Source organism: Podarcis bocagei (genome assembly GCF_964188305.1).
Source record: "Podarcis bocagei genome assembly, chromosome: 17".
Taxonomy (NCBI): domain Eukaryota; kingdom Metazoa; phylum Chordata; class Lepidosauria; order Squamata; family Lacertidae; genus Podarcis; species Podarcis bocagei.
In genome coordinates, this window is record NC_138143.1 from 37,052,963 (window position 1) to 38,206,395 (window position 1,153,433).

At 43.7% G+C, this 1,153,433-nt stretch overlaps 18 protein-coding genes and 6 long non-coding RNA genes across 52 annotated transcripts in view; 13 read left to right on the plus strand and 11 right to left on the minus strand.

Moving 5' to 3' along the window:
* Positions 1-7,112: 7,112 nt before the first annotated feature.
* Positions 7,113-48,685, plus strand: IGFBPL1 (insulin like growth factor binding protein like 1). The gene is made up of 5 exons (XM_081176944.1): positions 7,113-7,605; positions 43,399-43,508; positions 45,165-45,281; positions 45,820-45,973; positions 48,449-48,685. The coding sequence occupies exons 1-4, from the start codon at positions 7,128-7,130 to the stop codon at positions 45,967-45,969; spliced, it is 855 nt and encodes a 284-aa protein (XP_081033070.1). The 5' UTR covers positions 7,113-7,127; the 3' UTR covers positions 45,970-45,973; positions 48,449-48,685.
* A 1,814-nt stretch (positions 48,686-50,499) lies between these two features.
* On the minus strand, positions 50,500-53,319 carry TOMM5 (translocase of outer mitochondrial membrane 5). The gene is made up of 2 exons (XM_081177128.1): positions 53,082-53,319; positions 50,500-50,941 (listed from the first exon to the last, which is right to left on the minus strand). Exons 1-2 carry the CDS (start codon positions 53,200-53,202, stop codon positions 50,907-50,909), a joined length of 156 nt encoding a protein of 51 aa, XP_081033254.1. The 5' UTR covers positions 53,203-53,319; the 3' UTR covers positions 50,500-50,906.
* A 13,425-nt stretch (positions 53,320-66,744) lies between these two features.
* FRMPD1 (FERM and PDZ domain containing 1) lies at positions 66,745-149,566 on the plus strand. 3 transcript variants are annotated; one of them, XM_081176080.1, is made up of 17 exons: positions 66,745-67,323; positions 104,311-104,441; positions 112,204-112,293; positions 117,338-117,495; positions 118,795-118,900; positions 122,012-122,057; positions 125,165-125,272; positions 132,111-132,206; positions 134,098-134,223; positions 135,860-135,979; positions 137,465-137,601; positions 138,365-138,491; positions 139,949-140,044; positions 141,860-142,042; positions 142,755-142,902; positions 144,998-145,783; positions 146,546-149,566. In XM_081176080.1, exons 3-17 carry the CDS (start codon positions 112,208-112,210, stop codon positions 148,879-148,881), a joined length of 4,659 nt encoding a protein of 1,552 aa, XP_081032206.1. In that variant the 5' UTR covers positions 66,745-67,323; positions 104,311-104,441; positions 112,204-112,207; the 3' UTR covers positions 148,882-149,566. The 3 variants fall into 3 exon arrangements, with proteins under 3 accessions (XP_081032206.1, XP_081032207.1, XP_081032208.1); XM_081176081.1 differs by lacking the exon at positions 104,311-104,441; XM_081176082.1 differs by lacking the exons at positions 66,745-67,323; positions 104,311-104,441; positions 112,204-112,293; positions 117,338-117,495 and having other exon boundaries at positions 118,797-118,900; positions 125,193-125,272.
* Positions 149,567-153,868: 4,302 nt separating this feature from the next.
* On the minus strand, positions 153,869-168,096 carry TRMT10B (tRNA methyltransferase 10B). 2 transcript variants are annotated; one of them, XM_081176873.1, is made up of 9 exons: positions 167,934-168,093; positions 166,679-166,906; positions 164,270-164,378; positions 162,683-162,807; positions 161,260-161,412; positions 160,787-160,865; positions 158,201-158,268; positions 156,870-156,993; positions 153,869-154,289 (listed from the first exon to the last, which is right to left on the minus strand). In XM_081176873.1, exons 2-9 carry the CDS (start codon positions 166,871-166,873, stop codon positions 154,090-154,092), a joined length of 1,053 nt encoding a protein of 350 aa, XP_081032999.1. In that variant the 5' UTR covers positions 166,874-166,906; positions 167,934-168,093; the 3' UTR covers positions 153,869-154,089. The 2 variants fall into 2 exon arrangements, with proteins under 2 accessions (XP_081032999.1, XP_081032998.1); XM_081176872.1 differs by lacking the exons at positions 153,869-154,289; positions 156,870-156,993 and having other exon boundaries at positions 157,624-158,268; positions 166,679-166,885; positions 167,934-168,096.
* On the plus strand, positions 154,297-156,327 carry LOC308577122. Its single transcript, XR_014003461.1, has 2 exons — positions 154,297-154,903; positions 156,237-156,327. It is a non-coding gene; the product is annotated as an uncharacterized lncRNA (long non-coding RNA).
* A 1,091-nt stretch (positions 168,097-169,187) lies between the features above and the next one.
* LOC308576887 (uncharacterized protein) lies at positions 169,188-182,205 on the plus strand. Its single transcript, XM_081176941.1, has 5 exons — positions 169,188-169,364; positions 174,162-174,338; positions 177,234-177,333; positions 178,758-178,888; positions 181,617-182,205. The coding sequence occupies exons 1-5, from the start codon at positions 169,191-169,193 to the stop codon at positions 181,893-181,895; spliced, it is 861 nt and encodes a 286-aa protein (XP_081033067.1). The 5' UTR covers positions 169,188-169,190; the 3' UTR covers positions 181,896-182,205.
* Positions 182,206-185,117: 2,912 nt separating this feature from the next.
* LOC308576916 (uncharacterized protein) lies at positions 185,118-192,218 on the plus strand. The gene is made up of 5 exons (XM_081177013.1): positions 185,118-185,241; positions 186,686-186,862; positions 188,476-188,575; positions 189,790-189,920; positions 191,314-192,218. The coding sequence occupies exons 1-5, from the start codon at positions 185,185-185,187 to the stop codon at positions 191,584-191,586; spliced, it is 738 nt and encodes a 245-aa protein (XP_081033139.1). The 5' UTR covers positions 185,118-185,184; the 3' UTR covers positions 191,587-192,218.
* Positions 192,219-193,636: 1,418 nt separating this feature from the next.
* On the plus strand, positions 193,637-208,050 carry DCAF10 (DDB1 and CUL4 associated factor 10). 2 transcript variants are annotated; one of them, XM_081176636.1, is made up of 7 exons: positions 193,637-194,145; positions 198,890-199,003; positions 199,847-200,044; positions 202,137-202,339; positions 203,606-203,716; positions 204,425-204,570; positions 205,452-208,050. In XM_081176636.1, the coding sequence occupies exons 1-7, from the start codon at positions 193,784-193,786 to the stop codon at positions 205,818-205,820; spliced, it is 1,503 nt and encodes a 500-aa protein (XP_081032762.1). In that variant the 5' UTR covers positions 193,637-193,783; the 3' UTR covers positions 205,821-208,050. The 2 variants fall into 2 exon arrangements, with proteins under 2 accessions (XP_081032762.1, XP_081032761.1); XM_081176635.1 differs by having other exon boundaries at positions 193,640-194,145; positions 204,422-204,570.
* A 6,214-nt stretch (positions 208,051-214,264) lies between these two features.
* SLC25A51 (solute carrier family 25 member 51) lies at positions 214,265-221,744 on the minus strand. Of its 2 annotated transcripts, none has more exons than XM_081177233.1 (2): positions 221,569-221,744; positions 214,265-217,097 (listed from the first exon to the last, which is right to left on the minus strand). In XM_081177233.1, exon 2 carries the CDS (start codon positions 217,058-217,060, stop codon positions 216,179-216,181), a length of 882 nt encoding a protein of 293 aa, XP_081033359.1. In that variant the 5' UTR covers positions 217,061-217,097; positions 221,569-221,744; the 3' UTR covers positions 214,265-216,178. The 2 variants fall into 2 exon arrangements, with proteins under 2 accessions (XP_081033359.1, XP_081033358.1); XM_081177232.1 differs by lacking the exon at positions 221,569-221,744 and adding an exon at positions 221,426-221,561.
* A 17,477-nt stretch (positions 221,745-239,221) lies between these two features.
* Positions 239,222-284,459, plus strand: FBXO10 (F-box protein 10). Its single transcript, XM_081176265.1, has 11 exons — positions 239,222-239,750; positions 245,584-246,174; positions 248,644-249,501; positions 265,989-266,138; positions 268,782-268,918; positions 271,782-271,852; positions 273,356-273,508; positions 274,297-274,572; positions 275,523-275,833; positions 280,372-280,553; positions 280,716-284,459. Exons 2-11 carry the CDS (start codon positions 245,590-245,592, stop codon positions 280,891-280,893), a joined length of 2,901 nt encoding a protein of 966 aa, XP_081032391.1. The 5' UTR covers positions 239,222-239,750; positions 245,584-245,589; the 3' UTR covers positions 280,894-284,459.
* Positions 270,494-271,813, minus strand: LOC308577083. Its single transcript, XR_014003421.1, has 2 exons — positions 271,702-271,813; positions 270,494-271,113 (listed from the first exon to the last, which is right to left on the minus strand). It is a non-coding gene; the product is annotated as an uncharacterized lncRNA (long non-coding RNA).
* A 2,286-nt stretch (positions 284,460-286,745) lies between the features above and the next one.
* Positions 286,746-305,406, minus strand: POLR1E (RNA polymerase I subunit E). 4 transcript variants are annotated; one of them, XM_081176685.1, is made up of 13 exons: positions 304,775-305,406; positions 303,278-303,463; positions 302,305-302,408; positions 300,597-300,673; positions 299,676-299,761; positions 298,317-298,372; positions 297,183-297,327; positions 295,678-295,785; positions 293,563-293,659; positions 292,302-292,435; positions 290,069-290,150; positions 287,942-288,073; positions 286,746-287,032 (listed from the first exon to the last, which is right to left on the minus strand). In XM_081176685.1, exons 1-13 carry the CDS (start codon positions 304,779-304,781, stop codon positions 286,885-286,887), a joined length of 1,362 nt encoding a protein of 453 aa, XP_081032811.1. In that variant the 5' UTR covers positions 304,782-305,406; the 3' UTR covers positions 286,746-286,884. The 4 variants fall into 4 exon arrangements, with proteins under 4 accessions (XP_081032811.1, XP_081032814.1, XP_081032812.1 ...); XM_081176688.1 differs by having other exon boundaries at positions 304,813-305,405; XM_081176686.1 differs by having other exon boundaries at positions 303,278-303,722; positions 304,813-305,405.
* A 224-nt stretch (positions 305,407-305,630) lies between these two features.
* ZBTB5 (zinc finger and BTB domain containing 5) lies at positions 305,631-315,116 on the plus strand. 6 transcript variants are annotated; one of them, XM_081176426.1, is made up of 4 exons: positions 305,631-305,947; positions 306,560-306,936; positions 308,273-308,453; positions 310,553-313,458. In XM_081176426.1, the coding sequence occupies exons 3-4, from the start codon at positions 308,341-308,343 to the stop codon at positions 312,582-312,584; spliced, it is 2,145 nt and encodes a 714-aa protein (XP_081032552.1). In that variant the 5' UTR covers positions 305,631-305,947; positions 306,560-306,936; positions 308,273-308,340; the 3' UTR covers positions 312,585-313,458. The 6 variants fall into 6 exon arrangements, with proteins under 6 accessions (XP_081032552.1, XP_081032554.1, XP_081032556.1 ...); XM_081176430.1 differs by lacking the exon at positions 305,631-305,947 and adding an exon at positions 313,721-315,116 and having other exon boundaries at positions 306,060-306,936; positions 310,553-312,333; XM_081176425.1 differs by lacking the exon at positions 305,631-305,947 and having other exon boundaries at positions 306,060-306,936.
* GRHPR (glyoxylate and hydroxypyruvate reductase) lies at positions 315,112-367,181 on the minus strand. Of its 3 annotated transcripts, none has more exons than XM_081176668.1 (12): positions 367,107-367,181; positions 338,638-338,731; positions 334,457-334,524; positions 331,614-331,879; positions 326,802-326,926; positions 325,082-325,154; positions 324,605-324,721; positions 323,112-323,200; positions 321,742-321,846; positions 317,568-317,703; positions 316,052-316,182; positions 315,112-315,333 (listed from the first exon to the last, which is right to left on the minus strand). In XM_081176668.1, the coding sequence occupies exons 1-12, from the start codon at positions 367,164-367,166 to the stop codon at positions 315,212-315,214; spliced, it is 1,386 nt and encodes a 461-aa protein (XP_081032794.1). In that variant the 5' UTR covers positions 367,167-367,181; the 3' UTR covers positions 315,112-315,211. The 3 variants fall into 3 exon arrangements, with proteins under 3 accessions (XP_081032794.1, XP_081032793.1, XP_081032795.1); XM_081176667.1 differs by having other exon boundaries at positions 338,638-338,734; XM_081176669.1 differs by lacking the exon at positions 367,107-367,181 and adding an exon at positions 340,432-340,473.
* A 2,544-nt stretch (positions 367,182-369,725) lies between these two features.
* Positions 369,726-497,584, minus strand: ZCCHC7 (zinc finger CCHC-type containing 7). Of its 3 annotated transcripts, none has more exons than XM_081176573.1 (9): positions 497,444-497,584; positions 487,024-487,730; positions 422,189-422,232; positions 418,121-418,243; positions 412,668-412,838; positions 405,961-405,996; positions 375,659-375,754; positions 371,346-371,463; positions 369,726-370,500 (listed from the first exon to the last, which is right to left on the minus strand). In XM_081176573.1, the coding sequence occupies exons 2-9, from the start codon at positions 487,709-487,711 to the stop codon at positions 370,076-370,078; spliced, it is 1,701 nt and encodes a 566-aa protein (XP_081032699.1). In that variant the 5' UTR covers positions 487,712-487,730; positions 497,444-497,584; the 3' UTR covers positions 369,726-370,075. The 3 variants fall into 3 exon arrangements, with proteins under 3 accessions (XP_081032699.1, XP_081032701.1, XP_081032700.1); XM_081176575.1 differs by lacking the exon at positions 497,444-497,584 and adding an exon at positions 497,311-497,436; XM_081176574.1 differs by lacking the exon at positions 497,444-497,584 and adding an exon at positions 497,267-497,405.
* A 2,954-nt stretch (positions 497,585-500,538) lies between these two features.
* Positions 500,539-528,149, plus strand: LOC308577019. Of its 4 annotated transcripts, none has more exons than XR_014003341.1 (3): positions 500,539-501,057; positions 505,812-506,038; positions 527,899-528,149. It is a non-coding gene; the product is annotated as an uncharacterized lncRNA (long non-coding RNA). The 4 variants fall into 4 exon arrangements; XR_014003342.1 differs by lacking the exon at positions 527,899-528,149 and adding an exon at positions 513,895-514,269; XR_014003343.1 differs by lacking the exon at positions 527,899-528,149 and adding an exon at positions 508,355-508,676.
* Positions 528,150-538,095: 9,946 nt separating this feature from the next.
* On the plus strand, positions 538,096-767,720 carry PAX5 (paired box 5). Of its 3 annotated transcripts, none has more exons than XM_081176730.1 (11): positions 538,096-538,156; positions 565,951-566,116; positions 571,676-571,873; positions 579,190-579,254; positions 586,831-586,959; positions 629,784-629,959; positions 654,235-654,291; positions 664,878-665,007; positions 712,429-712,530; positions 747,784-747,870; positions 760,818-767,720. In XM_081176730.1, the coding sequence occupies exons 1-11, from the start codon at positions 538,111-538,113 to the stop codon at positions 760,892-760,894; spliced, it is 1,233 nt and encodes a 410-aa protein (XP_081032856.1). In that variant the 5' UTR covers positions 538,096-538,110; the 3' UTR covers positions 760,895-767,720. The 3 variants fall into 3 exon arrangements, with proteins under 3 accessions (XP_081032856.1, XP_081032858.1, XP_081032857.1); XM_081176731.1 differs by lacking the exon at positions 538,096-538,156 and adding an exon at positions 558,145-558,166; XM_081176732.1 differs by lacking the exon at positions 654,235-654,291.
* LOC308577003 lies at positions 753,089-863,119 on the minus strand. Of its 4 annotated transcripts, XR_014003313.1 has the most exons (6): positions 861,929-862,004; positions 818,329-818,364; positions 816,677-816,869; positions 808,376-808,474; positions 755,917-756,387; positions 753,089-753,392 (listed from the first exon to the last, which is right to left on the minus strand). It is a non-coding gene; the product is annotated as an uncharacterized lncRNA (long non-coding RNA). The 4 variants fall into 4 exon arrangements; XR_014003314.1 differs by lacking the exons at positions 753,089-753,392; positions 861,929-862,004 and adding an exon at positions 862,859-863,119 and having other exon boundaries at positions 755,691-756,387; XR_014003316.1 differs by lacking the exon at positions 753,089-753,392 and having other exon boundaries at positions 755,691-756,387; positions 861,929-861,999.
* Positions 781,737-784,033, plus strand: LOC308577008. The gene is made up of 3 exons (XR_014003328.1): positions 781,737-781,748; positions 782,564-782,688; positions 783,761-784,033. It is a non-coding gene; the product is annotated as an uncharacterized lncRNA (long non-coding RNA).
* Positions 863,120-887,619: 24,500 nt separating the features above from the next.
* MELK (maternal embryonic leucine zipper kinase) lies at positions 887,620-922,063 on the minus strand. Of its 3 annotated transcripts, none has more exons than XM_081176412.1 (18): positions 921,977-922,063; positions 913,348-913,442; positions 912,681-912,766; positions 912,229-912,345; positions 909,043-909,186; positions 908,146-908,214; positions 906,717-906,809; positions 905,539-905,637; positions 902,041-902,109; positions 900,865-900,963; positions 899,142-899,228; positions 896,117-896,248; positions 894,927-895,058; positions 893,438-893,651; positions 892,067-892,163; positions 891,432-891,600; positions 890,022-890,125; positions 887,620-887,953 (listed from the first exon to the last, which is right to left on the minus strand). In XM_081176412.1, the coding sequence occupies exons 2-18, from the start codon at positions 913,409-913,411 to the stop codon at positions 887,776-887,778; spliced, it is 1,953 nt and encodes a 650-aa protein (XP_081032538.1). In that variant the 5' UTR covers positions 913,412-913,442; positions 921,977-922,063; the 3' UTR covers positions 887,620-887,775. The 3 variants fall into 3 exon arrangements, with proteins under 3 accessions (XP_081032538.1, XP_081032537.1, XP_081032539.1); XM_081176411.1 differs by lacking the exon at positions 921,977-922,063 and adding an exon at positions 916,832-916,965; XM_081176413.1 differs by lacking the exon at positions 921,977-922,063 and adding an exon at positions 913,779-914,021.
* Positions 914,124-947,830, plus strand: LOC308577033. 2 transcript variants are annotated; one of them, XR_014003364.1, is made up of 3 exons: positions 914,124-914,257; positions 932,703-932,860; positions 946,727-947,830. It is a non-coding gene; the product is annotated as an uncharacterized lncRNA (long non-coding RNA). The 2 variants fall into 2 exon arrangements; XR_014003365.1 differs by lacking the exon at positions 914,124-914,257 and adding an exon at positions 916,957-917,096 and having other exon boundaries at positions 932,710-932,860.
* On the minus strand, positions 947,419-985,881 carry LOC308576966 (cysteine-rich protein 3-like). The gene is made up of 5 exons (XM_081177093.1): positions 985,858-985,881; positions 980,388-980,553; positions 960,621-960,715; positions 951,959-952,013; positions 947,419-947,797 (listed from the first exon to the last, which is right to left on the minus strand). The coding sequence occupies exons 1-5, from the start codon at positions 985,864-985,866 to the stop codon at positions 947,715-947,717; spliced, it is 408 nt and encodes a 135-aa protein (XP_081033219.1). The 5' UTR covers positions 985,867-985,881; the 3' UTR covers positions 947,419-947,714.
* Positions 985,882-1,069,614: 83,733 nt separating this feature from the next.
* Positions 1,069,615-1,072,021, minus strand: LOC308577258 (tigger transposable element-derived protein 1-like). Its single transcript, XM_081177299.1, has 2 exons — positions 1,071,818-1,072,021; positions 1,069,615-1,071,633 (listed from the first exon to the last, which is right to left on the minus strand). The coding sequence occupies exon 2, from the start codon at positions 1,071,614-1,071,616 to the stop codon at positions 1,069,916-1,069,918; it is 1,701 nt and encodes a 566-aa protein (XP_081033425.1). The 5' UTR covers positions 1,071,617-1,071,633; positions 1,071,818-1,072,021; the 3' UTR covers positions 1,069,615-1,069,915.
* A 28,244-nt stretch (positions 1,072,022-1,100,265) lies between these two features.
* RNF38 (ring finger protein 38) overlaps positions 1,100,266-1,153,433 on the plus strand; it is an 86,748-nt gene continuing 33,580 nt past the window's right edge. The window contains exons 1-2 of the mRNA XM_081176478.1: positions 1,100,266-1,100,815; positions 1,150,015-1,150,085. Of these exons, the coding sequence (XP_081032604.1) occupies positions 1,100,281-1,100,815; positions 1,150,015-1,150,085 (606 nt within the window). The 5' untranslated portion in view covers positions 1,100,266-1,100,280. The remainder of the gene's footprint in view (positions 1,100,816-1,150,014; positions 1,150,086-1,153,433) is intronic.

Below are 1,153,433 nucleotides of genomic sequence, written 5' to 3' on the forward strand. Positions count from 1 at the left end.
ATATACAGATGCAATATAGGTGGAGGCACAACCTACAAAAACTCAAACAAAGCAAATCTACTGATCTCACAGCAGAGCTCCATAGCAAGATGCTCCTACCAAGCCGGTCTACTCATGAGACAAAGTGAAGCAGCTGCCTCCGGTGGCAGAATCCACAAGGGTTATGTGTCTAGTTCTATTCTAGCCCCCAATTCATAACTGCCGTGTCTGTAGGGTTTTTTCCCACACAGAGACCTAGATTACATCATCTTTGGCTGGGTTTCATCTGGTCCGCTTGTCAGAACATCCCAAAGTGATCCTTTATGAAGAAAGCCTGGCCAGGGTGAAGGCGGTCATCCTCTTATATACCTGCTGGTATTGACAAGGCATCTGACCCTCACCTGAATCTCATAACTCTCCTGACAGGTGATTTGGTCTGCAGCCACAGTGTGGAAATAAAGGATGAGATAGCCCACCAGATACCAGGCACTCTATTATTCAAATTAGGCCCCAGTGTTTTTGTTACAATCCCCTTCTCAATTAAGTAATCAATTTTAATCTAGAATTTAAATTCTCAAAACTTTCTTATTTGTTAATTTGAGCAAGTAAACTACAGCTCTCACTTCATTACAAACAGTATTTCTACCTGCAACACACATGAGGAAACCTGCTCCTCTTCCTTTCACAGATACTTTGTTGCCATTTGCAACTGTAGCTGCCTCTGATTAGTTATCATTTAACTCTTTGGGGAAATAATTAGCATCACACGTCATGTGCATGGAAGTTGCCAAATCAATTAACCAACTAGGGTTTAACTTTAATAGCACCAGTTTTCCTATAACTTGATGCTGCTGGATAATTTTGATGAACTGCAAAAGCATTTTTAGTTTGCTTTCTGTTGCCACTCTGGAACTTTTCCTTATTAGTTCTACTTTGTTTTGTACGATTCCTTGCAAATGAAGGAAAATATCTTTTCTCCTTGTATATGTCGATAATATGTTTTTGGTTCCTGAGAACAAACAAGAGTGTACAGAAACAAAATTGGGTGCAGGCCTGGCCAGGACATAGGCGTGATGCACAGGTGACAAAGGTGACCTGTGTGCTTGCTTGCTTGCTTAACAGCTGTTGGGAACTTCAAGGTCCCTGCTCTCCCTTCTTATGGTCTTTGTATTGGACCTGGAGACTCCACTAGAGAGCATTCCATGTCAAGAAGCAGGGCAAGTGGGCACCCCATCAATTGACAGGGCAGGAGCTACATGGAGCAGGCCCTTTTCACTGGTGGTGCCCATTGTATGGCTCGCTCTTTCCAGTCCAGAACTGCTCTCTTTTGGCCTGTATTTTGGAGCTTTATAATCTAGAAAGACTTTGGAATAACAGGTTGACAAGTCTTATCAGTCACTGACATATGAGCGGATTTTATTTGCTGCTATTCTGGGTTCCTGGTGCACCAGGGTTTACACCAGCGTAATAGAGTTGGCCAGGATGAAAGAAGGGATACAATTTATGAGCTTTCTCCATTATCTGCACAGCAGGGTGTGTTTAGTCAACAGTGCAAAGGCTGAGCTGAAGCGTTCCCTGCTGGTTACCTGCTTTCTGCAATAGGGGTCGCTGTTTGGTAGCACCCAACTGGTTAGATTTCAGATTCTAGAGCTCCCTATTGCTGGTTCTTAGGTAATTCACAAACTACAGAGTCCATTAATAAAACAAAGTATTCATTCATAAAGCAGTAACATAAATCTCCATTGCTACATATTGGGTGTGTATTTCAGCAGTTGAACGTACATCTTTATGGCCATGCTGTAGTGTACTGCTCCTGCGACTGTGAATAAAAGGTGGCTGGGCTCATCGTCCCAGGGTTTGGGGGGGAGGGGACAAAACTGATTTCCAATAAGTGCCCCCCCTTTATTTCTATTACAAGTCCTTGAGTCTGTACCCTGAATAGTGACACCAGGGACCTAGAAGGTGCAGGGCTTGTCAGTCCAACCCCTGCACATACTCATCAGGGCTGACCTTAAGGCAATTGGAAGAATTGGGCCAAATTGGGCCCTGGGGGCTGCTCCTAAGGGAGCCCCACACCAGGGCAATCTAGATGGATTTTATTTATATCTGTGAGATTTTGCAGACTTTGACTGTGAACTGGGGCCCTACAAAAAAACAAAAAATAAAGTTGGGCCCCACTTCTTCAAATTGGGCCCCACTGGCTAGCCCTGAGTCTCATAGTTGCTGGGCCTGAGTTGCTCTGCCCTTGCATGAAGTCTTGGGTTTACAGTTTTGGGAGAGGGGAGACTGCGGAACTGGGGAGATGGCAGGCTGGCGAGGACCCCTAGATTTAGAGACCCAAGTTGCCCTGCCCTTGCATGAAGTCTTGGGTTTGCCATTTTGGGATAGGAGGGACTACCCGCTGGGGAGTGGGTGGGCTGGCAAGGCCCCCTAGATATAGAGGCCCTAGGCTTCAGCCTACTTAGCCTATACATAAATCCGGCACCGGCCCTCTTAGTCCCTGTTTTTTAGGAGGCAATGAAGGGCATGATTGGGCTAAAATTACCGTAATTTTTGCACCATAACACCACTTTTTTCCTCCTAGAAAGTAAGGGGAAATGTCTGTGCGTGTTATGGAGCAAATGCCTATGGGTGGTGGTGGGGATCTGCTGCAGTCGTGAGCAGAGGGTCCATGGTTCCCCTTCCTTCCCTCCTCCGTGGCTCACTTTGAAACAGCAAAGCAGGAGAAGAGCCGCTGAGTGGGGAGGAGAGAGAGCCTGCTTGCTTTAAAGGATCCTCAGGATTTTTGCATTGAGCTACCCCAAACTCACCGTCAGATCACATGTCTGTGGCCACAGCATGAACCACAAAAATCATACATCCGCTGTTTCGTTTAGAATATTTGTTTTTCTTGTTTTCCTCCTCTAAAAACTATGTGCGTGTTATGGTCAGGTGTGTGTTATAGAGCGAAAAATACGGTAGGTGTCAGGGATAGATATTGTAGGTGTCAATATGAGGATCTACTCCCCCCCTCCAATAATTCTGCCAATAAACCATCCCAGACTCTGTGTTCATTACAGTGGTACATCGGGTTACATACGCTTCAGGTTACAGACGCTTCAGGTTACAGACTCGGCTAACCCTGAAATAGTGCTTCAGGTTAAGAACTTTGCTTCAGGATGAGAACAGAAATTGTGCTCTGGCAGCGTGGCGGCAGCAGGAGGCCCCATTAGCTAAAGTGGTGCTTCAGGTTAAGAACAGTTTCTGGTCAGGTACGGACCTCCGGAAGAAATTAAGTACTTAACCTGAGGTACCACTGTATCTGAGATGCTTCTTCATGTGCCTGCTCCACAGGAGGTCTGGAGGGTGACAACACGAGAACGGGCCTTCTCTGTAGTGGCTTGTGGAATGCTCTCTCCAGGGAGGTTCACCTGGCTACGTCATTTTATATTTTTAGGTGCCAGTCAAAAACATTCCTCTTCAACCAGGCCTTTGGTTTCAGGGTGGTGCACACAAAAAATTACAGAATAAAAACAAGTAAATGATTAAAAACAAACCAGCAAAACAATAAACTTCCCCTTTCCACAGCCACATTTAAAAGTCTGGAGGGGGGGGAGTATTGTTTCACTGGCTTGTTTTTAATTATTTACTTGTTTTTAATCCTGTACAGTGGTACCTCAGTTTTCGAACACCTCTGTAGTCGAACGTTTCAGAGCTCGAACACTGAAAACCCAGAAGTAAGTGCTTCAGTTTTCGAACACGCCTCAGAAGTGGAACAGGAAACGTGGCTTCCATTCTGAGTTTTCCATATTGAGGCTTCCAGTTTCAATTTTTTGGTTTTCGAATGTTTTGGAACTTGAACAGATTTCCAGAACGGATTACATTCCAAAACTGAGGTACCACTGTATTTTATTTTGTGAACCACCTTGATATCTTATCAAGAAGGACGATGTGTAAATCTAATAAAGAAAGAAATAATTCAAGCACTGCTGCTGGTGCTGGCTCCTGACTCACGCCTCTTCCAATGACCTTGGGGGGCACAGCCACCCCACAAAAGCCTGCTTCTGCTTAAGATGCCCCCAGAGCCAATGTTGTTGGAGTCAGGAGTCTGGCAACTCCACTTTCCGCTGTTCAGTTTCTAGACAGACTACTTACGGAGCCATTTTCACACTCATCAAAGCTGGTGTGTTGCTTTGACTGGAGTGGAGGCCAGCCTGTTTAGCCAAGTGTTGAGACAGGGCACAATATCCCCATCCCATTAAAAGCGCCAGGCTGAAAAATGCTAATCCCAGTCGAGCAGTAATGCTGTGGGAATCAGCTTGCTATTATGCTCTGTACAATGCAGTTCTGAAAGCCGCCTGGATAAACAATCCCTTGCTACTGAGCAAGGATTAAGCAAAGACATTCTGCAAATGAATGCACTGAGGAGCGTAGCTGACTGGGCAGCCTCACCTTGCGAAACAATGGCCAGGTTTCGCACATGAGCAAAAAAATAGCACATATTGTAAACCTAGCTAGAACAGGACTCCAGTCCTAAATGGCCTGAATAAGGCTGGATCACGTTTATCTTCATCTCATATAATAAAGCGAACGACCTAATTTGAAACTGTAACTTCAGGTGCTTTTGCGTTTGTTATTTTCTGTGCTCCCCCACTGCTCCTGGTCTAGGCTGCTGGGCAAGGTGTCCATGCTCCTCTGGGCATACCTGATGGAAGAATCCCATCCCTGGTGTGGGCTGGGCCAATAGTGTCAGGTATGAGAGAATTTGGACATGCGTGGCCCTGTGGGTTAAACCACAGAGCCTAGGACTTGCCGATCAGAAGGTCGGCGGTTCAAATCCCCGCGACGGGCTGAGCTCCCGTTGCTCGGTCCCAGCTCCTGCCAACCTAGCAGTTCGAAAGCACACAAAGTGCACGTAGATAAATAGGTACTGCTCCAGTGAGAAGCACACAAAGTGCACGTAGATAAATAGGTACTGCTCCAGTGAGAAGGTAAACGGCGTTTCCGTGCGCTGCTCTGGTTCGCCAGACGCGGCTTAGTCATGCTGGCCACATGACCCGGAAGCTGTACACCTGCTCCCTCAGCCAATAAAGCGAGATGAGCACCACAACCCCAGAGTCGGTCACAACTGGACCTAATGGTCAGGGGTGCCTTTACCTTTACCTATGAGAGTATTAGAAGTATGAGCGAAGCACCCAGCAGGGCTCAAGGGTGCAAGGGGGTGGTGACGATACAGTTCCAGACTCTCCAAATGTCCCTATTTTCCAGGGACAGTCCCGGACTTACAGAAGCCCTCCTGGTTTCTGATTTGATACCAGAATGTCCTGCTTTCCTTTAGTAAAGGGACCCCTGACCATTAGATCGAGTCGTGACCGACTCTAGGGTTGCGGTGCTCATCTCGCTTTACTGGCCGAGGAGGCCGGCGTACAGCTTCTGGGTCATGTGTCCAGCATGACTAAGCCGCTTCTGGCGAACCAGAGCAGCGCATGGAAACGCCGTTTACCTTCCCGCCGGAGTGGTACCTATTTATCTACTTGCACTTTGACATGCTTTTGAACTGCTAGGTTGGCAGGAGCAGGGACTGAGCATTGGGAGCTCACCCCATCGCGGGGATTTGAACCGGCAACCTTCTGATCAGCAAGTCCTAGGCTCTGTGGTTTAACCCTTCTCCCTCCTGCTTTCCTTTAGGACAGGGGTCTGCAACCTTTAAGACGAAAAGAGCCACTTGGACCCGTTTCCGAAGAAAGAAACACTGGGAGCCGCAAAACCATTGCGACATTTAAAGCATGTGCGCCGCTGCCCTCCGATCTGACAGCGGGCGGGAAGGTGACGTCGGGATGGTGCGTGACTAGCGCACGCACCGCCCCCATGCGACGTCACAGCCAGTACAGCGCCCGCCACAGTGGGGAGTGTCGGGGCGCACAATGCGCCTCCTCCCCTCGCTAGTATCCGCCCCGGAGCCGCGGCAAAGGTGTAAAAGAGCCACATGTGGCTCCGGAGCCGCGGGTTGCAGACCCCTGCTTTAGGACATCCCTATTTCCATCAGATAAATGTTGGAGGGTATGGAGTGATGCACCACCCCCAGCCAAGGAGATAAGTAACTATACAACCTTTAGAAGACATCTGACAGCAGCCCTGCATAGGGAAGTGTTTTTTTATAATAAAAAAGTGTGATGTTTTATTGCACATTATATATATTTTGGAAGCTGCCCAGAGTGGCTGGGACAGCCCAGTCAGATGGGTGGGGAATTATTATTATTACTATTATTATTATCCCTATTTTCATTGGCGAAATGTTGGAGGGCATGCTGCTCCTTGCAGCGGCGGAGCACCCGCTGCGCCTTGTCCAGCCCTCCTGCCGACGGGTGGGCGCTCATGCGTCGGTTGGGAGAAGCGCAGAGGGAACTCTTCACCCTCCGCTCGCCCAGCCCGCGTCTCCCCGGCAGGGCGCAGAGGGTGCTGTTCTTCACCTTTCGCACAAACCCAGCCGCTTGACGGGCATCTCTGCGCGCCCGGGGCAACGACTCCCCGGCACCCCGCACGCTCCGCCAGTTGCTCTTTGCCCAGGGTGCAAGGAGGGCGCCATACCTCTTCGCTAATGGCACAAGGAAGCATCCGTAGGTCTTTGCATGTGGTCAATCCCTGGTAATGTTTTTAAAACACCGGCAAAGCGAAGCAGATAGGAGCTGAAGCAGCGCACTGTTTCGTGGCTAGAACAAAACACGCACAAGCCCTTAGCGCAGCTGGCGAGCGGGGGTCTAGCTACTGGCGCGGAGGTGATTTGGCCAGGAGAAAATGCAGGCGAAGAAAGGATAATTACGCACAAGGACGCACCATCCGCTTCTGCTCTGGACACTCCCTATCCATTCTCGTACTGCTTAGCTTTTCTTCTCTCCTCAGAACCAGCGCTTGCGCCTGATCCTGAGCCTCGAGGTGCTGGCAATCGGGCTCCGCTGAGTTCAAAACTGTAGCTAAGGAATCGCACGCAGGAAGGTCGCAGTCAGCTCGCGCGCCGAGGCTCCTTAGTGCGGAGGCGTGGTCGTCTAGGGGGCGTCTCTCTCGCCATCCCCACCCACCTCCCCTGACTCTGCCGTCGACGCTGCGCCCCTTTAGACGGCTCCTTCCTGAGCTGCCGTCGCCCGCCTGGTCTGCCTGCCCAGCTCGCCGTGATGCCCGCCGTCTGGAGCTCGACGCTACCGCCGCGGCTGCTGCTGCCGCTCCTGGCGCTTTGGCTGTGCCTGGCGTCGAGGAGCGCGGCGGAGGCGGCGGCGTGCGCTCCCTGCCGGCCCGAGCTGTGCGAGACGGCGCGGTGCGCGGCGCCCGAGCTGACGGCGCGGGACGAGTGCGGCTGCTGCGAGCGGTGCCTGAGCGCCGAGGGCGAGCGGTGCGGAGGGGCGCGGGGCGCTCGCTGCGGCCCGGGGCTGGTGTGCGTTAGCCAGCGCCAAGCGGAGCCTCCTGCCGCCGAGGAAGAGGAGCAGGAGCAGGAAGAAGGCACCGGGCGCTGCGTCTGCAAGGAAGACGGCGCCGTCTGCGGCTCCGACGGCCGCTCTTACAGCAGCGTGTGCGCCCTGCACCTGCACAGCTGGCGCGCCCTCCACAGCGGCCGGGAGCGCGTCCGGAAGGCGCACGACGGCGAGTGCAAGCTCGGTAAGCCTCTGTGGGTTGTGGGGGCACTGGGGGGCGGTGGTTGGGGTGTCGCTCACCCTCCGAAGGTCGCAATCTATAGACTGGCCCTCCCTCGCAAAATTTCTACGCCTTAGTGTTAGTCAGCCAATCGGGAAATGCTTGTATTTCTGAAAGTTTGCATGGTTGTTCCTTGGTCCAGATAAATACCCTTCTTGTCTGTTTGGACAGTTAAAATCACCTCTTAGAACCACGGGGGGCAATTTGATTTTTAAGGGGGGCGATTTGGAAGCTTGTTTCGACCAAGTTAATGGGCTTTTAGGCTTCCTCCCCGTGAATAGTTCACTTTTTGAATAATAAGAATTATATGTGGGGGGGGGGTGTCAGGATTTTAGAGATGCTTAGGGGAGGCATGGCCCCAAAAAGGTTGGAAACCACTGTATTAGAATTTTAAGCATCTTTATTCAGAAATAAGTACCACCAAGTTAAATGGAGGTTCCTTCCTCAGAAGTGCCGTTTGCAGCCTTAATGGGAGCTGTCTACTTTCCCATCACCAGAGACACTGAAAGGTGGGTGTTGATGCGGGAACATTCAGTTGCAAAGTGATGCACTGCTTTGGGCAGAAGCGCAGGCAAAGCAGCCCACTCTCTGGGGTGCCCCCATTCCAACAGCGCCAGTACCAAAGAGAGAGCACTTCCACCTGCACCGTCTATCTATCTATCTATCTATCTATCTATCTATCTATCTATCTATCCATCTATCTATCTATCTATCATCTATCTATCTATCATTTTCTGTTTTACAATTTAGAATATTCATTTGAACAACCTTAAAATATCAGTGACTTCCCTGCTTTTCTTTCCATGGTTCATTTTGCACAGCATAAATCCCTGCATATTTTATGTAAACTAAACCATTCAGTATTCCATTATTACTTCCATCAAAACTTAGTTACACTGTTGAATTTATCTTAATGCTGCCCATGTTTTCAAGCGTACACGATTCCCCCCCATATGTTCAATCAACGTTTTCTAGTCTTCTTTAAACTTATGTTCTTCTTGCTCTCTTATTCTATAAATTAGATCCGCAAGCTATGCATATTCCACCATTTTAAGTTGCCATTCTTCTTTAGTTGGGATCTCGCTCATTTTCCATTTGGGGGCTAACAAAACATAGGCTGCAGTAGTGGCATACATAAATAACGGCCTGCACTTTCAGAGGAAGAGCACAGAGACAGCTCATTAACTGTCTGAAAACCCCTGGAATCCAGGTGAGGGTAGTCTCCTTATCTCCATTGGCTGCTGAAGACTTACAGACCCAGCTGGAAAGGAGGGGAAATAATGGAGTGACAGGTGTTCAAGTGAAAATAGTGTTCTGGTCCGGTCTTGTCAGGTTGACTCGTGCAATCCAATCCATGTTTACTGAGAAGTCCATCCCACTGCATTCAGTCAAACTTACTTCAGACTAGTGTGAATAAGCCCAAGGGAGTGGGTGGCACTGTGATCTAAACCACAGAGCCTCTTGGCCTTGCCAATCAGAAGGTCGGTGATTCGAATCCCGACAATGGGGTGAGCTCCCATTGTTCTGTCCCAGCTCCTGCCAACCTAGCAGTTCAAAAGCATACTAGTGTGAGTAGATAAATAGGTATCGTTGCGACGGAAAGGTAAATTGCATTTCTGTGTGCTCTGGCTTCCTTCACGGTGTTTTTGTTGTGCCAGAAGCGCTTTAGTCATGCTGGCCACATGACCTGGAAAGCTGCCTGTGGACAAATGCCAGCTCCCTCGGCCTGAAAGTGAGATGAGCACCGCAACCCCATAGTCGCCTTTGACTGGACTTAACCATCCAGGGGTCCTTTACCGTTACCCTTTTCTGCCATTAAGCTGCAGCCCCCTGTCTCTTTTTTGGAGAGGAAATTAATTAAATACCTACAATTCTATGATTCTACATGCAAGGGGTTGTGGGTACTTCAATGCATGGCACTTTTGATGGATTTAGCATAGCTTACAAAAAGGTGTAAAGGATGTGGGTGGCACTGTGGTCTAAACCACAGAGCCTAGGGTTTGCCAATCAGAAAGTCGGCGGTTCGAATCCCTGTGACGGGGTGGGCTCCCACTGTTTGGTCCCAGCTTCTGCCCACCTAGCAGTTCGAAAGCACATCAAAGTACTAGTAAATAAATAGGTACCGCTCCGGTGGAAAGGCAAACGGCATTTCTGTGCGCTGCTCTGGTTCGCCAGAAGCGGCTTAGTCATGCTGGCCACATGAACCGGAAGCTGTATGCCGGCTCCCTCGGCCAATAAAGCGAGATGAGCACCACAACCCCAGAGTCAGCCACGACTGGACCTAATGGTCAGGGGTACCTTTACTTTTACCTTTACCTTGCAGAAAGGTACAGAATAGCGGGTACATTTTTTTTGTAAGAATTGAGAGCTGTGAAGAAGAAGCCCATAGAAAAGTTGACGACCCCATATTGATTGCGAAATATGGAGCTGTGCACGCACCTCATCACAATATCAATTATATGGGTGGGGCTTATTTCCCCCCCCCCCAATATTTTATTCAAGTTGGCACCCCTGCTGTCTACAGCTGGGAATCTAAACCTCAGGGATCCCCCCACCCCCCTTTTCCCTGTGGTTCTAATTTTGAGACCTGGCAACGTTTCAGAAGTTCTCTCCCCCCTGAAAATCCAAGGCACATGTTGTGCTGCAGCCCATATGGGTCCCCTGCTGATCTTAGACAGCTGACAGGCACTAGCAAAAGGTCCAGCATGTCTAGGTTTCTGTGGTAAGCACAGGAATGTCCTGGGTAGAAGATTCTGCCTTCTGATGGAGTCACCGCATTGTGAGATGCAGCACCCAGCTGGGATTTCTTAGCCCAGCAGGCCAGATAATTCTGTGTCTCCATTCCTGCAGGCCAACATTGGCATGTCTGTGTGTGACAACCCACCTGCCAATCACCTGACGTCAAGGTTTCCCAAGTACCTAACAGCCAGCTAGTTTTAGGCTGGTGGAAACCACAGCACAAGGGGGCTTTGCCTGCAATATGTTCAGGCCTCGGTTGGTTGTCCTGCCAAATTCCTTTGTGCAGTGCTTCCCCAACACCCAACAACCAGCTGGCTGAGAAAGGATCATCTGCATAATCTGCATAATCGGCCATTCAGCCTATCCAGCCTCCACCAGCTGCATACCTGGTGTTGTATATGATTTCAGGTGTGGGTCACTTGGACAAGGTCGGTGGTTCAAATCCCCATGATGGAGTGAGCTCCCATTGCTGTGCCCCAGCTCCTGCCAACCTATCAGTTCAAAGGCACACCAGTGCAAGTAGATAAGTAGGTAGCGCTGCAGCGGGAAGGTAAACGGCATTTTCGTGTGCTTCTGGTTTCACGGTGTCCCATTGCGCCAGAAGCGGTTTAGTCATGATGGCCACATGACCCAGAAATCTTTCTGTGGACAAACGCCATCTCCCTTGGCCTGAAAGCAAGATGAGTACCACAACCCCATAGTCACCTTTGACTGGACTTAACCATCCAGGGGTCCTTTACCTTTTTTACCTGCTCAGGCCTCAGGCTGTGGCTTGACCCACCAGCTTGTCGGAGTCTTTTGTGCAGTGCTTCCCAAACACCCAACAACCAGCTGGCTGAGAAAGCAGCTTTCCGCAGGGATTGTCTACATAATCGAGTTCCCTATGGCAAACTCGGCCATTCAGCCTATCCAGCCTCCACCTGCTCCACACCTGGTGTTGTATATGATTTCAGGTGTGGGTCACATGTGCATGGCTTGTGGAACTGGCCTCATGTGCCCTATCCCCACCAGATCTCCCCGCCCGGGCTGAATTCTCATTTTCCTGGCATTGAAACTGGCTCTGGTCAAATTGGACTTGCAGGGCTTTTTAAGCATTAGGAGAACATGCCCTTCAACATTTCTCCACTGAAAATAGGGACGTCCTATTCTATTATTATTATTATTATTATTATTATTATTATTATTATTATTATTATTATTATTATTATTATTATAGTATTTATACCCTGCCTATCTGCCCACTATGGGTAGCTTCTGACTACAAAAGAGGTTTAAAGACTCTCTCAAGGCAAATTTTAAAAAATGTAGTATAAACACCAACAATTGGGAAAGACTTGCCTGCGAGCGCTCCAATTGGAGAACAGCCTTTACCAAAGGTGTCATGGGCTTTGAAGACACTCGAACTCAGGACACAAAGGAGAAATGTGCTAAGAGGGAGGCATGCTTAGCAAATCCACACCGTGATCACCTCCCGCCCGGAAACCAATGTCCCCACTGTGGAAGGATGTGTGGGTCCAGAATTGGCTTCCGCAGTCACTTACAGATTCATTGTTTAAACCATGTTTATGGAAGACAGTCTTACTCGGCTATGAGTGATCGCCAAAGAAGAAGAAAGAAGAGAGAAGGTACAATAACGCAACAGAACATTGAATGTTAAAAACTTCCCTTTACAGGGCTGCTTTCAGATGCCTTCTAAAGGTTGTATAGTTACTTATCTCCTTGGCTTGTGGGTTGCATAACGGCATACCCTCCAACATGAGAGCCAGTGTGGTGTAGTGGTTAAGAGTGGTAGTCTTGTAATCGGGGGAACCGGGTTCGCGTCTCCGCTCCTCCACATGCAGCTGCTGGGTGACCTTGGGCCAGTCACACTTCTCTGAAGTCTCTCAGCCCCACTCACCTCACAGAGTGTTTGTTGTGGGGGAGGAAGGGAAAGGAGAATGTTAGCCGCTTTGAGACTCCTTAAAGGGAATGAAAGGTGGGATATCAAATCCAAACTCTTCTTCTTCTTCTTCATTTCAATAATAATAATAATAATAATAATAATAATAATAATAATAATAATAATAATAATAATAATAATAATTTATTTATACCCCGGCCATCTGGCTGGGTTTCCCCAGCCACTCTGGGCAGCTCCCAACAGAATATTAAAAACACGATAAAACAGCAAACATTAAAAACTTCCCTAAACACGGCTGACTTCAGTTGACTTACCCAACATTTCTCCAATGAAAATAGGGGCGTCCTAAGGAAAAGTGGGACATTCTGGGATCAAATCAGAAACCAGGATGGCTTCTGTAAATCCGGGACTGTCCCTGGGAAAAGGGACACTGGGAGGGGCTGAGATCATGGCTGGCAGATTCTGCATCTTTAACCTCTCATTGATGGCTCCCTGTTTGCAAGCTTGAAAAGCCACCAAGTTTCCCCCCCAATATATAAATATAACCTGATACCTTTCTTTTCCGGCACCTGTCTGTCTCAAGAGACAATGGAGTGCACCTCCGGGGGTGAAGTCAAACCACTGCGTTAGCAGCGCTGATCTCTCGGATGCACAAGCCTGGGCCACGTGTGTGGAGGTCCCGGGCTCACCCTGCTCTCTCCGTTTAACTCACCCCGCAGGGTTGTTGTCAGGATAAAACCAGGGGGAGCAGGTGAGAGATGCCTCGGAGTTATTTGGAGCAGGATAAAAATGTAACAAACAAAGAGCTGTCTGAATGGAGCTTTTGGTGGTGCTTGCTATTATATCACCGACTGCCTCTGTAGCTGTCCATTCTGATGATAATGAAAGCTCCGCCAAAGAGGGGGCTTTTATGTGTCAGTAAGTACCTCATTATATCTTAACCCAAGGGCACTAATTTATTCATGTATAATCAGTGGGGTAATATTTAACAGTCCCCTTTGGGACTCAGGGTTGTGTGTAACAGCTGCTTCTCTGCCCATTTGTAATCAAGCCCATTCCTTCTAGTTTGTTATATGCTCTGTGGTTTTTTTTTGTTTTTTCCTAATGAGCATTATGGGAATCTGGGGGATTTCATAATTTTTTATTGTTCTCGTTTTGATACCAGCACAACCCAACTTCAAAAGTACATTTCGAAGTCTGTGCCTTTGCCTGCTTCACAGGATGCCCTGATTTATTTAATGGAATGCCGTTCAGATTGAAGAAAGGTGTGTGTGTGTTTTTGTGCCTGTGTCCCTGTGTGTCCCCAGATCTTTTCATTCATGGCTTTGTCGCACTTTCTCGAAACAAAGTCCACCCCTATTCCCTTTCCCGTGCCTCAGGCAGAACTTGGGATCTCACCAGAGATGGGAATCTTTCAAAGGACCTGTGGTTCCTTTGAGCCACCCCAGCCTGATGCTCACTTTACAATACTCTGAACAGATCAAGTCACAAATGACAGATCTCCTTTTCTCCCCGCCAGTGCTTTTCGCACTCTTTAATCCTCTTGCTGACTCTGCCAGCAGAAGATTAGTTCAGAGCTTAGCTTGTTTCCCTGCCTGTGCAGTTACATTTTCATAAATTAGATTTTTTTTTCCCCTCCCCTACAATATATTTGCATGGGTGTAGCGAAATCGTGCAGCTTGGCTCCGAGCTCTGCAATCTCCTTTCCTTCCTTGTATCTTTTGTTACAGGGATGGTGACAACCCCACCCATGATCTCTTCCAGGTCTGTTAACAAAGGTGGCAGGACGCCTCCTTCATGGCATGACCCTGGTTCCTCCCCACCCCTCTTATCCGAATAATTCCCTTTTAAGAAGACTGACATTCCAGCTAGCTCATGACTGATTTCCCCTGCCCCTCCCACATGTGTGTTTGGACAAGGAAGTGTGTTGTGGAGGAAAATGTAGACTGGCAGGTATCCACGTGTCATGGAATCATGGAATTGTAGTGTTGGAAGGGACTGTGAGAGTCCTCTAGTCCACCCCCCTGCAATGCGGGGATCTTTTGCCCAACGTGGGCTGGAACCCACAACTCTGAGATTAGGAGTCCTATGCTACAACTAATCCACAATGCGGCAGCTAGACTGGTGACTGGGAGTGGCCGCCGAGACCATATAACACCAGTCTTGAAAGACCTACACTGGCTCCCAGTACATTTCCAAGCACAATTCATAGTGTTGGTGTTGACATTTAAAGCCCTAAATGGCCTCGGTCCAGTATACCTGAAGGAGCGTCTCCACCCCCATCGTTCTGCCCGGACACTGAGGTCCAGCTCCAAGGGTCTTCTGGTGGTTCCCTCCCTGCGAGAAGCCAAGTTACAGGGAACCAGGCAGAGGGTCTTCTCGGTAGTGGCACCCGCCCTGTGGAACGCCTTCCCACCAGATGTCAAAGAGAACAACAACTACCAGACTTTTAGAAGACATCTGAAGGCAGCCCTGTTTAGGGAAGCTTTTAATGTTTAATAGGTTTAGTATTTTAATATTCTGTTGGAAGCCGTCCAGAGTGGCTAGGGAAACCCAGGCAGATGGCAGGATTTCTGTGTCGTATGATTTTTTTTGGGGGGGGGGGGAAGGTCTTGGGCTACAGGGTGGGCAATATCAAAAATCTATATAACGGCTTGCACACCATTGTTCAGGGTTCTTCTTCCTCCTGCGTGTGGTGAGTGGGGACCCTGTTGCAACAGTCCCTTTAATAAAGATCAGGCTTACTAGTCGCTTTGCTTCTCAGTATATTCTGGTTGGCCTCTATTATTTTCTCCTGCCGATAGGGGAACCCACTTAAGAACTCTATACAGGCTCCCGAATACCCCCATAAGGCAAAGGGAGCAGTTTTTCTTATAACACACTCATGGAAATTAACTGAAACCTGAGTTAGTCAGGGCCTTTCATTTAAACTTTGAGTAAAAGTTACTTCAGTACAACCATTGGCTATGAAACATTCTTGATGGGTTCTTGCAAGGAAGAAAGTAGCAGCTACCCTTTTCTGAATTCATTTGTTCTCAAGATGCGATTGCATCCCCATAATCCGCATTTTGCATACTGTAACCCCCATCGTGAAATTAGCAACCCTCCTCTCTATTTCTGTTTCGCAGAATTTTATATACCGGTATTTATCTCTCACGACAAATGGGAGAAGCTTCTCTGTTGTTCCTGCTAATAGGGTGCAGATTTTCACAGGCCTCACGGCCACAGCACTCTCAGAATACAAAAAACTCTTGCAAGGAAAAATCTTCAGAAATGATCTGACTTAAAAGAGGAAAACTGCATGCAAATCAGCCGAGAAATGGCAACCCACCCTCCACCCCCACCTCAAAGGGCCTTTATGAACGGTGATGCTGTCTGACAACCATAACATTGCCAGCTACAAGCAGAAAATCCACTTCTAATCTTCAGGAAAATGAAAGGGCGAGACTTCGGGGACCTCACTTTCAAGCAAACTGGTATCCCATTGCACCAAAAGGCTTTGAGGTTTGCTTGGAACTTCTTAGGGGGGGGAAACCCCAGCCCTCCAAAACCATATGGGCCCGATCCAGTCCAAAGTCTAGCACTTTTATAGCATGTAATTCAAATAGGAGAATAAGGGTTAATGTGGAAGAATAGCGGGAAATGGCTTCCACTCTCCCTTCCTGCCAACCTACAAGAAGCATCCACGGGAGACTGCCAACATATGCGTGTTGTTGTTTTTTAGGGGGGTTAACTATTTATTTTCCCCCAGTAGTGATGTATGGAAGTGAGAGCTGGACCATAAAGAAGGCTGATCGCCGAAAAATTGATGCTTTTAATTATGGTGCTGGAGGAGACACTTGAGAGTCCCATGGACTGCAAGAAGAGCAAACCGATCCATTCTGAAGGAAATCAGCCCTGAGTGCTCACTGGAAGGGCAGATCCTGAAGCTGAGGCTCCAATACTGTGGCCACCTCATGAGAAGAGAAGACTCCCTGGAAAAGACCCTGATGTTGGGAAAGATGGAGGGCACAGGGAGAAGGGGACGACAGAGGATGAGATGGTGGGACAGTGTTAACAACATCAAAGCTACCAACATGAGTTTGACCAAACTGTGGGAGGCAGTGGAAGACAGGAGTGCCTGGCGTGCTCTGGTCCATGGGGTCACGAAGAGTCGGACACGACTAAATGACTAAACAACAACAAACTATTTATTTCCCTGAGCCTTTATTCATTCAATATCTCTTCTCTCTTTTTTTGATAATAATTTTTATTAGTTTTCAATTACAATAATCCAATAATAGCCTCATTATAACAATGCCAAATTATAAAACAATTACTAATACCAATCCTTCGGGTGCCAAATGATATAATTTAGCCCCCCCCCCCGCGTGCTATAATTGATGGTTTGGTAGCTTTCTTTATTTCTGCGTTCCAAACTCTTATTAATTTCAATTGCACTCCAGTCAAAATAACAATCCCTTATACAACAACTGCAGTATTAACGACTTCCATTCAAATTGACACATTCAATGATTTATAAAGCTACAGGAGAAGCATTCAAACTACATCCTTGTTCTTCCCGTGTGTGGCAATTATTCTGTCCGTGATGTTTCTTCCAGTCTTTGTAAAATATTATGTCTATCTTTTCCCAGTTGTTGCTGTTCTCCATCATGCCTTGGGCGGAGCTAATATCCCATTGTTGTTTCAGAAGTTCTCCATTGCTCCATCCCGTTATTCACTCAATATCTCTCTCCTTGATTGCTTTTCTTCTTTCCACAACCGAAAAAGTTAGTGGTGGAGTGGAACATGGATAAGCAGGGATGAAATACCGTATTTTTCACTCTATAAGACGCACCAGACCACAAGACGCACCTAGTTTTTGGAGGAGGAAAACAAGAAAAAAAATATTCTGAATCTCAGAAGCCAGAACAGCAAGAGGGATCGCTGCCCAGTGAAAGCAGCAATCCCTCTTGCTGTTCTGGCTTATGGGATAGCTGCGCAGCCTGCATTCGCTCCATAAGACGCACACACATTTCCCCTTACTTTTTAGGAGGGAAAAATGAGTCTTATAGAGCAAAAAATACGGTACTTCTTCTTTCACAGCAGGAACAGTGATGTCATCTCCTGGGGGTGCTCTCTGCCTGCTAAATTAATACGCTTCCCCCAAAAGTTTAGTTCAGTTGAGATTCCTGCATTGCAAGGGGTTAAACTAGATCCCATCGAACTCTATGATCCCAAAAGGCAAATTCACCTGATAAACTAAGCCAATGTTAAGGTCCAAATTTGGCTCTCATTCTATGACAGGGTTGTAGAGGGCAGGGCAGGGGCTCTCTGGATGTGGCAGGACTACAAAGCCCATCACCTCTGGCCATTGGCCATGATGGCTGAGGCTGATGGGAGTTGGAGTCTAATAAACTCTGGAGGCCCCACAAATTACCTTCCTCTGTTGCAAGCCATCCTCATAAGTGTCTCTTGACAGTCCAAGCATTTGTCAATGCTCAGATCCTCTTAGATGTTGACATGAGCCAGAGTGGATTTTGTTATGTACTGAAGTTCTCACCCTGGGCCAGCAGGGGGATACTATAGATAGTTTTCACTCAGGTCCACATATGCAAATAAGGGATTGAAAGTGACGTTCAGTGATTGGATAGTTACAGAAAGTGTTACAGTTGCGTTGTAGTGGAGCTCTATATAAGCAGGCTGGCTGAACCCTTCAGTTCAGTTCTGTTCTGGCCTGTGAATAAACAAGAGCTGTTTGAAGAATCGCTGTGTCGTCTGATATGTTCACCCACAACTTAATAGATTTGATTTAAATCAAATCGATTTAAATCAAGATTTAAATTGCTAGTCAGTAAGACTTGATTTAAATCATTATTGTTTTTACAGAAAGACTCATTCTTGCTGCTGTAATCTTAATATTTACAACCAAATGAAGGTTTCATTTTTTGAATAATAAATTTTCAGAGTAGTTTTTTTACAGTTTTATCAAAAATTACTGACTTGCACAATTATCACACAAAGATCCCAAGACTCGTGGAGTATTCTGCTCACAACGTTGCACTTTCATTTTTACTGCTTCACACTTATCTACTTCTGCAGATCTACTCCACTCCAAACAATCTATTCATTGAACCTCTTGCAACTTAGCATTTAAGAGGTAAGGGGTTAATTCTGTGGATATAAATTTGCAAAGGAACAATGGGATTAAGGTTTTTTCCTCAACTCTGCATGTTTATTCTATAACATTTTTCTTGTGAAGAAAAGGCACGTTATCTCTGCAGACACAAATTCACACTTTTGAGAACTGCAAAAACAAACATCTGTGATAATATCTTCTCATTAGAAAAACTGCCCCAAATACTCTTACAGAAACCTCTGGAAGAGCATGACATTGTGAATGGATTAATGGAGTTCATTTACCAAAAAAATTAAACATTGCATATAAAGCCTCATGCTACATATTCAAAAACAAATCCTTATTTCCTGATGAATAGCCGTTGGACTATAATGTAACTTAAATAGAAAACTATCTTTAGAAAGATTTTTCCTCCAAAAGCATTTTATTTTTAAAAATCCAATTTAAATTTTAAAAAATCCAGTTTAAATATTAAAAAATCCGGTTTAAATATTTTAAAAATCTGGTTTAAATATTAAAAAAATCTGATTTAAATTTTAAAAAATCAAGTTTAAATAAAAAAAACTGTGTTTTTTTTATCACTGATTTTTATCCACCCTGACATGAACTGAATGCTGCCACACATGCTGACAGGATACTACAAGGAAGTAGCAGAATCATGCCCAGCTCGTTTTGAGCATTCCTATGATATGTGCTGTTTTTCCAGATACGACACTAAAATCAAAGGATGCTTCTTCTACCCCTCTCTCTCCATTAGAAATCTGAAATGCAATCTTGCAAAGAGCAGCAACATGGTTCTATATTTATCTCTTATATTGGAGCTCCTGTTATGTTTATATCCGTTGGCAGTAATGCAAGAGACGGTGGCAAATATATTGAAATAGTAAAGTGGAAGGGAAATGCCAAGCGTCTAAGCACAGCTAAATCTGAAAGATGAAATAACCACTCACTTTGGTGTTGCCCATTCAAATAACTCTGCCTGTCTTGACTGAGAGCCAAAGACAGTTCGAGTTCAACCAAATATGTTGTTTGAAGCAGTATCAGGTCACCCCAGGAGGAAGTGTGCTAAAGATAACTTGTCCTTGTCATACGAGTATATGACTGACAATATCCACCAAGTGGATCCACCAAGCAGAAGTTATGGTTTACTACTGAAAACACTCTACTTAAAAAACAGAGACATCATCTTGCCAACAAAGGTCCGTATAGTTAAAGCTATGGTTTTCCCAGTAGTGAAGTATAGAAGTTAGAGATGGACCATAAAGAAGGCTGATCGCCGAAGAATTGATGCTTTTGAATTATGGTGTTGGAGAAGACTCTTGAGAGTCCCATGGACTGCAAGAAGATCAAACCGATCCATTCTTAAGGAAATCAGCCCTGAGTGCTCACTGGAAGGACAGATCCTGAAGCTGAGGCTCCAATACTTTGGCCACCTCATGAGAAGAGAAGACTCCCTGGAAAAGACCCTGATGTTGGGAAAGATGGAGGGCACAAGGAGAAGGGGACGACAGAGGATGAGATGGTTGGACAGTGTTCTCGAAGCTACCAGCATGAGTTTGACCAAACTGGGGGAGGCAGTGGAAGACAGGAGTGCCTGGCGTGCTCGGGTCCATGGGGTCACGAAGAGTCAGACACAACTAAACAACAACAACAACTTAAAACACTGAACTAAACAAAACAGGTAATATGTCTTCTTCCTCCCCTACAGACCGAGTGGAGCAGTTATATGTTAGGCAAAACTTGGAATGTGATAACATCGCACCATGTGCTCCCAAGAGAAGGAGATATTCTTAAATTGTTCATTCCTTTCATTTCATTTATGAATTGACTTCCCATGATACACCTCAAAGTGATTTTGAGATGAAATGAAAGCATAATAAAAACATCAATATGGAGATGCTGTCTTTGACAGCGAGTCCCCATCTAGTTCCATGAGCCAATGTAAAGACGCTCTCGCTCAATCTTTGGTTACGATGCCTGCCCTGTCCTGAAAATCAATAATAATTAAAGAAGAAAAATCAGAAGGAACATTAGCTAAAACCCAACTATGACCTAGTTGGACCAACAATGTGACTCAGGAAAAAGCAGTCCCCTATCTCCCTTTGAAGTTGTGTCAAAGTAAGTGTTAAAAGGTAAAGGGACCCCTGACCATTAGGTCCAGTCGTGACCAACTCTGGGGTTGCGGCGCTCAACTTAAAAATGGAACTTAAAAATGGAAAGCATAATGCTGGTGGTCAACAAAAGAGGTTTAAAGACTCTCTCAAGGTAAATCTTTAAAAATGTAGCATAAACACTGACAACTGGGAAACACTGGCCTGCGAGCGCTCCAATTGGAGAACAGACTTTACCAAAGGGGCATGGGCTTTGAAGATGTTCGAACTCAGGACGAAAGGGAGAAACATGCTAAGAGGAAGGCATGCTTGGCAAACCCTCACCGTGATCAACTCCCGCCTGGAAACGTAAGTCCGCACTGTGGAAGGACGTGTGGATCCAGAATTGGCCTCCACACTCACTTACGGACTCCCTGTTAAGACCATGTTCATGGAAGACAATCTTACTCAGCGATGAGTGATTGCCAAAGAAGAAAAAGTTGCCCCACACTTCCCAAGGCATTTGCCCTCCCTTTTCCGTATTGCAAAAAACCAGATCTTTATAAGAAGTTGGTTTGCTGTGCAAGACCACCCGTCAACTATAACAGCACAACCTGAACTTGCTGGCATGTGACTGAATCCAAGCTGAAAAGAGCTACAGTCTTGAAGCACCCCAAAAGAAAGAAAAATGAGGGAGAGGGAGGTGGCAGAGAAGGGGGGGGAGAGAGAAGGAGGAGGTCCTTGACAAGTGAGATCACATTCCAGTGTAAGATAATCTTTTCCGTTTAGTAAAACCCATCTGGTGAGGCCAAAAATATGAGTGATGCTAAATGTGTGAATATTTATATAGAGAGATATCTCTATTAATAGCCAGCCCAGTCTCAAAGTGGGAAAAGCGTATGTAGCCACCCGCACTCGAGAGGGAGATACCAACAGACTTAAGGGAACTGCAAGGTTTGCAGCAGTATATTAAAAGAAAATAAAGAGAGGTTGACCCCTAAAACAGCCCAGCGAGGACTGGACATGCTCCCTTCTTGCAGAATGCTGTTGAGAGGCAACAACTGAAAACTGCAGTGGAAGAGAAGCAGAATGAGTATTCTGGGAAGGGGAGTGGCTGGCTGGCGCTTCAACGCACTGACATTCCACACTGCAGGACTTTGTTGCAAGATCCGCTTGTTCTGAGGAATCTCAGGCCCTGGGGGACCAAGTGTGATCCTCCAAGACACTCTATCTGGCCCTAGAGACTCTTCTCAAGGCCCAGCCTCTCCTGAATCACACTGTCCCTCAGCCTTGCGTCACACGCTCTTTTAGTAGATTTGCCTGGCTGAGGGACTTCACTCTGGATTTGTGAAGGGTTTACTCCTTAGCCTTTCACCAAAGGTGTCATGGGTTTTGAAGACGCTCAAACTCAGGACGAAAGGGATAATCGCACTAAGAGGAAGGCACGCTTGGCAAACCCTCACCATCATCAACTCCCACCCAGAAACCTATGTTGGAAGGAAGTGTGGATCCAGAAATGGCCTCCACAGTCACTTACGGAGTCACTGCTAAAGCCGTTTTTGTGGAAGACAATCTTACTCAGCTATGAGTGATCGCCATGCTCTGGTCCATGGAGTCACGAAGAGTCGGACACAACTAAATGACTAAACAACAACAGAGTCTCAAAGCAGCTAACATTCTCCTTTCCCTTCCTCCCCCACAACAAACACTCTGTGAGGTGAGTGGGGCTGAGAGACTTCAGAGAAGTATGACTGGCCCAAGGTCACCCAGCAGCTGCATGTGGAGGAGCAGGGAAGCGAACCCAGTTCACCAGATTACGAGTCTACCGCTCTTAACCACTACACCACACTGGCTCTCCCAAGTCCCTAACTCCCCAAGGGTTTGACACCCATTGGCATCCTTCACCTGGTTTAGCCAGCCAGCTGAATCTGTTCCCAGGGTGTGGCTGCTGACATCTTCCAAGAATTGGGTACAATGTGGAGACCAAAGATGGACAAGCTACCCCAGAAGGAGCATGACTTGTTCCCCACCAGAAGTACTACCCCTCCCCTAACACCCATTGTGCTATTACCGTGTTTGTATTTAAGTACATCATAATTGTCATGGCCTCTGGCTAGCACAATAAGCTGAATGAATGAATGAACTGAAAATGAATCTAGCTCAGTCTCCTAGCAGTGGCTCTTTGGGTTTTCAGAAAGGTTCTCAGTCTCTTCCAGCTCATTTAACCTCCCCATGAAGAAAACAGAAAGAATGATCATTAAGATAGACCAGGCATAGGCAAACTCTGGCCCTCCAGATGTTTGAGACTACAATTCCCATCATCCCTGAACACTGGTCTTGTTAGCTAGGGATGATGGGAATTGTAGTCCCAAACATCTGGAGGGCCGAAGTTTGCCTATGCCTGAAATAGACAATGCTTGTTTAATCTCCCTAAAAACAAATCAGAACAAATTCTCAGTAAACAGGCTTTCTGCAAGCATCTCTTGGTCTCTTCCCCTCGCCTTCCCTCAAGATTTCCACACTGGAAATTCTCCTTTATAGTTGCTTCATTATGAAACTGCCACTTGGGACAGTGACATTTAGTTAGCTTAATCTATATTTTATCCAATTTCTTAGCCCAACTGACTTTCAAGACATCTTACAACAGATCTATAAATGTGCAAATCTTCCATCCAGGTACACTATTGATTCTTGTTTCTAAAAATGGAGTGGAGAGCAAAGGACATCACCAATAATGCAAATGAAATTCTTGTGAAACTAACCATCAGATATATTGGTCTCTAAGCTAAAGCGAGCAGCACTGTGGTCTAAGCCACTGAGCCTCTTGGGCTTGCCGATCACATGGTTGGTGGTTCGAATCCCCACAATGGGGTGAGCTCCCATTGCTCTGTCCCAGCTCCTGCCAACCTAGCAGTTCGAAAGCACACCAGTGCAAGTAGATAAATAGGTATCATTGCAGTGGGAAGGTAAATGGTGTTCCATGAGCTCTGGTTTCCATCACTGTGTTCCGTTGCACCAGAAACAGTTTAGTCCTGCTGGCCGCATGACCCAGAAAGCTGTCTGTGGACAAACGCCTGCTCCCTCGGCCTGAAAGTGAGATGAGTGCCACAACCCCATAGTCGCCTTTGACTGGACTTAACTGTCCAGGGGTCCTTTACCTTTTTACCTTTTTTACATTCAAATCAATGAATTTTTTGGTTATTTCATCACGAGCCATTAATGTAGCTATTCTTAATCCACAACTGTTGATGATGAATAAGTAGCATCAAACAGCAAAAGATGGCCCGAAATGTTTTAAAACGTGGATTTTCTTTGAAAACTTTCAGTAAGTTGAATAAAATAGTAAAGGACAATATATATTAGCCTCTGGCTCCAATTCCGCTCTTCTCCCCGCAAAAAAACCCTTGTATCCTTTTTTTAAAAAATTGTTCAGAAGGCTATTGTCACAATTCCAAAAGTCCCCTGGAAGGTAGATACCAGATACAGAAGAAGATAATTGCAATGTATTGTATCAGATTGAATTTACATTTCATGCTCTTCAGTTTGGCAACCTCAGAGGTTCAGCAGACTAAGTGAAATAAAGCAAACCTTTTTGAATGCAACCCGTTGAAAGCTTGACGCTGCAACAGTAACCTCTGTAAATAATGAAGACTTTCCAGTTCATGTTTGTCACAGCAAAAGTGCAGCATGAATTAAAAGATGGGGAGTGATTAAGCAAGTGAATCTTGTTTGGTGGCATGTTACCAAGCAACTATGAAGTGGCTGAGACAACCATTCTGCAAGAGACAAAAGGAGGGGGATGCCTTCATGCCTGAGAAAATGTTTCAGAGTCTTGCCACGAGGTGCATTCAGCAATTTCTTGTTTGAAGTACGACAGCCCATTAGCATTCTCTTGCTGAATTTCAGCTTGCTGGAATCAGGTATAAGGCTTATAAGACAGGGCGTAGACACTTAGTGCAGGGGCTCGAGTGGAGTCCCAGAAAACAAAGGGAAGAAAATATCTGAAGGGGCTGTATTCTTTCAAAACGATTAGGTGGGTTTTGCAAACAGTTCTTATGCACTTAGCATGGCCAATAACAGCAACTGACTACCTGAAAGATCATTATCTCCCTTTATGAAATTGCCCAGGTGCTAAGATCCTGAGGTGAACTCCTTCTTTGGTCCCATCAACATTCAAGGTGCAGTAAGGCTGGGCGATATCTGGTTTTTGACATCGTGATATATCACCTGCTAAATATCACAATACATCACAATGTCTGAAATAAGGACGGAGCCATGTAGAGGCATTGGCTGGCTTCACGTTTTTTCTTTCTTTTTTATAATTTTTATTAAATTTTCTGTTTTACAATTTAAAGTACTCATTTTTACATCCTTATGACTTCCCTTCTCTTTTCATGGTTCATTTTACATATCATAAATCCCTGCATATTTTACAAAAACTATACCATTCAGTATTCCATTATTACATCCATCTAAACTTATTTACACTGTTGAATTTATCTTAATGCTGCCAGTGTTTTCAACTGCACACAATTATTTCTCATATATTCAAAAACCGTTTTCCAGTCTTCTCTAAACGTATGTTCTTCTTGTTCTCTTATTCTATATGTTAAGTCTGCAAGCTGCCACATATGCTGTCAACTTAAGTTGCCATTCTTCTCCGGTTGGGACCTCAGTCATTTTCCATTTTGGGACTAACAAAACACAGGCCGCAGTAGTGGCATACGTAAATAACCTTTTTTGACACCTGGGAATTTCAGTCTGGATTATCCCCAAAAGAAAGGACTCTGGTGTTGGGGAGGGGGGTACTTTTAAACATTTTTTTCAATTCATTGTGGATCATTTCCCAATATGGCTTTACGTTTCCCCGCACACTGTGGTTTTTGCATAACACACACACACACACCATGGTTCGTAATATATTGCCAAGTCAAAAATTATGAAAACAATATCACAATATGGACTTCAAACCAGTTTTGGCCAATATATTGATATATTGCCCAGCCCTAAGGTGCGGTTGGACTCAACCCTCAGGGTCCCTTCCAACTCTACAACTCTGTGATTCTATGAAATGTGGAAAAAATGCAAATCTTTTTCCACTGTAAGCCTGAGGCAAGGGTACTACTATCTCCTTTATCTTATCATTTGCACAGCACACGCCAAGGAATAGTGACACAAATAATATTTATCATCATTAAAGGGGTAGGACTACCTCTCAGGAAGACAGCCAGGAGGGAAGGCTGCTCAGAAAATTAAGGGGGTGGGGAAACGTCAGTTGAGATTGCAGGGGATCCCTGGCCCCTTCTTATTCTTTGAGTGGCAGCTTTGATCCCAGCCTTGCTAATGATCACCTCTCACTTTCCACGTTCACGGAAGGACAATTACCGCAGTGACACAAGGCTGAGGCCAGAGCCCCAGAATTTCAGCACCGAAACTGGGAAAAGCTTGCGGGGGATGTTACACCCGTTGCCTGAATCTTAGCACCAAGGCTGAAGAAATGAGCGTCACGCCATTCTGCGTAGCAAGACCCTCAAGCCCAACCCCCATTAGCATAAAGAAATTCACACCGAGAATTTTTGTTTAAGGTTATTGGGCAAATTTTTTGGCCACAACTTTATTGATTACAGGAAATGAGAGCGGTATTAGCTTAAAGGGTAAAGGGACCCCTGACCATTAGGTCCAGTCGTGGCTGACTCTGGGGTTGTGGCGCTCATCTTGCTTTATTGGCCGAGGGAGCCGACGTACAGCTTCCAGGTCATGTGGCCAGCATGACTAAGCCGCTTCTGGAGAACCAGAGCAGCGCACGGAAACGCCATTTACCTTCCTGCCGGAGCGGTACCTATTTATCTACTTGCACTGGTGTGCTTTCGAACTGCTAGGTTGGCAGGAGCAGGGACGAGGCAATGGGAGCTCACCCCGTTGCGGGGATTCGAACTGCCGACCTTCTGATTGGCAAGTCCTAGGCTCTGTGGTTTAACCCACAGTGCCACCCGCATCCCTATTGGCTTAGACATTGGCTAGGGTTAGGGTTAGGGTATTGGCTTAGGCATTGGCAAAAGACTATATCTGACTCCTGCCCCCTTTGCAGGAAGTCTGTAAGGGTCAACCACCCAAAGGGAAACTGCTTCGGGGGAACCCGCCTGCATCTCCCCTGGTGTCCCCAGAGGCCTGGCCTGGCCTTAGCCCCTCAAGCAGACTTCGGACAGGAACCAGGCCCCGGATTCATTTAACAGAATACCCTTGACCAATGGAGGGGCAGGTGATGACCGACCTCCCCTCTCCCCTCCCCCACTCAACAATAAGCCAATGCCTAATCGCCAAACCTTACAAAGTTGTGACGATTGCTAAGAGGTAGGCAAAACCAAGTGGCCCGTGCCAATTCGCCAAATGGAAAAATTCCTACCCGGTCCCTGACCCAAGACAGGCAACCAACCGAAGTCCAAAGCAAGGCCAAAGGACACTTAAATTAAAGGGAGGGTGGGCGGGTGTTTGGCAGCATGAAACAGGTGCTTGGCACACGTCGCGCTGCCGCTTTTATACATTCCCCCATGATCACCCATTCAAATTGATTGGGCAATAGCCCTGGGTGATCATGGTGCCACCCTGGCGTGAGGGTGATGGCTCCACCCACGCCAGGGCGGGAGGGACTGAGTTGAGGGCCTGCCCACAACCAGGACCATCTATTAAGATGATCCCACCTGCACAGCACACAGATGCAGTTCAACTCGGGGCAAATCCGACTGAGCACGAGAGAGAGGCTGCCTTGTGTGGTGGAAAAGAGGGCAAGACTGTCATTGGCTGCTTGAAAACCAGCTGCTGGGAATCACAAATGAGGAGAACGCTGTTGCAACTAGGTCCTACTTCCTGGCTTCCCAGCGACATGGGCCACCGGAGGCTGGTCTGGATGGGCCTGATCCAGTAGACTCTTTTCCTTTTCCAGAAAACGTATGGTTACAAAAGTCGGCTGCCTGCCCCTCTCTGTGCCGAATGGTGGCAAGAGCCCATGGCATCCCAAATGCACACACGGGGTCTTTAGAGAATGGAAGACACGGTGGAGACTGCTGTGGCTTTAAGAAATACAGTGGTACCTCGTGTTACATACGCTTCAGGTTACATAGGCTTCTGGTTACAGACTCCGCTAACCCGGAAATAGTACCTCGGGTTAAGAATTTTGCTTCAGGATGAGAACAGAAATCGTGCTCCATCGGCGCAGCAGCAGCAGGAGGCCCCATTATATAAAGTGATGCTTCAGGTTAAGAACAGTTTCAGGTTAAGAACAGACCTCCGGAACGAATTAAGTACTTAACCCGAGGTACCACTGTATGGTTTATTCACCTATTTGCACCTTCAGCCTGCATGTCCAGATCTGACAGCGCAGACCTTTCAAGAGGGGCTTGTACCCCCACAGAAGTGCAGTCCTTCTCTACAGCCAGCCCTGCAGCCAGCCTCTCCAAGATGGATCCTAGCTCTTCTTCCTCCTTCTTCTTCCCAGCCACCTTTGCTCCCAGAGCATTTACTCTGGCAACCTTCCAAATCCCCAGTCTCTGTTTCACAACTCAGGGCAAGGGGAAAGGAGTTCTCTTGTACTGTTAATGTTCCTCAGTTGCTCTCCATTGTTCCTTAAAAGGAACACGGGTGGCGCTGTGGCCTAAACCACTGAGCCTCTTGGGCTTGCCGATCAGAAGGTCGGTGATTCGAATCCCTGCAACCGTGTGAGCTCCCATTGCTCTGTCCCAGCTCCTGTTAACCTAGCAGTTCTAAAGCATGCCAGTGCAAGTAGATAAATAGGTACCTCTGCGGCAGGAAAGCAAACAACATTTCCATGCGCTCTGGTTTCCGTCACAGTGCTCTGCTTCACCAGAAGCGGTTTAGTCATGCTGGCCACATGACCCGGAAAACTGTCTGTGGACAAACGCCGGCTCCTTCAGCCTGAAAGCAAGATGAGCACTGCAACCCCATAGTCGCCTTTGACTGGACTTGACCGTCCAGGGGTCCTTTACCTTTATTGTTCCTTAGCTTAGCCACTGGAATTCCTCTGTAGCTTGCATTCTCCCTTCATGTCCCAAACAATCAAAATCCTAGCATTTATTATTTTCTAGGGTTTGGGGGGGTTCTCCCCTTTAAATCTATAACAATACGGCAATAATTTTCTCCCGATAACTGGGGCTGCTGCTTCTCATCTCAGATCAGTTTTGCTTTTTCTAATTCCCCGTGCAACATCACCTGCTCAGAGCCCCGGTTTTACTGTTGTACTTCTTTATGGTTATAATCTAGGATATGTCATAGTTTTAACATCAAGCTTTTTGTCACTTAGACGCAAAGAGCCCAATCTGCATGTGATGTATAGGACAGCTAATTAGCGGGTGGAACACCAGCTGAGTATCGTTGAATTTGCATCCATGGTGGTGCTAAACCGTCAGATTCCAGGGAAGTGAAGAGTTAAGGTTCAAGAGGCTTGGGGGACCAGAATATTCTAGATGCATGGAGATTGACACTTTAATGATCTCAGAAATGGCTTAAGATGACAGGAACTAGGGTGACACAAATGTGGCATCACCACCTGAGTGGCTTCAGAGGAGAAACGAGAGCTGATCCTTTGCTTAGATTTGCAGCCTAAAAGCATCAAACTGCAGATGCTGTTTCAGGAGTTTGCATTATTAGGGAGAGGGTATTATTAGTTTAAGGGGGAAAACCCGTGCAATTATCATGAAACCTATTTGGGGGTCTTTTAGAAATCTGAAGCTCTGTTGCATACCATCTGCTAACCACCAAATGTTCTTTCCTTTGTTATGAATAAAGAATATTTCAGCACCAAATACACACAAGCATAAGCGACGATGAAATTCATTAGGCTGCAGTTCTGCATGTGAACGTGGGGAAAGTAGTTTCACACAGGTAGTTTTATTGAGAGAGAAAGCCTTCAGGAAAGGGGTCAAGTGTGTGTGTGTGTGTGTGTGTGTGTGTGTGTGTGTGTGTGTGTGTGTACATATAGCTGAGGTGTGTGTTATGTTGTTGTTGTTTAGTCGTGTCCGACTCTTCGTGACCCCATGGACCAGATCACACAAGGCACTCCTGTGTTTTCTGTATAGATATACAAATTTCACGTATCCCTGAGGTTTGGATATAAGTGTGTACGTGTGTGTGTGTGTGCGCACACACACACACACACACACACACACACACATATGCCAGACCCTCCAAGTGTCCCTGTTTTCCAGGGACAGCCTCAGATTTACAGAAAGCATCCAAGTTTCTGATTTGATCCCAGAATGTCCCACTTTTCCTTAGGACTTCCCCAAGAAATGTTGGAGGATGTAGTTTTGCAACCCCCAAGCCAAGGAGATAAGTAACTACAGCGGTACCTCGGGTTAAGAACTTAATTCGTTCCAGAGATCCGTTCTTAACCTGAAACTGTTCTTAACCTGAAGTACCACTTTAGCTAATGGGGCTGTGCTGCTGGAGCACAATTTCTGTTTCATCCTGAAACAAATTTCTTAACCCAAGGTACTATTTCTGGGTTAGTGGAGTCTGTAACCTGAAGCGTCTGTAACCTGAGGTACCACTGTATACAACTAATACTTTTTTATGCAGTACTCAAATGGCATCTCTTTTTGTTGTCATTAAAAAGTGTGGCACTTACTGTAACAACTTCATGGTGACTACTGACACCTATTTTGGGGGTGGGGGGAAGCGCTGTAATACAATCTTTAGAAGACATCTGAAGGCTTTTAATGTTTAATATTTTTATATACAGTGGTGCCCCGCAAGACGAATGCCTCGCAAGACGGAAAACTTGCTAGACGAAAGAGTTTTCCGTTTTGGAGGTGCTTCGCAAAACGAATTTCCTATGGGCTTGCTTCGCAAGACGACAATGTCTTGCGAGTTCCTGCTGGTTTTTTCCCTCCCCCCCTTTTTCTAAGCCGCTAATCCGCTTATCAGCTGATCCGATCAGCAGATAAGTCGCTAAAAGCCGCTAATAGCGCTAATCCGCTAATCCTTCAATGGGCTTGCTTCGCAAGACGAAAAAACCGCTAGACGAAGAGAATCACAGAACGGATTCTTTTCGTCTTGCAAGGCAACACTGTATGTTGGAAGATGCCCAGAATGACTGGGACAACCCAGTCAGATGGGTGGAGCATCATTATTATTATTATTAGTAGTAGTAGTAGTATTAGTATTGACACCCCTATTTTCACTGGAGAAATGTTGTATGGTTAATAATAATAATAATAATAATAATAATAATTTATACCCCACCCATCTGACTGGGTTTCCCCGCCACTCTGCGCTGCTCCCAACAGAATATTGAAAACACAATAAAACATGAAAAATTAAAAACTTCCCCAAACACTGCACACTGCATGAGAAGCACAAAGGAAGGAGAAAGTGTGTTTTCTCTGGCTCCTTGCAAAGCAGCAAAGGGAAGCATTATTCGCGTATTCTCCTCATTTTGAGAGTGAAAGAAAATGGGTATTTTTTTGTTGTTGTTGTAAAATCAATATGGCCAAGACTCAAGAAATGTGAGTTCTCCCTTCCCACCTCAGCCAGCCCAGAGAATTTCCTTCATCACAAGAGTTGAAATTGACAGCAAGTTTGAAACCTTTTGCCCCTTTTGTTTCTACTCTGAAGGCGATTGTCTGGCCTGGAGCTTGTCGGTTTCACTTCGGCTCTAAAGGATAAGCAATCTTTGCGCTCAAGTCCTCAGAACTGCGGGCAACATCTAGCAGTGCGAACGATTAGATTCCTCCACACCTCTATAACAGAGAAGGCAAAGAGGCTTGTCAATTTCCGCATTTCTCTCTACAGCCTTTATGCACAAATTTCCAGTGCTAGTCTGCACCAGAAGATATTTAAAAGAGCAAAGGTGGGGCAGAGGGGAGAGGGCAGACCTCAATTTGAAAACAAATACAAACTAGAATAGGAAAAAGGTAATTTAAAAAATGCTACATTTGGATTTGTTTTCTTATTTTCATCAGGAAAATTGTGATGAAAACGCTGCAGTCACCTATAAGTACCAAATAGTCCTTATTCCAGCTAGCCTTGATCTGCCTATGCTATCAAGTTGTGGTTGTTGTTTAGTCGTTTAGTCGTGTCTGACTCTTCGTGACCCCCTGGACCAGAGCACGCCAGGCACCCCTGTCTTCCACTGCCTCCCGCAGTTTGGTCAGACTCATGCTGGTAGCTTCGAGAACACTTTCCAACCATCTCATCCTCTGTCGTCCCGTTCTCCTTGTGCCCTCCATCTTTCCCAACATCAGGGTCTTTTCCAGGGAGTCTTCTCTTCTCATGAGGTGGCCAAAGTCTTGGAGCCTCAGCTTCAGGATCTGTCCTTCCAGTGAGCACTCAGGGCTGATTTCCTTCAGAATGGAGAGGTTTGATCTTCTTGCAGTCCATGGGACTCTCAAGAGTCTCCTCCAGCACCATAATTCAAAAGCATAAATTCTTCGGCAATCAGCCTTCTTTATGGTCCAGCTCTCACTTCCATACATCACTACTGGGAAAACCATCGCTTTTACTATACAGACCTTTGTTGGCAAGGTGATGTCTCTGCTTATTAAGATGCTCTCTAGGTTTATCATGGCTTTTCTCCCAAGAAGCAGGTGTCTTTTAATTTCATGGCTGCTGTCACCATCTGCAGATGCCATCAAGTATTAACCACCAACTCTCACTTGACTCTTTTTTTAAAACCTTGTGACCTTGGATGTACTAAAGATTAAAGACAGAGTGAAACCTGCTGGTTCCATAACATAGAGGAGCTTTTTTTAAAAAAACCACAGGTTCATTTTGCCATCTGGGCCGGCTTATCTCTCCTACACACATCATACCTGATCAACCAGTCGGAGGATTTAAAGAAGTTCCCATCTGCATCTTGCTTCCCTCTCTCCTCCAGTTGGAGGGAAAAGGTGCAAGTGGGGAGGGGGGGGGCAGAAGAGATTTCTTCTATGTGATAGTTGCACAAGGAGCTTGATTGACAGGTGCCTGGCTTAACCTTGAGCTTTAACTGATGCCGGCTATGGCTTTGCAACAGTGCAAGTAGAATACGGCATTCAGAAATGTCATGTCTCTCTTCTTTCTCTCCCCACTCCCAAATGAAAAAGAGATTCTGGTGGTAATGAATAGAAGAGTTACCCTTTATTTATTTTGGTTGTGTGTGGGGGGGTGTAATTTTGCAGCTGTATTCATTCACTTCCCAAAAAAACATGTAGGTCATTTTCATAGAACTTAGAGTGCCCACAGTGATTCCTAAAGCTTTTTAGGGTACCGCTCCCTTGGTTCCATAAACTCAGACCCAGCGCCCTTTCTCTATATATAGCATTACTCAGAATAGACATTTGCATGACCCACTAATGAAGATAATAACAATCAAACTCAAAATACAGTTGTACCTCGGTTTTCAAACGTAATCCATTCCGGAAGACTGTTTGACTTACGAAACGTTCAAAAACTGAAGCATGCATTTCCAGAAGCATTTACGTCCAGAAAACTCAATATGGAAGCCACGTAGCATGTTCAGCTTCTGAAAAGCATTCAAAAGCCAGAGCATCTACTTCCGGGTTTTCAGCGTTTGAAAGCCAAAACGTTTGACTTCCGAGACGTTCAAAAACCAAGGTACCACTGTACTAACAAAGAATTCAAAATCCAACTAAAACTATTTAGTTCAATAAAACAAAACTGATGAACTTGAACCAGTGGAACCAACTTTTCAAAGTCTGAGAGTCGTTTACACCTTCATTGCTGCCATGCCTTCCCCATGCCTCTTAGCACCTCCTTAGGTAATCTCATGCTGACAGCTTCCAGGAGCCACAGGTGAGAGCTGAGTGCAGGTTGGGGACCAAAGGTGGACAAGCTACCCCGGAAGGAGCATGATGGCGATCCCCATAGACCCCTGGAAATGGCTTTCACTAGACGGCTAAACCAGATGAAGGTAGCCGATGGGTCTCAAACCCTCAGTGAGTTAGGGACTTCCCTTGCATGCAAAGACAAGGTCCCATGGATTGAGCAGGTGAGACCAATAATGGGTCCAACAGTCAAGAAGGTGATTCCTGCACGTGCTGCAGAGGGAAGTGAGGGGCAGATGGGTCTCATCAGCCTGGGAAGACAGTGTGGGATGTATCTTCACTGTAGCAGTCAAATACAACGTTTCCTGTTTCCTACAGTGGACACACAGGGGAATGTTGCTCCAGACCAGGACTTCCAGTCATACCTGCCCTGGAGCAGGTAGATGTGACCAGGTAGATGGGCATGACCCTAGCAGACCCTGTAAAGGAACTAGTCACGCAGCTATCTTCCTCTTTTGCTACTGCTCTTTTGCCATCTTCCTCTCTCAGGGGCGCCGACTTATAAAAAATATTGGGGGAGCCCGCGAAAGCTCATGAATAATAAATAAGCTCATGAATATGCAGATAAAGTGGCGCCGCCTCCTCGTGAGCGAATAGGGGGGAGCGTGCTGCGCCTATTAATCAGCTCCGAAGGAAATTGGGTGGAGCTTTTGCTCGGGAGGGAGGGCAGGAGGCATGCAGCCCGACCCTGTGCATTTTGGGCTGGGGGAGGGGCGGCGGTGGCGCTCTGCTGGAGGGGCGCCTGAGATTATTGGGGGGCGGAGCCCCCCCAAACGAATTTTTGAGGGGGCTCGGGCCCCCTCAGGCCCCATGGAGTCGGCGCCTATGTCCTCTCTATTAGCTCTCAGCCAGCAGCACATGGGCTCATCTCTCACAGAGGATGAACCCACACTTCTCTCTGTAACTGTAACTACAACCTAAAGCCTGCCTTCAGGACCATACAGTGGTACCTCTGGTTACGTACTTAATTCGTTCCAGAGATCCGTTCTTAACCTGAAGCACCACTTTAGCTAATGGGGCCTCCTGCTGCTGCTGCCGCACCGCCGCCGCACGATTTCTGTTCTCATCCTGAGATAATATTTCTGGGTTAGCGGAGTCTGTAACCTGAAGCGTAGGTAACCCGAGGTACCACTGTACTGTGAACTGAACATAAGTAAACTTCACCATTACGGTGGTACCTCGGGTTACATACGCTTCAGATTACATACATTTAAAAGAAGACTGTCGTATCATTATTGTTTTTAAGAGGGAACTAAAGGGGAATTTACCAGGAACAATCCTATCTGGACAAGCCAGACTGGATTGCTCAACTTATATGGATCTAACGAATGCATCAACTAGTTTCCCACAATGTACATGGGAATGTGCTCTGCTACTAGCTCACTAGCATGAGTGAGGAAGGATAATATTTAATCAATATATCCTCTCCTACTATCCTCAACATTCTCACAAGCAGCCGATCTAGAAGGAAAACTCTGATCCTAAACTTCTGCCTTGTGGGATGTCTTCAGGAGAAGAAAATGCAAAGGAGTAAACCCTACACAAATCTGGAGTAGCGTCCCAAGACAGTTGGATGGAGCCTTGTATGTGGTGCGCTAGGAAGACATGGAAACACCCCACAAGCAAATTGGGATGAATGCTCATTATGCTATACCCACTCAGAACAAATGCTTGATGAAGACCAGACATAGTCTGACCACCACATGCACTTTGTGCAAGCAAAGATGGATGGATGCTGAATAAACAGATTGTCTGCAGGAGCCTTAACTAGTTTCAATAGATATGACAGCTCCTCATATTCAGCAAATGGTAATTATCAAGGAGTTCCAGGAAAGGATGTGCTGTGCGCTAATTTGCACTCCCTCCCTCCTTGCTTAGGGTCTTGGATAAGCTGCAAGAGACAAGCAACAGCCCGGGTGTCTCCATCTGCCTCCCAGCTTGGCTTAGCTCCCTGCACAAAGCTTGTACAGTCGGTCTTTGTAGTGGGGCCGGGGTGGATTGCGCCTGGAAAGAATTGTGTTGACATGTGGTGGTGAGAAATTGTGCTGATAAGAAATGGCCTTATAGACGTGTACTCTGCAGTGTGGGGAGGGAGGGAGGGAGAGAGAGGGGGGGTAGTGATCAGAGCCAGAGCAAAGGGACAAAATAGCCACAAGGGAAAGCCTTCATAATGGTCAAGTTTGAGAATGGATCAAAGGTTCTGTCCCCAGCTGGTTTTGAAATACAGCAGAAATGCACACACAAGCATCTTATTAAAATATAGAGGACTGAAATCGGCCTCGTTATTGATGATATTTAGATCCTGCCTTTTCATTAAAGAGCTTTGAGTGTAGGACATACCGTATTTTTCGCTCCATAAGGCGCACCTGACCATAAGGCGCACCTAGTTTTTAGAGGGGGAATTCAAAGAAAAAAATATTTAAAGGGAGCGCTGAGCAGAGCCTATATGCATCCCAGGCTCTGCTCTGCGCTCCCTTTCATGAGCCACATGGAGCGTGTGTGCGGCGCTTGCAGGCTTTTCCCTGAGGAGGGAGAAGCCCCCAAGAGCCACACACACATGCCGCGCGGCTCTTGGGGGCTTTTGCGGGAGGTGGGGGAAGTGAGAGAGCCTCGCTCTGTCACTTCCCCCACCTCCCGCAAGAGCCGCACGCTCTTTAAAGGGAGTGCAGCTCTTGGGGACTTTTGCGGGAGGTGGGGGAAGGGACACAGCCACGCTCCGTCCCTTCCCCTCACCTCCCGCAAAAGCCTAAGATAGCCGCGTGAAGCCTCCGCAGGGCAGCGGGATGAAGGATCCCCACTGCCCTGCGGAGGCTTTGCGCCGCTAAGGCAGAAGCTAAAACAGCTAGAGGGAGCACTGCGCAGCGCTCTCTCTAGCTGTTCTGGCTTCTGGGGTAGCCCGCGAAGCCTCCGCAGGGCAACGGGGAGCCTTCATCCCACTGCCCTGCGGAGGCTTTGAGGGCTACCCCAGAGCTGCTCAGGAGTGCGGGGCATCTGCATGCAGCCTGCCCACTGCTCCCAGGGCTGGTGGGGGAAGCCCGGGTCCCCCGCCCCCAGCCCCAGGGACCACTCATTCGCTCCATAAGACACACAGACATTTCCCCTTGGTTTTTAAGAGGAAAAAAGTGCGTCTTATGGAGCGAAAAATACGGTATGCTGTCCCATTTTGCTTCTCTGCACCACAACCATGTGAGGCAGGCTGAGCTTTAGAGACACCGGCTGGCCTAAGGTCCCCGGACCAGTTTCATGGCAATCTGGGTCTCTGCAGTCGCGAGTAACACTCCAGAATGCCACACCAGCCCCCCCCCCCCTTTTGCTTATTAACAGTTTGTTAGAAACACCACATTGGAATCCTGCTGCCAATTCTATTGTTGCCAATACAGTTTAAGAAAGAGAAGCCGAGCTAAGTTGCTTAGACAAAGGGCTGGATCAGAAGACTTGAAGAAAGAGAGCGCATCGCTGTTATGTGGAAAGGCTTCCCAAAATCCAACACTTGTACCTCATCCCCAAACTTTTGTTTAAATAAAAAACCCAAATATATACTAGAGACCTAGTCCTGCTAGGTATACTTCTCCACTAGGAGTAAGGAACCTTTCGACAACTTTGTGAAGACCACATACTTGTGAGTATGACCACAGCCATGCAGGATTCTGACATTTCTGGGCACATATGCATGAGCAATGATGGGCGGAGGCAGCTGCCCCCCCACATCAAGTCAATAAATAAAAATACTTAACTAAAAGTATAATTAATGAAAGCATTTGAAATTGTAATGCTCACTGAGGTCACTTGGATGATGTTGTGGTGCATTCTAGTAAAGATTTCGACAGATTTTTCTGAGCACTTGGGGTCAAAAGAAAGTATTTTAAAACAACTGTTGTTGGTGCCGAAATCTCAAAGGAGCAGAAAAGACTATTTATGTCTGCGACCATGGCTGCACGGATGTTACTGGCCCAGAGATGGAAAGAAGATAAAGTCCCTGCCAGAGAAGAATGGCAGATGGAGTTAATGGATTGTGCCTAAAGGGCTAAAATGATGAAGAGTCAGAAATCAGGAAGAGCAAAATTTTAACAAGGAATGGGAAAAAATTATATCTTAAAGTCCATTGTAAACCGTTAAATTTGTTAGTAGGATTGGAACATCAATTGTAGTTTAAGGTTGATTCTGGAAGAGGTCAAGGATTTAGAGTATCATAAAAGATGCGGGAAGAAATAATTAATAATAGGACCCACAAAGGGGAGGATAGAATTCCAGGAGATTCCTTGGAATCTTGTTTTTATGATTTATGTTTGATATACCTCTGTAAATTTTTAATTTGAAAAACCAAATAAATAATTAAATTTGTAAAAAACAACAACAAAAGCCTGTTGTTGAGACCTTTCATTCCAAATCTGCTAGACAGAGCCAGGCAGAGGATGATGACAGGTGGGTGTCCTCCCCCCCCAAAAAAAAAATCCTGGCTACACCCATGCACACATACAAACTTCCCTCCATCCAAGAAATCAAGGGACATTATCAGGGTTGTTGTTAATACAATTTATATACAGTGGTACCTCGGGTTAAGAACTTAATTCATTCTGGAGGTCCGTTCTTAACCTGAAACTGTTCTTAACCTGAAGCACCACTTTAGCTAATGGGGCCTCCCGCTACCACCACGTGATTTCTGTTCTCATCCTGAAGCAAAGTTCTTAACCTGAGGTACTATTTCTGGGTTAGTGGAATCTGTAACCTGAAGCGTCTGTAACCTGAGGTACCACTGTACTGCCCTTTATCAAAAGACCCCAGGACACTGTACAACATTAAGAACACATTTTACGAAGCCTAATAATAACACAATAAGAAGCATAATCATAAAATAATCATAATAACAGCACACACACACACCAGCTTTAGCAGGCTATAGATAGTTTAATGGCCAACAGCCTGGGTAAAGAAGAATGTTTTCTCCTGGTGTATAAAGGTCCCAAACTGGGTGGCCTGTGGTGGTCCAGATTAAATTCCCAGGGCAATTTCTGGGCAATTCATTTGCATTAAGATATGGCAAAAGTTTTGCCCACAGTTTCATTCAGAAGCAGAGAAACGCACTGTAATATACTTGAAGGAGTCCATCCATTGTTTTGTACCTCAGTCATTGATTTTTCCCATCCCGTGTCCGTAAGGATTAAGCGTTAAGTGTGCAGAGCTGGGAATAAAGCTGCCCTCTCCACAGCTACAAATAAATATGCTTTTCTGAACCCATCAGGTCCAGAATCTTCTCTCCAAAAGTCAGAAAGCACTAGGCAATGCAAGACTAAGCAAATCAAATGAAGACCTGTTTATAAGGGCTTTCTTGGTAGTGGCGCCCACCCTGTGGAATGAGTATTATATAACGTTTAGCAAACATCTGAAGGTAGCCCGGTATGGGGAAGCTTTTTAAGGTTTAAGGTTTTATTATGTTTTTATATGTGCTGGAGGCTGACCAGAATGGCTGGGACAACCCAGTCAGATGGGCGGGGTATAAATAGTAGTAGTAATAATAATAATAATAATAATAATAATAATAATAATAATAATAATAATAATAATAATAATAATAATTATTATTATTATTATTATTATTATTATTATTATTATTACAGTGGTACCTCGGGTTAAGTACTTAATTCGTTCTGGAGGTCCATTCTTAACCTGAAACTGTTCTTAACCTGAAGCACCACTTTAGCTAATGGGGCCTCCTGCTGCCGCCGCGCCGCCGGAGCACGATTTCTGTTCTTATCCTGAAGCAAAGTTCTTAACCCGAGGTACTATTTCTGGGTTAGCGGAGTCTGTAACCTGAACCATATGTAACCTGAAGCGTATGTAACCCAAGGTACCACTGTATTACTACAGTCATACCTCAGGTTACAGATGCTTCAGATTGCCCGTTTTCGGGTTGCACGCCGTGCCGAGCCCAGAAGTACTGGAACAGGTTACTTCTGGGTTTTGGCGCTCGTGCATGTGCAGAAGCACTAAATCGCGCTTTGTGCATGCGCAGAAGCGCCGAATCACAACCTGCACATGCACAGACATGGTGCTGCAGGTTGTGAACGCTGCGGGTTGCGAACATGCCTCCCGCACGGATCACGTTCGCAACCTGAGCGTCCACTGCATTGCAGTGGTACCTCAGATTTTGGACGTCTCCGTTGCCGAATGTTTCGGTTTTCAGATGCCAAAAACCCAGAAGTAAATGCTTCCATTTTCCAACGTGCCTCGGAAGTCAAACGGCTTCCGTTGTGTGTATCTGTTGTTTTCCACAATTTTCTCTACTGAATTGGCAGACCACCCTTTGCACCTCAGTTTTCGAACGTTTCGGAAGTCAAACGGTCTTCTGAAACAGATTACGTTCGAGAACCGAGGTTCCACTGTATTATTAAACAGAGCCCAAACATTTGCATTTGTGCAGGTGGTTTGGATTGTGTTCCTTGGTGCATATTTCAGATCTTTTCAGCAAACCAAGAGCAGTGATAGGGCTTACACGATGAACCGCCGACAATTACCGTATTTTTCACTCCATTGGACACACCGGACCATAGGACGCACCGGACCATAGGAGGGGGAGAACAGGGAATTTTTTTTTTCTTGTTCTCCCCCTCTAAAACAATGTGCGTTCAAGGTACATTCACCAGAGCTTGTGGGGCTGGCGGTGGGGGGAAGCGCTGCTTTCCCCCACCGCCAGCCTCAAAGATCCCTGAAGCCTTTGGAGCGCAGCGCCCCGCTGCCCTGCAGAGGTTTGCGCGCAGCCGTCCCCAAGCTAGAACAGCGAGACGGAGTCCTCCGTCTCGCTGTTCTGGCTTGGGAACAGCCTTGCTAGCTTCTGCAGGACAGCGGGGTGAAGGCACCGTCCCCAAGCTAGAGCAGCGAGACGGAGCGCTCCGCAGTGCTCCGTCTTCCTGTTCTGGCTTTTGGCTTAGCGGCGCAGCCTGCATTCGCTCTATAGGACGCACACACATTTCCCCTTAATTTTTGGAGGGGGAAATGTGCGTCCTATAGAACGAAAAATACGGTAAACCGTGGAGGAACCATAAAACAGGATCCCATTATGCCCTCTGTACGTCAGGTGCAGGTTTTTCACACACGTACACAAAACGTTACATTTACATCTGAGGGGCAACCGCATCTCAAAGCAGGTGTGAACAATTATGCCATTAGACACATACACACTGCAAACACACACACACACACTAAAATCTTGGAACAGAAGGGACTCAGCAGGTATTAATCCTGGGATCCAAAGGGAATTACTCTGCATTCTGTATGGGAGGCTTCATCTCCTTACAGACTCAGTTAAGTAGCATTGATACAAATATTCATTTGTCAGTGGTAATTTTACAGATGGGAGAGCTCCTAACAGATGGCCTCCTGCTTTCCTCCCCCTACCCACCCAAGAGCAGTGTAACCAGGGACAGGTGCCAACGGAGGAGGAAGCCCGTGTCCTCCCTATTTCCTGAGCTGAAGGCACCCTCTGCCGTGTCCTCTATTCCCCCAGCATCTGTGGCGGGTGGCAGGTGCGATGGCAGCAGCCCCATGGAAGATGTGCCGCCATGTCGATTCCGGAGAGCTAAGCTCCGTATAGATGGGAACTCTAGCAGGGTTGGCATTGTGCTTTCAGAGACTGATTCAGAGGTCTCCCCCTGAGATAATTGCCGTCTGAAAGGCCTAATGCCGAGGGAATCCAGGGAGCCCGCGTCTTCCTCGGCGTCGTAAAAGCCGGAAGAAAATTGGCTTAATTTCGCCAGGGTGTCCCCGCAAAAGAGGCTTGCCGTTGTTCTGAAATGTTGCCATAGATACCGCCAACAAAGCACTCTGCGTGAAATAAAACGAGGGGAAATGTAGGGAAATGAAGACACCTGAACCGTTGCGTTCCCTTTGTTGTGCCACAGGCTTGGCAGACAAACGCAACCCTGCCACCCCCAGCCCCCCAAGAGATATTCATAGAAGTGAAGCTAGGTTGAAAGAGGACTTGCTTCTGATGGTATGCAATGCAAACTCGGCCCCTTCTTACTTCTGGTTAATAAGGTTTTGCCGTTGTATCACAAAACCTCCTTGATCAAAAGCAACCACGAGACAAAATGCATTTGTGTGTGCTTCACAGACAGTGATCCCCCACTCTCAAACCAGTTTCAACTCAATGAAAAGCTCTTTGTTGGTCCACAGACATCGCAACATTTTTTCTTCCAGCAATGGAAGCTCTTCTGCTCAGTGACACCCAAAAACATCGCAACTGGCTGAAACTGCAGAATACTTGCAACCCACTAGCCCAATTCAAATGCAACACTAAACCATAAGTTTCACCAGTGGCGTAGCGTGGGTTGTCAGCACCCGGGGCAAGGCAAGTAATTTGCGCCCCCTAACCCGTGGATTTGCGCCCCCTAACCCTAACCCCCAGATGTTGCGCCCGGTACGGCCGGGCCCCCCTGCACCCCCCACGCTACGCCACTGAGTTTCACATTGCGTGGCAAGGCCCCCCCCCTCCCCGGAGGTTGAATAAAGACACTTGACACCAGTATTTTAGGTTAATAGGCTAAAAAAGGCCACAATTTTATTGGCTTCAGATTGTGAGTGCTACAGTCATACCTCGGGTTGAAGTAGCTTTGGGATAAGCATTTTCGGGTTGCGCTCCGTGGTGACCCGGAAGTAAAGGAGCCTGTTACTTTCAGGTTTCACCGTTTGCGCATGTGCAGACGCTCAAAATGATGGTCTGCTGAAACAAGCCAGGATTAGAAACCGTAACTTGATCTTGGGTTGCATTAATAAGCTATACTTGAATCTAACACAAATTGGTCCAGTCACGACATAAAGACAAACTGTGGTTAGTCTAACTGAGGGAACAGGTGCTTATGGTCTCCTCAAGGCCTTACAAGAAGAGGAGGAGGAGTTGGGCGAAGGCGTTTTCCTGAATCTCAAGCCAACCTCATTACACTAATGGCGTAAAATTTGCCTTTTTAAATTTGTCCCCTAAACTGTCGCACTTTAGTGGTTAGCTGCTCAGAAATTGCTAGAAATGACAACTTTTCATACCGTGCCTTTATAGAGAGCCCCTCCAAATATTTCCAATACCTAGAAATTAATATTGTCACATCCGTGAAGAAAAATCCAGCTAAAGTTTTACCTTTCCCATCATTGTTCTGGTTGTCCCGAATATTAATTGATGCACCCTCTCTTCATGCTCGATTTAGGTTTTTATTTTTATTTTAAATAGTTTTTTTTCAGGGTCTGAAATCAATTTGCAAACAGTTCAATAGCGGCAGGAAGAAAGCTATGCAGAAGCAGTCTGGGTCCAGTATGAGGAAACACAGTTTGAATCTATGAGAAAGGGAGACAGCTCCACGTACTGGATAATCGGAGCCTTTTGTTTTCTTTTTCCTTTCTGTTCAGCTCCACAACCGCGAGGGCTTGGATGATGAACAAAATGAAATAAAAGTAGCAGTTTATGGCATTCAGATTTTGTAAATGTGGCGTGCTATAAATTGCTGGACAGATTTTTTCTTTCCAGGGCAGCAAACTAAACACTGTCCTAAAGCCAATGGATGCGTTTTGTTTGCCCTGTCTTAACACAAAGAATTAGCACAGGTGGTGCTGTGGGTTAAACCACAGAGCCTAGGAATTGCCAATCAGAAGGTCGGCGGTTCGAATCCCCGCAACGGGGTGAGATCCTGTTGCTCGGTCCCTGCTCCTGCCAACCTAGCAGTTCGAAAGCACGTCAAAGCGCAAGTAGATAAATAGGTGCCGCTCCAACGGGAAGGTAAAGGGCGTTTCCATGCGTTGCTCTGGTTCGCCAGAAGCGGCTTAAGTCATGCTGGCCACAGGACCCGGAAGCTGTACGCCGACTCCCTCGGCCAATAAAGCGAGATGAGCGCCGCAACCCCAGAGTCGGTCACGACTAGACCTAATGGTCAGGGATCCCTTTACCTTTTAAGCACAACAAAAAGTGTAGCCAATCAATTTTTTGCTAGCTTCCCATTCTATAGAGAACTTATTATGCCTAAGGACAATGTATATGACAAGCCCACTAAACTGCCATTCTGAAATGCATGTATTTCCCCCTTGCTCTTCCAGCTCCCGCTATTGTTGTACCCCCAAAGAGGATTCACAATGTAACTGGAGCCCAAGTCTACCTGTCTTGTGAAGTGAAAGCAGTCCCAACACCCATCATCACCTGGAAGAAGGTATGTGAAAGATGCCAAGTGTTTTATGGGGTAGAGATCTAGAGCTGAGCCAACCTTGTTTCTTATGTTCGATGCTGAAGCTTCTGTCATTTTGGGAAATGATATATAATGAGTTGAAAAAAATGTTCAAATTAGCTTTTGTTTTTTTTAAAAAAACAGAGGCTTTTTTTATTAGGAATTGTAGGTGATGATGTTCCAAGGGAAAGGAAAAGACTTTTCGTGTATGCAAAAACAGCCACACAGTGTTACTAGCCCAGAGATGGAAAGAAGATAAAGTCCCAACCAGAGAAAAATGGCAAATTAAACTGTTGGGACTATGCCGAAATGGCAAAACTGACCGGAAAGCTCAGGAACCAAGAAGACCAAAACTTTAACAAAGAATGGGGAAAATTTGTAATTTATATTGGAGACCACTGTAAGCAGATGAAAACATTAGCAGGATTGCAATAACACTTGTAATGTAGCAATTACTGTGGAGATAATGGAGTTGTTTAAAATATGGACTATTGGAAAAGATGCAGCAGAAAAGGTTAATTTTAGGACCCATGGAGGGGGAGGTGGGAAGTCGAGATATTCAGAGGAATCTTTAAATGTGGATGGTTATATTGTTATAATTTTATATTTGTAAAATCAATTTATTATAGAAGATGAAGCTTCACTTTCAGGTAGAGCCAGTGATCTGGAAACTGATATATACGCTGTTGTCCTCTCCAGATCTTGGTTTTCCTACAACTGCCTTCCCCTAACCTGGTGCCCTCTAGGTATTTTGAACTACACCTCCCATCAGCCTCTGCCAAAACATCTGGAGGGCACTAGCTTAAGGAAGGCTGTTCTCATAACCAAGAAGTTCAGATGGCCTAGATGTTTACATCAAATTTAGAATCATAGAATTGTAGAGTTGGAACCACAAGGATCATCTGGTCCAAACCCCTGCAGTGCAGGAATCTTTTAGCCAACATGGGGCTCAGACCCATTTCTCTGAGATTAAGTCTCCTGCTCTACTGAACAAGCTTGAAGTGGTATAACTGCACCACTCTAGGTTGCTTACAATGCTAGCAATAGGAACCAGGGGATTCAAATATCGGGAGTTCAGCCCTATACTCATGTAGGACCCTGGCAGAGACACATGCCCGACTGGCATGTTCTCTCCCTCCTGGTCAATCGTTCGGGAGCTTCAAAAGCTTTCTTTAGCCCGAACATCGCAGCGACTGATGCCAACAGACACAGGCACACTTAGGGATCCGCAGAGTCTTCGCAGCTTGCGTGACAGACCTCAGCAACTCAGCATTTTGGCTAATCTACTTTATTTACATATCAACACACACGGAGCACTGCAACATGGCTCCCTCTCTCTCTAGCATCAGACAGCAAAGAGAAAAAGAACAAAGGACAATAGTCCCATTTCACGGAACACAGTGACACAAATATCCTGTCTCTGTCACTTCCAACTCCGTGGAGTCAAAACATACACTGTCATGTGATAGACAACAATCCCACGACTGCAATCATGGAGCAGGAATTCTAACATCAAATGCAAAAACAGCATCCAATTTTATGGCCCAGGGAAAGCTTAGTTTCATGGAGGGTGGGGTTCACAATCGGATCTGGGCTTAAAGCCTGTGTCTACTGTGTTTTCACCTTGCTAAAACTCTGCAGGTCACGGAATCCCCAAAGGGAGTGAAGCTCTTAGAGGAACTTCCTGGAGACAGAGTCAACATGGCAGTGCAGGTCCGAGGCGGTCCTTCAAAACATGAGAGCACAGGCTGGGTTTTGGTAAGTTCCCATTGCACTATATAGTTCAAGAGTGCCCCTCCGTACAGCAGTAGATTCCCTCATTGCGAGAAGTGAGGTTACAGGGAACCAGACAGAGGGCCTTCTCGGTGGTGGCACCCGCCCTGCGGAACGCCCTCCCTTCAGATGTGAAGGAAATAAGCAGCTATCTTCTCTTTAAAAGACATCTGAAGGCAGCCCTGTTTAGGGAAGTTTTTGATATTTAATGTTTTATTGTTTTTAACACTTGATTGGAAGCCGCCCAGAGTGGCTGGGGAAACTCAGCCAGATGATGATGATGATGATGATGATGATTGTAGTGGAGCAGCATTGCTGAACAACAAATAGAGCAGGATGATGTGTGGACTATAAATCCATTATTATTGCATCAGTGTTGCAGAATATCCCTGGGAAAAACCCATCAGTCTTCCCTTGTGGCAGCTGCCGTGAATTCTGAATCTATGAATTGTACAGACATGAACTAACCCTTTTGGTTGCTACGGTTCACCTTTTCTTCTTTGTGTGTCTGTCTCCCTTCCAGATTAACCCACTGACAAAAGAAGACGAGGGCATTTACCAGTGCCATGCTACAAACATGGTGGGAGAAACACAAGCAGAGGGGAATATTAAAGTCCTAGAGCAAAGCAAAAATAAGAGGGGTAATTTCCCGGCATCGGATGACATGAAGTAGCAAGGTAATGTTGATGCTGCTGGTGCTCTTTGAGTCTAGGAGTGCCATTTTGAGACATTGTGTATGTCCAGCTTGGGTCATAGTTGGCACTGATTTGTACATGGTTTACATGATGTTCTTAACTAAAAGGTTCCTGCCCGGAGGAGCTTACAGTGTTAATTTCAACTCAAGGAGAGAAAGGCAGAGGCATGAATACCAAGGAATTTCTAGAACAGCCTTAAAAATAAGCCTTCATAATAGTGCACTAAGAGGCTGGCAGCCAGTGTTTCTGTCCAAACGTGGGAAATCCCTCCTCAGCAACTAGCATGTAAATACTAGTTAGCAAGCCAGTTTGGGAAAAGCCTTATCCCAAACAAGCTAGTGGAATAAAGTACAGCAGATGGATGAGTTTCCTTTCCTCGGAGATCCATCCCTCTTCCCTCTCTCACCTGATTGGAATTATACGCTCACCTCCATGAAATTCCTGGTCTACTATCATGCTTCATTCCAATGTATTTAAGGGTTTCCCCCCCCCCCCCCAGGATTGGGGGTTAAGACAAAGGCTTCGTTTTTAAGCAGCTTAGTGTTGTTACTGTACTGAGGACAGGTAAAAGGAATTGTAGAGGGATTCTTGGAAAGAAGATAAAGTCCTAACCAGAGAAGAATGGCAGATGAAGTTGATGGATTATGCCCCAAAATAGCTTAACAACTTTGCGCTGCCCCCTAAAAAAAGTTTGACAACTCTGAACTCCCCCCTAAAAAAAACCACTGGTAGATCACTTCCATTTGTTTTTTTCTGGGAGTAGATTGCAGCCTCTTGGGAATTGGACATCCCTGGAATAACACTTGTAGTTCAATGGGAATTTTGGACATAATGGAGATGTAAAAGATTTGGATTATTATAAAAGATGCAGGAGGAAATGATTTACAATAGGACCCACAAAAGGGAGGAGGGGAGTCCAGGAAATTCTTTGGAAGCTTGTTTTTATGTTGTTTGTTGGATATGTGATTGAAAAACCAAATAAATATTTATTTATTTATTTATTTATTTATTTATTTTTTAAAAAAGAGGAATTGTAGAGGGATTCCATTTTGCTCATCATCCCATTTTCAAAGCCCCTTGCAGGATAAAGTGTGTTGTGAGATGGGTGTCAACAAGTTTGGCACAATCACACCTGAGGACATATAACACCTGGTTCAGGGATCTCTCAATCTGCCTCCCCCCCCCCCATGTACTTTAAGATCAGCTAAGGAAGCCCAGCTTAAAGTGTCTCTGCCTCTTAGCCGTCAAGTAAATGGGTGGATACAACAGTTGCACTCCATTCTCCTCCCATCTGTGGAACTTCCTTCCTAGAGAGGAGTGTTCATTATTGAGCTGCTTTTTACATGGTGAAATGTGGGCATGTAGACAGGTTTTTCCCAATTTATTGCTGACAGGTTGGGGGGTTTTTTGGTGACATGTTCTTTCAGGTGACAGACTTTGTCATTTAAATGTGATTTTATTGCAACTACTGCGTTTTCACAGCGCTGCAAGCTGCTTTGAAAGCCTTTTGAGGCTATCAAATGGGAGGGGTTAATAAGGCTCAAAACAAGTCAGCAAGCGAGCATTGAGATTATTCTTTGAACGTAAATGCTCCAAAATCCAGAAGGATAGGGAAAGCGGTTTTCTTATTTGCACTGTTCCCACAATAGAGTGGATCATGTTGCTGGAAGCAGTATTCTCCAAGAGCAAAGATTCTTGTCATGCACCGAGTACTTCCATCTTCTAGGTATGCCTCCAGGCATGTCAGTATTTTGCAGGAGATTCATGCAGATGCTTTCGGTTTGCACAATTAAAGTGTCATGTGGCCCTAGCATAACATATCCACTTGAAAGAAAATCTCAGAGTTAATCCCTACCACAAAATACTGACAGCCTGGAGACAATCTGAGAGAGAAAGCAATCAGAAAATGGGTTAAAAAGAGAAGTGAATAGTAGTACAGTGGTGCCTCGCAAGACGAAATTAATTCGTTCCGCAAGTTTTGTCATCTTGCGATTTTTTTCGTCTTGTTAAGCACTGTGTCGGGAAAGTTTTGGAAAAGCTTCAAAAATCACCAGTCTTTAAAAACCTCAAAAAAGGCTACCACACCGCGTTCTATGAGTTGCTCCTCGAAATCAAGTCGCAACTGTATTAACAGTGTTAAGAAAAAGGAAACAAACTTGCAAGGCGTTTCGGTCTTGCGAAGCAAGCCCATAGGGAAAATTGTCTTGCGAAGCAGCTCAAAAAACAAAAAACCCTTTCGTCTAGCGAGTTTTTTGTCTTGCGAGGCATTCGTCTTGCGAGGTACCACTGTACTTGCTTTTCTACAATTTCCGTATCAATGTGGCCCTCTAATTTGGCCAAAGGATCTTGCAAAGTGGATTTTGCTGCACAACCTTTGGGTGGAGGTTAGTAGTCTGAATGCATCACCAGATGATCTCACCCAATAACTGTCTTTTCCCCTCCATCCCTTCCTTCTAGGATGAAGTGATCTGACTACCTCTGAGGGAATCAGAGCCAAGCAGACTAGAAACCCATGGAATAGTGATTTGCTTTCTTAACTTGCTGAAGACTAGAAGATACCATTTTGATATTCTTATTAATTAATGGTGCAATTTGCACACCGTTTTCTTAGAGTGTCTGATTAATACTGGGCATGTAGTGAATGATGTAATAAATGCTCAATAAAAGCATGGTTGTTGTTTTTTACACTCTTAATTTTTTCTCTCTTTGTACTGCCGCTCAGATGTAGTTCTAACACAGCTCCCAAGCAGCCTCTCCTTGTCTCACTGGCTTCTCACTGCAATTTACTATAAAAGACAAATCTCAACAGTAGAACTATAATACTTGTATCTTTGAAAGTAAACCCAAAGGACTATTTGTTGTTGTCGTGACTTCTGGCAGTACACTGTCAGTTGTCTTTGCTTAATCTTTAAATAAGAAAAGGATCGTGACGTTTGCCCTCATTGTCCATACTCCTATGCCTTTAACCTATCATTTACGCAAGGCAGAAGAGCAGGGCAGGCAAAAAAGAAAAAAGAAAAGATGTAATCCTACATAATCTTAACTAGGAATAAGTCCCATTGAATTCCATGGAGCACACTTCCACGTAAGCATAGGATTGTGCTGTGGCACTGCCAGAAAATTTCAGGCAAATTCAGTCATTCTGGTAGCACTTGTGGGCCAAAATAGCATCTTCAGATGCTTAAACAGAAGACATTTTTCATTCTCAGCATTAGTCTGCATGAGAAATGTAGGCATAGCTTTCCTTCCCAAGATAGTGATTGCTTACAAGGCGCAATTTTCTAGCAGATCTGTGATTTCTCTCCTTCCAACGCCTCAAAAGAGAGGATTCATTCCTGATCAAAGAAATCTACACTAATCTGCATGACCGACAGCTGAAATAGCTATTTAAAAACAGCCATACTAGATTTTTGCAAAGAAAAAGCCACTGGCTGCTGACACCTGGTGGATACTTTCATACACTGAAACACGCAGCAATTTCTTTTTGCAGTTAAGGAGAGCAATTGACACTCTGGTACATCATTGGTTTTTAACTCACTTATAGTAAATCTGGTATCGCTGACTATTTGATATGGGGAAAGGAAGACTCACTAATAAGATTGCCAGCCTGTTAATAGTTTCAAGGATTGCCTTGTAGAATTGCACCAAGACGAGAACTGTCTCCCAAGAACCAGGTGCCCTTTTAAAGTACAGTGGTACCTCGGGTTAAGTACTTAATTCGTTCCGGAGGTCCGTTCTTAACCTGAAACTGTTAACCTGAAGCACCACTTTAGCTAATGGGGCCTTCTGCTGCTGCCGTGCCGCCAGAGCACAATTTCTGTTCTCATCCTGAAGCAAAGTTCTTAACCTGAAGCACTATTTCTGGGTTAGCGGAGTCTGTAACCTGAAGCGTATGTAACCCGAGGTCCCACTGTATGCCTCTTCTGCCTGTGGATGTTCCATTTAGGTATTCTGGCTGCTAATTGACCTATCTCCCAAGAATTTGTCTAATCCTTTTAAAAAGCCATCTCAGACCCCATCCATATGCGGCAAGCAATAGCGTAGAAGCCACTGTGATATGGCTGTTCCCAATGGTGGTATGGGGAGTAATGCTGCCAGCCCTGTCACGCCTAACCCTAGCTCTCATTCATGAGCCTCATATTGACATAAATGGCTTCTTTTTGTCTGCCCAGAAACAACTTGCCAGTCAACTTCACTGCAGGATCCCAAGTTATAATTATGAGGGGGATGAACTTATCTGCTCGGCACCATTTTCTGCTGCCTTCTTTCCAATGTCATCCTGATTCATTAAGCAAAGAGGAAGACTAGTCAGATCCAACTTTGACACTACTTAGCATCAATTGGTTTTTAAATCTTTGCATTTTGAAAAGCCTAGAACATTATCCTTACTGTTCTTCATTCCTGCCTAGTCACACTAAGCTTCTACTATCCTCCTCGCATTATATGTGAAAAGACATTTGCAAAGGGAATAAAATTCTCTACAATGACTGTAATTGTAGAATGCCATGTTAGAACATATGCCACATTTTATTTCAGCCATTCAAGATTTAACCACCAAGATTGCACAGGATACAATGAGATACTCTGGTGATAACCATATCATTAACATCTCAGAGATAAGCTCTGTTCCAAAGAACTCTGTTTACAGGTAACAATTTTCCCAAATCGGTTGATATAATCTCTGAAGAACAATAAATTTGTACCGAACATAAAGAAACCGCATACTGACACATGTAAATAACAGTTATTGGCTTTCTCTCTTCGGCTCTTCTACAATCTTCCAAATATTTCAGTAGGAAATGTCTGGATGCATTTGTCAGGATACAGAGCCTCTTCTTTGCAGCCCATTCAATGGGAGAGCAACCACTGTCCGCCTGGGTCTTCCATTCAGTGCGTCCTTTATGTTCTTTTGTTTTCATATGCTTTCCAGCTTCTTTAAAATGAATGGAGCTGAAGAAAGAAGCATACACCCATTTTTAAAGCCACCTAGGTTTGTAGTCATAACCACATAGCAGTGAATTCCATAAGTTAACTGTGCATTGGCACAGAATGTGATCAACCACATGCTGGAACAAATGAAGCTTCTGAACTATACATTAGTTCTAAACTTGAGCATCTCCCAATATTCACTGGTTGCTTCTGATAGTTATTCCATAAAGCATTCCTATATAGCGATTAGATCATCTCTCCCCCCTCTCCTCGAATACTCAATCTAACCAATTACATTTTCATTCCTAGAAAATCTATTATTCTAACATTCTCAATATATTTGCTCTTCCCTTCTCCAACTCAATCTATATATTAATTTCAAGCAACATACAGCTGCCCAACTCTCTTGTCTCACTGCTGTATCGATGGAATCTCCATTTCGCGTCCCAGCAAAAACAAGCGCACTATTTGTACCTACCTACCATGAGTTGATGAAAAATAACTTTGTGTTTTGAATTTTCATATCTTAACACTACAATTACAACTCCAGTGGAGAATCTCTGGCCTACAAGGCTGCTCTCATCACGTCTTGCCCACTGTCTGGCTTCAGAGACCCAGAAAGAAAAAGGAGTTAAGCTAAGTGTGTGTGGCTCTAACGTGATTTTCATTCCTATTATTTCCAGCAATTCTTTGTAGAATTGAGCTTTGGGAGTTTTGAAGTTTGGAGACACATCTGCCACATTAATTACATTCAGTCGCATCTTGGATCTACAAGGTGGAGTGAAAATCTCATCTCCAAGAAGTGGTGTGTCATAAGGGGAGCTCTCTTAAAACAGCAGCATCCAGAAGGTCGCACAGACGTTCCACTTGCACTGCTGTGGAGCTAGTCATTTGTATGCCAGCACTTTATGGGGAACACGTAATTTATTACACACCTTTAGGCACCAGGCAAAAACGTTCCTCTTTAACCAGGCCTTTGGTTGATTTGATTTACATCCGATGCCCTTTTAAAATGTGTGTTGGGGGGGGTGTTACTGGGTTTTTATTTTTATTATGTATTTTGTGGTTTTTTATATTGATTTTATTCTGTGAACAGCCTGAGACCTCTGGGTATAGGGCGATATAGAAATTCAATAAATAATAATAACACAGAATGAAATGTCCTTTCCATTTAGGTACATCTGACTACCACCCCCGCTTCCCTTTACCTACAGCACACTGTAGGTAAAGGTAAAGGTACCCCTGACCATTAGGTCCAGTCGCGGACAACTCTGGGGTTGCAGCGCTCATCTCGCTTTATTGGCTGAGGGAGCGGGCGTACAGCTTCCGGGTCATGTGGCCAGCATGACTAAGCCGCTTCTGGTGAACCAGAGCAGTGCACGGAAACGCCATTTACCTTCCAGCCGGAGCGGTACCTATTTATCTACTTGCACTTTGATGTGCTTTCGAACTGCTGGGTTGGCAGGAGCTGGGAAAGAACAACGGGAGCTCACCCTGTTGTGGGGATTGGATCTGCCAACCTTCTGATTGGCAAACCCTAGGCTCTGTGGTTTAACCCACAGTGCCACCAGCGTCCCACACTGTAGGTAAAAGGTAAAGGGGCCCCTGACCATTAGGTCCAGTCGTGGCCGACTCTGGGTTCGCGGCTCTCATCTCGCTTTATTGGCCGAGGGAGCCGGCGTACAGCTTCCGGGTCATGTGGCCAGCATGACTAAGCCGCTTCTGGTGAACCAGAGCAGCGCACGGAAACGCTGGTTACCTTCCTGCTGGAGCGGTACCTATTTATCTACTTGCACTTTGACGTGCTTTCGAGCTGTTAGGTGGGCAGGGGCAGGAACTGAGCAGTGAGAGCTCACCCCATCGCGGGGATTCGAACCGCCGACCTTCTGATCGGCAAGTCCTAGGCTCTGTGGGTAACTACACCCAATTGTGACTCCTTGTGTGTGTGGAAAGTGAGATGATAAAAAGGCCTTGGCGGGGCTGCTCTTTGGAACTCCCTCCCTAGGCAAACTAGGACCGGCAGCTGCAGGCTTTGGCAGGCGCCAACCCGTCTTGGGCCGGCCCTGCCTCCGCCTGCCCTCGCTGTCCCCACGGCGGCGTCTCGCAAGGCCCTCGGCCCCGGCCCCCAAGGCCTCTCCCCCCTCGCCCGCCCGCCACTCACTGATGCGCAGCGCGACCACGTAGATGAGGAAGGTGCGCACGGAGGAGAGGACGTCCTCGCGCATCTTCCGCTTCAGCTCCTCCGGGTCCAGCTTGGGCCCCAGGCCCTCGATGCGGAACATGGCCTCCCGCACCACCGCGTCCCTCAGGCGTCTCCCCTCACGGCTCGGCTGGAGCGAAAGGCCGCTGGCTAGAACTCGCGCCGGAAAGGGCCTTCCTGTTCCCGCCCTCCGCGGGATTTCCTGTACGGGTGCCCGCTAGGGACACACCTCCTTCCCCACGGTTGCCTGGTGCCCTCTACGGGTCGCCGCTAGGGACAAGCTTCGTTCCCCGTCGCTGCACCGCTCTCCTGTACGGGTGCCCGCTAGGGACAAACCTCCTTCCCCACAGTTGCCTAGTGCCCTCTACGGGTCGCCGCTAGGGACAAGCTTCGTTCCCCGTCGCTGCACCGCTCTCCCGTATGGGTGCCCGCTAGGGACAATCTTCCTTCCTTCCACTAGAACCGACCAAAGAACGGGAAAAGTAGTAGCAGCGTTACGAGCCATAAGAAGATGGAGCGATGCTACTTGAGTGCCAAGGGGATTTTTATTATTTTTTAGGTTTGCATGAAGGGCAGCCCTTAGCCATGTCTACTTAGAAGTATTAAAAGCCCTATTAAATCCGAGGAAACAACATTTTGAATTGCTGTGACTCCACTGAATCGCATTAATCGTCTTTTGGGAGACCGAAATTTTAATAAGGAATGGGGAAAACTTGTAATTTACCTTGAAAACCATTGAAACAGTTGAAATCGTTAGTAGGGTTGAAATAACACTTGTTGTTTAATGGTGAATTTTGGGCATAATGGAGATTACATAAAAGATTATTATAAAAGATGAAGGAGGAAATAATAATAATAATAATAATAATAATAATAATAATAATAATAATAATAATAATAATAATAATAATAATAATAATAATAATTTATTGTTTATACCCTGCCCATCTGGCTGAGTTTCCCCAGCCACTCTGGGCGGCTTCCAATCAAGTGTTAAAAACAATACAGCATTAAATATTAAAAACTTCCCCAAACAGGGCTGCCTTCAGATGTCTTTTAAAGAGAAGATAGCTGCTTATTTCCTTCACAAATATCTAACAATAGGACCCACAAAGGAGAGGAGGAAAATCCAGGGGAGTGTGTGTGTAAGAAAGGGAAAACAAACTCCAAGCGTTGGAGATGGGCAGTCAAGTTGCTCATCCATAACAGTGACCAGAGGAGGAATAACCACAGAGAAGAGCCACTGGTTTGTCTGTAGCAGCGCAACCCCAGCTGCGACAAAACACCTTTCTCCTGTATCTGACTCTACAGCCACAGCAGGCGCTGTAGATGTCCGGCAGTTTTACTTCACCCATAAAGGTGCACTCTTCCACTGTCTCCTGAGACAAACGGATGTCAACCACGGATTATTGTGAGCCGCTTTCAGCTGAACATTTGTAGATGGAAAAGGAGAATGCAATATTTATATCACATCAGATCAAAGAGCGCTTCCTCTATGTTATGTTATGTTAACATACAGAACAATGGTATATAGTTTTTGTCAAATATGCAGGGATTTGTGAAATGTAAAATGAACCATGGAAAGAAGAAGGGAAGTCAATATCTTAAGGCTGTAAAATGAGTATTTTAAATTGCAAAACAGAAGATTTAATAAAAATTGTGTGTGTGTGTGTGTGTTTGCTCTTGTTTTTTGTTTTTTAAAAGACTTTTGCCCTGCTCTTCTGGCTCCCAGAGCACCTTTCAAATAGCAGTGGTGGTGAAGAAGAAGAATGAAGAACAGTTGTTTGCAAAGAAGAAGAATGAAGCTTCATTGGGTATTTCCAACAGGTGTCACACTAATTTTTTTCCATGTCTTAGCTGCATGGACTTTTAATTAATGGAGGACACCCATTTCCTAGTTCCTCAAACCTCTTTTCCCCTCCCTGGACAGGAAGTGAAAGCTTCTTACTGGGTGGGGCAAAACAAATGAAGAAACTCATAAATTGGGACTGGGTGAAAGTCTGTTCACTCTGCAAACACACAAAAAAGCAACGTCTTTCTAAACATGGCAGAAACTGCAGAGTCTTGCAGCCGGGGCACTCACAGACGTGTGTTTATTACAGCATAAACTCTCAAAGAGGGTTTTGTCAGATGCATCCTGCTCCGTTGTGGGAATTGTTTTATTTTCGGGACACTTCTCTGTGCTGTTGCCTTTCAGAGGGGAGGCAACAGGGGTAATTTGTCCAGGCACTTGCACTTGTCAGGCAGGGTGGCGGGCACATCAACACTCCCACCAGAGGAGAAGAGGAAGGGGAAAGGAGGCTCAGATGAATCCAATACCTTTGTTTTCACTTCAGGCCTATCAGTGGCGTAGCGTGGGGGGTGCAGGGGGGGCGGCCGCACTGGGCGCAACATCTGGGGGTTAGGGTTAGGGGGCGCAAATCCACGGGTTAGGGGGCGCAAATTACTTGCCTTGCCCCGGGTGCTGACAACCCACGCTGCGCCACTGAGGCCTATTGTGTGTGCCTGCCTCCAAGAAAGGTGTAGAGATTGGTGACACAAGAATGGGCCTTTTCAGTGGTGCCCCCCCCCCCATTTATGGAGTGCTCTCCCCAGAGAGGCACACCTGGTGCCATCACTAGCTGCTCTTAGGTGCCAGGCAAAACATTCAAATTCACACCAGCCTTTGGATCTTGATTTTAGAGGGGTACAGTAGAACAAGATCTGTTCTTGTACATATTATTTGTGTGTATTGGGCTGTTTTATCCTTGTTTATGTAAATCACATGGGGGGGAGGAAGTACCCAATAAAATATTATTATTATTATTATTATTATTATTATTATTAGCTGAGCCTTCTAGAACTACCAGCAGCTGCAGAGGTTGAAATGATGGCGAAAGCAACAGGCATGCTTTTTTTACTATTCTGCATGGAAATAATTATTACGCTGCCAGCAGGGGTCGTTCTCTTGTTAGATTTAAAATTAACTTTTTCAATGGTTCTTCACCCTGAACTGCCCTGGTGGAAATCGGATGTGTAATTCAAGCTGGGATGAAGTGGAGAAACGAGGGCAGGGAAAGTTGTCAGTATTCATGCAGACCCAGATTTCACATCACTATGCTCTAAACCAGTGTTTCCCAACCTTTTTTGGGCAAAGGCACACTTGTTTCATGAAAAAAATCTCGAGGCACACCACCATGCCAGATGGGGAAAGGTCACTTTTTACTTATGTAAAAAAAAAATAAAAAAATAGTAACAGCATAGAAGGTAATGGTTAGGCTAGCATCCCTCTTCCAAATATATTAGGTTTTTATTTGCAGGGACTGTTCTACATGGGAAAGCATTCAGCACTGTCATTCTCCCATCTGCCATCTGAATTGGTACTATTCTGGGTCAACTTACTCTGCTGCATGGCACCAAGTGTGGGGGAGGGGGCAGAACAGGTTTCAGATACAGGATATTAAGCATACACGTACTTCAGATTGAACTGGTTGCTTGCTTTGCAAGTTTTCATTTCCCAAATGACTGCCTTGGCAAGCGCAATACCTACCAGGCTCAACGCCGGTCTCGCGCTGCCGCTTCCCGCGCTCTCAAGGACCCGGGAGGAGGAAGGCGTGAAGTGAATCCCGAAGGCGCGAAAACCTCGCGCATGCGCAGGCCTTTCGCCTGCAACAGCCCAGTAGGCCGGCCAAAGCGAGCGGCGATGGGATGTGGGAGGGAGCTCGCTCGCCGCCCCGCGTGTGCCTATGTGGGGCACGTTACAGCCCCGTGACGTCAGCGCCACGCAGGCAGCCAGGCAGGCAGACGGCGAGAGCCCCGCGCTGGGCGGCCTCTCCTCGCCGCCGCTGCCCCGCCTCTCGCCGCCCGACTCGCCCGCCTCCCTCCCACGGCACACCAGGCAACGTCTCGCGGCACACTAGTGTGCCGCGGAACACCGGTTGGGAAACACTGCTCTAAACATCTACTCCAAATCATCCTCCTCTCTGCAACCTTAAGCTAGTTGTTGAAGTCCTTCAGAGCAGCTGGTTTCTGTACAAAACAGAAATTAATAAAATGCAACAGTCTGAGGCAGTGTGGTGTAGTTGTTAGAGGGCTGGACAAGGACCTTGGGAGACTAGAGTTCAAATTTCCACTTATCCGGGAATCTCAATGGGCCAGTCACACTCAGCCAAATGTACGTGTGTGTGTGTGTATGATTGAGCAAATTATGCAATCCCTGGAGAAAGGACATGGGCTGAAGGATCCTTGAATGAAGGCATTAGTCAACTATTTTCCAGCTCTGTCTTTAATAGATTTAAATAATGAGACCAGATAGCTGTGATTATAAAAGGTAAAGGTACCCCTGCCCGAACGGGCCAGTCTTGACAGACTCTGGGGTTTGTGCGCCCATCTCACATCTATTGGCCGGGGGCCAGCGCTGTCCGGAGACACTTCCGGGTCACGTGGCCAGCGTGACAAAGCTGCATCTGGCGAGCCAGCGCAGCACACGGAACGCCGTTGCTGTGATTATACACTAGTCAAATTAAGCCCCTAAATAACCTATTCATTTTCCCTGATGGCATGATGAATGGCTGCACTGACAATGCAGCTTAAAAGGTGGCAATCCTTTGCATGCTGTGTAAACGGACCTATTGTGTCTGCTTTGCTTTCATTATCATCACTTCCATCATTTTATTATCATTATCGCCACCTGGAAATGCAAAACCCACCTGTTTCCCAGGTCTGCCTCCATCCCTAGGCAAAACACACAGGTTCCTTGGTAGGTGAAAAACAGGAGGGAAGAGGAACTAGGTGTCAGGTGTGTGCGCAGAAGCCAGGCCCTGTGACCAATAGGACTCTGCAGGACTGGGGCCTTCCTAAGTTTGTTATGAAGAGGCAAGGCGCGGTCACACAGGTGAGGCTGATTGGTAACTCACAGCACCTGGTGGCAAGAGCCGGGAAGGGATATAAGGTCAGCATATTCCCTTTGGCTCTTTGCCACAGCAACACACTTCTTGCCTTTGGCTTCTTGCTTCCTGATCCTTGAACTTCGGCTTCTTGACTCCCTGCTTCTTGATCCCTGGACCCCTGACTTCGTGACTCCTTGCTTCCTGACCCCCGGACCCTTGGCTTCTTGACTCCCGGCTCTCTGACCCTCAGACTCTTGGCTTTCTGACTCCTGGCTTCTGGACTCCCGTTCCTGCTCCCACCCCGCCATCTTGCCCCCGGTCCAGACGTCCCCAGCCAGGACTTCGATTGACCGTGAACCGGACCGTGACACTAGGTATCCTTAATATCAACAGTGGTAGAGATTCATTTCTGGAAAATGGGGCATTAGCTGCTGTTGTGCTGGTTGTTCCAGCAGGTCTTGGTACAATCTGAACTCTCCTCCGTGGACCTTCCCGTGAATATCTGCCACACCCTCCCATGTTCTTAAGACTCACAGGAACATAGGAAGTGGCCTTATCCTGAGTCAGACCAATGGCCCAGTATTCTGCACCGACTGGCAACAGCTCCCAGACAGGAGATTTTCCCCATCCTACTTGGAGACACCGAGAGTGAATCTGGGGCTTTCCACGTGCAGACCAGATCCTCTGCCCTCCCTTATTCTCTGTTAGAAACTCATTTTGCCAGTCTATGGCAGCACTTGCCTAAGTGACTCAGTTTGCTCCTGTTCCCAAAAGCTACAGAGAGATGAAACATGTCACGAGCAAATTGATGGGGTAGACCAAAGGCAAGGAATAGTATTGCTGCAAAAGTCGGGTGTCTGCCCGTCTTTCTGCCGAGCGGTGGCAAAAGCCCATGGGGTCCCAGGCACCCATCCCTTTGGGGAATGGAAGACACTGTGGAGACTGCCATGGCTTTAAGAAATATGGTTTATTCGCCTATTTACACCTTCAATCTGCATGGAAGAAATCCAGGTCGTACAGCATGGGCAGTTCAAGAGGCAGCAGCACAGGCAGCCTTCAGCCACCCTGCCCCAAATGGACCTCAGCTCTTCTTCCTGCCTCTTCTTTCCAGCAACCCTTACTCCCAGACCAGACTTCCTTTTCCTGTCACCTCAAATATACACCCCGTCACCTTGTCAACCTTTCAAACCTCTGTCTCTGTCCACACTTCAGGGCAAGGGGGGAAGGAGTTCTCTTGCACCGGCAACAGGCCCTCAATGGCCCTCTATAATAATAATAATAATAATAATAATAATAATAATAATAATAATAATATAATAATTAATAATAAGGTAAAGGACCCCCCCCCCGGGTGGTTAAGTACAGTCAAAGGTGGCTATGGGGTTGCAGCGCTCATCTTGCTTTCAGGCTGAAGGAGCCAGTGTTTGTCCACAGACAACTTTCCAGGTCATGTGGCCAGCATGACTAAACCGCTTCTGGCGCAACAGAACACCGTGACAGAAACCAGAGCAGCACATGAAAATGCCGTTTACCTTCCTGCTGCTACAGTATCTGTTTATCCACTTGCAGTGGCATGCTTTCAAACTGCTAGGTTGGCAGGAGCTGGGACAGAGCAACAGGAGCTCACCCCGTCACGGGGATTCGAACTGCCAGCCTTCTGATCGGCAAGCCCAAGAGGCTCTGTGGTTTAGACCACAGCGCCACCCAAGTCCTGTCTTCCCTTAATGGCCAGGCTACCCAGGAATTCAAAACCTATAAGAAGCAGCATTCAGGCGCAGGTGGAAAACTGTGATACCTGGTTGTCCATCTGTTAAAAGGGCCCGTTTCGCACGAGAGCAGGTTGAGAGGCAATCCCCTAATGCGTGTGACCTTGATCACAAATCACCCACAGCAGGATAGATGCATGTCCCACTGCGATTGCCACTAGGCATCACAACAGGGATGTAATTCAATTGCGGTGCAATGTGGATTTTGTTTTGGCTGATTAAACGGAGCAGCCGTCGTTTCTGGCTTAGACAACATCTGCCGTTGCATGGAATTAAGCCCATGTCCCCTTCTCAAGACGGCATACTTGGTCATTCCTTCATTCTGGCTCCCTGTGCGACCACATATTGGCACAATTGCAGGTAGCCATGTATGTCCAACAGGAATGTAAATCCCAAAGGCGCAGGTCAGAATAATGGCAAGCCCACATTGCAGCACCCGTGAATGTTTGAGCCACACTTCTTGTTTTTAGTCAGACAGGATCATTTGGGTGGTGGCAACTGATGCCAAGCATTGTCCAGTGGAGGGTTGCAGGTAGAGGTTTCTGGGTCATAGCCTGGCACCCAAATCGCAGCTTTCGAACGGGAGCGGAAAGTACAGCTGATTTGGGCAATAGATATAGGACACAATATACCGTATTTTTCGCTCTATAACACGCACCCGACCATAACACGCACGTAGTTTTTAGAGGAGGAAAATCCGTAGGCATGCCACCCGTAGGCATTTCCTCCATAACACGCACAGACATTTCCCCTTACTTTCTAGGAGGAAAAAAGTGAGTGTTATGGTGCAAAAAATACAGTAGATTTTAACCTCTGTCTGGGGGAAACTCTGGAAAAGTGACTTGAAATTTACAGCATATTACTCTTTGAAGGACAACTACTTTGAAATGATTTACAGCTGGTATTTAACTCCAAGTAGGTTTGCTAAGATGTGTAAGACTGAATCAGACTAGTGCTGGAGATGCAGAGAGGTGGAGGGAACGTTCTTTCATATGTGGTGGACTTGTAAAAGGGCAAAAGAGTATTGGGGAAAAGATCCAGAATGAATTGAAAAAAAATGTTAAAAAGTACTTTCCCAAAAAAACCTGAGTCCTTTCTGTTGGGGATAATTCAGACTGAAAGTACCAAGTGTCAAAAAAGGTTATTTATGTATGCCACTACTGCGGCCCTTGTTTTGTTAGCCCAAAAATGGAAAACGAGCGAAGTTCCAACCAAAGAAGAGCGGCAACTTAAGTTGACGGAATATGCACAGCTTGCAGAAGAGAAGAACAAGAAGAACATGCATTTAGAGAAGACTGGAAAATGTTTATTGAATATATGAGAAATAATTGTGTACAGCTGAAAACGCTGGCAACATTAAGATAAATTCAACAGTGTAAATAAGTTTTGATGGATGCAATAATGGAATACTGAATGGTATGGTTTCTGTAGAAGTGCAGGGATTTATGATATGTAAAATGAACCATGGAAAGAGAAGAAGGGAATTCATAGATATCTTAAGGATGTAAAAATGAGTATTTTAAATTGTAAAACAGAAAATTTAATAAAAATTATATCCAAAAAAGAAAGATAGTAGAGCTGATTCCAGGTTTCAGGTCACTCCCAAAGCTATGCCTCCCAGTGGGACTGCTTGGTCAGTGTTTCTAAGGCTACTGGCTGACTTGGTAGCAGCAGCCGAGTCTCAGATACCACAGCCATTTAAATTTCCCACAAAATGCCCTGGCGTTCCAGGGTTGCAGGGCATTGCGGGGAAACCAACTACAGCTAGTGAGGAATTCTGCAGCACAGTTGCAGATGGAAGTGATTATGTACACATGTTTTGCAATTGCATGTTTCATTTGCAGTTCAAACATTTATGGTAACTTGTATCGATATTTTCAGTTTTCCTTTGTGAACCGGTTTAAAGTCACCTGCCCGGTAACGGCATATTAATTTTGTTAGATAAATATAAAAAAATAAAATTTTGATGACCGCTGCTTTCCAGACTCAGCCACTGCTGCCAGATAAACCCAGATTCAATATAAATTCAATAAATAATATTTTTTTGGGGGGGAGGGAGCAATTGGGTGGTTGTTTCTATTTTTATTATGTATTTTGTGGTTTTGTATCTCAATTTTATTCTGTGAAGCGCCCTGAGACCCCCCCCCCAGCTATATAAATTCGAGGAAGAGGAGGAGGAAGAGGAGGAAGAAGAACTGTGGAAATGTGCAAACAGGTGAGTGGGCCCTGCTGGGGCACACAGGACCTAGCAGCTGCCAAAAGGTGCCAGTAGTTGGCGCTGCCCCTGGCAAGAGGTGAGTGTCATTCGCCACTCTTGTTTCTCTGCTGTGAACCTTCCCAGGAAAGGAGAGGCAAGGGCTTGGTAGGGGAGATGCAAGCTCCTCCCTTGCCTCTCCCAGTGTGAGACTTGAGAAGGACAATACAGAGAGAGTAGACCCAACCCCTTAGATTGATCATCATAAAAAAAAGTTTTATCAAAGAAAGATAGAACTTTTTTTATGTATGCAACAACAGCAGCAAGAATACTCATCGCAAAGTATTGGAAGACACAAGATCTACCCACTCTGGAAGAATGGCAGATGAAGATGATAGACTACATGGGACTGGCTGAAATGACTGGCAGAATCCGAGACCAGGGGAAAGAGACGGCGGAAGAAGATTGGAAGAAATTTAAAATTTATCTTAAGAAATATTGTAAAATTAATGAGTGTTAAAATGTTGTGGTTATAGAAAGTAAGAGATTACAGCTGAAAAAGATTAAGTAAAAGAAAACAAAAGGAAACAATTGGATAAAATTAAGGGGGAGGATTTGCTGAAACAAATTTGGAAATTGGAATGCAGAAAGGGGAGGTATGGGGAAGTCGGTGAAGCAAGGTTTAAGAAAAAAGAGGATTTGAAATTATACATGTTTGTTTGTTTCGTGTGTGTATGTTTGTATTGTGTAATATGTGTGTTTTTATAATTTGTGAAAATTCAATAAATATTTATTTAAAAAAAATAGATTGATCATCATCTGCAAGTGCAGCTTTCTCCCGATTGAAGTACAGAGTGTTTGAGGACCGGGACATTTGCAGAGAAACCAAAATGCTTGCTTGCAAAGCGATTGTACTGCCAACCTTACTGCATGCTTGTGAAACGTGGACCTCTTATAAACGCCATCTCCAACTCCTTGAAAGATTCCATCGACGATGTCTCCGAAAAACTTTACACATCACTTGGGAAGACAGGCGAATTAATGCCAGTGTACTGGAAGAAGCAAAGATCACCAGTGTCAAAGCCATGATTCTTCAACATCAACTTCGTTGGACTGGCCATGTTGTGCAGATGCCTGATGATCATCTTCCAAAGCAACTACTCTATTCCAAATTTAAAAATGGAAAGTGTAATGCTGGTGGTCAACAAAAGAGGTTTAAAGACTGTCTCAAGGCAAATCTAAAAAAAATGTAGTATAAACACCGACGACTGGGAAACACTGGCCTGCGAATGCTCCAATTGGAGAACAGCCTTTACCAAAGGTATCATGGGCTTTGAAGACGCTCAAACTCAGGACGAAAGGGAGAAATGTGCTAAGAGGAAGGCATGCTTGGCAAATCCACACCGTGATCAGCTCCAGACAGGAAACCAATGTCCCCACTGTGGAAAGACGTGTGGATCCAGAATTGGCCTCCACAGTCAAGTATGGACTCCATGTTAAGACCGTGTTCATGGAAGACAATCTTACTCGGCTATGAATGATCGCCAAAGAAGGTTGATCATCAATGCACAGATTCAGAGAAGTTTCTCCTGGTCTTCTCGCTGCTCGAAGGTTCCTGAGGGATTAGAGTGAAGTCATGCAAGTGCTTCGTCACTGCTCTGCACTTTATATGAGAAGTTTGAGGAAAGCAGCGGCCTCTAGGGAGTTCACACATTCACACATTGGCAATTAGCAGTTATCTATAATTCATCCTCACTCCTTCCTTTGGCAGAGGCTGGAAGCACTGCAGACGCAGAATCCTGAGCCCCTTGGGAGCAGCAGGTGGAGGAGCACTGATGGACAACACACATGCCAAAGAGAGATGTGACAATCTTTTCTGAGGTTAAGAGCTTCAGAGAGAGGTGCAGGTTTTAGGAGATAAAGACGGAATTGGGATCCTCAGAAATCCTTTCTTCCCCGAGAGCAAATGCCACCCATCGTTAACGGTGAGATCCCATGCATGTTTACTCAGAAGTCAAATCTACTTTGCTCATCAGACTTACTCCCAGATAAGTACTCTGCTGATGGATAGAAAGGGCAATCCTATACTACACTTGCCTGAGAGTAAGTCTCATTGAACTCATTGGTACTCACCCCTGGGCAGACATGTATAAGACCGTGCTCACATTCAAATTGTGAATCTGTTTCGTTCCATTAATTTTCTTCAATTTGGGGAGCAATCTGTGGAGATTTGTTAATATCTGTTGCTAGAAATTCAATTTCCAACTGTGTGTGTGTGTGTGTGTGTGAGAGAGAGAGAGAGAGAGAGAGAGAGAGAGAGAGAGAGAGAGAGAGAGAGAGAGAAGGTCACTCAGATAAGCTTTTTCTACGAAAACTCTTATGCTGAGTAATTTAATATAAATCAAATTGCAATAGCTGGTTGCTAGAAGGAATGGGAAGTTGATGTCACTGTTCTGTTCCATCTTGTAATCCCTCAAGAGCCATTTCCAGCTGATTTTCAGCCTGGCTTTTAGTTCAAAAAAAGGCAGTCTCTGCGGAGTCCAATTCAGCTGGCAAACCCAAGCTCAGCCTGATCCCCCAATGTCATCGTGAGTCATGTTTATAATTTGGTGTTGAATACCGTTTAAAAACTCCCTTCTCTGACTTATGAAACAGGCATCTCCTGCAGAACAGAATACAGCATCGAGCATCACACAGAGATCTGGTGTGCTGTTATCAGAGAGAGGAAGGGATCATGTGATCTCAACAGTACTTACAGGGCAGAGACACAAGAGGCATTGTTAATATCAGGATGGGAAGTTGAGCGAGATGAACTGGAAGTCCCCACATAAACACAACATGGCCTTTAAACTTCAATCATGTGCTCTTGTTGAGGAGTACATGCCACTCACTCTCTGAGAATAACACACCAAGAGAACCGTCTCTTTGGGGAAGGGCTTGTGGTTCAGTGATAGAACAGGGGCCAATTTGCAAGTGTTTGGCACCACTTTTGAGTGAATTGGACAACGTAAGATTTTTTGCGAAATCCTGACCCTGCCCGCAGGTTAGGGCTCCGAGGGCTGGTTTTTGGACCTTCTGTGAAATGTGTTGTTTGCACCGCCGAATGTTGCAGGAGAGAATTTGCAAGTGTTTGGCACCACTTTTGAGTGAATTGGACATCAGATTTTTGGCAAAACCATGACCCCTGGTGGGTTAGGGCGCCAGGGGCAGATTTTGTGGGGCGCCGTGAAACGTAGTATTGTCACCGCCAATCGTTGCAGAGGGCCTTTTCTGGGTGTTTGGTGCTGTTTTGAAGAGAATTGGACGACGTCGGGTTTTTGGCAAATCCCTGCCTCACGAATCAGGGCGCCAGGGGCTCATTTTATGGCCTAATGTGAAGCCTAGCGTTTGCACCGCCAAAGGTTGTAGGGGACCATTTGCAGGTGTTTGGCACCGTTTTCTAGTGAATTGGACAATGTTGGATTTTTGGCGAAATCCTGACCCTGCGGGTTAGGGCACCAAGAACTGGGTTTTTCGCCTTCCGTAAAACGTGCTGTTTCCACCACCAAACATTTCAGGGGGCCCTTTGTCGGTCTTTGACACCACTTTCGAGTGAATTGGACGGTGTTGGATTTTTGGCAAAAACCTGACCCTGTGGCGAGGGCAGATTTTGTGGGGCAGCGTGAAACGTCCCTGCTTCCAGTTGCCTCCCTCCTGAAGCTGCTTTTCCCTAGAAGAAGCAGCCATTGGGGTTTTATTGCATGCAGTCATATTTAACTTGCTGGTTTGCTCTCCGCAGACCTTGTACAGTGGTGCCTCGCAAGACGAAAAGAATTCGTTCCGCGAGTCTTTTCGTCTTGCGATGTTTTTTGTCTTGCGAAGCACGGTCCGTCGCAACTGCGCCTCTTCAAGCAGCTTTTAACAAAAAGCGCAAGATGTTTTCGTCTTGCGAAGCAAGCCGATAGGGAAATTCGTCTAGCGAAGCAACGCAAAAACCCTTTCGTCTAGCGAGTTTTTCGTCTTGCGAAACCACTGTATCCAAGTAGTAGTAATAGTAGTAGTAGCAGTAGTACGGTAATTTATTTATACCCTGCCCATCCGGCTGGGTTTCTGCTAAACAAGCTTACGAGAGAGCTACATGGAGATGGATGGAAGAGACAGCCCTGACCGGAGTAGAATGGCAAATCCAGTTGATGGACTATGCAAAATGGCAAAACTAACTGGGAAGCTCAGGAATCAAGAAAACAAGAAATTTTAAAAAGAACGGGAAATGTTTATAATTTAAATGCAAAATTATGGTAAATAGGTTAAAACATTAGCAGGATTTTAAATACACTTGTAATGTAACAGAATGTACAGCGGTGCCTCGCAAGACGAAAATAATTCATTCTGCGAGTCTTTTCATCTTGCGATGTTTTTCATCTTGCGAAGCACGGTCCGTCGCAACTGCACCTCTGCAAGCGGCTTTAAGAAAAAAGCGCAAGACGTTTTTGTCTTGCGAAGCAAGCCCATAGGGAAATTCGTCTAGCGAAGCAACGCAAAACCGAAAAACCCTTTCGTCTAGCGAGTTTTTCGTCTTGCGAGGCATTCGTCTTGCGGGGCACCACTGTATAGATAACTTAGGAAGATGAAAAATTGGAGATATATTTATATGCAGTTGAAAATGGAATGGACCTGTGGAAGGGATGGGGTGGAAGTCAGGAGATTCAGAGCAATTTAGTACTATTTTTTAATGTATGTTTATTTTCTCTTTCTTTTTCTCTCTTTGAAAATCACATAAAAAGATTATTTAAAAAAGGATAGAGCTACGTGCAGTAGCTCATATATCAAGGGGCTAGTCATTATTTTTGCTCTTGACAAATGCAATGTTGTAAGTAAATGGGACAGGTGACCATTTCTATCCTTGTACAAGGTAATTAAAACATTTGTTTGGATGCAGACTTGGATTGCACTTTGGGACTGTCACTATTTATCAGGTGAGATCCAGTCACACCCTAGTAAATTCAGCTTGCACAATTAAAGCTGATTTCAAGGTCTTGCGCAGCAAAACTGCTTCCCGGAAAGATCGGAGTTTGAATCACAGAGTTTTGAATGCCTTGAATCACAGGCTCTCCAAGAAGAAGAGGCTCCAGCCGGCAGGGGCGGGGCTTCCCGGGCGGGGCGGGGCCCCAGAGCACAGCCCCCACCTGCCACCGCTGGCCGGATGGAGGCTCCCAGTTCTCGCTCGCTTGCAGTTGCTTCGTGCGGACGGAGCGGCGTAATTCAGGGTACCGTAATTCCCCGTCTCCTTCGCGCGCCGGCGGAAAAAGTTCCCCAGACCTCCGGCTCCTGGACGGCGGGACGTGGAGCTGGGAAAGCGCGCTCTGAGCATCACTGGGGCAGGTTTGGCGGCAGAGGTAAGCGTCCCGATCCTGCGCTTGAAATAAGCATGGAGGGGGACTTACCGGTAATCCCAGGGAAGCGAGCGCCGGGAGCGCAAGGCAATTTTGGGCTTCTGGAATTGAGTCGCCCTGATGGAGAGGCGTCTGACGGGGCTCTTTCTCTTGGCCAAGGCTGCCCTTCGCCTCCTGCGATTGCCAGGGAAGGCAGGCAGGGGGCAGGGAGAGGTGACGATCGCGGCTCCAAGCTGCAGGGCGCGCTTACCTCCGGGTGCCAATCGCTGCCGTGCCACCCCATTCCTCGCTTGGGGTGCTCTTCTGCTTTCTAGGGGGCGTTCAGTATCCCTACCCCTGGCGGAAAGTGGCAGGCGGCTCTCGCACCCTCCGCGTTCCTCTGTCCGTCCTCCGCGAGGATGGATTGAAATGGTGCGTTTCAACTTTTGCGATCCGGCCACTCCCTGCCGATCTGAAATCGCTTCCTCCCTCCCGCCTCCTAATGTCGCCGGAAAGTGAGTTTAAAGTAGGATAGCCCGATTGTAAGGCGCTTTGGTTAAAAATAACGCGACCCCCCCCCCCGCTCCGCCCAATATTTCTGTTGTGCTTTGCTTCTGCCTTCCATCAAGCAAGCCCCAAATGGAGATACTGCGTTTGGACTGTGGCCCCATCCAAAACCTAGTGGCATCAGCGCAGAGTAGTAGATGCCATTGCTAGGAAGTCGATCCAATTGCATTCAATGGGGTTTACGCCTTCGGGACCGCCGCGTTCCTAACCTAGCTTTGCTCCTAACCTGGAACTCAGGGAGCGCCTTGGCGTTCTGCGTAATGATGCTGAGTTCAATGTAACCTGCAATTTTGCGCGTCTCCTTTATGATCTGCTTTGAAAACGCTATTCTCGTGCTTCGTTTCTGTCGTTGTAACGCAATATCAACCCCCTCGCAAAAAGGAAGCGGGGAAATCCTCAGGGTTCACTACTATGGGGTATTGGATCCTATCCATATGATCTTCCCGACGTCTCTTCTGGGTACACGCTAGGAAAGCGCTCTGAGGATAAATAGCTGCCTTCATATTGGAGACATTTTGAGACATCTATTATTATTATTTATTGACTTCATATACTGCCCTAGAGGGGACGCGGGTGGTGCTCTGGGTTAAACCACAGAGCCTAGGACTTGCTGATCAGAAGGTTGGCAGTTCGAATCCCCACAATGGGTGAGCTCCCATTGCTTGGTCCCTGCTCCTGCCAACCTAGCAGTTCGAAAGCACATCAAAGTGCAAGTAGATAAATAGGTACCACTCTGTCGGGAAGGTAAACGGCGTTTCCGTGTGCTGCTCTGGTTTGCCAGAAGCGGCTTAGTCATGCTGGCCACATGACCCAGAAGCTGTACACCGGCTCCCTTGGCCAATAAAGCGAGATGAGCGCCGAAACGCCAGAGCCGGCTACAACTGGACCTAATGGTCAGGGGTCCCTTTACCTTTACCTACCGCCCTAGACCCGGAGGTCTCAGGGCAGTTCACAGAATAAAATCAAAATATAAAATCACAAAATACATAATCAAAATAAAAACAACAAACCAATAACTCCCCCCTCCAAAAAAAAAAAAAAAAAAACCAGCGAAAGAGTGTGAGATATTCAAGCCCCAATAGACAGTCTCTGCAGAAATGCCATCACTCCAAAGCAGGTTGCTCTCTGCCAAAAAATATTTCCCACCAAGTATTAAATTGGGCTAAACACATAATGAATTGAGTAGCAATAATCTAGGCCAGGCTATGTGCATTTTACCCTCTCCTCTGGCTCCAGTGTGACACCACTGCCAGTGGTTGAAGCTCCCTACATGTGGTGTGAGCCAACATCCATAGGTACTCTGCCGTTTTTTGATAAATACGTCTGGTTCACTTTCCCTTAAACCAGCTTCCGTCCAGTTTGAAAATGGAAGCCGAAGTTAGGCTGAGGTGTGTACACTTCCGGCAGCCATTGCACATGCTCAAATGACAGTCCCAGTGAATAATTGGAGTTCCGTGCAGGGGAAACAAGTCAGGTAATGCATATCAGGTGAAGACACCCCCTGCCCTCTCTCTGGTCTGTACAGCAACTTTAAAAAATGGCTTGAAATGTAGCAGGACAGGGGAGGAAGCAACCTTGTTGCATTTCAAGCTGCTACTGTGTTCATAGACAAAGCATGACCGACTGCTGATGGTTTTCCACAGTCTTCAGTTGCTACCAGATGACTGTCAATTGAGCAGTCCTCCCAGCTTGTTTCCAGGGAGATGAGATGACCATGGCTATTTAATGACCGTTTGTTCCTATTTGTTTGCAGGGAGGTTAGATGATGCTTGGTCAAAACAAGTGTTATCCCACACATTCCTTTCTGCAAAAAAAAAAAAGGCTGATATTTTGGGGGAGCAGGTTTGTGTTGCAAGCACTGCCAATCAACAATAACTGCTCGGCCTGGATTTTCTGCTTTGTGACTGAATCCCACCCAAAAATTAGACTGGAAGTGCTCACAGCTGCTTGTTCAGCAGTCATTCTGATGTGTCTGCAAGGAGGTTATATGACAATTGCATCAAGCAACTTGTGAACTCGTACTTTCAAGTGCATTTCCCCATCGCCTGCCCCAAGGGGCAACTTGTTTGATTTGGGGTGGGGGGCTGTTGCAGAAAAGCACAAAATCCCCTTTAACCTTGCAACCTTAATTTGCAAATCCCACCTGCAAAATCTCCTGTTGATGCCCAGGATTGAAGTAGAGACCTTCTGTAAGCAAAGTCCTTCCTTTATAGAGCTCCTGCTACTCAGGACTTCTGTTAGGGTGGGCCTGGTGAAAAAATAAACAGTGCTCCTGTACCTTTAATAAGGTAAAGGGACCCCTGACCATTAGGTCCAGTCGTGGCCAACTCTGGAGTTGCACGCTCATCTCGCTTTATTGGCCGAGGGAGCCGGCGTACAGGTCATGCGGCCAGCATGACTAAGCCGCTTCTGGCGAACCAGAGCAGCACACGGAAACGCCGTTTACCTTCCCGCCAGAGTGGTACCTATTTATCTACTTGCACTTTGATGTGCTTTCAAACTGCTAGGTGGGCAGGAGCAGGGACCGGGCAACGGGAGCTCACCCCGTCACGGGGATTTGAACCGCTGACCTTCTGATCAGCAAGTCCTAGGCTCTGTGGTTTAACCCACAGCACCACCCGTGTCCCCATACCTTTAATAGCTGTGCCTAAAAGTTTACACAGCTAATTAAAGGCACAAGGGACCTGTCTGGTTTCTCTCTCCCCCCCCCCCCTCCAGCAGATCATGCTAGCTAGCTCCTTTTTAACTATCCTGTGGATGAGGGAATTTTTGCAGATTCAGACTGCTGTAATGGAGAAATGAGGAGAGCTACACCTGGCAGAACTCGAGGGAGCTATACCTGACACAAACCCTTCTATACAGGGGTTAAAGGTACACGGCATCATCCCATTCTTGCATCTAAATTTCCATGACCTCAGGACTGAACAGCTTGCAGAAAAAGCAATCCAGGTGCAAATTTAAAAGCACAACTTGGTTGCGAATGCCTGGCTGTCAGCTGGGAACAAGAGCATGAAATATTCACAGGCTAATGATTGCCCTTTCCACAAAGAAGCACAGATCAGGCACGGCTTGGTTTTGTTTTTTAAAGTTTGGATGTTTAGTAAAAGCAGGATTTGACATCCTGCCTGTTCGTTAGGTAGGCGTGGGCTTGGCAGTTGTTGGGCCATTGTTTGGATGTGCTGGGAGAAAGTTTGGCTTTAGTTCTATAGTGCCACCAGCAATGTGAATTTAAAGCTCAACAAAAGCATTGCCAGCTTTTCTTTTCTTTGCTCTGCTCCCATTTCTCTCCACTGCCCCCTGATATTTTATTTATCTAAAATAAAATTTATTAAGGTTTATAGAGAAAAACATGAAACTTTTTTAAACCAAACCAAGACTTTATTTAGATACAAGAAAATCATGAGGGGGGGGGGAGAAATAGAGAAGGAAGAATATATACATATATATATACATACATATATATATATATATATATATATATATATATATATATATATATATGAAGAGGTTAAAAGAGAAAGATAGAAAAATTACTTACCGAAACTTACTGGGAGAATAAGAAATCAGGATAACAAACTTTTTATAAAAGAATGGAAATGGTTTATTTAATATTTACAGATAAATTGCAAACAAATAAAAACATTGGCAGGATTATTGTAATAACCTGCAGTTTCACAAGCGTATATATTTAAAGTAGATAATTAAATGAGCAAATTAATTGAATTTGGATATGCAGAAGATATAAAAAAATAAATTTAAGGAACTGCAGAAAGATGGGGAATGAAGTCAAACTTTGAAATGTTAACATGACTGTAAAACTAAGGAAATGTGTCAATTTGAAAAGTATAAATAAAAACTTTTTTAAAAAGATACAGTGGTACCTCTGGTTGCGAACGGGATCTGTTCCGGAGGCCTGTTCTCAACGTGAAAAGCCTGCAACCTGAAGCACCGTATCTGTGCAGATGTGGCGCTTGTGCACATGTGTGAAGCGCGATTTAGCGCTACTGCGCATGAGCCAGCGGTGAAACCCGGAAGTAACCCTTTCCAGTACTTCTGGGTCACTGCGGGACGCAACCTGAAAAAACGTAACATGAAGCAAACATAACATGAGGTATGACTGTAATTGTTATGGGGGGGGAGGAGGTTAAAAGAGAAAGATAGAAAAATAAAATTGAATTGGATGAAGTGCGCATTGTGTTTAAATAGCAGACAGATGAAGAATCGGAAGTTCTTTACTTTCCCCACCACCACCACCTGACATTTTAGAAGCTCGTCAGGTAAAGTTTTTCCTGACATGGGTATGGTGATGGAGGAAATTATCACACATGCTAAATATCAGCATCAGCCCTCTGTCAAAAACACAGGAGCAGGGTTGCCCCCAAAATAAAGACACGCCTCTCTCTCTCCACCCCCAAGAATCTGCCTTCTTTTTTAAAAGACAAGAAGCTTTAAAACTATCATTCTTGCCATGTGCACAGAAGCGCAGTGATGGAAAGAGTGCCACATCTCTGAGAGAAAGTATGGCAAGGGGTGTGTACATGCCTTTTTTTTTGCTACAGAGATGAACCCATGGCACTCACACAGTATAATAATTGTGCTTGTTGGACTAATAACTCTCGCAATGCAACTCAGTGGAATTTATTCAAATAGATTTTGGGATAGCTGTATATTTCTGTAACAGGGAAGCAAGGCTGGGATTTTCCCCAGGCACAAGGGCTATTGCCAGTCCAGTGGGCTGCTCCTATACATATTTAGTCTAAGGAAAATCACACTGAGCTCTAGGGGACTTGCATTCAAGAAAGTGTACACAGGACTGGAGCTATAGTGAGTTAAAGTTGCAGTACTGTTTCAATTATAGATTTGGAAGTTGTTTTGTCCTGACATGGTCTTCTTAGATCTAGTTCAACATGGACTTTCCTCACTCGGTGACAGCAGCAGCAAGTGACAAGTTGCACGCCTTCACAGATCAAATCCTACACATTTCATCATGCAAACGATTTCTGCCGAAATACTTCAGGCCCTGTGCTTTTCAAGATGATCAAACAAACCACAGATGATGAAACCATGGCTCGTTTCTCTAAAGTTGCTTTGTTTTCCAACTTCTCGTGCCTTGTCCTTTGGCACTTTGGCAAGCTTCTGGGGATAAGTGGTCAAACAAATCATAGTTAAGGAAAAGTGTGTTGTTGTTGTTGTTGTTGTTGTTGTTGTTGTTTATACCCTGCCCATCTGGCTGGGTTTCTCCAGCCACTCTGGGCAGCTTCCAGCATGCACAATGCCAAGCTATGCTTTAAACACATTCAATGTTCATGCACAATGCCAAGCTATGCTTTAAACATGCACAATGTTCACGCACAGTGCCAAGCTATGCCTTAAACATATCAAGGTTTGCAAGCCAGCAACAAACCATGGCTTCAGATCATAGTTTGTTGACAGCAAACAAACTCTAGTTAAGCCGCTGGGCCAGGGTTCACAGATAATGCCAATCAATGGCTTAATAAACCCTGGTTTATCATGTGCAAACCAGGCCACTGAAGGTTTGTTTATTTAGCAAACTGTATATATCTCTGTAAATTGATTGTAAATTGAAACTCTTAAGTGGTGTAGAGGAAGCCATGTACTTTCAATGCACACTGACTGAACTTTAAATGCATGGTGTGGATTTGCCTGCACTATTCCCCTTCCTCCATCCTATTTGGCTTCAAAACCGTGGTCAGCAGAAAACTATGGCTCCTTTAAAAGATCAGTTGTGGATGTGTTTCCTTTGAAGACAGTTCATTACTTCCATCCAAGGCAACATGCTGCTATAGGGAGGGGGGTGCCAGGGGATATTGGGGGAGTCTTTAGGAGCCCTCTAGGGGTTGGTGGATATGACTCCTCTTATCCCTTGGTCTCTGGAGAGCTGCCCATTCTCCATCTCTGCCTGAGGGTGTGTTATCAGTTCCTGTGGACAAGAAGAGTGAGGGTAACAGCCTTGGCCAGCATCCAATTGGAACTGAATGTACACCCTTGAACAATTTCCCAGAACCCTTTGCACTGTGTGCGGATTGCGTAACAAACATGCAAGAATTCCTTGGCAGGCCAGCCAGTTGGAAGGGGTTCTCTGAAAAGCAGAAAGCTCGACAGCCACTTCTTAATAGGACATGTGGACAAAGATTTCATCCTCCAAATGCAGGCCAGTGGGTGGGTTTGTTTGTTTTTGACAAAGTAATAATCATAAATGAATAAGAATAAAAATGTGCACTCCACCCTCGAGACCATTCCATTGTAACAATCCAACCTCCCAAAATTTCAACACCTCTAGCTATGGTTTGACCCCTTTCTGTTTTAACAGTACAAATTCTACAAACACCCTCCATATCTCCTCAAAATAATTTCTCCTGCATAGTCCCCTTCTTACTTTAATGGCGCATGTTAATTTATCGTTAATAGCTATATCCCACACCTCTTTATACCATTCTTCCATTTTTATACTACTTGCCCCTTCCACTTCCTGGCTATAATAATTTGTGCAACTGTCAATAAATTTGTGAGCAAGTCCTTCACAGCCTGCGAACCTTCCACCCCTTCGTCAATTGATAATAATGTTACCTCTGGACTTTCAGTCAGCTTTAACCTGGTGGTTTCTGTTATCTCCTTAAACACCCTTTGCCAAAAAAATTGTACATATTTGCACCCCCACCACATGTGAATGTAATTCCCTGTTTCCTGGCATCCCCTCCAACGTAACACTGAATATTCCTTGTTTATTTGATTTCATCTGACTGGTGTTAAAGAAGACCAGTTTTTAATCACATGAGTCTCTTGCCCTTTGTCCAAGCAGCTTGGGGCAGTGGGTACGGGGAAGGTTCTTAGCTCTGTGGAGGGTGCCAGGTTTGCATCCTGAAAATGCCAGGTTGATTCTCATTAGCTCTATAGGTAAGACTGGGAGCATCCCCAATCTGAAACCCTGAGAGGCGCTGGCAATCCATGTTGTCAGTACAGTGGCACCTTCATTCTCAAACTTAATCCGTTCCGGAAGTCCATTCCAAAACCAGAGCGTTCCAAAACCAAGAAAGTGATGCAAAACGGATTAATCCGTTCCAGACTTTTAAAAACAACCCCTGAAACAGCAATTTAACATGAATTTTACAATCTAACAAGACCATTGATCCATAAAATGAAAGCAATAAACCATGTACTTCAGTCACACAATCTATCAATCAGTAGCTGAACTGGGTTCCACACAGTCACAAAAATAAAACGAAAAAGAGCCACAAAAACGCAAAATGAACAGCAAAAACAGACAGACCTCAGTGTAACACTCAAAATGGAAGTGTAGCACTCATCACTTCTCGGCCTTTTGGCTAAGATCAAGTGTAGGAAGTGTAGCACTCAGATTGGAAGTGTATCACTCAAAACGGAGCACATTCGGCTTCCGAAAAAGGTTCGCAAACAGGAACACTTACTTCTGGGCTTGCTCTGTTTGGGTTCCAAGTTGTTTGAGTACCAAGGCATTTGAGAACCAAGGTACCACTGTATAGATGGAACAATGGTTTGGCTCAAGGCTGCTTTGTGTGTTGCTATCCTCTCAACAGCCCTGTGAGTTAGGATAAGCAGACAAATAGTGATTGTCTCTAAGTGTTGGGTTCATGTCTGAGCAGCAACTTGAGCGGAGGTCTCTCGAGTCAACCTTCAATGCATCGCATCACATTAACTCATTCATTGGTTGAGCATTGCTCCTATATTAGAGGTAAATCTAAGTAAACTATCCTTATTGGGGTAAAGATGCTCTGTTTCGTTGAGCTAAACTAAAGAGTAAATCCCCACTAAGTCTCCCCCTTTTACTGCTAGAATCTCCTGGCTTTTTTTAAATATATATACTTTATTAAAGATTTCTTAGTTTATAAAAGTATGTGCAATGTCTCTTTTTTCAAGTTGGGTTTTTGACAGATCAGTTTCGTTTGTTGTGAGACATTAGTATTACATTAGGAAGAAAAGGGGGAAAGAGGTAGAGGGGGAATGGTGAGGGGGGTGGAGTGGCGATGCTTCTATTTTTCTGCTTAGTGTATGTGTGGGGTTTTGTGTCAGCATCACTTGTGTGGGTTCTCTTTACTATTTGCTTGTATTTCTTTGGTGGTGAGAGAAGTTGGGGTGGCCTAGGGTGTGGTTGGTTGTCTTTGATTGGCTGTAATGAAATTTGTTTTTGTGTGTGAGTGGGGTGTGTGTGTGTTGCGTTGCTTCGCTAGACGAATTTCCCTATGGGCTTGCTTCGCAAGACGAAAACGTCTTGCGCTTTTTTCTTAAAGTCGCTTGAAGAGGCGCAGTTGCGACGGACTGTGCTTCGCAAGACGAAAAACATCGCAAGATGAAAAGACTCGCGGAATGAATTATTTCCGTCTTGTGAGGCACCACTGTATTTGTTCCCATGTCTATTTCAGATTATTGGTTAGTTTTTCTAATAAGGCTGTTTCCCATACGATTTGATACCATTGGTCTATGCTTACTCCTGACAGGTCTCTCCAGTGTCTGGCTATGATGTTTCTAGCTGCTGAGAGTAGGTGGGTTATGAGCTCTTTGTGATGTGAGTGGGCATTATAATCTTGGAAGATGTTTAGCAGGGCCAGTTGTGAGGTGACTTCTAATACTTGCTTAGTTATTTTGCATATTTCTTGTATGACTGATGTCCAGAAGAGTTGGATTTTAGGACATTCCCACCACATGTGCCTGTGGAGGTGCACCCTCTCCAGCATTTTGATGAGGTTCCTGGGCGTATTAGTGTTAGTTTCCGTGGTGTTAGGTACCACTTGTAAGTGAGTTTCAGAGTGCATTCTTGTCTTTTCGCTGGTATGGATTTAAAGGGAGGTTGAATCTCTTGGCTTTTTCAGGTCCCACCATTCTATCCTGCATACTCTTGCCACATAGAGTGCTTTCGTAGATGGACCATAAATAAATATAGTTTCCCCACCACACACACACACACCCAAAAAAGTATCGATCCAAGTTTGTTGTTGTTCGTAGCACAGTAATGCAAGTTTTTCAGAGCTGCTGTACACGGCTTTAAGATAGAAAGACCCAAGGTTACTGGCACTGATGTTATAGGGTGCTAAAATGTTCTTTGTGGCTTACCTCTATATTAGCAAGGATTTTCAGAAGAAATGAAAGTTCCGGTAGATGCCGCAGTGTTTTTGGCAAATCAGCTTTTGGATAAACCTGTGAGCCCGCTTTCAGTACCATTCCCACCCCATTACTAAGTGTGCAGTCTTTGATCGCTTGATTAATCAACTAGAGATTTACTGGAATAAGCAGTGGGGGGTCAGTTATAATAGGTGGACTATGTATTTACATGTATTTACATTTTTAAAGCTATTTTTGAAATCAAAAGGAATCAAAAAGGGAAATACTGACAATTACTCCGTCTAACAAGAAGATGCCAACAACGATGATCTTGCAAAAACTCATGCTTGGCTGAATAACTGAAAAGGTATCTTTATTCTGGTTTTGATGATGCGCACATTTACTTAAGTTTAATTTGGTTAAAAGGCAGGTGGTCTTCCAGAAACTCTTCTGAATACCTAGGCACAAAGATATCTGTGTACTCTCATTGATTCTCTGACCCTGTAGAAGGCTTCTGATCTTTAATGCTTTAATTTATTATTATTTGTTTTGTAGTTTGTGCATCACTAAGCGTGTGCAAGGAATATTAACCCTACTTTTTCCTTTTTTGTATTCCATTATTTCATAAAATAAATAAAAATAAGAGGCGGGTGGTAAGTCGAGGACCCTAAGGGTTACTGAATAAGTAACAGCCACTTCATATCTTAAAAACTTATATGATTATGGTGACCGTACACAAAGGAGGACAAGGGCTTTAAGAATTACGTAGAAGAGAGAATTTCGAAGGTGACTTGGTTAAATCTCCTCTTTGACGCAAAACCTGTCCTCTCTTGCATTTGGCCACCCCTAGGTACAAAAGTGCACCTGAGCTTAAAAGGTAAAGGTAAAGGGACCCCTGACCATTAGGTCCAGTCGTGTCCGACTCTGGGGTTTTGGCACTCATCTCGCTTTATTGGCCGAGGGAGCTGGTGTATAGCTTCCGGGTCATGTGGCCAGCATGACTAAGCCGCTTCTGGCAAACCAGAGCAGCACACGGAAACGCCGTTTACCTTCCCGCCGGAGCGGTACCTATTTATCTACTTGCACTTAAATGCCAAAATATTCAGGCAACTTTGTCCATTCTGAGCATGCCCACCCCTGTTGTTCTTTTAATGGCATTTGATACAGCAGGCCTTTCTTGGCATAGTAGTAGTCTTCACCTGTTAAATTTCTGAGCTTCGGTCTGCTGTTAAAGCAAAGCTGGGAAAGAGGTGGTGATGCCAGAATCACCATCTTCCTCTTCCTTTCTAATTATTAAAAGGAATGGGTACCCTGCCTTGTCTCAGATCTGATAGAGATTTAATGCACTCTAATTATTCCTGATGCAATTTCCTTTCCTTTGTTCTGGTTTCTCTTTTCCTGCATTTCAGACTGGCAACAGCTATTCTCCCATATTCCTTTTGCAGAGCTTATGATAAAAGTATGCTCTGGCCAGCTGCTCCTGCAAAGGAGGGCAATCGCAGCTACTCTAAGCTGCAGAATCATGTGGGTTTGGTTCCACTGGGACGCAACTGCTGGGTCTTCCAGGGGTAGCTAGGAAGTGGGGTTGACGTGCTATAATTGTTGTTTGTGCCCGCAGTTAAAAACTGCGGATGCCAGGGGATGCAAGTAGAACAGCAGATAATTTGCACCACACATGCCATGAAACTAGGAGTGTCCAGTATTGTTGAGCTTGAATTGGGAACTGTTGCAGTGCAGCAGTTAGAGTTTAGACTAGGATCTGATTGGCCAGGATTCAAAGCCCCATTCTGCCCAACCTACCTCACAGGGATGTTGTGATGATGAAATGGAGAGGGAGAACCATGCAGGCCACCTTGAACACTGCGAAGGAAAGGTGTGGCATAAAATATGCCGCAAGATCTAGACTCCCTTAATGCACACCAAAGGTGTAAATAGTTGAATAAACCATTTTTTAATCTTATTTTTGAAATCGTTTTTATTTGATTTTACAAATGTGGATTTATAACAATGCCTAATACATATCCGTATATAGAGATTTATCTGAATCTCGAGACTTCCCAACAGCCCCTCCATGGGTCCTATTGTCAACATTTTCAACTGCATATTATTTCAAAATCTAAATGTTGTATCTGTCCATATTATCCATAGTGCTTGTTACATTACAGTAGTCTGCTAGATAAATTATTTTTTAAAATCCCATTTTTCTTGAAGTTTTTGTCTTCTGGGTTTCTGAACTTCCTGGTCAGTTTAGCCATTTTAGCGTAGTCCATAAGGTTAGTTTGCCATTCCTCTCTGGTAGGGACGAATAAACCACAATTCTTAAAGCTTTGACAGTTTCCAAAGAAACACAGACCCCATGTGAGTGCCTGGAACCCCCAGGAATCTTGCACAGAATGGGGGTAGCACCTAATTTTTGTAACAACCTGATGAGCTGAGGACCAAACTGCATGTTATTTGTGCTTACAAAAAAAGAATCAATTTTCAATAGTCCGTTTTTATTACAAAGAAAATGCAGCCACTTTCCTATCCCGGGGGATGCCCTGAAAAACCCTGCAACTAGACTGAGATGTCCTCTAATCGTGATGAAGTTGATGACAGTCCTGCAGAGTGATCAATCTCCCCTTTCTATATTTGCCTGCCGGTTCATTCCACCACCACATCCTTCCCTGCTGCCTGATATGGCAAAACTGACAAGCTGCAGAAACTCTTATCAGTTTCACTCATGTGTGGTTGCAGTCTTGCCTCAAACTGCTATTCAGGCACAGTACAATTTAGCATCTGATAGCATTGGATTCTGCCACTGGCATCCAGTATGAAGCATTTGGATTGACAAGACTTTCTTTTACTGTTCATGCAGGTCTTTGGAACCCCCCCCCCTTTTTTTTTGGACCAGCCTTTATTATGCTTTTACTGATGTTGCAATTATAGTATAGTTTTGTAGTATTGTACTGCCTGTTCAATAGAGCAGTAAAGGTAAAACTTAAAGGACCCCTGGACGGTTAAGTCCAGTCAAAGGTGACTATGGAGTTGCGGCGCTCATCTCGCTTTCAGGCCAAGAGACCCGGCGTTTGTCCACAGACAGCTTTCCGGGTCATGTGGCCAGCATGACTAAACCACTTCTGGTGCAAAGGGACACCATGACGGAAACCAGAGCACACGGAAACGCCATTTACCTTCCCGCCACAGCGGTACTTATCTACTTGCACTTGCATGCTTTTGAACTGCTAGGTTCGCAGGAGCTGGGACAGAGCAACAGGAGCTCACCCCGTTGCAGGGATTCGAACTGTCGACCTTCCAATTGGCAAGCCCAAGAGGCTTGGTGGTTTAGACCACAGCGCCACCCGCGTCCATGTAATAGAGCAGTACCTTCTGCCTGATCTAGGGCTCTTCTTGACATCCTTTCCATTGTGCATTTGTGATAATTAATGCTCACGGCATCCTCTTTCAATACTGTTTGATTCTGCAAAAGCTTCAAGGTGGGCATACTGCTTTGTGCGTACCCTGTAGCATCCAGCTTAAATCCTGTAACTTTTCATACCACAAATGTTCCCTTGTTGTGGAGTTTCTATGTTCTGCTTTCATTGAGGTGCAGCAGAAGAGAGCAGTGGCGTGCCGTGGATTGCTAGTACCCGGGGCCACATTGAGGGGTGTTTGGGAGGGAGGGAAATGGACGGAGGATGCATGCTCATTCAACTGCCTAATGGCATCCACTTCACCCAGGAAATTGCAGCCACAGAGATGAGGCATCATTTTGTTGTCTGGAGAGGTCACTTCCTTGTTCGCATGGAGAAGCCGTTTTCAGTGGAGCCCTGCGACGGAAGCACACAGCTGTTTTGAGGCCACACAAATAGCTGTATTGAGGCCCTCACTAGCAATTTTGCACATGGGGCAACTTCCCCTCCAGATGGCAATAACTGGGGACTTACGCAGGTGGCGCTGTGGTTTAAACCACTGAGTCTCTTGGGCTTGCTGCCACAATGGAGTGAGCTCCTGTTGCTCTGTCCCAGCTCCTGCCAACCTAGCAATTCAAAAGCATGCCAGTGTAAGTAGTTAAATGGGTAGGGAAGGTAAATGGCGTTTCCGTGCGCTCTGGCTTCCGTCACAGTGTCTCGTTGTGCCAGAAGTGGTTTAGTCACCTGAAACTGTTCTTAACCTGAAGCACCACTTTAGCTAATGGGGCCTCCTGCTGCCGCCGTGCTGCTGGAGCACGATTTCTGTTCTCATCCTGAAGCAAAGTTCTTAACCCGAGGTAATATTTCTGGGTTAGCAGAGTCCGTAACCTGAAGCGTATGTAACCCGAAGTACCACTGTACAAGTCATATGGTGTTTGAGATGGCAGTGAAGCATCCAGACAGGAATATTGGGGAGACAGTTGGGGATGCAGGACTTGAATGAGGAAGACAGTTTAAAAGTAGAGCGATAGAGGTGACTTGGGTGTCATCTGTGTGGCGCTGATGGTCTAAACCACTGAGCCTCTTGGCCTTGCCGATCAGAAGGTCGCGGTTCGAATCCCCACAACGGGGTGAGCTCCCATTGCTCTGTCCCAGCTCCTGCCAACCTAGCAGTTTGAAAGCACACCAGTTCAAGTAGATAAATAGGTACCACTGCAGCGGGAAAGCAAACGGCGTTTCTGTGCACTCTGGTTTCCGTCACGGTGTCCTGTTGCGCCAGACGTGGTTTAGTCGTGCTGGCCACATGACCCAGAAAGCTGTCTATGGACAAACGCCGGCTCCCTCAGCCTGAAAGTGAGATGAGCGCCACAACCCCATAGTTGCTTTTGACTGGACTTAACCATCCAGGGGTCCTTTACCATCAGAGAACCTCTAATAAAGGGGAATGGTGTGCAGGTGCTCCTGTCAGAAACCTACCACCCGTGTTCTCTTTTTGCTCCAGTGACCTCTTGTAGAATAAACCCACACAAAAAAACACTAGAATGAAGTGAGCCGTACTTGAGGCTCAAACGCGACTTCTTTTGTTCCAGCGATGGACAAGGAGGAACACTGTGTTAAAAAACAACCTTCTCCTAAGTCGGGTTTGGGTTCACTTCCCCATGTCTCTGACAATGGGCTGACAAAGCCCTTCCTTAACACCAGCTGTAAACCTGACGGCTAAGGGAGGACTGGCAGGCTTGGCTACTGATGGCAATCTTGCCAAGACTGGAACGGCTTGCCTGGGACAGTGCTCCCTTTGTGTTCTGCTTCACTGTCTCTGCCCACTGCAGCAATTTTTGCTGTGTTTTCATTTGTTGGGCATCGTGGGTAGCCGGGAATGTTTGCAAACTCTCTGCAGGGATTTGAAGGGAACGACGTTTTAGCAAATAAGTCTTGGATAACAATGGGGCAGAGAAGTTCAAAAAGATGGAAGTTGTCAGCTGGCAGCATAACAGCTCTTCAAAAATTGGAAGGATTGTAGGTGGCATACATTGCGTGCAGTATTTTATTGTGCTTTGCTTATTTTCCCGCCAGCTTCCCAAGCCCCTTGCATGGCTCTCGGAGTGGAATAAAACATCCAATTTCTGAGTCAAACTGCCTAGCTTTGGAGCATTTCCACCTTACGGTACTGGCCTTGATTTGATGCCTTTATGAAGACGCTTGAATAAATTTTCTCACCACTTATCTCCATGCCAGGAAAACCTTCACCTGCTGGATTTTTGTATGTCAAGCAACTATTACATGCACACAAGCAGAAATGAAAACCTGGCAACCTTATTTTATAATAGCTTTATTCTTTATGGCAGGGGTGGGAAATCTGTAGATGTTGTTGGACTCCAGTTCCCATCAACCTCCAGCCGGCATAGCCAGTGGTCAGGGATGATGGAAGTTGTAGTCCATCAATATCTGGAGGACCACAGATTCCTCACTCCTGATATATGATGCTTATCTGCTTCCTTTTATTTATTTAAATCTGCTTTATAGGCTGCCTATTTTTGTCAAGAAATAACGTGTCTAAGCAGTTTACAAAATAACAATAATGAAATAGCAATAATAAAATACAAATGAAATTGCATATTGTCTCTATCACAGTAAGAATCCAAATATGGGACCAAAATATTAAGCACTGCAACATCCAGGGATGTTTGTTGTGTTTTTAATATATTCTGATACATGTATTTTCCACTGTTGCAAGCCACCTTGAATGTGGTGAGGTGATTAGGATATATGGTACATTGTATTTTATTTTATGTTTATTTTTTTTTAAAGCAACAAGAAATGTAGGAGGCTGCCTTGCACAGAAGTGATCCATTGGTCCACCTAGCTCATTAAACCCCTTTGGGCTCCAGGCAAAAACATTCCTCTTCAACCAGGCCTTTGGCCAATTAACATCCAATACCCTTTCAAATGTGGTGTTGTTGTTGTTGTTTAGTCGTTTAGTCGTGTCCGACTCTTCGTGACCCCATGGACCAGAGCACGCCAGGCACTCCTGTCTTCCACTGCCTCCCACAGTTTGGTCAAACTCATGTTCATAGCTTCAAGGACACTGTCGAACCATCTCGTCCTCTGACGTCCCCTTCTCCTTGTGCCCTCCATCTTTCCCAACATCAGGGTCTTTTCCAGGGAGTCTTCTCTTCTCATGAGGTGGCCAAAGTATTGGAGTCTCAGCTTCAGGATCTGTCCTTCCAGTGAGCACTCAGGGCTGATTTCCTTCAGAATGGAGAGGTTTGATCTTCTTGTAGTCCATGGGACTCTCAAGAGTCTCCTCCAGCACTTAATTCAAAAGCATCAATTCTTCAGAGATCAGCCTTCTTTATGGTCCAGCTCTCACTTCCATACATCACTGCTGGGAAAACCATAGCTTTTACTATACGGACCTTTGTCGGCAAGGTGATGTCTCTGTGTATGTTCTAAGAGGAGGTTATTGGCTTGTTTTTGTTCTTCTTTTTATTATGTGCATTCTGATTCTTCTCTGGTATTTTTATGTTGTGAATCACCTTGAGAACTGCAAGTGAAGGGATGTATACAAATTTAAATAATAATAAATAATAATAATAGCTTGCAGAATCACAGACTTGTAAGGGACCACAGGGGTCATCTTCTAATCCAAATGAATCTTTCACCCAACACGGGACTCGAACCCACAAGCCTGAGATTAAGAGTCTCATGCTCTGCCAACCAAGCTATCCCTCAGGGCTAATATTGTTTGCGACCACTGGCAGTGGTTCTCCGGGATTTTGGGTAGGGGAGATTCCCAGCCCTACATGGAGATAACAGGGAACGAACGTGGGACCTTCTGCATGCAAAGCCACGGGAGTGAGTCCTGCCTGCTGCTGCAAAGCAGGGCACGCTCAAGACTCCATGTGAGCCCAGCTTTTGCAAGACTTGCAATAACAACACTGGGCTCGCGGGGCACTATGAGCAGCCATGCGCCCTGGCCCTGTGAGCCCAGCACTGCTTTTGCGAGGGGCACTGGGCTCGCAAGGAGGGTGCCGTGAAAGCGTGTTCTCATTCAAAGAGAGCACGGCGGGGTCTGCCAGGCCACCCCTCTGTTCCCGGGCAGGGAAGTATGGATGGTCTTTGGCAGTGATTGGACTCTTGTGTTGCTGAGGTAATTTCGATGTTGCCGATTTGGGGGAGGGATCAGAAGTTTCATATGCAGGGCATGCAGCTTGGGGCTTCCTCTTTCGCTGCGTTCACCGGGTCACCCGCCCACCCTCCCTAATTTTAGGTCTTGGGTGTTGACCTTGCTATGCCCGTCATGGGGCCGTCTGCCATTGGGGCAAGGGCCCTAGTAGGAATTTTGTCCATTTGGCTGATTGGCTGGTGCCATTTGGATTTTGCCTACTGCGTGGCAAATCGTCACAACTTGTAAGGTTGCGGTTAGGCATTGGTAAAAAAATTGGTTGGTGGAGAGGTAAGGATTGGCTGTGCCTGCCCCTCCAATGCTGCTGCTGCTGCAAGAGAATTCTGTTAAAGGAATTCAGGGGCTCGCCATGCTTTCGTCCGAATCCCTGGAATCGAGTTTGGGCCGTGCATACGGGAAGAAACGAGGGCCTGTGGCGCAGCTCCATTTTCTCCCTAATATTGTTTTTTCTTACTGACTTTCACTGGAATCCGGAAGTCAGTTCTGTCCCAGGGCAGGGATAGATAGTCTTAACCAATGCCTAAGCAACCACTCACATTTATGTATTTTAATAAAGTTGTGGCCAAAATTATGCCAAAAACCTTAAACAAAAATTCTGTGTGAATTTGCGTTTTATTTGGGGGGGGGGCTTGGGGACCTCAAGATGCAACTGTTGCACCCTTCTTACGGTGAGAAGTATTCAACAAGTCTTCTCCCTGGCCCATCCCCACACCTGCAATAAAGCAACAGAATAAATCCTTTCTAGCGCAGAAGGGCTTTCAGATTTGCCGAGGCTCCCTCTGACAGAAGTGGAGGAAGGCGTCTCACTGTGTTTTGCCAATTCCTCCTTTCTCTGCAGACTCACCACACTGCTCTGGAAAGGGAAGATTTCCAGCGGGCCACAGGGGAAAGGGGAAATTGGTGGAAATTGCTTTCATTAGTCGGTGCCAGGAGCGCACGGCCTTTCCACGGAGAGAACTCCACTCTCGGGATCTTTATTTATTTTTATTTGAAACGCACTTAGCCTGCTTTTAAGGATCAAAAACCATTTCAAGGCAGCTTAGGATGGAATGCAGTAGAATACAGCTACAGATAATTGATAATCGAGCCAATGCAACCAATCAAATAAGCCATTGATAAAAAAACACACCCAGCTATAATAAAACCACAAACGTTTTAGCTCCAAAGCACTACAGTGCGATACAAAACTGCCACCAAAACTTGGAGGAGCGGGAACAATGGGGTCTTCAGGGCTTCCCTAATACCTGAATGGAAGAGACCTGTTGGAGTAGTAATAATAATAATAATTTATACCCCGCCCATTTGGCTGGGTTTCCCCAGCCACTCTGACTGGCTCCCAACAGAATATTAAAAACACCAAATGTTAAAAACTTCCCTAAACAGGGCTGCCTTCGGATGTCTTCTAAAAGTCAGAGAGTTGTTTATTTCCTTGACATCTGGTGGGAGGGCATCCCACAGGGAGGGCGCCACTACTGAGAAGGCCCTCTATCTGGTTCCCTGTAACCTCATTTCTCACAGTGAGCAAACCTCCAGGAGGCCCTCAGTGCTGGACCTCAGTGTCTGGGCAGAACGATGGGGGTGAAGACGCTCCTTCGGGTATACTGGGCTGAGGCTGTTTAGGGCTCTAAAGGTCAGCACCAACACTTTGAATTATGCTCGGAAACGTACTGAGAACCAATGTAGATCTTTCAGGAGCGGTGCTAAATGATCTCGGCGGCCATTCCTAGTATAGCTGCCGCATTCTGGATTAATTGTAGTTTCCGGGTCACCTTCAAAGGTAGCTCCACGTAGAGTGCATTGCAGTAGTCCAAGCGTGAGATAACTAGAGCATGCACCACTCTGGTAACTGATTTCCAAGACATGGGGCCACTGCAGGAAACTTCCTCATCCTTAAATTCATCAGCTTAAATCTCACATCCAATCTCATATGTATGTTACACTCTGGTTAGCATATGCTTAAAAGGAGGGGAGTGGAGAAACAGGATCTTATGGTGTGGGGAAAAATATGCCCGTTCTTTAGCATGCCTTCCGCAGCCCATGTGAGTTATTCAGATTAGGCAAACTTGTCTGGCTTTCTTCTCACTTTGCATAACACAGTTTGCCATCTTGACAACTTACGTAATTCTGGGACTGCTAGGTATGGCAAGGGACCCGTATAGGGCACATAGACATCAACTCTATAGGACTGTGGTGCATAGCTGTCAACTTACAGATTTGAAAATAAGGGACCAGCAGCCTCGAAAATAAGGGATCAGCAGCCAAAATAAGGGATTTTATTCAACCAGCTGAAATGCGAAGTTAAAAGAGACCAAATAATTTTGGAGAGCAGCGCCAGTTTTAAGCCCTTCGTTTCCATAGGCTGCTGCTCACGACACCAGCTGATGAAACACTGCAATTAAATAACTACAAGCAGCAACCACTTTTCGCGCAAAACGCAGTCCAAGCTACGAAGATGCTGCTGCAGTTCTGTAGCTTTTCTCTCGTGCTCCATCTGCAGCTTTGAGTTCCATCAGGTGGGGCGGGACGAAGGGGGGGGAATAGCGCCCGAAGTAAACCTGCAGATCAGACCACCTATGCTAGTCTACCACTACAAATCTATGGGAGAAGCGCTTGCGGTCCTTCCTCCGCTTTCCCCCTCTGAGGTTAGCCCTTGGAACACCTGCCTCCGCCTCCGCCTCCTCTCTGAACTGCTTTCTCTATGGTTGCCCTCACTCTCCTCTCAAGGCTCCTCAGCAATTCATAGGCCGCGCCAGGCTGCCCATCTCATTCAGGTATGGCCATAACGGGAGCGGCGGCGACAGGCAGAGGGAAGGCCCTAGGCAGAGACGCTCAGTTCTGCGGCCGTGAGGAGGATGGCGGTGGAAGGGCCACCAGTCCCAGTGGGGAGGGGCTCCCGGGGGCTGAGGCTGATGAGAGGAGGCCGGAGGGGGGAGGGCCGGGCAGCCAAGCAACACAGTTGGAGCCTCCCTCCTCCCTGGCCGGCAGAGAGGGAGGGAGGGAGAGGAGCTGCTTCCTTTGAAACCTGGGAAATTTAAGGGACATCATCAATAAGGGACAGCAGCGGGACACGGCGCTGGGATAAGGGAGTTTCCCACCAAATAAGGGACGGTTGACAGCTATGCTGTGGTGTCTTCAGCCCGAGCCAAAGTCTGTTGGGATGGTGCTGAGCCTCACCCCCAAATCTTGAGGGGCAGTGTCTGGCGATGGCGGACCTCACTGGACCCTTGCGGTGGTGGCTGTGAGCCTCACTAGGGCTCATGGCAGCAGTGGCAGACCTTGCAGGAGCCTTGCAGCATAGCACATGATGTGTGATCTCCCCCACATGCATGCAACGCCCAGGTGCCCTGCAACATTGGACAGAACTCAGCATCTCTGATAGGGCCTGAAGCCCCGCCTGGTTCAGCAAATCTTCTAGCTTCTGAGATTTCGTCAGGCACTGCTGCGTGCACATTTCCAAGCATACTTCAGCAACCAAAAAGATACAGAAGCTTCCTTCTCAAGCAGAGATGCTCAGAGAGCTGAATTCTGCACGTAGGATTTCGGCAAGCACTGCTGCCTGCACATTTTCAAGCATACCTGAGCAAGCGAAAACATACAGAAGCTTCCTTCTCAAGCAGAGATGCTCAGAGAGCTGAATTCTGCACATAGGATTTCGGCAAGCACTGCTGCCTGCATATTTTCAAGAATACCTGAGCAAGCGAAAAGATACAGGAGCTTTCTTCTCAAGCAGAGATGCTCAGAAAGCCGAATTTTGCACCTAGGACCATGTTTTGTGCTCTGGGAGAATGTTGGCATGCACACAGCTCTAGTTACCTCCCAAAGTGGGTTTTTGATGACCTTCTTTGGGCTGGGGTCTGCGATGAAGGAGACCTTAGACAAGGAAAGTGAGTCAGGGAAAATATTATTTGCAGGTTGATCTATATTATATTTGTTTTCCAACCCCAGCCTGCTATTGCCCGAGGAACTGACGTCTTCCTTACACTTCAGCTAGGTATATTTTTAGAGCCAAAAACCCTTTAAAAGGCGACGTATCGATTCCTTCCATCCCTCACGCATTCGGCCTTTCTGTTTTAGAATCATATTCCTCTGTTCTCTAGTAACGTGACCTCGGCATCAATATTCCTATTATCTTCCATGCTTGTGTTCTGAAATAAAGCAGATCCCCACAGGGGTGTTTTGCCATAACCCAAATGTGCCCATTTCCATTTTAGCCTTTCAGAATATTGTCAGTGACAACAGCATGGGATCCCTCTTGCATTCTGCAGCCTATATAAGAATAATAAATGTTGGGGTGAGGGCTGTCTCCTCAGAGGCATTCCAAGCCTCTTCCCCAAAGTCTCAGCTGCTATTTTAATTAACTATATTTTTACAACAACAAAAATCTCTCGCCCTTTTAGTTAGATAAGGGGAAATTATACAGACAGCCTTCAAACCAATTGCTCAGTAAGAAGTAAACATGTTCCCATCTTCTGATGCAGTGGCTGAATAAGTACAAACGCACTGGCATCATCAATGAGCACTGGGGTGTGTGGAGTTTTTTTAAAAAACCAATTATTATATTAACGTTAAATAAATAGCATGCTAGACTTTGCGGGGGGGGGGTTTCTTTCACATTGACAACCCATATATTTTCCAATTGTAATTGTTTAAATTTGTTTTTCCATTGTTAGCTTGTTTCATGTAATTGGTAGCAAAATGTATATTTCATGTTCGGTGCATGCGCCGTTCTGAACAACAGCTTCTGAACATTTCTGACTACGTGCAAACATTCGCGTCTGTGCTCTGACAGCATGACAGTGCAGCCTCATCTGATTATGTGCAATTGCAGTTGCATGTTTTGCTAAGTGAACACCGTGCAACTGCAACGAAGTTGTTGCATGATACACATTGTGTTGTGTTGTGTTGTGATGTGATGTGTTGTGTTGTGTTGCATTATTGCATACAAGTTCAACGCTTAAAGTGTATGGTTAGTTCAGCAGCAATTGTGTGGGTGCTTATATTATTGATCTTAGTCTTTAGGTTCTCAATATGATTAACAGGTACAGATAATATATTTATCATTAACATAAAAATGAGGCCACACATTTATTTTATATCCCGTGTAAAGCCAGTCTGCCATTGTTGAGTCCAAAAGTTTTTCTCCACTAGGACCTGAAGCCAACAGTGTGTCTGAACTTGTGGTTTATCTCACTTCAGACAAGCCACGCACAGTAGCCAAGCTTTGTTCTATCTCTTACCACGTGTGGTTTGTCAGGGGAGATGATAATCATGAGTCTGGGATCAGAAGTAAGTTAAAGGTAAAGGACCCCTTGACGGTTAAGTCCAGTCAAAGGTGACTATGGGATTGTAGCTCTCATCTCGCTTTCTGGCCGAGGGAACCAATGTTTGTCCACAGACAGCTTTCTGGGTCATGTGACCAGCATGACTAAACAGCTGCTGGTGCAACGGGACACCATGACGGAAACCAGAGCGCATGGAAACGGCATTTACCTTCCCAGCACAGCGGTACCTATTTATCTACTTGCACTGGCGTGCTTTCGAACTGTTAGGTTGGCAGGAGGTGGGACAGAGCAATGGGAGCTCGCCCCATCGCATGGATTTGAACCCCTGACCTTATGATTGGCAAGCCCAAGAGGCTCAGTGGTTTAGACCACAGCACCACCCGCATGTAGATGTAATGCTAAGCCAAACCATGACATAGCTCACAGCAGCATGGGATCACCGGAAGAGGAGAGAGTCCCAATGAACTTCTCTCCAGAAACCAATGCTTACTCATTCGCACAAAACCATGGTTTTGGCTTAAGCATTATGTGCACACTGGCTCACCATACCAGCTGTGCTCTTAATTAGAAGCATGCATTCCTGTAAATCCTGTTTGTTTTGCTCTATGGTCCAATTTGGCAACCAGAAAAGAAATGTCCTCAAGAAGTTGTAAGGTGTTGGTTGAATGAACTTTCTTCTCCTCTTGCCATTGTCTTGTTCATGCTAGAGTTGCTCTCAACCAGCTGGTCTACTCCCCAGATTTTGGTTCAATTTGCGTGCCAGGACCCCTGACCCACAGCTCCCCATAGATGAACAAACACACCAACACAAGTATTTATGATTATGCCTAATTTTGTTAAATCCTCTGGTGCCTGGTGCTTGAATGTTGCACTTTTGATTGGTGATAACTTCAAAATGCAGGGGCAGCCTGAATTTCAGGAATATTTTGAAAATAATGAAGGTTCTGTTTTGTCCTGTGATATTGAATGGGAGTCTTGCAAGAGAAACAGGCCACAACTTTATTGGTTACAGATGTGAGCAGTTTGGTTTAGGCATTGGGTGAAACCAGGATATATCTTGACTCCCGCCCATCTGCAGGAAGAGGGAAGCCCCTGGTCACGCCACGGTTTTAAATACCCGCAGCCATGCCCCCCCCCCCCCGCCAGCATAGATTGGCCAGGCGGGGGTGACATGGCCAGGGTTGGCACAGAGGGGACATCAATTCCCTCACCCCTGAACCAGGTTACTACAAGGGCTCGGATGCGCAGCCCCAGCCGCACCCACTGCAAAAGGTGAGTGGTCTTCTGGGTCATATGTTTGACATTCAAGAGGCGCTCGGTAATTTTGTTATACAAAAGCTGACTGGGTGCTGGGTAAATTTTCCTAGCTGTGAGATCCTTCCCCATTTTGATTTTAAGTAGGAATTATTGGTGTTTGGCACATAGCAGACTCTACAGAGTGATGCTGTACCTTTTTTGGTCAGTGTATCAAAATTATTTCAGATCAGAGTACTTTTTGTCCTTTACTTCAATATTTTGCAGCGTGTCATATCGCTACAATTGCTATTTCAGATCACACTCCACTTTCTCTTATTATGCTGCTGCCTAATTTTGTTAAATCCTGTTGCCTGATGCTTGAATGTTACACTTTTGATTGGTGATAACTTCAAAATGCAGGGGGAGCCTGAATTTCAGGAATATTTTGAAAATAATGAAGGTTCTGTTTTGTCCTGTGATGTTGAGTAGGAGTCTTGCAAGAGTAACATGAGGGGGAGGAGAAGCACAGGGCTTAGAACGAGAGGAATTTGGATTTTGAAGTTTTTATTAAGTCAATTTGCATCATGTCTTTCCTTGAGTCTTTATCAAAATTTGTAGTGTGCTACATATAAACTGGGATGTGGGTGGCGCTGTGGGTTAAACCACAGAGCCTAGGACTTGCCGATCAGAAGGTCGGTGGTTCGAATCCCCACGACAGGGTGAGCTCCCATTGCTCGGTCCCTGCTCCTGCCAACCTAGCAGTTCAAAAGCACGTCAAAGTGCAAGTAGATAAATAGGTACCACTCTGGCGGGAAGGTAAACGGCGTTTCCATGTGCTGCTGTGGTTCGCCAGAAGCGGCTTAGTCATGCTGGCCACATGACCCAGAAGCGGTACGCTGGCTCCCTTGGCCAATAAAGCAAGATGAGCGCCGCAACCCCAGAGTCGGTCACGACTGGACCTAATGGTCAGGAGTCCCTTTACTTTACCTTACATATAAACTGAATAATTTACTTTCAGTTAAAGCTGAATTTGCAGTGAGATGTTTGTGCCAGAAGTACTGGGAAAGTGGTGAGAGGATGGATAAAATTTTAGTATTCCATTTCAGACAAAAAAAAGGTTGAAATTATATTCCTTTAATTAAGAATTAATGCAACAATGTATACACAACCCCAAAGGATATATATTTAGAGTTTCAAAAATAAAAAATACACTAATACAATATTAAAGAACAGTATCAACCAAAATATGTTTACATTAAAATATACCAATATAAATAAATGGTTAAAGGAATTAATATATTTAAATCATCCAATTAAATCATTACATTAAATCTTTAATTAACTCATCCAATTAAACCTTTGCAATTCACCATATCGACCTCAATAAAATTTATCCTCCGCTTTGGAGCAGCCGTTGCAAATCTCGCAACTCTGTCACAAAGTTGTCAGACTTAGACAACACATATGTCTCTTCATCATCATCATCATCAAGGAATATCTTTTAACTCGTAAAAATGATTGACAGGTTTGTTTTTCGGCAAATGCATGGGTAATCTTGGAGATGATGTTTTTGGCACTCCTTGATGATGTCCGGCTATGTTCAGTGCATATATAAAAAAAGAAAAGTACTATATCTACCTGCAACTACAACAGCTGCGGTATACGTCTTTTCAGTTGGCATTTGACCCTTATGCTCATGCTAAATTAACTCTGTGGCACCCCACAGATTTGAGAGTGGAGAGGCAGTCCTTTTTGTGGAAGAAGTGGACTGAAACGTAGATATCATTGGGGGCGGGGGAGAGTATAGGAATCTATACTTGATTCTGAATTTGAACAGAATCATGGAGGACTGCCTGCCTGCCACAGAGTTGATATCAGAACAGTGGCGTAGCGTGGGTTGTCAGCACCCGGGGCAAGGCAAGTAATTTGCGCCCCCTAACCCGTGGATTTGCGCCCCCTAACCCTAACCCCCAGATGTTGCGACCGGTGCGGCCGGCCCCCCTGCACCCCCCACGCTACGCCACTGTATCAGAACCTCCCTTTCTCCCTCGCACAATGGTCTGTGTGCACATTATAAATGCAAAGCAAGAATTCTGGGTGCTGTAGGGTTGTAACTCTGTGAGAGATAAACTACAGTGCCCAGAATTCTTTGAGGGAAATGATGTGCTTTAAAAGTACAGCTTCCACATTGTACACACCCAGCTCACTTCCGCAATTGAGCTTGCGTATCCTCTTTCGTTTGCGTGCCCAAGCGACGCTTGTGTGCTGTGGCAAGAACAAGCAGAATAACCAGACTAACGGGAACAGCGATTTAATGTCTAAACATATCTGGGCACAGACTGTATCCCTGAGATTCTTAAGAGTAGCAAGTAGCGTTTTAAAGCTGCCTTCAGCTAAGGCTGGGTTCCTGTGCATCTCTGGTGTGGCATAGCTAAGGTAAAAGGTAAAGGACAGAGAAAAATGGGAAATTCTGTATTTTTCGCTCTATAAGATGCACCAGACCACAAGACGCACCTAGTTTTTTGGAGGAGGAAAACAAGGAAAAAAATATTCTGAATCTCAGAAGCCAGAACAGCAAGAGGGATCGCTGTGCAGTGAAAGCAGCAATCCCTCTTGCTGTTCTGGCTTCTGGGATAGCTGCACAGCCTGCACTCGCTCCATAAGACGCACACACAGTTCCCCCTACTTTTTAGGAGGGAAAAGGTGAGTCTTATAGAGCAAAAAATATGGTAGCTTCTGTTTGACATAGCGCAGCAGCATGATGTTGGCTTCGTCAGTGTAAAACACAAACCCAAATTGTAAACCCACTAGCACAGGGATGGGGGAACCTGCAACTCTCGAGATGTTTCTGGATCCCATCCCATCATCCCTGACCAGCATCAACCTTCCCTGGAGTTGATAGGAGCTGGAATCTAACAACATCTGGAGATCTGCTGGTTCCCCATCTAGCAGTTCCATGCAGTTCTAGAATAGCTCGATCTTTCTGCTGTTTGGCACCACTGCAGGGCTAGGATCCAATGCAATGGGGAGTTTTTTTAAAAAAGAAATCCAACAAGGTAAAGCTAAAGCTAAAGGATCTCTGGACAGACAGGTCCAGTCAAAGGCGACTCTGGGGTTGCGGCGCTTATCTGGCTATCAGGCCGAGGGAGGCAGTGTTTGTCCACAGACAGCTTTCCAGGTCATGTGGCATGCATGACTAAACCGCTTCTGGCACAACGGGACACCGTGACGGAAACCAGAGCGCACAGAAATGCTGTTTACCTTCCTGCCACAGTGGTACCTATTTATCTACTTGCACTGATTTGCTTTCGAACTGCTAGGTTGGCAGGAGCTGGGACAGAGCAACGGGAGATCACCCCATCGCAGGGATTCGAACCACCAACCCCTTCTGATCGGCAAGCCCAAGAGGCTCAGTGGTTTAGACTACAGCGCCATCTGCTCCCCTTATAACTCTGGAGTGGCATAGGTGGTCAGCAAAACTGCTCCTCTGCACACCAAGAAGCCCTGGACTTTATGGGGAAGAGGGTTTGCTGTGGATTTCCACCGTCACCCTACCAGCGCCTAAGCGATTTGGGCTCGTTCCAGTGTGGCTGGAGCAGCTATCAGTTCTGACAGCTGCTGTCATTACCGGTGGATAAGCCTCTTCCAGCCGTCTCTCAGCACCTTCGCCCATCTGCTCACGTGCTCATGAACCCTCTGACAATGTCCAGTGCCCTCTTGTGGAAGCCTTAGAGAGCATCTAGGCGGCTTGCTGGCCATGGCAAGAAGTATGGCAAAGCTGGCGTGGGGAAGACTGAGCAAACTGGGGTCTGAGCAGTCCCCAGTCTCAGGAAAGGGGCTTCCGGACAGATGGGGGATTTGGGGAACAGCATCATCTCATAAGGGGACAGGGTTGGGTGGAGGGATGTCAAATGTCAAAAGGCAGAGGGTGGGTTGTCATGACCCTTCAGACGATGGTGCTTCCTGCCCCAGAGTGGCAGGAAGGTCACATGGGGTCTATGGGGCAATCATAGACTGCTGTTATAGTAAATTATTGCTTACATCGGGAGAGTGGCGTTTTCCCAGGAAATCAAAATTTCCCAGGTGTCCCTTATTGACTGTCCATAATTAATTTAAAATTAAATGGCATGGGGAAAGTAGTCTTCTTTTTTTAGAATATGGCCTTGAATATTCCCAATGCAGAAAGATTAGAAATCTAAATATAAGCAATTGTATGAACTTCCGTTGCTTTTTATTAGATGTTTTTGTCATTTTTATTAGATTTTATTTTTTGAGGTTTTTTCTAATTGTAAGGTTTTTTTAAAAAATAATAATGTGTTATAAACTGTTGTAACTTGCCTTGGCAGCTTAGAGTGATGGGGAGTAATAAATTAAAATAATAATACTAACCCCTCCACTTCATTCTGTGTTCAAGATTATTTGTCCTTGTGATGGTACCAGGGCTGCTATGCATGATTCTGCTTTCAACGTTGTTCCATCTGCAGAAGTTTTGTGGTGGACATTCTGCTGGTTCTGCTGAAATCAAGTAAACTTTTTTCATACCACAAATGTCCCAAAAGGGCAGTTGTTGTTGTTGTTTTTGTTCTACTTGTGTTGTGGTAGAGTGCAACAGTGCCCCTACGGATGGCAACAGTGCAGGAAAACTGAGCAAGCACTGTTAAGTTGTGGGTGAACATGTCAGACGACACAGCAATTCTTCAAACAGCTCTTGTTTATTCACAGGCCAGAACAGAACTGAACTGAAGGGTTCAGTCAGCCTGCTTATATAGAGCTCCAGTACAACATAACTGTAACAATTTTCTAAAACTATCATTGAATGTCACTTTCGATCCCTTATTTGCATAACTATCTACAGTATCTCCCTGCTGGCCCAGGGTGAGAACTTCAGTACACAACAAGCACCACAAAGCAACAAATAAGTTGGAATGATGTGTAGATGGTCCAGCATAAATCCATCTCTGATGTACTATTATTTCATCAATAGCATGTCATGGAAAAAATGCAAGTGTATTTACTTGCATTAAGATGTAGCAGAAGTTCCAGGGACCAATTAACTGCACATTTGCATGATGCATGCTGCTTATGCGTCGCTGGGGTTAAATTCCCCTTTACGGCAACCACTGCAGGGAAGATATTTCGCAAGAACTTATGACGGCTTCCCTTGATATTTAGCTTGAACTTCTTCTACTGTGAAGAACACAGCTTGAACATCTGCTAGCTTTCTCTGATCCCCTGTGAGAGCCCCAGGCTCATGGCTCAGGCCAAAACCAACAGGCATGCCTTGTCTCAGGGGCATGTGCAGAGTTCCAGTTGAACTGCGCTTCTTGGAAACACCAGATTCTCTCAAATGAAAATGTTCTTTCCCCCCCACTCTGTTGCAACGAGTCTGCTATTAGATCCTTGGAGGCTTTGAGAAGACAGGAGTAGTATTGTCTGCAACAGATGGCTTTGTAATGCCACATTGTTTCTGGGTTGCAAAGCTGCTGGCTCAGAAGTGAAGTCCCATTAATTGTCCATCATAATTAGGCTAACAGCTTGGAAGCTCCTATGTCCTGAATATGAATTTTTAGGATGTTCTTTGTTGTTATTGTTAAACTCTGCCGGAACGAGCCTGCCTTCGTCCTGAGGATTGTTTAGCAAGAGTTGCTTTCCCCCACCCAGAAGGAGCAATGATCACACAGCCGCTGTTTCCATTCTTCATAAAAGTGAATTGTTCCTCGCTACCAAAGTAACCAAAATTAGGGCACTGGGGGAAACGATCAGATAAGTAATTGACGCAATAATTCAGAGTCTAATCCGATTAAGGAGATTTGTAAGGATTGGGCCATGTGCTCCCGAGGAGTTGTTTTTCTTGGGTGATGGGACGGAAAACACCTGAGGAACAGAAGAAGGATCAACAAAGCTGTAGCAAAGAGTGAAGACAAAGAGGACCACTCATAAAATGCATCACAGGAGAATAGTTAGTGTTGGTTAAAACTGGGCAAGTTCCTCCAAGGTGCAATTTATACATCATCCCAGGCACTCTTAAGAGAAGAGACCGCAGGTTCTTCACTTGCTGGGTGAACACAGCTTCATAAGTTGTGTTCTGCAATGATACGGCCACAAATTATGGCTATTATTGTTGTTGTTGTTGTTGTTTGAATTTATATACCAGGGTGGTTCACAGAATAACATCAAGATATAAAACCACAGAATACATAATAAAAATAAAAACAACACCCCAATCGCCGCCGCCCCCCCAATTTTTTAATAGATGCCCATTTTAAAATAGAGAGATAGATGCAAGATCACAGGACATCGGTTTGAAATGAAAACAATTGCCATTAAATCTAATAGATGCAAAGGACTGCCCATGCCACCACAAAAACTAGTCAGCTGTTAGGTAACAGTGTTGACTATGGGAACAATCAAAAAGACTGCAACCTCAATCATAAAGTGGAACGCAGAATGTGCAGAACCGTTTCGGTGAAGCAATTGTCCCATCTGATAAGGGCTAGACCAGGCAGGCAAAAATTGGATAACTTATTGGAGTTATGCTTTGTGTGGCTCAAAGCCAAGTTGTTACCAAAGTTGGCTGCCACCCCCCCCCCATTCTCTGCCAAACGGTAGCAAAATTCCAGGGGGTTCCAAGCATTCACCCAGGGTTTGTGCTGCTTTGAAGAACTGAAGATGCTGCGGAGACTGCCGTAGCTTTAAGAATTTATTTTTAAAAAAATAATGTCATTGCTTTTATTAAATTACTTCTTGTGTTAATGAGATTTGAAGTTTCCAAATCTCTGGACTTCCCACCTTCCCCTCCATGGGTTCTGTTGTTAAACCTTTTCTACTGCATCTTTTTCAGTAATCCATACTTTTTTATAACTCCATTATCTCCATAGTACTCGTTACATTACAAGTGTTATTACAATCCTGCTAATGTCTTCATCTGCTTACAGTGGTCTCCAAGATAAATTATAAAAAATTCCCCGTTCCTTGTGAAAGTTTTGGTCTTCTTTGTTCCTGAGCTTTCCGGTCAATGTTGCCATTTTGGCATAGTCCAACAGTTTAATTTGCCATTCATCTCTGGTAGGGACTTTATCTGCTTTCCATCTCTGAGCTAGTAGCATCCGTGCTGCTGTCAAAGAAATATTATTTATTCACCTTCAGTCTGCATGGAGGGAGTCCAGATCTTACAGCGTGGTCATTTCAAGTGGGGCTTGTTCCCCATAGCAGTACAGCACTGGAGTCCAATGCATCTCTCCCAGCTAGCCTTCAGCCAGCCTGCCCAAGATGGATCTCAGTCTCTGTTCTTTCCCCTCTTCTTCCCAGCACACCTTCCTAGGGATACTCTTTTCCCATCACTTCACACATGCATCTCATCACCTTGGCAACCTCTGTCTGCCCAGGTCCAAGATTCCTCTTAGATGGGCCATCAACACCTTATTCCAGGGGTCAGCAACCTTTTTCAGCCATGGGCCGGTCCACCGTCCCTCAGACCATGTGGTGGGCCAGACTATATATATATTTGGGGGGGGGGATGAACGAATTCCTATGCCCCACAAATAACCCAGAGATGCATTTTTAAAGAAAGCACACATTCTACTCATGTAAAAACACCAGGCAGGCCCCACAAATAACCCAGAGATACATTTTAAATAAAGGGACACATTCTACTCATGTAAAAACACGCTGATTCCTGGACTGTCCGCGGATTGAGAAGGCAATTGGGCCGCATTCCGGCCCCTGGGCCTTAGGTTGCCTAGCCCTGCCTTATGCCATTGTAAATGCATCTAACCCAGGAGAGATCCTGGCTCGGAAAGGAAACTCGGCTTGTATTTTCCCACAGGCTTCCAATCTTCCCTTCAATACTCCAAATAATCAAAATCCTACCATTTGTAGGGTTTAGGGGGTCCCCCCCAAAAAATCTATGACAATATTTGAAAGCTCCCAGCTGGGGTTAGCTCTCAACAGGTGAAGAAATTTGTTAAGGAAACAACTTGCGTATCTTGCTCTGGGCCATAATGAAGGTTGTGTTATTACTAGTTTAATAAAAAATAAAAAATCAGCCTCATTCAACTGTGGCTTCCAATTCTGGCTGTTTAAGAGAAGTTTATATAAAAAGGGGGAAAACCTAAGGACAGTTAATTAATTGCATCGTGCTTATAAAAATGATTGGTGATAGTGATTATATTATGACTAGTGGAGCAGCAATAAAACTGCTAGCACACCTGCAAAGCTAAGCAGGGTCTGATAGGGTTTCTAGTTGGATGGGGGACTGTGTCTTGAAATTCCTGCATCGCAGGGGGTTGGACTAGATGACCCTCGGGTCCCTTTAAGCTCTATGATTTGAAAGTTAGTTATTTTTAAATTCTTCTAATACGAAGCAGAAAAGTTGCTTCCCATGCTGTGTCAGCCAACAGTCTTTGCTTTATTGCTTGTGTAAGTTGCTTGACCTGAAAAAAAAAGTGTCACTCATTCTCTTATATAAATAAGAGAATATATATAAGCCAGTGTGGTGTAGTGGTTAAGAGTGGTGGACTCATAATCTGGTGAACTGGGTTCGTGTCTCCGCTCCTCCACATGCAGCTGCTGGATGACCTTGGGCAGGTCACACTTCTCTTAAGTCTCTCAGCCTCACTCATCTCACAGAGTGTTTGTTGTGGGGGAAGAAGGGAAAGGAGAATGTTAGCTGCTTTGGGACTCCTTCAGGTAATGATAAAGCGGGATATCAAATCCAAACTCCTCTTCTTCTTCTTCTATTAGCTACAGAACAGAATATTACAGAGTCTTTCCCCTCACTTACACTGAAGTGAGTCAGTGGGCAGAATCAAAGGTCCTTTCTGTCACTGTCCGTTCAAAATATGGTCCACATGAAAAGTGAATTGCCAGTGTTATCTGCCACAATCATCTAATGTTACGTTGAGATTTGGGGGGGGGGGTCAAGAAGGCAATAGAACGGACATCTTGTTTCCAACTGCGCAGCTCTTGTTCAAAATCATAGGGTTTTCTTTTTGTAATATTTTGAACCAAACCCCAGAGTGGCTGTACAGATACAGCCCATTATGCATTAAATGTGTGTTGCTTTATAATGTTCCTGAAGGAAGCACATTTGTCTAGCCTTTGCAGACAGAAGAAGCCACATTGTTTTGTACTGAACAGATAGGTTTTTTTACATTAGATACTGTGTCGGTCTTGTTCTGGCTATTATGGACAGCTTAGCCAGAGTCTTTTGTTTACAGAGTGGGAGGGGACTTTTCCATACAAAGACTGCAGTCTGACCAGAGGCGTCCTGTACACCTTTCTCATCCTGTACAGAAAGGGGTTTTCAGCAACTGCAAATATGTTATGCAAGTTTGGGGTGGGGCAGAGACTGCATCTGCCAAGGTCATCTTCTGCATAGCTGTTAGATAGTCAGAGTGAACCTAAGCAGGTGTTGGTCTGTTGAGTTTCTGGATGCAGAGCTTCCAAGTGTCCCTGTTTTCCAGGGACAGTCCTGGATTTACAGAAGCCATCCCAGTTTCTGATTTGGTCCTGGAATGTCCCGCTTTTCCTTAAAGGTAAAGGCAAAGGGACCCCTGACCATTTGGTCCAGTCGTGACCGACTCTGGGGTTGCGGCGCTCATCTCGCTTTATTGGCCGAGGGAGCCGGCGTACAGCTTCCGGGTCATGTGGCCAGCATGACTAAGCCACTTCTGGTGAACCAGAGCAGCACACGGAAACGCCATTTACCTTCCCGTCGGAGCAGTACCTATTTATCTACTTCCACTCGTGTGCTTTCAAACTGCTAGGTGGGCAGGAGCAGGGACCGAGCAACGGGAGCTCACCCCGTTGTGGGGATTCGAACCACCGATCTTCTGATCGGCAAGTCCTAGGCTCTGTGGTTTAACCCACAGCGCCACCCGCATCCCGCTTTTCCTTAGGACATCCTTCTTTTCCTCAGAAAAATGTTGGTGGGTATGGTAAGATGTCCCTACTTCTATCAGAGAAACGCTGGAGGGTATGGAGTTACACAACCCCCAAGCCATTTAAAAACTTCCCTAAACAGTGGTACCTTGGTTCTCAAACTTAATCCGTTCTGGAAGTCCATTCCAAAACCAAAGCGTTCCAAAACCAATGCACGCTTTCCCATAGAAAGCAGTGCAAAACAGATAAATCTGTTCCAGCCTTTCAAAAGCAACCCCTAAAACAGCAATTTAACATGAATTTTACTATCCAACGAGACCATCGATCCATAACATGAAAGCAATAAACAATGTACTGCAATCACACAACCAATCCATCAGTAGCTGAACTGGGTTCTACGCAGTCACAAAAACAGAACAAAAAAAGACCCCACGAAAACAAAAACACAAAATAAATAGCAAAACCAGACAGACACTCAAAACAGAAGTGTGGCACTCAAAATGGAGGGGGGGGAAAGTTCACAAACGGGAACACTTGTTTCCGGGTTTGCAGTGTTTGGGTTCCAAGTTGTTTGAGTACCAAAGCATTTGAGAACCAAGATACCACTATACAGGGATGCATTCAGATGTCTTCTAAAGGTTGTATAGTTACTTATCTCCTTGGCTCAGGGGACGCTTGGAGGGTTTGTTCTCAATTTCTTAATGAGGGACTCTGCTTCCTGCCACAAACCCTAACGGTGCACATTGTGCCTTGTGTTCCCGGGATAGGATGTACTGCAGGAAAACAGGTTTTGCAAACACACACACTCCTCCAGCAGCAGAAACCGATGTGATTTACCAGCCCGTAGAAAGGAGCAAAATGTCGGGTGGCCTGTGACTACCTGCCCTTCTTGTGCATTTCCCAACAGAAGGGTGCTCTTTGGATGCAACTGACGTGCTTGCTGCAGTTCCCACGCCGACAAGGCCGGGTTGCTTGATGTCTGCGTCCAAATGGCAACTGACATATTTCTAACAATCGGCGTGGCTAATGCAAGGGATTGGCTCCGATGGGATTTCACAGTTCTCGACGCTCCTGTCCTTGAAATGATGGGAAAGCATCATGTGCCTTCAGTTGGCAATTATCACAGGCAGTGCATCTCTCGGCCCATCACAAAAGCTTTTAAGCTTGTCAGCTATAGCTTTAGGATTCCCACCCCCACCCCCACCCCACCTTCCTAAGGTCTGTTTTGCAAGCCTGGTTTTTTTAATGATCATGATGTGGCAAGAAAGTGGTTCTTTCCTGCTTAAAGTATATGTATTACATTTAACCACTTCTGCTAGAAGGAGATCGTTTAAGGAACCCAGGGTCATTGGGAAAGAGTTCTGTGTTGGTTTTTGCAAGGGCAGTGAGTGGGGATGGAGGAGGAATTTGATTCGGTATGCATTTAAAGCCAACTCTGTCAAACTTGGACTTTCCAAAACAATATAAGAACCAAAACACAGCTATCCTTCAAAATTCTCACTCCTCCGAATTTTGCAATGCACTTCTGCAACCAAACAATAATTACAAAAATGAATATATATTAAGAAGCAGATACATAGCTGTCAACTTACAGATTTGAAAATAAGGGACCAGCAGCCTCGAAAATAAGGGATCAGCAGCCAGAACAGACATTGGGGCAGATAGCATAGTCTGTGGCAGAAGATGAACTGCAGAGGAATAGAAACAGGGCTGCCTGTGGTGAAGTGGAGTGCAGAATGATTCCTTTCTCCATCTCTAGTCACAACCTAGCAAAGGAATTGACCAAGCATAAGCTGTGCAGCCCTCATTTGCTCTCTCATTGCAATGCTCACTGAGACCTAAATGTTCTTTTCATCTGGAGCCATAGAAACTGAAGGCGACTAGTTGTGTGTGCCAGTAGAACAGGAGCGGCTAAGCTCTGATCCTCCATCATCCCTGACCAATGGCCATGCCGGTTGGGGCTGGTGGAAGCTGAGCAGAATAGCCTCTGCAGGTTCCTCATCCCTGCACTAGAACATCAGTGGAGACTGTTATGTACTGAAGTTCTCACCCTGGGCCAGCAGGGGGATACTGTAGATAGTTATGCAAATAAGGGATCGAAAGTGACTTTCAGTGATTGGATAGTTTTAGAAAATTGTTGCAGTTACATTGTACTGGAGCTCTATATTAGCAGGCTGACTGAACCCTTCAGTTCAGTTCAGTTCTGTCCTGGCCTGTGAATAAACAAGAGCTGTTTGAAGAATCGCTGTGTCGTCTGATGTGTTCACCCACAACTTAACACAGACATTCTGTTGTTCCTTTTTTTAAGTTGTGGCACAGGCAATAATTGCGAGTATATTCAGCTTATGCTTGATTTCAGGGCATCCAACGGTCTTGAGTTGCAGTAGGGGTAAGAAAATTAAGGAGGCACATGTGTTTTACCCCCAAGGTAAAGGACCCCCGGACAGTTTTTTTTTTATATAAAATTTTTTATTGGTTTTTCACAATTTATATAAACACAAACAATACACAATACAAACATACAAACACATAAACAAACATGTATAATTTCGAATCCTTTTTTCTTAAACCTTACTTCGCCGACTTCCCCGTACCTCCCCTTTCTGCATCCCAATTCCCAAATTTATTTCAGCAAATCCTCCCCCTTTATTTTATCTAATTTTCCCTTGTTCTTTTCTTTTACTTAATCTTTTACAGCTGTAATCCCCTGTTTTCTATAACCTCAACTTTTTAGCACTCATTAATTTTACAGTATTTCTTAAGGTAAATTTTAAATTTCTTCCAATCTTCTTCCGCCGTCTCTTTCCCCTGGTCTCGGATTCTGCCAGTCATTTCAGCCAGTCCCATATAATCTATCACCTTCATCTGCCATTCTTCCAGAGTGGGTAGGATCCCCGGACAGTTAAGTCTGGTCAAAGGCGACTATGGAGTTGTGGTGCTCGTCTCGCTTTCAGGCTGAGGGAGCTGGGGTTTATCCACAGACAGCTTTCCGGGTCATGTGGCCAGCATGACTAAAGCACTTCTGGCGCAATGGGACACCGTGATGGAAACCAGAGTGCACAGAAACGCCTTTTACCTTTCCACCACAACAGTACCTATTTATCTACTTGCACTGGTGTGCTTTTGAACTGCTAGGTTGGCAGGAGCTGGGACACAGCAACGGGAGCTCACCCCATCCTGGGGATTTGAACCATCGACCTTCTGATCAGCAAGCCCAAGAGGCTCAGTGGTTTAGACCACAGTGCCACCCACGTCCCTCCACCATACTAGAATACTAATATTTGTATAGCACAAAAAGGGGAGAATATCCTAGACCCATGTTCTACTGAAAGTCTTGTCTGAATTATCACATACTTCTCATCTTCTTGCACAGGCAGAAAGGCAGATGAACCAATGTCCCAAACACTAAGCAAGAGGTAGCATCCAGAGGCGCGAGCCGATCTCACAAAATGCGAAGCACGTGAACAACTCCGCTGGGTTAAAGCCAACATTAAGTACACACACGTAAGTCTCGCGGCGCGGTTGGATTCAGTTTATTCATTTGGGTTCTGAGTCAGATCATTCATCCTGGGGGAGGGCAGAAAAGCCCAAAGCAAACAGAAGTCATGCTACCTTTTAACCACAGCAAATTTGGAAAGATCATGACAGGTTGATCAATAGCTGCTGAAGTGCTGAGCTCTCTTCCTCTGCAGGCGTGTGCACTTAATTCAGCAGCTTGTTTCGTCCAGGACGGCACTTTTTTTTTGCATAACTTTGGCCTAAACCTTAGGCCCTAAAGAAAGCTCTAGAAAGGGAGGAGCCATTTTGGTCCAGCTGTGCATTTCAGAAAAGTTAACGGATATGAATGTGCCTTTCTGGACTATTTATTTCCTCGCAGCTAGCACAGAGGAAGCAAACCAATCTCCCATTCCCACCACCCTTCTGAGTAATACCCCTCCCCACCTTCTCACTATATAGAAGGATCTGGCAACTTCTGTTTCAGTGTATCTGAAGAAGTGTGCATGCACACAAAAGCTCATACCAATAACAAACTTTGTTGGTCTTTAAGGTGCTACTGGAAGGAATTTTTTTATTTTGACTATGGCAGACCAACATGGCTACCTATCTGTAACATGGTCCCTCGCTTAGCATTGTGTCTGAACTCAGGATTGTGGCTTGTTTCACTCCAACAAACCATGGTTGGCAAGCCAAGAACAAACTCAAGCTACAGATTGTGGTTTGTTGAGAGTGAAACAAACCAAAAAGCCCAGATTCGGATACAGTCGTGGTTTGCTTCCTCTGCGTATTAGCAGGGGAAAGCGACAGCCTAGAAAGGCACAAACATGGTGCACCATTAACCATGGCTGGCCACAACGTACATATGAGGCCTGTATGAGGGTTGCATGGGTCAGTGGGCTACACTATATGGTTACACACCATCCCAATCTCTCAGTGGTGCGAGATTCCAGGAGACTAGGTGTTTATCCAGGGTTTGTATTTCCTTTGGAAATGAGGCAGTGGAAACTGTGGTGTCTTTATGATATATGGTTAATTTACACACATATATATACAACCTGAGCCAATGATGGAGGGGCTCACAGCATTACACTTCAATAGGTTCTTGCTTCTCCCATGGCCACAGTCTTGGATGCCAGCAGAAATCGGAAAGGCCCTCTGTCCCCCTGCTCAGCTTTCTGCGTTTAACCAACACTTTTTCTGTCTATCCTATATCTCAGCCAACTCTGCTTTTTCCCTCCGAACTACCCCCCATGGAAAGGGGAGGCTCACTGCCACCCAGCACAGAGTATCTCCTTGTTAATCACCTATTACCTCTTTTTTTATTCTCCCTAATGGCTCTTCTCCAGAGTGATTTCCAGAGCACAGAAAATCTGGTTTGGTCTGTATTTTGACACTGCTAAATTCAGCATCTAGCAGCCCATTTCAGTACTCCAAGCAATGATTAAACCCCAACACTCACTAGACCTAGGAATTTAGCGGAGAATCTGGCACCTGGGAATTTAGGGGAGTCAAGGCACCCACAAACTCATACCATTATGTTACGCAACTATCTACGTGTGATTTGCTCACTGTATTTAACAACAATGCGGTTTCTACATGGGAATAGGGCTCTCTTAACAACTGCTCTCCTGCCAACCTAGCAGTTCGAAAGCACGTCAAAGTGCAAGTAGATAAATAGGTACCGCTCCGGCGGGAAGGTAAATGGCGTTTCTGTGCACTGCTCTGGTTTAGCTAGAAGCAGCTTAGTCATGCTGTCCACATGACCCGGAAGCTGTACGCCGGCTCCCTCGGCCAATAAAGCGAGATGAGCGCTGCAACCCCAGAGTCGTCCACGACTGGACTTAACGATCAGGGGTCCCTTTACCTTTTAACAACTGTTAGCTCTCTTAAACTACAGTTCCCAGGATTCTTTGGGAGAAGTAATGACTGTTTAAAGTGGTATGGTACTGCTTTAACTGTATGGTGCAGATGGAGCCTCAATGTAGGATGGGAATGAATGAAAAGGACCACAGAACATTTTGCCTTCAGAGTGTTTTACTAGATAGACTCACGGCTCCCAGAAGTTCAATATTCTTGCTTGTTGTTTATCTGACTCAGGCAAGTTTACCACCTATGAGAAACTTGATTTGCTGAGAAAATTAGAAATGAGGATATTAATTTAATGCCCTGTGTCATTCGGTATAAACTGCTGTGGAAATGCCTTATCAGCTTCCTCTTCCAGATAGCATTTCCCTTGGTTTTTGTAACCATAGCAATCTCAGTGCTTGTATTCATTTGACTTGCATCTTTGTGCAGCACGACTCTTATCATGTTCTAAATGGAGCCTTGTTTTCTAATGAACTGGGGTGGTGGGCAAATAAATTTGACTCACTCAATGAGAAAATAACATTCTAAAGAGAAAATGTTCATCAACTGTAGCTCAGAAGGCTCCACCGTAAAGCCACAAATACGGGTAAATGGAATTGTCCGAAAGGTGAAACAAAGATCTTGCCTGCCTCTGAAATACCTATGCTAGGAGAGGATATATTTAAAGCCATCATCACCCAAACAGCCTTGTAAAAGGTTAAAAAAAACAAAAACATTTACTCACTCATAGTTTCTGTTGCAGAATATCAGATACAGCAGCTTTGTTCAGGCAGGCTTAAAATGGTAATTCAGTTACAAAAGACATGCTTAAGTCTGGTTGAAGGTGGTGTCTGAGCAGTTAAGCTCAGATATGCAGATTGTTCTGACATTTCTGGCTTGGCGTTGAGATGAAGAGGTAAGAGTGAAGAGAGGCAACAAGGGATGTGCCCACATAGGCAGGGCTAGATTTGATGAGGTTGGATGAGGCCCTAAGCTACTGAAGGTAATGGGGCCCTTTATATGTCCAGCTGTCCTTTGTCAACAACAAATTGTCACTGTTTTTTGTGTTGAATATATGCTATATGGCAATTTATGGACCTAATAGGTATCTCAAGCCATTTGCACATGTAGCCATACAACCAGTCCATGCAGAATGTAGGCACCCTATATGTAGAAATGAGCAAACCAGTGATATTTTAGGGAGCTGGCTAGCAGGGGGAGCCCATTACTCACATAATAGGAGCATACACAACGCAAAACACTGTTGCTGGATGTAGGTTTTATTTTGTTTTTTTATCTTATATTTTGGAAATGTACATCCAGGTGTGTTTTTTTCATTTAATTTTTTTGGGGGCCCCCAAGAGAATGGGGCCCTAAGCTATAGCTTGCTTAGCTTATACGTAAATCCGGCACTGCGCACAAGTAAGGAGAATATTTAGATGGCTACGCCCTTCCCCTGTCAGGGCACAATGGGAGTTCTCTCTAGCAAACTTACAGGAAAGCTCTGAGCTTCAGCTCCTATCATGTGCCTATCTAGAAAACATGCATTGTTGGTTTGAGGTCACATTAAATATCCCACATGTGTTGCTTTGAGGCAATATATAAATAGAGCTATTGCACAGGCCAGGAGGAGCTAGCATAGCACCTTTCAGATGCTGCGGAACTACAGTTCCCATCATCCCTGACCATTGGCCATGCTGGCTGGGTGTGCTGGTCCCGGAGGGAAGGATACCGTTGGCGTAGTCAAAGTCCAGTCCTGGGTCACTGGGCTGCAAACAGTTCACAAGGAGCAGGGCGAGGTCCGAAGCAGGAAGCCGGGCGGGGACAGGAACACTGGGGGAAACAGGACTGGATGCTGGCTGAAACAGCTCATCAACGACGTTGCTCCCGCAACCTGGGACCGGGCTGATCTTCTCTCAGGCCAGGGGCGGTCCCGGCCCCCAGGAGACCCACCTCTCCTGGCCTTAAGGCGAGCACTCCTCCTGGGAGAAACCAGTTCCCTTCGCCTCTCTGCCCTGAGCCTCTGCAGTTCAGGAGAGGCTGAAGGGTTACTGGACCCAGGGGGAGACTCACCTGTAGGCACTGAGTCCTCAACCACCTACGGAGCCAGAGTGGATTCACCTGGTGCCTGCTCCTGAGGATCCGGCACAGGTGCAGGCACTTCAGAATCAAGGCCCTGCCCCAGTTCAGACGGCCCTGGAGGCGGGGAGTCCTGTGCAGGCTGGGATTCTTCCGGTTCAGCCTCTGAATCGGTTTCCCAGGCCATCACACTGATGAGAGTTGGAGTCCCACAACATCCAATGGACACCATGTTGCCTACCCTGGCTTAGGCAGAGTGTTCTGGGCCCGGGGGTAACCCATGAAACACGGTCCAGGACTGGTCCAGAATCCAAAGGTTCCGCTGGGAGTCAGTCCGACAGGGCTGAGGCAGGTACAGGTACCAGGCAAGGACAGGTACAGGATCTAGCACACAGCAATGTTGCTCCCGCAACCTGGGGCGGGGTCCGACAGCCTTTTATCTTTGTCAGGGTAACGGCCGGTCCTGATCCCCTGGCCACTCACCTCCGTTTCGCCCGAAGGCGAGCACTCCTCCTGCGAGTACTCAGGTCTCTCCTTCTCTCAGACCTTAGTCTCTGCAGCTCGGGAGACATCGGTGGGTTACTAGACCCAGGGGTCACCTCAGTCTCCCCTGACCCAACCGGTAGTGGAGCAGCTGTAAGTGGTTGCTCAGCTGAAGGCAACGAGGTCATCCCTGCATCTGGAGCCAGGGCAGGCTCCGGCCCCTGACTCGGGCCAGCTGGAGTTTGTTTCAGGGGAACTTGTGCAGACTGGGACTCTTCGGGATCAGGCCCCAGACTAGGTTCAGATGATGCCTGAGGCAAAGGATCCGGTGCAGACTGAGTCTCCTCTGGTTCCGAGCCCGAGCCCGAATCCCAGGCCATCACACAGTCTCAATCAAGAGCAGGGGGTAATGCTTGCTTCATGATAACTAGCCAAGTGTGAGTCTTGCAAGCTGCCCATTCAATTCAGTATGGGTTTTGCAAGTAGTTTCCTGGCAGACTCTTTGAGTCCGATCTGTCTGTCTTCCCATCTGCAGCCTTAATGACCCACCTGAGACAGCCACCCCATAGCGGAGCCGTCAGTTCTCTCCTTGGGTCAGCCAATTTCTCTAATTAGCTAGAGTTTTCAAAGCAGCAATGGGCTTTGTTTCCATTACGGTCTCTTCATGCACCCAGGACACAGTGTATGTTTCCATACTGAACACTCATCAAAGAACTTGTTCTCTCTCGTAAGACATCCCAGCAAAGAACATTTTCAACCTTCCTGGAACATTTTCAACCTTCCTGGATGTATGCATATTTATGGAGAACAAATACTTTGCCCGTGATCGCCACTGTTGCCTTCGTAAAACTTTCCCCTCTGGGTTTTGGTCTCCTGAAGTACCATCCTGCAATGCATCTTAGACATTCATAATAAAGACCTGAGGAAATTAACATCCAGCAGTTTTTCTCCGGATTATACTCCTCTCCCCTTCGCTCTCATGCTTGCCTTGTTCTAGCCAGCTTTTGGGACCACCAGGATCTAAGCTGAACTTGATCAGATGCTAACCAGCAATAGAAAAACGGTTGCAGGTTTCCTCTGAGTGCAACTGTACTTCAACTCCCACCAGACCAAGTCAATATGACCAGTGGTCAGGGAGGATGGGAGTTTAGGTCCAACAATATCTGAAGTATACCTGAAGGAGCGTCTCCACCCCCATCCTTCAGCCCAGACACTGAGGTCCAGCTCTGAGGGCCTTCTGGTGGTTCCCTCACTGTGAGAAGTGAGGCCACAGGGAACCAGGCAGAGGGCCTTCTCGGTGGTGGCACCTGCCCTGTGGAACGCCCTCCCATCAGATGCCAAGGAAATAAACAACTATCTGACTTTTAGAAGACATCCGAAGGCAGCCCTGTTTAGGGAAGTTTTTAATGTTTGATGTTTTATCGTGTTTTTAATATTCTGTTGGGAGCTGCCCAGAGTGGCTGGGGAAGTCCAGCCAGATGGATACGGTATAAATAATAAACTGTTGTTGTTGTTGTTGTTATGAGCCATGGGTTCCCTATCCTTGCTGTAGAACTGGACCCTGAACCCTCCTTCAAGCAAATCTGTAGGGACTGTGGCCTCAGATTACCTCTTCCCAGGGAACTCTGGGATATGTAGTTCCGTGATGGGAAGAGGGGTCTCCTAACAACTCTCAGCACCCTTGGCAAACTACAGTTCCCATGATTCTTTGCAGAAGACCATGGCTGTTTAAAGTGATGTGATACTGCTTTGGACGTATAGTGCAGATGGGGCCTAAGCGTTTTGGCTGAAATAATTATTTACCGTATTTTTCGCCCCATAAGACGCACCGGCCCATAAGACGCACCTAGATTTTAGGGGGGGAAATAAAGGGGAAAAAAATTATTTTCCCCCCAGGTGCGCTGCGCTAATCCAGAAGCTTGGGGCAAGCTGAGGTCAGCGCGCCCCAAGCTTCTGCGTGCCGGCAAGCAGTCCGCTGCCGCCCCAAGCCTCCCGCACCCGGCAGGAGGTCCCGCTGGGTGCGCAAGGCTTGGGGCGGCAGCGGACTGCTTGCGCGCACCTAGAAGCTTGGGGCGTGCTGAGCTCAGCACGCCCCAAGCTTCTGCATGCCGGCAAGCAGTCCGCTGCCGCCCCAAGCCTCCCGCACCCGGCAGGAGGTCCCGCCGGGTGCGCAAGGCTTGGGGCGGCAGCGGACTGCTTGCGCGCACCTAGAAGCTTGGGGCGTGCTGAGCTCAGCACGCCCCAAGCTTCTGCATGCCGGCAAGCAGTCCGCTGCCGCCCCAAGCTTCCCGCACCCGGCAGGAGGTCCCGCCGGGTGCGCAAGGCTTGGGGCGGCAGCGGACTGCTTGCGCGCACCTAGAAGCTTGGGGCGTGCTGAGCTCAGCACGCCCCAAGCTTCTGCATGCCGGCAAGCAGTCCGCTGCCGCCCCAAGCCTCCCGCACCCGGCAGGAGGTCCCGCCGGGTGCGCGAGGCTTGGGGCGGCAGCGGACTGCTTGCGCGCACCTAGAAGCTTGGGGCCAGCTGAGCTCAGCCCGCCCCAAGCTTCTAGGTGCGCGCAAGCAGTCCGCTGCCGCCCCAAGCCTCGCGCACCCAGCGGGACCTCCTGCCGGGTGCGCGAGGCTTGCAGACACTCGCCCGAAGCAGGGGGAGCCCTCCAGAGGGCTCCCCGTGCTTCGGGCGACAGGCTGCCGCCCCAAGCCTCGCGCACCCGGTCGGACCTCCTGCCGGGCGCGCGAGGCTTGCAGGCATTCGCCCCATAAGACGCACCCCGATTTCCCCTTCATTTTTGGAGGGGGAAAAGTGCGTCTTATGGGGCGAAAAATACGGTAAATCCAGTCTCCCTCAGCTCAAACTCAACACACTGGCTCCCTAGTTAGAGATCATTCTTAGAAAAAGATTGCTTTCTCCCTCCCATGTTTCCAAATTACTTTATGCATGCCTACCTTTAAAAAGAGTTTGGAACTCATTATCTACACACCGATAACTTCTGCTTTTAGGTTTACAGAGATACGTCTTAGTAATAACTCTTAACAAAACCTTGCACATGAAGAATATTTCTGTAACAGAAAGGAATGTGGGGTCTCCTTGTCTGAAGACTCCAAAAGTGAACCTTCTTGGAGAAAATCCAATGATTCTTGTCATCTGATAAAGACACCCTGTGTCCTTTTAAAATGTGGTTCTTTGGGGGGTGGGGGCTATTGAGTTGTTTTTATTTTTATTAGGTATTTTGTGGTTTTATATCTTGATTTTATTCTGTGAACTGCCCTGAGACCCCTGGGTATAGGGTGGTATAATAATAATAATAATAATAATAATAATAATAATAATAATAATAATAGGGATGGCATGTTTCTTGCACAGGTAAATGGAAGATCTGGAGACACGCAAGGCACGTCGGATAGAGCAGATGGTAGCCAAATGGCTGCGGCGGTCACGGGATCATGCAGCCAGGTAAGTATTTTAAGGAAATGTCATTAAAAGGGGGGATGTGGGATACCCTAGTTTCATAGGGGCATAGTTTGGAAGTGGGTGATTTCTTGTACCTCCTCTTGTCACTTGGGCCTCAGGTGGTAGTTATGGCAAGCAGTACCTATTACCAGACCCTCTGCTGATATTCCTACGGCAGTCCTTCACTATGCAAGTGGCAAACACCCTCAATTTTTACCCTCAATTGTAGCATTTTATGCATTGCAACCTGCTGTTGTTGTTATTGATTATAGTTTAGTAATTATTTGTTGTGATTAAGAGTAGATTTCTGTTTAATTATTACTTGGTGATATGTTGAGTTAATTTTATTGTGTTCGATTGATTGATTGATTGATTGATTGATTGGATTGAATTTATATACCGCCCTGTACCTGGGGGTCTCAGGGTGGTTCACGGAATAAGATCAATATATAAAACCACAAAAATACCTAATAAAAATAAAAACAGCAACCCAATAGCCAGCCAGCCCCAGAAAAAAAAACATTTTAAAAGTAATGTAAATTAGATCAACCAAAGGCCTGGTTAAAGAGAAACGTTTTTGTCTGCTGCCTAAAAGTGTATAATGAAGGGGCCTGGCAAACTTCCCTGGGGAGAGTATTCCAGAGATGGGGAGCCACTGCAGAGAAGGCCCTGTTCTCGTGTTGCCACTCTCTGGACCGCTCAAGAAGGTGGCACATGAAGGAGGGCCTCAGAAGATGATCTCGGGGTCCGGGTAGGTTCATATGGAAAGAGGCGGTCCTTGAGGTATTGTGGTCCTGAGCCGTTTAAGGCTTTATAGGTCAAAACCAGCACTTTGAATTGGGCCCAGAAACTAATTGGTAGCCAGTGCAGACAGACCGGGATCAGTGTAATATGCTCAGACCATCTTGCTCTGGTGAGCAACCTGGCCGCTGAATTCTGCACCAGCTGAAGTTTCCGAACCGTCTTCAGAGGCAGCCCTACGTATAACGCATTCTAATAGATGGTTGGAAACAGGCGTCTCCCCACAAAAGGATTATGTACCTGGACTCTGCACGTATATGTGAAACCACGTAAAGTCGGGAGGGTGCTGTTGAGAGAGGCTGTGAAACAGCTATCTCTCTCAATGGATCCCAATCATCCCACCTGCCTTCTCTGGGTGGTGATGAACCTCAGCATGTAATAATAATAATAATATCTTTATTCAAAATAAAAAAATTCCTTCCAGTAGCACCTTAAAGACCAACTAAGTTAGTTCTTGGTATGAGCTTTCATGTGGTATCTGAAGAAGTGTGCATGCACACGAAAGCTCATACCAAGAACTAACTTAGTTGGTCTTTAAGGTGCTACTGGAAGGATTTTTTTTATTTTGACTATGGCAGACCAACACGGCTACCTACCTGTAACAATATCTTTATTGTCATTGCCCCCATCGGGGACAACGAAATTACTTGACTGCTCCATAAAAACACTAATTAAACAATACAGTATAATACAGCAAGGGAGATTAGATGACTTTCAAAGTCCGGGCTTCCCATTCAGGGCCGAGATCGCTCTGGAGAAGAAGCTGTTCTTAAGACGGCTCGTTCTTGTCTTCATCGACCTGTATCTCCGTCCCGGCGGCAAGAGCTCGAAGAGACAGTGACCAGGATGCGATGGATCTTTTACTATGTCCAGTGCCTTCCTATGGCACCTTGTGGCATAAATCTGCTCTAAGGTGGAGAGTGTATGGTCCCTGCTGCCTGCCTCTGGTTATGGAAAGCTGAGCTGGGGAGTTGATGGGTTGGCTCTTGGGTGGCTCCCGGCACCCAGTGCTTCCCTCCTGGAGTGGTGCTGAGGCTCCCAGCAGCATCCTCTGGTCCCTTTCCCTCTTCCTCACTGGAGGTGTGGCTTTCCCCACCACAGAAAAAGGAACTGCTTCGCAAGATTTTCGGAGGTTCCCTGTAACCCAACTGCCCCTCTGCTTTCCTTCCCTGTTCCAATGGCAGTCCACTGACACATACACACACTCCCCCCACCACTTCCTGTCCAAATCCTGGTTTCCCCTGCCAGTCTTCTCTTTATTCTCCTCTTGCGCTGGTCCCGAGGGTTAACCATGTGGCGAGGTCTGAGTCCAGTCCGAGGTCGAGGGTGCAGCATGGAGGCTGCTTGCCAAAGCTGAAGCTGTGTCTAAGGCAGGGAGTCGGGTGAGGTCAGGAACTCTGGCAGAAGATCAGGACAGGGTGCAGGCAGGAACAGGCTACCAACAATGTTGCTCCCGCAACCTGGGACTGGGGCTGGCTGGCTTTTATTTGCCCCGAGGCATAGGGCGGCCCCGGTCCACAGGTGACTCGCCTCTCCTGGCCTGGAGGCGAGCACTCCTCCTGCGGGAACTTCGTTCCCTCCGCCTCTCTGCCCTGAGCCTCTGCAGCTCAGGAGGGGCTGGAGGGTGACCGGACCCAGAGGCAACCTCCTCTTCCCCTGATGGGGCTGAGAGTGGAGCACCTGCAGGCAATGGGTCCTCCATCACCTGAGGAGCTAGAGCAGACTCAGCTGGTGCCTGCACCTGAGGATCCAGCACAGGTGAGGACCCTTCAGCCCCGGCTCAGCTGGTTCTAGAGGCGGGGACTCCTGTGCAGGCTGGGATCCCTCAAGTTCAGCCTCCGAGTCCGAATCACAGGCCATCACACCTCTTCTCACATATCCTTCTGTTCCTGGTCTGCCCGCCTGCCTTTCTCTCTCACACACACCAGGCTGTGTGGTCTCAGAAAATGCCAGCCTCTGCCTCCTGCAATTGCTCCACTCAACACTGTTGCTCTCTGATTTCTCTCTCACCTTCTTTGCCCTCTCTGAGGCATATGCTGAAAGCTGGAGCCTTAATCTATCCACGCTGCCATGCCAAGTGCTTACTATTCTTTCTGCCCGTCTGCCACTTAAACTATGCTACGTCCTGGCAAGCTCTGGAAGTTGTCACCCTGCGATACCCGGAGTGCTGCCAACATTCCTGTGCCTACTTCCATTATCTCCGCTTCTTTTCATGCCAGCCTCTCCTCCCTCCCTCCCTGGCTGCCCAGGGCACTTGCTGTAAGCAGAAGTCCTAGAATGGCTGAAACAACTTGCCTGCCAACTCTACCCCTTCCTTCCTTGCCGCTGTCTCTCTCTTTGGGCTCCCAGGCTGCCTGCCTGGAGAACAAAGGCTGTGACCTCATCCTGACATTTTCTGATGCAGACAGTGGCTTTTGTGACATCATCCTGGTGTTGCCCACCTGAAGCAGGAACAGAGTCATGTCCCCTCCCACAGCTGCTGTCCTTCTGGCAGAAAAAAAAGAAAAATGTTATGCCCCAATGCCTGCACATTGTTGTCATTGCCATTACTTATACTCACTGTACAACTAATCCAGAATGCGGCAGCCAGACTAGTGACTGGGAGTGGCCGCCATATAACACCAGCCCTGAAAGACCTACATTGGCTCCCAGTACATTTCCGAGCACGATTCAAAGTGTTGGTGCTGACCTTTAAAGCCCTAAATGGTCTCAGCCCAGTATACCTGAAGGAGCATCTTCACCCCCATTATTTAGCCTGGACACTGAGGTCCAGCTCCGAGGGCCTTCTGGTGGTTCCCTCACTGCGAGCAGGGAGGTTACAGGGAACCAGGCAGAGGGCCTTCTCGGTGGTGATGCCCACCTTGTGGAACACACTCCCTTCAGATGTCAAGGAAATAAACAACTATCTGACTTTTAGAAGACATCTGAAGAAAACCCTGTTTAAGGAAGTTTTTAATGTTTGATGTTTTACTGTGTTTTTAATATTCTGTTGGGAACTGCCCAGAGTGACTGGGGAAGCCCAGCCAGATGAGCGGGGTATAAATAACAAAATTACTATTGTTGTTGTATTTGATTTCTTGCCCATCAAGGTGTTCAGTGGTGGAGAATCTGCCTTGCATACAGAAGATTTCAGGTTCCACCCCCAGTGTCTCTGGGTACATCTGGGAGAGAGCCCTGTCTGAAACCCTGGAGAGCTGAGCCTTTTCTCTTGGGGGTACCCCAGTTTGTGCCTCTCACCATTCCTCTGTGTCCAGCCAGTCCATGACAGACACTTCCAGACTGTTGCTATTTTCAGGAAGGAATCAATAACGTCCTAGCAAATTCAGGTTGCGAATTTCTAGTCGATTGGGAGGCCCTGTGCAATAGACTCAGTTCTCCAAAAAGATCAGACTTCCTGCAATATGGAAAGTGACACAAAAATGCACCGGAAAGTATTTATACTTATTTATTTTATTTATACCCTGCCCATCTGGCTGGGTTTCCCCAGCCACTCTGGGCGGCTCCCAACAGAATTAAAAGGACTACAGAGTGGGATGGAAAAGGATACCTTCCTGCATACCTATGGACAACCTTCTTTTTCATATATAAATTTATTTATTTAATTTTACATAATTAGTTATACATAACAAACATATCAATTCAAACAAACAAACAACAACAAAGAACACAAAAGTTTATCTCAAACCTTCAGACCTCCATCTACCCCTCCATGGATTCCATTTTTATAATTTTGTTCCTGCATCTTTTCCTGTAATCTATCTACTGTAATAATAAATGTCCATAATATCCAATTTACTGTAATCTACTTAATAATAAATGTCCATAATATCCAAAGCCCACATTTCTTTTCAAGTGTTTTTTATATTCCTGCTACTGATTTTAACCGTTTACAGTGATCTCTCAAATATGTTTCAAAGTCATCCCAGTCCTTAATAAAGATTTGGTCTTCCTGATTTCTGATCTTTCCCATCATTTTTGCCATTTTGGCATATTCCATCAACTTGGTCTGCCATTCATCTTTGTCTTCTTTCCATCTCTGGGCTGAGAGCATCTGTGCTGCTTTCGCCACATACATAAAAATAAATTTCTTATCTTTTGGTAATTCTGCACCTATAATTCCTAATAAAAAAAGCTTCTGTTTTTTTTAACAAAAGTTATGTTAAACATTTTTCCCCCAATTCATTATATATCAATTCCTATGAACAACTTTCTTAAGCATTTTTCTTATATAATTTTTTTTTTGCAGGGGGAGAGCGTCAGTGGGTGACAGAGCATCGGACAGCAATAATCAGCCTCCAACTCGCGTGAAGCTCACAGTGGAGGTCCAAAAAGATGTGCTACTTGGACATTATGGCTTTGAAGTTTCCCAGAATATTCCCCTTCTTATCACCTCGGTTGCTGCAGGTAGGGATGCCTTTCTCGTCCCACATGGGGACTGTGATATCTCTCTAAGGTAACACCAAATAACATGCAATGATGACAGGGCAGTGGGGTGGGTGGCAGGAATGAATCACACAGAGTAGGCAAAGTTAACTCTTTATTCGAAGGAACAAGGTCTACTCAGGAGCGCCAGGTCTAATGAGCACAGCAAATTATTTAAACTTTTCAGATACATACATTTCACTGATGTTACATTCATTTTGACATTTTAAAACTTGACTTCCTCCCCCCCCCTTTCTGCAGTTCCTTAAATTTATTTTCCATTTCCTCTGCATATCCAAAATAACTTAACTTACTCATTTATTTATCATTCATATATTCTTCTTTCTTTTTTGGCGATCACTCGTAGCCGAGTAAGATTGTCTTCCATAAACACGGTTTTAACAATGAGTCCGTAAGTGACTGTGGAGGCCAATTCTGGAAGCATACGTCCTTCCACAATGGGGACATTGGTTCCCGGGTGGGAGTTGATCATGGTATGGATTTGCCAAGCATGCCATCCTCTTAACATGTTTCTGCCTTGCGTTCTGAGTTCGAGTGTCTTCAAAGTCCATGACACCTTTGGTAAAAGCTGTTCGTATATATATATGTTCATACACACACACACACACTTATATAGCTGCAGGTTATTACAATAATCTTGCCAATGTTTTTATCTGTTTACAGTTTATCTGTAAATATTCAATAAACCATTTCCATTCGTTTATAAAAAGTTTGTTATCTTTATTTCTTATTCTTCTGGCCATTTTTGTATATTCCATAAGTTTTTGTATCATTCTTCCTTTGCTGGGACTACTACTTTCCACTTTTGGGAACAGCAACTCTTCATCATAGGTCTTGCCTCTATGTCACAGTTGTGAAGACTGAAGGTCCCTAGCTTCACATCACTGCCTGAATCTCCTCCTTCCCGGGTCCTTCCCAAGCAATCTGAGACTACACCGATGTGCCTGTCTCTGCTCCTCTCCCTTCATACCTCTTCTGGTTCTGGGAGACCGAGGAGAGGGGAGCTTGTTGCAGCAAGAGGGGGACATAGCCAGCATGACTCATCTCCTGCTTATGAGGAGGAGCACTACCATTCCTTCCTGAGCTGACTATGGTGGGATGGAGTCACTCAATGGTGCAGTTACGGCTCTTTGGGTAACTTTGGTTTGTATTTTCATGTTGTAAGATGTCTGAAGTGAGGCTCCAGCTTTCTGCAATTCAAGTTGATTTAGTAAACCCGGAGAGATAATTTGTCCCTAACAAGGCCCTGACATTTTACAGGCAGCACCGCTGACGGGAAGCTTTTGCCGGGGGATCACATCATTGCAATAAACAACAAAGCAGCTGAAGAGGACGTTACCGGGGAACAAGCAACCGCTCTTTTAAGGTGCTATGCGTGAACATGCCCAAAGCATTAGATAATGCAGCTGGGCTCCAGGAAAAGCTTAGGTTCTCTCTTTTTATATATATAAATTCATTTATTTGATTTTTCAGATTAAAGTTTTACAATCGCATATACAACATAAAAACAAGATTCCAAAGAATCTCCTGGACTTCCTTCCTCCCTTTTGTGGGTCCTATTGTTAATCATTTCCTCCTGCATCTTTTATAAACATCCAAATCTTTTACATCTCATGTCCAAAATTCACCATTAAACTGCAAGTGTTATTCCAATCCTACTAACGATTTTAACTGTTTACAATGGTTTTTAAGGTAAATTATAAATTTCCCTTTAGGGACATGGGTGGCGCTGTGGGTTAAGCCACAGAGCCTAGGACTTGCCGATCAGAAGGTCGGTGGTTCGAATCCCCGCCACGGGGTGAGCTCCCATTGCTCGGTCCCAGCTCCTGCCAACCTAGCCGTTCGAAAGCACGTCAAAGTGCAAGTAGATCAATAGGTACCACTCCGGCAGGAAGGTAAACGGCGTTTCCGTGCGCTGCTCTGGTTCGCCAGAAACTGCTTAGTCATGCTGGCCACATGACCCGGAAGCTGTGCCCCGGCTCCCTCGGCCAATAAAGCAAGATGAGCTCCGCAACCCCAGAGTCGGTCACGGCTGGACCTAATGGTCAGGGGTCCCTTTACCTTTACCTATAAATTTCCCCCATTCCTGATTACAATTTTGGTCTTCCTGATTTCTGATTCTTCCGGTCAGTTTTTGCCATTTCGGCATAATCCATCAACTTAATCTGCCATTCTTTTCTGGTAGGGAGAAGGACAGCTTAGGTTCTCACCAGAGATTTGTGCTAGCTTAGACAGGGTTTGGGTATCCCAAGGAGGATCCAAATTTTTCTGTGGCATCTCCTAACCATGTTCAATCAAGAGTTACTTATTTCTGAAGTCCCATGGTGTCACGGTCCGGTTCACGGGTGATCGAAGTCCTGGCAGGGGATGTCAGGACTGGGGGCAAGATGGTGGGGTGGGAACAGGAACAGGGGTCCAGAAGCCAGGAGTCATAGAATCATAGAATCATAGAGTTGGAAGAGACCACAAGGGCCATCGAGTCCAACCCCCTGCCAAGCAGGAAACACCATCAGAGCACTCCTGACATATGGTTGTCAAGCCTCTGCTTAAAGACCTCCAAAGAAGGAGACTCCACCACACTCCTTGGCAGCAAATTCCACTGTCAAACAGCTCTTACTGTCAGGAAGTTCTTCCTAATGTTTAGGTGGAATCTTCTTTCTTGTAGTTTGGATCCATTGCTCCGTGTCCGCTTCTCTGGAGCAGCAGAAAACAACCTTTCTCCCTCCTCTATGTGACATCCTTTTATATATTTGAACATGGCTATCATATCACCCCTTAACCTCCTCTTCTCCAGGCTAAACATGCCCAGCTCTGTTAGCCGTTCCTCATAAGGCATCGTTTCCAGGCCTTTGACCATTTTGGTTGCCCTCCTCTGGACACGTTCCAGTTTGTCAGTGTCCTTCTTGAACTGTGGTGCCCAGAACTGGACACAGTACTCCAGGTGAGGTCTGACCAGAGCAGAATACAGTGGCACTATTACTTCCCTTGATCTAGATGCTAGTCAGGAAACCAGGAGTCAGGAAACCAGGAGAGCTGGGAGTCAAGAAGCTAAGGTCCGAGGGTCAGGAAGCAAGGAGTCATGAAGTCAAGGGTCTGAGGACCAAGAAGCAAGGAGTCAAGGAACCAAACCCAGCAAGGCAGGGAACATGTTGCGGTGGCAAAGAGCTGAAGGGAAAAGCTGACCTTATATCCCTTCCCAGCTCTTGCCACCAGGTGCTGTGAGTTACCAGTTGGCCTCAACTGTGGGGCCGCACCTTGCCTCTTCAGAACAAACTTAGGAAGGCCCCAATCCTGGTCACAGGGCCTGGCCTCTGCACGCATACCTGACACATGGCACTTTACAGAATACAGTGGTACCTCGGGTTAAGTACTTAATTCATTCCGGAGGTCCGTTCTTAACCTGAAGCACCACTTTAGCTAATGGGGCCTCCTGCTGCTGCCGCTCCGCCGGAGCACAATTTCTGTTCTCATCCTGAAGCAAAGTTCTTAACCCAAGGTAATATTTCTGGGTTAGCGGAGTCTGTAACCTGAAGCGTATGTAACCCGAGGTACCACTGTCCAAGTCATATGGTGTTTGAGATGGCAGTGAAGCATCCAGACAGGAATATTGGGGAGACAGTTGGAGATGCAGGACTTGAATGAGGAAGACAGTTTAAAAGTAGAGTGATAGAGGTGACTTGGGTGTCATCTGTGTGGTACTGATGGTCTAAAACACTGAGCCTCTTGGACTTTACGATCGGAAGGTCGGTGGTTCGAATCCCCGCAGCAGGGTGAGCTCCCATTGCTCGGTCCCAGCTCCTGCCAACCTAGCAGTTTGAAAGCACACCAGTGCAAGTAGATAAACAGGCACCACTGCGGCAGGAAAGTAAATGGCATTTCTGTGCACTCTGGTTTCCTTCCCGGTGTCCCGTTGCACCAGACGCAGTTTAGTCATGCTGGCCACATGACCTAGAAAGCTGTCTGTGGACAAACGCCAGCAGCCTGAAAGCGAGATGAGCACCACAACCCCATAGTCGCCTTTGACTGGACTTAACCATCCAGGGGTCCTTTACCTTTTTACCTTTTACCAATGTGTATAAGTGGTACTGAAAGCAATGGGGTCTGGGTGAAGTCAGTAACTCATACAGTGGTACCTCGGGTTAAGTACTTAATTCGTTCCAGAGGTCCATCTTAACCTAAAACTGTTCTTAACCTGAAGCACCACTTTAACTAATGGGGCCTCCTGCTGCTGCCACGCCGCTGGAGCACGATTTCTGTTCTCACCCTGAAGCAAAGTTCTTAACCTGAAGCACTATTTCTGGGTTAACAGAGTCTGTAACCTGAAGCGTACCTAACCTGAAGCGTATCTAACCCAAGGTACCACTGTAGTACGTCTTTAGATAAAAGGTAGTTTTGCTACTATCCAGGGTATGTATTATCTCCCTTGTGGAAACAGCTGTTATATATTTTCATTTTCTTTTCTTTTTTTGCCTTACAGGGAATCAGAAGACACTCTCCAGTTTACAGTTCTCCGATGCACCTCGGTAAATTGCCTTCATGCACCACTGGGGTTTGAAATGCTCCCTGGGGGGGGGGTCAGGGTTTGGCCTCCTGATGGGTGTGCGCAAACGAGATGCTCCCGGAGGTAATCTTAAGAGTTACAAAGGATGGGTAGGGGGAGATGTCCCTGAGACTAGGGAACATGTGCTTTTTGCAGCTCTGGAGAGGCCACACACATCAGTGGCAGACATTTTGCCCTCACCCTACTGTTGCTGCCATCCTGGCATTAGTGCAGCGTTATGGACAGAGGGTTGACCACCCATTGCATGTCGGATTCTTAAGCCTTATCAGAGGAATCTGGCCACTCTCCAGGCACTCGGCTTAAGATCCTTGTTGACCTCCCCGTCTCCGTCTCCCGGCAGGATACAGGCTAGGTCACTATCGGCGATCCTCCTCAAGCGTGAGAAGAACACACCACTCTTCCCTCCTCCCTGCCTCCCCCAGGGAGGGGACAGAGACAGACAGAAATGTATTTACATGTCTTTATTTCTGTCCTTGCAGCAGTACAGAGAAACGCGTCTGTACTCATCAGACACCAACAGTAGAGAGATAATAACTCCACCCCTGTACTTCCAGTACAGGTCAGATGACACTCTGAGCTAACATCCGGTGCTCAGCACAGTGAATAGACTGTCCCTTTGTTCCCATGGTACAGTCCCAAACATCAACATCCTGTTTTGCATTCCAGCAACTTGCAGCTCGCTCTCGCATTGCTGCTTTTCCGTAACACTTTTTGCAGCTCTGGAGAGGCCACACACATCAGTGGCGGACATTATGCCCTCACCCTACTGTTGCTGCCATCCTGGCATTAGTGCAGCGTTATGGACAGAGGGTTGACCACCCATTGCATGCCAACGTGTGTGACCGTATCCTGTTGACAGCCTGTCAAGATAAAGATAAGCTGCTTCCAGGGGGCAGCTAGTGGGTAAAGAAAAGCAGGCACGAGGTGGTGCTTAACCCTTGCCCTCCTGCTGTTTCCCCGTTCCAAATCACTCTCCAAATATGTTTTCCTGCATTTGGAACCCTCCCGTGAGAACAGCCATATGAGTGGGGTCCACTTTGGTGCCCAGTGAAGACTTTCTCATTCGCTCTGATGTTTTCATTGTGTTTTAAATCTGAGCTATTTGGGGTGGGGGGGTTTCCAGCTTTTCAAATTTTATTTATACTTTTCAAGTGTATACATTTCACTAGTTTTATACATTTCCCTAATTTTACAATCATTTTAACATTTCAAAACTGGACTTCCTTCCCCCTCTTTTTGCCGTTCCTTAAATTTATTTTTAATCTCCTCTGCATATCCAAATTCACTCAATTTGCTCATTTATTCACCTGCTTTAAATGCAGACCCTTATAGAAACTGCAGGTTACTGCAATAATCCATTCAATCTGATCTGTTTTACTCTGTCTCCATTTTAACTTGGATATTGCCCTAGCTTTTTGGTGGGTTTTAATGATGACATTTCACATTTTGAGCATGGTTTTGTTTTGTTTTGTTTTGTTTTGTTTTGTTTTGTTTTGTAAGCCACTTATTTATTTATTTCTGGGTGCGGATGCACATTCAGTCGATAAATCTGGAGCAATTCAAAGAGCGAAAGCGTTGTCTCCCACTCCACACATTTCTCCATTTCTGATTCGCCCCCTCCCTGCAAGCAGTTTTTTAAAACAGCAACAACAACAGATCATTAGGCTACCATTTCTCTGCGTTGGGTTGCCGTAGCCAAATGAAAAGGAAGTCCTTAAAGTGCTCTTTGTGAAGTTCCCAGAGGCGTCAGGAGAGCTGTTGCAGGAAAGAATGCTGGTCAAAATGGACGCTTGACCGGATCCAGCAAGACTATTTTTAATGGCTTGATAGCAGAGGCGGAGCTAGCTACTCCAGCACCTGGAGCCACACACATGCTGTGCTCCCAGGGGCGGGGCGAGCCGCCCACAGGGAGGTCGGGGTGAGAGTGCCAGGGGGGCACAGAGGTGTGCGTCCCAGAGGTCGAGCCGCCCATGGCGGGCGGCTTCCTGGGGGTGAGTGAAGGGAGCCGCACCCCTTTGCCAGCACCCTTCCTCCCTTCCCTCTTCCTTTTGACAGCTCGGGGGAGGCTCCCGCTGTTGGCATGCAACCAAGGAAATGGGGGCAATTGGCAGGCCCCCAGCTGGCTCCAGCCCACCGGCCGGTGTGCCAGGCGGACTCCAGTCCTTGGTGCAGCATGAATCTGCGACCTGAGCTTCAGAAGCTAGGGCACGCTACTCAGCAGAGTAAACACTGCGCAAACAGAAATGGCAGGAGAGGCTGTGTGAGTATATTTACAGGCAGTTTATTCAGCATACATCAGGGCAAAAGGAAACATGTCTGATCTCCTTCGTGTCCAAAGCAAAACGGCTAAAGCAAAAGCTATAGACAAATAGAAGTTCCCAGCATACTGTGCTGGAATGTAAACAGACACGTGACACACAACAATCATGCCTGTTCCTTAAGGTGAAATGGAATATCCCAACACCCCCCCCACCCCAGGAAGCAGCCTGGGAGCGGGGGGCAACGGTGTGCCTCCCGCCTGCGACTCCCAAGCCTCCCCCGAGCTGTCAAAACGAAGGGGAGAAGGGGAGAAGCGGCGCAGCTCCGCCCCTTCCCCTGACAGATCGGGGCAGGCTTGGGAGTCACGGGCGGGTGGCACACCGAATGTCACCCCCCTCAGTGATGACACCTGGGGCGGACCACCCCCACCAGTGGGGGGAGAGCCAGTGTGGTGTAGTGGTTAAGAGCGGTAGACTTGTAATCTGGTGAACCGGGTTCGTGTCTCCGCTCCTCCACATGCAGCTGCTGGGTGACCTTGGGCTAGTCACACTTCTCTGGAGTCTCTCAGCCTCACTCACCTCACAGAGTGTTTGTTGTGGGGGAGGAAGGAAAAGGAGAATGTTAGCCGCTTTGAGACTCCTTAGGGTAGTGATAAAGCGGGATATCAAATCCAAACTCTTCTTCTGCTGCTGCTCCTTAGGTGAGATTGCGAAAATCGTGATGATGTCGAACCGACAGGGTTTGTTGTCATCTTGCCATGTTGCTGTCAGGGTGTTGTACTTTGCAAACCCAATGCCATTGTCTTTGCAGGGTGGCCCTAAATCCTCCTTTCTTACAGCCGAGAAAAGAGCCAGGCTAAAGACGAATCCCGTCAAAGTCCGCTTTGCAGAGGAAGTAGTCGTGAACGGACATACTCAGGTATGTGCCAACGCGGCCATTATGCCAGAAGAAACAGCCTTGGAGCAATGGTCAGATTGTCAAAATACATATGCAGGGAGGTTGTCAGTCATTAACATCACGAAGGCACCTTGTTGGCTGCCCCTGCACTGGGCTAGTGGAATTGAAAGTTGTGCTGATAACCAGTTTAAGGATAGCTCAGTTGGTTAGAGCATGGTGCTCATAACACCAAGGTTACAGGTTCAATCCCTGTATGGGACAGCCGAATATTCCTGTTTTGCAGTGGGTTGGACTAGATTATTTTCAGGGTCCCTTCTAACTTAGCTGACTAGTTATTGGCCTTGTGACTGGTTTATTAGTTCTTTAAATTTATATATTTCTGTGTATTGCCAAAACCTCCTTGTTTGCGCCCCTCTTTGGCTGTGTACCCGTTACGGTTTACTCCGAATCCTGTGCGTTTCCACAGCTCAGGTTTTTTTAATCTGCAGAACTATCCTGTGGTTTCTTGCAAAATGCTGCAGTTTGACGCATTCCAGCCTGCCACACGCCAGCTTCAATCCAACTTGGGTTAGATCTAAACACAGGAAAAACAGATTAGAAGCATAACGACCCCACCCCACCCCACTTACCATTCCCCCCTCCCCGTCTTTCCCCCTCTTTTCATCCTAGTTGTTTAAACCAATTCATGAACCAATAACTTAAAAAACTGACCTCTAATAATGAACCATATGTTGTAAATATTACTCCACATTTATTACGCTATTTTTGTGATATACAAATGACATGAGAAAACTTGGTATACTTATTTCTATAACATTATTCTTGTTTATAAAACCAAAAAATAAAATTAAAATAAACACAGGGAAAACCTGCTATAAATAAGTCAGAAATTAGATTATAACAAAAAAAAATCTATGGGAAATCATATTTTAAAATTTCCTGCTCTCTGGCGCCATCTGGTGTTGCATGTTTATAGCACATTCAAATCTCTGTTTTTTTACTAACGTAGCTTAGTTCTTGAAAACTGTAACGTCTGACTTGAAAACCTTTGAGGTGTGCACACCAATAAACCAAAGAAACAAACCTGTGCAGATGCACAGCTTTTCAAGTGGAAATCCTGGAGGCAGCTTTATTGAGTACAAGTACAATAAACGAAAGGGACGTGGGTGGTGCTGTGGGTTAAACCACAGAGCCTAGGACTTGCCGATCAGAAGGTCGGCGGTTTGAATCCCCGCGATGGGGTGAGCTCTCGTTGCTCGGTCCCTGCTCCTGCCAACCTAGCAGTTCAAAAGCACGTCAAAGTGCAAGTAGATAAATAGGTACCACTCCGGCGGGAAGGTAAACGGCGTTTCTGTGAGCTGCTCTGGTTTGCCAGAAGCGGCTTAGTCACGCTGGCCACATGACCCGGAAGCTGTACGCCGGCTCCCTCGGCCAATAAAGCGAGATGAGCGCCACAACCCCAGAGTCATCCGCGACTGGACCTAATGGTCGGGGTCCCTTTACCTTACTACAATAAACGAAATCTACTGCTCATTCTTAGAAGGGTTGGGCTGCTTTAATAGTTTATTTCCCTGCTATGGTAAAAGAGTAGTGAAGTCAGGCAATTAACCTTTTACTGTTCTTTTAAAAAAGATTTCCTCTGGTAGAAAATGGAAACTAAAACTGTTTTACATTATTTAGTCCATTTGTGTGTGTGTGTGTGTGTGTGTGTGTGTGTGTGTGCTGATTGCAAGCTGCCTTGTGTTCAGCTGCAGAAAAGCAGGTTATACTTTCTGGAATAAAGAGAAAACTTTCTTCCATGGGTGTTCCATGGGGTGAAATATCCCCCCCATACAGAGGCTTGTTTTTCATCACAAAACCTCTTGGTGCCTGAATGTACATGGAGCAGGCACCCGTCGCGGGGATTCGAACCGCCGACCTTCTGATCGGCAAGTCCTAGGCTCTGTGGTTTAACCCACAGCGTAGTCAACCTTTTTATACCTACCGCCCACTAATGCAGCTTTCTTGATGTTAAAATTTTCAGTGCTCGGTGAAAGGAGGATTCATCTTGTGCCGTAGAGCCCCCTACCGCCCACCTAGAATCCTGAAACGCTCACTAGTGGGCGGTAGGAACCCGGTTAACAACCCCTGAGCTAGAGTAAAGGTACAAAAGGTAAAGGATCCCTGGACGGTTAAGCCAGTCATAGGTGACCAGGGGGTTGCGGTGCTCATCCTGCTTTCAGGCTGAGGGAGCCAGCATTTGTCCACAGACAGCTTTCCAGGTCATGCGGCCAGCATGACTAAACTGCTTCTGGCACAACGGGACACCGTGACCGAAATGCCGTTTACCTTCCCGCCTCAGCGGTACCTATTTATCTACTTGCACTGGTATGTTTTCAAACAGATAGGTTGGCAGGAGCTGGGACAGAGCAACGGGAGCTCACCCCGTCGCAGGGATTCAAACTGCCGACCTTCTGATTGGCAAGCCCAGGAGGCTCAGTGGTTTAGACCACAGTACCACCCGCATCCCCTATAAGCTATGGGGGAAAGGGTCACTGCCCCACCATCAGTCAACTCCAGTTGACTCTGCTTAATGTTGACCCTGGCTCCACCTACTGTTGACCTCCCAGAATGCATGCCCCAAAGGTTAAGGGTGGGGGGAGATTGACACATAGTTGTACCCTATGGCGATCCCTCCAAGCACAGCCATTGTGGCTGTGCAGGAAAAGAACACTTCCAAATAATTTTAGCAGGTTTTCAAAAACGGCATAGTAACTTGCTTTTTAAAAAAATGCATATCAGAATGATCAGTTTAAATGAGAACATTGTTCTGAAACAAAAGTTTTGCTTGGAAAAAGCCCAGAATTGCTTTCACACAGCTGAAATATGAACCTTCGGTCTGAGGGCATGAATTGTTGATGAGACCAAATGCTTTTAAACCCTTAATTTTCCAGGGTAAGTCTTGTTTATTGCTTTAAGACAAAGCTATATGGGAGCACGAGGTCATCTAAGGATTTTTTGCAAGGTAAAAATGATTGGCGTATACTTTGTCCTGTCCACTGAAAGTGCATTGCGCAACCTGGGCTTTTGATTCAACCCAAGACTTCGGTTTCTGCTTACAAATGATTTGCCAGTTGCTGTTCTGCTAAAAGGGCTCAAAGGAGACTTAAAACCAAAATCGCAGAATAATAAAACCCAACAGTAAAATGCTATTCGGTTGGGAATTTTAATATTGAAGTTTATTAATATTAAAGAATGGCTGCTAAGAAATAATCCACCACGGATAGCCACAAAATGTCTTCTGGAAGCAGAATGGTCATTGACTGACTATAGAAACTGCTTAAGTAAGTAAACTAGTGCAGGAATGGACAGCAGTTGCGCGTCTGTTCTGCATGTACACTAGCGGCCAAAATTGTGGAAACCTTTTGGGGAAAGTGTATTTCTGAGGTCTGATGGCTCATAACACCACTTTCTTTTTGAGTAATATCATAAAATTATTTATCAATGGAAAGATTTTTAATAATAATTTCTATTGATTTTTCAAAATAATACACACAATTTGCACATTTAAATTTTAGAATAAAACAAGATTCTGTGACTCCCTCCTCCCCTCTGTGGGTCCTTTAAATATCTTATTCAACTGCATATTATAGTTCCTCCAAATTATAATCCTCCAAAGTCTTTGTAACGTTGCAAGAATTATTCAAAGTTTGCCAAAGAAATGGAAAGATAATTTAATGAAGAATGTAATGCAACAAAGTTTGTTCAATTCTGTCAAAAGTTACAGTCAAATAACCAGAAAAAGGAAGCACAACTTGCTTAGGTTGATATACCGTAGCTTGCCTTCATTTGAATGTAGCCAATGAGCATGAGTGCTTAGAGGCCCATCAGGTGTTAAAGGTAAAGGGACCCCTGACCATTAGGTCCAGTCCTGACTGACTCTGGGGTTGTGGTGCTCATCTCGCTTTATTGGCCGAGGGATCCGGCATACAGGTGAACCAGAGCAGCACACGGAAACGCCGTTTACCTTCCCGCCGGAGCGGTACCTAGTTATCTACTTGCACTTTAACGTGCTTTCGAACTGCTAGGTTGGCAGGAGCAGGGGCAGAGCAACGGGAGCTCACCCCGTCACGGGGATTCAAACCACTGACATTCTGATCAGCAAGTCCTAGGCTCTGTGGTTTAACCCACAGCGCCATGAACCATCAAACCTCGGAAATACACTTTACCCAAAAGGTTTCCACAATTTTGGCCACTACTGTAGAAGGTTCCGGGGGTGGGGTGAAAATGTTCCCTGCCTGAAACACTGACGATCTGTTAGCAGTCTTTGTAGACAATACTGAGGTAGCCAGACGAATGGTCTGACTTTAATTCTTTTATTTTTTTTGGATTGCTGGGCACTGCCCTGACCTTTTTTCTGGGAGGATGGTACAGAAATATAAGTAAACCACATTGCACCAAGAGCCTGGAAACTGATGGCGCTTGACCAAATCCCATCTTCTAGGATCCTGGCCCCATGGGGCAAGTAGAATAGAGCGTGCCTGCATTGGGCAACTCAGCAAATGAGTGTCTGCTTGGGGGCTGCAGTGCCGCAATTTGACTAACACTTTAATTTGATTCTGTTGCTATAAAACAGTGTGTTCTGGAGAAGGCAATATGCTGCCAGATGTCTGGGAGATGGCAAAGAGGATATTTTCCGTCCGTGGAAATGGCAGAGAATCTTTGACATCTCCCAAACATTGGTGTTTTGCTTTGTTTGCTTTTGTTACCTTGTGTATTTTGCGTTTTTATTTTGTGTTTTTACGCTGGAAGCGCCCCCTGTGATCCTTTGGATGAAGGGCGGTTTACAAACGTAATACTTAAAAATTTAAAAATTACATGAAGTGGTGTGCTGCCTCATGATATGTTACTTTGTAAACCCCTTAGAAGCCAATCTGGCATATAAGCAGCATATAAATTAATACATAATACAGTGGTACCTCGGGTTAAGTACTTGATTCGTTCTGGAGGTTCTTAACCTGAAACTGTTCTTAACCTAACCTGAAGCACCACTTTAGCTAATGGGGCCTTCTGCTGCTGCCGTGCAATTTCTGTTCTCATCCTGAAGCAAAGTTCTTAACCCGAGGTAATATTTCTGGGTTAGCAGAGTCTGTAACCTGAAGCATATGTAACCTGAAGCATATGTAACCCGAGGTACCACTGTATTATTATTATTATTAATAATAATAATAATAATAATAATAATAATAATAATAATAATAGCAGCTCAATTTAAAATAGGGATGAGTTAATATTGTCAAGGTCACTTCTACTCTGTTTCTCATTTGATCTGTCTCAGATTAAGTTCTCCACATTTCTGTGTCAATTTGCATATTTTTTTAAAAAGGTCCTAACAAAAACCCATTAGCATTTTTCCCCCCAATAATTTTTATTAATTTTTCCACAATTGTTACAAATATTGCATCAAACATTGCACAACCGAAGGTCAAAACAAAACAAAAACAAAAGAATACATCAAAGGAAAAAAGATGACAAACAAACAATAAAAACGAACTTAATTGTTTAAAAATCCAACCTTATGAACATATTAATTGACTTCCTCTAGTAACTCCCTCCTGAGTTTCCTTGTATCTGAATGTAAGAGCTTTCCAATATCATTATTAAACAACAATATTCCAATTATAATCAAATTTATTCACTTTTCTTAAAATCCATTAGCATTTTGGGGCGAAATTTTCATAATATGCACATTTGTATGCAATATTGTCACACGTTTTACAGGGCATTTTTGCCTAATACAATACTGAATGCTTTTGTACATTATTTTCATTGTCGTAGGCATTTTTATGCACACCAGTCGGGCACATGCGTTTTTGTACAGGTTACTTGGCTTGCGAAGTGCATTGCAAAATTCGCAGCAGTGTGCCTTTTACAGGACAGCTGCGTTTCAGTTTTTGTATCGTTTTGGAAAGGGCAAATCTGGCAAGTTCACTTTTAAATGGGAACTGAATCGAATTCCTAACCCTTCCCTAATTTAAATTAATCCTTGGGCCCTATTGACTTTGGTGGGCATTGGGGATGTAGCAGATGGGGAATGTAGCAATGACGTTCAGTTTGGTTAAAACTTCCTCATTCACCCCTCTCTATCCTCCGTCCAGGGACGGAGGTGGCACTGTGGGTTTAAACCACAGAGCCTAGGACTTGCCGATCAGAAGGCCAGCGGTTCGAATCCCCGCAACGGGGTGAGCTCCCATTGCTCGGTCCTTGCTCCTGTCAAACTAGCAGTTCGAAAGCACGTCAAAGTGCAAGTAGATAAATAGGTACCACTGTGGCGGGAAGGTAAATGGCGTTTCCGTGTGCTGCTCTGGTTCGCCAGAAGCGGCTTAGTCATGCTGGCCACATGACCCGGAAGCTGTACGCCATCTCCCTCAGCCAATAAAGCAAGATGAGTGCCGCAGCCCCAGAATTGGTCACGACTGCACCTAATGGTCAGGGGTCCCTTTACCTTTACCTATCCTCTGTCCAGATAAGGAAGAGTTGTTATCAGAGTGCAAGAGCACATTCCAGCCAGGGAAAACCACTCCAGGTAAAAAGGAAGACCAGTGCAAAGTGTGACCTGGGGAGAGGGAAGAGCTCCGAAAGCCAAATGGAGAGGTCTGGGGGCCATATTCAGGCCCCCAGGTCTGGGGTCCTCGACCCTGGGCTAAGTGAAGCTTATTTTGTAGGTGTGATAATAATTGTATTAAGAGATCCCGTTGTTTGCCTTTGGGTCGTATGTGATCGCCGAAGATGACATGTTCCCGATAGATCTGCCAAGCAGAACACTTGAACCAAAGGAAAACACTGTATGGCGGCTAGATGGTGTCTTTTGGTCTTCCAGGGAAGTTCTCTGCTGTGTATGCCCAACGTTCTCAAGGTGTATCTGGAAAACGGACAGACGAAAGCTTTCAAGTTTGACTCCAGCACTACTGTCAAGGTACTCTGAGCCGGACCCTAGATTTTACCTCTTATGTTTTGAGTTCTATTATATTGCAGAAAGTGCTGGGGCCTGATGCACAAATGAACATTTGGGTATTGAGAAGTGTCTTGGAAATAGAATATGGAGGTTGCAGACACAAACACACACACCAGTCTTGAATGGGTGACTTGTGCCACCCCAGTAAAGCGCCGAGGGCCTTCTGGCGGTTCCCTCATTGCTAGAAGTGAGGTTACGAGAAACCAGACAGAGCGCCTTCTCGGTAGTGGCGCCCGCCCTGTGGAACACCCTCCCTTCAGATGTGAAGGGAATAAGCAGCTATATTATCTTTAAAAGACATCTGAAGGCAGCCCTGTTTAGGGAAGTTTTAAATATTTAATGCTGTATTGTTTTTAACACTTGATTGGGAGCCGCCCAGAGTGGCTGGGGAAATAAATTATTATTATTATTATTATTATTATTATTATTATTATTATTATTATTATTAATATTATTATAAAGCACTTCCTACCTGTATCAATGCGGGACGTGGGTGGCGCTGTGGGTTAAACCACAGAGCCTAGGACTTGCCGATCAGAAGGTCGGCGGTTCGAATCCCTGCGACAGGGTGAGCTTCCGTTGCTCAGTCCCTGCTCCTGCCAACCTAGCAGTTCAAAAGCACATCAAAGTGCAAGTAAATAGGTACCACTCCAGCGGGAAGGTAAACGGCATTTCCATGAGCTGCTCTGGTTCGCCAGAAGCAGCTTAGTCCTGCTGGCCACATGACCCGGAAGCTGTACGCCAGCTCCCTTGGCCAGTAAAGCGAGATGAGCGCCGCAACCCCAGAGTCGGCCACGACTGGACCTAATTGTCAGGGGTCCCTTTACCTTTTTACCTGTATCAATAGCCCCATTCAGGCAATTTTGCTCCCTCTCCATGTGACATTGTGCAAAGGGGTAGCAGGGCTGTGCATGCTAGTGCCACCCCACTGTCCTGCCTCCTGCCAGCCCTGCCTTCATGCTATCCATGCACTGGGGGAGGAATTGATGGGGGGAGTCTGCTGAGCACAGGGTCATGTGGGTATCCTACACACATTCAGTGGGCTTCTCTATTCAGACGTTCCCCAGTGCATAGATAGAGTGTGGGTGGAGCTGGCAGGAGACCAGGTGATGGGTCTACAGTTGATGTGTAGGTAGAGAAATGCCCAACTAGGGCTTATTTGGTAAGCTTATCTAGTTTTGATTTCATGCTGTTTCTGTAGGATGCTCTGGTAGATTTTGCTGTGGCCTGATGTGTTTTATCACAAAAATCTGTGTCCACCATCCGGTTATGCGTGCTTAAGTACCGCTGGTTCTTTTTATTTTTATATTTTTTAATTGAATTTGTATGTCGCCTTTCATCTGAACATCACAGGGCAGTTCACAACATACAAATACAAAATGGGAACGCAAAATACAAAAACAAGGCAAGCATCCATAACTCTGTGATGGGTTGTACCCCATGCTAATATCTGTTTTAACCCATATGGGCGTGACTTATTCTCCCCCCCAAAAAAAAAATCATTATAAAATCCCAGTGAAACCCATGAGATTTGGGGTGCTTAGTAACCCCTGGAATTAGACAATCCATCGCAATGGGTAAGCTTTTGTATCAAGAAACCTGCCGTGCTCTGAAACATCTCAGATACATTTGAAAGGGTAGTTTGCCAAGGAATTCTCCCCATGGGTCAGCTCTGACTCTCGCCCATTCTGCTGCCATTAACGGTGCTCCAGATCTGCCACCCAAGATGGACGCTTCACGTTGCCTGACGTGTACTCCCAGCTGCGGGAATATCCACGCGTAGCCCTAGATAATTTATCCAGGGGCATAGATTTGCTGCTTTATTTGTTGCTTTCCCATCAATAATTGGCAGGACATTATTCTCACTTTGAAAGAGAAGCTCTCCATCCGGAGTATTGGTTATTTTGCCTTGGTCTTGGAAGAGCTGTACAATGTGTTGAAGATGTATCTTCTGCATGAGGATGAACTCATCGGACAGGTCAGTTGCAGTACTTTTGGTGCTCCCATCAGCGAACGGTTGTGGACAAATGGGAAGAGCAACAGGAAGTACATTACAGATTGATAACGTCCTGTTGCAAGGAGTTTGAGCTACCCTCAATGTTTTGGCACAACGGCCCCTCTGATTTATTACTCCTAACGAGCTCCTTTACTAATCCAAGCCTTGAGCTCCATTCTGAGGGGAAAGGCAGGGCCCATGTTTAAATGTTAGTGCAATTATTTCAGCTGGATTTTTAAAATACAGTGGTACCTCGGTTTTGGAACATCTCAGAAGTTGAACATTTCAGTTTTTTAATGTCTCGGAAGTCGAAAATTTCGGTTTTCAAATGCCAAAAACCCGGAAGTAACTGCTTCGGTTTTTGAATGCTTTTTGGAAGTCGAATGTGCCACGCGGCTTCCGTATTGAGTCTTCCGGAAGTAAATGCTTCGGTTTTCAAATGTTTCGGAAGTTGAACGGTCTTCCGGAATGGATTACGTTCAAAAACTGAGGTACCACTATATGCAATTGCCTGTGTTGTATTGTGAAATCGCTTTGAGATACTTCATCGGAAGATATAAATAAATGATTGATCGTGCTAGTCCGTCTAGACTAGCAGCTACTAAAAGGGGGGGATAGCTCCTCAGAATGTGTGGGTTGTGGGTGACTGGGAGCAAATCCATTGGAGCCCTCCAAAATGCCAATTCTCACAAGGATCTGTTCCTGCTAGCATTTCAGAATAGTGTTACAACAGCCATGCATTCTGTTTGTCAAAGCAAATCTCTGGCCCCCTTTCTAGGTGTTGCTGGTGGTGGTAGCTCATAAGTCCTGACTTTATCATATGTTTGTTTGTTCTTTGTCTAAAACACCATTGGAATGTCCTTTGAGTCATATCAGAATTCAGGTGGACTTCAGGCAAATGGTCCCGTCCCCCCCAATACACTCCAGAGAATCCTGATAAATATACTGTTCTGCAAAATCTATTCCACTTCCACTATAGACAAGGGAGGTGCGAGGAGCTAAACTGGATAGTGAAACTCCACCCACTTAGCCCTAAGATATCATATTCAACAGTTACCCCAGTGCCAGGTTACCAAATAGGCAGAATAGGCACCTGCCTGTGGGCCCCATTCCTTTTTGGGGCCCCATGAAAACGGATCAAAATAGTATTGATTTGATCTTGAAAGAAAATGACAATCAAGCTTTGTTAAAAGAAGAGAAGAAGAGGAGTTTGGATTTGATATCCCGCTTTATCACTACCCGAAGGAGTCTCAAAGCGGCTAACAATCTCCTTTCCCTTCCTCCCCCACAACAAACACTCTGTGAGGTGAGTGAGGCTGAGAGACTTCAGAGAAGTGTGACTGGCCCAAGGTCACCCAGCAGCTGCGTGTGGAGGAGCAGGGAAGCAAACCCGGTTCACCAGATTACGGGTCCATTGCTCCTAACCACTACACCACACTGGCTCTCTCAATGTTATTCCACACACAAATTAAGAATTGCCCACAATTTTTCAAGCAGCCATCTTTGCAAACCATAAGAACTTGCTTATGACAAAAATGAGAGTGGACATCTTCAGGAAGCTGGATACCAAGCCAAATCACTGTGTTGTGGCGGTAATTCTCTTATTTCTTCATTTCAGGTAGTTCAGAGGAAAGAGTCTCATGATTACCGCTGCCTCTTCAGAGTCTGCTTTATACCCAGGGATCCACTGGATCTGTTGCAGCAAGATCCAGTTGCCTTTGAGTATCTCTATTTGCAGGTGATGTGGTAATGCATCATGTGTCAGTCTATAGTCCTGTGTGCCCTGGTTGGGGTTTTTAGCAACACCTGACAGGAACCCAAAAGGTATTTCTCAAGTTTTATACTTTTGCCACAGCTCTGCTGCTGTCACATCCCACTGAAGTGCCTGCATAGATTAGCAACTGTGCATCACATACATAGCTCATAGATCCCACACAAATGGTGCTTTTCATTTTTTTAAAAAATACATTTTTAAAACAAGATCCAAAACACAATGCCCTTGATAGGATTTTCAAATTTGCAGCTCTTGAGAACTTCAGCATCCATATTCAGATGTGAATCTGACTCAGATAATTTGATCTATGGTTTTTTTTTTTACTTGGATTTTATCAAGGAGAAAAACCCAAAGCATGAATGTTGTAAATCTTCACAAATACAGTAATAGGAATATAAAAGCAAGCACATAGTATTTTGTATTTGTATATTCATTGTGCATGTTTATTCACATTTGTGTTTCATTACACTTTGAGAGTCATTGTTTTGGATTCCAGTGTGCTTGCGTATGTATGTATGTATTCATGTATGCATATGTAGGAGATGCTATGACTCTGCAGCTTTGGCAAGCCACTGGGAAAAACAAACAATTACTGTTAGAATTGTTGCTAGGTGTCCTCTACCATCATCCGTGGTGGATTGGGGTCATCTTACAGTCTGGATGTAATGGTCTTATGGTAAAGGGGGTCTTTAGATGGTATTATGTATTACTACACAGCATCTTAAAAAGCAGAAGCATCACCTTGCCAACAAAGGTCCGTATAGTTAAAGCCATGGTTTTCCCAGTAGTGATGTATGGAAGTGAGAGCTAGACCATAAAGGTGGCTGATTGCCGAAGAATGGATGCTTTTTAATTCTGGTGCTGGAGGAGACTCTTGAGAGTCCCATGGACTGCAAGAAGATCAAACCTCTCCATTCTGAAGGAAACCAGCCCTGAGTGCTCACTGAAAGGACAGATCCTGAAGCTGAGGCTCCAATACTTTGGCCACCTCATGAGAAGAGAAGACTCCCTGGAAAAGACCCTGATGTTGGGAAAGATGGAGGGCACAAGGAGAAGGAGACGACAAAGGACGAGATGGTGGGACAGTGTTCTCGAAGCTACCAGCATGAGTTTGACCAAACTGCGGGAGGCAGTGGAAGACAGGAGTGCCTGGCGTGCTCTGGTCCACGGGGTCACGAAGAGTCGGACATGACTAAACGACTAAACAACGACACTTTAAAGTGTTATAAGCCAGATCAGCTGCATTTGGGGGCCCTTCTACTTGTTTTGCTGAGTGGGACCCTAGACTTCTGCCCTAAAATTCTGCCTTGACAGGACCATTGACCAGGGACACCAACTTCTGGGTTTGTGGGGAGCAGAGGGGGTGGAGTGGTTGCTTGTGGTTAGGAATAGTTTCATAAATGAAATGGTGTCTTTCTCATCTTGCTAACCTGGCTCTGTCATTTTCAGAGCTGCAGTGATGTGCTTCAGGAGAGATTCGCTGTCGAGATGAAGTGCAGCGTTGCTTTACGGCTGGCTGCGCTGCACATCCAAGAGCGGATTATCGCCTGTGCTCAGCCACAGAAAGTCTCTCTGAAATATATAGAGTAAGTCACACTTCTCCGAATATGGCGATGTGCTTCTCTAGCCAAGTAGGTATGTGCAAAACTAGTGTCAAATAGGTGTTGAATTGCATAAAAGCTAGCGGAAATAACATACAAACATGCATTTTATTAGGGGAAAATGCTGAGGGCTTAGAAAACTATCCCAAATTGAATTTAGGATTGGGGAAACTGAGAAACTGAGACAGATTTTCCCATCTCTATGTCTTAGGGCCACAATGGCAACTCCTGGTGTGCTAATTCCCCCCCCCCATTGCATATGATCTCCTGCAATAATGATGGCACTGGTGGGAAGAAAGGAAAAAGAAAATGCTTCCTTTTACACTGCCATTAGCACCAGAAAGGCAGAGTCAAGCAGTTTCTGATCACCTCTATCATATGCAGCCAATGACCCCTCTCTCCCTCTGGGAGGACCTTCTCGGTAGTGGCGCCCTCCCTGTGGAACGCCCTCCCACCAGATGTCAAAGAGAACAACAACTACCAGACTTTTAGAAGACATCTGAAGGCAGCCCTGTTTAGGGAAGTTTTTAATGTTTAATGTATTATAGTATTTTAAATTTTTTTGGAAGCCGCCCAGAGTGGCTGGGGCATAAATAATATATTATTATTATTATTATTATTATTATTATTATTATTATTATTATTATTATTATTATGACTTTCTTTAAACACAAAGAGTTCTGTAGGGTTATCCTCTCCAACATTTGCTCTCTGGTTTTGTTGTTGTTGTTGTTTTGTTTTTGAACAGGAAGGACTGGGGAATCGAAAACTTTATTTCCCCAACTCTGCTCCGAAACATGAAAGGCAAAGACATCAAAAAGGCCATTAGCTTTCACATGAAGAGGAATCAACTCTTGCTGGATCCGAGACAAAAGGTAATGTGGCTTTAGCACATCTCAGAAAGATCCCTGACTGCTTTGTTTTGCTGAGTTTGCTTGCTGCTGTTGAACAAATCTCTTCAGTGATCTTGATCAGTATTCTAGAGTAGTCTAGGTTCTCCATTCCAGATTTAGTGGACTAAAGTAAAGAACACATTGTGGAAAAGAGTTAGATTGGTTTGGCTGCATGCATGTGATGCAAGCTGAGTATTAAACTCTCTCCTTTTTTTTGTGTGTGTGTATATATATATATATATATATATATGAATTTTCTGTTTTACAATTTAAAGTACTCATTTTTACATCCTTAACATATCCATGACTTCCCTTCTCTTTCCATGGTTCATTTTACATATCAGAAATCCCTGCATGTTTTACAAAAACCATACCATCCAGTATTCCATTATTGCAGCCATCAAAACTTATTTACACTGTTGAATTTATCTTCATGCTGCCGGCATTTACACAGTTATTTCCCATATATTCAATAAACGTTCTTCTCTAAACATATGTTCTTCTTGTTCTCTTATTCTATATGTTAAGTCTGCAAACTGTGCATATGCTGTCAACTTAAGTTGCCCCTCTTCTTTGGTTGGGACCTCAGTCATTTTCCATTTTTGGGCTAACAAAATACAGGCCGCAGTAGTGACATAAATAAATAACCTTTTTTGACATCTGGGAATTTTCATCTGAATTATCCCCAACAGAAAGGACTCTGGTTTGTGGGGGAAGTACTTTTAAACATTTTTTTCCATTCATTGTGAATCATTTCCCAATACTCTTTTACCCTTTTACAAGTTCACCGCATATGAAAGAATGTTCCCTGAATATTAAACTCTTAAGCCTGCTAAGTGACTCATACACTAGAGGTTGATCCAAACACCTGGCTAGCAGTGATGGAGCTTGATAGAGCAGTACAGTAGTACCTTGGTTCCCGAACGGCTTAGCTGCCGAACAAATCAGCTCCCTGATTCCAGTTTGCGAACGTTTCTCGGAAGCCGAACATCCAACACAGCTTCCATTTGAGAGCAGGAAGCTCCTGCAGCCAAACGGAAGCCACGTCTTGGTTTTTGAACAGTTTCAGGAGTCAAATGGACTCCCAGAACGGATTACATTCGAGAACCAAGGTACCACCGTATAGTCACCGCCACTTGTACCAGGGTAGAAGGTAGGTCCAAGGACAAATTCCAGCCAGGCAAAAGTACTCAAGGAGTGTAGGAAGAGGGGCTGGCAAGGGGTGTGGTTTGGGGAAAGAGGGTATGTCTGGGAAGAGGGTGTGGTCTGGTGAGACTCCCAAAGGTCATATGGAGAGACCTGGAGGTATGCATTAGGTCCCAGGGCTTCCTACCAAGTCTTAGATTATCATTTCAGCATTGCAATCCCATTGCTTACCTTGATTTGTAGAATAGCTGGTTTTCTGAACTATTGCTAAGCATTCTTCCCCACCATTGCAGCACCTCCTCTCGGCAGCACACGTGCGTCTGTGTTATCTGCAGATTCTGGGGGATCTGAAACTCTATGGAGGAAAGATCTTCAATGCCACTCTAATGGTAAGGTCATTATCTGTTTAACACAGCGTATCAGCAATCTTTGAAAGACACTTTTGGTGTATTTTTTCAGCTCCTTAACTGTGAGAACTCAAGAGCGTGGAAGCAGTCTGGGTCCAGGGTAGGGATGGGCAAATTTGTCAGTTTTGGGTACTCGTCGTTTCTCACTTTTCCAACCTTGATTTCACTTCTCCACATATCCACTTCAGTCTGTGATTTATTTTTTAAAGTCCTTAAGAAAATGCATCAGCATTTTGGTGCGAATTTCACCTAATAAGCAATTTTTGTATGCAATGTTACCTAATATATGTTTCTTTGCAAGGTACTTTCCCTAATATAATGCATTTTAATGCAATTTCCACTAATACACACAAACACACAACTTCACAGGAGAGCTGCATTGAAGGAGATTGTCAAAATTACTTCCTTATTAAATTTCTATACAGTCGTACCTTGGTTCTCGAACATAATCCGTTCCGGAAGTCTGTTCGACTTCCAAAAATGTTCAAAAATCAAGGTGCGGCTTCCGATTGGCTACAGGAGCTTCCTGCACTCAAGCGGAAGCGCCATCAGACGTTCGGCTTCCAAAAAACGTTCAAAAACCAGAATACTTACTTCTGGGTTTTCAGTGTTCTGGAGCCAAAACGTACGAATACCAAGGCGTTCGAGAACCAAGGTACGGCTGTACTGCCCTCCAGTCAAAGATCACAGGGCAGTTTACAATATAGAATCACAAAAATAAATTCTCTTGCTAGGAGAGTAGGAGAACCAGGTTCCAGAATAGGAAAACGGGTGGAATTCAACATAGCACTAAATGGAGCATTTGTGCATCAATCAATCAATCAATCAATCAATCGATTTGTGCATGGAATAAGGTCTGCTTGTGCAACAAGACTCCCCCCACCCCCGGCCATCAACTCTCCTTCTAAATCTGTTTTTGGGAGGGGGGTTCCCCCAGTCCTCCAGAGCAGATTTCGGTGGTGCAAGGGGAGAAGGCAAAATACCTCATTGCATGAGCTAAATTTATTCTGCACATGCAGCAGTTTAGTTGAATCCTGCCCATTATTTGTATTATTTTTAGATGATATAGCTCGAAAATTATGCTTAAAAGAGTATCTGAACTTTTCAGAAATGTCTGTTTGAGGTCAAAGGGCATTGAAACTAACTTGGTCAATAGCCCACTGTTTCTCTTTTCTTTATTGTCTTTTATTTTGCATTTAACATTTGCATTCATATATAGATCATAATCATATACAAGTAGAATCCTCTGAATCCTTGGATTTCCCCTCAACCCTGCGTGGGTTCCAGAATTATTCTTTTCCAGCTGCATTGTGTAATGCTCTCCATATTTCCTTAAAGCTCAATTCTTACCAGAGTTCTTGTTACAAGTGTTGTCAAAATCCTGCCAATCTTTTTAATTGTTTACAGTGTTCTTCTAAGTAACTTTTAAAAAATACCCCATTCTTTTTTAAATTTATTATTTTATTGGTTTCTGATCTTCCCGGTCATTTTTGCCATTTTGGCATAGTCCATCATCTTTAATAACCATTCTTCTCTGGGAAGAATGAGCCCACTGTTTCTCAATCAGTGTAGACACTGAGTCACCCATTTCCATTCCTTGATTTGCAGCTGAGTGTGTTGACATTCTTCTTTGTAAAATATTGAGGGCGGTGGTAGAAAGTTTTGTCTGTGGTCTTTGACGCATGAGGGCTCATTCCCACATGCAAGTCCTCATTGACCATGAACATGCATGCATGGGATCTTACCATGGGTAAGAAGTTGTCCGCTGGAGTGTAAGCAAACTTTCCCTCTATGTAGTTGCAGGACAGAGAATCATGTGTGGCCCTCCTGGTGGGAGCCAAATATGGAATCAGCCAAGTGGTTAATAACAAACTGAACATAGTCACCATGCTGGCAGAATTTGCGAACATCAGCAGACTGGAGCTGACCGAAGAATCCGACAAAGTGAGCATGGTGAAAATCTACCTCCAAGATATCAAGGTAACTATGACTTTGACTTAAAGGTAAAGGTACCCCCTGACCATTAGGTCCAGTCATGGCCAACTCTGGGGTTGCGGCGCTCATCTCGCTTTACTGGCTGAGGGAGCCGGCGTACAGCTTCTGGGTCATGTGGCCAGCATGACTAACCCAGACGTGCCATCCCTGCTCCACTCGGAACTGGCAAGGCCATCCATTGCCGTCACGGACTGATAAAGGAGAGGGCTTTGAGCACTTGTTTATACAGCTGGCTTTCTGTTTATACATTGACTCAAGAGCTCAAGTTAATGCATTTTAGAAATGCTCCCTTGGAGGAGGAAAAATGAGGATTTTAGGTCCCGTTTCAGACTGACTGCACAGAAACCCATTTCTTCACCAGTAACCCTCAACAAACTCCAGTAATGTGCTTCAAATGTGCTTTCAGGGTATATTTTGTTCACAGTATGAACAAACCAGAAGCTGGAACCAGATTGAGGGCACCTTCTCCTTTTGTTTTGCAAACCATAATAAATGCCCGTTGCATTTCTTCCTCCTTGGGCCACACGTGTGAGTGTACATAGACAGTGTGTGTGGACACACTCACCACGCATGGAGTCGTAACATGTGCACGAGCATTTCATGCGTGGAAAAGGTGGCACAGGCAAAGAAGGTTTCTTAGTGTGGGTGAGGGTTTGTGCAGATGCCTTCAGCTCTCTTTTTCTTCCCCTCCTTCAAGCTGCTGACTCTGCTGCTGGAAACGAACAACGCCAAAGACCTGGCTTGTCTCATCCATGGCTACTGCAGGCTGTTTGTCGATTCGAGCAGTTCCATATTCGTCTGGGGGGAGAAAAAGCCTCCGGTGCATCGTATCTCCGCCGAGGAAGGTAAAAAGAACCCGAGAGCAGTGACCAAACAGTTAGGAAGACTCTTACAGTCCCGAGAACCAAGGTACCTGTCAGGGAACTGACATCGGAGCTAGAGGCGGAGGGAAGGCTCTCAAATGATGCTGGAGAAGGGCCCAGCAGGGAGAGAAGCAGCTCCGCAGATGGGGAAGCAAATCAGCGCAACACCAGGGATAAAGGGGGGCAGATGGGGGAATCGGCAAGAGGGCTCCAGGACTCTTCGCCGGACACCAGCGGGGAGAGCACGGGTCCTCCGCTACCTCACGGTATGCAGCCAGGAGCAGGGCAAAGCAGCACCCACCCCATCATAGCTGTCAACTGTCCCTTATTTGGTGGGAAAGTCCCTTATCCCAGCGCTGTGTCCCACTGCTGTCCCTTATTGATGATGTCCCGTAAATTTCCCGGGTTTCAAAGGAAGCAGCTCCTCTCCCTCCCTGCCTGCCGGCCAGGGAGGAGGGAGGCTCCAACTGTGTTGCTTGGCTGCGTTGCTCACCCAATAAGGAGTCTAAGAACGACTGGGGGATGGAGCTTGCATGCCTTGTGCCGATCAAATCGGCCGCGTTGCGTGGGGACTCGGCTTTGCTCAGCACTTCCCAGCGGAGAGGTGACAGTGGTTTTCCTTCCTACATCCCCTTTGCCGGGTTGCTACGCTGTGGGAACCACCGCTTGAGGCTTCATTTGGCTGCTGGCTGGGCTTTCTGCCTTTGGCTCGGAGGTGCTCAGAAGTTGAACATACCTGTGCCCGAAAAATCCCTTATTTTGGTTGCTGGTCCCTTATTTTCAAATCTGTAAGTTGACAGCTAAATCTGTAAGTTGACATCTATGCACCCCATGCGTAGTCCTGTCCTCTCCCCCAAGGCTGGGAAGGGATAGTGCAAAGAAGGGGGAAGGCCACTAGCAACGCAGCGCCCCCCCCCCAAGTATGCAGCCAGGAGCAGCGAGGAATGGAGTGGCTTATATTTGGGTATTTTTCCTTTTTTTTCTTTCCCCCCCTCCAATTTCAAAGATGCTGATTATATTCAGGCCAATACGGTATTTGTGTTCTGTGTTATAAATCAAGCACTGCTAGGAGTTTTTTCTTTTCATTTTCCAATGTATTTCTTATCAATTAAAAACTTGGTGTGGCACAAGCAGGTTTTTATTCTGAATATGTAGCCCAGAGGAAAAAAGTCTTAAGAACCACTGCTCTAGGCAGTAATGCAGACCTGAACAACTCTACACGAGCCATATTTCCCTTTAAAAAAAAAAATACATTTTATACATTTTTTTAAAATTTTGACAATGGAATACAGCAGAATAAATCCATTCCGGGAGTCCATTCCAAAACCAAAGCGTTCCGGAACCAAGGCGCGTTTTCCCATAGAAAGAAATGCAAAATCAATTAATCCGTTCCAGACTTTTAAAAACAACCCCCAAAACAGCAATTTAACATGGATTTTACTATCTAACGAGACCATTGATCCATAATATGAAAGCAATAATCAATGTACTGTGCAATAAAATAAATAAGACAGTATTGTAGATGATCAAAATTAAAATATATTTTTTTCTTACCTGCACTGATGATAGTCATTGTTTGGACTTTTGTTGGGCTTTTATCCATTTCCACAATCACACAATCAACCAGTAGCTGAATTGGGTTCCACACAGTGACAAAAACAAATTAACCAAAAAAGCCACAAAAACAAAAACACAAAATAAATAGAAAAAACAAAAGCGCCAAACTTAATCCGTTCCATGGTCTGTTTGACTTCTGAAATGTTCGAAAACCAAGGTGCAGCTTCTGATTGGTGCAGGCGCCCTGGAAACAATAGCTGACAGCTTCATGGAGGATGAAGGGATGTTTGGCTTCCGCAAAACGTTTGAAAACCGGAACACTTACTTCTGGGTTTCTGGTGTTTGGGAACCAAGGCGTTTGAGAACCAAGGTACCCCTGTAATCATAAATAACTAAGAATAAAAATGTGTAACCCCCCCCCCACCAAGACCATTCCATTGTAACTATCCAACCTCCCAAAATTTCAACACCTCTTGCGATGCTTGGAAACAAGCCCTTATTTCCATCTCTTGCTTGGCAGGGTATGAGTCAAGGACCTGCAGTGATTCCGAAGAGTCGTCTGAGCCGGATTCCTCCTTGGACCGTTTTTCAGACACGCAGTCGCCCCGGCACAACCGCACCAGCCCCCTGCCTGAGGACGAAGGAGAGCAGGAGGCGCTGCAGCAAGAAAGGAAAGATCCGGAGGGCAAAGGGACGAGCTTCTGCAACGGGTACGACAACACAAATGACAGCTTGTCGGAAGCCTCTGACTCGGCCAACACAGAGAGTCGGGGGATGAAGACCAGCGGTTCAAGCGACTCTCTGGACGCCCTCGAGGAGGACGATTTGGAAACGTGCTCCTCGAGCAAGCCAGAGTTTTTCCACCTGTATGCCCCCACCCTTCAGGAACTGATGGGCAACGGCAAGGCCTTCTTGGGTACAGACAGAGAAGAGGGAAACCGAGTGGCGCAGGAGTCTGTGTTCTCCTTCCTCCTGCCACCCCAGCCGCTTGCGCAGCCGGACGGAGAATTCCGAAGGGAAACTGAGCTGGCCGCTTCTGCTCTGGAGTCCAAGCTGTCGGAGAGCAACATCATGGAGTACTACAGCCTTTGTGCCAACATTTCCCCGGCCAGCAGCGGAGAGAAGACTGCCCAGAGCGACAGCCCAGAGGGTGGCTCTTTGAACGGCCCCGAGGGAGACGAGGGGCTCTGCGGAGGTGGCATGCGGGGCTTTATCTTGGCTCCGCCCCCCGGCTTCGGAGATGCCAGCTCAGACGAGGAATTCTACGACGCGGCCGAAAGGGTGGCACAGGCAGAGGCGCAAGCAGGTGAGGCCAAAGGGATTCCCCGGGGTGGGGGGTCATGATCAGTTGATGGATTGATTGACAGATTGCACTGAACTGCCGCTTTACTTTTACAAACAGAGCCTAGGACTTGCTTTCGAACTGCTAGGTTGGCATGAGCAGGGGCTGAGCAACAGGAGCTCACCTCGTCGTGGGGATTCAAACCGCCGACCTTCTGATCAGCAAGTCCTATGCTCTGTGGTTTAACCCACAGCACCACCCGCGTCTCCAGCAAGGATAGTAGTGGGTTGCAAATAATAATTCTTAACATAAATATTGTGCTTTCACATTTGTGACGTGTTTCAGGCAAGTATTTATGTATGCATGCATGTACAGTGGTACCTTGGGTTAAGAACTTAATTCGTTCTGCAGGTCAGTTCTTAACCTGAAACTGTTCTTAACCTGAAGCACCACTTTAGCTAATGGGGCCTGCCGCCGCGCCACTAGCGCACAATTTCCATTCTCATCCTGAAGCAAAGTTCTTAATCCGAGGTACTATTTCTGGCTTAGCGGAGTCTGTAACCTGAAGCACCTGTAACCTGAAGTGTCTGTAACCCGAGGTACCACTGTATATCGCTTAATGCCAAAGTAGACATCTAAGCAGTTTACAAAGCCTTAAAAACTGGTAGTGCAAACATTGAGGTTTCAGTAGCCACTGGTTTTAAACGAACAGATCATTTATCCTCATAATGTTTTTTAAAAATAACATTTCTTTCTTCACACTGATAGTCTCTTCCTTATTTTTAGGTTCTGCAGGCCCGGTCCTGCCAAATGTACAAGACTGCAGCACCCTGAAAGTGTCTTCCAGCTGCAGCTCGGGTGAAAATGTTCTGTCAAGGCAAAGCAGGAGGACAAAACACAGGCCAGAAAAGGAACCAAGGTGTGGCAACAACAGCCTGAGAAAGAGGAGGTCTTTCCTGGAGACGAATTACACCTCCCAAGTTACTTTCCCTCAAGCTCCAACTCAGTCCCTGGAAAACATTGATCAGTTGTCCTATGAAGGAGAACCTGGGTCTTCGGGTCTTTCCTCCTCACCTGTTGCGGCCTCCTTGAGGGACCCTGAGAGAGATTCTGCTCTCCTTGAGGTCGAACAGATAGCTCAGATAGCCAAAAATACACCTGTCTTAATGGAGATGGAGCCTGATTCACTAGAAACCAAGTCATTAACCGATTCAGTTGTGTGTCCTGTCTTGGCCATTCGTCTCCAGGGTGCTCAGGAACGGATAGAGAATTCAGAGTTTGCCCGTAGCTCTTTCTCCACAGTGAAGCAAGACAGTGGTTTAGCTGTGTCAGAAATCTCCTTTCACAACCTTGACACCACTTACAAAGGAAAACCAGAAGGTCTTCCAGAAACAGCTAGCCGAGTTCAGGACCATTGTGTCTCTGGAGGAAAGAAAATACCTGGCAATGCAGCAGGGACAGCAAAAGTCTCACGTGGAGCAGGAGGAGTCAGCTATGTATTGATTGAGGAGATAATACACACCACTACCAAACCCTCCGGATCTCTGAACAGCTACCAAGGGAAAGTGTCGCCTCCCGTTCCAACCTCGGAACAGGATCTCCTTCCTGCTGAGAAGGTGGAGAAATACGAGCAGCTTGTGCTAGGTCCCTGCAAAAGAATCAAAGGTGACCTGGCCTCACGTGGCTCAAGCCAGGCACCTCCCGGAAACTTACTGCTCCAAGAAGACACCAACAAAACGCTGAGTGAAGGCTCTGTAGCAACATCTGAAGATGCCAAACGGCTGGGTTTCTCCAAAGCAAATGAGCTCCTTTCCAAGTGTGATGGTGCTTCAGGGATCAAGACACACCACTCTCAGCTTGGCTTTAGTTCAGTGGGAGGTCAAAGAGAAACACAGCAGAAGGTAAATGACAAGCACCAGAGAATTGTTGGCCAAAGTGACCTGGTTGCAGATCAGGTCTCTTTAAACGATGATGTCCCAAGTCAATGGTCGTCGTCAACCATGACTCCTCCTCTGGATAGGTCTTCAGAGCTTGCTGGTGACCAGAAGCCAGAGGAGAGAGCGCTCACAAATGATGCCTCCCATGTGGATTGTAAAAATAATCTGCCCAGTCGCCTAGTTGTCCCTACAGAGAAGAGTGTGGAGCAGGGGAAAGCTGGCATTTCAGATGGAGTGGATGACTTTTCGCATGACAATCCATGTAAGTCTACGAGGCTCAGTGAGGAAAGCGGTATTTCAGAGTTGTCTTTGTTGTGTTCTGGTAACTCAAGAGATGATGCTAAAGGACCAGTGAGCTCTAAGACTACAGAGTCTCCACCTGCAGTGAACACCGCAGAGTCATTCTCGCCAAAACATAAAACAGACAGGTGCAGTTGCCGGTTGACTTATGCAAGTTGTTTCCATGGACTAGACGAGGCAGAATTAGAATTCGCCAGTCCAGTTGCACGTGGTCCTTCTGAGGAGCCGTTAACAACCCCACCAACAACAAGAAGTTCGACATCTTTAGATTTTAACTCCACGAGATTTATTCTAGAGCATAACTACGTGAATGGTAACCCCAAAGACTGTAGAAATCACGCCTTGCTTCCAGACTCTCATATTCAAGTGCTGAGCTGTTTAAAGGATAGAACGTGTGCCTCACCTTTTGACTTCCACCAGTTGCTAGATAATATTATAGACCTACAGGGAATTTTGCGGCAGTTTGGGGGAAGCAGAATAAAGCACCCTCGGGATAAATGTTTGGCCCATTTTTCAGAAAACAAGAACACCTTGCACACAGAATCACAAAGGCTGATGTCCAGTTGCCAGAAAGTTATCAAAGCACATGGGCCGTCCTCGGAGACGCAAAACGCCATTCGGGAGACCTTCCAGAACCTTCTCCGGCTGACCGAAGTGTGCTTTCAGTTCACAAACTGTGGCCTTTGCAGTAAGAGGCACAAAGACCTCGCGGTCAACCTGAGAGATGTCGCGTACAGCTATCGCCAGTTTGTCCAAGCGGCACAGCAAGCCTGGGAGAGGGGCTATCCCCAATTGAGCATAAGACTCCTTGTGTGCCAGTATACTGCCCTCAGTGCAGCCCTCTTCTGCCTCATGCAACGATTCAGGGCCTCGTCTTGTGTATGAGATGGGAGGATTTTGCACAGGTGGCTGTCCGACTTCCAACGGGGAAGGACCTAGCCAAGTGTCTGCCCTTAAAAGCCCTCTTCCCAGTAAAGACAAGCTGATATGTAACAGCTGGACTGAAGCAAGCAATTGAACAGTCCCCCCCCCCTAACAGATATCAGTGCTCATGGCTTAAATGAGTTGAACTTGGCAGGATTGCTCAGCCTTCATGCAGAATAGTATTTTGGTGCATGTCCAACTTGCTTCCCCCCATGTGCCACAGGTAAAGAACACAAGAGATTCGTCTGTTTTGCGTGACTCAGGGTATCAACAGCTGCAGTTATATGCATGCAGTCTCCAGTGTCAATTTGCCGCTAACCCATAATAGCTGAGAGAGAGTGCTGTCTGTCGCCTGGACTGAAGCACTGAGAACATTCTAAAGTTATAGTTTGGGTGTGCCAACCTGCACAGATATCAGCCAAGGTTGAGGGAAGCGCATCAGACGATTCAGTGCGCTTGGGTGAAAATCAGGGCTCCTCATGCTTAAGCAATGCAGACTGGGGTGGATTTTCAAACAAAGCAACACACAGAGCAGATAATTATCTAATCCAAGTGGCTCCAGTGTAGGGGACAGAGTGCCTCATTGTACCTATTGGACTCCCATCGCCCAGGGGTGCCATCTTGGGCAGCTGCCCCCCCCCCAAAAGTTCAATATTCCACAGCCTGTGGCAGGCCCCATTGGGCCTTCCCACAGGTGTGGTGGTGTCGGGAGATGCTGTGCGGTTTGGTGCGACCTCACGCCAAGCGCACTGGTCCCCGGGGCATCTCCCGGTGCTGCGTGGCCCACAGGAGGCTGCAGCAGTGTGCGCAGTGTTGGGAAATGCCGTGGGGACCAGTGTGCAGGCGTGAGGTCGTACCGAACTGCGCAGGAGCTCCCGACACTGTGAAGGTCAGTGCAGCCTTCCGCTAGACCAGGGGCGGCCAACTCACAAGAGACTGTGATCTACTGACAGAATTAAAAACTGGCAGTAATCTACCCCCTTTCTGGGGGTTCGGGTCAAAGTAGTTGAGCTTGTTTTAGGCAGGAAAGCCCTGATTTTTGAGGATTCACGCCTAAGCTCAAGGGAGAAAGGGGATCAGCCACTCATCAACAGATCGCTGCGGAAACAAAGAGCCTCACTGAGTAAACTCCCTCTTCCGTTCTGCAGATCGTGCAACAATGGAGGGTGGGGCGGATTCTCTTTCACCAGTGCTAAGGAAAGGGACCCAGCGATCAACCGTGATCTACCAAAACCTCCCAGGGATCTACCAGTAGATTGTGACCAACCTGTTGGACATCCCTGCGCTAGACCAACATAATAATAATAATAATAATAATATCTTTATTGTCATTGCCCCCTCTCGGGGACAACGAAATTACTTGGCTGCTCCATCCACACAGGTAGGGCACTCCACACAAAATCAAAACAACTATAAAAACACTAATTAAAACAGTACAGTCTAACACAGCAAGGAAGATTAGATGCCCTAGCAGAAGGCTGCACCGGCCTCGCGAGACACACACAACATCACACATGCACGCCAGGCCCTCTCAGTCTTTGAAGCAACCCAGCACCTGTGCCAATGCCCATCAACCCCAGCCAGCATGGCCAGTGGGCAGGGATGATGGGAGTTGTAGTCCAGGTTAGCCACCCTTGACTTAATGGCTCCCCAGCAGTGGCCTGTCCATGGACATGGCTGACGGGCAGTGATCCAGAAAGTTGATGGTGCACACTTCCTGCCTCATAGGAAGTGTTGTGAGATGCTTTCCTTTGCTTTTAACCACTTGCTTCAGTGCCACAGGGAGGAGCTGTCATGCTGGACATGCCTCCTCATTGGATTTCAGTACAGTCATACCTCGGGTTACAGCCGCTTCAGGTTGCGTTTTTTTGGGTTGCGGACTGCCAAAACCCAGAAGTACGGAACGGGCTACTTTTGGGTTTCTGCAGTCGTGTATGCGCAGAAGCGCTAAATCACGCTTTGCGCAGAAGCACCGAATCACAACCTGCACATGCACAGATGCGGGTTGCTGCGAACGCGGCGGGTTGTGAACGTGCATTCCCGCATGGATCACGTTCGCAACCCAAGCATCCTTGGAAAATGGATTCCATTAGCAGCCAGTATTCTGAAAGCGACATAAAGGTAGTTACCCAAGAAACAGAATCTGTCCACTGCTTGTTACCTTTCCACAAACAATTAGCTGCACTTATAGAGGGGCGCCCCCCCCCTTTGCTGGCTTTTCATCTGTCAGACCTCTGGTGTATGTACTCTTGTCTACTTCATGCATCTCCTTTGGATTGAGCTGTTGTCTTCTCAAAGTTCCTGCCACAATAAACCAGTTAGTTTTGTCATAGAGCTTCCTTCGTCTGAGTTCCAATCGGTCAGCCCTCACCAGAAACGGTTTATTTTAAAAGCAAATAAGCACACACACCCCATCCAAAAGCTACATTTAGGGTCTCAAAATTGTAGGGTACTTTGGCAGTAGCCACTAGAGCTTGAATTTGGTACCCACGTGATGGATTGCGGGTGACATGAGGGTACAGGGGTTCCCCCAAGCAGGATAATCAGTGAGTGAAATTGCCTCCGGATGCTTTGGAATAAGACATCCCGGCATGGCCGATGGTCAGGGATGATGGGCGTTGTACTACAGAACATCTAAAGGGCAACACGTTGGCTACCCCAAACTTTTAAACAACCACTGTTCACTAGAAACCAACCAGGTCTCTGGTGGAAACCTCATTATTTGGGGAGTTCAAACTCATGACAGACAGGCAAGGAAGGATGCAAGTGAGCCCCAGGCACAAAATTAATATAGTAAAAAAATAAAGTAGTACTCAAAGAATCAGAGCTGGAAGGGATGCAGGGGATCATCAACCCTTGCAATGCAGAAATGTGCAGCTGTCCCTTTTGGAACCTGCAACCTTGGCGTTATCAGCATGACACCCTAACCAGCTGAGCTGATGGCACTGATTTTAAGGAAAACAGATCTTTACTCGATATTAAAATGTTATTTGAACACCTGACGCATGGTGCTGTCTGAGCAGGATGACTTTCTTTTATTTTCTTCTTTTTTGACAAAATAATAAATCACAAATAAATATGAATAAAAATGTGCACCCCAACCCCAAGACCATTCCATTGTAACTATCCAACCTCCCAAAATTTCAGCACCTCTTGCGATGGTTTGACCCCTTTCCGTTTTAACAGTACAGTGGTGCCCCGCAAGACGAATGCCTCGCAAGACGGAAAACTCGCTAGACGAAAGAGTTTTCCGTTTTGGAGGTGCTTCGCAAAACGAATTTCCTATGGGCTTGCTTCGCAAGACGACAATGTCTTGCGAGTTCCTGCTGGGGTTTTTTCCTCCCCCCCCCCTTTTTCTAAGCCGCTAAGCCGCTTATCAGCTGATCCGATCAGCAGATAAGCCGCTAAAAGCCGCTAAAAGCCGCTAATAGCGCTAATCCGCTAATCCGTCAGTGGGCTTGCTTCACAAGACGAAAAAAACGCTAGACGAAGAGAATCACAGAACGGATTCTTTTCGTCTTGCGAGGCACCACTGTACAAATTCTACAAACACCCTCCGTATCTTCTCAAAATAACTTCTCCGGCATCTTCCCCATCTTACCTTAATGACACATGTTAATTTATCATTAATAGCGATATCCCACGCCTCTTTATACCATTCTTCCATTTTATATTCTGCTTGACCCTTCCACTTCCTAGCTATCATAATGCATGCAGCTGTCAATAAATTTGTGAGCAAGTCCTTCCTAGCCTGCGTACCTTCCACCCCATCGTAAACTGATATTAAATTGACTGGGTCGAGGAGCTGGAGATGGCCTTATAAGTGGTCCACGTTTCACAAGCATACAGTAAGGTTGCTAGTACAATAGCTTTGTAAACAAGCATTTTGGTTTCCCTGCGAATGTCCCCATCCTCAAACACTCTGCACTTCAATTGGGAAGAAGACAAGGCGAAACTTTAGTGGTCTTCAAATTTCAGGTAAGCCCACACCAGGTGTCAGCCCCATTCTCACTGGAGGCCCCATGGGAGATGGAGGATCCCATTCTCTCACCCTGCTAGGCATAACCTAGATGAGATGACCTGGCACATTTGGATGCCTGACAAAGAAAATTTGTATGATTAAGACAAATGTAATAAATGAAATGACTGATGCGTTACTGTCCTGTCCTAAAGTCCCTAATCCATCACTGTAGGTTCTCCTCCACTTGAGCTACACATTCATGGAAGGGTCACAGTTCAATGCTAGAGCTTCTGTGTCATGGACTGTTGATGAGTGGTCAGAAGAAGACGGGGAAAGAGGAGGTGTCAGAAGCTGAGGAGGTAACAGGGCTTAGTGAGCTGGGAGAGTCTGTAACAGAAGTCCGGAATCAGAGGCAGGAGAGGATGGGAGCCAGGAGACATGAGATTACTCTGGTGAAGAGAGAGAGATGTCTCCCCCTCCTGTTGCAACTAGTTCCCCAAATCCCAGAACCAGAAGAGGCATGAAACAGGAGGAGCAAAGACAGGCATGCAGGCGCAGTCTCCGATTGCTTGGGGAAAGCCCTGGAGAGAACGAGACACTGATGGCTGTGAGGAAGTGAGGACCTTTAGTCTCAGCACCTGATTTCATGGAGGAAGACCTACCAGGAATGAGCTGCTGTGTTCATTAGGCCCAGCACTCAGCCATCATGTTTTTGCTAATAAAGAATTGCATAACTCCAACTTTGAACTGTGTAATTGACTGTCCAGCTCACTCTGTGACAATCTGCTTGGCACACGGAAAGTCTTGATGCCAAGCTTCTCAAGGTAGGGCCGGGAATGCCCGATCTGCAGTCCTGGAGAGCTGCTGCCACCTGGTATAAGGCATCGCTCTCTTGACACACAGAACTAGAATGTCATATAATCAGCTTCCTTGCCACTAAGGGGTTGGAAGAGTCATCCACCCATTAGCCAATGATGGGACACTTGCTTGTTTATTAAATAAATTTATTAAACGCTTTACCGCTAAAAAAAGAAGCAGCTCTCAGAACAAATGCCCTGTTTACCCAAGGAAAAAATGTTCTCGCCATTGGTCGCTAACAACAATATTAAAGAAGGTCAAGGGTATTTTAACCCCATCTCCTAACACAGATTCAACAAGAACAAGCAACTGTTTAGCCCCACAACGGATTGGCTCCAGAGATGTGGGGATCAGTTCAGCAGGTGAGGGTCACTGAAGACAGGTTCTAACCTAGCTGCCTCATTATCAACTTCTCTCCCGCTTTTGCATGCCGATTCCTCGCTTCCCTGTGTTGGGTCTCGAAGAACGTATCCTTTCCCAGGAGAAACTGCAGCCTTGAGGGCTTCTTCCCAGCTCTTGGTCTCGTAGAAAGTTGACAAGGCATCAAGCACTGAGAGAAACACATGTGATTATTATAGGGATTAGTGGGAACTGGACGAAAGGTGGGAGACAATTGTGAGATTGCAGAATTTTTTTATTATTATCAGGCGGCAGAGCAGCTGGAACGTCTTGTTTATGGAAACCTCCCCATTGCTTACAGCAATGCTTATACCATTTGCACATTTTAAGCTTGTGACAATTTTGGTGTTTGGGATTGAAGAATATCCATTTTGCTGTCTCTCACTTGTTCCTCAGGTTGCACTGCTATAAAAGGTACTGTGTAACTCAATAGTATGAGGACTACTGAGCTAGCTATGTGTTCATGGAGCATTGCTGTTGTTGTTGTTTAGTCGTTTAGTCGTGTCCGACTCTTCGTGACCCCATGGACCAGAGCACGCCAGGCACTCCTGTCTTCCACTGCCTCCTGCAGTTTGGTCAGTTTTTAGCTTCAAGAACACTGTCCAACCATCTCGTCCTCTGTCGTCCCCTTCTCCTTGTGCCCTCAACCTTTCACAACATCGGGGTCTTTTCCAGGGAGTCAGCTAATTCTCTACAAGTCTCCTAAGATCTCTGATATAGAGAATTAGCTGAAATCTAATGCTCCATGAACACATAGCTAGCTCAGTAGTCCTCATACTATCGAGTTACACAGGGGTATAAGCATTGCTGTAAGCAAGACTTGTCGATTTCAACGGAAGTGTCAGGCACAGGCTCAACTGTGTCCTAGTAAAATCAACAGTGCCTGAAGTTGTTTAACTTTGGCTGAATTATGCCCCTCATTTTAGTATAGGTGCAGGCGGCCATTTGGTTGTGAAAATGGGCCAAGAAAACAAACCACATAAGAGCTCTAGAATGCTCTTGGTTCTACCAGCCTAACCACAATGGGAGACTATCTATTTCATCTAAAGTTTTCCTGCCTTCCCTGCTTCTCAAACTCCCCATTCTTCACAAGACTGGGCTACCAGAAGTGGCTGGTACCCACTGGGAAGGGTAGGGCATAAGGCTGGAAGACCAACACCAGGGGGAGCCAAAGCTGGTTGGAAGTAATAAGGCAGACAACTAGGCTTGATGGCAGCCTAAGGTTGGTAGGGCACTAACCCATTCATCATCATCATCATCATCATCATCATCATCATTTTAATATTTATACCCCACCAATCTGGCTGAGTTTCCCAGCCACTCTGAGTGGCTTACAGCATATATAAAAAATTGTAGAAACTGTAGAAATTTCCCGATATTTGGGGTTGAAATCAAACCCCAAACCTCCCTTCCAATTACATTTCTAGCAACAGGGATTACAATTATTGTTTCCTTTGTTCAAAATAAATGAAGCAATATCATATAGATAGAAGGTTTAGAAGATCTCCAACATCATATTGAAAAACGCCCCCCGAAATCCTCCCCAAACTGATAAAGGCCTATTTCTCCTACGTCCTAAGTGTACTTTATCATATACTCCATTACACAAAATTCCAGTATAATCTTATAGATCTTCAACAGTTATCGGGGACAACAGGAAATTATATCAGGATAAATAATGGTTTAAGATATGGGATTATATCAATGGACCAGCTTCCACCGAGCACTACATAAAGCAACATTAATAAGACCATTGCATTGGGACCCGAGCAGACAGCGTCATTATGGTGTCCCAGCTCAAAAAGAGGGGGAAATACTTTATGATACCCTCCCATTTAACGGAACAAACAGCAGCTGCAGGTTGCATTTGAAAACTGGTGGCAGCGCATCACCTATGGGATGCATTCTTGTCAGGAGTTCAGCCTACACTCGAGTAGGACCCTGATAGAGACACATGCCCATGTTCTCTCCCTCCTGGTCATTTGTTCGGGAGCTTCAAGAGCTTTCTTCTACCCGAACATCACAGCGACCGATGCCAACCAACACTGGCACACTTAGGGATCCGCAGAGTTTGCGCACCTTGCGTGATAGACCTCAGCAACTCAGCATTTTGGCTAATCTACTTTATTTACATATAAACACACACGGAGCACTGCAACATGGCTCCCTCTCTCTCTAGCATCAGACAGCAAAGAGAAAAAGAACAAAGGACAATAGTCCCACTTCAAGGAACACAGTAAAACAAACATCCTGTCTTCATCACTTCCCACTCTGTGGAGTCAAAACATATACAGTGGTGCCTCGCAAGACGAAATTAATTCGTTCTGCGAGTTTTTTCGTCTTGCGAGTTTTTTCGTCTTGCGAAGCAGTTTCAATTTTTTCAAAAAAATCCTCAAAAACGGCTACCACACCGCGTGCTATGAGTTGCTCCCCGAAGTCAAGTCGCAACTGCACCTCTTCAAGCAATGCACCCTGTATTACTGTAACGGTTTTAAGAAAAAGGAAACAAACTTGCAAGACGTTTCCGTCTTGCGAAGCAAGCCCATAGGGAAATTCATCTCGTGAAGCAACTCAAAAAAATGAAAAACTCTTTCGTCTTGCGAGTTTTTCGTCTTGAGAGGCATTCGTCTTGCGAGGTACCACTGTACCGTCATGTGAAAGACAACAATCCTATGACTGCAATCATGGACCAGGAATTCTAACAAACTTCCAGCAAACACTGCAACCTCACCTTGATTGATGGCCAATGTTGTGGAGTGATAATTCTTTGCATTGACGTTCTTTACCATGTACTCTTGGATTGGCAGCCGTGCTGTTTGCAGATGTTCTTCCTGGGCTCTTTGGAAGGTGAGCCTCTGTAAATATATATAAAAGAAAAGTCACACAAATGTTCCCTTGGAGACTGTCTCACCAGGAGCCCAGGAGTGAGCTGCAATTCAACCCAAAGACTCAACAGCTGAGTTGAGAACAATAAGAACATACGTTTAAAGAAGACGGAAAAACGGTTATTGAATATATGGGAAATAATTGTGTACAGTGGTACCTCAGTTGTAGAACGTAATCTGTTCCAGAAGACCGTTCAACTTCCGAAACATTTGACAACCGAAGCGCAAAGGGCAGTTGCAAAATCAGTGGAGAAAATTGGGGGGAAACGCCGCAGAAGCCATTTGACTTCTGAGGTGCGTTCGTTTGAAAACGGAAGCATTTACTTTCGGGTTTTCAGCATTTGAAAACCGAAATGTTCAGCTTCAGAGACACTCAAAAAACGAGGTACCACTGTACAGCTGAAAACGCTGGCAGCATTAAGATAAATTAAGCAGTGCAAGTAAGTTTTGGTGGATGTAATACAGTGGTACCTCGGGTTACATATGCTTCAAGTTACATACGCTTCAGGTTACAGACTCCGTTAACCCAAAAATAGTGCTTCAGGTTAAGAACTTTGCTTCAGGATGAGAACAGAAATCGTGCTCCGGTGGCGTGGCAGCAGTGGGAGGCCCCATTAGCTAAAGTGGTGCTTCAGGTTAAGAACAGTTTCAGGTTAAGAACGGACCTCCGGAACGAATTAAGTACTTAACCCGAGGTACCACTGTAATGGAATACTGAATGGCATAGTTTTTTTGTAAAATATGCAGGGATTTACGATATGTAAAATGAACCATGGAAAGGGAAGAAGGGATGTCATTGACATCTTAAGGATGTAAAATGAGTATTTTAAATTGTAAAACAGAAAACTTCATAATATTATACACAAAGACTCAACAGCTGCTACAGCCACCCCACAGAGCGTTCACTAGTTTTAAAAGTAACAGAGTTGCATCTGGACACCCTAGTAATTTTCTTCTAGCAGCAAGAACCGGAATACAGTGTTGTGGAAAAGTGAAGAAAGCAGCACTCACTGAAATTTCCTCTTCCCAACAACCGCCTGAAAAGGTACGGGAACTTTTTTACTACAAGAGGATACCGAAGCACGGGCCTAAGCCGCAGCATGACTAACGTTAGAAGTTGAAAACGTGCAGAAGTTTCCATCAAAACCATAGCTTGTATCGTGTGCAACGCACTTGCCTTTTTGATGCTTTCATCCACCAAACCTCCAAGGATGTACACTTTTCGCGGGTCGACTTCCTCGAGAGCTGGAATGCAAAAAAGAAACGTGAGCACGTGTGTAAACAAAAAAAAAAACAGTGACACATTTATATGACAGCATTAGAATGGCAACAGAAACATTATAGAATTGTATAGCTGGAATTGATGCTTTTGAATTATGGTGCTGGAGGAGACTCTTGAGAGTCCCATGGACCGCAAGAAGATCCAACCTCTCCATTCTGAAGGAAATCAGCCCTGGGTGCTCACTGGAAGGACAGATCCTGAAGCTGAGGCTCCAATACTTTGGCCACCTCAAGAGAAGAGAAGACTCCCTGGAAAAGACCCTGATGTTGGGAAAGATGGAGGGCACAAGGAGAAGGGGACGACAGAGGACGAGATGGTTGGACAGTGTTCTCAAAGCTACCAGCATGAGTTTGACCAAACTGCGGGAGGCAGTGGAAGACAGGAGTGCCTGGCCTGCTCTGGTCCAGGGGGTCACGAAGAGGCGGACACGACTAAACGAATAAACAACAACAACAATAGCTGGAAGGGACCCTGATGGTCATTTAGTCCAACTCCTGCAAAGCAGGAATCTCAAGTAAATCATCTGTGATAGATGGCCATCCAAACTCTCCTTAAAACTCTCTGCAACTACAACTGCCGCCACGACTGTGGCTCGTATTTTGTTAGCTAAAAAGTGGAAAACCCAAGAACTACCAACGATAGAAGAATGGCAGGTGAAGATGGATTTTTTGGAGCTAGTCCGGAAGAGTCCGCGACCAGAAGGAGGAGATCAGGAAGATTGGATCAAATTTAATGATTACTTAGTTAAATATGTTAAGTTAAATTAACTGAAAACAGCTTGCAGATACTTAAGTGTCTTAGGATTTTATTTAAGTTAAGTGATGAATTAATATGTTTAATTTCATAATGTGAAGATCTAAGGATGTTAATGTTTAAGTTAATTATTTTTAAGAACTGTGATTTGGAAAACCGTTAAAAGGACGTGCAATGAAATTCAACCAAGGGGAAGTGAGGAAGTCACTTAACAATGTTAATAAGTGTAATTTTTAATAAGGTTATGATTTATGTTTGTTTGTTTTATGTGTTTGTTTGTTTCTAATGTTGTGAAAACCAATGAAAATTTTTTGAAAATAAAATAAAACTCTCTGCAACTAGAGATTCAGCAGGCGCCTTCTGTGCTGGCTTCTAAATGCCGGCTGAAAAAAATTCTATTCTGCCAGGCAACTGTGGACAGTCTAACCCCCTGCAATGCAGGGATCTTTTGGGGCTTGAACCCACAACCCTGAAATTGTCTCATGCTCTACTGACTGACACAGAGAGACAAAAACGTGTCATTCCAGACACGTGAAGCTGATCCACAAGTAAGCTAACAAGCACTCTGGAAATCTGAAGTGTCCATGCGAAGTTTGCTGCAGAAGATAATCACTTTCCCTCTCTCTCTTTTACATACTATTTTTATTAAATTTTCCGATATACAATTTAAAAATACTCATTTTACATCCTTAAGATATCAATGACTTCCCTTCTTCTCTTTCCATGGTTCATTTTACATGTCATGAATCCCTGCATATTTTACAAAAACTGTACCATTCAGTATTCCGTTATTCAAGATCATGAGTTGGCAAACTAAGGCCCAGGGGCCGGATCCTGCCCAATTGCCTTCTAAATCCAGCCTGCGGATGGTCTGGGAATCAACGTGGTTTCACATGAGTAGAATGTGTGCTTTTATTTAACATGCATCTCTGGGTTATTTGTGGGGCCTGCCTGGTGTTTTTACATGAGTACAATGTGTCCTTTTATTTAAAATGCATCTCTGGGTTATTTGTGGGGCATAGGAATTCCTTCATTTCCGCCCCCCCCCCCAAAAAAAAATATAATCCAGCCCCCCACAAGGTCTGAGGGACAGTGGACCGGCCCCCTGCTGAAAACGTTTGCTGACCTGACCCCCGTTCAGGATAATCACTTTCTCCACGCTTCGCATCAGAGGTTTGCTTGTATTTCTGTTGGCAATGAGCACATAGGCAGAACTGCGTACTATCACCAGAGTGCGGTGGAAGCTCCAGATGTGGTTAGGGCTCCAACTCCCCTCAAGCCACCAGCCAGCATGGCCAAAAACATCTGTAGAGAGCTGGGATCTGTTTCAGCCACCCCAAAGTGAAGTTGATCCCTGACTCCAAATTTAGAAAAAGACCTGAATCTGAAAATACAGAGGCCCACTTAATGCTGCAGAGATATCTCTCATTTGCCACCATTTGTTCTGACCAAGAACCAAATCTAAGATTTGTTGCCTAGGATGGGATATGCGGACGGCTCGTCTAGCACTCTCATCACAAAGCATTGCCTTACGCTGATGGTTTGAGAGGAAGCTGAAAGAAGATGCAAATTTGAGAGTTGAATATTACCGCCTAAGACAAGCAAAAGGCTGGAGACAAGTTTGGCCAGGATGACTTGAAACCTAAATCCCCAAGGCAAGAACTTATTCATTTAAAAGAATCTAAAGCTTTAACAGAAATCTTTCATGCCGAAGCTGCAAAGCTGTACCGTTCTCGGAGTCTGGAGTGAGGTACACAATTCTTTCTAAAGGAAACAGGTCAAGGTAACTTTCTGGAGTGACATCCATCTGAAAAATAGTAAAACAATATAACCCATGTGTATGGGATTGAATTTTTTAAAAGGCAGTCGGCAGACATCTTTTGGAAACAAGAGGCCATCTCTGGCCTAATTCAAGCCTGGGGTTATTTGTTTTTCCAAGGTCTGCTAAATAATAAGCAAATGGCAATTACAAATCCAGAGAATTTAATGAAATTAGCATTTAATCAAGCAGGTAAATACAAATCCAGAGAATGAAATTAGCATTTATCCACAGCTTCAGTGTTGAGCAACTCTAGAAAGTAAGGACATTTCCAGGATTAATCACCTCAACATTCTTGGTTCTTCCAGCAAGAAATGGCTTTCTTTGCTCTTCAAAATGTCACTGACTTTATTTCTTGAAGGCAGGAGGGAGATATACTTACAAGATAACTGGCAAATCCATCATTCATCCTCTGGCATGCTTCGTAAATTGGGCTGTTTTTCACAAACCCTGTGAGGTAGAGCCAGAAGGGGGCTTGAGCTTTCTTGTTTGACCCATAGAGCCGCCTTATCTGAGCAGCAAGCCGGCTTGTTTCCTTGAGAGGAAGAAAAGAAAAACGATCAGGAAAACTGGCAATGGGCCTTTTTGCCCTAGCACTTTGTGTACTTTCCAAAATGGCTGACTCAACCACCATACACTCGGTACAAAATACAGTGGTACCTCGGGTTAAGGACTTAATTTGTTCCGGAGGTCCGTTCTTAACCTGAAACTGTTCTTAACCTGAAGCACCACTTTAGCTAATGGGGCCTCCTGCTGCTGCCGTGCCGCCAGAGCACGATTTCTGTTCTCATCCTGAAGCAAAGTTCTTAACCCGAGGTAGTATTTCTGGGTTAGTGGAGTCTGTAACCTGAAGAGTCTGTAACCCGAGGTACCACTGTAAGGGATGCTGTTAAACTCAACATAGCTCTTGATCTCAATTAGCTACTCCTCACCAGCTTAGTAAAACAGATCCATTCAACTCTCCCAGCACACCAGGTCTGACACAACAAGATTTATGAAGCACTGCACACGAGAAATGGATTTTATATTTGTAAGAAATAACAAGAGGTGCTGTTTGTGGGGAGGAGACAATGGCTTGCTGTAAGAACGGACAACAACAAGTGAAGGATGAAATGGATATTAAAGAAGAGATGAGGTGGCTACAGGAGGAAATGATGGAGATATGTTTGCAACAGGAGCGGGAAACCTGATTTTTAAGAAAAATAAATTATATTAAATTAAAGCAATTTGGTTTGATTTGTAACAATTTGGAAAACTAATAAATAATTGGGGGGGAAAGAAAAGAAATAAATCTTCCTCTTGCACACAGACAACTCGTGTGTTAGGGAGAAGACTCTTACCTGACACCTGAGCTTTCAAAGTGTTGTATTTTAAAATGAGGAAGAATTCAAAGGTCCAGTCCTCTGCCCCACCAGCATTTCTCGGTGGTAAATCGAGACATTGCCAAGTGATGTTGTTGAACACACCCTTGTTCTCTTACAAGTGGCCTGTAATGTGTTCAATACAGTAGTACCTCCGGTTACAAACTTAATTCGTTCCAGAGGTCCGTACTTAAACTGAAACCATTCTTATCCTGAGGTGCGCTTTTGCTAATGGGGCCTCCCGCTGCACACGATTTTCGTTCGCATCCTGGGGCAACGTTCACAACCAGGAGCAGCTACTTCTGGGTTAGCAGAGCTCGTAACCTGAAGCGTTCGTAACCAGAGGTACCACTGTAGTGGCTACTCAGCCAAAGAGCAGAGACCCACAATACCCTTAAGCCAGCCATGAAAAAAAAAGTGGTGGAGAGGATTCACTGCCACTACCTTCTTCGTCATGTGAGCGGTCATGCTCAAATCGATACACAGCCGAGGGCCCGATTCCCTGGCTTCCAGAAGGCGCTCTTTTGCAATCACTTTCAAATCCCGCTTGCTGAGCTGTGGAACAGCATCTGAAACCCAGGCAAATATGAGAATTGTGTGAGAGGAGGGTGGGAGTGGGAGAGAACATCCAGTCACTCACATCTAAGCCAAATTAAAACGTGCAGACGTAGCATTGGTGAATATTAAGGTCCTTGATGAGACTGTGCCCTATTTGAAAGTCCTCACAGGTCAAAATCTCCCTGCACAAAGAGGCTGTCTGCACAAAGAGTAATCTCACAAAGAGTAGTGAGATTACTTGCCTGCCTTCAAGGTAAAGGTAAAGGGACCCCTGACCATTAGGTCCAGTCGTGGCCGACTCTGGGGTTGCGGCGCTCATCTCGCTTTATTGGCCGAGGGAGCCGGCATACAGCTTCCGGGTCATGTGGCCAGCATGACTAAGCCGCTTCCGGCGAACCAGAGCAGCGCACAGAAACGCCATTTACCTTCCCGCCACAGTGGTACCTATTTATCTACTTGCACTTTGACATGCTTTCAAACTGCTAGGTTGGCAGGAGCAGGGATCGAGCAATGGGAGCTCACCCCGTCGCGGGGATTCGAACTGCCGACCTTCTTATTGGCAAGTCCTAGGCTCTGTGGTTTAACCTACAGCGCCACCCGCCTGTAGGTACTAAGATCTTTTTTACAGCTTGATAGTGGAGTTTGGAAAGGATTATCACGGTTCATATTCATAGGTGGAAGAACAGTAGCTATGCATCTTACCAGAATGAATGTGAGAGCAAGATACACAAGCACACTCCATTAATTTGAATGTTTTGGGTGCCAACAAGGCCCCTTAAGAGATCCCAAGTTGATTGCTTCAACCTCAGATCCCACATCTAAAAAGCTTGGCTCCCACATCTAAAACTATCTATGTACACAGAGAGTCTTAAAATAAACGGATTTCTGAGTAAAAGTCCCATGGAAGATGGTTTTAAGAGAATAAACGCCTCTAAATCAAGCACCACCATTTTAAGACAGTGGTCCTCATGCCTGTTAGCTTCAGAGAAGCCTTTCCACATTTGATGTTTTCTGCCAACAAACCCAGCACCCCAGAACGCTGCAAAAGATGGTGGAGCATTTTCTGGCGTGTAAACTCAGCTCATGCAGAATAGCAGCCAGGCCTGTAAAGCCTCAACATTACCCTGCAGGAACGGAAAGTGTGCCCTAAAGCAGACACAGCACTCTCTTGCAGCTGCACATTGCAGGAGAAGGCTAATGTTAGCAGGGACACAGCCTTACACTGACTCAGGATGCCCACACTGACTGGCAGTAGCTCACAAGGGTTTTAGGCAGCCTTTAACAGTCCTGCCCCGAGGTGCCAGGATTTGAACTCAGAACTTTCTGAGTGCAAAGCAGATGTTCTGCTCCTGTCTTTTGGGGAGGCTTGTCCCACTTCACGAAGGGCCTGTGATCAGCTGTGACCAAACCCCATGGCTCCCCATACTATGGTCTTAAGAGATGTGGAGAGAGAAAATGCAATTTTGCTTGTACCTTTTCCTTCTGCGTGCTTAGCTTTGCGCCGTTCTCGCTCGTATTTCCTTTTGCTCTTTTTTGCCGAAATTATCTTCTCCCAGTGCCTCTGCTTCCTTAAAACGTTTCTCTTAGTGTACAGAAAACAGGAAAAAGTCTAAAATTACTCAGGGGAGCATTCATCAACACAACTGTCTTGTCGGAATTCAAAATGGTGTACGTGCTTTTAAAAGCTCCCAAACTTTCCCCTCCTAAACATACACAGCTCCATTGGTGCACATTATCTGGTGAGATACTTGATTGACCTTGCCTGTTCTCCTTGTGTCAAGGCTTGAAGCCCTAGTCTTAACTTAGATGTAATCATGTTTACATTTGGACACAAAGAATCATAGAACTATAGAGTTGGAATGGGCGACAAGAGACATTGAGTCCAACCCCTGGCAATGCAGGTATCCTGTGTGGTAAAGGTAAAGGTAAAGGTAAAGGGACCCCTGACCATTAGGTCCAGTCGTGACTGACTCTGGGGTTGCGGCGCTCATCTCACTTTATTGGCCGAGGGAGCCGGCGTACAGCTTCCAGGTCATGTGGCCAGCATGACTAAGCCGCTTCTGGCGAACCAGAGCAGCACACGGAAACGCTGTTTACCTTCCCGCCGGAGCGGTACCTATTTATCTACTTGCACTTTCATGTGCTTTCAAACTGCTAGGTTGGCAGGAGCAGGGACCGAGCAACGGGAGCTCACCCTGTGGCGGGGATTCGAACCGCCAACCTTCTGATCAGCAAGTCCTAGGCTCTGTGGTTTAACCCACAGCGCCACCCGTGTCCCTTATCCTGTGTGTTACATCACTTTAAAAAGATCTGTACTTACACAGGTAGAGAGAAGTGAAGTGCATATACAAGCCATTGGGCTCTTTAATATCCACCTCCACACTGCAGGCAACAACAGGAATTCTGAATTCCTCCTTATTCACCAGTTACCCTCTTTTTTATTGTCTTTATTGATTTAAAATACTGTCTTGTATTAAAGATAACGTCGTACATTACAAATGATTACAACAGAGTTATACACAAAAACGAAAAAGATAAAAGAAAATAAAAATAAAAAAGAATTAACAATAACAAAAGAATATCAGTTAAAACGCCAATTATTTATATGGCATCATAGCTTATCCAATAAAGTCTTCTGTAATAAACTTCCAATCGTTCTCATTGTACTTTTTATCTTGTCTTGGTTTTATCACAGAGTTTGTTTTATAACTTTTTCTATATATTCCTCTGAAATATTTATTCCATTTGTTCATTATACACAAGTATCATTCAGTTCTGCTAGGATAATATCATTTTTACAATATATTCACCAGTTACCCTCATTTCACGCCAACTTGGCTCACACACAAAGGAGTCAACAGCTGAGAACCATAAAGGGGAAACTATGCAAGCCCGCCTACGGCAGTTCACATTGGGAAGAAAGGGGCTAACTACTACAGTTGTGGCTGCCACCTCCACCATGTTCGTATCCAATAGTTCCTTCTCCTGTCCTTCATTTCATTCTCACAACAACCCTGTAAAGTAGGCATGGCTGAGAGGCAGGGAGTGCCTCAAGGTCATGCAAGGACCTTGATGGCTGAATGGAGCTTTGCACCTTGGTCTCCTCAGTTCTAGTGCTACACTCTGACCACTACACTACACTATCCTTGCCCTCTGCCTTAACAAGTGCGGCTAACAAATGGATTAAAGTGTCATGCGTCTTGCCTTGCAAGTGAGGAAGTCAGCAGGCCGAGACAACGTTGCCGACCTTTCAGACTTTCTGTTTGTTTTTTTTAAGTTTTTTTTATTGATTTTCATATATTAAACCAAACAAAAAAGACATACATAACACATTCACACCAAAAAGAATACATAAAAAATTAACATAGGACAACAACAGATTAACTACATTAACTACAAAACACATAACACTAACTGACTTCCCTTCGTCTCGGTATCGGAATGTGTTATAAAGTTTTTCTATCTGCAGTTTCTTCTCCTCAGACCATTCTTTACATCACAAGTGTTATATCGCACCTACTGTAATTTTTAGATTTTTTACCTCTGTTTCCATGTATGCCATAAATTTATTCCAATCATTATTAAACTTTGTGTCTTTTTGATTTCTTATTTTCTGTGTCATTTTTGCCAATTCTAAAAAATCAAATAGTTTGGATTGCCACTCATTTATAGTTGGGATTTTTGGTGGACCTTTCAGACTTTCTGAAAGCAAAATATCACCCTTGTTTGAAAAAGAAATTGGCAATGCCTTAATTGCTTAGACTCTCAAACCATGTGGCTGGATTTATATTGGCAGCAGCTGCTGTTTGTGTGGATTATTGTGGCCCCACAGCTTTACGGACTCATTTCAAAACGCAGGCCTGTCGTTTGCACTGTACATACCGAACACCAATTCTTGTTTTCTGCCAACCGGTCCCTGGGGCTTTCACATCCCACGTCAATCTGCAGAAGCCCAAAAGTGTCCCAGAGGTTTTCCCCATCGCCACTTTCCTGGAAAACAACCTCATGCTTCTCACACTGATCCTGCTGGTCTCCACAAGCGCTCGTCTCGCTTGCATACTCAGGGCAGGTCATCATTTTTGCTACGCCCTTGCAGGTCAATTTGGGGAGCTGTGCAGAGACAAATGTAGAAGATGTTAATACGCTGAAACACAGATTTTAACTTGATCTGGCAGAAATCGGCCCTCTAGACTGCTGCCAATGCAGCACTAGATTTGCATTTTTGTCCGTGCTTTATGTGTCTGCTACAGTGATCATAAGGGACGTGGGTGGCACTGTGGGTTAAACCACAGAGCCTAGGGCTTGCCGATCAGAAGGTCGGCGGTTCGAATCCCTACGACGGGGTGATCTCGTGTTGCTCGGTCCCTGCTCCTGCCAACCTAGCAGTTCAAAAGCACGCCAGTGCAAGTAGATAAATAGGTACCGCTCTGGCAGGAAGGTAAACGGCGTTTCTGTGCGCTGCTCTGGTTCGCCAGAAGCGGCTTAGTCATGCTGGCCACATGACCCGGAAACTGTACGCCGGCTCCCTCGGCCAGTAAATCGAGATGAGCGCCGCAACCCCAGAGTTGGCCATGACTGGACCTAATGGTCAGGGGTCCCTTTACCTTTACAGTGATCATAATGAGCATAAAAATATGGACGGGGAGAAGCACATGCGACTGGACTCTGTGCACATTCACACAACAGAGGTTGTGTGTCGTGTTTTGACACACAACTAACACCTCGCAAATATGTGAATGGCACAAGGTCAACCTCCTCCGCCAGCCCACAAGCCTCCTCGCCGGCCACATGCTTTCGCAAACGCAGCATGTCCACTTGTACCCGCAGGGGCCCTTTCAGACGTTACAATAAACACAAGGAGATCAGGGGTACACGACTCCTCCTTCCCCTCCCACTATACAACGTCTTAAAAGGGGCTGTTTCTACATAATGGGATCCAATCAGCTAGGATGCTTTAATTAGCATTGCAACAAAATAAAGGGCCGGCGTTTCATCAAGTGAAAGACTTAAATGGAAAATAAAACCGACTTCACTCCAAACTCATTTAGCTCTCATGCGGGCACAACCAACGCCCAAATCAGCTGAAAGAAGTTACTGCCATTTAATGGTCGGCAATTGCTGGACGTTTGCAACTCACCTGCCTCGGAGACTAAATAACAAGATGCTGAATAGGCTCCTCCTCTCTGCTTCGGAGTCAGTCTGATTGCAAAAACAGGGCAGTTAAAGGCGCCCAGGTGGGAGCTGTTTCCTTGAGAACGTGCAGATCGCTTTGAACATGTGATGCGGTATCACCGTGCGAGACTTCCCTCTAACGTCACAAACCAGTCAAGGTGCATTCTGGGGGTTGTAGTTTACTTAATTGGACGGCTCTGATTCATAGCATGCTAGGAGTTGGAAGGGGTCCTCGGGTCATCTAGTCCAACCCCGTGCAAGGCAGGAATCTTTTTGCCCTGTATGGAACTTGAACCCACGACTCTGAGATTAAGAGTCTCATGAGCTATCCCGGTTGCGGTGATATTTGGGACGAGGCAGCGTTTGAGTGTTTCGAAAAGCGTTATCACTTGATTTGGAAGAAAAGCCATTTTATATTTTGATTTCTGGTGCTTCACGCTAAACGCTTGAGCCGCTGGTTTCCCTCACTGTTTACCCAGGAGCCGGAGCCATGATACTGATAGCATCTTTAAAACAGTTTCCTGGAAGATTTTTACCACGCCTTTCCAAAGCAGATTGTAATTTTGAAAAACCACAGGCATAAACTCAAAAGCCCACAGAAACCCGACAATCCTCAGTCCTCCGGCTGCCGGCCAGCAAAAGTTCCCCTTCGGCAATGTAGACCAAGAGCAAGTAGTAGTAATTAGTAGATGTGTTAAGGGCTGCAATTCAGTGGTAGCTCCCATCCTTTTGCATGAAGAAAACTCCTCGACATCTCCAGGTCGAGCTGTAAATAAAAGCCTACTGTGGGAAACCTGGCTATTTTATTTATTTCATAAAATTTGCACAATGCTCGATTGCAAAAAGAACAATGTCGAGTGTCTGTTTTGTGCAATTAAAGAAGCCGGGGGCGTGTGACTCTCACGGCACACCTTGCAATAAAGGCTTTTTGGCTGCAAGGAGGCTGCGAACCCAACGACAAAAGATGGTTTTTTTCTGGAATAGCACCTGGCCACATTTGCCATTCGCTCTCGGAAGGTGCAATGTGACACACAGACACAATCATAAAATTGGAAGGGTCCCCCAAGGGACATCTAGTCCACCCCCCCACTGAAATGCACACACGCATGGGAGCGCGCGAGGAAACCCAGCTAAGTTCTCCATCGTTGGGAAGTAGGGTCCCGCGTCGACATGGGGGGCGGTGGCTTGGGGGTGGGGCGGAGGCCTTTCCGGCCATGCGCGCATGCTCTCGCCTCCGGAGGAGCGCTTGGGTATAAAGGAGGAGGCGCCGAGCCGCGCCTGCTTGTCCTTCGGCCCTTCCCAAATCGCGCAGCAGCCGGATCGCGGCACCATGATGGCGAGGCGGCTCCTCCTGGGTACCAGGCTCCTGCAGCTCCGCAGTCGGGGCTCCCTGGGCGTGAGTATCCCCGAGCCCAGCGCAAAAGGCAGCCCGGCTCGGCTGGGATGTCCTGGCGGGACATGTGCGTCCGGGAAGCGGGCAGCGCTCCAAAAGGGGGCGCTTCCCCTTGGCGCAGCTTCCTGCGTCTTTACGCGCGGCTCAGGTTGCGTTTGCGCTCTGGGTAGGCAGGGCCGGCGCACCCAGGAGGCAAGGGGAGGCGACCGGTTATAGAATGGTAGAGTTGGAAGGAATCCCGAGGGTCATGTAGCCCCAACCCGCCCCCCTTACAAATTGCTAAAATACTAAAAAAAAAAACAGGGGTCTCTATAACGTTTAACCTGGGAGACACCAGCCACACATTGCAGTCCTGGCACCAGGGCACGTTGTCCAGACTAAATAGCATTCTGCTCGGTAGGTAGGTAGCATTAAAATCATTAAAAAGCTCCAGTAGAAATTACCCTTAAAACAGAAGAAGAAACACAAACCACCCCATCATGGTCCTTCAGTCCCATCCTAACCACAAATAAATTAGAGCAGGCATAGGCAAACTTGGCCCTCCAGATGTTTTGGGACTACAACTCCCATCATCCCTAGCTAACAGGACCAGTGGTCAGGGATGATGGGAGTTGTAGTCCCAAAACATCTGGAGGGCCGAGTTTGCCTATGCCTGAATTAGTCTCCCAAAAACTCTCCAAAACTACTTCAAAGAAAATGATACTACGGTTCCCAGCATCCTTGACAAACCTCAGCACCCAGGATTCCGCTTTGGGGGGAACCGTGTGCTTTGAATGTGTTTTAAGTGCTGAAAGCCTCTATTCTTTCCTTGAATCCCTTGCCCCCCCCCAACTCTTAATTAATTTCATTGTTGCTACAAACAGGTGCACAGAAGCTCCTCCCCCCCTCCAGAAACTTTTTTTTTTTTTTAAAGCAAGGATAGCACTTCAAAGTTTGCACACGCTGCTCGTAATTCCACCCAGCAAAATGGGTATAGCATTTGAATTGTGGAGCCTGCATAGCTCAGTTGGTTAGAGCTTGGTGCTGATAAGGTCAAGGTTGCAGGTTCAAGCCCTGTATGGAACGGCTGCGTAGTCTTGCATTGCAGGGGGTTGGACTAGATAATTCTTAAGGTCCCTTCCAGCTCTGCAATTCTGTGGTTCTATACTTTGCAGGACTGGCGTAGCCATAGCCCCACACCTCCAATATGAGGGTATTAATTATAAGACTTTGTTTGCACTGACACTGGCAGGGTAGCTTTTTAAATGAACTCACGGGGTCACTTTTTTGGAATGCAGTCCAGCAAAGAGAAGCTGCCCCAGTGACCCCTCTGTTACTTAACCAATTTCTCTTTTCATGCTTGGAAATGTTTATGTGTAAGGCAGGGGTGTGTGAGAGAGAGGGTGGTGCTGCTGTTGTTAGACGTTCCAAGAGCTTCTAGCAGTTTTTGGTTAGAAATACATAAATGCAATCCCCGCAAAGTAAAAAAAAATCCTGCTTTTTGAAATATATAATGTTTTGCATTGTTGGGGTTAGGGACGCGGGTGGCGCTGTGAGTTAAACCACAGAGCCAAGGACTTGTCAATCAGAAGGTCAGCGGTTTGAATCCACGCGATGGGGTGAGCTCCCGTTGCTTGGTCCCTGCTCCTGCCCACCTAGCAGTTTGAAAGCATGTCAAAGTGCAAGTAGATAAATAGGTACCACTCCAGCGGGAAGGTAACCAGCGTTTCCGTGTGCTGCTCTGGTTCACCAGAAGCGGCTTAGTCATGCTGGCCACATGACCTGGAAGCTGTACGCCGGCTCCCTCGGCCAATAAAGCGAGATGAGCGCCGCAACCCCAGAGTCGGCCACGACTGGACCTAATGGTCAGGGGTCCCTTTACCTTTATGTTGGGGTTGCATTTTATATGCACTTTTCAACAAACTGCCTCAGATATTCCCCAACCAGTCTGCGTGTTAAAGGCATATTTATGCAGACCCATTGGTGAAACTCTAACCCGGGGGCATCCTGATAACACTGACATTCAGAAACGGACTTTCTATTATGGTCAGGAAGAAAGAGATGACTGAAGAAACTTCGCTAACTGGGTGTTGTTTGACTAACAAACAATGCAAGGAGATTTCAACAGAAAGACGAGTTCTGCCTTTGCTAGTCTAAGTGAAATGGCTTATTGCTCTGTGTGTCTCTTAATTGCACAAGTATTTGTTTCATTGCAAAAGAATGGCTGGTATTTTTTCACACTGTGAACGGCTCATTTCATTGCTTTATGCCAAAGATCAGGAAGCTGGGGCCATGCAAATATTGTTGGACCAGTTCCTTTAATCTCTGACCTGTGCCCATGCTGACTGAGGCAGATAGGAGATGGAGTTGAACAATATTTGGAGGGCCAGATTTGCCCATCCCCATCTACGGCCCAACAAGTAAATCCTTCCCCCGATTCTGCACGTTCACACTTGAGGTCTTATTTCGAATTTGGTGATACCATTCTTCTTTTTAAAAGCTATTAGTCATAACAGTCAATCCATTGTTCTATAGCAACACTGTACGCTGCCTCCCAAGCGCCTGGTGCATTTAGGAGAGGCAGCAACCATGTTTGATTAGAACAATAGGTCTGCTTGCTTTTAAAAATAAGAACACAGTGTCTCGAACACATCGTTTGCCCAGAGGAAAGCAAAAAGCCCACGAGAATAGAAATACGATTTGGAAAAGCACAAGCAAATTTTACAGCCTATGCAAATTGACTTTAAAGCTTAGCTGATTTCCCTCTCTTGTGAATGCACGCTAGACCTTTTAATTTTAAGAGCTCTAAAGTAGGAAAATGTTTGGCAAGCCTTCTTACTTCTGCTGTTAAGAGACGGCGTTGGTCAACATGAGGGGTTTCCAGCGCTCATCAGCCTCAGCCAGCTTGGCCAATATTCAAGGATGGTGAGAATCGTAGTCCATAAAATATGGAAGGCACCACATTGAATCATAGAATTGTAGTGTTGGAAGGGACTCTGTGGATCATATAGTCTAACCCTCTGCAATGCAGGAATATGCAGCTATCCTACAAGGTTCGAACCTGCAACCTTGGCATTATCAGCGCCATGCACTAGCCAATTGAGCTATCCATGTCATATTTCTTACCATCTTGAGATTACTTGCTGAACCAATAAATCAGCCTCACATTCCATTCACAGAAGCCTGGAGCTGGAATGTGTTAGAATGTAGGAATTTTAAGAGCAGCCCTGCAGAATCAGACTAAAGCTCCCATCTAATCCAGTATTCTGAGAGGTCAGCCCCTAAGCCTTCCCCAGCAGAAAGACTAAGCCCAGTTTCTTGCCCCTAATTGATGCTGCAGACCAGCCAAGTGTCCCTATTTTCCAGGGACGTCCCTGATTAAGAGAAGCCGTCCTGGTTGCTGATTTGATCCAGAATGTCCCACTTAGGATGTCCCTATTTTCACTGGATAAATGTTGGCAGGTATGGAGTTATCCGGCCCGCAAGGCAATCCTGCATAGGGAAGTTTTTTAAATGTTTAATTATATTTTTGTATATGCTGGAAGCAGCCCAGAGTGGCTGGGGCAACCCAGTCAGATGTGTGGGGTATAAATAGTAAAATCATCATTATGGAATGGGGGTGTCCTTATTTTCATCAGAGAAATGTTGGGAGGATACGCTAGTCCATCTTGCGATGCAGAAATATGCAGCTGTCCCATACAGGGATCGAACCTGCAACCTTGGTGTTATCAGCACCATGCTCTAACCAACTGAGCTATTGGCTATCCCTGCCCTCCACAACAATGAGAAGAGAAGGGCATGAGTCCAGAAGGCTGGAAGAAGCGTAATGGGAGAGAGTGCTTAGGAGATGATGGGAAGTTGACACAAAACCCCAGGATATTTGAGCCCCAAATACTGCGGCATGTGAGCCCTGGGAAATTGAAGACACTCAGATTTATATATCTGTGCCAGGAGCCATAAAACCATGCAAGTAGTTCTGCATGTGGCCTGTGGCTTTGTCCTCTGCCATCTGGCAAACAGTTACAGTATTTGCTTTTAAAAAGTCACTCAGTTGCAGCACTGCTTGAAGCTCTCCTCTTCAAGCGTTGTAGGGACACGGGTGGTGCTGTGGTCTAAACCACCGAGCCTCTTGGGCTTGCCAATCGGAAGGTCGGCAGTTCGAATCCCCGCGACGGAGTGAGCTCCCATTGCTCTGTCCCAGCTCCTGCCAACCTAGCAGTTCGAGAGCAAACCAGTGCAAGTAGATAAATAGGTACCACTGCGGCGGGAAGTTAAATGGCATTTCCATGCGCTCTGGCTTCCGTCACGGTGTCTTCGATGTGCCAGAAGTGGTTTAGTCATGCTGGCCACATGACCCGGAAAGCTGTCTGTGGACAAACGCCGGCTCCCTCGGCCTGAAAGCGAGATGAAACCCCATAGTCACCTTTGACTGGACTTAACCTCCTAGGGTCCTTTACCTTTACCTTGTTGATTTCCTTAAAAAACCCCACTGCATTGGATCCTAGCCTTTTTTGCATCCTAGCCCTGCAGTGGTGCCAAACAGCAGAGAGATTGAGCTATTCTAGAATCACATGGAACTGCTAGATGGGGAACCAGCAGCCCTCCAGATGTTGTTAGATTCCAGCCCCATCAACTCCACAGACGGTTGATGATGGTCAGGGATGATGGGATGGGCTCCAGAAACATCTGGAAGGTTGTAAGTTCCCCCATCCCCATGCTAGTGGGTTTACAATTTGGGTTTGTTTTCTACACCGATGAAGCCAACATTATGATGCTGCGCTTTGTTAAACAGAAGATTTCCCTTTATTTCTGTGTTTCTAGCTTCTGCCTCGCGGTTTGGCGTCTTCCCCGAAAACTCCTCAACACTCTGCATCTCAGAACCATGTGTACAGCACAGAGGGAGGGAGTGCCCGCAAACCGTCCGGGCGCTTTCCAGTACCCAACAAGAAGGATTTGCCCTATGATATAGTAGAGCTCATGGAGGAAGTGGAAGTAAAGGTAAGGGGGAAATCTGCTGGGGAAGGTGGAATCTTGTCCTTTCAAAGAAAATTGTTGTTGTTCAGTCGTGTCCGACTCTTCGTGACCCCATGGACCAGAGCACGCCAGGCACTCCTGTCTTCCACTGCCTCCCGCAGTTTGGTCAAACTCATGCTGGTAGCTTCGAGAACACTGTCCAACATTTCGTCCTCTGCCGTCCCCTTCTCCTTGTGCCCTCCATCTTTCCCAACATCAGGGTCTTTTCCAGGGAGTCTTTTCTTCTCATGAGGTGCCCAAAGTATTGGAGCCTCAGCTTCACGATTTGTCCTTCCAGTGAGCACTCAGGGCTGATTTCCTTAAGAATGGATCGGTTTGATCTTCTTGCAGTCCATGGGACTCTCAAGAGTCTCCTCCAGCACCAGAATTCAAAAGCATCCATTCTTCGGCGATCAGCCTTCTTTATGGTCCAGCTCTAACTTCCATACATCACGACTGGGAAAACCATAGCTTTAACTATACGGACCAAAGAAACTTGGAACTATCTTAAAGCCAGATTTTAATGAATGGTTGGATTTTGGAGGGAGGGAGAACCAAAAACCAGATTGTCTTGATTTATTAGAAGTTACTGAGCTATGTGATTTATCTTTGACTAGAAACAGTGTTAGAAACTCATATATAAGCTGATCGCCAAATGGCACCTTAAACCTAGGTTATGGTCACCAAAATGAAATGTGTAGGCGCTTCCCCCCCTTTTTTTTGCAATGCACTTTATTATTAGAGTGGCTGAGGAAACCCAGCCAGATGGATGGGTATAAATAATAAAATATTATTATTATTATTTATTACTATTTTTCATTTCTATACTGCTTTACCTTTTAAAGAAAAAATCTCAAAGCAGTTTACAACACATTAATATATCAAATAAAACAATCCAGAATAAAACAAATTCAAGCTTCGAGGAAAATATTTCAGATGCTTGTCTATAAGTGGCATTTTGCTTTCCTCATATTTTTTTAACTACTGAATTTAAGTAGCTTGCCCATAGCAGAAGTACTCTAGAAAGGCAGTGTGGTGTAGTGGTTAGTGTCAGACTAGGACCTGGGAGATCAGGGTTCAAATCCCCTCTCGGTCATGCGGCTCATTGGGTGACCTTGGGCCAGTCACAGCCTCTTAACCTACCTCAAGGGTCGTTTTAGGGGAGGAGGGTGTACCATGTACAGTGGTACTTCGGGTTAAGTACTTAATTCATTCCAGAGGTCCGTTCTTAACCTGAAACTGTTCTTATCCTGAAGACCACTTTAGCTAATGGGGCCTCCTGCTGCCGCCGCGCTGCCAGAGCACGATTTCTGTTCTTATCCTGAAGCAAAGTTCTTAACCTGAAGCACTATTTCTGGGTTAGCGGAGTCTGTAACCTGAAGTGTATGTAACCTGAAGCGTATGTAACCCAATGTACCACTGTAGTGTGTTAGGGAGAAGACTCCTATCTGACATCCTAGCTTTGAAAGTGCTGTATTTAAACTTGAGGAAGAATTCAAAGGTCCAGTCCTCTGCCCCATCAGCACTTCTTGGTGGTACATCAAGACATCGCCAAGTGATACCGCTAAACACACCCTTGTTCTCTTAGAAGTGGCCTATGATGTGTTCAATAGTGGCGCTGTGGTCTAAACCACTGAGCCTCTTGGGCTTGCCGATCAGAAGGTCAGCGGTTCAAATCCCTGCGACGGGGTGAGCTCCCATTGTTCTTTCCCAGCTCCTGCCAACCTAGCAACTCGAAAGCACGCCAGTGCAAGTAAATAAATAGGCACCACTGTGGCAGGAAGGTCAACAGCATATCCGTGCACTCTGGTATCCATCACGGTGTTCCGTTGCACCAGAAGTGGTTCAGTCATGCTGGCCACATGACGCGGAAAGCTGTCTGTGGACAAACACTGGCTCCCTCAGCCTGAGAGCGATATGAGCGCCACAACCCCATAGTCGCCTTTGACTGGACTTAACCGTCCAGGGGTCCTTTACCTTTATCCCAGCTCTGCCAATTTGTATTTCTTGTCCAGTATGGTCTACTGTAATAGGTAGCAGTTACCCAGGGTTTTAGGGGGACGCGGGTGGCACTGTGGGTTAAACTACAGAGCCTAGGACTTGCCAATCAGAAGGTCGGCAGTTTGAATACCTGCTCCCGTTGCTCGGTCCCTGCTCCTGCCAACCTAGCAGTTCGAAAGCACACAAAAAGTGAAAGTAGATAAATAGTTACCGCTCCGGCGGGAAGGTAAACGGCATTCCCGTGCGCTGCTCTGGTTCGCCAGAAGCGGCTTAGTCATGCTGGCCACATGACCCGGAAGCTGTACACCGGCTCCCTCGGCCAATCAAGCGAGATGAGCGCCAGGACCCCAGAGTCTGTCACGACTGGACCTAATGGTCAGGGGTCCCCTTTTTACCCAGGGTTTTAGGCAGAGGAGAGGGTCTTTCCTAGTCCCTGCTTCCCTAAACCTTTTAAGTGGAGAAGCCAAGGATTGATAAGATGAGACCTGAGTGCAAAACATGTTCTCTGCCACTTCCTCCCGCACTGCTAGGAGGATTAAGAAGGGGAGACTTGCCGTTTTCTAGGAACTGACCCGTGAAAGTGTGGGGGAGTGGAATGTTATTAGGATGATTATTTTACTGTTAGGCTCTCTGTCATGTTTTTATTACGCTTTTATTATTGATGTTCTGTAAAGTGTTTTTAACGTTGTACACCGCCCTGGTATTTTCTGATACAGGGTAGTATCTAAATTGTAATAATAATAATAATAATAATAATAATAATAATAATAATAATAATAATAATAATAATAATAATAAATAGAAGAAAACTATATCAGCATCTTCTCTTAACTATTTTAAGGTGATTGACTGGTGTTTTATTCTTAATTCTTCCAATAGACTGGGTTTTTGCCCAACGTGTTTAAGGTTATGTCTCACCGACCAGCAGAATTTAGAGCATTCTTTGCTTATTACAATGCCACCATGAACAAGGAGACAGGTAAGAACAGAAACCATACTTGGTCTATCTTAACGTGACTGTTGTTGAATTCCACTAGGGTTACCTATGGGTAAGATGAGCACTGACGCTACAGGCCTTCCTTGGTTCTGTCAACAGAAATAAGTACCAGGCAATAATAATTTCCACCGGTTCCAAGATTCTTTAAGGCCTCTCTCCTAATGAATCTACCCAGACCTTGAGATCATACTCTGAGGCTCTTCTTCATGAGCTGCCTCCATGAGAGATACGGAGGGTTGCAAGATGAGATGAGGCCTTTTCTGCAGTGGCTCCCTGTTTGTCGAATGCTCTTCCCTTCTCGGTAGTGCCGCCCGCCCTGTGGAACACCCTCCCATCAGATGTCAAAGAAATAAACAACAACCGTATTTTTCGCTCTATAAGACGCACCAGACCACAAGACGCATCTAGTTTTTGGAGGAGGATAACAAGAAAAAAAAATATTCTGAATCTCAGAAGCCAGAACAGCAAGAGGGATCGCTGCGCAGTGAAAGCAGCAATCCCTTTTGCTGTTCTGGCTTCTGGGATAGTTGCGCAGCCTGCATTTGCCCCATAAGACGCACACACATTTCCCCTTACTTTTTAGGAGGGAAAAAGTGAGTCTTATAGAGCAAAAAATAAGGTATATGACATTTAGAAGACATCTGAAGGCAGCCCTGTTTAGGGAAGTTTTAAACGATTGATGTTTTAATGTATTTTTAATCTTCTGTTGGAAGAGTAGCTGGGGAAACCCAGACAGATGGGCAAGGTAGAAATAAACTATTATTATTATTATTATTATTATTATTATTATTATTATTATTATTATTTATTTCCAGGGGGTTCAGCTGGCAACTCCATTATACACCTTTAGGCACCAGGCGAAAACGTTCTTCTTTAACCCGGCCTTTGACTGATTGACAGTCAATGCCCTTTTAAATGCGTTGGGGGCAGGAGGGATTATTGGGTGGTTCTTGGTTTTTTATGTGTTTTGTAACCCATGACCTTGATATTAAGAGTTTAATGCTGTTCCTGAAGGAATGGGTTTCCCAAATCTAAAACCTGACTGAGAGGGCTGTTTATACAGCTGGGTTCATTGTATACTGGCTCAAGTGCTCAAGTTAATGGATTTTAGCTAATGGAGAAGGAAAAATGGGGATTTTGGGGCCCGTTTCAGACTGGCTGTAGAGTCAGGTTTTAGATTTGGGAAACCCATTCCTTCATTCCAACTGAGCCATCCAGGGCTTTTTTTCAATATACCTGCTGCTGCTTCTAACTGATAGCATTTGGACATCTTCCAACCCTTATTATTTGGGAGTCCAGTCTATCTTATCTCTATATGGTGGTATTGGTGCATGTTGGTTAAGTGACTCAATGCCCCTGCCGCTCTAGAAATATGACCCACCTTCTGCATGTCTCTTCTTCTATAGGAAGCCTAAGCAAGGCTGACAAAGAGCTCATTATTGTGGCCACAAGTATTGTTAACAAGTGTCCATACTGCGTGATTGCACACGGCGCTCTACATCGGATATACTCCAAAAAAACAGCGCTAGCAGATCAGGTTGGTACACGTGTCTGTCTTGCTCGTCTGTCTCCATCTTCTTCTGTTTCACTCCCTTGCTTAGGATTTCTCTCCTGTACAGTGGTACCTCTAGTTACGAACTTAATTCCTTCCGGAGGTCCGTTCTTCACCTGAAACTGTTCTTAACTAGAGGCGTGCTTTCGCTAATGGGGCCTCTTGCCGCTGCTGCGCCGCCGGCACACAATTTCCGTTCTCATTCTGGGGCAAAGTTCTCAACTCGAGGTAACTCTTCCAGGTTAGCAGAGTTTGTAACCTGAGGTGTTTGTAACTCGAGGTACCACTGTACTTGTTTCCTTGCCACTTATTGGCTAGTTTTGCACAGATAATTGGCAAAAGAATTTCCAAACAGAAAGGAATTGTATGAAGGGGAATGGTTTTTTTCTGGATTCAAATGCTAGTTTTCTCAATACAGTCATACCTCAGGTTACAGACGCTTCAGGTTGCATTTTTTCAGGTTACGGACGCGCTTTGCGCATGTGCAGAAGCGCCGAATCGCAACCCACGCATGTGCAGACACGCTGCTGCGGGTTGCAAACATGCATCCCGCACGGATCACGTTCACAACCCAAACATCCACTGTATGTGAATTGCCCTTGTGAAATCTGCAAAACAGTTTTATACTTTCCTGTGCATCAAACCGGGGATATGATAGCAAAGCTGTCTAAAAGTGCTTTCTGATGGATATTTATGATAGGTGACCATGAGAGGCTACTGAAGAAGGCATAACAAAATTACGCAGTTATGATTCCTTGCATTCTGCATGATGCAAAACTGTGGGCTTGATAAGTTTGTATTGTAGTACAAGATGCTGGGTTCTTTGCCACTGGATCAGGTCATTTAAAGGTCCTTTGAAGTAAGAGAGTTTGTGTACTAGTCCAGTAAACGCTTCCGCTGCGCCACCAGCAACAGTTCTCTTTGCAGAGCATTAATTAAGTCCAGTGCAGAGATTCTTGTTGCAGTACAAGCTTCAAAGTCTCAGCAGCAAAGAAATAACAACACAGGGAAGCCTGTCTTTCCAAAGACAGGTTTATTGCAGAAAGATAACCAAAACACCTCCGGAGCTTTCGGACATTTTTGCTTCACGCCCCCCAGGCAGAGAAAACAAACACTCTTTATATACTGAGCAACTTAACAACTTAACGAGCTTGACTACTTAAAGTCACATGACATTGCTAACTTGCCAGCGTCTTAGGTTTCACATCCTAACATGAAGCAGCTGAAAAAAGCTGTTTTCCAAAGGCTTAAAATTCTATAGAATAGGGTTTTTCAGCAGATGCTAATCTTGCTGCAATTCATGCACTTTTAATCATTTTTGAATGTTTTTAAATACCTGGTTCTTGTTGATAATTCTAATGTTTTGCTTTCTATTTTTGTAAACCACTTAGAGGTTCTCTTACAATCAGGCGGTATATAAAATTTTGTCAAGTAAAATAAAATAAATAAAATGGCGTTATGCTATAAACCCGAATTCTGCGTTCATCCTCTGAGGCTCTTCTTTGTGTGCCTGTTCCGTGAGAGGCTCAGAGGGTGGCAACACGAGATCAGGCCTTTTCTGGAGTGGCTCCCCATCTGTGGGATGCTCTCCCCAGGGCGGCTCTCCTGCTGCCTTCATTACATATTGTTAGGTGCCAGGCAAAAATGTTTCTCTTCAACCAGGCCTTAATATTCTGCAGCCTTTTAAATGTGCTTGTGCGATGGGGGCATTGTTTTGTTGTCTTTGTTCTATTTGTTTGTGCTTTTACCTTGCATTTTTATATTGTGAACCGCCTGAGATCTTACGATGAAGAGCAGTACAGTGGTACCACGGGTTACATACGCTTCAGGTTACATACGCTTCAGGTTACATACGCTTCAGGTTACAGACTCCGCTAACCCAGAAATAGTGCTTCAGGTTAAGAACTTTGCTTCAGGATGAGAACAGAAATCGTGCGGCGGCGGGAGGCCCCATTAGCTAAAGTGGTGCTTCAGGTTAAGAACAGTTTCAGGTTAAGAACGGACCTCCAGAACAAATTAAGTACGTAACCAAAGGTACCACTGTACTGTATATAAGTCCAATAAATAAAAATAATTATTAATAAATAAATAAATAAGAAGTTGCACTCAGCATAATTCCCTCTCTTGTACAAGGAGCAAAGGTAGAGGAACCCTTTAGTCCTTTACATCAACCTATTCAGGATCTGGCAGCAATGCACTGTGGTTCATGTTCACGGTTGCTCCCTAATCCTTTTCAGCCCTCATTCTCTTTTACCTAATGCTGCCTGTAAATTTGGTCCCCATAACTGGTCTAGTAAGGGACGCAGGTGGCACTGTGGGTTAAACCACAGAGCCTAGGGCTTGCCGATTGGAAGGTTGGCAGTTCGAATCCCCGCAACGGGGTGAGCTCCCATTGCTCGGTCCCTGCTCCTGCCAACCCAGCAGTTCGAAAGCACGTCAAAGTGCTAGTAGATAAATAGGTACCACTCTGGCGGGAAGGTAAACGGCGTTTCCGTGCGCTGCTCTGGTTTGCCAGAAGTGGCTTAGTCATGCTGGCCACATGACCTGGAAGCTGTACGCCGGCTCCCTCGCCCAATACAGCGAGATGAGCGCCGCAACCCCAGAGTCGGCCACGACTGGGCCTAACGGTCAGGGGTCCCTTTACCTTTACCTTAACTGGTCTAGCGGTTGGCCATAACTGTCAATAACCTCCCTTGGCTCTGATTTTGTGCAGGTCACTGTGAACTGGCAAATGGCCGAGCTGAGTGATCGGGAGAGGGCCATGGTTGAATTTGCACTCGCCGTCTGCCGAGCGGATAATATCACCGAAGAGCACTTTCAGAAGCTGGAGGCGAATGGGTTTAACCGAGAAGATGCCTGGGACATAGGCACGATTGCAGCCTTTTTTGCCATGTCGAACCGCATAGCTCACTTCACAGATATGCATCCAAACCCAGAATTCTACATCATGGGAAGGATACCGAGAGAGAAAGAGAAGAACGACGCCTCCTAACAAGGCTTTTCTGGCACCCAAATCATTGCAAGGACATTGGGCTCAGTGACGGGCAGAAGGTCAAGATGGGCAAATGTTGCATCCACTGAAAAATGAAATGTGCTTCACTTGCTGTTGTGCTGTACTTTTGAAAAACGTTTTCCGGTAGGGTCTCGATTGTAATGAGGTGCTCTGAAGACACAGCAAGATTGGAGATTTGCTGCTCAGTTTCTTTTGATTGTAATAAGCTGTATACTGTGATTTCTTCATAACTGCAGAGTTAACACTTTTGTCATATCGGTTGTTTCTAATAAACGTATTTGAGCAAATACATATCTGCTGTAGCAAATCTTTTAACGGCCAGAAATTGGAAAGAGCTTTTTATGTATACACTGGAGAAGATCTGGAGGAAGATCTCCTTTCCTCTACAAGTGTAAAATCTCGCTGGTCTCCTTGGAAGGTCTTCTCGGGAACAATTCCATCTGCATTTTCCCAACTTACACAAATGGAGAAAGTTTTCTAAAGTCAACATCCCACAGCTCTGTTAAGCAAACTTGATGTCTTACTGTTTCCTTAATTCTTACAAGGGGAAAAAGCAACTATTTTCCATGAAGGAACATGCTCCTTGTCTCACTCATTGGTTGCAGTTTTGACCTTAGTTGTAAAAATTGTATAAACGTCTTTCCTGGAAAGAATGTACTTTAAAGTTTGGATTCCATATCTGCTTTAACACTAACTTGCCTGAGGCCTTTGTCCATTGTACAAGACATCTCAGAACTACCTGCAGGCAGGTTGTTGTTGTTTAGTCATTTAGTCGTGTCCGACTCTTCGTGACCCCCTGGACCAGAGCACGCCAGGCACTCCTGTCTTCCACTGCCTCCCACAGTTTGGTCAAACTCATGCCTGGTGGTTTCGAGAACACTATCCAACAATCTTTCCTCTGTCGTCCCCTTCTCCTTGTGCCCTCCATCTTTCCCAGCGTCAGGGTCTTTTCCAGGGAGTCTTCTCTTCTCATGAGGTGGCCAAAGTCTTGGAGCCTCAGCTTCACGATCTGTCCTTCCAGTAAGCACTCAGGGCTGATTTCCTTCAGAATTGATAGGTTTGATCTTCTTGCCTTCCATGGGACTCTCAAGAGTCTCCTCCACCACCAGAATTCAAAAGCATCAATTCTTCGGCAATCAGCCACCTTTATGGTCCAGCTCTCACTTCCATACATCACTACTGGGAAAACCATAGCTTTAACTATACAGACCTTTGTTCGCAAGATGATGTCTCTGCTTTTTAAGATGCTGTCTAGATTTGCAGGCAGGTACTGGGTCCAAAATGCATTCTATTTGATTCACAGCCTCACATCTTGTTGCATTTTTAATCAAACGTCAAAACTAAAATGGAGTTGAACCTCACCTAATTCTGTCCCCTGCATAGATGAGAGGCTCTGTAAGAAACTATTAGATGCCCTCGTATGGGATCTGTTGCAGTTCACAACCCAGGTCAAAGTGGGCTTTTTCTCAGTGAAAAGGATGCCTTGGAGGTAGAAAGTCTAATAAAGACTGACCTTGAGAGATGGGCATAAGAAGAGATTCATTGTCTAAGAATAAGATGTACCGCACTATGAAATTACTGCAATTACATCTAATGTCATCGGCCTTTCCTGATAGACACCCTAAGGATCAGACCTTCCCTTATAATTTGACAACATTTGTACAACCAGTCATGCCATGAATAAAATATACAGTGGTACCTCAGGTTAAGTACTTAATTCATTCTGGAGGTCCGTTCTTAACCTGAAACTGTTCTTAACCTGAAGCACCACTTTAGCTAATGGGGCCTCCTGCTGCCGCCGTGCCGCCGGAGCACGATTTCTGTTCTCATCCTGAAGCAAAGTTCTTAACCTGAAGCACTATTTCTGGGTTAGCGGATTCTGTAACCTGAAGCGTATGTAACCTGAGGTACCACTGTAACTGCATTCAGCTGACAACACATGGGTAGTGTCTTTTCTGATTGATGGAAGGGCTGTAGTTTTGTGGTAGAGCAGGGGTCAGTAAACTTTTGGCTGGTCCACTGTCCCTCAGACCTTGGGGGGGGGGACTCTATTTTGGGAAAAAATAATGAACAAATTGCTATGCCCCACAAATAACCCAGAGATGCATTTTAAATAAAAGGACACATTCTACTCATGTAAAAACACGCTGATTCCTGGACTGTCCGCGGACTGGATTTAAAAGGCTTTGGGGCCGGATCTGGCCCCCGGACCTTAGTTTGCCTACCCATGTGATAGAGTATTTGTTTTGGATACAAAAGGGCCCTGGTCCAATCCCTGACTCCCAGGAAGGGCAGGGAAAGCCTACTTTAAAACTGCAGAGAACTGCTGCCAATCACTAGATTAGGGGCAGGCAGGAAATCTCTGGATCTCTGGGTGATTTGCAGTAGATTGGAAAACATTTCTGACTCCCTTTTCTTTAACAATAGCAGCAACAGCACAACTGCCTTCCCACCCCAAATTATATTTTTAAAATAAAAAAAAAAGCTTGGGCAACCAATAATGGCTTTTTGTGTGTGGAAGGACTGTGAGCTCCTGTCACTTCTGTCAACTCAACTTCCTGGATTCAGAGTTCTTTAATTCTAGGGCTGCAATCCTAATCCTAACCAATTACCTGAGAATGAATTCCACTGAATTCAATTGCCTCTACATAGATATGGTTAGGAAGTAAGTACTGTACATGGATTTTACACCAGGCCCACTTTAGGGGAATCTCTTTTTTTCCCCAAAAATTTTTTATTGGTTTTCACAATATTATAAACAAACAAACACACAAGACAAACAAACATAACATAAATCATAGCCTTATTGAAAATTACAGTTATTAACTTTGTTAAGTGACTTCCTCACTTCCCCTTGGTTGAATTTCATTGCATGTCCTTTTAACGGTTTTCCAAATCCCAATTTTTATGAAATTTAACTTAAACATCTTCACCTTATATAATTAAACATATTAATTCATCAGTTTAGGGGAATCTCAGGATACCAGAAGAAAACAGAAGCAGAGCCTACAACTTGAAATCTGCCCACTCCTGCTGTGGAACACTAAGGGATTTCAACAGGGCGGGACTTGCTACTCTTTCCTTTTCCACGGGCTGCTGTTCCTTGTGGTCTAAATAGATTTTCCCCCCCCCTTGCAACTGGGGAAGTGTCGAAATGTGGGCGGGCTAGGGGAGACGTCGTCCTGCAAGCGCGCTTGGCTGGGTTACTAGAAAACGGCTCTCCGTCGGTGCCGCCCAGGAGCGCAAGGAAAACAGCCGCGGTTTGGGAATGTGGCGGCTTCTCCGCAGCAGCCTCCCGCAGTTCGGCCGTCGGGGCTCTCCCTCCGTGAGTATCTCCATCGCCACAGGCGTTCAACCCTGGCTGCCGATGCGCGCTTCGGAGGATGGCAGTGGTCCAGAAAGGGGCGCGCGTCTCCTTGGCGCAGCGGTGCCATTGGCTCCGTGCGTCTTTGCGCGACCGAGGGCACCTGGATCAAGTCAATCTAGTTCAGCCCCTGGCCAGACAGGTGACACTGAGTCATTACATGGAGTCAGACCATTCACCCCCCTAGCTTAGGACAGTATATTGCCGGGCTGGGAGATCAGATGGCTGCAGCGCTGGTTCTGAAAAGCTGGTGCGCTCCTCCGAGGGCGAGAGGTGCAAAACTTATTTTTAAGGAGAGTGAGTGCCAAATGCCAAAGCCGAGGGACTTGATTTCTCCAGTTTTGCCTTGCATTGTTTCCCCCGCACCGCCCTCTGGTCACCTATATGCCACGCGCAACCATTAAAGTAAATCGAAGAGGGAGAAAGTGGGGAGCCCTTCCAGCGATGCTGCGGAGCATCTCTACGTGCCCTTTTCATTATTTATTGCCTCAGCACAACTGGTCTTTTGAGGGTAAAGGTAAAGGGACCCCTGACCATTAGGTCCAGTCGTGGCTGACTCTGGGGTTGTGGCGCTCATCTCGCTTTACTGGCCGACGGAGCTGGTGTTCAGCTTCCGGGTCATGTGGCCAGCATGACTAAGCCGCTTCTGGCAAACCAGAGCAGCGCACGGAAACGCCATTTACCTTCCCGCTGGAGCAGTACTTATTTATCTACTTGCACTTTGACATGCTTTCGAACTGCTAGGTTGGCAGGAGCAGGGACCGAGCAACAGGAGCTCACCCCATCGCGGGGATTCGAACCGCTGACCTTCTGATTGGCAAGTCCTAGGCTCTGTGGTTTAACCCACAGTGCCACCCGCGTCCCAAATGGGCCTTTACTACTCCATAAATATGCCTCGGAACAAGATGTCAGTGGGATCAACTTTTAATCTTAACAGCAGAAAGAGTGTTTCCTTATGTTGCTATCTGGCCGTTACACAAATACCTGACTCCTGTAAGCGTTAAGAGCACAATTTCCCCATATCTCGGATTGCACAAACGTCTGTTTCATTGCAAAAGAATAGAGGATATTTCTACCTAAATAAGGGCATGGTGCTGATAACGCCAAGGTTGCCGGGTCCCTTCCAGCTCAAGAATTCTATGATTCCAAGCTCTTTTCATCAGATTGCTTTATTGCAGAGATGAGGAACCTGTGGCCCTCCAGATGTTGCCCAATGGTCAGTGATCATGGGAGCGGAAGTCAAGCAACACCTGTACAGCTATAGGTTCCCAATCCCTGTGCCAAAGAGTTTTTTCAGGCCCTAAACTGTGCAGTTAATCGTTTTACAAATAGCGCTTGAAGCTGACGGAGCCAACTTTGCACGATACTACGGCAAATGGGTCATTTCTTCCTTTCCGTGTTTTAGCTCCTGCCTCCTGGTGCGTTGGGGAGCTTTGGGGTAAGACCCAGAACTGTATCCTCAAACCATGCATATAGCACAGGCGAGAGGAACGCCACCAAGTCGACTGAGCGCTTTCCGCTACCTAAGGAGGAGGATTTGCCAAACGATATAGCAGAGCTTATGAAGAGAGAAGAAGCAAAGGTAAGACTTACATACTGGAATCACCTTATAAGACAGCTGAGCACCTAGCAGGCCAACCGGTTCACTCTATTAGGTTTAGCGTGTCAGAGGCTTGCAAAATTGCAGCAAAGAATACTCGCTAGACTTTATTTAAAAGCTGCCTTAATCCCAGGTCAGCCAATTTATTTGCCTTGTCCCGCATGGTTTTGTTGAACTGAACTACAGCTCACAGCACCCCTGGCCATGCTTCCTAGGGCTATGAAAGTTGTAGTTCAGCAACATCTGGAGGGTCAAAGGTTATCGTATTTTCCGCTCCATAAGGCACACTTTTTTCTTCCTAAAAAGTAAGGGGAAATGTCTGTGCATCTTATGGAGCAAATACATGGTCCCTGGAGCTGAATTGCCCAGGGGCGAAAAGCAGATCATGCTTTTTTGGGGGGGAGGAAAGTGGGTGTTGAAACAAAGCCGCCGATCGGCAAGTGATCGGGGAGGGAGATAAGGGACGCTAGCAATAAAGGAGGCTGCCTGGGAGTGGGGAGGTAAAGACAGCAAACTTGCAAGGAGAGGAGACAGGAATACTAAAGCAATGAGGAGAGAAATTAGAAGAAAAGGAGGAGCAAAAAACTGCTCCAGCTAAGGAAAAGACACTAAGGCAAACAAGAGGGAAGGGAGTGTTGAAAGGAAGCAGCTGATCGGTAAGCGATCGGGAGAGAGATAAGGGACGCTAGCGATAAAGGAGGCTGCCTGGGAGGGGAGAGGTAAAAGCCCATGGATCCTCAGGATTTTTGCATTGTGGCACCCGAAATTCACCATCAGATCACATAGCATATCCATGGCTACAATCTGCACCAAAAAAACCCCACACATCCACTGTTTCGTGGGGCCGCAATGGTGCAAAAACGTGGTTACCAGTGGCGTAGCGTGGGGGGTGCAGGGGGGGCCGGCCGCACCGGGCGCAACATCTGGGGGTTAGGGTTAGGGGGCGCAAATCCACGGGTTAGGGGGCGCAAATCCACGGGTTAGGGGGCGCAAATTACTTGCCTTGCCCCGGGTGCTGACAACCCACGCTACGCCACTGGTGGTTACAAAGCACGGATCCACATGGTTCCTCAGGATTTTTGCATTGGGCTACCCCAAACTCACCATCAAATCACATATCTGTGGCCACAGCATGAACCACAAAAATCATACATCCAACGTTTCGTTCAGAATATTTTTTTCTTGTTTTCCTCCTCTAAAAACTAGGTGCGTCTTATAGAGCGAAAAATACGGTAATTAAACACATTAAGCACAGTAAAGCATCAAGCATGTTCCCCATGTCTGGTCTATTCTGGCTGGTAGCAACTCTGCAGAGCCTCAGACAGCGGACTCTACCACTGCCTGATTCTTCTGAGTAGAGAGATTAGGCTGAGAAATTAGGATCTTCTCTGCAAAGCACGTCAGCTGTGGCTCCTCTCCACTGCTTGGATGATTCGGAATGAGAGACTTGGCATCATCCTGCAGTTTTCTAGCGAATGGCCCTTAGCTAATTGTGCCATATCTGAGAATGGATGGCATTGTATAGACTCTTCCCTTAACAGCAATTTCAAGGTGTCTTGACTTGCTTTCCCCCCCACCCCTCGATTCCCGAACAGCGTGGGTTTTTGCCCAACGTGCTCAAGGTGATGTCTCACCGCCCAGTAGAACTCAGAGCATTCCTTACTTATTTCAGTGCCGTCGTGAACAAGCAGACAGGTAAGCATGGCGATCAGACTATGATCTTCTTTCCTGTCCCAACAGTCATAAACCCCCAGTGGCAATTTTATTATCATCTACTTTTCTATTTTTATACCAGTTCTCATAAAAAAAGAGAAATCCCAGAGTAGTTCACACCAAAATATGCTGGGGTGAGCATCGGCTCTGTGTGCACTCCAAATTATAGGGGAAATTGGGCCGATCTGGAGAAGGTCCTTAGGTTTCTGAGTTGCATCATACCATGAACGAGATGCCTCAAGGTGGACCTGGGACTCCCTAAGCTTTTAAGGCGCTCTGGGGCTTCAGTTTTCTCCCACCCCCTCATCAGAAATGAAACCAAGCTGACTTAGACAACACCCAGAACTTGAGAGGAGGGAAGGAATGAGGGCAGGATGGGGCCAGTGCTGTTCACAGCACCCGAGCCAGGGCTTTTTCGGCTGTGGCTCCGATCTGGTGGAACGCTCTGTCACAAGAGACCAGAAGAAGAGGAAGAAGAGTTTGGATTTGATATCCCGCCTTTCACTCCCTTTAAGGAGTCTCAAAGCGGCTAACATTCTCCTTCCCCTTCCTCCCCCACAACAAACACTCTGTGAGGTGTGGGGGGCTGAGAGACTTCAGAGAAGTGTGACTGGCCCAAGGTCACCCAGCAGCTGCGTGTGGAGGAGCGAGGAAGCGAACCCGGTTCCCCAGATTACGAGACTACCGCTCTTAACCACTACACCACACTGGCTCCCAGGGCCCTGCGGGACTTGACATCTTACCGCAGGGCCTGCAAGACAGAGCTGTTCCATCAGGCCTTTGGCCAAGGCACAGACTGACTCCCTCCTTTGGCAATCCTCACAGAACTCTAGCCCAATGGTTGCCATTAATCTGATTTGAACTGATTTTATAATGAAATGATTTTAGAATGTTGTATCATTTTACTGTTGTTAGCCGCTCTGAGCCCGGCTTTGGCTGGGGAGGGCGGGATATAAATATTATTATTATTATTATTATTATTATTATTATTATCATCATCATCATCATTATTATTCAAATCACCCCAGGGTGCTACAGCACACTGGTTGAAAACCTAGGCACTAAAGCAATTATAGAACAGATGCATAGTACCCTCAAACTCAGATACAGGGTATAAGTGCATAATCCCAGGATTAAGTGACTCATTCCCATGACTAGATATATGACCCACCCTTTGCATGTCTTTCCTCCCACAGGAAACCTTAGCATGGCTGACAAAGAGCTCATTATCGTGGCTACGAGTGTTGCAAACAAGGTTCCCTACTGTGCAATTGCACATGGTGCCTTACATCGGATGTACTCTAAGAAACCAGTGCTGGCAGATCAGGCGAGAAACCGTATTTGCTAGTCTTAGTGTGTATGTGTGCGCTTCACTTCTGTGCTGTTTTAACTAGCAAGCTTCCACTTGCCACCTTGCTTCTGCGCTTGTTCCAGGTTCAGGCAAAAATCCGGGCTCTACCTACAGCTTGCAAGAAAAAGAGAGAGAGAGAGATGAATGAATTGCATGAAGGGGACTTGAGTCTGAATTTGAATGCTAGTTTATGCAAATTATTCTGGTGAAATCTTTATAGTAGGTTTTTTTCCTTTTTGTGCAGTGCACTGGAAATATGATTGTAAATTAGCATATACAGTGGTACCTCGGTTTACGAACTTAGTCCGTTCTTAAACCAAATCCGTTCTTAAACCAAATCCATTCTTAAACCAAGGTGCACTTTCCCTAATGAGGCCTCCCGCTGCCAGTGCCCTTCCACTGTTCGGCATCTGTTTGTAGACCGAGGTAAAGTTCACAAACCGGGACACTACTTCCGGTTTTGCGGAGTTCGTAAACCGAATAGTTCGTAAACAGGACTGTTCGTAAACCGAGGTACCACTGCATAGCAATTTAAAAGAAACTTCAAAAGATTACTGAACAAAAATTATGGGATTATAATTTATTATATTCATATTTATACAAACCTATGATTAGTTTATATTAGCTTTCTCTAACCTGGTGGCCTCCAGATGTTTTGTAGTGGAACTTCTATCATTCCTGATCATTGACTGAGCTGGCTGCAGCAGATGGAAATTGGAGTCCATCTAAAAGCAGCAGGTTGGGGAAGACTATAACATTGCAAGATGCTGGGCACTTTATAACTAGATAAGTGCATTTAAAAGTCTTATGCCGCAGTGTTTAAAAAGGCCCTTGCCCAAGGCTAAGAATTGTATGGAAAGGGGCAGTTTGCTAGGTGCTAATTCTCATGCCACAAAGCTGAGGAGTTGCACTTGGCAATATTCCCTTTTCTGTACAGCCAAGCTGGTTGTAATCATGTTGCTCTGCTTTCTTTTGGACCACATCAGCGAGGCTGAGATGGTGGGTCTAGTTGTCTGAGCATCCCTGGACCTCCATACACACTGCCCAGGCTTGCGTCCTAGGGAGGTCAAATCACTGCTGCTAACTTAGTGGTTTGACTTCACCCCCGGAGGCGCACTCCATTGTTTCTTGAGACTGCCAAATGCCAAAAACCCAAAACAAGAGCAAAGATTGGGGAAGCACTTTACTTCTTTGCAGCGATGCATTGCAGTTCCTATTCAAGGCCACTCCCTAATCCTTATTTTCAGCCCTTGGTCTGTTTGTCACTGGTGGGATGCTGCCTGTATATATGTCCTTTATGTCCCACACTTGGCCATTACGTACCCCAGCAGCTGTGTTTATGATTTCCTGCTGGTTTGTTTCTGTGCAGATCACGGTGAACTGGAAAATGGCTGACCTAAGTGATCGTGAGCTAGCCATGCTCGAGTTTGCACTGGCTGTCTGTCGAGCAGATACCATCACCAAAGAACACTTTCAGAAGCTGGAGGCACATGGGTTTGACCGAGAAGATGCCTGGGACATAGGCGCCATTTCAGCCTTTTTTGCCATGGCAAATCGCATAGCTCAGTTCACAGATATGCAGCCAAACCTAGAATACTACACCATGGGAAGGACACTGAGAGAGAAAGAGAAGACCAAATAGCACCCAAATCTTTGGAAGGAAATTGGACTCCAGATGCTAGGGCCAAAGTTCACTAATTAGTAAGTGGTGGGTGCAAGTTAAAAATGGCAGGCAAAGAATCCAATGAGAAGGGAAATGTACTTTCTATTGCACAATAGTCCTGAAGAGGAGTGCTATTTTTCTAGAAAAAGAGGTGCTGGGACTCGCCATGAATGCCTCCCTTGTTCTCTTGAGAGGTGCTGGAAATGAGTTCAGGTGAGCCCCCCCTGAAAAAAGGCCCTGCTGAATAGGATAGCCCTTTACAAGTACTATATATAAACTATATCCCTATATATCTTCTTAGGAACATTTCCATCTGCTCCATCTCAAACTCAAATCATAAAGATGTGAAAGGTTTCCCAAGTTATCTGTTAAAATTAATAGGGCAAGCCTGCGAAGAGTAATTACGGAGCCTCTCATTTCATCATCCTGTGTCTTCCAGGAAGTCAATATTTAACCCTGGTATGCAAGAAAGGCAGTGAAAATATACAGCTAAATAAATAACCAACCCCATTGTGCAAGAAAGTAAATCTCTGCAGGTTTAATGATGTACTTTGGTCATTGCATTCCATTTCAGACTGGTAAATAAACAAGATAAAAATGGTCAAGTATAATGGTACTAGTGTGCTTTCTAAATCCCTGAAAACAGTTTACTCCTTTATTTACTCTGGAAGCAATGGCTGTGTGTACTATCTTAGCAGCTAGCTGGCAGTTTGAGATCATTCTAATAAGTGCTGAAATTACACTTCAGATGGATCTGCTACTCAGTGAGAATACACACAAAAACACATGGTTTATTTTTAAAAATTCAGATAAATCTGATGGCATGAAGGAACACGGCAATCTCAACAGTGCAAGATCATTCCTCCCCAAGTTACCGACATATTTTTTTGAAGTAATTTTTATTTGATTTTACAGTTCTAACAATGCAAAATACATATCCATATTTAGAGATTTCTCTGAATCCCTGGACTTCCCACTTTCCCCTCCATGGGGCCTACTGTCAACCTTTTCAACTGCATATCCGTATTATTTAGTAATCCATATTTTATGCCTCTCCATTTTGTCCATAATAATAATTACTACATTACAAGTGGTATTGCAATCCTGCTAATGTTTCCATCTGCTTACAGGAGTCTCCTAGGTAAATTACAAAAGTTCCACAAACATTTTGTTACGGAAAAATCTAGGTGTGAGGCTGCTCAGTCACCCAGCTCGTCGGGCAGAGCCCACGAGTCCCTGCGGAATAAAGGAAGGATTCCAGCCAACCGGAGCAAATAGCTGTAGACCAAAGTTTGAATCCCCAGGATGGGGTGACAAAGACTTTTAAAACTTTCCCACCATATCCCAGAATACAGTTCCTACAGCATCATTGCTACATCACTGACATGTCACAAAAGGGGAGGGGTTAACTTTGGCAAACATGTCCAGACAAGTCCTTGGTACAAGATTAGCATAAGCAGACATGGCACGGCAAGACTCAGGTATAAGATTAGCATAGACAAATATGTCTTAAGTGCCCACCACCCAAAAGTACAATAGAACTTCCTTTGCATGTCTGGAGGTTGAGGCGAGTCAGGTGATGAGATTTGGCTTCCCTTGGCTAACAATGAGCCCAGCAATTGTCACCTCTGGCAACTTCCTGGAGTCCTTTTCCAAGGGGAAAATAGCTTTGGAATGGAGGAAACTGGCAAGGAGTTGATTTTATATTATTTTAAAGCTAGGTAACTTCCTTGAGCTGTCAAGTTGAAAGGATACATTCAGGCATAATATTTGTATCATTTAACAACTTTAAAGATAATAATAATAATTAAATAATAATAATAATAATAAGATGTGCCCCCCCGTTAATTTCCGTAACAATTTATTTTTTATTCCCCCGCCCCCCCCCAGCTTGCTTGGGGGGGGGGAGCAGAAATCATAGGGGGCGGGGCAACCCGCAAGGAGGCGTGGCCTTCATAAGGGGCGAGGCTTTAAAAGCAGGGCGCCAGGGAACCTCCCCTCTGGGGGAAAGGAATCCCGGCGGCCCTTCGGAGCCAGGTTCGTGTTTCCGGCCGGCGCCTTTTCGAAGGGTGCTCCCCGCACCGGAAGTCGGGGGGGAAGGAGGCGGAGGAGGCCGAAGGGTGTGTGAGGGGGAGAGAGGAATGCCGCTGCCGGTGGCGGCGGGGCCGGGCTCGGGATGAGCTGGAAGGCGCGCTGGGGCCCGACGCCGGAGAGGCCGCCTCGCGGCGAGGGGGACCAGACGCCGCCGCCTCCGTCGCCCCCCCGGGAACCGCCGCCCCCGGACGACGCCGCCGCCGCCTCAGCGGCAGCAGCCTCCTCAGCAGCAGCGGTGGCGGCCGCCGTTTCGGTGCCCGGCGGGGGCCTGTTCGCGTGGGTGCGCGGGCGGCGCCTGGGCCATGGCGGCCGCTGCGTGGAGCCGGCGAGGGACACGTTCCGGGCTATGACGGGGCTCTACGGCGCCATCCAGCCCGCCGACTCGGTTTCGCCCATCACCCGCACGCACGGCGCCGTCTTCAACCTGGAGTACTCCCCTGGCGGGTAAGGAAGGCGGAGGGACCGGCGGTGGGAAAAGCTCGCCTTCCGAGAATCGTAAAATCTTGGAAAGGGACCCCGAGGGTCATCTAGACTCACCCCCTCTGCGAGGCAGAAATCTCGGCTGGGTCGTACAGCGCAGGGGGCCACCCAACCTCTTCTTTAAAAAAAACCCCAAGAAAGGAGAGTCCTTCACCTTCCGAGGGAGCCCTGTCCGCTGTCGAACAGCTCTTCCTCTCAGAAAGTTTTCTTTTTTCCTCCTGAAATGGATTTTATTTGATTTTACAAGTATTTAATTATAACAGTACAACCATCCATATCCACATTTACAGAGGAATCTGTACATTTTACAGAGGAACCTGTAAACTTACATTTACAGAGGAATCTGTAAATGTCAGAAAGTTTCCCCATAGTTGGAATCTCCTTTCTTGTAACTTGAAGTAATTTCTTCAAGTTTTCCCATATGTTTAGTCAGAATTTCCTTTCTTATAACTTGAAGTTACTCGGTTCAGGTCCTACCCTCTGGAGCAGGAGAAAACAAGCTTGCTTCATCCTCCGTGTGGCAGCCCTTGAGATATTTGAAGATGCCTATCATCTCTCCTCTTTTCCAGGCTAAAAATACCCAACTCCCTCAACTCCTCCTCTTAAGGCTTGGTTTCCAGACCCTTGATCATCTTGGTCGCCCTCCTCTGCATACACACCGGCTCGTCAATATCCTTAAATTGCGGTGTCCAGAACTGAGCAGAGTATTTCAGTGTTCAAAAGGGATCTATTTAGATAGTGAGCTACATTATGTTTCGCTTCTTTATATTCTCTCTGTCACATCCACCCACCCACCCACCCAAAAACCTGAAGTATGGGTCTAGCAGCTGGTATTGAAATTTGAAGCATAGAATTGTGCCCTGCACATGCTTTACTGACTTTCGTCCCCATATCTTAAACTTCTGTAATACTGTATTGCATTGCAATGTGATTTCGGATCTTTCTGCCTCTCGTGACTGTTTGTGAAAGTGTTGAGGAATTCTACAGTCGAGTAATTGGCCCCACAAGACTTTTGAAGTGTATTCCAACATGAATATAAGAACACGGTATTCATAAACTACATGAGGGTTGATGCCTCATTTAAAACTGTTGGTGTGCATTCCTATGGCACATACAGATGTTTTTAAAATAACCTAAACCTGATTTGTAAATCCACCGTCATTTCAGTCTTACGTCAACTAGAGATAGTGGTGCAGCAATAAAACTGCGAGCACATTTGCAAGTAAGCAGGGTCTGGTATGGTTTCAAATTGGATGTGGGGGCACTGCATGTTGAGATACCTGCATTGCAGTGGGTTGGTCTAGATGACCCTCAGGGTCCCAACTCCACAATTCTGTGATTCTATGAACTTGTCCCTGACTTTCAACAAGGTTTTCTGCTCTTTCACCCCATCTGTTGGGCATCCCTGGAAACACATGACATATCTCTGATGCCTACAGTTTATCAATAACTGATGTCCATAAGTGCATTTCTTCCCAGTCTAAGCTTCAGTACGTGTTGTGCATTTTCTAGTAGCAGGAATATAGGAAGCTGCCGGATAACAATTCAGACCATTGTCTGTCTAGCCTGGCATTGTCTACACCAGGAGTGGAGAAGTCTTTCCCCTTCCTTTTTTTTTAATAAATATTTATTGAAAATTTTAAAATACACATAGAGACAGAAAACAAACATACAAAAGACATAAAATAAACAAACAAGCATACACAACAAACATAAATTTTCATCACAACCCTTATTTTCAAAAACTTATTTCCCTGACCTCCCCCCACCCCCCCTCTTGTATTCTAGTTCAATGTTAGCTCAGCAAGTTTTTTGTTCTTGTTATCTTACCTTCTAGACCATAATATTTATACATCAATAGATATGTCTTAATTATTAATTTATATCTTTCTTTCTAATTCTTGACACCTGTTCTAGGGTCGACCTAATTTCCCTTCCACGATTTCCCCACTTTTTATACAAAAGGCAAAGCGAAATAAAAAATAAAAAATAGATTATAATTATATAGCCTTTGGATTCCCAGACTCCACCCCCCCTTTTCCCGGTTTCAATCCCCAACCCACAACATTCAGTTTACTATCAGCCTGGAGATCTTACGTCCGAGGCCCTTAAATCACCCTCAGTTCCTCTCTGCCGGTTTTTTGGATAGTCTTTGATATTAAACACCATCTCTTGGAGAAGTTCACACCCGTTGGGGTCCATGTTCCTTCCAGCCAGAGCTCCATGCTTGAGAATGGAGCCAAGATTTCGTTTCTTGCTTCTTTCAAGTCCAAATGCTCCCAAAGCTCCAGTTTCCAGTTTGATCAAATTTGTAATCCTTAAGTCTTTACGTCTCATTATAAGGAGATCCCTCCATCTTTCTGTCTCAAAGTTAAACCAAACTTTCACCATCAAGTTCTTGTTTCCCTTTGTAGCCAACTTATTAGGTCTCTGGCCCTCCTCTGCTTTCTGTAACAAGCAAACTCCTCCTTCCTTGTCCTCGGAGACAGCATGTATCTCATTCTGCACCTTCTCCAAACTCTCCAGTTTCTCTTCTTTACCAGCTGCGTAGGCTTCCTGCGTCAAATCCTTATCCAATTCAATAGAATTGTTTACTGTTAAGTCCAGAATTTCAGTCTTTGTAGCCAAAACATCAACTTGGCCTTGTATCTTTCCTTTGCAGTTTAGCCTTGTATCTTTCTTTTGCAGTTTAGCATGAATTCTTCCTCCTTCAGCCATTCTTGTAATGTCCCAAAGCCCCCTTCTAGAGGGATTTTGGTTACTTAATGTTCTTTCCATTTCAAGTCCAAAAGTCAAGTTAGTTTGTATCAGTTCTCCTTATTTTTCACAAGGTATAATCAAATTGTAGCAAAACAGACAACAAAAACAGTAGAAACAAAGTCCCCTTTTCCCGTCTTGACAGCTAGTTTGACAGCTGTCAAGATCTTCAATACCTTTTCACCAGGCTTTTTCGCAGATCGTTCCCGGGTTTTTTGGGGGGGAAACTTCAGCTCCTAAAATTAGCTCTTATCCTCCGGTACAGTTCTTATCATGCCAAATCGTGTGATTAATAACTTTAACCCAATAAAAAAAATTTCTCGACCTTAGTTAGTAGGTCCTTGCTTCAGGTTGTTTACAAAACGGGGAGACGGACTTCCTGTTTACGTCTTCCCCGATCGTGCCTAATTTAAAATTAAACTTTTCCAAATCCAGTTCCGTTCTAATCACGGGTTGTAGTTTTAGAGTCCAATTCACAGGAGTAAGTCAGCGCTCTCCAGCCATGGCATTGCGGCTTCCCTCCGCAGGAGAAGCGTTAGACTCACAGCACCGCGCCGCTCACCCCGTCCCCCGTTCCAGAGCCTTTAAAAAGGCTCTTTCGCAGGTCGGGGGGGTCGCATATGGTGCCCGCCGAGTCACCAGGTTCACAGGCTCCTCTGCCTGTGATTTATAGGGGTCGCCGCAGCGGTAAGACCCTAATCCCGTGGAGCCGATTCCCTCCGGAGCTCGGAGGGAATCCGTCATTTGCCGTTCGCACTAACCCGGAAGTCCGAAGTCTTTCCCCTTCCATCCCAGTCATTTACTCACAGGAAAAGTACCGTATTTTTTGCCCTATAGGACACAGTTTTTCCCCTCCAAAAATGAAGGGGAAATGTGTGTGCGTCCTATGGGGCGAATGCAGGCTTTCGCTGAAGCCTGGAGATTGAGAGGGGTCGGTGCGCACCGACCCCTCTCGCTCTCCAGGCTTCAGGAAGCTATCCGCAAGCCGTGGGAGAGCTGCGCAAAGTCGCGTCTGGGGGGGGGATATTTTTTTTCCTTTATTTCCCCCCCAAAAAACTAGGTGCGCCCTATGGGGTGAAAAATACAGTAAATTGGGTGCTTGAGATAACGGTGACGAGAGTCTTCTCTCTCTGTTCCCTCTTTTCTTTCATTCTGCACCCCTCGCCCCCAGTGATGCTTGGTAAATGGTGGTCCTAATGCTTAGTCCATTGACATAGCAACTAGTGAGTCAGTTGGCGTTGGATATGTGCTTTCTGAGTTTTATGGAGGAAGCAACTGAGTGCTATTCATCTTTGTTTTACTTAATGAACATCATGACATCACACCTAAGGGTTTTGTTGCACATACCTAATTGGGGGAGGAGAATTGGGCACTGACGTTTGATCAAATAGGTGTGGCCTTTTGGGGTAGGCAAGAGCAAAGTAACATGCACGCCATACTGTTATACGACTTTAACAGTCATGCTTTCCCCAAAGAATCCTGAGAACTGTAGTTGATGACAGGGCTGCCATTCCCAGCACCCTTAACAAGCCAAAGTTCCCAGAATTCTTGCTGTGACAGTTAAAGTGGTATAATACACTCTGATTAAACATATGGTTGGGTTGGGTGGGGAGAGGAGCATGTCCCTTTGCCTTCTAGTTTCCTGGATCATTTGATTGTGACCATATAACATGTGATCAGTTGGTGGCATTTAATTAATTGATTCACGATCCACTACATTGCAGCAAATGAGAGAAAATAAATGTGGTTGTAATTAAAAAATCCAGTGCGTAGAAATTCTGCAAGCTACTCCATGGAATGCCTCTGCCTTTGGAACTATTATTCACGTCTCAGCTCTGTGTTTGTGTGCTCTTTAAATAAGGAAAGCTTTCTGTTCTTTACCAGATGTCATTGAGAGGGTGTTGAGTTTCTTTGGGCATAATAGCCTGTTTCTTGTTTCTTTCCTATCCAGGTCAGTGCTAACTGTTGCTTGTGAACAGACAGAAGTCCTTCTTTTTGATCCCATATCTTCAAAGCACATCAAAACTCTCTCCGAAGCTCACGAGGACTGTGTAAATAATATCAGGTTGGTTGGCTGGGAAATAAAAGACAGTTACAGATATCTAAAATTCCAGTACTTGTTTTATTTAAGCTCTGGAAGCATTGATGCTGTAGTGACAAACATATCTCCTATTTTTCTCTTATATGTTTTCCCCTCCCATCAATTAGTAATGAGAGTCATGGTACTAATTTTTAACTTTTTGCTGCAACCCAAGCCAGAACTTGAATGCTGTTGCCCATAAACAGCCACAGAAAACTGAGGCAGCCCCTGTCTGCATTGCCCATCCATCCCTGAATTTGAAGCTAGTCTGTGATGGAACCAAGGAAACTGCCTTCTTGGTGTACAAGTTGGACCTTTCCCTCTGTACACTGCTTCACCGCCCATCCCCAAATAGTTGTAATTGTCACTTGCCATTCTCTCCCTCCACCCCCCAAAAAATTGCTACGTGTTTTTGTTTTTTGGCTGGTGCCTTCCCTAAAGAAGCACAGGTGTGTGTGCCTCTTGGACAGCTCGTTGCATCAGATAACAGTGTAATGCTCCATTGAAATTTTGCATGTTTTGATGTTATTGAAATCTTGGGAACAAATGTGCATTGAAAGGATGATGAAACCAATCCAAACCCGGGAATGCGTTTTGGCAGCTTGCTAAATCTGTTTCTGAAACTCTAGCTAGCTCCCGAATGTACACCTCCAATCTGACAATGTCTGTCTTTGTTTCCACATCAAGATGTTATGAAAATCAATATCCTGGCATTTCTCTTCATGTGGCTGTCATCTCAAAGTTTCTTTTGGGGGGGCCGATTTAGAGAGGTTTTGCATGAATTTCAAGATACGAAATGGCCTCCCTCCTTGTCCATTTTATTTGTAGGTTTCTTGATAACAGACTGTTTGCAACTTGCTCTGATGACACTACCATAGCACTTTGGGATCTGAGGAAGCTGGACACGAAAGTGTGTACTCTGCATGGTCACACTAGCTGGGTAAAGAACATTGAATATGACACTAACACAAGACTGTTGGTAACATCGGGATTTGATGGAAATGTTATCATTTGGGATACCAACAGGTAAGCGGGTTTTAAACTGGGATCCCTCTTGATATGGAAATATTGAGGGAGATAGATGTCTGTTGCTCTGAAATGCCTTTATTCTGTACCTCATTTGCAAACTTGCCTGTTGGAAACATGGTGCTATGGCACCTGGGGTTGCATAGACTCAGTGTGTGGGTTAAATCAAACAAGGGCCAAGTAGATGTGTATAGAAAAAAGGGGCTGGGTAAAAGTCTGTCTGCTGTCATCCCCATCCCCCCACAGTCTGCAGTAAGCCAAGGCATCCCTCTCAAAATTCAAATAACAGATATAACTCTGGTTTCAGTTGATAAGAATGAACTTCTGAGCATGCTCACTTGAAGCAAACCTTGATAGTTAATAATAATAATAATAATAATAATAATAATAATAATAATAATAATAATAGTTTATTTATATCCTGCCCCTCTGACTGGGTTTCCCCAGCCACTCTGGGCAGCTCCCAACAGAATATTAAAAGCATGATAAAACATCAAACTTTAAAAACTTTCTTTAACAGGGTTGTCTTCAGATGTCTTCTAAAAGTCAGATAGTCATTTATTTCCTTGACATCTGATGAGAGGGTGTTCCACCTGGCAAGTGCCACTACCAAGAAGGCCCTCTGCCTAGTTGCCTGTAACCTCATTTCTCTCAGTGAGGTAACTGCCAGAAGGCTCTCAGAGCTGGACCTCAGTGTCTGGGCTGAACAATGGGTGTAGAGACGCTCCTTCAGGTATACTGGTTCGAGGCTGTTTAGGGCTTTAAAGGTCAGCACCAACACTGACTTGTGCCCAGAAACATACTGGGAGCCAAAGCGTGAGAGGGAGTTTAAATACTAATCACTGAATTACAATTACAATGCTTTATACTTAACCAGTCCTATGGCTTGAGGTAGTAATCCTTTGTCACTACTAAACAATATTGTGATTGTATTAAGCCTGAAAACATGGAACAGTTGAGAAAGAGAGAAGGAATGAAAGAACATTGGAACTTGTGTGGTTTGGTCTCAACAGCCTTTCAGTATTCACAGCAAAACATCCAGTGTAGCTGGATATGTTAATGCGAAATTTCCTCCATGAGATCTGGTTCAGGTAGCCTTGTCTTGTAAGCGAGAGCTTGCGTATAGACAAACCCCAGACCAGAAAAGTAACCCAGTGAGACCAGCCGTTATCTCCTTCTTTCATTGTACAGTGGAACTTCAGATTGCGGACATAATCCGTGACGTAGGCACGTCCGCAACCCACAGCGTTCACAAGCTGAAGCGCTGTGTCTTCGCAGCTGCCGGCGCGATTTGGCACTTATGCGCGAGTGGCAAAACCTGGAAGTAACCCGTTCTGGTACTTCCAGGTTTCCCACAGTCCGCAACCCAAAAACACGTAACCTGAAGCAAACGTAACATGAGGTATGACTGTGAAGTAGAAAGTGAGGAGTTACAACGACCACTATATTACTGTTAAGATACATACCACCTTAAATATAAGGCTGAGGTTCTTCCAAGTGTGCCTACTCCATGAAAAGCAACAGAATGGGCCTTTTCTGTGGTGGCTCCCTGCTTGTGGAATGCTCTCCCCAAGGAGGCTCGCCTGGCGCCTTTGTTACATATCTTTAGGCACCAGGCAAAAGCATTCCTCTCCTCCCAGGCCTTTGGGTAATTAAATAATCTATGACCTTTTAAACTGAGGGAGTATTGTGCATGTTTGTTACTATGTTACAGTGGTATCTCGGGTTACATACGCTTCAGGTTACAGACTCCGCTAACCCAGAAATAGTGCTTCAGGTTAAGAACTTTGCTTCAGGATGAGAACAGAAATAGTGCTCCGGCGGTGCGGCAGCAGCAGGAGGCCCCATTAGCTAAAGTGGTGCTTCAGGTAAAGAACAGTTTCAGGTTAAGAACGGACCTCCAGAACGAATTAAGTACTTAACCCGAGGTACCACTGTACGTAATTTTGTGCTTTTATATTGTAAACCTCCCTGTGATCTTCGGATGAAGGGTGATAATAGAAATTTAATAAATAATAAAAATAACTAAATAAATGGAATTCTTGAAACTAGAAGCCGACGGTGGATGTGGTTTGACGCTTCTCTTTCCCAGGTGCACAGAAGATGGTTGCCCTCACAAGAAGTTCTTTCACACCCGCTTTCTCATGCGCATGAGGTTGACACCAGACTGTTCCAAAATGTTGATCTCAACCTCCTCTGGGTATCTCCTGATCTTACACGATCTTGACTTAACCAAATCCTTAGAGGTGGTCAGCTATCCGATTTTAAGAGCTAGGAGAACGACATCCAATTCGGGTAAGTCCTTGTGTTTTGATTAGTATATACCCGTGTCATGTCTGCTATTCATTTGCCTAACAAGAGATAGCTAGTGCTGGGGGAGCTGTGCTGTGAGCAGTGAATTAGCCAACCCCTCCGTTATTTATTGCATTTCATCAAGTTTATGCACCGTTTCATTGCTTTAAAAAAACCTCAAAGCGGTTTACAAAAGGAGATTGACTTGTCCACTGAAAAGTCTTTACATGATGCATTGCATTCTGGGTAGTGTTTTAGGGCATGCGCTCAAAGTTCATATATAGTCCCTGCTGTGATTCCACCATCAGCTCATGTGAACTGAATGTGTTACACTTCCCCTGCCCCAAGGCGTCCCTGTGGCTCCAGCATCTGTGGAAGGAACAGTGGTAGTGGTGTGTGCAAGATTCCTTTCAAATTCACCATTACAGTGGTACCTCGGGTTACATATGCTTCAGGTTACATACTCCACTAACCCAGAAATAGTACCTCGGGTGAAGAACTTTGCTTCAGGATGAGAACAGAAATCGTGCTCCGGCGACGCAGCAGCAGCAGCAGGAGGCCCCATTAGCTAAAGTGGTGCTTCAGGTTAAGAACAGTTTCAGGTTAAGAACTGACCTCCAGAACAAATTAAGTACTTAACCCGAGGTACCACTGTACTGATCTAACTCACTGAAGAACTGATCAGCTTCCAGAATCCCAGGGTTTCACAGCAGACAGTTTGTAAATCTTTGCTTTGTAGTGGTTTTGAGTTGTTGTGGGGTTTTTTTTAATAAAAAAACCCTGCTGCCTTTTTCCTTATCTGCGACTACGACAAGTAACCATTTAATACAAACTGTTGTCCACAACCTTAGGAGGAAAATAAGAGAAACCTAAATTATGCCTCCCCAAAATTGAAGCTTATCAAGAAGTTCCATGGGCTCTGGCATTAGCAGACATCCACACACAGGGAAGAGTTTAAACCCGTGGTTCCCAAAATGGGGTACACGCCCCACAGGGGGGCAATTTGATTTTTAAGGGGGGCAATTCGAGAATGAGTTATTAACAGTGAATGGCCTTTTAGGCTTCCTCCACGTGAATAGGAGTTCACTTTTTGAATAATAAAAATTATATGTCGGGGGGAGGAATCAGGATTTTGGAGATGCTTAGGTGGGGCATGGCCAAAGAAAGGTTGGCAGCCACTGGTTTAAAGTGATGGAACACAGGAGACTGAATGGTTCAACAGGATCCCTTCTGTACATTTCATTTTATATGTTACTGCTTTCTTCTCAGATTTGACATCTGCCACATCGTCCATTCCTCGGAGCGCTGGGTCACCGTGCCATCAGAGTGACACAAACCCAGTGTCTGAGAAGCATATGGTACGAGCTACCCAGCGAGAAGGTGTGTTAAAACAGGGTTAAACCAAGTGGGGGGGGGGTTCTACCAACAAGGGTGTCCCAGAAACTAAAAACGGTCTCCTACATTCAGGTTCAATAAAGTTAATGCAGCCTTGCAACTCCATGTAGGCTGCTTGAGGACCGGTTCAGAACTTCATGCTTGTCCTTTGATAACTACAGGCCATACACTTGCATCCACCCCCATCGTTCAGCCCGGACACTGAGATCCAGCGCCGAGGGCCTTCTGGCGGTTCCCTCATTGCCAGACAGAGGGCCTTCTCGGTAGTGGCGCCCGCCATGTGGAACACCCTCCCATCAGATGTCAAAGAGATAAATAATTACCTGACATTCAGAAGACATCTTAAGGCAGCCCTGTTCAGGGAAGTTTTTAATATGTTACGCTGTACTGTTTTTAACACTGATTGGGAGCCGCCCAGAGTGGCTGGGGAAACTCAGCCAGATGGGCGGGGTATAAATAAATTATTATTATTATTATTATTATTATTATTATTATTATTATTATTATTATTATTTTATTATTATTATTATTATTATTATTATTATTATTATGTGTCGATGAGCTCTGGGCCCAGTGCAGTACAGTAGACATCTATTCATACCATAGTTCTTATGGTACATTGTTTGCTTTGGCTGACAAGAAGTTTGGGGAATGAAAGGGGGATAGTGACAGTGATGCTTTCTCTCACAGCAGGTGGATCTCCGCGCAATAGTCTTGAGGTTTTAACCCCAGAAGTTCCTGGAGAGAGAGATCGTGGGAACTGCATCACATCGCTGCAGCTCCATCCCAAAGGATGGGCTACACTTCTTCGATGCTCAAGTAACACTGATGACCAAGAGGTAGAGTGTGTGTGTGTGTGTTTATCACATAAGGTCGGTGGTTTGAATTCCTGCGATGGGATGAGCTCCCTTTGCTCTGTCCCAGCTCCTGCCAACCTAGCAGTTCGAAAGCATGCAAGTAGATAAAATAGGTACTGCTGTGGCAGGAAGGTAAACGGCGTTTTTGTGCACTCTGGTTTCCGTCATGGTGTCCCGTTGTGCCAGAAGCGGTTTAGTCATGCTGGCCACATGACCCGGAAAGCTGTCTGTGGACAAACGCCGGCTTCCTCTGCCTGAAAGCGAGATGAGCGCGACAACCCCATAGTCACCTTTGACTGGACTTAACCGTCCAGGGGTCCTTTACCTTTTACTTTACCTTATATGCAAATAATTTTCTTTTCTTGAAGAGAAATGCCTTCAGGTGTCTTCTAAAAGTCAGATAGTTGTTTATTTCTTTGACATCTGATAGGAGGGCATTCCACAGGGCAGGCACCACTACCAAGAAGGCCCTCTGCCTGGTTCCCTGTAACCTCACTTCTCGCAGGGAGGGAACCTCCAGAAGGCCCTCAGAGCTGGATCTCAGTGTCCGGGCTGAACAATGGGGGTGGATACGCTCTTTCAGATATACTGGGCCAAAGCCACTTAGGGCTTTAAAGGTCAGCACCAACACTTTGAATTGTGCTCAGAAATGTACCGGGAGCGAATATGGTCTTGGCAGCCACTTCCAGTCACCAGTCTAGCTGCCGCATTCTGGATTAGTTGTAGTTTCTGGGTCACCTTCAAAGGTAGCCTCACATAGAGCGCATTGCAGTAGTCCAAGTTATGTTCTTGGGCCCACATGAGTAGGATGAACTGGCAGTTAGCAAAGTGGATTAATTGTGCTTTTCTTCCCCTTGCTGTAGTGGACTTGTGTCTACGAATTCCAAGAAGGAACTCCGGTCCGGCCCGTTTCTCCTCGCTGTTCCCTCCGATTGACTCATTGCATTGAGGAAGCCAATGTCGGCCGGGGCTATATCAAAGAACTCTGTTTCAGCCCTGACGGCCGGATGATCTCCTCCCCGCACGGCTACGGGATTCGCTTGTTGGGATTTGACACCCAGTGCAGTGAACTGGTGGACTGTTTGCCCAAAGAAGCCGCCCCCTTGCAAGAGATCCGCTCGCTCTACTCGCACAACGACGTGGTCCTGACCACCAAGTTCTCGCCGACGCACTGTCAGATTGCCTCCGGTTGCCTTAGCGGTCGTGTTTCTTTATATCAGCCAAAGTTCTAGGCACCTCTTGCCTTGAAAAGAACATTAGACTTTTTTTTTAAAAATTACTTCAGTTTAGTTGGAGTGTTCTTTTTTTAAAAAAAGAAAAACTTGTAAATTTGGACGAGTACAGAGTTACTCTGACCCTTGGACTGGAAACAGAAAAAAAGACAGGTTCAGTCCAGCCCTTTATGTGTGCGTGTGCGTATGTGTGAGTGCTGTGATTCTGAATTCACACACCAGACCTCCTGCTCATTCTCCCTCTTTCCTCCTGCTGATTCCACCTGTGTCGTTTGGATGTAGCATGGCAGCACTTCTAAGTCTTGTCTTTCCACGTGACTCTTAGTGCAAGATGCTAGCTGGGCATGAGAAGGGGAGGGGGACACCCAGACACAGCCCACATGCTTCCTTTGCCTGGAGTTTGCTGTATTTTTCTTCTTCTAGGAATGAAGCAGTTTTCTCGCACACTAGGTTAGATACAGCCAGCAAATGCATTGTTTTTTGTTTATTTGTTTTTTTGTGAACTACAGGAAATGCTGTTGCTACATTTTGGTATTGTTCTGCTATAGTTCAATCTGTTGGCTGGAGTTCCTAAAATTGTACGCTGTTTATTGCCAGTTCTTCCCTCCCACCCCACCCCCAAAATGACTGGAAGCACAGTTATTCTTCCTTGTTTAACTAGATATAAAATGTATTGAGAACTGGATAGCTTAACATCTTGCCCTCACTAGTCTTGTACAGGAGCACCTTCTATAATAATGTATGGGCATAGGAAGGAGTGTTAGTTGTTCACCTGAATATGTGCCCAAAAACTTAGATATACAATCCAGCAGGAAGTCCTGCACAAATCTCATTGAGATGAGACTTGAACAGCAGAATTTTCTGTTGAACTGTGTCCGAACCCTATGATGGCTTCCATCACTGTGGAAGGCTTTTGGAATTAATAAAACCATTCCCCCCCCCAATATCGAACTAAAATGTTGCCCCGTACTGTTTCCATTTTGCAACATTATAAAGGCCCGCTGGCCTGTTATTTATGTGCCTTGCGAGCCACAAAAGTATGCTACCCCATCTGAGAAAAGGCCCACCGTATACGGTCAAAAAGATTTGTCCGAATGATACTTTCTCTCCCGTGGTAGTCAGTAACAACACAGAATTCTTAGCACATAATTGTTACATCCTTTAGAAGCATTCTGCAGATCTTAATTAAAATAGCTTTAAATTGTTTCACCGTTACAGACGCTTGTGTGAAATAAATTGAACCATCATATTTGTGTAGTTTCATTTTGACAAAAGGAAGGGTAAATACTGCAGGCAGGCAGTAGCACCTGCTGCATACGATTATGGCGACTCTGCCTCATCACTCCACAGGATCAGACACTGAACAGCGGAATTTAAACGTGGCAGCAACAGCTTTGAAGACGATCCAGGAAACAGAAGGCTTGCAACTCCCCATAACAACAAAGAGATGGCCAAAGTAGAATCTGTGATCGTGAAGGATCCCCGCGTCTCCATCGAACATGTTGTGCACAGACTGAATGTTTGGATCACTCCAGTTATACACAACCAGCAATATTCATGAGAATACAGCAATGTCTCTTGTCCTGAACTGCTAGAGCAGATTGCAAAAAGATCTAGATAAATGTCATCAAAATGAGTGCTCCGAATGAATGCTAGGTCCATCACTAGGGTGCAAGCAACAGAGAGCTGGCATGCGGTGTGTGTGTTGCCTCCTACAAAAGAGCTTCGGCATCCTGAAATCGGCTAGAAAGCTGATCTTGAGGGATGATAGAGTGCATTTCTTACCGATTTGGGGGTTGGCAGGAGAGCCACGACGAGACCATTTCAACAGATTTTAAATTACATGAGATTATAAAGAAACGGGTATGTTCCACATTAGTGCACAGAAGTGCTCTGGCAGCTCAAACGACCATTAAAACAATCTGATTACTATCTGTTGGAAAAATTAGAGTCTCTGGCATGTGCTCTTATCTAATGATGAAACCCTGAAAAGTGATACCATGGTTGGAAGACCAAAAAGTAGTTTTTACGAAGAAAGGAGTTTTTGAAATTGAGACAATGGTTTCGGCTGCGATAAGTCACTGTCAGTTGTTTTGACAAGAATGACAGGGTATAAATTTGTAAAATAAAATACATCATCGGGGGGGGGGTATGTAACTTCGTAAGGAGGCCATATTGAAGTGTTAAACTTGTATAAAATTTGGCTAATAAAAATACGTTTGCAAATACAGTTTTGACCAAACCTTTTGACTGAGCCCTCAGAGCGGTGGCTAGTGCGTTGCCTGCATGGGGAATTTCTGGTCCTCTGAATCTGTTTCTCATGAGATTGTGGAGCTTGACTCCTCTTGCAGGGAAGCTGCAATACCAGCAATCCCAGGTTTCTTATTTCCTGAAATGTCGTTTGAATCCAATATACCTACATCTGTGTTGCAAAAGCTAGTTATTCTGTCATGTACGAACTTTGTTTTAGACGTCCATTTGAATGGTGAGACTCTTATTTGTAAGACTGAGCATTGATGGGATTTGAATAAAAATAGACATCCACACAAAAAAAGCTCAGCAACATTGGCTCATCCTCAAAAAAAGCTCAACAATGGGTAGATCACTGCCAGTTTTTTTTTAATAGTGGGAGTAGATCACAGTCTCTTGGAAGTTGGACATGCCTGGTCTAGGAGGATACATTTGCACCAAAGGCATTTAAAATAAAATGGGGGGGTCATAATCCAGAAAAACACCCATTTGCCATATTTGAGGTTATCTGCTATGCTAGCAGTCTCAAAGGCTGCTGGGCATGGAGATAAGGAGCAGCTCTCTGCCCCCCTCCCCCCCCAAAAAAACCTTTGGACCTGATGTGCTCCCAGGTGAAAGGAGGAGGAAAAGGGGTGGAGGGGGGAAATATTTTGCAAAACGCTCCACATCTTGTTCTTTTCTCTCTCGAGTTCTGAGCTGTTGGCTCTTGCGCAGAGGCCACTGCAAGATAAACCTGACCTAATTTTAGATTTTGGTAAGAAACTTTAATAATTTTGTGTTGCCGGTATTGCGATGCCTTTGTGCCAGTCTACGTTATGACTGCACTAGGGATGCTGTGCTCAGTGCTAGTGTCACAGTCCGGTTCACAAGCGATCACAGTCCCGGCTGGGGACGTCGGGACAGGGGGCAAGATGGCGGGGTGGGAGCAGGAACCAGGAGTCCAGAAGCCAGGAGTCAAGAAGCCAAGGGTCCAAAGGTCAGGAAGCAAGGAGTTACGAAGTCAAAGGTCCGAGGATCAAGAAGCGAGGAGTCATGAAGTCAGGGATCCGAGGATCAAGAAGCAAGGAGTCACGAAGTCAGGGGTCCAAGGATCAAGAAGCAAGGAGTCAAGGAACCAAATGCAGCAAGGCAGGGAACATGTTGCTGTGGCAAAGAGCTGAAGGGAAAATACTGACCTTATATCCCTTCCCAACTCTTGCCACCAGGCGCTGTGAGTTACCAATCGGCCTCACCTGTGCGGCCGCGCCTTGCCTCTTCAGAACAAACTTAGGAAGGCCCCAGTGCTGCAGAGTCCTATTGGTCACAGGGCCTGGCTCCTGCACACACACACACCTGACAGCTGGTTGCCACACCTGTTTAAAAAATGGATATTGCCAAGCTGGAAATGTTGAGGAAAGGGCACCTGAAATGAACCAGGGGTGCTGGGACGAAATGTTTCAACAATAAAGCCTCTGTTTAGCCATTACCAACTTTCTCAGATAGCTAATCATAAAGGAATAAGAAATGGTTTCTGCCCACACACACCCAGGAGTTGGAAAGCCTTGTTTCCTACAGACGGCAATGTCCTTACATTTTTTACTGACTTTGCTGGGTTAAATGTGTGGTTTTGCAACACAAGAGTGGAAGAAGCTGGCAAATGCGCAATTTGAAAACGTGTTGTTTGTGTGAGTGAGAATGTGGTCCAGAAAGACTAAAGAAAGAGGGGGCTTCACCCTGCCAGATTTAAAATTATATCATGAAGCATCCTGCATCTGTTGGCTAAGGGAATGGATAATATTGAAAAATGCAGATCTAAAAGGACATGATAGCAGATTTGGGTGCCATGCATATTTATGGCATGAAAAAGCAAAGGTACATAAAGGATTTCAGAATCATTTGGTAAGAAAATAAATTTTTACGGTATGGGAAAAATATAAAAACCTATTAGAACAAAAAACAACCTGATGGCTTTCCCCATTAGAAGCGAAATCTCTGAAAAAGTTAAATATGAGAATTAATTGGCCGATATATAGAGAGCTGTTAACCGAAGTAGAACATCGGGTGAAACTGAAAGATTTTGAAGAGAAGGACTGGTTACAGTTCCACCATTTAAATGATATCTTTAAATAGATAAAAAGAAAGGTTTTAGTTATAAGATTTCAAGATTTCAAAAAGATCTGTTAGAAAACAAGGAACAAGCTCTTTGTATCTGACGTTAAGGAAGAGGCTGTGCCGAGAGATCTAAATGCATTTTAGAAGTGTGACACTTACTGATGAAGGTGGAGCTTAAATGCAATGGAAGAACAGCAAAACCTATAGAACGTTTACCAAAAACCACTGCTAATGCTATCTGAAGCTGGTAGCTGTTGTGCTGGTCCAGGGAGCACAGTATTGAGCAGATGATGCACTTTTCAAAAAACCCCACTAGAGGTCATATTTAATTCTCAACCCGCTTAAAATTGTGGAGCCGGGATTCCAAAGGGAATCTAGTCCAACATTACTGAAAAAGCACATTGCAACTCCAATTTGCAAGCAAGTTAGTCATGGTCAGTGAGATGGCCCCTAACTAACTTGTTGCACTGATATTGAATGGGCTCAAAATGACCAGAAATGAAAAGTGCAAATATTCAAAGTTTGCTGATTGCACCAACTTCACCATTCACATTTTAAAAGCAAGGGGTCCCACACACACCCCTTTAACCATGGTGAAACTATCAGTAAGCATGGACAAGCTTTCCTGAAAGACAATTTGATGACCACAATTGTACATTACAGAAAAAGATCAGCAGTGTGCGAGTGTTGGATTTCCCAGAGGGCACTCTCAAATGAAAATTGTGACACCCAATAAAATTCTCTGTGAAATGAGTATGCGCCATGGAACATACCAGAGAATCCTGCACACTATTGCACAGACCCCCTGTGGCAAACCCACCAAAGTTCCTTTGCAAAGGAAGCAACGTAGAAAATGTTACTCAGAAATATTTGCCGAAGACCAAAATTCATTTGCATCTCTGCCCAACGTCGCTCACCACCATCACTCAAGAGAGTCATACTCTCCCTGGCCCTACGTGACACCATAGTTTGTGAGATGTTACCTTCATTAAATACCTGTGCATAAAATTTACATACAAACACCAGAACATCAAATATATACCTCATGAATTTAACATTGATTTTCCCGTAACATGAGTTTGTTGATGTGAAGAGTTAACACTCAGGAAAACTCTTTCTATGCTCCATACATTTAAATGGTTTATCTCCTGTGAGAGTCCATTTCTGTTTCCTGGAGGCCACCCAGAACGGGTGGGGAAACCCAGCCAGATGGGTGGTGTATAAAATAATAATAATAATAATAATAATAATAATAATAATAATAATAATAATTAATAATAATAATAGCATGAAAGCCACTGTACCATTATCACAGCAGACTAGGGGCCATTAACCTCAGCTATTATTTCTTGCATGTCAACTATCAAATACCACTATTATTGGATGTTATAGGCAGACAGTCTCTGCGACACTTGAACAATCAATGCTGAAATACTTTTGCACATTTTGAGGAAGGATTTTGTGAATACATTTGTAAAAGGGAAAGCAAATACTTAAGTTGTGTGCACACTTACTGTGGTATAAGCACTGCTGAATGTAGTGGGGCTTCCATGCATTGGACTGGGTTGAAAGATTAACGCTGGTATAGAAAGGGCTTTTCCCCCTCCGTAAGCAATCATTTCAGCAAAGTGTTGGGTGAAATTTCCAAGTCACTATAATAAAATCCCACGAGGCCAAAGAAGGTCCTGGAAAGTAGGATAAGCAATGGAAGCCACCCACTGTACTTTGTTTGATCTTATAACAGATCTGTGGCAACAACTTATTGGTATATAATAATTTCCTCATTTGGCATTAAAAATACATAATGCAGAAGTACACATTTGTGCATGTATTTTTAAAATTCTTAAAATTTCGTAATAATAGTTGTGAACTTTAAATACAGCGCTCTTCCAAGAGCTGTCTGGAAAAACTTGTATTTGTTCCTATAAGAGTGATGTTAATGTTTTATTGGTTTATCTTGCTTTCATAATAAACGTGTTACAACTGTGCTCTGAATTAAGTTGCAATGGCTTGTGTTATTCAGTGGAACCCTGAGCTGAAGACTGTACTGTGTGAGTTGGCAAAAAAATAGCTCTTGGACATCCGCCACCTGGGGGCGAACTCCAGGTGTCTCCAAGTTTTAGTGGGGATTTCTGAGTAACAAGAAAGCAGATGCAATGATGGTGAATTAGGCCAAGTAAACTCTAGTAAAGGTAAAGGGACCCCTGACCATTAGGTCCAGTCGCGGATGACTCTGGGGTTGCGGCGCTCATCTCGCTTTACTGGCTGAGGGAGCCGGTGTACAGCTTCCGGGTCATGTGGCCAGCATGACTAAGCCGCTTCTGGCGAACCAGAGCAGCTCATGGAAATGCCGTTTACCTTCCCACTGGAGTGGTACCTATTTATCTACTTGCACTTGGACGTGCTTTCGAACTGCTAAGTTGGCAGGAGCAGGGGCCGAGCAACAGGAGCTCACCCCGTCACGGGGATTCGAACCACCAACCTTCTGATCGGCAAGTCCTAGGCTCTGTGGTTTAACCCACAGCGCCACCCGCGTCCCTAAGTAAACTCTAAGCTTCACCTAAATACCCATTCCATGGTTTTGATGGCAGCAAATAGATCTCTGCATTCTCCAGAGTGGAGCTTTTCCAAGTACTGAAACAACCAGTTTCCACAGTTAGAATGCTTAGAACCTCAGTGACCTGCTGTGATAGGTTTGTGGCCTTCTTTTTGGATAAAATCACTAATGCCTAGCCAGGCCATGATGCCATCAGACTCAACAGCAGAAGATCCAGAGTCTCACCATATAGATTTGGAACTTGCAGAAGCCACAGCATGGGACTGATATCAATGTCCATAATCACAGCTAGTTTTGGGAAACCAGAAGAAAATGGATGCATGTTTTGCTGAATGTCTTCTTTCTTCTCTGGCAATCGTCCGTAGCCGAGTAAGATTGTCTTACATATATGGTTTTAAAAGTGAGTCCGTGACTGTGGAGGCCAGTTCTGGATCCACACATCCTTCCACAGTGGGGACATTTCCAGCGGGAGTTGATCAGGGTGAGGGTTTGCCAAGCATGCCTTCCTCTTAGCACCTTTCTCCCTTTCATCCTGAGTTCGAGCATCTTCAAAGCCCATGACACCTTTTGTAAAGGCTCTTCTCTAACTGGAGCACTCGCAGGCCATCGGTTCTCAGTTGTTGGTGTTTATACTACATTTATTTAGATTTGCCTTGAGAGTCATTGAACCTCTTTTGTTGACCACCAGCATTACGCTTACCATTTTAAAGTTCGGAATAGAGTAGTTGCTTTGGAAGACGAAATCCAGCATCGCCTGAGCTCTGCGAGTTCAGCTTTCTCCTGATTGAAGTACAGAGTGTTTGAGGACCAGGACATTTGCAGTGAAACCAAAATGCTTGTTTACAAAGCTATTGTACTACCAACCTTCCCGCTGAATGTAGCCAAGGTCTTGTTGAGCAAGGGCTTTGTTCTAACTTCAGCGAGACTGTAGTGAGATTTGAACCCCATGAACTGAGCAAGAGGCAGACAATTACCATGGTGGTACCTGACTCTTGTGTTATTGCCCAGCTGATGGCTATGCCTATTATTACTGAGAAAGTTTCTAAATATGGTAGTATAGTCTCTACTCCACCATGTTGTTATACAGAATTCCGCACCCCAAAACTCACTCGTGGACATTATGCTATTTATGCAATTATTTTCTAACAATGCAATATAAATTGAGAAGAAGAAAGGGAAGTCTGACAATTTGGAATTTGCTGCCAAGGAGTGTGGTGGAGTCTCCTTCTTTGGAGGTCTTTAAGCAGAGGCTTGACAACCATATGTCAGGAGTGCTTCCTGCTTGGCAAGGGGTTGGACTCGATGGCCCTTGTGGTCTATTCCAACTCTATGATTCTATGAACAAGAACAATATTCTTCATTGCCTTCCTTTTTCAAGCGTTCAAGATACTTCTAATCTCACATGGACTAAACTTGTAAGATAATGTTTGAAAAATGCTAGTCTACTTCATTGCAGCAAATAAATTCATGTTTGTTTATTCCATCAAGGGAAAGATATCAAAAAATAAAAAACACACTGGTAAAATCAGATTTTACCAGCTAAACATTCCAACAGACATTTTATTTAAATGCAGATAATCACAACATTCAAAATATCAAACATTCTTTCATTTTGTGCTTGGCAATCTGTGAGGCTAAACAGCATACACTGGTACAGTACAAGAATCAAGAAATAGGATAAATAGGTTCACAAACGGCTGTTGAAGGGCAATTTTCAGGTTGACAACAGGCAACATAAAGTAAAAAACGAAACAAAAAACACCACATCTCAATAGTGAGATATTAGTTCCACTTTAAAAAAAACCCTCACTCTGAGGATAAACGCTTGGAGGATTATCACTTCAGCTAGGGAAAGCTTTCCTGTGTACCACAAATAAGGAAAATATTAACTCCTATTTCCATTAAAACAAAAAACTATACAAAATAATTTCACCCTCCCCCAGCCCATTAAGAGCATTATTTTGGTATTCAGACATGCTTTCCTCTCTGACTTGAAACCTCTTAGGTTGCTTCTGTTCATCTTTTGCTTTTTACCTGAATTCCAATGCGCAGAGAAATGTTTATTAGCATGATTGAATAAACACAGAAAATCAGCTTGCAGAAGCTTATGTCCTATTTACATACATGCATGGACCTTCATACCGAACTATGGGCCAGTTCGCACGCTTGATGCGAGTTTTATATATATATATATTTGCAAGGCCTGAGTCAACAACTTCTCTGTTGTAAAGTGAGTGGACGGATCTCATGAACTGGACCTACCTGTATTGATTCTATACTGAATGAGATACAGGTGACGGGGCCGTGCATGAGGCACATTCCCAACATAAAACAAGCCTGAGCAGCGTGTGAAAGGAGCTATTTAAATTCCTTTTTCAACCACTGTGAAATAGCCTGAAAACTGCAATACCTGGGTAAGTCACTTTCATTCAAGCACATAAAGCCTTGCTTAACTAGAGCATTCAAAGTTTAGGTGACAGCACATAACATTTCAGATCCGAATACCAATTAGCTATGCCAGAATTGTAGAAAGTATTAACAAATAGACCACAACCCACCGAAAAAGCTAAAGCAGTTTAAATATCACTGGGGGGGGGGAGAGAATTCAATGGGGAAAACGCATAATTTTGGTTGGATTGCACCAATTGTCATTCGCACCATCCTTCCTAAAGCAACCCTTCGGAGAAGTATATTCACTCGCAACAAAACTTAGTAGTATGAAGAGCCACATTGACAAGTCGGGTGGCAGTGTAACATGAAGGGCACTTAAAAGCTTTCCTCACTTTTCCAGCAACACACACCTATTTATTTTTAAACAGATACTCCCGCCACTGAGCTTACAGTGCATTCAGTTTCTGAAATTTAATACGAAATCTCGACAAGGTGTCATTTGCATCAACAGTCTAGCAAAAGCTATTTGACAACTTTTACAGAACCTTAAGGTTTGGGGGAAAGGATATCTGTTCAAAATTTGGCAGTCTCTGCTCAAGGAATAATAATTTTTTAAAAAGTGGGGAAAGGGAGACTTGAAACATCTTGGGAGTTTATTACAGGCATGCCACCGTTTGTTCCAAAAGGGCCAAGCGACAAATTTAATATCAGTTTTCCGCCCATTTACACATTTCTTCAAAGTGCATTCTCTGGATCACTAGGAGTGTGAGAATAGTTGACGGTGATCTGGAGCAAATGAATCCATCTTCAGGCATATCCGAGGAAACTTTTCAAACAATTGTTCTAGCCGTTCAGTTCACTCGCACCCACAGATTGAAAGGCCATTAATATGACTGAATACAATTATTTTTTGAGCTAAGTAGGCACTGTTTAAAACTGGCATCTTTACCTACGGATTAACTATTATGTTGGAGTTCAGTGTTATTAGTGTGTTTGATTTCTCCCTGGAAATTGACAGTTCTGTGTTTGTCCGGCGCCCAACCGAGAAAATGAACTCCACAAGCACTTTTCACAATAATTTGAGCAAGAATTCATATGTCGCATTGATTATTCCCCAAGAAATCAGAGACCGGTGATAATTCAGATGGGCGCCTCGGAAGAGGTGCGTCAGTTTCCTGTCACGCTCCAGCCAAATCTTCATGAAAACCTTGGAAAAAGACTGGAATTCCCCGCCGATTTGTGACTGCATGCGAGCTTTTACTACGTTCAGTGGGAAAAAGAGGAACCCCAGCATAGCACCCAACAGACCTCCACAAATAAAATCATTGATCAAGTGAGTACTGTACGTTGTGGCTTCAGGCAAACACTGCTTGATAGGTCCTCTGAGACCGAAGAAGAGAGCATTGCTCGGGCCGTTCCGGAGGAGGATTGGCACTAACCCCCGGTAATATTCCCTGGCCCCATGGTCTCGGAGAACTCTGAACGCCTGGTAAGTGTTTGTAAATTTGTCGTGATGTTTGTAGTCCTGCAGAAGTGTCTGAACGCGCTCAAAGGGGGTCAGGACCGCTTCCGTGGTCCCAGCGAGCACGGCTGCCAAGCTGCGGGTCAAAATTTCAGGCGCACTCATGTGCCTCAGGAGTAGGGAAGACAGGTCCTCATACAGGCCGAACATGATTGCCAGGGTTGTGCTCTTCTGCATGAGCGGTGGAAGGATCCCACGGTACAGATTCCTGAGCCCATCTTTCTGCAGCTGACGTACTGCATCTCTGGTTCGTACGCCATACAACTGCTGCCGAAAGAGGACTTTCTGGACAGGGAAGGTGACGGCGACATTTGTGATGGCTGCACAATAGCCACAGAAGTAATGTTTGCCTGAGCTAACTTTTACAATGCGGTGACCGACTTGGTCTGCCGTTGATTTGTTCAGGACAAGGTCTTTTGAATCCATCATGCTGCTTGTTCTGTCTTCACAGTTGACTTCTCTTCTCCTAGAAAAAGAGTGAACAAAGCTGTACATAACTCGGCTTAGTTTTATGTACTTTGCTACGCATTTTTTACCCCTGAAAGACCTCATCAACCCTAAACAATGAGTAAAAGGGGAACATCTGGCTTTAAAAGCATTGAGGACATGTCTGAGCCAAAATCGACTGGCTATGAAAATGGATTAAAACTAATAGAAGGTTGAGAAGGTGATCAAAGAAGAGTGAAGCAGTAACATCAGGAATTTAATGGACATAAGCTTGCAACGGGAGTGGGAAACCTAATTACTTTTTGGGAAAATGTATTGAATTAAAAAAATTTGGATGGATTTGTTAAAATTTGAAAACACACACACACACATATATGGACATGTCTGGGGCAACTATTTTGCCCGTAATAGTATGAACCACCCTGAAAATATTTATATTGAAGTCAGCAAAGAAAAGTTTAAAGTGATTTTTAGTAGTCTGATCAGCTTATGCAATCTTCACCTCATACCATCTCAACTGACACCCCATGTCTGGATTTTTAAGGATGCAATTTAATTCCTGCATTTCACACACAAAGGTCCACGCAAAGTTAATTTCAGGTTTCTCTGGCAGGGACCATTATCATAAAATTCATAGCGCATTTAATTACAGAAGGTGACTGGGAAGAAAAGTTAAGTCTTCCATGGACAAAAAACATGTATAATGCAAACCATTCTCTTCAAAAACAGAACCCTGCAAGTCTCGTTCCCTTTCTTAATGCTTGCTATCTTCTTTTATCTACTCGCACTTCACTCAGCTCAGCAAACAGATAAATTGCTTCCAAGTTTCACCAGAGTTGCCAAACAGTTTCATTTTCTTACTTTCTTCTTGCAGAGCTCTGGGTAAACAACTTTCTCCAAATAATCACTTTCACAAAGAAGGCATGGTCCTAAAGGGCATGTTAAAAAGTGAAGCAGTGGGAATGTTTGTGTACTTTTTGGGCAGTATCTGGAGTGGCAATTGGGAAAGGGAGAAATGGCTGGTCCAAGCTGCTCTACTCTATTGCACAGGCTAGTAACAAGATTATCCAATGCGACATAACTTGAGGCTTGAGTACCTGGAAGAATCTCTGCATCCACATCAATCTGTCCTTGCATTATAATCATCTGAAGAGGCCCTTCTGTCAACTGAGATGAAGTGGTTAGAAACCAGAGAGAGGGCTTTCCCCCCCAGCGACACCCCACTTACAGAACTGTACCCCCAAGGTGGTTCAGCCGGCGGCTACAATCATATATTTCCAGCAACCGGCGCAAAGTTCATTTACTATCTGAGGAATTTTTCTCATCTACAAGAGTCTACCCACATAGCAACCAAGTATTTGCATCTGGTTAAAAGAGTTGGGGCCTAGCCAGGAAAAGCTCCAATGTTTCGCCATTTTTATATAAACCGACAGCATTTTCCTTTTAAGCAGCTCCGCCAAATCCATTACTCATTCTTTTTCGGTGTTTAAACTGTAACAGTCCATAACAAATCTGCATTGCAGAATCACAGACTTGCAGGGACGATGACAGTCATGTAGTCCAACCCCCTTGCAACGCAGGAATCTTCACCCAATGTGGGGCTCAAATCCATGGCCCTGAGATGAAGAGGCTCGTGCTCTGTCAACTGAGTCATTCCTTATATATTCTCAGACTAAGCAGATCACTATTGCCACCAATCATGTGATAAATATATTTCATTTTCTGTGCATCAGGACACAAGTTTTGGAAACTGCTGCTGGTGCGTCTTAAATCTTGCCACCCAAGCACGTTCCTGGTTGACTGAACAGGAGCAGCAGCCAGTATTTTAAAACTTCCACTTTATTTTCCTCCGTCTGTTAAGTTCCTATTTCCTTGCAGCAGCGTTCAGGTGCCACAGATTCCTTCTCCATTCCCCAGCCCAGGGGTCCGGCAACCAAAGGTCCAGGGGCCACTAGAGGCCCCCAGGGGTTGTTTAACCAGCCCACGAGCTGCTCCTGAACCAAGCTGCCTGCTCAGTGGGCCCCCGCGCACTGCGCTAAAGTGGCACAGCACGGCACAGGGACTTGCTTCCGTGGCACCGGAAATCGCGCCTGCGCAGATGCAGAAAATTGCAGGCGCACATAATCTGGCCCACAGAGGGACCTCCGCTGGAGTGGACTGGCCCGGGCTCTGCCCTCCTCCTGAACAAGTGATCCTACAGGCGTTCTCTTTCTCTTTCCCCTCTTTCCACTTCTGAAATGGGGAAGGAACCCAGCCGCTTTGCTCCAAACCCCTCTTTTCATCCTTTGGTGAGGAGGCTGCATATACACTAGACCTTTAAAGCAAATAATAATAATAATAATAATAATAATAATAATAATAATAATAATAATAATTTATTATTTGTACCCCGCCCATCTGGCTGGGTTTCCCCAGCCACTCTGGGCGGCTTCCAACAAAGATGAAAAATACACTAAAATGTCACAAATTAAAAACTTCCCTGAACAGGGCTGCCTTCAGATGTCTTCTGAATGTCAGGTAGTTGTTTATCGCTTTGACATCTGATGGGAGGGCGTTCCACAGGGCGGGGGCCACCACGAGAAGGCCTTCTGCCTGGTTCCCTGTAACTTCACTTCTCGCAGCGAGGGAACCGCCAGAAGGCCCTCGGCACTGGACCTCAGTGTCCGGGCAGAACGATGGGGGTGGAGACGCTCCTTCAGATATACTGGACCGCGGCACATCCTTTCTCTCAAAGAATTCTGGGACCTGTAGTTTACTCTTCACAGAGTTACAATTCTCAGCAACCCGCTACAAACTACAGTGCCCAGAATTATTTTGGGAGGAGGGGGAATGTGCTTTAAACTTTGCACACAGTCTGGCTGGTTTGTGAAGAACTGAGCTGCTGTGAGGAGGGCAGAAAAATCTGACCAACTACTTTTGTGGAAAGATTAGAGTTTGCGATCCTTTTTAGCCCTGGTGTGGAAAGCCAATGCCCTCTGTGCTGGTGTTGAACTGAATTGAATTTTTTATTATTACGGTCACAGACCAGTTCCGGCTCACTTACAATAGCAGGGAAATCATAAAACATAACAGGAATACATTAAATTGCAATTGGGTATAACAGAGGCGTATATAAGATTTTGCATGTCTGGACCTTATGACTCACCTGATGAAAAGCGAATGTTAGTACAGGTTAGTCATTGTATTGAAAACCCTCCATTCACGTGCATATATATATTCTGTTTCTCCTCCCCTCCCTGCACCCCCACACCCTCAACCAAAGTTCTTTTGCCAGCTTCTTTATGGCTACCAAGCAGCCTTACCCCTGCAAGTTGGCAGGAAGGAAATCCTCTTCAAATTCACTTGGGAATCAAAATATTTCTCTTTGAGGTTCCCTCTCCGCAAATATATTATATGTATTGCTAACACACGCCTACTATAACAAATAAAGGAAATGTCCCTTATGGAACTAGCCTCCTTTGTGCACGAAAATATGTGGGGGTTTTTGGGTGGGGGTGTTCCCACACTTTTGAGGCAGCGCTGCCTCCTATTATTAGTAGTAGTAGTAATAGTAGTAGTAGTAGTAGTAGTAGTAGTATTTCACCAGCCCTGCCCCTGTGCCTTTCAAAGCAAAACATTATTATTATTATTATTACAGTGGTATCTCTGGTTATGTACTTAATTCATTCTGGAGGTCCGTTCTTAACTTGAAAGTGTTCTTAACCTGAAGCACCACTTTAGCTAACGGGGCCTCCTGCTGCCGCTGTACCACTGGAGCACGATTTCTGTTCTCATCGTGAAGCAAAGTTCTTAAGCTGAGGTACTATTTCTGGGTTAGCGGAGTCTGTAACCTGAAGCATCTGCAACCTGAAGCATTTGTAACCCGAGGTACCACTGTATTATTTTGCCAGCTCTACCCTGTGCCTTTCAAAATGAATTATTATTATTATTATTATTATTATTATTATTATTATTATTTCACCAGCCCTGCCCCTGCGCCTTTCAAAGCAAAACATTATTATTAATTATTATTATAATTATTATTTTGCCAGCTCTGCCCCTGCAGCTTTCAAAGCAAAACATTATTATTAATTATTATTATGATGCCAGCTCTGCCCCTGTGCCTTTCAAAACGAAACATTATTATTATTATTACTACTATTATTATTTCGCCAGCCCTGCCGCTGCGCCCTCCCTCCCAAGCAAAACAGGATCCCGACCTCTCCTCCCCAACAATGGCAAAGAGAAACACCTCCCGCAAGAAGGCGGCGAGGCCAGGGAGGGAAGCGAGACCGCTCTCTGCAAGGCGGCAGGAAAGCCAGGGAGCCCCGCCTTGCAGAGAGCGGTCCGGAAGGGCCTTGGCCTTACCCTTGCCCGAGGTCAGCAGGCAGCAGCCACCTGCAGGAGGAGGAGGAGGAAGGCCCGGCCCGGGTCCCCATCTCGCCCTCCTCCTCCTCCTCCTCTAACCACTAGGCACTCCTACCCCCCAGCCCAGCTGACACCACACTCACCCGCCGGGGCTTCATGGCGGCGAAAGGATGCCCCGAGTCGCGCGCGCTCCCGTGCACGTGCGCGCGCGTCCCGCAGCCCAGCCCGGCCCCGCGCACGAAGCAGCTCCCGCTCTGGGCAACTGCTCTGACAGCGGCAGCCCCGCGGGAACCGGCCGGGGAGCGGGACCTTCGCCACGCCCTGACGCAAACGACGCGTGACGTCAGTAGGAGGAGGAGGAGGAGGACGGCGTTCACGTGACAGGCGCCGCCTCTGTCACTCCCCCCACCTCGGAAAGCGCATGCGCGGAGAGGGATTCAAAGGAGCGCCCCCTTCCGGCTGTTCAAGGAGGGCAACTTTATCTGTTTACTGTATGTATTTACTTCGTAGGATCTATAAGCCGCTTGCGGTTGCCGTTTTTTGAACACAAAGCAGCTCCAAAGCGGTTTACACACACACAAAAAAGGAAAAGGAAAATTCACAACCCAGTTTTTTAAACATACGTTTCTGTTAAAAGTTCCTCTTCGAAGCTTTTAAGTCGCAGGATCACTCAAAAAAAATCTGTCATATTCAAAACCAGGCATCACTGCTGCAGGCAATATGGAAAATAAAGTGCCTGTTAATGTGACTGTTATGTACTGAAGTTCTCACCCTGGGCCAGCAGTTTTCACTCAGGTCCACATATGCAAATAAGGGATTGAAAGTGACGTTCAGTGATTGGATAGTTACAGAAAGTTGTTACAGTTGCGTTGTAGTGGAGCTCTATATAAGCAGGCTGGCTGAACCCTTCAGTTCAGTTCTGTTCTGCCCTGTGAATAAACAAGAGCTGTTTGAAGAATCGCTGTGGCGTCTGATATGTTCACCCACAACTTAACAGTGACAGCTACGCAAACGTTTTGCTCATATACTATGCAAAAGAATGAAATTCTACTGTCTGCCCTAAACCTCCTTTCTCTCTTCCCACTTCTCTTTCCCCAGAACCCTTCTTACAAAACATGTTGGCTTCAGTCCTTCTCGAGAGACAATGGAGTAGATCTCCAGGGATGAAGTCAAACCCAGTGGCGTAGCGTGGGGGGTGCCAGGGGTGCCGGCCGCACCGGGCGCAACATCTGGGGGGGCACGAGTCCAGAGGGAAGGGACAAGTTCCTTCCTCCGCCGGGCTCCCCGCCGCCACCGCCAGCCTTGCGCCCTAGCGCGCGCCCCCCGCCACCGCTGCGGCTGCGCTCCACTCACTGCTCGCAGGAGGAGCAGCCGCTGCAGCAGCGCCGACGCCGCCACCGGCGCCTGGCCGGGCACGGGCAGCCTCCGCACCCTGACGCCGCCGCCATCCCCTCGGCCCAGCCACAGGCGGCGGCTGCTTCTGCCGACTGGGAGGGAGGAGAGCTCCGAGGGGCCTCGCCGTGCCCTGCGCTCCCCAAAACCCTCCAAGAGGAAGCTGGCGGGCGGGCGAGGGTCTCCCGGCAGAAGGGGACGCCGCTGGCTCCGGCTCTCAGCGCAAGTCTCAGCCGCGGGGGGGGGGGGGCGAGGACGGAGCACGGCTGGAAGCCCCCGGACCCGGCCGGGAGGAGGAGAGGCGCTCGCCAAGCCCAGATCTGGAGCTCCACCTACAGCCCAAGCAGAGGAGGGGGCGGGGAGGCGCCCGAGGGGAGGGGGCTTCGGCTGCCTCGGCCCGTGGGGGCTCCGCAAATAATAAATTTAATAAATTCCTGCTGAGCCTTTGGGGGGGTCCTTGGCTCCTTCGCTCGCCCCCAGCCCCAGTGGCGTAGCGTGGGGGTGCAGGGGGGCTGGGCGCAACATCTGGGGGGGCGTGCTCGCACTCGAGTGCTAAAATCCACGGGTTAGGGGGCGCAAATTACTTGTCTTGCCCCGGGTGCTGACAACCCACGCTACGCCACTGGTCAAACCGCTGTGATAGCAGCACCAAAGCGTCCTTCCCAAGACGCAAACCTGGGCAGTGTGTAAAGGTAAAGGACGGTTAAGTCCAGTCAAAGGTGACTATGGGGTTGCGGCACTCATCTCGCTTTCAGGCCGAGGGAGCCAGCGTTTGTCCACAGATAGCATTCTGGGTCATGTGGCCAGCATGACTAAACCGCTTCTGGCACACGGAACACCATGACAGAAACCAGAACACATGGAAACGCCGTTTGCCTTCCCACTGCAGCATTACCTATTTATCTACTGGCACTGGCGTGCTTTTGAACTGCTGGATTGGTAGGAGCTGGGACAGAGCAACTGGAGCTCACCCCATTGTGGGGATTCAAACTGCCAACCTTCTGATCGGCAAGCCCAAGAGGCTTAGTGGTTTAGACCACAGTGCCACCCATGTCCCTGGGTAGAGTGTATGGAGGTTCTCGGATGCTCAGACCTTGCTCTTGGCCTCGCTGATGTGGTCCAAAGGAAAGCAGAGCAATAAGTTTGGCACCAACTTGGTTGCCGGAATTGCCGCAAGGAGTTGTATAAGTCGCCATCCAACCATATTAGGGACTCCACTCTGGATTTGTGTAGGGTTTACTCCCGAGCCTTTTCGTCTCCCCAAAATATCCCACAAGGCGGCAGAGGTTTAGGATCAGGGTTTTCCATCTTCTAGGTGAGCTACCTTCCCAGGTTAGCAAGCCCCATCTGCCCCTCACTTCCCTCTCTCTACAGCAGGTGCAGAAACCTTCTTGACCATTGGACCCACTATTGGTCTCGTCTGCTCCATCTGCCGGAGCCTGTCTTTGCATGTAGTGGAAGTCCCTAACTCCAGAGGGTTTGAGACCCATCAGCTACCCTCACCTGGTTTAGCCGGCCAGTCCATGCCTTCTCCTGGGGTGTACCAGGAAAAAAACATGCCAAGAACTCAGGCCAATGTAAGCTTCAATAGTGGGAGTGATCCCTACTCACAAATCAATAGTCAGTAGTAACAAATACTAATCCATTCAAAAGCATGTATTCTGACAAGGATCACAAGCTCAAACAGAGACTACAAACTCAAACTCATAAAGTCACCTCTGCCGAGGTGTGGCTGCTGTTGCATGCTGGCAGCTTCTAGGAGCCACAGATGAGAAGTGAATGTAGCGTGGGGACCAAAGGTGGACCAACTACCCCAGGAGGAGCATGATGTTTCCCCCACTACCCCTTCTGTAACACCCCTTAAAAGGTAAAGGTAAAGGGACCCCTGACCATTAGGTCCAGTTGTGACCAACTCTGGGATTGCGCCACTCATCTCGCTTTATTGGGCGAGGGAGCCGGCGTACAGCTTCCGGGTCATGTGGCCAGCATGACTAAGCCGCTTCTGGCGAACCAGAGCAGCGCACGGAAACGCCGTTTACCTTCCCCCCAGAGCGGTACCTATTTATCTACTTGCACTTTGATGTGCTTTCGAACTGCTAGGTTGGCAGGAGCAGGGACCAAGCAACAGGAGCTCACCCCGTTGCGGGGATTCGAACCGCCAGCCTTCTGATCGGCAAGCCCTAGGCTCTGTGGTTTAACCCACAGTGCCACCCACGTCCTGTAACACCCCATACACCCCTTTAAAAACATACAGAAGTTAAAATACTGTAACAGATTAAAAGTTACTCTGACTTTACTAAGCACCTGGCTGCATAGGCTTGTTTTAAGCAGGAATGTTTGGGGCAGGTGCCGAAAACAGTACAGCAAGAGTACTTGCTTGATCTCAACGGGCAGAGTGCAGGTGTTGCAACACTGAACGATCAAGTTCTTACAAATGTGGAATGGGTATTTATGTCACCTGTAGTGGTGCCAATTCTGAGCTGGAGCATGTGAGGTAAGGAGGTCTCGTAGGTAAACTGGTCCCAAGTTGTTAAGGGTTTCATATGGTAATAGTAACACCTTGAGCTTGCCCAAGTAGCAAACTAACAACCGGTGCAGAGTGAGTGCAGCTGTTATATGCAGACAAGGTGTCACTGCTGTCAGCAATCGTGCTGCAGCATTATGCAGCAACTTTGTGAGGTTTCTCTCTCCCTCTCTGTCTCTCTCTCTCTCTCTCTCTCTCTCTCTCTCTCTCTCTCTCTCTCTCGCACACACACACACACACACACACACACACACACACACAAGATCTTATTGTCTACAGGGAGTCCCCCCATAGCAGTGGGCAGCCCTTGTTTACACAGATAGTGATGATCATGTGAAATGCATCCAACAAAATTATGGTGGGGCACAAATATTTATCCATCTGTCACATTTTCTGACAAAGAAGGCCCAATTTTAAAAAACAAAACCAGTTGAATTACTGCATTGGTAAAGCATTTCACTTCCGTAAAGTCTGTGTTGGCAACTCAGTTTACTCCCTACTGAGGAGAGTAAAGAGTTAAGAAGTGAAGTATTTTATTGCTTGATGTTCTGGGATAAGCATGAACTTTAGCTTCTACTGAACCTTGTGTGTTATCTAAAATTAATCTTCAGCATTGTTAATGCAAGCATTATTATGTTTTTCTTTAATTCTCTTCTTTAGATCAAGGGGCACAGGATCCATCCCTGCAAGTTCTGACTAATACGAAGAAGAAGGAGGATAGTATTTCCAAGAGCAGAGTCTCCATTGTTGTTTCCTGCTTGTCTTTACAACCAGAGACTGTTTAAACAAGGCACAGTTCCAAATCTAAATTAGTCCGCTGTCTTCAGGAAGACTGAAACTACCAGCAAATAAGTTTAAGCACCAGATACTTCCCCAGAAACAGTCTTTCCTTCCTTATAAAGCATTTCTGGAGCAGTCAAACTGAAGACGAAAAAGTGTAATGCAAAGAATAAATCCCAAAGCCTCACAGACTACTCAAATGACCTTGTTCTGCCTGTTTCTTTGTTTTTTGCCTGTGACTTCTAAAATATTTTCCCCAAGGTCTTCATATGCATTTATTTTTTTCTGGGGGTACGCATACCCCTAAACATTTTGTAAATCTTTGTCCTTTTGACCATTTACTGTATTTATTTACTGGTGATTTTCTTGAATCTAAATGAGAGTACCCCTAAACATTTTTAAAAGAAAAAAAAGCACTGATTACATTTATGTTATTTATACCCTGCCTCGCCATAATTCTATGCAGATCAGCTAACAAATTAAAACTTGTTCAAAGCAATGACAATGAACATACTGGAAATGATTGTAACAAACATAAAAAGGAAGGTTAACCAGTTTGGTTTGGTTTTTTACTCTGCTGCTATTTGGTGATGGTGACCACAAGTCTTATTCCCCACCCCCATGCTTTAACTTGTTAAACTGGAAAAACTACTTCCACGCGCAAAAGGCAGTAAGTACAAACTGCAAGTACAAAGTCCTGCCCAAAAGACAGTTAATTTGCTTTTAAAAGTGGGATCTACAAAAAAAAAAAATTGACACTGTAGAATGCTACTGTTGCAGGTTCAAGCCACTCAATTCCATATTCCCTTTGTTGTAAATAAAAAGATGCCCTTTTCCCTTATGGGGTATCCAAGAGCCCATATAGAGTCCTTACATAGGTTCCCTATTGGTAGGAGAAAATAACAGAGGCCAACCAGAGAATATTGAGAAGCAAAGCAGCTAGTAAGCTTGATCTTTATTGATCTGTTGCAACAGGGTACTCCCCTCACACGCAGGAGAGGAAGAGGACCCAGAACAATAGCCTGCAAGGCCTTATAAAGACTTTTGAAATTCCCCTTCTCTAGATCAGGACCACCCCAGAAACATTATGCATACATCACAGAAGGGGTGTAACCTAAGACCACCCCTCAGATACATCCCACCTACATCACAGAAATTTAAATGTTGTTTTTCTCTTGTCCTTGTTTATCTCCTGTCTAGCAGGTTACTTGATTGGATTTTCTGGGGAGCCTGGCCATTCTTTTGTAGTGCTAAAATACTTATTTCCTGGGCCAGGTCACAGGCTCACACCTTATTCAAACAGACATATCCTTGAGACAGGATTTGTGAGGAAAGAGACAATGGGGAGGCTTTTCCAGTTTAACCTTGCAGAGAAAGGATTTGGTCAGTTTAGGAATCAAAATGGTTCCTGTGCTGATCTATGTATGTGCAGTTATGAACATTACTATATATCTAAAACCATAAAATTCCTATCACAATATTCCCCCCTTTGGGGCTAGAATTTTTCTTAAAAATTTTTGCCCCACAAATAATAACATCGTATGTTGTAAATGGATGTGTTTGTATAAATATATCATAAAAATAACACATGTTGCGTTTTGCTACTAAATTACTTGTGGCATTCTAACACTTTGGGAGAGACCATTTACTCAATAGTGTTCTATGCTTTACACCTAGCAGGAAGGTAAGGTCCACTAATGACTGAAAAGTGCAGTTTGCTTCCCCCCCCCGCCATTTTTGTGTTCTCAGGTGTCAAGGTAGCTCTTCTGTGGTCTCACACTGACATAGTGCTACAGCAACACATCCCTTCTGTTGAATCCCCTCAGGGCTTTCATTTAACCATGTCGCCTGGCATTCACCATAGCTGGCACAGGTTTTGGGCATCTCGTGAGGGAGAGGTCTTCGCCTTGGCCTTTAGCTATGGGATTTTATTATAGGCTGTGGTCTCGCACTCGCACAATGGGAAGTTGCTCACTTGCACTTAAAGGACCAAAAGCTAATTGCAGCCTGGATACACTTGCCCAATTCAAACTGAGTCCAATTTGAATTTATCTTGCACCATGGTTCTCAAGTCTTCAAACCAATCTGTTAAAAGAAAACCATTCTTAACAAGGGCACTTTGTCCAAATAAGTCAATTTAACTCTATAAGGGATCATTCCTGCTAAACTAAAGCATATCCACCTTCATGTACCTGGTGTTTTATGGATCCAGAAGTTTGTCCTTGGCAAAACGAGGTTTAACACATATTAAAATGGATAGGGAAAGATTGGCATAGTGCCAGGTGGGACAATGAAATGTGGTTATCTAAACATTGGACTACACAATAGTGTGAGCTATTAGAAAGTATAAAATGCATGAGAATTCTCCATTGGTGTGTAAGCAATAAGACATTAAACATAAAAACAGTTACACACAATAAATTGCCCCCCTTTGTGGAAATCACACTGTCAGACACATTTCAACATTCTTACATAATAACACATAATACAAAAAAATAATAATTAAATATCTGTTACATATCTTGACACAATTGTGATCTTTTACGTATGTATCTTTTGAATCCTGGAGCAGAGGCTTGAGGTTCAAGTGAAAAAATGTCCTTGCAATTCAACTCCACCCCCCTTTGTCAGTTCAACCCCTCCCCCCTCAGTCTATAGCCTTTGAAAGAGATAACTGTGGGCACTTTGAAAACTCTGGTGTTGCAGGTCTTGTGAGTTGAGGGGTTGTTGCTGCTTTTCATCATTGCACATCTGTAGAAGTGATATCCTGTAAGGGGCAGGGTTTTGGGGAGACTTAAAAACACAGTTAGACAAGAAGGATGTCCTCCAGTTTCCATGGGAAGCTGCAAATAATAAAAAATCTTAGCACATTAAGCATTTTATTTATTTCAATATTATTATCACATTTCCACATAATTACTGTTATTATCTGCTAAGTTTGTTTGCTTTCCTTCACTTAATTTTTGTTGTTGTTGTTTTTTTCATATTATAAAATAAAAAATTACTCCACATGTAGAGAAAGAGAACTGTAAAAATACAAGAAAGGTTAAGAAATAAAAGGAAAGCAAAAAATTAGATTACCAGTTAGATGAAAACAAACTTGACACAAAAACATCAGATTTCAGAAAAGAACTATTATTAAATATATTATCAAAACCACGCAGATTACTACTAGACTGAAAAAAAAATACAAAGGTTAAAAAATACAAAAGAAAGAAAAAAAATTAGATTACCAGTTAGATGAAAACAGACTTGACACAAAGACATCAGATTTAGAAAAGAACTATTATTAAATATATTATCAAAACCACACAGAGTACTACTGGACTGGGGGGGGGAAAGGGAAAACAATGGGGAAAACTTAAAATTCACCATGTGCTATCCAATAAAAGAACTTCATGAGACTGACTTTCAACATGTGATGAACATGTCCCCAAAGTAAAACACAAACACACAAAATGAGCTATGAGGAACCAAAAATAAATAAATGCTAAGACACACAATTAATAAGTAACCTGAAGTAATCTGTTTTGGCATTCTAACATCCCAAATGAAAATAAAAGTGTTTCTTGATGTGACATCAGCTGTAATGTTAATACTGGGAAATGAGTTAATACCAATAAAAAAATGAATGGCAATTTTAAAGTTGTGCAGGTACCTTGCACTAGCCAAAATGACAGAATTAGTAAGAAATGCTCAACAATGTTTGGTTGTGCTTCGATTAACTTCATAGACATCATGGAGAAGCTGATTAAATAAATGAAAACAGATTATTTGTAACTTAAAGTGTCAAAGCCACAAAGAGATAGAAGGAAATCAACTAATATAGCAGGGATTCAGACTTGTTTTGCTGAACAGAAAGAAAGTGACTGTTTGGCTTTAAGGGAAGAAAGACAAAAGAAAAACAAATGCAATTACTTTTTATAGAGTATTTAAATCACTGTTTGCATCCCCTCATTATCATTTGTGCTGTGGGAGAAAAGAAAGGACACTCTGTTAAAAGGGAAAATTATTTCATGTGAGAGGTCTGTCAGGAAATGCTGTTCCTAAAATGCATAGGCATATACACACCTGCTGAAAGGGAAAATTATTTTATGTGAGAGGTTTGTCAGGAAATGTTGTTCCTAAAATGCATAGGCATATACACACCTGCTGAAAGGGAAAATTATTTTATGTGAGAGGTTTGTCAGGAAATGTTGTTCCTAAAATGCATAGGCATATACACATACACACACACACACCCACACAAAAAAACAAAAACAAAAACAAAAACTTATAAAATTTAAATTCCATTGGGAGGCGAACCTTTTGTTAGCCCCTGGGGCAAGACATTAAGGGTGATTTCCCTCAATGGTTCCAAATTTTACATAAGGAAATTTGTATAGGTTTCAGGCTCTCCAAACCTTCTCTCTCCCCCCTCCTTTCTCTCTCTCTCTCTTTTGTAAGCTGATCTAGCCTCTGTGCATGTGCAGAGTTCATGCCTCAGCAAACCTTTTATACAATTGAAAATGCTGCATCTTTTGGCTCAATTAGAATAAGGAAGGGAAAGGTAAGGAGTAGATTTTAAAAATAGGGTTAGATTTTAAAACAAAAAAGAGAAACTCAGCAATTCAAGTATTCACCATTCAGCCCAAGCAAACTGAGACTGCTTCCTTTATGTACAGGAAAGGGCTATCATTATTGGTCATTTTATCTGGTCATTCGCGGAACAATCAACCGCTCTCTTATTTATGAGTAAAAATGGCCAGGTAAGGAGTGGTTTTTTAAAATAGGGTTAGATTTTAAAACAAAAAAGAGAAACTCAGCAATTCAAGTATTCACCATTCAGCCCAAGCTTCCTTTATGTACAGGAAAGGGCTAATATCCCTCTGGCCATTCGCGGAACAATCAACCGCTCTCTTATTTATGAGTAAAAATGGCCAGAGCGTTAGAATTCATAGGATTTTTTAACATTCTCAGTCATTTCAGCCTTACCATTTGCAGACAAAAAATTATTATTATTATTATTAATATTATTATTTTCTGCGCCTTAATTTACAGGAATGGCCAAGGCTAATTGTACTTGATTATTCATTTGTATGTGCTTAAACTTTGAATTGACTTTTAAGTTTGATTAAAAAAAAATAGTAGACAAAATGATAAATACTGTAATCACTCAAATGCTTGATATTACCAGTTGTGCTTCAAAACATCATGGCTTTTACCTCTCACCTTTAAAACTAAGAAGCAAAGCTAGGCTGAATTTCAACTCCATTACCACACCAGAATTTAAGAATTACCCTCCAATGCTTGCAGACACATGGTCTTCCACACAGCCACAAATTGGGAGAGTTGAAAGGGACCCTGGGGTCATCTAGTCCAACCCTCCAAAATATAGGGTTCACAGCAAGATTTCGCAGCAAGATTTGTACTACCAGAAACACACACATTCACCTCTCACCTTTAAAAACAAAGAGCAATCTGGGCTGGATTTCAACTCATCAGCCACAAATTGGGAAAGTTGAAAGGGACCTGGGGTCATCTAGTCCAACCCTAAAATACAGGGTTCATAGCAAGATTTGTACTACCAGAAACACACACATACTTATGTACACAGACACAACTGGGGAAGAGATCACAAGCCATACGCCTATCACAAACCATGCGCCTATCATGTACTAAGGAAAAGGAAAATAAAAGTACCCAATTCTATACAGATCTTGAAGCTAGTTTGAGTGAGTGTTTACTTCCTTAGACTAAAGAGTGAAAATTCCTATAGAAATTATCTTTAAAAGAAGATTGAAGTTAACATTTTTCCTAAGATAGGGAGAGGATCTTTTATAAAGCAAAGTTTAAACAGCCATAGATTTGATTTAAAAGGAATACAAGAGTGAACAATTTTTCCTGAACTTGCAGAGGAATAGTAAGCCTAATTTATGCCCCCCCCCCCTTTGCAGTTTCCTTTAAAGGAAGCTTACTCGGGAGTAAATTTACCTGGCACAGAATAAGAAGGAGAAGGGGAAAAAACCCTGAAAGAGACAGAATGAAACAAGGGGGGGCATTTTCTAAGAAAAGAGGCCAGGACGTCTTATAGAGACTGATATCAGGAGCCTTACAATAACTCTTCTGTCCAACCAGATCAAAGTTAAAACTGGACTCAGATATTTTTCTTAGAAGGAACACCATACTTTCATAGGCATATGCTTAATGAAATACATACACTGCATCTTAGCTTGAGAGAGCAGTTGGCTCAACTAGGCTTTTGCAGCAGAAACATTAGGTTAACTTAGACTGGAACACAGGTGTACTTGCAAACTCAAAAGTTACAACAAAACATTTACCATTAGACTTAAATCGCCCTCCTCACTTAAACTAGAGGAAGGAGGTGGGGTAATTCCCCTTTCAGAACACAAGTAGCACGTATACAGGATTTTACCACTTGGGAGGAAAACTCTTTTAGAGCCTCTCTCAAATAACAAACATTTGCACACTCCATTCTCCATTTTGTCTTGCTTTAAGATTGATAAGGCTCAACATGGCTTCCTTAGATTTAGAATTTGGAGCAAGCTTGCATTTTTATTTTAGATGGTACATTTAAGATAAGCAGCTGCTGGATGTTGCCTAAGCACAATTTAAACACTGGAAAAACGTTTCTTAAACACAAATTGAAGGGGACTGTCAGAGTCCAGGCGGGAAGTAAGCACCAACTGGGCTTCTTTCCCATCAGGAGTCTGTGGGTTCATTTCTTTTGATTGAGGTGCACCCATTTTAAGAATTTTAATAGCGCTAGCTTTTACTTTTATACTGCAGTCGGGGTTTTATCCCCACTTTTCAGGAAACACAATAAATAACCCACAGTACACTCAATTTGGACAACTCCGAGAATTAGTACTGTGACACACCGCCGTTCGTCTGGCCTGACTTACTAGGCTGGTACAGCTGTTGGCCTTTCCTGGCTACTAAGCTAACAGTGCGGTCAGCGATCTCAACCCCCCCCCCCTTTGGTCATTACTCAGCCAGGGAGCCCACAGCAACCTCCTGCCTTTTACAATCTAACCTGAGAGTTCCCTACTGGACGCTTGCGTAGCGCAGTGCCAGATTGGGACTCAGAAATGACAAAGAAGGAAAGGAATCAGGTGCCCTTGCTTTCTCTGCTCACAGGTCATCTCTAACAAAGATCGCCATGGCAGAGGTGCGGCTGCACCTGGGAGTTATAGTTTTGGGAATTATAGTTTTCAGTGCAGAAGAAATTGCACAACCTTTCTGGGCAAAACTCCGAAGGAATAGGTTGGCATACAGAATTAAGTGGAAGAAATCACACACAACCTTTGCCTGGGCATACTCCGAAGGGCTAGGGCTGGTGTTGAGATCGAGGGGACAGAAAGAAGAAGGCAATTTTTAGATGAGGAAAAAAGTAGAAATTTTAGATTTGAAGGGAAAAGGAAGAATTAAAGAATTTTGGTTGCTGTGGTTTAGAGACCCCAACCCACTACCCGTGTTTCCTACTTAATACTCACTTCCGCATGCGCTGTTCCTGGTGATCCCACGATGTCTTGACTGGTTGTTTAAGGCCGGCCTGATCAAGATTTGCTTCCTCTGGTTAGCCCCGCTGAACTCCAAGTTATTGCCAGACCCTGGGACCGATGGAAGACTGGTTATTCCTCCTGGCAAACTGCCTGGTGCGCGCTGGATAACCAGTCCTTCCTCGTTTCCAGAATCCGGGTAACCAAAAGTCCCTTCGTGCGTGGTCGCCATCTGTTGTAAATAAAAAGATGCCCTTTTCCCTTATGGGGTATCCAAGAGCCCATATAGAGTCCTTACATAGGTTCCCTATTGGTAGGAGAAAATAACAGAGGCCAACCAGAGAATATTGAGAAGCAAAGCAGCTAGTAAGCTTGATCTTTATTGATCTGTTGCAACAGGGTACTCCCCTCACACGCAGGAGAGGAAGAGGACCCAGAACAATAGCCTGCAAGGCCTTATAAAGACTTTTGAAATTCCCCTTCTCTAGATCAGGACCACCCCAGAAACATTATGCATACATCACAGAAGGGGTGTAACCTAAGACCACCCCTCAGATACATCCCACCTACATCACAGAAATTTAAATGTTGTTTTTCTCTTGTCCTTGTTTATCTCCTGTCTAGCAGGTTACTTGATTGGATTTTCTGGGGAGCCTGGCCATTCTTTTGTAGTGCTAAAATACTTATTTCCTGGGCCAGGTCACAGGCTCACACCTTATTCAAACAGACATATCCTTGAGACAGGATTTGTGAGGAAAGAGACAATGGGGAGGCTTTTCCAGTTTAACCTTGCAGAGAAAGGATTTGGTCAGTTTAGGAATCAAAATGGTTCCTGTGCTGATCTATGTATGTGCAGTTATGAACATTACTATATATCTAAAACCATAAAATTCCTATCACACCTTCTTCCTCTGTACAGCAGCAGTCAGCTGAGCAAACTCAGTCCTCACTGGGCTGTTAAACCACAGAGCCTAGGACTTGCCGATCAGAAGGTCAGCGGTTCGAATCCCCATGACGGGGTGAGCTCCCGTTGCTTGGTCCCTGCTCCTGCCAACCTAGCAGTTCAAAAGCACGTCAAAATAGATAAATAGGTACCGCTGTGGCGGGAAGGTAAACGGCATTTCTGTGCACTGCTCTGGTTCGCCAGAAGCGGCTTAGTCATGCTGGCCACATGACCCGGAAGCTGTATGCCAGCTCCCTTGGCCAATAAAGTGAGATGAACGCCGCAACCCCAGAGTCGGTCACGACTGGACCTAATTGTCAGGGGTCCCTTTACCTTTACCTTACATCTCACCTAATCAATGCTGATCAATCAAGGCAATGAGGTTCTGCTGCCATCTGGTGGCTAAGCCTCTACATTTCACAATTTGCGCTGGTGGCCACACTTCATAGGAGCATCGGAAGCTGCCCTGAACTGACCCAGACTGTTGGTTCATCTTGCTCACTGCTGCCAATGGCTCTCCGGGGTTTAAAACAGGGAGTCTTCCCCAGGCCTACCTAGATATGCTGGAGACCAAATCTGGGACCTTTTTTTTCATGCAAAACAGATGCATTCCCACCAAGCTATGGCACCTCCCCATCTTTGGAGCCACAGTGTTTAGTATTCTCAGGATGCAGTAGGGCTTAGGGAACAGATATAACTGATTAAATGTGGCACGAGCCATGAAAGCCATATTGCAATTAATATTAGTCTTTAAAAGTTGCCTACCATGCAGTCAATCGAACTTCTGCTGCAGAAGAGAGACAGAGCAATTGTCCTCTGCAAGGAAGGTCCAAGGTCTGTTGCTCAACATCACTAGGAATTCTGGCTCTATGATTAGGGATAATGAGGCGTCTGCCTCAGGCAACAGATACTGGGGTGCAGGGAACATTGCCTATGATAGCTGAGGCTGATGGGAATTGTAGTCCAAAAACATCTGGAGAACAGGGGAAACATCTGGGGGATGCTGCTTTTATGTTTTTTCGGTGCAACATGACACCTTTTTTGCTTTAATTTGGTTTGGGCTTTTTTTTTACCCCTGCCAGTGTATATTTTTATTTGTCTCAGATTTATCCTCTTTTGTTTTTTATTGGGCATGCTGTATTTTTATTTATGATTGTGAACCACGTTTATGGGCCTGTGAGGGGCTAAAAGGCAAGACAGAAATGTTTTAAATAAAGGGGGTTAAGGAAAACTACCTGCTTGATTACTGCACCAGACAGATCAATTATAATTGTTTATTAAATTTGTATATCTCTTGACATTCTATATGTAGATTATAAGCATCTTGCAATATGGATCTACCTTTTTTATTCTTACGTTACAAATGCAATATGTGCTGTTGGTCATGTTTAAACAGAGGAGTGGTCTCTGCAATGGATGCATGCACAGCAAGGATGACCAGTGTAATGGCCAATGGTTAGCATTGATAGGTGCTGTTGTCGAACATTCATCTAAAAGGCCACAGGTTTCCCATTTTTGGTTTACAGGGACCCATCGCTTCAATGGCTTTTCACATGAGGTGGAAGTTCAATATTAGGCTGGCAGACCTGTTTGCATATACAGTGGTACCTTGGTACTCAAACGCCTTGGTTCGCAAATGCCGAAAACCCAGAAGTAAGTGTTCTGGTTTTCAAACCTTTTTCAGAAGCTGAACGTTGGATGCGGTTGTCAGCTATTGTATCCGGGGCACCTGCACCAATCAGAAGCTGCGCCTTGGTTTTCGAACATTTCAGAAGTCAAACAGACTTCCGGAATGGATTACGTTTGGTGCTTTTGTTTCTGCTATTTATTTTGCATTTTTGTTTGGAAGGCTTTTTTGGTTAATTTGCTTTTGTGACTGTGTGGAACCCAGTTCAGCTACTGATTGATTGAATGATTGTGTGACTGCAGAAATGGATAAAAGCCCCCCATCCGAACAATGACTATCATCAGTGCAGGTAAGAAAAAAAAACTTAATTTTACTTTTTATCATCTACAATACTGTCTTATTTATTTAATAGTACAGTACATTATTGCTTTCATTTTATGGATTAATGGTCTTGTTAGATAGTAAAATTTGTGTTAAATTGCTGTTTTAGGGGTTGTTTTTAAAAGTCTGGAAGGATTAATCCATTTTGCATTGCTTTCTATGGGAAAACGTGCCTTGGTTCTGGAACGCTTTGGTTTTGGAATGGACTTCCGGAACGGATTAAGTTTGAGAACCAAGGTACCCCACTGTATTGCAATACATACATTGATATGAGTCTGAGAGACATAAATTACACTACCAGCTTCACAGTATGTTCTCTTACCTGCTAGATATTACGCGAGATGAGCACCACACTCCATAGTCGTCTTTGACTGGACTTAACTGTCCAGGGGTCCTTTGCCTATCTTTTTTTAACCTATTGTACACAACACTTCTCAAAACCCAGATTAACTAGGTCTTTACAGCACAGAGTTCTCCACCCAAGTCTGTCCAATTCAACAAGCTCCCAACAAGCTCCATCATCAAATTGGTCATCAGAATGTATTTGTATCTAGATAGATAAAGGTAAAGGGACCCCTAACCATTAGGTCCAGTCGTGACTGACCCTGGGGTTGCGCCGCTCATCTCTCTTTATTGGCCGAGGGAGCCGGTGTACAGCTTCCGGGTCATGTGGCCAGCATGACTAAGCCGCTTCTGGCGAACCAGAGCAGCGCACGGAAACGCCGTTTACCTTCCCGCTGGAGGGGTACCTATTTATCTACTTGCACTGGCATGCTTTCAAACTGCTAGGTTGGCAGGAGCAGGGACCGAGCAATGGGAGCTCACCCCGTCGCGGCGATTCAAACTGCCGACCTTCCGATCGGCAAGTCCTAGGCTCTGTGGTTTAACCCACAGCGCCACCCGCGTCCCTTATAGATAGATATCTAGTACCAATTCCTTTGCTCTAATGACAATAAAGCAGAGCAGCATTTTGAGTACAGAGGCTTTCATAAAAACATGAAACAGAAATGAACTTGCACCACAACTTCAAAAGCCCATCGAAAAAATATGGGAGAGAGAGGAGATCCCAGCAGACTTCAGGGATGCCAAAAGTTCGATCTCTTTTTTAAAAAAGGTGACAGAACGTGTTGCGGAAACTATCGAGGCACACCTAGGGATCTGACAGGAGCTCTGGAACAGATCCTGTGCGCAACCAGAAGTACCACTGTATACATTTTTGCCAGTTTACTTGGTGTTAGATACCAACGATGTATCATTTTCATATAATTTTCTCTTAGACCATAACATGCAACAAAATTTTATATCCCACAATCGTTCCCATGCTTCCATACCTATATTATGAGCAACACAGAGAACAGCAACTACCAGACTTTTAGAAGATATCTGAAGGCAGCCCTGTTTAGGGAAGCTTTTAATGTTTGATGCTTTACTGTATTTTAATATTTTGTTGGAAGCCACCCAGATGGGCAGGGTATAAGTTATTATTATTATTATTATTATTATTATTATTATTATTATTATCATTATGATCATCATCCTCATCCTCATCTATTGCCCAGTGCATCAATGAGTGTATCATCATCCTCTGTCTAATGTCTCAACATCAGTTGTTTGAAATTACTTTATTTTGACCCCCAAGTGCTCGGAGGGGGGGAACCCTATCAAAACCTTTCTACAATGTCTACACTGAGTTACGTATATTTATTTATTATTTATTTACTTGATTGTGGGGGCAGCTGCCCCCTCCCCGGCTACGCCCGTACATAGCTGTCAACCGTCCCTTATTTGGCGGGAAACTCCCTTATCCCAGCGCCGTTTCCCACTGCTGTCCTGGATTGATGATGTCCCTTAAATTTCCCAGGTTTCATGCTCGCCCGGCTGGGGAGGGAAGCAGCGGCTTGGGGTCCTCCGTCTCGAGAGAGCAGAGCACGCGTGTCCCCGTCTCTCCCTTTCCCCCCTCAGGGGCGCGTCGTGAGGAGACGGGTGGCGGCGGGCGGGCGGGCAGGCAGCCCCTCTCTTGCGAGACTTCCACCGCGCTGCCAGGGGAAGCCGGAGGCGGCAGCGGCTGAGGAGGCGGCCTGAGGGAGGAGGAAGAGGGGGTGATGGGGAGGGACGCAGAAAGGTGGCACTTCAGTGGCGCTGCATCCGCCTCATGCCGGGCTCATGGGCGGCGTGGGCGAGAGTCCCTCTCCCTCCCTCTCTCTCTCTCTCTCTCTCTCTCTCGGGTGGGGAAGGGCCGATGGAACTCCTCGCTCCAAGACTTTGGCAGCCCCGACGTGCTGCTTAGCATCCCCTCCAGCCAGTGCAGCATCTTAATGTAGTGATTTCCCCCTCTGCATCCCTTTCATAACTCTATTTTCATAAATCAATTGTCCATCCATAGTTCAAATTTTTACTACAAGTTTTCTGTCAATCCTACCAATGTATGGTAACTCTTTACAATAGCTTTTCCAATAAATTATAAACTTTCCCCATTCTTGATGAAAGAGGTCCTCTTCCTGGTTTCTAATTCTGCCTGGAAGCTTTGCCATCTCCACGTCGTTCATCAGTTTTGTCTGCCCCTCTTCTCTGGTCGGAGTTGTAGATCCTTAGGACCCCTGCAAAACACAGTCAGGGGCAGCCAAAGCAGAATGGCTCCATCAGTGCCGGATTTCTGTATAAACTAAGCCAAAATCCCTTATTTTGGCTGCTGGTCCCTTATTTTCGAGGCTGCTGGTTCCTTATTTTCAAATCTGTAAATTGACAGCTATGCCCGCCCTATCATGGAAGTGAGTTTTCCGGGGACTGCCCTGTGCACACGTGACGAGTCTGAGCCCCCGAGGCTACTTAGAAACAACATCGCCAAAGATACACGCGTGTGCGTGAACGTGGCTGGTCTGCAAAGACATTGGCGACCCCCTTCCTCCAAACCAGGCTCCCCTCTCTTCCCCCCCCTTTGCTGCAGCCGATCTCTCTCCTCCAGGACCCCGGCGACCATGTGATCGCCATGATAGAGATCCCGAGGAAATGCACTCTTCGTGCGCCTCCCTTCCTTGGGAAGATCTCTATGATCGGCGCGGCCGTGCGCGCCGGAGCCGGGGGAGTGGCTCCGATCCCGGGGTGTTTCCAGCAGCCTCCGGGCTCGGCTCGCTGGCGGAGAGGCGCTTTCTCGCCGGAGACCGGGATGCCGTCATAAGGTAACGAAGCAAAAGAGCAAAACCAGATCGGGAAACTCATGTTTGGCGGTGTGTTTTTTTGTGTGTGCACTTTCTTAGCTCTGCTAGCAAGTGGGGCCGGGGGGGGCGCGCGCCCTGCACGGTGCAACCCGCTTCGCTTTTGCAGATCTTCAGGGTCGGCTGCATGCATGGTTTTTCCCCCGGGATGTGTTTTTCTGCATGCATAGTTTTTCTTGGTGTGCGTTTTTCTGCATGCATAGCTTTTCCCGGGGCGTGTTTTTCTGCATGCATAGTTGTTGTTTTCTCGGGATGTGTTTTTCCTGCCTGTGCCCACACTTCTCCTCTTGGAGCAAGTCCCCTCGGGACAGCAAACATGGAGCGGGTTGCACAACGCGCTCACAAAACGCGATCTGTGGATGTTGTCCGGATGTGCTTCCGATTTCTGGGTGGTTTTTGGTGATATTTTTGGAGGGGAGGAGGAAGGCGGGATTTCCCCCTCCACACAATGGCTTTAGACTTGTTGGCTTCGCTCTTTGTGCTCAGAGCATCAATCCCTATGTTTGAAAACCTGGTGGGCTCCCCACATTTTTTTGGGGGGGCATTAGCAATGTATATGCACAAGTGGTAGATCTGTGCATAGGATGTGCTTTGCAAGACGCACATAGGATGCGCTTGATTAGTATTTATTATTATTATTAATAGCACAGGAGATAATAGAAATGCAATTTGCGAGCAGATATTAGGAACCTAGGTGTGAATTTCATGCTCTTTATTCAGCTCATAGTAGCAATGAACGAAACTTTCCCTAAAACGTCTAGCTATATATACACTAATTTACACAATTAGCATGATTGGCTAATTCCGGGTTGCTCCTGTAGGCCAATCAGGTTGCAGATCCACCTCCTCCAGAAGCCTGATTGGCTGTTCCTGCAGGCCAATCGGGTCGCTGATTCACTTTCACCTGGAGCTGGATTGGGTGGCTCCTGCGGACCAATCAGACTGCTGCACTCTGGATCCTATTGTTCTAGGATTCAGCTCAGTACATAACACTAGGAAAATGCTTCAAAGTAAACCAGACTAGTGGTCCATCTAACTACAACCTTGGCTGCTGTCCCCCAGCCCTGCCTGGAGATAACAAGGACCGAACTTAGGACCTTGGGACCTTCTGCTCTAGCACTGAGCTGCCAAACCTTTCTTAAAATGTTACGGGAGTTTACCTGCCTTGGAAGAAGTCTGGGTGCTTAACAGTTCCCCTACAACAGGTAGATTATGATCCAGTGGTACATCACTGGGCGTCTTTGGTAGATTGCGGTAGACCCTGCTCCCCGAAAAACCTTTGGCTCTCCCCAGATAAGCTCAGCAACTTTGCCTCGCCTAAAAAAAGCTCAACAACATTGCCTCTCAATAACAATGGGTAGATTACAGCCGGTATTTTTTTAATATGAGTACAGTGGTACCTCGGGTTACATACGCTTCAGGTTACATATGTTTCAGGTTACACACTCCACTAACCCAGAAATAGTGCTTCAGGTTAAGAACTTTGCTTCGGGATGAGAACAGAAATTGTGCAGCGGCAGCAGGAGGCCCCATTAGCTAAAGTGGTGCTTCAGGTTAAGAACAGTTTCAGGTTAAGAACGGACCTCTGGGACGAATTAAGTACTTAACCCGAGGTACCACTGTAGATCACAGTCTCTTGGGAGTTGGACGTGCCTGCCCTACAGTAAAGGAGCAAGCTAGAGAGAGACCCTGATGTTAAGGAAGTTGATACGAGTTTTAGTTTGCATTGGTAAAACACTTGCTTTCAACCTTTAGGGGCTCACGCAACTGTGTGGCCTTTGCTTTCCTCTTAGGCTTAGTTAGGCTTGCAATTAACCCTCTTGTTATACTTGCAGTTCAGGATAATGAAAGGGTGGGTTTTATTTTTGCACACAGTGTGTATCCAGCAATCGAAATTTGCCAGGCGCATTTTGCACCTGCCTATTGGCCACATGCAACCAAGTGAAGATGCCAAGGCGTCAGGATGGTGTCTGACGTCTCCACCATCTGGAGCGGCATGCCTTCAAGATCCTTGGTTTTTTTTTCTTTTTTAAGCGGCTACATACAAATTCAATAAAACAGAGAATACAGCACAAAGCAATACATAGTGTTGCAATAGCATTTCCAAAGCAGCTCCAAAAACCAGCCACAATGTGTTGATTAAAAACCGGAGGAAACAAAATAGTTTTTCAACTACCTGCCTATATTATACGAAGCAGGTGTCAAATGTCATTTTACATGGATCCTTGAATCTTGACTGTTTTCACACGCTAGCAGCGCACCCTGCAGAATTCTAACCATTACAGTGGTACCTTGGGTTACAAATGCTTCGGGTTACAAACTCCGCTAACCCGGAAGTAATTGCTCCGGGCTACGAACTTTGCCCCAGGATGAGAACGGAAATCGCGCGCCAGCGGCGTGGCAGCAGCGGGAGGCCCCATTAGCGAAAGCGCGCCTCAGGTTAACAACGGTTTCGGGTTCAGAATGGACCTCCGGAACAAATTAAGTTCGTAACCCGAGGTACCACTGTATATTTTATCTGCACAATCAGAATGGATTTCAAGGAACCAAAAAGTCATATTGAAAAAAACAGCTTTTGAGCCGGTCTGCCCCCAAAATGGCAACTGGACATTCTGTTTTGGCGACTGCAATTCTGTTTTAAGGACCCATTTGGCGCCCAGTTTATATACCTCGGGTTACATACGCTTCAGGTTACATACTCTGCTAACCCAGAAATAGTGCTTCAGGTTAAGAACTTTGCTTCAGGATGAGAACAGAAATCGTGCTCAGGCGGCCCGGCGGCAGCAGGAGGCCCCATTAGCTAAAGTGGTGCTTCAGGTTAAGAACAGTTTCAGGTTAAGTACAGACCTCCGGAACGAATTAAGTACTTAACCTGAGGTACCACTGTATCTGGAGGGTGAAGTGGAACTTATACCTTGCCTTAATGGTGTTGTATGTGGATCCAGGGAGCTATTGAGCTATGGGGTGTGTTTGAAATGCGGATACCCCACAAGCCACCACTTTGATTAAAGTGGGACTAATAGCTGCTTTCAGGAGATGGGGGCGACTTCAGTCTAAAAACCATTTTGGGGGGAGTTAACGCCTCCTTTCCCAGCACTGCCTGCTCCGAGCCAATTTAGCTTCTTTGAGCTTTTTATTTTTCATTTTAAGACATTGAGATGTTCAACAATAGATCTCCTGCGTCATGCGCGGTTTGGCTCTGAATGTGCGTGCCAGTGGTGGCCTTGAGGAACTGCTTTTAGCAGAGCTGAAAAACTACAGTATAGCAATTTACCTCCAGGTTAAAAAAAAATAACAATTTCCCTCCAGTGAAGCTAGTGATTCATGTTATTTTGTTAAGGGACATCCTGAGCCCCCAAAGAGCGGAAAAAAGAAGAAGGGGGAAAAAGGATTCCACTTTAGAGGGTGGGGGTGAGAGCTCCCCCCTGAAAAAATGAAAATGAAGGCTAACGGTCAATGAGATCAGAAGGTGATGGTAAAAGAAAGTACTTGGTAAAATTTGTTTGGCAGTAATGGAAGAGAATGTACACAACAAACTGTCAATAGTGATAGAAACTTGGACAGATAATCTATGCTCCAAATGGCTCCTTAAACCAAGGTTACAGTCACCAAAATGGAATATCTAGTTGCCATTTTTGGGCAAGACGGCTCAAATCACGGGCTGACTGTGATTGATTATCAGTTCAACATCTGGCTAGTTCAAATGACAACCTTGAGCTGGGTTAAGAACAGGCATCCCCAAACTCGGCCCTCCAGCTGTTTTGGGACTACAACTCCCATCATTCCTAGCTAACAGGATCGTGGTCTGGGATGATGGGAACTGTAGTGCAGAAACAAGCTGGAGGGCCTGGTTTGGGGATGCCTGGTTAAGAACTTTGAGCAGCGAAAGGATAAAAGTCTCTTCATCCAGGGACAGTCCACAAAACCAACATAAACAACAAAGACAAAATCATAGGAACCAATTAATATATTATCAGAACAAGCAAACAGACAAAACCCCCATCAAGGTACTATATAATAACAAACAGTTATATTTTTATCTGCACAGTCGGAATGAATTTCTGGAACCAAAATGCTTTTTCCTGTGCAGCCTGAGCAGCAGTAGTCACAATTAAGAAAAAGAGGTTTGAATAGACCAATATATATATATGTGGATTGTCACTGAATCAAGTGACTTTTCTTCTTTAAGTTCTCAAAGCTCTTAGTCTAGCTCAAGTTTGTAATCTGAACTCGCCGGATGTTTAACTGAGAAAAAATCACAGCCAGTCCATCATTTGAAAAATAAGACTTTAGAGCCGTCTTGCTCAAAAATGGCAACTAGACATTCTGTTTTGGTGACTGTAACCTTGATTTAAGGAGCCATTTTGTGCCCAACACTGCTCCATGGCCTGCAAATGCTCAATTTTCTTGTGCTTTCTTGTTGAGATTTGCAGCTTGTCTTACAAGGTAAATAACGTGAACTACGGAAAGGCTATTTTGAGGCTGCCGCTGTGGCAACAGCGGAACACATACAAGTTCTAAAAGGTGCCTGGTTTTTAAAAGGGATTCTTTCCCTATATCCCCTTTTGTTCCGGATACGTTACAATTTTTCATTGAAAAAGAAAAAGAAAAATGCCAGTATTTTCCCAGAAAATGGAGAGCTGGTGCTGATAGGAGTTGTGATCCAAAACACCTGGAAGGCAACAGGTTGAGGGTATAACATTGCCCGGTTTGCATATGCATATAGATCACTTGATTTCTGAAAAGTGTTGTTTTTGTGGGGATGTGAAATGATATGAACATAGGCATTTCTCTTGGAGGCAGAATTAGAGGGGCTGGCTTATTACAGGTGACAAAGCCCTAATGCGCTGAGGTTGGACACACATTAAAGCATGCTTTGGAAGTTGCAGTCCAAATCATTCTAGACGATAGCAGGTTGCTGATGGTTGCTTTTAGAAATTGCATTCCCTCGTGTGAGGGAGAAGAAAAAAGGGGGCTTGTTGGTCTCAGGTGCAATAGGCCGGTCGGTTTGAGCCCCTGCGCTTGGACTAGCTGGTCCTCATAGTCCATTTCAGCTCTAAAATTCTCTGCTTCTCTTTCTAAAAATCTTCTTTATTGATTTTTCACAGAAAAACTTTACAGGTTTTGACACAGACCATAAATTACTTTAGCCATAGACTTCCCGCCCTGCCCCCCTTTCCCATGGTTTCCATATTTACCCTTTAAAGCTGTAAATTTCATGTATAATATTCAATACAGCCATTTTAACCTATTTATCTTAATACAGCGGAACCTCGGTTTCCAAGTGTCTCGGAAACCGAATGATTTGGAAGCCAAATGCCGAAAACCTGGAAGTAATTGTTTCTGTTTTCGAACGCGCCTCAGAAGTTGAATGGCTCCCGCTGTGTGTTTTTCCATTTTTTCAATGGATTTTGCCGCCTATTGTTTTTTGAATGTTTTGGAAGTTGAAAGGTCTTCCGGAACGGATAATGTTCGAAAACCGACGTTCCACTGTAATTAATACTGATGCTTGTATTTCAAATCGTGCTCACGTTTTCATCTCGCTATAATAGTTATTTAAATACGCGATAAAAAGTTTCCAGCTCTCAATGACATTATTTTTTGTCATTTTGGCCTCTAATCGTTACTGTTAATCTCGCCAGTTCCACCTACTCCATCATTTTCAAAAGCCATTTACAGTTCTTTGATTCTCTGATCCCCATCCCTCATACAACCTTTGAAAGGAAGGGGCGGAAAGAGGTGAGCATCTCCTCTTAAGTCTAGAGAGTAATGAGTCTTTGTGCCTTGCCGTTCATAGGTGACGATGGAAATCAGTGGCTTGCCACTGGAGTTGTGGCGCCTGATATTGTCCTACTTGCGCCTTCCGGACCTTGGCCGCTGCAGCTTGGTGTGCAGAGCGTGGTACGAGCTCATCCTCAGCCTGGACAACACCCGGTGGAGGCAGCTTTGCCTGGGCTGCATCGAGTGCCGGCACCCAAATTGGCCCAACCAGCCCGACGTGGAGCCCTGGTCGTGGAGGGAAGCCTTCAAGCAGCATTACCTCGCTTCGAAAACCTGGACCAAGAACAGCCAGGACCTCGAATCCTCCAACTGCTTCTACCTGTTCAGGAGGAAGAAGGACCGGCGCGTCCTTTGCGTGGGTCCCGGCTGCGAGTTCGAAAACCTCCGGAGCGCCTTGGTTTCGGCGTGTGTTTATGACCGGATCGTCCTGTTGCCCGGAGTGTACGAAGAGCAGGGTGAAGTCTTCCTTAAGGTGCCTGTGGAAATTATGGGGAGGGGCAAACTCGGAGATGTGGCACTCCTGGTGAGCTTCGACCAGCACTGTCCAACCGTGAGGTTATGCAATTTGGTCTTCATGCCAGCCTGGTTCACGCCCATCATATATAAGGTGAGTGTGAATGGGTCAGTAAGGCTCTCCAGATATCGTTGGACTACAATGCCCATCATCCTGATGACTGGGGCTGATGGGACTTGGAGTCCAACATCTGGAGCTACCACCACCTTGTCTACCACTTACCGTATATTTCACTCTGTAGGACACACTTTTCCCCCTCCAAAAATTAAGGGGAAGTGTTTGTGCATCCTATGGAGCGAATGCAGGCTCCTTGGCTTCAGCGATAGCAATGCGAAGCCTCCAAAGTGCTGAGTGAGCACTCCCTCTGCGCTCCGGAGGCTTCGCGTTGCTTTCGCTGAAGCCTGGAGAGCGAGAGGGGTCGGTGCACACCGACCCCTCTCACTCTCCAGGCTTCAGGGATAGCCGCCTGAAGCCTTTGGAGCGCAGCGGGACCTCGCGCTGCACTCCAAAGGCTTCGGGTTCCTTTTGCTGAAGCCGGGAGAGCAAGACTTTCCTGGCTTCAGCAGAGAGGGAGAACTGCGCAGCTCCCCTTCAGCCAAGCGGGAGGAGAAATGGAAGGGGCTCCGTTTCTCCTGCCGCTTCACTGAAGGGGCGCTGAGCAGAGAGGGGGAGATTTTTTTTTTCTTGTTCTCTCCCTCTAAAACACAGTGCGTCCTATGGTCAGGTGCATCCTATAGGGCGAAAAATACGATACCTTTGTGGATCAAGCAGGGAACTCTGGGCACCAGTAAGAATAACAGAATGGGCAATGAATGGATCTGAACCAAGTGACACAGTCCATTGAAGGTTCTCTTGCTCAGGTTGTAGCACATTGAACGAGAGCTTCGCGAGAGCATGATGGTTTCTGTTTCGGGCATGAAAATGTCAGATCGGTCCTGCAGCAGGGGTAGGCTGGGATCATGCCTCAGTCATAGGTTTCTGCTCCCCCCCAGGACAGGTAGAAGACCAAGAGTAAACTGGGAGGTCCTGTGCTTACGACTATTGCTTTTAAAAATGTGTTTTTATTAAAAGGTGTACAAAGGTACACACAGGTTCTCAGTTTTCAGATCATAGAGTCCTTTGCACAGAGACATTACTGTTGTAGGCAGTATGGGGTTGGGGGGTGAGGGAAGTGGGGAGAGAGGGGAGGAAAAAGAAGTGTGTGGGGGGAGACAGTAAAGATCCATTCTTGATTAATAAATTTATTTGGTTTTTCAAATTAGAGTTTTACAATCACATATCCAACATACAACATAAAAACAAGATTCCAAAGTATTTCCCTCCTCCCCTTGGCAGGTCCTATTATTAATCATTTCCTCCTGCATCTTTTATAATAATCCAGATCTTTTACATCTCCCATTATATCCAAAATTCACCATTAAACTACAAGTGTTATTCCAATCCTACTAACAATTTTGTTTACAATGGATTTTAAGGTAAATTACAAATTTCCCCACGTTTTATTCTTTTACATAGTGTACGAGAAGAAGTTTTGTTTTGGCATCACTTGAGTGGGTATCTTTATTTTTTGCTGGCGGTGCAAGAGATCAGGAAGCCCAGGACATGGCCGGTTGTAGCCGGTGGGTTGCAGTGTGTTTGTTTGTGTGATGGGAATGCAACTGTATCAAATTAGCCACATCGATTTGTGTGCTGTTGGGGGATCAGTCATTGTCTTGTTGGCCTACATGTGTAATAAAGGGGAGCCACACCGGGGTGAAGGCATCTTCCTTCGTTTGTCCCCATGCTCGTTTCCATTGGTTAGCCACCTTTCTAGTAGGGCAGCTTCCCATGCAGTCTCCCTTGGGTTCGTTTGGTAATCTTCTTGGTGTCTGTTGTGAAATTGTTTTGTGACTGTGAAATAGTGGTACAGTGGTACCTCAGGTTAAGTACTTAATTCGTTCCGGAGGTCCGTACTTAACCTGAAACTGTTCTTAACCTGAAGCACCACTTTAGCTAATGGGGCCTCCTGCTGCTACCGCGTCGCCAGAGCACAATTTCTGTTCTCAGCCTGAAGCAAAGTTCTTAACCTGAAGCACTATTTCTGGGTTAGCGGAGTCTGTAACCTGAAGTGTATGTAACCTGAAGTGTATGTAACCTGAGGTACCACTGCACAGTCATACCTCAGGTTACAGACGCTTCAGGTTGCGTGTTTTTGGGATACGGATGCACCGAAACCCGGAAGTACCGGAATGGGTTACTTCCAGGTTTCGGGACTCACGCATGCACAGAAGCGCTAAATTGCGCTTTGCACATGCACAGAAGTGCTGAATCGCAAGCTGCGCGTGCGCAGACACGGCGCTGCGGGTTGCGAACGTGCCTCCTGCATGGATCACGTTCGCAACCCGAGTGTCCACTGTAGTATTAATAATAATGATAATAATAATAATAATTCTGTCACCTATCTGACAGGGTTGCCCCAGCCACTTGGGTGGCTTCCAACAAAATATGAAAAACACAATAAAACATCAGCCATTAAAAACTTCCCTGAACATATATTGATCTGGTGTCATTCTTTTTCTCTAGACAAACTCGGGCCATGTCCAGTTTGACAACTGCAACTTTGAGAACGGACAGCTTCAAATCCATGCCCCGGGTACTTGCCAAGTTAAATTCTGCACTTTCAACCAGTCCACCATCAATTTCCACAGCGTCGCCATCTGCCTGCTGGAAAACTGTGAGTTTGTGGGCAGTGAAAACGCCTCGGTGACTGTGGATGGCTGCCCATCTGTGGACAGGAACTGGGCCTGTAAGCACTTGAGCACATTGGCCAAATCCTGCTCCGCTTCGCTACAGACGCCGGAGCCACAGACACATTGCAGCGCATCGAAGCTGGAGAGCCGGGGGCCTCTGCTGACGAGCGTACGGACCTGTGAAATTGTGGTGGGTGGGGACCCTGGCAACGCGCTGCCTACTTCGCACCCTCCAGCAATGCCGAAGAAAGGGTGCGAGAAAGGGAGCGATGTCGCTGGGCATCTCCAGGGGGCCAACAAGGAGGAGGCCGCGACAATGGAGACGGATTCTAGCGACAGCGAGCTGAGCATGAGCAGCGAGAACGAGGACGACGACGAGTCGATGTGCCGGCTGCCTTACCAGGCGCATAGCCTGAGTCACATGCTGGCCAAGGTGATAGACGGCAGGCCGCAGGCCGACGGCTTGGCGGCGCTTCCGAGTGACTACGAGCTGAAAACTCTGCAGCAGGAGCTTCAGAAAGACAAGGAGGCGCAGTCTCTTGCCAACGCCATGCAAGGATGCCTCGTTCGGAAGTGTCTCTTCAGGGATGGGAAAGGCGGCGTCTTTGTTTGCTCCCAGGGGCAAGCGAGAGTGGAAGGGAGCATCTTCCGGGACTTGACCTATGCCGTGCGATGCATACAAAACAGTAAGGTGCCGTACAAGACGAGGAGCAAAATCTTGCATGCCTGGGTTAAGTGGGCGGTAGTGTTCGGTCGGTTTGGGATTTCCTTTTATAGGCAAACATTTTATAACAACCTTGAGCTTCACGCCTCTTAATAGTTGGGGATGTCAGCCTCCTAATTTATGTCGCGACTTGGAATAATTTATGCCTGCCCTAAGGAGATGAGAGCGTTGTGTGCTGGAAACAGTAGAACACCGCAGAATACAGTCATACCTCGGGTTGAATATGCTTCGAGTTGAGCGTGTTTGAGTTGCGCTCCGCGGCAACCCGGAAGTAACTGAGTGCGTTACTTCCAGGTTTCGCCGCATGCGCAAATGCTCAAAATGACGTCACATGCATGCGCAGAAGCGGCATTAACGACACGCGCATGCGCAGATGTGCCGTCACTAGTTACGTTTACCTCTGGATGCGAACGGGGCTCCGGAACGGATCCCGTTCGTATCTAGAGGTACCACTGTATAAGAAAAATGGTAGAAAGCAGTAAAGCAGCAGCAGCTCAAGTAAGCTAAGATTAAATAAAGGACCGATTAAATAGGAAAGTTTTCACCCAAACAGAGGCAGCAAAGAAGCCAAGAAGAAGAGTTTAGATTTGATATCCCGCTTTATCACTACCCTAAGGAGTGATAAGCCAAATGGAGGTTGAATTGTAAAGTTGGAAGGGACCACAAGAAGCATCTGGTCCAACCCCCTGTTACTCAGGAATCTTTCGTCCAACTGGAGCAGCCCAGTCCGTTGGGCAGGGTCCAGATAATAAAATAATAATAATAATAATTATCATAACGTGGGACTCAAACCCACAACCCTGAGATGAAGAGTCTCAATCTCTACCGACTGAGCTATCCCTCATCAGTCTACTTTAAAACAAGTAGGCCAGTAATTCTGCCATCTGTATAAATTATACAGATTAAGATAATTCACATGAGTATTTATTATTTCTCTCACCTGAATTCTTCAACACAGTTTTTGCTCATTGTTTTGTATACTTCTACTAGTTATGGAAGGGACACGGGTGGTGCTGTGGGTTAAACCACAGAGCCTAGGACTTGCCATTCAGAAGGTCGGTGGTTCGAATCCCCGCGATGGGGTCATCTCCCGTTGCTTGGTCCCTGCTCCTGCCAACCTAGCAGTTCGAAAGCACGCCAGAGTGCAAGTAGATAAATAGGTATCGCTCCGGCGGGAAGGTAAACGGCATTTCCATGCGCTGCTCTGGTTCGCCAGAAGCGGCTTAGTCATGCTGGCCACATGACCCGGAAGCTGTACGCCGGCTCCCTCGGCCAATAAAGCGAGATGAGTGCCGCAACCTCAGAGTCGGCCACGACTGGACCTAATGGTCAGGGGTCCCTTTACCTTACTAGTTATGGAGAATGGCAAAGACCAGGATATTTGAAAGGTATTGAAACACCAAATCTACGACCATTGAAAAACTTTGCCAGCCTCTCTCCTGGTTTCAAGTCACCAGGCATTCATTGCCTGTACACCTGCAGGCATATCATCATATCCATAAGGTTTCTTGCTTTCTTTAAAACGAAGCAGTAGCAATGGAAAAACGGAAAACAGGAGTTTGTAGGAAAAATAATTTGTGATTTCCCCACACTTAGCTTTCAAAGCATACCTAAAGCTTGCCTGCCTTTTTGCCAGCCCCCAAACCAGAAAGCTCATTTGAGCACTTGGTTGTGGGGTGCATTTAGTTGCGGAGGCCTGGCCAAAGAGCTGATTTCACCCAGCCACCCTCCTTGAAGTCAGAGATCAAAATATGGAGAGATTCTATTTTCAGAATCTGGTGAGGTAAATGTATGAATGCATGTCCCCACTGCCCTGATTTGAAATTCATTGGTCTATCAGTACGGCCTTAACCATTCTTGAACTCAGGAGTGTGTGGCTGAATGAGCTTTCGCAAACCTGGACCCACCCCCAGATGTTGGCAGTCTAAAACATCTGGAGGACAGCAGGTCGCTGAAGGTGGGTCATTCCTCAGAGAAGGGGGCTCTGGGGAGAAAGGCAGAGCTGCGGGAGTCCTCCTTGGTTGCCATTTCCACGCCAAAGAATTCAGAGGTCTAGCCAAGGTAGTTTTGAAAGGGCTTGGGAGATGATATGTGAACTGTAATACACAGTTTATGGTGCCTGCAACCATTTATGACTAGGTCTTAAATCCTGCACGTATCTCTTCAAGAATCTGGCGAGCGTGCTTCTGCTCCTTGCTTAGCAACCTTTAAAAAGGAAGCCTTTTGTGTAGGGAGCTGCTGAGATTTTAGGATCCTAATTATTCGGAGACAGTGGCTAGGATATTGGCAGCTCCTGGGTACGGAAAAAAGAAACTGGGCCACGTTAATTGCTTATGCTGCACCCTTCATCCATGAATGCTTTGCTGCAGGGCTGGCTGACTGACCTTTGTTGGGGGGGGACTGAGGGCCACATTTGACCTTTGCCAAGCATCTGAGGGCCACAGGGGATGTGGCCACCCACACACTTGCACACACATTTTTCCATGCGCGCGCGCACACACACACACAGCACTCCTTCCTTATTTAATTGTGACAAGGAGGAGGGGGTTGTTGACCCATCCCCAATCTGATGACTGGTGAGGGGGCCATTTGCATCCCTGTCAGGGTGCTGGGCTGGGAAGGCACCCATCTCTCCCCCCCCTTCTTTCTGCCGCTTCCAAAACAGTAGAACTGTTTCCTTGGAATCCGTTCCCCCAGGGCAGGGGTCTGCAACCTTTAAGACAAAAAGAGCCACTTGGACCCGTTTCCGAAGGAAAAAAAACCTGGGAGCTGCAAAACCATTGCGACATTTAAAACAAATATATCTCCAGAGCCGCGATCTGACAGCGGGCGGGAAGGTGACGTCGGGACTAACGCACGCACCGCCCCCATACGACATCACAGCCAGTACAGCGCCCGCCACAGTGGGGAGTGTCGGGGCGCACAATGTGCCTCCTCCCCTCGCTAGTATCCGCCCCGGAGCCGCGGCAAAGGTGTAAAAGAGCCACATGCGGCTCCGGAGCCGCGGGTTGCAGACCCCTGCCCCAGGGGGACAGCGGCTGGGGGTCTGCCGTTTTTTACAACAAAGGTGTTGAGTCGTACCTTGATGGCTGACAAATTTATGGTAGCATAAGTTTTTGTGGACCACAATTCTCTTCATCAAATGCATGAATTGTCATCCTCGGTTGCAGATATACCCGTGGGTTGTGCTTTCATCTTGGGGTGTGCGTGTCATAAGCAGTGAATTCAGAGGGAAACAAAATTCAGGAAATATAGTGACGGTTGCATCATTAATACCAGCAATTCTCGAAACAGTAGTAGACGATGCAGTGATCCTGGCACCAGTCAGCCAAGTAATGCATGCAGCGTGGTGAAAACCTGTTGTCCTGATTCAGTCCAGAACTGATGGCATTGAATTTCTTGATGAATTCAGGGGTTCCATATCACAGTCTCCCTTGGAAGGTTGCTTCTTCATCTATTAAGGATAGCACTTCATGCATCTCAGCTGGTCAGAGTGTGGTGGTGCTAATGCCAAGGTTGCAGGTTTGATCCCTGTATGGGGAAGCTGCATATTTCTGCATTGGACTCCCTCAGGGTCCTTCCCAATTCTACAACACTGATTATGTCTGATGCCATGTGATGTACAGTGGTACCTCGGGTTAAGTACTTAATTTGTTCCGGAGGTCCTTTCTTAACCTCAAGCTGTTCTTAACCTGAAGCACCACTTTGGCTAATGGGGCCTCCTGCTGTCGCCGCGCCGCCAGAGCATGATTTCTGTTCTCATCTTGAAGCAAAGTTCTTAACCTGAAGCATTATTTCTGGGTTAGTGGAGTCTGTAACCTGAAGCGTATGTAACCTGAAGCGTCTGTAACCCGAGGTACCACTGTAGTCAACAGTACAGTGGTACCTCGGGTTACAGACTGTCAGGGGTTCAGAAGCAGAGACGCAGAGAAGGGAGGAGACAGAGAGCGAGGGGGAGGAATACGAAGGAAAGATGAGTGGGGATGACGAACCGAGATCGCCGAGCTTATCCAGTGAGTCCGAGGATTCCCAGAAGGGAGCGCCAGCAGTCAGAGCAAGGGGGGAAAGCAGGGGGACACCCCAGGAAGAAGGGTCCAGAGAGGAATCAGAGAGCAGCAGTTGGAGATCGGGACCCACGTACCCAGCCGGGAACAGCGGGGAGAAAGGGGACCAGATATCGGGTTCCGGAGGCTTTCAGAAGGAGGGAGGGCATGAGTCAGGAGTAGTCACGCCCACCTCGGGGAGCGACGAAACGATCAAGAGGAAGGTTGAGAGTTGGGCGCGCGCGCCAAGTTCAAATGTAGCGGAAGCTGGCGCAGTAAGCAGCTCAGAGAGTGAACCAGGTCCCAAAGCCCGCCGCAAGGAGGCGGAAGGGTCAGGGGGGTCCGCGTCAGAAGAGAGTAGGAAAAAGGAGACCCCGGGGGGCAGAAGGACCCAGAGGCGGAGGGAAAGGCGCAGGAGGTGGAGCAAGGCTAGGGTATTAAGCTGGTGTGCTAGAGGCGGAGACTCAGACGGGTCTTCGCCGGTCTGACCTAGAAGAAGTAGGGCTGCATATTGCAGTTTGGAAATGGAAGCTGTAATCCAATAAAGACTCTTTTAACCTGAACGCTGGCTAACGTGGTCCTATGTGAGCTGGGACTGAGTGGCAGCCCTGACAGTAAGACCCGTCTCATTTAAGCTTCGGACACCTGATACCTCGCAGCGGAGGCAGAAGCAGCGAGAGGAGGAAATTGGTGTTTGGGAGCGAGCTCACAACGGTTGGCAGAGATGACGGAAGCAGAGAAAATTTCAGCGCTGCAACAGGCAGTGACCCAATTGAACGCGGAGGTACAGGCATCCAAGAAAAGGGAGGAGGATGCGGCAGCCGCCTACAGAGATCTCCACGCCAGGTTTGAAGCATTGGTTAAGCATGGGCAGCCAGGACCCAGACCGGAGGGGGTTGGGTTGGCACGGAGAGCAGGAGGGCTTGTGGCTCACTTCGATGGGAATTTACAACAGTACCCCAATTTTCGAGCAGACGTAATGTGCGCACTGCAACTGCTGGCGAAAGACTTTAGGGATGAGGAAGAGAAAGTGGGGTTTATACTATCCCATTTGCATGGGGATGCTAAAGCGTGGCTACGCAATTTGTGGAGGGATAAAGATCCGGCGCTTCAGAATGCAGATGCCTTTATCAAAGCGATGTATGCGTGCTTTTTATCTACCATTGATGTGGATCTTGCCCGACGGGAGATTCATGGACTGAAACAAGGGAGGGCGAGCGTACGCCAGTATCACGCCCGCTTTTTTGCGCTGGTCAGTGCCTTGGAATGGGACCGGGATTCGCCCCCAGTCAGAGACCTATTCTGGGAGGGTTTAAGCAGTGCTGTTAAAGACGAAGTTGCGAGGGGGGAGAGGCCCCGGAGCACGCAGGAGGTGGTCCAAAGGGCGCTGACTGTGGGGGTGAGGCTGGAAGAACGTCCGTGGTGCAGAGACGAAGGACGTGGAGGGCGCGAAGCAGCGAGAAGTTTCTCTTTCGTTCCCAGGGACGCTACGCGTGCGCAATCTACACCTCCGCCAGGAGGGGGAGTGGAACCTATGGAGGTGGGAGGAGCCAGGGCTCAGTCAGCTACCAGAGCCCCTGCACCGGCGGCAGTCAAGACTAAACCTCCTAGAGGGACCAGGAAGTGTTATATATGCGACAGCTCTCAACACTTGGCGAAAGAGTGTCCCCAGAGGAGCTCCAAGCACACTGCAGCCTCCGCAACGGTGAAAGCGGCCACGCAACACAGCGAACACCAGCAGGGAAACGACGATGTCTGGCTGGAGACAGAGGCACTGGGGCCCAGCCAGACGCATCACTGAAGCAGTCCCCAGCGATCTTGCAACCCACAGACCCCCTCCCACCCAAACCAGTAGTGCAACTCACAGCATCTCTCCAGCTGCCCGATGGCGTCACTATCGAAGTCCCGCTTTCTGTGGATTCTGGAAGCAACGCAGACTTTATAGCACAGGATTTTGTGGAGCAGCACGCTATACAGCTATTACCGGCCACTCTGCCCCTGCAAGTCGTCACAGTGGATGGCAGAGAGTTGCTGGGGGGGCAGGTGGTGAAGCAAACGCCGCCAATGGTGATGCGCCTTGGCAACCACAGGGAAGTCATCAGTTTTAACGTCACACGACTGTCGGACACACCCATTGTGTTGGGCATGAGTTGGCTGGACAGGCACAGTCCGACACTGGCTTGGTACCAGCGACAGCTGATCTTCGGCTCCTCTTACTGCGCAGAACACTGCATCCTGCCCGGACAGGAGGGAGAGGAGGAGGAATCACAACTGCAGTTGGGAACGTTGCAAGCAGTCCCCCACAAATACGCAGACTTTCTGGAGGTCTTCTGCGAGAAGGAGGCAGACAAGTTACCACCGCACAGGCAATATGACTGCAAGATTGACCTCCTACCAGGGGCGACGCTACCGAAGGGGAAGCTGTATTCCATGTCTGAGGATGAACTACAGGAACTCAAACAGTTCATAGATCACAATTTGGAGCGCGGTTTCATCCGGGAGTCCAGGGCAGTAGGGGGCAGTCCTGTTTTCTTTGTGAAGAAGAAGGACACGCCCCAAAAGAGGCTGGTGGTGGATTTTCGCCTCTTGAACAAGATGACCAAGCCCTCTGATTTCCCCATGCCCAGGATTGACGACCTACTGGCGACGGTGCGCAAGGGACGCGTGTTTACTAAGTTGGACCTGCGAAGGGCGTACAATCTCATCCGCATGAGGGAGGGCGATGAGTGGAAGACAGCCATGTTCACGCCTCTGGGCACCTACGAGTACAGAGTGATGCCGTTTGGATTGCAAAACGGTTCTCACTGTTTTCAAGCTTTCATGCATCATGTGTTGGCGGGACTCCTCTACAAGAAGTGCGTCTGCTTTCTGGATGACATCCTGATATTCTCCGAGTCGCAGCAAGCGCATGACCAAGACGTTCGGGAGGTGCTGGAGAGGTTGCAGCAGCATAGACTGTACGCCAAACTGGAGAAGTGCCAGTTCGACACGACGGAGGTGGATTTCTTGGGTTACAAGTTGTCGGACAAGGGGCTAGCCATGGACAGCGCCAAGGTGCGAGCGGTGTTGGATTGGAAGAGCCCGCGCAACCGGAAGGAGGTCCAGCGGTTTGTCGGCTTCGCCAACTTCTATCGCAAGTTTATCAAAGGGTTCGCGATGCAGACGGCGGCTATTACGGACACGCTAAGCTCCAAGAAAAAGAAATTCATCTGGACGGAGCAGGCAGAGCAGTCCTTTCAGGCACTCAAGCGTCTCTTCGCGTCGGAAGAGCAACTGCTGCATATCGACCCCAGCAGACCGATGCGGGTAGAGACAGACGCGTCCGATAGAGCAGTGGGAGCTGTCCTGCTGCAGAGGGACCCACAGGGGGTCTGGAGACCGGGAGCGTTCTACTCCAGAAAGCTCAGCAAGTCGGAGCAGAACTACACCATCTGGGACAGGGAGTTGCTTGCCATTCATGCAGCATTCAAAGCATGGAGGCACTTCCTGATCGGCGCCAAGCACACGGTGCAGGTCTGCACGGACCACAAGAATCTGGAGCACTGGCGCACGGCGAAGTTCCTGAACCAGAGGCAGATACGTTGGGCGGAGTTCTTTGCTGACTTCGATTTCCGAATAGAGTACGTCCCAGGCGACACCAACATCATGGCGGATGCACTGTCCCGAAAACCGCAATACCTCGAAGAGGCGACGCCAGCGGCAGCCATGCACATCTTCGCGCCAACAGCGTGGGCGTGCGCTTCAGCCACAGTAGACCTGGATGCGGTGCGGCGGGCGTTGCAGGACGACTCATTCGCGCAGGCGAAGATGGCCGAGGTGCACAAGGGCACGGCGAAGAGCGACGAGTTCCAGATACGGGACGGCTTGCTCTTACGTAAAGGGGCCATCTACGTGCCTGGAGATGAACTTCGCGCCAAGGTACTGCAGCAGTTGCACGACGCACCCACGGCCGGGCACTTTGGCACGGAAAAAACGGTGGAATTAGTCGCAAGGGACTTTTGGTGGCCCAGACTGAGAGGGGAAGTCGCGGACTACGTCGCGAGGTGCGACACCTGCCAGAGGGCCAAGCCGGTGCACAAACCACCGGCGGGACTGCTCGAACCGCTGCAAACGCCGTTTGAACCGTGGGAGAGGGTGGCCCTGGACTTTGTCACGGATCTACCCAGCTCGAGAGGCAAGACGGCTGTACTAGTGGTGGTGGACTTGTTCACCAAGATGGCACACTTCATACCGTGTGCGAAGGTGGCCACGGCAGAACAAACAGCCAAACTGTTCATAGACCACGTGTTCAAAGTGCACGGGCTGCCGCGGTCTATACTGTCCGACCGCGGTCGCCAGTTCATCTCGAATTTCTGGCAGAAGCTGATGGGCTTCCTGAACGTCAAAATCAACCTGACATCAGCGAGACACCCGCAGACCAACGGGCAAGCGGAGAGGGTCAATGCCATCATGCAGCAGTACCTGAGATGCTATGCCAATCAACAGCCTGCGACGTGGGTGGATTACCTGCCGCTCGCCGAGTTCGCCTACAACAACACGAAGCACGTGTCCACAGGGGTGACACCGTTCTTCGCCAACAATGGGAGGAATCCCAGAACCTTCCCGGGACTGGACAGAGTGGGGGAAGGGGAACCGCAGACGGCGGACGCTTTCGCGTCTGAGTTGCAGGAGGTCCACGATCAACTCCGACGGCAGCTGGAGCTAGCGAAGCACGCATACAAGGTGCAAGCGGACAAGCACAGGCGGGTTGGCGAAGAGATCCGAGTGGGAGACTGGGTCTGGTTGGCAGCCCACGCAGTGCCGACCAGATCGTTAGCCAAAAAGAAGTTGGGGCACAAGCAACTCGGTCCATACCAAGTCGAAGCGCAGATCAACCCAGTAGCTTTCAGGCTGGTGCTCCCGGAGGGTTCCAGGATGCATCCGGTGTTCCACAGGTCGGTGCTCACTCCCTACAGGACACCTCACAGGTTCCAGGAACCAGGAACAGCACCGAGTCCGTCTCAGGAGCGGTCGGAGGCGGGAAGATTGCCACAGCAGGACCCCATCAACGAAGTCACGGAGATTTTGGACTCCAGATGGGGGGAAGACGGAGTGGAATACCTCCTAGCCAGAGAGGGCACCCGGGCCAGTGCTAATAGCTGGGTGCCAGACTACGCTTTGGAGGAACCCCTGCTCAAGGACGAGTTTCATGCCCTTTTCCCACACAGACCCATGCCAGCAGGCTTCTTCGACGACTGGTTGTTCACGCCCACACTTTCCTCCAGCACGTTCCATGGCTTCGACTCGGACGGGGAGCCCGCACAGCGCACACATTCCCCAGAGGGGTCACCGGAGGGTTCGGCGTCCGACACCTCGTATTGGTGGGACGATCGGCCAGAGGAGCAGTGGCGCCGGAGGTGGCTGGAGATGCCAGGTCAAGCGACCGACGCAGAGACTGACATGGACGTGTGCGGGGAGGATCTCGGTTTCGAGCACGGCGGCACTGAAATGGAGGCGGAGCAGCTCACCGTTGACGAACGCGAGGAGGAAGACTCGGAGGTCTTCAGTTGGCGGCCAGCAACGAGGAGCGAACTGTATCCGGCATTCACTCCTGTGATGATGGAGCACCCTGCAACCACCCTTGAAAGTGGGGAGGGGGGAAGGGGGGGCTTCGAGGGGGGATGGATGTCAGGGGTTCAGAAGCAGAGACGCAGAGAAGGGAGGAGACAGAGAGCGAGGGGGAGGAATACGAAGGAAAGATGAGTGGGGATGACGAACCGAGATCGCCGAGCTTATCCAGTGAGTCCGAGGATTCCCAGAAGGGAGCGCCAGCAGTCAGAGCAAGGGGGGAAAGCAGGGGGACACCCCAGGAAGAAGGGTCCAGAGAGGAATCAGAGAGCAGCAGTTGGAGATCGGGACCCACGTACCCAGCCGGGAACAGCGGGGAGAAAGGGGACCAGATATCGGGTTCCGGAGGCTTTCAGAAGGAGGGAGGGCATGAGTCAGGAGTAGTCACGCCCACCTCGGGGAGCGACGAAACGATCAAGAGGAAGGTTGAGAGTTGGGCGCGCGCGCCAAGTTCAAATGTAGCGGAAGCTGGCGCAGTAAGCAGCCCAGAGAGTGAACCAGGTCCCAAAGCCCGCCGCAAGGAGGCGGAAGGGTCAGGGGGGTCCGCGTCAGAAGAGAGTAGGAAAAAGGAGACCCCGGGGGGCAGAAGGACCCAGAGGCGGAGGGAAAGGCGCAGGAGGTGGAGCAAGGCTAGGGTATTAAGCTGGTGTGCTAGAGGCGGAGACTCAGACGGGTCTTCGCCGGTCTGACCTAGAAGAAGTAGGGCTGCATATTGCAGTTTGGAAATGGAAGCTGTAATCCAATAAAGACTCTTTTAACCTGAACGCTGGCTAACGTGGTCCTATGTGAGCTGGGACTGAGTGGCAGCCCTGACACAGACGCTTCAGGTTACAGACTCCGCTAACCCAGAAATATTACCTCGGTTTAAGAACTTTGCTTCAGGATAAGAACAAAAATCACATGGCGGCAGCAGCGGGAGGCCCCATTAGCTAAAGTGGTGCTTCAGGTTGAGAAAAGTTTCAGGTTAAGAACAGACCTCCAGAACGAATTAAGTTCTTAATCCGAGGTACCACTTTCGTTTATACCAGCGCTAGCCAGTGTGATGCCTTCTAGCTCTTTTGGGCTACAGCACCCATCAGCCTAAGCCAGCATAGTTAATGGTCGGGGATGGTGGGAGTTGCAGTCTGCAACATTGGCTACTTCCAGCTTATGCCATAACGGGTTTGTAAGCTTTAAGGTATCACAGGAGTCTTTGTCGCTGTTGCTGCACCAGCCTCAACATGATGCCTCTTCTGGGAACATGGAAATGGAGGGATGGTCTCCGCAGATTGTGGAGGACGGCGTAAGCATTCTCTGTCTCGCCCCTGGATTTGCTCTTTTGCAATAACAGCATCGAGAAGTGCAGAAGTAAAACCGGGAGATGTCAATTGTCAGTGCAGGACTCCTGCGCTCTGTGCGTTCGGCTTAGCTGATGAGTGAAACATTAAGTGGGGGTTTGTGTGCCGTTCGTTACGCAGCTATTGTTCCCGGGTGAAATGCTCTGCAATTACACCTGCATTTTTCTGAGCAGCGTTCAGCCTGCCGTTCCAAGCCAGCAATTTGCTGCTCGTTTGTTTCAAAGAGGAGGAAGGGAGGAAAGAAAGAAGGGGGAAGTTTGTTTTCTTGGCTTTTAAGAACAGAACTTTGAACAGAAGCAGAGGCTTTTTTCTTAAAGGAATGTGTACTTTTTAAGATGGAATCCCATTTGTTTTGATTCCTAGTCCACTACATTCCCAAAACCTAGAAGGGCACTGAGAAACGACTCTGTATCTCATTAATTCTCATTACACTGTGAAGTGCAGTTTAAGTTGCAGGAGTGAAGTTACAGGGAACCAGGCAGAGGGCCTTCTCGGCAGTGGCACCTTCCCATCAGATGTCAAGGAGATTTAAGTAACTATATAACTTTTAGGAGACATCTGAAGGCAGCCCTGTATTGGGAAGTTTTGTTTGACGTTTTATTATGTTTATACGTGCATTGGAGGGACGCGGGTGGCGCTGTGGGTTAAACCACAGAGCCTAGGACTTGCTGATCAGAAGGTCGGCAGTTCGAATCCCCGCGACGGGGTGAGCTCCCGTTGCTCAGTCCCTGCTCCTGCCAACCTAGCAGTTCAAAAGCATGTCAAAGTGCAAGTACATCAAAGTACATCAAAGTGCAAGTAGATAAATAGGTACCACTCCAGCAGGAAGATAAACGGCGTTTCCGTGCGCTGCTCTGGTTTGCCAGAAGCGGCTTAGTCATGCTGGCCACATGACCCGGAAGCTGTACGCCGGCTCCCTCGGCCAGTAAAGCGAGATGAGCGCCACAACCCCAGAGTTATTCGCTGCTGGACTTAATGGTCAGGGGTCCCTTTACCTTTATAGCACATATTGCTTTCTTGATCTGCATAAAGGGCTAGATTCAACTAACCCGTTCCGCTAGTGCAGGGCAGTCCAACTTTTCATACCAAGTGGGTCGCAAGAGTACTTAGACATGGAACCTGTGGGCCGCACACTGCCTTGTTGGGTGGGGGAGCAAGGTGAAAATATGAGGCCCCTGCCCCCATCCCTCTTGATGTGTCTCCAAAGCTGGAGACACCGGGTTTGGAGAAGGAGGTGTAAGGCTCTGGCAGGTCCTTCCAAATCTGGGAAAGCTCTAACTAGGCTTTGGGAAGGAGGCGGGAGTCACCTTTGGTGGACGTGCCCAAGGATTAAGGCTTTCTGGGAGATGATATATAATGAACTGAAAAAGGTATTTAAATATACCCTTTTGAAGAAACCAGAGGCCTTTCTTCTGGGCATAGTTGACCAATTGGTGTTAAAGAAGGACAGAACTTTCTTTATGTATGCCACAACAGCAGCAAGAATACTTATCGCAAAATATTGGAAGACACAAGATCTACCCACTTTGGAAGAATGGCAGATGAAGGTGATGGACTACATGGAATTGGCGGAAATGACCGGCAGGATCCGAGATCAGGGGGAAGAGTCAGTGGAAGAAGATTGGAAGAAATTTAAAGATTATTTACAGAGACATTGTAAAATTAACGAATTTTAGAATAATGTTCGATTAAAATTAAGAGGTTTCTAGCTGTAATGGGTTAAAAGAATATGAAAAAATGGGTTTATAGAAGTAAAATTTTAAGATCATAAAAATTTAAGAATAAAGATTTGGGTAGGATAAAGAGGGAAACAAATTGCTGAGCTAATAAATTGAATTGCAATACAAAAAAGAGAGGTACGAGGGGGTCCAAGAAACAAGTAAACGAAAAATAATGGCTGTATTTTTTCTTTTTTCTTTTTGTTTGTTTTATCCCTTTTTTGTAATGTAAAAATCTTAATAAAAATCTTATTAAAAAAAAGGAAGGAGGCGGGAGAACTCTAGGACCCTGGCAGAGCCCTCACACATCCTTCCCAAAGCCCAGTGCCTCCCTTAGTCAGCTTTGGGATGGCAGCATGAGAGTTGAAGGGCGTGTGTCACCAGCTAGACTGGTGACTGGGAGCGGTCGCTGAGACCATATAACACCGGTCTTGAAAGACCTACACTGGCTCCCAGTATGTTTCCGAGCACAATTCAAAGTGTTGGTGCTGACCTTTAAAGCCCTAAACAGCCTCAGTCCAGTATACCTGAAGGAGCGTCTCCACCTCCATCGTTCTGCCCGGACACTGAGATCCAGCGCCGAGGGCCTTCTGGCGGTTCCCTCATTGCGAGAAGCCAAGTTACAGGGAACCAGGCAGAGGGCCTTCTCGGTAGTGGCACCCACCCTGTGGAACGCCCTCCCATCAGATGTCAAAGAGAAAAATAACCACCAAACTTTTAGAAGACATCTGAAGGCAGCCCTGTTTAGGGAAGTTTTTAATGTTTAATAGGTTATTGTATTTTAGTGTTTTGTTGGAAGCCGCCCAGAGTGGCTGGGGGGACCCAGCCAGATGGATGGGCGGGGTATAAATAAATAAATTATTATTATTATTATTATTATTATTATTATTATTATTATTATTATTATTATTTTGACGAGAGCTGCATGTTGAATTGCCCTGCTCTAGTGGAAGCCGGTGTAAGCATGCCCATTAGGGATTTCCTTCCCCTCCCAAATTTGGCACGAACCCCCAAAAACTGCACAGATGGAGGAGAGGGGAGATCATTCAGTCAGCGGGAATGCTTGTGTTGATGGACCGATCGCATCAGTGCGATGTGGAATTCCACCCAAAGTCTCCGTTCAACCATACAGGGCATACGTCACGATATACCTATGGTATTTACATATTTAGGACATACGATTACATGGAGAGTGGCTCGTGAATCGGTAGCTAGATTACCGGCTGCCTGGCTCTCACCAAACAGTTGTTGCAGGCCAGTAACTTGTGTGGCGTTGCTTACGAGGCTGACCTTGGCGTCCGTCTCCTCCACCCTTGGCCCGCCCGGCTGAATGATTCCGTAAGTCCCCGAGGTGGATCCGTCCCGGTCAGAAATTAAGAGAGCTGTAAACACCTGTCATCCTGTTATGGGGATAACCACAGTATTTTCTGTTAATGCGTCGGAGAGCCGAGCTTAGTATTCTAATCGGAGCTTGACCTCCATGCCAGGTCAATGGTGAGTGACTAATAAGGAGAGGAGCACAGCCATCTCTCTCCCCCCCCCCCCGCCGGCTCCAGCATTTTAATTAACGGATTGGGGGGCGAGCCACCTTTTCAAATGAGCAAATAAAGGCGGCGTAATTTAATTATAATCTTTGATACGCGGCGCTTACCAAGGCGAGGATATTGCAATTTGTAGATTTATTCCTTTACGCTTGTCAGACATGGGTTTAAAGGTTTATTCGACTGGAATGGAATTAGGCAGCGCGGTACGCATGAATATCTAAACCACTTACATGCGCAAATAAAACAATGGCGGGATTGAAAGCGTCTCCTCACTTTTCACTTTCGCCAGCCTGTGTAGATTATGCTTCGGGTGTGTGTGTGTGTGTGTGTGTGTTTGTTTGTGTGTGTGTGTGTGTGTGTGTGTGTGTGTGTGTGCTTTCAGTCTCCTCTTGCTCTGTAAACCAGGAACTTCAAAACTGTGTGTGGTGGGACTGCTGGCATACTGTGAGTTCAAAGTGTCCCCACACTGAGGAGGCAGCCTGCTGCTTCTCTGCATGATTTACTGCTCTCGTCTTGCTTCCTTCTGCACAGCTTTCGTTCTGTCGTTCTTAATGCACATAAGGTATTCACCTGGGAGGAGTGCACCACCTGTATGTTTTCTACTCAGTCACTGTTCTGAAAACAGTGATGCGGAGCGGAAAATTTTCTGGAATATTTTCCAGTGCTTTGTCCTTCCACAGAGAAGGTTCCGCTTCCTAAGTTCATACGCAAGAATGAATGGGTGTCAGCTTTTAATAAATATCGGGCGAGCTTGGCAGTTTCAGCGTTTTCCTAAGCTTTCTTTACTAAATGCAAGTAAAACGAATGGGCTTAATTTAGATCCCTCTCTAAGGCAGTAGTAACCAACATCGTGCCCCGTGGCTGTCATTGGATTCCATCTCCGATCATCCCTAACCAAGAATGGTAATTGATCAGTGATGTTGGGATTTGTAGTCCAACAACATCTGAATGGCACCACATTGGCCATCCCTGCTCTAGGGCATCAGAACAATTTCTGAGTCAAATTATTCCATGCAAATTAATTGCTTCAATTTCCTGCCCAGAGCCTCGTAGTCTCTTTTGATCTTCTGGAGGCTATTGCTTGCAGTGTCATTGGTTCCCACATGAACCAAGAGGAAGGGGTATTTGTCAGTGAGTTTTATGATTCCTTGCAGTCGTTCAGTTACATCTTGGATCTTAGCCCCGGGGAGACAGCACACTTCCCGAGACATCTTGTCAGGCCCACAGATCACTGCTTCTGTTCCCCTCAGTAGGGAATCCCCTATCACCACTACATGCCTCCTCTTAGGTTTGGTCAGGGTTCTTCCGTGAGCTGTCCGTTCCAAGGTCGCTTGCACATTCCCTGAGGACTGACTTTGCTGCTCGTCTTCATATACCTGATCGACTGTAATGAGGGAGAGATCCTGAAATGGAGTCTGCTCTTCGTCTTCCATGCTAGGGGAGAGGACCTCAAAGCGATTGTGTATTTCTAAACAATCAGAGCGAACCCTGGGCCTCCTACTTCTTTGAGTCACGTTTCTCCATATATCTGGCTCCTGTGTTGGTGAACTAGCCTCCTTCTCAGGGGAGTCCCCTGTCTCCTCCTTGGTGGAGACGGTGTGCTCTGTTGCTTCCAAGAAGAGCTCCAGCTCTCTAATTCTTTGGAGCGTAGCTACACGTTCCTCCAGTTGCTGGACTTTGTCTTTTAAGAGGGCAATCAACATGCAATTGCTGCAGGTAAAGCTGCCTGCAACCTTTGGCAAGATGGCAAACATTGCGCAGGAATCGCAGGCGACTGCAGCTGTTCCCTCCCCCTCCATCTTGAGAATGTGTCGTTGGGGGTGGATACAGCGGTCCTCCATCATAAAAAGCGTGAAGACAGGACAAATAACTCCCCCCCCAAAAAAACCTAGGTCTCCACCAACAAACGTTTGAGACTAGCTCCCCTAAATCTAAAAGATGGATCAAACTGCGCGCGCCGCTGCCCTGCAGGCTCTGATAAGCTCCTCCCACAGCTAACCACCTGCCTCAACAGAAACCCTGCCCCCTCTGACCTTTGCACAGGGAGAGCAGCTAATCAGCCACAAAGAAACACACACAAACACTCAAGTCTCGACCCTGTTTTGTTTGACCATCTCAGCCTGCCAAACGCTGATGTCTGTTCACTCGTAGCAAGCTCCTCCTCCGCCTTTATCTAGAAATGCATTTGCCTTTTCTTTCCTTTAGATCGTCATGCTGAAGAATGACATTCACCACTGCAAGACCTCCGGGATATTTCTGCGCCTCGGGGCTGGAGGCTTGATTGCAGAAAACAACATCCATTCCAACTGCGAAGCCGGCGTGGACATTCGGAAGGGAGCCAACCCTCTGATCCTGGTATTGACCCTTGTGTGCTCGGGTTTTTACCCAAAGAGCTTGACACAACAAACCTGGGATTCGCCTAACACAAATGTTTGGTGAATGTGGGCATTCGTAAGAGAGTAGCAGCAGGCGGTAGGCAGGTGCTTATCCCTCTCCCTGCAAGTCTCCCTCCCCAGGGCACTTCTCCTCCTAGCGGTAGTCTTAAGCTGGAAAAAGGGCCTGGCTGGGAAGGGAAGGAACCTGGGGCAGAGGTTGCATGGAGGGGTGTAAAGCCAAGCAGTCACACCCGTAAACACTTCTCCCCAGTGTATGCCTCCCCAAATTCACATTATGCTGCAGCCAGAGCTGGGAATCCCATGTTTAGTGCATAACGTGACAGCTGCTTTTGATCTAAGGCAGCAGTTCTCAATCTGTGGGTCCCCAGATGTTGTTGGACTACAACTCCCATCATCCCTGAGCTCTGGCCTTGCTAGCTAGGCGTGATGGGAGTTGTAGTTCAACAACATCTGGGGACCCACAGGTTGAGAAAGGCTGATCTACGGCTACTTGTTTTATCCTCAAATTCTTCCTATGTTTGCATGAAAAACCTGTAGCTCTCAGCTACTCCCTTCAGTAAGTTTTAGGTTATCCCCATGCCATGCTAAAGATGTTGGAACTCCGTAATGATCAAGCAGCTTTCATTGCCGTCCAAGAGCCCAAACAAGTTATTAATTAGTTATTAGTTATTAATTAGTTGTTATTAGTTATTAATTAGTTATTATTGGGATGTGGGTGGCGCTGTGGGTTAAACCACAGAGCCTAGGACTTGCCAATCAGAAGGTTGGCGGTTTGAATCCCCGCGACAGGGTGAGCTCTCGTTGCTCGGTCCCTGCTCCTGCCAACCTAGCAGTTCAAAAGCACAAAGTGCGAGTAGATAAATAGGTACCGCTCCGGCGGGAAGGTAAACGGTGTTTCCGTGCGCTGCTCTGGTTCGGCAGAAGCGGCTTAGTCATGCTGGCCACATGACCCGGAAGCTGTATGTCAGCTCCCTCAGCCAATAAAGCAAGATGAGCGCCGCAACCCCAGAGTCGGTCACGACTGGACCTAATGGTCAGGGGTCCCTTTACCTTTAATTAGTTATTATTAGGGACGTTTTTGATGTTTGAGGTTTCAGCATGTTTTAAATATTCTGTTGGAATCCACCCAGAGTGGCTAGGGAAACCCAGCCAGATAGGCGGGGTATAAACAATAAATTATTATTATTATTTGGGTTGTGTTCTGTCCCCACTACTGTAGAGCTTTTCCTTGTGTTGTGCAAGAGGGAGGCGCCATTAGTGAGAGGCTCTGTCCTTGCACAATGCAAGCAGGTGTGGACCTAGGTTTGCTGATGGACAGCAGCCTTCCTTTAAGGAGGAGCAAGCAATTCAAAATTGAATCAGCTGCCCAAGACAAGGGCTGGAGGGACTGGAGACTCTTCCCATTTATTCTGACCTGTCGGTGCAAGGAGGTTTCCTTGCCTGATGTGGTTCATTCCCATGCATTCTTTCCTCACCCTTCTTTGGGTAGAAAACAGAGCGGACCAAACCTTTTCCTGTCCATTGTGGCCCTGATTCCTCACAATACAGTGGCATGGGATGATAGGTTGGTGACGTTTAATGGCTCCTTCAGATGCGTGCCTGTATTTATAAAAAGCATTTATCCCATCCTCAGTCAAACTGTTCTCAGGACAGTGTCAAAGAACCCGTTTAAAGCAATACCGTAATTCCACCAGGAAAACAGAAAGCTGGCAAAAGAACAAATAATCTTAGAACACTGAGTAGCTGATTTCTGTTATTACATAGCGGAGTGGTAATTCATAAATGCCTGAGAAAATTGCCGTGTCTTAACCTGGTTTCCAAATTGAGCTGATATTGGTGCTAGGCAGGCCTCTAGAGGGGAGGGTGTTCTGAAATTGGGTGCCCCCAGAGGAAACACCTCTGAATAAATGGGCAACGTGTAGATGGTCTCCGACTTGTGTTTGGAATTTTAGCTGGCTCACTCAGCCCCAAAATCGGATCTAGATATGTAACATTGGCCTGTGGATGCCATTATTCTCTCTGCCCGCAGGAGCTAGGGTTGCTAACTGACCAGGAAAAGAAGAAGAAATCCTGCCTGGCTAACTCCTGTGCCTTTTTCACAGCAGTTTAATCTGCAGAAATCAGTAGGTGAGGCTTTTTACACAGCAAGAAACTGAAACATCACCACTTGCTAATGACTGCATATTAAAAGCCACAGCTGAGACACAACTGAGAAGCTGCTAAGAGCTGGTTGAGCCAATAAGCCTTTAGCCTCTCCTTTATTCCAGTCCAGCAAAATTGGGAATTGGTGGACGAGATTATGTATTTATCTGAGTAACGGGGCCAAAGTAGGATGGGAGCCCTTTTGATTTCCATATCGAGTGGCTGCTATGCAGGCAGAAGGCTTAGTCGCAGCCGAAATGCCAGGCCTTCTCCAAGGAGACACAAAATTGGGCTCTTCCACTCGAAAACAAACCACTTCCAGCTTTGAAAGAGCTGGGCGCTTTTGTCCGGAGGCTTGCTGACCTTTCTGCTATTGTACTGAGTCCTTGACTTTTCTGTGGCTGATCTCCCTCTCTGGCTTTCTATTTTTCATTCCTCTTGTGCATAAATCAAACGGCAGTGTAATAGGATCCACGGCGGCCTTCGCTCCGGCATCGTTGTCCTTGGCAACGGGAAAGGCATCATCCGTAGCAATCAAATATATGGAAATAAAGAGGCTGGCATTTACATCCTGTATAACGGCAACCCTCTGGTGAGGTAGGTTATTCAACAGCAGCATTTCTTGCCGTTTTTTGGGATGTCGGTTTGAAACAATACACCCACACATCCTCCATGCAGCTAAAGAGCAGGAAAGTTTATTATTATTATTAAGAACACTGACAGGGAGATGAAGTCTTTAGGCCAATGTACCTGCGTGGGTGGCGCTGTGGGTTAAACCACAGAGCCTAGGACTTGCCAATCAGAAGGTCGGCGGTTCAAATCCCCGCAACGGGGTGAGCTCCCGTTGCTCGGTCCCTGCTCCTGCCAACCTAGCAGTTCAAAAGCACATCAAAGTGCAAGTAGATAAATAGGTACCTCTCCGGCGGGAAGGTAAACGGCGTTTCCGTGCGCTGCTCTGGTTTGCCAAAGTGGCTTAGTCGTTCTAGCCACATGACCCGGAAGGTGTACGCCGGCTCCCTTGGCCTATAAAGTGAGATGAGCACTGCAACCCTAGAGTCAGACACAACTGGACCTAATGGTCAGGGGTCCCTTTACCTTTACCTGTGTCTTTGCTTTGACAAAGGTCAGCACCAACACTTTGAATTGTGCTTGGAAACGTACTGGGGGTCAATGTAGGTCTTTCAAGACCGGTGTTATGTGGTCTCAGCGGCCGCTCCCAGTCACCAGTCTAACTGCTGCATTCTGGATTAGTTGTAGTTTCCGAGTCACCTTCAAAGGTAGCCCCACAGAGTGGGAAAAATTGCTCGCCATTCTACATCAGCAACCTTAGAGTTGCCCAGAACACACAGTATGAAAGCCACTTCCCTACAAAGCAATGGCCCCCTCCCTGTGGAACACTCTGCCGTCAGATCTCAAGGAAATAAACAACTATCTGGCTTTTAGGAGACATCTGAAGGCAGCCCTGTTTAGGGAAGTTTTTAATGTTTGATGTCTTGCTATGTTTTAATTTGTTGGAAGCCACCCAGAGTGGCCGGGGTAACCCAGTCTAATGCGCAGCATATAAAAAATGGTTGTTCTTCCCAGAAAGGCAGCTTTCCCTCACCCAGTCCTGCAGCAGCAGATCATGGTTCATGCAAGGGCAGTTGTCCATCCCAATGGGACATGGCCTGAGGGTGTGTTGTGAAGGGATGGGGAATCTGTGGCTCTTCAGGCATTGCTAGCTTCCAAGTCGTGGCAGTTTCAGACCACCTTGCCAACGCAGAAAGGGTTGATGGGAGCCATACTCCGACAATAGCTGAATGGCCCCAGTGTTCTCCATCCCTGGCACAGGGCTACTTTGGGTAGGCAGTCGATAGAGCCAGTGTGGCGAAATGGCTAGAGTTCGAATAAACCAGAGTTTGAATCCCAACTTGGCCGTGAAGGTCAGTTCATCACCCTCCGGGTTAGGGAGTTTTCAAACTTGGGAGTCTGTAGGGCATGCAAATCTGCTCCTGATTTATTGGCGGTTCTTGTTTTGAGATGCACGTTGGAGCTGTGCTGCGAATGCAACATCAGACACTTCTTGCAGGAAAACAACAGCCCCACAACGCTCTTCCGAAACACAAAGCAACCTAGACAGGGCTTAAGCATCCGTTTGGGAACGGCTTGTTCCAGCATAATAGCTCGACTGACAAGTGTGAAACAGATTTTATTAATCTGCAAACCATAAGGGTCACGACTGGGCTGAAACAGACCTGTCAAATAAGTAGCAATTTCTAAATAGGCAGCTGTCTTGTCGGGTGATTATGATGCAGCGAATGAAGTCTAGAGGAAATGAACATAAAAGAAGAAGGGAGCTCAGAGCGGAGACGTAATTTCTCTTCCTAGACAACGCTGTCAGCAGCATGCTCATCAAAACAAAAAACCCTGCAAGTCTATTATAATTGAGATCAGTTTGTCCCTGCTAAAACAAGAGGCATTTGACTTGATCTTGCCTAGTGTTTTTGTTGTGGGAGATGAGGCTTGTTATTCTTAAGAAGATATTATTGCTACGCTAATTATTCCCAAGCAGCCCTGAATGTATTTCAAACAGAAGTCTCACTTGGGTCTTTGGACCAATCGGAAAGCTTGTTTCTCCGGCCTTTTTTCTTAAAAGCCTCAATCCCAGAGGCATCCAGAGAATGGCTCCAGGAGATTCTCTTTAGGTTGACAGAGATCTCACCACACTATTATTCCCCCACAAAGATCATTTTCAGGTAATAGATGGGGACAGTGTGGAGATAAGCACTGCTCGTTCTCCTTGATCTCATCAGCTTTCAATACTGTTTTTTAAAAATAATAATAAAAAATTAATTGAAGTAAGCAAATCAGTACTATAAAAAACTCCCAGAATATTCAAGGGCTCAAGCTGTCATAATGAAAAACAACTGCGTCATGTTAAGGACACTCAGCTACCATACTCTTTGCTGATAACTTTTGAAACTTCTGTCTTCAGTCTGACAACAGCAAAGTTTAAGATAATGACTTTTTGAATTCAGATATAGTCACTTATTGGCATCTGGTGACAATCAAAATCATTTTTGGGTACCACTAAAATAAAACTGCTGTAATATTGTCTCCTATGGAAGTGTTGGCAGGCATTTGTTGAGATGGGTAAACTCTATAGTAAAATCTCATTTAAAAAGATAGCCAATACTATAAAAATAGTAGCAGTACAAATGCAAAAAACAAAACGGTATATTCTGGGAACTGCCCTGAGATGTTATGATGGGTAATATATAAATTTAATTAATTAATTATCCAAAAAAGACATAAGCCAAGTACTTTGGACTATTAGGAAAGCCAAATTTCACAGAGGGAGTTCTTTGTGTTTGCACTTGTGTAGAAGATAAAATCACCACTATTTTCTCACCTTGTCCTGTTACGCAGATAAGCAAACTGTACAAAACACTGACAGTGTCTCCACCCCTTTTCATTCCAGTGGGAACCACATCTTCCAAGGCCTTGCTGCTGGCATCGCTGTGAACGAGAACGGAAGAGGCCAAATAACAGGTGTGGGAAGAAAAGCATTTCTGGGGCATGGGTTTGGGTTGGGCAAAAAATAACCTCTAAACAGTGAATCCTCATTTCAGTTTTGGCAGGGTTTTTGGCACACAACCCCCCCCCCCACTACACTCCTGGGCAGGAAGGTCCCTAGCTCAGTAAGACTGAGAATGAATGCCAATTGCCTGAGCCACCCCCCTGGAGCTGCTGGCAGTCAGTGTAGACAATACTGAGTTTGATAAGGCTGATTCTGTATTGGGCAGCTTCCTTCACTTGTGTGCTTCAATTTTCATGTGACAAGGTTTCGGTGGTCCTTTCCCATAACCCTGTAAGATAGGCCAGTGTGCACATCCCCATCTTACAAAAGAGAGACTCTGGCTGCTTGCCTAAAGCCACTTTTTGACTTCATGGCCGAAGTGCTGTTTGATTCATGGGCTTCCTAGCTCATAGGAGAGTCACCTCAGAACTGCTGCAGCTCTGAACAACAAAAGTCTGGTGACCACTTCATGGTTATTTCTCTTGTCCGTTTGGCGCCACCTGCCTCTCAGAACTTCCCTTTTTGAGCACGGCCAGAGCATTTCCTTAGTGCAGAGCTTTCCAGGCTTTTCACGTTGGTGACACACTTTTTGGACGCGCATCATTTCACAACACAGCAGTTCAGTTTTACTAGCAAGCCGGAGGTTAAACGAACCCTTTCCAGCCCCAGGAGGAATGCAGGGAACATTTGTGCGACACGCCTACTCACTGCGGCCAACACACTAATGTGTTGTGGCACACAATTTGGAAAGCTTTCCCTTAGTGGTCTGTCACTGCGGTTCCCAGTCTGTCATAGTAGCCAAGGATCTGCGCTGGAAAGAGAACGCTCTCCTCCTTTCTCCTGTTCCCCCTTCTTCTCATAACAAAACAAAACAAAACAAAACAAAAGGTAAAGGACCCCTAGACGGTAAAGTCCAGTCAAAGTTGACTATGGGGTTGTGGCGCTCTTCTTGCTTTCCGGCTGAGGGAGCCGGCGTTTGTCCACAGACAGCTTTTTGGGGTCATGTGGCCAGCATGACTAAACTGCTTCTGGCACAACAGAGCACCGTGGCAGAAGCCAGAGTGCATGGAAATGCCATTTACCTTTCCGCTACAGTGGTAGCTATTTATCTACTTGCACTGATGTGCTTTTGGATTGCTAGGTTGGCAGGAGCTGGGGCAGAGCAACGGGAGCTCACCCCATCGCGGGGATTCGAACCGCCAACCTACTGATGGGCAATCCCAAGAGTCTCAGTGGTTTAGACCACAGCGCCATCCTCGTCCTTCATAACAAACACAATAATAACCTTTCATAACAACAAGCATTTGGCTAGCTGCAAGCTGGATGATGACACAGCCTTGGGCTGCCTCAGGTTGATACAGAAGTCGAGGTAGAAACTGGCTTGACGTGAAATAGTCTTTTCACGTCATTCCTTCAGTGCTCCTTTGGATAATTGGCAGTCCTTTGTTTACCCTTCCTTCCTTAAACTGCTTTAGAAAACGTCATCCGGGAAAACCAGTGGGGAGGTACGGACATCCGCCGTGGAGGTGACCCTGTCCTCAGAAGTAACCTGATCTGCTGTGGCTATTCAGACGGCGTGGTGGTCGGGGAGCGTGGGAAAGGACTCATAGAAGGAAACACCATTTATGGTAAACCTCTGCTGACAGTGGCGTTCTTACCCCCTCCGTATCCTTGTTTCCCTGGGACTTGTGCGCTGAGTGTAGCAGAGCAGCTCTCCATGGACTGTTCTAGAAACCAGTTTCAAAATGGAGGATGGCCTGTCAGGGACTGGCTGGACTCAGAAGAATGGTAGGAGGCCCCAGCTAGGGAACATCCAAGGGAAAAGGGCTCAGAGCCCAGGGTTGGGGGGCTGGACAACAATTAGTCAGAGGGAGAAGATGGGGAAGAGGAGGTGTTGGAAGCCAAAGAGGAAACAAGGCTTTGTGAGCTTGGGAGAGGCTGTGGTAGAGGGAAGTCCGGGAAGCTGGAGAGGAGGGAGGCCAAGAAGCAGAGATGAGTCTGGCTGGTGAAGAGTCACAGGTGTCTTCCCCTCCTGCTGCAACTGGCTCTCGTCTCCCAGAACCAGTAGAGGCATGAAAAGGGCGGAGGAAAGGTTGGCTGCATACAGACGCAGTCTCCAATTGCCCGGGGAAAGCCTTGGAGAAAAGGGACTTGGATGTCTGTGGGGAGGCAGGGACTTTCTGTTTCAACAACTGATTTTCATGGAGGAAGACCACCAGGAATGAGCTGTCCTGCTTATTAGGCCTGACACTCAGCCCAGTCTGTGGAGATTGTGCCTCTCACCATTCCTCTGCCTCCAACCAGTTCAGGACACCTAGGACCCAGTTAGCTCCTGGCCCAAGCTTCTTCAGTCTCTTGTACAATGTTACATCAGGAAGACAGGCCAATGTGCTTTCCCCCTCTTCTCTTGGCATAGGGAACAAGGGCTGCGGCGTCTGGATAATGTCCTCCAGCCTCCCGCACATCGCAAACAACCAAATCGGTCACAACAGCATCTATGGGATTGCGGTGTTTTGCCGCAAAGATGATGCTAATGACTACCTCGCCAACCAAGGGGGCAACGAGAACTTCAATGACGAAGGAGAAGCTGCCAACTGGGAGAATGACCTGGAGAGTGAGGATGAGCGCGTGGTTATCCGGAGGCCAATCAGCGTGGCTCTCGTGGAGTCGAACAACATCAACCACAATGGAGGTGAGTGCAGAATATTAAAAACACGATTAAACATTAAAAACTTCAGATGTCTTCTAAAAGTCAGATAGTTGTTTATTTCCTTGACATCTGACAGGAGAGTGTTCCACAGGGCGGGTGCCACTACCGAGAAGGCCCTCTGCCTGGTTCCCTATAGCTTCACTTCTCGTAGTGAGGGAACTGCCAGAAGGCCCTCGGAGTTGGACCTCAGTATCTGGGTTGAACGATGGGAGTGGAGACATTCCTTCAGGTATACTGGGAAGCTCCTGCAGAAACGCCACGCTTGCCCCACCACCGGTTTCGGTGACTTATGGTGCCACGATCCACCGCGTGGCACCAGACACCGTACCCCCTGCAACCTGGACTGACGTGACGCTGAGCGGCCATGCCAGAACACTCTAAAGTGGTGCCGGAACTCAGCAAAGATGTGCCAGAGCTAAGTTCCAGTGAGTTCTGGCTGAAAAAAGCCCCGCCAGTTGGCATAATAAAATATCACACCTTCCTTAAAATCATGATCTTAGCCATATAGCTGGGATCTGTTTAACTGGAGGGATTTTTTTGTTTTTAATGCAGATACAGTGGTACCTCGGGTTAAGTACCTAATTCATTCCAGAGGTCCATACTTAACCTGAAACTGTTCTTAACCTGAAGCACCACTTTAGCTAATGGGGCCTCCTACTGCTGCCGCGCCGCCAGAGCACGATTTCTGTTCTCATCCTGAAGCAAAGTTCTTAACCTGAAGCACTATTTCTGGGTTAGCGGAGCCTGTAACCTGAAGCGTATGTAACCTTAAGCGTATGTAACCCAAGGTACTACTGTATTAACATTGCAGCATCTTAATTGTTTGACTTCAGTGTAGGTGCATTTCCGGGTTTCTGTCCCTTGTTGTCCCAGTTGGTGGTTGTTGGTTAAGATAGGTTATTGATTCCGGGGTGCTTTTCCTCCTCTCGTAGCTGCTGGCTTGTACATCAAGAGCAGCGAAGCCCTGAACATCGTCGGAAACGCCATCCACGCCAACCACGACTGCGGGGTCTCCGTCTTCCAAAGCTCGCAGCTGACGAGAATCGCAAACAACAGCATCTCTTGCAATAGCCTGGGGGGAGTCGTGGTGGAAGCCGAGTGCCGGGTGGAGCTTCGTGGGAACGGCATTTATGACAACAGCAGCCACGGGGTGGCCTCCAAGGGCGACGGAATCGTCACCGAGAATGACATTTTGGGAAATCAGGGCTGTGGCCTCAAGCTGCTGCAGGCAGCAGATATGAAGGTGCGTGGCGAAATAAAAGAGAACAAGCTTGCTTGTTACCTGGGAATTGTGGAGATGGAAGGGACCGCAGTGATCATCCAGTCTAGCCCCCTGCAATGCAGGAATTGCAGCTGATGAATCCCTGGCAGGTGGCCTTCCAGAGTTGGAAGGGACCCAAGAGTCATCTAAATAGTCATAAATAATCATTATGATGATTTGTGGTTATTTAGATGACTCATTGTGATTATTTATATTGCACCAGCCCTCCAAGAAGGGTTGCATGCACAAGTTAACCTCATTTTTTCCTTCCAGCAGTGATATTTATATGTGTGAAAGCTGCCCCAGGTTCTTTGACCATTTTAAAAATATAGTTCTCTTTTTTCTCCTAGAAAAGACTGCGCAATATTTTCTGTTTAGAGTTTAAACATAACACGCTACTTTAATTGGAATACTAAAACATATTTTGTGTGTGTGTGTGTACACACAAATAAGTTTTAGTATTCCAAATAAAGTAGCCACTTTATATATAAAGGGAGGCAGGTGGCACTGTGGGTCTAAACTACTGAACCTCTTGGGCTTGCCGATCAGAATGTCGGCAGTTCGAATTCCCACGACGGGGTGAGCTCCCATTGGTCTGTCCCAGCTCCTGCCAACCTAGCAGTTCAAAAGCACACCAGTGCAAGTAGATAAATAGGTACCGCTCTGGCGAGAAGGCAAATAGCGTTTCCGTGCGCTCTGGTTTCCGTCAGGTGTTCTGTTGTGCCAGACGGCATTTAGTCATGCTGGCCACATGATCCGGAAATCTGTCTGTGGACAAATGCCAGCTCCCTTGGTCTGAAAGCGAGATTAGCGCCACAACCCCATAGTCGCCTTTGACTGGACTTAACCATCCAGGTGTCCTTTACCTTACCCATCTCTCTCTCTCTCTCTCTCTCTCTCACACACACACACACACACAAACACAGTGGTACCTTGGTTCTCAAACTTAATCCATTCTGGAAGTTTGTTCCAAAATCAAAGCGTTCTTAAACCAAGGCGCGCTTTCCCTTAGAAAGTAACGCAAAATGGATTAATCCCTTTGCGACTTTTAAAAACAACCCCGAAAACAGCAATTTAACATGAATTTTACTATTTAACGAGACCATTGACCCATAAAATGAAAGCAATAATCAATATAAAGGTAAAGGGACCCCTGACCATTAGGTCCAGTCGTGACCGACTCTGGGGTTGCGGCGCTCATCTCGCTTTATTGGCCGAAGGAGCCAGCGTGCAGCTTCCGGGTCATGTGGCCAGCATGCCTAAGCCGCTTCTGGCAAAACCAGAGCAGCACACGGAAACGCCGTTTACCTTCCCGCCGAAGCGGTACCTATTTATCTACTTGCACTTTGATGTGCTTTTGAACTGCTAGGTTGGCAGGAGCAGGGACAGAGCAACGGGAGCTCACCCTGCTGCGGGGATTCGAACCGCCAACCTTCTGATCGGCAAGTCCTAGGCTCTGTGGTTTAACCCACAGCGCCACCCGCGTCCCTAAAAATCAATGTGCTGTACTATAAAATAAATAAGACAGTATTGTAGATACTTGGTTCCAGGAGCACACTTGGAGAGCCAAGAAACTTCTGTGAACGCCGCAGAATGCCTATTTCAAAGGAAGGAAGAAAAACGCGATGCTCAGAACCACCCCCACCCCGCCCCCAAAAGGAATCGGAACACCTACACACACGTTCCCAAAGAAATAAAACAGACAAACGAGCTGCAACCAAACAACAACAAAATTCCAAAAAAAAATCCCACATTGCTCAATTAAAAAAAAACAATTGCAAAAATGGGGAGGGGTTCAAAGTGCCCACACACCTCTATATTGATAGGTGAGCACATTTTAATAGGAAGCCTAAGGGTTGTTTGTTGCCTCTGCCTCTGTTTTCTCATTTGTGTTCTGGCAAGAATCCATTGCCTACCCCAAGAGAAGTAGAAGAGCAAGTAAACAGGTTGGAACAGTCCTCAGAGAAGCAGGGGGGAAAGCTGCTCCTGTGGAGAGAAATATAATGTTGAATGTGGTCCCAGAAAATGACAGGTGTGAAGGAGGCGAAAGAAATAAACAAATGGGAGAAGATGAGGATCTACAGATCCATTCACTGACACAAGAGCCCTTAACACCCCAGCAAAACACACACACACAAACATGCAAGTTCTGCAGTAGATATTTTTTAAAGTAAATTGTGTCTTAATTTGTGTACCAGCCTCCAGGAAATGCTCCCATTTCTTTCTCAGTTCTTGTCGATTTCAGTATAGTGGAATTTGAGTGTGTGTTGCACCACCGGCGGCTGGTAATTTTACACAGTTTCCCACAGAACTGCTGTTGGCCTTTCCAATTCCCTCTTGGACATGGGCGTAACCAGAATTTTTGTTGTGGGAGTAGGTGGACAGGACACCCACCTGACCTCATCTTCTGTCTGGCTCAGATTTGGAATGAAATGTCTCAACAACAGTTGTTTTAAATTACTTTCTTTTGAACCCCAAGTGCTCCGAAAAAGCTGTCAAAATATTCAGTCATTTGAAAAGTTGGAAGTTTTAAAAAGAGAAACACCATCAGGGAGTATCTTTCCTGCGGTTACTGAGTATATTTTGCCAATTTACAAAGAACACACTTTTTTTTCATTCTATTGGAAAAAAACCACAACTAAATTAAAACAGGTTTTCTTGGATTTGCTGAAAACCTTTCAGCACTTCCTTCTCAAATAGCTCCTTTTTTCCAATGCAGTTTTTTCTGTGCACTCTCAGTAAGCAGAGCCCATTGAGACCCTCCCCTGTCAGACCCTCCGAAAGGTACTAAATGACTGCTCTGTGGTACAAGAGGTGCATGAGTGAGCAAGAGAGATGAGCTGAGCCTTTTTTATGGTAGGGTAAAAGATTTCTGCCTCTTTTACTAGGTCTGCTATGTTCAGCTCTTTTAACTGCTCTTTGCTGAGCTTCTCCTTTGGAGTTGAAGTCTTGCAATTTCGGGTTGCCGGTTGCGTCGCAACATCATCTAAGTAACCCCAACACAGAGAAATATTCTGGTTATTTCTACTTTTAGTTAAGTAGTTTTATTTACTTACTTGATTTATTTAATCTTAGACAACCTTGTAGGATGCGAGTGGCGCTGTGGGTTAAACCACAGAGCCTAGGACTTGCCGATCAGAAGGTCGGCGGTTCGAGTCATAGCATTTTAGGTGTAACGTGGTGCTACGGCGTTCGAGAGCTGCATTTGCACAATACATGCAAAGTACCATAATACCTCTTCTAGTTCTTCTTCCTCCTCTTCTACAAATTTATTTATTTGGTTTCTCAAGTTAAAATTTTTCAGAGATATATCAAAGATAAATCAAATAATAGAAACAAGATTCCTAGGAATCTCCCGGACTTCCATCCTCCCATTTATGGGTCCTGTTATTAATCCTTCCCTCCCGCATCTTTTATGTTAATCCAAACCCTTTGCCTCTTCCATTATGTCCAGATTTCAACCTTAAACTACAAGTGATATTCCAGTCCTAACTATTTTAACTGTTTGCAATGGTCTTTAAGATATGTTATAAATTTTCCCCATTCCTTATTAAAATTTTGGTCTTCCTGATTTCTAACTCTTTCGATCATTTTAGCCCTTTTAGCATAGTCCATTAACGTCATCTGCCATTCTTCTCTGGCAGGGACTTTATCTTCTTACCATCTCTGGGCCAGTAACATCCGTGCAGCCGTGGTCGCATACATAAATAGTCTTTTCTTCTCCTTTGGGATTTTGGCACCTAGAATTCCTAAAAGGAAGGCTTCAGGTTTTTTAACAAAGGTTGTTTTAAACATTTTTTTTCAACTCATATCAATTCCCAAAATCCTTTTACTACCTTACAATTCCACCACATATGATAAAAGGTGCCTTCTTTTTCATTACATTTCCAGCATACATTTGAGCCTGTTTTATGCAATTTTGCTAATTCACCAGGAGTTAAATACCATCGGTACATCATTTTCATATAATTTTTGTTCAACATATAACATTCCATGAATTTTAAATCCCAATTCCATAACTTCCCCCAAGCACCATAATACCACTTTAAGCAGACATGGCTTCTACAGCAGAATCCTGGGAACTTTTGTTAAGGGTGCCAGTGGTAAGGAGACCCTTATTCCTCAGAGCGACATAACCCTCTTCACAGAGAACAGTCTTCCTTTAGACCAGGCATAGGCAAACTTGGCCCTTCAGATGTTTTGGGACTACAACTCCCATCATCCCTAGCTAACAGGACCAGTGCTCAGGGATGATGGGAATTGTAGTCTCAAAACATCTGGAGGGCTGAGTTAGACTTTTAGACTTTAGACTTTTTCTCTCTTGAAGTTCAACTGGCACCAAATTTCCATGGTGTTCAGAAGCTCACAGGTCTCTATCAAGCTGTCTTGGGTTCTTCTTTTTTAAATCACCTGCTTCTGGAAAACCAACGCGCCCTTTCTCTTCCAGAATGATGAATCATCTAATTTTGCTAATGGAGTGCTATGTTACCAGTAATTGTGTTCTCCTCTTTTCCTTCCAGGTAACCAAGAACAGAATCCACTCCTTTCGAGGTTATGCCATTGAGATGCTTGACCAGACCAAGGCCTTGGTGCAAGACAATGTGATTTTCCAAGGGAAGTCCAAAAAGAGCATATTGCAGCAGGCCTCCGACACGGAAGCCTGTGTCGTTCAAAGCAACAAGCTCCTGGCGTTCAAGAAAAGGTAAGCCAAGTAGCCCTTTGGGGACTTGACAATATGAAGACCCTAATTCCATACAGCTGATGCTCTCTACATTAAGCATACCGTATTTTTCCGTGTGTAAGGCGGCGTTGATTCAGACTAGGTATCTGACAAATGCATTGTTATGTCTTCCTCTCCTTCCAGGTCGGACGTTGCCTGGACCCTGGAGAACCCCCCGGCGCGGCCTCACATCGAAGGAGCCTCCAGAGGCGTATCAACATCCGGGAATAGTCAGAAAGTCTCAAACATGACCGCCAGGATAGCAGCAAGAGTGGATGGGGGCTGCCATAACAACGGGAGCATCTTTTGTACAATTGTGTGATCTTGGCCTTCCTCAGGGGCCACCCTGGAAAGTCCCTTCCCCATGCGTGCTCGTTGCAGGAGTGAACGAGCTCACGTTCAGTTGCTTTTCGGTGCAGCGGCTACAGTACGATGGGAATGGAAATGATTTCCTGATTTTGTTCCCTGGCATGGTTGCTCCCTCACCTGTACCCTTACCTCAGGCCTCAGCTGCTGCCTCCTCCTCTTCCTTGCAGTCCTCTTCAGCTGTAGTCTTGTTTGTGAAGGGGAAAGCAGTGCCTTTGTGACATCAGCAGCAGCCACCATGCCAATTCTCACTCATGTCTGACTCCTCATTGCCTTTTCCATTAGTGACACTGGCTGCTCAAAATTTGCTCTGGGATTCGCCTAGTGGATGATGTCACAAAGGCTGCCGAATGTCACAAAGCTGGGGAAACCAATACTTTCCCCTACATACAGCTTTTAAGGAGTGAGGAGAAGTTACAGGGTGCTGTGGTGGGCTCCCTTCTAGGTGCAAGATTGAGAGCTTCCCAAAAGGTCTGTTACTTCCCCATAGTTTTCAGTCGGTACTTCTCCTACCCGTAAAAACAAAATGGTGGTGAGTAGGTAATAAATTGAAATGGGAGTGACAGCATCATGGAAGATAAATAATTTATCTCTTCTGATAAATAAAGGTAAAGGGACCCCTGACCATTAGGTCCAGTCGTGACCAATTCTGGGGTTGCGGCGCTCCTCTCGCTTTATTGGCTGAGGGAGCCGGAGTACAGCTTCCGGGTCATGTGGCCAGCATGACTAAGCCGCTTCTGGTGAACCAGAGCAGCGCACAGAAACGCTGTTTACCTTCCCACCAGAGTGGTACCTATTTATCTACTTGCACTGGTGTGCTTTTGAACTGCTAGGTTGGCAGGAGCAGGGACTGAGCAACGGGAGCTCACCCTGTCACGGGGATTCGAACCACCGACCTTATCGGCAAGTTCTAGGCTCTGTGGTTTAACCCACAGCACCACCCACCTTTCTTTCCCCCTTCCCTCTTACCTACCTACCTACACACACCCTTTTAGTGATTGCCAAAAAGCCAGCTGGTCAAGTTGCCACAGTAATGTTGACTATTCAGCCACGGAGCTGGTCTTTTTGATAAGACAGTGAAGCCTTGCTCAGAATGAATCTCCCTTTCCACCACTGAATGTTAGTTTTGTTTTCTTCTGTGCTGGGAAGTCCTTGGACCACGGCAAAATAGGCCTATAAAGCAGACAGAACTGGAATATGCCGACTCTTCAAGAAGGCAAACAGATCAGTTTCTATGCGGTTTTGCTGCGTGAAATTTCAGAAGATGAACACAGCATCTCTTGTACACTGCAAGAAGAAAAAACCTGTAACTTTCTCTTGACTAGCGATGTCAAAATAACATGGTGTTGGTTTTTAAAATAATGTACAAAAACGACCGACAGAATTGACTCCCAGGCAGCTGGCAACCATTTTCATACCAGGGCAGCTCAGAACTTGAAATGATTTTATGCAAGAATGGCAAAGCTGCACGTTGTGCCTTTGAAAATTATCTGCAAGAGAAAATGGACCTGTACGATTATGGGGGAAAGGTATTCATGGAACTCCTTGGCCTAAATAATGAGTTAGTTGAGTTGTTTCTTATTAGACACACGCAAAGCAGAAGCTGGGTAGTGGTGAATAAATGGGGAGAAATACTTTGCTTCGCTCTTTTAATGAGACTGGGGGGGGGCATGGTAGCCGTTCCTCTGGTCAAAGAGGGACTAGGATTAACCCCCTTTTATCTTGTAAGACTCCTCAGTCTTTCAACAGGTACACGGCAGGCAGACATGCAACAGGTGAAGCCCTCCCTATTACTTTCTGCATGTCAGGATCTGCAAACAGGATTTTTGCTTGTTTGCTTTAGTGAAACTGTTAAAAGCACCAAAACTTGGGGGATTGGTGGGGGTTGCCCAACATTAGGACACAATTCAGATGCTCCGGAGTTGATGGAAGGAAACTGTACAAGAACTGAAAAGCCACATTAAGCGGGTTAGAGGTGATAATTTTTTTTGTGCGTTCAGAAATGGCAAACAAAGTAGGAATTGAATTTTTTTGCTTATATTATCCCTTACCCAGCGGTGGCTCCCTGTGACTTGCCTATAGCATCTGCATCCAGAGAAGGTTCTTTCTCTATATGTATATAGTTGAATTCTAACCCCTTGGGTTTCTCTGCGAAGTTGCCAACTTCTTTTCCATTTTAATGACCTTCACTCTTGTGCCTTTAGCAGCACTTTGGCCTGTAGCAGGAGTGACCACCAGAGTTTTAGGCAGTAGATTGACTAGTTCTGCATTAACTTTGCGTGTGCAAGCGAAAACTCGTCTGAAAGAAGAATGCATACTGTGGGACTTGCTGGACTACAACTCCCATGATCCCCGACCATGCTTGTTGGGGGCTGATGGGAGTCCAACAAGACCTGAAGTTCTCTTGGTTCCTCCTCCCTGCCTTACCTCTTGAAGAGAGCCTGAGGCCCCTCTTTTATTGATACAATAGTTGGATGGGCTGTGTGCTCAGAGAGCAAAGATGGTAGCATTAGTCTTTAGTTGGCAACACATTACCAGTGACACGCATGAACAAGGACCAAATTGCCTTTTGTTTATATCTCATCAATGTGCAAGTTGGACTGGCTTATTCTGATGGCACGACATGGAGCAGTTCTCTTGAGCGAAAACACTAGCAGTCCTACATCCAAGGCAAGTCAAAACTCTGCGTAGCCAACCGGCCACGACAATAAATAGCTATGACCTTGCATGGAGCAAAAGAAACTGCCTTATTCCAGGTCACACTACTTGTCCTCAAGCCCAAGATTGTCTACTCCAGGGCTGGCTAACCTGTCGCCCTCCAGGTGATATCTTGGATGTCGACTTCATCAAAACAAAAACAAAGCAAAATTTAAAAATGAATTAAAACAATGTGTACATAAACAACACCTGTACGCGTGTGTCATGAGGGAATCTTCTTGGATGCAGGGTAGAAATTGCTTCTGTAGAAATTCCTTGCAGGATGTGGCTGCCATCTTCTCTCTACTTACTCCAGAGGAAGTACCACTGAAATGAGTGGCATATATTTTGGAATAAAAATGCACTAGACCAGCCCATGTCAGCCGTATAAGCAAACCAAGCTACAAATTATAAATAGGTCCTTCGATGCAGATCAAGATAGTTTGTTATGGACCCATTGAAACTAAATGAATCCTCATTGCTTTAATGATATTTAGGCTATAATCCTGTATCTGCTGCTCCAGGAGTAAGCCCTCCCCCCCCCAAAAAAAATCAATGGGTCTTACTTTTGAGTAGACACAGAGAGGCTTGCCACGACTAACCTTGGCTGGATCAGGGCCACAGACATCCCCTTTAAAAGCAACTGGATTTCAATCACAGAAGGCCACTAACCTTTCTCAGAACTTTGTAAGGCTTTTAACTTCATGTTGGATTATGTGTTACAAATTCCTTTTTTTAAAAACAGAAGTTAAACATTCTATGTAAAGTTTTATGAAGGAAAACCTGTATATTGCAAGAATAAAAGCCTCTATTTTAAACACCAAACCCTTCTTAATTAACCGGCTTGTTAGATATTGTTAGACATGTTATGGAGACGGCCAGCTGCAAAAGGACAGCATGGCTCCTATAATGTGAGCAGCAAGCATGTGGGTCCAGCTGTGGGGGGAAGAGGTGCTCTGGGATCTGCTCAGCTACAGCAGGCCAGATCTGGACAGGCTTACAGTACTGATTCCTGGCTGTCATTTCTTTCCATCTCTACAAAGTAGTGGGGATGCTTCGTGAAACTAGAATTTTTGGTGGCATCAGCATTCAAACTCAGTGGGTCTTGTTTGGAGGAGAGATCAGTGGTGGACTACTAGATAGCATGTCTCCTGGATTAGTTGGATGCAGAGCAATGGTGGGAGAACCAGCTGGGGAACCCCCAAGGGAGGAAGGCTGAGTGCCTGGGGAGTGATGGTGGGACAACGATGCAGAGGGAGAGGGAGAAGATGGGGGAAAGGTGGTGTTGGAAGCTTAAGAGGTAACAGGGCTTAGTAAGCTGGGAGAATCTGTGGCAGACAGAAGTCCAGAATCAAGAGGCAGAAGCTGGAGCAGGAGAGGAGGGACGCCAAGGTGTCCGGCTGGGGAAGATTCACAGGTGTCTCCCCTTCCTGCTGCAACAAGCAACCCTCCCAGCTGGTCTCCCAGAACCAGAAGAGGCATGAAAAGGGCAGAGGAGGGGTTGGCTTCATATAGGTGCAATCTCTGGTTGCTTGGGAAAAGCCCTGGAGAGAAGGGGACTGAGGGTGGCTGTGGGGAGGTGTGGGCCTTCGGTTTTGGCAACTGATCCATGGGGCAAGACCTACCGGGGGTGAGCTGTTGGGCTCATTAGGCCTGATGCGCAGCCAAGTCTGTGAATATCAGTTTTACTAATAAAGGGTTAACTCCAACTTGAACGGTGTGATTTACTGCTGGCTCGCTCTTTGACAGGACGACTATGTTTTGCTTCTGGTGTCATTGAGAGCAAATAAGTACCAATTGTTGGGAATTGCAGGTGGGGAGGGTTGTGTTTGTCGGCTTCCCACCTGTGAGAACGGCACACTAGACTAGATGAGCCTTGGGCCTGATCCTGCGGGGCTCTTCCGATCATATACAACAACAACAGGCACATGTATCTCCGTTTATGTGTGAAGAGGGTAGATGTGTGTGCAGAGGGCCACCAAGACCACTTCTGATTAGTTTGATGGCTGCTTCTCCATCAAAAGCATGGCAGCCTGGTTTCTTGCAATTTTCCTCCCTGGAATAAAGGGCGGGCACACAGAGGGCCTGAAACACGCTGTTCCATCTGCTCCATTCAAAACAGTGGGAGGCGGGATACAAGAGGGAGAACTGACAACCAAGTTGATTTTTTTAAAGGTCTTTGCTGTTAAAAGTTTTGCAGCATAATAGCAGAAAACGGCTGTCAAATGCCAGCAGCAAAACACAGCCAGGCACACCCACATTCATCATACAGTGAACAGCTTCCAGAGTCAGTGGGAGGAGAGCATCAGCCGCCGTTTGTGACATGATTAATAACAGCAGTGGAGTGACGCATGCTGATGCTTCTCATTTTTCTGCCTGGGAAATGGATAGCTATTCTTTTCAAAGACTCGCATACAACAGAAAAATAAGACTTCTCAGATCTACTTACATATAGTAGGTACCTTTGTAGGGTACCAGAAAGCGTGACCTTATACGGTAGAAGTTAGCTCTGAGAAGAACAGAGGTCCATGGGTACAAGGATGTTTTGGTACGAGTCCCAACTATGTGAGGTGATGAGGTGGGAAAGCATGGTCTAGGGGACAGGAGAGAGCCTATATAAGCACCAGGAGTGGGGTGGGTAGGGGCCTGGGGTATAGTGTGGAAATGGCTAAAGTGATGGCAAAAGACTGACCAGGGCCTAGGGCAGGGATGGATAATTCCTGGCCTTCCAGCTACAGTTGGGGTATACAGTGGTACCTCAGGTTAAGTACTTAATTCGTTCCGGAGGTCCGTTCTTAACCTGAAACTGTTCTTAACCTGAAGCACCACTTTAGCTAATGGGGCCTCCCGCTGCTGACGCGCCACCGCAGCACGATTTCTGTTCTCATCCTGAAGCAAAGTTCTTAACCTGAAGCACTATTTCTGGGTTAGCGGAGTCTGTAACCTGAAGCGTATGTAACCTGAAGCGTATGTAACCCGAGGTACCACTGTACAGCTTTCCCCACTCCCTGCTCCTGGGCCAAGAGAATCTTGAGTGCTGCAAGTTGGCAGTGTTTGTCAAACTTGGGTCCTGAGCTGTTGCTGGACTACAACTCACTCTACAAGAGCAGATGTCGGTCTAATCCTTTATTAAGGCCTTGTCCAGTTCAAGAAGGTGCTCAGTTGCAACAACTGGAAGACCAATTCATTCCTTCAGCCTGGTGTGACACTGGAGAACAGTCAGGGCTTGGCAAAGAGTGACAGTCGCCATTTAGTTCGCCTTGCGTTTCCTTCCGCCTGATGGCATTTTGTACACAGGCAAGGGCAGAGACAGTGTCCCCAGTTTGTGTTCATCCAATCCAGAGAGGCTTTTACTTTTGGAGATCTTCAGCCTCATTGCCTTGGCAATGTCGAGTATCCTGACAGGAGAAAATAAAAGATGCATGTAAAGAGACCGATTTACTCATATTTGTGTTCCACCACCTTCACATTGTTAGCCTTGTCTCTAAGGCCAAACACGCAGCATCAGAAAGAAGGGGTAACTTATCCTTCCCTGCTTCTGGTGCAATGGGACACTGTGACGGAAGCCAGAGCGCACGGAAACACCATTTACCTTCCCGCCAGAGCGGTACCTATTTATCTACTTGCACTTTGACGTGCTTTCAAACTGCTAGGTTGGCAGGAGCAGGGACTGAGCAACGGGAGCTCACCCCGTCACACAGATTCGAACCGCCGACCTTCCGATCGGCAAGCCCAAGAAGCTGAGTGGTTTAGACCGCAGAGCCACCCGCATCTTTGTAAGCTGTTCTGAGAGACACTTCCGGCTGAAAACTCTGATAAAGAAAATCTTCAATTTTTTTTAAAAAATCCCTTATCTGGATCAGAAGATAATAGGCCTTGGGGGTTTCCAGCTGTAATGCTTTAGGAGATACGAAAAAAAAAAAGGTTTACAAATGGGTAAAAGCTTAATGGTAAGGATTTGCTGAACTAACAAATTGAAGTGGAATACAAAGAAGGGAGGTATGAGGAGGTCTGGGGAAATAAGTGTAAGGAAGATATGTTATGGAAAATTATTTGTTTTTTAACTGTTTTTATGCTGTATTTTGTATTTTGTTTTTTTATTATTTTTTTCATTTTCATTGTTATATTTTAAAAAACTTTAATAAAAATCTTTAAAAAACAACAACAGAAGATAATAGGCCTTGAGACCAATACTGAAATCAATGGTGGGGTGTGGAAAGAGAGTGTTTTAAGGTTCTCCAGGAAGCACTGGAGATGCTACAGAAGCCATGAAGGACTCGCATGAGCACAGTCAAGGTTAACCTCACCTGGAATCCCGCATTTTCAGGTCCCGCTGTAACACTGTCAGGTCTGTTTGGAAGTTGTTAATATGCAAAGCCAGCGCTATGGCATAGGCCGTAATCTTCACTTTCATGGAAGCAGAAACTTGATTCTGTAGCCTAAGACACCAAAAGAGGAGAGGGTGAGTCAGGGCAGTGTACACCCTACAGGCCAACCCACAATCAGAACAAACGGAAGACCTTCACCATAAAAAAAACTTACATTCTGGGATGAAAGATGAATTCTGCAGCTGCAAATTGGAATCATTTTCCCCATTTTGCATAAATGTTCAGCAGTTTTTACTTCTTTACTTCATTTGCTCTATGCTTTGGCCTGTGAAATCTTGGCCCACATACAGGGCTGAGTACATCATGGCTTGGGGGAAAGTGGTGCTTCTTACCAGGGCGGTATTTTAAGATAAGCAGCAAGTTACACTTTGTACGAACCAGAGCAAGGTATATCTGATGATTCATAGCATTCGTCAGGTGCAGAATTTAGCTTCTGGAGTACTTCCTTCCTTTCCTTTTTTTTCCAAAAAAAGCAAGACCCAGACTCCCAAGGGTGCAGCCAATGTGTGGTGAGATCTCTGAAGCCAGGAGGGAATGCTTAAGATTTCCACAGGTCAAGGAGTTGAGCTTCTACACCCTGCAGATCATTTACTCCCCAAGACTAACGGAAGCACACTAAATAGATACACGTTTGCCTTTTGCCAGCTTCATCTCATTCAGCAGCTACAGCCGTTCCTAGACAAGGATAGCCCATGCATTGGGAACCTTTGAGGCTGGACTACTGTATTGAGCTCTATGTGGGGCTGCCCTTGGGTTTGGTTCAGAAACTCCAGCTGCTGCAGACTGCAGACACCTGGCCGAGAACACATGGCACCATTGGTTGTTTTTTAAAAAAAAACTGTACTTGCTGTCCATCTACTACAGAGCCAGGTTTAAACTCCTTTTATTGATTTACAAAGCCCAGAGCAACTTGAGTCCAGGGTACCTCAGATATTGCCTGAACCCTTATATTCTAGCTCAGTTGCAGAGATCACCTGTAGGAACATTGTTGGGTGTTCCCCGAGTTGGGGAGACTCATCATACAGCAAGGAATTTAGGAATAAATATCCCCCCCCCAAATATATTGCAGTATACAGCTGAAATGCACTGGGAAGGAAGAACACACACACACTTTCTCCTGGAAAGAATTGTTTCGTCCTTGTTGTGTTAGGGTACTGCAAAACCCGGCTTAGCGAGTGACCAAAGCCTAGCCAGTTCAAATTAAGATCTACAAGTTTTGATAGACGTACAAGGCGAAAGATTTATACGATCTGAAGAGAAACCAGAATGGGAAACTGTTTTAACTGATATAACAAGGGTGTCTCTGGATCTTAAATTGAGGCTCATACAGCAACAAAATAATATTTAGAATGTACTGGACCTCATTACATTTGTTTAAAAAAGGGCTATCTAAGGTGTCTAGCTGTTGGAGATACAATGCGGATAATGCTTCTCTAAAACATAAGTTTTTTCATTGTCCTATATTGAAAGATTTTTAGCAGAAGGTAACTGAAACCATCAACAGAACTGTACAGAACAACCTTACATTTAAAGAGCAACGTATCCTCTTGAATAATATACCCAGCACATGGAACCTTACAAAAGGACAATATGAGTGGACTCTCTGTGCCCTTACCACAGCAAAAAGGCTGATACTGATTAATTGGAAAAATAAAAATGTGGCTCCCTTCTACGATAGAATTGAAGATTTATACAAACTCGCAACATATGAACAATTAGCATATAAATGCAGACTTGCCATGGACAAATTCAACGATATTTGGAATCCATTCTTACAAATACTGTAATAGGTTAAAATCTAGTGAAGTACAACAACCACCTTGTAAAATATACAATTTTAGGTTCCTCCCCTCCCCCCTTTGTTTTACCTTCTACACGGGTTCTGTTTTTCGTTTTTCTTTTCTCTTTTTTGTTTGTGTCTCACCATGTTTGGTGCACATAGTTATGCACTTTTTGAACTTTCAATAAATATGTTAATTTTTAAAAAAGGGGGAAACATTAAAAAAAAATTTTTGAAAGACGTAAGAGCAAAACAGCATGTTTTACCTGCCGTTGCCAAAGGATAGTGCTGTAAAGTTTTTCACAAGTTGGTTGCTGACAATGTGTGGACAATCGGGTCCCAGTGCAACTAGAACAAGAAGCATTGTAAAGTTAGTTCACCCCCCAAAAACCCCCACTTTATCTGGATATATGGCATATATATTGTATATACAAATACTGCAAGGTACAACCTGGCACTGCTCACTGCAGAGTTGAGCATGCACATCAAAATGACAGAAAGAGCTGTTGGGCATACAACGCAACATCCAGAAAAATCTCAACTTCCATTTAAAAAAAGCAAGACATCTGCACCCTCCAGATGTTCATAAAGCAAAGATTGGAACTGAGGGAAGTCGGGGGGGGGGTTATGGGAGGGAGGAAAATGGGAAATTAAGGATGTGATGTTTTTGGATAATATGTTTTGTTTAAGTTTGAAATAATTTTATTTTTTTAAAGCAAGACATTCGTCCTTCCAGCTGAAAGTATAAATCTGAAAACAGAAGCCAGAAGAGAGCTCTGTAGGTTCATGGCATGGTTGCCCCTCCCCCTTGATTAGCAGATTAAACCATACAAAACAAGCTTAACTTGCATAAAACTCATGCAGGTTGCAAAAATTCCCACCCTGCCAAGTTTCCAGAAAGATCAGCTGGGTCTCCTCAAGAGCAGAAGTTCAACATCTCTACATCTGCGTGTTGTCCACATGCTTCCAAGACTTGCTCAAAGATATCTGCTTAAATCTTTGCACCACAGAACATCCTGTAGGCTTAAATTACCATTTTGAAATCCACAATAGCTTCATTACCTTTATGTTGTGAAACACTGTGGACATATTGCAGTCAACGTGAACTGGTCACCGGCCATTGCGCTTATTTGCCAGATATTGTATGTGCACAAATGAACAGCAAAAATCAGATTTTGTATACTGCACAGTTGATACAGTGGTACCTCGGTTTTTTAACAGCTTAGTTCACGAACAACTTAGAATTCGAATGCTACAAATCCGGACGTAGGTGTTCCGATTTGCAAACTTTGCCTTGGAAGCGGAACATGCTCTGTTTTGAGTCCCGAGCTTCCATCTTTACTGTTGCAATGCTAATTTGCGTCCCCCCATTGCAATTGAAATGGGACGCGGGTGGTGCTGTGGGTTAAACCACAGAGCCTAGGACTTGCCGATCGGAAGGTTGACGGTTCGAATTCCCATGACGGGGTGAGCTCCTGTTGCTCGGTCCCTGCTCCTGCCAGCCTAGCAGTTTTAAAGTAGATAAATAGGTACCGCTCCGGCGGGAAGGTAAACGGCGTTTCCGTGCGCTGCTCTGGTTCACCAGAAGCGGCTTAGTCATGCTGGCCACATGACCCGGAAGCTGTACGCCGGCTCCCTCGGCCAATAAAGCAAGATGAGCGCCGCAACCCCAGAGTTGGCCACGACTGGACCTAATGGTCAGGGGTCCCTTTAACTTTACCTATTGCAATTGAAGGCTTCCCCTTCCGTCTTTACTGTTGCACTGCCAATTTGCGTCCCCCCCCCCATTGTAATTGCAGTGTTCTGAGGTTATATTTGGAGCTTATATTTGGAGCTTTTGATTTTGCTATTTATTTTGCGTTTTTGTTTTTGAGGCTTTTTTGGGGGGTTACTTTCTTTTTGTGACTGTGCGGGCTGATTGGGATGGGGAGTGGGGAGAAACGTCCTGGCAGAGCTCCACAGCCCAGCTGATTTGAGGAGAGATCTTGCGCTGGTTTGTGGGTGCCCGCCTGCCCACCCTGCACCCACCCCAGCCCCTTGGGGGAAGTTGGATATGCCTGATCTACAATATTGTTTTATATATTTTATAGTATAGTATATTTGCTTATATTTTATTGATAAATGGTCTTGTTAGATAGCAAAATTCATGTTAAATTGCTGTTTTAGGGGTTGTTTTTAAAAGTATGAAATGGAGTAATCCGTTTTGCATTACTTTCTATGGGAAAGCGCACCTTGGTTTTGGAACGCTTTGGTTTTGGAACAGACTTCCAGAACGGATTAAGTTTGAGAACCAAGGTACCACTGTATAACTAGCTGCCAAACATGTCAAAAGAGCATGTGAAACGTGACGGCAAAGAGATTTTTTCACACTGCCCATGGCACCTCTGCAGATGAGGTGTGGTTCTCAATGAATCGAAAGCCAAGTGGGTTAAAAGGATTACAGGTGACATGAATCGATTATCTTCCAGGTAAGTAAGAGGTCAAGGAGAGAAATCTTACGTTTCTTTTTAACTACCCTTTGCGAGCTCAGCTTGACAAGACAATCCAAAAACCAAAGACACCGAGCCTTGTGATCACGCTTCTTCTCATCCAGAGGCATGGCCTTAAGTTCATCCAGGACAAAGGAGCAGTATCTAGGGAAGACAGAAGAGGCTGTCATTAGGCCAAAGTGCATCCGCCAACAGAAGTAGCTTCTCCGGCTACTGCAAATTAACAGAATTCTGTGTGATTTAAAAGCAAGCGTAGTCTTACAACAGAAGCCGCCCTGTTAAAACGAAGATATTGGGTTGCGTCCAATGTTAGTCCTTTTCAGAGTAGATCCATTGAAAGAAATGAACTTCTTATTAATTTCAATGGGTATACTCCAATTAGAATTTACTTTGGACATCATTTACTGTCCTGTGAAACCTACTGTTGCTTGTTTATGCCCTGGCACCCTCTATAATTAGGACTAAGGAACACAGATTTAAGAAGCTGGATGGATATCCAGCTCATCGTACCCCTGTAATCATGCCCGTCTGTAAAGCGTTCCTCATCCCGCTATGCCGCTCAGTTCCCACCAGGCTATTCCCAGTTCCTTTTCTTTCAAGAAAGCTTGGTTTATTTCATAAAATAGGAGAGACAGAATATATAAAAATGTTGCTTTAGACAGCAAAGTTACAGTCTAAGTAGGTAGCAAATTACAATACATAGCACACCTTGATTAAAGAGTAAAAGATTCCCTAACTATTCTGAAAGCCTACAGTAGCATGGCATGACAATTTCGCCATAAACCCACACTAGGAGGAGGAGAAAAGGAAAGTATACCTGTCCCCCCCTCTCTCTCTCTCTGTGTGTGTGTGTGTGTAATTTTTATTAAATTCTGTTTTACAATTTAGAATATTCATTTAAACAACCTTAAAACGTCAATGACTTCCCTTCTTCTCTTTCCACTGTTCCTTTTGCATATCATAAATCCCTGCATATTTAACATAAACTAAACCATTCAGTATTCCGTTATTACATCCATCAAAACTTATCTACCCTGTTGAATTTATCTTAATTCTGCCAGTGTTTTCAGCTGTACACAGCTTTCACCCATATATTCAGTAAACATTTTCCAGTCTTCTTTAAATGTATGTTCTTCTTGTTCTCTTCTTCTATACATTAAGACTGCAAGCTGCACGTATTATGTCAACTTAAGCTGCCACTCTTCTTTGCTTAGCGCAAGGCAGTATTTCAATACTCCCTTCCCTCAGCAAAACGTTAAGACTGCACATACCTTTTCTCTTCTGCCATTTTGAGGATTTCTTCTGAGGTTACATTCATGAAAGCTGCAGCAGGAGCCTGAAGCGCCTCGTACTCAGCAGGTGGAATAACTAGAGCCTTTTTCAGAAAAACAACAACACAGCTGGCTTCTGATGACTTCCTAAGGTAAAGGTAAAGGGACCCCTGACCATTCGGTCCAGTCATGGACGACTTTGGGGTTGCGGCGCTCATCTCACTTTATTGGCCGAGGGAGCCAGTGTACAACTTCTGGGGCATGTGGCCAGAATGACTAAGCCGCTTCTGGGGAACCAGAGCAGCGCACGGAAACGCCGTTTACCTTCCCGCCGGAGCGGTACCTATTTATCTACTTGCACCAGTGTGCTTTCAAACTGCTAGGTTGGCAGGAGCAGGGACCGAGCAACGGGAGCTCACCCCGTCGCGTGGATTCGAACCACCGACCTTCTGATCGGCAAGTCCTAGGTTCTGTGGTTTAACCCACAGCGCCACCCGCGATGACTTCCTAGGGTCCTCCAAATGCTAACTGAGGTTTAGCTCCCAGAGGCAGCCCTGCCATGAGGCAAAGTGACGTGAGGTGGGACACAATTAAGAATGGCAGCCAGCCCATCAGGACTGCACCACCCCCATTCATTTCAGCTAGGCACATGTGGGAGAACTTTCTAATTAGTGGGGAAAGACAAAACGTCTTTCGCCAGATCTATTTAGCCTGTGAGGGAGGGATGCTCTCTACTGTACTAATGAAAAATGCTTTCTAAGTATTCTATTACAGTTGTACCTTGGTTGTTGAACGCCTTGGTGCTCGGACGTTTTGGCTCCCAAACGCCGCAAACCCGGAAGTAAGTGTTCCGGTTTGCGAAAGTTTTTTGGAAGTTGAACGTCTGCTTCAGCTGTCGGCATTTTTTCCAGGGTGAATCAGCCAATCAGAAGCCGTGCCTTGGTTTGCCAACGTTTTGGAAGTCGAACGGACTTCTGGAACAGATTCCGTTCGCCAACCAGGTATGACTGTATAGCAAAGCAGATTATAGCACAACTATGAGTGAACTCCAGTATATTTCTGACTTTGAGCTAATGTCTCAGTGTCATTTATTTTTACCAGAATCTAGCCCTCATCCCCCAAAGAACCAGTTTCAGCTATAGCATCACTTCAAGATTTATGAAAAGACAGAGCAATCTAGCAAGGTCCTGGGATACTCAACACTCTCACTCACACACTCACACACACAATAAATCTATATATGGGTGGGGGGGACACTCTTCACTATCCAATCACTGTCATCAACCATGATTATGGAACAGTGAAATAAAGGAGGGTAATCTGGGGCAGATCGATTTTATGGAAGCTGAGAGAACCTTCAACCTGCCAGGCCAAGGCAGGATTCCCCCAAGGATACCATTTAGGTAAGGAGAAAAATGCTTCCTTCCTTACAATGGTTGTTAACCTTATATGTGATCAGACTTCACGGGTGCCCAAATCTCTAGCCTACACATTAGTTCAGTGCTACCATCATACTAAAGGTAAAGTCCATTAGGTCCAGTTGTGACTGACTCTGGGATTGTGCGCTCATCTCACTCTATAGACTGAGGGAGCCAACGTTTGTCCGCAGACAGCTTCCGGCTCATGTGGCCAGCATGACAAAGCCGCTTCTGGCGAACCAGAGCAGCGCACGGAAATGCCATTTACCTTCCCGCCGGAGTGGTACCTATTTATCTATTTGCACTTTGACGTGCTTTTGAACTGCTAGGTTGGCAGGAGCAGGGACCGAGCAACGGGAGCTCACCCCGTCGTGGGGATTCGAACTGCCAACCTTCTGATCGGCAAGTCCTAGGCTCTGTGGTTTAACCCACAGCGCCACCCGCGTCCCATTACCATCGTACTATTTCCCACTAAAACTGACCTTCTGAAACCCCCAACGCATTAGTCCCCTCTTTCTGATCACGCCCAAAGAGATCCAACTTGTAAGTCTAACAGGCTAATGAGCCATCTGTGATTGAACTAGGAATACTCCCAGCACACACACTTTCTCTTCTCCTGCCCTGTGACACTGAAGCCTATTCCTTTACATTAAGGTTGGGGTCTGCCCACATTGCAATGCAAGCTTATAAAGGATACTGTCCTCGAGCTTGTAGACATCCTCTGGTCTGCCAGCATCTTCGTGGCATGGGGGAAGAACGAGAGAGACATCGGCCTTATCGCCCTCTGCCGCATCGCTGACCAAAGCTATGAAAGCAAACGGAATGTTATCCCAAGAAGCAGGGAGAATATGCAACACAGAAATGCAACAGCTGCAACAGCCACCGTGGTCTGCCAGTGCATTGGCTCCCAATTAATGCAAATGCGCAGTGAGCATGCAGCCTGTAGTTCTGGTGACCGTGAGCAATTTGGGTATGAGTGGTTGATTGGGCAGGGTATAAATAAAATAAAATAATAATAATAATAATAATAATGATGATGATGATGTGTGGAGCACTCCCTGGTCCTAAATGGGGAATGGGATAACTGTGCCACTGAAAGACCAGGTGCGCAGCCTGGGAGACATTTTGGACTCACAGCTGTCCATGGAGGTGCAGGTCAATTCTGTGTCCAGGGCAGCTCTCTACTAGCTCCATCCGGTATGCAGGCAGACTGTCTTGCCAGAGTGGTGCATGCTCTAGATATCTCCCGCTTGGACTACTGCAATGTGCTCTACATAGGGCTACCTTTGAAGGTGACCCGGAAACTGCAATTAATCCAGATTGTGGCAGCTAGACTGGTGACTGGGAGTGGCTGCCGAGACCATATAACACCAGTCCTGAAAGACCTCCCAGTACGTTTCTGAGCACAATTCAAAGTGTTGGTGCTGACCTTTAAAGCCCTAAACGGCCTCAGCCCAGTATACCTGAAGGAGTGTCTCCACCCCCATCGTTCAGCCCAGACACTGAGGTCCAGCTCCGAGGGCCTTCTGGCCGTTCCCTCACTGTGAGAAGTGAAGCTACAGGGAACCAGGCAGAGGGCCTTCTCAGCAGTGATGCCCGCCCTGTGAAATGGCCTCCCATCAGATGTCAGGTAGTTGCTTATCTCCTTGACTTTTAGAAGACATATGAAGGCAGCCCTGTTTAGGGAAGTTTTTAATGTTTGATGTTTTGTTGTGTTGTTAATATTCTGTTGGGGGCCACCCAGTGTGGCTGAGGAAATCCAGCCAGATGGGTGAGGGTATAAATAAATTATTATTATTATTTATTATTATTATTATTATTATTATTATTATTATTATTATTATTATTATTATTATTTGCATGGGTGGTGAAAGAGATGCTATGAAAGTGGTTGTGTGAACAGTGTTTATGCTGCCTAATAATTTCCTTTGATTTTTGTCATATAGTTATGGATACGGTTAATATGTCATATAGTTATAGATACGGTTAATACAGATTTGGTTTTTTCTTAACGTAAATAATCAGAACTGCGTTGACTGTGTTATCTGTGTGCTTCAACTATGCACTCTGTTTTTTTCTTCTTGTAAACCATGTCTGTTAATAGATCAAATATATAAGTTCAGAGACTGAAATGGACTCTGGGAAATCTATTAGACAGGCTTGGTGCTCCAATTTTTCTTCTCCAAAGCTGTCGTTACTTACCAGCAACCCCCTTTGTCTCTATAATGTCTTCTGCTGCTTTGGTTACAGCCTTATTCAACACCTCCTTGCCAACCTCATTCATCCTCCGAGAATTCAGGGCTCTTCTCTGCTTGTTGGTTCCAAAGGCTTCAATGCACATATCTATCTGCAAAAGCATAATCGAGAAATTGCTGCACCAGCACCACAAGTCTAGTCTCACTGGAATAAGTCGCAAGGCAACCTCACTTTGGGGGCAGCTAATAGGGTGCTAATAATAAGTTTCGTATTTCAAACCCATTGAAGGCATTGGAATTATGAGAAGGCAACCAGGGAGTTAAATTATTCCAAATTATCTGGCAAACACTGTTTAAACAAAACATACCCATTCTCTCCCCAGTTACAGCTGGGTCATCTTTTTTAGATTCAGCAACATAAAAACAGCTTATTATGTAGTGATTTCTAGAAACATTGCTGAAGCAATAATCCACTAAAAAACAAAGCGAGTATTAAACCATTAAACTATGAGCAGACATATACTACTGCCAGAAATTCTATTGAGATTCTATTGCTAGAATCAAAAACTGTGAAATTGATGGCAGTTAAACACTACAGGAAGACCCTGTGTGAGGGCAAAAGTAGGAATGAGAGGTCATTTACATACTTTAATAGGAACCTATGAGTCTTTCTGGTAAAGGCAAAGGACTGCTAGACAATTAAAGGTAAAGGTACCCCTAACTGTTGGGTCCAGTCGTGACCGACTCTGGGGTTGCGGCGCTCATCTCACTTTACTGGCTGAGGGAGCCAGCTTACAGCTTCCAGGTCATGTGGCCAGCATGAATAAGCCGCTTCTGGGGAACCAGAGCAGCGCACGGAAACGCCGTTTACCTTCCCGCCGGAGCGGTACCTATTTATCTACTTGCACTTTGACGTGCTTTCGAACTGCTAGGATGGCAGGAGCAGGGACTGAGCAACGGGAGCTCACCCCGTTGCGGGGATTCAAACCGCCGACCTTCTGATCAGCATGTCCTAGGCTCTGTGGTTTAGACCACAGCGCCACCCACATCCAGTCAAAGGTGACTATAGGGTTGCAGCGCTCATCTCGCTTTTAGGCCAAGGGAGCCGGCATTTGTCCACAGACAACTTTATAAATTGTACCTTCTCTCGATAGGATTTAGTCAAATATTCTGACAGGTCATCATCGGCTACACCATCTGTTAAAAGAAAAGAAAAGGATAACAATTTAGCACAATCAGGACTGACAGCCCTCAAAGTCAGTCTGGCCCTGATCCCCACCAACGGGAACCTGAAGCATGGGGAAATGAAAGCATCTACATTACAACACCACGAAGCACAATGAAGCTGTTGTTACAGATCCTCTTATCGAAATGGCTTTCCTGCAGGATCTCTTTGCTCTGCCAATCAGAGGTTAGTGAGGACACCATGTTCTCTTTGGCCTACAAGGGGTTCTAAAGTGCTGTCCAAGAACCAACTTAAACATTCAGAAAAAAGCATGTACTTAACCAGGATTAGGAAGTGCATGTTTTAATATCCTCCCAAATCATAGAATTGTAGAGTTGGCAGGTACAGTGAGGGGGGGAAAGTATTTGATCCCCTGCTAAATCTGCCCGTTTGCCCTCTGACGAAGAATTGACCAGTCCATAATTTTAATGGTAGGTTTATTGTAGCTGTGAGAGACAGAATAACAACAGGAAAACCCCCAGAAACCCAGAAGACAAAAGTCAGAGACTGATGTGCATTGTAATGAGTGAAATAAGTATTTGATCCCCTATCAAGCAGCCAGATGTCAGGCTACCTGGTATCGTCACTGTATGTAACGAGCTGAGATTAGAAGCACCTGCTGTAAGGGAGAGGTCTTACCTGTAATCCCAGCTCGTTACCCAAGGTACCACTGTACTTGAATGTCTCTCCATTTGAAGAAGAAGAGTTTGGATTTGATATCCCGCCTTTCACTCCCCTTCAGGAGTCTCAAAGCGGCTAACATTCTCCTTTCCCTTCCTCCCCCACAACAAACACTCTGTGAGGTGAGTGGGGCTGAGAGACTTCAGAGAAGTGTGACTAGCCCAAGGTCACCCAGCAGCTGCATGTGGAGGAGCGGAGACGCGAACCCGGTTCCCCAGATTACGAGACTACTGCTCTTAACCATTACACCACCCTGGCTCTCTTCATATTAAAGGAATCCTGCACACAGAAAAGTCATATATGAGGGAGAAGTATTCCTTACTAGCCTTTCTCCCTGACAGGCTAGGTTTTTATTTTTAACACGCAACAGCATTCAAGCCAGAACAATCCGGCAAGGAGTGTGTCATATAGTTGGGGTGATGATGCAGCTTGCTTCTTAGAAAGCCCCAACTTTTTCTTTGAGAACCGCAATCAAAATGCAACCTAGACAACATTCAGTATAAATTACCTGACTCTGTGTTAGTACAGGCCACCAGGAATATAAGCAGTGCTCCTCAAATCCACTATAAATATGAAGAAGCATATTTTACCCACCTGAAATCAATGGCTGCATGTTGAATAACTCTGCATTATAGACTTCCATTTGTCCAGAGTTCTTGTCTAATACACCAACAAAGTATCTAATGGAAGAGATAATATTTAATCTCAAAATCTAGCTGGCTGTACTATTTTTTCCTAGTTTAGTAATAGCTAGCACATTGCATTGGGAGGACATCTTTTGTTTTCTACAGCAATTGTAGTCGTTAGCCAGACTTATTATTTTAGTGGTTTTTGTGTCTATGTAAGAATAGTATTTCTTACTTGAAATCACTGTACTGTAAGCCTCCTTAGGACCTGTTTCTGTGGCAAAAGGCTGGCTAAAATTATTATTAGGTTCTTCAGCTTTACTTACTTTCATCTTCCTCCCTGTCCCTGCTCCCTTTTGTATTGCAACCATTATACTAAAAACCATTATTTTGAACTGTGAACCACCTTCAATCAATGCACTGGCAGAAAGGCAGCATATAAATGTTGCAAACAGAGTAATGAAACAGGCAATTAGCCAATAAACAAACCAACCCACAAGAAGCAATAAAGGGAACAATTGAATAATAATCTAAATTGGTGGACCCCTAAACTTGCAAGGCTCTTTACATTTGTCACTTCCTTTGGTAATTTACCAAGGGGCTGGGAACTATTGAATAAATATAAGCATTATTATGGTATTATGCTCTAAGACATGCATAGTTATCTGATTTTATAGTCTATGGTATCTGTAGTTTATGAAACGGAGCACATATTTGTCTTTGTGACTCAAAAACACTCTGTTTAAATGTTAAGAAACAAAGATTGCTATCTTGAACCAATTCATACTTACAATCTCATAAACATTTACAACCAGCATTGTGCTGACAGTCTAAAGAAAGCAAACATACTGCTATACTCATGCATTTTAGACAGCTTCACAAATTATACCTGCATGGAGTCCTGCTTTTCATAGCTCCTGTGCTAAAGTTATTTCCTACATAAGAGAGTCTTTCTGTTTCCGCATTCTAAACAGGAAGGAAGAAAAGAAAGAGTGAGTTCTGGGTGCAGGTTTTCTAGGTGAAAGCAGATTTCCACACTGGCTTAAATACTCCTGAAAGCTCCAATTTTTTTCACCTCAGAATGGGGATTTGCTAACCTCAAGACTGTCAAAGTCCCAAATAAACGATAACACACTTGGTTGCACAGTAATCAAACACATGATTTTCTCCTGTTTCACCTTTCCTTCCAGCTAGAGGCTTACTGAGTCCAGTCAGAAGAAGACTAGCTGGAAAGATATACAACTTTTGTTGCCCCGGCACTGTAAAGCGGTAGCAATACGGAGCCAGCTCTTCTCCCTCCTTGAGCCAGGTTGTACCCATAGGCTGCCAATGCCTGACTCTTAGTCAACGTAATAAATAAGTTTGTTTAAAGAAAACTTTAAATTTTTGACAAAAATGGCATTGGCAAGAGAACTGCCAGTATGTAGCACCACCGATGCCGTGGGCCCTTTCTTAGGCAGCCACCTTCCACACAAAAAACAATCACAGGTTCTGTTATTTTCCTGTGTGTTTTAGATTTTGTAGGCCTCGCTCCAGAGGTAGCATTATTATCCATTTACGATGGGGTGGAAGGTTCTCAACCTGTGAAGGACTTGCTCACAAATTTATTGACAGCTGCACAAATTATGATAGCTAGGAAGTGGAAGGGGCAAGCAGAATATAAAATGGAAGAATGGTATAAAGAGGCGTGGGATATCGCTATTAATGATAAATTAACATGTGCCATTAAGGTAAGATGGGGAAGATGCAGGAGGAATGATTTTGAGAAGATATGGAGGGTGTTTGTAGAACAGTTAAAATGGAAAGGGGTCAAACCATCGCAAGAGGTGTTGAAATTTTGGGAGGTTGGAATGGTCTTGGGGGTGGGGTGCACATTTTTATTCTTATTCATTTCTTCCTCCCACCACACTCTCAAAATCTTCTCCAAAACCTTGAAGGATTTTCTGCAGCAGAGAGAAAAGGAAGCGGAAGTCCCATCACATCCACTGACAATACTAGAAATTGCCCTGAGAACTGCATTTTCCCAATGAGGGAACGTTGACATGGGTGAGCTAGAAAAATCAGTCAAAAACGAGATTTTGGGAAATTGCAACTTGTCCCACTGACCCTTTGTTATGGTGGGAGAAAATGTACCTCCTGATACGGTCTTTTCTATACAACTATTAAGATTTGCAGGCTCATGTATTACCACCATGTTCAAACAAAGAGCACAGTAATGGCAATATGTGTGCGTACATGAATCAATTCCTTTTAACACATCTTAAGATGTGGCCTACATCAGCACAGCTGTGGTTTTTTAAAAGTATTATGAAGTCGCATTTCAGGATCTCAGATCTTACCCTGGGCAGCATTCCCAACTTCCTATCACTGGAATATAACAGAAATGTTATGGTTGAGGCCTTTCCCAGCGGCCAAAGAGATTATTACAAAGAAAGCCTCATGATAAAACCACCGGAGCCCTACATAAACCTCTGAAAGCTTAATAAAGGAAAAGCAGAATGTACAGAATGTATAAAACTAATAATAAAAACAAACAAACACATATACAGTTCCACAGAAACATAAAACAGAACCTGTATTAAGGGAATGTCACTTACCAACATTTGTTTATTTTTCTTTTTGGGGTTATTGGTGTCTTTGTTTCTGTACAAGGTAAAATTCATATTTTCCGAACTCTTCAACTTCCCATTTGTAAACTGAACTGTAAGCAAATGGTGAGAACAAACCAATGAGTCTAGAGTAAGAGAAAGGGTGGGGAAGAAACACAGTAATAATAATCTAAGAGGTAAAAAGGTAAAGGACTCCTGGATGGTTAAATCCACACAAAGGCGACTGTGGGGTGTGCGCTCAACTTGCTTTTCAGGCAGAGGGAGCCGGCGTTTGTCCAGACAGCTTTCCAGGTTATGTGGCCAGCATGACTGAACCACTTCTGGCACAACGGGACACCGTGACAGAAGCCAGAGCGCACAGAAATGCTGTTTACCTTCCCACCACAGCAGTACCTATTTATCTACTTGCACTGATATGCTTTCGAACTGCCATGTTGGCAGGAGCTGGGACAGAGCATCACACCATCGCACAGATTTGAACCAACGACCTTCTGACTGGCAAGCCCAAGAGGCTCCATGGTTTAGACCACAGCACCACCAGCATCAATATAATATAATAAATAATATTATATAAAAGGGCAACACAACACAAGATTTGCCATTCTTATACCTATTGTTTTAACTAACATCGAAGGTCAACGCCAAACCACACTCAAGTAAGAACATATTCGTAACTTTCCTGCCCAATGCTAACGCAACCCTTGATCGCGACTCTTGGTCCTAATCCTTTCAATCGGTTTTCTATCTCCATTTTCACCTGCCCAGGAGGGAAGCTCAGCTGCCGGCTGCCCTAGGGGCGCCGAGAGTCGAGCAAATGCACGCCAGATCTCTTGCACGCTGCCAGGCTACACATTCCCACGTGGAGCAGAGGAAGGCGGAAAAGTTATCATTGCGCAGTGGGAAGCAGAAGAGGGTACAAGAGCATTGCCTTCGGCTTCTCCCTCCTTCTCCCCGGCCTTACCGATCGGAGCGCGCTGTTCCTCCTGGGGATCCCCCCGGTAGCACCACCTGGCCTCGGCTGCCATGGCAAAACACGCAAGAACTCCCGGGTCTCCCGGTTGATGTTCCTCCAGCGTCCAGGAAGAGGAGGAGTGATCTGACTCGAGGTTCTTCCGCCTCTGCTGCTCACTTAAGCCTCTCTCGCCACCTGCAGACGGGAAAGAGCCACTGAACTGGCAAGAGATTGACTCCAGATCCCTTCCCAAAGGAGATCGCGCTCACGTGTAGTTCCTTAGCCCCTCTCGAGGATCCAGGACTCGATTCTGAGATCTTCCGTCCAGTCTTCTTTGCACGATTCCCAGGACATCATTGTTTCTGGAGAAGACTGGCTTTTAAAAAGAGCAAACTGCCTTATGGATGCAAAAGCTGGCTTGTTTGGGGTACCCCTTGCAGCTTCTCATAACTAGCTGAAGAAAAAATAAGTTAAAGTATATAAATCTGCATCATTTCTATAGGTTGTGTTGCGGCATTCAGCTTTTCTGCGTGGATTTTTAAACATCTCTAGTACTGATTATATAAAGACCATTTTGTAAGTTGCTTTTAAAGCCAGACCAAGGGAAAGACCAAAAATCACTTGAAGCAAAACAGTTATAATTTACCAAGGAATTTAAAACATATATATTCCTCCACAGGGAAAACTAAAAATTATTTGTTTTTTAACAGCTGCAAGGGTATCATAAATAAGCAGATGACACCCAGCTCTCTCTTTCAGTCCCAGCTTCCTATCCCAAGGAGGAAGCACAGGTTCTTGAAAAAGTGCCTTTTGGATGGATGGGCAAGCTAAAATTTAATCTAGGCATGACAGGAGCACCGTTAGTTGCAGGTTTTAGTGCTGGTGATCCTGGATTGAGCCTAATCTGAACGGAATTGCAGTCATTTTTCAGCAACAGGTTTGGAGTCTGGAAGATTTCTTGGACCCAGACGCGCAAATGGATAGCCACAAGTGTTTTACCAACTCCATCTTGCACGGGCCCCCCAAAGTCGATAGGCAATGCCATTCAAATGGTGTCCATGCACCGCAACATGTGATCGATTATGCAGGAGGGCGGGGATTTACCTGCCCCACCCCCCGCATTTTATTGAAGTTGCCACCCCAGGTCTTGCATGTCAGTAGCTCGCTTTCCTGGAGAAATTTGGCCTGATCTCAGCCAGTCCTGTTCCCTCCAGGATTGCTTACATTAATGCGCTTTACAAGGATCTACTCCTGAAGACAGAAGCTACAACTGATCTGGAATGCAGCTGCGGAGATTCTTGACAGAAGCTGTAAATAGTTTGAGTTTTATTATTAATTATATTATCTTCGCAAGCTAGCTTGTGTACCGTGTTTAAAAAGGCAGGATATAAATAACCCAAGTTGTGGCAGAATATACTCAATTTTTTGATACTTTTTTATTAATTTTCAATTACAATCCAATAGCCTCATTATAACAATACCAAATTATAATACAATTACTAATACCAATCATAGAATATACTCAATTTAACAGGCACGGATACCCAGCTGACATCTTTAGCTGTTTATAGTGTTAATTTTGTATTTTGTGGACGCGCAAAAGCCGCCAAATTATAAAGCGAGTCAAACTGGGATGCGCAAGAGCCAACTCTTTCTCCGCTTCGCACTGAATTCTCAGTAAGTTATGTCTGCGTCCTGTCCAATCACCGAGCCGTTTGTTGAGGGAATCCCGCCCCTCTCCTCGCATGCTCCCAATCCGTTTTCGCAACCAGCCCGAACGCCCACCCCATTGGCCAAAGCCCAAGCATGGGTAGCAGCTAGCCGTTGGCGACGGTTCGGCCGTTCAACGGGTTCTGGGTTGCCGTCTGAGGGAGCGACGTCACTTCCGCCCGGAATCCGCTGAGGGTGGGGGCGGGGAGAGAAAAGCGCAGCCATTCGGCGAAGGCGGAGACTCGGCGGACGGCTGAGCCCGCCCCTCTCCCGCCTCTGAGGAGCGGAAGGAAGGACAAGCGGGCAGCGCCAGAGCCGAGAACAACGGGCGCCCCTCCCTCCCGGAGATACGGGGGCTCGGGACGGGAGGGGACCGTCGACGCCGACGCCGCCCTCCCCTCCCCCCCCCGCCCAGGTGAGAGAGGCCGCGAGAGCAGGAGGGAAACGGCCGTTGGGCGCGCGCGCTCCCGCGTGCTGCGCCGTGATTGGGCCGCGACATGCGAGGGTCTGTGGGGGAGCGCGCGAGGGAGGGGCGTGGCAGGCGGCGGCGGGCGCGCAGCCTCGCCATTGGCTGCGGGGCGCGCGGCGGGGGTGGGGCGAGGCGAGGCGTGCTGCGGTTGGGTGGCCGCGGGGTCGCGGGAGGTGTGTGGTGGGGGAGGGGTTGGTTGGTGTTCCTTCGCGAGCACGCGCGCTTGAGGAAGCCCGTTGAGGGCGGTTGGCCGAGAGCGCCCGGTACGGCTTGCTTTCCATCCCCTCAGCGCGGCCTGTTTCAGAGGAAAGGAGCGGGGGGGGGCGGGGCGGGCTCTTTCGGGGCAGGTGCGCATGCTCCGTGGTGGTCCGAGGGGCGGCGTGATTCCGTGACAGACGTTGGCTGGGCTGTCAACGGAGAGGGAGCGCGAGGTTCCTGCCGCCACGCCCCCTCTCTCCCCTCCCCCCTCCTCCCTCCCGGCGAGGGCGGGGCATGGACTGGTGAGTGGCCTGTGGGGAGGGGCGCCTCCTGCCCTAGACGGGGGGGGGGGGGCTGCCCCTGTTCTCTGTCATCGGCCCGCTTTGCATAGGCCTAACTGACGGGGGGTGGCTGGGTGGGAGGGGGCTGCACTTGAGAGCCTCCATTGTGTCGCTCTTCTGCCCTTTGAAGGGAGGGGGCTGTGAAACGTTTAGTGTTTGGGTTTTGTTTTTAAAAAAATCATGCCTCGAATGCTAATTTAGAAAGGCAGGATCTCAACAGATGCATGAAATCAAGTGTCTTCTTTGGCGATCACTTGTAGCCAAGTCAGATTGTCTTCCATGAACATGATTCTGTAAGTGGAGGCCAATTCTGGATCCACACGTCCTTCCATAGGTTTCCAGGTGGGGGTTGATCACAGTGATGAAGCCAAGCGTGCCTTCCGTCTTAGCACGTTTCTCCCTTTCCTACCGAGTTCAAGCGTCTTCAAAACCCATGACACCTTTGGTAAAGGCTGTTCAGGACACAGTCGTCTTTGAACACTTCGCAGAAAAAGCTTGAATTGGGGCAGGGGAGTTGGCAGGCCTAATTTCAAGTGGGCTTGGGTGCCTTGTAACGTCGTCTTTCTCTTGCAGTTCATAAGGGCATGGCGGGGCTATAAATAGGCCAGCGTGGTCCTTGTGAAAACAAGCCTCAGGACCCAATGCTGACATCAGCTTGCAGTGTGTTCAGTGCTTTGGAAAGGGCGGCACTTTACTCTTAACTTTCGTTTGCCCTGCTGAATAAAAGATACAGGAGCCATCCCAGATTCCTTTGCATGGAGTAAATAAGTATTGGTGCTGCTGCCTTTGAAAAGAGCCCTCTGTTCTACTGCCATTATCCAAGAAGACAGGCATAGTTGCATTCTGTTCTAGAACTGTCCACACATCTATTTCAATTGTGGAAAGACACCAGATGAGACTTCAGGGATTGTCAGGTGTGGACCTATGCTGAGGAACCCAAGAACCAGTTGGTAACTATAAATCTTCAATAGTTTTGTCATGGGGGTATTTTGGATGTAAAGGTCTCCTTTCATCTAGGACTGAAACTATTTCAGAATAGTTTCTGCTGTGTTGCCTCTTTTCTTGGACATGTTGTCCATAAACATACTACTTCTTGGAAATTCTTTATGAAATTAAGTTCTTATCACTGAATGTCAGTTGCAATTTGCAACATAAAAAGTCACTTGAAAAGGAAGCTGCCTTATCCTAAATCAGACCATTGGTTTATCTAGCTCAAGATTGTATATACTGATTGGCAGCAACTCCTGAGTATTTCAGACACTACCTAGATGTGCTAGGGATCGAACCTAGAACATTCTTTATATAAAACATATACTCTACCATTGAGCCATGGCTCTTCCCCAGCTACTACTAATTCTTTCTTTGCAGGAAGAAAAAGGGAAGAGAACATAATAAACCTTTGGAGCAGAACTTGGTAGTACTGTGGACACTCTGAGAAAACTGCACAAATATCCTACAAAGAAAATTCTAAATTTTAATGACTTGTTCTTATCATTAAATAGGAACTTGAGTAATGACCTCAAAGACTAGAAAGTATAGAAAACAAATATTCATGTTTTAGCCATGGTGCAGTTCCTGGTGTCTTTAGCTGTAGTTTATCTCGCAAAACAATGAGCAGGGGAAAGCTATTTTCTAAGCTTTTTTATCAGCTTAGAAAATTTGGCCCTAAGTTAGATGCTGGAAGCCACAACAAACTGTAAAATGTGATTGTGTTTTGCTGTTGTAACATTATAATGTTCTTTTTAAGGGTGACTTTTACTAAGTTTAAACAAGCATGTTTTACACGCTAAGAGCACAATTGATCTCTAGAACTTATATAACCAGGTTCCCTCCATATGTTTTGCATTACAACTCATAGTAGCCTCAGCTAGCACAGCAGATGGTTAGCTAATGTGGTTGTAGTACAAAAATATCTGGCGGGCACCTGGTTGGGGAAAAGTGAATTACAGCATATGACAGTTGCACATAGCCAAGTAAGAGTCACTAGCTCACAATTCCTTAGTTTTTTAGCACTCTGAATTATAAATTGAAATGCTTGGAGCACACTTAATCTTAGTAAGAGTCACAAAGCATTCCCCTTTGAGAGCTGGACATGATTAAGCAAGACTAGTTCTCTTACTGTTTTTCCCTAAAGCAGGAGAGTTGAATTCAAAACAGATTAAAGGGCCAAATTCCCTACCCAACCGATGCCCAGAGGCCACATCCACCCCTTTTCATCAAAAATAAGTAATTTTGTACCAAACTGTCCACTCCACCTTTAGGCACCAAATTTTGTCATACTTGCAGCTGGCACAGCTGTTGCATTATCCAGAGGTTGTTCTTGGAGACTTGGCCGCTATTGGAAATGGGATTAGATGGACCTTCTTGCAGAAACCGGCAGAGTACATGGAAGCAGCCACTTGTCATTCCAGATTATGGTCACTGAGTTCCTAGTACCCAATGGAGGAGCATACCTCAGTTTGTCACAGTATTTCTTTAATTATTCTTACCACTTTGAACTGAGGAAATAATTGGTTTATTCAGTTTTGATTTCTTTTGACATTTTGTTCAGCCTACCTATTAAAAATATTGCCCAATTTGGATTTTGAAATCTTATGAATCAACATATCTGCTTTTTATATTAGATGAAGTTATCAGTAGACTTATTTGTTTGATTCCGTTAGTGCATATGTATTTAACTGAATGACAGAAGCGGTAAATACTGTATTAGTTATTCATGAATAAGGCCTGGTGAATATTTTCTGAATAAGAACAAAAATGAAACTTAATGATTGGCATAAAGGAAATTGGCCATTTTACCAAAAATATTTTTACCAGTTGAAAAAAAGACTTCAAACTGGCAGTTTCAAAAAAGGCAATCAAAAGAGAATTCGGTTGTTGTTCTCTGACTTGATGGCAATTTGCTGAGCACTAAAGCCTATAAAGCTAAGAACTGGCATATTTAAAGCTAAGAACTGGCATATTCGTATCTGAAGAAGTGTGCATGCACACGAAAGCTTATACCAAGAACTAACTTAGTTGGTCTTTAAGGTGCTACAGGAAGGAATTTTTTTATTTTGACTATGGCAGACCAACACGGCTACCTATCTGTAACTGGCATATTTTGGAACAAAGTAGATGGAGGGGGAAACTTTTTCAAAGGGGAAGGCGGCGGGGAAAACCCCTTTAAAATTTCAGTTTTCAGCTATGCGTATGAATTGTTCTTTTTAAAAAATAATTCAAAATATTTCCAAACTAAAAGAAATTATTTGACTCAATGAAGTATAAGCAACAAGCAGAGAGTATAAGCAGATCTTGAACGGTTCACATTCTTCAGATGCCATAACTAAACCTGTTACCTTTCTTATCAGGATAAGAGCCTCTTTCTAGAAACAGCTGGAAAGTGGGCTTCCATCTTCATGGCCTTGGTTCTCCTCCCTGGGGGTTCCCAACTACCCAAGTGGCTTTAGTAATTGGTCTTCACTGCTCTCTGACATGCACAAGGGGCATCTGACCACAGGAATTGTCCAGGTTCTGGCACGTTTTGTGGAGTAGAAGCCCACAAGGGCAGTAGAGAGTCAAACCTGTTGTGTGCTGTGTTTCCTGGGCAGCCAGTTCTACTTGCCACTGGCAAACTGCAAAACTGCACTCAATTACTCTCTCTCTCTTGGCTAATCCCAGAATTTCTTCAGAGTTGAAGAAATGATTATTAATGAGCAGTGACAAATCTAGCCCTAGGGCCAGATTGTACAGCAAACCATGACATAAGACAGGCTTATGTTGGGTCTGCTGAGTGCTGGATAAGGTAACCTGTTGCAGCCCATGCAACTCAAGCTGCTAGTTGTCCTATGGCCTTGTTATATATGCAGCTATTGAGTGTGCTGGGAATTCAGACATTTCTTTTGTGGGTGTTTCATCTGTCTGCTTGCTCAGCTGTTAACATTCCTCCCCTTCTTGGTATCCCCCTGTAATTTCTTTCGACTAATTGCATCTGAGTATTTTGTATAGGTATCTTATAGTTCTCTCCAGCACAGTCACTGCAGTCTAACATTAAATAAGCCACATGCTCCTAAACTGATGTCTTGGACTTGCCCAGCTCTTTTGTATTGCAGTCTAAACTTTGGTTTCCATTTCCAAGCAGAATCCCATTGTGTGTCTCAGGCCTGAAGCCGTTGCATTCACATTCCTACAAACTAAGGAAATCATGTGTGTTTCAATATGGTGGTGATAAGTTTTAAAAACAAGCCTAGTATAGGAGCTTCAATTATCAAACGTCTACTGTATTGGCCTGACTATAAGCCACACTTTCCCCCCAAATTCTGACCGTGAAAAGTTAAAGTGCAGCTTATATTTGCGACCTTACAGAATGCAGCCAGGAGCACAGCAAAGTGGCACCCGCCCTGTGCGTAGTCCCCTGTCCTCTCCCCCAAGGCTGGGAAGGGAGAGAATGAGGAAGGGGAAAGGCCGCCAGCTTATATTTGGGCCAGGCTTATATTTGGGCCAATAGAGTATATTTTGTACCCGATTTGTGTGCTAAAAACCAGAAGTTTGGTCCTTGTTTTTACATCATATTCTCTCTCTTCGTAGGATCATGGATTTTCCAGGGCACTTCGAGCAAATCTTTCAGCAGTTGAACTATCAGCGGCTTCATGGTCAGCTGTGTGACTGTGTCATTGTGGTGGGGAACCGGCACTTCAAAGCGCATCGCTCAGTCTTGGCAGCATGCAGCACACACTTCCGTGCTCTTTTCACCGTAGCAGAAGGAGATCAGACCATGAACATGATCCAGTTGGACAGTGAAGTAGTGACAGCTGAAGCTTTTGCTGCTCTCATTGATATGATGTACACTTCCACACTCATGCTTGGAGAGAGCAATGTTATGGATGTGTTGCTAGCAGCTTCTCACCTCCATTTGAACTCTGTGGTTAAAGCCTGCAAACACTACCTTACTACAAGGACACTACCAATGTCTCCACCAAACGATAGAGTGCAGGAGCAGAATGCACGCATGCAACGGTCTTTCATGCTTCAGCAGCTGGGATTGAGCATAGTGAGCTCTGCATTAACTTCTACCCAAAGCACAGAAGAACAGGCAAATTCTATGAGCTCATCAATCAGAAGTAACATAGAGCAACGGAGTGCTTTTCCGATCAGACGTCTCCATAAACGTAAGCAGACTTCTGAAGAAAGAGCGAGACAACGCATTAGGGCTCCCATAGATGATTCTATCATGTCAGATGTTACTCCAGAGAGCGCACAGACTGTGGTTCATTCACGAGATGAATTTTTTTCCCCGGACTCGCTGAAAATTGTAGACAATTCTAAACCCGATGGTGTAACTGACAACCAGGAAGATAATACTATTATGTTTGACCAGTCTTTTGGTGCCCAAGAAGATGCACAAGTGCCAAGCCAGTCGGACAATAGTGGGGGAAATATTTCTCAAATGTCTATGGCATCACAGGCAACTCAAGTGGAAACTAGCTTTGATCAGGAAACAGCTTCCCAAAAAAATAACTTTCAGTGTGAGAATCCTGAGGTTGGACTAAATGAAAAAGAACACATGAGGGTAGTGGTGAAATCTGAGCCTTTGAGTTCTCCAGAGCCCCAGGATGAAGTGAGTGATGTGACTTCCCAAGCAGAGGGAAGCGAGTCTGTTGAAGTGGAAGGCGGAGGACCAAGTGCTGAAAAGATAGAACTGAGCCCCGAGAGTAGCGACCGCAGCTTCTCTGACCCACAGTCTAGTACCGACAGGGTGGGAGATATCCATATCATGGAAGTAGCAAATAACCTGGAACACAAATCTACCTTCAGTATTTCAAATTTTCTGAATAAGAGCAGAGCCAGCAGTTTTGGAGCTGGCCCGAATAATGAGGACAACATTCCAAATACAACCAGTGACTGTAGAATGGATAGTGATGCATCTTATTTAATTAGCCAAGAATCTGGACCTGCTAATGGTCATTCCTCTGCCACTGTCTCTCATGTAGAGAATCCGTTCAACGAGAGTGCAGACTCCCATTTTGTCAGGCCTATGCAGGATGTAATGGGTCTTCCTTGCGTACAGACTTCCGGCTACCGGGCAGCAGAGCAGTTTGGAATGGACTTCCCGCGATCTGGCTTGGGGTTGCATTCTTTATCGAGGGCAGTCATGAACTCGAGAGGCGGTGCCACCACCTTTCCTGGGTATCGCCGCATAGCTCCCAAAATGCCTGTAGTGACCTCTGTTCGGAGCGCTCAGATTCCGGACAATGCTTCGAATTCTCAGCTGATGATGAACGGAGCCACTTCCTCTTTTGAAAACGGGCATTCTTCCCAACCTGGCCCACCGCAGCTGACCAGAGCGTCTGCTGATGTTCTTTCAAAATGTAAGAAAGCCTTATCTGAACATAACGTCTTGGTAGTAGAAGGTGCCCGCAAGTATGCCTGCAAAATCTGCTGCAAGACTTTTCTAACTTTAACAGACTGCAAGAAGCACATCCGTGTGCATACAGGCGAGAAGCCCTATGCCTGTTTAAAGTGTGGCAAGAGGTTTAGTCAGTCAAGCCATTTGTATAAACATTCCAAAACTACTTGCCTACGCTGGCAAAGCAGCAATCTACCCAGCACTTTGCTTTAACTGTCTTCCTCAGTTCCATGATGCCAATACAGATTTTTAATAACCCATGGAACACAAGAGGTGAACATTTGCAGTGTGATTGTGCCACACACGCAAAAAAAAAAAAGGCTTCTTTTTAATACTCGTACCATACCTACCTCACAGGGGTTTTGTGAGGCTTGAACAACTTCTAAAAAAGCGCTTTGAAATTCTCCAGCTCTGACACAAATGTAGTTCTGAGAATGCAGTCTTAACACACATTTGGGAGTAAGCCCCATTGAACTCTCTGGGATTTGCTCCCAAATAAACATGCTTAGGATTGGACTGCATGTATTATATATGGATACGATCCTTAGTGTCATTAGTTCTAAGAGTAGGAGAAGGGTTGGAAGAATGAAAGTGTAGCTAGCACATAACTAACTAGCATGTTTCAAAAAGCTGAAGTGGAACCTTTGTAATGGTTTTTTTAAAAAATGATGTGAAAGCATTTATCTGTAAAATAGGTTGCTACATGGAGTGTGTGAACAACGTTACTAAGAGCTCTTTATTGTGAGACTGCATATCTTGAAGAGAAATGACCTTTGCACCTCAAAGTGCTTTTGGAGTGTGTTATAGAATAACATAGTTTTAGGGGTTCTGAATGTATTTTTGGTTGTTTTGCAGTAACATACACTGTGTAATGAAGGTGCTTACCTTGAGTCCAATGCAAGTAACTTTTAGACTGTCTGATATATGTATGTGTGTATATACTTTTGAATACAGCAAAATCTAGGTGTTTCATAGTTTCTCTTTTTGTAAGATCTTGTACTGAAAAGTAAAGTGTGTTTGTGTCATGCTTGGTAGTGTTTCTAATCAATTTGTATTTCATGTGTTAAACTCAACATTACATCGTAAATGATCCGTCTACTGTTGTTCTTTCAAAAGGCATTCTTGTAAGTCCTTTGACAGTGCAAGTTGCCTTTTCAGGTGCTGCTGGTCAAGCTCGTCTGAATTTATGGTACCATTTTCAAATACTTTTTCCCTTCTTTAATGTGCATTTTAATATTAAATGTCAGTGGTGGCTAGTAACATTTTGATGTGGTAGGGCTACAGTTTTTAATTTTGCTGTTTTCCTCACAATAGGACTCATATGGTACTTTTTTTTTTTTTTTTTTTAGGAACGCGTGCCATTACACCAAGTGCAGAGTGCCATTGTCTTACCACTGAAAACCATCCATGACTCTCTGCACATCTTTGTAGGGGGCAGAGCTTCCGAGTTTGGTTTCAGCCTTCCCTAGCCCTAAGGCTACCAGAGCCTCAACAAGTAGGAGAGGACTCACACCCTCCTTTTAAGTTCAGGCTGTTGAAAACAGATACACATCCATTTTGGGGGAATGCTTTGGAACTGCACGTGGCAGAGGCTATTACACAGAGGACAGGCTTTTTCCGGGGTGGGGGGGAGAAAGAAGTGAGCCACAGAAATTGGTGTGGGTACTAGCAGGAGGCAGAAGCAGATAGTGGGCTTGATGCAGCACAATGCAAGCGACTTGATTGATTTCGACTGTGGAATTATGGTTTGAGGGGTGGATAGGAGAGAGAGATAAAATGTGTGGGAGGGTACCACCCCATTTAGACCTAACGACAAGAATTACTGTATATGGCAGTTTAAAGACAACTTTGTAAAAGTGTGCTTCCCCACAAGGAATCCATTCTCAGCAACTGTAGGCCATCTTACTATTTCAAGTAAATTGCAGTGATTAAAAAAAAAAAAATTCTCTCTGCGGCAGGCATCCCCAAACTCGGCCCTCCATGTTTTGGGACTACAACTCCCATCATCCCTAGCTAACAGGACCAGTGGTCAGGGATGATGGGAATTGTACTCCCAAAACATCTGGTGGGCCGAGTTTGGCCATGCCTGCTCTACGGCATCCCCATAATTAATTAAAAAAAAATTAAGATATAGATGCTCTAAGATAGAGCTTAAAGTCTGACAACTTGCTCTTGTTTTAGGCCTGTGCATGATCAAAACTAAGATGCATCTATACTGTAATAATGCATTGATTAGGTTTCACTGCCAACCTTTTGGCAGCAACAGAACACACCCAGTTCTGCTTCTGAGAGTGGGGAAGTTGTCATTTGGATGGAACTCAAGTTGCATTGAGGCCTCAAAGAAGCTGCTTGGGGTTGGCAGAGGGCTGAACACAGTGTAAAAACTACCATGACAGCTGGACATTTAATCAAATATCAATAAGGCAGGATGAGAAACCATCAGTTCTCAGTAATTTGTGGATTGGCTACAGTTGGGGAAGCCTGGAAGTCCTTTTAAAACAGGTCATGGTAACAGCTCCCCCACTGAAGCCTATGACAAAGTAACTGCCAGCAGTCGAGGCCACTATAGGAGGGGGCAGGGGGAGATGCCCATTATTTTCAGTCTGCTGCTTTCTGTTTGAACAGTTGTAGAAAACATACCAGTACACAGCATCTTAATTACTTTCTATAAGAGATAGAGTACTGCTTTTAAAAAATAGGTGTGAACTGGAACCTTTTGCTATAATACACAAAAGTCTGCCATTGTTTTAATGCTTTATTTGAAAGACAGTTTGTCCCATTTAATATCCATTTGGGGCAAAAAGTAAAGAAATCCTTCAAAACTCTTCCAGTCTTGCTTCTCACAGCTTGAGTTCGCTTGGCATGCTTTCTCCTTTCAGCCCAGCCAGAAGATTCTTGGCAGCCAACACTGACATGGCATTCCTTGTGGCGTAGGTGGCGCTTCCAATATGAGGCAGAATTACTGCTCAAGACACGGGGGGGGGGGGGAGGAAGCAATTTAGGAAACAAGCCAGTATACTTTTTATCGACTTGTAATCACTAGTTCCTGAGTATATCGTTTTATCAGATACTATATCTTTGAGTAATAAAATCACTTGCTCAGGCCAACCCATTCCCTCTGTATTCTATTTCCAGGGCCCCTCCTCTGTTAGATTAAAGATGATATTATCTGTCTTTTGCAGGGCATGCCGATCCAATTACAGCCCAAAGACACCTGCCTTGCGGAAAGGGGCAAGAGTGCAAAATTCAGAGGGTGCCCTCTGCATTTTATTTCTTGCTTTACCCATGCACATACTTAGAGCAACATCATGGGAGAGAGTATAGAAATGCCACAGGATGTGGCAGCAGGCATAGATTTCTTTTAAGAACAACTCCCAATTTAGAAAAGAACGACCCACAAGTTTCTAGCCCTTATGGTTGCAAAGATGTTCTTTTGACACATTTCCACAAGGAAAACCCTCTGCTTGCTATTGAGCCTTGCCGGCTCAGTGCAAGTGAGACTTGAGCAGCATCTGTCTGCTTCTGAAAGGCAGCCGTTAATTCCCCAGGAGGAGACTGTGCAGAAATGGCCATGTGCACATTAAGTTTTTAGCGGAGATTCCTGCATTGCAGGGGGTTGGGCTAGATGACCCTTTGGGTTCCCTCCAACTCTACGATTCTATGAAATTAAGTCATCTTACCACAGTTCTTGAGGGAAAGAAGCGGATTATCAGTAGGCAGAGGTTCTGGGGTTGTAACATCCAAGCCCGCTGCTGCGATGTGGCCATTGACTAAAGCTTCATAAAGGTCCTTTTGATTGACAACAGTGCCCCTAACAGAGCAAAGTGAGAAAACGTGGGGTGTGAAGGTGTTATTGAGCCTGTACAGAGGTGCCCTGCATGACGAATGCCTCGCAAGACGGAAAACCCGCTAGACGAAAGGGTTTTCCGTTTTTGAGCTGCTTCGCAAGACGATTTTCCCTATGGGCTTGCTTTGCAAGACGAAAACGTCTTGCAAGTGTTCCGTTTTCCCCCCGCTCCCCCCCTTTTTCTAAACTGCTAATAGCCTTTTAGCCGCTAATCCGCTAAGCCTTTAATAGCCGCTAAGCCTTTAATAGCCGCTAAACCGCTAATCGGGTTGCTTCGCAAGACGAAAAAACCGCTAGACGAAGAGGCTCGCGGAACGGATTAATTTCGTCTTGCGAGGCACCACTGTATTGCACGTTGCAGTAAATAATTCAACAAGACTCTCACGGGGGAAATACATATTGTGGCTTTTCTTGACAGCTTAATACGACCACACTGTTTATGCCTTGCCTGAAGTGGCAAGTGTGCTGCTTTGCTGGGCTGCATCCCCCATCACTCTGGTACTCTAGGAAATTGTATGGGGAGGCTGCTTCCCCCAATCGGTGCAAGCAGCAGTGACACAGAAATAGTGCTAAGGATTAAATGACTCCCAGGGTCATTTACTTACTATTCAACACATTGCACTAACGGAAGACAGCACAATGATTCGTGCTACTGCAGTGAGACTTCCCTCCTCCCACTACACCCAAGCTTCTTGGTGGTGGGGGAGAGATTGTTATGTCAAGCAAACAGAAATGCTTGAACTGATGGGACCTTAGCACTATGCAGAATACAACCTGCTGATATTGTACATGCTAAGTTTCCTATTTTGGCAGGTGTTTGCTGCTTTAGAAATGCAATAGGTATGGAGCTAGGCAACCAGTTATTAGGTAGACTGAGCAATATACAGCACTCACAGGAGCAATGAACATCCTGTCTAAGGGAAGGACTGCAGAATATTAGTTTTGAGTGGTGCAGGCCTGGATAGTGATAGACCTCAAGAGAGATCCAGCTAGTTAAGTGAATATGGAAAGCCTATTTCCACAAGTGCTGCTTCTTTACAAAACCAGGGCAAATGTCTCATAAAGGAAGCACAGCTGCGAAGATGTGGCGTCTTGTACTGCAATGTATTTATCATACAGTGAAGAGATTTAGACATGGCGGAGGCCCTTAATTAAAACAGGGAGGGGGAATGATTTGTGCATTTTAAAAAACTCACGATAGACAAGGGCATGTTGCAGATCTAGGCTCACGTTCCTCCATACTGTCATGTGACTTCAGTCATGCTATGCAGTAGCACTGGGACTTGGCATTGTCTTGGGGGATGTGCCCCCGATTCCCAGCCTCCACTCTGGGCCACATCTGGTTTTACCTGCTTGTGTTGATGAACACAGACGTCTTCTTCATCTTGCAAAAGAAGTCCCGATTGCACATCCCCTGAGTGTCGGGTGTCAGAGAACATGTCACAATGACAAAGTCCGACTCTTCCGCTAGCTTGGCAAGGGGCACTGGAGAAAAGAAAGAAAGAGGAAACTCACTGTGGTCTGTTTAAGAGGTTTACCTACTTTCACTAGCTTTTCCTATTGACCAAAACAGCAAGGGTCCTTCTGAATAGAGTCAGGAGAGCAGGGATGATTCAGGCATGCTTGAGTCTGCACAATTATGCTTTTGGCACTCCTTGAACCCTGTTGCGGCATTCATATGAGCCAAGTCAACTGGGAGGAATTGCCCTACTTCTGTTTTCAGAGTGTACTGTTCTCCCCACCACCATGAGGACGATGATGTACAGCGATGTGTGCATATCCAAGTGTTCTGTTCTTTCAAAAGGATCCTGTTTGACTCATTGAACTACGTGGCACTGTGGGCTCTGAATTGCTCTGAACAAAAACCTAACAACCATCCAGTTTGTGCTGTACTTTGCCTGAAGGGATGGATGACTGATCTTCCAAAACACGCCTGTGTAAGGTGCATGTGGCTGCCATGCTTGTTCCATATCGACTCTTGACTTGTGCTGCAGCAGTTGGTACGTCTCATTGTAAACAGCATGTCTCCAGAAGGGAATTGCTGTTCTCTAAGTGAGACTAAGGTTAACTGGTGATGGCTGGGTCCCTGCTTTGGCAATGCTTGCATGACTTAGGGGGGTGGGGTGCATAACCCTGATTCACAAAGGGATGTATACTCCTCACTTTTAACTATGGTCACTGGGAAGAGGAACAAATAAATCTTAAAATTTTGTCAAACTTAAACATTCGTTCTCATTTGCAGGAATTGAGTGAATCCTGTTTTCAAACAATGTAACACAAAGGGGAAGCTGTTACCCTACGAGAGATGGCGCCCCCAGGTTTCTCTATCCTCCACCAGTCGCGGACTGTGGGCCGGGGGGGAGGGGTGGCAATATTAATCCGGGAAAATTGTTCTTTCAGGGCTCTACCATCGCCATCGATCCCCGGCATTGAATGTGTTGGCCTAGTGTGGGGCTCCGAGGAGAGCTTGGCTGTCTGGCTGGTGTACCGGCCACCTAGCGCACCAGCAGCCACCCTGTCAGGCCTGCTGGAGGCGGTGGCCGGCTGGGCCTTGGAGTTCCCCAACCTATTGGTACTGGGGGACTTCAACATCCATGCTGATGCCACTCCCTCCTCACAGGCTCTGGACCTGGTGTCTTCCATGGCGACACTAGGGCTCTCCCAGTTTGTTTCGGGCCCCACACATCAAGCAGGCCACACGCTGGATTTGATCTTTGGCGCCGGTATAGATGTGATCATGTCTCCCTCGATGAAGGTGCCATGGTCTGATCACTACGCTCTGAAAGCCAGGATTGACTTTCCACCCCCACCCTGCTTAGGTGGCGAGCCGATTTGGGCTCGCCCGCAGAGGCTGATGGACCCTGATAGATTCCGTCAAGCCTTGCGGGACCTTGCTCCCCCTGGCGACTCATTGACTGAGCTTGTTGAGGGCTGGAATACCCAGCTCCTGGCAGCCATCGATGAGATCGCACCTAAGCGCCCTCTGCGACCCCGCAGAAACCGGGCTCCCTGGTTTACCGAGGAGCTTCGGAAAATGAAGCGGGACCTCAGACGGCTAGAGCGAGTATGGCGGGGTGCCCGTGACGGAGCCTCAAGAACATCTTATAGGGTTTTTATGAAAACCTATGAGATGGCAGTGAAGGCCGCTAAGAAGTCTTACTTCTCGGCCTCCATTGCATCCGCTAGCTCTCGCCCGGCGCAATTATTTAGTATAATCCGGTCTTTAACGTCCCTTGAAGGACAGCCAAATTTAAATAACAATCTGACACATAGCTGTGAGGCATTTGCGAGCTTTTTTGCGGAGAAGGTCTTGTCGCTCCGCCATGACCTCCCTGCCAATTTGGATACAATAAAGGAACTGGAGGCCCCTCGACTGTCCTCGGGTCCAATATTGGACCACTTTGACCGGATATCTCCAGCCGATGTGGACAGATTCCTCCAAGCCGGAAAGCCCACCACCTGTCCTCTTGACCCGTGCCCGTCATGGCTGATTAGAGCGTGTCCAGACGAGGTGCGGGGCCCCCTGGGGGATATCATCAATTTGTCCCTTGGCACCGGGATATTCCCAGGGGAACTGAAGGAGGCGGTGGTGCGTCCGCTCTTAAAGAAAACATCGTTAGATCCCTTAGATCTATCCAATTACCGCCCGGTCTCGAATCTTCCATTCCTGGGTAAGGTGATTGAGAGAGCGGTTGCTGAACAGCTTGGTAGGTTTCTGGATGAAACATCTGCTTTGGATCCATTCCAGTCCGGCTTCCGTGCTGGTCATGGGACCGAGACGGCTCTGGTCGCCCTAACAGATGATCTCCGCAGGCAGCTGGATCGAGGCGGGTCGGGGCTGCTGATTCTTCTAGATCTGTCAGCAGCCTTTGACATGGTCGATCACGAACTCCTGGATCACCGCCTTGCCGACGTGGGGATCCAGGGCACAGTCCTTCAATGGCTGCGCTCGTTTCTCTCTGATCGGGGACAGAGGGTGGCGCTTGGGGGGGAATTGTCATCGCGTCACTCCTTGGTGTGTGGAGTGCCTCAGGGTGCGATTCTCTCCCCGATGCTTTTTAACATCTTTATGCGCCCCCTCGCCCAGCTTGTCCGGAGTTTTGGGCTGGGCTGCCATCAGTATGCTGATGACACCCAACTCTATCTGTTGATGGATGGCCATCCTAACTCGGCCCCAGACACACTGACCAAATGTCTGGAAGCTGTGGCTGGATGGTTACGTGGGAGCCGGTTGAAGTTAAATCCTTCGAAGACAGAGGTCCTCTGGCTGGGGCGGGACGATATGGGATCGAGGGGGCAACTCCCATCTCTTGCGGGGGTGCAATTGGTGCCAGCACCGTCCGTTAAGAGTTTGGGTGTAATCTTCGATACCTCCCTTTCTATGGAGGCGCAGATTACAGCTATAACAAAGGCGGCATTTTTCCATCTCCGCCAAGCTAAGCAGTTGGCCCCTTATCTCTCTCGCCCTGACCTAGCCACTGTGATCCATGCGACGGTCACCTCCAGACTGGATTATTGTAACTCGCTCTACGTGGGGCTGCCCTTGAGACTGACCCAGAAACTCCAGCGGGTGCAGAATGCCGCAGCGAGACTCCTTACAGGGTCTTCGCCGCGGGATCACATTCATCCGGTGCTATACCAGCTGCACTGGCTCCCGGTGGAGTACAGGATCAGGTTTAAGGTGCTGGTTTTAACCTTTAAAGCCCTATACGGCCTAGGACCCTCGTACCTACGGGACCGCCTCTCCTGGTATGCCCCACAGAGAAACCTACGGTCTACAAATAATAACACCCTCAAGGTCCCAGGCCTCAGAGAGGTTAGGCTGGCCTCAACTAGAGCCAGGGCCTTCTCGGCTGCAGCTCCAACCTGGTGGAATGCTCTGTCACAAGAGACTAGGGCCCTGCGGGATCTGACATCTTTCCGCAGGGCCTGCAAGACAGAGTTGTTCCGCCAAGCTTTTGGTCAGGGCGCAGCCTGACTCCCTCCTCTGGCAACCTGCACAGAATTTTGTTTAATTGGTTGCCATCAATTTGATTTTAACTAATTTTTATAATGAAATATTTTTAGAATGTGTTATTATTTGACTGTTATTTGGTTGTTGTTAGCCGCCCTGAGCCCGGCTCAGCTGGGGAGGGCGGGATATAAATAAAATTTATTATTATTATTATTAAAGTCTTTTCAGAGATTTCCCCCCCCCCCTCACTGAAGTGACTTACAAAAAGCCATACTGGATCAGGCCCCTGGTCCATCTAGTCCCAATGTCCTGTTCTCACAGTGGACAACCAGGTGCCTGAGAGGAGCCTGGAAGCAGAACCTGTGCATAAGGGCACTTTCTCTGTTTCTAGCAACAAGTATTCAGAAGCATGCTGTCTCTGACCTATGGAGGCAGTGAATAGCCTCCACTGTGCCCAGTAGCCACTGATAGGACTTCAACTTCAGTTTTCTACTCTGCATCAATGGGGGGGGGGGGTAGTATTGAACACACATAGAGAAATTCCACTAATACGAAGGCAGAACTCTCACCAAACTCGGCTTTCAGTTCCATAGCAGCTTCAGGTTTGGGGTGACGTCCTGCATACAAAAACTTCTTGACTCCAAATGGCTTCAGACGATGTGCTACAGCCTGCCCTAGAAACATGAGGAACCAGAGGACATCACATCACTCACGAGGCTAGGATGCTTCATCCTTCAAGACAGAGAAACGGGGCTTCTGAAAATGGTGTTAGCACTTCAAAGGTGCATGCAAAATTCACATAATCAAAGGCTTTCTTTAACACTGAGCGCTCAAATCAAAACTTAGCATTTGAGCATTCTCAGATAGAGAAGCAGATGAGAAAAATTGGTAAATCGGGGTAGATACAAACAATCATTTTACCACATCTGCATACCTGATCCATGGTTAAAATCTTACCATTTGGCAACAGGATAACTTTGCCACATGGTTACACACAAACTGTGTAAAGTGAAACTTTGGTTTTCGAATGTAATCCGTTCCAGAAGGCTGTCTGACTTCCGAAACCAAAAATCAAGGGTCAATGGGCGGTTGACAAAATCCATTGAAAAAATGGAAAAACATGCAGCTGAAGCCGAGGCGCATTCAAAAACAGAAGCAATTACTTCTGGGTTTTCAGCGTTCGGCTTCCAAATCGTTTGGCTTATGAGACACTAGAAAACCAAGGTTCCACTGTATTTGGAAAACTGCCCCATGGCTGCAGTCCCAGCCATGCCTCAGAGTAAGCTACACTGACTACATGGAACTTCCTTCTCAGTAAACACATCTAGGGTTGCACTATTACCAGAGTGTTGAGTGAAATCTTTCCAGGTTAGAGGCCACAACTATTCTGAACTCAAGTTTCCCCAGTTCCCCAGTTGGTCCATTGGCAGACGAGCCATGAGCAGAACTTAAGCTCTTGCTGTTCCCAGTGAATTATCGTGCCGATGGGCAGAAGAATGGGCGGGCTACCAGCCGCTCTATGTTGAAAAGGTGACGGCAATGGCTGCACTAAAGGCACCATATATCTCAATAGTCGGGTATGTGAGAGAGACAACATCAAACACTGCACGGCTCCTTTGGGGGTCATGGATATTTGTTCAAAGAGACAATCAATAGTAGAAAGTCCACGTTCCGATAAAGTGAACAGCACAAGCTTTAGGACTGATAACCTGAGCCTAATCTCAGATGCTCAGTTCTGCAGAGATTGTGCAGTTAAATGTCTCCACACAGATGCAGCAGATACCTCCTTCGGGGTGGCGACTTGAGGTTTGGACCTGGACACGCATGTAATGTTTGTTTCTCTCTCGACCGACCTACCTTGCAAAGACATGATGGTCAAACCAGCTGTGAGCACCATGGTGGAAGGGCAGGCTGAAAATGAATGTAGAACTCAGCTTACCTATTCTTCCTAGCCCTATAATCCCAACGGTGCTGTTGGAAAGTCCATAGCCACACATCCAGAGGGGTTTCCATGTGGTCCAGCCACCACTGCGAAAAGGACACCAAATTACAATGGGACGTTAGCTAGGGAACAGCCCCAGAGCTTAGCAGACAAGCATTAATGTAAAGGCAAGAAAAAGCTGCATTGGCTAAACAGGCTCTTAGCTAAAATTCCAGAAATGAGCAGCTGTAGACAATGGCAACCCACAGACACTGTTATCTTAGACAAAGGAAGAAATCCTGTTTTAAAAGCTTTGATCCACCCTTTATCTTGCAAGGCCCACAATGATTTCAGGCCTAATCCCATTCTCTACTCTCTATCCCCGTATCAGTTGGGTGGACTCCGGAAAATAACAGACAAATATCAAATGGGCACTGGAACCAACATCTGTCTTATAATGTCCAGGGATAGATGCTAAATACTGCCAGTTGAGTAGCCCACATCTAGCTATCAGTGGTTCAGCAGCGTACACTTAGATACCTTGATCCAGTGTTTCCCAAACTTGGGTCTCCAGCTTTTTTTAGACTACAACTCCCATAGTCCCTAGCTAGCAAGACCAGTGGTCAGGGATGATGGGAACTGTAGTCTGAAAGCAGCTGGAGACCCAAGTTTGGGGAACACTGCCTTGCTAGATTTGTACCACTCTGTCACCACAATATAACTAAAGCATTTATTCAACTGTAACTAAGATTATACCCTTTAAGAATGCTTAAAAGGAAAGCAACACTTCATGCACACCCTCTCATTCATCCGTACAACAACCCTGTAATGTAGGTCACTATTATTACTCCTCATATTGCAGGGTGAAGCTGAGAGTTCAGGATGTTGCATGTGGCTATGATGAGTTTGTGGCAAAAAGCAAGATTTGGACTGGGGTTTTTCCGCTTCACAGTTCAGCCTCGGGGACCTGGTTCAGACTGTAGTTGTAGTGCAACTGAACTCGGCTGCAAGTGTCAGCTTGCATAGCTGAATGGAAATAAAACCAGATGCCAAAGACAAAATAGCTTGAAGCCCAAAGTTCAGGGGACTTTGTCACCTTCTGGCAACTAGTTTTCAATGTGCATGGATTTTTAAATCATTTGTGTGTGTGTGTGTACAAGGAGCTCCTCCTTAGGACAGTCCAGCAATAGTTGTGTAAGTGCATCCACAGTTTCTGTGAAGCAAGTGGAGGATCTTATTTGCATGCAAAAGGTAAGTGGCATTTCCAGGTAGGGTGCCCAAGAAGCCCACCTAAAACCCTGAAAAAGCGTCATTCAGAGTAGACAACACTCAACTAGACAGACTAACCATCTGACTTTGATTATGGCACCTTCCTACTTTCCTGTGAGCCACAGTTGCCTTTTTAAAAATGCTGAATGAGGCTAAAAGACAAAATAGGACACGGCCACCCCCTCCAAGGAGTCCAATCAGTGTGGCGTGGAAGTCCCATAAATACCACTTTGGACACTCACTTCTTCACTTCCTCCACAGATTCTGGCAGCCTGCGGGACGTTGCTAGGAGCAAAGCTACTGTGAGTTCAGCGGTGGCATCTGTCAGGATGTCTGGCGTGTATCCCACACGGATCCCACTAGAATTTAAAAGAAGCAGTCAGATCTTCTGTGTTTTGAGCCACAAGGCACTTACTGACTAGTTTTGTGGTACTCATCATTTCTTCAACACAGGGGCAGCCTGAGCATCAATTGTTTGGTCCATAGGCCAGTTGGCCAATGGCATGCATTTAAATCCCAGCCACTAATTTTCCTGGGGAAAAGCTGCTCTGGGAAGAGGCGATTTTCAACAGAGAAGCCTCTGGGGAACAGCAAAGGTGGGTTATATAGGGCTGGAGTGATTATTAGCCCTTCCACAACAACTCTCTTTTCTTTTCTCCCTGTCAGGATAAGATGTAGTTTGCCTCTAAGAATCACCTTTAAAAAGATGTGAGTCTTACCGCTTTTTTATTTCCTCAATGGCAAGATGGTCATATCCCACGGACAACGTACTGATTACTTTCAGGGATGGTCCTGAAAAAGATGAAGACCACGGGCTCAGAACAAAAGGTCATTAGGCATGAGAAGGGGTTAATTTCCTTTAATGTGCATAAATCACCCCAAGGATGAGCTACTAATGGGTGCAAAGTCAGTCAAGCCAATTGCTATGGTAACGGCCCAGTGCCCCAACTATATCTGTGATTAATGCCCATCAGTTTGTTAGTTTGCAATTAGTCTGCGAGTCTTCAGTCTGTTGGTGTTACTTGTCCAGTGTTACATCTTGAATTGCTGGAGTTATTTGGAGCAATGGAAATGTTTTGTGCTTGTATGTATCTGTATATGTCTGTATCTACATTCAGAACTGTTTTAGTGAGCCTTATCTTCTGCAACAGTAAACTATTTGGACCTTAAGGTTCTTCCATGTGGTGACAGGTACTGGGAGCAACTCGCACTGCGTGGATATCTCACCTGAGATTCCCAACAACTAGTTGGCAGAGAAAAGCAGTGAAGTGCTCACCTCAAACACCAAAGCTCCTATGAGCTTCAGAAAGCATTAAAAGCTAAAGAAGTTGGCAGCAACAGACTTGTCAAAGCTTTTGTCTGGTTACTAATAAACACAGAGAAATGAAGAAGGCGATTTTTTGATAAAGTTTCACAAGGTCCTGCTTGAAAAGAAACAAAATAATAAAAGAATGTCAGCTATGAATGGAAACCTAGCTTTTGAGCCATTAAAAAGCTGTGAGCTTTCATTCATTAATCTGTGCAATTGATCAACATAATACAGTGGTACCTTGGTTCTCAAACGCCTTGGTACTCAAACAATTTGGAACCCACACACTGCAAACCAAGAAGTAAGTGTTCCGGTTTGCGAACTTTTTTCAGAAGCCGAACGTGCTCCATTTTGAGTGTTATGCTTCCGATTTGAGTGTTACGCTGAGGTCTGCCTGTTTTTGCTATTTTGCGTTTTTTGTTTTTGTGACTGCATGGAACCCAGTTCAGCTACTGATTCACTGACTGTGTGACTGCAGTACATATTCTTATTCCTTTCATTTTATGGATCAATGGTCTCGTTAGATCGTAAAATTCATGTTAAATTGCTGTTTTAGGGGTTGTTTTTAAAAGTCTGGAACAGATTAATCCATTTTGCATTACTTTATGTGGGAAAGCGCGCCTTGGTTTTGGAACGCTTTGGTTTTGGAATAGACTTCTGGAATGGATTAAGTTTGAGAACTGAGGTACCACTGTATTGCACTGAGGATTATCCACACACCCAGATTTATCAGTGGAGTAACAAAAAACCCCAGATACAAACACAGTATAAAAATGGGATTTAACAGCACATTTGGCTCATGGAACTTTCCCCCCCAGATACAGACTGTTTGGCCAGATAATCCTGAGGAGCTGAATGCAAACTTTCACCAAAAGGAGATAAGAAGAAGAATGAGGCTGGGGTTGATGCCAGTCCCATGAGTTTATTCCAGTTCCTTTGAAAAGAATTAGGCACCAACTTCAGCTTTATACAGGTGCAGGGCTTTGGTCTGCATTCGCACCAGTATCTGGGGAGCAGCCAATAACTTTCCCTGCCCAGGTTGTCACATGGATTGGCAAGTCACTGGCCGTGTTAATGTTTCTACAGCCCACTCTGACACCATTCCGTTGAGCTCCCACCCGAGGCCTCACCTGCAGCATCCAGGACTTCCTTGTCAATCCGGTCGGACAAGAGGCACAGGAGCCCGTCCTTGCCAGCCACCCCCGCCAGCAACTCCGACTGTGGGATTGGTTCATCTGAATCCCACTGCTGGACACTGCAGCATCAGAAGAAGCAGGAAAGGCAGAATCACACAGAGCAGATCACAAGTCGACACAAGGCGCAGGAGCAGCCTCTCTCAACCTGTGGGTCCTCAGATGTTGTTGAACTACAACTCCCATAACTCCTAGCTAGCAAGGCCAGAGCTCAGGGATGATGGGAGTTGTAGTCCAACAACATCTGGGGACCCACAGGTTGAGAACCGCTGTGCTAAAGGCTGCACAGCTTTCGCCACTTTCGATCTTCAGTTTTAATTGGCAAGGACAAACTTTAGTAAGATTGGGCACCAGTTGCTTAACCTGGAAGCTGTTCTATTGCAGGAGTGTTGTGTATCGTAACAGGGGACAAATGAAGATATTAAATTATACCACCCATGCAGAGGAAAAAAGGTAAAGGGACCCCTGACCATTAGGTCCAGTCGTGGCCGACTCTGGGGTTGCGGCGCTCATCTCGCTTTATTGGCCGAGGGAGCCGGCGTACAGCTTCCGGGTCATGTGGCCAGCATGACTAAGCCGCTTCTGGCAAACCAGAGCAGTGCATGGAAATGCCGTTTACCTTCCCGCCAGAGTGGTACCTATTTATCTACTTGCACTTTGACGTGCTTTCGAACTGCTAGGTTGGCAGGAGCAGGGACCGAGCAACAGGAGCTCACCCCGTCACAGGGATTCGAACCGCCAACCTTCTGATTGGCAAGTCCTAGGCTCTGTGGTTTAACCCACAGCGCCACCCGCGACTCCTCATGCTGAGAAAGGTTGCTATAATTCAATAGGAAACCATCCCTCACTCCCTTTAACATTTCAAAAAGGCCAAGGCTGTGGAAATGGGTGTTTGCATTTTTTACCAAATAAAACAGCACCTCCCATTGGTTTCCAGCGGCCACACACTACCTCTGCCCACTTTGGGAAGAAAAATACTCTGCCCAAATCCTCCTCCATATGCCCACCTCAATGAGAAAGGGGCCGTGTCCAGATGCACCCGCTTCTATCTACTCAGACAGAAACAGTGTGCCCACATGCCCCTGCTTTTGCTGCCTGCCGAGAGAAAGGAAAACTGCCCCTTGTGACCTTGCTGCAACACTGAAGGGAGAAATAATGCCCTTTGTGACCTCAGGCTGCTGCTGATGGCAGAGAGACTGGCCCAATTTTGGCTTTGCACAAGTCATTGCTGAAATGTGAGACGCCAAGGTCCACCACTGCCCAGGCAATGTGTGGACACAGAAGAACCCAGCGCTCCTTGAATTGGGCAGCAGTTGGGCAAGAGACTTTGGGTGTAATATACAACTTGCAGCATGGAAGAATTTATGGAATTGGGATTTAAAATTCACAGCATGTTACACGTTGAAAGAAAATTATATGAAAACGATGTGCCGTTGGTATTTAACTCCTAGTAAATTAGCAAAAATGTACAAAACGGGGTCAAATGCATGCTGGAAGTGTAAGGAAAAAGAAAGGCACCTTTTGTCACATGTGGTGGAAATGTAAGGTAGTAAAATAATTTTGGGAAATGATATATAATGAGTTGAAAAAAATGTTTAAAATAACCTTTTCTTAAAAAACCCCCGAAGCCTTCCTTTTAGGAATTCTAGGTGCCAAAATCCTAAGGGAGCAGAAAAGACTATTTATGAATGTAACCACGGCTTTGCGGATGTTATCGGCCCATAGATGGAAAGAAAATAAAGTCCCTACCAGAGAAGAATGGCAGATGGAGTTAATGGATTGTGCCAAAATGGCTAAGATGGCCGGAAGAATCAGAAATCAGAAATTTTAATAAGGAATGCAGAAAATTTATAACTTATCTTAAAGACCATTGTAAACAGTTAAAATCATTAGTAGGATTGGAATAACACTTGTAGTTTAATGGTGAATTTTGGATACAATGGAGAGATAAAAGATTTGGATTATCATAAAAGATGAAGAGGAAATGATTAACAAGAGGACCCACAAAGGGGAAGAGGTAAGTCCAAGAGATTCCTTGGAATCTTGTTTTTATGTTGGATGTTGGATATGTGACTGTAAAATTTTAATCTGAAAAACCAAATGAGGAAATTTTAAAAAATGAACTGGGCAGCAGCATGTGAAGAGAGAATCAGCAAGCAGGGAGAGGAGAGTTGGCAGGTTGATGCCCAACTGTTCCACTTCCACAACGGCTGCTTGCTGAGGTTTTCAGCCAGATCTCCTCCTCCTCCTCCTCCACTGCCCTGAGTTGCCAGGCATGTGGAGGATTTGTGGAGTGGGCAATGAGGTCTTTCATGTGGCCCAGGGCAGCATGAGTCACTTGTACGACTTCTGCCTGTGATGAAGTCCAGTGCAACCTGAGAAACACCCAGCCCTCTCCAGCATGTGTGGGAGGGGGGATTTGGGGTAGGGGATTCACATCACCCTGAGCTGCAGCAGGACGCAGAAGCAAGGCCACCCACCCCAGGGGTGGCGTGGAGGGGAAGCATCAATAGTGACCACAAGTTATGGCCTAGATACTGATCTCAGCCAATTTTAGTCTCCTGGTTTGCACAAATGATTAACCATTAGCTGGCCTGGAACAATGGCAGTCTTATTTTAATGTAGTCAGCTGGTCAGCACAAATAGCAGTTTAAACAGACAAAATTACTCCAAGGCAGGGTGGATAAAAAGCAATGTGTTTTTTAAAATAAAAAATAGGATTTTAAAAATTTAAATCAGATTTTTTTAAAATTGTTTTTTTTTAATATAAATTATATTTTTTTAAAAATAAAATGCTTTTGGAAGGAAAATCTTTCCAAAGATAGTTTTCTATTTAAGTTACATTATAGTCCAAATGCTATTCATCAGGAGATATGGGTTTATTTTAATTTTTGGGGATAAAAATTTAGATGTTTATATATGTGTGTGTGCTTGTGTGTACGCACTTTCAATACTGTTATTAAGTATGGTGTCAGGAGATGGTACCCACTTTATCTGGACTATACACACACACATATATGGAAGTGAGAGCTGGACCATAAAGAAGTCTGATCACCGAAGAATTGATGCTTTTGAATTCTGGTGCTGGAGGAGACTCTTGAGAGTCCCATGGACTGCAAGAAGATCAAACCGATCCATTCTGAAGGAAATCAGCCGTGAGTGCTCACTGGAAGGACAGATCCTGAAGCTGAGGCTCCAATACTTTGGCCACCTCATGAGAAGAGAAGACTCCCTGGAAAAGACCCTGATGTTGGGAAAGATGGGGGGCACAAGGAGAAGGGGACGACAGAGATGGTGGGACAGTGTTCTCGAAGCTACCAGCATGAGTTTGACCAAACTGCGGGAGGCAGTGGAAGACAGGAGTGCCTGGCGTGCTCTGGTCCAGGGGGTCACGAAGAGTCGGACACGACTAAACGACTAAACAACAACTATATATGCACCCTGGGTCCAATGCAGGGATGGAAAAGCAAGGGCCCTGCAACTGCTGTTGGGACCATCGATCCCGTTGTCTGCGACTATTGGGCATACTGGCTGGGACAGATGCACCCTCTGGAGGGCTGCACGTTTTTTATCCCTGCTCTAATGCTACAGACAGGCCTGCTTTGCTTAGTAAGCCACCCGCCCACCATTTTATTTTTGCAGGCCATCTTTCCACAGCTCAAACCACGCTCGAGGCGGCTTACAATAGGGGGGGGGGGAATACATAGTCAAAACGTAACAAATGTCGTTCTAAACAATAAATAAAACATTTAAAAGATGTGCAACCATAAATACCCCTCCCTCCCTCTCGGGCGGGGAAGGGCTGATGGAACTCCTCGCTCCAAGACTTTAGCAGCCCCGACGTGCTGCTTAGCATCCCCTCCAACCAGTGCAGCATCTTAATGTAGTGATTTCCCCCTCTGCATCCCTTTCAGAACTCTATTTTTATAAATCATTTGTCCATCCATAGTTCAATTTTTACTACAAGTTTTCTGTCTATCCTACCAATGTATGTAACTCTTTACAATAGCTTTTCCAATAAATTATAAACTTCCCCCATTCTTTATTAAAGAGGTCCTCTTTCTGGTTTCTAATTCTGCCTGGAAGCTTTGCCATCTCGACGTTCATCAGTTTTGTCTGCCCCTCTTCTCTGGTTGGAGTTGTAGACCCTTAGGAACATCTGGTTCAACCCCCTGCAAAACACAGTCAGGGGCAGCCAAAGCAGAATGGCTCCATCAGTGCCGGATTTCTGTATAAACTAAGCCAAAATTCCTTATTTTGGCTGCTGATCCCTTATTTTCGAGGCTGCTGGTCCCTTATTTTCAAATCTGCAAGTTGACAGCTATGTATTGGGCATGCTGGCTGGGACGCATGCAACCTCTGAAAGGCTGCAAGTTTCTTATCCCTGCTCTAATGCTACAGACAAGCCTGCTCTGCTTTGCAAGCCGCCCACCCACCATTTTATTTTTGCAGGCCGCCTTTCCACAGCTCAAACCACGCTCGAGGCGGCTTACAATATGGGGGGGGGGGAATACATAGGCACAACGTAACAAAGGTCGTCCTTAACAATACAAAAAAGCGACAGCAGCAAGCAAAAAGCCTCAAACACACACACACGATTTCCCAAAGGTGTACACGCAAGAGAAGGAAAGAGAGGGGTTCACACGTGCGTGTAGGAGTCCGGGGCCAGCCGGGCGACCTTCCCAAGAGGAGAAGGGGGGCGTGTTTCTCCCTTGCACCCCCAGCCCGTCTCCCCGCCAGCCCACTTACTCTCCGGCCCGGCTCAAGGCCGCCAGCCCCTCCGGGGGGATCCTCCGCGTCACGAAGACCTTCATGAGTCTCTGCACGGCCGCCGCTCTCATGCGCCGCGTTGCAAAGGCGACTCCGGGCGAAGCGGCTCCTTCCCCGCCCCGTAACCCTTGGCCCGGGCGGCGTCCGGCGGAGAGCGGCTTGTTCGGCAGCGCCCCCTGGTGCCCCTCCGCGGCCACGTCCAAAGCGCGCAGACGGCTGGCCTCGCCCAGATGTTGACGCGTGTTCTTTTTTTTTTAAACAAAAATCCTTGTCACTGTGTGAATCCTGCGGGTGAATGGGGCTGAGGCTCAGCCAAATAACATTGGTGGGGTTCTTTTCCAAAGGGCAATGTCCTTTTGTCTGTTTACTTCCTAGCTGTCGCGCTTTTTTTCTGGGGGTACGCGGACCCCCTAAACATTTTGTGGATCTTTGTACTTTGGTTCATTTTCCGTGTTTCCCCCAGTTTGAACTATGAAATGGTGATTTTCTTGAGCATTCTTTTAGGGAAAAAAGCACTTGGTTGCAAGCCAAGCAGATTTAGGTTTGATGAGGTCCTAAGCTGCTGAAGGTAATGGGGCGCTTCATATGTCCAGCTGTCCTTTGTCAACAACAAATTGTCACTGTTTTTTGTGTTGAATATATGCTATACATGGTAATTTATGGACCTAATAGGTATCTAGATATGTATTTTATCAAAGTATTTGCTGAACTGAAATACAATTAAGAAGAAGTATATTAATAGTGAAATAAGGTCTAACTAAAATGATTTTTTATTCATAACAAACTTAATAATGCAAACACATTGGCATTTGGCAATAACAAAAGTTCCTTTAGAAACACAATTTACAAAGGCCCATTACTTACATCATAGCCTACACAACACAAAATACTGTTGCCATATGTAGGTTTTGTTTTATTTATTTAATTTTATTTGTTTTTTATCTTCTATTTTGGAAATGTACATCCAGTTTTTTCCCCTTTAAATTTTTTTGGGGCCCCCCAAGAGAGTGGGGCCCTAAGCTATAGCTTGTTTAGCTTATATGTAAATCTGGCACTGGTTGCCAGTGGCATATGGGGAGTGGTGCGCCCAATTCTTTCATACCTGTAAGGTTATTTATTGGCTGGCTTTTTTATTGCGGAGTGAAAGAATTGGCAGCTTTTTAGTTTTTTAATTAATGGAGACTTTCCTTGTAATATGGCAACAGTGGCAGAGATGGGAAGCCGTCCTTCCAACTATCCAATAGTCACCGCGAACCCATATGCAACCTGGATTTGCAAGCGGGGGCAGTCTTCCTATTATAATTATTTTCCCCTGGTTTGTACTGTAGAACTGATTATATGTTTGTTCCCACTTAGAACTTCCTACGTGTTCTGTGATGTGGGTTCTCATCTTCAGAGGTGTAAATAACAGAAAACTTTTTTTAAAAAAAAACACACCACAAATTAATAAACTTTCCCTTCTTTTAGAAAAAAACCTTTGTAATCAGCAAACACAGAAAACTACTTCTTCTTGTTGCTTGGTCCTTTCTATTGCACATTCATGAGGCTAGAGGACAGCACTAGTACCTACCCTCCAATATTTCTCTGATGGAAATAGGGGTGTTCTATTCCATTATTATTATTATTATTATTATTATTATTATTATTATTATTATTATTATTATTATTATTCCGCCCCTCTGACTGGGTTGCCCCATCTACTCTGGGTGGCTTCCAACATATAAAAATATAATAAAGCATTAAACATTTTAAAATCTTCCCTATACACAGGACTGCCTCCAGATGCCTTCTAAAGGTTGTTGGTGGAGCTGGTTCTCTGTCCATCTGGATGGAGAGCCTTCTGGAAAGAGCCAGGGGTAAGAGTATTTTGAACTAGGACCTTGGAGCCTGGGGTTCAAAACTCCACTCAGCTCTGGAGCTCCCTGGGTGACCTTAGGGCAGTCGCTGTCTCTCAGCCTAACCTACCTCACAGGGGTGTTGTGAGGATAACACAAACAGAGGGGGAAACATGTAGATCTGGAACATCCTCCTTTGAACACTGGGCTGTATGATGAAAGGATTTAAACACACACACACACACACACACACACACACACACACACACAGCCTCACTCACCCCTGAGCCTTTAACAGCAGCCTTAGGAGGGAGTGGGGATGTTGCCAGCATTATCTGACCCATGCCTTCCAGCTGAAATATCTCCCTTGCAAGTACCATATTTTTTGCTCTATAAGACTCATGTTTTCCCTCCTAAAAAGTAAGGGGAAATGTGTGTGCGTCTTATGGAGCGAATGCAGGCTGCGCAGCTATCCCAGAAGCCAGAACAGCAAGAGGGATTGCTGCTTTCACTGCGCAGTGTTGTGGCTCTTGCTGTTCTGGCTTCTGAGATTCAAATATTTTTTTCTTGTTTTCCTCCTCCAAAAACTAGGTGCATCTTGTGGTCTGGTGCATCTTATAGAGCGAAAAATACGGTATTTCCTTTTGTTTGTCCCGAGTCTTTCAGCATTCATTGGATGACTGTGGCGCTGCAGAGAGCACAGTGACAATGATCTAGGGGGGAAGGGGCACCGAATTTTAGCGCCGCACAGGGTGCTCCTGAAATTTGAGAGCCCCAAATCCTCTCCTGCTGCTCCCCCCCTTACCTGTTAGCCCACCCCAATGGCAAATTATCGTAGCAGAGCACAATCTACAATCATGTGATTTTAAGAATAGCTGTGTTGCCATTTGCAAACCAGTTTGAGAGGTGCAAATTAGGTAGTGTTTCCCATTAAAATGTGAACCAAATCAAATTTCTGCCCTTTCCCTAGCAGAATGCCCCATTTACCTGCACACAGAGAGGCCAATACCTTCTGCTGATGTTAGTAAAAGGGCAAGGATGCTGTGACCTGCACACTGAAATAAGATGACAAGGAAGATTATAATGTAAATAAACACTTTGCTTCCATTGAAGGAAATGCTAAGTGACGGGAAGTAAATCAGCTCTGCGATATTGTGACTTCCAAATCCTCACCCCTTTTACCTTTCCTCTCCTGTTTCTCTTCCTGCCTGGTTGAATATATATGGTGGCTACACAGCTGTGATGAGAAACAGGGAATAGGCATTGATAGGATTCAGAAGCGATACATAAATCATATTAGAACAAAGCTTCTGCTGTTTATGCAAATAACCATAGACAGGATCCAATTGGCGGAGGAATGCTGAGCAAGGTGGAAAGTGACTAATAAATGCTATTAAACATGGGTAAATCTGACGTTTCCTCAGTGATGAATAAAAAAAACAAAGCACCATCGAGCGAAAAATATGCAGAGGGAATACATCTAAACGAAGCCCTTCCAGGGCTGTGCCAGGAACTAAGTAGATGCGAATCTTTTGCCTTTGAGGAACAAATGACATATACAATTAAAGAAAATAGCACTGATAAATACTGAGGTGGTTCCCCCCTTCCCCCTTTCAGGAGGCTTTTGATCACTAAAAAATTTGTGGACGAAAAAAGAGGAAGACCCACATCAATAGGAGACGGGAGATACAGAAGTCATTTCCTGCATGGTTACGTACGCTCAGTCTATGGACAAACATTTAGTCCGATACCACACCTCATAGTGCAGAAGGTGGGAAACCCAGAACTCTCCAATGTTGTTGGGGCTCCAGCCCCCATCATCCTCAGCCAACATGGTCGATGGTCAGGGATGATGGGAATTGTAGTTCAACAATGCCTGGAAAGCCACAGGATTCCTGTTCCAGGTCTATGCTGACTGGCAGTGGCCCTGCAGAAGGAATGGGCTATACAGTGGATGCTCGGGTTACGAATGTGATCCGTGCGGGATGCACGTTCAGAACCCGCAGCGCCAGCAACCCGCAGCAGCATGGGTTGCGATTCGGTGCTTCCGCACATGCGCAAAGTGTGATTTAGCGCTTCTGCGCATGCACAACCGCTGAAACCCAAAAGTAACCCATTCCGGTACTTCCAGGTTTTGGAGGTCCACAACCCAAAAAAACGCAACCTAAAGCTTCTGTAACCCGAGGTATGACTGTGTCTAGTTTTCAACTTTGTGATTTATCCACCAGCTAAACATCACAGTAGGGACGTGGGTGGTGCTGTGGGTTAAACCACAGAGCCTAGGACTTGCTGATCAGAAGGTCGGCGGTTCGAATCCCTGCAACGGGGTGAGCTCCCGCTGCTCGGTCCCTGCTCCTGCCAACCTAGCAGTGCAAAGTGCAAGCAGATAAATAGGTACCACTCCGGCAGGAAGGTAAACGGCGTTTCCGTGCGCTGCTCTGGTTCACCAGAAGCGGCTTAGTCATGCTGGCCACATGACCCGGAAGCTGTACGCCGGCTCCCTCGGCCAATAAAGTGAGATGAGCGCCGCAGCCCCAGAGTCGGTCACGACTAGACCTAATGGTCAGGGGTCCCTTTACCTTTAAACATCACGGTATACTGATCTATCACAATGCCTGAAATAAGGAGCTATGTTGTGGCATCGGCTGGCTTAATGGTTTCCCCTTCATCATGATTTTTGCATCACTCCCCCCCCCCCCATGATTCACAATATGTTGCCATGTCAAAAATTACAAAACTGATAGCACAATATAGACTTCAAACTGGTTTGATGTGATGCATCACCCAGCCCTCCTTTGCAGGATTTCAGGCAGGATTTACCGGTACTTCCAGCGCTGCCTGGATATGTTGGGTTGAACCTGGTCTCTTCTACGTGAGCGAAGCAGGCAACCCTATTTAAGATTCATATGGATTCTGAATAAGAGCGAGCATGGAGCAGATCTCTTGGAGGCATGTGCGCATGTGTGTGTGGTGCATGAACACATATGCATACATATTTCATAAAGGGAATAAGTATTCAGATTGGTGTCGCCGAAGGTTTGGTCTGCACAAACATTCAGCGACTAGTTTCCGCAAGTTATTTTCGCTCGGTGTGTTGCGAAGCATCCCTGGAGAATATTCAAATATAGCTCGGCTAGCCATGAATGGTCAGAGTCTCCCTGTGGCAGATTGCTGCTCAGTGGTTTCGCTGCGCCGCTAAGTGATTTTTGCTGGAAACAAATTTATAGTAGCATATCTGTTTCCTCAGAAATCTCAGGCAGGCAACTTGCAAATCCCAATGTCACGCATATTTGCCCCGCTAAGAATGAATTGCATGAGGAATGTTTGCAGAAAGGGGGATGCAAACAGACCTTCGGGTCTGTCACAGAGTGAGAGCGGTGTAGCAGGGGGCTAGAAGGTGGGACTTTATTAGAGTTTGGTCAGAGGCCAAAGTAGGTTTTATTTCACTCGGGTCAAAGACCCAGTTTGGCTGTCCTCTATGTGTGTTTGTGTACACACACAGACACAGACACAGACACACACACAGACACACACACAGACACACACACAGACACACACACACACACAGAGACACACACACAGACACACACACACACACACACACACACACACACACACACACACACGAGGCTGGGAGCCTCAATGGTGCCCCTCTGGAGGCTTCACCCAGGGCATAATAATAATAATAATAATAATAATAATAATAATAATAATAATAATAATAATTTATACCCTGCCCATCTGGCTGGGTTTCCTCAGCCACTCTGGGCGGCTCCCGGCAGAATATTAATAATCATGATAAAAAAAGCAACAAAACATCAAACATTTAAAACTTCCCTAAACAGGGCTGCCTTCAGATGTCTTCTGAAAGTCAGATACAGTGGTGCCCCGCAAGACGAATGCCTCGCAAGACAGAAAACTTGCTAGACGAAAGAGTTTTCCGTTTTGGAGGTGCTTCGCTAGACGAATTTCCTATGGGCTTGCTTCTCAAGATGAAAATGTCTTGCGAGTTCCTGTGGGGTTTTTTCCCTCCCCCCCTTTTTCTAAGCCGCTAAGCCGCTTATCAGCTGATCCGATCAGCAGATAAGCCGCTAAAAGCCGCTAATAGCGCTAATCCGCTAATCCTTCAATGGGCTTGCTTCGCAAGACGAAAAAACCGCTAGACGAAGAGAATCACAGAACGGATTCTTTTCGTCTTGCGAGGCACCACTGTAGTTGTTTATTTCCTTGACATCTGATGGGAGGGTGTTCCTAGCTAGCCCCACCCCCTCCAGCTACAGTTCTGGTTGGGTATATACAAATTGCAGAAAAGCGCAGAAAACAATAGTCTGGTAAAAACATGAAAGCAGTGGCCAGCCAGATGCCTTTGGGGGGCCTGAGAGCAGGATCAGGCCTCCCAAAAGTGCACTCTCCCCTCCTGTGTTTTCCAGAAACTGGTGTTCAGAAGCATATTGTCTCCAACCATGTGGACAGAGAATTGCCATCATTGCTATCTATCCTTATAGTCTTATCCTTCATGAATTTGTCTAATCCTCTTTTAAAGCCATACAAGGTTTTGGCCATCACTGCATCCCGTGACAGTGACATACATAATTGACTATGTGCTGCTTTCTTTTACCTGCCCTGAATCTTTTAATATTCAGAATAATAATAATAATAATTACCATATTTTTCGTTCTATAAGACACACCAGACCATAAGACGCACCTAGTTTTTGGAGGAGGGAAACAAGAAAAAAAATATTCTGAATCTCAGAAGCCAGAACAGCAAGAGGGATCGCTGCGCAGTGAAAGCAGCGATCCCTCTTGCTGTTCTGGCTTCTGGGATAGCCGCGCAGCCTGCATTCGCCCCATAAGACGCACACACAGTTCCCCTTACTTTTTAGGAGGGGAAAAGTGAGTCTTATAGAGCAAAAAATACGGTATATTATATTATATTATATTATATTATATTATATTATATTATATTATATTATATTATATTATATTACATAACATAACATTACATTACATTACATTACATTACATTACATTACATTACATTATTTATACATCGTCCATCTGGCTGGGTTTCCCCAGCCACTCTGGGCAGCCTCCAACAAAATATTCAAAATACAATAAAACATCAGACATTAAAAACTTATGAATAACCACAAGTTCTGCTCTTACCCGATTGCTCATCTACACCAGCAGCAATGACTCTCCGGGGTTCCAGACGTGAGTCCCGATGGGTGTGAGGAGCGGAGATATATGCCGCCTTGAACTGCTTGAAGGAAGGGCAGGATAAAAATGAACAACAAATAAAAGATAAACACAGTAAATAAGCATTGAGAAACCTTAGTCATAATCCAAGGCACAACTATGCTCAAAGACCCCCAAATTCATTGCATACTTAACTCAGTGCTGTCTGGTCCACACAAAATGTGGCAAAGCTTGTTTGCGGTCATTTTTTTAAAATAGCCTAGGGGAGAAAAATACAGTGGTACCTCGGGTTACAAACACTTTGGGTTACAGACGAAGTAGTACCTCGGGTTAAGAACTTTACCTCAGGATGAAATTGTGGGGCGGCAGCAGCAGGAGGCCCCATTAGCTAAAGTGGTGCTTCAGGTTAAGAACAGTTTCAGGTTAAGAACGGACCTCCGGAACGAATGAAGTTCGTAACCAGAGGTACCACTGTAATAGGGGAAAGATGGAGCTGAGGAAAATGAAATGAATTAGAGGGGGGGGGAAACAAATTAGAAGGAGCTACAGTGCTTTCACAGCAATTTGATGCTCCTTTACCTTTTTAAAATATATTTATATATGCTTTTTTAATGTAACAAGAACAAAGGACAGAATGATATTTCAATATGATTAGCTACTCAGTAATTTTGGTGCCCCTTCCCTAAAACCAGTAAGTAAATAAGTAAATATTCACACCATCGGCCACTAGGTGTCTCCATGACACCCCCACCCTAACTTGGTGTCTTTGTTGCCAGAGGTTTTCGGGTTTAGATAAAGGACAACCAGGGCAAGGTGTGTGTGTGTGTGTGTGTGTGTGTGGTAATTGTTGTTGTTGTTTTACTTGTACCCCACCCATCTGATTGGGTCGCCCCAGCCACTCTGGGCGGCTTCCAACGTATGTAAAAACATAATAAAACATTACACCTTAAAAGGTTTCCCTATACAGGGCTGGTATGGCGAGGGAACCAATGGCTTGTATCAGCAGTGTTGCGGAGTTTACAGAAAGGCTTCTGTCAAGGGAATAGAGAGGGGATCAATGTTTGGCAAATGGCAAAATTGCCCCTGCAGCAAAACCCACTCCTACTGCCTCAAAACTGGTCTGGAGAATTAGGACACCCTCCAAAGCAGATCTGGGTGAGGAGCTGCAACTGGGGAGGCAGGGATGGAGGCAGAATCAACGAAACTTGCTTCCCTCTGTGTTTTGCTGGCAGGATGTGACCCAGTGCTTATTTACATGACGAAACTGAGATTATCCACACACACAATTCTGCAGTGTACGACTGCGGTGTCTGGAAGTCGCTCCTCCACTTGGGGGGAACATGCCAAGGAGCCTTGGACAGCAAATTCACGGCGGAACAGTCATCAATAGCTATTATTTATGTTGTTTAAACAAGGGGTGCGGGTGGCACTGTGGGTTAAACCACAGAGCCTAGGGCTTGCTGATCAGAAGGTCGGCGGTTCGAATCCCTGCGACGGGGTGAGCTCCCGTTGCTCAGTCCCTGCTCCTGCCAACCTAGCAGTTCAAAAGCACATGAAAGTTCAAGTAGATAAATAGGTACCACTCCGGCAGGAAGGTAAATGGCGTTTCCGTGCACTGCTCTGGTTCGCCAGAAGCGGCTTAGTCATGCTGGCCACATGACCCGGAAGCTGTATGCCGGCTCCCTTGACCAATAAAGCGAGATGAGTGCCGCAACCCCAGAGTCGGCCACGACTGGACCTAATGGCCAGGGGTCTCTTTACCTTTATGTTGTTTAAAAGAGCTTCCATGTTCAGAGGCAGAATACCAGAGGCTGGTGATTAATGACAGGAGAGGATGGTTGAGTTCATGCTTAATGGTCCTTCAGTCTAATACCCAGCAAAGACTTTTCCTCTTGTAAATATTTCTTGCTGGACAGGGAACCCAAACGGGACACAGGGAGTTCCTGGCTTCATAATGTAAACAATCCCCACAGAGCTAAATTTCCAGGTGTAGCTTTTATACCCTCTGGGGCAAATTGCTATGAAAGCAAATGTACACAGAAGACCACTTTTAAAAGATAGTGTGATCTTTTGGTTTCATTTAAAGGATGAAACCCGGGGACTTTCAAGGTTTTGCAAACCGTCTTTAATGCCGGAGACAACCCCAAGGTCTCTTTGTATTTGAGCAAGGAAAGGCTCTTTGAAAGTTCCCCTGCAAGAGAACATTAGCTGAATTGTCTTTCTATATACACAAAGAAAATGGAAAGTAAAAAGTGCCAAGGTTGATAAGATGTAGAATATTTTATTTTATTTTATTTCTGGGAATGTGCCCATTCTTTAAATGCAAATATATTGGAGATCGTCCCCGCAGATTGCTCTAATGCTCAGTAAGAAATACAGATAATTTTAATGAACCGGCTCCCCCTTCGTAAATGCCAACTTGGCTTTTTCTTCTTCTCTGTCTCTCTCCCTCTCCCCGTTTTTTTAAAAAAGGTCACATTCTAAAAAGATTGCTTATCTCTCGGTGACATTCATGTTCCACAATGAGCAGAACAGCAGCAGCAACATCCCTGCTAATGTCAGAGCTTGTGTCTACAGGCCTGGCGGCATGGCTAAAAGCTTTGGAGAGACACAGAGCAATATGTAATTAATTAGAAAAAGCTATGTTTAACACAAGTTACGGTTGATAGGATTCATCATTTGCCAAGAGGCAAGGAAAACGGCCGGGAAGGAGCTGCTCCAGCCTCCTTGACCGCTGCTCAGTGATTTTCTACATCCATTATCTATATAAGACACTGTTATCTGGGTCTGTACGAGTCAATCTGTTACTGCTCCCTCCCTTTTTAATGCTACTTCAGGGATACTCATTGGAAATATTTTACGCTTGCTCCCTGCAATACATACATATATATATATATATATTGTTTACAAAAATTAGGCACTTCAGGGCAAAGTGCCTCTGAGCACAGGCAAAATCCCTCCCTCCCAAGGGGGAAAGAAGCCTTTCAAAGGGACTTCAGCAAAGTGCACACGCCATATGCAGACAGCCTGCATGAAAGTCTTAATCCCAGAGCTGTGGATTTGAGCTCCACACTGGGCAAAATATTCCTACATTGCAGGGGGTGGACTAGATGACCCTAGTGGTCCCTTCCAACTGCACAGCTCTATGATTATATTGCCAATATGTGTCATGAGCCCTGAGTTCTAAATCAGATGAGGAGAGTCAAAGACAGTGGGGTTTTTCAGGGGGGTGGAGATGGGGGAACTCACCACAAAGTTTATTATTATTATTATTACGGGCCCAGTTGCAGTGCCACCCACCCATAGCTGTCAACTTTTCCCTTTTCTTGCAAGGAATCCTATTCAGGATAAGGGAATTTCCCTTAAAAAAAGGGGAAAGTTGACAGCTATGCACCCACCCCCCTGCCCTGACAGTGGCTAAGAGGTGATTAATAAACTCAAGCAGACAATGATCAGGATTAGAAGTGGCCACAACATTATTGATTGCAGATATAGGTAGATTGTCGGCTCAGGTATTCGGTGTATACCCGTTCCAGCCCCTGCCCAAACAAAAAATAATTATTCTTTAATTTTTTTAAGGTGCTGGGAATATTTTCTCCTTATAGGTTCATTGTCTTTCTAGCGTCCCCTCCACAAATTTATTTTCCTCCTAGATTTTCTCCCAAATCTCATCTTCCTTGTAATTCCCTCACATTAATTTCCCACCCAAATTACCCATAGAATTAATTCCACTTCAAAAAAAACCCCAATTTCTTCCCAGATTCTCCCACTCCTGCTTCTTGCTTCTCTGTCCCCAATGTTACCTTCCTTCACCCTGCAACGAAATCTAAATCCCTGCTTTTCTTGCTCATACATCCTGCCTTGGGAGTTAATCCTACTCTAGGAGCTAAAATCAAATCAGCTGATCGCCAGGGTTGTGGAGTGCTGTGCACCCGGCTTCACAACCTCCAGTGATCAGCAGGTCATTGGTGGTTTGTTGGGTGTGCCTCTGCTGGGTCAGGTGTCACTGTGATATCCGGTGATTGACAGGGGGCGGCAGCCCAGGTGGGGTTAGGGAGACAGGGGTACAGACCTCAAGTCAGATCAAATTCCACACCCGTCATATAACATCCCTGCAAACAAACAAACAAATGCTTAGCAAACAGCCCATGTCCTCTAACTTCCCCACATAAAAGGTAAAGGGACCCCTGACCATTAGGTCCAGTCGTGGCCGACTCTGGGGTTGCGGCGCTCACCTCGCTTTATTGGCCGAGGGAGCCAATAAACATGACAGCCGGGTCATGTGGCCAGCATGACTAAGCCACTTCTGGCGAACCAGAGCAGCACACGGAAACGCCGTTTACCTTCCCGCCGGAGTGATACCTACTTATCTACTTGCACTTTGACGTGCTTTCGAACTGCTAGGTTGGCAGGAGCAGGGACTGAGCAACGGGAGCTCACCCTGTCGCGGGGATTCGAACCGCCGACCTTCTGATCGGCAAGTCCTAGGCTCTGTGGTTTAACCCACAGCGCCACCCACGTCCTGAACATCCACACATACTTTGTACTAAAAATCAGGATGGAAGCCCACCAAACAGACCATCTGCAAGTGACTCAAGTCTCCATTTCTGGTTGTGGCAATACAGTGGTACCCCGCAAGACGAATGCCTCGCAAGACGGAAAACCCGCAAGACGAAAGGGTTTTCTGTTTTGGAGGCGCTTCGCAAGACGAATTTCCCTATGGGCTTGCATCGCAAGACGAAAGCCCATAGGGAAATGCTGGCGGTCAGGAGCAAAGACTTTCGCCCACAGCCGGCCTTCAGAAGAGGACCTCTTCTGAATGCCGGCGGGGGGCAAAAGTCTTTGCTCCCCCCCCGCCTGCCTCCCCCCCGCCTGCCCTGGGCGATCTTAAAATGCTGGTGGGCGGGAGCGAAGCGTTCGCTGCCGACCCCCAGCATTTTAAAATCTCCAAGGGACAGCAGAGAAGTCTCGTGTCCCGTGTCCTGGGAAGATTTTAAAATGCTGGGGGTCGGGAGCGAAGCGCTGCCGACCCCCAGCATTTTAAAATCTCCCCGTGTCCTGGGAAGATTTTAAAATGCTGGGGGTCGGGAGCGAAGCGCTGCCGACCCCCAGCATTTTAAAATCTCCCCGTGTCCTGGGAAGATTTTAAAATGCTGGGGGTCGGCAGCGCTTCGCTCCCGACCCCCAGCTTTTTAAAACGCTGTTCCGAAGTGGGGCGGGGGGGCGGGGATACCTGCCCCCGCCGCCCCACTTCGGAAGGCTGTTCCGAAGTGGGGCGGGGGGGCGGGGACACCTGGCCCCGCCGCCCCACTTCGGAAAGCTGTTCCGAAGTGGGGCGGGGGGGCGGGGACGCCTGGCCCCGCCGCCCCACTTCAGAAAGCTGTTCCGAAGTGGGGCGGGGGGCGGGGACGCCTGCCCCCGCCGCCCCACTTCGGAAAGCTGTTCCGAAGTGAGGAGGGGGGGCGGGGACGCCTGCCCCAGCCGCCCCACTTCGGAAAGCTGTTCCGAAGTGGGGCGGGGGGGGCGGGGACGCCTGCCCCATCCGCCCCACTTCGGAAAGCTGTTCCGAAGTGGGGCGGGGGGCGGGAACACCTGCCCCAGCCGCCCCACTTCGGAAAGCTGTTCCGAAGTGGGGCGGGGGGCGGGAACACCTTCTGAAGGCGGGCAGGGGGCGAAAGTCTTTGTCCCCCCTGCCTGCCTTCCCAGGGGCTTTTAAATCGCCCCGCACAGCGGAGAAGTCCTCCGTTGTCCGGGGCGATTTTAAAATGCCGCCCGCCAGCATTTTAAGATAGCCCCGCACAGCGGAGAAGTCCTCCGCTGTCCCAGGGTTTTTTAAAATGCTGGGGGTGGGAAGAAAAGCCCTTGTCCCCCCCCCCAGCCTTCAGAAGAGGTCCGGGGACAGACTGTCCCCGGACCTGGCCTGAAGGTGGTTTCCCTAGGAACGCATTAATTGATTTTCAATGCATTCCTATGGGAAACCGTGCATCGCAAGACGAAAAAACCGCAAGACGAAGAGAATTGCGGAACGAATTAATTTCGTCTTGCGAGGCACCACTGTAGCTTCTTTTTAGCTGGAAACTCTGTTCTAAGCTCTCTGAAGGCCTGCTAAGAATGTTTAGACATGTTCTACTTAGGTTTGATAAAATAACCCAGGCCAATATCCAGTGTGTCCCTAGAAAAGTTGATGATGGCAGCTGTTGGTTATCACTAGTCACTACTCAAAAGTTATTTCCCCCCACTGGGTTCCTCCCCAGTTGCCCACCTTTCCTCTCCAGCAACACAATATGGGATCCTGCAGTTATTTCTAGCTACCTACTCCATTGCTCTCGTCTTTTGTTGGGATCAAGGGAGCAGCAACACACCCCTAACTAAATGAGCAAATGGACAAACTCAAGGCTGGTTTAAGGGAGGAGTCGGGCCATGCTAAATCACAAGAACGAGCACACAGGAGATCTGATGGCCATAAAGCATTCTCTGTTCTTCTGAGAATCAGCCCATTCTTTCTCTAGATTAAGGAAACAATGGTGCTTTCAATCAGCAGCTGGTCTGACAGCTTGTCATTAAAGCAAAATGTAAATGAACACAAACCTATGGGCGGCGGCAGGTCTCCCACATTACCACAATGTCACGGGACCTTTGCAGCTCAAACGCCCTGCAACAATGAGAGACTGCATTAATCCAAGCAAGATGTTTGTCTGGGTTTGGAGTCTATCGGACCAAATCTTGCTCCACCAGCCCTTCCGTTTCCATTCTCCAAAGAGTGGCACCATCTTGAATGCAAGGTTGTTATCCATTGATGGACCAGTTGTGTTTGGCGGCTTGTTCAGGAGATACTGAAACTGTCTTTATTCCCCTGACATTTTATTTTAAAAATCAAGGTAACCGTCTAGTGCACCCAAAACAGTCCCATTCTACCCTGCCTTCCATTTTGAAGGTGTGTGTTTTTGGTTGGGATGGGGGCACCCCTGGAGAAACAAAGTGCATTTTTCTAAGAAATGAATTGTGTGTGTAGAGCATGGTGAGTTTCTTCTTTTACGTCACTTCTGTTCCAAAATGTGAATTACTTTATCAGATAACAGGAACTATACATACAGTGCTCCTTTGGTTCTCAAACTTAATCCATTCCGGGAGTCCATTTGACTCCCAAAATTGTTCAAAAACCAAGGCACAGCTTCTGATTGGCTGCAGGAGCTTCCTGCACTCAAGCGCAAGTCGTGTCGGACGTTCAGCTTCTGAAAAACAATCACAAACTGGAACTCTTACTTTCGGGTTTCCGGTGTTCGGGAGCCGATTTGTTTGACAACTAAGCTGTTCGGATACCAAGGTACCACTGTACAGTGGATGCTCAGGTTACGAACGTGATCTGTGCAGGAGGCACGTTCGCAACCCACAGCGCCGCTTCTGCGCACGTGTGGGTTGCAACTCAGCGCTTCCGCGCATGCGCAATCACCAAAACCCGGAAGCAACCCATTCCGGTACTTCCGAGTTTTGGTGGGTCTGTAACCTGAAAAAATGAACCTGAAGCATCTGATGGATGACTGTATTTACCGTTAGGCAATAATGGTTGGTTTTCTAGCTTCACATATCTGTGACCATATAACGATTGTTATCAGGAGCTGCCAAGGCTTGGACAAAGAGTCTTTGAATGTCATTGACTGGTTGGATGGAGAGGAATGGTGGGAGATCCAGCTGGAGAACCTCCAAGGGAAGAAGGATCAGAGTCCAGGGATTGGGGGTGGGATGACGATGAGTGGTCAGAGGGAGAATATGCAAAAGAGGAGGTGTCAGAAGCTAAAGAATTGACAGGGCTAGGTGAGAAGGGAGAGTCTGTGGCAGAGGAAGGTTCAGAATCAGGTATAGTTGCTTCTGACATCTTAAGACAGGAGCTGCAACCTGACCACCTAATACCACTATACTTTTCCGTGTATGAGTTTTTATGAAAAAAATATGTTAAAATTTGGGGACCTTCTTATACATGGATAGTGCACAGGGGGGACATGGCATTGGTTGCTGCTGCGAGCCGTAGATTGTTGTTGGCTATTGGGTGTGTGATTGGTGGCTGCGACAAGTGCTGTTGATAGGTGGGTTTTGCAATGCATGCGAGTGGCAGCGTAGGTCAGGCATGTGAGCGATTTTTGGCAATCCCATCTAAAGAAAGCTCAACAACTTGGGGCCACCCCCCCCAAAAAAGCTCAACAACAACAACTATGGGCAATCCTTCCCCCAAAAAGCTCAGCAACTCTGGGCAATCTCCCCCCATTTTCTTAATTTGGAGTCCCCCCAAAATAGGGGGCGTCTTATAAATGGGAGCGTGTTATACATGGAAAAATACGGTAATAAAAAAATACTACTACTACTACTAACAATAATAAAAGATGCTGCTCATCTGACCGGGTTGCCCTAGCCACTCTGGGAGACTTCCAAGAAATTAAAACATCAAAGCACCTAGGCTCATAACTTCTTTTCCATTTCATGAAGGAATGGGGCAAAGCTGTAAATTTCTCTCTTTCTCCTTTTTTCATTTTTCGATTCTTAACTTCAGTCCTCCACAATTCCACATCTGTTTGTGATTTTTTTTATTGAAAAAACTACTAGCGAAAGTTCATCAGAAGTCCACTAGTCTGCATTTCTTCTCATATACACATATTTGTACGCAATTTGTATATATTTTCGCCAAGCCGTTTCCCCTAATAAAATGTAGATATATGCATCTTATTTTCCCCAGTCAATGCATTTCTATGCACACTTTAGCTCAGTATGTGCATTTCTGTACATGGTAGTTGGACTGAGAACTGTGTTGCAAAACGTGGAAAAGTGGATTTTGAAGGAGGGCTATTCTTGTGTTTTCATATTGCTTCGGTATATGTCCTTTTTAGGCATGTTCACCTTTAAATGTGAACTTATCCTCTGTTCCTACATGTCAGGAAAAAGGAAATAACTATCTACCACCCAGTTTCTGGACATCCTCTCTCTGATGCTGATGAAGCACCTAAGAGCATCAGATACCAGGCAAAAGCTTTTAACAACAGGTCTGTCTACAGCGTGAAGTGTTCGTCAGCTTTAATAAACTCAGAGACCATAGGCTTACTGTAGTATATCTCCCCCCACTATGAATTGCACATAGTATTATGTGTGAGATCAGCTTATCTAATGAGACTGAAGCCTCCTGATAGGATTTTCGTTTTATCGCTTATCCATCACTTATTCCACCATGCTGCACATTGTCAGATTACTCAGACTTAAGCCTTTTATTTTTAATAATTGCTTTAAAAGTTGATTATTTTCAAAAAAAATGGGGCTGGGATGTGTAGTGTGGAGCTTATCTTCCTATGTGATCAAGGAGGGGATTTATGTCAGAAGTGTATATCCGCTTGGTGACATCTTTGTGTTTATCTCTTTGGAGTGCTATGTGCAGGAAATCCCACTCCCCCCTGCCCTTCCTTTTTACAGTTTAACCGGCTATTGGAACAAGCGCTTCAGTCACAGAAGCCCATGGGTCAAAACATCAACACTTGACAGCGACACCTACATCCTTGAATCTCCCTCCTTTCTGCACTCAGGCAGGAAGAACCAGATGCACAAATACAGGATGGGGGACATCTGACTTACTAGCAGCACATGTGAAAAGGATATAGGGGTCTTAGTGGACCACGAGCTTAACATGAGTCAACAGTGTGATGCAGCAGCAAAAAAAGCTAATGCTATTCTAGGCTCATCAACAGAAGTATAGTGTCCAGATCAAGGGAAGTAATGTAAAGGTAAAGGGACCCCTGACCATTAGGTCCAGCCGTGGCCGACTCTGGGGTTGCGACGCTCATCTCGCTTTATTGGCCAAGGGAGCCGGCGTACAGCTTCCGGGTCATGTGGCCAGCATGGCTAAGCCGCTTCTGGCGAACCAGAGCAGCGCACGGAAACGCCGTTTACCTTCCCACCACAGCGGTACCTATTTATCTACTTGCACTTCGTGCTTTCGAACTGCTAGGTTTGCAGGAGCAGGGACTGAGCAATGGGAGCTCACCCTGTCGCGGGGATTCCAACCGCCAACCTTCTGATTGGCAAGCCCTAGGCTCAGCGGTTTACCTTCCCACCACAGCGGTACCTATTTATCTACTTGCACTTTGACATGCTTTCAAACTGCGAGGTTGGCAGGAGCAGGGACCGAGCAACGGGAGCTCACCCCTTGGTGGGGATTCGAACCGCCGACCTTTTGATCGGCAAGTCGTAGGCTCTGTAGTTTAACCCACAGCGCCACCAGCGTCCCTTAAGGGAAGTAATAGTACCACTCTATTCTGCCTTGGTCAGACCACACCTGGAATACTGTGTCCAATTCTGGGCACCTCAATTTAAGAAGGATGTTGACAAGCTGGAATGTGTGCCGAGGAAGGAAACCAAGATGACCAAGGGTCAAGATGACCAAGGCTGACAAAGAACAGCTGAAGGAGCTGGGTATGTTTAGTGTGGAAAAGAGGAGACTGAGGGGAGATATGATAACCATCTTCAAATATCTTAAGCGCTGTCACATGCAAGAGGGAACATGCTTGTGTGCTCCTGCTCTCAGTGGCGTAGCGTGGGGGGTGCAGGGGGGGGGCCGCCCGCACCGGGCGCAACATCTGGGGGGGGGCGCGCGCTCGCACTCGCAGCTCTCTGCCCCTGCTAAAATCCATGGGTTAGGGGGCGCAAATTACTTGCCTTGCCCCGGGTGCTGACAACCCACCCTACGCCACTGCCTGCTCTGGAGGGTAGGACTCGAACCAACGACTTCAAGTTACTGGAAAGGAGGTTCCGACTAAACACCAGAAAGAACTTTCTGACAGGAAGAGCTGTTCGGCAGCAGACCGCTCCATGTCTCCCCTCTGCTTTGCTGGGGGTGGGGGGGGGGGAGCAAATGAGGCATGCCTTCATTTTCTAGCTAAGCAGCTGTAGGCTCCCCAGCCAGCAAAACCCCACGGAAGGAAACTCCCTTGCCTCTTTTGCAAGATGGGAGAGGAAGCACACAAGGACACTGGAGAGAGTGCAGCTTGGTCCTAGGGATGGCTGGAAGTCAGCTTTTTAATTTAGCTTTCAAATGGGAAATTTGCTTCTAAGAATCAGCGTCAAGTCTGCCTTGTTAAAGCGTCGACACACAGCATGTTGAGCGGCGGCATTCTGCGCCGCGTGCGTTGCCAGAGATTTTTGCATACAGAATCAGAAAGCTGGCACCTTTTGTCTGGGAATTTGTGACACTCAGAAGTCCATTACCCAGATGGAAGTCTGTGCTCACTGGAGTGCAAATGTATGTGTTGGGGCTGTTTGAAAGGTTGCAGAAATAATCTCAGCCTAATAAGTTTAAAGTTTCCTGTAGGGGGGAAATAAAATAATAAAATAAAACAAAACGTGTTGCCTCCACTGGGGATATTAACCTGATCATTTAATCCTTTGCTCAGCATTACAGAGATTTTGTAATTAGTTAGTTCCAAACAACATTTGGGGGCAATTTATATTGTAAGGAGCAATCTTCTATTTTTCTTTCTTTTGTAAGGCAAGCAAGACACTACCTTTTCTTTTCTTTTTTAATATCTCCCAGACCTCACATGTGACAATTTCAGCATTAGGTCTAACACCTAGCCTCAAAACAGCCAGAAAGGATTTGGTGGGTAGTAAGACTGCTGAGTTTAGGCCTGCCCAGTGCCTGGCCGGGGGTCATCTTAAACAGACACAGAGCTGGCCCATCCATGAGGCAAGGTGAGTGGACCTCCTCAGGCAGCAGGATCCACAGGGTCAGCAGATCCTGATGTAGATCCTTATTCCCTCCCTTATTCCTAATGAGATCTTCACTCACCCCCTTCTTCTCTGGTGGGGAAAGGGGCACCATTTTGTGGTTGGCCTCAAGTGCCAAAATATCTTGGGCTAACCCTGAACACTCCCACACACCCCTCGGCTCCTTAAAGCAGCCATCTTCCAACTTTTCCAGACCCAGGAGGTCCCACCTTTGACCACAATCTACAATACAGGTTCTATCTTTAATACACTTTAAATTTTTTTTTTTTTTACAACTATGTCTACCTCTCTTCCTTTTCTCATCTGCTTCTGTCACTCTTTCTCCTGCTCTGTTCACAGTTCTCCCACCCTTTCCCCTTCTCTTTCCAAAAGATGATATTTGCATTGATGGTGAGACTAGGGTTGCCATATTTCAAACAGTGGGGGACTATATTGGACCATCCTGCTTTCCCCCAGCCAACTAGTTAATTAACTTTTCAGTAATTACCTCCCATGAAGGAATGCTACCGTTCCTCTAGGCAGTTTGTCCCAGTGTTCTGAGGCTTTAGGATGCCCATCTTTGCTTTTTATAGGGCTGACGTGCTGGATGGGACACCATTCAAGTCTGAGAGCTCCTACTGCTGCTTGCTGTCAGAGGGACAGTCCTGGCAGAGTGTCTTTCTAACTGGGTCCAGACTGACGGGCATGGCATCGTGCCTTCTACCATCCTGCCAAACCAATTAGGATCTGACTTGCAGTAAAATGCAGATTCAGTACTTAACAAAACAATGTACATATATAAAACGAACAGAACTCCCGGGTGGCAGTGCAGAGCTAGAAATCATGTATGCTGCAAATACTATTGCCAGGGATTGGCAATGGGTCTTCCCTCTCCCCTCCGTTACACAGGGATTGTCAATCTCTGACCAGGCCAGGCAAATTGAATTAATTCATTGCTAGATTGAGGACAGCAATCCTCCATATTTGTTTTGGTGGGCCAGCCAGGCAATTTTCAATATTCCTTGGAATTCAAAAGTGTTTCAGGTTACGGACTTGTCAACAGGAAATATTTGGAGTTGCCCAGAGGTCCAGGTTTCACAAAGGAAGCTGGCCTGTTCTAAGTTTGTTAAACTCTTGGGACTTTGTTGATTCTGCCTTGGGAGGAGCCGCACCAACAGCTGCTTTGTAAAAAAAAAAAAAGGTAAAGGTAAAGGACACCTGGAATGTTACGTCCGGTCAAAGGTGACTATGGGGTTGTGGCGCTCATCTCGCTTTCAGGTTGAGGGAACCGGTGTTTGTCCACAGACAGCTTTCCGGGTCATGTGGTCAGCATGACTAAACTGTTTCTGGAACAATGGAACATTGTGATGGAAACTAGAGCACCCGGAAACACTGTTTTTCTTCCCGCTTCAGCAGTACCTATTTATCTACTTGCACTGGCATGCTTTCGAATTGCTAGGTTGGCAGGAGCTGGGACATAGCAACAGGAGCTTACCACCACCACCACACAGATTTGAACCGCTGACCTTCTGATCAGCAAGCCCAAGAGACTCAGTGGTTTAGACCACAGCGCCACCCGCGCCCCTATCAGCTGCTTTGTGGAAGCATAGCCTTCAATATGAAGTGGCTCAAAATTGGGGCATCTTCTGGGGCTGCACTCTGCACAAGTCACGAGACCCGTGCGAGATCGCAGCTCCCCCAAAAGCGTTTCCCCCAGACATAGCACCCCAAAACACATTTTGTGGCACCACACAAGATTGCTGCCCCCCAAAAGCACTTTTGCAGGGTGAGCATGTGGTCTGAAATTGCATGAGACCGTGGCGGTCATTTGGGTCATGGTCCTCTCGTGAGAAAAAATGAGATGCCCCGTTTTTTCAGGGACAGTTGACCGGTATGTGGAGGCTGTGCGAATGTTATTCATTTAAAGCATGCACACCCTAAGAATCCTGGGAACTGTAGTTTGTTGAGGGTGCTGGGAATTGTACCCCTGTGAGGGGTAAACTGCAGCTCCCAGGATTCTTTGGGGAGTAGACCACACTTTGCATGTGCAGTGTGTGTGCAACAGGAGCCTATATCTAAATACCTTTCAGGAACACATTATGGATGGGTTCAGACGTAACGTTAAAACCATGTTTCATCATTATGGAAACAAGTACCAGGTAATCCCAGGTGCAGCCACAAGGAGGAGATTGGAAGCATATGTTTAGGCTGGAAACTCTGGTTAGCTTAAACTATGGTGTTTTTTAAAAACAAGCTAGAGTTATAAACCAGAGTTTGATTTGGGCTTCTTTTAGTAACCCATAGTTTAGACTTACCACAGTTTGCCCTTTGAGGGCATAACAATAAACCATGGTTAATTTGAACCAGGAAGCACATGTTCCCAATTTCCTACTCATGGCCATGCTGGGATGGAAAGGGGAGAGGGAAGTGCGCAAGTCCAAGGCTCAATCATTCACCACACAGTTATGTCCCAAACAGGCCTAAGACTCTGGAATTCCCTTTTTCAAAGGAAACAGATCTTTCAAAGGTTGCCCTCAACTCTCCACAGCTTCATAAACGGGGGGCAGGGATGGGATGAGAAAACGTCTCAGCAGGGAACTCCATTGAAGAACTGCTTGCTATGTAATGGTGTCTCTGTGATCAACCATTTGTACTTTTAATAAACTGCCCATGATGTGGCGCTTCTTCCTGCCATGGAACAACAGAAGTAGAGAGATCGATCTCTGCAGAAGAAAGCAACCTCGAATTAACAATAGTACATTCAGAGAAAAGAGAGCGAGAAAAAACCCCAAGGCAGATGGCATGAATATTAGTGTATGAAAATGACTAACACACTGAGAATTTCCCAGTGTACTTTCCCCTTGTTTTTGGCTTGCTTCTATAATTAATTTATGGAAAGCACCTAAATTGGGAATAAACACCATCTCGCAAATCCCCTCTAATCTCTGCCTGTATTTCTGAACCGATACCCTTAAGGTATAGTCTCCTACCATGATTAAACTCTTTCACTCCCTTTTTACAAATGTTTCTAAGAAGACCTTTTTAATTTTTATAGACAGTTGTGTACAGGGTATTAGCGGTCTGGACTGTACTCAGCACTATTTGGGATGCAATTTATCAGTGCCAGTTGTCTTGAAGAATGCTGCTGTTGCTCTGCCTGCCAAAATGTTTGTCTTGGGGCATGCATGAACAGCAGCTGTCTACTCTATCATTATGGGGTAGGGCTACCTATGAAAGTGGCTTGGAAACGGCAACTAATCCAGAATGCAGCAGCTAGACTGGTGACTGGGAGCAGTCGATGGGCCCATATAACACCTACATAGGCTCCTAGTACATTTCCAAGCACAATTCAAAGTGTTGGTGCTGACCTTTAAAGCCCTAAATGGCCTCAGCCCAGTATACCCGAAGGAGCATCTCCACCCTCATCATTCAGCCCAGACACTGAGGTCCAGCTCTGGGGGCCGCCTTCTGGTGGTTCCCTCACTGTGAGAGGTGTAGCCACAGGGAACCAGGCAGAAGGCCTTCTTGGTAGTTGTGACCACTCTGGAACTCCCTCCCATCGGATGTCAAGGAAATATTATATTATAAACAACAATGACTTTTAGAAGTCATCTGAAGGCAGCCCTGTATAGGGAAGTTTTTAATATTTGAGTTTTTACTGTTTCATGTTTTAATTTGCTTGAAGCCACCTAGAGTAGCCAGTCAGAGGGGCAGCATATAAATAGTATATTATTATTATTATTATTATTATTATTATTATTATTATTATTATTAAACATTGAACATTAAAAAAAACTTCCCTATACTGGGCTGTTTTCCAATGTCTTCTAAAGGTTGTATAGTTACTTATCTCCATACCTGCCAACATTTCGCCAATGAAAACTGGGACGTCCTAAGGAAAAGCAGGACATTCTGGGATTGAAACTGGGGTGGCTTCTGTTAAGTCTGTCCCTGGAAAACAGGGACACTTGAAGGTCTGCAAGTGTAGAGTCAAAACCAGACAACTGGAGAGAAAAAGATGTAGCATGAATGAGCTTTTCGTTATACTAGGAGGGCAGTCAACAGTTCCTTGGCTTGAGAAGGCTCTGTAGGACCAAAACTTGAGAATGTCTGATAGAAGGAAATCTCAGTGTAAGGAGTTTATGAAAACAAGCCCTGCCCCATGCTTGCAAAAGACGGTCCCCATCAGGAAAGTAGTCTCTCTCTCTCTCTGTTCCCCTGCAAGAGACAATGTCAGGGGTAATTGAGCCGTCTGCAGCGGACACCAGAGAAACCTATGGGCTGCTGTTTCACATGAATGCTTTTTCATTTTATTGCCTGCTTGTATGTTTCTTATGAAGTCTCTGAGACTGACCAGGGCGGCTAAGGAGTATTCGCTGGGAGAATGTTGCCTCCTGCACTGCATCCTTCATTGCACATGAGCTCTTCCTAGGAAACATGTGTCATTAAAAGTAGATGGCGACCCACTCCACTGATCTTGTACTTTGTCTAACTGCAGGGCAGATCTATCAACAGAGATGCAATATGATCAGTTAACTGCATGCAGTGAATAGACAAGACTTTGTAAGTGACTAAGTGTGGAATTAACATTTATGAAAATATACACATGTTGAATATTCATCAGTTCATTGGGCTTCCCCAGAGCCAAAATCCACACTGAAAAATTGATTTTGTAAAGGAAAGCAAACTAGGCTGCCAAATAATGAGAATATTTCTTTGGGACCGTTTCCCCTGGAAGTTGACCGGATGGTGCAAGGGTTGTGTGTATCCCATTGATTTCAGTGACATTGTGGAGGGGTTGCCCCAAGTGGCTTAGGGTGTGTGTTTTGTTTTGGTGGCAATCACTGGCATGTATTTCAGGGTCAAGTATGCCTGCGATTGGTTAGAAATAGCAAAATGCCCACCTACATCTGTAAATGATGTGGTTGCATGGTTATTTTGCATTTCTGAGTCTTCTGCAGAAGCAACAGTGCTCAATAGCACCAGCTATTGAACATTTCGTTTAAGCTGCCCTGTCTCCTATTTACAGCATTTTGTAACGTATGACTATGAATTCCTTTATAAATAAATTAAATAATAAAATTTACACAATTTGTTACTTATTTCAAAGACAATCCTGTACCAGGGAGATGTACAAGATTTACAGAAAGGATAAAGGTAAAGGTAAAGGACCCCTGACAGTTAAGTCCAGTCGTGAACGACTCTGGAGTTGCAGCGATCATCTCGCTATCCTGGCCGAGGGAGCCAACATTTGTCCGCAGACAGTTTTTCCAGGTCGTGTGGCCAGCATGACTAATCTGCTTCTGGTGAAACCAGATACATTGCCATTAAAAAAAATATGCAGCGGAGTCATAAAAATGATTGGTTCATTTTAACAATTTAAACCACCTAATAGGCCTGCTGACATTTATAAAACAAACAAAGTCTTCAAACATGTCTTCTGAACAACTGACCTTCTTTTGGGACTGCTATTCCTTTTTTATTGTCCCCAGTTGGGTGATGAGTGCAGAAACACACCTTTGGGACTGGGCTTAAAGGAAGACCATGGATGAAGTCCCTACAGGAAGATGCAGATTTGGAAGGGGACCTGGATGAAGATCAGTAACTCCTTTTGCTTAAGCCACCAGGATGAATTTAGTGCCGCTGCTTCCTGCAGACTTCCTGCCCAGTCCTAAGTTTCTACAACTCTCTGCTGTCAAGGAAACTTGTCCTGGAATATCTTACAAGTTGGGGAAACAGGGAACAAGAACCAGTGTCCTAGAATAAGTGGAGCAGAAATACTCAGTTCACAGACTTGAGTTACTTGCTACATGGGACACTCAATTCCTGTGTGGTGGCTTTCATGGAGGGGGAAAATGACTAAAATGCCATCTACTTTCATAGGAGACACACACACACACACACACAGAGAGAGAGAGAGAGAGAGAGAGAGAGAGAGAGAGAGAGAGAGAGGTGGTGGTGGTGGTGATGGGTTCAGATTTCCAGATTCTTGTAGAAGACCCTCCAAACAAGAGTGGCAGCCATCTTTGTAGTGAGGCAAAACTCTACTGGCAGGTATGCATTTCTGTTCCCTAGACAGGTGCGTCTCAGAAGGATTCTCGCTTTCTCCCAAATAATTATTATGCATTAAAATGTATGATACATATTTAAATATGCATTTGGTAGTTCAAGTAAATACTTGGGTGAATATGCATGTTACAAAAATACATATTTAACTAATAGTGTAATTAATTGGGTAAACTACTTATTACTTAGGGGAGCAGAGCATCCTCAAAAGTGTTTTAATTACTGGAATCCAAATTGGAGGGGAGAAAAATGGGAGTGATCAGGATCTTTAAAACAATATCAAAATGTTCCAATTAAAAAAGAAAAGAAAAAGAAATGCCCCCTATTGCTCCAGCCCTTCAGAGTAATTCTAATTTAATAAATCTTGCAGTCCTTGATGAAACATTGGAAAAAGTTAGATGCAAACTAATTCCATAGAAATATTTTATGGCCACAGCTTATTTTTTTGTGCTGAATGACTTTGGCCCTTGCAAAGGAAGGCAATTCTTTCTGGATAGCTGTCAAAGTCATTTCCCTTGTAAATACTGGAATCTTTCAGGGCATTTCGTAATATCAAAGTGTTTACAATAGGGAGGGAGGGCAAATTCATTTGGCCCACATTTTAAAGTGAACTGAGCTAATTTTTCAGTCCCGGACTTTTATGCAGAGTGGAATACAACCACTGATTGGATTATGCACACCTGTGAATATTGCGGTACTATTTCAGTTCAAAAGTTGTGCACAAAAATGTGCATTTTATGGGGGAAAGTGCATACAGAAATGCTTATCTTGGGGGGAGGGATGCATTGAAAAGCATACCAAAAATGCATAGTCCAGGGGAAGAATGTGTGTAAAATGCATACAAAATGTGTACAATTTAAATTATTCATGTCTTTTTTAATCTGCAAAAATATGGAAGGGAACAGACCTATGATTGACTGCATGCAAAACTAACCTGGAACAGAATGGGCTGAACCCTCCACCCCCAGCGCCTTTTTCTAGAAAAATAGGTGCTGATACTTACCATAAAGTTGTTACAGTATGTGCCATACATTTTAACAAGAAGAAGTGCCGGTACTACGTACTCCTGAGTACCCCCTGAAAACAAAAGGCACTGTCCATCCCTAATTTACAAATATGAGTATTATGGTACAAGTGGAGTCTATCGCTTCTGTACAGGATTGTCCTGTTCCCAAATATCTCCCTGTGAACAACAAAAGCAAGCCCTTTTATTTAGCACAGACTCATCCATGAACAAATCTGCAAATCTGCCTGTATAGTTAGCCTTGGAACAGGCAAAATTCCTGTAAAGACTACCATCAGGTCTAGGATCTCCAATATCCTAACTGTAACCAATCCCCCCCCCCTTCCAGAGCTTCAAATGACATTTCCTAATATTGTTGATGTCTACATATGCCACAGCCTTTGATTCCTCCCCTGTATTGTCCGCCAGCCTATCCACACCACTTTGGATGTCCACACCTTCACAACCCATTCCTATCAATTTCTAACGACTGAATCAGTCACTACAAAGTCTCTCTCCTGCTCGCCTAAGAAAAAAGTCCTGTTTCCCGGGGCCAGCCCTACTGTTAGGCAGAGTGAGGGAGCTCCCTCAGGTGGCAAATGGTGGGATGCAGGGAGTAGCAGCACCGTGTGTGGCACAGACCCATGAGCAAGTTGTCAGGGGAGTCGAGAGCAGCACCGGTCTCTGTCCACCCTGTCCACTTCCTCCCGCTTGCCCGGTGAGCAGCTTGGAAGAGTGAGCAAAGGAGTGAGTGAGTGAGCAGGTAAGCAGTGTGAGTGGCACCACTCCCTGGGCCAAGTCCTGCCTGTTCCTCAACAGTGAGTGGGTTGGCTTCCCATGCTGTGTGCAGCTGCCCCCTTCCTCTCTTCTCCTCCTCCCTCCCCTAATTCTCTCTCTCTTTCCCTTACCCCAACGGGCATTAGGAGCCGCTGCAGCAGATAGACTGCAGGGGTGCTGCAGAAAGAATGTAGTTAGTCAAGGGAGCTGTGGACTAAGTTGAAAATCTCTGACCATTGCAAACTGCACACTGGGGGAACTTCCCCAGAATCAGAATCAGAAGAATCTTTATTTGCCTCAGCCACTAGGCATAGCCTGTTGTCTTTGTCCATGGAGTTTTCTTGGCAGGGATACTGGAGTGGCTTGCCGGTTCTTGCTCCAGGTGGATCACATTTGGTCAAAATTCTCCACTATGACCTGTCCATCTTGGGTGGCCCTGCACAGCATAGCTCATGGCTTCTCTGAGTTATTCAAGCCCCTTCGCCACGGCAAGGCAGCAGAGACTACACCTTGCCAACAAAGGTCCGTATAGTTAAAGCTATGGTTTTCCCAGTAGTGATGTATGGAAGTGAGAGCTGGACCATAAAGAAGGCTGATCGCCGAAAAATTGATGCTTTTGAATTATGGTGTTGGAGGAGACTCTTGAGAGTCCCATGGACTGCAAGAAGATCAAACCTCTCCATTCTTAAGGAAATCAGCCCTGAGTGCTCACTGGAAGGACAGATCCTGAAGCTGAGGCTCCAATACTTTGGCCACCTCATGAGAAGAGAAGACTCCCTGGAAAAGACCCTGATGTTGGGAAAGATGGAGGGCACAAGGAGAAGGGGACGACAGAGGACGAGATGGTTGGACAGTGTTCTCAAAGCTACCAGCATGAGTTTGAACAAACTGCGGGAGGCAGTGGAAGACAGGAGTGCCTGGCGTGCTCTGGTCCAGGGGGTCACGAAGAGGCGGACACGACTAAACAACAACAACAACTAGCCATAGCAATAAAATAAAATAAAGTGTACTGGAGACAGGGGTAAAAACTTACTATATAAAATACATTTTGGGGGTTTACATCAACAATCAAATAATATATCTTATTCCAATTGCCCCCGCTAAAAACCTTGCAGTTTTTGCTGTCATCTTGATCTGCTAATAGAAAGGGCACAGCAGCAATCATTGAGCGACCTGACACGGACAATAATAGAGGGGCAGTCACTCCAGATTGCAGGGCCAATGGCCAGGGATGATGGAAGTCGGAGTACAGCAAACTCTGAAAGTACCATAGGTTAGCTGCCTTCGCTCTTGTCTATGCCACCTTTATTGAAATTTGCCATTACTTTCCATTCTTGAAAACGCCTACTTTTCAAAGCACTGGGGGTTATTTTTTGCGTCTATGTTCTGAATTCCTAATGCCCCTCAGTCTCAGGAAAAATAAATATCGGGCTTTATCTCTGCAGTTACATGTACTTAAACAGCCAGCAAGGCAGCCTTTAAAATGCTCCGTGAAGCTTGCTGCTTTCTAGCCAGCTCGACAACCCATAAGTCAATTTGCATTGGATAATTATTTTCTATTAAGTGATAACAATCCTGTTCCATATGGAAATAATCTTGTCCAGAGGCCAAATAGTTTATCCAGAGGAGGAAACAAGTCTTCAGATTTGTGAAACAGTAGAACATTGTGTTGCTATTAGCAGCACTAGGAATAGTAGAGTGGGGAGGGAGGAAGTAATGTGGTAATGGGGGAGGAAGAACAGTCTCATGAAGACCACAGCACTATGAAAGGCACCGCAGCAATGAACAGATCTTCGCTTGCCTTTTTCAAAGAGCCTGCGTGGTTTCATGGCTGAAATGTTGGACCAGGTTAAAAACTGCATTTCAGTTATAAAGCTCACTGGGTGATCTTGACCCAGTTGTTACGTTTCTGGTAGGATTGCTAACTGAATGCCCTTTCAAAATACAAAAAAATCCTTCCAGTAGCACCTTAAAGACCAACTAAGTTAGTTCTTGGTATGAGCTTTCGTGTGCATGCACACTTCTTCAGATACACTGAAACAGAAGTTGCCAGATCCTTCTATATAGAGAGAAGGTGGGGAGGGGTATTACTCAGAAGGGTGGTGGGAATGGGAGATTGGCAGATAGCTGAGATGAGCCTGTTGACGACTCTTAATGACTGCAATAGGTCTTACAGGAAAAGGCAGGGGGTGAGAAGGTGAAAAATGGCTTAGTGCATGCACACGAAAGCTCATACCAAGAACTAACTTAGTTGGTCTTTAAGGTGCTACTGGAAGGAATTTTTTTATTTTGACTATGGCAGACCAACACGGCTACCTATCTGTAACTGAATGCCCTTTTGATGTCGTTGGACTACATTTCCCATCATTCCCAGCCAGCATGGCCAAAGGTGGGGGGTTAAAGTGACGGGAGAACATAAGAATCTGACAATACTGCTACATTTCCGGTTTAAAAATCATGCTGACCAAGGTAACAGGTCACCCCTATCAGTTTAAAACAACATCCAAGTGTGCCTTAATACTTAAACAACTGGGAAGATGGAGTTTGCTTAATTTTAAATGAACAGGCAGGTGCCAAAGGACTAGGCAACACATTTTCCTCCATCAATTATTTCATTGTTTTCCATGTTGGGGTTGCATCCATTATAATTATATCCCTCCTTAATGGTCAAATAAGCCTTCAGGGCTGCTCACAACCATAGCAATGAAACAGTACCTCTGATTACCCAATATATGATTTCAATTCAAAGTAATGTAAACAAATACAGCACCCTAAAACACATGAAGGTTAAGAGTGATATATAACAGTTTTTGAGCTTGGTGCTACTTCTTCTCTTCTTCTTCTTAAACAACACAACACAACAAAACAAAAACATCTAAAAGGTGGAGAGAGACAATTTAAGAAGGATATTGACAAGCTAGAAGATGTGCAGTGGAGGGAGAGCAAGATGATAAAGTGTCTGGAAACTAAGTCTTATGAGGAAAGGTCGAGGGAGCTGGGGATGTTTAGCCTGGAAAAGAGGCGACTGAGAAGTGATACGGTAGCCATCTTCAAATATCTAAAGGACGTAGAAGATGGAGCAAGCTTCTTTTCTCTTGGCTCCAGAGGCTAGGACCCAAAGCAATGGATTCAAGTTACAAGACAGGAGATTCTTATACTCAAACAAACAAACAAACAAACAAACAAACAAACAAACAAACCAAAAGATGCAACAGAGACGAGGCATAGGCCAAATTAAAGGCAAGGGCAATGTTTCAAGGGCAGTCATATTTATATAGTACCATTGATATATAGAGTAAAAACAGCAAAAATAAATTACATTTCAATCTGAATTATAAGGGGGAGACGAAAAGGAAGTGGGAGGGAAGAGAGAGGTAAGAATCCTCTTATGAAATGGTAGTTCCTCTTAGAGATTGAAGGTAAAGGGACCCCTGACCATTAGGTCCAGTCCAGTCGACTCTGGGGTTGCGGTGCTCATCTCGCTTTACTGGCCAAGGGAGCCAGCGTACAGCTTCCGGGTCATGTGGCCAGCATGACTAAGCCGCTTCTGGCGAACCAGAGCAGCGCACAGAAACGCCGTTTACCTTCCCGCTGGAGCGGTACCTATTTATCTACTTGCACTTTGACATGCTTTTGAACTGCTAGGTTGGCAGCAGCTGGAACAGAGCAATGGGAGCTCACCCCATCGCAGGGATTTGAAACGCCGACCTTCTGATCGGCAAGTTGTAGGCTATGTGGTTTAACCCACAGCGCCACCCACGTCCCTTTTTAGAGATTAGGTGGTTTCAACATGGGATTAGCCAGATTTATGGAGGATGGATCCATCATAACAGCTAAATGGGGGCTTCTTCATGATCAGAGGTGGCATTTCTTTGAATATCATATTCTGGGGGCAAACTACAGGGAACAGTCATTGCTTTTATGCCTTGATGGTAAGCATTCTCAAAGAACTTGGTTGAGCGATGTAGAGAATTCTTCCATTTTATTTTTGTAACACTCACATATGTTGGGCTGGGCAGAGAGCGATTACTGGTGTAAGATCAGCTGCTGCCACATAAAATGTGAAGATTTATTTTTTAGCTTACTTGATTTCAGAAGGCTATTGCCTGACATCACATTTACCAATATTTTTGCATTTTTTTTCTGACCAGGATAACAGTTTTGATATAAGTGATTGATGCTTCCCTTTGTTAAATTAACTTACATTTTGAAATACATTGGGTTCAATCCTATTCATACTAAACATGTATGTAAACCATGTTGAATTTAATGGGCTATAATATGGGATCAGGTAGCTTAAAAAAAACCCCAACCCCAAACACCATAATTTAAATTACTCATTTGTAATAGAGATCTATGCTGGCATGTAGAGCAGATATTTTCAAAAAGGACAATTAGCCATACACAAATATATTCCTGGTTAAAATCTATCAATTTCCTTCACATTTGTCAGGAATTAATTTTTTCAGGCTATACAAACAAAACTTCCTTTTTAAATACAGTCAGCTCCCTCTACATATAAAAATTAAATTTGCTTTGATAATGAACTGAAGTGCTAATAATCATTTTTGCAATGCAAAAAGACTAATTACGGACTGTCACACAATACAGTGCCGATTCCTGCTGTTACTCGTTTTCCAAGGTACATTTACTATAACAGGGAGATTGTGAAATTTAGCAAAACACTTTAGATGGTGAGGTTCGTGCTTTGGGTTTCTTCACAGTGACAGCAGGAGGCAGAGACTTTTCTGTATCTTTGAGCAGAGACTCTCGTTCCAAATAAAGAACAGGAGGACACCCAAGTTCAGGAAAAAGTTTCACATTTGCTGTCATTCACCTTTCATCCCAGGTATATGAACAATGATATAACATGCACATTTGCTGTAAGGAACAGATTCAGGTGACACCAAACCAACTACTGGATAGCTGTGGCTTTAGTAAGAAACGATTAATTTGTGTTTTGGGCTGAAATTACTTCCTTCTTGGCAAAACTACCACCTGATCTGCCCTGGGAAGTCACAGTACAGTATTAATATTTACAGGACTACTGAGGAACTGATCAAACCACAACAATATGCTTATCAAGAGGCAATTCCACCACCACCACCCCAGAGGCCACAAATTCAACTAAGCATAAGTTTATTGTGCTTCCTACCCAATGCGTACATACGCCAGGAAAAGCCTCCCAAGAAAGTAACAGAGAGATTGAGAGAAGTCCAGCCGGCTTCACTGCCGCTTGCTGTCTGGCAGAGCAAAGACAAGAGGCTTTTTGGGATGTTCCCAGTACGTTTCCAAGCACAATTCAAAGTGCTAGTGCTTACCTTCAAAGCCCTAAATGATCTCGGCCCAGTATACCTGAAGGAACGTCTCCACCCCCATCATTCAGCCCGGACACTGAGGTCCAGCTCCAAGGGCCTTCTGGCGGTTCCCTCACTGCGGGAAGTGAGGTTACAGGGAACTAGGCAGAGGGCCTTCTTGGTAGTGGCACCTGCCCTGTGGAACGCCCTCCCTTCAGATGTCAAGGAGATAAACAACTGACTTTTAGAAGACATCTGAAGGCAGCCCTGTTTAATGAAGTTTTTAATGTTTGAAGTTTTATTCTGTTTTAGTGTTCTGTTGGGAGCTGCACAGAGTGGCTGGGGAAGCCCAGCCAGATGGGCGGGGTATAAATAATAATAAATTATGGTGGTGGTGGTGATGATGATGCTCTGAACGTCGCTGCTGCTGTTTTTATTCTCTTCTGCTTTGTTAGTTTTTAGATTAATTTTAATGGATGATTAAAAGACAGCATCTTAAAAAGTAGAGACATCACCTTGCCAACAAAGGTCCTTATAGTAAAAGCTATGGTCTTCCTAGTAGTGATGTATGGAAATGAAAGCCGGACCATAAAGAAGGCTGATCGCCGAAGAATTGATGCTTTTGAATTCTGGTGCTGGAGGAGACTCTTGAGAGTCCCATGGACTGCAAGAAGATCAAACCTCTCCATTCTTAAGGAAATCAGCCCTGAGTGCTTACTGGAAGGACAGATCCTGAAGCTGAGGCTCCAATATTTTGGCCACCACATGAGAAGAGAAGACTCCCTGGAAAAGACCCTGATGTTGGGAAAGATGGAGGGCACAAGGAGAAGGGGACGATAGAGGACGAGGTGGTTGGATAGTGCTCTCGAAGCTACCAACATGAATTTGACCAAACTGCGGGAGGCAGTGGAGGACAGGAGTGCCTGGTGTGCTCTGGTCCATGGGTTCACGAAGAGTCGGACATGACTAAACGACTCAACAACAACAACAATGGATGATGTTGTGGTTTTGCTGATACTGTGAGCAGTTTTGTTTATACCAGGTTCAGTCCCAGCATCTGCAGGCAGGGCTGGGAAATACCCGCTCTGAAATCTCAAAGAGCTGCTGCCAGCCAGTGTCGACAATACTGAGTTAGAATGACCAGTTGTGTAAGGCAGCTTCCTATGTTCCTTAACATACAGGCCAGCCATTTTGAATGGAATTTTCTCAAGTTTTTAATTAGTTTTCCTGAAGTCAATTTAATTTCTCTCTCTTAAGGTCCACACATTTCTATTCTTTTAAAAGCTTGGTTGTTACTTTGTTCTTTTGTTAAAAGTAATTCATTAAAGTAAAAAATTAAAAGGCAAAATGAAAATCCACAGTGCATAGAAAATCCAGCTGGAGTTCAATAGAACCTCTTAAGACGTATGCTGCTCAGCAAGTGGTGAATTTGCCATACACTATGGCTCCTGAAGCTTAGAATCTGTGTAAGCCCTAAACAACAGGATAAAAAATGTTATTTTTAGGTAAGCGTCACCTCTTCTATGGAACGATTAGGAAGTCTAATTATGGGAGATTCAGCACCTCAAAGACCAGAGTCCTAATTAACATTGCCTTTTAAAAAGTTGTTTTTTTTTAAGTATGCTTGTTGAGATTGCAAGTCAAAACAGCTTATAACAAGCCCACATAGCTTTCATGGTTAATTGACTAATAGCTGGATTTAAACAAATAATTTTGAATGGTCTGGATTTGATGGCTGAGGGCCTCCTTTTTGGGTCCTTCAGTTCTGCACATTAAGAACTTCTTGAACTTCCTGAAGAAAAACAATGTAGAGAGGAGCACTGTTCTGACATCAACACCAGGCCTGAACTATGTGCTACACCTCATGAGCGGACGATATGTGGCAAATTGTGTATGTGCCTTTAAGAGAAGGGTGTGCAAAGGAACATCAGCAGATGTCCAGTGCTACCTGAGAACTGATCCTGAAGGAAACTTAAGCATAAAGCGGACAAAGGATGGACATTCATGAAAATGGCTCCATGTATAAAACTGTAGTTGTTGTGCGATCACCTTAGATTGTGGAAGAAGCAAAGCACTGTTTCCAGATGTCAGGAAGATGAGGAGGAAATGGTGCTTCTTCTTCAATAAGACTTTCTTGCACCCTTTCCCCTTCCATTAGCTGTCATCTCCACCACTTTTCTATCTGAGGGACTAGAGCATCTTCAGCTCTTTATTGGGACCTGGCAGGGCTGGAATGCAGACTCTGTTGGGAAGGGGAACTTGCATTTACTTTCCATGAAGTTTCTTTTGGCAACCAGTTTTCTGAGCCTGGCTTCGTATCTTGGTTAGTAATCTGAGATTAAACTAGTTTTCTGGTCTGGGTGTCAGAGGAGAGTGGCTTAAACAAACCAGGATAGAAGTGTCAAACGGAGGGAGGTGAAAGAGGCACAGGCATGGCATTCATTCTCAGTTTAATAAACTATGATATATTAAACCAAGGTTGTTATATCCAAGTGGCCCAAAGTGTCAGCCTAGCCTTAAAAATTCAGTAACAATTTATTGCCTTCTCCCATCACTATCTGATGCGAAATAAATTACGTAAAATAACCCAAAATATGCAGAATCAATGTGCATAATGTTTGTTTGTTTTTCTGTGTAACAGGGCCTTTTTTCAGACTGCCATACCTCACCATCTTTGAACATGTCATTTACTCTCTCCCACTCTGCATTTCTGCGTTAAGTTTGGGAAACCAAATTACACAAAATTAGATGAATCATGAAAATACGCTGAACTTTCATCAGCAACAGAGTTTGCAGAAGACAGCTTCTTCTCCTTGATGTGGAGTTTAGACCATTGTGGCATGGATTTTATTTTATTTTTTACCTTGCTTTTTGTCAACCCTGATAATACTGAAATGCTAACACCAGATACAGGAAGCCTTTGTCATTTCTGTTGTGCGTGCATTGTAGTATTAAACTTCGGCAGCTTTGAAAGTAAGTGTTCCAACGCCTTAGCATTTCTTGCCTCCTTGTCAATTCAATTCCTCAGAATTCATATTCTGCTACAAGCAGAAGATAAGCAGACTTCAGAAATTGCTGCATGTTTTCCTCTTACAGAACTATCCACCTGAAGCCCACAGCAAATAATTAACTAAGTATATTCTTGCCACTTGTTCATACCTTGAACAATTCCCCACCCAAACCACTGCAGAACCAGATCATTCCTGCTTCCCATCTCCTCTTGTTAAATGGAAGCCCCTTATTTATTCTTACAATGGAGAGTCCCTTGTGATACTTTGCCAGTGCACGTCAACTGCAACCTTGAGACATCTTCCTCTCCGGGGATAAGAATGTTATTCAGTTCCAGGCAACTTCAGGGTAAAGACTAAGAGTTCTTTAAAAAGAGACAAAACCCAACACATGGGGATGACATATAGCTTTGAAGAGATAAAATAGGAACTGGTAATTTATACTGACCCAAAATAAACATGTGGAGGACAGACATGTCATTGAACAGAATTGTGCAGGATACTCATACAGTTTAAATACTGCCTAAATATTGCAGTTTATCATCCTACCTTGCTAAGATTATTGCTATATGTTTGTTCTTCTTTACTGTTTTGAAAGTTGCTTCTCATCTAATTTTTCAAGCCAGCCAATATGATGTCATCTAGCTCCACTATTTGTCTCTTATTTATGGGCTCCAAGTTGTTAAGCTCTTTTTCGACTCTGCCTCCTCACTCCTGTAACTTGCACGCATGGTGTTCTGCATAATTACAATTACATTTATATGTCAATTTCTACAACCTCACAGACTAGGTAGACCAGGGGTCAGCAAACTTTTTCAGCAGGGGGGCCAGTCCACTGTCACCTCAGACCTTGTGGGGGCCGGACTATATTTTTTAAAAATAATAATAAATGAACAAATTCCTATGCCCCACAAATAACCCAGAGATGCATTTTAAATAAAAGGACACATTCGGCTCATGCCAAAACACGCTGATTCCCAGACCGTCCGTGGGCTGGATTTAGAAGGTGATTGGGCCGCATCCGGCCCCCGGGCCTTAGTTTGCCTACCCATGGGGTAGACCATCCCATTAGATTGTCTAGGCACCAGAACAGAACTGGCCCAATAAGATTATATTGTGGTGGGTTTATTTTCATTTTCATTTTCAGCCAACAAAATCAAGTTGCTGGAGAAATTCTTGCATGAGGATATGAAGCTTGGAGCTTTTTCGGTTTAGGGAAAAAATGGTGTGTAAGGGAGGGGGAGGATGAAATAGAAGCTATAAAATTATGCATGGTGCTAAGACAGTGGAAAGAAAGAAGTTTTGAACGCTCTCCTATAATTGAAGCCACAGTCATCCAATGAATGCTGAAAGACTCGGGACAGACAAAAGGAAATACCGTATTTTTCGCTCTATAAGATGCACCAGACCATAGTTTTTGGAGGAGGAAAACAAGAAAAAAATATTATGAATCTCAGAAGCCAGAACAGCAAGAGGGATCGCTGTGCAGTAAAAGCAGCGATCCCTCTTGCTGTTCTGGCTTCTGGGATAGCTGCGCAGCCTGCATTCGCTCCATAAGACACACACACATTTCCCCTTACTTTTTAGGAGGGAAAAAGTGAGTCTTATAGAGCAAAAAATACGGTACTTCTTACAAATCACACAGCTAGAACTATGGAAAATGTAGTGATGGCCATCAATCTGGTTGATTTGGAAACAGGATTAAACAAATTCATAGAGGGAATGGCCAATAGTCATGAAGTCTAGGTACTACCTCCAGTATAAGAGGCAATAGGCTTCTGAGTGTCAGTTGCTGGGGTCCCTAAGTAGAAGAGAGGTATTTCCATCATGCCTCACTTATGATCTCCCATAGCCAACTGGCTAGCCATATTGATCAAGCAGGATTCTGCTTATGTTAAATGCTTAGGCTCCACTGCAACTGTGCCCCACCCTCCACTGATGGATCTTTCATTCAGCAGAGCAGGAAGGGGTGGGGGAGGGACAGAAGAGTTGGGGTCCCCCCCTACAAAAGCTTCCTCTCTCATTCAGAGTCCACTGTGCCCCTTTCCACACTGTTAAAGGTTCCTCCAACCCTGTGAAGGAGGTTGAGGGAGGGGGCTGGATAGGAAGGGAGAATTCAGTGAAAAATCACTCCCCTCCCCCTTTCAACTCACAGAAACCTTTGCTGAATCAAAAAGCATTCTGTCAGGGAAGGGAGGGATATAATTGGATACAGCTCTTACTAGAAAAGTGGTTTATCGTGACAATAAGGTTTCAGTGCTATTGTATAGTACCAAGGCTACCTTTTCCAACATGGAGATTAATGTCAGGCTCAGAAAAAGTAGTGTGTGAAACAGCCCAAAATCCTTGAGTTAGAGCTAACACGGGTTGGCAGTATTACTGTTAAGACAGTATAAGTGTGATTTTAAGGAAACAAGGAAGGCACTAAAATTGTTGTTTTCCTGCTTGAATACTGCATTTTATTCCTACCTTAAAATTTTAACTGTAATTCAGTTAAAGTACAAAAATACCTAATTTTAAAGCAACTGAATTATATGTCATGTTATTTCTGAGAACAGGTATACTTCTTACACAATCATTATCTTTATAACTTGAATAGCTATCTCTATGAAGATTTAATTAACTATTTAAATTGGTTTTTTTTAAAATAAAAAATAATATTGTTTGTTGGCAAGTTAAATATATTAGGAGACAACCATGAAGTCACTTACTAGTAAGCCCCTTGAAATTCAGCAGGAGAGCACCTGAGAGGCTGAGATTTCGGAATTGAAGCCTTCCTACATAAAATACTAGCTCTTACAACCAGACTTGCCAGTCCAACTTGTGGTGATGCATCTATGACAAGTTAAAGGCAGTTCAGCATATTCCTCAAGGCAGAAGAATGCCGAAGAAGGCGACATCATGGATCAACTCTGGGATGAAAATAAATTAGGATGTAGATGAGAACTCTCTTCAGTATCCTGTTTCCTAGACCCGTTTCACACATCCTACAGAAGCACCAACAGAAACAGCACAAAGTGACTCCTGCTGTTAGGTTGTATGTAATTCTGTTCCCATTTCTGTCAAACATGTGAAGCAGCTTTAAGTCAATTTGTTCAATATCCACGCCCTATGCGAAGTTCTTCTCTAAAGCCTGCATGGAAATAAAGCACATGTGCTAAAGAGAAGTGCTTTAACAAACAGCAGGATTTATTTTTTAAAAAAGAGAAAAAAGACTGTATGCAACACAGTGGACCAATCCTCCTTTTGCTTTGACTCTGTAGCACAACCCCTTACCCCCCACGTTCAATCCAAATACAGAAGTTGTAGAAAACAAGTACAATGTATAATCTCGCATACATTAATCTTTTTTTGTCACAAACCAAATGAAATGGCACAGGCAAACTCACTGGGTTTTTGTTTTTTTGTATCCCAGCCTGCACTTATGTCTGGTTTTATGTTCCATGGGGTGTGGGTGGGTGATGGTGTGAAAGCTGTCTCAAGCTTAACCCCCAACCCCACATCCACTCCCCCTTCCATCACAAATTGGGTTTCTGTTTCTGTTTTGGTTTCTTCTTCCTCTGTTTTATCAGGAATAAACTCTCATCCCTGGGAGAGCTACCACTTGTGTTCTTTCTCCGTTTCTTCTTCCTCTTTTTTGCTGTCTTCAGAGAAACCTGAAGGATTTCTGCTTGGCCTCCATTTGCTGGGAGGCCAAAGGTGCCCTGTGCCCTGGTTTTCCTGCTCTTTTTAAGAGCATCCCTGTTACCACCTCTGGGAAAGTCCTCTTCCATGTTATAGTTACTCTGGACCACCTTCTTATCCTTCCTTCCTTTGGGTATGTTGGCCTGGGACATTTTCTTCAGCTTTTTAGGATGCTTATCTCCTCTCTTCTTTTTCTTATGGCCATTGTCTATGCGTGGTCTCTTCAGAGCCTTTGGCACAAGGCCTGCATCTTGAAGTTCTGTAAAAACCAAGACACTTGATGATACTTAAGAGGTCAAATGATTGATACACACACACACACACATACACACACACACACACACACACACACACACACACACACACCTAGTACTGTTTATAATTTGAAGGCTTTGTAGGGCACACTGCATGCAAAGTAATTAAGCAGTTCGATGAAATATGGATACTCATCCATTTTTTAGGTCAGCTGCAGCCAGAAACTATGAGCAATGTTAAAAATCTTTTACAGCTATATCATTGAGTTCATACCGATCTTAAGTCCCCCAAGCTTTATAACTGTTAGAGCTATATGCTCAACCTCAAATAGGAAATGTAATGGCAACAGTTGCCAATATCACCCAGTAAAGTAGTTGGAAGTTATAGGCAGGTTTCAAAATAACATGATTTACCTTTTATCAAAATGCCAACTCTGCATTCCAGTGTTTTGGGAATAAAAAGCCACAAATTTGAGCACTGGTTGAAGAGTTCAGAACATTTCATCTAAATGCAGCAGCTTAAACATACAATGAAGCTAAAAAAGAACCCCAGTTTCTCAGTAAAGATCAACTGTGGCTTGAGTGCTCAGTAAATCATCCCATAACTGTAAAATATTTCTCCTCTTCGTTTATGTACGCTGAAGCCTGAATTTCAGGCAGGTCTGTCTGGAGCCATATAATCAGAGAAGGTAAATACTTGTTGTTTCATCCTGGTTCTGAAATATCCCCACTTCTACTCCTTTAAATTATCCAGATTAAGTCAAGAAGCAGCAAACCTAACAGCAGCCATGGTTAAAGAGGAGCAAAACAAAAATGTGGACTTAGAAAGCTCAACAAATTTATATCATACCTTGCACTTTTTTCTTTATTCTCTGACGACGCCTCTTGAAATCGTAATTGCTATCATAGTAATAGATGAAGGGGGAAGTAGGAAATGTCCCTCCAAACATCCGCCTCTCTGAACATTCCTGCAAAGTAATATTTTAATGGCAACTTTTAGGCACATTTTCTCTTTCTGCTAGATTCAGTAACTCAAACCCTATCCAGGAAAACAAGCCAAATGAACCGACATCAGTTGGTTTTGCTGACTTGGGGGTGCAGAGATGGTTGATAACTGACATTAGCTAATATCCTTATGTGAAACTAGAGGTGGCTGGTCTACAAGAGAAATACATTTCTCTGTTCCTCTTTGAGTATCATCACCAACTAACTGTAAGGGTAATATCTGGTGCATAATTTGGAGGAGGTGAACTTGGACAGTAAGATTTTTTTTTAAAATAAATAAATCTTAATTTATAGGAATATCCTATCCTGACGTTCTGATATCAAAAAACACACAAACAGTTCACATAAAAAACAAACCACAGTGGTACCTTGGAACTTGAACGGCTCCGTTCTCAAACATTTGGGCTCCTGAAGGCCAAAAACCCAGAAGTAAGTGCTCCAGTTTTCCACATTCTTCGGAACACAAATGTCCTACGCGGCTTCTGCTGTGCAAAAATCTAGCTGTCGGCCAATCGGAAGCTGCGCCTCGGAACTCAAACATTTCAGAAGTCGAACGGTCTTCCGGAACAGATTACATTCGAGTTCCAATTAATTGTTATAATGAAATGTTTTAGAATATTAGATTGTTTGATTATTTGATTGTTGTTAGCCGCCCTGAGCCCGGCTTTGGCTGGGGAGGGCAGGATATAAATAAAATTATTATTATTATTATTATTATTATTATTATTATTATTATTATTATTATTCCAAGGTACCACTGTATCATAAAGCAATTGACAGACAGGAGAGCTGATATCTGAGCCGGAGGTCAGGTTTGACCTCAAAACTACCTGTAACCACTGCAGAGGTTGAGAACCAAATTCAGTGGTCTGCCCCCAGAGACTGATGGGAGCCAGAAAAAAATCTGGAATCCTTGAAGAAATAGCCTGCAGCTTTAGCTACTTGGAAGTCTGAGGCAAACCACCTGTTCTCTAGCTTCTTGCAGAGAAAGGCAGCTGGGAATGTTGAGAGAACTGAGGCAAGCGGAGTGCCTCCTATCACTCCTGATAGCACAGGCTACATCATCTTGCTGCTGCTGAAGGGCATACATCAGGTCACACACACTTAATTGGCTTGAAGGGCCAGGTGTTTCAAATGTCTGGGGATGGAGGAAAAAGAACATGCAGACCAGGTTGGATGAATACATCTCCCTCTTCATGCTGAATACTCTATGCTTCTCCATGATAGGTCACCATCAATAAGCAAAGGGCATGTGGAATGAAAGGTGTTGGGGTTTGTTTGTTTTTTAGTGAAAACCATGTTTCAAACATATGAGAACTTAAAAAAAAAAATCTGTTGGTAGGAAATTTACAGCTGAGTGTTTCTGAAAAGGAAGAATTGCCAGTGACTTTCCATCTGTTTGTACCGCATGTTTTCTAAGACCCCTTCTCCCCTAAATACTTTCAGATAAGGCTAGGTGAAGAAGCACGGCTAATCTCTGATGGCTGTGGAACACGCTCCCCCCTCTCCCAGTGTCTTCTTGGAGATGTTGCACAAAGTCTAAAACTTATGCCACAGACAGATGGCCTTTGCGCCCCTCAATACGTTGACAGTAAAGCCCTAGTGGGTGAAAAAAGCACAAGCCTCCAGAAGCAAGAACTCCAGCTTTTTTCTTTTCTTTTAAAAAAATAATAAATCACTGCACTGAACAACCATCTCAATAGTGTATGACACGCACTTTCTCAGACCTCTCTCTTTCAGGTAAGCTGCCACACACTTTGTACCGTTAAATACTCTGGGGGATGCTCCTTAGCACCACAGCCAACACACAGAGGACGGAAAGCTCAGCCTGTTACCAACACACCTGAGAAGCGTTCTATCTGACTGACAGCTTGGAATGTGAATGCAAGGCACATCTACAAATCCTCCACTTTCTTCAGCCTAGCAGCAGTAGGCACAAACTCCGAATTGCTACAAGAGGCCCTTTGCAATTTAGGTAATGTTGGGTTGGCTCTTTCAATTTATAGTCTTGCCGTTTCTGAGCATAACTTTGAAATGTTCCAGAAATGTTAACTCTTCTCAACAACTGTCTCTGGCTTGTCCCTCTAACCCCCTAGTTGCTTTTCAAATAGGAACACTCCTATTCTCTGCCCAGATTGCTCAGATCCCTGTTCTGAGGAGAAAATGTTGAGCCTTTCTACAGGAACAGATAGGGAACCCATTAGAATTCCCCACCAGACACCTCACCACTTATGGTTTGAGTTGGGGGAGAGGGAACTGACAGATAACCTCAAAGATGACAAAGGTCTGAAGGAACGTGTGTCCCATCGCACCAGGAAAAACACACTGGATTTGCAGATAACCACCACCTGCCATCCCACACGAGCAATTACATTACACAAATCCATAGCTCCACTCCTCGACCTAAAATCCTGGCATTTCAGGACTGGAAAACAAGGGGGAAGTTGGTACTCTGCCATCTGTAGTGGATCTTGACTTCATTTGTCACAGCCTCGAGTGATGAACACAACCTCCCCAAACCTTGATTAAAATTCTTTGCACTGGCTGATAGACTGTGGGAAAAGGGACATATCCTCAGCCATCAAAGCAGGAAACCAGAAACCAATTTTATCACCTTGGAAAACATCCACTCAGCTCGCCAAGCATTACAGGAGGCTAGTGAAAAAAATGTGTAGGTGGTTGGCGGGAACCGAAGGAAAAAAACGGAGCACCTGTAGCCAGATATCAGGATGAGGGCTCAGGGTGCACAGGCTACAGAGCCTGCCCCCGGGACTTAAGTTTTTCCTGTTCCTTATGCAATCGTTTGGCAGAAGACCTGCCACTGAGGGGTTGCAGGGCAGTACTGACAGATTCCTAGATATCTCTGGAAACAAACCCTTTAAATCAGGGCGTGAACTTGAGGAATTCCCTCTGGGTAGGCACCACCCCAGGATCAACCACAGAAAATGGGGAACTCACTTCTTCCCAGTTCACCTGTGAGATGAGCAAGGCTGCGGCATCACGTTAGGTTGCCTGGACCCAACAGGCCAATATGGGCATCAGACACATCTCACCCATGAGCCAAGTCATTGTGGGAGACAGGGGATGCAACTGAGACAACATGCAGCACCCCTGCAAATTATGGGGAAATGCAGGAAACCTGCGGAGGCATTTGTGGAATCAGCTACTAGTGCTGCTTATACCTCAGGGAATGTGGTGCTTGGACAGGTAAGGCAGATGTGATTATGTCAACGGCAGCAGAGATCAAATGATAAACCTTTTCCACCTTCCACCTTATTTCCCTTTTCTGATCAGGGTTTGCTGGTGCTCCCAAGCATGACAGTGCTCATAGCTCCACCACAGCTTTGTCCACCCACCCTAGACGGCCAACTCTATCCATGCAAGGTCACCCCCACTTATTCCTCCCAGCAACAGGCTGTTTGCACATCATACTAAAGTGTGGTTTAGCAAATTTTGGACACACACAACTATTCTGGTGTCGCTGCACATACATTCGCTGCAACCTCACTATGTTCTCAACTTCTCCCATCCTCAGAAGCAACAGGGAGAGAGGAAGTGAAACAAATGCCTTTCTCTCCAGAGCTGATCACATTTACCTGTGGGTAAGATCAGATGTTATTTATAAAATACAGTAAGTAGACCCACAACTTGCACAGGAGTTACGTTCCAGGGAATTGCGCATAAAGCTAAAATTGCATATAGTCAGAACAACTCCAGAACAACTCCTGGTGACTATACCTACTTTTCTAAAGCTGGTGAGCCTTGTGAGGTATTGGAAATTCTCATGGGAGCCTCCCAGAATCCACACAAGAGCATCCTAGAACCCAGTAAGCAAGGCAGAGAACTTAAAAGTGCTTTCTGCAGCAGAAAAACCCAGCGCAGAAAGCACTTTTAAGCTTTCCACCTTATGTGCATTAAATTTGTGCAATTGCAACTGGCTGGCCGCCAAGTGCGTAAAGCTGGGTCGTGCAAGGTAATGCAATGCACACAAGCTGTGAGCTGACTGTATGCCTAAGGCCTTATTCTGTGTTGAAATTTCCAACTAGCCTAGCTATTCTGAGTGGCTGAAGTCTCTAAACTGCTGAGTAGGGGTACGTGATCAATGCTTTCTTCTTAGCAGAATAATCAGAAGCAAAGTTAGACGCTGCTAGGACTTACATATCCATAGTGGCCTTTCTCTGCACAGTTGTAACAGTACATGGAAGCAGAATGCTCAACTTGTGTTTCAGCCTGCTTCAGTGGTCCCGGCCTGGTCTGCAACAGAAAAAATAGCAAGAATTACACATAGCAAGATCCCAAATACAACTAATTAAAATAGTTTAGCAACACACACCTACAACCTAATCAATAACAGTACAATTAGAGTTGTCACCCAATTCTAGATTTTGAATTAACCTCATTTATCAGCTAAGGCTGCATTTCCATACGCATTTATCTGGAAGCTAGACTAATTGTATGTTCATGGGGTCTTAGCCTAGATGTAAATTCTGCTAAAAGTGCGTGAAGTTCTAAGATCTGTCTTGATGCATTTTTTTTAACAGCACAATCTTTAAAATGTGTACAGTAGTACCTCAGGTTACATACGCTTCAGGTTACATACACTTCAGGTTACAGGCTCTGCTAACCCAGAAATAGTGCTTCAGGTTAAGAACTTTGCTTCAGGATGAGAACAGAAATCGTGCTCCGGCAGCGGGAGGCCCCATTAGCTAAAGTGGTGCTTCAGGTTAAGAACAGTTTCAGGTTAAGTACAGACCTCCGGAACGAATTAAGTACTTAACCCGAGGTATACCACTGTACTTGGAAACAAGTCTTGTTGAGTTCAGTGGGGCTTATTCCCAGGTAAGTTGTGTAAAACTGTGACCTAAGTATCTTTATAAATGTGTGTTTAGCAAACTTACAGCTAGATCCTTAACCTTTTCAGAGTTATCTGCTTGCACTAGCTGTCTCTGATGAACAGGTCCTTAGATTCAAGGGTGAAAAAGAGCTACTTCTGACACCCTGGAAAAACCTTGTAGTCAAGGTAAAGGTAAAGGGACCCCTCACTGTTAGGTCCAGTCATGGACGACTCTGGGGTTGCGGCGCTCATCTCGCTTTATTGGCTGAGGGAGCCGGCGTACAGCTTCTGGGTCATGTGGCCAGCATGACTAAGCTGCTTCTGGCGAACCAGAGCAGCGCACAGAAACACCGTTTACCTTCCCGCTGGAGCGGTACCTATTTATCTACTTGCACTTTGACATGCTTTCGAGCTGCTAGGTTGGCAGGAGCAGGGACCGAGCAACGGGAGCTCACCCCGTCAAGGGGATTCGAACCACTGACCTTCTGATCGGCAAGTCCTAGGCTCTGTGGTTTAGACCACAGCGCCACCAACGTCCCTGCGCCACCCGAGTCCCACCGCGTCAAGGTACACAATACTAAAAAGACCATGTGCTGAACTTGGGATAAGACAGGAGTAGCTGATGTGGGGCCATCCAGATATTGCTGGACTCCAACTCTCATCAGGTCCAGCCAGCCTGGTCAATGGTCAGGGATAATGGGAGTTAGAATGCATAAACATCTGGAGGGGACTACATTGGCTATCCTTGTGGATGTCAACTTCTGATTTCTTAAAATAATGCTTGGGGTAACACAATATTAACTTACTGAAAAGGAAAAATACCGGTAATCTGTCTTCTATTTTATGAAATAAACATATATCACTGAACCTATTCATCAGCGCGATATATAGCCACTCTTAAAATAATTGTATGGAATATAAAAAAGGGTAAATAAACCTACATCTGTAGACCTACAGTCTTATGATTCTATTTTCTGTTGAGTGCAAATAGCAGGCAGATTAAAAATTGCTGCTTATCAATGTTTTTGTTCCAGAGCTGCTTATTTTAGTAAATTGGTAATAATGAGTGGAAATACTTCCAACCAATATTATCCTGCTCCCCAGCGTATAGAAAGTATAGCAACAATTTTTTTTTCCATTGGGACATGACTGTACATCAGCAACTGGAAGTAGAAACAATGGGAGCCTGCTTTTCTGTTCTATAAATCTTGCAAAAATCCTTAAGGAGTTTTGGATGCATGAAGAATGTGTGTTCGTGTAACATCAAAAGATGTCTGCAGGGCACCTCCTTTTGTTTATGTAATAGAAAAGGTCAGATTTAAGGAGACAAATTAAATTGAATACTTGCTATTCAGATTAACTATGCATATCTCCCTACAGCTGTCCAAAAGGCAAAGGAGAGGGGGGGAAGAAAGAAAAGAAACCCAATATGTTGTCAAGCTCACTATATTCTCATTATTTCAGATTTTAAAAAGCATTTAAGGCCTCTGATCCAATAGGTACAAAATGAAGTATTCATGATAGTAGCTGCTCTGTGTTATAGGATTTTTTGTTACAAACATTTAAATAATCTATATTTTGTAGGGTGATATCTTGAAGATTACTTCACTATCAATATATAGAAGTAATAACCCAGTAGATAGCATTACCTATGAAAGGTCCATCCCATCTGCTATTCTTGCTGAAAGCTTTTCATGCACCAGTAAACTCAGTAAATATCAGAAGATAAAGCATAAGCCTACCACGCCACGGATTTACTCCTAATGTCTCCTCAAAGTGCAGCCCCGATGCAACGATTACAAATGATTTTCTTCTAATGTCATTTTACATAACCCTTTTTTCTGCATGAGTAGTTAGTGCGGAATGAGTGAATGAATGAATGAATGCCATTAAAACAGTTAATCATTATCTGGGACACTGGCCTTCCTCCCTTCTCTGCAAGGAATCTCCATGACAAAGGCCAAGAGATCAAAATGCCAGGGCTGCCTCCACCGCCTATTTCTGACAGTAATTTTTTATGCAAATGGAACTGCTGGGCAGCTCTTTCTGTGACCTTGAGATGCCCTTATCTTAAACTGACTTTGATCCAATGAGGTCTTGCTTTTATGAAGCTCATTACTTCTTAAGATATGCATCTGACTTAAATTTCACTAATTAAAAGGAATTGCCTATTCACATTTCCCCCCTGCTCTATCTTCCAACTACACACGTACACAAGGAAAAAAACCAGCATGACATGAAATGAACACTAATTTCTTTTCATTCAGATGTGACTTGGGAGAAATTTGTTCAAGAATGATGCTAAAAATTATTTATTATATTTACACCCTGCTCTTATGAGTCACTCCCAAACAGTCTCCTATCCAGATTTCTGTTCAGGTACATACCCACTTAGCTGCAGCTTCAAGTACTCCCACAGCATTCAGTGAAAGCACACTACAATATTCCCACAGCTGACCATGCAGTATGAGATCTGAACAACACTTTTGGCCAGAATCCAAAAAGCTCCTTTAGTCAGATCCAAGACTCCAATGACCTGGATTGCTCTTTTGACTTTTTCCCACTTAACCATCGCCTCCGGTGTCACACTGCAAACTATTTTTGAAATTATCTGGAATTCAGAAAACAGGTTGGTACGAGGAGGGACAGGTGTACTACTGCCAGGGTGTGGGGGAAGAGACACGAAATCATCCACAGGACACATGAAGACAGACCACATTTTCCCACCTTCCCCACAAGAATATAATGGCCTTACTGAACTCAAGATGCACTACAGCCAGGGCATTCCCCCGATCCACCAAGTTTGCAACTTGTTTTTGAGAAAACACTCGACTCTATTTCTCCTTTACATCTGCAGGTGAGGCAGTGGAAGTGCTGGACCAGTGTCCTGCCTGGGTAATGGACTGGATGAGAGCCAACAAACTGAAGCTCAGTCCAGATAATACTGAGGCACTGTTGGTGGGTTGTTCCCTAGACCAGGTGGGTGGGAGATTGCCTGCTCTTGATGGGGTTACATTTCCTCTGAAGGAACAGGTTTGTAGCTTGGGGGTACTCCTGGAACCTCTGCTGTCGCTCGAGGCTCAGGTGGCCTCAGTGGCACTGAGTGCCTTCCACCAGCTTCAGCTGGTGGCTCATCTGCACCCCTATCTGGACAGGAATAGCCTAACTACTGTTGTCTATGCTCTGGTAACCTCAAGGTTAGAATACTGCAATGCGTTATACGTAGGGCTGCCTCTGAAGATGGTTCGGAAACTTCAGCTAGTGCAGAATTCAGTGGCCAGGTTGCTCCCTAGGGCAAGATGGTTTGAGCATATTACACCAATCCTGGTCTGACTGCACTGGAGTTTCCGGGCCCAATTCAAAGTGCTGGTTTTGACCTATAAAGCCTTAAACAGCTCATAACCGCAATGCCTCAAGGACCGCCTCTTTCCATATGAACCTGCCCGGACCCTGAGATCACCTGATGCCCTCCTTTGTCTGCCTCCTCCTCCAGAGGTCCGGAGGGTGGCAACATGAGAACAGGCCTTCTCTGCAGTGGCTCCCCATCTGTGGAATGCTTTCCCCAGGGAAGTTTGCCTGGGGTCTTCATTATTACACCTTCAGGCACCAGGCAAAAACATTCCTTTTTAACCAGGCCTTTGGTTGATTTGATTGACATCCTATGTCCTTTTAAGATGTGGTTTTTTTGGGGGGGCGTTATTGGATTATTGCTTTTATTTTGATTATGTATTATGTGGTTTTATATTCTGATTTTATTCTGTGAACCGCCCTGAGACCTCCGGGTATAGGGCGGTATATAAATTCAAAAATTATAATAATAAATAATAATAAACCCAAATCTCATAAAACCAAATCTTATGCAGCAGAGATGTTTAATGGCAAGATTGTGAAAAAAGAATAAAACACAAAAAGCGGCAATTGCTTACTAATCTTCCAAGATCTCCTGAATCTGAGGTTACAGTCTTGTGACATTAATCAGTTTATACCAGCTATCATTCGGCTGGTATAAAAAGGTAACCTGGCATCACTGTGAGTCAGGTGATGGAAATGTTAAGGGCAGAGAAATCATAATCTTATCCACCCACTAAATCCAGTTCCTCATCTCTGCTCTACATAAAAATGTCCATGAAAGCATTTGCACTTGTGCCATGTGACTCCCCCCTTTCCCACCCTCTACCCTCTCCAAATCTGCTGTGGACAGTTGGTGGAACCCCCAGAACAGATTTAAGGGTCATGCAGAGGGAAGCCCTGTTGCGCAAGAGAAAATTATTGAACTGATGGGAGGCTTAAAGGTAAAGGGACCCCTGACCATTAGGTCCAGTCGCGGACGACTCTGGGGTTGCGGCGCTCATCTCGCTTTATTGGCCGAGCGAGCCAGCGTGCAGCTTCCGGGTCATGTGGCCAGCATGACTAAGCCGCTTCTGACGAACCAGAGCAGCGCACGGAAACACCATTTACCTACCCGCCAGAGCGGTACCTATTTATCTACTTGCACTTCGTGCTTTCGAACTGCTAGGTTGGCAGGAGCAGGGACTGAGCAATGGGAGCTCGCCCTGTCGTGGGGATTCGAACCGCCGACCTTCTGATAGGCAAGTCCTAGGCTCTGTGGTTTAACCCACAGCGCCACCCGTGTCTCTGATGGGAGGCTTATTTAATGCTATATTATTGGATACAGTCCATAAGCCCAAACTTGAGCTTTGTTTGCATCAGAATTTTTGCTATGAATTTTTGCTTATCTTAGCCAACAAATATGCATTTGAACTACACCATCCTTTACTGGAACAATCTTGAAATCTATGTAGCTGCAGCTATCCTCCTGTAATGTGGACAGAAATCTCACAAGTGGGACATAGTGAATGTCGCCTACATACAGAACTGCTCAAACTTTCTTTCCTACTTGGGCTTCTTTCTTGTCCCATCTCCCTGGTTTCAAAGGTGAGGCCTGTGGGTTATTATTTTCCCCCTCTAGATTATGTTTTGGAAAATTTCAGAAATTCATTACATGAATAAAAAAAAAAATTTCCAGGAACAGAAAACTTTATGAAGTTTCCTTTTTGTTGGAGAGGGGAAAGTAGTTCACTTCAGAGTAAAACTTCCTTCCTTCCTTTCCTTCAGACAAGAAGCTGAGCGATTCTCTCTCCCTCTCAGACTTGGTAATAATTAAGTCTAAGGCTAAACTTTAAAATACAGTTATTCATGACTTGTAATAACTATAACAGTTAAATAAAAAAAAACCAGAAAAAGTTTGAAATCTACTGGTTCTCTGAAGAACCATAAAAAATCTTACTCCATCTTCCATGTGACAGTCCAACAGATATTTGAAGATGGTTATCCTATCACCTCTCAGTCTTCTCTTCTCCAGGCTAAACATACCCAACTCCCTCAATCGTTCCTCATAAGTCTTAGTTTCCAGTTAGAATCTGACCAAGGCATTTGTTACTTCTCACTTCCTATATACAGAATACTCTGGCACTATCTTCAGTACGAGAATCTTCATCCCAAAGTAAACTTGCTCTTCCCTACCACAGAAATGCTTTTAAGAAGACAAACCTGTCAGGCCCAGGAAGATGCAGATGACAAGCTAAGATGGCACACTAGATTGGAATGAAGTAGCATGTAACATAGCCATAGCTTTGGGATTATAGTCAGCTAGCAACGTCATGTCCGGCATTGTTTGGGAAATCTAAGAAACTCCCAAATCAGTGCAGTTTTAAAATTAGGTGTTAAAATCAGTGGAATTCTGAAAGTTTCAGTCTGCCATCTTGATTCAAAATGATATCCAATTGTATCTAAACGTGCTCCCTGATCTCAGGAACCATCATGCAAAAATTGGTTGCAGTATCTTAAGAAGTGTCCAAATTCACAGCAAACAAACAGCTTTCCAAAATACAGCAGACTTTTTTATCTAAAACTGTATTCCACCAGCCACAACTCCTTGCTTTCACTTCATTTATAAGTCTTTTTCTCCTGAGAATCCTTAAAATGTTACAGTAGCAGCACCTTTTTGTGAGCTCTTTCCATTGCATTGCTATCATGTTTAAAGGTTTTCAGGAGGCAGTAGACAGCACATGGGGAAACTGCAACCTTTCATTTGGGAAAATCCTAAGCATTATATGCTAACCAAACAGCCCTCAGCTGAAACACAATTTGCTCGGAAGGGCTCTGAGCAGGAGGAAGGGACTGTCATGTGTAAGCCCTTTCCTTTCTCCAGAAGATTAATCCAGACAGACCACACAGCCTGAATGAAATCACGCCACACTACAGTATAGACTCATGCACTTTCTTCATTCCATTTCTCCAATCTGAGTGTGATAGGCAGAGAGAAAGAAGAAGCAGCGGCTATGCATTGGCCAGGCGAATGTATGGTGGTGAAGTTGCTGAAAAAGATGGAACTGGAATGGGAAAGAGGGGAGAAGCTAGATAATTATAGTCACTGGAACCAGGAGTCTCAAGTTATAACTTTCCCCACCCAATGAGTGCAATTCAAAGATTATTGGACAGGCCTGCAAAACTCTCTTTTTAAAGTCAACATTTCCTAGACACCAGATAGGAGGACAAACCTGCTTCCTAACATATGCAGCAAATCGGGTGCCAGTCACCAAGTACAACTTTTTAAAGGTGTCAAAAGGTGCATTCCATCCCGATAATTAAACTTTCAGTGGAAACTACATAATTTACCCTTGAAACTGATATAAAGTATTCATCTTGAAGCAGTTGCTCCATTCATCTCCCCAGTGGAGTGAAAAGCTCCACGACCTTTTAAACTAAACTATAGGTCTAGCTCTTGAGGACTGGTCCGCAGAGCTGACTGGTTCAAGAATAGCTTTCATTGACTTGATAAGGAGAAAAAGATTGGTTGAGACAAGCTGAAGCAAGCAAAAGTGCCTCTGAATCATCAAAGACTCTTCACACACTATTATGGTAATGTAACCAGTGATGCACCCGATATACATTATATGTAGAGCACCTAAGGTATGGCTAAGTATCAGGCAATAACTTAGTAGCTGATGTCAGGTGCAAGCAATTAACAGTGAGGAGAAATTCTGCAGAATGGAGCTTGTGGTAACGAGCCCTGCTGATACATGGAATACGTAAATGAACCTGCAATGTGCATAACCACCATAGACAATTAAGATGATGCAATATTTAAGAAGCAACTTTCTAATAGTTAAAACGGTCTGCCTCTTATATGAAGGACAAATCTGTGACACATACATGTTAATAGCAGGTGCACCATATCATGGTAAGTAGAAACAAGCAAATTTTTCTATCTCAAATAACACTCCATTAAGTATAGATGATGAACTATTTCATCCTTTTTAGGAGACATACTACATGGGTCATTTTTTCCAGTTTAAAAACTGCCAATACCAGATATAATTTAATGTCATAATTGTGTACTTTCTTTGGACGGGTGGGGGGTTTGAATCATGTCACGCACCCAATAGATTCCCACTCCACTGGGTAATTCCTTAATTAGGCAGATTTTTGAAACATGTATTATGTACACAACAGACCGGAACAGCTCCTTTGGATGTTTTTCTCTTCTTTTTCAGTCCTATTGAGTGATTGCATCATTAAGTCACACATGCTACAAAATAACAATCCTTTTGAAAATTCATGAAAAAGAGCTGCACACACTACTAATTTATAGAAGTGTGAATCTCAACATTTTGACTTTAAGGTAAAAGTACTTAAAATATTAACAGACTTGATGTTTGACTTATTTAAATTAAACTTTTTTTCCCATAATAAACCCAATAAAATCCAAAGCTTTCTCCAGAAAGGTTTACATTTTTCCTTCATAGATTACATTCTGGTTGTGAACTTTGATCTGAAGATTAAGGCTAGGAATGGTTCCATGTAGCTATGACCAAACCCCATAAGATAAGGGCTCTTATGGGAAATGCTTAAATGCACCTGAATACTGTCAGAGAGTGGAGTATGATATTAGGTTTTGTTTAAATGGCAGGCTTTTTAATTAGGCTAGAACTTGCAAATGGCCAGAAAAATGACATGTAAGTTGTTCAATACATAGTACAAGTGGTATGACACAATAGCTTCTACAGAATAGACATTACATAATGAATTGTAAATAGATGTAAATTATAGCAGCTACCACTATGGAAAAATGTTAAAATCTACAGAGAAAAAGCCACTGTGAACATAATCTTTTGAAGCTTACATATATGTAGCACTTTCAAATATTGATTTGCAATATCACACTCACACACACACACACACACACACACACACACACACCCTAGACTGAGAAATGCAAGCCAACTTCTAAACGCTCCCAAATCTTCATGGCTTAAAAAGCATCCTAATTTTCCCCAAAGGTCGTGCCACATACTCACTGGTCCATAGCTAATTTTACATGGAATGAAAAGCATTATTTAAATAGGGTGGTGCATTAAACTCCCAACCATTTCTTATGGAGCTCTCAAGCTCCAGACCTATCTTTCCTCTATTTTAATTTTAAAGTAAGTTAGCAGAGGCTTCCTGCTTAATCCCCAGAGACTACCTGTATAGTGACATAAACACACAAATTTATGACAGCAACATAAATGCTCCTCTAAAGTAATGTGCAACATTAAGTGAAATCGTTTCCTGGAAAGATATTATAGGTATCTATATTTTATTTGCCATCTTAAACATATCTGGGTCTTTATGGCCTTATTTTAAAAATGTATTTCCTTTTTTTATATATTTCCTGGTGCAAATGGACTGCATAAATAAGCAATGTGCTATGAGGCTTCAGACTAGCCGATAAACCCTTTCAATTTTCATGCCAGCTTCTTCTTTTGTAATTCAAATCTGGCTGGAAACTGGCAGCTCTGAAAACTGAAACAAGCACTGCCACAAATACCTTGTAATGCTATCGACCTTGTCTGCCCATGCAGTGAGAAAGGGGGATGCATATGTGTCTGCAGTCATCCAGATAACACAACTCATTTTTTGGGGGGATAACAGAAGCCAGCCCCGGACTGTGCACCAAAAGCAGAGTCATTACTAGGCAAGCTAGAGAATAAGTCTCTTCAAAATACAGAGCACATTTTAAAAACCATACGCAGGGCTCAGCCAACTGCTTTCATTACCAATTTTAATTTAGCTCCTTCAGTTTGCCAACCAGATAAACTCTTCAGTGCTGTTTTTTTTTAATCTATTTGCCACATTTTATGTTTAAGATTATAGTAATATGGGGCAGAAGGAGGAATCACTTTTAGAGGAAATAAAGAAACAGAGCCGCTTATCAGCATCCATCAGAAAGTTCATTAATCAGCAAGGCTTTGTGCCCCCTAAATTGAAAGGTTAAATAATCCTCTCAGGGATATTTCTAGGAACCTCCACCAATTGTCGGCGAGGGGCTACCATTCACAACACTCTGGATCAGTGACAGGGTATTTTGCCATGTTTGGACCTCAAACAATGATGGACAAATGGCCTAGCTCACAAAGAAGCCTCTTAGCTAAAAGGATGGAAAGGAACCACAAGCTTGGATGATGATTGGGAGTGGAGGGGGGAAAGGAGATCCCACATTCATTTTATCAGGACGTTTATGAGGGAAGCTAGCATACTTTTCTAAATGAGCCTGAGTACAACGGCATGTGAACATATGTGCATACAGTGGTGCCTTGCAAGACGAAAATAATCCGTTCCGCGAGTCTCTTTGTCTAGTGTTTTTTTCGTCTTGCGAAGCAACCCTATTAGCGGCTTAGCGCTATTAGCGGTTTAGCGGCTATTAAAGGCTTAGCGGCTTAAAGGCTATTAGCGGCTTAGAAAAAGGGGGGGGGAGCAAAAAAAATCGCAAGACTTGCAAGACGTTTTCATCTTGCGAAGCAAGCCCATAGGGAAATTCGTCTTGCGAAGCGCATCGAAAAACGGAAAACCCTTTCGTCTAGCGGGTTTTTCGTCTTGCAAGGCATTCGTCTTGCGGGGCACCACTGTATTTGTATATTAACCTATATGAACACATTTGCAGTACAGTGGTACCTCAGGTTACATACGCTTCAGGTTACATACGCTTCAGGTTACAGACTCCGCTAACCCAGAAATATTACCTCGGGTTAAGAACTTTGCCTCAGGATGAGAACAGATATCGTGCTCCAGCGGCATGGCGGCAGCAGGAGGCCCCATTAGCTAAAGTGGTGCTTCAGGTTAAGAACAGTTTCAGGTTAAGAACGGACCTCCAGAACAAATTAAGTACTTAACCTGAGGTACCGCTGTACTTATAAACAGTGCTTTTCCCGGGGGTACTCAAGGGTACGCTGTACTGGCAGCTCTTTTTTTCTAGAAGAAAGCACAGGTTAAAAGTGTGGCACTTACTGCAACAACTTAATGGTGAGTAAAAGGTAAAGGGACCCATGACCATTAGGTGCAGTCGTGACCGACTCTGGGGTTGCGGCGCTCATCTCGCTTTATTGGCCGAGGGAGCCGGCATACAGCTTCCGGGTCATGTGGCCAGCATGACTAAGCCGCTTCTGGTGAACCAGAGCAGCGCACGGAAACGCTGTTTACCTTACCGCTGGAGTGGTACCTATTTATCTACTTGCACTTTGATGTGCTTTCGAACTGCTAGGTGGGCAGGAGCAGGGACCGAGCAATGGGAGCTCACCCCGTCGCGGGGATTTGAACCACCAACCTTCTGATTGGCAAGTCCTAGGCCCTGTGGTTTAACCCACAGCAGTACTGGCACCCTTTTCTCTAGAAGAAAAGCACTGCTTATAAACCTAGTAGATACATCTCACTGAATCAGTTATATTGGTTAGTAACATGCTGAGCAGCTTCACTTTCTGATCTTTACTACTGCATTTAACCAACTTCAAATATGCAGGAAGTGCCCAAAATAACCTGCAATATTAAAGTGTTTGGACGTTTTAAAAAAGGAACTGTGCATTAAATGAAATATATTATTTTTGTCCGCAATAAGAAAACAGCATAATGAGCCGACCACAACGAACAAACCACAGAACAACAGGTGCTGAGAAAGTGTAAAAATAAATTTAAACGTGGTGCATGTGTGTGCGTTTTAGTGCTGTCCTACAAATAGATTCCCGGTGGATGAGAAGATTGTGGTTGCTCTTCAGCTGCTGCTTCACCAGACCTCCTACAGGAATGGGATGGGCAACCTAGTCTAGTCTAGTCCCTTTAAGGAATTGAAGGACTGGGAAGAGGCTGGGAAGGGAAGGGTCCTTGCTGAGCTTCTGACGTATCTTCCCAGTGGATAGTGAAGGAAGTGTGGGCAAGGGTTGCTATTCAGCTGCCACTTCACCAGACCAGTCTACTTCCTTTAAGGGCTGGGACAAGGTTGGGAAGTGTGTATCTTCCCAGCAGATGCTGAGGCAGTACCCCACCTTGGTGACTGCACAGTTCTCAGAGAAAGGATCAAAGGAACATACAAAAAATGGCAGCTTCATTGATGACTACAAGAGATGGTGTAGATCAGTGGAGAGAACCATTCAGCCTTAAGGAAGTGTCTGTATCTTCTTGGCGGCCTGAACTTGCTTTCAAGGGACCTTCTGTGGTAACTGCTCTAGCCATGTTATTATATTCTTGCACCTGAGATGAAGTTAATATTACAGTGGTACCTCGGGTTACATACGCTTCAGGTTACATCGCTTCAGGTTACAGACTCCACTAACCCAGAAATAGTGCTTCAGGTTAAGAACTTTGCTTCAGGATAAGAACAGAAATCGTGCCCTGGCAGCGCGGCGGCAGCAAGAGGCCCCATTAGCTAAAGTGGTGCTTCGGGTTAAGAACAGTTTCAGGTTAAGAACGGACCTCCGGAACGAATTAAGTACTTAACCCGAGGTACCACTGTACTAGTGAACAACAAACGTGTAAGGGTGAGGCTAATTCAAGATGGCAGTGATAGAAGTTGCTTTATTCTGAGCTACACCATTTGTTTTTAGTTTGGGCATATGCAATTAAAATATTTTCATTTTCCTTTGCATTAGTTTAATTCTTTTACACCCCCACCCCCCAATTAAATGCAATTGCTCATTACAACAGTAGAGATGGGTGACTTATAAGACCCATTAGTTTTTATAATGATGATAATGTGGTGTATCCAAGCAACAAACAAAGCAGATTGGCCCAATATCTTTTGCCAAGGCAAGACAATCCTGGCCTTGAGAAATCTGCAACTCCAGTACAGAATCCTTTTGACTCCTTGTGCTCAGAAGCAGAAGATCAGAGGCTTAAGATGAAGGAGCAAAAAGATGACAGTATGTCTTCCCCTTCATTTATTTAACAGGAAATTCCTACTAGAAAAGCAGACCTGAGTGTTTGCTACTCAGCCAACACTGCAATTTCCTTAAAAACGGCTGAATGGCATCACAGAAAAGCAGTGTTGATGGATCAACAGGTATTAATAATATTATAAAAAGGAAGATTTTATTAAAACTGAACAAGCAAAGTTACCCTTTGTGTATGCAGAAAAGGCCTCCGACAATATAGAATGGCAGTTTTTGTTGGAAGCACTCAAGAGAGGGAAGTGAGAAGTGAAGAAGAAGAAAAAGCTGCTTGTTGCTGCCACCAGTGCTAGGCCCAGTGGCAGCCTGGGCCTGACTCTGCAAGGTGCAGGGTGCAATCCACCCCAGCGCCTAGCAGATCAGGGCCTTTGGATGCTGCCAAGGAATGCAGTGCCCATCAGCAGTGTCATCCCACCTCTGCAAGGTGTGGGGTGAAATCCACCCTAGTGCTTAGCTGAATCTGGTGCTGCTGACTTGCATCTAGTAAATAACTAAATGTTTACTCAGAAGAAAGCCGCACAGAGTTCAATGGGCCTTACTCCCAGGTAAAGGTGTGTGGGCTATAGTGTTTTATCTAGGCAGCCAGGGCTCCTCCAATGACAAGATCTATTTGCACCATGTCAGTGAGGACCACTTGCTTTTTGAAATTCTCCCATATATACAGAACTCCCCGTGCACCTTTCGGACTGTTTCTATGGTTTTCCCCTCTGTGTCAAATAACTGGAGTCAAATAAGTGTTGTTTACTTTTTATAATACATGGAAGATGGATCTCCCTTGGACTCTCCTTCCTTGGAGCTTTCTAAGCAGAGGTTGGATAGCCATCTGTCATGGATGCTTTAGCAGAGTTTAGCAGGAGGTTGCACTAGAAAGATTATTCTTTGTTTTTCTACTTCAACAATACTTCATTATGTTCATATCATTTTATGTAATTGTACTTTGTATAAATTATAAAAATTATAAATAAAACATTTTCTATTTACAAAGAAAACATTAATGTTTTCTTTGTAAATAGAATATGTTTTATTTATAATTTTTATAATTTATACAAAATACAATTACATAAATAGGAGGGGGCATGAGCATAGCCAGAATTTTTGTTAGGGGGGACAAGCTTTCGTTGGGGGACAGAACCTCAGATTTGTATTGATTTTTACTTATGGGGGGCAGTTGCCCCCCTGCCCCCACCCATAGGGGGGGTTACAGTTAGGAAACATGGTTGGAAGGGGGCCACAGTTCGGGAAAGGTTGGGAAACACTGATCTAAAGGTACTAGGCAAGACCACCTCCCTTTTCTTCTTTCTGTGGTAGCCATAGAACTTCTGGCAATAAAATGGATATTTAATTAAAACCGGAGAGAAAAAGAAAAAGTTTAAAATGTAAGCAGACAATATGGCAGTAGAACCTAAAGTTGCACTGAGGGAGGTACAGAGTCAAATTCTAGTGGCAGGAAAGTGGCAGGATACAGACCGAATACAGATAAAACAGAAATAGGCTTAAATGTATCTACTGATCATAAAAAGTAAATACTATTAAAATATAACTATTATTGGGCAACCAAGCCAGTAAGATATGTCAGTATAAGATTATCCAGAGAAATACAGGATCTTTATATAAAAATAATTATGAACCCTTGTATAATCAATGCTTATGCCTGTTCCTAGAATGGTAATTTATTTTATTTTTTTCCAGGAAGGTTTACTGCTTTAAATCTAACACCCACATTTAACTTTTTATTTCAACATCTCCCAGTTAAAATAATTAACTTTATTAAATAAATGGCAAAAAATTATAGTTAAGTTTAGATCCAGGACTATATGATCAAGTGGGCACAAAATATGGGCCAAAAAGAAAAGGGTGACTTCATTCATCTCTGGTGGAAATGAACAGGGCATTTTAGATCTAGTAACATTTTGTCTATTACAGAGTGGTATAATTGATGCTGAGAGTATACACTGATAGCTAGGCTAACATATTTTATTAGATTAAAAGAACAAAATAGGACAACTTTTTGTTTGGATGGAATACCTTTATTAAACATTGTACCAGAGAAGAGTTTTTGCCAGATATTATTGGTTTACAACAGCTTATGAGAATTAAGCTGTTTAATTGTGAATGTGATTGCCAACTTTACGTTAAGTAACAGAATTTTAAATTATTTCTTAAAACTCATTTGGAGAGTCCCTATTAGTTTCCATATTTAATTAATTAGTTTGTATTCTGTTAAGTTCCCAAAGTTGTCATTAAAAGTTCCTGATGATTTTAAATCATACATTATTACCTTTGGGTTGTGCTGCTGAACGTTAGCAACGATTCAAAATACAGTCATACCTCATGTTACCTTTGCTTCATGATACATTTTTTTAGGTTGTGTCCCGCGGTGACCCGGAAGTCCTGGAAAGGGTTACTTCCGGGTTTCACCGCTTGCGCAGAAGTGCTAAATTGCGCTTTGCGCATGCGCACAAGCATCAAATCGTGCTGCGCACCTGCGCAGATACGGCGCTTCAGATTGCGGGCTTTTCATGTTGCAAACTGGCCTCCGGAACGGATCCCGTTCACAACCAAAGGTACCACTGTATTATCAAAGTTTCAAAATACTATGAAGAGACTACCTGATGTGAATGTTAACAAAACTTGCTGTGTTATTTTAAACACCTTCATTTGTTTTGATCAGGTGTTTTATTATTGTATGGTGGATTATTGCATGGATGGTTTATTTCATGTTCCATATCCTGCTGTTGTATCAGCAGATAAAGCAGATAATGTGTGTGTGTGTTTGCACACATGCACCGAGCACATCATACTTTAGCATTACACCCAAACCAGACTACTGAGTGTTACATATTCATGCCTTTTTGGAACTGTCTTTAAAAGGTAACAGAATTTAAGTTATCACAAATTAATGTTTTCTGCATTTGGGCAATATACTGCTAAATCAGTCACTGTCCTGATTGGAAAACATTTTTTTCAATTAAAAGCAGTTGTCTGCATTATACCTTGAAATTAACTCTTTTAACTAGAAATATTTGAGATGGTTTAACATTCATTTGCTTTGGGGTATAATCAGGTTTACTCTGTGTGTAGATAGCAAGGTGTAACCTCCTTCCTCTTCTAGGCCAACACAGAACAAACTGCTGGCACTCTGACTATGTGCCAGAGCATCCAAATAAAGCATTCAGCAGTTCAGAGCCCTACAAACAAAATTCTGTTCTGCTGAGGCCAGTTTGTATGTGCTGGAGGCCTGGGAAAGAAGAATAGTTTAAAAAAATTATTTTTTAAAAAAACCCTGAATGACAAAAGATAATCCAAAACTATGGAATAAATCATAGGTTAAAAGTAAAATAGTAGTTTCATGCGTTCATCAGCCTACATGAAGTATGAGTCAATTTCACCAGATAGCATCAGTGTTGATAAGTACAGTGATACCTTGGGTTACAGATGCTTCAGGTTACATACGCTTCAGGTTACAGACTCCGCTAACCCAGAAATAGTGCTTCAGGTTAAGAACTTTGCTTCAGGATGAGAACAGAAATCGTGTGGCGGAGCAGCAGCTGGAGGCCCCATTAGCTAAAGTGGTGCTTCAGATTAAGAACAGTTTCAGGTTAAGAACGGACCTCCGGAACGAATTAAGTACTTAACCCGAGGTACCACTGTACATAGAACATTGCTCTGCTATTATGGTCAGGACAGACTTTTCAGTAGAAACTAATGCTCAACTACAAAACCCAGCCATAATTTTTATATCCCTGGCTATTCTGCTTTTAGAAGGTAGAAATGATTCACTGGGAATGACTGGGCTGGTTCCATGGCACGTTGAGTAGTTGAACATCTCCTCTAAAGAATCTGGAACTGATGACTTCTGAAGACTGCATGCAAAGCAGAAGAATCACTGGTGTAACTAAAAGCTTTTTAAAAATCAGGAAGGAAGTAATAACTACTTCCCCGCCATGTCAGATCTCACCAGCATGTAGTAACTGCTACAGACCTGACAGCATACCACTGCACAATACGGAGAGAATCAGTCTTTGAATTCTCAACCAACACCATCATGTATTATTATAAAACACTGTGAGCCTTACAATGAGTGTAAAATTTAGAAAAATATCAGTTCAATCTATATGAGCATTTAATCAGTTCTTGATATGTGGATCACTGATAACAGAAACTATCAGTGGCTAAGCATTTCGGATGCAGAGAGAGAACAGTGAAACATGTGTAACACAACATCTCCTCTCCCACTGTGCTGCTGAATACTTGTGAAATTTTTAATGTCACAGTGCAGAAGTTTCAAATGATGCCAAACTACATGCTGCTAACAAACCGTTACCTAGGAGCTTACCCAATGATTAATACGGCACATTTTTTTCTTCAGCTATATGCTCACACTGCCATAAATCCTGCAGGAGTAATCATACATCCTGCCGTTATAAAATAGGGGTCAGAGCTAGGCTTCCGGGTGAATTGGTGTCCACTGCTTTAAAAGACAAAACACAGAGAAGAGATCCATGATGGAGAATTGGAAGGAGTGAAGATCTTTCAAAGAACGGAATTTATTTCCTTCTTTAAGTAGCAAAAGCTGCACAAAACACCGAAAACATTGCCCATTTCCCCCACTCACTGGCACGGGTGTTGTGTCATCAGGAGCACTGCTGCTAATTCTGGGGACACAGGTCCATGACATAAATATGCATATGCCTGTTTAGATGCATAGGTGACTCTAGACAAATTTAGATAATGGGTGACTGGCATCCTACCAGCATTCCCCTTTGCTGTATGCCCAGTCACCCTATAAGCAAAGTTTAAAAAACAAAATACCACGTAAGTTTAAAAGGAGAGAAAGGGGTAGGAGATGTGAGGCCTGGCTCAAAAGACCCAGAGCTTGGCCCCCCTGTAACAACGCCCCTGTGTGTCATTAGTCACTCAGTCATTCTTTCATAACACTCAACATGAAAATCGGATGGTGTTCAGTCAGCCGTAGTATTGTATACTCTTATATGATCCTTTTGGGATTTGAATGAAATTTCACTAAATTTTTGTTTAATTTTAAATTTTCTCTTGTATTACAATGAATAAGTGTAAATCATGTCACATCTGGTATAAGCCCGTAAGTTATTACAGATAGAAGACTTGTTCATAAATTTTAAGGGGGAAAATGCAGAACCGTAAATGAGATCCTAAACTGTACAGTAGTAGTAGTAGTTGCTGTTGTTGTTGTTGTTGCTGCTGCTGCTAATAACAACAACAACAACAACAACAACAACAACAACAACAACAACAACAACAACAGCTTTGGATTTCAAAATCAATATACACATCACATTTCTAACAAAATAATGGCTGCACTAATAACACCAATAGGCTTTTTTCCCCATTTTTCAGGGTTTTTTTTACAGATGACGACCTTTACAGAGAGCAGGGCAAATAGAGTACAACTTTTCTCCTGCTACCCGATCTCTCTGCGGTTTTCAGTGGCGTTGTTTGTGGTATCCGCCTTGACTGGCTTTGCAGAATAGGAACGGGAGACACTGTGTTACAGTGGTTCCATTTCTATCTACATGACCGGGTCCAGAGAGTAGCACTGGAAGAGAGTTTTCTAGACTGCTGGCAGGGCAGTGTTTTATACCCAATGCTATTTAATATCTAAATGAAGCTGCTGGGTGAAGTCATTAGAAGTTTGGGGGCGGAAAAGATGTGAGAAAAGAAGCTGAGCTTGAATTCTGCCAAGTTGGAGGCAAGTTGTGGGTGAGTGGTTGCCATGCCTGATAAATCGGTCAACTGCCTGCCCTAAATTGAGTTGCACTCTTCCTGAGGTAGGTAGGTACACAGCCTGAAGGTGCTTCTGGATCCAGCTTTGTCACTGGGGTCCCAGGTAGCCTCACTGGCTAGAAGTGCCTTTTACCAGCTGTATTTGGGTACCAGGCAGAGGGCCTTCTTGTGGAATGCCCTCCCTTCAGATGACAAGGAAATAAACAACTACAGTGGTACCTCGGGTTTAAGAACAGCCCAGTTTAAGAACGATTTGGCTTAAAAACTCCACAAAACCAGAAATAGTGTCTTAGTTTGAGAACTTTACCTCAGTCTAAGAACAGAATCCGAATGGTGGAAGGGCACCAGCGGCGGAAGGCCTCATTAGCGAAAGCACACCTCAGTTTAAGAACGGTTTTGGTTTAAGGACTTCCGGAATGGATTAAGTTCATAAACCGAGGTACCACTGTATCTGACTTTTAGAAGACATCTTAAAGCAGGCCTTTTAGGAAAGTTTTTAATGTTTGATCTTTTATCGTGTTTTCAATGTTCTGCTGGAGCCACCCAGAGTGGCTGGGGAAACCCAGCCAGATGGGTGAGGTATAAATAATAAAAGGTTGTTATTGCTGCTGTTGTTGTTGACGACTGGATTACTGCAATGCACTCTATGTGGGGCTTCCCTTGTGATTGACGCGCAAACTTCGGTTAGTGCAGAATGCTGCAGCACAGTTGCAGACAGGAGTGGAGCCATGTCAGAATATAATCTGCACGAGTTGCTGATTTGTTAGTGGGCTAAATTCAAGGTGTTATACTGGTATATGAAGACCTTAACAGCCTGGGACCAGTTTACTTGCAGGATTGCCATACTCCACATGTGGCCACTCAACTGCTTCCTAGTTAAGTACAAAACTCCCTAGTTAATTCAGAACTTTGAAAAGCATATTTGAGGTACAGGAGGTGATCATCAGTTATTCAACATCCACAAATATAAACATTTTATTATACGGAAAACTGAAATATGAGTAGTTTCACAACACAGAAAAGCTTATAATATACATTTAGAAAATACTCGTGTATGATTTCATACAACATTATTGTCTAGCAATTGTAGATTTAAAAGTGGAAGGAAACCTAAAATTGTTTCACGCTCAGGTTTAAAACTACATTTTATAGCTCCATCCTTTAACTACTCTGAACACTCAGGTAAGCACAAAAGTGCAGTGACCATTCATCTGGGATGGTTGATTCTGAAGATTCACTCTAGAGCAGGGGTCTGCAACCTTTAAGACAAAAAGAGCCACTTGGACCCGTTTCCGAAGAAAAAAAACCTGGGAGCTGCAAAACCATTGCGACATTTAAAACAAATATAACACTGCATATATTGTTTACCTTAATGTCCGATCTGACAGCGGACGGGAAGGTGACGTCACAGCCAGTACAGCGCCCGCCACAGTGGGGAGTGTCGGGGCACACAATGCGCCTCCTCCCCTCGCTAGTATCCGCCCCGGAGCCGCAGCAAAGGTGTAAAAGAGCCACATGTGGCTCCGGAGCCGCGGGTTGCAGACCCCTGCTCTACAGTGAATGTAATGGTTATAAAGATCACACCTTTACACTCCACATTAAGCAACTCCCCTAGGTTTACACCCCTCTCTCATTCTCTGTCTTTCACCTCCCATGACTCTCTCTCAGATTTCTCTTCTCTAAGCAAGCATGGAGAATCAAAGAGAACTGGCCAACAGTTAAAAAAAAACCCCAGTTAAGCTATATTTGCACTGAATTTTGGGGGAAGAAATTTGGGGTCGAGGAGAATCAGTGTTTGCATTAAAAAAAACATTTTTGACAGTTTGTTAACTTGAACCTCATTGTACTTATGCAACCAGCAATTATACTTTTGTATCCTGATACACAACTGAGAAGCCAGTATTATTTTTACTGGGTCCCCCTCCCCCCTTGTAATTGCTATGTTCTTCCAAAGAGGTCTGGGCTGCACATGGACATTATTATCATAACAGGACTGGGAGGTAGGTTAGATGGAGACATAGTGACCAGCCCAAGGCCATCAAGGGATTCATGACTGAGCAACGATATGAATCAAGGTTTTCAAAGTCCAATGTGTATTTCACTACATTCAACTGTCAGGACATGAATTTCAAGTTAAGACAAAATATATGAATGAGTAATGGATTCTATGGATGGTCTACGTTTTCACTCTAACCCTAACACTCTAACATTTTCACTCTAAGGGGAATGAAAATGTAAGATGTCCATGGGATTATAACCCAAAGTCTAGCTTCTAGAGGGGTCACCATGTTGCTCTCCTCCATTTTATAATATAGGATTGAAAGTGAAAGGAATACATCTCGAAATCAGATTTTTACTTACAAGAGAATCTAACCCTTTCACTTTCCATTTCATGCATTTGATCTTACTTATGGAAATTCATTGTGGACTTTCCTTTTATTTCCTATCTTTAAAGTGTTTCCTTTTATTTCCTATCTTTAAAGTGTTATAGAACTCACATTCAATGATAATGGACAGCTAATATTAGCATGCCTAATATGAACCCAGTAACCCTGGTGTTCAGAAGATTACTACAGTGGTGCCCCGCAAGACGAATGCCTCGCAAGATGGAAAACCCGCTAGACGAAAGGGTTTTCCGTTTTGGAGGTGCTTCGCAAAACGAATTTCCTATGGGCTTGCTTCGCAAGACGAAAATGTCTTGCGAGTTCCTGCGGGGTTTTTTTCCTCCCCCCTTTTTCCCACGCCGCTAAGCCGCTTATCAGCTGATCCTAAGCCGCTAAGCCGCTTAACAGCTGATCCGCTAAGCCGCTTATCAGCTGATCTGCTAAGCCGCTAATCAGTTGATCCGCTAAGCCCGCTAAGCCGCTAATAGCGCTAATCCGCTAAGCGGCTTGCTTCGCAAGACGAAAAAACCGCAAGACGAAGACTCGCGGAACGGATTCTTTTCGTCTTGCGAGGCACCACTGTATATTCTTCTGTTTTTGATGTGCTGCATTAACTGATAACTCTAACAAAAAAAATCCTAATTTGTACTGTCGTTGAAGGAAATTACAGTGGCTCAAGAAATTGGAAATATGGTGCCATGCCTCTTCTATTCTTTTGAGGCCCTTCCTAACTACCAGGGTGGGGGGAATTATGAAAGATGCTGCAAACAAGCAAGGCTGATGGTTCCTCTATTTGTTACATTCTGAAAATGAAGTTTTGCTCCATGTAGGCAGGTTTGTTCTGCCTGGGCATAGTGTAGGGTGTTTTCTGTAGTTGTGCCCAAAGTTTGGAAGTTTATCCCAGTAATATTCAAGAGACAACTGCACCACGGTCCTCCACACATCAGTATTTGTTCAATAAAATATTTTGAATTAACAATGTTTGGCTGCTAATGTAACTGTTAGCTGGATATTTTATATCTTTTAATGGTTCTGTTTTTATATGCTGAAGTATTGAGTCTGGTGTACAGTGGTACCTTGGGTTAAGAACTTAATTCGTTATGGAGGTCTGTTCTTAATCTGAAACCGTTCTTAATCTGAGGTACCACTTTAGTTAATGGGGCCTCCTGCCGCCGCCGCGTGATTTCTGTTCTCATCCTGAAGCAAAGTTCTTAACCCGAGATACTATTTCTGGGTTAGCAAAGTCTGTAACCTGAAGCATCTGTAACCCAAGGTACCACTATATTTGTTAATTCTTTTTTTATTGTGCTAAGCCACTTTAGGTGTCACTAGTGCCAATTAATGAGGTATATAAATATCTTAATTAAATAATGCCATTAGGCCCTTTGGAAGCTGGAGACGAAACAAATATTAACAAGGCTCATATCACAAGTGGTTTTATATACCTTACTAAAGCCACAATTCTAATGTAAACTTTAAAATATAAATACAACCCATTTAAAATACAAAGCCTGTACAAGATGTAGTAAAATTTGTTCAGCGATGTTTTGTACACAAATCAAAGAGCAAATATTTACAGAAATGGAAGCATAAAACATGCATAATTTCACACCTCTTTTACTTTAGTGAAAATACTGCACACTCGAAGAAAACATCATAAATTTGATTAAGCCCCACCTTTCAGCACAAAAATGAGCTAAATAAACGCTCGGTCAGGGCTTTCAAAGGCAAAGAAAGGGCAGCCACGACCTCTTAAAAGGCCGTGGTTACAACCTTATTTCCCCAAATTACATAAGCAAGTCACTCCATAAGAAAAACAGTGACATTGGAAGGATTTATAGAATTCTTTATTGAGTCAGGCAGGCGTATGCCAAACCGATTCTGCAATCAACACCCCCTTTTTTGACTTGCAAGGTGTGTGGGTAAACAACCTAGCATGGGAGCAAGTACGCTCAATAAAAGTTAATGGATGGAATGCTTCAGATCTATGCAAGCTTTTGACCAATCTTCCTCTAAAAAATTATCATTTAAACTGTGTAAAAGAAAATACTAAGCAGAATGCAAATCTGTAATTAACTGCACAAAATTCATTCTGCATGCCTTATACAGCAAGTTACAAATGCGGATTCAAGGCAAGTTTGTCCCACTAATTTCAGTTACTCTTAACTCTGAAAACATCTAAAGTCATAAGCCCAAAGAAAGCTACAATTTTTCCTGGCAGTAAACCTCAATAAACTCAATGATACTTACTTTTGAATAGGTATGTATAGGATTGTACTGTTAGACACTCTCACATGGTCAGTATTTCAGAACTGATGCCTACATGGCTTAGGAATTATTTTAAAATATCAAAAAAAATTAGCTATGTTTGTAGAACCAAACAGCCCACGGAGTTTAAAATTGTTACATTTTTCTCCCAATGGAGACATTGAGGAGTTGTAGAAAATTTAACTGTTGCCTGTTCAGTTTGTAACAAGTTATTTCTACAGCAATTCTTATATGAATAATACAAAATATTCATTTGATTTAATAGCAGCTGATACAGAAGTTCTGCAAGGTTCTTCTTTTCTCAAGCAAGAAATTTAATACCTAAGTATCTCATTTCCACTATTAAGGAACACTAGTGTAGCAACAATAATCAATCCTGCAATTTCATCACCCAATTTCATATTTATATGCTATATTCTTTTACAAGTTAATGCAATTTAGAACTTTAATGCAACATTTATAAACATTTTTCTTCATCAATTGTATTTTAGGTTTGGCACAAAGAGAGATGTTTCAGTGGCTACAGCATACCTAACTGATGGATTTAGGTAAGAATGCACGTGTGTCATTGCTGCAATATCCACACTGCACTGCTTTCAGTGGCACGTAAACTCAAAATGCCTGCCCCCATCCACATTATTTCAATACAAATCACATGTAAATATCTTTTAAAAGCATGATGGCTTGGGTGAATATTTCTAACTAGAGAGACTGTACATAGCACAATTAAAAATAAAGTGCAAGGGCCTGTTGCAGCAACTAGGAAATTAACATTTTTCAAAACTGAATTTTTATCTATGAGCTTTTATAGGTAAGGATGTACAACAGATGCATGATGCAGAAGAAGCTGTGGTCCAATATGCCAAGCTTCAGAAACAAAAGCATGAAGGGAAATAGCTAACATTCAGACATAAACAAATCATCTGCATTGAGAACCCCCCTTCCACATAGCCTGCCTCCTACTAGTAAATATCAAAAATACGTAAACTAGCAAGGCTTACTGGTAATGCTTTTGTCAGAGTATAGTATTCTGTAATAAAATATTTAGAAACATCAACAATTTTTAACAAGGCAACATATATTATACACATATTCTGTGTATAATTTTAAAAAATAGGGTTGGGATTGATAACCAACCAACTCATGCACAGAGGAGAAGAACTGAAATCAATGAAACTACTCAAAGTGTGACTACCATTGGATATAATGCTCCACATTTGCACTTACATCACACTCATATTTCAAACCATATATATTGAAATCACCATGTAGTTAGAGAATATTTGAATCACACAGGATACAATCCAACAAGTAGAACCATAGAATTGTAGAGTTGGAAGGGACCCTGAGAGGCATCTAGTCTGGCCCCCAGTAATTGTTTAAATGGAAGTCCTCCTAATTTCAGTGAGAATTAAGTATTGTTAAACTGCTCCAGAAAAAGCACCTTATAAGAAAAGTAACATCTTGCATTTCAGCAGGTTGGAAACATGAGCATCCCATATGGACCAAGTCTATGTATGTTAGCTGAGAACTTCCACGGAATTTACTTCCAAGTATATATGTGCAGGATTACAGACTTAATGCTGCTTTTAATAAGATTACAGATAGTTACTGCTGGTGTCTGTCATATGATAATAAAAAGTAATATATTTGGTGTTTTTGATATTTACTGGGGGAAAAGATAGATTATGGATAAGAGGAGATTCTCAGTGCAGATAATGCAGTGTTGCTTTACTTGTGCATGTTCACTATTTACACGTGTGTGACAGGTTTTTCTAACAAAAACTAATAAAAAGCACCCTGAAACAAATCAAGACAAAATAAAGTCAACTTGGTGTACTTATCAAATGTTGAATTAATTTCTTTCTTGATTTCTCGATTTAACTGAAAAGCCACTGACAGATATACATTTTATGAATTAAACAGAAACCTGTAAAATGCAAGTATTGCCTTCCAGGAAATAAGAAGCAAAATGATTTTTAAAATGTCAACTAATGCAGCTTTTGTTATCTAGAACTATCTATCACAGCTGGATAAAGAGGCAGAATTTATTGTGAAACCAAGTTTTATTTTTAGCATAAATTATATTTTCATCTGACAATTTTCTCTACCCCAAACTACAAATGACTCTTTCTTCATAAATTCACATATAAAGTGAAGATAACCGAAGTTTCAAATGAATTTTAATTAGTCAGAAAGACGCATTTGGGCATGGGAAGCTTAGAATAAATATGATAAAGTCTCCAAATTATACATAATATTATGACATACATTCTTTAAAATAGATTATACGAATTGTAAATACTACAACTGGAGAGCTCCTGAGAGCTAACACAATCTTATGAAGGCTACAATCTTACACACATTTACTTCCAAGCACATCCAACCTAATTCTACAGGACTTACTTCTTAGTAAGCATGAATTGGATTGGGTAACAGGATGGCAAAATACTGTGTACGTTTTCAAAATATTGGGGGGAAATTAGATAAAAGCCATACAACTATTTTAAAGATTCTTTTAAATAAAGCAAACGAAGAAGACCCAAGACCGCCCTTTTGTAAACATCACCATAATATAACAACAATTAGCAGGCTTATATGTTCAAATGTCGTGGTTCAGACTAGGATAGGCATTGGTGCGATTATGAGGAACCAATTTCTGAGTAATTCAGCCGAAAAGCTAAATCATTGCTCTTCTGTAGAATGGGCCTTGTGGACGATAAAGTTTCTTATAATTTCTTTAAATCGAGGGAAATACACACACACACACACACACACACACACACACACACACACACACAGTAGTTGTGCTTAATTTCAGCAGCTGCTTTGTGCAGCTCAGATTTAAAAGTAAGCATACTTACATTTTTATTTCAAAGAAAGGTAGGAGACCAAGCGGAATTTTAATGATCATACACAAAGAAATACAAGCACAAAATTTAAGCACAAAAGAGGTATTGTGTCTTTATGTCTTTTAGATACGCATACGAAAACAGCAATTCCTGGTTCACCTTTTTTAATGTAAGTGGATTAAAAGTAAGGTTAACAAACTGTCAAAAAGCGTGTTAAATGATAGTGTTTGGTGGTTAAAGTCTGGTGGCTGTAAAACTCTGTTGGTGGCCATCTTGGGGCGAGGGGCTTTGATATGAATGAGAAAAGGCAGGCGATGGGGGAGGGGGGCTCACTGCATGCACAGAGCAAGGCAATGGGAGAGACTGTGATACCCTGAAGAAGAAGAAACCCAGCTCCACAGCAAAGAAATATGTTAAAATATATATATATAGAAAAACAATCACATTATACACGATATGAAACACATTTTTCCAATTGCGATGTCCATAATGATATATAGCACACCACAGGACTAATAGATTTTAAGCCAGGATATATATACTTGTGCATGCACATTATTCCTAAGTATGATTTGCTACACGGTTATAACAGCTAGTTTCATTTTATGCCAGACATACTGTACCCGATATATGTGAAGCCTCAAGTAAGTAACCCTGGTTCGTTCCAATGAAGACACTGTATATGTTTCATTCAATTGTTTTCTACCCCATACAGTATTACCCTACATTTTTCATAGGCCATCTTCCAATTGCATTGCAAGGAATCCACGTACATTATACATATTCCCAGATTTTTTAACTTTATGGAGACAATATTAGCGAGCAGTTAATCCACCCCATATATACACATACTTTTATCAATACAGATAGAGTCAAATAAAAGAAGCTGTTCTCTGCTTGGAAAACAGAACATTAGAAAGCAAGTTATTTATTGTTAATTGTAATGAATGATTTATTACTAGAAACATGTTACATTACAGTGCAAAAAAATAGTTCTACTATATTCTGAAAGATACGTTAAACATTATAGGTGGGATCCGAAGCTTTTAATCTCCATTCTTCAGACAACAGCCTCCCACACCCCCTAAAAAGCCGCCCAAAATCATCCAGAGCAGTATCCTATAAAGAGTTGATACTGGAAGGAAAAATCTACCACTTCCAGGTTCCTCCTCGCCACTGACCCAGATCACTTTGGATCCAAGCTAGCTTTTAAAAAAACCAAAAACATACACCCATTACTAACAGTTATCATAGACAGTATTAGTTGGTATTGGGTACATTTCAGAAAATGTAATGGGGACATTATCCAAACCAACCTCCCCCCCCCCACTCCATTTTAAAGCTTCATGGAGCCATCTCCTACATGCAAAATGACAATTCTCTTACTCTTTCCTAAAAGTCAATATATTTGGAGTCATGAAGGCCAGAAGACAGAAGGAGCTTCAAGTTAAGCCTTATCTTCCCAATGAAAATGTGGCAAGGATACATTTGCAACTCAAAATGTAAAATATTAATATGAAGCTTTAACGGGGCATAATTCATGAACCTAGTACAGATAAAACAAGGAATTAGTTGTATACCAAACTATACACTTTAACTTCAGTTAAAGTGACTCTGAATTTGTGAACTCTTTGGGTGCATTATGTCAGCCACTCTAGGCTTAAGAGCATTTAAAACAACATCTTGATTTTCAAAAAAAATAAAACAGCTACCTGCAAAATCTACCAAGAAAAAGCTTTTTTTAAAAAATGGAAAGAGAAATGACAATTTAATATGATTAGTTATGTAGTACTTTTAATGTATAAATGACTATGTTATAATTTGTTAAAGGAAATGAATTTGCCAACTTAAAGAAACCATTGCATGCAAAGCAACCAGTATACCTAGACTACTATTATGAGAAAGCCCAACACTACTGAGATATTTAACAAGACATCTGCAGTAAATTAATTAAAACATTGCTTTAAATTGCTCACTCCCTTGTATAATCTCTTGCAATTTCTTCTTTCTGGCAGGACATTTGGATACAGAAAAGGTATGTCTGACATTATGACACCAGCTTTTTCAAAGAGCTAAAATTTCAAAGACTTTAAGCACAAGCAAAACCTTAGAACAACCCATAACCATCGGTTACACTATTTACACATCATTATCTGCACTAAAGATAGATGTGAGTGCAATAGTTTCAATGAGTCGATAGATGGCACCCCAATCTCTCAGTAAATTGGCAAAACGAATAAAATCACCAAGAGCCTCAGCAGTGACAAATATTGTTCTGTTGATCTGAACAAGCATTCACAATGATTAATTAGGGACACTTTGCTTATGCATGAAAAATTAACCACACATTTTATATAACCCTTTGACAAACATGCATAATAAGTGGGATTAAAAGATTACCTACATGGTATATATTTGTACGATATTCAAAATTTGTTCTGTTTATGCAGATTCAATATATACTTCACATTCTGGTTTATTAAGAGACGTTAACAACTAGGCTCAACCAAACTTGTGACAAGTGTGGAATAAACTGTTTAGTATTAGTATATGTAGGTATCTAAACACAAATACAAATGACTACTTACTCGTGCATCTTTTTTGGGTAGCTACTACATTAAGCATTTCATTACTTTAGCTTTGTTACACTGTGTCCTATCATATGGTTACTTGTGCTTTGTTTTTGTTATGTTCTCATATGATTTCTTTTACAGCAATATTGAAATAGAAACTTTTAAGGAAATGAAGGTAGACTTTTTAAAAGAATAAAACAAAGCAAAAGCCAGTTAGTTAACCATGAGATGAATTTTCTGTTGTAGCAGTGAAGTATCCTCAACACTGGAACCCACAAAGAAAATGTTCTGTAAAGGATTGCCCCAATTTAGGGGAATCCTGTACATACTGCAAACATTACAAGGAAGTACAGACATTAAGAAAGAAGTTACAAAATTTGTCTAAAATAGCTGAATGGTTCTAGTTGTTGCAAACTAGTTATTATGAATTTTTAAGTAAGAATTTATATTTCCTGTTGCCTTGATAAAAATCCCTTTCAAGAAACTGATTAGTACCCAGAAGTGGGACTAAAGATTTTTATTTATCTTTTTGAAATATTGAAGTAATTTCTCCATGTTTAAAGCTCAATTTGAGTAAAGATACTGAATAAAAATTTCCTGAAACATAATGAATGACTTCCAGCATATAACGGTTTTTGAAGTTCACTGATAACTCAAAGAATATGTGTAAATAAAAAAAAAGGAAACCTCACATATTTACTTATTTTAAAAAAGCATTTTTAACTAAGGAGAAACTGGGAAAGATTTATCATCCTAAAATGTCAAAAGAAACATACTTGAAAGCACATGCACCAACAGTATTTCTTTAAATGAAATAACCTAAGAAGGCAGATGTTTGCAAGCTTGAGCCTGTTGACCACTTAATGATCTGTTGAAAACAAGAGTAATCAACTTGAATCTCAGTATTTATATGGACTATGAAGCCAAATAGAAATTTGCACAAAGTTTTGGAACACAAAACATTTAATCTTGTCGTAAACCAAATGGACAGCCCGCATTTCCCTAGTTTCTGTCTGGGCTTAACAAGCTCAGTAGGAAGACGGAAGATTATTTGTTGTGGAGCTATTTTTGTAAGTAAAGGCTCCTAAACAAGGTTCAACTGATAAAACTTATGATAGTTTCCCATTCTATACAAGTTGTAAAAATCATTTTCCTTGGACAATGTGCAAATAGATGCTGGTACTTGGGAATGATCATGATACTTGTAAACAGTACTGTTCTGTGCTTCCATGAGATATTATTATACTATTATGTGCTACTGATGAAGTTATAGGCAGCAAAGTGACACGATGCCAACATGAATGATTTCTGTTATATAAACAGTTTTCAAAGAAAACTGTTATATAAACTGTTTTCAAAGAAAGTTGGGGGAAGAAGCATAGTATATTCTTGCATTCTTCAGTGCAAAACCTCTTCAGATATTTATTATCTTCCTTCACAAGATTCTTGTCTATATTTTATGGTCAGCAGTTCACTGAAGAGTAAATAGGCTGGGGGTAGGAGAAAATAAAAAAGGTGTTTCTACTTACTGTTAGGTGATACTGCCTCCATATTTCTGGGCAAGCCTGGAAAATAAAAATATTGATCAGCTGGGAGCATGAAACAAGGTGCTTTACAGCCTGTTGGTTTTGGCATAACACAGTATCCACTGGTGTCGGTCACAGGAAAATAAGAAGCTTAACTGAAAGGGTCTGCATTTCAGCTTCGAAAACCTGGCTAGACAGTTTAATTGAATTTTACACTGGTTTAACACACTCCCTGCCATTGTCAGAAAGCCAGTAACAGTTTTCTTTTTCCCTTTCTTTTGCTCAAGTTTTGAAGTTTTGAAGACAAGTTCGTAAAGGTCCTAAAATGTAAATATATGCCAAGCAGTGCTCTAACAGGGCTTTATCAAACATTTAAGATTGGCACTATTATTTGGAAGTTACTTTATAATTTCATACAATAATTCAGAATTCTAAAACTGTTTGAATATATCTATAAACAAATCAGAATGTAATCCCTGCATGTTAATCCTAAGCAATGCAAAATGACAAAATAAGGAACATAACAAAATGCTTTACTGCTTGTATTTTTACAAAAACTTTCATTGCCTTATTTGTTCTCTACTCATACTGTAACTAAACCACAGTATTACACTGTGGTAATGAAATAACAAAGGTACCTATTAATAGCTTTTTCAAGCACTGTTCAACTAGAAGAAAATATCTGTTTTTGTCTTAGTATAGTTTTACCTTAGTGACAGAAAGAGGTAAAGTGTTTAAATAGAAGCGTAAGTTTTGTATTTTACACCATAAAGTACTATTAACTTAGCAATCTCCAGTCTTTAATTTTCTTTACTATTAGAGTCTGTCATGAAAATAATATGCCCGCTTTGTCATTAGATTCATAAAATGTCATATTAGAAGTGAACATAAATTTGCACTAGTTATTCTAGTTCCCAGAAATCTCACAGTCTGTATTTTAAGTAATCTTTGTTTTTCAGACTTCACATGTTGTAAGAGAAACTAGAGGTAACACTGAATGCAATTTTTGGCAAATTAATTACATACAATGTGCCCCTTTGGAATGCAGGACATATTATAATAACATTCCACATCATACCCTAAAACTGTCTCCTCATTTTACTAAAACTGCCATTAACTGACTAGTTAAGCAACGGTTCTCATTTTATTCTACAAAAAATACTGCCAGGGGCAAACCCCAATGAAGTTCTTTATGCAACATTTCTTATGGCTTACAGCAGAGATAGAGTTTGTGTAGATTCTTACTACCACAGTATTACCAGAATATGGTGGTTGTAAAATTGTAGTCAGTAAGAACTGTCATGCAAGAATGAAATTTTGCTACTCTATAACCTTCACCTATAGAGCTAACTAAAAATATTATTTGGCTCCACAATAATAACTGTGTCACTCTGTACATCAACTATTATAGAATTTATTTGTTTTAATGAGGTATTCATGAAGACAGGACCAAATTTCACTCAAAACCGTGTGCTCATTTTTAGTCTGTGGGCAAAAATATATATAAATGAAAATTTGTCTGGTATATATATTTAAAATCAAATGGTGACTCAATGTTAAAACAAAACTACAATTGCAATTACATTCAGTGGTATCAACTTCCATGCAAGCATGTTTGGGATTGATGTTTGGGGATATTAGAAGTTCTTGAAAAAGGACCCATTAAATATTGAGATGGCTGACTGATGCACAAAGTTTACAGCTAGTTTATATCTTTTCCTTATCAATGAATGACAAAAAGCCTAATTAACAATTGCTACAGAATACTGGTTACTCAAATGAAGCAGAATGGCTTGATATGGAAGAGAGCATCACTAAATTCAACAACAATTGAGCTTGTGATTTCTCTTATTTATAAGTATTTAACCATGAATTGCCTTCATTTAGGAAAAGAAAGAAAGAAAACCTCTGGTGGAATACAGCTACATTAGAAGAATATTGCATTTATTTCTTGGACCAGCAGTCAGACCATTCTAACATTTAGATGTACGAACATGAAATGCCAATTCTCCAAAGAGGCCACTCCACTTTTTACAACAAATTCACTTTTAAATCTTTTTAGTATGGCCAGCATAGCTTTATTCTTAACTTGTGCAAAATTGATGTGTGTCCCCTTCACTTATCCTATCAGTAACTAGGAGTGATGAGTATTCATAAAAAAATAAAACACAAATCAACCCACTTTGCCACACCAGATGAATCAAGAGTTTATATTGTTCCGTTTGACCCATATTGAATTTTATCATGTGCTAATTATTGTTTTACGAGAACAACGGCTTAGTGCATCTGTTGTTTAATTCCCACTTCCCTATTCTCAAATGTGAACATCAAAGAAAATAAAACACTCAATCTTAAACAGCCCCTGACAGCAGACCAAGACTCAAGTGCTCAATAGACAAGGCCCTTGCCACCAGTTCTCATATTTCCACAACAATGAACAAACACAAAAACAGCACTAAGCGGCCTTTCCTCCTTTTCAGCTCCCCTTGGCCAGTTGTCTGCCTTGTAGTAGAGAGAACCCTTGAACACAACCCTGCTGGGAACACAACACAGGAGAAAGGATTAGCCTTACTAACATGCTAGCATTTGCAAAAGTGAAGGGGGGAAAAAACAACCCTCAACCAAGACTGTATTTGGTATATGAATAACCAAAATGTGTGAGCTGACAAGAGACCAGGACAGGCCTATGGCTCCCCGGGAGAAAATGTAGCTGTGATGAGTGACAGGGCTTTCAGGAAATATGTTCACAATCACAGACAGTGAAGGCCATGACCTAGATCGTTTAAGAGCTTGTCTTGTCAAATTATCAAAAGCTTCTTCCTCTCTGAATAAAGAGTGACATAAGTGAGTGTCAGAAAGCTGCAGGCTGACAAGCCAAGCATACAATAACAGAATGCACGTCACATACTTGCCGAACACCGCCACTGCTAGCGGCAAATCTTAATGAGAGTGTGGCTGGCCCAAGAGACTTGGGTCCCTGCTGGCACAACTACTCATCTCACAAAAATCCTTCAGCTCCAAGTCAGTTATGGCCTGACACGATGACTACAATTACTAAACACAACTTTTTAACAGAATTCTCTGGTGCTTTGTCAAAGCTGCTGCTAGGAGCTGCCCCATTGCAAGCCACCGCAGCAAACAAAAGATTTAATGGCACAAGTCATATTAATTAACTGTATGACAGTTAACAGAAAAGGAGCTGATTAAACCTATCGATAAAAACATTTAGTGACTCTCTTATCAACAGCTCGCCCCACATGACCCTTCCTCAACTAACGTCCACTGGAAGAACTAGAAATTATAAAGTATCCTTAACGGTACTTAATTACCATGTTATGAGCTCCCATATATGGAGGGACCCCACAGGGCATAATGAAACAGGCACCTGTTTCTCTTCCTCCCTCGTGGTGGTGTATGGGCACAACACACCAGGCTGTTATTGGAAATGGCATGTCCCTCTCATGTCACCACCCAACATTCTTCCCACTCAAGTCAAGGAACATGTTCATTCTTCTATTTTGGACACACAGATCATCTTCAGGGTAAGCTTTATGAAACTATTTGGGAAAAGTGGGGCTAAAGCATTATTTAGAAACGGGTGTGAGGAAGAAATGAAAGGGCTTAGCCTATAATCTTCTAGAGAACTTCTGAAGCTAAGAGGGTTCAGACCTGCTTGATGCTTGGATGATAGTCAACTAGAAAGCCCATGTGTACTACTCTGAACTTTCGAAGAAAAGAGCAGAAGTAGTATTTCATATTTAAGAGCAGGAGGGTTAAAAAGAGTTCTAAATTTCCACAACAGAATTCTCAGTTCATCCACATCAAATTCACTCTGCTAGGATTTGTGTTTCGGACTACAACAACAACCACATTCCTCCAAATCCACTGCAACACACAAGAGCAGATGACAAAATAGTGATCAGAACAATTATCATGGGAATACACTGTGCTGGAAAAAAGAAAATAACAGAATGTCCGCACGGGGGGGGGGGGCGCGGAATATCTAAGTACACTGGATGAGATCCAAAGAACAAAGGGCAGAAGGAGAAAATGTATTGGTGCTATGGCAGTGTAGAACCACATCAGACACTAGGAGACACAGAGAATAAGGAAGATATAGGCTGTGGCAACTTGACCCTAGTGGGCTGTTAAAAGGTATGAATAAAGGGCTTGTGCCACTCTTCACAAGAGCCTGGATACATGGAAAAACTTATCTGTATTTAGGGTCACATTTTCCCATTCAGTATCCTGAGTGCAAGGGGCATTCTAATACCGGAAAGGTACTTTTGGTTCCAAGCCAATGAATGAAAACAGTGTAATATTCAAAATGTACACTAAAACTAGACCCCAATAATATTAAATCACTACTTTTTATAAATGGTATCTGTTTGAGGTTATTGATACCTCCATTCTAGTCTGGGAGGTGTTTCCAAAAAGTGCCAGGTCAAAAGAGCCTGCTTGAATCAGTGGTCCATTCTGTTCTCCTAGTGGCCAACCAGCTGCCTATGGGAAACAGGATCTGAGCCCCCAAGCAGGATCTGAGCACAACATTCTCCCCACTTGTAATTCCCAGCAACTGGCATTCAGAGGCATATTGCTTCCAACCACGTGAGCCAACTCCTACGGGCTAGGGTCCCTTCACCCCCCCCCCATTAAAATATTTGAGGGGGCCAAGCCCCCAAAGTTAATGAGCACTGCCATGCAAATGGGGTGTGTGAACTGTGTCTTATGATTGATTATGTGGGGTGAGGCTTACCTAGGTCCCCCCCCAATATTTTATTCAAGTTGGCAGCCCTGCCTCCAGCACAGGAGGTAGAAATGAATGAAAAAACTCCAAATACTTTAGTTATTTCAGTGCTGAAATAAATGGGACCTACTCCCAAATAAATATGGCAAGGAAGATACATTGCACTATCCTAGAAAGCATGCACTTGCCAGAAAATTGTGTGTGTGTTAGTCTCCACACAGAGGATTTTTTGGGCTCTTCAGAAATGGAAATTCTGACCTAGACAATTTTAGATTCTTCCTCAATATGTGAGCCTGATGTAGATTCCAACAGCCCAAGTGATGGACACCTCTATGCAAACATCATGCAGAAGTTTAAGATCATAAGAGGGCAGGTGTCAAGAATGACAACCAACATTTTCAGATTTGCATGAATTTTGCCTGTATAGTTTAAAAGCTATGTTGCGCTCAGGTCTTGCTTGCAAACTTCCTGCTGTTCCCTGGTTGGCTTCTGTGAGAATAGGATGCTGGACAAGACTGTTGAGCCAACAGGCTACTCTTTTGTTAAATAATTGCACAATAAACAGAAACTGCCCACAAAAATCATCTTGGAGCAATCAGAACTTCCCATATTTATGAAAAAAACCCAAGAGGCATCACACTTCCTACAACCAGACCTCCCACATTCTTGGGTATATCTAGCATATTTTAGACTACTCTTACAGACATCATTTCCATAGCATTGCTGTTAATATACTAAGTAGGTTCTGGTGTAGATAACTTAGCTGAGAAAGCTAAAAGATTGGATTCACACACAACATCTGCTCAGTTCCTCCCCAAGACAATTTCTCCCCATTTGACTTAATTGTAGTTAAGAATACTTCAGCACTAACATAAATGAACCTTGGTTAGAAAATTTATATACAGGCTGTGCACAATCATGCACACATGTTAGTCCTGACACTCTAGTGTGACTAAGTAACAGAACACAAGACAGAGAAGACAGGAGACTTTCTTATTAATTGATTGGCTCAAAAGGCTCAGGGAGCACTCCTCTGGTCCCCCTGCAAAGGTGAAAATTTGAACCAGGAATTTCCTAATTCTGTTCTCAGTCTCTTATTCACTATACTTAAGTAGAACTCGAGCTAGTTAGGGACAGTGGTACCTCGGGTTACATACGCTTCAGGTTACAGACTCCGCTAACCCAGAAATAGTGCTTCAGGTTAAGAACTTTGCTTCAGGATGAGAACAGAAATCATGCTTCAGTGGCGCGGCAGCAGCAGGAGGCCCCATTAGCTAAAGTGGTGCTTCAGGTTAATAACAGTTTCAGGTTAAGTATGGACCTCCGGAACGAATTAAGTACGTAACCTGAGGTACCACTGTACATGCAAGATCCTGTCATAATTAGACTTCATGCCTGTATCCATGGTGACCAAGTCCCCAGTCCCAAGCCTGTACAGCAAATTCAAAAATAGCAATTCCATCTTTAAAGTAATTTTAAAGATGTATATAATGATTTTAAAATGTATTGACATTCCAATGAATTTTATGACATTCATTTTTTATGGGAAAATGTTTACAAATGAACAAAACAAACAAGGAAAAAACATAATTCCACATCCTGTATAGTAAGGTATTGTTAAGTAAGTACAAAATTTGCTCAAAGTTTCAAAGAAATTCTCAAATGCAATCAACACAGAAAGAATATAAAAGAAGAATACAGACCTGCCAGATTTCAACGCTGCCAGATTTCATTTTTGCATTCTATTTTTATTACTTCATCATCAATCCAAACATTACGAAGATACAGAAAATATTAATTGTACACAGAAATCTGTGTGTGCCCAGAAATACCACCTACTAGACACAGTTCTATAAGTGGGAGATTAGGTGGTTGCCCCAACAAATTGTGACAAGCACAAGTGGTTCTGAAGAGAGAAACAGGGAAAGAAATATGGGGTAGCTTTGGTTAACTGTGTACTCACGTCTGCATAATGGCCTCTCATATCACAGCGGTTACAATGTTTTTTCCAGTACGTTCTCTCAAGGCACTCTCTCGAGTAGTGTCCAGGCAAACAACAATTTAAACAAAATCGTGCAGGACAGCTGTTTTGTAGGTGACCTCTTTCGGAACACAGACAACAAGGTGGAATTTTCTGTGGGAGAAATACAAAGACAGGAAATTCAAATGTCTGAAGCATCTGTAGAATTTAAATTAAGTAAAATGCACAAGGAAACTATGGCAAAATCACACTGAGAGCCAGAACGAACCATTATCACTTTGCTTAAGGCTTCCTACCTACATGATTTATTTAAATTTATACTATGCCATCCTGTGTTAGGTGCCTGAGGTAGCTAACAGTAATATATAAACACAATATAGAAGGAAACAATCATTAAAAGCCAAAAGCAGATAAACAACAAATAAATTTAAAACAGCAATAAATGAGAAATTATCAACCAAAACCCAAATTGTCTTAGCAGGCCAATATATCTCTATCTATCCATCTCTGTGTGAACACTTTTGTATGGCAATGGAAGCTCAATTCCCTGTGAACCAAGGTGCTGCCACCAAGAAGGCCCCCTTTCTCATATCTCTGCCAAACACATCTCAGAAGCTGGTGGAACATAGCAAAATGGTTTCTCTCAAACACATTAAGATTCAGACAGGCTCATATATGAGAAAATGGTATTTTATATAACCCAGTCCCATTTAGGGCTTTTAAAGGTCACAACCAGCCCTTTGAATTGTGCACCAAAATATACCAGTAGCTAGTGAAACTCTTAGAAGGCGGGGGGGGGGGGCATTCTCACAATAACTGGCCCTGTCAAAAACTTGATTGCAGCATTCTGTGGTACCAATGCTTCACCCAATTTGCCACCTTAAACGTTCAGGGCACACTGCTCACGCAATGTTGCTTATAAAACTCTAAAGCACCTGAAAATAAAATCAAAAGACATACATGCAGTATATACCTTCAACCACTAAAGTTTGTTGTTGTTTTTTTAAGTGCAGCACAATACAGCCAAATGCAGACAGAACTAAGTCACTGTTGTTGTTTTTAAAAGATCAGCAGCAGTGATGTGACTCTGAATATCTTCCTGGGAAGGATGTTTCAAATGTTAGGGCCACCACTGAGAAAGCCCTGTCTATAGTACCTGCTTGGGCAGGCTGACAAAGGCTAATCTATGTTTTAGCAAATGATTTTTAAAGGCTGGTTTTGAATTTTGGTGTTTTTCTTATGACTTATAAGGCAATGAACCAGAGCGGCACATGCTGCATCTTCAGTCTCTCAAAAGAAATGAAAATTGTTGTGTGCCATTAACACCAGCCAAGGTATTTTTTTTTATATGATATTTTATTAAGATTTTTTTTAAAGAAATACACAAAAACATACAGCAAATATAACAGAATACAAAACATAAAACCAGCAAAGAAAAAAGATAAAAAATACATATAAAAAGGAAAAGAAAAAGAGAACAAAACAACTAATTGAAAATTCTAGGTTTCTTAACCCTATTTCTTGACTTCCCCACACCACCCTTCCTTGTATCCCTATTTACCATCCAATTCAGCAAATCCCTATCCTCTTTCGAATCTCGATCCTATTAAAATATTTAAATAAATCTTGTTTCCAAACTTTCCCCCCAATTAAGTTCCTTATTGCATAGTCATAACTTATTCACTAATGCCATATTATTTTATATCTCACATCATTTTAACATTCATGGATTTTACAATGTTTCTGCAGGTAGTCTTTAAATTTCTTCCAGTCCTTTTCCACCACGTCTTCTCCCTGGTCACGGATTCTGCCAGTCATTTCTGCCATCTCCATATAGTCAATTACTTGCATCTGCCATTCTTCCAACACCAGCCAAGGTATTAAAGCCGTTTTCAAATGAGCCTGGCATTTACTGAAGTCATCAAGCCAGGACTTGCTCAATATCTGCCCACCTTCAGGGGTTAGGCAGCTAGGTACCAGAGAATGATGTTTTATGTGGTAGCACTCTGACTGCGGAATAGCAGCCACTCAAAAAACAATCCCTTTTTTCATTTTTATACCACGTTAAAATAGTTTCAGTCTGAAAGGGCTTTGATTGACAAACAAACTTGGGGGTAATTCTGTTTTTTTTTGTTTGTTAGCTTCTTATTAGTTTTAGTGTGCTTTTATTTCTTTAATCAGAATTATACATATTAGTCACCTTGTGATAAATGTGATACAAGCATGCATATTTTATATAAACAAATGTTTCCTAGCATTTTCAGAAAGTTTTCACAGACACCTGTTACATGCTCATTGCCTAGAAAGTGAAGCAAAGATCATGAAAACCAAGTGGCCGATAACTTTCCAGAGATGCTCCTCCCTGCTATTGCTCTTGATGGGAGTTCAGAGAAAGATGACCAGTCCTGGTATTTCCATGTGTGAACAACAGTTAACCAAAGAGGAAAGAAATAGTGCCTTCTCAGCAGCTTTAGATTCCAGTAATTATTCCTATTTCCAATGCCTCTGGTTAATGGGTTAGTTGCCCTCTTACCCATGCCCACAGTATAACTGGTTTTCCTGGTGGCTGGTATTTTCAAAGTCTTTTTCTCCCTTCATTCCTACTTCTCTGGTGCCTACACCGATCCTGTTGAATCTGTAGCCACAGTGCAATGATCTCTGTGCAAGCTCTCTATATGATGTGATTGTCTTAATGTTTGGCAGACAAATTTTCAACACACAAAGTGCAACCTGCAACTTTCCCTAAAATTTTTGCTCCCTTTTAACAAAATACACCAATTTTAACCATATTGTTTCTACTTCAAATATTTTAACAACAACTCTCCACAAACCTGGATCATCACGAAAACACACACACACGCACACACACACTGCAGCCAATAAAATACAAAGACTATAAAGAAATCTAAAACTAGCTCACAAATTGATGAAGATTTATCTAACTTAGGGTGAATCCACCAGTCTTGTGAGACCTGTCCTCAGTCACTCTCTCTCTCCAATTCCAGGTTAATTGTTGCATTACTGCGGTGGAATCTGTGGGGCTGCTCCAGAAGATCATATAGGAATCAGGTTTTGATTGAAACAGGTAGAGCAGATGACATCACCAGCCCTTTACCAATTGGCCAACAATTTGTTTCTGGGTTCAATTCAAGGTGCCGATTTTGACCTTTAAATCCCTAAACAGCTTGAACCAGAAAATAATTGATTCCCCTTATGTGAGCCTGCTCAAGCATCTGGTTCCACTGGAGGTGTGGCAGGTGGACATTAGAGATAAGGCCTTTGAAGTTGTGGTACCCCAAATCTGAAACTGACCCCTAAGAGAGGTGCTCCTGGCCTCATTGCTGCTCATCAAAAAAGCAAGCAGCAACCGGTTTTATTTCAGAAGGATTTTCAGAGACTCTGCATTTAGCAAGGATATTTGCTGGTGGTTTAAAATGGTTGCTGATACAGTGGTACCCCGCAAGACGAACGCCTCGCAAGACGGAAAACCCGCTAGACGAAAGGGTTTTCCGTTTTGGAGGCACTTCGCAAAACAAATTTCTCTATGGGCTTGCCTCGCAAGACGACAGCCCATAGGGAAATCTCCGGGACAGCGGGGAAGCGCAGCGCGTCTTCCCCACTGTCCTCGGACCTCCGCCCGCCGCGCGGCATCGGAACGAAGCTCCAATGCCGGGCGGCGGGGGGGGGACGCCTCCTCCCGCCGCGCGGCATTGGAACGAAGCTCCGATGCCGGGCGGCGGGGGGGGAGGAACGCCTCCTCCCGCCGCGCGGCATCGGAACGAAGCTCCGATGCCGGGCGGCGGGGGGGGAACGCCTCCTCCCGCCGCGCGGCATCGGAACGAAGCTCCGATGCCGGGCGGCGGGGGGGGGGAACGCCTCCTCCCGCAGCGCGGCATCGGAACGAAGCTCCGATGCCGGGCGGCGGGGGGGGAACGCCTCCTCCCGCCGCGCAGCATCGGAACGAAGCTCCGATGCCGGGCGGCGGGGGGGGAACGCCTCCTCCCGCCGCGCGGCATCGGAACGAAGCTCCGATGCTGCCGCGCGGCATCGGATGGCTTTCCTGAAGACTTGGGGTGGGAGGAGGGTTTTCCTTCCCACCGCCAACATTCAGAATGCTGTTCTGAATGTTTGCGGTGGGGAGGAAAAAACCTCCTCCCACGCAAGCCCCGGGAACAGAGGGAAAGCGCTGCGCGCCTTCCCCTCTGTTCCCGTACCTGTCCTGAAGGCTTGCGGTGCGGAGAAAAGCCCTTCTCCGCACCACCAGCCTGGCAAGCGGTTTCCCTAGGAACGCATTAATTGATTTTCAATGCATTCCTATGGGAAACCGTGCTTCGCAAGACGAAAAACTCGCAAGAAGAAAAAACTTGCGGAACCAATTAATTTCGTCTTGCGAGGCACCACTGTATGTTTTTTTTTAATACTTACAGTTTTTATGGTGGCCTTAATGATTGTAAGATACATTGATTATTTTATTAGAAAGGTCAGGTAAAAATACTAGAAATAAATAAATAAAACACTGGATAGCTGACTGCATGAAGCTTCCAGTTCAGTGTTTGCTGAGCTGAAATTGACCAGACAATCAGCACTGCCATCAGCCAAAGGTGGACAAAGAATGGTAGATACTTTTTAAAAGATTTTTCTCTGGTGATTTCACTTCCTAATTCAGCCAACATGGAACTTGTCTAATGGGGAATGGGCCAGGGGAACACTTTGTGTTCAAACTGATGATTCATTTAATGCAAACGAGAGCAAATATATGTACTAAAATATTAACTGTTGAAAATTTCTAAATTATCGCCGTTCATTGTCCCGTCACATACATATGGCATGATTCAATCTATTGTGAGCTCCATACCTGTGCAGAAAGATGATCTGCCTCCCTTCCCTACCCCCCCCCCATCTAGATGTCCATACAGACAGCACAAGGGGGCAATGGGAAGCCTATGAGGATTTTCTGCAAGTTGCTTGTGCAGAGCCAGCACGGTAGGTGGATATGGGAAGCATGCACCAATGTGGCACAAGGGAGAAACCAATTTACAATAAGCATATGGGAATCCTCTGCATGGGGAGCGTGCCCATAGTTTACTGCTAAATTCAGAAGCGGGGAGACACTGTCCTTGAACTATTTCCTCTGCCCGCCCCCCGCCCCCGCCAAGTAAATTCCTCTCACATAAGTGCAGACTGCCTTTTGAAACCACCCCACCCCCCAGTATAGGGTGCAAATTTCAAAAGAGTCCGCAACTATTGATTCCTGGGACAAAACTGTCTTCTCGACTGTCATGCGCGGAGGGAGGGAAATGATCATCTCCTCCTTCCCCCCTCTCAAAATGTCCCTTCAGAACAATTATTTCTTACCAGAGCTTTAAAAGTCTGAAAGCTGTCAACTGACAGAATAAATTGCTCTCTTCATAGACAAATCAGAATACTGTATTTACCTTTGGGGTAGGACAATTTTTTGATAAGTGACCTCGTTTATCACAATTTCTGCAAGTGACATTTTTGTCTGGCGTGTAGTATCTGTTGTTGTGCCGCACTGTAACATAGTTGCCAATCCGTGCCTAAAGAAATGAAAAGAAAATGCATTAGAAGTTTGCAGCTTATTGCCTTGCCATTCTAGACTTTTGTAGCTATTAAGGCTAGTAGGTGGAGTCAAAAATTCAGCTCTGCATTTGTATACTTGTTTAAACAAAAGTCATCTAAATCCCTGGTAAGCCTTTTACCCACTGGTAACTGTATAAGAAAGAAAGGGGGAAAAGCATTTTTAGAAGTTGGTACGTCTCTTTTTCCCGTAGTTAAGCCAACCTTTGTCATCATTGGTTCACAATAAAGAATTCTGCAAAATGCATCAAAAATAATTGCAAAAACAACTTGCCATGAATAAATTCATGGGATATATAATCTCTTGAAGCACTTTTATTCTATGGGTGAATGGGTAGATAAAAAAGAAACGAGAAAACATAGAGGAAACAGCAAAAACAAAAACCTTGACCTCACACATATTCTATAAATTCTTAGGTATGTGAGTATGAAAAAGAGAAAATGGAATTTTAAGGGGGGGGGGAGAACTTGGAATCAAGAGACTCTCAAAGCTTTCTCTTTCTTAATATTGCTGTTTTCCAAAGACCATCTGTGAAATGATTTTGCAGTGAGACACGGTCATTTCCTTATTTATTTGGCTGAATACAGTGCAGTCAATGGCAGTAATGGGCACCTACTGTCTTTCTAATACTGAAGACTACAGTTGATAGTGACCATGTTATTCAATTAGAGGAGCACATTCTGCGCCAGATATTTGTGGATAAAGCTAAAGGTCAAGTAAATGTGTGCACAGATGTAAAAGGCAGCCGCTGCGAGAGCTGATACGCAAGAGTAATAAGAAATCTAAGCGCAAGAACTGTAGAATATAAAAAACATAAGGAAGTATAATAGAGAGCAATCTCTGGAAAAGCAGTTGCTTGGGATAAAATTGCATAATTCTACTTTGACAGTTTTCTTTTCATAAAATCCTACTTGCCTCAATTTTTCTGGCTTTGGAATACTTAGCATTTTGCAGCGGTGACCAAGCCAAAAATGGTGACCAGCCACACAAGTAAAATATTTTCAATGATATTCAGTCCAGTTTTCCTTTCTTTTCCATTTGTATCTGCATGTTTGACGTTCCTTGTATTTTGTCTTAATTTTAAGAATTAATCAACTATCTTTTAAAAAATGACAAAAACTGATGCAAACATCCAATTGTTCACTGCCTCAACAATGGGTTCAGTCAGTTCAGAATCTATAGTTTATATGACCATGGCCAAACCACTTTTCTATATATTCACTAATTGCTTTCGAGAATCAGGTTCTTCAGAGCCAAATTTGTAAGATATGTGGCAGAAAAACAGAAGCAATGATTAGAACATTAGAGCTCTGCATCTAGTTCCAGTACAATTAAAAGTCAAATTTTGAGAAATCAAACTTGAAATTACATGTTAATTAGTTTTATCTAACCCTTTGATGCTGTAGCAAAAAAAGCTAATGCTATTCTAGGCTGCATCAATAGAAGTATGGTGTCAAGGGAAGGAATAGTCCTTCTCTATTCTGCCTTGATTAGACCACACCTGGAATACTGTGTCCAGTTTTGGGCACCACAGTTGAAGAAGGATATTGACAAATCAGAATGTGTACAGAGAAGGGCAACCAAGATGATAAAGAGTCTGGAAATCAAGCCTTTCAGGAATGGTTGCATATGTTTGTATATGTTTAGCTTGGAGATGCGAAGACTGAGAGGAGATAGGATAGCCATCTTCAAATATCTAAAGGGCTATCACATGTAAAATGGAACAAGCTTGTTTGCTCCTTCTCTGGAGGATAGGACCTGAGCCAATGCCTTCAAGTTACAAGAAATATGATTCTGACTAAACAACAGAAAAAACTTTCTGACGTTAAACAGGTCTTCAACAGTAGGATGGACTCCCTTGGAAGGTAGTGGACTCAGATTCCGTGGAGGGTTTTAAGCAGAGGTTGGGTGGCCATCTCATGGACGATCTAGCTGAGATTCCTGCATTGCGGCGGTTGCACTAGATGACCCTCAGGGTCCCTTTTGACTCTACAATTCTATGATTCTAAAAATAACATCTAAACGGAAGGGCTGGAGAGCCAGTGTGGTGTAGTGGTTAAGAGCAGTAGTCTCGTAATCTGGGGAACCGGGTTCGCGTCTCTGCTCCTCCACATGCAGCTGCTGTGTGACCTTGGGCCAGTCATACTTCTTTGAAGTCTCTCAGCCCCACTCACCTCACAGAGTGTTTGTTGTGGGGGAGGAAGGGAAAGGAGAATGTTAGCCGCTTTGAGACTCCTGAAGGGGAGTGAAAGGCGGGATATCAAATCCAAACTCTTCTTCTTCTTCTTCTTCTTCATACTGCAAACTTCTTCTAAAACAAATGTATACTTCACTGCACTGAGTGGTCTTCCTGAAATTCGGAAGGCAGTTTGTAACACCAAATTTGCTCAGCTCATAATGCTAAGCTATAATCCAACCCACAAATTCTTCTCCGGCTCAGACCGTAATTCAAGCTGGGTAACTCCCTCCTGTCTTGGTCTTCATCCACTACCCTCTTCCTGGTAACATCAAACATGATTAGAGATGACCTTTGAAATGCCTCCCTCTCTGGTGTTAGGATCCCTTGGAAATGTTATTTCTCAAGGACATCACAGTTGTAGCCAGGAATAAGGGGCAGGGTGGTTAGTGTTCTGGGACTCTCAGGAAAGGGGAGATATTTTAAGCTCCCAATGACATCTTCAACTCTCAGAGAAAAGCAAAAAGGTTTTTTTTGAGGGGGGGGGACAAAATTGGCTCAGGCCCAATTATGAACCAAGTCAGCCATTAGTCTGAAGTACTAATGAGCAAAACATTTTTTACATTTGGAAAGTCAAATACTGCTGCTAATGGAGTTGCGCAAAAGAAAAAATGTGTTGGCTTGTTAAGCTTCTACAGTGGTACCTCAGGTTACATACGCTTCAGGTTACAGACTCCACTAACCCAGAAATAGTGCTTCAGGTTAAGAACTTTGCTTCAGGATGAGAACAGAAATCGTGCTCCGGTGGCGCGGCGGCGGCAGGAGGCCCCATTAGTTAAAGTGGTGCTTCAGGTTAAGAACAGTTTCAGGTTAAGAACGGACCTGCGGAACGAATTAAGTACTTAACCCGAGGTACCACTGTATAAGCAAAGAAAAGTGTTCCTTGCATTGTTTCTAATTCTATATCAACCTTTATAGAAAGGTTGGCTATGATGTGACTCTAGTGATGTAGCTCCCACTTGGCCACCACCATCAGGACCACCAAGAACCATAAGCTATGATAGGAGGGAGTTTAGTTACATCAAGGCAGCTTTCAATGAAGAGGGAAAATCTATACACTTTTTCTCCCTATACAAATTTGACAGCTAACTCACAGAAAGCCACTTCAACTCCATTTGTGTAAGGTGAGGAGGCTGCTTTGTACCAAACCATCCCACTGAATATAATTCTTTATTAAGTTTTTAGTTCATATATTTCTTGGTTGTTTTATGTTTCCAGTTATTATGAGGATACATAAATTTATCACTGCAAACGTACCCATAGCTGTACTTTTCCAAAATACACTTTCTTGATTTACTGTATATTCTATAGTCAGTGAAAGGTATTATAGAATGGAATAAATGTTCACTTGAATGCCAAATCTTGATTAAAAAGAAAATAACTATATCTACTGACGAGCATTATCTTTTTCTTCCTCCTGTAATAATTGGTTGCTGGTTATCGTACTACAAATTATCATGGGAAATTGAATTTTTATTTCTTACAAAATGTAATGAAAACAACACAATTTATAAGACAATACACCCTGCATTTGTAAAAGCAACACATCTACACACATTAGACTATTTTAGTATGTCTTATACAGAGGGATTTAGAGAGGCACCCACACAGAGTTTGTTGGTCAGTCACAAGAACAGCCAAAGAATATGCAACATTTTATCAATTTACCTCTACGTCTTTATCACTGATGTTCCAGTCTGCTCCACCTTCTCCTGAAAAAGATATTTTAAAAACCATTAAAACTGATTTTCAAAAATATTTCTCATTTAAAAGTTGTAAATCTTATTTTTAAATGGCTGAAAAAAATGAACTTCAGTAGTGACACGCCCAAACTTTTAGTTTATACTTTTACCCACCTTGGGTGCTTGATCATATCAGGATCAGGATCTGCAACAATCTACCATGTGTAAATAATGGTGTGAAATTTGCAGTTTTCCCCCCCAATATGAGCATATTTGTTTTCTAAGGAACCCTGGGGCTCCTTGGATGCTACTGGAGATTTTCTAATAAAAAGAGCAGTAATAGTATACAAAGTCTCCTGAAACAGTTCCCCTACCACTACAGTCATCTTCTGCAATGTGTAGCTTCAAGGGAGAAGAGGCTCAGTTCGTGTGGGACAAGGGGAAGGCCCAACAGATTTTGAGGGGTATTTATTTATTTTATTTCCACAGTAGTTGCTTTATGAGTTTTATCATCTTTGGAGTGATTGGGCTGTTCAACACTTTTATTTTTATTTTTAACTATTGTTGTTAAGTAGCCTTTAGTATTTTAACAGGTGGGTTATAATTATACACACAGGTCCAGCCAGCACATCACATGAACAGAGTGCCCACTCTAGAAAATAATATCCAGTAATATGGAAAATTTGAAACTGACTGCTGCAGCATGTGCTCATTAATGCTGTAGTGATTGCTATTTCCTGCATGACTTGTACATTTTCATTTTACCGGTGAAAGACTGGTAAAAACATAGTTTGCTGTTCCTCCTTTTTTGCCCCATCTATGGACTGCCAATATCTTTATTAGTCCCAAACTTGCTTCTTCCCTCATTTACTATTTCATGGTTAGAAATTATAAGAACATCTAATATTATTATCAGGAAACTTTTGTTAAAAAAGAAGTATCTGCTTGATACTTCAAATAGCCACCAATAACAAAAATACCTTTTGTCCCACAAAGTTTTACAAATAATCACACAGTGGTTACAAATAATCACACAGTGCAAATGATATTACCCACAAAGAAATAGATGCCAAATCTTGTGTTGCCCCCAGATTCACTATTTGCTCATTTAAACAAATAACCAATGTAATCGTTACAGGGGCCCAGCTCTAGTTTTTCCCCCTTGTGAACCAACAATTTCACCGCACAAGAATCCACTAACTACTAGACAATAAGAAAAATATTTGCCCAATGACTTTTCAATCTGTTTAAAGAATTCTTGAATATCCTGTCCTGTAATACCAAACACTGCATATACTGAGCACAATTTTTCTTAGTGCATCTAATTACCACACCAATCTCAAAATTTGATCCATTGTGCCCTGGACAGATGTATGTGACAACAGTCTTCAGACACAGCTCCAAAGCCCTATTAGTGAGCAACATCCAGTATCTGACTGGCTCATTAAACTACATTTTCAATGGCCAACTGATGTCGGGAAAGGGAGAAATAAGAAATGCCTAATTCTCTGCATGCAATCCATCTCTGATTATCTGGATCCTGACAGCACAATTCCCTGGTTCCTGATAGCGAATTAATTCCTTAGTTTCTCTCTACTTGCAGTTGAGTTGGTATCAATCACACTATCTTTCCTTTCAGCTCCCATAAAGGCTTTTAGTTCAAGCCTAAACTTACAGATGTTTCTTCAATTGGATCAGATTTTTTTCTGAAGCATATCTATGTATATCATGTCTACCAAAGGGCAATTAATACCATATTGCTGCAATGAGCCATAAGCAACTTTTTTTGCAGTATGTGAATGTTGTATTTTAGGATACAATTTTATGACATTAATACAGCAAAGTAGAGGTGACCCCTTGGGTCAATACATATACATTATACTTGCCTTATTTTAAAAATAAGATTTTATTAAAAGACGAAAGAAAGAAAGAAAGAAAGAAAGAAAGAAAGAAAGAAAGAAAGAAAGAACAGAGTCCTCTCTCAAAAGTAGCTCTCAACCCCTGTCATCTACAAAAAGTGGTGGACCCTTCCTGGAAGATTTCCTTTCTACTCCCAGTCTCTAACCCTGGGAGATCTTCCCTTCCCTTCCTCTCACCTGGGTCCTTCCAGCAACCATCTACCACCTCCATGTGCATGACCTTTGGATCTCAATAATGGCCCAGAGCAGAGGACACCAAAGTAGAAAAGGGGGAAAAGAAAGAGCCTCCATCTGAACCACAGAAGTGGCCCACTCAACTTTTACCAGTGTGTTCTGCAGTGTGTGCAGCTGCAGCCAAACTTGGGATAAGATCACATATATAAGCAACCCTGAAGCAGCATGCTGGTGGTCATTGCACTCTACTGCCAGCTGCCAGGAGAGAGCGGAGTCCCTAAGATGGTTGGGTGGCACCTTGTACACCTCCTTCCGGCAACTGCTGCAGCCAAGCTGGTGCCAAACATATTGCTCTGCTTTCCTTTGAACCACATCAGCAAGGCTGGGGTTGTCGTTTGGGCAGTTAGTACCTCCATACACACCGCCCAGGCTTGTGTCCTGGGGAGGTGACTTCAGTGCTGCTAATGCAGCGATTTGACTTTATCCCCAAAGGCACACTCCATTGTCTCTCAAATGCCAACAATACTTGCCTTATTAACAGAACCAATCCAATGCCACAGTGAACTCTGTTCCTTCTAAAGCAGTCAACAAAGTTGCTTAATAACGATCTGTATGTATTACCCACTGAAGCAGCTAGGTGGATGTCAGTTACTGTAATGAATCCAACTTTTCCAGGTGGTGGTGAATGTGAATAGCTCGTGTTGCGTTAGGTTCATGTTGCGTCTTTTCAGCTCATGAACACGGCAAACCCGGAAGTGTATACTTCCAGGTTTCGCCGCGTGCAAACATGCAGAAGTGCTCTACCGCGCTCTGCGCGGAAGCACTGCTCTAGTTGCGGACTTTTCGGGGTGCGAATGGCACCTTGGAATGGATTGTGTCCACAACTAGAGGTACCACTGTACCTCAATAAGAGTTATATGTAAGATACATATGTGACTTTTTATGGAACCAACATGGCAATGATTCTATATATTCAAGTAATTAGTCCAATAAAACTTAATAGTATGTAAACAGTACAATGGAACAAAGTTGATATCTCTTTCTCAGCCAACACTTCACTTTCCACACACACAAAGGCTCTTTCCATCATCTAGTGGAGGAATCCCACTGTTGAAAGAATTAAAGAGGAGACTATTGCCAGTTCCACCTCTCACATCATTACACTGGGTTCCCCAACCTGGTCAGTACAGATTCTGGGACGGCACATAAAGAGCTGCAGGGGGAAAGGGGAACTAACAAATCTCACCTTCCACTAGTGGCAGCACAATCTGAATCCAAGGTCCCATCTGTACTCTACATTGAAAGCACATTTCATACCAGTCATGACTTCCCCCAAAGAATCCTGAGGATTATAGCTTGTTAAGGGTGCTGAGAATTGTTAGGAGTCCCCTATTCTCCTCAAAGAGCTACAATTTCCAGCATGGTGTAACACTCAGTGTCTCTTCCCAGGGAACTCTGAGAATTGTTCCCAGATTCTTGATGAAACCATGACTGTTTAAAGTGGTATAAAGTGGTATAAAGTGGCTGATTTAAATACATAGTGCAGATGGGGTCCAAGTCAATTTCTTTCAACATTTTGTCATATAGTGTTTTTATCGTCTTTTTTCTGAATTTATTCCAATTTGCTTACATTTTCCTTTAAGTGTGTTAATCTAAATCAGAGATGTGGCACAGGATGGAAAGGTGCTATTTTTTGCTATTTGGATATCATACTTCTATCAAACATTTTAAAAGGAAGCATCAAGTAATATAATAGTTTTGTTAGTAAAATACTAGCTAGCTTTTAAAAAACAATAGCAGCAGTTCACACACTACTGAAAAAATGTTCAGTTTATTATTAATCATGGCCTTCTCAGCACGGCCATTCAGTTATTCAAGATTTCATGATCTGCATTTTATTTTGTAACTCCGTTTGATCTTTCTTGGAATTAATTTTGTGGCTTACAGGCCAGTTCTCTAAACTACCAAGTTCATTCCAATCCAAAACCCTATCCTCCAAAGCATTTACAATCAAATTTTACTAGTTTACTTATGAGAATGTCATGTGGAACTGTGTCAAAAGCACTGCTAAATTTGATTATGCTGAAGATTATATCTACTGCATTCCCTTTATCCACTAAACCACTTATCTTATGAAAGACGGAGATTAGTCTGAACTGGCATGTATTTCTAAAATTTGCACTATGTACTAAGCAATCACCTCTGAATTTTCTTCCAGGCACATCTTACAGAGCAAAAACCAAATTCCTTTGTGGGATTTCAACAGGGTAAAAGATTTATTGGCCTAATGGAAAGATTCTTCATAGAGCTACCCTCTTATACTACCTCCACACCACAAAGCATGGTACAGATAGCATGCCAAGAGTTCATGCTTGGAAAATGGCTACAATTATTGCAATTCCTTCATGCGTCTGCATACTAAATGTGCTTGCAGATATTATATTTGCATTAATTCTTGAATATGCACATTATCAGCCATCTATGATCTCTAAAAACCATGGGGCGATTTTTAATAATGTTTTGCATTACCATGAGGTGGCTTTTACAACGATGCCCCAGAAGCATGTACATGAAAATATTTAGTTGGAATGTGTGGCTTATGCAAAATTGTCAAAGATGGGTGTGAGATTTGGGTCCTGTATGAGCTGTTCTGAACAAGTTGCTTAGTTGACACTTTCTGACAAACTGTGTTTAATTATAAAGTCACACAATTACAAAAGCCTAGTTTTGTGTACAAAGGGCGAGTTGCCTTTCTTATATATTTCTATGAGTGTGAAATGGACACTAGAATCTGCAAAGTGATTATAAGGAAGCCAAGGATGATCATTATTCTTAGCTAATTATCCGGGGGACGGGGGGAGCACAAATCTTTTGTAAAGTATGTGAATTAGATAAAACAGGACTACTCTACATCACCCGAGAATCAAAACAAACATGTAGTTAATTGTAAAACTGCAGTAAGATCTCCAGTTACCTATTCTGTACTGTTTATTGACAAAAGAGAACATCTGGCTTATAATGCCTTTTGTCTTTTTGTGTATACTGGAACAGCATTCAACCAGACATTATTCCGTAATCAAACTATTAGGGAATCACCACATTTATGGCAAATTGAGGATGAATAAATTGCCAGCAGGATCAAGGTGGAACACTACAGAAACAATAGATGATGCTCAGGATAAATCATTCAGTCGCTCTGAGATGATGGAATGACTTCTGGATAAAACTGAAATCAATTTTTTATCATGAAGGCACTCCAAACCCCTGTACACACTTAAAGGGATTTCTTACTATTGTCCTGGTGAGTGAGAAGATCATTTATTATAAAAGATGAAACCCGTTGATGGAATGGATTATTTGTCAGTATCCCATAAAAGCGGAAGAACTCTGAAGAGATCCATAAACTTCCCCCAAGGAATTATTTGAAGCAGTTTTTGACAGATCCATTCTAACGAAGCAACAGACCTCCTTCCCACAGCAAACATACCATATCACTGTGCTTATCTGACATAACTGACCACACTACAAATTCTTCTTTTATCTTGATACACCGCTGTACTTTTATGTAATCCTTAGTTGACGAAACCTACCATGTCGCTATCATGAAAAACACAATCCAAAGGGGGGAAAGGAAATGTGCTTCCCATTTTAATGTTGATTCAATAGCTATTAATTTGGGGTTTTTTTTGTTTTTTTATTTAAAAAGCGATAAAAAAATTAACTGCCATCTAAACACTAAATCAGTTTAAGCCATCGGTAACCCTTGGAGTAGGCTGTCACCTGAAGAGTAGTTTGACAGCTAGAAGCTATGACATGAATTTATAATCTTGAAGCCTCTGTCCTTTTGGTGGCCGTGGCGAGTTAATGCTAGACTTTAAGGAGATCTATAAAACAAGAGTTAAAATTGTTTAATCCAAATGAAGATGTGTGCTTTTATATTTCAAGCAGTCTGTTTCAAATACAGAAACAAACAAACAAGCAAACTTGTCATGTACTGGAACCCGCCCCTCCCCATTTTCATATATAGGCCTTTATGTATTTTGCTGTTTTCTACTCATTTATCATTTCTATTGTGCCCTTTCCACTTCATTATCTTCTCCAGAGTGCCAAATAATCTGTTGGAACTATAATATATATGGGGGGGAATTGTTTTCACCCAAACCACATATATTTTAACTTTACTGCATTCTAGAAAGTGTACACAATTTACAAAAAATCAAAACACATGCAATAGCTCACTGTACACATTTCTGTTTCCAACTGCTTCATATTTTCTCTTTATAACATTACACTCTGCATCATTTCAGTTGATTCATTGTTAGTAATGCTAATTCTCAATTGTCAATGGTTCTTGATTTTTTCAAAGCTGAGTGCAACATTTAGAGTACAAACTAGGTCTCTCTCTCTCTCTCTCTCTCTCTCTCGTTTGGTGGGTACAAGTATGAGGACCACAGGAACAGTTAAATTCAGGGCATGGTTGGTCTACCACACAGTCGGGGGAATTCTTTAAATAGAGCCTGTCACTCTCTTTGCCCATCAATGGGATTTCCTTCTCAAACTGCTGATTCGTTCAGGTACACAACAGAGGAAATTTCAGTTAACCTTTGTTTCACCCCAGGGAAAAATCTGTCTGAGAAGTATAAAATGAATAATTAAAAAAAAATAAGTAGCCAAGCTTCAATGTTATTTTTTTTCCAGAGTTCACAGCAAACTCAACCCCCCCTCCAAACATTTCAGCCCCACTGGAGAATAAATGATATAATACGCAATTCAGTATTCCAGTTGTATACCTTTTGTTTGAAACTGAAAAGCCCAACCAAAACAAAACTATCTCTTTTTTTGAACAAGAACCTTTCCTACAAACCCTTCACCTTGTGGTTATTCTTTGTGATCAAGATGGGAGAATAGCGTTTTTGAACATAAAATCCACTGGCTGTTCTAAGAGAGAGAGAGAGAGAGAGAGAGAGAGAGAGAGAGAGAGAGAGAGAGAGAGAGAGACCGAGACCACCTGGTGGGTGCAGGAGCCCCATTACTGAACATGGGGACTTAGGTTCTGTGAACTCAAAAGTAGCAGCAATTTTGCAGAATGTGCCAGCAAGCTGCTGGAGCAGAGGACTGGCCTAAACCTGTCAAGGCCACTACTGGATATTCCTGTGGCTAGTGAAATTGCTTGAAGACAGACTTAGGATTGGGGTGGGAGGAGAATAGGGAGCTGTCTTCACCTAATTTCCTTTTAAATAAAAAAAAGCTCCTCTTCCCAACAAAAAATTAGGTAGAGGCCAAACCTCCACTTAATTCTCCACCCATAATCCAAAATCTGCCCTCAAGCAATTCCACAAGTCACATTAATTTTTACTAACACCAAGCTGATAGACTATAGCACATCTATTTTTATTATTTAATAATGGAAGCAGCTTTCAACCTGAACTATATAAGATTGTCTAGGCCAGTGTTTCCCAAACGTTTTTGGGCAACGGCACACCTGCTTACCGGAAAAAAATCTCGCGGCACACCACCATTAAAGCCCCGCCCCGTGACGTCAGCGCGCAGCGTCACGCCGGGAGGGACGCACAAAAGTGAACGTTTTTTCCCTCCCCCTTGCCGGGGTGGGAGGAGGCAGCAGAGCGAGGGCAGCTGAGGCGGCGGCGGCAGCTGAGGCGGCGGCGGCTGCGATAGCGGGCGGAGGAGGAGCCGTCGCCGGGAGTTGCTGCTGCTGCTGTTGCTGCTGCTGCCTGGACATGCCGGCCTCCTCCTCCTCCGCTGTCTCGCGCTCCTCCCTTTTGCGCGCGCTGCCCCGCCGCTCGGCACCACCACAGCGGAGCCGCCCCGGCTCGACACGGATCCTCGCCGCCGCCGCCTCTCGCCGCCGCCTCTCGCCCGCCTCCCTCCCACGGCACACCAGCCGGTGTCTCACGGCACACTAGTGTGCCGCGGAACACCGGTTGGGAAACACTGGTCTAGGCACACAGTTTAATGTCCATCTCAGATGGGTGGTCCGGGTTACAACAGTAGCTAAGAATACCATGCAGGTGTTCCAAATACACTATCTAGAGCATCTGGTTATATCATGTGCTGGGAATTCACCAGGGATTCTGTTAATTTATTGAATATCCTGCTGCCTAACAGATTCCTAGGTTAAACCAAGAATCTGGTCTTGACGACTCCCAATTTACTAGCACTAGCAGACTTCAGAAAGGCCACTTGGTCAGAAGACAGCTAAAACAATAATATGCCTATGCCAGAATAATTATGGGTAGCGTTCAATTTAGTGCTAAAGAGATGGTTCCACCAGTAAAATCATTTCTACTTGCCCAACAAAACTATCTCCCTTTGCCTCCCCACCACCACTTTTCAGGGGGTTCTTCTAAACCTCCATAGTGGATATGGGGGAAGTGCTGGGGGCTCATGGGGGAGGAGAGAAGAGAAGTCCTGCTACACAAACAGGAGTCCTTGTACAAGTTTCCACTAACAACAGATTTGGGTAGTTGAATATGGCCATATAGGTTTAACATACAATGCAGGTTACAGGCTGAATTAGTGATTCTAAAAATGGCTGTGATACAGATGATTCAAATGTGGGGTGTGCTGCTATGTGACCTTTGTCATGACCAAACCATTATCCAATAGGGGTGCAGTTTCTTGAAGCTCGAAGAGCTGATAAAGATGGTCTGCCATTTGAGATTCACGGAACCAATCACTTTTCAGAACTCTTGAAAATGTATCCATTGGCGGTAACAACTAAGGAGCTGGTAGTATGGGTGAATCTCTTGATCTGATAGGTCCTGAGGATCCTCTTTCACAATTTCATTAATGGTGCAACCATAGTTTAGAGAGATACTGATCCTGGGAGAGAGAGGGCAGATTACCGTTACTGTAACAAAAGGGGCACACACAAACTTGAACTAATGAATCCAACTGACTGTACCACCTGTTTCCTTATACAGTGGTAACTCTGGTTACGAACTTAATTCGTTCCGGAGGTCCGTTCTTAAGCTGAAACCGTTCTTATCCTGAGGCGTGCTTTTGCTAATGGGGCCTCTGGCGCATGATTTCTGTTCGCATCCTGGGGCAAACTTTGCAACCAGGAGCAGCTACTTCCGGGTTAGCAGAGCTCGTAACCTGAAGCATTCGTAACCAGAAGCATTCATAACCAGAGGTACCACTGTAGGGATGAGGAAATTAGAACACAGTAAATGTTCATGCAACGATACTCACTTCTGAGCACAATTAAAGGTGCTAGTCCTGATCTAACACCCTTGTAGAGTCGTGCTGCAGAAGATTCATATTATTACATTCATATTCCCACTGTTCCTCCAAAACAAGCACTATCCCTAAGCTTTCAAAAATACACATGTAATATATAGTCTTATGTATTATAGTCCCTAGGTGCAAGCCCATCTCACTAGCTTATAGTGCCAAACCTGCTTATCTTAGAAAGGGTCACTCCTCATATTAAAATCAGCTGGATAAGCCCTGTTGTTCTCATTTCAAAAACTCAGAATACAGTTTATGAACAGCTCAGCAGCATGTAAAGTGAATCACTAGCTCTTTCTCCCATATCTGTCCTGCCTCTACCTACCCTTAGGATGGGTTCCTGCATTAGGAACCCTTAGGATGGGTTCCTGCATTAGCTGGCTGTCAAGACTACAAATGCTGACACCTCCAGTCTGTTGCACTATTACAGAGCCTAACTGGAATAATATAAATAACAGGAACAATTTCTTTATCATCAATGGAACAAAGAAAAATTGAAGCATATGTACTTTGGATTTTCAATAGGCTTGAATTTTTCTTTAAATTGCTCACTAATTCTCCCTATGCAGGCTGTTGTGACTTGGAAAAGGGCACTTATTTGTGTAGCTCAGCCATTTCTTTGCCTCTTTCCCCCTCCTTTATGGTCGGCATCAAAAAATAGAGACCTTCTTAGAAAAGGAATCAGGTTATTTCTTCCATCCCTCCTTGGGTTTACTTTCTACAGACAGAAAACCTTGTTTCTGGCTTGCCTGCAAAGCAATTTTTCATCTAATAGTTAGATTCCAGCCACAGAATGCAAAAGGAAAGGCAGCGCAGATTATGTCTCCCAAGAAGGGGTTCTCAACTTGTAGAGAGCCTCGCACAACTGCTTTTGAAAGCAAGTCTAAAATGCGTATTTGAGCTTGTGTTATCTTGTGCCATGCTTTAAAGTAACTTGTTCACTACTTTTCAGGACATAAAGCTGTCAAAATATTACATAAGCTGAAAGAATACATTTTTTAAACCCAGGGCACCATACTATGCTTAACATTTCACTTCCATCTCCAGGAAAATTATGACAATTTTTAAGTGCACCACACAACTCAGATAGTTTCTCAACTGCATAGCTATCTTAGAGGTCTTTCACAATTTATGACAACGGCAAGTAATCCGCTACTATTCAAATCCTTATTCAAAAGTGTGCATCGAAAGTGCACTTTCCCCTTTATTTTAAATTCAAATTGTAAAATTGTTTGTTGCATTCCTCAGAGTAAAACTATCAAACTACAGCTATGAAAATCTGTAGATGGCTGCCGCTCTCTTCCATACAAAAAGAGCAAGACAATAGCTGCTTCTTTTCAATATGTCCAAGAGTAAAAAGCGAGGGAGGGGGAAGGAATGGTAAATCATGACCACCACCTTTGCATTTTGCAAGATGCAAAAAGGGGCAGTTCAGCAAGTTTAGCCAACCAGCTGAGACTTCCCTATAGAAGGGAATGCTTGGGAGCTTCAGGGATCTTTTGGGCTCTGTGGCTCGTTTTAGTTTGCATTAGGAGCTAAAACTGCCCCTGGCCAGCTGGAAGAATTGGAAGCTTGCACAGCTTGGCAGGAAGCCATCTTTGCTTGCTCCCCCACTCCCCTGGGCTGCACTAAGCACAACTTGGTTACATTTGAGTACTAAAACTGCTATTCTAGGGTGCATCTTATCTAGTCATATCATTCCCCACGCATATGGTGAACTGATTGACACCATTAATTAATGACCTTAGCATATATTTGCTTACAGTTAAGAGTGTGAGATCTGGGACCAGGAGACTTTGGTTTTAAAAAAGAATAGTACTGAACCAAAGCACTGTCTTTCAATTTATCATATGTATATTTTAATCTTCTCTGTTTTCAGATGCTTTTGGGTAGTGATACACAATTTTGCCCATCTTTTTTTTAAAAAAAAACAGCTTCTGCACCGATGCATTAAGATTAAATCCTCATAAATGTATTTCCCTAATTTATTGTTGCAACTTGCATTGGGCTGAAAACTTGATATGCTATTAAAAATACGTAGTTTTTTGGAAGGTAACTTCGCTCAAATTAAGCAGTAAAATAATTTTCCATTTGTCCGACTCCTTGATGTAAAATAAATCAAAAGCTTATGTAAGATAATACCGCTTACATATGAACATCCAGATGCCAAGAGACCCAAAGCAATTCTCAGTTTAACGTTTTCAAAGGCACAGACTAGTGATCACACGATACTGGTGATACTCTCTAGTTACCCTTGGCAACCCTTCTCAACTGTAACGATGCTCTGCCCCTACAATAGCTCACTGGGCAGCTTTCTCTTCACTTAGCTGAATGCTTTGGGACCATCTGCGTCGGTAAGCATAAAAGGCCAGCCTGCCTGTGGGCCCGTCACTCTGAACACCACCTCTCTGACCCTGATTAAATACAACTTTCAATCCTTTTTGTCCTCCCTGTTGACTTCTCCTATTAAGGGAGCCCTTTGACAAAGAAAGCGGAAGAGTGGACTAACTGCCCCCAAGAAAGGTGATGTCTGATACTGCTCAACACAAGGATTAGCAAGCCAATACATAACAAAAGCAAGTTTGGGGGGAGGGGGAGGAAAGGAAAAAATGGTTTTAGCCAGGTCTTTTGACTAATTCAGTGCGTACACAATTCAACAAATAGCTATACAAGAGGGATGCTTTTTTGGGTGGGGGGATGGGGAGAACTATTACAGAATAACAATAATTTGGGGACATGCATTTAACCAAGCAATGTAAGGCCATGGCACTGGTAAGAACAAAGCAGCATTTTTCTTTAAAAAAAAAGAAAAAGAAGCATCTTTTTTGCAGGAATAAATTTGGTTAAAGAAAACACAGTGCAAACATGGTAATCCTAAACTCTTTAGATGGACCGAAAGTTTCAGTGGAATTAATGGAACTTACTTCCAAATAACTAGATTGGACTTACTTTCAAATAGCTAGATAGGGCTGGGATGCAAGAAATACCTGTAAAACTATGGTCAGAATCCAGAGTACTACTTCAGTTCAGAGAGGCAGCTTGGGTTACAATGGAGTTGACTTTTTCCCCTCCTTGACCAGCTGACTCCTATGCCACATCACAAGCTGATTTTGAAATTCTACTCAGTTTTAACTCTACTGTGTCTGCCCTGTGGCACTGAGTGAGTATGTGGGATCTTCTTCCCCCAAAACTGCTCCAGGGGGAATCCCTGGATTTAGGAGGTGTGCAGGAGGAGAACATTCTGTTCCACAAGCAGAAATCCTTGCACTGGCAGAATGGCTGCCTTAGCTCTACATTGGATTACACCCAAAGTCTCCTTAGGCTCACAAAATTAGTTTCACAGCTCTTTGGATAATATCTTGTATTATTAAAATTAATTTATAAAATAGAAAGGCTCAAAGTGAAAAAAGTTAACAGAATGAATTTAAGCTATTTAATTAGTAAATAAATAAATGTTAAACTCTATTTAAGTTACTATTACTTCTCTTAAAGTTGGAAAGCTTTGCAGAGCTCTGATGATCCCCAAAAGGTGAACTGCTTAGTTAATTAGGCAGCTATCCTTTCACATGCTTGTACAGTGGTGCCTTGCAAGACGAAATTAATTCGTTCCGCGAGTTTTGCCGTATTGCGATTTTTTTCGTCTTGCGAAGCATGGTGTCGGGAAAGTTTTGGAAAAGCTTCAAAAATCACCAAAGTCTTTAAAAACCTCAAAAAGGCTACCACACCGCGTTCTATGAGTTGCTCCTCGAAGTCAAGTCGCAACTGTATTAACGGTGTTAAGAAAAAGGAAACAAACTTGCAAGACGTTTCCGTCTTGCGAAGCAAGCCCATAGGGAAAATTGTCTTGCGAAGCAGCTCAAAAAACAAAAAACCCTTTCGTCTAGCGAGTTTTTTGTCTTGCAAGGCATTCGTCTTGCGAGGTACCACTGTAACTTCACACAGATCCACATATTTAGATGCAGGATTGTAAACTTGTGTACCTAATTAACTTTATGTAGACGTTATAAAATTTAAAGTGTACAATACACGAGATCTTGGTAGAGAAATTTTATAGCATGAAGTGCACTATAATATTATTTTTAAAGTGTCCATTCAAAACCTTTAACAGTTCCAGCCTTGAAGATGGAGCACAAAATTCAAGCTCTGTGTTAGGAGCGCACATTCTGAAGAGGACAATACTACACATTCTCATCTAGAGGCTTCATTTAGCATACAGAGCTGATCAGAGACCCTCACATATTTTATTTGCACATTCAATGGAGGCAGATGAGAAAATCACAGATGCAAGTTCCACCACCAACCTATGTGCATTCGTTAGAAGAGTATCCCCACACATACAGCTCTCTGTGTGATCAAAATTACCTGAGCAGCAAAAAATTAATAATAATACTTGAACGGCAACCTGGGAAGAGTACCTTCCATGCTTATACCAATACATGCTGGAGCCCCGTGCAGAGGCTCTTATGAATGTGTGTAGATCAGGGGAGAAACTGTCAATGTGATGCCACACATATACAGTGGTGCCTTGCAGGATGAAAAGAATCCGTTCTGTGATTCTCTTCGTCTAGCTGTTTTTTTGTCTTGCGAAGCAAGCCCATTGACGGATTAGAGGATTAGCGCTATTAGCGCTATTAGCGGCTTTTAGCGGCTTAGCAGCTGATCGGATCGGCTGATAAGCGGCTTTGCAGCTTAAAAAAGGGGGGGAACCCGCAGGAACTCGCAAGACATTGTCGTCTTGTGAAGCAAGCCCATAGGAGATTCGTTTTGCGAAGCACCTCCAAAACGGAAAACTCTTTCGTCTAGCGAGTTTTCCGTCTTGCGAGGCATTCGTCTTGCGGGGCACCACTGTACACTGTACATTCACTGAATGCTTGGAAAATACCTGTGCAGGTCTCAGGTGCACAGCATTTTGAAAACAGCAAGACAAATGTGATTTGCTGCCATTGGACACGACAGCAGAGAGGAGTAGCTGTACAGATTTCACTTTACTAATATATTCCAAGGCAGAAGGACAGTTGCCCTTGCACAACAAGCTCCCGTCCCCCCGGTCTCCAACGTGCAGGATAATGAGGAGGGAAGAACTTGGGAAACATCCGGGAGAGGAGGAGCCTTAGAAGGGGTGGACGGCATGGAGCTTCAGTCCTTGCAACTGTTCTAGAGGGGCAAGACTCGCTGGGAAGCATTGCTGAGTTGTATGCCATTTCCTAGAATAAAGAGTTAACTTCGCCGACAACTGACTCTGCTTCTTTGTGCTGACCTGCATCTGACTCCAGCCCTGACAAAAGGCAACAGAAGCTGACTGTCTCGAGTGAAGTCTATGCCAAATCTGGCTCTTCCACAGTACTAACCTGTAATGGTTGGTATGAACTCATAGCTCATAGTAAATCATAAGTTCTCTCGCTCTTAAGAAAAACATCATGTCCAGTATTTTCCAAACGGTAATTGTGGTTCTGATCATATAAAAATGTATGTAAATATAACAACTAATGTATTAAAAACAGATGATCCATGAACTAAAAAACTAATCAATTACAACCCTAAATTCATTATAACAGTGAAGATCTCCAATTCTCCTTCCCTTCATGGCACAGGCATTCCTGCACTGATTTAGAAAAGAGATTGAGATCATGTGATCTCTTGGCTTACAGAATTATCCATATCATTCTAAACTGAGTATTTACCATGTTCACATATGAATGTCACCAAGTGGGAGACTTACTGAAGTAAACACCACTTTGGAAAAGATTTAATATGCCTCTGAGAATACACTCACAGATATACAGGCACGACCTGTTGAACTGAAGGTCTAAATTATGACAATACGTTGAAATACATTGAAATACAGACATGTCCCTTCCTTAGCTAGGGTGGGGCTGGACAACTATAGGCTCTTTTCCTATAAAAATAAAAACATTTCCAGTATCTGTATATTTCAACACACCTTTACACAGGCTATATTTAGATGTCACAAGAATAAACCACGGTTTACTGTGACAGGAATGAGCCTGTGTGGATCTCAGGAGAGAGAGAGAGAGAGAGAGAGAGAGAGAGAGAGAGAGAGAGAGAAGCAAAAACATCTGAACTCACCATGGCTGTGAGGATGGAAGAAAGGGAAGAAGGAACAGTGGTACAGTTAGGCGACTTTTTTTAAGGGGAAACACTTCAGCAATAGCACCATTTAGATGTCAGGAATAAAAAACATGCTAGCTTCTGCTGCCTCGATGCTAAGCACATTTACTTGAGAATAAACAATGTTTTGTTGAAGAAAGACATGCTTTTCAAAAAGAAAATAAAACGAGCGTCTGTAACATGTACTTATCCGGCCAGCTGCCTCCTGACTACAGAATGGTTTAAAAAATAAGGAAGTAATCTGAGGGCCCTGGATCCTTGGCACATCCAGCCCAGCCCAGCTGGTTACACAAGACCTACTTTCCCCCATCACCTGTCATGGTATGGGAGGTCACTTGGGGGCCACCCAGGCTGTGGGGTTCTAGGTTTCAGCCCCAAGATCTAATTCTTGTTGCACCCCTGGGGAGATGGGTGAATGTGACATTTCCACAGGCTTGTTCCTGTCACAAGCTGTGGTTTAGTGTGACATCCAAACACAGTCACTATCTCCCTTCAGCAATTATATTTTTGCCCCAGTTTTACCTGTTGTCACAAGCAGCAAAAAATGAAAGCACACTTAGGCGTTATAGGGGTGTGTGTGTGTGTGTGTGTGTGTGTGTGTGTGTGTGTGATTGTCAAAGGTTGTGAAGACATCGTACCAATGTCTTGTGACTTCCACTAGCTACCAATTTAGGCTACAATTACAGTCTTTCTTTGACAGTTCTATTAATATAACCACTTCTATGCACCATCAGTTTCTTTTTTCATTTTCTATTGAAATACAATGTTTTAGTGGCATCACCAACTTTTACTTTGACATGCTCTTCCTTCCTTTCATATGCTGAAGGCAAGAAATAAATGGAAAACTGCTTCCAATAGTTTTACTTTCTATGTTATCTGAAGAAAAACAGATTCACACATCCCAAATGGACTGTATTAGAAGATACTGCTGCCAAGAATTAAGGACTGTTCAAAAGTAAAAAGTGATTATTATGGATGAAATTAGAAGCTGTAGTGGCAACCTTAACTTCCTGAATCAGCAAAAAGAACAAGAGAAAAAAAGGTTATTCAGAACAGGAAACGGAAGATATTCTTTTAATTTGCATTGACATACCTCCCCCCTCCCCCAAAGCATGCCTTAAGCTTAGGAGTGATTCTTTTAGACCTATTATTTCTAGTTCCAAATGCTTCTTTTGCTACACAGGGGTAAATTATTTCAGTTACTTTCAACTACTAGAATTAATAAGGTAAACTCCGGAAGTTATCACTGTAGCAAAAAACCTGCTTAAATTTTAAATGCAAGGAAAAAGTCTTACATGGTAACAAGCAATTTTCTAGGTTGCAATAACCAAAACCAGTACACAAATTCTGAAACAAGAAACACAAATTAACATAATTCAGCCCAATTGGCCCGCTACATTTTTTTATTCAAGGGTCATCAGAATCAGTTAAGTACAGTGGTATCTCGGGTTACATACGCTTCAGGTTACAGACTCCGCTAACCCAGAAATAGTACCTCAGGTTAAGAACTTTGCTTCAGGATGAGAACAGAAATCGTGCTCCAGTGGCGCGGCAGCAGCGGGAGGCCCCATTAGCTAAAGTGGTGCTTCAGGTTAAGAACAGTTTCAGGTTAAGAACGGACCTGCGGAACGAATTAAGTACGTAACCAGATGGACCATTGTACTTGATTCTCAGGTATGCCAACTTATTTAAAAGGTATAATTTCTATTTTGAGACCCTCAGCATGGAAACAAACTAACAGCATCTACAACCACAGTTACTATCTGACTTCTAGTCACCCTGATTTTCCAGCAAGTGCACCCTAGAAGGACTGCACATGATACAAGCCTGGTATCAGCTGTCTGGGACCTTGCAAGAAGGGACAGATCATTCATCCCTCTATATGAAACAGTGCATCTCATTCGCCTGACCAAGAAAGGCAAGCTTCACAGCTGACACATACCGGTGACAAAGTTACTGGATTTGATCTTGCATTTATTGTTTGGTTACCTCTGCTGTAACAAATAATATTTTTTGACTTTTAAAAACTGCAAATCAGGGAATAGGAAGTGCAGGGAGCTCAGCACCCGAATTATTTGGTGTTCCTAAATCTAAACCACATGTATCGAGGGTGAACAATTTGTATCCAGCTATTGCATATGTATTACAGTGGTGCCCCGCAAGACGAATGCCTCGCAAGACGAAAAACTCGCTAGACGAAAGGGTTTTTCGGTTTTGCGTTGCTTCGCTAGACGTATTTCCCTGTGGGCTTGCTTCGCAAGACGAAAACGTCTTGCGCTTTTTTCTTAAAGCCGCTTGAAGAGGCGCAGTTGCGACGGACCGTGCTTCGCAAGACGAAAAACATCGCAAGACGAAAAGACTTGCGGAACGAATTATTTTCGTCTTGCGAGGCACCACTGTAACTACATGTGTATACTTTTTTTTGCCAAAGAACACAAGGCACTTTACATCTGGCTTTCAATGCAAGTGACATGATATAAAAGGATCAGGAAGATATGCATACCCAAGTACCAGCTCATATTCATCCTACAATATATAAAACTGCTAACATGGAATGGTCACAGCAGGAGAAAGTTCTGGGAAAGAAGGAGTCAAATGTTGCAAAAGAGGAGACTGGGGAGGAGATATGATAACCATCTTCAAATATCTCAAGCGCTGTCGCATGGAAAATGGAGCAGGCTTGTTTTCTCCTACTCTGGAGGGTAGGACCCAAACCAATGGATTCAAGTTACAAGAAAAGAGATTTCTCAACTTCAGGAAGAACTCCCTGACAGTAAGAGTTGTTAGACAGTGGAATGGGCTCCCTTGGAAGGTGGTGAACCTTCCTTGGAGGTTTTTAAGCAGAGGCTGGATGGCTATCTGTCATGGACATAGGCGCCGACTCCATGGGGCTTGAGGGGGCTCGAGCCCCCTCAAAAAATTTTTTGGGGGGGCTCAGCCCCCCCAATAATCTCGGGCGGGCGCCCTTCCAGCAGAGCGCCGCCGCCGTCCCCCGCCTCCTCCCCACCTGCTCCTTCGCCAGCCAGCCAGCCGCGCGCCCTAATCGGAGAGCCCCGGCCGGAAATCCCGCGAGAACAGGGGAATCCCGACTGGCCACACCTCCCAGCCAGCCAATCGGCTGGCTGGGGGGCGTGGCTTGCCCTATTTAGGGCCGGAGCCACTTTATTTGCATATTCATGAGCTTATTTATTATTCATGAGCTTTCCCGGGCCCCCCCAATATTTTTTCTAAGTCCGCGTCCCTGGTCATGGATGCTTTAGTTGGGATTTCTGCACTGCATGGGGTTGGACTAGATGACCCTCAGGGTCCCTTCCAACTCTGCAATTCTGGGATTCCATAAATAGCAATTGGTATCAGGAAGGCTGATGAAGGGGGCCTCACTGTGTCACATCTTCCCTAGGGTGTAGCAAGCTAGAATTGGATACATAGTTATTAAAAAATCCTTATATATAAAAATCTGACACTCAAATTCTCAAACATCATAAAGCTGTTTATTTACTTCCTACCTAGTATCACGTAAAACACAGTGACTAGAATCACTCTTGATCTCTATACAAAAAGGGGAGTGTTCCAACTTCTGTTAGGAAATTGGGTCTTATTAAACCATTAGGTAGGAATATGTCACATTGTTACACAATTTAAGTAATCTAATACGTGTACATACACCATGATTCAAAGAACTATGCCCCCAGTTCCATTGTCTTACACTAGCAACCTTTCATGCCATATAGAAAACTGCTTTAGATCAAAAGCTGTTTCTAATATGACACGGGGGTCAGTTTTTTGGGTCCCACCTGCATTTACATCAAACTGATTTCTATATCCTGTCACACTTAATGGCACTGTAAAAGGTTAAAACAGGGTTTCCCAAACTTGGGTCTCCAGTTGTTTTTGGACTACAATTCCCATCATCCCTGACCACTGGTCCTTCTGACTAGGGATGATGGGAGTTGTAGTCCAAAAACAGCTGGAGACCTAAGCTTGGGAAACCCTGCATTAAAAGAATACATGTTTAGGTATGCTATTCTACAGTTCCTAGACCCACTGCAAATTCTGCTAACGTGGATTAGGAGACCCTCTGCAACAGCCTCTCCACTCCACTCCCATTAAAGGTAAAGATACCCTTGACCGTTAGGTCCACTCGCAGACGACTCTGGGGTTGCGATGCTCATCTCACTTTACTGGCCGAGGGAGCTGGTGTACAGCTTCCGGGTCATGTGGCCAGCATGACTAAGCCGCTTCTGGCAAACCAGAGCAGCACACGGAAACACCCTTTACCTTCCAACCGGAGCAGTAATCTACTTGCACTTTGGCGTGCTTTCGAACTGCTAGGTTGGCAGGAGTCCACTCCCATTAGCCTCTGCTAGATCAAGAATCCTTCTACAAACTGAAAGTCACCACTGGATGCAACCCAATTGTCAGGGAACTTCTAGGCGACCTTCACATCTCCCTCTTTTTAAAGACTGACCATTTATATCACAGGCAACTTAGCTTATGCTGCGTTAACACACACTAGCATGACAAAGCAATTCATTATAACTAGCACACAAATCATTTTGATGCTAAAGAGATATGGAATGTGTCAGAGGCCGAGTTCTCCTTTTTAAAACGATATTAAGTTGTAAAGTGTCAATATCATCCGCCAAAATTACGTATGTGGACATACGGTCTTTTTTTTGAAGTGTAATTAAGGTACCTAGCACATTTCTCTAAAGTCTCAAGACATTCTAGTTTCATTCAGAAAAAGAGAGAAAGCTGGATTCAGAATGGAGTTAAGTGCATCTTTTGTTAGTAACCCACATTGCTCCCTGTGGTCTCATAAACAGGCTGCTGCTTTAAGTACTACAGCAGGCCTTCAATTTAAATTTATAGAAAAGCTGAACCAGAGAAGCCTGCACTCAAACAATTTTAATAACCTATTAAGTTGCGACTTCAGATTCGTTTTATAATCACGTTCCTCGGGGAGCAGTAGTATCTGGATAAAGATAGAATTTTTTTTCTTTTAAAGATAAATAGCATCATTAATCTGCAACATTTCTTTTCTATTATCTTTCAAAATGAGGAGTTATTTTGTTCTGATCTTGAGGTAATTAGCCTTCATTCAGCAGCCAGAAAATGACTGTGTTCAGAAAATTAAAAATATGTCATTAAGTGGAATTTACCATAATGTCATTTATCTTTATATAGTTCATCAGTGACAGCAATGGGCCTGGGAATCCATCAGCTTTTACCAAGGAAGCATTAAAACAAATTGAAAAACAGAATAATCCCAGGCACTCTTTAACAGAGTCAAAGCCATTTGGGTAATTAAATAGTGGTATTTAAAGTTTTAATTTAGATTTCCTCTTCTGTTCATCAACAGTCAAATGAGATGTTCATATTCATAACTGTTTGTAATAAAAGGTTTCACAAAGCAAGAGGAATACCAATGTTATTAAAAATGAAGGACACAAATATATTTCAGCTAACAGAGAAACTTAGTTTTTACTCAAATCCTTTTTCTAAATTTAATGAGAAAAAACTTGCTAAACTTAGTTCCTTTCAAGATGAGGGACATAAAAATACTGGAAAGGATATTTCTCCCAGAAGCTTAAACTAACTGACATCATGAGAACCAAACTAGTGAACATGGAAGCCAGCTCCTCCCTCAAAGTGATTCTCCGACTCATCTCTTCCCAGTTTCAGGTTTTATGGTGTTCAGGCACGATGCAAACCATTGTTAATGCAAAACAGTTTCACCGATAACCATGGTTTTAAAACCCTCTTCAAACCATAAATACAATCTCTGGTTTACTTCAATGCGCATGCAATAAAAATGTATGATAAACACAGAAGTGGAGAAATTGTTCTGAAGAGTAGAAGAGAAAGGAGTGCATATTCACACTGTTTGACAGCTATAATTTGCAAGGAGCTGACCAATATATTCCACAGTTAAAGACATTTCTTTCTATTTTGAAGTAAACGTGATTGAAAAATGCTAATGATATACATCAATCACTGTATGTGCTGTAACAGTTTACTGAAATATTTATTCGTCCACCTTGTAAGTCAGCCACCAATAGGAGGCCCATAACAGGGTCAGCTAAGAGGACAGTAAGCATCTATTATCACTGCTTTAATGCTGAAATAGATATGTGGGAGTAGAAGTCTACAAATCAATTTCAGCATTAAAGTCCTTTACTAATACAGTGGTACCTCAGGTTACATACGCTTCATGTTACATACACTTCAGGTAACAGACTCCGCTAACCCAGAAATAGTACCTCGGGTTAAGAACTTTGCTTCAGAATGAGAACAGATATCGTGCGGTAACAGCGGGAGACCCCATTAGTTAAAATGGTGCTTCAGGTTAAGAACAGTTTCAGGTTAAGAACGGACCTCCAGAATGAATTAAGTACGTAACCAGAGGTACCACTGTAAAGGCTTCCTATTGCATTTTACTGTAGAAGTATTCTATAGCTTGCTACTGAATGGATCTCACATACACAAGCCCTGAAACACTATTTTATTTTGCTCATACTATTAAATTTAGTGATGCAATATGCTGCAGTTAAAAACAACATAAATTCAATGCCGCTAAAATATAAATAAGTACCACCGTATATCAGCTACAATGAATAGCTTGATAATTTAGTTAAGACAGTGTAAGTCACCTCACTTGCTCCACTGGCTAAAGCATTTAAAATGTCTGTTATGTCACCAGCAGGCCACAAGACTTGCCTGTAGAATGCATAACTTAATTACAAACTGTACTGTGCTTTAGACTTAATATTTAGACATCCATCTAGTAGGACTGATTTTAATCATGGGTTTTCTTCAGCCTTTATCCACTCTGTGGTCATGGTGCAAGCAACAGAGATAAGATTCTAAGTTGTGTGTCTCAATGCTACTTCAATTTATTTGTGTAAAGTTACCCATGCTGGAACGCATGACTCCATTTACTTTGTCTAACTGAAACTGCATTGGGCGACTGGTGAGTTAATTCAGAAATGGATGGAGCACGCATGCGCATTCAGCTGCCTAACGGTGGCCACATCACTCAGAAGACTGCAGCCATTAGAAGAGTTGTCAGTGGTCTGGGGAGGTTACTTCCAGGTTTGCATGGAGTCCAGTGTTGGAGAAGCTGTTTTCAACGAAGCCTACTGATGGAAGTGCACAGCTGTATTGAGGCAGCACCTCGTGTTGAAATTTTGCACCCCCTAACAATTTTGCACCCAGGGCAACCGCCCCTGTGCCCTCCAAGCTACACCACTGTGGAGCTGTGTTGCTAGCCTGTCTTCCCTGAGCCACTTGTTGCTGCTGGTTATCAAGTGAGGTAGGGGCAAGACAGCAAGGAGCTCAACATGGCACAGGGGCAGTATTGGGAGCAGATTGGCTTGGCTGCTGCTCCTACACCATGCTGAGCCCGATGCTTTGCCCCTCCCACTTGCAGTAACCAGCCACCATATGTGGTGTTGGGAAGACAATGAGAGCAACACAGCTCAGCCAACCGCCACTGATTCCAGGGAAGGCGCCTGCCCAAGGAGTCACTAAAAATAATATAAATGTCACTTCACAACAACAGTCCCATGAGGGAATGAGGAAGGAGCCTGAGGCTCATTCTCATAGAATTATGTACCAATAAGGTTACTGGCACAGCCCAGCTGAATGAGATTGCTTGGCATCAAGGACTAAACCTTGTGACAGCATATATTGCTCCTTTGTAGAAAAGGTTGAACAATATTCATGCTTTAAGGACCACCACTAGGGCAGTATTTCAATACAGGTCTTTAATTAAAGTTGTTTCAGGCCACTGGTGGTGGCTTGGGGAGTATCCTCATTATCAGATTGAGGGTCTATGGGCTGCTACAAATATGAAGTTTCCTGATCATGAGTAAGGTATTAGGAATGGGCTATGGGACTGCACACACTCTTCACTCATTCATGTGAATTTTCCATTACCACTGACAAACATTTGTTATGGGGAAGTGAGCCCAGTTCAGTGGCAGAGAACATGCTTTATAGGCTCATGTTTAATCCCGCAGCATCTCCAATGAAAAATGTATTCTATAGGAAGTGATGTGCCTAAGTCCTTAGCAAGCTGCTTGAATAGCCTTTCCTTGCAGAGAAGGTGTTCTTTTCAAGTCCTTGATTGGTTGCTCTTTTCTCTACTTTCTGAATATATAAAACTGCATCCCTGCTCAAAACACAAGAGGACTACAAAAGTATGCATATTATATTAACAACAAATAGGGCAACAACTTTTGTGAATGTGCTCCATAAAATACTTAATATTAACTCTTTTTAATGGCAGAAGGAACATTTTTATAAATTATAGTTACGAGCAAATTTCTGCATTAAATTAAATGGCTCAAAGGAAGAGTTTTACATTAACACTTTATTAATTTAGGTTCTAATTAGTTAATTTTCACCTTTGGACAATACCAGCCTTTATCAATCTGGTGCCTCTAGATATTTTGGATATTTATTAAAACAAGTTGCATCAGCTCCTGCTAGGTTGGCAAAGGCTGGCTTAAATGTAAACCTTCCTCCCGTTGTCCCAATGAAATTCAGAATATTCTGCAATCTGCAGCTGCCAAAGGTCAAAATTTAATCCACCATGGAAAGCACCCTCAACTTCTAGTGAAGATACTTTTCTTCCTCTAGAGATTTCATACTGTACTTCAGGGAAACTCAGAACCTCCCAAGTACAGTGTGAAGTCAAGAAGCCCCCATTCTCCTATAGCTCAGGTGAGAGTCAAGATCTCACTTCTGATCTGGTGATTGATTTTGGACAAACTCCAAATTCCTTCAAAATGTAAGATCAACAAAAGGCTGCACCCCACCTCAAAGTCTTCTGTGGCAGCCAGAGACTCAGGGCGGATGTAGAGACCATGGTAACATCCCAAAAATGCCTGAACCCCTGCTGCTAAGTATACAGTTCCCAGAACAGGCAGCCAAGAAGTTGGGGTGTTGTCATAAACACTCTTATAAGTACTCTAAGTTGCACCTTCAATTTAGTGTAATACGTTTAGTACACAAAGATCTGAAAACAGCTTCTGAAAACTAGTAAATTGAATCCACATTTGCTAGTTCTCCCAGTTTAATAGCCAAGTCTCTCCAGGCTATCTCTATAATCCACGTAATTGTGACATGACCAGAAAGTGGGGAGTATTTTGACCATGACAAATGCAGAAGTCATAAGGCTCATCTAAGGGAGATGAAAAGAAGTAAAGGGCATATCAAGTAAGCTAACAGGAAAAGAATGTTAAAAGCCAACTTAAACTAGAGTCTTACACTGAAAAGCATATATAGGCAAGTCCCCTCCCAAAGGCTTAAAATTTTATGTATTATAACAAAAGGGTCAGAGAATAACATTAAAATAAATAATTGTGATGTGACAGTGTCCCTCTACAGAAGGAACTAAATAAAAGCATGGGTATACAAAAGCTAGCAGCAGTCAAAAATGGTCACATGCAAGCACTCGCTTCACAAAAACCAGTCACTTGGCATATAATCAGGCTTGGCCAGGAACAATATTAAAACAAAGTTCCAGGAGTTAAGTTTGACCATTTAAAGTAAAAGTATAGACTAACGTATACTACAATTCAGCTGCTAAGAAAGAAAAGGCCAAGTAAGGCTTCCCATGACTAAATGGATTAATTCTTTAGTACATCACAATTACTGTTCTCCACACTGTTTCACTGAACATCTAAATAAGCATCCAAAGCTTATTTTGTGCAATGAAAAGATTTAAACCAAAGAATAATCCCAATGTTAAAAAGTTCACACTTTGTATGAAGTAAAAAAATAATACGAAGAAAATCTATAGCAGAGATCAGAATAGAGAACAGACATTTTAGGCAGATTTATGGGCGACATCTATCGACTAATGGATATCTTTGTCAAAGTAGTAGTGTCCAAATGTCTGTTTTATTTCTGGATGTCTTTCTCAGAACAACATTTTTCTCCCTGGTGTTGGGGGCTTAGCCACAGCTTGCACGTTTTAAGCAATGACAAGCTCTGCCTGGGGAACAGCAAGACCTAAGGAGAAAAAGCATATTGCAAGTCATAGTGAGACTCCCCATTTCTGGTAGGAACTCAGGTTATTGTCACACTAGTTAACAGGTGGCTGTCTATTTTTGTAGTCTGCTTCTGGTAATGGTCATCCCAGATGTCTGAAGAAAAAAGCTGCTTCCTTTCTAAAAGGCAGTGCAGCAGACTTAAATAAGGCTTTAAGAATAACTTGCACCCAACAAGCTCAGCAATGCCCTGAAATTTCTGAATACTAGGACAGAGTTGACTTGGATGATATAAAATGGCATCCACTTCTGCAAATAACTGATCACACCAGGTGTGTAGTCACATGAGCAGTGAATTAACCGAGCAACCAACACACCAGTTATCAGTGATATTTTAGTTCACAGAGGGAAATGGGCAATTGCACATGAGTTGTTCACTCATTACATAGCTGATAAGTAGACTATTTGTATGGGAAGCTATTTGTGGAAGTGGTGGCCACGATATAGCTAGAATCAATTCAGTGTCCTCATCCTACGTTTTGGGGCATTTTCACGAGTGAAGCTAATAATGCCTTTTAAGGTGGAAAATATTGTTTGTGAATATTGCAAATGCAGAATACAAAGCTACACAGAAAGCTGTTTTGCACAAAATATGCCCTTTTGCCAATGTTGGTTTTACACTGAAGGTACGGGAAACACAAAAAATGAGCATTATTTACAAAAGCAAAGCATATTTACAGGGAACACCTAAAACTGGTCATGTGTAGGCAGCTATACTAAGTACACAGTGCATAGGAAATCAAAACGTAAGTTCTAAATATAGTAGAGAGTGTTATGTAAATTTCTCCAACCTTTAACAAAACTAGGAGGGTATCTTACCAGCTTCATCCAGTACATCAACTGTGCACTTTCCTAGATTAATATGATCTGGCCTTGGTCATTCTGAATCAACTCTCGAGTGCAGCATTTCCTAAACTTGGATCTCCAACTGTTTTTCTACTACAATTCCCATCATCCGTGATCACTGGTTCTGCTAGCAAGGGATGATGGGAGTTGTAGTCCAAAAACAGTCGGAGACCCAAGTCTTGGAAACCCTGCTCTAATGCATTATGTGGGGCTGCTCTTGCAATTTCAATCCAGAAACTTCCACTGGCTCAGAATGTGACTGCCAAGAGACTTGACTAATTAGGCTTATTGGTTTCATTGGCTGCCAATTAATTCATTTCCAGGTTTGCTTGCTTTGACAGTTATAAGCTCTAAATACTCTGTGACCAGCGTGGCTTGAGAATCACCTCATCCCATATCAGCCTGTCCAAGACCATTTTTCTACTTTTGAGTCCTTTCTCCATATCCTCTTGTTGTTAAAAGCTTGGTTAATTAACACAATAGGGGACATTTTCTGGCTGCACTTTAGAAATGGATACGCCTTCCTTGAGAGGTACACCTGGCCCATTAGCTGCTCAGTTTCAGCAGAGCAGTAAAACAAACCAACAAACAAACCACCCTATTATTTCAGCAGGTGTTCTCAGAATATTGCTGTTTCCAAATTGACTTTTATTGTTTGGCCATGGCTTTTAAAATCCTATTGTAGACATTTTGACCATTCTAGTGGTGTTTAGGTATTGTTTTATTATTGGTAAGCCTCATTTATTATATTTGTATAAGACTGGTTAACTTTTTCCTCTAAAACATCAATTTTGCCACCACTTAGGTTTTTCTTCATTTCCACCTCCCCGTTTCACACAATATCCAACATATTCTCCAGAGAAACTTAATATAAGTAATTCATTATCTGCAACCTGGACATCTTTCTACTTATATGGAACCTCAAGGTGTGGACGTAATCCGTCCCGGAAGCACGTCCACAACTCGAAGCGTTCGCATCCAGAAGTGCTGCGTCTGTGCACACGGCGCAATTTAGCGCTTCTGCACATGCCACGAAACCAGGAAGTAACCTGTTCCGGTACTTCTGGGTTGCCGCAGGACGCAAGACAAAAACACACAACCTGAAGCGGACGCAACATGAGGTATGACTGTATTTGAATATCAAATTGGGTGGGGGGAGACAACTATGATGGAGCAAGTTGGATGGGAAGGCTCTGGGATGCAACAGGCTTCTTTTAGCCTTTCAACACCTCAAAGGATTGTTGTCCACTGAGATGGATGATAGTCTATAACCCCTACTTGGACATACACCTGTCTTAGTTCCTTTCCAGACCTGAAATAGCTGCTGGGTGTCTGAAGCTTCAAGAAGCTAATGTCTGCTACACATGTACTTAGCTGGAAGTATTCAATACATGGAGTAGTCAAGTAGCATTAAGTTAGCAGGGAATGGACACAAATCTCAATAACATCAACCAGGAGTTGATCACCCACATAAGGAAACATCCCAAATCCTGTAAGATGGAAGTTTGTAGAAACAATGGTCATACATCTGAAAGCCACTGAAGGAGCCCTGCACAGTCCAACCTGAAAGACTCTGTATTCAAAAGTGGCAGCCAAGTCTCTCAAAAATGTCAATATGAAAATATGTATCCAAAACTCTGGAGAGATGGGCAATATATTTTTTCTTAAGAATTATCAGAATTGTCACTAAAGGACAACGCCAGGAACTTATGAACAAGCAAGTATTCATATAGCCCATATAGCAGAACAGTTGGCTCAATTCCAACGAGGTATCAGTTAGACAATCCTCTTCTGGAGGAGTTGGGAGGATTCTGGTGTGCAAAACTGGAAGTCCTGGAAGCTATATACTCGCCCAACAGAAATATATGGCATAGCCATGCTAAACAAATTAGTAAGACCTAAATGGATCTATTTCCAACAGGAAAGAAAATGTGGAAGCAAACAGAGAAGGCAGGCACCAGAGGAGGGGGACTCAGAAATAAGGGACAAAGGTGTCTTGAGCTATTGAAGCAGGAAAGTGGGGAACAAATCGGAATAAGTACAGTGGTACCTCGCAAGACGAATGCCTCGCAAGACAAAAAACTCGCTAGACGAAAGGTTTTTCCGTTTTCGATTTGCCTCGCAAGACGAATTTCCCTATGGGCTTGTTTCGCAAGACGAAAACGTCTCGCGACTTTGTTTCCTTTGTCTAAAAACAAAGACATGTTTTGTTTATAAAGTTAATTTATTTTCCCTTCAATTTTTGAACTGCTCTTTACAGTATGTGTGACTTTAAAGAGCAGTTAATAAACTGTTGTTGTACCAAATTTGGCTTTGTTTGGACTTTTTTTGACCATAGGAACGCATTAATTGATTTTCAATGCATTCCTATGGGATTTCGTGATTCGCAAGACGAAAAATTCGCTAGACGACAAAACTTGCGGAACGAATTAATTTCGTCTTGCGGGGCACCACTGTACATGGAAGATAACTGCTATTGAGTGTCCTTGGATGTGGTTTGGAGAGGAGAGACGTGAAAGAAAACTGAAACTGATGATGCTGATGACAGCCAGTAGAGATACGCTGGAAGCCATTAGAACACTAATTGAAGTTGGTATTAATCAATTATTTTCCCCGTGAACATGCTGTTGGAATCATGGTACAAACAGTCAGGCAAGTGTCTTGAGAGCTCTGAAAAAATAGACAGCAGTAAAGTGAGGGACTTTCTACTTTTTAGGAGGTGCAGTATTCAGCAGCTGTGAGAAGGGTGGAGGCAAATGGGAAACAGCATCATGTCTGGGTCCAGTTAAGGAAGACTAAGTACTAGTTGGCCAATCCTTGGCAAAAACCAGTCTGAAAAACAAACTTCGGAGCTCCTGAACCAAAAGCAAAGGATAAGGGTTTGATTATGGCCTGTTAGAAAGTAAGCCCTGGGAGAACTCAAGGGACATCAATTTGAAATGTAGGTCTGAAAGGTTTAGAGGTTTGGGACATATTCTTAAAACACATCCAACAGCGAAGCCAAGTACAATTAAGCGCCAGATACAGAGGTCCGGAAAAACAAAGAAACACTGTCCTGGGGTGCTGAAGACAGACAGGATGGATGGGCTAAACTCACTGATGACTTGAAGAGATCTTCTTCCATAAGACTGCTTGAAAACATCATACGAGGTTATTTATACAAGGCAAGAACCATGAGCCCAGTTTTGTTTTTTATCACCACAATCAATACATTTCTCAAAAGACATCATGCTTGCCATTGGGAGTGGGAGATATTTGTAAAATAAGAATGGACACCAAGAAATATATATAGTAACACCAACAGAACCCATGAATTACAACCACAGATTACCACTGACACAAAAAAACTCAGAGAACAGAAGAAGGGAAAATAAGAATTCTATAGATTATGGATTGTATCCAATGGTGGTATTGAGCAAGTGAAAGCACTTCTGCTTATGCAAAGCAAGTACCTGATTTTTGCTAATTTCCCTAGTCTACTGCAGCCCTCTGCACAATATAACATATTTTTTCTGGAGAATCCCCCAACCTTCAAGAGACAGGGCAGGGGGCTGCAGTGTATAGGGAGAATTGTTGACAATTAGGAATCAACTATTGGGAATTGGCCAGGGGTGTGTATGTGTCGCTGAGAAGTACAAAATAGTGTACACCATCAGTGACAGAAGAGCAGGATACATTAAAAATAGAGAATGAATCTTGTTTAAACTTTAATGTTAGGTAAAATGAATGAGCTACTTATGTTCTAATACTACATCCTTATGTTTTAATATGATACCAGGCAACCCGGAGTTTCTGCCAACTACCTCTGGTATGTTTGCAGCACCCTAAAGATTAAACAGTATAATGTAATAAATCCTATTATGGTGTATAATCTCCAAATTACATTAAAGGGGATAAAAATACACAGTGTATTAATGAACTTTATATTTTCCATAACACCATTTATACTACATATAAGAAACCAGTTGCTGTGGATAAAAGTTTATGAAAATCCATTTCTCAAGGCTATTCAAAGCAATGTATTCTGTTCATCCTTAGAATCAGTTACTTTGGTAATGTTGTGAGCCTTAGAATTGGATTACTTTCTCCATTTTAAGGATTTACTCACATGGCATATTGTTATGTGAACATCAGGAAGTGGGGAATAGAAATTATATTTTGGATACTTTGAATACCAAATACAGATGAATACATAGAATAATCTGACTAATGCCACTGGTGGGAGGAAAAAACCTGAATGATTATCTCAGTGGGTAGATTTTAAGGTACTGAAAGTATTACATATACTTCCAAAGCTAATCACAAAGATTGCATTCACCATTAAAACAAGAAGCAGATTTGAAATGGTGAAAAGAGGGAAACTGCCTGCTAGAAGTTTCTTCAATTTAAAACATGGTTTTTTATTTCCCATAACAGAGGAGCACACTAATATTTTTTTTATACTGTAGAACTCTGTTATATAGCAACAAGCAACCCCCCGGAAATAAAAGAATACGAGACTTGTATAAAGGGCCTCTTTGCAATGGATGAGTGACCCTTCTCTCAGTCCCATACATATAATATGGAAACTAATGTAAATCTGTGCAATGAGAAAACTATACTATTGACTGCCGGGCAGTCAGGGCTTCTACTGCCAAAACCAAGAATACTTCCTGTATTTATATCTGAAGATTTGTCTTATATAAGAAATAAATTGGTAGGAAATAATTTTAGATGACAGGTTGAGATTTTTTTGTTTTTGTAAAAAATCACAATAGTTAAAAGTTTAAAATTTATTTATTTGTTAACTGTTTGCTTTAAAAGAAAACCCTGTTAAAGCAGCAGAGATTCAAACATAGAGGATGATATTCAGTGTTAATCATACACACAGTAGACAGATTGAAATCAATTAATTGAAATTAATTCTACCTTGAGTATGATGAACCTGGATATCACAGTATTATTTCCGTTTTCCCAAAATTTCAAACCTTTTTGTTTTAATAATAATAATAATAATAATAATAATAATAATAATAATAATAATAATAATATCTTTATTGTCATTGCCCCCTTCGGGGACAACGAAATTACTTTAAAGTATTTCAGTACAGCCCTACTAGATTTATGGGGGCACAGGAAGGGCAGGGGTGAGCAATGGATTGTCCCAATCTGCTATTCAATTTAGCGCACATATTTGGATGTCCACTCACAGGTCCACTTAGTAAGACAGGCAACCCAGTCTTGTGGGTGTAAGTAAAGGGCTACTTCAATGCTAGAACTTCCAGGCATCAATATCCTATTTCCTGCTAATACAGTGGTACCTCGAGTTACAAACGCCTCAGGTTACAAACTCCACTAACCTGGAAGAGTTACCTCGAGTTAAGAACTTTGTCCCAGGATGAGAACAGAAATTGTGTGCCGGCGGAGCAGCAGCAGCAAGAGGCCCCATTAGCGAAAGCACGCCTCTAGTTAAGCACAGTTTCAGATTAAGAATGGACCTCCGGAACAAATAAAGTTTGCAACTAGAGGTACCACTGTATCTGGAATGTTTGGAAGCCTGGCATTTGCTGTGTAGGGTCTCTGCTCAGCATGCTTTCTTGCTCACTGGGTCTTATCCAATATTGTCATTCCACTTGCTCAATGGAGCCTTCTTTTCTCCTTTCCTCTATCCTGCAAGTCCCCTGGGCCACACACCCTCAAAATCTGCTCCAGGGGATTGGTGGGCCCTCTGGAACAGATTCTGGTGGCATGCAGAAAGGAAACAGGAAGAGGAACCCTGACCTTGAAGGAATGGCTACAACCCATTGTGGGGTTTCCCTCCCATACTTTTCTTTTGTGCTATGTGGACTACATCAGCATTGTGTCTATAACAATGTCTACCTGTGAGAATAGGTTACATGGAGGTGGAAGAGCTGTAGCTCAGTGATGGAGCACCTACTCTGCATGCAGTAAGTCCTAGGTTCAACCCCTGGCATCTCCAGGTATGGCTGGGAGAGAACCCCATCTGAAATCCTGGAGAGGCACTGCCAGGCACTAGGACAATAATGAGCTATATGGGGCCCTCCAAGAATCCCTCAGGCATTGTTCTTTTAAAAGCAGAATAATCTTCCAAGATTGTTTCGGCCTTCGAAATTCTCAGAAAGATCAAAAACTGAACATGAGGCAGCTGTGTGATGCAACAGCAAAAAGGTGTTAACTTCAGGTGTCCTCCTCCAGGGGAGAGACAGAGGCAGGCAAAGACCACTTCAGTTTGTTCCAGCTAGAGCTTCTACCTCCAGAGGACCATCTACTACCAGCTATCTTGTGGGAAGATTCTCCTACTGAATTATTTTAATATTAACATTGTGATTTTTTTGAAGATCTCTTTGTTATTTATAAACTGCCTTGATATGATTTCTATCTTGAAACATGGGATATAAATATTGTAACAAAATAGTCGAAGGCTCTGAACCTCTGAAATGTGTTTTTAAAACTCACAAGGTAATTAAATGACATTTTACTGTATTGATCTTTACCAGGACACTGCTACTTTAAATAATCTGCACCTTTACTTGAGGAGTGGAGCTCGGATAGTCTGCAGACCCAATTGCGCATAGGTAAATGTAAAAGGACCCCTGACCATTCGGTCCAGTCGTGGCCGACTCTGGGGCTGCGGTGCTCATCTCGCTTTATTGGCCAAGGGAGCCGGTGTACAGCTTCCGGGTCATGTGGCCAGCACTACTAAGCCGCTTCTGGCAAACCAGAGCAGCGCATGGAAATGCCGTTTACCTTCCCACCGGGAAGTATTTATCTACTTGCACTTTTATGTTCTTTCAAACTGCTAGGTTGGCAGGAGCTGGGATCGAACAACAGGAGCTCACCCCGTCGCGGGGATTTGATCCGCCGACCTTCTGATCGGCAAGTCCTAGGCTCTGTGGTTTAACCCACAGCACCACCCGCGTCCCTGTAATAGAAGACCTCAGTTATTGGCTGCCCCAGAATCTCTCTCAGGTCCCGGGACACATGACTAACCATCTGCCTGCAAGCAAGTTCATTATTACCAGAGGCTCTTTCTTGCCTTCTGTTCCAGATTGCCTTCCCTCAGATTTTGTCTACAGCCCGAAACGGCTCAAGAAAGCAATACTTCAAGGACCTCCTATCTCCATATTAACTGACCCAGACCAAGCCATCATCATCTGAGGCCCTTCTTGGTGTGCCTCCTCCACGAGAGGTCCGGAGGATGGCAACACAGGAGTGGGCTTTTTCTGTTTGTGGGATGCTCCCCCTAGGGAGGCTCGCCTGGCACCTACATTTGTTACGATATAGAAGCAATGCGGCCGCGAGCTGGTAGCTTGAAAGCAAAACATAAATGGGAATGTTGGGACTGTTCTGTGGGAAACAGAGGGACAGTCTATTCACAGTGTGAAGCACCGGAATTAGCTCAGAGTGTAATATGAGCTGTACAGGAAGTACAGGAGGAGTTTGTCTCTCGGCTGCTGGAGTTTGAAGAGAGCAGATGTGTTTTTCTGTAACGCTGCAAAGACAGAAATAAAGGCATGTAAATACGTTTCTGTCTATCTCTTTCCCCTGCCCACAGGGGGGGCAGGAAAGAGTGGTGTGTTCTTCTCACGCTGAGGAGGATCGCCGATCGCGACCTAACCTGTATCCTGCCGGGAAAAGCAGACAGGGAGGTCAACCGGAGATCAAGCCGGGTGCCTGGAGAATGGCCAGTTTCTCCTGATAAAGGCTTGATTCCAACAACATTATCTTTAGGTGGCAGGCAAAAACAGTTCTCTTCAACCAGGCATCCAGCTGATTAACATTTGATGGCTTTTAAAAAGTTTTTGAGGGTACAGTGGTACCTCGGGTTACATACGCTTCAGGTTACAGACTCCGCTAACCCAGAAATAGTGCTTCAGGTTAAGAACTTTGCTTCAGGATGAGAACAGAAATCGTGCTCTGGTGGCACGGCGGCAGCAGGAGGCCCCATTAGCTAACGTGGTGCTTCAAGTTAAGAACAGTTTCAGGTTAAGTACGGACCTCTGGAACGAATTAAGTACTTAACCCGAGGTACCACTGTATTGGTTTGATTCTGGTATACAATTTTTAACAACAACAATGAATGTCACCTCTATCTTATCTATAAGACCAGTCCAAGTGAACATTCCAGAGTGAGTGGGGTGTGACATCAATTATTACTATTTATTGGAACCATTGTTACCTTACTGAGCCCAGTCTTGGCTGGGGAGGGCGGGGTATAAATAAATTTTTTTTTTATTATTATTATTTAGCCATCTCTCATTTACAACTGAGGAAACATCTGATCTGTTATTTCCCAACATAGAAATCTATCATGAGTAAACAAGATAATCTGTGCTTGTGCACCCTTTTGTTGTTTGATACGTTAAAATAATCTGTGATTGACTTTTTACCTCCCAAATAAGCTCCACTGTTGAGTAATTGCTTAAGGTGATTACCAAAAGTGGCAAGAGTTAATGATCCACGATGATATAAAACACAATTACTGAGGGCAGCAGTTATGTGCATCTGTTACAAGTAGAATCAAATCATAACTACAGTACTTATAAAAGAACTCTTGACACCCAACATCCGAAGGTCCTTCTGACATTCAACTAGCATTTACTAATTAGCTGATAAGAAAAAGTGGCCTGTCAGAACATTTTCAGATTTTTCTCAGACCATGTTGTCAAACAACCACTGAGTAAATAACTTCCTCTTCCGGGGAAATCTTAGCATGCTTCTGTTATTGGTAAATCCACGTATACCTTTAATTTGGAGCTCTTTTAAGAGAACTAAGACCTTTTGGTTACTTCTACAGAGATGGTACCAGCTAGGAAAATATAACTTCTTAATGACAACGAGAAAAAGACATCCTCTGCTATTGCAAAACTATGCTTGGTATATGCTTCACTATCAACCACAGGAAGAAAGGTTTGTACACAGCTCAGGATAATTATATCTACTGTGAAGAAAATCCAATACGTGCTTCCTTCCACAGTATCAATAAAGGGTAATAATTCTTTTTCAGCCAAGGATTTTGTAGCCCCCTCAAGCTGCAAATGAGAACATCTGCATTTGTTTAAAAGCACCTGACAATTGGGAGGGAAATACTGACTCTGATGCTATAATATCAGCAGCACCTTAAATTGCCTTTCTTCCTCCTTTGCATGGTCTCCAGTGAGACCATTAATGACAGTAACATGTATGCCAAATTCTTTTTGACAGATCCTCTATGCCAGTACCATTTTTGACTTTCCACTACAAAACCCCATCAGGATCAATGAAACGCCTATTGGTGTCTATGTAGAATTTCAGAGTTTGCAAAGACTGGTATTGTGCAGTTTATTCTAGGAATACTACCAAAAGATCGTTTAAAACATTTCAGTAGATGCAACTGGTGCTTATATTTATAAGCAACACACGAAAACACATTTTACAAGGTGCCGCAGCAACACTGTGACAAAATTGGTTCATTTTTTTTAAAGTGCATGCAAATTACAGCTAATTATTCCAAGAAAAATTTCCCTAAAACCCTATGAAAATGGAGACTGTGGATTAGCAGCCATGGAAAGATGAGGTCATCTTGACCCGTTGAAAGAGCATTCTAAAATCTCAAAAGCTGACAATAGCACAACTTCAACAAATCCTCTGAAGTGCCCTCCCTTGTTTTCCATACAGACTGGATTAGTCTCAAGAGATTTTTTTGAACAGTTTCGAAATCGGAAAATACAATAACCTTTTTTTCTCATGTCACTCTGAAGAAAATAATCCATAAATATTTATTTATATGTTCTGTATTTTAAAAGTTCTTTAGAAGGATAGTCTCACAAGATGTGGCTGCTACTGAAAAACCCAGGGCCTGCAAGAATCTGAAGACTTTACAAGTGTTTTCAGAATGTATCTCAAACTTGTATTTTTAACTAAAATAAAATAAAATAGGAAGACGTTCACATCACAAATGGACACAAACCCTGAAACTATTCACATCTAATGTAGGATCATTTTGGAATAGTGTAGATAGTTAAAGGTAATTAGAGCTCTTCTTTATAAGGGCCACTTGAGAAACATTAACACAGCTCTGCCAAACACCAGTGGGGGTGGGGGACAATATATATGCTTAAGGTCCATCTTAGGGAGAGTTTTTCAAGAAAACTGACCAGATATTTCAAAGTATGGAGAAAATATTCTCGTACTGTGTGACTGATTTTTCTAATGGGAGATTCGAAAATTCCTAAGCAAAATTGTTTAGCATTTCACCTCTTACAATTTCTATTTTAAAAAATTCCAACTTGGCTGGATTATATTTAAATTCTTTTAAGAGTCTTTTTCTGGTGCACAACAAATTGCAAGAGAAATCAGTAAACAAAATCTAGAGGTGTGACAAAATTAAGAGGAAAAAGATGATTGTATAGGAAAGGGAGTATAGAGAAGTGGTTCAGGAAGTTGATGGGTTCAGACAAGAAGAGGAGCTGTGGCAGTGTAAATAAAATAAAAATGTATTCTGGGGCCCCAATAGCTTAACTATTTCAGAACCCTACAGAACAAACATTGGTAGGAGGGAAACACTCATTCAAACCAGGAACAGAAACCACTTTGGCAGACTTCGAATGTTCATTTGCTATAAGTAAAGGTTGTGAAAGCCACCAGGAGTATTTGTCTCACCTAAAGCAAGTGTTTCCCAAACTTTGGTCTCCAGCTTTTGGACTACAACTCCCATCATCCCTAGCTAGCAGGACCAGTGGTCAGGGATGATGGGAATTGTAGGCTAAAAACAGTAGGAGACCCAAGTTTGGGAAACACTGTTCTAAAGGATTATCTCCACCACCTCCCAAAACAAATCTGATTGGTTGCTTAAATCTTCTGGAAAGACCCTTCTGCTATCTATCAGCTTGTGAAGTAAGGTTGACAGGAACACGCTAGGGGGGCTTTTCTGTCATGGCCGCCCAACATGTGGAACACTTTCCCCTGGGAGAAAAGTTTGGCTCCATCTGGCCAAGTGTTCCATCATCATCAGTGGAAGCTTTTATTTTATTTACCTTTAAAAAAATACTGAAGTAAAACAAAGCAATAAAATAAAAATAATAGAACTACAAAAACAAAAGCCACAGACATTTGAACAGTCTGCTTCTTAAAAGAAATCATTTGCACTGACAGAGAGCTTGAACGGTTGCTTTTATCTGGTCCTCTGTAGCTTGATTGCTTTAATTATTGTTTATTACTTATATTGGGTTGGATCTCAAAAGTTCCTGCCTTCAGTCAAGAGTTCTTTCATCAAAGGAAGAAAACCTTTGGATGCAACCCAATGTACTTTACACTTTTATTTTTTGAGGTATAAGCCACAATGAGCACATCTCTCTATATGATGAAAGGCAAGATAAAAATGGTCTACAAAAGATATGGGTGTGGAATCTTCTCCAGCTTAAAGATCACATTTCCTTCTGGGTAATCTTCTGCGGACCACATACCAGCCGTAGTGGGGCCCAAGGCAAATTTGACAGAGCACTTAGTACAGTAGGTTAGTTTCTACACATGCTCACACACCCCTCTCTATCTTATATCCAAGGCAAGCAAAAATTCAAAAACACATTCCATTTAGTCAAAAACTCTTGATGAAGGTATGGATCAGGTCCAGTGAGAGGTGTGGCTTGGGCTAGATGACTGATGACAGAAGAGATCCCAACTGTTTCCTTTAACACAATTCCTTTTCATATAAGCTTCCATTAATTCCAAAAAGACAAACATTAGATTTGCCAATCAAAAGTTAAGGAAGGTGATGAATAAAGGATGCTATCATGCTGGCTAGGCCTTTAATAAATTATATACAAAAGAGTGGACATTTCATCATTACTCAGTCTAATAAAATGTACATCAATATAATATTTTCTAATAAGACAACATTAGGATATTTAAAAGTTTTCTAACTACTTTACTGAGGAATGCATAAAGGCAACAAAGCAACCTAAATCTGAGTCATAGGGAGGCAGGGGATACCAAACCAATGCCATAATATTTTGGGGGGTCAAAAGTATTCCCAACTGAATTGTGCAATGGAATTTCATAATTTCTCCCAATAGCAGAGTCATGGCTTTAAAACAGCAAGGAATAGTATTTGGGTACTTTCCATGCTTAGCAGCTCTACGAAAAGCCTGCACAACCTGTGACCTACCAAGTCGAATATTGCTCACTCGAATATAGCTCACAAGCTATGCATTGTGCCTGCCAAGTGCAGATAACCTCCCTATTTGTGCAGTTCCAAACAAGGAGCAAGACCAGGAGGTCTACTAAGCTTCTGGCAGGCTGCCATACATGGTTGGTGGGCTGCATTCAGCATGGTGGGTCACAACTCGTGCTGGCCTGCTCTACAGCATTGGAGAAGCGGAGTTCTTGCTTCTCCAAAACACTCATTCCTCCTCCTGGAAGAAGAGAAAGGGAATACTGCTCTTCCTTTTAATAATAATAACCTTAATAATAACTTTATTATTAATACCCCACCTATCTGGATGGGTTTCCCCAGCCACTCTTTTGTGACATTTCTCTAGTCCAGTGTAGATGTTATGCCCAGATTGAAGATGCAGTCTAGACTCAGCCTAGAGGCTTGTTAGTCCAAAATCATTTATTTCTGTATTTCTTCAAACAGCTGACTTCATGTGCCATAGCATCATAAATCACTTTTGAAATTACCGGGAGTGCTGCTTTACAACATTCTAAAAGTCTAAAGATCCCTTGGCGTCCAGAACAAAATCAATAGAACTGTGGATCGTGTCTAAAAAATTTGCTTCCACTAGCCACTGACCAACAAAAGTCAATTTTTTTAACCTATTGGATCCCTCTCAGTTGGGCCATATAGTCCTGAGACGAAGGTTTACAATTTAAAATTGGTATTAAATGCTTCCTTACCAAACACAAACAAACAAAACCGTGAGCTTAGCATTCAGAAATGCCTTTTAAAACTAACGTGATCCCAACAGAAGTGTTTCACGACTTATTGTTAAATCAGATTCTAAATAAAATGCAGAAGGCAAGAGATAACTTCCAAATTCTGTACCATAGTGCCTTAAAACTTAAGGTTTTAAGAGGAAACCCGCTGAAATTAATAGATCTAAGTTAGTCATGACTAATAGTTTGAATGGGTTTGCTAAGAATATGGCTTAATATTGGTTAGACTCCATAACATCTATTTGTTAAAGAATTAGCATGTTTCAGGCATTTATGCTTGCATTTCTGAGTCATCAAATTATAACTTGATAAAAACAGACTCCCTGCCAAGCTGTCTAATATCTTTGCTTTATTCAAAATGTACCTTTAAAGCACAAAAAACCTGAAGCCTGAAACCTAATTTCTATGCAGTATTTATCACTAAAAAGCTAAATTTCTTACATACACACACACAAAGGAGGGGGAAATTCCTCCGCCCAAGTTGTTGGCAAACCTGTCAATCATCTTGATGAGCAGCAAATAAATGAATGCCCAATGATGGGATTCTGCATTATCCTTAAAGAAATCCATCCACTAAACATCAACAGGTAAATGCTTATACCCGACAGCCATCAATTTCAACTATTCATGCAAAAAGACAGGTGAGCTAGACTGGTAAACCTCGAAATTAGAGAGGTATTAATCATCCGTTCACAACCAATACAAACAGATTTTCTTTAAAACAGGTAAAATCATCTCTTTCTCTGAACTTTATTTGCAACACATAATGTCCTGTTACATTTTTAATCAAACAGATAAAGTTATATTTAAATTGAAAATCTGCTGCACTCACCAAATCAGGCAAGCAAAATTCCAAGATGATTGAATGGCATTACAGAATAAACTACTACAGCAGGTAAATTGTAAAAATTTACCTGTCACACCACAGAAGTTATTGTGCAGTCACTGCATCTGCAGTTGGAAGCAGAGGTAAGACAAAAAGGCTGAGGCTTGTTACCCATACTTAAAAATCCACAATATTTTATGAAATAAAATATTATGGTTGATAGTGAATGGGGGAAAAAATACCAGCTGCTCTCTTATGAAGAATCCAATGAATATTTACATTGGTTGCTCTTATCAGATTCATGCTAGTCCAAATAACGTACCTTGGTATTTAAAATAAACCATGGAAACCTATAGTATTTTTCACATTAAAGACTGAATGGTATTTTTACAATACAATTGAATGGCACTTTCTCGTCAGTAAAATGTGTTTAGGATTGCAGCCTAAAGTTACCTGTGCTTTTCCATGCCATCTGTAAAATATGAACACTCATCTGTAAAATATGAACAACAATACTGTCCAGAATAATAATTGCATTGATTCAAATAACGAACCAACAGTTAAATATAACCATATATACAAGATGGAAGCTTCAGACATTCAGCGTTACAATAATGAAATCACACCCGTAAGAATGTTTTCATCTTAAGTGTATAGCAAAATCCATACTGACCTATATACATGACATTTATAAATTATGTATACCTAAGCTTATTTCAGTCATCTTATTAAAATGAGTGGCAGCACAGTGCTCATCTGGACAACTGTCAGGCTCCCTAGTTTTCGATGGCTGTCAAGCTTCTTATTTGGCTACTAATATTGCAATGCTGACATTGAAGGGGCTGCTGTTTCTCCAATACAATAGTTAATGGGTTATACCACCTCCCATATTTGGATTCTTCTAATTTCTACAAGCTTTATATCTTATCCCACTATAAACCAAAATAATCTAGACCTTTCTCTACATCTCATGTTCCATGTTGAGGTTAAAAGACAAGGTATCCTACTGCATGTTCTGTATTAATCTTAATATGTTAGCTTACTGGTAAGTTAAATATACACATAGCAAGTAGTATATTGGGGTTGCACTACAACATAACAGGTTTGAAAACAATATTCTAACCCGCTTTTAGAACCATTTTGTTACTTTTTAACAAATGGGTGTCTGAGCAGTGTGTAAGTAAATAAAAAGCATTTTTCATCACTCAATCCTAACTAAAAGCCACAATTTATTAGGAAATACTATTTCATAACCTTCTCATAGCTTGGATTTAGAAAAGTACTTAAAGGGGAAAAATAGGGCAGGGCATTACAAGGCATGAATCATTACTTGGGTATTAAGATGAATAAGAGTATAAATCTATCAAACACTGTAGTAGCAGTAGTGCAGTCATACCTCGGGATAAATGTGTTTCAAGTTAAGTATTTTCAGGTTGCGCTCCACGGCAACCCGGAAGTAGCGGAGCGCTTTACTGCTGGGTTTCGCCCCGCACGCATGCGTAGATGGTCAAAATGATGTCACGCGCATGCGCGTAAGCGGCAAAACGCGACCTGTGCACGCGCAGATGTGGGTTGCGTTCGCTTCAGGATGTAAACAGGGCTCTGGAACAGATCCCGTTCACATCCCGAAGTACCACTGTAGTAGTAAAGTTGGTCTTACTATCATGAGGATTAACCCACCAAGCACTGCTTCTGCCCAAAATCCAGAAAAAACCATTAGGATTCCAGAACTAATTCTCTATAGCTTTTAGTGTTTCAAAATTTATTTAAAGGTTGATTTATGGATAAATTTCACCTACATTGCACTTCATTTGATATTATGCAGCCACTACAGAAGGTACAGGATCTTAAGAAAATAGTTAAGCAAGTACATTAAACCACAATATGACACATAAGGCTCCCTAAAACAGTTTTAACTAATGATAAAAAAGAGATTTACTGAACGTTTGCATTGTGTATGGTTCAAGTTCTAGTAGGTATTTAAGAAAACAACATTTCAAATAAGTCATTCACTTTAAGTGTCTTTTATTTTCCCAGCTTAATGGAGTCTAGTAAGTATACTTTCTTGAAGTACCACTGCAAATTAATGCCTCTTATTCTGAGTAAATGTGGTTAGGACCACTTTAATCCAGTTTACTTCAACTATTTATTCACTACAGAATGTAAAAACACCGGGGGAGTTTCAGGGCGTTAAGTACATATTAAACATTTCTTTGCTCTTTCACATGAGCAATTTGCACAACAGAAATCAATTTCCAAAATGAAAGCAACAATTGCTACTATGTAAATATAATAAAAATAGGATGCTTCTTTGGAGGAAGGGAAAGACACAAACCTCCTTAATAACGAAGCCCTGGAACCAGCTAAAATTGCTCATGACTAAGTCCCACTAAAAGCAATGGGAGTAATAAGTCAATTCTTCCAATTCTATATGCACGCTTACTTGTGAGTAACCCCCACTCAGCACAACAGTACTGAGAATACGTACATAAAATTGCATGGTACATTTGCATTCCCATCCTACATCAACACCATGCAATTAGAAATACTATAATGGCCTTTGGCCCTTAATTTGAAGGGTTTTAGACATGTGTGGCCTCTTCCAGTGGATAGAATGTGTTAGATCTACCATTATAGGTATGGAACTATTTTTAGGCTTTTATTCTGTTTTGGTTTTATACTAGTTTTAATCTTTGTACTATTTTATGTCACTTTGGCTTATGTTTGGTAAATAAAATCTACTAATAAGTGCAAATAATGATAAGAAACAACAATATATTTCCAAACTGTCACAATTTATTCACAACAAAGGAACAAACCTATGTTTGACCTATTTTCATAGCTTTCTGTTCATGCCACATACACACAGTCATTTCACCGCCTAATGGCAAGAACTTCATCAGGATCTGAGAAAGTCTGTAGATGTTCACTGCACAGGCCTAGAAGAAACTTCATTCCTTCCTTCGTTTGCATACTTCCAAAATAAAGTTCACATTCAGGCTTCAATCCCACAACCAAGCTACAAAATAAAATCAGACACTCAGGAATTGTAAAGAGGTTTTTTCCCTCAGGGGGGAAATATAGAATAAATTAACACGCAATTTGTAGTGCTTGTCAAAAATGAAATTACAAATTTTAAAAACAATATATAATGGAAAGAAGTGTTTTAAACTCAACTTTAGCAAACCAATCTACAGCTAAACAGAGACAACTTTTCGGTTTTTTGCTTACTCAAGAATCTGCTAGATCCAGAATATGCCTGGTCTACATAGTAAACATGAAATATACAACTTTCACCAGAGATCAGCAACATATGCTGGATGACAGCAAAGTTACCAAGAGGGATGGAGGCTGTAATTCAGAGTTTGACTACGTTCAACAAAGTTTTACTTAAATCAATGGGGCCTGCTCTCCTGTAATTTTTTTGGGATTGGAGCACAAAATCACCTTGCTGCTAATTTCAGAAACAGATCTTGAATGGACACACTCTTGCTATTTATTTGAGTACATATCTGTGTATACATTTGTGAAATTCTAATTTTGTGTCTGCTATGAATATTCATTAATCTCTACAATAGTAATAGATTAGTGGGGTTTTTTTTAAAAAAACTCTCTCAGTAATTATATGAAGAAACTAGGAGTGACTATTTCAGAGTAAATATGATGGTGCATTTCCGCATAATTAATACTTGGACCCAACCTGCAAGTTCAAGTATTCTGAAAATACAATACAGAATTTCAGTTGAAAAGAAATGTACTGCTGACCTGACCTTGCCATTTTACAAAAAGAGACTATCACTAAGGAATAATTAGTCTTTTAATTAGTTTTCTGAAATAAAGTTACTTATGGGAATGATAAACACTGCTTTTATAAACAGCAATAAACCACTGATATCTTGAATATGAAATTCATCTCTCAAAAATTGACAAAATATAAATTCTATATTTATATTTCAAACACCTGAGAATATTCTGAAATATTTATTCTCTCCTAATAAAATAGGGGGTTTTTTTGCCTTTGCTGATGCTGATCCTGAAAACTTTTGTAAGAATGAAATAAGTTTTCACCTGATGAAACACCTTTTCCTGTACATTTAAGCACTGCAACTGTAATTTAGCACATAAATGAACGCATATGTTCATTTAAGAGCTCCCCACTTGAAAGGTCTGAACGGGACTGTATTGCTATGTGCACTTTCATCTGACAGCGAAGGTCACAAATCTGCCCACGTATTCAGAATGCAATATATTCCATGTCATTATTTATTTACTTTGCCAAACAGAATGAATATTTTGCTTGTGACCATACACAGTGATTAACCTGGCACCTTACCTCAAAATTAAGCACATTAATGGCACTTGTGTGCGTTCAGCAATCAAAATAGTGACACCTCTCCCAGCTTCACTATTGTGCCTAAATAAATGTATTCTTAATGCTTCTAAAAGATACTCAAGCTTTGGTGAGTTCCCAAGGGGAGAGTTCCATAGCTGTGTGTTGTTTATGGCATAAACATACTGTGGCAATGAGGATTTATGCAGTTAGTAATAAGAATCTTTAGGGCTAGGATTATAAATTAATTACATGGTGAATTCTTTTACACCCTATTTGATAAGATAGTCTGAAAATATATCCAAAATATCTGCATGCATATACAATCAGTGTTAGAAATTAATATATAAGCTAATTGCCAAATGGCACCTTGAAGCTGGGTTACGGTCACCACAACAGAATGTTATTTTACAGTGAATTATTATTATTATTATTAATAATAATAATAATAATAATAATAATAATAATAATAATAATAGTAATTTCATTTCTGTACCACTTTATATTTTAAAGAAAAATTCTAAAAGTGATTTACAATACATTAAAATGTTAAAAATCAACAATCCAGAATAAAACAAATTCCAAGCTTCAAGGGAAATATTTCAGGTCCTTCTCAAAGTGACATTTTGCTTTCCCCATAATTATTTACCTGCTTAATTTCTATGGCTGCCCCATAGCAGAAGTACTCTAGAAAGCCAGTGTGGTATCGTGGTTAGAGGATCAAACTACAACCTTGGGAGATCAGGGTTCAAACCCCCACCCAGTCAAGAAGCTCACAATAAGTAAGGTCCTCTCTTTGAGAAAGCTGGAGGGGCCAGCCAGATAGAGATGTCAATCGCCAACTTGGCATCCAGAGATCTCCAAGTGGTCACAATTGGATCCACGAATAGTAGCAAGAGACGCCTGGCTCCGGACTAATTTCTAACACTGTATACAATCTTGTGGGAGTTTTTTTTGTAGCAGGTAACAATTAATTTAGGCATTTGATCAGCTGTTGTCACCTCTGGCATCACTTTAAAAGTGAATACTAGATTTCTTTTAAACTAACAGTTTTTTAAATCTACTGCTGATCTTCTGAGACCTTTGGTACGGAACTAGCAAGAATGTGAACTAAGTGAACTGGCCCTTTTTGCAAATCTTTGCAAATGAAATTGCATCAGAAATTCAAACTCCCATACAGAACATGCTTGTAAACCAAGCTGCATGGCAATTACACATGTAATTCTGGGGATATTTACAGCTCTAGCATCACATATTTTTGATGTAAATCCAACTTCATTTTAGGCACTGCCGATGCTTTAAATAATATAACATTGCAAATTGCAATAGGCCCCAGATGTCATAACTTGCTTCCAATTCCCTCACTACTGCCAGAAAGACGATTGAACTTCAACTGTCAGTGACCCTAAGACTGCAGAGCTGAGAAGACGTACACTCTGGTATTTGTCATTGGTCAGGGGATTGAGGGCCAACAGATGGACCTCCTGTCTCCAAGAATTGTGTGCACAAATTTGAGGGTCAGGTGGGGGGAAGGCATGAGCATAACCTGTTGCAAACTACCTTGGGAATCACTCAGTTGCAAGATGGCGTGGAAATCTGCTAAGTGAGCAAACTGGAAGTATTCTCTACTGTTTAGCCTTCATACCTCCTCCTCCTCCTCCCGCCCCACCCCCTTCCATTAAAAAGTAAAAATTGCTGCCCTCTCCCAGAAAAATGCAACTTTCCCAATAATTTTATTCCACAGCAATTAATATTTAAATATTACAATTTAGATTCAAAACTAAAATGAGAAACATGATCAATTATTAAGATCCGTGGAATTTATAATGGTTTTTTTTTAACTGTAAAAACCTTTATTTGAGATGTCTATCACAGAGACATTGGAACAAACATTTCATATAAAACACATATTTCTGTAATATAAACTACTCTTGGCGACACATTGACCTTCTATGGGGCTTAACCATTCAAACTGAACATGACCAAATGAGAAAGAGTTATGTGTCTATGCAATTACTGAACTTCATATTTCACTACCATAATGAAACACACAGAAAACTTAGCAGTATTTGATCAAATCTTCCACCATTTCCCAGCTATTCTCATTTTATGTTTCCAATGACTAGTTTATGTTAGTCCAGTAACCACAAATGTGCATTATCATCTCATGTTTTTTCCTAAGGATAAAGGTACAAAACTGAGCAGACAAACAGAAGGACCCAGGGATACATTACTGTATTTTTTTTTCTGATAACACATCTTCTTGAGTTCTCTTTCTGTGATGGGATGCACATAATAAAATACTGCACTGAACGCAGGAGATTTTTGAATTCACCAAATTCAATGGTAATTTATCATTAGAAGGCTGTAGTGTGAAGAGGAATGTGTGTATCTGGGAATTAATTCAATGGCAATAATTTAAATCTATAGTTTAAAATGATCTGTGGATTAAAAAATAAAACACTTTATCGTTAGATTTAAAGTCTCCTAAGGCTAAATTACAGAATTCTGAAAATTAAGATTGCTTGACTAGAGCAATTCTATGTTCACATCAGCATCAGTAGCTTGCTAACACAAGGCTCACTTCTTGTAATGAAAACTGGAGAAAGCCCATGCTATTTCTAGTACATAACAGTAATGAACGGGAAAAACTACACGCATGTAATTCTACTGGAACACAGCTTTCAAGGTTTTCTTTAAGCAATCAGTTTTTGCTCTGCACCTTTAGGAGGTGATGTGGGGACTCACTCTATATACTGCAAGGCCATTTGTACTAAAATACGTTCACAAAGATGGGGATATACTTCTGGAAGAAATAAAATCCTCGAGATACAATGTTCTATGAATCTGGGTGGCTGTTTTCCCTTAAGCTTTAAAATAATGAGAAGCAAAGTAGCTACCCTAGAACTGTTGCTTAGTGTTCTTCTGTGCAACATAATTAGAATTTCCAGAGTTCACAAGATCAGGAGGTGGTCCTCTCATTTGCTTGACATACTACGCATGAAGCACAGAACCAAGCCATAATCATTTATAGGTTCCAACTATTGCAAAAGCCTAGAATTTCCCTTTACAGGAGGAAATGAGGATGGAATGTGCAACTACAGTTGACATCCATTTCGTGCAGGGATTCCATTCCTGGCCCCCACACACGTCTGCTAAGCACGTATAAGAGCACACCACTTGGTTACGCTCCACCCCCGTTATGCCCTTCTCATGACATTTTTGTGACATTTTGGGTCACTTCCAGGTTCGGTGGTGTTCACACGTGCACATCTTTCAGGCACACGTTAATTGGTCATTGCCTCTATAAAGAGGACAACTCAACACATGCTTACAGGCAAACAACTCTTATTTTTCTCCTGCATTGCCTCTAAGCAATCTCACACATTGCTTTACAAAAGAAATACTACACAAACTGCATGTCCAATTGTAGCATTTCTTCTCTGGAAAGCTTCATGCATAGTGCTTTGCAAAGACTACAGTGAAAAACCAGGTGCAATTTGCAGATGTCATGAACTGAAATTCCACTGAAAATGACAGCCACAAGTAACCCAGTTAGTCTCTTTAGCTGAATGTATGGTACACAAATAATCCAAGACTTGCAAGAGTCTGATTCTTTTGAGGTACACACGCTCTCCTTCGACAGACTGCAAAAAGCTATCTTGGCCTGGCCCTTTACTATTGGGGGAGTGGAATTGAGGAGAATGATATCTTTGTTAAGAAGATCTGGTTTTGGTCACAATTACTAGAAATTCCTTCTGGCAAGTTGAGCAGTTCTCAAATCCAGCCCACCACTATCATACACTTGGCAAGCTCTCAAAACTTGTGCAGAATTCAAGAGATTAAACGGGAATAAGTTGGGGGGGGTGCTACACAGAGAATGCAGGGGTCCATGCAGATAAATCCCCAAACAATTCTCTCCATTTTTTCTGCCCTGCAAAAATCAGGGCACTCTGCACTGTTTGACAACAGGTTTAACTGGGGGAAACCCAATTCATGGGTTTTAAATGCCAATTTAGGTGCCAGGCAAACAAAGCCTTTTCAGTTTCGTCCATGTTTTTTGCCATTAATTTGAAGGGTGGCATTATCTCTTTTCGTGGGGAGAACCTATATTCATACCTTTTAATTTAGCTGTGTCGTTAGGTTTTCATTGTTTTTTACTTAAGGAGCTCTGAGTAAAAAAAAACCCCTGATTATCAAGCATACTAAAACAAACAAACAAAACAGGATCATCATACTGAGCACACATTATATTTAGACCTATAGTCCTATAGATCTCCTCTCCCATTCCCCAACACACTCTCAGTTGGCTGGGAAACTGCAAGAACACTACAGATGCTACAAAACAACCTCTAAGGCAGCCTTCCTCAACCTGTGGGTGCCCAGATGTTGTTGATCTACAACTCCCATCACCCCTAGCTAGCAAGGCCAGAGCTCAGGGATGATGGGAGTTGTAGTCCAACAACATCTGGGGACCCACAGGTTGAGAACAGCTGCTCTAAGGCATCAACACCCAACGGGCTGCACCATCAGAAAGCTGCCTTCAAAGTGTGGTGCTGCTTTGCTTGTTAAAGTATTTCGTAGTGAAACTGTGCAGCCATGTTGGCGCTGACAAATTATGCGAAGGATTCAAGTACCAGATTGAAAATCCCAAGCAATTGCAGCTGAGGTGCAGGACCTGTGGACCTCCAAATGTTGCTGGACTACTTCATCCCTGACCACTGTTCATGCTGACTGCGGCTGCTGGAAGCTGGAACCCAACATCTGGAGGACCATGTCTTCCCCAATCCTGTTTTACAAGAAGCCCTTTAAACTCCACCAAAAGCCTAGATTCCCATTTTTTGTTAAGCTGGTAAAGACAAACAGCACCACTGCTCCTGTGATCAATCTCAAGATCTACTCTCTCCAAAATCAACAGAAATATGTCGGATGGAATAGTGATCATTAGGGCAACCAAAGGAATAAATCAGCTACAAGCAGAACTCCAGTAATTACAGAACCATGGCTGGAAGCTGCAACCACAGGAACATGACCAGCCTGAAGGACATCACTATTCACTACCTCCATTACACTGGTCTTCTCAGAAAACTGGCTGGTGATCTATTTGGCCCTATCTATATATCACCCAGATAAACTTACTTTGAATTTGTAAAATATATTTTAATTGTAACAATTATACCGTTTTTTCTGCTGTGTGAAACTGTATTTCAGGTATTTACTGCTGTATCTGCATGCCTCAACATGGTCAAGCATCCTCATGGCTGTGATTGTTTTGGAACTGGTGTTTACAGGTATTCCCCCTCAGTTATTCCATCTCCTGACTTCTACCACATGACAGCCTATGACATTAATGCAGGGATTTTCAGTATGCAGAAGTCCTCCCAGAAGCACTGCTCAGAAGCACTGTTATGCAGCCTGTCTTAAAATGAAATCTTGATTTAATGTAAATAAAACCTACACCTTACAAGCTGTTTCAACGGAATCCATGATCCTCTACTAATTACACTGAATTAAACTTGTTTTTCCTATATAAATAGTTACAATGGAATGGTCTCGGTGGTGGGGTGCACATTTTTATTCTTATTTATGATTATTACTTTGTCAAATAAATAAATAGGAGGAAGTCCATTATAGGGAAATATATTACTGGAGCAAACCTTGATATCAAAAATAATAAAAATGACTGGTCATATACGGTGGTACCTCTGGTTGCGAACAGGATCCGTTCCAGAGGCCCGTTCGCAACATGAGCAGAACGCAACCCGCATCTGCGCGTCTCGCAATTCGCCGCTTCTGCGCATGAGTGTGACGTCATTTTGAGCATCCGCACATGCAGCAAAACCTGGAAGTAACCCTTTCCGGTACTTCCGGGTCGCCGCGGGACGCAACCTGAAAAGGTTTAACCTGAAGCAAACGTAACAAGAGGTATGACTGTATTGTAATATATAACTGGGGCAAGTTACGACTATTTATGCCTTTACTAAATGAGCACCATGGACATTTATTTCCCCATGTCATCTAGAAATACAGTTTGAGGCAGCAGTTTCTGCTTCTGAAACATTCTAAGCACTTACACCATAATCCAAACAGAAATTTGAATTTTTTAAAAAAATTAAACAGCTGGCCTTTTAAGACACCTCACAGGCTGCTTTTGGAATTCACCTCAGTTTCAAAACCATTTGCCACATGGCATGAGGGCTGCCCCTTGAACTCATGCAACTACTTTCCTTCTTCGTTGGATCTTGGATTTAACCTTCAAGGAAGTTATTTAAGAGCCACCTATGTATTAGATTGGTTGATTGATCACCCAGCTTGCCTCACACAGACCACCAGAGAGCTAATTTAATATGGAAAGCATTTTGGGGAAGTGAAAACTGCTCCTAGTCAACCCCCATGCTGTTTTTCATTCATATTAGCGGGGGGGGGGGGTAGATCATGAGACCAATCTCAGATATACCAGTTCAGCCCTCAGTGTCCTTGCAAATAGGACTAAATAGAAACAGATTAATGCCACAAATGTCCCTTGCTTTCAATGAGGTAAAGGCAGACATACTACCTTACAAATAGCAATAGAGGGATGAGTCAATTTAACATGTACTCATTCGTATGAACATTCCATCCCTTTCCTGCATTAATCTTAATTTTTAAAAAAATCTGTACAAAAATGGGTAAAAATATGAATTTTACCTCAGTGTACATGTTGCTAAATTATTTTAACTCTAAAATATTTTTAAACTAATTCTGATACATTTTAAGCCATAAACTGTATCATAAAATTCAGAGCATTGAAAAATGCAAATAATTTTTACACGCTGGTCATGTAGTCAAGGGGGTATAAATTATACTGGTTTGCTTAATCTTCTCCAACCCAACTTATAAATTCCCTTTAACAGTGGTTCCTCTGTTGTAACAGAATAAAGTAAACAATTTGAATTATTTCAAATTTATTATCAATTAATAAGGTACACTTCTATTGTTAACTAAAAATCTTAGTTAACAATAACAAGGTCTGTTGGGAAATTTCATAGCTATTTCACATTTTCTCATAAATTTAGTATGGTGCCACTCAATGTTTTATTATGCTTATCATGAATGTTTTAACTTAGCTAGAATACCACCAACCCACAAATATGGAGCTCTTCCAAGTTCTCTCCCAATGTGATGCAAAGAACTTATGCTTTCTTTAGCTTACCATCAGAATAAAAAAAAACCAACTAAAAGTATGCCAAATATATAAGAAAGGATTTCATAGTAGGTTATGTATCAACTGTATCCATAGAGGCTTGTAAAATGGTTAAATTTTGCACTATTTAGTTATACTTCCTTAATCAGCCCCTACTTAACCATTTTGTATTAACAGACCAGAGTTCTGTATCACCACCATTAAAATTTGGAAGAATACCTAGTGATAACATAGCAAATCTCTTGACTCGGTCCTAAACACACATACAAATGCATCTGAGACAGTTCATGATGCTCTCTCAGTTAGTGTCTTGCCTGAAGAGTTTTAGTCCCAAGATAAAGGGAGTGGAGGGAGATACCTAAATTCAGAAGAGACCATGCCAGGAAGGTAAAGCAAGTTCTATTCCACTTCATCTTTGGACTAAAATTATGCACAGGATGACAACAAGTGAGGGATCATCATGAATTAACTCCAAAAGATTACATGTCTTCCATTATTCTTTCTCTATTAAGAGCTCTACATAACTCAACAATTTTATTAGCATTTTAATCAAAAATGTTACAGTTACTGTCACCTATGCCAAAATTCATGTACTGGGTACCAACATGGCCAATGATATTATTTTCTGATAAAAGTATTTTCTAACACTCTATTATAATTATACATATTTTTATCCTCTAGAATGAAAATCATGAGCTGTCCAAATGGAAGATGGATGCCTACTGCTTTGGAAAGATGCTCTGCTTCTACTCTAAGATAACTGTCATAGTGGCCTGGTTCAGATGATCATCTCCCAGCTTATTATGCTAAGATACAGACAAGCCTTTTGCCTCTACAAAAAGAACCTTCACACTAGCAGCAAATAAACCAGGAAGTGTCCAATGAACCATAGTGTCCTATTGCATCCAACCAGGAAACTATGGTTAGCTTGGGAACAAGCCAGGATCTTAAACTAACTTCCAAACCATGATTTAAGTAAGATCCTAGCTTGTTCAGAAGCTGCTAACCATAGTTTCCTTGATCAGATGAAATGGGATATTAAGGTACATTGAACACTATCTGTTTAATTGTAGAAAAGAGGCTACACATATAGACAATAAGCTTGGGAGGTATTCAATGTAGCACTAAAGGAGAGTGCTCTGTCAGCACAAGCATTTCTGACTGTCTGAAAGAACGATCACACCTCTCCTACTTGCACACTATTTTAGAGGTTCTCCAGACTCTCCCAAGCCAATTTGGGGTACTGGGGGAGCCCTGTTTCACTAGCAGAAGTCTTTGCGTGGGCTTCCATTCGAGACCCCAATTTGTTGAATCCAGTCCCTTGTGTATATCTCAGTTTAATAATCTGACAGAATTCTCTGAACGTGGCCAATGGATCATCATCAGGGCATCTTATATTAGCAAATCATTATGTCATCAAGTTATTTGACATGTCCATTACTATTCCCTTGCATTAAAAAAAACCAAAACCCTTCACCTTACTACTGTGCTTTCAAGATGCTCTGAAAACCAGAATCAGCTTCACAGACCCTGTTACTCTCTAAAATCCATTATTTTGTAGCCAAAGTATATTGTCAAAGAAAAATACTGCAAGCATGTTCAAGAAAAGCATATTTAGCATTAAGTTTCACTTGTAATATAATACCAAGATATGCCAACAGATTGGCGTTTTGAATGGGGTGTACCAACTGCTGTACCAGTACCATGTCATAGGTCATCTCTTTATGCAAGAACTGTCAGAAAGGTATACCCATTCAAATATTAAGACTCGGAGGCAAATATTTGATTTGATCATTTCAAGATTTCTTATTCTGTACAACCAAGTCTCTCTAATTACACGTTTGATAGGCAAACACCTAAAATATTACTTGTAGTTTAGAGACACTACCAAAGAGGCACAAGTTCCATAAAGGCGCATAACAGCAGAAAACATTTAACAGCTGGCATGTTTTAGAAACACAAAATAGTTCCTGCTTTTCTCTCTCTCAACCTATCAAGATACAAGTGAAACAGGTTATTTACCTATTGTTACAATAAACATAAAGCCTTCTTCTAAAAAGCCTACAGGTCTGAGTCTTTGTCAGTATCTTATGTGGACAAATCCTTTGGCTTTTGAGGAAGGAAAGAGAAAGAATGGAATAAAATGGCAATTCTGCCGAAGTTAAAATTCTACTACTGAAGATTTTAATAGCTAGTTAAAAATGAAGAAAGGATTACATCCCTAAGGATAGTCTTTCAAGAACATCTCGCTTCCCATTTTATACACAGAAGCACTGATTAGAGAATTACACATAATCCATTTACTATTATTTCTGAAAATGTGTACAAGTATAAAATACTACTCTGGCTATAATTATTATTTCTCTTGATTTCAGTGGAACTGAATGACAAAGAATTGCACCCTTGAAGGTGTGTGTGTGGGATACAAACCAATTAATCTCTGAATTTATAGCAACAATTGATGACTGGAAGAACATTTTACATGCTGGTAATGTTAATATGAAATAACCAATAAAGCAAAAATGTTTTATAGATTTAAAAAATGCAATTGGTAAAAATTTCCAGTTCACCAAGACATCTTTAAAACTCCTGTACTATGTGACAGAATATACTTCTTATTCTCAATTTAGTATGGCTAGCAATTTCCACAAATCAGAAGATATCTGAGAGAAAAGGGGAAAGTGTTTTTTTAAATAAAGCTTTTGCATTTAAAACAGTTTAAGACAGATGCAGCCCTGAAACCATTTATTCATGAGCAAACCACCAGCACCCTAAATTTCAGCTAAGATACTAATAATGTGGCTCCGAAGTTGCAGAATAGAGTTTGGTATTGAAAATATTTTACTTTGAGCCAGTATCTAAACTGTGGTTAAACTACGTATCACCCAAATATATTAAATGCTCCTGCATACTCACATACATATCTATTTTCTTAAAAGCACAATACTAGCTAGCATACTAAACTGCAATTAACAAATCCTTAAACACTTCTAATACAAGTGTAAGTTGTAGAACACGTCAGTCATAAGATATTTAAAAAGGAAGAAATTAGTAAAGTTTGCCTTTAACATTAGGTTCTGAGCTCTAAAATTAAATTGCATTAAAAAAATAAAGCTTGGGCAAATGATATACAGCCTCATGAACTCTTGGTTTCCCACACGTACAAATGTTATATTTCTGGTTTGAAGTGTTTTTCAGATGAAGGGCAGAAGATGAAAACTTTAAGACATTTCAATGCAAAACTTTCCGTAAGGCAGGATGTTGGTAACTTAATGTAAACGAAAAATCAAACACCGCAGTAAAGCCTGCTCTAGAATTGTTTCCTTTCACCCTCAGACATAACCAGACACTAAAAAAATATTACAAGACGAGTACCGGGTAAAAAAAAATCATAATGAACCTCTCAGATGAGAAACTAATTGGTACTAAGTACACAATGGCTTACATTTAATCCTGTTAATAATCACACAAAAAAGAAATAAAAGACTCACTTTTCAGCCATCTCTCTGGACGACTGGGCTAAAATAACAGCATGACTAAATCTGACATTGACCCCTTGGCCCTGCTAGAAGTTTAAAGAATTCCTTTGAGTCTTCTGAGATCATGTCCTCCCACCACCACCCCCTGCTCAACAACTCCAAAGGAGTGGGCTAGTCCCATACATTTGACAGTCTTTTTGCAGAAAGGTACAGCAAAGAATGGCTACACAGAAACTTTGTTCTAGTTGTTGTAGTGATCTAACACTAGATTTAAAACATCTCAAAAGCCACAGGAAACAGTACATTAAAACATTTAATATAAAAATATCCTTTACAGAGTTTGGTTACTGCTGCGACAGCCAGAAAACACTCCTGAAAGTTGCAAGAAGTTATAGTTAGCAGGCAAATCCAGTTAAGTCTTTATGATGAGGCACATATTTTAGGAGGGCAACAGCTCAAAGTTCATATTTATTGTTTTAACCTGTCATGACAACCCATTTTCAAACCTGACAACCCAGTTTCAAACAAACGGGACGGTGATATTTCTGGTTACTTTCAGGTTATGGCTAGACCTTCTCTCATGAATCACATCACAAAGTCAGCAATTTTTTGTTTTTTTTAGTGCAACTGAAACAGAAACTTACACCCAAATTCCCGCAAAGAAAGGGACATTATTAGCAAAGATAAAAGCAAGAGAAATCTATAATGTTCATGATGATATTTTCCATCATTGGGTTATGAAGATTAATCTATAGAATTGCCACTACATCAATTTCAGTATGATGAAAATTGTTTTGAGAGTAAATGTAATCTATCTAAAACTGAGAAATATAGATCTTGCAACTGTATTCTATAGCTAGATAACCTGTTCACCATTGCCCATGTACCCCACAACTTCTATCAATTCAGATGTCTGAAAGAGATGTGTTTAAGGGCTCTGCGCCATAAAGAATCTAAGTCATAACATTATACAAATTGGCAGCAATCCTCTTTACATGAGAATATTTTAAGAACTCACATACTACAAATGTAAACTGATTTCTCTCTGCTTCAGTGAACTGCCCTGAATGTTGTTCCTCATATCCTATCATTGTCTCCCTGAACAGTGCGCAGACCCTATCTAATCCTTTTAACTTTTTTTCTTCTGTTAAATACATGTCAGGCTAACAGTGGACATTGGATATATAAAATAATGACCACCAGGGCTACATTACACAGCAAATTTTTCCCCCATTATTGTAATTGTGCATACTATATAGAAGCATAATTTAATTGTCAAGAGACTGATTTACTTCACGAGGCTGAAGGGCCCACAAGTATATGCAAAAAAAAAAGAGGAAAGAAGAAAATGCATTCACATGTGATTGCCGTATCTCGGATTGAAAACATACATTTTATATTTTAAAAAATGTGTTAGAGAAAAGATTTGCTCACTGTTTCACGGTTTCTTTTTCTGGTAAAAAAGTATGAATTCAGCAGCTTTTACCCCCTGCTGTGGCCAAGGATGAAGGGAAGAAGGGGGTGCCTGCATTTAATCATTTAATCCCGCACACACATACACCCCACCAAAAAGAGGTGACAAATAGATCACGGGGTGCGTGCCTGGCTGCAAAGGTATCATTCAGGAGTGTGCTCAATCCCTGGCCTGGATATGGTCTCCCAAACCACCGTTTTACACATGAGGAAGGAAAGAAGGACATTCCCTGGAGAGAGGCCTTTTCCAGGCTTGGATCAGGGCAAGTAAACTTTATAGCGAGAAGCATTGTGATGTCATAACTTTATATTAGCAGGGCCACACATGCATGATAAAAGATAATATTTAGAGGAGCTGTGGTAGATTTTGCCATGCTTTCTTCTTTTCCCAGAATTTAATCAGATTGGCACTGCACAAGAGATGAGAGTCGGGATTTTTAAAAGCTACGGGTGAAATTATCTTAATATTAGGTTTTCTTGGAACACTCTGTCAGTCCTCTTGCCCCTCTCATTTTCAATACTATAATTATACCATATGTATTAACACGTTAAAGTTCTGCAGGGGAAAAAATCAATCAACTAATCAAAATAGAACTACCAAATTTTGCAAGGTACAAATAAAATGCAGGTATATTTATGTTAAAACACACTCCATAGTCATGGGACTTTGAGAATGAAAACACTGCTTGGATGACATAAGACTTCTCCATTTTTAATGGTGGGGGGGTGTTCTGAGGCGGGGCTTAAAAGATAGAATAGCAAGGCTAACCAAATGCTGGTGTAATACTGGCTTGTAGTAGACAAACGTAAGATTATATGAATGAAAATGTCAAGTACTCTATGACTTTTGTTGTTCTAACATGCTAAAGAACAAAAATGTCACCAGAGGTTGGGGATGAGGAAGTGATTATTATTTTATTCCAGGCAACTATGCAAATGTCGAGACCCCAATATTTGTCACTATATTTATAAATACAATAAGATCCAAGTACTGACGTTATTTTTAGAAGATGCCAGCGTACAAAGTAACTGTACAAAACAAAACCATGGTCATGAATTTATTTGAAGACCAGCTTATCCTGGCAGAGCTTGTTTTAGGCATGAGGTGCAAGAATGTTTCTTTCAAGGACAGGTTTTCACAACAGCTATCTGCAACAGTATCTATTAAATATTAGTCAGAACTAATTAAATCAACAACTAAAATTTTATCGGAATGTGATTATTTAGGGTGCTGTTTGATGGCCAAAGCGAAGCAAATGCATCCGCTTGTCTCTCTTTCTTAAGCTTGTATAGAAGCCATTACTCACCAGTAACTATTGGAATAAATGCAGAGAAAGCACAGAATAAAGGCAGGGAAGGCACAGAAATAAACACACAAACTCCAACTTTTACGACCCTTGTTTGGAGATATTATCATAAATGTATTGAAGTCAGGCACTGTATGTCACAATGCATCGGGCTTTTTTTACAAATGTAAATCTAATAATGTCAAGGCTTACCAAGGTTCAACTACTTCCTTCCACCTTATATTTCGCAATAATTTATATTATTAACTATCTCTCATACACTAATATTACATGTTTAGCATGCTCAAAGGATTGCTATTCCAATCTTTTTACATCTTCTTTTCATTTCAAATAATGTTCTGGATTATTTTTCATAGTTAGATTCCTCTCTTTGCTTCTGCCACCACTTGGCCAGAATGACAACAAACAAATTATCAAATTATAATGACAACACTGTGTCTACATATAATTTAATCTTATCTCACACTGACTTTTGCCAACTGCTAAAGCAGATCTGACGCATTGTTGCCATCATCTTTTTTTCCAAAGGGGGACATCTGCACTCCGTTTAATTGTTATAAAATTTTACGTAAAAAAACACAAAAAAGAGACTAAATTACTTTTCCCACCCAACCTCACAGCTCAAACAACAATGCAAAGCTTCTTCACCAACCTATAAGAAACATTAATAGATGGGGATAAGGAAGAAAGATCAAACTGATGAGGGAAGTGGAAAAAAAATTTCCCCTTTAACAATCAACAAAATGACAAAAAAGGGGGGAAAGTGGAAAAAGTCACCCAGAATATATGACCATGTAAGCATGGGCACTCTTGCAGAAAACCTAGTCTGCAACCCAAAGCCATGGGAAATTTAAATTAGTTAAAGCCATGGTCCACAATAGGCAGAGAAATCTGCACAGATAAAAGGAGGCTGTGAAGGCTGCAGGTATACTTAGCCTAGATCACCAGAGATTTCCACACAAACTTTATTAGTTTTATTAATTTTTTTTAAATAATCAAGAGATTCAAGAGTATCCACATTACACTGCAAAGAAGATTAACTTTTTTTCCTTTAATCAAATATCCATATGCATGTGCTGTTCCTAGCGAAGAGGGGTAGAAGGATTCCCATTGCTTATTACAGCTCCAGGGTGCACAGTGTTATAATTCATGCACAAAAAGCTCTTCCTATGTTTAAATAATGTTAACATTCCCATAAACAAAAGCAAGAATAAAAGTTAAAAATAAAGCAGCAGCAGCTTTAAACTTGGTGCATTCTTCTCCATGAAAAGCAGAACATATTACATCATTCCAAAGTTATTCACCAATTCAATGGTCCTGCAGTGCATGGACAGAAGTCATATTTTTTTTGACACCAACCTATGAATTTAATTTGCTGTGGCATGACTAACTTAATCTATCCTTCTGGAAAATTGTAACTTAATTTACTTATCATCTTAATATGTATGTTAGATTGTCAAATCAAATCAAGATTTCATTTTGAACTTAGAAGTAAGAAAATCCCATCTATTTTAGAGAATATCAAATGGTGGAATAACAATGATTAAAAAATAATGATCTTTGAAAATAACAGCCATATGCAACCTGTGTGTGCTGTACAAAGCTGTAACAATCATCACAAGAACTGAGTACAGTTTTTTAATGGTAGGATGATTACATGAACTTTCCCTGTATATTTTAGAGCTCCTAATAGATCTCAACTATACTTACTAAAACGGTTTTCTGCTTAAATCTTGCCCAATGTTTTTACACGTATGTAAGATTAAAGTTCTCTTACGAGCAACCCTTCACACTATGATGCTGCAAAGTACACATTTTCTTCAAGATGTACAAATAAATATTATCTCAAAAGGAACAATGCCCCCATTTTACAATAAAATTCAGGTTTCATTTATTTTTGCCTTAACACAATGAAAATAATGTTCTGAAAAGCATCAAAAATGTTTTGTGACAAAGCTCAGCCTCTCAGTAAACTGAAAGTGTAGCATTTTGACAGCACAAAGGTAGAAATTACTAAAATAGCTACTTTTCCTATTCTTACTGTAAGTGGTAACTGCAGCATTTAATAGTTCTGTTCTAGGAATAATGCTTTAACCACCTATTGTTGAAAATATTTTTTCGTGAATGGTTCAATTTCAGTATAAAGTCAACTTACATAAAATTTACCTAATTTCTATGTAAGCAAAAAATAGTTTTATTGGTCAGATGGAAAAAGTTTTAAAGATTCCTAATAAAAGATTATAGATGCTTTCTGAAAAAGTCCCAAGGTTTAAAAGACATAGTATTTAAATATATTTTTTCTACTACAGCAATAGAATGATTTCCTATCAAATTAAACATTTACAAAACATTACTAAGAAAGTATCAGTTCTATACTAGATGTCGCTACAATTTTCAAGGATCAAAAACAATGGATTACCACCACAAGGAAACAAAAAGATCAGTAAGGGAAACAAATCATTTTGAACTAAAATGTTGTTTTCCCAACATGCTAGTTCAGTTTTCTGCTTCTCTCTTTACTGGTAAAAAGCTGTTGTTTAAAAAATAGCTGTTCAGCAGAAGGTTTTTAACTTTACCAAGGACTAATGCCAAAATTTTAGATTTATTTCCCCAACAGCTACATAGGTAGTGAACTGCCAAAACATCACCTGAAGTTCCAGTGTTAACATTAATGACGTGAAACCTTACAGAATCTACATTTAGTTTCCCTAACACTGAGTGTGCCTAGTAGCTACACTGCATGTGGAATAAACGCCACCAGTGCTTTTTTTCCTGGGGGCACGCAGGGGTACGCATACCCCTAAACATTTTGTGAATCTAAGTTTGGCCTCATTGAGGGGAAGTATTTCAATATGAGTAGGAAAATGAGAGTACCCCAAACATTATTTTTGAAAAAAAGTACTGAACACCACCATATCCACAGTAGGGCCTGCTATGTTCAATAAAAGGGACTTATTAAAAATGAGTGCCTATCTTTAAAAACCTTCCTTCCTTTTAGAAGAGTGTCTTCCTCTCATTAATTCATGATTAAAAGTCTCCATAAATAGTGATATGAACAGATAGCATTAACATTAGATAAAAAGCAAATCTTTTCCAAACACAGTGTAATATTTAAAGTCAATTCTATTTTTTTTAAAAAACCACACTTTGTCAATTTTGTAATGTAGTGGACAACATAAATAACTCTAAAGCACATCTGCTTACATGACCAGTCATTACCTACACATTCTGCTCTTCAAATTTCTCTTTTCACACCCTTTCTTTCATCAAAATCTAGGCTGGAAAAAGTGTACACTGTGATCCAAACCATCACAAATTCTGACTGTTGTTACTGCCTAATTTTAACAGCGGAATTGTGCAAATCTCAACAACAAATTTGGTTTATCTAAAGCAAAATATTATTCTGAAAACATCACATCTTTTTTGTTTAGTCGCTTATCACTTTTGGAACAAGACTAATGTTGGATAGGATTTAAAGCTAGCCACTTTCCAAATTAGCAGGTAGATGTCAGAAATACTGGGAAAGCAAGAATGACTGCACCATGGAAAGGGCATGTAAACTAGTTGAAGTATCTAAATGCATCAATTTCCAGAATTATTGAAATGCTAGCCAAAGCCACAATAAAGGTTCCAAAGCTTTTAATTAGGCATACAATCTGCTGAGCAATTGCTGCAAAATGCAGCACAATTCAGTAGCACCCGGTATATATCCAGTGTGACTCAACGTCACACCATCGGATTTCTGCTTACACAATGGGATTTCTCCTCCCTCTTGTGCACTCACACCCAAATTTACTCTGGAAGGTCCCCCAACATTCTAGAACATTTTGAGAACACAAAGGGGGATTTAGGAGGAAAGAGAGAGCAGAATAGTCCCATCAAACAATCAGAAGTGTGTTTCACTAGAGACTGACACAACTGGATTTCACCATATTGCTGATAAATTAATACCCAAATCGTACAGAGAGTGGGAGAAAAGGAAATAAACTAGCGACTATTCTGGAAACATTTAGAGCTTTCCAAACTGTGCATTGCAACATATTAGTGTGTTGGCTACAGTTTGTAGGTGTGTCACGTGAGCGCTCCCCGTGCTCCTCCTAGGGCTGGAAAGGGGTTAATAAAACTGAATTACTGTATCACGAAATGAAGTATGTTTAAAAATTGTGTCACCAACATGAAAAATTTGGAAAGCTCTGATTTAGATACAGTATTCCTTCCTGCATGCCATCAGGGAATGAGAATGTTACAAAAGCCATCCTATTAGTTGTAAAGAAAAACAAGTTGTAGCAGCTTTCAGCATGAAGATGGAGACAGCATTTACAGAAGCAGACTCCAATATTAAAAATGTGAAGATCAGCACAGTAGCTGGGGGTGGGGATTTGGTAAAAAATTACACCTAATAAGAGGAGAGGTACATGTTTTCACTGCTGTAAGTGATTAACCATCCCAGTTTGAGCCTGTACCTTGGGCATGTACAATGCTAACTCTCTTTTCCAGAACTTGTGAAGAGTTTGGAAACATCTGCTTCAATCTTTGATTGACCACAGCTTGCTGTTTCATCTGAACACAACAAACTGTTAGTCTTAACAGTGGTTCTTTTCAAAGAAGCACACTTGGAACAGTAGGTTATGGAGCTGGCTTATTTCAACAAGCCACAGTTAAGATTAGCCACAGTTTAGGATTTGGATGCAACGCTGAACTGTTGTTAACAGAAAGCAGGAGTGAAAACCTCTGAACTCTTCAGGGCTCACTGGAGGACAAATGAAGAGGGGAGAATGTGCGAACCCAAGATTTGCCTAGGATCATTGCCATGGCTTGCAGCCATTATTTTCAAAAGGCTAACATCTTGGGCAGAAAACAAGCCATGGGAAACTTGACACATGTAAAGCTCAAACATATAAAACCTTAGTTCAAAATAAGAATTTACTCCGTATTTATATAATTAATCACAAAATAAATGGTTCTCTGGGCAGCTCACAAATAAAGCATGCAAATCTAGGTAAATACACAATATCATACCATAACATTTACATAAAAACAGCAGCATAAAAACAGAGAAAGAATAAAATCATCCTACCAAAAATCTGCAGCAGTGGTTCAGAACATTAAAAATAGATTTTTTTAATGCCTGAGAGATTTCAAAAAGCCTTTAACTGAGGCCAAACTGACCATAAAGTTGGTGCCTGGATGCAACCATTGAGACGTCTTTGTCTCTGGTAGCCATCCCCTTCATTTTATTTGGTGCAGACACTCAGAGCAGGGCCTCTGAAGCTCATATGGTACAGGCATGTAGAAGAGGACAGTGTTTCAGGTATCCTGGGCCCATGGTGTTAGTTAAATCACTGGTCTTCCTTTTTTAAAGCCCTTAAAACCTTGGGACCAGGAAACCTGAAAAACTGTCTTCTGAAGTCACACTTAGGTATTTGCTTCCCAGCAAAATCAAAAGACTTCTGAAAATTAGGAAATGTTCACATTTGCAATTTACAATAAAGCTCAAATATCTGAAATATACTTAATATTATAACTCAGTACCGACAGGTACACAGACTACCCTTCCTCCTGTTATAAATTGTGTTATAAATTACAGGGTGTTCAAAGCAGGAGCTGAGAGTGCATCATATGAAAGACACACTTCAGGAAGGATTTCAAATTCCATATTGCAGCAATACCTTTTTTAGGCCAAGCAAAAAGTCACAGAATAGTGTGCAAGTTACAGAACTTGTCATCAGGCTAGATCAGCCTTCCCCAACCTGGAGCCCTTCAGATACTTTGGATTACAATCATTCAGCCTCACTCAGAATGGGGCTGTGTTGCACTGGCTGGGACAGATGTAAACTGTAGTCTAAAGCATCTGAAGGGCACTGGGCTGAGGAAGGCTGGGCTATATGGTAAACAAAGTAAGGGAATGGGAAGAATAAAGTTGGCGGGTGGCTGCTGTTGACATCAGTCTGTCTCGAGAGACAACAGAATGCGCATCTAGGAGTGAAATCAAGTTGCTACGTTAGCAGCGCAAGCTTGGGCAGTGTCCTGGGCTGCCCAGATTACAAAACCTCCCTCTCAGCCTTGCTGATGTGGTCCAAAGGAAAGCAGAGCAATAACATTTGCCACCAAGGAGGTGTATAAGGCACCATCCAGCCATCTTAGGGACTCCACTCCGGATTTCTGTAGGGTTTACTCCTTGGCATTTGCTATTCCCAATGATCTCCCCCAAAACAGAGGTTTAGGATCAGAGTTTTCCTTCTCCTAGATGGGCTACCTTCCCAGGTTGACAAGCGCCATTTGCCCCTCACTTCCCTCTACAGCATGTGCAGAACCTGCCTTCTTGACCATTGGACCCACTATTGGTCTCTTCCACTCAATCCGCCCATCAACCATCTTCACCTAGTTTAGCCAGCTAATCAAAGCCATTCCCAGGGTATGACTGCTGTTTCATGCTGGCAGCTGCTAGGAGACACAGGTGAGAACTGAGTGCAGAGTGGGGACCAAATGTGGACAAACTATCCCAGAAGGAGCACAACATGTTCCCCACCAGAGGCACTATGCCTCCCCTAACACTCCATACACCCTGGCGAGTGGTAAATAAACAATAGATACTTTATAATAAAGTTACCAGTGTGTACTTTGAGCAAATCTCCAGCTTTTGGAAGGTGACCTGTATTAGAATGATAAACTGTGATAAGGAAAGCTTTTTTTAAAAAAATAAAAAAATAAACAGCAATAACACACTTTAGGAATTGTCCTGAAAGGAACTTTTATATTCAGCAGATAACAGCTATGCTAAGAGTGGGGTTTCTGCTACCAAAATGCCCATTACACAAGTGTGCTGTTACAACTTGATATCACTCATTGTTTCCAACAGAACAGCCAGATCTTCATCATAGTTCTGAGCTCTATTTGGAGTTATAATGCTAAAAAACATACTAACCTTCACTGGCTAATGTTCCACAGCCCTCGAGGTTTAAGAGGATGTTGTCATCTTTGTCCTCTCTGGCACCTCCCAGCAGCATCCAGCTCTCTACATTATCACTTTCAGAGGCAATGCTTCTCACATCATCTGCATTCTCATCACTAGAGCTGTCTTCTATTACTAAGATCTTGTGGATCATGCGAACACCTTCACGATGAAAGGAGATAGACTTTTCACTAGTCCTTTTCTCCTTTTTTGAAATTCCTGTGCTCTGTCCCTTTGAATTTGGAGTAATCTGAGAAGAATGTCTAGTGGGCTTTGGCGAGGTGAGCTCTGCAAGATTGTGTGTTCTTCCTGGCACTGGAGCTCCTGATGTTGTTCGCTTCTGGAGTCTGCTTCTGTAAATGCTGTCTTCAGTGTCTGACAAGGTGATAACATCTGGACTATCAGAAACATGAGTGGCTTCACTGTCTGAAATTATAATAAAGTTGTTGTTTTTTTGCTCTTTACCAACTGAACTCTGCTTTTGCCCAGATCCATGTTCTTCAGTTTCTTCTTCTCCAATGGCATCCTCATGGCCTTGTGCATAATGGACTTGGCTATAAAGGTGAAATTCTACTTCGCTATCAATACTTTCTTCACTAGAAGACTCTTCACAGTAGAGATCATCTTCAAATGCTTCTATATCATCATATCCACCAAGCATTGTGGAAAGTATTTTGCACCTAGCAAAAGAAACAAGACAAACCAAAATAATGAATGATGCTAATCAATACCAAATGAAGATTTCATTTACACGCAAGTACCAACTTTTAAAATGCCAACCACTTTAACAGTGCAATCCTATGCATGTTTTAAGGAGTTTACTGGAGTCCAATCAATCTCCCTCCAAACTACTTTCAATTTTATACCAGAGTCACCTCCAACTCGTCTCAATTAGATTTGACAAAAGCTGTTTTAAAAGCAGTTGAAAGAACTCTTCCTTCAGAAATGGAAGAATTTCACCATCCAATAATGAACCATTAACAACCCTGGCCACAGGTCTACTCAGCTGCAACTGACAGGTTTCACTAGCCAAGATGAACAACATCCTCAAGGTAGAACAGATCAGAATTATCCTAGCTACTGCACCAAGAGAACTGAGTCCAACACTGCCAATTTCAATTCTGCCCCTATGGCTGTGTCCAAGTCGGACCAATGTCAGCAAGTTTATCAGCAAATAATATAGCCAATACATTGCAGTGATCAGCCTCTGGTTCACCTTAGGGTTAGACCCTCACCACCTGGAAGAACACAAATGGACATAATTTCACTGAAGCAAAGGAGGGAGAAAAAGAGAAACACTACCTCTTTGTTGCCATCACAACACAGGTCTGCAATTGGACACTATGAAATGGTTGGTTAGATTCAACACAGTCTTTCCAGTATTGGCATTCAAGCCATCTCCATATACTTCAAGTTCCCTGGCTCCTCATTAAAACAGGAGTTGGGGTCCAATGAAATGCACAGCATCAGGGAGCATCTCTGCCTATAGCACCAGCAAACCCATTTCACACCCTGCTAGTGCAACAAGAGAGGCATCAATGGTACCACCTAAGTACCCCAAATCATTCTGGAAACCAAGTGGATCCCTAAGTCTCCAAGGCCAAAACCTTTCAAACTAGTCTCTCACCTTTTCTTTCATTCTGAATACCTGATGGGTCCCTCAAGAATACAGAAACCACTACATTTTCTGCAGGTGGTCACAACGTTTGGTACTATTAGGCAAGATTGTTCTTTGACACTAGCCACTCACAGCCAAGTCACATGAAACATTTGGTACTCATTCAACTATGGATAAATTGAGTACAAAAATGTACGTATCAAGTTTATGAAGGCTGTGTGCTTATACAAGGCATAGCACCTCGCTTTTAAATACATACTGGCCTCTTTTTAAAAAAAATAATAATGAGAGTATGTACACAGGTGACACAAAGGTACACTGTGTCTGTGGCTGGCAAACAGTCATCCAGGGATGGTATCACACTGCCAGCCCCAGATTTAAAGAGTCAGAACAAGTTATTTAGGCACACAACCAGGCATCCTTACACTTTGCTAGATATAGGCTTGCAAAGGGGTAAATGCTACTTGCCACAGGAAAGTGGCACACTGACTAGTCTGAATGCTCTGTCTTCCTCCAAGGGTAAGAAGGGAACTAGAGGTAGCTAGCCCAGGGAATAAAGAAATGGCTACTACAAGACATATGGGTTGGTGATCAACAAAGTTGCTTTTCTTCCACTTACTTCTAAAACAGGGGTCTGCAACCCGCGGCTCCAGAGCCGCATGTGGCTCTTTTACACCTTTGCCGCGGCTCCGGGGCGGATACTAGTGAGGGGAGGAGGTGCATTGTGCGCCCCGACACTCCCCACTGTGACAGGCGCTGTACTGGCTGTGACGTCGCATGGGGGCGGTGCGTGCATTAGTCACGCACCGTCCCGACGTCACCTTCCCGCCCGCCCGCTACATTGTAAGGGGCATGTACGCTGGTCACTGCATTGAAAGGGGGCATGTACGCTGGTCACTGTTTTGAAGGGGAGTGAAGAACACACACACACAAAAAGGTAACTTGTTAATTTAACGTTTATTTCTATGAGGAGGAGTAATTCTGAGGGGTCAAACAAATAAATAATAAAGTGACAAAAAAGTTATTTTTATAATGACGAGTTTTGCGGCTCCCAGATTTTTTTTTCTCCTTTGGAAACGGGTCCAAGTGGCTCTTTTTGTCTTAAAGGTTGCAGACCCCTGTTCTAAAAGATGCAGTTCAATTGCCAACATGATAAATTCAGAAGGGGTGGGGGCTATTGGATTGTTTTTATTTCGATTATGTATTTTATGGTTTTATATTTTGATTTTATTCTGTGAACCGCCCTGAGACCTCCGGGTATAGGGCGGTATATAAATTCAATAAATAAAATAAATAAATAAGATTCAAACCAACAGAACCCAGATGATGTGTAGCTGGCAGTAACCCAAAGATATCACAAAATATTCATGCTTACTTCACCACCATGTTTGCAGTCAGTGAAGATATCAAAGGAATTTCCACAGAAACTGGTTTTTTTACAATAAAAGTAGTAAATATAAATGCATAGAGCTGGGAAGAATGGTGAAATATTAAATGATAGCACCATAATTTCGGTTGTGTGGCAATACTTCAGCGTGTAAGCCTGCAGACAGGGCCTGTTCTCCCTTTTCACTTTGTGTAGATCTGAGGCACTTGACAAAAAATTATTGGCTGGGCATTTTTATAACATCACTCATACCCCCTAATAGAAAGCACTTTTCTCATTCCATAGCAAACAAAATCCATAAACTGACACAACATTAGTAAGCCAGGGACCACTTTCATATCTTAAGTAAAGCTAACAGGCCCTGGCATGGTAACAGTAGAAGCCTTGAAGTTAAAAGAACACAATGCATGCTGTGAAGGGCTTAATTTTCCACACTTTGAGCTCATTCATACGAGCCTTAGACTGTGGGGATATTTCTCACAGGAAATAACTTAATAACCACCCCTTCATACAAAGCAGACGATGAAGGGGTGGTTGTTGACTCAAGGCTATCAAGTCAAGCCATATTGCCATGCTACACAGATGCAACACAACATCTGTGAACCAATGTAAGATGGAGACAAGGAATTACCTGCGATAGGGCATACTATTTAAAGAGTTCCCCGGCTCCTCATTAAAGCACAAGAATAGAGTTTTTAAGAACAGAGAAGATTTAAACTCAGAGAAAAATAAGAAGAAGTCTGATGCCTAGAGAAAATCTTGCCACATACTGGGGGAAAGCAATCTGTGTTTCACTTGCCAGTCACAACTCACAAGTCGCAAACAGTACATAGGAACATAGACCAGCGATATGACATGGGATAAGGCTATCTAGCTAATCTAGCTATCTACACTGACTGGCAGTAGATCTTCAGCATTTCAGCGGGGGGGGGGGGGGGGTTCTTTCAGAATCCTACCTGAAGAAGCCAGGAAAGTGCCTGGGGCTATAACCTTCTTACAGACAAGTAAATGGGACATTTTTACTAGACAAACTTCTTTTAGTGGCATTTAATCAAGCTGCTTCTGTTCCACTCTATTCTATTTTGTGAAGGATCTCAGGGTGGCTAACAATCAAACTGTGAGGAAATAAAATGTTATTATCAATAGAATTACAAAAATACATAAAAATCAAAATATATACACCATCTCTCAGCTGAACATCAGTAACAATTGCCAAAGGAAATGTAAGAAACAAAATATTGGGCTGCCATCTGCATGTTAATATTGCAGGCACCAACCAGGTTTCAGGGAGGCAAGAAGTTCCAGGTGAAAATAGCAATATTTTTAAGGAACAAAAAGCAACAGCAAGTGCAAGTGCATTAGATTGAAATGTTTGCCAAAGCCTGCTTTAACTTATATCCACCATTAATTACCAGCTTTTCAACTCTGTATCTAACAGTAAAACAATTAAAATGATGTCACCATGTCTGTAATTATAATATAGTCTGATCACAATAAGCTCTTGTTTTTCTCCAGGGACCTGGTAAATGGTTGGACTAACTGGAATAGGCCAAGCTAAAAAGCAATAACCCTATCTGAGAGATGCAAAGGACCTGAGATGGGAGGGAAACCGGAAAAACCGAGAGAAAACTCATGATTCAAAATTTGTCTGGCCTTTTTATTTTTGAGAACAAATTAGAGGAGAAACAGAAAAATTGGGGCATCCCCCCATTTTTCCATTGTTTCCTACCACCCCGGGCCTTCCCACCTCCAGTTGAAAGATGGACAAAATCTGAATCTTATTACAATGACAAATTGTATTTTTCTTAAAAAAACAAACAAACCCAAAGAATCCAGCACCAACCTGTTGGCCAAATTTATATGCCATGGTAATCTATGAACTGTGGCTTGCTGTGAACAGTGAACTACTGCATCCTACAGAATCACTCTCATTTTGCACCTCTCTTCATTAAGCAAGGACCAACAAATCATGAAGCCTTGACTTAGTGTGACATGGTAACTAGCATCAGTTGTTTGTTTCTGATGTTCAGCCAAGGCTTGTTCTTGGTTCACCAAACAGTTTGGAAGGAGCAAACCAGGATCACTGGTTCACACATAAAGGAAAGGTTCATGTTTTGTTGCTCCCAGCAAAACAAGATGAGGGCAAAATGGGAGCTATTCAGCAGTACAGTGGTACCCCGGGTTACATATGCTTCAGGTTACAGACTCCGCTAACCCAGAAATTGTACCTTGGGTTAAGAACTTTGCTTCAGGATGAGAACAGAAACCATGCTCTGGTGGCGCGGCGGCAGTGGGAGGCCCCATTAGCTAAAGTGGTGCTTCAGGTTAAGAACAGTTTCAGGTTAAAAACGGACCTCCAAAACAAATTACCGTATTTTTTTGCTCTATAAGACTCACTTTTTCCCTCCTAAAAAGTAAGGGGAAATGTATGTGTGTCTTATGGAGCGAGTGCAGGCTGCGCAGCTATCCCAGAAGCCAGAACAGCAAGAGCGGTTGTTGCTTTCACTGGGCAGCGATCCCTCTTGCTGTTCTGGCTTCTGAGATTCAGAATATTTTTTTTCTTGTTTTCCTCCTCCAAAAACTAGGTGCGTCTTGTGGTCTGGTGTGTCTTATAGAGCGAAAAATATGGTAAGTACTTAACCCGAGGTACCACTGTATTCATTTGTACACAGCTCACTCATGGTAAGCCACACCACCATGCAGCCAATGTATTGTGACATACTTTTCATAAACAAGACTCAACTAATTTAATTCCCACCAATGACAGACTTCAGCAAATCACTTTTTCTCATTCACCCTACAACATGGGGATAATAATACTGGCTCACCTAGCAGGGCTACTGTAGGGATTATTATTGTGCACAAAGCACAATGAATCTTTGAAATACGCTATATAAAAGTGTTATTCTGTGGGTTTTATAACAGGAGGACAAAATGGAACACAAACTTTGGCAAAAGAAATGCCAACGGGATGCTAAAAGATAATTTGGGAAGCACAATGCTATAAACAAACACCACCAACAAAAACTCTTCAAATACATTTGTAGCAGGAGACCAGCTAGAGAGGCAGCTGGACTTCTGGATGATAAGAGAATCAAATGTGTACTGAAGAAGATTACAGAGAAGCTGAATGAATTTGTTGCATCTGTCTCTGCAGCAGAATATATAGGGCAGAACTGTGTACCTGAACTAATATTCACAGGATAGGAGACTGAGGAAGAAAGGGGTGGTAAGAGATGACGTTCTCTAGGCCTAACAGAAAAAATAAAAACTGACAAATTGCCATATGACATCCACCTGAGAGTTCTCAGAGAACTCAAATGTGAAATTGCTGGTCTTCTAGCAAAAATATGTAACCTTTCCCCAAGATCATCCTCCATATCTGATGACTGGAAAGCAGCCAATGCAACATCAATTTTGAAAAATAGATTCAAGTGGGATTCTGGAAATTAAAGGCTAGTTAGCTTAATGTTTGTTCTGAGGAAACTGGTAGAATTAACAAGTATAGAGTACAGAAGAACAAGTCTTCCTGAACCAGAACCAGAATGGCTTCAGCAAGGGCAAGTCTGGTGTCATTAAACTTTTAGACTCGAGAATGTCAACAAGCATATAGATAGAGGTGATCCAATTGACACTGCTTACTTAAAACTTTCCAAAGGCTTTTGACAAAGATCTTACTGTGGATCAGTAACTGCTTAAGAAACAGGAAACGGAATGGACAGTTCTCCCAATAAAGAGATAGAATGAGTTCCCCAAAGATCAGTGCTGGGATGTGTTTTTCAGCATCTTCATAAATTACTTAAGAGCTAGGGGTGAACAACGAAGTAGCCAAGTCACCAAATTGTCCAGGGGGTTAAAACAAAACATGATTGTGAAACGTTCCAAAAGGTTCTCTCCAAACTGAGTGAACAGAGAATAAGATGGCAAACGTAATTCAGTGTAAGTTGGTGTAAAGGGATGAATGACGGTGGGGGGACACACACCTTAATTTCTCATATATACTCATGTGCTCTAAATTAGCAGTGACTGATCAGGAACGAGACATTGTGATTGTAGTGGATAGTTCAATGAAGTCAACTCAGTCTCAGCAGATGGCAGCTGTGAAAAAGGAGAATTCCATGATAGGGTTCATTGGGAATGGAACTGAAAATAAAACTGCCTGTATCATAATACCATTACACAAATCTATGGCATGAGCATATTCTGAATACTGTGTAAAGTTCTGGTTGCCTCCCCTTAAAAAGGAAATTGTGGGGCTTGAAAAGTTCAGAAAAGGTCAACCAAAGTGATCAATGGGTCAGAGCAACTCCCCTTGAATTGAGGAAACAACATTTTGGACTTTCTAATTTACAGAAAAGGCAAGTAAGAAGCCATTTGATAGAGGTGTATACAATTGTGAACAGTGTTGAAAAATGGAGAGTGATCCCCCCCCCCTCCTTCACATAATACTTGAACTTGGGGACACTCAATGAAGCTTACCGTATTTTTCGCTCTATAGGACGCACTTTTTCCCCTCCAAAAATGAAGGGGAAATGTGTGTGCGTCCTATGGAGCGAATGCAGGCTCCTTGGCTTCACGGCGACGCGCCTGTCCTGGAAGCTGGAGGAGGAACAGAAGGGTCTCCTTCTGTTCAGCTTCGCTGAAGGGTTCTGCGCCTTTTCCCTCTCTGTGCAGTGCCTCTCCTGTGAAGGAGAGGCGCTGCGCAGAGAGAGAGAGAAGGCGCAGAGCCCCTTGAGCAACGCGCCTATCAAGCGAAGCCCGAGGAGGATCAGAAGGGTCTCCTTCTGTTCCTTCTCCAGCTTCGCTGAAGGGCGCTGCGCCTTCTCCCTCTCTGCGCAGCGCCTCTCCTGTGAAGGAGAGGCGCTGCGCAGAGAGAGAGAGAAGGCGCAGCGCCCCTTGAGCGACGTGCCTGTCATGCGAAGCCGGAGGGGGAACAGAAGGGACTCCTTCTGTTCCTCCTCCCGCATCGCAGCGATGCGCCTGTCCTGGAAGCCGAAGGAGGAGCAGAAGGGTTTCCTTCTGTTCCTTCTCCAGCTTCGCTGAAGGGGCGCTGCGCCCTCTCCCTCTCTGCACAGCCCCTCTCCTGTGAAGGAGAGGCGCTGCGCAGAGAGAGAGAGAAGGTGCAGCACCCCTTGAACGACGCGCCTGTCCAGCGAAGCCCGAGGAGGAACAGAAGGGTCTCATTCTGTTCCTTCTCCAGCTTTGCTGAAGGGGCGCTGCGCCCTCTCCCTCTCTGCACAGCGCCTCTCCTGCGAAGGAGAGGCACTGCGCAGAGAGAGAGAGAAGCCGCAGCGCCCCTTGAACGACGCGCCTGCCATGCGAAGCCGGAGGAGGAACAGAAGGGACTCCTTCTGTTCCTTCTCCCGCTTCGCAGCGACGCGCCTGTCCAGCGAAGCCCGAGGAGGAACAGAAGGGTCTCCTTCTGTTCCTTCTCCAGCTTCGCTGAAGGGTGCTGCGCCTTCTCCCTCTCTGCGCAGCACCTTTCCTGTGAAGGAGGGGCACTGCACAGAGAGAGAGAAGGAGCAGTGCCCCTTCAGTGACGCGTCTGTCCTGGCTTCTGCTTTAGCCCTGCACAGCCTCTTTGGGCAGGGGGAGCCTTCATCCCGCTGCCCTGAAGAGGCTTGGCGGGGTTACCCCAGAAGCCAGAACAGCCACACGGTATCCCAGAAGCCAGATCCCTCTTGCTGTTCTGGCTTCTGGGGTTCAGAATAATTTTTTCTTGTTTTCCGCCTCCCAAAACTAGGTGCGCCCTATGGTCCGGTGCGCCCTATGGTGCGAAAAATACGGTAATTCAGGAAGATTCAGGTTACACAATAGAAAGTACATCTCCACACAGTGTATAGTTAAATTATGGCATTTGCTTCCATAAGATATAGTTGTGGCCACCATGGCTTTTTAAATGAATGGGTGTAAATGAGGATTAGACAAATTCCAGGAGGATCGAGCTATCAAATGGCTACAAACCACAATGGCTGAGTTTCTACCCTCCACTATCAGAGGCAGTGAGCCTCCAAATACCAGTGGTATACAAGTGTGGATAGTACTGTTGCGCTCATGTCCTACTTCTTGGCTTTTCATAGGAATCTGGTTTCTAAGTGCAATGAGCACTGTGGTTGAGGTTACTCGGCTCTTCTTATATTTTGTACATCCATATAATACCTAGCACTAGCACAGTTCAAACATCTTGGTTACAGAAAGCCTGGCCAATAACGAATGTGCCATGTGTTCAAGATACCAAAATATTTCTGTACGGTGGTACCTCGGGTTGCATACGCTTCAGGTTACAGATTCTGCTAACCCAGAAATATTACCTTTGCTTCAGGATGAGAACAGAACTCATGCTCCGGCGGCATGGCGGCAGCGGGAGGCCCCATTAGCTAAAGTGGTGCTTCAGGTTAAGAGCAGTTTCAGGTTAAGAACGGACCTCTGGAATGAATTAAGTACTTAACCCGAGGTACCACTGTACTCCTAAAATATTTCAGTACTCCTAATTTCATGAACACTTGATATATGCTTCTGTAGAACTAAGTATCCTCAAGCACAGGCAAAACTAGGCTTTATTTCACCCGGACCAAAGACCGTGTTTGGCACACACACACCCAACACATATTTGGCGCCCCTATGGAGGCTTCACCCAGGGGAAGAAACTTGGCTAGCCCCCACCCCCCACCTCCTCCATAGCTACAGCCCTGCCTCATGGCACTATTCCCTGCTCCCCTTCCCCAAGTTCTGTTGCCAACTGTGCTGTGTTGGAAGAGAGGGGGTGGCCAACACAATCTTTCCACACTTTGAAGCTGAACAGGACCGCAAATAGTTTTTCTCAAGCATCCCAACATTCCAGGCGCTGTCGCCCTCAGAGCATGTGAAAAATACATTTTCTCCGAACAGAACAAAGCTTCAACTCGCAACAGGCAAACAAGACCTAACAAATGCTGCGATATGGTATCCCTCCCTACAGCCTCTCACAAACTTGGGTCCCCAGGTGTTGTGGCTGGGACTACAACTCCCATCAACCCTTGCGAGCAGGAGCAGCGGTCGGGGAGGATGGGACTTGTAGTCCAACAACATCTGGCTGGACCCAAGTTTGAGGGAGGCTGTGGCTCATCAATGCTTTGACCTCCTGACGGGAAGCAGCAGGAGGGAGAGGTTAAGGACGCCGACGCCTCCGAGCATGAGCAGAGTGCTCCCCACCCCCCACAGAGAACACCCACCCGCCCGAGCGTTATTCCCGCCAGAAGGATGAGATTTGGGCAACCTGAGGGGAGGAGAGTTGGGTAAGGTCGGCGCGGGGGTGAGGGAAAAGCGGGCGCGCCAACAGCTGGCCGGGCCGGGCCGGGCCGGGGGTCAAGGCCGCCTAGCCCTCGAGCTCCCTCGCGCACGCTACTCACTAGCGCTGCCTGCTGCGACCAGGAAGCCCCTCGCGACCGGAACAGGCGCCTCCAACGACCTCCTCCTCCCGCCCCTCGCGTCGGGCTGCGCTTCCGCCCGCTGAGGCAAAGAAGGGGGCGGGGCGCTCATGGCCGCGCCTGCGCGCCCGCTTGCCACGGAGGCCAGAGCGCAGGCGCGCTGGTGCCCCGTCTCTCTCTCTCTCTCTCACACGCGGGTCACTGGCTTGAGGCCGCGGGCGGGGCGGGAGGGCGGAGGTGGCGGCGCGCTTGTCTGTGAAGGGAAGCGGCCGAAGGAGAAGGGCTGGGCGGCTGGGCGGTGAAAGAGAGGGGCGGGGCCGCGCCAGGGATCGTGAAAAGGGACGGGAACAGTGACGTGGCGTGGGGGCTGCAGGAGGGGCCAGCCGCACCGGGCGCAACATCTGGGGGTTAGGGTTAGGGGGCGCAAATCCACGGGTTAGGGGGCGCAAATTACTTGCCTTGCCCCGGGTGCTGACAACCCACGCTACGCCACTGGACGGGAAGGTAGCGCTTGGGGGTTTGGAGCGATGTCAGAGTTGTCGCTTTAATAAAATCTCCTCTTAGCGCCTGTGCTTCATGCAAGGGCGTCCTGCCCATGTGGCAAGGTGCCTCAGGCAGCAGGATCCAAGCGGTCAGCAGATCCCAATCTTCCTGAGAGGAGGAACCTCAGCAGATCACATTTGGGCTTGCTTCACCTACAGCCATCTGCCTTTTATAACCCGTGTATTAGTAGCATCCCAAATGACACAGGATTAGTGGAAACTAGTTGTTTTTTATTGGTGGTTTTTAAAAAAATAAAGGAATAAAAGGAATAAGTATGGGGAAAACAGACATAAGTTGTAGGTTGGGTTAAAGGTAGAGTTTGGGGCTGATCTCCTTTGGTTGAATCACTCTATAGATGCTTTGATTTGTCCTGATGTATTCCTACATTGGATGCGGGTGGCGCTGTGGGTTAAACCACAGAGCCTAGGACTTGCCAATCAGAAGGTTGGCGGTTCGAATCCCCACGACGGGGTGAGCTCCCGTTGCTCGGTCCCTGCTCCTGCCCACCTAGTAGTTTGAAAGCACGTCAAAGTGCAAGTAGATAAATAGGTACCACTCTGGCGGGAAGGTAAATGGCGTTTCCGTGCGCTGCTCTGGTTCGCCAGAAGCGGCTTAGTCATGCTGGCCACATGACCCGGAAGCTGTACACCGGCTCCCTCGACCAATAAAGCAAGATGAGCGCCACAACCCCAGAGTCGGTCACGACTGGACCTAATGGTCAGGAGTACCTTTACCTATTCCTACACTGGGGAAGGGGACATCAGTCCTGGAACCCAAATGTGGTGCTCCAGGCCACCCTATGGAGTTTTGAGACTTTTAGACCACACCTCTCATTTCCCCTGCACCACATCCAGCTCTAGAACTTTTGCATGGCTGGGATGTATCCTTGAAATGTATAAATGCCTGTTGCTTGCCTGGATTGAGAGATACACATGTAGAGATCTCTGACTTTTGCATGGTTGGACTGTAGTCTACTGTACAAAGATAAGCTCATCTGTTGCTCCAGCCACCAGTGGCATGCAGCCCCCAAAAGGTTTTCCCCAAAGGCTGAAAAAGGTTTCCCAACCCTGACCTAATTATTCTTTACAAGATTCTTTCCTCATGGAAATTGCATAGTGTATATTCTTAGAACACCAAAATAACACAACCAAAAATGCATGATAGAATTAGAAGGGCAGATCTGAGAACCAGGCAAGGGAGGGTCAAAGTACATGAATTATGTAATTGGGACTGTTCTTACCTTCTGTGTTTTGGAGAGAATCCTACTGAAATCAATGGAACTTGCACCAAAGTGAGTGTGCATATGATCACAGCCATTATTACACTCTTGCATCATCCTGGGATGAAAGTGATGGTCAGTTTATGAACATACACTGCTTCTGAAGCCAATGCTAACCAGGCTTATTGCAGAAAAAAAGAATATGCAATACCAGAAGACCTTTTAGCAATGGCTAATGAAGACGGAGACTGGCTTGGGTGGTACATAAACATCCCTATGATAGTAAAGGCTAGGAACTAAAACTAGGTAGGTGCAAAGGTTTGTGTGTGCTTTGTGGGCATTTTAAATGGCAGACCATATTGCCACCTACCTTTGAAGCTGCCCTCTTTTTTTTATAAAAAAAATGCTTGTTAAATGACCTTTTGGCGTGTTGAGTGGACACATAAATTTGTGAAAGTTTTTTAATAAACAGTTGATAATCAAATTGACAATGTTATTTTAATGACATCATACCTTTAAAAGTGAATGTGAGGTGTTTCAAGAAGCAGGACATTTGTAGCTGGATCCAGAAAAGTCTTTGGATTTACTTGACGAGGTGAAACCATCTGAAAGCTCTGCCCTGTTGTCCGCATAAGGACAGAAAGTGAGGCTTCTATAATTAAACCAGGCATGTCCATATTAGATATTTCATAATGTATGCCTGTCACAGGAGCTGATGTTTACTGTACTTATATTATTTAAAAGGCTGTGTGGCCTCAACAAAGACAGATCCACTTAGTTTACTAGCCTTGGTCTTGGATCATGAAGTTCCTGGTTAAAATCCAGGAGCGCTCGGAAAATGCTGCTTTTTCTACACCTTTTGTCAGTTTCACTTTAAGTACCTGTTGCACACCAGCCTGGAATGCGTTTTGGACTAGAATCAATACTTCTACCCAAACCAGCCTCCAGTGTAGGAAAGCTTTATTATGAAAATGTCCATATATTTTTAAACAACATGAGGCTAACTCAGGATAGCTCAGTTGGTAAAGCTTGAGACTTAATCTCAGGGTTATGGGTTTGAGCACCACGTTGGATGAAAGATTCCTACATTGCAGGGGGTTGGACTAGATAACAGTGGTACCTCGGATTACAGACGCTTCAGGTTACAGATGCTTCAGGTTACAGACTCCGCTAACCCAGAAATAGTACCTCGGGTTAAGAACTTTGCTTCAGGATGAGAACAGAAATCATGCGGCGGGAGGCCCCATTAGCTAAAGTGGTACCTCAGGTTAAGAACAGTTTCAGGTTAAGAACGGACCTCCAGAATGAATGTATTCTCATCCCTTCCAGCTCTACAGCTCTATTATTGTTTGATTCTGTGAGGCATGTAAAGAGTTAACTGAACTGAATGCAGACTTGCAAGCAGCAAAGTGTCAGTTAAACTGTCAACCAGGTGCTATATTGGGGGAGGTTTCTGGCTTTATATTCAAATCCAAAGGGGGGCTGTTTTAACTGGTCAGTAAGTGGACATTCCGCCTCATCTCATTGGCCCATAACTACAAACCAATCACAGGACAGGATTTCACTCGGATGGTAGTGATAAAAGGCCAGGTTCAGTACTGGTCAGACTAGAGTAGCTGTTGGAGTGGAACAGTGAGGGCTTAGGGGAGCAACTAGGAGAAGAGGTTTGTTTCTGAAGGGAAGTTGGAGATGTAACCGAGGAACTGGTATCGCCAGGGCAAAGAGCTGAAGGTCTGCTAGGAGGAGAGCAAGGTGTTGTGGCTATTGCCAGATGACAGCTGGTTGTTGTGTACAGCAACCCTAAGAAGGTTGAAGGGACCCAAGAGTGAAGGACGTGAGTGCCAAGGTGAAGACTACTTGTAAAAGTCTCTGGGTGTAGTGAATTGTGTGTTAACCAGAGAGAGAGAGTAATTTGCTAGGGCTTGAATAGAGGAAAAAACTAACCTGGCACACACACACACACACACACACACACATATATACACAGTGGTACCTCGGGTTAAGAACTTAATTCGTTCCGGAGGTCCGTTCTTAACCTGAAAGTGTTCTTAACCTGAAGCACCACTTTAGCTAATGGGGCCTCCCGCTGCCGCTGTGCCGTCGTAGCATGATTTCTGTTCTCATCCTGAAGCAAAGTTCTTAACCCGAGGCAATATTTCCGGGTTAACCGGAGTTTGTAACCTGAAGCAGATGTAACCAGAGGTACCACTATGTGTGTGTGTGTTTTAAATTGATCCAAATTATTTAAATTTAATACAATTTTTAAAATAATTAGGTTTCCCATTCCTGTTGCAAACATAAGTCCAAATGCTTCCTGATGATGCCACTTCATTCTTTTTTAATCACCTTCTCATCCTTCTATTAATTTTAATCCATTTTCATAGCTGGACTTTTTTTGTTTCCTTGCAATCAGCACCTTTGTTGTTTCCGAAACATATAAAAATCCATTTCGTGTCTGTAGACCTTCCAACACTCTATTCCCAGACCTGGCGTGTAGAGAGAGTTTATTGCCATCATCCTTTGTCCATAACCAGTGGCGTAGCGTGGGTTCTCAGCACCCGGGGCAAGGCAAGTAATTTGCGCCCCCTAACCCGGGGCAAGGCAAGTAATTTGCGCCCCCTAACCCGTGGATTTTAGCACTTGAGTCTCTTCCACGCCCCCCCCAGATGCTGCGCCAGGTGCAGCAGGCCCCCCTGCACCCCCCACGCTACGCCACTGCTCCCACCACAAGTCTTCAGGACAGCCATCCGAAGGCTGGCGCGGGGAGAAGGTCTCTCCGCCCCACCGCCAGGCTTCGGAGCAGCCTTCCAAAGGCTGGCGCGGGGAGAAGGTCTCTCCGCCCCACCGCCAGGCTTCGGAGCAGCCATCCGAAGGCTGGCGCGGGGAGAAGGTCTCTCCGCCCCACCGCCAGGCTTCGGAGCAGCCTTCCGAAGGCTGGCGCGGGGAGAAGGTCTCTCCGCCACACCACCAGCCTTCGGAGGAGGTCCGAGGACAGTGGGGTTCCTGCTTCCTCGAGGAGGGCCGGCCAAACGCCCCCCCCCAATGTTGCGCCCGGTGCAGCCGGCACCCCTGGGACCCCCCACGCTACGCCACTGTCCATAACTACATTCTTAATGGTTATATGTGATCCTCGGATAAAGGGTAGTATAGAAATTTAATAAAGGAACAGTAACCCTATTTAAAGTAACTCAGTGAAACCACAGACCTTAGTAAATCCTGTAAATAAACATGAAAGCCTATTAAGAATAAGCCTCAATAAGCTTATAATGTCATAGATTTTTTTTAACTTTAAATATACCATGGTATGTTTTGGGTCCATACTGCTGCAGGAGGAGGATTGGACTGAGTGGAATTATAGAAATGGGTCTGTTGCAGTGATAGGGAATCACTGGCCTGCAGCATCCGCACAGAGACCTGCTGTTGTATTGTACTATGTAGCCAAATACAATTATGGTACATTTCTTTAGGATTTATTTTCACTCTCACACTTTTTATGACCATTAACAGTGGCTGATGAATAATAAAAGAAGCATCACCAAACTTAAAACAAGGCAAATCAAGGTAGAAAGGGGTGAATTGGCTGTTTTGGAATAAACACCTTCAACTTAGTCAGAGCTTGCAAGGATTCAGCAATTTCCCACAGTGTAAGGCTCCCTGAGAGTCAGCTAGCACCCAATACTAGCCTGGACAAATCTTCTGAAGTGCTAGGTAGTCCATGCAAGGGGTGTATGGGGTATTAGGGGAGGGGTAGTATCTCTGGTGGGGGGAACCTTCTGGGGTAGTTTGTCCACCTTTGGTCCCCACCCTGCATTCACCTCTCATCTGTGGTTCCTATAAGCTATTAGCATGTGACAGCAGCCAGACCCTAGGAAACGTCTTTGACTGGATGGCTAAAGAGGTGAGGGGTAGCCAAGGGTCTCAAACCCTCAGTGAGTTAGGGACTTCTATGCAAGCAAAGACAGGCTCCAGCTGTCAGGGAAGAGTTAGAGTTAGAAGATTCCAGTTTCCCAGAGGGAGAAAGCATTCCCCAAGGGGGGGGGAGGAGAGCAGTGAATTGAAGAGAAGAGAGCAACAGGGAGGGACCGGCTGTTCCCAGGAAAGGCAAGGGTTAAGTTCTAGCTCAGATTCGGAGGAGGGGAGATACAAGCCAGCTCTAGCCAGGAGGTTAGAAAAAAGAGCAGGAAAGCGAAGGGAAGGGCGCCTTCGCCATTTTGAGAGTGGCTGGTCATGGAGAAGCAGAGATCAGAAGGTATCTGAAAGAAGTGACTCTGAGGAGTAATATTTAAGAACCGTTTATAAGATTGTTTTGTTAATACGCAATAAAAAGTTATAAATGAACAAGAAGCGTTTGTGTGGTGATCTGAAGAGGACAACGACCAGTCCTGACACCAGCAGATGTGTGGAAAAGACCAATAGTGGGTATCGTGGCCGAGAAGGTGGTTTCTGCATGTGCTGTAAAGGGAAATGAGGGGCAGATGGAGAAGAAGCCAATCTAGAAGGATCCTAAACCTCCACTGCTTTGGGAGAGATCATTGGGAAAAGAAAAGGCTAAGGAGTAAACCCTACACAAATCTGCAGTGGAGTCACAAAAATGGTTTGATGTTGCCTTGTATGCCTCCTTCCAGCAACTCCTGCAGCCAAGCTGCAGCGAAACATTACTCTCCTCGACTTTGGATCACATCAGCAAGGCTGAGGGGGGATTTGTTGTCTGGACAGCCCAGGACCTCCATACACACTGCTCAGGCTTGGACAATAATGTTAATTTTTGAGTCAGGCCTGTTTTTTTTAATTCTTCTTTTGTTTTGTTGGTTCTTTTCCTCCCTCGTTCTCATTTTTCAGGGGGGGAAATGTCCCTTAAGGAACACTCCATGATAGCTCATCAGACGAACATGTGAATGGCTGACATTATGTAATGCTTTGACATTTCGCATTCCCATGGTATTATCCCACCACCACCAATGCAGAATAAGCTGTCAGAGCATGAAATTGGTATTTTTACATATTCTTAATGTACAGATGTCAGTCTGAAAACCATTCACTGGGGTTAAGATTATATTCTTTGTTTCACTCCATTCATATGCGAAAATCTGTTTGAAGGGTTTTTTTTAAGGAGAGACGAACCTTAAATAAAGAATTTAAATTAATAGCTCTATCAAAACAGCACAAGGTAACTCTAAGGCATGGTGTGATGAAAGCAAGATAGACCATATCACTCCAAGACTGCAACACTCCGTTTAAGCACCTGTGTTTCTGGCACACTTAGCAGAAAGTCAACGAGAGCCAAATGCAAATTGGAAATATAATCAGTGACCTATTTTCTACTGCCAAATTTATCAGCATGTTCCAAATCAAATCTGCTCACAGTTTACAAGTGTGTTATTCTATGTTGATTGCCATGAAAGAATGCTGTAACCTTAGGGGAGGATTAGTATTTCTAAAAATAAAGTAGCACCAGGGGATGGTGGGGTAGTGGGAAAGGAGTAAGAAAATGCTCAATCTAATGATCCTAGTTGTTGAGATGCTACCACAGGCTCCAGTGCCTTGCCCAGAAATGGTGCTTTCCTCATGATTAGTAAATGACAACAAGACCCACCAAAAGTCAATAAAAGTATATGATGTTATCATTCCTGCATTCATTTATTGATTTTTATTACATTTCTATACAGCCTTTTATCCAAGGATCACATGGTGGTTTACAATATAAAAATACAAAAATACATAACATAGTAACAAGCAAAAACTATATAAATATACATTTTAGAAGGTCATATACTGTTTAATTAGCCTAAAGCCTGGAATAAGAAGAACGCTTTTGCCTGGCACATAAAGATATGTAATGAAGGTGACAGGCGAACCTCCTTGGGGAAAGCATTCCACAAGCAGGGAGCCACTGTAGAAAAAGCCCGCTCTCATGTTGCCACCCTCTAGACATCTCGTAGAGGACGCACATGAAGAAGGGCCTCAGGTTATGATTTCAGGGTCCGGGTCAGTGCAAATGGGGAGAGGCAGACCTTGAGGTATTGCAGTCCTGAGCCATTTAAAGCTGGGGCAACCCAGTTAGATGGGCGGGGTACAAATGATAAAATTATTATTCATATTTATAGGTCAAAACCAGCCCTTCATAATCTATGATGGCTTCTGTGTGAGGAAAAACCCTTCATAATCTATGATGGCGTCTGGGCAGCAAAAGACCTTGCATCTGCCCTAAAGATTAGGTTTGCTCTTTTGCTGTTTTTTATGTTTAAAACACAGAATGCTTGAAGCGCAGTCAGGGAGCCCCTAACTGGTGCTGTGGACAGCTTGCTGACAACCTCCTGATCAAGAGCTACTGAAAGGCTGGAGTCAGGGAAACCCAAGTGGCTTCTGCTGTACCTGCATTCCAAGAAAGATCAGGACCAAGGTGGGGGGGGGATAATTCCTCCTGCAGTGGGGAGCTCCCACTGAGGATGCAATTCTTGGAATTATCCTTGTTCTGATTGTATCATGTTGACCAACGTTAAGTGACTGTGCTGGAAAGACCACCACATTTTTAACTTCTCTTGCTTGTTGCAAATTGTCACCACTTTGCTACCTTCTCCTTCCTCCTAGATGTGTGACTTGCTTTTTTGAATGACCCCTTAGCGGAGGATTTTGTTAACATGCTTGCACTTGGGGGCTCTGGAGACTTCTACTTGGATCAACAAGAAACATTGATTCTAACATGTTCCAAAGGATTTGTGACATTCTCAGCGTGTGTGAAACTCAAATCACCCCCCACAGGCCCACCGTCTGATGACATGTGGAAAGCTTTCCTCGCTATTTGTCCTTGGAAATGTGTAAGTACAGAAGTTAATCCTTCTTGGGATAAATCTCATTTATGTGTTTGTCTCCTCGGCAAGGTTTATCCTACTTCATTAAGTTTTGGCATCTCAAAGGGCAACAGCTGCACCGTCACACTGCCACCGCTTTAAGAACCTCCATTCATGATAATGTTTAATGCAAACTTATTCCTCTTGCCAACTGCAGGAACATTAAAGCAGATTTTCCTTATCTTATTACTATTTGCTTTTTAAAGTATTTTGATTTTAAACAAAGATACTGTACAGGATCTTCAGCTGGTATACCTTGGCATAGCTCCAGTAAATTAAGCATTGCTCCTTCCCTCCAACTGAGCTGGGTATCTGACCCAATTTGGGAGAGAGTGGTGGTTTAAAAGGGTAGGAAAGCTTGACTCAGTACTTGTTTATATGTGACAATAAGGCCTGGGATTTCTTCTGTAGCACATTGTTTAGAAGGAATTTACTGGGCACAGCCTGTCATCAGTGCTGGAGCAGGTGCTCAGGCAAGATGCCATCGGTGGCCACCCTTTCTGAGTAGCTCCACCTCCTCAGGGGCAGACTTTGGCAATCTTTCATAATATGGCACCCTGTGCGAGGCCAAAAACTTCTCCATCTCCTCAGTATGGCCACTGCTTACTTGCTCATGTGGGATATTTACAATGCACTCAAACCAACAAGACGTGTTCACTAGAAAAGCACACACAGAGGAAGTTGGCAGTCCTACCTGTGAGAGCCACTCCCGTTGTGTACTGCCAGGTAAGCGGGGTCCTTGCTCTAAAAGCTGGCTATGTTGCTGGCCTGCTCTCTCTTTTCTCTGCTTCTTGATATTCAAATACTCATCACTTCTCTTTGCTCATCCATAACTAAAGATGCAGGCCAGCTCAGATACCATTTTCATCTAAAGTACAATACATGTCTGCAACTATTTTTTGTCACCACTCTCAAGACTGCTTCTGTGAAACTGAATGAATAAATTTTTCTTTACTTATAAGAAGACTGTTTTGCGTGTTTATTGTTTTTAAGGGAGAAAAGGTAAATTACCAGGAAATGTAGTCTGCATTAAAGCATCCTGGGTTACTTAACTAAAAGGCTAAAGCTACTTTTATCAACAGCTTCCTTATTTTGAGCTGCAAAGGGACATATGCTAAACTCACAAACATGAGCGAGGAATGATAATATCTAACTAATATGTCCTTTTTTGGTTTTAATACATCCCTGCAACTCAGAAACAGCAAAGAGGAGGAGCAGCAGGGCCAGGAGGTTCTGTGGTTTAACAGTGGGTGACTTTGCAGCGAGGGGCCTTGGCAGGTGTCCATCAATGCACTCTCCTGACATTGGCCCTGCTTGCTGTGACTTATTTCAGCTGTTGCTCTAAGAAAATGTGTTGTGGCCAGTGTGGTGTAGCGGTTAGGCCGGGCATCGGACTCAGACTTGGGTAGACCAGGGTTCAAATTCCCCACTTGGCCATGAAGCTCACTGGGTTACCTTGGGCCAGTAACTGCCTCTCATCCAAACCTATCTTACAGGGTTGTTGTTGTTGTTGTTGTTGTTGTTGTTGGGATTAAATGAGAAAGGCAAGACCTGCTTTACATCTGCAACAGAATTGCTCACCACCTGCTCTTGGCATCTATTTTTATCTTCTGGCCTTGCCATGTTGCGTGTCCTTAAATGACACGTCATTTGTGTTTTGTTTTGACATCCGTATTGTGGGACACTAGGGCACTTTGTGGTGATTTGGGAAGAGATTTGGCTCAGTTCTCTGCTTGTGACACAAATGCTGGCTAGGCAGAAGGGTCCGTGATAGTTGTAGGTGCAACCTACCTGCCTTGTGCCAAATGGGCTCGCCAGTGAGATAAGCCTCTGGCAGTAGATTGGATGGTCTGATAGGACCAGTAGATAGGAAGTCCAGGTAGGCAGAAGATCCTAGAAAAAGAGGGGTGAATGAAACAGGGTCTATGAAAGCAAGCTTGAAAGGTGGTGTGCTCTTACAGAAGACTGGCATGAAGGTGAGACATTTGAAAGGAAGCTAGGAGAGATTTAGGCAAAGCAAGAAGGGCTAACATTGACTCATTCTGTTGAAATAATTAACTATGTATTTGGCATATAGGACTTTAACAATTAAAACATAGGTGGCTAACATTAGCGGCCCCCATTGAGCAAATCTGTCTTCATATGTAGCAGATTGTACTTAATCTCCAAAACATCATATGTAATACCTTTTCAACATATTGCGATATTTACAATGAAAGAGCTGTTCATTAAAACACATTTACTCTGGATAACCTGACACAAAAGAAATTATCTTGTTTACAGTGGAATCCTGACAAAAATACATGCAGAAAAGAGAGGCAAACACATCTGAATCTGGATTGCTTAGTGGAACACTGGTTTGCTGCCACATCCAATTTTTCTCATTAGAACTTGTTTTATTTGAACATGACTCAGTACCCCGTGTAAAATGTGAAGTTGTTAATCGTATTACTATATGGAAAACAAATTAATTATGCCTGATATTGCAAATGGGCTGTTAGTTTGACACCGGAAAGATTAAACAAATGCAGGCATTGCTTCAAATGGTATCTGATATACATATAAGGCCCTCTTTAAGATCATTTGTAATTTTCATGTAGGAAAAATTGATCTGAAGCCTTTTCTTGTATCTTCTAAAGAAATTTCAAATTAACATTTTGAAGGTTAAATTAACAGCTACATTGTGTGTGCCCGGTCAAAGGAAATTAAGGTTATTAGTTATTGTTTTTTGGAAATGGTATTAGACCTTACCGTGAATGAATTTGAATTCTAAGTTTCTCCTCCGTTCATTGAAGGGAGGCAGCAATTTCTGACACCTTCTTCATCCGAAGCCCTCTTCCACACCCAGTGTTTGAAGCTCCCATTGTTCTAGGTGCATTTTGTGACAGGGGATTTCATTAGCCCAAGTAGTTTCTGAGCTCTGGGTGCAATACTGGAGCAGAGAACTTCAGGGATTCCTGCTGCAGAACTAAAGTTCCAGGTAGAGACTTTATTGTTTGGACAATGTCAGACAAGCCCTGGAACCAGTGAACTCTTATTAGTTGACTGGCAAGCACTTCAAGGTCTCGTCAAAGACTTACAGATCCCAGCTACTATTTCCACACACACCCCTCTTTGGATTTGCTTCTACATTCAGGTGCCTATTCTGTACAGTTAAGTGTTAGTGCAGTTGCTGGAACCCAGTGTGATTGGGAAGAGGTTGCCAGCCCTGAAGTGCCTTCAGCACTTGCCTCAAGTTTGAGTTACACAGACATTCAACTGACTTGCACAATTATTACACAAAGATCCCAAGACTCGTGGAGTATTCTGCTCACAAGGTTGCACTTTCATTTTTACTGCTTCACACTTAGCTACTTCTGCAGATCTACTCCACTCCAAACAATCTATTCATTGAACCTCTTGGAACTTAGTATTTAAGAGGTAAGGGGTTGATTCTGTGTATATAAATTTGCAAAAGAACGATGGGTTTAAGGTTTTTCTCTCAACTCTGTATATTTATTTTATAACATTTTTGCTGTGAAGAAAAGGCATGTTATCTCTGCAGACACAAATTCACACTTTTGAGAACTGCAAGAACAAGCATCTGTGATACCTCGTTAGAAAAACTGCCCCAAATAATCTTACAGAAACCTCTGGAAAGGCATGGCATTGTGAATGGATTAATGGAGTTCATTTAAACACTGCACATAAAGCCTCATGCTACATAATTAAAAACAAATCCTTATTTCCTGATGAATAGCCTTTGGGCTATAATGTAACTTAAATAGAAAACTATATTTAGAAAGAGGTTTCCTCCAAAAGCATTTTTTTTTAAAAAAATCCAATTTAAATAAAAAAAATCCAATTTTTAAATTTTTTAAAAATCATTGATTTTTATCCACCCTGACCCCACCCCTCTTGCTGATGTGGTCCAAAGGAAAACAGAGCAATAGGTTTGGCACCAGCTTGGCTGCAGGAGTTGCTGGAAGGAGGCATACAAGGTGCCATCCAGTTGTTTTAGGGACTCCACCTCTGGATTTGTGTAGACTAATCCCATCTGCCCCTCACTTCCTTCTACAGCACATGCAGAAACCACTATTGCTCAATCCAACAGAGTCTGTCTTCGCATCCAGGGGAAGTCCCTCACTGAGGGTTTGAGACCCATCAATGTGGTCGTTCCAGCACCTCTGTAGTGTTGTGTCACGGCGTTCTGTGTTGCACGATGGAGGCTGGGTATATCTCCCTTAAAAAGTTCAACAAGTTCTGGCACCTCTTCTACAAAAAAAAGCCCTGACTGCTGAAGAATCAGCCTCATATAACCAACAAGCTTAAGTCTAATTAATGCTTTCTTTCTCTTTCTCCAAAACTTTATTAGGCATTACAGATATAGACCATTTTAAAACATCCATATACAATTTGTGTGTGTGTGTGTGTGTGTACACACACACACACACAGAGAGAGAGAGAGAGAGAGAGAGAGAGAGAGAGAGAGAGAGAGAAACAGCCATATAAGATATATTGTAACAGAAATTTTCATTGGAGTGTCTTCCTGCTATACCATGCCATTGACCACTCTAAGAGATACCATTGACAGAAACTCAGCCACCCTTGCAGTTATCTCCAGGTTAATACCAGACAGGTAAAATCTGCTATTTTCATTGTGCCATGATGTTAAACTACCCAAAAAAGGGGATAACACACATTTGTGTAGCTGGTTGTATAGTGGACAGTAGAAAATAATATGTTCTACAGTGTCCGGCCATTCAAATAACATCCACAATGTCTATCATTTCTATGGATATTTAAATATCTGCCCTTACAAAAGTTGAGGGGGAAATATTCAATTGGGCTAACATAAATGTCCTACATTGGGCTGGAATTATTAACTTTGAGATATAAGTGAGCCTGTTATTGGTTGTATTTAAACCATAGAACTCGTGAGAGATTATTTTATTTACAGTTGACTCAATGTTTTGTTTTTCAATATCCTTTAATCTAATTTGGATATTGCGATAAATAGAATTATACAATAATTCCAAGTCAATACCAATAGATCTAATTTTGCTGTGTATGAGTTGGAGCCATCTGGGTTTATAGGAGTCCTTAAGTAAATCGGAAAGTAGACTTGAAGGTTGGGAAAGAAAATGGCAACACAGCCAGTATTTTATAGTGCTAGTCCATGCCCAGTATTCAGTCATGTGTATACCTAATTCTGCACACATCATCTCATACTCGGTTGAATTTGGGAGCCTGAGGATACGTCTCAAGAAACTTGGGAGCTCAACAAGTTCTAGAAAAAAAGCCCTGACCACTGAAGAGCTCTATTATATCCCTCCTACTGAAGTGTGGGATAACCAGCCTCATATAACCAACATGCTTAAGTCTAATTAATGCATGAAAGGGTTACTACCATAGAGTAAGCTGTCCTGCCAGGTTTGGTAAGGTCACCTCCTATTACTTTGAAAGGAAATGGGTAATCAAGCCAGTTCAACACCCAGTGTACTTGAAAAGCTCAGCATGTGAAGAGATTTGAGCTGGTTCTCAGAAGCCACTTTTCTATACCATTGACATCTATACAAGTGCTCACCCATCATAAGCATGTAAGAAGACTTGCATTGCTGGATCAGACAAAAGGTTCACTTCATCTAGCACCTATAGTTTCCAATAGCAGTTAGCCAGATGCTTCTGGAAGCTCACAAGACCAGAGCTTAAAGATGATGACAATTGTATATTACTACCACTACAAACTGGATCTAGTATTCAGAGCCAATACAATATTGGTGTCCCTAAATCTAAATTGCTTCATTTCAGTTTTGGCAGGGCCAGGGGATATATCCCCTTTTCATTACATTCCTATCTGGCATGGTTGTGTCCTATTTGCCATATTATTTTACAGGTTTGCTTGAGTTCAGAGTTTGCTGGAGAAAGCAAGACTCATAACAGTTTATTAAGAAGCCAGCATGATCATTTTCACCTCTTCTGAATATGTTTGTTTCACAGCAATTATGACTGTATATTGAGCCAACAGGGGAAGAGTTAGGAAATTGCTCTATTTTAATTTGAATTTTATTGATTTCAAAATTTAACTAAAAACAAAAAAGGTTTCAATTACAGAATAATCTTTTTTATATTTCACAGTTAGTAATTTTCATACAGCTGTATAATGGGGCTAAAGAGGATCTGGAATTAATGAAATTGATTTTTGTTAAGTGTCGCTTCACTACATTATTCTTAAAGTCTTTGATTAACTGGAATTCAAAAAAAATTATGCTTGATATTTCCCTTCCAATCATTTGGCAGTAAATATGCATGCAGATTTGTATGAGCACACATACAACAGACACTCACATGAGCAAATCAATATAAACCAAAAGGATTTGAAAAGACTGAAAATGATGCAATGTAGCAAAACAAGATCTTGGTATAAATGCATTCTTGAAACCACACAGGGACCTATCACATCATACGAATAAAACAAAAAAGAAATATTCTAATTCTAGGTGAAACCATTGCTCAATGACCTACCATCAACCCTGCCATCTTCTTTGCCAAGGTCTAATTTGCCTTCTAGCAACAGTGTGGTTAATCACTTGGCTTCATGACAATAAAAAAAATATTTAATACATTTGAATGTGTCAGTCACAGTTTGGCTGAGTATTCAGCTGTGCAGCACAAAGCCCCTTCTGACATTATGCTATAACACTGAAAAGTGAAAGACCCAAACCTTGGCTGTTTGGATTGAAAATATAGAAGTCTTTCCTTTTTATCAATATATACATTTTTCTTAAATTTTAAGGAATAGCAAAGTTTCCATGCTAAAATTAAACTGCTACAAAAAAAAATAGTATTTTGCCCTTAGGTATACATATATGGAGAACTACTAATCATTTGATAAAATGCCTTACTAAAGTTGTAAATCTAACCTGTCTATTCAGAAGTAAATCCCATTGAATTCAATGGTCTTACTCCTAGGTAAATTGGATTAGGATTACAGCCCAAATCAGCTTTTGTGTTCATTTTAATGAACCATTTGTGTTTTTCCAAAAAAAATTAATTCTGTGAGTGAAACAAGAATCCCCACTGTATGATATCTGAGCCCAGATGTGGTTTAGTCCCTCACTACCACAAACATTATGGAAATTTCAATTTTAATTTGAAGAGGTTAAGTTTCTACTTCTAGTTATTGCACAGAAACCTTTGGAATACATGGCTGTAACATGTGCTGTAAGAGTCATAATATGAATGAGCAAAGGGGGGGGGGAATGCCTTTTTTATTTTTTTCAGAATTTTAAAGATGATAGCCTTTGAAGTTCATAGCCACTCCTAGGATAACATATTAGCCATTATATCTTTTTTAAAATGTTCAGAGATGTATACTAATGTATACTTGAGAGTACAGTAGGAAGTCATTTGATTGACTGCTTCTTCAGCTAAACATAACAAAACTCATTGCCTATAGAACACTGACATGTTAGGCAAAAGGTTAGGCTAGTACCATTTCCCCTACCATCCCAGTTTTCTAGGATAGATATTTTTATTTTTTGTTGAAAAGGTATTGAGTCATGCAAGCCATCAGCTTTAGTTTGAGGAGGTACAGCCCAGAGACAGGTTTGCCATCTCAGAAATTACCCTGTACTTCCTTCACTATTTTGAAAAGGGCCCAGTATTGAGGTTCTGGTGATACAAATACATTTAAATAGCTCAATCAATTTTAATCAATTGAAAGGCAGGAAATTAATCAGCTAAAAGTCCTTTAGTCTAGAGCATCTTTAACAGTAAATATAGGTTTATACACAAGTGACACTGTAAATAACTTCGATTTTGTTTGTATTTCTTCTTTCTAGGTGCTTTTCTTTTGCTAGCATTTTCACTTTGAACACTACAGCAAAACTACTCCTTAATCAAAACTCTCTTTTCTTCATGAGTATTTTCCACTTTGCCTGCCATAGTCTGAAGCAGGCTGTTTGGAGATTTGGCTTCATATCGTTCAATCTTTTTTTTTCTCCCATGAAGCAAAGGAATTCATTTTTACCTTTTCAGAGTGATAATAGTCGATGGAACAAAAGTTCAAGTGCAGAATGTTCTTGAGCTGAAATCTTTCATTTTTGCTTCCTCTTGTTGTTGCATTGATCTTGGAAATGGAAAAGGGATTCATTGTTTAGTCATACCCCAGGTCTCCCCAGGAAAAAAAACACCATCAAGAAATACCCTCAACTGTGTGTTTGAATTTATGGGCATTATTTGTGACAAGAATGGCTCCATTGTTTCAAAATAGCTGAAGAAACAATACTTGCAATAGCTTTAGTTGTCTGTGTGTATTTGGGGAAACGGGAGAAGCAATAGATGAAACGTGTGACACAAAGCTGGAAAATATGCTATTTTTAAAAACATATTACAATTTTGAACCATATTTATGTGTAATCCAACAATGTAGCCATCAACAATGGGGAAGATGAAAGGAAACGGGCATTCAAACACTCTGCTTGTATTTTGAAATCTTTCCTTTTATCTCAGTCTGAAGACAAATGAAAATTCCACCCTTGTACCCACTGTGTTGGCAGCCAAATGAACAAGCCGTTCTGAAGGGTGGTGTGCTGATTTGCATCTTTCCATTTTACTGCAGGGGAAGGTGGAATTTTTGACTCATAATCCCCTCAATATGAATAACTAATCAACTTTAACACACATGGTATCCAAAGAGGAAGTGTGCCAGAATGGACTGTATCCAAATTGTCGTATTTTAATTGGGTTCATGAAACCACAAGAAACACAGCGTTTGGCTAAAAGTCAACACAGTTAAGTTTGTCTGCATTCTCAGATTATCTGTTAGTTTCTATATGAAAAGGTGATCCCAAAGCAGTTAGCTTAGCTGTCTTTGAGGTGGAACACTATTTGCATCATATGTGAGCAGATGAATATCCTGCACCCCATGGGGTGCTGCAAGCCTTTTTCCAAGGGACATAAAGTAACTTGGTTTTGTTCTCTGAGCTGATCCACTTTATGCAGGGTAGCAACAGGCTCTGTTTCTTAGAGGATATCAGGACTAAAGCATAGGGTCGCCAACTTTTTACAGACTCATGCCCTCTGGTCACAGTAGTCCATAGTCTGGTAATCTCTGGATTAGATTACTGTAATCATCATGGGGCTGCCCTTGAAGATGTTTCAGTGACTGTAGCTGATGCAAAATACAGCAGCCAAGGTGTTGACTGATACGGTTGTCAGAACCATGTAACAGCAGTTCTAAACAGTTTACATTGCTGCTTATTTGCTACCAAGCCCAGTTCAAGGTTTTAATGCTTATGTACAAAGTCCTGAATGCCTTAGGACCCAATTATCTGAAGGAGCATTACCCAGGCTTAATGATCTGCCAGGGATGTCCCTTTTGTTACCCCATACAGAGTGAAGTCCAATGTGCTTTTTGCTTGAGATGGGGCCTTCTTGTTGGTGACGCCCTGGCTGTAGAATGATTTTCCCTTAATGTGTAACTGATACCAGCAGTGTTTAGCTTTTGGCACCAGCTGTAAACCTTTCATTTCCTCCAGGCTTAAGTAGGGATAGGGGTTGAGATATTGAGCCACTTGGCATTGCTATAGGGAGCAGATGATATTATAGAATGGTTTTAGCCATTTTTATTCTATGTTTTTGTATTATTTTTATGTGATCCAGCCTGAGGATGCTTGCAGTTTAGGGCAGGATATAATTTTATTAATAAGAAAGACAGAGACTAAGTGTCTTGAACCTCTGGCCTACCTGGCAGCAAGTCAGTACGTCAAGTTCAAAGTCTGGATGTCAAGTCAGACAAGCAAAGTCCAAAGGTCAGGAAACACAGTCAAGCCAAGTAGCCAAGTCTGAAGTCCAGCAGTCAGAATACAGTCCAGAGTCAAACCCAAAGCACAGTTCCATAGATGTCCAGGTGCATCCAAGCCAAAGACCAGTGTGGTGTAGTGGTTAAGAGTGCTGGACTCGTAATGTGGTGAACCGGATTTGATTCCCCACTCCTCCAGATGCAGCTGCTGGGTGACCTTGGGCTAGTCACACTTCTCTGAAGTCTCTCAGCCTCACTCACTTCACAGAGTGTTTGTTGTGAGGGAGGAGGGGAAAAGGAGATTGTTAGCTGCTTTGAGACTCCTTAGGGTAGTGATAAAGCGGGATATCAAATCCAAACTCTTCTTCTTCATCATCCACAATGGGCAGTTGAACATACATAGCACCTCAGCTCTGGTCCCCTTTTGTACTTTGCATGCTGATTGCAGCATCTGTTCTTGATGAGGCATGTGACCCTCACCTGTTCCAAGCCTCCTCCACCTGAGGAATCACATCCCTCCTTCCAGAGCTAGCAATCACCTGCCTTAGCCTCCTAGAGTGCCACACCTGCTGCTCCCTACACCTCAGAGCCCACCATGTTTCTGGGGATAGGAGCTCCTCTGGCTCTGGGTTCTGTGGCTCTGGTTCCTGTGCTTTGACCTTCAACTCCTCACCATCCTCCATCACCCTGTGAGTACTTCCTTCCCCATTCCCTGCTTGCCCCAGTGTGTCCCAGTCCTGACTACACTTGCCAGGATCCCCTTCCTCCTCCCCGTAGTCCTGCCAGTTCATGACACACAGGCAGCAATCCTAACCCCACTTACCGGGGGTCGCCAGTCGGTTTAATTCAGCCCCTGTGGTAGTATATTCCCTGAGTTAAATTTACAGAAGAAGCTCTCAGCAACTTCAGTCCTAAAAAAAGCTCAGCAACTTACAACTTTGGTTGGCTGTCATGCATCAAATCTGGCCCTTTTTGGAAAAGGTTCGGGCACCCCTGCCCTAGAGGAAGCCCCATTAAATTCAGTAGGATTTACTACTGACTAGCTATGGTTAGGATTGCATCGTAATAAATACTTTTATTCCAGTTACCCACATAACTGTGCTTCTGCTGCAGCTTAAATTGACTTCCAGGTCAGGCCAGGCAGCCAAAGGCATTGTCTAAAAGAGGTTATTTCACAAGTTATTGGCAATATTGCCATCTCCTGCATTCAGTATAATTTGGCAAGGAAGAGCCCCAGCTGCAATCCTACGTAACCTGCAAAAGTTAGACTCTGTTATTAATTGTGTAATTAATTGTACTAGTTTATGGGTTAACAACTGCACATCTGTTAATTAAGGAAGCATTTTGGAAAACATAGTGTTATATATTTGTACAAGGAGGCCTCAAGTAATTCTGATTTTGGGCCTTTCTCAACTGGCTTGGTTCTCATTATATTCCCTGGACTTGACTAAAAGGATGCCTGCCGTAGTACTGGGTCCTGGTCACTTGTATCTCATTATTCAACATTCACACTGGGATACCTACCTGCAACAGTGTAATTACACACACACACACACACACACACACACACACACACACCCCTTACAGCTTCAACAAAGTTATCATGAGTTGGGATATCAGGCATGTTCAGTGGTCAGGATGCAGTGTCCATTACCAATCTACCATTTGCCTGTTGTAATATGGCAAATCTTAGGATCAAGCTGTGCATGCAGCTGAACCAGTGGCGTAGCGTGGGGGTGCAGGGGGGGCCGGCCGCACCGGGCGCAGCATCTGGGGGTTAGGGTTGGGGGCACAAATCCACGGGTTAGGGGGCGCAAATCCACTGATTAGGGGGCGCAAATTACTTGCCTTTCCCCGGGTGCTGACAACCCACGCTACGCCACTGAGCTGAACATGCAGAAGTGTAAGAGATGAGCAGGCAGCAAAATATATTTGATATATTAAAGGCAATTACTACATTTTGCCTTATCTTTTACATTTAAAAAATGAAGAGAAGATGCAGAGACCAAATATGGTGGCAGTGACCAGTACTGTCTGGATTTATAAAGCTTGGTCAGTTTACCCTGACCAGCCAAAGCCTCCATCTTCCATACTTGGTAGCAACCATTGGATTAGGTTGCAGCAGAGGGTGAGATGGGAAGCAGAGTTACTCTATCAGCTCAGCTGAGAGACCAGCTCTGTTTGACACCTCTGTCTGTCCCTGAACAATTTCCATTCCAGCTAGTCATTTCAAGAGCTGCTATTTCACTTTAAGAAGCGGTGTCTGAGTTTGCTTGTTCTCTTCTATTTTGCCTTTGATACTGTGTCTTTTAGATTGTAAGCCTGCATACAGTGATTGTCTTGTCTTGATTGACTGCCTATAACCTGCTCTGGGAGCCCTTTTGGCTATTGAATGTGGTATAAATGCAAGGAAAAAGGTATTTAGTGGTTAAGAAGAGTTCTGCTGGATGAGGCCAAAAGTAAATCTAGCCCAGCATTGAGTTCTTGCAGTACCCAGTTAGATGCCCATGGTAAGCCCACAAATCAAGCCTAAGCATAACAGCACTCTCCTCACTTGTGATTCCCACCAACTGGTTTTCAAAGGTGCATTACCTCCAAAAGTGGAGGCTGAACACAGACATTGTGAATAGTAGCCACTGGTAGCCTTAGTTATTGATATATCTTCCAGTTTGAAGTTCATATTTCATAATTTTTGACCTGGCAATATATTGGAAATCACGATGTGTGTGTGTGTGTTATGCAGAAATCACGATGCAGGAAAAACCGTGAAGCCAGCCAATACCTTTACATAACTCAATCCTTATTTCAGACTGTCAGGCTTCAGGGAATCTGATCCCTCCCATGGTGGGCAGCCAAGAAGCAGATAATAAGAAGAGTTCTTACCAAGTCCTTTATTCAGTATTCACAGAGAGAGGCTTTAAAAAGTGCCTTGCCATCCCAGTAATGGCATTGCTCCGAATAAAGTTCCACCCCCTCTGTCTCTTCTGTCATACGTCATCCCTGCGCTGGCTGATCTGTGCTTTCTGCCTCTGAGCTTTCTGTTCTACTACTCTCAATGCATGCCGGGTCAGGAATGCTTTCTGATGATAATGTGTCAGCCAGCTGCTCTGGCTCTGCTGTTCCCCCTTCCTCTTCCATTATCTCCCAGCTTTTCCCCTCTTCTGCCTCAGAGTCAAGACCTTCTGCAAATCACCGTTGTAAATCTATACTGCCCTCCTCTTCTCGAGAAGGTTCAGGAGAAGGGGGTGCTGTCTCCTCCATTCCTCCTCCTGTGTCCAGTCCCTGACACAGACATTGTGATATATTGGTATATCCTGATGTTGAAAACCAGATATCACCTAGCCCTCCTCCATGGATTTGCCTAATCCATTTTAAAGTCCTCCAAGTAGGTGTCCATTATTACATTTTGTGGAAGCAAATTCCATAGTTTTAACTATGTGTTGTGTAAAGAACTGTTTCCCTTAGTCTCTCTTGAATCTTTCAACATTCCAGTTAACTGGATGGCACCAATGATAACGAAGAATAAAAAGTTTTCTCTATCTACTTTGATAACTGCACCCAGGGCAAGTCTCCATGGAGTCTTCCCTTAAAGCCAGAAGTGCAGCCAGGAGTACTTGGAATTATTTTACAATCTTGGCAGGCACTAGGCCTGTTGGCAGACCAATACTGCATTACAAAGATGTCTGCAGACATGACATGGAGGCTGGCAACATCAACCCTGCCATATGGGAATTCCTTGCAGATGATTGCAGTGCTTGGAGACAGACAAACAGACAGGTCGTGTATCTGCAGCAGTGACCAGAGGAGGAATGACTGCTGGGCGGAATGCAGAGAGAAAAATGCCATGGTGCACTTGTAGCACCAAAAACCAGACACCTTCATTTGCCCCACCTGCAATAAAACATGTATTTTGTGTATTGGTCTCTATAGCCACAGCAGGCGATGTAACTCTTCAATGGTTTAACTCATGGCTAGGCAAACTAACGCCCAGGGGCCAGATCTGCCCCAATCACCTTCTAAATGCGGCCCGTGGACCGTCTGGGAATCAGCGTGTTTTTACATGAGTAGAATGTGTCCTTTTATTTAGAATGCATCTCTGGGTTATTTGTGGGGCGTAGGAATTCTTTCTCCCCCCGCCCTCCCAAAAAAATATAGTCCAGCCCCCCACAAGGTCTGAGGGACAGTGGACTGGCCCCCTGCTGGAAATGTCTGCTGATCCCTGATTCACCTCCGAAGGCTCACTCTTCCATTGTCTCTTGAGACAGACAGATGCCAACAACAACAACAACATATTGGGCAAGAATAGTTACGTTCTTCCCTCGCACAGACTGTGCCATTGCTGATGCTGGAAGAAAAACAAGAGGGAATGGCTACCTCCATCTCTTTTTCCTTGTGGTTTTCCCGGGGGGGGGGGGGATCCAGCTTTTAGCACTGAAGGTTAGGGAAGGACCACAGCTCAGTGGCAGGCCAAGTACCTTGCATGCAAAGGGTACCCTCTCCCTGTATTCTCCTGCTGGGGTGGGGAAAGACCCTTGAGAATACAAGAGAATTTCAGTTCTGTGTCAGTAAATGTGGGAAATTCATGTTCAACATTGCAAATTATATCATTTTCTGCAGACCCTTGAGAATAATTCCTAGTCAGTGTAGACATTACTGAGCTACAGTAGGTGGACCAATGAACAGACTTGGTAGAAGGCATATTCCTCTGAAGAAAGAGAACCAAACTAGTTGGACCTTTATTTTGAAGCAGCAAGATAATATTCATATTCCACATTTCCCTTGTATTCTGTGCAGATTTTGGGCTAGGGGGAACTAATGTCTCCTGTGCTTGGATTTCCTGTGGCTTATGAGGACCAGATACACTGAGATGATAGATAGATAGATAGATAGATTTAAAAAGGTGTAGACTTGTTCCAAATGTGAGACAGATCCTATAATCCTGCGGCCATGTTTTATCCATGCACCTCTCAACTAGCCTAACATTCCCAAGAAAATTAGTGAAATCAAATGCTTTGAAAATGGCATTAAACTGCCGATGCACCAGTGCAATATTGCTGTTTGTTCCTTAAGGGAGAATAATCCCTCCTAATGAATACAAATTTCCTATGCATGAAAGCAAGCATGTAGTTGGGGAGTCAAATGTTTGAAAAACAAAACAAAACAAATAATGCTGGATGTTGCCAGTCATTTGGCTGTGAGCTGATACAATGAGTGTTTGTGCTTTTCCAAGTGTCTTTTTATCCTTTCCTCCACATTTTCTTTTGCTACCTAATTTCATGCATGGGAGGTCAAAAGACAAAAGGTCAGGCCTGGTTTAAGAGCCATCTAAACAGCCTGCCATTAGTTAGGCCACGAGAAAAGTGTCCCTGAATCTGTAAACATCATCAGGTTTCTCAAGCGGCACAATTCTCCCCCCCCCCCCACCCCATTGAGTTATATTTACAGAAAAACAAAGCAACTTCACATGTTTGCTTTTAGTGCTGGAATTGCTGTGAGTGATGCTTTGAAAACGCAGGAAATAAGGGGTTAAGTGAGATAGAATAGCTTGTGTCTAATTAAAGTAAGGTTTTAAAGGGCAAAAAAGGATGTAAAATATGTTTCTTGTACTCAATATGTATTTTATGTAAATATTTCCAGTAAGATGATCCTAAATTCTCAACCTGATCCACAACCCTGCTATGATTGACACCACATTCCTAGTGTCTGTCCCACTGGAAAGTCTGTCCCACTGACAACTTTCCAAGTGCAGTAGGTGTGATAGATTCAATTTTAGACCTCTTAGCTTTAAACCTGCAATTCTATACCACCATCCTGGGAGTAGATAGCATTGACTTAAAAGGGACTTACCTTCTGAGCAGATGTGTAGAATTGCACTGTTAAGATGCAATCCTGCACACATCTACTTGGGAATAAACCTGTTGAATTTAGTGGGACTTACTTCCTACTATACACATACTGGGTTCAGCTGCCTGAAACCATTTCACTGAGAAAGCGAGACTGCTTGGTTATGTTCAGTAAGCCTTCACAGAATTCCCAGAGTTCCTTGGATATGAACCATCAGTTTACCCAGTTTGAAAGGGGTTTCTATTTAATGTAGGTGTGCCCTTTGCATGGAGGTATGTTCCATTCAGATCCATGGGACGTTGTTCCTAGTAGATTTACTGAGAATGAGGGTGGCAATTATACTGAAGTCTGTAAAACAACAGTCAATAAAACTGCCCAGGGAAAGTCATTTGTACCACAATAAATCACCCAACACTTGATCCTAGAGGCAAATAGTGTTATCCAGTCTCACATAAACACTTAAATTCCATTGATTTCTGTGTGGGAGTTAATCACATTCTTAAGGCTGCAGTTCAAAATACACTTATTAGGAAGTAATTCCTGTAGAACTAATTGGTGCTTATTTCAAAGTGTACTTGCTTAGGAGTCTTTTGCACAGTTTTCCCGCTGAAACTATTTGGACTTCAGAATGGTTTACTTTGGCTGGATTGTGTCCATTGTCTGAAACTTTTTCACCTAATTAGCTGTTTAAATCCTGCTGAAGACAACAGGATTTAAACAGCCAAGCAATGTGCAAGGTTCACACACCTTTCCTGTTTTGTTCTCAGAACTGAGGGTTGCAAACCAACACACAGTTTGAACCTCATTTTCAAAATGTCAAAAATTTTGCACTTGGTTCTAAGTAGCAACCACCAGATACATGTAGGTTTGCCATATTTCAAAAAGGGTAAATCTGGACACAAAAGTTGTTAAGCTTTTTTCAGTTTTGCCCAAAGTTGTTGAGTTTAAGTAAAATCGCCAAAAATGGCACTGCAGACATCTGGATTTTCCCAGACATTTGCCGATTTCTGCCCAGACACTGCTTCCACCAACAGTATTCCGAGTATGTCCAGGAAATTGCGGGCATATGGCAACCCTACGAAGGAAAGCTAAAAGTTAAGCAGAAGTCAATGAGGATAGAAATATACCTAGTTCTTACTTGGTTGCACCCAATACATAGAAATAAGGTCCGCTCAATCAATGGCCCATAGCTTGCAAATAACTCCTGTGTTTAGATGGATAAGGTGCCTGTCTCTAATATGCCTTTTGCTGCTTTACTGCTAGTCATTCAGCTCAACAGGTGTTTGAGCTTCGGCATCTAGTGAAGCAAAATTGATAACTTTCACAGGCAGGGTGAAGGAGAATTGCATGCTTTTTCTGAAACTCCCCTCCCTATGTATTAGAACTACAAGTTCATTACCCAGTTATATTATCTAAAGCTAGGACTTTTTTTCAGTCAGAACTTGCTGGAACTCTTAAGAGAATGAGAGAGGTGTTCATGGTGAGTTCTGGCACCTATTTTTCTAGAAAAATTGCACTGTCTAAAGGTAACGTGGAGATGGGCCTTTGTGGTACCTTCGTACGAAATTCCCCAGTGCAACACAACAAGCACCAATGATTGTTTTTTGAGGGGTGCCTTTTAAAAACACATCATTATTATTATGTATTTATTTCTACGCCACCTTTTTGCCCAAACATTTCCTAATCACTGGTGGCAGTTTTAATTGCTCTCACTGTTATACTGATGATGTTTTAATTGTTTTGTTTTATTGATGTTATATTTTTTGCTGTAAGCCACCTTTGATATTTTAAACGGAAAGCAGCCTAAAATAATAAATAAATAAATAAATAAATAAATAAATAAATAAATTTTAAAAAATTAAATGAAGAGAATAAGTAATGGCAGAAATTAAACTTTGCATTTTCACTTCCATGGGACAGGCCCTTTCTCATGGGGGTTCCAAAACTATGGAATTCTCCCCCCCCCCATTGATCCTCTCTTGCTGTTTACCCATCCTGGAAACTAATTTAATAATAATAATCCAGAGCATTAGCCAGGTAATCCAGGATATGGGCGTAGAAAAATGTTTGCCAGAAATAAGCTTCAGATCCTGCCTTTCCAAACCCATTTTTGTAATCCACCTTGTCAGAGCACAGAGTTGGAAAACAGAAAATGGTGAAATCTGAGCTCCTCGGCTTCAGAGAGTTAGGGAGATCAGCTGCAGCGCATTTAAGGTTTCTGCTGTAGAAAATGAACTTTCTTTCACTCTCCGGTCCTATTTCTTTTCTCTCACTTTCCTCCTGCTGCCTGGGGTTCGCGTCTAGCTAGCCTCCACTGAGGTCTGGCCAGCCACCAAATCCTTCCGCGCCAAGGGGCCGAGCTAAGACGAGCTTCCTTGGGGGCCTGCCTCTCTTCCTCCTTGCTCACTTTACGCAGTCAAGTCGCTGCCTTGACCGTCTGTAGGGACGCTTCTTCTCCTTTGGGCGCTTGAAGAAGTTAACACGGCGCAGGCTCGAGCGAGTTGCATGTCTTTCCTGGCAAATCCACAAGTCCGGTCCAAGAGTGGATTTATTTTTTCCTCTGAGCCTGTTTATAGTATAAAATCATGGTACTTAAAACACTTCAAAGAAGAGAAAACAGAAGCAGGAGCAGCAAAATTGAAGGAGATTGGGAACGGAAGAACATTTCTAACCAACGCTCCAAACCCTAAGAAATCCCACTGAGAGCAACTGGGCTTTTTCCCGAAGAAACGTGAAATGGATCGGGACGCGGTGGGAGAAAGATTCGCGCAGCTAATAATAGTAATAATAATAATTTTTATTATTTATACCACGCCCATCTGACTGGGTTTCGCTAGCCACCATTGAGCCTACGAACCTTTCCAAGGAAGTAAGCCTCCACAGTTCAATGGGTTTACTTCCAAGTACACTTGCCCACACTTAACAGCCTTAGCGAGGATTCTTGCGAATGTGCCCGAAGCTCTTTGAACCATAAACCATATTTACCATAAACATAAATAAAGTGCATTTAAAAAGAAGAAAGATGTTGTTGTTTTTACTTTAACTCTCCCCACTTTCTTCTACAAAGTGCGTTCATCCTGCTGCCCAAAGCTTCAATCCACTTCGATTTAAGTACTTTGAATAAGCCTATTTAGACTGCCCTCCTGTGCCACTTCTCACCAGATTTCCCCTAATAAAAATACTGGGCAAATCTACCCGCACTGTATACAAGCTGCCACCCAAAATTACTCTCTATTCATTCCAGGGGGTTTGCGCAAGAGAACATCCAGGTGGTTTCTGCACATTGCAAAGCGACCCAGGAGGTTCCTAAGCACTGTATCGCGGGTCTGAGCACTCAACAGTGTTTACTCGGGAGTCAGTCCTATTGATTCCAATGAGATTGATTCCCAAAGGAGCGTGCTAAAATGTCAGGTGTTACTTTCAACAGAACGCAGATGGATCAAATAACCGCGCGCAGCCTGATCCTAAACTTTTTTTTTACTCGAGTGTAAGTTTCTTTGGACTCCGTAGGGCTTACTTCCGAGCAAACGGGGCTTAAAAAAACAACAACGTAAGATTCAGGTTGGGGATTGTGTGCCCATGGCTGTGACATGAGGGAAGTTTTAAGGGTGCCTTTCTTAAGTAAATCCCATAGAACAATCTAGCGGATTTACTTATGAGTAAAGCAGGAGCTGAGATTACAGAGTGACCCGGCAGGCATCTCCATACAGTCTTGTCTTTCCCTTTTATTTGCCACCACAATGAATTTCTTTTTTTTTAAAAAAAAAAATCGCTTCAAAATATTAGTTCTGTAGCAAAACGGCAACCCGCTTAATCTGTTTTAGTGGAATAATCCTCTGCACATTTGCAAATCGTTGTGAAACCGAAAAGGGTGACGGGGGCGACGGCGGAAGTGGATTCGCGGGAAACGAAATTCATTTAATTTAAAATAATGGATAGCCGACATGATGCGATTTTTCAAATGCACCAGAGTAAGAGGGTCAGGAGTAAGACTCTTCAACTTAAATTCCTAAAGTTGGCTTTAACTGCAATTCGACTCGAACTTAAGTATGTCCAGTTTAGGGGCTTACTTCCGAGTAAACACGGCGAAACCCGACCAGCAATCGCATCCATTTTCGATAGGATTTACTCTTTTAAAAAGAAAGACAGAAACAGGAAGAAAGCAGTCCTCTTTTTTTTTTAGGCACACCAGATCCAAAATATCCGTGTGAATTGCGGGGGGGGGGGAGTGCGCGTGTGTTTAGGATCGCAATCTTGCCCGAAAGTTACCGACACGCCCCGTTGAGTGTAGACTTTCGAGGTAAGCATGCGTTCAAACAGCCAAGCCATACTGCAATTTTAAAATGCCCCCCTGAACCGTTCCGTTCAATTCTATGTAAAGTTCGTACTAACGCATCGGTAAATCTGCTCTAAAAGGCATTGGTCTGGTTTTTAAATTATTTTAAGCAGACCTTTTCCTCCGGATGCGAATTCCCTTGCCATAAGTGTGTTTTTTCTTCAAAGTGATGGATTTAAGAAATTGTTTAGTTGAAGTCTTCGATCTTCAGAGCACACTGAGCCCTGGATTTAAGCCCCGTGGAATTTAGCGGGACTTACTTCTGAGTAAACACGGTTAGGATCACTCTGGGTTTTAAAGCGATTAACAGATTGAGCTTCGACATGTTTTCCTGGAAGTAAGTCCTGTTCATGTAAGGGAAACTTTACTTATGATTATGGTTAGATTTTTATCATCTTCACAACAGTCCTGTGAGGTAGGTTAGGCTGAGCGTTATCTCCTGAAATTCGTGGCTTAGTGCAGCTTTGATCCGGCGTCTCTAACGTTAGTCCACTGACATCAGTACAGTACTGAGTACAATGAGGCGTATTCTTTCAGCAAACAATGGAAGAAAATGCCATTAAAACCAACCAAGGAAAAGTATTTGGAATAGGATTTTAAATGTCTTAATCCCAGTACCTTTTTGTGGGGCGGGTGCTATTTTTGGTCGATTTGTCGATTGCCCTTGGCACCCTAGCCCTAAACATATTTTCAGCAAGTTTCCTCCAACGTATTTTGTTCCATACGTAAGCCTTGGGCTGAAATCCTATCCAAAAGTATTTGGACATAAACTCCATTGATCCAAGTGGGCTGAACCTGCAAAGATAGGATCAGACTGTTGTGCAATCCTATCTACTCAAAAGTAAGTACCACTGAGCACAGTGGAGTTTCTTCTCTGGAAATAGATACAGAATTCCTGCCTCAAGCCACTTACTTGGAAGTAAATACGTCAAGAAAGAAATGGGAATGATTTTCAAGTAAACAGAAAAATACCCAATAAATACGCTTCTAATTCGGGCTTTGTAAGGAAATCTTAGTATGTTCAGTGGAATATATTCACCCTAATATTTTTAGAACTGCAGTCCTAACAACTCGATCCTAAATACATTACCTATTTTAGTCCCATTTTACTGTCAATGTGATTAGAGTCTGGTTTTAAGATGATTAAAAATAAGCTCACATCACACTATTCCTAGACTTCGGTGACACCAACCCAGAATGAATCTGAGCAGACTTTGGGATGTATTTATTTGAAAAGCAACGCCCATCGACCAAATGATCGTTATTTTATTTATTATTGCTTTTGTGAAAGCCCTGCTGGTAGAAAGAATGCTTGCGTGTGTATATAAATCCTTCAGTCCTTCACTTGGTCCATTAATAGATATCTTAATTCGAATATATGCTAGGCAAATGATACTACTCGCCTACCTTTAACGGTAAATCAGGGTAATAATATATGTGTAATGCTTTCAACACTTGAGTTATAAAACAAATGTCAAAGGCACGATCCAGACAAGGTTAAAGGTTATTGGAGCCCCCTAATTCCAGTCATTAAATAAAACGCATGGTTAACTTGCCCTTTAAATAAACAGGACCAAAATGCTTCAGGTTAGTAACAGTAGCAGTGATAGCAGCAGCATGCTTCAGATTATTATTAGTAATAGCAGAAGCATACTTCAGGTTAGTAGTAGGCATGGTCATAGTAATAGATAGCAGCAGCAGCAAGGTGAGAATGGGTACTCCTTTGATACTCAATGAATCTGCTCATAGGGGAATTGTCCTATCAGACAGTATTTCTTCCATCTTTTGGGTGCTGGGGGCAGGAGAGGGACTGTGGCGCTTTACACCTGACTTGAAACACTTCTTTTGTGCCTGTTCAAACAGGTTTTTTTTCCGGGGGGATGTCTCTAAAGAGCTGGCTATTGTCCTTCCCGCTGTGGAGTCGCTTCTCTTCCTCAGAAGAGAGTGACCTTGACCTCGGATAGACCCTACTGAGGAGGAGGAAGCCCCCGGAAGTTGTTTAGCTGCCCTTGATTTTTCCCAGGAGGGCGACCAGTGGTGGCAAAGAAGAGCATGGGCTCACCCTGATGTTTAGCATTTTTGTGTTTACAGAAAAGCAACAACACACACCCACACACACACAAAAAAACCTTGCTGGAAAGTGGGTTTGCGCCATCATTCTATCTTTTCTGAAGGGGGTGTCTGTGTGTGATGGTGGGGAAGGTTTCTGAACAGTCTTCTCTGTCCGATGGAGATTAGGGGGGGGGGGCGACGAGGAAATAGCAAGACCCTGCAGTCAGCTCCAGGACCTGTTTTTGAAATGCCACTGCGCAAGAAGAAGCAGGAACAATGAAGACATCTCGTGGCACCTTGAAGACGTGGCAAATGAAGCATTGGAATTGCCCTGCTGGATCCGACTAAGGTCCGTCTAGCCCAGCATCCTTCGGTTTCCAGTTCACCAGCCGGGCAGGAAGGTGACTTCGGGCCCTGGGGGTGTTCAGACGTCAACAGGAAGACCTCGTGCGGCTCCAGAGCGTTTCAGAAATGATGCTCCATTCATTGGTTTCATTCGCTGGCTTGTTAAGCCAGCCAACCTAAAGGTCACCCCTACACCTTGTCGCGGGTCATTCCACAAGAGAATCCGGAGAAAGGGACCATCTCTGTTCACAAACTTGTCCGGCACGGACTGAGGTATAAGCCAGAGCCTCAAACCGATGCCCAAACGCACAGGAGCCTTCCGCGGCGCAAGGAAACAAAGAAATTGTTTGGCAAAGCAAGGCTGAAGGTAGCACACTACGAATCAATTGATTTAAGTTAACACGATTCCATTAACAACAGAGTGCCTCTGGGCATGTGAGGAGTGCTTCCTTCAGCAAGTACTGACAGCTGCGGGCGTTCCAGAGGGAGAACATTTCCACTCTGCAAAAGGGGCGCCCGTCAGTATTAATAACAACTATTATTATTATTATTATTATTATTATTATTATTATTATTATTATTATTATTATTATTATTATTATTATTATTTTATTTTGTACCGCGCCCATCTGACTGGGTTGCCCTTGACAGGGGCCTCCCCCACTTTTGGCACCCAAGTGAATGGGAACATCCCTAATTCCTAGAGGAAGGGGGGAAAGTAGGGGGCATAGTTGTCAACGTTTTCCCCTTTTTAAGGGAAATTCCCTTATTCCGAATAGGATTCCTCGCAAGAAAAGGGAAAAGTTGACAGCTATGGTAGGGGGTGTTCGTACTCTGGTTGTTCTTGTGTGCGTTTGCCGGCCTACTTCTTACAGCGGAAAACCCCCCAAACCTAGTCCTAAATGGGCGATCCTATTGGCTCAGAAAGAACCCCCCCCCCGGAGCGTTTGTTCCTTCGGCTGCGAAGGGGTTTTCAGCCAGGCGGGATGTCATGTCTTTTCTGGTGCAACCCAGGGAGTTTTAAGGCCACTCCCGTTCAAAGAGGCGACCGAAGTGCAAGCCATGGGGGGTGGGGGAGCGGAGAAGAGAGAGGAAGAAAGAGAGAGAGAATGTTAATCGCGAAGGAATTTCCTCCCCCCCCCGCGCCCCTCCCTCCTCGATCTGGTTTCTGAAATCCGGGCGCAAAATGCTGCCCCTTCTTCCCTTCCCTCCAGTCAACACGCGAGTTTCCACTGAGCGGAAATGTTCCTCCGCTGAAAGGGGCGCGAATAGCCGGCCTTCCTCCCCCGCCTCCGCCTCCCCCGCAGAGCTGCTTTAATTAAAGTCACAAAGTCGCGGTTGATTCTCGGCTTGGCTTCTGCGCCTTGAATCGGCTTTCCCCGCCTCTTGCCTCCCCCCCTTCCCCCTTCCCCCTTCCCCCCTTTCTTTTTTTTCCTCCCTGGAGTTGACTCGGATGCAGTTGAACACTCGCAGGGGCAGCTTCGTCCAGATGTTGCAGCAGCTTTTCAGGGGAACAGAGCAGACAATGCTTAGGATAAAGCCATCTCCTAGGGGCCGAGGTCCTTTTGGCCCCCCAGTAAAATAGTCCAGAAGGCGGCCTCCCAAAGTTGATGGGCATTGCTTACCTGCCCCCCCATATGTTATTCAAGTTAGCACTCCTGGACAGATGCGTGTCATCCCCCCCCCAGCCTTCCCACTCCTCTTTTCTCCGCCCAACTTCCTTCTCTCTCTTCTCCCCTTCTTCAAACTTTGCCTTTGGAAAGGGTTAAACAACAACAAACCCACCCCTGGACCGGCCCTTATTTGACCTCGGTCGTCTGAAAGGTCCTGCCGGCAGAACGGCAAGCCCACTACCGTCGAAATAACTCGGAGAGTGATTTTATTTTATTTCATTTCACAACATTTATTGCTCGTTTTTTCACTTGGGGAAAAAAAACAATTAACACCAACAAAATGGGGGGAAACGAAAACTGCGGAGTCGGACCGAAGTTTTTGCGGACCGAAGTGGTTTAAAGTCAAGCATTTGCCCGCAAGGGCAGAGTAGATTTGAAACTCCATTTCCTATTCCTAGCCAGCAATTCTCGCCCACATTTTTTGCACCTCCGACTACATTAACTCCGGCTGGAACAGCCTCGGCGATTATAAGCTCCTCGGGGCAGAGACCTTCCTGTTTGTCCTTCTCCCACCCATTCCCACCTAAAAGCCCCGACGCGTGTAGATTAAGGGGAGCTGCGACCGCCTGGTGGTGGAGCACGTTCTTTGTTTGTATGAAGCCCAGGATGTGACCTCTTAAGAGTCTCCCAGGTGGCCACTGCTGGAAAAGATCCCTGCCGGAAGGTCGCAGCCAGTGAGTAGACAATACGGAGCCTGATTTGTAGAGATGGAAGGTACCCCAAGGGTCATCTAGTCCAACCCCTTGCAATACAGGGATTTTATGCCCAACGTGGGGCTCCAACGCAGGACCCTGGGACTAAGAGTCTCATGCTTGACCGAGAGAGCTATCCCAGATGAACCAAAGGCTTTCGCTCAATATTTGAGCGGTTTCCTATGCAGTACTACTACTATTAATTAATAGCAATACAATTTTCTTCAAAAGTCAGCTCAGCGGGACGTAAACTCTTTTTAAAATAATCTGCAGGTGGGCTGTTGTTTTTACTTAAGTGTCTGCCCTTCCTCCCCTTAAAAAAAAAAAGTAACTGTCAGTGAAAGGTGATTTTTGTGAGCTGACACTCCCCTCCTCCTCCTCTTCGCTACCGTAATGTCAAATGTTTCTACGCGGGCAGCTATTTCAGAGTTTGCACCCACCCACACTCTACCTTGTCTGCCTTCCTCCTCCTCCTCCTCCTCCTCTGTTTGATTTCCTTTTGTTGCTAATCTCCGGAGATTTAAAACAACAATAACAACAACAACAACAACCCAACCCCTCTCTTTTATCTTTTCTGGGTTAGCTGGCCCGCCTTACCTGTTTGCAGGGTGTGTCCGCTGAGCGGCAAAAAAGCCCTTACGTTTGGTAAATGGCAACGATTGCGCGTGTGCGCCCTGCGCCGCGCCACCTGCGCGGGTGTGGCGGTGCTGTTCAAACTGCGCGGAAAAAGAGGCCGAAGATTAAGGTGCCAAGACATTGTGATTGTTATGACGCCGCATGGAGGGGTTGAAAGGGTCAGAGACTCTCAACAAACCCCTCGCCGCCGTCCCCCCCCCTCCACAGTGCAACTGTCTTCTTTGCTACAACAATGCGCAGGATTTTTTTCCTGGTGGCAACTGGTGGTTTTTTTGTTTTTTTGTTTAACTCAGTCAAGGTATTAGCTTTGGAAAAGGGGAGGGGATTCCTCGGGAAAGCACTTAACAAAGTATGTGCCGCCAAAGGCCATTCAGAAGCCTTTTTCTCCAAAGTGTTAGTTCCACTACTAAACCCGGGAGGGGATTGTTTTGTATGTGTGTGTTCTGAAAAGCCACTGAGAAAATGAAAGGAAAGGGGAACTAGGCCTTAGGCTGAGAATCGCTGGCATTTATGCTCCGTGCATGGGTGGAATGAACCCCATTTTGGGTTTGTGATGCACATAACTGGGAGGCGAGCAAAGGTGGCTTCAAAACTTATTTTGTTGATAGTGTCGTTGTTTACTAGCTCCGAGCTTGCCTTGGCCTGGGATGGCACACACCAGCTCAGCTGCAATGCAACCATGCAATGCGCAATGGGTCAGGGCGATCCTGTGCAGATTTACTCAAAAGTAAGCCCCACTGAGTTCAATGGGGCTTGACCCTTCCTTGGTAAGTAAGTGTGCAGACAAGAGCCGTGTCGAGGGTGTTCTGCTGCGTCGGTAATGGCTTGTTTCTATTGTTATTCCTACGGTTAAATACAATCCTGTCAAGACGCTCTGGTATGTTTAACGTTCTCCTCCACTACCGCAGCCTTAGGACATGCCACTCCTTTATAGTTTGGGAACTGGTTTGCACAGAGAGAGAGAACCTGTTCAAGACAAGCCGCGACTCAAACGCTCACTGGTCACAAAGGACTCCTAAGGTAATCTTGGGAGAATCGTCAGCTCTTTTCCTGGACAAGGAGCCCACACCCAAGTCAAAGTCACTCCAGCAGTGGGTCCAGAAAAGGTATAGGTTCCGAGTTCCTTGATTCATCTACTAGTCCGGATTCAGTTTATCAATACCAATCTTATGCTGACTCTGCTTAGATCCTCTGTTTCCAGCTGGTGAGCACTAGCCAACCTCCCTTATGCATCTGGAAGAAAGTTCCACGGAATTCTATGAGACTTTCTCCCCCGGCTGCAAGTCTATGTGTATTTACTGTACTTGGGGAAAGTACCACCAAATATAAGGAAACTTCTTCTCAAATGCTCAAAGATTGGGCTGCACACTCCCCACCCCTCTTAGCTAACAGGTTACTACCAAATGAGAGGAAGAATCGACCCAAACCAATGGCAGTACTGTAGAGCAGTTCAAAAGAGCTACTCCGCTTGCAAGCTTTGAATCTGGAATCCTCAAAAGGGTGTGAGTGGGAATCCGGATAGAAACTGTTTCTTTCTTGATGGGGGTTGGGGCGATTCTCTTGACCTGAGCCTGTGCTGTTGGCACCCATGCTCTCAGGAGGCAACGTTACACACACATGTGCATTTATGTTTAAAAACAAATATTAGGAAGAAATTGATTGTGGGTACTATCAATTTATTTGAGCACTACCGACGGGTGTAGATGCAAACTACAGGTTTTGCCCTTTCTAGGTATTCAATGCGCAACGGTTTGCGCGCACACTGAGTAAAATCAATAGTTTAGGCATAAAGGTGTATGTGAGTGTGTGTAGGCTCGCCCAAACCCACAACCTGACTGATACTGAGTGGGCTGACTCCTATCCATGCAAGTATACAAGGGCATCTATGGATAATCTGCAAGCCCGTTTCCGAACAGGCTTATACATTATGGAACAAGGGTCAGCTGATATGCCTGTTACGCGTAGGTGTGGGCGCGGGCATTCTATGCGCTGGTATCTTACATGGCTACGGGTCAAAATAGGTACAGAAATGCAACACATGCCTTCATTTGCAAGGGGGCAGTCAGACCCACAACCCAGTTAAAAGCGTAGTTTCATTGGGACTGCCCACCCACCTGATTCTTCGATAGTACCTTTAGTTTCAGTGGGATTTTATGCCACCGAAAATTGTATTTCTAGAGAGAAGCCTGCACCAGTTTAAAGCTAAATGCTGCTGCTGCTTAAGTAGAATGCAGGATTTATGCATTCACACGCAAATAGGTGTCTGTATTGGTATCCCCAAATAGTCACATATGCCTTTATATAAACGTATCTCCCCTCCCCCTTTCAAATCCTAAAAATTAGTCACACAGATCAGAATAAAGCATACACCCAGCTGCCCGGTCCTAGCCATGTTTACTGTGAAGCAAGTGCTTTTGCTCCCGGTGAGGTTCACTTCCTAGTAAAAAGGCGTTAGATCTGATTGCACACGAGTGTTTCAAGGTGGGAATGAAACGTCTCTTTTACTCGGGTGCATATACACACGCGCGCGCGTACACGACGCTGCAATGCCAGAGGTGCAGTGACGTCCAGCCCCGCTGGTGAGGAGCCACGAGGATGGATGTTGCCAAAGGAACTGTTTGCCTTCGAAAATCCTGCCCCCACCCGCGCCGCCCCGGTTGTTTTCATTCTTCCTTTCTGAATACCTTGTAACGCTCTGCAATTGGGGTGAGGGTTAAGTAAACAAGTGCAAAATCTTTATAGGGTTGGGTTTTTGGGGGGAGGGATATGAAAAACAAAGCAACTTCCCCCCTTGTAAACTAGGATCAAGGAAGCCAGACACATTTTTTTAATGGTAACATTCGAATATGTTTTTACAGGGTTTAGAAACAGTTCCTCTTTACACAAGGAGCGTTTTTCATATGACACCGCATTCTCTTATAAGTCGAAAGGGATGGTTTTATTTCAGAGTAACCAAAGTGTGTGTGTGTGTGTGTGTGTGTGTGTGTGTGTGTGTGTGTGTGTTATTTATATAATGTATAAACAAATAAGGCGACTGAGACGTTAGAAAAATGGGGAAGTAATGCAGCTGAAAGCAGAGGCAAAATATGCAGAAAGTCAATTCGGGCGTGTTTTGTTTTGTTTTGTTTTTTTAACGCAAAAAGCTGCGTCTCGAAATATTTTGATATCTACTACGTTTGGGATACAACTGGCGCGATTCTCCGGACAGTTCTCCTGCGCAAGGCCCATTGTAGCATGTTGGGGACTCGTGGCTCTCCTTCGTCTTGCTGGCGCAAGAGCGTTTGGCAGAGGATTGTGTCCTGTGACGTGCAAAAATGTCCATCCGAGGGAAAGTGGGGCTGTGCTGGGAGGCGCGGTGGGGAAGACCTTGAAGCGTGTTGGAGATGTAAATATTAAACACCACGGTCCCAATACATTCGCCTGGAAACAAGGGCGCTTAGTTAGAACTGAGGCGCCAATATTTTGAGGGGGGGGAGCACTTCCCCCTTGTTTATCAATCCGGATCCTGTGCATGTGCCTGGGCCGTACTACTTTGAATGAGGCTTAGCATAAAGGTTTGCACATTTATGGATTATTTTATTTATTATTACAAATGTAGAGGCCCTTCTCCTCAAAGGGGGCGTGGGCGGCTCAAAATAATAAAATTGCTTAAAAAGAATAGACTACAGCAAAAGAATTCTACTTCAACCAGATCATTCTTAGTTTTCAGAGGATACTCCTTCCTCTTCCTCTTCCTCTCTCCTCATCCTCATCAGTTTTAATCGATCTTACCTGCACCTAGCTCCATCTGTAACAAAGCAATTGTATTATTTTCATCTAATATAAGATTTTTCAAACGTGCGCGCTCGCATGTTATCCTATGCTTGTGTAAAAATCCAGTTTTAGGTCTAAGCTTTCGTAAGTACTGTGTGCGAAAGGCGGTTCACATATTTATGAAATAAATAAATAAATAACTTGTTTGCAATGGCACATGACCTACAAGCAATGGAGATTTATTGCAAATAAATAAATAAATAAATAAATAAATAAATAACGAACGATTTTATTGGTATGATGGTTATTTTCCCGGAGTTTGCATGGATTTACATCCTGGTTATATGAACAGAGTTCACTTGTAAGGATGCATTATTGCGGATAAGCGAATTTCCAGCTTTGGGTTACTGAAAACAATACAACCACTGGTATCATTTACTGGGATCCTCGAACTGTTAGTCAATACCTTCCAGGTTCTTTTTCTTCTTCTTTAAAAATGTGATCTATTGTTTCTCAAAGACCTTGAAAAGATTTTTTTTGGGGGGGGGGCAGGATCTAGACAACCTTTAAGTCATTACAGCCCCATAAATATCAGTGGGAGAATTAAGCAAGTGCTTAAATATATCCTGTTTAAATCAATGGACCTAATCCTACGTACACAATACATGCGAGTAAGAGCCCTGTTTGAATTACTTCCCAGTAAGCTATCCCATTAAACAGTCGCAAGCTATGTAGCACAATGACTTGGAAGTAAATCTAGTTGACCTCAGTTGAAATTACTTTCCAGTAAACATGGGGCAGGACTGGACAGCGGAAGGACTTAAATTTGGCTGTGTTGTGAAACACGCGCATGCTCAGCAGGCTTGTACACAAGCACACACCATGCACATTTCCCACTGGCAAATGTTTTGAGAGCATGATCCAAACAATTTACCATGCGTTTGCGTGGATAGGACTAAATCCTGGGGAATGTAGGGATCCCTTCATAGGTTTAGTTTTCTTTTTTGTTTTGGCAGAAGATGCTTTATCTAAACTCAGGCTATTTTCTCCCATGTCCCTGTTGACGAACTGTGCCTAAGGTGCCTTAAGGCGATTGAAGAAGGCGGCCTGCTGGTTAATTTAAAAGACCAAAAGACCCACCTTTCAATCTGTAACGGAGACAGGTAGCAGTTTAGCTCCCCAGCAGCAGCAGCAGGAGGAGGAGGAGGAGGAGGAGATGTGAGGGGAAGAATGCTTTTTTGCCTCCCTTTGCATGGTGAAGAGAATTATTTTGCATAAATGGACCGTTTGCCATTCTATCGATATGGGGTCTTTCTCACCACCAATATTGTTCATTCGCTCGGTCTACTTCGCTTTCCTAAAACTGAACTCACTGAAGCATCCATCTCTTCTGCACTCGAAGGGAGAGAGAAGTGTGTGTGTGTGTGTGTGTGTGTGTGTATGGTCTAGATTAAGAAACTATTTTGATACCAAGTTCAACTGTAATGGCAGACAGCAAAGAATGAGTGGCTTAGCTGCCTGGTGGAACAAGTAGATTTATTTTAGACAGGCATGAATATTTCAAAATTAATCAGGCCGACTATTACAGTGAAGGAAATTAAAGTGCAAAGCCCATTCCTTCCCACCCCCCGCCCCATAGTGTCGTGGCTAATATTTAATTTTCTCTTTAAAAAATGCCACCCCTTCTTTATTAGAATTGAAGGCGTGTGTGTGTAAGAGCCTTACAGCCTGTGTAAGAATCGAGCATCTTCTGTGGAAAAAGGCGGGGACAGACGGTCAGAATACGGGCTATTAATACGTTTGGATAATACAGTCTCTCTCTCCCTCTCTCCATCCCTCCCCCCAACTCCCAACACGCGACGAATGAAAGAACTGAGCGTTTTCCCATACATCCTTTACGCGGATAGATCTGGAATTTCCAGAGATTCCGTGCCTTTCTGTACAGCTGTGTTAGGAGGCACTACTGTGACTAGTGAGGACGGGACGACCAAAGATGAGTTGGCCGTGTTGACATATGAAACAAATAATAAAAAGAATTAAAAAGAGGACATTGTTTCATTGCACTCGCCTATAAAGGACCATTGGAACATGGCAGCACCTAAAACATGCATTGGCTTTGTTGCGTTTTATAAACACGAAAGCAAATACCCCTTCATCCAGGGAAACTGATATTTCGACTTCAAAATAAGAAATATATAATTACTTTGGGTTTGGGGTTTTTTTTACGTGTTTTTTCTTTTTCTTGATCTCCCCCCCCCCAGGCGTTGGCTTCAATAGCAGGGGTTCCCCCTCCCTCCTTTTCTCTCATTCTCTTATTTTTAAATTTGGTTCGGTTTTATTTTGGAGAGCAACGTGCAATTTTAATAACTCCAGGCGAATACGCTGCCAAGAGCTCTCTCTCTCTGTGTATCCATCAGTTTCTATTTATTGTCCCATTTAATGGTAGTGAATGGGTTTTTAATGAAAAGTTGACCGGCTACTTTACTTTCTCCAAATCCTGTAAGTTTCAGTTAAATCAATGGCGCCTTTTCTGCCTCCGCCTTCCTTCCACAACGTTGTTCTGTAAACAGCTCCAGTAACAGTTTAAGGCTGCAAACAAACTTTGATTCCTGCTACAACAGATGTCAGAGCTTCTTGAGTTTTGGCTGCGTCTGGGGACATCTTGTGATGTTTTTAGAGAACAGGACATGATCTCACATGGCGAGAAGCTCTTTAGTTCCTTAATCATTTCACGGTTCCTTCGGAGGCTTTCTTCCCACCTAAAACGTTTAGTTTCAGCTCACTGATCAGCTGCAAAGGCTCGACGGGGAGCGGAAGAGTTGAATTATTCCAACCTGCAAGCAGCCCCTAAAAAAAAGGAAAAAAAGTGGAAACTTTTTTTTTTACCCCTCTCTGTCCATTTCACCAAGTCCTGAAAAATCAGAATGGAATTAGAGAAAAACTACACGACTCCCAGGACTGGCAGATCAGGTAAGGACTGAGATTATTCGTTTGAAATGATGCAAATGAAAACATTTTTTTAAAATAAAAAACATCTTAGGGTTTAACATGTGTTTCAAAAGCTATAGACACATATACAGATAGAAAACCCCTGATGTTTATAGATTTATATAGAAAGGCTGGCCGTTTAAATAATATTACTCAGGAGTAGTCGCAGGGAAGTTCCATTGGGGTTACTCTGGAGTAAATTGTTGACGGACTGCATTTATTTCTCGCAAAGCACGTCCTGCCAAAAATCGGAGCTCTTAGTTTGAAGAAAATGTTATTTCGGGTGTCAATAAGAAGTTACTATTTAACCATACAGTGTGACTGCTATGTTGTGTGCCTTTTAGGTGCGTGGATGTACATATCCTGTCTCTCTCTCTTTCTCTCTCGATGTGCGTTGTAGAATTTTCTTCAAAGAGGTTTATGTGCATAAATGTCCTGGAGACAAAGGCAGTAACCGGATCCTAAATATATTTTAAAACTTGGAAGGAATCTCAGCTGCCACATCGCTAAGATTTCTTTCTCGTTTGGGACCGAGATTTCTTCCCCCCCCCCCGGCTGCTGTGAATACAGCTTGAAACGCCCAAGTTGCAAACTGCAGGACCGGAAATGCTAGACCCTTTCCATTAAAAAAGTCAGTGGAAGCCTCCGCTATGTTGTTTTAATTGGGGTGGCGAGGATCCGGCTGCTGGAGACTTCAGAGTCGACCCGGATTATCTGAAGCGGTGGCACGGATGCTGCTACCAGATCCATGGTGCCTGCAGGCTGTCGGTCAGGAGAGAGCGAGCGAAAGAGACAGCAAAACGACCTGCCCGGCTGCCTGCCTTTTTTCTTTCCCTGCTCCCCGGCTACCCAGTGGGCTGCTATGACTGCGGCCACTTTCGAGCTCTACGGCCTCTGCATACCAAATCCACAGCTCTTTGGCCTCTGGAGCAGAGAGGGGTGGCGGTGTTTGTAAGGAGAGATTTCAGAGCCAGAGAGATACTGGGTCAGCAGCCGAAACAGGACATTTTTCGACAAGCCTTTTTCGAACATTAGGACGAGCCTGTCATGCGGCCTTTCCTGGGATCTTCCCAGCTCCTCAGGGTCTCCTTTCTCTCCTTCCAGCGGGAAAGCCCCAAAGCTTAACTCTGGGGGCGAGCGCGCGTCTGGAGAGTGCCCTGACAAGCTGTCTATAAATAATGTGATTTCAAGGCGATCGATGAGCCCTTTTATTAGTTAAATCGTCTGAATAATCGTTTCATCGATAAAGCATTTCATTGCTCTTAGCTCCGGGCCGGGCCAGGGTGGGGTGTTAGGGGGTCTGGGAAGGCCCACAAGGAAGGGAGGTGAAGAACTGGATTTTTTAAATCTACAGTATATATTCCGTGCCACCCCCTCTGCCACCTGCTTCTCCCTTCCTCCGGTCAGCAATTCCAAAGGTGACTTGCATGCTGAGCACCAGAGACAGCCCTCCCCCTGTCCTCCTCCTCACCCCCGGCACAATTCGCTAGCCCGTCTCCCGGCCCTCCGATCTCCTTCCGCATTGGTTGGGTCGGTGGGGCGGCGAGAGAGGAGGGGGCTGTCGGCGCAGCAGCGTCTCCGCGCCGTTCGCCGCGATCGATTACTTAGCAATTATTTTTGCACAGGGATGGAGCTGCGCGCGGGTTGATTCTCTGCGGGTTGCGAGGCGGGCTGGTGGCTACTGCAGGCCAACGGGTCTTCTGAGCCTCAAGGCCTCTGTGTATGTAGGACAACCTGCGATAGAGATATCCCAACCCCACTGGGGAGATTAAAGGCAAAGGGGGGGGGGTTGCGAAAACCCCACCCCGTCTCTCTCCTTGGAGCTGGTGGGGAAGAGATATTCTCGGTCCTTCTCCTCCCCCTGCGTAATGTCGCCACCCGCGCCTGCTGCGCACTGGCTGCTGGCTCGGCTTCTGGGGCCGCTTGCCAAGAATCTTTGCCTACCCGGCGCCGTACAAGGCGGGCAGTTGTTCCACCGCTCTCTTTCCCTGTTTGAAATCGCTGCTCGTCACTCAGGCACCTCTCTGATTTAGGGGCACAAGCCACGTCTCATTCCCTGAAAAGTCGTCTCACGGCAAAAAGTCGGCAAAAACAAACTCCCCCAAGGTTGCGATGGCGCTGAGGAAGCGCGCGTAAAAGCGGCCAATGCGCACATTTTGGACACTTCGGGCCCTCTTCGGTTCCAAAGATCAGCCCAGGACAGGTGGATTTTAACCCAAGTCGTGTCCCCCACTCCCGCCTCCAAATAGGAAATTTTTCTCTGCTCTGGGAAGATCAGCTTGTTTGTTTGTATAGGGGGGGGGGGAACGCCAGACATAACACGCGGCGTAAAGAGGGCGGGGAGGGTTGGCTGAAACAGAGCAAAGGTCATGGAAAGGTGACCCCCGAGGTGATAATGATTGGGGCACGTCGCAGAACTGTTAAAAAAAAAAAAAGCGGGGAGGGGGGAGAAAACGTGGAGACGTAGGACATTCTGCAAGAGGCGGAGAATACTTTTATAGAGTTTATTATGTTCATGACGCTTAATCGAGTAACTTAAGTAGAAAGACCTGCCCGGCAGGGATTGCAGACCGGATGGGGACAATGGATGGAGAAAGCAAAAGGAGGACTCATTTTGTATAGCCTACTCTTTGCTAAGAAGGAAGGGCTACTTTTTCATACTGAATGAAGTCTATCCCTCACTCTCTACTAGAAGCTTCAGAACGATACATACAATAGTCCCCCTCCCCCCTACAGATTATTTACTTCTGAGTCGACGCTTCGAGCTCCGTTTAAGCCTTCGGGACTAGCTTGCAACTATCCTCTCAAGAACGTGGCTCCATCACATCTCAGACGACGGGCTCAGTCCACTGGGAAGTTCTGCGCAAAGCCCCACTGAAACTTAGGGAAGCGGCCCGTGTGCAAAGTCTGCTCTTTGCCGTGGATTGTGTCCAGCCTCAGCCACTTTTCCCTTGGAAAGAGAGGGAAAGGCGTCATGTCAATTTTCCATATTTGCTCAGCCCAAGACGTGGTTATTTACTCCGAAGAAAAGTCCGCCGAGTTCGTGCCAGATTACAATAGGTGTTTCCCCTCCTCTCCCAGTAAAATTGAGCTAAAGGTAAACATCACTGGTTTTAAAGATCATGCTTAGGCTCAAATGTTCCTCTTCTGTGTCAATTCTATACCTAGTACTTGGAAGGAAGACATATTCCTTGATTTCATGGAAGCCAGAGTTGCTGTACAATGGCTGTGATTCTAAACATGCAAATGGGATCCTAAGCTTGTTTATTCGGAAATAAAAGCTACTGAGTGCAGATGGGTTTACTCCTTGGTAAGTGTGGCGAGGACAGAACCTAAAGGGACTTACGCTGCAAGGAAGCACCTTGGATACAAGCCCCGTTACGCGCACGCAGCTATAACAGAGCCCATCACATCTACCCATGCTCCAAATAAAATAGGTAGGTCTGGTTCTTCCTTCAGAAGGCCTATTTCAGACACAGCCCCCGCCCTAGAAAACCCCCAGCAGGATTGTGAGCTTGGTTGGGGACGGGGAAGTGATGCAAGTCCATGAGCGTGAAAACGTAGGCCAGGCAAAGCTCGATTGAGAGCCGCCCCGGATCGACGGCGTGGGGGCTGTGGGGAGTTCACTTGTTCTCTGCACCGAAACTTTCTGTCTCTCTCTCCTTCATTGAGAACAACGCCGTGTTGATGGACAATCCCGGTGCCTCTCGTGCCACTGAATCCAGACAGTCTGTTAAGGGAGGCGCTTTTCCCCTCTGTGACCCGTGAAATAATCTATAGAATTGTTTACTTTCAGCTCTGATCTCACTGTCAAACACACTCCTGGGTGCAACACACGTGGGACCCACGCTTCCACTCTCGGCTTCGGCCATCCTGGGTGGGTAACATCCTTACTCGCCTCGCTTTGTAGGGTATAGTTCCTTTTCTGGTAAAAGAGAGAGAAGGGGGTGGGGTGGGATCTCGCTGTCCTTGAGGGCGATGGCAGGAACCAGCCCCACCATTTAGCTATGGGAGAACAGGAGCTGGTGTGTTAAGCGGTATCTGGGGCCTATGGGCAGAAATCAGGGGAGATTTCGTTCGCAAAGGAAATGCAGGCAGTCCATATTTAAGTGGAAGGGGAAATTTCGGCAAGGACCCGTCTTAAATCAATCTGGGAATGAGGGTGATGGAGGGAGATACTCATTTAGTGTGTTTGTTATTACATTACATTAACCAGGGACAGTGTTGATAACGGCAGGCGTTTATGCCACAAAGGGCAAACTGTCAGCCTTGGGGTTTTTTTTATAAAAGTAAAAGGATTTGCTGCTGTGACGTACACGGTACATAAGGTGAGGATGGTGATAATGGTGATAAAGATGATAGCTGGTAGCTTGCAAGATACAGAATGGTCGCTGCTGCTGCTGCTGCTATAGCTCTCTGCGTGCCTGGCACTTTAACAGAAGCAAAATATTCCTTGCACCGAGGACTGTACACTTTGGTTTTGCTCGGGGTGGCGGGGGAAGGCCACTAACTGCACAGATCCAGGGAGCTGGCCTTAGAGGAAAGTGTTCCTGAAGAATAATCAATGGTGATTATTGGAAACGCGGGTGTCTGTGTGGACTGCAGTAATGACACTGATGTGTCCCCCTCCCAGCAGTCAGGAAACGGTGAGCGACAATCTGACAATGTACAAACCACTTGCAGTAAAGGAGCTTGGATTAAAGTGATGACAGGAAGCGCGGATAACCTACAGGCCTACATCTCTTGAGTTCAGGTGTAACTGGATTGCGAGTCACGCGGGGAACGTGTGAAAGAAGATTGCCACCCGGGTTCTAAACATATTTACTCGCAAGCGGAGTATTTTAAAATGGAACTTAAAGGCGCGCACAGCATCCTGGTGCTAAATACAAATAGGCCGCGGCGGACTACAGGAAAGCTCCTCCCCAGCTAAGCTTCTTCTCCAAATATTTTTGCGCGTTAGTGCTGAGGGCCGAAGTTCTCCAAGCGTAAAGCTGGTGGCAACACAAGCATGGCTGAAAATATCTCTCCCCCCGCTGTTTCACACTCCCTTGACCTACGCAACCGCAATGTTATTAAAGGTAAAAGTAATAGCCTACTAATACTCTGGCTTCAGTTTAGTTTAGCATGGAATTTAAAATCTCTCTCTTCCTCTTGTCTCTCAAACACACACACACACACGGAGTGGGGGGGGGGGGCTTGCAGGTTCCCTTTTCCTTTCCAAAACAAACCCCGCGGGCTCCACTGCTCAATTGGCTACAAGGAAATACAACAGCAGATGCGCCAAAAACTGAAAAGCGCGCCCTGCAATGCAAACATGCGAAGGAAAAAGGCGAAATATGAAAACGTTTCTTCCCAGGTTGTTGATTGTCTGAAAATGAGGGTTGATACAGAGTATCTCCTGTCTTCTTCCGTCCTACCTTCCTTCCTTATTTTGCTCAGGAAATCTTGAGGAGGCACGTGCACCCTGCCTTAACTTCAGAGAGATGATCTGCATATAATCCAATTAGTCTTGCTTTCTGTACAAACACAACGCGCCTGCAGCCGGATTCCGCCACCCCTCGGCCCGTTGCTCAACCTGCTTCAGTTAATATAAGAAAAAGAAAGTAAGAAGGTCAAGACTGGCAACAAATTAGGCGCCATTAACACCGAAGGCCATAGTCCATCAGGGAGGTTCTCCCATTGAAATGAATGGGAATAGTGCTCCCGCGCTGGCCTCGTTTCTCTCCATGGGGGCTCGCTGTCCTCGTTTCGAAACGTTTACATTGTTTATGGGCGCGTTTTGCAAGGGAGAGAAAAAAAGGGAGCATGTGTGGTGGGACTTCTTCAAAAAGGATTCTTTGAAAAACCTGCCAAAGTTGCTTCTTGTCGTTACGAATGGCTGTGACTCACGAGTGGGATCCCAATTCACAAATTAAGGGGAGGTCTGGCATGACAAGAGAACGGTTTGAGACCTATATTTCCTAATAGATCTCAGTCACCTGTGACTTTCGAATTCTGGAGCCAGGATTCCTTGGGAGAACTCATTTTCTGAATGCCCTCTTTGAACACCAGGACGATCTTAAAGCTAGGCGGTCGCTGGCAAAAAGCAGGACTTTTTAAGTGGTGGCTCCAGTCCTCATTAATCCCGTCTCTAGGGTGTTCGCCACTGGTCTTGGGGCTCATGGTCAAGGTTATTATTCTGCTTTAAAGGTATTTTCGTCGTTAACTCTGCTGCTATGGCTGCTTGCTCTTTCATCTCACTTGATTGCACGAGGGTTGGTTTAGTAACTCAGTGCATGTTTTTGTGTGTGTGTGTAAAGCCCACGCTGTTCAATGGAGCTTTATTCCAGGGTAGTCTACCAAGGTTTGAAAATTTAGCTGTGGTGTTTTATATTCTCCTGCGTCTAGACAAAATGCCTGTACAGTAGTAGTAGTAGTAGTAGTAGTAGTAGTAGTAGTAGTAGTAGTAGTGATGATGGTGGTGGTGGTGATGATGACAGTAATAATACTAATACTTTCGATGGGGATAAGCAACCAAACCCCCTCCATGCATCTCCTCTGACGTTCCCCCCTTAAATCGGAGGGTTGCGATTTATCTCTCTAAGTGTAAAACCGAGCAGGATTTGTGAGGTTGAGAAAGAACTGTGCAGAAGGAGAGAAGTGCTATACTCTGGATGGGGGGGGGGGGAATAAGCAGTGTAAAGACCAGTGTAAATTCTGCCTACTAAATCTGTGCCGACCAAACCACATATCCTGGGGCACTTTTAAAAAGTTATTTAATCGGAGCATTCAACAAGCGTTTGGAAGGCAGCAGTCTGGGCACACCCTTAACTTGGGTTGGAAGCAGCAAAAGGATTAAATCAATGGGACCTAAGAGATGTGGTGGGTCGTAGTGCACATCTCTCCGGCTGAAATCACTGGGATTTAAAGTTGCTTAATGAATGAATGAAAATCGGTCAATGAAGACTCCATTGCTTTCAATAGGGCTTGGTTCCAAGTTAATGTGTCCAGGCATGTTGGTTGCAGAACGTGATCATTATCATTGCTGCTGTTCAGTTGTTGTTGAAGTGCCTCACCTCTCTAGCAGCAGTGCTAGAATGACTGAAGAGACAGAGGGTTTATATACTACAACATCTCTCTCACACACATCGTCAGAGGACACAGCGAGCGCTCTCTCACGCAGTTAAGCCTAAGCACTTGGGCTGAAGCTGTGAATTCCACTAATTTTAGCACGATTGAGGAGCTGGGTTCAATAAATAGGACACTGCCTTTAAATCAGCGGTTGCTGATCCTCGTAGATACAAAGACGCGCGGAATTAGAGTCCTCTGAGAACGCTGTTTGTGTGTCTGTGTGTGTGTGTGTAAAAAATGGCCCTGTATTTTGTTATGGCAGCTCACACTGAGCATTATTTTGCAAACAGAGAAAGGGTAGAGGGGAAGGGAGGCCCTCCCCCCCCACTCCGCGATCACGCCCCTAACATCTCTGCTTTCTATTTAGTCGAGTATGTACACGCTATGCGAGCAAAAGTGAAGTCGACAGGCGCTTTAGAAGAACTTCGGCATCCTCACCAAATCCCATCTAGCTGTGACAAGCGCATTGGGGAGCTGAGCGGGGGCAGGGCAGGGGGAATGAAGCCGTGCTACGCCACTTTTACAGCCCCACCACTATCATAATCCTAAACATGTTTGCTCGCAAGGGGGTCTAGGAAAGTATTCGAGGCTTAAGCACGAGCACACAAGTGTGCTGTTCACACGACGTGGACGTTCTTTTCTCGAGGACTTCCAGTGCCCAAGGCATGGATGTAACAACCCCACGAAGGAAACTGCTCTAGGAATGGAAAGACATTGCATTTCGACATGCTGTGAAAGAGCCCTCTCGGCCTTTTTTTGATGTGGGGTGGCTCATTGACATACGGGTGTCACCCCTTCATACTGTAGTCATGAAGGTGCCATGCGTGTATATATTGCGCGTGGGTGTTTGCATTCAGAACTGTGTGTGTGTTTTCCTCCAAGGATGTAGGCTATCTTGACTTTCTCCCGAATAAGCTTGTATGGAATTGGGCTGCACATGAGCGTAGCCAGGATTTTTTTGGAGTGGGGCAGGCCTTTTGTTAGGGGGGGGGGCAGAACCTCAGTGTGCTCTGTATTTTTTATTTTTATTGATTTAGGGGGACAGCTGCCCCTCCCTTCCCCTCCCTTGGCTATGCCCATGGAGCTGCATCTTAGAGCTAAGTCTATCAGGGCTTTGCCCTTGTAAATTTTCCTGCAGCTGCTTTGAAAATTAAAGGAGAGAGTGTATTTGACCCCCCATTCCCCCCACTTACACCTATAACCGATTTCTGATTGACATTTTGCATTTCTGATCGCCATCACTGAGGTTCTTTTAAGACATGGAGCACAAAGGTACCCTCTGGCTGAATCTGAAACATCATGCCAAACCAGTGCCTGGAACCTGGTGGCTTATAATGTTATGAGGATCCTTGGAATATATTACTCCTTTTGCCCCTACAAAGAACCTTGATTGAGAGTCATTTCCATTAAAGACGCTTGAACCTGACCAGTTAACATGCATGAACACAGCATAGGAGTGGAGAAGGAAAAGAAACGGAGTTTGGAATTATTTGTATCCAGCTTAGTCATGCTGGCCACATGACCCGGAAAAACTGTCTGCGGACAAGCACAGGCTCCCTCGGCCAATAGAGCGAGATGAGCGCACAACCCCAGAGTCATCCGCGACTGGACCTAATGGGCAGGGGTACCTTTACCTTTAAACATGATACACATACAGTGCAATCCTACAAGTGTTCACTCAGAGATAAATCTCATTGTGTTCAGATGAAGCTTACTTCTAGAAAATTGTGCATAGCACTGCAGGTCTAGGAAGTTCAATGGGAATCAATGGGATTTTGTTTCCAAGTAAATGTATTTAGGATTGGAGTGTCACTGTTCCCATTCAAATCAGCGAGTGAGGCAAAATGGAGGACGCATCTCTCCCTTCCTCCCTCTCTCGCAAACACACTCGCACACTCTTCTATGACCAAGTCTAAGCAATACCAGGTAAGCACCAAATCCCAGGACCTTGCAGGTAGGAGGCCACCTAGGTGGAGAGAGGACTCCATCCAAAAACTTTGTTGTGAGGAATGTGCAACCAGGGTAAACAAAGGTTTGCCAGACTGGAACTCCCCCTGCTGCCAGTTCCATAAGGCTGCAGCAGTGAGTTGCCCACCATCACAAGGAGGATTGGATGGGCTTCTTTTTAGATCCGAGACATTGTTAGAACTGGCATGAGGGACCTGTTCCCCAAGTGGATATTTTGGGAGGAAAGGCCTAGAGAGAGGACTCCAGGTTTACAACCGTGGGAATGTGGAGAGGCAGAGCTGGAAGGCTCTATTTGCAAGCCAACTGAGGAAGAGCACTTGGGTGGGAGTGAACTGCTAGCCATTGAGGTCAGAGAAAGCTGGCTGCTGCAGTGGGAGGCTGGAGTCCAGGGGTGTTGATGGGATTTGATAGGCGACATTGTAACAAGGATTTTGGTGTTTTGAAATGCACCTCTTTATATTTAAGAGCCCACTGAGGCCAGTCGCCTCTCCGGTCTAATGCCTTGTTCTCACAGTGGCTAGCCAGATGTCTGTGGTAAGCAGGACCTGAGCACAAAGCACTTTCCCAACCCGTTATTCCCACCAACTGGTATGGAGAGGTGTGTGAGTGTTTCTGTTTCTGTGTGAATATGGTATATTCCCTCTGACAGTGGAGGTAGAACATACCCATCAGGGCTAGTAGCTATTGATTGATAACATTTTCCTCCTTGAATTTATATAACCATCTTTCAAACCCATCCAAGTTGGTGCCATCACATCTTGTGAAAGTGAATTCCATAGCTTTAACTATGCACTGCATGAAGAAGTACTTTCTTACTTCACATACATACACCTAAGTGGCTTTTCTACCTAAGTAAAGCATATACAGTGGTACCTCGGGTTACATACACTTCAGGTTACAGACTCCACTAACCTAGAAATATTACCTTGGGTTAAGAACGTTGCTTCAGGATGAGAACAGAAATCGCACAGCGGCAGCGGGAGTCCCATTAGCTAAAGTGGTCTTCAGGTTAAGAACAGTTTCAGGTTAAGAACGGACCTCCAGAACGAATTAAGTACTTAACCCAAGGTATCACTGTACTGAAAAGAACTCATACAGATTTTGAAAACACTGATACCACACAGGTATTGGCTGTGACTTCCTGCTAATTGTACACTCAGTAGAAAACAGGTATGTGTAATGTGTGAAAACAGGCTGCAGAGTCCCTTTAGAAGTGATTAAAAACCACTAACAGCTCCATAGGAGCCAACTTCTAGGGGCTGAGGTCCCTTTGGCCCCCATAATAAAATCTTTGGGGGGGTTGGGCTGTCGAGAACCCCCCAAGTTGATAGGCAGTTACATCCAAATGGTGTGCGCACCACATTTCTGATTGATTGTGCAGGGCAGGGCTTACGTGAGTCCCCCAATATTTTATTCAAATTGGCACCCCTGAATGATGCAATCCTCTGTGTGCCTATTCCAGAGCAAAATTATCAAATGAATGTGCACAGGATTGCAGCCTAAATTAACTTAACAATGGACTTAAATCCAATGTGTTTTTGATCAGCTGTTTTGTGGGTGGTGGCCTAATGTAGCTGAACTCAACTGATTCAAAACAGAACCTTGAATGTAGTCATTCCCTTTCCTTGCTGAATAAACTGTTATTTTTAATTAATGTCCAAGAACATTCTATTATAACAGCAAAGTGAGGATTCGAAATGCCTAAGGCTGTTGTTGGCCTTCCTTATGCAGGACATGGGCCGTTTCTCGTAACGTGAGAGCAAAATTAAATAGTCCATGGTAAGGCTTAGCTTTAGAAATAATCAGACATAAACATATTCTAAAAAGTCACTCTCAGTCTGGACAAAAGTCAACCCCATGTTTTCTTCAGTAAAAAGAGACAGATTTGAGAACTGATGCACATACAGCTTGCTGAAAATTCCAGCAAGGCGCTGACATGGAGTGGAGGGTAATATGAAATGGTTAGCATTGACTCTGGTTGAGAGCATATGGGTGCAGCAAGTTTGTATGGGGAGAGGCATTCATCAATGACCGGAAGAAAGTGTCCAAGCCTGAATACAAAAGGGAACCATCTTCAAAGGCTGTTGAGCTGGGAAAGGGGGTGGGGGAAGAGGGAAAGAAAAGAAAACCGAGACACTGGTCTCTGTGCCCTGAGAAATCTTTGTGTTGTTTCATTTTCTCTCCCTCTTCCTCACCTAAAGTTCCTTGCAAATGAATACACGTTGAAAATTCACAGCCTGGTTCATATCCCACTCACAACGAAAGCACACTTGAACTTAAGAATACCATTTGACTGTGTTTTGTGGAAAGGGTGATCAGAAGTGATTTTGCAGCGGAAAGAGGCCTAGAGGAACTCACTCTTATAGTGGGTGTCTCCTCTCAAGGTCCTTGACAAATGCGGTTTGGGGTTACTATGGAGCTGAAAGATCACATTCTGAGACGTTTCCTTTCCTTTGTAAAAGTGCCCTTCACCCTCTGTTGTTGTTATTTAAAAACATGGTTCTCTGAGCTTTAGATCTAACTAGGAGTGTCATTTTAGATTTCATTCACACTGTGTGTGTGTGTGTGAGAGAGAGAGAGAGAGAGAGAGAGAGAGAAGGAGCAGATTCAGTGGCAACATTTAAGGACCACAGGATAGCACCCTGCATTTCAGACAGATGAACTGTGTGCTAACATGAGGTATAAAAGTAACATGCCAATGATCTGAAGAAAATTGTTTCTGGCGGTTAGTTTATCCAAGAGCAGGCCTTTGAGTCGTGCTCCCTCTGATAATCCTGCCAAACATACTCTGCCCTGCAAGAACCAAACACTGGCTATTTGATATTATATTATATTCAATATTGAAAACATTAAATACTTCTGCTCAGAAGTAAGCCCCAATGGTTGAAATGAAAAAAAAAATCCAGTACATTTTAAGACAATTTTTTGGTGAATTTTAAAATGTCTCATAATATCAGTATATCAGCCACACTCCTTTTGTTTAAGTCAACAGATCTGTGGCTTTGCCATAGGGTATAGGCCCATTTAATGTAACCACAGTAGAAGCCTAGTGAGTCAATTTACCTGAAATATAAGTGATTTGTAAGGACAGCCAAGTGGCCTTAAATTTGAGGTGGGGTGTGTGTGTGCCTCTCTAAATGACATCCCTGGGCTTACGCTATGAATGAACCATAAGATCAAATAAACAAATAATTAGTCAAAGCTGCATGTGAGAAAAGCCCACCCCTGATAAAACACACAGTTGGAGGGCTATTTAAACAATTGTCTTTCTTGTGTTTCAGACCATATGTGATTATACCTTAGGTTTACCTTCAGCCACCAGAAAAGCTCTTTAAAAACATGCAGCTTGGTTTGTAAATGCCTAGGAGTCAGACCTTTCAGATAGGTTCAAAAGCAGATCTTTCCTATGAGTCTTATCCATCCCTCCAAAAGATACCCCCTCACACTCCACCAGTACCACAAAAATCAGAAATAGAACTCCCATATACTCCAGGAGAACCCAAGAGCTTCCCTCAAAAGGGAGAAAACTCCTATATGCTATCTTTACTCAGAGACAACACCTACCCAGACCAGTGGGGTGTGGAGTTTGTCTAAAAATTGTCTTTGGCTTGTGCTTCTCCTGGAGAGAGAGACACTCTGCAAACATAAAAGCAAACAGCCAGAGCACCAGCTCCCCCATTTCCTACCCTGCCCATCCAGAACTGTGGTCTTAACCATGGACTGGGCGCTTTGCCTCTCCCGCTGACATCCATCGAAAACAAATAAGCAAGAATTGGTTGAAGGACTACAAAGCCAACTCTGAGCTTTACGCACACACAAACTCCACCACTCTTTTCAAAACACACAGACCGTTCCCAGCACAATGGAGGGGAAACAGGTTATTGGCAGTGGCTAGGGACAGCCGCTGTCCAGTGAATCTGAATGGCCTAAGATTTAAACTGTTTTAGTACCATTTTTGCTGCTAGTATTAATCCGGGCACCACCATAATATTAATGGACCTTGTGGCATTTACTGATAATTCTACGGACGGATTCTGGGCTTCAAACTGCAGGTGAGGGGTGGGTGGGTGATGGTTTTGTTGACCCCTGTCCCCACATAAACAAAAACAGCAACAGCACCCGAGGACTGGTGAGTTAAACTAAGTTTTTATCCATTGGGGCGGGGCGGGGTTAATCTTGTGGGAAAGTGTTAAAAAATGCAGTCCTCTCAACTATCACCATTTTAAGCTGCAGTCCTAAAGAGCAACCTGGGAACTTCTGAATAGAGGTGCTTAGGATCTTCGCTGTCTTCCAGTCGACCCTCTAAATCTGCATACCTTTTCGAGCAGCTCTTGTCAGTCTGATCATTCTTGGGGATGCTTGAGGAGGGATGGATGACCATCAGAAAGAGAGATAGGCGTGTGTGCGTGTGTCCTGTTTCCCACTGGCAGCAAGGGGCCAAGAAGAAGCCACACTTGTGACGCCTCGCAAGAGGAAGTTCTGTCCTTCACATAAGCCAACTTTGGCTTCTGACACCGCCCTCTTTCGTCCCCCTACCCTTCTCCCTATGGGCTCTAATTCGTCGGCACTTCAGCGTCTCCCCGGGGCGACTCGCCTCTTACGATTTCCGCGAAATTCGCTTCCCGATCAGGACGATTAGGATCGCAGCTTGGTGCGCCCTCGACTTCCCTCAGCTATCGATCTTTGCGCGCACCTTGGGGCGATTAATTCTGGAAGTACTCTGGAAAGAGAGGGGGGGACAGGGCCTACTTTCGAAGGCCTCGCGTTAGGAGTGAATTTCCCCACCGCCTCACAAACAACACCCCTAGATCCTTGCCAGGCGGGCTCATAGTGGTGGGACGCGCAAGGTTCTCGCGCTCATCCTCGCTAACTGGGAAAATTGGGCTGTTTTTTCCATTCTTGCACTGGATGGACCGGCCGGCGGAGAAGCAGCAGCATGTTTGCTGGGAATGTCCCTTTCTGCCAAAGCCTCGTGACCTTTGCTGCCGCTTTTCGCTAAGTTTGGAGCTCTCGACGCTTGAGATCTGCTCGAGAAAAAGGAGCAAAAGCTTTAATAGCTTCTCATGTCGCTGCGCACAAAAAGGCCTGTCCTCAGGCCTCCTCGCACACAACACTGCTCGGTCACAGCAACCCGAGATATCAAGAGCGCCATGTTCAATAGGCCAACCTATAGATGGAGGAGCACCTCTGCATGGTGGGGAAGCGTGCTCACAATTTGGGGGCCTTGCTGTCCACATTTCACACAGGGTTTTTCAGTGATCCTTTTTGCTTGCGTCTTTGCTAGGTGTGCGCGTTACATTTTTGTGTGTCAAGACATACTGTGAATTGTACGCTTTAGTAACAACTCTTTGTTCAGACAGGCACAGAAATGTAGCCGGTGTTTCTTTGCTGAAGGAACCCTTTCGAAATCGCCACACTGTTAAGCGCAGCTGTAGAAAGAGAGGCATCCTGGGAGGACGGTGTGGTTTTTATTTTTATTTTTAAAGGAACTCGCAGACATGACTGCAGCTGAGCAAGAGGCATTCAGATCCAGCTCTGTTAGAGTCAATGGGTTTTTTCCTTCTGATTCCAAGGATGGGTCGTATCGACGTAAAACGATACTTACTGGTTTTTTGGCGTGCAATCTGGGAGTGACTGTGCCTGCGGCCGCAAATATTCACCTGCGCTCCTGTAGCAGAAACGAGTGCAACGATGTATTCAACTAAACGCAGTACATTGCTAAGTGTGCATTTACGATGCTTTAATTAGGTGCAAACGCCCATTGATACAAAAACTTATATTACATCTCAGTGATAATGCTGTGCTATCTTGAGCGTGTACGTGTGTATACTATGTAAAAACAGGGGAAATATAAAATGGCAGTTATACAAGACATAAGCATATTCACATATAGAAGGCCATGAAGGTTGTATAGGTGCAAGCACGTCATATGACACCTTGAGTCATATGACCAATATTGCTCTGTGTGTTTTCCATCACGTGTACCACAATGTTTTAGGTGCAGACACTGTTATGCCTATTATATTACAGTAAATACAGGACAGCAGAACAAATGTGGGTCTGAATGTGTGTTCACACATGTCCAGGCATAAAATCAGGCGCTGTCCCCATTTGTCTGTAGCGTACTGCGAAACACTTGCACTTGGAAGCGAGTCTCATTCATTAATTTCTGTGGAACTTCGGCGGTGCATTCGGATCCTAACGATGTTCATGCAGAAGTAATTCATTTTATTTCTTATTTGGGGTTTCAGTAAGTCTTAACCCCTTAACAATATACCTTAACAGGGCTGTGCGTTGTTCCCGGCTTCAGAGGCGCGCGCCTGTATTTCTATGCACATAGGAATATTTTCAAAATATTAACGACAATGCACGGGGATCCAGTCCTCGCGTTTTTATTTTGTTATTTTCCCCACAAAGTAGAATGACAAAGAGCATAGTTACTTAGTTCTGCCATGCATATGAAACCATATCCGGTAATAACTGTACATTTCATGAATTCTGAATAAAGCAGGCGAAAAGAGACAGTATCGAGTCACTTTAGGGCGGCGAGTCATGTGCTATTTCTAAAGCCAAAGAGACGAGCGAAGGAGCGGTTGCTCCCTATATTTAATGATCCTTATCTCGCTTCTCACATTTTGAAGCCCGCTTTATAAAAGGGAGCACTCTGATTTTATATATTTATCTCTCTGTGTGTAGCGACAGTTTTAAAAACAATCGCAATAGGGTTTTTTGTTTTTTTAAAAAACAGACTTAAAATGTTCACACACCCGTCGTAATGGGGTTTTACTAAAATGCAGACCGTGACAAGTGGGACTCATTTGCTACTGGAGAGGGAACAAGTTCAGGACTGGGCGACTAGTCGAGGCCTTTCGTTGCGCGCAGGGCACGAGTGGATCGCGTCCTCCGCCTCAACCGCCCGTGTCAGTGGCTAGGGCAGCCCTGAGGCCTCTTGCGAGACGGGTTTCCCCGGCTGTTGATGGGAGTTCAATGGCAAAATCGATGAGGTCGGACTTGGCAGGTGGTGAGACGGAAGGAGACGCGCTTGGAATTACGGGCGGGCAGCGGCGTCTCCAGGCGAACCCAAGACCCTCCCTCAGAAGGGAACGAACTTTCCTAACCTCTGATGAAAGGAAACAAATTCCTTTCCCCGATCACCAGTGTCCCAGCTCCTCCCCACACACCCCGCTCCATTCTCCGCGCCTCGGGAGGACGTTCTCGAGGCTCCCTCTATGGGGACCGAAGGAACACAAGGCTGGAGCTGAGAGAGGTTTGCAGATGCTTGGCTGATGCTCTCCCTCTCCCAGCTCAAAGAAAGGGGCGACACAAAACACAATTCATTCTCCAACACACATGTAAGTGTGCTCTTATTCCAGGGGTACCTACTTGAATAAAACGGGGGGGGGGGAGCAGGTAAGCCCCGCCCCGCATAATCGATCACATGCACGCACACTATTTGAATGGCAATGCCCATCAACCTGGGAGGGACCCGTCCCTGCCCCCTCAAATATTTTATGGGGGGGGGGGCGAAGACCTCTCAGCCCCTAGGAATTGGCTCCTATAGCTCATTCTCTCTCTCTCTCTCACACACACACACACGTGTCAAAACGGCTAAGTATATATTTAGCTCTCTCGCGGGTTCAACTACACGCAACGCAATCCTGCAAGTCTCACACCTTGCGCACAGGATTGCAGGCATAGACACACGTTCGTACACAGGCAATACTTTCAGTCAGAACACATTCTTATACACAAATGCCAGGGCAGGAGGAAGTACAGGGAGATTTACTAAGGCCTGGTTCACACATGCAGCACGCATCAGTTTCCTACATGACGACACCTGAGGACTGACGTCTGAACGCATAAAGAGACTCCGTAGAGAAACATCTTGATGCAGGGCGGAGAGTGAAGCCCCGTCTGCGGTGATTAATCTGAGATAGCCAATCTTCACCTCCTGAAAATAATGGCTCGACGTGGCAGCTAGCAAGGGGGAAAACAAACCTTTCAGAGGCTTACAAATGTAAGCAAACATTTTTAGATACACTTCTCTCTCTCTCTCTCTCTCTCTCTCACACACACACAAAATCACACATTTCCACAACTGAACCAGGAAACGGAAGCTTTCAATGTTGGGGAGCCGGGGCGGAAGGTTTCTTCTCCCGCACAAAAAGGACAAGCCTTGAATAATGGGGACAGGAAGGAAAGGGACAAATGAAATGCACAGGCCCACTGCCTGGCCTTAATGAGCAGGCCACCCTCCCTTTCTCTCCCACCTCTCCCATATTGTGTTTTGATCAGGCCCGTCGAGACCCTTGGCAACCCCAAGTTCAACTCCCGCCCAGCTCAGAAACACATCAAAGCCCCCATTGACCCCACTCTCGGCTTCCGCGCGTGTGACGGCTCCGGCATTTTGCTAGAGATTTCACTTTTGCTGGAGAAAAGAAGAACGAAACAAAAGCTCGTGTGTGTGTGCCTCGCGAGCAGCAATCTTATATGCACTGCTTCGGGTTTCACGGAATCCCTTGCATTCAGCGGGATTTACTTTCGAGGGTCGGGTTCCAGGGGCTGCAATCCTAAAGGCGTTTACTTGAGCGTAAGCCCTCACTGAGGGCAGGACTTCTGCATATAGTCCGGCTACGAGGGGCTTTACTGATTGATACACGCACCCCTGCACTATCTCCCCCCCCCCGCAGTTGCCTTCATCAGCCCAGTGGCGTAGCGTGGGTTGTCAGCACCCGGGGAAAGGCAAGTAATTTGCGCCCCCTAACCCGTGGATTTGCGCCCCCTAACCCGTGGATTTGCGCCCCCTAACCCTAACTCCCAGATGTTGCGCCCGGTGCGGCCGGCCCCCCCTGCACCCCCACGCTACGCCACTGCATCAGCCCTCTTGTTTCTTCCAGACCCACAGTCGCTCGGGGCGCGCAAACACACCCACACCCACAGCCAGCCCGCCATCCCCTCCAGTTTGTCAATGAATCCGCCTCCCCCGCGGGGCTCCGCCCGCCGCCCTCGCTGATTGCTCCGCCGCTGGCTAATCAGGCGCCTCCTCCCCCGCCGCCCCCCTCCCCTCGGAGCTCCCAAGCCCCGCAGCCAATGCGCGCAGGGCCGTAACTTTACTTTTCTGATTGGCGCTCGGCGAGCTGAGTGACGGGCCGGCCCGGCGGCAGCGGCCGGCAGCGCTTGCCCTCCCTTGCCTCCTTCCCTCCCCCCCCCCGCCTCGGGCTCCCAGCAGAGGCTGCAGCCCCCCGCAGCCGCTGTCCACACGAAACTGGGTCCTGAAAGCTGCTTGGGCCGAGAAGCGCGCTTCTCCGCTGAGGGAGAGCGAGCCAGAGAGCCGCCGGACTGCGACGGCCGGCCGAGGAGGAGCGAGCGAGCCCGGCGCTCCTGAGGAGAGATTTCCTGAGGCGCCTGGAGCTCGAGCGCCCAGGTGTGTGTGTGAGGGAGAGAGGGAGAGAGAGCGCGAGTGCGCGCGCGCGGAGTGGGTGGGTGAGGGGCCCCTCCCGCGAGAGCTGGCCAGGTGGAGACACACGCGCGCACACACAGGCGCGCCACTAGAGCCGGCTCCCTTCGCCAGAGAGAGAGAGAGGGAAGCTCCCTCCGCAGCCCGAGGCGGGAGAGCGCACGCGCGCGCTTGGCCATGGGAGAGCCGCGACGCCGGGCGCCCGAGGAGCGCGGCAAACTTTCAGCGCGCGCGGAAGTGGGCGCGTGAGGTGGCCAAGCGCGCCGCGAGCAAAACGCCGCCTCCCTCGCTCCCTCCCGCCTTCTCTCGCTCGCTCCCTCTCCTCGTCGCGCGGCGGGGATGCCGCTGGCAGGCTCCAGCCGCCGCCGCCGCTTTCTCCTCACCTCCTCTGGCGCCTCTCCAAGCCCAACTTCCCGCCAACTTCGCGGGCTCTGAGGGCGCCCGGCCGACGGAGGTCGTCGCTCGCGCCTGCCCGGTGGGGGAAACCAGAGGAGAAGAGCGGAGAACGGACTTCTTTCCTCCGCCGCTCGATTCTCCTCAGGACTTGGGACGCCCGCCGAGCGAGACACCTGTCCGTAGCCTTCGCGCCCTCTCTGCGGAAGAAGCCGTCGCCTCAGAGCCGTCGCCGGAGCGGAGACCTCCAGCTTGGCTTGCCGGCTGAGGAGACGGAGGAGGACGACGACGACGACGACGGAGGGGGACCCGCTCGCCTCAGACAAAAGACTGACCCGGGTCACTTCCCGCCCCCTGAGGTAGCCCTTGCCTCCGTCGCGGCGGGGGAAATGAAAGGAGATGTCCGTTGAAAAGTAGCCCGCGTGGATCTTGGCAGCTGACCCGTCCCTGCCCGCCTCTCTGCCTCTGCCTTGGACGACCTCGAAGAAGCGCTGCCGGTGTGGAGACTCTCTCCCCCCCCCCCCAGCTCCTCTTCATCTTCGTTTTCCCCCTTTCTTTTTACCCGGACGGGATTGATGGCTTTTTCCTCCTGGAGGTGGGAGAAATAAGGCTTCCTCCGCCGCCGCCGCCGCGCAAGCCCGAGCCTGGTCGGAGCCCGGAGGCGGCCGAGCCTGGCCAGGGGGACGCGGGGGGCGGGGAGGGGGGAAGGGCCCCCCCGAGCCCCTTCCGCCGCCGAGGAATAACTTCCGCGAGGATCGCCGTGCTGCCTGGGCTCGGGGCTCCGAGGGGGATCTTCTTGCCTTTGGGAAGTCGCGCGGGGTGTTTTTGTTTCCGATTTGTAGCCGATCGACCTCACGGCCAGCGACCCTCTGCTTGACCTTTCCACTCGAAAAAACAAACAAACGAACCGCCCTTGCCCCAGACAAAACAAAACAAACAAGTGATCCCAGGGAGTTTAGCTTCAGGTGATCTGAAAGCAAAGCAAAACGAAAGCCTCGAGCTCCGTGGATCGGCTGCCCAGATGGAAATACACTGTAAGCACGACCCGTTTGCAGCGATGCATAGTAAGTAGCGGCGGCTGGTTCCCTTTCTCTCCGTCTCTCCCTGTCCCTCTTCCTCTGGCGTCGAAGGATGGAGCTGGCCGCCCTGCCTTCGCCCCGCTCCCCGAGCTTATGGGTTTAACTGGGAGGGAAGGAGGAACGGGCTGCGGGGCCGGGGATGCCTTTGGGCATTGCTAGGGAGGCACGACGGCGGTATTTGACCTGCTCTTGGCCGCCGGGAGCGGACGAGGGCAGAGCAGGAGGGAGCGAGCGAGCGGGGCGCTTGCCCGGCTCGCAGCCTCCTCTGTCCGGCTTGTTCCCTTTGTGGTTTCAGAGGAGTTAAAGCAAAACAAAACAAAAGAGCCACACGGACACCCTCCTCCTCTCTATGCACAAACACACGTCCTGGGCCACAGTATGTAGGGGATGAATGGAAAGCGTCCTCCCTTTTGCTTTAGGACACGATCCAGCCAGAGCGAAACATTCTCGAAGTCCAAGTGATTTCAGGGGGAGGGTTTGAAGCATGTGCTCTAACTCCTCCTTCCAGCGCTGGGGAACTTAAGAAGAGGTTCTCTTCGACTGGGTTGTGTTCTGTTAAAGCATCGTCACCATAATTATAATCATCACCACTTTTTAATAATAATAATAATGATAATAATAATGATAATAATAAACTCAGCAGAAAGTAGCCTTGCCTTTGTCTCCAACGCAGATTAAGTGCTGTTAGACCAGGAAACGAAAGCCAGAGCTTGAGCAAAAGAGCAGCTTCCAATATAACAAGCATCCCTATCTATCCTAAATGCATTTACTCGCAGCATTGCTTTCTAAATTGCTTACTTTTGCATAACGAATCTACCCAGCAGGGTGTTCCTATGCATGTCTACTCAGAAATAAGCCTCACTGAGTTCCATAGCGCTTACTTTCAGGTAAGCGTGCATAGGATTGTATCCTTATAGTATTTTTTTTTAACCTATAGGAACCTTCCACAAGCAGGGTTTTCATTATTATTTTTTAAACTATGTTTCCCCCCTTTCCTCCATCCACTTCTGTGTTTGTGTGTCTTACTTTCTCTCTGTCTTTGTGTGTCTTTTTCAAAGTTCAGGGTAGCCCTACTTGACTTCCCCCTTCCCTGTTTATTCTGCAGTTATGCATGGGAGGGAGAAAACGCCTAAGAAGAAAATATAATTACAACGACAGTGACCACCAGATTATTTTAACGCCTTTCTAAATAAAAACTCCTTCCGTATATAAAATACAAACTTGGATTTAAGAGCCACACGCCCCCACCCCAAAATAAAAAAAGTTTTGTCTGTAGTATATTGTTGGCAATGTTTTCTTAACACAAGTTTTAGAAATAAAAATGACCAGCAGTTTTAAAATGCAGTATAAGGATTCGTTCTCCCTTGAAAAATTATTTTAAAAAGGCAAATATGTGACGACTGAATAAGACAGGATGTTTAAAAAGGCCTTAAATATTGGAAGTTGGCTGTTTAAGTTAGCAGGTCGTGTGTAATGTGTTTGCTTGAGATTTGTTGTGCTTGAGAGGGCTAGAGGAGATTTATCCATTAACACAATGTTATGTGAAATGACATCTTCTCTCATGGTGAGTTAAACGCCAGATTAGATCCAGAGATTTCAAGGAAATATAGGGTAGAACTAATCGCATTTCCCTTATGCACAAGGGCTTTTTAGCCAAGACGGATTTTCTTTTCTAGAAAAAAAAGGGGGGCGATCCATGTGATCTATCTATCTATTCATCCATCCATCCATCCGGCGGCGAGATGGATGTGATCTATCTATCTATTCATCCATTCCCTCCCCAATAAAACAATTTCATACTATATCATTGGATGCATGCAGAAAGCACAACGCAGGGCAGGCAGGCTGCAGATTCGCTTGGAAAGTATACAAGAGCCGTCACCTACAGAGAAAAGTGGTAGAGGAGCACAACCTCCAGAGCTGAAATTGTCTGGAAAGGTTAAGGCTACTGATGCGCGCCCGCTCAGCCCTGCATCGGTGGAGAGAGGCTTTAAAATACGAACATCAAAAGGGGTCTTCTCTTTTCTCTCCCCCCCTCTTCCCCCCTCTCTCCTGGAGTTGCCTTTGTGCTAATTTGAAGAGAGAGCGAGAGCGCGCGCATATGCGTGGAAGCTACCAGGGGACTAGGGGTTTCCTCCATTAACCTAAATAATGATAAATCGATAACTTCTTCAGGAATTTAAGAAGGAAAACAAACGCGAAAAAGAGAGAGTGGAGGGGGCGGGGGATAGGACCCTCACCCAGCGTCTTATACTTCCTCACCACCCCAGTCCCTTCACGATCTTGTTATTTTAAGGCTGCGCCGTCAAAAAGAAGCCAGTTGTTGCTCTCCTTTCCCAAAGTAGCGGGTAGGAAATGTGACTGATATCTTTACTGGACATTAACACCAGCGCGCTCCTTTCTGCCAGGAAACGTATTTTGTTCTGCAGGAGGCGCCGAAACTTCCGTTCAAATACGCAGAAGGGAAAAAAGCCCTCGCAGTTTTCCTCCCCTGCCCATCCAGAAGAATCGCCTTCTAAACCAGACACAGCCTTTGATTATAAAGAAATCCGTAGTACTAGAAGAATCTGTTTCCCAGGAACCTGTTTTAGATTCGCTTCGAACCATGGCAGCACTGGGCGCTAGATTAGCATTCTCTTCAATGAGGGAACTCCCTGGAAATATAAACACGGAAACGGCTCGAAAGCCGTGCCCAAAAAAGGCACCAAAATCCCCTCCGGACAAATCTGGTCGCTGCTAGTGGAGGTCTTTATAACAGCCTCGATATATGTTTTGGTCCCGGGTGGGTGGGAGGGAACACGCGTTTTCTCACGTTAACCATCACCAGGGTCAAAACACACAGGCAGGAGAAAACCTTCACGCCCCGTGCTACATTGAAGCAGCATCTTGGGGGGGGGGGAACCAGACCTTTGTAGGTGGACAGACAACCAGGGAGGAGTGAGCCAGCCTGCCTGCATACAACCTTGTCGTATCTCCGACTCCCCCTCTCTGTTCCTTTATGGTAGTTCGCATCCTCACTCATAATTCACTCTGCATATTTTCTACATAGATGAAACTAGTTGATAGCCGGAGTTTTAAATCGCACGTTTCGCATACTCGCTGCATTAGCTTGAGCTGACCTGACTTTTCAATTAGCATGATGGAGCTGGGCAGGCTTGGGGGAAAGAGACCTTTCAGTTACTTCTGGTTAACGAGGAGATTAAAACTGGGCAATCTCTCCGAGCTTCATATATGAAGAAAACTTTTTCTTCTTCTCTTGGCTGCCGCTTCCTTCCATATAAAGTTTTTTTCTCTTTTAACTCACTATTCCGTCATTCGCTGCCGACGCCAACAGTTAGTTTACGTGTAAAGGCACACTGAAACACAGTCAGGTTTTGCAGACGGAAGAAAGGGCACCTGGGGGTTTCAACTGACGTCCTCTGTGATGGCTCGTTCAAATTATGGAGAGCTCCCAAGCCAAAAATCTCAGTTGCACCAATATTTGCCACCCCATCTGCAATATATAATAAGCCTTGCTCTCTATAGTGTGTATAGGAAGGCTGGAGTGCGTTGAGAAAATGAAAATTAAGAAAATAAATTATTCGGAATTAAAGCAATTATTAGGTGTGTGTAGATAATAGTTGATCAACATAAGGGATACTTTTGAGGATGGACTACAAATCAGGCTCTGCATATGATCAAAATGAACCCCCCTTCAATGGACCAGATAACCAACTGGACCAGATAATGCCGGAGACAGTTAAGTCTTGGACGTGCCAAAATAAAATCATGTGCAATAGCCAAAGAGAAAAAACATGAATTTCAAAACGCCCCATCTAGGCCTGTATGAGTGTTCTTACCGGTTCCTTAAAAAAACAAAAACCAAGTGACAGTGAAACTGAAATAGATAGTGTATTAGATGTTTATTGATTGCTAATGAGTTTTCTCCCATTGGATGCGCGTGCTTGCACCCCCTCGCCCCGCATAACCTGTTATCTGTCATGCTACACTTTAGTCAGGATCCAGCGTTGGCGATGTAAAACTTTGTATCCAAACAGGCGGACTGACTCATTGTATGCATATGTACAGATTTTTTTCTACTTTTCTTGGCGGTTTAGGAATCTATCTGTCTATATCTATCATCTATCTATCTATCTATCTATCATCTATCTATCTATCATCTATCTATCATCTATCTATCTATCTATCTATCTATCTATCTATCTATCTATCATCTATCTATCTATCTTCTATCGTCCCTGAAGGAAGCATGGAATAAAAATATGATCAGTTAAATAAATAAAAACAGCTGCGTAACACGCAGGCACAGCTGTATAGCAATACATTTAGCCACGGGTACACATACTTAATTCAGCCTGTTTTGTATGCAGATATCTAATACTGATCACCGGCAAGCACATGGGCAGAAAATGAGAAAGATTCATGCCGAACTTGCGACACCGGCACATAGCATCACACACAGACGCACCCAGCTTCCTTGTGGAAGTTTTTCGAGTAGCTAATTCTATAGTAGACATTTGTCGGTCCAGCCTTACTAAATATCTGCAACCTGATTTCTCCTGGGCAGACCAATTATCCCAAGAAGACAAGGAATCTTATACTGGGCAGAACAACGAACAATATCTTATAAGAGCTGAGCTAACTTGCATTCTGAGAAAGAACTATCTGATCTTTCTGTATCTCGAGTGTTTTAATGTGCTTGGCTGATCCTTGAAGCAACGAAGGTCTCATCAGCTCGCTTTCCCTTTCTGAATTAGTGCTTTTTATTATTTAAGTAAATTGAAACACCGATAACTTCTATCTGATAATAGAGAATTTCTGCCTGATAATAAGGAAGGCACACACTGCAGCTTCCCCACGGGTGGATCGTTTTCTTTTCATTTAAACTAGTTATTCCCTTTCCGTCCCATAAATTTCCCCCAGCTAGTAAGATGACCGACATAAATCCGTAGTCCCCTTTAACTGCCAGCAAGAGACTCAGGAATGACTTGTGCGTCGTTTCCTTAGCCCAGCTTGCACTTTGGTGTCACGGGACAACTGCAGATCCAGCCCACCAAGGAAGAGAGTGCAGGTCGGTCAGGATTAACAGCAAACAACCCACCCACCCAGACCTTGGGTAGGAAAGGATCCTTTTCCTGGAATCCTCCTCAGTCCATATAGCTTTGGAATGGAAACTCTGACTGCCTTCTTACTCCCCTTCATTTTGTACTGGATGAAAACCAAAAGGCTTTGGTTTGAAATTGGCCATTGTGGGTGGGGAAGAAGGTAATATTTTTGGAAGCAGAATATCATGTGCCCCTGTCTGTGTCTACTGTATGTGTGTGTGTGTGTGTGTGTGTGTGTGTGTGTCTTTGTCTGTTAGTTTTCCTAAAACATCCACTTGTTTAAACTTCCTAACTCATTTTTACTATCCATTAGCATTGAGCTCCTTCGTTTATTTCCTTAACCCACCCCACCCTCCATAAGGACCAAGCATTATATACACTCAAGGTCCGTAATTCAGGAAATGTGATAACTATCTCACCCCTGCAAACCTTTTACAAAGGTGGAGTATCAATTGTTTGATTTTGCTCCAATCATGTGCACTGTTGGGCTGCTTAAACCTTCAAACATCAATGGCACATCCAGGAGCAATAGTCTTGATTATTAGAATTAAAAAGTTCCATAGCCTTCTTAGTGAACCTTTATACACTAGGATGCGAGGGAATTCTCCCCTCTGTTATCCCCACTCTTTTTCTGTCTCTGCCTTCTTTTCCTCTCATAAATCGTCCTTATGTTTGGATATTACAGTAACAGTAGTCACCTGGTTGCAACTTTGTTCACTTGGGATACTACAGTGCTTCCTTCTTTGCCCTTGCCTAACTAGTCCAGGTACTCCCAAGTTTGTTAATTTCAGCTGGGTTTCATTTTCTTTCAGCATACTTATCTGTTTCAGCTGGGAAGCTGGAACTACTCTACACGACATAACTTCTAAGAGCAGGGATATACGGCTGTCTATGTTAACTGATAAATCTGACCCCTTTCCTGGTTGCTGCAATATTAACCAGGATTTTAAATCAATAGAGATTGCATCCAAATGTATAGCTAACCAAGACCTAAAAGTACACAGTCCCTTTGCCTAATTTTGACTTTGCAATTTGTAATCTTTGAGGATTCTTACGCAGCCAGCATAGTGAACAATATTTCTATTAAATAATGTTTAATATTGTTAAAGCACATTCACTGGGGTAAAAATAATGACTGAAAACCATGTTCTTTCAACAGCTGAACCCTTTAATTTTTTTTTTAAAAAGCTCCTTCCTTCCTTCCTTCCTGCTCCAGACAGTATTTTAAAGCTCAAAATGAAGGCACCAATAAAACAAAGAAAGCAAAAAGTGGACTCACCAAACTTCATTTTAAGGGCAGAACATATTTAGTCATAACTAGTCAGCTGAAAAATAAAAGATTCAGTTTTTAAAATGAGTAGCTACAGTAAGAGTCTGTGCTTGGTTGACACAAATTACTTTAATAACCAAGTAGTTATTGTGGATTTTTCATATGTTCTGACATACTCCAAAGTTTGACAGCAATTTATGAACTGGGAAATTATTGGGTTTAAAATAAAAGTGTTTTATATATGTAACTGGTTTGTTTAATACAGAAACGGTTTGCCTTGTCAACTGATTCTGAACAGTTCAAGTCCTCTGTAAATAGAGAGATTAGCTTATTACTTTTGCTCAGTTGTTGCCAATGATGCTGGTTATTGCAATTATTTGTTTTCAACATTGCAATTTCTCTATTATAAGTAGTTTGCATGATTAACAATTTGGGAGTTAATTATATTTTCTCAGTTAGCTACATGTCATTATATTTCGCGCTCATTGATTTTGCCCAGTTAGCTGCTATTCATCTAGTTGAGAACCATTTCACAACAGATAGATGTTTCACCTTGCTAAAGGAGAGTAGTGAAAATACACACAGAGAAAGAGTCATCTATTTAGTTTGTCTGGGCCAGGCTCTGTAGGCTCTTAATATTTATAGAGGCTCTTCTACATCCTATCAGCTAGAAGTTATTGACTATACATACATACATACATACATACATACATACATACATACATATATCTTGAGGACATACATAATTAAACTGTGATTTTCAAAGTAAAAGTGAATGTTTGGCAAATTTCATCTTTGAATAAATTTTGCTAAATTTGCCCATATTTTCCCCTTATGAGAAAATATTTGGGCCTTCTTTTCTAACCATGTGAGATAGGACCCCTGATCCTAAGCACGTTTACTGGAAAGTAGGTCTCATTGAGCTTAATGGTACTTAAAAGTGAGTGTGCTAAGGATTTTCAGCCCTTATATCCACCCTATCAGTTAGGCATCATGAGTGATTTTACATTGCCTGATGATTTCAGGCATTGGCCTAAAAATAACTTTTGAGAGATGGTTTTGCAAATCAGAGGCCTGATTCTCATGCCACATAATCCTGGGTAATTATTGAAGTAATTAGAGTTACACAAGTGTAAAATTGCTATCAATGTCAAATTAGGTCTCAGTAAATAACATTGTTCCTCCTCCTCTCAGCAAATAAACCATAGCCATAATTTCAGAAATGGTGAACTGAAACTGAAACTCTTGTTTAAGAATTTGCCCAGTGCTTGATGGTAGATGGGAATCTATAGCTGAAACAGGCCTTATGTAAGCATCTTCTAAACAGTCACAAAGATGTATTTTTTTCTCTGCTTGTTTTTGTTTTTGTTTTTGTTTCCCCCCATATGTTTCAGGACATGGAGGAGTGAATCAGTTAGGGGGTGTTTTTGTGAATGGTCGGCCACTCCCTGACGTAGTCCGCCAAAGGATTGTGGAACTTGCCCATCAAGGTGTCAGACCCTGCGACATTTCCAGGCAACTACGGGTCAGCCATGGCTGTGTCAGCAAAATTCTTGGCAGGTAAAAGGAGATAAGTGAATCTCATTGATTCTTAAAGAGAAAATACCATGCTGTTTGTTATTGGAATGTGTTTTAAAAAACAGTTCAGTTTGTGACTAGGCAGATTCTTGGGAGTTAACCCAATGATGACAAGAATTTCAGAGAAATCAATTATCTATCTATCTATCTATCTATCTATCTATCTATCTATCAACAACCAAATCTAGGAAATGTTTTAGAAATATATTATTGAGAATATATTTAAGAAGTTATTGATTATGGAACTATTTATTATATGCTTCCTACTGAATATACTGGCAAATCTATGAGTCATCTCAATATTATGGAAAATTACTATTTAGTGAGAGGTACCCTTTCTGTTTCTAAGAAACATTAGCAATTCAAATAGTAAATAGTTGAGGCACACTCAACAGAACTAAGTAAGCCACATTGAAACCCGCCTGAAATCAACAAATGCTCGCTTAAAAAGCAAGCCATTTTTATTCATTTAATTATTTAATTTACATATAATAAATAAAATCAGTGTAATTATTAATAATCTTAATTACTGAACTTTAAGTGAACCTATCTGTTCACAGTGGAGATGCTCTAACTGTGTAGCAACAGCAGAATACTTAAAAAAGAAAGAAAGGGAAGCTTCTGTTGTTTCAGTACGTAAAGTACTACTTGACCTAGGCCGAGGAACAGTATGATTGTAGACACAATGATTTTGAACATGCTGTGATATAATGCTCCAATTTTTTAAATAAATTAATCAGGCGCATTAAACTAATGTAACTTGGTTAAGATCACAATAATCAGGTATTGGCTCTTGCAAAGGAGAGTTTGTTAATGTACCATGTTACTCTGCTTCCCATCACAATGATACTCTTTTCTTTAGTCACACAAAGCATATACCGTAATATATTAGTCTTTAAGGTACTGCCAGATTCTGTATTGTCTCTCCGTCCACCCATTCCCCAGTAACTTTGAATAAAATCTGGATAGGTTATTTTGTTATCTATCACTTCTTTGTTTTTCACCAGCCTAACCTAGAAAAAGTTAAAGGTTTTTGGTTGCATTTGAATAATTTCAGCTGTAATCCAATTCATGCTTTTGTGGAAGTCCCATTGCACATAGTGGGGATTACTTCTGAGTAACCATGCATAGATAGAACTCTTAAATGTTTATCACTGATTTTTCAACAGTATATATTTCATTTTCACTACTATGACTTCTGTACTTCCACTGACATATAAAAAAAAACTATTCATAAGCAGACGTAAAGATTTGTAGTTAGTGCTGCACAAATACAGTTTCTTTAGAAAGTTGTGCAATTTCACACTAACTAGAGCCAAATTCTCAAGTAAATTTGGTAAATTATGGTTCCTTTTTTAATAAGGTCATCTTTCCATCTCACTACATAAAAAGGAACTTTTGATCATGGATGCAAAACCAGTCCCATTTATATTAAAATACAAAAATTCTGCAGTAAAATTAAACATTCTTTATAGTGTTCTGTGCATGTGAATCCTTTCAGTATCCCCGTTCTCTGTGCGAAATCCTCAGAGTCAATAGTGGGATATAGCGAAGGTCAGCAGATACAAGTAGACCTGGATCTTTTCTGTCTTACATCTATTTGACAAAATGTCAGTTCACTGGATTAAAGGGAAGGAGTCTTGATTTTATACTGCCATGTGTGGAAAGACAAAAAACAAGCCATAGATGCTGCTCTGCTAACTTTAATGGAAATACTCTTGAGTAAGTAGTTTCAGGACTGGATCCTTAAGCATTCTAATATTGTTGATATTTCTTAAAAGAGGCAAGTTAGGAAACTCAGCGAAAAGCCTATCAAAGACACTGATAGTGTTAAGATTGCACAACTGGAGATTTTTCAGATTTTTGTTTGTGATGCCGGAGGAGGCCAATATGTATGGTCTCAGGAATGTTATTTAAGTGCAGTTTCTAAAATTACCAGTGTCAGTGGCAGCAGTCAGTTTTGTGACATTTTATCTTTGCTACTTCATCCCACCCCGATGGCAGTCACATCAAAATTTAACTTTTAGCTTACTATTTCTATTAGCCAATGAATAAAACTAATAAACAAGCAACTCCTTACTAATAAGAAAGAACATCTAAAAGTTTTACTGTTTCTGAATACATTTGTCACTAGATATATTTGCATTGCTATGGAGCTAAGAATTGAGTTCCAGAGCTTTGTCATTTAAGTTGTCAACAATAAATTGGAATTTCATAGCTCATTATTTTCATAACTAATAATTACAGTTGGGAAAATGTCGCTGTAATTGGAGCACTCTCTCTCTCTGTGAATATATATATATATATATATATATATATATATATATGGAACACACACAGAAAATATGCTTGATTCTACATTTAGGAATCAATATTTCTTAATTTACAACAGTTAAACACTGGCACAAAATAAATAGCAACAGTGGCAAACCTTTCAAAGATGTCAACACCAGCAAATTGTTTCTATATTTAATAGTTTGTTGCTGAGCCATCTTAACTATGATTGTTTAACTGATACTGCTTGTGAATATAATGGGATCTGTATAGGCAATGCATTTTAGCCCGATAACAATGCCAGCATCCTGAATATGGGTCTAGATTCTTCCCAAGACTGGACATTGCATTCTGGGACGTTTGGTCTTCTCAGACTATAAGTTAAGTTATGAATGGGTGCAGTTTGTCTCATGGTGGTTGTTCACAGCACAAATGAAATTATTTGTCATTACTTGGTTTGATACAAGTTTGTTAATTTACCGACCCTAGCATTAGATGAAAATAAGAATGATGTTTTAATCGCCCAGTAATTCACGATCCATAGAACCAGATCCACCTATTTTGCTGTACTGTTTGAGGCCCAGAAGCCAGTCTGATGCAGAATCCTGTATACTATCATGTTTAAAATATTAGTGACATTTTAACCTAATAATAAAAAACAGTGCTCTCAGATCAGGTCTATTCCAAACCTGCTTAGTTTAAATAGTGCAATAGCATTAGGTAACACAGGGTTATGGCTTGAACGCTGACCTATTAATGAGCAAGTCCCTAGTTTAAATCTCACCACTGCCCTTTCACTCGGTGACTTAAGACAAGCCATTCTTTCTGATGCTCAGGCCCTTGCTATACTTTTTATAGCAATTTAGACTTCACTTCACATGGTTCAGGCTATTGCAGGCTCCCAGACCATTCTCTGGGTGGGAAAATCAGAATTCAAATCCGTGCTTGGCCATAAAACTGACTGGGTGTCCTTGCGCCAATCAGTGGCGTAGCGTGGGTTGTCAGCACCCGGGGCAAGGCAAGTAATTTGCGCCCCCTAACCCGTGGATTTGCGCCCCCTAACCCTAACCCCCAGATGTTGCGCCCGGTGCGGCCAGCCCCCCTGCACCCCTCACGCTACGCCACTGGCGCCAATCACTCTCTCTGCTTCACCTACCTCATAGAGTTGTTGTGAGGGGAAAATAGAAGGGGAAATGGCAGCATGTACTGTATGCTGTTTTGAGCTCCATGGAGTAGCGAAAGGTAAGATAAAATAAAAAAGTGAGAGGTATATATAGTAAATAAAAATGACTTCTAAATCAGCTACCGAGGGACAATGAGTGCAAAAGGATATGTGGAAAATCAACTATTGTAAAAATAAGAAGTACTCCTCATAAGCACAGTGACTGATGAGGGGCGACTTTCTTCTTAAGTACTGTATCAGCCCGGTACTATTGACTTTGATGAGAAGAATTTAAATTAAATTAAAGTTATTTTCCTTAACTAAGTTGAGATCAGCCATGGCTGATTAAAACAGGAGAGTCCATGAAGGCATTTGTTATGCATTGTTTTGTCATACAAATGTACACTATCAATTATTTTATGATATTCATTGTATATACAGTGGTACCTCGGGTTACAAACACTTCGGGTTGCAGACTCCGCTATCCCGGAAGTAGTACCTCGGGTTAAGAACTTTGCCCCAGGATGAGAACAGAAATCGCATTGTGCCGTGGTGGCGGCAGCAGCGGGAGGCCCTATTAGCTAAAGTGGTACCTCAGGTTAAGAACGGTTTCAGGTTAAGATCGGAACTCCAGAACAAATTAAGTTTGTAACCAGAGGTACCACTGTACATGAAAACTTTGCAGCTTCATTAGACTCAGTGCAATATTTCAGAAGGCTCTAATAGCAAGCTTAATCCAGCCTTCCCCATCCTGGTCCCTTCCAGATGTTCAGAACTACAGTTCCCATCAGGCCCAGCCAGCACTGTCTTGTTTCACCAGTATTTCTCAGCTAAAGAGTTGTACAACAGACAATTTCTTTAAAAACCCAATAGGAAAACATAAACACAGGATGTAACTGAGCTACATATCCTATTGAAATCAACAGCAAAACCCTCATTGATTTTAATTGTTCTAATCTCACTTCAGTGCCTTGCCAGTGTGGTGAAGAAGGATATTAGGCCCTGACAAAGGGCTCTCAGAAAGAAGACGCCCAGCTGAAATTGTGTAGTTAAATGAAAATATGATGGGCACCAAAGTGCTGGGTCCAAAATGCAGCCCAAAATTGTAAATTCATCTTATTTTAATATGATGTGTGTCTGAGCCTTCTGTATAGAAAAACAATACAGATTTATGATATTGCTAGTTAGAGAGCCTTTGGTTGGTATACAAATAATTGGGTTTTCTGTGTTGAACTTCTGTTGGGACACCGCTGGTTTGTTATCATGGCTGTTCTCAACCAGGTTAGTCCAGAGACCTTGATAGTCTTTAGTCTACAGTAGCTGAGCATTAGACTCAAAGGGTGCACATTACCTAAATTTTCTGTAACGTAACCATGTCCATTTTACTGGTGCCTATATAGGAAAAGTGCTTTGTAGATTCTTCTTTCATTTGCATCAGTAAATTGCAATGGGTTACCGAGGAGAATGGGAGTTTAACAGTAAAGCCAGTAGTTCAAAAATTCTACCTACCCTGAAGATAGCAGTCAGGAAAAATGTGTTTTAATTTTTGCCCTTCACTATTATGAAGAAAAAGGAATGAAGAAAAAGGAGAGAAATTCGTGCATTGTTTTGACTGCACTTATCTTTCCATGATATTGTTTTACCACTTAGTTGCAAAAAGATGGTAAGTCTTAATAGTAATTTACTACAAATGGGACCAATGCTCCCCACCCCTATTTAAGTAAAAAAATTATGCCAGTGCCAATTTCTTTTTATTATTGTTGCTATACAGATTAATAACACACATTTTCAGTTAATTTTCAATTTTCACTTGCCCTTTAAAATAACATCATTTTTATTGCCTTCTGGCCATGAAAGAAAACACACATGCACCTATAGTTATATATCAAACAATCTATAATGGCAAATTTAAAAAAGAATTAGGACACAAATCATGTGACGTTAAACACTTCTAAGTCTTATTGATTTCAGTGGGAGAATTAAATACATGGGTTGCAATTTACTAGGGGTCCATTACATTAGAATATATAATGGGAATGACCACTGAAAATGCATCCCTGGATTGATTTTAATTTTCCTCCCTCTTTCCTGAAATTTTGTTGTAGGTACTATGAGACTGGAAGCATTAAGCCTGGAGTTATTGGGGGGTCAAAACCAAAGGTCGCCACACCCAAAGTAGTAGAAAAGATTGCAGAATATAAACGCCAAAACCCCACCATGTTTGCCTGGGAGATCAGGGACAGGCTTTTAGCAGAGCGAGTATGTGACAACGACACAGTACCCAGCGTTAGCTCAATTAACAGGTAAGGATCTTTTGGACGGTACAATGGAGATGCATGTGGGCAGTGTTTCTTACAATTGTCTGAAAATGGAATGGGTCAATTTTGATTATTTGCAGGGCTCTTCACATGTGTAAAAGGCATTCATAGCCATTTTGTGATCTGTTTCTCATGCAATGTTTGGAGGACTGAGCATAGCTGGAAGAAGGACCTTGTAATAAATTTTCTGAAAGGCAAGGGAAAAATGAATATACAAAATAAATAAATACGAACATTTCTTTCTCCACAATGCCCATTGTCTCTGTCTTGAATTTCCATTTTTCTGCCGCCTAAGACCCTGATATTTGTTATGTGAAAACTAGGAACGTAACTGTTCTAATGCAAAAAAGTGTGAGTCTAGAACTTTGGAATGTGGACTGGGAAATAAGGAAGAACTAATCTAGGACAAGGACCATGTGGTCATATTTTGCTAGATTTACCATCCATCTTTATTATTGATTAATTGAAAGTGAACCTGGGTAGATCAGTAGTGCATCTGCTAATAGAAACAAGTGTGGTAGAATCTAGAGTGTCCTCCAGTTTAGTGACCTGTGCAATGTGTCTATTAAATCTTATGCAGAGGGATGATTAATTTTGCAAAATTCTTTTGAGATTCTTGCATACAAAGTGCTATCTTAGATTGTGTATTATGAAGTTTCTGTAATTTGTACTTGTCCGGTGCATGAACAGTCATGCTTATGAACAGTGTGTCAATTACTGCTTTTCTCAAGAAGCAATCACTGTCCCAATGTGCATAATTGTAGTTCATCACATCAAAAGTTAAGTATATATTTCATCGGAGAACTGAAAGATAATTCAGCTATGAGCTACAGTTTACTTCACAGTAGTTCTAGTTAAGTCCACCTTGTTACCCTGAAATGGATGGCTTGCAGATCACATCCTTTGTGAATTTTTATGTTAAATCCCGAGAAACCAAGCCCCATTAGTGGGAAGTGTCTCGTGTTTAAGGTAGCAGCACAGCTTAAATTGGGATATTTGGATTTTTTTAAAAAATATACAACTTATTTTAAATTTAGAAAATTCACACAAGTGGACTACTTTTCTGTATTAGAAACAACAACCCCAAAGAAAATTTTCATGTAATTTCATTTAAATGCTCTAACTTTATCTAACAATAACACACTATTTGTATTGCTGGGCGTGTAATATATAGCTGCAAAATTATTTTATTTGTTCTTTTCGATATCCGAGCATCTTTGGAACACTCACTAAATACTTAGTAATTTCCTCATAGGGTTTTAAAATGTTTTTTAAAAGGTTAGGGTACAAAAATTGCTGCTTTTTGACTGGTTACTAATCTAATTGCATATTATCATCAGATATTTTGCAGTGAGAATATACAGCTTTGCACATATTAATAATATGAAGAAAGTTAGCTCTGTTGAAATTAACAGGGTAATTTAAAGCACTTCCTGATTTTCACTATTATTGGATGAGACTCAATCACATATTGTACTGGCAAATTCAGGTTGTACAATTCAGGTTGGGAGGTCTTGCATGGCAAACCAGCTTCACCTCCAGACTGACCTTTTTAAAATAAGGAAAGTGATGGGAAAATGTGCTAGAAAGTATGGGATAAAATTTGCTGGATGCAACATCATTTAACCTCCCCACAAGCAAATGAGAATGAATGCCCAATAAATTGCTGATATCACCTAATCTCCTTAAGAACTTTGTGCAGACGAATAATGATAAATGTTCAATAAATGGGTTACCTGATATTGCAATTGATTTATGTCCCATTGAATTCAATAGATGTTAAGTGCAAGCAGCTTCACTTTGGCTCCATCTTTTAATTCTAATGCCATTCAGAACATTGGCTTCTGTTTCCTAAACAGAATGAAATCTCAAGCACTAGAGACTATAGAGCATAACCTAATTTATCTACCTTTCCATATGCTTTGGTTATTTGGTATTTACGTGCCCAGTTGCTGTGATCATTGCAGGACTGTGGGCAAAATTATGTGCTCAGAATGTGTCTGGCTAAACTGAAGCTGTACTATTTTTGCATATTGCAAAGTCATTTATTTAAAATGTTTGGCTAAAACTGAGAAGTAAAACAACAGCTTGGCCTATAGGCCAATTAAGGGAAAGTACATGGACTTAAACCAATTTAGTCCCATTGATGTCAATATGGCAAAGCTGGCAGAAGCCCAAATATTCCTGGGTTGGTTTGGGCTGTCTGAACTATTTTTTGCCTGAAAACAACATTTATCTTTTATGTGCGCTAGAAACCACCGGCCCAGCTCTGCAATCAGCTATAGTCATACTACTAGTTATACTGTTACAAGGCATGTATCCTGATTCTATGCATAACTAGCAAGTTACTTAATGTTTTAGCTTTTGCTGCCTGCCCCAAATGAAACTGTTATTGAAGAATACTGAAAAAGTTATGTATCGTAATACATAGCTTTTATATATCGTAAAACAGACCTGCTGATTCCGTCATTTTATAGCAGAGACTCTGAAGAACTGAGCAGGGTTGCCATACGTCCGGACTTTTGTGAACATATTCGGAATACTGCACTCGGAAGCAGCGTCTAGGAGGGAAATCGCTTAATGTCCGGGAAAATCCGGGTGTATGGCAACCCATGTCAGCAGCGGGTTGCCATACACCCGGATTTTCAGCGATTTTCCTTAAAAAACTTTTCTGTCCAGATTTTCCCTGTTTGAAATATGGCAACCCTAGAACTGAGTATGATTAACTTTCTTCCATCTCTTCATCTGGAGGCCACCAGACTGGGGAAGGCTGCTTTGTAGAATATCATACATGAATAGACAGGTCCCTACCCAAAAAGCTTTAAGTCTAAGTTACCTAAGTAGTGAAGGGGAAAACACAGCAGAAATGAGGGAAGGGGGAATGTAATATAACAAAACAACAAAAGGAGGGAGGAATTTATTTATTGCACTGAAACCCACGTGGTTGCATTAAATATGGATCCTTAAACACACACACACACACACACACACACACACACACACACACACACACACACATTTCAATATAGAGCTGTGTCATGCAGCTCCACATTAGTCTCTGGGCACATCAGAGAGGCTAAGGTAATAGAGGATGGATGAGAGTAAATGCAGGTACATGTATTTACATTTTTTTTTTTAATTTCCCAAAATTCTCTTTTGTAAACTCATGGGTGAAAGATATAGAGTTTGGCTGTAAACCTTAGAACACCAGCTGTTGGTGACCAGTAACAAGGGAAACCTATTAACTTCATGCCCTGCTTCTGAGAACACAATCATACCTGTCTGGCCACAGCTGGTAACACTGCTGAACTAGATATATACCTTTGGTCTTCAACTGCAAGGCACATATTATGTTCATAAAAAGAGCAGGCACTGGTAAATTTTTTGCATATTTTCCCCCCTTTCAGTTACTCTTGCTGTATTATTTTTGAATATTACTGCCTAATTACTTAAAATGATTAGCAGCTAAGTTCCAAATAAGTAAATCACAAAACAGGTTGGTACAGTTTGCATGAGATAAACCCCCTGCAGCAATCTGTTCAATCTCTCTCTTTCTGTCTCTTTTCATATACACATTTATGTACATACATGAGGGGCTTAAAGGAAAGTTGATACCTTGTTGATTTTTGCATTTCAGAGAAAGAGAGAGAGAGAGAGAATTAAATTTCAATCCTGACATGTGTCTGGGACTGAGGTGTTCTAGTTGTTCTTTTCTTTCAATTCATTCCTCTAGGTCTGGTATTCACAGCAGAGTCTTGATCCTACACCAATAATTGATAAAACACAGTGCCAGCTCAGCTGGGTCCCTGCTTACGTCATTTGTCTACTGTGGATATATAAAAAAATGTTTGCAAGATGACAAGTAAACTTGAATTCACCCCTAGTGAATGAAATGCTTTATAGTTCTGGGGAAGATAAGGTATAAGTGGAGAGACAATAGCAAATGGGCAGATCCGTGCACATTCTGACGCAGAAAAAGTGCATGCTTCTGTCATCTACTGCACAACTTAACAGTTTCTAGGAGAGGGCAAATTGGCATCCTTTGAAGAAGCGACTATGTCTCTTTCACCAAGTACACATTTCTGTATAGCAGGAAATATATGGATCAGATATATTAATTTATAAGATACAGAATAAATTGAAAATGTGTAAATAAATAGAGTTTGCAGGGCAAAGAAAGCAGGTCCATCTGAATGTTATTTGAAAACCTAATAAAATCTAGCAATATTTAGGGATGATTCATAATTCAGGTGGCATTCATGTTTTGCATGTGGCGTTTGATGCCTGAACGCATGAAATGAGGATGTGTGCGTGTAAGCATAGGGCGGACACGCAACAGAGAGTAACGATCACCAGTTCATTCAAGGCCAGTCTTCTCTAACCAGTTGCCCCCACAGAACAACCTCCCCACCTGCCTTGACTAGCTTACATCCACGTAGTATTGCTCTGTAAAATGGAGAAAGCTATGTCCTGTGTGGAAGCACAAAGCAGAAAGGAGACATATGGGACATTCTGCCTTATAAGAAGTGCCAGGTTGTTCCCTGGCCAGTCTGGAAGGCACCACCATCTCCTCCGTGCTCTGAACAATCCCATATCTGCATGGGATTGTTTGAGGGTGCTCAGTAAGGAGGAAGTGAACTTCGTATATACTCAAAAATGTATTTTATTTTAATTGATCAGGAAGCCACCCTGGAAGCCTTTTTGGGCAAACACTGGGCAAAATACTTTAAAATAAATACATGTGCTTCTTTCTTATACCTACACAGAGAGAGAGAGATTGCTTTAAATTAGGTGCTGTGTGAAATATCCAACACCAGCCCTGCTCTGAACCCTGTACAGATGCCAGCAGAGTGATCGGCATGTAGGAATTGCACCAGTCACCTGTTTGGTTCCCAAGGCCATTTACTCAGTGCAAAACCACTCTACAGCCTTGTGCGGATTGAACAGGCCAGTTGCATGCTGAGATGCAGGCAATGTGAAATGTAGCAGCCGATTTGCAGCAGTACAGATACAGCCTCCAGGCCTTCATTCTAGCTAGATAGTGTGCAAGGCTTCTAGTGGAGAAGCTGCTGTACATTCAGAGAATACTTGCAGAGCAGACCTAAGAAGTAGAGGCTCGTGTTGCCTCATCATCTTCAGACTGAAATTCTCAACTATGGGTTCCTGTTACTTTTAGGTGTGCCTCAGTTCCTACCCATGTAAGAAGGCTGCTCGCTGTGTCATTGTATGATTTACTGCTCTTACCTTGCTTTCTTCTAATCAAACTCTTCTAGAGGTGGGTACTTTGCTGTATCTCTGCATTAGGTGTGATCAGATCAGCTTAGTCACCCATGATGCAAAGACAGAGCAGAATTAACCACCTTCTGCACGGCTCACTGCTCTGTTTCTTGGGCTTGTACAGTCTAAAACTATGTTCAGAGCAGTGCCTTGTGCTGAAACAGGCCTTGAACTAGAATTGGGGGTCACAAACTCTTAAAATGCAAACCCTTCAGTGTACAGGAGTTTTTGGTTTTACGTACTTATTTCTTTGAAACATGCTTCAGCTTTCAAAACTTTTAGAAATATAGTATTACTCAAAGAGGGTCCCATCCTGAATTGTTCATTAAGTATTAACACAACACAACAACTACAACCAAACGCTTCAGGTGGAACTTGGAGTAAGCCCATTGAAATTAACAAGCACAACTACCGTTATGCCTGTTAATTTCAGGGGGTCTACTCTGAGTAAACCTTAGTTGAGTACTACCCACCATAATCATCTACAGTTTGGTAAATGGTGCAAAAGAAGAGGCAGATAACAGTAATTTGGCACTGTCACTTTATGAGTTGATGTTCTGAAATGCCAAAGAGGAAAATGTTTTGTTTTTTTAAATGACAGGAGAGTGTTCTTCTGTGAACATACTAAACATGAAAAAACAAATCTGGAAGACAACCAGGCAAAAGCTGGGAGTGTGGCCAGGAACTCATCAGGCCACAAGCTGCCAGCTAAAATATTATATTAAAACAGGCATATATACTGTGTGGAGAATTATATCAATTAACTGTGTGCTATTTGATAAAAGACCGTTCTATAGTGAGTGCATCAATCTTGTTCTTATTTAAATCAATGGCAAGATCTCCATTTGCGTCACTAGGAAAATATACAGAGAAGACCTCCTGCGTTCAGTGCTCTTAATACATCTCCACGGTGGATTTTCCATTGTTAACAATTTTATTTATTTTATGCTAACTTCAGTTCTCCAACCCAGTATTAACAAAAGCCTAAACCATATGTAGCACACACACACATTTTGCTGCCTAAAATATGTTAGCAAATATTCTGAAAGTAGGTATGACTCTAGATATGTATGTATGAGTAAGTTGGCACAAAAACTTTAATTTATGGTGATGTTAATGTTTAGGGCATTTCTACAAGTCTGTTGTGATCAGCCAACAGGAATGAGCAGAGAGGAAACACCACAGAATTATTTACAGTAGTTAATGAGACATTTCCTGTTGCGAGGGTTTAGAACTGTGCAGATTTTGCTCACTGAATATTTGGTGCTGTGAGGAAAAGCAGCAATCACCCACAAACCTGCACCAGGGTCCACATTTTGCCCCAATCTGGATAAATTAGTCATGCTTAACTCCAGTTGAAATTAATGAGACAAGGTATTATTGAGATCAATAGTATGTGTAATTATTATTATTGCAGTTATTTTATATCCATTGGAAGTCAATGGAATTTAAGTACTTAGATCCTGCGTTTTGGACACTGTGTTGTTTATGTTGTATATTTGGCTTTGGTCCATTTGCTCAGCTGCAATTCTTTCCAGTGGCGTAGCGTGGGTTGTCAGCACCCGGGGCAAGGCAAGTAATTTGCGCCCCCTAACCCGTGGATTTGCGCCCCCTAACCCTAACCCCCAGATGTTGCGCCCAGTGCGGCCGGTCCCCCCTGCACCCCCCACGCTACCCCACTGATTCTTTCAGTCTCTCTTGATGGGGTGATTACATATATGAGTTACAGTGAATGTCCAAGCATTGTGAATGATGACATTCACACATGAAAGTGGGCAATTCCAGTTTTGTGAATGTATTTAAGCAGACATGCATTTCCCAACTTTTCAGCTATGGCTGATAACACATTTAGGCAGTTCTCAGCTCAGTGCATCCTTTTGGTTTTCAATTTGGGAAATATAATAGTAATGAAGAGGAATAATTTTCTTGGACACTCATCATGCTTAGTTATTGTTTACCTGCATAGCTATTTTTTGCTCTATTGTTGTATACCTAATAGTAAGTAGCCATTTGTCTATATGCAGGATTATACGGACAAAGGTACAGCAACCACCCAACCAGCAAGTCCCAGCCTCCAGTCACAGCATAGGTAACTTTTTTTTAATATACTTAAAAATATATAATGCAATTCATTCTAAAGAACTTTTAATCACTCTTATGGGCAGATAATTCTGCACAGAACACTTCTGCACACGTACTAATGCACCTTCTTTGTCATTCTCCAAGGGCTGAACATGGTAAATGAATTTTATAAATACTGCTAAAAGGTTTTGAATTTTACTGATTATTATGATAAATAGCTTTCACCATGAGACAGAAAATTGAAATCTAAACCAAAAAAAAAAAAAAAATCATCCCACTAATGGGGGTCTATAGAATGTCAGATAATTAAAGTAATAAATCAAGAAAGGGATAGTTATTCATAACATTTTCTGCATCATTAGTCAGTAAGTAGTTTTGAATGTGTTTTTTTCTTCTATCAACCAACCCTTCCATAATTCTTTGTGCACTTGCAATTTTGAGTGAAGAGGTAGCAAAACTTTGAAAACTTTTTACTGCGTTTTCTTCTTCTTCTTTGCCTAATTCACATGCAGACCATCTAACTCTAGTCATTGAAGAGTGATGGACTTTATATTAGGGTGTTTTTTTTCTTGTGGAGTCTCTGACAGATGAGCATAACCTTGCTTAAAATAAGCCCTGTTAACTCAAACTACTTTTATAATATATTCAAGTTTATGTAGTCCTGTTGAACCAAATGAGTGAAGTCAAAGTACTTCGGCTTAACTGGGTTGTAAGGCATGCTTCCATGGACCACTTTGGCTTAATATTCACCGCCTCTTTTCTCTTCACTGCAGATTTTCAAATTTTTCCTCTGCCTAATCCTTTAGAACTGAATTCACTAAATTTTATCTTGAAAAATCTCCATATTTTCTGAGCTGTCAGCATTTTAGAATACTAGCAACCTAATCCACAATCCAGCTAAAATGAAGTTCTTAGATTCAAGACAGTTAATCCCAGTGATTTCAGTAGGGACTAAATTGGTTTAAATCCACATACTTCATTAAAAATTATGGACTGGACTACAGGCAAGCAATCCTCTAACCATTTACTCTGGAATAAAAATCCTGAGTCCAATTTTAGAATCTGGAGTGAATCTCATGTATGAAGTGGTAACTCTCTCAACATATAGGAGATTTCAGACAACTTGCAGCGTACATTTCGGTATTTCTGAATTGCACGAATATATAAGACATATGAGTGATGGTTTAAATAAGCCTCTAAACCACAGTTTCCTAAATACACAAACTAGAATGTCTACCAACCACAAAATTTAATATGAAAGAGACCACTCAGAACATACCCTGCATCTTAAGTCCAATTGAAGCAGTTCTACCATATCCAGGATTCCCAGTGAACTCTACAGAGCTTCAAGTATTGGACCGGGCTGTCCTTAGTATTTGGCATACTGAGGTGCCTATCTCAGGAGCCATATTTTGGATGCTATAAGAGGGCAGCAAATTGTTAGTTATTTAATCTATTATTATACTTTTGGCTCTTGGTCTGGGCACCATATGCACTGTGTTGAGGCAGTGGTTCAGAGGATCTAGTGCCCCCAGTGCTATCTTTGTCTTACTCAAGTCCTCAAATGCTGAAAGAGTTGCAGATTATCATATCATAGATTTCCTAGTATCAGGGGTCCTAGCAAGAATGCAATCTACTGTCAATTTAGAGCAGCTTTTTCCAAACCCCCAGATGCTTTTGACTATAATTCCCATCAGCCTCAGCTGGCAAGACTATGCCTGATGGGAATTGTAGTCCAAAACACACAGAGAGCACCAGGTTGCAGGCAGGTGCTTTATTGCGTTGGACATAAATGGTGGGAGATGTAGGCTCAAATCTCTGCTTGTCCAGGGGTTTATTTGTCCAGGCAAAATAATCATAACAGACTTTTAGACTGATGCATCTTGCGCCATATATGTTGACCTGAATGCCTTGGAGATGCAACCAGCAATCTTTTGTGAAGTGATATAGCATAATGTTTAAGAACATGAGCTGTAAGCTACTTATCTGTAGTTCTTATCTCATTTCAGCCATGACCTCTATGGCATCAATGGATTCCCTTAGGCAGCTACTTCTCATCTTAACATGGGGGTAACATAACACTAGCCTATGGTACAGAGTTGTTGTATCAGTTACTGATAAAACAAACATGAAGCATTTTGAGCAGTTTAGAAAAGTGCTATATCCTGTGACAAGGGTAGCTAACATTGGTGACCACCAGATGTCTTAGACTACAACTCCCATCATGGCAAATGGTTGAGAATGATGGGAGTTGTAGTTCAAGACATCTGGAGGGCAACACACTGGTTAACCTTGTGGTATGGGTTAGTTATCATGGAACTTTGGAGTGTCAGGCATAGCCCTATTGGCTTTAGCCCAAACGTAGCAGAGTTTTCCTGCACAGCGAAGAAGCTAGTTGCGGCAGTAATGACTAGTCAGCTAGACTCAGAATAACTATTTACAGGATTTATTAAAAGGAAAAATAAAACCAGCAGAGTTTCTGCATACAAATAAAAGCAAAATAAACCCTCCTTTCTTTCTTTCTCTCTCTCTCTCATAACCATACACAGCACTTCTAACTCCTAACACACCTCACATCAAACTGTGCTAGCAATCCCTAGATAACAGAGTTGAGTGCTGCTCGTTAACCAATCAGAGTGAGTAGTTTCTAGGTCAAGCAGACCTGGGCTTTCTGCCAAGAGTAAATTGACACCAGCTTGAGTTAATTGGTGAAGCTAGAATCTGCAAGTTTCCCACGAGAACCAATTAACAGAAACTGAAACCGAAACTGAACACCCCCTCACAGATTCTGCTGAACAATTAACACCAAATACACCTATGTAGGAGATCATTTTTCCAGCAAACCTAAACCCTTGCACATACGCTTGTTCTTTATCTTTGCCAATGGTTTAGTTAACACATCTGCTACATTTTCTTCACTTGACACATAAGTACAGGTGATTACATTGTCTTGTACACAGCAACGTACATTTTGGTATTTTACAGAGATATGTTTGGAACGCGATTTGAAACCCTCTGTTTTACTTAAGGTTATACAAGCTTGATTATCAATGTAAACTTGTACTGGTTCTCCACAATTTACATTTAAATCTGCCATCAAATGCTTGAAATAAATCACCTCGTTGCACAATTCACTCAATGCGGCATACTCTGATTCCGTTGATGACACACTTACAACGTCTTGCTTGCGTGACCGCCAGCTGATTAAAGCTCCACCGACCATTATGACTAGTCCTGTGACAGATTTTCTATCTGGCAAATTTCCCCAGTCACTATCACAGTAGCAACTCAACATTTCATCCTCTGAAGAATTTAATTGTAACATATAGCCAATTGTCTGTTTGAGATACCTCAGAACTTGTTTTACCCCTTTCCAGGCATTTAGTGTGGGTTTTGAGACCAATCTACTTAATATGCCTACTGCATAGCTAATATCAGGTCTGGACCACTGTGCTATATACAATAAACTTCCAATTACAGAGTGATATACATCAGGATGTTCAAATTCAGGACTCTCATCTATATGAAGTGTTTTTATGAAACCTGGATCCATAGGCACCGCTGCCCCTTTGCAATCCTGCATCCTGTATGTAGTCAGTAGTTGTTTAACTTTGTTCTGCTGACTAATTAGGCAGCTGCCATCTTGGGCCCAGCACACTTCCAACCCTAGATATGTCCTAACCGGGCCTAAGTCTTTTGCACACCCACCTGCAGCATACAATCTTTGCCCCCTCAGGCGCTGCCACTGGTGTAAAAACCTTGTGCTCATTCAGAGAGGACATCTCTTCCTCCATTGCCTGTTTCCAGCGCTCTGCCTCCTCTTTTGGTAACTTTAACACCTCCTGAAAACTCTTGGGTTCTGCACTTACACTAAACACATTTGCAGTATCTGGGGAAAAACGCACTGGAGGCACTCCTTTGTTTTGTCTTTTAGATCTTCTGGGAGAAAATTTTTCTTCTGACCCACTTTCCTCCTCAGAACTATGACCTCTCTTTTGTTGCTTAGCAACTGGGCTTTGGCTAACTCCACTTTCTTGAGAGCTCTTATCTGAACTTTCCTCCCCCTCAGACTCTGATTCTCTGTGTCTACTTTCAGAGTCATGGAGCTCCTGGGAAGGTTCAAACCAAACCTCAGTATTGGCATGTAGTCTCTCCCAGCCACTATGTTCACAAAAACTGGCATTCCTGGAGATCACAATGCCATTTGTCCCTTCAGCAAAGCGGAAACCTTTTCCCAGCTCCTGGTAACCCACAAACACTAACTGTTTGGTCTTAGGATCTCCCTTTTTCCTCATTTGCTTCGGAATTAATACCCAGGCTTTTGATCCAAACACATGCAAATGGTCAATTTTAGGTTTTTTCTGAAACAATTTAAAGTACGGGGTTGTACCTATTGTTTGATGGAAGAGCCTATTTTGGAGATAACACGCGGTGAGCATGCTCTCCCCCCAATAAGACATGGGCAAATCAGCATCATCAAGCATGGCAAACATCATATCTTGTAAAGATCTGTTTTTTCGCTCTGCAACGCCATTCTCCTCTGGGGAAAAAATGTTCGTTTTTCTATGCCCAATGCCACGCTTTTGTAACCAATCTTTAAAGGCATTTGACATAAATTCGCCACCTCTGTCCGTCTGAATCCTTTTGAGTTTAATGGACAGAAACCTTTCCACAGATGCCACCCAGCCTTTAAACTTAGTGAACACGTCACCCTTATTCTTCATGGGAAAAACCCAAGAATAACGCGTGGCGTCATCCACAATTGTTAGTGAAAAACGCGATCCACCCCTGCTTACAGCAAATGGACCAATTACGTCCATGTGAACCAGCTGTAGCGGTGACTCACTAACTCTGTCACTTCTGGGGTAAGAGACTCTGTGGGTTTTAACCTTTTTACACACATTACAATCAAGGTACTTGTTACAACTCTTTAAATTACCCCCATCAGCCAATTCAGACATTTTTAGTACACTTTTCCAGCAAGCATGCCCCATTTTCCTATGCAATAAGTGCACACAGTTGTCATGTATAGCTTTGTTATTCACTGCAGGCTGAGATTTACTGACTACTGCTGCAACTTGAGATCCTGCTTTAAGCCAAAACAAGCCTCCCTCTGACTTAGCAGTGCCTAAAATCTCACCAGCCTTCTTAATAATGCAACTGTCTCCTTCAAAATACACTTTAAACCCAGCTTTTAGCAAACAATCTACAGACATCAGATTGCTCCTTAATGATGGCACACAAAGTACATTTTGCAGACATTCACGAAGACAAGGAACAAAAACTGCACCCCCCGAAATCACTTCGGAAGTACTTCCGTCTGCTAGAGCCACCTGGCTGCGCTGTGCTGAGTTCTTGGAAACAAACAATTCATCTGAATTCACGATGTGGCGAGATGCTCCCGAATCGACCACCCAGACCGCTTGTTTCTCATCAGCAATCTTGACCTCGCTGGTCACCAGCTGAGCCGACTGTTTTTGTTTGAAGAATTTCCTTTTACGCTGCTGCTGCTGCTGATCTCGTCTCTGCTCCTGCACCGGCCACTGAGACTTGACCAACTCCGGACATTGTCGTTTTAGATGCGCTGAAGACCCACATCGGAAACAACGCCTAACAGCAAACGCTGACTCCTCACCAGTACGCTGCTTTTGCTTCACCTCTGGCATGGCATGAGAACTCCTTCCAAACCGCCCGCCAGTAGAAGTCTCTGCAGCCAACGACCTTTCTTGCCTCTTCTGCCATTCTTCAATCAAACGCCCAGTAACGTAACTGACTGATAAATCATGCTCCTGTATGCCTTCTAGAGACAAAACTAAATTATCCCAGCTTTCCGGGAGAGAACTCAAAATAATAGCCACCTTCTCCTGCTGGTCTAACGCACAGTCTCTTTCCTGTAGCGCAGCAAACTTTAACTGTAAACTGTGTAGGTGTTCCTGCATTGTAACCCCAGGCTGTAACATTGCCTTGTACAATGCCTTGCGAATGAACAGCTTGGAAACCGCTGTCTCACGCACATGGAGTTCTTTAAGTGCTTGCCACACACCTCTAGCTGTCTTGATTCCCCTCACATACGGCAACTGGGAATCTTCCAGCCCCAAGACAATTGTGGCCCTTGCTCTTTGGTCTTTATCGAGGTCTTCATCATCAGGCTTCGCAGGAAACTTACTCACCACTTGCCAGAGACGATCCCTCTGCAGCACTGCCTGCATGCGTTCCGACCACAGCAAGTAATTGGAGTCATTCAGACGCTCAAAAGCCATCTGAACTGGTTGTGAGGTCATCTTGAGAGCGATGTCCCTGGAACCCGGAACCAGCTACTCACGACCACCGAGAGAGAAAACAGGAACCACAGCACCCAGCACTCACACGCTGCAGCTGTTGTCCTTGTGTCCGCTGCGTCACCAGCTCACCACGGTCAGGAACCAGCCAGGAACAACAACTTCTGGAACTACTGGAACCAACGCCGTTGATGCTGACACCACCGCAACTCAGGCTGGCAGCACAATGCCCATAACCTCATGGAACTTTGGAGTGTCAGGCATAGCCCTATTGGCTTTAGCCCAAACGTAGCAGAGTTTTCCTGCACAGCGAAGAAGCTAGTTGCGGCAGTAATGACTAGTCAGCTAGACTCAGAATAACTATTTACAGGATTTATTAAAAGGAAAAATAAAACCAGCAGAGTTTCTGCATACAAATAAAAGCAAAATAAACCCTCCTTTCTTTCTTTCTCTCTCTCTCTCATAACCATACACAGCACTTCTAACTCCTAACACACCTCACATCAAACTGTGCTAGCAATCCCTAGATAACAGAGTTGAGTGCTGCTCGTTAACCAATCAGAGTGAGTAGTTTCTAGGTCAAGCAGACCTGGGCTTTCTGCCAAGAGTAAATTGACACCAGCTTGAGTTAATTGGTGAAGCTAGAATCTGCAAGTTTCCCACGAGAACCAATTAACAGAAACTGAAACCGAAACTGAACAAGTTAATGGCACAGATCTCTACCATTGTTCCCATGGTATACACAGCTGACTCTCAACTTAGGCAGGGGTTATGTTGCAGGGATAGTGCATAAAGTCAAAATCGCTTATAGTCAAAATATATTGGGTGGAATGGTGGGTGGAATTGCCAGTCTTTTCCCCCAGAGGCCCACCCCTCCCGCCTTTTATTTTTATTTTAAAAAATCATTTGCCAAGCCCTTGAAGCTGAATGCGCAAAAGTTAAATGCACGTATGTTGTGGGTCTACTTTGTGTATATATGAGAATAGACAGGGCAGAATATTTTTGCAATGCTTGATAGGTACCTGATGCTAATTTAGCTTGCTGCTGTATAAAGCTGGTCTTTCTGTCAGCAACAAAAGCTAATAAGATAGGGCTGGGCTGTAAGACATGGCAGAAAATGAAATTTAAATGTTCAAGAAAGGTACCCAGGCTGCAAATTTCCCTGTTCCCCCTCTCCCAGCCTCCTGGTTGTAGGTAGTGGTATTGAAACACAACTATCAAAGATGGCAATCATGGAAAAGTTGTTTGCATGGCTTCCTCTCTTGTGTGGATATGTGTACTGATTGGTTTGTTTCTAAATTACAGCTTCCACAGGTTCCGTGACACAAGTGTCCTCAGTAAGCACAGACTCAGCAGGCTCCTCCTACTCCATTAGTGGAATTCTGGGAATTACCTCTCCCAGTGCTGAAAGCAACAAACGTAAAAGAGATGAAGGTAAGAATAAACACATATTCCTTTCATATTCTTTTTTTAATAGTTTATAGAAAGAGTGAAATTTTATCCTCAATCTCAGCTGCAAAATTAATTATCTCCTTCTCGCTACAAACCTGTTTCCCACTTAGAGATACCAATTTTCTTTGTATGTTAATTTGAATTAACACACACACACACACACACACACAGATAGGAGCTAATAAATTTCTATATCAGTAAAAATTATAATTTCAAAATAACCCATTTGGAAATTAGGAGCCAAACTATCAACAAAACAGAGATTTGAAAAGGCTTGGAATCTGCCTCCTTTGCCATACCATTTTGGAGGACACAGTTGTGAACTTTTTGTCTAGTGATGTGACTATTTTAATTTTACTTAAGAACTAAGTGGGAGGAAAAAGCATGAGATTCTGACATATTTCCTCTTGACTAAAATGATAGGGGCTTGCGGCTTTCCAACACCAATTACTGTATGAATTGACAACATGGTAAAACACCTTCTGTTGCATAATCATTTTAATATGAGAACTGGGCAATGCCTCTGACTCTTCTTGCATGATCAGTTTGACTGAGGGTAGATTCACATTATGGTTTTTAATGCTGACTTTTTTATTTTGTAGATTTCTGAATAATTTAAAACTGCCTGGGTACAGAAAGCATTGTGGCAAATAGAGGTGGCACAAGATAAACCTTTTGTTTAAATAGACTTGCTTTTGTTGAATGAGGCTTTTGAATGGTTCAGCACAAGTTCATTAGCATCAACTTCATTCAGCATTTCCTGGTTCAAGTCACTTTCTAAAGACTTTTCAGAATGTGCCCAGTTGCATTTTGAATTAAAACCATTTACTAGGCTGGATCTGTCTGTGCTATGACTGAAATCTGTAATTGGTTGGATTTGTAGATTAATCAACTGAAGTTTGGTTGATTAATTTGTATGACCAATTTTTAACAATAGAGGTATGAATTAAAAACACATTTTGGTTTATTATTTTCTTACATTTTCATAGCTTACCCATAACAAAAATTCTCAGCAGCTCATGAAGCAATATGTTTTGGTTCGTATGCTAATAAAACTGGGATTTTTTTTTAAAAAAGAAAGGAAAATATTAAAGATTATATTCTGTTCAAAAAAGAGTGGAAGTTATGTCTATTTAACTTATGTTTATACATCCTTAAATATCTCAAAAAACCCCCCACCTATGGTGAGGTTCTGATAATGTGCAATGTCATTCAAATTAAACTGATCAGTTACCAATTAACAGGCAGTTAGTACTATAATCATGTAGTTTTTAAAATTCTAGTGTGCACTTAGTGTGCACAAATCTGATGAAAAGTCAACTCATGTTGGCTTTGGAACACAACCCCCCCCCCCACATGTGAACAGACAGTGCTGCCTCCAGTTTTGGAGGGCTTTTATGTAAAGTGCATTCATTGGGCCCCTCTTCCTGAAAGGGCACACCTGCTATCATTGCAATTAATTACCTTGCCCAATCTGTATAAGCACCCATCCTATGGTGTGATCTTTGAGGATGCCCACAGATGTCTGCCCCTGATGCCAGTGAACTGAATTCTATGATTATAATAATACAAGTAAAACTAGGGTTTGGAAACAAGCTTTTCAGCTGCCAGAAATAGTCACATTGATGATCCAGTAATTCTCAATAAACGTGAAAGCACTGATGCATGTAAATGAAACTCGACCCTTCCACTGAAAGGCGTGGGGAGCCTGCTTGCAACGTGAACAGGGTGCACCCAATGTTGCTCTAGTCCAGTTCCGCTTTCTGCAGAGGAAGTGTTTTAGGTTCAGGGTTGTTTACAACTGTATGCTCATCAGGAGTTCATGAACATATAAAGCGGTTTGCTTAAATGTGTGCAATGAGTCACCAGAGAACTAACATGTTCATATCACTGCTCCCCAAAGGGTTTTCAATTGAAGTAAGTCACAAATTCAGCTGTGAGTCACCAGTTGCTGAGCAGTCCAGTTATGGATGTGCATGTGTGAACTAGTATTGAGTGCAAAACTTCTGAGTTGGAAATCATTTTAATTATAATCTGTTCTCACCATCTGTTTTGATGGAACTTGGCCTAATCTAACAGTTCCACAGATATAGAACTAATGCTTAGCAAGCATTTGCTGCTCATTGAAGGTTCAAAGCACTTTACACACATCATGACAGCAATTATTGCAATCATCCAATAAGTTAGGTCAGTATTACCTTGCAGGCAGGAATAGAGGAGATATTAAAGGTCTACATAAATATATTTAGTGAATTTACAACTGAGGTGAGAATTGAACCAGGTTTTCCTTGGCCACAGCAGTGCTCTCCACCACAACGCAACAATTCTCAACAGCACATAATAATATATAATGCATAAGGAAAAAATGATGCTTTATTAAAATCATATAGCCTCATTAACTGTTCAGTTTGTTTCACCCATAACAAATAAGTTATAGACAAAACAGGCACCATAGCTGATAAACAGATAATAGATAAAACCACTTAGTCAACGTACATTTATTGTAACATCTACAAGCATAACAATCTGCATTAACTGTGACCAAATGTAGGGGGGGGGGAGTCCTCCAGATATACTAGGGGTCATCAAACCTTCTCAGCAAACCCTCAGACCTTGGGGGGCCAGGACTAAATTTTGAAAAATAATAATGAATGAATTCCTATGCCCCACAAATAACCCAGAGATGCATTTTAAATAAAAGGACACATTCTACTCATGTAAAAACACGCTAATTCCCAGACCATCCGTGGGCTAGATTTAGAAGGAGATTGGGCCAGATCTGGCTCCCAGGCCTTAATCTGCCCACCCATAAAGCTAAAGGTAAAGGGACCCCTGACCGTTAGGTCCAGTCATGGACAACTCTGGGGTTGCGGCGCTCACCTCACTTTATTGGCCAAGGGAGCCAGCGTACAGCTTCCGGGTCATGTGGCCAGCAGGACTAAGCCGCTTCTAGCAAACCAGAGCAGTGCATGGAAACACCGTTTACCTTCTCACTGGAGCAGTACCTATTTATCTACTTGCACTTTGACTTTTTTTGAACTGCTAGGTTGGCAGGAGCAGGGGCTGAGCAACGGGAGCTCACCCCATTGCAGGGATTCGAACTGCCGACCTTCTGAATGGCAAGCCCTAGGCTTTGTGGTTTAGACCACAGCGCCACCTGTGCCTACCCATGAGATATACTAATCCACTGATGTTTAATATTTCCTTTGTATTGTAGGTTAGGGTACATGTGCATACCTGCTACATCTACTACAAAGTAGTATTTTACTCATTTATTTTTGAGGATCAGTTTTTGGCCAGTGTGTTTATGTTTTGTAGGGACAGAGCTGCTTAGGTATTGAAGATTGCCCAATCCCTATTCAGCTGATAGAGGGCTTAGCAGGATCCCTTAGCCTTACATTAGTGGAGGGGAACCAACTCGTTATAGAAAGATAAACATATTGACCCCAGCAATATCTTTCTTGTGTGTGGAATCCCAAAACAACAAAACATTTTCCTTCTGTTAGGTTCCTCTAACAAATTAAAAAAGAGAAACTTGGAAATGCATTCCTATTAATACATTTGGGAGCAAGACCTATTGAACTCAGGACATGTGCTGCAAAATGCCCACACTGAAAAATGGCTGTAGATTCGGACCAAAGAGTTGCCCCAAAATGAATTTCCCAGTTTGAATGCTATCATAATTTTGGTGGAAAAAAGAAGGAGGATATGGTTATTTAATTATAGGGAGCAGTATAATGCATAATATACAGAAGGTGGCCAAGCTAACATTTTTTTTACTTTTCCAAAGTGCAACATTCAGCCTTAAATATCATTTTTGCATAGTTGATATATTCACAGCTCTGCTCAAATATGTTGGGAAATACTAGGCAGTAATTATGTTCCGCTTGCAGGTGCTGTGTGAGCAGGGCTAGCTAGTGGTATAGAACGGGCTCTTTCCTTAGAACTCATAAACTGTATCCATGACACACTATGATTCATTACCTTTTTCTGTTCACCTCACCATTGACATTCTTTAGCAGATGTCACCAGTCTTTAACTCAGTGGGTTGCATGCCTGGTAGCAACAGGGGCAAACTATATCAGACAATCTTTATTGGTTTATGTAGCTGAAGGTGTCATTTTCCCCTCCTGTTGTAATATGAATTCAGAGCAGATGTGTCTTAGTGGGGGATCGGTTGTTTTCACTTATAACTAAAGGACACACTACTGGAGACTGACAAAAGAAGCAGAACATGGACAGCAACTAGACAGTAGATGGTTGCTAAATAGAGATGAATTCTTCACCTCCCCCTTCTTAAAAGGCAGATACTTTTAGCCACAGTGGTGTTCTTGAACATGTTAACTCACTTAAACTTTGCTAATTTTCCACTGCAACCGCCCCCCCCAAGTTAACAATGCATATTGGCAAAGAAAAGCTACAGAAGAAAATGTAGTCATTTTATTTTATAGTTTCAAAGTTGCAGGGGAAGTCATATGGTATAACAACTGGCCATGTGAAAATGAATTGTGGTTTATTATATGCTATAAATTAGTAGAGAAATAAATGCTTTTTAAATGTTACAAATGGCTATGTTTTCAAGGTATTCAGAGTGGGAACAATGGAAATGAGTCTAATTTTAAGAGGATACCAGGTGAATGCCTTCTGTGATTATTATTTCTGCTGTATAATGCTATTTTTCTGTTCTTGTTTTAGAGTTAGTTTATAACTGATGTTTTTAAATTTTTATTCATGGTTTTTACCGTGAGCTCTTCCGAGGAAAGATAGTATATAGATATTTTAAACAAACAAACATATAGTACTCTTAAAGTACTGTTCCTATTAACATGACTAGAAGATAACTTGACTAGTTCATTCATGTTGCCACCTGCCCACATAGAAGTTGCTAGCTTAATACATGCTTCTTATAAATACCCACTGTAGGGAATAGGTCCCATAGCATCTCAATATTAAACTGGTGGAATGCAGATTTTGATCATGTGAAAAAAACACTCAACAGTCCTGTGTCAAACATTGCAAGCAAGTTTTTAGTGTGCAGAAGATATTTTGTTAACATTTCAGTACTTCCCAGAAATAGATAGATGATAGATCCACTAATATACAAACATTTTCCTGAGATACATGAATACAAACATTTTCCTGAGATACATGAATGCAAACATTTTCCTGAGATACATGAATGCAAACATTTTCTGAGATACATGAATCCAGTTATAAGGAATACAGCAGTCTTGGTGGTACTAACACTGACAATATGATGTAAAAGCATTTGGCCTTGATGGGCCAAATTTTATCTTGTCAATTGTTCTTTTTGCATCAGCAGACCTGCAAAAGGCCTCAGAGAAGCTCACGAACAAGGCATGATAGTTATAGCCATCTCCTGTTTGTCTTCCACATCTCATATTCAGCCTTAGTCCTGTGATACGTGGTTGATTAAGGCTGTGTACACACTGCTATTTACTCTGGGTACGTTGTACTCTCATGTAACAAAAAAAAAGGTAAAGGACCCCTGGATGGTTAAGTCCAGTCAAAGGCGACTGTGGGGTTGTGGAGCTCATCTTGCTTTCAGGCCAAGGGAGCCAATGTTTGTCCACAGACAGCTTTCCGGGTCATGTGGCCAGCATGACTAAACCAGAGCGCACAGAAACTCTCACTGGCATGCTTTCGAACTGCTAGGTTGGCAGGAGCTGGGACAGAGCAACAGGAGCTCACTCCATCATGGGGATTCAAACCGCCGACCTTCTGATTGGCAAGCCCAAGAGGCTCAGTGGTTTAGACCACACGCCACCCACAGCCCTTATATCTCATGTACACATGACGCTACCCATGATGTAGCGCTCTCCTGTATTTTCGTGAGAAAAACTGCTGTTTAATTAGCTTCAGTCTGAAAGCACAGATGACAGTTTCATATATAGGTGTTCCAGGGGGTGGTGGTGGTGGTCTGCAGGGGCAAGGAAACAAAAAACGACAATGTGCATCAGCTAAAGACATGTTGGCTCCCTCTCTGGTGTGTACAGCAATGTGGAGATATGACTTGTAATGCAATGGTGGGAAACAACCTTGTTGCATTTTAAGCTGCTAATGTGTACCTGAGAGGAATAAAGAGGACATGGGAGCAGATATGGATCAGAAGGGATTTATGCATCCAAGAAAACTAGAGCCAATAATCAAACAAAACATTCTGCACAGTGTTTGAGCGTGTAGACATTCAGTCTGAGTTGGAATTAAATACATGTGTCTAAGGCTGTATTTTTGTGCAATGCATTACATACATATATTTTCTGTTTCATTGTGGCCCAGTCAATGAAGCTGCAGAGAAAGCCACCTGTAGGCAGCAGGGAAGGAAATACTTTCAGTCCCCAAAGAATGTGCCGTCCCATAGATTATCCGGTTTATCTGTTTATCTTGTCTTCTTGAGCAGGGCACAGTGGCGTAGCGTGGGGGGTGTAGGGGGGCCCGGCAGCACCGGGTGCAACATCTGGGGGTTAGGGGGTGCAAATCCACAGGTTAGGGGCGCAAATTACTTGCCTTGCCCTGGGTGCTGACAACCCACGCTACGCCACTGGCAGGGCATTCTGTGCTTCGAAGGTGTTGGCAAAGCCACCCAACTGGTCACATACATTTTAATTTTGACTTATTTTGTTTTGCAACAAGAAATAAAAGGTCCAGAAGGCAGAGAAGGAGGGGTTTTTCTTTTTTTCCCCTTTTACGTTCATAATGTAATCTGTTCAAGGTAAGGCGGATCCTATGCCACACCTATTGGAAAACAGGGACAAGAGACTTCTTTAATGAAAAGATTTTCATTTGCATTCAAGTGCTGCTGTTGCTCCCTCTGCTGGCAGGAATGTTGGTAGCTCTGGAAATCCATCAGCATGGCTGAACTTTCCTCTTCTTTAGAGACTTTAGGTCAGGGTTGGGAACCTGCAGGACCTCCATATCATTGGACTGCAACTTCCATCAGCCCAAACCACCATGACTAATAGCCAGGGATGGGGGGAGTTGCAATCCCAATATTGGTTTCTCATCCCTGTTTTAGCAGTTGCCCCTGCTTTATGGAATGAATATCCTGATTTATTTTTTTTTAAAAAAATGTATATGATGAGGTGGACATAAAAGTTTATTCTAAGATAAAATTAGATTGACTTCTGCAAGACTTTTTAGTTAGTGTTTCAAGGCTCTTTGTTATTATTATTTTTTGATGCAAAAGACCAACACTGCCACCCATCTGAAATTTTGTTTTTAAAATGTTCACATTTTAAGCTCTCTGGAAAGTAAATTATATATCTTTTCCCAAATATATAATTTTCTTTACAAATAGTTTCAGATGCGAACATCTAAAAAACAAAATTTCCGATGGGTGGCTGTGTTAGTCTGTTGAGATTTGTACAAGTTATATAATTAATCTCTATTCTTACTTGGTTTTGTGAATGTTTCTTCTGTTCAGCAAGGTCCTAGTACAAGAGAGAAATGAGTGTAAGCTACTACAGTATACACAAACAGATACTTATTTAAACAAAAAGGTGTGCCCCATGACTCTTGGATTTGAGAAACAAATCTGGATGTAACATTTACACAAGTTACAAAAAGAAATTTTTCAGAGACTGCAATGCAGAGGTGCCACAGAATTACTTTCCCCCCATAGAGGCCGACTGTAAAAGTCACAGCATACAGAGAAACCAGGGGGATGAGTGGGGCTGTTCTTTGACTCTTTTAAGGAAATGCTATTGAATATTGTTGTATTATTATTGTTTCTATAAACGGCTTAGAGATTTTTATTACATTAAGTGGTATAATTAGAAATAACTGTAGGGTTGCCATACGTCTGGAATTTCCTACACGTATAAGGAATAATGCAGTCTGCAATCGTGACTGGAAAGAAATCAGTAAAAATGTCCAGGAAAATCCAGATGTATGGCAGCCCATGTCAGCAGTGCCGTTTTTGCCAATTTCCCATAAAAATAGTTCAAAACTGGCATTCCCCCCCCCGATTTTGCCAAAAATAGCCCAGCTTTTCTGTCCAGATTTTCACTGTTTGAAATATGGCAATCCTAAATAAATGTGACTATAGCTGTTTACTGCACTGAAATTGCATAGGTTACAAACTCTGCTAACCCGGAAGTAGCTGCTCCTGGTTGTGAACTTTGCCCCAGGATGCAAATGGAAATCATGCGCCAGAGGCATGTGCACAGCGGTAGGCCCCATTAGCGAAAGTGCGCCTCAGGATAAGAACGGTTTCAGCTTCAGAACGGACCTCTGGAACAAATTAAGTTCGTAACCAGAGGTACCACTGAAGTAGTATTGATAGTGCATAATTTGAAGGCAGTATTTTGCACTTATTATTTGCCAAAGAATAGCCAAATAATGCCAGTGAACAATCTAATATATGCAAGTTGTGTCTGCATATATAACATTTAGAGGCACAACAAGTGACTAATTATACTTACAAACTGATCTTTGCAAATATTTCTCCTAGTTCCTGTGACTCCCCCCCCCGCCCCCTGCTGGTATACACTATTAAAAGAAGGACAATACAGCTTAACACACTGTGCTATAAATGTGCAAAATGCATGCATTTTCTGAACACCTACCACTCCATTACCTAAGAAGAAATCAAAACTGGATTGAAATACCCACCCCTTTTCCAAACCAATGAAAGCTGCTTAGGTGATTTGCTAGTATAAAGAATATTTGTAATGTTGAGAAGGATATGGGAATTTCTTTATTATAGTTCATGAAATTGCATATTTTACATTTTGTTTATGCGTTCATGGTATGTTAAATATATCACTTGAAATTTGTTTAATAACTTCTTTATAGAGAGAGATGCTGGGGATAAAGTATGGGCTTCTTTGTAATTTTTCTTACTTTATTATTTGCCTTCTGATTCCTTTCTTTTTTTGCAGGGCAGTTTTTGCTGTGTGTGCATATGCGTATATGGATATGTGCTCTTGGGTGTTTATATTTTGTGTTGCCAAGAATTCCATGTGTACACTGGAATTCCATGTATATATTGGAATGTGTATATTGTTGAGCTTTGCCTGCAGTGTTATCTGGGTTTTGAGCTGGACTGTACACAGTCTTTTGTGATTGTTTCACAACCTCTTCCTAGGATGAGGATGATTTTCTTATTGGATAAACAGCCTATGTCTCTTTTCAAAGAGGCACATGAGCTGCCACCTTGCCATTATCTGAAATTCTTGTTTTGGGCGGCTATAAGAGTATAGCCTCTGTCCCTGTAGAATTTGCTATGGTCTGTGCCTTTCACACCAGTGCAGACTTGTAGGGTGCCTCAAGTATCTCACTACTTTTGTGGAACTGATTCAAGCACATACCAGAAATTTGCAGTGGATTAAAATATTCTGCAACAAAACCACTTAGAAATACACACATACTTTTTGCTGTTAGGAAAGTGATGGGGAAATATTCTGAAAAGTTTAGGGTGAACAAATAATTAACAGGAAGATGTATGAAAACCCCGGTAAGCAAATCAATATGAACGCTCATTGACTGTTGAATAACTACCGTGCAAACAACTCAGAAGGAATGCTCATTAAAGAGTGGGTATAGTCTAACTTTCTGATGTTGTGTGAGCAAATCAGGATGAATGCTAAACAGGTTGTCTGAAGGAGCCTGTAGATGGTTGCGTTATTCCAAACATCCTCCAAGTGTGTCTGGATGTTATATTTGGGGGCTGCCCAGTGGAACAGAGTATAAGATGCAGAATGACAAATATTAAATATCTGGAATATTATAATTTGGAAAGCCTGGATGATATAGTGGTTAGAATGCAGGACTGGGACCTGGTGGATGAGGAGGCCTGGTTTCCAATTCCCAGTTGCCAGGAAACAATCTGGGTCAGTGGCGTAGCGTGGGTTGTCAGCACCCGGGGCAAGGCAAGTAATTTGCGCCCCCTAACCCGTGGATTTGCGCCCCCTAACCCTAACCCCCAGATGTTGCGCCCGGTGCGGCCGGCCCCCCCTGCACCCCCCACGCTACGCCACTGATCTGGGTGACCTTAGCCTAACCTACCTCACAAAGGTGTTGTGAGATAAAATGAGTAACTTCCACACAATTTAATCTCACCCTTTCTCCAAAGAACTCAGAGCAGTGTTGCTGAGGTTCTTGATGCCTTATCCTCCATTTTATCCTCATGATCTTCGTCTGGATTTGAAAAGGAAAAAATAGGAATGGCACCAATATGAGAGGGGAGAGAGAAGGAAAGCTGGCATCTCAAAGGTACACAGAAACACAGCTGAGGGCACAGCATGCTGTATCTAAATGTCTCTGAGGAAGAATATACTGTATATGAAATGTGTCGAGCTATTAAATTTTTGTTCCTGGGTATCTTTGAGATTCCACCTCTCCTTTTTCTCCATCCCCTTCTCTGAATAGGGATTTGAAGCTGGGTCTGTCTAGTCCTTGTCCTACATGCCCCATACTGGTTCTAACACTGTCCTCTTCCCTCAAGATTCTAAGATCCTAGAACTGCAGAGTTCTGCATTCCTCTTACAAGACTTGAACTGCTGGCAATCTTCTGCTCTCTGTACAATAAGTCTTCACACCATTGCTTTAGCTCCTGTACTGGTTTGAGAGACCAGCAGGCAGGCAGGAAATACTGTATTTTTCCGTGTATAAGACTAGGTTTTTTTTACCCAAAAATTAGGTTTAAAATTGGGGCTTGTCTTATACACGGGTAGTGCTGAGGGGTGTTTTCTTAATTTGGAGTCCCCCCAAATAGGGGGTGTCTTATACATGGGGGCGTCTTATAGACAGAAAAATACGGTCGTTCTTCAGTTTGGCCATCAGTACACAAACAGCTTCAAAAGATTAAAAGGAGGAAGGAACATTAACACTGGGGATTATCTTGCTACCTGTTAGCTTGCACATAAAACTCTTGCAGCAATCCTCTCCTTGCAAGATAATGTACCCAATCTAAAAATATTGGCAGCCATGAGGGGAAAAAATACAAATTCAATTTGTATAGTAATAACATGACCAAAACAACAACAACATCTCAGTGGGAATGTGGCTGGATTAGCCAGATCAAGCTTTTGAAGAACTACTGTATTGCCTTTGACTATCTTAAACAGAAGCCCAGTAACTCTAGACAAATGAACAATATAGCAAATAAGAGCATCTATTTCATGCCAGCTTCAGTTTAGGATGCACAAAGACTGTATCCCTCATGTTGCAATGTGATTACTACCATCTGCAGGAGAGCAGTACAGACATGAAGTGTAGACAGATTTGCCAAGTTTCTAGAGCTGTAGTCCCTATAAATCAGAGAAAGGAGCCTAGGAGATAATGGATGGTGCCCAGCTGATTGGTGGCTGGAGCCTGTGGCACAGCCTGTTGATTCAGGAATGCAACTTGATAGACACAGAAGTGGAGCCAAAAGCAAATATTCTCACCATCCCAATCAAAAAATGCCTGGCACCTGCCCCTAAGATTTTACATGGAGACCCTAGAGAAGGAGGCAAAAACATTTGAAACTTCAGATCCAACAACTTTAAGTTACTGTGCACACACACGTGCAGTAAAAGAGGACACTATCAGAATATATTACTTGGTGTGTGAGCAAAATGCTGAAATATTGGTAACAGAACTTAAATTTCAGCACAAAACACAATTTTTGACAGGATAAATATAAAATAGTTTTGGTCTTGAGAAGGCCTTAGTCTTTATAAGCAATATAGATATGTAACTATTTCAGCATAATTTGCGATGTGTTGCAGTATCCTAACTACTGTAAATACATGTGAGAGGGGGCACTTTCTCTTACATTCTTAACATTGCAAATTTGTGCAAATTCAGTTTATACATAATTTTGATCCTCTGCTCTCCACTACACAGTTAAGGATGGATATATGGCATGGCCTGATCATAGAATAATAGAATCAAAGAATGGTAGAGTTGGTAGGGACCATGAGGGTCATCTAGTTCAACTCCATGCAATACAGGAATATTTTGCCCAAATGGGACTGGATCCATCTGAGATTAAGAATCTCATGCTCTACCAGTGAAGGCCTTACTTTGTAGAATATCTCTAGCTGCTACAAGCATGTTCATAAAACTTTAAAATGTTGTTGTTCAAGATGATCCTAAACTCCCCACCTCTCAGAAAGAGACCTGATCTTCAGAGCATTTGAGATGTAGTTGAACCAGTTTTTTAGTTCAGGTTTAAAGATATCCTGAGAAGTCAGCCAGGGAATCTGTCCACTCAAAACATCAAATGAAGAGCACTCAGGCAGAATGCAGTATTTTGATCCGGGAAATACCAAGTGCAACACTTATATGTTTAAAAAAGGTGTGATGGATATTGGCTTCTTCTTCTTTGATGTCTCATCCACATGCATGAGGAATAGTTTTTAATACTGTTTCAGGGAGCTTGTCTCTCCTGAATGTATTTTTATATTGTAACCCAACACCAATAATCTTTTCCATAGGTGAGCACGTTTCCTATGCTGGGATCTGACCCACTCCTTACACAACATACACAGGGAAATATCAGAAATATTAGAAAAAAAGCAGTGGTCTCTGGGTTTGTTTCTTTCTCAATCAGGTTGGGAAGATAGGGATGCTGAGAATGCAGATACGCTGACAAATCCAGATCCTGTTCTGCTGGGGGGCATTTTATTTATTAAATTTCTGTACCACCCTTCATCCAAGGCTTTTAGTGGCACCCTCCCTGTTGAACGCTGTCCCATCAGATGTCAAGGAGATAAAGAACTACACAAGGCAGCGCGGTTTTTAATGTTTGATATTTTACAATGTTTTTATATGTGCTGTAAGCTGCCCAGAGTAGCTGGGGAAACCCAGCCAGATGGGCGGGGTATAAATTATTATTATTATTATTATTTATTACACAATCCCCCCAGTTTAAAAGGTCATAGACTGTTTAATTAGGCAAAGGCCTGGGAGAAGAGTTTGGATTTGATATCCTGCTTTATCACTACCCAAAAGAGTCTCAAAGTGGCTAACAATCTCCTTTCCCTTCCTCCCCACAACAAACACTCTGTGAGGTGAGTGGGGCCGAGAGACTTCAGAGAAGTGTGACTAGCCCAAGGTCACCCAGCAGCTGCATGTGGAGGAGCGGGGAATCGAACCCGGTTCACCAGATTACGAGTCCAGCACTCTTAACCACTACACCACACTGGTGCTAGAAGAGAAACGTTTTTGCTTGGTGCCTAAAAATATGCAAGTAAGGTTCCAGGCAAGCCTTCCTGGGGAGAGCATTCCACAAGTGGGGAGCCCCCACGGAAAAGGCCCATTCTCATGTTGCCCAAAATGGGTACCACAGTGAGAACCAGTACTTCAATGGTTAGGTGTTCTTTGAAGGATTTCCTTCTGAACTGTGTGTGTTGCTTCCATGCTTATTGTACATTAGGTGGTCATGTCTACATGCGGTAGAACCTACATTAGAATCAACCATTGGTTTAAAAAGTTTTAAACATTAGTGTGTTGATGTGAACTTTCACTCAGCTGCCTGCATTTTAAAATTTAGAGTTCTAGCTGTGGTTTCTTCTTCTTGTTTCTAATCTTTTCAAAAGTGCTCAAAGTATTTTACATGTATTATCCCAGAAACAATATCATTGCATAGTAGGGCAACATTATTATTCTCATATCATAGATTGCAGGCGGTGACTGAGGCTGAGGGCAGTTTCTCAAAGGCAAGTTTGACAATATAAGAGGTGGGAGTCAAATCAGGCAATTCCTGGCTCACAACTCATGGGGCTTACTCCCAGGTAGGTGAGCATAGGATTGCAGCCTTAATTACACGGCACTAGCTAATTGGATGTGGCTGGTGCTAACGTTATGTATTTTATTGTAACATGTATTTATATTTTTTATTGTAACACTCTATGGAAAGAATATCCAACCACAAAGCCCCAAATAAGTAGTGACAAATGCTTGATTCTCCTGCTAACCCCCACCAGCTTTTTCTCATCCTTAATAAGTTCTAAACAATCTTACAAACACTGTTTAATTAATCTGATGCCCTATTTCTGGCCCTACATCAATAAATCCAGTTCTTTGGGGTGACAATAGTTTCAGCTTATTTGACAGCTCTGGGAAACTAGCTCTGCTGAGTGCATGTGTGTGTGTGTGTGTTTGTCAGATATAACTCCATCACTGTTGCCTTTCTCTCCTTCACTTCTTTTCTGTTTGTTACCCTTCCATTCACAACTGCTGTGTGTGTATATTTGGGGGCAAACCAGAACAAGATGGTGTGCTATCTGGCTGTGAAATGGCTGCTTTTGTGTCCCCTTTTGGCTAGCCTCTGAGAGGTTTTATGAATGGAACCGTGTTTGCCACGGGGATCAGGTTCTGTGAAGAGCTCATTAATGGATAATGAATTCTACCCCCCTCCTTCTCTGGGAAGGAATGGCAGTGGTGCTGATGGTGGAGGGTGCAAACAGCAATGACAGGCATGATCTGCCGATGAATAGCTGCCCGCATTGAAAGAGTGACCGGGTGGCAAGCAGCACTGCTGCCGCTCTGTTCTGTGGCTGTGACTTTGATCTTTGGGAGTGTTGGTTTCTGCTAGGCCTCTCAGGGCCACCTATTGAAGCCTTCTTTCCCCTCCCCCAGGCAGAACCCCTCCCCCCCCACACACATACAGAAACATGCACAGGATGCTCAGCTAAATGCTAATGCCTTCCATCTAATACCCATCCGCTCCCCAAATAAAAGAGGAACGGAAAGAAAAAAACATCTTAGTTTATGCCTTATAGGCAAATAGTAGTGAGTGAGGGTTTCTTTACTGGAAATATTAAAATGTACACACACACACACACACACACACACACTCTAATTTTATTACATGTGTTCTGCTTTTTTTTTACACAGGCGTAGAAAGTGGCAACTTAAAATAGAGCACTAAACACTTTCCTTCCTTAAACATTCAGAAATATTTATATGTTCATTTCCTGCAGTAAGCAATCCAAATCACACCATGTGGATACATTAAATTAGTTAAACTCTTCATGTACTTGGCATTTAGTTGCTTAACTCTACAATATGTAAATTATCCGAAAACGACTAAAAAACCCCCACGGAAGCTTAAAGGTGGGAGAGAAAGCGGGGGTATTTTCTTATCTCTTTCATATGATGGAAAACTCTTATCCATTCTGTTGGTTATGATGTCAAAGTACTTCTGTTGGCTTACTTTCTCCACATCAACCCCCAAACTAATAAGAGGATAGAATGAGTGGATGGGGATGCCACTTTATTAGGATGCAAACTTATTCTAGTAAGTTAGTTATGGTTCTGCCTTATATTATATACCGTTGACATGTTACTTACTTTTTTATATGAGAGGGAAGCAGGTGGCACTGTGGTCTAAACCACTGAGCCTCTGGGGCTTGCTGATCAGAAGGTTGACAGTTCGAATCCGTGCAACAGGGTGAGCTCCCATTACTCTGTCCCAGCTCCTGCTAACCTAGCAGTTTGAAAGCATGCCAGTGCAAATAGATACAGTGGCGTAGCGTGGGTTGTCAGCACCCGGGGCAAGGCAAGTAATTTGCGCCCCCTAACCTGTGGATTTGCGCCCCCTAACCCGTGGATTTGCGCCCCCTAACCCTAACCCCCAGATGTTGCGTCCGGTGCGGCCGGCCCCCCCTGCACCCCCCACGCTACGCCACTGAATAGATAAATAGGTACTGCTGTGGCGGGAAGGTAAACAGTGTTTCCGTGCGCTGCTGTGGTTTCTGTCATGGTGTTCCGTTGCGCCAGAAGTGGTTTAGTCATGCTGGCCACGTTACCCAGAAAGCTGTCTGTGGACAAATGATGGCTCCCTCGACCTGAAGGCAGGATGAGCACCACACTCCATAGTCGCCTTTGACTGGGCGTAACTGTCCAGGGGTCCTTTACCTTTACCTTTTTACCTATTTTTATATGGTAGTGTCAGGGAGGCTGAATGGACGAATGTCGATCCCTGCCCCCAAGCAGATTACAGACTAAAATAGAAAGTGGAGTATACAGTATGATGGGGAAATCCTGGATAACAGACTGAACAGACTTTGGTAGGGCTTTTCTTTCTAGTTTTTACACCTCTTTAGAGCCATCTCTAAACTTGGCTCTCAATGGCTTGATCTAGGATATATTCAAAATTATTATTTAAATCACTGTACTTTAAAATATTTCTTAGACTTATGAAAAGACTAAATTGTCCATTAATTCCCTCAGCCACGTTGACTGGGAAGCAATAAAGTGGACTGATTCTGCAAACAGGAAGCTTTCACTTTAAATGAGAATTTACCTGAAAAGCCTCAATAGCAAATTTGCCTATCCACATTGGAGAGGCTGGTGTTGCAATTTTGTTCATTAGCTGAAGAGAATGAAAAGAGTCACAAATCATAAAAACATAGAAAACACTGAGATGCAATTATTTGAAAACAATGTTTGGTGAATTCCCAATGTGTGAACAGAGGATGGCCATTCAAGAACAAAGGGCTAGTACGGACACAATCCTGCTCTCATACAGCAAAGTAATTGCCATATTCTTATGTGAACCCTGGAACACATTATAATGAGCTCCTGATGACTCACCACCAGTCAGGAAGAGCCGCGTTCTGCATTAGCTATAGTTCTGAAGTATTCCTGAAGGACAACCCCCAGAAGAATGTATTAATCATATTCTAGTCTCGAGGCTACAAACATATGAATGAAAATCAGTAGGTTGAAACTGGAGAAAAAAGGTTGCTGCTGTCTCAGTGGCCTGAGTTGGAGAAAAGTTAGGGAAGCATAACAAGGCTTGGCTTGAGCAACAGTAAGAGGTCAAACTCTGTGAACCACAGACCTACTCGATTAAACAATGGGCTGACCAATTTACTAGGATTAGCAGATTCAGATACAAGAAAGCGCTCATGATTTTATGTAGAATTTTAGCAGCTGTAATTTCCCACATTATTTTATCATTAGTTCCAAAATATATATTTTCTGTGCACCTATGAAAAGTTCAAGAAATATGTCAGAAATTATTGTGCTTATAGGATTTTTCTGTTTTATGTCAGAAGTGAATATTACTTTGAGGAAAAAATATTTTATGTTCATTTCCACACCTATTTCTGTTTCTTTGAGACTCAACTGTATACAATTCCTCTTTGGACCAATAATGACTTTTTATTTTTAATTTGTTATACAAAAGCAACAAATTACAGTAGTGGTATTAAGGGGTGAAGGGATGAAAAGCAAGAAAAAGGTAAGATTTATGTGCACTCTGTTCTGTCCATATAAGTAAATTCCAAACCTGACAATAGATTTAGTTTGACTTGTAAAATAAATCTAATCATATGTCTACTGCTCAGCTATGCAGTGCTAGTAGGCGTTACATTAAAGGAGAAAGAGATCAGCGTGTTCAGTGGCTGGTTCAAATCTGCAGGTGCAGGCCCGTAAAACAGTTCCAGCCAAGCAACTTCAGTTTTGTAATTATGGGTCAGTTGACCTCTTAGTGAAGGTCAATTGGATAAAATCTGCTTTCAATGGGCCAAGTATAAGGAGGTGAATTGTGACACCTGCTGCCAGGCTTGAGTGGAGCAGCCCAGAACATTACATTTTGCCGCAGCCTGCTGACATTCTCATTTAAAAAGGAAGCTTACGACATGACCAATTATGCATTTAGAAGCCATTAAAAATTCTGCTGCAGGGTAGGTGTAGAATTATTCCTGGCTGTGCTCTTTTACTCTTTCTTCTCCCTCTGTTTAATAAATAGGAAAGGGAAGCAATCAAACCAGAGGAGTGGTGTCATTTTTTGGACATGAACATCATATATATATTTAAAATCTGAATACTGCTTTTCTATTAAAAATACCGAAAGCATAAACAAACAAGCAAATATAGGAAGTGACATGCTGTATATTTAATAATATATAAAATACAGAAAGTGGCAGACTAAATATTTAATATTTACAGCATGGGAACCCCCTGTTCATTGTGAAAAGTCTTGCATATTGGGATACAGTGCAACTGGAACAAAACTGATATCACGTGGCCCTGTGAACTTCACCGGTTAACTTTTGGTTAAAAATAATAGTAATAGTTAACTTATGTGCAGGAAAAAAATGTTTATGCGACTGTTTTGGGAAAGGTAGCTTCCAGTCTTAAAAGACATAAAGTTCCAAGGGAATTGAAACTGGCAAATAAATAAAAGAAAAACCAGCGAAATCCCCAAGGAAGCAGAGACATTATTCATCCTAAGTGGAAATGAAACTATTTTGAGTGACCTCAGCTCAGTCTCTAGTGTGAACTGGCCTTTATTAGAATGTAGAAAAAAATCCCTGAATGATAACAATCCCGAGAAGGGCTTGCAAGGCAGAAGTCATAACTACTTTTTTAGCTCTCTCTGTTGTGAAACTTGTTTGTTTCCTGTTGAACCTTTGCTTCTTCTTATTTGCTTCTTGTTGCTTCTGTAACTAGTCCCTAAAATAACCCATCTTCATATTCAGCAGCTGTTAAGGGCTGGGTAGCATCCGGTGTTTTTGGGAAGGGTACGCAATGTATGAGGAAACCTTGCAATGGGTCTTCTCTAGTAGCAAGAAGCAGCAGGAGTCAGGAGAGCTTCAGTAGTTCTTTTTATTCATGGACAGCGGAACAATAATTTCGCATAGCAGATGTGACTTGCTATATAGGCAAGACTACATAGCTCTTATTCAGCTATTACACATACCAGACATGTCTCTTAATGAGACAAGCCACACATACTATAGGCTGGCCAATATGTTATGGATATTACTAGCTGGGACTTGCCTGTATTTTACATGTGTCACATCCTCGCCCCCATATCCAGGCAGCTTATTATTTAAATCAAGCACATGACTTTGGGACATTTTCTACTCATTTGTGTTTGCTCTTGGCCTGCACCACCAAAAGTTGGGGAAAGAGCAGTATAAACATCTGAGTTGACTGTTTGCTTATGCCAGGAAAAAATATCCTCGCTGCCATTGTCTTTAGTTAGTTTATAAACGTATTTATTTGGTCCTGAAAAGGGCCTTCATGGTGGCTTCCAACGTTAGGGGCATACAATACAAAAACTAAAAAGTTAGAACATTAAAACAGACAGACAAAAGATTTGGCCTATCTCCAAAGTATATTACCAGGGCCACTATTCTGCCAGGCATTCCTTTTTTGAGGCTGAGAGCACAGATACGCACACTTCTCTTTCCCAGGCTTAGTACCTGGGAAAGACTTCTGACTATACAGATATTGGAGATTCCACCTGATACCTCCTACATGTAAAGCGTTCACTCAGTTAAACAGCTATGGCTTAACTTTGGCTGGACCATGCTCATTTTTAAAAAAACAACAACACACAAAACTGTTTCTGCATTTTCATAATTGTCTGTTAGCATTTTTTTTTACACTTCTCTCACATAACCCTCCCCGATTAGCTTTCTGCTTCTGGTGCATTTTAAATACCTTTTGTTGTTGTCACCCATGATATTTCCAGTGATTTGCCATTAAATCCATTCTTTCCCTGTCTCACTACTGACTTACATTTAAATTTCCAAAGTGTCTGCTGCTTTCTATAATCTGCTTACACAAGAGTCCACAATTGTTTCTGTGTTGTTGTTTTCTTTAAAAAAACTTAATTGAATTTGCTACTTAACTTTGTTGTTATCTTCTTGGCAGGAATGCCGGTTCCATGCCTAAAGATAGGGTCTGTACTACTTAATGAGGATGAAACTGCTATTTCTATGCTTTACTCCAATCCTTGGGGCAAAACTAGAGACCTGTCCCCACAGCAGGCAGGGATCCTGGGGGGGGGGGGAGGAATGGGCTTAACTGAGGGGCAACTAATTTCTAGTTGTGGCTCTCCAGATGTTGGACTACAAGTCCTATTGTCCATGATCTGGGAGAAAATGGTGGAAAGTGATAGAGTGCCACAAAGTAAGCACGGGGATGGGATGGGTTTTATATGCAACTCTACTTGGTGTAAAACACCCTCACTTTAAATGCAGATTGTGCAAAGGTGTTTAAAAATACACACAATTCCTCTTCATGCGTATTTTGGTCCTATAAAAGCTAATCACAAAGGATTGGGGAGGGGGAAAGAGAATAATAATAATAATAATAATAATAATAATAATAATAATTATTATTATTATTATTATTATTATTATTATTATTATACCCCGCCCATCTGGCTGGGCTTCCCCAGCCACTCTGGGCGGCTTCCAACAAAATATCAAAATACAGCAATGCATCAGACATTAAAAGCTTCCCTAAACAGGCCTGCCTTCCGAATGAGATTGGGACCATGAAGTTGAGGAAGAGGGAGTTTAACCTTTTCCCACTTTACTATTTTTCTTATCTACACCATCCCCCCTCCCCACAAATGTATTTTTTCTGCTGGGGAAAACCTGAGGTATGCTTTGCCAGGAGACCAATAGCAACTTTTGAGAAAGGAATATTAGATGAAGAAATGGCACAGGTGGATTTAGGGGAGCGTAACCGGTTTGCTTCCACTGGATGCCAAGCCGAGAGGGTGTCTCAGGGGGGCACCACAACAGTGAGTTAGAATGAAAGGTGAGAGGTGGGGGGCACCAAATTTTGGCGCTGTAAAGGTGCCATTGAAATTTGAAAGCCCAAAGTCTGCCACTGGAAATGACATGAGGGAAAGGGTTAAATCACTCCCCCACAACATTGCAGCCCTGACCCAGTTCATCCCATGCCCCTATGGATGCTTCTTAAATTGTTATTTAAAGAAAGCATTCAGAGATCTGATCACGAATGTCCCATGCTCCATTTAAATTGGCTTGCTCATTCTGGTTCTTACAGTCAGAACCTACGAATCTTTACTGAGAGGTATGGACTGAGGTCAGTTGTATGTATTCACTAATAAGTCTGATACGACTGTTTTATTCAGTTTCTAGGGTTTGTTTCCTTATAAACACACACCAAGTATACACAGTGTTGCCCTTTGCTTGCCCTTTCTTGTGTGCATCTTTCCTCAGACACTTTAATTGATTTAGTTAAGTGTCATTTTCTTCCATGGGTGTGTTGTCAACTTCTATCCTGTTGTTGGTACTTGTCTTAAGAAGGCTCCAAAGGGATTAAAACTATTAAAAAGAATTAGTGGAAATCCTAGTATTATTCCATAGTTGTGTGATGTGTGCCCAACAGTCTGAACCTATGTTTTGTGTTTGGGGAAGGAAGGGAATAGGATAGCCACCTTACTACTGCAACACCACACATTGCAGTGTTGCACCAATGCAGCAAAATTAGTTCTAAACTAATTGATATAAGTAGCAAACAAATGGCCAGTGGCGTTCAGCGCTACTTATGTTTCAATCCTATGCACACTTCCTTTGAAGGATGCCTTAGACTTCTACGGGAACAGACATAGGACAGGCTGCATAACTTTATTTATTTTTCCTAAGATTCTGAGCCAATCCTAACTTTGCATCCAAAGTTTAACTTTCATGGCTCTCACCCAGGAAACTCTGGGCATTTTATTTCCATGAAAGGACAAGAGGTTTTCTTAACATTGTTTGACCTCTTACTGATAAGCTTATGACAGCTGAACTGGTTTTAAACTGGTTTACATCTGTACAGTAAATGTAACTGAAATAGGAGTGTGGAAAATACGTGTGTGCGCACACCCTTCTCTCCAATAAAACAAATGACGCAGTGAGATTTAAAACTGTTGCACTAATGCTGACTTTGTCAAAATAATGGAGTAAACAATTTGTGATTCTATAAAGAAAAAAATAGAGGTAATTAATTGGTATATACATACTTAAATCACTTACATAGCTTAATGAGGAACTTGTACAGCAATATGTTACCTCCCCACTCTTCTTCAAGAGTTTTCAGGCTGAGATGATGAAATTAATTGTTTATATATAACACACTGGCATTTTGCTTAAAGCTCAGACCTGAATTTCTGCAGGAGCTGTTGAGAGGCAGTAGATACTTAAGCTGCAGCAACTTGGTTGACATCTTTATGCTATATAAGTTGGGTGGAATGCTGGTGGCGCTGTGGTCTAAACCACTGAGCCTCTTGGGCTTGCCAATTGGAAGGTTGGTGGTTCAAATTTGTATGACGGGGTCAACTCCCGTTGCTCTGTCCCAGATTCTGCCAACCTAGTAGTTCGAAAGCATGCCAGTGCAAGTAGATAAATAGGTACTGCTGCAGCGGGAAGGTAGACGACATTACCGGGCACTCTGGCTTCTGTCATGGTGTTCTGTTGCACCAAAAGTGGTTTAGTCATACTGGCCACATGACCCAGAAAGAAAGTCATCTGTGAACAAATGCCAGCTCCCTCAGCCTGAAGCGAGATGAGCGCCACACCCTATAGTTGCCTTTGACTGGACTTAACCATCCAGGGGTTCTTTAAGGTTTTTTTTACCTTGCTATTTAAGTTATGCAACATGTTCAGACGGCCAATGAAAATTGAATCAATCACTGAGGAAATGGAAAACACACCTTTTGACTTTTCATTGTTACCCCCTGATGTCACGTCTATTACATATGGCTCAACTCAGACATCACTAGAAATAATGATTTCCACTAACCATAATTTAGAACCCCAATTATAGTTTGAGCCAAAAAATCTAATTGTTGATCCATGGGTTTAAGCTGCTTTTCTGTGTTCATTTCCTGCCTTCTCAGCACTCACGCTATTTATTTATTATGTTTATGTTACACACTTACTCTGAGGAGCCCAGGGCAGCCCACATATTTCTCTCTCACCTCCATTTTATCCCCAGAACAACCCTGTGAGGTATGATAGGTTGATGACTAACTCAAGGTCAGCTGGGGAGGATTTCAAGGTTGTGCTAAGACAAACATTTCATCAACGCAAGCTTCCCTGACTTTCTATCTCCTCCCTACATATGCTGTTCTAAGGATTTTCCTCACCTCCACCCCTGAGCTTAATTGGAGTTGGGGGTTGAAGGAGGAAGGGGAAAGCCCCATTGTGTTAGTAGTTAAATCCAGTGCACAGGAATTTGAACTAGCATCTCACCAGTTGTAGTCCAACACTCTAAGTCTATGCATTCCATCATGCTGGTGGAGACTTATGAAGGCCCGATCCCTACCTCCTGCACCTTTTGTGGGACTGCCCATCTGCCAATCATGGACATCAGAATGATGTCAGGTAGCCCATTTTCCTTTGCTCATATGGTTGTTGTTGCCTGGAACACCCTGGTTTCCCTTTGCAATCATCCATGATGGGTTGGTACGTACAGAGGCACAGGGCATTGCAAGCACCAACAATGAACTGATCAGCATTGTCCACAAATTCTGCTTTTGGCAGGGAGCTATGTCTTTACCTGCCCCAACCAGATGCCCAAGATGAAGACAGGTGTAGGGCAGATGGATGTGGGCTTGGCCAAAATGGACTTGCAGGCAGAGAACCAAAAACTCCAAACAGATTTAAATTGGTTTGCATTTGTAGTGTAGACTGGACTGAGTCAGAAAGAATATTGTTGCTGATTTTACCTGTGTTTTTGCTATAACATGATTTGTGATATGATGCTGGCACAATGGCTGTAATGTGCTAGTGCAGAGGAGTCTCTGAAGTAGGGTGCAAGTCCTTCTTTTTCCTTTACAGGGGAAAGGTCTTTGCTTCTTTCAAATAGCTTCCTTTGCTCATGCAGCAGGACAGATCATCAGGGTAGTTATGACCTTGAGGCAAATGGTCTATCTGTTACTGTGGCAGGCTGCCAGCTACTTTATGCTCAGAACCCTACGCCCTCTCTTGCTTGCCATGAGGGTAACTGTTCTGCCTTGCTGAAATAAATAACTGTTCTGTCCTGTAATAAAATTTATGCTGCCTTATTTTCCTGAGAGATTCTGTTTTGTAACTCTTCCAGTATTAATTACATTTGGCAAAAGCAGCTTATAAACTGCTGGCATTCAGGGTTTAATAAATCCACTCAGTTTTCCATCTGATAATCCTTTAAAGAACATGGATATGTGATTTGTGCTATGTGACGCCAGCAAATGCAGCAATGGTTGGATTTCTGAATTAAGATTATACTTCTATGTGCATTTTGTGTGTGAACAAACAGCCCAATCAAGCAGCAAGTTTTATTAAATTCATAATTTGATAACAGTGGCTATGTTGCCAGTTTATTATTTCAGTGGTGAATGTGTTAAAAATATGCTCCTTACGTTATTATTCTGAGGTTTTTGCTTGATACAACATCATTTAACCTCCCCACAAACTAATCAGAATGAATGCTCAATAAATAGCTGACATTGTCTAACTATCCTGCAAACTATGTGCAAACAAGTCAAGGGGAATGAGCAGAAAACAGGTTGTCTGAAAACCACATCATGCAGTATTCCATGAGGGGTGAAGAGAGGACCTGATTCCCAGGATTGTTTGCTGCAGTTTCTGAAATGAAAAGCTCCAGAATCGCCACATGAACCAGTGTAGTTAAGTGTTTAACAGCATATTGATACATGAAGCTTAAATTGGCACTGAGCCTCCCCTGTGCTAATTGATGCACAAGAGGAAACAGAGGGAAAGCATTTGTAACGCAAATGCTCCATTCAACACAGTTTTCCAATTCATATTATCAACTTTATAGGTCTTTAAGCTGCATGTGTGAAAATGCCCTAGGAGTGTAAACTGGAAAGTTCCTAATTCAGATTTCACTCAGGACCAGATTTACTAAAAGGCAGATTATGCCTTTGCCCACGGTCTGGATTTATTTTTATTTTTTTGAGGCCTTGAAATTGCTGAAGGGGGAAAGAAAGAGCGACCCTGTGACTAAAATTATCCCTTGTTTTAATAAAGAATGAGACAGTACAGAAGGCTGCTTTGTTCAACCAGTAATCCTGGAGAAGAGTTATTGACTCAAAACACGGTGGGCTAAAAATACATTTTTTTAGTGACCTTCCGGAGTTTCCTCTTTCATTTCTGCATCAGTGGCCTCTCTCTAGTCTGAACAAGAAACAATCTTTAAAGAATTATGCAAAGAAAAATGGAAAGGGGCAGTATTGTATGCACCAGGGCCCCCAAATTTTTGGACCAAATAACACATTTAGAAATCTGAGAAATTGTCATTGGTATCAGCACAAAATGGCTCAAGGATTCAAATCATTCTTTCCTCCTGCCTTGCTGATTTAAATCACCTTGATTTAAAAGAATCCACTTTACCTGCCACTGCCAAAAGTAAAAGAAAGGAACAATCTTAAAAATGTAATTAAAAACCCTAATTCATGCAAATAAAACAAAATATAACTGCAAATTAAAATATCATAAAAACAGTTTTCTATAATGCCCCAATGTGGAATATCTAAAATGACAACTAAAAAAATCAACTGTAAGAATTTTAAAATTGAAAAAAAAATGTGATTATGACACAGGCACTGAGAAAAATGTAGTAATGGCAGAGAAATAAGAACACTTATCTATGCATAGGCTTTAAAATGAGCTCTGAATCAGGGGTTTCCAACCTGTGGTCCATGCGCCACCAGTGGTCCACGAGCTTCATTCAAGTGGTCTGCAGCATGTCTGTAAAAATACAATTAAAATTCATAAAGCATCTAGCACAGCACAAAATATTACAATTGCTAAAACTGTCAGAAAACTCATTAAGTGGTCCACCAAGACCCTCGGCAATTTTAAAGTGGTCCATGGAGAGAAAAGTTGCAGGACCACTGCTCTAACTTGTGTTTGGCAGGATTCATCATAAGTTTTCTCTACTTCTGCTTCAGCTATTGCCTTTGCTACATCGTTCTCTTCAGCTTCCAGTTATAGGATCAGTCCATTGCATTCTTTCTAGTGGAAAAGGTCATTTGAGAGCAATAATGTAACTGTCCAAAATGCAGTTCTTGGAATGACCTACTTTGGCTTAACAAAGTTCACTGAATTAGTTTGAAAATTTCTGAACTATACCTGAAAGCCGTTCCTATTATTGCCGAGTGAACTGAACATAAGTTTGTTTAGGGTAGTACTTTGATTTCATATTCAAATTCATTCCCTTATGTGTCCTTTGTTCTCTTTAGGCTCATTGGGCCTTTAAGCATAAATATAATAATTGTTGGGGGAAATAAATTCAGTAATTAACATTCCACTGTTTCTGTGTTTTAATGTTTTCTTAGTTGTTTTAAGTATATTTTGTATTTCTGCACAGTAGGTAGTAACATTCTGCATGCGCTCTCTCTCTCTCTCTCTGGATCATTTGGATTAACTTAAACTGTGACCTGAAAGTGAATCAAATTACTTTGTTTTGTAAAGGGGTGAATGTGAACTAGAATTAATTCCTTTTTTTTGGACATGTTGAATTAGAACTAGAACTAGTTCCTTTTTAAAACAAACTTTCCAGTCTCTGCCAATCTCTGGATGAACAGGCTGAATTGCTGTATATTAACAAAGCTTGGCTAGACAAGACACCATTGCATTCACCCAGTTCCATCCAGTGGAGTTTTTTTTTTTTTTAGAAGGCCTGACAGGTTTGTGAACCACCTGCAGATAATAGCTTGCATTCTTTCCAATTTGGACTCCACTCTTGTACTGGTGTCCCGTCCCCCCTCCCCAACCTGGCATATAACAGTAGCAACCAATGGAGCGAGGGGCAGCTGACTGCCTCCAGGAATCTGCTTGTTGAAGAATGGCCCAGAACAAGTGCTGGTCATTAATTGCCTTTTAATTTGCTCCAGTCACTTTGATTTCTCTTTTTCTTGTTTTTAGAAAGATTTTTTTATTTAAATGAGATAAGGGGGGAAATATTATACTGGTATAACCAACTTTGATTTCTAAGATCCATCTACTCTGTTTATCTTTCGGAAATGCAAAAACTGAGACACACACACACACACACACACACACACACACACACACACACACACACACTTTCCCACAATGTTAGTAGCTCTTATGGCACTCATCAACCTGGCAGGAAATCCTATTATAATATTTAGGGCATATTTTTTGTTACTAGCAACTATACAGAATCTAATTCTATAGTGTTACAGCTGCAAAAACATATATAGATATGGGCTATATCCACTGCTAATCATACACAGAGCAGACTCATTGAATTCAATGAATATGGCTACCATAGTTCCATCAATTCAAATAGGTTTGCACTTATGGTACATTTAGTTGGCTTCAGCTCTCTGTCTGTACTTATAATCTGAACATTGCCGGTTGTTCAAACTTTCCTCAGTTCCTTTTTGTTGTTGCACATTGTAATAAATTGCTGGCACAATTAAGATCATTGGCTATTTTGCTGCAAAGTTGGGCATGCAGCCATCCATAATGCTCAGGTGTGGATTCAGAAGGCATTTTTTATTGATATCTGCATTGTTACAGTAATGGTAGGATGTATGAGTTCCACTGTTTCTAGGTGCAACACTGATGCGTTATGAGACCAATCTATAATGTTTATTAACAGGAAACTAGATAAGAAGACCATCGGCTCTCTTAGTCCTTACATCTCAAGGGACTCTGAGAGGGCCATCTGCATCAAATTCCACTTTTGTACATGGTTTGTGTCTGAACCAAGATGTTGCCAGTTAAAAGTTCTTTCTGCAGAGCTTTAAAAACCTGTTGGTGGCTCTGACCTGCAGCTGAAAACATATGGAAAAACCAGACCCATAGCATTGGTAAATTTGTACCCAGTGTTTAAGTCTTAAAAGGTAAGATGATCAGATGCAAAGGGGCTTTTGCCCATTCAACTGTTGTGGATAAGAAGGAGTTTTAGCAGGGGGGAGAAAAGCTGTAGCTACTGAAATTTCGTCTTCTATGTAACCAAGCTACAGCATCTAGAATCTTCTGATTATGGACACAGACAAAAAATGTCCATCTTTCCCAGCCATGTATTGGATTGCATTCTGAACAAATGCAAACTACAGATCCGTGGTTATGTCTATATGTGAATGCCTTTTGCTCTCAAGCGGCATGGACACAGCCTGTTATATAGCCTTTAGAGTTCACAGAGGCCACTGATGGTTTACACACAGAGAATTCACTTTCCCCCACCTGCCTTTTTTCATTTTCCAGAGGCCTTTCATTCAGTTATCACACAAGAACACACTGCCAGAAGGCACTAGCCTCTCTTGATATCCCCATCTCCTCTTTAGATCCCCATCTTTTAAAGAAAAGAACAGTGTTAAAATAAATGACAGCCAGTTCTTTTCAAGTTTACTAATAAAGCAGATCTCATCAAGCAAGTTGCTTGTATTGGTGGTGTGGGTGGAGGGGAGCTAATGAAGTTGAAAGAAAAACATAGAAGCCTGATGGTGACATAGGTTTCTGTGTGTGTGTGTTGCATGTATTATATATATTATAACAAATTATAAACTGAGCAATCCTGGATACAATTGCATGGAGATGGCAGAGGTCTTTAGAAGCACTGATGGGCTGCCGATAGTCAGCTGAAACAAATGGTCCGATAGTGTGATACCTCAGCTCCCAATAACATAGGGCAAATGGCCTTCCAGGAGGAGATATAGATTTTCCTTTGAGATATGGAAAGGGAAATAAATTAAATTATGTTGGAACATAGTTTATAAGAAAAGGAGAGGGAGGGAAAGGAGAAGGGGGGAAATACAGCGAGGTAAAAAGGGGAAAGTGTGTGCGTGGGGGGGGGAAAGGAGGGACACAAAGATAGAAAATCAGTTTTTGCAAGCATTTGCAATTTAATTGATATTTGGCGGCAGGAAGCCAATCAGTATAAGTAAATTGACGTTATAAGATAAAAATAATTGCTTAATGGGATACCTTCCCCCATGGCTGAGGCAGGCCAAATAAATGTAGCCAGGCACACAGAACCAGCGTGATGGCCGTTACTGGTTGCAGCCTGCTGCTGCCTTACTGGCAGGGTTCTGCTCGGGCTGCAGTTTATTTTTATGGCGTCTGCCTCCTCTCCCCGAGAGAAGGCAATGAGCGGTTTCACATTGATTGCCGCTCCAGCCAACGGCGGCCAAGAGAGAGGGCCATAATTAATGACTTTATTTGCCGGAGCACTGCTGAGAACAATTGAGTTTGTTATGGTAACAACTGATGCCAGCTTTCCTAGAGGCTCAGGGGAGGTGTTTTAGTGTGGAGTCCAGCCGCCAGAAGCCGGGCAGTGTACCAGATGATCCACATGCAGCGGGAATGCTTTGGCAGATGAAGTGTCAATAAGCCTGAGTGATTCCACCTTGCGCTGATGGAGCCAGGGGCAAAGCATGAGGGGCTGGGATGAAGCACTGCCTTCTCGGGCGCGGACTTCCAAGATTCATTATTATGATTCTTCTTCTTCTTCATATATATATATATATATCCTGGATGCAGGAGCTAGTCATCGTGGGAGAGCTAGCTCCTCTTCTTGTTCATTAGTCTCCCTGTATATATATTATATCTGGGACAAAGCTACAGTTAAGAAGCTTGAGATGTATCGATACTGCAAGACTTTCAGAGAAACAACACTTTTCCTCCTGCACCCCCACCCCACCCCAATACTGTCTAGTTACTCAGCATCTCTGCTTCCTTGCAGTAACAAGGATAGTGTTTGAAAGGAAAAGGAAGGGACAAAACAGACAAAATCCTTCGGTTGCCCCAAGCAAATTCCTCACTTTGGCCCAAAGCATAGCCCAAAGTGAATGTGTGCATGCCATACGTAAATGTAACATTTGCTATATATGAACTTTCTTTTTTCTCTTTCGAAGGCCATTGCACTCTAAAGCAAAATGTATGCTGAATTCATGCCATGTCTCTCGCCCCCACCATTATTTGCTGTAGTTGGTTCCATGGAGAACTAAATCATGAGAATCATCCAGTCGTTTTGAGACAGCAGGCCAGCTGACATAGACTGGGCAAGCCTGATTTTTCAGTCTTCCTGGTCACCTTCTGTTGGACCATGTGACACAAAATGAACATGTGAACGCACTCCTAGAGTCATTCTATGCTGTGGTCTTCAACTTTGGTCCACCTGCCATTCCCTCTCCTCAACCTCCCCTGCCCTCAGGAACTGTAACTCTGTCACTGGGGCCAAAAAACCTTTAACCGAGAATCATCACCACCCTCATCAAGCTATCCAAATTACAATTTTTAAGGATATATTGAGGAAAGCAATGACAGTTGATTAATAATTAAAGTAATATATTTGCAGCACAGATAGGTGTTCAGGGTCTAACTGCACATTACATTCAGATGTGTGTAACCAAACCACAGTGGCCCTTTCTACCTACCCCGTTCCAAGTGCTGCTTTAAATGGGGAAGATGTTGTGCAGAAACTCAGTGGAGAGGGCACTTTCCCTTAACCCTTCGCTCACCTACCATTCTTTGTTCGAAATTCCTATCTCCAGCTGCTTTACCTGCAGATGATTTTATACATACAAGTGTTATCTTAGAATTGTGCATTTGGCAAAGCAACAAATTGCCCCACTCCTGAAGTGGCTTTTCCAGAATGAGGTGGGGTAGGGTGGCTGTTGTTATTCAATCACATGCTTGCAAAGTGAAATGTGTCTTTGCATTAATATGCAAATAGCAGCTACTGCAGGGGGTGGGGGAGTAGGCAGGTCTGATAATTATAGAAATTGCAGCTGGTGTGAGGAAAGGAAGTCTAACTCTTTCCTTCTCTGCTCTAGTCTTCAAAAAATTATTCCTTCAAAGCTGCAATTTGCATCAAGAGGGAAATTCTCACTGGCACTTTTAGTTTCTGTTCACGTTTGCTGGCAGCTACTAAATTTCACTTTCGCAGCTTGCAGTGGCATGCGGTAAAATTTTTAATAGTAGAACAGTTGGGGCCAGAGGCACTGGCTTGTGAGGGGGGTCAATGTCACCAGGGGTGGAGGAAGGGGGTTGCAGTGGGGGCGGGTCGCCCAGGGTGTCACCACTGGAGGGGGGTGAGGTGTGACAAAATGCCAGGCGGCACTCACTGTGGGGCCTGCAGTGCACCCGAGCCATACGTCTCTCTTGGGAGTGACACTGTGGCTTGGGTTCCCACAGGCTCTGTGCTGCCCCAGACATCCTGCCCGCTGCCTCCCCCTCAGCTGTAAGGCGGCTGAGTGGGAGGACACAGGCAGACTCCTTGGAGGCCCCGCGGTGTGTCCTGCCCTGGCTGGCCCTTGCTCCACCACTGCATGTGATGTTGTGATGTCACACACGGGCATCATGCCTCCCTCCTTAAGCCAGGCAGAAGCTTCCTGGGCTTTGCAAAGGAGGTGCCAGGGCTCTGACAGGAGGGTGGAGCTAGATAGGCTTTGGGAAGATGGTAGGATGGATCCTGGACCCATCAGAGCCTTCAGCCTCCCTCCCTAAGCTGGGCAAAAGCTTCCTGGGCTCTGGAAAGGAGGCACTAGGGGAACATTTAGGTGAGTAGCCTAGTCCCCTTAGTCCAGTGACCACAAGCCCCTGACAGCTTGCACATTTAATCAGAAATGAGGTCAGAGTTGTTCAGTTGGGAACTTTGAACTCTCAGGGTGGTCCAGCGGCAGCACACAGTGTACTGGGACATATTTTTTGGAGGGAAGAGCATGTGTCTTTCTGAATGGCGGTGTTGCCTACTGACAGGGGAGTATTGCCAGTGGAAGCCTCTTCCTGTCCCCTCCTTTGGTGGATGGAGCAAGGACCTCCATGGCAGCTGAACCTGGTGCAGCGAGGTGGAGGGACACCTCTCCCCACCGTGTGCTGGATCAAGGTTTTTAATTGCCGTGCCCCTTGATTAATTAGCCTGGGCAAACAAGGCATGTGTTTATTTCACAGGCTATTTTGGTAATGATATGTTAGAGAATGAAAAAGGAAATGCGGGATGGTCTTTCCTTTCAGCAGTAATTGGTAGTACACATCTTTGCTTTCTCTGCTGCCTCTGTGATCTTTGGCCAATTAGGTTTTGCATATTTTTGAAGCACTGCTAAACTTGTGAAATCTGTTGGAACAGAAAAAATGAATATATCAAATAGGTAAAAGGTAACAATACTGTCTTTAAGTCTTTGAAAAACTACTACCTGTGCCCAGCCTTTATGTGCTATAGTAGCTTCTAAGCACAAAATGTCTTTTTTTGTAAACTTTTTAAAAAATTGCTAGATCTATTAAAACTTTTTTAAAACACACACACACATACACACACACACACACACACACTGCTAGATCTATAATGAATCCAATCCCAGTCCGTAGCCTTTTCAGATGCTTCTGTATACAAATGGTGGGAAATTAAATTCATTGTATTTATTCAGGTAACTACAGTGAATGGAATATTATAGACATGAAAGCAAAAGGAAGGAGTGATGGAAATAATTTTTATAGTCAGTCTAGTGTGATTTGTGGAGTTTTATTTCCTAGTCATTATGGCTGTGAGACCACAAGTATGCATGAGGTGAAAGACGGGGGGGGGGGGAATTCCGAGTTCTTATAAACTTGGACATAAGACAATAGACTTTGGTAGTGATGCTGATCTCTATGTATCTGAGACCAGCAGTGGTCCAAGTATATCTAACAGGTCAAGCTTTGAAATGAAGAAGCAATAAGCCAGTGAAATGGTACTATCACCGAAACATGATTGATCAATTGAATTCTATCAGAGACAGTGGACAGTGAGATTAACTCAGGCCTGATAGGTTCAATGAGTTAAAGCATGATGTTCATTTCAGCTTCATTTCACCAGTCTTTGCTTGTGAAATTGGTCAATCAATAGAGGTTGAAGATCATATATATATATATTGGTGACCATCTTATAGGGAATATAATCTAGTGTTGTCAGCTCCTGACTCCGGCTGCCTTCAGTGGGTAATGGAGACAGAGCTGAGACTCTATCAGTGCCATCAAAATGGTCTGATATCTTCTCCAAATGAAAAGTATTTTTGGATCTCTGATGATTTATCTTTCTTTCTCTCTCTCCAACCTCCCCCCGCTCCTCACTTTGATCTACAGCAAAAGCCCATACCCATCTTGGAGAAATATAGTGATTTCTTTAGAAAATATTTGTGCAATGATCAGCTGCATACACTGCAAAATATAAGGCTTTTTTGTAATATTATCCTTTGGAAGAAAAAACAAAAACAAACAAATAGCACTTAGGAAGCACAAATAGAGCACGTGCAAAGAACTCTCCCAGTGTTTATGATTTTTAAATCACAGCTTTGCTACTTAATAGAAAGTGGCTATACTGCTTGCCAGATAAAGGTGGGAGATTTCAGGACTGCAGTGCACTTTAGCTTGTAAACAAAGCTTCCCAAGTGGTAATTAAACCAAGTGTTTCCTAGTCTCAATTAGAAGAAAATGCAGCAGGAAAAAGAATGGCAGTTTTTGTATCATGCTAATGTCTTGCTTTCAGTTTTAAAACCTGTAATTAACACCTTTGTTAGCTAACCTGCATCTTCTTATGAGGTGAAATAATTTGGTTATATTATCAGCTAATCAAATTGGAAAGTGTAGGCCTGAGATTTGAAAAATTGAATTTTTCATGAAAAAGGGCTACTGACATGGCATCATATCCCATTGTTTCTTTATTTCTTAAATTAGCGTTATGAAAACCACTTAGGAAAATATAAGACTACTCTCATAATGTTGTTTTATATCACTTATTTCATAACATCAGAAAGGAATTCCTTATATCTTATTCTACTTCTTTGTTCAGTGGTACCTTGGGTTAAGAACTTAATTTGTTCTGGAGGTCCGTTCTTAACCTGAAACTGTTCTTAATCTGAAGCACCACTTTAGCTAATAGGGCCTCCTGCTGCTGCCGCGCCGCCGCTGCATGATTTCTGTTCTCATCCTGAAGCAAAGTTCTTAACCCGAGGTACTATTTCTGGGTTAGCTGAGTCTGTAACCTGAAGCGTATGTAACCTGAAGCGTATGTAACCTGAGGTACCACTGTATTTGGCTTTTCCATAATAATAGCAATTTCAAGTGGGGGACAAATATATAAGATTTAAAAATGCTTTTCAGCTACTAGGAAAAATGCATTTCCTCTTAAATAATTGCCTTCTGTTACTATCTAGAATGCTAACTGAGAGCCAATGCATCTCAGCAGCTACACTACAGAGTTAGATTTGGCTTCAGCTAGTTCCTTTTATGTGGAGCATAGTGCAGATGACCTCAAAATTGGTGCAGTCAGCAAGTGGGTTTGGGCAGCAGATTGGGTTATGCCCACTGACTCTATCTCCAGGGCTCGTCCAAGACATTTTGCTGCCTGATCTCAAAGACAATATGTACATTCCATATACAAAAGACAACTAGAATGGCAGTTGAATCTTACCTTGCACAGACAATCTCCAGATTTAGAGAGGAGAAAGCCACATAACTGAGAAGGAATTAAATAAATAGAATAAAAAAATTGTAGAGTTGGAGGCACAAGGGATTCACAATTCACATTATCTCGAGTTATGGACAGCTCCTTAGCCTTGATTCTCTACCTAAAAAGTGGAGATAACAGCTGCCAAGTGAGGACAAGTGCAATAAATATTGTAAAATACTTTGCAAATTTAAGAGCAGCATATGAATTATTGGTAATTGTAGTGCACCACATGTTTTCATGAAAAAGAGATTTTTGTTGCATGAGAAAGTTAAGTAACTGACATTATTTTGCAGACATTAAACAATGTACATCAATCACATGAATCACACTCTCCAGTAAGCTGTTGGAAGGCACTACAACCTGCCATTGCCTCTTCAGCATCCTCCAGTAAGGCTGGATTTAACAGTACCGCAAGCTGCAAAACTGATCCTTAGTGGGGAGTGGTGTCCCATCCAGAACAGGGTGAATGCCAACTAAACCAATAGACCAAAAACAACTTTGTCTTATCTGGTTTGAGCTTCAGTATGTGTGGTGTTGATTAGATCAATCTGCAGCTATCTGAAAATAGTGATAGATTTGTTCAGAAGAGTGGCTGGCCTTACATGGTAAAAGGAGTATCACTCTTACTGCTAGAAACTTTTCAAGTGTTATGAGTGGCTAGCGCTTGCAGCACTAGCATACATTTGGGATTTGGTCTGATCTTTTATATGGTCTAAACCACAGAGCCTAGGGCTTGCCGATGAGAAGGTCAGCGGTTCAAATCCCCATGACAGGGTGAGCTCCCGTTGCTCGGTCCCTGCTCCTGCCAACCTGGCAGTTCGAAAGCATGTCAAGTGCAAATAGATATATAGGTACCACTCCGGCGGGAAGGTAAATGGCGCTTCCGTGCACTGCTCTGGTTCACAAGAAGTGGCTTAGTCATGCTGGCCACATGACCCGGAAGGTGTCTGTGGACAAACGCCGGCTCCCTTGGCCAGTAAAGCGAGATGAGCGCTGCAATCCCAGAGTCCGCGACTGAAATGGTCAGGGGTCCCTTTACCTTTATATGAATTTACCGTATATGACTTTGTAAAAAGCAACCTGCCTTGAGACTTAAAGATGATGTGGGATGGACATTGGAATGGATATGACTACAATCCTGCGCCCACTGACCTGGGAATAAATCCCATGGAAATAATTGAAATTTCAGGGTTTCTGTGAGGTCAAGGCTGCATGACTGCACCAGCAGAGCTGATTCATGTCAGTGAGCCTATGCAGCCTCACCTCACTACCACTTAGCCTTGCCTTTTAGCCACATCCAGATAAACTGCAGTGATACCAGTGTTGGGAGGATGGCTCCATGTCACCACACAGACTGCTGCTGATGTTATGGAGTTGGCCATCTTCCTTATTTTTCTCCAGAGGCCAGCCATATTTGAAGGAAGTTAGTATTAGCATAGTTCTAAATAAGCAATGTTACTAAGGGCAAGTTTATGCAACAACTGTGAAGGCTTGTGCTCTGCTAGTGGAATTTTCAACTTTTTGTTTTAGAGTATCTTGTATTTATATCAGGTAATGAATTGCTTTTGCAGCTTCACACCTGCTGCTGCTGCTGTTGTTTTGCAAGTACACTCTGCAGCAAGTCATTGATGCAATAACAGTGCTTTAGGGCTTATCCTCACTTACCTTTCCTCTGCTCTTTCCAGGCACAATCTGTACTCCATGTACAGGCTCCATGTTCCCATCCTTTTTTGTTTTGCTGCAGAGCTTTTCCCACGAAAACCTGCTCTCTAAAGCTGAATTGGAGCAAACGGCAATCCGTAGAAAACTATAACAGCTTGTTCACTCTGATTCAGCTTTAAAGAACAGGTTTTCTTGGGGAAGCTCAGACACTGAGCTTTAAAATATGGACCTTTGTCTGGAAAGAGACAGGGATAAAGTACTGTATTTTTCGCCCCATAGGACGCACTTTCCCCCCTCCAAAAATGAAGGGGAAATCTGGGTGCGTCCTATGGTGCGAATGCAGGCTTTTGCTGAAGCTTGGAGAGCGAGAGGGGTTGGTGCGAATAGCAGCCTGCTTCCCGGAGCGCTGGGTGCGCTGAAAGCAGAGCGCCCGGCACTTCGGGAACACATCCGCAGCCTAGTCAGCCCTGCGGGAGTTCCCGCAGGGCTCCCCACGCTGCGGATAGCAGCCTGCCGCCCGGCACGTAGCGCGCCCTGAAGCAGAGCGCCCCTCGCGCCGGGCAGACATCGGCCAGCCCCACAAGCTCGGGGACAGCGGGGAGGCGCAGCGCCGCCATCCTGCTGTTCCCCGACCTGGTTTTGGGGGAGAAATAAAGGAAAACATTTTCCCCTTTATTCCCCCCCCAAAAAAACTAGGTGCGTCCTATGGGACGGAGCGTCCTATGGGACGAAAAATACGGTAAATATAGATAAGCCCCAAGTTGTGGATTTATATTGGATCATTCACACATTGTTTCACTTTATGAGTTCTGCAGTGGTTCGGCAGTGTTGCTACATTATAGCCAGCTGGAGTGGTGCTCTTACACTACTGCACAACAAAAGCAGAAGAACGCACCCCCCCCACGCCGAACATTTGTGTTATAACAAATTACAATATTTTAGCAAGTAACTATGGGGCATGTATCTATTGCAAATGAAACAGTGTGACTGCCCCCAACTTTCTGTAGGAGCAAACAGCGTTGAAAGTGTGATCACATATAGCATCACCAATAATATAGTAAGCCCAAATAATGATGCATGCTCAGTAAAAACTGGTGGGTCCCTCTCCTTGGCTTCAAAAGCAGTTTGCCCCGCAGCTGTAAAGCTCCTTTGCTTTACTAGTTCTTTGGATCAAGGCCTGTGTTTACCGAAAAGTAAATCTCCCTGAGTTTAATGGGAGCTTACTCCTAAATAAATCTACCTATGAGTATAGCACTAGTGCTATTGCCATGGAAGCATGTTTTTCCTAAGTGATGGAATGACTGGATGAATAATTCCTTTACCGCTCCCTGGAGCATATTTATAATTTAAACTGTTAGAAGTCTGCCAACAGTATTTTTAATTATCAGAGATGTTCTGGTGTAGTCAAACAATGTCTGATGGTAATGGTAATTATCTCACATTTATGTGAGAGTTGAAATGAACTACCATGGGAACTGAAAATTTGACAAATTCCCAGCATTCGTGTGATTGTCAAATTCAAATCTGAATTGTCACAAATTGCTCCAAATAACACAGAACTTTGATTTTTGTTACAAAATTTGTGTTTTGGTTGCAAAACCCAGTTTTTGAGTTCCCGAAACTTCAGTTTTTGTGAATATCAAAATGTAGCATTAATTATTTTAATTATTTATAGTGTTATTTCAAATTTAACATTGAATTAATTTCAGGCTTAAGTCTGTATACTTACAGTAGGTCCTAAAACTCCTTTGAATGTTCATTTTTCGTTATACCTGAAATACTTATAAGAACAGTCTTATCAATAGCTTATTGAAACCTTCCTAAGGAAATGTAACAAGCTTTAAAAGCACATCACAGTAATGCCTAGCAGTTTCCTTCGTGTCAGATGATAACTTATTAAACTGCCATCCTTTTATATTAATTTAAGTCAGAATTAATATTACTATTCCTGACTAAAATTTTTAAACTGTGTGCAGGTGCATGACTGTACACATGTGTATGGGTATCTATAGCAGTTGGTGTGGAAGGTAAAGTTTGCAAAAATAGGCACAGTCTGAAACTGGTCAGCAATGTGACACTAAGCATGTGATCAGCACTTGTCTACTTGGTCTTTGCTTGGTGACCCTCAACTTACATGGGGGCTATGTTCCAGGTAGGGCATAAAGCCAAAATTGTATAAAGTCAAAATATATTGGGTGCAATGTCAGGTGGGTTTTCCAAAGTCCCCCCTACAGAGATCTGCTCCTTTCTGCCCCCCTTTTTTGCAAGGCGCATAAAGCTGACTGAGTACAAGTAAAAAGCACTTAAGCTGTGAGTTAGCTGTAGCAGCTAGACCTCCAGCTGTGAATCTGGACTGCAGCATGGAAAGATAAGAAATTTTAACCCTTTGTTCCTACTTCAGTCATGATCCATATTTGGGCTTCTATGGCTACTTATTGGGGGGGGGGGAGGAAATGTCATTAGTATCAGGGGCAGCTTTTTTCCTAGGGAAATTGGCAGTTGAGGACAAAGGAGGATCAGTATCAAGAGGACTGTAGTTAAATCTAATCTTCACCCCCCCCCATTGAAACACCATGATCTGAAACCAGAACTGGTCCTTTCATGATAAAAAAAGCATGCAAGAGACAGTCACATATTTAATTGCATGTCTAATTTGGCCATAAGGAAATAGGTCTGTCTGTCTATTTCGTTACCCGCTTACCTAGTTAATACATGTGTAAAAAACAGAACAAAATGTTGGCTGGGATCTATTCAGAGAGATGAAAAGCAGAATTATTCCCAAAATGGCACCTGTCAAATGAAACTGAATTAAAGAATTAATTAGGAAATATCTCACTCTGAGAAGGCCATGTGTACTCTCAAAGCAATTTGTATAACTGGATTGAGTTGAAATAAAGCCGGGAACAAGTGAAATACCCCCACAAAAGCAAATCAACTATTTCCCTAGATTTGAGCAACACGTGTGTGACCATTAATAATACCTTGCATGTGTTTTTTTGGAGCTGAGACAAGCATTTTGAAAGGGGTTGGAAACCTGTGGCTCTAGGGCTGCCTAAAACCTTTTTTATGGAAGTGGCAAGGCGGGGGCAGGGGAGGTACGCAAGGGGAGTTGCCAATAGAAGGGCTCCGCCCCCACTCACCTTTGTCTCCAGCCCTGGCCACTTTTTGGTCCCAGTCCTGCCATTGTGTAGTTCCCAACAGCTTACTTCTGAGGCAATGCAGCAGGGGGGAAAAATCCATTGTTCACCTTTGGGTTTGAGAGCTGGAGAGGTTGACTGACTATTTTCGTAAGATATTTCTGATAAATCTGCTATGGAAATTGCAGCCACGTCTGAGAAATCTGGTGAAATACCTTTATTATGGAGGGTGTGTGGTCTGACTGATTGTACACTTGGAGCTACAGCTCAGAGGTTGAAACTCATATTGCCTAGGTGTGAATTCTGTTCCCTGTCCCAATTCTAGTTACTTTTTGCTTAGAACAACAACAACATACCCCTTTACACAAAACCCACTCACTAGAAAACTTGGTTCTCGCTGCCTTATTATGGCATTGAGTCCCATTACACAGACAACAAATAATAATTCGGTGGTGTGACCCCACCCAGTACTGCTCACATGATGCTTTCCATTTCACTATTTTTTATACAATATAACTCCATCTGGTTCAATGAATGCATGGAAAATAATAAAAAGGTGACTGACTACCAGCTGCTGCAGGCTTGCCATTTGATCATTCCTATGTTGTTCAGTAAGCAATAGAACTGTAAATTCTAGGTAACTAATCAATTAATGTATTAAGCCTTGCAGAATTATTTTCATCCGGCCTACTCAAATTTAGTAGATTTCAGTGGTACATACTTCTAAGAAAGCATGTATAAGATTGCAGCCTTTGGGCACCTTTCCTCATGATTACACCTGTGAAAAATATGCCTGAACACTATTCTTTCTAAATGGAGATATCTACAAATACATAAATACAAAATCATTGCATCTGATGAAATGCTCCCCCCCCCATGAACATCCTATTGCTGCAGACAAGAGTTTATTTACCTTTCCAAAAAAAGCAGTGATTTACTCCCACATTAATTCAGCAATAAAGTACTTGATTTCTGTGCTGTCTGCACTACTGTTTCAGTGAGAAATAAACTACTGCTGTTCCTCTTTGCTTTGCCCATATAGCTGAGAAGCAAGATGTTGGCTATCCCATAATCCTATTCAGTAAACAAGAGAGCCTTTTAAAAGGATACTCTACCCATCTCTTTCTGCCCAGGAAGACAGGAGTAGTTACACTATTGCTGAAGTGTCCACACCATCTATTAGCATTTCAGGGGAAACTGGAATAAATTATCGCTGAATCTTCTAGCAATAATTTAACAACTGCTAAGCAGACGCATGCAGTAGTGGCAATCCTACAAATATATTCAACAGTCAATCAGCGGTAAAGTGCCAGGCTGTCAGAATGCCTCCAATGTTTTGGCTTCTTCATGTTTGATTTCTTTTTCTTCGATTCTTAAAGATTGTGTTTAGAAGCTAAAGCAAACAAATATACTGGAAGCAACCAAATGCAAGGAGAGAAGACTTAACAGTTTGGATTATAGGACCATGTATGGAAGCGAGCCTATAATCCACTCTGTTGCCAAAACCTGATGACAAGACCAACCTGTGCAAACTGGTTCACTAAGGAATTGTGGCTGGGGTTGTGATTTTTTAAAAATACAGTGGTACCTCAGGTTACATACGCTTCAGGTTACAGACTCCGCTAACCCAGAAATAGTGCTTCAGGTTAAGAACTTCACTTCAGGATGAGAACAGAAATCATGCTCCGGCGGTGCGGCAGCAGCAGGAGGCCCCATTAGCTAAAGTGGTGCTTCAGGTTAAGAACAGTTTCAGGTTAAGAACAGGCCTCCGGAACGAATTAAGTACTTAACCTGAGGTACCACTGTAAACAGACCCCTGTCCCTTATCCTGTGCTTTAAAGAACATTTTGAAACACAGACATTTACAGCGTAATCCTAAACTTGTCTACTCAGAAGTAAGTCTTGCTGAATGCAGAGGGACTTACTCCCAGATAAAGTGGGGTTAGGAGTTCATCATTAGCTATGCCAGGAAAAGCTCCCACAAATACATATATATATGGCAGGTTGCTGTTATAGACACAGGGGCAAGGGCAGAAAGTAGTGGCAGGTGAATTTGTGGTATTGTTGCAAATGGCTTGGAAGCAAATGCAGCAGCAATTTGTTCTGATGTCATTAATCCATTGCCATGAGATGATGGCTACTGGTTTAGATGGCTTTAAAAGGGAATTAATACATTTTAATGAAGGGTAAATCTGCCAATGGCTACAAGCCAGGATGGCTATGTGGAACCTCCTGGATCAGAGACAGTACTGTATTATTTTTCCACTTTTACTCTAAAGAACTCAGAGAAGCTCATATGTGGTACACAGGCTATCTTCCATGCAAGCTAATCAGGTAGTCAGGCCTGATTGGGTTCAGCGGTAGAACTGCATCATGTACCTTCTGGTCATATCCCAGGCCTCAGGCTGTTTCAGCTTCATAGAATCATAGAGTTGTAGGGTTGGAAGGGACCACAAGGGTCATCTAGCCCAACCCCCCTTCAATGCAGGAATAAATGTGTAAAGGTAATTTGCTCAAACTTCAACTCACATTAATAATGCATTCTGTATGTGTATAACTTTAGGTAATTGATGAGTGTGCTCCATGAAAGTAACTGAAGGTGCAATGGATTTCAGTAAAGTAGAAGCAGAATCTTTTTGTTTCCATTTCACCAGAAAAATGTAAATGCATGACTTTTAAAGCCCAATTGCAAATAATATTGGTTTAACCTGAAATTTTAAAACAAGCATTTCCATGCTCTGTTACCTGGTCGTTTGGAAACATGCAGCCTCCTACCAGACTTTTAATTTTATAAGCTATGGTTGATTAAACCCAGCACTCGTTCTGCTAGACATGATATAATTTGGGAATGTGGGGAAAAGATAATCTGCTTTTTATATATTTGGACTTTTCCGCCCTCTGTGTGCCATAATGTAATTCTTACACAAGTTCAAGCTTCCCTCAGTGCAAGTACCTGAACAAATTACCTTTTTGTCTCAAGCTAGCACGGTGAAAACTGAACAAAAGTAAAAACAATAGTTATTATTGGTGTGTACCATCAGTCTCATGCCCACATGTACAAGATCGCCACAGAATCCACAGATGGTTTTGTGCCGTTGGACAAAATTTGAACTTTGTGATTATGTTGCCTGGATGTTTGAACAAGGTCCATTTATCATACCTTAGACCAGGTGTAGCCAACTTCTATATTTTCAGGGGCTACTCTATTCTTCAAACCAGGAGGAGATGTGGCCAGATCAATCAGTTTTGCATTCATACCTTAGATATTTATCTCTTAAATTGAAGCAACAATGCTTCATTACTTTTTAAATGTAGACCAAGATCTAGCAAGAAAGAAATATTCACCACCACCCATACCACATTTTAGCCTCCTGGGGGAAATTGCAGTAAATATTTTTCCCTGAAAAGAGCCCAGGTTGGGTATATGACTATATATAACTATGTTATATTAACCATGCAGTACTATAGTTTTACTACAAAAGCAGAGCATTGTGCATTTTGGTGTTTTTGATGGATCTAGATTTTCATGCTGTTGGCTTCTATTACATATAATTAAGTATCTTCTATGATCAGCTATCCAGCTGCTGTATCATCTTAAAGCAATTCCCCATAAACTCTTCAAGGATTAATTTATCTTCTGATAAATACATAGATGTAAGCAAAGGTAACAGGAAAATTAAACAAGATACATTTTAAAATTGAAGCTGCCTATATTTATATTTTTTTAATGTTATGCTGTTAAAAAAACAAGAGAAAAAGAAATTGTGATTATCACTGTAATAGCTATATATCTGTTTCTGTATTTTTTTCCCTCTTGGAAAGGCATTCAGGAGTCTCCAGTACCAAATGGCCATTCTCTTCCGGGTAGAGACTTCCTCCGGAAACAAATGCGAGGAGATCTTTTCACCCAGCAGCAGCTAGAAGTGTTGGATCGAGTCTTTGAAAGACAGCATTATTCTGATATCTTCACAACAACTGAACCCATCAAACCAGAGCAGGTAATATTTGGAGCTGAAACTAATCTGCCTGAGTTTTGTCTCCATATCTACTTCTAGGTCATCAACTCTTGTTTTGTTATCTAGTCTTTCAAATTTGACATTTAATATTTGGCACTGAATTTGATACTCTTCAGTATCTGATAATCTGTATCTGATAGTTGTTGGCATCCGTCTGTCTTGAGACAATGGAGCGAGTCTCTGCAGGTGAAGTCAAACCACTACGTTAGCAGCACCGAAGTGACTTCCCTGGGGCACAAGGTTGGGCAATGTGCATGGAGGTCCTGGGTTACCCAGATGACGTGGTCCAAAAAAAGAGAGAAAAACATCATGTTTGACACCAACTTGGCTGCAGGAGTTGCCAGAAAGAGGCGTGCAACACACCATCCAACCTTCTTAGGGATTCCACTCTGGATTTGTATATAGAGTTTACTCCTTAGCCTTTTCTTCCCCATAAGATGTATCACAAGGCAGTGGAGGTTTAAGATCAGAGTTTCCCTTCTCCTAAATTGGCTATATTCCAAGGTTGGTGAGCCCCACCTGCACCTCACTTCCCTCTATAGCATGTGCAGAAACTGCCTGCTTGACGGTTGAATTCATTATTAGTCTTGCCTGCTCAATCTGTTGGAGTCTGTCTTCACATTTCCCCCCCAAAAAAAATTATTACATTTTTATACTGCCATTCATCCAAAGATCACATGGTGTTTTACAATATAAAAGCACAAAAATACACAGCATAACAACAAACAAAAACAATACTCCTCCACTTTTTGAAAGGCCATAGATTGTTTAATTAGCCAGAGGTTTGGGAGAAGAGAAATGTTTTTGCCTGGTGGCTGAAAATATACAGTGGTACCTCAGTTTTCTAACGTAATCCATTCCAGAAGACTCTTTGAGATCTGAAATGTTAAAAAACCAAAAACTCAGTATGGAAGCCTCAAAATGGAAAACTCAGTACGGAAGCTATGTTTTTGGTTTGACTTCTGAGGTGCGTTCAAAAACCGAAGCACTTACTTCCAAGTTTATGGCATTCAAAAACCAAAATGTTCAGCAATGGAGAGGTTCGAAAACCGAGGTACCACTGTATAACAAAGGTGCCAGTTTAGCCTCCCTGAGGAGAGCATTCCACAAGCAGTGAGCCACTGCAGAAAAGACCTGTTCTTATGTTGCCACCCTCCAGACTTTTTGCCTCAGATGATTGCATGGTCTGGTTGGGAAGAGATGGTCCATGAGGTATTGCAGTCCTTGAGGTATTGCGGACCTGAGGATTTTAAGGTTTTATAGGTCAAAACCAGCACTTTGAATTGGGCCCAAAACCTAATTGGCAGCTGGTGCAGTTGGGCCAGGATTGGTGTTATATGTTCAAATACCTTGCCCCAGTGAGCAACCTAGCCACTTAAGTTTCTGAACAGTCTTCAGAGGCAGCCCCATGTACCATACATTGCAGTAATCTAACCTAGAGGTTACCAGAGCATAGATAACAGAAGTTAGGTTGTCCCTGTCCAGATAGTTGTTCAGCTGGGCCACCAGCCAAAGCACTCTGTGCCACCACGCCCACCTGAGCCTCAAGCGAAAACAGAAGTACCCCCAAGCTATGTACCCACTCCGTCAGAGGGAGTGTAACCTTATCAAGAGCAGGCAACCTCCCTTCCATTCAGTCTAGGAAACCACCCACTAACAGTGCCTCCGTCTTATCGGGATTGGCTCTCATCCAGTCCTTTACTGAAAGGCAAGACAGTGGTCCAGCACACCCTACTGCCCCCCCCCTGCTGATGTAAATTACACCACATTCAAAAGTTCAATGGAACTTATTTTCATGTGAGTATAAGATTGCAGCTTTTACATATTTTTACTTATCCCTAGGCTAAGGGGGTTTAATTCTGCCTGAATTCTGCCCTGAGTAATTCCCTGAGATATAGTATGAAAACTGCAGGATGAAGCAGATGTTTTGGCTGATGCTCTAAAAATGGAAAGTATACATTGACATAAAATTCCTAGAGTGACAGTTCTGATTATCATTACAGAGAAATGATCATCCTCATATTAAGGAGAAAAGGTTTCTGTTTAATTTATGGGTTTGCACTGAAGATAAATCTAATGTATTTGTACAGAAGCTGAAAACATTCACACAATAGTATGCTTCATGGAAATATTAAGCTAATAGGTGCTCTGGTTTTTGCACGTGTGTGAAACAGTAAAGAGTGCAATGCTTTTGTGTACCATTAGGTGGAGTTCACTTTGCCATTGTTGTTGGTGGTGATACTTTGTTAAGACTAGCAGAGCAGAAGCCCAGATCTCAGGGTGTTTATTTTTATAAGAAATGCATGAAGTTGCCTTTATCAGGTCTTCTTTAGCCCATCAACTTCAGAGTATTGAAACTGAATTTAGAGGAAGCAACATTTTGAGAACAGGCTAACCTTTTTATTGGGCCAAGGGCTGCATTAACCTTTGGTCAACAATTCTGGGGAGTAAATTCCAGTGCTGCATGTGACCAAAAGTGTGTGTGGTCATTGCATGCACCATATGTACTTACAGGACATATAGAGCTCCTTTTGCAGATCAGCTGTGGAAGGGAGTTGTTGTGCCTCTGTGCTCATGAAATTACCATTCTGGTGTCTAGAGAGGGGGCAATTTGCATCTCTATCTGACCCTTGGGCTGGGATTTAAATAGGAAGTGATCTTACTATGGGGGATATAAGAAGTGGGTTTGCCCTAGTACCAATATGCTCTTAATCTTGTACATAAGTGAGCTGGAGTTGGGGTGAACAGTGAGGTGACCAGAATTTCTTACGACACCAGAACATTCAAGGTGGTTATTTTGTTGTTATTGGTTGAGAAAAGTTTTAGAATCCTCTTTTAAACAATTGTCTGTGTTTCTGGAGCACATAACTGTTAGCTTTGACAGTACTGATCACTGGGTGGCGGTAGTGGTAGTATGATTTCAGATAGCTGTTCCCCCTTCTGTTGATTAATGCTGCTAAAGCTGATGGAAGCACCATTTTGTTTGGTGGAAGAAATCTCCTGTACAGCAGCATGCAAATGTATACATATGGGGCCAAAAATGGGAAAGACTGAAAAATCCTAAGGAAATTAGAAATGGTATGAGAGATAGAAATACCTAAAGGCTTCTGCTGTTTTCCACAAGCATTGGATTGGTCTGGGAATTTCCCATAGATATTTGCTCCTAGAGCTTACATAACAGTTATACAGTCTTATTTACCTGAATGCTTTGGAGTAATAAATGGATTTGAAATAATATTCATAATAAACTTGATATATCTACTTTTGACATGTGATGATATTTGGTTTTAATATTGGGTACCATTATGCTTACCCTAGTGGTGAGAAGTTCCACGGGTGCATTGTTTACCTGGGCTTTGTTTCCTTTGGAAAGCTCACTGGGAGGCTTATGGCATTTGTAATAGTTGAGTTTATTTACAAATACAAAGGCTGAGCATAGGTGAAACCACAGTTTAAACAGTGCAACAGACAGTCAAATCCACGACCCCACACCAGATCTCCACAAAGAGGCAGTTCTTCCCAAAAGGCACTTCCCAGAGCTTGTGGAGCCAAAAAACCACCTATCCCCTCTTAGTAGCCTGTCTTCCTTTCCAACCTAAACTGCATGGTCTATATTATTTCTTTTCATATTCAGACTTAAGTTACATCATCCTTACATAGAAAGGGGAAAAAGAAAAGGAGAGAAAGGAAAGAGCCCCTTTCAGGACTTTTCAGATATATTCTAGAAAGCACCCGCGGGCCATTTAGCCAGTAATCTCGCTAACAATAATATATATATAGATCTCGCTAATTGACCGACTTTAATCAATCCTGGCTCAGTTAATCTACTCCTGATGAAACCCCCAATCTTAGCAATAATACTTTATTTCAATATGTAATATTTGATTAACAGCGTTTGATATTTAGAACTCACCAAGGAGTTCAGGATGGCATTCAAGATTCCATTCTCTCCTGTTTTATCCTCACAACAATCCTGTAGGTGAGGCTGAGACCTAGTGACTTGGGATTGCCCAGTGAACGTCACAGCTGAGTGAAGACTTGAACCTTGGTCTCCCCAATCCTAGCCAGACACACTAACTGCTACACCACATTGACACTCTTCACATATTACATTCAAATGGTATTCATAAACTGACAGCTTTTGTCAGTTTACAGCTTGTGAGAACAGATATTTGACACTGGCCAAATAAAACAACAAGAGTTGCTAACAAGTCTAAAGACCCAGAATTTTGAGGTAAAAATTCTCTTTTTTTAAAAAATGTATTTTTGTTAAAGATTTCTTGGTTTACAAAAGTATGTCTCTTTTTTCAAGTTACATTTTCTACAGATCAGTTTCACTTGTTGAGACGTTAGGAAGAAACATGGGGAAAGAGGTGGAGGGGGGAGTGGTGAGTGGGGGTGGGGTCGTAAATTTTTTCTTTTGAAACTCAAAATTCAAATTCAGAATTCCGCATTCAGAATTTGCATATGTAGTAATACTGGGAAGTTGAGCTTACTGTAAAGAAGAACGCTGTTATAGATGTAAGCAGTGCTTCCCCCCCAGGGAACACTCACGGGTACGCAGTACTGGCACCTCTTTTTGTTGTTGTTAAAAAGTGTGGCACTTACTATAACAACTTCATGGTGAGTACCGGCACCTATTTTTCTAGAAAAAGAATGTTTTTGTTTCTGGGACCAAAAGTACAAAAGTAACTATTGTAATGAAACTTGTAGGAAGGACAAATAAACTGTTTTACGAGGCAGATACAAATGACTTTCAGATCTGTAGATCTACCTGTGCTTGGCAGGGGAACAGATATATCTATTATTCCCCTTGCAAATTTTTTAATTTTACCCATGACTTATATGTGTGTTCTTGCAAATGAAAATGTAGGATGCATCCCATTTTGTTTTCAAATGATTAGCCTTAACTTTGCCTCCAGACCGAAAGCTAATAATAAAGGAAAGTGCAAATAGAACTAGAGGGTTTTTGGTTTTTTTTAAGACACGTCTGTAACAGTTTAGTCACTAATATGTGTTTCTTTCAAGTAAAAAATACCTTTGGGTCTGTCAGTAGTTATCTTGGGAGGGGGGAGGAGGAGCAACTTCTAAATCCAGCACGAGAAAGCACATCAGCAGCAGAGAAAACCTTCCCATATTTACTCTCAGTAGACTATTAAACAGCACAAGGCTATTAATTTGGATTTTGAGTCTTCACTAAAGCCCATAAAAGTGCACAGTTGTCGAATGGAGTTCATTTTAATTTCCTTTCAATCACAGTAAATTATTCAGGTGATAAATCAGCTGGGGCAACCTCCTGGCTGTAATAGAAACCCTAATTCCTGGCTAATTATCCAGCCCATTGCTGCCAACAGATCAATACCGCTACAAAATGGAAAGGGCTAAGGCCCTGCAATGGGCAGAGTGTCAGAAAGACAGCTGGGAACAGTGACATGTGTATGACCCCCCTCAGAGTTCAAAGGTCAGGGGAGGTTAAACTGCTGTGGTGTCTCCACCCCCCCTTTAAGGAATGCATCCTCTGCTAGTTGTTAATTTAATCCAGAACTGACAATATTTTCTTTAATTTTGGCACAGTTTTACAAAAATCTACAGCTGGTGAACCCACATTGTTGGATTTCTCCTGACTAGCTATATGCTTCTAACATGCTAATCTACTAGAATGTTCATGTATGTTCATGTATATTTCACATAGCACTTGCTGGGCATTGTGTGCAGTGGAATTTGGTTGGCTTCTACAGTGTATGGGTGTGTTTGGAGTGCAATACTTAGTATGCTTCATAGTCTAGTACAGTGGTACCTCGGGTTAAGTACTTAATTCATTCCGGAAGTCCGTAAACATGAAACTATTCTTAACCTGAAGCACCACTTTAGCTAATGGGGCCTTTTGCTGCCGCCGCGCCGCCAGAGCACATTTTCTGTTCTCATCCTGAAGTGAAGTTCCTAACCTGAAGCACTATTTCTGGGTTAGCGGAGTCTGTAACTTGAACCGTATGTAACCTGAAGTATATGTAACCAGAGGTATCACTGTATACAGATAAGTGCATGTAACCCATGCCAAATAACTCAGATCTTCTGATGATGTCATTCATTTTATTTATTATATCTAACCAGAAGCGCTAATAATAATAATAATAATAATAATAATAATAATAATAATAATAATATTTTGATTAGTGGCAATATAGGAGAGTATCTCCATTTAGCATTGTTCTCCCTACACCACATAAATTCCTGGAGTTAATTCTATATCTTCCTAAGATGGCAGAGATAATATCAGAACTGGATAGGATAATCATTCTTCTTGTCCAAGCCAGGAAATTTCAGGTCTTTTTTTGGAAAAACACCTCAAAATATTCCTTCACAGCAGGAGTTTGGACTAGATGATGCTTGTGATCCCTTCCAACTCTTAACAATTCTATGATTCTTCCACCAATTTCCATGTAGCATTTGACTTGTCTTATTGATTCAAATAACATAGAGCTATCTGTTTCAGTGGCTATCTGCTTCTAGTTATCTGGAGCTTGTGGAATAACCCTTTGAAAGCTGGAGCATCCTAGGTAGCTTAAGACTCTTTTGTTCCATTCTAACCCTATCATACTGATATTAAAATAGTTGTGAACAGTATCCAACCAGAGGCGTCAGCTTTTCAGAATGACTGAGGGGGCCTGATGTGACATTGCGAGGAGCCAGGCAGCAGAACTGAATGCCCTCTGAACATTGAAGGGGCCTGGCCCCCTAAGAAAAGTTGGGGATCCGAAAGTGCTTCAGCCCTTAGGACCTGGCACCGATGTATCCAGCTAACTTGACCTCTCAGCACAAGGACTTTTGCTTGCACAACGGAATTTCCCTTCCTCCCCCAGCACTCCCTCTAAATCTGTTGTGTGCCCCGCCAAATCTCCAGAGCAGATTTGTTGGGGGCTTGAGGCACATACCTTTCAGTACCTGCTACACAAGCCCTTGAGTACAACGTTGCTAACTGGCATTTTGTGCAATGTGCAGCTTGATGGACCACACACAATATCAGGTTGTACCAGCATCAGAGGCCCACTTTGCATAACCAAAGAACATGTTTGGTTCACAACAGACAGGAGGCACTTTTCACATAACAGCAGAAACAATCATTCTTTTAACTGGCCTTTTGCCTGTGAAAATTGTGATTTACAGCCAATTCAATTGTTTTGGTTGCATTTACTCTGCAGGGATTACAGTCGTATAAATAGTCTATGAATGGTCCCTTTTAAGCATGAAAGCTGAAGCCTTCAAAGGATCTTATGCCCCCCCCCATTTCTGACAAGCTGCTTTTGTGTGTGCAGTTTTCTTGGAGGATTGTATAAAAATTTCCTACACATTGTAGCATGTTGCAGCATGTCATGTTGGGTGGCATCAGTCATATTGTGTTATGTTATGTGACAGAACATAACGCAGCATGATTGATGCAGCCTGGCATGTTGCATGACAATTGGATTATGGTAGCTGAGAAATATTATGAAAAGCATACCTGCTGGACCCATGTATGCAGCTAACAGGTTTTGCTTTTGAAAGGGTCTCTACATTTGTGAAACTGTTTCGGCCTCCTTTGTGAACTCAGAAGCAGTCGTGTGCTCTCCACATCCTTAACAGCATGATCCCTAAGACATGCCGTTTCAGCACACAAGCTCTTAGCATGGGGTGTCCTCTAATATCAGCCAAGCAAGTCCAACATCAGAGGACGTGAAGAGTCATCTGCAGTGTAGTCAAATGTGCTGGATCAGATGTGCTTCAATATTTCATTCAACACATTCTTACAGTATTTGTTTGCCTTCTTAGTAGCTTCTTATTCATGGATTCTTTCAGCAAATGCTGCTTGTCCAGGGTTTTTTAGGCAGATTGTATCAAAAATATATCAATAGTTGAAGCTGGTGAAGACAGCTTATATTCTGCTGCTACTGCTTCCAGCTGTTACTGAAAACCAACCCTTTTCCAGTGCAGGAAACTACACACGTGCATGTTTTGCCCTCTTTTCCTAGATATCATTGCAGATCCCAGTCTCAGGCTATTTCATGTTAGGGATGGAATTTTCTCAAAATATTGAAATCAGAACAGATTTTTTTCTAATTATTGGGTGGAATTAAACATCATGATAAGCAGTGGTGGAGCTTCATGCTCCAGCACCGGGGGGCGGAGAGCAGGCGGGGGCAGGGCTGGTCGCGTCCTGGGGGCATGGTGCGCCGTCTGCAGGGGTGGGGCAGCCGAGATGGCACCCTACCAGGATTGCGCTGCCGGGGGTGGTGCACTCTCCCCGCACTCCTCTTCCTCTGCTAGTGACGACAAGGCAATTGTTCTATCAGCTAAAGCATTTGGGCTTGCCAATTGGAGCAATCTCCCTTTCCTCCCCTATGTGTTGTTTCAGAGTTTCTCCTGACCCTATCCAGAGCCAATTTTGGGGAGCACACGGGGAGGAGAGGGGGAAGCCCATTTGCTTTAGCAGAAGTCCTTGCTCAGGACTTCAGCTGATGGGATTCATTAGAAGTTGACTGGATTCCGTAGTTGTGCTCGTGGAGTGTCAGGCGAATAAAGTTTGTTTAATTTTTGTGGTTTCACTAAGAATACGAACTATTAGCACATATTTTTATATGCATTATTATATTTATAATATTATATGCTTAAAGTGCAAGGTTTCTTAAAGTAACCAGCATAAAACCAGATACATGTAACAATGCATATAACTATATACAATGATTTATGTATTAATATATATAAATTATGCTGCAGCAATATGGTACCACATGCACATGACTCTTTTATACATCTCAGAAATATAATATACATATTTTCTGCAAATTATTTTACAAGTACATAGACATTTGAAAAAAGAACAATGCACAATCTGCTCAGACATAAGCTAGCATTTGATGCAAGAGCTAGTCCAATGCAGCTGAAACTCTATCAGCTCAGAACCTCCAAATTCCTATTGTAAATTCATTTAAAATTGATACAGCCCCTTCCGTCCCTACTTCAAGAATGAAATGGGAATACCCACAGCCCAACATCCCACTCTTTCTGTGTAGTGGCTTGCTTATGAAGCAGATATTATGTGCTCTTTTCAGATGTTTCTAGTAATTCTGTTGCCCTGGATTATATGTGTACCTCACTCCTGACTGGATGAGAGGGTGCTACTCAAAAGGAAGGGAACCTGCACACTGTCCCAGCTGCACGGGTTCAAGAGATATGCATATCATAGTCATGGCTGAACTTCTCTATTTAGTCCAGCTAAGTTTTGGAACAGAGCTTTCTCTTCCTTCTCATATGCTTCTATGTTGGTATGCTTATTTATAGCAGAGAATACGGCCTGTGTGATTTCAAATGGGGGTGAGAAACCTTTCTTTTGTCTGGTTGTAAAACTGTTGATTTTAAATTGGCCAATGTTCTGCACCCAAGAGCTCACAAGTGGCATCTCAGAAACTCACATTCAGTTTAACACAAGCATGCAATCTCTCACTCATTTGCACATAGATGTGCAAACTTATGCTAATGTATATAAATATGAATCATGCATTTTTTCACACATGTACTTTCACTTACAAGCATGCACGCGCGCACACGCGCGCGCGCACACACACACACACACACAGTCACTCACATATGTAAGCTTTTAAGTACACACAAATCCTCTTCATCTCTTCCCACCAGGTTGTTTGAGCTTTCCTTGGAAACATTTAAGTGAGATGATGTGACAATGTGTCTTGGGCCAAATCAAATTCAACCCAAATATATTTAGGGGCTCTGAACATGTTGGTAGGAGCTAGTTAGAAAGAAGGCATTATTTGAGACATAGGCCTGGGATTCCCTGCACCAGGTCCACAGAGAGTATAGCTTTTCTACAAAATTTTGTTTATATGCACGAGGTATAAGTTGCCATATAATCAAAATTCTCAAAGCAAACACAGATTAAAACAAACAAAATTACAGCAACTGAACAATACAACAAATACAAAATCACTTCAGAACAGGGGAAAAGAATTTTTGCAGCAATTAGTAACGTACTCAGGGAGATTGCATGTAAATGTTATGAAGCACAAAACTCTTGCACAAATCTATGAGAAAGATTAGGGAAGTTTTTAATGTTTTATTCTGTTTTTAATTTGTTGGGAGCCGCCCAGAGTGGCTGGGGAAACCCAGCCGGATGGGTGGGGTGTAAATAGTAGTAGTAGTAGTAGTAGTAGTAGTAGTAGTAGTTGTTATTGCTTGTTACATTTAACAGCTTATTAAACACTCCCAGTGTGTTTTCCTTCTAAACCAATTACATGTTGAAATCCATGCACAAGCATTAAAATAGCCCATTCCCAACCAATCAAAAGAAAACTAGAAAGATGGTAGCTGTGAAGAGGACGGTTCCTTTCCTAGCATTCATATCTCTGACAGATAGCAAATGGCAACTCTATAAGTCCCCAATGTCATAGATGGTAGTGAAGGAAACAACGGACTCTGCACATGAACTGAGGCAGAGTAGTGATTTACTGGCCATCCATCAGATTTTCAATATCATGTCAGGACATAATATATGAGTGAGATGAGTACAATATAATTGCTCACATAGTCTTTGTGCCTTTGGAAAATAATAGAGCCAGGGAGATCATCCATGCAGTTTACAGTGTGTATGTGATGTTCACTACTTGCACTCAGAAAATAGATATAGAACTGTCTGCTACTGGGCATTATAACACAGACAACACAATACTGCTTTATATGGATGCTTCACTTTACACAACATTGACCTACTTCCTGCTGTCTACATTAACCCTACAGGAGAGTGAAAGAGAAATCTATAAGCAAATAAACTTGCCTGTTGACTTGTATAATGGGAAGCTGTGATAACCCAGAGCCTACTAATTTAAACGGAAAGTCTTTGTGCTGCATTGCAATTGAGTTTTGAAAATGGCAAGAAATATTGCACTCAGTCTCAGCTAACGGGACAATCCTGCTATATTCGTTCAAGGCATAACTCTGCAATTATCTGTCCTTTTGTTTCTGAATAGACCAGAATAGAATTCTCCCATGTTTTGGTCTGTAAATTGCTAATACTCTCCAGCTCATTTTGTAGGCATTTCCTACATTTATGAGGCAATTTACACTCCAAAGGAACATATTTTTAAAGCAGCATTTCTCATATAGCCTTTAAAACATGGTGTATTGAGGTAGTGCTAAATTATTTTTAAAGACATTCCTACAACTTGGCAATATTATTTCAGACTTTTTTGACTGACTGAGGCAAAAATGTGTCCCAGCATTGAAAGCTGCACAGTAGAAGTGGTCAGACTTCATGCTTGTGAGATCAGTTTTTGTTTTTCCCCCTATACCCCATGGTCCAACAACTGCAAAATAGTGGCTTGGGGTGGCAAGTAGACATAGAATTAAGAACTGGGTAACAGAGCACATACTCAGCCCAGTAATTTGTTTTCATTACTCAAAGAGAGCTCATATAGTTGTATTCAGTGTTAGTCAGAGTAGACCCACTGGAATTAATAGACATTACTAACTTAATTCCTTTGGAATGTATCCAGCTAAGTCCTACTCAGAATTGATGCATTGAAATTAATGAACCTAAGTTAGTCATGTCCATTAATTTCAATGGGACTACTCTGACTAGTGTTTGACAGAGCCCTAACATTTCAGTGGATCTATTCTGAGTACAACTTAGTTGGACGCGACCCATAGTATTTCAACACTAAAACCCACGCTTGGTTTCTCCCATACTTCCTTAGTTTTAGCAGCTTAATTTAGGAAGCCTAATTTATGTTGTTGCTATTGTTTTAACTGAGAGTCAGTAGATCATCCAGGTGTATATTGGCACATCCCAATCTACCTTTTCCTTCCTGTGTTCTAGAACCTGTGGACACTTGAACATGGCATAATTTAGGATCTTCTGAAACCATCATAAACATGAGGGTCTAATAATATGGCTACGTTGTACAGTGTTAGTACTAGATTTGACAAATCAGAAGCCATCACATTGGTTCTGACCATGACATTCTATGGACTGCACTAGGATTTAGAACACAGAAACCGACATCATAAATGTCAGTTTTTGGTACAGCGTGGTCAAGGTTTTGACCAGTTTTGAATAACTTTACTGTTTTTTCTTCTGGTTGTGCATTGACTTTATTAGTTTTACTCTGTCTGGTCCTATTGTTCATTTTTATAACTTTTCTGCCTTCTTTATTGTGTTATTGTTTTATCAACTAGTTTTTAGAGATTGTGGCTTTTTATTGTCCAAGCCGTTTTATTTTTTTATGGTATACTTGTGATGCTGTAGTTTTTGTTTGTAATGTGTTAAGTTTTATTTGACTTCAGCTATTTGAACGTTGGATTAAATTTTATTATCATTTTAAATATACAACCCCTTGAATGAAAGGTGGCATATAGATGCCATAAACAAACAATGCTAAAGACTTATGTTTGTTCAGATACAAGATTCTGCTTTCAGAGGTAAACATTCTACCCAAAATATGTTTCTTAATTATGTGCAAAAACCCCATCTGTTATGTAGGGTGTGTGTGTGTGTGTGTGTGTGTGTGTGTACACGCACAAATTTTTATTACGCTTTCATAAGTTTACTTCAATACATAATAAATTTGTCTTTTTTTCTGTTTCTTTTACGTCCCATCCCATTTTCCAAGGTGTTTTTTTATCCCCTACTGCTGTTAGTTTTGCCAATTCAGTATAGTCCATCACCTGTAAGGGCATTAAATGAGACATGCAGAAATATGCTTAAGAGAAAGGAGTTGAACTGCTGGAAAAAAATACATCAAAAGACAAACTTGGAGTCTTTACACATAATAAAAAGCCCAGATTCTATTCTTAGTGCTATATCAGTGCTAGTCCTGATTTGACAGCTGTAGAGGATTGCACCAACCCCTCGTAATGTGTATGTGTTTATGGATGGGTTCACACAACCATGGTTTCAGTTACCGATCATTTGGTCATTCATGCAGCATTCTGATCACATGTGTCAGAACCTGTTTTCAGAACGTTACCTAAGCTGAAAAGCAGGTTATAAATTGCCTAAATAAATAAATATGGGAATAATGCTGTTCTTTCTCTCTTTTGCAACACACAGCTAGAGCTCTTGACAGAATGAAATCTAGCTGTCCTCTATGAAAAGAGAGGGGGACTGCCAGCATGAGCTCAGGTTTAACTGTTTCTTGGAGTGCTTTAATACGATGTTGTTTTCCCTGCCTCTTAACAATTATAACCACGAGAGTTTTAAAAACAGATAAATGCTTCTGAGGACGTGGAAATTTACAAGATGATGCAGGGATGGTGCATCGTGTTTCACTGCTTCAGGTGAAACAGGAACATGGCACCCCCCTGCCGCTGCACTGTCACTGTCACTGCCCCTCTCTTACCTGCGTTGACACCCATGAAGTGCTGGCTGTGGTGCTGGCGTCCTGTGAGATCTTGTGAGATCTCAAGTGCTGCATGAGAACTCATGAGATTTTAGTGAGATCTCATGAGATCTTGCCAGTAACTGGTGCCTCTTCTCCACTGATGGCAGAGGTGGAGAGGTAGGTAGTGGAGGTGAGGTGAGGTGGGCGCTGCACCCTGGGCTTCTGCTGCTTGAGGTGGGCGCCTCACCAAGCCTCCTAGTATTTATAGCAAGCAGGCTTAACCAATCCAGGCCTATTCTGTTCGTTGTCTGGAGAAACCCCAGCATCCATTGCACTTAGAAAGTTTTTTTTTAACTCTTCCAAATCCAGGCAGGTTCCACTTGAGATATAAAAGGACAAACATGAATCTAATGCTACTTTGAGTCGTGCTCTAAGGCAACTAGGCTTTACCATAAGGTGCCCCAAATCGTCCTAACTGAACTTTTTTGCTAGTTGCAGTAGAGAAAGCCTGTCATTGTCATTTGCTACTTGCTTACGTCTTCCACCATACTCTTCTAGTAGATGCATCTCTCCTTTCTTCACTTTGTGGAATGACTTGTTGGCCTTTGCATCCATACACTTATTACTGCATAGTACTGTAGTTTAATTGCATAAAGACACATAGTATTTCATGCTACTTAGAAACAAGTGGAGATTTGTAGAAAATAAAACAAAGCCCACTGTTGTGTCTATTTTGCTTCTCTTTCTTTTCCTTTTCTCTCTTTCTCTCATATGTGTAGTTATATCTGCATCCTGATATTTTCCCATCAACATTCCTTTTATCTTTATCCTCTCTCTCTCAGCATGATTTTCTCTCTCTTCCTTATAAACCTTTTCTATCTAACATCACTGCACTATATATTCATTCCCCACTTAGGCTCAGAAATTGTTGCCTCCACCTGTTTTCTACCATGAAACCTACAACAATGGTGAACAGCTAGCTACAGTTTTTCAAATGTGTATACATTTCAAACCTGGTATTACTATCCCATAATTCTAATGTTTGTCCAAAACTTTGCTCAGACTTCCCTGCTATTGGCATTCTTCTGCATGCTGAAAGTGTCTTCTGCTCATAAAAGGGCTGATTTACACACTTTGGTGCATTCTGTTGCATGAAAAGAGTGAAAGTATAACCAGAGATGTTCTACTTATGCAAGAGCTTTGTGCAATCTCTCCCAGAAATATGGATGCATGAGAACTGCTATAGAACCTACCTGCTATAACACTGCGTGAACTCTTGTTTAAATATTTGTAGAACAGCAGTAGAAGGCGCTAGTGCTCTTCTCGTGCTTTTTTGGAATCCAATACAAAATGTGTTCTGCACATGTTCAAAATGTATTCAGTATTGTCAGGTTCATTTATCTCTCTGTACATGCTCAGAAATGTGGGCATGTGCACTTGTTGCCTGTTTGCTGTTTCCCCCTTAAAAAAAATAAATTGCCACCTGTTTAGGTAACTTTATTTATTAATAGCCTTTTTGAGCAGAAAGCTTGTGTCACTCATTTTCTGCCTACTCTTCCTAATTCCCCCACTATGTTGTGTTGTTACTCAAATGACCCTTTCCAGGCCTGTGCAGAGGGGGCAGGCAGCTGGCCCCACTTGCCCTGGGTCTCAGCGGTCCGGCCGGGAATTAGCTGCTTTTTTGTTCAAGTTTTTAACTTTATTCTAACAAAGCTCCCACCCTGAGCCTCAGCTAAGCTCTGCATTGGCTTGACCCTTTCCCTCGTTCTCACATGTGTTTTCTGACTGAGCCATTTCCCCAGTGCTCAGTCTTCTGCATGCACCCTACTCTCAACTGCCTGCCATTGCTTCTTTTATGTGCCCATGGAGACTCATCACCCTTGATGACTCCAGAGACCTATTCCTGCTGTCTCCTTCTACCTGTTTTTGCACCCAAGTACTTTTAAATGGGCCACAGCCCTAGCAAAGCGATAAATGCTTGATATTGCAGTTCGTCTTACTGTGTGAAATAGCTGAGTTTGAGATAAATTCTCTGGTCTCTTATTCAAAAAGTAAACAAATGTCAACAGCAAACACTGCCGCCACAAGTGCCAATAATTTTTCTGCTATTTCATGTATTCCAGTGTTCATTTTGGAAATCTTTGGTTTGTGTATGAGAGAGTGAGTGAGAGTGTGCGTGTGATTTATGGATCTGTGGCCTGTCACATGTCTTTAAAATTACAGTGCCCATTTTCCGCCGAAATAATTTCTACAAAGAGTGGCTCCTATTACAGCAAGAGGAGCGTGGACGTCATGATTTATTATTATTTATGGTCCCAGGGCCTTGTTTATGCACGATGGGTTAGGTGCGCAGGATAGAAATGCCATTATGCAAATGACATTGAATGTCCTTACCAAGCCTAAATAATTTTTGTGTTGGACGATTAAACCTCATCTGTTATTGATATGGGCTGCAGTCAGGCTATTAAAGAGTCCCAACAGTACTTACTCCCAGTAATGGGAAAATTGAGAGGAAGAGGCTAAACAATTGCCTCAAGTGTGCTGTGATTGTCTGGTAGGAGTGGAACATAACAAACCTCCTGAATGGAAATCGTGTTCACTACTTAGGGATAAATAAAGAAGGGAGAACACGCAATAAATTATACTTTGTGATTTGAATCAGTGCACTAGAGAATTTGTGTACGTTCAATTTGTTTATCTAAATATTTGGGGGGGGGGTTGTTGGTGGGAGGGGGCTGTGTTTGAAACTGCCAGTGATGGCCTGCATATAGTGTTATTGTGTGTGTGTTCTCTCTCTCTCTCTCTCTCTCTCTCTCTCTCTCTCTCTCTCTCTCTCTCTCCCTGCTTTGGAGGAGCGGGCTTGGGGGATGAGGGAGGGGGGGACTGGGGGATGGACTAGAGAACCAATCTTCTTAGTGAACAAGGGAGCTACGTCGTCATTGCTCCTTTCTTTTTTGACACAGCTGTGCGGTCACATTTTGATCAGTGTTGATAGCTTATGAATTCCAAAATTGACAAAATTTACAGAAAAATGAGGATAATCCATCTTCCTTAGCAGCCTGTCAGGAGCTGGCTATACTTCATAATCCTCAATTACAGATGCTATTTTCAGACATTTACATGCAGATATTAGGAGAAAATGAAAATGAGAAACAAAGAGAGAATGGAAATGCAGCTATTTATATGTATAAAAGAAAAACAACAGGTAAATTCTAGGCATTTAGATTGGATTTGGGGGTCCCTTTACAAAAGGCTCTTAGTGACTGTAATATATTTGCAGATTTTAGTAGGAAATGCAGCATATATAGCTTCAGCATGCAAATAATAAGGTTTAGGTCAAAAACAGGTCAGTTATCCTGAAGTATCGGAGTAAATGTGTTCATGGCAGGGTGCACTAAATAATTCCCACTCTTTTAAAAAAGATCTCCAGGGAGTGTCGTGATTCTAATTGGATTTGGGTGAAAATGAAATACAGCTGCTAATTTTTTCCTCCAAAAATCTTCTGCAAAGGGGAGATTTAGAAATGTTTTGAGTGACAGAACACAATAATAACAGTATATTATTTCAAGTGTTATATGGAACTCCTGCGTTTTTTAAAAAGTCAATTGACAGATGTTATGTAAAACAAAGGGGATTTGGAATACTGCCATAATTGGCTGTGTATATAGGATTTACCCCAAAGAAAAATTAGTGTCATTGATAGTGCAAGGTGGAATTGAAAATGTGATGTAAATGATAGATAGATGAGGACAGGGGTGAGGGGAGGACTCATTTTTGATAAATGGTCCATCAGATCCTTGCCAGTTCAGATCTGGGGGAGTCAAGGAGGAGGCTTTGGTAATCAAATTTCAATTCCTATAAAATTTAAGACAGAAGAGCACCAATGCCCATACAGCTGTACATGGCACAGGGTTTCTGCAAAACTGGGGAGATTAATTAGAGTTGCTTTGGATTAAAATCTGTGAACCATGTCAAATGTTACAACCGCCCCCCCCCCCCGCTTTGTGGCCTGACAACAGAGCTTTTGTAGAAAACCTGGTTGCTAATATAATCCTTATATTTTCCCCACTCAGTTTGGGCAACACAACATTGCTCATGGTTGTTGATGCAATGAAAATGTAGACAGTTCCAGTGCAACATACAGATAATTTCTAAATATGTTAATTTCTTGGGTTTAAAATACTTTCACTATATGTGTGTCTCAAGAAGTACAAAGACATCATAATAAATATATTTTCCAAAATTTGTATACAGCAAAAAGAGAGTTTCTTTCAACAGAACCATTTTTGTGTTATTTTGGATCCAGTCATATTTGGTAGGGAAATGTGAAGAAATTGATCTTTGTGAATTCTGATATAAATTCTATATGCAGATAGAGACTTCTTTCTTCACTGGCACTCCCCAAGTGATCCAATGTAGTTATTGGCTCAAAAAGGTACCAGTAGACCTGCTCACCTCTGTGTCCTGTGTCTCTGTGATCATATCTGCAAGACATCCAGGTGGCAGGCAATATTCACATTTTGAGGGGGAAGTACATTTGAGGGGAGATATGTTTAAGAAATTATTTAACCCTGCAATCCTAGGGTCCCTTGGAAAGTGCCCCTCTCCAGGGCCGGTCCATCCATAAGGCAGGCTAAGGCAGCCACCTCAGGTGGTGGAATCCAAGGGGCACCTCTGCTGGAGTAGTGGCTGCGGCATCTTCTGGGTTTCAGAGAGATATCTTAAGAGGCTCTTGCAGGATCTTGAACCTAGAAGCCGCAGCCACATAACCCTGGTAAGCAAGGGTGGCAAGCGGTGGGGTTGGTGTGTGCAGTGCTCCTGCTGGGCGGTTACGGTACATTCCCATTTCAGGTGGTGAAATGGGACAGGCCTCTCTGTCCCTCTCCAAGTGTGGAGAGAGTTCTTACTTTGGAGAGAGAAATCCAGTGTTGAATGCCTCCTCCATGCTGCCATGGAAATCTCTACAGTCCCTGCCACCAACAGGGCTGAAGATGGGGTGTGCCAGCAGCAGATTAGGGGAAGGCTATCTATCTGAAGGCTATAGTCCTCCAACCTGCCTTCAAACTAGAGAAGAAAGTACTCCAGTCCTGGAGCCTGAGTAGTGGATTTCCCTCCTATCGGGAATGAGAGGGAAATGGTTGTGTCTCGAGGCTCTCAGGACTCACCCCCGAAAATAACTTCACTCAGGCACATATTTTAGTTTTAAGTTTTTGGGCAAATTTTGGCCACAACTTTATTGAAATTACAATCACGTGAGCGGTATTGGTTTGGCATTGACTCCCGGCTATAACTGACTCCACCTCTCTGGGTGATAGTCTAATGGGGTAAACCAAACGAGGGAGCAACGTCGATGTGGACCAACTGAAGCTCACCCCGGGGTTCCTGTGGTCCTGGCATAGAATCATAGAGTTGGAAGAGACCACAAGGGCCATCGAGTCTAATCCCCTGCCAAGCAGGAAACAACATCAGAGCACTCCTGACATATATATGGTTGTCAAGCCTCTGCTTAAAGACCTCCAAAGAAGGAGACTCCACCACACTCCTTGGCAGCAAATTCCACTGTCGAACAGCTCTTACTGTCAGGAAGTTCTTCCTAATGTTTAGGTGGAATCTTCTTTCTTGTAGTTTGGATCCATTGCTCCGTGTCCGCTTCTCTGGAGCAGCAGAAAACAACCTTTCTCCCTCCTCTATGTGACATCCTTTTATATATTTGAACATGGCTATCATATCACCCCTTAACCTCCTCTTCTCCAGGCTAAACATGCCCAGCTCCCTTAGCCGTTCCTCATAAGGCATCGTTTCCAGGCCTTTGACCATTTTGGTTGCCCTCCTCTGGACACGTTCCAGTTTGTCAGTGTCCTTCTTGAACTGTGGTGCCCAGAACTGGACACAGTACTCCAGGTGAGGTCTGACCAGAGCAGAATACAGTGGCACTATTACTTCCCTTGATCTAGATGCTATACTCCTATTGATGCAGCCTAGAATTGCATTGGCTTTTTTAGCTGCCGCGTCACACTGTTGGCTCATGTCAAGTTTGTGGTCAACCAAGACTCCTAGATCCTTTTCACATGTACTGCTCTCAAGCCAGGTGTCACCCATCTTGTATTTGTGCCTCTCATTTTTTTTGCCCAAGTGCAATACTTTACATTTCTCCCTGTTAAAGTTCATCTTGTTTGTTTTGGCCCAGTTCTCTAATCTGTCAAGGTCGTTTTGAAGTGTGATCCTGTCCTCTGGGGTGTTAGCCACCCCTCCGAGTTTGGTGTCATCTGCAAATTTGATCAGGATGCCCTTGAGTCCATCATCCAAGTCGTTGATAAAGTTGTTGAATAAGACCGGGCCCAAGACAGAACCCTGTGGCACCCCACTAGTCACTCTTCTCCAGGATGAAGAGGAACCATTGATGAGTTCTCATCCAAGCGGGCTTTGGATGAGATCCAGGACCCCCAGATTCCTTTAAGGGAATACCCAGTTCCTGGAGGGGCAGGTGATGGCCACACCTCCCCTCTCCTCAATCCAACTGAGCCAATGCCTAACCGCCAATTTACAAGTTGTGACAATTTGCTAAGGGGTAGGCAAAAACCAAGTGACTAGAGCCAATTTGCCACTTTGAAAAAATTCCTACCCAGCCCCTGTTCCAAAACAGGCGACCCAAACCAAAGCAAGGCCAGGCGAGAATACCTAATTCTAGGGAGGGAGGCGGGTATTCGACAACGTGACACAAGTGCCCCTACTTGTGTGAGTCATGCTGGTGCTTTTTAAAGCCCCTGAGATCACGCCACCCTCTGGGGATTGGCTAAAACAGCCTGGCGTGATCCAGGGGCTGTGGCCAGGGCTTTTGCTATTCCCCCCACTAATGACTCCTATTTGGGGGGGGGGAGGAATCCCAGGAGCCAACGCGCAACCAGGACCCTCTAATAGGAGGATCCCATTTAAAGATGCCTATAGAAAGCGCACAAGCAATTGCACTCTCCCCACTGACATTCAGAGGAGTCTACCCAGCAACTGTCATTCAGATGATTCTACCCAGGGCTTTCTTTTCAGTTGGAACTTGCTGGAACTGAGGTTGGTGCCACTGTCGTTATCAGGGAGGCCTTGGTGGTGAGTTCTGGCACCTCTTTTTCTATAAACAATAGCACTGATTATACCACCTCTGATAACAGTTGAGGGAGGAACCTGTTGGAGCTGGACTTTTGCAGAGCAGGTGGAGAGGCCCTGAAGCCCCATCTATCTCACTCTCTTATAACCAGATGGAATGGCTGCTGCAGATGACAGTTATGGGTGAACACGTGTGAAAGTGACATGGACCAGAAACAGAATGAGTTACACATCTCAAAAATACAGTAAAAATAGTACTATGTCCAATTTTGTGGTTCCAAAGTATGAATTATATATTGATGAAAGATATAAAACATGGCTAACAGAGAGCACTTGGCCTCAAATTTACAAAGAGATATATATTTGGGAATGAAGACCAAACGTATTATATATAAGCCAAACAAGAGAAAATAGAAACTATTATTTTTATAGTGATAGTTTCAATTGGAATACTGTTTTCCTTCTTGCTACAATGTTAAAAAGAATAACTTCAGTAGGCAAAGAGAATGGGGAACCATCCAAATGACTCAACAAACAACTACATTTGCAACCTGTAAATACTGCTTCTCCATATAAGTAGTGCATCACAGATTGCATGTATGTTTTTATGTGCCTTTCCAACAAGCCTCCAAATTATTGTAGGCAATAATTACCTGATAATGAATGTGTATAAACAAATTATTTTGCCTATATTTAAATGGGGATTTGGAATCGAGGATACAGATACATTGGCTGTTGAAATAAGAATAATGAATTCTTTGTGGGTATAATCCAGGGATTTCATGAATGATCTGGATAGAAAAGTGTTAAAGTCTATGTGAGGGAAAAAAAGGGGGGGGGACTTACAATTTACAGTATTTACCTCTACTGTGATGCCACAAGGTCAGATGGGCAACCAGTTTTACACGGCAGGTAGCCTACTTAATATTCGGTCTGTTTGAACAGGTCACTCACTGTTGGAAGTCTACAGTAATGGTGAAGTGCCCCTAATCTAGCATCTATTTTCACTTGCTGGAGATGAGGGGAGTGAATTTATAAGCCATGGAGAATGCATTGGTCGGGGATCTAACCTCTTAACTCTCCTCGGCCTCCAGGGTCAGAAGAGTGTTTTAAATGAAAGCTTATATTGTATGTTGTTGACAATATTATTTGACCCATGTCTCCAAGGCCAAAATCAACATCTCTTTTGTGTAGACATGTTACTGGAAAAAGTGATCTAATAAACAGTAAAGATGCCATTTTCCTTCTAGATCTTTTTATGTTCTGTTCTACATCTAATGCAAGTTTTGTACCATACTTGAGGAAAAGGTTTTGCGCTAAGCACTTAGGAGCATAATCTCCCAGGAGCTGCACCTGCACATTCCTCATTCATCTCAATAGGGCTTGTGCAGGAGAATATACCAGAACACTTTGATTTACATTACATTACATTACATTACATTACATTACATTACATTACCTGCCCTTCCTGCCAAAGTAACCCATGGCAGCAAACAAGTGATAAAACAAATAAAAAATATTTAAAAAAGAAAACACATACACCTTAAACATCTTTAAAACAATTCTAATGTAGATGTAGGCTGTTCCCTTATTTTTTGGGAAGTATGCATGATTTTACAGATTATCTATATCTATCTATCTAATCTATCTATATCTATATCTATCTATCTATCTATCTATCTATCTATCTATCTATCTATCTATCTATTATCTACATAAACCCCACCCCCCACCCCCGATACACTTGCGGAACACCCTGGAACAACCAGGGCTATTTGTACCTAACCCTGTCAGAAAATGTTCACAGTTTGTCAAGGAGTGCCTACTTCATCCTCTTCAACAGCTGATTGGTGCTGTGATAATTTGGAGAAAACTACACACACAGCCCTGAGGCCTCGTCCAGAAAGTGATATGTGATCACAGCTTACTCCTGTTTATACCCCCTGACCAAGCTGGATTGCAACACATTTCTTTTTATTTTTATTTGAGGGATATCATGAGGATAAAGGTACCCCAAAGGGCTGCTGGAAGCAAAGCTGTTTTAGATGTCCTCTTTCTTCTGTGTTAAAATTAAGTGCTGGTCAATCAACTGAACGTTCCATTCACACTGAATATTCCATCTGAAGAATAATTTCAGTAAAAAGTTTCTCTAATTGTTCAAAAATCAAAATGATGGCTTTTTATTTAGACATTTCTGACAGTTAATTCAAACGTTTAATTTCAAAGTTGTCAGGCATAACAGCCTGCAAATCACATTTTCTGGGTTAAAAACCTGAGATCTTATCACTCCTGTTTCAGAGGGAATTACGAAGCTTCATTTTAGAAAGAATAAAAGAGGGCAGATTTCCCCAGTTTTCAGATACCTCTATATGGCACATATACACGATTATTCAATTGAGTCTAGCAGGGTGGAGGAGAAACTAACATACACATTTAAGAGGAGACTGTAGTTTACTAAGTCATAGGGATGAATTCAGTGTAGGGCTATGGCAATCATTGTGTCAGCACTAGTTTTTTAGCTTCCTGGATGCTCCCCAGTGGCAGAGCGTATGTTATCATTGCCTGGGCTGTGTGTGAAGGGCGCCCCCCCACAAGAGAGAAGGCAGGAGAGGGGCGGTAAATTTGCTGCAAACTCTTCTTTCCCTGCCCCCCCAAAGTACAGCCCAGGGTGGTCCACTTCCTGCCTCCTAGCTACGATAGTGCTTCTCCCCTGTGTGCCATTCTGCAGGTTCTCTTACTTCCCAAAGCCAGTTTCAAGGTGGGTGGTTGGGGGTGGATGGGGAGAGAAGTGGGAGGAAAGCCATCATGAATTTAAATAGTTTTGCATACATAGTGATCCTCCAGCCCAGGTCAAATGTAGCCTACCAGCAAGGTCTGATGTCCCTGCAAGATGCCCCTCCTGTTTTTTTCCGCCTGCTCAGGGCTGTGAAAATACAGCAACTGGCAAGTGCCTTGCAGACCACAAGGCATAACTAGAGGACTGAGTCTAGCCTTGTAGCTAACATGTTGTGTCGGCTTGATATATACGCTGCCACCCCAGGGCAAATTCCTATGAGCAGATGCAGGAGATTTAACTCTTAGTCAGGCCATGGTCTGCTAGTACATTTGGAGTACTGTCTGCGAATTTTGCAGCAGCTCTTGAAGCTCTCTGCCTGTTCCCTGAATCCTTTTGTCCAGCGATAGTCAGATTTGGGTTCTCTTGCAAGCAAAGGATGTCTGAATGAGCTATAGCTTATCCCTAAGAGTATCACAGATTTCTTCATCTATTGCTACCTCCTGTATGTGTTTTTAGAGCATTCAGCTTTTTGCTGTGAAACGTGTACCTTAGGCTGGTGCAAATTGTGACCCACTAAGCTTAACAGAGCTCATCAGCCAAGTATGGTGGCCCATCAGGGATTTGATAAACCTCTTACTTTTGCTGCCTACTGGGGTTATCAAGCACAATGGCAAACCACAATGCATAGCTAATGGACTGTGTTCAGTTTTATGGGTCACAGTTTTTGCAGGCTTACCATCCTTCGAATGATATTCCTGTCACAAGCTTGGGCAGTTTGAGATAGCTAGGCCTGTACACCATAGCTGCAGTTCCTCCTTCAGGTCGCCACGCAATGCTTAACTATATGTCAGTTTCTTGTTAAGTAGATTGGGGCACAGGAATTATGGAAAAAGAGAGTGCTTTCATAATACAATATTTAGTATATATATATTTATTAAGTTCTCACTGCACTCATTTTTTAAAAAAAATATATATTCTCCTTACATTTCTGTTTTTTTTTCTCCTTCATGCTATGGCAGTGGTGCTCCATGCTGATGAGACAATACTTGGTGCAACCCCAGGCAGTCATTTTTCAGGTAATTTCTTAGGATACCAAACTCCTGTCTCATACTTTTTCATGTATGAAGCAGATTCCCCAGTTATGGCGGGAGTACCCTGGCTGTACCCAGGTAGACCGGGGATCAGTCTAATTCTGCTCAGGCCCACACCAAAGCCCATGCAGGTGGAAAAGCTAACATATACTTTTTAAAATCTTAGGCAATTAGGGTATTAGCACGAATAAGGCCCTAGGTGAGACTTGCCCAACTTTTTGACCCACTGAATTGCATGCAGGCTTGCCAGCTATGTAACAACTTCCTCGTTTTGTTTTTTTTTACTTCCAGGCAGGTATAAAAAACAGGAGGCTTATTGAGCCAATAGTGGACTGGTAGTTTGCATTTGGCTTGGTCTCCCTTAGTTAACCAATGCTCTTTCTGCACAGTTTTTAATGTAATGAATGCAGGGTGGGTTGTTTTTGTTGTTGTTGTTGGTAATATTTAACACAAAGGCTACATGGCTTAACGTACGGTTATTCACCTGTTGCAGAAAAACATTGCATTTCCCCAGCTCTCCAGGTATAGTTTGCATTTGGTAAAATGTGGTTCTTGTGCCCCAGAGAGAGCATTCATTGCTACTCTACACAACTCTCTGCTGAATATAGTTTGTGACGTCAATGGCAATGAATAGTACAGCCCTTAGAGTTGCACGGACACAGACTTGATTTCCTAGCTGCGTTACTTTTTATGGTGGTGAATACCAGCGAGCATAGCTTCTCTGTTTCCACATCTCTATATAACAGTGCTCCAATGTGTTAGTTATTTAGTTATTTATTTCAAACCTATTCATTTTCCTTTTCTTGCACTGGATTGCATAGCATAGTAAATTTGTTTGAAAAGAGCAAACAGTGGAAGTACTGCCCCGCCAATCTGCAAGCAAGCTTCTGTCCCTTGAAATAAAACTATCCCCCCCCCATTTATTATATACAGGATATTGTACTATTTACCTTGGAAAGGATTTGCAGGAATATTGTCCATAAAGCTAAAAAGAAGTATGAATAATTTGGCTTATTGCACAGAAATGCCCCAATTCTGAATGTTCAATGATGAGATATCTCAGGATATTAAAATAAAAGATATTTCAACATTGGGAGGACACAGTGGCTACTCATATATCTACAAAGCTATATGTGAGTGCAGGCAAGTGGATTTTTTTAAAACAAAAAATCCTATGGCAACATTTCACATTGTTGAAGAGGCCAGCCACCTTTCAACTGGAGATATGGCTTGTCTCTTCAGCAGTTCATGCAGATGAACTTCAGCGAAACATCCAATTATGTGCATGGTTCTTCTGCTTAAATTTTGACAGACAAATGGTTTGGGCTTGTTTCAACTCATTTTGAAATATAGATCAATAACAGGATATTTGGATTGACCAGCAGAGCTTTTGATTTGCATTTGATTAAGGTCCATAATTAGAACTATGGCATGGGGAAAGGAGTATTGTCTAGTAGGGTAGATAGATATTTTTGATTCCTACGGAAATATATTGTCTAAAAATTTGAGGGGGTGGGGAATATAATTATGTTTGTGACACTTGGGAGAGAGCCTCCCCAAGGTATTCCTTTCCCAGAAACTGTATAGGGGAATGACCTTGCCTTTGTGACATTGGGAGCTGTTACAAATATACTTATCCTTAACACAGACTTATTTGTGTGCCTCATAACCAACACACTTAGGAAAGGGTAAATATATCTGCGAGAGGTAAGAGCAGCAATGGGGCAATGACTGCTGATGTCACAAAAGCCCTACTATTTGCTTGCCTGGCAACCAGCACGTGTAAGAAAAAACACAAAAGTTGCCATGGTTGGGTCCATCTGTGCTGGAGGGTTGACATGGCAACCCTCATGGTCTGATCCCAGCATCCTGGTTGCTGGCAGGCCAGCAAACAGTTGCAAGTACTACAACTCTGTGTGGATTTCTTCAAGCACAAAGTATAGGAAGGAAGGAGGCAGTGGCCTAGAGTGATAGTACAATTGAGAAAGTGGAGAGAGATATAGATGAAGCAAGAAATAGATATGAAATGGAAGGAATGGTGAGTCAAATACAACTGGGAATAGATGAGGCAAGCCGTGACCTTATGCCCATAAGTGTTCCACCATTTGGGCTGTGTATTATGTTGAGCACATTCATAATTACTAAGAAAAGGCTGAAATCCTATGCATTCATGGGAGTAAAGGTAAAGGTAAAGGTACCCCTGCCCGAACGGGCCAGTCTTGACAGACTCTGGGGTTTGTGCGCCCATCTCACTCAAGAGGCCGGGGGCCAGCGCTGTCCGGAGACACTTCCGGGTCACGTGGCCAGCGTGACAAAGCTGCATCTGGCGAGCCAGCGCAGCACACGGAACGCCGTTTACCTTCCCGCTGGTAAGCGGTACCTATTTATCTACTTGCACCCGGGGGTGCTTTCGAACTGCTAGGTTGGCAGGCGCTGGGACCGAGCAGCGGGAGCGCACCCCGCCGCGGGGATTCGAACCGCCGACCTTTCGATCGGCAAGCCCTAGGCGCTGAGGCTTTTACCCACAGCGCCACCCGCGTCCCTATTCATGGGAGTAAGTTCCATCAAATAGTCCCACTTATGTGACTGCAGCTGTATGGGATATCATATTAGAGAAGTGGCTGCCAAATGACTTGGTATAAATGTGAACAGGGGTGCCAACTTAAATAAAATATTGAGGGGGCAGGTAAGCCCCATAATCAATCACAATACGCGGTGCACACATACCATTTGAATGGCAATGCCCATCAACTTTGGGCTCCCAGCCCTCTCATATATTTATTGGGGGGACCAATGGGACCTTAGCCCCTTAGAGTTGGCACCTATGAATGTGAAGGTTCCCCTAGGTGTATTTAAGAAAGGGAATTGGACACATTCATGGAGGATAGTTCTAGTTACAGGTAGGTAGCCGTGTTGGTCTTCCGTAGTAATAAAAAAATAAATCCTTCCAGTAGCACCTAGTTAGTCTCTAAGGTTCTACTGGAAGGAATTCTTTTATTTTGTCATGGAGGATAGGTTAGCAAATAAATAGCTTTAGCTATCATAGCTTCCACAAACAGAAGCAGTTTACCTCTACGGTAAAACAAGGGAATGGCAACCACTTCCACGCTGAATTGTAAGCTCCCCAGTGAATCTGGCAGGCCAGATTCTGTTGAAAACAGTATGTTGGGCTTTGATCTGATCCAGCACAGCAGCTTATGATTCATGATTTAGTCCCTCTCTGTGCAGCCTTATTAAACTGCTCAGAACCAGTTTGATGACAGCTGAAGTGCATATTCCTTAATAAACACTGAGCAGCTACATAAGCAAGTGACTAGACAAATATGGAGCAAGAACAAGAGCTTAGGGCTATATGAAATGTCACTTCATGTTTAGCTGGAACAAAAAGAGCTTTTGGAAATCAAGACATCAGCCCCAAAAGTGATAAACACAGTTGCTAAACTGGATCTATGTATAGCCACAGGCTCCTGGCATGGGATCAGTTTGACTCGAGTTAGTTTTGCATCCCTTTCTTAAAGCTTATAGCCTGCATAAGTTCCAAAAGTAACTTGTATTACCTTTGGAACATTTATTTGCCTTTTGTGGTAAGATGTGGGATATTGGTCAAAGGTAAAGGTAAAGGTACCCCTGCCCGTACGGGCCAGTCTTGACAGACTCTAGATTGGTCAAAGGAAGGTTCTATTCACACAATCACATCAGGAAGTCTGGGCATGTAACAATAATTCATTAAAACAGCCAATATAGAATAAAGTCACAAGAATGCACATAAAACCACACCATATTTCATGCATTAGCTTTACTAAGGCCACAACTTACTTTAAAAATTCATTGTGTATGCATGTCAGCAGTTTTGAGGTGAATTCATGAGTAAAATACCAAAATAATCAGCCAGGGCTTAAAAGAGGAGCAACTGAAAGTAAAAGTTGTACAAAAATAGTACTGTTCCCCTTTTACACACGTGTGTGTGTGTGTGTGTGTGTGTGTGAGAGAGAGAGAGAGAGAGAGAGAGAGAGAGAGAGAGAGAGAATTTGCCACACCACTTCTCCCCTGGAAAACGAGGAGAGGTGGTTTCCTCAATGGGGAGGAATGCATACATTGCTTTTGTCCCATTGTCATCACTGGCCAAACAAGCTTTGTAGGTTTTTGAAATTCTATAAAAACATCACAAAACCTGTTTGACCACAGCCAGTAATGGAAAGCATTGGAGATTGGTATATATATTGCAGTGGAGTGCAAAAATAAATAGTCTGTTAAGACTGCTGGTTGAAATAATAAAGAAACATTCTGAATAGAAGTTCACACTAACTGACTGGAGGAGAAAGCAAGCAAGTAAAGCCCAAGGGGGAAAAGAAATCTTTGGAGAGTTACTTAAGAAGGAATCAGTAAGGGAAGAATAGATTGCCTTTTTGTCTCTTTTGTTCAGGTAACCAATTACAAGTGTTGTTGCTTTAGTCCCAGCAGAAAGATGGTGTGCATTTACAGATAAAATGCAATGATTAGTTCCATCATATAATCTTCAGTTATTTGAAAGGGGGGGGGGGACTGGAATAAAAGAAGAAGAAAATGTTAGCCTTTTGGCAAAATCAGTTAGATGGTGAATGCAATAATAGCTAGGGATGATCAAGGTATGCATGCAGGGGAGCTGAGGAAGAAATAAGGTTGAACTGCAGACTTAAGAAGTGTAGAGAAAGATTTCAGTTCAAGCTTCATTGAGTGTGACTGTGACTAAAGGACGGAGTAGGAAGCATTACTCTTCTTGCTGAGAAATATTATTAATAATTCAATTTCTTACCTATCCTTCTGGGATGCGGGTGGCGCTGTGGGTAAAACCTCAGCACCTAGGGCTTGCCGATCGTATGGTCGGCGGTTCGAATCCCCGCGGCGGGGTGCGCTCCCGTCGTTCGGTCCCAGCGCCTGCCAACCTAGCAGTTCGAAAGCACCCCCGGGTGCAAGTAGATAAATAGGTACCGCTTACCAGCGGGAAGGTAAAGGGCATTCCGTGTGCTGCGCTGGCTCGCCAGATGTAGCTTGTCACGCTGGCCACGTGACCTGGAAGTGTCTGCAGACAGCGCTGGCTCACGGCCTATAGAGTGAGATGAGCGCACAACCCTAGAGTCTGGCAAGACTGGCCCGAACGGGCAGGGGTACCTTTACCTTTACCTATCCTTCACTTTAAAGTCCCAGGGCAGGTTACAGCAATTTAAAATGCAATATTTAAATCAGTTTAAAGCAAACTGCAACCATATCTATCTGTCTGTCTATCTATCTGGTGTCAAAGGCCAGAGTTGTTATCTTCTGAATACAATGGAAACTACATAAAGAAAGTGCAGTGCTCACCTGCCCATGGGGCTCAGTGAGGCAGTTGCCTCAGATGGCAGACTGGGGAACAGATGGAAGGGGTAGCAGATCCATGCCTCAAGGAGTGTGCCATGCTGTTTATCACCTGTTCCTCCTCCTCGGTTGCTATCACTCACTCTTCAGTCTCCTTTTTTCTCCCAAAGATGGAAGGGGGAGGGAGGCTGCTGCGTTGGGTGGGTGTGGTTTTGGCACTGGCAGGGGCGGTGGCTTGAGCAGTGGCGGTGGGTGGTGGCTTTGAAGGTGGTGGGAGGCAGCATTTTCTCTTTTGCCTCAAGCAGCAAAACATTGCTGACCAGCGCTGTGATGGTTCCAGATGACCCTCTGTGGGGAGGGAATACCACAGCTTAGGGGCTGCCACAAAGAATGCCCTCTCCCTGGCAGCTGCTCTGAATTTCTGGGGGTTGTGGAACCTGAGAGTGTCTGAAGGGCAGGAGATGTTGTTTCAGAGATTTGGGGCCTCAGTCATTCAGGGCTCACTAATGTGAGGGCTTTGAATTGGCCCCAGAAATAAACTAAGAATAAATCAGAAACCTTGTCAATATTATGCAACTGATATATAGGTTAAACCGAAGAACATTGTGTTCAGCGATTTCTAGCTTAGGTTATTTGATAGTCTTCCCTTCTGGGTCAATTCATGAAGTTGGGTAGGCTTATGCTTCCTTCTCCAGCACAGATAGTGCCTGGAGAATGGTGTATTTTCAGGGACTTGAAGGCAGTATATATTTTATTTATTTGTTGCATAAAATGTACACGCCACTTAACTTGTAAAAAACAACAACAACCCTGAAAGTATGACAAACCATTGCTTGAAGAGTACACATGTTCATTTCTTTTCTTTTCAGAAAAATATCTGTAATGGTTCCACCTGTGTTGCTGGAGGCAGTGTGCCTCTGAAAATTAGCTTCTGGGACTCACTGCTCGCAGGTTTCCCATAGGTGCATGGTTGGCCACTATGAGAATAGGACATGGGATTAGATGGACCATTTGCCTGGTGCAGCAGGGCTTTTCTTAACTTCTTACATTGTTCTTTGGTCAATAGGTTTTGCAGGGTTTTTCTCAATGCAATGCAGGAATAACATGGTATCACTGTATAGTTTACCTGAACTTATACATGTGACTGTCCACTGCCACAAGGGGGCTCATTATTTTAAGGACAGAGAGGCAATTCAATAAAATAGTGTTGAGGACAGAATATGACAAAGTTAATTGACAGTGGAGTGTGCAGAAGAGGCAACATTATTGCAACTCAGGAAAGAATTTGCCGACAAAATGGGGTCTGACAATCCGGCAGAAGGATCAAGAGGTGAGAGTGGAAGAATGAAACACAGGGAACAAATAAAATATGTAGCAAGAAGAAGAAAAAAGGGTGATGCACGAGGAAATATGTGCACAGTTGTATGTATGCTGTGAGTTTACAGCAGCACAAATAAGCCACAGAATGTGGTTTGGTCTGTAGATTTCAGCATTCTGATCTTTTCAGTTTTATTAAAAAAAGATTACGTTTCCAGACCTTGTGTTTGCAAAGACATGGTAAACTGTAAGTAGTTTAAAACTGTTTTAACATTGTTTTTTAATTGCTGCAACCCATGCCTGGACCTTAGGGTGAAGAGTGGGTTATTATTACTATTACTATTGTGTCTGCCACACCTGGTGAAATATCAGCAATCCAAAGAGTAGCCATGGGATGTGGGTGGTGCTGTGGTCTAAACCACTGAGCATAGGGTTTGCCGATCGGAAGGTTGGCAGTTCGAATCCCCGCGATGGGGTGAGCTCCCATTGCTCAGTCCCTGCTCCTGCCAACCTAGCAGTTCAAAAGCACGTCAAAGTGCAAGTAGATAAATAGGTACCGTTCCGGCAGGAAGGTAAACGGCATTTCCGTGCGCTGCTCTGGTTCGCCAGAAGTGGCTTAGTCATGCTGGCCACATGACCTGGAAGCTGTACGCTGGCTCCCTTGGCCAGTAAAGATGAGTGCCGCAACCCCAGAGTCGTCCGCAACTGGACCTAACGGTCAGGGGTCCCTTTACTGAAAGAGTAGCCTTTTGGATTTCCAGCACTAGGGGTGGAGATTCAGTCACCTTTTATCTTCCCCATATTCAGATTGAAACATTAAGAGTGATTACATATAAAATCAATTTTTTTAATAGTATGCAACTATTTTTGCAAATTGTTGGTGTTTTAAATTGTACATCACTATGGGTGCTTTGAGGAAGGAAGTTTAAACTTTTGCTTGCTTACTTGTATTTACATACTCTGAAAATAATTGTGACAGGAATAATAGTGATTATTTCTGCTGCTGCTGCTGCTGCTATTTTTCCCCATTGTGATTTTTCTATTATTTTTACAGTGGTGTATGTTCCTTGAGTGGCATGGCAAGTGATAAACACAGTCCATATTGTGGACATTGTTTATGCCACAAAGACACAGTTATACATGTGCCTTATGATCTTGAGCAGGACTGACCAACTTCTTTTGCCCAGGGAGGTCAGAAGCCAGTCAAGTTGTGACGGGGCTAGACCCTCTGGCCACGAAGTTCCACTTCACACTTGTGTCCACTGGCCAGAAGAGTCCTCTTAGCAATCAATGTGAGGAAGCACAAGAAGCTTCAGGGATTAAAGCAGACATTTCTGGGACATTTGGGGTTGACAACTACTGACAACTTTGGAGAGAAGCTTGAGAGTGTCACTGTGTTTTGCCAGGCTAGCAATTCTCTAAGGCTCAACCCTGTCTCACTAGTTTTGCCTCTGAGACCTCTGCTATATCACAGAAACCTGTTGGGTATTATGCCATGGTGCTCAGCACTGCTGCATTACATAGCATCCTGTTTTTGACCTGTAGCAATTCAAATGCCCTTGAAATGTGAAGCATTGTTGTGCGGGAGAGTGGGTAATCTTGTAATCCACCCCCTTAAAAAAGTTGTATGAGTGCTTTGACAGATCAGTGAATAAGCTTTCACATATCTACAGTAAATATCCCTCAAAAACGGTTCCATAATTGTTGAGAGCATGAGATGGAGTTACGTTTGTTACTTAGTATGGAGCTATGGGCATTCCCTAATAGGTGGTCATGACAATAGCCAGACCAAAATGTCTATTGCAGAAGAAGCACTGATTGCATTGCTGATGTGTAGTTCTGCTTTCCCCAGGGTATAAGCACTCTCTCTCTCTCTCTCTCTCTCTCTCTCTCTCTCTCTCTCCTTTGAAAGCATGCAAAACAAGCAAGACCTTTCTGTTTAAAGAGACTTTGTGAATCAAGGCTGGGATGTATCTCCTATCCCTGGTTGTGGGATGTGTCTGAAAAACTATAGGCAGGAATTGAACATTGGGCTAAGGTGAACGTTCTGTCCACACAAGCAATTCAGCTTGCCTGGCAGAATGTTGTTATTATTTATTTTATTTATTAAATTTCTATACCACTCTTCATCTAAGGATCACAGGGTGCTTAAGGCACCAGGCGAGCCTACCTGGGGAGAGCATTCCACAAGTGGGGAGCCACCATAGAAATAACCCGTTCTCATGTTGCTATCCTCCAGACCTCTCGCAGAGGAGGCTCACGAAAAAGGGCCACAGATGATCACAGGGCTTGGTCTGGTTCATAGGGGGACAGGCAGTCCTTGAGAATGTTATCCTTCCGCCCCCTCCCCCCCGTGTGTTGCTCTGGGGGTTCTGAGCCAATTTCAAGGTAGGGGACACAGGGAGAGAAGGGAGGGGGGAAAGCCCTACTGCGCTTGCAGAAATCCTTGCACAGGCTTCTGCTAGTGCGACTCATTAGTTGTATCAAGCCCTTAATCTATATTACGAACACTTGTTGAGACTTGAGGGGAAATCCTAGTTCCTACCTACTTAAAGGCATGTGCCACGGAAATAAGTGAGATTCATTTCCAAGCAACAGTGTATAGGAGGAATTGATTTGTATGTCCTATTGAATTTAGGGCACTTGCTTTCATGCTAGCACTGTAGGATAAGGGTGCAAGTATTTCACTGCAAACTATATTATGTTATGTTATTTATTTATTTCAATGTTCCTTTCTGCCACAAAGTTATATTCAAGGCAACTCACATGTCATTGAAAAATTAATGAAGTAAAAATATGATAGCAGTACAAACCCAAGAGCAGGAGACACAAACCATATCCGAAAGCAGCAGTAAAAGCAAATCAAAGCAGCACCAACAGTCCACAGATAATAACAAACAATATCCATAACCAAAGACAATGACATTAATAATTATCAGCTACTAATTAATTTAACAGAAACCATTAAGTAAAAGGTCAGGCAAACAGGACAGCCTTTTCCGATACTTGTTACAGTCACGCACCCTGCTGGCTTGATACTCTTTCCAGTGATTCTGGTATTAGTTTGGTACTGGACAGGAGGGTTACCATCAGCTCCTTATTTCAAGGAATGGTATCTTATTTATGAACCTTATGAACTGGTGAGATGCACCATAACTGCAATAAGCAATTTTGATTTAATACATTACACAAAGTATTGTTCATGTCCTGAGGCATGCAATACATCATTTTCTTATGGCCTCACAATCTGTTCTGTATTACGAAGCTCTTCAGGTGGCAACCTAATAGTAATGAAAGTCATGGCAGAAGAAATCCTGAAAAGCATTGATGAACAACAACATTGCCAGTACTTAACTGTATGCAGCAGTAAAGCATGTTATTTTTCACCAATGTTGTTCTGCCAGAGCTAAATCCTTGTTTAGACATGCAACCATTTTTCTACCACAGCAAGAGGAATTTTATGGAGTCACATCTTCATAGTTTCCCCAAAATAATGTTTTAAACTTGTGTCGGCCAACACAAATTCAGCAGTCCCCCAAGTGCATAAGTTCTCAAAGTGCCAAAGTGTTTTATTATGCTCAAAATGTTTTACAAGTTTTGCCTCTGATGAGGGAATTTCCTAATTCTGTAACACATTGGGCATAACAAAATGTTTATGCACTCTGAAAACTTGTTTTCTATCCCCCTCCAGCACATACTTAGCAAACTACATAGTTTAACCTTACAAAACTTGTATTAGCATATGATCTAATCATAGATAGAAGCTATCCACGTGACATGTGAAACAAATAATAATAATACTGTGTAAAATAATAACAATTTTCACAGGAACCCACCTTTATAGCTTGGTTTTATCATGCATTAGTCACTGATTTTTAATACTCAGTAGATGTATTAAGTTATCTCATTTTTTCTGCTCTCAGTCAACAGAATACTCAGCCATGGCATCACTAACTGGTGGATTAGATGATATGAAGGCTAATTTAACAAGCCCTACTTCAGCAGATATAGGAGCCAGTGTTCCAGGTCCACAATCATATCCTATTGTGACAGGTAAGGAAAATTAGATGATCTACCAAGAGCATGTTATTAATGGACATACTGTATGAAATGGCAAGTGGGAGGAGCTTATGGTGATGTAGTAGGAGGTTTTGTCATTCCTTGTTGAAACTGTCTTAGTTTTGATGTTTGATATCTGTAAGGTTTCTTACAGCAGCCCGTGTCCAGTATAGGTTTGCCATATAGTTATTATTTCAAGGAGTGAAATATTTGTTTGTGAGAGGCACCATAACTGCAACATTAATACATATTGGCCAAACTCCTAGGAAAGTCAGCTCAGTGTTACATTAAATATTTTCTGGGAGATCAAATTCTATGGGTAGTGGCTAAATTTTTACCAGTGGCAGTGGAGGGATACTTTTTGGGACTTCAATTGTTACTGTGTACATTGTGTTTGTTTTTACTATTATTACTGGTCTATTGAATGTATTAAAATGATGATGGTGAACAAGAGGAGTATAGCCTAAAAAGCCTTACAAATTTTCTGACATATGCTATTTTCTTATGGTCTCCTTATTTTGGAGCTTGGCAACTCTACTCTTTGAACGATTGATGGGAGAGGCCTTGTTCTGTATTCCCTTGATTTGGTGCTTGAAGTGGGTTTTGGCGAGGGTGGGATGCCATCTAATTTACTTTCAGGCAGACCTAAAAGGACTCCACTTCTTTTCAGTGGGTTTAATTGACTCTGGCCTAATTTGAAGCGAAACCGTCCCAGTTAATTTGGGTGAGGGCAGGGCTGGATTTAGATGAAGAGATGCCCTAGGCTACTCCACTTGTGAGGCCCCTCCCAATCCCTCACCCTCACGACTAGAAGAAAATGGAAGAGTGTTATAAACGATGGGTATTTAAAATTCTGCAGTTCACAATTTCTCCTCTAAAGGACATCAGAAAACCCCATCAAAATTTGTTTGTCTAAGTTTGTCACTTTCAATGTACAGAATGCTCAGTGTGGACAACCTCTCTGGAGACATTGTGGCCCTTAATTCATTTTTAATTCTTTTGGGTCTTGAAAAACTCCTCTCTCCCAATCAGTTAGTGACCATAAAACTAAGAAATAGCTGCAAAACTGCTTCCACATTAGGAAAGGTCATCTGAATTTTTTCCTTGTATATAATTTGATAAAGGTCTGTACCAGACAAAGAGTGCTCTGCTGTAAGCCCATGGCTTTGTCTCACGTACAGGTGAAAGTGCAAAAGTTCATCAATAGGTTTCAGGTATGCTTCCATCTTCTGGGTATGCTTCCATCAACAGTTCAACACCTTGCTGAATTTCTTGCTTAGATGCTATCAGAATAGCAAGAATGGAAAAACAATTGTGCAACATCACTGCACACAGTACTTCTTTTTAAATTGGCTTCAAGTGCATCTAATATAGGAATAAAGGATTTTATCTTAAACTTATCTCTTGAAGAAATTGCATCTAAGGCATCAGGGGCACTTCTGTCATTTCTTTGCCGTTTCCCCACTCTTTGTCTCCTTGTTTTGTAGTTAACAAGGTGGCTTTTGCTTCTTTCTCAAGCTCATCAAAATCTGCTCTTTAAAAAATCCAGAAGTGAACTATACAAACTTGCCCAAGAACTCAATAACAGGGTTGATTTCTGAAGGGCTTTGCTGACCTTGTGAAAATGACCTAGCACACAGATTTATATCTCTAAGATTCTGCAGATTTTGGCTGTGAACTAGGGCCCCACATTTCCCCCCCAAGTTGGGCCCTAGAGTTTCAAATTGGGCCCCACTAGCTGGTCCAGAGTCTCACAGTTGCTTGGCCCGAGTTGCCCTGCCCTCACATGAATGAAGCCTTGGGTTTGCAATTTTGGGAGAAAGGAGACTGCCCTCTGGGGGGTGGGCAGGCTGGGGAGGCCCCCTAGATTTAGAAGCCCTAGGCTTCAGCCTACTTAACCTATACATAAATCCGGCACTGGGTGAGGGCTTCTCCTTTGCAATCACAATATCAAATGACCTGCTCCGCTTTTGCCAATAGTTGAAGACTTTCCTGTCCTCAAGAGCATTACATGATCATGTTGATGACTGGCTTATTGGATTATGCTGATCATTAGAAACTGTTTCATTCCTAGTTCCCACATCTATAGCATGTTTAAACTTATATATAACAGTATTTGAATACCTGTTGTAGAAAATCAATCAGTAAATTATTTTATAAATAAATAAATTACACTACACACTGAGTTCAAGGGTTTCAGGCCTGCAGTTTGTATAGATGAATAGCTTTTGGAGACTTATATGAGAAATGCCTTTTCATCCTACCTCTCACCTAAATACATACAGTACAAGCAGCAAAGATTTGCTTTGCTTTTATGCCGGAAGTCCAGAATAGATGAAGAAGATGAGGATTTAATTAGCTATGTTTTATGCTGGTTTATTTCAGTGCTTGAGCAATGAGGACCATGGGGGTGAGTTGTGGGGAGGGGAGGATAGTTAAGGGTTGCCTGTCCCAGGCAGATAATGAGCTAGAAACAGCTCTGGGCATGGAGATATACCTTTTCTTTCTTACTTGTGATCCACATTTAGTGTGATGAGATTGCGTTTATTTTTAAAGCGATGCTTGAAATCCTTTTGGGGTCAAAGAGGTTTGTATTTGGATACTATGTAGAACTGGAGACTAGTGCTTACTTTATAGACAAATGGATACAATGTAATTGGCACATTAATTAGCTGAAATGTTAATAAAGACTTGATTGATTGAGAAGAGGCAAACAATAAGTCTTAAGTAATCACAAACCTTTATGCTATACAAAGTCCAGAATAAATTATGCCTCTCTCCACACCACTGCTGTTCTTTCTCCCCCGCCCCTTTCTGACTCATGACACCTTAATTCTGTTTGTATTTGGCTTTTTTGTTTGTTATTATTTTTGTTTGTTATGAGTTTTTTTTTGGGGGGGTAGGCTGTATGCCAAGAGCCTTCAAATCTCTGGATCCAGCAAGTGTTAAAATCTATTCCTGGAACAGCCAGACTAGCTTCCTAGTGAGGTAATAGGCCATTGAGGAAACAAAGGAAGTGGCTCATTGCCAGAGAACAAATGGGTGGGCCCTCTCCCCCAACTCGCATGTAGTTAGAAAAACAAAGTTGGGAGCTGAGTTTTAGTGGGTCTAACTGTGACTAACTGACACCTGTAAACTAAATTGTTATCATCATTACTTATATGATAATGCACATAGGAATGAAAAGATCTTCCCCTTTTGGTTATGTTAGTTTCTCATTTTACTAATTTTAAATTCAGTCCTCCACATTTCTGCAGCAATTTGTGGTTGTTGTTTTTATTTTTTTTTAATCCTCATGAAAATTCAGTGTTTTAATGTGAATTTCTCCTTAAGAAACACATTTTTGGAAGCATTTCCCCTGAATATACTGAATTTTTGTATGTTATTTTCACTACTATATAATTTTTGGTGCACAGTTTCTACTAATATATACAATTTGGTAAACAATGTTTGGCTGGAGAACTGCAGTGCAAAATTCGGATAGGTGTGGATTTTGAAGGATGGCTATATTTTAGTTTTCCTATTTATTCTGAAAGTGTGTATTTGATAGTTTCACCTTTAAACGTGAATTGAATTGAATTTCTTCCCCCCATCCCTAAATGCACCAAGAGATTCTGTGCTGTTGGTGGTGACAATGGTGGCTCTCCTTGTCTGTGACCACCTCTGGCAGTGATTGGCTCAGCTGTCTCTCTATAATGGAGCAGTTGTATGGCAGTAACTGACTAGCTGCTTGCCAGTCAAAATGAAGTTGGCACAGAAGGGCCTCTGGCAATCATTGGCTAAGCTGCTTTGATCTGGGAAGGGCTGGGCAGGGAGATCTTTTAGCAGAGGAAGTGGTAAAGGAAATGGGGTTTAAGGAAAGCTAGACTGGACTGGAAGATGGGATGCTACAGGTGAATGATGGCAGGAGATTAAGAGGGAAAAGAAAGCTGGAAGAGGAAATGGGAGCAGGAACAGTAGAGGAAGGCAAGATCTAGTAAGCCTCTGGGTATGTAGAAATCATTACCCTATTTTTGCCCCATTGCGCTCCTAAACTGAAAGGTATTCAGCCACCCCAAGCTCTCTATTAACAGGGAAATAAACATTGCAGCAATATTAATACTACTCTGAAAAGTGTTTTTGTCTCAATGTGCCACAGTTCAGTGAGCGTCTTTTATGGTTAAGATCAAGAAAAAACATAATTACCTTAGTATTATTATTAAATGAATGTAAATCAATATTCAACATATTATGCTGTTGCTTATGTTAGTGAGCTACTCTTGGTTATAATACTCTACCTTAAAAATATACTAGAAATAAAAAGAAGCCTCGAAAAGGGCAAATAAATTAGGGTTGCCACCTTTCCCAGAGGGGAATAAAAATCTGTCAGTGCTCATTTGCATATGATTTATTTAAGCACATGCACATTATAAAAAAATCAATTGATTAGAATTGTCTGGGTGACAAAAAATAGTCACTTGAAAAGGAGACATCTACCCCCACCCTGGCAAGAAAGAAAGAAAGAAAGAAAGAAAGAAAGAAAGAAAATTACTCATCCTTTAAAATAATAATAAAAATTATAAATAGTTAGTGGCATAGAAAGCCTTCAGTTAGATGGAAAATGTTTAGCTTGGAAAGCTAATAAGCAAGCAAGTGAGCAAGTGAGCAAGCAAGCAAGCAAGCAAGCACCATTATAATATACAGAAAGTGCTAAATTGCTTTTATTTCCTTTAAGCACATGTAGTTCAATCATATGAATGTTTGCTCAGATGCAATCCTCAGGTAAGCGTGCACCAAACTGCACTATTAAGAGGAAAAGTTGTAATCCTCTGTAGTGGGTTGTGCACAATCATCTAGTGCAATTGTCTTCAACTGGTGAGTTAGAAGAGCATTGACACCAGGTTTGTGGGGGCTGCAATCCACTTTCTCTCTATTACAACCACACACCCCCACTTCTACTCTGCTGTGCTCTCTTCCCTTCAGCGCTGTCCTGGTTGCTTCATTCTTGCCTTTCCCCTTCTATTATTCCTTTATCTCGCTCCCCTACTTTCCCCATTCTCGCTCCCCTACTTTCCCCATTCTCTTTCTCCTTCCGTAAGCTTGCCAGACAGGAAAGTCCTACCTATCTCCTTTTTTCTTTCTATCTCTCATTTTCTGTGAACTCTAGTGCCTGGTGGTAGGTATCTTTCTTGCAATGAATTATTGGCACTACTGTTTGTTAAGGGTTGCTGGGAATTGTAACTCTGTGAGGGGTAAACTACAATGCCCAGAATTATTGGGGGGGGGATGTGCTTCGAATATGCTTTGTAGTATGCCTTAGTCTGAATGTGCAAGGCATTTTCAGAGTTGTTAAATGATAAGATCCTCAGGGGCACTTAGTATACCTTTAGTTATGCCTTAACTTTTAAGAGAGCTTGAGTTCGCACCCTTATTTGTAAATTTAAAACATATTGTTTGACTATGGAGATTCTAGTAAAAAAAAGAGTAAAGAAAAGAAAATAGCATAGAGCACAAGTAAGATGTATAACAGAACCGAACTTTGTGAAAATCTGAAATTTCCTATCTTGGGCTATTTGGAGTTAGCAAGGCTAGCAAGAATACTGTATCTTTCAAAAATCACAAACCTATATGTTACAACATCTTCATTTTGTGTGGGAGACCCAAAAGTAGTGTTGTGCTTAAAAAAAGAAAGAATTGTAAATGGCACCAGAAGTCATTGACTGAATAGAGGAAGTAGTTCTGTTTCATGAAAATAAAACCGCTGAATTCCTTAGTGTTCCACGATTCAACACCCAGCAGGATATTAATGTGCAAAATGCTTAAAAGCCCCCATATTCTGGAATGAAGAGAGTTTGAGAAATGGGTTTTATTGTGGCCAAGAAAACTAATCTGGTTCTTTTGATAGGGCTGAGATCTGCAGTTCAAGCTTCAGCAGTTTTTATGAGAATGTCTAGGGACAGAGCTTGGCTTCCATTCACAAACTGACCTACGTCTAGTTTGTATTGTGAGTCCTGAGTTCTTAAGCCAACTCATAAAATAGTTTAATCAATGCAAAATAGGCTGAGAACCATGCAGATAAGAGAATTATGGCCACAGTGTTTCATTGTTCTTGTTTTCAAGCCTTTGGCTGAAGTAGGAAAGCAGCATTGAGAAATAATAATGTAAAAGATCCTCCGTGCAGCTGTGGTGTCAGTCTGAGGTTTGCATTTCCTAGCAGATTTGCAGATCTGATCTGTAGTAATATCATTTGAATGGGGGGTGGGGGGGGAGTACTGTTTAGACATTGGCATTCACATCAGCATGTCCATAAAAATGGGCCTAAATTATGGTAAAAGGAAATTTTGATGACACTTTTCTATACTGCTTCATCCACCAACTTGCTTGTGGTTATGGACCACTGGCTGAACATCTGATTAGAGAACTAGTTGATTTCTCTCCATCGTTTTTATGCCACATTAAATATTAAGTTAAAAAAAACCTCGCTCTTACTGCCTGCTGCCACGGTTCATAAGCGTGCTCTCCATTTGCAAGCCAATGACATGTGCCCAGCTCATTACTGCTGTAGTCAGCATTTCCTGAGCAGCCCCTGATTGTTACTAATTACCTGCAGATGCATTTTCTCTGCTCTGCTGTGCTGACTTCAGCTTGGTCGCTATCACTTTGAGAGGACAAAGTGGCACTGAAATTGACACCTTTGCTCGCCTCTCCAATAAGGCACAGAGGGCAGATTGACAAATCCACAGGCAACTCTGACTGCAGCTGGTTGGAGAGTCACTTTGCATTAGCAGTGCCCAGAAATGAGTGGATGAGAGTGCTAAGCGACCTAGCAAAAAGGAACTATATGAGAATATTTCACTTCAGCGGGATCAGATGTGAACTGTACAACACACAATTCCAAATGGCATAACTGCTTTGTGGGTATGCCTTTAGAGACTGTTCAGACTGACAAACCAGGTCACTTAGTTCTTCAAGGGCATTTGAAGATTTGAAAAATATCTCTTTCCCCAACATGCTATCGCTATAACTTGCTGTGTTACGTTTAGTAGCCTTCTTGGATGAGTGGCTGAGCCAATCCACACAATGATCTAGTCAGTATAGTCTCATGTTTTTTCCTGCACTGCATCACTTCAGAGTGTAGGTAGGGGAATCATATGTTTGAATACATGCAGGTTATCATAAATACATGCAACTTCCACCAAAGCCACTCCTGAAATGCAAGCAATACTCAGACATGGCTTCCAATGAAATACATAAAGCAGTGAAGGAAAATTTGGGAGATTAATGATGCATACGTGGAAAATGGTTGAATGAGCACATGAGCCTCTTGGGATCTCAGCCATAAAATGAGAAAAGTCTGTTTTCTAGAGAAGATACTTGCAGGGCAAATATCTAGAAGTGAATCCAGAAGCTGTGAACCTTTCAGGGGAACAAACTTGGTATTCTTTTAGGCATTACTGTCCAAAGAGGGAACTTAGACAGAGCAGGGCTGGAGCTGAGAGATTGACCCATTTACAACTAACCTCCGCGGTGGGGAGGGAGCCTTGATACACAGTGCTCCCCATTGAAGAAGTTTATCAGAAACTTGTGTGTGTGCACGCGCAGGTGGGGGGGAGGATAAATGGGCACCACCCCTTCAGCCCTGTTCTACTCATGCTCCCTTATCAAGTGATGTCACTTGAAGGGGGCTCCTGTGTTTCCATATTAAAAAGGTAAAGGGACCCCTGACCATTAGGTCCAGTCGTGGCTGACTCTGGGGTTGCGGTGCTCATCTCAATTTACTGGCCGAGGGAGCTGGCGTACAGCTTCCGGGTCTTGTGGCCAACATGACTAAGCCGCTTCTGGCGAACTAGAGCAGCACACGGAAACGCCGCTTACCTTCCCGCCGGAGCAGTACCTATTTATCTACTTGCACTTTGACATGCTTTCAAACTGCTAGGTTGGCAGGAGCAGGGACCGAGCAATGGGAGCTCACCCCGTTGCAGGGATTCGAACTGCCAACCTTCTGATCAGCAAGTCCTAGGCTCTGTGGTTTAACCCACAGCACCACCCGCGTCCCTTGTTTCCATATTACATCTTCATTAATAATAAATGTGTTTGCATGCACACAGACACCTTTTAAAAACAGTGAAATAACTGTTATCTTTGCCAACATTGTATTTTATTGATTTGCCCCCAACCTTTCAAGTGCCCATGAAAAGGTCCTGGCTCTCTTGTTGTCATCTGTGTCTGCACCCTCAGAGAGATATAGAGAAATGAAGAGAGGATCACAATCTTATGATTCTTCTTCAGCTGCAGCAGTGAAGTTACTGCTCACTTTGTATTCATAGTGCCAGGGATTTGAATAAGGAACCTCACATGGGATTGAACTGGGACCCAGTCTTGGTACCAGCATCTTCTTTAAGCAAAGCAGAGGAGTGTTGCCATGTGCAACACTGGCCGCGGTTATCCCTGTGATTGACAAGAAGTATAAAGCCTTTGGATTAGCTGGGCCTGCTACAAATTCCAGAAGTCCTTGCTGGGCCAACAGAATAGTGGCTTCTGCCTGCTGAACTTCAGTCAGCCTGCTCCAGACCAGACCCCCCAGCTGATCTGGGGTGGTGGGTCACAAGTGTCAGAACAGTGATTACACAATAGGTCTAGATTGTGCTATGGTTGCCTGCAGCCCCACACCCTGGCCATAATGGAAAGCATTCCTACTCACTATGACAGGCTTTGACCCACCATAGGGGCCAGCTTGTGTGGGTGATTGGGGTGTATGTGACATTGCACATGTGCCATCAGGAGGGGCTGGAGCCAGGCTTTGGGAAGGTGGAAAGAGGGCTCTAGGACCCCGTTGGAGCACCACACCTCCCTCCCTAAGCCAGGCGGAAGCTTCCCGGGCTTTGGGAAGGAGGTGCCAGGCTTCTGACAGGATGTTGGAACCCTCCTGCCTCCTTCCCAAAGGTCTGTGCTTTTGGGACATCAGGGGAGCCCAGTCCCTTCCCGAGAAATAGAAGGGCCAAAAGGAGCACCTAGAAGTCATGACCCTGGCACCCACCGCAACACACATGCCTAAATGCACAGAGAAAGAGGAGCGGGCATAAAGCTGGGAGTAAAGTCCCCTTGAAAAATGTCATATCAAACCACAGAGGGGGAGGAATGGCTGGATGTCAGTCATGTTGTATTACCTTCTATGGGCTTTATGAGGAGGACCCAGTCACCTATAATATTTCATTCACAACTTCAGTTTAAACTGAAGTACAGTAAGGGCACTGCCCCTGGCTGAAATGCGTTCGCCCTCTCATATAGCAACACGTGCTCTGTGTATTAATTCTGCTTCACAGGGGCTTTTGTAAAGCATGCTGAGATAATGCGTGGGAATACTACAAAGCAACATAACTGGGGGTAGTTGTTTTGTTATTAATTTTCTGAACCCCCTTCCCCTTTTTTGGAAATTGGTGTTGATTTTAATAATCTTCAATTAAAAATATTTGAAGGAGGCTGGTTTTAGTGAGAAAGTATGCTATTTGGGTAAAAAGATAAACAATTTCATATTATAGTACACTCCATTGAATTCTGAGCAGACAGGATCTCTAAGGACTTCTAGGTGAATGCCATCCACCTCTGGTGACCAGATACTGACATAACATTGTATCATAGGTGAAATTTATACTACTTTCTATATGCAAGTCTACATGAGTAATGGGATGCAGGTGGCGCTGTGGTCTAAACCACTGAGCCTAGGGCTTGCTGATGGGAAGGTCAGAGGTTCAAATCTCCACGATGGCGTGAGCTCCCGTTGCTCGGGCATTTCCGTGCGCTGCTCTGGTTTTGCCAGAAGCGGCTTAGTCATGCTGGCCATATGACCCGGAAAAACCGTCTGCGGACAAACGTTGGGTCCCTTGGCCAGTAAAGCGAGATGAGTGCTGCAACCCCAGAGTTGTTCACGACTGGACTTAACTGCCAGGAGTCCTTTACCTTTACCTTACAAATAAGATTTATCAGAATAACCATAATATATTTTGCAGTATGCTTAGTAATATGATATCTAAGAGGCAAATGTAAACAATTCATGTGTATCCTTGTAACTAGTGAAGCAGAAGTCATGTTCAGATGCAAAAAATAAAATAAAAAAAAATGCCTGCAAGCTACAGAGTAAAGCAAATCTAGAACTGCTGGAGTTTATCAAGCAGGAAGCTACCCAGACAACCAGCAAAGGCTGTGAAATAACAAACATTTAAAAAGAATGGTTAAGGAAGGCAGGGGAATGAAAGAGAAGCTACATGAATCCATTTTATTATAAAATATGCTGGAGAGGTACCCGTGTTTAAACTATTTATGAAAGTACATCTGAATCTGGTTTCTGGCTTCATATTATAATGTTACTGCCTTGGTCATATTGGTGGATTATGTTCACTACCAATAAGAGTGGGAGCTGGCAAAGAGAGAACGACCTTGCAATGCTGATTCTTCTTTGATATCATGAACTATAGCGTCCTTCTATGCAGCTTGGCAGCATTGGAGATGGCATGTTGCAATGCTTCCATTCCTACCTGTCAAGGATGCAGAAAAGTATGCTTGGCTAGAATTGTTCCCCCCTGTAGGAGCTGTCCTGCAAGGTGCCACAAATGTTTGATCTTACCCCACATGCTGTTTAATATCTATGTGAAGCTGCTGTGAGAGGTCATTTTGGAGTTCGCTGTCATCAATATGCTGATGAAATCCAATTATCTCTCTCCATTTCTATCTCTGATTTCTAATATTATAAGGCAAAACTTTCTGTGTGCTTATGTACAGTTGAAGAAGTAACATGCTATCACTCTCCTCTCTTAAAACGCCAAACTGTCTAATTCATTAGTTGGCCGTGCTTGGGGGAGATTGTGTCATCTGATTTTTTAAAGTACATCTACCCACCCTTCCCACCTCTTCAAGATAGCTTACAAATACTGTGACAAGACCACCTTATCCTTTTCTTCCAATTTGATAATCGCTTACATGGAAAACATATAACATGATATGCTTTAAACCCCCAAGGTGCTTATGTGAGAGGTTGCTGGCCAACTCCAGGCACTCTTGCATGAAACTGATTGAGATCCATTTCACTTGGGTTTCAGGCCTGGTTCTGGAATAGAAACTGGCCTCATTGGCCAGTGGAATGACCTTTGCTGATTGGGGAGAGTACAGCTCTGTTCATTCTCTTGGACCTCTTGGTGGCTTTCAGTACTATTGACAATGGTGTCCTTCTGCGTGGGTGATCCAAGCTGAATGTTGGAGGTACAGTTTTGCAGTGCTTTCACTCCTATCTTGAGCACCAGTTTTAGAAGATGGTGCTGGGGAATCCATGGCAGTTATGCTTTGGGGTCCCATAGGGTTCTTTTCTATTACTCCTGACCAGGTGAGATGTGTGTGTGCAAACCTCTGGAGCACACAGTAACTGGCTGTAAGTGGATGGCTAAACACTTCAAGGATAAAGTTGCTTGGCTCCACAGTGATTTAGATGCTGCTATTGTGACAATATCACCTGAAGTGTCTGATTTAACATTGAGCCCGATGTTCTGAGATCATTTCCAGTTGATGTGGCCTGAGGATGTGGACAGGATACTTACAGTGATGTACTTGACCACCTGCTCCATAGATTCTTGTTCACCCTGGCTTATTAAAGCTAGTTGGGTGGGGGGAACGACTGAATGGGCCAAGGGTGTGGTAAATGCATCCTTGCATAATGGAGTGGTGCCCATTGGCCTTAAAGAGGCAGTGCATCCACTCCTCAAAAAGCCCACCCTAGACACAATGGAGTGTAACAACTATAGACTGGTCACCAGCACCCCTTTGTTTGCAGAGGTAGTGAAGAGGGTGGTTGTGGAGCAACTGCAGAAGAGACTACAATCTTGGTCCAGACCTGGCTTTGGAACTGAATCAGCCTTGGTCGCCCTAATGGATGACGTTTATTGTGTGAGGGACAAGGGCAGTGTGATCCTCTTATTTCTGCTTGATCTCTCAGCAGCTTTTGAGACCATTGACCATGGTATCCTCCTAGAACGACTTAGTGAGTTGGGTATTGGAGGCGCTCTATTACAGTGTTTCTGCTTGTATCTTCAAGGTTGTGTCCAGAGAGTAGCACTTTTTCATGATACAGCGGTGTATAAATATTTTGATGAATAAGAGAAAGAATGAAAGAAAGAAAGAAAGAAAGAAAGAAAGAAAGAAAGAAAGAAAGAAAGAAAGTCCTGCCGTGTGGTAGACTACATCAAAGCAAAACGTGACTTTCACAGAATAGGCTTGTATGTGTTGGTAAAACAATTTATACCACTTGCCTAGGGTAAATGCTTTTTTATTTCTTTCATGGCTTTCACAAACAGGTTCATTCCATATCATCACAGCTGTTCTCTCCCCCCCCCACTTTATCTCTTCTTCATTCTAGTCATGATGAAAGGAGAAGAAAAAAGTTTAACTAACAGATAGTGCTCTGCTCCCTTCAACCCCTCTGGGATTGATGCCAAAGAAGCGACGAAAGGGCCATTTATCATTTAGTTAGACCACCTTATTTGACCTGCCTTTTATGACCTATTTTTGGATGATGATCCAAAATAGCTAAATTCCTTTTGTGTCAAATTGAAAGTGTGGTGTGAAAGTGAAAGGTGGAGGAGAGGGTAGAAGAAAAACAAAAGAGGGAATGAGAAATAACCAAGTTTATTGGTGTTTTCTTTTACATCAAATCTTTTTTGTTTTCAACGTTTAAAATATTAAATTCCTTCTGTTTCCATTTACTCTCACCACAACAGCAATGACCACCAAACAACTGTCTCTATGACCATAGTCTTCAAAGTATATTGGGTTGAAAGAGCCAAGAATAGGAAAAGAAAAGAGAATGTAGGGGATGGAACAGAATGGAGTTTGGGAGCATCTGAGAGGGAGCACTGGGGGCTTGCTTCATACAAGTGTACGATGGGACTCTTTATTTAGCATAGAGGTTCAGCTGTGGAGACCACACTGATCTCACTTTTAAATTGCAGCTTCAGTGGCTGTATTTTATAGCACCAATTGCCATAGCTAAAAAGATTCAAAGAACTAATCACATGTAGTTCTCTACTACCAATGGAACCAAGAAGTTTTGTGTAAATAATGGAGAGTGAGGGAACCATCATAAGCCCGGGGCAGCTGTGCTGATTTACTGGGGAGGCACTTCAGAATTGGTGCAGGCTTGATTCTCTCCGTCTGTCTGACTTCTGTGATAGGCATGCTTTATAAGAGCCTCTCTTGCCTTTGCAAGGAGCCAATGCAAGCTCTCATTAGGGTACCTGAGCAGCTTTATGTGCACTTTTGGGATGGTGGATGCCAGCCAAGCTGATGGACTGGCATGCATTCTTTTTTTTAAAGACCATTGAGTTGTGGAGCCAGTGTGGTGTAGTGGTTAAGAGCGGTAGGCTGGTAATCTGGTGAACCGGGTTCGATTCCCCGTTCCTCCACATGCAGCTGCTGTGTGACCTTGGGCTAGTCACACTTCTCTGAAGTCTCTCAGCCTCACTCACCTCACAGAGTGTTTATTGTGGGGGAGGAAGGGAAAGGAGAACGTTAGCCGCTTTGAGACTCCTTCAGGTAGTGATAAAGCGGGATATCAAATCCAAACTCTTCTTCTTCTGGTGGACAGTGATTGATGCAATGGGATATTTCCATAACTTGCTATCTGGTTTATGCTAATTTTAATTATAAAACATATGGTGATAAAATCTTAAGGAGGAATAATGAAGCAAACCTTTTTATTTTAAAGAAAGGTAGCAGCCTAAAAGATAGCCCAGGTTTATTACAATCTATATTGTAGAGAAACCTTTTACAACCACACTGTTTTTTTGGGGAAAAGTTGCTCTGTTACAGCCACCTTCTCCCCCCCCCCCACAGTCGGAGGCAGTATGCAGTTGCTCAGAATCAAAAGTGGGGAGATTTGTTCTTACATTGGTTTACCACTGTGAGAACAGGACGCTGGACCAGGTGGGTCTTTGGTCTGATCCAGCAGGGCTCGTCTCACATTCTTAGTTTGGTTGCCAAACTAGATGTGATGTTAAATGTGTGATATCAAAAGATGTGTCTATGTAATTACGGTATTATTATTATTATTCATTTCATTTCTATACCGCTTTATATTTTAAAGAAAAATCTCAAAGTGGTTTACAGCATATTAAAACATCAACAAAACAATCCAGAATCAAACATTTCTGAAGAAAGTCAAATATAGAGTATACAGTCAAAGCACCATAATTAACAGAAAACTAAAATATTATCTTAGAAATTTCAAAATAAAACATTACAAAGGAAGTCAACTACAGAATACATATTTATCACAAACAAAGTTAACAAAAAAACTTAAACATTTCAAAAAAGGAAAATTGCTAAGTAAACTCAAATATAAAAAACACATTTAAAACAGCATAATTAATAAGAGAATAAAATATGATCATAAACATGATACGGCTGTTTGGCAGGCACAAAAAGATGGGGCAAAAGAATCCAATAGTTAGGGTTTGTTGTCAGGCATAGCGGTGTCCCTCCGGACTCCCCAGGCGCCTCTTTAGTAGAGCTGGGTGAGTCTGGGCCCCGCCCCCTAGGCCAGGTGGAAAGGGCCTTGCAGGGAGCGGCCTTCAGCACTTACAGCCAGGCGATAATATTAATAAATCAAACTGAAGCCATAGTTGTGGATGCGGGTAGTGAACCACAATCAAATTCACAGTGTGCAAGGAGGAGGTTAATTATTTCCCCCAGCACTGACATCCCTATGAAATTTGCTCTGTCCCAAATTATTATTGCCCTAAAAAGCAAGCTGCAATGGTGAAAATAGAAGCTTTCCTGCTGGGTCATTAGGATCTTTGCACGGAAGGGAAAGGGTTAGACACCCCTCCCCCTGCATCACAATATCAATCTTGGCCCCCCCCTGTTATTTCATTTTTTTTTTAAAAATAGTCCCATTAATTGCAATCACACAATTAATGTCACATCTAGTTTAGCCCTTAGATGCCTGGTAATTACATAACTTTTTTAAAACGGATAAAAAGGGGGGTGGGGGAAGCCCTTAGCACCAGACACTGAGCTCAGGAATCCTGGACTGGAGAACACACACTTCAGGATTGGACTTGGGTATAGAGGCCATAGCCCCTGGCAGTGAACGCATATACCAAGTTTTGTTCTGAAAAATCAAGGTGCTGAAACCTTCTTGGAATGCTAATACTAAAATTGTAGAAAGGCTTGGGCTGATAATAGCAGATAAACAAACAAAACAGCTATTTCTGTTGGGGCATTTGAATGATACTGAAATATAATCTTGTTGTAATACTGTAGAGTGTTGATCTGCACTATCGTATACAGTTGGGTGTTAGTAGATGCCTTCTCCAAGAAGCAGCACAATACCAGATTTACAGCTCCCTCTCACTGTACTTAATAGATAAAAGTGCAGATGCATTTTCCAATAATCTATTTGTCACTCCAAATGGGGCCTGTCATGTTAAGGACTTGGCAAAGAGGCACATAAACTCTCTTCAAACAGCAGCCAGTTTCAAAAACCAGAAGTGTCATATTTAAGTGTTCTTGTCTCTCCATTAGACAAGAACTAGGTTTCCAGTGTGGGACCTTTGCTGCCTTACTCATACCATTCATGGTAAAACTGCAGCATAGATTCCAAAAACAACAGAGACAGAGCAGGTTCATGGAACACCTGGGCAGAAACAGAATGGTTTTAGCTGAATGCAGCCCACCAGCAAACTGTGTATGGCAGCCTACCTTCTGGTTTTGTTCCCTGCTCCTGGGATTGCAAAAACATGGGTTAGTCAAGCACTTGGGAGGACACAATACATAGCTGCATTCAGCTTGGTGGATCATAAATTGTGAACTGTCAACACAGAATTAGATCTGTGCTTCTGTCTGTCTTTCCTGCCACTGCACTACTGCAACATATGGATGGCTTGATATTTATTGGAGAACACACTAGAAAGGATTTGTCTTGCTCTGACCCACTCCCCACACTTCCCCAAATTGCCATCTCTGATCTTGGCTCAGATTTGTAATTTGTGGACAAAAGCTGATACTGGGGTTGATAAACAATGTCACACATAGCAGACCTTCCAAGTGTCCCTATTTTCTAGGGACAGCTCCAAATTTACAGAAGCCATCTCGGTTTCTGATTTGATCCCAGAACGTCCCGCTTTTCCTTAGGATGACCCTATTTTCATCAGAGAAATGTTGGAGGATATTGAGTTAGGCAACCTCTGAACCAAGGAGATAAGTAACTATACAACCTTTAGAAGATATCTGAAGGGGTTTAAAAATACTACTACTACTACTACTACTACTACTACTACTACTACTGAAATAGGATGTCCCTATTTTCATCAGAAAAATGTTGGAGGGTATGACATAGTCAACTTTCCAGGAGGGAGAACTTAATGTTTATGTAGTCTTGCAGACAGGAAATGACCCCATTTCCATGTTGAGTAAGGTGTTCCTAGCAATCTGCATGAGCTCCATGTCAGGTTCACTCTAGTAACTTATGCAAATAAGTGGTTAACAATTCCTCTGGCCATGACGAATGGAGTAGTATGGTAGCAGAGAACATCTTCTGAGCCTTTAACTACCTGGGTAATTAATGGTTAAACACAGAGTTACGATGAGGTGGTCAATCAGGCAAAGTTATCCTGGGTCACCCCCCCCCCCGAATCTGCAATCCTTTCTAGTGTTCCACCAAGGAAATCTCCTGTCAAGGGCAGAGGGGCCAGGGGACATTCAGGGTGGCCATAGGATGAAGCAATATGAGCTGAGCTGAGCTGAGCAGAGGATAGTAGGCCGCAGAGCCTTTGGCAACCTTGGCCCTGTGTGACTCAAGGTAAATCTGTCTTGTTCCCTGGGGTGGAAATAAAGATAATATAGAGAGAGAAATGGTCTAGCTAATGAAGAAATTAGTGCTGAATGATAGTTTCTGAAATAAAAGAGTAGTACAGCACAAAAGGTTAAAGATTCCATTGTTTCCTTGAAATAAAATTTCTGGACAGAATGGTCTGTACATTTTTTAAAAAACTTAGGCATACAGACGCTGAGTCATTAGAACAATATTTAACAGCTAGTCTAGAGATCAAGAGAACAATAAAAATCTCCTATGATGACAGCAATGAGAGAGGGTTTTTAAAAATAAAATAAAATAAAAACTACCCTGGAAAGTAATAATGGGCAAATTCAATTGCCCAAATAATAACTATGTTCTGCTATGACTTTAATCTGTTAAGAAAGGCAATTTATTGACAACAGAACTAATTACTTTCTGGGGCACACTAAATGAAAGGGCACCTCTGACTAAGTCCTAAGTAACACACTGGGACTGGTTCAAAATTGAGCCACTAAATACTGACCTATCTTATAATTAAAGTTCAACACTTCTATTGGAAGGATCGTATCATAAACCAGCACACTGACATTCTACCTTTTAATGATTTTTAAATGAAGAAATCTAGTTGGATGGAGCTAGAAGATGCAACATTAAACAAACGTCTTCCACAGAAACTGGAGCCACCTTTGGATGAGGCAGCTACAGTTCCTTGGCAGGCAGAACTGTTGCTTAGGGTCCCCATCTTGGAGACTTTAAAAATATTTCATATGAGACTTTAAGGAAGGAATGTAAGGTTTAAATATGTATGATGAGAAATCAAGAAATAAGGCCAGTGTGCTAACAATAAGCAGTTTTGCAGAAGGGGTCATGATGCTCTGTACTATTTATAGCTTCCTGAGGACTGACAGTTCCATGCATAAGTAACCATCTTGACTTCAGACCACTTACTAAGTAGCAGAAATGAATATTTCAGAGTTCAGGCCATAATATGATCAATGCCAGGAGGAGGATAATATTTGACTTTTTATTTGTGTGCCTATTCTGTGAATCTGATATAATGTTAGGATACCTGGCAGGGAATTGTGAGAAAAGTGACCTAAGGCATAAGACTCAGGGTGTAAGTAACAGCACAGGGTTTACACTGGGTTAGCTAGTGTCTTCAAAAGATATTGAAACTCTTATTCCTAATAAAACTGCCCATAGGAGCCAACTCCTTGGGGCCGAGGGGTCTTCACTCCCCCAATAAAATATTTGAGGGGGCTAGGCCCCTCTAGAGTTGATGGGAATTGCCATTCAAATAGTGTGCATGCACCACATCATATGATTGATTATGCGGGGTGGGGTTTACCTGCCCCCCATACTTTATTCAAGTTGGCAACTTTGAAACTGCCTCCTGTTTTGCTGTTTTTGTTGGCTGCCTCCCTCCCTGCACACCAACGTTTGGCCTCAGGGGCAACACACCATATCCTTACTACAAAATAAAAAAAATCCTTCCAGTAGCACCTTAAAGACCAACTAAGTTAGTTCTTGGTATGAGCTTTCGTGTGCATGCACACTTCTTCAGATACACTGAAACAGAAGTTTGAACAAAGACATTGGATTCTTATCTCATTATACACGACTAAGCCATTTTTCACCTTCTCACCCCTTGCCTTTTCCTGGAAGACCTATTGCAGTCGTTAAGAGTCGTCAGCAGGCTCATCTTAGCTATCTGCCAATCTCCCATTCCCACCACCCTTCTGAGTAATACCCCTCTCCACCTTCTCACTATATAGAAGGATCTGGCAACTTCTGTTTCAGTGTATCTGAAGAAGTGTGCATGCACACGAAAGCTCATACCAAGAACTAACTTAGTTGGTCTTTAAGGTGCTACTGGAAGGAATTTTTTTATTTTGACTATGGCAGACCAACACGGCTACCTACCTGTAACTATCCTTACTACATAATTCTTACTGCCAGGTTTCCAAGGCCCTTCAAAGTGTAGCGCAACTGTGGGGATGATATTCATCCCTTTCTCATAGCTGTCAACTTTCAGATTTGAAAATAAGGGATCAGCAGCCTCACCTGTCCCGGGGACAGTCTACGGGATATCTAACTATCCGAGATAGCAGCAGGAAGCAGTGGGAAATGGCACTGGAATAAGGGAATTTCCCACAAAAAAGGGAAGGTTGACAGCTATGCCCTTTCTACACTTCCAAGAGGAGAGCTAGGAACAGTCTCCAGCTCCCTCCCTAGCTCCAAGTTTGGGGCCAGAGAAGGAAGTAAGAGATTATTTTTTAGCTCACACAGTTTTGAAGGTGGAGTGCAAGGTCTGGAACCAGGCACCATTCCTTGCGGGAGGGAACAACAAATTATTGGTTGTCCACAAAAGTTGGACAAAATGTGTTGATCCCTAGTTATATGGGCAGGGACTTGTTGGTTTTGCCTTGCCCCTCTGAAGTGTTCTGAGTGCCTTGGAGTTGCAGTGGCCAAATTAGCCCCTGCCAAATAAGATTCAGAGATTAAAAAAGGCTTGTCAGTTCAGCCCTACTGTACTTTTCCAGTTTCAAACTGCCTGTGGTGATGTGCAAAGCACAAAGAAGAAAAAGCCACAGCTCACTGGTAAAGGAAGATCTCAGATCCAGCCTCTGATATCTCCAGATACAACTGGGACATGTTCCTCCTTGAAACCATGGAGAGCCATTGCCAGTCAGTGTAGGCAATACAGAGCTAGATGGGCCAATAGTCTGACTCATGATAAAACAGTTTCCTATGTTTCTGGATTACAACTCCCATCATCCTTGCCCATTGGCCATGGTGGCCCCCATGCTCTCCATCCCTGTTTTTAGGGAAAGTATGCAAGGACCTTGCCATGGGGAGAATGGCCTGGCTGCTATGCTACATGACCAGGAGCCTGGTGTGGAGACAGCCTGGCCGGGAAGGGCTATACTGTCTTTTATGGAGCAGCTCTGTACTGGGGAGGGACGCGGGTGGTGCACTGGGTAAAACCTCAGCGCCTAGGACTTGCCGATCGTATGGTCAGCAGTTCGAATCCCCGCAGCGGGGTGCGCTCCCGTCGTTCGGTCCCAGCGCCTGCCAACCTAGCAGTTCGAAAGCACCCCCGGGTGCAAGTAGATAAATAGGGACCGCTTACCAGTGGGAAGGTAAACGGTGTTCCGTGTGCTGCGCTGGCTCGCCATATGCAGTTTGTCACGCTGGCTACGTGATCCGGAAGTGTCTGCGGACAGCGCTGGCTCCCGGCCTCTAGAGTGAGATGAGCGCACAACCCTAGAGTCTGTCAAGACTGGCCCGTACGGGCAGGGGTACCTTTACCTTTACCTCTGTAGTGGGGTAAGCAGAGTTGGACCTTAAGACACAGTACACAGAGACAACACCTTTGCAAGAGATTTCCATTGCCAAGCTGGTTCCTATGGGAGAAGGCAGTCCTTATTTATGGGTCACATACACGCTCAAAGATGAGGTTTGGTGTTCCCCTATCTCTTTACCTGCCTGTCTGTGTGCACTCTTGACACTGGATGCAGCATGGCTTTACAGGAATAGCACTCTTCAAGTGTCAGTGCTGTGGTCTTTCTGTCTGCCAAAATACAAACTTGTTTCCTGGAGGGATTCTTTCTTTTGACCTTTATAATTATTCCTGTTCAATCTTTCTTCGTGTTGTTTTTCCCTTCCCCAACCCCACCCCCCTCAAACTCCTGCACTCCTCTCCAGAGTATTAGGGATGTGAGTGAAATTGATGACTAGAACGTCTCCAGTCTTTATGATGATGAATGACTTTCACTGCCAAAGCTTTTATTGTCTGTGATTTGGGAAGAAGGGGGAACTGATTTATCATGGCTCACTGTCATGGCGTTTAATACAGTTATAAATCCTGACGTCACCCACTCTCCTGCAGAATGAACTGCTCTGGCCAGCCACCCCTCCCTTCACCCCCATCTTCATTAAACTTTTATAGATTCTCCCTTTTCGCAGCTCTTTGCTTGACTGTCACTATTATACTCATCAGAGGGTAGCATTCAGACTGTAATTTAAAAGCATGGGAGTCCCCAACAGCCAAAATCTCCACCAGATGCTCAAGAGGGGAGGCAGAGAGTAGTGGGGAGAGGTGGGGCAGGGATCACATCAAATGGGTGATTACACTGGGCTTTCAAATTGCAATGCTAACCTGGGATTTCAGCAATGCCAGACAGTCCATGTAAGAACAGTGCTAGATAAGGACTATAGATATGGGCAGTTTACATCACAGGCAGTAAGAGAAGCACCTCTTGGTAGATCAGACAATCCATTCTCATGTTACCAGACTCTGATAAGGGAAAGTAAGTTTAAAACGGACTTAAAGGCTTTTAAGAAACATCCCTCCATTATGGTTTACTTGTTTTACACATGTTGATAACCTCACCCCCCAAACTTGTACCAAACTATGAACATACATTGTATTCCTGAAACCCAGAATATAATTACAAAAAGTTTCTGAAATCATTACTTGATTAACATACATTTTTTAAAGGACTTACTCCTTGGTGAGTGGATACCAGGAATTACAAAGAAAATAAAAGGAAGCTAACTATTTTCTCAAAAGTGTTTAGCGTTGTAAGTCACTTTGAGTTACTTTTGTTAAAAAAAGCAACAAGTAAGTTCAATTAATTAATTAATTTAATTAATTAATTAATTAAAACAATATTTACAAAACAAACATTTAGAACTGCTTTTCAGGAGCTGTTGATAAATGGCACAGAGTACAATCCATTCTGCTGATGCTGGAAATAGGGTGGTTAATGTTTGATTCTAAAAAAAGGTGAAGAGTTGGGAGGGAGAGGACAGGAGCGAATGGAGTTAGGATGAATTCTGGTAGGTGATGGTCAGAGCCTGGTGGATTGTGATTGTGCAGCCTGGGAAAGAAATGGAAAAGGTTTTGCCAGTCCAGATTTCCCAAAAATGGTTGCTATGAGATTCTTATACTACAATTCTATGCATGTCTACGCAGAAGTAAGCACCACTGTGTTTGCGATGGTAAAAAGGACTTGAGATTCAAGAACCCACTTTTGTCAGTTGGGTTCTAAGTTGATGGCCGCTTCATACCCTCATCCAGATTATCTTCCTGAGCTGTTTTACTGGTTGAATGAAGTAATGGAGTGTTTTTTAAAAGCCAAAGTATTTATTCATTCTAATTTTTAACATTTTAAAAGCTCTCATTTCCACTAATGATTAATTAAAACAAATAAAATGTAATAAAAACAGTTAAAGCATTTAAACTAGAAAAGCCCCAACAACTACCAAGCAAGTCAGAACAAAGACATTAGCAGCAGCAGCAGCAGCAGCCAAATCAACTGAAGTCTTCCCTAAACAGAAACTTTTTCACATTCTTCCTAATTGAACTCAGCAAACTGCTAGGCAGGCCTCAATAGGCAGAAAATTCCATATGGAAGGTGCTATCAGTGAAAAGGCTCTGCTCCTCCTTCACCAAATTCCTTCAGTGGGAAGAGAAATTCTTCAACAGTTTAACAGGGGCAAGTCTCCCTATTAACAGCGGCAGTAGCATGCCTTCATTATTTTTCGGATATCACCCTTAAGTTTATAGGAAATGACTAAACCTTTGCCAGCCACTTAATGATAAACCCATAGCTTCATTGGTCACTGTAAAGTGAGGGTGGGAACCTGCGGGCCTTTGGATGTTGGACCCCATCAACCATAGACAGCGGTTGCTGAAGGCAGGGAAGTTTTTAATGTTTGATGTTTTATTGTGTTTTTAATACTCTGTTGAGAGCCACCCAGAGTGGCTGGGAAAACCCAGTCAGATGGGAGGCAATAAAATAAAATTACAGATGATGGGAGTTGTAGTCAATTAAAAAGTAACCTGAAGTCTAGGATGACTGGTTTTCAGTTGTGAGTTTTTCTTTTTCTTTTTCTGCACTCATTTCGTAGTTGCATTTGGCTGGCCAAAAACCTGAAACTGGTAATCACCATTATTTTCACTGTGCCACCTTCTAAATTCTGCTGACCAAAAAAGCAAACAGGCATTGGTAATTCTCCTGTATGTGGTGGCCTAGCAATAATTCTTGAGGCAACACCATCATGCATTCAAATCAGATGTTAAGGTTAGGGCTAAGTTTATTCCCCCCCCACCCCAGTATTAAAACCTCTGTTCATTACATTTAAAATCATTCTGAATTTTGATGTCTCTCCATTCCAAATTAATTCCAGAGATGCAGATCATAAATATTGATTTTTCTGAAATAGGAAATTTAACACGGGATTAACTCCTCTGTGACATAAACCAATTGAAGTTTTCATTCCCAAGGCTTTTGTTGTTACTTTAATCATTGACTTATAATATATCTTTCTGGTTCATAATTCTGACTCTGTCTGTATTATGGAACATTTCTTTAGTGAATTATTTATGCTAATTTGTAATTTTTAAGATTCTTTCCTGTGATATCCCATCCTTCTCCAAAAATATCCCTGGTGAAGGTAATTATGTTGTAGCAAAGGACAATTGTGTAACTAGTGATTGTCTTTGGGCTAAAAATCTAGGAACCTGCAGCCAAGACCCTCTTCCCCAAATCACCACCCAGAATGGCAGATAAAGGGCAGTGAGAAACAGGTTATGAATCAGCACCATTTTATAGTCACAAGTCAGCTAGCTGGGCATGTATATGGTTACAGATTGCCCCCCCCCCCAATTTTCACTTTAAAAGTATATTGTCACTTTCTGTAGCAAAATGGTACTTATTTACCAGCAGGGCAGCAGACCACAGATCAGAGGTACCAAATTCTGAGGGAGAATTGGGGGGGGGGGACATTGTGTGTGTGACACCAGGATGTTGGGAGGAGCCAGGATTGGAGCCAAATGTGATGGCAGCGTGGCTTCAATGGCTAGCGGCTCCTCCTCATGCCTTCAACACTGGCCAGGGGCTGCTTTCTCGCCCCTTCCCCTACCTGGCAGCACTAAAGCTGTGATGCACTGGAGCTGCGATGCACTCGGTTCTCACTTGGCCTCCTCCACCCCCTTTGAACTTGGGGGGGGCATGTCTCCTCCCAAAAACATTAGGGGGGCAAAAGGGCTCAGCCCTTAGGAGATCCCCCCCCCGCCACAGGCTTAAACCTGTTCAGTGATCAACTCCTTTTCTCAGGGAACTCTGGGAATTGTAGCTCTGTGAGTGGGGAAGGAGTCACCTAACAATTCACAGTTGTTGGGGAAGGCCATGATGGTTAAAGTAGCATAAAATCAACATGAATGTATAATGCAGATGAGACCCTAAACTCCATTTTATTGTCAGTCATGTTGGTGCAATGATTTAAGTGAGTTTAAAATGTGAAACTGCACATGTTCAGAGTATTCCTTAAAAAAAAAAAGCAGACATGACGCAGTACACACACACCATTAAAATGGGAATGCCCATCAACTTTGTGGGGGCCCACCCCCCTCAAATATTTTATTGTGGGGGTTAGAACCACCACGGCCTCTAGGAGTTGGCTCCTTTGAGAGAGGTTAAGATTCTTAGAGTGCTGTGTCTTGTCAGAGAGGTTCTGAATGTTATGTCTTATGCTTCTATTCATTCAGTTTTTACATAACTGCATTCAGATGTCTGTAAATTCCTTTCATTTCACTTTGATATTTTCTTTGAATATTTGTTGAAAGAGGGATAAAAGTAGGCAGCTCCCAACCAAGCAACCCCTAAGTCCTATAAAACTCATTTTAATAAAATAAAATAGGAAGGTGTAAGAGGCCTTGTTGGGTACTGGGAGATGTCTGAGGGTGACATGGTTCCCATTTTGGGGACACCAGCACTAAGGTGATCTGGAGGTTGTGCTATTGCTCAGTTCATGGTGAAGTCTCTCACCCAACAGCCAGCTTGATTCTCCCCCCACCCTCCCAGTAACCCTGAATGCAATCCCTTTGTTTCCCCTCATATGTTAATGTCTGCCATTCAGTCTGGAAAAAAATAAAGTGTCATACTTGGGGACAATCCTGCTGATGAGCAAAATGTTTCCTGGTTGATTTAGGGATTAACCATGGAATTTGCTATTACAAGATATGGTGATGATAACCAACTTGGATTGCTTTAGAAGAGGATTAGAGAAATTAATGAAGAATAAGGCCATCCAGTATCAGAGGCACCGTGCCTCTGGAAATCTTGGGAACCTGCGTGGCTCATGTCCTGCTTCTGGTTTTCCCATAGGCATCTACTTGGTCACTGTGAGAGCAGAATGCTAAACTAGATAGGCTTTAACCCTTCTTTCATTCTTGACTTGTTCTGCTATGTCCATATAACACTAGTGAGATGCAATACACAGAGCCTCTACTCCCCCACAGTGATTGCTGCAATATGCAGAGCCTCTGCTCACATTTTGGCAGCTCCTCCCTCCCGCAACAGCCCCTCAAGCCCCATCCCACCATGTTCCAGAAGGTCCCTCAACTTTCAGGAACAGCTTTTCAGGAGCGCAGGGGGCTAGAGTCAGGAGCTGTCTAGGTTAGCCAGTACTCCATTCACCATGCTCACCAAGACAGTTAATCCTAATATGCACCAGAGCACTCTAAGATCCCTCCCTGCCTAAACTACCAGTCTGTGGTGGTCTAACAAACGTATCAGCCAAATTAGCCCATCATCCCTAATGACTGAGAGTATGCAAAATGTGGGGAAAGGTGCTCCTGAGGCCAATTGAGAGAATCACCTGAAAATTCTTCCTTAGTCCCCTAACAGGTAACTGGTTAATCCTATACTCACTTAAGGATGGGTGAGTACCCAAGGCCAAAGAGAAAGGGCTGTGGGGTGGGATTGCCTTAAATAGCAGCTGCTGCCCACACACAGAAATCCTACATATGAACATAGCTTGCACACCCATGTACCCTTCCGCCTTTTGAGGCTGGGGTTAGGATAAAGTCTGAGTGAGAGATCTTCTCTTACCAGACTGAATCAAACCCAAAGCAGTAGGACCAAATGATGACTTCTAAGTAAGAATGACTTTGATTTATTTAATATTTATAACATACCTTTCATCTATAGATTCCAGGGTGGGATGCAGAGCATAAAATAAAACCAGACAACCAAAAAACATAAAACAAACAACAGTAGACAATGAGCACACCATGAATGATCCATCACTTGTCATCAAATGCCACAGCCAAAACATACAGATCACATCATTTTAAACACAATGCTTTTTACAAGCTACATGGAATGGTAAATCATCAAGTGAGATAGATACGTATAGGCATGTGTGAACTAAGAGTAAACAATATTTTCTCTACCATGGTCCTCCCAAATAATTAGAATCCTCTTTAAATTAAGCTGACCTTAAAAAGAGTTCAAAGGTGGATAGAAAATAGAGTTTCAGGTTTTACTGTGCACTAAGGAAGTCTAACAGAAGGACTGACAATGAAGCTTTTAGCAATCTTCTTCTGTTTAGGCTTTGAGTTTCCTTCTAAAATGTTGGAAATATGGAATACTAATCAATGAATATAAATGCCTTTGCTGCCAGTGCTAAAGAATTTTTAAAGAAGTTGTGGCTTGATCTGCTCAAATTATTTTCAATAGTTTAATTAATTGCTCCCAAATATCCTTGTAAACATAATCTTATTAACTGCATCAGGATTGCATAAAACTTTGTAAGTTGATATTTCAAATGGGAGGTTATCTTTAAAATCTTTGCAGTTCCTGATACTGGTGGAGAGATACTAGGGAGATGTCCTTTAAGTGCCTGCTGAGCTGCTCTTATTAAAAGTATTGCTGTGCCACTGAAAGGAAACAACAATAGAGGGAATGTGTTGCTCCGGCACGCGTTAAGAGCACTGATCAAACCACATGAGATCCCATTTCGGGCATAATGTGCATCAGAGGGCAAAATTAGATTGAGAAGTAAATGGAGCCTAAAATTTCCATAGCTTTATCCGTCAAAAAGCTGTTTCATTGCGTGGTTTTAATTCTCCTAGTTCTTCCATTCACTGCATATAGCATGCTGGCTGCAGTACATTTCAGAAATAATGGGGTGAAAAAAACCCATCTTTAATTTGGCAGTGGTGGTGAGGTGCATCAGGGCAGTTCGATACTGAAATGGAAGTAGATATGAAATAAACGGTGCACATTGCACAAATGCAGAAAATGGCCCTTCCCCATGAATTTGCTCCAGTTATTAATATTTTATATCTGTTTGGAAGTTATTCGTTAGATTAAATTTTCATTTCATTTCTGATTGCAAAACTCAGAGATGAACATAGCTCATCTTGTATAAAGAAGATCATTTTGTGGCGTTTAAGCTCACCATTTGTGGTAAAACCAGCTGCTTTTCTTTTGTTAAAAAAAGCTTCCTTTTGTTTCAGTTTTCAACATGTCTCTATGACGGGAGTAGGTGAACTGGGCTCTCAAGTGAATAGACACATTGTTGTTGGGTTTTGTCTTGCTTTTTTGCCTTTGAAGGTAACTCCTGATGTCAGTTCAAAACTAACACAGATTGCCAAGCAAAACACCAATGTACAGGGGAAGAATTCCCTCCTGAAATTGTTCAAAATTGTAGTTCTGTGTAATTGACACCAAAGGTTTTTTATAGAGTTAGCATTCTTTACCTTTTCTTCAACATCACTTTGTGAGCTAAATTGTTCACTACATTGAGCAAATTTTTATGAAAGGCAGTGGAAGAAAAAGTTTAAACAGAACTGTCTTGATTCTACAGGGCCTTTGATGCAATTCTTATTTCTATTGTGTATGTGGAGGAAAACATATATGCTCTTTTATACATCTTTAATGAAATTACAATGGCTTCCACAATCACGCATAAGGGTCTCAGTGTGTGTGGCTCAGAACAAGCTTTGCATTCAGAAGTTCCCAGGTTCTGTTCCCCATGTCTTTAGGTAGCACTGGGAAAGACTCCTGCCTGAAACCCCAGAAAGTCAAAGCCATCTATTGTATTGTGCCAGATGAACCACTGGCCTTTATTGGGCACAGGTATCTGCCCACATTTTTAATGCAAGGAGATTAGAATCGAGTCCCAGGCAGCATCAGCCCCTGTATTATGAAACAGCCCCTGTTACGTTAAATGCAGTGACTCATAGTTATGGTACAACTCATGCAGCTGAATTCTATATAAGTGGTTTTCGCTGGTTAGCTTGGGAACTGGACAGCTGTGTCCGCATTGCCAGGTGTGGTATGCCACTTTAGCAGCACTGGTGCAAAATGCTTATTTGCAATGCAAGAATGAAAGTAAACGTATAATTATGAGCAGGATCCTTCCATTGAACAGTATCAAGCAAGAACATGATTTTACATACTTGTGAGGAGCTATCATAAAGTGGAGGGTCTCTTAAGGAAGTTAATGTCTTTTGTTTTTTATAAATTAAAACTTATTTTGAAATTATTTGGTGACTTAATCTCTAGTTCTGGTGCTCTAGACATCTTTTCTGAGAGCCAGTGTGGTGTAGTGGTTAAGAGCGGTAGTCACGTAATCTGGGAAACCGGGTTCGCGTCCCCGCTCCTCCACATGCAGCTGCTGGGTGACCTTGGGCCAGTCACACTTCTGTGAAGTCTCTCAGCCCCACTCACCTCACAGAGTGTTTGTTGTGGGGGAGGAAGGGAAAGGAGAATGTTAGCCGCTTTGAGACTCCTGAAGGGGAGTGAAAGGCGGGATATCAAATCCAAACTCTTCTTCTTCTTCTTCTTTTGGGGCTCAGGGGACTATGAGAGGCAGGAAGAGATGCAGTTCCTTTAGTGACATGGTGTCTAAACCACATGCGAAGCAATCCAGAGTTGATAATTTCCTATCCCTCAAAACAGCTTAAGTGGACAAACGGACTTTTACTATTCCACTGATGATCTCTCAGGCGAGGATGTGGGACTGAACAGCAGGAACACGCTCAGACCATGATGGAGGGACGTCTTAATTTACTAGCAGCTGACAGCTGTTTGTTTCAGTTGCATGTGCTTAGGTCTAGTATGGGGATCAGGGGGTTGTGCCAAAGGTTTCACAGAAAATATGGGATTTGATGAGGGCAAGTTAAGAACCTAATAAAGTTTTATTAGGAATAGAAATGAGCCTGTGGGTGACCACTTGGTCATCCCTGGTCATGACAAGCAGCTCTTTCCTACATATGTACCATAGCATTCTAACTGTACTTTGGGGTTGTGATTTGCTCAGAGCTTTGTCAAAATGAAACCTTAGCTTAGTGGAGGCCAGAGAAGTTCTCTGGCATTTAGGCACATTGCTACTGCTGTTCCTACATGTGTGGAGGCCATTCAGAATGGCCTGTGAGTTGTAAAACACATTCTGTAGTCCAGTCTGGAATTTGGAAAGATTGGCATTAGTTCACCTCAGGGTTTGCCAAAATATTCTGAAGCAGAATCTAGTGATTCTACCAATCCTGACTTAAATTTGCTATGATTGACAAATAATACCTTCAAACTGTAAAAAGCTGGGGGCTGGGATGGGGGAAGGTTGTGAATATATTAGAAAGGATGTGGAAAGTATCTTCTTCTTCTTTGGCAATCACTCGTAGCCGAGTAAGATTGTCTTCCATAAACAGGGTTTTAACATTGAGTCCATAAGTGACTGTGGAGGCCAATTCTGGATCCACACGTCCTTCCACAGTGGCGACATTAGTTTCCAGGCAGGAGTTGATCACGGTGTGGATTTGCCAAGCGTGCCTTCCTCTTAGCACGTTTCTCCCTTGCGTCCTGAGTTCAAGTGTCTTTAATTTTTTTTTTATGAAATTTTTATTGGTTTTACAAAATTTTAGAAAACAAACAAACACTTAAAAAGACAAACATACACGTATAATTTCATAACATATTTTCATAAACCTCTTTTCTGAGACTTCCCCATACCCCCCCCTTTCTGCATCCCAATGTCCGAGTTCAAGTGTCTTTAAAGCCCATTTACAGATAGGTAGCCGTGTTGGTCTGCCATAGTCAAAATAAAAAAATTCCTTCCAGTAGCACCTTAAAGACCAACTAAGTTAGTTCTTGGTATGAGCTTTCGTGTGCATGTATCTGAAGAAGTGTGCATGCACACGAAAGCTCATACCAAGAACTAACTTAGTTGGTCTTTAAGGTGCTACTGGAAGGAATTTTTTTATTTTAAAGCCCATGACACCTTTGGTAAAGGCTGTTCTCCAACTGGAGCTCTCGCAGGCCAGTGTTTCCCAGTTGTCAGTGTTTATACTACATTTTTAAAGATTTGCTGTGAGACAGTCTTTAAACCTCTTTTGTTGACCACCAGCATTACACTTTCTATTTTTAAGTTCGGAATAGAGTAGTTGCTTTGGAAGACGATCATCAGACATCCGCACAACATGACCAGTCCAACAAAGTTGATGTTGAAGAATCATTGCTTCAACATTGGTGATCTTTGCTTCTTCCAGTACACTGATATTAGTTCGCCTGTCTTCCCAAGTGACGTGTAATTTTTTTTGGAGACACCGTTGATGGAATCTTTTGAGGAGTTGGAGATGGCGTTTATAAGTGGTCCATGTTTCACAAGCATATAGTAAGGTTGGTAGTACAATAGCTTTGTAAAAAAGCATTTTGGTTTCCCTGCGAATGTCGCGGTCCTCAAACACTCTGCACTTCAGTCGGGAGAAAGCTGCACTCGCAGAGCTCAAGCGATGGAAGGTAGAAGAAGGAATGGGCACATTGTTGTAAAATATTGCAAATCTTGCTTTCTTTTTGCTAAATAGACATTTATGGCTTTTATGATATTTAATGAACCAAGTTAATTATTCCTTCTGGTACATTTAAGTAATATTTAGTCAAATAGTGCTTAGCACTCTTTTATTTTTTCTTGTTTTGTGGGATCCCACTATAAAAACTTTAAGACCTACTCCTTTAGAGCTTGTTTAAATAGTGATGAAAAACCAATTTAGTAAAACCATATTGATGATACATTTCAGCTTAAACCGTTCTGCTTCAACTTAGCTTAAATTTCAGTAAAATAATTTTAAGTTATATGGAAACATAAAATTTAAGCTAAACAGTTTCACTACATTCCCCACATAGGGAACTGAGCCAGCTAAATAAAAGCCAATGTCAATTTGTCTCCACCATCTTTCTTGCAATGACAAATGTATGTTTCATTTCCCCACATTTCTGTGTGGGTAAAGCATGGCCAACAACTCTAAAAGGTAAGTTCCACACCTTGATGTTGCTGTTTTATAGCAAGAATAAACAAAGCAGCATCTGGACCATGATTTCTGCCGTGTTTGTAATTTGAATTTTACGGCTTTAGATATCAGCTACGAATACTGCTGTCAGAGACAAACAGCAACAGTGTTGGTGGGCACTGTGCATTTCAACACATCCTCTGCTAATCTTTCCCCCACTGCTCCCATTCCCTGGCTGCTAATTTCACGCAGGCACTTAAACATGATGGATAATTGTGTTCTGCTTATCAATGTTTAATTTAAGGGCTGTTCTGTCTGACCTGGATGCCCTCTGCAAAGAGCTATGCCTCATTATTGATTTCACGGTCACACCTGTGACATTACCTGCTTTGTAGAAAGAAGACTTTGACATTCCTGTGAGGCCATGGCAGCCGGACCTAATTGTCAGAAGAATAATCGAGCTAACAAAATCATTACAGCTGATCTGTGTGTTACCACTGTTTTATCTCTCTCCTAATTAGGTGCAAGAGAGGTAGCAGATCATAGTAAGCATGCTACACTAGATTTGATGCCCATACATATTTGCTGGGCAATGTGATAAGGGGAAAAAAGGACATTTTGACAAGTTCATTTGGGTATTTTTATTTAATTTAATCTCCTAACACTCTCAGGCCTTTGTATGCCTTTGTTTTTGGATACAGCAGTATACACACAAACCAGTTGCTCTTGACTTGTTTTTGGAAGAAGAAATGTTAGTCTTGGATCCAACATAAATTTTGCAATAGGAACTGATTTTTGGTGGTAGTGATCGTTTACGAGTTTTATTTATAGAGTCAAATATTGTATTAAGAGCAGCATCAAACAGACTTTAAAACAGGTTGTTTGGAACTGCTAAATGGAACCTAAAAGGTTCTTTTCTTCTTCAAAAATAAGGTTGCTTCAGAATAAATAGGATTCCAGAGTCATTTCTCCATGGCAAGATGCAACTGCTAAAATTGCCCCTTCTTTAGCAAATCTGCCTTAGCAAAGTTTCTGGCTATGGACTTGATGTGTCTGTTTCAAAGGATACATCTCTTTACGCAAGTGGGATCTTGAGTCTGGGGGCTAAACTACATGTATCGTTACCTAACATGTAGGACCCCCCCCCCGACTCCACACAGCTACCTCTATGAACGGCAGAGGAGAGGCTGCAATTTTCAGTGGAAGACTCATTTGAGAGGAGTGGTCTCTTAACCCTTTTCCTTCTGGCATTTCCCCCACTAAAACCAACATTCTAATTGCTTTCACTCATGCTGTGGGAAAGATATGGGCAACATTTGTATTTTCCCTTGCTGGGGGAAGAACTTTTGCAGAAAAAAATGCTGAAGGGGAACGGGATTAAAAATTGCCTGCCCCTGTGTCAGAGTTGATCTTATCATTTAGACTGAGTGAGGTGCCTTCCATAGGCAGCTGATTTTAGTACCATTTAAAGGGCAACAAATGGTCAGTTACTGAATTTATTATTGTTGTATTTTTACAACACAATAATTGGGATAAACGCTTGGGGTTTATATGCTTCAGAAACCAAAATCACTTGGTTAGCTTGCACCTTGACTTGGTGTGGTGGTTTGCAATTTGCTATTCGGTCTCAGGCAGCCAAACATCTTGGACCAGGCCTGACTTATTGGCATCTTCTGCTTTGGATTTTGTTTTTTTAAAAAAGGAGAAAGGAAAAAAATATATGTGAGCATCACCAGGATTTGGCATTAAGATCGTAATTGAAGTCAATTAGTTATGTACATACTCAGTTGAACATGCTGCCACATAAGTGGTCCAGAATAGTAATTCTTGTGTGGATACTGACCTGGAAATGCAGAACCAGGTCACATGGCATGCCCCAGAGCTCCTGAAATCCAGTCTAGCAATGAAGATGCATTCTAGTAGACAAGAGACCCCTTTTGCCCGTCAGGGATTCAGCCTAGACTACCCAAGACAGTAGCTCAAATTCTCTAATGAGCTATTTCACTAACACAGTATTCTCCAGTTTTTCTTTATCTGAGATACTAATGAGCCCGCCAAGAGGCTATAGAATGCCAAAGGAATGCTAGACTCTAGGCCAGAGTGTAGCCTGTTTGAGAAATCTGATCCTCATTGAGCAGTGGTGCTTGAATCAGTTGTAATCTGGTGGTTGTCAGGAAAGTTGTGTTCCAGGGAGCTGTCCATGGTTTTGCATACTTGGTTTGCATATTCTTTGCTGTTGCACTTTCTGCACATGACATGCTTCACTAGTTCAACTGTGGGCCCCTCTAATCATAGGGCATGGCAATCTGTTACCACCTGTGCCCTACAGGGCTTCATGCTGTTTCCAATTACTCTGACCAGCAGAAAATGAAGGAGAATATCATTCTGGAAGATCTGCTAAACTCTGGGACTGTAGGAGTGATCACCTTCAAAGAGAACTTCCCACTATTATTTTTCCATTCTGTAAAATAAGCTAGCCAAAATTCTCCTAATTGCTTTCAATAGATGTTGGATTCGACTTTGGGTGTAGGGTTGCCATATTTTGAACAGCAAAATAAGAGGACACATTTGCTGACTTCTACTTTTAACTATGGATCGTTATGATGACTCTCATTTGACCATACTCATGAAAAAGAGGACATGTCCTGGAAAAAGAGGACATATGGAAACCATAAAATAATAATTTCTGCCATAATGTTTCTCGCAGTATTGATCTGACTGTATAATGATAACTGCTTTCAAAGTTAGATTTGAATGCTTAAATGCAGTCACCTGTATATTTGTCCAATGAACACTCGAAACATTACATAGATTTACAGTCCCACAGAGCTAAATGTTTCAAATAATGGGGTATCTTGTCCATATCTTAGATCAAATGATGGGTTGTACTGAGCATCTAAAACAACAACAGTAACAAACAAACAAACAAACAAACCAAAATGCATTGCCACTGAGCAATGCAAATGTGCTATATTTCCATATATGGGGGTTTCTATTTTTCTGCAAACTTTGAATCAAAGTTTGATCCTTCCCCTCTTAAAAACCAAGTAATGCATCATTTATGGTTGGAAGCACCATAATATACTGTTGAAGAATTTGAAGATGCATTCTTATCTCAAGTCTAAAGGGTCATGAGCACATCTATCCCAGTATAGCCTCTCATATTGAAATTGCTGCTACCTTTCAAACTGATCACCTGGTAAGGGAGAGGGGAAGTCTGATCTGGAGTGGGGTGAATCCATAAGCACACTGGCAGGTATTCAGCTTCCTGCTGCGTTCATGGATCTCTAGATTGGAGTGAATACTATGCATGTAATCCCAGGTGCTACTTCAAGGTAGGGATGGATAGACAGCCTACGTCTGTTCCATTACAGTCTTACTTGTTCCTCAATCATAGGTCCAAATGAGCACATCAAAAATGTTCATGTTTGATTGTTGTTAGCGGCCCTGAGCCCGGCTTTGGCTGGGGAGGGCGGGATATAAATAAGATTTATTATTATTATTATTATTATTATTATTATTATTATTATTATTATTATTCACACTCTTCCTGTTAAATATGCATTCCTCAATGTATTGAAGTGCTTTTCAATGCATTTCCCCCCCAAAACATTTTTTTAAAGTAAAATGTATATTTTTGTGCACTTCTGGGGACTGAAACTGCATCAAAAAATCTGCAGAAATAGGAAATCCAATTGATAGTCATGTTCTGAACTGCAGGTTTGGGAACATCAAATCATGTTGGTCCACTCTTAAAAGCAGATTGCATGAATTATTTCCCCATCACTACTTCAAGAGGATCCCTCTATCCTGCGAAGCCTCTTTAATGTTTATCTTGGGAGGTACATACAGGGGACCCTGTTTCCATATGAAAGTACTCACTAGCTGAATTAGAGCTCTGGTTTTTCTTTGAGAAGAAAAATAAATTCATGTATTTAAAAGTTAAGTCACTAAAAACAGATGAATGAAAAAGAGAAATGCAAGTAACAGAAGGAGAAACTACACTGAAAGGAAGAAAAAATGAGATTGTTTGGCACACTGTACTAGATTAATATGACTGAAGTATTAAGGGCCAGAAGGAGATACAAATCAGGTTTAATGTTTTCCAAAATTAAGTTGTAAATCCAAAGAAGGAATGCTTTATAGAAAGAGGGAAGTGAGATTTTGGCCAAAGCTGAAAGTACTTAAAATCCACTGATTTTAATTTAAAGTAAGTCCTTAGAAACAACATACATATATCATAATAGAAAGAATACTATTGCATTTATGTCCTATTTGCAGCTTCTCAAAGGTAACTGGTGGGCTACTGTGGGAAATTTGATTCTGGACTAAACTGCTCTTTGGTCTGATCCAACAGAGCTACTATTATGTTTTTAAAAAGGCTTAACTTTGACTAGATAGGGTCCTATGGTTTAAAACATTGTTTAACTGTCCATATACCATAAGGAAACATCAAAAGTCAGGCGCATGAACATATAAAAAGGAAGAGAATTAAGATTAATTCAGGTCTGTACAAGTAGCAAAGCATCAACTTACCCACCACGTATGATTCTCCACCAGAGACTAAATAAATCCTGTCTTACTGGAGCTACAACAGCACAAAGATTGCAGATCAGTGTTTCCCATATAGCTCCCTGGGGAGTCCCAGGATATTCCAGGGTGGTCACAGGTGAAAAATGCATAAATGGGGGGCCACAGAGGGAAGTGAAAAGTGAAGGGGAGGCGAAATCATTTATTTATTTTGTTTAAAATCCTGATTGGCTGGCTATCCACTTGGCCAATCAAAAGCAGGTAAGGGGGTGGCACACCAAGGCCTCATGCTCCTTTTTGCCATGTGCATTTTCTTGGAGCAGTCCTGGTTTGTTTCAGGTGGAAGAGGGTGATTGCTTATGCTCCCATTTTGACCAGTAGAGCTCGCGATCCAGAACCCCCACGTCAGGTATGTTATGTGCAGTGGTGGGGTGGCAATGGGTAGGGCTAGGGGAGCCAGAGCTGTATCCCAGCCCAGAACTGCTGCCACATTATACCAATCCTGCCCCTTGGACTGAACTCCTTTAAAAATACTGAGCATGGTGACTGTTATTCATATTATTAAAAGATTTCTCAAAACTTTGATAATCTAGTAAGGCCAAGATGTACAATGCCACCCCCAATCAAACAAAAATGGGGGGGGGGCAACAAGGAGGGATGAAGAAGGATGAGAATAAAAGAAGTTGCATCTGCAGTTTGGTTTTCAAAAAGCCCTGCCTTCAGCTGGAGGGATATAGGCATGCTGGAATATAGGTCAGTACAGAGTTCCACATGCCCTTTCATCTAGGTTTTCCTGCCATTGTATATTGACAGTGGAATTCTCACACTGACACTAAGGAGGAAGAAGCTGAGAATAAGTAATTAAGAGGGTAGGCAGGTCGGGATTGGCTAAGGACAGACTGAGGTAGGTGGGGCAGTGTCCCATTTGCCCTAATGGACGAGCCTCCATGGCACACCTCAAACATTATATTCCTCTATGTAGTCTCCAATACTAAGGTAGCCATCATTTCTATTTTTATTCCTATCCACCACTATGAGATTAATTGTATCTTGTTTATTGATTCATAACTAAATAAGAATATGAGGCACCTCTGCATAAGTGTGCATTCACATACCACGTAAAATACATAAAAAGACTGAGGCATCAGAATGAAAGCTGGCATTCATGTCACAATTCTGCATTTCAAGTCTGAACGGCAGCTCAACCCCTGAAGCTTTTGGGGAATGGGGGAAGCAAGATGCAAATACGTTGTACTGTGAAATATGAAATGAGGCCTCTTGAACACGAATCTTTACGGTACTTCTGTAGTTTTGTGTTCACTGTGTAGCTTTAAGTAGTTTTACTGGCTCTGATTAGATAGCAGGAGCAGGAAGGTTCATCAAACCAGGTTCTTTCAGAATCTGACAACTTTGTGATGGTTGTGAGTTGCACAAAAACTCGCTAGGGATTAATCTGTGACAATCAAAATCATTTTTACGTGTGACCTATTCTAAATCTGAACTCTGATCCCTAGGGAAGAGAGGTTAGTATATTAATCCAATACACTGTTATATAGTGCCTGATCATGGCTCCTATTGTGTAATTTTACCAGTGGCTATGAAATAGAGAATGAATTCTCACATTAACTGATAAATGCCTATACTAGGGAATGTTTCTTTTTTCAGTATGGTATAATTTAGGAATGAAGCAAAAAGCCTGTGTAAATAAGTAACCATAGCATGGGTAAGTAAGTGGCTTTACAACCCATCCTACTACCACCTGCACCCCCTCCTCATTTTCTAATGTATCTTTTGCAGTAATTAATTACATCTCTTGTGGATTCCTTTCTTTCATACTGTTGCTGGCAATCAGGTAGATAAAGTGAAAAAAAATGTTGGTGCCCTATGGTATTAAAAGTGAAGGGTTTTCACACTGTCAGGGTAATGAATTCTGCAAGGGTTTGAAGCGCTTGAGTGTGGGGGGACTCTCTCTGTGTCATGTGCCTGGGAGTGACAACCCCCAGTGGTTAATTACTGCCACGGATGAGAGCTGAGCTGGTAGCAAAATGAGATAAGTTCATTATGAGCTAAATTTGAAGTTAATTGGATTCACATTTTCACCCATTAGTATACAAAGATACACCCAGAAAGGCTCTTTTTTGTGAGAAGACAGTTGTATGTAAGCAAGGCACAGAAAAAGACCCCATTGTCTTAGCTTTTATGTCTTCATACCTATATATTTACACACACACACACACACACACACACACACACACTCCCCCCCCAATGGCTTTTTTAAATAAAACCTTTGCTGCAGCCTTCCACTACTTTATAATGTTCAGCTGGAGGTCTATCTGCTCAGAGGCTAGTCCCACTGAGATCAATGGAACTTACTCCTAGGTAAATGTGCATGGGACTGGAGCCTACTCCTACTGAAGTTAATGCAATTTAAGCAGACAGACTGTGTGTACAGGATTGCAGCACACAGGGGAAGACTGGCTAGGTCAGATCAGTGGTCCATGAAGCCTGATATCCAGTTTTGTGATAGTGTTCATTTCAGGATATTTAAGAGGAAATGCATACAACAACAGGGTATATAGCTTCCTGATATTTAGCTCAGGATGCAAGAAATGAGTTAAAAATGGAAACATAAGACCTCAGAACTTTGCAGTATTTTCCAAAAATGACAAAACATTTATAGAAACATGTTTTATTCTCTTCTTCAGCTAGAGGCACATGTTCTTTTCTTGCTGGAGTGATTTTTAGCAGTGATTTAAAACTTTCATCCAGTGCCACAAGCACTTTTTAGAATGCAAATTTCTGCCAGGACAAGTTCATATTGTGTTCACCTCCTTGTTTCACATGCCTGCTAACATATATTAGTTATGACATTGCAAACAACACTTAATTTTTTTATAGCTTGTTTGCTTATTGTAGAATGTGCAAAAACCTTACTCAGAACAGATTTTCATGAACAGAATTCCACTCATTTCACTGCTGTGTGTCTTGTTCTTCATTTCCCCTAACCTCCTCTACCTTCTGAATATGTACTATGGTGGGGGCACCCTCTGGAAGAGTGGGCATGAGGGGCTATAGGGGGAAGGTGGAAATCTCTTTCTCTCACAGTTCTCTAAATGTTGTTGGACTCTAACCAGCATCAGCCCTAGGCAGCATGACCAATGGTGAGGCATGTCAGGAGTTGTAATCCAGCAAAGTTGTGGTGGTGGGGAGACACTTTTTTGGCAGATCTACTGCCAATCTACAACCCTGTCAGCTCACCAAGGGCAGGAGGTGAGGAATGGGAATGACATCCATCCCTCACTGCAGTGTGTACTATTATGTTTGCTGAAACCAAATGTAGAGGTGCATATGCTCCACATTGTTATTGTTATTGGTTCCCCCCATTTGATATGGAAAATCTTAATAAACTATTTTGAACCCTCCTCCACAACTCTGCCTGGCCCAGGGCTGATACAGTTTTAATCCATGGCCTCTTATAACATGCCCCGGATTTGTGCCCACCTCCAGCAAAGCACTGCTGGTGGGACAGCGACCACAGTACAGTTTTCTACTGCTGAAACAAGGAGGTTTCTGTTCACAAAGAGGGGAGGGAGGTTCAGAGCATCCAGTGACTCCTCAGGAACCTTCCCACACAGTTTAAGATTATTTCCTTGGTCATTTTTCTCCTGAAATTCAGAATCTCACAGAAGAAATTAGCTGTACCAAGTGTATGACTGTCAGAAGACAAATTATTGGTGTACAATCTTAGTTCCTTACTGTCTTGTGCCTTTCAGTGTGGTTTATTTGATCAATACACTGACTGATTTGTATTATAGAACTTCAAAACATAAATGTTTGTTGATAATTTTCAGTGTTACTGAGTTTCTAATTTTTTGCAATACAGTGGTGCCTTGCAAGACGAAAATAATTCGTTCCGCGAGTCTTTTCGTCTTGCGATGTTTTTCGTCTTGCGAAGCACGGTCCGTCGCAACTGCGCCTCTTCAAGCGGCTTTAAGAAAAAAGCGCAAGACGTTTTCGTCTTGCGAAGCAAGCCCATAGGGAAATTCGTCTAGCGAAGCAATGCAAAAACCGAAAAACCCTTTCGTATAGCGAGTTTTTCGTCTTGCGAGGCATTCGTCTTGCGGGGCACCACTGTATACAGGAAAGGGTTCCAGCAGTCTTTCCCCTGCCTCTGCATATTTGGTGCAATCCGCAGAATTTCTGTACAATCATAGCCATCTCTTAAACCTTTTCCTTAATATGCTACTATGTGGCATGCTGTTATTTAAGACTCACTTGTAGGTAAAAGCTACAAGAACATCAAATCCAGGAATGAGAAACCAATGTCATGTATGTCGGATGCAGTGTCTGGGTGGAAATCGTCAAAATCCGGATGTATGGCAACAACTTTTGTGTCTGGATTTTTACTTTTTGAAATTTGGCAACCCTAGTATTTGGTCATTGTGATATTCATTGCTATTATTTTTAATGACATGTCAGTTAAATGGTATATAAATATTAATTTGTTTAATATGACTTTTAAGATACCATATAATAGGAAATTTGTTATGATGAACAAAATAACAATTTTAAAGGATTTAGTGACTTTCTAGTATTGTGTGTAGCCCATGGATATATCAAATATTAGTTGTTTATTGTGCTGCTGACTCTGCATATAGTGGATGACATGCTTATTTTTGAATAAATCCTTGTTGCTATTATTATTGTTGGCATTATAAGGCAGTATGACCTTTGCAGCAAGTTATTTCATGTAGCCAGTGGCACCAGACAATGGAGACAGTGGAATTGCTTTAGCTGCAGTCATATAGTACCTAGGTAGCAGGTTTCATTAGGACTGAAATGGGATATGATCCACCAAAGTTTGTCAAGATACATTAGAATGAATAGGAATTGCATAAGAACACAACTGGCACAAAGCACCCAGAAGGGCACGGTGCTGTTTTTGTGTGAACATCTTCTATGGCTCTCATATAAATGTGCAGAAGTGCTTAGGAACCTTCCTTTATAGTGTTTAACATTAAAGAGAGTAAAATAACAGTTGTAATAACATATTTGCCTTTTCACAGAAGGTTGAAAGCAGTTGATTATCAGCAGAATATAAACTGCCATTTGTCAGCTAATCAATTATCTGGAGGGCTCAGTGCTAACAGTAGACAATACTCCTGTTACGGATAGACAAGAGTGAGCTGTATATGTTCCCTCTGTCACTGACAATGACATACAGTCAGCCCTGTTTGAGCTGACATAAGGTCATCTTTTCCTTCCCAGTGAGACTGGGCAGCTCTAAGAACTGTCGGCTGGCATTTTTAAACTATGATATTACAAACTCCACTGGCTCCTGTGATCTGTTTTACATTCCTTTGTTACCGAGTTCCTTGAGCTTGTGGAGATTGAGTCAATGAATTTCCTGATTCCTATACCCTGTCCTTTCTTCTCTTTTCTGATTTAATTTTGATGAACAATAAAGGCCAACATTTCTAGCTAACTGTTGGTTCAACTCCCAGTTCTCAGCCAATTAGGGGCTGCTAATAGGTAATAATTCAGCAATTGATTTTTATCCCTCCCACCCAGTTTAATGGGACATCTCAGGACCATGCCATGTTCAGTGTATTTGACTTCTGATTGAATCCTATATTTTAAGTGATAGAGAAAGTATAAGCTTGCAACTAATTTGACTGCTGCTGCTTCTACTACTAGTGCACTGTAGTTATTTAGCACCTATAGTGTGTAGAGCATTGTTCATAAGATAGAAGCTACGTGATTCTTGTCTGGACAGCTAGCATATCACACATAATATCAGGGTTCAATGGCATTCTTCTTAAGGTGGGTTTACATATTTGATTTCAATATGAGACTGGTTTTCTATAGCTTGGATTGCTTTTTAAATATGTGTAGGCATTAACCCACCAGTGACAGAAAAGTCTCCCTGTGAAAAACAAATAATCACACAAGTGGGTGGTTAGCGGGCCACCAATGGGTTTCTTAAGGACAACAGCTTACTAAAATACAACAAAAATAAGAACCCCCAAAGGGAACTGAAAGTAAAATAAAAAATAAGGGGGGCAGACAAGAGAGTGTGTTTGGTCCCCCAATATTTGTTGGGAGAGGGCCAGGCCCCCACAATGCTGAGGGGACAGAGGAGGCCAAGTGTGGGGCTTCAGTGGCTGGCTGCTCTTGAGCGTGAGAGAGGAGGAGCCACTGGCCACTGAAGCCGTGCCATGCTGGGCTCCTCACTCAACCTTCTTCCAATGACACAGCATCGTGTGCATGATGTCACATGTGCACGATGTGCACTGGGCCCCCTCAATCTTGGGCGCAAGTTGGCGCCTCTGCATTGGACTTTTAAATATCTCTTTCCTCTATCCCATTGCTTTTTATGCCTACTTCTTGCGGCTTATCACATATTTCTTTATTAGTCCAGTATACCTGAAGGAGCGTCTCCACCCCCATCATTCTGCCTGGACGCTGAGGTCCAGCGCCGAGGGCCTTCTGGCAGTTCCCTCATTGCGAGAAGCAAAGCTACAGGGAACCAGGCAGAGGGCCTTCTCGGTAGTGGCGCCCGCCCTGTGGAACGCCCTTCCAGCAGATGTCAAAGTGATAAACAACTATCTGACATTCAGGAGACATCTTAAGGCAGCCCTGTTCAGGGAAGTTTTTAACATGTGATATTTTATTGTATTTTTGGTTTTTATGGAAGCCGCCCAGAGTGGCTGGGGAGGCCCAGCCAGATGGGCGGGGTATAAATAATAAATTATTATTATTATTATTATTATTATTATTATTATTATTATTATTATTATTATTATTATTATTATTATGATTCATTGGGGTATATTAGTTGTACATACAGTATTTCTGCAAAATATTACATTTATAGTTTATGTGTACAATGTTTTACCCACCCAAAATTCTGAGCATAAGAAGGTATATATAGCAGTATCTAAATTAAATGTCTTAGATATCAAAGCAAGCATGTGATTTAAGTTAAATGGGTGGCTGCTACCAAGGAAGGGTCTTGTAGGTGGTGGTAGCCAAGTTGTGGAATACCTTCCCCAGCGAGACCTGGAATACCTTTACAAAATGATACTATATTCTAAACCACCATTTATGTGTTGTGTAGATTCTGGTCACTTGCTTTTATTCTTCCCTTTGGACATTTATATGCTGCAGATTGTTATCTTAGCATATTGTGTTTTCAGTTGTATTTTGTTGCTTAATGCTGAAGGCTGAGCCTTTGTATCTTCTGTAACCTTGATTAGGGATGCCTCAAGTGAGCCAATAGCCTTGGGTGGCAGATTGACTCAGACTCATCAGTCCTTACTCAAAAGGCCTGAGCTGCCAGGCAGAGGCTCATATTCTTCTCAGAAATATATAATCTGTTTCTGGAGTATTCAGAGAATGTGAGGTGTGATTCTTGGGTGAGGTCCCTGTTAGAAGATACACTCATGAGAGTCTTTGGGCCAGGTTGAGATTTTTCTATTGATTTTAATTCTGTCTTTATTTTGTGAGTAGATCTTTTGAGTCACCAGGCACTACTTGGGTCTCGTAGAACTCTGATTCATTTTAGTGTGGCCTGTGGCAGGATAAATATCCTTTCGGACTGTGCACCCGATATAAGGAGCTGTTATTTATGCCAAAAATGCAGCAGATGCTTTATAGTACTGAAAACCCAATAGGCATACAGCACCAATATGATACATTGTTGAGACTGACAACTATTGAATGTATGTATGGCTTTCTCTGCATTGCAACCTCACAAATTATTTATTTCAAATCAAATCCTGCTGACATCGTAAGAAACAATTTGTTGGTGGATAATTCCTGGTAGTGGTTTGACAAGTTGATTAAAGAACAATGACTGTTTGCTATGATCAACAGTGCTCTGAAAAGTAAAGCTTAGGTAGAGATAGCAATGTGGCAGTTTGAAAACGAACAGGGTTAACTTTGCAGAACCAGCCACGCTTTTGCTACCTCTAAGAAAAGAGAGCTCTGCTACAAGGATGACATTGTTATCTTCTTGCTGTTTGGACTTAAGTTCCCAGCTAGTTCGGTGAAGAGGTGTTCTTGGTAACCCTAAAGTGAATGAAGCTTAAGAGAGGAGGATTGGGCTCTGGGGTAGGTGTGAGCCACTTGTGTCAGGAAAGTATTGGGAAGACAGGGTGGTTGTTGAAGCATCTGTATGACTTTAGGCTTTCAGTCTCTTGCATGTCTTTCATGAAACTTTTCTGAGCAACCATCATTAAAAAATGCAGGGTGTTTTTTTCAGGGGATTGGGGGAATTATGAGTGTGTGGTTGCTAACATTTAATACCTCTCAAGTGTTCAGTTTTAGAAATGTGGAAAAAGCTGTAAGATCACTCTCACCTACTCAGACCTTCAAAAAAGACATTCAGTCAAGTCATCATCAACATGGCAGGTAGTTACTAACAGTACATGCCATAGAGGAAGGTCATTGCTGATTGGTTGGCTGATTTAAAGCCTACCCTTGCTGATTGCCTCTGAAACTATAGGTATGCCTGTATAGAATAATTTATTGTCATTATTGTTGTAATACACTGGGAGTGTGAGTATTAGAGTGTGTAGTAGCATAAACATTGCAAAGCAAATATCAGTTCATCGGTTCATTAAAAGTCTATTGAATATAAAGCCTCCTTACATCTGCAGCTTATTTTTTCTGATTTCATTATGTCCAGGTTGTTGCTATACCTTACTCTGATAGCTTTTAAAAAAACCAGCCAGTACTTGACCTTTTCCTCCAGTGGAACTGTTTATGGACTATTTTCTCATCTTGCATGTGTGTGTGTGTGTGTAGCAATACCAATAATTATTTAAAGCTTTATTGTCTGCAGATTAATGTCCAGTTCTAAATACTCAAGAAAAGCATGTAGGCTGCATTATTTCAGAATGTAGGTGTGTAATGCCATATTTGAATTTTCAGTTTGCTCCTTTCAAAACTCCTTGCATGTAAAACCTACTTTGCCAAAAAGAAGGTTGAACTAGAGCTCTATGTCCCGATACTCTTATCTCCCATGCAAGGCTGGCCTTACCATTAGGCAAAGTGAGACAATTTCAGGCTGGCAGTTCTGGCACTGAAACAGGCAATGCTCCTTTTGACTTTGGAAGTGGTAAAGTTCCAGAATGTTCATACCATGTGCCCTTTCTGAATGAGTAGATTGCTCTCATGGCAAGAAATGTTGCTGAATGTAACTGAGCGGTAATGGTTACGTTATCCTTTTTTTGGCCCCTAAGGATAATAATGTCCAAATATTGCCTTTGATGTTTGTTTGAACTTTTGAGAAAGACAAATTGTAACAGCGGAAGATCTCTGATCTTACTTTCACACAGAAGTAAATCTTCTTCAACACTAGAAATAAGGTTTCAAAACTTTACTTGCAGAACTTGTTTCAAATGTTATAAAATAACAAAGATACATTGTTTTCAGTTTTACAAACGTTCTCCCACTGGTCCCAGTGTGAGCCTCTAAATATATTTTACTAAAAAGTAGCTTTCTAGCTAAAGATCAAAATATTAGGCCCGCTCTTTCTGCTGCATGCATTTTGGACAACACCAAAAGACCAACAGCTACATGGATTTATTTCTGTGTTTGTGTGATGCAAGCAGCTTCATCTGCATATATAAACACTAGCAAAGGTACTCACGTAACAGCTTCTCTCACCACTGCCTTGTGATTTAACTTGTGATCCAAATGTAAAACGCAGTCACAAGGTAGGCTACCACAATCCATTTGGAAAAATACTGGCTACGTGCCTAAAGTATTCTTTATAGCAACTTGAATACAATGCAACTAAAATACAGCATGTTATGTAATATTTCATAGTTTCATAATTTCAGAAAAGTCTGTCAAATTCCTTTTCCATAGGTTCAATAGGTTTGAAACCTTCCCTTTCACTCCTTTCTTTTTGATAATGTTGCTTTCTCAGGTGTTAATCTGAGCCTTGCAAAGTACACAGAGCTGAAGGAGAAAGTAAGAAAGAGTTTTCTTTCAACTTCCACTGTCAGCAATATATACCGTATTTTTTGCACCATAACACTCACTTTTTTCCTCCTAAAAAGTAAGGGGAACTGTCTGTGCGTGTTATGGAGGGAATGCCTACGGGTGGCGTGCCTACGGATTTTCCTCCTCTAAAAACTATGTGCGTGTTATGGTCGGGTGCATGTTATAGAGCGAAAAATACGGTACTTTTCACATGGGGGAAGGTAATTACTCTTTCCACCCCATGATGAAGGGACAGTAAGTAGGACCCTTATTTTAGTTCGGGTGCTCAGATGTTTCACAGACACCCTAAGAGGTCCTCAAGGACATCATTGCAGCAGTTAGGAGTGTGTTGATGACTCCATGGTTACAAGATGATAATATTTGTGACAGGTCCATCCCAGAATAAACAAAACCGCTTATTAGAATCAATGAGCTTCAAGCCCCTGGTTTTTCCATTCACAGATGAGTAATGGATATCCACAGGAGGTGAATGTTGAAATTTCTTTTATTTGACAATATATTTTAGCTGTTCACAATAAATGGTATGTTTTTGGAAATTGGGCATATTTAGGGCATTTCTGTTTCTTTTATCCTTAATGTCCTTTAGGATGAATGATGACAGAATTCTGTTCAGATATATTCAGAACATAATGAATTTGCAGGTTGCGTTCTACATTTTTTGTACATATTTAAATAGCCCTTCTTATCAGAGAGGTCTTCAGTTTGTGTTCTCTTTTTCAGTCATTAGGGAAAAGACACTGAAAATCTTGCACTCTTGGTAGCTCACCCCATTTTGCTGTTAATCACAAGTCTTAACCAAACCAGAATGGTGATGGGGGTGTCAAGAAAAGGGCTTATTTTATCATATGTAGTGGGAATATAAAATTGTAATATACTTTTGTAGTACAGGCTGTTTTTTGCTGAAGTATCAAAAATGATAAAATAAATCACGTAAGTGAGCTTGTCATAACCTTTTTTTAGTCAAATAACTTGACTTGAAATAGCCAAAAGGTGGGAAAACTCACATATCAAACTTTGGTGTCAAAGGGTATAGCACTTAGCCTTGTCAGGAAAGTTAATACATTAGTTCAAACCCTCAGAAGAACAGACTGTAGCAGATTTGCTTTTATAACATGGTATATTTTAATTCAATATGTCAATGATGGTCTTTCACAGATGCCACACATTTCACCAGTACTTTTTCAATGAGTTATTGAGATAGCTCTCACACTAGTTGTGTCCTTCATTCAGGCTATGTTATCTTCAGGCAGTCTTTTTCAGTCAACCTGTTTAATGAGCATTCATTCTGAGTTGTCTGCTGGGAGGTTATATGATGTCACATCAAAGAATTGTTATCCCATATTTTCCAGTGCATTTCCTTATCCTTACCACTAAGAGAGCTTTTTTCCCCTTTTTGAACTGGTTTTGTGCAAGGGTGCAAAATCCATTTAATTTTGCAACCTGAATTTGCTGGTATGCAGTTGAATTCCACCTGTAGTATAGCAATAGTTTAGAAGTGCTTCTGTTTCTATTTAATAAGAGTATATTTTACCTATACCTTGATTGAAGATTGTTTTATTTTGGGGGGTTTGTTTTGCCTCTTACATTAACTTTTTTTAATTCTAGAAAAGGGTCCTCACATCACTCAGAAAAATAAATCTGTTTTCAATCTGTTTGGCATGTCAGATCTGCAAAGAAACTTAAGAATAAGCAGGAACAAGTAGAGTTCAAAGCTGGTTTGCTACTAACCTGTTTGCAGTGCTGTTTGCCATTGCTCTCAGTCTCTTACTTTGTGGCAGCTTATAAAGAAAGGGAAATCTTTCTCATTTCTGCCAAAGCTAAGGCTGGGGGGAAAACATCCCACTTTGGTATTCACAGTACAGTTATGACAAATGCATGGCCTGTGTTCTGAGTGTTAAGGGAAATGTAAAAACATGTCTAGTTGTTGTGAATGCTCACATGGTGATTTGTTGGTTTGATTCTTCAGGTCGTGATTTGGCAAGCACAACCCTCCCTGGATACCCTCCGCACGTCCCCCCTGCTGGACAGGGCAGCTACTCTGCTCCAACGCTGACAGGGATGGTGCCTGGTGAGTTTCCATTTAAAAAAAGAAAGAAAAGAAAGAAACAGTCTTTTAGCAGCAAAGCCAAGTGCTGCCTTTGTGCTCTGCTTTCATACCATTGGCAGGCATAGTAATGGCACTGAATGAAAGAGGAGATGTAAAACAGGCAAATTGAACTACTGCCTTTCTCACAGTCTTTTAATTTCACCTAGGCTGCTGTTCTATAGCGCAAGTAAACTGAGTTCAAGCTGGTTTAGGACTACTTGAAGTTAGAGGGAGACTTAAATCCATATGCTTTGGGTTACATAGGACTGTGGACTGGAAAAAGAGAATTTTTTCGGTCAAAACATGTAGGAAAAGAAGTGTCTAGCCTTGCTGCATGGCTGTTGGATACACATGATAAAATGTACATAAGGTTAATCTCAGAGTTACCTCACTTCTCTGATTTTTTGTCATGTGAATCATTTTAATTAACTTTGCTATAAGCATTTCTTGCAATTGTGCCAGAGGAATCTCATACTTTGAAATTATGCTGCTTAATATGGGTGCCTGCAAATGATCTCTTCCAAGGCTTTTCACACATGAGATCTTAGCCATTAATGTCTCCAGTGAATCACCTAATGTTCCCTTTTGTTCACCTTTGGTCTTTCTTATATTTGCTTTAAAAGAAGCCAACCATTTCCTGGGCTGTTATTTGATGTAAGAACATCTCAAGCTTGGGTATGATAATTGAAAGTGCCCTCTGCCAGGAGCAGGGCTTTCAAATTTTTCTGACAGTGGGGAAGAGTTGAAAAAGTTTTACTCAGTACTTTGTAACATCAGACTTTAATAATGCATTCATACTGGGCAGTATTTAGTAACATTAGGAACTGATGAATTATTGCCCCATATTTAGAACTATAGTGATGTGGTAGAAATATTAAATTTAAGAAAACTGTTACTGTTTACAGAGAGGGACTGGTGGAATTTCACATACATTTAGAAAAGATATTTCTCTTCCCAAAAACTGGAAAGCCACATTTTCAATTCACTGGGAAGAAAATTTAGGAATGTTCCATCCTTGACAACTGCACTCTGCATCTTCTGGCCATTCAGGCAGTCAAAGTTTATTGGTCCAAACACAAGCAATATAAGCAACATCACCTACTCGTCTCCCCATTATCATGAACCTTTTGTTCAGTGAGTCTATGATGGATCAAATAATTAAGTACCCCCCCCCAAATCCATCGTTACCAACATAAACCAACCCCTCTATTCTTCCCTAGCTCTGAAATGTAATCTGAAAATCCCAAAGGTCTTCTCTGCTATAGTGCTACTTCACACATGCACCTGGCTTTAGGGATGAATGAATCTGCCATGTTCAGAATCTCCTACTTTCTCATTTTTCCAATCTTAAATCCCGCTCCCACATTCCTGCATCAGCTTCCATTATTTAAAAAATAATTCAAGAGCATTTGTAAGCATTTTAATGTGCATTCCCCTAATTTTTGCATGCAATTCCCCTAAGTTGCATTTTGTATACTGTTTGCACAAGCGTATAAAATATATTTTCCTACACGTTATTTGCTTGTTGAACTGCATTGCAAAATTTGGATAAGTGCAGATATTAAAGGATCACCGAATTTTGTTTTGTGTGTGGTTTGAGAATGAATTAGGGAGCCACACGAAAATGTGAATGGAACTGAATCCCCACTGCCTGGCTGGTTACCTAGCTTATGCGAACTGAATGTTGTACCGGCTTCCTGAAATCCTCCTTCACACTCTCAGAATAGGCATATTTTCTTAGAATCATTACACACAACATGGACTAATTGGAGAGTATGGTCATAATTCAGGCTGATCCTTTAGACAAATGTTCTGCATACTGCGCAGTCTCCCCCCCCCCCTTTTCCCCTTTTATTAGCAGTCTGTTCCTCTGCCACATTGCAAGCTCCCTTTAAAACTTCTGAGTTCTAAAAATGGTTGGCCCATCCCTCATGATGAGTTGCTATTAAAACGTTAAAAACCAAAGCAAGTATTTGGTGTCAAGTCACATGAATTAGGACGGGCAGTATGGAGTGCTCCTGTTTAAGATTTCAGCCAGCCAGCCAAGCAGTTTCTGAAGATATTCCATTTTATTCCTGTCCAGCAACAGCCAGTCACAGTTCTGTATGTAATGGGCATATTCAGCTCTCATTGGACTGTTTTTGGCCCCCTCCCCCATATATATTCATATATTGGTAAAAGTGCATTGGGGGCTGAAGTATTGTCATAAAGGTTGTGTATGTGTGCATATATATATATATATATATATATATATATATATATATATATATATATGCTAAACAAGTGTTACACAAATATGATCGTTCCCCTGTGAGCTGTTCTAGGTGTTGTCCTGACCCTCCTCCAGGGTTGGATTAACTTTAGAGACCCTAAGCACTTAAAATTGCATCAAACACAGCACAAAGTAACTGTCCTGTCAGTGCAAGGTTTACAGTTGTGCAACACTACTTCCCTCCCTCACCTCCATGCATCCCCTAAATCTGTTCTGGGTTTTCCCCAACCCTCTAGAGCAGATTTGGGGAGAAGGAAGGGTGCATGTGGAGGGGGGGAGCCCTGTTGCACAAGCATCAATCATTGCACTGATGGGACAGTTGCTTAGTCTCGTGCTCTACCAACTGAGCTAGCCGGGCGATGTGACAGTTGCTTAGTACTACATTGGATAGAAAACTATGTTTCTAACAACATACACCTGCACAGATAAAGTTCCATGTTTTCTTTTAATAGCAACATTCTGCTCTACAAAAGTGAAAGTTATCTGCTGGTTTTAAAAAGCCTTCTTGCTCATTTAAACTAGGCTTTGCTAACTAGAATCCAAAATAACTTTTTGTTCATCTCTTGTCACTTATCGTTTGGAGGGGCAGTTTCAGAAGCCTCTTATGAATGCATGCAGTCTTTTATAATTTGGCTCTGAAACAGCCGACAGATTAGCTTTATTACACACACATCAGTGTTTGTACTCTTGTATGACTGAATTATTCTGTCCTGACATTTATACAAGGAGGATTCATTTCACCAGTTCTCAGAAACTCACTTCTAGACATACTGATCTCCTGTAATTTTCAGAGCATATGCAAAAAGTGGATACAATAAATAATTTAATAATTAGCCATGAATTATGCCAATGACTAATTAACATGGGGTGCAAGATACAAAGCGAGAAAGGGAGTTTTTGTTTCATGTTTTTTGACATTGCTATATAGCTTGATCCTCTTCTGCAAAGTGCTACACCAGGGGTGGCCAACTCCCAAGAGACTGCGATCTATTCCCAGAGTTAAAAACTGGCAGTGATCTACCCCCTTTTGGGGGGGTTGAGGTCAAAGGTGTTGAGCTTTTTGGGGGGAGCCAAAGTTGTTGATCTTTGGGGGGGGAGCCAGTGATCATCTACCAGTGATCTATCACAGAAGTCCAGTGATCTACTGGTAGGTCATGATCTACCTGTTGGACATGCCTGTGCTATACTATAGTCTTTTAATTTCTGTAGTATTTGCCAAAGGATGTGCTAGGTAATTTGGAAGCAGAATTTGTGATAGGCAGGTCAGAACTGGGAGGCAGCTGATATGGATCCAGGTGTACCTATAGCTAGCAGATGAAAGGCTAGACCAGGAAAGCACCTAACAGATTTCCCCTCAGGAATGCCTGGACAAGTAGCCATCACACTCACCAGAGTTGAGTGGGGGAGGACTAGGGACCAAGCTCCCCCAATTTTCAATGAAGGGGCTGCCCTCCAAGTTCCATGGCAGCTGTGCACCCCAGGCCCCTCAAGCATGGGGGCAAGGTGGCACACCTGATCACATTGAGCTGGTGCATAGTATCAGTCACTTACGGCATCATCATGGGCAATAGGGAGTGAATTTAAGCCAGTTTGGATGGTTTCTGACCCCATATGATCACCACAGAAAAGTTCTTGCTCATGGCAATAGTACATATGGCAAGGGTAATGTTTAAAAGTTTGTTATTGTGTGCACAGTCCCTTTTTTGTGTAATAACCACATGCCACTGCTTCATGCTTCTGGTAGCAGTGGTAAAGGACCCCTGGATGGTTAAGCCCAGTCAAATTCAACTATGGGGTATGGCACTCATCTCCGCTTTCAGGTCAAGGGAGCCGTCGTTTGTCCACAGACAGCTTTTGCAGGTCATGCGGCCAGGATGACTAAGCTGCTTCTGCTGCATGGAACACTGTGACAGGTGCCAGAGCTCACAGAAACACCATTTACCTTCCCGTCACAGCAGTACCTATTTATCTACTTGCACTGGTGTGCTTTTGAACTGCTAGGTAACAGTAGTGCTGGTGTGCAGCTACTGCTCATGTGAAGAACTGCACCATATATGGTACTTTCAGATGTTGCTCTCCTGAGTGTTGGCATGAGCAAGGCAGTTTCCATTCCTGCAGTCTTCCTTTGGGAGAACAATGCCTAAATTGGCCCTCTGTGGCATATAATTGGGAAATAATATGAAATGTGGAGCATGATCCAATAAGCAGAGAGGTTAGCATGATATACATAAATACTGCATGAACCTGAATTTGTAGATGGCCTCTCAATGGTTACACAGCCCACAGTTCCCAGGCTGGATGTAGATTATCTCATTTAACGTGTCATTACATATGTGCTTCTCAATGTGCATGTACTTGTGGAGATTGTACTATTATTCTTCCATGTATTAGATTCTCACAAATGATTGATGGTGTAGACCTATGGTAGATGGTTACAAACATGCTTTTTGTTTTGGTCTGCTCATTTACTTATTGGGATTTAGAACCAGTTCTAACATGACAGCATTTCCAGTTGTTGCTTTTGCACTCAAGTAGCTAAGATGCAATGCATATATTACTGCTTTGTGGTGTGGTTGCTTTTGCAAAAATGTTTCCCAAGGTGAGATCTCATGGTAAATCACTAGGAGTCCTTTCAGGGAAAGAGCATAGCTCAGTGGGGGAGCAAATATATGTTTTGCATGCAGAAACTCCCTGATTCCATCCCTGGAATCCTGCCTGAAACCCTGGAGAGGTACTGCTAAATAGTTCTGAGCTAGATGGACCAATGGGTTTGACTCACTATTAGGCAGCTTTCTGTATTCCTATGCACTTTGAGACTTTTAAAGGAAAAGGAAGATGTAAGTATAATAGATGGAGCTTTTGGATTTTGGAAAGACAAGCAGAGCTATGAAATGTCTGCCTGTTTGTTTGTTTTTAACCAGGCTCTGGCAGCAAGCAACAGGAGATGGCTGTCGTGCTTTGCTTGTGAGCTTTCTGAGGCCATCTTGCAGGTGACTGTAGGAGGCAGGTGGACTCTTGGTTTGATTCAGCATATTCTTATTAGTAATTTGTAAGAATATTTATCACATGTTCTGCACTTCCACTGGAGCCACATTGTGATGCAGGCAGACAATGTGATTAGTGCTTTTATGAGAGTGTGGGGCATGTGCAGGTGAACAGTGTTGCAGCAGCAACCACTTTGCAGAAGTAACATGAAAACTGTGTTTAAGGCTGGTTAATGGCAGTGACACTTTCACACAGCTTCTTCCTATGCCTTTCCCATAACATGATCAAGAAGGAACAAAAAGGGTCTGGATCAATAATGTCATTTGGTTCCATACAAACATTCATTGGCTATGTAGAAGAAGAGGAGGAGGAGGAGGAGGAGTTTGGACTTGATATCCCGCCCAGTGGCGTAGCGTGGGTTGTCAGCACCCGGGGCAAGGCAAGTAATTTGCGCCCCCTAACCTGTGGATTTGCGCCCCCTAACCCGTGGATTTGCGCCCCCTAACCCTAACCCCCAGATGTTGCGCCTGGTGCGGCCGGCCCCCCCTGCACCCCCACGCTATGCCACTGATCCCGCCTTTCACTCCCCTTAAGGAGTCTCAAAGCGACTAACAATCTCCTTTCCCTTCCTCCTCCACAACAAACACTCTGTGAGGTGAGTGAGGCTGAGAGACTTCAGAGAAGTGTGACTAGCCCAAGGTCACCCAGCAGCTGCATGTGGAGGAGCAGGGAAGCAAACCGATTCACCAGATTACGAGTCCACTGCTCTTAACTACCACATCACTCTAGCATGTACATATGGGTGGAAGGGATATGACATTTGCATGAATAAAGTATGTATTTGACCCCACCCACATAATTCCTTCATAAACACTTTTCTGGCGGCACATCATGGGAAGAAGCTACTGAGTGTGACCTATGTCCTTTTGGCTCCAAATCTGAATTGGTCCTTTGTTATCTTCATACAGCGATTAGTTTGTGCACTGGACAGATTGTGTACAGATCCAACAAGTTGCTTTGTCCATTCTTGCTTTGGTCCTGCAGCATGCTATATCTTGAGAGATATGGGTTTATCTGTGTGATGTTATTGGTTGGATTAATGTGTGGTGTTATGTCTTAATTTGTTGAGGATTCTTTCTTAAAGCAAGAGGGTAGCTCTAATGCTTTGTTCTTCAGATCATTTCCAGTTTTTGTATTCTATCATCTGTGATTCCTATTTTGACACTGAAACTGTCAAACCATTTCATGGATGGATATGTAAAAGCGTGAGTTCTATTACAGGTTAACAAGGTTTGAGGATGCATTTTTATGGAATCACTGAATATGTCCCACAGAAATGTTCCACATTTTGTATGCTTTTTGTCTTTTACTGTGAACACAGAAGGCAAGAATGGTCAAAGAGATTAATTCAATGAACCATAAAGAACAAAGCAATCTATTTGCCTCTGCACATCAGTTATGCTAGTAGTTCAATCAGAATACATAGATGGGATAAGCTGCCTTTAAAACAGAAGATACTGTGTAGAAAGAGGATCCAATGTTACAGACTATTACCATACAGTCAAGCAGTTGTGGATAACCTGTGGCCCTCCAGATGTTGTAGGACTACAGCTCCCATCATCTCTGACCACTGGCCATGCTGGCCGAGGTTGATCAGGAATTGGAATCCAAGCACTAAAGTAAACCAAAGATTTTCAGAGGAAATCTAGCGTTCCCTGAAAGCTTGTCAAAGGTTCAAAAGTGAGAAGACCAGGAATGGCAGACAGTTTGTCCACCATTGTCAATCTTCCCTTACAATGCACTGTAAAAAGTGGTTGGTGGAAACAAGTCAAGGTAAATGCAGCCAAGAACATTAGAGGAGTGGGCTGGATCAGCCCAATGGCCTATCCAGCCCCAGTGGCCAAGCAGATGCCTGTGGGAAGGGAGCAAGCTGAACATGAGCACATGTGTTTGGAAACACTGTGGCATCCAGCTTTGGGGGTAGAGCATAGTCATCATGGCTAGTAGCCATTGATAGCTCTCTCCTCCATGAATTAGTTTAATCCTTTTTTGAGGCCATCCAAGTTGGCGGCCATCACTGCCTCCTGCGGAAGTGAGTTTGATAATTTAACTATGTATTGCATATCTAGAAACGCTACCTCTTTGTCACGACTGAAACAAATACATAGTCAGATTATATGAGGGTAGTTGAAGTTTCCTACTACTACAAGATCTCCCTAAGCATTTTGATCAGGGGGGCAATAGCACGTCCCCTCCACTAAATTATTCCTGAGCCTGGTATCACCACCCACAATGATTCTGTGGCTGGCTCTTTTTGGTTTTCTAGCTTGCTGGACTCAATGCCATCTTTGACATAAAGAGTAATAACACTGGCAGTATACCCTTCTTCGTCCTGAGTTTATATCCACAGATATATGCTGCTAAATCAGCACCTTAAAAATAAACAAATTTACAATGGCATACACTTTCATAGACCAGAGCCAAATTTAAATGATGCATGAAGTGTAATCCACAATTTGCAAGGAGACACACACACACATGGATGTAAACAAGGGAAAATGTAACTGTTTGCTTTACATGGCAATGACATAGAAATAGGTATAGGGCTATATCCAGTGGTGCCATTCTGCTTGCACAACAGAGTTCTGCTTGTGCAACAGAACTTCTATACCCTCTCTTCTCTGCTGCAGCTTCCTGTGTACCCTCAAAAATCTCCAGATGGTTGGGATACCCTCTGGAGTGGCTTTTGGGGGTGCACAGGGAGAGAAGAGGAAGGCGAAGTCCCATTACATTAGTGGAACGCTGCATATGCAGTTTTGGATACAACTCATGGTCTGTGACAATATAAGTACAGTGGTACCTCGAGATAATAATAATAATAATAATAATAATAATAATAATAATAATAATAATAATAATAATAATAATAATAATAATTTATTTGTACCCCGCCCATCTGGCTGGGTTTCCCCAACCACTCTGGGCGGCTTCCAACAAAGATGAAAGATACACTAAAATGTCACATATTAAAAACTTCTCTGAACAGGGCTGCCTTCAGATGTCTTCTGAATGTCAGGTAGATGTTTATCGCTTTGACATCTGATGGGAGGGCGTTCCACAGGGCGGGCGCCACTACCGAGAAGGCCCTCTGCCTGGTTCCCTGTAATTTGGCCTCTTGCAGTGAGGGAACTGCCAGAAGGCCCTTGGAGCTGGACCTCAGTGTCCGGGCAGAACGATGGGGGAGGAGACGCTCCTTCAGATATACTGGACCGAGGCCGGTTAGGGCTTTAAAGGTCAGCACCAACACTTTGAATTGTGCTCGGAAACGTACTGGGAGCCAATGTAGGTCTTTCAAGACCGGTGTTATATGGTCTCGGCGGCCGCTCCCAGTCACCAGTCTAGCTGCCGCATTCTGGATTAGTTGTAGTTTCCGGGTCACCTTCAAAGGTAGCCCCACGTAGAGCACATTGCAGTAGTCCAAGCGGGAGATAACCAGAGCATGTACCACTCTGGCGAGACAGTCTGCAGGCAGATAGGGTCTCAGCCTACGTACCAGATGGAGCTGGTAAACAGCTGCCCTGGATACAGATTTGACCTGTGCCTCCATGGACAGCTGTGAGTCCAAAATGACTCCCAGGCTGCGCACCTGGTCCTTCAGGGGCACAGTTACCCCATTCAGGACCAGGGAATCCTCCACACCTGCCCGCCTCCTGTCCCCCAAAAACAGTACTTCTGTCTTGTCAGGATTCAATCTGTTAGCCACCATCCATCCTCCAACCGCCTCCAGGCACTCACACAGGACCTTCACCGCCTTCACTGGTTCTGATTTAAAAGAGAGGTAGAGCTGGGTATCATCCGCATACTGATGAACACCCAGCCCAAACCTCCTGATGATTTCTCCCAGTGGCTGCATGTAAATGTTGAAAAGCATGGGGGAGAGGAGCCCCGTTCGCATCCTGAACAGAATGTAAGATGCAACTGCACATCTGCACGTGCGTGGGTCACCGCTTCTGCGCATGCGCGTGATGTCATTTTGACCGTCTGCGCATGTGCGAGCGGTGAAACCCGGAAGTAACACGCTCCGTTACTTATGGGTCACCGCAGAATGCAACCTGAAAATACTTATCCTGAAGCGTATTTATCCCAAGGTATGACTGTAGAGCTTAAATGTATGCAAAATAAGCAGAGTGATTCTTCACAATAGACCCAAAATTATAGAATTGAACTTATTGAAAAGAGGTGCTGTTTGAGCAACACATGACTAAAATATATTGGGTGCACAAGACTAGTTAGCAACCCGTTTGATACTGGCTAATCCATGGTGTTTGTTTTTTTTAATCCTACCTCCTTAATATTAGTGTTTAATTCAATTTTCCTCCTAACCTTCAAGTGTGATATGCAAACAGCGAGTTAATTTGAACAAATACCTGCCTACACCTGAGGAGAGCTTGCTACAATTTCCTAGCCCTCCAAGGGTCAGAAATAAAAATATTTACATACATGGGCTGGGCATGTCCAATATGAGGAGGAAACTGTATATTTTACCGTTGCTTTCCAAAGAAATGTGTTACTTCTAAAATGGCAGGAGCAGCAACACTGGATATAAGATTTTTCTTGTTTTGTGTTGTTAATGCCTTTCATTCGGTCATAATGCAGCGTCAGTCATTCTCCTTGTTTTTACATGGAGAATAGGATACCTCTGAGTGAGTGACTGGTTCAGATCTGCATAGCAAGTGTGCTCTATGTGTACATGCATGCACTCAATTCTCTCAGGTTGGAAAACATTGTCCTTTGCAATTTCTATCAAAGTACTCATGCATTCTATGCATCATAATATCACACCATGAAGCCTGCTTTCTCTAGGTGTTACTTTTGATCAAGGAATTTTGTCTGCAGAAATAACATGTTTTTGACTAGTTGTATTTTCAGCATGAAAACTTTCTAAACGTCACCCAAGCTTGTCTTGCCCTGAGGGCTTGTCGTGTTTTATAATTGAATTGGAATAAGCTTATGCTTAAATAATCATGCTTGTTCATTTAAATTTTTGTTCTGGTTCTTGTATTGGAAAAGCTGAGACAATGGCCCCTGTTACCCTCTGGATATTTTTTTTTATTTCACTTGTACCTTTTTCCTTTCCCTGGGGACTAAGGTTTTGGCCTCATCCCTCATGCTTTGCCATTCACTCGACTGTCATTCTCATTGTCCTCTTGGGGCTCTAAACGGAGGGTGACAGGAAAGGATAGACCGTCCGGGATAGTGATGCTGAAAATATAGTCATTAATGGGACTCTGGAAACCCAGATGTCCTTTCTGAACATTGGTAATTTGTTTTTAATGAAAAACCATGCAGTGACCCTGAACAAATGAATTTCCTTTATACGAAGTCTATGTGTGCAATTACCCGAATAAAGGGATCTGAAAATGATCAAATTCAAACCTAGGGTTCACTAAAACATACAGTAGCTACAGCCTAATACCCTTTTGTTTGAATTGCTGGGTCAAAAACACACAGCATTCAAAAGACCTCTAGAACCACATGCATAGGAGAAGGTGGGAAATCATATTTGAGAAGAGTAATCAAGAAAAAGAGTTGTTTTCATTATTAGATTAATTCAGTTGTGAAACTCCAAGCATTTTCACCTGTGAGGCTTAGAACAGTTCTTGCTTCAATGGACTTTTAATACAAATTTAAAAACCTATGTCGGCCAAAACTTAATTCAAATGACAAATGGCTCTTTTCTACAGTAACAATAAAATATTTATGTAAATTGAATGAGGCAATTTAAGTCTTAAATGTGAAAAGACTCTACAATTCAACTAAACCTGCAAAGAAATATATTCTCAAGCTCCCCCAGAAAAGAAAACGCAGCACATATTCTCTCTGGGTCCAATGCAGTTGAGTTGGACTTGAGGTCTCAAGAACATAGGATCTCCTATAGCATCTGTTTCCTCCATGGACATAGGAACACAGGTGGCTGCCCTATAATGAGTCAGATGAATAGTCAATCTAGCTCAATGTATTTTACACTGACTGGTAGCAATTCTTCAGGATTTCAGATAGGGAATATTCCCTGTCCGACCTGGAGATGCCAGGGATTGAATGCAAAGACAATGCTCTGCCACTAAGCTACCTCTCTTGAGAACATTTACATGAACATAACATCAACTGTGAAATTATAAAGTAGTGCTTAGCATTTAGCCACTTTGAATCTTCCAAGAGGCATAGGAAGCGAAAGCCGCCTATGCTTTTCAACTGCAGGAGCCAGTGCTGACTCCTAGTGGCTGAGGCGGCAGTATTGGGAGCCAGTGTTTTATTTTCCTTCTGGCTTACATAACTTTTACACAGGTGTGACTTTATTGAATTTAGAATTACACAGATATGAGTGGAAGGAGACACATGCTCTTTTCAATCCAACTGTTCTCTGTCCCAGCTCTGCTTCATAAACCGATAGTGTGACAAATGGTTTTTCAACACTCTTGTGGTGGGAGCTTATATTGTGCTCTAGCAAAAGCAACATTTTACAGGCTCTAAGCACTAACTGTGCAAGCTGTATGCCTCTCTTTCTCATTTGCTCCAGATAGATTTTCTATTAAGTATAAAAACAGAAAATTCATGGTCAAGGCGTATGTGTTGCTGTAAAGTGAGCTGCTAGTACCTTTTGGAGTGTATTCATGTAGGAACTTAAGCACTACCTGGCAGGATCAGGCCAAGGTCTGGCTAGCATTCTGTCTCCCAACACTGGTCATCCAAATGCCTCTGGAAACTGATGAAGAGGGCATGACAACCATGGTTTCCCCCACCCCCTTGCTTGTAAGTACAGTGGTGCCTCGCAAGACGAAAAGAATCCGTTCTGTGATTCTCTTCGTCTAGTGGTTTTTTCGTCTTGCGAAGCAAGCCCATTGACGGATTAGCGGAGTAGCGCTATTAGCGGCTTTTAGCGGCTTATCGTCTTATCGGATCAGCTGATAAGCGGCTTAGCGGCTTAGAAAAAAGGGGGGAAGGGGAAAAACCCCGCAGGAACTCGCAAGACATTTTCGTCTTGCGAAGCAAGCCCATAGGAGATTCGTTTTACGAAGCACCTCCAAAACGGAAAACCCTTTCGTCTAGCGAGTTTTCCGTCTTGCGAGGCATTCGTCTTGCGGGGCACCACTGTAGTTGGTGATGTACATCATTGTGCCCCTGGAACAATTCAGCTGGCTTTTGTGGCAAAGTCATAGGACTGAGGTAGTGTTCCATTTGCTATACTAGATATCAGGCTATGCAACAAGATATCTGCCTAATCCGTACTCATTTTAAAAAGACAACATATGAAACAGAACGGTAGAATTGGTTTCAAATCTTTGCACAACCACGATACATACTGTGTGGGCTTGGGTCTTAGTCTAACCTACCTCACAGTGCGCTGTGAGTACAATATAGGATAATCCTATGTGCTCTGCCTTGTCATGAGTTCCTAAACTGCTATAATAATTTTTCAGAAATCCTTGTCCTGTTTGCATCAGGAAGATTAGGCAACAACGGGTCCGATAAAAACACTTAACATCCTTTCCAGATTCTATTTAAAGGCTGGTAAAATCAACTTGGGACGCGGGTGGCGCTGTGGGTAAAACCTCAGCGCCTAGGACTTGCCGATCGCATGGTCGGCGATTCAAATCCCCGCGGCGGGGTGCGCTCCCGTCGTTCGGTCCCAGCGCCTGCCAACCTAGCAGTTCGAAAGCACCCCCGGGTGCAAGTAGATAAATAGGGACCGCTTACCAGCGGGAAGGTAAACGGCGTTCCGTGTGCTGCGCTGGCTCGCCAGATGCAGCTTGTCATGCTGGCCACGTGACCCGGAAGTGTCTGCGGACAGCGCTGGCTCCCGGCCTATAGAGTGAGATGAGCGCACAACCCTAGAGTCTGCCAAGACTGGCCCGTACGGGCAGGGGTACCTTTACCTTTACCTTTAAAATCAACTTAAAGTCCCTTGGCACCAGCAGGCTCCAAGTAAGGATCTGCAAAAACTTTTTTCACACCAGATTTAACTCATAGCTCTTGATCTTTCCCCATATGGTTTACAATTATTTAATTGTGCCCCCTTATTGTTGTGTGCAAGGATAAACTTTGTTCTCCAGAGGAATGCTGCACAGGAAACAAAACTGGGAAATTAAAAAAGAAGTGTATTGGCAAATAATTCAACTTCTATTGGAAGTTTAATTTCCTACACACTTCACTATATTTTGTGGTTTAAGATTAGGGATGGGATCCAATTCTAGGTACTAGTTTGGATTACATTTTGATTGTCTCATCACCCATATCATTTAGCTTCAGTTTTTACTTTGCCATTTTTTTTCTTTTCAAAAAAAATGTTACTGTTTGTTTTCTAATGACCATTTCAGAGCTGGCTGAAAACTCAATGAGCCAGTAACTGCCCACTGAAGTATGCATCTTGCCTCGGGGTTACTGTCTGTTCAAGTAAAGATGAGGAGGTGAGGGACACGCCACCTCTCTTACTGTTCTTTAGCATGAGGTGCAAGTAAAACCCTTTTTGGTGACATTGACTGCAGTTTCTGGCTGTAGTTTGGCTAAGTCACAGAGGGCAAAAAAGGTGTAGGAAAGTTTAGCAATAAAACAATGAACATTAATGCTGGTTAATAGCCAATATAATCACCTCCACAGTGAAGCAATGAGGCAGAAGTTAAAGTGAATACACATTTCAGCAGTACCCAGTTAGCTAACAGTTAAGATCAAATTTTGATGGTGACTGGTAGCTGACTAAATCTTACTGGGACAAATGTTGTCACATTTGAAAAATTATTTTGCGTGGACAGGCGGAGTCCCCAGATCCCGCGCGGTCCCCCCCGTCATGTGAAATAACGACTCATGACAACGTGCTATGGGATTAAATTGGCCACAACTTTATTAAATTTCAAATGTGGGTAGCCCTTGGCTCAGGCATTGGGCGTTCTCCCTCCCCAGTCCCCAGCCGGGGACCTAGGGAGCATCAGGGTTATCCAATGTGTGTGTGTGGGGGGGGATGGGCCGGCTCTGGAGAACATATGTTCAAGCAGAGATAGCTGCCCCCGATACGCCGCCGCCGCAGGGGAGAGCAATGATGACCTTTCGGCGTACGGTCAAAGCCTCCCTTCAGAAACCCCTTTAACGGGGAACCCTGGTATCGCCGCCGCAAAGAGGAAGATGGACTAAAGGATTCCGCCCAAGGCCTGATACCGCCAAAGTTGTGACGTTTTGCTACGGGAAAGGCGAAACCTGCCAATGCAGGGAAATTCCTTTCTGGCCCTTTAACAGCGACCTTAACGTAGCAGCGCCCGCTTACCTGTGAAGAAAAGTTAACCTGCAAAACCTGTGAAGAAAAGTTAACCTGCAAATAAGACATTAACTGAGGGTGGGTGGGGTGGGAGAAGCTCTGGAGCCAAGTAAAACCCCACCTGATGTCTGGGAAATCTGCAGAAAGTCACTTCAATCAAGACTGCTTCACAAAGAGAGTGAACAAGCAGACCATGTGCCAGTCTGAGGCTTTGTCTGCCTGTAGCAGATTCCACTAACATCCCTACTTAGATTAAAAGCCAAAACATGTAATGTAAATTAGTCTTGAGCCACTTAAGCCTAGTCCCAACCATTTATTTATTTGTTTAATTTATATATCACCTATCTCACCTTTCCAAAGAGCTCAAGGTGGCATATATGGTTCTCCCCCCTTGGCAAGTTAAGCTGAGAGGCAATGAGCTTTGAGGCTGAGTGGGGATTTTAACCTTGGTCTCCCAGGTCCAACTCCTTAACCACTACACTACACTGCTATATGATGTAGTACCACTCTAATGTGCATAATAGTACACATGCAGTGCCTCTGTGGTTTTCTGGGATTTTTTCCCCTTTTTGCCTTTTAGACTACTTTCTGGGGAAAAACAGTCTGATGTGGCCAAGGCATCCAGAAAGCCACCCGTGCTTTAGGGTTGGGGTTAGAATGCTTAAACCACCTGTTATCTCTGTGTTGCTTTTAATACAGCACTTCCAGAGACATCAGGGTTGTGTTTTTTTTAATTGAGCCATGCCCCCACCCTTGCCATTCCTATCCAGATCAGGATCACAGTGCACAGGAATGGAAGGGTTTGGCCTTTACCTCCCCTGACACAATAATGGAAAAAACTCAAACCCATTCCTGGCAGCAAATAGCAATAGTAAAAAAACAACACCCAAAATAAAATCTTTTCTCTTTGTTTTTACCATCCTGTTTGCCGCACAAGGGGTGATGGTGATACTTTTTCAGGATCATGGTTAAACCTCTTCTCCTTGTGCATTGCAGTCTTGATCCATATCCACCACCCATGCGTTTAATTTTTTAAATTTAATTTAAAAAAGACCTTATCATCACTTAAAGCAACCCATGTAAAGTAACACACATGTGGAGCTTCAAAGGGGGAAAATGGAACCATTTCTGAGAATTCATCTCTAGATACTGGCATGCATTATCCCTGAGGTAAGGATATGTTAGCACAAATATAAAGGATCCATCCTTTCGGCCATGGACCTGTTTACCTGGCAGAAGTATTTTGCAGTTAAGCATTTGGCAAGGGAATGCTTCTCTCTAGTCCATTGGTAATGTGTATTGAGGGTACATGGATCAGAATATAAGCAATAGCAGAATATATGCAATGACAGAGAAAACATTTGTATGATCTCTTTGTGTTGCTGTACTCCATATAATGATATGTCAGGTATTCAATACCTGAGTCACCTTTCAGGGACCAGTCCTGGTGGATGGACAGGCTGCAGGTGATTTGAGACAGGCAAGGGTAAAGAGAGGGAGCTGTGGTTGACTTCCTGTGGTCAAGGCATGTAGCAGGCTGGGCAAGCCAGGGTCAATGAGGGGCAGCAGGCAGTACAAGAGTACTGGAAGTACCTGTCAGTGATGCCTGAGAGCAACTAGTTGTCCAGACTGTGAACTGGATCAGCAGTTGAATCTTTCTTCAACAGGAGTGATGCACCTACAGGGGGTGTAGTGTGCACAGCTCTGTCCTTAAACAGAGGGGAATGTCCTTGGGGCTAAGGAGAACAGACAGTGGACTGCTGTTGCTGCCCCTGACACCTGTTGCCTGAAGCAGTTGCCTCACGTTGCTTATTGGCAGGGCCACCCCTGACTGAGAGTGCAGCAGAAGCCCTGTTATAATTAAGACATTTGTGTGTGGTGTACATATTTGTGAGCTGTCCCATTTTACTCACAACAACCCTGTAAGGTAGGTGGGGCAGAAAGAGAGAGTGACTGGCCCAAGGTAAATCTAGCATGCTTCATGGCCAAGTGCGAACTGAACTCGGGTTTCTCCTGTCCAAGCCCAAAATTCTATTCACTATACCTGTCTATCTTGAAACTTATAGCAGGAAATGGAGCAGAGTTTGGGTTTTCTGGACCATTTCCCCACTAGGACTCTCTTCTCACCAGTGTCCTAGTGGAGGAAACAGTGGGGGCCTGGCCGGCAGGGCTCCTACTTCTAGCTCAGAGATGCCGTGCACAGGAGAGCCTTTGTGAAAACTGGAACCCACAGAAATAAGTGTCATATTCACTGTATTGCTGTTTTAACTTGAAAAGACACATTTAATGCTACATGTAGCTTTGTCAAAATATGAGGCTGGCTTCCATACAAACTTGTACTTTGTGTGTGGAACACTGTCCCTGTCCCTTGGTCTGGCACACTCTTTGATGACATTCAGACATCCGATTCAGACAATGTTGTTTTCAGACATTTAAATACATATTGATTTGACTTTTAAAAATTCGGTTCACTGCTGCTGTTTTAACTTATTTTTTGTGTTTTATTGCTGTGAGCCAAACTGAAAAGTACATTTCAGATATTTTTGATCTATTCATAAGGATGGGAAGAGTTGTGGGTGACATGGCAACCATACCATCATAAGCCTCATTAATCAGATTAATTCGCCTGACAACTTCCTTTGCTAATTTGCTGTTTGAATTGCAGTGCAATCCTATGCATGCTTACTCAGAAGTAATACAGGCAATAAGTCCTACTGTGTTCAGTGAGGCTCACTCCCAGTCTGCAGTCCTAACCTCACCTGCGAGGAATCCCTGTTGAATTTGATAGGACTTCTAAGGGCTTGTCCACACCTCTGCTTGCCCCACTGCTTTCCCCTGGGAAAACCGATGGTTTACCACCAAAGCAAAAGTGTGGGTGAGCCCTTAGTAGACATGGTTAGGATTGTGCTGTCAGTATTTGTCCATAGATAGTATATACAACTTGAATATGTTACAGTAAGAAACATAATTTTTGTTTTCTTGATGGTGTTACAGAACTGGGAGGGGTCCCCCCCCAACTCTGAAATTAATAAATGCTAGGTGAGCTGAGCCGGGAGGTGCCACGTCCAGCCTCTGCCTCTTCCCCGCCGGAGGAGCCGCCCTCCAGCTGCTGCCTGCCTCCTCCAGCCCTGCCAGCAGCACCTTCCACCCTAAAAAAACTCTGGGAAATGGGGTGTGTGTGCCAGAGGGAGCTTTGCTCCACGGCACTGGATATGCTTAAAACGGCCCTGGTTTTGGGTTATTTATGATAAGAGGGGGAAATATAAGCTGCGATGGCATTCCTGGGTAGCCTGGTCAACCTAGGGCTATTAAGAGAGCCATTGTGGGTCATTAACAAGACAGTGGCACTTCTAGCCCCAGGTGTGGCCAGCGACTGGAGATTTGGAAGGTTGCCAGGGTAACTACTCTGGGGAGGACAAGGAGCTTTTCAGAAAAAGGAGGAGGAAGGAAGGAAGGAAGGAAGGAAGGAAGGAAGGAAGGAAGGGAGGATCCATCTTGGCGAGGGAGAAGGAAGGACTGCCTGCAGTGCTCTGGGCTATGCTGTAAGATCTGGACTCCTTCCATGCTGACTGAAGGTGTAAATATGTGAATAAAACCATATTTCTTAAAATACGGCAGTCTTTGCCAGGTCTTCCATTCTCCAAAGGGACACACACCCTGTGTGCGCGTGCCTGTGGCCCATGCGCTCTTGCCACTGCTTGGCAGAAAGAGGGTGAGGCACTGGGCTTTTGTAACATGTTCTGATTTGTATAGAATCAATATAATACTGCATTTAGTATAATGTCCTCATATTTATCATCATCGTCATTATTATTCTGAAGTTACTTTGGTAGAGACAGATAGGGTGACTCCATCTTTCACAAGCAGTATTTTTTTTTTTTTTAATGAGGTGGATTCTCAGTGGGTATAAAGTGGCAGAGGTCTATTTTGACTTATGTAGACCTGTGCTGATTCACACCACTCGAGGACCTGGTAATGTATACAGAAGAGCTGGTCTACTTCTCTTTGCTCTATATCCTCATTTTTTCCTCCTCCCTTTTTAAAGTGAAACATTATGCATATCTAAACATAAGTAAGCAAGGCAAAGTGTGTATAAACAAAAGCCTCCATATTTAGAAATAGGAAGGAGGAGAGAAAAACATATTGTATTGCTCCACTCTTTGGAAATTTCTATGCATTTGTAATAACAAAATTACCATAATTTGCTCGTTAACGCAGCTAGATCAGTCAAGCATTGTTCCAAACATGCGGAGACTGCTCCTCGCTCTAGGTCTGCCAGTGAGTTAAGCACGGTGAAAATTAGCATGCAAATAGCCCTAATTCAGTACTCGAGCTGTCAGATTCACATTCAGTGGCTTGTTTCCATTTGAAATCCCTGACAGGACCGGTTTATGCAATCCCACCCTCAAGTAGTTCCAGCCAGAGGAGGCACCAAGGGGGCACTTACTGAGTGACAGTTTGGCCAGCTTCAGTCAAATAAATCAGTCACGTCAACTGGTAGCAGTGAGCAAGCTACGCTGGAGGGGAAGGGGGAGAAAGGGCCAGGAGGCCAGCCTTTTCCAGCAGACCCAATAACCCAAACTTTCCGTGGCCCATCAAAGGCCTACAGCAGGGAACATAGGTCTCCTGGTGCTCCCTAAACAATTTGTTTGAAACATTGCCTGTGGGGGCAAGGGAGTGCATCAAAAGATTTTTGTATTCAGATATTGATTTTCACAGTGTGCACCACAAAAAGACTTCCCATTCATAGGTGTTTAGAAATAATAGGAGAAAGCTTGTGTTCATAGTAATTCCTTTTTGCATCAAGCTGAAGGCCCTTGCCTTCTTTTGCAGCAGCTAAGTTCATGCAGAGTAATTGAAGCGGCTGCCACATATTAGTAAAGAAACAAGGTGATGGTAGTGGAAGATTAGTGGGAGGGGGGGGGGGAAGGCCCAATTCTGGTTTTGCGTGCTAATTGGTTTGAATGCAGTCAGTTTAAAATGTGGCCCATTGTCAAACACTTAGGCTATGCCTCAGCAAAGTTCTGAATTTGGTATAGAGGGAAGAGCAGGGGTTGCCAGCATTGTAGGCCTTTGAACACATAATTCAGATGAGCAACTGCCGTAAGCACCACCCCCCACAGACACTTTTCTCCCCTCTTCTCCTTATTGGCTCCCACAAGGAGACAGAAAGAGGAAAAAATGAGAACTTTGCTTTCCCGGGGACCTGAGTAAAATGGGATCCAGTTGAATTATTCTGAAATTTAGAGAGCACATAGAACTGAAAGAGGAAACTCTTATGTTCTTCTCGAGGGAGAATAGTGTAGCCACCCTCACCACCTCATGGACAAGGGGGCAGTGAAACTGAGAGGGTGGGGCTCAGAGGCTTTGTAGGCACCAGGGTAAGACCTCAAAGGCACCATTGTGCCCACAGGCACCATGCTGGCAACCCCTGTGTTAGGTTCAAATTCTCAGTCTGCCAAGATGTTTACTGGATGGTCTTGGACCAGTCAGTATTTCCCAGTCTAACCTACCCACAGTAGGGTTGTTGTGAGGATAAAAAGAGAGAGAAGAACCATGAATGCTGAAATCCTTGGAGGAAGGGTGGGATTCAAGTGTAATGAATAAATAATAGTTTTACCTAAACATTGGCCTTTTCCTATCAAAAAAGAGTAAGAAACAGAATTTCCCATCCCATGGACTTGGGGTAGGCTCCATAGATTTTATGTAAATTAAAATACTCCCAATTACTTTAAATCTGACATTGTCTTGCTTTATGCAACCCCTGACAACCAAAAGCCAATTTAAATAAAAATGTATACCCCACTTCCAGAATACACCAGTAGTTGGGCTTTGGTGAATTAATGCTCATGCCATTATCATACATCCTAGGAGGCTTAGTTTGGTCAGAATCGAGGATACACTTCCAGAGTTAATGCTAAATACATTACTTCTGGTAAATGAGCCACCATAGCCACTAGAGGGCTGTGAACATTTATGTCTGGGGCTTTTTAGACTCGTCTGCCCATGTCCTGTTGCCAGATTCTAATCCCTGCCCCCCCCCCCCCCCAGTTCTCCTACCCTATTAAATAAAGTCCCCACCACAAATTCCTCATATGAAATTTCCTCTTGCTCATCTGGTCCTGACAATTTAGGAGTGGGAAAGCAAAACTGTTCAGCACTAGCCAATCTTCAATTCCAAATTTCATATTTTGTGTGGGTAAAAAAAATATTAATCAGCTTGCAGATCACAATCAATACAGCCCATAATATTTATCTTAGCTTTACATTTTTCAGACCCTTTGAAAAACCTGACCTCCCTGACTGCTCCCCTACCCCAAAGTGAAGTAGTTGGAGACTAGGAATGATATAATAAGCAGGGGTTATATTATTTGATATTTATTTCACTAAGTATACTAATACATTCTTTCTTTTCTATCCCCTCCCCAGGCAAAAATTAATAATTGTGATCAGTAGTTTGAAATAACTTAGAAACTTCGGGAACTTGCAACATTTTAATAATTCCTGTTTTTTGCTGCAGAGCTGCAAGGAACAACAATTACCTACCAGTGACTAATTAGTTGTGGATTAAGGTGGGCAAACCTTGCTGTGAAGCCACTGTGCCATTCTTGACCTGTGCTGCCTGCCATAAAAATTTAATGTTGCCTTGGACATCTTTATGAAATATCTCAAGACAGTCTTTCCAGGGAGACAAGTTGATACTACATCTGCAGTTGCTATAAGCCTGCTGCGTGTGTGTTTTAAACATAGCATTTAATTTTAATATAACAAAAAGTAGGTTGTGGGAGAGAACAATAAAGTTGGCCATGCCTAAACTAAGATTCGTTTTCTAAATTGGAAGATAACTAACAGCTTATATGATTGCAGCTGCTATTTTTCCTTCTGTGGTTTTCTTTTTAGCACTGTTCAGCTCAGAAGGGTCTTAAGCTTAGTGGACTGGATGGTAAGCCATAAAAGATAACTTGAAGCACCAGTAGCCTTGAACTATATTATATAGTGAGTCCAGCCAGTGGTGGTATGGTAACATCTTTATTCATGGCAGCAAGCAAGTAGAAAGACACACAAAACCCCCTGCCCTGCTGCTATGTATAGGCACCTGGGCTAGGAAGATAATTAAAAGCACTCACTACCTCCCTTAACTACAGTAGTTCCTGACTGCTCTGCTGCTGTGCTGTGCCTGCAAATTCAATACACAACAAACTATATGCAGTTGGCTTCTTGGGTTGGGTTCTCTTCATTCCACCAGGTTTCTGTTATGCCTTCTATATCTCTATGCTCTCCTTTAAGACAAAGTGCCTCAGCTCACCCTGCTTGGCTTAGAGGCTTCTAGCATTAGCATATAAACATCTATATATGGTGTCTCTCTCCAGATGTCTTAGACACGTCTGGGTGTTTTACTGTAATACTCGGAAGATTTGGAGTACTTTACTTAGGGTTGCAATGCGTCCAGAATTTCCCAGACATATCTGGAATACTGCTATCTCTAGTAGTGTCTTTGCAGAAATCGATGAAATGTCAGGGAAAATCCAGACATATGCCAGTGCCATTTTTGCCAATTTTCCTTAAAAATAGCTCAAAACCAGCTCTTTTTTTGGCAATTTTGACAAAAAAGCTAAACAACTTTTCTGTCCAGATTTTCACTGCTTGAAATATGGTGACCCTAATCTTACTCATGTACACCCAAATCCAGTTTTCATGTGCAGATGTGGATGCAGTGGTTGATGTCCTGAATTGGTATTTGAGGATTGTGATGAACCAGATTACAGAGATTAAATTCAATTAAAGGCTGCAGTTTGACACACACTCCCTATGAGTTCGTCTTGCTAAACATTGTGAGACTTCTGAATAAACATGCACAGGTTTGAAATGTTTGTGATAGTGGGGGAGTTGCTGATGGATAGATGGAATCACTCGTTAAATCTGATTGGCCACTTCACCTTCCTGAAGCATATGGACTTTGCCAGTTTGCTGCTATGCTTTGCTAACCTTCAGGATTGGTTACTATTATAATACATAGTGTATGGTCTTTCCTTTGGAGATTATCAAGAAACTCCAGATGCTGCAGAATGCTGCTGCCCAATTCCTAACTGGGGAGGGTTGCCAGGAACATGTAACTCCCATTCTTAAACAGCCCCACACTCTTCCTCTTCATTTTAAGAATAATTTGAGGTGTAACAAATAGGGAAGCACTTTCCATAAAAGCCTTCCCAAATGGGCATTTGTCTCCATCCTATAAAAAAATGGACAGCTCACAGAAGCACAGCACAATATGGCTTAACAAACATGCAAGATGGGAAGAGTGTGCCTGAGCGCACCTTATCTCCATTGTTTTCCAGGGCAACTGGCTGCAATGAGGAAGCCACCTGTACTCATAAAGGTTCCTGCATGTTTTAGAACCCTGGTTTTATTATTTATTTGTTAATTGCCAACATTTATAACATACCGCTCATTGCATGGTCCTGGGGCAGGAATGCATACAATGTTAAAACACCAATTAACAACATTTTGAACAACATATCATGCACATAAAAATAGTAAATCGATACTTTAAAAAACCCAACCTCATCCTTCATGAAGGCAGGCAAACAAATAATTCAGATAACACAGCTTCAGACACTAAACCTCACCCTCTCCCAAAGGCCTAGGCAAGGAGGTAAATCTTTACCTGTTGATGAAATGCCAACATTGATGCATGACACATTTTAGAGAGGAAGTTCCAAAATGCAGAGGAGTCTCCTTGAATACAAGAGGCTTCCTCACTAAGCAGACATACCAAGTGGCAAGGCTTTCCCACACCTAGGTAAAAGTAAAGGGACCCCTGACCATTAGGTCCAGTCGTGACCGACTCTGGGGTTGCGGCGCTCATCTCACTGTATTGGGCGAGGGAGCCGGCGTACACCTTCCGAATCATGTGGCCAGCATGACTAAGCCGCTTTTGGCAAACCAGAGCAGCGCATGGAAATGCCGTTTACCTTCCCGCCAGAGCAGTACCTATTTATCTACTTGCACTTTGATGTGCTTTCGAACTGCTAGGTTGGCAGGAGCAGGGACTGAGCAACAGGAGCTCACCCTGTCGCGGGGATTTGAACCGCCAACCTTCTGATCAGCAAGTCCTAGGCTCTGTGGTTTAACCCACAGCGTCACCCGCGTCCCCACACCTATCCCTTGGTGAATCTATGACATAAAACACTGAATGGGGAAAACATTATCCTGAGCAACTGGGTATCTTGGCTGGAATTGTTTTTAAGGAATAATTTATTTCCCTCGCTTTTTTCTCCATGGGTTTTTAGATTTTCAGTTACAAATTTCAGATTTCTATTCTGGGTGTTTATATATTTTGAAATATTTTAATATTTGCAGTTTGGTGAAGTTTCTGCATGTTTTGCACAGAAACACCTTTTAATATCAGGGCATAGGTCACTGAAGCCAGGCTATCTCTGTCCAGGTAGTGTTGTAGATGGTGTGCCAGCCTAAACCACATGTACCTCTGTGACAAAGATGGATCAATGAGCACCTTCAAACTATTCCTTTACAGGGAGAGTTACACCATCTAGAACAGCTCTGGCACTACTTGCCTGGACAGATGAACCACTCACTAACAGTACCGCTCTCTTGAGCAGCTATTTATTGGACCTCATTCCAAAAAAGAGAGAGAGAGAGAGAGAGAGAGAGAGAGAGAGAGAGAGAGAGAGAGAAGTAGAAAAAGAAAAGTAGAGTTGGATGTCATCTGCATACTGATGACACCACACACTAAATGTCTGGATGATCTTACTCAGTAATTCATGTAAATATCAAACAGCATGGGAGATAACATAGAACTCTGTGGGACTCCAATGCCACGAAGTCAAGCAGAATTCCTCCAGCACCTTCTTCTTGAATCAGCTGCCTCAGTGGGAACAGAACCACTGTAAAACAGTACCTCCAACACTCAACCTGGCTAGCTTATCAAGAAAGACACCATGGCTGATGGTATCAAAAGGTGTTCACAGGCATGAAAGAATCAGCAGGGTCATACTTTCCCTATTCTTCTATAGGCATACACCCCGCAGGCAACCAAAGAAGTTTCTGTTCCAAAACCAAGCTTGAAACCTAACTGAAAAGGATCTAGAGAATCAGTTTTATCAAAGAATACCTGAAGCTGGCCAGCTACACATTTGAACACACTGCCCAGGAAAGGAACATTAGCCACTGGTTCTTCATATCTTCTGGGTACAATAAAGATCCCCCCAGTGGATGTGTTGCCATTTCCGTTAATGAAGGAATTGGGAACCTCTGGTTCTCCAGGTGTTATTGGATTACAGCTTCCATCATCTCTGACCATTAACCATGATGGCTGGGGCTGATGGAGGTGGGAATTCAACAATCTCTCGAATGTTGTTGTCCACCAGTGCTTTAGGACCCAGCAAACTTCCACCCATTTAACTACTTAGTAATTTGGCCATCTAAAGTCACCCTAACATGTTACGATATTGTTTGATGCTGCAGGTGAAGAACTTCTTGTGTGAACCATCCCTAATATATTTGTAAAGTTATTTTATAGTTGGGATTCATATTGAAAGAGGCATCTGATAGCACAGAAAGACAGATATAAATGAGGTAAATAAATAAATGTATCTTAACAAAGTGGTAAATGTGAGACGATTGTGGTATTTCTATAACTAAACAAATTCTGTTAAGGAATTAGAATGGCACATGGGTAGGATTCTTTAGAGAAAATGATAACAGGACAGTGCTGCATGTGCAAAATACATGAACTGAAAACCCAACAGCAGTTCTAATCATTGGTTTTGTATTTGGGTCACAGTTTGCTTCAAACAGTGTTTCATAATGTTGGACATAATTACTTTGCAGCAGCTAAAAAATATGGCACTGTCCTGGCATTTCCTATGGCACAAATGGCTAGCTTTAAAATACCAGTAGTTCAGATTAACAATTGCAGGGAAGTACTCTTCTTAAACAGAGGAACTTTGCAGCTTTTTAGTTTATCCACTGAAACTTTCCCTCATTGTATTTAAGTCCACTTGCAAACAGCCCTCTTTTAGTAATAGATTTTAAAGCTGTGTGTGTTTTAACTGCTATTTCATAATGAGAATACATAAAAAGCAAACTGTTTTAGTATACTTAGTTTGCTAAATGTAGTATTTAGCCCTGTTCTCCATGCAGCCATGCATATCACAACGCCCTGGTTAATGACTACTATGGGGGGGGGGATTATGAGCCACGTTCCTCCAAAAAAAGAGAGGAATGTTAAAGACAGAATACCAAAAAGTCTGTTCACTTATCGAACTTAGTTACACATTTGCAAGTTAATATTTAATATCATTATCTCAAAACTGGCAAAGCTTGGGATTTATTTTTAAAGAATAGCAGAAAAACAAGTTAGCCAAATTGCATTTCCCCCCCAACATTTGAATCTGGGAATTTTGTTTCAGATAGAAGCACCATCAATTTTATTAATATTATACTAGGGTCGTGGATACAATTATACTTTGTTGTTGTTTAGTCATTTAGTCGTGTCCGACTCTTCGTGACCCCCTGGACCAGAGCACGCCAGGCACTCCTGTCTTCCACTGTTTCCTGCAGTTTGGTCAAACTCATGCTGGTAGCTTCGAGAACACTGTCCAACCATCTCATCCTCTGTCATCCCCTTCTCTTTGTGTCCTCCATACAATTGAAATACAATTGAAAAAAGGAAGTGGAAGCATACTGTTACAATTTCTACAAGTATATACTAAAAGACAGAAAAGTGGGTGGGAATCCATTCTTTCAACATGTTTTAAGAAAGAACAATTAGTACAAGATAGTGGAAGAGTTACAGGGGATTAGAGTTTCACAACTGTCTTTTTTAACTTGGCGATGTTATTAAATGCCAAGTTACTATCTACTAGGTGTGTGCATCAGCTCTATGCTCAACCTGAATTATGAGGCAAGGGGGGGGGAGGGATTTAGGTGAGGTTTTCGCGTGTCTGAGTCAGATTGCACCATTAACAAGGTCTGTGAAGTCAGATCTTGGCTTTTTTTTTAGATTCCCCGCTGCTGGGTGTGGGGAGGAGCTTTGGATTTAACATATCTAATGTTTAATGTTTGTCCCATTATATTTTGTTGGAAGCTGCTCAAAGTGGCTGGGGCAACACAGTCAGATGGGTGGGGTACAGTAATAATAATGATAATAACAACAACAACTATTATTATTATTATTGTTATCACGACCACCATCTGATTCAGACCAGATTCATAAGTTAAACTGGCAAGACAGAAAGTGAATGCAAAACAGATTGAGTTTTTAGTTTTGTGACCAGTAAAGATGTCTCAGGATTAGTCAAGCCAAACATAGGTTCATCCTCACTTGCTTCTATTCTAATGTGGTCTCCACTTTGAGAGTATCAGTATCTGAGATGTATAAAATTTCTGTACTTGAACCTAAAATGCAGGTTCTTTATTTCTTAAGTTTTGGGCTGAAACTAGTTTGGTCAAGAGAGCTGCAAAATTACCCTGCAAAATTGTCCTGAAACTTCTTACCACTCCAGAAAGTGGTGAGTGTAGAACATTGTAAGTCTTAAATACTGCCAGCCAACCAGACATGTATTTTTGTTGACCAAATTTGGATCTGACAAGCCCTGTTGCCCTGTACTGCCACAATTTAAATGAATGATACTTAATACTAAGTCCAGCAGGTTGTCAGTTAGGTCAGTGGTCCTGAATTACAGTTATAATAAATCTTGACCTTTCTATGGAAAACATTAGAAGCATTTTTTAGAGTCGTGGGACATAGGCAATGGAAATCATTGTGCCGTTTCTTTGTGTGTTATTGGCTGAAAAACATTTCTGCATTGTTGGTGGGTGACATGATAATCTTTAAAAAGGTGCTGTCTTAATGAAGGGCATAGCTGCATAATCACTAAGAAAAAAACCCTCCACAATGTATTGAACCATCGTTTTGCAAAATATTTCATCTTTCTAATCGTCTACCTCTCTCACCACCACCCCTCCCTACAGACACACACAAACTCCCCTGGGGAGCTGATGCATAGTATTGCTTTTGACTGGGCTGATCATTAAACAGTGCTGTCAAGAAGTATATCTGATGGGTGCAGGAGTATCTGCTGGAAATCACGAGGCACTCATGCAGTGTTCATTCATCTCGTTTAGTTTCACTGTACTCCTGCTCCATTTGTCTGTCCAAGGCCTGTGATGCTAATAGGAGGGCCGGTGGCTTTCCTTTTAGTCTCTTCCTACCCATTCTGTTTCGTGCTTGCTTCTCCCCCCCCCGCCCCACTCCGCTTTTTTTCCTTTTGCATGGCTGATGGATATGCAGAGTATGTGGGATGAAGCGAGCAATACTGTCACCGAACTGATGGTATTCAGTGACTCCTCTAGCTCTTGGCTGGTCTGTACTGCAGGAGCCTGACACCCTGACCACTGAGGCATAAAAAACAGAGAATTGGAAGCCTCAGCCTGTCAGGCACTAGAGCGTCCCCCAGAGAGGCCTAGAGATGTGTGTGTGTGTGTGGAGAGGGAGAGAGAGAGAGAGCGAGAAGGAGAGAGAGAGGGAGAGAGGATAGCAACGAGTAGAGGTGGAAGTAGTGGTGGGAACAAAATCAGAGAATGAAATGTCAGCTTACTTCAACTGATACTTGTGCAGGAGTGTTGATTATTGTTAGAAAAGTGAAGTTTCATTCTTTACAACACACAGGCAGGAGAATGGCAGTCTGGCTGTTCCTGATTAGCTAGCTGCAGGAGTACGGAGGAGATTTACCTGAGCCAGAGGCGGGGAGAGTTCATGAGACCTGCAGCGGGCCTCCCCCCCCCAATACCATATGGCGATGATGGAATAACTCCTCTTAAAAAGCTCCCCGTTGTGTGAAGAGGTGGTGCAAGAAACATGCAAGGTCCTTTAGGAATGGAGTTGCATTTCAGATACAATGGTACCTCGGGTTAAGTACTTAATTCGTTCTGGAGGTCTGTTTTTAACCTGAAACTGTTCTTAACCTGAAGCAGCACTTTAGCTAATGGGGCCTCCTGCTGCTGCCATGCCGCCACCACGCGATTTCTGTTCTCATCCTGAAGCAAAGTTCTTAACCCGAGGTAATATTTCTGGGTTAGCGGAGTCTGTAACCTGAAGCATATGTATAATAATAATTGGGAATATGAGAATAATAAATTTGTTTGTTATTGTAGCTCCCTTTTAGGGAAATTGAGGCAAGTCCTGAACTTGCGTTCTTTGTTAGGGTGTGTCGGAATATACTATTATCCCACTTGCTTCCTTCATGTACTAGGTTCACCAAGGAGTCAGGAATGAGCAAACCGGCTCACATAATGCCACAGCTAACTCTATGGGCTGTAACAATCCAGTTTGTGCTGTATGATGTGTGTCTGTGTGTACTGCTTATATATGTTAAAGATATAGAGGTAATATTTGTATAATGACTATTTAATTTGTAGAACATGGTTAATCAAACCTTGCATGGAATAGAAGCAGATACCTGAGTAAAGGGAAAGTGCTGTATGCCAATAGTGCAGCAATCATTCTCTCTGCAGTGTCATAACATACCCCTCGTCTTTAAGTTGATGTGTTTTGTTGTGTCTCAGTTAATAAATTTAGATGCTGTGATTATAATGGCAGGCATAGCCTAACTGGCAATAGCCCTTGGGATTGGAGCAAGAACCTGAAAAAAAATATTATCTTGTCTCTGACAGTCCTTACAGATTTTGCCCAAAATCATATAAAAAACTTAGTTTACACTTTCACACACAAGGGAAAGCAAAATGTTTTCAAGTTTTAAGGTCTAGGTAGATCTTCCCATGTGTTATCACCCTAGTAACATCCAGCAAAAGAAATGTGTAATGTAGTGCCACTGCCTTTTGCATTTCCTTGCTCTCCACAAGTTATAGTTAATGACTCAAAATGCACTTAGGAAATGCAGAAAGTAAGGAAGGCCAGCATGTGATATGTGGGGAAGCCAATGGTAGGTGGGATCCATGCATTCCTTGATACATCTAGTTACACCATGGATTAACACATTTGTCTTTTGGGTTTTGTATGTGATGCCCTGGCAATGTCAGAACTAGGGAGGGGGGGATATGATTTAAAGCCAAGTGTATCAAATTCACACTTTCTGTAACAAAAGGAGAAATAAAGATGTCCTTCGAAATTTGATATCCAAATTTTACAATGCATACATTAGGGGGAAATGTGCATAAAAATGAATACATTTGCAAAGATAACATATACAAATGCATTATATTAAAAGAAATTGCTTGCAAAAATGTGTGCTAGTTAAAACTGCATAGAAAAAAACAGGAGAAACTTGCAGTAAAATGCCGAAGAATTTCATATATAGTGCAAATTGGTGTAAAAACGCAGAGAACTGAATTTAAGATTGGAAAAATGAGAGACTGGGAGAACCAAAATTGAGCCCTAGTCAGAACACGTGTTCTTTAACTGTGGGATGATATCAGCTTTATTAGGCAGCCTGACCACTCATGAAGAAGGCCAGTTTGTAGGGCAAAATACTTTTCTGGATCCCCCACCCATTCCCCAGTATGGAGGACAGAGTGGCCTTCAGGATTAAAAAATATAGAAAATGGTCACCTCCCCACTGATACATGAAGTTACATCTTAATAGTATTTGTTATATATACCAATGTCAATGTGATTTTAAAAAAAAGTAATTAAGACAATACCCAATTAGAATATGTTGTGTTAAGGGGACTTCTGCTTCTTGCTAATGGAGAATGGAGTGCAAGTCCGTTTGCTCTGATAAAGAGAGACGGGCTTGAGCCCCACGGAGAGAGGGAGGAAGCAACAAGATGAGTTGCACCTCCTAAAAAGCCTCAGGTGGCTCTTCTGAGGTTCTGAAGGGTCCAGCGGCTTGCAAAAGGCTCTTAAGCAACCTCCTAAACTCCTGTCCGAAAGGAGTGGGGGGTGGTGGAGTGGCGTTTGAGCCAGCAAACTTTGCAATATCAAGTCTCAGTGGGAGCGAAGTCTCGTGCTCCGACCTGCTGCAAGAATCCTTTCAAAATGAAAGATTCTAGCTGAGTGAAGGTAAAGAAAACTAATTTGTATTTGGATTTAATTGGTGGACATTTCAGCTAAAGACAGTGGATGTAGCAAGGAGGTCCATCCCCATTGCCTGGGTAACTTCAAACTGCATGAAACAACTTGCAAGTGAAGAAGTTACAAACCTTGTTTGGATACGTTGGGACATTTTCTTGCCAATGGGAATATAGCACTATAGGTGATTGTGGTCAAGGCAGAAAGCTTACAAAATGTATCTCTATGCTCAGATAACTTTTACATAATAAATATCATGAGGAGGCACTGTTCCCCAAACACAGGCTTTGCTACTAAAGCCAACTGCCAATGGGACAACATCTGAGAGAGCCACTAGTAGTCCCAGACAAAGAGGGGGTCAGTTGCATGTTGAAAGGGAAGAAGACAGGGTTTGAGTTGAGCAAGCAGGAAAGGAAAATGAGTCAGATGTACAGTTTTGCTAACAGAACCATTTCTAAGATTGAAATATTGTTTAAATTTGGTTCTTATGCTGGGGCACATTGCAGGTTTATTTAGGTATTCAATCCAGTTCTTGCCTTCCAGTTAAAAAAGAAATGTAAATACCTTTTCCCCACATGTTCTGGCAGCGTGGCTGAAGCAGAAAAGATAAAGTGAAAGGGCCCTTTTCTCTGTGTGAAGTGGCTCCTAAGGAGTTTGGGCTGATTTATCCAGTCCAGCTATGCTTCCCTCACCCCTGAAAGAGCTTGTTTTGCTGGCACAGCTAAACTCAACCTATTTTGCCACCTATTTTGGTGCTACAGTGGTGCCTCGCAAGACGAAATTAATTCGTTCCGCAAGTCTCTTCGTCTTGCGGTTTTTTCGTCTTGCGATGCATGGTTTCCCATAGGAATGCATTGAAAATCAATTAATGCGTCCCTAGGGAAACCGCCTTCAGACCAGGTCCGGGGACAGTCTGTCCCCGGACCTCTTCTGAAGGCTGGGGGGGGGGGGGGACAAGGGCTTTTCTTCCCACCCCCAGCATTTTAAAAAACCCTGGGACAGCGGAGGACTTCTCCGCTGTCCGGGGCGATTTAAAAGCCCCTGGGAAGGCAGGCAGGGGGGACAAAGACTTTCGCCCCCTGCCCGCCTTCAGAAGGTGTCCCCGCCCCCACGCCCCACTTCTGAAAGCTGTTCCGAAGTGGGGCGGCGGCGGCAGGTGTCCCCGCCCCCCCCGCCCCACTTCGGAACAGCGTTCCGAAGTGGGGCGGCTGGGGCAGGTGTTCCCCCGAGCGCTTCTAAAGGCGGGCGGCGGTGAGGGAATCCCTTGGACCCCCGCCGGACTTAAAAAGAGCTTCGGGAAGTCCCGCGGGGGGCCAAGGGATTCCCTCCCAGCCGCCCGCATTTAAAAGCACTCTGGGCAAAGCAGCGAAGTGCGCTGCTTTGCCCAGAGTGCTTTTAAACGCGGGCGGCTGGGAAGGAATCCCTTGGCCCCCCGCCGGACTTAAAAAGAGCTTCGGGAAGTCCCGCGGGGGGCCAAGGGATTCCCTCCCAGCCGCCCGCATTTAAAAGCACTCTGGGCAAAGCAGCGAAGTGCGCTGCTTTGCCCAGAGTGCTTTTAAAAGCGGGCGGCTGGGAAGGAATCCCTTGGCCCCCCGCCGGACTTAAAAAGAGCTTCGGGAAGTCCGGCGGGGGGCCAAGGGATTCCCTCCCAGCCGCCCGCATTTAAAAGCACTCTGGGCAAAGCAGCGAAGTGCGCTGCTTTGCCCAGAGTGCTTTTAAAAGCGGGCGGCTGGGAAGGAATCCCTTGGCCCCCCGCCGGACTTAAAAAGAGCTTCGGGAAGTCCCGCGGGGGGCCAAGGGATTCCCTCCCAGCCGCCCGCATTTAAAAGCACTCTGGGCAAAGCAGCGAAGTGCGCTGCTTTGCCCAGAGTGCTTTTAAAAGCGGGCGGCTGGGAAGGAATCCCTTGGCCCCCCGCCGGACTTAAAAAGAGCTTCGGGAAGTCCCGCGGGGGGCCAAGGGATTCCCTCCCAGCCGCCCGCATTTAAAAGCACTCCGGGGAAAGCAGCGAAGTGCGCTGCTTTCCCCGAGCGCTTCTAAATGCGCTGCGCTTCCCCGCTGTCCCAGAGATTTCCCTATGGGCTTTCGTCTTGCGAAGCAAGCCCATAGGGAAATTCGTTTTGCGAAGCGCCTCCAAAACGGAAAACCCTTTCGTCTAGCGGGTTTTCCGTCTTGCGAGGCGTTCGTCTTGCGGGGCACCACTGTACTTCATAAAAAAACAATTCCTACATTATTTTCATGCTCAGTTGAAGCCACGGTCCATTCTGTGACTTTACACCTCAAGTTTCATTTGGAGATGGGGAGTCATTGTTTGCACATTACACCTTACATCAGTTCCTTCTACCTCACAAAGAGATATATGGGGCAGCTTCCAAAAGCAACGCTCCCCATTAAACTGAGGTCAAATAGTCTTGTAGATGGACCATACCAGCTTAGCCAGTTAATATTTGAAGAATATGTTTTTATTGGTGGGGAAACAGTGTTGATTCACCTTCAGACAGATCCTGAACTATCTTGATGGGGTTTGAATGTGAAGTCTGGTAAATTTCCTGACTCCCTCAGCCAGAGTTAAAAGTACATGTGTACCCAAAGCCAATACCTTAACCACAGATTCATGTTAAGTATCAATAAATGACCTGTTCCCTCCTTGTCATGTCAAATTTCCTCCCAATCACCCTTGATCGGAATAATTTGTAGAGAAGATGTGAAGCACACCTCTTACTACACAACCCCAGGTGTGTGGAGAAAAAACTGTGAAAAATTACTATGTGAACTAGCCCTTTAAAGCACTTTCTGTTTTATCATGCACCTATGATGGAGGTCGTAAAAATGCAGGATACAGGTCAGGCAAGCAGAGCCTAGGCGAAAACATTCTGTTTTGAAGCTATGATGAAAGCATGATTGTTGTGGTAGGAGCCAGTGGATAAGTTCCCTCACCACCCACACAGATTCATTCCACACAGATAAGTTGACTAAACAGAGTTTGTGTCATTTGCCAGTTTCTCTTTCTTGAAAATAAATAAATACAGTGGTACCTCGGGTTAAGAACTTGATTCGTTCCAGAGGTCCGTTCTTAACTTGAAGCACCACTTTAGCTAATGGGGCCTCCCACTGCCGCCACACGATTTCTGTTCTCATCCTGAAGCAAAGTTCTTAACCTGAGGTACTATTTTTGGGTTAGCGGAGTCTGTAACCTGAAGCATATGTAACCTGAAGCGTATGTAACCCGAGGTACCACTGTAGAGGAGTGCCATATTTTCCCTTGTTGTCTTGCTGGTGTTACTCTGACACAAACTTCTACCAGACAACTGATTTTGTACCAACACATTTTTAACCATATATTAAATGGTTAAGCCTATGTTTCATTTGCTTGGTGGCACAGAAAAAGTTGGCCTCCTTCCCTAGTTGGGTTGTAACAGGTAGTGGCTTCCAGATGAAGAGTAGTGTTAGTATTCAACTCACTTTAGAAAGTAGACCCTTCTTAGTCATGGGCAGTCATTTCAGAAGGTCTGTTCTGAGTGAAACATGGTTGAATACCAACCATGGTTCTAAAGAAAAATTATAGTACACAACCCAAGAGGAAAGTAGCACAGTACACACACAGGAAAAGATGCTAAAGTGGCGACCCTGGATAGAACGCACATCAAAAGATGTATCTAGCCAGTTCAAAGGAGCTTTAGCAGGCATCACAGTATGAATGGGGATGCACATCCAGATGCACATTTGTATTCTCAGCTGCTACCATGCACAGTGAAGACTACTTTCATTGGTGGAAAGATGTGTCTCAGGTTCAATCCCCAGCAACTCCAGGCAGGGTTGGGAAAAATCTCCTGTATGAAACCCTCCACTGCCAGTCAATGGTCTGACTTGGTATGTTTCTACACACAGATCTCCCTTCCTGGATTAGTTAGGCAGTCTTTTTGCTATGCCAAATAGTGAACCTGAAAACTTGAGAAAGCAAATACATGGAAAATGCGAAAGTTCATGCTGCTGAATTTTATTCAGAAACTGCCATTCAGATATTCAAATGCTGTCAAATCACATTTGGGATTTGTAGACACAGAAATTAAAGTTACTTCCAACTCCATTTATTTGCTGCTTGCTTGTGAAAATCAATCTAAGACAAAAACTTTATTTGCAATTCAGGTGTGAAAATAATGCCTAGAGAAAGCTTGTCTCCAACCTTGTGGTCAACACGTATTTCCCCCCATATATGCCTATATGTGCAGTTAACTTTTATAGATTTTCATCCTGTTTCTTCAATACAAGTATTTCTAAGATGGCTAGCAATACTAAAGCAATAAAATAATAACAACTGTAACACAGATAAAATACTACTAGAATAAGAACAGCAGGTGCAACTGCAGTATAATATCAGCATCACTAGCAGTTTAAAAAGTCTTGGAAAACAATAAAGGTATTTGCCTTGCACCAAAGAAGTGTGGGCAGCAGGCAATCCTCTCTGGGGAGAGCAGACCACACATTAGGCTCTACTACCAAGAAAGCTGTCTCTTACTATCAAGTCATCTGCTAGAATTCAGTATGTTTCCATCAGTCAATTACTTTAATCTTGATCTTGATTATTAAATTTTATATAATATTCCCTTTCTTTTTGATTGCAGGGAGTGAGTTTTCCGGAAGTCCATATAGCCATCCACAGTATTCCACATACAATGATTCCTGGAGATTTCCCAATCCTGGACTGCTAGGTAAGTTTTCCCCATTACAACTGGACCATCAGCAGCATAGTTCAAAAGGCAAGTGGGGGCAAGCATGGGGGTGCCATACTGGCTATAACTGGGAAAGATGAGTAGTGATGGGGATGGATGGATGAATCAACCATTCTCACTTTCTCTTAGCTTTTCATTTTTCTATTCTAAAATGCAGTCACCCACATTTCTCTATCAGTTTGTGTGTTGTTGTTGTTTTAAAAAAACAAAGTTATGAGAATTTGTCAGCATTTAGTGTATATGTCTCCCAATGTGGAAATTTTTGCATGCAGTTTTTCCTAACATATTTTGTACGTTAGTTTCATTAATGCATGTTTTGTTTTGCACACTTCAGTATATGGACTTTTGTATGTACATTATTTGGTTGTAGGGCCGTTTCACAAAATTTGGAGAAGTATGAATTCTGAAAGATAGATATGTTTCAGTTTGTGTATTGTTGCAGGAAGTGCAAATCAGGAAGTGCACAAAAGGTGAATGGAACCAGATTTCTCCCCCATCTCTAGGGAAGTTGACATCTATACACTTGCTATGCACCAAAAGAGGCTAACACCAGTGGAGTTACTAAACCAGAAGACAGTGCAGCCCTCTCTAGCCTAAAGAATGTACTTTGAACTATATCATATAAATTACCGCCACCAAGAAAAGAAACAGCATTGAAATATGCCAGATTTTAGCTTGACAATGAACAATTTATTACTTATGCTTCCAAAGGCAGTGGTGCAAATGCAGTACAGCACATGCAGTACTACACATTATATGCCGTTATCTTTGAAGCATATAAGGCCACTTTCTGGAATGACTTTTCTATAGCTTCACATTCTTTCATTATCCATGCTGAGCAGCAATCTGTAAACTCACAGCACATTCCTTAATAAGTTTAAACTTTACTCAGAAGCCTTTCTGATTTCCATGGGATTTAGTTTTAAGGAATGCTGTTTAAAATGGAAAGGTGTATAATTACTATAACTCTGTAGAAGATGGAGACCGGCAAAAGTTTTGTTTGCACATAATGGTGAACCAGTTTAGCATTATGAGGATGAACTCCAACAAGCCTTGAGTTTTCTGGCTCCCCTCTACTCCCTCAGCATTTTGCTTCCATTTAGATTAATAGGAGTTTAGTATTACATATAAACCCTCAGTGGTGGCTTATCTTAGTTATGGTTTGCTGTAGTAAGCTTGCTTCACAACCCATGGTTAATTAAGATTAACTACAATATGTTTACCTTTGAACTTAACAAGTTGTAGTTAATTTAAAATGAAAGAGCAAAAGCTTTTTAACCCCTTCATGCTGCCAAAATGGAGAAGGGTAAAGCATGAGAGCCCAAGTCTTCCTGCAGGTTGTCTTTGTAACACTGGTTATGGACAAATTCAGCCACATTTATTTTGGAGTTAGAGGCAATTTCAGAGTGCCACACTGGTTATGGTGTGTAAGTTAAAGGGAATGTAAATTGAGCCATTGTGCACACTCACTAGGTCTCATGGAAAATTTGCGCATAATTCTTCTATGAAGAGGGAATTATGCACATTTCCCTGTCAAGAGACATAATTTCCAAGAGAACTTTGGAAATGGGCATGTGACTGAATTTTGTATAATCTCTGAATTTTGTACATTTCCTGGGCAATATGCGCAATCTCCAGTCTACATACAGACTTTCCAAGAAACATGCATTTTTTTTCTATTTCATGTGCAGAAGTGTACAATCTCTGTTCCCAGGATGCCTGTAGCCCAATGCCTATTCTTACATGGCCTACAATGCACCCTCCCGCTGAGCAGCAAAGAGGTTTAAGGGGGGCTCCAGCTAAATACTAACTTTTTCTGCAGGCCAGCCCCCTTTTCATCATTTTCAGCTGTTCCTCAGCTTGCTGAGCAGCCCAAGGGGTGTTGCAGGGAGATGAAATTTTTAAATCTTCTCTCTCATTTCCACCACACAGATGGAAATTATCCCCATGCTACTATTAAGGAAGGGAAAATGCTTAATAGCACCATGGAGTCAATCACCATGAGAATCACAGGGGAGGGAAGATTTAAACATTTAGGAAGGGCTTAAGGGAAACCTGGCTGGGAGTGAAAGAGTATAAAGTACAAAATTCAGTTGTTGTATGCACAGTTTCCAAGGGCTGTTGGAGATTATGTATATTTACTGGGAAATGTGTCTGGAAGGATTATGTGCACTTCCTGACCCTTATATACCAGCTTGATCACTGAGATCATCTGCAGAAACATCATTGGTTGGTAAAGCTCATTTGATAACAAGAAACTAAACCTTTCATGTCATTGGTCCAGTATTGTAGAACACTTTGCCAATGGAAATTGAGCCAGTACCTTCTGTTTCAACTTTCAAAAGACCCGCTGAAAACTTTTATGTACCATCTGGTTTATGCAGTCAATGATGAATGCATATTGCATATTTTTAGAATAGCTAGGTGGTTTCTGATTTTAACATTTTTATGTGGTTTTTATTGTGTGGCGTTATAACTGTTGTAAACCACTCTAATACTTTTTATGAATAGTGGTAAAAAATTATATTTACAGTCGTACTTTGGATCCCGAATGCCCTGGAACTCTGACGTTTTGGCTCCCAGGCGCCGCAAACCCAGAAGTGATTGTTCCGGTTTGTGAAGGTTCTTTTGGAACCCGAATATCCAACGGGGCTTCCTTGGCTTCCAATTGCTGCAGCCAATCAGAAGCCATGCTTTGGTTTCCAAACATTTTGGAAGTTGAACGGGCTTCCGAAATGGATACCGTTTGACTTCCAAGGTAGGACTGGAGAGAGACACACACACACACACACACACACACACACACAAACACACACAGAGAGAGATTCTCATATTCATTAGCTGGTTATTATGCACATTAACCACTCAACTTACATTCCCTTAACATATATATTTGCTCCACTTTCATCTCTGCTAAATAATGTGAAACCCTGGAAAACCTGTTTAACAGCAGAAGAAATGTGTCCAGCAGGAAACCCAAACTTTTCATAAGCCCATTTGAACTCCCTTAAGAACTATTGGCAGTAATCAGTTTTTGCTGTGTGCTATGCTTCATAGTGTTTGTTTTCAGTTTTTAAATTGCAAAATGCTGAAGGGAGAATAATAGGGTATATGAATCCATGCATATACTGGTTTTTGACTGGAAAAAATGTTATTTCTCCATATTGAGATCCAAATATATTTGTGCCACATAGTCTTCAGTTTTTATGACACTATAAAAGAAAGCAGTTTAGCTGCTTAAAAAACAACAACACCTTTCTTCCAGGGTCTCCCCCACCTTCCTCAATCTCTTGCCTGTTCATTTTGATTTCCCTTACAAATGTGCAGTCCAGTGTATGCATGGCATGTTTCAGCAACATACTTTTGCAGTTAGGCAGAATCCCATTGGCTCTGGAAAATCTCCTGGCAGGCCCTTGGCTCCTGCTCTAGCAAATCCCTGAGTAACACACCCACTCCCTCACTTTAATAAGGAGGATAAGCAACATCCATTTTATACTACTGTCAAAGTCTGGCCCACCCTGACCTTACATGTGTGTAGCACATGGTGATTAGAATTCTCCTGCATAATCTATGCGGATGAGGTAAGTAAAATACCAATTAATTGTCACCTCTCTAGCAGAGAGATATTGTGCCTTAGAGACTTTCAGATTTATGGATGTCAAGGTTGTTATGTGCGACCTCTAGCAGAGAAATAATTTTGAATTTTTGTCATTTTTTAAAATTCAGTTTCTTTGTTTTAAGTAATTGAGTCCCTAAGTAATTGAGCCACCTAAGCTCTACCCATCACATTCCTTGCCCTTAAATCCTTTGGGAGTAATTGATGGCTATAGCATTCTGTGTCGCACTGCTTTTTACAGTACAAAATTGCCATTTACTATGCTAGAGCTAAGGGTCTTTTTGCTGCTTACGGCCCAAATGGGAAGCTGTTTCCTATTACCATTTTGTTGCTCTACTCAATGCTAGTTTCAAACCTCTGTATGAAAGCCATAATCCCATGTAGAGTGGATTGAAGTGTCAACTGCGAGGTTAAAAAAGCCATGGAGGGCAGCTCTTAGGGCTGGTTCTCACACACATGTACATAATTTGACTTCTCATTACTTGGCTATTTAGCACTTGGGGACCAACGGCAAACACCTGGTCTACATGTATAGCACAGTGAAGTCGTATGGTCCTGAGAATGGGTTGTGCCACTTTAGATTACAGTTTGAGAGGATGCTTTGAAAAACAATAATCTCCCACATGTATAACTCCCTGTAAGTAAAAAGCTAGCATATCACAGACAGGCCATAGTTCCCTGCAGTGCCAAACCATCCAACCAGAAATCACTGCCAGGGCTCCTCAACATTCCCTACATATTGCTGAAGACTCTCTCCCTGCTGCTGTATATTTTATTCATATGTTCAGCAATAGTTTGCCCTGCACTGCCTGCTGAAGGTTTGTAACTAAACTGATCATAACAAGATTCTTTTTTAAAAAAGAAACCTAATAATGTTTAACAGAATGCTTAATCACAAAATTAATCTGGTTGTACCTATAGATAGCTTAAAGTTCAAGCTAATTCAAACACTTTTAGCAATATTTATTATCTGCTAGACAGTTATGGAGAGGGGCATTTTGCATCTGACTGCATTCCTTTCTGTACATTACCTTCTAGAGGCCTCTGGGAGGACTGAAACTTGAAGATCTCTAGTGAATGCTTGTTTACTGCCCACAAACAAAATGTTGCCCCCTGTGTCTCCCCAAAAGGCAATAGAGGGGTGAAATGAGAATAGTTATTTGCCCGGGGGGTGGGGGCAGAACAAATTAGCACTGCTGGAGGGTAAATATGCAGGCTAGAGATGCTGAGAAGGTAAAAGGTTGGCCATGTGTGGCTGTAGCTGCTGTTAAAACTAATAACTGCTACAGCAACTTGGTGACTTGTGCCCATGTGGAAGCCTTATTTATTTAGGGCTCTTGCATAAACTATCTCAAGGTTGCATTGAAAGCGTGTTCTTGGCTGGCTGGTAGAGCCAGTGCAATGCCACAGGACATGGTGTTCTGTCAGCTGCCCCACATGGCAAATGCTTGCCAGCACATCAGCACATAGCATGGTGTTATAATATTGTTAGTAAGACCTTTGTCATGACCTCCATAAAATATCACCCCTTTCTGATTTGCACTATTTAAATTATACAAAAATCACTGGTTCTTGATACAATTTGAGGTTGATACCATTATTTTAATATCATGGATTAGAATGCTGAAGTTGGACTGCAAGGCTTGTTTACTGTGTGTTTGCAGCTCTTTGTGTTTCCATTTAATTTGCCTAGTCCACATGACATCACCCTCAAACAACACAAATCCCAAACCTTGCTCTGCTGCTCTCCTTTCCATGTCCAGTACTTCCTCAATTTTTTTTCTGGCTGTTGTTGTAACACTTTCTGGCTCACTTCTGAATGGAGGAGGATAGCCTTGTTGTTGTTTTTTCTTCTCATCCCACGCATTTGCACAAAACCAAAACCCTGCACAAGTAAACCACATTAAAAAAATATTAACCAGATATTGGGCAGCAAACTGAAAATGGTGCTTTTCATTTCTTTTTTCGCTATGCTAGAAAAGATTTATGGCATGGTCTTGAAAGGAGTGTAGTCCCATTTATACATATTTCTTTTAATCCTTCAGATTTGCACAACACCAGAAAAGTGCAAAGGCAAACTACATTAGCTTTATATATGCAGTGGTACCTCGGGTTAAGTACTTAATTCGTTCCGGAGGTCCGTTCTTAACCTGAAACTGTTCTTAAGCTGAAGCACCGCTTTAGCTAATGGGGCCTCCTGCTGCCGCTGCACGCTTTCTGTTCTCATCCTGAAGAAAAGTTCTTAACCCGAGGTACTATTTCTGGGTTAGCGGAGTCTGTAACCTGAAGCGTATGTAACCTGAAGCATATGTAACCCGAGGTACCACTGTATATATTTATTCTGATCTGTTAAGTTTGCACAAAACCGAAAAACTGTGGATATGTGTGCTGAGAACTTATAATTGCCTGAATGTATGCTTTTGCTCATTTCCCAAAACAAAACAAAACAAAGGTGCACACATATCTATTTGTTCACATGCCCTGTTGGTACTGAATTGGCATAACAGAATTAACAATTTAGAAGGAGGAACCTTGACCAAATGAAAGACCCAACTAGTATGAACAGGAAAGACTGAAATTGCTCCTCATAAACTAATTCCAGTAAATCTGGGTGTGGACTAATTCAGTATCATTCTAATGGAGGGGGAGTGGATTAACAGCTAAATAATGCTCAAATCTGGATAAGACCTTAGATGCCTGCCTTCAAATCCCTACTTTTAGTGCAAGCTCATTGATAGCACAGTCCCCGTTATGTCTACCCACAAATAAGTCCCATTGAGGGTTACACATGGGCATATAAATATAGAATTGCAGACTGAATAAACTTTGGCAGGTCACTATTTTTAAGACATATTATAGGGTTGAGAAAATAGAAGAGATAACCTACATCGGTGATCATGATCTTGTTGGGGAAACAGTGTTGTACAAATGGGACAGACCAATATTGTTCACTTAATTTCTATTCTGAACAATGGGTCCCAAAATATTGCTCTTTTGCTTTGCATGGGTAATTTTCATTTCTATTTCCTCCCACAATAGGAGGTTGTAAAATGAACAAGATATAATTTAAATATTACATACACACACACTCTATGCCCAGCCAAAAATTTCATTCCCCCCACAACCTGAGCATTTTATCAATTATCTTTCAGTTATAGGACATTTCACGAAAAGGATTTACATAACAACAAAGATTTTTTTTTTAGGACAAATGCTACCCTTAATTTAGAATTTTATATTTTATATAGCCTTCCCACTTATCTGTGATAAAGCTGAACTCAACCAGTGCGGACACATCCCTCCCTCCCCCACCAATTATTTTAATACATAGACCAGAAATGCTTTAATATGTTTTTTGTCTTCGAGTAACTTTTCTAATGAGTGTGATAGATTCCTATAGCATTGTTTACTCCCCAGCCTGTTCTTCTGAATGCCATACTTGAGGGCTACAGCAAGCAAAAAGATGGATCAAACTGAAGCAATCTAATCAGACTTCTGATATGTATTTCCTTACTTCACTATTTGGAATGTCATCTGATAAGCACATCAGTTATAAGAACATCTAAAGATGACATAAATCATGTTGCTGATGTCAGTAATCTCAGCATAATACTATTTGTACTATGCAGGGCCTGACTGCAACCCATCACTGTGGTATATGAGCGCCTTCCTGTGGCTTCTTAAATGACCTGACTGGCACCTGCCATGTGTCATAACTCACAGGCTCATTCATTTCAGATTCTAGTAAGAAAATGCTCAATTGTGTTGCTGAAGCCTAAGGGGTTTTCACAACTAACTTTGCTTGAAGCAATCAGGCCTGCTAATTCAAGCCTAGGAATTTGAATTTAGCCTTGAATTATGCATATGCATTTACTAAAATCGTACTTTTATTTTAACCACTTTCCCCCCTCTGTATTTTGCTTCCACTGCATACTCTCTTCTTTGTGTAGTCTGTTATTTTCAAGCAAGGTCTTGAATTAATTTCTACATTTGTACAGCTCCAGACACACCTAGTACTGCAGAAGCAATGATTAGATCTTATTGCCTGACTTTATTGGTTTTTAATGTCCAGCTTTTCTAACTTGACACAGCTATGAATTTAGAAATATTTGAGAAAACTGTGTATGGCATACAAGCACTGAAATAATAATGGCTGCCTTGGTTTTTATGAAAACTCACTCTCTCTCTCTCTCTCTCTCTCTCTCTCTCTCTCTCTCTCTCACACACACACACACACACACACACACACACACACACATACCCCAAGAGGTTTCAGTCACTGAAGCCTAGCGAGCTTGCGTGTTTAAAGTCTACTTAATACAAACATGCTAAAAGTGGATAATAGCAACACAGTCTAATGAAGAAAAATGATTCAATTTCATGCTGGTTTGTTGTAATAACTTCTTTACCATTTTCACTCATTACTTTCGACTTGATGTTGATCATGGCAGATCTTGTTTGATGCACTGTTCTCTCTTCTGAACTGATGTGATTTGTGCACATTGTGAAATGTAAGTGAGCCTGACAGGGCTCCCTTTTGGCTACACCTGAGCTATATATATAGCTGTTGTTACAGAGGACGGGGTCACAAGATTGACAATATTGGCATGGCTTCATATGAGGTGAAAAGGTTTGAAACCAGTCAATTAGGATTAGAATCAGTACTTCTATGGGTTTCTATGAAAGGATTAGAGAACAAGTATGAGCCAGAAATGACTGTGTCAAGAAATAAATTGATGATAATATGAATTAAAGGGAAAAATGACAGAAGAATGGACAAGTTTATTCTAGAGGAGAGCGTAATGACAGGGTGAAAGAGTGAATGTTTTGCAATGTGAAGTTTTCATTTTTCAGTTTAAATGCAGGCCTTTTTGATTTCACTACAGAAATGTGAATAGGAGGGAAAAGTCAAACCCTGGAGATATATAAAATGCTGTCAGGGAGCTGCAGAGAAAAATTATATTTTAATAGTCTGATTATGTTAAAAATATCACATGTAAGAAATGAGACAGAAGGTCAAATTTGGAAAATAAGGAAAAATAGTGGCCTATAGAACCATTTTCATCCGAAGGAAGTTGTTCTTATACTGTTTTCCTAGTCTTTACTCATTTTATTTTTTTTTCAAATGTCAGTTGCTAAAAAACCTCTGATCCTGACTGAGACCAACTGCTGTGTCAAAGTAAAGTTCAAACAAATATTTCTGGGTGTGGAAGCTGATAGAGGCAAGCACAGAGGCAAACAGTGGATAGCTCTGTTCAACAGAATATGACTATGGCTATATGCTTCTGATAGTTATTTTACTCATGTGCACTTAATCTCGCATCAGTTGATGCCTTCCAGCTGAATGTGTCAACAGTGTTGCACTAAAATATATTGTGTATGCAAAACTGGGCGATCTGAAAATTATATTTGTGGTAGTTAATACAGAATAGTTCATTCACACATATTGTTAACTTGAGTGTCAAACAAGATAGAGTGCATGAACCCTGATGCTAGATACAGATAACCACATGCCTAAAATGTTACATTCTCTCCTTCCCGTCCCACCTGGATCTATTTTCCAGTGGATGCTGGTCCATTCGAGTGAATGGAGCATTGTCCCACCAACCCCAGTCTGCAGCCAGCCAGTCCCCACCTTCTGCCTCCATTGCCAGTCCCAGTGAGCACTAACCATCACTGCTTTTGTCCGCTGACATACCTGCAGAGGTGGGAAAGCAGTTGTGGTCCTTAGATACTGATAGATTTGTTTTACATTTTAAAGATAAAAATTACTCACATTTCTTCTGACCCCAGATAACGCTGTTTTACCAGCCAGAGAGAGATGTAGCTAGGGTCCCATCTAATCATGTTGCCTTGGATAGATTTTAGCAGCAGATAAATCTTCACAGCCTCATGACATGCAAAACAATTCTTGGAGGTTTGAGAACTACAACCTGTCCTAGAAAACCCTACCCTTCGTGGTTATTTTAAAAATTAATCTGTCAGGTTAGGACTCGCCACATGAACCTCAGAAGTAGTTAATGCTTTTTTGAGTGTAGTGCCCACTACTCTCAAAGAGGAAGCAGTTAGACTCAGTGGTGGTCTGCTGGGCAATGGCACTCACCTGACTTCCTGCTGCTTGTGTTGCTACTCCAGGAGGTAGAGGGGAAGGGGCAAAGTGGCAGTGTAGTCGCTGCAGTGCAAACACACCGGTGGAAGCACTGAATTGGTTCCACCAAACTACTTGCGCACCACCTCCCCACTCCATTCAATTTCCCAATAAGAAGAAGTGACACAGGCTACAGGTCAGGTGAGCCATATCCTGCTGACTGCTACTGGTTAGACCCATGTTTAAAAAGCAAATAAATTTTGGACAACTATTGGCCAGTGTTTGGCTTCTGATCTGGTAGAGAAACAACCTTGTTGACCTGGTGGATACGTTACCTTGGGAATGGGTGTGGGTTGTGTGGCTCTGTTAGTTCTCCTCTAAAGACCTGGCTGTTTGCATCCACTTTGAAACGATTAATTAAGACTGGTCTGGGCTTTTAACTTAACTGCTGCTATTTTTTATTTTTTAAAAAAGACTGAATTGTTATTGTTAAATTTGTACTTTATACTTTTATTTTATGATGTGAAGCACCTTGAGAGTGCTGTATTACCTGAAAGGCCATGTAAAAATACTTCAAACAAACAAAAAGATTAAGGTGGGGTCAGAACCATAAGGTTCAAAATATGGTAAACATTGCAACATAGTGTGGTGGCTGCTTAAAAAAGTATGAAATATAATGTTGCATAAGCTTCTGCAACAGGAACCTTATTGCTTTTGTAGCAGCACATTCTGCAGTAAGTGTATTGCTGCATTGGTTTCTGAGGTTGCAGTTCATCCAGGGAAACCTCAGAACATTCTCAATGAGCACAGATCAGTTTATTACAGATATTCTCAAGGAATGCTTGGAAAGACGTTACTTATTTACTCTTGCCCCTACTGCGGCAAGCATGCCGACTGATGAAAGGTCTTTCCTGTTTTGAAATATGTGCCAATTGCCTCCCCTTAAGTATTATATAGAAAGTCTTTTTCATCAGTGCCGTGTGACGGTGCCTCTAGTCTCCTTTCACAAGCTCATCTGTTTGAAATATTGGTCCCTTACACATGTCTTGAACTTTGTGACTTCTCCATGATGTCTGTCACTATAGTATTGATTTCTCCCTGTTTCTCCTCCTTTAAAACTGTCAGTAGAGTCCTCTACAATAGGGAAGGTTTGCTGGTTAGCAATTTCATTGCTTTTACAGTATGGAGAAGATGTATATGTTTTGATTTGAAAACAGGCTTCTGAGAAAGTTTGAGTCATTTTTAAAAAAAAGAATTTGGAACACACATTCACACACTATTATCCATGCTCTCTAGAACATCTTTCGCTTCTGTTTTGAGAGATTTATTAAGCTGCCAGATCTAACTCCCATGTTTATTGTCTGCTTCCTATGGACAATTTATTGTTCAGGAAAAAAACATGTGATATAGGTGTCCCAGGATGGTGTATTTTGAATTCACTTTCATGCAAAAATCTCATTGCATTTGGAAAGCTAGTGCGTCAGGGCAGGCTTCCTATCAAGTACTTCCTAAGCAAAGGTACCCTCTTTTAGTTCGCATTCTTGTGCTGTTTACTTGTTTTTGTTCTTCAGGGTATTTCTGTATGATTCACTGTTACCTTGATCTTATGAATCTGTACCAGGCTATTGGAACTGGTTTGTTTTCTGTTTGACCGTGGCCTAGTTCAGATATCACGCAAGGCAAAACCAGGGTTTAAAAGGAATGTGTGAGCCTGTGGGCTCCTGGTGAGGCAATCACATATGCTTTGCTCATTTTGCTGCTGCACCATGCTGAACAATGTCATTGCTTAACACATTCCAAAACTGAAACTCTGTAAGGGGTGGACTCTTAAGGTAAAGGTAAAGATAATGGGGCCCCTGACCATTAGGTCCAGTTGTGGCCGACTCTGGGGTTGCGGCGCTCATCTCGCTTTATTGGCTGAGGGAGCCGGCGTACAGCTTCCGGGTCATGTGGCCAGCATGACTAAGCCGCTTCCGGCGAACCAGAGCAGCGCATGGAAACGCCGTTTACCTTCCCGCTGGAGCGGTACCTATTTATCTACAGTACTTGCACTTTGATGTGCTTTCGAACTGCTAGGTTGGCAGGAGCAGGGACTGAGCAACGGGAGCTCACCCCGTCGCGGGGATTCGAACCGCTGACCTTCTGATCGGCAAGTCCTAAACCCTGTGGTTTAACCCACAGCGCCACCCGCGTCCCTGGACTCTTACTCAAGAACAGATAAATAACCAAGGCCTGCTGATATATGCCTTCATCACAAAAAGCAGGCACAAATTGGGGCAGCTGTTAAGTTGAATCTGCTGCCCCCTAAGCCCAGTGGTCTACCTTAGAGCTTCTCAGTGTGACCTAAAATGCAGTCACAGACAGAAGGCAATGCCCAAACAAAAAAGGCACAGCCTGAGGGAACTGGCCAGGAGCCTATTTGACCAAAAAGCCCCCTAAAATTCTAGCAGCATTGCATCTTTTTTTTTATTCCTCAATCAAACTAAATAAACTAAAACTTTTTTTCAAATTGACATCTAAACATTACTTTAAAAGTACTAACTTAAAAATGAGATTAAAAATACAATTTATTTGCTGTAGTGATAACTAGGCATATACAAATATACTGTCAATTTTCATGATCTTTATCTTTAATCATATAATGAGCTAACCCAAGTTGACCAAAACAGATTGTTTCTTCTAGTGAATGAGACAGCACTTACTGGGTGTGAGCAAAAGGTAGTGAAAGTAGCTCAGACAATGACAGAGCCAGAAGCAGGCAGAAGAAAAAGACTGGAATGGATTTGTAGTAGGCAGAGGCTGAAGATCCATTTCAGCAGTTCCCCCCTGCTTGCCCTCTGTTTCCTTCGGCCTCCCTTTTTCTTAAAAAATTGGGTGTGCCCGGACACGGCCATGGTAACAGGGATAGTTGGCCTATCACTAATTTAAATCAATCCACCCACTCTGAGTAGGTATGCAAGCTGCTCTAGGGACAAGTGTGGATTACTGATGTGCAACTTCATATACCCAGGTGACTCAAGTTTATTTATTACTTTATCCTGTAGGTTTTCCTGGCACCTTGTGTTTACACTCTGATCTGAGAAACATGGACTAAGTAATATGTTAGGTGTTGGACAAGACACTGAGGAGGATGGCTTTGTTACTCTTTCTCTAACTCCTTCATTTCCTTGGTGATACCTCTGAAGATTTGTGATTTACACCATGGCATCTCTTCTCTTCTAGGCTCTCCTTACTATTACAGCGCTGCAGCCCGAGGAGCGGCACCTCCAGCAGCCGCTGCTGCTTATGACCGCCACTGACACATGGAACCAAGAAGCACTTATTAAACACATCATGCCGGATGACACAACTGGAACCACCTAGCATGCAACTGCAGAAATCGGACTACAAGGATGGATAAGAGAAAATACCCTGCATGAACCCATGCAACAATTGGAATGTTATTCTTTCAGCTAGGTGAACCACTTATTACTGTTTTTAATCATTGAAATTCTAGTGACCTTAACTGAATCTCCCATAAAAAAACAGAGCAAACAAAGAATCAGTTTCGCTGACATTCCCTGTGGTTTGCAAGATGCAGTAGCCATGTGATACGCACAGTCTTCTTGCTTCTGGACTAACTAGCTGGTTCTCTGGTTCTCCTGACCATGTCAGGGGAACCAAAGCAGTTCTAAATGTTGAGCAGTCCTCCATTGAATGTCTCTCTTTAATGTGCGTTGTAACAGGATGCGTGATTCAACATGGACTGTATGGGTTGAAGTTTATTTTAGGGAGAGGGCATTAAGGAGGAGAAAAATGGTCTGCTCAAATGACAAAGCACCAATGTAAATAACTTCTTTGTGTTACTATGGAGTGGTATAGCATAAACAGCAACAAGGGACAAATGAGGAGTTTAAAATACAGTGGGAAAATGTGTTTTGATACTGGTGCACTGACTCCAAGAATTCAGTAAGCTTTAAACTAACTTTGAACCAGGTTAACATTCATTGTGGCTATTTCTGGGGCTGTTGTTCTTTCTTGATACATAATTCAAATCTGATGGTCATGTGGGCATATATGCACCATATGTTGGCATTGAACATGTGAGCAAATGACAGACATGGGCAATTAGTGACATTTTAACTGCTGAATATTAATTTATGCTTATTTGCAGTCACTATTAGCAAAGTTACACACACACTGGCTGTAGCTTTAGCTAAATGTTACAGAAGAGGTTCCATATAACGAAAGCCTTATGTATATTGCAATTGCAGAAATTTAAGGTGGTACTTTTTCCAAACTGCTTAAACAGTGGTAACTGGGGGCCACTATGAAAGCTACACTAAAGTTCCCTTCACATTAATAAAGGGGCAGTGGTCCAGGGTTGCTCAGCTCCCTGACCCAAATGTCTAGGTGTTGAGTTGGGATGGAAGGATCTGTTAGTTTGGGTTTTCTCAATTTCTCCAATATTAAATTTAGTCCTCCACATTTTGCAGCAATTTTTCCCCCTCAAAAAAGAAAAACTTGTAAAAATTCATTATTTTACTGTGAATTTCATATTTTTATATGCAGTTTTGACTAATACACATTTTGCAAGCAATTTTCTGTATATTATTGTCACTAATAGATTCATTTTTATTCACACGTCCCTCTAGCTTTTGTAAACACTAATTGAAGAACTACACCACAAAATTCAGATTAGTGCAAATTTCTAAGAATAGCTATGTTTTGGTTTACCTATTGTTTCAGAAACAGCAAATTTGATAGGTTCAGCTGTAAATGCACAATAAATCAAATTTCCTCCTGTGTGTAAACATCTTAAGATAACTAGAACTCATGGAGGTTACAGACCTCTACTGGAGCCCCTTTTACATTAATTAATTAATTAATTAATTAATCATTTTATTGTATGCCACCTTTCCATAGTTAAAACCATGCTCAAGGCGGCTTACATGAAAAAGTACACAATTACAAACATAACAAAAGTAGTCATAAACAATAAATAAAATAAATCAAAAAGTAAACAACCAAACTGAACATTTTCCACATACCTCTAAAAAGATATAAAAATAAAGATTAAAAAAATTAATATCAACAACAACCCCTCTCTCAACAAAATCCCTGAAACAAAACCCTAGTGCAAGTCTGTTCCTCTCGCCTGGCCCCCCTGCACTCTGGATCTGCTTATTTCTTAAGAACTTAGAAAACTACCTTCCATCACCATCAGGCCACTGTTTCCTTTTGCTCACTACTGTATACACTGGCAGCAGTCTTCCGGAGAGCCTTTGTATATCCACCCTGGAAATGTGACATATTTACCTCAAGAACTTAGGACCATTTGCACATGTGCTCTACTACTGAGCTATGCCCCTTCCTCAAACATTCTTACAAAATTTCTAAAGCTTGATAAAAATAGTTATGATCTCTGATATGGAAGAAGGACTGGTTAAGCCTCTTAATCATTTAGGTTTACTGCTTTTGACTGCTGCAAGTTTTACCACTGTGCACAAATCAAATGTTGTGGCAGTGTTGGCTGTTCTTGACATGTGCACCATTATCCTTTTCTACCCAACTAAGAGCTGATTCACACTGCCAGGTTCTTCCACATGATCAGGTTACATGGGCTTCCCCATGTAGGCATCCCTGCTTGATACATGGACATGTGTGTGTGTCCCCAGAAAGCTGCACAACTTAAGGGGCAGAGCCAATATTGTGACCATACTACTGATCCTTTAAGCCTTTGAATCTCTTCATGAGCATAACACATTGTGACACCCCCAGGGTCCATCACAAGGTTTCTCCCCAGGTTGTCATTAAAGGGTACTCCACTTAGTCCTGACCTCTCTCAAACATATCGGTTACCATGACCTACTGACTTGGACAGCAGAAGGACTCTTCTCCATCACCCGTGGCACGATAGGCAGTGGGCAAGAGGCATAGTTTATATTAGAATCTACCCAGACCAGAATTCATCCTTTCAAGCTTGAACTTTTATTTAATTGAGGAACCCACCCACCAGTGCAGCCAAGTAACATCTACACAGTTGTAATTCTAACGACCTTCCTAAGTGTGTCTGCTCTCGAGTCTCTACAACTATCCTCTCTCTCTTATAAATATATTTCATTATACCCTTCCTCTCACTGTCTGTCTCATCTTCCTCTAATCCACCAATTGACCTTCCCAATTGGCACTCCTTCCCTCTCTTAGCATTCCACCCCCCTTACTGTCAACCGGACTCCCTTTCGGACTTCGGTTACACGTGTGAATGAGGTTTACAGCATTCTGCTTTCTAAAACTAGGCTGTGACGGAAGTCATGTCATTAGGGGATACCTAAATTGCTCACATTTCTCAAGGCACCTTGGAAACAACACAGCATACAGTGAAAAAATAAAATCATCTGAAGCTGCCATAATTTCACTAGGAATGCATTTACACCATGAAGTGTGTAGATTCTCATCTTCAACACTGACCCCCAAAGGAACTAATAGTTCTTTGACATTTTATTTAATGTTCCTTGCATCCCAATCCATACAGAATGAAGTTTACAAATAGTGGAAAAGATGGGCATCAATCAACTGTGGTGCCATAAAATTCCCTTAACTCAAAAAACAGTCATTTTATTCCTCTTAAAAAAATAAAAAATATGACCCAGTGATGGCCTGTCTAAAGAAAGGAAAATTACAAGGGAAGAAATAGCTCCTTTTTCACAGAAGCCAATGGAATAAATGTTGAATGGTGTTAGTGAATGTTTCATGTGGCTGCCTGACATGTGTGTTGTTTCTGTACAAATATTTCAATTTGTTTTGTTTTTGCATTACTTAGGCAATCTTATATCCACTTCCCTGGGAGAAAGCCCTATTCAATACAATGGGATCTCCTTCTGTTTGAGTAGACCTGTAAGTGATGCTCAGCACCACATGCTTTTGCTTCTCAGGCAATCCATCACTTTCAAGAACAGCAGCTCTGAGTCCTGTTTTAAGATGAAATGTGATGTCTGACTGGGATCCTGGGGCCTTGCTGGCTATCTAAAATGTGTCGGGGGGAGAACTTCACAGGGAGTTAAGTTCTTAGCCCTTCCCACATCCACTAGGTTTTTCCTGATTTGCCCTCCTTCTGCCACCTTTCCCCAGTCAAAGTTCCAGGTGTTAGCTGTGGCTATGAGAAATATTACTATTGGAGAGAAGTGCAGTAGAGAGATAATGGATGAACGATTAAGCACCCCCCTCACCCACCTGCTGTGCTCTTCTTCAAATCAGACCCTCCCACCACTGCTCTTTACATGTTTGCCAGACCTGTTTCTCCACTGAAACTTTGTCCCTTAGCCTGTAAAATTGCAACTCCCTTTTGCATCTTTCGCTTCAAATAAGCTATTGAAGAAAAACTTCATTTTCTGTTGATCATATCAGAATTTCTTATTTCAACATTTTGATGTAAAAAATGCTACTTGGTAATATAAACTAAATATACAGTACACAGATAACCAGCAGATTAACTTCAAGCCCTCCAGGAGTTCACAAGAACGGTGCAGAACTGTGAGATGGATGAGATTTTGTGTAATGCCTTCTAGACCCAAAGAGGACCTCTGGGATATGTTCCAGAGGTAGGCATGCCAACAAAAGCTTATCTCATGCATTTCCCATATTCTATTTGCTGTCTAATAAGATGCATGTATAAAACTTTCATCGTCCAATTCCTCATTTCCATTATAGATTGCTATTGGTCCCTGTTTTAGAACTATAATATATGAAAGGGATTCAAGAATATTTACAGAAACAAAATTAAAGAGGCCTTAGTATAAAAAGCATACACATTTTAATAAAAGTCTAACTGCATAATACTAGTGACATTTTCAGTATCAAAAGCCTGCACGGCAATTACTGGATGTTTGTCTGATTCAGTATGCGCATTGCTAGCTGGAATGAAAATTGATGTACAAACCTACGTGTGACCATTCAGTTTCATAGCTCAAGAGAAACACATTTTGGCCTAACTTTCAATGTGTTTGTATGAAAGCAAGGAGAGGGTTGAAAATAAGTGTTTCATCTGTAACTGAAGGGGGAATTATTTTTCCTGATTTCTAATAATATTTCAAAAAATTAAGAAGTAGTACATGAAATGTTCGCTTTTACTAACAGAAACAACTGGTTACTATTTTAAAAGTCCATGTTTCTCCATACTTCATCTTTGCTGGCACCATTGTAAGCCTTTATTTGTGAAAAATTATAGTATTTTTTACCTAGGGGTAAAATCAGGAACAAAACACAGTTCAGTTGAATTGGGCAGTCAGTATATAAGCTTAAAAAGTTCTCTTAACCTGTGCTTTTAAAAAAAGATAAAATGGAGGGGAGGGGAGGGGGAGTGTGAACAGGTAATCTGGAATTTTAGCACATGAAGAACTCTAGCCAACTACTCTTTATTTCTAGTTAAATTGAACAATTCAAACTGTATGACCAGAGGAGCTATACAAAATTTGGTTTATCTTTATACCAAGTATGCTGCAAGAAGCTTTAAGAAATTGCTTTTCTAGACACAGTTCATTGCGACCTTCTGTATGAATGAGACTGCAATCCTACACCCACTTCCCAGGGCGCAAGGGCCACTGAACCTAATGAGACCTACTTCTGAGCTGGGGCTTGCTCCCTACTGTGGGTGCCCAGGGCCATGGGTGCCATGAAGCATGCTTGGCACTGGCGCCGAAATTTGTGGGTGCCCACCCCCTTCATGGGGAATTTTGTGGGTGCTCAGGCACCCAGGGCCCCAGGGAGCTGGCACCTATGCTTCTGAGTAGGCATGTAGAGGATTGCATTGTGAGACTTACACAAATTCCAGGCAGGCTGTGGCCACAATTTTGGAGGGTTGTGGGTGCCCTTCCACTATGTACAGAGGGGTCAAAGCAAGGCTCAGATTGCTGCAAACTCTTGCTTCCCACCTGCACCTTTGGTCTTACTGAAATAAAAAACTGACCAAGAAGTCCCCTTTGTGCCAGTCTTCTGTGTGTAGGTAGATTTGATTTTGCATGGCATTCTCAGCGGACACACACAATGTAGAGTCTGCAAATGTGAAAAAATAAGACTATGATATTTACAGGAATGGCAGGAATTTTAACATGGGGTGGAACGGCCTAGATCTGCTGGCTTCACACTAAAAAAACCCATCTATTAGATCTTTTCCACATTTTCCATTTGCCCTGCTCTTAGTCTGTGCTTTAATACTGTGTGACTGAGTTGCTCTCCCCCCAGCTTTCCCAGCAAAAAACCTGCTCTTTAAAGCAGAATCTGAGCAAATGGCAATTTAAACCTCTGATTCAACTTTGAAGAGCAGGTGTTCCTAGGGAAAGTGTTAGAACAAAAAATGGGTGTGCTTTAACCAATTACTAGCCCAAATTGGTTACTTTCAAACTATGGATTAACAATGAAGGCAATGTTCTTACAACAGGCTCTCACGTCCGCTTTTTAGTGCCATACCAAATGCTTAAGGTGTCCATAACTCACAAAGGCAGCCACTCCTCAAGATAGCAAACCAAGAACCTTTTCTTCCTCTACCACAAATGTGTGGCTTCCGAGGGTCAGCTGAGGTAAGCTTTTATTCCTCCTAGGTGCAGGCAGCCAAAAACACCCTCACTTATTCTGTGTGGCAATGTTAAAATGCTTTTGACTTGCTGAGTATTTGATGTTGCCATACATACTTTGCCCATTGATGGGGCAAAGCAGGATAAGGAGCATTCAAGCATTATCTGATTTGGCATGGTGCCCCAACACAACCAGGAGCTTTTCAACAGCTTGCAGTAGATTAGGAAGACCTTTATGTATGCAGCCTTTGAAAATTCCACACTACTGGTTCTGCTATCACCTATTGACTAGGTTCTAGTCCCTCACAAGTACAGGAGCAGAGCTTATGAGAAAAGCAGGGTGAACACGCTGGAGGGAATATTCAGCAAGAGCAGCCTGCAGCTCCGTTCCCATTCAGAGATGTATTGTACACTGCAATTTCTAAGGTTACCATTGATATACATGTACTTGGAGAAAGAATATGCACTTCCACCCTTAATTCTAAGTCTACAATGTCCACTAGGCTTATGAATATCTGAAAAAACAATTATTCATTACATCCCCACAACACATATATCAGTGATACTGATTTTTTTTTCTTTTTTAAAGTCATCATGCCCATGCAACATTCATTTTATAATGTTTCCTCACAGCCAGTTTAGACAATCATATTTATTAATATATGATAAAATTAGCAGTGTAAGAGAACACAATGAGGACAGATAAACCACCACATTTACAGCTCGTTCAACCCTTTGCCTCTCTTGCAACCTCATAAACATAGCAGGACAACAAATAAGCATTCATTTGCATATATCTTTGACAGATTCCTAGGATCTAACCTTTTTCAGATATTAAGACTTGCAGGGAGCAGGTGTACATGTATGCATAAGAGCCAACTCCTAAGGGCCATGGGGACTTCAGCCTCCACAATAAAATAATTTGTGTTTGAGGCACACATTCATTGCCCCAACCATGTACACAAAATTCCCAAGTAAGCAAGAGTGTGGACCAGCTCACAACAGTCTATTATTCTGTCAGTAGAAGCAAGTTTATTGAGGGAAAAATATTATCAGTTGCTAACTATCAAGGTCAACAGATACTCTTGAGATCCAATTCAAGCTTTACCTTTCCAGTTTGAAAGCTGCCTCAGCATGGTCTGTCCCCCCACAGTTCTATTCTGTATGAAACACTGTGGGACAGCAGGGGCTAAAATGGTTGCCTCCAGGGCTACTGATACCAGGGCGGCCAGTTCACAACTCAGAACGCCTTGAAGGTTGCTTTTTGCTGGGTGTGAAGGAGGAAAGGCACTCTCCTCTCTAATATAAATGCCATCATGAAAGGTGGTCCTATCACGGTCCTCATGTCTGGCACTGGGCACTGAAAGGGAGGGGGAGGACGGATCACTTGGCAGTTGGCTGAGGGTGCTGTCACCTTACGTGAGCTGTGCAAAATGTGATGGCGATGGACTTATCGTGCCCTATGCATCATAGTGTTCACCTATGAACTAGACAATGCTGAAGCCATTTCCATGCTGCAAAAGTAATGCTGTAATTACAGTCTTTTCGACTGTTGAATAGGCCTTAGGAACTTTTCCATCCAAAGGGGTAGCTGTGTTAGCTGTTAGCAAAAACAACAGTCTTGTGGTACTTTACAAACTAGCTAATTTATGAAAGCACAAGCTTTCATGGACTAGGATCAACAAAAGCTTATGCCCACAATATATTTATTTGCTCTTGAGGTGCCACAAGGGTCTTTTGTTGTTTTATCTAGCAATTCTACACTCACATTAGTGAAGATAGGTCAATATATATCAACTAAAGATCCAGAAAACGTTTGGGGTTTTAGTAGAAGTCCTGCATCCACTGCCTTAACGGTGCAAAAGAGAACACATTTCTCTTTTCTAGAGATACCATACTTTGCAGGTGGCTTAGCACCCAGTGCCCTTCTGTGTTTACTCTGCAAGGGACAGTAGTGTTCCAAGCTTAACCAGAATATTATTAAAGGAGTCCTATTGTTTATGGAAGGAAAGTTGGTGGCAAATATCTCCAGTCCTGAAACTGCTTACTCTGAGAGAGTCCCTCCAGCTTTAACTGGGAAGTACATGGTTTGATAGTGAAACCAATCATTTACATCTGTTGAATATTGATCGGTCACTCTCAAAAGATCTGGAGGTGTGACTCTCTTTTGATAAGCCCTAAAAAGAGTGGATGCTTATCTGAAGCATCTCCAGTTCTTTTGAGGTTTAACTTTTCTATACCCTTTCCCGACCTCAAAGCTCTTTCCAGTGGAGCTACATTAAATATATTATTTCTCAGAGAGAAAAATGTATACTTTATATAATGTATCTTTATACGATCATATTTTTACAGCTTCTCTAGAAGATTTTAACCAGGATAGGACTCCTTTATTAAAAAATATTGGCAGATTTCTAGTTGAATAAACTTCGTATGTAGAAAACTGAATTTGATAAACTTTATGAAGCTTTAGAATTTGAAGTTTCAATTCCTTCTGGTGTGTTCTGTTGTCAGTATTATACATATATATAATTAATTTTCAATATTAAATTGGTTAAATTTTTTAGACTTTATGTTCTGAACAAAAGTTGGCTTTTGGGACATGGGGGCAGTAGACAAAGGAAATTAAATTAAATTTCTAGTTTTTCAATAGTAAAGTGACTTGTGTCACTTTATCGGTTTCTAAGGTCTCTGAATGTATGGGGATTCCCTGATTTTAGCCCACCCCAAACCAGCAGGAAGTATTTCAAATATCTCCACTAAAATTAACTGCGCTGAATAAAGGGGTCCACAGACCATATCTGTGGACCTGCCTGACAATGTATTTTCTCATTTATGGTCTGATATTTACTCCATCATATTTCCATTTTCCTTGGAATTGAAACAGGGAGGAAGCTCATAAATGAAACCACACATTTTTTTTTCCAGCTCAGGCTGCAACTATTGTATTTATGAATGTCGCAAGCTAAACTTTCTGAGTAATCAATAGTCAAACTTTTAATTGCTACACTGTATATACCAGAATACACCTGAAATGTGTGTGTGTGTGTGTGTGTGTGTGTGTGTGTGTGTGTGTGTGTGTGTAAAATCTGGTTCCATCCTACATGCTATCATTTTATGACTGGTGTCAACATGACAATGCCAAACAAAATACACCATGCAAGGCACAGTACCAGAAATATCATTAATATTGGATAGCTTAGTTAATCTTTATTACAGTCAAAGACTAGACAACAGAAATAACAATAATAACAGCACCAAGGGACAGAAGCAGTAGACGCAATCAAAAGTTTCATATATACTTATTTACATTAAAAGTAGCACTCCATAAGTCTATGATGCAGAGCCTAAAATCAGTATTCATCAGCTAGCTTGGCTGTCAGATCATGTGACCATCTTTACATGCTGGACAGCATCCAGACTTGGTTTCTGAAGAGAAAAGCTGCTTCCATCCATGGGAGGCTTCTGATTCAGCAGAGGAATCCCACCAATGGAAAAGCAATTCCAGAATATGATTTTGCTGGTTCTCCCTTCCCCTGCAGTCCCCTTTGCCCCCTCAGATCTACTCTGGAAGGTTGGAGGACTCTCTGGAACAGACTGAGAGATGACACTGAAATGGCAGGGGGAAGGGAAAATTGGCCAAAAACAAATGCCTCTCATCTCTTCCGCTGGCAAGAACATCCGGAGTGAAACCTGGTTCAGTGGATGCCACCACCGGTGGGAGAAAACTCTGGATCCAACCCATTGTCCCTCTTTCAATATCCCTGTGTACTCTATGTTTCAATATAACAGCCAAGACAGTACAAAGAGCATTTGTTGGCCAATGTTTGCATCTTTGTGTGGATGCGTACATATCCCTGTTGGAATTGGTCCAAAGTCCATTACAATCCTGGATTTTCCGGCGTGTTTGTGAGGCCTGCAATTACTCTGCCAGTCTTTGAGATTTTTTCACCCTGCCTTGCAAGGCAAACTTAAGTCAGGTGGGCACATCATTTTTTTTTTTACTCCTTTTTTTTGTATTGGGAGGTAATTACTGTCCTGCTGCAAAGTAGCTTTAAGTCTATCTCCAAACAATTCATAGAGGTAATTCACCTCTGAAAGAGACTCTATGAGGGAGGTCATGGAAAGCCTAAGTGTAATGTGGGGGTCTGAAGTGGTACATAAGGGGTCCCTGAGTGCTCAGTTGTGTCCAATGTGATGCTAAAACCATTTCCGTTTTCAACAACAGATGCCTATGCCATATCACAATTAGCTTTTGAAAGTCCCCTTCATTTCAAAAGTGACTTGCCATAAAACACTGCAGGCTGCTACCTGAGAAACACAAGCCCAAAGCCTTCTTGGGGGCATGGAACTAGTTGTGCTGTGCTTTGGATCCTGGCCAATGTAAACAGCTGGCAACTAATAAAGGATAAATCTAATTCTCCCCTGGAACGAATCCTGCAAAAAACATAATGCATGAACAAACCTCTTCTTTCTTTTGTTTTGCTCAGACCTGTATTGGAAAAGACACTGTCCTGGTCTGTCACTTTCTAGTGGCCTTTAAAAACACAGAAACATGTTACATTGCAAATTGATTCCTTTCTGAGTGAATGCTAATTTTTTTTCAAAGACAAACTCCCTTTATTAAGGGTATCCAGCATCAAAGAAATAAATGTCGATTGTATTCACCAAAGTCTCTGATGGCTGTTTAGAAGCTTACTTTTGAAAACCAACAAAATAGACAAAACAAATAAAAAAAACATAAAAATACAATTGAATTGCCTTTGAACATAGGAGATGACTGTCTCCACACAGATAAAATTGCTTCTTAAAATGTGTATGTTTTGTATTCTTTTTTTCTAGTAGGAAAAGAACTGACTTGAAATCTTGGTGTTTTTTTCTTAGTGTTGTGTGTTGCTTTTGTGTGTAATAATATTTGAATGTAATGACAGCAGTGCCAATTTGCCAAAGATGTCGAACACTTTGTTTTGTTTAATTTTGTTTTGGGTTTTGGGATGTTTTTGTTTGATTTTTTTTTTTAGCTGGGTGGGTGTTTAAGGTGTGGGTCAAAGGGAGGGGTGTTTGGGGAATAAGTTGATTTCTTTTTGCTTTGGTTCTCAATTTTCTTGTCAATACTGGACTGTGATTTTTATTCTAAGTTAAATGGTTGACTGCAAACATTTTATTTTAGATTAGTTGAAGAAACATGCAATAAGATTGGCGTAGTTTCAATATCTGTGTGTCTTTTCATGAGAGTGACTGTTACTTGTGGACATTTTGATTTTATGTAACCTTTATGTGAGATAATTATTTGTAAATATTTACCATAATTTTATTGGTTCCAAAAATAAAAATAATTTTTTTAAGTTCAAAGGATATAATGTTGCTTTTCTTCCAGAGAAGAGTGAAATGGGTTGACAGCAAAGAAATAAAAAACTCTTGATATTAGCTGAACCACTGGATTCTAAATAATCTCTCAGGGCAAATGTACCTTTCAAGTAAATATATATGTAAATATGCATTGTTGCGTTTCTATTAAGGTAAGATTGCCAGCCACTGCCAACACACTCATTTGCTATATACTTTCAGTAGCAACTTGCACTTTGGTTTGGTGGCTGAATTCCACTTCCTAACAATGATGGCTGGTCCATTAGGGCTAATGGGGCACTGTCCCACCAACTGCAGTCTGTTCCCAATGGTGGACCTATATTTTTGGAGATTGAACTGTCACGGGGCCCCTTCGCAACAGCATCAAGGTCTGTGTAACCACTGTTATCTTCTTCAGTGGGGTTGCTCCATGACAGATCACCACACCTTTACAACATCTGTGCTGCTGACTCTCAAACTTTGGGCTTGTTGAAATATATACAGTAACAAATGAACCTTGAGTTTGTGCCACTCAAATTGGGTCTGCTAGGCAATGTGGGCTAAAGTTGCTTCTGGGGTCCCTGCACAATTTGGATCCCTTATCTTCCAGACCAAATCCCAAAGAAGGAAAGCAGACTGTATAGTCCAGGAGGCCCCAAAGAGACTAATATCCAGTCTCCTAGATGGTGTACAAGTCACCTTGGAGCAATTTCTCCAGAAGTTCCACTAGCTGAACCTGTAATTAATATTAAATTGACTTTAAAATAAAACATATGTTATTACACAAAAGCTTTAGTTAATGAAAAAATTAATTATTTATTCTCAGTGAATTATGAATAATCAGATTATTTAGAGTTGACTGCCTTCAAAGTAAGGGAGGGGGAGCAATATTACACATTACTGGTCTTTCCCCCAAAAGCCAGCAGTTTCGTCACACTTTCCCAGTGTAAAGGAAAATTTAGCAGCCTGTGCTTCTCTTCTAAATTAACTGTACATATAATGTGCCAGAAGGGTACCCTTTCTATTTATTTATTTATGAATGGAAAGGGTGCCCCTTATACCACTTTGCTTCCAGTTTATCCATCCACACCATTTTTAGTTATAAAAGGATGAAATCCACATGGCATCTCTGCTCCATAAACCTCACTGGTTTATGGAGCAGAGTTATGCAAGAGCAGCACCTTTTCTTTCTGCAGTACTGTTTCCATTAGCAAGGTTGTGTACAAAGACTCTCCTCCTGCAAAGAGGGGAGGGGTTGTGGGCGGGAGCCGATCTCCACCTCAAGCAGGGGGTGTTAGCTCCCTGCCACCCACTCACCTGGCTGGTGCCCCACACCCACGGCCAAGCGCCCAACCAGGTGGCTTGAGGGGGCGTGGACAGCAGCTTAACTTGCTGCTGTGCCAGCCATGCGGCCTCACTTTTCGCCGTCCCGTCGCGAGTCTTTTCTTTCTTTCTGCAGTACTGTTTCCATTAGCAAGGTTGTTTACAACTTGACTGGAGACAAATTAGGAACATCTTAAAGACTCCAATTGGTGTCAAGCTGGTTTGATAATCAACATATTAAACAGTAACAACAACAACATGATGCATATGCATTTTGGATACTGTTGTGTAACCACAGATCAAAAACCCAGCACTGGAAACACAGTGAGTGCATAATAATTGCCAGTGTGACCATAGCTTGAACTGGACATTATGCCCACTAGTTGCATATTAAAGGTACAGGTGAAAAACTGTCCACTGACTATCAAAGTAGGCTCACATTGTGTCCAAATCATCTCAGAGTGCTTTCACAACACACTCTCCATTGTGCTGATCCTGACCAGTTCGCAAATTAGTAGGAAGCTAATGGGAAAGATTACAAAAACCTCATCACACAGCACTTCATGCCAGCCAAGATTCATTCGTTTGATCGAATGCACCGGAAGATACCCTCCTGTATACACGCCACCGCTTCGCCACATTATGGAGCCTTGGCTGAAATGGGACATGGAGGATGCTACTAGATCTGAAATATCAAAACTTTCAATAACTCAACAACTGGAAAGCTTTAAAAAAAATCTCCATAGGCAACTACTGAAGTAACAGAGCTGTGAAATCAATCAGATAAATTATGTATTATCTACCAAAGCCAATAATTCATTGTCACATCCTCACAGAGTAGCAACCAGTTAAGTATAACTACACTGATACACTCCTATTTTGGGAAACAAGCAAGACAGAGAAAACTGCCTACATGAAATCCCTTCCTTCTCAGGGCTGAACTGGCCAACCCCTAAAATGAGATTTATCATACCCTAACAAACTGAGACACAGAGAGATAATTTTCAGGTCCTGATATGAAGAGTTGCATCATACTGAAAGCTCTGCAGGTAATTGAGATTCCCATTTCTGACTATAATTTTTATACTTCAGATATATTTCTGTCAAGCAAATGTATGAGTGGAGATGTTTATTGGTTCTGCTTTGTTCAGTCTGCTTCCTCTCCTAATAATAAAAAACCCCTCCCTAGCACTTGATTTGAATTGCCTTTTTAGAGCGGTTGGAGGTAACACATCTGATTAAAATACCCTGTAATGTTTCTGCCTGAGGTATGGAGGGCATTTCCCTCCCTTTAGGTGTTCAATCCCAGGCCGCTTCATTCCTCACCGGATGCCCTTCTAACATGCAAATAGGGAAGTTTTCTTACAAATGGGTATTTGCATTGTCATTCAAAGTGTGCATAAATACGAAACCATAAAGAAGAAAAGAACATTTGTACTTCAAACTCTATAATCAAAGGAAATAAAAACCAATGAAAACTAAAAGGCAAGTAAGAACATTGCTGTTAACTGGATTGGACACTTTTAAAAAATAATCACATTTTCAAACTGCAGACCAAACACTGGAAGGCTAGACCAAAAAAATAAATGAAATAAAAATCAATGTTCTACTCCCCATCTCATATGTTAAACATTGTATCGGTTTGGAGCTTCTTATAAAACTGTCCAGAGCTTGTTTTAAACCTGGTGCAAATGTCAGGCTTAGCTGAGATTATTTCAAGGTGAAACTAAATTTATCCGAAATTCTCCTCCTAGCTACATCCTAGCCCAACAATTCACTCGGGATTGTTGAGTTCATCCAGATGATGCAACTGGCAGGCAACATGTCAACTAGGGACTCAGCTACACAGCTGCAAATAAAACGTTTTAAATGTGTTATAATGTACAATATACAAATGTGACACTGCGCAAAATTCAATGTATTTTTCAAAACCTTTTTAAAAAGCATTTTTATATGTGTGTAGATTCCTCCTATGACATGTTGACCTGCTGAACACAAAGTTCTGAACCGTCATATTCATTAGCCAGAGGGAATTAAGGCCTCATAAACAACATTAACTGATGAAAAATCAACAGACGCCTGAATCATTAATTATTTTTTCCACAAACTGTCACACATTGGACTGGATGTGTCCTTGCACTGTGAGTCTTACTAGTATTAAAATTAAAACGCTCCCATTCTGCAAAATAGGAATCCTGTTTTCCTCGCCCCTTGATGATACCGATTTGGTCAACCAAAATGGTCAAAGGCCTGGAAACGATGCCTTATGAGGAACGGCTAAGGGAGCTGGGCATGTTTAGCCTGGAGAAGAGGAGGTTAAGGGGTGATATGATAGCCATGTTCAAATATATAAAAGGATGTCACATAGAGGAGGGAGAAAGGTTGTTTTCTGCTGCTCCAGAGAAGCGGACACGGAGCAATGGATCCAAACTACAAGAAAGAAGATTCCACCTAAACATTAGGAAGAACTTCCTGACAGTAAGAGCTGTTCGACAGTGGAATTTGCTGCCAAGGAGTGTGGTGGAGTCTCCTACTTTGGAGGTCTTTAAGCAGAGGCTTGACAACCATATGTCAGGAGTGCTCTGATGGTGTTTCCTGCTTGGCAGGGGGTTGGACTCGATGGCCCTTGTGGTCTCTTCCAACTCTATGATTTTATGATTCTATGATTTGACACATATAGTATACATCTCCACACTGGCAATTTCCCAAAGTTTGCTGAACCAGAGAGGTATAGTAGGAGCTTTATTGCTCTTCTTCTGGATGTTATCCTCATAGACTAATATCTATGCCCAAACCTGCCTCTGACCAACTATCATCCCCATGTTGTCTTTTGTTAATGCAGATACACAGAATATCTTTAAAACCAGGTGCCTTGACTCATCTGCCATGCTAAAAACCAATGCCTCAAAAGGCATGAGACCTCTAGGGTGTTGCTCCTGAACCTTCCTCTTGGAAACAAAGTACAGGATCTGATGGATATTAAACCAGTTGACTTGGACATTGGCTAATTTAATCTCTCAGTTGTTCATCTGTAGGTGGGATTAATCAGGATTGCCATACTTTCCATGTGATAGATGAATGCATTAAGGAGTTATGCTGGAAGGAAAGTTAGTGGAAAGTTTGTGTCCACATAGGAACATCCACTGATTGTAACAGTTCTATCTTCACTCAGGGCTTGTCTATTGCCTGCTATCGGATAAATTAATTGACACAACTGAAAAGCTTCATAACTCAGAATATTTAAACTGTTTTAGAATGTTTTTCATTTATTTATTTCATAAAATTTCTACACCCCTTGATTGTAAAAAAACCCCCCTCAAAGTAGTTTACACACACACACAAAAGCTTTTGCTTGGTTTTTGCTTTTAAATTGTGTATCTGTTTGCCGGCCTGGGCTACTTTGAAAGGAAATGTGGGCTATAAATTCAATAAACAAAATTTCAATAACTAATAATAGTTTTTTCCCCCAGATGTGGAATTCACCAACATCATGAATTGTTCTTTTGTATAGTACATCACAATGAAGTCTGGTCTGTTTATTCTGAAAAATAACGTTGCTAATAGAAGCCTGCCATTTCCCAAGTACATTTTAAGCACATACACACACACACACACACACACACACACACACACACACACGTTGAACATCACCCTGATCATGTTTTAAACCCACTTTTTGAAACCCACCACCTAGGAGCTGCTTCACATCTGCTTTATCAAGACCATTCAAACTGCCAACAGTCATCAGAAAAGGTCAACTATTTGATTTCGACATTTAAAAAATACTTGTGCAAATTGGCTTGGATCACAGTAGACAGCAGGCTTCATCAGCCATTATTTCTGATCAATGCAAATAAGATGGATGTCACTCAAGAGAGAGGCATTGAAAACAAGCAGTATAATCCAGTATAATCCTCTGAAAGGATTGTGTGGAGTGTGTGGAGGGGAGAGAGAAATGAACATGGTATTGATTAGCATCTAATCCAGTTTTTCCCAAGCTTATTAAAACTGGAGGTATACTTCACTTTCATATCCCAAAAGGTTTACATGTGAAGCATGTGAAAAAGTAAAAAAAATCTTTCTACAGAGGTAGCCACCCCCTGGTGTCTCTGCATGAGTCCCTGCCCTGATAGGAAAAAAGGCGAGCTCAGAGGTAACTAATGCAGAGATACAACAAACAGCTCTGAGGGATGGAAAGAAATTGTGCTGCATCTCTGCTTCAGGTGTGATTGGTTCATTCAGCTGCCCTAAATGCCAAGACACAGCAGAATTCGCCACATACAGAGAGAAGAGACAATCTGTAAGGAGACACTCCCAGAACAAACTCTGGGCCCCATCTTCCTTGATGCGTGGGTGCTATGGTCCTCCCAGCAGCCATTAGTTAAACTGATTTATTTTTAACAGCCCTTCAACAGATCTCTCATCACATGCTTGTATGCCCAAGGACATGGTGTGGGCAGCATAGTGTAATGGTTAGGGTGTTGGACTAAGACAAGGAAGACTCAAGCTCAAATCTCCGCTTGGCCTCTGGTCTATCATACTCTCCCAGCCTGGACAACTTGAAACGGCTAATTAACGATTATGATTATTTTATTAAATTTACATAAAATTCTCTAAGAGTCTTACAAAGAGAAATACAAAACAACATTTAAAAGTAAAAAATAGAGTAATTAAAACAATAAAAATTGATAAATCAAAATTTTCTTTCTGCTGAAAGAAAATGGAAGGGACATCATATAGGTTGTCTTGAGCTCCTTGAAAAAAAAAGGTTGAATAGGATACGTATACATAACTAACCATTCAAAAGTGTGTTTGACATATTTGTTCTGAAACACACACCTCCCCACCACGGTCTCTTTGCATGTTTCCCTTCTTCAGAGGAGCAACATCTTCTCTCAAGAGATGGGTTGGTTCAGCCAGTCTTCCCCATTTTGCAATTTGGATAGCAATGAAACCAGCATTAGATTGACTTCTCTATGTGTGGTCTTTCCATTTATTCTGTTGATACTAACAATGCCTCTTGCTTATTCACTGATAGTACAGTAGAGTATATAAAGCAATAATGCATATTGATCAGACTGTACTGAACACCAATTATTCATTTTAAGGAGAGCCCAGTACCTTCTGGAAAATGCATTCTTGCCAAAGGCACATTAGGAGAAGGAATTGTGTGACAATGCAGTGAGCTGCTACAGACACTGTGCAAGAAAACAGTTATTGAGCTTTAACCAATTCCATGATCCTGCTCATAAAAAGTTGGGTAGAAAGATGGTTCCAAATCCAGAAACACCAGCTGAACATAAATCTTGAAATGCTACAAGGAGCTGAAAAATGTCTATAAATCCTTCATTTAAATGTGATATGTCTGCTAGGAGAGAGTAATCCAGAGAGCAACTGAAAGCCATCACCATGCATTTGAAATGAATTTGGCCAATATTTCAGTGTAGAGTGGATGGTTTTCATCACAAAACATGAGACAGATACTGTATAAGAGCAAATGCGTAATTTTATAAATAGGTTGTAACAAAATTCTTTTAAGCATGGAAATATGAGTCTAATTATGTGGTTCTAACTCCAATATTGCACCAAAATTCCAATCAGTCTTATTCAATTCTGAAATTAAGCCTTCTACATTTCTGTTAAGCCTTCTACTGATGCTTCCATCACCAGTGCTTTTTTTTTCTTTAAAAATGTTTAAGGGTACTCTCATTTTGACTCAAGAAAATCACCATTTTATAGTTCAAATCGGGAAAAATAAATACGGTAAATGGACAAAAGTACAAAGATTCACAAAATGTTTAGGGGTATCTGTAGCCCTGCGTCCCCCCAGAAAAAAGCACTGTTCATCATCATAAACATTCTGAATGCGTGCAGTTTTCTGAACCTTCCTTGTATCTCACCCAGTCACATTTTTTGTGATCTTTTACTTTTAAAATAATTTCTATACAACTGGATATAGTGACCCAGGAATACAAATGTTTTAAAATTGTCTGCAGAGTTCTTTAGGACGATACGATATGATACAATACGATAATCTTTATTGTCATTGTCCCATACAGAACAATGAAATTGAAAAAAACTACATCAGACTTTCAAAAACCAACATGCCTGCAATCCCAGCTATCCCAGCCTGGTTAACCCCCTAAAAACTCTGACACCCCATAATTAAATATAATATACTCCCATAGAGACTACCTTACATTGCGTTTAAAACCAAAATCGCATTTGGATAGAAACTGTTTCTCAGGCGGCTTGTCCTAGTCTTTATAACCCTGTACCTTCTTCCAGAAGGCAGAAGCTGAAAGAGATCATTTCCGGGGTGCGCACTATCCTGCACTATCTCTGCAGCTTTCTTATGAAACCTGGAAGCATAGATTCCTCAAACCATGCAACTTATTCTATCCAGACTCAGAGTCTAAACAAAATGCAACCATTGAGAAAAGCAGCAAAAAAATAAGGTGGTCAAAACAGTCAAAAGATTCAGTTCAAATGTGGCCTCTTTCTTCTTTAAGGCTGGGAAAACAAAATCATTATCTTAATATTATCTTTATCAGGTGACTGGTGTGACCCTAGACAATTTCTATCTCTATCCAGTGCTAGTCATACTCAAGAGTAGACTCATTGGAATTAATAAACATTACTAACTTAGGTCCATTAATTTCAATGGATTTACTCTGAGTAGTTTGTTGGATTCAACCCCATGTGCGCAATGCAGCCCCTGCTGCAGTAATGCTGGCAAACGGAGGAGATACATTTACCGTACGCTGCATCATTAATGCTCAGTGTGTTAAGTGGCCTTTAAATTAAACTAAGTTAAATAAACCCTTCTTTAATTTCCTAGTGAATCTTTTTCATTAACAGACACATTAAGGCTGAGCTCATTTACATATAGCTTATGCAAGCACATGATTCTGGAATGTCCAATTAATGAGACATAATCTGACTTGGAATGGGCAAGTGGCACAAGGGGGTGTGTTGAGTTGTGTAGACACCAGGTCTGTCTCCAAAGGAGCACTGTGGCTCCAAGTCCTGTGCAAATTGGGTGAAAAGAAATAATGTGATAACTGAGTAGTCCAAGACTAATGACCCAGCTATAGAAACAAGTAATCCATTTCAGGAGTTGAAGAAAAAAGAAGCAGATCAACAGCACACATTTGTTTGTACAAAGTAGGGAGAGACAAAGAAACTCGCTAGGTGGGTGTATCAAATTTTGCACAAATTCACATATTGAAAGTAAACATGTAAGTTATGCTTTGGGTTTAGAAACTCAATCAAAATGTGAGCTATCTCCCTGATTTGGTTTGGGGTCCAATGTGGTGATCCTGATAGGGCCAGTTTGGCCATGAACCAAATCAGGGGCCTTGTCTAGTCCTAATGTTTAATTAGAAAGGGGGGGGGGAGATACAGGCAGAGACTCTTACCTGCATCATCTCAGGGTCATGGGTTCAACCTGGGAGGAAGCATCCTCACTGAGACTCCCTCAAAGGCTCAAAACCAATGGCTCAGTTTAATGGGGAGCCAATGCGTATTCAACCAGGGCAACATGCCCATTAGAGAACACGGCCACAGATGCAAGTACAGTAGTTATAACAGATTTATGAAACAGATTTTACATTACTAATACCTGTGTGGAGAAACAACACCTGTGAATGAGAAACCAAGGCTCAACAGACAATGTAGCCAGGATTGTGATGTCACAATACTTCAACATGATGGTGCACTTCATTAGAACATTCCCATGTCATCTCCTGTCGAAAGAGTTTCTCTGTCTCACATCTGCAAGGGCAATCTAAAGCACATCACTGGCTGTTAACATGAGCAACTTCTGTTTCAGTGTATCTGAAGAAGTGTGCATGCACACGAAAGCTCATACCAAGAACTAACTTAGTTGGTCTTTAAGGTGCTACTGGAAGGATTTTTTTTATTTTGTTAACATGAGGTGAGTCAAAAGAGGGTTAATTTCAAAACTTTCTTCATTTCAGCAGCCTCATTTAAAAGGGGAGAAGCCTGTTGGTTGTTGCTGCTGCCACTGTTAAAGTTTAGCTGTTAAACAATTAGAAATTGGAACACTTTGTGATCTACTGTAAATCACTGAGAGATTTACCAGTAGATCCCAATATCTACCTTCTACCCACCAGTAGAATTGGCTTCCAAAGTATACAATGAAAGCTAACAGTTTCCACACATACATGGCCTAAATTAGAGTTTGGACAGAGTACTGAAGACGAAATTATCAAATGAGTTAAACAAGTTTAACCCCTCTGGAATCAATGGTCAAGAACATTCAACATTGAATCACACCCAGTGAAGTCATGATGGAGTCAGATGCTTCTCTTTACTTCATGTATTTGTGAATTCTGATCAATGACTTGAGTCTTCCCAAATTTTACATGCATAAGTGGCTATTTTAAGCCTCACCAAGACAGCATATCCCTGTTTACCATATGACAGATTAATACTTTTATTTCTATTATGCAAAATCATTTCCCCAACCCCCCCTCCCAATCCCTGGAAGTCTCTCTTCTTTCTTGTCTCTACGTGCCCAGCATGCCCTAATGACAAAGGTTGATAAATAAAACCAGAAGGCAGGGGACTGTTTGGCTCAGCGACTTGCCCACTTCTGGGATGAGGGTTTTCAAATCATTGACTAAAAAATAATTCTGATTAGATGACTATAAAAGGTGAAAAGTGTAATAAGTTTAGCGTCCCTGCCTGGGAACATCAGAGGCACACAACCTCTTGAATATTGATCAGGTCTGAAAGAAAAGCCAAGGAGAAGAGAGAGCAGGAACAACACTCCTTTGGACAGCGATAACTGCGTATCACACCCAGGCCTCATCCATAGGGAACAAGGCAACACAAACCCATTAAAATCAATGGTAAGGCTGACTACAATGCAACGTGCATTTCTCCCTTGATTTACAACTTAATGTCTCTGACATCCCTCCACTTTCAAAGACAAAATTCTTTTGCATGAGGAACATTGAGATTTACTATAATACCAAAAGGCAACTTTTGCACTTACAACTAGGTGGCTATTGTCAACACCAGATCATTATTCCAGTGGGCGTTGAACTAAGTGTTCATTCATAGTGATTCCTGGTCAATTAGCACTTGAAACAATAGCGTGTTATTGTAGGTTCCTTAATTTATAGACAATTGGCTATTTAAAAAGGGGTTGCACAACTTCATTGAGATCTGGTAGTGTGTCCTGGTTAAGAGACTAACTAAGAGCTTATCCACACTTCCCTTCACTCTTTCCAGGCCTGGTCCATGCTTTGAGCTTTAAATCCACGGAAAACACAAATTGACGTTTGCTCTGCTTGAGTGCTAAAGAGTGGGTTTTCATGGGGAAAGCTCAGGGGCAAAAACCAAAACAAAACACACACTTTTAAGCATGTGCCTGGAAAGAGAACGGCAAAAGGTAAGTGTGGTTCAAATCTTGCTTCTGCCATGAAATCACTAGGTGACATTTGAGAAGCTACTTTCTCCAGGCATGAGCTTCCAATCTGCAATAATTGGTGTGTGTGTTAATATTGACTTACCGTACAAGACTGGTTGTACAGATTACAAGTAGGTATTATATGTGAAGTGCTTTGAACACTTGAAAGTGTTATTCAAATGCTATCACTGCTGTTGCTGTTGCTACTATTACTACTACCACCAGTGGCATAGCATGGGAAACTAGGGGGCGGTTGCCCAGGGTGGAAAATTGTTAGGGGGTGTAGAATATCAACACCTGGTGGTGCCTCAATACAGTTGTGCACTTCCATCACTGGGCTCCGTCGAAAACGGCTTCTCCATGTGAATCAGGAAGTGACATCTCCAGACAACGGAAGGACTCTTATCTCTGCGGCTGCAATGTCCTCGGTGATGCGGACGCCGTTAGGTAATTGAATGTGCATATGTACTCCATCCATTTCCCTCTTTCCCACCCACCCTTCCACACAGCCCCAGGTGCCGGTAACCCACGCTATGCCGCTGACTACTACTGCTATTGACAGCTACTCACAGAGGCAGCACAGATGACAGTGGACAGCCCTTACCTTAATGCCTTCCCTGAACTCCCAGAATGATCAAGCTAACTACTCTTCAAAATGCACTCTTGGGCTACATGAACCTTAGAACAATCTCATCCAGCAAGGCAATTCTCATGCTGAAGAAGCACTTCTTTCTCAAATCAGATGTATTTATTTTTTAACCACTAAAGCTTATTGAGCCCTTTGTCAAACAAGATGGCTTTTTTTTTTTTTTTTTTTTTTTTGCTATAAATAAAATCCACATAGGCACACCGCAGCTTTTTGGGTATCCCTGATACCAAACAGCTGAACAGCTGAACCTTGGGTGTGCGGAGAGCTATCACTTCTATGTGATGCAAACATTCCTTAAATTTTCCTCCATACAATAGATGTGAGATCTGTATCCCATATGTGTGTGTGTGTGTGTGTGTGTGTGTAACATGCCATTAAATCATGACTAGAATTCAAGTCTAAATACTGTGTTTCTTCAAGCGAGTCTGCATTTGTTAATACAAAAAGGGGAAAAAATGTATTCTGGTATAAAACCCTTGAGATGGCACATTTCATTTCCAGCGGGTCATAGGAGACAGCAGGCACTGTTAAATTTGTTCTATTATTCACGCATGTACACAATAAAAAAAAAATGGCAATACAATTACCTATGCAAAGTCCACGATACTGTGAACTGTCAAAGGAGGCTGGGAGGCAAACTACCAGAATTTAAAACAAAATATTACCATGAAACACACTCGATCTGACACTGCAAAGCCTTTTGATAGTCCTAAACATATTGAATGCCCAGTGGAAATTTAGCTTTTCATTCCGGCCCAAATTTGATTAACCATGGCAGGAATGGAGAAATCCCTTTTCAGCAGCAGTCTGAGGTCACCGTCGCTTTCAGACAGGTGCAGAAATGCAGCTCAGGATGCAATAGCTAAGGCATAATCTCCAACAATTTCTAATCCAACGTACAATGAACAGCAGGGCTCGTCCAAGTTAGGCTGCTATTAACAACCCAGTCAAAGAGGTGGTGGTCTTAAATATATTGATTTGTTCAGACAAAAGCTCTGTTTGAAACAGTGGGATTTAATTCCAAGTCATTTGCGATCTAAGTGGTAGCCACGACCACCATCATCATTTTATTTCGCCTTTCCATAGTTAAAACAATGCTCAAGGCAGCTTCCATGACAAGATTTACATAATTACCAACATAACAAAAGTCATAAGCAATAAATAAAACACATCAAAAGGTACACAACCAAATAGAAAACAATTTCCACATAAATCATAAAATCTAAAACAAAAAATACAACATTAATATCAAAAACAATATAAAGTGACATAGATAAAAAATAAAAACAATATTAAAAAAGGAGCGCTCTCTGTCCAGCAGCAGCAGCAGCAGTCCTTAAGGGAGCCTGTCAAGCCCCACCCTAAGCCTGGTGGAGAGAGGCAGGGCACTTATAGATGGTTGAGAAAGGAAGACAGTTTAGTACTGCAGGACAGAAGAGTCAACAAGAGGATAAGTCAAGGAATTATTGAGCGGTAAACTCATAATCACTTACATGGTTAGAGCAGTTTACAAAGGATCTATTCTTACGCGGCTCTAAGAAAACCAGGTGCTTGCTTGCTACTAACCAGCATGGATTCTTAAGATTATGCACACTAGGGCATTTTGCCCTAACCTGATGCTCTACAGCTCTTTTAGACGGCAACCATCAGCCCCTGGACTAGCATGATCAATGGTGATAGGAGCAGAGTCCAAAACATCCAGAGGGCGCCATGTTGAGGAAGGCTGTGCTAGACCATTCCTTATCAAATTGCCTTTTCTGGCTTTCTCAAGGTCCAACCTTTGAGAAAATCCTTCCTTTACTCATCTCCCTGTATTTCAGCCAGCTGTCCTCGAACCTGCACGGCCAAAATGAATGAAACTTTTGACAACTTCAACAGGTTGAGGCTACTGTGATGGATTTCCTAGACTGGCAGGGGGTTGAGCTGAATGACCATTGAGACCCCTCCAATCTCTGATTTAATGACTTCCTGTTCCTGTTGCAGAAGCCAAGTCGAAGAGCCTGCAGTCCCCGGGAGACTGTTCAAACATTGGTGGCCACTTTCTTGTAATCTTTTAGTTATCTTTAGAATACATTTTAAAATAAATTGAAGTTAAATACCAATGACGGTTGCTACGTTGAGCACATTTAATTGGGCTAAGGTTGCAATCTCTCTCACACTTGAGGTAAAATACCACCAAAGTAAATGCAGCTCAAACTTTTTAGGATTAACATATACCCATATTTTTTCGGTCATAGACAGGACTTAAGAGCAGCTTTGAAAGAGCAGTTTAGACGGGGAAAAGATTTCCAGCATGCACACAAATCCCTCCCACAAAATAGTAGCAAGTTTGGATGCACCCACTGTCCTTATTCCAAAATGTGTCAGGTTCTACAAGAGACCCAAAGGCAGAAACCCAATCTGTCCCCCTTATCAAGGGGACCTAGATTTCCCATTTCAGGACCTCTCAGTCCAGTTGCTTGGGAGGAGTGTAAATCCCAGCCACATTCCTTCCTGGGGAAGGATTAATTCTTGCCTCTTGCCAATAGAACAGAGGCGCACATATTATGCTGAAAGGTCCTGCTAGAGGACACCGTCAAGACAGCAAAGGACAGAATCCTGGTCTTCTGATTGAACCCCAAGACCAATTCACTTGCCAATTAACACCCTGTTGATAGGAGCAACTGCCTTCCCTGCCACAGGTTTATTTAGCAGGAAGCACATGCTGATGCTGAGATGATTTTCAGTGTGTTATATCACCTTTGCAAGATAATCAATAAAAATTTAAATGAGAAGAAGTTGGTTGGTTCTTTAAATCCCATTAAACTTGAGCACCAATTTATAACCCTCTGCAGAATTAAGTGTTTTTAGAACACCAGTACTGTGTAATAGCATTTGCAAAACACTCGCTGTCCTTTTGTTGATGTGATTAATCATTCCTATGGTATGTTTTGAATATTCCAGTTGCAGGTTTGCAAAACTGTGTAACTCATTTCATAAATTTTGTTCTTGCTGGAGTGGTTCCACAAGCATCCTCATTCTGCCAGGCGAACAATGACGGCTGCTGCTTATTTGCCCTGTTAATTCTGCAGTTGTGAAGACTAGAGACAGTCATACTATGTGGTACTAAATTTATGTATTGCACAAATTTAATCTATTCTTTAATACATCACACACATGATGCTTGCTAATCCAAAATGAATGTAATAAATCTGAAATTTCTAATGTTACTGTGAAATAGCGCCATTGATAAAACAGCACTTTGTACGCAACAAAGATTTTCATGTTTTATTGGGGAGGGGGAGAAATATGTAAATACAACAATCAACTCCAACATAACAACTAAAATAACTTTTAATTGTTTTCCCTTCCCTTATATTTTCTGCATGGCTGACTTTGCTTACGGCTTCGTGAAAGGCCAACTCATCAGTTTTAGTTGTTAATCAAGAACAGTAATTGTGTAAGTTATAAACATACAGAACGATACTTTGCCTAATAGGATAACACATCCCAGAAAATGCAAAGTGGTGGAGTTTTTTCATGCTAATAATTTGTAAGGCTTTTATTTGAATAAACAAACTCCCAAAGAGGCATTTGAAATCGAGACATTACGAGTTTTTCCCATGTACATTTATGAAACAGAGGGTGCCCATTCAGAAAAAAAGAAGCTTGTCTTGCAGATCTGAAAAACAGATTCCTTGCTGTGCTCCTTCAGCTTGAAATCTGTCTGGTGCCAAGGAAAATCAGGGAATACCCCTAGCATGAAACTAAAGTAACAACTGTGTTATCAGTTTCGGTGCTAAAAGCGTGAGATGCCTCATGTGGGCAACTTGCTGAAGCAAAAGAGATGCTGAATTCTTCTTCATGACTATGAATGGCAATTCAGCCAGTATACATTTAGGACGGGTTGCCTCTCTCTGCTGTTGTGCTTGGGTCATGAATGTGATCCTGCTTAAAGTCAAACCGAAGTGATGCAAGGAAGTGCTTTAGACACATTTATCTCAGCTAAAGTCACATCTGTCTCATTCACACTCCTTTTTCTGTAATTGAGAAATCAAGGAAGATCATTGATGTTGCTGAGCTTTTGACAAGTTCCTTTTGTTTAAGCTCATGATTATTCTAGCTTCCCGAGTTGAATGGATAGCTGGCCATAACCTTAGCCATGTTCACACATAATGCAAAGCCAAAGCCATGACTGACACAAGCCAAGGTTTATAAACTATCAACCATGGCTTATTTTATATATATATATTTTGTTAAATTTTATTAAATTCAAAAATTTTATTAAACCTTTTTTAAAAAAAACAAGTAACCAAGGCTCACCACCGCCATCATCATCATATAAGCATACTGCCCCATACCCACAAAATAAATGGAATTCCTGCTCCTCCCAAATAAATGGAATTCCAAAGAGAAAGGATCTGGCTTACCTCCTTTTTCCTAAACCACTTCAAATGGGAAAAAGTAAAGCTACTGCCTTAGTATGTTTTGGAAGGCCAAGTCCACCATTCTGGACGCTGGCCGGCCCAGCCTCTCTCATGTTGGTGGATTCCCAGCAAAATACAGAGCTTCTTTTTATTCCATCTAAGACCCATCATAATGGCAAGCTTCTATGCCACCTCCTGGGTTATGTCTCTTTGTTACAGTCTAGAATGTTCAGTCTCCAGTACAATGGCAAGGCTCCCAGGCAACATCTGGAAGGTGAGTGTAGTTCTTAACAGGTCACATTGTTCCATGGGACAAATTAAGTGGGCTGCTAAATCTTGGCCATGGCTGAGGGGGCCAAACCCAGCTCAGGGTCCTTCTGGGAAAGATTATACACAGAGACACATCCTCCCTTCTTCCTAGTACCCCACCCTTTAATTTAATGGATGTTCCTCTATTGCTGTTCCTATCACTCTATCATGAAGGTGAACCAATATTCCTCCAGATGTTGTCAGACATCAACTCCTGTTAGCCCCAATCATGCATGGCCAATGACCAGGGTGAGGGGAACTGGAGTTCATCAACACCTGGCCACAGGTCCCCTAATATTGGGCTAGTGTTTGAAACAACAAAAATGTTAACAAATACAGGTTTAGGAACTTTTGTATTGGTCTAATGGCGACCCCAATTACAATTTCATTATTAACAGTAATGTTCAAATGCAATGCAAGGTTTGGATGGGTGCTTGAGCACTTAAGTAAAGCCATATACTGGCATCAACTCATAGCCTGACAGAGAATCTACTGAGTTATTAAATGGATTTAAGTGGATGAATTCTGGTGCAGTCTGCTCAGCAATGCATGAAGAAAAGAGTTTGAGGTGTAAAAAATGTCAAATAGCTTTCTCATATGCATTAAACTGTTAATAAAGATAAAATGATCTTTATGTTTTGGGTTTCTAATGTCTCTTTTATGAAAGTAACCAGGAGCTTTGATTCACGATTCGTTGGTTTCCGAACGGTGTGTCATTACTTAGAACACATCAAGAATAACTTGTAGACAAGACACGGAGCCTGGGGGGAAAAGCTGGCAAAGTGAGCTGGAATACCTGCAGCTTTTGATACTGTGACTCACCTATTGTGGTTGTTTCTCAGTGGCACCATGGACTGGTGGTCATTTGTGGAGGTAGCAGGAGTGAGGGACAGGAGGCAATTTAAGGAATAAGTTATAGTGCCCCCAAGCTGGAGCAGAAAGCAATCACTAGTCACAAAACTGATCCCTATCCATTGGCCTGAAGTGGGACTGAGCTATGCTTCAAGGGAAAGGAGTGTTCTGTTCTCTCCAACAAAGGAGAACCAAAAATACTCAGTGGTGTAGTGGTAAATTTTGAGGAAGAGAAGCTCATTGTGACAGCCCTCATAGCCGCGTCTCCAAGGAGAGGACAAAAATGAAGCCAAGGGAAACCTGAGTTCACATCCCAGATTAGGCATGAAGCTCACTGGTGACCCTGGGCTAATGACTATCTGAGCCTACCCTACCTAACAAAGAGATCGTGGGATGTATTCAGCTACGTTTTAGTGCGGGTAGACCCACTGAAATTAATGGACCTAACTTAGTCGTGTTCATTTATTTCAATGGACCTACTCCGAGTAAAGCTCAGTTGACTACCACCTTCTGCACCTGTCCTCCGGTCCCAAGTTACAATGCTGACAAATACTGCTCCAATAGATGACCCAGTTGGTCCTGCAATGAAAGCAAGCACAGAAACTACGCTCCCGCCCCCTAGCCATGTTCCTCTTCATTATACCAGTGAGAATAGCCATTCTGCAGATTTCTAATAGAAAGTGTTCAGCATCTTCAAAAATGACAACTTCCATGCATCTCCAAGGCAAGGGAAGACAGTTAAAAGTTTAGGGGTGGGGATTTGTATCCCTGTCCTTTCCTTCTCCCTAACAATTATCTTTTTGTTTTTACATTTGATTTTTTAAATGCTATATTGATTTTATTACATGCACCATTTTGAGAAGAGTTCCATTCTTCTTGATTTAGCAGTGCCAAAATATTTATTAAGTAAATGGTCAGATAACATGCCAGTTATGATGGTGCACGCTCCTCAGCCCATTCTGGTTATTTATTTATTTTAGGAGTGTCCAGATTGCCCTTCAGTAATCTGGAGAAAAAACGGTCAGGGAGAGCAAGCGTACAAGCAAAATGCTAAAGCAATGTATAAAATCTGAACTAAAAGTGACAGAAAACAATAAAAAACAATACTAAAAAAAATAAAAATCCAAATTGAACAGACAAGACGAGCGTTAAAACCAATTCACACTTTACATGATGAAATGTTTAGGAGAATAAACACGGTATAGTTGGTGCCACAAGGTAAGCCGTTCTTAGGAGGGCCATGACTGAAAAGCTACCCCCTCAGTCAGCACTCACATAATTTCAGATTGTAAATTAGCCTTTGCAAGTTTAGTTGAAACATTTTATAGCAAGGAATAAAGAGTTAGTTGGTTAGTTAGTTAATTCTAACATTCATGGAGCTCCCTTATTCAATGAAAAATGTCTTCAGATTTTCCCAGCAATGCTTTAAGGACTTTTGAAATATTTCACTGCCAGACAGTGCTATAGATGCGAGACCTATGCAAAATCCCAGGTCATATTTCGAATTCAAGTCAGCCTGTCAAAGTAGAAAAAGACCCAACTTCATTCATTAAAGTTCAATTAGAGCTTAAAATTAAATTAATAACTGACAGACCACCTTTGAATGACACTGGAAGCATAATATGCAGGGGCACCATTTCAGATTTTAGAAGCAAGGACCAGGTTCTCATCAAATCAGCTCTTGGATTTACTTAAGGTTAAACTATGAACAACCACAACAACACCTCATTTGTTTATTCTGCAAACAAATTATCAATCACATTTTTTTAAAAAAAGGTGTCCATAAGCAAAGCTCTGATGGATTAGACACAAGGCCCATCTAGTCTAACAGATGGCGGCTAACAGATTGAGTTTGAATCCTGACAAGACAGAAGTACTGTTTCTGGGGGACAGGAGGCGGGCTGGTGTGGAGGATTCCCTGGTCCTGAATGGGGTAACTGTGCCCCTGAAGGACCAGGTGCGCAGCCTGGGTGTCATTTTGGACTCACAGCTGTCCATGGAAGCGCAGGTTAATTCTGTGTCCAGGGCAGCTGTTTACCAGCTCCACCTGGTACGCAGGCTGAGACCCTATCTGCCCGCGGACTGCCTCGCCAGAGTGGTGCATGCTCTGGTTATCTCCCGCTTGGACTACTGCAATGCGCTCTACGTGGGGCTACCTTTGAAGGTGACCCAGAAACTACAACTAATCCAAAATGTGGCAGCTAGACTGGTGACGGGGAGCGGCCGCAGAGACCGTATTAACAGCGGTCTTGAAAGACCTACAATGGCTCCCAGTACGTTTCCGAGCACAATTCAAAGTGTTGGTGCTGACCTTTAAAGCCCTAAACGGCCTCGGTCCAGTATATCTGAAGGAGCGTCTCCACCCCCATCGTTCTGCCCGGACAGTTCCCTCACAGCAGGAAGTGAGGTTACAGGGAACCAAGCAAAGGGCCTTCTCGGTAGTGGCGCCCACCCTGTGGAACGCCTTCCCACCAGATGTCAAAGAGAAAAATAACTACCAAACTTTTAGAAGACATCTAAAGGCAGCCCTGTTTAGAGAAGCTTTTAATGTTTAATAGGTTATTGTATTTTAGTGTTTTGTTGGAAGCCGCCCAGAATGGCTGGGGAAACCCGGCCAGATGGGCGGGGTATAAATTATTATTATTATTATTATTATTATTATTATTATTATTTAGCTTTCTGCGCTACCATTAGCCAATCAGGTGCCTCTGGGAAGCTCAGAAGCAAGACATGTGCACCAATCACACACCCCAGAAACTGGTATTCAGAGGCACACAGCTTCTGATACTGAAAACAAATTGCTATAATATTAATAATAACAATGATAATATTGCTTGTGTGCAGCTTTATCCAATCATTTTAAAGTGACTTATAAATAGCAAACTATGCAATATAACCTATGAAAAACAAAATAATTTAAAGCAAAGTATAATTAAACAATTAACGCAATCCTTCCATTCCCTAGTTCCACTCATCACAGGCAGCTCCCAAAGGAGGAAAATATATCCCCAGCTATGGCAAAGCAAAAGCAAAATAAAGCACTCAAATGCTTGCAAGATATAGTCCGGGAGATATATAGCCATTGTGTGGCTATTGACAGCCCCCGAGAATTTCTGTAATCCCCTTTTAAAGACGTCAAAGTTGGTGGCCGTAGGTTAACTATGTGCTGTGTGAGGAAGAGCGTCCTTTTTGTCCAACATTACTCAAGGGGATGATAAATAGGAGGAAGCAGTGTGTATGCACAAACTGAAAGGGGGGGGGGTAAGTAGTGAGATTCTCCAATGACATCTTTTGAGACTGGTGCTATTTAACCTCCTCATAATTTGGAGTGAGCAGTGAAATGGCACACCAATACCACCCCTCTTGTTAGTACATACCATCTGAGTTTGCCATTAGGAGGAGAGATGGCGTGATCAGTCACATAGTGTGGCAACATTGGAACTCCCTGAGATCAGGCAGGCCCATCGTACCTTGATTCCTGAATGTTTTCTGTTCCGGAAATCTGTTTGACTTCCAAAAACATTCGAAAACCAAGGCGCGGCTTCCGATTGGCCGCAGGAGCTTCGTGCACTCAATCAGAAGCCACAGAAGCAGTGTCGGACGTTCAGCTTCCAAAGAACATTTGCAAACCGGGACACTTACTTCTGGGTTTGCAGCATTTGGGAGCCAAAATGTATGAGTACCAAGGCGTTCGGCAACCAAGGTACGACTGTATTGTTTTCAGCACCTGCTTAAAACATTTTGTTTAGGCAAGCCTATCCAGACTTCTTGAAGTTACATGTGTGTTAACTTTTTAGCTACTGTTTTAATATTTTAATAATCTATTCCATGTTTCTAAATACCCATTTTTGACTGTTTCTTAACTGAGAATTTAAACATTTTATATATATATATATATATATATATAGAGAGAGAGAGAGAGAGAGAGAGAGAGAGAGAGAGAGAGAGAGAGAGAGTAAAGTGCTTTGAAGCTTGTTTTATTCTTTCAAACAAGCACAGAAATAAAATCAAGCAGTGCTGGATTTACATATAAGCTAAACAAGCTATAGCTTAGGGCCCCACTCTCTTGCCCCCCCAAAAAAAATTAATGGAAAAATATTAATATTAATATACTTCTTCTTAATTGTATTTCAGTTCAACAATTACTTTGATAAAATACATATTTTGTTATGTGCAAATGGCTTTAGATACCTATTAGGTACATAAATTACCATATAGCATACAGTGGTGCCCCACAAGACGAATGCCTCGCAAGATGGAAAACTCGCTAGACGAAAGAGTTTTCCGTTTTGGAGGTGCTTCGCAAAATGAATTTCCCTATGGGCTTGCTTCGCAAGATGAAAATGTCTTGCGAGTTCCTGCGGGGTTTTTTTCCTCCCCCCCCTTTTTCTAAGCCACTAAGCCGCTTATCTGCTAAGCCGATAAACCGCTAAAAGCCGCTAATAGCGCTAATAGCGCTAATCCGCTAATCCACTAATCCGTCAATGGGCTTGCTTTGCAAGACGAAAAAACCGCTAGACCAAGAGACTCACAGAACGGATTCTTTTCGTCTTGCGAGGCACCACTGTATATTCAACAACAAAAACAGCGACAATTTGTTGTTGACAAAGGACAGCTGGACATATAAAGGGTCCCATTACCTTCAGTAGTTTAGGGCCTCATCAAACCTAAATCCAGCCCTGCAACCAAGTGAATTAATTTTGTTAAATAAATATATATGAACTACTGTGTGAACTTCCAGTAGCCTCATTTTTTTAAAATAGGTTATTGTAGAGCTTGGAAAGGTGCAGAAAAGGAGAAGGAATTAGAGTACCTTCTCTATGGAGAAAGGTTGGATGGCAGGCCACTTTGCAGTTTAGAAAAAGCCAACTAAGGGAAGGAAACATGATAGAAGTTTATAAAATTAAGCATGGTATGGGAAAAGCGGACCAATATTTTCTTCCTCTCTCATAACAAGGACTTAGGTACCTTCAGTGAAATTGACCAGGAGCAGATCGAGAACAGACAAAATAAATTACTGCTACATATGATGCATACTTAATTTATGGAATTTACGACCAATATTTTCCCCTACAGTTGAGAGGCAATGCTCTTGCACTGATCCCATCTCCTATCCCAGGGCAATTTCCTCTGCAGCAAGCAACACTTAATGAGCCTTGGCAAATCTACATAATCCATTCTTAAAAATCAAGTAAACTAGTGGGCCATTGCAACACAACATCTAGAGGAGCCAGTAGAAAAACATAAGCACTGAAATATGAACCTCCGTTTAGTCCCTCGATCACTATCCAAAAAAGGATATGCATAACATTTTTTAAGAATTTCAACGGGAATTGCAACATGTTGAATCAAAATATTACCTAGCTAAATCCAGAGTAAGATTAATATACTGTATTAGCATCTTATTGCAGCATCCTGCAACTTGTTTCTGGTGAATGGAGAATGAAATAACATTATTTCTTTATGGAAGAAGTCCTGAATGGCTTGGGATCTGAAGAAGCGTTGACTCAAACACCATTGAAGCAGAGTTGACTTAAACACCAAAGCACTCCAGAAGGTCCCCTGTGCCCCACTTTGAACACCAAAACACATTGCCTTGCTTGCTTCTTGTCAGAAATCTCCAATTATTCCTGTGAAATATCAGTTCGCATTTAAAGCTGACTCTATCAACTTCATGCATTCAGAAACAATATAAGACTCAAAACATAGGCAGCCTTTGAAATTCACACTTATCTGAACTGCAGCTCTCCAATCTGAATTGCAGTTCTCCAATCCATGTTTACAACAATGCACACATTACGTGAAAGCGAGCATAAAAATGAATATACTATTTAAAATAAGATACAAAATGCACAATATCAGGAGAAGTGCCTTGCAGAAATGTGTCCATTAGTCAAAAATACAAATATACACATACAAAAATGTGTATATTGGGTGAAATTCACACTAAAGTTTCATGAGGATTATTTTTAATTAAATACAAATGGCTGCAGAATGGAATTTAAGATAGGAAAAATGAGAAACTGAGAGGACTGAAATGGACGGATCATTGCCTCTCTAGTGAAGACTCTATTTGTGACTTCACTCAGAGTTCAGCTGAGAATTGTTTTTATGTTTTACCAAACAAAAAGCTGCTAACAAGAATTAGTTGCAATACCTCTTGGTACCTTTGGTATCTTGGTTTTTATTTTTTTCTGGGAGGGCTCCTGAAATGGACTTCAGTATCCAAGCCAGAGATGGCAATGCAGTTGAAGAACATCACCCGCCTGATAAACAGCTTGTGAAGGTCTAAGTGTGCTACCAGAGGGGGATGAGGGAAAGGTTGGCAGCTCTTTGGTGGAAATTATCCATCCTCTTTTGGAGCTTTAAGGGGAGGATTTTCACCTGCCTTTTGATGAAGAGACTGAGCTCTGCATTGTGAAGCTACACCTAAAAATGTTGACTCATGTTACTGAGTGGAGGGAGTGTGATGCTCACACAAGCATTGCCCATAAATGGGTAATTTTCACACTGGAAAAGCTATTTAACAGACAGCTGAATTATGCAATTAGCACACTGAAACCAGCTCCAATTAACGATACATCTTAATTATCTATGTAATGTTATTTATGTTCCACTTGTAAAGTCCAGTCTGGTAATTAGAATTTGAATGTTAAGAGAGAGAGGATTTGGGGGAGGACGGGGGGGAGGAGGAGAATGCTTTGAAGCAGAAACGAAGGAAATACATATTTTGAAAATGATCAGAGATCTAAAGATGAATTCTTGGGACTCTCAGCACAAAGCTCATTGGGCTTTCTGAATTCCCTTATCCTAAAAAGAAACTTTCCTTAAACAATAATAATGAAGAGTGCAGTCCTATTCAGCATATCCTAGTGAGTTCAATGGGACTTACTCTTAGATCAGTGCAGCTAAAGAAGGGAAAAAATAAATTTTTAATTCACTGTGAATATTTCTTCCAGAAATTGGCAACAGAGGACTACCACCTGTCACCTCCTTCCTGCCTCTTACTAGGATAGATAATTTCAGGTTCAAGAGATTCCTTTTTCTTTCTTTCTAACAAATGCTACTGAGTTCTTTATTTTCTGTACAGCATTCTATATTAGAAAGTTTAGGCTACTGAGTTATCCATTTGTAGTTCTGTTTTGGATCACTTTCTCCTCTGGAAACACATTGAACAGACACTTTTTTCTTGACTGAGGGGAGGGATTCCTGAATAGTAGGAAGGCCCCCATCACGTTCTGGAATGAAAATTCATGCTTGTTACAAGTCCATGTTAGTCATGACATCCACCATCTTCCTCTGGTAGGTTAACTTCGGTCATATGTCTGGAGTTCTGCTATGACACATTTTGGAGAGTTTGATCCTGTACTGGAGCACCTGTCACACACAGGAGTAAATAACCTCCCCACTTTCTGATCTAAAGCATTCAGATCTGGATAACCTATCACTGCAAAATTCAAATTTAGAGAATTCAGATCTGTTCCCGGATCTTGACTTCCAGGTGGAGTAACTATGAGAGATAGAAGCCCTCCTAACCTATGATAAGTTGAAACTGGAGCCCATTTGCCTGGATTTGCCCCCTGCTGGGTCTGACTCTAGGGGAGGAGTCATGGAACCAAGATCAAGAGCTGGAGCTCAGGTGTGAAATTGAGGCTTCAAGTGTTGCCACTTGAAGATCGGTGCCCTAAAATTGGTTTTTGCGTTCAGGTAAACACTTTTTTTTTATTCCACCAAGGTCTTACACCAATGAAACAATCTACTGCCTCAGAATAATTATGTTCTGCCAATCCATTTTATTCTCACTGATGCTGTTTTACTGCTTGTTATTTGGCTGTTGTATTTTTTTTATTGTTGCATCTTATCCTGTGTGCCACTTCGGGTGTTATTTATACAGAAAACTGGGATGATGATGTTAAACAAACAACAACAAAGAATGGTTTTGCTCATCGTGGCATCACCTTTCCCCCCTTCTGTTTCTCCCAGGCTGCTGCCCCCCATTTTCTGGCTCTCAGCAGGAAAGCAAAGGACAAAGAGGCCCTATGCGCATAGTCTGATACATGCCACGGTGGCCTCTAGTGGCCACACAGCACAAGCTCATGTCACTCCAGGAGAGCAAGAACATTCAGCTGTCAGCAAGAGATTTCGAAGGATTGTAGGACAGCATTGGAGGGGGAAAGACGTGAGAGATGGACTCAAGATTATTTCATGCAAATAAGCATGCTTCAACTTTAACATGCTTCAAACATCTTGTCATTCTTAATGGGTGAAATAAGGTGCATCTCTGCACAGCAGCCTTTTCAATGTGTGCTTATGGGCAGTTCTAAGCACAGTGGAACAAAGGTTCTGCTCTAAAGGCAAGAAAGAGGGTTCCCTCTTCATGCAGAGGTGCATACCTTACAATAATCCACAGGTGGCAATAGAGACATTTTTGTTCAAGTGTAATGCCCCTTCTCACACCAGAGATTACTACTGGTGCCATCACCACACACCTCGCCCCTAACACACACCTGAAGTGGTTCCTCCTTCTGCTCCTCCTTCATGCATGTTAAGCTTATCTGCACATTATGGTATATGCGGGTGGCACTGTGGCCTAAACCACTGAGCCTCTTGGGCTTGCTGATCAGAAGGTCAGTGGTTCGAATCCCCGTGACAGTGGGTGAGCACCCATTGCTCTGTCCCAGCTCCTGCCAACCTAGCAGTTCGAAAGCACACCAGTGCAAGTATATAACTAGGTATCACTGTGGCGGGAAGGTAAGCAGTGTTTCCATTTGCTCTGGATTCTGTCACGGTGTTCCGTTGCGCCAGAAGCAGTTTAGTCATGCTGGCCACATGACCTGGAAAGCTGTCTGTGGACAAATGCCGGCTCCCTTGGCCTGAAAAGCGAGATGAGCGCTGCAACCCCATAGTCGCCTTTGACTGGACTTAAGCATCCAGGGGTCCTTTACCTTTACCTACTTTATGGTGAACACATGCAGAGATGGGAGGGTAGCATGTCCCTACTTACGATCTCTGCACATTCAAGGAAATGTCTGCATAGGACACACATGTGCACAGTGGTACATATATCAGCCTCTTTCCAAGTTCTCAGCCATATAGAAAGAGACCCTTACACATGCAACTGTACACATGTAAGTAGACTGAGGTGCCACCGTCTCCTGAGGATGGAGGGGGCCCTGCGCAATGTCCTGACATTGCGCACATGATGTTGTGTACTGTCAGGACATTGTGCATGGGGCCCTCTGAACATTGAGGAGGGACGGGCTCCTAAAAATAATAATAATGGGGGAGCCCCCAGCGCCTTGGCCCCCAGGAGTGGGCCCCCTTGTAAGCAGGTGTTAATCTGAAGACAAGACGGTATCAGTCATCAAGTATGAATTAGGGCTTCTGCAACATCCTGTACTGCTCTAGTTTAAAACAATTTATAAAGTCACAAGTATTAAGCAGATGCTAAAAACTGAAGTATCTCAGGTGTCAAAGCTCAAAAGCCAGGGGAAAGAGGTACAGTATGTTCATGGAGCATACAATGGAAACTACAGAATGAAGGTGCCAGATGCGCTCCCCAGTGATGCCCCCCCCCATTTGTGTGGGTGGGCGAACTACTACAAGGAGCCCCTGTGCTGATCTTAATGCAGACTAGATTTTGAAAAAACAGAGAAATTATGCAGATTTCCATCAAGTTGCAGAACTCAGTTTCTTCTAGACAGAACTTTTATTATTTTAAAGCCCTGCTAATGATCCTATGCAGCAGCTATAGTTTTCAGATTATGTGTGACTAGCTAACAATGCTCATTCCAGTATTTGAGGGTTTTAATTTTTCTTTCTTTCCCTTTGGCACATTTGCTGTTTCACTTTGCCGCCATTGGAAGTCTCCCCCTTCCCCTTACAGACTATATATTTGAAACAGAAGGCAAGCCTGACAGAAGCTTTACGAGACACTACAATTCTGCTCTCACAAACGGTATGGACAAATAAGGACACTCCCTAAAAAAAGGTATGACCTCTATTCCACAGGATGCTTCACACATATAGACAAAGAAACAAGCCAAGAAAACAAAGGTTTTCGTTTTTATATCATGATGTGACGCCTCTCCTAAGAAGAAGAAATAATATCCATCTCAGTTTATGACAGAGAGTGCATTTCACTAGGGAAATGAAGTAAGGTTTGCAAAGTTATGTGCCTGCAAAACACAGACCCGACATGACCAGTGGTCACAAAGATAAAGGCTGTGACTCACCGATTCACCCCAACAGCCGCAAAAGTTGGGAACCGTGACTGACATTTCAGTGAGTGACTAGAATAAACTGCAAAAGTACAGCAGAAGGTTGCTGAGTAGTGCAAATAAATGCAGATCTGTTGGAAGTCAACCACATGCACCAACCGAAGACCCGGCTCTAGATGTCTGGCTTTATATTTTCTACACTCAAACAAATACTGGCCACCAATTGTATTAACTTCCTTCCCTACAGAAATCAAAAGGTCACAACTGACATGTATGGAAGAAAGTAGAGGGTCTGCAGTAAAAGGTGGGGGGCAAAAGTTCTCATCTGTGGCAGAAGGGCAGCTCAGCAATCCTTGATCTGCCCCTTTGCAATAGCTTTGTCATTCCACTGAACTGTTTGTGCCTCTGTTGTCCCCATAGTACACATAGGGAAAGAAAAACCTAAGCCCAAAACACTGTCATATAGAACAGCATACCCTCCAACATTTCTCTGATGAAAATAGGGACGTGCAGTGCTATTTTTCTAGAAAAAGAGGTGCTGGAACTCACCATGAACATCTCTTGGAATGGCAAGGGCACCCACCTGAGAAGTGCTGGAACTGAGTTTTGGTGGGTTCCAGCTCAAAAAAAGCCTTGGGGACGTCCTATTCCACACCCTCCAACATTTATCCAATGAAAATAGGGACATCCTAAGGAAAAGCAACACATTCTGGGATCAGATCAGAAACCGGGACTGCTTCTATAAATCTGGAACTGTCCCTGGAAAACAGGGACCCTTGGAGGGTCTGGAACAGGGGCTTCCTAAATTCTGGTCCAAAGACCAGCAATGGTCTGAGAGCTTCATTCAGGTGGCATGTGAACAACAAGGGGAGAAGGAGCTGGTCACAGTGACTGCGACTGCAAATAGTGGGTGCAGCACATCAAGCATTCATATTCACTTTTAATTGTATTTTTCTCTATTTATTATTATATTTTAGATTGTGATCTATGGAACTCAAAATGCAATACCATAAAATGCAATGTAAAAAAGAAGCAATAAAAATACAATTCAAAATCATACGGCATCCACCTCAGCATATAACAATTGCTACCGCAGGCAGAGGGGACGCAGGTAGCGCTGTGGGTTAAACCACAGAGCTTAGGACTTGCCGATCAGAAGGTCGGCGGTTCGAATCCCCACGACGGGGTGAGCTCCCGTTCCTCGGTCCCTGCTCCTGCCAACCTAGCAGTTCGAAAGCACATCAAAGTGCAAGTAGATAAATAGATACCGCTCCGGCGGGAAGGTAAACCGAGTTTCCATGCACTGCTCTGGTTCGCCAGAAGCGGCTTAGTCATGCTGGCCACGACCCGGAAGCTGTACGCTGGCTCCCTTGGCCAGTAAAGCGAGATGAGCGCCGCAACCCCAGAGTCGGTCATGACAGGACCTAATGGTGAGGGGTCCCTTTACCTTTACAGCAGGCAGAAAGGTCATTTATGGAGTCTACCAGGACTCTTGGCAATTTTCTAGTGGTCCATAGAGGGGAAATGTTTAGGAACCACTGGTACAGAATGCCAGCTAAAGTCAGATGCCGACAATCCATCTTGCTCCGTGGTATGAAAGAAACATAACTAAGCATGTGGCTCAGTGGATAGGAGCAGACTTGATTCGGAATGGCTGCAGCAACTTGAACCCCCATCCCAGTGGTGTCGCTGGAGTGCATCAGTTTTATCTCTCCTATACATGTTAATGGTTGATCTGCTGCACTTGGTGAGGCCCACCAGAAGGTCCCAATTGCATAGTTAATTATGGTTATTCAAAGGGACTGAAGGAAGCTGGATCTACTCATTTTTTGTAGGCCCAAATCATAAGCTGGTTATTGAAATACAAGCAAACAAGGATATGAATAGGAAAATGAAAAAATAACATAGCAACAGTCTGAGGATGGAGTCCTTAGCACCAACCCAGTATTTATTCTTTATTTATTTGGTGCATTTGTACCATGTTCTTCTCTCTCTCTCTCTCTCTCTCTCTGTGTGTGTGTATGTGTCTATATCTATCTCTTCCACTCATCCATCTAGAGTGGCTATTGTTGTTTAGTCGTCTTAGTCGCGTTCGACTCTCTGTGATCCCATGCTTACATACAATCAAAACAAGACAGTCCCTGCTTGCAGGTTTATCATTAAATACACAAAACAGAAGAGGAAAAAGTGGCAGGGAAGAAAGAAGGTGGGGAGGAAGCAAATTTAGGTGCCATAAAAGTTAAATAGCAGCTCTTACAAATGACCAGCTCGTATTGGCATAATTCAGGGGCTGAGGGCTCCTGCTGGAGTTGGTGCTTTAACAGAGCTGATGGGGTGAGCCCTGCTTCCCATCTCTCCCAATCTCACAGTTTGCTGGAATGACTGGTACCAGGTGACACATCAGCAAGAGCAGGCCTGATGGACCCAGCCTTCATTATACTGCAGACTTAACATAATCTGACCCCACCATTTCTCATAACTATGGTCCCAATGACTTTTTCTTTGCTCAAAAACAGCTGCTGAAAGCGGATTGGAACTGTATCTATCTTTCTGAGTGATTTGTGGAGGCAAACCTGACTGGAGCCCTGTGAAAGGTTTTGCCACAATTGTTAACTTTTCACGTACTATCCATATTGTAACACATTGAGACTACAGTAGTGGCATTTAAAAGCAAATTCGGGAAAACATTATTTGATTGTTTCCTTTTCTTTCGTTTCCTTATCTGGTTTGGCAGTCAGTGAGCAGACATCTGTTGTGCATATGAGAAAAGATTCTTTTTAAAAAGGACTCTCTGCGATTCCCACACAAACTGAAGAAGGGGGGAGGCAATAAACCTATTTTTCATGTCCCTTTCCTGTTTGTGAAAATGTGTTCCTAGCTCTTGCAAAATTGCAATCTGGGAAAAACATGAACCTACTGTAGGCAAGCAATGCTACCTGCCACAAAGTATTTATTTTTCCCTATTTAGGGTGCTAACAGCACCACCCTGATGCCTTGGAATGGCCAGAATATAACAAGGGCCCATTCAAACAAATAAAAATCAATAAACCATAACAAATATTAAAATCCAACTCACTTATAGCCTGAATCTCGGCTACCCAAAGGCAACTGGGAACAACACACACAATCACAACTGAGGCCTAAGCACATTTATTTGGAAGCAAGTTCAATTTACTACTGCAGGAGAGCTTTATTCCAGTAAGTATGCTGAAGACTGAAGACTGAGAAGAATGCTCCGGCTTTGGTATGCCTCAAGGGAAGAGGCTGAAGTCCAGGGCAGGAGCGACCACACAGACTGGATCTCTGTGGGTCTTTCAGTGCTCTAACATCACCACACACAGGCTGTCAGCTCCAGAGAGCATCCAACCTCAACTTTGGGGTACATCTAGATGAAAGATTTCAGAGAACAGAATCCTAAAACACACCAAAATACCCACAATCCAAATGGAGACAGTTGCCAGTCCCTTTGTTGAGTGCCCCTGTATGTTTATTCTGAATGGCCAAGGAGATTTTGGTTGTTTTCCAACAACCTGTTTCTTGAGCATTCATCCCGATTTGTTTGCACAAAGTTGATGGGGAAGTTGGACAGCATCAACTGTTTACTAGGCATTCCCTATGATTTATTTGTGGCAAGGTTAGATGTTATGTTGCATCAAGTGTTATCCCACACTTTCCAATGTATTACCCCATCACTTTCCTTAGTGGAAAAAGACTTTCCTTTGGGGGCAGGAGCAGGGCTGCGCAAGAGCTCCAAGTTATTGTGCAACCTGCGTTTCCAGTATGGCATTGGATCCCAGTCTGGCAGCATCCTTCCTTCCTTCCTTCCTTCCTTCCTTCCTTCCTTCCTTCCTTCCTTCCTTCCTTCCTTCCCTAAAAGGCTCACCTCTTTCCCAGCCAGCTTGGAAACAAAGGATCTCAGACGGGGAGTTCAGTTACCTTACTGGCCTCTCCCTTCTCATACTGGAAGATGTTACCTAACTGCTGCAGATAATATGGCACCGTTTGAAGCAACAGGATGCATGGAAACTGAATCCTTTTGGAAACTGAGCATTGGCAGATGTGGGGAGCTATAATGAGCAGGCTCCTTAAAAGATTTCCTCCAAGCCAGGGGAAGGTAAGCAGGTAGGGGGTGTCATGGAAATTCTACTCCATATTGATCCAGAGCAGATTCCAAAGTATAGTTAGCAGAGTAAAAACTTAAACACGTTACAAGATTTCCCCAAAACAAACCAGAGGCAATTGTATTTCCTCCAGCAGAGCTTTACTGCTACTGAAGGCAAATGAGCATAATGGTCACAAATCCAATAAATTCAGGATTGGCAGTGTCCATAAGAAATCCAGTTAACTAGCAGGCATAGCGTCGCCGTGGGGAGTAAACAAGGAGACGTTTCCCCAACCAAAGAGAGAGAGAGAAAATAGAAAGTGCTCAGTTTGTTCAATTTAAGAGCTTCTCCATGTGGAGACTGCCAGGAGTTTGAGGAACAAAGTATAGAAGGGAGTTGGCGGTTAATAGCTAGCAGCTGGTGGCCTGCCCAGGGTGCTTCACAGAACTTGCCCAAGATGTTTCTCATAGCATAGACAAGAAGGTGCTGTTAGAGTCTCAGTAGGTTGGTAAGTTTAAAAGCAGAGAAGTAAAAAAAGGAAAAATTACTTTCCTGGGTAGCAATCAACGCTAATTACAGTCCTGTTATCTGAGGAGCTCCGAAGCCTGCTTCCAGGCTTAACTTAAACTTGCATTAACTTATAATAAGTCTAAACCTTAACACTATATACAGAACACCACACCAGAAGGAAAAAAGAAAGAGAGAGAAAAGGTGAAGCCCAGGCCTCTTATTATAGCATGCCCTTGAAGAACCAGTTTAAGCCTGCTGTACTCAGCTTCTCTGAAGGAATAACCCAAACATCATGAACCTTCTGCTTGTTTCTTTCACACAGAGAAGCTTCCAGAACCCTCCTGAATTAAGTAGAATAGGAAAGATCTCTACACATCAGATCAATACTTTCTGCGCTAAGAAATGCAAACTGACAGGGAGCAAGGTTCCAAGGCCCAGAAAGACATCCAAATTACAAATGGAGAAGGTGAAAAGTTTAAAAAGCTTTTTAAAAGGCTTTAAAAATAGCTGATAAAACATCTTTTGGAGGAACAACTCCCTGCCAAGCTGCCATCTTCCTCTAGGTAGCTCAAGGTCGAAATGGAGCGTTGTCCAGACCCATGAAAATATTATTCAAATTTTACTAGCCAAACTCTTCAAAATGCATCAATGATAAATCAAAAATATCAATACAACATCTTGTGCTGTCCAGCACAGGCTCAGCATCTTACAAAAAATGAAATAATTCCAACGGGATTAAGAAGCAGAGGTCTGTCTCTTCCCACAACATCCATTTTTGGCCTGGAGTTTGTTAAAATAAAAAAACTGCTCCTTTTCCCTTATGGGGTACCCAAGAGTCCATATAGAGTCCTTTTGTAGGTTCTCTATTGGTAGGAGAAAATAACAGAAGCCAACCAGAGAATATTGAGAAGCAAAGCAGCTAGTAAGCATGATCTTTATTAAACTGTTGCAACAGGGTGTTCACTCCCCCTGCCCTAAGCAGGAGGGAGGAGGAACTCAGAACAATGGTGTGCAAGGCCTTATATGTTGTTGTTTAGCCGTTTAGTCGTGTCACTCTTTGTGACCCCATGGACCAGAGCACGCCAGGCACTCCTGTCTTCCACTGCCTCCTGCAGCTTGGTCAAACTCATGTTCGTAGCTTCGAGAACACTGTCCGACCATCTCATCCTCTGTCATCCCCTTCTCGGGCCCTAAGGAAATCAGACTATCCTCCACCAGGGCCAGGGCCTTTTCAGTGATGGCTCCGACCTGGTGGAATGCTCTGTCCCATGAGACTAGGGCCCTTCAGGATTTAACCTCCTTCCGTTGGGCCTGTAAGACAGAGCTATTCCGCCTGGCCTTTAATTTGAATTCAGTCTGATCTGTTATTTCCCTTCCCTTCCCTTCCCTTCCCTTCCCTCCCCCTCCCCTTTTATGAAGATCACCCACTCTGAGACCCCACAGCTAATTCTCCCCTGACCTCCTCACTGGCCCAAGTAGGACCAATTCAGCCAGCTAGCCTTGGGGATTAACTAATTGATTTTTGAATTTTATAGTTATTCATGTTTTTATACTGTATTTTATGCTGCTTTTATAATTAAGTGTTTTAAAGTGTTTTAAATGTGTTGTTAGCCGCCCTGAGCCCAGTTTTTGAACCGGCAAGGGTGGGGTATAAATAAAATTTTTATTATTATTAATTATTATTAGTATTCTCCTTGTGCCATCAATCTTTCCCAACATCAGGGTCATTTCCAGGGAGTCTTCTCTTCTCATGAGGTGGCCAAAGTATTGCAGCCTCAGCTTCAGTATCTGTCCTTCCAGTGAGCACTCAGGGCTGATTTCCTTCAGAATGGAGAGGTTTGATCTTCTTGCGGTACATGGGACTCTCAAGAGTCTCCTCCAGCACCAGAATTCAAAAGCATCAATTCTTCGGCAATCAGCCTTCTTTATGGTCCAGCTCTCACTTTGTCCACTTCATGGACAAAGACAACAAGCCCTTATAAAGTCTTTTGAAATTGCCACCCTGTAGCACAAGACCACCCCCCAACGCATCATACATACATCACAGAAGGGGTGGTCTACAGCAGAATCCTGTCTGGCAGGAAACCTGTTAATGGTCACTGATTGCTTTTACCTGGGCATCCTGGCCATTCTTTTGTGATGGTAAATACTCAGTTCCTGAATCCAGGTCACAGGCTCACCCTTATTCATACACAGATATGCCCTTAAGACAGGATTTGTGAGCAAAGAGACAATGAGGAGGCTTTCCTATTTCCTTCCTCCTTGCAGAGAAACATTTGAGGTCAATTTGGGAGAGTCAAAATGGTTTCAGGATTGCTCTCCTGTACTATTTCGTACACATAGTTTGTATACTTATGTATGTGTTTGCTTTGTAGATTTATGAACATATGATTTTTATATATGAGACCTTAGAATTCCTATAACAAGCTGTTTTCTCTCTCTCTCTCTCTCTCTCTCTCTCTCTCTCTCTCTCTCTCTCTCTCTGGGTCTTTTTTAAAAAATGAATCTTATTAGTATTTTCCACACAACACGAAAGATATCAAAAGATAACAATACACAACACACAAAAATCAACATTCGAAAACTAAAAAAGACAACAAAAACAAAACAAAAAAACAAACAAATCCATATCTTACAAGTTAATATTATAAACACTAAAACAATAAGAAAACATTGACTTCCACCAATCCCACAGCACCTCCTTTATCTCTCATTCTGTCTTCCTGTTTTCCTGTTTTCTTTATCCTCTCTATCCTAACCTCTAGATATAAATCCTTCTTTCATATCCTTTCACTTCACAAGGTTATTCCAGACTCAGCCAGATTTCTGCCCTCGAACCTTGAGTTTTGAGGTATTCATTTAGGCACTCCTATTCTTTTTTTACTTCACTTTTTGGTTTTTGTCTTATTATATCTGTCAATTTGGCTAATTCTAAGTATTCTGAGAGCTTACATAGCCGCTCTCCCCTAGTGGGTAACTGATTCCCTTTCCAGTACTTAGCCACCAGGATTCTTGCTGCAGACGTTGCGTATAAGAAAAAAATGTTTTTGTCTTTTGGAATATCGTCATTTAAAATTCCTAAAAGGAATGCCTCTGACCTTTTACTATATGATATTCTTAATATTTTCTTTATTTCTTCATGGATCATGCTCCAAAATTTCCCATTTTCGGGGCATGTCCACCACATATGGTAGAAGGTTCCTTTTTGTATCTTGCATCTCCAGCACTTATTATTATATGTTTTATTCATTTTTGAAAGCCTTTCTGGTGCCAGGTACCACCTGTGATACATTTTCATATAGTTCTCTCTTATTAGGTAACATGTGGTAAAATTTATATTTTTTGTCCATAGTCTTTCCCATTCATTATATTCAATTGGGTGGCCCAGATCTTGTTCCCATTTTTTAATAGCGTCTCCTTTTTCCTCCTTTTCTACTTTCCCATTGGGTAAAAAAATCTCGGTATGGGAAAAAGAAATTTTATATAACAACCAACAGACTCTCTCAAAAATATATAAACTGCTACAAAATGGCAGAGAGGATCTTTTAAATATCCTTACTTCACAGAGCCTTGAGACAAACAAGAAGCCAACTCCCTTCAAAATGGAGATTTGCAACCCAACACCTTCATCACATGATCTAAGATTACAGCACTCACATGTTGGCTACCAGAGAACAACAATCAATTAGTTAATTATCAACTCAGCAAGAGCTCAGAGTGCTCTTCTTGGCTTTTCCCATGGAAAATCCCCATATTAAACATTTTCACCAATGCACATTTAGGCATTCTCATTCCATTGGCAATTAAACCATTATACTTAACGCTAACTGAGGGCTCACAGGTGGTTGGGAGAACTTGACTATGACCCAAGCCCAGTGTTGTCTCATTGTCAGTTTGGAATCCTCAGGGACTGAACATTTTTATTTTAATTCAGCATGTTCACATGTATGAAAAGAACCAGTAACCTTCTTCCAAGTTTTAGACCTATTCATCTCAGCCAGAACTCTCCTGTGCTATGGGGTGGGGTGGGAACCCTGGTTGGGGCAACAATATTAGCAAAGCAAAGCAAACTTACCTTATTTCTTAGTTCTCTCCATTCTCTCACTGTTGCATATGGCAGACTGCTGCTGTGGAGTTCTTACGCACAGGTGATAGGTTCTCTCATTCAATGAATCTAGGGGGAAAGAGGGTTGCAGGTGTGAATATAGTTAGTTCCTGGGCCAAGGGGAAGTACTTGAAGAGGGAACTTCCTATGGAGCAGAGTGAGAGGAGGAAGCCAATGTGGACCTGGGGGCCCAGGAATAAGCAGAACTCCTTGTCTGCTGTACTTAAATAAAGCTATTCATGTCTGAGTTTACCTCAAGTGCTGGGAGTTTGTTTCTAAGAAAAGCAGCCCTCCTGGGCAACAGCACAGCAGGTAAAAACCCAAAACAAAACAGACTCCTGCTCCAGCTGGGGTGTCTCCAGAGTGATTGAAGACCAAATGCTTTATGGGAAAGAGCCCAGGAGCAAGTGAACAAGAGAGAGAGTGCGCACATCAGGTGCCTATTCCTGCTCTAACTGGGCTTGTTTTGCAGTCTTGTGTGGAGCTTCTGTTGTTTTTTTTAATGTTCCCACTGCACTTGACTGATCTTGTAAATTGCTTTGAGGTCAAAAAGCAGGGTGTAAATTTGATAAACAAATGAAATCATGCCTAATCCCATCTCCTAATACAGTTTGCAAGGCAAACTTTTTGTTTTACGTTAAGTCCGGAACACATGCAGGGGTTACATCCTGAAGATCATGCCTAAAGCCAAAATCGCATATGGTCAAAACTCATTGGGGTCAGTGGCAGACGAGATCGCCAAAGACATTTTCCCCAGAGGTCTGTCCCCTTTTTAATATTTTTTGGCCATGCTCGTAAAGCTGAATGTGCGCAAGTTGGTCTCTAAGGCCCTACCAGACAATTTTTAAATTTATTTTGATATGGAAATGTAAGAACTGAATTTAAGGCTGGAGAAATCAGAGCCTGGGTTAAACCAGAATGGGCAGAATAATCTATCCCCAGCTCTTGAGCTACGATGAATTCCTGGTTAGTCAGGGATAGAAGCCCAAAAGAAAAACACATCAAAATATGCCCTGTGCGCAACAGGAGAATGACAAGAACATTTCTATGTCTCTGAAAATATAGCTCCTGTTTAAGCCTTAGCATAATCTGTCTTGAGCAAAAGCAACATTTGGAGGAGGAATTACAAGGAATGATTTTTGGCAGTCGGGCACAGATGCACCTCACTCCTGATACACGTGACGGATTGCATTTGTTGGCCAGGCTATTGTGGCACCACTAGCTTCCTCCTGGAAATTCAAGGGTTGGTTTTTTTTTCTAACTAGCAAGAGATGAGAAGGGGAGGGGGGCAGAATCTGGGTATGCAAGCCTTCCGCCTTCCCTGGACAAAGGTCTAGACGCTTAAAGTACATTTCAGGTCAAGAGAACCAGTTTCGAGGCAGGGGCTGTACACAGGTGGCGAAGCCCTTACCATAGAAATAATGTGAATATTAAGTTAATCAGAGAGGCTTGCACTGGAAGGGAATTAAGAGGAGTGGATTTTTTTAAGGGGAGGGGGAAAAACAGCTCGTAACAAGCAATCCATGTCACTTTTTCCCTCCTGCATCCTCTTGCTCTGTCCCATTTGTCTAGCAGTAATCTACATTTCAAATGATTACATGGGAAGCTGAAGTGGTAGTGACAAGGATAAACGAAGCTTGTTAAACTAATAGCTGCACTAATGCCCAAATATGTGAACTTCCCAGAGTCAGGCGGCATCCGAGGCTGCCGGAGCTGTCAGCCTGGCTCCCCCTGGGCTCGTCCGCCAGCGGCTGCCACATGATGAATGGCCCTGTCGAGTAAATTCATCCGGGGCCCAATTAAACAGGCAGAAATGAACTAGAGCCGTCAACCAGGGAGAGAGAGAGAGAGAGGGAGAGAGAGAGAAAGAGAAAGAATAAGCCAAAGACAGAGAGAGAGAGAGAGAGAGAGAGAGAGAGAGAGAGAGAGAGAGAAAGAGAGAGGAGGCAATAAAAGAGAGAGAGAGAGGGAGAGAGAGAGGGAGAAGAAAAAGGGAAACATATTCTCCACAAAGTCAAGGAAGCGCCAAGGCAGTGAAGTCATTCTGTCAGAAAATGGCCATTTAATGCTTTGCCGAGCTCACGACAGATATGTCATCTAAAGAAGCTTTAGTGGAGTCCCAGGGCATTTCATTTATTAATTATCAGCTTCAAGAGGGGGATTGGAGGTAGCCATGCTCCCCCCCCTCCCCGCCTTTCCTCTCTCTTAAGCACTGTCAGCTCCCAGCCTTCCTCCTGTCACAGCCTGCACAGGGCAGCTGCAGAGAGCACAGAAGTTTGGCCTATCATGGAAAAAGCACGCTGATGGGGAGAGGAAAACAGGAAAGTTTTCCCCCTTTCCCCCCTTTTTTTCTTATTTCACAGATAGGTGGGAACCCCTCTGCGGGTTTACTAAAAATTCCTCAGTAGGAATGTTGCTGTAGCTGTAATACTGTGGCATTGTAATGATGGGGAAGAGACTGAGGAATTTTGCCAATGTTATTAATTTATATACCAATCCCCAACCCCTCATGCCACTGAACTCAAAGTGTACATATTATTTCTAGGCATCCATTGGTCACCAGTTCAGACACTGACCAGATCCAGACCAGCTTTGGTTAAGTAAGGTGACATTCTCAAGTGCCTTCCAACCATATCCTAGGATAGATTTTCACCTTTATCAACTCAGCCTTACACATACTGATCTGTGCTTGTTAGAGTCTGAGCTTGTATTTTGTTCCTTTTCTGAAAAGACTGAAGGGGAATACAGAAAATGGTTTACTGGTTACTTATCATAGTGTGGATGTATATACAAGTTAAGCTAGATGTCTATAAAGTCCTGTCCGGTGTTGGTGGTGATAGTTTTACCGTGTTTCTGCACCCAGTGATAGATTCTGGGGAGCAGAGGAAAAGTTGTTTTTAAAAATAATAATAATCCCAATACTTGGCAAGATTTTGCAGGCAACCATTTCACCAAGTGGTTTGATGCACTCTGTAGTAAATTATCAAATAGTTCATCTATGTATGCTCTGAGAATAAGTGAGGAACTTTCAGAGTGAAGAGCAGAAGGTAAATGTATGTGAAGATAAGATTATGGGAGTTTTCCCATGATCTCACTTCAAATTTATTTGCAAATTTTCATGCTTAAAATTCTCCAGTTTCTGAAAATGCATTGAATATATACTTCTATTTACTAGCAGCCTCATACCTAATGTTGCTTGGGAATTCTAAGAAACCAAAACAACAGTAAAGTTTTGAAAGGTTCAGTCCACCATCTTGATTCATTTTTTAAAATACCCCCCCGTTTTACAAAATCAATCACACGTTTAACATTCTTGAAAACATTACAAATAAAACAAGATTCTTTCGAATCTTAGGACTTCCCTCCTCTCCTCCATGGATTCTTTAAATACCTAAGTCAACTGCATATTATAATTAGTCCACCATCTTGATTCAAAATGGTGTCCAACTGTATCCAAACATAGACAAAAATCTCAGGAACCACCATGCAAAATTTGATTACGGTATCTTAAGAGATGTCCAAATGCATAGAGGACAGACAAACAACTTTCCAAAATACATAGTAGAAGACATCTTATGAGATGTAGTATTTGATATTTGTAATATCTTCCATACAGGTGGCAACCATTTCATCGCGTTTCGTTGATGTGTGCATTGGTGGTACATATTTCTGAGCAAGGTATCAGGGGAGACAGCTTAGCTGGAACGCACTCAGAGCTCTTTTTTGTCTGCCACCTAGGCTTTCCTCTGAGATCCAGGAAGTCCAGTTCCTGACTCATGCATTTTCCTCAGAGCCAATGGGGTGTTAGAATCATAGAATTATAGAGTTGGAAAAGACCACAAGGGTCATTGTCCAACCCCCTGAAACACAGGACTCTCTTGCTCAACATGGGGCTCAAACCCACGACCCTGAAATTAAGAGTCTCGTGCTCTACCGACTGAGCTATCTACAGTGTTGTGGGTAGAGTGTATCAGACTGGGACCAGGGAGACTCAGGTTCAAATCTCCACTAGGTTATAACACTTGCTGGGTGCCCCAAAATGTTATTTTTATTTCAATCAATCCCAGTTGTTGACAAACCAAGTTGCCTCAAGGAATGGAAAAAGGATATTTCTAAATTTGTTGGGGGGGGGGGAGCTGTGAATTAAACATAAAATTTTGATTGATACGAAAGAAAGAGTGGGCGTTGCCCTGCCAGATCTACAATTGTACTATGAGCCAGCTTGCTTGTGTTGACTAAGGGAATGGATTGTATTGGAGGATGCACACATTTTAGACCTAGAAGGCCATGATATGAAGTTTGGCTGGCATGCATGTCTTTGGTATGGGAAAGCTAAAATATATAGTTTTATGAACCATGTTATCAGGAGAAATTTGTACAGAGTCTGGGGGAAACACAAAAATTTGTTGGAAAGAAAAACAGCCCTATGGTTGTCGTCAATTGAAAAAATTACATGGATAGACAGTGAGCGACCTATAGAAATCTGTTCAACTTTTCTGGAAGCGAACCCAAATTGAAACCACTGGAAAAAGTAAGTAGCCAAGTTACGGATTGACTACAATATCACCAATTACATGATATGTTTAAATTAGAAGAGAAAAATGGCTTTTTGGACCAAAGCTCACAATTTGAAAAGAGTTATTGATGAACAAGGAATAATTATTGTCCAAAATGTATAAACTATTATTGGAATGGGAAACAAAAGATGAGCTGGAAATAGCATCAATGACCCACTGGGTAATGGATATAGGATGTAATATAACCTCTGGGAGAAACTTTGGAAAAATGATAGAAATCTACTGCATGCTACACACTGAAAGAGAATTATATGAAAATGATCCATAAGTGGCATTTAACTCCGAGTAGATTGGCTAGGATGTATAATGTAGAATCAGACTTAAGTTGGAAATGCAGAGAAGTAGAAGGAACTTTTTCCATATGTGGTGGACATGCAAAAAAGTTAAAGTATATTGGGAAATGATATATAATGAGATGAAAAAATGTTTAAAACAACCCCCCCCCCCAAACCAGAGGCATTTCTGTTAGGTATTGTTCAGACAGAGGTTCCCGGAATCAGAAGAGCATATTCATGTATGCAACAACAGCATCTCGGATTTTGTTAGCCCAAAAATGGAAAGTGAGAGAGGTCCCTAGTAAGGAAGACTGGCAACTTAAAATGATAGAATATGCAGAATTAGCAGGTCTAATAAGTAGAATAAGGGAACAAGAGGAGTGGAATTTTTTTGTTGAGTAAATTGAAAATAATTGTGCAGAGTTAAAAACGCTGGCAGTTTTAAAGTAATTCAACAGTTTAACATATTTTGAACTGATGTAAGATAGGAAAATTAAATTAGATGGATATAATAACTAGATGGGAAATTAAATGGGAAACCCAGCCAGATGGACAGGGTATTAATAATAATAATAATAATAATAATAATAATAATAATAATAATAATAATAATAATAATTATTATAAAATATACAGGAATGGTGGATAAGTTAAATTAACCTTGGTAGGGGAAGGAGGGAAGTCAATGAACACATGGTTTAATAAAGTATGTTTAATTTGAAATGTAAAATTTGAAAATTTAATAAAATTATGATAACGCTCGCTGGGTGAGCTTGAGGTAGTCAATCTCCCTCTCAGGCTAATCCACCTCACAGGATTGGTGGTGTGAGGCTTATTGGAGGAAGGGAGGATTGTAATACACAAATAAAGAGACATTTGGTTATGCAAGAAACTGAAATTAGCAGAAGCTGCAAAGTGTTTTAAATGAAAACAAGCTATTTTTATGCCCCCCGTTCCTAGGAGTCTGATTCTGCAAGGCCAAGGAAAAGGAGCACCATGACTGTACCCTTGTGAGCTGAAAACTGGCATAATCACACTAGATGCTGTCTCTGGACACACATCAAACACATTCAGAAATGGGAGGGTTTTTTTTCCTCCTTTGTGGAATCTATTTGTGATTGGTGGGTGTGCAGGGGGTGGGACAGGAGAGAAAACAGGGCAGGGGATATAATAAACATGGAGGAACCTCATGGTGGCATACATGGTTCTCTCCTCCCTCATTTTATCCTTACATCAACTCTGGTAAGTTAGGCTGTGAGATAGCGACAGGCCCAATATCATACATGAACCTTATGCCTCAGAGGGTCTCCACAGCTCCAGCACTCTAACCATACTAGTGGTGCTACTCTATGTAGGCTGTGATGCCTGGAGGCACAGGAAACTTGAAGAATCTAATGTTGGGGCAGATCTTAGCTTCATGAGGAACTGGCTTTCCTTTGTATGAGTGAGTGTGCGTGACGGGGAGGACAAGTTTCTAGCCCTCATGGCTGTGGAGAGATGCTTGACGGTATGCAAGCAATCCCTGAATTAAGATTTGAGGTTGTGGCTTCATTTGTCTACGGGGCTCCTTGCCCTCCCCATGGCTACAGACCCAGGATAGGGCAAAACAGGAAATTGTACAGATTGGCAAATTTGCATAACTGATGCACTGAGTGCAGCTATTCCTGGCTCGAGATTGGAATTGCTTTTGCATAATATTCTACATTCCTTTAGTACAGAAGACACAAAGCCCCAGGCATCCTGTGAGCCAACCCTTCACTTCTGTTACAGAGCTCTTCCTTTGTGGAACAAACAAAAGGTGGCAGTTCAGTCAATAATTTGTCTTTGCTGCTCTGATCCCCTGGAGTCTCTTCCTTATTCTGGCAAGAGGTGTTCCTCTTTTCTCGGCCTCAGGTCCCCTTGCTTTCACAGCAATGTTCTTTGGTCCCAGAGGGGCAGCCATCCCATACCTTTGGAACTGAAACCTACAGACGCTCTCTCCATGGATCAGGCAGCAGGAGGCGTGTGGCAGTCAGCAGAGCTTTTTACTGCCTCCCCCAGAGGGACCAGAATCCCCAAACTCCATCTCTCAGCTCCGATTTCCTGGTTGGCCACCCATCCCTAAGCTTATGCTGACCCCCAGAGCTGGCTAGCACACTGCATGTCATGTTGTCAGGCTCACCCTGTCAGTAGTAGCCTATCAGTGGGCAACAATGCAAGTGACACTCCACATCACTCGCTCTCATCAGACCGCCTTGCTTTCCTGGTAAATAAACAACCCTTTGGACGCTTTGGTGTTCTCTCTCTCTCTCTCCTTGTTGGAGGGGGGGGGGGGGGAGATCAGCTTACATATTCTGAAATGTATTTTGGAGCTATATGCTTCGTTTGGACCATGCTCTGTAAAATGGCCCCAGTTTCATTTTCCTTCCAAAATAACTTTTCTTTCTAAGCAGGACTGATGAGAATGCTGGGTATATAAGAACAGGCTGGGAAGAGATAAGAAGACACCCCTGTTTTGCCTTTAAAAAGGTGAAAAATAAAAAATATACTTGCTTGAAAACACGTTTGAGCCCACTCAGGCAGCCAGACGGCAAGTTAGCGGTGCGTGCATCACCCATGTTTACACTCTCATGTTTCAAAAGGATTTCCTGTTATAGGACTGGAAGCCCTTGTATGAGAAGAGAAGGACTGTTTCTTCTGCTTGTTTTATTTTGCCAGAAACATTGTCGAAATGCAACGGGGAGACAGTGAAAGAGCATTTTTGTCCATGGGACGCAAAATTGCTTTTTAGGTTTTCGATGCAGAAGAGAACAGGGAAGAGAGGCATTTGTAATGCAAATGAGCATTCTGTGCCAGGCATGAGGCAAACCTAAGGAGATGAGTAATTATATAACATTTAGGAAACATCTGAAGGCAGCTCTGTATAGGGAAGCTGTTTAAGGTTTAATGTATGCTGGAAGCCACTCAGGGTGGCTGGGGCAACCCAGTCAGATGGGTGGGGTAATAATCATCATAATCATTTACTACTACTACTACTACTACTACTACTACTACTACTACTACTACTAGATACACCACTTGAAGTCTCATTTGAAAATCCCACAAAGCAAGGAAAAGCCATACGTATGGAAATGTAAGCTAATTTGTAGATGTTCACATTCCTTCCTTCACACGCCCGTCACAATAAGCTCTGCTAAACCTTCCAAGGTGGTTTTAGCACCTGTATAAAAAACTTGCCCAGAACTCTCCAATGTGCCTGAAGTTTGACTTGAGCTGAAATGCATTGGCATATCTTGCTTGTAGACTCTATAAGGGCATCTGACTGGCCACCATTGAAGGATCCTGGACTAGAAGGATATTTGGTCTGATCTACTTGTGTTCTTCTTATGTTCTTCTGCTAGCTACCTTGAAGTATACACAATGCATTGGACAATACTTACTTCTGATTTCTTGGGTGTTAACAGGTAACCAATCCCACACTCTGGCAGCTTCACAGAGTAGACAGTTCTGGTGCAGGGCTTCAGATCACAACCAGAGGCACTTGGGGAGGAGAATATGGAAGAACGTGCATCTGCAGGCACCCAGGTTCCAAGTCTTGTCCCGTTATTGCTTAGTTTTGTGTGCTGATTCAACCTAGTATGAAAAGAAATGAAAATAGCAAGTTGTATTTCTCATGTGCACATCAGAAAGCTCAACCCTGGATCGGCAGCTGGCTTCCCATTCCAAGGAGCTGAGTCAGCAGACAGACACTTCACCTTGTTTTTAATGCTTGCTTTTTATTGTGTTGATTTTTCATATTGTAATTTTATTGCATTTTATGTTAATTTTACAATTCTTGGGTGCTACATAGGAACTGTCCTCTGCACCAGCCTTCCCCAACCTGGTGCCCTCCAGACAGTGCCCTCCAACTCCTTTCAGTCTCAGGTTAGGGAAGAAGGTTACTACACAATTTGGCATATAAAAATAAAGCCGCTAACCCAAAAATATAATTAAAGGCAAGCAAGCATGTAGATCCAGGACCAGCCAATACTGAGCTACTTATCCGGGACACTTTTAAAAGAGAACTTCCATCTCCCATTTCCTGTAAGTCAACACAGCCTAGATTGAAAACGATGATGTGCTGTTGGCTATCCCTTGCACATCATCATTTTCAATCTAGGCTGTGCTGACTTACAGGAACATATATACAGGTTTGTCTATCTACAATTTTATTTCTCTATGGGGGAGCGGGGAGTATTCACCAACTGCTGTGGAGATGCTGGGCAGGCAGTGTGTTGGCAAGACACAGATATTGGCCAATAGGGACCTACCACTATTTTGCTGCTTCAAAATGAACCATGTTGGGTAGAATCTACCTGCCCCTAATATCTCCCCAGGACAGTAAAATGCATGTGTACTTGGGAGTTTGGCAAAAGGGCTATCAAATCAAACCACCTCCATTACTCTACAAATGTTACATCTTCATCTTTAAATGTACAGGATTATTTGCTTTAACAAATGCCATCTTTCTTCACAGTCAAGATTTTTCATTTATTTTCTTTAAGAAAAAAATCTATTCACTAAAATGCTAATGATAGGCAGTGATTAGAAACTGCTGGCTGCTTGAGTTTTGAAAGTTCCCTGCGGGCTTCACAGACATGGCTTGTAACTTGTCAGTTCTAGAAATGTTCCCAACAAATCACACAGTGCTGTATGTATTTAAATATATATTTCATTTCCTTAATGCTTCACTGTCTTGAATCCAGTAGGGACGCTCGCGTTAAAGTGATGAAGACCACAGTATTGGTTGCGAAGTCAGATTTGATCGAAGTTTCTTGCAGCAAGATGCTCTTAAGATACACAGAGGAAAAGCAGCTGGCAGCCACAATTAGGAATGCTTATCTTAAATAAAGCCTAGGATTGTTTCAAAACAAACCTGTCAACAATGACTGGATTTTGAATGTGTTTTTAACATATAACAATGGAAGGTAGCATCAAAACCAGTGTTCATATAAAGCATGTTGTCATGGGTCATTTTGTTATGCTGTTCAATTTTTTCACTTTACTTTTGGCTTGGGTCTGTTTGGGGGCACAGGTGGGATATTCTGCCTACCTGTGTTGGTGGCAGCTGAAACTGGCTGGGACTCATCTAAATAGAAAGAAATAAAAGAGGTAATTATTTTGTTTGGCAAAAATCAAGGCTGCAATGTCCTTTTGCTTGGGTCAGCTGATTGTAGCAGTACCTACTTCCTTGCCACCTGCTTTTTTGTATATTTGTTAATAAAGAAATCCCCGTATTCAAAGAAAGTATACTGTTGAACAATGTATAGACGATGGTTGCACATCACCATGCTTAGTATATAGCTTCCCAGATGCATTTGGATAAACCTTTTTTGGAGACGAGTGTTACTGTATATTGATGTGATACTATATTGATGTGATAGTGAGTTCCAGAGTATTATCCTTTGATTTTTGTTCCATTAATACTTTCTAGATAAAGGGAACTGCAGCTGCTATGGATGACTTGTAATAATAAATAGAATGCTCTTTTGGTATGAAACGTAACATATTTGAGAGAATACTAATTTCTGCTTTCCTGCCAAATGGTAAGAAGTCTCAGGGCAGGTTTACAGGATCAATTTCCTCATGAGGAGAGCATTCTGAAGACTTGTAGTGTTTTATAACATCTGTTTGTTAACAAATATGCAAAAAAGCACTAATTATATGGTGACTCCACACCATATTCAATTATCATGAATACTAGTCATGGTTAAATTTACCTTCCATGATTTTGTTAACTTCTTGCTCAAAGCTATCCAAGACATTGGATTTATTTTACTTGTGGTATTTTTCTTACCTTAGTCTGACCCTTAAAAATCACACAGAGCCTGAAAGAAGAAATGAGTAAGAGTGTCACTCTTCCAAATTCCTTCTTCAGAGAAAAGAGATCCACCTTCATCACCTCTGACCAAGGACCTGTGAGTGGGTGAAGGCTCAGAGGTCTCATGGACACCAGGGGATGACCATTTTGGTGACCCCTGAGCCAGGGCAAGATCTATGCTGACACCAGCATAGAATCCCTCTCCTTCTCCCTCTGTCTCACAAAATGGATAAATTGCAAAACAACAACAACAACAACAACCAGGGCTTCCTAAGAACTGGGTGTTAGCATGGACACCCACAGGTCATATGTTACTGCCCCCACATATGTGCCTACATAAACGGGACTGTGATTTGCACAAGGTTTTTTAGCATAGCTGTCAACTTACAGATTTGAAAATAAGGGACCAGCAGCCTTGAAAATAATGGATCAGCAGCCAAAATAAGGGATCAACAATTACTTTGATAAAATACGTATTTTGTTGCGTGCAAATGGCTTTAGATACCTATTAGGTCCATAAATTACCATTGAGCGAGCGGTTGCCGAACAACTCCAGGCACGCCTGGAAGAAGCGGACCATTTGGATCCCTTCCAGTCGGGATTCAGGCCTCATCATGGGACTGAAACTGCCTTGGTCGCACTGGTTGATGATCTCCGGCGGGCTAGGGACAAAGGTGAGAGCTGTTTCCTAGTTCTGCTGGATCTCTCAGCGGCGTTTGATACCATCGACCATAGCATCCTTCTGGACCGTCTTGAGGGGCTGGGAGCTGGGGGCACTGTTATACAGTGGTTCCGCTCCTTCCTCCTGGGCCGTGTTCAGAAAGTGGTGGTGGGGGATGAGTGTTCAGACCCCTGGGCTCTCACTTGTGGGGTGCCTCAGGGTTCTGTCCTCTCCCCCATACTTTTCAACATTTACATGCAGCCGCTGGGAGAGATCATCAGGAGGTTTGGGCTGGGTGTTCATCAGTATGCGAATGATACCCAGCTCTACCTCTCTTTTAAATCAGAACCAGTGAAGGCGGTGAAGGTCCTGCGTGAGTGTCTGGAGGCGGTTGGAAGATGGATGACGGCTAACAGATTGAGGTTGAATCCTGACAAGACAGAAGTACTGTTTTTGGGGGACAGGAGGCGGGCAGGTGTGGAGGATTCCCTGGTCCTGAATGGGGTAACTGTGCCCCTGAAGGACCAGGTGCGCAGCCTGGGAGTCATTTTGGACTCACAGCTGTCCATGGAGGCACAGGTTAAATCTGTATCCAGGGCAGCTGTTTACCAGCTCCATCTGGTACGTAGGCTGAGACCCTATCTGCCTGCGGACTGTCTCGCCAGAGTGGTGCATGCTCTGGTTATCTCCCGCTTGGACTACTGCAATGCACTCTACGTGGGGCTACCTTTGAAGGTGACTCGGAAACTACAACTAATCCAGAATGCGGCAGCTAGACTGGTGACTGGGGGCGGCCGCCGAGACCATATAACACCGGTCTTGAAAGACCTACATTGGCTCCCAGTACGTTTCCGAGCACAATTCAAAGTGCTGACCTTTAAAGCCCTAAACGGCCTCGGTCCAGTATACCTGAAGGAGCGTCTCCACCCCCATCATTCTGCCCGGATGCTGAGGTCCAGCGCCGAGGGCCTTCTGGCGGTTCCCTCATTGCGAGAAGCAAAGCTACAGGGAACCAGGCAGAGGGCCTTCTCGGTAGTGGCGCCCGCCCTGTGGAACGCCCTTCCAGCAGATGTCAAAACGATAAACAACTACCTGACATTCAGAAGACATCTTAAGGCAGCCCTGTTCAGGGAAGTTTTTAACGTGTGATATTTTACTGTATTTTTGGTTTTTATGGAAGCCGCCCAGAGTGGCTGGGGAGGCCCAGCCAGATGGGTGGGGTATAAATAATAAATTATTATTATTATTATTCAACACAAAAAAGCAACAATTTGTTGTTGACAAAGGGCAGCTGGACATAGAAAGGTCCCCATTACCTTCAGTAGTTTATTTAAGGGACATCATCAATAAGGGACAGTAGCGGGACATGGCGCTGGAATAAGGGACTGTCCCGTCAAATAAGGGACGCTTGACAGCTATGTTTTTTAGAACTACACACTACAGAAGAACAGCGACCTAGAATTGTGTCCATTGCTGATATAATCATTTCATATATCACAGCCAATTTTCATTTGTAATAACAACAAAAGGGTTTTAAGAAAAGTAGCAGCTGGGAGGGGAAAAAATACCCCAGATGAATTCAGAAAGGAATGGCCTGCTTTCCATAGTGAGGGATGAAGAAAACTTCTGTCAAAGTTGCAAAGCTTTTCAACAACAAGATTCAACTTTTTTCTTCTTCCACATTTTCTTTCCATTTCTTTCCTTTTAGGATTAGGGTATGCTGGTTTATTTCTGGCTGAGCTGAAATGCTTAAGGAAAAATATATATGAATGAATGAATTAATGGTGTTGGTGCATTTTTAGATACTCAGCCCTGTTCCTCTTTCTTCTGCAAATGAAACAAAGGGAATGAATTACAATCATTGGTGGGATGGGTGGGGGGGAGAGAAAGGGCAAGCAGTCACACTGCTGATTAAAGAGGAACAAAAGCGGCATGTTTTGTGAAAAAAAAGATTATATTGCTCATTAACTGTTTCAGATTTTGTTAAAGTACAGACCATTGTAGAAATAAGACAATTAGTGAGAACACATGAATAGATGATCCTCTTCCCAATTGTGCAACAGTAATGAGAAGGAACAGAGGCTTCATAATGAGGAGAGGGTGTGTGTGTGTGTGTGTGTGTGTGTGTGCGCGCGCGCGCGCATAGGTGTAGGGATAGATAGATAAATAGATCTTCTAATGCAGACTTCTTCCCTAGAAAGGAAAGTGCTTTAAAATTCTCCATGTAGTTTTCTTCATAATGTAGAAGTGCCACTGCAGGTGTCTGAATCTTATTCATTCATCTCTCCACCCACCAAGCTTCCTTTCTCTCCGTTTGTCAGCACATACAATCTATCTATATTTCTAAAGTGTATTAGAGGGTTTGAAAAGTTACAGAAAAGGGCAATTACAACTGAAACCCTTTAAGCATAGTTACTTGGGAATGAATTCCATTGTTGTGTAAGATTTGTTGGAGAAAAACAAATGCATTTCCTTCTCTTGAGTTTGTAGTTAATGCATGTGGTACTTTAAACCACATGAATGCACTGTTTGTCTAGCAATCTAATCAGCATTGGCTTGTAGTCTTTGCTTTATCTGTGACTATGTTAACACCATCCCTAAAAGCCGAACCATTTTGTTTGTCAACTTGTCTGCTATTTCTCACCTATAGTTCCCGCAGAGATAAATCTACTCCTGCATGAATAAAGCCTTTGAGCTCCAGAAATTGTGATTATTCCAATTTAATTCACTCAACCTGCAAGGTCTGCTAACAAGATTCATATCTGAGCAAATATGTACAGGAGGATAAAGCTAGCCAATGATCAAAGAGATGGGACCTTTTCTCTTTTTTTGCCTAAAATGAAATACTGTATTTGGGTGGAGTGGGGGAGTGAGACCATGAAATGTTCCTGGGGTGCCCATTGTCTTAAATCCCCCTTCCCCAACTCACTGCGTTCCTTGGACATAAGGTGCTGAGGTCAATTACCTATTTCTCCCTTGAAACATACATAAAGCTGAAGTTTGAAGATACTCATTCCCACTCCCTCTTTCAGCTCTATGTGCCTTTCAAGACTTGTATTGCTTCTACTGGATCTGTTTTACACATGTTCTTTGGGAAAGCAAGGGGTGGGTGGGTGTCCTTTCTCTGCATGTGGGGAGAGAAGAAGTGACCAAAAGGGGTGGTACCCATGGCCTTGCTCAAATATCCAGTGTGCCCATCAGCCTTAAAATTACTCCAGCAATCATCTATTTCTTATAAATAATTCTCAGCAGCTGTAATCCAGTGCTTTAGATACACTCTTTTCCTTCCATTTGTGACCCTTGGGCTTGAGGTCACATCTAAAGATGTTTGGTAAAAACTCAGTGGCAAAGCAGATGCACAAGTCCCAACCCCAGTCTGTTATGCCCAGCTTCTCATTTTCCCCACCTTAAATTCAGTTCTCTTATTTACTTATTTTTTTAAAAAAAAGTTTGTAGAATTTTCAGTGTATAAGTTTGAATTTCTGTCAATAAACACTTTTTGGTTTGGACTAATGTACACAGTTTTGCAAACAATTTATCATAATAGAATGCATTTTTGTATGTGATTTTGGCTAATATCTTCATTTTCCAGTCAAAGTTGACACTACTGGGCTTCTTGATCTGACCATGACTCCTTAAGTGAGGACTATTCCATATTTTGAGTACAATAAGAAGCAGTAGTGGTAACAAATAGAGTTGGTGAACTCTAGATTTATTTTAGTAGATAACTATTTAACAGAGAAATGCCAAGTACAAGTAGGTAGGAGTTCTTTGCAATAAAAATAAAAATAAAATAAAATCCGGCACTGTTTGCTTGTCCAGAAGGAACAATTAAAGAAGTTGTCATTGCTGATAATTTTCACCCAGCAGCAGGGGTAAGCCCAGGCTAATGGGGAGGAACAACAACAAACAGCAACAACCCACCGAACATTTAGGGAAGATTTGAAAGACTTCCTTTGGACATGGTCCTCTCTTGCCAAGCTCTGCAGCCAAGAGGCCGGCTGGACTTTTCAAGCTAATTTTTGGCCACCTGCCACTTCCAGGCTGATGAGTCCAGTGCAATAGGTTCCCGGCAGGCAGAAATAAATTGTAGGGCAATCTGTATTTGGCTAGCCTTTCGTTACCTGTCACCCTCTGCCTGAGTGCATCCTTTGAATTGTATTTTCCCTGGCAAGTTTTCCGGCACACATCCCCTGTCCCCGATGCAGCTGAAATTGGCAAATTTAAGCAAATGCCAATAATTCTACCCCATCCCTAAATCTCTTTTGTCGTTGTCAATGGACCCAGCTCACTAATGATTTCTTAGTGTTTCAGCCTGAATGGCTTCCCATAGATTTTCCTTCTTTTTGGGTTAGGCCTGGAATTACCATTGGGTATGTTTCTGTCATACTGTTCTTTCCCCTTGCTTGGGTCCCAGCTGCTATCTATATACATTCAAGGCTGCAGAGGGGAATTTGGTATTAAAAGGGCGAAGAAGGTTTTATACGCAGGCCACATCTTTATATGCGCTATGCTCCTCTAACACGGCACTTCATCAACTTCTAATTATGTCTGGTTGACAAATTTCTAGCTCTTTCAGCTGGAAATGGAGTGTCTTTGACTGAGCCCATTAGGGCTCGTAATTTTTGACGGTGGGGAGGAGTTGCTTAAGTGACTACTTATCCTCGTCGTCCCCCCCGCCACCCCCAAACACTTCCACTAAAACTAAGTTTATGTAACTGTGAGCCCAGGTTCATTTGCTTTCTGCATAGAGGTCCCTAAGAGAGAGGGAAGGAAATTATATTCTACGTTTTAAGTTGTGTGCGGTTGCTAAATTACATTTGGAGTGCATTATGTTAACCGTTAAATGGAGGTGGGATTGGGAGAATAAGGTTAATAAAGTGACTAAATCTGACAGGGGATGTCACTGAGGAATAGCGTTTCTTAAGCCCTTGCTTCTCAACTGAGAAGACGGGAGGGGGAGAGGAAAAAAAGAAAAAAACACACACATCCACACACATTTGAATAAATAGTAAGGGGCAAAACTGGGCAGAATTGCTCAGAGCCTAGTAAGCTTAGGCTTTGTGTTCTACACTCAAAAACTAGCCTCCTTATTGGGGCTGCGAACCAAATTGAATAAATTTTAATAATGTCATTCTATTAGCTTGAATCAATAAGCCAATTGCATTTGCTTAAGGGTAGGAATATTTCTGCGGGAAGGACCATTCTTTACTTATTGTTTGATGATGCACATGTGGGTATCATAGCAGGCATAATCTTAGCAGAAGCGCTCCTCTCGCAAGAAAGAGGAAGAGAAATGCCAACTTAAAAAAAATAAATCTGCTGCCCTAGTTAATTGGGGCATGCCTTTTTTGTCCATTTCTGGTGGTGTTTTTGTGTGTGAATGAGAGACACTGTGAAGCAACTGCCACATCCACTGCCCTGCCATTCTTGCTGGGGGGACAGAAAGCCTTTTCTTCTTCCCTCTCTCTGACTGCAATGGCAGGGATGATGGGGAGAGTTGTTCAACTGTCGGACAAATTATATTGGAAGGTGGCCGACTCTCCTTCATTGGAGGTTTTTAAACAGAGGTCAGGCATTCTTCAGCTGAAATTCCTGCATTGCAGGGGGTTAGACTAGATACCCTTGGGATTTGATCCAACCCTGCAATTCTGTTATTCTGGGACAGAATACACTGGGACAGACAAATCTCTCAATTTCAGTTCTCAGAGTTTCTTACTTTTCCAATTATAAATTCAGATATCCACATTTCCACAACAATTTGCAATTATAAAAAATATACCCTCATGAAAATGTGACAGGGTTTGATTGGGAATTTCTCTTAATAAACATACTTTTGAATGCAGCGTTGACTAATATACACATTTTGCAAGATAGTTCCATCAAGCAAGCTGAAATGTCAGCTCAATACCTCAAGAACCTCCTCTTCCTCCATGAGCCAACCCAGACCTTGCATTGACCCCCTGAGGCCCTTTCCCATGTGCCCATGGGGAGGGTGTCAACACAAGGACGGGCCTTCTCAGTGGCAGCTCCCCAAGTATGGAACACTCCCACAAGGGAGTCGCACAAGGTACCATCACTGTGGTGCCAGGGGAAAATGTTGATTTCCTGCCAGGACTTTGGCTTTTAATTATCTGTGGTCTCCCTTTATCTGGTGGGATGCTTTGGTCCTGCCTTTAAATAAACATGAATGTGCTTTTAGCTATTATTCTGCTTTAGTTCTATGCTGTTTTTCATGTGTTTGCTATTTTCTGTAAGTTGCTTTCAATTACTTTTTTGGGGAGGGGGTAGTAACGAATAGGTTCATGAATCCTCTTCTTCCTCCATGTTAGCAAACTAAGAAGTCATTTTGAGCCTACCCTAGTGGACAGAGAGGTTTTCTAAAATGGGTTTCAGTCTTTCTGATGGTACATCACCAGAAAGTGGTACTCCAGATTTTGAGTAACTGACCTTTTCCCTACAATAATTACCAATGAGTGTCTGGCCAATCGTAACACTTCACAGAAAAGCCCTGCTTTGGCAATGTCCTTCCCATCCTCTGCACACCACCTTCCCTACCTGTCCTGCTATGATAGAACAGTTTCAACTCTGAGATTTGACTCAAATAAAAACTGACAATGTCGAGACATTTTAAGTACTTGACTACAAAGGGTTCATGCAATTATCTTTTGTCAGAATTCATTTTGTCAGCTCTGTACAGTGCTAATATCTTTAGGTAGCCTGGAAAGAGAGAGAGAGAGAGAGAGAGAGAGAGAGAGAGAGAGAGAGAGAGAGAGAGAGAAGAGAAGGAGTATGGGGAGTAAAATGCCAAGAGAAACAACTTCAAGTTCAGGGTGATCTGTGATTAAAAAACTACTTGCGTATGCTAAATTACTATCAGAGATTGAGAGAACTTCAAAGATAGGTGGGTCTGCTAATGATGTCAACCTATTAAGAAGATGGAGATAGAATGTGTTGCACCAGCACTGAAGCAAGAAGCAAGCATTGTGTGAATATACCCTTGTGAATCAAGCCTCAGGCGGGGTCTGTTATTTTCATACACTTATTCATTGAAATGCTTTCTGAAGGAAGGAAATCAGGTGTTTTATCAAAGATTCTGGTTCCACAGCTGTTGGAAAGGTTGCAGCGCTCCCTAAACCTTGGAACAATGTTCTTAAACCTCACTGCAAGAAGTGAGGTTACAGGGAACCAGGCAGAGGGCCTTTTCGGTAGTCGTGCCCACCCTGTGGAATGCCCTCTCATCAGATGTCAAGGAAATAGGTAACTGTACAACTTTTAGAAGACATCTGAAGGCAGCATTGTACAGGGTTTTGGTATGTTTTTTTGTATATGTTGGAAGTTGCCCGGAGTGGCTGGGGCAACCCAGTCACATAGGTGCAATACAAATAAAATCACCATCATCAAACTGTGTTGTGGCACCCTCATGTGTTGCAAGGGATAATGGACCTTGAACAACGAAGACAAAATGTTGCACACATCTACTGCTCCATGCCACTCAAAGTGGAGTTCCCATGTACAGGAATGATCCCTCCCCCCACCTTTCTGCTTACATGTGGGGAGTGACATCATTCTGGAGCAATGAGGCACCCGAATTCCCTTCTGCAACTTGTGCCATAGCTAACATGATCAGGGCCGGAGAAGCCAGAAACATCACCATTGTTTTACTTCCTTCAGAAAAATTCAGGTCAGCTTATAATGGACTCCCAGACAGTCCATGATCCAATCACCAAACAGGGCAAAACCTATTCAGCTCTCTCTTACAATGAACAGCAACCTCTGTACCATCAGACCATTTTGTGAGTTGGCCTCTTCTGTACCATTTGAATGTTGTCCTGTGGCTGGTAGCATGTGTTTGGGGCCACTGGATGTCAGTGGCTGCAGCTGGGAGAGCTGGAAGACTAGTGTGGTGTCTAGAAGCTACTCTTAAGTGCTTAAGATTTCACAAAGCTATATAAATGTAGGAGTGAAGTGCCATGAAGCATACACTGCTCTGTGCTAGGAAGCCTCAGAAGAAACACTGGTGAAAGGGCTCTCCCTTCCTTGGATTAACAAGGAGATGCTTTTTAGATGTGTGCCAATTTGATAGCCAGAGGAGACCTTGGATCTGCTGGGGTGCTGCACTAAAGATTGACTGCTGACATTTGAGTCTGGCAATGGATGCCTGTATCTATAAGCTGCCCATAGGGTCAAGCATTGTCTTAGGGTGGTGGTTGGCCTGACCCCGATTCAAGGAAAAACCAGATCACACCTTTTTAAAAGAAGGACACTGAGGAAATAAATGGCCATAGCGCAGTGGCACAGCTTCTACTTTGCAGGCACAAGGTCTTGGGTTCAAGTCCTGGCATCACTTGGTAGGGCTGGGAGAGATTCCTTGACTTAAATCCTGGAAAGTCCTTGCTTGGGTACACAATACCAGAGGGAGCTGTGATCTGACACAACGTAAGGTAGTTTTCTATGTCCCCCAAGAAAACCCCCCAATACATTCACATTGTGTGTGCAGTTAACTTTCAGTGCTTCCCATTATCTTACATTTACACACACACACACACACACACACACACACACACACACACAGCTCATAAAAGTGACTGGAGGTTTGCATCGATCGCTTTTAAAAATTACTTAATTTTCAGCCATTCTTCAGTTAACAGATAATAGGGCTCCTCAGGATACCAAGCCCCATATTAAACTATCACTTTTTGATGACTTTTTTCACAAGCCAAAGGTCAGCATTGAAAAGCGGGGGGAGGCTAAAAAATTCATCTTACTTAGCATGACCTCCTCAGGTTAGGTTTGAATTACATTTCCAGATGGCCTGTGAAAATCTTTCATGTCTCTCGCTCCATTAGTTGGTACGTTTAGCAAAGGTTGGGTAATGATCAGACATACTCTTTTAGTCATGAACAAGAATCTGCTAGCAATTGTTCATATATATATAGACACACACACACACACTTCTGTTGTCACTGTCAGGCGTTCAGGTGCTGAGTGCTGGGACGGTCAGATGCCAGCGGTCGAAAAGGCTTGGAGGGGGCCAGAGACAAGCAAGGAGAAAGGTTGTAGATCAGCAAGGGAGCATACAGAGGGTCTTCGGCCTTAGTGTCATTGGGTTTTGCCATGTACAAATCCCTTCCACTTCCCAGTGGGGAGGAGTTGTGGTGGACCACGTGGCCACCCACTCACCTCCGGGGGAGGGGGACAAAGTCCCACATCACCCAGAGGTTCCCAGCAGCGTTATTCACCTGCCAGCCAATCCGCTGGCTGGGGGAGGGGGCGTGGCTGGGCCCAATTTAAACTAAGGCAGAAGCCAGAGAGCTTCCTCTTGGCTCACTTCCTCTATTTCCTTCCCTATTTTCAGGTTTCGGATTTGGCCTTGCTATGGACCTTGGTTGGTCACTGTTGAGGGGCCTGGTAGGAATTTTTCCACTTGGCAAATTGGCATGGGCCATGTGGTTTTCACCTACCTCATAGCAATCGTCACAACTTTGTAAGGTTTGGCGGTTAGGCATTGGTTGCTCTAATGATGGGGGAGGGGAGGTGTGGCCATCACCTGCCCCTCCAAGCTAAAGGGTATTCCCTTAAAGGAATCCAGGTGTGTGGATCTTGTACAAAGTCCGGGGCTGGGCTAGGCCCATGCCACGACCCCGTTGGGAACCCAGGAGGAGCTCGAGTTGGTTTGCATCGACGGGGCTCCCCCTACCGGTGGTTGACCCGTACTGGACTCCCAGCGTGACGGGCAGGAGTCAGATATAGTTGGGTCACTTCCAATGCCTAAGCCAATACCCCTCACATTCTGTAACCAATAAAGTTGTGGCCTAAATTTGCCCAATAACATTAACCTAATATTCATGCCCTTGTGTCTTATTCATCAACGAGGGGGTGGTCTTGGGGTCTTGACATGCAATGGGGCTATAAAGGCCAATGAGATGACCGCAAGGCAAAGGAAATGATTGGAACCCAGTAGTAGTATGCTCTGGAAGCATGTAGCGCAACTCTTGTTTGTCTCACTGATAGTTTCAAAGCTAGTTAAAAGGGATTGACAGTCCTGGATCACCTGCCTCCCAGAATCTGGAGGATTCTGGAATTAGCCTTGCCACCAGACAAAAGGTCAAAACTGATAGTGCTAACTCCAACCACATGCTCAGCAGTGCTGAAGTGAGCTGAGCTGCAGGAGCAATACAGTTTCTGCTCAAGTGCTGGTCCACGGGACTGCTCATTTTGCCCTTTTGCATGCAAGAGGATTGATTCAGACAAGCTACTTGTGCACACAAAACTGTCTCAGCACTCGGCCTATGCAACTGGGGTGATTTAGGCTCACTTCACATAGGATCATGAAAGCAGGAGTGGCTGGCATGGTGGGCTGATGTCAGAAAGCCACTCTGCCAACACTGACATTACTGCAGCTTACCAGGACCGGGGTGGGGGGAGGAGCAGCAAGGTCTGGGCTGCACAAGTGCCCTGGTGGCACTAATTAGGTGCTGTGACCTTGCCACTGTCCTGTCCTGCTACTGCCCTGCATCAGCAACATAGGAGCCAACTCCTATGGGGCAAGGTCCCTTCACCCCCCAATAAAATATTTGAGGGGGCTTTGCCATTCAAATGGTGCACTCCATAATGTCATTGATTATGCAGGGTGGGGCTTACTTGGTCTCCCAATATTTTATTCAAGTGATGCTGGTGTCAGGAGGGTGACTCTGTGGCACAACTTTGCCACACAAGTGACTCTGGAATGAGAGTCAAATGGTAAAGCTCCTCCTGGACTGTGTACAGTGGAACCTCAGCTTTCCTGTGTCTCAGAAGCCGAATGTTTCAGTTTTCTAACACCCAAAACCTGGAAGTAATTGCTTCCACTTTTGAACACACCTCAAAAGTCGAACGGCTTCTGAAGCGCGTTTCTCAATTTTCTCAATTGTGTTTGCTGACCGCCCACTGCGCCTTGGTTGTCGAACATTTTGGAAAGTGGCATGGTCTTCTGGAACAGAACACGTTCGACAACCGAGGTGCCACTGTACTATTTCAGACAGCATGTTGGGGACTGGATGCTTCCTCCCCCAAAGCCTCTCTCCTTATTGAAGCTAGTATGCCAAGGAGAAGGGTCCAGCCTCTACTTTTCCCTGACTTGCTAGTTTTCGATATGCAGTTCTATATGTGAAGGAACGTTCAGCCATGTAGAGCATTTAAACATGCAGAAAAGAAAAGGAAAAAACTGCCCCTGGCAACGGGATAGCTCAATTGGTAGAGCATGAGACTTTTAATCTCAGGGTCATAGGTCTGAGCCCCACATTGGGCAAAAAAATTACTGCATTGTCGGGGGTTGGGCTAGATGACCCTTGTGGTCTCTTCCAACCACAATTCAATGATTCAATGATTTTATTATTCTATGACCCGTCTTGGCCAGTGCAAAGCAGATGAAGCAGCAGACTGGTCACTTCTCTCAATTGTTCTTCATTGGGGGTTAGGGTTACAATTCCCACAAATAAGGAAGCAAATAGATGCTGGTTTAATAGAAAATGAATGATGGGACACTAACATTGTAGAATGGGGGTATAATTACATATTTAAAACTTGTTTCATTTTAATTTTTTTAACAAATTAAAATAAGGGATATGCTCCGAGAAGGAGGGAGAGAAACAGATATGATGTTAATAAATGGCATCAGATAATATTTAGTCTCTTAGGTTGCATTCTCCTTACAGCCTAAAGTGCAAATGGCATTTTTCTAACTTCTAGCTACCAGTGCTGCAGAATTTCTTCCCATCACTCAGAGTGAAACAAGAGCCTACCAGCAGCAGCGAGGGTCATTTTCAGTTTCCCACCCGGCATGAGAATTTATTATTCTGGGAATGATGCAAGGGCACAGTCCTGCAGGGGCAAAAATGTAGTGTTGGTACATATCACGGTATTGCTGCTTTTAAGAGAATCCATCTTGCTAATAGGGTGACCAGGTTGCATGGAAGAGGGAATTTTGGCAGGGGCAGCTTATCATGCAGGGAGGAGGTGGGCGGGGGAAGCTGCACTCTGCTGGAATTCCCTCTTCGACGCATTCTGCACAACTGCTTGTTTTACCTGCAGTCTGTAAACAAACTGGCCATATGATGATGAATGTCAATTTCTAGAGGTCAAGCAGCACTGAAGAAAACTTTAAAGTGCATTAAATAACTGCCAGAGATTGTCAAACCTTTGCCACCAAAAGATTTAAATGACAAAAATCTTCCCTAAAATCTTCCCCAAAAATCTTCCCTATTTTTAGAAAGCTCAGAAGTACATTAAAAAGTGGAAAGCTTGGAATTCAGAAGCTGAGGCTTTTTCCAGGCAACAGATGCAGATTCAACAAATAAGTTTTAGCTACACTTGCATTTTTATAGTTATAAAGACAGGTGTTGCCTGTATTGTGGTGTGTGTATTCTCACTATATTTGGGATGTTCACAAATGCATTAATTTTCTAATCCCTTCTCTAGCAACTAGTTCCTTCTAGGAATGAGAAAACTTGCTAAAATTTGTTTCTTATGTATCTGCAGATCATGGCAACAGTCTAGCACAGAGTTAATTGTGTTCCAGTCTGTAAGTGTGAGTAACCACACTGGAACCTTCATTCAAAGACTATTTCCACAAAGTCAGATAGATATAACTAGTATATTGTTGAATTAGGCACTTGTGGTGGACATGCCCAGGTGGCAAATTTTGGGGAATAAGTATTTAACGAGATAAGGAAAATTACACATCCGCATGTCACAAAGTCTTCAGAACTTGGGTTACAAATGAGAATCAGGACTTGGTGAATAAACTAACTAGATTTCTCTTAGTGGCTGCATGTATGGTTGTAGCCACATTCTGGAAGGACTTAAAAGATGCAGACCGGAATGCCTGATATAAGAGAGTATGGCAAATCTGCCCTAACAGGAAAAAAATGATTCACAGCTTAAGACTGACAAGAGGAATAAAGTATAAAGATACATTTGCAGGAGAATTGTAGAGCTCCATTTAGTTTACAAATTCTCCAGAAAATCAAGGGTCATTTCCAAAGATTTCTACTAACCTGTAGATCACTTAATAATAACATGCTTTACAGGTGCATGCTGCTATTGTTGTTGTTGTTGTTTAGTCGTTTAGTCGTGTCCGACTACATTCCTGACCACTGGCATTGCCAGCTGGGGATGATGGGAGTTGTAGTCTAAAAACAGTTGGCGACCCAAATTTGGGAAACACTGAGCTAAATAAACATGACTATGGGCTTATCCACACTTACGTTTCCCCTGCGCTTTTCTGACATAGTCGTGCTTTAAAGCTCTATGTTCAAGACCCCCCCTTTTTTTAAAATCTCCAGAGCTTTCCCCTCAAAATTCTGCTCTTTAAAGCTCAACTGGAGCAAATGGCAATCCGCTGAAAACCCAAATAGCCATTTGCTCGGATTCAGCTGCACAGAGCAGAGTTTTGTAGTCAAAGCACCAGAGCAAAAAAAAAGTGGGGGCACTTAGACATGGAGCTTTAAAGCACAGCCCTGGAATCACAGAATTGTAGAGTTGGAAGGGAAACAAAGGGTCATCTAGTCCAACCCCCTGCACTGCAGGAATCTCTACCAAAGCATCCATGGCAAATGGCCATCCAACCTCTGCTTAAAAACCTCCGAGGAAGGAGAGTCCATCTCTCAATGGAGACCATTCCATTGTTGAAATGCTCTTGTAGTCAAAAAGTTCTTTCTGATGTTTCTGGTAACTTGAATCCATTGGTTCTGGTCCTAGCTTCCAAGCCTCTGCCTGGAAAGAGCGGAACAAAAGCTAAATGTGGATAAGCTCTATGTATGAAAACATAATGCAGTTAAATGCACGACTTAACAACATGGGCTTTCTTCTTTACTACTACTAGTGGTACCTCAGGTTAAGAACTTAATTGGTTCCAGAGGTCCGTTCTTAACCCGAAACTGCTCTTAACCTGAGACACCACGTTATCTAATGGGGCCTCCCTCTGCCGCGGCCACGGCCACACAATTTCTGTTCTCATCCTGAAGCAAAGTTCTTAACCCGAGGTACTATTTCTGGGTTAGCGGAGTCTGTAACCTGAAGCGTCTGTAACCTGAGGTACCACTGTATATTTCTTTTTGTCAGGGGTTATCAGTGGTAAACTCTGCCAGTGTGGTGTGTCATGTTTGTGAAGAGACAGCTGTGAAATGAACATGCTCAAATGTGACTGCATTGTGCCCATACTTTCTCACAGGGGATTTATCAAGAGAGGTATGCTGGTATCAGCAAAAGCTAACTTCTTGGGGACCAATACCTCCTGGCCACGTTTGTTGGAGATTTTCTTTCCACTGGCTGCGGTCTTACTGCCGAAAGGACTCCACCCCAGATACCCATCTTGGGGATGGAAAAGAACATGGATGCTCCTGGAGTACCCTACAATTTTCTGACTGTAGATGTGCTTGTCAGGATGGAAGCCTGGCCTGGTCTCGCTCAGTAAAAATTATTGCCTCTTCCAGCATGGAGTGATTGGGGACTGGGCCATAAGGTGAGCAGAGGGTCTTTTGCTAACTATTTGCCTGCCTGCTTGCTTTTCTGCTTTTGTCGCTGGGTGAAAAGAGAAGGAAGGGGCAACTGGTATTCTTGAAGGTAACGGTTTGCAGGAAGGAATGATCCCGAGCTAATAAATGGAGATTTGCAAGGGCTCCCCTGCATGGCTGACTCTCTTTCCTGCACAGCAGCCAGAATCTTACGCAGCTGGGAGAAACAAAATCCTGCAGAAAATGGGCTGGGAATAGAGTTTGAAACCAGAGCTTTCAAAGCCACAGCTGGAAGCCTTGCCACTACATCAAGGCAATAATAAACCCTGGTGTAAAACGCACACCGGCTCTGACACAGCCATGTTCACAAACTATGTCTGAAACAACCCCCTCTGCTCTGCTTGGGAGTTCTATCACATTAACTCCTTTCATGTAACCACGGCAACACATGTTAAGAACACACTGCATGGCTTTAAAAATGCATCTTTTTCTAGGCAGCACAGCACCTGCGGGCCCCTTACTTGAGGAAAGCCTTAGGGGGTCTTCCTTGGGTACCAAATATCTCTGCATCCTATTTACTCCACCTGCTTATTTTGTTTATAATGCACAGGTACCCTGAGTTTGCCTCTGAATTGGTATTGCCATGACTGAGCTGAGATGGCATAACCTATTGGCATTGGTTTGATTGTTCAGCATCCAGAACTTTATTTTATTTTAAAATGGTGTCTTCAGCCAAAAAAATCAATTTTAATAACTCCCTCTACGGACATGATTTTTTGATATTTTTTTTGGTAAACAGGTTTGAGGTTTTTGTTTGTTTCTGTTAACAGTCAAGCAGTGCATAAATTTTATGAAATAAATGAATGAATGTTGATTGGGCAATAGGGAAGAGTAGATAAGCTGAGGACATGGTTGTGCCATGTAACATAAATCAGATGGATAGATGGATGAACATTCAAAGGTAGCATGTTACTCCTTGAGCAATTCATATTGTGTTCGAGTGTGATCCTAGCTGCCCAGCCCTTTGCACATATACTTTGAGCAACTTACTAAGTAAAAATGCGTACCATTGGGAACCTGTGTTGTTTTTTGGTGTGTGTGGGGGGGGGGTTTGTTTTTTTTTTGCACCTGCTTAAAACATTTGGGGTCTTTTTTTAGACAAGCCTATTTGGCGATACATAGATGCTGACATGTTTTCTTATTTTTAATGCTAATTTTAATTATCTGTATATGTTTTTCATTGTTTAACTGCATTAATTGATCATATTAATATTTCTTGAAAACTGCTAGAGTCAAGTGGTACCTAAATTGTGTTTAAAAACTAGATGGATAGCTAAATGGAAGTGACAATTGCTGCCCCATGTCAGATCATGCTGTCACAGGTATATCTGTTACCCGGAGAGTTTTCCTTCTTAGCTTGCAGCCCCCATAATGCCTCCTGAAATGAATGTGACTCAGATTTTAACTAGGGAATAATATCCACCCACCCCCTTCGAAACCAGTGGGACTTTGGATTGGATTGTACGCATCCTTAATTCTGTTCTAGATTGTGGCTGTGGCATCTGATTCAAACCAAGAAAGACAGCAGCAGATTCCTCCTGGTGACAGGTGGACTTGGGCCAGGGCCTATCTTCTGCAGCTGTATCAGAGGACCAAGATGTCTCTGGAGAAGTGAAGAAGAAAGAATGGGAGAAGGAAAGACATTGCAAGCCCTTGGAAAGGGGGAGGGGGGGAAGAGAAACCCTGAGATCCATCAAACACGTATTTGTCTCATTAAAAGTGTTTTTAATTTATAATGCCCTGGAATGTAGTTGTCACCCAGCTGTGCATCCATGACAATGTTGCCTCTCTCTCTCTTCCCCTCGCCCCCCACCCTCCTGCTCTGCCTCTCCCCCTTCTCCCCCCCCCCTCACTCAGCCATTCCCCTCTCCCACCTCACTGGGACTGCCATCAATTTCTTCTCATCAGCTGCAGTTACAGTAAATGGATTCATTTGTGGGCAATAGAAGCCGAGAGACAAAGGTGACAATATAATTAAGGTTTTTAATTCTATGCCTGAACAGTTAAGTCCAAAACTCATGATAATTAGCTGGCTGTAATGAAAGATCTTTAGTCGTTATTTTCCCTTTGTTTCCTGTAATGGTTCATTTTGGCCGGCCACATTTGTCCTTTTAATCTGAATTCTGCTTAGGCTGTGCTCTTGTCACTCTATTTATACCCATGAAGTGCAAAAAAAAGAAAATAAAAAAGTGTTCACAGCGCAGCAGAGCACAGCTATTTGCCCATACATGGGGTGCAAGCCTATTCCTAGAAATGCTACACAATAAAACTGCTAGTCAACAAGTTCGGTAAGTCGTTTAGTCCAAATTTTGCTAAAGTTAGTACCTGGATACATATTACACTCACCATGTGAGAAGTTGTTTGGGGTGGTGGTGGGGGGATGAATTATCAGCATGAGATTGCAAGAAGCAAAGCCCACCAGCCAGAAGAACATCTCTGTTCTCTTGATAAGACTCAGAAAGGCACAGATACAATACAAGATTGCCTGCACTATCCAATGGGCATCCTCAGAATCCCCTACAGTTGGGGCGTGGCTACTTTTCACATGGTAAGGGTAGCATGCCGTCAAGCTCTGAGTCACAGCCTGAAATCAAGGAGGGACAGTTTGAGTTGTGGCCGCTTTGTCCTACCAATTTCCCATTGGGGGTTAAGTGCAGCTAATTTTAGGTGGATCAAGACCAAATGCCATTAGCACATCTCTGCCGGATCAATGTCCTGTTTCCAACAGTGGCCAGAAACAAGCAGGATGTGAACACAATAGCCCTCTCGTGTTGTTGTTTCCCAAAGACTGGTATTCAGACATGTTAGGAATAAAGCAGTAAGCTGCCTGAACCACTTGGGGGCGAAGGACAGGAAGGCAACCTGTACTTCCCAATTCCTTCTCTGTTAGTAACTACTACTTGTTGGTAAAGTAGATCACATCCTTCCTGCGTTTTCTTTGAGTTAAGTCCATCTAGGAATGAGTCAGCATGTGGCTGTATTAACTTCTTGGCTCCATCTTGGCCCTTCCATTGAGCTATGGGAAAGGCTGTAGCTCACTGGTACAACATCTGCTTTGCATGCAAAGGGATCCTGGTTCAATCCAGGTAAGGCTGGGAGAGACTCCTGCCTGAAACTCTGGTGAGCTGCTTCCAGTCAGAATAGGCAGTACTGAGCTACATGGATGAATGGTCTGGCTAAGTATAAGGCATCTGCCTATGCAAAACAAAACTATCTAGGCAGCAACCAATTTAAAGGTAAAGGGACCCCTGACCATTAGGCCCAGTCGTGACTGACTCTGGGGCCGCGGCACTCATCTTGCTTTATTGGCCGAGGGAGCTGTTACCGGAAAAATCCGAGGGCTCTCTTGGACAAAACAAAGACACCAACCAGGATAACTTGGAGCAAAACAGCAGCCTGTAGGCTTGGCCTTTATTGAACTGTTGCAACAGGGTATTCCCTTCACTTGCAAGAGAGAGGAAAGACCCAGAACAATGGCCTGCAAGACCTTATAAAAACTTTTGAAATTCCCCTCCTCCAGGTCAAGCCCACCCCCAGAAACATCTTGCATACATTACAGAAAGGAGGGGTTGACATCATGCATACATTACAGAAGGGGTTGACATCATGCATACATTACAGAAAGGAGGGGTTGAGGGAGGAGTTGTGGTGGTAACCTGAGTGTCCAGTCACCTGGCTGGTTCCTCCTTTCCCCCTCCCCATGAGTACTTTCCAGGTGACAAAGGGGAGTTTGCAGTTTCCTGCCCCCAGAGGGAAGATCTGATCATTGTCCTTTCTTTCAGTCTGTTCTGAATTCACTACCATATGCAAGTTCTTTGTCATTTTGATTGTCTTCTGTCTGGGATTATCAAGGCTGACATAGCAACTGGGCAGGGCTCCTGTGGATGTGCTGGTATGCTGAAGAGATTATGGCTGACCAGAAACCAAGCCACCCTCCTTTGATAGTAAAATAAAAATGGAACAGTGCAAATCCGATGTATGGTTGATTTTCTATGAATTCATGTGGCGTATGTAGTGTGTGAGTGTGAGTGTGTGTGAAGTTTGTACAAACAGAATGATTGGGGTGGGGGGGTTCCTGCTACAGAGCCAATGTACAGCTTCCAGGTCATGTGGCCAGCATGACTAAGCCGCTTCTGGCGAACCAGAGCAGTGCATGGAAACGCCGTTTACCTTCCCGCCAGAGCGGTACCTATTTATCTACTTGCACTTTGATGTGCTTTCGAACTGCTAGGTGGGCAGGAGCAAGGACCGAGCAACGGGAGCTCACCCCGTCGCGGGGATTCAAACCGTCAACCTTCTGATTGACAAGTCCTGGGCTCTGTGGTTTAACCCACAGAGCCACCCGCGTCCCATGCAACCAATTTAGGCGCATCCAATTGATGTGTGATCACCAATGTCCTTTTGGACCCGGAAGAAGGCGGTATGGGGGTGTAATGAGGCGGGGTAAACTTATACACATTCTGCTGATGCGTGCGGGAGCCAGGAATGGATCACCCACATGAAATGGTCACCACCTGTACTTAGAATGGCTTTGTTTGCCATGAGTGATAAACCTTAAGTTTCCTTTATCCAGTAGTCTGACCAGACTATTTCTTTCTGCACACTGCTGCAATATCTTTACCAAACTCCGAGAGATATATCACCTCTGATACAGGAGGTAACACACAGACATCATGGCTTGTAGCCGTTGATAGTCTTATCTTCCATTAATTTGTCTAATCCCCCTTTAAGGCTATCTAATCTGGTAGCCATCAACACATCTTGTGGAATCCTCGTTACTATAGATTAAACTTCCTATAGGGGATTTCTTACAAAGTCTCTTCCCTGAAGACCACCACAAATCAGATGCCACAAAGCTTTCACATTCCCTTCAGTCAACCACAATGTTGTTACTATTTATTTATATACAACCGACTTGCCAAAATGACTTACGTGTTTTTTCACTGCAGAACTCTCACACAGTCAACTACAAGTCACTGCATATGATATGATGAGAAATCAAGGTTGTGCATCTGTGCCTGTGAGTTCAGCACTAGTTTGGACACTCAGTAGAATCAAATAGTAAAGCTTTTCATGGATGCAAACAAACAAGAGACATCTGCAAAGGACAGCAAAGTCCCTGCACATAGAAAAATAGTATAGCAGTGGGAGGGCTAGTTTGAACCTTCTTGACACCCTAGTTTTCTACATGTAGGGGATTGCATCTTCTGGTATTTTGTTTTGTTTTGTTTTTTGTTTGCAGGGACACATGGTTTTCTGCCTACAGTGTGAAGAGCTATAGACCAAGATAAAGCTTTAGCACATTGTTTTGCTGAATGTATATAAACTGCTGAGTTGGGAACTACTGTCAAACTTTCCCATTTCTCCACCACACATTTCCATTACAGGGCATGGTGGGATATGACCTTGGGCTATTTAGCTCACTCAGTCATTCTAGAGCACGTACGCTAGATTTTTCAAGACTACTAATTGCCCCTTTAACATCTGCTTAGGTCATATTCTGTAAGGTTTAAAGCAAATGATAAACCTGGAAGTATTCTTCTCTGGCACGCCAGGAGAGGGGGAAATGGCACTGTTTCATATCAGGATTAGCCACCTGGACCTCCTCACCGAGGGAGCGAATCAGACCCCTTTTAATTTTTTTTATCTGACACTAAGCAGGTGGGTCAAGAAGCTTTATTCTATTGCACCTAAGGCAGAAGGAACTGTGGGCATTTGGCAAATCTGTATTGAATAGGAGTGAGCATGAATGAATGCAAATTTATTTACTTTATTAGGCCATTTATATCCCATCCTTCTAGTGCAAATAAAACAGTGCAGATTGAAACATAAAATTACCATTTCTTAACAACAATCTAAAACACAATCGCGAAAAAAAGACACAGGGTCAGCAGTCTTAAAAACCATAAAGACATAAAGACATCCTCTGCCTGCCAGAATAGGAAGGTCTCCAGTAACCAGTGTAAAATAGTGAGGGAAGGGGGTGAACTGCATTTCCTGGAGCAAGCTGGTGCAACCACTGAGAAGAGGAAACAGACTGATATTAAGAGAAGTGTTCTATGACCTTTGTATGTTAATATGCCTGTTGTCTTTGTCCATGGAGTTTTCTTGGCAGGAGAGTGCAAAATATAGAGGAGAGCACAAAATACAGAGGTGAGCGCAAAATATAAAGGAGAGCGCAAAATATGGTTTGAAGTTCAACATCAAAAAAACAAAGATCATGGCCACTGGGCCCATCACCTCCTGGCAAATAGAAGGGGAAGAAATGGAGGCAGTGAGAGATTTTACTTTCTTGGGCTCCATGATCACTGCAGATGGTGACAGCAGCCACGAAATTAAAAGACGCTTGCTTCTTGGGAGAAGAGCAATGACAAACCTAGACAGCATCTTAAAAAGCAGAGACATCACCTTGCCAACAAAGGTCCGTATAGTAAAAGCTATGGTTTTCCCAGTAGTGATGTATGGAAGTGAGAGCTGGACCATAAAGAAGGCCGATCGCCGAAGAATTGATGCTTTTGAATTATGGTGCTGGAGGAGACTCTTGAGAGTCCCACGGACTGCAAGAAGATCAAACCTCTCCATTCTTAAGGAAATCAGCCCTGAGTGCTCACTGGAAGGACAGATCCTGAAGCTGAGGCTCTAATACTTTGGCCACCTCATGAGAAGAGAAGACTCCCTGGAAAAGACCCTGATGTTGAGAAAGATGGAGGGCACAAGGAGAAGGGGATGACAGAGGACGAGATGGTTGGACAGTGTTCTCAAAGCTACCAGCATGAGTTTGACCAAACTGCGGGAGGCAGTGGAAGACAGGAGTGCCTGGCGTGCTCTGGTCCAGGGGGTCACGAAGAGTCGGACACGACTAAAGGACTAAACAACAACAACAACATGTTAATAAATCCAAAGTTGTCCAGAGAGGCATCTCACTTTCATTTCTGTATAGTCTCTCCCTTCATAGCTTAATACTTTTGTAAACCAAGAAATCTTTAATAAAAATATATTTAAAAAAAGAAAAAAATTGTGGCTCCTTCCCCATGCCTGCCCAGCATCCCCAGGATAGAACTTTCTCCTACTGCAGACATGAGCAGAAACTTGAACCCTTTCAGGAACTTCTGTAAGACGTGCCTATATGTGCTCTGCAGCTTAAGACACAAAAATGTGGAGAATTTAGCGGCATTTAAGCTTAACGCTGCCTTGCTGATATTTGATATTTTTACCCATCATGGGCAGGCTGTAAATGATGAATTTTATACCCATGTTTGAAAACTGCCAACCAGAGATCTGGAGGGAAAGGTGTGCCTAATGTTCTGTCAAACTCTCCAAGAGTTTAGTGCAAAGGTTTTTATGGTCCAGGGGAACATCAAAAGTTGCCTTCTACTGAGTCATAACAATGGTCCATGTAGCTCAATAGTGTCTGCAAGGTCTGGTGGCAGCAGGGTTTCAGACAGGGTACCCCCACCATTCATGGAGATGCTGGCGGCTGAGCCTAGGACCTTCTGTATGTGTTAGAGAATGTCTTAGTGGCTAGCCTAAGATTTCTAACGGTGTGGCTCCTCATAAAGCAGTTGTTGTTTAGTCGTTTAGTCGTGTCCGACTCTTCGTGACCCCATGGACCAGAGCACGCCAGGCACTCCTGTCTTCTCATAAAGCAGTAGTTGATCCTAATGGCTGATATTTTGCATTCCACAACAAGTATATAGGAAGGTTCTGTCTAATACAGATAGATGTTGAGGCATATGGTATGGGCTTCTCCAGTGATATGTCCTTTTTGGTTTGAAGTTCTCCGTACCAATTTTGCCTTTGACCAAATCCTTGATATTTGCAGATGGTCACGTACTTTAAAATTATGTTCATGTAGTATGGGGATTAACAGCAGGACAAGATATGCGGATTTTGCAAGCCCTTAATGGTTCTACTTTGAACCTGGAAAGATAAATACACACCGTCTATCATGCAGTGGTCTGAGGACCTTATTACCCCAGCTACATTTGAATGTATTTCATTTAGACATTAATTTCATGTTTTATTTGGACATCTGGAAGGCTTATATTATTTTTTATGTTTAACCTGAGATGGATGTACAGGTGGTTAACGCATCTTTAGCGTGAGCTGATGGTTGCTGCTGCTGCTGCTGCTGCTATTCAGATATTCTTTCTTTTCCTTAATTATATTTCATTTTTAATCATCTTATTTTATTTCACTTTCTTCAATTTGCAAATAAAAATTAATTTAGAATAATTATGAAAATAATAATAAATATCGGTTTGGGAAACACACTGGGCCATTGGAATCCAAAAGTTCACAGATGCAGTAGCTGAATTAGGAGGAAGGTGGGGTTTTTGTTTTTTTTTAAAAAAAAGAAGAAGTAGAAAGAGCAGGAATCTTACTGGAAACTGTCACTCCTTTTCCCACAAAAACCCTTCACATGAAACATTGGGAGAATTTTATGCAACAGTAACTTTGACTTATCACATAACTTAGAACACATAACACCAATAACATTCTATAGTAAGGCCATTTTGGCACATAATTTGCCCTTCATGACCCTGCCTGCAATCATTGATAACACTTTCCCCGTTGCCTTAAAACCTGTAGTCTGTGGAGAGGAAAACCGTGCCCCCTAAAGCAAATACTGAAAAATCTTGACACAAATAAGAAGAAAGCTTCCTCTTTATCGTGTAATTTCTTAACTCGAGCTGACTCCCCCCCCCCTTTTTTTCTGCTTGGCTGAGAATAACATTTCAGCCAAAAGGTCCCCCCTTTCAGTGTTTCCTCCTCTCTGTCATTATTACCAAATTCCAAGAATATTCTGAGGTTTCTCAGATCAAAATTGGGTAGCTCTGTTGGCCTATTATAACAATATGTAGAGAGGTCAGTAAAATATTAACTTCAGTAAAACCAATTAATGTTCACACTGTCAAATGTGAGATTTCAGGTTACACCGCCTTAGGCTGGATGTTCAATATTTAAAAAAAACTGGAGAATTACTATTACTATTACTATTACTATTACTACTATCATTATTATTTATGTACCACTTAATTGACAAAGTGTTTTCCAAGTTAAAAATAATAATCAAGAAATATATAGGCACACGTAATTAAAATGCACAGTCCATAAAAGCATGAAAGTATGCACACATGCAATTAAAGTGTGCAATAAAATAAGCCCACTAAAATAGTTAAAAAAGTAATTGAAACAGGAGATTTAGGTCAGGAGAAGTGAGGGGCTGGATACACACAAAAACAATGGGGCCAGTGCAACACGGCTTCCCCACACTCCCCACCCCACCCCGCCCCACCCCTCAGTTTGCTCTAGGGGAGTCAGGGGAGTCCCAACAACAGCTCCTGGTGGGAGGGGGCATATCACTTCAGGCACGCATAAATTCTTGAACCGACAGAGCGATCTGCTTAGCACCATGCTAAATTCCTCTGCTTATATCAAGGAACAAATCGCTTGTTACCAACTGACACTGTGCTCCTCAGAAATAGGTTACAAACAGTATTCCTAGCTTTCCCATTCCAATTTAATACATCTGGTGAGAGAGATACCCTTGGTCACCACTGAGCCCCAAACAAAATGCTGATAAATCCTAGCCTAGCAATTTCACACTGGAGGCAGTTCCCTTTGGAAGGAAGCAAAGACTCAGTAGAGAGCAAAGTTTTGCTACACATGATCATCCTAGCTTGCAGATACCATTGAAGTGTCACACTACTACTACTATTACATATCATTTAAATTATAAATATACAATTAGAAAATAAGAAAAGCCATTACCAATAGACCTTACCTGATGCAACAGACTTTGATTTCTAATACCTTGCATTCAACCTTATCTTTTTTAAAATACCTCTCTATAATCCCAATGGGATTTTCTTCTAGAGTAGACATGTATAGGATTGCAATATAGACAGGCAAAAACCGGCCTTGAGGTTTTGCAAAGGTGTGCTGTTGTTTCTGCAGGTAGTGGCTCTGCTTTTAGTCCAGTGTTGCCTTTCCATGCATCTGCCTGCTCTTCCCTGCCCAATTTACACATTTTTAAAGAAGTACGTGTTACAAAAATACAGTACACCTACAATATCCTTTTCTTTTAAGGAAATTGTAAAAGGTTAGACTGAAACTTCCTAGAACTTGGGCAAGTTGAGAGCATGAAACAGCATTTTAAAATTGTAAAATGATCTAAATCAGAACCAAGCTATTTTTTTTCTGCGTCCTTTGGAGATTATATATATATATATATATATATATATATATATATATATATATGGTAGTACAGCATGTTCCCTTGCCCTTGATCCTCTAATGGAGGCTGAGTGATTAATTATTTTGGCTTTTTATGGCATCCGTGTTAACTTGCTGCTGCACATTCATACTTGCAATTATATAAGTGAGAGTTAAAATAAGAGAGACTTGAATTATTGAAATATTTATAATCAGAGATGTTCAGAGCAGAGGGAGAACCAAAGTAGGCAGCAAAAGTTAATGATTCAAAGATAAAATACTGTGTTTCAATAATCTAAAGGGAGTGTGGCAAATATGAGGATATTAAAAATTAAGTGTTCACTGATGAGATGAAAAGGCATGGACCAGACCCTTTGGTGATCTAAATCAGTTTCATTCATTACCTCAGCACTGTTAAAAATATGTTTGTCCCCTTCTTTGAGTTGCTAATAAACCCGCACCCGAAAATTGCAGGTTCTGCACTTAATGAAAGTCTTGCAAGCTTTGCAGTTATGAACATGGCAAGAATTCTGATGCACCTTTTCTATTGTTTCTGGTTGTTTCCCCTTTTTTGCATTTATATAACCTGTCCTGGACAGTAAACATAATCACACTGATCCAGTAAGGGAGATCTGTGTGTGCAGATAATGAGCATATACTTCTGCATTGGGTGCAATGCCTACCAGGCTACCCTTTAGACTTGATGGATGAACCTGCTTATGCGTGGGGGTACACCTTATCTAGGGTCACACTTGTGACTGGAGCTGGACTGAGGTCCACGGGTACAATGTAGTATGCACAACTACTATATTTCCTACATATGCTTCAAGCCCCTGTGAAACGAACGGAGCAATAGATTGCCATTTGGCACAGTGAAGGTGGGTTCTGCCCTGCAAAACCAATCATTTCCTAGGGTACAATCTAATATATGGGCAAGGGGGCCTCTGAATTAGGGCAAATGTGGTTAGTATTCTATTTCCATCTCAAGCAATCTCCTGTTGTTTTGGGATATCCTATACTTTAAAAATAGTTAAGATCAGAAGCATACCCTCCAACATTTCTTCTGTGTCCAGGGCAGCTGTTTATCAGCTCCATCTGATACGCAGGCTGAGACCCTACCTGCCCGTGGACTGTCTCACTAGAGGGGTGCATGCTCTGGTTATCTCTCGCTTGGACTACTGCAATGTGCTCTATGTGGGGCTACCTTTGAAGGTGACCCGGAAACTACAACTAATCCAGAATGCAGCAGCTAGACTGGTGACTGGGAGCGGCCGCTGAGACCATATAACACCGGTCTTGAAAGACCTACATTGGTTCCCAGTATGTTTCCGAGCACAATTCAAAGTGTTGGTGCTGACCTTTAAAGCCCTAAACGGCCTTGGCCCAGTATACCTGAAGGAGCGTCTCCACCTCCATCGTTCTGCCCGGACGCTGAGGTCCAGCTCCGAGGGCCTTCTGGCGGTTCCCTCACTGCGAGAAGCCAAGTTACAGGGAACCAGGCAGAGGGCCTTCTCGGTAGTGGCGCCCACCCTGTGGAACGCCCTCCCACCAGATGTCTAGGAGAAAAATAACTACCAAACTTTTAGAAGACATCTGAAGGCAGCCCTGTTTAGGGAAGCTTTTAATGTTTAATAGGTTATTGTATTTTAGTGTTTTGTAGGAAGCCGCCCAGAGTGGCTGAGGAAACCAAGCCAGATGGGCGGGGTATAAATAATAAATTATTATTATTATGAAAATAGGGATGTTCTAAGGGAAAGTGGGACATTCCGGGATCAAATCAGAATCTGGAACAGCTTCTGTAAATCCGGGACTGTCGCTGGAAAGCAGACACTTGGAGCATCTGCAGAAGCACATAAAAAGAGCCTGCTTGATCAGGCTAAGGGTCCACCTAGCATAGCTGTCGTGTCCCTTATTTGAAGGGACAGTCCCTTATTCCAGCGCCATGTCCCGCTGCTGTCCCTTATTGATGGATATCCCTTAAATGATGTCCCTTAAACTTCAAAGGAAGCAGCTCCTCTCCCTCCCTCCCTGCCGGCCAAGGAGGAGGGAGGCTCCAACTGTGTTGCCCAATAAGAAGTCTAAGAACGACTGGGGGGTGGAGCTTGCATGCCTTGTGTGTGGCTAGTTAATGCAAGCTGAGGGGATTTTTGAATGCTGGATGCCATTTTGTTGCATGTGCTGCTGCAAACTTTGCAGTGCAAAGCCAGGCCGGGGAGCCATCTTAAGTTGAGGCTGCATAGGCCTTGTGGTGCATGTGATTCAGATTCTATTCAGTTGAACCTCTGGTTACAAAGTTGGTTGGACAGTGTTCTCGAAGCTACCAGCATGAGTTTGACCAGACTGCAGGAGGACAGGAAGACTGGAGTGCCTGGAACAGGTGAGGCTGCAGGTCCCTTATTTTCAAATCTCTAAGTTGACAGCTATGCCACCTAGTCCAGTGTTCTGTTCTCACAATGTCCAACCAGATGCCTGTGAGAAACCCACAAGCAGGACTTGAGCCCAACAGAGCTCTCCTCTCCTGCTTTTTGCATGTGTGTTTTAAAAGAAGAACATTGTGTCCCCAGGCAGTCTTGGGGCCAATCACCATGTCTCTGCCTAAGCTATCTCACAGGGCTGTTGTGAAGCGGGGAAATGTTCCCACTCTTTGGAAGATTTGTGGGACACCCATGTCATAATTAAACAATGAAAATGAAGGGGGTGGGGCCTAAGAATGTTGGCCTGTCAGAGGTCAGTGGCTAAATGGCTGAGGTGAAATTTGAACCAGGGGCCCTCACAGTTTAGATTCTAGTTAGTACAGTGGTGCCTCGCAAGACGAAATTAATTCGTTCCGCAAGTCTCTTCATCTTGCGGTTTTTTCGTCTTGCGATGCACGGTTTCCCATAGGAATGCATTGAAAATCAATTAATGCGTTCCTAGGGAAACCGCCTTCAGACCAGGTCCGGGGACAGTCTGTACCCGGACCTCTTCTGAAGGCTGGGGGGGGGGGACAAGGGCTTTTCTTCCCACCCCCAGCATTTTAAAAAACCCTGGGACAGCGGAGGACTTCTCCGCTGTCCGGGGCGATTTAAAAGCCCCTGGGAAGGCAGGCAGGGGGGACAAAGACTTTCGCCCCCTGCCCGCCTTCAGAAGGTGTTCCCGCCCCCCGCCCCACTTCGGAACAGCTTTCCGAAGTGGGGCGGATGGGGCGGCTGTTCCCGCCCCCCCTCCCCCCTTCGGAACAGCGTTCCGAAGTGGGGCGGATGGGGCGGCTGTTCCCGCCCCCCCTCCCCCCTTCGGAACAGCGTTCCGAAGTGGGGCGGATGGGGCGGCTGTTCCCGCCCCCCCTCCCCCCTTCGGAACAGCGTTCCGAAGTGGGGCGGATGGGGCGACTGTTCCCGGCCCCCCTCCCCCCTTCGGAACAGCGTTCCGAAGTGGGGTGGCTGGGGCAGATGTTCCCGCCCCCCGCTTCGGAACAGCGTTTTAAAATGCTGGGGGTCGGCAGCGAACGCTCCCGACCCCCAGCATTTTAAAATCTCCCCGGGACAGGGGGAGATTTTAAAATGCTGGGGGTCGGCAGCGCTTCGCTCCCGACCCCCAGCATTTTAAGATCTCCCCGGGACACGGGGAGATTTTAAAATGCTGGGGGTCGGCAGCGAACCCTTCGCTCCCGCCCGCCAGCATTTTAAGATCGCCGGGGCAGGCGGGGGGAAGGCAGGCGGGGGGGGAGCAAAGACTTTTGCCCCCCGCCGGCCTTCAGAAGAGGTCCTCTTCTGAAGGCCGGCTGTGGGCGAAAGTCTTTGCTCCCGACCGCCAGCATTTCCCTATGGGCTTTCGTCTTGCGATGCAAGCCCATAGGGAAATTCGTCTTGCGAAGCGCCTCCAAAACAGAAAACCCTTTCGTCTTGCGGGTTTTCCGTCTTGCGAGGCATTCGTCTTGCGGGGTACCACTGTACATTTGTCAGCTTCCATGTACAGTGGTGCCTCGCAAGACGAAAAGAATCCGTTCTGTGATTCTCTTCGTCTAGCGGTTTTTTCGTCTTGCGAAGCAAGCCCATTGAAGGATTAGCGGATTAGCGCTATTAGCGGCTTTTAGTGGCTTTTAGTGGCTTTTAGCGGCTTATCTGCTGATCGGATCAGCTGATAAGCGGCTTAGCGGCTTAGAAAAAGGGGATGAAAAGGGGGAAAAACCAGCAGGAACTCGCAAGACATTGTCGTCTTGCGAAGCAAGCCCATAGGAAATTCGTTTTGCGAAGCACCTCCAAAACGGAAAACTCTTTCGTCTAGCGAGTTTTCCGTCTTGCGAGGCATTCGTCTTGCGGGGCACCACTGTATTGATTTCCATGTTTAGTGCAAGATATTTCTGAGGAAATCCATACATGGGAATTATTCCTTGATTGTTCATTATTTTAATTAACCAGATTACCTGTCACATTTCTATTCTGTCCTTCCTTCAGAGTGCTCAGGATGGCTTATGTACGTGTTTAAAAAATCATTTTTCATCCTCACAGCAAACCTGAGGTGGATTAGGCTAAATCCTAGAATCGTAGAATTGGAAGGGACCCCAACGGTCATCTATTCCAACCCGCTGCACTGTAGGAATCACAACTAAAGCATCCAAGATAGATGGCCATCCAACCTCTGCTTAAAAACCTCCAAGGAAGGAGAGTGCACAACCTCTTGAGGGAGTCTGTTCGACTGTCAAACAAGCTCCTACTGTCATAAAGTTCTTCCTGATGCTTAGTCAGAATCTCCTTTCTTGTAACTTGAAGCCATTGGTTCAAGTCCTACCCTCCAGAGCAGGAGAAAACAAGCTTGCTCTGTTAAGTCGTGGGCGAACATATCAGACGACACAGCGATTCTTCAGACAGCTCTTGTTTATTCAGATGGCCAGAACAGAACTGAACTGAAGAGCTCAGTCAGCCTGCTTATATAGAGCTCCAGAACAGCGTAACTGTTGCAACTTTCTAGAACTATCCAATCACTGAACGTCACTTTCATTTGCATAACTATCTACAGTATCCCCCTGCTGCCCCAGGGTGAGACTTCAGTACATAACATGCTCATCTTCCATGTTGACAGCACTTAAGATATATGAAGATTGGTATCATATCTCTTCTCAGTCTCTTCTTTTCCAGGCTAAACATACCCAGCTAGGGGCAATCTAGATTTAGGTTAAATACATGGGCAGTTGCCCAAATCGGCTACTACATATCTTGCTCCTTCCATCTTCCCCTCCATAATGTCAAATAGACCTTTCCTCACAGCATGCGGCATATCTCCACACCTGCTCTGCATCATAGCCTGCTAACGACAGGCAACTGAGTGAGAGAACATGGGGTGTCATGATTTCACCACATGAAGCAAGTTCCACTGGGTGGTACAGAGGAGGAATAAGACACATGGCTTCTTTTTTCAGTGGACACTGCACATTTACCACAATGGTTTGGCCCAGAAAGAATGGTCCAATATCAAATAGTGAGCTTTATGGATAAGCAAGGATTTGAATGCAGCTGTCCATGTTCAATACTAGATACTTTCAAACTTGCTAGGCAAGTCCACTATTTTTCTTCATACCCACCTGTGTTATTCCCCTCAGTTCTAATTACACCACCTTCTGTGTGAAAATTTAATGGCGCTCAAAGAGTGTCAGGATTGTCCATGTTTTGCTGTCTTTCTAGGTTCTTCCCCCCCCCAAAAAAAAACCTGAAGGTAGGCAAGAAAGAACAATAAAATCTTATTTGGATCACCTTGACCCAATAAGCCCCCTTCTGTTCTTGTGAAAGAGTTCTATTTTCACCGACCAGTTTATGCAATTGGTTCTAAAGCAAATTAAAGGCCACCGAAACTTAAGCTCTGTAGTTTCATAAAAATGCTCTGTTCTTGTCAGATCTCTACCAGCAACGTCATAGCTCACTGAGCAATTGCCAGCTTCCCACTACATCTCCTGAGAGCTGTCACACTCCTCATCCATCATAATTGAGGCAGTCCACCTGCTATGGGGTGGGTGGGGGGGTCAACCTTTCAATTGTAATGATTGCTGAGATGCGATAGATACCTCTTGTCATCCCCTTCATTTTTATGTTAGTCTTGGATTTGGAAAGGTCAAAATGGAGGCTTCTGTTCTGATACTTTTGGTGGGTCGGCATTTCCTGATGGCATCAAAGGGTTGAGTCTATCTACTATCATCCTCTCCTTGTACACATTTCTTTCCGCAGAGGATCAAATGCAAACTAACTGAATTATTTTAGAAGATTAGGAGAGGATTTCCATGTTCAGCACTTGCTTGTTGTTGTTGTTGTTGTTGTTTAGTCGTGTCCAACTCTTCGTGACCCCCTGGACCAGAGCACACCAGGCACTCCTGTCTTCCACTGCCGCCCGCAGTTTGGTCAGACTCATGCTGGTAGCTTCGAGAACACTGTCCAACCATCTCGTCCTCTGTCGTACCCTTCTCTTTGTGCCCTCCATCTTTCCCAACATCAGGGTCTTTTCCAGGGAGTCTTCTCTTCTCATGAGGTGGCCAAAGTATTGGAGCCTCAGCTTCACGATCTGTCCTTCCAGTGAGCACTCAGTGCTGATTTCCTTAAGAATGGAGAGGTTTGATCTTCTTGCAGTCCAGCACTTGCTTACTCAGAAGTAAAACCCATTATGTGCAACTGGGCTCACTCCTCAGTTCAATGTGTCTAGGATGACACTGCACATGCCATTTGGTGTTTAAGGTTCTAGACCGTCTATTCATGGACAGTTCTTTTAGTCTAAGATGTAAAATGACATCTCCATTGGTGGAGCTATTCTTCTCAGCATAGTGAGTGGTTTGAATTCTGTCATGGACTTAAGAACTCTCAAAATGCTTTCCCCATTTGAGTAACTTTGCAATTGCTTTGTTGAAGTCAAGAGCAGGTGTTTTTTTTTCAAAAGAAAAAGAAACACACACACTTGTATACATACATAAATTCAAATGGTAACTGTTGACATAAGTCCTGATCCTTTTCCATAGCTTGACCTTGATGCAAATGTGACACAAGGAAGCCAGAAACTGCATATATATTATAAAGGCTAGTGCCTAGCAACCCAAATTTTGATTCTACTTAGAAGTATCTGAATACTCCACTAACCTTGGACCTTAATAGCCAGCAATTTAATTTGATGCAACAAACCTGTCTTCATCTTTAGGGAATAGTCTAAGGCCATTGGGATTTATTATTGACAGAAGTTATCCATTGCACAAACACAATACTATTCTGCTCACAGGGACATTTTTACAGGACGGCAACCCAGGGCAGGTGCCCAGGGTGGCAAATTTGAGTGGTAGCAGTAGGAACAGCACTGCATCCCACCCTCCTCCACCACCACCTTCCAGAGCTTGCTTGTCCCATTCATTGTTCCCAACAGAGTCTTACATCAGCTGCTAACCAAAGGATTCTGGAAAGGGAAGGAGAGCAGCCGCCGCCGCCAAGCAGCCTTTCTGTTTGTACAAGATGCTTAGAGACAGAGAGAGGGCAGGAGGATGGTTTCCCCATCTCTTTCCCCTCCCTCTTCCATACTAGATTTAGTCCAAGTGAGGTGGTTTGCTATTGCCACCACCACTTGACTTGCTACTCCTTGTTTTCCAAGCAAGCTTGGGAAAATAATTCAACTCTGCTGGTGCACAAGGGGAGGCTTAACAGAAGCAGCTTCCTGGTTGCACACTAGCGTGATGAATCTTCCTCAACAGCAACGTGGTCCAGCCAAGCTCTTCTTGGTGGAGAGGAGGATGCTGAGCCTGCACATGCAGAGAAGGCAGTAGCCTTGAGGGACGGGGGGGGGGGGCGGGGGGGCACCAGTACTGCCTAATTGATATTATACCGTACATTGCTGACTGGGAAGAGAAAACGACTTAGGTACGGGCTGTCTGAAGGACTGCACAATATGAACCTGCCCAGGCTCTTCGGCTGGCAGGTGAAGACTATTTTATCCCAACAGGCTTTTGGGAACTGACTGTTTTTAAAGGAAGGGGTCTTAGCGTACTGTAGTTCTCTCCCCCCCATCTGCATTTAAATAGATGTGGGGGTTTTATTTGCATTGTTTTAATTCTATAGATAGTTTAATACATTTTTCCATAACCTTCCATGTGTTTTAAACTGTGCCTGTTTTATTGGTATTTGTTTTAATTTTTGTGAGCTGCCTTGAGGCAGAATAATGATAATTAATTAATAAACAACAACAACAACAACAACAACAACAACAACAGGGCACTGCTGAGCAAAGGACACATGCCTTCCCCAACCCCAGCATGGCACGCATGGCACATTCTGCATGGCAGGGGCTCTCTGAAAATGATCTCACACAGAGCCTCCCTTCCTTATTGCCTGAATGAGAGTTAGTTCTTCAGCCAAGGCTAAATAGTTTCTCCTTGCAGAAGGGGCAGCACATGCCTTCTGCTCGGTGGCAGCATTGCCATCAATATATCACAGCCTGTTCATAAAGTGGGAAGCCTCCGTGTGCGTGGAGCTCCCCATGCACATCACAGCCTCTGAATTATATACCGTATTTTTTGCTCTATAAGACTCACTTTTTCCCTCCTAAAAAGTAAAGGGAAATGTGTGCGCGTCTTATGGAGCGAATGCAGGCTGCACAGGTATCCCAGAAGCCAGAACAGCAAGAGGGACTGCTGCTTTCACTGCGCAGCGATCCTTCTTGCTGTTCTGGCTTCTGAGATTCAGAATATATTTTTTTCTTGTTTTCTTCCTCCAAAAACTAGGTGCGTCTTGTGGTCTGGTGCGTCTTATAGAGCGAAAAATACGGTAACTATTTGCTTGTTCATCTGCTCACTGGATTGACCTATATGCTAACAATGGATAACCAAAAAGCAGCATTAGCTTGGCAAACTGTCCGGGGGATGTTTTTTGTATATTGGAAAGGTCTGACTCTGACTTCTCCCCTCCCCCTCCCCACCGTTCCCCCCCCCCTTTCCCTTTTTGCCTTTTGTCTGTAATTTATGGTAGATGCTTCCTTGAGGGTCTGCTTCCTTCCTCGTGGTCTGTAAATGTTATGACATTCTGATCTTCAGGGCCTTTGCATCTTATTAGATTTATCTTTGCATATATTAAGCCTAACTGCGGTGAAATTTATGATAATGGTGAATTTTACAAACTGCATGGAACAGGAAATATGTAAGTCACAATTTACACACTTCTTGCTAATGCTGCAGTATTTGCAGGCTGATACATATAGTGCTTTTCGAGCAGTGTTTAAAATCACGTTTAAATCCAGGAATAAACCTGCTCAAACCCTGAGTTTTCAGGTTAAATCTCTAAGGCCCGATTCATCCTCATAGGAAAGTGCAGCACCCACATATGGAGCAATATGTGCACTGGCAGGCAGGCAACATATACTATCCCAGCCCAGGACATTGGAATATGCCATCTATAGCATCCATTGAGTCCTTCCCTCTCCTAGTGTGAACATTAAATGCTGATAATAATAATAATAATAATAATAATAATAATAATAATTTATTATTTGTACCCCGCCCATCTGGCTGGGTTTCCCCAGCCACTCTGGGCGGCTTCCAACAAAGATGAAAAATACACTAAAATGTCACATATTAAAAACTTCCCTGAACAGGGCTGCCTTCAGATGTCTTCTGAATGTCAGGTAGTTGTTTATCGCTTTGACATCTGATGGGAGGGCGTTCCACAGGGCAGGCACCACTACTGAGAAGGCCCTCTGCCTGGTTCCCTGTAGCTTTGCTTCTTGCAATGAGGGAACCGCCAGAAGGCCCTCGGAGCTGGACCTCAGTGTCCGGGCAGAACGATGGGGGTGGAGACGCTCCTTCAGGTATACTGAACCGAGGCCGTTTAGGGCTTTAAAGGTCAGCACCAACACTTTGAATTGTGCTCGGAAACATACTGGGAGCCAATGATGCCTACTGTCTCACTTATAACTAATCCAGTGGTGGCTGTGCCTGTCTTTGGCTCTTGCTTCATCGACTGTTGGCCTCTCTGCTTTCCACCCTCCCATTCCCAGTGGGCTTCAGCCACCCCTGTATCTCACGTATTCCTTGGAAATACTTCCCATGCATTTAAAAGTGCAGTAGCAGCATCCTCTCCTGGAGCACCTACATTGTTAAAAGGTAGCGTCTCCACTCCCATCGTCCAGCCTGAGTCCCCTGAGATCCAGCCCCAGGGGCCTTCTGGTGGTTCTCTCATTGCAAGAGGAACCAGGCAGAGAACCTTTATGGTAGTCATGCCCCCGCTGTGGAACGCCCTCCCAGCAGATGTCAAACAGATAAACAGGTATATGGTTTTTAAAAGACACCTGAAGGCAGCCCTGCTCAGGGAAGTTTTTAGTGTTTGATGTATTGTGTTTTTGCTGTTTTTTGTTGTGAGCAGCCCAGAGTAGCTGGGGCAACCTAGTCAGATGAGCATCATATCATCATCAAAATTGTAACCTTAATGCAAGGGAGTGAAGCTTTTCCTGCATGCAATCCGCTATTCTCACAGTAATGAAAACCCAGCTAAATCTATGTTCAAAAAAGGGACGAGGGAATTGTGTGTTATCACATAGAACCATAGAATTGTAGAGTTTGAAGGGATCCCGAGTATGATCTAGCCCAACCCCCTTCAATGCAGAAATATGTAGCTGTCCCATATGGGGATCGAACCCTGTGCAACCCTGGTGTTATCAGCACCATGCTCTAACCAACTGAGCTATCCCATGGCTGGTAAAAAGAACCGGGAAATGTGCTCTTAAGAACCCCTTGTTGCTCCGTCATAGACAACTTTGCTCATGATTTAGGACATGAGATGGGAGGCTGGGGAGAAATTTCATAGTGAGGGTAAAAGATTCTCCGTAAGGTTCACAGACCCCTGTTGGATATCTTCAAGACTGAATAAAAACAGTTTGACAGCATTTATTGTGGTTACTTCTTAATTCTCCTTAACTTAATTCTACTTAACTTAACTTAATTTAATTCTCCTTAACTATGAACTCAGATCATAGGGACGCGGGTGGTGCTGTGGGTTAAACCACAGAGCCTAGGACTTGCCGATCAGAAGGTCGGCGGTTCGAATCCCCGCGACGGGGTGAATTCCCGTTGCTCTGTCCCTGCTCCTGCCAACCCAGCAGTTCGAAAGCACGTCAAAGTGCAAGTAGATAAATAGGTACCGCTCCGGCGGGAAGGTAAACGGCGTTTCTGTGCGCTGCTCTGGTTCGCCAGAAGCGGCTTAGTCATGCTGGCCACATGACCCGGAAGCTGTACGCCGGCTCCCTCGGCCAATAAAGCGAGATGAGCACCGCAACCCCAGAGTTGGGCACGACTGGACCTAGTGGTCAGGGGTCCATTTACCTTTATGAACTCAAGTCAGTTGCCCTCTTTAAAGCAAACACGTTTGTGCCTTTGGCATGCATACACCTAATGCAGCCTTCCTTAACCTGGAGACCTCCAGATGTTTCAGTCTAAAACTCCAATCATCCCTGTTGAGCGGCTGATGAGAGTTGGAGTCTAAAACATCGGGTAGGCACCAAGTTGTGGAAGACAGACCTAGCATATGTCTATTTCATGATTTATAACGATAACCATCAAGTAGCCAGGAATGTAAGTGCTCCTGGAGATAACCATAAATTATCTGAATCATGGGCTGCTGGTGGGAGATGAGATGGCCTCCTAACTTCCCTAGAGGGGACTCCTTTTGGTCTGGATCTGGCTCAAGGTGGTTTGTGTAATACCCTACTGATCATTTCTATACAGAACAAAGTGCAGTGATCCTGACCCAGGCTACTGTGACCACAACTAAGGCAATATAACACAGTACAGCAATTTGATTGTGAACTGTGAGTTGGCAACACTGCAAGGCAAATTGCAGCCGAACCTACCCATTTACACTAATGATGGGAATATTCATATAGACTTAATATTTTTTTGCAAATAGGAACAAGTAAACAAAAAGCACAGGTAATCCATTGCAAAAGAGTCTTTTCTTTATTTTGACACCTTACCATTTAACTTTAATTAGGTCCAAGTAAACGGTTCACAGTGATTAATTTGTTGTGTGCAAGATGCCTCGCCATATAACTATGTCACTTCCAGTTCTCGGAAAGCTATTTGCCAGGTGAAGCTATTCTGCAAAGTGATCTTGTAAAATCTTTTTGTGTCGTGAACCATTATCGTGTATGGCTACTTGCCAATCAGGTTGGTTTGGTTAGGCAGACTGCATGTTGCAGTGTGTTTCCTCACTGCAAGCAAAGCACACCACAGAGCAAACTCTCCGAGCAAGAGGTGGCACACTGTACAAATCTTCAAACATACCTTTGTGTAAATTGAATCATTGGTAAACCCAATGTCTGTCTGAGAATCAGCTGTGTATATATAAAAGTTTCTCACATTAGATGGCTGTCATTTCTTGGGTGGGGAAATTTACATGCTAAATGCAGCCACACATTTAACACCATATCTACTTTAGCCCATATTCCCCACTGGGGGTGCAGTTCAAGATTCCCATTGCTGGCTTCAGCTTACTAGTCTGCCTTTGAAGCTGAGATGCTCTAGAGTCCAGTGGCGTAGTGTGGGGGGTGCAGGGGGGGGCCGGCCGCACCGGGCGCAACATCTGGGGGTTAGGGTTAGGGGGCGCAAATCCACGGGTTAGGGGGCGCAAATTACTTGCCTTGCCCCGGGTGCTGACAACCCACACTACGCCACTGCTAGAGTCCTTAGCCTAACAACACCCCTAGCCAACTCAGGGTTACCAAAGTACTGAACAGATGTGCCAAGCAGAGAGGGGGAAGTCCCCCCCCCAATTATTCAATGAATGGGCTGGGCCTCCTCAAAGTTCTGCAGCAGCTGGGATAGATTATGTATGTTTGTATGCATGTATGTACTGGGACGCGGGTGGCGCTGTGGGTTAAACCACAGAGCCTAGGACTTGCCGATCAGAAGGTCGGTGGTTCGAATCCCCACAATGGGGTGAGTTCCCGTTGTTCAGTCCCAGCTCCTGCCAACCTAGCAGTTTGAAAGCACGTCAAAGTGCAAGTAGATAAATAGGTACTGCTCCAGCGGGAAGGTAAACAGCGTTTCCATGTGCTGCTCTGGTTCACCAGAAGTGGCTTAGTCATGCTGGCCACATGACCCGGAAACTGTACGCCGGCTCCCTCGACCAATAAAGCGAGATGAGCGCCGCAACCCCAGAATTGGCCATGACTGGACCTAATGGTCAGAGGTCCCTTTACCTTTACCATGTATGTATGTATGTATGTATGTATGTATGTATGAACGACCATTGCCTGATTCAAGTTTAAAGCAGCAAACATGCGACCAGTAAAGCAGTGAAACAATTAGCAAGATCCAGTGGGATTTCAAACTCACAGTAGGTAGCTATGGGATTGAATACAGTGCTTGTGACCTATGCTTAGTCCCTTTTCCCTTCAAAATTCTTGTCAACTCCTACTATTTGGCCTCTTTGGCCAAATGTGAACCTTTGGTACTGATTGGTTAGGACTCACAAATGGATGCCACCCCTCCTGGGAGGGGAGTTTTTGTAAAAAAAAAAATGTGTTAAGGAGATGACTGCTCCTCATTCCTGTCGGCCAGACTCGTCTGCTGATGCAGGGTCACCCCTTCTGAGCAGTTAAGACACCAGAAATGTTACGCTCTGCCTCTCTTTGAAGTGTTTTCACTCCAGCTAGTCATTAAAAGAACTTGTAACTAAGAACTGGACTCTTGAACTTGCATATACAACTTTTTGAAGACCTCTGAAGGCAGCCTTGTATAGGGAATTTTTTTAAAAAATGTTTAATGTTTTATTATGCTGGGAGTGGCTGGGACGACTCAGTCAGAAGGATTAAAATAAATAAATAAAAGCATCCCTATTTTCATCGGAGAAATGCGGGAAGGTATGCAGGTTATATATCTACTTACCTTCCTGCATTTTTCTTATCTCAATGATCCGCTAGTTTCCAAACCGTTCTCACAGGCCTAGAATGCACAGCAATCTGTCCCTATAACCTGTGAACATCTCTTCTGTTAGAAACTGCCTCTGCTTTTTTTTTTTGCTGCTTTTTTTGTTGTTTCTCTTGCTGAAAACTGCTTTCCCTGTTTTCAGGTGAACTACAGACCCCTTAAAATCCTGCAGATGATAGAAAAGATCACCTCATGCCAGACTGCTCCTGTCTGATAACCTTTTGTTTCTTCCTCCTTAATCAAATCTTACCTTGCTCTACACTGCCATCTACTGGGTGAAGTAATTAGCACCAATGTTACAGGTACTTCTGCCTTGCAGTAATAATAAGCAGCCATACTTCAAACACCTGCAAGCCCACCTTATTTCACAGGTATTTAAAAAGGCATAAGGAAAGTGGGCAGCTTTAAGAATTCCACAAGCTAACTGTCCAGAAGTCTTGGCTAAACATCAGGAAATAGCCTCAGCAAAAGATAAGCACTTTTTAAGTCCCATTGATTTCAATCAGAGAGTTAACTATGTGCTCAGGCTCTCTCACTGAAATCAATGGGATTTAAAACTGCCAAACTTTGCCTGGATTGTGCCCTATATTTTGGCCATGCTCTGTGAAGAATTCCTATGTGTGTGTGCAGCTGTAAAGGAAAACATGGCAAGCAATAGTAAATGGACATTTCATTTGAGGACAGATTAAAAAGAGAAATTGTGTGGACAGAAAAGAATCAGGTTGGTGCAAGGGACAGCTAACCTTTCCTGTTAATAGCAAACTCAGGTGATGAGCGCCAACAGGATTGAAGCCCAAATGGGACCACAATGAGAATTAAGAGGGAGGGAGGGAGAAATATGATGTTTGCAAAGAAGTAATTAAAGGATTGTTCAGTGAGGATTGAGCATGCTCAGTAGCCAGAGAATGTTTCGCGTTAGCGAGGGAAAATGGAAACAGGAGAGATAAAATGCCCTGCTCATAGCTTATAGGCTAATATGTATACATTAGCAAATTTAAATGCAGTGAGGTCACTTCCCCCACCCACCGCATTTCAAGTTACTTTTTTCTTTTGCTGTTCACACCAGAAAGGGGACAAGGATTAATTTAGGGCTGCCATATGTCTGGAATTTCAAATTCGGAATTGACGTCCAGGCTGCACTTTGTCCCAGATTTTAGGCAAGTCAACAATTTTGGAACTTTCCTTTAAAAGGCTCAACAATTTTAGTGGTTTCCTAAAGTAAAGGTAAAGGGACCCCTGACCATTAGGTCCAGTCGTGACCGACTCTGGGGTTGCGGCGCTCATCTTGCTTTATTGGCCGAGGGAGCCAGCGTACAGCTTCCAGGTCATGTGGCCAGCATGACTAAGCCGCTTCTGGCGAACCAGAGCAGCGCACGGAAACACCGTTTACCGTCCTGCCGGAGCAGTACCTATTTATCTATTTGCACTTTGACGTGCTTTCGAACTGCTAGGTTGGCAGGAGCAGGGACTGAGCAACAGCAGCTCATCCCGTCGCGGGGATTTGAACTGCTGACCTTCTGATCGGCAAGTCCTAGGCTCCATGGTTGAACCCACAGCCAGTTTCCCATATATATATATATATATATATATATATATATATATATATATGCTCTATTCATGGATAAATGGCCATCCAACCTCCAGTGAATGAAAGTCCACAAGCTCCCGAGGGAGTCCATTCCACTGACCGCAAGAGAATTGTGAAGTTGGAAGGAACCACAAGGATCATCTAGTCTTTTTGCTCAATTTGGGGCTCAAACCCTTGACTCTGAGATTAAGAGTCTCATGGTCTACTGACTGAGCAAGCTCTAAGTTTGTAGCCTCTCTTGCTCCTTGGTATAGAATTAAAGATTGAGCTGGGCCTCTGAGTAAGTATGTACAGTACAAAAAGAAGGGCTTTTTCAACATCCCTGTCCATCCCAGAATGGAGGGAGGTTTAAAGAGCTCTTTGGTCTCTTAGCTCTCAGTAGAATGAGTCAGTGGGCTGAGATACTACTGTTGGTTCTTCAGCCCTGGCTCAGTTTGAAATATTGCTCCTGATATGTGTGTGTGTGTGTGTGTGTGTGTGTGTGTGTGTTCACACATACACACATTGTTTGCTGCACGGGGGAAGGATGTATTCAGTGCCTTCAATACACAGATTGGAAGAACAACACCCTTCCAATTCTCCCCCAACTTTCCCCTTTTTCACAACATGAAAGAAAATGCTTGTGAGTTTTTTCAGAAGCCCCTAGGATGAGCAGACAACCACAGGTACAGTACAGTATATTTTTCTGCTAGTGGAGAAGACACATGAAAAAACATTTCTCTCCAGAAATCCCCTGTAGGTTTCCTCCCACAAATGCCCTGCACACCTTTGGAGTTTCATCCGTGGCTCTGCTCAGTTGAAGTATATGAAAGCTAGCAACGAATACATCAGAGAAGAAGGCATCGCCAATAATTGCCTTGTTTACTTATTTTCCAGGCGGCTGCCAGCTATACTTAAGGCTGTAACTGCACTGTAGAATAACTTAGGTTGCAAATGGGGTTGCTTGCCATTCACTCTTCTCTAAAATCAGCTTTGTGGGTTCCTCCCACTTTAAATACTGCATGTGTAGCTTTAAAAAAGAAAAAAAGGCAAAGCCTATTAATAACAGCTGCACTGATGGAATGAACAGAGGAGTGAGGAGGCAGGTGAATATAATATCAGCCTGCTCCAGCTGAATTATCCCTCCCCAACAGAATCATCTACCAGAAGAACAAGACAGACAGACCAGCAAGACCTCAGAACCTGCTTCACCTGGACTATCTCCTCCTCCCCACCAAGGGTCATTTTACTTACTTATTTACCTAAGCTATTTGCATGCTACTCGATCACTGGAAAGTCTAAGTGCTGTACATTTTTTAAAAAAATCAAAAAGCTTGCTGCATATCAAATAAAATGAATCCCCAAAACTCACAATGGTGAAAATCAATTAAAATTAATAATGAAAGCAAACAATTCCTTAAAATGCCTGCTGGGTTAGGAAAATCTTTGTCTAGCGCCTGAAGTTCAACAGATTAAGGCCACCACCTTATCTGGTTACTTTAAAACAGTACCGCATGTCTCCTTAAATGAGTATATATTTTATTAACTTGTTGGGGTCACTTTAAAGCCAACAGCTTATAGCCAACTATTAATGTTATATTTTAAGGAAGTAGTTAACTACCCTGTTAAAACACCAGCCAAATTGCCCTTTTATTCTCTCTAGCAAGTTAAGCCTCACCAACACGATAACTGCAGATTCGGCTGGAAGTCTCTCTTCTAACCCTTTATTGACCTACTGAAGTCCAAATTTGTCTTCCTGCACAGACCAGGAAATCTTCCTTCAGGTATTCCTTCCAGTCCCCAAAAACCAACATCCCAAGCTGCCGCCCACTTCGCTCCTCAGGTTCTCCCCTTGTCTCTTCAGTCCGAGTCACGTGTTTCAGCTATTCCCCAAGACTTTGGACACCAAGCTGCCCTACCTTGCTTCTCAGGTCTTCCTCCTCCTCCTTCTTCTTCTTCACCTGTCCTGGTCCTCTGCTGCCTCCTCCTTCTGGCTGATTCCATGACACCAACAGCTGCTCTTCTGGCCAGCACCTGGCTATATATACACTTCCTATGGGCCTTCTGCAGCAGCCCCAGCCAATCACACTGCCTAACTGAAAATTCTAACCCTGCATCCACCAATCAAAATATGCAGGCTTTCAATCCCTCTTTTGCATACTGAGAATTCTAATTCCAACCTTCCTCACAGGTGTCAGTTGACGCCTCAAGCAACAGTTAAACAAACTTTCACTGGACCAGAGTGAAAACTTCCCGCATCAGATACATTACAGTACAAATGTCAGAACGCATGAAGCAATACCTGTTAAAACCTAATTCACTTACACAGGATTTCTTCAACCAGGCCTTTGTGGCTGATTAATATTCCACAGCCTTTTAAATGGGTTTGTGGGAGGGAGGGGGTCATTGTTTCGTTGTTTCTATTTTAACTGTTTATTTGTGCTTTTATCTTGTATTTTTATCTTGTGAACTGCCCTGAGATTTTTTGCTGAAGGGTGCTATACAAATAATAATAGTAATAAAATAAACAATAATAATGATAATTCCACCAAATCAAGAAAAATATGCCTAAGCAAAGAAGGTATAGAGTAGTTTCGTGTTTTCCCAAAAAATACTGAATCCTAGCCCAATTGAGTTTGTAAATATCCATGGGTGTCTCTTACTTGGGGCTGGTGTTTGTGAGTGGGCAGTAGCTGTGAGGAATCTATGGCCCATCCTAATACCCCCAAATACATTAGCTACAATCCAACAGAGTATTGAGCATGCAGAAAGCCATTGAAACCAAAAGACCATTATACTGATAGCTGTCAGTAGCATTTATCTTCAAAAAAATAGTACTACATACTTACCACAAACAAAATGAAGCAAAAATACACTTCTGGTCTTCTGTGTCTCACATTTCCAAGCAACTCTTTTTTCAATGACTTCAGGGTAACCCTTCCCTTTTGTTATCCTCACAACAACCCTGTGAGGTGGGCTGGGACCTAGAGATAGTAACTGGGTGAGAATTTGAATCCTGATGTCAACAGTCTAGTGCTGTAACCCCCCATTTTGACTGCTGCAGTACTGCTTGGAAAGGTCACTGCAGCCTCAACCAAAAGACCAAGTCCGAGAATTGCAAGTCCATATTTTGCAAGCTGATATGCAAATTACATCAGTGACTTTCTTTAATAAGGGAATTTGCCTACTTAAGCCCTGTTTATATCCAGCTTTTCATGGTTGTCTGTGTTGTATTTCACTATTTCACATAATGAATTCAAATTGTCCTCGTTCCCATGTTGGAGTAAATGCTTGTAAGCTGCTACTATAACATTATAGTCTTTCTCTCTGAATCTGTTTCCCAGTTTCATGTACTAAACAGTCAGTCTGTTATAAAACCTTCTGAAGTATAGTTCTTTCTTTCTTCGAAATTAACATCACCACCCATCAACAATACTGAGGAATTTTTGTGTGGAAGTTTACAAAGATGCGTTGATGGTGCTTAATGGTCTGCGGAGTCATATGCTTTGCTTCAGAAAGAGTTGTTGAAAACAATGTAATCTTCTGTTGTGGCAGTTAAGATCTCCCAATATTTTTAGCATAATTTCAGTAAGAAAGGAAAAAGAAATTCTATTGCTCTGTTTGAGCAAAATAATAACATCTGTTTTTAAGTGACAAAATTTATCACAAAGGGAAGATGTGCTGATTAATTTGAGTTGTGGTCTACCAGTAGTAGTTGAAAGGTTAGCTTCGGTGTTTTCTTCATCCCCACATTGCCTCTGACAGGAGTTGCTATTCTAGATTTATTTCCAGCAAATGAACTTACAATGGATGCTTGCTTTGAAATCATGATATGCATTTCTCCCAGCTGGGGAAAAATAAAACTTAACCTCTCACCTCACCTCCCCACCCCATCCACAACTGGCAAGGCATAGAAACACTCGTTTCCCTTTTTAAGCCTCGCTGCCAGGTCCACCAGGGCAACAGCCAATGACTGGCCAGGCAGTGAGGCACCACCCTCCAAGTGGGGCCTCTGATTGGCCCATTCAAATTTGCCCTCTTTGGTGGGAAGATTGCCCCTTGTTACTACTGGCAGAGGGGAATTCTCTAGCAGCAGCTGGGCAAACAAGCATGCTCTAGTTGCTGAGGAGGAAGGTGGAACATGAGGGGGCTCCAACTATCACCCCCCCCATAAACACGGTAAGCGCCCATATACTGCTGCTAGGGTGTTGATGACGCACTAGGTGAAACCTGGAGTAAGGAACCATTCTGGGCCTCTGAGGCTACCATGTCTGGAGTTATTTGGAAAAGGACTCTGACACAATGACATAGCCCCATCAAAGTATGTGCTGGATTCAGTTGAGTTTGTGACTGGGGAGCACAACGGAAAAAATCTCAGTCTGTGTTAATAAAATTCCCGTTAAACCTGGGAACAAATAAACAGCTGAACAATCAGGATAACAGAAACCGAGTTCCCAAACTACCCAATAGTTCATCATTTTACCAGTCCCGCTGTAGCCTTATTGGACTTTACCGATTGGCAGGGTGAACGTTGCTCCCAGAACAGGGAGGAAGGAGTCAAATGACACCGAGGTTGGTTCAGAGAAAAAGTTTATTCTGCTCTCCGGATAGCAGAAGGCATTGCGTGAATCAGTTCACAACAAGTCCAAAGAAATGAGAGATTCCATGCAGTATATATATCCTCCAGGCACCCTCTCCCCTCTTCCCCAGGAATCCAGTCTGCGTAAGCTTATACACGTAAGTTGAATCACAGAAGTTCCTGTTCCTGTACTCTTGACCATAAAAGGGTGTTCCTGTTCCTGTATTCCTTATCTTGGAGTAAGAAGGTCACCAACTCTAAGAGTACTCCTGGCGCCGTTCCCGGGGGGCTGACAAGGTCTGTGCGTCATTGTGGTCAGGATGTAAGATAAGACCCAGATGTGTCATCCCTGCTCCACTTTGGAACTGGCAAGGCCATTCATTAGGCGTCACAGACTGATAAAGGAGAGAGCTTTGTTTATACAACTGTGTTCTTGTTATACATTTGCTCAAGAGCTCAAGTTAATGGGTTTTTAGCTAATGCACCCTTGGAGAAGGAAAAATGGGATTTTGGGGCCCGTTTCAGACTGACTGCACAGTCAGATTTTAGAATGGCAAACCCATTCCTTCACCGCCACCAAATTATGCTATGGATGGCAACAGGAAAAGCAGAAAACTCTAAGTTCTTTCTCCCATGATTTTTCCAGGCTCCACAAATAACCCACCGTTTCACCCCCAAATCACTGGGTTCCATCCTGGCACCACTTCCGACCTCACCAGATCCCTGCAGGCTCAACCAGCCACCAATGAGTTTCTATCCTTGTTTCACCTGCTTTGGCTTTACCCTCCTGGCTCAATCTAATGGAGCTTCAACCACAACTACACGTCCCAGGATCCCTAGCAGTGTCAGAGAAAGATGCTTGGCTGGATATGCCCAAAGTTACTGTCTATGCCTACCCCTTGCTCCAAGACATGGTTGGTGCAAGCAGAAACTGCAAACTGGGCTGTGTTCTCTCCAATCCCACTCACAGGCAGGGCCAGCCCTACCATTTTTCTTGAGGGGGGGACGACAGCGACACACAATTATTATTGATTGATTGATGTGTTTAAAATCCACACTTTCATATAAGTATATCAAGGCATTACACAACATATAAGAATAAAATCAGCAAAAAGCATCCAGAAAAAAATCCTTAATACACCAGCAAATAGTGATTGGATAAAAGGAGTACAGTGGTACCTCGGGTTAAGTACTTAATTCGTTCCAGAGGTCCGTTCTTAACCTGAAACTGTTCTTAACCTGAAGCACCACTTTAGCTAATGGGGCCTCCTGCAGCCACCACGCCACCGGAGCACGATTTCTGTTCTCATCCTGAAGCAAAGTTCTTAACCTGAAGCACTATTTCTGGGTTAGCAGAGTCTGTAACCTGAAGCGTATGTAACCTGAAGCGTATGTAACCCGAGGTACCACTGTATATTCATATTACAAAGTATAGTTTTCAAAAGTTGTTTGAAAGAGGGGAGGGGTGGTTCTTGCTTAATCTCTGCTGGTAGAAAGAGTGAGAGGACCATCTTAAAGAGTAGATGCTGAAGGCAACAGACTCCTGGCCACCCAACCTTAGCCTTCTGGCCATTCCCCTCTGTCGGAAGGCAAACCTGTGGGTGTCGCACAGTTTGTCTTGGTCCTCCAAAACTAGCTGGCTTCCTCAGGTGCAGTGAAGGATTCTGTCCCTCCACTAGTGTTGAAGGAAGATTCAAGGAGGGAGGGAAGGAGGGAAGGAAGGAAGGAAGGAAGGAAGGAAGGAAGGAAGGAAGGAAGGAAGTTGATTTCTGCATATGGAGTGAGAGGAGGGTGCCATCCTTTGGCTCAGGCAGCAAAATGTCTTGGGCTGGCTCTGCTCCCAAGCATTATCTCAGGGGTTCTCACCTTTGAAAAGACCCCTCAAATGCTTTCAAGCATCCCTATTTACCATACAATAATAATATCTTTGGCAACCCCAAAAGACAACCGAGCCTCATTGATTCAAACTTCTGAAAAGCCCCCGGAATAGCCAGTGCATTGCAATAAAGTACTTTAATCTTCCCTTGACTTTAATTAAGTTAAACTTATGGGCTTGCAAGCCTGAAGAGGTTTATATTGGAATCAAATATCTCAACAGGCAGTTTCCCCCGATCTTGTCTATCTCAACCTTGCCTATACACTTGCTATTTTAAAACAATATCAGTCCTGGCAGAGGCGCAGATACAGTTAACACAGAACTCCTGCTGAAATTAAATGACCCACCCTTCTCTTCAATGCTGTGTTTTTTTAAAGCTGACACTGAACACTTGCATTGCAGCAGCTTTCTAGCAAATCCTCTCCCTGGGATCTAGAAAAGGGGTCAGTCTTTTGACATTATATATGCAACACTTTCAGGCTTCCCACTACCCACAAGCAATCTTGATTTGGCCACCACTCGCATTCTTAGCTGCTTGCTAGTTTGGGACGCGGGCGGCGCTGTGGGTTAAACCATAGAACCTAGGACTTGCCGATCAGAAGGTCGGCGGTTCGAATCCCCACGACGGGGTGAGCTCCCGTTGCTCAGTCCCTGCTCCTGCCAACCTAGCAGTTCGAAAGCGGGAAGGTAAACGGCGTTTCTGTGTGCTGCTCTGGTTCTCCAGAAGTGGCTTAGTCATGCTGGCCACATGACCCGGAAGCTGTACGCTGGCTCTCTCGGCCAATAAAGCGAGATGAGCACCGCAACCCCAAGTCGGCCTCGACTGGACCTAATGGTCAGGGATCCCTTTACCTTTACCTAGTTTGGTCCCCTGTCCACTGGCAGCTTCTCCTGAAAAGTCCCATTGTGTCAGCAAGGAAGAAGGCAAGGACATGAGCAGGTGGGTGTGGTAAGGGGTGATATGATAGACATGTTCAAATATATAAAAGGAGGTCATATAGAAGAGGGAGAAAGGTTGTTTTCTGCTGCTCCAGAGAAGCGGACACGGAGCAATGGATCCAAACTACAAGAAAGAAGATTCCACCTAAACATTAGGAAGAACTTCCTGACAGTAAGAGCTGTTCGACAGTGGAATTTGCTGCCAAGGAGTGTGGTGGAGTCTCCTACTTTGGAGGTCTTTAAGCAGAGGCTTGACAACCATATGTCAGGAGTGCTCTGATGGTGTTTCCTGCTTGGCAGGGGGTTGGACTCGATGGCCCTTGTGGTCTCTTCCAGCTCTATGATTCTATGATTCTAAGAGTCCCAGCAGAATTGAGATCAGAGCTAGACAGAGCGCTGGAGTTGATCTACAGGATAGCAACTCCTTCACCACCATCACAAAGCTGCCTCCTGCCCCTCTTCCAAATATCAACTTCCCTCTCACCACAGTGCTGCTTGCACATCCTTCACCACAGAGATGAGAGTGTGGGGATTTGAAGCGAGGCGTCACACCCTCTGAACGGCCAGAATAATTTTAATGTCAAAGTTCTGGAAGTGGGTTGAGATAGTAGAAAGTGTCTGCTCTAGTCTAGGCAATGTGAGACATTACCAGAGCATGGGGTAGATTTTAGCCAAATGGAAATGAGGGGATAAAGCTATTTTAGGTATAGTGGGTAGCTCCTGATTCAAAGGGGGGGGGGCTGGCTAAAGGTGGGGAGGCTGACTAAAAGTGAGGGCTATTTATTTAATATACTTTGCTGACTCTGTTTCACCAAAGATAGGCAGTCTCCCAAACATAAACAGTTTTCATACCATTATTCCATGATTTATTTTGCATAGTTTATAGAGGAATCCTACATATGTCTACCGAGAAGTAAATGTATTTGAGATCTATCATTTAGTCTATTCTATCCTTTCCCTCTTTTGATTGGTATTCTGGATCTGATGTTCATATGGAGGGACATGCTTTTTAAAGCACAGCTTCTGCTAAATTCAATACTACGCCCAAGGAATACAGAGAGATAAACCACGAACTCTGTATGTAGTTTACAAAAACTCATTAACAATAATATACAACATTCCAACACCTTCTATTACATGAAATCTTAAATAATATACAAAATGCCAAAACAATAATGACTTGCGCAACTCAGTATCTCAAAGCCAAGCAGTCCAAATATTTCTGAAATAAGTCCATGAGAGAAACTCTCTATGTGTATACTTGTGCTGATGCGGTCCCAAAGGAACTCCAACGAGATACCCAGATTTCAATCTCTGTTTCTTGAATCTTCTTCTGGTTGGCCCAAAAAGGAACTATACCGTGGTGATTCAATGCTCTACCAAATAGATCACCTCCAACCTTGGAATGGCACTTTGCAAAGATAAAGGTAAAGGGACCCCTGACCATTCGGTCCAGTCGTGGCCGACTCTGGGTCTGCGGCGCTCGTCTCGCTTTATTGGCCGAGGGAGCCGGCGTACAGCTTCCGGGTCATGTGGCCAGCATGACTAAGCCGCTTCTGGCAAACCAGAGCAGCACACGGAAATGCTGTATACCTTCCCGCCAGAGCGGTATCTATTTATCTACTTGCACTTTGACGTGCTTTCGAACTGCTAGGTGGACAGGAGCAGGGACCAAGCAACGGGAGCTCACCCCGTCGCGGGGATTCGAACCACCAACCTTCTGATCAGCAAATCCTAGGCTCTGTGGTTTAACCCACAGCACCACCAATTCAATTTGGTGGAGCAATTCAATGCTCCACCAAATAGATCAGCTCCAACCTTGGAATGGCATATATTCTGGGTCTCTGTTGTGCTCCTGCAGTATCCTAGTATACACGGAGCCCTGAAAATAAACATGCATTCTGGGGTTACCAGCTTGGTAGAAGCTCCTGGTAAGTGAAAACTCTTCCCATCCATTTCCCCTAACCTTGCACCCAACTTTCTTTGGGCAGCAGGGACAGCGCAGCATTCCTTGTTGGTGGCAGGTTCAGAGGCGAGGGGGCACAGTGTACAGGGGATGCGCTGCTCTTGGGAACTCGAGACAGTTCCCCCTCTGACAGGTAACTGATTGGATTAAGAGGCCTGCCTGACAGCATGTCTGTTCAGCCACGCCGGCTAATCAACTTCCCTCTCCTTGCCTGCTAATAAATCCTGCACTGGGGACCATTCCGCTTGATGATCTCTCCTTGGGGAGTTTTTAAGGCTTCTTTCCGAGAAAACTACTCTCAGTCTATTAAAAATTGGAGCTGTGCAGTTGTCAGGTAGTCCCAGGGAGTCACGGGAGGTGCCCATCACCCAGGTGGAGGTACCTATTACATATTCAAGCAACAACAGTGGGGGGAGAAGAATGGGGCTATCTTGGAAGAAGCAGAAATTACAATCAAGTTGATAGAACACGGGCCCACTTTGCCCCCCTCCCAGCACCGACGCTGTCACATCAGAAAGAATGACACATAAATATATAACAGTACACTCGTAACACAATAGATCCCAAGGCAGAACATGTCCCTGGCCTGTTTACGGAAGGATTAAGCAAAATGTAATTGTTCCTTGGCACAAAGATTGCAAAGGCACCTCGACTGCTGCTGGTGTTTTCAAAGCCAGCCAGTTTTAAATAGCTGAGAGCAAGCTGTCTCTTGACCCTCCAGATATAGTCTGTTGGCCTAATAATCCAGCGATATGAGTATTTGACTTGATTTGCTTTGCTTTGCTGTGGGGCGGAGGGAGAGGGCAGGAGAGAGACTTCTCCCTGTAATACGTTTTGCTGCGGTAGGCTCCTGAAGGATGCACCGTATGAATAAATTAGAAGGCAGTAATTGTCAGATCTATAATATCTGTATGAAAGATGTATAAATAAATTAAAGTTTTAATTATTTTACTGTATTGGCCATTGGAGAACAAGAGGGGAGGGTGCCTAAAGACAAGCCAAATGTAACTAGGCAATAGGAGAGAGGGGCTTCCATCTCTGTTTAACTGCTATGGATTTATTCTCCTCCATTGGCACAAAGGAACATTACAAACCAATTTCCCTTGTTGCTTAAGATTAAAAAAAAAAGTTAATGAATTTTAGTTCATTGACAGCTGCCTCTCAAATAGTGTGTTGGGACCTGTGGTTTTTATCTCCAGCAACCTAAAGTCAGGAATGTTGGGGTGTTTTCCCCCCCTTTTTCTTGTCATGTTCTTTTTAAAAAAACCTCAAAAACCTTTCACAATATATGTTTTAGGTCAGGCTTCCTCAAACGCGGCCCTCCAAATGTTTTTGGCCTACAGCTCCCATGATCCCTAGCTAGCAGACCAGTGGTCAGGGATGATGGGAATTGTAGTCTCAAAACATCTGGAGGGTTGAGGTTGAGGAAGCCAGTTTTAGGTAGACAGGCATGCGCTCCAAAATAAGATGTCTATTTGACAGTCATTTAGTAAATTGCAAATACTTAAAGCATAGGTTGGATCTACATTGATCTGTAAAAACGTTATTAAATAAAATGTATAACTCTCAATGCAATTCTCCATTATTGAAGGCTCGCTGCTCTACCGCGCCCTCTGGTGTCACATTTTAAGAATGCAATTTTAACGTTATAAACATCCAGTGTAGATCCATTCATAGAGAGGGATTCCATATGATCTTTGAATCCAGCTCCCATCAGCCCCAGTAAGGGCTGCCAATGGTCAGGGATCATAAGCGCTGTAGTCCAACATCTGGAGGGCACGGCAGAAGGCCTACCCCCAACTTAAAGAGCTATCCAGAGGATATGAAAAGAGCAAACCCCTTCTTTAAAGAACAAAAGGGAGGGGAAGAAATGACCACATTCATCAACCTCCACTGCTTCTTCTAGGAGCAACCTACAACTTCATGCAGTTACTGTGCTGGTCCGGGGGGGGGGGAGGTTACCGTGAGGCGTGGTCCTGGGCTGAGGGTCTGGAGACTGTCCACCAGGGGCGAAGCGGGGTCCAAAGCAAGAAGCCGGGCGTGGTCGGGAACTCCGGAAAAACAGGGCTTGGTGCTGGCAGAAACAGGTTTCCAACGTCGTTGTTCCCACAACCTGGGACTGGGCTGACTGGCCTTTATCTCCTCCGGGGCCTAGGGTGGTCCCGGCCCACAGGTGACTCGCCTCTCCTGGCCTTAAGGCGAGCACTCCTCCTGAGAGAACTTAGTTCCCTCCGCCTCTCTGCCCTGAGCCTCTGCAGCTCAGGAGAGGCTGGAGGGTTACTGGACCCAGAGGCAGCCTCACCTTCTCCTGACAGAGCTGGGAGAGGAGCACCTGCAGGCAATGGGTCCTCAATCACCCCCAGAGCCAGAGTGGATTCATCTGGTGTCTGCTCCTGAGGATCTGGCACAGGTTAGGGCCCTTCAGATTCAAGCCCCTGCCCTGTCTCAGCCGGCCCTGGAGGCGGGGACTCCTGTGCAGGCTGGGATTCCTCAGGTTCAGCCTCTGAATCAGATTCCCAGGCCATCACAGTTACTTTTGCACCATGGTTGACATAGTTACTATTGCTGGGCTGAATAATATTTTTGCTGGACTTGATGACACTTACTTAGTTTCCTCGGTATAATTAGTATAAGCAGGGTGCTGATAAATGCTTATCAGATTTGGGGATAGGCCTCTAGACACACCCTTTGCAAATGCTAATTTATGTGTACTGAATGCAGATTTAGACTTTAAATGATACAGAAGGCAAGGCGTGTAATTTCCTATCCAAATCCCACCAAATAAGTTCTTCGGTTAATTTTCACCCTGCTCCAGATCACCCCTAATCAGTTTATCCTCAATTCATGTACCCCAGTTGATTTCTCAACAGATCCAGGTCCAAATCAGTTCAATTCCTCTTCCGTTACATCCATTAATTACCTACCAGTAAGATCTAGATGAAGTCACATTCAGTTAATTTATTCCTCCAGATTAATATCCGACTCTGTAACAAAGTTCACCCCTTAATTCATACACTTCCTGAAATTCATTACCTGCCCAGAAACACCTAGGGCACTTATAAGAAAGATTTGAGGTTCATGTGCCATAGACTCACCCCTAGGAACACCTCTGAGTGTAACTGGGGGGTGGGGTGGGGACTGGATTTCATCAGTTATGAGAGATCCTTAGATTTCGTATTTTTAAAACATTCCTAATATATTATAGTCTACTTACTGCTGCCTGCTGTACTGCACTTTATTGTTATATTGGTTTTAGTTTACTCTTTTATCTTGATTTTATGTGTATTGTTGTTGTTAGCCAGGAGGGAGCAATGTAATAATAATAATATCTACTAAGTTACCTGTTTCGCTATTCATTTGGCTATTGTTATGTGCTAAGATATTGCAACCAAATTTGCACGATGGTTTCGGAGATCAAGGAGTAAAGGGGTCAGGCTTTTACATTTGATCAATGTATCAAGGAATTTTGCATTACTTCGGAGACCATTGTTCGTTACTGCTTGAAAAGCTGAGTCGATCCTTTATAGGGGAGTGGGAAATGTATTTGTTTCTTTGTTTATTTAAACCTACTGGAATAGCTGTATAGAATAGTTCTGGTTATATATATATATATATATATATATATATATATATATATATATGCGCACACATGCTTGCTTACTAAATGTTTGGTGCCTGGCAGTTGAATACATGAACAGACTATGTACAGTGACATTGAGGGATATGTCTGTGATATTAGACTTGTCACACACTCGTGAAAAAAATCAGAAGACTGTCTCCTGCAACAGCGGGGAGTCCAGCGAAAAGAAGAAGAAAGAAGCTGGTGAATAAATAGATAATTACAGAATAAGACAGCAATCCTACACTCACTTACCTGGAAGAACACCCAATGGAACTCAGTAAGACCAACATCTGAACAGACATGCACAATATTGCATTGCCAATAGTTTAAAACAACTGGTAGTGTCTTTGCCCTTTAAATTTACACACATAGCTGTCAAGCGTCCCTTATTTGGTGGGACAGTCCCTTATCCCAGCGCTATATCCTGCTGCTGTCCCTTATTGATGATGTCCCTTAAATTTCCCGGGTTTCAAAGGAAGCAGCTCCTCTCCCTCCCTCCCTGCCGGCCAGGGAGGAGGGAGGCTCCCACTGTGTTGCTTGGCTGCGTTGCTCACCCAATAAGAAGTCTGGGGGGGTGGAGCTTGCATGCCTTGTGCAGATCAAATCAGCTGCGTTGCCTGGAGGCTCGCCTTTGCTCAGCGCTTCCCAGCGGAGAGGGGACGGTGGTTTTCCTTGCTGAATCCTTTTTGCCGGGTTGCTGCGCTGTGGGAACCACCGCTTGAGGCTTCGTTTGGCTGCTGGCTGGGCTTTCTGCCTTTGGCTCGGAGGGGCTCAGAAGTTGAACATAGCTGTGCCTGGAAAATCCTTTATTTTGGCTGCTGATCCCTTATTTTTGATGCTGCTGGTCTCTTATTTTCAAATCTGTAAGTTGACAGCTATGCACAGAGGGTTTGAGACCCATCGGCTACCCTCACCTGGTTTACCTGGCCAGTCAAAGCTGTTTCTGGGGTGTGGCTCTGTCACATGCTGACAGCTTCTAGGAGCCACAGGTGAGAGCTGAGTGCAGTGTGTGTACCAAAGGGAGACAAACTACCTGGTAGATGTAGACGTAATAATGCCCACTGGCTTAAAAGGGGATTAGAGAACTTCATGGCGAATAGTCCTATTATCAAGCTGTTGGTCATGATATCTAAACTAAATACCTACGTTCATGGGCAGTATACAGCTGTATACCAATTTCCAGCAGGTAAACAGCAGTGGCTGTTTTCATGCCTTGCTTGTGGATTTTCTGGAAGCACCTATCTGGCTACTTGGAAACGGGATGGACTCTTCATTTGATCCAGTGGTCTCTTACATTTTTGGTCAAATTCTGAAAAGAGCTTTAGATGTCGCCTGTGTAAGTAAGAGTTACTGACCAAGTGTGTCTTATCTTGTCTGAGAACCAATGTCTTTTCTTCCCAAACACCCAGAGTACAGTGACTTGGTTGAAGTAAGCGTTGGGGGTTGATGAGAGTTGGAGGCATGGACTCTGGAGAGCACCATCTTCAGCATAAATGATGGCTGAGACACATACATAATGGCTCATAAAGACACACTTGCTGAATTCTTCAGTCAGCCCCTATGCAGAATCAATGGATACCTTTGAGAAGACTAGAGAATGGTTGTTCCAGGAGGTGTGTCCTTTAAAACAAAGCGCCCCTCTCTCTTTGGCTCTCCTTTTCTTCCTATTCTGAGAAAAGAAAATTCACAAGACAGTAGAGTTAAATCTGAAAGACAAACACTAAACCATCTTTTGGATGAATGATGGCCTCTTAACCCACTTTGCATATTTATTGGCATTTTTCATGGTCTCCAGCCTCTTAAAATATCAGAATGTTCCACTTTAAAAATCTTATTTGCACTTTTTAGTCATGGAAGGATATTGTAAAATGCCTTATTCGCGTCCATTGATTTTGTGCTTTTAAGGGTGTCATATAAAACTCTTTAATAGGTAAAAACCAACCTACCTGAAAATGGATTCTATATATCCTGTAACAGATTAATATCAGTACACTTGTGTCACATTAAGTGAAAAAGCAGATCATAGGCAGGGCTGGTTGTTTGCCATGCATCTGTGCACACAGCATTTAGGATGTAATTTGTCATCGCTGGAGCTTTCATTTTCTTTTTTAAAAGCATGTTTCTAGACCTCATGGTGGTGAAGTTAGCAAAAGGCAGCATATGTAAAAGACTCATTCACTACTATAGTGATAAAACTTCAGGGTCTAGGTTGGCAATGTCCATTCCTCCTCACTTGAGCTCCTTGAGTTACTTCTGCTTTCACTATGTCTGTGAGGCATCTTTTATGTTAATAAATAATAATAATAATAATAATAATAATAATAATAATAATAATAATAATAATAATTTATTTGTACCTTGCCCATCTGGTTGGGCTTCCCCAGCCACTCTGGGCAGCTTCCAACAAAGATTAAAAATGCATTAAAATGTCACGCATTAAAAACTTCCCTGAACCATTGTATTCCCCCATCCATGATCACATGTGTCAGGAAGGAAAGCACCGTTAGCCCTCACTGAAAACCCCCAGGTAAACACACCTTAATGGTGACGGGCTCCAGTTTAACTGGAAGGGCAAAAAAAGGCTAACTGAGCCTAAACACTAATTGAGCCCCCAATATAAATTGGTGCATGCAAGAGATGGAACTAATTTTTCTTCATTTAAAGATCCACTGATGTGTACTTTCTGCATATATCTTTAGTGTGCTGCCCTTTTAAAGGACTTCAGCTGTTTGTTTCTGGCGTTGGCAGTTAACCAATGCTTCCTTCTTTGAGATGTGAAGGCCTTCCCTGACTACACTGAACAATTTAGAAAGCTGTTAATAACTCTTCTTCGGTTGTTATTTTTCTTCTTCTATGAAAGCCTTTTTTTTTTTTTGCATGGTTTACCAGAGAAAACGGCATACAAATGATGAAGATGATGATTGAAATTGTGCATCAGTGTTAACTCTTTATTCATGACACACCTGGTTTAACTTGTTTATTGAACCATATGCCTGTCTCCCCAGTGGTCGATTGAATTTGTTGCTTAGTGTATAAGTGGTATAATGTCCAATGTGAGTAAATAAGGACTGATATTCCTTAATTCTATTCCATAATTTTAGGAAAGCAGAGATTTTCTGATAGGGTTTCCTCTCTCTCTCTCTCTCTCTCTCTCTCTCTCTCTCTCTCACACACACACACACACACACACACACACACACACACACACACACACCTGGCTTATGCCTGATATATTTTGAAAACTTAGGCTGGGCATTTCTTTAAAAAAAGAACTTTCTTCAGAGAACAAAATAATGAATACTTTGCCACCATGAACGTTATAAACAGGTTATGCAAGTGAAACATGCTTTCATTGTCTACCACAACTAGAAGTTGGACTTTCGATGTCACTACTGCAGAGATTCAGCAGACATCATCACTTTTGACTTGAAGATTTCTTTATGCTGACAGGCCTATGCATTTCACTGCCCCCCCCCTTGAGTAGCCAGTCATTTAATTATTGCTTTGTACTGTTTTTAATAGGACACGGGTGGCGCTGTGGGTTAAACCACAGAGCCTAGGACTTGCCGATCAGAAGGTCGGCGGTTCAAATCCCCGCGACGGGGTGAGCTCCCGTTGCTCGGTCCCAGCTCCTGCCAACCTAGCAGTTTGAAAGCACATCAAAGTGCAAGTAGATAAATAGGTACCGCTCTGGCGGGAAGGTAAACGGCATTTCCATGCACTGCTCTGGTTCATCAGAAGCGGCTTGGTCATGCTGGCCTCATGACCCGGAAGCTGTACGCCGGCTCCCTTGGCCAATAAAGCGAGATGAGCACCGCAACCCCAGAGTCGGTCACGACTGGACCTAATGGTCAGGGGTCCCTTTACCTGATCAATTCATTGGCAATCAACAGACAGGTGTCTCAACTTGCCAACTGTCAGCATTCCATCTTTCTGGCAAATGAAAACATTGCAGTAACCCACCAAGGTACCTGAGATCAGCCTGCAGCCGATTCTGCTTTACATACAGGCAGATTCAGAGAATGAAAATTAAAAGAATGTTGCTGCAGGAAATTGCCTGTGAATACCTGAATTCGAATATAAAATGGCAAAGAAACAGAGTCCTCTCTCACATTGGACAGCGGCACTTTATTGTGATGAGAAGCCATCAGGATGGCACTCTCATCAATAAAGTTATTTCAACCTTAAAATTAACATCTGTTCTCAAACATTGTATCATTTCCTCGGATCCATTATCCATAGTAATAGTTATCAGGGCATAGGCTGGAAGGGAAAAATACTAATTCTTTCAAAATAATTCCCAGGTGCCATTGTATGTCCTAGATGGTAGAAATGGAAAACATGATCACCCACTGGGAGAAGCCACAATTTAATTTAAAACCTCTTACAGGGTTTGAATAAACTAGCCGTAACTTTGTTGCTCGGTGATTTTCCTCCCCTTCATCCATTTGCTGTATGTTTAATTTACACATATTTAAAATGAATCTTTTGATCCAAGTTATATTATAGACCTGTAGTATTTGTGACCCAGCTAAACCAGCTCACCAAGCACCTGATTTTGCATCCTGCCTGGGACTGCAAAAAAATTGGTTTACAAGGACCTGGCAGACCACAATACATGTCCAGAAGGCTGTGTTTAGCTTGGTGGGTCTCTTGTCTTGGTTTGGAAATCTGTTGAATTTTAGTATCTCATCATGGCAATAGCTGAAGAGTTTGCAAAGCCGGAATTCAGTTCTGAAATCACTAGGATCACTTCATTCGTTACTTTTAGATGATATAAAATTTAGCCTCCCTCTTCTAGGAGACACTTTACCAGGTCCTAGCAGTGTGGATTTGTGCCAAAAGTCTTGCTGAAGTCAAGATATATTAAATCTCTGGAATTGCCATTATCCACCAAACCAATTATTCTATCCAACAAAGAAATAAGGATGGACTGATACGATTTGTTCCTAACAAATCCAGGTTGGCTGGTTGTAATCACTCTCTTTTTCTTCTGGACACATACAAATCTATTGTTTTGCCATTCTTTTTCTAATAAGATCCTAGCGATAGATGTTAAGCTGATGCAGCTATAACTTCCAACTTGAAGGCAGACCTGGCTCCTGATCCATATACTGTCATGCGCTGCTGCATGTGAAAATCTCCCCTGCTAAATAGATGGTTGGCATTGTCAAATAACACAGCATTGGCCAGCTGTTGGAGGTAGAAGAGCCTAGAATCTGTTCTCCCATGCCTGAAAAGAATTATTTGTGTGCAATTTAAAAAGTGCATCTTTCAAGTTTCAGCTATAAACAGATTGTAGGGGTGGGGAACTGTGCAACGAAAGAGCTTTCCTACAGTAATATATATATAGTGCCTGTTTCATTTTGCTATTAGCAGTTAGAAAATACTCCAGCCCTACTCCAGCTCTGCTAAGCAATTTGGATCGGGCAACTGTAGATTATTGATTGGATGTCTGTCATGTGCTGTCACAGCACATTGGCCACACATCCCACATCATGTGGTCTGTTAGGATGAAGAATTATAATGTGCAACAAACCAATGGACAAGGCTTTGGCTTTTGTTCATGGCAGCCTTGCTAGAGATGTAGAGCATCCAGCTAGCTGCAAACAGTTTAGAGCAAGCATAAATTCCCATCTCAGCCAACTGGTGTCAAATTGTTTCCTAGACAGAACTGGAACTGGGAATCCAAGAAGCACAGCAAAAAACAACTCCAGTTTAAAGGCAGTGATTCTTAAATAGATTATACCAACTTTTGGTGGTACAGTATAATATAAATTATATTATGCATATTTCCTGTTAGTGCAGGAGAAACTATATAATATAGAAAGGAAAATCTATGGATGCCAGGATCCAAGTTTGGGGCAAGTACTCTTTGGTGAGGGAACCCCAGCAGAGATTTAAAATCCCAAAATATACAGCAAAGTACAGCATGGAAATATAGGCTGTTAGATCTTTAAAATATGCCCTTCCAAGTTCCTTCCGAAGTTCCTGTCTTTCCCTAGCATAGAAAAAGACCACACATTTGGTAAGTTAAAAATCAGTTTACAGTACTTACAAACTCTCCTTATTGGAGTGAATTGTATTGAAGTAAACAAGACTGTCTTCTAAGCAAATGAGTTCAGGACCACCCACTGGCTATTAGAGCCAAGATAAATTATTAACAGACCATATGACATAGCAGGTTCTGCACTGCACCAATACAGGATACAGGTGGGGGGTAAAATGTCTGAATATTCACCAATATGAAAATAACCCATTAAGCGGTACAATGGGTGAAAGATGTGGGACATAATATACTAATGACAGAATGGGAGAGGCTATGGAAAATAGATCTGAAATTTATGGCATGTTCCTCACTGAAAGAAAATTATATGAAAATGATGTACCAGTGGTATTTGACCCTGGTAAAACTAGCAAAAATGTACTATAGAGCAAGTACTAATATATGCCGGAAACATAAAGGAAAAGAAGGTACCTTTTATCATATGTGGTGGATCTGTAATATAACTAAAAAATTCTGGGAAATGATATATAATGAAATGAAAAAAAAGTTTAAAATAACTTTTGCTTAAAAAACCCCCAGAAACTTTTCTGTTAGGAATTATAGGTACCGAGATTCCAAGGGACTGGAGGAAACTATGTATGCTACAATGGCCACCTGGATGTTACTAGCCCAGAGGTGGAAGGAAGAGACAGCCCTGACCAGAGAAGAATGGCAAATTCAATTAATGGACTATGCTGAAATGGCAAAACTAACTGGGAAGCTCAGGAATCAAGAAGACAAGAAATTAAAAAAAAAGAATGGGAAATGTTTTTAATGTAGACACAAAATCATTGTAAACAGGTCAAAACATTAGCAGGATTTTAAATATACTTGTAATGTAACAGAACACATAGATAACTTAGGAAGACGAAAAATGGAGAAGTATTGATATGCAGTTGAAAATAGAATCAAAAGGACCCATGGAAGGGATGGAGGGAAGTCAAGAGATTCAGAGCAATCCCGCTATTTGGCTCTTGAACTGTCTTATGTTGTATGTTTATATTTTTGAAAATCAATAAAAAAGATTATATAAAAAAGAAAATAACCCATTGAGCTAGCATATCACAAAAAGGCCCAGAAACCTTCTTCCTAGTGAATCTGCTGATCAAGTGGCTTGGATCTGTTACACTTCAGGTAAATTCACACACAGCATGGGCAAGCATCTCATGCCCAGTCTCCAATGGTGTAACCGCTGAACTTCTCTTACTTTTGTCATTTGCATTTACACAGCACCACAAATGCACAGAACCAGGGTCCTTTGCCTATAGGAAAGACTGCTTCCTTTCCCGTAGAAGAATGCAGCCTACATACTATGCTCAACATAAATGCTTTGTTGGCTCAGGCTGAAGACATCTATTACCATTCTCGTTTGCCTTGTGATTTGGATATTGGAGAGTGTTCAGGGAGTGCTAGCGCTGTCATCTGGGATGCTTTTGTGTTAAAAGGGCATTTGTATCTGGAATAGGGTTTCTGGTAGGATGAACGACTGGAGCAGAACCATATGCTTACAACGAGCAACAAAACATCCCTTGCAGAACTCTCCCTCCCGTTTATTCTCCCATCCCCTCCTCTCAGCGTGGCCTGCCTCTGATTATCTCGTTTCCAAGTGGGGGATAGCGCCTGCCGCAGCTGGTTTCACCCCTTATTTCCACCGAACAGCAAAGGAAATCCAGCCCTTCCCTTCTATTATATAGCCAAGGAGGACAGGGTGTGTGCATTTGTGCAAAAACCAACACCGCACCAAACAATGAACCCCTTTTGCAACCGACCCAGCTCCATAGTTTTTTGTGTGAGTGTGCCTTGAGAGAGATTCAGCTGCCATACTTCAAGGCCTATTTGGTAGATCTTGTGCTAATTCCCCATGATGAAAAGCTGCCCGCCTCCTGGGAACTACCTACAGCCTTCAAAGCCAGCCAGGTCTGGCCGTTTTATCATGCACACCAACCGAAGACATAATCAATTCCCCAGTTGGCACTTTGCACTGAATACCCACTTTTTCAGCTTGATAGCAGGACTAAATTAGTTATTTAGCAACTAGACCCCTAATTTAAAGTGAGCAAGTGGCTTGACAAGGCTCATTGTTCAAGGCCTCCGCCTCCCCCACTCCTCCACCCCTTTGCTTTCCAAGAAGAGGCCCCGCAAATCCTGGGGAAGTGATAAATAGACAATTAGAAAATAGATATATTTTGTTAGATCTACAAAGCTCCCCAGTGCTGTCAGATGTACAATAAAAAGGACTCTGCTAAATTGGTGGGCAATGAACACCATCTGTACCACCATCACTCCTACAGACACAAAGCCATATGCGGCCATTTACGGGACATCCCTGAGAATAGATTGGACCAATAAGACCAGAGGGAACGGAAAATACTTGACAAAGTTGGCTGCTCTTCATTTAACAAGAATAAAATATCTAATGGAGTGTAATGGAGAGCATCAATCACCTCTGGGTAAACCTCAGTTTTAATACTTTGCTTTTAGCTGTTTGTTAAAAAAACAACAACCCGGTTTTCCCTGGAATAAGCCAGGAATGAATATCTTCAATGGGTGGTAAGATGGTGTTCTTTAGTGCTAATAAATGATGTGCAGCACCCAATAGAAGTGATCCAAAACAAAAATTGATTTGTAAGAGCAAGAAAACAGGTAGAGCCCGAAGCATTTAAAAAAATGTGGTTAATGTGGGATGTAAACACAGGAGCAGTCAATGACAACATTCCTAGAGTGTACATGTTAGAAACATGGGGAGGGATGTCTGTCCAGCAAGCAGGTAAACTTCCTGGGGACGGACTTCCTCCACATGTGACCAGAGGTGGGTGTGGCCTCACCTGTGCAGGTAAATGACAAAAGCACAGGGCAGGCAGCCATCTCTCTCTCTCTGCCATCACCTTTCGAAGAAGCAGGATGCCCTCTTGGCTCTCAGCCAAGAGAGGAGAGGCCTATCTTCCTATAAGATAGATTCTAAGTGTATTTTACTTTTTTAAGCCTGTCTGCCGTCTGGGATCATATTGTGAACAGATCGTGAGTAAACTGTTTTATACTTTTATAAAGACTGTGTTGTGTCTTGTATTTTAAGAGGGAACAAAGGGGAAATTACCAGAGTAATTATTATAGAGGTTCTAGCGAACCTGTGCACACGTTACCGTTGCGAACTTAAAGGGGAATGTCTATAAACTCTGCTGATATTTTGGGAACTTGTTAGAACAAGTTGGACAAGGATATAATTAGTCAATATATCCTCTCCTGCACCCCAGAACATTCCCACAGTTAACATTTGTAAGTTGCTCTTCCCTGCTAAGTCAGAGTTGTCTTGATTGTTATTGGGGAGTGCAAACAGAATGGGCCCTCACAAACATAGTATTTGTTAAGTTGTGGGTGAACATATCAGACAACACAGCAATTCTTCAAATAGCTCTTGCTTATTCACAGGCCAGAACTGAACTGAACTGAAGGGTTCAGCCGGCCTGCTTATATAGAGCTCCACTACAGCGCAACAGTAACCACTTTCTGTAACTATCCAACCACTGAATGTCACTTTCAATCCCCTATTTGCATATGTGGACCTGAGTGAAAACTATCTACAGTATCCCCCTGCTGGCCCTGGGTGAGATCTTCAGCACATAGCAGTATTGATATTATTCCAGCTTAATTTCCATGGCTTCTGTCAGAGAATGCTGGGATTTGTAGTTATGGAGAATTCTTTATTAAGAGACTCCAGCCTTCATTGCATAAATAAAGTTCCCATAAATCTCTGGGGAGACAAAATTAGTAGGGAATTGCTGTCTGGCATTGGCAGGCCAAGGTTTGAGGGGCAGGAGCCCCGGCTGAGGAGAAAATGTAATGACCATATACCATCAGAGCTTCCCTAGTTTAATAACAGCCATTGAAGTGGCTCAAATAAGTGAGCCAGCCAATATAACTTGGGGCAGTGAAGAAAATCTGATCTGGAGAGAGAAGAGGAAGTAGTATTGAGATGGAGGTAACAGAGGATGCAGGTTAAATTTACCTGCAAGGGGTAACACAACTATATGCACAGTCTCATATTCTTTCGCTCTGTATTCAGCTTGAAATACCTCTCTTTGATTCTATATTTTCCAGCTCAGTTCCTGTTGGCACTGGCTTGCCCTCTCTTATTTTGAACCCCTGCCCCAAGCATAGTTTCATTAGATGCCAGAAATATACACCCATCCTCCTTTCTGTTCTGAGCAGAGATCACCTTTTAATATGCAATACTAAGCCATGGTTTGTTCAAAAAAACTGTGTTAACCACTAATTGCCCCACAGGTGCTCCAAAGTTTGGTTTGTTTTCCAGCTGGTCTTGCCTTCCAAGTTTTTATTTTGGTGTCTGGGATGGAAAGGGTACTTGCGTTCAGATGCAATGCCAAACCGCAAACCAAACCAAGGTTTATAAGTCAGCAATAAACTATGGTTTCAGACTGATTTGTTGTCTGCGAATGAACCAGTTATATGTAAACACAGCCCAGTAGCTCAACACTAAACCATAATTTAGTGTTACATGTGAACCAGCCCATAGTAGAGGGCCAGAAAAGCATGTTGTGGCTGATGCCAAAAGGATCTACCAGCTAAGGCAAAGGTGTTATTTAAAAAGAATTAGTTTTTCCAGGTCATATGGCTAGCATGACTAAGCCGCTTCTGGCGCAACGGAACACCAAAATCAGAGCAGCGCATGGAAATGCCATTTACCTTCCCGCCAGAGCGGTACCTATTTATCTACTTGAACTTTTTGGCGTGTTATTGAACTGCTAGGTTGGCAGGAGCTGGGACCAAGCAACGGGAGCTCACTCCGTCACGGGGATTCGAACCACCGACCTTCTGATCGGCAAGCCCAAGAGGCTCAGTGGTTTAGACATAGGATAATTCCATTTTCCAAAAGTTAGCAGATGAAACAGTATTTGGTGTTTTTTGTACGAGCAACTTATATTGAGGGTTTTTAAAAAATACATTACTAAGATGGTTTATTATCATTCAGATTTTAAAAAAGTGATGTGGAATGAAATACAGACTCCTGACCTGTTCCTTGGGTTAAATGTGATGTCTTTCCTTTAATTAAAGGATATGGCACAATGTATTTTCATGTTTTGTTTATTATATTATGGTGTTTGAGGGTTTGCTTGCTTAATTCCTGCTCCAGTATAGTTATTTATATGACTTAGACCAGCTTTACTGCATTCCCTGGAGTAGATTGTGTACTATGTGGAAGTAAATCCCATTGAACTTGGCAAGACTTATGTCTGAATAAACAGGTATTTTTAGTTTTACTAGACTAGAAAATAGTTACAGTTTTAATTTAAATTGAAATGGCTGTGTAATAGCTAGACAAATCATTCAGAAATCCCTAGAGCTCTTAATTGTAATTCTCTACTGTCTTGATGCATAAATTTTCTTTCCGAGTGCTCATTTTGATAAAAAAAAATGCTCACATATTCTTAAAACATGTGACAGTTCTTTAAAAAAATTACAACAGTTCAGAATTAAAGTTTTCCTTTAAATATAAATGTTGGAAGTAGCAGCTTGGTGCAATAATTGAGGGTTGGTGGTGTAGAACGGATGCACTGGTTGTAAGACAATGGTGTTTTATATTTTTAAAATGAATGAATAAATAAATAAATAAATAGGAAAAATGCTATCAGTGTTTGCTGTAGAACTGTAACTGGCAAGAAGTAGACATCTCTTTCCATTTCAATGGATGTTGCTGCTCTTAAAATACACCGTCAGCAAAAATCACACGATGTAGACTGCAGCGCTTTAGGCTGCAGGTGGTGGAAATTATATGTTTGAATCGGCTACATATAAAAATCTCCTCACACATAATTAACTAGCAGGTCAAGGAGAGTGTTACAGCCTACCCTTTCTTCCCAACATGGTATTTTTTCTTTCCGCAGGAAGTCTGATGGATAGAAAGCATTAAGGTATAGTTAAGCTTCTTCTGCCACCAGCTGAACAAGCTTTTGTCACCGAAAAAGCTGGTACACCCCTTTTGCTAGAGCTGGCTTCAGTTCTGCTACCTTTTAAGGGATCAACAGGTTAAAGCTCTGGGCAGGAGCATCTACTGCCAAAAGTATTAATGGGAAAGGAAGCAAACTGCAGCCTTGTTATCTTTTTTTGGGTCCCTGCAATAATGGCTGTTGGCTTTCAGACATACGATCTGAACATCCCATACGGCATCCCGAGTTGTTTGTTTCCGAAAACACCGCACACCATTTTCATAAATTATACATGTCAGCTCAATAATTCCCTCAGGTTAATATATTGACTTAATTAGGTAAAACAAAAGGTGGATAATTAGACTAACATCCTCAGCTTCCCATTGATTTCGGGAAAGAAATCTGTTTCGCAGTAGTTTTATTTATACTCCAAATGTCGAGTTTTTAAAATATACAATCTCTTCTGATGGTTAACACAAGCCTTTTCTCCTCCCCACCGCCTCTCAAAATGTAACTTTGCTTTGTTTCGCAGAAACTTCTAGAAGTCTGAGGGACAGTTCACGAAACTTTTAACATGACACATTTACAGTGGTACCTCGGTTTTCGAACGTAATCCGTTCCAGAAGACCGTTCGAGTTCCGAAACGTTTGAAAACTCAGTATGGAAGCCTTAATACAGGAGCCGTGTGGCATGTTCGACTTCTGAGGCGAGTTCGAAAACCAAAGCATTTACTTCCGGGTTTACGGTGTTCGAAAACCAAAATGTTCGTCAACGGAGACGTTCAAATACCGAGGTACCACTGTATCTCAAAACGGCTGTTAGCAGCTCCTGGCAGGAACAGGCAAGCCACCTGCAGAAAGGAATGTTGGCTTGCAGTACTTCCATTGCTCCTGCTCTCCTTTGAACAAGACTGCAAAGGGAAGAAAATTCGGTACCAGTGTCCTGTGAGCAGACTTCTGCTTCCAGGAACTCTGAATCCAATCTCACAACAAGAAAACTGTCAAAAGTAAAGCATGCTTTTAAAACATTGTACTGCTCAAAAGGTTTAGGAGAGGAAGGCCTTCTCCCTTTGGGAGAAACACACACACACACACACACACACACACACACCCCTGATCAAATTAACCTCCTAGAGGAAGAAATTCCACAGCTAGAGTAGCAGAACAGGGAAAAGCCCAGGAAGTCGCCAATCCAGCTTCTAAAGATGACAGCCCAATGAGTGGGACTGCTCTCCCCCCCCCCGTCTAAGAAAAAGAGTACATTCAAACGGAAGCAGATGTACAAAAGAAGCCTCTTGATCACCTTCTCGATTATCCCTTTGTTGCAGTAATTCGTTCTCTACCAGGAATATTAGGCACAAGAAATCGGCACCATAACTGAAAAAAGAGGAACCTATTTCACACATCAGAGCGTGTAAGATAACTTGAATCAATTATCCCCTGCTTGTTTTTAGTTTAAAAGAGGAAGAGGGAAGCAAAGAACCACAGAATATACTGTTTTCGAACACCATCAGGGGTTCAGAAAGGTTGCCTTCATTTGTTTCAGTTAAACTGAACAGTTGTGTGATGATCAGGTCCATCACATTGGGAATACCGTAATTCTTCACAGTGCAAGATCGTGTGTGGCTAAGTGGGGGTGGGGGGGGGAGAACCCTAATTGTGTAAATTATACAGACTAAAACAGCAAGGGGAAAAAATCAAGCTATACGATTGCAAGTTAACAGTATAATGATGCAAGATCCAACCAATTTTTTCTGCATTGGTCCAAGAAGTTGAATCCAGGATCCTGCTTCCAAAAGTGGCTAGGCAGAAGTATGCAAAGAGCTTACAATTAAATGAATGCAGTAACCCTCTCCAGCTGCTTTGCCCAAATATCCTAGAATCCAGAGGTAGCTACACTGTGAACCTCCAGATGTTGTTGAATACAACTCCCATTAGGCTCAGTTAGCATAGTCAATGGCCAAGGATGATGGGAGGTGCGATCCAGTATCTTGAGGGCCACAGGCTAATCCCCCTTGCAAAGCCTCAGAAGACACGGGTCTGTTTAGCTACCATAGCCATTGATAGATCAATTCTCCATGCCTTTATCTAATCCTATTATTGAAGGTAGCAAAGACCATTGAAAAGCTTCTTTGCCTTGCCTAATGGAGGAGTGTATTATATCTTACTCCATCATATGAAACTGCTCCATCTAAACAGCATTTCCTGCCCAAGGCTCCTCCGTGAACCAGAAGATATTGCTTTATGACTATGAGACAGACATTTGGAAATGCAGGGAAGAGGGCAACTCAGCTGTATTGCTCATTGTATAGCAACGAGGTTCATGAATGAATGACAAGAATGTTATAAATTTATTAGAGATGTTGAACACAAAGCAAATTTGAACTTTGAAACATAGCTGTGGCCCTGTTTAGCCATTTCAGTAAATGCAGCTTGAATTTCTAATTCATTTTCTGTTAAGTGATAAAACAGAATTGGAACACTTTATTTACCTCTTTCCAACTGAGAGACAGCACGCTGGTCACAAAACTGTTTGAGAAGTTGCATTTGCCAAGTCGCAGTTCAATGTTCACAATCATTCGAAGAAACAATTAATGTACAAAAAGCACGTGATTAAAGAAAAAGAAACAAAGGCAGATAATGACATGGGAGGTCAATGTTTATTCACAAAGGAGGTCCTATTTAAAAACAAAAAAATACTAGTCCTTGGGTTAGATTAGGCAAGCTTACTAACAACTAAAATGAACATGGCTTAGGTTGGTTTAAAACTGTCCATTTTCTCCCCGTGAACCAAGAGTTATAGCTTGCAGCTACATAGGATATCTTCCACTAGTCTTTTGTAGACCCAGGCGTCTCCCTTCAGCCGCTGCCTTCGAATGCCCACGCCTTCAGGTTTGCTTAGCTGGCAAACTTCCAGCTCAAACTGCATTGTCACTTTGCCAAAGTCTGACTGGGTCTGGCACTTCAGTTTATAGCTGTGTAAGACAAAGGAAAGGGGGAATTAGTTCAGGTACTTACAAGTCAGGGATTGCAAGGGAAATAATTCTAGTGACAAGAGCCAGCTTTTCTGCACACGATCTACTGGGAAGCCAGTACACTCAGTTGGTAGAATAAAGTGGGGAAGGTTTCTTCTAAGATGTGGAGATTAGAGCTGGGCAATATTACAAGTAATTGTCGGAAACCGGTCTGATGGTCAAACCGCAATATCAGTTTCAGACTTTTTCAGCAGGCGATACATTGCGGCTCCCCGGTCACCACCAGCACAGCCCACCTCATTCTAGTCTGCCTGCCTGCCTGCACTGTGCTGGTGGCAGCCAAGAAGCCGCAATGTTTCGCCAGCTAAAATTGCCTTGATCAGCTGAGAAGCGGGCAGTTTAAGGAAGCCTGCTTCTCATCTGATCAAGCCCCCTGCCTCTGGCTCCCCTGAGCAGGAGGGCAGGATGGTGTTGCCACAGCTTGTTTTGACTGCTTTGCTGAGGGGCGGGCAGGTGCACAGCCAGCTGCACCTCAGCGGAACAATTTAAAGAAGCCCCCCTTTGGGGACTTGATCAGCTGAGGGGTGGGTGGGAGGCTGCCTGCCCCTCAGTTGATCAAACCAATATTTAGCTCCTGCTTGCGGGAGCCAAAGTGGTATGGGGGCTTGCAACTTCACACATTGTGATATATCAGTGCATCGAAATATTTGTTGTTTAGTCGTTTCCGACTCTTCGTGACCCCATGGACCAGTGCACGCCAGGCACTCCTGTCTTCCACTGCCTCCTGCAGCTTGGTCAAACTCATGTTAGTAGCTTCGAGAACACTATCCAACCATCTCGTCCTCTGTCGTCCACTTCTCCTTGTGCCCTCCATCTTTCCCATCAGGGTCTTTTCCAGGGAGTCTTCTCTTCTCATGAGGTGGCCAAAGTATTGGAGCCTCAGCTTCATGATCTGTCCTTCCAGTGAGCACTCAGGGCTGATTTCCTTCAGAATGGAGAGGTTGGATCTTCATGCAGTCCATGGGACTCTCAAGAGTCTCCTCCAGCACCAGAATTCAAAAACATCAGGCGGCGATCAGCCTTCTTTATGGTCCTGCTCTCACTTCCATACACCACTACTGGGAAAACCATGGCTTTAACTATACGGACCTTTGTCGGCAAGGTGATGTCTCTGCTTTTTAAGATGCTGTCGCAATATTTAGCTGCTGATATATCACAATGTTGAAAAGCAGATATTGTCCAGCTCTAGTGGAGATACAGGTGGGGAGCTCTATGTACTGAATGCATCCACCCACCCTTTGAAAAGAAACCGTCCCTGACTTTCTAGCTCTTTATGCAGGAAATCCCCACCCCCACAAGGGGGCACTAACATGCCACCCGCCTGAAGGGGTACTGTGGGGCAGGGGGATAGGATTTTGACTTAGTTCTGCTGATTCTGTCGTCTGACCTGATGCTCAGTGTTTTATCAGGCAGCTCATAAGACAATCCAGTAGAGGAAGGTATTGATTTACAAGCTGTGACATTGATTGTGGCCCTTTGAGTGTGACACTTCTCCACTTGAGGTTATTAAGGCTGCTTACATTCGTTTGATCAGTAACTGACTCAGTTAATGATCAATCAAGATGGGGACCAGGCCTTTAAAAAAGAGAAAGAAAAATGGTTCTACGAGACAGAGGCAAACATATTTTAAAAATTGACTGTGATGTGTCCTTTAGAAAGATATCAAGAAAATGTTCTTTCTGCCAAGTGGCTGTTTGCACTCATTAAATTGCAACTTGGTTTGGGGAGAAATAAACCATGAGTGCAGGTCTGGGTGACAAGCCAAACCAGGGCTCGCTTCCCAGCAGCAGAAGCAGGGAAGAGCTAAGTACATGTAATTTCAGCAGGGTGCCAACTAACTGCTTGTTCACATTAAAGCATAGTTAAAATAAAACTATGGTTTAGTGCAACATGCAAACCAGGCCACAATTCTAATACAGAATGAGCAAGATAGCAGCTTGTTAGAGGATCGAGGAAAAATTATCTGATAAAGATACCAGACTGAAATAAGGAATGAATATTTACTTACCCCTTCTGTACAAAATCAACTTGCTTTTTGGGAAGGATTGCAATTATTTCCTTCAACAGCTCATCTGGATTTAATAGATTTGTTGTGGTCACATTGTAATGAGCCTAGAGAACAATATATTTGGTGCACGTTTAGGACAAAATTCTGCATTTCACATTCAAACACCAGCTACATTATTTCAGAAAGAAATGAGAAGGAGAGGATGAGAAAGACGTTATAAGTCTTAACGGCCCATGGCTTTGACTTAATGGCAGAACATCTGCCTTGTACACAGAAGATCCGAGATTCAATCCATGTCCAGGCAGGGCTGGGAGAGATCACCATCCGAGATCCTGGAGAGTCGCTGCCAGTCAAAGCAGCCTATCCTGAGCTGCATAGATGGACCAATGGTCTGGCTTGGTATAAGGCCATTTCCTCTGCTTCCAAATGTTGTTCTTTGCTACATAAGTGCCATTAAAAGTACTGGAAGAATCATTCTTCCCAGCATGTTTAGTAGGCTTTAACTAGGCATAAGGCCTTAAGGTTCTCTTTTATTTATATTCAATGTTTCATGCCAGACTTTTATGCACAAAAGTCCGTAGACATTTGTTTGACATTCCCAACACCTGCAAGGAAGCCCCATCCAAATGATTTCTATGAAGCTGAGGCCTCGCTTTACTGAAATAAAATTTCTTACTGTTCTAGCAAATCATATTTGCTGCCACTTGCACCTTGAACTTTAAAAGTGAAAGAACTCAGAAGTTTTGATCCATGACATGAAATCCCCTGCAAGCATCACATTACTGGCACCTACTTGCCTACTACTTGTTAAGCATGGCATTTGGGCCTTCATCAGCTTTTTGTGTGGCCTGGATCGGACAGGCTACATGGCAAGAGTCATTTAGTAGAACAAGGGTATTCAGCTGTAGCTGAATCTCTGCAACCAGATTCCAAAAGTTGATAGTTGCTAAAGCTGGCCATCATTTGGACTTAAATCTGCAAGTAACCTTCCAAATTTAGCCTTTTCAGCAACGAGAAAGCTTACTGGACTGTGAATTTAAGTGCAGCACAAAAACAGAAAATTTTTCGTTAGTGCTGGGGGCGCATTTGAAAAGCTTGGAAGACAAGGCAACTCAGTCTAGGGTGTCATGTGCAGATGGTGTTTAAGCATTACACAGTAGCTGCTCCAAGTCTGCACACTGCAGAGATGGATACCATTAGTTTTTCCCCCTAGTTAGCTATTCCAGGATGATACACCACTTTATTAGACTTTAAAAAACAACAGCCACAATGTCTCCAGTACAGTGAGGGCTTGAGGCTTGGGGAATCATAGCCATAGACCTCCACAGCCCAAACAGGCATGTATGCTTACTGATACATCACTGATAGTTTCATCAGTAAGAGAAATCCCAGGTAATTCAGCAAACTTACCTTTAATTTCCTTGGACCATCTTTGGTTGAGCCTCTCTTTTTGTTTGGTGTAAGCATTGTAATAACTTTATCCAGGCCTCTTTCAAGGCTCCCAAACATCTTGGTTCCTTTTCTCTTCTGACCACTTTCAAAATGAGCTTGATTCAAGTCCACTTCCACTGAGCGACACCTGTCATGTTCAGAGATAGCAAGTGCACAGTTGTTTTCAGTGGCTGGGAATTGACAGTTTTTAGATACATCAGTAAAAAGGTCTTTCAGCTTCTGCTCTTTTGTGGGGGCGGAGGGAAGGAAGAGGAGAGAAAGGGGAAACTGACAAAATACATGGCTAAAAGGACCTGCTGCACAACAGTAATTTGGGATTTTGAGAGCGAGTTGTATATATGCTCCAATTCTCTGGGGGCACAAGAGTGAATTTTAATTATGGAAAACAGGAATGCATCCAAGACTACTGAAGTGTGTAATGTAAGATTTTTTTTCTGCAGCTTTTTAATATTTGTTGGTAAATGTAGGAACGGATTTAAATAGGTTATAACAGAGCAAACAGATGCCACTGCAAAAAGCTTTCCCCCATCAATACAAGGATTAAGATTGTACAATAGACTACCTGAATATGCTCAAGTTAACCGGACATTTACCTTCTCTCAGGGCTAATGACTCCAGCTTCTAATTCACACGGTTTTGTAGAAGATGGTAGCTTAACTGGGGTCTCACTGGTGGCTGCTTGACTTCTCTCTGCAAGAAGCACCAACCAGTTTTGAGTCTATTTAGAAAGATGCATTATCAGCCCTTCTTAGTCCCATTATTCTCTTAGTTTGGTAGGAAAACAGCCATTCGTGAGTATTCCCCCCCCCCCCGCTGCAAAATCAGTTTGTAAATGCAAGGCTCCTCCCCTAACCAAACAGCCTGGAAAGGACCAAGCATCCTCAGTGGACCCCCCCCCCCAGAAGGAAATACCCCACTCCCCCCAAGAGGAATATTGAATGGGATATAAGCCACAGTTCAGAGCAGAGGGTGGATTTTAAAAGAGATTTGAAGAAAGAGATTCTTAACACAAACAAGAAGCTGAACTGATGGTAGTGGAGTTGGGCCTGGGGAGAATGCAGTTTCAACTACAGTGGTGCCTCGCAAGACGAAAACAATCCGTTCTGTGATTCTCTTTGTCTAGCGGTTTTTTCGTCTTGCGAAGCAAGCCCATTGACGGATTAGCGGCTTATCGGATCAGCTGATAAGCGGCTTAGAAAAAGGGGGGAAGGAAAAAAACCCCGCAGGAACTCGCAAGACATTTTTGTCTTGCGAAGCAAGCCCATAGGAGATTCGTTTTGCGAAGCACCTCCAAATGGAAAACTCTTTCGTCTAGCGAGTTTTCCGTCTTGCGGGGCACCACTGTAATAGTTATTCTGCTGGTCAACACAAAAAGTTGTGATAGAAGGTCAGAAGTGTTTGGCTAACTGCATAGTAGTTTTCAACAGCCTAATAACTATGAATAAAATGAAATACTTTTTAAAAAAGTGGTTGTGGAAATACCTTGAGCAAACTGGTACAGGTTTATTAAAATAGGTACAGAGTAAGGAGCTATCCTACCCACCCACCCACTTCTGCACAGCAGGCCTCGTTAAAAAGTACCGTCAGTAAGATAATTGATTAATTAGGGCTTCCTGCTCATGCCCCCTTGGAATACCCCTCCCGGGAAGGATAGGTGCAGAAGTGCTATTTTGTTATTTGGCCTAGAGGCAAGATAACCTAGAGCAACAGCTGGACACAGGACAAGTGCTCCAATACACCATGAAGCAGGAAGACTCGAACACAACAATTCCACACACCCCAATGTCAGATGTTAACCTGTAGTTACTGCCTTGAGCCCCACCCTCCAGTCTGGTACATGTTTCATGTAAACTGCTTGGAGTTTTTGGAAATTAAGTGGTAAATCCTGTCCAATAAAAAATAAATAGTATTTGTTAAGAGTTTTCTGTTTCCAACAGCAATCCCTTCTCATTTCCAAGCCATACCTTCAGGTAGAAATGCACGATTTGGCGTCGTGAGCACTCTCTTCTCATTCATGACCCAAGCTGGTGTCTTTGGAGGGGGAAGAATAAACGGCTCTGGCTTTGCCGTAGAACAAGCACCAGAGTTTTCTTTGTTGGCATGCTTCTTGGAGGCTCTTCTCCTTGGCACAGGAAGCAGAGGCGGAGTGAACTCTCCACCATCCAGGAACAACTGAGGCTTTTCAAAAGAAAATATTTTGAGGAAGGGAACCCATTTTCCCCATCCCAGACAAGTCACAGGTGCAGATCAGTACACTGCTCACAGCAAGCCACGACCCAAGCCATCACAGGTATGTTGGCAACTTATTGTCTTCATTAGACACAGCTTGGCCTGGCAAGGCAGGATTATCTGTACCTGATGTATGTTAAATGATCCAGTTTCTCTCACCCCTTACATGACACCATTTGACTTTTACACAGAAGCACACATGTGTTCTCTCACTGCCTTTTTGCAAGAAGAGACAGAAATGTTCAACTATTGCTACAAGGGGTGTATCTGATCACACCTTGTAATTGATTAGTGGAGAATGAGAAGGGTCATTGCCTATATTTTCCATCAATCCAACACTATCCCGGACCTTTGCCAATGCCAAGTTGTTCACAGCCAATTCAAGCATTGGTTAAGGTTTTTATTTGACTCATCTTATCGTTATTTGCACTCCTGCCGTGAATAGCCCCGTAACGCATCACCCAAGTTCTGTAACTTCCAGTTATATCATGTTAATATTAGCTTAACAATGCCCAGTCCCACTTACTCTGCACTGGAACCATCCCATTCTTCTTTGGGAAAGCTCAAAGGTACTTATGTTTGATTTCCACCTAGACACTGACTAGGTCACACCTGCTTAAGTTCAACACTGCTAAGGCATCAGATGCTCCCCAACAAACTATGGAAGCTGCCTTATACAGTCAGTCCATTAAGCCATCTAGCTCAGTATGGTATACACCAGAGACAGAGCCAACACTGTGCTCTCCAGATGTTGCAGGCTACAACGCCCTTCATCTCCAAGCACTGGCTGCAGTGATTCAGGCTGATGGGACATATCAACAACATCTGGAGGGTCCCACATTGGCTACCCCTAGCCTAGACTCAGTGGCAGCAAGTCTCTAGGGTTTCAGGCAGGACTCTTTCTCATCTCCACCTGGAGACGCCGGCAATTGCACTTGGGACTCTGTACACACAGCATATGCTCTACTATTGAACCACCTCCTTCCTTACTGGAACCAGATACCACTGGGCTATTCCACCCATGCTAAATATGCTTTTTCTTCTCTCATGGTCTACAGAAGTAGGTCATACCTAACTGATAGCAATGCCCACCTCTCACAATATCTCAAGCACAAGCTGTTTTAGGTAAACCACAACCTCTAAGCCAATACCAACGTTTTAAACATCAGAGGCAAGCATAATTTTTTTAAAAAAACTATCATTTAGTTAATAGGTACAAGATACCTGCTTTGTTTTGGGTGTATTGCAAACAGGCTGAGATTCCTCACAACAGGCTAGGAATTCCATGGATCCAAAGCCACATGCCATTTCATTCCCATCTAGATTACCATCGTAAGACAGGGCCTTTTTGAAAACCTGATCAAAGAGGTATAGTTCATTTCATTAAATGAATGCACTTTCAAAACCCTTGTTAATTCTAAATGTCTCAAAGACATTACCAAAATAATAATCCAGCCTTTTAGGTACCCCCACTTATTTGTTTCAGTGAGGTTAAAGGCAAAGCTTAGTGAATGACGAGCATACCATGCTGAACTGAGTGGTTCAACTCAGTTCCCGTGGTTGAGCATTAAGCTGTCTTCCTACCACTTGGTCATTCTGGAGAGAGGGATGACTCCTCCCCTTGGATGGGAGGCAAAAGGCTTCATAGGACCTTGTCTGATCCTGGGACAAGGCATCATCCGTATTAGGAATGTCCTTCAGCAGCATCTGGCAAATCATAAGATTCAAGCCTGCCTTGGTTCCACTGTAATGAAGGCTTGGACAATACAGCCTGCTTCGAAGAGGAAACAGGGTTCTGTGGCAAAAGCCCATTTTATTTTTGATACTTCTGTCACATCCTTCCTTTCGAAAGGTCATAACCACTCAGATAGCACTGCCAAGCAATCTCCCATCCATGCAGGCAGAGATTTGCTTAGATTTAAACATAGGGATATCCCGTGCCTTCAGTCCCTTCTCTGGGTTCCAGCTCTAGAGCAGTGTTATGAGCTGTCTCCAATGTAACAGTGACCCAACTGACCTCAACTGGAAGTTAGTGTTGTCAGCCCCATGCTGTGGAACACCCTTTCAGGAGAGATTCATCAAGCACTCTCACTTTTGACTTTCATCTATTGAAGGCACTTCATTCTAAACCTTTGTAGCCATTTTTTAAATTTTTTTGACTACCCGGTCACTTTAATAATTATTTGTATTGTTTTTAATTTTGTTTTATGTTTTAATATTGCATACCCTCCTGGTATGTTATGATATGGGGTGTAAAAATATTTTCATAAATAAATAGTTCACTCTATAGCTGCAATTTCATTATACTACTTGCTGCCAAGTCAAAACACCCAGCAAAGGCTTGTTTAGCTGCACCATTCATGGGGCGGGGAGTGAAAACACTGCAAGCTTTAGGAAAAATATGAATCACACACCTTCTGTTCTCTGGATGGAGTGATGCTAGCACCTTCTGCCATTACATTTGGAATCCTTAGACGAACAGGTTTACCATGTGCTTTCTTTGATTGAAGCAAAAGGTATGTTGCAGTCACATGATCATATTTCCACTAAGAATACAAATAGATCTGGGTTACTTTCTCAGCCATCTTCTTGAAAAGCAGGGGACAGTGGAGGGTGGACGTACCTAAAATCAATGCCACATTCCAGAAGAGCTTAAACTGCATATAGTCTAAGTATTTTTTACCCCACCTTTTAAAAAACACCTTACTGTAACTTCATTGTGTTCAGCACAGAATTTTTGTAAACTTTTCCTTCCAAATATAGCCAATGGGTTTTTACACATGAGAACATAAAAGGCATGTTGTCACCGGTACCATCATATCAAAAAGTTTATCCGAGCAGAACTCCAGGACAGAGATTTTAAAAAAGGAAAATTGGGGGAAAGGCAAGGGAGTCCTATGCTAAGTGAAGGGAATCTTGCAGTGCCAGATGATGGAATAAGGAAGCAACTAGAAAGATTTCAGAACATAAATACTTTCCTCAAAAAGCACCAGAAAAGGCTGCTCAGCCCGTGCCTTCTCCTTCCCACACTTCAAAGCCCCCCTCCTCTTTTTTTCTTGAAGGGAAGGCGATGTCAGAGTTCTGAATATACAGGCTAGTTCTAAAACAATTTTTGTCTTATTATAGAACCGAACATAATTATCTGAAAAATTAGGTTTATACATCTCTTGCTTTTGCCTTTTCAACAACTTTGGAAAAAAAAACCCTTTAAAAAACCCTAGCCATGTTCATGCCCATCTGAAATAAGTTTAGCAATTTAGATTCAAAACTCCATTAATTCGTCTCCCCCCACCATTATGATCACAGATTTCTGTGAAATTCACCTTCTGCCTCAAACCTCTACTGCATTAATTTTATAATTGTAGAATAGTCCGTACTTCCGAGTCAATGTGCCATGAAATATGCAAATTCTTACCATGAAATAAGCAGCTGATTGGCATGAAGATGCTGCCTGAGCAGCAACAATTTAGATCTGCAAGTTCTTCTTAAGAGATGCAAAACACAAGAATTTCTACTTACAACTGGTAAAGTCTATTGACGAGGATATTTGCAAGACACCAATTGCTTATATCAGTGGCTTTGAATTGTGTTAAGGGGAATCCGGTGGTTCCCTCAGAAGCCTATCAGGTTCTTCAGCGAGATCAGTGATGAGAACAATTCCCTGAAGAGTCAGATTATTGCTCACCAACATTTATTTCAGGCAACATAGATGTTGGAAACTTCTAGAGTATGCTCTGAGAGAGGCCAAAGAGCACACCTATCACCCTTTGTGAACCAATTGGCCTGGCCTGATACCTGGCATCCTCTGAAAATATGGATTTCATGGCTGATATGGGAAACATTCTTTTAATAGTAAATAACTTGAAGACAACCAACTTAAGCCAGTGTTTCAAAGATCAGATCTAATCAGATTAAATTCTAAATCAAAGATATAATTTAGTGTACAGAATGTGAATACCTGCACTTTATCATTAATTTTTGTGTATGCTCCATTGCAGAAGCATACAAAAGGCACTTCTTCAGACAGGTTTGCTCCTGCTGGCTAGCAGAACTGCAAATTTGTTGATCTCTCAAAAAAAGTACCAGTATTTGTATGTTAGTGTCAAACTTGTAGTGTCATAAATTTGTATATTAGTGTCATAAACAAGACTCAAACAGTGAGGCTAAAGAAACAATGATGTTAAAGATACACATTTTTCAAGCGTCCCAATGCATCTAAATCTTGAATGAGTTCTTCAGATGGAAACATGACATAAGGAATGTTACTTCTGTTCATAGCCAACATATCAAGTTATGTCCTTCTGTAGAGTTCCAGTTGTTTCCAGTTTTTATCTTCATGGAACTCTGTCACTCCAAAGAAGCTTATTCAGAAAAGTATGTGTCTGACAAATGATTCTAGTCATGTTTAAGGTATAAACTTGGGTTCCTGCAGCAAGTCTCTCATAGGCCGGAGCCTAGTTTTGTGACAGGCTGAAACTAGGGGCTGATTCTGGCAAAGGTAGAACAGGCTAGAGGCAGATGACGTCTATTCAGAAGTGTGCATGCACACAAAAGCTCATACCAAGAACTAACTTAGTTGGTCTTTAAGGTGCTACTGGAAGGAATTTTTTTATTTTGTCTATTCAGAAGATAGCCATGAGTCAAAGGCAGATTAGATATGAAGTTCCAGATGAGATGGGTGGTCTGTGCTATTAACACCCGCAGATGAATAAGATATTGAAGAACTTTGGTTATAACTGGAAGTAAAAACCATAGAGAGAGAGCTAACCAAATCACATGTCCATAGCAGGCTGAAAAGCTGCAGTTCAAGCAGATGCCACCATACCAGAGACTGGGCAAATAATTAGTATGGGAGCTGTACTGGTAGCTTGAGCTGTAAGGTGCCTGGACTCAGCTGCTCATGTTTCCCAGCACAAGAACCAAGAGCAGGGGTCAGCAAACTTTTTCAGCAGGGGCCGGTCCACTGTCCCTCAGACCTTGTGGGGGGCTGGACTATATTTTGGAAAATATATATAAATGAACAAATTCCTATGCCCCACAAATAACCCAGAGATGCATTTTAAATAAAAGCACACATTCTACTCATGTAAAAACATATGGTTCTTGGACTGTCTGCGGACCGGATTTAGAAGTCAATGAGGCCGAATCCGGCCCCCGGGCCTTAGGTTGCCTACTCATGACCAAGAGTAAAGTCTTGAAAAACCCTAACCCTCTCCCAGCCCTTCACTGCAGTGGATGACTGTTAGCAGCGGACCAATCTATTCAGTAACAGTTCTATATTTAGAGTTTGAGGCAGCTACAGTCACAGATGTATTAGAGGGCTTAAACTACGTAGTTCTAAAATAGAGATGTTAGTTTTGAGACACACTCTACAGGATTGAATATTAGATGTATGAATAACTAAATCTCTCAGGAATTATTATTAAAGTCAAACATTACCTCTGAAATCATCTCAGCCATACTTTCTCTGCTACATTTGTGATACACCGAAAGTTCTGTTATGCAGTCTTCATCAAGACGCCCAAGCTGGGAGGGAAAAAGATCTGTTTAAATATTGGTGTTAAAGCTGCCGATTCACCCACCCTCATTTTTTAAAGACCTGCACACTGCTGGCTCTTTTCCACCACACACTTTTCCATTGGATCACTATGTCTACTCTTAACTGTCAGATCTCCAGAACATTTTGCTTTCAAGTATACCTGCCCCCGTACTTATTTACACAATTTTGTTTGGAAAAAAATACCCAAGTGGTCTGTAATCCTTGATTGCAAAATACCCATGGGGAATCATTTACAGGACTACATAATTATGCATAGCATTATGTTGGTATCTATTAACACTAGTCATCTGCACACTTTAGAGCTGGAGGTGGGGAGGGGTGAGAAAATATAAATATTTGGAATAGGGCAAACATTTCTGAAGTCAAGAGTTCAATTTCCTATTAGTTTTTGCAGCCCTATTTTGTGTATTTTTCATAGTTCACTCAGCAGAATCGATATAGTGCCAGATGTTTAGATGTCGAGAGCTAGTATGTCTCAGCTTGTTCTTACTAGCAGTTATTTCTGGATTGAAACCAGAGAGAAGAATCGAAACAAAATATGTTTAAGTAGCCAAGCATAAATAAAGGTAGAATGTTCTAGCATAGAGAAACAGTGACACTCAATGGGCAGTGGCCGGTGTGAATAATTTCGTCGGGCTCATCGCCTATATGCAAGCACAGCATCCACTAGATTTCAAATGGACCTGCTGCTTATTTGACTGCACAGAAAGGTCTCTACTCAACACTGTGGAGAGCCTCTGCTGGTCAGAACAAACCATGCCAGGCTAGATGGACAAAGTCAATCAGCTGCTTCCTATGTATGTATCTATGTCTGAATTCAATGAACAGCTCTCCCCTATTGCAGGTCACTTTGCCAGGCTTTCGTTGGCTCAAGTCACATCTGCAAAGGAAGATCCATTCCACTCCTGGCTTAGAGTCAGGAATACAAAGGAAGAATTGCAAGCGCACTTCTTCATTATTAGTTGTGGCTTGAAATTTCCTGCACCCGACATCTGGCATGGCATCGGAAGCAGAAGGTCGGTGTGGTTTGCAGGGAGCAGACTGGTGGATCTAGCTAGACCTATGGGCCAGAAGGTCCCCACCACTGAGCTATATGCTCATGTGTTCAATGCTGACTTAATGAGGAAAAAAGGCAACGGCAATTTAGTTATATAATATGTATAAAATAATAATATGTCATATCTCTCTCATCACTGCTGTTGGATTCCAGTCAAATCAGGTTGTTTTGACACAGATACACATATATGGCTCATTGTTAAATGTGTTGCGTATGCTCTTTAAAACTTCATGATGGTAGGCAAGTACAGACTAAAGGTGCAGCTTGCTCTTGAGCTCAGTCTAGAAACCCACAGGAGACTTGTATTAACCACTGGTGCAGACAGTACACAAAAGGCTTAGCAGCTGGCTGCATCATGCAAGAACACTCATTTCTTTCACTATAAGAATTCTGAACTCTTTTAAACACACAACGCTCTGTGAAAGGCCTAGAAGATTCAGTTTAGTGTTCCATTTAGGAGAGAAACTTCACCTTGTTACCATGCCACATTAGCCTAGGTTCAGCTTTGTTATATTGCTCTTGTTCAGATGAATTTTTTTACTCACAGGGTATTTACTTTGCCACTGGACAGCAAATGAGTAGCCATGCATGAGCCACGGGTGACTTAAGAGATGCTTAACCATAATCCGTTTCTTTGGGTCCACCTAGTGGGTAAGAGTAGAGGTGCATTTCAAGAAACAGTTACTTAATCAGAATAAATATCTGCACCATATATTTTAGCAATCCTCTGCTATAAGGATGGGAGCTGTGCAGTTAAGCAAAAGGCTAAACATAGTTTTTCCAGGACATGTCTGAAGGTTTGTCCTGAAAACTATCATGATGTTCCTGTTCCGGATAACAGGAACAAACCATTCCATCAGCCCTGATTTCAGGGGTGTAATGTTCCATTCATTTGCTTTACTATGTTAAGAAACTGTAAAACTGTAAAATGCTGTTAGTACCATTGTGATGTCTGCGTGAGGCACAAGGATCAGTAACTTGCATCCCTGAAACTGGCAGGAGAGAGTCTGGTCACATCCATCTTAATTTCCCACTTTTGTTAAGCAGTTTGGGATTTCTCCCCTTTTTTAAAGACAAGGTGGAGTAAAAGGAAGAACAGTAGTTGCTTTTTACTCAAGCGACTCAAGCTGAAGCCTTCATGTATTTCCCTCCTCTCTGGATAATAAAGGTGCAATGCTATAAGAAGTGATGAGACAAATTCATGGTGGATAGGGCTGTTGACAGCTATTAGCTATGATAGATGCAACCTCCAGAGACAGAATGCTTCAAGGCCAGCTTGCATGCCCTAATGGTGGGCTTCTCGGAAGCACCTAACTGGCCACTGTGGAAAACGGGATGGACCTCTTTCAGGGCTCTGTGGACTTAAAACACCAACGTTCCTTAAATCACTGCTCCTATTAGTAGACCAGTCCAGAGAAAAGAAGACATTTACTAGAAGTGGGGCAGAAAGAGAATTTGCTTCCACCAGATGTGGAGATGGCCACCAACTTGGATGAATCAAATCTATGAAGGATAAGGCTATAGGTCACTGACAATGGCTATGTTCTCCCACCACGGCCAGACTCAGGAAGCCTCTGAATATCTTGTCACTGGGAATCAGGGGTTGGAAGAGTGCTGTTGCCACTCAAATCCTGCTTGTGGACTTTCCAGAGACATCTGGGTTGGTCACTGTAAGAACAGAATACTGAACCATTGGTCCATTGCACTTATGCTCTTATTACCTGCAGCATCTGGTGCAGCAGTAGTTCACTGGCAGGTGAGAGCCATTTTGGTGTCTCATATTTCCCCCTCTGTAGAGAAAGTAGTTTTAGCATTAGTTCTAGTTGAATTAGTGGAACAGCCATCACTTGAACCAATCAGAGTTCTCTACCACCCACCCCCCAAGCAAAATATAGGGTGCTTGTTAGGTTTCAGGGTTGACACTGAAAAGTAACAGCAACATAGCCTGACCTCCACTGGGCAAGTTGGTAGGAACATTAAATGGACCAACATGGGTATTTATGCAGCACAAGATTTTACTCCAAAAGCAGACAAAAAAATAAGTATGAAACCTCTCATCTTTAGAAGAGTGAACTCAAAGAGCATGAATGAAATTCAGTGTTAATAGCCAGTGTAATACCCAATTCTCCATATGACTGAAGCTTTCCACAGTCTGCATCATAGCACTCAATCATTGCAGACGTTACCTCACTGCACTGGATGAGTCAAGGACATGATATTCTGCACATTTAGTGCCCAAATATAAATGTAGGCTACAGCTATAGTTTTACTTCTCTAGCTTCTGATAAGCTTTACTTCTCTAGCTTCTGATAAGTCAAATTTAAGAGGGCGGGAAGTGAAAAACTAGAAGTGATTTTAATCTGTGGGCAGCACTCATCCATCTACTGAAGAGCAGATGGGAAACTATTGAAAGCTGTTCCTGAGAACTTAGGTTTATAAAGGAAATAGATTTTGCTTGATGACCAGGTAAGCGACAGAAGGACAATCCAATTTGGTGTGCATAATACATTCTTAGTCTAACCATCTATTTTTAAGAAACTTTTTACAATAGCCTCTGGTATCTTAAGCTTACTGGAAACAAGCTCTGTGAGGATTTTAAGACCCTGTTTCCCGGCAGGGATGGTGGCCCTCCAGAAGTTGCTGGACTACAACTCCCATTATTCCTGGCTACTGGCCATGCTGGATGGTGCTGATGGGAGTTGGAGTTCAACAGAATCATGTGAGCCTCAAGTTTCCCTTCCTTGCTTTTGGGAAAACAGTAAAGATGCCTTTAAGTGGGAGGAACAGGAGGGTTGTGTCTTCCTGCCTCTTCAGAGCTTCTGAACAACAATGCAGAGCTCATTTGATTATTGCACTGTGCACCGTGTGAAGAAGACTCGGAAACTTCAATTGGTCCATAATGCAGCGGTTAGATCACTGGCTGGGTTTCCATATAGATTTTTCAGCTAATGCTGAAGACACACCTATTTACCCTGGCCTTTGACAGCTGATGTGTATATTTTCAGGACCCTGTTTTCAGGATCCTATTTTTGGGACTGTATTTTTTTCCAATTTAAAATTGTTTTTATTGTTGTCTTTAAAATTGTTACACCCCACCCTGGGACCTTAGGGTGAAGTGTGATTATTATTAAAGTTAGTTCCCTCCCTACACCCAGTTTATATTCAATGCCCACCACAAAGTCATAAGGCAAGTCAAGCTCCCCAGATGCTAACTTCCTTCCTCCATACCTTCCCCTGTATTGTGAACCCTGATTCTGAGATATGCAATCAATTGCTTCCCCAAAGCTCTTTTCAATTCTATCAAAGCCTGCATCTTTACATTTTGTCCTTAAATATATTATATTACCATGTAATTGTACATTGTTTTAAAGCAATGCCTCCAAGGGTTTATTCATCTGAAAGGTCTGGGTCTTCATTACTGAAGATCAGAGAATCTTCTCTTGGGAAAACATCCACATTCCAAGGGCAGACACAATAATCACCAACAAACTTAAGGGATGCAAAGGACAGGGTACACCTTTTTTAAAAGCTAATATGTAGCCATATCACTGACACTGAGCAGAGCAGGAGAGTTGTCTTTCCTCCAAAGCTAGAGAAGAGTAGAAATGAGGTCAGGACATAGAATGCCTTCTACAGTAGAGGAAAAGCTAAATTAGGACCCTTCAGTTTAGAAGAGACAAACCTAGTAAGATTCAAAGCAAAAACACATGGATGGGAAACAACTAGAAGATGTTGACTGCAGAGCATCCCTAAAAGCTAGTTACATAGGAGAGTTTGTTTCAGAAGAAATCTAGAAGTGCCTACACAACTATATTCAGGTAGGTAGCCATGTTGGTCTGATGCAGTCAAAATATATAAAAAAATTCTCCAGTAGCACCTTAGAGACCAACTAAGTTTGTTCTTGGTATAAGCTTTTTGTGTGTATATATTACACAACTATAGTATGAGACAGCAGTACATTGCATAATCTAACTTTATCTAGTATTAGCTCACATATTAGCTGCAAGTCAAGTTACAAGAGGCAGCTGGCTACCTAACCCAGGCCTTAGAATGGCCTACTTTCATTATAAGGCCAAATCAGGAAGCCCTCAAGTCCAGCACAGCACAAATACTCGGACTGCCTTCTACAGAATCAAACCTGTAGACCACCAAGTCCAGTGCTGCCTATTTTAACTGGCAACAACTCTCCAGGGTCTCAAAGTAGACGCCTCTCATCTGCTACCAGAGATTCTGGGACAACACCTAGGACCTTCTGAATGCAGAACATGTAGCCATTGAGGCTGAAGGTGTTGAGCAGAGTAAGAGGTAACCCCCTGCCTAGTGGCAGCACTAAGCAGAGTTGTGATCAAGTTAAGCACAGGCTATTGACCAAACCTTAGGGCCATTTTGCAGGCACACTGCTGGATTTGCAGCCAAGGATGATTAGGCCCAATTGATCGGCACTGTGTCAAGTTATAGTTGCACAGGTTTCTTAGGTGCTGACCTGAACATTTATCACAACTGAGATTTAATGCACTACCCTATCTAGAGCCAGATAATACAGTGTGCTTTCTCACCAGTATGCTCCCCCCACCTCCTAGCAAGCAATGGGGCAGGGCGTGGGGGGAGGATGCTACAGAAGGCCTGTACCTTCTGTACTTCACAACATGGGGAGAAAAATCACCACACCTCCAAGACTAATGCATGCAGCATAAAAATAATTACACACCTGACTAAGGTGCAAAAGAAATTGTCCTGGGCAGATTAAATCATGTGGGTGCTTACAACTGAATGAGTGCTTCTGCATGCCAAAGCTGCTGCCCTGGCCTCTTGCCATGAATGAGCACTTTTAGGAGATTTCCTAAAAGGCTGACCGAAGCACAATACAAGATCCTGGGTGCCTTTCTGGTAAGATAGTCAATAGCGTCTAACAGACTACAAGAATGTTTGGGTGGGGTGGGGGAATTGAAGAAAGAACATAGCAGAATTCAAATGCCAAGATTATCCCAAGGTGGGCCTTTTAAAAAAAGCCACTGGGATATCACAAAAGAGCATCCTGAGGCTTCCATGAGAATCAGCAAGATCAAGAGAAGAAGTTTTAAGAGCTATGAAAGGGCTTCTTGCTGTAAATCCCCCAAATCCTGTTGGGAACAGGTCTCTCCCACGGTTGCTGCTCAAGCATCCTCCCATGAGCATGAAGACCCAAATCCTGGAAATGGTACATATGCCAGAATACATACCACTATTTTCTTGTAGAGCACCATAACATTATCGTCGTCGAATGGTAGAAATCCACAGAGCAGAGCAAACAAAAGCACTCCCATGCTCCAAATGTCAGCCTGGGATGACAAGCAGGTAAGTTAGAAAAATATAAAGGTTGGTCACTTTGTGCACAAACATCCCACACAGCCCTAATACAAAATAATAAACAAAGTCATGGTCACCTCTGAACAGTTATGGTAGGTACTGGCTATCAACTTTTGATGTTATCTGCCCAGCCCTTGGGGTCCCCAGTGTTGATGGCCACATTCACCACAAAGGCTGCACCATGCTGCACTCTGGTGAGCACAACAAGCCCAACCATGAAGCTGGAGCCGTGATCACCCCTGCAATTGTGTGGCACACATTGCAAGCAAGCCCTACCCTACAGTAACGAACCCCAGCTCCCTTGCAGCTCCAAGAGGTTTTCTTTGTGGGTGGGTGAGGAAGAGACAAAGGTTTCATTCTGTGGTGCTGTGCCTTCAAAGCATTTCAGCAACAAGCCCCAGCCTTCGTCTCCAGCTTTCAATGTCGCCCAAAAGGATAGTGTAATTACAAGATGGGGAGAGGTTAGTTTGGAGCAAAGTAGGGGATTGACTGCCTCACAATTTAAAACAGGGTGAGGTCAAGAAGAAGCCTCTGCCCCTTGGGCCCTAGCACCCATAAATTCCTCAGAACCCACCACTGAGTCACTGGCGACAAAGGCCAGACAACAGTGTGGACACTGCCACTCCTCTTATACTGCAAAAAATAGATTTAGCCTATCAGCGATGTATGCCATTAGAGGAGAGGTAGAGCACACAGCTCATAGAGTATTAAGACAAAAGGTTCAAGATTGGCAGGAGAGGAAGGCTTTCCTGTTCCATTTGGAGGGTGCCCCCATTGCCTACTCTATAAGGTAACAGAGGAAGATATTGCAGAAGAGGAATAAAAGATGCAACAGCACTGAAGGGATGACCAGAGACTACAACCACATCTTTGCAGAAGACGCTGAAAACAATATTATCCACATACACAGTTGTCATGTATGCCCCTTTAAAATGGCTCCCGCTTCAGAAAGTTAACAGACTTTGTTACATTTTACGCAGCGGCCATTCTGTAAAGAAAATTTGTATGCAAGAGTCAATATCGAGAAATGTTAAAGAATCTACTACAATACCTCTGAGCCAATGTAAGCTTTGCCCTGAATCAGCTCTGGTGCTGCATAGGCTGGACTTCCACAGCAGGTGCTTAGATGGTAATCCAGACCACCCTACAGCAACAACAACATAGTAAGCTACATCTGCAACAGGATACATTTTGCATTTCACCTAGATATGCATGGAATTGAGTGGGCATTGTCAGCCCGAAATATCTAAGATGTTAAAAGCAAAGTCGGATTGCTTCCCCAGTTTCCAATGGGGTTAAACCAACCTTTTTGAGTCTCCCTTGACCAACTACATTCTTTCTGTGGCACCCCTGATATGTCACCCCTCGCCTGCAGAGCTGGCAGCCTCTCACCTTTTTTTGAACACCTTCCCTTGTGTTGTTCAGCCTCCTCTCTTCTCCTTGGGATCAGCTGCCGCCCCCTGTCTATGAGCTGCCCCCCCTACCCCAAAGAGAGGTGCCTCCTCACACTCCCCCACAGGGGCCTGGGAAACACACACCCCCCGGCCAGCCCCAGAGGTTCCATTCGCCTGGGAGGAAGGGAAGGAAAGAGGGACAGAGGCCAGTGCCGCCTGCAGCACCCCTGACTATCATTCAAGGCACCCCAGGGTGTCACAGCACACTGGTTGAAAACCACTGGGTTAAACTATTGCATTCTTCTCTTTCACCTTTCAGCCACTATGTCAGGCATCCCCAACCTTCGGCCCTCCAGATGTTTTGGACTACAATTCCCATCATCCCTGACCACTGGTCCTGTTAGCTAGGGATCATGGGAGTTGTAGGCCAAAACATCTGGAGGTCTGCACGTTGGGGATGCCTGCTCTAAGTCATTATATATCTGAAGTTAATTTTGCTTGCCAACTGCAACTCTAGGACACCCTAACCACCTTCTAACCCTGTTCCGTTTTAACCTGCCAAAGTACTCAAACCCACTTAAATTCAATTTAGCACATATAGGGCCAGATAAAGAAAGGAAAGAGCTGTCTAATAACAAGCTTGTGTTCAGGATCCTGTGTTTCCAATCCTTTATCAACAGAAATTCAACAATCTGCTGAAGCCAGCAGCCCAAAATTCTATGATATTTACATGTTTTGAATTGCTTCAGTATTGTACTGGGAAGAGCCACAATGTAGGAAAGAAGATAAGCCAGGATATATCATGGGGGAGCATGTCATCTGAACGCAAACCGAATCACATCACACCTTTCAGTATGAACCAAGTGAATGGCTGGGCTTCAGAATGCCCATGGCTGAGCAGAGCTATTTAAATCCAGTTTTAATCAGAATGCATCTCTGGAGCAGGAAAGAAAGACAGGAAACCTCTGACATGGTTTGGTTTGGAGATGAAACAGCAATCATCTCACCTTGATGACAGCAATAGTATCCCGTGTTTTCTAGTGCCATTGGCAAAATAGCAGAGTTCATTGCTTTGCACAAACTCACCAATGGTTTTGCACAGAGACCAAAGTCGATCAGCTTCAGGTTATGCTCGGCATCAATCAGCAAGTTTTCCTGACAAGAGAGATTGCACGTTAGAAGCAAGTAAATTTACACAGCAACCTTGTGCTGTAAATTGTTGACGAGGAGAAAACAAACTCCAGTCAAATTCCCAACCCTAAAAACATACATAGAAAACAAAACCAGGTGGTCTCTTAGTTAGACCGAGCTAGAGAAAGAACTGGGAGAAAATCAAAAGGAATCTTTATGGAGCTTGCACTAAAATCTCTACGACACTAATTATGCTGAGTGGGATTAGAGGCACACAATGCTCAGATGCTCTGGGAACAAAGCTGTTCACAATGCAACTTCTATAAGGGATGAGAAAGATGTCAGTTTGGCTGGCAGCTGATGCAAGTCTTGAGGAAACCAAGGCAAATAAAAGCTAATCAAAGGAAGGGAAGGGCTGTATGTTCTATGGAAAGGGAGAAGCCTAGTTCCTAAGTTTTAGTTAAGGGATGGTGGTTGAAGGAAGTGAAACAAAGTAGACAGTGCACCGTTTGCCAGAAGCAGTTGGGCAGGCAAAGCTTGGAGGACCATAGATCATGGGCAAGGGAGCATCACCTCGCTAGGTGCAGAGCCTAGACAGCAGCATGGAAGTTCTGCCAGCTGTGGCTTCAACCGTCACAACAGCACTGTGACATGTCAACCACAAAAGTGTGACTAGAAGGAAAGAGCAGTGGATATGATGGCAGTGAGGCCGAAGGTCAGATACTGGGGTTTTTTGGCTGTGGGCTTCTTTCATGCAAAACAGAAGGAGCAGCCAACCCAGCAAACTATTTGGAGTCTGGCATACAGCTAGTTTATTCCTAAAGAAACTCTGCTTCAACCTTCCACACTTACCGGCTTAAGATCCCTGTGAGCATACCCCTGACTGTGTACGTATGCAATGGCAGCTACAATCTGGCGGAAAAAGATGCGCGCTTCCTCTTCTGCTAACCGATCCTTAGCAATGATGTAATCAAACAGCTCACCGCCAGGGCAGTACTGTAGTGAAAGCAGAGGGCAACAGTGTTTAAGAGGCACTGGCTAAACTTGAAGCCAACAAAACAGGCTGATAAAAACTGTCGGGATCTAGAAACCGGGAAGCTGTCAAAGATACCAAATCAAGTTTTCATTTATGAAAAGGGCAAGTTTCTATCCTTCTGGTGATCCCTTGGGTTGGACGTTTAATACGCAGAAGACCAATGTCTGTATTTCCAGGCAGTTCCTGTGTTCTCCAGTCCTAGCACAATGCAACCCACTACAGAGTACAGTGGTACCTCGGGTTAAGTACTAAATTCGTTCCGGCGGTCCGTTCTTAACCTGAAACTGTTCTTAACCTGAAGCACCACTTAAGCTAATGGGGCCTCCTGCTGCCGCCGGAGCACGATTTCTGTTCTCATCCTGAGGCAAAGTTCTTAACCTGAAGCACTATTTCTGGGTTAGCAGAGTCTGTAATCTGAAGCGTATGTAACCTGAATAATAATAATAATAATAATAATAATAATAATAATAATAATAATTTATACCCCGCCCATCTGGCTGGGTTTCCCCAGCCACTTTGGGTGGCTTCCAAAAGAATATTAAAATACTGTGATACATCAAACATTAAAAGCTTCCCTAAACAGGGCTGCCTTCAGATGTCTTCTAAAAGTCTGGTAGTTGTTGTAACCCAAGGTACCACTGTAGCAGCTTCTGGCATAGCAAGGGCTCCACAGGTAAGGAACACATTTCTGGGAGAATCTTATCAGTGGCATGCATAGGTGTGGCACACACTTCCTGAATATACCACAAGAAGCAGATTATTGAAGGGCAAGAGACCAGTGTGAGTGTGCATGATACCAAAGCACTTATATGAAGAATATATACAATGAAGAAGTATGCTTCTTACAAAAAGGGCACAGAATCCTTAATTAGCATTTGGGAAGGTCTTCTAGAGGCTCTTAAAGCTGCAGGATGCAGGCTGTGGGGATCCTAGTTGCACCCCCACCCCACAGCTGAGACCCAGTGAGGAATGTGTCTTCTGTGCTTAGTTTTAGTCACTCAAGAGCCTTCCTGTTCCTCTTTCCCCTGTAACTCCTTCCTAATGTCAACTGCCTGCCTTTTCTCCACACAGGAAAAGAACTTTTGTTTGTATTTTTAAAATGCTATGTTGTTGCAGTCAAGCAGGCTAACAAATCCATGTTTCTGTATTTGGTAGAGCACCACTCTGGGCACTTTTAGTGCAATATCATTTTGTATTGCCTTTATGGCATTTTATGTTTTCTTGTGTTTATATCTATTGTTGTACACCATCTTGATATTATACATGAGATGTGACAATATAACTAAAGCAGCATGAATTATTATTACTAGAGCCACTTTGCTGAATGCAGGTGTAGAGAGGAATTTTTTTATTGTGCCTAATTCTAGAACTCCATGACTGAAGTTTCCATATTATTTATTTATTGAATTTATATACCGCCCTATACCCAGAGGTCTCAGGGCGGGTCACAGAACAAAATCAAAATATAAAACCACAAAATATATAATCAAAATAAAAACAACAACCTAATAACCCCCCCACACAAAAAAACCTACATTTTAAAAGGGCATTTGAACATAGGCAAGGAGAAAAGGCTGCTTGTATTAACATGCTGGAAGAGGGTTTTGCTTGGAGTTTACATGCATGCAGGTTGCTACCAAAACACAAGGCGGCATGATGAGACACTTTTGTCCCCATCCTGCTATGTCCCCAAGACTGCAGGCACTTGATCCCCTCCCTAGACAAGTTACAGAGAAGGGGGGACTTCCAAGAACCTGACACAAAACTCTGGGACAGCATTCTTGTTGGTTTCAACAGTGCCAAAAGACCAGTTGCAAACTAACCCTGTTAGCTTGTATAGCTGCCACCACTCCTTAGGCCAACAGCTTGGGACAGGAGACCCTCAATGCCTTAATCAGACAACATTAAGATTTCAAGGAGTAAGAGGTAAAAGTTCTGCCCCAAATGACAACATACCACTGTGAAGGACCAAGATAAAGATCCTAAAAAGATGCCAATACAGTGGTACCCCGCAAGACGAATGCCTCGCAAGACGGAAAACCCGCAAGACGAAAGGGTTTTCTGTTTTGGAGGCGCTTCGCAAGACGAATTTCCCTATGGGCTTGCTTCGCAAGACGAAAGCCCATAGGGAAATCTCCGGGGACCTCTTTTAAATGCTGGTGGTGGGGAGCAAAGCCTTCCCCCCCCTCCGGCCTTCAGAAGAGGTCCAGGAAGGCCGGCGGGGGCCGAAAGGCTTTGCTCCCCACCGCCAGCATTTTAAAAGCAGTCCGGGATAGCAGGGAAGCGCTTCCCGCTATCGCGGACGGCTTTTGAAGGCAGGCGGGGGGGGGCAAAGACTTTCGCCCCCCGCCCGCCTTCAGAAGAGGTCCTGGACCTCTTATGAAGGCGGGCGGGGGGCGAAAGTCTTTGCTCCCCCCTGCCTGCCTTCCCGGGAGAGCTTTTGAAGGCAGGCGGGGGGGGCAAAGACTTTTGCCCCCCCCCGCCTTCAGAAGAGGTCCAGGACCTCTTCTGAAGGCGGGCGGGGGGCAAAAGTCTTTGTCCCCCCTGCCTGCCTTCCCAGGAGCTTTTACATCGCCCCGGACAGCGGAGAAGTCCTCCGCTGTCCCGGGCGATTTTAAAATGCCGCCCGCCAGCATTTTAAGATCGCCCCGGACAGCGGAGAAGTCCTCCGCTGTCCCGGGGTTTTTTTAAATGCTGGGGGTGGGAAGAAAAGCCCTTGTCCCCCCCCCAGCCTTCAGAAGAGGTCGGGGGACAGACTGTCCCCGGACCTGGTCTGAAGGCGGTTTCCATAGGAACGCATTAATTGATTTTCAATGCATTCCTATGGGAAACCGTGCATCGCAAGACAAAAAACTCGCAAGAAGAAGAAACTTGCGGAACGAATTAATTTCATCTTGCGAGGCACCACTGTAGTTACTGACAGGGACTATTTCAGGCTCCTGAAACATTTTAGCCTTAAGCAGCAAGTATTTTAAAAAGCAGAATGAGGTTTCAAATCTTACCTCTAGAATCATGAATATCTTCTTTGGCGTCTCAATCACCTGGTATAACCGACAAATGTTCTGGTGGCTTAAGCTCTTCATGGCTTCGATTTCTGTTTTGACGCGAGGCAAATCATCCTAAGAGATGAAAGGTTTGTGGGATTTCCAGATAATGGCATGCCACAATAGAGAAACTTCCTCTACATTTTCCCCGCCCCATCCTGTTAGATCATGCTTATGCGATTGTATTTTAAAAGCAACAATTAAATGCCACTTTAAGGTCTCAGTTATGGAAATGCACTGTCCAGGTAGTGTTAACAGAGCTCAACATAGTTCCAGAAGCTTTGATGCAGAGCTTGAAATCTGAATTCCCTTATGGCCACAAATGTGCAGTTTCACATTAACAAGTTGTACAATTAGAACCTTATTTGTACAAAGGAAACCCATCCTTTCCCAGCAAGAAAGTCACTCACCCCCAGAGACAGTTTGTCCATTATTTTTATTGCAACCTGTTCTCCAGTAAGCAGGTGACGAGCCAGTTTAACCTTTGCAAAACCACCTACAGTAAGGAAAGAAAAAAGGCAAGGCTACAGATTTAACACTAGTGATCAACTCCTTGTTAAAGATCTATATCCCTACATGGTACCATCTCTGTTCTTTGTACTTCTGCCTCAAAACCCTCTGTGAAACCTTTGTATTAACCCCTTATCTTCAACTGCAACATCCAGCCTAAGCACTAGATGCTTCTGAGTTAACATATATTTATATCTCGTATGCTTTAACAGTCCCTCTATCCCCTCTGCTGCTTCACACTGTCCACATTGAGGCCGGAAGCTCCTCTTACAGCTCTTAACCGAGAGTACAGTCCCAAATGCATTTATTGGGCTGCTCACCGCATCAAACTAGTGGGACTGACTTCTGCAAAAGCATGCTTAGATTTTGCAGTAAATCTGAAAGGAAAAGCATTATTAAATACTACCTCCCTTTAACAATCGTCTAAATTGTTTTTCATTTTGTTCATGTTGTGAGCTACTTTGGGGGACTCCCCTGCTTTTTGACAAAACAAATCTATAAAGCAAGCTAGATTTTCATAGCTCTTTATTTAGAGCAGCTTTTATTTGAAATCATCAAGGAGCATACCTGTACCAACAGTTTCGTGTAGTTCATAATACTTGAGTAGCTCCTCATAGTCATCCATAGCCATGCTGAGAGGCAAGACTTTCTCCTTTAGGCACCTGAGAGAACAGAAAAGCGACCATTGATGCCAAAAAGGTCATAGCAGCAAAACACAAAACACTATAAGTACAATATAAACATTTATTTATTTATATTTTTAATTAAAAAGAAAGAAAGAAAGAAGAACTATACCTTTCATCTAAACTGACTTTAGGGCAAATTCTACAAGCACTTTTAAATACTTGAATATATTACAAACACATTATGGTTTTTTTAAAAAAAACATGCAAGATATACCTAATAAATACTTTAGTCAATCTTTGTGAAAACTCATCACTAAAAAAAGAAGTGGCAGGGTGGGGGCAGGGAAGAAGAAGGGAAAACCAGATGATTACCAGTGGGGATGGAAACAAGGCCTCTGGGTCTTCTTGGCTGGACCAGACCTCCCTGTCAAATCTCTTTTTGATCTGTCAAATCAAAATCAGTGCAGCAGGCAATACTGCCTGCTTGAAATGGGCAAAACTAGCTCATTGGGTGGGGTAATTAATGTAGTGCCCTCCAGCTGTGGACGAACTATAACTCCCACCTTCCCCAGCCATTGACTATGCTGGCTGGGGTTGATGGGAGTTGTAGTCCAACACATCTGGAGAGCCCTACTCCTTGTTAGACCACCCCTGTCATAAGGCATAGTGCTGCTCATTTCCCAGTGACATCACAATATACTCTTGGTTACCATCACCAAGCCTCACTCCCTAGCACACCACAGCCTGATGTTTCAAAAGAAAGCTTTTACTGTCTTCCTTTTTCTTCAGAATATCCCATACCATGGGCCAGATATCTTCATCTTTGAATTGATTTTACTCAGAAAAGCTAAGTAAGAATGGCATGCTAATTTCTCATTGTTTTCATTAGGCTGCAAGAGTTATTGTCTGCCTTCCAAGGAAGGATTGCCTGATCCATTTCTCCCAACAGTGCTGCCAACCTCTAAATGCTGAAAGAGTGATACAGAGGATAAATGTACGGTACCTTCCTACCTCTCATCAAAGGGGGATACAAATGGCACATATTTGGCCTAACCTATTTCATCCCCTATAAGTGATATGCATAAGCCAAATGAAGGCATCATACGACTGGGGAGAAGCAGGATCACATGTGCTATCGCTGTCCTTGGCATTTATGTCTAGTCTCCCCCACCCAAATGATCTCTACCCTACATTCACATACATCAAACCTGCACATATACATACAGATCAACGTGCAAAAGGGTGTGATCTCACTCCCTGTCCCTGCACAGATTCTTGAACCCCAGATATCACAATTAAATCCCCAATACAGTCATACCTCAGGATAAATACGCTTCAGCATAAGTATTTTCAGGTTGCGCTCCGCGGTGACCTGGAAGTAACAGAGCATGTTACTTCTGGGTTTCGCCGCTCGTGCACGTGCAGACGGTCAAACTGACGTCACGCGCATGCGCGGAAGCGACGAAACATGACCCGTGCATGCACAAGATGCGTCTTACGTTCTGTTCAGGATGCGAACGGGGCTCCGGAACGGATCCCATTTGCATCCCGAGGTACCACTGTACAGATACAAGAATTCATGTTCAATTGCTTTCTGCTTCTTTGAGACTCATACTTTACATTTCTCTACAAGCTTGCACAGAGAGCATAAAAAGCATCATCTAACCGAAGATCTGAGTTGCCAATATTTTATAGCCCGTATTTTACATTGGCTCCTTAGCAGCAATGGAACCTCACCAACTTGGGGAACGATCAAAGATACTCCTGCAGATGATATCAGTGACCAAGCAGGAATATAAGGGTTCAGGCGATCCCCAAGGTATCCTGGATTCAAGTTGTTCAGGGCTTCATAAATAAATACAAAAACCATGAACCTAGATCAGTAGCAGATAAGCACCCAGTGCAGCTGTTTTAACAATGACATCACATGTTCTTGTAATGCGAGCTCCATGATTGAGTGGGGATTTGAACCCTGATCTCCCAGGTCCTACCAACCACTACACCACACTGGCTTCCTAGAGCACTTCTGCTATGGGGCAGCTATATAAATTAAGAAGGTAAATAAATATGGAGAAAGCAAAATGTCACTTAGAGAAGGATCTGAAATATTCCCCTTGCAGCTTGGAATCTGTTCTATTCTGGATTGTTTCATTTAATGTTTTAATGTATTGTAAACTATTCTGAGACCCCCCCCCCCTTTTAAATATAAGGTGTTATAGAAACTCATGGGGGGGGGGCGAACAACACACCTGTAAACTGCTGTAAACTGTAGGCACTGTCCTTCCATATGCCTCATTACTTGTTCTTGTTTCATCCGTACTCTGCCTTGAAGCCTTGGGCCAGTCACCATCTCTTAGCATGACCTACCTCATGGGGCTGTTGTGACGACGAAATGGGGAGAACCATGTACAGTGGTACCTCGGGTTACATACGCTTCAGGTTACAGACTCCGCTAACCCAGAAATAGTGCTTCAGGTTAAGAACTTTGCTTCAGGATGAGAACAGAAATCGTGCTCCGGCGGCGTGGTGGCTGCAGGAGGCCCCATTAGCTAAAGTGGTGCTTCAGGTTATTAACAGTTTCAGGTTAAGTGCAGACCTCCGGAACGAATTACCGTATTTTTCGCTCTATAACACGCACCCAACCATAACACACACGTAGTTTTTAGAGGAGGAAAATCCGTAGGCATGCCACCCGTAGGCATTCCCTCCATAACATGCACAGACATTTCCCCTTACTTTTTAGGAGGAAAAAAGTGAGTGTTGTGGTGCAAAAAATACGGTAAGTACTTAACCCGAGGTACCACTGTACACCACTTTGAGATCTTTGAAAGATAAAGGTGGTACTGTATATAAATGTAATAAAAAAGTGAGTTCCTGTCAGGGGAAAAGGTGGGGTATAAATATATAGAGAGAGTAGTAATCAGTGCTTTTTTCTGGGGGTACGCATACCCCTAAACATTTTATGAATCTTTGTCCTTTTACTGTATTTATAAATTTATAAAATGTTGATTTTCTTGAGTCAAAATGAGAGTACCCCTAAACATTTTATTTAGGGGGGGGGAATCACTTGTAATAATAATAATAATAATAATAATAATAATAATAATAATAATAATAATAATAATAATAATAATAGTAACAATAACCCCTTGCAATGCAGGTTAACAGCCAGAGGCACTGACTCGCTGAGCGTTTTGGGTTAAAACGCGCGTCAATAAAATACGATATTTCCCCCTCACTTTTTAATTTTTTTTTTAAATTTGCTTTATTATTATTTTTTTAATTAATTTTAATTTCCCTCCCTAGCAGGTAAACGAAGGTCTGTCTGCCGGCTCGCCTTTTACCGAAGCCGCGGAGCCCGCCCAGCGCTCGCCCGAGGGAAAAGGCCCCTCGAGCTCCATAGCGACGTAGCTCGCATTACTTACCAGGTTAAAATCACAGCAGCCACAAAACCCCTCAGCCGCCTATGGCATCCGGGCCGAGAGCAACGGCGTCCCGGAGGCAGCCAAGGATTTAAAATTCCCGGACGGCGCCAGCACTTCCGCCCTCCATCCAAACAAACGCGGCGTTCTGGCCGGAAAAGGCGGGCCTGGCCGAAAGGGCCCATGGGAGGAAGGTCAGGAGAACGCAAAAAGAGGGGGGAATGTCGGCCGTTGGTCCGCCATGATGGGTGTTCCGTGGGGTGTGTGTGTTTTTTTAAGAGAGAGTCGGTTTTTAGTTTATTTACTGATGTAGTTTTGGGCGTCACTTGAGTTTCTTGTGAAATAGAAGCTTTCCTTAGCGAACCGAATTTAGTAACGGGGAGAAAACGCCTCCTGGCCAAAGTTAATGGCCGTGCAAGGTTGCTTCTTATTTCAGTGGGAGAAATTCAGTAAAATATGTTTAAAGCGCTTAATCCTACGTGGATCGCATTTCTAACTGATTGCTGGCTAAAGAAGCCTGGGTAAATTTTGCGGGATTTCTTCCTAAGTGTAGGAGCAGCAGAAACGCCCACAGCTGCTTTGATTAGTTTGTCAAGTGGCTGAATATTTATGAAGACTTATCCTTAGGATGTTTCTAAGCACTAGTAAAATAACTGCAACTTGTGATCAAATCTAGTGTTGCACTTTCTTTTTTGGTCCGACCCCTCCCCTCTAAGGAAGTGTGGTGACGAAAACTAGTTTTTAGCACTGCAAATATCCCTCATCACCCGCTTGCCCTGTATTATGTTGCAATTGTCAAACTCAGGAGAACTCGTTGTCAGTTTCTCTAATGCCTTCGGCTGTTGCTCTTACTCTCCCCTGCTCATTGCTCTGGTAAAACTGAATGCTTTCCGTGTGTGTGTGTGTGTGTGTGTGTGTAAAATGGACAAACAGCAACTGAGCAGCCCTGAAAATGAGCATTTTTTCCCCAAAGGGAGAAAACTGGGATTTGCATAATTTCGATTAACTACCGTATTTTTCGTTCTATAACACGCACCCGACCATAACATGCACGTAGTTTTTAGAGGAGGAAAATCCGTAGGCATGCCACCCGTAGGCATTCCCTCCATAACATGCACAGACATTTCCCCTTACTTTCTAGGAGGAAAAAAGTGAGTGTTATGGTGCAAAAAATACAGTATTTAAAAGCACAGGTAGTTGGATTTAGCTTCCTTGGATCATCCAAAAATCTCACGAGGGAAATGTGCTTGTGGTCTTCCACAACAAACATGGAGAAAGCAAGGTAGTATTTTATACATCCTAGCCTAATGGGAAAATAAGTTTTAGGGGTGTGGATGACTTTTCTCTGAACGTTGCTGTGCTTATTTTATTCCTCGAAGGGAGTATTTTACCAGCATTTTTTATATATAGACCAGCTGGTGGCAGTAGACTACTGTTCATTTTCTCAACCAAACTTCCCCCAGATTTGTACAGGTCTGCAAGCCTTCAGTATTGTGCTCCATCTGCACAACCATGATTAACAAATTTGCAGCACTATATTTTTAACTGCCTTTATAAACAGTTTCGTTGTGCACATTCCAAATACCTTTGGCAGCAAATCTATCAGTTCTCAAGCATCTTAATAGCATATTTTACTGTGCTGCGAACTTTCATAGACAGAAGACAAGACAAAAACAACAACCCGCTTAGCCCTCTGTCGTTCCATGGAATCAAAACTTTCTTTTCCAGTCCAACATCCATACTGCAGGGAAGTGTAATCTTTTCCAGCACTGCAATGTCCAAGCCACTGATACAAGGGTCGTTTCCACCCCATCATGTATTTTACAACTTGGTGTAATTGATGTCAATGACATCAGTGGTTGCAAGAGTTGTTCTCTGTCTTGTACCATGTATAAACTACGTATTATTACTGGCAGTGGCGTAGCGTGGGGGGTGCCAGGGGTGCCAGCCGCACCGGGCGCAACATTTGGGGGGCGCGTTTGGCCGGCCCTCCTTGAGGAAGCAGGAACCCCACTGTCCAGGCGGAGAGACCTCCTCCCGCCGCCAGCCTTCGGAAGGCTGCTCCGAAGCCTGGCGGTGGGGCAGAGAGCAGTGGCGTAGCGTGGGGGGTGCAGGGGGTGCACGCCGCCTGCCATGCCGCCCTGGCTGCTTCAACCGCGTCCGACAGCCGGCTCGAGGCTCCTTCCGGCCGGGTCTCCCGACGGGGCGCTGCGGGCGGAGGCTCCAGCACCAAGCGCCACGCCGCCGAGGCTCGGGTCGCTGTCTGGACGCGCGCAGCCCGCCAAACGCGCCATCGGCGGCGCTCTAGTGCCTGCGCGCCAAGACCGTCCACCCGCCCCGACGGGGCCCCCCCCCACCCGTGCCGGAGGCCGGCCGACGCACTGGCCCCAGAGCCGCCCCCTCCCCGCGCCAGAAAGAAGCCGCGTCGGGACTAGCCGGGCCGGGGAGGGAGACTGAGAAGGCTGCGCCGCGACGCCCAAAGACGCGCGTCTTGGCGCAAAGGGGCCCGCGGCACCCAGACGCGGAAGGGACCCTCTCCCCCTGACCCGCCACTGAACTGCAATTTCCAGCTCCCTTGGCAAATCCCAGTCCCCAATCCCCAAGATGCTTTATTTGAGGCAGGGGTCCTTTAATTGCAAAAACAACACCACGGAGGGCAGTAGTCACCACGACGTTTGCCCCAGAGTAGAGCCGTCAGTATTAATGACCATGGTTAGGGGTTAGGGGGCGCAAATTACTTGCCTTGCCCCGGGTTTGGGGGCGCAAATTACTTGCCTTGCCCCGGGTGCTGATAACCCACACTACGCCGCTGATTACTGGACTTCTTCAGAAACTGAACACTTCTGGAGTGATGTAGCACAACGTCACTGATTAAAAAATTAATACAAATCTGTAGTTTTATGTACTTGGCTGTGATAATTAATTGTTTGCAGAGGCATCAAACAATGCAGCTTGCAACTGGCTTTGCTTTTTCTTCTTCATCGCAACCTAAAGGGATACTTTCCCCCTTTAAAAGATGTGGTAAAATGCATAATCCAAGCAGTAGCATGGTACAACTTTGGCTGGTCTGTTCTATCCTTCCCCTCATCGCTCAATTAATTTGCTAATTCTTTCCAGGGATATTTAATTACAGTCAGATCTGTTCAGTTACTGGGCAATATTTGAATCTCCTAGAATTCTCATACATGCGCAGGTGTCTTTCTGACCATTGGACTTCAAGCCTGTCCAAACTCTCTTTTATTGTTTTGATATTCTAATTGTGTGAGCTCTCCTGGAACCAGTACCACTGAAGGGTGGTATATAAATATTTCAAATAAAGTAAGCGTGGATGCTTACCTAAAGCCCTCCTGCCTGCAATTCTATGCTTGATTACCTGACACGCATAAGAGGTAACAGCCCGAGATGTGTATGAACAAAGGCTTTATATTGATTTTTTTTGAGGGCTGTATTAAATCATACTTAGTGAAACGCAACTGTTGCTTTGCAGTAAAATACATTACAGGATAAAGAACCTTTCTGTGATCTAAATAAGGCTCAGCTCTTTAATGGTATATAGTTAAAGGAGTATACTAATGCATTTTATTGCCTGACCCCATTTCTTTTACAGCAGGTGAGCCCGGCATACTTTAAGGCCATTGTTGTATTCATGTTCTCTTTTACAATACCATTAATGAATTATCATTCTCTAATTTGAAGTTTTAATTATAGCCTGGGGTGCTGCTCCCTTATTTCTGGTTAGTGAGAGGGAACTGTCTTCTTGGCTCAATCACTTGCTCTCTGTAGAGAATATAAATTTTAAAATGTATGATTGGAAGGATTTGCAGCCTTGTTTTAACTGTGATTGCCTGTTTCTGGTCCTTTTTCGTTAGCACGGTATTTGCACTTCTCAAATCACTCTCTTTACATCAATAGTCACTTAATAAGTCACCCGAAATACTTGTTGGAAAATGATTTTATGGTGTAGGCACTGACTATATTCAGTTCAAACTGCTGGAGTAGCTGTGGGGAAGGGAGGTGAATTTCATATTGGGGGTCATTTGGAAACAGATGGAACAGAAAACTTCCAGTATCATGATGCTTTTATAGAAATGGGACTGCGCTTGGAGTGCTGTGTCCAGTTCTGGCTGCCTGGCTTGAAAAAAAGAGATTGTCAAGCTCGAAAAGGGGCAGTTAAAATGATTAAGGGGCTGGAGAAGCTCCCCTGTAAGGAAACATTACAATGTTTTGGGCTTTTTAGTTTAGGAAAAAGGGAAATACATTGTGACATGATAGATATGAATGAATTGGATTGTGCTTGGGATGAAGGAAGTGGATAAGGAGAAGTTTCTTTCTCCATACTGTACTAGGACCTAGGATCATCCACTGAACCTGAATGCTGGGAAAATCAGGAAATCCTTCATCCCATAGTGTATACAGGGCCAGCCCAGTCATGAGGCAAGGTGAGGCGACCTCCTCAGGTGGCAGAATCCACAGGAGTAACCAATTCAGATGTAGATCTTTATTTCCCCCATGTTACTGATGTAGATCTTCACTAACTCTTCCTTGTCGGTCAGGGGGGGATGGGAGCCATTTCGGGGTTCACCTCAGGTGTGCCACCTCAGGTGTCTTGGGCTGGCCCTGAGTAAACTGTAGAATTAAACTCTTAAACTGTTAAATGGGTTAAACTGTAGAATTCACTGTCGCAAGATGGAGTGGTGTTTGCCAAGTTGGATGGTTTAAAAGGGGAGTAAACATATGTGGAGGCTAAGGCTATCCATACGGACTGTTCTTAATTTTGTTTTTGTTTTTTATAGTTTATGCTCATCTTGTGTGAGCCACTTTGGGAAGGCTATGCCTTAAAAGGCACCATAAGATTATTTCTACAGATGAAAATGAATAAAATATAGAATTTTCCATCAATGCCAAAATGCGGAAGAATGGACGCTCCTTTTCAACGTACTGCAAAGGAGATGGAAGAGCAGAAATCCATTTAAGGTCACGGGGAGAGAGGGACCAGGGGAAGTTAGTGCTCCTCACCTGGGCCATACCAAAGGGGCCAGGATGCACTAAGAGCCTAGAAGCCTAAACCAACAAACATTAAACTCCACTGGTCTATTCCTCCCCACTTAAAACAAGCACCCTGTGTGTGGCTTGGTGATCAACACTTACTCTGAACTCTTTCTTAGCTGCTGTGACAGTAGTGTTGATTCAGTCACAGGCAAACAAGGGCGAAAGTTGGCACCAGCAGGATCCACCATCAGGAGTAACCCAAAGATGCTTCCTGCCAACAGCCAAATCCAAGACAGTAAAAGAGCAACATTAGAATGTTGCAGCCTCCATCACAAAGAGTTGGTTCCATTTGACACTGCATTGTCATGACAACCATGTCAACACTCAACAGCATTGCAATTCTGAGCAACAACTTTCCTTTTCATTGTTAAAAATAAGAAACCAAGCAGATGCAAAATAGGAACAAATTTCTCTCCAGGCTTGTAGGGTCGTAATGGACCTTCCAGTAAATAATGAAAGGTTCATTAATTAATAAAATAAAATCCATATCTTCTATAGATGGCATCAGCATGTCCATTTCTGCCGGTTTCAGAGATTTCAATAACTACACTCAGATCATTGGCAAAGTTGGGTTTCCCCAATAGCAAGTCCCAAAGCATTCTACAGGTATTGATTAGCTGACAAATGGGATTTCAAAATATTGGGACTATTTTCTTCAATTGCATTGAACAATATCAATGCGGAATTGAGAAGTAGCCAGTTTAATTTATCCCCAATAATTTTGCACCTGTCAACTTGCCTGCCACATATGAACCAGTTCTGCATAGGGTGTCCTGTCTTTCCAACATGTAAATCATTATGTAGAAAGCATCCTATTCACCCTTACTGGGGCCAAGGGGCTGCTAATTCGAAAGCTGACTGAACATGGCACTCAGCCACTTTCAGGTGGATACTTGTCTCAGAGCTGGCTCAAGACATTTTGCCGCTTGAGACAAAGGACAATATGGCACCCTTCCATGACGTACAGAACTGAACTTGATTGGTAGCTGGCTTTAACTTCCACACTGATGATTGGACAGGACCCTCCATTGTAACTAAGGGCAGACTGTGTGGAGCACACAGATTGGTCCTCCAACATCTTACCACCACTCCACCTTGCTCCCCCACCCACCGCCTGAAGTGGCTGCCTCACTCTGTCTAATGGTAGAGCCGCCGAGTTTTCTATCCTCAATTAGCATGTTAGATGATTAATCCTGAGAGGCTGAGTTTTTCTCTCATCACTTTTCCATTCTGAAATCTTCATGGGCACATTATCTGTAGACATCCAGATGAAAGGGATCAGAATGATCATTGGTTGCCAATGTTTTAGAAGAGAGGTTCGAATCTAACATAATGGATACTGATCTCTGCGGGGTCTTGCTATTTAGCAACCCTCGTCAGCAACAAAATGCATTTTATTTTGAAGATGCATAAGAACCTAGCCAATTATCATCATCAATGTCTTTCTTTAGAAAGCAGGGGGCAGGAAGATGTGTCTGGTGGGAGTGGTGGTGGCGAGAGATGTCTGATTGCACTATCAGTGCAGATTGCAACGGGCATATTTATTCTCACTCCTGAAGGGAAAACGTTCGGTGGTTCGCTTTCACCTTTTATACAGCTTTCATTAGCCATGATTCACGAGAAAGTCAATGCAACAGGCAGGTGTGCTTTTGTTTAATGCAGGATACCATGACCCACACTGCATTTGGGTAACCGTTAACCATAACTACCCACTTGTTGGTGGGTGCAGATGAGAACCTCTTCAGCCTCTTCCAAACCAATTGCATGGGCTGTGACAAGCTTTTGGACCTATTTCAAAATATTAGGTTTTATCTTTTGAAGCCTTTCATCCCACAGAGCAAGCATACCATAGACCTCTCCCTTTACTAGTATGCTCACCTCACCCGCTCCAAGACCCCTCCATTCGGGAAGTATGGCTGTCGCCTGTACTACACAAAGGAAGGCTTTCTTTGTGGTTGAGCTGTTTCCATAGGACAACCTCCTCCAAGACGCCAGCTGTTGCTTCCTCCACGGGATAATAATAATAATAATAATAATTTTATTTATACCTCGCCCTCCCCGGCCAGAGCTGGGCTCAGGGCGGCTAACACCAATAAAATCACAGTAAAACATAATAGGGGGGAAAGGGGGGGAGTTAAAATACAGGTTAAAATGCAATTTAAAATGCAGCCTCATTTTAAAGTAGCTGATAAATCAAGACCATAAGGGGAGGGAAACGTAAGAGTCAAACTGAGTCCAAACCAAAGGCCAGGCGGAACAGCTCTGTCTTGCAAGCCCTGCGGAAAGATGTCAAGTCCAATAAGGGCCCTAGTCTCTTGTGACAGAGTGTTCCACCACGTCGGGGCCAGTGCTGAAAAGGCCCTGGTTGAAACCAATCTAACCTCCTTGAGGCTCGGGTCGTCCAAAGTGTTGTTATACCTTAAGGTCCTCTGCGGGGCATACCAGGAGAGGCGGTCCCGTAGGTAGAGCATGAGACTCAAAGAGTCATGAATTCAAGGACCACATTGGGCAAAAGATTCCTGCATTGCAGGGGAATTGGACTAGATGACCCTCGTGGTCCCTTCCAGCTATACAGTTCTAAGATTCTAATATTCTTAGCTTCCTCCTAGCTTTAGCTTTCGGGTTTTTATACAAAGCTCAGTTGTTTAGAAAGGACTTTGGCTAGAAAAAGGAATGCATTGTTGCTTTGGTAAGGGAGCCACGTTTCTGCTTTGAAGAACTGTCAAAGGATAGTCCTCTGTTTTGAAATAGCCCTCTCTTTGAAGGACTTCTGAGTCCAGACCTGGACTCAAAAGCATCATAAAAAAGGGAGAGCAAAGGTACTTTAAGATGTTCTTCTACAGTAGCACATGGGCAGCAAACTGAGCAGGTACAGTGGTACCTCGGGTTACATACGCTTCAGGTTACATACACTTCAGGTTACAGACTCCGCTAACACAGAAATAGTGCTTCAGGTTAATAACTTTCCTTCAGGATGAGAACAGAAATCGTGCTCCGGCAGCGCGGCGGCAGCGGGAGGCCCCATTAGCTAAAGTGGTGCTTCAGGTTAAGAACAGTTTCAGGTTAAGTACAGACCTCCAGAACGAATTAAGTACTTAACCTGAGGTACCACTGTATAGATATTGCTAGGCTAGTCTTTCCCCTTATGGGGAGAAGGGTTACATTTCTGTTTAAGCTATAGGGATTATTTCCAGATTTGCATCCATACATATGAACTAGCCAATTTACCATATTTTTTGCTCTATAAGACTCACTTTTTCCCTCCTAAAAAGTAAGGGGAAATGTGTGTGCGTCTTATGGAGCGAATGCAGGCTGCGCAGCTATCCCAGAAGCCAGAACAGCAAGAGGGGTTGCTGCTTTCACTGTGCAGTGATCCCTCTTGCTGTTCTGGCTTCTGAGATTCAGCATATTTTTTTTTTCTTGTTTTCCTCCTGCAAAAACTAGGTGCGTCTTGTGGTCTGGTGCGACTTATAGAGCGAAAAATACGGTAATGCAAAAAATGTGTCTGTTTTTTCCCTTTTTATTTAAACTAGACAACATTTAAACTTGCAGTATTAAGAAAGTTTGACACATGGGAACCATAAGGACAGGTGGACCCACAAGACCATGGTCAGCTACATATGCATGATATTTTTTTAAGAGCACAAAGAATGCAATAATACAACTGATTTTGGGCTGCCACCAAATTTCTCCCCAAGGTAAATTTGAGGAAATGTTGAAGGTTCTGCTCATGCAAAACTCCATAGGAATTTTACAGTTAAATCGAAAGGACTGCTGGTGAAAATGAGTGTAATTTCTCCGGGAGTGCTGTAGTAGAGGTGAAATCCAAGGCCAAAATATAGAGAATTGGGAGGATGAAACAAACCAGTTGTAGGATGCTCAAATGAAGGTTGATATTTCTCAAAGTGGGGTAGAGAGTGACACAACTCTAACTCATTTCAAATAACCAATGGGTGAAAATATTTGTTTTCTCAGGTATGATTTCTCTTATTTTATACCAAAGTGGTTCATTTCTTAGTCCATAATCTGTGATGTAAGCTACCTTTCCAATTGTAGTTTTAAGGCAGACCAACCAACCCCAGCCTATAAGATTAATAGCAGATAGATTCCCTTGCAACTTTATTTCCTGCATCTCCATCCCTCTGCATTGTTTTTGCCTTGAAAAATGACTCTGGTGCACAACAGGCCTGGCCTACAGGGAATCTCGTGGTTGTGTTACATTACCGAACGCTGACTGGCGTAAGTCGCAATCCATCAATGATCAAAGAAAGCAAAGGCAAATCAAAGAAATTTCTTGGCAGAGGGTGTTTCAACAAGCATGCTTGCTCCAGAGTCAAAAGAAGATGTTTTAAGATAGTTCCTTAAGAAGTCTTGCCACCTTTCCTGCCTTAATTTTCCCACATGCTTTTCACACCCATGTGTACAAAGCATGTTAATCAAAAGGCAACGCCCTAGCACAGTAACAGAGAAATTCTATGGTTTTCATTTGTATAGTTCCTTTAAGATGAAGGGGACTGCAGTTGCACAAATATGAATGTTTAACTGCTTCTAAAGTGTTGAGTATAGTTAAAGCTATGGTTTTCCCAGTAGTGATGTATGGAAGTGAGAGCTGGACCATAAAGAAGGCTGATCGCCGAAGAATTGATGCTTTTGAATTCTGGTGCTGGAGGAGACTCTTGAGAGTCCCATGGACTGCAGGAAGATCAAACCTCTCCATTCTGAAGGAAATCAGCCCTGAGTGCTCACTGGAAGGACAGATCCTGAAGCTGAGGCTCCAATACTTTGGCCACCTCATGAGAAGAGAAGACTCCCTGGAAAAGACCCTAAACGACTAAACAACAACAACAACAAAAGTGTTGAGCCAATCCCAAATAGCCTTCCCCTCTATATCCCTGCCGGGCAACTGTGCTCCTAAGATGGGACACCATATGCCCTAGAGGTGTGCTCAGTCTGTACTAGAAACTGGGCTTTTAGTGTTGCAGCTTCAGCTCTCTGGAATCAATTACCAGCCGAAATCACAGGCACTCAGTGTGAGGAAATTTAGGTGCCTACAGAACACTTTTTTCTTTTTCTTTTTTGGTAACGCAATTCCCAGCCACTGCAACAGAGTTTACCCTTGACAGGATAACTCAGCTGGTTAGAGCTTGGTGCTGGTAATGCCATGGTTGCAGGTTCAATCCCCGTAAGGGACACCTGCATATTTCTGCATTGGCGGCGGGGGGGGGGTGGACTAAATGATCCTCAAGGTCCCTTCCAATTCTATGATTCTATGATCTCTGGAAGATCAGTTTTGTATCTGATGAAATTGTACAGAGGTCAAATTTACATGTCTGTTTTTTCCCTCTGACCATGACCGCAGTTGGCTTGTGCCCCTACCCTGAAGGTTGCCCAGAAAGGAGTATGGCCCACAGACTAATTCCCATCTCCCACCCTGAGAACAGAGGGCTGTCCTTTGACATCACTTCAAACTGAGGACTGTTCTCTGTAAAGTAGAACACGTGGCCACCTTAATGACCCTTGGCCAGTATTTTGCAATCTAAACATTTTTCTGATTCATCTGTTAATTGTAACTGCATGTTAATTGGACCTGTCCTTTTTCTTCTATACAAAGTAAGCCTGCTGACGAGTAGCAACAACAACTTAATGACTCCAGCTCAATCCCTTGCCTGTCCTGTTAAATAATTTCAGGTAACCAGTCAAATAACTGCCTTTGCCTGAGACTACGGAGAGCCAATACCAGTCAGATCAATGGGTTGCCTCAGCACCAGGCAAGCTTATCCGTTCAGTAAACAGCAAATTTTTATTTTTTAAAAAATTTTAATCTGAGCAGTTACCCTGGGAGGTTTCTCTGTGAAATGCGAGTTCTGTTATCTTTGTGGGATTGCCTCAGAGCCTTCACACGGCTCCGCTTTGTTCTAGGAATTACATGATCAGCACGATAGCATTACACTCAAAAGAAAATAATGCCCCACCTTTAAAAAATAAAATAATCCTTAATTAAAAACATGATGGATTTCTAAAGTACGCTTCCTGTTAGGAACAGCACGCTGGAAAATAGCAGGGTTCAGATGGTGCTTTATTTCCACAGACACAAAACTCTATTTTGTTCATGGAGAGTACAGCCTAAAATACATTTTGGTTATGCATCTAGAGGGAACTTTCACAGAATTGTCCTGTGAAGCTGTTCCCCTCTAGGGAAACTTTCCACAACCGAGGTATCAGAATTCTTCTTCACACAAGGCAGACAACTTGTTCCTTTTGATGACGAGAACCACCCTAATAATTTTCTTTTAAAAAAATGAGACTGTGTATGAAAATGTGTTCCATAAAACCAGGCTGTCCAATTCATCAGACCCAGGCTGCTCTTTGAATCAGAGCAATCTTGCTAGCTCCACGCTGGTAGAACCTTGTAGAAAGACAAGTCATGCATTTGAAATCCATATCTACATGCAAATGAAATAGATTTGGTGACACCATGAGATAAGAATTAGCTGCAGGTATTGCTATGATGCAATGAAGGGCTGAAGAGAGAGAGTGGGGGCACATTTATACCATACAGCTAAAACATTCTTATACCACTTTAACAGTCTTTCCCTAAGACTGTAGTCAGTTGTTGTTGTTGTTGTTCAGTCATTTAGTCGTGTCCGACTCTTCGTGACCCCATGGACCAGAGCATGCCAGGCACTCCTGTCTTCCACTGCCTCCCGCAGTTTGGTCAAACTCATGCTGGTAGCTTTGAGAACACTATCCAACCATCTCATCCTCTGTTGTCCCCTTCTCCTTGTGCCCTCCATCTTTCCCAACATCAGCGTCTTTTCCAGGATGTATTCTCTTCTCATGAGGTGGCCAAAGTATTGGAGCCTCAGCTTCACAATCTGTCCTTCCAGTGAGCACTCAGGGCTGATTTCCTTCATAGAATCATAGAATCATAGAGTTGGAAGAGACCACAAGGGCCATCGAGTCCAACCCCCTGCCAAGCAGGAAACAGAATGGATAGGTTTGATCTTCTTGCAGTCCATGGGACTCTCAAGAGTCTCCTCCAGCACCAAAATTCAAAAGCATCAATTCTTCGGCGATCAGCCTTCTTTATGGTCCAGCTCTCACTTCCATACACCACTACTGGGAAAACCATAGCTTTTACTATACGGACCTTTGTTGGCAAGGTGATGTGGGAAATCTGAATTCCTCAGAGGTTACTTACAGCCTGTTGTGCCACATAGTAAGACTTCGTAGAGTGGAACAAGAGAAAGAAGGCTGCGCAGAATTCTTTTTCATGATGGTGGCAGCAGCAGCAGACATAAAAGGGAGAGAGATGTTTCTGGGTGGTGGCAGCAGAGGTAGGGGACATCATCAGGACAGGGTGGTTTTTGCCACCCGCTTAACCTGCCACCTGGGACACATGCCCCCACTTGCTCCTCACCCTCTTGATCTGGGCCTGCCTCCCCCCAAAAAAACTTCTACAGTTCACCCTGGTCTTATTTCAGTCTTTCATTTGTCAATACCCGCTTCTTCTCTTTGTGCTGTAACATTTTAATGAGGAAAGGAAGAGTCTCTAATAAAGGGAAATTAGTTTCCTAATCTCTGGCTAGTGCCCATGGATAATTGTTTTTAAAATTATAGTGCAAAGCGCGTTCCCACCCTTCATTGCCCTCTTTATTATCAGCTGCAGGGGGAGAGAGGGAGAAAGGAGAAAGGAGGGAGCGCTAAAGCTTTTTAAATGGTTCATTAATTTCCCATAATCTGTTGTATTTTTTTTTATTTGCGGGCCCATAATACATTGGCAAAATTGTCATTTTGAGTGATTTTCAGGGAAGCGTTGTATCTGCTTTGCACTTCCACTCATAATATTTTGCTCTTCCTCTGAATAAATAAGGGGGCAATCCTAAATATGGGAAGACAGTGTAAATGACACCACCTTAAGGGTAAACTATGCGGGTGGCACTGTAGGTTAAACCACAGAGCCTAGGACTTGCCGATCAGAAGGTCGGCGGTTCGCATCCCTGCAATGGGGTGGGCTCCCATTGGGCAGTCCCTGCTCCTGCCAACCTAGCAGTTCGTAAGCACGTCAAAGTGCAAGTAGATAAATAGGTACTGCTCTAGCAAGAAGGCATATGGCATTTCCGTGCACTGCTCTGGTTCACCAGAAGCAGCTTAGTCATGCTGGCCACATGACACGGAGGCTGTACGCCGGTTCCCTCGGCCAATAAAGCGAGATGAGCGCCGCAACCCCAGAGTCGGTCCCTTTACCTTTAAGAGTAATCTGGTATAAATTATGCCAGATCCAAACTGAGTGCAGGAGCCCCTGGGAAGCTGACCTAGCCTCAGCTCTGCAGAGAGAAAAGAAACCAAGAAAAAACAGCTCAGCCGGCATTTCCATAGAAATGAGGTGCACCTGTTCACATGCAGGGGAAAGTTCCTAAAGGCCCTTATCAGGTATCTACAAACTGTGAAGTTGCTCTGAGAGAGCTTATGGGAAGTGCCTCAAAGTCTCCAATGCATGAATGCAAATAAACAGGGGACAGAGTGAAAAGAATGTGGACTCTTATGAAGCGAGACACCATAATTACAACAATAACCTTTATTGAACTAACAGAACTGAACAACAGGGGCAAAGCAACTGCTTATAAACATTTCAGAAGGCCTGGGCCATGCCCACTCTCAACATGATTGGTTGTCTAAACTCCCAAGCTGCGAATCATAATTCAGAGTTTAAGGGCCAATGGCAGTAGCCCAAACCCTGAAGTGTTCTGTGATTGGATTTCATGTATTGATTTAGAACCCAAGGGCTCAGAATCCTTACTTCAGACTCATGCTCAGGCAAACACAGATGACTGAATACGTAACACAGAGCGCTTCTGGTGTCCGTTGCAATGCTCACTGCAGCAGCTAACCGGCCCATGCCACAAGCATCCACACCACACATTCTCTGGCATTTGCACAGCCTCACACAACAATAGCGTGACCCAGAAAGTAGGTAAACATATGCATGTGGAGCACATTACCACACCCATGTCACACAACTTGCAAGCTCCCCTAACACAGGCTGGCTGGGCACAACTGAGCCAAGATGGGGGATCTATGCTGGCATGTCTCCTACTATGCTCAGGTGGGGCCCGCGTTCCACACAACATTGGGAGGATAATGTGTGTGCAATGTCATGCACATTGTGAATCACACTGTAAGGCCTGCCACAGCTGTGGAGAGCCCAGTGAGGCCTGCTGCTGCAAGGGCCCAGCCCCTCAAGGTGGGGGTGGGGGCTCAGTCCCATCCCAGTAGAGTTTTGGTGGGACTGAAGACACCTCAGTCTTGTACAGTTGGTGCCTATGGGTGGGATTCAATTAAGGTAAAGGGACCCCTGACCATTAGGTCCAGTCGTGACCGACTCTGCGGTTGCAGCGCTCATCTCGCTTTATCGGCCGAGGGAGCTGGCGTACAGCTTCCGGGTCATGTGGCCAGCATGACTAAGCCGCTTCTGGTGAACCAGAGCAGTGCACGGAAACAGCGTTTACCTTCCTGCCGGAGTGGTACCTATTTATCTACTTGCACTTTGAGGTGCTTTCGAACTGCTAGGTTGGCAGGAGCAGGGACCGAGTAACGGGAGCTGACCCCATCGCGGGGATTCAAACTGCTGACCTTCTGATCAGCAAGTCCTCTGTGGTTTAACCCATAGCGCCACCCACGTCCCACAATTCATTCAATTACATACCAGCAAATTCAGGTTGCACAATTAAAGTTGATTTGATACTCTTGCTCAACAATCCTTCTTCTCTCCCCAATCAGATTTTTTTGCAAGAAGGAAAGTGGAAGGGAAATGTATCGAAAAGTGTGAGATCGCTGCATGACACAAGGTCATCTCACTTCCCCACAACCAAATCAGAATCAGTGCACAATAAACAGCATCTGTTGCCTAACCTCCCCACAAACTTTGTGCAAACAAATCAGGATGAATATTCATAAAACAGGTTGCCTGGAAGTGACCAAGGTTATCCTTCCCATGTTATGATTCACATTGTAGAAATTATTTGCAAGAGCCTTCCTATAAATAAAGCTAGAACCCTCAGGTGACCTAGTTAATTCCTATCGCTTACAGAATTGATATGCAACCTGAGATGAGCTAAATTTAGTAGTGTTTATGTGGCAGGTTTTCAAAAGAACATCTGGCATGTGATAAATGTCTGTTTCCTCCTCCTTTTTATGGTGAGCTTGCTTAAAAATAAAATAAAATAAAATCTCCGATGACGCAAGTAGAAGGGCGGAAGTAGTGCTGATGTGATGTGGAGGTGATGATGAGCTCTCTTTTCTAAAAAGCAACCGTCTTACCTGAAAGCTGCATATTGTCATGGGTGGCGCTGTGGGTTAAACCACACAGCCTAGGACTTGCCGATCAGAAGGTCGGTGGTTCGAATACCCGCGACGGGGTGAGCTCCCATTGCTCGGTCCCAGCTCCTGCTCACCTAGCAGTTCGAAAGCACGTCAAAGTGCAAGTAGATAAATAGGTACCGCTCCGGCGGGAAGGTAAACAGTATTTCCGTGCGCTGCTCTGGTTTCACTAGAAGCGGCTTAGTCATGCTGGCCACGTGACCCGGAAGCTGTACGCCAGCTCCCTCGGCCAATAAAGTGAGATGAGTGCCGCAACCCCAGAGTCGGCCACGACTGGACCTAATGGTCAGGGGTCCCTTTACCCTTTACCTTCAACAGTGCTTAGGTAATAGAAGAGCCGGGAGCCAATGAGACACAGTCAGTTTGGACAGACAGCACAAATGAATGAGTTTGATTGAACATTTTTATGGCCTTCAAGCAAGGCAACACTTTTCTCTACTTCAAGTATGAAGAACATGGGACCCTTCAGATGCTGTTGGACTTCGACAACTTCCATCAGCCCCAACTGGCATGGCCAATTGCTGGAAATGATGGCAGTTGTAACTTAGCGACACCTGGAGGACCACAGATTCCACATCCCTGCACCAATCCAAAAATGTATAGGTACGGCAATGTGTCCTGTTTTGTTGCCTGATGAGAAACAGGAAGTGCCACCCTGCTCTGCCCTACTGCCCACCCTGCCTCTGCTGGCATTGCCACCCTGCCATCCACAGCCACTGGTGGAGAAGCGGCTCAGGCATCGGCCACTGATTTCTAGTGCGATCTCACATGAAATCAGCCTTGATGCTGGTGCCTCTTTGCAGTGGGTGGGAAACCTTGGAGGCTTTTGCTGCCTGAGGCAGCTGCTTCACTCTGTCTCATGGGTAGGCCGGCCCTGTGAATAGCTACTAAACATAGCTCCTTGATGTGTACTAATAGCTTGGAGATGTTTCCTCAAGGACTTTTGAGGGCTGGCACACTCATCTGCTCTAGTGGGGGGCTTTAGCAGGAAGCATTTAACAAGTGGTGCTGTGTGGCACTCCACATGGCATGCCCAAACTTGCCAACATTCCCATCTTGATGATGGTACATGAATGATGGGGGCACCATCATTAAGATAGGGATGCTGGTGAGCTTGACTCCTGGCTTGGAATTAGTTTTTGCCACCTCCACCATGAGTAGTAGGGGCAGTGGAGAGCCTTTTTTATATTAAGAATGTGGGTGAAGGCAGGCTCTTGCTAAGCAATGGGGAGGCCCATTATGGGCAGTTTCCCACAGCCAGAGTCAAACCTCCTTGCACATATCTCTGTGGCTGGGTTTGGTCGAGATCATGTATTTGAGATGTGTGTACGATCCCTAGGTTAGGATATAATATTACAGAAATAAGATTTATTGCTGGAAATAGATGTGAAGCAGTACTTGCCGCGAACGTATGGATTTCAGAATGAGTCTTGTGGTATCTAAGATTTTGCTGACAAGAAAAGTTATGTTCTGTCAGTTAAATTGTTGTTGTTGTTTAGTCGTTTAGTCGTGTCGGACCCTACATGACCCCATGGACCAGAGCACGCCAGGCACTCCTGTCTTCCACTGCCTCCCACAGTTTGGTCAAACTCATGTTTGTAGCTTCGACCACACTGTCCCACCATCTCGTCCTCTGTCCTCCCCTTCTCCTTGTGCCCTCCATCTTTCCCAACATCAGGGTCTTTTCTAGGGACTCTTCTCATGAGGTGGCCAAAGTACTGGAGGCTCAGCTTCAGGATCTGTCCTTCCAGTGAGCACTCAGGGCTGATTTCCTTAAGAATGAAGAGGTTTGATCTTCTTGCAGTCCATGGGACTCTCAAGAGTCTCCTCCAGCACCATAATTCAAAAGCATCAATTCTTCGGCGATCAGCCAGTTAAATATCAGTCAGTTAAATATTGGGACTGAAATACCAGTAAACACCAGATTCCTCCAGACTGCATTCAGCAGCCCCCCAAACCCCTCAGGCTCAGCCCCATACATGCTAGAATCTTCCTGGGCTCCGCTTACTCTGACCCCTTGGCCCCACCCAATGGCCTCGCATTTTTGAAATCACAAGTTGGCAACCCCAGTATTATTTGTGAGTTAAATCAGTTTGCTTGAACCCTGGCACTCGCTCTACTGGACCAATTCTCAGGTGGAAAATAGGTGTCATTTTATTGAACGCAAGGAAGCAGGAGCTGTTAAAATACTGCTTTTGGTCTGACCTTGTGAGTCGAACAGACTGAGAGCAGGGCATCTGCCAGCATCACACAAAATGTATACACAGGTTCACTGTCAGCTGATTGAACCATCAAAGCAAAAGGCAGCCGTTTTTATAGCTTCAGCTATAAAATGCTAGGCTGTTAACATCTACAGTAGTGTCTTTTATTATGTTGGGGCATAGAGCAAGCCTAATACTCTGCCTACAGGACATATGTCTAGAGAGAGACCAGTAAGTTTGGCTTTCTTTATCTGGCTAGATGACACCAATGCAGCTGGTAAGCTCCCTCCTGAGTTGGGATGAGGGATCAATTTGGTTTAGCTTGTGCTCCAGTGAGGAACTACCAAGTTCATACTTCTTGAACCAATATGCAAAGCTGAAACATAGCTGTCCTTTGAAATTTGCACCTCGCTGAATTTTACAACGCACTTGTCCAACCAAACAACACTATAGAAATGCTTACATGAACATGTCCAATAATGCGTATATTAGTTTTTGTATGCTTTACATGAAGGGAAATTGCTTGTAAAATGTGCATACGGTATTAGTCTAAACTGCCTGCAAAAATATTTTTATTACAAGAAATTCACACTAAATTAGTGACAAATTTCCATGAGGATTTCTTACAACAAAAATGAGGAAACTGCTGCAGAAGGTGAACAAGATTTAAGATTAGGAAAATGAGAAACTGAAAGAAACCAAAATCAACAGGTCCAACCATCTCTACACCTGAGTCCCAATATTTAAAGATACATGTACAAATTATCAGCAAACTTTAAAATAGGCACTTGAGCTCTTTTTAACATGGAAGGAGACTCCCTAGGGGGCCTCAACAGACTTATTTTGTCCTCCCCAGATTTTTGGAAGGATAATTACACCAACACACATTTTTATGTTTATCTTTTATATATTTTTTAAGAAACAATATAAAATAGTAGTCAAAGTATATTTTTAATGCGGTTGATTACCTGTGGTCACAATAATCTCTGGCATTTTAATTTTTTTGTCTGCCCAACTGCTATGGAGAGCAGCTGCACCACTCATAATTTGCCAGGTTAAAAGGATACAACCCTACTTGGTGCGATCAAGAACATCCTGCATTTGGGCATAATGCTTAGAGAAGCATTAGGAATGTAATTACGAGGAATCACACTCACACAATGCGCTTCCTTTACAAGGCATATTCCATTTCTCAAGCTGTAGCAACAGAAATAAAAGATTAAAGCCAGCTCTTTATTTGTGTTTAGCAGATACCCACAAATGTTGTACTTAGGCCATGTTTCAGATCTCAGCAAGGAGGACAGAATTTTCGCCAATTTCCTCCTCTGAAGAGCTGGAAGAAATATGCATATTTCTATTTTGTGCTGCCTCATGTTCAGCGTGCTCAAATTACACATGCAATAAACTAGAGCTACAACCAATGTTCTCATAAAAATGAGCATCGGAATTCTCCTGTGTTAATCTTGATAGTCACTGAATACAATACGTGATTTTGATTTCAGTCTAAAATATTTGACAGTATTTGATAAGTAGAGTGCAATGACAGTATATTTCACTGTTGACAGCTATGCAGTGAACTCCTATGCCTGTTTAAGCAGATGTAAGTCTCACTGAATGCAAGAGGCTTTATTGTTCTGTTATATTACTTATTTTATTTATTTAGCAAAACACATATACCCCCGTTGTAACAAAACCACAAGAAAGGAACACCAGCATGCCATTGTAAGGCAATGAATTACAGCAGAACCCTAAAGATTTGACCTCCAGTGCTTAGAGTTATTTATTTTGCGTGTTCAGACCCAGAAACCTCCCCCTAAATAAATTCACACATGACTCAAATTTTGGTTTTGGTTTCTGGCAGAATTTAGGCCACAACTTTATTGATTACAGAAAGTGATTGGTTGTATAGGCTCTGGTTCGATTAGTTCCCTGCCATGCAGGTAGCGCTGACCCAGGGTACCAGCAGAGGTCAGCCAAGGATAAGCAGAAAGCCGGGAACGGGCTAACTCCACCACCCAAATGTCCCCCTGGACTCAGGCACGGGCACAACTCCCTCTCAGGGGTTGACCAAACTATCATGTCCCTGGATTCCTTTAATGGAATACCTTTCACATAGGGATGGCGAGAGCGTTCTCCCATCCCTATCACCGGAACCAGAGCCTATCCACAACCTTACAAGTTGTGACGATTTGCTATGTGGCAGGCAAAACCCAAATGGCAGCAGGCAGTCAGCCAAGTGGGGAAAATTCCTGCCGTGCCCCTGTCCCAACAACAGATGACACAAGACGGCATAGCAAGGTCAAGCGCAACAAGCTCTAAAAGTAGGGAGAGGTGGGCGGGTGTTCCGAATGCACGGGCCGAAAGAGGAAGCTCTGGGTCACGTGCATGGGTATAAAAAGGTCCCTCGAAGCTTTTGGATTGTGTTCCATTGGCCAGATTGCACCCAGCCCTGAGTGCTCACTGGAAGGACAGATCCTGAAGCTGAGGCTCCAATACTTTGGCCACCTCATGAGAAGAGAAGACTCCCTGGAAAAGACCCTGATGCTGGGAAAGATGGAGGGCTCAAGGAGAAGGGGACGACAAGATGGTTGGACAGTGTTTTTGAAGCTACAAACATGAGTTTGATCAAACTGCGGGAGGCAGTGGAAGACAGGAGGGCCTGATGTGCTCTGGTCCATGGGGTCACGAAGAGTCGGACACGACTAAATGACTAAACAACAACAACACCAAGGACCTACCAATCGGGTGTTGTGGTTGACCAATTGTACCCACCCACAACACAGGGAGTCGGTTTCCAGGTCTCATCCCAATATGCGCCCTCTTTAAGGGAGGACCCGATTTATTAAATAAGAAGACCTGGGAGATCAGAGTTCAAATCCCCTCTCAACCACGTAGTTCATTGGATGAGCTTGGGTCAGTCACAGTCTTGGTCCAGTGGCCGACTTTGGGCTTTCAAATCTCAGCGGTGCCCTGTGTGACATCAAAATTCCCCCCTCCAGCCTCTCACCTTACATTCTTAGTCGTTGTTGTGGTACCCCTTGCAGCGTCCTCTCGATTTGGCGCCCAGTGCAAGCAAACTGGTCGCATCCCCCTAAATCTGCTTCTGCTCAGACTCAGCTTGCAGGGGTGTTGTGAGGATAAAATGAGGAGGGGGAGAACCATGTGTTCCTCGTTGGGCTCCCTGGAGAAAAGGTGGGATATAGAATCATCGAGTTGGAAGGGACCCCAAGGGTCATCCAGTCCAACCCCCTGCAATGCAGGAATCTCAACTAAAGCATCCACGACGGATTGCCACCCAAACTTCTACTTAAAAACATCCAAGGAAGGAGAGTCCACAATCTCGGAAGACACAAGATTTACCCACTCTGGAAGAATGGCAGATGAAGGTGATGGACTATATGGATTTGGCAGAAATGACTGGCAAAATCCGAGACCAGGGAGAAGAAATGGTGGAGGAAGATTGCAAGAAATTTAAAGACTATCTGCAGAAATACTGTAAAATTAATGAATGTTAAAATGATGTTGGACTGAAAAGAAGTGGTTTGGGTAATAAGGTTAATAAGAATAGGTAAATATAGATAGTTATACGGATGAAAATATATAGTTATAATAGGTTAAGTTATAGAGCAAAGATAAATGAAAGAGGGTAAGGATTTGCTGAAAAGACTTGGAAAACGGGAATACAAAAGGGGAGGTGTGAGGAGGTCAAGGAAATAAGCAAATGAGCTCAAAGATGCTGAAAAATGGATTTACTCTTTTTAAAAATATTTTTTTCTTCTTCTTTTTCCTATTTCTTAGTTATCGGTTTTTTGTATTTTGTATCATTTTTCCCCCCCTTCTTTCTAGGTGGCCTTTTTGTCAACTTTCTTGCTAGCTTGTGTTTGTTAGTTTTTGTTTGTTTTTTTCTCTATGTGTAATTTTTTGTATAATCTCAATAAATATTCTATAAAAAAAGGAGAGTCCACAATCTCTAGAGGGTTGTGATGATAGATAGGTAGATAGGTGTGTTTTTTCCTGGGGGGGGGGGAGACGCATACCCCTAAACATTTTGCGAATCTTTGTATTTTGTCCATTTACTGTATTTATTTTTCCTGATTTGAACTGCAAAACGGTGATTTTATTGAGTCAAATTGAGAGTGCCCCTAAACAGCTTTTTAGAAAGAAAAGCACTGGATAAAATAATTGTAACCGTATGAAATAAAATGTTAATAACATTCAAACATCCATACCAGGAATCAGGGCCAGATTTAGCTTTGATGAGGCCCTAAGCTACTGAAGGTAATGGGGCCCTTTATATGTCCAGCTGTTCTTTGTCAACAACAAATTGTCGCAGTTTTTTTGTGTTGAATATATGCTATATGGTAATTTATGGACCTAGTAAAGGGTAAAGGCACCCCTGACCATTAGGTCCAGTCGCGGATGACTCTGGGGTTGCGGCGCTCATCTTTCTTTATTGGCCAAGGGAGCCGGTGTACAGCTTCCGGGTCATGTGGCCAGCATGACTAAGCCGCTTCTGGCGAAACAGAGCAGCGCACTGAAACACCATTTACCTTCCTGCTGGAGCAGTACCTATTTATCTACTTGCACTTCGTGCTTTTGAACTGCTAGGTTGGCAGGAGCAGGGACTGAGCAACGGGAGCTCACCCCGTCGAATTTATGGACTTAATAGGTATCTCAAGCCATTTGCACATGCAGAATGTAGGCACCCTATATATAGAAAGGAGCAAACCAGTGATATTTTAGGGAGCAGGCTAGCAGGCAGGGCCCATTACTTACATCACAGGAGCCTACACAACACAAAACACTGTTGCTATATGTAGGTTATATTTTATTTGTTTTTTGTCATATATTTTGGAAATGTACATCCAGTTTTTTTCCCCTTTAAATTTTTTTGGGGGCCCCACCTAAGTTATAGCTTGTTTAGCTTATATGTAAATCCAGCACTGCCAGGAATCCAGCTGTTTGCCTGTTATCTCAGCGCATTGAGCAGAACACTGGAAGGCAGAAGCAGGCTTAGTTTATGCTGAGTAACTGGGTAAAATACTGCCTGCTCAACCTGCACATTTCCCCTTATACATCCATCAGGCTGGAAGAAGTGCACGTGGAAGGTTGGAGGCGCAGGGAGAGAGGACTGGTTCTTGCAGACCCCTGCCAGGGCTATTTTCCAATTAGCATGTTCCGATTAGCACCTGAGGCGGATCCAAATTGCTGCTGGCATTTATATTTTCAGCTGACATTTCTCTTCCCTTCCAGTAGCCTTTTGTGCAACATGAAATCTGTTTTGCATCTAGCAGGATGTAATCTAATTAACTCTGCACAACACACCCCGCACTCCATCTTAACCCACAGGCTTTGAAGTTTCCCCGTCACTCGTCTTGCTCTGAAACATCTTTCCCTCCCTCCGCTTTTGTTTTGCTGTTTTCTGATACATGGAGCCTGAGGAAAAGTTTCGGGAATGCTTTTGCTCTTGTGGCGTTTTAATAATCCTGATATGTTACACTGGGGATCTTGCTTGCTTGCTTTTATAGCCCAGGCCCTTTCCATCAGGCATTGGGAGAAGGTGACTAGATGAGAGAGCTGGCTAGCTCAGGCCAACAAGAAGGAAGCATCACTTGCTTCTGGGGCACCAGTTCAGGAAAGCTGGAATAGCTGTGGAGCCAAGAATCTGTTGCCTCGAATGACTGCCTCACCTTGGCTGATGGTATGGCTGGCTTGGCACAGGTTAATGTATCATTCAGTGTGCATAAGATAACCTGGAACTTCATGTTGAAGACAACACATGGTACCAGGAATGAAATGTATTGTGGGAAAGTAATATGGAATAGTGGAGGGCTCTGCATGCTTTATCTCTCTCCTGAAGCATCTGAGAAATGGAAGAGGGAGAAGCTTAAAACAGGCATTTCTCCCCTTTTCAGGCTTTTCTCTAGATAGGATAAGACTGGATTAAATGTTTTGGTTGGCATTTTGATGCTGACAGTGTTGTACGGACCCTTCAAAAAAAAAAAAAAGAGTGCATGCTCAAGGAGAGAGGCTGGGGCAACCAGACCAGATGGGCAGGGTATAATAATAATAATAATAATAATAATAATAATAATAATAATAATAATAATAGCACCAATCCCACATTAAAGACCCATGTAGAAGCACTCTGTGAGGGACGCGGGTGGCGCTGTGGGTTAAACCACAGAGCCTATGGCTTGCCGATCAGAAGGTTGGCGGTTCGAATTCCCACGACGGAGTGAGCTCCCGTTGCTCGGTCCCTGCTCCTACCAACCTAGCAGCGCGAAAGTACATGTAGATAAATAGGTACCGCTCCGGCGGGAAGGTAAATGGCGTTTCCATGCGCTGCTCTGGTTCGCCAGAAGCAGCTTAGTCATGCTGGCCACATGACCCGGAAGCTGTACGCTGGCTCCCTCAGCCAATAAAGCGAGATGAGTGCCACAACCCCAGAGTCGGTCATGACTGGACCTAATGGTCAGGGGTCCCTTTAACTTTACTGGAAGCACTCTGTATGTACCTTTAATACCAGCATAATTAGTTTCTGTTGTTTCCTAAAACTTCTGCTCTAAGAGAACTCCCCACTTCTTAAGTATAGCAGGGTCCTTAGGTGGGTTATTCATAAACACAGCCAGTTTTACTAACTACAGTGGTTCCCAAATCGCCCTTAGTAAATTCTGTCTGTGCGGCCTTTGATTGTTTTCCCATGTTTTAGTAAATAAATCTCTAGCTACATGCAAGACTTGCCCTTTATTTCTCATATGGAACACATTCCTTTATACAGTCCAGTAAACATCTCACTGGATCCAACAGTATGTTAATCTGGACCATGTCTGTGATTACAGCTGTTACCGTCCTCCAGATTTAGTTGTTTCTTTCTTTGCCTTCTGATACTTCCACCACGTGCCAAAAAATAAATAACCTTTTGTTTGACTACATATCCAACAATCCTCTTCCCCCTTTTAATATATTTTAAATGTTTTCTACATTGCTATATGCCACTGAGTGGCCATTTTAACCATGTTTTTTTACTGCCACCTTCCCCAACCATATATTTTGGACCACAGCTCGCATCAACCCCATATACTACATGCATACCCCTCAACTGTCCCAGAACATCCCATTTTTTCTTGTGAGAGCATGGTGGACATTTTGGGTGCTGTGATCTCGCATGATTTCAAGCCGTGACCCCCCACTCAAAAAAAAACCACTTTTTCTGGGGCCATGGTTTTTTCAGGGGGAAATCAGAGTGTGAAATCACTCGAGATCACACCACCAAAAATAGCCACCATGCTCTCACAAGACAAAACAGGCAGATGGCATCCCAGAAGATGGTATCCCAGTTTTTCTCTTTGATCTGTTGAAGGGTATACACATGCTGCCTGGAACTCATGGGAGTTGTAGTCAAAACCACCTGGAGGGCATTAGGTTGGGGAAGACAGATTTACTGCCGTCACAATTTTAGACTTCTTAACAAATATATATTCCACATTTCCCGAGAGAGGTTTCACATTACAAAGTCTTTCCCCACATCTTGATGTTACTTTCCTATCTTGTTTTGGCTGCCTAATCATGATTTAATTGTGCATCCTGAATTTGCCAGTGTGTGATTAAATCCCACCCAAACATAGTGACTTTCTGGGAGTGCCCCCTGGAGACTGCAGTCTTCACTTTTAACTCCCCTGCTGCCAGTGGAGATGTTGAAACAGCTTTGCATGCGGCCCAGTTTCTTGCTTATGCTCATCTGTTCCTTTGCCTGTTAGAAGTGCCTGTAGTTGTAATTTGTTGACAGCTTCCCAGAGTGGCTAGGGCAACCCACTCAGATGGGTGGCATAATAATAATAATAATAATAATAATAATAATAATAATAATAATAATACGTTTTTCAGAATAGGATCTCTATGGTTGTAGGTGATGTTGTGCTTTTGCTGGTACAACCAACTTCTTCTTTATATATTTTTGACAACAAAGAGTAATATTGTCCCATCTTTGGTTACAGGCGAGGTTACAACAACATGGGTCATGTTTAACAGCTTGACTAAGAAGCAGCTGTTTTTGGAATTTGAATGGAGAGAGGGAGCAGCGAGAGCTTCTAAGCAGCTGAAATAAGGGGCATCAATTCATGCCACCTGTCTGACACCCATTCGGATCTGGAGGCCTCTTGCATGTTGACCAAGGAACAGAGCATGGGGTACTTGCTGTGACTGTTCCTTCCGGGGGGGGGGTGCAGTAGGCTTCCAGGTCCCACCAGTTCAGGTAGTAACTTTGCAAGATGCATACTTCGTTTCATGCCTTTTTGGAGGGAGTGTTTTCTTTTCCTTGCCCTCCACCCTGCCCATTCTGATTCCATTCTGTAATTTTGCCACTTCATTGGTTTGGCTGTTGTTGGAACTAAGGTTGGAGCTGACCATGTGTGACTCTAGCTAGCTCATGTGTCCTGGGGAACAGAAGGGATTAACTCACTGCTGTCCTGGATGTCTCCTGCATGAAGGGAAATTCAGGGTAAGCAACGAGTCCTGATCTGCTGTCAGTGCTTAGGATTCTTTCCACATCACCAGCCCTAAGCTTTTTGTGTAATTTTGTAAATAAACCAAGTATCAATAGACACCACAAGACTCTGGTGTTCTTTCTCATCCAAAGGAAACTGAACCCTGCAGCACCACCCCTGGAACTTATCATCGCTCAGAGATATGAGGTGTATGCAACGTACAATATAAGCAAGACATAGAAAAGAGCTGCCTTTGATCGAAACCAGATGAGGAAATAGCTTGAGGAGCAGATGTTCCTGAGCATCTGTTCCATGGGTTTAGAAATCAAGGAAGGGCCAGTGTCCTTTCCCCTAATCTTGTTAACACGGCATAACATTCCTTGTTAAAACAAATTGTTTGGCTACTGAGTCTTATACTGCACAAGGAAGACAGGTTTAAGCAGTGTTCAAAGGTGATGGTGGAAGAAATGGGACAATTTCATTTCAAATTTGTCCAGACTCCATTTAGCCCGTGGTCCGCTGACTGTTTTTATTTTTATTTTTTTTTTAAAAAAAAATTTATTTGCTTTTTCCCCAAGGTCAGAATACATCGTCAATAATACAGCAAAAGCGATTTTACAGAAAGAAGAAAGAAGAAAGAAAGTTAAATACAAGAAAATTCACTTTTCCAAATCTTTTTTCATCATCAACTGACTGTTTTTATATCCCTCTGAACTGCTTGTTAAGTAAGTTGAATTAGTACCTTTGTATTTTGAAATTTCGGGACACAGGTGGCGCTGTGGGTTAAACCACAGAGCCCAGGACTTGCCGATCAGAAGGTCAGCGGTTCGAATCCCTGCAACGGGGTGAGCTCCCGTTGCTCGGTCCCTGCTCCTGCCAACCTAGCAGTTCGAAAGCACGTCAAAGTGCTAGTAGATAAATAGGTACTGCTCTGGCGGGAAGGTAAACAGTGTTTCCGTGCACTGCTCTGGTTCGCCAGAAGGGGCTTCGTCATGCTGGCCACATGACCCAGAAGCTGTACGCCGGCTCCCTTGGCCAATAAAGCGAGATGAGCACCACAACCCCAGAGTCGGTCACGACTGGACCTAATGGTCAGGGGTCCCTTTACCTTTACCTATTTTGAAATTAGTCAGTTATTCTTACCATGAAAAGAACAGCATTACTGCAGGGGGCCTATTTCCACCTTCTAGCCCTGACCAGGTAATGGCAGTTGTGCAGCAAGCAGGCAAGCGCTTGGCTGGACAGCCACCTCCTTCCTTCCTTCCTTCCTTCCTTCCTTCCTTCCTTCCTTCCTTCCTTCCTTCCTTCCTTCCTCAACACAAACTCTATTGGGTTTGGGTTTTCAACTGCCTCAGTTCAACAAGAAGCCCTGACCTAGATTGACTGACTTTAAAAAAACAACAACCCAAAAAACCAGCGCTGCATAAACTCTGCTCTGTGCAATATCCTGGGATTTTTTGACATCCATTGACAAGTGGAATGGCTCAAGAACTGTCTGAAAAAGAGCGAGATTGCATCCCACCTTTCCGTACAACCTGCTTTGAGCCATGAGTATAAGCTATTCTTCCTTTTAGCAGGTGACATAAGAAGTGTAGCTCACATCCTCTGTAACTTGTAGCGCTGTAGAAGGAGTGGGATGGAAAGGAGAAGTTAAAACAAGTGTTTGCTGGTAAATGTAGCGCTGCACTGAAAACATATTACACTTTCTCACCAATCATTAGCAACGAGCAAAGAAAACGCTTTTTAAAATGATCATACAGGAGAGGAAATTTTTGATGAAATTCTCAAGGTATTTCAAAACAAAAAATGAAACACCTTCTGTTGCACTAACATTACATATAAATCAGCATGTGCAATAGTTGTGCAAATCTCTCTCTTTTTGTAATGCAATAAAATGCTGCAGTATATCCTCCTTCCATCCTTACAGGAGTACTCCTGTTCCAGCCAGGGCATTTTACCCCCTCTGTTTTATGTTCGTTTTCAACAGGCTCACAACATTATAGTCCTCACTGAGAAGGGTTTTGGGGGGATATTTTTTCTTGCCACCATAGTTCTTTTTTAATTCAATGAAAAATTGGGTTGGGGTTTTGTTTTGTTTTTTTGTTTTGGTACTTCTGCAAACCTCGGGGTTCTTCTGAGCATTCTGATCCATTCTCCTTCATTCTCAGGGGTCCTGTTTTGTTTACCTTCCTGTGCTCATTATTACAAGGAGTTAGGCCACGTTTGAGATGATGCTTCCAGGTCTACAGCAGGAGAGCTTGCAATTTCAGCTGAAACTGAAGACCAGTCCTGTTCACTTCCATGCAACTTCTGGGTGTGGCAGTGAAAACCTAATTACTTACTTTGTAAAAATGTGCTGCTCGTATTCATGCTCCTTTAGGCTCAGTTGACTGACTTGCTGGCAGGTTTTGTGGCTTGGCTCAACCCCAGGTACACTCCACAATAAAATAAATTACTGTTGTTTAATCACTGAAGTAAATTACCCACAGAAAATTATTGTGTCACCATAATAGATTCTCTCCTTGAAGAATAGCACCTTAGAAGAATGCTTTCAATAATTCCCCCCACAAGTTATGGTGTGTCATAATTTAGCTATTATGGTTACAGAAGCGATAACAACAGCTTTAATATTTCACGGTGTTTTTACAGTGTCTTGAAGGATCCATTTAAAAACCTATTATGAATATTTTGTAAGCAGTTGTGGTATTTACTTTCCTCTGCCCTTCGCCCAGCAGGTACTTGTCTCAAATATGAGCCACGGAAACATCCAAAGCCATGCATCTTACAGGTCTGAAACTGAACACCACACATTTTCAGAAGGCCATATGGTTGAGGGAAGGTCCAGATGTGTACTTTTGGATAACTAGGAAGGCTGATTGGGGAAAGTGGAAAGTGGAAAGAAAAATGACAAAAGGATATAGGCAGGAAGACCAGCTGCACAAATATAGGATGGGTGAATCGCTAGTTTGCCAGTAGTACATGTGGAAAGGATCTAGGGGTTGTAGTAGACCACAAGCTTAGCATGTCAACAGTGTGATGCAGCAGCAAAAAAAAAGCTAATGCTATTCTAGGCTGTGTCTACAGAAGTATAGTGTCCAGATCAAGAGATGTAATAGTACTACTTTATTCTGCTTTGATCAGACCACACTTGGAGTACTGTGTCCATTTCTGGCTGCCACAAGTTAGGAAAGATGTTGAAAAGCTGGAATGTGTGCAGAGGAGGGTAACCAAGGTGATCAAGAGTCAGGAGACTAAGCCTGATGAGGAATGATTGAAGGAGCTGGGTATGTTTGGCCTAGAAAAGAGGGGATAACCATCTTCAAGTATTTAAAGAGCTATCACATGGAAGATGGAGCAAGCTTGTTTTCTCCTGCTCTGGAGGGTAGGACTCAAACCAATCACTTCAAATTTATAAGAGAGGAGATGCTGAAGAAACATAAGAACTTTCTGATGGTAAGAGCTGTTTGACAGTGGAACAGACTCCCATAAGAGACATTAAGCTGTTCTTCCTTGGAGGTTTCTAAGCAGAGGTTGGGTGGGCATCTGTCATGGATGCTTTAGTTGAGATTCCTGCATTGCAGGGCGACTAGATGACTCTTGGTGTCCCTTCCAACTCAAGAATTCTATGATTTTGGAAAGAGTACTATTTACCTTGCTCACACTAGGCAGGGCAGTTGCTGATCTTGTTGTTTCTGTTGTCTATTGCTCAGTTCAGCTAGTGGTTGTCTCACTGACAACATTGGGGGGCAGGCTTGCTTTTTACAATTCTCACTAACTCTCAGTCTTGCAGGTGGTTTCTCAAGATGAAGATGGGCAGAATACTCTCACAGGAGTTGCGAAGGCTGCTATGTGTGTCTCGGTTGAGCTATTTTGAGCTATTTTGGACTGCATATCTGTCCCACACAAGCTAGGCATGGCTGTGCAGATAACACTGCCTGTATTGCCTGCAGCAATCAAAATGTTCCTTTGGCCACATGTACTTTTCCACCAGCTGTTCTGTACTTCTCCCTATTCCATATCTCTGTTGAAGTCACCACATAAACACATCACTGGCCCACATCTATGTCGAATAAACACAAAAGTTCATACCGCATTCACTCGACCCATATCTTAGTATCAAGAAGTGGTCAAGGTGTGACAGAGCTTCCAGTTTTGCAAAATGAAATGCTGGAGCATATGATTATTTTGATAGTCATTGTTCGAGCCTCTAGCATATATTTTATTACATCAACGAATGAAAGACTCATTTGCAAATCTGAAGTGGCTGTTTGTGTGAGATACTTCTAATTTGCACAGAGTTTCACTGCTGTCCCTCTGAATATTTCTAAGTGACAGTTTGTGTTGCTTATGATGTTGAGCCAGTTCAATTACAGTATATCTTTGGTTGTGGGTCTGTAATGAAGACATTAATTCAACTTTTGGTTTCCCTGGCTTACATGATGCTTTGCTGAATGAAGGACACAAAACTGCAAAATGCAGGTGTTCACAAGTGCTTTATTATTCAGTACCAACATATACAAAATAGGCGCATATCTTAGTCTAAATAAAGCGACAGATGCTTTGCAAGCATTTATACATTTCAACAATGTTCACTATTAACCTGTTACAATATATTTATCACAGCTGCTATGTTAACCAGAGGTAGGGTGAACTCTATTACGGAAGCTGTCTGACCTTGTTTAGATTATTAGTTATGTTCAAGCAACACCCTTTTCCAGCTGACATCGCTTTATAAATTGCTACTTCTACAGCATAAGCAAGGAAAGACATCTATGAGCCCTTTCGGATTTCTGCTGGAACCTTAGGAGAAGGCGATGCCCCAAAGGATGAGCGGGTGGTTGATGGTCTTGTTCCTTTGCAAATTAAAAATAAAACATTTTAGAAAACGTTGTGGGAGAAAAATCGTATTTCTTTCTCTCTCTCTCTCTCTCTCTCTCTCTCTCTCTCTCCATAAAGCAAAACTCACATTCAAAAGTCGGATAATTAAAAACACAGATGCATGCTGTAGAACATGGTGTGCAAGCCTAATCTGCAGCTCTTCCTTTGAAATCCTTATCAAAGATTTCTCCTGCCAGGAAATTAAACCTGCTCAGAGTTCTGCAGAAGCATTGCCAAAGTGTTCAATTAAAACCTGGACTCAGTTGAACTTCCAGGTCTCACGAGAAACCGAAATGAACATAAGCTCCAGTATTATTTATATCGTTTGACATATGAAGCCACAATCTGATCCCGGTTTATACACCTATGGGAGGCCGCAAAGGATTATGCTCACGTTGCATAATGTTATACATTGTGCCAATATAAGTAGCCTAAGACTGAGGCAAGATGTTTCGGCCAACGAGTGTAATCCAAGCACACAGTGATGGTCCCCGTGAAACAGTGCAAACAACACCAAGACCCAGCAAATGAAAATTGGCTCACTGTCTTGATTCATTTTGGGGGGGATTTTGTAAAATAGGTCTAGTTATTGTTTTGTCTATTTGGCACATTGGAATCTGAGGAATTTATGTATGATATATACTGGTATTTAATGTGTGTATGCTGTACTGTGAGAAAATTAGACAAATTAACAGAGAAGAGGTCTATCAACAGGCATTAGCCCCGATAGCTAAAGAAAACATCCTGTATACAGGTATGGTGGAACACTGAATCTCAAGGCTCTTTATCAAACAGCCCACCACATGGACCACACTCAGTGATCCTGGAAACCATTACTTCAACCTGCAGGTGTAGGGTTTCAAGTCAAGGAAGAAGATGGGCAAGAATACTTATTACTTAGCTTTCTATGTGCAGGGAGTTTTTAAATAAAATAATGCAGTAATGCAGTCCCCACTTGCAGCCAGAAATAAGACAGTCCAGGAACAGTTCCACCACGTCATGTTCAACAGATGTTGGGCTGTAGCTCAGTGGTGGAGCTTTGCATGAGAAGGCCCCAAATTCAGTTTACCTGTCTCCAGGTAGGAATGGGAGAAACCTCTGTCAGAAACCTTAGAGAGCTACTGTCAGTCAGCGTAGACAGCTAGATGAACCAATGGTATGATTTAATGTAACACAGCTTCCTATATTGGTCTGATATGCTGGATGGAGTTCAGAACTTAGTGCAGGAACACAATGAATCAAGGTTGGAAGCAAATGGACCTCAGCAGCAACCCAAAGGAGGCTTCTGTCTTGTTTAAACAAGGGTTGTTAACTCAGGATAATGACCCTGAACAGACATCTATGATCTCTGAAGTCAATGCAACCAACCTCACATAGCTGACACAAAAATAGCAATTGAGAGAAGGGGTATAAATATTTCAACCATGAAACAAGCCTTGACCTTGAACACAAGATCAAAATCCAGACCTAGGCATTACAAATGTGCATGCTAATCCAAGTACTTGAAAATTTAATTTGCTGCTTTAGAAACCAGTAGAAGGACCTAATTCTGAAACAATGATGACAAAGACAGTATAAAAGGGCCCAAGATAATTTAGGTTTACCATACAATTAAATGAAACTCACTCCAGGCCCTTCCATGTTTATTCTCACTGTTCCACCATATTCTGAATGATCAGATGCCAAACTTGACTCTTTACAAGAAGCCAGAATCAGGTTCTTAAAAGGATTTAAGTAAAGGTAAAGGGACCCCTGACCATTAGGTCCAGTCGTGACTGACTCTGGGGTTGCGGCGCTCATCTCGCTCTATTGGCCGAGGGAGCCGGCGTATAGCTTCCGGGTCATGTGGCCAGCATGACAAAGCCGCTTCTGGAGAACCAGAGCAGCACACGGAAACGCCGTTTACCTTCCTGCCGGAGTGGTACCTATTGATCTACTTGCACTTTGACGTGCTTTTGAACTGCTAGGTTGGCAGGAGCAGGGACCGAGCAACGGGAGCTCACCCCATTGCAGGGATTCGAACCACCGATCTTCTGATCGGCAAATCCTAGGCTTACCAAGGTATTAAAGAAGAAAAGGTGTGTTACATACACAGCAGTTTACCTATCGGGTCATCGGAGTGTCTTTCCTGCCCCTGCACCCTGCTCCAGATGGATACCAAGCAGAATAACGGAACTGCTCTAGACCTTTTCCCTCCTGAGAGAGAGCTGGGCTCTCGCACCGCCATAATTGGAGAGCAACATATGGTATTATGCTCCACTTGGCTGCAGCGAGGAAAAGGCTTGCTGACTAAGTGGCAGGCCCACCGTGTATGAAGGGAGAGGGAATTAGCAGCTCGTTCCTTTTCACCTTTCTCACCCCTTTATGCCAGATGCCAGGCACAGAGCGAAGGCTGGCTTCTGGCCAAGCTGAGGCAAGTGAAACCAAGCGCCTTTTTCTTGCCACACACCCCAAAAGTTTCCCTGAAGCAAGAGGCTGAACTTTCACGGAAGCAGCTAGGGACAGATTAAAACGATGAGTGGTTTATGGGCTGTGTACATACAATACCTCAAAGCACATTTCGTCCTGGGAACTGTGGTTCACACCCTCACGGAGCTACGACTCCCAGCACCCTTAACAAAAACGTTCCCAGGATTCTTTAGGGATAAAGGTAAAGGGACCCCTGACCATTAGGTCCAGTTGTGGATGGCTTTGGGCCTGCTACACTCATCTCGCTTTACTGGCCGAGGGAGCCGGAGTACAGCTTCCGGGTCATGTGGCCAGCATGACGAAGCCGCTTCTGGCGAAACCAGAGCAGCACACGGAAACGCCATTTACCTTCCCGCTGGAGTGGTACCTATTTATCTACTTGCACTTTGATGTGCTTTCGAACTGCTAGGTTGGCAGGAGCAGGGACCGAGCAACGGGAGCTCACCCCGTCGTGGGGATTCAAACTGCCGTCCTTCTGATCAGCAAGCCCTAGGCTCTGTGGTTTAACCCACAGCGCCACCTGCGTCCCTTTCTTTAGGGGTAGTCGTGCACTTTAAATGTATAGTAGTATCTTTCAAGAAAAGTCCTATATAGCCTGTTTGGCAGGGGAGTTGATGATGCAAAGATAAATGGGGGTTTATTTCAATCTGTGCAAGCCAATCTTTCCATCTGGTGTGGGTATGTGATGGCCCGGTCACCTGAATCATACCACAAGCACAAATTGCTGGCAGGTCTCTCTGACAGTTGTTCTGAGAAAATCCCAAATGACTCGTTGCAGGAAGATTGTGGATTTAATTTGGTGTTGTGTTTTCTCTTTGCCCTGACCCAGCTCTAGTTTGCACAACAGCGAGTTGCCTCAGCTGGGAATTGCACGTCAGCATCAAGAGTTACATGCAGCTAGTTCAATGGAAGACAGAACATCATTGCATGGCGGGTCTTCACACAACCTCCTTGCTCTCTCTCTAGGAATATATGAGAGGTGAATAGCACGGCGACGGAGCATATATGCCTGTGCTGCCCAGGTGTGATGGCCTGGGATTCAGACTCAGAGGCTGAACCTGAGGAATCCCAGCCTGCATAGGAGTCCCCGCCTCCAGGACCAGCTGACCCGGGGCTGGTGCTTGAGCCTGAAGGGTCCTCACCTGTGCTGGATCCTCAGGTGCAGGCACCAGCTGAGTCTGCTCTGGCTCCTGAGGTGATGGAGGACCCATTGCCTGCAGGTGCTCCACTCTCAGCCCCGTCAGAGGAAGCTGAGGTTGCCTCTGGGTCCAGTAACCCTCCAGCCTCTCCTGAGCTGCAGAGGCTCAGGGCAGAGAGGCGGAGGGAACTAAGTTCCCTCAGGAGAAGTGCTCGCCTCCAGGCCAACACCGTTTACCTTCCTGCCGGAGCAGTGCCTATTTATCTACTTGCACTTTGATGTACTTTCGAACTCCTAGGTTGGCAGGAGCAGGGACCGGGCAATGGGAGCTCACCCCGTTGTGGGGATTCGAACCCCCGACCTTCTGATCGGCAAGTCCTAGGCTCTGTGGTTTAAGAGTTGTTAGGAGACCCCAATTCCCTTCCCAAAGATACAATTGCCAGAGTTCTCTGTGAAGAGGAATTGACTCTGAGAATTGTAGCTCTTCTCTGCGAGTGCAGGACAACTGGTTAATGGGATAGGAGTTTACCTCTGGGTCCAAAGCGCTGAAGGTAGCAGTGGGTGCAATAAGGTTTGTCATCATGCTGTGAAAGTAAAATAGAAGAAGGATTAGTCCTCCCAGATTTGCTAAGGGCACTTACATGTTGCTAATGCCGTGCAGGCTATTGTACAAGACACACCCTGATGCGAAAGTTGCTGCCTGCCCCCATGGGGACTTGCTGGAAGGTGATAGGATCCTGGTTACCAGTTGTTGATGGCCAGTGGCTGCTCAAACCCACCTGGGCTGGAAGAATGCTTTTAGTATCTGATTGCCAGCAACAGAGGGTCAAAGCAGCTCAAGCCTGGGAACTGTTCCAGCAATATTGCTAAGCCGCAGGAAATTGTGGGATACTGGGGAGGTAGACTGATATGGTTGGGACTAATTATACCAGGGCACATGCGTGATTTGCGTCGGCTTGGCCTGTACATTTGTGAATAAATAGCTAGTTATAAAAGGCACCATAACTCCTCACTAGACTGCAACAGGCTGCCCTTGCAACTTCCTATCGCGTGGGTGGGAAACAATATGCAAAGTTGCTTAGGAATGGGCATACCAGCCTATTTCGAGCTTATGTCATTTTCCTATGTGTTGATTCATAAGTCTGTTCCATCCCGTTTCTGCATTAATCTGCACTTTTTTAAATAATAAAATCCACACTTAAATCCATATTTCATCTCAGTGTATGCATTTCTAAATGCATTTTATAGTAAAATATGCATTTTAATATCTTTTTTTAAAAAAACAACTGCGAAAAGCATCACAAGATTTGGAGGGGTGCACAATCTGAAGGATAATTACGTTCTGATCTGCACACTAGTCCAGGAGGTGCGGATCAGGTGAGTTCACACTGGAATTCACAGAAATTTAATTCCTCAGGCATCCCTAGATGTATCAGATGTGAAGGCAGGAGCGAAATTAACACGGAACAGGTGAATCCCTGGTGATTTAAGAAAGGCTTTATGAAAGATGTTGATTTAGAGCCGAGATTTAAAGCCGAGAGAGAAAAGATGTCAAGCTGAATGTTATCCAAAGTTCAGCAGTTTTCTGCATGGGAGCTTCTGACAGTGACAGCGATAATATAAAATGGAACTGTGTCCGTGCTTCTGCTGCCTTGAAGGATATCTTCGGGAGAAGGGAAAGGTAAGGAGGAAACCCTACACAGATGGTGTCCCTAAGATGGTTGGATGGTATTGTGTACACCTCCTTCCTGCCACTCCTGCAGCCAAGCTGGTGCCAATGTATTGTATTGCTCTGCTTTCCTTTGGACAACATCAGCGAAGCGGAGAGGGAATTCTTGCTGTCTTTGCAGCCCAGGACCTCCATACACATTGCCCAGGCTTGCACACCATGGAAGGTCACTTTGGAGCTGCTAACACAGTGGTTTGACTTCACCTCCAGAGGTGCACTCCATTGTCTCTTGAGATGGACAGTGCGCCTTTTACACCGGTCTCTAATTGGTAGATCCTTTCTGGTTTTGGTTTCTGTTTTACTAGAACCCTGCAAGCCTAAAGTCTGCTATAGACAAAATAGGCTGTTGCTCTGGTTCTGTTTTAGGCAACTCCCTACGTTCTTATAAATCAATTTAATTGAAAATGTTACATATAAGATATACATTGCATATAGAATTATTTTTCTCCCTTTCAATAACTCAATGCCCGCTGAAAATTGCTTTGCAAGTTTGGATTGCCTGTTGTTACCCCAGAAATGTTTAAATCCAGCCAGGTCATTTTCTCCTTGAAGCCTAACTATTAACCTTAAGCCAGGTGCTAATAGAAAATTATTTATAGCGTCTGCACAAGGTATATGCAGTAGGACCCTTCTAACAGTCAATGAGTAGAAGAGAAAGCCCCCTACCTTTTTATATTATTAATGTCCCCCCCCAATCATTCAAAACATACCTTGACTCTAAAGCTATTACAATGCATGCCATTATGCCTCCCCCAAATGTTCCTGTTAATGGGATTTAAACTCTGGCAAAGATGTGGGTGTGATCATGCAGAGTAAAACACATGGCTGTTACACAGGAGGGCAGGATGAGGGTTTAATGGCAGAATGGAGTGTGGGAAGCTCTCACAGCCTTCACTGAGAGATCATCGTTAATAACTTGCCATTATTCCATACTTCGCTTTGCTTTTTATTCAAAGAAGGGCTTGTTCTGCACTAGGGACAGGGAAGAAATGTGATACAGGTCACATTTAAAGCTTAACCTACAGACCCTCCAAGTGTTCCTATTTTCTCTAATTTAGAGAAGCCATCCCAGTTTCTGATTTGATCCTGGAATGTCCCGCTTTTCCTTAGGACACCCCTATTTTCATTGGAGAGATGTTGGAGGGTGTGGAGTTATCCAACCCCCGAGCCATCTGAAGGCAATCCTGTATAGGATTTATTTTATTTTTATTATGTTTTTATATTTGTTGGAAGCTGCTCAGAGTGGCTGGGGCAGCCCAGTAAGATGTGTGGGGTATAAATATCATTATGGAATGGGACGTCCCTAATTTCATCGGAGAAATGTTGGAGGGCATGAACCTATTAAGTTTGCACTTGATAGGCATCCTTTGAAATTTGCACTTATCCAGATTTTGTGGTGCGGTTCTCCAGCCAGCGAAGGCTGCATATATTAGGGGAATGTGCACATGAAAATGAATATATCAGGGAAAGTTGCATTATGTTGCATTATATTAGGAGGAGTTGCTTGCAAAATTGCATTTATCAAAACTGCATACCAAAATGTTTATTAGGAGAATATTGAAATGAAAATGCTGGTGAACGTCCATGATTTTTTCTTAAATTGCAACTTGCTATGGAAGTATGGAAAACTACAGTTAAGATATGGAAAAATGTGAAACCGAGAGAACCAAGATTGACAGGTCCTTTCATCCCTAGTCTGCACTTAGCATGGCCAATGATGACATCAGAAATGTTCTTTGGGTACCTGCAGAGCAACCCCACTCAGAGGTCAGCCTGTTCTCCAAAGCTGGAACGCCTTGGGGCAGCCTAACTTGGATGCTCATTGACAGGTCACGCTCTGTTCACTAGAATGGTACCTCCACCGACAGCATGTAGCAGTCAATTTATAAATGGAGAATAGCCAGGACTGAAGCCTGACTTGAAGTAATAAGATCTGAGCAGCTTGCAAGCTTTGCCTCTTCATCCAGGATTATGTCTCAGATTTCCCACAATGGTGAGGAAGAGGCACTCTTCACATGCTCAACGGCACTATATAATTATGCAATATTCTACAAGGCTGAGTCAATTAAGACAGTCTCAAAGCCAGGTAAGCGAGGTGCTGGGTTTTAGGAAGGAGGTGTGAGGGCTCTGATGGGGTCCTAGAGTCCTCCCACCTCCTTCCCAAAGCCTAGTTAGAGCTTGCCCAGCTTTGGGAAGAAGGTGAGAGGGCTCTAGGATCATGCAAGAGCATTGTGCCTCCTTCCCAAAAACGGGTGCCTCACTTAACTGGCTTTGGAAAGTCAGCATGAGGGTGGTGTGTGTGTGTGTGCGCGTGTGTGTGTGAAATTTTGGGCTTGCTCTCCCCACCCTGTGAGACAAGGCATACAAGGATATGTTACATCAGACTGATGCAGACTCTTGTTATCTACTGTGACTGGCTCTCCAGGGCCTCAAACAGGGCTCTTTCCCAGCACTGACCTAAACCAGCCATGGTGTTAACCTTTGCAGTTTCCAGAACAATATGAGAACTGAAACACAGCTATGCATCTTTTAACATTTGCACTCTTCCAAATTTTGCACTGCCATTCTGAAAGAACATGCCAGCTGCAGCACAGCCATCCTTTGAAATTTGCGCTTACCCAGATTTTGGGATGCAATTCCCCAACCCATGAAGGTTCACAAAAATGTATATGCTGAGGGAAAAGGTGCATAAAAGTGAACGTATTGGAGAAAAATAACATACAAAAATGTGTTATATTGGGGGGGGGGGATTGCTTGCAAAAAAACTGTGCACATCCATCATAACAGCATATTAGGAGAAATTCACGCAGATGGATTTTCATGAGGATTTTACAAATGAAAAATTCACAAATTGCTGCAAAATGTGGAGAACAGAATTTAAGATTGGAAAAATGAGAAACTGAGAGAACCAAAGTGATAGAACCTTCCATCCCTAATTGACACAAATGGGGGGGGTTTTTGGGTGGGTGCTGATCATTAGTGGGATGTCAGCTGGAGGGCCGTGAAGTTCAACTCTCCCCTCCCCTTCTCTGAAAGTGCTTTTTGTTTTGGGAAGAAATCCTCCACTGGGGGCCAATATGGGATTTCCTCTGAATACGAATAGCAGGTTGAAAGGAAGAATTTCTCCCAAACAATTCATAAAGGTCAGCAACCCAGACAACACAAGAGGCTTCTGCAGTGGAAGCAAAATTAGCAAAATCCTGCAGACTTATTAACCTTCTTTGGGAATGGGCACAGACCTCTTTGGATCCTGATCATTCCTTAAATGTAAAGGTAAAGGACCCCTGACAGTTAAGTCCAGTCGCAGATGACTCTGGGGTTGCAGCGCTCATCTCGCTTTACTGACTGAGGGATCCGATGTTTGTCCGCAGAAGTTTTTCTGGGTCATGTGGCCAGCATGACTAAGCCACTTCTAGTGAAACCAGAGCAGCGCATGGAAATACTGTTTACCTTCCCGCCAGAGTGGTACCTATTTATCTACTTGCACTTTTTTGACGTGCTTTCAAACTGCTAGGTTGGCAGGAGTTGGGACAGAGCAACGAGAGCTCACCTCGTCGCAGGGATTCAAACTGCAGACCTTCTGATCGCCTAGCCCAAGAGGCTCAGTGGTTTAGACCACAGTGCCACCCGTGTCCCTCTTGGTCATTCCTTACCAAACCCCATACTGCCAACACCAGCATATTAAAAAGATGTATGTAATAAACAATCGTAGTGAAGAAAACCATCTAGTGCACTTTGTGCATCCTCAGACCTCTCTAAACAAACTGATGCTTGTAAGATCATGCATAGTAGGCCTGTATTTTTTTAAATCTAGAGCTCAATGGTGCAGGAAAAAAATCCAGGGGGGAGGGTATAGAATCTCGGGAAATGATGTAAGTTTTTATGCTTCATGACTTGATTCCCCCAAGGATTTCAAATGTGGCTGAAAAGATGCTCAGTATAGTTCCCCTCATCCTGTGGCACATGCTGCGCAAATATTAGTGCTGTTCCATATACAATGAATTTTTCATACATCCCCATGAAGATAACTTGATTTAATGCAACAAAACTGGATCAGACATTCTTCGGGAAACCACTTTGCAGCCATGGTAAGCTGAAATCTCTTGCTTTGGGCTTGCCCTGGAAGAACCGTATTAGAATCGATTCTCTTTTCCATTACCCAGCACAAGAAAGCCATTGCTTCGCAGGTCCCTTTCCCGAATCGGAATGAGAATGTTTCTTGGTCGCTATCTACCCTTCTGACTTCAAGTGATTTAGAGATAATACTTTACTGCTCAACTAAAATTTCTGCACAGATGTCTCCAAGTCAGCTGCACATGAACTACATAATGTTATCACTGACCCGTGTCTGCTGCAATGACTGCAGGAAGAGGTCCCAGCTTCAATCCATAACACCCCCTGGTTGAGGTGGGTCTGAAACCCTGGAGAGCTACTGCCAGTCAGAGCTGACAATATTGATCTAGATGGACCCATGGTCCAACTTGATGTAAGGTGGCTTCCCATGTTCCTCTGTCTATGCCTCCAACCCAACCGGGTAATTTAGAAAGAAGATGCTAAGGGCAGCCATGGCCAACCTGGTGCCCTCTATATATTTTGCACTACACTTCCAATCACCCCAGACCATTGGCCATGCTGACCAGGACTGTCAAGTGTTGTAGATCAAAATACCTAGCATACATCAGGTTGAGGAACACTAGTTTAGGGCATAGCTGTCAACTGTCCCTTATTTGGCGGGAAAGTCCCTTATCCCAGCGCTGTGTACCGCTGCTGTCCCTTATTGATGATGTCCCTTAAATTTCCCGGGTTTCAAAGGAAGCAGCTCCTCTCCCTCCCTCCCTGCCGGCCAAGGAGGAGGGAGGCTCCAACTGTGTTGCTTGGCTGCGTTGCTCACCCAATAAGGAGTCTAAGAACGACTGGGGGGGTGGAGCTTGGATTCCTTGTGCCGATCAAATCGGCCATGTTGCTTGGGGACTTGCCTTTGCTCAGCGCTTCCCAGCAGAGAGGTGACAGTGGTTTTCCTTGCTGCATCCCCTTTGCCGGGTTGCTGCGCTGTGGGAACCACTGCTTGAGGCTTCGTTTGGCTGCTGGCTGGGCTTTCTGCCTTTGGCTTGGAGGGGCTCAGAAGTTGAACATACCTGTGCTTGGAAAATCCCTTATTTTGGCTGCTGATCCCTTATTTTCAAGGCTGCTGGTCCCTTATTTTCAAATCTGTAAGTTGCCAGCTATGGTTTAGGGTTGTCTTGCAGACAGCTTGTACTCATTGGAACTCTGTCTGTGCACCCTTTTTCCTTTCATTGATGCCATGGCCAATATTACATTTTTTCAACTTGTCATGGTGCTCAGAGATTCATCTTGGAATTGCTGAGGCCAAGGGTGGTTCCCTGTACCATACGCCACCAGTCAGACTTGGCAAGTCTTTTAGCTAGTCTCTGTGCAAGAAAGGGGCTTCCTGACTGAAATGATAAGATGGGGCTAAGCAGATGGGGGCAACCTCCAAACTCAACAGCTTCTTTTGTCTATGAGACAAAAGAAATAGGACACAATCTGGAGCGTACTTAAGAGAGAACAACACTTTGGCCCCCTTGAAGTACTGATGTCAGGATCCCACCCAACCAGAATAAACCCTAGGGGGACCTCTTCTGAACGTGTCATAGATCCCAATGAAAACCTCAGTACTACTGCTATAGTCCTGAGGCACCACACCTCATGAACTTCTCAAATGGCCCTCTTTCTCTGACGACATCCCAAGTCCTGCCTCAGATCTCAAGTTCTCCTCTTTCGCTCTCTGGACCTCAAGAATAAAGCCTTCAGTGGTCCAGGTAGGAAGTCCAGAGTTGGTACAGAAGTTCTTGTTTGGCTGCCAAAAAGCTTCCTTACCAGGGGTTCCCTTGAGGGAAGGGAGGGCAGGAAGGGAGGAAGTCGGAGAAGATTGAGCTGTGAGCAATGATGAACAGGAAGCAGAGGGGCTGGCAGTGAAGGTAAAAGGTAAAGGTAAAGGTACCCCTGCCCGTACGGGCCAGTCGTGACCGACTCTGGGGTTGCGCGCCCATCTCGCTTAAGAGGCCGGGGGCCAGCGCTGTCTGGAGACACTTCCAGGTCACGTGGCCAGTGTGATGAAGCTACTCTGGCGAGCCAGCGCAGTACACGGAAACGCCGTTTACCTTCCCGCTATAAAGCGGTACCTATTTATCTACTTGCACTTAAGAGTGCTTTTGAACTGCTAGGTGGGCAGGAGCTGGGACCGAACGACGGGAGCTCACCCCGCCGCGGGGATTAGAACCGCCGACCATACGATCAGCAAGTCCTAGGCGCTGAGGTTTTACCCACAGCGCCACCCGCGTCCCAGGCAGTGAAGGCATAAGCATCTTAATCTCTGTTTGCCTCTTGCTGGGATTACAGATCCCTGTTTGAGCTCCATGCCCATTTCCCTTTGAAACTTCCTTGCTTCCAATACTAGGCACTGGTCATGGCCAACTAGTGATGGGCGTCAAAGGGCAGACTTAGGTTTCACCCTGATGGGATCCCAGAGTGATCCTTTTCCTTTCTCCTATAAACTACAGTAGGAGGCAAAACCCACCTGCCATAATTGTATGGCCTGGGACAAACCTGACAAGAAACTCTGGGGCCGCCTATATCATGACTTTGTTCAGAAGGTCCCAGAATCATCTACAGGCAGGGCTGGGAGAGACCCCAATCTAAGATGAACTACAAGTCAGGCTCATTATGAGGCAGCTACTTGTGTCCCTACGTACAGAGGTAAGGATGGGGGAGAAGTTCTGTTTGGTCCACATTTTAATGCAAACCTACCTAATTCACAGTACCCAAAAGAAACTGCAAAATGAAGCGCAGCTGTCCTTCAAAATTCTCACTGATCCGAATTCTGCGATGGAGTTCGTCAAACTTCCAAAAATGTGTTCAAGAACGCATGCATTTATTATGGGTAAATCTACATAAAAACTCACATGCTGGTGAGCATAACATGCAATATTAAGGGAAATTGCTTGCAAAAGCATGTATATTAGGCAGAAATGTGTGTCCATTAAGAAGAGATGTGGCAGACGAATCTGATTTGAGGACCTTTGAAAAAACAAATATTTGTGGAAATGTGCCAAACTCAATTTGAGATTGGAGAAAGGAGAAGCTGAAATTAACCGATTTGCCCGCCTCTGTAGGGAGACCCATTGCATGCCCATACACACTGGGAGCCTTGCAATATCTTCCCTCTGCACACACATGTACCCTTGACAGGCATTTCCCCAGTTTCCAAGTAACCATAGCCTGTGCATCTTCCTTCCCGTCTCCCCAGCCATCACATTAAAGCACTTCTAAGCAGCCTTTGGTGGCAGCAACTCAATCCCAGGCAGGCCTTTGGAAGCGGAGCCCTCCGCCGGGAGAGACAGATTGCTGTCAGGGTGTAGCAAGTCACTGAAGCAGACAGATGGGGTGATGGTTTGTTTCCTACCTCAGCATGCTGGCCAGGGCTGAGCTGCCGTTTGCAATGGTAGCACTTCAGACAAAGGGGATGGTAGTCTTTGCCTAAAGAACGCTTCCGCTCAGCTGTTAAGAGAGGGAAAAGGTATGAGTAATTATACTCCAAGCACCTCATTAATGGAGGAGCATATGTGGAATGCAGCTTTGATCCACGGAATTACTTGCCAAAGTAATTTCAGAATGAAAGGAGTTGTAGAATCTTTTCATGCAGGAACAATTTGCCATTTCCCCCTCCTGTTTTAACACCTTAGTTTTTGCAACATGAATCTTTTTTGAAGTTTGCTCAAACTTTACATATTGGATATTTCATACCTTGCCAGGACAATAAAGGAGCTTTCATCTTCACTTCAATCGCGTGTTGTTTTTCTTTCATATTTTGCCATCTTTTGCACACACAAAAATAATAATATAGTTTACCCCAGGTCACAAACTGTTTAGTTTATATGATTTGTGTTTTCCAATTAGAGGGCGCATAAAGCCTTAGAGATGTTCAAGGAAATTCTTCTGAGTGCTCAAGCAAGGGCACCATTTTCTTTGTAGGCCGAAAACTTTGGTCTTTTTGGTATGGGAGGAAAGCAAAAATGAAAAGAGGATTGGCAGTTTTTTACCGGTTGGTTGTTTTTTTTGCAGCGACACAAGTGTGTTTTATTTTTCTAGTTAGTTAAATTATTACATATACAGTGGTACCTCGGGATGCAAACAGGATCTGTTCCAGAGCCCTGTTCACATCCCGAACGGAACGCAAGACGCGACAGCGCACATGCACATGCGCGGGTTGTGTTTCGCCACTTCTGCGCATGTGCATGATGTCATTTTTGAGCGTCTGCGCATGCGCGAGTGGCGAAACCCAGAAATAACGCGCACCGTTACTTCCGGGTTGCCACAGAGCACATTCAACTCGAGGTATGACTGTACAGGATGAGTCCTTTAAAAGAGGGCCCATGGATACAGAGTACACATGTTCCACGGGGCCTCTTTTAAAAGACTCACCCTGTATAACCTGCCTTTCCTCCGAAGTAGGCATGATTATCCACCTTTTTTATTCTCACAACAACCCTGTGAGGTAGGAGAGAGAATGACCTGGTGATGAGAGAGAATGACCTGGTTGTGATTCAGCTGAGATATGCACAAACCTTTTCTTCATGCATGGATCCCGTTCAGTGGCGTAGCGTGGGTTGTCAGCACCCGGGGCAAGGCAAGTAATTTGTGCCCCCTAACCCGTGGATTTGCGCCCCCTAGCCCTAACCCCCAGATGTTGCGCCCGGTGCGGCCGGCCCCCCCTGCACCCCCACGCTACGCCACTGATCCCGTTCACTCCTCCACTTTCACATCCCACAGTTAGACCAGGGAGTGTCTAACTAACCATTGTTTCCCATTGTGTTCAGACTAGGATGTTATGGCTCTCTGCTTCAGAACAAGCCATGCTCTGAACCCAACATCATATCATACTTTAAGCTCCTGACTTGTAGCAAAGCTGAGTCCAGAACCAAAAGCCAATGCCATCGCCTTGTCTCCCACTTGGTGTAGCAGGATCCAGCCAGGACACAAAGCACACTACAATGGTACCTCGGTTTACGAACTGAATCCATTCCGAAAGTCTGTTCTTAAACCGAAACCGTTCTTAAACTGAGGCGCGCTTTCCCTAATGAGGCCTCCTGCTGCCGGTGCCCTTCCACTGTTCGGCTTCTGTTCGTAGACCGAGGTAAAGTTCGCAAACCGGGACACTACTTCCGGTTTTGCAGAGTTCGTTTACCGAATAGTTCGTAAACAGGGCTGTTCTTAAACCGAGGTACCACTGTATTAAGATCAGAAGCAGAACATGTGCAGGGATGCTGAGGCATACTTCCACTCTGCATGTCCTGATCATGCCACTGCTTATTTCTCCATCAACAATTGAACTTCTTAGGCTAAGGGTGCAATCCTAACCCTACTTACCTGGTTACAGGTAGATAGCCATGTTGGTCTGCCGTAGTCGAAACAAAATAAAAAAATTCAGAAGTATCTGAAGAAGTGTGCATGCACACGAAAGCTCATACCAATAACAAACTTAGTTGGTCTCTAAGGTGCTACTGGAAGGATTTTTTTTATTTTGTTTCGCCTATTTACCTGGGAGTAACTTCTGAGTAGGCATAGGTCTGCTTACCTACTTCCAAGAGGCAGTAGCATTGCCTTCCACCAGCCGACGGAAGCTGCCTGGCTGGTGGAATCCTGGCTGGCAATGGGATAACTCCCCTTCCAGCAGCCAGGAAGATTAAATTCTGCCTTACTGCCTAACTGGCCGATCACAGGGGGTTGTGCTCCTTCTGGGGTAGTTTGTCCACCATCCTGCCTGCAATGGTGGCTACACCCTGGAATCAGCTTTGGAGGCCTGTGCAGGCCGGGTCGTCCTCTTATATACCTGCTGGGATTGACAAGGCATCCGACCCTCACCTGAATCTCATAGCTTTCCTGTAGCTGCCTCTGATTAGTTATCATTTAACTTGGGGAAAATAATTAGCATCACACATGATGTGCATGGAACTTTTCTTTATTAGTGCCACTTTGTTTTGTACGATTCCCTGCAAATGAAGGAAAACAACTTTCCTGCTTGTATATGTTGATAATATAATTTTGGTTACTGAGAACAAACAAGATTGTACAAAAACAAAATTGGGTGCAGGCCTGGCCAGGACATAGGCGTCCTGACTGTGATGAAGGTGACCTGTGTGTGTGCGCTTGCTTGCTTGCTTGATTAACAGCTGTTGGGAACTTCAAGGTCCCTGCTCTCCCTTTTTATGGTCTATGTACTGGACCTGGAGACTCCAATAGAGAGCATTCCATGTCAAGAAGGAGGGCAAGTGGGCACCCTATCAAATGACAGAGCAGGAGTTACACAGAGCAGGGCCTTTTCACGGGTGGTGCCCATTGTATGCCTCACTCTTCCCAGACCTGCTCTCTTTTGGCCTGTATTTTGGAGCTTTATAATTTAGGAAGACTTTGGAAGAACTGGTTGACAAGTCTTATCAGTTGCTGACATATGAGAGGATTTTATTTGCTGCTATTCTGGGCTTCTGGTGCACCAGGGTTTACACCAGTGTAATAGAGTTGGCCAGGATGCCAGAAGGGATACAATTTACAAGCTTTCTCCATTATCTGCACAGCAGGGGGTGTTCAGTCAACAGTGCAAAGGCTGAGCTGAATCATTCCCTGCTGCTTACCTGCTTTCAGCAATAGGGGGCGCTGTTTGGTAGTACCCAATTGGTTAGCTGTCAGATTCTAGAGCTCCCTATTGGTGACTCTTAGGTAAATCACAAAATACAGAGTCCATTCATAAAACACAGTGTTCATTCATAAAGCAGTAACATAAATTTCCATTGCTACATATTGGGTGTATATTTCAGCTGTTGAACATACAAAGTTTATGGCCATGCTGTAATGTAGTGCTTATGCGACTGTGAATAAAATGTGGCTGGGCTCATTGTCTCGGGGTTTGGGGGGGAAGAGGTGACAAAACTGATTTCCAATAAGTGTCACCCTTTATTTCCATAACAAGTCCTTGAGTCTGTACTCTGAATGGTGACACCAGGGACCTAGAAGGTGCACGACTTGTCAGTCCAACCCCTGCACACTCTCATCAGGGCTGACCTTAAGGCAATTTGGGCAATTGGGCAATTGGCCCAAAGGGGTCCCTGCACCAGGACAATCCGGATGGATTTTATTTATATCTATAAGATTTTGCAGACTTTAGCTGTGAACTGGGGCCCTACAAAAAAAAACAATCAAGTTGCGCCCCACTGCTTCAAATTGGGCCTTACTGGGTCTAATAGTTGCTGGGCCTGAGTTGCCCTGCCTTTGCATGAAGTCTTGGGTTTGCAATTTTGGGAGAGGGGAGACTGTGGCACTGAGGAGAGGTCAGGCTGGTGAGGCCCCCTAGACGTAGAGGCCCAAGTTGCCCTGGCCTCACATGAAGTCTTGGGTTTGCAATTTTGGGAGTTGTGGTACCTGGCCACGCAATTAGAATTGTGCTGTAAGCCATCCAAGGGCCTTAAAAAGCCAGAATCACCCCTGATGTTTTGCATTCATCCAGGCACAGGGACCTGTGGTCTTTGAGATGCTGTTAGACTGCAACTCCCATGAGCCTCGGCCAGCATGGCCTATGGTCAGGAATGATGGCAGTTGCAATCCAACCAGGGCCTTTTCAGTAGTGGCGCCCGCCCTGTGGAACACCCTCCCATCAGATATCAAGGAAATAAATAAACAGCTATCTGACTTTCAGACGACACCTGAATGCAGCCCTATATAGGGAAGCTTTTAATGTTTCATGTCTTATTGTGTTTTTGTTGGAAGCCATCCAGAGTGGCTGGGGCAGCCCAGTCAGATGCGTGGCATACTGATATTGTTGTTGTTGTTGTTGTTGTTGTTGTTGTTGTTGTTGTTAGTCACAAGTTCCCCATCACAGCATAAGTCCATAACAAGCAACAAATCTTTACTAATACAGTGGTGCCTCGCAAGACGAAAAGAATCCGTTCTGTGATTCTCTTCGTCTAGCGGTTTTTTCATCTTGCGAAGCAAGCCCATTGACGGATTAGCGGATTAGCGCTATTAGCGGCTATTAGCGGCTTATCGGTTTATCGGATCAGCTGATAAGCGGCTTAGCGGCTTAGAAAAAGGGGGGGGAGGAAAAAAACCCAGCAGGAACTTGCAAGACATTTTCGTCTTGCGAAGCAAGCCCATAGGAAATTCGTTTTGCGAAGCAACTCCAAAACGGAAAACTCTTTCGTCTAGCGAGTTTTCCGTCTTGCGAGGCATTCGTCTTGCGGGGCACCACTGTAGAGACATTCCGTCCTGACCCCTTCTGCTCACATGCTATCACTCTCAAAAAAAAGTAGAAGGAGATTTGTACTAACACGAACTCATCTAATTTCCTCTGACACAATATTTAAAAATTCATGTATGTAGCTGCAGGATGTGATGCTGCCGCGGCAGAAATATAGGTTAGGCATGGGGGTTGCAAAGGTTCACAGTGAAAATCCCCACCTCTTTAAGCCAGGCAGGATCAGGTCCGAACTTCTGCTCCTAGAGCAACACCCGCACCCCAATTCTCCTTTCAACTTTCATAGGTCTGTACCCCAAAGCAGAGGAAACCGGTGCAAGTTCACATTTTGCTTTTTGCTTGCTTGTAGTCATGAGCCAAACTAAGCACGCTGCTTACATACAAAGGAGCCTCATATCAAAAAAGATCAGTGCTATTTCAGGTTTAGGAAGGGAATTGAGGGTAGGCAGGTTTAAAAGGAAAACATGGTTATTATTCATTTAACCTTGCTATACATTTAACAGGCAGACATTCAGGCTAAAACCTTAATTGGGAGTCTGTGTGAAGAGCAGACCAGATCATGGCAGGGAAGGGACTAAAAGACCATTTTGTACTAAAGGCAGTTAAGGAGTGGAGATAGAAATGCAATAAATAAATACCAGCTAAGTAAAGAAATATGGGAAAACTTCTAAATAATCAAATATTCATAGTTGTAGGATCTACACTTTGGAATTCCATTCCCATTGATATGCTATATTGTTTTCAGCGCCAGCTAAAATGTATTTTGTTTAAGCAAGCCTAGCCATACATGTAAATTTGACGTGGTTTAATATGTAATTTCATTATATAATGCATGTTTTAAAACTGCTGTTTTCATTTTGAACATTTTTTTAAGGTGAGCTTGTTTTTAGCATCTGATTCTCTCAGTAAAGTTAATGTATATTTTATGGTTCATGTAAACCGCTTAGAAATTTTGATGATTAAGCCATATGTAAAACCTTTTAAGTAAATAAAATTGCTAAAGATAACATGGTGCTGAGACTTGAGGTTCACCAGTGTAAGGGGGAAGACGGATGCACAATACACTTGTGAGCTTTGTCTGCCTCAGCTATCAACGGGGTCTGCACATACCGTGGACCATAGCCAACATATTAAAATATATATTGGAAACCTGCTGCAAAATATAGGCAAGCTCTTATCCAAAATTACTTTTCATTTAACAGTTGAAAACTGAAAAAAAAGAGAGAAAGGTAAAAGAAGCTCTATCGGTTCCCAATCCAGATTATTTTTATCTTTCATCTCATTCCTTCCCTTGGTATGTACCTTCTGTGATTAATAATGGAGCCATCTGATCCTGGAAAATAAATCTGTCAGCGGTTTTGTCCCATCACCTTCCAACAGGATGTGCTGGGACTTATTAAATGCACAACACATCAGTCACACTCTAAAAACATCACACTCCCCTTCGTTAAGCTCAATTGCTGGGGATGCTACTGAAGGCCTCCACACTCAGCACAGTACGTCCTCGCCGCCTTAGGGAAAAGGCTGTTCTGGAACACACTGACTGTTTCGCTGCCCTTGCCGAGGTGAAGCATTAGTAAGCAGGTGAACACATCCCTCAAAGGAAGCCCATTCGCATCCAGAGTCTGTAGAGGGCTCCACTTCCTATCAAATACAAATCCGATGCCGAAAACAGCGCAGCGTCTCTATTCAGCTGTGCCCACAAACTCCACTGTCTGCCTCGCTTCTCCTAAACCACCCTCAGGTCCAGTTGAAGGACATTTTGCAGCCGGGTGTGGGGAAAAAACAAAGGGAACACACACACACACACTCCTCGCCAACAAGTCAAGTTGCCATAGTACCCAAGGCCAGCCGAGTTATTTTGGCACCCTAGGCAGAAAATCCCTCAACCGCCTCTCTTCCCAAGAGTACAAATACAAGGAGAATAAACGACATAGGTAACAATTTGCTGCTGTTTTCTGAACACCTAAAATCAGCCACCTGAGAATGCTCTGGCCCTTCTCCCAGCAAAAAAAAGGAGCCTAACTGAATTTTCCAATTTGTTTCTAACCACAGCTGCTGGGTTGCCCCTAAGATGGAGGCAGGACATCACACGTCACGTGTGTGTCACATCGCGTGACATCACACATGTCTTCCAATGTCCTGCAGGCTGGACCGGCACAGCCTAGCAGAAAACTGTACTGGCCTGGCCTGGGCGGTGTCGAGAGATGCTGTGCAGGCCAGCATAACCTCATGGCAGGCCACGCCACTCCCTGCAGCATCTCCCAACCCCTCACAGGAAAGGCCAGCCTTCTGTCGATGCCGTGCCACACTTCGCTTGGCGGTTCGGCGTCTTCCGCTCCCTCACTAATTCTTAGCAGGGGGCTCAGCCCCCTGAATATTGGCGGGCTGATGACACCTCAGCCCCCTAGAGTTGGTGCACCTGGTTCCGACCTGTTGAGGAGGAGGAGGAGGAGGAGGAGGAGGAAGAAGAAGAAGAAGAAGAAGAAGAAGTGTACCATTGCAACTGAAGCAATTTTTGAAGCAGAGTAGGGGCGCGGGTGGCGCTGTGGGTTAAACCACAGAGCCTAGGACTTGCCAATCAGAAGGTTGGCGGTACAAATCCCCGCGACGGGGTGAGCTCCTGTTGACCAGTCCCTGCTCCTGCCAACCTAGCAGTTCGAAAGCACATCAAAGTGCAAGTAGATAAATAGGTACCGCTCCGTCGGGAAGGTAAACGGCATTTTCGTGCGCTGCTCTGGTTCGCCAGAAGTGGCTTAGTCATGCTTGTCACATGACCCGGAAGCTGTACGCCGGCTCCCTCAGCCAGTAAAGCGAGATGAGCGCCACAACCCCAGAGTCGGCCACGACTGGACCTAATGGTCAGGGGTCCCTTTACCTTTACCTATGTTGGTTGGGGCACAGAATCAGGACTCAGTTTCCCTTTCTGTATCACTGACTGGTGAGATGCCACATTGTTTTGCCCAGCAAATGTGTGCAGTCACAGGGTTCACAGTTAACTGGACTGGGGTTGATACTGCATGAGTTAGGAGGCCAGCACATCAAACTGGTACTTCTTCACATGCTCCTAAAATGATGACATCTGTATTCAGTGACTTCTATTCAACATCAGAATTTACAAATCTACTCAGGGCCTAAGAATTGTACCTGCAAGCAGCAACTCCCAAAGGTAGTAGAGGATCACATTAGACTGCATGGCTGGATGTCTCAACACCTTTTTCTTTTGCCAGAAAAATCTGCTTGGAACTGCTCATTAAAGAAATGCACCATGTTTTATTGCCCCCAACAACAACTGCAACATGAGAAGTGCACCTCAAAATCCCTTCTGACATTGCAAGGGATCTTGGGGTGCAGTTTGGATCACTTGCTGCTTCATCCTCTTGCTGCGTTGAAAGCTATTGCCACCGAAAGCACAGTGTAAACACAGTCAGGTTGGCCCCATAGCTGATTTTAATGTTAGCAGGTCAGATTTCCTGGGTAAATGTGCATGGGATTGCTCTGTAAGCAATCTTGCCACTGTTCTCCATGCCTTCAAACTACACCTTGGGTATAATATAGGGTGACTTACTTCAGGGGTCACTACCATGGCACACAGAAGAATAATACCTGCAGGCACTAAGATGGTAAACGCTAAGCAGATTATGACAGAGCAGTGCAGATCAGAGCAGTTACTGGTGCTAGAAGGGTCCACTCCCTTACACACTAATTTGGAAGGATGTTTAGGGAATGAGAATTGGCAGGGACGACTGCCCCATTGGCGTCACTCCTGCTTGCTTGTTTGTATCCTGCTAGCCATGTGGTGCTGGTGTCAGGCACTTGCTTCATGCTGTGAAGGGACTTCCCTCACCCGCTATGTCTGGATGGGGCAGAAATGAGCAAAAAGGAGCACCCCATTAATTCAGCTGGTTGTTTGTTGCCTGCCAGCCATGTGGAGCTGAAGGCGGGTCCTTATTTTGCCCATGGAATGGCTTTTCTGAAGGTGAGTCGTGTGTGTGATTGGCAAAGACGCAGATATGTGTGCAGTGGGGGGGGGCAGAGGTGTGGATATGTGATCTATGTGTATGTTTGGTCTGTGTGAGAGGGAGAGATGAATGTTGTGGGGCTGATACTGAATGGGTGTTTGTGTGGTCTGCAAAAGTGAGAAAGAGATGCACTTCTGCAGAGAGGGAGAGATGTGCATGTGGTTTGCATGTGAAAAAGAGAGGGGGGAGGTTTGTGTGGTCTTTGTGGTTTCTGTGTGTGTGTGTGTGAGAGAGAGATACACTTGGGTAGAGAGAGGGGGCAGATGAATGTATGGCTGTATATATGCGAAGTGTGTTTGTATGAGTGAGTGTGAAAAAATGTATGTGTGCCTGATCTGTTTGTGCAAGAGAGAGAAAGGGGCGTAGCTGCCGTGTATTTTCCCCTAGTACTGGGGAAATATCCTTGCAATTGTTAGACGACAACAGCATCAGGGGCAGCAAGGGAATCAGCATGGGCAGCAGGGAATCAATATTGTGAGATCTTCACAATTGGGACTGGTGACTTCCCAAGGCAAAGCAACAACAACAGCAGTACAGTGGTAAGGTAAAGGTAAAGGGGCCTCTGACCATTAGGTCCAGTCGTGACCGACTCTGGGGTTGCGGCACTCATCTCGCTTTATTGGCCGAGGGAGCCGGCATACAGCTTCTGGGTCATGTGGCCAGCATGACTAAGCCACTTCTGGTAAACCAGAGCAGCGCACGGAAACGCCGTTTACCTTCCCGCCGGAGCGGTACCTATTTATCTACTTGCACTTTGACGTGCCTTTGAACTGCTAGGTGGGCAGGAGCAGGGACCGAGTAACAGGAGCTCACCCCATCACGGGGATTCAAACCACCGACATTCTGATCGGCAAGTCCTAGGCTCTGTGGTTTAACCCACAGCGCCACCCGCGTCCCAAGCAGTACAGTGGTACCTCGGGTTAAGTACTTAATTTGTTCCGGAGGTCCGTTCTTAACCTGAAACTGTTCTTAACCTGAAGCACCACTTTAGCTAATGGGGCCTCCCACTGCTGCCGCACCGCCGGAGCACGATTTCTGTTCTCATCCTGAAGCAAAGTTCTTAACCCGAGGTACTATTTCTGGGTTAGCTGAGTCTGTAACCTGAAGCGTATGTAACCTGAAGCGTATGCAACCCAAGGTACCACTGCACTTTCTCTAATGTTGTGTTATGCTAGGACTCCATGGCAGCCATTTTGTGACCAGAACCCACACAGTACTTTCTCCAAATTTGAAATGCGCCCTCTGGTCCAAAAAGACTGGTAACTCTTGGTCTACCTTATAAAGATTATTGAGAGATAATATGCACAAAGTCCTGTGACCACTTGAAATGCGCCACATAAATGTTTGTCGTCATTATCAAGAAAATTGACAAAATCACAGAAACACCCAAAACATGGATAATTGTATAAATTTATTGTTTAACAAAAGAAGACAATGTGTAAAATAAGTATATAATGTCTCCCTTTCACCCCACCAAAGTACCATCACTGCCTGTCCTCATAACCATTCAGGCAAAAGATTTGCTCATGTTCTCAATTTTGAATCATGTTAATTTTGAATCAGCTGCTTGTATCTTTAAATTTTAAATCTGGAAGTGGTCTTTGCAGTATATGTTGAGGCATGCTTTGCTGAAATTTTCAATAATGTAATATATTCCATTGCTCTGTTTTTCACTCACTGATCACTTTTTTTAATATTGCAAGTTGAGTGCCCTGTAAGAAAATAAAGCACCCAAGGACATACATAGAAAAGGCAAAGTAATAGAAGAAACAAATTTGATTGTTACAAATGGGGTGTGGGAGAGAGAGAGCAGAGTATCCTAAGTGCATATATAAGATAAAGGGACCCCTGACCATTAGGTCCAGCCGTGATCGACTCTGGGGTTGTGGCTCTCATCTCGCATTATTGGCTGAGGGAGCCAGCGTACAGCTTCCGGGTCATGTGGCCAGCATGACTAAGCCACTTCTGGCGAACCAGAGCAGCACACAGAAACGCTGTTTACCTTCCTGCTGGAGCAGTGCCTATTTATCTACTTGCACTTTGACGTGCTTTCGAACTGCTAGGTTGGCAGGAGCAAGGATCGAGCAACGGGAGCTCACCCCGTCGCGGGGATTCGAACCGCCGATCAGCATGTCCTAGGCTCTGTGGTTTAACCCACAGCGCCACCTGCATCCCTTAAGTGCATATATACCTGGGTTTAAATTGCTAATATCAATGGTCCATTTAGTTCCTTTCTTCCTCTTTGTGCTTCTCTTGTCACCCTAAATATTCTCCTGTCACATTCCTCCTTGCAAAGTCAAAATACTGGCAAGCAAACAAGCTTTGTAAGGTCATGTTGTGCCCATAAGCATTCATTAACGGAAGGGATTTCACAGCCAGGACTCAGACACACAGTCATTTCTGACAGCATTTAGAGTACCATTAGCATGCCGCCAGTATTAATTACTCCTGATAGGAGTATTTACTTGACCAAACACCACAGCAGTGGTAATAACTACTGTGGTATTAGGGAACCTATGGTGATATGAAAATACTACCAGCAGTAACCATTTCCATAACCATCAAGACTTAATTACACCCATGATTTAGCAGGAGTGTAATTAATATGGGTGAAATTTGCAAATGAGTTAATTCTATCAGATATTATTCATCCCACCTGTAACAGTTTCAGGGTGTTTTTTTACTTTCGCTGCTCTGACTTTGGCCTCATGACTCAGGTTGTAATCAAAGATGGAGAACTTTTGGCCCTCCAGATATTGCTGAACTCTTACTCCCATCAGTTTCCAAACAGTGTCGCCAATGCTCAGAGATGATAGGCGTTGTAGTCCAACAGCATATGGAGGTTTACAGCTGTGGTATATCAACAGTGCTATTTTTCTAGAAAAAGAGGTGCTCCCTTCTATGCCTCCCTTGTTCTCTTGTAATGGTGCCCACCTGAGAGGTGCTGGAATTGAGTTCCGGAGAGTTCCAGCTGAAAAAAAGCCCCATATCTCAACCATATGAGGAACTGCTGAGTCTCCTCTCACAGAAGTGTGCTGTTTAGTTTCAGTTCGGCATTAAAAGCAGCAAGGTTCCTTCCAGGTGGAAAAATCAAAGTTGGAAACAGAACTGTTAGATCCTAAAACAAAGATACTTTCAAGAATGTATAACTTGCTGTTGAAATGGAACACTCAGGATGAAACAGTTAAATCTGCTATGATTAAATGGGCACAAGATGTTGGGCATAACATTATGTTTGCTGACTGGGAACAGTTGTGGAACACTGGTATGAAATTTACGGCATGTAATGCCTTAAGAGAGAATATTATGAAAATGATATTTAGGTGGTACATGACACCAGTCAAGCTTGCAAAAATCTATCATTTGCCCAATAATAAATGTTGGAAATGTAAAGAAACTGAAGGTACATTCTTTCACCTTTGGTGGACGTGCCCAAAGATTAAGGCTTTCTGGGAGATGATCTATAATGAAATGAAAAAGGTATTTAAATATACCTTCTTGAAGAAACCAGAGGCCTTTCTCTTGGGCATAGTCGGCCAATTGGTGCCAAAGAAGGACAGAACTTTTTTTATGTATGCAACAACAGCAGCAAGAATATTAATTGCAAAGTACTGGAAGACACAAGATTTACCCACACTGGAAGAATGGCAGATGAAGGTGATGGAATATATGGAATTGGCAGAAATGACTGGCAGAATCCGAGATCAGGGAGAAGAGGAGGTGGAAGAAGACTGGAAGAAATTTAAAGACTACCTGCAGAAATACTGTAAAATTAATGAATGTTGAAGTGATGTTGGACTGAAAATAAGCGGTATTGGCAAAAAGTCGAATAAGAATATGTAAATGTGGATTGGCAATGGTTGGAAATATATAGTTATAAAAGGTTAAGATAATAAGTAAAGAAAAATGATAGAGGGTAAGGATTTGCTGAACTAACTATATGAACTGGAATACAGAAAAGGGGGGTGTGAGGAGGTCAGGAAATAAGTAATTGAAAGATATGACATGAAAATATTGACTGTTTTTCTCTTTTTTATTAATTTTCTTCTTTATTGTCTATTTTTGTATTTTTTCTCTTTCTCTTTTACTATTGTTATGTTTTTTTACTTTCTTATTTACAATTTTGTAATTTTTACTGTCTGGAAAAGTTTAATAAATATTATTTAAAAAATAATAATAAAAGCAGCAAGGTCCCCCATCCCTGCTCTAAAACAATTAATGGACACTGGAAATAATGGAAACAGGAAGAAGAGTGGATCACAGTCTCTGAGGGCTCACCCATATTTCCACTTGCCCCCATGCCTAGAAAGCATGGGTCTGAGCGGTTTTTGCTTGTCCTGTGCCTTCTAGAGACAGGTCTGAGCCGTTTTGCTTTTGCCTTTGCTCTCCGAAAACCAGCTCTTTGGCACGAAATTGGAAGAAACGGCAATGCACAGAAACCCTGAATGGTGTTCGTTCTGATTCAGTGCTAAGCCACAGTTTTTCCCAGGGGAAAGCAGCAGGGGAAATGGAAGAGCAGGTGAGCCCTAAAGTGGCCATCACACTATCCTCCTTTCTATCTATTCAGCTACATTCTGTGTTTACAGCATGTGTGATTCTGAAGGCTGTGTTCAACCACAGAGAGACAGTGTGTGTGATTCTACTAAATCAACCCGACACAGCTGTTACCTGTGAGAAAATTGCACTAATATTTATCTTACCACTTTTGGGGAGAGTTTAGAGAGAGCGGGAAGGAGAGAGAGAGAGAGAAATAGTAAGTCTTGAGAAGCCAAGAGCTGCCACCAGAAAGCCAATTGGCCAGTTTAGTTTTACTGGAAATCTACAACCTGGAAAGTTTCTGAAGTAGAATGAGAGCACACAAAAGCTAGTTACGAAAAGCATCCTGCCAAGTGCCTTGTGACAGTGCCAGCCTTGAGTCAGCCGTTTCCCCAGTCTGGCAAAAACAAGAGCATTGAAACAGTGCTCTTAAGTCCTCAAAGCACCACACATACCTTATCTCAATGATCTTTACAAGAACCCTGAAGATTAGCTCTGTGGCCCCCATATGACAAATGCAAATTGAGAAGAAAGGGTGGGGGAGATGTTGGATGAGATTCATGAAGTTTGAACCAGGTGCTAACTCATTCTTACAAACCAAGACTGTGCAAACATTACAAAGTTTACTTGAGTAATATAATGCCCAAGAAGGTGAGCTGTTGATCCAGGAAGCTTCCTGTTCAAATCTTGGCTCTGCCATGAACTTATTCATTGTCCCTATAGGCTCTTCCCCATCTTCAATATGGAGATTATAATATTGACCTACCTTACAAAGTTTTTGTAAGGACCACTGAGCTACCAATTTGAAACACTTTGAGCACACTCAAAAGCACCATACAAAGGGATGGAGATGACAGAAGAAGAACTTTGAACACCACAGAAGTTCAGAATAAAACAAATGCCTTGCAGACCAGAGAGGGAGTAAGACATTTCAAAGGATGGAGAATGGGAGGACACATAACCAATCCCATCCTCGTTGTTGTTGTTGTTTAGTCGTTTAGTCGTGTCCGACTCTTTGTGACCCCCTGGACCAGAGCACGCCAGGCACTCCTGTCTTCCACTGCCTCCCGCAGTTTGGTCAAACTCATGCTGGTAGCTTCGAGAACACCGTCCAACCATCTCGTCCTCTGTCGTCCCCTTCTCCTTGTGCCCTCCATCTTTCCCAACCTCAGGGTCTTTTCCAGGGAGTCTTCTCTCCTCTTGAGGTGGCCAAAGTATTGGAGCCTCAGCTTCACGATCTGTCCTTCCAGTGAGCACTCAGGGCTGATTTCCTTCAGAATGGAGAGGTTTGATCTTCTTGGAATCAGCGGGACTCTCAAGAGTCTCCTCCAGCACCATAATTCAAAAGCATCCATTCTTCGGCGATCAGCCTTCTTTATGGTCCAGCTCTCACTTCCATACATCCCCAGGCATCCCTAAATCGATGGTCAGACCTACATAATTCAAGTCACATAACATAAGAAGAGGCTGCTGGATTAGGCCAATGGCTCATCTAGTCCCTCATCCATTTTTCACAGTGGTTGACCAGATACTTATAGGAAACCAGCAAGCAAGACTTGGGCGCAACAACATTCTGCCCACCTGTGATTTCCAGCAACTGGTATTTGGAGGAATGGTGTCTCTGAAAGTGGAGGTTGACTATAGCCATCATGGCTACCAGCAGACAGAAACTGGTGCATGTACTCATCACCCCAGGTTTTCGGGAGCAATGCAACATGTCACCTGTTTATTCAACCATCTTGCATGCCCAAATGGGAAAGAGAAGGGCAAGGAGATGACAATTGGTTTTCTCATATTATTTATTAAGAGTATCAGTGGGAGTCTGATGGTGCGCTGCAGAGGTGGGGAACCTTTTTTTAACCTAAGGCTGGACAGCCTTCTGCAGGCCACATGGTGCTAATGGGTTTAGCCAGATCCAAAAACTTGTCAGAGCAACTGGATGTGGCTCATTCTCCCTGGACCATGGGCTGCATCCCAGTCATGCAGGTACCAGATATTCCTACACCTCTGTCCACACACAGCTCCACACACGTAAGCAAGAAGCAGTATTACAGTTCAAGGACATATCCCAAGGAGGAAGCAGCTGGTAGGGAGGAAGTCCAGAAAGGAGCAGCCTGGGGGGGCTGATAGAGAGTCCCGGAGGGCCACATTTGGCTCTGAGGCTCTGCATACCTCCTTTAGTGAAAGGAGCAAACACACACTGGTCAAAAGGACTTTTGCTGCACAGCTATTGAGCTCCCAGGAACATCCACTGGCAACTCACTTGGTGAGCTGGGGGAAGTGACTGCAGGTGTCTCACAGAAAATTGACATCAGATTGCGCTCATTTTAGAGCTCTCCTTTTGCTTGTGCTCTGTGGTTTGTAAATGTTTGCCTCGCATTTCAGTGCTGCTGCTTGACATCTTCAAAGCTTCCTGTTTGTGACCTGTTCTTCCTGTTTCTGCTACACTTGCTACCTTCTGACTGTTGTGGCTTCCTGAATGCCCAGCCTTGCATTACTTCCATGACATCAACACCTTGCCTGGTTTTCCCTCTGAGCAAAACAGGCTAGTCCAGGGGCTCCCAAACTGTGGCCTGTGGACCACCCGTGGTCCACAAGCTTCATTCCGGTGGTCCACGGCATGTTCTCATTATCAGTCATATCGTTTTTTATTGCTCCTTTTATTTCTGATATTGTATTTAATTGCATTGCAATGCTAATTCTGTGGAATTCAAATTGTAATGCAATAAACTGCAATATAAGAAATGAAAGAAGCAATTAAAAATGCAATTAAAAATCACACATCATCTAGCACATATCACAATTTGCTATGACAGGGAGAAAAATCATTAAATGGTCCACCAAGATCTTCAGCAATTTTCAAGTGGTCTGGGGTGGTGAGGGGGTACAACTTGGGAACCACTGGGCTAGTTTACAGAGGCCAGGAGTGTGTTTTGAGAAGGAGCTGAGATGTTCTGGGTTCAAATGTATGTTCATCAGTGAACACACTAGATGGTTTTAGGCAAACGATACAGCTTCCAGCTTCCCTCCTCCATCTTATGACACAGGTCATAATACCAGCCTAGCTTAAAGGTAAAGGTAAAGGGACCCCTGACCATTAGGTCCAGTCGTGACCGACTCTGGGGTTGCGGCGCTCATCTCACTTTATTGGCCGAGGGAGACGGCGTACAGCGTCCGGGTCATGTGGCCAGCATGACTAAGCTGCTTCTGGCGAACCAGAGCAGCGCATGGAAACGCCGTTTACCTTCCCACCGGAGCGGTACCTATTTATCTACTTGCACTTTGACGTGCTTTCGAACTGCTAGGTTGGCAGGAGCAGGGACCGAGGAACGGGAGCTCACCCCGTCGCGGGGATTCGAACCACCGACCTTCTGATCGGCAAGTCCTAGGCTCTGTGGCCCACCAGCCTAGCTTACACAGTTGTAATAATGACTGAGACAGCTGTGGAGACCTTTGGGTAGTTGGGAAGAGTGCAATACTAATATCAAGTATTATTAAATAGGGGGGTGGGAGTTGACCATTGGGTACTTGTAAAAAAGAAGATTACAAATTAATAGACTGAAGAACAGAACAAAATAATCTTCTAGGACTGATAGTGTGAGGTGACTCAGGGAGCTTCATCTTTGTCTGGGGATTTGTATCCCTTGCCCAAGCCCAACCCTAGCCCAACCACTCCAAATTCAGGAGTAGTGCTGAATTCCACTACAACAACAACAACAACAACAACAACAACAACAACAACAACAACAATAATAATAATAATAAATTTTATTTATACCCCACCCTCCCCAGCCGAAGCCGGGCTCAGGGCGGCTAACAACAACAAATAAATAAATAAAATAGTACAACATTCTAAAATCATTTCATTATAAAATTAATTCAAATCAAATTGATGGCAACCATTAGGCTACAAGTGGAGGCCAGGCCAGATTCCTGGAATTTAGTAGAAGCAACCCAATTTCTGGGTCAGCCATTTCTGAGAGGCCTTCCCTGAGAAGCCCTCCTAGCATGTTTTGGGGGCTGTGGTACTTCGTGGGTTGTAGGCTAGAAGCGGTTTGTCTCAAGTGTTTGCCAAAGCAAGCACTGTGAAGATTTCCTACCACCCGAATCCAATAATTAACTCCCAGCAAAAGTTTGGCTTCACTGTCTGTGCTGTTGCTGAGAAGAGCCATTAAATGGGAAGAAGCAACATTTCCACTGAGGGCCCCTCCAGGCGGGTGTTTTAGTGCAGGTACGTTCTTCAATATGCTGTTGACACAGCAATAGCGCATTAGTTGTGTGTTCATTCTTCTTTAGTTTGTTCTGGGATGCTTCCCCTGCGCTACCACATTGTTGCTGTCTGGAGGGGTTACAGCATAACCAAAGCAGGGCAAAAACTAAACCGGAACAGTTATGCTCTAAAAAGTCGTGGGGTTTCAGGAGGAGTTGTAGGATATGCACAGCTTGGAAATGAAGCGTTGTGACCACTCCACAACTTTTGCAGGCCCAAAGAGAATTGAAAGTAGGATTGTGTGTGACCACTCTGACAGCATCTTGAGCACAGATGATCATCAATGTGCAAATAAAATGGATTTCTGTAGGTACCCTGCAAGTGACCCACAGATTTGCTTTTCTGCTTGCTCCATACCCTCTTCACATCCTATTCTGTAGGTCCCTGTTGAAGCAACTACAGAATTTTGCAGAATAAGAAAATGTGACTCAGCCAATTTTGCTATTTTAGCTATTGGAGGCTTCTTGACTTTGCCTGGACGGAATTACAGAAGGAGCCCACATTACAAGACCAGTTCTTTATCTTGCTTATGACTTCATATGCAACTTTCTTCTGATATATTTCACGAGAAAGGTAATATAACCTTCTGAAATGGGTGTATTATGCAACTATTCTTTTTTTTTTCTTGGCATGGTTGGAATAGTTCTGCATAGCACCCAAATTGGCTTCAGCACAGGAACTGCCATTTTTACAGAAACGAATAGTTCTCAGTGCCTTTGTGGGGTGGAGTTGAAGGAAGACTGATGTTGGCACAACAGAAGCCATACAGAGCACTTCAAATTTAGGATCAGATGCACACTCTTTACAGAAAAACAAAAGTGGAACGATTAGGCAGTTCGGCTGAAAAAGTCCAGAGCTCAAACAATGAGGCAGCCATATAGGGTTTGTTCTTCTGTTCAGACCCCCTCCCCCACACTTATTTTGTACGCTGTGTTAAACTTCAAAGACCAGAAAGAGAATTAGCAAAGAGGTTGTGGCCACATAGCAGACAGAGAGCCCAGAAGCAAAAGGACAAGGTTTTCCTAACGTGAAAGAAGACCTCCCAAATTTCTCCATATCCAACTCTTTCATGACAGAGAATTTGCACCGGAGTTATTAAAGGAGTATTGAAAGCTGCCTTATACTAAGTCAGACCATTAATCCATCTAACTCAGTATTGCCTACACCAGTGTTTTCCAGACTTGGGTCTCTAGCTGTTTTTGGACTATAATTCCCATCATCCCTAGGGATGATGGGTGTTGTAGTCCAAAAAACAGCTGGAGACCTAAGTTTGGGAAACATTGGTCTACACTAACTGGCAGTGGCTCTCCAGAATGTCAAGCAATCCTCCCTGGAGATTCTGGGGGTTGAACATGAAACATTCTGCATGTAAAACAGATGTGCTGCCACTGAGCTGTAGACCCTTTGTAGAAACTCCTCTTTTTTCCCTTTTTTTTCTTTTTCTTTTCTTTTTTTGATGGGGTAACCTCCTAGACCATAAAGAAGGCTGATCGCCGAAGAATTGATGCTTTTGAAATATGGTGCTGGAGGAGACTCTTGAGAGTCCCATGGGCTGCAAGAAGATCAAACCTCTCCATTCTGAAGGAAATCAGCCCTGAGTGCTCACTGGAAGGACAGATCGTGAAGCTGAGGCTCCAAGACTTTGGCCACCTCATGAGAAGAGAAGACTCCCTGGAAAAGACCCTGATGTTGGGAAAGATGGAGGGCACAAGGAGAAGGTGACGACAGAGGACGAGATGGTTGGACAGTGTTCTCGAAGCTACCAGCATGAGTTTGACCAAACTGCGGGGGGCAGTGGAAGACAGGAGTGCCTGGCGTGCTCTGGTCCAGGGGGTCACGAAGAGTCGGACACGACTAAACATCTAAACAACAACAACCTCCTAGAGCAGGAGATCTGGAGGCAAGTTAATATGAAACCTAATCTCAACACATACCCATACAAAGACACTCCCCCCCCAGTCATCAGTTTTTTAACCATGAGCATTTCAGACTTACCATCCTCACCAGAGCCTCAAAGTACTGCCCTTAATTTCTAGCCTTATGAACTCACAAGAGAGCGGCAGTTTAAATACAGTGAGGAGAGAGAAATAAACTTACCAAAGTAGACTGGTTTTCCACACACGGGGCAATATGAAATCATCGTTCGTCTTCCTTCAGGCCCCTCTCGACGCTCCTCAGCCCCGTCTGAATCAACAGGAGTCTGTTCGCTTGGACTGACAGGAAAACCATGGCTGGGCCAGGGTGGTGAGCAATGTGCTCTGCACTTTCAGTCAGGATGTTGTGGTTATAAGTAAATGAGCGAGCACATTGCTGTGTTAGTGACAGGGCTGAGGAGAGGGAACCAAACAAATAACTTCTCATTGAAACAAAGGTATTGGCCTTTCGAGTCTGATTTTGCAACAGTAATCCATGCTTTAAGTCACATCACGTTTAGATTACTGTGATGCGCTCTTCATGGGGCTACCCTTGAAGAACATTCAGAAGATTCAATTAGTGCACATAAACTAGATTCTGGCTTAGTGGAGTGTGTAACCTGAAGCGTATGTAACCTGAAGCGTATGTGTCAGGGGTTTAGGAGCAGAGGCAAGGGCAAGGGAGGAAACAGAGAGCGAAGGGGAGGAGGCAGAAGAAAAGATGAGTGATGACGACGACCCGAGATCTCCGAGTCTTTCCAGTGAATCAGAGGATTCACAGAAAGGAGCACCAGTGGCCAGGGCAAGGGGGGAGTCTAGGGGGGCACCCCAGGAAGATAGAGCCAGAGGGGACTCAGAGGAGAGCAGTTGGAAATCGGGACCAGCGTCACCGCCAGGGAGCAGGGAAGAGGAAGGGAGCCAGGGGGCAAGCGCTGGCAGCTCACCACAGGAGGGAGGGCATGAGTCAGGAGTGGCCACACCTCCATCGGGGAGCGAAGAAACGGTTAAGCGGAAAGTGGAAGGTTGGGCGCGCGCGCCAAGTTCAAATGCAGAGGAAGGCGGCGCAGTAAGCAGCCCGGAAAGGGAGCCAGGTCCTAAAGCCCGGCGCAAGGAGGCAGGAGGGTCCGGGTCAGCGTCAGAAGAATCCCGGAAGGAAGAAACCCCGGGGGGCAGAGGGACCCAGAGGAGAACAGTCAGGCGGAAAAGGTGGAGCAGGGCTAGGATATTAAGTTGGTGCACAAGGGGCGGAGACTCAGACGGAGCTTCGCCGATCTAGCTACTAGACGTAGAGTTGCACGCAGCAGCTTGAGAATGGAAACTGTAACTCAATAAAGACTTTTACTTAATGATCGCTGGCTAGCGTGATCCTCTGTGAGCTAGGATCTTCGAGCAGCTCTGACAGTATGTAACCCGAGGTACCACTGTATTACAATATTCAAAGATCTGTACTTCCCTTGGAAGAGGCATTGACTGTTAAACCGTTCTGCAAATTGTAGTTCTCTACGGGGAATATGGTCGTCTAATGACGCTTAGCACCATGCAGTTCCCAGCGTTCTTTTGGGGGTGCCATGGCTGTTTAAAGTGGTATGATAGTGCTTTAAATGTCTAGCACAGAAGGGGCTTAACTCAGGGGTGGCTAACCTGTGGCCCTTTAGATGCTGTTGAACTTCAACTCTAAACAACCTTGACTCTGCTGGCTGGGGCTGATCAAAGCTGGAGCCCAGCATTTGGACAGCCATAGGTTTTCCTACCCCTGTTCATAAATTCCTTCCCATTTTTAAAAAAATTCAAAAAACATTTATTCAAAAGTTACAATACAGTACATGTTCAATCAATATAACCCTTCCACAGACACCTCAGTGATGATGGTGGCATTAAAATATACTGTTCTTCTTCAATAAAAGAGAAAAAGGAGGACCAGATCGTGTCAAAGGTATCATTTTTTGGAAATTCCTTTGATTAGTCGCCAGTAGTATGTGAGGCGTTCTGGTGCTATTAACCCCAAGCCTCTATTGGTGTTTTAGAAGTTTCCTTTCATTGTTGGGCAATAATTAGCCTAGCTGCTGTGATCAGGAATGAAATTAATTCTTTAGATTTAAGGGTAGAATGTGGGATCAAATCTAATGATAATAAGGCAAGTGATAAATTAGGAGGGATAGATTGTTTAGTGATTTTGGAGGTCAGGTTAAAAACTTTCCCCCAAAAGGCTTGGACCATGGTACACTCCCATCAAACATGAAAACAGGAAACTCGTTCTCCACAGCCTTCCCAACATAATGGTGAGCTTAAAGGATTTATATCTGCAAGGGGGTTCAATGCCGCCGAAAGATATTTTTAAGGGAAATTTCCTGGAGGTGAGCCGAAATTGTTTTTAAAGATGGATTTTGCCATATTGATTCCCATGCTTTTTCACTTACTGAAATTCCTGTATCTGTTTCGCATCCCAGAGAGGAGGGTTTCATAACACAACAGAATCAACGCCCAGCTGGTTAACAATAGTATAATCCTCCCCGCTGTGTAACAGGACTTTACAGATAACCAGCTTTGTTTACGTGTGTGCTCCGCTTGATAGATGGTGGAGTGTATTCACCCTACGTTGGAAGACTGGGCTGAGCAAAGGGTAAAACTGACAAATGGGGAGTTGGTGGGAGGCAGCAGGAGGCCGAGGCAATAGTGAAACTGAGTCCATCAGTGTCTATTTGCGATTTGCATATGCTGCAGTGAAAGGAATGTAGCAGCTGGTGACAAAGCTAATGAGCCATAGTTATATAATGAAAATTAGTTTGCTCTCGCAGAGAGTATAGCTGAAGTCAGGCTAAACCTGCAACGTCTTAAAGGTGTGTGTGTTTCCTCCAATACATGGCAATGCAGCTATTCCCCCCTGGTATCAAGGCTGCCTGGAGGGCCAAATGAGAAGAGGCATCAGAGTGATCTCTACCGGATCACCTTCTTTTCTTTTGAATAGCTGTCATAGGTGCAAGCAGATGGGATTAGGACTATGGCATTGAGGGAGAGGGGAATAATGTTTTCCTTCTGGACTGTGTAAATTTCCTATGTGCAAGCATGCATGCGTACACATGCTTGCCACATTTGGGAAAATGGACAGCGCCTGTATGTCTTCCTTAACAGGAAAAATGGCAGCTTGTGAGGAGAATGAGATTATAGCTTGAAACACAGCAAAGCCATTCCCCCCCCCCCCGCTGTGTTTCAAGTTGCATTTTTACAATTGTTGTGCACACCAGAGAGGGGCTTGCATACCCCCCAACATTTTTCTGGTGAATTCAGAGGTGTCCTATTCAATACTGCTACTAATGCTACTACTGCTGCTGCTGCTACTACTAATATTATTTATACCCCACAAATCTGACTGGGTTGCCCCAGCCACCATTAAACATGAAAAAACTTCCCTATACAGGGCTGCTTTCCGGTGTCTTCTAAAGGTTGTATAGTTACTTATCTCCTTAGCTTGGGGGTCACATAACTCCACACCCTCCATTTCTCCTTTGAAAATAGGGACGTCCTAAGGGAAAGTGGGTGGGATGCGGGTGGCCCTGTGGGTTAAACCACAGAACCTAGGACTTGCCGATCAGAAGGTTGGCGGTTCGAATCCCTAGCTCCTGCCAACCTAGGAGTTTGAAAGCACGTCAAAGTGCAAGTAGATAAATAGGTACCGCTCCGGCGGGAAGGTAAATGGCGTTTCCATGCGCTGTTCTGGTTCGCCAGAAGCGGCTTAGTCATGCTGGCCACATGACCCGGAAGCTGTACGCCAGCTCCCTCGGCCAATAAGTAGTGCTCTGGTGAACCAGAGCAGTGCACGGAAACGGCGTTTAGCTTCCTGCCGGAGTGGTACCTATTTATCTACTTGCTCTTTGACGTGCTTTCGAACTGCTAGGTTGGCAGGAGCAGGGACCGAGCAACGGGAGCTCACCCCGTCGCAGGGATTTGAACCGCCGACCTTCTGATTGGCATGTCCTAGGCTCTGTGGTTAACCCACAGCGCCACCCACGTCCCTGGTCCTGTGCATAGTGCTGCATAACAATGAATATGGTAATGAAAACATTAATATTAATACAAAATGCATTCTGTTAGGGGAAATGGCTTGCAAAAAATGTGTACACCACTCCAACTGCATGCAGAATGTGTTTATTAGGTGGAATTGACTCTAAAATCCAGATTAATTTTTATGAGGGTTTTTAGAAATTGCTGCAAAAATCTGGAAAACTGAATTTAAGATAGGGAAAATGAGAAACTGAGAGAACTGACATTGACAGATCCTTCCAGCCGTAGTTGTAGTATATATTTGTGGTATTTTACAAAGTTCTGGTGGCTTTTTTGCCAATAGATGGAACTTCATGACCCAGATCTCCTCCACCCCCAGCTCTTAAACTAACCAGGAAAATTAATTGGATAGATATTCCCCCTCCCCCTAAAAAAATGTCTTATTGATTCTTTCTCATATATTTTTCTTCCCTGTCTTAACAGCGTACACATGCATTTGCCTGCTTCTGGTCTATGTTTTGGTCTCCTTTTGGTCTATGTTTTAAAGAAATGAGTTCTTCCCTCCCTCCCCCCCCCCCGCCCAATCCATTATTTTAATAGCATGATCAAGATCCTTCCAGGTTCCAGCAGCCCTAGTCAGCATAGCCAATGGCCAGGGATGATGAGAGATGTAGTCCAGCAATATCTAGAAGGCCACGGGATCCCTAGATCTTTTAAGGTCCTCAATGGCACCCTCAGCTCATACAACATGAATCCAATGTGACACTGTTCGTTCATCAAAAGGGCCTTTCACACATTACACAAAGGCAAACTTTGATTTCCTCTCAAAGGGAAAGTTAGGCAGGGAGCTGTAGCCATCATGATACCTTGCAAACATAGCTTTGATACCTTGATACCTTGATCATGATACCTTGAAAAACATGTGTTTGTTCAGGCTTGCTATAATTTAAGACATATCTCAAGAGTACAACTGAAAAATAATAATTACCGTATTTTTTGCTCTATAAGACTCACTTTTTCCCTCCTGAAAAGTAAGGGGAAATGTGTGTGCGTCTTATGGAGCGAATGCAGGCTGCGCAGCTATCCCAGAAGCCAGAACAGCAAGAGGGATTGCTGCTTTCGCTGCGCAGCGATCCCTCTTGCTGTTCTGGCTTCTGAGATTCAGAATATTTTTTTTCTTGTTTCCCTCCTCCAAAAACTAGGTGCGTCTTATAGAGTGAAAAATGTGGTGCTTAGTGTCCCTGATACTTCTAAGGACAAGGCTCATCCTCTGCCCTTGCTTTTCTTCTGCTTCAGATATGCCAGGCTACGTGAATGGGCAGAACTGGCCCAGTCCAGCCCGTCTCTTGCTCCCCCTACCTCTACCGCACGTCCGGCTTTGAGTACAGAGACACTGACTCAGACCCTCTGAGGGCTACAGATCAAAGGGGAAGGTGACATTTGAGCAGGTAAATATTTTGCCAGAGAGAAACATTGAATATACATGGGCTGCCCCTAGCTCCTACCCTCCTGGGATGCTGGCTTGATTGATGTATGCAGCTGAGCAGAAAAGGCTAATAGCCTATTGCTTCAGAATTTACGGTTGCCTAGAAACCTTCCCTTTGTTGTTTCTCCTTCCTGGCACTGCTTAGCTCTAGGACTCTTGAGCAGCTTACCTGATACATGGCTCAGGCAAGAGCCTGCCAGCCTCTTAAGTGGCCCTCTTTATTTTCACAGCCCACCATTTCTGTAGCTCTGGTCTCCGAGCTGGCGCATGGTTACCGTGGGAAGAGAATGCTAAGTAGATCCTTCCTCCTCCAAGCAGCAAACAGCACCAACGTATCTAGAGCTGACCACAATTTGCCCTCCGAAATATGTTTCCTCAGTTTGGGGTGGCTAATATTCTCTTGGATACATGCAGAATATTTTCTATTCCACGAGTCGGGCCCAAGACTGAGCATGAGAGGGATGCCGTTCCCAGGAATCTCCCTCTGGAGACAGGGATGGAGGAGAAATTGGGTTTGCTTTGCATTTTAATGCATTTTACCCCATTTGCACTTCCTGGAACAGTACATCAACCGAAATGCAACTCTGAAATGCGTACCTCTCTGAATTTTGCCATGCTGTTCTCCAGTAATAAGAAAAAGCACATCAATGCATAGGTTAGGGGCATCAAAATGCATATATTAGGGGAAACAGCTTGCAAAAAAATGTGTATAGAAAGAAACGTGCACCCAAAATCCGATGGATTTTCATGAGGTTCTTTTTCCTCAAAAATTTGCAAAGTGCTACAAAAATGAGGCAAACTGAAGGTAAGACTGGAAAGACAACACACTAGGTGTTATGTACTGAGTTGAATAGGATCCAGAAGGCAGCAGTCTGATTGGTCCGAGAACAATAGGGTCCACAATGCAGCAGTCTGATTGGTCCACAGGAGCCACCCAATCCAGCTCCAGGTGGAAGAGAATCTGCAACCAGATTGGCCTACAGGTGAATCCCGGTATTAGCCAATCACGTGGGGCCCACTGCATAAATAATGTATATAAAGCAGACATTCTGGAGGAACTTCCATTCCTCCTCACCACTATGAGCTGAATAAAGAGCATGAAATCCACTCTTGACTCTGAGTATATTTCACTAGGAGAAAGCGAAATTGACAGATTCATCCATTCCCTGGGGTAGGTGATTTTCATCAGTTCCTTCTTCCCCCTGCAGCCCACTGTGTCTCATGAAAAGTTCCTCTGGAGGGCTTGGGACATGCCAAGCGATGTAGGACGTGGCATGTGGAACTGAAGGAGTATTGGCAAAAAGTGCCTCTGTTTCTGCCAGAGGAAGTCTCCCCTTTGATTAGAGTCCCTTCCATGAACAGAAAGAGCCCTTCCGTTTGTTGAAGGGCACATCGAGATCTAATTGTATTTGAGAGTTGACAAGCAGTGGTACTTAGTTCTGACTGAATCAGATTGTTGACATGCAATGGTGTTTGGAGTCAGACAATACTTCTCAAAGCCACCAAGACTGGATATCCATCAAAACACTGGATATCACATCTTGGCATCACAATTTTGCATTCAAAATACAAATTCCAGTTAGGAATTTTCAGAATCAAAACCAGAGTGGTGTAGTTTCAATTTTTGAATACTTTTGAATATTTGTTTCATCTTAAATATATCTGATGTTGCCGATACAGTGCATCAACATAGAGAGAGAGAAATGCCATGCAGATTCTACTGGGCTTGGACTTCTAACTCTAGCTTGCTCATTTAACAGTGTCCCCAGTAAAGGCATGACACACTCCCATCTTTGCCCATGTCCTTGACTAATACATAATAAAAATATACCTCTGCACATGTCCAGACTGCCTTTCCATTACTATAGAGCAGCCACAGCCTGCCCAGCCCACAGATTCACATACTTAGAATCAAATGTAAACTAAAGCAGTCCATATTAATTTTAGATGAGAGGTTTTCTGCTGTATGTTACGCTTGCTTCCTTTTCTACAATAACTCACTACATTATTCAATTGGGCTCAATGCTGAGGCCTCCCAGGAGACAGCAAAATCTTTATTGACTTTGGGAGGCTTGCCAGTTACTTCAAAGGCAGGGTGTGGATCTTTATTTTGCTATATTCTCAAGGGTCCTCTGGTTTTGCATGCTAACCATACAGAGACAATGTCTGTATATCCATCTTCCCTGGATCCACACCGTGCAAACTGTCTTGCTCCTTTCCTTGCCCGGGTGAATTTCTAATTCACTCCAAAGCTGGGGGTGGGGGACTCCCCGGTCCTGAATGGGGCAACTGCGCCCCTAAAAGACCAGGTGCGCAACCTGGGGGTCTTTTTGGACTCACACCTGTCCATGGATGCACTGGTCAACTCTGTGTCCAGGCTGGCTGGTGTGCTGGCTGAGACCCAGCCTTCCTGCCCACTGTCTCGCCAGAGTGGTACATTCTCTGATTATCTTTTGCTTGGACTACTGCAATGTGCTCTACAATGTGCTCTAGCTCTGAAGGTGACTCAGAAGCAATTAATCCAGAATGCAGTAGCTAGATGCAGTGGCGTAGCGTGGGTTGTCAGCACCCGGGGCAAGGCAAGTAATTTCTGCCCCCTAACCCGTGGATTTGCGCCCCCTAACCCGTGGATTTGTGCCCCCTAACCTGTGGATTTGTGCCCCCTAACCCTAACCCCCAGATGTTGCGCCCGGTGCGCCCGGCCCCCCCTGCACCCCCCACGCTACGCCACTGGCTAGATGGGTGACTGGGAGCAGCCACCGGGACCATATAACACCAGTCCTGAAAGACCTACACTGGCTCCCAGTACGTTTCCGAGCACAATTCAAAGTGTTGGTGCCGACCTTTAAAGCCCCAAATGGACTCAGCCCTGTATACCTAAAGGAGTGTCTCCATCTGCATCATTCAGGCCAAAAAATGAGGTCCAGCTCCTAGGGCCTTCTGGTGGTTCCCTCGCTGCGAGAAGCCAAGTTACAGGGAACCAGGCAGAGGGCCTTCTTGGTAGTGGCACCCACCCTGTGGAACGCCCTCCCACCAGATGTCAAAGAGATAAACAATCATATGACTTTTCACAGCCACCTGAAGGCAGCCCTATTTTGGGAAAATTTTAATGTTTGATGTTTGAGTGTGTTCCTTTATATTCTGTTGGAAGCTACCCAGATTGGCTGGTACAAGATTATTATTATTATTATTATTATTATTATTATTATTATTATTAAAAATAATAGAATAGTTCCCACACCCAATATGAGCACTGTGTCACGCACACATGAAAGAAAATACTACATTAAGCTTTGCAAGTCATTGCTTCAGAATGTGATTAGGACAGTGGGGTCTCCTGGCTGTCAAATGGAATCAGCCATGACTAGGAATGGAGCAGAAATTCAATTCAGAATGCATTTAAGACTGAATCAATCCAAACTGCAGTTTTCAAAACAACACCGCTATTCTCTGAACACAGCTATTCTCTGAAATTTGCACTGTATCCAAATTTTGTGATGCACCAGCCAATGTTTACCAAAAATGCATATGTTAGGGGAAATTGCTTGCAAAAAATGTGTACATTAGTCAAAACTGCATATAAAAATGTGTTTATCAGGATAAATTCACACTAAGATGCTGATGAATTTTCATGAGGATTTTTTTTTCTTCAAGATTGCAGATTACTGTGAAATGTGGAGGGCTAAATTTAAGACTGGAAAAGTAAGAAACCGAGAGAACTGAAATTGTCAGATCCTTCAGTTTCTAGTCACAAGAGGTACAAATAGTGTCTTCACATTTAGAGGCAATGCCTAAGAATGAGACTTGAGGATGTACAAAACCTTCGTTAACATTTCTGCAGAAATTGGCCCTTCACTATAAATAAATAGCATCACAAGGTTGGGACATTTATCTGCCAAAAGGGGTGTGATTTTTATAGTACATCCTACTCTTAAAATGTTTCATACCCAGACTGACAAGTGTCCATCTCATATGGTTCTGAACAGGATTTTTGATCAGGATTCTTTTTAACCTTCCCTGTTTAAAACAATAATGGACTTCATTACACTGCTTTCTTCCTGTCTTCCTTCAGAGCCATAATTGTGCAAAAACTTTATTTATTTATTTATTTATTTATTTATTTAGGACACTCATCTCTATTAGAAATCATGGATTGTCACTGTATCTACAGTGTATCTTGGATCAATCAGTTGACTTTGGGCTGCCACTATCGTTTACTCCACTTAATTTTTTTTTAATTTTGCTTTGTAACCATCTCAACTGAGGCTTTTGCCTGGCCATGTTAGAGACAGAATACTGGTCTATATAAACCTGCCATGACAATTCTCATGATCACCCTGGAATCTTCTCTCTGCCTGTTCCATATTATAATTGTGTGGCTGTATTAATAATAACAATAATAAAAATTCTACCCATCTGGCTGGGTTTCCCCAGCCACTCTGGGCGGCTTACAGCTTATATCGAAACATAATCAAACACCAAACATTAAAAGCTTCCCAAAACAAGGTTGCCTCTTTGGTCTGTGCCAACCTCATCAGGACTAATGTTCTGCCAAGGTAATACACAAAAATGTCCCAATGTGACTGTGGTACATGATGGTGCTAATGCTCAGTTGTTGCTGTCCAGCAATGGACTTTGGAGAACCCAGGAGACTTGATCTTCAGGTTTACCTTCCATTATTCTGGATACTTGTTAGAAAATGTTCAGGACTATTGAAGGTGAAGAATCAGACCAAAGCAGTGTGACTTGACATTAAATCTCAGGTGAGAGGCATCTGTGGAGAACTCTGCCAAAATGGCATTGTTGGGACTCAAGCAATGTACACATTAGTGGCTTGAAGTGTGGAGAGATCTCCCCCACCCGTTGCATTTCATAAAATCATAAAATTGTAGAGTTGGAAGCAGAGGCACCATCTTCTGAAGAACATTGAGGGGACCTGACGCGACATCCTGAAGTCGTACATATAAACTATTTTGGACCTTAAGCTGCCTCTGTGCGGTGGCTGGAACTGGGAGCAACTTCCACTACTTGGGTATCTCACCTCAGATCCCCAATGATTTACACCAGTTTAATTTAGGATTATACTTATCCTAGGATGTATGGAAGTGAGAGCTGGACCATAAAGAAGGCTGATCATCGAAGAATTGATGCTTTTGAATTATGGTCTGGAGGAGACTCTTGAGAGTCCCATGGACTGCAAGAAGATCAAACCTATCCATTCTGAGGGAAATCAGCCCTGAGTGCTCACTGGAAGGACAGATCCTGAAGCTGAGGCTCCAAGACTTAGGCCACCTCATGAGAAGAGAAGACTCCCTGGAAAAGACCCTGATATTGGGAAAGATGGAGGGCAAAAGGAGAAGGGGACGACAGAGGATGAGATGGTGGGACAGTGTTCTCGAAGCTACCAGCATGAGTTTGACCAAACTGCGGGAGGCAGTGGAAGACAGGAGTGCCTGGCATGCTCTGGTCCATGGGGTCATGAAGAGTCGGACACGACTAAACAACAACAACAAATACTTGCTCTGTAACCATTTGCTGCCATTTTATGACACCCATAATTGGTTACCTGAGGCAGCTTCCTCGCTCTGCCGGGTGACAGGGCCGGCCCTTGCCAGAGAACAGATGTCACTAATGAAGATTCATGGCTGGGATTCCACCACCCCCGCTTCCTGAATGTTTGTACGTCTGCAATGTTGTACCTTGCTACATTGCCCTGAAGGCTCAGGAAGAAATCTTGCTTCTCTAGCATGCATTAAGCAAACAGCAGCGAGCGTTTGCAAGCAGAGAGGGAGGGGACTGAAGTGTGCCTTTTGTTTATTTTAAGGATGTATAGTTTGCAGCTAATGCCACCATAAATAGAAGTAACAGCACAACACAATTTGCCAGGTTCCGTGAAAACAGTTCCCTCGCAGCATGTAGTCAGCAAAATATGCTTGTTAGCAAAGAGAAGGTTGGCTGTGTCAAACCTGTGTACCTTTAGGGAGGTTCTTTGCCTTTTCTGTTTCTTAGGGGCTGAGTAACCATAGGCTCTGTCTCCTACGTTAGCAGGAAAAGGGGGGTGTTGAATTTTGTGAAGGATGACCTATAAATGAACTCTTTTCTCAAACCATTTAAATTAAGTAACAAGCATTAAAGTACATACCTCGCTTTCCATGATTTATTGAGTTACTCTGAATGTACACTGGCAAGCATTTTCTATATACTGTAATAGGTTGCTTAAAACTCATTGTGTTAATTTTCACAGGTAGAACCATCTAGGGCATTGTTTCTCAAACCTGGGTCTCTGGTCCTGCAAGCTAGGGATGATGGGAGTTGTAGTCCAGCCACAGCTGGAGACCCAAGTTTGAGAAACACTGGCCTAAGGGGCTGTTCACTTACCATGTTTCTGTGGCATCAGGGCAGGGGTGGTACTATACCCTCAATTACCTAGGAAGGAACATAGGAAGTTTCCTGAACCCAAGTCAGACCATTGGTCCATTGGGGATGTCTACACCGCTGGTCTTCAACAAGTGGGTCGGGATCTAGGAGTGGACTGTGACATGATCCAAGGTGGGTCACAGCAGGAACACTGCCACCATGCAAATACTGTATTTTTCGCCCTATAGGACACACTTTTCCCCCTCCAAAAATGAAGGGGAATGTGTGTGCGCCCTATGGGGTGAATGCAGGCTTTCGCTGAAGCCTGGAGAGTGAGAGGGGTCGGTGCGCACCAACCCCTCTCGCTCTCCAGGCTTCAGGAAGCTATCCGCAAGCCTTAGGAGCCCGCGGGAGTTCCCGCGGGGCTCCCTAGGCTTGCAGACAGCAGCCTGCACCCCGAAGTATAAGGGGAGGGAAACATAAGGGTCAGACTGAGTCCAAACCAAAGGCCAGGCGGAACAGCTCTTTTTTGCAGGCCCTGCGGAAAGATGTCAAGTCCCGCAGGGCCCTAGTGTCTTGTGACAGAGAGTTCCACCAAGTTGGGGCCAGTACTGAAAAGGCCCTGGCCCAAGTTGAGACCAATCTAACCACTTTGTGACCTGGGACCTCCAAAATGTTGTCATTTGTGGCCCTTAAGGTCCTCCGTGGGGTATACCAGGAGAGGCGGCCCCGTAGGTACGTGGGTCCTAGGCCTGAAGATTTGCCCCCAGGCCTGAAGTTCCCCATCCCTGCTCTTTAAAACAAGGCTCCTGCCGACTATGTTATTTTGCCCTTGCTTTTTCTTATTCACTTTTTCTGTGTTCATGATGCTGTTAACATAACAAGCTGCGAAACAGTGCCTTTAAAAGTTAATACTTGAGGCCGGCCCTACTCTTGGACAGAATGGTGCAGCTTGAAATGTTCTAATTTGAAATGCCACACCCTAGCAAGGTCAAACAAACTGCAGTCAGACTGATCAGCTCTTTTGGAGGGAGGGAGCGCATGGAGGGGTGAGATTTAAGCCATCCCCGGCTCCCTCTTCTGCCAAGCAGCTGATGGGCTTGATTTGCAGTTTATTGGACCTGGCCATCCAACTATTATTTAATTGAGTTGAAAGCACCAAGCATAGCAATTGCTTGTCCCTGTTAATTTACTTTACAATCCCAATTATAATTTTCATTGCCAGATAAATCAAAGATGGTTTATCCTGTATCTAAAATTATTTCAGTTCTTATAATGCTCTGGTTTGGAGGACGGCAGTGGGCGTGTAATGAGTTGTTCTCCAGGAACGTGAACTTTACATGGTAGTGGAAAGCAGTGCAATTTCAAGCAGGCTAATCAGCATGGTGAAAGAGAGAATTTAGATACAAAGCAAACATTTATATGATTTGAAGCCTTTATACAAAGCTTAATAATTATCCTATAGGGTGCCTTGGTCTTCATGCTTATGCACTATAGATAAGATGTCTTTGGCAGGGACGTGGGTGGCGCTGTGGGTTAAACCACAGAGCCTAGGACTTGCCGATCAGAAGGTCGGTGGTTCGAATCCCCGTGACAGGGTGAGCTCCCGTTCCTCGGTCCCAGCTCCTGCCAACCTAGCAGTTCGAAAGCACGTCAAAGTGCAATTAGATAAATAGGTACCGCTCTGACGGGAAGGTAAACGGCATTTCCATGCGCTGCTCTGGTTCGCCAGAAGCGGCTTAGTCATGCTGGCCACATGACCCGGAAGCTGTACGCCGGCTCCCTCGGCCATTAAAGCGAGATGAGCACCACAACCCCAGAGTCGGCCACGACTGGACCTAATGGTCAGGGAGGCCTTTACCTTTACCTATGGTGCCTTGGTCTTCATGCTTATGTGCTATAGACAAGATGCCTTTGTCCCCAATTCAAAGATTTCTTTGGGGGGGGGGTTAGGTCCAGACTTAGTGGTGTTTAGAACAGACCCATTGAAATCAATGGGGCTTAAGTTGACTAGATTAAGTCCTATTGGTTTTAACAGGTCTGTTCTAAGCACCGCTACATCTGGATCCAACTCTTGGAGGAGGGACACAAGAAGTAGGGGGATATTTTGAACAGCTCAGAAGCTGGCATAAGAGGAAGGCTTGTAGCTCAGCCGCAGGACATCTGTTCTGCATGCAGAAGGTTCCAGGTTCATAACCATGTAGGAGCAAACCATGTAGGCTGGAAGCATCTCCATGAAGGGCTGGGAACTGAAATACTGGAGACTTGCTGTCAGTCTATGTAAACAGTTCCAGTGGTCCGACTCAGCGCAAGTCGGCTTCCTATGTAAATATCTCCCAGGAACCCCTCCTTCATTCCCCCCTGTTGAGATGAAAACTGTTTTTAAAAAGTGGAGAGAGAAACCTCCACCTCACTTCAACATGCTGTTAGTGAGAACCCGGCAAGGCGTGAGATATGTGGTTAATCGGCTGTTGCGTTTCACATGCACCCAGCCTTACGGTTGCATTCAGACATATCTGAGGAGCTGAGGAGCTGAAGGACCCTTTAACGGTCCTCCTCCAGCCTCAACAGTTGTTTTTTGTTTGTTTTTTTTTTGTTAAAGCAATCGCCCAGGACGATATCTACCTTTACCTCCCCACCCCTATTTTATGTTGTTATCTCAATGTATATTATGCTATGGCCACACGGCTAATGCAATAAATAAAGATGATGATGAGACAGCACTTTGTTCTGTCTGAACCCCAGAACAAGAATAGGGATAATACGCTGAACTACAGTGGTACCTCGGGTTACTTACGCTTCAGGTTACAGACTCCGCTAACCCAGAAATAGTGCTTCAGGTTAAGAACTTTGCTTCAGGATGAGAACAGAAATCACGTGGTGGTAGCGGGAGGCCCCATTAGCTAAAGTGGTGCTTCAGGTTAAGAACAGTTTCAGGTTAAGAACGGACCTCCTGAACGAATTAAGTACTTAACCCGAGGTACCACGGTACAACTCCCACCCAGTGATGTAGTGTGGGAGGGCCAGGAGGGCCGGGAGGACTGTGGCCCAAGGCACAAATTTCTAAAGAGGCCCAACCAGGTGCCCCCACGACAGGCTCACTCACTGAGGCAAGAGGCATGGGGAGGCAATCTGTGGCCAGTCTTGGCTTTGGGGCTGGGGCAGCAGCGTCTCCTCTTTCTCCTCATGGCCTGCGGAGGGATGCCCACATGCACCTTGCCCCTGGGCTGGCCAAGAGGGAGGGGAAGGGGGAAGGGCGCCACAGCTACCGCCCTCTGAGGAGAGAAGAAGGAAGAGGAAGTGGGAAAGCACTCCTAGAGCCACATGTGTTGCCCAAAGCGCACCTTGCTGCAAGTAGGGGGGGCGGGGTGACTCAAGGGTGCTCCTGGCTTTGTGTTTATCTGTCTTATCTCTGCTCCCAGGTTGGGGCTAGTTTGCAAGTTGAGATTCCCTTGATTAGATGCTGGTCAGTGAAGACACTGACCACCGTGCGGTCCACCAAGGAGGACACAACACTTGCCCTGCCCCAGGCACCAGCAACCCATGCTATGCCCTTGCTCCCATCATCTCTCCTCACTGGCCACGCCAGCCGAGGCTAATGGGAATTAGAGTGAGTCCAGCAACGTGGGGGGGGGGGAGCACGACTTCTGCATCCCCTTCCCTGCCATAGTCATTATCTTCCCAGAGCAATTTGCCCTACTCAAAGGTATATTATGAGTATATTCCGGCTGAAGTGAGCCCTGAATGAAATGAGCCCTTATCGCTGTGACCTGAATGACTTTCTCACAAAGCTTCACAAGGCATCTCCTACAGCTGACCCTGTGACTCTCTGACTTCACTCTGCAGACACGAAACGCTTTGCATGTGCAGGATTGAGCAGCCCAGAGGGGTAGAAATGCAGCCCGGCTTCATTCTCAACTACTGCAGGTGAGGCAACCCTGTCAGGTTGAGTTGGAACACGTAGCAAATACGCTTAAAACAAACGGGCGCCCCACACTCATGAATAAAATGTGCCTTATCCATGCAAATAGTCATTTCAGTATTTATTCACATGGCTGAGCCTAACATTGACATTCACAGCTGTTGAGAATTTTGGAATCTGAATTAACAGGAGCATGGATTGAATGTGAAATGGACTGATTCAGTGTCCAGTGATTCCTTTACTGCAGTGGGGACAAAACCTGCCCTCCAGGGCCGGCTTACCCATAGGTGCTAGGGGTGTGGGGCACCCAGGTGCCGGCGTGATGGCCTGGGATTCGGACTCAGAGGCTGAACCTGAGGAATCCCAGCCTGCACAGGAGTCCCCGCCTCCAGAACCAGCTGAGCTGGGGCTGGGGCCTGAGCCTGAAGGGTCCTCACCTGTGCTGGATCCTCAGGTGCAGGCACCAGCTGAGGCTGCTCTGGCTCCTGACGTGATCGAGGACCCATTGCCTGCAGGTGCTCCTCTCCCAGCCTCATCAGGGGAAGAGGAGGTTGCCACTGGGTCCGGTAACCCTCCAGCCTCTCCTGAGCTGCAGGGGCTCAGGGCAGAGAGGCAGAGGGAACTAAGTTCCCGCAGGAGGAGTGCTCGCCTCCAGGCCAGGAGAGGTGAGTCACATGTGGACCGGGGCCGCCCTATGCCTCGGGGCAGATAAAAGCCGCCCAGCCCCAGGCCCAGGTTGTGGGAGCAACATTGTTGGTAGCCTGTTCCTGCCTGCACCCTGTCCTGCTCTTCTGCCAGAGTTCCTGACCTCACTTGATTCCCTGCCTTGGACCCAGCTACAGCTTTGACGGACTGCCTCCCTACTGCACCCTCGACCTCGGACTGGACTCAGACCACACCGCACGGTAACCCCCCAGGGAGTAGCATACGACAGCTGCTGCCAAGCGGCGCAGAACCTGTCGGAGTGCCTCAGGCTTTTCCTGGGATTGGCGGGACATCAAGAGGGCCACCCAGCACATGCATGGTGCTCACACGAGGTGCGCAGCTTCCCTGCCAAGCCTCTGCAGGGATTGCTCTCCTCCTTCCACCCACAGCGGCATGGAGATAGTTGTGTGCCCCCCCAAAAAAAAGCTCAACAACTTTGGCCTGTCCCCCCATTGGGGGCACCGGGCAGTTTTTTGCACCCCGGTGCCACATATGCTACCCTTCCACCTCATTTGGATCCCTTTAGATAAGTGGGGGGGGGGTCAGTCACTCAATCAATCAGTAGCTCTGACTGTGAGGCAAGGCTAGAGGCAGCCAGGGGTGGACTTGGGCAATATAGTGCCCTGTGCAAAGACAAAATTTGGCTCCCCCGCCCCCACCATCAATGGTGGTGCAAGCCCGTAAGGAGCAGATTTGCTACTTTAAGACTGAGAAAGAGCGAGTTCAGCTGAGGAAGACAAGAGCCAAGCCATCTCTCTCCCCCCTAACCATCCTATCCTACTCTCTCCTTTTTCCCAGCCTGGATTTTCCTCCCAGGCAAACAAACAAACAAAACCGAGAGGTATCACGGGTGGCGCTGTGGATTAAACCACAGAGCCTAGGACTTGCCGATCAGAAGGTCGGTGGTTCGAATCCCTGTGACGGGGTGAGCTCCCGTTGCTTGGTCCCTGCTCCTGCCAACCTAGCAGTTCAAAAGCACGTCAAAGTGCAAGTAGATAAATAGGTACCACTCCGGCGGGAAGGTAAACGGCATTTCCGTGCGCTGCTCTGGTTCGCCAGAAGCGGCTTAGTCATGCTGGCCACATGACCCGGAAGCTGTACGCCGGCTCCCTCGCCCAATACAGCGAGATGAGCGCTGCAACCCCAGAGTTGGTCACGACTGGACCTAATGGTCAGGGGTCCCTTTACCTTTACCCTTATCTCTCAGGATTCCCTGCCCACTACCCTACCAGATGGGGGCTGGAAGCCCTGATGCCTCTCAAGGTGAGACTGAACCCTCTCCAATCAGCCCAGAAGTCGTTTTGCGGGGGGGGGGGCTCACCCTCTCTCCCTCCCTCCTTGCAATCTGCTGTTCAAAGGTTCCAAAGAAAGGGGACATTCCGAGGGAGGGTCCGGTCAGTGCGCTGTGCAGGAGAGCCCAGGGGCAAGCAGGAGGGCCGGCTGCTCACTGCTCCCCTCTCCTCCCCTCAGCTGCGCTCCCTTTGGCTTGGCACCCTGTGTGGCTGCACTGGTCACAGTGTCCTGGATCTGCTGCTGAGGCGGCACCTGAACACAACCAGGTGGAACCCAGTGCCGCCTTGGTTCTACTGAACTGATGGCGGTGAGAGCAAACCAGCAACACCCTCCGTTAGCAGAATCCACATTAGGAATATAGGAAACTGCCTTAGGACTATTTGTCCTTGCCTGTTCTGACCAGGGTCTCAGACAGGGGCCTTTCACAATGCCTTCTTCTTGGCCTTTGTAACCAGAGAAGCCTGAGGTTAAACCCTGGGACTTTTTGTGTGCAAGGCATGTACCCTGCTGCTGGTCTATTGCTACCAAGCTAGGGCCCCTGATTCAATACCCCGGCACCTTGCAGATCCCTCGCTCCCAAGATATTAATGGCGAGGGTTTTTAGCTAGTACAAAACCATGCTGTGCTCTGCACAGATAACTGTGCCACAGATGCAGCAAAATAGGTGGAAAGTAACAGAGGGCTATTTGCACATCGTAATGTGTTGTGGCATACTCTCCCCACACCCCATTAGCTGTGGCATTGTTCTGTGCTGGTAATAAATCCCCTAGTAATTGGTGTCATATTTTTTCGTACGGGTATTTCTTCTTACGTTCATTAAATATGGATGTGCTGCCTCTGAGCCAGCCCAGTTTCGTTTGTGTCAACAGCACAAACTCCATCCAGTCTTTAAAAACCAATCAGGATCTTTTGGAACACGACAGCATCCTAGGCTTGCTGGTGGACAACTGGGCGGCTCAATAGTTGTTCCTTTCAAATCACAGGTAGCTCACTGGATAAAATGTCAGACAAAGTTGCAAATTCATTGCCACTGCCCCAGCCTTTTGCTTCGCAAATATTAAATGCCAATATTGATTTTGCATATGTGCAAAAGCCCACAAGGAATCATAGAATTATAGATTTGGATCTTGTAGATCACCTTGTTCAATCCCCTACTCGTTGGTGAGGCATTTTTTGCTAGCTAAGTATTGTCTTGCTGGTCAGATCAATTTCCATCTAGTTCATTTTCTGTTCTCTGCTCAGTAGATACCTCTGATGAGCAAAATAGTGGTGATTATTACTCCACTTCTTCTCCATGGTTCTCCCTCTCCACATTTTATCCTTACAACAACCCTGTGAGGTAGGGTTTTTTTTTAAAGGAGGGGGTATCTTAAAAAGTAGAGACATCGCCTTGCCAACAAAGGTCCGTATAGTCAAAGCTATGGTTTTCCCAGTAGTGATGTATGGAAGTGAGAGCTGGACCATAAAGAAGGCTGATTGCCGAAGAATGGATGCTTTTGGATTCTGGTGCTGGAGGAGACTCTTGAGAGTCCCACGGACTGCAAGAAGATCAAACCTATCCATTCTGAAGGAAATCAGCCCTGAGTGCTCACTGGAAGGACAGATCCTGAAGCTGAGGCTCCAATACTTTGGCCACCTCATGAGAATAGAAGACTCCCTGGGAAAGACCCTGAAGTTGGGAAAGATGGAGGGCACAAGGAGAAGGGGACGTCAAAGAACGAGATGGCTGGACAGTGTTCTCGAAGCTACCAGCATGAGTTTGACCAAACTGCGGGAGGCAGTGAAAGACAGGAGTGCCTGGCGTGCTCTGGTCCATGGAGTCACAAACAGTTGGACACGACTAAACGACTAAACAACAATAGTATTGTCTAGTGATTGCATGAAGAGTCACTATTACTGGTTGCTTTTTTATTTAAAAAAAATAGATTTGGACACCCCCCCATCCCCAAACTCTAGAAATTAGTAAACAGTAGGATTTTGATTATTTGGAATATTGAAGGGAAGATTGCAGGCCAGTCGGAAAATACAGGCTAAACTTCCTTTCCAAGCCAGGGCCTCACCTGGGATAGCAGCATTTACATGACAAAAGGCGTTGAGAGGAATTCTTGGGCCTGGGCAGACAGAGATTGCCATGGTGATGGGGTGTGTGAGGTATTGGGAATAGAGAGTCTTTAGAGCAAGGTATGCTGGGAAGAAAAGAGAAAACAGGGAGGGATCCATCTTGGGCAGACTGGCTGCAGTCTAGCTGGGAGAGATGCCTTTGACTCCAGGGCTGCACTGCTACGGGGAACAAGCCCCTCTTGAAAGGACCGTGCTGTAAGATCTGGACCCCCTCCATGCAGACTGAAGGTGTAAATAGGTGAATAAACCACCTTTCTCAAAGCTACAACAGTCTCCACCACATCTTCAAAAGAGCCCAAACCCTGGGTGCGTGCCTGGAACCCCCTGGAATCTTCCTATCACTCGGCAGAGAGTGCCCAACGTCTGTAACACCATCCCCAAATGTACGTGACGGCAGGCTGCTTTCATTTTGGACCACAGAATTCTAATGTCACTGCCTCCCCTCACCCCGCTCTCTGTGCCAGCAAGCACTGAAGGCTTCTGTCTGTGGTCATTTTTCACACAGAGAAGCACAATACACTGAATTCAGGGAGTCTGCTCCCGACGGGTCTATCCCATTCCGTTCCTCTCTCAAAATATAACCTGTGTTTGCTAACAGTTTAGCCAGTCAGTCCATTTCTTAAACAAGGAACAGAATGGAAACCATTGTGATGAAGGCTAGCAGGCGCACAAAGGAGTTCTGCTCAAATGTCTTGGGCTTGTCAGAAATCCACTGGAAGCGTTGCTGTTTTTTTGTTCTTCTGCTTCTGGAGAAGTAGTTGGGGGGGGGGGGAGAGACACACCAGCAGCTCACTATCGTGAATTGAGAAAATATACTTGATACCATATTGTATTAAGAAACCAAATCACTTTCTGCTGAAATGAAACTTAAGTGCTTAGAAACTTCAACCAGCTCAAAGAGCTGCAGCCAGATTGTTGGCTGGTGCTGGTTATAGGGCTAATGTGTCTCTTTTGCTACAACAGCTCCAGTGGCTCCCAACCTCTTTTGTGCGATGGGCTTTAATAGGTAGTGGAGGATATATTAATTGCAATTTATCTCTTCAGGCACCCAAATGGGTGGGCTGAACATACAAAGAGATCAGCTTACTGCTTCGTTTAAAATGCGGGGCTGAGTTTAGATTCACAGCCTAACTCCTGTGCTTCCAATCAGACAACAGACTGAGAAGTAAGTTTAAAATATAATTTACTTACTCCTAGTCTTGCATCAGTTCTCAGCAGCAACAGCAGTAAAATAAATGCAGGCAAAATTTCAAAGGATGGCTATGTTTCATGCATGCATGCATACATACATAATTTTATTTTTATTGTATCTTTCCATGATTAAAGCCATGCTTATAACATGCAGAAAAATGCATAATTGCAAACAGAACTAAAGTAGTCATCAACAATAAAGAAAACATCAGAAAGTAAACGACAAAATGAAACAATTTCCACCCAAAACATGATAAGATCTAAAATAAAGATACAAAAATAATAACATCAAAAAAGCGACAAACCTCCCTAAGATGTCTCCCAACTCAAGAGTTTGGTTCACATATGGTTCCAAAAAGTTTGAATCTGCTAGGTTCGAATGCAAACTGAGTTGAATTTTTCCTCCATGCCTAGCTGGACTGCCCTTCAAACAGAGGACACTGTAAAGTAGGACACATGGCCACCCTGCTCTCAAGCACTCTGTTTCCCTCCTAATAGCAACATTAAAAGAAGCAGCAGCAAAGTCAAGATAAGGACAACAGCAGCATTAAGAGCAGAGTGACTGCAAGACTTAGGAGGATTCACTATAGTACAATACAGTGATGAGGTCACACCAGGGGACTCACACATTCATTTGAACTTTGTGAACAGGAGGAGAAGCTCTAGACCTGCTTTGCAGGTTCTCTGAGGCTTCAGGGCCCATTTCCCAGTGCAGGCGCATGATCACGCTGGATGGTCTGCATTTGTTCTGACTCGAGCTGCAACACAACTGATCTTAGCAAAGCTTTGCTGAATCAGGCCTGTGGACGCGAGTCTGGGAAGCCAGCTGGGAGAGCTTGGCTGGAAGACCATCTGTGACAGCAGAAAGCAGTGCGGGGAGATGCGCAAGATAATATATTTGCATCTGGAGGGAAGCTAAGTGGCAGGCCCAGTCATCGTGGCTCAGGACTGAGATGAAAAAAGATAAGAGCAGGAATGAATGATGGTGGCAAGCCGTCATGAACCTGCAGGGCAAGATGATTAAAGCAAATTGGGCAATGGCAATGCAGATAAATGAGGACTCCATAAAAGGTTAGAGAATGCTTCTCCTTAGGGGTTCGTCTCCTCTGACTCAGATGAAATGGGAAGATCAAGGAGCATGAATTGCTAGGTGGAAAACAAGGATACTTCCAGAAGGGTTGACTTCAGCAATTCAGTAAATGAATGGGGGCGGGGAGGAGAGGGAGAACTGAATATTTTTATTTGGTATGATAAATAGCTAAGTGCATGGCATGTTTCGTCATTTGTCCATTGAGCTGCATAGACAAAGATGAATTGGATTGGATGACCTCATATACTGGAGCAAGAGAGACGGAATGGAAATCAGTAATCCCATGTGTAACGTCATGCACTTAGGGATTAAGCAAGTAGTAATTTTATTTGGAGATCCGTCAGTAGAAAACCCCCTGAAAAGGACACGGATCACAGACTTTTGTTGATCACAAGGTGACTAAGGATGGACACTGCAAAGAATTAAAATGTCATTTATGGGTTATTAGGCAAGGAGCTGGAAAACACTGAGTATCCACGTGTAAAGCTTTATATGCAAAGGCTCTGTCACTACAGACATTCACACTCTTGGTGCGGAGGCCAGGGAATAAGGCTACTTGATACACTGCTGTTTCAAGCTTCTGTTTTCAACTTGGGGGCTGCACTGCCTTCAAAAGGGAGGAGGAGGAAACATGTCAATGGTGGATGGAGCCAGAGGCAAACGTGGACAGAGGATAGGGTGTCTACAGTTGGATACATTGAAGCTGTGCAAAGTCTGCTGTTTCTACACAAACATCTCTCCCAGGCAGGAGAAATAACTTGAGGATGCCATGGAGATGGTGAGGGATGTAATGCCAGATGGAGGTAGAGTTGGTAAGGGATAGAGTTGGTGAGGGATGAGTTGCCAGGGCTGGCAAGGGATGTATCCTGGTGAAGATGGCGTAGCATGGGGACAGTCTCAAGGGCCAGAAAGAGACATGCAGGCCCATATTTGGCTCCCAGATCTGAAGTTCCTCACTTTGGTGTAGAGCACACCCATCACACAATGATACTGCCTGGAGAGAGCTCTGGAGTCCCTGACAAGTAACTTGCATGGAAATTGAGCTGAGGAAACGCTAGCTACACTTTATTCACAATTCAGGCGCATCTCAGACTTGTCACAGCTCTCCCAAGGTCTGAATTGGATAACGTGTAGCTCTAATCAAAAGAATCAATGGTGTTACTCGTTACAAGGAGGAAGCACAATGAATGGAAAGCTAAAGTGATAGTAAAAAAAGTGCAAGTTCGAAGTGGGGCAGGTTGAAGGGCCAGTTCATGAAAGACCAGACAGCTCAGGCGAGATCTTCACAAGCAGAAGGCATTTAGGCCAGCAGAGGCCTCAGCCCCACCACCCTCAGTCTGCCCCATCTGCCTTTTCCACTTACTTAGGACCACTCCAGTGGTAGGGATGGAGGAAGAAGTCAATTCAGTTCACATTTAAAGCCAAATCTATCAAATTCACAGTTCCCGCAACAATCATTCGAAATTCACACTTGCCCAAATGTTGTGAAGCAGTTCTCCAACCAACCAATGCTTACAAAAATGCATCGATCAGATGAAAGCATTGCATAAATGAAGATACTGGCAAAAATGCATTATTTTATGGGAAATTGCTTTGCAAAAATGTGCACTTTCGTCAAACCTGCATACAAAAATGTGTTAATTAGGAGAAATGCGCACTAAAGTGCTGGTGAATTTTCACAAGGCTTTAGAGGTGGGGGGGGGGATCCACAAATTGCTGCAACATGTGGAGAACTTAATTTAAGGTTGAGAAAATGGTAGACTAAGAGAACCCAAACCGGCAAAACCTTCTATCTCTACCACGGGGGGACCTGCTTGTCAGATTCCTCCATGTCAGAGTTGCCCCTTGCAGAAATCAACAGCGAAGGGGAGATGGACAAAACAAGAATTAGTTGCCTCTGTGTCTCTAGCTCCACCTACTGTTGGTCCCTCTGCCTTCTGACCTGCCTAATGGGCACCAACCACCACTGCATTCACTAGAGCATTATTTAATATAATGATCTGGGTTATATTAGGAAAACCTTCATCCAATTAGACAGCAATGAAGTCAGGAGTGCATTGAAAGGGCAACAAGGAGACCATTAATGTTGGGATTCCAACATTTAATTAACAGTAAACTGTGATTTCTATAAAAGTAGGTTGCACCCTTCTAATAGTTTTCAAATTCTGTATTGCCAATAGAGGAACCACGACACCTTTTCAGTTCTTGAGAGATCTCTGTCCTTTGTACGGCAAGTTTAATGGGAAAGGTTGGAAGGGTTAAGGGACAGAAAGTTTGCAAATGATAGCAAAGAAAGGAAAAATCTGGATTGAGGGCAAGCAAATTCAGGGAAAGCGAATGAACAATTTCTCTTATATTTGTCAAGGGATGTCATGGTTCACCCTCCAAATTACAGAAAATCTCTTCCAGAGGAGGGCAACCAAAATGGTCAAAGGCCTGGAAACGATGCCTTATGAGGAACGGCTAAGGGAGCTGGGCATGTTTAGCCTGGAGAAGAGGAGGTTAAGGGGTGATATGATAGCCATGTTCAAATATATAAAAGGATGTCACATAGAGGAGGGAGAAAGGTTGTTTTCTGCTGCTCCAGAGAAGCGGACACGGAGCAATGGATCCAAACTACAAGAAAGAAGATTCCACCTAAACATTAGGAAGAACTTCCTGACAGTAAGAGCTGTTCAACAGTGGAATTTGCTGCCAAGGAGTGTGGTGGAGTCTCCTTCTTTGGAGGTCTTTAAGTAGAGGCTTGACAACCATATGTCAGGAGTGCTCTGATGGTGTTTCCTGCTTGGCAGGGGGTTGGACTCGATGGCCCTTGTGGTCTCTTCCAACTCTAGGATTCTATGATTCTATGATTCTATCAGTTGTGTTTCAATAAAAAAAAGGATTGTGAGACAATCAGCTACTTGGTTGTATTCTCTCTCTCTCTCTCTCTCTCTCTCTCTCTCTCTCTCTCTCTCTCTCACACACACACACACACACACACACACACACACACATTCTGTTTAGAACAATAATAATGTGAAAAGGCAAAGTTTGGGAAGAAACCAGAAAACCAGGATTCTTGTTATTTTCTGAGGCCAAAAGGAACACACACACAAAAGATGGCACTTACATCACTGAGGAGATTTCTTAGTGGGTCAGTAGCCTCCTCTTTTCCAGTCTCTGGTTCAGTAGCAGCCTGATCAACAATATCAGGCTCACAGCAAGGAACCTGGTCGGACTCCTTAAATGGTAGCCCTGTAGCCTCCGACTTAGTGTCTTGGTCTCTGCCAGGCTTTGGGGTCATGACAGATAACAACCGATGGAAGCTGCCATAGGAGGCTTAGAGAACACACCACTCAGGAAGCTAAAGAACATGGTTGATCTTCGCTTCTCCCTATTTCCACGTTCGTTTTTTTCTTTTTAAAGTCCCCATGAAAATTCTTCAGCATTTTAGTGTGAATTTCCCCCAAATATACACACTTGTATGCAATTTTGTCCAATTTCAAAGCAATTTCCCCATGTATAATGCATTTTTCTACTACTTTTTTTTTTTTTGCTAATATATATATTGTTATGCTCACTGTAAAAATGTAAAGGAAAGATAAAGGACCCCTGGATGGTTAAGTCCAGTCACAGGGGGCTACGGGGTGCGGAGCTCATCTGGCTTCAGGCCAAGGGAGCTGGCTTTTGTCCACAGACAGCTTACTAGGTCATGTGGCCAGCATGACTAAACCGCTTTTGGTGCAATAGAACACCATGATGGAAGCCAGAGTGCATAGAAACACCATTTACCTTCCCGCCAAAGCAGTACCTATTTATCTACTTGCACTGGTGTGCTTTCAAACTGCTAGGTTGGCAGGAGCTGGGACAGAGCAATGGGAGCTCACCCCGTCATGTGGATTCAAACCACCGACCTTCTGACCAGCAAGCCCAAGAGGCTCAGTGGTTTAGACCACGGCACCACCCATGTCTGAAGAACTACATTGCAATATTCAGAGACGTAAAGATCTCTAAGGATGGCTCTGTTCGAATTTATATATTGTTTCGGGAAGCATGAATTAGGTAGGCTCACCTTTCAATGTGAACTGAATTTCAGTTCCCTCCTATCCCTTGCAGCAAGTGATGGATCCTTCGTTTTATAACATTTTCCAGGGAGGGTGGCCACACTGCGGAACAAAACTGCAGTCCCACCCACAATCACCATTTCCTAAGAGTTTCTCTGAGCCCAGGTGTGTAACTTTAGTGTTAGCTTGGGACAGAGACCGCTCCTTTGTGCTTATGCTTTATAAAGCACTTCAATAATAATTATTCCATTTCAGCAAAGGTTGTGGTAAGTAGCAAAACGGGGGAGGGGCATGACCAAAGCTGAAAGGTAGCACACTTTTCAAATTCACGCCTACGTTTTAGTGTTAGCTGAAAAGCTATTTTTGACTTGCTGTGTACATTTGCTGCAAAACCCAGTGCGTGCAATTTCTCCCAAATCATTCTTTCCTTAACTCATCCACGCAGTTCCATGAGGCTCTAGGGGGTGGACTAACTCATATCTATTGATGGATGCCCCCAGATTTGTAATTAAGCTCAACTAATCGGTAATTTTTTACTGTGAGCTCATTTTTAAACCCACTACACTACAGAAACTGGACACGGGTGGCGCTATGGGTTAAACCACAGAACCTAGGACTTGCTGATCAGAAGGTTGGCGGTTTGAACCCCCGTGACGGGGTGAGCTCCCGTTCCTCGGACCCAGCTCCTGCCAACCTAGCAATTCGAAAGCACATTAGAGTGCAAGTAGATAAATAGGTACCGCTCTGGCGGGAAGGTAAACGGCATTTCTGTGCCCTGCTCTGGTTCGCCAGAAGTGGCTTAGTCATGCTGGCCACATGACCCAGAAGCTGTATGCCGGCTCCCTCGGCCAATAAAGCGAGATGAGCGCCGCAAATCCAGAGTCGGTCATGACTGGACCTAATGGTCAGGGGTCCCTTTACCTTTACCTTTACACTACAGAATATAACAATGGCAGCAATGTGGGTCCTGAATTCTTTTCCCTATATGAGCCTCTATCCTTCCTCAAAACTTTCAATCAAGCATTGGCAGTAGCAGATTGCCCATCTGGGCCCTCAAATCTCCTCTTACCTGGCTACTGCTGCTGCAAAGATGGTAGTGGTGGTGGGTCTCTCCTCCCTAATGCTTGGAACTCTACCATAGCAGCATCTCAGGTGTTGGGAGCCCCGGGGAAAACAATTTTCCCAGGGCACCTGGTGGATCTCCCTTCCTGTGACAGTCAAGCATCAACAGGGATGGGAGAGGTTCTTCTCTAGCACAGATGAGAATGCCAGCTGCAAAGGATTATAAAACGCTTGCCTCAGATTTTAGACAGGTATTGCAAGTCACTGAGATTTGCATTCCAACCCAAGGATTGCAAACCTGACTGACTTGCAGCACCACTAAACAGAACTTGAAGTATTTTTAAAATTGTGGTGTGGCATATAAATGAAATGGGACACAGGTGGCGCTGTGGGTTAAACCACAGAGACTAGGACTTGCCGATCAGAAGGTCGGCGGTCCGAATCCCCGCGACGGGGTGAGCTCCCGTTGCTCGGTCCCTGCTCCTGCCAACCTAGCAGTTTGAAAGCACGTCAAAGTGCAAGTAGATAAATAGGTACCGCTCTGGCGGGAAGGTAAACGGTGTTTCCGTGCGCTGCTCTGGTTCACCAGAAGAGCTTAGTCATGCTGGCCACATGACCCGGAAGCTGTATGCCAGATCCCTCGGCCAGTAAAGCGAGATGAGCGCCGCAACCCCAGAGTCGGTCACGACTGGACCTAATGGTCAGGGGTCCCTTTACCTTTACCTTTATATAAATGAAATAATAACTGGTGTACTGTTTCCATTTCCTCTCCAATCCATGTCGATTTCTCCAGGCACCTGCATTTGCTCCTGTGAGCTGATCACATCGATGATTTCTCAAAACTGGGATTAACAGAGCCATTTTACAGCATCTGGGAAATATAGACCCCATTTTGCATTTTTTTTGTTCTGTCACCACTGGGGTGAGAAGCGTCTTTTGATAACGAACCTATTGCAGGGTTACACCTTCCCAGCCCTACAGATTCATCATTACACACCATATTTTCACCTTCATTTTAATACCAGCACAGCCTTGACGAGAAGCAGCCAAGGCACACTTTGCCATTTGAGCAGATGCTTCATCACTTACGGCTCACAACATTTCAAACAAGGAACATGTGTTTTATGGTGCCATTTAGACGCACTGTATCCTTAAACATAATCGGAGTGATTAACTGTTGTTTCTAGTGCGAGCCTTATTCTTAAATTCTTTTTAACTCTGGCATTAGAATAAATATGCAATGTTATACAATAAACTGAGGCATAATGAATGCAGCAGAGAGCTCCTCTAATTGGATTTTATGTTGCCTATAAAGAAACATTGGGTCATCATGAATTCTTTAAAACAATCATGAAAATAGATCCTCTGAGCATAAAAAGAACACATTTATGGTTGTGCACCAATTACTCTGTACAGAACCTGCTGGGTGTTGGCACATATGGAGCAAGAAAAAACCTCCATGAATTGGCAGAAGATATCAGACCATGCGTCAGCCATGGAGGGTATCACAATTATATCACAAGTAATCGTGGTGACTTGCATGTGTGCAAATGGGCCGCCAGAGATCTAACACCATGGACAGAGGTTGCACTTCACCTGAGACTGGTCTTCCCCAGGCTGATGTCCTTCAGGTGTTATTAGACTACATCTCCAGTTATTGACCTGTGCTGGTCCCGGGGGGGAAGGTACTATTACCGTAGCCAAAGTTCAGTCCTGAGTCACTAGCCTGGTAGCAGCTCACAAGCTGAGACGCGAGGTCCGAAACAGGGAGCCGGGCGGGGTCAGGAACACTCGAAGATCAGAAGCAGGAAGCCGGGCAGGAAACAGGAACACCGGAGAGTCAGGAGCAGGAAGCCGGGCGGGAACAGGAACACTGGTAGTACAGGTCTAGGTCTGGGTAAAAGCTGGTACTCCACAACGACGTTGCTCCCGCAACCTGGGACCGGACTGACTGACCTTTATCTTCTTCTAAGGCCGGGGGCGGTCCCGGCCCCCAGAAGCCCAGCCTCTCCTGGCCTTAAGGCGAGCACTCCTCCTGGGAGAAACCAGTTCCCTTCGCCTCTCTGCCCTAAGCCTCTGCAGTTCAGGAGAGGCCGAAGGGTTACTGGGCCCCGGGGAAGGCTCACCTGTAGCCACTGAGTCCTCCAGCACCTCTGGGGCCAGAATGGTCTCACCTGGTGCCTGCCCCTGAGGATCTGGCACAGGTGCAGGCTCCTCAGAATCTAGGCCTTGCCCCAGTTCAGCCGGCCCTGGAGGCGGGGACTCCTGTGCCGGCTGGGATTCCTCCGGTTCACTCTCAGACTCGGAATCCCAGGCCATCACATGACCAGACTGGCTGTGGCTGCTTTAAGATCTAGCCAAAAACATCTGGAAGCCACTAACACAACTGTTAAGGTGGGTACATCACCCTGTGTAGTGGTTAGAGTGTTGGACTGGGACCTGGGAGACCAGGGCTTGAATGTCCACTCAGCCATGAAGCTCACTTGGTGACCTTGGGCAAGTCACTGTCTCTTAGCCTAATCTACCTCACAGGGTTGTTGTGAGAATGCAATGGGGAGGAGGAAAACTATGTGTGCCACTTTGAGCTCCTTGGAGGAAAAGTGGGATAGACATATTATTTATGAGGTGTCTAACATGTTCTAGGCTATTTCTATCTAGTGCTGTTATAATTGTCAATATAGGGCCCTGTCTATATGGAAAGTAACATAAGCAATCAAGTACAACACTTCTTGTTTGCCTAGAGTGGACACAGACAGGGGGATGTTGATCCAGCCAGTTGAACTTCCTGTTACACCTGGTCTGGAGCATCCTCCCCTTGCATGTGACCAGGTAGGTGGGCGTGCCCCTTGCAGACCTAAGAAAAGGTTCAGTCATGCAGGCACCTTCCTCTTTTGCTGCCTTTTCTTCTCTTGGACTGCACTGCTGGCTCTCTGCCAGCAGAACATGGGCCCATCCTTACAAGGATATAAGCCACACTGTATCTGTAACTACAAGCTAAAGCCTGCCTTCAGGGATCCAACTGTGAACTGAATGTGAGTAAACTTCTTATTACTTTTAAAAGAAGCTTCTTGCGTCTTTATTCTTTTTAGGAGGGATAAAAGGGCTCTTGCCAGGAATATACTCCAATCTGAAAAAAAACCAGATTGGATTGCTTAAGTAAAGAGATTCAAACAGATCTACCAACTACCTTCCTGCTATATATTGGGGAATGAACTCTGCTGTATGACTCACTAGTGTAGGTTAGGAAGGGTGATATTTAATCAATTTATCCTCTCCTGGTACCTACAACGTTCCCACAGTCTAGGTTGCAGCTCAGTAAGTACTTCTAAGGTTCCACTTGGCACTACTGCCTCCACCAGCAATGTTACCACAGAATTTCTCAGGAAGTGAAATGTGTGGCAAAGCGAAATGAGAGCAACCAAAGCTGGCCCTCCCAATGAGGCAGTTGTCTCCAGAAGGGGTAGTGAGGTGTTGGAGGGCAGCCTACCCTGTTGCCCCCTAGCTAGCCTGCTGCCCCATCCTCAGGGGTGCCAACTTGAATAAAATATTGGGGGATGCCAGGTAAGTGCCACCTTGGAGAACCAGTCATATGACATGGTGCACACAAACCATTTGAAGGTCAATGCCCACCAACTGGGGAGGGGGCTGCTCAGCCCCCTCAACTATTTTATTGGGGGGAGCCGAAGGGACCTTAGCCCCTAGGAGTTGGCTCCTATGCCCATCATCCATGTCAAAATAAGATTCCACTGCCCATCCAGTCAGTACATGAAATGAAGATGCCATCTTGTCCTTCGCCATGGGCAGCAAACTGTCTTGGGCCAGCCCTGACAACAACTTTTGTAAGAGTAGCAAATTTCTCAGATCTCTGCTGAAAGTTTGAAAACGAAGCCCAAGCTGGGGTTTTCAGCCATCTCTTCCACCTCACACCTAAGTCTGGCATGTGCTTCTGTGGACGGCCATCTTGCCTGGTTAGCCCTTAATAAACTATTCATAAGTTGCACGGCATGTATTTTTTCATGCAAACTCCAGTTCCCCATGCAGGAGCTGCAGGTAGCTTGCTGTCCAGGAGCGTAATGAGTCAGCTCAGCAAATGACTAAACACAAGAGAGGAAATGAGATCCACATTCCAAACCAATAGAGCAGATATAAAAATAAAAGCCGAGGCTGTAATAGTCATCTGGGAAGTGAACGTGAAGAGTGATAAACAGGGGAGAGGAAGGCTAAGCTTAAATTATTCATTTGCTGTGGGTCTTAACAGCCCCCATTGGAGCAGGACTTCGATTCCTCTTGAAGATTTCAAGGGGCAACAGTGCCAAATGGGAAGGCTCAGAGATCTCATTCCCCTTGTCTTTTCTTTTTTAAATCTGAAGGGTGAAAGCCGAGCCGTTACAACTGAGTTAAGGTCCCATTAGCATTTTCAAAACAGCAGCTAGTTAGTTGCGTTTATTAAATTTTATTTACCGCTTCTCGCCGCTGAAAGGAGCCCCAAAGTGATTTACAGGAGAAGCGAAATATAAAATGACAATGTAAAAGTGGTGGTTCTTAAACTTTTTTCTCTGTGTCAGTTGCAGGTAGGTAGCCATGTTGGTCTGCCATAGTCGAAACAAAATAAAAAAATTCCTTCCAGTAGCATGCACACGAAAGCTCATACCAATAACAAACTTAGTTGGTCTCTAAGGTGCTACTGGAAGGAATTTTTTTATTCTCTGTGCCAGACTTTCAGAATAAAAATTTGCTTGCATCACACCGAATTTATAATTGGTAAGAAATACATTGGAAAACAAAAAGAACTCCTAGCAGTGCTTGATTTATAACACAGAACACAACTACTTTATAATATGACCACGGGGCATCCCAAAAGTATAAAACAAAGCAACTATGTAAGAACATGAATCATCCCCCAAATATAATTCTGAACGAGTCTTCTCCAACGCTCTGTTCAAATGGCAATTCCAGGTCAGAACTAGGATTGTCTTCAGTATCACTCAGTGCACTTGCTCTCATTTTGAAAATATATCTATCGATATCCACAAAAAAGAAAATATTTTGATACTACACTGAAGTGTTTAGATGTTTCTTTGATTGTCCTTGAATCTGCCTGCCACACTTGCCTTGCTCTCCTGCCACACCAGTGTGGCACACCACACCCTTTGAAAACCACTGCCATTAACTATCAGTGAAAACATGGAATAGCCAGCTCCATTCGACACAGCAGAAACAACCACTAAAAAGCTAGACCGCTAATACCGTCCAGGTGCCTAGCAAAATAATTTTAAAAATTGCCAGGGGTTGAAATGATGGGAGAAGACTTGCTCACATGTTACACCGAACACAGGTGCAACTCAGCTGTTTTGTGCAGAAGTATACAAACTTGTTGAATGTCACATGTGGATATCTGTACAACTGTCCTTCTCAACTGCTTATGTACCCAGATACCCAGATTGTGCTAATATGTGAACACCTCTAGGGACAGCGCCAGGTGACAATTATCACTGGCTACAGACTCAGCTTCCAGCAAAGTGACACCTTCCTGATTTTTCTCTGCATGGTATGTGAAATGGCTCTCACTCATCCCTCACAACAGCACCATTGTATAAGGTAGGCCATCATTATGATCCTGATTTTTGCAGATGGTGACAGCAGTGCTGGTGGTGGGCAGCCGAGAGAGAATCATAGCCACCTAGAAGAGAAGAAGAGAGGAGTTTGGATTTGATATCCCGCTTTATCACTACCGGGAGGAGTCTCAAAGCAGCTAACATTCTCCTTTCCCTTCCTCCCCCACAACAAACACTCTGTGAGGTGAGTGGGGCTGAGAGACTTCAAAGAAGTGTGACTGGCCCAAGGTCACCCAGCAGCTGCATGTGGAGGAGTGGAGACACGAACCCGCTCCCCAGATTACGAGACTACCGCTCTTAACCACTACACACACCTAGTGACATTGTGGCTGAGAATCACACCATTGTTGTTGTTTAGTCGTTTAGTCGTGTCCGACTCTTTGTGACCCCATGGACCAGAGCACGCCAGGCACTCCTGTCTTCCACTGCCTGCCGCAGTTTGGTCAAACTCATGCTGGTAGCTTCGAGAACACTGTCCAACCATCTCGTCCTCTGTCATCCCCTTCTCCTTGTGCCCTCCATCTTTCCCAACATCAGGGTCTTTTCCAGGGAGTCTTCTCTTCTCATGAGGTGGCCAAAGTCTTGGAGCCTCAGCTTCAGGATCTGTCCTTCCAGTGAGCACTCAGGGCTGATTTCCTTCAGAATGGATAGGTTTAATCTTCTTGCAGTCCATGGGACTCTCAAGAGTCTCCTCCAGCACCATAATTCAAAAGCATCAATTCTTCGGTGATCAGCCTTCTTTATGGTCCAGCTCTCACTTCCATACATCACTACTGGTAAAACCATAGCTTTAACTATACGGACCTTTGTTGGCAAGGTGGTCTCTGCTTTTTAAGATGCTGCCTAGGTTTGTCATTGCCAATCACACCATTGGTGGACCTTAAACCAGAAACTTCTGCACACACTCTTATACTCTACTCCATACGTAGCTATAAATAAATGCCACCTATTTTAAAACCTCTTCTTCCTAGATACAAGTCTTTGTTTGCATTCAGCTGATCCTGTAAGATGTGATGGTGATTACATATTTATTCAAGTTTTGCCATCACAAAGCAAAAGTTTGCTTCTGCTGATTTTGCTGTAGATGTGCAGGGGAAAAAGAGAGGCACCTATCTACTCTCTTGGTAACCTTATCAAATAACTGAAATTCAGTTTTATAGGGAAAGGGGGATTCCATTAAATAAATAAACCGAGAGCAATGTACACTCAATATAAACCATGCTGTTCAATTTGAAAACTCAAGATTTAAAATACACATACAGTTCAAGTTCCCATTTGCCTGGAAGTCTTGGGGCTTAATGTTCAACAACCAGTTTATAAGGCAATACAAAGGAGTTTGTTTAAAATCCATGTTATGCTAGCATTGCTGCAGCTGAAAGGTTGCTCTGCATAACATTTGATGAGCGAATGAACAGAACAAGCATTTTCTGCATTTGCAATTTATTTTCTGGCATTCTTCGGAGGAGGATTCTCAAAGCAAATATATTGTTAGGAGTTTGAGGTAGGGCTGAATGCCTGGATCCTCTTCTGATTCCTGTATCCAGCAGCGATTCAACTGCTGGAATAGGCAGGTCAGCCTGAGTGATGGTTTCTTAAGAAAACAAAGCAAAGGTGGTGAGCCATTAAGAGAACCAAGTAAAGGGGTCTCTGTGCCAGATGACAAATGGGTGGAGCCCCTCCTCCACCTCTTAGATGGTTAGAAAGACAAAAGTGTTTGCTGTTATGTGAAGTAGAAGCTGGATTCAAGGAATGCAGGCTGGAGAGAGAGAGAGAGAGAGAGAGAGAGAGAGAGAGAGAGAGAGAGAGAGAGAGAGTTGTGGCTGATTTCTGCTTGCATCCAGGGTTGTGGCTATGGGAGAAGCAATATCCTTTTGGGGTGCTGTTGCAATGAAACCCTCCATTGCAGACGCTGGTTGTAAAGGTAAAGGTAAAGGTACCCCTGCCCGTACGGGCCAGTCTTGACAGACTCTAGGGTTGTGCGCTCATCTCACTCTAGAGACCGGGAGCCAGCGCTGTCCGCAGACACTTCCGGGTCACGTGGCCAGCGTGACAAGCTGCATCTGGCGAGCCAGCGCAGCACACGGAACGCTGTTTACCTTCCCGCTAGTAAGCGGTCCCTATTTATCTACTTGCACCCAGGGGTGCTTTCGAACTGCTAGGTTGGCAGGCGCTGGGACCGAGCGACGGGAGCGCACCCCGCTGCGGGGATTCGAACCGCCGACCTTTCGATCGGCAAGTCCTAGGCGCTGAGGCTTTTACCCACAGCACCACCCGCGTCCCGCTGGTTGTATATATGTGTAAATAAACCATATATCTTAAAGACACCACAGTCTCCACTGTGCCTCATTTCCAAAGGGAAACACGAACCCTGGGTAAGTGCCTGGAACCCCTGGAATTTTGCACCGCTCAGAGACTGGGGTGACGTGCAACCACATCATGATCCATTGTGTTCTGCTTATGACATCATCTCCCAAACCAAGAAGTGCAGCCCTAAAGCAGCATAATCCCTGCCATATTTTTCAGCATGCCATTTTCCTTTAATGTAAACTTGCATTCAGGGTGTGCAAGGGGGGGGGGAGTTTCATTATTCCAATCATTTTCATTATTAAGGAGGGCTTTGCAAGTCTTTCAAAATCCTTTTGTAACAATCACATCTGGTTTGTTATGCACTTGTTAAATGCACATTTGTCTCATTACCACTCACATTTGCTTTCATTTGCTTTTTTGGGTGGCGTTCCCTGCCGCGGAGGCAGCAGAGCTACTTTCGGAAGCTGCCATTTTCTTTTCCCCAAACGTTACATTGCTTTGGATCATTCAGCTGAAAATAATTCACCTCCCCTCTTCTTTCCTAGCATTGCAATAATACAGTAAGGGCATTGTGGAAGAAGCCCACAAATGACTGTTGAACGGGTACAAACAGATTAATGGAAACAAATCATATTCCTATCCATTTGCTATTCATGGCACTCATTTGGTTCAATTGGTGACATTTAGTTCAGGATGTGCTTTCATTTCAGCTAAGAAATGAATGCACATCCCCTAGGGGGACAGGGGAGCTCCATTCATGCAAGGCACCGCTCCCCAGTTTGTGGTAATTTCCCTTTCTCATTGCAGCTCCTTGTACCCCATCCCACACTGTTTCGGGAGTTTCCCACAGCTCCTTGGGGTGGTTTTTCAAGGTGGACGGGGAACTCTCAGAGGAAGGAGGGGATTGAAAATTCATTTTCTGTTATCTTTCTTCAATTAACATTTCTCAGTACAGTCGTACCTTGGAAGTTGAACGGAATCAGTTCTGGAAGTCCGTTTGACTTCCAAAACATTCTGAAACCAAAGAGTGGCTTCTGATTAGCTGCAGGAAGCTCCTGCAGCCAATCGGAAGCCATGACAGCCACATCGGATGTTCAGCTTCCAAAAAAAACGTTCAAAAACAGGAACACTCACTTCCAGGTTTTGATAGTTCAGGAGCAGAAACGTACGATTACCAAGGTGTTCGACAACCAAGCACGTTTCTCCCTTGCGTCCTGTGTTCGAGTGTCTTCAAAGCCCATGACACCTTTGGTAAAGGCTGTTCTCCAACTAGAGCGCTTGCAGGCCAGTGTTTCCCAGTTGTTGGTGTTTATACTACATTTTTTTAGATTTGCCTTGAGACAGTCTTTATACCTCTTTTGTTGACCACCAGCATTATGCTTTCCATGTTTAAGTTTGGAATAGAGTAGTTGCTTTGGAAGACGATCATCAGACATCCACACAACATGACCAGTCCAACAAAGATGATGTTGAAGAATCATTGCTTTGACACTGATGATCTTTGCTTCTTCCAGTACACTGATATTAGTTCGTCTGTCTTCACAAGTGATGTGTAGAAATTTTCGGAGACACCGTTGATGGAATCTTTTGAGGAGTTGGAGATGGCTTTTATAAGTGGTCCATGTTTCACAAGCATATAGTAAGCTTGGTAGTACAATAGCTTTGTAATCAAGCATTTTGGTTTCCCTGTGAATGTTCCGGTCCTCAAACACTCTGTATTTCAATCGGGAGAAAGCCGCACTCGCAGAGCTCAGGCGATGCTGGATTTTGGCACCAGTGTTGACCCTTGTGGAAACATGAACAAAGCTTATGTGTTTATTTGAACTGAGGGAGAAAGTAGGAAAGGTATCTATTTAATGATGCCCAGTTTCATATGATAAAGGCAGTGGGGAAAGGGACATATGTTTCTACTTCAGCCTATCAAATACCTTCTGTTTCTGGCATTAAGAGATGAAGCCAGTGAAGGCTGAGAACAGGTTTATTAAACTTCAAAGCAAATCTGTTGCTGTTTTTGAGAAGATAACAATTTTGTCTGAGGACCATTTGACTGGAATGAATGAGCTTAGTTAGGGCTTTGTCAAGTCTTTCAGACCCAATCTTCATGAAATTATTCTAATCAACTTTGAGCTCTAAAATAAAGCAATAGGAAATGTATTCTTCAACATTTCTGTCATCTTAAAGAATTAGATTAGTAGGGTGACGTGGATGAATTACAACTGGATTGAATATAAAAAACTTACTTAGCTTTTTTGTTGCAAGGCATTGTTTACTGATTGTGTATGAAGAGTTGCAGATGATTTTTTAAATTATGTATTTTCACACATTTTGACAGAGTTTTGGAACTGTTCACAGCACCCTTGAGAAGGTATTGGATATCTGTGGGTCCCTTCCAAGCCCATGAACCTGTATCTGTGAGGTTAGAATCTAGTAGAAGAAGCCACTGAACTGGTTGGTCCAATTTTGGGGGGAGATACTAGCCTTAGTTGGTCAACTAAGTGCCACCATTTACATAGCCAAAGAATGAGCTCTGTTGCCATGGAGGCAAAGGAGTGAGACAAAGAAAATGCAAGAAACACCACCAACAATTTCTGTAAAATGCCATCAAAACCCAATAAAGATCTAGTCAGCAGCAAAAATTTAGCACAGGGGTAGGCAACCTAGGGACGCGGGTGGCGCTGTGGGTAAAACCTCAGCGCCTAGGACTTGCTGATCGTAAGGTCGGCGGTTCAAATCCCCGCGGCGGGGTGAGCTCCCATCGTTCAGTCCCAGCTCCTGCCCACCTAGCAGTTCAAAAGCACCCCTAAGTGCAAGTAGATAAATAGGTACCGCTTTATAATGGGAAGCTAAACGGCGTTTCCGTGTGCGGCGCTGGTGCCGGCTCATGCATTTTTGTGTGTATCATTTGTTATTGTTTCAGCGAAATTCAGAGAAATGCTATTTCCCACTAAACGTTGCGCTCTGTTCCACACAGTGGCTGATCATTTGGGAACATCCTATGGCATCCCTAGGCTAGAGCCAGCTGCCCAGTACAATTTGATGGCTGCTACTCACCTCTCTGGGATGCGGGTGGCAGTGGCATAGCGTGGGGGTGCAGGGGGGGCCGGCCGCACCGGGCACAACATCTGGGGGTTAGGGTTAGGGGGTGCAAATCCACGGGCTAGGGGCGCAAATCCATGGGTTAGGGGGCGCAAATTACTTGCCTTGCCCCGGGTGCTGACAACCCACGCTACGCCACTGTCGGGTGGCGCTGTGGGTTAAACCACTGAGCCTAGGACTTGCCGATCAGAAGGTCGGCGGTTCGAATCCCCACGACGGAGTGAGCTCCCGTTGCTCGGTCCCTGCTCCTGCCCACCTAGCAGTTCAAAAGCCTGTCAAAGTGCAAGTAGATAAATAGGTACCACTCCGGCGGGAAGGTAAACGGCGTTTCCGTGCGCTGCTCTGGTTCGCCATGCTGGCCACATGACCCAGAAGCTGTACACCGGCTCCCTTGGCCAGTAAAGCGAGATGAGTGCCGCAACCCCAGAGTCATTCGCAACTGGACCTAATGGTCAGGGGTCCTTTACTCACCTCTCTAATTGCATGTGCCAGGCCCCAGAAGTGAAGAAGAGCGTCCCATTAAAGGGCACTTCCACCAGGACCTTGTCAAACCTGGAGCTGATCCTCAAAGCCAGTTTTGATCAACAGAATCCATTCTCCTAGGTGCAGTGAACTGATCTGCATATGAATTTCTCATTTCCTCTCCTCCTCTGCTCAGCATCATCATAAGGTGTGTTAGCAGCGACAGCCTTGCTAATTAAAATCTTGGCACAGCATATCATACAGGGAGCTTTCCAATAATGTTAGGAAAATGTTCAGGTTGAAAATTGAACTGGGCAATATTGAAAAACAGATAAAAGATACATTTCGGCGGGTGGGGGAGTATGTTTGCTGGTGTCCAGGTTAGAACGTACTAGCTGTTATCTGATCTATTTATAATAAAAGAGCCCTTGCAGAAACGATGTCAATCCAATTAAAAGGGACCTGACTGGCTCACCCATCTCCCAAGCAATTCCGCATGTTCATCTGAAGCCACACAGCCCTCCCAGAGAATAAACATGTGTGTCTTTATATCACTCTTCTGTTATGCCTCTTTGGTAGCGTGATTAATCCATCTGATATAGCAGCTCAAGAAACCAATTTAAATATAGTTGGCGCATAATGAACATTAATACTGTTTCAGCGATACCCTTGGCATTCATCATGGCTCACCGCCTGCTTATTCTAAAGGTGTGCTCTAGCTACAAGGCCAGGGTAAAATTGCTTTTGCATAACAGGTAGAAAACTAGACGGGAACCAGCCCAGAGATGGAAAGAAGACAAGGTCGCTACCAGAGAGGAATGGCAAACCAAGCTGGTGGACTATGCCGAAATGGCAAAACTGACTGGAAAACTCAGAAACCAAGAGGGTGAAAACTTTATAAAAGAATGGGGGGAAATTATAAGTTCTTTAGGAGGCCACTGTAAGGAGATGGAAACATTGGCAGGATTTTGATTTCACTTGTAGTGTAATAAATACCATAGGCAATATGGATTGATATGAAAGTTAAGAATATGGAAAAATATGCAGTTGTAAACGTTCAAAAAGGGACCCCAAGGAAGGGGTGGGGGCAAGTTCCGAGATTCAGAGGAATCTCTGTATGTTTGGGTTTTTATAACTTTGTATTTGTAAAACCAAATAAAAATGATTTCACAGAAAAATAAAATCATTTAATATCTTTTTTTAAAAGAAAACTAGACGGGAACCTTCCTGTGAATTTTTTTTTTAAAAAAATCTTTTTGTTTGACTAAAATACCAAATTTAGCTGTTCGGCGTAAAATCGAGGGGGTCTTATACCTTCCAACTGCTGGGTAAAGCTACAGAGTTTGACACACCTCCTAATTTCCATCCCTCTTGATACAAAACCACGCTAGCATCTCTTGTGCCTGTTTCCCACCTATTAAGGGATGTGTGTGTTTTCGCTAAGGATGTAGACTGACTCAGGTTACAGCTGATGTTCGTCATTTTGAGGGTGGGAATCAATCATTGTTATGCTTCTTCTTCCCAGTAGGCCTTGGGGCAACCTTAAACCTGCACGGCACCTAAAAGGGTCCTCATTTGAATGTCTGCTACCTCCTCCCACATTTGGGTGCCAGAACTCATCATAAACGCCTCCCTCATTCTCTTAGAATGGCAATGGCACCCACTTGAGAGGTGCTGGCACTGAGTTCCAGTGAGTTCCACCTGTATAAAAGAAGCCCTGGCACACACTATACCATTGAAGCACATTCAAAACACATTTCCCCCCTGAAAACTGCAGTTTGTTGAGAGTTTCTGGGAATTGTAAGTCTGAGGGTAAACTACAACACCCAGAATTCTTTGAGGGGGGTTGCTTTGAATGTCCTTTAGATTTACAGTCCATACACAGCCTATGATTCTTACGAAATGCAGATTCATAGCACTGCCACCGGCCAAGTTTCACCTCCTTTGCTTTGCTTAGCCTGGTGAAGAGTTCTGCAAAACTTGAAAGGTTGTGCACTATTTTGTGATATTTTGATTGACTTGGTAGAGGTATTGCCCTGATACGGATTTGGAAATTGACCATTTAAGTAATTTTAAGGTCCTCCAAGGCTCTTTATATTTACAGGAACACAGCTACCCTTCTGTATATTATCACAAACTACTGTAAATTGCATTGAGGATTATTTGATCAAAAGGTTGGAACAGCGTGAGAGCCAGTGTGGTGTAGTGGTTAAGAGCAGTGGACTTGTAATCTGGTGAACCGGGTTCAATTCCCCGCTCCTCCACATGCAGTTGCTGGGTGACCTTGGGCTAGTCACACTTCTCTGAAGTCTCTCAGCCTCACTCACCTCACAGAGTGTTTGTTGTGGGGGAGAAAAGGAAAGGAGATTGTTAGCTGCTTTGAGACTCCTTAGGGTAGTGATAAAGCAGGATATCAAATCCAAACTCTTCTACTAAATGAATGAATGAATGAATGAGTGAATGAATATAAAGGTAGAGGTAAAGGGACGACTCTGGGGTTGTGGCGCTCATCTGGCTTTATTGGCTGAGAGAGCCGGCGTACAGCTTCTGGGTCATGTGGCCAGCATGACTAAACCGCTTCTGGCAAACCAGAGCAGCGCACAGAAACGCCGTTTACCTTCCTGCCGCAGCGGTACCTATTTACCTACTTGCACTTTGACATGCTTTTGAACTGCTAGGTTGGCAGGAGCTGGGACCGAGTAACGGGAGCTCACCCCATCGCGGGGATTCGAACCGCCGACCTTCTGATCGGCAAGTCCTAGGCTCTGTGGTTTAACCCACAGTGCCATCCGCATCACTAATATGAATGAATATATATATATAAGCAAATAAGGACTTGGGAGCCTTGGCTTTGCCTTTTAGGGCAGATCTACACAATACATTTAAAGCACATTCAACACACATTCAAAGTGCATGGCTTACCCACAAAGAATGCTGAGAACTGAAGTTTACCCCTCTGAGCTACAGTTCCCAGCACGCTTAGAAACTACACTTCCCAAGATTCTTTGGAAGAAGCCCTGTGCTTTAAATGTGCATTGATTGGTTTGAATTTATGGTGTAGTTTTGTCCTGAGCAACGAGGGACTGGTGCAAGCAGTGTACGGGCATTTTGCATACGTTCACATGTATTCCATTTTATGTACACTAGAATAAAGGAGTATCACACACAGTATCTTCTAAAAAGCTGGAGGTGTGGAGTAGGCCGAAGTATGTGCACTAGTTATTTTTTTGAAAGGCTTCCTAAAACTTTCCCTAAATGCAAAATGGAGAGAAAATAGAAACGGTAATTCATCTAGGAAAGATACCAGGGGAGTGAGGTGGATCAGAACTGCCCCCATGTAAATTTATGTTGCCCTGTAAATTAAACTAGCGTCCATCAAAGGAAGGTAATCAAAAAGTGAGGCTAATCCAATTTTGCTATTTCTCTTTGAAGCAAAAGTACTGCATTTTTTAGTTGTTGGGTTACAAATCTTCAGCCAAATAAAAAGCAGCTAAACAAAACTGAGGGAAGTAAACTAAGCCCAAAACTCTGGAAGTAAGTAATTTGCAATCAAATCAGCCCACTGAAATTTTCTAATGATGCAAATGTTTTTGTAGATTGTGAAAAAGGGAATTATTTTACTAAAAGAATCCGCAGAGTAAATTATTTAAATTGTACCAGCTGCAATTTTTCACAGCGCTGTGCTGTCAGATGCCCCCATAGGTTACCCATTTGCAGAAATATTCTTGTTGGACCATGACAGCCATTTTCATAGAAAAATAAGGTGTTAATTATTAAAACACTGTTATGGAATAGATTTAAATGTCAGTGGTGTGAATTTTCTTTTGTACTTTAGAAGTGTTGTTGCCAGGCATAGATAAGTAGCTCAAAGTTTGAAGAATTCCATCCAGGGTTTTTTTATATGCAGAAAAACATCTCTTGCAGATGTTTCCTAGCCTGATCTTTGCTGTTGCCCCACTCCATCTCCCCTCAGCAGACCTGTTCAGAAAGAAAAGACCCCATTGATTCTGTGGCCATTGTCTTAAAGAAGCTGATATGAAGTTATATTGATGATGCCTATTTTTTACATCCCTATTTCCATCAGCGATATGCTGGAGGTATGGTGTTATGTGATACCCCGAGCCAAGGAGATAAGTAACTACAGTCATACCTCAGGTTGAATGTGCTTCGGGATGAGCGCATTCGAGTTGCGCTCCGCGGCAACCAGGAAGTAACGGAGTGTGTTACTTCCGGGTTTCACCGCTTGCGCATGCGCAGACGCTCAAAATGACGTCACGTGCATTAGCAGAAGCAGTGAAAAGCAACGCGCGCATGCGCAGACATGTCGTTGCTGGTTACGTTTGCTTCTAGATGCGAACAGGGCTCCAGAACGGATCCCGTTCACATCTAGAGGTACCACTGTACTGTATACAACGTTTAGAAGACATCTGAAGGCAGCCCTGTATAGGGAATTTTTTTAGTGTTTAATTTTTTATTGTGTTTTTATATGTTGGAAGGCACCCAAAGTGGCTAGGGCAACCCAGTCAGATGGGCAGGATATTGATATTATTATTATTAGTAGTAGTATTAGTATTAGTATTAGTATTAGTATTAGTATTAGTATTATTATCATTATCATTATTACATTATTATTATTATATAGGACTTCCTATTCAATGGAAGAAATGTTGGAGATAAGGGGCTGCAATAATAGAGAAATAGAAAAATAATAGATAAATTGTATGAATTTTAATTTAATTGGTTAAAAATAATCATGCTGAAGGAAAAACATACGGTACATTGTTTTTAGATTATGCCTGAATGGGTTCCAGATGATCTTCTGAGACAGTCTCTCCTGTGCGAGAGAGAAAGTGAATGCATACTGCCACTTTTACTTTTTAATAAGTAACTGAGTTAAAAGAAAATACCTTTTATAAATCTGCTGCCCAATTAACCTTTTTAGTGATCAAAAGGCTTGATCCTTGTCCCTTCCCCCGACAAGCAAAACAGGAATAAATTATGCAAGGGAGTACAATCACACCACATGCTTCATTTGCATATTTTGTACAGGTTGCAGGATTTGGCACAGAATTTGGGTTGCCTGGGTACAAAATTTTATTGCATTCTTTTAGAGCAGAATAAAGACAGACTTGCCTACAGGGCTCAGTTGAACAATGCGCCAAGCACAACATGATGACTGCTAGACAGAACAGAGGACAGGATTTTCAGCAAATGCTGCACCTCGTCATGCGAAGCTACACATAACAGCATAGAAAAGCCCTGCTGGATCAGACCGAAGACCTATCTGATCTATCAGATAGGTGTGGGAAGACTGCAGGCAGCACACAAGGGCAAGAGATCCCATTGATTTAAATGGGCTTAACCATATCAGGAACTCTGTGTTGAACATGGGCATCAGCTCCCTTCCTCTGTACCAGGAAATGGAATGATGGGTTGTTGTTGTTTTGTTTAGTCGTTTAGTCGTGTCCGATTCTTCGTGACCCCCTGGACTAGACCACGCCAGGCACTCCTGTCTTCTACTGCCTCCTGCAGTTTGGTCAAACTTATGCTGGTCGCTTCGAGAACACTGTCCCACCATCTCGTCCTCTATCGTCCCCTTCTCCTTGTGCCCTCCATCTCTCCCAGCATCAGGGTCTTTTCCAGGGAGTCTTCTCTTCTCATGAGGTGGCCAAAGTATTGGAGCCTCAGGTTCAGGATCTGTCCTTCCAGTGAGCACTCAGGGCTGATTTCCTTAATGGATATGGATATGGAATGGATAGGTTTGATCATCTTGCAGCCCATGGGACTCTCAAGAGTCTCCTCCAGCACCATAATTCAAAAGCATCAATTCTTCGGCAATCAGCCTTCTTTATGGTCCAGCTCTCACTTTCTTACATCACTACTGGGAAAACCATAGCTTTAAACGTACGGACCCTTGTTGGCAAGGTGATGGAATGATGGGTAGAGGCTGCAAACACAAAAATGGACTTGGGGGAGTTGGGTGCAAGTGCCCCTTGCTGTTGACCATGTTGCTATAAGGTTTAGGGTGGAGATCAGATATTGTGCATGCTCTCTCTCTCTCTCTCTCTCTCTCTCTCTCTGTGTGTGTGTGTGTGTGTCTGTGTGTGTGATTTTTCCAGTTAGCCTGGCCCTTCAGGGACGCCATTCCTGCAAATGAGTATCACATACTTTAGTTTGTGAGAGGTTAGAGTCAGGAAGGAAAGAAGAGGAAAATGTACAGGAAATTGTTGTTCAATCAATCAATCAATCAATCAATCAATAAATAACCGTGAATGTATTTATATAAACTATAAATTAACCGAAAAGGACATAGGTATCACACAGATGGCTGGCTAACTCAGACACTTGCAAAATTTCCTCCAGTTTTGCAGCTTCTGACATGCAAGTGACTGTGGGTAATTTACTAGGGAAAACAGCCAAATTAAGCAATACAGTGGAATGCACTGATATATAAACTAGAGAAATGTCATTGATTTCGATTCAAATGGAGCTGCAGCTGTTTTTACCTGGGCCGAATTTGGTTCCAGTCAATGATGAGTAGCAATCAGCCAGTTAGAGTATTGATTTTTAAAAATTGTGATGGTCACTAAATGAAATGTCAATACTCATATTTTCCTTGTAGCAGAGATCCGATGTTTCTAGCATGCTATAGATTTTGAGTCTCTTGTTGGTAGAACAGAATTTGTGCATCAAAGTCTATATTTCTATTACAAAGTCTATAGCACTTAATAATAAGAAAGACCCAGTGGAATTGGTTATGTGCCGTGTGACAAAAGATGCACTGGAACAGGTAGCTTAGCTGTATGCTTGGAACGTGCTTTTAAGCATACTGTATTGGAGAAGAACTCCTAAGAGCGAAGATAGCAGTCACTACAAATTGTGTCCTCCCTTAAAGAGGGCACGTATTGCGGTGGGACCTGGACAACCAACAACCTGTGTTGTTGGTGGGTATAATTGATCAGCCACAACACCCGTTTGGTAGGTCCCTCAAAGCTGGGTACAATCTGGCCAATGGAACGCAGTCCAAATAGTTTGAGGGACCTGTTTATGCCCATGCACGTGACCCAGAGCTTCCTTTTTCGGCGTGTGCATTCAGAACACCCGCCCACCTCTCCCTACTTTTAAAGCTTGTTGCACTTGACCTTGTTATGTCGTCGTGTGTCATCTGTCGTTGGGACATGGGGCACAGCAGGAATTTCCCCCACTTGGCTGATTGGCAGGTGCCATTTGGGTTTCGCCTGCCGCGTAGCAAATCGTCACAACTTGTAAGGTTGCGGATAGGCTTTGGTTCAGGTGATAGGGATGGGAGAACGCTCTCGCCATCCCTGTGTGAAGGGTATTCCATTAAAGGAATCTGGGGACTCAATAGTTTGGTCAACCGCTGTGAGGGGGTTGTGCCCATGCCTGAGTCCAGGGGGACATTTGGGTGGCGGAGTTAGCCCGTTCCCAGCTTTCTGATCATCTGGGTATTCACCCTTGGCTGACCTATCCTGGAACCCTGGGTCAGCGCTATCTGCATGGCAGGGAGCTAGTTGAACCAGAGCCTATGCAACCAGTCACTTTTTGTAATCAGTAAAGTTGTGGCCTAAATTCTGCCAAAAACCAAACCAAAATTTGAGTCATGTGTGAATTTATCTTAGGGGAGAGGTTTCTGGGTCTGAACACGCAAAACCAGTTACCATCTTTTCATAGAGAACACCTGGCCTCTCCCTCCACTTCTTCATTTGCACACATTATTTTTTAAAAAAGATATTTATTAAAATTTTCAAAATATTACAAAATGAAAAAATGAAAAATAAAATTAAACAATTAAAAAAACAGTTAAAAACAACTCCATCTTTCCATTACTTATTTTTCATTAGCTTGTTTCCTGGACCTCCTCACGCCTCCCTTTTTTGTATTCCAATTCAGTTTGTTAGTTCAGCAAATCCTTCCCCTCTTTATTTATCCTAATCTTTAATCTTAAAATATTGTGACATTTAATTTTTACCTATTAGTAATCCATTTTTCATATTCCCTTGTAGTATTACAGCTAAAAACCACTTAATTTCTTTCCAACATCATTCTAGCATTCATTAATTTTACAATATTTCTGTAAATAGTCTTTAAACTTTTTCCAATCTTCTTCCACCGACTCTTCTCCCTGGTCTCGGATTCTGCCAGTCATTTCCACCAATCTTCATTTGCACACATTAGTCCTTTAATGAAATGCCCCCAAAAGGGGTGCGAGAAAGCATCATTTCCCTTTCCATTCTGTATTCATTGCATGCAGCACTGTTTCTTATCTGGGTGGTAAGAGATTTCAATTTTCAAAGAGGGGGCCGGGAACCCTCAATATTCTGTGTGTGAGACAGGTAAAGCCATGGCTGCCAAGGAACAATCAGGAGCACATGAGCTTTACACCTGTATTGAACTTCAACAGCATTGCAGCCACTGTTTCCAAGTGATTTGACGGCACTTACATCTCCATAGCCTTCAACGTTTATCCGATTAAAATAGGGATGTCCTATTCCATATTACTGGGCAGCTTCCAACATATTATAAAAACATAATACAACATTAAACATTAAAAAAGAAGACATCCTAAGGAAAAGCAGGACATTCTGGGATCAAATCAGAAACCAGGACAACTTCTGTAAATTGGGGACTGTCCCTGGAAAATAGGGACAATTGTAGGGTCTGTTATCTATCGATCAATCTGAGACCCAGTGTGGTGTAGTGGTTAGAGTGTTGGTCTACAGCCTGGAAGACCAGGGTTCAAATCCCTTGAGATTAAGTGAGGAGGGGGTAGAAAGAGCCCACCCCCTTCATGTGTGCCATGGTCCTGATCCTGACTAGGACACCCAGTGGATGGGATTTAAAGGGAAACAATCAATAGATACAAGAAACTCCAAGTGATGTGTTTAGCATCCCATGTTGTTTGGCCCACGGTCTTCAGCAAGGATGGAGGGCCTGTGGAGAGCCTGAGTGGCAGGGAGAGCACGTGTCCTAGGTTACCAGAGGACGGCCCTCCATTTGAAAGTTTCCTCTCTTTGAGGACTCTCCAGTTGAAGTAGGAACCATACAAAGGGAGAGGAGGACCCTTGAAGTTGCCCATCAGTGGTTAGCAGCACCTGGTAACCACTAACAGGCGAATAAGTCCACCGGCATCTTTCTCGCTGCAGTGAGAGGTATCGTCTTTCTAACAGTTGCTTCTTAATTTATTCTATGCATATAAACAGCCATACACAAAGTTTATGCATATTGGTATTCTGCTATGTCCTCTTTTTGCAGGGGCAACGCATTCACCCTAACCCTGTGGCCAGATGTTGGTGAACTCCAGCTCTCACCAGCCCCAGCCTGCATCAGTCAGGGATGATGGAGGTTGTAGCCCTCCAACAGCCAGGGGGCAGCAGGGTCTCCATCCTTCCCATGGAAGAAAGAGGGGGCTCTGCAGGCTGTGGGTTAGAGCTCTGAGCTGATTAGGAAGGACTCACCTGTTCCCCTTCATAAGCTATTTATACCTGAAGGAGCATCTCCACCTCCATCGTTCTGCCCGGACACTGAGGTCCAGCGCTGAGGGCCTTCTGGCAGTTCCCTCACTGCGAGAAGCCAAGTTACAGGGAACCAGGCAAAGGGGCTTCTCAGTAGTGGTGCCCACCCTGTGGAATGCCCTCCCACCAGATGTCAAAGAGAAAAATAACTACCAGACTTTTAGAAGACATCTGAAGGCAGCCTTGTTTAGGGAAGCTTTTAATGTTTAATAGGTTTTGTATTTTAATATTCTGTTGGAAGCCACCCAGAGTGGCTGGGGAAACCCAGCCAGATGGGTGGGGTATAAATAATAAATTATTATTATTATTATTATTATTATTATTATTATTATTATTATTATTATTATTATTTCTTCTCATTGCTTTCATGCAGGAGACTCGCCAAGAGTAACCTCTTGAATGCTGCCCTGCTCCCGGAGCTGTTGAGGAGTTCTGTACAGTTGACCCTAGCCCAAGGTTAGTCTGGCTCAGATCTTTTTATCCTAGGATTCTTCTTCTTTCTTTAAGTCTCTCCTTACCCATCACAGCAATTCGTACACGTAAATTTGTACTATTTCTGCAAGGAAGAAAAAAATGCCACCAGCCTCCTCTTACGTCTGGGGAGCTGAGGAGGCAAAGAGACAGCTGCAGACTCTCATGTGTGCGCGGAAAGAGCGGCAGGAGCTGAGAGGCTCCACGACAGATGGCCCATCCATTTGGTTCCTGCTTTGTTACCCTCCCTGCCACCCACTCCTCGTGCAACAAACAAATAGACTGTTCCTTCTACAGCCCTCTGGAAAAAACCAACAACACCCACTCATCTCTTTCCCAGACCTGGATTATGTGCCCCCAGCCAGGTGCTCGGTTGGTGTTCTGATCAATCATTTCTTCTCACACTTGAGAACTGTGTGTCTTCTAGGCATGCTGTCAGATGAGCTATTTTATCATGGTTTTAAAGGAGCAGGTCTGTTCCATATTGTAGACCCTGCCAGCTGTTTACATGGCCCAGAATTATTTAAATATTCATTCTATGGGTACGTCCAAAAAAGTGGTTTTGACAAGGGACAGATGTGCAGCTAGTGGACATCTGTCTGCTGCAGTCTGTAAGCACCAAAAACACCAAGGAGGAACTAGAATGGCCCCTTTGAAATGAACAAGAAGCAAGAGAGCCAGTGTGGAGTAGTGGTTAGAGTGTTGGACTAAGACCTAGGAGACCAGGGTTCAAATCCCCACTCAGTTATGAAGCTCACTAAGTGATCTCAGGCCAATCACTGTCTTTTAGCCTAACCTGCCTCGCAGGGTGGTTGCAAGAATAAAATGGATGTGGTCCTGGAGGAAAGATGGAAGGGAGGAGAGAAGGAAGGGAGAGAAGAAGGGAGGTGACAGAGAGAATGAGGCTGACATTTGAATATATGACTACATGTGCACCGTACGTTTAAAGTACATTCCACCTCTGCAAAGAATCCTGGGAACTGTAGTGCGTTAAGGGTTCTGTGAATTGTAGCTCTATGGTAAGTAAACTACAGTTCCCGAGATTCTTTGGGGGGTTGTTTTAAATGTGGTCCTTAAGAGCACGGAGTGGTCTGCTAGTGTTTGATGGTGTTTTGTTTTAAGGTAAAGGGAAGTTGCGTGTCGAGGTCCCCAGGGCCACCCCAATAACTCACACATCACACAGATTTTTTTGTATAAGTTTTTTGGCATAATTTTGGCCACAACTTTATTAAAATACAAATTTGTGAGTGGTTGCGACTATCTGCCCCCACCATGGGGGACAGACTGACATTCTGCACAATGCGAAAGTCAGAAAAGGGGAATACACTTGGGGCTAGCGACGGAGCAGGGAACCTGCCCTCACCCCAAATGCAACCAGGAGCTCATTGCTATGGCCCGAGCCCCCTTGACAGAGTGGACAAGCAATAGTTAGCCCCCAATTCCTTTAACGGAATCCCTCGCAGCAGCAGCATTAGAGGGGCAGGCACAGCCAATCCATGCACCTCAACCAACCAAACCATAAACCAATGCCTAACCGCGAACCTTACAAGTTGTGACGATTTGCTACGCAGTAGGCAAAAACCAAATGGCCCCAGCCAATCAGCCAGATGGACAAAATTCCTACCGGGCCCCTGCCGCAAGAGCAGACGACCCCATGACAGGCATAGCAAGGTCAAAGTGAACAACCCTAATTCTAGGGAGGGGGGGACGGGAAATCCGATGCACAGGGCAAAAAAAGGAAGCTCTATGCCTTGTGCAGGGAGTTTTAGCATTTCTGGCTGTCAATCAACAAATGGCAACATTAACTTCTTCCCAACAACAAGGGCAGTCCAATCGCATCAGTGGCCAACGATCAGTTAGCCTGCCCCACAATTTTGAAGTGTCCTGGCGGCCCCCACCGCAACACATGCTCTCCATGAAGGAGAACACGCTTTGTCCAGGGATGAAAGAAGAACAAGCGTATGAAGATCTAGGAGAGAAAGCAAGAAAGATGACGTCAACCGAGATTTTATTTTTAAAATAATTAGTTCTTAGCTAGTAAAAATCAAGGGCTAGTCAGCAGCTGCAGCATTCCTGTATTTAAATGTTACATTCAGAAAAAGTATCTTACCATTTTTATCACACCTCGGGAATACATTTGCATAGACGTTTGGAACAAGATCCTTGATTGTCTGCATTGTAGTGGAGGACTTTCTTCCTTGGAGAACTGACCAAAAGGAATACAATTTACCTGAATTGTCTCCACCCCGTGGCCCAGCTATGGGAGACATTTATGAACCATTATTAGCGCTACTGATTTATGCACCATCAAGCCAGTGCAAAATACTCCTGTTTCCCAGATTCCTGATCCTCTACTCATAAAAGTGCCATTGATAAGCCAAGTCAGTTCCACAATATTACAATGTTTTGACAATTCCATTTAATGCATGCAAAATGCAATTTTTTAGACAGTGCTCTAGACAACTCAACTTCAATTTGGGACTCCTTCTATAATTGTTACTCAATGTAGTGGCTCTTTCTGGAGCCTGTAAATGAGATGCTAGGAAATCCAAATATTGCTCTCCCCCATCTTCCCATTTTTTATATGAAATCAAAAGAAAGAACCACACAAACAGGGCAGCAAGGTAGCATATTCTCCAAGGGCTTATTCACACACTCAGAAATCATTTGTTCCTCTTTGGGATCTTGTATTTGCACACAGGAAAAAATGTAATGAATGGGCTGATTCATGAAAAGGCAAATAAGAATGTAGGAAGAGCAGGCTGCTGGATCAGACCAAAGGCCATTGAGTGGCCAACCAAATGTCTCCGGGAAGCTCAAACCCTCCACGGGTCCCTATTTTCCAAGGACAGTCTCAGATTTACAGAAGCCGTTCTGGTTTCTGATTTGATCCCAGAAGGTCCTCTTTTCCTTAGGACATCCCTATTTCCATTGGAGAAATGTTGGAGGGTATGGAGTTATGTGACCCCCGAGCCAAGGAGTTGTGGGGTATAAATAATAAAATTCTTATTCTGGTTGTTGTTGTCGAATAGAATGCCCCTTCTTTCATCAGAGAAATGTTGGAAGGTATGAGATGATAGATAGATAGATAGATAGATAGATAGATAGATAGATAGATAGATATAGATAGATAGATGATAGATAGATAGATAGATATAGATAGATGATAGATAGATAGATAGATGATAGATAGATAGATGATAGATAGATAGATAGATAGATAGATAGATAGATGATAGATAGATAGATAGATAGATAGATAGATAGATAGATGATATAGATAGATGATAGATAGATAGATAGATATAGATAGATAGATAGATAGATGATAGATGATAGATGATAGATGATAGATAGATAGATAGATAGATAGATAGATAGATAGATAGATAGATATAGATGATAGATAGATAGATGATAGATAGATGATAGATAGATAGATAGATAGATAGATAGATAGATAGATAGATATAGATAGATGATAGATAGATAGATAGATAGATAGATGATAGATAGATAGATAGATAGATGATAGATAAATAGATAGATAGATAGATAGATAGATAGATAGATAGATAGATGATAGATAGACAGATGCACCCAGAGAGCTAAAGTTCTGTCAAATTTGACATGTGAGGCAAGCAGGAAGACTCATTCTTCTCCCCTGCCCTTTCCTTCTTCACCTCTACAGAATGAGTCTATGAGAACTGAACCTGACCCTATCTGTACCACTCCTTTTTCTCTGTAGCCCTCCCCTATCACCCACTGGAGCACAATGGGTGGAATGTTGGGGGAAAGTGATAGAATTTTGGGAGAGCATTTGTTCACTTTGTTACAAAAGAAAGAAAAAGTTGGGTACTGGGTTTTGCGTGGGGGGGGGAGAGATTTGCCATAGCCATCCCCATTCAGCTGAGGTCAAGATGGAAACAGCTGAAGGTCCCCAGGTCCTCGCATCATCTTTCTCTGCCAGCTGCCTGCGTGCCATTCTCTGCAATCTTACACTGGCGTAGTTTAAAGTTTCAGTTAAAACTCTACAGAAGAGGATTGGACAACTTCACACTTCTGCAGAATGTGTTGTAAAGAGGGGAGGGGGGACCCCAGCTATGCTACTGTGAATGCTGTTCTGCAAACAACTTCTATTTATTGATGTATAAACAGACACCAGATACAGAGAAAATGACAGCCAGCTGCACACTGGCAGCCCCTGCATGCTAAAGGATTTCCTCCGACATCTTCCATCCACTCAGCTCCAAGGTCTGCCGTTTACATGTGGGGGCCCACTCTTCCTGTCAGATTGTGGTGGTGCACCTTAGTAATGTGGGGTTGTTTGTTATGTACAACAAAAAAACAACTTAATAGATTAAGCAGGAAGCTCATTTGCTTCCTTCCGCAGTTCTTGCTCCTGAAAAAAGGGAGATGGAAACAGTTGTGAGAGCTCAGCCTCTGCCTGACTGGGTGGCGGTCCTGTTTTACACTAAACATTAATAACACTAATGCTGTTGGTGGGGGGGGGTCAAGTCACACCACCGTGCAGAGAAGCAGTCGTGCCTCTATCTGAAGATTCAGCTATAGCTGCAGACAGAATATAGGTGTGATGGCCTGGGATTTGGACTCAGAGGCTGAACCCGAGGAATCCCAGCCTGCACAGGATTCCCCGCCTCCAGAACCCGCTGAGCCGGGGCTGGGGCCTGAGCCTGAAGGGTCCTCACCTGTGCTGGATCCTCAGGTGCAGGCACCAACTGAGTCTGCTCTGGCTCCTGAGGTGATGGAGGACCCATTGCCTGCAGGTGCTCCACTCTCAGCCCCGTCAGGGGAAGCTGAAGTTGCCTCTGGGTCCGGTAACCCTCCAGCCTCTCCTGAGCTGCAGAGGCTCAGGGCAGAGAGGCGGAGGGAACTAAGTTCCCACAGGAGGAGTGCTCGTCTCCTGGCCAGGAGAGGCGAGGCACCTGTGGACCGGGGCCGCCCTGTGCCTCGGGGCAGATAAAAGCCAGTCAGCCCAGTCCCAGGTTGCGGGAGCAACGTTGTTGGTAGCCTGTTCCTGCCTGCACCCGGTCCTGCTCTTCTGCCAGAGTTCCTGTCCTCACCTGACTCCCTGCCTTGGACCCAGCTTCAGGTTTGACGGACAGCCTCCATACCGCACCCTCGACCTCGGACTGGACTCAGACCTTGCCTCTCGGTTAGCCCCGGGACCAGCACAGTTAACCCTCCAGCCTCTCCTGAGCTGCAGAGGCTCAGGGCAGAGAGGCAGAGGAAACTAAGTTCCCGCAGGAGGAGTGCTCACCTCCAGGCCAGGAGAGGCGAGTCACCTGTGGACCAGGGCCACCCTATGCCTCGGGGCAAGTAAAAGCCAGCCAGCCCCAGCCCCAAGTTGCAGGAGCAATGTTGTTGGTAGCCTGTTCCTGCCTTCACCCTGTCCTGCTCTTCTGCCAGAGTTCCTGACCTGACTCCCCGCCTTGGACCCAGCTACAGCTTTGATGGACAGCCTCCATACCGCACCCTCGACCTCGGACTGGACTCGGACCTCGACGCACGGTTAACCCTCGGGACCAGCACAATAGGGAAGCCACTGACCGAATCTGGATAGGACAGGAGTTGTGGTGCGGGACCATTATTTTAGATATAACATTAGTGAAGCCATGCAGAGTTACCTCACCACCAGCACACCAAAAAGCCAAAAACCTCCAGGTCGGAGCTAAACAATACAAACTAAGAGCGTTTGCAGATGACTTGGTACTTACATTACAGGAACCTGAAGCTAGTACGAAAAGGGTTTTGGAATTAATACAAGAGTTTGGTCAGGTGGCAGGATTTAAACTGAATAAACTAAAAACAAAGGTATTGGAGAAAAATTTAACATCTTTAGAAAAAGAAAGGTTTCAGAATGAGACAGGGTTAACTGTGGTTAAGAAAGTGAAGTACTTGGGAATAAATATGACAGCTAAAAATGTGAATTTATTTAAAGACAATTATGAGAAAATCTGGACAGAAGTGAAAAAAGATATAGAAACTTGGTCAAATTTGAAGCTTTCCTTGTTGGGTCGAATTGCGGTCATAAAGATGAATGTACTGCCAAGAGTGTTGTTCTTGTTTCAAACATTGCAAATTATAGACAAGATGGATTGTTTCAAGAAGTGGCAGAAAGATATATCTAAATTTGTCTGGCAGGGCAAAAAGCCCAGAATAAAATTTAAGATTTTAACTGATGCAAAGGAAAGGGGGGGATTTGCCCTGCCAGACTTTAAACTTTACTATGAAGCCGCAGCATTCTGCTGGCTGAAGGATTGGCTACTTCTTGAGAACACAGACATTTTGGATTTGGAAGGTTTTAACAATGCTTTTGGGTGGCACGCATATTTGTGGTATGACAAGGTTAAAGTTCATAAAGGTTTTAAAAATCATATTGTCAGGAAAGCACTGTTTAATGTCTGGATTAGATATAAGGACTTGTTGGAAAATAAAACTCCAAGGTGGTTGTCGCCAATGGAAGCTAAAGCTGTTAAGAAGCTTAATATGGAGTCTAAATGGCCGAGATACTGGGAAATTCTGGAACATGAAGGGGACAGATTGAAATTGCAGAGTTTTGAGAAATTAAAAGGGAGAGTGAGAGACTGGCTTCACTATTATCAAATAATGGAGCTTTTTAAGATGGACAGGAAAATTGGCTTCCAGGTGGAAAAATCGAAATTGGAGAGTGAGCTGTTAGAATCCAGTACTAAAAATTTGTCAAAAATGTATAACTTGCTGTTGAAATGGAATACACAGGATGAAACGGTTAAATCAGCAATGATTAAGTGGGCTCAGGACATTGGTCATAATATCATGTTTGCTGACTGGGAAAAGTTGTGGACCACCGGGATGAAATTTACGGCATGTAATGCCTTAAGAGAAAACGTTATGAAAATGATTTACAGGTGGTACATGACCCCAGTCAAGCTTGCAAAAAATCTATCATTTGCCGGACAATAAGTGTTGGAAATGTAAAGAAAATGAAGGCACTTTTTTTCACCTTTGGTGGACATGCCCAAAGATTAAGGCTTTCTGGGAAATGATATATAATGAACTGAAAAAGGTATTTAAATATACCTTCCCGAAGAAACCAGAGGCCTTTCTCTTGGGTATTGTCGACCAGAGGGTGTTAAATAAGGATAAAACTTTTTTTATGTATGCTACAACAGCAGCAAGAATACTCATCGCAAAGTACTGGAAGACACAAGATCTACCCACCTTGGAAGAATGGCAGATGAAGGTGATTGACTACATGGGTTTGGCAGAAATGACGTGCAGAATCCGAAACCAGGGAAGAGAAACAGCGGAAGAAGATTGGAAAAAATTTAAGGACCACTTAAAGAAGTATTGCAAAATTAATGAGTGTTAAAATGATGTTGGATTAGAGAATAAGCAGTTACTAACAGTAACGGATAAGCCAAGGAGAATAAGTAAGATTAAAGTCAAGTTAAAATAAGGGAAGGATTTGCTGAAGAATTGATTAGAAATTGGAATACAGAAAGGGGAAGTATGAGGAAGTCGGGGAAGTAAATTATAAGAAAATAAGATTTTGAAATTGTACCTGTTTTTTGTTTGTTGTGTTTTATTGTATTGTCTTGTTTTGTTTTCGTTGTTATAAAAATTATGGAAACTCTAATAAAAAAAATTAAAAAAACAACAAAAAGCCAAAAACCTCAACCCTCCCAGTGTCATGGACTGATGGAACGCAGAGGCTTGGAGGGAGGAACCAGCTGGGGAACCTGCAATGAAAGAAAGCTCAGATCCCAGGGAGAAGGATGAGTGGTCAGAGGGAGAAGCCTGGGAGGAGGAGGTGTCAGAATCTGAAGAGGTAATATGGCTGTGCTGGTCCCCTGGGTTACCCGAGAGGCGAGGTCCAAGTCTGGTCCGTGGTCAAAGGTGCAACGTGGAGGCAGTCCATAGTAGCTGAAACTGGGTGCAGGGCAGGGAGCCAGCTGAAGTCAGGAACAGGCAAGCAAGCAGGGAGCCAGGGCGGGTCAGGAGCTCAGGCAGGAAAGCAGGACAGGGTTCAGGCAGGAACTAGCAACCAACAATGTTGCTCCCGCAACTTGGGACTGGGGCTGGATGGCTTTTATCTCCTCTGAGGCACAGGGCGGCCCCGGTCCACAGGTGACTCGCTTCTCCTGGCCTGGAGGCGAGCACTCCTCCTGCGGGAACTTAGTTTGCTCTCCCTCTCTGCCCTGAGCCTCTGCAGCTCAGGAGAGGCTGGAGGGTTACCGGACCCAGAGGCAACCTCCTCTTCCCCTGACGGGGCTGAGAGTGGAGCACCTGCAGGCAATGGGTCCTCCATCACCTCAGGAGCCAGAGCAGATTCAGCTGGTGCCTGCACCTGAGGATCCAGCACAGGTGAGGACCCTTCAGGCTCAGGCCCCAGCCCCGACTCAGGTGGTTCTGGAGGCGGGGACTCCTGTGCAGGCTGGGATTCCTCAGGTTCAGCCTCTGAGTCCGAATCCCAGGCCATCACAATGGCTTAGTGAGCTGGGACAGTCAATGGCAGAGAGAAGTCCGGAATCAGACAGAAGGTGAAGCGGTTGAGAGGCAGTGGGGAGGCCAAGAGGCAGAGATGAGTCAGGCTGGTGAAGAATCATGGGTGTCTCCCTCTCCTGCTGCACCAAGCTCCTCTCCCGCCTCATCTCCCAGAACCAGAAGAGAGCTGAAACGGACAGAGCAGCAGCAGCAGGCTGCATGTAGGCGCAGTCTTCTTTCCAGGGCTTGGAAAGAAACCCTGGAGAGGAGGGCTCTCAGCAAGTGATTCATACGGCCAGACTTACCGGCGATGAGGTGCTGTGCTCCTTAGGCCTGACATTCCGCCAAGACCGTGTTTTTGCTGATAAATTGTTAACTCCAGCATTGGCAGTGTGCTTTACTGCCAGCTCACTCTTTGACACTCAGGCTTGTTGCCTAAGCCACTCCTGAGATGAATGTTGTTGTTCCCTAAGTAATGCTCATTGCAAGGAGCATCTCCCACCAATGGCATGCATGTGCTGCTCTGACCGTTTCCCCCCAGACAGGAACTCCAAACTTCCACATGTTGCTTCACAAACGAGAGGCATGGCTCCACAGTGCATTCTGCACAAGGCTGCCTTTGAAAACTATTTGGTGGCCATAAGTTTGCACTGCAGAGCATTACAGTTTCCTCCTAGTGATGGTGTGTTGCTGGGATCACATCTTCTCCCATGACCCTAAATGTTCCCACTCAGCCAAGCAGTTGAGCAAGCAGCTCTCTGAAGCCTCTCAGCCAGCAGATAATCATCTATTGCAGCACTTTTTTGTTCATATGTTGGATCTCTGAGACGGAAATGTACCTTCTCTAAGCCCAGCAGAGGTTGTACTCCACCGGGGGCAGGAGAGAAATCAATGGCATCAGTAGCAAATGGCATGAGGATGGTGTGGCAACGGCACTCACCTGACCTCTTGGCCGCAGAGTTGCTTTTGCTTAATGGGGGGAGAGATGATTAATAATAATAATAATAATAATAATAATAATAATAATAATAATAATAATTTATTTATACCCTGCCCTCCCCAGCCAAGACCAGGCTCAGGGCGGCTAACAACCAATAATAAAAATAAGTTGATTAAAATACAACTTAAAAAACAAGATTAAAATACAACATTAAAACATTAAGATGCAGCCTCTTCACAGGAGGAGAAAGGAAAAAAGAAGAGGGGGAGGGAATCAAATTGATTCTAAGCCAAAGGCCAGGTGGAACAACTCTGTCTTACAGGCCCTGCGGAAATAAGAAAGATCCTGCAGGGCCCTGGTCTCATGAGGCAGAGCATTCCACCAGGCCAGAGCCAGTGTTGAGAAGGCCCTGGCTCTGGTTGAGGCTAATCTGACTTCCTTAGAGCCTGGGACCTCTAGGGTGTTGTTATTTATGGACCTTAAGGTCCTCCGTGGGGCATACCAGGAGAGGCGGTCCCGTAGGTACGAGGGTCCTGGGCCGTGAAGGGCTTTGAAGGTCAAAACCAGCACATTAAATCTGACCCTGTACTCCACCGGGAGCCAGTGCAGCTGGAAAAGCACTGGGTGAATATGCTCCCATGGCAGAGATGAAGTGGCAGGCAGCTTGGTGTGGTGTAGACACAGTGATAGAGCCAATACGGCATTCCTGCCAGCAAGTGTGCACAGCACAGAAGTGCCCCCCCATTTTGCCGCTTGTTGTCTCTCTCCCCGTAAGCAACAGCGACACAGCTGTCAGGAGGTCATGTGAGTGCAGCTGCCCCACTGCATTGTCCACTACCCAACACCTGCAAACTGGGATTTCCAAAGTTTCAAGACCCACACAAAGCTTGTCTTCCAGCCCTCACCACTTACCTGGGAGTAAGCTTTACCTGGGAGTAAACCAGTAGGCATGGTTCGGTTTGCGCTGTAAGTCACGAAACCCATGACAATGCTGCAAAAGCATTAAATGAGTTGATAAAGTGCTTCGATCTTGTTTGAACACACAGGTCCATTTGCTGAATTTACCATGTGCTCAGATAAACACAGGCTGGGAGTAAACTTGTCAAGAGAGCAATTTACACACCTCATAACCGCCAGCTTTGGATTCAATTTTAGTCCTCCTTCAAGTGCCAAACCTCTTTCCATCCTTCATTCTCTCCCTTCCTCAGATGGTGGCTCGTGGTTTTGCATCCATGATGTGTCAGTTCTCAGCCCTGGGGTTCCCCTCAATTGCTGGAACCAGAATCAAGTAATGACACAAGGCAGGGAGGAGAGCTCTCAGTCTTTTCATATATATTTTCATGTTGGTGTAGAGATATTTATTTGAAAAACAAGGAGGCAAAGGGAGTGATCAGAAGCCACCAGGCAAAAGGGGCAACAACACCACCATGAGGAAAGGAACAAGCAGAAAAATAAACACAAAACAACCTCTGAAAATATCACCTTCTTTTCTTCTAGACAAGCTTTCCTACAGGCTTAGATCATTTTTAGCTGTTGACGTTATCTACAATAAAAACTTATATCAGTTTGCAAGAATGTAACTTCCTAGGCTTGGTAGGTTTCTGGATGAAACATCTGCTCTCGATCCATTCCAGTCCGGCTTCCGCGCTGGTCATGGGACCGAGACGGCTCTGGTCGCCCTAACAGATGATCTCCGCAGGCAGCTGGATCGAGGCGGGTCGGGGCTGCTGATTCTTCTAGACCTGTCAGCAGCCTTCGACATGGTCGATCACGAACTCCTGGACCGCCGCCTTGCCGACGTGGGGATCCAGGGCACAGTCCTTCAATGGCTGCGCTCGTTTCTCTCCGGTCGGGGACAGAGGGTGGCGCTTGGGGGGGAATTGTCATCGCGCCACTCCTTGGTGTGTGGAGTGCCTCAGGGTGCGATTCTCTCCCCGATGCTTTTTAACATCTTTATGCGCCCCCTCGCCCAGCTTGTCCGGAGTTTTGGGCTGGGTTGCCATCAGTATGCCGATGACACCCAGCTCTATCTGTTGATGGATGGCCATCCTGACTCGGCCCCAGATACACTGACCAGATGTCTGGAAGCTGTGGCTGGATGGTTACGTGGGAGCCGGTTGAAGTTAAACCCTTCGAAGACAGAGGTCCTCTGGCTGGGACGGAGCGATATGGGATTGAGGGGGCAACTCCCGTCTCTTGCGGGGGTGCAATTAGTGCCAGCATCGTCCGTGAAGAGTTTGGGTGTAATCTTCGATACCTCCCTCTCTATGGAGGCGCAGATTACAGCTATAACAAAGGCGGCATTTTTTCATCTCCGCCAAGCTGAGCAGTTGGCTCCTTATCTCTCTCGCCCTGACCTAGCCACTGTGATCCATGCGACGGTCACCTCCAGACTGGATTATTGTAACTCGCTCTACGTGGGGCTGCCCTTGAGACTGACCCAGAAACTCCAGCGGGTGCAGAATGCCGCGGCGAGACTCCTTACGGGTCTTCGCTGCGAGATCATATCCATCCGGTGCTGTACCAGCTGCACTGGCTCCCGGTGGAGTACAGGATCAGGTTTAAGGTGCTGGTTTTAACCTTTAAAGCCCTATATGGCCTAGGACCCTCGTACCTACGGGACCGCCTCTCCTGGTATGTCCCACAGAGAAATTTACGGTCTGCAAATAAAAACACCCTAAAGATCCCAGGCCTCAGAGAGGTTAGGCTGGCCTCAACTAGAGCCAGGGCCTTCTCGGCTGCGGCTCCAATCTGGTGGAACGCTCTGTCACAAGAGACTAGGGCCCTGCAGGACCTGACATCCTTCCGCAGGGCCTGCAAGACAGAGCTGTTCCACCAGGCCTTTTGTCAGGGCGCAGCCTGACCCCCTCCTCTGGCAATCTGCACAAAACTTTGCTTGATGGTTGCCATTAATTTGATTTTAATTTGATTTAATTAATTTTATAATGAATGTTTTAGAATGTTGAACTATTCGATTGTTGTTAGCCGCCCTGAGCCCAGCTTCGGCTGGGGAGGGCGGGATATAAATAAAATTTATTATTATTATTATTATTATTATTATTATTATTATTATTATTAGGTTGCCCCCCAAAGAATCTTGGGAACTGTAGTCTACTAAGATCTTAAGACACTTGGCTCTGCCTTCTCCACCAGATGTTTTAGAAAGTGGTTTGTTTCTCCGTCTTGTCCTGTATGTGTTCAGTCACTCCTTGAGATGTTTTTGCCCAATTTGGAGTGACAGTTCCTGAGATAGAGGAGCCATTTTTAGTCTATGTTTGGGTGCTGGGTAGTGTTTTGAATCAAGATGGCAGTCTGAAATGTTCCAAACTGCACTGATTCAGAACCCTCTGGAGATATGGTTGCCCAGTTTGGCATGACTGTAACCAGCAGTGAGGAGGTGCTTTGGGTCTCTATTTGGATCCGGTCAGATGCCATTTTGAATCCAGATGGCAGACCAAACCATGAAAAACTACCAATTCAGACACCTCTGGAGATTTCATTGCCCAATTAGGCATGAAAGTTCCATACTGTCACCCAGTTGTGATGGTTCCTGAGAGTGAGGAGTGGGTTTGGGTTCATGCCTGGATACCAACCAATGCCATTTTGAATATGGATGGCAGACTGGACTGTTCCAAATTACACTGATTTTGACACCTCTGAAAATAACGTTGCCCAGTTTTGCACGATGTTTCCTAAAATGGAGGTGTGGGCTTCTGTTGGGATACCAATAGAATCAAGGCGTTGGGCAGAACACTTCAAAACTGGATTTTTTGATTTTTTGATTTAAATGGAACATACAATACAACACGTAGCTTCAAGAGGAACTTTATATGGATAGTACTTATGATTCTGTAATGAACTGTTGGAATCAGGTGTCAGCAATCACACTGCATTTTATTCCATTTGCATCCTGAAATACTGTTGATAAGGATGCAGTAAATGTTGTTATAGTAGTCAATTTATATATGTAATACTTTATATTATGCCCATGTTAATTAGTGTTATTAATGTTTTCTCTTAATGTCCATTAAAACAAATTTTATGCAGCACACAAGCATTTAATGCTATTTATGTAGCTGCAGATTGGACCACGGAGACAGCAGGGAGAAAAAAGATTTCAACATTAATAGTTTTAATTTATTAATTTTAAAAGCAATAAGTCTCACTCATTTGGGGGAGGATGCAAATTCTGCATCTTGCTTAAGGTTATTTGAAGGATGTAAAAAAACAGGAGCAGAAAACTCTGTTTTCCAATAGTTTTATATATAACCACAAAACCATAGCCTGGGTGGCTTTTCTTCTTATTTGAAAGATAAGAACGGAGCTTTGAAATGGAGTTGCAGACTGGCTGCAAGATTCAGGAGAAATGTACAAATAGTACATTCGCTTCTCCATTTGTAACATGCCCATTATTTTACGAGCCCGCACCCCAGGAAGTGGCTGTCTTGTCTTTCAATATTTGCACAATTTTAGGCACTTTATATGTGTTAATAATAGTTTGTGAATCAGATGAAAGTCAATCTAATCTAGGGTTCTGTTTCCAACAGCAGTTACAATTTGCTGCAGACACCTTGTTAATACAGGCAGAGGTGCAATTAAATAATACTGTATTAGACTTTGCAGCTGCAGGGTGAATTTGCGCTACTTGTAGCTGTGGCTTTACCTATCCCACACGTGACAACACGCAGCATCAGGTGATGGGCAGTGGGGCAGGGCTTGGCCAAAATGCCATAGTGGGCCAAATGGGGAGGCCTGGTGGGCCAGAGGTTCCCCACGGATGTGCTAATTGTTGTCTAAGGATCCCCAGATTTTCTACAATTCTGGCTGCGAGGGACAACGGATTTCTAGTAGCCAAACCCGAACACTTTCTTCCCTGCACCACTGTGCCAGCTCCCCTAAAGAGGGAGCCATTGTTCTGCTGTTTGGTGCCACCAATATGTTGTTGTTGTTTGGTCATTTAGTCGTGTCCGACTTTTCATGACCCCATGGACCAGAGCACTCCAGGCACTCCTGTCTTCCACTGTCTCCCGCAGTTTGGTCAAACTCATGCTGGTAGCTTCGAGAACACTGTCCCACCATCTCGTCCTCTGTTTTCCCCTTCTCCTTGTGCCCTTCATCTTTCCCAACATCAGGGTCTTTTCCAGGGAGTCTTCTCTTCTCATGAGGTGGCCAAAGTATTGGAGCCTCAGCTTCAGGATCTGTCCTTCCAGTGAGCACTCAGGGCTGATTTCCTTAAGAATGGATAGGTTGGATCTTCTTGCAGTCCATGGGACTCTCAAGAGTCTCCTCCAGCACCATAATTTAAAAGCATCAATTCTTCGGCGATCAGCCTTCTTTATGGTCCAGCTTTCACTTCCATCACCACCAATATAGTTGGCCAGAAAAGGTACAGTTGCTTATTTAATAGCTTTATAAATTTATATGCTGAATTTCTTCCATCACGGAACTCAAGGCAACTTGCATGGTGTTTCCAAGGTGTTCTTGCCCTGAGCAGTCCCAGAAGGTGCTTAGCATCAGCAACGTGGTGGCAACCTGGGTCCTCAGACCATGAGCTGGGACCAAATGTTACATGGCACAAGCAGCCAATAGTGCAGAGGCAGCCAATGTGGTGCATTCTAGATATTTTGGACTACAACTCCCAGAAACCTCAGCCAATATATTTGATAGTCGGGGTGATGGGAGCTGTAGTTCACAACTTCTGGTGGGCACCATGTTTGCTCCCCCTGCGACAGGGCTTCACATAGTACACAGATCTCCTGCCTCTCCATCCAGTACTTGTTGATTGTGAGACATTTTCCTCTGAATACAGAAGATCTGTTGAGGTAGGGGAGAAGGAAATTTCTCAGGAATTTCTCATTGCCAGCAGGCAATGACTTTATTTTATCAGTTCCGGCATTGCTTGTACTACTTGTTCCCGTACCCACAGAATCACTCCAAAATGTATTCAGAACATAGGTAGTTGTGCAGTCACAATACATTATACTCCCCATCTCTCCCACACTGAAATCTGTGGGACTTAAAATGTGCTCAGCTCTGGCAGAACCCAGGCTCTGTAGAAGATTAAAAGGAAGTCTTTGCCTGCAGGCTTACAATCTAACAAACAGGCACTCCCACTACAAAGGTGGCACAGATAGAAAAGGAAATAAGTGAACCTGTCAAACATTTTTACACACGAGCAGATTGGCAGCAGAAGTGGCCCCGGATCCCCATCAACACATTTAGGGCCCCTCCAAGCATCCTTTTCATCATCCATTCATGAAGATTGGGGCTCAGGGCTCACCGTGGTCATCTTTTTCTTCTTCATCACCTTCTTCTTCTTCTTCTTCTTCTTCTTCTTCTTCTTCTTCTTCTTCTTCTTCTTCTTCTTCTATCACTTGTAGTCAAGTAAGATTGTCTTCTATAAACACGGTTTTAACAATGAGTCCATAAATGACTGTGGAGGCCATTCTGGATCCACACGTCTTTCTACAGTGGGGACATTAGTTTCTGGGCAGGAGTTGATCACGGTGAGGGTTTGCCAAGCGTGTCTTCCTCTTAGCATGTTTCTCCCTTGCGTCCTGAGTTCGTGTCTTCAAAGCCCATGACACCTTTGGTAAAGGCTGTTCTCCAATTGGAGCGCTCGCAGGCAAGTGTTTCCCAATTGTTGGTGTTTATACTACATTTTTAAAAATTTGCCTTGAGACAGTCTTTAAACCTCTTTTGTTGACCACCAGCATTACGCTTTCCAATTTAAATTCGGAATAGAGTAGTTGTTTTGGAAGACGATCATCAGGCATCCGCACAACATGACTAGTCCAACAAAGTTGATGTTGAAGAATCATTGTTTCGGACAGTCCAGGATTTACAGAAGCCATCACAGCTTCTCATTTTATCCCAGAATGTCCCACTTTTCCTTTGGACATCTCTATTTTCATTGGAGAAATATTGGAAGGTATGGAGTTATGCGACCCCTGAGCCAAAGAGACATGTAACTATGCAACCTTTAGAAGACCTCTGAAGGCGGCCCGGTACAGTCGTACCTTGGTTATCGAATGCCTTGTTACTCAAACGTTTTGGCTCCCGACAGTGTTCCGGTTTGTGAACATTTTTTGGAAGCCTAACATCTGACGTGGCTTCCGTGGCTTCCGAATGAGTGCAGGAAGCTCCTGCAGCCAATCGGAAGCAACGCCTTGATTTTTGAACCATTTCAGGAGTCGAACAGACTCCTGGAACAGATTAAGTTCGACAACCAAGGTACGACTGTATAGGGAAGTTTTTGTTTTTCCACATTGTTGTTTTGTTTATTTGTTATTCTGTGTGTGTTTTCTCCTGCTTTTGTTGTGCTATAGCGCAAATGTACCCCTCCAGCTAGCATGAATGTGCTGATAATCTTGGCAAAGCATTGTAGAACAACAAATAAAGCAGAACGTTGTATGGGCAGTCTAATACAAATCCACCACTATTGCACTATCCACAACATCTTGCAGAATATGCCTGCAACTCTCCACCCCCACTTCAGCCTGCCCCAGTCTAAAGGGAGCCATAATCATCTCTGAAAACCTCGCACAGAAAAGGAGGGGTGGAGGGCAGCAGTTGGCTTGTGGACATAAAGCTGAAATAATTATTCTTAGCGTGAAATATCTGCATTAGACAAGCAAAGAAGAGGTTGGCCGTAATTTGATGTTGGCATTACCTAATATCACCCCTAGCTAAAGAGAAGTTAAGAGGCGAGAAATAGGAAAAAGCAAAGATCAGAGAAAAGGAGGAAAGAGTGAAATTACGGAGGAGTCATAAATAACAGAGAATTCATCTCTAGTTAATAGCCATTTCAGAAATGACCCATTATCCTCTGGAGTATCTGTGGTGCAGTAAATTTGCACAGCCAAAGTGGCCTCTATATATGAGGGATTATATTCTATTATTTAATTTAAATTTACACATCATTAAATCCCCCTGAATAAAGCCATAATTTTCATAATAACAGAAGTTATGAAGAGAAAAGAATGATTAGCTCCTGCATGTCTTTAAAGAAAGAATTTCATAAAAGAGGTATGACTGATAACAAATCACACTTTGATTTTCAGGAACTGTATCCACTGAGGGGCTTTGGGGGTACGGCTTCCTCAGAGGTTTTACAGGACCTTTCCCCTCATATTTCTTTTTTAAAGCATTATTATTATTTTTTAAAGAAAGTTTGCTTTCCCGTGTGCTGGCCAGTTAATAATAATAATAATAATAATAATAATAATAATAATAATAATAATAAAAACACTGCAGCAAAATCCTTTACTTAGATTTCAACAACTGTTTGGGGTGTGCGTGTCTGTGAATGGACACTGTTAATAACATAATTTTTACCATTTGTTCTTTTCTGCATTTCATTTCCTTCTGACCCTACTATTTGCAATGCTACTCTATCCCACCCCCCTCCACAAACACAGACAACCATGTCTTCTCTTTGGCGATCACTCGTAGCTGAGTAAGATTGTATTCCATGAACACGGTCTTAATGGTGTGTCCACAAGTGGCTGTGTGAAGGCCAATTCTGGATCGACACGTCCTTCCACAGTAGGGATTTAGGTTTCCAAGCAGGAGTCGATCACATACAGCTTGAGGGAACACTTCATGCATCTGTTGAAGTAAAACTGTAGTCCATGAAAGATTGTGGCACAGACTTGTACGTTCAACCGCTGAAATATACACACAATATGTAGCAATGGAGATTTATGTTACTGCTTTTTGAATGAACACTGTGTTTTATGAATGGACTCTGTGTTTTGTCAATAACCTAAGAGCTACCAATAGGAAGCTCTAGAATCTGACAGCTAACCAATTGGGTACTACCAAACAGCGACCCATATTGCTGAAAGCAAATAACCAGCAGAGAATGCTTCAGCTCAGCCTTTGCACTGTTTACTGAGCACCCCCTGCTGTGCAGATAATGGAGAATGCTCGTAAATCATATCCCTTCTGGCATCCTGACCAACTCTATTACGCTGGTGTAAACCCTGGTGCACCAGAAGCCCAGAATAGCAGCAAATAAAATCCGCTCATACGTCATCGACTGAAAGGACTTGTCAGCCAGTTCTTCCAAAGTTTTCCTAAATTATAAAGTTCCAAAATACAGGCCAAAAGAGAGCAGGTCTGGGAAGAGTGAGGCATACAATGGGCACCACCAGTGAAAAGGTCCTGCTCTGTGTAACTCCTGCCCTGTCATTTAATAGGGTGCTCACTTGCCCTCCTTCTTGGTTAATTGGTTTGGCAACTTCCATGCACATGACGTGCGATGCTAATTATTTCCCCCAAGAGTTGAATGAGATTCAGGTGAGGGTCAGATGCCTTGTCAACCCCAGCAGGTATATATGAGGACGACGCGGCGGTTTTCAGTGTTAATTTTATGCATTTTTTAAAATCACCATGGTATTTAACAATAATATTGTATGTCCTTTAGAGGAGAAATTGTGAAATGCAGAATTTTAAATACCCGTCATCATCCTTGGCTTCACTCAATTTTGTTTATAACACTCTTCCATTTTCTTTTAGTTGTGAGTATGGGGGAGGGGCCTCACAAGTGGAGTAGCCTAGGGCCTCTCTTCATCTAAATCTGGAGGAGTGGGGAGTCCCATGTACACCACTTTGAGCTCCCAGGAGGAAAAGGTGGGATATAAATGCACTCAATAAGCAAATAAATAATTTTCAGACTCATACAGCTACTTGGAGTTGGCCCTAGTTTTAGATCTTTAGCAGGACTGAGGATAAATGGTTGCTGCTTGCCTACGATCAACACCTAGTGAGTTTGTGGCAAGGGCGACATTTGAACTCACAACTTGATGCTCTGAGTTGAAGCAGGTCTTCAACGTGACATCATCACATGAATCAACATTTATAGACCACGTTTTGAGTCTTTGGAGCATTTACCTCCACAATCTCAGTAATACCTGAGCGTAGTATTATGCCCCGTTACTGGAGATGTAGAGGCAAGGCTGGTGCAAGGAAGACAACTGATGGAAGGGGTGGTACAGGCCCCATTTGAACCCTTAAGCCATGGACATGCAGTAAATACTTTCCCCCATCACATTACACTAACTCTCAGTGGTTGCAATGCTGACCTTTGATGAATCCTGACCTTTGTAATGCATTTGCTCCATCTAAATACTAGCAATTTACTGAAGTAATTGCTCTGATGAGTTTTTAAATTGTTTTTAATATAATTTTTTACTAATTATATTGTGTGTGTTTCCTTAGCAGGCTGGAGCTGGCATTTCAGTTGAGGGCTCGAAATGCTCTTCAGATTGCTTGTGAATGGAAAGAATTCATGCAAATTAAATATCCATCTAAAATTGTGAAGATGGGGCATTATTCACAAGCTCTCATTATTGCCTATGACAATTTGTCCTAGAATTAGAGCAGAGAAGAAGCAGAATTGGAGCAAAAGACATTGTATTGATATTTTGAATCTTCTGTTTTCCCATCTACTCCTCACTCAGAGGTTTAATTGCTCCCTGAACTCTAAATCCAATCCTCATGGTGATTAAAGATTTATGCAAGATAATTCAATATATAGAGTAACAAAATATGTTTTATTTTCACATCCAGTTGTTAATAATTTAGTACCAGATCCTCGGCTGGTGTGAATTATTGATGTCAATAGAGCTACACTGATTCACACCAGCAGATTAACTAGTTGTTAATGCTGTAATATCAGTACACACACACACACACACACACACCTACTCAAACAGAGGTGCTATATAAATCCATATTGATGTGAGATCTTTGTTGTTGTTTAGTCGTTTAGTCGTGTCCGACTCTTAGTGACCCCATGGACCAGAGCATGCCAGACACTCCAGATCTAGCCCTACAATTATTTCCAATATGGAGTGTTTGTGGTAAGGATTTCAAGGTCACAGATTGAGGCATCAGAATGGATTGGACATTTGGCAAAGGAGTCGCTTCCAAGATATAAAGCCTAATTCACCTACCCCACTGGTCTTAATCCACAGAGTCTGCCATTCTCAGGATCTGACCCTTTCAAGGGTTCAGCCTCCTTCTCAGATTCTCCAGGAGGTGAAGTAAAATCTCAAGGCATGGATCCAGAATCAAGTAAGCAGACTACATTCTAGATGCCTTGAGAGCATTTCCTATTGTTTATTAAGTTCCCCTCCAACAGTCACAGTCAGGTCCCCTCTTCCCCAGCCTACTGGGCGCTGTCCCATCCTGCTGTCAGTCACTACTGGGCTCCACCAGTGCCCACCTACAAACCTCCACCATCGATCTCCTGTCTGAGCCTCAGGAGACCTAACACTCCTATATCGTGATCTCAAAATTTGTCCTTGTCGTTCTTTATCTAGAAAATATACATTGCACAATGTACTGTACAGCACTGGAGGAAAACGGGAAGAGGAAATGGTGGTGAAGACCAGGACCTACCGAGATGAGAAAGTCTGACATTTGCATCAGGGCCTGAAATGCCCAGCCATATTTTGGATGGTTAATCTTTTTTAGTAGCTGACGAGTGCTATTCTAACATATTTAAAATACTTTTTTTTTCTCTGCTGCCTGCTAAGTAATGGTTATATTTTGCAATGCGGGTCAAATTTAACTTCCACTGACACCAAATGCTAGTTGTAGAACAGTTCAGATAAATAGAGCCCCATTCACACAGTGCGACCTACTCTTCTCTCATCTCCCTGTATGCCCCGGGATTTGTTCTGGAGGGTCCCCTAACACCCTTGAGCAGATTTTGAGGGGGCATGGAGGGGGCACGGGGGAGAGGAGAGGGAAAGCCCTGTTGCACAAGAATACATTTGTTGTGTGAGCAGAACAACAGCACTGGATACAACCAGTGCTTTTTTTCTGGGGGGAAATGGTGGAGGAACTCACCTCGAAGTTTGTTTGTTTGCTTGCTTGCTTGCTTGTAGCGGCCCACACTGGGCAGTGGCTAAATGTAAGATGTGATTACTAAACTCAAGCAGACAATGATCTCGATTGGAAATGGCCACAACTTTATTAATTACAGATATGGCTGAATTTTTGGCTCAGGCATTAGATGTACCATATTTTTCGCTCTATAAGACGCACCAGCCCACAAGACGCACCTAGGTTTTGGAGGAGGAAAACAAGAGAGAGAAAAATTCTGAATCTCAGAAGCCAGAACAGAAAGAGGGATCGCTGCACAGTGAAAGCAGCAATCCCTCTTGCTCTTCTGGCTTCTGGGATAGCTGCGCAGCCTGCATTCACTCCATAAGACGCACACACATTTCCCCTTACTTTTTAGGAGGGAAAAAGTGAGCCTTATAGAGCTGGTATATCTGTCCCAGACAACAACAACAAATTTAAAATGGTGAGAGAACTCAGCTCCCTCGAGTTCTTGCTCAAAAAATCCCCTGGATTTTTTGCCACCCACAGTAATGATATATTTTAGCCATGCCAGTGTAAACCCTAGTTTTGCTATGTTGTAGAACATTCTAGAACTCCATAGGGAGCTACTCAAACCAACGCTTTCCACATAGAAGAGTTGTGTGAGCCAGCTCACAGTCTCCAGAGGTCTTTGGACTGTGTTATGGGGGCGTGAAATCCTCTCCAGTGGGTGGAATTCAGTAGAGACAGATGATAATGGTTGTCTTAATACAGATGTTCTCACTTTAGGGAATTCCAGAAGAACTTGCCACTAATCACGGACCCCATTTTAATTCAGGAGTAAAGGCTGCCCGGGGAGTTACGAATAAGAGGGGGCAGGATTTAAAGCCACCAAGCTGCCAATAAACAGATGTGTTATCATACATTGATAATGATCCAGCCCTGGAGGGCACACTCACAAAATGTGCAAGTGATATGATCAGATTGGATAAGCTGCAAATGTATCAAACGTTTTTCATAACGTTCTGCAAGCACGGCTGCTAGATTGTTACCCAGAGACACAGTGCCTATAGTTTTCAGTACCGCATCTGGTGTGCATTCCTGCCCCGCTCCTTCACTGGTCACCCTCCGTTCTCACCCAGTGCTGTGGTGTGGGGCTGGAATGAGAGCTCTGCTAGCTGTCGCCAGAGGGCTGGTGCAGAGGGCAGGGAGGGAAGGGGTTAGTGGAGGGACAGAGTGAGAAGCCCTCCAATGAATGAGGTAGAGAAGAGCTTTCCAAACTGTGAGCCGCTGCATGTTAGTGTGTCAGCTGCAATGTGTAGGTGTATCGCACGATATGTGCCCGTATCTTTTATAAGGGGGTAGTTCAACCTCCATGGAAGTATGGAAGTGAGAGCTGGACCATAAAGAAGGCTGATCACTGAAGAATTGATGCTTTTGAATTCTGGTGCTGGAGGAGACTCTTGAGAGTCCCATGGACTGCAAGAAGAACAAACGTATCCATTCTGAAGGAAATCAGCCCTGAGTGCTCACTGGAAGGACAGATCCTGAAGCTGAGGCTCCAATACTTTGGCCACCTCATGAGAAGAGAAGACTCCTGGAAAAGACCCTGATGTTGGGAAAGATGGAGGGCACAAGGAGAAGTGGACGACAGAGGACGAGATGGTTGGATAGTGTTCTCGAAGCTACCAGCATGAGTCTGACCAAACTGCGGGATGCAGTGGAAGACAGGAGTGCCTGGCGTGCTCTGGTCCATGGGGTCATGAAGAGTCGGACACGACTAAACGACTAATCAACAAAGTTCAACCTCCAGTTAGCTAGTAAAACTGAATTACAGTGGTACCTTGGTTCTCAAACTTAATCCGTTCCGGAAGTCCGTTCCAAAACCAAAGCGTTCCCATAGAAAGTAATGCAAAATGGATTAATCCATTACAGACTTTTAAAACAGCAATTTAACATGAATTTTACTGTCTAACGAGACCATCAATCCATAAAATGAAAGCAATAATCAATGTACTGTACTATAAAATAAATAAGACAGTATTGTAGATAATAAAAATTAAAATTATTTTTTTTTCTTACCTGCATTGATGATAGTCATTGTTTGGATGGGGGACTTTTACCCATTTCCACAGTCACACAGTCAATCAATCAGTAGCTGAACTGGGTTCCACACAGTCACAAAAACAAATTAACCGAAAAATCCTCAAAAACAAAAATTGCAAAATAAATAGCAATAACAAAAGCACCAAACTTAATCTGTTCCAGAAGCCCATTTGACTTCTGAAATGTTTGAAAACCAAGGCGCAGCTTCTGATTGGTGCAGGTGCCCCGGAAACAATAGCCGACAGCCTCATTGGACGTCCGGCTTTTGAAAATCATTTGAAAACTGGAACACTTACTTCTGGGTTTTTGGCATTTGAGAAGCAAGGTACCACTGTACTGTGTTGCAAAATGATAGATGTCTAAAAAGTGTGTCCCCAACAGGAAAGTTTGGAATGGTAGAGGAAACTCAGTTATGCATGTGATTTAAAAAGTGGAATCTTTCTCTCTGTGTGTATCAAATTGTAGGCCATCAGCATAACAACAGCTTTCTATATCTTTATTTTTTATTTGCAACGGCCGTATCCTTAATGAAAATGAGGCGGTTAAAACTATTGTGAAAAAGCTTCTCCCACGTTCAAAGTGAATTAAGGCACAGCATTGCCGAGTCCAGATTTTGTCAAAGCGTTCATTTAAAAGTTTATCTGCTTATTTTGTTTTCTGCTTCTTTTAGAATATTGTGCCTTCTAAAAATTCCTTCTCCAAAAGAGCAAAGTGAACAACACAAAGAGGTGCTCCATTTTGCCTGAATGCATACAAAGGTGTTACCCGCCTTTGTTATCAGGAATCAAAGGGAGAGCCTTGCCAATTTGCACCTCTCTATCCCTGGTGTCCACCAATGACAAGTGCTAACTACCCATCTCCAAGGGATACAGCCAGTGTGCTGGAATCCCCCACCCCCAACATCCCTTTTAATTGGATGACTGCCCTTCGTAAATATAGTGCCATTGGAATATGTCAGTTGTTTCCATTTTAACCAAAGGAAACCTATATGTTCTTTTCCACCTTGAACAGGTTTGTCTGTTTGCGCGACTAGAAGAAGATGCTCTGGTTGTAAGTTTCTAAACTTAGGAACTGCATTAGCGTAAGAACTACCGTGTTTTTTGCTCTATAAGACTCACTTTTTCCCTCCTAAAAAGTAAGGGGAAATGTGTGTGTGTCATATGGAGCGAATGCAGGCTGCGCAGCTATCCCAGAAGCCAGAACAGCAAGAGGGATTGCTGCTTTCACTGCGCAGCGCTCCCTCTTGCTGTTCTGGCTTCTGGGATTCAGAATATTTTTTTTTCTTGTTTTCCTCCTCCAAAAACTAGGTGCGTCTTGTGGTCTGGTGCATCTTATAGAGTGAAAAATACGGTACCTAAGAAACAGTGTTGCTTGCTTTCTTAAATGCAGTTTCTTATTTCACCTTTTCTGCTACTGAGCTCGTATAAATCACTTCTTTGGATGAGTTGACAAAAGATGGTATTCAACGAAGTTTTACTCGGGGTTAACCCACTGAAATTAATGGGCTTGATTTAGATCTGTTCATTAATTTCAATGGTCAGGATTTGCCTAAGGAGACCCATCAAGAGAAACCCTGTGCAAGGACATCTGCTTGCTCAGTGGGGTCCCTCTGACCGCTCTGCACCCCTCAAAATTAGTTGTGTGGGGGACAGGAGAACCCCAGGAACAAAACATGGGGAGGAAGAGGAGATTGCTCTACAGGTGCCTCGTCTGATTGCTGAATATGATCAGAATATTTTTTTAGAAAAGTAAGAAGGTGCAAAGGCTTCTGCGTGTGCACTTTATTATGCATGCAGAATCCCAAAATCAATAGCTGGCAAAGGTAAATTGTCAGGTTGGAAAGGCATCTGAAGGCATGGGGGGTGCAGCTGGTTTAATAAGATTTGTGTACGCAGTGTTTCTCCTCTGAAATTTCAAGCCTCAACCTGTAATGAGGGGGGAAATATAGCAGTCCCTTCTATGATTCTATGATTCCTGAAGGAGACCTTGGGATGAATAGGAAAGTTACCATTAACTTGTGTTAATGGTACCTGCTCTGGTAATCTTGCTTGGACTACTGCAATGCGCTCTATGTGGGGATACCTTTGAAGGTGACTCAGAAACTACAACTAATCCAGAATGGGGCAGCTAGACTGGTGACTGGGAGTGGCCACCAGGACCATATCACACTGGTCCTAAAGGATCTTTACTATCTTCCAGTATGTTTCTAAGCACAATTCAAAGTGTTGGTGCTGACCTTGAAAGCCCTAAACGACCTCAGCCCAGTATACCTGAAGGAACATCTCCACCCCTATTGTTCAGCCCGGACATTGAGGTCCTCTTCCAAGGGTCTTCTGGCAGTTCCCTCACTGCAAGAAGTGAAGCTACAGGGAATCAGGCAGAGGGCCTTCTAGGCAGTGGCGCCCTCCCTGTGGAACGCCCTCCCATCAGATGTCAAGGAAAAGAAGAACTATTCAACTTTTAGAAGACATCTGTAGGCAGCCCTGTACTGAGAATTTTTTAATGTCTGATGTTTTATTATGTTTTTATATATTCTGGAAGCCACCTAGATTGGCTGGGGAAACCCAGCCAGATGGGTGGGGTATAAAAAATAAAATAAGTTTAGTGCTACTTCAGTGTTATTCACAACAGTGACACAATCATAGCTCAGAAAGCTCGCAGTCTCTTACAGCAAGACAAAGCAGGTCTTGTGGTTGGTGGCTTGCAGGCAGGCAGGGTTGTTGTTGTTGAATGATAGCTTTTCTACAAGGGATTCTCAGAGCCATCATTACATAGTTCACAGCGACCTTTGGAGCAATCAGTGGTTTTCAAACGATTGTTTTGGGAATACTGGGATTCCTTGGAAACTGAACCTGGCCCTTGATGAGATCAGTGAGCAAGATTCCCTGAAACACAGCTGGTTCCCCATTGCTGAACTCCCCTGTATTTTGCAACCCCACTAGAGTATTAGCTCGTGATGCTGTGGAAACTCATTTCTTGCTTGGAAATCATTCTTGCTTGGAAGCCTCGCTTGGATTCAGACTCTTAGTTGCTCGGTAAAAACGTAGCCCTGGATCCAAGTGGGTGGCATTGATCCAGACCTTCCTAGTCGCCCTGGGTGACTTCACAGGAACTGAAAATACAAACAAGGGAGGGAGGCATGGGCGTAGCCAGGGGGCAGGGGGGTCTGCTCCCCTAATCAAGTAAACAAATTAAAATACTTAAGAAATTGATCAATTGTGTCGCAGAGAACTTGCTTCTTCTTCCCCTAACGTAAAGCCTGCCCCCCCCAAAAATCCTGGCTACACCCATGGAGAAAAGGTCAGTTCACACTGCATTCACAGGTTGTGTACACACTATACCTTTAAAGCCTGTTTAAAGAACAATCTTTCCCTCAAAGAATTCTGGGCACTGTGGTTTACCCCTCACAGAGCTACCATTCCCAGCATCCCTGAACAAACTACAGTGCCCAGAATTCTTTGAGGCGGGAAATGTGTTTGGACTGTGCTATGAAGCTATAGTGTGCGAGCAGTTAGAGCCGAGCTGGCTTCATTCACTGTTTGGGGCTACCGAAGAAGAAGAAGAAGAAGAAGAAGAAGAAGAAGAAGAAGAAGAAGAAGAAGAAGAAGAAGAAGAAGAAGAAGAAGAGTAGTAGTAGTAGTAGTAGTAGTAGTAGTAGTAGTAGTAGTAGTTTGGATTTGATATCTCGCTTTTGTCACTACCCGAAGGAGTCTCAAAGCGGCTTTCCCTTCCTTCCCCACAACAAACACTCTGTGAGGTGAGTGAGGCTGAGAGACTTCAGAGAAGTGTGACTTGCCCAAGGTCACCCAGCAGCTGCATGTGGAGGAGCGGAGACACGAACCCAGTTCCCCAGATTATGAGTCCACCGCTCTTAACCACTACACCACACTGGAATCTTTTGCCCAGCATGGGTGTCCACGACTCTAGAGATTAAGGGTCTCGTGCTCTACTGACTGAGTAATCCCAGATCAAGGTGGAATGAAAGAAGTTGAACTTGACAGCCTTGGAAAAGACAATAATCACCAGCAGCTAGTGATTTATTTTAATTTTATGTTTTTGTAGTGTAACTGTAAGGCATATAGAGTCATTAACATGACAGTGCAGGACTTGATACGTTTAATATGCAATAGTAAAAAAACCGAAGCCCCTTTTTGAAATGAGAGTGCTGCCCCTTTCAGCTCTATGGAATCTGCGCCCCCCCCCCAGCTGCAGAGATTGTGGGAAACGGTGACATTAATGTACAGTCGTGGAACAGCACCACCCTTTCAGCAAGTCAGGCAATGCACTTTGAAGTCCTCACTGAGTATACAACTGGGAAGTCACCTGGCGAGGGATTTATTCAGGAATTCGGTATCTATATTATTGCAGGATGACTATCTGTCGTGAATAAACTTTTGTTTGGGCAGGAGAGGGTTGACAGGGTCAGAAGGACTAACTAGAATCATTCAGTCGTGGCCAAGCTGCAAGCCACATCTCTTGCAGGGGGGAAACTGCAGCTAAAGAGCCTCAAATCGCTAAGAAAGAGCAAGAGACATCTTTGAGGGATATGATTTGGCCACCCTGGACTCATGGGCCATGGGGAGGTCTGGTGAGCCTAATATAGCTCACAGGTCACACATCCCACAGCACCAGTGCCAGATTTATGTATAGGTTATGTAGGCTGAAGCCTAGGGGCTCTAAATCTAGGGGGCCTCGCCAGCCCTCCCGCTCCCCAGTGCTGCAGTCTCCCCTCTCCCAAAATTGCAAACCCAAGGCTTCATACAAGGGCAGGGCAACTCAGGACCAGCAACTATGAGACTCAGGGCTAGCCAGTGGGGCCCAATTTGAAGCAGTGGGGCACAACTTGATTTTTTTTTTCTTTTGTAGGGCCCCAGTTCACAGCCAAAGTCTGCAAAATCTAATGGATATAAATAAAATCCATCTAGATTGCCCTGGTGCAGGGGCCCCCATAGGAGCGATGCGCGGGGCCCAATTTGGCCCAATTGCTCCAATTGCCTTAAGGTCAGCCCTGATGAGACTGTGCAGGGGTTGGACTGACAAGCCCTGCAGCTTCTAGGTCGCTGGTGTCACCATTCAGAGTACAGACTCAAGGACTTGTTGTGGAAATAAAGGGAGGGCACTTACTGGAAATCAGTTTTGTCACCTCTTTCCCTCCGAACCCCGAGACAATGAGTCCAGCCAGCTTTTATTCACAGTCACATAAGCACTACACTACAGCATGACCATAAACTTGTACATTCAACCGCTGAAATATACACCCAATATGTAGCAATGGAGATTAATGTTACTGCTTTATGAATGAACACTGTGTTTTATGAATGGACTCTATATTTTGTTAATTAGCCAAGAGCCACCAATAGGGAGCTCTAGAATCTGACAGCTAACCAATTGGGTACTACCAAACAGCGACATCTATTGCTGAAAGCAGGTAACCAGCAGGGAATGATTCAGCTCAGCCTTTGCACTGTTGACTGAACACCCCCTGCTGTGCAGATAATGGAGAAAGCTCATAAATTGTATCCCTTCTAGCATCCTGGCCAACTCTATTACGCTGGTGTAAACCCTGGTGCACCAGAAGCCCAGAATAGCAGCAAATAAAATCCGCTCATACATCATCAACTGAAAGGACTTGTCAGCCAGTTCTTCCAAAGTTTTCCTAAATTATAAAGTTCCAAAATACAGGCCAAAAGAGAGCAGGTCTGGGAAGAGTGAGGCATACAATGGGCACCACCAGTGAAAAGGTTCTGCTCTGTGGAACTCCTGCCCTGTCATTTGATAGGGTGCCCACTTGCCCTCCTTGACATGGAATGCTTTCTATTGGAGTCTCCAGGTCCAGTACAAAGACCATAAGAAGGGAGAGCAGGGACCTTGAAATTCCCAACAGTTGTTAAGCAACCAAGCAAGCACACAGGTCACCTTTGTCACAGTCAGGATACCTATGTCCTGGCCAGACCTGCACCCAATCTTGTTTTTGTACAATCTTGTTAGTCCTCAGTAACCAAAATTATATTATCAACCTAATCAAGCAGAAAAGTGATTTTCCTTCATTTGCAAGGAATCATACAAAGCACAATAGCTCTAATAAAGAAAAGTTCCAGGGTGGCAACAGAAAGCAAATTAAAAATGCTTTTGCAGTTCATCAAAACTATCCAGCAATATCAAGTTATAGGAATACTGGTGCTATTAACAGTAATCCTTCTAGTTGGTTAATTGGTTCGGCAACTTCCATTCACATGACATGACATAACACTCAAAATGGAAGTGTAGCACTCAAAACGGAGCATGTTCGGCTTCCAAAAAAAGTTAGCAAACTGGAACACTTACTTCCGGGTTTGCAGTGTTTGGGTTCCAAGTTGTTTGAGTACCAAGGCATTTGAGAACCAAGGGTACAACTGTATATTTTATCTTCAGGGGGTTTTCCCGTAGGTATGGGGATAACCATGTTTCTTTGTGGGCCCTCTGTACTGGATGCACATTGAATTATGACGCAGAGTTCAATACAACATTCTGTATTCCCACAGCACACACACACACATTGATTTTTTTTCAAAGGGGGAGATGATAGGCCTTTTCCACATTCCTCCTAGCAAATCCCAGAGAAGTATTTCAGTGTTAGTTTCTTTTAGGATTGTGGGGAGAGGCAAATGTTTGATGCATATTAGCCTTTGTAGAAGAGAAGAGTTTGGATTTGATATCCCACTTTATCACTACCCGAAGTTGAACTGATATACCGCCCTATACCCACAGGTCTCAGGGCAGTTCACAGGATAAAATCAGAATACAAAACCATGAAATATATAATAAAAAACAACAATATTTAGGATGAACAATGAACACAGCTTTGTAGCATTGCATAGTGTCATTTTGATGGGAAAGTCATGGGCAGATGATCCCCACCACTTACTAAATTGTTTATTGGGACTGTTGATCAATTCAGGAATATTGAGTTGATCAAGCAGATCTGTCTTTTAGCCTGGAAATAAATCTGCCTCTTATCAAAAACTTCAATACAAGTGCCTTTTGAAGCTACTGAAGACAGCTTGCAATTTAATAAACACTGACATTCATTTGGGGAGGAATACCCACCTCATTTCTCTCTCCTCCTCCCTTTTTTAAAAATTCCTTATTACACTTAAAAGATAAAGGTAACGGGACCCCTGACCATTAGGTCCAGTTGTGACCGACTCTGGGGTTGCGGCGCTCATCTCGCTTTACTGGCCGAGGGAGCCGGCGTACAGCTTCCAGGTCATGTGGCCAGCATGACTAAGCCGCTTCTGGCGAACCAGAGCAGCGCACGGAAACGCCGTTTACCTTCCCACCGGAGCAGTACCTATTTATCTACTTGCACTTTGACGTGCTTTCGAACTGCTAGGTTGGCAGGAGCTGGGACTGAGCAACAGGAGCTCACCCCGTCACAGGGATTTGAACCGCCAACCTTCTGGTCAGCAAGCCCTAGGCTCTGTGGTTTAACCCACAGTGCCACCCACGTCCCCTTATTACACTTAATCAGCCTCAAAAAATAGACAAACAAGCCACTAAGTTAAACTATTCTGTAGTCAAAAACTGCCCTCACTTGCTAAAATTAGTTTTAGATTATTAATATACTGAATGCATGAAGTTCTATTTATTTACCACATTTCATAGAATCAAAGCGTTGGAAGGAACCATGGAGGTCATGACCTCAAATAAGATATTGTAGAGCTGGAAAAGGTTCAGAGAAGGGCAACCAGAAATGATCAAGGGAATGGAGCCACTCTGCTCTGAGGAAAGGTTGCAGCAGTTGGAGCTTTCTAGTTTAGAGAAAAGGTGAGTAATAGGTGACAAAACAGAAGGCTATAAAACTATGATTACTGCATACAACACTAATGTCTCACAACAAATGTAACTGATCTGTGGAAAACGCAACCTGAAAAAAGAGAAAATGCACGTATAGTGGTACCTTAAGGGACGCGGGTGGCGCTGTGGGTAAAAGCCTCAGCGCCTAGGGCTTGCCGATCGAAAGGTCGGCGGTTCGAATCCCCGCGGCGGGGTGCGCTCCCGCTGCTCGGTCCCAGCGCCTGCCAACCTAGCAGTTCGAAAGCACCCCTGGGTGCAAGTAGATAAATAGGTACCGCTTACCAGCGGGAAGGTAAACGGCGTTCCGTGTGCTGCGCTGGCTCGCCAGATGCAGCTTTGTCACGCTGGCCACGTGACCCGGAAGTGTCTCCGGACAGCGCTGGCCCACGGCCGATAAAGTGAGATGGGCGCACAAACCCCAGAGTCTGTCAAGACTGGCCCTTTCGGGCAGGGGTACCTTTACCTTTACCTTTTATGGTACCTTGGGTTACAAACGCTTTGGGTTACAAACGCTTTGGGTTACAAAGTCCGCTAATCCGGAGGTAGTTGCTCCAGGTTGCAAACTTTGTCCCAGGATGAGAACGGAAATTGCACGCCGGCAGCGGGAGGCCCCATTAGCGAAAGTGCACCTCGGGTTAAAAACGATTTCAAGTTAAGAATGGACCTCCAGAACAAATTAAGTTCATAACCCGAGGTACTACTGTACTTTTATTTTATATTTTTATTTTTATTTTTACAAAAGTGAATAGAGAAAAGGCTTCCTCCCTCCAATAGGACTCCTCTTAGTCTTATCTCATCCAACCCCTTGCTAAATGTCAAACCTGGCAAATTTACAAGTCAGAATATTTACTATTCCCAGCAACGAATCCCGCAAAATAGCAACCTAATTAACAAACAAACAAAAAACCAACCACCCCAGTTTCTTCCATAATAGAAATACACACACACACACCGATCATACTGATTTGTTGAGAATCCGTTGAAGTAAACGAAGAAGGCAACACTTGCTGAAGCTACATGTATTAAAAGTACACATGGTGCTCTGGACTGGAGCATTTCTGTTAAATATCTCAGAAGAACAACGCACGGGGTTGAGGTCCCTTTGGGTCCCTTCCAACTCTGCAGTTCTGTGATTCTATGATTCTTTGCAATCAGCTAGTTTATCTCATCCTGTGTTGTGCCATTGCTTTGCCCTTCTATACTTGTTTTCCTCGTCACATGAGTTGTCTCAGACATCCCAGAACATGTGCTTGCAGTAATCTCACGTTGCCAGGGTCAGGGTAGTGACTCACTAGTCTGGCCTCGGCACTCTAAGCTACAGAAAAGCAGCCCCTTGAGGATTTTGATTATTTGGGATGTGAAGGGAGAAATGCAAGCTGCTGAGGAATTCCTGAGCTGGAACATGCCAAATGACTTGTCCAAGCTAGGACCATTCAGAAACAACATAGGGTCGTTAAGGGCCACTGACAATGCAAGACAACTGTCCTCCCCCCCCCCTTGCCCTGAGGCATGAACAGGGACTGGTTTGGAAGCTTGCCAACTAGGTGTGGGGTGACAGGAAAAGAGAATTTTAAGCAAAGTGTTCTGGGAAGGAGAAGGAAGAAGAAGGAATGAGATCCATCTTGGGCAGGCTGGCTGAAGGCAGGCTGGGAGAGATACCTTGGACTCCATGGCTGCACTGCTGTGGAGGACAAGCCTCTCTTGAAATGACCACTCTGTAAGATCTGGACCCCCTTCATGCAGACTGAAGGTGTAAATAGGTGAATAGACCATATTTCTTAAAGCTATGACAGTCTCCGCCATGTCTCAATTCTCTAAAGGAACACAGACCCTGAGTGAACCTCCAGGAATCTTGCAGAGAGTGAGGGGTGGCCCACGACTTTTGTAACAGTATATTATTGCTTTTTCACAAAGCTGAAGCCAAATTTGAGTTCAAACTTGTCCCTTGATGAACCACAAACTTGGCTTCTCCCTGGATTTTAAAAGAAGAAACCCCAATAATCAGGATGGCATTCTGCAGCCTCATGGTAACATGGTTGATCGTATTTCTTAAGTGCTTTATTAGCAGGTTGATTTGTCTCCTTCTGTTATGAGTTACTGGCCACAGCCTTATCTGGATGTGATCAACAGCCCCCAGTTCTGTAACAAAACTGAGTACCACCGAGACTCCTTCAGCTCGGGGTCTCCGTATACAGTCCACTGGCAAAACCTCCATCCTATGCATCTCTTTTTCTTATTTTCAATAAACACTTTCACCTTCTGGTACCTCACGAAGGGAGGAACGCTGCCTTTAAAAACCAACAACAATTTGTCCATTTCCCTTGCTTGGTATTCCCTGAATGGAGCATTAAAGGACTGGTGATGGATTCCTCCGTAGAGGCCAAAGACCATGACAGCAGCAATCCATTCCCTTCATAGTCCCGGCCCTAGTTACGGCAAATGACTTGGCAACCAGTCGAAAGGATGATGACTACAAAGCCAGACAGTTACCACAGCCCAAACAGTATCCAGTTACACAGCTACAAAGGGGCAATGAGAGAGGAGCCTCTGTGAGAGATTATAGGAGGACTTCAGATGGGAGAACTCCAAGGACCGAGATGAGATCAAAGGCAACCAGCCAGGGGAAAAGAAGAGGCTTGAAAAAGCAACCGTTCTTTTCTTCCCAGGAAAAAAACCTTGAGAGAATGACTGATCCCGCTTCCCAAGGGAAAGCCATTTCCTAGCAAAAATCCACCGATGCATTTCCTACTCGTTGTTTTAACATTCTTCCACTGTTTGTTATTTAAAATACGAAAGAAAATAAAGAGGCCTACAACAACAGCAAAGTGTAATGTGGAGTACTGCTGCTGTTCAGTTGTTCCATCTCTCTCTCTCTCTCTCTCTCTCTCTCTCTCTCTCTCTCTCTCTCTCTCTCTCTCTCTCTTTCTGACACCCCCTTCACACTCTGTGATCACCAAGCATGCTCAGTCTTCACTGGTCTATTTTTTTTTTTTTGAGGGGGGTCCCACTTCAGTCTCCCCCCTAAAGAATTTGTGTTCTGCAAATTTCAGATTACCCTCACCCATGCCCCAGAATGTGAGGGTTATATTTCAGTTCTCAGATATCAGTCTTCATCCATGTTCTCAGGGCCTCCAAGTATCCCTCTTTCCCAGGGACAGTTCTGGATTTACAGAAGCTATCCTGGTTTCTGATTTTTGAATGCCCCACTTTTCCACAGAACATCCCTATTCCCATCGGAGAAATGTTGGAGGGCATAGGCACCAACTCCCTGGGGCCCTGGGTGGTGTCCAAGCACCCACAAAATTCCCCATGAAGGGGCTGGGCACCCACAAATTTCGGTGCCGGGGCCATGCATGCTGCCTGGCACCCATGGCCTCGGGCACCCATTGGTCACGGGGCCAAGCTGGCACTACTGTTGGAGGGAATGGAATAGGGTGTCCCTATGCCTTTTCCCCCACCCAGAACTCATCAGAACTCAGTTCCGGCACCTCTCAGGTGGGCACCATTGCCATTTTAAGAGAACAGGAGAGGCATTCATGGTGAGTTCCAGCACCTCTTTTTCTATCAAAATAGCACTGGACACCCCTATTTTCATCAGAGAAATGTTGAAGGGCATGTGTTCTCCTCACTCACTACATGTGGCTACACTTTTATATATAGTGGTACCTCGGTTCTCAAGTGCCTTGGTACGCAAACAACTTGGAACCCAAACACTGCAAATCCGGAGGTAAGTGTTCCGGTTTGCGAACTTTTTTCAGAAGCTGAATGTGCTCTGCTTTGAGCGTTACGTTTCCAATTTGAGTATTACGCTTCCGATTTGAGTGCCACACTTCCGTTTTGAGTGTTACGCTGAGGTCTGTCTGTTTTTGCTATTTATATTGCGTTCTTGTTTTTCCAGCTCTTTTTGTTTTGTTTTTGTGACTGTGCGGAACCCAGGTCAGCTACTGATTGATTGATTTTGTGACCGCAGTACATTGTTTATTGCTTTCATTTTATGGATCAATGGTCTCGTTGGATAGTAAAATTCATGTTCAATTGCTGTTTTAGGGGTTGTTTTTAAAAGTCTGGAACGGATTAATCCATTTTGCATGGCTTTCTATGGGAAAGCGCGCCTTGGTTTTGGAACGCTTTGGTTTTTGTAACGGACTTCTGGAACGGATTAAGTTTGAGAACCAAGGTACCACTGTAATTGGCACTGGAAGAGGCTGCTGCTCCACTTTCAGGCATGATTTGAAGTGATGTATCAACTTCCAAACCCTAAATGGGGCACCAAGATACGTCAAGGACTGCCTTATCCCACGTAATGCAGCCTATCTGTTAAAACAGGGGTCCCCATCCTTTGGGGGCTTATGTGCATATTTGGCACCAGCATGCTGTGAACACCGCTACAAGCACTGCCATAGGGGCATGCCCAGTCGCAAAATAACTGCATAGCAGAAGGATGGGCAGCTGGATGCTAAGATGGATGCTAAGGATTATTATGAATTGGCAGTCTTTTTGCATGGGAACTCCCCCTTCCATAGTTAAATTAAAGCTTGCACTGGTGTCTATAAGATGGCAGTAAAAAAAAACCACAGAACTTGTGCTTATCGGCATTGCCGTGGCACAAAAACCTGGAATCCAGGCAGAGTTTGTAGCTTTTACACTGGGCCGCCAGCAAAACCAGAGGTGACCTACGATGCAATTAATGGGGATTTAAAAAAAATAAAGTCGCAAATTGCTGCCAAAATGTTGCGAAGTGCATTGAAGACAGGAGCGGGATTAAGAAACTGAGAGAAAAGAAATGAACACATTCTTCCTATTCCTACCATTTCTTTGTTTATTTAAGCATCACCTTTTGCATGTAGCTCAAGGTGATTTACAGACAAACCATAAAAGCACCCAAAAATAGTTTTAGGAACAACACAAAACATGCCTGCACAGGAGCAGAAGCTGGTTGAAAAGCCTGCAGTCCTAGGCAAACTTTGTGGTCCCTGGACCAAACGTTGTCACAAGGATAATGGGCAATTAGAATGGGTTAAAGCAGTCCTGCCATATGGAAAAAATCAGGTTCATGAGAACAGATCCCTCCGCAGGATTCCCTTCTTAATAATAATAATAATAATAATAATAATAATAATAATAATAATAATAATAATAATTTATTATTTATACCCCGCCCATCTGGCTGGGCTTCCCCGGCCACTCTGGGCGGCTTCCAAAAGAATATTAAAATACTATAATACATCAAACATTAAAAGCTTCCCGAAACAGGGCTGCCTTCAGATGTCTTCTAAAAGCCTGGTAGCTGTTGTTCTCTTTGACATCTGGTGGGAGGGTATTCCACAGGGAAGGCGCCACTACTGAGAAGGCCCTCTGCCTGGTTCCCTGTAACTTGGCTTCTCGCAGTGAGGGAACCGCCAGAAGGCCCTCGGTGCTGGACCTCAGTGTCCGGGTAGAACGATGGAGGTGGAGACGCTCCTTCAGGTATACTGGGCCGAGGCCGTTTAGGGCTTTAAAGGTCAGCACCAACACTTTGAATTGTGCTCGGAAACGTACTGGGAGCCAATGTAGGTCTTTCAAGACCAGTGTTATGTGGTCTCTGCGGCCGCTCCCAGTCACCAGTCTAGCTGCCGCGTTCTGGATTAGTTGTAGTTTCCGGGTCACCTTCAAAGGTAGCCCCACGTAGAGCGCATTGCAGTAGTCCAAGCAGGAGATAACCAGAGCATGCACCACTCTGGCGAGACAGTCCGCGGACAGATAGGGTCTCAGCCTGCGTACCAGATGGAGCTGGTAAACAGCTGCCCTATGGCTCACTCGAGGTGCAAAATCAGCCTCCATCTCATTTATCGGGCTGCCACTCCCACCCTGAGCTTCTGAGGGGGGAGGAACTACCAAGACAGCCCCCTCTGCCAATCTCAGCACCCGACAGGGTCAGCAAAGGCGGAGATGATCTTTCATATATTTAGGGATTTAACCTCTAACACGAGCACCTTGAACGGGGCCTGAAAATGAACCAGAAGTTATTTGAGATCTGAAGGGAACCCCATCCAGTAACCTGGCCACTGCATTTTGGACCAAGTTTCCAAATCAGAATGCACCCAAGCAAAGAATGTGCACACACACGCACACGCACACACAGACACACACGAAACCATCAACAGGAGGGCTCAGCCACAGCTATGGCAATCTTTCTTTAAAGAAAAACCTTTGTAATTAAGTGTGTGCATGGGATTTTTTAAAATCTCATGCGGATTTTCATTTAAGCTGTGAACCAAGTCTGTGTGATCCCAGTTAAGTGGGTCTTACCACAAACCGGCAAGGTGCTATTAGTACACAATGCACGCTCTTCACTCTTTTGCTTGAACTGGTAGGCAGTCTTGAAAGGAAAATGGACCTCACCTAAAAGAGTACACACTCAGTTGCCTTACTATGCCTAAAGTCATTCATTTGCCCGTGTCATTTTCTTACTCCAATGTGTGTCGGCAGCCCCTCCGGTCCCTCCCATCCCTTGGTGGGCTTCTGAATTCCTCGGGTAATGCACATATTAGATTCTTCTCCGCTAACAAACGACAGAAGAGTTCAATCTTTTAATCACACTATTGGCATATTTTAAAGGACAAGAGCTAATGCATGCAAGATTGGGTCTAAACTTTTCGCTGGGAAAGAAATGTGGCAATGATTTGCCTTTTTGAGAACAGAAAGAAAGAGTGAGTGTCAAAAGCCAGACGAAAGGGAACGGACATCTTTTAAAACCCTGGACCTGCTTTTAATTTCAAAGAATCAATGAAACTTCCCTGTGTTATCTGGGCTGCTCTAGCTTCTCAGACGTTCCAGCAGTCCCACTGCTGACAATACTTGGGAATCTCATTAATAAGTCATACAATGAATGCTGCTCAATAACTTGCAATTTCTCATTAGTAAATCAGAATCTGCTGTTATTCGGGCCCAAATGGGAGGGGGGAGAGAAAGATCCAGCAGCCTTTAGCGCATAATTCAGGCCATGCACCCAGAATGAAACCTTTAGCAGCTGCCACTCACACAATTAACATTCTGCAGTGTGCTGAAATGGGACTGTCTGGATGCCAAGGAGCGGTGGAAGGCACCAGCTTGGGGAACCCCCAAGCAAAGAAAGCTCAGAGCCAGGGGATTGGTGGTAGGACAACAATGAGTGGTCAGAGGGAGAAGAGGGAATAGACTGGGAGGAGGTGGTGTCAGAAGCTGAAGAGGCAACAGGGTTTCGTGAGCAGGAAGAGGCTGTGGCAGAGAGCAGTGCAGAATCAGAGGCAGAAGTGGAGGCTGGAGAGGAGGGGGCAGAGAGACAGAGACTGGGCAGGCTGCCGAAGAAGCCAGGGAGTCTCTCCCTTCTCCTGTGACCAGCTCCCCTCCCCCCTGGTCTTGGGTTGCAATGAGAAGTTTGAAGCAGGACTGTCATTGAGATGAAGGAGGAATTTGGCGAAGGAAATAATCTCGTCAGCCTTACATATAGGACAAAGCGTGTTCTCCTTCATGGAGAGCACGTGTTGCGGTGGGGGCTGACAGGACACTCCAAAGTTGTGGGGCAGGCTAATTGATCATTGGCCACTATTGTGATTGGGCTTCCCTTGTTGTGGGGAAGAAGTTAATGTTGCCATTTGTTGATTGACAGCCAGAAATGTTAAAACTCCCTGCACGAGGCATAGAGCTTCCTTTTTTCGCTCTGTGCATCCGATTGCCCGTCCCCCCTCCCTATATTTAGGGGTTGTTCACTTTGACCTTGCTATGCCTGTCATGGGGTCGTCTGCTCTTGGGGCAGGGGCCTGGTAGGAATTTTGTCCATTTGGCTGATTGGCTGGGGCCATTTGCTTTTTGCCTACTGCAAGGTTGCAGTTAGGCATTGGTTTATTGGTTTGGTTGGTTGAGGGGCATGGATTGGCTGTGCCTGCCCCTCTAATGCTGCTGCTGCAAGGGATTCCGTTAAAGGAATTGGGGGCTAACTATTGCTTTTGTCCGAACCCTGTCAAGGGGCTAGGGCCACGCAAGAGCCCCTGGTTGCATTTGGGGAGGGCTGAGGGCAGGTTCCCTGCTCTGTCGCTACCCCCAAATGTATTCTCCTTTTCTGACTTTCACAGGCTTGCGAAATGTCAGTCTGTCCCCCACTGGGGGGCAGATAGTCGCAACCAAGCCTAAGCAACCACTCACATTTTTGTATTTAATAAAGTTGTGGCCAAAATTATGCCAAAAACCTTAAACAAAAATTCTGTGTGATGTGTGAGTTATTTGGGGTGGCCTGAGGACCTCGACACACAAAACCCCATAATATATCAGAAAACATCAAGATGAACATATTTAAAATGGCAAGTTGCTTTTTTGGCTCCTGCAAGTACAGGATTCTGGATTAGTTGGGCATTTGGCCAGATCCAGTAGGACTCTTTTTCTGTACTTGCATGCAGACCATGCCTCACATTCAAGGAAATGAGACGTGCTATTTCAGTGCATCCTCTTGTCACAGAAAAAACAAGTAAGGAACTTTGCCATATGCTATCCTCCTACTAGCTTGGGTTCAACTGGCCCACTTCTGCATGCTTTTTGAGCCAGGGAGCAAGCAGGATCGCTTTGAGCTCAATAGTCATGAGGACTATTGAGTAGTCTCAAATTGAGTACTCTCCTAAAAAGTAGAGACATCACCTTGCCAACAAAGGTCCGTATAGTAAAAGCTATGGTTTTCCCAGTGGTGAGGTATGGAAGTGAGAGCTGGACCATAACGAAGGCTGATCGCCAAAGAATTGATGCTTTTGAATTATAGTGTTGGAGGAGAGTCTTGAGAGTCCCATGGACTGCAAGAAGATCAAACCTATCCATTCTGAAGGAAATCAGCCCTGAGTGCTCACTGGAAGGACAGATTGTGAAGCTGAGGCTCCAATACTCATGAGAAGAGAAGACTCCCTGGAAAAGACCCTGATGTTGGGAAAGATGGAGGGCACAAGGAGAAGGGGACGACAAAGGACAAGATTGCTGGATAGTGTTCGCGAAGCTACCAGCATGAGTTTGACCAAACTGTGGGAGGCAGTGGAAGACAGAAGTCCCTGGCGTGCTCTGGTCCAGGGGGTCACGAAGAGGCGGACACGACTAAACGACTAAACAACAACAAAGTCATGAGGACTAGCGTGCAAAGAAGAATGTGTGTTCCGTGGGCTGCCGAAGTGCAAAACCCGAGAACAAGGGGAAGAGTGGGGGCTGGGTGAATTTCACAGCGCTGAGCTCTACTCTTAAAAGCTTCCTTAGCCTTTTTCTTTACTGATGCCATCATCTTTTACTGTAACGTTGCTGTAACTTACGAGGCATGAGAAAAACATAAAAGTTACTGTGCGAAATAATAATGGGGAACTAGACAGGCATATCTATAACATTAGGCTTTTGCGTGCTCATAACTTTCCGCAGACACTGATGTTACTGTGCTGTTTGTTTCTACGGTCTGTCTTGCTTATATACAGTGGTGCCCCGCAAGACGAAATTAATTCGTTCCGCAATTTTTGTCGTCTAGCGAATTTTTCGTCTTGCGAAGCACGAAATCCCATAGGAATGCATTGAAAATCAATTAATGCGTTCCTATGGTCAAAAAAAGTCCAAACAAAGCCAAATTTGGTACAACAACAGTTTATTAACTGCTCTTTAAAGTCACACATACTGTAAAGAGCAGTTCAAAAATTGAAGGGAAAATAAATTAACTTTATAAACATGACAGAAATACATTTAAAAATCAACAAAGTACAGTATACAGACATTTTCTAAGACTCTGGGGGAGCACTTGAAGAAGGCTCCTCTTCCACTCTTTGCTTCTTGGTCAAGAACCTGTCCATTGTCTGCTGCTTCATCCGCCTTTTCAGCAGCTCCCTGAAATACGACATGACCCTCGTATCATAAAAGTTCCCAGCGTCATGTGCCACGTGCTTCTCATGGTGGTGTAGATCTGCAAAAGTCTGCACCTCCTTCCACCTCTGGCAAATGTCCCTCAGTCTTTCGGAGGACAGCCGTTCCCCAGTTGCTTCCTCCTCTTCCAGTGAGGCCTGCTCCTGCGCAGCCTCTGCCTGCAGTTCAACCAGCTCCTGGGTGGTCAGCTCGTCGTCGTGCCCCTCTACCAGCTCGCAGATGTCCTCCTCCGTGACCTCCAGGCCCATGGTCCTCCCCAAGGCAACAATGTCCTGCACCACTGTTGACTCTGGTGCATCAGAGTCACTTGGTGCCACACAGTCCGGCCACAGGTTGCGCCAAGCGCAATTCAAATTTCTCTGGCTGATCCCTTTCCAGGCCGTGTTGACCATCTTCAAGCAGGTGGCAATGTCGAAGTGGTCCTTCCAGAATTCCCGCAGGGTGATGGTGGTGCAGTCAGTCACCTCGAAGCATCGCCTGAAAAGCTCCTTGGTGTAGAGTTTTTTGAAATTGGCGATGACCTGCTGATCCATCGGCTGGAGCAGTGGCGTGGTGTTAGGCGGCAGGAACATGATGTTGATGAAGCTGAACTCCTCCAACAAGTCCACCTCAAGGCCTTTAGGATGGGCAGGAGCATTGTCCATCAGAAGCAAAGCCTTCAGCGGCAGGTCGTTGTCCAGCAGGTACTGCTTGACAGCAGGGCCAAAAGCAAGATTGACCCAGTCCACAAACAGCACACGTGTGACCCAAGCCTTGCTGTTGGATCGCCACATGACACTCAGCCGCTCCTTGTCGATCTTGTGTCTCTTGAAGGCCCGTGGGTTCTCCGAGTGGTACACCAGCAGGGGCTTGATCTTCAGGTCGCCGCTGGCGTTGGCACAGAAGAGCAGGGTCAGACGGTCCTTCATGGGCTTGTGGCCAGGCAGCCTGGACTCCTCCTGAGTGATGAAAGTCCTTTTGGGCATCCTCTTCCAAAACAGCCCGGTCTCGTCGCAGTTGAAGACCTGCTGCGGAACGTAGCCCTCCGTCTTCACAAGCTCCAGGAACTCCGCTGCAAAGTCTTCAGCCGCAGGAACATCAGAACTGGCAGCCTCTCCATGCCTGACCACGCTGTGGATGCCAGATCTCGTCTTGAACCGGTCAAACCAACCTCTGCTAGCCTTGAAGACTTCTGGCTCGGCTGAGGTTCCTGGCTGATCCCGGATGAGGTCAGCATGCAAGGCCTTGGCCTTCTCACAAATGACGGCCTCAGACACTGTGTCCCCTGCACGCTGCTTCTCTTCTATCCAGATGAGCAGCAACTTCTCGACCTCCTCCAGGACAGCTGGGCGGTTCCTCACGATCCTGGTGACTCCCTTGGCTGCATCAGTCGCCATGATCTTCTCCCTCATCTTCAGGATGGTCCCGATGGTCGATGGGTTCCTGCCGTACTCCCTGGCGATGTCCGTCACACGCATTCCGCCGTCGTGCTTCCGAATGATGTCCTTCTTCATCTCCAGCGTCACCTTCTCCTTCTTCCTCTCGCCGGCCACCGCAGGAGCAGTCTTCTTGGGTCCCATGGCAGCACAGGTCCCACCTTCGTAAACTAAGAAACAGGAAAAAAAATCAGTGATGTGCTTCAAACCCAAAAAATACAAAAGCACCCAGCCACCCACCACACAGAAATTAAAACCCAGAACCAAGGCCTTGAATCCCAAGCACCCCAACCCCAAATCAAAAATCCCAAAAACCCCCAAAAAAGTTTTAAAAGTTGAGCTTACCAAATGGATGAAAGAGAAGTTCTGGAAAAGCTTCAGCAATCAACCACCGAAGTCCTCAGGAACCTCAAATGGCTGTAAAAAAAGTTTAGGAAAAGCTTCAAAAATCACCAATGTCTTCAAAAACCTCAACTGCTCCCACAGACACGCACCAACCCACCCATAACACAGAAATTGCAAACCCCTCCTCAACTGCTCCCCCAGCCCCTCCCCTACTGCTGCAAACCCCTCCCCAACTGCTTCCCCACCCAGACAAAAAAAAATTCAAAAAATAACAACAAAATTTCAAAAAAAAACAGCCATGCCTAGTGGTCACAGAAAATCATAAAAATTCCAAAAAAACCCCCACAAGCCCCCAGATTTCTGCAGAAACCTCCCCCACTGTTCCCCCAGCCAGCCAGCACTCAGAAATTCAAACTCAGAAAAATTTTCAAAAAAAAACAGCCATGCCCAATGGTCACAGAAAATCATAAAAAATCCCAAAAAAAACCCACAAGCCCCCAGATTTCTGCAGAAACCTCCCCCACTGTTCCCCCAGCCAGCCAGCACTCAGAAATTCAAACTCAGAAAAATTTTCAAAAAAAAACAGCCATGCCCAATGGTCACAGAAAATCATAAAAATTCCAAAAAAACCCCCACAAGCCCCCAGATTTCTGCAGAAACCTCCCCCACTGTTCCCCCAGCCAGCCAGCACTCAGAAATTCAAACTCAGAAAAATTTTCAAAAAAAAACAGCCATGCCCAATGGTCACAGAAAATCATAAAAAATCCCAAAAAAAACCCACAAGCCCCCAGATTTCTGCAGAAACCTCCCCCACTGTTCCCCCAGCCAGCCAGCACTCAGAAATTCAAACTCAGAAAAATTTTCAAAAAAAAACAGCCATGCCCAATGGTCACAGAAAATCATAAAAATTCCAAAAAAACCCCCACAAGCCCCCAGATTTCTGCAGAAACCTCCCCCACTGTTCCCCCAGCCAGCCAGCACTCAGAAATTCAAACTCAGAAAAATTTTCAAAAAAAAACAGCCATGCCCAATGGTCACAGAAAATCATAAAAATTCCAAAAAAACCCCCACAAGCCCCCAGATTTCTGCAGAAACCTCCCCCACTGTTCCCCCAGCCAGCCAGCACTCAGAAATTCAAACTCAGAAAAATTTTCAAAAAAAAACAGCCATGCCCAATGGTCACAGAAAATCATAAAAAATCCCAAAAAACCCCCACATGGTCCCAGATTTCTGCAGAAACCTCCCCCACTGTTCCCCCAGCCAGCCAGCACTCAGAAATTCAAACTCAGAAAAAAAAATTTGAAAAAAAACAGCCATGCCCAATGGTCACAGAAAATCATAAAAAATCCCAAAAAAAACCCACAAGGTCCCAGATTTCTGCAGAAACCTCCCCCACTGTTCCCCCAGCCAGCCAGCACTCAGAAATTCAAACTCAGAAAAAAAAATTTGAAAAAAAACAGCCATGCCCAATGGTCACAGAAAATCATAAAAAATCCCAAAAAACCCCCACATGGTCCCAGATTTCTGCAGAAACCTCCCCCACTGTTCCCCTAGCCAGCCAGCACTCAGAAATTCAAACTCAGAAAAATTTTCAAAAATAAGCAACCTGGCACAATGGTCACAGAAAATCATAAAAATTCCCCAAAAAGGCCCACAAGCCCCCAGATTATCGCAAACCCCTTCCCAACACCAAGTCCTTGAATCCCAAACACCCCAACCCAAAATCCAAAACCCCCCCAAAAAGTTTTAAAAGTTTAACTTACCAAATGGATGAAAGAGAAGTTCTGGAAAAGTTCTGGAAAAGTTTTGGAAAATCTTCAAAAGTGAGCAAAGTCTGATAAAAGGCTACCAAACCACGTGCTAACAGTTGCTCCTCGAAGCCAAGTCGCAACTGCAGCTGCTCAAGCTAAGCACCCTTGGTTTTAACGGTTTTTACACAAAGGAAACAATGTCGCGAGACGTTTTCGTTTTGCGAAGCAAGCCCATAGGGGAATTCGTCTTGCGAGGCAAATCGCGGACAAAAAAACCTTTCGTCTAGCGAGTTTTTTGTCTTGCGAGGCATTCGTCTTGCGGGGCACTACTGTATTGCCGTTCTGTGCCAACATTCTGTCTCCCTGTTGTGCTCCGAGTGTGACAAAGAAATGGAATACTTGGGATTGGTTGTAGGAGAGAAGGGATGCATTTTATAGCCTCCCATCCCGGGAGCTGGGTGAGAGGGAGGGGGAAAGGAATTTGGGGAGGAGGGCAGGATTAGGACTACGGGTTTTTAGCAGCTAATTTTTGAAGAATGAGTCCTGGAGCTGTGTAATCTTAAATTCTTTTTAAAAAAGTGCTTTCTTCTTTCCATTGTCCCTCCCTACCTTCCTCCCCACCCATCCCATTTTATTTTTTGTGTGTTTTATCTACTAGGTTGTGGGCCTGGGGGCAGGGACTGCCTTGGTTTTTAATCCCTATGCAGCATGTAGCAAGTTGCAGGCAGTTTATTAATAATAACAGCAAGTTTGGGCTTGTCCACATTTGAGCATTATTTAGCTGCTAATCTGCTCCCCGCCCCCTTTCGAATTAGACCAGAGCAGTCCACACATGCGCAGTTTTAATTTGTATGAGAGGAGCAACTTTGGTTTTTTTCCATTCATACCGGTTGGCGTTCTCTGTTGCGCATGCCCCTGCCTTCTGATTGGTGAAGTCTGTTATGCAAATTCACCACAGTCAGAGCATGTGCGCAGATAGCTACAGGCACACCTAGTTTCAAATAAAAAAAATTAAAAATCCTGGCCAAGAGGCACAGCCAGGCAATTGTAAATTTGCTTGTGCATGTTTCTGGTTTTGTGCAAATCTGGGGGGTCAAACTGTGTGGGGGGTGTCTGAGAGTGGCTGTGGGGGGGTGTCCCCTGCCCTTACTAGCACACTGGAAAATAAATGAAAGCAATTGTAATTTCTTGGCACACACTTTTCAGACTTTTGCCCATAACATCTGGTGTAGAAACTTTTGCTTTGCTTATGCAGTTTTGGGGTTCTGTAAAAATCTGAGTGATAGAAATTGGGGGTGGGGGGAGGACCATTCAGGAGCACGCTAGAAATAGTTATGAGCACTGCCAGAAAAGAAATAAAAGCAGTGAGAAAGTATGGGTATGGAAAGGGGACTCCCTCCGCGCAGACTGAAGGTGTAAATAGGTGAATGAACCTGTTAGGTACTCAGTTGAACAGGATCCAAAAGGCAGCAGTCTGATTGGTCCTGGAACAATAGGATTCAGAATGCAGCAGTCTGATTGGTCCTAGAACGATAGGATTCAGAATGCAGCAGTCTGATTGGTCCACAGGAGCCACCCAATCCAGCTCCAGGTGGAAGGGAATCCGCAACCTGATTGGCCTACAGGAGAATCCCAGAATTAGCCAATCACGTGGGGCCCATTGTGTAAATAATGTACATAAGGCAGACATTCTGGGGGAACTTCCATTCCTCCTCACCATTATGAGCTGAATAAAGAGCATGAAATCCACTCTCGACTCCGAGTATATTTCAGAACCATACTTCTTAAAGCTATGACAGTCTCCGCCGTGTCTCAATTCTCCAAAGGAACATAGACCCTGAGTGAGTGCCTGGGACCCCCTGAAATCTTGCTGCAGCTTGGCAGAGAGTGGAGGTGACGCCTGACTTTCGTAACACTATTATATCTGCTCTTTCTAAATTACCCTTTGGCTAGGATTCAGCAGCTGCCACCAGCAGTTTTCAAAGGACAATATGATAATACTCCATTCCGTTGCCTTCACTGTATCTATGGAGATGGTGGTGCTCAGAACATTCCACAATACAGGTTCTGCCGCTTCATTACTGAGGATATATGGATTGTTCTGTCTTCATTATTGGCAGGATTATGTAAGAGTATTTACTTGAGGATATAGAGCGAGCAGAGTAGGGAGGGAAGGAAGGAAGGGTCATTCTGAGCATGGCCAGTTTCACTGTGGTGGCTGCAGAATGCCTCCAGAATTACTCTGGCGACCATGTTGTGGTCTGCAAACCAGATCATGGATGCTTTCTAGGGTAATCTGCACTATTGTATACTCTTGTTATTTTTGGTATACCTGTTCTAATTTTAAAGATAATTTGTTGTAGCTCATGCAGTGGCGTAGCGTGGGTTGTCAGCACCCGGGGCAAGGCAAGTAATTTGCGCCCCCTAACCCATGGATTTGCGCCCCCTAACCCTAACCCCCAGATGTTGCGCCCGGTGTGGCCGGCCCCCCCTGCACCCCCACGCTACGCCACTGAGCTCATGGATAGCCAGTGTGGTGCCTCCAGATGTTGTTGGACCATATCTCCCATCAGTCCCAGCTGGGATGGCTGATGGTCAGAGATGATGGGAATTGTACTCCAATAATAACTGGAGGGCACCATACCGTATCTACTACCTGTTACATAGCTCATATTGATGATGGAGGAAGATGTTAGTAGTGAGGAGGGGGAAAGGGAAAGCAGTAAAAATGAGAGAAGGCAAGGGCAGGAGAAGGATAATGGACAAGGGAATAGCTGGAGATCTTCTTCCACCTCACCACTGAAATTTCATGAGTCTGTAACTACTATGTATGTATATTATAAAACCAACATTTAGATTTGTGGTCTATTAAAATGGTGATTTCAGCCTGCATTTCAAAATCACTTGTAAAAAAACCCAACATGAATTGCCAGTAAATTTACGGATAGCTTCCAAGAATGGGAGGAAGTCAAAGCAAGGGAAAAGAGGTTATTCCTTTTTTAAAAAAAATAATATTTATTAAGAATTTAATAATTACAAAAAGAAGAAAAAAGAGTTAAACAAAGCAAAACAATACAATACAATACATAAAACGCAAAAAAGAAAAACACTGCTTATCTTAACAAAACAAAAACAAAGACAGAAACAATTAAAAACACATCCAATATTTTCATATCTTGTCTTTCATTTACTTGTTTCGACGACCTCCTCACACCTCCCTTTTTGTATTCTAGTTCAATTAGCTATTTCAGCAAATCCTTTCCATCTTTCCCAGTTTTTGTCCTATAGTTTATCTTAACACAATCTAACCTTATTTTTTTTCCCCTTTGGCCCATTAACAGTCTATTTTTACTTAATTCTTTATAACATTTCTGCTAAAGCCATATAACTTCATTCCAGCATCCTTCTAACATTCATTAATTTTACAGTGTTTCTGTAAATAGTCTTTAAATTTTTTCCAATCTTCTTCCACCGACTCTTCTCCCTGGTTATTCCAACCCCATAGGACTTTGTAAACATTAGAGGTGCTACCCCCTTATCCCCCTTATCGGGATTCAGCTTCAGTTCATTGGCCATCATGCAGCCCATCACAGCATCTGAGCACTGACTCAGGACTTGCACATCGAGACCTGATTCAGATGATACCGAGGAAAGGAGTTGGGCATTACTGGTGTACTGATGCTGCTGCCCTTCAAATTTCCTAATGGCCAACAGCTTCATATAGATGTTAAGTAGCAACAGGGACAAAACCGTTGTCTTGCAGCACTGCAAAGCATAGCTGCCTGGGGAGCAAGGCAACTCTCTAAAATCAATTCCGGCAGATAGCAGTGGGACCACTGCAAAACAGTGCCCCAACCCACGGACTTGGACCTGAAGTATACCATGGCTGGTGGTATCAAAAACTGATGAGAGGTCCAGCAAGAGGGTCTCATGAAAGGGTAAAGGGACCCCTGACCATCAGGTCCAGTCGTGACCGACTCTGGGGTTGCAGCACTCATCTCGCTTTATTGGCCAAGGGAGCCGGCGTACAGCTTCCAGGTCATGTGGCCAGCATGACTAAGCTGCTTCTGGCGAACCAGAGCAGCGCACGGAAATGTCGTTTACCTTCCCGCAGGAGTGGTACCTATTTATCTACTTCACTTTGACATGCTTTCGAACTGCTAGGTTGGCAGGAGCAGGGACCGAGCAACGGGAGCTCACCCCGTCGCGGGGATTTGAACCACTGACCTTTCGATTGGCAAGTCCTAGGCTCTGTGGTTTAACCAACAGTGCCACCCGCGAAAGGGTAGAGCCCAATGAACACTGAAGTGGGGGAGAGAGGTGCTAAGAGGAAAAACACAATTTAACACCAGATGAAAAGAAGCCTGCTCTGCATTTTGGTACACTTCTCCTGGAGACCCCAAAATGGAAGCTAAAATCCAGAACCTCCAAGTGTCCCTATTTTCCAGGTACAACCCTCCTAATTTCTGATTTGATCCCAGAATGTCCAGCTTTTCCTTAGGACACCCCTCTTTTCACTGGAGAAATGTTGGAGGTTATGGAGTTATATGCCCCAAGCCAAGGAGATAAGTATGCAACCTTTAGAAGACAGCCCTGTATAGGGAAAGTTTTTTTTTAATGTTTTATTATGTTTTTATATATGTTGGAAGCCACCCAGAGTGGCTGGGGCAACCCAGTCAGATGGGCTAGGTATAAATAATAAAATTATTATTATTATTATTATTATTATTATTATTATTATTATTATTATTAAACACGACGTCCCTATTTTCATTGGAGAATGTTGGAGGACTAGATGATCCTCAGGATCCCTTCCAACTCTACAATTCTATGAATCCTGACCTCCCCATCACCTCCCCCTGCCTCCCCACTGAACTCTGAAACGACGTTGTTTGCGTGCATATAGATACAGACCAGGCGACATTACTTTCAGGGCACATTCTCAAGCTGCGAGTACAGTTTTTGCCTTAAACATCGTCCGCAGACATTTGACATCCGTGTCAAAGCACATGAAAAGCAAAAGAACATTGCCTCCATCGCCAGCGCGCTGCCAGTCTCTCATTGTCTGAATGACAGAATTCACTCTCTGTGACTGCTCTCACCAAACTGACTCCATGTGCCACAGGAAAGGGGGGGGGAGCATCTACTCTTCCATGGAATTTCATGAGCAGTCAAGCAAGGAGACAAGTGTCACCACTGGAATGGTGCCTTGGTTTTTTGTTTTTGTCTCTCCTCCTCGCCCCCACCATTGAATGGATGATACCTTTGCTATTTACAAAATATTTTGATTGAGGCAGCCAAGCTCCGTGTAGCAAAACTAGGAATTGCTTTGGGTGCCTTCTATGTGGAAAGAGGATTGATACATTTTATTAATAAAATGTGGGGACGTTGAGTAAGCTTAATTTATTGATGTTTTGTAAATGCCACTTTAACCCACTTTAACCCACAATGCGGGTGGCGCTGTGGGTTAAACCACAGAGCCTAGGACTTGCTGATCAGAAGGTCTGCGGTTCGAATCCCCGTGACGGGGTGAGCTCCCGTTGCTCTGTCCCTGCTCCTGCCAACCTAGCAGTTCAAAAGCACGTCAAAGTGCAAGTAGATAAATAGGTACCACTCCAGCGGGAAGGTAAACAGCGTTTCCGTGTGCTGCTCTGGTTCGCCAGAAGCGGCTTAGTCATGCTGGCCACATGACCCGGAAGCTGTACGCCGGCTCCCTCGGCCAATAAAGCGAGATGAGCGCCGCAATCCCCAAGTCGGCCACAACCGCACCTAATGGTCAGGAGTCCCCTTTACCCCTTTAACCTTAAATTCCATGTCAGACCCCTGTACAAATTGCTCTGTTCCATTTTGGAAATGGTTTTATGTGTTTTAAAATGGTAGCAATTTTTATCTGTTTCAAGACCGTGTTTTCCATTTTTTCTAACCCATTGTGGGACCTCATGGGGAACAGAGGGTAATACACAGTGTTAGAAACTGAGATATGAAAGTCAAGATCTAAATGGCACCTTAAACCTAGGTTATGGGTGCAACAACGGAATGTCTAGGCATGCTTTTTTTTATAACAAGAATACAAAGCTGCAAATGAATGAACGGCGGCTAAAATCTTATATTCGCTTTTCACATGGTCTAGTCCTCATCTGAAGACTGCAAAAAACAAAGACATACTTCCCCTGCCCACCCCCCTAATATTCTTAAGAGGGTCTCGTCTCCAGTCTTCAGAGAGTAGCTGGAAGTGGAGAGGCAGAAAAAGGTCCTCCTTTCCTTCCACTCTGCAGTTTTAATCTGAAATCTTAGGCGCAGTCCTGCTCCCAGAGCTCAGAAACTGCTCACATTAATGAAATTCCCTGTCGCAAAGCGCGCCTAGAACAATGGGAGTTTCGAATGCTGGCAATACATCTTATAAAGAAATAAAATTAAATTTGCTGGAGGCTTTTGTTGAACAAAATCCCAGGGATTGCAAGAGATTTATTTAAGCAACCCTTAAGAATGCAGGATATAAAGTCTTGATGTAAATCCTCACCTGGTGAGTTGGGACAAACGTGGTTGGTAGGTTGGTTGGTTGATTGATTATTTAATTTCTATACTACTTAATATTTTATAAATACCTCTGTGTGGTGCGTGGTGCACAAAAAAACTAAAGCAACAACAGACAATGTCAACAAGATATTACAAAAATAAAAAGGTAAAGGTAAAGGACCTCTGACAGTTAAGTCCAGTCGCAAACGATTCTGGGGTTGCGGCGCTCATCTCGCTTTACTGGCCAAGGGAGCCGGTGTTTGTCCGCAGACAGTTTTTCTGGGTCATGTGGCCAGTATGACTAAGCTGCTTCTGGCGAACCAGAGCAGCACACGGAAACGCCGTTTACCTTCCCGCCGGCACGGTACCTATTTATCTACTTGCACTGGCATGCTTTCGAACTGCCAGGTTGGCAGGAGCTGGGACTGAGCAACGGGAGCTCACCCTGTTGCGGGGATTCGAACCGCTGACCTTCCGATCGGCAAGTCCTAGGCTCAGTGGTTTAGACCACAGCGCCACCCATGTCCCGATTACAAGAATACACAGTTACATATTAAAATGTTACATTAATACAAAGGGGGGGTGTTCGTTTTCCAAAAAAAGCTCTCAACTTATCCACCAAAGTATCACAATGAGAAGAGTTACTGGAAACAGTGGGCATCACCTTTGTGACCTCCAACAGTATTGTGACCTCCAACAGATTCCTAGCAGAAGCCTCATGACCTGGAACAAAGGCTAATGAGAAACCCAGGACTGTGTGAGCACAGATTTAGGACCTTCCTTGGTTATAAAAGGAAAAGAGGTGTTCAACATCAGCTCCTGTGATACGTTCACAGTATGAGTCACCTGGATTGGGGAAGCTTGAGATAAATGATGGCCCATTGCCTGGTCAGTCTCCTGTTGTATCGCCTGCCCTCTTAGGTTCCATCTCTGCATCAGTACTAGACCTCCATGGACATTAAGCTGGAGAAACCTTTCCAATCTAGACTTTGGTAGAGCAGCCAGTGGCAAGCAAACATAGCACAGTGTTGTTTTCTTCCTGGGACAAATCCATAAATATTTTCCAAACAGTGGCATAAATTTTAGGAAAGAGGGGTATGCCTCACCCTGTAGTAAATCCCCAGTCGCTATTCAATATAATTTTATGTAGTGATAATAATGTTGAGACAAGAGAGAGGTTCAACTCCGTACGATATAGTGTTCCCAAATGCTTATGGCTTTATGGGGTAAGCACATGCTGCTCTTAAAATAAATTGGTTTTATGTCTGGCAATACACTGTTTCAATATTTGGGTCATCATTTGTAGTAATGAGAAAGGACAAGCGCTAATAAAATGTGGTGTACATCATAAATACTGATTAGCTTTTCGACACATTAATAATAATGACATTGCAATGTTACCTCTAGTACCATCACAAGCTTGCTCATGGTTTTTTTTCTTCTCCATCATCATACTGTAGGAGATCAGGGGTGGGATCTCCCAAATTCATTGGTGGCTGCTGCCTACTGGAATCGATGGGGTGAAAGTCAGGGAGCTTGATGGTTGGAGGAGCCAGAATCAATGATACAGCAAATGAGAGGTGCAGCCAACCAATTCTAGTTTGGCTCCATCCTCTGCCCTTGTCCTTCAATGCTGATGCCATGAAGCTGTTATAACATTTTAGGGGGGCACACACATAGCAGACACACACTCCACAGAAAACCAATCCTTCACCCTTTTTTTGTTGTAGACCACCTCCTTATGTATGATGTTTTTAGGGTGGTCTTTGGCTAGGGGAGATGAGATGTGGGTGGCGCTGTGGGTTAAACCACAGAGCCTAGGATTTGCCAATCAGAAGGTTGGCGGTTCGAATCCCCACGATGGGGTGAGCTCCCACTGCTCGGTCCCTGCTCCTGCCAACCTAGCAGTTCAAAAGCACATCAAAGTGCAAGTATATAAATAGGTACTGCTCCAGCAGGAAGTAAACGGCATTTCCGTGCGCTGCTCTGGTTCGCCAGAAGCGGCTTAGTCATGCTGGCCACATGACCTGGAAGCTGTACGCCAGCTCCCTCGGCCAGTAAAGCGAGATGAGCGCCACAACCCCAGAGTCTGTCACGACTGGACCTAATGATCAGGGGTCCCTTTACCTTTACCTTTTGGCTAGGGGTGGGGCAATGTCTAAAGTATTTAAAGGGTCTTGCACACCTTTGTTCTGGGTTTCTCTCACCTCCTTTCAAGGGGGGGGGACAGAACTCTGTTGCAACAGAAAAATAAAGATTTGCCTCGCTTTCACTGGATCCGGCCTCTATCCATTCTTCTCTGACCAATCATGGACTTATGGGACTCAGAGTCCCTTGGGGAGTCGGGCATCAAAAGCCAACCCCCAATTTTTCTACAACAAAGTCAAATGTGTTTGGTGGTATTGACTCACATACTTTTATTTACTGGTGTCCAGTGATGACAACCTACCAGATAAGGTGTTCTGGCATCATTCTTTTCACTATGGGTCCTTTCAAACTGGTGCTTATTGTGAGATTGATGCTCCTCATTCAAGCATTAATTTTTGCAGCCCCCCCCCCAACAGCCCATTTACAGCCCAACCTTTCTGATCCAAACAAGGTGGGATCACCTATGTTACTTATTCAAGCAGGAGGAACATTGAGGGGACACACTGGCTCAGAGGAAGAAGAAACAGCATCCACTGGGAAATCACTTGCAAAAGTGAATATTCACACCACCTTAAGTGTTGACCGGAGGGGGCGGGGAGAAGTTGCTCTGTGGAAATCGCTAACTTCTGTCTGAGGTTTATGAAACCTGGTATAGCCCTACAACACTCATTATTCAGTCTCCCCCCCCACACACACATATTTCAACCCATGTTTTCTGAAATCAAAAAACAAGTGTTTGTCTAATATTAAGACAATCTCATCCTAGCAAACATGCTGTATTTGAGCATATCTATAGCTGGACCATAAAGAAGGCTGATCGCCGAAGAATTGATGCTTTTGAATTATGGTGCTGGAGGAGACTCTTGAGAGTCCCATGGACTGCAAGAAGATCAAATCTATCCATTCTTAAGGAAATCAGCCCTGAGTGCTCACTGGAAGGACAGATCCTGAAGCTGAGGCTCCAATACTTTGGCCACCTCATGAGAAGAGAAGACTCCCTGGAAAAGACCCTGGTGTTGGGACAAGGAGAAGGGGACGACAGAGGATGAGATGGTTGGATAATGTTCTCGAAGCTACCAGCATGAGTTTGACCAAACTGCGGGAGGCAGTGGAAGACAGGCGTGCCTGGCGTGCTCTGGTCCATGGGGTCATGAAGAGTCGGACACGACTAAACGACTAAACAGCAACATTCTGAATGTGATTTGGTTTATTTCTGGCCATTTTACCAAGGCAGGCTTTTCTAGCCTTGTTAAGTGCTTGCTTGCATCTAATTTCACATTGTGTGTGTGTGTGTGTGTGTGTGTGTGTGTGCACGCGCGCGTGTGCGTTAGTTATCTCTTTTTTCCAGTATGATGGCTTTCCCCCCTTTCTTTCACATCCCTCTCCATTGGTTCCCTTACTACCTGTTTGACAAATCATTCGGTGTATCCTGCTATAGAATGATTTCCCCCCATCCCCTCACCTGCTCTTTCCCATTGGGTAACCCACTTGGTGGGACTGTCACTCATGCACAACAATACTGCATCATTTATAAACTGATGAAACCCATTCCTTTTTCTCTTTCACTTTCTCTGCACCTTTCTATCTGCATGCCTCATCTCCATTTGAATTGTTAATTTTGGTACCTTAACAACAAGGGAAATGTTGGGGTTATCACAATCACCTTTTTCTCATTGTATGTGAGTTCTTTTTCACATCATGGGGGATGTTTTGATCACTGCCATTGTCGCGAGACACCTGATGCTATTTTAGATCAGAAGCTTTGTCTCTCGCCGCTGCAACAGCCCATAACTTACATTCCAACCCTGTATCTAGTTGCCCAAAGGCAGGTAAAAGTGAGGCTCCCTTTGATCAGCGAGCCACTGGTCCATGGCTGGTGGAATTCCCCAGGGGTCACTAATCTCAGGGACACTTGGAGGGTCTGCTAAGGGCCCCCTAAAAAAAACAATATAACCTATAAAAACTCTTTAGAATAGAGTTTTACACATATCCATAAATGTGAGCTTATCTGGACAGTGCTACATACAGTGGTGCCTCGCAAGACGAAAAGAATCCGTTCTGCGAGTCTCTTCGTCTTGCGGTTTTTTCATCTTGCGAAGCAAGCCCATTAGCGGCTTAGCGGATTAGCTCTATTAGCGGCTTAGCGGACCTTAGTGGATCAGCTGATAAGTGGTTTAGCGGCTTAGCGGATCAGCTGATAAGCGGCTTAGCGGCTTAGCGGATCAGCTGTTAAGCAGCTTAGTGGATCAGCTGATAAGCGATTTAGCGGATCAGCTGTTAAGCGGCTTAGTGGCTTAGGATCAGCTGATAAGCGGCTTAGCGGCTTGGGAAAAAGGGGGGGGAACCCCGCAGGAACTCGCAAGACATTTTCGTCTTGCGAAGCAAGCCCATAGGAAATTCGTTTTGCGAAGCACCTCCAAAACGGAAAACCCTTTCGTCTAGCGGGTTTTCCGTCTTGCGAGGCATTCGTCTTGCGGGGCACCACTGTAATTGTGGCTTTGTTAAATAGACTTGCTTTTACTACCCATTAATAATTTCGCTAAGCTTTCATGGTACATCAGCTTTCCCCAGCCTGGTGTCATCTGGTTGTTTTGGAGTACAACTCTCAGCTCCTGATGGATATGATGGTTTATAGAGCAACTTAAGTAAAAGGGAACAGATCCAGGTCCATGGAGCTTCCAGCCTAAATTTTAGCACTGAGGTCCAGATTCAAATCTAGATCCACTTGGCCATGAAGCTCACTGGGTGACCTTGGGCCAGCCACTAATATCTCTCAGTCTATATTACCCCCAGGATTGTTGTGTGGATTAAATGGTGGGGGAAGAATCCTGTACACCAAGGAAGGGGAACCTTGTGGCCTTCCAGATGCTTTTGGACTACAAATCCCATCATCCCTGGCCACTGGTCATGATGGCGAACCACACCTGGAGAGCCACAGTTTCCCCATTTCAATGTATGCCATCCACAGCTCCAAGGGTGAAAGGTGAGATAGCTTATCATGCAAAGGTCCAAAGTTGTCTCCAGGTACAGCTGGGAACGATTCCTGCCTGAAAACCAGAAAAACCAATGCCAGTCAGCAAAGACAACACTGAACTAGAGTCAGACCAATGCTCAGATCCTGTATAATGCAGTTTCTTAGGTTCCTAAATACAGTGGTACCTCTGGATATAAACGGGATCCATTCCGGAGCCCCGTTCGCATCCTGAAGTAAACGTAAGACGCAACTGCGCACCTGCGGGTCGCATTTCGCCGCTTCTGCACATGCGCATGACGTCATTTTTAGTGTCTGCGCATGCACAAGCAGTGAAACCCAGAAGTAACACGCTCCATTACTTCCGGGTCGCCGTGGAATGCAACCCAAAAATATTCATCCCGAAGCTACTTCAACCCGAGGTATGACTGTAGCTCTGTGTCAGGGACTGGACTGAGGAGGAATGGTGGGGACCGCCCCCCCGCCCCCACTTCTCAGAGAAGAAGGAGACAGTGGTTTGCAGAGGTTTGCAGAAGGAGACAGTGGTTTTCAGAGGCTGTAGAGGGGAGAAGCTGGGAAATATTGGAAGAGCAGCAGGAAGAAGAGGAAGCGCCAGGGGAGAGGCAGCTGACAGACGCAGTGTCTTTAGAAAGCATTCCAGACACTCCCCACCCCACCCCCAAACTCGGCGGGCATTGAAAGTAGGAGAATAGAAAGCTCAGAGGCAGGAAGCACAGATCAGCCAACATAGGGATGACGTATAATAGGAGAGACAGAGGGGGTAGGACTTTACTCAAAGCAACACTGTTATGTACTGAAGTTCTCACCCTGGGCCAGCAGGGGGATACTGTAGATAGTTTTCACTCAGGTCCACATATGCAAATAAGGGATTGAAATTGACGTTCAGTGATTGGATAGTTACAGAAAATGGTTACTGTTGCGTTCTAGTGGAGCTCTATATAAGCAGGCTGACTGAACCCTTCAGTTTAGTTCTGTTCTTGCCTGTGAATAAACAAGAGCTGTTTGAAGAATCACTGTGTCGTTTGATATGTTCACCCACAACTTAACAAACACCATTATCTGAGAGACGGCATTTCTACGTCTCTCTCTGAATACAGTGGTGCCCCGCAAGACGAATGCCTCGCAAGACGGAAAACTCGCTAGACGAAAGAGTTTTCCGTTTTGGAGGTGCTTCGCAAAACGAATCTCCTATGGGCTTGCTTCGCAAGATGAAAATGTCTTGCGAGTTCCTGCGGGGGTTTTTTTCCTCCCCCCCCCCTTTTTCTAAGCTGCCAAACCGCTTATCAGCTGATCCGATAAGCTGATAAGCCACTAAAAGCCACTAATAGCGCTAATCCTCTAATCCGTCAATGGGCTTGCTTCGCAAGATGAAAAAACCGCTAGATGAAGAGAATCACGGAACGGATTCTTTTCGTCTTGCGAGGCACCACTGTATTGAATAAAAAAACCTTGTCTTTCCATTACTGGCAGCTTGCCATGAAGGAGGGGGATCGAATTCCCGGAAGCCTGACACTGTGGTTTGTTGCTGTGCAGAGGTGCCATGTGGCCCCCAAGATGGGGGACCCTGGTGCATGTCATGCACTGTGTGCATGTGACAATGCACACGCGACGGAGGAGGCCGAGCGCTCTGAAGGAGCTGGCTACTGGACTTGCGACATGCATTGAGCACCGTGCACATGTGTGATGCACGTGTGATGCACGCAGGGCCACCTCAAGATTGAGGGGACCCCGCCTACTTAAAACAAATATTGAGAGTTGGCACGCCTGTTGCTGTGTGAAATGGCCTGCAGGTATCGCAGCACCTGATCCAGATGTGGAGAGGCAACACCTCTGCCTCATTGATGAAATACATAGGCACATATAAAGTGACTTGCTAATGGGCAATCCAGCAAGTAATCAAATTTGATGAGGAATTTCAAGAGCGCACGCACACACACACACACACACACCACCTTGAGGATAAACGAGACCCTATTTATGTGAACAGCAATAGGTTGTTAAAGACAACGGAAAGTACACAAAACACAAAAGAGTTTTAAATATTACAAGAGCAGCTGGTGAATGCCACGGGGAGAGGATTACAAAGGAGCAAGCAATGAGGAGGATTCAAGAACAAGAGGGAAAAGGTTGAGGTCACTGCGCTGATATTTAAATCACAGAAACTAGAAACGAAAGTCAGAAAAGAAATGGGGTTATTTGTTCTGGAGAAGGGATGGAAAGGTCTGCCTGTTTTGGTTCTCTTGGTTTCTTCTTTTTCCCATCTTAAATTTGGTTCTCTGCCTTGCTGCAGCAATTTGCTCTTTTAAAAAAATCTGGGGGAAAATCTCTTCAGCATTAAATTTCTTCCAATACACATTTTTCTTATGCAATTTTGACTAATACACACATTTTTGCAAGCAATTTCTCTCAGTATGACTCAATTTGTTACACTGTGTTCACTAATACATTCATTCTTATGCACACTTTCCCCTAACACACACATTTTTGTAAAAAAAATGTTTGGTTGGAGAACTGCCTTGCAAAAATTGGCAAAGCACAAATTTTAAAAGATAGCTGTGTTTTAGTTCCCATGTTGTTTCATAAAGTGCAAAGTTGATAAGAGTCAGCTTTAAATGATAACTGAATAGAATTTATCCTCCATCCTTCATCTTGAGTGAATACTATTAATTGCTCTTGAAAACACCATTAAGAGGCATCACTGATCACATAACAAAATTAACTAGCAGTTACGAATTATGAAAATATACTTAGAGAACTTTATCAGGGCATTGGGAGGGCAGCTGTGGAAAAAGAAGGATTGCAAAAGCTATTTTAAGGTGAGGATCACTGTAGAGCTGCTGTATTAAAGTGCCAAAACCAGGAAGTCGTGGGTTCAGATCTTCTCTTAACCATGTGTTTAGTAGCTTTAGATAAGCTGCTATTCTCTCATTCCTCCATCAGCAATGTGGAAGACATAATACTGACATCTTTTACATAGTGGCTGTAAAGGTGTTTGATATAAAGTACTGTTATAGATTTTAGGGGTGGGAAATTAATAAATGGTATAGTTTTGATTATTTGTAGTACTGAAGGGAAGATTTCAGGCCAGTGGAAAAATACAAACTAAGCTTTCTTTCCAAACAAGGACTTCACCTAGGTCCTAGGATAGTGCCATTTACATGACTAAAGGTGTTGATGGTACATCTGAGAGGAATTATTGGGCCTGGGCAGACAGAAGGTTGCCAGGGTGACTGGGTGTGAAGTGACAGGAAAAGAGAGTCTTGCGCGAGGTGTGCCCCGGAAGAAGAAAAGGGAGGTGTCCATCTTGGGCAGGCTGGCTGAAGTCTTTTACTTCATGGCTGCACTGCTGTCGGGAACAAGCTCTCTTTGAGATGACCATGCTGTGAGAGCTGGACTCCTTCCATGCAGACTGAGGGTGTAAATATGTGGATAATTCAAATTTCTTAAAGCTATGACAGTCTCCGCCGCATCTCTTTCAGCTTCTGCCTTCTGGAAGAAGGTACAGGGTTATAAAAACTAGGACTAGTCGCCTGAGAAACAGTTTCTATCCAAATGTGATTTTGGTTTTAAACGCAGTGTAAGGTAGTCTCTATGGGAGTACATTGTATTTAATTATGGGGTATCAGAGTTTTTAGGGGGCTAACCAGGCTGGGATAGCTGGGATAGCAGGCTTGTTGGTTTTTGAAAGTCTGATGTAGATTTTTCCAATTTTGTTGTTCTGTATGGGACAATGACAATAAAGATGATCGTATCGTATCTCAATTCTCCAAAGGAACATAGACCCTGGGTGAGTGTCTGGAACCCCATGGAATCTTCCTGACACTCGGGAGAGAGTGGGGACAGCAGCCAACTTTTCTAACACCAGGTAGAGGGTTTTGTGTGCTCAGAGTGCTATATAAAAGCTAAGTAGTGTTAAGTAATGTGTAGGCTGCCTTTTACTTAACGAAAGCTGGGCTTCATAGAATCACAGAATAGTAGGGCTGAGAGGGCCTGGGATTCGGACTCAGAGGCTGAACCTGAGGGATCCCAGCCTGCACTGGATTCCCCGCCTCCAGAACCAGCTGAGCCGGGGCTGGGGCCTGAGCCTGAAGGGTCCTCACCTGTGCTGGATCCTCAGGTGCAGGCACCAGCTGAGTCTGCTCTGGCTCCTGAGGTGATGGAGGACCCATTGCCTGCAGGTGCTCCACTCTCAGCCCCGTCAGGGGAAGGTGAGGTGGCCTCTGGGTCCAGTAACCCTCCAGCCTCTCCTGAGCTGCAGAGGCTCAGGGCAGAGAGGCGGAGGGAACTAAGTTCCCGCAGAAGAAGTGCTCGCCTCCAGGCCAGGAGAGGCGAGTCACCTGTGGACTGGGGCCACCCTATGCCTCGGGGCAGATAAAAGCCGCCCAGCCCCAGTCCCAAGTTGCAGGAGCAACATTGTTGGTAGCCAGTTCCTGTGTGCACCCGGTCCTGATTTCCTGCCGGAGCTCCTGTCCTCACCCGACTCCCTGCCTTGGACCCAGCTACAGCCTTGATGGACAGCCTCCATACCGCACCCTCGACCTCGGACTGGACTCGGACCTTGCCTCTCGGTTAGCCCCCGGGACCAGCACAAACCCCCTGCAATGCAGGAATCTCAACTAGATCCTTAACAGGTGGCAATTCAACCTCTGCTTAAAAACCTCCAAGGACGGAGAATCCACCACATTCCCAAGGAGCACTGACACCTTCCCACCCACCCCCAGATTTTAAAAGTGCAGCACTCACTGTAACAACTTCATCATAAGAGCCAGTTCCTATAAGCCAAGGTCCCTTTGCCTTAATAAAATATAAAATATTTGAGTGCCAGCCCCCCAAGTTGATGGGCATTGCCATTCAAATGGTGTGCGGGTGCCATGTCTTGTGATCGATTATGTGAGGTGGGGTTCACCTGGGGCCCCCATTTTTTATTTGGGTTGGTACCCCTGAAATGCATGGCAAGTACTGAAACCTTTTCTTCAAAACAAAACACTGGAGTTATTCCAGCCACTACAGTGGTACCTCGGGTTACAGATGCTTCAGGTTACATACGCTTCAGGTTGCAGACTCCACTAACCCAGAAATAGTACCTCGGGTTAAGAACTTTGCTTCAGGGTGAGAACAGAAATTGTGTTCCGGCGGCGTGGCGGCAGCAGGAGGCCCCATTAGCTAAAGTGGTACCTCAGGTTAAGAACAGTTTCAGGTTAAGTACGGACCTCTGGAACTAATTAAGTTCTTAACCCGAGGTACCACTGTATAAAATGGAAGCAGACATCTCAGACACCAAGAAAACAAGGAGAAATGGGTCATTCATTCAGTATATGATTCGGTGGGTGGGTGGAGCGGGAATAGAGGGAAAACTGGAAGCTGGAAGAACATGCCTGCAAACAAAGCAAGGGTTTGTTCACATGTTAATTGCAAGAAGGAAAATGTAGTTACGCAGAGAGAAATTGTGGCAGCAAGGAGGAATGCATAAAATAGTTCAAACGAATGGCCTGGGGAGGGGGGGTGCTTAGGAAGTTGATAATGAGATAAGAAGCCTTTCACCTCTGGGTCTCTGCCTTGAGCACAATCCTGATTGGTAGAATTGCTCCTGAGTGACCTGTACATCATTAACTTCTGGCCTTGAGGCCATGACCTTGCATTGCTGAAGTCGATAGATCTGCTGTTGACCTCTGTGACCAAAATAAGATACCCCATTCGAGCTGACCCCCACCTCATGAACCTGACCAGCCTCCTTTGCACCAGTGCAGATGCCTACTTTAGATCCGGCCAGCCCGCCTGCATCGTGTTAAGCCGTTGCCATCTCTCAAAAGCTGACTCTGTAGCCTGCAAACCGACAAGGAAGCCATGTACAGGTGAATCTGAGTCTTGGAAAATCTCATCTGTTCAGTGCTCAAAATTGTGTGCTTTAACATCCTCTGTATTAATAATTAAGTTGCAGTAATGTTCAACCATAAAAAATATTGTATCAATTCACCCACAGATGGTTTCTGGTATTAAATATATTTCTTTTTCCAGCTAAAAGGTAAGAGGGGCGAAAGTGTTTCTGTGTTTCACCAAGTCAGACCATTGCTTAATTTAGCCTAGTACTGTCTCCTCTGGTTAGCAGCTGCTGCTGCTGTCCAAGATCTCAGGCAGAGAGGCCTTTCTCAGCTCTGTTCCCCAAGATCCTTTGTTCCACTGGGATGCCAAGGATTCAGCTGAACTGTGGACCTTTTGCATAGAAACCCTGATTTACCTCAGTTCTCCCTTGCTCTCTCTCTTACACACACACAAAGTGCTTTTACTGGCCTTGCGCTCCTGCGTCTTTCCACAGCAGAACCACATGCAAAATCTGAGGCAGGCAGTAATTATTAGCAGAGCTAAAACTGTAGCTCAGGGGCAAAGCATCAGCCTTGCTTGCAGAAGGGTTCCTGGTGCAATCCTTGGTGTCTGAAGATAGGGCTGGTCGATGTCCTTTGTCTGAAACCCTGGAGAGCCATTGCCAGCCAGTGCAGTGATGACTGGCCTAGATGGACCAGTGATGTGATTCAGCCTCCTATGCTGGCTTGATAAGCGGCCGAGCTCCCCATCTATTTATTACGGCATAAGCAAAAGCCCACGTTATCTGTGGTGCACAGAGTTGCCCTGACACTGCATCACAAATAGCCTTAAAAGTACAAGTGTCAATCCCTATTTCAAAGATTATCTCCTTTGTTTAGCCTGAGCTAGTGAAGCTTTTCTTGACGTAGAGATAAAGAAATGGGAAGAAATGCAAGGCTGATGTGCACAAAGACCTCCATCTCCTGTGATATCTTAAATACGTACTTCAGCGGAGGGGGAAATTCATGAATGCATCCCCATTGCAGAGGCTTAAGAGATAACTCTCTAAATCAGGAGTTCCCAAACTTTGGCCTGTGAGCTTCGTTCAGGGGTCTGTGGTGTGTCTGTGGATTTGTGCTTGAAGACAGGACGTGACCACATCCAAGTCGTTAAATATTCACAATGATTTTTAACTGTATTTTTATTGCATCTTTTATTTTGTATAATACAGTCGTACCTTGGATCCCGAACGCTTTGGTACTCAGACATTTTGGCTCCCAAACACTGCAAACCCGGAAGTGAGTGTTCCAGTTAGCAAACGTTCTTTGGAAGCAGAAACGTCCGACAGGGCTTCCACGGCTTCCAGTTGGCTGAAGGAACTTCCTGCCGCCAATCAGAAGCCACGCTTTGGTTTCCGAACATTTTGGAAGTCGAACGGACTTCCGGAACAGATTCTGTTTGACTTCCAAGGTACGACTGCATGGCATTCAAATTGTAAGGCAATAAAATACAAGAGGTGGGGGGAGGATTGTTAAGTGGTCCATGAAGACTCTCAGCAATTTCTTCTTCTTCTTCTTCTTCTTCTTCTTCTTCTTCTTCTTCTTCTTCTTCTTCTTCTTCTCCTCCTCCTCCTCCTCCTCCTCCTCCTCCTCCTCCTCCTCCTGTTTCAATATTTTTAACATATACAATCAAAACACAATTTCGTCTTTTCTCTTATTTTTGTTGTCTCCCTACCCCGTTTTTCATGTTTCTCCCCTTCTGTTGCACCCTATCTTCTATTAAATCATAACCTCAACAGCACTGTTATCTAACTCTAGGATCAGGGACTTGAGAACCTCAGCTCTGAAGACTGAATGTGGTCCTCAGGCTCTTCCCAGGCCACACACCTTCCCAGTCCAGAAAGGTAAGAACCACACCTGTTGCTTCACCCACCTTTGCCTCTGTCCCTATCCAGCACTGCCATGAGAAAGTGTGACCCCCCAGGCTGAAAAAGCTTCTCCATCCTGCTCAAGACTGTGGGGTTTGGGTCGTCTTCCAAGTGATAATCCTCCATGCTCAGTCATAGTAATCCAAAGTGTATCCATAAGGGATACCTCTAACCAAAATACGGTATATTGGAACGAGAGAGACAGATGGATTCCTGAAGCACCTCATTATATCACTGTAATAGACACTTTTTTCTTTTGGCAGAATGCACAGGAACCGGCATTTTGACATAGCTCACTGAACTGTGTTCACTACCTCTTGTCATTACAACGAGGCTTCTTGCGTAATGTTTCTGTTTAAAAAGAAGCGCTAAATATGAAAAGTCATTTCGCGATCTGACTGGCAATGGTAACTTTGGCCTGTAGCTGCAGAAGCTGTATCTGCACAATTCAGAGCTCATTAACCACGGCACTAAAACACCAAGGCATTAAAATAACATTAATGAGTGCAATAACAGACTCTTGCATTTTTCTCACTGACTGACCATTCCATTAAGGTATGCCTATATTACTTAACATGAACAGAAACACTGTGTTGAATGCTGTTACTTACAGCTAGAAATGAACTGGCATTCCATAACAAACTTTATGCAGGTAATGGTTCATTCGTTCGTTCGTTATATTTCTACGCCACTTTTCACTCATACGAGCCACAAAGGAGCTTACAAACCATTGTTGGTTTAGTGCTACGGACAGGGCCAGCCCAAGACATTTTGGAACCTGAGGCAAATCACAAAATGGCGGTCCCCTTCCCGCCAGGGAAGAAGGGGTGAGTGAAGATCTACATCAGAAACAAGGCGGGAATAAAGATCTGTATTGGGACCTGCTGGCCCTATAAATCTTGCCACCTGAGACGGTTGACTCAACTTGCCTCATGTATGGGCCGGCCTTGGCTAACTGTAGGACTCATTGTGGAGTTAGAATGCTCCATTACGCCTTCCCAGGATTGGTGGACTTACCTAAAATAGACACATGGATGTAGGCAATGTTTGAGGCAATTGCCTCACCTTGCCTCTGGGTAGGCGGGCCCTGCTGGGCACTGTAGTTGCTGGAAATCGTAACTATGTGGGGGGTAAGCCATAGTGCCCAGAAGTCTATGAGTCAAATGGACTTTAAGGCAATGGTTCCTGACCTTTTCGGTATGACATCCCACAAGTCCAAATTTACTTGGTATAATAATAATAATAATAATAATAATAATAATAATAATAATAATAATAATTTATTATTTGTACCCTGCCCATCTGGCTGGGCCTCCCCAGCCACTCTGGGCGGCTTCCAAAAGAATATTAAAATACTGTGATACATCAAACATTAAAAGCTTCCCGAAACAGGGCTGCCTTCAGAAGTCTTCTAAAAGTCTGGTAGTTGTTGTTCTCTTTGACATCTGGTGGGAGGGCGTTCCACAGGGCAGGCGCCACTAACCGAGAAGCCCCTCTGCCTGGTTCCCTGTAACTTGGCCTCTCGCAGTGAGGGAACCGCTAGAAGGCCCTCAGTGCTGGACCTCAGTGTCCGGGTAGAACGATGGGGGTGGAGACGCTCCTTCAGGTATACTGGACCAAGGCCGTTTAGGGCTTTAAAGGTCAGCACCAACACTTTGAATTGTGCTCGGAAACGTACTGGGAGCCAATGTAGGTCTTTCAAGACCGGTGTTATATGGTCTCGGCGGCCGCTCCCAGTCACCAGTCTGGCTGCTGCATTCTGGATTAGTTGTAGTTTCCGGGTCACCTTCAAAGGTAGCCCCACGTAGAGCGCATTGCAGTAGTCTAAGCGAGAGATAACCAGAGCATGCACCACTCTGGCGAGGCAGTCCGCGAGCAGATAGGGTCTCATCCTGCGTACCAGATGGAGCTGGTAGACAGCCGCCCTGGACACAGAATTAACCTGTGCCTCCATGGACAGCTGTGAGTCCAAACTGACTCCCAGGCTGCGCACCTGGTCCTTCAGGGGCACAGTTACCCCATTCAGGACCAGGGAATCCTCCACACCTGCCCGCCTCCTGTCCCCCAAAAACAGTACTTCTGTCTTGTCAGGATTCAATCTCAACGGGTATGGTGACCCATTGATTTATTGTCAACTGAATTTTGGACCTTAGGCCTCCTCTGCTGCCAGTTGCAAGACATCAGTTCCCAAGTGTTAAAATAAAATGCATGAGCCTTTCTAAGATTCATTTACAAGTGTCAACAAAGCATTATAGCATACCAAGAAAGCAAGAAGCTGTAAGAGGAATTCATCACATCAGTTAAGGATTACAAGCAATAATTTTTCTGGGACTACTTAGAGAGCCTGCAACCCACTTGCACAGACTTTGTGACCTACTCACAAGTAGGTTCAAAAATGCTGCTTTAAGGTATAGTGTGTGCACAGCCATTTTGTCTAGTTCAGGCCTAAGACACTTGACGGGGAAATTGTTGAGATCAATATCAAGATGTATCTTAAACCTGGGTCTTTCACAACACTAGTGCCCCTCATGCACTCAATGTTGTGTGCCTTGCCGCAAAATGGGGTTGTTGTGGAGGCCACACCCCTGGAATCAGGCATTGGTGTGGATGCGTCAAGTGACAAAGCCCATGTACAATCACACATGGGCTTGCACACAGATGGGGCACCCACACAATTAGGCAGAGGCTTTGTCAGTTCAAATGGCTTCCAATGTGCTCGATGAACAGGGATAGGACCAACAGGGCAGCCTCGCTCTGTAATAATTGTGCAATTTCCCCTCTTGGTGCGATTCACAAGTGCAGGGCAATACTGAAAGCCCTGATCTTGTTAAGTTCAAAGTTATTTTGGCATTGGGGAGTTCTATTATAACTGGAAATATTTCACATTATCAAATTTGACAGGAAAGTAAGAAAGGTTGTCTATCTTATAGAGGATGGCAATTCTTACTTATTACCTTTTAAAGCTATATCATGCTTAATAGACACGCTATATTCTTCCTTCAAAATCCTGCAGAAGACTCCTTTATGGAGACTGGTTAAACTGATATTCTGGTTAAAAGCTTGAAAGTTATTTGATTCCTGTCTAGGTAGATCTCATTAAAAATTCATTCAGTTAATGAATTCGTAAATTTCACTAAATATCCACCACCGAATAAAAGCAAGCTGTAATGTTAGGGTATGCTACTAACTCTAGTATTAAGGCAATATTTTGGCAACAGATCAGGGTAATTTAGTACACTGTCACAGCCTAGCCAAACATTTCAGTTTTGTGTTCTTAAGCAAAATTAACTGTTTATTTTTCAAGACACCTTTTCTGATTGATTTTGACAGCGGAACAGGGCATTGCTGAACTAATTAAACATCTGGGATTATCAACTGAAAATTAATCTTCATGTTCAGACTCTGCATTGGTTATGCAACCTCTGGAGACACCACAGAAATCCCAATGGCCATTCCAAGCCTTAGAAATTCCAGACTCTGAAGGCAACTAATTTGCCTGACAATCACAACAATGTCTGAAAACTAGTATTAACTAACCAATTAAACAAGCCTAATTTATTTGGAAAATAAAAATAGATCAATTTTCTAGCTCTCCCCAATACACACCACCATCTCTATGAAGCAACCAATCTATTTCTAATCCCTTTTATAAAATTGTATTTATTAATCATTTTGCTTTGTGTTAAATCTCAGTTTGCATGACTGTTCTGCAATATAGGGGGAAGACTGAGAGGAACTTCCAAGTAAATGAGTTTGGGATTCAGGCATAAAGTTCAACGATTTCAATGAGTTGTATAGCTGCAGAGGAATTTGAGTGTGACATAGGATATTCCCCAAACACAGGTATATACAGCTGAATCCTGTCCATGTTTATCCAGAAACAACTCCCACCAAGTTCAGTAGGGCTTACTGCCAGGTGCAAATGTCTGCAGCCTGCCTTAGCAGGAAGTCCCATAATTCCAGTCCTATGCACTCCCAGTTATGTGCCTGGATGCCCCAGATTCATGCTTCCAGACAGAAGCATTTGAGCAATGAAGGCCACATAATTAGCACTAGTTTTTAATCAGGGCTTTTTGGGGGCGACGGGGCTACTCAGGAAGTATTCACGCTCCTCTCCAGCGCTTGTTGTCGGCGGCAGGTTCTTGCGAGTCTGCAAGCATGGTTGCCAGATGTTCCACCCATGAAAGGGCAGTCCAAAAACCATGACAGCCTCGCGCAACGCACTTGATTCGTCCTCTTGCGAGGCGCAACCCTCCCCCTTCTCTCCCTTACAGGCCTCCGGAGCGTCCCTTCCTTTATTTTTACGTTAAACCCGCCGCCAAGGTAGAATTTAGCAGCGCTGGACGGAAAACACACTGCGCACTAAAGGTTTCCTTTAAAAATACACACAAACAGCTGGGTCGTGCGCCCAGGCGGGCGCAAGCAAGCGGGCCAGCCAACGAGCAAGCAATCGGGATCGTAAAAGCTCCTTGTTCGCGTTAGGCAGAGTTGCTGCACTCTTATTATTATTGCTATTCTTGTTGTGAAGTTGCGGGGAGCCCAGATCAAGATCGTTGATTGACAACCGCAGAGGCAAGCTGTGGCCACGCAGCCTGCAGTCCCTGGAGCTGCTCTGTGCTAGTAAATAATAGATCCCTCGATTTCTCTCCTCCTCCAACGTCCGTCCCCCCCCCGCCCCAATTCCTCCTCCTCCTCCTCCATCAGTCAGATCCCCAGCTTTGTCCGGGCAGCTCTTTCATCGCCTGCTTCCCACACTGCCTCCCCTCCTCCCTCCCTCGCTGTCCTCAATGCATGATGGATAGAGAGCCAGCCCGGGAGCTGGAGCGATCAAGCCTCGTGCAATCGCCCGGCCGTCCAATCGATTGCACCACCAAAAAAATAAATAAAATTAAAATGCTATTTGTTTCACTTCCTAGCACCGGGGAGGACGGCTTACCGAAAGAAAGCGTGTGTTAAATTTAAAAGGAGGCGGTGGGGGAGGGCGAGAAACAGGATCCATTTCCTCGCCAAGTGCGCACCAGGAAGGAAATTCGTTGCTATTAATTAAGGAATTGCAACGAAACCAAACACCCCCAGTCCTGTCTTTCCTTGCTTGCAATGACACTTTGCGCTTCCTTCCATGAAAGGAGACCCCTTTCCTTGCTGAAGAAGTGCCAGAAGGCCAGCAATGGGGCAGATAAAGATTTATTATTTTTCAAGGCCCCCTGGTTGCTTGCGTTCCCCTTCCCGCCCACTCCTCCCCCTAGATCGCCAGGAACAAAGAAGGGGGAAAGCTGTCTGGGAGCTGGGGGGGGGGGGGTTGAGGATGATTCCGGGTTTGGCTCGTCGGGTCTGCCTGAGGCAGAGCTCTCCAGCGCTATTGATCTCTGCACATTTCACCCCGTGGTCGCCAAGAGAGGTTTCCTGTCTCTGTGGAAACTCTGTCTCCGGATCCCATGTGTCAGAGCTCATCTGGGAGAGCATTTCTTCCTGGAAAACGGCATCAGCTGGAGAGATGCGAGGCCGCTGTTCCCCAGCCTCTGACAGTTAACTCATTTCATGCAGCCGTGCAATCAGTCACATGCACGGGTGCAATATAAGACCACCCCCCTTTATTATGCAATGTACGGATAAACACACACCTACTATAATAATATTAAATAAATGTTCTGTATTCCAGTCCATTATAGCCACGGAGAAAACACAGCGACCCTCGTTCCATTTTATTTTTAAAAAGCAACTCTTAACACATGCAAGGAGGGAGTAGAGAGGCGCTCGGTTAGTCGGTTTGTTCCCCTTCGCCTTGCAGTACTTTCGGCACAAGATCGGGGTTTTATAATCCGAATTAATTAATCCGGAGCAAGTACCGCCGCTTGGTTCCGTTTACACACTCGCAAACGTGACTGTCTTCACTCCACCCATACTTCTCCGTTGAGAGTGAGAAATATCCGCTCTTGCAGCAACCTTGATGATACACCGGGATGAGTAAAAGGGCGTTAAGGGCCAACACAGACCCGGTCGGGGCAGGTGATGCGGAGTGTGCGCCCTTAGTGGTTATTGGAAGAGTTACAGGGCTGAGGGCTGAGTAAGTCACCCTTGCCCAGTCCTCACACAGCACCTGGATGTAGGAAACAGACTCTGCACTGCAGGGTTAGCTTTGTGGATGTAGGAAGCCCCTATGAGAGGCAGATCCAGCCTCTTTTGCCACCTAGAACCCTTTAATGTCTGGAGCTGCTAGTACGATTGGATGCAGTTGCGACGAAGAAGAGGTGCGGAAGAAAGGAAAGTCGGGAGGAGGTCGAAAAGGCGGCTATTTCCATAGGAAGGGGAACTGCACGCGGGCGCAATCGATCGCCGTCTCTGCATGAGTCCCTGTTCTGATACAGTTCTGCAAACACGCCGTTTCCTGTTTCTGGCCGATCCAAGCGGACGGGGCTGGTCCCGAAGTGAGAAAGAAAAAAAATAAGAAAAGCTTGCTGACAACACCCCCCCCCCAATTGCATAGTTTACGCGGCGCTTTTGAGGCCGGCGTCAGCGGAGCTGGGAGGGAGGGAGTTTCTCATTCGGGGGCTGCAGTAGCAGAGGCGAGAAACTTCCTTTTCCCAGGGACTTGAGATACAAAAAAGAATCGGCGGCACAAAGGCAGATCCCGATATTATTTCTTGCAAACGGGCGCGCACGCTCTCTGCTCTCCGCCGCCTCCCAGCACCACACCGGATGCGAATCGGGCATGGATTTCGCCGCTGTCCCGCCAGTATTTTCGAGAGGAGGGCCCAAGGGTGTGCGTGTGCGTGTTTAGAAATCCGCTGCGTGGATGCCCTTCGCTTTCCCTCCCCCTGACGGCGTGCTGCTGCTGCTGCTTTTGCAAAGAGGCGGTGCTGCTGCGAGCAGCAGCTGCTGCGTTTCCTGGGGAGATCGGCTACCTTTGTTTTTCTCTTGCACCGAATTCCACCCCCACGAGGAACACCCCGCACACGCTCGTGGGCCGGGCGTAAGGAAGCAGGCGGGGGGGGGGGCAAGCGAGGGGCAGCTGCCGCTTCTCTCTCCCTTTTTCTCCTCCCCTCCTCCCTCCCCTTCGCTTCCCTTCCACCCCCCCCCCGTGTACTTTGCTCGGCTGCTCCTCCTCCTCTTAAGGAAGTTTCCTCCCCCTCTTCTTCTCTTCTCTTCTTCTTCTACGAGCGCCGCCGCTGCACTTCCCCATATTTCGCAGCCTTGCCTAACCGCCCGCCCCAACTACTCCCGGGGTGGGGGGAGAGAGAGAGGAAGGGCTTTGGCCGGCGGACCCCCCTTTCCTCCAGCGCGGTGGGGCTGAGCCGGGCACCGGCGCCCCCCGGCCCCTGAGCGAGGCCGAATGCCGGTGGCAGCGGCGGCGGCCAACTCGCACCCCCGCGCGGTGCAGCAGCCCGACGCCCGCCCCTTCGCCGCCTCCGTCCGCCTCCGGGACCGGGACCCCGCCAAGCACCAAGGCGCCGAGGAGCGCCCCGAGCCCCACCACCGCCACGGCCAGGCCGCCGGGGAGGCGGCGGCGAGGGCAGCCGGCGGCAGAACGGCGGCTCCTTCCGGCGCCGCTTCGCCGCCCGCCCTGCTGGCTTTCTCGCCGTCTTCTCCGCCGGGCCCGCCGCCGCCGCCGGAGCCCCCGCGGACTCGCTCGCGCTCCCGCTCCGGATTCTTCAGCCTCCTCGCCATGAACGGCGGCGGCGGCGCCACAGCCACGGCAGCTGCCGCCGCCGCCGCCGCGCACTTCCAGCCGCCGCCTCCGCCTCCTGCCCCGCCGCATCTCCATGGGCCGAGCCTGCCCGAGCTGGGCGCCCGCAGCCAAGGCAGAGGGAGCCCCGCTGGACACGGGCACCCCAGGGCCCCGCCGGGAGCCAGGGCGCCCGCGCCAGGTAATGCGGGGCGGGGGGGTTGGGCGAGGGAGTGTGGGGCGCTGGGGGGGGGCGGCCATGTGGGAATGGGGGGGGCGGCTGTGGGGAGTAAACATGGGGGGGTCGTCTCGGGGGGGGGGGGAGGAAGAGGCCGGCGGCGAAGCGAGGAGGAGGCAGCCTCCGAGGGAACGGGAGGTGACAGGATGTTTGTGAGGTGACTAATAAGTGGGTGCCCAGGTGGATTCCGCGTGAGGCGCCGAGCAAATATTCCAGAAGGCGGGGGCTGGGGACAAAAAAACGGGGGGGGGACACCCCACAAAAAGGGGGAAACGGGGGGAAGGATAAAAATAAAAAAACTTGGGAATGCCTTGGCCCAGCCTTCAACTCAATCCTGTTTACTTGGGAGTTGGAAGTCCCACCGAGTTCAATAGGGCGCAACTTCCTCGTGAAGTGCGTTGAGGATGCCCGCCTCGTCGAAAGAGCGCTGGCTCTTCCAAGCCTCCTGGCTCTTAAAATGATGCCTTCATTTGCCAGGTGCGGGGTCTAAAGAGGAGCCATAATAAACCGAGGAAATAATTAAAACCCAGAGACAAAGAGTACAAAAAAACAACAACACCAGAAGCACACACACCCCCCCCCCAACAACATGTGCTAGGCAGGATGGAAATGGAAGCTGCTTTTCCTCAGAGGGGTGGGGTGAGGTGGGGGGGCTGAAGGTTCCCAAAAAAAATCAGCATTTTGATTTCCCACAAAAGTTGTCCCATTCAGCGCTACTTCTCCTCCATCACCCCTTCCGCTTCTCAGTGGTGCTTTGCTCTTCCTCTGTGTGTTTGTGGGTTAAGTGTGTTAGTGTGTGTATTCTCTTTTAATATGAAGGGCCTTAAACATGCTGGCTTTTTTTGTGTGGAGGGGCAGAGAGAGAGGGGAGAAGGCCTTGGACATTGGGAGGACTTTTCCTGTGCTTTGGTGACACATGTGCATCTTCCACTTCTCCTGATTCTTTAGTAATAAACTTGGTGTAGTAGCCTGTGAATCTGTGTGGACGATTGTAGATTGTGTTGTCACCTGGAATTGGAAGCTGGAAGGCTGTCTTTGGAGTGAAATGGCAATAGTGTACATATGGAGATGAAAAAAACACACAAGCTGGCTTTGTGGGGGGGGGGAGAAAGCTCACAACTAAATAACTTGAACAATTTTGCAGCTGGTGATTTTCAGAACAGCCAAAATTTTTAAGTGCACTGAAGCTAGAAGTAATGTGACGAAGTTCAGTGTGGCGTTGAACCTAACAAGATGCTGCGGTGGGAGGAGAGAGAGAGGGGGGGAAAAACTTTTCACCTTTCACAGATATCAGAATTTGTGACTCTGGAAGACCTGAAATGCCTGCCAAAGAAAACTCTAGACCCATGGTTCGCAATTTAGGGCACACACCTCACAGAGGGGCAATTTGATTTTTAAGGGGGGCAATTTGGAAGCTTGTTTAGACCAAGTTAGTGACCTTTTAGGCTTCCTCCATGTGAATAGGAGTTCACTTTTTGAATAATAAGAATTATATGTCACCAGGGGTTGGGGGCATCAGGATTTTAGAGATGCTTAGGTGGGGCATGGCCAAAAAAAGGTTGGGAACCACTACTCTAGACCCTAGAACAACCACTGTCACATAACATGCACTATATCATACAATAATATCCATACCGAGTAGACATCTTTACAGCAAGTATACATGGTATATACCGTATTTTTTGCACCATAACACTCACTTTTTTCCTCCTAAAAAGTAGGGGGAAATGTCTGTGCGTGTTATGGAGGGAATGCCTACGGGTGGCATGCCTACGGATTTTCTTCCTCTAAAAACTACGTGCGTGTTATGGTCGGGTGCGTGTTATAGAGCGAAAAATACGGTAATTATTTTTTTTAAGGGAGTATTCTGGGTTTTCTTGGTTCCATAGAAAGAATCATGTCATTGACAGGGGAACTTATAGTTGAGAGTGCCCATCTATTTGTAAATTAATTTTAAAAAAAAAATCCTTTGAGCCTGTGATTGTAATTGCTTTCTTGACTGTTCAAAATCTTATTGGTTCTGCTTTTGACATGAGGTGTTCAAACTGTCCCATGGCTTTACGAATAATAACTGATACAGTAAGGCAATATTTCCAGGTGTTTCATGACTAATACCATTTTATGAATTAATAGTTTGGAATAAATTAGAAGTGCCAGAGCTTTTAAGTCTTCTTGGAAGTCACTCCCTCTGCCCTCGATGATCTTCCTCCTAATTCCACATGTACGTGGGCTGGTTGTGGTTACTCACCAGTGAAGGAAAGGCACTCTACAAGTTGTATTGCTCATATGAACACTTCTTTAAAAATCAGGTGTCAGGTATCCATGAGTTCAGTAACAGATCAGGCTCTTGAACGACATTGTGATAGGTTCAAGTTTTGTCTAAATTAAGCAACTTTTTCTGGGTGCTGGAGATAATAATTTTCTGCACTGCACCCACTAAGTAATGTAAAAATGGTCAATGTATTTTATTAAATGTCAACTTTCACCTCAGTAAAATAATCTTAGATATGATTTGCATTTAAAATAAGATTTGCTTGTTAATACTTGAGGACATGAATTCTATTGCTCTCCTGAAAGTTCACATGTAATAAGCCCCCATGAATTTGCATTTGTGGGGCTGGTATGATCTGAAAGATGCCTGGTCCTGATTTCTTCAGAAACCTGTAACCTGGTATGCTGATGAAACAGCAGAGAAAACAGTACTTGTGGGTTGGATGTGTATTTCTTTCAGCTGGGCAAAATCTCTTTTTTTTAAATTGTGGTAGCTGAATTTCAGTTAACCAAAAAAAGTTAAATACATCTTCTTTTATTGAATTGCCTTTGTGCTGAGCAGCTGATACCTGATTTTGAATGTTAGGCCTATGTCCTAATGCAGGCATAGGCAAACTCGGTCCTCCAGATGTTTTGGGACTACAACTCCCATCATCCCTAGCTAACAGGACCAGCGGTCAGGGATGATGGGAGTTGTAGTCCCAAAAATATCCGGAGGGCCGAGTTTGCCTATGCCTGTCTTAAGTGTAAGGGATTATTTACAATAGTATTCATTGAGAGATACATCTTTTTCTGTTCAACTTTAAGAACTGCAAATATTTTTAAGATCTCAATTCTAAACATTCTGGCAGATGCTTTGTTATTCCATTTTTATTTAATTTGAATACTTTTGAAGTCATTAAATGGAGTAATGTGGAATAAAGAGCAAAATATGTGACATAATTTGTAATGCATAGAGAGCATGCTTCAGTACTAGGTTATTTTTAATGTTTAGCTAAAGTGACTGATGTAGTCCTGGGGCAGAGCCAGTAATGATGGTACATGTAATACTTTCAAATAAAGTGTTAGTTTTACATGGGGCTGTAGTAAGTAATTCAAAATGGTTTCAGTTCTTCTTTTCATTAGAGTTATTTCTTAGACCTGAAAAATTCAGATTTGCATATTTACACCTGCACATGATTACTTGAGAAAACCCACTGAGATTATGGGACTAGTTTCAAGTAAATGCGCATAGGAATTGTCATAGGAAAACATAAAGCACTCCCATTACATCTTGGAGACAAGTATTAGACTTTATTGCATTTTATTTTATTTTTAAAAATAAATGGAATAGACTTCCAATTAATGATGTCACTCTAAACCAGGAAGAGGTTAGTTGTAGATGATCAATCCCTCCTTTTTCACACAACAACAGTGGCTTATCCTCGCATAGTTTCTGGCTGAACTATTGCTTCAATGGAGAGTAAAGCAATTGGGAGTTCATACTTTGGCTGACCTTTGTAGCAAGCCATTGTCATCACTGATACAACCCTTTACCTTCCCCTGTCCTCTTCCTATGTGTGCTCTGCACAATCTTCAAATCTGCTCTGAGGGGTTGAGGGAACCCCCAAGACAGATTTAGGAGGCACATTATTCAGTTTATTTAGTCATTGAATAAACTCTTTATATACTAAATTTTAAAACCTGTGGTAAGCTTTCAAGTTATCCAGAACTCTTCTTCAGGCAAGATGGTATACAAAGCAGGGGTTGAGGGTGGGTTGGTGGGAGACAAAGGAAAACAAGGTTCAAACGTTAGGATGATGTTGTAGTTGTGAGGTTAGCTTGTTCTAAGATTGCAGGCTGGATAAGCACCTCTCAGGTGCTATAGGAACCAGGTTACACATGTAGAATTCTGGGATAAAAAAGCAATGACTGCTACTCATTTCTGAGAAATTAAGGTCTAATTTGTAACCCAGATCAATCCCAAACCTTAAATGGAACACACAGGTTGCTGGGTAGGCAGAGACCAGAAGTAAAGGGAAAGATGGCAGCCTTTAATTTATTTAGCAAAGCCACTGATTAATTTTGATGTACTAAGTAAAAAAGCCAAATGAAGCCAAATTGTATAGTATTACCAAGTGCTTTGAGGGGATGTCCTTGGCTGTGCTAAATTAAAGAGACCTTGTGTGACACCTTCCCTGATGAAGAGTTCTAGAGAACTCAAAAGTTCGCCACACTTTGGTGACATTTTGGCTGGCCCTGCTAAAGGCATTGCCCAACTGTGACTGTTGGGTAAGTGAGGTGTCTTGTATCATGCTGGGCTTGGAGAATGTGGGAGAGGAACAAGAGTCTGCAGCTCCATACATCTTAGCATTTATTCTGGCTCCAGTGCACTCAAGAGTATAAATCTGTATACAAATGTTGTTACTAACATCCCTGTACTGTAGTTCAAAAGCTTTCCAAACTGTGTTGTAACACATTAGTGTGTTGGCTGCAGTGTGTCATGCAAACACTCCCCATGTGTCACCAATATGAAAAGTTTAGAAAGCTCTGCTGTAGTTTCTTTAGAAATACTGCTGTCTGATGCTTTTTCTCTCAAACCAGCTTCAACCTGGAAGGAAAACTTAAGCCACATTCACTTTGCAGTTAAGCTGAGGTGTGCACATTGGAGACAGCCATTGTGCATGCGTGGATGACAGCTTAAGCACAGATGAGATCTTCATGTTCAGAGGGAGGGGTTGCAGGGGCAAGGAAACCAAACAGGTAACATGCATCGGTGAAGACATCCCCACATCTTCTGTAGTGTGCATATAAATGTGCACATGCAACTTGAAATGCAGCAGGGGAAAACTTATTTCACTGTGTTTTAAGCTGCTAATGTGCACATAGCCTGACTGTCTTGTCCAGCACAAGCTGAGAGACTCCTCCCTTCTCAGATTTCTGTGATAAGGGGGAAAGGGGCTCTTGCTTTGGGCTGGGCTGCTAGCAGAAGATGATTGTCAGTAAGAGACTTATGGTCATTGCTGTTGACCACACAAATGGACCTCTGTAACCATTGCTGTTCCTCCCTACTTTGTTTCTATGCTGATAAGATGACATAGTGGAGGTTCCATACTCGCTTGTATTGTGAATGAGGGTGTAAGTGCTTTTGAAAAGGGTGTTTCAGTGTAGAAGAACTAATTTTTGTAGTTTCAGCTTCTCATGCTGCTGGAATTCCCTCTTCTACACAACAGTTAATAATAAAAAGAGTGTTGTCCTCTATTGCATCTGATGGTATTCCTCCCCCCCCCCTCCTTAAATAAACAGGTGGGAATACTACTTGTGGATTTTCCTGATCAATACTCTATCAAACTATTTCTGCCTAGAAGGACAGACAGACTTACACTCTCCTTTCAAATCACACTGTCTAGCTATTTTAAGCAGCCCAGAGGACACAGTAGTAAACTACTGCTGGTCAAGTACAAACTGTACAGTGATGTAAGCATGCAGTAAACCGGTAGTCTAGTTGTAGGTTGAGCATATCTATATGCAGCTGGAAATTGGTATCTTTTGTGGGGGTTATTTTTAAAAATAAAAGATTGAATTATTAGCATTTCAGTTGTGCGTCTTTTTAAAAAATCTGGTTTATGAAATTTAAAAATCTAACATATTTTAAAGCCTATATTCTTCTAATCTTAATCTGTAATCATGATCCTTTATCACTCAAATTGAGTTGAAGTCTGCTTTTTCTGTAAAAAAAGAAAAAGAAAACCAGGTTTAAAAAAAGGCATCTGAGTCAAACATAAAAATATGACCTAGTTATATGACTGTTATTACTGTGGGCTTTTTCTTGAATCAAAGAACAAGCAAACCATCAAACCTGCTAGGATATAGGATCCAGGAGATGTAATTCTGTATTTCCCTAGGATCATCCATTGGACCCTGTGAGGGTTTGATTAGCTGCTTGTGCGTGAAAACGTGCTCCCTCAGAGTTTGTGCGCCCCCACAAACCTCCGTGTGTGACGGAGCTCCTCAGACATGTCTGCTCTAGTCACTAGTAGAGTCCGACAGTGGCTGTCTGCGGAAGCGTTTCCAACAAAGAAGTTCCTTAACGGAAACGCGTCTCCTGGACTCACGGCGTGACAGTTTCCTGCGAGGTATGGGTCTCCCTATGGGAGACTCCGATACCTCCCCACTGTTTTCGCTGGAAGCCTCCCTGAGCCCTCCCTCCTGCTCGCATTCCCTCAGAGACCCACTCCTCCCCCTGCTGGTCCCTGCTTCAGCAGTTGAGTCTCTTTCATCCTGCCTGAGTCCCTCCACCACCTGATGCTCTGATGGCAGTTCCCTGACATCCACCTCCCCTCCAGGGCCCCCCTCACCCCCTCCCAATTCCTCCCCCCTGGGAGGTGAAGGGCTAAAACCCCGAAACGAATCTTCCTCATCTTCTGACGTCTCGAACAATTCTCTCCATCGATCGTCGTCCTGGCCAGCTGAATCCTCCTCCTCTTCAGAATCTGGGAACCCCTCCAACTCCTCTTCCTCGTCGGTGGTGGCAAAGTATTCCCTTCGGAACCTCGCTACAGGCTGAGGTTTACGTGGGAACCTCTGATGAAAAGTCTCTATTAAAACCTCGTCATTGACATCCTCTGCCCTAACCCAGGTGTTTTCCGACTCCGGTTCCCCTTCCCACATTACCAAATACTCTACTTGATCTCCCTTCCACCTGGAATCGAGGATCTCCGCTACATGGTAGCTGTGTTCCTTCTCCTCCATTGCTGGTCCCCTAGTGACCCTCCCCTCACTGTCTCCTCTATACGGTGACAGCAACGACCTGTGAAAAACTGGGTGCAGCTTCATGTGGTTCGGTAACCGGAGCCTGAAAGCCACTGGATTGACCTGCTGTATGACTTCAAACGGACCCAGCCTTTTGGGTCTTAATTTCTTACAACCTCCTTTGAATGGCAACCCTTGGGTTGACAGCCACACCTGGTCCCCCACCCTGATGCTTTCACCTTCCCTTCTGTTTTTGTCTGCTTGCCTCTTATATTCCTCCTTAGCCCTGTTTAAGTTGAGTTGGAGCTGGCGATGGATCGCTTCCATTTCTTCCACGAACTGTTCTGCAGCTGGAACGCTCCAGTTCTCCCCCTCCCCCCCTGGGAAGGCTCTGGGATGGCACCCGTGATTAGCCAAAAAGGGGCTCATCCCCGTGGACACGTTCTCTGCATTGTTGTAGGCAAATTCTGCCAACGCCAGCTTCTCCACCCAATCATTCTCTCTGTCATTAACATAACACCTCAAATATTGTTGGAGAACCCCATTTGCTCTTTCCGCCTGCCCGTTGGTTTCAGGATGACGGGCCGTCGAGAAATTAACCTCTACATGCAGTAAGCTCATGAGCTTCCTCCAGAACCTGGAAGTAAATTGTTTCCCTCGGTCTGAAACCACCCTCAAGGGGGCGCCATGCAACCTAAACACATTCTCTACAAACAATTTGGCGGTTTCTTCTGCTGTAACCGCATGTGAGCAGGCTATGAAGTGGGCCATTTTAGTTAACAGGTCTACTACAACCATGATGGCTGTTTTCCCTCTAGACCTTGGCAGATCAGTCATGAAATCTATTGCCACTGCTTCCCACGGTCTCTCAGGTGTGGGCAGTGGTTCTAATAAACCAGCCGGCGCCTGCCTCTCCCCCTTGGCTCTTTGGCATTGTTCACACCCTCTCACATACTCCCGCACATCTTCCCTGACCTTGGGCCACCAAAATTCCCTGGTAACCAGCCACATGGTTTTGTGTTGCCCAAAGTGCCCTGCTGTGGGGCTATCGTGCAGCTGCTTGAGTACTTTCTCCCTCAATTCCCCTTCAGGTATATATAACGCTCCCTTATAATACAATGCCCCATTTCTCTCCTCAAAACCACCGGGTTTGTCTTCCTCCCCTCTGAGATCCCTGAGTTTCCCCTGGGCGTATGCATCCTGCACCGTACCCTCTACCAATTCCCTTTGCCCCACCAAAGTCGCCCCACACACCCAGCGGTCCTCTGGAATGATATGGGTTTCTTCGGGTGCTCCCTCCCCCTCCAAATATTCAGGCTTGCGTGAGAGAGCGTCCGCCCTAACATTCTCTGGGCCTGGCACATAACAAATCTCAAAGTTAAATTTGGAGAACTCTTGGGCCCATCTCAACTGCCTTTGGTTGAGCACTCGCGCCGTTCTCCAGTACTCTAGATTTTTATGGTCCGTGCACACTTGCACTTTATGTTGTGCACCAACTAGCAGATGCCTCCATCTCCGGAACGCCTCATGAATAGCAAGCAGTTCTCGGTCGTACACCGTGTAGTTCCTCTCGGATTTGTTCAGCTTCCGCGAGAAGAAGGCACACGGACGCCACTCCGACTCCTCCTTCCCCGGCTGCAGAAGAAGCACCGCCCCTATGGCTCTGTCAGATGCGTCTGTTTCAACCCTTAGCTTCTTTCGTAAATCCACATGCAGAAGTTGTTCTTCAGAGGCGAAGGCCCTTTTCAGTTCCTCAAACGCTCGCCCCGCCTCCGCCGTCCATACAAACTTCTTCTTACTGCTGAGACAGTCAGTGATGGGCGCCGTCAGATGGGCGAAGTTGCGGATGAACTTACGATAAAAGTTTCCAAACCCTAGGAACCTCTGCACATCCTTCTTGGTTTTGGGTGTTTTCCATTCCAGCACTGCCTGTACCTTGCCGGGATCCATGGCCAATCCCTTGTCTGACAGGCGGTACCCCAGGAATTCCACCTCCTTGGTATGGAACCGACACTTCTCCAGTTTGACCCACAGCCTGTTGGCTTGCAGTCTGCTCAACACTTCTCTGACGTCTCTCACATGTTGCTCCTCATTCTCAGAATACACCAACACATCATCTAGAAAGGCAACGCAATTCTTGTAGAGCAAAGGGCCCAGCACGTGGTTCATAAAAGATTGAAAACACGCGGAGCCTGCTTGTAATCCAAATGGCATAACGAGGTATTCAAACGCCCCCAAAGGGGTAAACATGGTGGTTTTCCATTCATCCCCTTTCCTTATGCGTATCAGGTTGTACGCCCCCCTTAGATCCAGCTTTGTGAAAATCTTTCCCTTCCTCACCATGGTCAAAATATCATCAATTCTGGGCATAGGGAACGCCACCGGTTCAGTCACTGCATTCAGCCGCCTAAAATCACATACAAGTCTCGGCTTGTCCGCATTTTTTTTGTCCACAAAGAACACTGGGCTCCCCCCTGCTGCTTTGGACTCTCTGATGAAGCCTCTCTTCAGGTTCTTGTCAATGAACCCTCGCAACTCCTGCATTTCCCTGTCTGACATGGCATACAACTTGCCCACGGGAAGCTGTGCTCCAGGGAGTAAATTGATCTGACAATCAAAGGGTCTATGAGGTGGTAGTTGGTCAGCTTCCTTCTCGCTGAACACGTCGCTGAGATCTGCATACTGTGGTGGTACCTTCACCTTTCCCATTACTTCAGTCCCTGCTAGGGTGGCTTGGGCCCCTACTGAACCCTTCTCCCCTTTGCAGTGTTCTAGGCAATGTGCTGAACCAAAGGACACCACTCTTTGATGCCAGCCAACCAGCGGATCATGTAGAGCTAGCCAGCTCATTCCCAAAATAATGGGAGCGCCTCCCAGGGTGGCCACATTAAACGCTATCAGTTCTGTGTGCCTTGCCACCCTCATTATCATTGGGACAGTCTGCAAGCGGACTCCTCCTCCCAACAACTCCCTGCCATCAATCGTGGTCACCTGCAGGGGGTTGCTTAAAGGGATGGTCTGTATCTGGTGTTCAGCAACAAACTCCTTGCTCATAAAATTGCAGGAGCTGCCTGAGTCCAATAGCGCCTTTATTTTTAGGGGGTGCCCATTCTGCAGCTCTAGCGACACTTCAATCACTAGAGCAGGTCGAGGAGCTTCTGGCACGGGCACTTTCACTGCTCTTTGGCCTGGCTGCAGTGCCCCAATTGTGGCAACCAGGCGTTGGCTTTTACCTGCTCCGCTCCCCCTTCTTCTCCCCCCTCAACAGCTCCCACCATCCCTTGCCATTCCTTCCTCTGGGGGCAGACTCTGGCAAAGTGGCCTGGCTGTTGGCAGAGATAGCATTTCCGGGGGCCCTTTCCCTCCTTCTTAGCTCCCTCGCTGGTTTTTGAAAATGCGCGCGCGCGCGCTGTTCCGATTTCCATCGGCTCTGCCGGCGGGAAAGCTGGCTCAGGAATGTCTGGAATGCGGAACTCCTTCCAACGTTCCCCTCTCCCTTCCCGCCTCTCCAAGGCTCTTGCCTCCTGCCGCGCTCCTATGGTCAGCGCAGATTTGGTCAGCTGATCCATAGACTCCGCCCTGGGGCTCCGTGCCAGCTCATCTTTCACCCCCGAAGAAAGACCTTCTTCAAATAGCATTTGAACGGGTGCCGCCGATAAATCCCAACTCAGTCTGTGAATCAGCATGGTAAACTCAGTCCAATATTCACGGACAGATCGACTCCCCTGCTTACAAGCCATTAGCTGTCTGCGCACCACCCCTTCCTCAATATCGCTGGAAAACATGATATCCATTGCACGAAAGAACTTCATTGTGTCCTTTAGTATGTCATTGTGCGTTGCCATTAGGGGTCGCACCCAGTCTCTAGCCCCTTTCTCAAGATGCCCAATTACAAAAGCAACTCGCGATTCCTCATCAGGGAACTCATCGAACTGCACATTAAGGGCATATTGCATCTCTGTCCTAAAAGCATGGTAGTCCTTGGGGTCCCCCCCAAATTTCTGCACCAATCCTGGTACCTTTCTGGGGAATTGAGTGGCTCTCCCCTTCTTGTCTGCATCCTGAGCCCTTCTCTCCTCCAGCCTCGCCGTCTGCAGGGCCAGTTGAACCTCCAACGCTCGGTATCTATCTTCCAAGCTTGGACCAGCTCCAGCCCCTGCTCCTCCGGTTCCGGTTGGTTCGCTCATGATGCCTTCTCTTGCACAGGCAGCGTACAAAGACTGTCGGACTGCTGTGAGGGTTTGATTAGCTGCTTGTGCGTGAAAACGTGCTCCCTCAGAGTTTGTGCGCCCCCACAAACCTCCGTGTGTGACGGAGCTCCTCAGACATGTCTGCTCTAGTCACTAGTAGAGTCCGACAGTGGCTGTCTGCGGAAGCGTTTCCAACAAAGAAGTTCCTTAACGGAAACGCGTCTCCTGGACTCACGGCGTGACAGTTTCCTGCGAGGTATGGGTCTCCCTATGGGAGACTCCGATACCTCCCCACTGTTTTCGCTGGAAGCCTCCCTGAGCCCTCCCTCCTGCTCGCATTCCCTCAGAGACCCACTCCTCCCCCTGCTGGTCCCTGCTTCAGCAGTTGAGTCTCTTTCATCCTGCCTGAGTCCCTCCACCACCTGATGCTCTGATGGCAGTTCCCTGACAGACCCCACCTGGGTGAACTTGTTTTTTCGTTTATGCCTTGTAACTCCCTGAGATCTGCAGTGTGTTCAGTTCTGAATATTTTATTACTTTACTAACCAAACAAGGAGGATATTTACTTTTGATTTCATGAAGAAACACTGTTTTGCTCACTAACAACCAACAGTTTTTGGAAAGTGATAGGCACTCAGTGACCTTGCTTTGTGTCCTGCATGTGGACAGAGACAACCAAACAGAAATCTTCTCTCTCTCTCTCTCTCTCTCTCTCTCTCTCTCTCTCTCTCTCACACACACACACACACACACACACACGCACACACACACACACACACACACACACACACAGCGCCAGGGGTAGCCAATGTACTATCTAAGCTTAAAATAATTATAGGAATATCCTCTTATGATGGTTAAGGATGTCTTTATTTACAAATCAGTGTTTTACTATTTTATAGTAGCCAGTTAGTATGCAAGTGTATTCAAGAAATGTATGAACTACAGTTTTACCTGCTACTGGTGCATCAGGTACAGCTATTCCTAGTCAGGGATAGCCTGGTCATGGTGATCCATGCTTTCATAACCTCAAGACTTAATTGTTCCAATGCACTGTATGTGGTGCTACACGTGAGCCTAGTCTGGAAGCTCCAGCTAATGCATAATGCTGTGGGCAGATTTTTTTTTTTTATGGGGACAGGCTACTGCCAGCACATAACTGAGGTGCTTAAAAGCTTGCACTGGCTGCTCATATGTTACCAGGACAGGTTCCAGGTTCTTGTATTTTTACAAGGTTTTTAACAACTCTGGTCCAAGATATCTTAAGGGCCACCTGATCTCTTACATTCCTGCTTGAGCACAAAGAAATTTGGGGGAGTCTCTTGTTTGTGGTTCCCCACATCTCAGATTCACAGCTTGCAACTACTTTGGAAGCTGGGCATTCAGTGTTGTGCTGGCCTAGTCCTGTGAAAGTCCCCCCCCCCCCGAGATTAGAAAGACACCCTCCTTGCTGAACGTCAGGCACACGACAAAGACTTTCTTCTTCCACCCGGCATATTAATGTAGTGTTTGGCTTAGTGATGCCTTTTTATTCTCTGTGTGGTTTATTTTTACTCTCACTGCTTAGAATTGATAATGATCAAGCGGTATATAAATGCCTTATATAAATGATACAATATGGAGTAATGTCAGAAGGATAACAATATTACAGTAAAGGCAAAATAATTTTGTGGCACGTTAAAAGACAAATTTATTGTGGCATAAGCTTTTGTGGGCATGAACCACTTCATCAGATACATGGGAAGTGTGATTTAAATTGGTCCACTATGCCTCCATATTTGGAATGTCACTCTGTAGAGAATAAAAATAACATTGAAAGTAGCCTCAAAATATGCACCTGTCCATATCAAAATGACATAGTTTAACTCTTGATGGGGTTACACTCCCTCTGAGGTGGACATGTAGCTTGTGGGTTTATCTGGGTCCTTTACTGTTGCTCAAGGCTCAGGAGGCCTCAGTGGTGTACAGTACCTTCCATCAGCTTTTGCTTGTGGCCCAGCTGTACCCATATCATATCTGGACAGGGATAGCATAACTTAGGTCATCTGGCAACCTCTAGGTTTGATTACTGCAACACGTTATATGTGGGGCTGCCTCTGAAGATGATTCAGAAACTTCAGCTGGTGCAGATTTCGTGGCCAGGTTGCTCACTGGGGCAAGACAGTTTGAGCATATTACACTAATCCTGGCCCAATGGTACTGGGTGCCATTTAAGTTAGACCAATAAAAAGTGCTGGTTTTGGACTATAAAGTCCTAAATAGCTCAGGAACGCAATACCTCAAGGACCGCCTTTCACCATATGAAGCTATCCTGTGATCATTATCGAAGGCCCTTTTTCTCCACAAGAGGTCTGAATGTTATGTGGAAGGGAGTTTGGTTTTTTAAAAATGTATTTTTTATTCTCATTTTGTATTTTTCTGTTGTGAACTGTCCAGGGATCTTTGTTGGAAGTGCAGTATGCAAATTAAATAATAATAATAATAATAATAATAATAATAATAATAATAATAATAAACTTGACTCATTGTATGTTACATAAACCTTGGAGGGATAGGTGGGCCAAAGGAGTGTCAACATGGTATTTTAAACTGTTGCTCTTTATAATCCCAAATAATTCATTTAGGCTGAAATCCTATGCACAGTTCCCTGGGAACAAGTGCCTTCCTCCTGAATTTTGAGAACCTATATCTAAGACTAAATACACATAGGATTGTGATACTTGCAGGGGAACTATAAATATCTGGGGTGTTAGAAAAGTATAATTATGGAGTTTGTGCATTTAGAATTGTTTGGGCCACATCTTCAGAGTGCTCTTTATTTATTGAAATTGGCTATCACAAAAGTACTGGCAAATAGTAAGATGGGACAGTGAATTTCTGTGCTTTTTGTTTGTTTGTTTGTTTTATCAGCAGTCTTGGCAAACTAGAGTTAAAGTGTTTTGTGAAATTTATTAGTCAAACCTTTTTCCTATTTCCTCACTTTTAAAAATATAATCTGAGATCACTACACTTAATACATGATTGAAGTGTCATTGTGGTTCAGTGTTAGAAACTGAGTTGAAAGCTAGTAGCTAAATGGCACCTTAAACCTAGGTTATGGTGCAACAATTGAATGTCCAGGCTCCCTTTTTTATAACAAGAATACAAAGCTGAAAATGAATGAACTGCAGCTAAAATATTAAGTTCATTTTTTACATGGTGTAGTCCTTCCCCTGCCCACACCCCTAATATTGTTAAAAGGGTCTCTTCTCCAGTCTTCAGAGAGTAGCTGGAAGTGGAGAGGCAGAAAAAGGTCCTCCTTTCCTTCCACTCTGCAGTTTTAATCTGAAATCTTAGGCGCAGTACGGCACCCAGAGCTCAGAAACTGCTTGTGCTAATGAAATTCCCTCTCACAAGATGTGCCTAGAACAATGGGAGTTTCGAGCACTGCTGTGGTTTTAGAAATTAGTGTCCCCAGTACTGACTAGGCAAATCTGGATTCAACTCCTCTTCATGAATCTTCTGGATTGCCTTGAGCAAGTCATTCTGTCATCCTTGGTATATCTATGGAAATGGTATTGCTAAATACCAACTTTACAGGACTGATGTGCAGTTTAATAAAGTGAAAACACTTTCCCCAGATGAAATCAGGAAGTAGAAAAAACTGTGTTTGTATGTCAAATGTTATGAAAATCATTGAGGGGGTATATACATTTTGTTAAATAATTAAAATAAATGTTTGATATGCATAATTCAGGTTTTCATCAGTATATTCATAATTAATGCCAAAGATATGTACCACAGTTTCATATGTATGCTTATTTGATGGCGAATGTGCATAGGATTGTAGCCATAGGTTGTGTACATACTGACTTTGAAGCACATCCTTCTCAAAGTAATCCTGGGCACTGTATGTTACTCCTCACAGACTTACAATTCCCAGCAATCTGTAGCAAACTACTGAGCCCAGAAAAAAATGTTTTTAGAATGCTTTAAAGATAGTGTGCGTATTTGGCCTTGGTTATTGAATTGGCAAAGCAATATTGGGATGGGACATTTTGCTAAGCAACTTAACTTCTCTTTCATATAAGAACTAGATCCTAGAGACACAGAGGCAAAACAAAGAGGAAAGCAATCTTTAGCCATATCTCTGTCTTGTAGGAGACAGAGAGAGAAGCAGCGTGGGCAGGTTTGCTCAGTATGTGAGCCAGCCCATTTATTGTGGCCTGCCAGTAGCTTGCAGCCACCATTCGCTTCATGTTTTGCTGTCCTAGACAGGCAGAAAAAACCCAGGAGGTTTACCATACATAACTGCTGGTTGCATTTGGCTTGGTGAGTCAGAATTTGTACAGGCCTTGGCTAGAGACAGGTTTCTCGGTTGGGAGGTGAGATCTTCCTTGTAATGGAACATTTTAGTTGGCTAGTTTATTTATAAGTAGATGGTTTTGGCTTTATTAAGGGAAATTTTATAAAAATAAGTTTTGAATATGTCAAGGTAGTTTTTGGGGTACCCTTGCATGCTTGCTAATACCTCAAATCTCTCATGGTATTTAGGATTGTTTTATTAACTGTACTAAGATCTTTAGGGTTAGTCTTCAACATGCTTCAGTTTCATTTTTTTTAAAGGCAGTAAAAGTGTTCATAATCAAAAGGCACATATTCACCAGTTTTACCATCAAATACTGTGATGAGAGGTTATGAAAAGCTGTATTCTAAACTGCTTTAGTTTGAAAGAATTCAGTCTGAGTGATCTATGCCTTTTTTTGAATATGCAAAATTCATCATGTGAAGGTTATAAACCATGTAAAAAGCAGTGAATGAAAAACCGCTAGTTCACAGCAATCTTGACAGATGTTGTACATTTTCAATAGTGTGAATCTTGAATTGGCACAATATATTTTTAATTGTTTTAAAGCAGTATGTTTTGCCTTGTAATTGAAAAGCATGTACTGTAGCTTTATAGCAAGTTGTATCCTTAAAATTGACATTTCGTGATACCCTTAAATAAAAAAATTAAGAGTTTTCATAATTAATTTCATAGTTTATTGGCAATTTAAAAAATTGTGATTGATTTTTGGTAGATGAAAACTGGACTTCCATATTTAGTGTGTGCCTCATTTTAATACCTTAAATTAGGTTAGTCTGTAACACATCCTTAATGAAAACTTGGACAGCAGAGGTTTACAGTATTTAATGGAGTGCAAACATGCAGAAATAACTCAGTACCTCTGCTAAGTGACATTTCTCTTGAAGCTTCTGAATTAATTACTAAAGACTTGGAAAGTACAGTTAATAAAGGAATTAAGTCTCAATGAATAAGTAAGTATATAAATGGCAATATTTAATAGCCAGAAGCACATAACTTAAACATTTCCCCATTTCATGTAGCTGTTGAGAGCTAGTATTGGACTGGGAAGAACTTGGTCAGTGAAGTTTACTGGGTGGCATGGAGTTGCTCAGTATCAGCACCAAACCTTCCTCATGATGGCTGTTGTTTGAAATAATTTCTAGACCAACCTTTATTTTTTAAAAAAAATCCCAAACAAAACACATCTGAAAAAGACCGTGTGAAAAAATGAACCCATAACCTAAGTTTAAGGTGCCATTTAGCTTCTCGCTTTCAAGGTGGTAGGATGCTGGAGTAGATAGTTCTCATTTAGCAAGTCTAGCAAGGTTCTTCCTATAACTTGTGTGAGTCAATGAATCCTGAGATAGAACTTTCATATGTTCTCATGTCACCTCAAGAGACACAAAAAGGAAATACAGTACAATATCCAAACTCAAAAGTAAGCCGAGGTGCAGAAATAGGTATGCATATAAATGTGTATATTATACACTCTCCCCCCAAATATGCATGTGTGCACACATGCAGCCTGCCTTTATGCGTGTTCAATATATTCACAACCATGCATACATGTATTGTGCTGAACCTGGAAGTGACCTGGAAACGTCATAAAGATGTCACTAAAACATCACTAAAAAAGCGGAAGCTTGTTTCCAGGCTTTTTCAATGGGCTTCAGTTATACATGATTTCACTGATGCATGCAGTGCCTTGGAGCATAACCCCCACGTAAACGAGAGCCTGCCTGTATAAATATTCATAATAAATATTTCTGACAAAACTGAAAACCTTGGTCTGAGGGGAAAAATATTTACAGGAAACTTACCTATCTTATCTGTAGAAAATCTGAGTACATATGATAAGTCTTGAAATATGTAGGTTGATGTGAAGGTGGTGTTTTTCTAGTGCCCAATCTGTAAATATAGATAATGCCAAATTCACCTCATGTCACTTTAAACATGATGCATCTCAATTGAGTTGTTTCACTCATTTTGTTATTTGTCAGCTGCTGAATAATCAGATGATGTATGAGAATATGTGAACTACATCAGTTATCTTTACTGGGAACTTATCTATCCACCCTTGCCCCCCATTTGAATAAATTATTGTAGCATGAAGAGCCTGGGTGAATTTAGTTGCATTAACTAAACTTTGTAAAGGATTATTAAGGCTTGGAATAATATTAGGCCAGAGGTTTGCAATGCTGCATTTTTAAATATGAGCAAAACACTCATGGATGAAAGATGGCAAACGGTTGAAATAATTTATAAGTTCATCTCATGTATTGCTAATCATGTTACCAGTTTTGAGAGCATACTTCTGCTAATGAAAGCCTGCATCTGAGACTTTAGGCATTTGACAGATGTAACATAAATTGCACTGTTAAACTAGCTGTGTCTATGAATAATAAAATCTGCAGACAGAAAAGTATTTCATAATTGAGGGGAAGATCTATTTCTGTATGGTATATTAATATGAAATATTGAAGTGAGTGAGAATTGTTCATTTTCACTGTATATATTGGGATATTCTCTCCCCCACTCCCCCCAAATACTAGCTGAAAAAATGTGAAGGGGTTCTTCAAGCAAGGGCATTTTGAGTCTTCAGCTCCTATTGATTTAAATGGGAGTTTAGTATCCATTAGCTTTCTGAATCAGCCCTAAGGCAGTTGAAGTACCAATGTCCTATGTTATAAGGTACAGGAGCTGACATCTGCATAGCCAGAGTCCATCTGGATATGGCATAAAGTCAGAAATAGCTTAGCTAGAAATGAGGCAGAGGTGATTTGGAGATGTTACTCTCTAGCATAACCTTTATGAAGCTGACAGCAGACTAAAAGATTTAATTCCATCCTTTCAGAAACAGACATAGAAATACACATGCCAGCTGATTATTTATTAGTCTTAGCAAGATATATATGCATAAAGTGTCCAAAATGCAGTCCAAGGCACATCTGTAAATAGATTTAATGAAATATATTGGACTTAATTACAAATTAGCCAAGCATTTTGGCATTCAGTTAACCCAGGTTTTTTAAGCAGCTACTTGCCTACGGTGAGCAAGAACAGGTGATCAAGAAGGGGAGCTTTTTAATATGGGATCGAATGTTTGTTTCAGGTTTCCTGTGCCATACAAATAACTAAAGCAGATATTTGATAAAGTAAGCTAGTTACAGTTTTGGTGGGTTGTTGATTTGCAGGAGTGAGTTGCCAGCTGCCCCTTTATTGCCTCCAGGTGTACAGCAGAGTAGCAACCATTGTAACTGGAAGAAGAATACTGTACACTGCTGACTGGATATGCTGTTGCAGTATTTTTGCATTACTCTCCTTATTTTGTAAGCACTGGGAAGCAAAACACGGCCACACTTTCAAATATCTTTAATACGGTCAGTGACCAGGAAGCAGTTTATAAAATATGACATTAAGAGTAGTATTGTGCTACAAGTAGCAGTAAAAATATGGCCAATTCTCAGAATTGGTGCTTATATTTACTTATGCTTATGACTCATTTGTAACTGTCCTGTGATATGCTGTAGTACTCTGGAGTAGTTTGAGGTGGGGGAGTGACACTTGGTGGGGCAAGACAGACCCCTTGATTAAAAGCCTATTTAAACAATTGTGTGAAAGAGGCAATGTAAAAGAAGTTTGGTAATGGTGAAGGAAGTGGCAGTAGTGTGAATACTTAAGAGTTATATTTTCCATATATAGAATGGCTGAGTATGGAACTGGCCATATGTGATGTAGCTAATTTATATTAAGATGATAGAAGTATGATTATCAGTTCAGGGCTGCTGTGGACTATGCCGATGGTGTCCACACTAAGTTCAGCATCAGTATGGCAAGCCGAGGTATGCCATATTGCCCAAGGAGAGGTGAACTGGTCCCGGTTGGATACGGAGCAGGTAAAAAACTCCTGTGCCAATCAGTAGTGGGACCGCGCTTGTGAATAGCTGCTGTAACCTTACCTGGGCAAGACAGTGAAACCCAGAACTGTGATTACTTTCAAAGGGGAAAATGTGAATAAAGGGAAATGGTGGCAGTAGTTGTGGAGAGGGCAGTACATGTTTGGTCTTCAAAACCATACCCACCCTTTTTTCTTCCCTTGCTCACATTTTGATTAAGATCCTCCATAAAGAACAGTAGTTGAAAACTCAGAAGTTTGTTCATTACGCTGTGAGATTTTAGCAGTATTAATAAAGTTGTTATCCTACTGTGACTTTCAGATTTTTCTAATGGACCACTGTGGGTTACCTATGCTTTTTGTGCACTCTGGTGAATATAAAATTTTGTTATCCAAAAGAGAGGTCTTAAAACTAGAAATAAATTTATCTACTACCACCTGAAGATGGAAGTTTACTTTGAAGGGGTCGCATGCCCGCAACCACTAAACAATATTCTGCTTGGCTGCTTTGGACTATTTTTACCTGGTGCTTCAAAATTAATCTCCAGCTTGGCTGATATAAAAAATACAATGTTTTTCTTTACTTAATTTACTTCTGCTTTCTGTCTCACAAGAGAAAAGAAACCCTTGTGCTCTACTTGGTGCTGGTGAAAGGTCTGAGTGACTGCTGGCTTTAATAGTTTCAATTTAAAGACTACAGCCATTATTTTTCTTGGTTCCAGCAACACTTAGGTCCCATCTACATCATACATTTAAAGCACATCTTCTGCAAGAATCCTGGAAACTGTGGTTTATTTAAGGGTGCTGGGAATTGTAGCTCTCTCCGGGGTAAACTACTTTCCCCAGGATTCCTTTCTTTAGGGATGGGGCTTTGGTGTATGGTGTGTATGCACCTTGGCATGACCTTGAAGCTGTTTTGCTCCAAAGGGAGACTTGTTTAATTAAGGCTGTCAAACACCTGCATTATTTGTACAGTCCATCTTAAGGCACTGCAGACTTTGGGCCTTAAATGTCATACTACTTTTCCCCTCTATATCCCATCCTCATTTTTCTTAACATCCAGTCTGATAAAGTGTTGTGGAGAACTTGAAAGATGGTTCCCTATTTGTAACATTTTTGTCGCTCCTAATAGAACCTGTATTAGCCTGTTTTTGAATCAGAATTAGTGTCTTAACAGGTTTGTGTTACAATGCCTCTGCCCCAAAACAATAAACCTAGCAAAGAGATGCCCTTATGCCTGCAGGTCTTGTTTTCAGTCTACTTTTAAAGTTCACTTTATTCCATGCACAACACAAGTTATTTTTAAAAACACATGCCATTGCCACTTCAATACAAACTTATCAAAGGAGCTAAAATGTGAAGAATTAACTACAGCTCCCTCTTAGATTGGGAACAAAACATCAAGCTGTCACAAGCTGAATGACATCCAAAACTCTTTAAAGGGATATTGTCAGGGAAGAGAGAAGACACAATATTAGAACTAGTCATTTTTTGAGGGGGGCAGGGAGAGTGAACTTAAAGCTATGTACAAACAAAACGTCAGTGATGGAGCCACTCTGAAAATACATTTCCTGCATTAATGTTTGAATTACTCTCTAGTGGAGCTTGGGGGGAAAACATTTCTTCAAGTTTGCCTTGGAAAACAGCTGTGTCCAGTGTTGTTTGGCTGCTGACCTTTGATGTCATGAACCAACCTCCCCCTTTTCAAAGAAAAAGAGATTGCTTTATAAAAACACATGAATGAAAATTTAATTGAATAAATGCACATGTAAAGCTTCAGAAAAAAGAAAGCACACAACCTGTCTAAAAAGGGGGGGGGAGGAGAGAGGCTGAACTACTAACTGAATTAGCATTTATATTGCTGGTAGGTCTGTCTGTCACATACCTTATGAAGGTGGGAGGATGCCAGGCTCACTACGGGAGAAAAATCCTGCTGAGACCCCTCCTTTAACATTTCATTTGTACACAGCTTTCAAAAGCATCATTTTAATTACAAATTAACTGCTTCCATTTTTGCACCTCTCTCCTCATCCTGTGTTTACAGAAAGAGCTGAAATTTCACTTGCAGGATGCATTGTTTTCTCTTGTATGTTTTTTTTTAAAAAAAAATCTTTTGATTATTGATAAAGCAGCGATTTTGTAGCTGTGCTTCATTCAGGTATGGGTTTTCTCAGTGTCCTTTAGTGACTGAAGAGGCAAGCAAGTATGTAGCTGGAATGAAAGGGGCAATAGGGATGTAGGCAGCAAAGGGAGAGGAAAAGATAACAGCTGGTGATGTTCATTAAAGCAACAAGGTTATCCCTGTACAACAGGTTTCTCAGACTGAGGGTCAAATACGACAATACTTTAAATTGGCTAGTGCATTTAGTGTTTCTGATTTTTCATATGTGGGAAGGGTTGGTTACCACAATATGCATACGGGTTTGTGTTTCTTTAGTGCTTTTTCTTTGCACTGTTGTCTTGTCAAAAACTAACCTCTCCTGAAGCTGTTTATTGCCTGCAAGGGGACCTTGGAGCTATATAGCAGGTTGTATCTCAGAATTAACTTTCTGAGATAAACTGTTTTCCAGGACCCTGGAAGTTTCTGGTGTGTGGTGTTAGTTTCCCAGCTTGAAATAGCTGTAGTTCCCTCTTTCAACTAGTAGCAATGGTATTTCAGGGAGTAGGAAATTGCTTGTGATGTAGGTTCCCTTTCTGTGGTGCTCTAATCAGGGTACAGAAGTAGCAGCTACACTTTTCATCCCTGAACCACCTTTGCCTCCAGATATCTTTCTGTAGTTGTCTTCATTCATCATTGGGCTCTGTTGCATTCGCCTCTTTACTATATTGTGAGTGTATACATAAACTTCTGTGGAAAATTCAAGGCAAAAACTTACGTAGAAAGTGTAGACAGAAATCTTCTATTCCAACTGCGCACTAGGGGTGGGCAATATCAGATTTTCAACACCGTGATATATTACCAGCCAAGCATTGCAGTCTGGCGGTATACCACGATGTTGAAAAAACAAGCTGCATTGGTCTCAGCCTGCAAGGCACCAGGTGAAATTGCCATAGTTCTCACTGCAGGAGCTGAGGCAGTTTCACCCCAGCACCTAGCAGGCTGGGACAACACAGCTTGTTTGTATGGCTCAGCCGGGCTGCAGGAGGGCTCCCGATCCGCAGCTGAGACATCCCAGTGCTCACGGACGAGCGGGGAGAGCACCGGGGCTCCTTTGCGTGTCTCTGCTGGGGATCAGGAGGGCTCAACACCGCAGAGCCATCCCTGGTGTCCCCGTCCCCCCCCCCCCGTGTCATTGCTGGGCTGGGGGATCCTTTAACTGCTTGGAAGTCGCTAGCAGAGGGACTCAGGAGTGTGGGGGTTTCACCAGCGATATACCGCTGAGTGAAGCCAGCATCATGGTCTGCTCCTCATACCGGTCCTGGGTGAAATATTGATCTATTGCCCAGGCATACCGTGCACCAATTTAATTGTCTAATTCCGAGCCTGTTGTTTGAATCAAGTTGGGCTTCATTTGCAGCTGGCTGGAAAGCAAGTAAAAGGGCTTGATTTTGAGTCAGTCTATGTAAGTGTCAGCTCCGTGACACAAGGTTTATTACTTTACATCTGTTCTGCCTGCCTGCATGCAGACAAGGGAGAGAAGTTATATTGTTGTCTTGCCCAGGGCTGTTTTTCATTGCATTCCTGTGACTAAAGCCTGTCGTGTGGGAGTGTCTTTCTGCCCATGAGTTAGACATGGGATTTTTAACCTAAGTCAGTTTCAGAATATCTCTGCCTGACCAGTAGATTTAGAACAGTTTTGCCCTGCCTTTTCGTAGAGGCTCAAAGTAGCTTTCTAGTGTGCTATTGTAATCCTTTCCCTGTAATGATTTCTAGCCCCTAGTGGAATAAAGTGTTTCTGGAAAGGAAAATCTTAAATTAGCCTTCAGTGTTGTGAATAGCATAGATATTTGTAAGTAAATTGTGGCTTCTAGCAACATGATGGAATGCATTTTGGGGAGGGAACTCCGTGACATGTAGCATATTGCCATAATTTTAGACATTCTTTTGTGAAGTGCCATGCTTTAATGCACACATATTGCTCTATTGCATTACAAATACACCCCCTTAAATGTGAAAATTTACACCCTTAAACATGAAAGCTGAAATGGCAGGTGGCTATTTCCTGATTTATCATTCAGATATACAGGGGGCATTAAATACCTTTATGTGGCTTCTACTGGTATTTCTTGTTGGAAAGATTAAAATGTAAGAGGAGGGGTTGGTGGACTGGCATTGCACTATGATGAGTGTGACTGAAGGAAGAAGTGAACTGGAAGTTCTCATGTGCTCTGAAAGTGGATGGAAGACGTGCAGGTAGATGAAATGAATGTAGCAGAAGTAGTCTCATTAAATGAGAAATCATCAGTCTATTGTTTCAACAGTAGGTCACAACAGAAAACAAAAAGTAAATAATTACAGAAATAAAACATTTACTTGAACTGACATTTGTGCAGGAAAAATAAAAAGATGATGTTCACAAAATGCAGGAAAGAGCAGCGTGCTGGGGGAAAAAATTGCCAAATTTTGATAATTGTATATGGATGATTTTTTTTAGGATAGTTTGTATATACAAATCTCAAAAGAATGTAGTTTTTTAGCCTAAGATCAAAGAACATATTCTATCATAAATTGTACCAATTTGTATCTCAAATGTGTTTTGAAAACAGTTGCTGGAGATGGGCAGAGCAATCCTATACAGTATACCAATTAAGTGGTGGTGGGAATATTGTGGTGGAACAGCTTGCTGTATGTGTTCAGCCTGGGAGGAGAAAATAGTCGCAGAATACAAAAAGGCTTAAAAATAGCAGGCATCCCTGGAACGCCCATCAATAGGGGTGTTGGCTATAACATACATCCCTTTGCTGCCCACATTTGGAGCGAACCAGTTAGCTTATGATGACTGAGACACATGTCTTTGCATCACCATGCAACACACATGGTGATGCCAGAGCACCCCCAATCCATCAGCTTCAGTAGCCTGATCAGCAAGGAAATGTTACTGGTGCCCTCTATAACCACTGGTTTGGAGCAAAATGTGCTCTGCCTGAGGAGGGGACTGTAATGACTTGTGAGTATCCATATCCCTTCCCCTTTGGAGTTGCATTTGAGGTGTATGTGCAGTGGTAGTGATAGTTTGTTCTGTTCCATGCATCCTAGCTTTGATCCTGCAGGGGAAAAGCATGGGCATTTGGCTAGCAATGATAGTGAGTGGAGTGGAGTGTGCGGCTTGTACCAACAGAGAACTTACTCTGTTGGGGTGGGGCAGGAAGTCTGTCTCCTTTGTGTGGGAGAAATACTTCTCCCACTGTTGGGGGTGGGAGGAAAAAGCAATGCTTCAGACAAGAACATAAGAATAGCCAACCTATGGGAAGTTCACAAGAAAGACCTGAGCATAACAGCACTCTCCCCACTTGTGATGCCCAGCACATTGACATTGAGAGGCATACTGCCTTCAACAGTGGTGGTAGAACACAGCCCTCATGACTAGTGGCCATTGATGACAAAATACATACGATGAAGGGGATGGGCTAAGACATAGAAAATAACTGCAGCAGTTATACTTGGTGGCATGATTGCCCACTTTATGGGATGTTCTGTCCCGACACCCCCAATTGCAGGAGTAGGGGTGGTTGTTGGGTATTTGGGTCTGGTTTAGTAAAATAGGGGTGTTTTCATGGCAGTGACATATCTGGTGGTGTGGTGGGGGGAAATCTACCATATCTTATAGCCTCTCGGCCATGGCTGCCATATTCCAAACAGTAAAAATCTCGACAGAAAAGTTGTTGGGCTTTCTTTTTTTTAGCTTTTGCAAAATCACATAAAAACTTGCTGTTTGGGGACTATTTTTATGGATTATGGGCAAAAATGACTTCCGACATGGGCTGCCATACGTCCAGATTTTCCTGGACATTTTACCAACTTCTGCCCAGACACTGCTGCTGACTGCAGTATTCTGGGATATTCCAGACATATGGCAACCCTAGAAGGATTGCTATGTTCAGAAAGAAGAAAGAAATGTCTGTGTTCTTACAAGAAAGTACTTTGGAGATTTTTAATCTGAAGGTGCCTACATTGCCTTTCTGGGCTGCGATATTATTTTGATTCTAGATGTTTACCTGCCCTTGCATTTATTTATATATATATATATTTATTTAGATTTTATTTCTTTCACACTGAGGGCTATACAACAGCATAGCTGTCTGCCCAGGCTGTTTTCTCTTTCGCCTCTTCTGAATACCATTCTCCCCCTGTTGCCCTGCACAACAATATTTGTTGTGTGGATGGGTTACTGTTGCTGAAAAGGGAAGCACAAAGGCTAAAATGTGGTTCGGGCGTTTGGGAGTGTATGTGGACATGACAATATGGAACAATTATCTATAAACACTGGTGTCTTCATTGAGTTTTGTCTGTATTGCTGCAATTTGTATGATCACAACAAAAGGGGCTTCTGTAGTTAAATTAGAGTGACCACCTATACATTGTAGAGGGACCAGTTCCCATATCTTTGTGTGGGAGCAATCATGAGTGTGAGCAGAGTTAGAGAGAGAGATTGTAGTCTAACTCTCTTCCTGATGTGTTAAATTTTCTATTCACAGGTGTTTTATGTATGAGGGAGCATTAAAACATGCAGTTGGAAATGTGTAGTCCCTAGAGGGGTGACTAATCTGTATCTGGAGATCATCTCTAACGGAACAGGGGAAGGGGCTGCAACTCAGTTGTAGAACATCTGTTTTGCATGCAAAAGGTTCCGTGTTCAATCTCCAGGTAGGGATGGGAATGTCCCCTGCCTGAAACATCAGAAGCTGCTGCCAGTCAGTCTAGACAGTACTGATCTAAATGGACCGATGGTCTGACTCAGTATAAGGCAGCTTCCTAGCTGTGGATTATACATGTCATCTTCCTTTGCAAAGATGAAAATTGGCTAACTGCACGTGTCCCATCCAGTCTTGTGTAATTGTGGATAGGAATTAAAACATAGGGTGGGTACAATAAATGATTAACATGCCGTCATCAAGTCAAGAAAGAACATAGCTGCTGGATTGCTGATGACGTTGAGGGTGGATCCTTGAACAATGAAATGCTTACGGCCAGGGGCATTGAAACTGGCTATTGCCAGATGGATTCAGTAACTAGGAGTAAGAATTCGAACTGCATAAACTGCTAAGATTCTCCTGTTCAAATTGGTACATCTACTAAATTATGTTCCTTCTGTTTGGTAGTCCTATCTAAATAGTTCTGAACTTGTCCATATAATTTGGTACTAAAGGAGGCGGCGGCACAAGGAGAGTGAATCTCATGTGTTTATAAAATATGCACCAGACTATTGATTCTATATTGTAACTTCACAAAAAGGACTTCCTGCTGTCAAATGGAAATTTGATGTTGCAGTGTTTTGCCTCAGATGACAGATTTGGCAGCCTACAGCTATTTGATGAAATAATTTCGCGGTCTGTATTTTTTCTCTTGCACTCTTATATAAGGGGTTTATTTTGCCATCAGCAGTCTTCCTACTTGTGCTAACTTTAGGGTGCACCAAGTCAAATGTAAGTGAAGGTATGAGGTGGGGAGCATGTGAACGGCTTAAATTGAGGGGATGGAAGTCCCCAGCTATTCCTTTTTGATTATCAATATGATGAGCTGCTACCTAGTGAATAATTTAAAATCTGTCTGTGGGCATGTTTATATTTCTGTATAAATGTATGCTGTTTACATTACTGACGGTTCACTTGGGTTTGCACCAACTCATGTAGGAAATAGGAGGGGATGGAACTGAACTTTCAATGTAAGAAAAAAAGGGATTTTACAAGTGTTTAGAATCCCAAGATAACAATAGGGGTAGTTTGGGTGTGCTTTTATCTTGCTTAAAAAGTGTAATCCTTAAAATTGCTGAGCTAGATGCACTTGACACTCATTTTTTGAAAAAAAACAAACCCCCATGTTCTTGATTTGGTCAAATCAGGTTCCAGTTTTTTCGTCCAGGTCTTCATGGTTGAAGCATTTTCTGCTGGTAAATAAGTGTCAGTGATTACCCTTAAACTAGAACATAGATTTCTTCATGTGTCTCTCTTTATATGCTGTCTTCCACTTCTGTAAATTCAGATGTAAATGTAAATTCAGGTGTAGTGGCAATATGAAGATGGGATCGAACAAAGCTTTTGTTGCATCAAAGAAGGGTTAATAGGATTCTAGAACACATCAAAAGCAGTATTATCAGAAAGACATTGGAAAATACTACAGTATTTTACAGAACTCTGGGGAGACTTCTGCCTTGGGCTATAGCATCTAACTTGAGGATGTTCATCTCCTATAGGGATAGACAAAATTAGAATTGTGCGACTTACTTAATTGGTGGGTTATTCAGTGCCTTGACTGTAGCCCTCAGAAAATCTGAAATCCGTACAGTTGGGAGTTTTATTCCATTGTGTTGTGTTCTTACAGTGAATGTATGATTAGTGATGTGTTTTAACATTAACAGTATAAGCTACATGTTCGCATTCTTGGTCACTCTTCTTCAGCCAACTTTTCCACCTATGTAGTGCTTTTGCCTTATAATCAAGAGTGAATAATGATAGATTTCCTGCTACAGCAGCATGTTTGTTCCCGCTTTGTGTCTCTTCATTTGTGCGCCATCCATTGCCTATCTTTTCTTGTGAATTACCGATTACCTGTCTTGGTGGGGGATGTGCTAATGGACTGCGCTGGTGCAATTCAGCTTTATGTGCATCATTTGCATTGAAGAAGAATATTGCTTGACTTGTCAGTGACCAAGTCCTAAATATTGTCAGCGACATGCTGAGCTTCCAACACACTGGATCCAGCATAGATTATGATACTGACATTAGCTAGTGGTGGATGTCTGGAAAGGCAGAATAAGAAGAATGGATATATCATCAATGGTATTGTACAACCCAAACTTCAAAAGCCTCAGAAATAGGACTTGGATCAAGGGCTTAACATATATGGCAGCAGTGAGGTAGCTATCCTGACTTCAACTGGAAGGAGGTTCTACAGCTTAGGGACAGTCATCGTAAAATTCTAATTCTGAGCTGCTTGCTGCAAATGGGTTCATAATGTCAGTTGCATAGCCAGTATAGAGGGGGTGGTGTACTTTTAAAGGTTTTTAAAACAGTGAGCAAAAGCAGTATGTGTTGTGGTTCACAACCTCCTCTTTTTCCGCCTCTTCATTTTAAATGAAAATGCATTAAAAGGAAGGAATCAAGGCCACCCATATGCAGAAAGATTCCTTCGCTTCAGTAAAATTGTGTCAAATGGACAATACCCAGGATTTTGACATTTTCCAACTAATAAAGTAGTTGAAATAATTTAATGTGGGTATCTAATACATGTCTGCCTTTTAATCCAATAAATCTCAGGTCTGTGTGTCTGAGAACAGTTATTCTCCCCCCCCCCCTTTTAAGGGTCATCTAAGCCGATAGACTTTTAAATTATCAAATACAATACTGCTTGAGGTTCTTTGTGTTGAAATAGGATGACTGGGTCAGTCTTAATCGGAAATAACCATGACCCGTATTACTTTATTGTGACTTCCTCCTAACCCCCAACCCAAAATCTCTTAAAAGGATTTCCAGAAATAAGAGCCCAAAGCGTAATAGCTTGTAAGAGCCAATACAGCACACAACTTCATGGATGATATGGACTGGAAATTGAGAAACTTATGGGCTGTGAACTCTTGCTGATATGTTACATACATGGTTTTTCTGTAATTCAGAAGCTGTCCTGGTCTTTAATGTTTGAAAGTTTTATGTGATGTAGGTTGCTGTTTTGAGTCCTGTAAAAACTAGTGAGACACTGGAACACACTGGATACTGAAGTTGATTTTAGACAGGCTACTCTTCTCCATCATGTGAACATAGTTTATCAAATAGATGCCTCTGGTCAAACAGATTTTGGAACCTATATAACTTTCAATACATATTATCAAAGGTTGAAGTTGGATGAGTATACACATGAGCAGAGATCCTTCCTTAAAATTGCCTTTGAGTTCCTGAAAAGGTGACTGTACTTAAGCTGTAGTGGGGGAGAGAAACTGATAGTGGAGCACATGGATGTGGGCAGGGGGGCAGCTGCCCCCCTAGATCAAGTAAAACAATAGAAATATTTAACTAGCTGACCAATCATGTCAGTTCTGCCCCCCCCCAAGTCCTGCCCCCCCCCCACAGAGGAAATGGGTATGTGGTATTTCAAGAAAGGCGTTTCTATCTCAGCTTTGTAGCATCATATAAAATACCAAAACACAGTGGTATTTTGATCTCTGGTGCTTTTTAGAGTTAAGCAAACAGTTTTCATATGAGAAAGGAGGCAAAAAGATTATTCTTTGCACAACTCTCTCCTACAGTCTCACTGTAGAATTCACTTAGCATAGCTCTCCTCTGGTCTTGAGACATGACCCTTGGGTTTAGCAAACAGAAACTACCACAGGGAAAGAAAAGCAAAGGGTAGTGTGCTGAATGAAAGATTGATATCAATAGGTCATAGGGCCATTGTTTTGCTCAAAGGCTGCTTTAAGTATGCATTTACATTTCTGTTGAATATTCAGTAAGCATTTTTCCCTGCTATTATGTGTGTGCTGCTAGCATCCTGGTGCTCTGAAAGAAGGGTTAAGAGTTCAGAACATAAGCAATTGATGATAAATTCCAGCCTCTTAGGGGTTTGGGTCTCCTTTCCTTGCATCTGTTTCCATTGATGCATTTGCCGCTAGAAATGAATGTATCGCGGCACACAGAAGCATCTGCATATATTTCGTTTCCCCCTACGTTGCAACCACCTCTGAATCTTTCTGAGTGTATATTTTAGTTTAATGATAGTCATGTCTCTTGACTTCTAGTCACGTGAACACATTATTTGAGGACAAAGTAGATGTAATACAGAAGATTGGTGAGTAGTAGCTCCCCAAGTGCTGAATTCCTAATATACTCTCTCCCTGCTGTTGCTCTTGACACTTATTCAAAAAACGGAGATCTAATTGAAGAATTTCTTGCATCATGTCTAGTAGGTCCATAACAGAAAGGGTGTATGTGTGTGTTGCTGTAGAAAAGTGAAAGGTCTGTGGAACTTTCATCTTGGCTTGCATATGCGTTTTTTAAAGTTGTAAACTTAAATCTGAAATTCTTTGTGGCCTTTAGGTGTTCTTGCTGCTGATTATTATTGTGGTCAAAGAAGCCTCACTTGTTTCTGACCTCATTGAAAACACCTACATGTTGAACTGGGGTTTGCATTTGAAGCAAAATATTCTCCTTGATTTGTACATCCACTTTCATTCATGTCTCAGCATTTTTTATGTCTCGGTGTAAATTGAACTGTGTTCTGTACAGTATTTTCCTTCCCTGCTTAACTGGGTACAGTAGCCAAGCTGACATTCAGACAGAACTGTGCCAAAATAAACAAAACAAAAAAAACCCCCAACCATCCATGGAATTGCGCCCTGGATGTTTGTACCAGGTTTCATTCTAATATTGTAGCCATGAGGTGTGAAAAAGAACAACATAAATATTCAGGGAAGAAGGAACATTCTTCCTCAGGATCTTTTCAGAATCCACTCCTCTCCCCTTCCAGGAAACTCCCATGAAATACTTTTATCTTTTGAAGTGAGTTAAATGCTTTTTGAGACAAGTTTTTATCTATATAAAAATGTTTGTACCTCATATTTTGGGAAAGGCAATCTACCACATTTGAGAATGATAATGTGCTATTGAAAAGTGTTGTTATCCAGATTAAATTTGACATGCTGCTGGGCTCTTAGTAAAAGAACAAGTGCAATGTTCCTACACACACACACACACACACACACACACACACACACACATTTTAGTATGACTGTATAGGACTGCTTCTGTTGCCAGATAAAACACTTTCTTCCAATGCATGGCTTTGTTTCTATTTCCAATTCAACCCTCCTCCCCTCAACAAAGCCATTCTCAGATGGCAAAAGCTAAGATACATTTGCTTAGGTAGCATAGATACAGCCACGTGTGCGTGTTTGTGTGTGTATCTCGCTTGTATTGAGTATATTCACAAGTTTGCTTAGACAAAACTAAGACATTTGTTCTTTGGAGACTGCAAGCCTATAGCATTCTTGCTTGGGAGTAAGCACCACTAAACAGATTAGGTCTGTTTTCTGAGTAAACATGCATAGCATTGCTCTGTAAATTTAATAAATTTGCCAAGTAGGTATAATTATAGTATGCTAACTACCTTATAAATTATGCAATTTATATTAAAACAGTAAGACAAATTTAGGTTTTATAAGAAAGGAGTGTACAGTGGTGCCTCGCAAGACGAAATTAATTCGTTCCGCGAGTTTTGTCATCTTGCGATGTTTTTCGTCTTGCGAAGCACGGTGTCGGGAAAGTTTTGGGAAAGCTTCAAAAATCACCAAAGTCTTTAAAAACCTCAAAAAAGGCTACCACACCGCGTTCTATGAGTTGCTCCTCGAAGTCAAGTCGCAACTGTATTAACGGTGTTAAGAAAAAGGAAACAAACTTGCAAGACGTTTCCGTCTTGCGAAGCAGGCCCATAGGGAAAATTGTCTTGCGAAGCAGCTCAAAAAACAAAAAACCCTTTCGTCTAGCGAGTTTTTTGTCTTGCGAGGCATTCGTCTTGCGAGGTACCACTGTATTTCAATTTCCCTATTTCTGTTTTCCCTATGGTTGCAACAGTGTTACATCTTTAGTTGTAACACTAACCTTTATTAACAAAGTGTCAAAATGGTGAGTTAAACCAAAGGCCTTATGTCACTAGGCCAATAAACTGTTTCAGCCTTAACAAACTGCCTTTTCCTGCCTGCCCCCTTTCCCTTCTTAGAATCTTCTGACACTGCATTTCCTCTTGTCGGACGCATGTACAAGCACATACACAAATACAGTCATTTGATCAGCTGAAGCACTGGGGCCATACTTATCTGCTGCCCACACAACTCCTGCTCCTGCTCTCTCCCCCCAGCTTGTTTTGATCTTCTGCAGAGGTGCAATGTGATTGTTGATGCTGTTGCTGTTTGTTTGTTTATCACATTTACATACCACCTTTATCTCCCAAGACTCTCAAGGTGGTGTGCATGGTTCTCCTCCTCATTTCATCCTCACAACAACCTTGTGACTGGCTCAAGGTTACCTAATGCGCTTCGTGGCTGAGTGGGGATTCAAATCTTACTCTCCCAGGTCCTAGTACAACATTCTAGTACTCTACACTGGTTCTTCAGAGTGCTTGGGACAGTGTAAATGGTCTCATATTATCATTGGAACAGCCCCATGCACTAGGCTAGAGAGGAGAGATGGGGATTTGCCCAAGGCCCACCCTGCTTCAGAACTGGTAGAGCAGAGTGGGGTTTGGGTCATCACTCTCCCTTTTAAAAGTCTGAACCACATAATCTGTGACACATTGACAGACATGGGTTGAAGATGGGGTTGCATTCACTCTGTGAAGATAAGCCATGACCACCCAAATCTTTCTGCAGCATCGTAGCTTCCTTGTCTCTGTGTATATTAATAACTTCAAGTATGCTAAGATAACAGTTTGATTTAGATTGGAATCATTTGTGGTGGGGGAAAAATATGTAGTATTATGGCTTATGGAAAGTGTCTGCACTTCTGAAAAGCACGCCACCAAGAATGATCTGTTAGTAGGGAAGGGGAGAAAAACAAGAATTCACTTTCAGTTGAGCCAACTAGGATTGTTTTGTTGTTACTGGTGTAATTTATGCTCTTTGTAAATTTTGAAGTGCACCTAAACTGGGAGGCTGTGTTGTTGTTTATATACATATATACTAGGAGTACAGATTCCAGGATTCTTGTACTTCCTTTCAAACCCAGCCATTGTATCTGTTAAAATCTGGCTTGAGTCAGACTGAACCTCTTTGCCAAAATTCCTATCCAAAGGAGCCAAGTTCCTACTTTTTTTTTGGTAAAACTTCTTGGTAATATAATTTTACAGTCAGAGCAGTTTACAGTTTCATTCCTACTGTGATATGTCTTATAGCTCTATTGGCAGGATTGGGAACCAACAGGAGAGTTACCCACAATGAGAGTTGATAATATAAAAATAAATTTGGGGGGGGGGGTTACAGCTTTGTCTGTTTGTCAATCTGTTTATGTCAAAATACTCCTGCCACTGTTTCATAAGCAGCAGTATACTAGTTGCTGATAAAATTCCTTTGGGATCCACTGTCCTTCCCTCTCATAGTGCCTCAGAAAGAATTACAGTGCCAAAGGCAAGTCAGTGGGGCTGGTAGCTAAGTGGTAGAGCCACTAGGATCATAGAATTGTAGAGTTGAAGGGTACCCTGAGGGTCATCTAGTCCAGCCCCCGCCATGCAGGTATCCTGTCCACAGTCGTCCCTGGGTGAACTCGAACCACCAGCCTTCTGGTTAACAGCCAGATTTACTGACCCATTGTACCACAGCATACTTTGCATGAAAGTCCTTGGATCATTCTGCAGTACGTTTTATGATGAACTCAAGTACAGGGCATTGGACATTAGAAAGCCATTGCTGGGATGTACTTTGCTGCAAGGGGCCAATGATCTTCATAAGGTAATTCCACATGCTTAGCTATTCCTCTTTTTTTTTAATGGCAGTTCAAGGATCAATCAACATTATATCTGCACTAGCCTTACGTGTAGAACAGTAGGAAGCGATACCCTAGTAGGATAAAGGGACTGATTCAGACATTGTGTTAAAACCATAGTTAAGGTTAAAAATCCCTGCTGCACTTCTTCTTTCTCTCTTTGCTTGGGTAACAAACCAAACAGAAGCTGGCTTTGTGTGTGTTTCTCTCCAAACAAACCATGAGTGGAAGCCAAGGCTTGCACTTTGCTTATTACTTAAGGTTTGTTTTGGAGAAACAAACCAGGAGAGCCGGTTCACACATAACTCAAAGACATCCTGTGGTCTCTTTCTTCCCCAATGTGCCAATGGAAGCAACAATGGAAGAGTGCAGCATAGATTTTTGAGCAGTGTACCCCAACATACCGCTTGTTCACATTAAACCCCAGTATAACCTTAACTACGCTTTAAAGTGATGTCTGAACCTGGCCATTAATCATGCTCCTAATAGGTCAGGCATCTGATTATTCTATTTTCTAGAAGAGAGGAAATAATGAATTGTAACTATGTAAGATGTGCCAAAATGATTCATTGTCAAACTGAAACATGTTAGGTACAAACATACAGTCCTTCTGGGAGAAAAGAGCTAAACAGTTTAACTAAAATAAAAGAGCATTCTACTCATATTTAGTGTTCAGCTTGGTATTAGCTTTGCATTAAATTATTTATATGTGCAGTGGCTCTTTCCTTCCACAATTTATAAACTGGACAGTTTATTAAGTATTTTTTTAAACTTAATAACATTGTGGCAAATAATTGATACTGTTTGAGCAACAGTAGGATAATCCTGTGTATGGAAATGAGTTTCAGGGTGTTGGGGATTTCTTGGGTTGAGTACAAACTACCCAGATGAATACATCAGAAGACTGGCTTAGTTTGCATGTAACATTAAGCTAAACCATGGCTTAGCACAAACCAATTAATGTGTGGGTTCCCATAGCAAAGATTCCAGTCATTTTGCTCCTTCTCTGGTTGTCCTGCTACTATTTTGCTGCAAGTCAAGCCGGATTTTGTCTTAGCATTATGTCCAAACCTGGGCTCATGGTTTATCTCCTGTAGACAAGCCATGTTCAGTAAGCCATAGAACAAACCTTGGCTACAGCTTGTGGTTTGGCAAGAGCAAGAGATATCACAAGTCCAGGTTTCGACGTAACACTAAGCAGAATCATGGGTTTACTCACAGAAATTTGGGAACAGCACGATCTGAAGCGACCATTATTTTATGTCCAGGAAATTGCTCATTTAGGCTATGCCATGGTTTAGCTTAGTGTTACATGTGACCCAGGTCTGTGTGCCACAGTGCTACACTTTAAAAGTCCTCATGTTTTTGAAACACCCCTCCTCACTAAATGACATCGCTGTTAGGACTGGGAAAGCTAATCTTTAAGTAGAGTGGAAGCCTCCAGAATGCTGGTTCTCTCAGACTTCCTTGGGTTAGGTCATTTGAGTAGAAAACATTCAACATTTTCTGCTAAAAACTTCTGTAATTCATTGATTTGTGTGTGTATGTATGTTAAAATCTGAATTAGGATCTCTATTAAAATAAAAGATACTTATGGGTTTCTGATTTATTTATTTTTTGCCTGCATATTTTTTGAAAGTTTGTGATAGTACATATTTAAGTTTTTGGCAGCAGCTGCATTGTCCATGTATGAAGTGAAAACTATTAATCTAAGCAGCTAGAAATGCTAAGAGCTAAAAATGCTGGTGGAAGCTAGGATTCTCAGGATTTTAAGAGCATCTAGGCTGCAGAAACCAGTTTTTTTTGGTGATATAAATTGTTGCTCGCCCCCAGTTAGTAGAATTAACTTTCAGTATAGTGTTATGTGAATACTGTTGCCCTGAGTCCCTTTCAGTGTACTTGTTTTTGGAAAGAAGATGTCTTTGCAGGTCTTGCTTTATTCTTAGCCTCTCACATTCTGAGTATTACCTTGGTGCTTAGTTAAAATAGTGAGGTCTGTTATGGATAATTTCTTTGCAACTGACCATTTTCGCTTCCTGGATTTGAAATGACGAGGCACCTTTGAAGTTGCAAGAACTTAATTTTTGCAGCATTTTGACTACAAATATTTATTACAACTGCCATTCCTTCCCCTAAAGGAGACTGGAAATAGTATTTCAGGGCACTGGGAATTAAGTGTGCCCCAAAATCCCTTCTCACAGAACTACAATTCCCAGGGTTTCTTGTGGGAGGAGAAATGATTTGACTGTTAAACCAGCTTGTGCAGTGTTTATACTTTCCAGCTCATTGCTCCCATTTCCCCATTGCTTAGGCCTCATATGATATCTTAAGGTGGTTTGTCTAAGATGCTACATACCACAGTTACTCAGATATAGTTTTCTTGGCCCTTTCCCTTACTCCCTTGTGATAATAATTACACAAGTCCACTAATTACATGAGTTCAGTATGTTGACTATTAGAGATGAAACAGGATACCCCTTGTTGGATATTAGAAGAAACGGGATACCCCATCTTTTAATGAAAATGCAAACTATATTGTGTTAGATCTATTATTTTAATAGATACTCTTACCTTTTTTGCCTCTATTTTGAATTCTGTACCAGTACACAGTGCAAGTTTAGATGTGGCTTTGAGGTACATTTCTGCATAAAGCCTAAGGTATACTTGGACAACCAAACTACCAACACCAACGCTTATGGAATCCTTACCAATTGGTTACTATATTGATTGCTATTTTTTTAGTCTATTTTTTCTTTTGTTTGTAAGTAGTCCAGGGAATATTTTTTGGTATTAGAATCACAGAATTGTAAAGTTGGAAGGGACTATGAAAGTCATCTAGTTCAACCCCCTGCAATGCAGGAATCTTTTGCCCAGTATGGTGCTTGAACCCACAGCTCTGAGATTAAGTCTCATGCTCTACCGACTGAACTATCCAACATTATTTTTTGTTGGCATCAGTCTGTCTTGAGAGACAATGGAGTGTGCATCCAGGGGTGAAAACAAAGCAGTGGAGAATCGAAGTGCCTGATGTGGCTGCAGAAACCAGTAACTCACAACTACATTGATTTGCTGCGTTAGCAGCCCTGAAGTGACCTCTCTGGGGCGCAAGCCTGAGCAGTGTGTATGGAGGTCCCGGGTTGCCCAGAAAACAAGACCTCTTGGCCTCACCAGTGTGGTGCAAAGGAAAGCAGAGCAATACACTTGGCACCCGCTTGGCTGTGGGAGTTGCCAGAAGGAGGCATACAAGGTGCCATCAAACTGCCTAAGGGACTCCACCGGATTTGTGTAGGGTTTACTTGTTAGCTTTTTCTTCTCCCAAAGATCTCCTGCAAGGCAGCGGGTATGGATTTTTTCTTGGGGATTATTCATAAAGCCTTTCTCATGAATGAGTATAGCCGCAAGGCAGCAGAGGTTTCAAATCAGGGTTATCCTTCTCCTGGATGGGTTACTGGTAAAGCCCGAGACTCTTAATCTCAGGTTTGTGGGTTTGAGCAGATTCCAACATTTCAGAGGCTTGGTCTACATGACCCTCATGGTCCCAGCTCTGATTCTATCTTCCCTGGTTGATGAGCCCCATATGCCCCTCATTTCCCTCTACAGCACATGAATCCAACATTAAATGACTAATAAATAAATACAGTACTACAACTTAATAGAGCTACTGGACATCTGCCCTTCAGATATTCACATTAACATTAGATGATTTTTTAATTATAAGTTGAAGCCTAATAGCGCATTCTAGAATGTATTGCCACTTATACTAACTTTGCTTAGGTAACAGATAAAATTAACTGTCTAAAAAATCATTGCCATGAAATTCACATCTGTATAATTGATTTTAAAATAGTTGGCTCTTGTGAGCCAATGGAGCAATAATAGATTTTTAAAAAAACACACACACACACAAAAAACACATTGGGCTTTGTTCTACATGGAGGGAGGGCAGCCAGATGGCACAAGTTTAAGGCCTTAGTGAGATTTGACCCAGGGATAGGGTGGGGGGTTGATTATGTATTATTTCCAGTGTCTTGGGTTGCACTTCATTTGCATATTTTGAAATGGAGCTAGAGAGTCACTTTGTGAACAGTTTATTCAGCAGAATACTGGGATTGGAGTCCTAAAATCAGAACCCTGAATAATGAAATCATAACTACAGCATACAGCTGTAGTTGTACCTTGTAGAAGAGGAATAATTCTGCAGATTTGAGAAAAGAAGCTGTACAGTGACTTGAAAGATGCAAGCAAATTATTGGGTTGTTTTTTTTAATACAGTGAGTGAATTTGAGCTGTTCATTGATTCATTCATTTGTTACATGAATAATCCCACTTTTCCTTCATAAGAACTGAAAGTGGTGTTCATGGTGTTCCCGGGCAGTGTGCAGTATGGGTACAGACAAGAACCAAACCGGTTTAAATTTAGCAAGGTGGCTATATCACATGTCTTCAGACCAGCAGGACTTTTTATATAGAAATAGGTATCTAGAACTAATCTGTAATATTAAATAATTAAGATGTTTTGGGATGGGGTAATAGAAAGTTGAACAAGTTAGAAAATATTACCAGGGTATTTTGTAAACATGCTGGCAAAAGTTTCTAGTGGCATTCGTAATACTTTGAAAACATGTAAGTGTATATAATATCTATATAATAGAGACAAAGTAAATGCTGAGCTTGAATATTGCCCTTCATGAAAACAAGACTGGGACAGATGCTCACTAATTGGAGCGAGACCAAGACAGACAGGGAGAGTGAAAGTTAATTTATGTTTGACGGGCCATGAAATAACTTTTTCATTTTGGCCCTAGCATGTCATTCTGTCTGACTATTAATGTGAATTGCTGTACTAAGCACTTCCATCTACTATAAGATCCTCAACGCGAGGCAACAGAATCCTGCTTGATTTTGTTCATATATACTTCTGTTTTAAGGTGCAAGTCACCTTGTGAGTTTCACCTACTTGAAGTCTGTTGTGAAGAATTCTACCATCTGTATTTAAATATTCTGCAATTGTCGTGAACAAGCACTTGGAAAATTGATAGGTGTTCAGTAATGGTGTTGTATACCTGAAGGAGCGTCTCCACCCCCATTGTTCAGCCTGAACACTGTGGTCCCATTCTGGGGGTCTTCTGGCAGTTCCCTCACTGTGAAAAGTGCAGTTACAGGCAGAGGGCCTTCTCGGTCGTGGTGCAATCCCTGTGGAACACCCTTCCATCAGATGTCAAGGAAATAAACATCTATCTGACTTTTAGAAGGTATTACAGTGGTGCCTCGCAAGACGAAATTAATTCGTTCCGCAAGTTTTTTCTTCTTGCGAGTTTTTCGTCTTGCGATGCACGGTTTCCCATAGGAATGCATTGAAAATCAATTAATGCGTTCCTATGGAAACCGCCTTCAGACCAGGTCCAGGGACAGTCTGTCCCCTGACCTCTTCTGAAGGCTGGGGGGGGGACAAGGGCTTTTCTTCCCACCCCCAGCATTTTAAAAAACCCCGGGACAGCGGAGGACTTCTCCCCTGTCCGGGGCGATCTTAAAATGCTGGCGGGCGGCATTTTAAAATCGCCCGGGACAGCGGAGGACTTCTCTGCTGTCCGGGGCGATGTAAAAGCCCCTGGGAAGGCAGGCAGGGGGGACAAAGACTTTTGCCCCCTGCCCGCCTTCAGAAGAGGTCCTGGACCTCTTCTGAAGGCGGGCGGGGGGCGAAACTCTTTGCTCCCCCCCCGCCTGCCTTCAAAAGCCGTCCGGGACAGCGGAGAAACGCGCTGCCTTTCTCCGCTCTCCCGGGAAGGCAGGCAGGGGGGAGCAAAGACTTTCGCCCCCCGCCCGCCTTCAGAAGAGGTCCAGGACCTCTTCTGAAGGCGGGTGGGGGGCGAAAGTCTTTGCTCCCCCCCCCGCCTGCCTTCAAAAGCCGTCCGCGATAGCGGGAAGCGCTTCCCTGCTATCCCGGACTGCTTTTAAAATGCTGGCGGTGGGGAGCAAAGCCTTTCGGCCCCCGCCGGCCTTCCTGGACCTCTTCTGAAGGCCGGAGGGGGGGAAAGGCTTTGCTCCCCACCACCAGCATTTAAAAGAGGTCCCCGGAGATTCCCCTATGGGCTTTCTTCTTGCGAAGCAAGCCCATAGGGAAATTCGTCTTGCGAAGCGCCTCCAAAACAGAAAACCCTTTCGTCTTGCGGGTTTTCCATCTTGCGAGGCATTCGTCTTGCGAGGTACCACTGTATAAGACAGGGAGGTTTTTAATGTTTGATGCCTCAGTGTATTTTTATATCATGCTTGAAACTGCCCAGAGTGGCTGTGATATAAGTAATAAATTAATAATTAACAAGATGATGATGATGATGATGATGATGATGATGATGATGATAGAATCTTCAGGTTGGCCACAAGTCATTGAGGATGGCAAACTATTTTTTGTTGTAGGCTACCACATTTCTGTGCTAAAAGCAAAAAAGAAGAAGCAAAAACCCATCAAGAATGTACAAAAATAAGGGGTCTTGCCGGGGGGGGGGGTTCTTTTGTGCTGCTGAATATATAATTTACACTTACATGACTAATACTTAAACACTGATTTGTGAGAATACTTGTCATAACCTAAGGTTTTAGTCAAAATATTGTGGGCAAAATGAATAGAACATTTTGGGGAATCAGAAGTGCAGGATTGAGGGAGAAAATTCATCTAACATATATATTCACGTTATGAGAAGTAAAGATGCATTCAACTACATGGGCTGCTGTGCAGACTGACGTGAGCTAGTATGTTACAACTAATGGGCTTCTTATATTCATGCATTGTTCTTATATTCATGCATTGTTAATGTCACGCTCAGACATGTGCAGCTTATACTGCAGTCTAGCATGTAAAGTTACCAGATATACTCAGTTCTGCATATAGTAACTGATTATATTGGAGGTGAGTTTCCAGGTCTCACAACCTGTCAAGGAAAAATGGTACATGATTTTGGAAACCCATGTCTTATTCTTAAACAATATCCTTTATTATAAGCTTAAAAATGTACACTCCTTCATTGTGGGACTTCAAATATGGCATAGAATGGTCTTGATATTGTGGAACATCTAGAGAATTGTATTAACTTTAAGGTGAAACCACACATTCTTTAAGATCTCAGGTGATCTTCCAGAAAAATTATTATGGACAACAGGAACAGCTGGTTGCCTGGTATTTTTATTCTCTGGGGCCAATATGGCAATAATGATGCCAACTGTCTTATAATGAAAACAGCATTCAAGTAGTTGGCAGTTTCCAATTAGTTGCTCCGTTTACTGGAAAGAACAACTTTCAACAGCCTTATAGGTTTTATTTCACTTGGCAGTAATTGGAGTAGGTGAACAACAACCGGCTGGAGTTTACAATGCAGGGCTGGCAGAGAGGCAACTGATATGTGAACTGGAGAAGCAGCAAAAGGAGTGTGATCAACTCTGAGAACAGCAGCAGAGGAAAGATTGCACATTCTAGTTTCAGAAGTGGTATATATCCATATTCAGACAGATTATTTAATAAGATTTCTTTCCCATCCTCAACAGAAGATGCCGGGGTGGATTACAGCAATAAAATACACAATTTTAAAAAGTTGAAACTATTGCACATAAAATCATTCCAAATGGAACAAAATTGTATAAATTCAGCGGAAGAGGTGTGTCCCACAAAACAAAGGTGCGAAATCCGTACAACAAAACTGCTTGATGCACCTTTGTAGACAGGGTTCTACAATGTAGGGGCTGCCACAAAGAAAGCCCTCACCTGGGCTGCCATTCCCTGCACTTTTGAGGGTGGTGGCACTACCAAAAGAGCCCACTCTGCTAGGCCTGGGCGACATATCAATATATTGCCCAGGACCGGTATGAGAGGCAGACTGTGATGGTGGTTTCACTCAGTGGTATATCACTAATGAAACTGCCATCACTCCTGAGTCTCTCCAGTGCCCTGCGAGGCGAGGCAGAAACAAGCTTCAGCTGGCCGCTGGAGCCAGAGGGACTCAGAGCCTTGGCTGTTTCAACAACAATATACCACTGGCTGAAACCGCCATCACGGTTTGCCCCTCATGCCAGCACAGAGTGAGAATCAAGATGCATTGGCCAGGCACCAATACAGCTTGTTCCTCCCTCCTTTTTTAAAAAACTTCTTGACTGAGGAATGCACGGCTGCTCTCGCCTCAGCCAAGCAGATTTATGGAGCCCCTAACCCACCACTGGTTCGCATGAGCCAGGGATGGGGGCTCCGTTAAACTGTAACTGCTCCAGGCTGAAGAAGCCCCGATCCTTCTCCTGCTTGCACATGAGGAGGAGGAGGATCTGGGCTCCCTCAGCTGGGGAGCGGGAGGCTTTGCGCTCCCCGGCTGAGGTGCGCAAATAAGCCCCTGTCCCTCTGGCATGAGCACACACCAGTTGGGGACCTTGCTTGGCTGGGGGGCGAGAGCCTTCATGCTTCCCGGCTGAGAAAGCCCTGCCAGTAAAGGCGAAGGGAGCCCTGGTGACAGAACCTGTAGCAGCACTCTCTCCATCTTCGGGCAAGGGAGGGGGTGAACAAGCAGCCTCTTTCTCCCAGGAGGAGGAGAACTACCCCCTGGGAAGCTGTTAAGTGTCCACTTCTTTTTCACCTGTATATTTTCTTGTTGAAACACCTACCACGATGTCAATAAAGGTATGGCAATTTATCGCACAGCCCTAGAAGGAATTGAAGCCCCCTATCTGATAGTGACCAACCTGATTTCTGAAGGCAGGGACAACTAGAGAAAGATTGGTTGGCTTAGTCAATGGGCTTGTATGGGAGAAGGCAGTTCTTCAGTACCCTGTCCTAGACCTTTTGAGTCTTTGTAAACTAACACTAGCACTCTGAAGCTTTGCCAGAAGTTAATGAATATCTAAAATGAATCTCTAGATTGGCAGGGAAAGATTGCTGTTTAAAGTCCTGGAGAGCCACTGCCAGTGCATGTGTAGACAATATAGCTAGATAGACCAGTGGTTTGTATAAGACACTTCCCTATGTCCCTAGAGTCCCTCAGTGTTTCTGCAGCTGGAGTAACGTCCACATCAGTTCTAGCCTTCAGTCAGTTCTTTTTACCTTACACCAGTACTTTCCTGATTATTTCCTTGCATCATAACAATGTTCACCCATTCCTCTATTTTTACATTGTCTTCCCAGAGTCCTCTGGCCTATTTAGAGTACTTCTCCCTCCCCCATATCACGACCCTATGTCTACAGTGAAAGTAAATTTTGCCTATGAAGCCAATTCTAGCTGTCCACATTTGGGGAGGTTTGTAGCTTGTTTTCTGAACAGGGTTGAATTGCTGTTATATGGCAAGTTACTTAGAGGTCCCCTGAGCTAATGTTATAACTGCTAGAAGGAAAGTCTGTATGTACTGATAAAAATAATTGTCAGTTTCCTGTTTTGAACTGTGCATTCTATTGCTATGGCATATTCTGTCTGGGCCACTTGACCAGGACATTCCTTTAACAGAAGAGGCTCCTCTGTAGAGTTTATTATGACAGTGTTCAAGGTGGTGAGATGATTCATGGGAGCACAGAGCATAGTTTTCTGGATTATTATTTTTTTGCCATTATTAAAAGAGGCAGCTGGTTAAAATGTAAAATATGAGGCGTTTTCAGATATACCATATGAATTCCATATATAGATACTTGCATGAATGAATGCTGAAGTGGTCTGGTTCACCAGCTGCATCCCCCCTCTCCCGTTCAACATAAATGTACATATAAGAAGGTGCTATTTTGTATTATTATGTTTGACTGTATTCACCTTTTCATTGTTAATTTCTTTAAAAATTAAAACTATAAATATAAAAATTGAAAATATCAAGTGGAGACAAAATTCTAAATAGTATAAACTTTTTTTCTGCTCACCTAAATACAGAATGGTTGTACTGCAACTTAGATGTGGCTTTCACAGATGGTGCATGACAGCTGAGTTGTGCACATGGGCAACAATACAAATCTGTTTCCTCACCCTGTGTGAGTGTTTGAAAGTCAGAGCATTAAAAATACATTTTGATCGGTATAAGTGTACTGCAGGGGAGTTCTGTTTGTTAAATAGGAATCACCCATCGGAAGGTAGTTTCCCAAGTATTTCGTGGTATGAAATTGGGGTGGAGGGTCCTGCTGTTGACAAGATAATGTCAAAAATTCCACTGAGGATATGTAAGCTTTGATCATGTCTAATTTAGCTTTCTCTAGTTCAGCCTTCAGTTTTTCCTCTTCCCCCCACCCCTGGCAGCCACACACACACACCTACATGCATAACTTTGCTTATGCTGTTCTAAAATTCCCATTCTCCTGTAGGGGAGAAATGCGATCCTGCGTGGGTTGTCACCGCCCATCTCACCACTGGTTAGAAAGTATTTCTGTACCGTCATCATAACATATCAGTGTTGTGTACAACATAAAGACATAAAATACCATTTAAAAACAAGACAAATAATAATTTAAGTGATTAAACTACTGGGTAATCAAAAATTTATATAACTACTGTTATAAGAACAGCCTTCAAGAGACAACTGAAAGTCAAAAGTAAGAGTGCTTGCTGAATCTCTTTTGGAAGAATGTTCCGCAGCAAATTTTATCCATATTGGATATAACTGGGGGGAAGCTGCTCATTTTGCTACACCCAAATCCCTCCCTCCTTTCTGCAAAATGCCTGCAACGGGGTGCTTTGAAGTAGCAAAGGGGGACTACTGCAGGCACTTTCTCCCTCAAACTTAATTGCCTCTCCCCTCCTTTATCTCTGCCAGAATTCTGACATAATTTCAAGCCACTAATGTGAATATATCACTAATGTGAATATATGTGAACAGACAATAAAATAAATAAGACTTTTGGAGTGCATTGAAATAAAAGCAACTGTTTTTGTAGCACCTCACAGGTTTATGTGTCATAAGCTTTTGTATACCCAAAGTCCATTTCATCGCAGACCTAAATTGGTAAAACTTCTGATGTAATTTGTCAACATGAGACAACTCTCTTCCTCTTTTCACCTGACTTGTTCATAAATATTTGTCCTGTTTGGCTTTGTTTCATGAACCAAATTCAAAGGAGGAGGAGCGATCGGACAAATCAGAGCATTTTTTGAGTTTTCCCATTTTTGTTTTTTGTTTTTTTGCTTTTGGGGGTGTGTGTCAAAATTCCATGGTTAGGAATCAGTTAGAAATAGGAAATTGTCAACTTGTTATGTGAACGCTTGCCTAACGGATTATTTCCAGGGAAAGCATTGTTTTGGTGAGCCAGACCTGCATGTACTGACCTAGATGGTCCATTGGTCAGTCTCACTATAAAACAGCTTTCTATGTAAGTCTTCAGAGCAGAGCTAACAAAGAGAATCTGGCTACAAAATAAGTATCAAACGTGACAAGGAACTTGCTTAATCATAAGGGGAAAGTGGAAGGCACCACCCCAAACTGTGGAATGCCCTCCAGGAACCACTGGGGAACCAGTTTCCTGTAGCCTGAATGTGAAAAATGTTAAGTATTCTGAATGGAAAGCTGTAACACTAACTTACAAATAAGGTGGAACCACACTCCTTGAAAGACAGCAGTCAGGATCTAGAGAAGATTGAAAGTGGCTTTCTGCATTCAAGGGGGCATTGGGCATTTGTTTCTCAAACTGCAGCCCTCCTTGTTGCACATCAAGCTTTGTTCCTAATATTGAGGGGACTTGCAAAAGCAGCTTGTGATACGGCATGATGGGAATAAGCTGTTTGAAGAAAAACAAGGCCAAAGTCCCACTGGGCATGTGCAAACTCTTGGGCTTGCCAGAATCAGCTTGTTGTGTCCCCGTATATTTTGTGCAGCCATGACGAGAACTGTGCTCCAGTAGCTGTGGTAAAGCCAGCTAGTTTGCTAGCGAGGTGGCTCAGGCTTCAAATGATGTGAACTGGCTGTAGTCCATGAACAAACAACATCCAGAGGCCAAGTACTGGGTAGGGCTGGACATGTTTTTACTGAATGCAGAATAGTGGCTTCATAACAGAACACTGTTTTTCCATACTTCGTGCTGATCAGGGAGGAAAAGGAGGGGGGAAGAGCAGTGATGTGGGGAGGGGAAGGGAAGGGAACTCCAAACCAAAAGAATTTCTGTGGCATAATGCGACTAGTAGCAATTGCTGCAGGACATTCTACAAGCTATTTTTTCAGCTTCATGCGCTAGCAGTGGCATTTCAAGTGTACGGGTGGAGGAAAGCATGAAGGGCTCTTTTAAAGCATCACGTTTCTTTTCCTCTTCAACAGTTTGGTTGAAATAGTTTTTTTAAAATACTTGAAATTAAATGCAGTTGAAGAAAACAAAAATGCACACCAAGTGAAAGCCATGCTTTGAGAGAGAGACTGCTCAACTGGAAAACTCTCATGGCAGTGTACATAATAAAATTATTAATACATAAAATCATCAAGCTGTTCACAAGTATACATAAAATAATTATCAACAAAATATGGATAAAATCAGAAAATCTTTTAAAAACAAATATAGATAGCTAATTGTATGTCTGGGGAGGTTTTCTGAAATACATAAGGTTTTCAGCAGGGATCTAAAACAATATAGTGAGGGTGCCTATATAGGAAGTGTCTGTAAAACAGACATTATTTTAGGTTTTGGGAGGAAGGATACTGTACTTACTTGGAAGAATGTTCTGGTAAAATCTGTTTAGCAGTCTGTATCATTTTCAGTGTGCTGGGAGTGTAAGCTTTCATGTTACAGGGAAATTCTTGTCAGGCGTAAGTATTCAAAGCAATAAAAGTGGATTATAGCATCTAGATTTAAACATTTTGATACAATTTGAGAGCTTATGACATTAGGTGGTCCAGGAAAAGACCACGTCATTTACACTATGGTTTTGGGGAAACCAGCATGGACACAAAACTTTGGTCTCTAAGAAGTAGGTTGTTACAAATCTAGTGTTAAGGATATGACAATCTAAATACTTTGTTTTAAATAGTACCTTGGCAACAGATTCAGTTCAAAGAAGCCATATCAATGACCGACTGGCTATGTTTTGCCCACACCTCTTAATATTTATGCAGTTGTCCTCATGTTGATGGCTTTGGGGTTTGCTGTTCTGTAGGGGGGGGGGTGTCTTCAAGGGATGAACATACAAATGCAGTTCAGAACTGGTCTAACTTCCCCAGTAGGTTTTTATATATACAGATTGCCACAGAGAAGAAAGTGTACTTCAGTATTAAAGTTCTATGTTTAGTATTATAATAAAATTGCCTATCCTTCTAGTTACTATTCTCCCACACATTTGTAATCTCTGTTAAGAGCTGGAAGGGATAATCTGTGAAAGGCCCCTTGCCCTCGTCTTCTTTCTGCATCACCCCTTCTATCTTCCTTAGAGGAGGAACAGAGATCTGAATTTATAAGCTAGCATAGGGCCTCTGAAATTAGGCCAAGGACTGCACGAAATCATATTTAGGGTCACATGTCCACCCCCATCTATAGGACTGCTCTGAAAGTTAGCAATATGCCTCTTCCTTTTTGCATAAGATCAGCCCAAGGCAAGTGGCAATAAGAAAACACAACGTATGCTGGAAGGCTATAATAGACAGTTATGTACATCTTGTGTGTTACACAGATCAGGTTAGATATTTAACTGAGAAAAGGTTGCTCAACTTTGCTATCGATGTCTACTCAGAAGTAAGCCCCACTGAGATCTATAGTACTTACTATCAGGGGTGGGGGTGGTGATTTTATCCTGTAGTAGGGTGGTTTTTTTTGTAAATAACTTTAATTTTAAAGAGAAAATACAGTATCAAAACACCATGCTTTTTACATGCACAAAATATTGTTTTGAAAAGAGTACAGAATAAGAAAGAAAATAAAAGAAAGAATTATTAAAACAGAAAAACCAAAGGGTACTGATAAAAGGCGTATCATGCAATTCTTGAAGAGTAAAGCATTCTACATTACCTTTATGTATTGCTTGCTATAAGGGGAGAGGAAAGTGGAGACAGTATCCTGTAGGATTTTATATTTAGTCATTTCAGAAAGTATACATTGTATTTTTAAGCAGCACAAGTTTACCAATACTGTTAAGTGCATATATACACATAGAATAAAAGCATACATTAAAATCAGTAAAGGTATTTTGTTTTGCCTTGTCATCCAAGCTGCTTTGGGGTCTGTTTAAAAAGTAAATGAGCCTTTTTCCACCACTGCATATATACATGCATCTTAATATATTGGCGGTAAGGCATGTGCTAACCTCTTCGTTGTGCACCCACCACTGTTTTATTACAGAAACATCTTAGAAAGTGACAAAGGAAACAGGAGAATAGACTTTTATCGAAAAGCTGAGGGAGAATCAATGGCAGAGGTTCTGTGCTCTTTGGCTCACTCTGGCTTAAGTAGTTACATTGAAATTGTCAATTGGAAATGAAATTGGCCACTGTTAAATTCATAGCAGTTTGAGAAACTCATGAGAGGCACGGCACTTGGTTATTTATCTGCTAACATTTGTACTATATCTTCTAAGAAGCCTATATTTGATGCTTTAGTCTGGCAACAACTCTGTGAAGGTAGGCTGATGCAAGGAGGCAATGGTAACTTTCCCCTAAGTCCTCTCCATTGAGCCTTAAAAGCTGAGCAGATTCTCTGAACTAGGTTACCCTGCATCTCAGAACTTACCGTATTTTTTGCTCTATAAGACTCACTTTTTCCCTCCTAAAAAGTAAGGGGGAAATGTGTGTGCGTCTTATGGAGCGAATGCAGGCTGCGCAGCTATCCCAGAAGCCAGAACAGCAAGAGGGATTGCTGCTTTCACTGCGCAGTGATCCCTCTTGCTGTTCTGGCTTCTGAGATTCAGAATATTTTTTTCTTGTTTTCCTCCTCCAAAAACTAGGTGCGTCTTGTGGTCCGGTGCGTCTTATAGAGCGAAAAATACGGTAGTTCTGTAATCATTGCACAAATGTCTCCCCTATCTTTGTGCTTGTGTATTCTTGGAATACAAATATTAAGTCAATGAACAAGTGCACATTGTTAATCTGGAGAAAATGTTTTGGCAGTTCATGAAGAAATGTCTTCCTCCTGTCCTAGAATCACAAAGACAGGAGCCATGATAGCTAGATTTGAGTATACGGTCTGTTTTCAAATGCATTTTTTTCCTTTGTTTACTTGCAGGTGGTGTTGGTGCTTCCTTCCAGTGCCAGTTAATCCATCAAGACCACATCTGTACTGATGACAGTGACAAGGTAACTGAATTAAATGAGTTTCCTTCCGGTATTAAGTGTCAATTTTATGCAATTGAAAGTCTTGTTTAGCTGAAGTTTTATAGCAAAACTGCTTATTTGTCTCAAGAGGATGTTTGTCTTTATTACAAAGGTGTACTTTTGTGTCAGTTGTTTTGATTTTTCTATTGACACCACCCCCATGTGACGATGGGTGATAACTTGTACACAGAGAATTTATTTTCTTCCTCTCGCAAAGTAAAGCTTCTCTCATTTGGTTACTTTTGCCTTGCAAAGTATGAAGGAGTGTTGTGTGTGGGAATTTTCGGTTTCTGTTATAAATATTCCCTTTGATTCAGAAAAGGTTTGGGTCTCCTTTCCTTCACTCCCAAAACTCACTTTGGGCCCACTCAAACACTGAGATCGCATGGGTATGTGGTTGCAATGCAGCGTCGTGGGTAAAATGTGATAAGTTGTTTGTGTAAGCTGCTTCCTATTATGTAGATTTTAACTATACTGATGCTACTCTTCAAATATGGCAAATGTGTGGTTAGCATAAACTGTTGGTGCGGAGCTCTTTTCAGATTATAAGTTAATGCACACTTCTCAGATTATAGGACTAATTTCCATGGTTTTCAGAGCTTCACTAGAAGGAGAAAACAACTACAAAAATTGAATAAGTCAGTCACAGGAGAAAATTGTATGCCTCTATAAGCTCGTCGCAACTTGGAAGCAGTAGAGAGGATAAACTGCATAGGTGTCTCCCTTTCCACACCCCATGCCCTGGACCTAGGATAAGAAGGTTCTCTCACCAGCTCTTCAGGCTATGACAGATGAAATGGTCTTGTTCTTAGTCACCTTGGATTATCTGTACAGCAAATTCTGAAGTTGAGAAGCTTCTCACTTAGAGCTGTAAATATTATTCTGTGCGTCTCTTCCACTCAACCATTCAAGGGAGAGGGGAAATGTACTTGCTTCTGAGCTAAGGACTTTAAGAGGATGTGGTAGCTACCTTCCCCCACTGCTTACCATTCAAGTTCTTCTGGTGGATAGCGATGGTGACAGTTCTCTCAGGTTGGAGCAGGGGTAGAGGTTCCAGAAGCTATGAAATCACTTCGGGGGGAAATTGAGTACTGTGGGTCCAAGGAATCTCATGGCAGAACTGAAAGAGGGTTCAGCTTAGGGAAAGAGGGATCTTAGCTTAGTGGTGAATAGGGTAACTTTGAGGTGAGGGATTGCTTTCTCTGCTTTAGTTGCCCAGTTGTAAAATGAGAAAAATAGTGCATAAAGCTGGCTGCGGGGAGAGAGAGATGCATGGAAAGCACACATGAATAATCACATACAATATAAGTACTTAAAAGAAATTACTATTTGAGAAGTGATGCTTTTGCGTTTGCACTTTTTGTGCCTTGTTTTTAAATATGCTAATATTCATTATTTCACCTTTTCCTTTTCTTAAATTTCATCTTTGGTTTTAAGAGCAGTTGAAGTAGCATTTGTCCTCCATTAGCGATGGTGGCATTTTGTTGTCTTTAGGGAGGGTGCTCGATATAGTTGTTCTCACATCACATTTTGTGTGGAAACTGGCCACAGTTAGACTAGGTTTTAGAAAGAAGAATGAATAGGAGGTACAAGTCCTGGTCATCTATTTATAAATGCTTTTTCATATCGGTATGGAATTCATTTGTTGTAAACCAGGGTCTAAAGAGTTTTGAATAACATCAGTCCTCATATTTCCACTTAAATTTATTGATTTTTCTTTCACTTGGACACTGGTGGTGGTGGTGTGTGTGTGCATAGACATGCACTGCTGATTCCATAGGAAAGATATGTGATTGCACCCACCCATGTGGTTTGGTCATGAGATAGTCACCCAGCTGCTAATGGATAAATAGATCTCTTATTGTTAGGAAGACATATAGATATGATCTGAGATCAGCAAAAAGCGAGAGTTAGGCTTTTAATGTGTGGCCTTAGGAGAATATATGTCTGAAGCATCACTGATACTCCTCAGAATCTTTTAAGAGTACCACTGATTCTTCAAGACTTTGTGCATGTTTTCTAGCTGAAATCTGCTTGGGCTTTAGGAGCCAGTATATCTGAACTTGTCTGCTGTAATAAAAAAAGAGGTTTGAAAAATTGCTGCTTTAAGTGCATCAAGCAAAACAGGTGACAGTAAAACTTCACTTCTGAGTATTGCCTTCAGTTTCTTAGTGTGATCATGACTTCACATGTAACATTTTTAATGTGCTATTTTAAGCGTTTTTCAGTTTGCAGCTCCCTTCTCACTTATTTTGACTAACCTTTGTTTTAAATCCAGTCATTAGTTATTTTCTATTTGTGGCATCAACAACACAAACTTTCCTGCAGAGTGTTTTCACTGAAAATAGTGTCTAAAGCTGAAGTGTGCCCACCCCCACCCAGCATCTTATCACTGATTCTCTTTGATTTGTGCTTCACTTCCTGGATTCTCCACAGGAAAGTGTGTTTCCTGTTAAAGAGCCGCTTACCTATCAGTTTATTTAATTAGAATTCACCATATTTCAACATCTTGCAGCTCACTAGCAACATCCCTTCAGTCGCCTTACCCATGCGAATTGTTATGTACTGACAGGTATTATGCTAGATAAACTAGAGTTGATTAAAGGCAACAGGTATAGGGCTGCTCTGGAACACAGGGGGAAAAGATGGTGATGGTGAATTTAGACTAGTGGATTTATAAAGTTAGGTGAATTCATTTGAATATATTTCTAGATTTGGAAAGCTCTGCAACATATTCATACAGAGGCAGAGCCTAGAAAGGCACAAATATAACTGCATTTTAAAGGCAATTCAATAACAATAGAATCTGATTTATCCTGCTTTCTTCCTCCCATTACTGTGCTAGATAACTGCTCTGCAGAATGTTCTTAGTCCTGTGAAGTAAAACAACAACATACAAATATTCTTTCTTTTTAGTTTCTCTTCATTTTTTCCTTATTTTGTGTTGTCTACCAACTTTGCCCTTTAATATTTTAAGTTCTGATTTTTATAGCCACCTCTTCATCCCTATCCTTTCTATTTCCATGACAACTCTGAAGATCTTCTATTGTGGCACCTTGATTTGAGCATGCTCCAGTGAGTTTCATTGTTGTACTTTACTCTAATTCTGTGTTTTCCCCCCAAAGCTTTTACTTTTTAGTTGATATTTTAGAGCCTCTTATTAGCATGGAACTGATTGAAGGATTATTAATATTGATTTCTTGGTAAAGGGTGCCTAGTTTTAATTATGATATTACTTGGGACCTATTTCTCTCAAGGATAGTTTGTGGTTCTGTTGTTACTTTATCAAAGTCAACCAAACTGTCCATTTTAATTTGGATTAGTGATGCC

Coding starts and splice junctions, on each gene's coding strand:
- IGFBPL1 (XM_081176944.1), top strand. CDS start 7,128: ATGCCCGCCGTCTGGAGCTCGACGCTACCGCCGCGGCTGCTGCTGCCG. Junction 7,606..43,398: donor CGACGGCGAGTGCAAGCTCG/GTAAGCCTCTGT, acceptor TTGCTCTTCCAG/CTCCCGCTATTGTTGTACCC. Junction 43,509..45,164: donor CCATCATCACCTGGAAGAAG/GTATGTGAAAGA, acceptor AAAACTCTGCAG/GTCACGGAATCCCCAAAGGG.
- TOMM5 (XM_081177128.1), bottom strand. CDS start 53,202: ATGTTCCGCATCGAGGGCCTGGGGCCCAAGCTGGACCCGGAGGAGCTG. Junction 50,942..53,081: donor CGTGGTCGCGCTGCGCATCA/GTGAGTGGCGGG, acceptor TTCTTTCTTCAG/CTCCATTCATTTTAAAGAAG.
- FRMPD1 (XM_081176080.1), top strand. CDS start 112,208: ATGGAAGATCTGGAGACACGCAAGGCACGTCGGATAGAGCAGATGGTA. Junction 125,273..132,110: donor TCGTGAACGGACATACTCAG/GTATGTGCCAAC, acceptor TTGGTCTTCCAG/GGAAGTTCTCTGCTGTGTAT. Junction 145,784..146,545: donor ACAGGCAGAGGCGCAAGCAG/GTGAGGCCAAAG, acceptor CCTTATTTTTAG/GTTCTGCAGGCCCGGTCCTG.
- TRMT10B (XM_081176873.1), bottom strand. CDS start 166,873: ATGATGACCTGCCCTGAGTATGCAAGCGAGACGAGCGCTTGTGGAGAC. Junction 161,413..162,682: donor CCGCTCACATGACGAAGAAG/GTAGTGGCAGTG, acceptor CTTCCTCTCAAG/GAAACAAGCCGGCTTGCTGC. Junction 158,269..160,786: donor CACTCCAGACTCCGAGAACG/GTACAGCTTTGC, acceptor TTTGCATTCCAG/CTCTCGAGGAAGTCGACCCG.
- LOC308576887 (XM_081176941.1), top strand. CDS start 169,191: ATGCTCTCGCCTCCGGAGGAGCGCTTGGGTATAAAGGAGGAGGCGCCG. Junction 174,339..177,233: donor TGGAGGAAGTGGAAGTAAAG/GTAAGGGGGAAA, acceptor TTCTTCCAATAG/ACTGGGTTTTTGCCCAACGT. Junction 177,334..178,757: donor CACCATGAACAAGGAGACAG/GTAAGAACAGAA, acceptor CTTCTTCTATAG/GAAGCCTAAGCAAGGCTGAC.
- LOC308576916 (XM_081177013.1), top strand. CDS start 185,185: ATGTGGCGGCTTCTCCGCAGCAGCCTCCCGCAGTTCGGCCGTCGGGGC. Junction 186,863..188,475: donor TGAAGAGAGAAGAAGCAAAG/GTAAGACTTACA, acceptor ATTCCCGAACAG/CGTGGGTTTTTGCCCAACGT. Junction 189,921..191,313: donor AACCAGTGCTGGCAGATCAG/GCGAGAAACCGT, acceptor GTTTCTGTGCAG/ATCACGGTGAACTGGAAAAT.
- DCAF10 (XM_081176635.1), top strand. CDS start 193,784: ATGAGCTGGAAGGCGCGCTGGGGCCCGACGCCGGAGAGGCCGCCTCGC. Junction 194,146..198,889: donor CTGGAGTACTCCCCTGGCGG/GTAAGGAAGGCG, acceptor TTTCCTATCCAG/GTCAGTGCTAACTGTTGCTT. Junction 202,340..203,605: donor GAGAACGACATCCAATTCGG/GTAAGTCCTTGT, acceptor CTTTCTTCTCAG/ATTTGACATCTGCCACATCG.
- SLC25A51 (XM_081177232.1), bottom strand. CDS start 221,496: ATGGGGACCCGGGCCGGGCCTTCCTCCTCCTCCTCCTGCAGGTGGCTG. Junction 217,098..221,425: donor CCTGCTGACCTCGGGCAAGG/GTAAGGCCAAGG, acceptor CTCTTTTTCTAG/GAGAAGAGAAGTCAACTGTG.
- FBXO10 (XM_081176265.1), top strand. CDS start 245,590: ATGGAAATCAGTGGCTTGCCACTGGAGTTGTGGCGCCTGATATTGTCC. Junction 266,139..268,781: donor GAGCCAACCCTCTGATCCTG/GTATTGACCCTT, acceptor ATCAAACGGCAG/TGTAATAGGATCCACGGCGG. Junction 275,834..280,371: donor TGCAGGCAGCAGATATGAAG/GTGCGTGGCGAA, acceptor TTTTCCTTCCAG/GTAACCAAGAACAGAATCCA.
- POLR1E (XM_081176685.1), bottom strand. Junction 299,762..300,596: donor AAAAGCAGGACTCCATGCAG/GTATAATTTGTG, acceptor CTCTTCCATTAG/ATACTTTGTTGGTGTATTAG. Junction 290,151..292,301: donor AAGGGTAGTTAAAAAGAAAC/GTAAGATTTCTC, acceptor TTCTTGTTCTAG/TTGCACTGGGACCCGATTGT.
- ZBTB5 (XM_081176426.1), top strand. CDS start 308,341: ATGGACCTTCTTGCAGAAACCGGCAGAGTACATGGAAGCAGCCACTTG. Junction 308,454..310,552: donor GCATACCTCAGTTTGTCACA/GTATTTCTTTAA, acceptor CTCTCTTCGTAG/GATCATGGATTTTCCAGGGC.
- GRHPR (XM_081176667.1), bottom strand. CDS start 367,166: ATGAGAAGCAACTTTCAAAACAGTAAAGAAGAACAAACATATAGCAAT. Junction 331,880..334,456: donor ATTGGCCTCTCTGTGTGCAG/GTAAATGGGGCA, acceptor TAAAAAAAAAAG/AACACGCGTCAACATCTGGG. Junction 316,183..317,567: donor GTGTTCATCAACACAAGCAG/GTAAAACCAGAT, acceptor TTGCTCTGTTAG/GGGCACTGTTGTCAATCAAA.
- ZCCHC7 (XM_081176573.1), bottom strand. CDS start 487,711: ATGCTTGGTGGATATGATGATATAGAAGCATTTGAAGATGATCTCTAC. Junction 418,244..422,188: donor TCAGTGATAAAGACGTAGAG/GTAAATTGATAA, acceptor TCATTTCTTTAG/GCACGGATTGGCAACTATGT. Junction 375,755..405,960: donor GGAGGCAGTATCACCTAACA/GTAAGTAGAAAC, acceptor TTTCTGTTGCAG/ACCAGGCCGGGACCACTGAA.
- PAX5 (XM_081176730.1), top strand. CDS start 538,111: ATGGAATTAGAGAAAAACTACACGACTCCCAGGACTGGCAGATCAG. Junction 566,117..571,675: donor GTCAGCAAAATTCTTGGCAG/GTAAAAGGAGAT, acceptor ATTTTGTTGTAG/GTACTATGAGACTGGAAGCA. Junction 571,874..579,189: donor AGCGTTAGCTCAATTAACAG/GTAAGGATCTTT, acceptor GTCTATATGCAG/GATTATACGGACAAAGGTAC.
- MELK (XM_081176412.1), bottom strand. CDS start 913,411: ATGGCTATGGATGACTATGAGGAGCTACTCAAGTATTATGAACTACAC. Junction 906,810..908,145: donor GTCTCTGTGCAAAACCATTG/GTGAGTTTGTGC, acceptor TTGTTGCTGTAG/GGTGGTCTGGATTACCATCT. Junction 892,164..893,437: donor TCGTGCATTTCTACCTGAAG/GTATGGCTTGGA, acceptor TGCTTCTTGCAG/AGAGAAGTCAAGCAGCCACC.
- LOC308576966 (XM_081177093.1), bottom strand. Junction 960,716..980,387: donor TGGAAAACCAGTCTACTTTG/GTAAGTTTATTT, acceptor CTCTCTTAACAG/CTGAGCGGAAGCGTTCTTTA. Junction 952,014..960,620: donor GCCCTGGCCAGCATGCTGAG/GTAGGAAACAAA, acceptor TTACTTTCACAG/CATGATGACAAACCTTATTG.
- LOC308577258 (XM_081177299.1), bottom strand. CDS start 1,071,616: ATGGGACCCAAGAAGACTGCTCCTGCGGTGGCCGGCGAGAGGAAGAAG.